Source organism: Rhineura floridana, chromosome 2, assembly GCF_030035675.1.
Source record: "Rhineura floridana isolate rRhiFlo1 chromosome 2, rRhiFlo1.hap2, whole genome shotgun sequence".
In the NCBI taxonomy this organism is placed as follows: domain Eukaryota; kingdom Metazoa; phylum Chordata; class Lepidosauria; order Squamata; family Rhineuridae; genus Rhineura; species Rhineura floridana.
Genome location: NC_084481.1, coordinates 157195272 through 158348704, shown reverse-complemented (window position 1 = coordinate 158348704; position 1153433 = coordinate 157195272). Strand labels below are relative to the sequence as shown.

Below are 1153433 nucleotides of genomic sequence, written 5' to 3'. Positions count from 1 at the left end.
CAACCTGTACTCTGGACAAGAGGCTACTGTAAGGACAGAAAATGGAGAAACCGATTGGTTCCCCATCGGAAAGGGTGTGAGACAGGAGTGTATTTTATCACCCTATTTGTTTAATCTATATGCAGAACATATCATACGGAAAGAGGATTAGACCAAGATGAAGGAGGTGTGAAAACTGGAGGGAGAAATATCAATAATTTAAGATATGCAGACAATACCATACTACTAGCAGAAACCAGTAATGATTTGAAACGAATGCTGATGAAAGTTAAAGAGGAAAGCACAAAAGCAGGACTACAGCTGATCGTCAAAAAGACTAAAGCAATGACAACAGAAGATTTATGTAACTTTACAGATGACAATGAGGACATTGAACTTGTCAAGGATTATCAATACCTTGGCACAGTCCTTAACCAAAATGGAGACAATAGTCAAGAAATCAGAAGAAGGCTAGGGCTGGGGAGGGCAGCTATGAGAACACTAGAAAAGGTCCTTAAAAGCATAAGAACATAAGAACATAAGAAGAGCCTGCTGGATCAGGCCAGTGGCCCATCTAGTCCAGCATCCTGTTCTCACAGTGGCCAACCAGGTGCCTGGGGGAAGCCTGCAAGCAGGACCCGAGTGCAAGAACACTCTCCCCTCCTGAGGCTTCCGGCAACTGGTTTTCAGAAGCATGCTGCCTCTGACTAGGGTGGCAGAGCACAGCCATCATGGCTAGTAGCCATTGATAGCCCTGTCCTCCATGAATTTGTCTAATCTTCTTTTAAAGCCGTCCAAGCTGGTGGCCATTACTGCATCTTGTGGGAGCAAATTCCATAGTTTAACTATGCGCTGAGTAAAGAAGTACTTCCTTTTGTCTGTCCTGAATCTTCCAACATTCAGCTTCTTTGAATGTCCACGAGTTCTAGTATTATGAGAGAGGGAGAAGAACTTTTCTCTATCCACTTTCTCAATGCCATGCATAATTTTATACACTTCTATCATGTCTCCTCTGACCCGCCTTTTCTCTAAACTAAAAAGCCCCAAATGCTGCAACCTTTCCTCGTAAGGAAGTCGCTCCATCCCCATGATCATTCTGGTTGCCCTCTTCTGAACCTTTTCCAACTCTATAATATCCTTTTTGAGATGAGGCAACCAGAACTGTACACAGTATTCCAAATGCGGCCGCACCATAGATTTATACAACGGCATTATGATATCGGCTGTTTTATTTTCAATACCTTTCCTAATTATCCCTAGCATGGAATTTGCCTTTTTCACAGCTGCCGCACACTGGGTCGACATTTTCATCGTGCTGTCCACTACAACCCCGAGGTCTCTCTCCTGGTCGGTCACCGCCAGTTCAGACCCCATGAGCGTATATGTGAAATTAAGATTTTTTGCTCCAATATGCATAATTTTACACTTGTTTATATTGAATTGCATTTGCCATTTTTCTGCCCATTCACTCAGTTTGGAGAGGTCTTTTTGGAGCTCTTCGCAATCCCTTTTTGTTTTAACAACCCTGAACAATTTAGTGTCATCAGCAAACTTGGCCACTTCACTGCTCACTCCTAATTCTAGGTCATTAATGAACAAGTTGAAAAGTACAGGTCCCAATACCGATCCTTGAGGGACTCCACTTTCTACAGCCCTCCATTGGGAGAACTGTCCGTTTATTCCTACTCTCTGCTTTCTGCTTCTTAACCAATTTCTTATCCACAAGAGGACCTCTCCTCTTATTCCATGACTGCTAAGCTTCCTCAGAAGCCTTTGGTGAGGTACCTTGTCAAATGCTTTTTGAAAGTCTAAGTACACTATGTCCACTGGATCACCTCTATCTATATGCTTGTTGACACTCTCAAAAATTCTAATAGGTTACTGAGACAGGACTTTCCCTTGCAGAAGCCATGCTGGCTCTGCTTCAGCAAGGCTTGTTCTTCTATGTGCTTAGTTAATCTAGCTTTAATCATACTTTCTACCAGTTTTCCAGGGACAGAAGTTAAGCTAACTGGCCTGTAATTTCCGGGATCCCCTCTGGATCCCTTTTTGAAGATTGGCGTTACATTTGCCACTTTCCAGTCCTCAGGCACGGAGGAGGACCCAAGGGACAAGTTACATATTTTAGTTAGCAGATCAGCAATTTCACATTTGAGTTCTTTGAGAACTCTCGGGTGGATGCCATCCGGGCCCGGTGATTTGTCAGTTTTTATATTGTCCATTAAGCTTAGAACTTCCTCTCTCGTTACCACTATTTGTCTCAGTTCCTCAGAATCCCTTCCTGCAAATGTTAGTTCAGGTTCAGGGATCTGCCCTATCTCTTCCACTGTGAAGACAGATGCAAAGAATTCATTTAGCTTCTCTGCAATCTCCTTATCGTTCTTTAGTACACCTTTGACTCCCTTATCATCCAAGGGTCCAATTGTCTCCCTAGATGGTCTCCTGCTTTGAATGTATTTATAGAATTTTTTGTTGTTGGTTTTTATGTTCTTAGCAATGTGCTCCTCAAATTCTTTTTTAGCATCCCTTATTGTCTTCTTGCATTTCTTTTGCCAGATGCAAAGCAAAGATGCATCACTGAACACTAAAGTCAGGATCATTCAGACCATGGTATTCCCGATCTCTATGTATGGATGTGAAAGTTGGACAGTGAAAAAAGCGGATAAGAAAAATAAACTCATTTGAATTGTGGTGTTGGAGGAGAGCTTTGCGGATACCATGGACTGCGAAAAAGACCAATAATTGGTTGTTAGAACAAATTAAACCAGAACTATCACTAGAAGCTAAAATGATGAAACTGAGGTTATCCTACTTTGGACACATAATGCGAAGACATGATTTATTAGAAAAGATAATAATGCTGGGAAAAACAGAAGGGAGTAGAAAAAGCGGAAGGCCAAACAAGAGATGGCTTGATTCCATAAAGGAAGCCACAGACCTGAACTTACAAGATCTGAACAGATGCTCTTGGAGGTCGCTGATTCATAGGGTCACCATAAGTCGTGGTCGACTTGAAGGCACATAACAACAATATGTTTTAATACGTGTTTAAAGAGGTTTTGTTTTAATATATTTTAAAGTCTGTTGACTAACATGGTATTTATCATTCATTTAATGTAAGTAAGCATAGTTAATGCATTTGACAAAGCTAGTCAACCTATTAATATAAAAGATCAAGAAAGTTCATTAAATAATGACTAATCAACTAAAAGCAGCTAAATCAAACCATCACAAACTAATTCTCATCAATGCTATCTCCAAAACCTTTATAAATTGTTAATTAACCCTGTCAAATTTAATGCTGTCAAAAGTATTTCATTCATACCCTATTCCTTCCATATCACTGTAGTCACTAACAATTAATTTTGTAAAATTTCAACCATAATAGATAAATCAGTTTCCTTGTTTTGATCGACCCAATATGTATCTATACACCTTATATCTATTTTCATTTTAAAAGAGTCTTGTGCTCTGTCTCCCCTGTGGACTCACCAAAGGGCTATCCTCTGGTGTACCTCTTTGGCACACCACTGTGGCGCAGCATTGTAACAGCCATATTGGCCCTGAAAAAGAGGCCTAGTTCAGCTCTGCTCAGTCCTATTACCTTCCCTCACCTAGGAGCCGCAATCAATGCCTGGGAAGGATAGAAGAGGCAAAAAATTGTCCCAACAGTGAGGAAATTCTCTTCATAGCTTCCTCCTGACAGTGGGCAGTTACCTCCATGCTGTGGAGATGAATCTTTTAATAATAATTTTTAAAATGAAGCAGTATGTATTATTACATCTGATATTATGTATTATTACATCTGGCACCTGGTTGGCCACTGTGAGAACAGGATGCTGGACTAGATGGGCCACTGGCCTGATCCAGCAGGCTCTTCTTATGTTCTTATGTTCTTATGTTCTTATGGTTGTATTTTCAGTGTTGTTTCCTAGGAGTCTTCTGTCCCTCCCCTGGATGTTTTTCTGCTCCTACAGTGCAATCTTTTACATGTCTATTCAGAATTGAGTCCCACTGAGTTCAGTGGGGCTTACTCCCAGGTAAATAGGTATAGGATTGCAGCCATAGCCTAGTGCAAAGATAGAATGACTGCCAAGCGTGACAGTCTTGGGGTTCATTACATATATATTTCATATTAAATGTGTATTTCATTTCTCACTGAACCCTGAGCCCTTTGCTGGGTTTAAATCAAAGGGGGGTATCTACTAAATAATGTCTTTTCCATCTTTCAGTGCTAAAGATATATATAAGATGGACTTGTGTCGTTTTACTTTCCACTGCCACTTGGAAAACTTTGATAAACACTCAAATCAAAAGCAGTTCTGCCTCCTTGCAGATATTTCTTATCTTTATGACTTGCTATTTGCATGAGAATGGAATCTTCATTTCTCCTGCATATTGGCTTACATCATAATTTCCCGTTTATCATGACTTTATCATGCTTTATTGTAAAGTTGTGGTAGTGGGGGGGGAGAAGAGAAACATCTGGTATAAGATGAAAGTAATAGGAAACATGCAGAAGAAAAAACTAAACTAAACTAAAACACAGGCTTACACAACTTGCGATCTTCCACCAAGGTGAAAGCAGACTGCTCACTCATCTCCTTTTGTGGCCTGCCAGTTGTTTGATGACCCTCATGTTTTTTGGAGGTTGCCTTCAGACTGTCCCTATTTTGCAAGAGGGATCCAAGCGCACCCTGGGAATTTAGGTTGGTGACATAACAGTGGCTTAAAGCACTTTGTTGCTCTCGCACCAGTAGCAGCCGGCAGGGTGGACAGGTGCGGCTGCATGGCGGTCCCAGCTTCCTGATGCATTCCCCCAACACTGTGGGGCACCACTGCTTACCAAGAAGGAGATGGGGAGGGCCAAGGTGTGGGGGGGTTGGGGGGTGCAGTGCACGGCAGCAGAAGCAGCAAATTGGCTCTGTCACTGCTGACCACACTTCCCTCCCTCCTTCCCCTCTCCCTCTCAGCAAGCAACAGCGACCTACGCTGTTGGGAAGCTGGAACAGCTTCGTGGTCACACCTTCCCTACTCTCGCTACTGCGTAGCACAACAAATGCACTTTCTAAAAAAAAAAAAAGGGTTTGTGTTCAGGTGTGACAGCGAAATGTACTGAAAAGGGTGGAATGAATGAATGATTAACAGGAAGATGTATAAACACCCTGCAAGCAAACCTGGGTGAATGTTCATTGTTGTATAACCACCCCACAAATAAATCAGAATGAATGCTCACTGAAGACTGGACACAGTCCAACCGCTATGTAAGCTTTGCACAAGCAAATCAGGATGAATGCTCAATAAAGAGATCAACTGGAGGAAGCTGCTGTCTCAGTCAATCAGCAAAAATAGAGGGCTATGTTCAGTTAGGTAGGTCACAGATGATGCAGGCCTACTTAAAAGCAGTATTTCCATAATTACCTCTTGCCATAAAGAAGACTGGTGAAGAAAGGGTTGCCATCAGTTTCCCCCCTGAAAATACTGGTGTGTATGAAAAGCTGAAATAATATCTGCATGACCAGTGGAAATTCAATAGGTAAAGCTTTTCCCACCATTGAATGGTAGTGATGAAGAAACCCTTGCCTGCTGCATGTCTCTCTTTTTCATGCACATATTAAAGGCACAGGAAACTTTCTGTTTTGTTTTTGTTTTAATGGCAACCCAACTCATGGATGATGAACAAGCTCCACACTCAAGATGTTCTTAAACTTACACTTGATTCTGGACTCTTAAAAAAAAAGTTCATAGCCATATTAATGGGGCAAGAAGACTATGAGTGACAAGTATGCCTGTCACAAATGCAGAAAATGAAATTGTCAGCTAGTCCACAGAAGAAAGCTTAAACCATTATTAGATTGGAAACACGTTGATTAAATGAGTTAATTGTTTTAAACAACTTGCATTTCCAAGGTGACTCGGCTGATCCTTAAAGGAGCTTTGTATGGTAATGTGACATTTTGCAGCCTACGCACACCCAATTATCTCTCGGAAAAGAAAAAAAATGACCACAGCTAAAAAGAGACTTGCAGTGAAACACACACGTCTGGGAGAACTGAAATTTGAGGACATAATGCTAGGGCCGGGCAAGGAAGCTGAAGAAGAGTACAGTTCTGCCAGCCTTTTATATATATGTGTGTGTGTGTGTGTATATATATATATATAAACCTGGAGCTACAAGCACAACTTTGTACATCCTGAGAGTCAGAGCTTAGAGTGTCTTCATCCACTTGGTAGACTTGCTGGAGTCAGTGAGACTCAAGAAGCAATGGGGGCAGTTGTGTCCTGGCAGCAGTGGTGCTCTGCTAGCCAGGCTAGGGCAGGACAAGGTGGTGGGAGCTCTGGCTTTGCAGCAGATGCCCCCCAAGCGCATGCATATCTGCAGGGCCATCCCTGCCCCCGAGCTCCCTGAACTTGCCACCTCCCTACCCTGCCCATCCCTATGCCAAGTGTGGCACCATTGCCAGGAGGACGCCACTGCCTTTGCCCCCTCTCCCCAAGCCACTGCTGGTGATGACCATGCCAGATGGTTTACTAACCTGTTTTCCCCCAAAGTAGCCCTTGTGGCAGCTCAAATCCCACAGCGCAACATCCTATCCCTTGACAACCTGATATGCACAAATTGAACAAGTAAGCTTTTCCTGGCATGGTGATTTTAAAAAGGGGGCGGGAATCACCTGGTATATTTCTGCACTCTAGGTGGCTGTTAAATGTAGTAGGAGCAGGAGCAGTAAAGAAGCAGGGCTTATTGCCGCTGGTGTAGGTTGCCTCTGACATTGACACAGTCTTGTTCCACATGATAATCACTGTCACAATTCGTGATGTGGGCCATGCAACTGCATGCCGATCTGCAATGGCAAATTGAGCAGCACACTGTAGCGCAGGCCAGAATTCACATTTCTGAAGGCTGGTGAACGCAGGTACAAGCTGTCTCTACGCATATACAAGCACTGGTGTGAAAGATACAGCTCAATTGTAATATACACAGGTACACAGACTGCATGCTCCTTGAACATGACATGTGAATAGCTTTACAGCTACTATAATGATATAGCTACATATGCGTGTATGCAGATTGTATATTTATTGAATGTAACCTGTGAACACCCCTCAGGTCTCCCACATTATACCTCGCACATAAGTGACTACTTTGACATTCCCAGAAACCACATAGGGAAGCACCTGAAGGAGTGTACAATTAATATTTCACATTTTTATTACATTTTGGGGTTAATCATTTAAAAGCAGAACATTAGCTACTCTCCTAGGAAGTCCAAAGTGTCAGGTCAATTAGCAGTATTAGTAACAAACATTTGTTCAGCTGCTGTTATGTGGGACAATGAAACATTGCAGGAACAGAATATGCTGTACAGTAAAGGCTACAAAAATTGGTGAGGGCCAGATTGGGTTGAGGAGGGAAGAGTTGTGCTCCTTTAAGGGTTATTCGAGGCCAGGAAAACCTGTTATAATTAGTAGCCCAGCTGTCACCAACAGGAACTACCCAAAGACCCTGTTCAATATGTACTGCACAAATTCTTCCACAAAGGTTACAAACTGCTCCTCTGCTGTTAAGAAGACCCTCCTTACATGCAGAAATTAAGTTGGAAAGACTTTCCCAGTTCATATCAGCAAAAGCTTCACCTGCTTAATTTCTGCACATCAGGCAGCTGTTCAAAGGACAGGATCAGAGCCATTGGGACTACTGGCAACCTGTTCTTTAGTGTTACCACCTTTTTTTCCTGGCTCTTGCACCTTAACAGCAGACTGATGTGCAGACATTAGGAGGGGATAATGATTAACTTCAAGCTATGAAATCTTCACGCTGCTGTTAAAGGCATAGAAAAAGTTGGCAACCTTTCTTTACTTTTATGCTTCTGGTCAGCTGGCAGACTGACAAGACAAGCTTTGCCTGCTTAATTTATCTTATATCAGACTATAGCTAAAGGCATAGGAGCAGGTTGGGCTGATTCTTTCTGGTCAGCTGGCAACCCTAATGTCAATGATGAAAGCATCACCACTGGACACTGAATTCTGCAGCTCTTGAATATGCAGCAAGTCCCAAGGCTGTTTGTTGTTCTGTAGTAATCCCTTATATATATTTTCTTCCATTTTCATTTTTTCCTCTTTATCGCTAAGTCTCAACTTTTCTCCTGGCTAAACAGAGGGTTGCCACCTTTTCCACTGCCCCTGCTTCTGCTTTCACAGCAGTCTAATTCACTCTCCTTTGCAACTGTTGTTGATGTTCAGGTGAGCACAAGCCTGTGTGTGCCTTAGGCTCACAGCAGAGCTATATCCCTTCCATTCAGCATTAGGATTGCGATCTCTTGTCCTGGACACCAGAAACCTACCATACCTTTAAATCTCCCAGCGTAATAGACAAGAATTACTAAGGGACCTTGAAGGTCCACAGTTCTGTGCTTTATTAGAGGGAAAGCAGCTGTCACTCTTTTTGAGGAATGCCAGCTTTTCAACAGCAGATTGATCTGCAGAAATTAGAAAGTGATAACCTTTAGCTGAATCCCATAAAACACTTAACCTGCCCATTTTGGGGAAGCATGCCAGACTGGTTTATTTCCAGCTGGTTGACAATCCTACTCCTCTCCCACATGTTCTTTTCCTGTGATTTCTCACATTTCCCCCTCTTCCAGTGCATTATAGGGTAGCCTGGTGCAAAAGAAAGAAGAGCTTCTGCGCCTTTAATAGTTGCATGATATGCTATACCTGCAGAAATTCTTGCTTCTGCAAAAATATTAAAGGTACAGAAGCCCTGCCCGCTTTTGCACATGGCCACCCTAGTGCAAGATTTGAAGGCATGTTTTTGGGGTGTCAGACAGTGGAGACTTCTGGCTCCAATGTTCTTAGGGCAGTGAATCTGCTCTGGGTTTTGGTCTGAACCTTTAGTCCGGGGTTTTTGCCTGCACCTTGGACAGCTCCTTGAAAGTTCAGGCAAAAACCCGGAGTGAATTCACTGCCCCCATTGACATCAGAGCCACCAGGCTCCACTGGTGCCAGGGAGAGAAGGCCAACTATTCATTATGTGGGAATAGCAGGAATCCTGCCATGTCAAAGAAATAAGATTACTAGGTACAATAACATGATTATATCTTAACACAAACATGGAGTTGGGCAGAAGGGACACACCCTATTTGGGGTTCTTCTGGGAGGAAGGTCAATAATAATAATAATAATAATAATAATAATAATAATAATAATAATAATAATAATAGGCTAACTAGACAATATGAGAAATGTGTGATTGTATTTCACGCTGTTTCTTATTAAAAAGAAATAGGTATATAGGGATCAGGTTTGGTACCATGGGACATGGGGAGGGGGATCTGACCCTTCTCCCTGGGCTGAAAATTGTCCCCCAAGGTGCTATTCACCTTGGTAGCAAGGCTGCCCTTCACCACCTCTTTCCCATGCACCACAGTCCCAATGCCTGCTATTAAAAAGAAAAGAAAAGAAAAGACGCATGGCATGCCATCACACATGTCTCATGCTGGTGAGTAGTTTGTCCCAGAGGGTGCCTAGAATCTGGTTAGAGATACACGGTACTTATGGCAAAGCCATTTGGGAACCATGAAGAAGCCACCAATTATCATCTCACTTCTAATTGGGCTGCCTCCCTGGTGGAGGGTAGCCAGGTCAGAGTACAAAAGATAGCAGGGCTCCTGTAGTTGTGCAGAAGTAGGAACTTCTGCAGATGTACTTGTCATATAAGCTACACCTGCTGAAATTCTCATTTCAATGCAACAATTAAAGGTTCAGACCTCACCTGGCTACCCTACCCTGATTCCTATTCCATCTTAAGGTCACCCCCCTGAGCTTTGGTTCGAAGGTATGGAAATAGTATTTCCCCCATACCCCAGTGCTTTCTTGGCCTGATATTTCTAGCCACAATGATTCTCTGGACTAATATGGTTCCTCCTAAGGTTCCCAATTTATTGCACCCAATCTCCCCTTTGACATTTAGGCCAATGCCAGTGCAATCTACTCTGTCCTTCTATAGATTTTTAATCCCAGGAAAACGGTGTCTCGCTTGATTGTCAGCATTCCACCGGGCTTCTGATCTGTTCTCTTCCAACAATACCAGGCACTCTAATGCACCCAGCTTAGCTTTGAGGCTTCAGAAACATGTATAGTGTTGTCAGTAGGAGAGTTTGGACAGGAAGGTATTGATGAGGCCAGAATGACTGTTAATGCTCCTTTATGGTTAACAAGGCCAAGTTGCTAGATAGGTCTTTTTGCTAGGAAAATTAAAGGTTGGTGATGCTTGGAAAAGGTGACTCATCCCCTCACTCCAAAGGGAGAGAGCGAGCGGGGTGTATGTACAAAGGAAGAAAATAATAGAAGCTGAAGTTTTTGAATGTGGTGAACAGAGGAAAGAGGGATGTCTCTTTTTGGAGATCTGATATGAGAGCAGTGGATTTGCTATTGGAGTGTTTAAGCTATCTATCTCTACTAGGGTTGCCAGGTTCAGGACCTGAGACTGATCCTGTATCTTTAGCAGAAGAGAAAGTCAGTCAAGTGCAGGTGTTCTTGCAACACTGTAATGGGAAAAACCATAAGGTGGAATTTTTCCTTCCCCCTGCACAACTTTTAAAGATACAGAAGACCTCTTGGTTGCCCTCCAATCAAGCCTAAGTAGTGTGACTAGATTTGCCCACATTCAGCCCTTGCTGTCATTGCATCTACCTCCCTTTTTTCCCCTTGTCAAAAGTCAAGATTGCAAGCTTTTGGGGAGCAGGGATCTGTCTTTTGTCTCTAATGAAACTCTGTGTCATGTACATACATGGTGCTGAAAGAAAGAAAGAAAGAAAGAAAGAAAGAAAGAAAGAAAGAAAGAAAGAAAGAAAGAAAGAAAGAAACAAAGAAAGAAAACTGCACCTCTGTTATTTCCACTGAGATGGTGGAGTAGTTCTCAGCTGATATGGAGTGTGTGTGTGTGTTTTCCATGCTCAGCCAGCCTTCAAGTTTTGTGTTCTGTCAGATACAATGCTAAAGTTGCTAGCATTTCTCAAACAATCGCTCCAAACTAATGAAAGGTTTTCCTTCGCAGACATTTCCCTGTTCCGCTGCTTCCATATCAGATAATTACCTCACGAACTGTTGACATGTGTAGGATGAAGCCTTGGTGCTAAATTTGCCAACACACTTCAAAAAGACGGCTATCCTTTGTACCCGATCCTTGCCAAACAGCTTCAAGGTCTGCAGCACACAATTGCTCATTGTTTCACATGCTCATGGAACACTTGGTGTCATGTCCTTCAAAACCTTTTATTTCATGATGCTTATTTAAATACAGATTGGCCTGGTTCATGCAACACAGTAAGCCACACCATGTGAACATGTGGGCTCCCAGAGAGGAGCTCACCGTTGCTCTGCCCCTCCATGATTTTCTCTGCTGCTCTGCTACACTGAGCTAAGTCCAGCATGCTGTCCAAACACAGGCTCCTGATTAAGCTCTCTCCTCACTGACCAGGAGCTGAAGCCAAGGTTTCTCCTCAGCTCAGTGCAGGAGTAAAAAAGTCTGGAGAAGAGCAAGGTAGCTAAGCTCCTCTCCAAGAGCCCGTGCATTCATTCACAGTCTGGGTAGCCAGCGTTTGGCTTACCGTGTCATGCGAGCCAGCTGACTATGTCTAAACATAGTCTTATTTTAAACATGTTTTATTTGTTCATATTGCATAAATATAAAGAGAAGTATATGACGAAGACTATAGGCAAATCAAAAGATATTATACTACAGATCAAATAAAAACATATTTGATATTTACATTCAAAATACTGTAAACCCATAATTTATATTTAACATATATTTTCTTATTCTGTTACAATGAATAAGGTTTATCCATTTTCTACCATCGTCCATTTTTACTTTTTAAATAATGAGTTATTTTAGCCATTGTAGAGGGAATACATTCTTGCCTTCACTTTTTTGCATATATTATCCTAGCTGCTGTTAAAATACAGGATACTTACTCTCTAGGCTAAAATATCATTTATGTTTTCTTCTTTTCCTCCAAAACTTCTTTGGCTGATCACACTTCCACCACATATAGAAAAAATCTCCTGTGTCTTTTTCGCATTTCCAACACATTATGAGCAATTTTTTTTATTAACTGTGTGTATTTGGGCTAAAATACATGTTTTAAATGCATTCTTGGTATGTTTTTAGAGTTAAGACCTGTATCACAAAATTTGGAGACGTCTGAAATCTGACAGATAATCACATTCCAGTCTGCACATTAATTTGGGAGGTGTGGATCAAATCAGTTCACATTAGAATTCACAGAAACTGAATTCCTCAAACACCCTTAGTTGAATCTTCCTTGATGCCCCATTGAAGCATTTCCTTCACTAGTATCAGCTTATGTCGTGTTGACTTGCTGCCATTAAACACCCTCAGTTGTTATTTTTAATATGTTTATATTGCTATCAGCTCCTGGTCCCCATGTCTCCAGGTTGCCCAGCTGTGCATACAAATCTTTGCCTTTTCCAAGTGATCCTGCAGAGCAGGGGAGGGCAATAATAAATTTTGTTCCTGAAGATAATGCTTAAGTCTCCCAAGGTAGTGGGCATTCTGTTCTCTCTCTGATCTAAAGAGCCTGAAAGAGGGAAGGCAGCTAGTGAGAACTGGGGGTGGGGGAATGACAAGGATCTGTTGAGATAGGCCAAGCAGATGGCAGACCCCAGAGGGCCTTCAGCACAGTGCTACTAATAGACCCTGTCCTGGTTGGGGGGGCATCTATAGTCTTGGTCTTACTGGGACTGTAGATGTATAAAATCTAGATATAGTTTTATAGATTTTATAGATCCAGGGTCATACCAGGTCTCTAGAACTATAAAATGTATAGAATGCATGGTTCTATAGGTCATGGTAATGCATTTTGGGTAATTAAATATGGCAGGTGGCCACCAATAGATGAGAGCAGAGCTTGACTCCCATTCAAAATCAGTTGCCCACCCAACACTAAAATGGCTCCAGAGGTCCAGCAGGGAGGGTACTGTCAGGATGTATGGTTGGAGTTCTGATGTTTCTGAGAATGAGCTAGGAGAGGGGGGCAGCTGGGCTGAGGCATCTGAAGGGGAGGGGGAAGCTTCCCAGATAGAGGGGGGAAATCTTGAACAGACAACAGACTCGTTTCCCATGCACTCCCCCCCTAGGAATGTGCTGCAGTTACAGACAGAGAGGGAGGAGGAGGACCAAGGTCGTTCAGCTGCAGAGAAGGGTAGAGAGAAATCGCCTGAAGTGTTGGGCCAACCCCCCCCACTTCCTACCATCCTTTCCGAATCAGAAGGGGAGGAGGCAGCCGCCCCCCCATCGCCCCGCACCCGAAGACAGTTAAAAAGGCGCCAAAGAAAAGAGGAGGGAAGGGGCGTAGATGTGGGCAGTTTGAGGCGGAGTGAGAGGAGCCGGGCCCGAAAGCCCCCTTGATAAGGGACGGCGAATGCTTGAAACCCTGTTCTATCAACTCTCTTCATGAGAGGTTCATGTTAAGAGTTCATGAGGCGGAGAAGCCTATGTCTGGAAATTACTCTAATAAAAACTGATTTGCTTTCATCAAGTGATTCTGTTCTTGAGTCCCAACCCGGGCACGACAAGTACTGAGTGGTAGTGTGGTGGTACAGGGCTGGTAGAGGACTTTCTGAACCCATGGGGCCCTTGACCGGTGCCTGATCTTCCCATCCTCTGGCATTGGGTCTGGAGACAGGCCTCATTAATCTTTCTGTTATTGACCCCTGTGTGAGTTGTTTTGCTTTTGATTTCCAGACTCTCATCATGAAGTCACACACACACAGTGGTGAGTGACTGAGAGCAAACTAATGATGTTATCCCAATGAATAACCCTGCTGCAAGAGGAATTTCTGTGGAGCAGTGTGATGTCCCTGTATGTAGATATTACAGTAAATACAACTCTGGGGTCTTCAGTACTAGAATGATGTATTGCAGGTCATTTGGTGCAAGGAAGATGATTGGGCTGGAGTTATGAGAGTCACCTACCTAATGATGGCTGTGGCATCACTACACAACTGCCTTCCCTCATACCATTTTATATCCTGAATCCTCCCATTTTTTAAAAAAATTCCCCTACTATTTCAACCTTTGCTCCTGCATTCTTCATGAGAAGCTGTGTATTCTTTGTTATAGTCCTTGGGAGAAGGTCTCAGGTAGGGTTGCCAGGTTCATGGCCTGAGAATGATCCTGTATCTTTAGGAGAAGAGAAAGTCAGCCAAGTGCAGGTGTTCTTGCAACATTTTAATGAGAAAAACCACAAGGTGGAATTCTCCCTCCACCCTGCACAACTTTTAAAGATACAGAAGACCTCTTGGTTGCCAGGCCTGGCCTCCAAGAGGTCTGTATCTTTAAAAGTTGTGCAGGGAGAAGGGAGAATTTCACCTTATGGTTTCACCCATTACAATGTTGTAAGAACACCTGCACTTGGCTGACTTTCTCTTCTCCTAAAGATACAGGACCAGTCTCAGGCCATGAACCTGGCAACCCTAGTCTCAGGAAATATTTTTTTAAGAGCTGCCTCCAGTGCAGGGCCATAGCTCATGCTTTGCAGGCCAAAGGTCCCAGGTTTATCAATACTTGGCATCGTAGGGCTGGGGAAAAGACTCCTCTCTGAAATTCTGGAAAGCTGCTACAAATCAGTGTAGGCAGTATTGAACTTGAGGAACTGATGACCTGACTTAGTTTAAGGCAACTTTCTATGACACAGTGGGCCAGCAAAGCTTCACCTGACCTGTAAAGCTGCTGGCTCTGACAGTGGAACCCCAATATGAGCAACTCAGTGCTCAGGCACAGACTGAGAGTAGAACTGGTTTACCCACAGGTATGAAACAAAGCCCCACTGGCCATTTTTGTTAGTGAAAAGTGGCTTCAGAAGGGGGCAATTTGGAACAGGGGTGTGTGTTTAACCCTTTCCCTACCTACTAATTTCCTACTGCAATTCTCACCCAGTTGCTTTTCTCCCTGGGGAGTTCCAGACATGCGTTTGCAAAGAGCTCTCCACGTTCCATTATAGATGTTTGTGAACTCTACCCTGCGGTGCTCTGAGGTTGGCCATCATCATTTAACTGTTTGCTTGCTTCCCACTCAACTATCCGCTCACCCCCAAACCATCAGACTTGACAGCTAGGTTATCCCCACCTTTTTGTATTTGGTGGCAATGGAAATATAATTGTAATTGGTTAGTGGGAGTAGCCTGCTAGTCAATGGAAGCAATATAGTCCTGGGTAGGAATATAGGAAAAAATCAATTCCGTTCACTTTTAAAGCCGAATCTGTCAAATTTGCACTTTCTGAAAGGATAGCCAAAACACAGCCACCCTTTGAAATTCATACTTATCCCAATTTTGCAGTGCAGTTCTCCAACCAAAAAATGTTTTAACAATGCATATATTAGGGGAAAGTGTGCATAAAAATGAATAAAAGTGAAAGTAATATACAAAATGCATTATATAAGAAATGGCTTGCAAAAAATGTACATTAGTCAAAATTGCATCCAAAAATGTGTTTATTACAGTTAATCTTTTTTGGGTCCCAAACCTCTTTGAGAATCGGATAAAAGCTATGGACCCCCATAATTTTATTGCATTGGTTATTTATTTGTTTGTTTGTTTTGCTCCTGGTTCACAGACCCCGTGAAGTCCCAGTTAAGAAATCCTGCTTTATCAGGAGAAATCTCCCAAAGAATTAGGAGAAGTTTGCTGAAGAATTCAGAGAAAAAAGCTGAAGAATTTTCATGAAGATTTTTTAATGTGAACTGAATTTAAGGCTGGGAAAATGGGAAACGGTGAGAACTGAAATCGACAGTTCCTTCGATCCTTTGCCCTGGGAAATGCCCTTCCATCCGGAAAGGCCCACCGCAAAGCACCACAGTCTCCCCCAGAAGTCACGGGGTACTTGGTGAATGTAGTATGTGGTGTGAATAGAAATCCTAGGATACTCTGCAAAATGGATCCCAGCAGAAGAACAACTGGAGATGCTGAGATGAGAAGGGGAAGGAATGCACCATATCCACTACGCAAGCCTTTGTGAGAGAAAATGATATTAAAGTAAAGATTGGGAGTGAGAGACCCTGCGCGAAAGTCACTGAGCCAGGAAGAAAGAAGCCACATCACTCCGCATGGGACAGAAACAAAGGCACACAAGTTAGGGAGGGTTGGGGGAGAGAGAACAAAAAGAAGAGAAAGCCTGCAGGGCAGCCAGAATGAACGTGTGGGTACGCTGAGCAGAGCACAAAGGAGACAATACAAATGTGATATGGATTTGCAGGTGGTTTGTTGCTTTGCATGTATTTTTGGTCCTTGCCTCCCTTTATGTCCTTCTGTAATAAATAAACTTCGGAGGTCTTAATCTTGTCAAAGCAAATGCTACACATCAGAAGCCAATTCAGGAAAACATGCCTGTAGATACAGAGAGTTTTTTTCCTTTCAGATTTCTGAAACCGACTGAAGTTTCTTCGCTATTTTAAGTAGCTGGGACATGTTTTCATTGATCAGCCTCGCATCCATGATCCGTCTTCCAGAGCTTTGCATTTCATTTAGAATGTAGTATTTGGTGCAGAACATTGTACAAAATGAGGCTCGCTGCTTTTTCACCCCTCCTCCCCTCCCCTCCCCAAAGTCTTTCTTTCCATCCACACAAGCCCTGCTCCACCCTGCACCGCACAAGGTTCTAGTCCTCATGGCTAGAAAGGAAGTAAGTTTGAAAGCATACCTATTTGCATTAAAGCTGGCTAAGGACAAAGAGCACAATCCAGCCAATTTAAGCACATTAAAGTCCCTCCAAGATCAGTGGGAGAGTTAAGAACCCATTGAAAGCAATATTGTTTCAAAGATTACATATTTCCTATACTCGTGGGGGGGGTCAGCAAAATCCAAAAATTATGCCCATTTGGCTGTGTTTATGTGTGAGTATAAGCGTATATTTTTACTGCACAGAGGTATTTTCCATGTAAGAAACTGATGTTTGAAATGGCTCTTACTGGAGCAAATGGACACTTTGCTTCCAGGGTGCATAGCAGCTTGGAGATGAGTGATATTTGACATGAAGTGTAGAGGGGAAAGGGGTAAATCCACCCCCTGTACTCTGTGGTCTCAGTCCTCCCCACAGTTGTTATTGTTAAGGGTGGGGGAACACGTCAAATGCTTTCATACAGTTAATATCTTGTCTGTTTTGTTTGATCAAGCACATGAGTTTTAATTGATTCATCAGCTGCATACATTTGCATATGGGTAAAAACATTGTTGCCTTGACCCATTCGCTGACTTGTAAATATTTTGAAATATGGTGAGTGGTCATGGGTCAGTGGTAGACCATAAACTTTCCATGCAGAAGGCCCTGGGCTCAATCCCCAGCTGCTGCCAGTCAGTGTAGACCACTGGTTCCCAAACTTTTCCCCCTACGGGCCACTTGAAAATTGCTGAGGATCTTGGCATTGCAATATTTTTTCTGCCTGTTGTAGCCATTGCAATGCCCCATGCTAGATGATGATTGATTTTTACTTGTATTTTATTGCTGCTTTTATTTCTTATATTGGATTTTATTATATTATGATTTGCATTCCATAGAATTCAAATTGAAGTACAATAAAGTACAACATAAGAAATAAAAGACACAATAAAAATACAATTAGAAATCAGCATTAATGTATAGCATGGGCACACCATGGAGCACCTGAATGAAGCTTTTGGACCACTGGTAGACCATGGACCACAGTTTGGGAACCCCTGGTGGAAACAATCCTTAGCTACATGGACCAGCTGTCTGACTGATTATTACTATATTGTATTGGCTTTGCGCTAAGAAGAGCTCTGCTGGACTAGACCAAAGATCTGACTTGTCTAGCATTCTGTTCTCACCAGGGGTATAGTGGTCTTGGGGGGTCTTAGACCCTCTACCTTTGGGGGAGCAGGGTCCCAGCAGGGTCCCTATGTCTCCAGCATCCTATGACCCTGAAAGGGGAGTGTGTTAGCCACCAAGAATTCTTTTAACGTGCTTCCTTGTCCTTTCCTGCTGATTGGAGCCAATCAGAGTGAAAGGAGGTGAGTCAGCCACTGAGAAGACTCTTTTCAATAGCTAACACTCTCCCCTTTCATGCTTATTGGCTCCTAGGGACGTCTGTTGTTGTGGGAGAAGTCAAGAACAAGGATCTCATTCTTAACTCCGCAGCTAAAAAATGGATGAGAGAGGGTGTGGCTGTGACTATCATGAAGGGACCCCACACTTCTGAATTTGCCACCACACTACTGGTTCTCATAGTGGCTAACTAGATGCCTAGGAAAAGCCCACAAGCAGGACATGAGTGTAATAGCACTGTCCCACTAGAGATCCTCAGCAACTACTATTCAGAGGCAAACTGCTAGTAGCCATTGATAGACTTATCCAGGTCTTCCTTGCAAAGATGGGATGTCCTATCTAAGTCAGTTATTTATTCCCAAGTATAGGAGGGCATTCTCTCTGGCTCGATTTAATGTTTTACCTTCCAAATTTCTGGATGGCAGATACAAAAAAACTCCAACCAACAACAGATGCTGCCCCTGTGATAATGATGGAGTCTATTTCACATGTCTTGTTCAATTGTAGTTATTACGAAGGGACCAGAAAAGACCTAATACACCCTATTATGCAGTTTTTCCCAGGCCGTTCCTCTGAGTCCCTTCTGATTATTTTACTTTAGGGTTCAGATAAGGAAATTACTGAGCAAGTGGCAAAATTCCTGAACTTGGCCATCTTGACTAGACAACGTATGATTGTTAATGGCAACTAAAGTAATGGAGTTGTTTTTATAATCTAGTATGCTGTATGTTGTAGTTTGTGTTATGTATTCTTTTATTTCATAACTTCTAATATTATGTTCTGTATTTCTGGTCAGTTGACTGTAAATAAAGATTTGATTTGACTTATCCTCCATGAATGTGTTTAGTATCCTTATAAAGCTGTCCAAGTTGGTGATCATCACTAGATCCAGTGGTAGTGAATTCCATATTTCAGCTGTGTTCCCTATGAATGAGTATGGTGTCCTGAACCTCCCACCGTTCAGTTTCATCTAAAGAGGCATTCCTGTGTGAGAAAGAAGTGATAGCTCGTTTTAGATGGTGCTCACTGTCTTATTTATTTATTTATTTATTTTATATCCTGCCCTTCCTCTCAACAGGAGCACAGGGCAGCAAACAACACTAAAAACACCATAAAACATCATAAAACCAGACTTTGAAATGTATTAAAACAAAACATCTTTAAAAACATGTTTTTAAAAAAGCTTTAAAAACATCTTTAAAAGCAATTCCAACACTGTCTGCAGTTGTGCTTGCACTAAAATATTTTTCAAAAAACCAAAAACCTGCCCCCGAATTAATTGAGGGCACCTTTATAATCGATTAATCTAACCTATTCTTCAATTAAACATTCAGACCTAACAAAAATAGCCTTAAAATGTGACTTAAGATTATAATAAGAGGAGAGGTCCTCTTGTGGACCTGGTTAGGTAACAGGAACCAGTGAGTAGGAATAAATGGACAGTTCTCCCAATGGAGGGATGTAGAAAGTGGAGTCCCTCACAGACTGGTATTGGGACCTGTGCTTTTTAACGTGTTCATATACAATCTATAGATAGAGGTGAGCAGAGAGGTAGCCAGGTTTGCTGATGATGCTAAATAGTTTAGAGTCATTAAACCAAAAAGGGATTGTGAAGAGCTCAAAATGACCTCTCCAAAGTCCTGTCCTGCTTCCCAGCTTCCCACAGACAGCTGGATGGCCTCTGTGACAACAGGATGCTGGACCAGATGGGCCACTGGCCTGATCAAGCAGGCTCTTCCAATGTTCTTTAGACTTACTCTGTATGGCCAGTCACGTGTATATATATCTGGCAGGCACGAGAGCAATATTCCCTGATTAAAGCTCTTGACACTATAGTGTTAGATTCTCATTTTGCAATACCAATTTCATAGGCAATGAGGAGTCACCAAGCACCAAACCTGTTTGCAGACTTTTCATAAGCATCTGGTTGACCACTATGAGAATAGGGTGCTGGACTGGATGGGCCTTATGTTTTTATGTTATATAAACCATGTAACTTTTGCTACTGTGAAGCCAGGTTTATTGTGGGTCGAAAGGGAAATTCAAGTGAACAGCTAAAGATGCCCCTGACTTTTCTGTTTATCAGTGCATTTAAAATACATGATTGCCCTCTGCTGGAAGGAATTTTTAAGGCCACTTCATACATGCTTCTTTCACAACCACATATTGGCTCAGTAAAAAAACAAGTAACATGGACGTCTGGGCATTCTGATATATGTGAAGAGCATGCACGTGTATAAAATAGTTCCTGCATGTACATGTGTTTGGAGGCCATAGAGCCTGATGTCCATTCACATCCAAACATGCCTAAAACTGACTCATAGTCCATCAAGTCCATTATTGCCTACCCTGGCTGGCAGTGGCTCTCCAAAGTGTTAGTAGGAAGGAGGAGCGGGAACCCCAAGATGCCAAAAAAAGGGATTCTAGTATAAAATCCAAATTGATATAAATCGATTTGGATTTTATACTAGAATCCCTTCCTTTTTTTGGCATCTTGGGGTTCCCCCTCCTCCTTCCTATTGCTGCTTTTGGATGCCATCCACCCCTGTTGTCTCCAAAGTGTTAGGCAGAAGCATTTCTTAAAGCCCTGCTATTGGAGATTTTTCATCTGGCAATGCCAAGCATTTAACCTGGGACCCTCTATTTAGAGGCAAACACATCTGGGAAAGCATCCAGAGCAAGCTATCCCAGTGTGTTAGAGAGAAAGCTTCCTTCTGTGCATTTCACATGTGAAGATGCTTGTCTCATTTTTATTTAGAGACTTTTAAGAGACTATTCTATTCTGTGGCGGCCCCTAGGCTGTGGAATGCTCTTCCTAGGGATACAAGAATGACCCCCTCCCTGCAGTCCTTCCGGCGTCAAGCAAAGACTTTCCTATTCCAACAAGCTTTTGGTACTGACGGTTGCTAAAGTTGGGACTGCTGGGAACTGCACTACTAATGCCGAATGTGTGTGAGAAACAGAGTTCGGTCTATATAACTTGTTACTAACCATCTTGAGCAAATTTCAAAAGGCAAGGTACACACATTTTAAGGAAATAAATATAAGAGCTTTTCCGCATGATCAAATGAAGTGTACATTAACCTTCTTGGGGGCATTTTGTCCTTTCGGGCAAGTTCTTACAGCATTCAGCAGCACTGTTTAGCATTTGCAGACATAACAGTATTTCAGCTACACCTGTGTTTCTGGACAGCAAACTGGTTATGCACAACAGATAAATGGGCCAGTGATGCAACCCTATTTTTCTTTCTTTCTCTTTTTTAAGTATCTAGGTAGGCAGCCAACTCTGAGCTATGTTCTGTACATTTATTATAGTTATTTGTAGGGATTTTTTAAAAACACACTTTCTTAAAATACATTTTGTGTGTTTCACACACATATACACACACAAATTAATCTTGAATTTATTCTACACACAGCAGGCCTTTAATCAGAGAGAGAGAGAGAGAGAGATGAAATTTGAAATGGGATCCCTGATAACATTGTATCACTTCCAGATGCAACAGCATGAGGGTGGGTTTGGGATTCAGGAGGAGAACTGCCTTGCCAAATAAGACAAAGGTGGTAATTCTGGGTGATGGATGCTCAGTCTAAGGAGTAGGAGAATACTTCAGAAAGCCAACTTTGACTAGGTTTCCAAAAGGCTAAATGCTTTCTCCAGACTTTTTCACTCAGCCCCTTGTGGGCTCAAGGGGTGGACAAAAGGATTTCCTAGACCTTTCCTTAGGACTTGTCAGCTTCAGAGCTTGTGTTGAACAGCACAGAAATATTCTGGCTTCAAATAATTTCTAAAGAAGCTAAAAGAAAGGGTTGTAACACTGTAAGAAAGTATTGCTGGAGTGGGGTCATTAGGCAGAGTAAGGTGGCTGCTTCAAACCACAGATTTGGGGTGTCATGAAAGAGCAGCAAATATTTATTTGTTGTTATTGTATTTTTACTGCTAGGAAGAGGAAGAAGTTCTTGTGGGATTTTCTACCTCAGGTGCCAAAATAACTTGGCTGGCCTTGAATACTGTGCCCCTTGACCTGGGGTGCCCCACCTCAGGCAGCAAAATGCCTTGGGCCAGCCTTGGCACCAGCTGCACACCATATGACAATCAATAAGGGCTCATGACACTCAGACAGCCACATTCCACAAAACAGTAAAACCAGCTCAGATGGCTTTATAAGGGGATTAGACAAATTCATGGAGGTAAAGGCTATCAATCGCTGCTAGTCATCATGGCTGTGAACTAGTTCCAGGATCAGAGGCAGGGTGCCTCTGAATACTAGTTGCTGGGGAACATGAGTGGAGCGAGTTCTGTTGTGCTCATGTTCTGCTGCCATGATTCACATAGGCCATCAGGTTGGCCACTGTGCCAAGAGAATGCTAGATGAGGTGGGCCTTCTGCCTAATTCAGCATGATTCTTCTTATGACTACATTATTTGATAAAAGGCTCACATTTTTTCCAGCAATGAAGTATCATCATTGGAGTTCTCTAAAAGTCAGGACTTAGACAATCATTTGGTTGACCAGCATAACATCACAACTCAGAATATGCTGTCATTACATTCTCACTCCCCCACCTTCCAAAAAAACAAGATGTATCATCTTGTTGTAATTTAACATAATTAGGCTCTGAAATGGTTGCAGGGCACATTCTAAAAAAAAGGGGGAGGGCAGAGAATGACCAGTTATTCAAGCAGGAACATGCAAATTTGTTCTGAATGTGTATTTGTAATTATTGTGATTTCAGACAAAGCTATGTTATTCCAAGTGCAAATGACCAATTAAGTCTGTAATTGGCCCTTTACATGTGAACTGCTTAACTGGAGTGCAAAGCAATAGTAACTGTGCATGCAAATCAGGCGGTTCATTGTGAATGGCTACATTTAAAGCTCAGGTCTTCTTCCATGGTGGAACATTACAAAGCAACGATAGTTCTGTAAGGGGTACATTATAGGGGTGTTGTCATCTCTATAAATGTATGTTCCAACATTCCACTGTATTCTATAGTAAAGAAATAGACTCTAGCATAAAACTATGCAGATAGGATTCTCAATGGCAGGAATCAGCAGTCAAAGATAACCGGTTAATACACACACACATTTTTAATTTTTGTGTGTGTATGTATATGTATTCTTATAAAATTGTTTGTAATTGTGTTAGGTGAACTCATGCCCAAAGGGTACAGTAACCAAACAGGCCACTGAAGAAGGCTAAGATGCCAAAACATGTCTGGCATGTATGTATCCAGATAATCTTCTGAGGAATAGCCTATTGCCAAAATCAGCTGTGCAAACAATATCAGTTATTGATGGGACTATGGGCACAACCATCACATTTTAATGTGTTATATCCCCATTTGATTAATGAATGGTTTTATGTTCAGGCTTTGAATATTTTATGTCACACTAAATATTTTCCATTTATGTTGTGCAATTTGTGTATTTTTGTATCATTTATCCTTCTATTATTAGGTTTTCTTTCTTTATAATAAATTGTGTTTTTAAGCATTGTTAATTTCCTATTCATATTTGTTGTTCTACTAGATAATAGTTTATAGATATTTGGGCACCCTTGGCTCCCCCTTTTTTGCAATCCCATTGTGAGGGTATGTTTTTCCTTTTTTTTGTTCAGTAATACCCACACACACATCCCAATCGTGTCCCTAACTGACTTACCTTTCCCCTATCTGACCGGATGGTTTCCATTCACTCTTAGGAAGAAAGTATACTTGACTGGAAGGTCAAAAATCTATCTTCTACCCCAGTATTGGGTACCCTGGTCCAAACCTATGGAATTCTTGCAGGGAGAGTGTAATGTGTCATGTGCAGAATGTACACACATGGGGTAACTGATACTGTGAAACAGTAGAGATTCTACAAGCCACACTGCACCTTGTCTTCACTTCACCTGTCTAAAATTCTTCTGCCCTGTGCTGCCCTAGCTCCAGCTCAGAGCCTCAGCAACATTTTCATTTGTGTACGCCAGTTACGTAGATGTGCATTGGTTTTTAAGTATTATTTTACACATTTCCCAAAATAGTGGGTGTACTGAATATGGATCTGCAAATGGACTCATTGCATGCATGCACACATTCACACACACACACACACACACACACAGAGAGAGATTCTTGCACTATAAACATTTTTCTGCCACACATTCTTTTAATCATAGCCATCATTAGCTTTGAACATGGAAGAACTTAATGTGCCCTCCTCCAAAAGCAGTTGGGTTGGCAGGAATAAGGGAGAGGTCCTTTTATGCAGTGGTCCTTACTTATCCTGTTCTGCTGGAGTTGGGGCTCACAGGAAAGTGGAAGCAACAAGAAACAGATCAAGGTAAGTCCAGACCAAAGGTCAAAACAGGTATCTCAAGGCAGGCCAGGACCCTGGACAGCTCCTGTCACAGCAAAGAGCTGGGGCCACCTGACCTCACATCCACACCATCCATTTTAAGCACATTTAAAGAAGGTGACCTCAAAGTGGGTTGGAAGGTATGTGCGTGTGTGTGCGGGGGAAGATGAAGAATATGTAGAAGAAGAGACAGCAGTGCTGGTAGCAGTGGCCCCAAGGGGAGCCAGGGAAATGGGGGGTGACCTCCTGCACCTTTAACAGTTGTCTGGAAGAGGGAATGTGAGCAGATATAGCCTGTCATGTACCCATCCTAAGCTCTACATAATAAATGATATGAGTTCCTAAAGTCATACAAAATGGGAAGTTTTGTCCGAGTTCTGGGCCTGTATTTGATAGCTATGGAGACAGGATCTCTAATAGCTGCATGGTAGGCAGCAGTCCACTGGCACAGAGATTCAGCTATTAACCTTTAATTATCCTGGTAAGGTGATAATAGTATAAAGTCATTTTTCTGTTACGAGGCATGTTATAGTAGGCATGTGTTTATGAACATTATCTACTAGACAGCGGCTTCACTAGCCGGGTGCAGGGAGTGCGGACCGCACCAGGGTGACACCATGAGAGGGGGGTGTCACCCAGAGTAGGGTTGCCATATTGCCCGGTTAGCCGGGTTTTACCCAGATTCTTTGCATGCCACCCGGCGCCCGTTTAGCCCCTTAGCTGGCCCGGATTCTCATCTTTAATATTTTTTAAAAAAGTTTCTAGGTGGTCTGGTTCTCGAGATATACATAAAAACATCAGCCCCCCCCCGTTAAATCTTTTTTAAAACTACTGTATAGCACTTGGTATCGTTAACCCCGCCCGTTCAGGATTGCAGCCAATCAGTGAAGCATTTGGTTGACCTGTGCCAGTGTCTAGTAAACCTCATTGCAAGGCCAGAAAATGGTGGTTTCCCCCTCTGTTTATCTGAAAATCTCATAAATTGGGTAAGTATATACATTTCAGTTTTTTCCCCTCTTGTGTGTAGGAGTCAGATCCTGGGCAGTGTTTTGAAAACCTTCCCAATATTTGCTTTTGTGGGGGTAAAAGCAATGCTAATCCCATATCTCCAGAGTAAATCCTATTGAATTCAACAGGATTTACTTTTGAGTAGACATGGTTATGGACGTGCTGAAAATCAATGGGACTTTGGAGTGAATGTAAAAAAGAATTGTGTTTGTGTTCTAACTCTTTCTGTCCACCCCCCCTCCAGTCCTATTTTAAAGCAAGTAGGCAGGGCTTACTTAGGTATACAGTTTTTATTCTGTAGGAAACTAATACTGATTTTTTAAAAACTAATACTGATTTTTCTGCAATGACCAACTGGTTTGACAATAAACTATTATATGGGCTGTATGTATTTATACATCTGCAGTGTGTGTGTGTGTGTAGTCTTTCCAACAACCCTGTGAGGTAGGGTTGGAAACCAAGGCAGCTCACAACAAGAAATAAAGCCATTTAAAATCAAATAACCATAAAAACAAGTATAAACAGTTGCAAAACAGCATAAAGTGGCATGATTCAGAATTTTGGGTTGTGTGAATGAAGTTGCTTATCACTTGAGGTTGCAGATCTGTCCCTGTTTGAGTAAGTTCCACTGAATACACTGGGGCTTGCATCTGAATAAATAAACCTAGGATTGCACTATAAATATCTTTACAGTTTGTGTAAAAAATATATTTGATAGTCATGCTTATATAAATATTTCTTCATTTATCATATTTTTGGTTTTTGGTTAGGAATCCTGACTGGTTGTGAGATGCTTAGTTTTCTGCCTCACTCATAGGAATCTTGTTGTGGTTGGTATGGTATTACATTTAGGAAAGTGTTACTGCCTTCTGTGGTTTTTTTTTCCTATTTGCATTTCACTTATCTTTAACCTCACTCCGTTACAGCCATAGAAGCAACAGCAGCATATGCAAGATAATTAACTCCCATTAGTGATAAGAGCAAGAACTTATAATTATTATTTTAATTAAAACAAGAGGCTTAGCAGTACTTTGAAGAGGACCAGATATTTATTTTCTTTCTGAGCCCAGGACTGGGTCTTTCATGATGCCTGGTGGGGGGGGAGCAGGAGAGTAGTCGATAAGACAGACATCCTGGCATTGGTAATCTAATTAGCAAGGTATGTGTGGGGTTGTTGCACACTTCCAGGCCCAGTTTCATTTTGAGTATGGAGGTGGAAGCTGTGTAGATGTGGTTGATCAAAGGGAGAAGAAATTTTGAGTTAAGCAAAGCTTTGCTTTTATAAAACCTAAGAAACATACAGATACTTTGAATGTCTGAGTGCCTGCACCAGTGGAATACTGGAGGAACTTGTTAAACTTGCTGCAACAGTATTTAGAACTGAGCATGTGAAAGACTCCTTTTCCTAACATTTTGGCTTGTTTTTCTCCACCCACCACATATCTGAAATATATCGTATATGTAATGGTTAACCGTACTGCTGCCCTGACTTACTTTATGTTTGTTGCTATTTTGTGTTTTTATTATGTTTTTATATGGATTGTGCATTTTTATTGTTTTTATTATATTTGTAAGCTGTGCTGAGCTCTGTTTTTAACAGCAGAAGGGCAGGATATAAATCCTCTTTTTTTTTTTAATAATTTTTATTCAAATTTTTCCAAAAACAAACAAAACAAAGTCAAAAAAAACATAACAATACATCAACAAAAAATGAAAATAAAATAGTTGACTTCCGATTTGTCGCAGATCAGCTATAAGTATATAATATACATCAAACCTGTCCCTTAATGTATACATACAGAGTCCCTTTTCTCCGTAGGCTGTCTTAATTAATCGTCAAATCCCAGTATCATCATTTTATTTTGATCTTTCAACAAAAAGTCTAAGAGAGGCTTCCATTCCTTAAGAAATGTATCTGTCGATTTTTCTCTAAGTAAACATGTCAATTTGTCCATTTCTACTAAATCCATTAATTTCAATAGCCATTCTTCCATTGTTGGTATTGATTCCATTTTCCAGTTTTGTGCATATAATAATCTTGCTGCCGTAATCATATATAATATTATTCTTCCATATTTCTTTTCTATTTGTTTATCCATAAAACCCAATAAAAAAAATTCTGGTTTTGACTGAATATTTATCTTTAGAATTTTTTGCATCTTCCTACCTATCTGTGCCCAAAATGATTTTGCCTTTTTACATAACCACCACATATGATAAAATGATCCTTCTTGTTGTTTACATTTCCAACAAACATTAGAAACATTACTATACATTTTTGACAACTTTTCTGGAGTCATGTACCAACGGTACATCATTTTATAAAAATTTTCTTTAAGATTATAGCATAGTGTAAATTTCAAACCTTTTTTCCACATATTTTCCCATTGATCCATTTGTATGTTATGACCAAAATTTTTTGCCCACTTTACCATACACTCTTTTACTTGTTCTTCCTCCATATCCATTTTCAATAAGAGTTTATACATTTTCGCAATTATATTTTCATCATTTGTACACAATCCTATTTCAAAATCAGATTTACTTATTTCAAACCCATACATTTTCTTGTCCATTTTATATCTTTCTAACAATTGTAAATAGGCAAACCATTGAAAACTATATCCTTCCTTTGTCAGTTGTTCTCTCTCTTTCATTGTATATTCTCCATGTACATTTTCTAATAGTTCTTGATAAGTTAACCATTTCTCTTTTCCAGCCATTTCTCTTCTATAAAACGCTTCTTGACTTGAGACACATAATGGTATTTTCGAATAAAACCTTGGTTTGTATCTATTCCATATTTTCAACAGAGGACGTCTTATAAAATGATTGTTAAAGTCTACATTTACTTTTACTTTGTCATACCATAGATATCCATGCCATCCCCACTTCAAATTATGGCCCTCCAAATCCAATAGTCTTTTATTCCTCAATAAAATCCATTCCTTTATCCAGACTAAACAGCAGGCAGCAAAATAAAGTCTCAGATTTGGTAATCCCAGTCCTCCTCTTTCTTTGGCATCTTGTAGTAGTTTAAATTTAACTCTTGGTTTTTTTCCTTGCCATACAAATTTAGAGATATCTTTTTGCCATTGTTTAAAAGGTAAATCAGAGGATATTGCAGGTATTGTTTGAAACAAAAACATCATTCTCGGTAATACATTCATTTTTATCACAGATATTCTACCCATTAATGACAGTTGTAGTTTATCCCATTTTAGCAAGTCTTTCTTAATCTCTGTCCATAATTTTTCATAATTATTATGAAACAACTTTGAATTTTTATTTGTCATAATGATACCTAAATATTTCAACTTTTTCTCTATTGTAAAATCTGTCTTGTCCATTAACTCTTTCTGTTCCCTTAAAGTTAAATTTTTCACCAACATCTTTGTTTTTTGATTGTTGATCTTAAATCCTGCTAACGGTCCAAATTCTTTTAATTTGTCCATCAATACATTAATTCCTTCCAAAGGATTTTCTAGTACAATTATCAAATCATCAGCAAATGCTCTCAATTTATATTCTTCTTTTTTTATCTTTAATCCCAAAATTCTTTTATCTTGCCTTATATCTCTAAGCAACACTTCTAAGACCAGAATAAATAAAAGGGGAGATAAAGGACATCCCTGTCTTGTACCCTTTTGTATTTCACATGAATCCGTTAAATCTCCGTTAACAATTATCTGAGCCTTCTGAGATGTATAAATCGATCTAATCCATTTTATAAAATTGTCTCCAAAATCCATTTGCTCCAAAACCTGGAACATAAATTTCCAATTCAAATTATCAAATGCTTTTTCAGCATCTAAAAAAATCAAAGCTGCTTGTTTATCATTTCGTTGTTCTAAATATTCCAAGACATTCAAGACATTCCTGACGTTGTCACGTAATTGTCTTTTAGGTAAAAACCCTGATTGATCTTCCTGAATAAATTGTTGCAATATTATTTTCAATCTTTCTGCCAAGATCATTGTAAAAATTTTATAGTCATTATTCAATAGAGATATTGGTCGATAATTTTTTGTTTTAGTTAAATCTTGCTCCTCTTTAGGTATTAATGTTATATTAGCATTTTTCCAACTATCCGGTATCTTTCCCTCTTGCAGAATAAGATTCATTGTAGACTGTAAAGGTAGTAAGAGTTCTTCCTCCAAACATTTATAATACATTGCAGATAACCCATCTGGTCCCGGTGCCTTTCCTAATTTAATTTTGTTTATAGCTTCAGATATCTCTCTTGACGTAATAGGACCATTAATAGCTTGTCTCTGAAAGTCTGTAATTTTAGGCAAATTCTGTTTAGATATATACTCTTCTATTTTTTCAGATGGAATTTCCTGACATTTGTACAATGTTGAATAATATTGATGAAAAATCTTTTTAATTTTTACATTATCTGTCAACGTCTCATCTCCTTCTTGTATCTTTAAAATGATATTTTTTTGACGTTCTTTTCTTAATTTATATGCTAACCATTTCCCAGGTTTATTTGCAAATTCAAAAGTCCTTTGTTTAGCAAAATTTAGTTTTCTTTCAATTTCTCTAACTGTCAGCATTGATACTTGCTTCTGTAACATTTTGATTTGATTTACAATAGAAACTTTAGTTGGATTCTTTTTCAATTCTTCCTCTTTTTGTTTTATTTCTTCCAAAATTAATTGCATTTTCTGTTGTTTCTTTTTTTTTAATTCAGAGTTACATTTAATAAGATATCCCCTCATAAATGCCTTACTTGTATCCCAAACGATATTTTCACTTGTTCCTTTATGTAAATTATGTTCAAAAAACTCTTTTAACTTCTTCTTACATTCTTGTACTACTTTGTCATTCTGTAATAAAGATTCATTTAGTCTCCATCTAAATCCAAGATTTTTCTTTTTTAAAGTTAATATCACAGGGTTATGATCCGAAAAAGTTTTTGGTAATATATCCATTTTAAAAGTGTCCTTCACTAAGATTTTAGATATCCAAATCATATCAATCCTCGAGAATGTTTTGTGTCTTTCTGAAAAATAAGTAAATTCCTTTGCATTATCATTTATATATCTCCAGGTATCCACCAATTCTAAATGTTCCATCAGTTCAAAGCAAATCTTCGGTAATTTACCCTGTGTCTCTTTGATATTTTTTTCAGAAAGCCTATCAATTTTTGGTGAGATTACCCCATTCCAATCACCCATAACGCACCAATGGTCATATGAAAACTCTGACAATTTTTCCATAAGTCCTGTGTAAAACCTTGTTTTATCTTCATTGGGGGCATAGATACCCACTATCAAAATGTTTGTACCCTTAGAGTAATTTCGACCCCCACAAATCTACCACTATCATCCAGTAATACCAATTTAGGAAGCAATTGTGGGTTAATGTAGAGAACAACTCCATTTTTTTTTTTTGGTCCAGCTGAAATAAATTCTTCACCCAAATTTTTACAAATCAAATATTTGGAATCTTTCTTCTTAATATGAGTTTCTTGTAAACAAATTATATCCAATTTTAATTTTTTCAAATAATGAAACACTTTCTTTCTCTTCTGCGCCGTATTGGCTCCATTTATATTCCAAGTTAGATATTTGTAATCCATCTTTAAGCGTGTATTTTAAAATGTGCCTGATGCTCCTTTTAATCCACCATCTTCCTTCCCTTCCTCTGCATATCTTGTTGACTTTGTTCCCCAGGAATTATATCCATATCTTTGAGTTTATCTTCATCCATATCTTTTGAAGCTTTTCTCAAGAAGTCCCTTGCTTTTTGAACAGTATTCAATCTATATTTCTGTTGTCTGAATGTAAAGATCACTCCTTCTGGAACATCCCATCTAAATTGAATTTTGCGTTGCTTAAGTTTCTCTGTAAGGAAAGCATATTCTTTTCTCTTACGTAAAAGTCTAATAGGAATTTCTTTCATCACCAGTATTTCCTTACCATCAATTTTAAAGGTATTTTTAAAGTGTTGCTGTAATACCATATCTCTGGTCGTCTTCTTTATAAAATGAACAAGCACATCTCTTGGAATTTTATTCATTGTTGCATATCTGGAATTAATTCTATACACTTTGTCTATTTCAAATTCCATCCGATCTTCATTCAAATCCAGAAATTTTACTAGAGCATTAACAATTTTATCTCTGATGTCTTCACCTGTTTCCTCAGGAATTGCACGGAATCTCAAACAATGTTCTTTATTTCTCATTTCAATCACAGCCATATAGTCCAAGTTTTTTTCTAATTCCAGGTTTAATATATCTGTTCTATTCTCCAAGATTTGTACCTTTTCTTTAGTGTTTTTTGCATCCTCCTTTATTTGCCCAATTGTCCCTTTAATCTCATCCACTTGTGTTTTAATATATTTTTTTATATCTGTCAATTCAGTTTTCATATCCTGTTTTATATCATTAATCCCTTCCATTATTGTTTGAAACATATCTGGGGGTATAGCCCCTTCCTGTGGATCAGTAGAACCTCTTCGCTCCCGGGCCTTAGTTGCTTTTTTAGTTGTCATTTTCAAGAAAAGCCTTTAATTTCTGATATTAATCACTGTTCCAAAACCTAGAGGCAGTCTATTTCTTTTTTTTTTCCTCCACCAACAAAAAAGTTAATATTCCAGGCCTGTTATTGAAATCCAGCCAGCACAGCACAGTTCTTATCTACATCCAAGAATGCAAAACAATTCTGGTTCCCAACACCAAGCAATTAGTAACATATACGAGCAGCAGATTCGTCCAAAAAGAAATAGTCCAAAGAGAAAAATAGTCCAAAATATAATAATTACCTCTCATCCGTTTTTAAACTTTAAAACTCCAAATTCAGGCCAGCTTTTTGTCGTAAAAAAAGTATATAAGTTGTTTACATTTTCTTTCTTCCTTAATTATGTTTAAAAGAGAAAAAGTATGACTCACCCAGGTTTCTCAGTTGCTGATTTGTAAACAAATCCCTTTTATTGTAGTAATTTAAGCCGAATGATAAGATTTAGACAGAAGTAGGCTCGCTGGTTAAGAACGTTTTTTTTAAGAAGAAAAAAAAAAACGCTTCGCTTTTTTCCAGTACAGCTTGCGTGGAAATCCTGACTCCGTCTTCAGCCGAACGGCATGCCTTCTTATCTCAGGGATTTCCTGATCAATTCCAGCCGCCGACAGCTCAACGAAGTCTTGTGGAAAATCTGATCGGTTCTCCTATACCTTGGAGAACATTTAAGCCAGTCCAAGATTCCTCTTGGCTGGCTTTTAACCTGAAAAAAGCTTCCTCTGAGGTAGAGCTCCCTCAGAGACAACCACCAGCCAGCACTCCTTCCGGGAAGTCTCAGGATATAAATCCTCTTAATCAATCAATCAACATTCCATAGTGTTAGAAACTAGAGTCTAGGCATTTAAGGCTGAAAATGTTAAGTTTTTTTTAAAAAAAGATTTCTCACATCTTTCCCCAGTTTTTGGTGGTAATTCCTAGGCACAAAAACAAAACAACTGGACAATCCAAATATTAATATGCAAATATTTGCATAATATGCAAATAATATATAAATAATATGCATAATATGCAAATTAGCCTGCCGGATTTGTGGAAAATATGGCAACCCTAACCCAGAGCTGCCCCACCCCTAGGCACCCTAGGTCTGGTACGGGCAGAGGTCATGGGGGTGACACCATAAGTTACCGCACCGGGTGATACCAACCCTAGTGACGCCACTGTTACTAGACATTATCTAACACAATAAAAAGCTCACCTTTTTTGCCCTGGTAAACATATACTTGAAAAAAAGGCATTGAGATATTGAACCCAGAAAGACCCAGGTGTGAGGGGTACTTGGCAAAGGCCCTCCATGGGCTCCTCCTGTGATGGTGCCCCCCATCCCCAGCTATGGACTTGCCTGGAAGCAACCCAGAGAGATTAGGAGCTGCCATTTAAAATTTCCCTCCATGCCTCATAAGAATGCTATATCAGAATGTTTGGGGGCATTGTAGCAAATGTTAAATGGTGGCCCATAGCTCATCCGGCTGGGGTGGGTGAATGGGCAGAGCAGGGATCAGTGCCAGCAGTCCTTGGCAGGCTGCTGTGGCCCTTGCAGTTGCCCTAGGCTGCTGGTTGCTGGTGCCAGGCCTGCTGAAGCCTGATATTATTCATTGAAAACATTTATGTCCTTAATCTTCATATTGCTCATCTCCTCAGTTCTGGTCATGCTGAGCTCATTCAGATCCTCATCTCTCCAATTATGCACCAGCATATTCCTAATTACGGAGCCCAGCTGGCCTCCGATTTCCATCTCTCCCAGACTGAACCCAGGGTCAGGGTATCCAAGCAGCAGGCTCTGCATTTCAAAGGAAGGATGCCTTAGAGACATACTAATAAAGCTGGTAAAAATGCAAGTGTAGAGTGTTTGTATCTGAAACATCTTTTTAGAAGTCATTCAAGTTGGAAGCAGCTCAAACTGAGCTCTACCGAGTATTTAATAATGGTTGAAGCAACATGCAAAATTCTCACTGTCTGCAAGCATTAACTAACATTCTTCCCTCCTGTGGTTCTTTCTTTTATACAAGAATATATTTAAGATTCGTAACAGAGCTTTTGGTTATAATATTGGAACAGCGCAAAGTTAGCCTGTCATGAGAAGTTTCATTATGGGAATTTCAGTTTTTGATCTATCCACTTTTCCTAACAACGTTTCCGTATCTTTAACAGTGGAGTGATGGGAAGAGATCAAAGAGATGCAGGTTCTCCAGCATGGAATTTTACTGGTAGGGTGCAACGCACTTACCATGAGCAGGGCTGGTGCCAGAAGGCAGCCAGGTCGGGTCCTGGCCGAGGGCCCCTGCAGCTGAGAGGGGCCCCTTCTTTGGGTGGGAGGGTAGTGCTCCCCTTCCACGATCCATGGCAGCATCCACTCCCAACCCTGCCACAGATCACAGAAAGGGAGCTCCCAGTCATCCCCATACAGACAGTGTGGACCCACGATGCCCACCCACATGCTCCACTTACACCTCACTTGCTGTGAATGCTGTGCACGCTGTGTGCACATACCTGAAATCAACCAAGATGGCGGCAGAAGCTACTCTAAGAGGCTGATGTCCATACCACCATCTTGGTTGATGGCAGCTTTGAGCATGCAGCACGCAAGGCATCCTTCCTAAGGACCGACGGAGAGGTAGGTGGGATTTGCAGGCAGGCAGGTGCCATGGGCCTGGGGCAGGCTGGTGCCCAAGGGCCCAGTCATGCCTGGCGCTGGCCCTGAACATGACCCTCTGTCGTGTGGCATGGGCTGTAGCTCAGGGGTGGACGATATGCTCTGAAAGTCCCAGGTTCAATCCCTGGCATCTCGGCTAGGAACGATTTCCATCTAAGACCCTGGAGGAAAGCCACCACCCAGTCTAGGCATTCTAAGCTAGATGGATCACTGGTTTGAATCACTGGAAGGCAGCTCCTATGTTCCTAGCCAGTGGAGGTTGGTCCATTAGGGCAGATGAGGCAGTGACCCACCAACCTCAGTCTGCCCTCAGCCAGCTCCCCACCTGCCTTACAACCAGTTTTGGGGGCACTGTCTGTTAGCTGCCTCCTCTGCACTGTCAGTGTTGCCCTTTGTAGATCTTAGCAGGGAGGAGGATAGGAATAAAACTAGAATTAGTTGGCTCTGTCTACCACTGGTTCTGGCTGCACTTACTGTTGGGCTCCCTAACTTCCACCCTACCAGTCCCAATGGGCACCAACCACCACTGTTCCTAGCCTTTACTCCTGAGATAGGTTTACCATCTTAGAGGCACTGCCATTTCTCTCTCTGCTTTCAATAATCTAACAGCCTAGTTCACGTCAACAGCAGATGAGGTGGTAGACTGTGGCCAGACTGCACCACTTCACACTGCAAGTGCAGGGTTTACATATCTGGATGCTTTCATATGGATCCCTGAACACACAAAACGAGCATATCAAAGAGAAAGTTAGGCTAGTAGCTTTCCTCTGATACCTCATTTTCTAAGTGCATTGACAAACATTATGGAAGAGCATTCAATCATGCACTCCCCCCCTACAATTTAAAAGCAGGGGTAAATCAATGTCCTCCCTCCAGGTGTTTTTGGACTCTTATCTCTCATCAGCCCTAGCCAGCATGTCTAATGGTCAGGACTGATGGCAGTTATAGTCCAACATCTGGAGAGCACCTCATGGAGAGCACCCACAATCTAAAGTCTTGCTCCTAGGAACAGGTTTTCCACCTCAAAGGCTGTTAGTGTGAACCAAGCCTGAGAAATCACAATATGAATACATGATAAGCTTGAGGTACCTTATAAATAATTGGGGAAGAATATTTTTAGGACAAAACAGGATCTTCTGTATCTACGTTTCCATACAAACAATGCAAAGAGATTTAGCTCTAGAGAGTTAAAGACTTTATCTTGCAGCGTGGATTCCATCAGGATCTGTAAGACCAAGAAAACAAACTTGTAACACTTCAGTATCATAAAACTGGCTAAAAGCCTTGTGCCGAATATATCGTCTGGGAAGAGTGATGATTCATTTGAAGCAATGCTATCACATTGTATCAGGACACACTTCTAATCACTGTACATTTACTACTATCATATAAAAAGGGTAGCTGTGGGCCTTTTAAAATGAGACCATCACCTTGCTGAAGCTAATCTGGTCTGGTCAGCACGTGGTCAGTGCCTGGATGGATGACTGCCCGGGAACCAGAAGTGTGCCACCTTGTGTGCTGTGTGTTGAGGAAGTTGTGTGATTGCTGTCTGTCCCATGTAGAACTCTGTGTTAGATTATTGCATGGGTGGCAGAAAGATGGCCAGTCCAAAGCACAGATGCCACAAGTGGCACAAGCAACAGAAGTTTGTGGCACTCTGGACAAAAGTAAGAGAGCCCATGGACCTGCTATGGCACAGGACCACAATGAGGAACCTCCAGCCCACCAACCTAATTAGGGCCCTAATTCTCCCTGCAAAGCTGTTTTCCCCAAGCTACACCCACCTGCCATGCACCTATCATGAATGATGTCAGGTATGAGGCAGGTAAAGATGCTGCTCCCTGCTTAGAACAGAGCTTGCGATTACAACTGATCAGCTGATCATTAGTGCCTACAAAGCCCTGTGCCTTTTGCCTTCCATGACTCCATATAAGTAACATCTACAAAATTCATTCAAGGCACATTCAGTGCATATTTAAAGCATACTGCTTCCCCCAAAGATTTCTGGGAACTGTAATTTATCCTTCACAGAGCTACACTTCCCATTAATAAATTACAGCTCTGAGAATTCTTTGGGGGAAGCCATGTGCTTTAAATGTATGGTGTGGATGTGACCTATGACTTGTGGGGCTTTGCACAGTTACAATAGCCCTTTAATGTAATCTGTGAGAACTTGAGAAGAACCTAGTCCAGCGTTCTGAACCCATAGTGACCAACTAGATGCCTGTGGGAAGCCTGGTTCTCTTGCTTGTGTTCCCTGGCAACTGACATTCAGAGGCATAGCCTCATCCTCCAGGAATGTGTCTAATCCTCTTTCAAATGCACTAAGTTAGTGGCCATCACTACATCTTGTGGAAGCAAACGTCATAGTTTAACTATGCATTGTGAAGAACTCCTTCCTTTATGCTGTCCTAAATCTCCCTCCATTCAGCTTCATGACCCCATGTTCCAGTATTATAAGAGAGGGAGAAAAACCCTCCATCAGCTTTCTCCACCCTGGGCACAATTTTATACACCCCTATCAGGTCGCCTCACTCACCTTTTCTCTAAGCTATAAAAAGCCCCAAATGCTGTAATCTTTCCCTCAGTCTTGCCTACCTTTTGCCTGGCACAGTGGACCTTAGGGCTGATCTTTAAATCCTTAAGAAAATCAAACAGCAAGCCCCATGACTGCACCTGCTTAGGCCATTCTAATCGGCCTTCAGCATTTGGCTTTCTCTCTACAAATAAAATGGGCTAGAATTCTCAGCTGCTTCTCCTCTGCTGACGAAGGCCTTCTTATTATGTGGCTTGCCTTTTGTTTGCATTTCTAGGGAAATTTGTTGCACTGAAGGCAGGAGATGTGGCATGACTGGAGAGCTGCCATCTGCAAGGCTGGGGGCCAGTCACATTTCAGAAAGGTTAAGGAGAGCTGCAGGGCAGGGGGAGAAAAGCTGCAGTAAGCTAATAAGAGGAAAGGAAATTCTAGCGTAATCTTTGCTTCCTACCTTTTGCTCTCTCTGTTGCTTTTCCCTTAGCAACGTATAGCGAGCAATGAAGAGACCTGAGAGAAACACAGCTCCAGGCACCACCTGACAATTAATTTTAGATCATACTTGGCTCAGCATCACGAATGTCTCTTCCACAGTTCCCGTAACACTGGCAACTTCAGTGCAAACAACAGAGATTTCAGGAAACAATTTTAGAATTGCCTGAAAAAGCCAAAGGTATGTTGGGATGGGCAAGGCCCCCTGTCAAACCGTTATCCCGCTCTACAAACCATGACCTCTGGCTCAGTGTTTTGCAAGAAAGACTGAAAACATGGTGAAAATAATGAAAGGGAGGCAGAGATGGTTTTGAATTCAAGCAACATGGCGGGGTCAGATTTAGGTTCAGCAATGTCAAAAAGACTAAAGTAATGACATCCTCCATGGTGCAGAGTGGTAAGTGGCGGTAACGCAGCCGAAGCTCTGCTCACGACCAGATTTCTATTCCAACGGAAGGAGGAAATTGAATCTCCGGTAAAAGGGGTCGAGGTCCACTCAGCCTTCCATCCATCCGTGGTCGGTAAAATGAGTACCCAGCATATGCTGGGGGGTAAAGAAAGGCCAGGGAAGGAACTGGCAATCCCACCCCATATATATACGGTCTGCCTAGTAAACATCGCAAGACGTCACCCTAAGAGTCGGAAACGACTCGGACTATAAGTGCGGGGACACCTTTACCTTTACCTTTAATGACAACAGAAGAGTTATGTAACTTTACAGTTGACAATGAGGACATTGAACTTGTCAAGGATTATCAATACCTCAGCACAGTCATTAACCAAAATGGAGACCATAGTCGAGAAATCAGAAGAAGGCTAGGACTGGGGAGGGCAGCTATGAGAGAACTAGAAAAGGTCCTCAAATGCAAAGATGTACCACTGAACACCAAAGTCAGGTTCATTCAGACCATGGTATTCCCGATCTCTATGTATGGATGTGAAAGTTGGACAATGAAAAAAGCAGATAAGGGAAAAATCAACTCATTTGAAATGTGGTGTTGGAGGAGAGCTTTGCGCATACCATGGACTGCGAAAAAGACCAATAATTGGTTGTTAGAACAAATTAAACCAGAACTATCACTAGAAGCTAAAATGATGAAACTAAGATTATCATACTTTGGACTCATCATGAGAAGACATGATTCACTAGAAAAGACAATAATGCTGGGAAAAACAAAAGGGAGTAGAAAAAGCGGAAGGCCAAACAAGAGATGGATTGATTCCATAAAGGAAGCCATAGACCTGAGCTTACAAAATCTGAACAGGGTGGCTCACTACAGATGCTACTGGAGGTAACTGATTCATAGGGTTGCCATAAGTCGTAATCGACTTGGAGGCACATAACAACAACAACAAAGCCCTTTTGTGCAGTTATTCAGTTTTCTGTCACCTAAAGGTGTCTCATGCATACCAGTTTGCTCCATTCCCGGACTAGGAAAGCCTGGATGCTAGGTGACCTCTCACCTGGACTAGTACAATGCATTCACAATGGGGCTGTCCTTGAAGATGATCTGGAAGCTGCAGCTAGCACAGAATGTAGCTGCTAGTTTGGTGAGTGTGGCTGCCGAATGGGACCATGTGTCACCAGTCCTGAAACTGCTGCATTGGCTACCAGTGAGCTACCAGGTCCCAATTCAAGGTGTTGCTACTAGTGTACAACATCCTAAATGACTTGAGACCAAAGTACCAAAAAGAGCACCTTCCCCATTATCAACCATCTCAGACCCCATGATCAGCAGGGGAGGCCTTGATGGTGGTGGCACCACTGGGGCTACAGAATTGACTTTGGCCCAATACAGGGTCTTCTTGTTGGCATTTCCTCATTTGTGGAATGCCCACCCTAGTAAGATACATCTGTCTCCCTTTTTATTAACATTCAGGAAGAATTCAAAAACATTCCTGTTACTCACGCATTTGACGGCTAAAATATACATAGTTTATTAACTATGGCAATATGAGGCTGTTTACAAAATTGGTCCATTTTTATTGTGCTGTTTTGCTGCATTGTTGTTTGCTGCCCTGGGCTGCTTTTGGTGGAAGAGGGTAAAAACAGAAATTTAATAAATAAATAAATAAAGCTATCACTGAGTCTGCCGCCCTCTGCACACTTTCAAACACACACATTATGCCAAGATATCCATACCAAGGCAGCTTTTATGGAGTCAGAGAAAGGGCTGGAGACTTCCAGCCTAATCCTATGCATGTTTACTCAGAAGTAAGTCCAATGGGGCTTTTCCCAGATACGTGTGGATAGGATTTCAACTTTTTCTAACAAAAATGTTCATTTTTTATGGGTTTTATTATATGGATTGAGCAGGCAAACAAACAAAACAGTCAGAGCTAGTCAGCCAATTAGAAAAGTATAGCACTGCCTTTTTTCTCTTGGACTTCTTTTCCAGGCCTCTTGGCCCAAACAACACACTCAGAGTGGGCAAACTAGTTCCACAGCCTCTTTCCACTCTGAAGATGGGTGTGGGATGACCCCCTGAATGCCCAAGATGATCTGTTGCCTTGGTCTCCTGTTATCTGTATTGCTTGCTAATGTCCAGGCTGTGCCAAAACTCAAAAGGAGGCTTTGAATAACTCATCAGCACAGTTAAGAACATAAGAACATAAGAAGAGCCTGCTGGATCAGGCCAGTGGCCCATCTAGTCCAGCATCCTGTTCTCACAGTGGCCAACCAGGTGCCTGGGGGAAGCCCGCAAGCAGGACCCGAGTGCAAGAACACTCTCCCCTCCTGAGGCTTCCGGCAACTGGTTTTCAGAAGCATGCTGCCTCTGACTAGGGTGGCAGAGCACAGCCATCATGGCTAGTAGCCATTGATAGCCCTGTCCTCCATGAATTTGTCTAATCTTCTTTTAAAGCCATCCAAGCTGGTGGCCATTACTGCATCTTGTGGGAGCAAATTCCATAGTTTAACTATGCGCTGAGTAAAGAAGTACTGCCTTTTGTCTGTCCTGAATCTTCCAACATTCAGCTTCGTTGAATGTCCACGAGTTCTAGTATTATGAGAGAGGGAGAAGAACTTTTCTCTATCCACTTTCTCAATGCCATGCATAATTTTATACACTTCTATCATGTCTCCTCTGACCCGCCTTTTCTCTAAACTAAAAAGCCCCAAATGCTGCAACCTTTCCTCGTAAGGGAGTCGCTCCATCCCCTTGATCATTCTGGTTGCCCTCTTCTGAACCTTTTCCAACTCTAGAATATCCTTTGTGAGATGAGGCGACCAGAACTGTACACAGTATTCCAAATGCGGCCGCACCATAGATTTATACAACGGCATTATGATATTGGCTGTTTTATTTTCAATACCTTTCCTAATTATTGCTAGGATGAAATTTGCCTTTTTCACAGCTGCCGCACACTGGGTCGACATTTTCATCGTGCTGTCCACTACAACCCCGAGGTCTCTCTCCTGGTCGGTCACCGCCAGTTCAGACCCCATGAGCATATATGTGAAATTAAGATTGTTTGCTCCAATATGCATAATTTTACACTTGTTTATATTGAATTGCATTTGCCATTTTTCTGCCCATTCACTCAGTTTGGAGAGGTCTTTTTGGAGCTCTTCGCAATCCCTTTTTGTTTTAACAACCCTGAACAATTTAGTGTCGTCAGCAAACTTGGCCACTTCACTGCTCACTCCTAATTCTAGGTCATTAATGAACAAGTTGAAAAGTACAGGTCCCAATACCGATCCTTGAGGGACTCCACTTTCTACAGCCCTCCATTGGGAGAACTGTCCGTTTATTCCTACTCTCTGCTTTCTGCTTCTTAACCAATTCCTTATCCACAAGAGGACCTCTCCTCTTATTCCATGACTGCTAAGCTTCCTCAGAAGCCTTTGGTGAGGTACCTTGTCAAACGCTTTTTGAAAGTCTAAGTACACTATGTCCACTGGATCACCTCTATCTATATGCTTGTTGACACTCTCAAAAATTCTAATAGGTTACTGAGACAGGACTTTCCCTTGCAGAAGCCATGCTGGCTCTGCTTCAGCAAGGCTTGTTCTTCTATGTGCTTAGTTAATCTAGCTTTAATCATACTTTCTACCAGTTTTCCAGGGACAGAAGTTAAGCTAACTGGCCTGTAATTTCCGGGATCCCCTCTGGATCCCTTTTTGAAGATTGGCGTTACATTTGCCACTTTCCAGTCCTCAGGCACGGAGGAGGACCCAAGGGACAAGTTACATATTTTAGTTAGCAGATCAGCAATTTCACATTTGAGTTCTTTGAGAACTCTCGGGTGGATGCCATCCGGGCCCGGTGATTTGTCAGTTTTTATATTGTCCATTAAGCTTAGAACTTCCTCTCTTGTTACCACTATTTGTCTTAGTTCCCCAGAATCCCTTCCTGCAAATGTTAGTTCAGGTTCAGGGATCTGCCCTGAAGTTCATAACATGCATCCAATTGCATAGCTTTCTGAAAGAGTTTTATAATATTGTTGTGTGCCTCCCCAATCTCTGAGTGGTGAGATTTCAGGGGTCCCTGCGCCTATCCTGGGCTTGGTTTCCTTTGGGAAGGTCAGCAGAGACTGTGATGTCTTTATGAAATATGGTTTGTTTATTTACACACATTCCAACCTGAGCTTAGGATGAAGGGGTTCAAGGCATCAGCAGTCCAATATTCAGCTTTTCCATCAGGGTTGCAGGAGGCATCCTAAAGCCATGGTGCAGAGAGCCAACCTCTCTGCCTGCCTCTAGTTCCCAGGCATTCCAAGACGACTCTTATCACACTCAAAGCACAAACCTCTGCTAGCCGCCAGGAGGGGGGGGGAGGCTCTCCTGCAGATCCTTAAATGACAAAAGGATCTTCCTGGCCCATTCACCAGTTGCTGGGCACTTGAAAGACCCATTAGCAAACTGGCCACTGTGTTAGCTTAACAAAAGACAAAAGAGCCAGCCCCTCCCCCAAGGCACAGGATTCCAAATCAGAGGCTGGAAGGGGACTGTGATATCCCTGTATATAGATATTACTGTAAATATGCTAAGTGTGGGTTTATTAGAGTAAATGAGGTAAGTAGGTGGAGTGAGAGGGGGCGTACATGGACTAGAATGCTGGAGAATGCTGTATGATGATTGGCTGAGCGTTTGAGTGGCTGAAGGTATAAATGAGAGGATGACAGTTGAGAAAGTGTTCTGTTGGTGGAGTTTGGGAGTTCTGTTGGTCGGTTGTTGTGGGTTAGAGCTGGTTGTGGGTTGGATTGTATTAGGCTGGTATTGAGGCAGATTATATATGACTAGAACCATAAAGAGTAACGCAATATACGAAACCATACGCTTGTTAAATATACCATAAGTAATCTTGTTATTTCCTGCTGTTTATAAATAAATATTTTCTTGGTTTAACAAAAGCCTGATCCTTGGCTGGGACTTTCACAGACCAGAAAGGTGGGCAGGGTAGTTACCAAGGTGGAGAAACAGTATCAAATGGTGGCAGCATGAAGAGATAGTGTATCATCAAGTATCCAGGGCAACACAGGGCTGTATGCTTTATTGGCACAAAGATACAGGGGGGTTTTGGCCTGCAAGTGCACCCAGACACAAAGTAACAATAAGCCAGAAGGAGACTAAGGCAAAGTCCCAAGGCAATATTGTGAAACAGGGAGTGGCTGGTGGTGCTGCCTACCAGTGGGATCTAGCGAGATCTGTGCTAGAGCTGGTGAGAGAACAAATAAAAACCAGGATCCTGACTGAAGGGACCTGACAGGTGGTGGCAGCAGGAGGAATCCTGACAGGGACCCACAGGAATAATCCATTCCAACCCCCAAACTCACAACACTATTTTCATTTTATAAATAGGAGGTAAAAAAAAAAAATTGCGAGATGCAAATGTCAGCAGTTAAGCACAAAGCAGTTGTGAGGCTGTCAGTTATTAGCTCTTTCTGGAAGTTCTAACTATGGACTATTAGCATGTGGGAGTGGGAGGATGGCTTCACCACAGCAGGCTCCACCCCGCAACCTACATGCATTTGGTACTGAAATGAATGCATGCAGGATGGGGACACAGCATGTTACCATGATGCCACTGCATTCATTGATCATCCATAATTAGAAGATCTGTAAAGGGTCAGAGATTCAGCCTGTGTACTATTTCCGGGCTCTAATCAAACATATGTCATTCAGCCCTGAAGGAAACACATAATGACCATCAGATAAGTCAAAGAGAGTCATATGGAAAATCCTGATCCCTGTAAGCTGCTATTTCACATCCACTTTTTTAGACAGCAAAAAGATATAGCATATTGCTATTCCCTGGCACACATTTTCCTTTGCTTAACTCATTGGACTGGACCATCCCACAAAATCCCTGCTTCCTGGACAGGAAGAACCATTAGAACACAGCCACCAAGATGGATCTCAGTCCCGATTTTTTACTTCCTGAATAAAAAACAGTTTTCATACATAACCTGCATCAAAGTGATGCTGCAACACAGCATACTGCTGACCATTCACCCTGACTTCACATGTGCCTATAACCACTTGCTTTATCTACATCGGATTCCTCTATATTTGTGAATTCACAGATCAGTGTGTAAACTGGCTCAGTTGAAAAACACTGTTTGAGATGATATGAAAGTTCTGTCTATAGTGTTTGACCTACGGGAGTTCATTCACACACACACATCACCAGGCCTGGATGGCACGTGCATATATATGTTCATTCCCAACACTTGCATGTATGGTGCACTGGCACCATTTGAAAAGACGCATGAGATTCATGAATGGAGGAAGGGATTTCTCTGAAGCAGAAAGCAGATTTCTCTGTACCATTTTCTCTCCTGCATGCACTGTCCCCTTAAAGTTTATCTGGAGGAGGATTGGGGGACCTCCTGAATGGTGTGAGATGAGGCATGAGAAGCTGCAGTTGCAAGGGAGAATTGTACAGAACTGGGTGGAGTCAGCTTGTGTGAGTAGAGCTCCACTCATGGAAAGTGTCTTTCCTTGATATTGGGCACTTCTACCTTGCCACTGCAGCCCCTCTTGCTTCATCTCGCACCTTTCAGGAGGGTCCCCTAACTGTCCCGGGAGGCCCTTCTCTGAATGTCCTGTTGTTCATGTATCTCAGCATCCAAGCTACTATGTTTGAGTTGTTGCAAGCGGATATGGAAGTTCAGTATGTGATGCCCCATTCACTCAGGCAAGTTGACTCTTGATGTCACAGTACCTAAGTGCTGAGCATGCCTGTGTGAACCAGCCTTAAATTGTGAATATGCAAATACATTTTAACTTTTGTGTTCTGCTTTGTGTGTGTGTGTGTTTTAAACAGAAAAGCCGTGTAAAAAATAAATAACATGCATTATTATATTATAATAATACTGCTGATGGTTTTTGCTAGTTTGGACAAATGAATAGTGAATTGCTATTTCATTCTGTCCATTGTAGTGCTTTGTTTGTCCTTGTTACTCGCATCTAGTATAATGCATTGTTAGATACTGAGAATCTATTGTATTTATTATTAAATTGTTTATAGTGATTTTGTTAGCTTTGATCATTCACTTTTGCAATGAAAATCATCATGGCATATTATATGTATATTAACTGCAGAAAAGGAGTATGTAAATAAACCTGGCTATAACAATGTATGAACCAACGCCCAGTAATATATTACTAAATATATCATGCTCTAGTATCTCTAACAAAAAATTCCAAATGCATTGTTTCAGACAGTGGTGTGCATTTTCTGGATCTGTTAAGGGGCGAGAGGGAAGAACAATGGACACCAGCCCTTTGTTTTTGTCAAACATGAGTCTGGCCTGATTGCACACTGGCTCCAAAGAGTTCTGCTTTGCACAAAGTGGTTGAAATTGCTGACAGAAGAGCAGACAGCTTTTATGACACCTCAAACAAGCATGAGGATAAATGAAAGCACTAACTGAAGCTTTTATCATTGTGGCATACGAAGCTGAAAATACAAGCTCTTCATGAAATGCACATCATTATATCAGCCTGCAAAGGTGTAGTTGAACTCTTACACCATCATGGGGGGAAAATAGAGATCCCCACTGTTGTGATGAGAGAGAAAAGCTTCAGCAGGAGGGGCATAGAATTGTAACATTTTAATGATTGTTTCAAAGTAACAGAATGTCTGCGCTGGAGACAAGCTTCCTTTCATTACCTTTATATGTGAATCACTGTCTGCTATCAGGTTCAGAACCATCTGGTGAAGTTAGGGTACTAGCGTTTTCCTTTTGATGTCCTGAGCATGAATTCTACTGCAGGAAAGACTTTATTTATTTATTTATTTATAAATAACTCTGGTGGTTAGCTTCCGTCTCATTTGCAATCACAGACCTGTACACATTTGCTCACCTCATGAAGGCTACCCATGAGTTTCACATCCAAACATGACAGCCTGAAAGGCATGATGACTGCTTCTTTGAATAGCTGCTTTAATCCAAACTTCACAGGAAGTGGTTGCACTTCATGACCTGCTTGGGTGAGAGTCGGGGTACGAGAGTAGCATAGAGACTGAAACTGTGTACACACCATAGTGTGAATGTGCATGTGGATTGCACAGATCCAGTTTTTCTGTGTGCACTTTTGTGCAGGTTCGTCCACATGAGGGCTTTCAACTGAACTCTGTCTCAGTTTTCCTATCCATACTAGTGGCCGGTGATGGATAGTGTTGTTGTCTCTTCTCCTCACTTGTCCAACTTCTCTGAATTCCAGAAACATGAAGTCCATTGTGGGCATGTATTTGTTTATTGGTGGTGTGACCTTTTCTAAAAAAAAAATTTGAGATACAAGTTTTCCAATATACCAGAAACAAAACAGCAGGTTAATTAAAAAAAAAGATGTGCTCTGTCTGGCTTCACAAATACCCCACCCTTCCTAAGGTCCAGAAAACCCAAGATCCATTGTGGACACAATTTTATTATTATTATTTCTGAGATACAAGTTTTCCAATCTACCTGACTTGCACAAAACAGCAGATTTTTTAAAATTAAAAGATGTATGTGTTGTTGCCTCCCCTGGCCTCACCAGCAGCCCACTGAGGAGCACCTTGTCAAAGGAAGTAGGGGGCATGTGGTGATAGATGGCATCCAGCAAAACATTGCCACATGCCAACAGCTGTCAGTGAGGCAGCATAGCCGAGAGGAGGGGGGATGAGGCATGGGGAGCTTGGCGCAGTGCAGGCATGGTGGCAGGAGCCTCAGATTGGATCTACTGTCACGGCTGCACCACATTGAGCTCCCTGCACCTTCCCCTCTTGGTAAGCGGCAGCAGCATGGCATTGGGAAGCCAGGCACACAAGGTTGCCCTGCCTGTGCCACCCTGCTGACTGCTTCTGACACACAAGTAAAAAGAAAGCCCTGCCCACACAGTGAGCTTCAGAATATCTACAGTTGGGTAACATGAAATTTCATGTTGGATTTTTTCCCCTTACCACATTATACACAAATTGAGAATATCTGAATTAAAAGAGGGGAAAGTGTGGGCTGCTACTTGGATGAGGATGCCATGTGGACAATGCAAATAAAAAATGCACACATAGGATGCATCGAATCCTCTTTAAACTGTCAAGTGTACACATTCTCAGCTATGGATCAGTTAAGTGCCCAGGTCAAATCTCACATCTGCCATGAACTCACCATGTGACTTTGGCTAGGTCACTCTTTCACATCCTCAGCTTAACCCCCTCTCAATCTGTATTGTTGCAGATTCATGAACTTGCCTTGCAGCCAACACGAGTAGGGTCTTTAGCGTGGTAGCACCTGCCACTTGGAACACCATTTCTCCCTTGAAATAAGGCATGTGCTGACAGTTTTATGTTTTTGGTGCATGCTAACAATTTTTCTTTTCATCCCAACTTTCCTAGAGCATCTGTAGGTCATGCATTTTTCTATACCTTACTGGTCACTGTGAAGTTTGAACTGTAGTTTATCCTGCTTTATTTTCATTCTTTTATACTTTTATACACAGTTTTGAGATTTTGGCAGAGCTCGGGAAAGTTACTTTTTTGAACTACAACTCCCATCAGCCCAATCCACTGGCCCTGCTGCCTGGGGCTGATGGGAGTTGTAGTTCAAAAAAGTAACTTTTCCCAGCTCTGGATTTTGGGGTATAATTTTTTTCAATAATGATAACTCTTTACCCTTTTGTAATTTCTTGCATCAGCTGTCAGGAAGCATAAAAGCCCAGCTGCCCTTGGGGTCCTTGGGAACAGCTGCAGCACTAGGGGAACTGAAGAAGACCTGCCCTGGAGTGTGTATCTGAGCATCTGGGTGCTTGCTGCTCACTCCTGTGGGTTGCTGTCCCTCAAGACAGCTGAAGTCCCTGGTAAGTGCTGCAAGGACTGCAACCCCCTGCCTGACCCTGGCTCCAGAGAGATGCTGCAGTTAATCTTGCAACCTCTTGCATCAGCTGCTGGCTGGGTCAGGAGGCATAAAAGCCCAGCTGCCCTTGGGTGGTGGGTCTGCCGCTGGAGGGGTTGCCACGAGCCCTAGTCCCGAGGGTGAGGGCGCTACCCCCCTTCTATTACCTTTTTTAAAAAATGTTTTATTATTTTTCTGTTAAACCAGTCTAGAGGAGATTGGTGGTGGGGAGGGGGTGTGGTGCATGTGTAGTTTCTGCACAGGGTGAGAGTCTGTGCAGTGAACTGAATGATAGGAGAAAGTTGCCAGACGCCTTCAGAGTCTGTAACAGGCAGAAGGCTGGCCCTCCCTAGGTGTGAGGGGGAGTAGATGGGCCCTGTGTGAAAAAGTTTGAATGGGTATGACTATTCCCAATTCTCGCAGAGGCTTACTGGGATAATTGGCTCAGGCAGGCTTTGTTGGTGGGCTCCTGTTGGGTCCATATCAGGTGTTTAGGAGGAGTCCATGCACTGGTAACCTCCAGGCTGGATTACTGTAATGCACTCTATGTTGGGATGCTCTTTAGGTTGGTCCAGCAGTTGCTGCTGGTGCAAAATGCGGTGGCGAGACTGCTCACTGGGGCAGGGTATCACCAACATGTTACCCTGCTGCTGGAAGAATTGCACTGGCTGCCCATTTGCTACCGGGCCAAGTTCAAGGTTCTAGTTTTGGTGTACAAAGCCCTATACAGCTTGGGACCATGATACCTGAACAACCATCTTATCCCTTATATACCCAGACAATCACTGCACTCTGCAGGTGAGGGCCTCCTGCAGATACCATCTTATCAGGAGGTTCATTCTATACAACATAGGAAATGGACCTTTAGTGTGGCGGCACCTACCCTGTGAAATTCCCTCCCCATAAATATTAGACAGGCACCATCTCTGTTATCTTTTTGGGGCCTACTGAAGACCTTCCTCTTTCAACAAGCCTTTTAAGTTGAGACCTTATCCCAGTCTGTGTCTGTGTTGGAATTGCTTTTTAATATGTTTTTAAAACTTTTTTTAGAAAAAAATCCCAATGTTTTTAACCTTTTGTAAAAAAAAGTCTTGAAAGCTTTTTAAAAAAATGTTTCTAAAGATGTTTTGTTTTAATGTATTTTAAAGTCTGTTTTTATGATGTTTAAAGTGTTTTTAGTGCTTTTGTTTGCCGTCCTGGGCTCCTGCTGGGAAGAAGGGTGGGATACTAAATAAATAAATAAATAAATAAACAAATAAATATACTTTGCTTTCTAAGCGTGTTTCCCCTGAGTGTAACAGTGACTGCCAAAATAGTGTGGCATGAAATCTGCAATAAAACAGGCTCACCATTTCATTGAATTTAAACACCTAAAATAGTGCTTAAAATATTTTTTACAAAGTACTTGACATTCTCAATATGGTTCTTCTTCACAACTACCCTATTATACTGATTATTAGTATTTCTGTTTTACAGATGGAGAACTAAAGTAGCAACTATACACACTTACTTGGGATTCACTAAGCGCTATCAGTGAGATTTACTTCAAGTAAGATTAAATAGGTAAATAGGTAATCTTCTGAGGAATTTTGTAAAATAATTGATTTTGTTAAAAGACAGGAAAGAAATTATTCTCAAAATATTTCCTAAACTACAATGGGAATTCTAATAAAATCTAATGCAGGCATAATCAAATATCTGATTTATCCCCCCCAAAAATCACATATTTTAAAATATGTTCAACTAAGCAGTACTTACACTGATTAGTAATTTGATTAAAATGACAGTACTCCAAAGGTACATTCTATAACTGATTCTAATTTTCATATTAAATTATTGCCTTGTTTAGCTTCTTCCTTCTGAGAAGAAATTTTATCATGTGTGAAAGTTTAATCAATATGCAAGGTATTTCAAATTATTATTTTTTAACCAATTGATTAAACAAAGACCTTCAGCATCCTTCCATTTCTTGGATAACTTAATTATTGCTGTTATTATTAAATTAGTAACGGTTTCTTAGATGTTCTTTTTGTACTAAATCTTTTATGTACCCAAGCACAAACCTTATTGATGTTATAGGAATAATATTCATGTTTATTTTTTAACAGATTCTACAGTCTCCTTCCAGTAGTTTTGACTCATTCGTATCACAGCAGCGTAAAGTCTTGAGTCAAGCTATTTTTGGTATGCCCATACTAAATCCACTAAGCAGAAGTGAGATACCATTTGTATAGAACATCAGGGTGATTTTCTCATGAACTAGTGGTGACTACATTTTTCTCTCTCATAACACTAGAACTCGTGGAGATCCAATGAAGCTGAGTGTTGGAAGATTCAGGACAGATAAAACAAAGGACTTCTTCATCCAAATAAGTAATAAAACTATGGAATTTGCTCTCACAAGAGGTAGTGATGGGCACCAACGTAGATAGTGGATTAGACAATTCATGGAGGATAATGCTATCTGTGGCTACTAGCCATGATGTCTATGCTCTCTCTCCATAGTCAGAGGTGGTATGCTTCTGAATAGCAGTTGCTTGGAACCACAGGAGGGGAAAGTGCTCTTGTATGCAAGTCCTGCTTGTAGGCTTCCCATAGGCATCTAGTTGGCCACTGTGAGAACATGATGCTAGACTAGATGGGCCATTAACCTGATCCACCAGGGCTCTTCTTATGAAAAGTGCTTCATTGGAAATATTGGAGCAACTGTGACTCCTAGTCTCACAAACTTCACCAAATCCAAATAACTCCCAATTTTAAAACAAATCCATAATCTAATTGTAACCATATCTTGCACGTTGTCAGTTCATGAATACCATTCTTATTTTAACCTCTTCAGAAAAAAAGACCAGTCTTACACAGGTGACATATCAGAACTAACTTTGCATTTTACTTTTCCACAGGTGAAAAACAATGTTTTCATCAGGGGATTCTTACCAACATAGTGTGGCTTTTTCTCTCTCTTTTCAAACTTAGTTGGGAATACAGCATAATGTTTAATATTTCAAACATCTTTTTCCTCCATGTAGACCTGATGGTGAGACTAGGACTGAGTACTGGACAAGCATGATGGAGCTCAGAAAGTAAATAATCATATTTACCCAGAAGAAAGTACCACGGATGATCAAGGGACAGGTTACTCCTTACTTAGCATGTTTGCATAGTATTGCACCACTAATCTATAATCATCACCAAATTTAGAGTTCCAGAATAACATTATACTTTTGAGCAACTTGTGTAACACTGAGTAGAACTAAAGAAAATATTTGCCATGCACTGTCTCCATCTTTTGGATATTGTAGGGAATGCATTTCAGAAATCCAGGCATGCAGAACAATAGCATGAAGCATATATACCTGCAAAATTCATGTCTACTTATTACATTTTGTGATTTCTACTCAGTTACTTTGCAGTGAAATTCTTGGGGAGGGGGAGAAGGGTTGTTGGAAATACCCAATACGTGTTAAATACACCATGTCAATCCTAAATTTATGTCACAAAATAAGAGCACTCACCAAACCCAGTGTTGCAAATAAAACCAAGATAACTGAGAGCTCAGGGCCCTTGTTCCAGAATTTGCAGATTGTGGTCAGAATCTGAAGAACTATGCAACTTGTTCCATGCATCCAAAAGGTCTTTGGACTAGTCTTCCTCCCAGGAACCTTCCCATGCAGCATGACAAGCCATGCTTGAAGCTGGCACAGGGGTTGGCAGCGTAGGTGCCCACTGCAATCAGCCCCAGCCCACATGACCAATGCTCAGGGATGTTAACAGGGTACCATGTTGGACATTCCTATGTGATATCAAATGATAAACTGTTGATCAAAGTTTTCATAACTTTCAGAGCATGAGTAGACAAAACATTCCCCAAAGATATGCAATAATAGGGGTGTGTGATTTTTTTTTGACAGGGATGGCCTTATCTTTTAATGCAGGGGTGGGAAACCTTTTTCAGACTGAGAGCCACATTCCATTCTGGGCAGACTTCGGGGGCCACATGCCAGTGATGGGTGTGGCCAGAGGCAAAGAAGATGCAGCAATGGATGATGCGTACATTGTTAAACAAGGCTTGTTAACTTGTATTGTTTACAAGGCTTGCAAAACAAGGCTTAAGTGAATTATTGTCTCATATTATTTGTAAGGAAGTCCAAGGTACTTGTTTGCTTTTCTGCCTGATTTACTTCTGTACTGCAAGGCACAATAGAGCTATCCTCAAATGGGTAAAAATGTCAGGTGATGACATAGCATTACTGTGTCACAGTCCATCTTTAGAAAACTATAAACCAGCCGTCAACCTGGCACTAAGTATGAATAAGAAAACAAATGAGCTGTTTGTGCAGTCTGAGAGCAAATCAAACCTACATTCTCAAAGAGAAGAACATCACTACCAGATTTCAAGATTGGTGTAGTCACTTCCTGTATGGTTCCTTTAAAAGATTCAAATTTTAGTTCTATTCCAGTGCCAAAATAAGACCCACACTAGTATTCCCAAAGGGTAATGCAACACAAAAACATAGGAAGGTTGTTTTTAATCAATGTATTAATTTATATCCTGAATTTTTGTCCAATAGGCCCATGCAATGGCCCTGTGATTACATCAGGCTTCTGGTTTGGCCATATTGGAACCTAGCATTTTCTCCCTGGTTAGGTTACTTGTGGCCAGATCCTAGTTTATGTCATGTGCTGTCTTGTGGCAGGAAAGAGGTGTGTGTGTGTGTGTGTGTGTGTGTGTGTGTGTGTGTGTGTGTGTGTGTGTGTGTGTGTGATGTGCCTTCAAGTTGATTACAAATTATGGCGTCCCTATGAATCAGCAACCTCCAATAGCATGTAAATCACCCTGTTCAGATCTTGTAAGTTCAGGTCTGTGGCTTCCTTTATGGAATCAATCCATCTCTTGTTTATTTATTTATCTATTTATTATTTGATTTATATCCCGCCCTTCCTCCCAGCAGGAGCCCAGGGCAGCAAACAGAAATGCTAAAACCACTTTAAAACATCATAAAAAGACCTTAAAATACATTAAAACAAAACGTTAAAAACATTTTTTAAAAAGCTTTAAAAATATCTTTTTTTTAAAAAAGGGTTAAAAATATATTATTAAAGAAAACATTAAAAGCAATTCTAACACAGACGCAGACTGGGATAGGTCTCAAAAGGCTTGTTGAAAGAGGAAAGTTTGGTCTTCCTCTTTTTCTACTCCCTTCTATTTTTCCCAGCATTGTCTTTTCTAGTGAATCATGTCTTCTCATTATGTGTCCAAAGTATGATCACCTCAGTTTCATCATTTTAGCTTCCAGTGATAGTTCTGGTCTAATTTGTTCTAACACCCAATTATTTGTCTTTTTGGTGGTCCATGGCATCCCCCAAACTCTCCTACAACTCCACATTTCAAATGAGTTGATTGACAGGAAGGATGGAATATAAATGCCAAGGCATAAGCTGGCTTCTAGAAACAGGCAATAATGCATGTTGAGATTCAAAATTCACTCATGCACATTGTGCTCCTTTTAGATAAAAGTAAAAACAGGGAAAGCCAGAAAATAAAATAGCTGTCTTTACCAAATGTGGTTGCTATGGCAATTGGTCTACATTGTTCATTTTTAAGCAGTGCAATTTTCCATGATTCACTTAATATTTTTAGCCATTTTCCCTTATAATCTGAGCCATCCCTACCCCCCCACCATTCTCTGCTGTTAATAACTGCTGGCCAGACTACAGCATACTTGAAGATTTCTAAAAGGAATTGGCCCTGAGAATCAGATTTGCCCCAAACAGATACTTCAGTTAATGATACAGAACTTACCTCGAATGTCAGAAGAACATTCATACTAATTAGGGTTGCCAGGTCAGAAGCATCCCATACCCTGAGATTTCAGGGGCAGGCCCTAGTGATGTAATGGGGGCAGCCTTAGTGATGTCAGAGTGGGCAGCCCTAGTGATGTCATTAAGCATGATACATTAAGCATCAACCACAGTTGCTTGGAGCATACCACTCAAACAAAAAAATTTCTCTGATTGGAAATTAAGATAGAGATCTTAGCTATATGAGGGTGTTTCTAGGTCCAGCAGAAGTAACGGGATCATTCCTTCTCACCTGCTTAGAGAGCTTGGGTAAGGAACATTTAATCTAGCCTACTTGCTTCTGGCAAGAAGGGTTTAAGTGCCCTCAGGCCCGGACAGTCTTCAGAAAGCCATTGTAGAAAGAAGGGAGCCTAGTGTTGTGGAGACATTAGATGGGAGCACTCAGGAGTAGTGAAGGCTGCAATTCTCAACATACTTACCGAGGGACTAAGCCCCAAAGAACAGGACTTACTTCTGAGTAAACATTGTTGGGATTGTGCTGTTGGTAAGGTTTGACTAGGGATCCTCTGCAACAATATCAATATCAAAGCAGGGTTGGCAACCCCCTGCCTGGAATGCCCTGCCTGCCTTTTAACATGGCGCTATCAGCACATATCACCTCTTCTCTGAAATCTGCACTGGTTGCCAATTTGCTACCAGCCCAAGTTCAAGGTGTGCTTTCTGTGTTACAGGTTCCACATAGTACTTGTTCTGCTCTTGTAAGAAATTGATCCTTTAGTGTGGCAGTACTACATTAGGGTGGAGCCTTCATTGTACTCATTTTGGCACCTGCTAAAACATGTTTGTTTAGGCAAGTCTACCCAGGCATGTAGACGCTATTATTTTTTTATATCTGTTTTTAACTCATTGTTGGTTTTATTATTTTGAATGTCTTTAAATACCTGTCTTTAACTGTTTTTGCCAATAATTTTATTGTTTTAATTCCAGCTATAAACCACTTGGAGGTTTTTTACACTAAAGCAGTGTATAACTGTTGTAAATAAAATAAATAAATAAATTTTGGAGTCACTATGGCCCTTGGGTCTCTTTCCTCTTTTATACCAACTCAGGCCATTTGGTACCATCTAGCTCAGTACTGATGACATGGACTGGCATTGGCTCCAGGATTCCAGGCAATAGTCACTTCCAGAAATTGAATTTTGGACCTTTGCATGCAAAGCATGTGCCCTACCACTGAGCTACAGCCCTGTTTATAAACTTATCTTAAAATTGTTCTTTTCAATTCACTAATGAATGCACAGCATACTAGGGCAGATCCACACCATGAATTTAAAGCACATTCAACATACATTTGAAGCACATGAATCCCACCACAGAATCCTGGGAAATGTGGTTTGTTAAGGGTGGTGGGAACTATAACTGTGAGGGGAAACTACACTTCTCAGGATTCTTTATAGGAAGCCATGTGCTTTAAATATATTATGTGGATCTGCATTACTTCATAAACTTTGCCTGCATATAAATCATTTTAATTCCATTTAAAAATGGAAATAAGCTACAGAGTGTACTGGGTGACCATGGGCTACGCACCATCTCTCAGCCTAATCTGCCCCTCAGGGTGAAAACAACAGAAGAGGACCATGACCACCCCAAGGAAGAAGGGCACAGTTAAAATGTAGACGAAATAATTATTTGTAAATAATAATTTACAACCATAGTGTGAAATCAGATACATATCAAGACATAGTATGAAGAAATATTTATATAAGCATGAATGTCAAAGATGCTTATTATTTACACAACCTGTAAAGATATTTATAGTGCAATCCTATGCATGTTTACTCAGAAGCAAGTCCCAATGTATTAAATGGGGCTTACCGAGACAGGGAAGCATGCACAGTACTGTAATTCAATGCTAAGGGACTTCACTCACCCAATCCAAAATTCAGAATCATGCCACTGTAAGCTGTTTTGCAACTGTTTTATATTTGTTTTACGGTTATTGGATTTTAAATGGCTTTATTTCTTGTTGTGAGCTGCCTTGGTTTCCAACCCTACCTCACAGGGTTTTGGAAACATTCCATATATACACACACTGGAGATGTTAAAATACATACACCCCATATAATAGTTTATTGTCAAAACCAGTTGGCAATTGCAGAACACTTTTTAAAAAAATAAGTATTAGTTTCCTGCCAAATAAAAGCAGTGATACCTAAGTAAGCCCTGCCTAACTGCTTAAAAAGGGGGATTGGAAGAGAGAGAGAAAGATTTATAACACAATCCTTTTCTATGTTCACTCAAAAGTCCGACTGATTTTCAGCACAATCCTAACCATGTCTACTCAACAGTAAGTCCTACTGAATTCAATGGGGTTAACTCCCAGGTATATGGAATTAGCACTGCAGCTTTACTCCCAGAAAAATTTCATATTGGAAAGGTTTTCAAAACAGGTTATGAATAAAACAAATAAGCTGCCCTCTTCCACAGGCCAGTAAAATTTAAACTTGTTTGACTCCTTAAGTAGAAAAGTATAACCCTGTAGCATGTACACTTTTTAAAACTTCTGTTCAAAAATTATTTGAAAAATAAAAGTATAATATACAATTTTTGCAAGTATTCAAAAAAACTTGCATGTACACTTTTATGCCTACCAAGATTCTGCTGTGATCTTCTGTTGTAGTGCAATCCTATGCATGTTTACTCAGAAGCAAGTCTTTAATGAATTCCTGATGTGAGACAATCAGGAAAAGGAAACTGTTCTCAGAACCTGAAATGAGGTTTAGCTCTTGCTATTGTCAATCACAATCCTGACTTCACTTATTGGCTAAAATCCTGAAAGGTCAGGGATTAGAGCAGCCAGTAGTAACAGAAATTGCAGGGAGGGGGCCGACATTTTGGTTTATATCTTTTGAACTAGACCACCTAGAAACTTAATTTTTTTTAAAATGAAAGCTAAGAGTCCAGAGATTAAGGTGGGTCACCTGAAGACATCGGAAGGACCCCCAAAAACCAGAGTCTCCAGCTGAAAACCAGACACCTGGCAACCCTACGCTGGCTGGAGATTAATTCGAAGGACAAGTCCCTCTGCATCATTGGAGGGAAGCCAGTAATTTGTATTACAGGAGAATCTTTATTTTCTATTTGTATTAATAACTATACACTTCTAATAACACATACATATAGCCTCATCACACACACATACATGCACACACACGGAGAGAGCATAAGGTAAGCAACAGTAGCAATTAAACATTTCTTATTACCGAGTCTGGATCTTAATCTTTCAGTAGAAGAATCATTTTGCTATGTTTCCAGGCCTTACCAGCTCTTATAAGCTTCTGAGATCTGATGGTAGGAAGATGATCAGCTCAAACTTCAGAGCACATTTATACAGTTTCTGAGAATCTTATCATGGGAAGATAATAAGTCACTGTCCCATAAATTAGGCTCACAGTCTAAGTTATCTTACTGCTTCTAAACATCCCCACAACTTCAACATATACTGAGGTTTACTCATACTCACTAATTTATTTTCCTTAAAAATTCCTCATCATCACAGACATGGAGACATGTATTTCTTAGTAAATAAGGCAAGTTCTAAATTTATTTTGACATGTCTTAATCCTAACATTAATGCATCAACTTTTCAGATTAGTCTTATCATGACATCCGTATATTGAGCTTATCATGTTGACACACTCCTTAACCCAAAATTTATTCACCATCAATTGATAAACAAAACTATAAGAATTGTTATGAGCTTCAATGATAGAGCATTCTCCAAGCTTCAGATAAACCTTTAATCTTGAACATTAGAGTTTGATGGTCTTCCTATACATATAAAAGCAAACATTCCACCTTGTGAGTGAAGCCTGACATCAGGTACCCAAAATTCATTAGGAGCTTGCTTTGAGTCAGTACCCTTCTGTAATATAATTATTGCTTTTACTTACTTGTATTTACCTCTTCAAATTCTTAATTATTTCTCATGCACCATTCCCATTTAGCCATGGCTTGCTTTTTGTTCCTTATTTGGAGATGAATTAATGAATACACCAAAACCAGCACCTTGAACATAGCCCAGTAGCTGATTGGCAGCCAGTGTAATACTTGCTGCAGCAGCTTAATACAGTGGCCCAGAGCAGTCGAGCCACCACATTTTGCATTAGCTACAGCCCCATATATGCTATATGTGTAGTCTGGGACAATCACTGGATGGAAGAGAAAATGCCATCCATATGGGACAAGCAATGTCCACATAAAAACTGAGGTGGTAGAGTCAGGCCATACGTGCAAGGCTGAACCACATAAAAATGGACATTGGCTCTAAATCAATCTGGGAGAAAAGCAGTTCTGCACATATGCTCCCGCCCCAGTGAAAGCTAGTTGGGAAAAGTGGAGGATTTTTCCAGCCCTAACTGGACTGACAATTTTTATTTTAATATCAGCATTTGGTATTTGCCAAAACCAATCCTCTGCGTATCCAGTAGGTGGTAGAAGGGCATCACAAATGCTTTTCAGTTCACACATGCAAGAGCTTTTAAAATGTTTTTCTAAACACAGAAGTGTTAACTATATTACAGAATCATTCTCCCCTAACCTTGAGAAATGTTTTATATAAGAAACTCTGCCATTTCCATCCTTGTCATTTAAAATGTACAGGTAATTTCAATGAAACATTAATCTTTAATTTAAGATTAGAGTTCTTTGATGTTTTAGAATGCGCACTGTTGAACTGATGTCTTATGATATAATCTGGTCCCATGATATATTGAGCTCTTATCACTCTCCTATACACTGCACAGATATATCGATAAGATCACTGAAGCACAGGCATGGGGTGTGTGTGTTGTTTTGTTCTTATGGTATGATTTTTTTTAACAATGTTGTAAGTCATTTGGAGACCTTCAGGTAACAAGTGAGTAACAAATAATAATAATAATAAATAAATAAATAAATGTGGTAGTGTTGTGAGAGCTAGAAAGGGAGGCCTTGTTGATGACTTGTGAAAATTCTGCTTCTAATATCTGTTTTAAAAATGTTAAATGGTCCAGAATTTCATCCAATGAGGTTTACTGCACAATTTGGGGTGCACTCATTTGTGTCCTGCTACAGTAGCACAATGCCTGCAAAAATAGTTAAGTTTTGTTACCATGCTGCCTGCCCTCCTATGATTTTACCTCCCTGGCAAAAATAATTTGTGCAAGCAGATTGGTTCTCTTTGTGACAAGTATATCTGGCAACCCACATGAAAACATACCACCCCCTGACCTTTCAGATCTACCTATGAGGCCCCGCTGGACATGCCATGCCTCCATAAGGCACAGAGTCTTTTTTTTGTTATAGCTTCAGAACTCTAGAATATCATTCCACAGTAGATCTGTGGGGTCTACTGTTTTTTGTCCCAGCTTCTGGTATTCCGTGATATATTGGTGCTGTACATGCCATGGAGGTTTCATTTAGGCATCATGCCATTGATAGGCCCAATCCTCCATGAATTTGCCAAATCCTTTAAAAAGCCAGCTATAATGGGGAGGAGCTGCTTTACACCAAGTGAAGCCACTAGTTTGTCTAGCTCGGTACTGGCAGTGCTGGCAACAGCTCCCCAAGGTCTCAGGCAGAGGTCCTTCCCGGCTCTGCTGCCAGAGGTAATTTAACTAGAGATGCTAGGGATTGAACATGTAGATGCTTACATGCAAGACATGTGCTCTCTGTCACTGAGTTGGGGGCCCATTAAAGATGTGCTTTGCATTTCCTGGGCCAGTGATATCACCTAGAATGTACATTTGATTTAAAAATGGTCCTCTTCCACTGTCTGTATCCCATGTGAACAGCATTCATAAATGTATACTAGTAGCTAGAATAATCCTTGTGATTTTTAGTTATAATAGATTCCAGTAGGTCTTCCCCTTCGAAGTGGAGAGGGGGGATTTGTAATGGAGAATCAGTACAAGGGCAAAACCTATTTAAAAAACCCTCACACCATGGCCCTGATTCAAATACTACTCACACACATATAGCTATCCTTCCTCCCCCCAACAATTTATATACCGCTTTGTTACAGTCATCCCTGTGTGGTGTACAGGAGACTCAATACAATGAAACAAAAAATGAATTAAACCTATAAAATCAGAATTTAGTTAAAAGCCTACTGGAATTGAAAAAAGAAGTCTTCAGTAGTGCCAGAAGTTCAACAAGGACCTCAAACTGGAAGGGACATAAAATTGGGTCCACAATGCAGAATACACAGCTCCAAGTAGATACGAGTCATGTATTTAAAAAAGAAAATCCTGTCAGGAGTTTTCTTCATGGAACCCACACGTAGGGTCTACACTGAAGTAAAGCTCACTAGTGGGTATCTAGTGGGTATTCCTTGCAGGTGAACAGACCTCTCACATGAACACACTAAAAGCCCCCACTCTTCTCATTGTCCTAATAGCAGTTCCCTTTTTTTGGTGACCTTGTAATAACCTAACTTTGAAATCTGGTTTGTTACTTGGTTGTATCTTAGGTTTAAAAAAAAAAAAAAACAGTCTGGAGCCAAAGGGCAGGTAATCTGGAGAGTCACTCCAGAACTAGTCAGAAGCTTGAGTGAGTTGCTTTTGGAAAATGTATGCTGGTCTCTGGATGGTAGTGTTTTGCATATAGTTGAATGCAGGGAGAATATAGGAATCAAAGGCATTTCCTAGTGAATGCAATGAAAGTTACTAGAGAATTCATGCCATGGAAGTTAATATTTAAAAATGGTAAATCAATGAGCACATTCAGTGTTATTCCCACTGAGGGACTACAGCAACGAAAGTGAGTAATGAATCATCCCCAAGTAGTATAGGTGGCAGTGAAGAGACTCTGTTGTAGTCTCACATTCTTGAATTGTGCACAGTATCAACTGGAGCAGAAGCCAGTAAGACAACCAAAAACACTATTTAAGACAGAGATCCTAGATCTTTGTTTCCAATTAGAGAACTGGCAACTTGGCCAAAAATAAAACAGCAGCAGCATTTTCACAAATACAAATCTCACTCCAAAGTTCTCTCCATTTTTGGTGGGAGGGATAATATTCTCTTTAGTAATGTTACCCTGTGAGCACATGCAGCATGATTCCTTTCCTCATATTGTAAGAAGATAGGGCTTACCTTACTGGGGGGTGGGGAGGGAGCCAACACAAAGCAGTTCTTCAATCTATCTAAAGGTAAGTGGAGAAGGACTTTGTGGCACACCTCTCAATGTTATCATGGCTGCCATTCAATAGGTGACAGTCCTACAAGGGAAATACTGGTGTTGCTGTTTCCCTGCAACTGTCGTTGCCAGCAGTAATGGAGTAATGTCATTAGGGCAAATTAGTGATGGCTCCACAGTCTGTATAGGAAAAGGACATCAGAATATTAAGCATGGCCAATTAATAAAACCAGTTGGCAGAGATGGAAAAGTCCCAAGAGTGTTGATTGGGTAAAGCAGGAATCACTAATGTAGTGCCCTCTAGATGTTGTTGGATTAAAAAACCCATCACCCCTGACCATTGGCCATGCTGGCTGGGACTGATGTAATCCATATCATCTAGAGAGAAACACATTGGCTATCCATGGGATACAGGATGGGCAAGGAACAGGTTTCTCAATTTCCCCCTGCAGACTTAAGGGACCAAACATGTAGAAGTAAGGCTGTAAACTTCCTTTACCTTAATTAACATAGACAAGAATTACTCACAGTTCTTTTGTTGGCAACCATCACTTTTAAAATTACTGAAATATAGTTGGGTTTTGTTACCATGGACATTTGCTCAGCTGGATATGGAGTACTAAATTAGAAATGTGTGTCATGAAGCAAAATGTGACATCCAAATCTATAAGGACAGCATATGCTTTGTCCCACCAGAAGTCTGTGTGGTTGTACTTGATGTAACAGATGGCATGACTAACTGAATGACATTCTGAAAATGTTAAGAAGACATTTAATGTACAGTTTGTTGATAGAAAATACCTGATACAGAGGACACAGCCATGATTGGGTGGTTGGCTTTGCAAAATTGCATGGATCTTCATGAAACTGTATTGCTGGATTGTGTGTGTATGTGTGTGTTTAATTCAGAGATAAATATGCATAACAACATATGCCAGAGGAGTCAGTGTGGTGTAATGGTTAGAGTGTGGGAGTAGCCTGGGAGACTAGAGTTCAAATCCCCACTTGGTCATGAAGCTCACTGGGTGACTTTGGGACTGTTACTCAGCCTAATCTACCTCACAGGGTAGATAAATTTGGGAGGGGGAGTACCATATTTGTATGCCAGCTTGAGCTCCTTGGAGGAAAGGTGGGATATAACTATACTAATAAATAAATAAACAAATATTTAAGAATATGCTTAAGCTTTCGTGGGCTAGCATCTATCCTGTCATCATCATGATATGAGGAAAGGCTGCACCTTTTGGGGCTTTATAGTTTAGGGGAAAGGAGTATCATGTTGCCTCTCACATGCCTTTTTTCTAAACTAAAAAGCCCCAAATGCTGCAGACTTCCCTTGTGTAAAACTTTGCATAAGATGCATGGAGAAAGTGGACAAGGAAAACTTTTTCTCCCTCTCTAATAACGCTAGAACTCGTGGGTATCCAATGAAGCTGAATGTTGGAGGATTCAGGACTGACAAAAGAAAGTACTTTTCACACAGCACATAGCATAGTTTGGAATTTGGTCCCACTGGAGGCACTTGGTTGGGACAAATATATAGAGGATAACGCTATCAATGGCTACTAGCCATGACGGCAGTGCTCTTTCTCCACGGTTAGAGGTAGTATGCTTCTGAATATCAGTTGCTGGAAAGGGCAAGGGAAAAGAGTGCTCTTGCACTCGGGTTCTGCTTGTGGGCTTCCCACAGGCATCTGGTTAGCCACCATGAGGATGCTAGACTAGATGGGCCATTGGCCTAATCCAGCAGGCTCTTCTTGTGTTCTTATCATCATTAGCATTTGTTTGTTGCTTTATGGGGGGGGGGGGAGCCTCAAAGCAACTTACATCATAAAATACAAAAATAGCTAAAATCAATTTAAAAAGACAAGAAAAACAAAATATAGTAAACAAATATTTCCTAAAATGCTCAACCAGCAATACTATAAACAGGACAAATCCTACCCCATCCCACTAAAAGATGAGTACTACAAAAGAGGCCAGAATCATATTAAGACTATCACCCAAAGTTAACAACCAAATGCCTGGGAAAACAGGGATGTCTTAGTCTAAAAGATGGTGGTGACGGCCCCAGATATATTTTTCTTTAGAGAGCATTCCACTGACAGGGACCCATTACTCCAAAATTCTGTTCTGGTATCATCACCCTCCACAGCTCACCAAATCCACTTCATCAGATGTATAAGAATGAATTTCAGTTAACATTATTATCAGCTGTGTTATAAAAAATGACAAGTGGAATTCTGGCACTACCAGGCAAATGTGACTGAGAACAGGTTTCTAGAAAAGCATATTGAATCAAAATCTTGTACACTTCTGAATCCAGTGGGTGAGATTTTACTCATTTGAACTAAATATTACTTAGCATTTCTATTTTATGTACACCTTTCCTTAGGGCATACTTCTCAGACTTAAAAGTTATTCCTTTTCCCTAAGGAAGTCTTGGAACTGTGGTTCTGCAAGGATGGCTGGGGAGCTCAGAGAATTCTCAGCACCTCATCATCATCCAATTCTCAATATTCTTTAGGGAAAGCTGTGGCAGTTGCAAGATATACATTTAGAGTCTTTGACTGCAATCCAAGCAAGATCACCCTGGGAAAGGAGAGGGAAAAAGGGCACTGAGGGTTGAATCCAGAGAAGACCCATTGGAGTGACTAAAGTAGTCATGACGGACATAAATCCTATTTATTTCAGTGGTTCTATTCCAGTGTGGTGTAGTGGTTAAGGTGCTGGACTATGACCTGGGAGACCAGGGTTCGAATCCCCACACAGCCATGACGCTCACTGGGTGACCTTGGGCCAGTCACTGCCTCTCAGCCTCAGAAGTAGGCAATGGTAAACCCCCTCTGAATACCGCTTACCATGAAAACTCTATTCATAGGGTCGCCATAAGTTGGAATCGACTTGAAGGCAGTCCATTTCCATTTTATTCCAAGCATGACTAAATGTGGATCCAACCCAGAGCTCTTTCCCTTCTTACATCCTGTATCTCAGCACTGCTGGTCCTAACCAGCAGTCAGAGAGTTGGACTATGGAGTTCTCCATTCCTGCTGACAAGGACAAGAAAGATTCTGGATGAGGTCCCAGAACTGTCTTCTCACTCCTCAGAGGTTTTTGGTTTAGCAGGGAAAGGAAAACCTGCAGTCTGGTTCTATACGTGAGAACAGACTACCTCATTCTTTTTATAGATATGCAGAGAGGAGTAGGAACTGCTATCTGCTTCAAGGAGTTAGAAGTAGTGAAAGTGTGTATAGATATGGTTTTATACAGGGGTGAGGCCTCTGGCCCTCCAGATGTTGCTGGATTATAACTCTCATCATTCCTGACCATGGGCCATGCTCGCTGGGGATGGTGGCTGTTGGAATCCAGTATATGGAAGATCGTAGGCTGCCCATCCCTGATTAAAAAAAAAAATGTAATGCTTAAATGTAATGCAGAAATTCTATACAGCTACTTATAACACTGTGTCCAGGGGCATCACAACCGGGGTGCGGAGGGTGTGGACCGCACCTGGGTGACACCCTGAGGGGGGTGACACCCAGAGCCGCCCCGCCCCCCGCCGTTGCCCGGCAAGGCTGCGCCCTCCTCGGAGGCGGGCGGGAGAGATCGGGAGCAGCGTCAGCGGGGCGAGGGAGGCGCGCCGGCGTTCCCAGGCCTTCTGCAGCTGGATGCCCCTCCGGCGCGCGCCCTCCCAGGGGCATGGACAGGGGTGGCTGACCTTGAGCGCGCGCGCGCGCACACATGCAGGCCCAGCTACCTCGTCCATGCCCCTGGGAGAGCGCGCGCCGGAGGTCCGCAACCCCCGCACTCCTGCTAGTGACGCCGCTAACTGTGTGGGCACAACATTTCTCCCTAGTGATGAGAAAGATGAAAAAATAGTATGAGCTCTTCATATTAATGGCATCAAACAACATGCTTTTGTTATGCACTGTAGATTGCCCCCAAGAAAGTGAAGGAGTCCCATATGGTGTCTCAGCAAGAGAAGACGTCGCACACCTACTACAAAAGATAGTCACAGTAACTCAGTTCCAGCTGATAGACAAGAAGAGAACTGAGTTCCCTACTTTACCGAATATGAATTACAAATGTTGTGATGCGCTTAAGGGGATTCTTTTATTTTATCAGTTGTTATAACTGGGAATGAGATTTTTATTTTTATTTTTTTTAATTTCATGGAGTCTCTTCATTGCAGCACAACAGACTGACTCCTTTGTATTTCCCCCCATCAATATTATCAGTTTACTATGTGGCATTTGAAATAGGTTCTCTGTTCACTAATAGGCAAAAAACCTTGCAGTTTAAGAACGTACTTATAGCCAACAGATATTTTTTACCAAATTTTAAAAAGCAGGGAAATTGGGAGCAGGAGACCTGACCTCCTTTCATCATATGCTCAGATGCACATGTTACCAAGTTCTTCCAAACTACACAGGAAGTGGATTGGACTGTGAAAGACCAACCCAAATTGTGTTTGCATTTTGACAAATTTGTAGGGCAGTCCAAATTCTCAGATAGGAAGTCAGGTCTCCTGCTCCCCTGGTGCATTCACTATAGCTGCCCAATTTCCCTGCTTTTTAAAGTTTGATAGGTTTTTTGCCTATTAGTGAATTTCTCTGCTTTTTAATCCAGGAGGTAAGAAATGGGATCCTGTGCAAGTTTGCTGAGAATGGATTGATCATCTGCATGCTTATTGAGTTTAGTGGGATTTACTCCCCTGCAGTCATGCTTAGGATAGGTGAAACTGACCATGGGGGAGACCTGGAGTGGGCAGGGGAGGAGGAAGAAGGAAGAGGAGAGAAGAGGAAGAAGGGAGAAGAAAGGGGAAGGAGGGGAAAGACAGATCTGATCATTTGCCTGCTTATTGAGTTCAGTGGGATTTACTCCTATGCAATCATGGCAAGGACAGGCAAAAGTGACGATGGGGAAGAGGAGGGGGAGGGGAGAGTAGAAGGAAGGAGGAAGGGGTAAGGAGTGGATTGGAAGGGGGAGGGGTAAAGGAAGGGGGAGGGAAGGGGCAAAAGGGAGGTGATGGGAGGGAGGAGGAGCAGAGCTTGGAAAAGTTACTTTTTTGAACTACAACTCCCATCAACCCCAGCCAGCGTGGCCACTGGATTGGGCTGATGGGAGTTGTAGTTCAAAAAAGTAACTTTTCCAAGCTCTGCGGAGGGGGGGAGGGCAGGTTTGATCATTTGCATGCTTATTGAGTTCAATGAGATTTACAACCCTGCAATCATGCTTGAAAATGAAATGGACTGCCTTCAAGTCAGTTCCAATTTATGACAACCCTATGAATAAGTGTTCATGGTAAGTGGTATTCAAAGGTGATTTACCATTACCTGATCTCTTGCTCATCTCAGCTTCTTCATTCATTTTAATGGAGATAACAGGAAAAGGAATGTGCACACATTGGAGCTTCTGCACACATAAGAAATCTTCGAATCAAAGTTTTGTTGTTATCTGACCAGAGGCCCTGGGATGACAGCAGACTAACAATGTAAATCAACTGTTAAGAAAACAAATTATTATACGTATGGTATACTAAATTAGAATTGTGTGATATTCTAGCCACGAACCCCGTGTGACTAATTTAGAGTTAAGATGCAGCTTACTGAATTTTTAATCACATATTAACATTAGTAATAGATATAAATTTGGGGCAAATGATCTTAGTTCTCATATTTTATACAGTTGACTATATTCAGTGTGTGCTCATTGTACTTCTGTTACTGCATATTGGTTATCTGCTAAAGTATAGCTGAAAACATTGTATTCTGGGCAGCTTTGAACACAAGCACTGCTACATGGAGGGCAAACCTGTCAAACATGCTCAGTTTAATTGACCAGAATAACTGCTCTTAGGTAGAAAAGAAAAAGGCAAGCTCAAAGCACACTGCTCAAGTCGTCCTCAAGGACAGGGCAAAGGGCAAGCAAAATTCAGCTGCATTCTGGATGGTCAGTGGGAGCAATTATGATACATTCATGAGAGAAAGGACAGAAAGCATCAAAGGCAGAGAGGTACTGCCCCTGGCACCCCATCTGTCAAGTGGAAGGGGAGGAACTTTCTCATTCTCTGGTTCTGTAAAGGCATGCAAGAGTTTCAACAAGATCCATGAGCTTGGCCATTCTTGCACAAGAAAGAACCTTTCTGCCCTTCGGGAAGAGCACTGTTCCTGGGATCTGCAATCATATGGTCCTGTGTGGTGGTGGAGCAGAGAGGCTGCAGGGCAATCATCTTCAGACTCCAAGGATGGTGAAAGTGTCAGAATTTCTCTCTATTGAGATGCGTAGCAAAGCTGCAGAACAGAGAGTATTGAGCAAGCTTTGTGTGTGTGTGTTTGAATCTTTGCTAGGATTCTACCTTCCCTGCAAATTAGTCAGACAGAGACTTTAAGCTTTAAAATAAGAAACAACTACTTTATTCTGGAAGTACATGCTTGATAGGAAAGAGCTCTATATCTAGCTAACTAGCTATGCTAGAGCAACGAGCACTGGTCCCAGTACTCGCCCTCATCCTGGTTGAGAGGAGAGACAAAGAGAAGATGTCTGCTCCCCTCTCGAGAGAAAGAGAACACAGGGAGAGGCGGGAAGGAACTGGGATCAAACATCCTGTTGCTTATCAGTCTAGCAGGAAGGGAAGAGACGGCAGGATCAAAGGGATAGATATAGCCTCAACCAGCAAGAGGTCTAGCTCTCTAGCTACCCTTATTAACCCCATGCAGCCTCAACCCATCAAGTTGGAGTTGAACCTCATACATTCCAACAGAAAGAGCCACATTCTCATGCTGGGGCAGTGCAGAATGGGGTACCGATGGCCTTCCCTCGAGTGGGGTGACTGATGCATCATCCAAATCAGAGTCCTCCTCAAGCAGGGGACATCCATGGCAGAGGTGGTTCTATGGTTCCATGAAGCCACTTCTAGTGGCCTGCCTGCCCTCTGCCAAAATCAGAGGGAGGAAAGATATGGAGCCATTCATTACCAGAAGGTCTTAGAGACTCAGGAAAGATAAAGGAGCTCTTCTAAGAGCTTTTTGTAATGGCACTGCACCAAGAAGAGAGCTTTCCTCCCCATTTTTTCACCCCATGTGGTGTTGCTGGACTAGGAAGAGAAGTTCTATAGCAACCCAAAGGACTTGCACAAAAGCAAGATCTGGCATGTGCTAAATCTGATATCTTGAACCTTTGGTTCAGGTGCACTGTGCTGATGTTCATAGAATCTTTGAAGGCTGGGAGTACAGAATCACAACTAGATAAGTACCCATTCACAAGTTAGGGCCAACCATCTATCAGCCTCACACACATTAACATCCACAATTGACACATACTCTAAATCCCCATATTCTGGCATATGGAATAATTATACTTAAACTGAGGAACAACTTAAAGGCAGATTGAACACTCAGTGAATGTGTGGTCATTGTAAAGCCAATGGAAGAAGATAGAACACTTTAAAAAAAGGATGCTGTCCATGATGCTGAGACAAAGCTAAGAGGTATGGATACATAGGAATGTCAAATACCTGATGGGGTTGATTCTTTTACTGTCCAGACTTTTATATTCTTTTATTTATATGCTACATTCAACATGATTTCCATAATAGGAATTGCACATGAATAGCTAAAAGAAAACTGCTGTACATTAACCAAGATCACAAGCCTTTAGGGATCTTTATTTGAACTCCAACAGAGAGGTCAATACTGGATAATTAATTTCCAGGGAGTATCAGGAAGCTAAATTCTTCCTTGGATGGTCACTACACTCTGAAATATGAGGCTCTGGAGCTCCATATAATGAATTTAATTATATTTTACAATACCCTTAGCTACTGTCAGTATCCTTATTGATACATCCTACTTGTGCTATGCTGCCAAGAAGCACCAGGTCATTGTGCGGCACCTACCAATCCATCCAGCAGTCATTCATCTTCACATTCAGAGCCACATCTCTTGCCCCTGTAATCCACTTGTCACTGTAATGGTCACTCTGAAGAACATTTCCATGACTGTGTTAGTGGCCTGGGAGGTAGAGAACTGGAACTGGATGTGTAAAATTTGGATTTGAATTCTAACATCAGCCATGGATACCCTATGTGGATTTGGGCAAGTGAATCCCTGCATGCATTCACATGGTACTTTTCCCCAAAAGGGGGATCTTCAGTGCACTCTTATTTTATGTAAGCCACACTTGTACAAGTGTGATTCTCTACACATCCACATGGCAGACATGAATGGCAAGTGGCACAATCTACACTGAGATGACATACAAAGAAACGGCTGATGCTATCCTTTCCTAGTTCCCTCGCTTTCGTAAGATGACCTGCTTAAAACTCTTGTGCAGGCATGACATGGCCTCAGTTTTGCATCTCTAAATCTAGAATAATAGCTTTAGTTTAAAGGTCTATCTTGCAAAACTTGTTTGTTTCAATTTGCATACCACATTTTGACCTCCATGTGCCACACAGGCACACCCATACATGCACACATAAAGACATTAGCCCAAAGAGTTGTTACAAGGGGATATTGGGAAGAATATACATCAGATGCTAGACCTTAACAACACTGGAGCCTTCCTCACCCTTAAGACTTTTGTATAGGTGGGATGGTATATGAAGCCTGTTGTTGGAACAGAACACTGGGCTAGTTAAGCTCTACTTTCCTTGCTTTTTCTGTTGAATTCTTCTCTCTCCCTGTCTCTGCCACCATTTTACTGAAGAACATGAGAACAAGATCCTGCTGGATCAAGCCAATGGCCCATCTAGTCCAGCATCCTGTTCTCACAGTGGCCAACCAGATGCCTATGGAAAGCAGGACCTGAGCACAAGAGCACTCTACTCTCCTGAGGCTTCCAGCAACTTGTTTTCAGAAGCATACTGCCTCTGACTATGGAGGCAGACCATAGCCAATATGGCTAGTAGCCACTGATACCCTTATCAGTAGTATAGTGGCAAATGCAGAAGTGCAGAGTCCCTTCATGATAGTCACAGCCACACACACCCTTTTTTGCTCCTGGGTTGAGAATGAGGTCCTTGCTAATGCCTTCTCCCACAACAAGAGACATCTCTAGGAGCCAATCACCATGAAAGGGGGGTGTTGGCTACTGAAAAGAGTCTTCTCAGTGGCTGACTCACCTCCTTTCATTCTGATTGGCTCCAATCAGCAGGAAAGGTCAAGGAAGCATGTTAGAAGATTCTTCTCAGTGACTAACACACTCCCTTTTCATGCTGATTAGTTTGTAGGATGCTGGGGACTCAGGGACCATGCTGGGACCCTGCTCCAAAAAAGTAGGGGGATTAAGACACCCCCCAAGACCCTGGACAACTACACCCTGACCCTTATCCTCCATGAATTTGTTTAATCCTCTTTTAAAGCCATCCAACTTGGTGGCCATCACTGTCACCACTTTCATGAGTCTTTTGGTGCTTTTAACTGCTGCATTGATTCAACAGGCCTCAACATGGTAATCTGGTGTAGTGAGAGGAACTGGAGTTCTATCAGTTTTAAATACTGTTGTTGTTGATTATGATGATGGCAATGATATTTATATCTTGTCTTTCCTCCAAAGAGCTCAAGGTGACATACATGCTTCTCCTCCTCCCTATTTTATCCTCACAACCAGGTGAGGAAGGTTAGGCTGAGATACAGTGACTATCCTAGGGTTGGGGGGGGCCTAGTTAGCAATGCATTCTGATACTATATTTTCCCCCAAAGGGAAGGCAGGCAGCTTCCCCACAGGATTAGCCTCCCCAGGGGCGTCACTAGGGGGGGTGCGGACCGCACCAGGTGACACCATCAGAGGGGGGTGACTCTCAGCTTTAATTTTTTTAAAAAATTAAGTTTCTAGGTGGTCCAGTTCTCGAGATATACATAAAAACGTCAGCCACCCCCCAGTGGCGTCACTACGGGGGTGCGGACCACACCAGGTGACACCATCAGAGGGGGGTGATTCTCAGCTTTAATTTAAAAACAATTAAGTTTCTAGGTGGTCCGGTTCTCGAGATATACATAAAAACGTCAGCCACCCCATTAAATCTTTTTTTAAACTACTGTATAGCACTTCGTAGCTTTAACCCCGCCCGTTCAGGATTGCAGCCAATCAGTGAAGTGTTTGTTTGACCTGTGTCAGTGTCTAGTAAACCTCATTGCAAGGCCAGAAAATGGTGGTTCCCCCCCCCCCGTTTATCTGAAAATCTCATAAATTGGGTAAGTATATATATTTCAGTTTTTTCCCCTCTTGTGTGTAGGAGTCAGATCCTGGGCAGTGTTTTCAAAACCTTCCCAATACTTGCTTTTGTGCGGGTAAAAGCATTGCTAATCCCATATGTCCAGAGTAAATCCCATTGAATTCAATAGGATTTACTTTTGAGTAGACATGGTTATGAATGTGCTGAAAATCAATGGGACTTTGGAGTGAATGTAAAAAAGAATTGTGTTTGTGTTGTCTTTCTGTCCCCCCCCTCCTCCAGTCCTATTTTAAAGCAAGTAGGCAGGGCTTACTTAGGTATTACAGTTTTTATTCTGTAGGAAACGAATACTGATTTTTTAAAAACTAATACTGATTTTTCCGCAATGACCAACTGGTTTGACAATAAACTATTATATGGGCTGTATGTATTTATACATCTGCAGTGTGTGTGTGTAGTCTTTCCAACAACCCTGTGAGGTAGGGTTGGAAACCAAGGCAGCTCACAACAAGAAATAAAGCCATTTAAAATCAATAACCATAAAGCAAGAATAAACAGTTGGAAAACAGCCTAAAGAGGCATGATTCTGAATTTTGGGTTGGGTGAATGAAGTTTATTTATTTATTATTTGATTTATATCCTGCCCTTCCTCCCGGTAGGAGCCCAGGGCGGCAAACAAAAGCACTAAAAGCACTTTAAAACATCATAAAAACAGACTTTAAAATATATGAAAACATCTTTGAAAATAGTTTTTAAAAGCTTTAAAAAACTTTTTTTAAAAAAAGGCTTTAAAATATATTAAAAAGCAATTCCAACACAGACTCAGACTTGGATAAGGTCTCAACTTAAAAGAACAAGTTGAAAGAACAAGTTCCTTATCATTTGAGGCTGTAGTTCTCTGCACACTTCAAAGTTTGAGTAAGCCCCATTGAATACATTGGGACTTGCTTCTGAGTAAACAAACATTGGATTGCACTATAAATATATTTAAAGATTGTGTAATTCATAAACATATTTGATAGTCATGTTTATATAAATATTTCTTCATACTGTGTCCCAATAAGTATTTGATTTCACACTATGGTTGTAGATGATTTTTTCCTCTACATTTTAAATGTGCCCTTCTTCCTGGGGGTGGTCATGGTTCTCCGTTGTTTTCATCCTGAGGGGAGGATAGGCTGAGAGATGGTGAGTAGCACATTTAAGGTCTTTTCACTCCCCCCCTTTTTTAATTTGTATTTATTTTATATTTTTCATACACAGAAATTTAATCTTTGTATAGGAAAAAGTATTTTGTAAAATGTGAAGGACAGTGGCTGCCCAGTCAGTATAACCACTGTACAAGATCTACTCAGCCACTGTAATTACCTTTTTGTTTTGAGTGCCCTTTTGTCTGGGTCTTGGTTCAGGTGTGTATCCAACTTTGATGTGCTTATGGAAGGGGTGTGCAAGTAGTGCCCCCCCCCAGTGTGGAGGCTTGGACAAACATTGTGTTATGGAAAACCAAAGTCTGTGTGAAAGTACATATTTGGGAATGCCATCAGTGTAATCCTAAACACACTTAATAAATAATGTCGAACTTGCACATCACAAAATATATTACAGTCATGTCCATAAGCACCAGGAGGGCAGTTGCCCAGGGGATCTTAGTCCCTCTGCTTTTTTGGGAGCAGGGTCCCTATGTCTCCAAGCATCCTACAGTCAGCATGAAAAGGGAGTGTGTTAGTCACTGAGAAGAGTCTTCTAATAGGCTTCCTTGCCTTTTCTGCAGATTGGAGCCAATCAGAGTGAAAGGAGGTGATTCAGCCACTTAGAAGACTCTTCTCAGTTGCTAACGCTCTCCACTTTCATGCTGATTGGCTCCTAGAGATGTTTGTTGTTGTGAGAGAATGCATTAACAAAGATCTCATTCTTAATCCAGGAGCAAAAAAGGATGTATGTGGCTGTAACTATCATGAAGGGACCCTGCAGCTCTGAATTTTCTACTAAACAACTGATAAATACCTATGTAACTTTGTGTCTGAAGACTTATTATTAAGAATCACTTTCCATAATTGTAAGGAGGTGTGTCCACACGCATGCATCCCAGGCACCTAAATGAGGGGAGAGAGCAGCATAGGGACATAAGCAGGTGTCTTATTCCAGGGGTTCCCAAACCTTTCTTCTACACAGACCACTTGAAAATTGCTGAGGGTCTGAAAGTATCTGAAAATTTACTATGGGCATATGCAAGATAATTAACTCCCATTAGTAATAAGAGCAAGAATTTGAGCTGTGCGTATGATATTGTAATTTAAAGGTGTATTTTTAATTTTGCTAGTTGTTTATGTCACTACTATTGCCATTACATTCAGTGATATATGGGAATTACGATTTACGAGTAACATTAGTACAAAAAACATTACTAAGGATTCTGTATGGTCTGATATGGGAGGAGGTCCATGGGGGTGACACCATGAGTTACCGCACCGGGTGACACCAACCCTAGTGACGCCACTGAGCCTCCCCCGGACCTGGCTCGTGGGACTTGCCCTGCCTTCTCCTTTTCAGAAGGGCTAGTTATTCGGGGAAAGGGAGGAGGAAAGGAGGGATTACAGCTACTTTCTGCCTCCCTTCCTAACCTGCGGAAGATCGGTGCTTTTGACAGGCAGAAATTCAGCAAGTCTAGCTTTCCCCATCGCTTTATCTTCCTGCTACAGAGAAGCTGAAGCTGCACCTGTTGCATTTCTGAATCTCTTGCCATTGACTGGTGGGGAGAGGGGAAGAGATACGTGTGTTCGCGGCACCATCGGAAGGAACCCTGAGGTGCCACCCGAAGGGCCCATAAGATCCTGAGCACGCATAGCACCGCAGCCATGACTGATACGGAAACCAGGCCGGCGACACCCCCGTCTTCCGCGCCCTACGTCCCCCGTTCCTCCTTTGCTCCCTCTTCCGGCTCCTCCTTCGGTCACTGACTTTGCGTTGGAGCCCCCTGCGCTTCGGCGCTCCCTTCGCCCGGTCGCCCAGTCAGCTCGCCCCCTCTCCCTCCCTCCCAGCGGCGGCATTTCCAGAGCCGTCAGAGCAGCAACACCGGCAGCTTCAAGAACTCTCGGCGCGGCAGCGGCAGCAGTAGCAGTCTAGTCCGCTCTCTCCCGCCTGCTCCTGACGACGGCGGCGGCGGCGGCGACGACTTCAGCAGCAGGTAGATAGAGAATCCCCAGCTACAGTAGCACCCAGGAGCAGCCTCCATTGCCGGGGGGGAGGCAGCTTGAGCTTGAGCTTGCCTTTTCGACCTCCTCTCTCTCTCTGTCTCTCATTTTAGTGGTCTCTTCCCGGGGTGACAGCTGAATATATGGAGGGATACGTATAAAGGATGATGAGGTTGTCCCACTATGCAGGAGAAAGGGGGGGTTCTCTCAAGTATTACCAGGGGCCGATGGGATTACCTATTTGACGCATGGTTTATCTTTATGGAGCTTTGTTCTGGTCTGGAAGGGTGGGGGATCTTGGAGCCTGCGGCTAACCCCCCATACAGAATCCTGGCAATGGAGACAGAAGCAAATAGCAGGTTTCCTCCCCCCCCTTTCTTTTTATGCCATGTATATATATATATTCATATTATGCCAAATACAAATACACACACAGACACACACACAACGCCTTGTGTAGTCTCTTGGTCAATTCCACCCACTCACTTCAAGGCCCTTACAGGTGGCCTCTTTCTCCAGGTGTCCTACCCAGCCAGCCACCCTCCCTCCTGCCACTGATCTGGGAAGCTGCCAGATCAAAAATGTATTTTAAAGGGACGTTTTGGAGTTGTGCTTGCTGAAAGTGGGGAGGGGACCGCCACCATCCTATGGAAATGAAAACAATCACATCCCTTTAGTATGAGATATTTGACACCCGAGATCTCAGGTGGAGTGCTGCTTGCTAACCTGCCCTCTACACTACAAGGATGGAATCTCACCTGCTCCCTAGCCTTATTTCTCAGGACCTTTAAGTTCCCTGCCCTTTTTATCTGTGGGGCTAGGATTTTAAACAAGAGGCAGCCTAGACATGATGGTGAACTGTAGTACAAATGTGTGTGTGTGTGTGTGTGTGTGTGTGTGTGTGTGTGAGAGAGAGAGAGAGAGAGAGAGAGAGAGAGAGAGAGAGAGAGTCTATTCTTTCTCTGGAGTTGGAACCCAAAGAGTGCTATCCACTGGGCATTTTTTTCCAGCAGGTAAGGAGGAACAGGGTGTTAAACCCAGGAAATGTGTCTTGAGGCTTATTTCTTAGCATTTATTTATTTGGCTCACATCGCTCCCCCACATCCCATGTTTTTGTAAAGTGATTGCCTTCTGATCAAGATGCCAGCCAAATCCAATATTATGTTGCCATAGTCCTTGCTGTGACCTCTTCGCAAGCTCTTCTCAAAGCTCCTAGGAAAGTGGGTCAGCTTCTCCTGAGAAATATATCTACCTGGCACTTTCTTTGTGAGTTTCTGCACTGCCAGCTGGTTAGGAGGATGCACTCTGGCCTCTGTGTTTATGCACATATTGAATGCGCTTTGCTTCATTTTTGGTGCTACAGTAATTTCCTGCAGCTTCTCTTCTCCAGGGAGCTGGTGTGTAAAAAGATTTTAACATACTCTGCTTTTAAGGATATCATCCCATTTAGCCATATGGCAGTTGTCTTTATATCTGTACTAGCTATCAGATGTGTAAAGGTGAACCAATAACAGGAAAATCAATCTGGATCTGTCTAAATACACCCAGGGTCACAATCACAACAAATGTGGGGGGAAATATCCCAGCATTTTACTGGGAGGCCATGCAAAGCCACATCTAAGTCAACCTTTCCCACCTTTTGGTGGCAGCATTCATTTTTAAGTATTAATAGCTTATCATGGCCATAACAGAAAATACACACACACACACACACACAATCCCAGCCTTAGACCTTTGTGGCTCTTATATTTCCTGGCTTCACAGTTTTGAGTGACAACCTGTAAATTCAGTGAAGTACTGTTAATTAAAGTAGAGGCAAGTTGAGGGATTTTTATCAGGGTTCATGGATGTCAATTCATGTGTGTGTTTGAATTTTAACCATAAAATCTTGGTTGCACACTAGCTGGACCAATAATCATTCCCATTTCTTCATCCATAGTTCCTGCACACAGTGCCTTTGGTTCATAAAGCACACACAGACTCCTGACAGATCCAGATTTGGTGCCCTGAATGAGTTATGCAAGATTGAATAGATGCAAATATTCTTACCTTGCTAAACTCTGATGTTCAGTCCATTTAGATATTAATGTTCAATCCATTGAGGAATCTGTGAATACATGAAAAACTGCACACCTTGGTTATGCTTAGAGTAATACAAACTGATACAGGGCAAGAACAGAATGGCAAATCCTTCCTCCACACATACACTATCCCACCTTTCCCTTTCAAATGCAGATAGCAACACTCCTGGACCATTCAAAGCTTCATTGTAGGATATTTGAAAAAGAAAAAGTCAAGTCTCAAAAGCCTAAAACCAACATTTCACCATCGAAGCTAGAGTTTTACAGGATTCAAGGTTATTTACCTACTTTTGACTTCGATAAGTTCAAGCGTCAAAAGTATGTCAAATTTCAGTATTGTATGATATTTATTTCATTTTACCACTACTTAGCAAACAGATCACCTGATAAGAATATAGGGGTCTTGGTTTCCCACCCTGTTCTTATGCCTCTTCTGCATTAACTTGAAAAACAGACTGTCTTTTGACAGGACCAATTCAAGAAGCTAAAGTCTGAACTCAACATTTCCTTCCAGAAGGCCAGTTCTTTCTAACACCCCCACCCTCCAACGGTCCAAGCAAATGCTTCGGTTAGTATGTTTCTGTTTGGTTTGACTCCACCCTCTGTTGGAAATATTTCCCTATATGAATCAAATCTCTTTTACACAGGCATTGGTGTGGCAAAGTATAGTCAGATGTTCATCCATTTACCCTGTGCATCCTTTTACTATTTAGTTCTTAGAAGTAAAGACTAAACATTTGAGTATAATAATGAGGGCCCAAACAGATGTGATAGTGGCCATTGATAAAGCACTTGTCCATGTAAGCACTGTACACATGTCCTGTCACATATCAATGTACCATACTATGTGTGTATGTAGAGTTAGCATGCTAGCACTGGCACCTGCCCATGTCACTGATCACTAGAATGCTAACCCTACATGAGAACATGGCAAGTGCATTAGACATGATAGTGAATTCATGGAATGCTTGCATGGGATGTTTACATGAGCATGAATTTTACTCATGCCCACTCTCACATCTGCTATCTCAAGGCCTGAGGAGGGGAGGCAGGGGGCAAGATCCCCAGGGCCTGGACCTCTGGGAGCCTAGACTGTGAAAAAACAAACAATAATTTACAAAATAATTTTTAGTATCTCAACAGACCAGAGTAGCTATAGTGTCTTTTGCTAAATCTCAGCATATTCAAGTCTTTCATAAGCACCAACATTTATTAATATGATTCAGACATATAACTTGAGAGTCTCAAGCTGAGACCAGAATAACTAGGCTAGGCCCTAGTAGCAGGCCTCAGTTCACAGTTCTACTAGACCCCAGTAATAGGCCTGAGTTCACAATTCATAGAACAACTGGCTCCAGCAGTTCACAGTTCGCAGAACTACTAGGTCTCAGTTCACATTTGCTCAACAAGCATTTCCTACAGTTCTCTTAAAGGAACAGTACACCACAGTGGCAGAAAAAGAGAAAGCTGATACACATCATGGAGTGTGTGTCACCTCTTCCTCTTATTTGATCTATGAATAGAACACATTGGAACAAGTCTCCATGTGTTGTGGTATTGTTTTAAGATGAAATTAACATTATGGAGCACAAATATAAGTCTAGAGAACAAAAGTGAGAAAAATATGAAAAAGTTTTAAAAACCTCAGACAAGTTTATTCAGCCTGGGCTTTGTTTCAAAATCATCATGAGGTGATGAGGAAGATAGTGAAAGCCATTGGGATGCACAAGCATTATTAGAAGAAAAAAAAGCTAATGAGGATTCTGCTGAAGTAGAAGGACAGATATGCACTAGCACTACTCAGGATAAGAAGTTTAGTTTTGTATCTCATTACTGAATACTTCATTGTGAATTAATTTGCCTGTACACTTAGCACACCAGAAGAAATTTGCATATTTTTGCCTTTGTTTCATTTTTGTGAGTAAAACTAAATATGAAATACTTGTTCTTCAATCATCAAGTTAATATTAGTGTACAGATCTAGTGTACTTGCAGGAAAGTGTGGACCACCATGAATTTCTGGATCTCTTTTGTAGGTCCTATACTAAGTAAAATAAATAAATAACTATTTACACCATTGGAAACAACATAAAAATTAGCCTGAACTGATATAAAGTACATGTCTTAAAATAATGTTGAATATATTTTTAAAAACCATTTTTGCAACACATTTTCAAGGGTTATTTTGAACAGTGTTGTTTTTAATAAACATATTAACTATCCCATTCTGATAAATGTTTTTCACTTATTTGCAATCTTTTTCATTCTAAGTTAAATCTAAGTCACTTAAAAACTTATTTAAAGAAAGTAGTAACATTTGCTTTGTAGGAAAATTTAGGGAGGGGAGCCCAATCATGCATTTTGCCCTGGGCCCAATGCCAGCTGTCAGTGGCCCGAGCTATCTTCTCATTTTCTAGGTTTCCTTGGAAATTTCATAGATCACTAGGTTCCCAAGCAGCAATAAGAAAAGATGGAGATCTGACTGTTCTCTTGTATGAACTAAAAGTTTATTACTATCTGAAAGCCTGATCCTATGGTTCCATGATATATGGCTCCATGATATATATAGCAGACTATGCATTGCAGTGGAGAAAGAAGCAGAAAAACCTTTTCTCCAGCTCTGTCATTTCACTTGAATCCAGAATACAGTTGTACAAACTCGGGCCACCTAAGGGGCCCATGAGATGCTATTTAAGACAGTTAAGGGGGATGCAGCCTTCTTCTAAATTCTGCTGGGATCTATTGTCAATCCTGCCAGCATGGTGGAAGTGTCCTTGTGCAGCACCAACCTGACATATTGGAGGCTGGAGGCAACCATTATAGCAGAGCCAGTGGATTCACAGTATAAGTCAGTGTAGCATTAGCCCAGGGCCACAAGTTGTGGCTTTGCATCATCAGTGCTGTAGCTTTAGAATCCAGATGTATATATGCAATGTTATGCTAGTTAACTTTTTTCATTGCCACTTAATGTTCATATCATCCAGCTGTTTTCATGCAGCCTGCTGGTAAATCCTCACATCTTTCTTGCGTCACTTCTGGTACCTCAGTAGTCCTTTACTGTCTCTCACCTACCCTTTGTAAATTACTGGCATGTTCTAATCAGAGTAAAGAACAAGAAAGAAAATTCTTACTGTGCTTGATCAAAGGACTGAGGCTTCCAGTGGGAGTAACCCTGCTAGGAGCAGGAACTGATCACAGAGGTAAGCAGTAGAGAGATCCAACTAGAAGCTGGTAATTGATTGCAAAGGCTACAGGAGAGGACCAGGGAGAGATGAGTTCGTTTCATCTTCATGGTGGCAACTTCCCCAACAGCCTCAGATATTTGTCAAATGCTAAAATATCTACCTCAGTTGTAGTGAAATGAAGTCTCAAAAGGGGGCAAAGAGAGATTAGTGATCATTGTAGATAAAATACTAGCTGGGAAATTTATTTATTTAACAAAATTTATATACCACTTGAATGTAACGACCTCCATGCAGCTTGCAAAACATTAAAATTATCAATAAAATAACAGCCATTTTAGAACCAATGCAAATCTATATTGCCCAGTCCAGTTACTAAGGGCTGTAGCTGCTACAAAGGCATCAGAAATACCAGTAAAGTGGTATGTTTAAATCATGGATGAGGATCTTGTGGCCCTTCGGGTGTTGTTGGACTCCAACGCCCATCAGACCTAGCCAGCATGGGCAATGGTCAGGGATGATGGGAGTTCTTTGTCAAGTAACATCTGAAGTGCCATTTTTCCTATTTCTGCTTTAAATAGGTCCATTTATTCTTAAAGTTTATGGGAGAAGCAGCTCCCATAAACTTTATTGCATAAAGTATATAATTTACCATGTTAGGTCTTTATATCTCAGACTTGAAGATATAAGTGATCCCACTGATCAGAGGGGAATCAGCAGATGAAAACCTGCTTAATAGAATTAGGAAGCTGATAACTGAGTCCAGCAGATTGCATGTGGCATGTTGGAATTGTATCTGTGAGAACTAAGTCGGAAACTCTCATCAGCCATGAACTCATCAAATAGCCATGGAAAACTGGCTCAGTTTTCATTTACCATCTTTGAGAGAGGAATGACAGTGATCTACCTCATAGGTTTGTTATTGGAATAAATTGAGTAAGAGTTATAAAACAAGTTGGGCACTAGAACTACTCTAGAAATTATAAACAATCAGTATAAGAAGGGATATCTTGATTTGCCCTAACTGGAGGAGCAGTATGGAGCAAGTTTACTGACAAAAGGAATGTGAGGTCAATTATAATAACCGGAGATTTGAGTAGGGGTCTGGTGTGGTGTGAATATGTTGCCAGGGAAAAATATTTTGATCTGGAAAGCATGTGATTAGTTTTTAGGGGTTTTTGTTTTTGCTTTCCTGGAAAGTAGCTGAAGAATGCATCTGAAGAAAGCACATCTGCACCTTTGTCAGTATCAGCAAGACTTGTAAAAGTCATTAAAATGTGGAATGTGGAGTGTTCTGAACATTTCCTTTTCCATCAAGACAAACCTGATGGCAATTAGTTGCACATTGTGTCTTATCCATACCACAGGCTAGGTCGTACAACAACAATGAAGGATGTGATCAACTGACACTTGCTGCAGTAATTATCAATAGTGGAATAGTTGCAAATCATGGTGTCAGAATTAACATTCTGTTAATGAGTTGAGACCTTTTTGATAGATACCATCAGTGACTCAGAACATCATCATGAAACTTTGAAGATCATCTTCAGAATGGAAGTTCTACAAAGTTCAACGCCTGTTAAAGTAAAAGATTCCAGAGGATAGGTTTTTCGCATTTAAAGAACAATTTTACCATTGGAGAGATGCAGTCTGGCAGGACTCAGAACTGTAGCCAGAATAAGCTTGACAACAGCCTGATTATGAAAGTCTTTATTTTTATAGGAGGCCATTCACGTTATTACTTTTATTGGAAATTATCGCTGAGTATCATACCAATCTCTCTCTCTCTCTCTCTCTCTCTCTCTCTCTCTCTCCCTCTCTCTCTCTCTCTCTCATAAAAATCAAAAATTACATGCAAACTTGCAGACAAGAGCAAAACCCTTACTGATAATATCAGCAATCAGAGGCAATCTTCATTGAGCCTATTATAATCTTGGCTTAGTAGAGTACGTTTGCTGCATTTCTTAACAGAAAAGGAGACAAAATTAAACCAGCCATATGATAACTGCAAGAATGTGAAATGGAAACAAAGGGGGACCCTGTTTAAAGAGATATGTATTCAGAAGACTGCTATGGCTAGCATGATGACACTCACTAGCTATGTGAGAACACTTGACAGCAGGATGATAATGCGATTTTGAATAATTGGTCTGAATGGGATATTTTGAGCTGTCGGGTATCCTCACAGCTTAGTTTCCATGTTATAAACTCTGTTTCAATAAAAACACATTTAAACAGCAACAACACATGTTGGACTTGCACAAGGAAGGCATGAATGCTAATCCCTGCTCAGCCATGGAAAAACTCACTGGATCACTTTAGGCAGGTTAGAGTCTCATCACCTGACCTCAGGAGTTCTGAAAATGGGATCATCCCAGGTTTGCTGGCCTGAAGTTCTCGGTGGAAGGGTAAGATACAGATGTGATAAATAAAATCAGGCCCACTTAAAGAAACAAATGCTTTTCATTCCAGGCAAAAGCAAAAAGTACCTATAGGAAGAGGTACCAACTAGCACACTGGTACCTAGCACTACAGAGTTAGTTAGCAATTCTCCAGTAAAAGCCGTGCTACACTGGAGACACAGGGAAAGATGTTTTAAACATACGATACTATGGCAAATTATATGCTATTACATGTTAAAAAACCCTCCCCATTAGAACAAAGCAGCTGGGGTCATAGAAATCTGCCTTATACTGAGACAGGCCAATGATCCACCTAGCTCAGAATTGTCTAGACTGACTGGCAGTGGCTCTCCATGGTTTCAGAAAGGCGGTCTCTCCCTATCTGGAGATGCTGGAGACTGAACCTGGGGCATTCTGCACGCAAAGCAGATGCTCTACCACTACCACTGAGCTAAAACTCTTCAATTTCATTCAGGAAAGTGATACAGAAAGAAAGTGTTAAATACCCTGTCTCCTCCCCTCCCCCCAGCTGCTCAGATCTCCCACTTAATGTAGTTTAACCCCGAATAGTCATACTGGTCTTATAAAATACTAAACCAACGGTACTTCTGGAAGGAGAGTTTTGCATGCACTGAAATGGATAACCACACAGAGACCTTTGCCAGATCCAGCAGTGATTGACCCAAGTTTGTACCTAACACTACTATACCAGATGGACTAGCAGGATCACAGTCCTAATTATAAATTATGGTATTAAGTACCTGTGCTAGTTGGCAATTATTTCAGTCTAGAGATAATTCATTACAACCCCCTTGTTAGCACTAGTCACTAGGGAAAGCAACTATGTAGACCAAGTCATGGGTCAAGTGAGAAAATACTTTTAATTAAGTCAGCTAGTGTTCAAAATTCTGGAAGCAAGCATTGGCATTAAAGTCTTCTTAGGGATTAGCTCAGTCCAATTCAAAACAAAGGGCAGGGTTGCATTACTTAGCTACATCTACTGCCCTTCAGGACAAACAGCAGAGAGATTTGTTAATACTAACAATTTAGGTTACAAATTGGCTTTGTAGGTATGATTAAAATTACAAAAGTCCCTTCTGGAAATAAGCAATAAATAAAAATTATGGTACTATTGGGTATGAAGCAATCAGGAGTGAGGTGGGTTGTTGTTTTTTGTCACTGTGTTATTTTGGGTCTCACAGGATCCTTGGAAAGTAAAGAATAGATTTGGCAATGCAGAAGCTTCTGTAAAACCCAAAAACTTGCTCCCAACGTTTTGAAGACTAGCTAGTCTAAATAACAGTTGACTTAACAATCACTAAGTTTCTTGAAAAGGGAAAATGTCTTCCACACCTATCTGCACATTCTAGGTGAAATTCTGTATTCTGTAACACTTAGGCCAGATATTGAAGCCATGTACATTAGATCCAACAGCCAAATAGTGTCATAAGCCTTCCAAATAAAGTTAATATCCAATGCATGGTCTGTTCAGCTGTCATACACACACAAACATACACACAGACAACTTAATTTCAGAAAAGTCATGTGCAAAATTATACCTATTGGATGTCACATGGAAAGGTCAACTACAACTTCCTATCATGCATAATACAGTTTCACCAATGCCACAGGTAACTGCCAATAGTGGTGCTGAGTTTTCCTGTTGTACCTATTTAAGAAACAAGTTCCAGCCCATGTATTTTATCATGATCATTCTCATCTTCCTTCAAAGAGGATTACACCTGGCTCATAGGTGCCTCTCGTCCAGGTAGGTTATAGGACGGACCAAGCCTTTTTAACTTCAGCAGTTGAATTGAAACGTGTCTTTGGACCATTCTTTGGATACCATAGCAGTTTTTAAATTTAATGTCTCGATCTATGGCAGGGCTAGCTAATGTGGTGTGTTCCAAATGGTACTGCCCAAGTGACATAACCAGTAAACAGAGGATGGGGGTTTGTAGTAACTGCTATGGCTGCCCCTGATCTATGATATGGTTGCGTGTATTGGGCCACATCAATTGGGCTTTGAATTGCCTAATGGGTCAGATCTGCCATCAGAAATGTCATGTCACATATATGATATAGATATGATAGTAATGTAAACTGAAAAATGTTTGGATCTATGTCGGGAAACAGATCAAAACAAAGGAAGTATGACAGTTGTCTTCATATAGCTTGTTGTTAATGCCTATTGTAAGATCCAGAAAAGACTGGGCAAAGAAAAAATGCTTTGGGTGCAAACTGTTCTGCTTTGTTTTTTAAAAGGCTCATGAAAGAGATGGTAGTTTTTCTTCTGCAGGCATATTAGACCTTTCCAAACTCATAAAAGAAAGCTCTGGGAGAAGTTAAAGACCATCAGGTACCAGAAGGAGAAGAAGCTATTTCTTTCACTAGCCAAGAACTGGAGGAAATCTCTCTGAGATCAGAAGGCTGCAGGCAGGTCAACTGCTGGAAATATTTTTTATTGAATGCATAAGACAAACTGAAGCTGAGGAATTAGACTCTAGTACTTAAGAATTCTCATTGAGGCTTTGCTCATTCAGCTGTGGCATATTAACACTGAAATCCCTTGAGGTTTACGCATTGTTACAATGCACAAATTGTATGGAATATTCCTAATCTAATATTCTCTGGGATTTGTAAACAGAAAATATTATTGAAGCGGGGGGGGTGTAGAAAGACCAAGTATAGTATAATGGGATTGTGTAGGCCAGTTCCACACAGTCATTGGGAAACACTGTAAATCACCACTCAATGCACCCCTAAAAAATGCTAGCTCTTATTGCTATATAATGAGCCTTGAACAAAGTGTCATAGTGAATACCCTATCACTGGCACTTGCAATAGAGTTTACATTCTAAAGGAGTGTTATTGAAGGCAGTTTCATGCTGTCATGGTGCTCCATGTTTGGGTGGGCAAGTGTCCTACTTGACAGAGGATAGTCCTCTATTTGAAGGGCTGCCTGGTTCAAATCCAGTTTAAAGATAAAGAACCCTCAGAAGGAACAACAAGAACCCTGAAGGCAGAAGGCTGTAATTTAGTGGCAGAGTATCTGATTGGCATGCAGAAGGTTCAAGTCCATGGCATCTCTAGGTAGGGCAGGGAACATCCTGTGTCTGAAACCTTGGGGGGCTGCTGTTAGTCAGTGTAAACTATACAGAGCTAGATGGACCATTAGTCTGACTTGCTATAAGGCAACTTCCTGTGTACCTATGTTGTTGCCATCCAGAGTTATTACCTGGACAACAGACTGAGCAGGCACACCTGGTCATAGCCTTCCCCACTAAATTATAGTCATTATTTCTAAATATGAATCTATAGTTATAGATTACATATGCAGATTTTACACAAATCTGTGTCCTCTTTTTCTTTGGCAATCTATAAATGGCCATCCTTCTCCACGGAGAGTAGAGCAAGATGGCCTTTCTCTAGATAAATACTCTTAGAGCTTCGGTAAATAAATAGGCAGAGAAAATCCTTTGCAATGAACAAAGCCTTCGTTTCAAACAGACTCAGCTCTTTTAAGGTATAATTAACTTTTTTCTGTAATGATGTACACAAATTATAAATTGCATCATAAATCTGAGACTAGTTGTCTGCAACCAGTGAATGGAATGGACTGCGTACAGTATCTGGGCAAATCAAAGAAAAAGCTTTATCAGATCTTAGCGAGCCACACAGGCAGTCTGCTCATTGTACAGGCTTTTGGTGATTCATATAACTGAGACACTTGCTGCTGTCCTAAGACATTAGGCTGAAAGTGATGTGTTACAGTGCAGCCAGCTAAAAAGTACCAGGATTTTCTAATACAGCTCACAAACTACTGAGAAGTACTTATACCATTCTGTGCATCATTTCATGCTAGTAGGCATTTCACCTTTTTTCATGTATAGGCCTAATCCATTAGCCACGTCTGAAGGGTTTGTATTTATGGCACATCTTCAGTGTCCAGATTAGAATTTAAAATGTGTCTTCTTGTAAGATCTGGCCTACTTAATTAGAAAAAGGCTCACCTTACCATAGCTGCAGATTCATTGGACAACTTTACTTCCATGAACATGAGTGCAAGGATAAATTCCTCCATCTACTGTATTGACTTTGCTAAATGTCAGAAAAATCCTCTCTAGCCAGTATGGCTATGGATATACTTTCCCCCTATCCTAGGAAAATGGTGAAATGCTTAATTTTAGAGAGGGGCTGAAACTAGTGACTCAGTATGTGAGCTGTTAAATGTTTTGACTCTTGATTTCTTGGTCATTAATTTAATAGCAATAAGATGAGTCACATGTGGGAACTCTCTGGTTTCTCCAGCCACATACAAATTGCCATCTGTTCACAACTGATGGCAGAGAGGTTGACTTCATTAGTAAAATTTAGAGAGAAATCAGCATCCAGCATATCCTGTCCCACTGCACTTCAGAAAAATGTGCACTCGTACAAATGGAGGGTAGCAGGGATGGCTCCAGGAATTCAGATGCCCTTTGCACCCTGAGTGGAGCTCCTTAATTTGGAAGAGATTATAGGTGTGCAAACTCAGAATTCTGTTCTCCTGCCCCTCCAATCTTCTTGGGTGTTCCAGGCAAAGTGAGAATGTTGTTGCTGCAAGGTAGAGTAAAGTCCTGACCTTGGGACCCTAGCAAATGCCCGTCTTAGCAGAGAAGGGTGTAGTTGATCATGAGCCGCATTTCCAACTCCTTGTTATCCCATTCTGAAATGGAGCACTATAAGTAGTGCATCTTCTGTATATTTGAGTCATCTGACAACTCCTGTTCCTTCTGAGCTATGGGTCCACCTGAAATCTCTCTTCCCTTCACATTATTTTGTAGTTATCCCAGTGGGACACACTACTTCCAAAGCTGTGCTTTAGTTTCATTCTGTTCTTTCTGTTCACACAAACATTTCTATTGGGGGGGGGTGCATTTTAAATATTAACAGCACAAGGATTGGGAAAATAGCCATCAAATGCAAGAAACAGACATTTTTCTGACCACTGCAAACACATCACATTAAAAAAACACCTTACAAATGTAAAAGTGGTCATCTAGGAAAGATTTGGGAAGCTGTATTAATCAATGAGTACAAAACCCAGATCTGGACTAGTCTTAGAATAAATAGTGCCCTTGCCAAGAAACACCTTCAGCAACCCACTCCTGCTCTTCAGTCAATTTTGTATTGTTCTACGATACTAACAGAGCAGTGTTAGCAGGTGCCATAGCTCCCAGGCTTCTCAGTCATTTCACCCTATGCTCATTGCAAACACTCAACAACACACAGCAGGCTTTGCTCAGGTCAGCACCTGGGGAGAGTGTCCAGCTCACTCACCCTTTGCATGGGTGAATATGTCAATCAATTTTCTCTATATTTCTTATTTTTCCACCCTTAAGTTGAGTTCTCTGCATTTCCACATCAGTTTGTAGTTTTTTTAAAAAAATCCTCATAAAAATTCATCAGCATTTTAGTACAAATTTCTTCTAATCTACATATTTTTGCCTAATATACACATTTTTGCAAAGCAACCCTCCCCACTATCATGTATATTTGTGTGAAATTTTCACTAATATGTGCATTTATCTACACTTTTTACACTAGTATATCCATTTTGTGACTGGAGAACTGCATTGCAAAATTTGAAAAAATGAATTTTGAAGGATGACTGTGTTTCAGTTTGCATATTGTTTCAGAAAGTGTGAATTAGGTAGGTTCACCTTTAAATGCAAACACAGACTAATTTCTCTGCCATTTCTACTCCTAAAACCAGTCCTTATTCAGATTGGCAAAAGAAAAGCTAATCAGACTTTAAAGCATTTAAATCTGGAGGAGTTGTGAATGTTTCCCTCTTATACACCCTATTACGAGATAAATGGAAACCAGGATTAATAGAAGTAGTTGGCCTCTTCTTGCCCAGAACAGGTGGTTTTGTTTTGTTAAATCAAAGCTAATATCTTGAGAATCACTGTGGTATAGGGGTTGGAGTGTCAGACTAGGACCAGGGAGCCTTATGTTCAAATCCCCACTCAGTTACAAAGTTTGTTGGGTGACCTTGTGCCAGTCCCAAATCTCAACCAACCTCACAGGATTGTTGTGTGGATAACATGGATGCAGGCAGAACTATGCATGTCTCCCTTAGTTCTTTGGAGGAAGGGAGCAATAAAAATGTAGTAACAAAATAAATAGCCATTATATCACACAGTTTATCAATCCAGTGTGAGAAGAGTGGATGATTTCCACTCACCAGAAAAAACATAGGTCACCAAAAACAAGTTAAAAAGGCAGTTCTTACACATAGAAAAATTAGTGGAACAAGCTTAGAGGCTTTTTCAATCAGGCAATGTATAACAAGAGCAATTTTGTTGTTGTTACAAAACTTAATCTCACATAAAAGTCTCACGTAAAGGATGGAACGACCTTGTTTGAGTGCATCTTTGCCAGCAAAATTGGCTGAACTGTATATGGATGAAGTATGATCTTGCAGGTCACATATAGCAGCAGCTTTCCCTAACAAAATTGCAAATATAGAGTTTGTAGAAGTGGTTTTTCATGTTCTTTCTAATGTCACATTGCTTCTGTAAGCAGGAAAAGAAGTAATACTTTAAGAAAAGGAAAAAAATAGCTGCCTTGGAAGTTTTTGCTGAAAGGAGGCATACAAATCTTTTAAATTAAAGTAAATAAATAGAAGCAAAGACAGAGATAACATAATTATAATGTTCTATATAATGTAATAACCAGATCATACTGTCTGCATGAATGATTAAAAACAAAGTTCTGCAGCTCAGATTATTGAGTTACAGGTGTACAAAGACATTCCATGAGATTTGTGTGATTAAAAAATGTTTGCAGATGATGCAGATAAAAGTGGTCACATATTCCCATTTCTGATGCAATGACTATTGATTGAGACAGAAGATTAAACATTCTGATGTCTTCCTCAAGGTAGGATTTGGATTTTTGAGAAAAACAAATAATTTTTCTGGCTATTCGGAAATAGCTACAGTTCTAAATGAAACTAAATGGCCACTTCAAATAAGAGCTGCTATGAAGTGGTTAAACTTAGCCTTTTCCATAGTGACCTCCTTACACAGAAATTAACTCTGAAGGTATAACAGGACTGTGGTTGTTTCAGGGATCGGGGGGGGGCCTTCAGCATTCAGTGGAGGGATCTTCAAGTTTGCAAGCCTTTTTGCATAGCAGCTACTGGCTGCCTCTCTGAGAAAAGCTGAATATGTCCCAGAGAATAAGACATGCTTTGGGACAATGCTGGATAAATGCTGTCAAGCTCAGTCATTTGCTGTCATCCCCAGCCTGAACATGAACAAAAATGCAGCAGCCCTCTGGGGCTTTAGGGCAATCTTGTAGTCATAATATTTGAATGCACTAAGGATCCTCAGACTGGAACGAGACAGATAATAGTTCATGCAGACAGGAGAAGGTGGTTTGAAAAATAGATTGTTCCTTGTGATATGTACACTCATCCCATTTTCACCTCTGTAAACATGTTTTGCAGGTTTCTGCTTTGTTTCAAAACACCTCTGGATATATATTGGGAAGCGCAATCTTTCTCAAACCTCTTTTAATACTCCAAAAGATAATTAAGTAATGGATGCAAAGATGTCCTGTTCCGATCAGAGCTCCTAAGTTCCTGCTGAAAGTGGGGCTTGGATTGGACAATGAATTTAAATGCAGTGTTGAATGCAAGTCCCACTAGGATCAGCTCCACTCGGGAGCTCCCTATCAGAATTCCCAAGTGGAGTTGATCCCCTGCCAAAAAAAGCCAGGGTTGCAAAGGAAGAATCCAAGGCATACTAGAGTGTACTCCCAATTCTTCATTTGAAGTTGAATCACCTGACATTATGACAGGTGAGTGACAGGTGGGTGGCCCACCTACCTACCAAAAATAACTCACTGAGGATTGGCCAGTTCTGGATCCCAGCCAAATCCAATTCCCCATCTCTGCTCTAACAGAAAGGGTAGAGAAGGCAATTCTTGCCAATTTCTGCTCTCACCAGCAGTTCCTTGTGCCATCTGTCTCACTGTTTTGGAGGATCCCTCAGCCCTCACAGACAGATTTTCATGGGTGCTGGGGGCTCCCTTTTCATGAGCAGAACTCTGCTCACAAGATCATTGGCTCCAATCTGAAACATATACTAGATCCTCCAGCCCAGTGTTTCTAGCTTTTGTTGTTATGTGCCTCCAAGTCGACTACGATTTATGGCGACCCTATGAATCAGCGACCTCCAAGAGCATCTGTCATGAACTACCCTGTTCAGATCTTGTAAGTTCAGGTCTGTGGCTTCCTTTATGGAATCAATCCATCTCTTGTTTGGCCTTCCTCTTTTTCTACTCCCTTCTGTTTTTCCCAGCATTATTGTCTTTTCTAGTGAATCATGTCTTCTCATGATGTGTCCAAAGTAGGACAAGCTCAGTTTCATCATTTTAGCTTCTAGTAACAGTTCTGGTTTAATTTGTTCTAACACCCAATTATTTGTCTTTTTCACGGTCCATGGTATCCGCAAAGCTCTTCTCCAACACCACATTTCAAATGAGTTTATTTTTCTCTTATCCGCTTTTTTCACTGTCCAACTTTCACATCCATACATAGAGATCGGGAATACCATGGTGTGAATGATCCTGACTTTAGTGTTCAGTGATACATCTTTGCATTTGAGGACTTTTTCTAGTTCTCTCACAGTTGCCCTCCCCAGTCCTAGCCTTCTTCTGATTTCTTGACTATTGTCTCCATTTTGGTTAATGACTGTGCCAAGGTATTGATAATCCTTGACAAGTTCAATGTCCTCATTGTCAACTGTAAAGTTACATAAATCTTCTGTTGTCATTACTTTAGTCTTTCTGACGTTTCTAGCTAGACATGTAAAAATTATGCTCTGTATAACCTTTGTGATGAATTTTTCTCTCAAAAGAATGTGTGTGTGCGCGCATGCATGTATGTGCGTGTGTGTATCTTGCCTTTCAATGCAGTGAATGCCAAGGTAGATTTTTATTTCACTTGCATCCTATATGCATCATGTGCTATGCAGAAGGAAAACAAGTGTGGCCCTGAAGCAATTGCAAACTGTAGCTGGGATTCAGAGGCTCCTTTTCATATGGGAGGCATTTCCCATTACACAAGTTACCATCTTGATTTATGTCACTCCCACAGGAGCCTCCAACCCACATCCCATAGCATACTAGAGGGTCCTCTGATGCTCAGTAGAGCCTTTCCAGGGAAAAGGCACAAGGGAGGAGGGGTGTAGTGAGAAAGCCCCATTTCTTCAGTGAAGTTCTGCTTACGGTTTCTGGATTCAATTCTATTTATTTATTTAATTATATCCCGCCCTTCCTCTCAGCAAGAGCCTAGGGTGGCAAACAGAAGCACTAAAAACACTTTAAAACATCATAAAACAGACTTTAAAATACATTAAAACAAAACATCTTAAAAACTTTTTTTTAAAAAAGCTTTCAAGACATCTTTTTAAAAAAAGGTTAAAAACACATTGGTGTTTTTTTTATTTATTTATTTATTTTTAAAACTTATATACCGCCCGACTAGCAATAGCTCTCTGGGCGGTGAACATAGATACAATAAAATACAATATAATACAAAACATCAGTCTAAAATCAAATTTCACAGTCTAAAAACAGCAAAGGCTAAAATCAAATTACAAACATTACAATCATTAACAAAAAATTAAAATGCCTCGGAGTAGAGAAAGGTTTTAACCTGGCACCGAAAGGATGATAGTGTCGGTGCCAGGCGAACCTCCTCGGGGAGTCTATTCCATAGTTTGGGGGCCACCACTGAGAAGGCCCTTGATCTTGTCACTGCCCTCCGGGCCTCCCTATGAGTCGGGACCCGGAGGAGGGCCTTTGTAGCAGACCGTAGTGTACGAGCCGGTTCATAGCGGGAGAGGCGTTCCGACAGATATTGAGGTCCCGTGCCGTATAAGGCTTTATAGGTTAATACCAACACTTTGAATTTGGCCCGGAAGTGTATTGGAAGCCAGTGCAAGCGGGCCAAAACAGGTGTTATATGGTCAGACCGCTTCGTTCTTGTTAGCAGTCTGGCCGCCGCATTTTGCACCAGCTGTAGCTTCCGAACCGTCTTCAGAGGTAGCCCTACGTAGAGCGCATTACAGTAATCCAAACGTGAGGTTACCAGAGCATGTACTACTGATGTAAGGTTTAGAAACATATTAAAAAGCAATCCCAACACAGATGCAGAAAGGAATAAGGTCTCAAAAGGCTTGTTGAAAGAGGAAGGTCTTCAATAGGTGCCGAAAAGATAACAGAGATGGCTCCTGTCTAATATTTAAGAGTAGGGAATTCCACAGGGTAGGTGCCGCCACACTAAAGGTTAAATAATTAGTTTAGAAGTAGTTATGTAAAGCAAAGCTAAAACACAAGGCTTTGCAGGAAGAGGGGCGGTGTACATAGCAGTTTTGAGTGAAGTCATATTTTTCTTGCTCTGCATATGCAAATAAAATGACTATGTAGGCGGTCTTTATTATTCCATAGCCTCAATACTAGAAAATTGAGAGAAGACCTTACTGTAGACATTGTCTACCTAAAAATGCATACCATTTGCAGTGCACATTGATAAAAGAGATCTAATATTTCCCTCTATTTCTTATATGACTGTTGATTTAAACAGAAACTCAACCCATTCTGCAGTCCAGATTTGCCAAAGCAAGAAACAGAATTTGAGACACAAGCATGAGAGTAAAGACAACCAGGACTGAAATTCAGATGTCAGTATTTTTCATCCTTGCAGCATGCCTCCCCAGAACAAGAGAGGAAGCTGACTTATACTGACTCAGACCCATGGACTGTCTAGCTTAGTATTGTCCGCATTGACTGGCAGTAGCTCTTCAGGCTTTCCGGCTGGAGTCTCTGTCAGCCCTACCTGGAGAAGCCAGGGATTTAACCTGGGACCTTCTGCATGCAAAGCAGATGCTCTGCCACTGAGCTATGGCCCTTCCCCAAAGGATCACAACACCTGCAGCCCACAGGCTTTACTTCCACTTGTGCTTCAAAGTTTCCAAATAAGAAGGCACAAATGGCAAACCATAAGCCCACCTTTTTTCATATTACCTCCTGAATACCAGCATTCTGCCTTAGAAACTCTTTTGACGCCTGCAGATCAGCCTTCTGAATTCATAGACTGCCATCTGGCAGTGAGCCAGCTCTGAAGTGACAGACAGGGCAGACAGGAGACCCCGGCCATCGAGCTCTCAGACTGAGTGATGTTTTAATGAGCACAGAAAGAAAGGACAGTGAAAGGAGCTTCATATCTATGCCGTGACTGCCAGGCTTGTTCTCAGACTGAAAGCGCCAACAGATCATGTTTTGGCCTCTTGCCATTAGAATCATAAATATTAGAGCAGGAAAAAATGTATTAGGTTCCATCCACCTCATCTGCGTTTCTCATGGACCAGCCATGGCTGTTTATTGTGGTCTACAGAGTCTATATTTATCCCATAGTTTGGATTCCCCCCTTTCATGAAAGATTTGATTTTTACTGCTAAGACAGAGATTGCATTTTTGTTGTCCAGTTCCATCCCCTCCTGTACAGTGAACTGCATGCAGATTTTCTCATGCAGGGGGAATATGGTATTATCCCCCCTGGAGTGGTAGCCTCCCAAAAGATAAAATAATTGCAATGTGTGCAGTGGTATAGCGAAGGAGAGGTTTTTTTAAACGTTCATTTTATGTTTTTTTCTTTTCTTAATTTATCTAGTGAGACTGTCACTTTTGGTGGTGAGATACTCTTCTCTTGGACCTACCAGGGAACATCCCTATATTTCAGCAGTTCCAAATACACTTGCCTTGCCAACAGACTAAGCAAGACAGAGAATGCATATCTCCTCACCCAAGCCATTGAACTGGTGCCTGAATTGCATGCAATCCTGACATGCGAACAACAAAGGGCCTTAAGAAAAAGAAGGGGGGGAAACTACCAATCAAATTAGAGTTAAGGGGAAAATACATTTTAAAATACAGAATTCATGTTTATAATAATTATCATATATACAAATCCTCCAATGAAAAATCTTTAGGAAGCCAAATCCTAGGTACCATATTTCAAGCTAAGCCAAATGTGTTTCTTTGATGCTGTATTAGGCCACTGATGGAGACCTTAAGAGGATTTGGCCTCTTAGGGATCTATTACTGGAGTGCTTGTATATATGGATAATTATTGGAGCGTTTGTACATATGATAATTATTTTTTGTAATAAGGAACTTGGTGTTTTTTTAAAAAACACATTGCTCTTCCCACCCCCAGCTCTGGTTTTGGATGTAGTTCTATTATCAGTAGTTTCCAGACTTCTTGTCCTTAATAGATAAAACATCTTGAATTAACATGTATTTTGTTAAAAACAACAACAACCAGCACTGTAAAACTGAAAAGGAAGAGAAGAAAGATTTCAGTAGTAAATTTAGGTGAAGTAAAACAAATACTGGTTTAAAAAAGGAGAAACAACTTAAACATTAGATAGCTCTATTTGTTGCTATAGCAACTTAATACTTTGTTACAAAATTCACAGGGCTGTCTGGAGACACACATTTGAGGGTTGGATTCACATCTGACCCTATACTATTCTCCCACCTTTCAACACTGCTCGTGGCTCAGGTTGTGGCAGCTTGCACTTCAGATGAAGGCAGTGTAGTGCCAGCCCAACCTTCTCCATGCCACACTTTCCCACATCAAAAGATGGCTCCTAATGGTTTTGACTTTAACAATCACAGCTGGATATGCCCTTGGCGTTCAATCATCTGCAATTTAAATCTCATGTTTTCAGTGATGCTTACTCCCAAGTAAGTACACAGAATTCTAGGCTGATGTCAGCTGTGACTGGTGAAACTATGGCAGTCTTTCACGGATTGTCACAGGATCTCCTTGGTGTTTGGATTTCAACTGCTACCCTCCCTGTTTATAATCTGTTTCAATTTGAGTGTGAATAAGCTACAGTGCTGAACCAACTCTCACCTTGGAAAGCAGTTTTTAAAATGCTTCAGCTAAAATGTTATCCCTTTCACTTTTAAAATTTTTTTTTAGATATGACAACTCAACTGAAAATCCAGCTTTTGTTTGGCTTCCTATGCCAAATCGCCTGCCCTGTTGTGTATGGCTTCCCTGCTGATTCTGGAACGGAGTTCCGGTCTGCTTTCTCTGTTGCTAGAACCAGCAGCATGGAAGGAAGCACTGAAATGGTGATCACGTTTGACAAAGTCTATGTGAACATTGGTGGTGACTTTGACCCCAAAGCTGGATTATTTCGATGTCGTATCCCTGGAGCCTATTACTTCTCCTTCACAGTTGGGAAGTACCCCAAGAAAAACTTGTCAGTCATGCTGATGAGAAACAAGAATGAGGTTCAAGCAATTGTCTATGATGAACATCACCGTAAAGAGCGGAAGGTTGCCAGCCAGAGTGCTATGTTGCAGTTGGACTATGGTGACACAGTGTGGCTGCGTTTACATGGAGATCCCAAGTATGCACTCTACAGCAATGTGGGCCCCTATACAACTTTCAATGGGTACCTCATCTATCCAGACACCTCTAGCTATTTTCAAAACAGTGTTGGCTCCCAGGAGCCAGGAGTTGCTTCACCTCATGTGATTCAACAACTTTCCATGAAGCAGAATGAAGTCTCAGAGAGACAACATCTTTTTTCCAACCAGCTAAGCAGATCACAGGATACTCATTCAGCCTTTTCTGCTGCCCGTTCTGAAAGCCTCCTAGGGTCAGATGAGAAGCAAATCCAGCATGAGCCAATCACATTTGACACAGAATTTGTGAACATTGGAAAAGATTTCAATTTCTCAACTGGCATCTTTACATGTCGTGTTCCAGGCGCCTACTATTTCTCCTTCACCATTGGCAAGATGCCCTTCAAAACCATGTCAGTGAAACTGATGAAGAACCACAATGAGGTTCAAGCTATGATCTATGATGACAACCACTCAAAAAGGCGTGAGATGCAGAGCCAGAGTATCATGTTGCCTTTGCAATATGGTGACACTGTCTGGCTCTACAGCCACCAGCATGATGGCTACGGTGCCTATAGCAACCATGGAAAGTACATCACCTTTACTGGATTCCTGGTCTATCCCGAGACAAAACCACCTCCAGACGCCAACATGTCCCCAGGGTCAAGAATCTAGACATAAATACAAAAGTAACATAAGAGAAGTCAAGATGCAGCAGACCTGTGGTGCAGGTCCGGGATGGACGTCATCTTTTACATGACAATGTTAAGAGCATGCTATTGTATGTCCAGTGCATTCCTTACAGTGCACACTTGTGTCCTAACTGCAGAGCCATTGTTGTTTCTCCCATTCATTTACAGAATGACCTTCACGGGATGTGTGTGTTTTGTTCATTATTGATGTTCAATTTAAGCATAAAGCATGAGGTAGTTTGGAGAGTAGAAGAAATAGGGGCAGTGAAATGAGATGTGAATAAAGGAACAGCTTACAAAAATTACTGGAAGAGTTTGTGAAAAACCTCTGTACAAGGCACTTGGAAGTTGAAAACATCCACTGCAAATGCAGACAAATATCCAGATAGATTGACATATGTAATGAAAACAATGAACTCAATAAAATCCTAAGAGAAAAGGTACTGGGTTTGCTTATATGTTTTGATGCAGTGTTATTAGATCAGACAGTTGCGTTATTCAGCAGTTCATGGACCATGGTAGAGCTGCCAATTATTAAAGAATGTGTAACTGTTTGGTTAAAAAGATAGATGATCAATAACAAGCACTAGCTAGTTTATATAAATGTGAATACTGCTAAAATCTCAATATTGAAGGAAGTGTAATGGTAGCATTATCTACCAGTCATTGTAATCTTCTTCCATAACAAACTGGAACCAAAATAGTCTTAAAGAATAACACAACACACATGTGCTCTTAACTAGCCCCAGCAATTAAAATTGCCCTCTTCTGATTAATCAATTAAATACCTAGGATGAAATTCCAATTGTTTCTGTACATTAGCAGAATGGACAGTGTTGATGGAACAGATTTCCCTTTCACCTAAAATCTGATCCAGAGGGTTGGGGGATCCTCTAGAACAAGACTGGGGGAGTACAGAGGACTGCAGGAGAGACAAGTTCCATCATGTATGATGTTGGATGTGATCCACTGTGGATTCATCCGCTACTTAAAGCATCTGGCCTCTGTGTGTGCACACATGTTTTTTAACACAATAATGCCTTGGTTATTGTATGGATGGATGACGCAGAAACAGTCTTCAACAGATGGATTATGTCCCTGCAAAGCAAATCAGTTATGTCCACATTAATAGGCTTTGAGCTACATATGGGCTATTATTTAAGCCAGGCATACCTCTACTGAGCAATCCTACGTGGTTGCCTGGAGTAGCACTTTATCAGCAAATGAAACAGACTCAACCCTGCTAAGTTCCCTCTGTGGGATACATTTTTCTTCTGTTTTAAACAGTTGTTCCCATGTTTAGATGCTGGGGCATCTATGTGCTGCAGACTCAGCATGCTTTATTTTGACCAATACAATTGTACATTTTCTTGGTGTAGAATTGGGACATTCTGGCACAGGCACCTGTTAAAACCCAGTTCTACATACAAACAATAATGAGTAATGAAGCTAAAAAGGCACAGGGCAGATATTTCTTGGTTAAGATAATACTGTCACAAGTTTATATATTCACAGTTTACAATGTAACATAGCTTTTATTAGCAGGTTTCGGGTTGAATATAGGCAACACCTTAGTCTCATTTGTTTACAAATGACATTAATGAATACCATGCAGACACCTGTCTAAAAAGCACACTCTTAATATGTTAAACTCCCACAAATGTTTGATATCACAATTCAGTTATGACTTCCACAGTACACTGCTTATCGCTCAAAGCATTTCCTACTCATTTCTGAAGACAAGCCAGCTAGCATGCTCATGGGGTATTCAGCCGTTAAAGTGGCAGGTCATGGAACAGACATTTTAGATGTGCTAGCCTCTTCCTTCAAATGGTCTGGATGACAAACATTGTAGAGAGAATCCTTCTCCAACAAAGTGGGGTTTTCAGAGCAAATTGTACAATACACACCTGAAGACATTTATATTGTACAAGAAGAAACACTAAGCTGGAAGGACTCCCCACTGATCCTTCAGTCCTATCTCCGTCATTCTGAGCATCCAATATATAATGGCTCCTCAACTAATGCTCGCCACAATTTCCTTAAAAAGCTTCCTGCTATGTAGATAGCTGTTCTTTTGGTAAACAGTTCTTACAATTAGCAAGCTCTTCCTAGTTTTTAACATAGGTCTGCTTTCTTGTGATTTTCACTACATGTAAAATTGCAGTGTAATTTTCACTACATGCAAAAATGCCAACTGTTCTCCGACAACGCCCACTAATCAGGGGCATACAGCCCCTTTTGCATCCGAAACCCAGTCCTAATCAACAGCAAAGTACCATCTGAAATGCAAGTCCTATAGAAAGAGTAGTGCAAAGGTACCAGGCTTTGAGCAATGTGCTAGTCATAGAAATCCAATGAAAAGCTAAGCAGTCTTACAACACTGGAGAAAACAAAACACGAATGGCAACACTTCTGTGCACATTTCTGGAAAATGGGAAAGAGATTCATGAACCTAAAAAGTATATGTGCATATTTATTTGCATATAAAAGTGATGTAGGACCAAAAATTTCACTTTATGGATGAAATTCTCTCTGGGTCATGGCTAGGCTGGACCGATATAATTTCTTCAGTGCTGAAATATAGACGGGCATTTCCTGCCAAGGCTTTGAGGCTAGAAGCTGAACAGAATCCATAGATTCCTTAGGACAGAATCGTTTGCAGAGCTCACGGATTACTTCAATAACCAGCTGAGAGAAAAGTTTGATCCAGAGGTTTTTCTCCAGGCCTTGGATGGAGCGAATTTGGTAAGCACAGTAGACAGTGGTAAAGATGATACGCTCAAATTCCTCTGGAGTTACAGGGGTGTCAGACTGTGAAAGATGATCCAGGTACTCCTCAATCCCAGTTGGGGTTTTTTGAATCTCATGCTGAAAGATCCAAAGTAATCGCTTTATGGGACGCAGTGAGGCCAACTCCTCATCTGTAGCTTTGACCGTCTCATTGGTCATCATTTCAATTCCTCCCCAAAGTAACTGAAAAAGAATGAGTGGAAATGAGGTCAGTGGACAGTTCTTCTGTGTGTTTATGAGTGATCATTCTTGAGAATTATTTTTTGCTCAACACAGATTGGTTAGTGGCCAGGAGGGTGGAATTTGTCTTCTGCGCTAGCATGTGACTTGACTTACTTGGTTGAATCATATGGATTGTGTTATTAAACTGTTCCTAAAACCATTCAGCCACCCTTGCATAAGGCTTCTTGTGTACTCTTCTCTGTTCATAGTACTCTATAATCTAGCTAAGATTGGTTCTTGAGAGTTAAGGTGATAAAAAGGATACTTAACAAATAGGAGTCCTGTCTTTAGGCCACTGCAGGGATGAGGAACCTGTGGCCCTCCAGATATTGTTGGACTACAATTCCCATCGTCCCTGACTACTGGCCATGCTGACTGGGGCTGATGGAAGGTGAAGCCCAACAACATCTGGAGGAGCACAGGTTCCCCATGCCTAGGCTAGAGGTTGGGCTAAATTAACTTTAGCTCCATTCCAGCCCTGTGATTCTATACAACCAACCCCTTATCCAAACTTTTCCCTCCCAGGATAGCCTGCACCCGTCTACAGGCACCTTTTGCAACCTGGATGCATTTTGGACCTCTAGACTTTCCACTGTCTACTGCCATCCTACGATTGACCACTGCACTGCAGATGGAGTGATGGATCATCAAGATAATATTGTTCACAAACACAGGAATTATGCTTTTGTAGAACTATCCGATGCCACTTCATTCTTGCTCCTAAGACAGATTGGTTTCTTGCATTCCCATTTCTAGTACTTCAACACAAATAAAAAGGGCAAAAAGTTTTGGTACAGGCTATGCTAAGCTCACTAAGTGAGGACTACTGACTTAGAATACTTATCTCCAACTGGTTGCTTGAGACCACAAAATTAATTATGCCTCAATGTAAGGTGGGTTGCATCACTGGTACCGCCCCCATTTTGGTGCTTGTGGTGTTGTGTGCATGTATATTTACAGGAAAGAGAAAGAGTGCAGAAGATATATATCTACACATACTCTCTTAAATATTAAGCATGGATTCCCTGTTGAAGGCTAATGGTGGCTAATTTCCAGTTCTGAAAGGTGAAGACTATTGCCTTAAGAAATACTGCAGCTAAAGAAAGTGATAAAATAACAAATGTTGGCAGCCCAGTAATGAATGTGTTCTTTGTCACTCATGCGTGTACAATTAGCCTGTTGTACAATCACAGAGTTCAGACTCATTCCTTCTCTCTTTTCTATAGCACTGCCTCAGTTGAATGAGCAGAAGTAGCCCAAGGGTGCCATCTTGTGGGCCATAGTTTAGACAAGCAAAAAGTACTGTTTCTCAGGCGTTCCAATTACCCAGACTGACGTTTCAGCCAATGCGTGAGCTGAAGCAAGTAAAAGAGAACCTGAGATCCTTAGTAATGTGAAGCTTCTGTAAACAAGGTGATACGCAGTATAACAATCTGTAGAAAAACTGAAGAGGCAAGGAAACTTAGTGTGCACGCATAGGTTCTCACAAATCAGAGAAACCAGGAATATTGAGGGCCAATACTGAGGGCTCCCGCACCCTATAGAGAACTCAGAGCTTGGAAAAGTTACTTTTTTGAACTACAGCTCCCATCAGCCTAATCCAGTGGTCATGTTGCCTAGGGCTGATGGGAGTTGTAGTTCAAAAAAGTAACTTTTCCAAGCTCTGCATTTGCCCCAGGCATTAGTAGCAGTAGCCAGCTGCTATGGTAGAGCATCAGCTTTGCATGCCCCAGGTTCAATCCCCAGCATCTTCGGGTAGGGCTGGGAAATATTCCCTTTCCGAAACCATGGAGAGCTGCTGCCGGGTAGTTTTGACAATAATGAACAATTGGTCTGACTCAGAATAAGGCAGCTTCCTAAATTCCTGGAGGCCTGACAGCCATCTTCACACCCTGCCTATCCACATTCTACAGTACTAAAGAAGGCGCAGAAGCAATGTCATTCTTACTACACAATAATAATCACACTACTCCACCTGGCGCCAACAAAATGAAAGGCTGGGGCAGTTGTAGGCCCAGAAGGTGGAGCTGCAATGACACCAGCAGGGTTGATTGGGGAGGTAGCATATAATAGGCAGTGCTATGGGTAGAGCTTTGGTCTATAAAGGATGCCAGAGGCTACTGAATCCACCAGTTCTTTTTCTTAAGGTATTGGTTTTGCTTAAATTACCTCTAGTATGATGTCAGCATTCTCAACCCCATTTGTCTCTGCAAGATCCTTCAGGTGAATGTGTTCATCTGGAAAAACAATAGCAGTAGAAAAGAGTGATTTCTTTAAAACTCAACATCTCTTCACTCATCCTCTACACATATATAACTATGCCTCTCTGATGTTTCTTTTATTGTTTTAGAAATTAACATGAGGTAAAAATCATGGTTATAATAATTGTTATACCACAGTATTTCAAGCAAAAATACAATCCATCAAAACACAAAATAAAAAATGCAAGGATCTTTTTGCCCTTTTAAATTTTCCTGTGAAAGGTCATTGCTGTTTGCATTCTGACTGCCTCTGCTCTGTAAATGAAAGGCATGAGCACATATCTGCACCTTAAAGCACTACTATACCACTTTAAAATGTCATGGCTTCCCCCAAAGCATAATGGGAGCTCTAGTTTGTTAATGGTGCTGAGAACTGTTAGGAGACCCTGCTCCTTGCACAAAGCTACAATTCTCAGAATTCCTTGAGAAGAGGGATTGATCGTTAAACCACTCTGGGAAACCTTAAACTGCAGCTTGCAGAATTCAGGATGGGGGGGAGCCATGGCTAACAGTGCTTTAAATGTAAGGTACAGATGTCACCTGACAGGAGGGAGGATTGGGAATGATGCCACACAAACAAATGGAGCCTTATTTCTGCTAGCAGCCTCTCCGTTCAGTGTTCCAATATAATCACAACTGCCCCACAACCATTGGACTAAGGCAGGGGTGAGGCTCCTCGAGGCCTTCCAGAACTTTCTATCTGGCCAAACCTCCCCTCCAGCCTATACTCCTCACTTGCCCTATTCTGTGACCAACTTGAGTGTTTTTGCCTGGCTGAAGCGTGTCCATGAATTGTAATAATGGTTCTTGTGTGCCAGGATGGAGGAATGTGTAGGTAGGTAAGTAGAAACTCTGACTTTTCCATGACTGAAATGGAGCCCAATGTATAAAGGTAGAAGTCGCATCGCATCCATTCCTCCATCCACTTTTGCCTCTGACTCCACCCACTAGGACCATGTGTCCCTCCCTTCCAAAGGTTAATACAGCCCTTGGACTGAAAACACTTCCCCTGCCCCTGGACTATGACAGGCATAGAGATGTGAAGGCCTGGAAAAAAAAGTTTCCCCCCATCTTTTTCTGTCTCCCCCCCCCCCAGATAAAAGTAGTGGGGTCCAATTTTTCTAGGCCTTCACATCTCTAGCGTGTGTCAGGGGCTGTAGTAGACATAGGCAAGGCTTCACCTGACCTTTGAGACTGAGTGCAATCCTATGCATGACTACTCATAAGTAAGGCCCATCAACTTCAAAGGGATCTATTCCTAGGAAAATGTGTCAAGGATTGCAGTCTGAGATATGTGTAGATATAGCTAATGGAATATATTGCGATGATTGCAATAGCAACTTGGAAATATTTGGTTCAAAAAATGCAAGTTACTGTGAGCGAAGTAGCCTGTTTTAAGGTCGTGCACCTCCCTCATTTCCTGTGGTGTATATTGTTTTAACTTTGCATGCTAAGTTATATTAAAGGCTTATCCAATTATTTTATGTATTCTTACTTAATTGGTTCTGTGCTCAGCATTTTTGTTCTGTTTATATATTTTTAGTTATTTATTTTTAGACAATTTATATACCACAGTCACAATAACCTAAGCAGTGTACAAGAAATACAATAGAGAGGAGATAAAAATCAGTTTATAAAATCAGTTTTCAAGTGAAACTTCTGCTGGAATTAAAAAAAACCTTCAGTAGGCATTGGAAGTTCAACAGGGAGGGGGAATGTACTTCATTGTTAGATCAGGGGTGGGGAACCAATGGCGTTCCAAACGGTGAACTACAAACGGTGAGCCAGCAAACATAACAAATGGTCAGTGATGATGATGGGAGTTGTAGTTCAGCAACTTCTGGAAGGCCACAAGTTTCCTGTCCCTGGGCTAGATGAATCAGTTTGCATATGTATATATACATATAGCTACTTGGATGATAAGTTATACAGTATAGCTGTTTTCTTTGCTGGGGGTTATGGGAGGCAGTACCAGGTCATGTTTTGCAAGAGAAGTTGCATCTCTGTGCCAATACATACAGAAGCAGGTCTGGAGTACATCACTGTGAAGTCCAAAGTCAGGTAGGTGCCCTTGAGAATCTTGCACAGAAAGCGTCAATGTACCGCTGGAGTGAAAAAGCAAATGGGAGCTTCTGATCTACAGCATTTTCATTACTGATGCAGAGGTGAAAAGGAAAAGTTAAGGTTCTTAACCCACAGCAGCAAAAGAAGAGTTAGGGTATGGCTGGAGAAAAGTATTTTCTGAAATTAACCTTTGGGACTACTAGATTAAGCTAGGAAGTGGCTGTAATAAATATAACATCTGTTGTTTTTGCAGCTTTTCTTATTGTAAACAACTTCCAGCTTTCCATTCTAGAGTAATTCTCCCCAGAGATGCAGAGGAGCGTTCACAGAAGTGATGAGACCATGGACTTTTGTTTAGAGGAGACTGTGCCTCCAGCCAGGTTGCAGGCTCTCTGATCAAAGCCAGATGTCTTTGATTTTGGATTAAAGCTCAGTTCGGAGCTGCATTTTGTTTCTGCTTAATACAGAATTCGGAGAGACTTTTGGGACCGAAAAGGCAGGATAGAAATATTCTAATAAAATAAAATAAAAGCATAATTGTGAAGGTAGCATAATTCTCAATAGCTGCTTTTTCTAGAAAGCATGTGAACGGAGTGTGTGAAAACCCAGTAGAGTGTATATCTGTCTTTCATTGACTCATGATAAGAAGAGTTCAGGTCCTTCTCTTTGGGTTGATACTCTCCGCCTCTGCACCCCCCTTCCCAATCAGATGCTCTGGACCATTTACAGCTACGCAAGAGGCAAAAGGCAAAGGTGCATAGGAAGATAGGAAGCTGTTTTACACCGAGCCAGACCCATCGGTCCATCTAGCTCAATATTGTCTACACTAACTGGCAGCGGTTCTCCAGGGTTTCAAGCAGGAGCCTCTCCCACACCCTCCTGGAGATGCTGGGGATTGAACCAGGGACCTTTGGCATGCAAAGCAGATGCTCTACGACCTTTCCCCATGCAGAAGGACTCTCATCACCAAGCTGGGAAAGGCTTCATCTGTTGAACACACAACTGTTAAAAGCACAGACACTCCCTCAAAAGGGGGGGGGGAGGACCCTTTGGAAAATGTAAATGTCATTCTCTTCCTGGTTTCCATTACAGCTGCTGGGGTATATTTGTCACAAGTGTACTGTGTCTTGTAGTAGTTGCATGTAACAGAGGGAATTTTGCTGAATACAGTTCATCCTCCGGTAACTACAGAAGTAGGTTACATTGCACTTGCCAGACTTTTTCCATCTATGCAGTTACTGAAGGCACAGCAACCCTTTCTTGTATTTAATCAGATAACTACAGCCCAAAATAAAGCCTATGAAAACCCTATACTGGCACTCCTGCACAAAGCAGCCTGAACAACTACATTGATAACAGCATGCATATATTGAGTGTGTGTTGCAAAGCAGCCTTTGCCAGTGCAGGTGCACTTCCTACCTGTCTGTCTCCGGGATCCAGCCAACACACAGAGAATCAGAGCTGCCCATAAGCAGGTTCCAAAGGGCAGCTGGAGCATCTGAGCCATGTCAGGAAGACTCCTTACCCCCTTCTGCTGATAAAACACTTTGGGTGAACCTAATGTTGTTTACTGTAGTGAGTTTATTTTTCCTCTCCTTTCAGTCCCAGAAGTCACTGCTGATACAGTTGGCCTCTCCAGTTCCAGCCCAGGGAAGGACTTGTAGTTGAATTCCCAGTTCCTAAAGGCTCCAGATTCTCTAAATGCTCTGCCAACACAAGTCCCATTTATTTCCACTTGGAGCATCAGGCTGTTCCTTATTTTGTTTTTGGCATGCCATATTAAGACTTTCTGATTACCCCCTCCCCAAAGAAGCCATTAATTTTTTAAAAAAGGAAGACCGTGTTTTTAATAACTAAGGATTTATATTGACAGTTTGAAATGTACATGGCCATAAACTAGTCCTCCTTAAAAAGGCCAGTTGATGCTGCCCAAAGACAATGGGAGCAGGCTGCAGCTTGTTTCGCTTTGCTTTAGTCATTCTTTTTCCTTAATATTTGCTTTCCAGCATTGAAATACAAGAGAAATTCTTACATGCCACAGGAGGGTGGAGCTGGCAAATCTATGCCAGAATGCATTCATCAGAGGGAAGACAGGTCATTTCTTTGGCTCTGCAGCATTGATCTTGGAGGAGGAAGCCGAGTAAGATGACCTATCAAAAACACCCACCCAGCCCTCTCCACCAGCCAGCTACCTCAACACTGGAAGGACAATTTTAACATGGATATTAAATCAGATTCCGCAACCATGTATTCAGAGGAATTTTCCACTGCATTTCCCCCCAGAATTTTAGCAGAACAGGATTCAGCCAGATTTAAGCCCTGTAATCCTGCAGCTCTGCGAACCTGAAAGGATAGAGGTGTATACTAAGACTTTGTGGTGACCAGGCTGAGAGGCAGAGGTAGCTGGCAACAGATGTTCATATCCCTTGATGTAGGATGGGGAACCTGTGGCCCTCCATGATGGATGCTGGATTACAACATCCATCATCCCTGATCATTGGCTATGCTGTCTGGGGCTGATGGGACATGGAACCAACATCGGGAGGGCCACAGTTCCCTGCCCCTCTTGTAGAATGTCTCCCTTTTTTGCTTTATCCCAGTGTTTAACAGAGTTACTGGATTCTATACAATTCCCATTGCAGGGAATGGGGGACAGATGTAAGACTTTTCCCACCTACCAATTTCTTTTCTCTGTATCAGTATTAAAAACATACTGGGTTGCATCCAACACTGCAGTTCTATTCAGGCAGCAGGCTTCTGAGTATGCAACATAAATCCCCCTTGCTCTCCCCTGCAGACTCCTGTGCACCCTCAATATGTGCTCCATCTTATAACTGTGCATTTGGTTTCTTTTTCCTAGGTGTAGAACTTTGCACTTATCCCTGTTAATTTTCTTCTGTTATTTTCAGCCCAGTGCTCCAGTCTATCATGATCACTTTGAATTTTGTTTCTGTCTTTCAGGGCATTAGCTATCCCTGCCAATTTTGTATCATCTGCAAATTTGGTAAACATTCCCTGCACCTCCTCAACCAAGTCATTTATAAAAAGGTTGAAGAGCACTGGGCCCAGGACTAAGCCCTACGCTACCCCACTCATTAACTCCCTCAGTTTGAGAAGGAACCATTGATAAGCACTCTTTGAGTACAATTCTGTAGCCGACTGTGGATCCACCTGATAGTTGTTCCATCTAGCCCACATTTAGCTAGCTTGCTAATCAGAATATCATGGGGCACTTTGTCAAACGTTTTGCTGAAAACAAGTTATATTATGTCCACAGCATTCCCACAGTCTACCAGGGAGGTTACCCAATCCAAAAAATGAGATAAGTCTGGCAGCATTTGTTCTTGACAAATCCATGTTGGTTTCTAGTAATCCCTGTATTCTTTTCAAGGTGCTTACAGACTAACTGCTTTATAATCTGCTCCAGAATTTTCCCGGGGACCAATGTCACTGACTGGTCTGTAGTTCCCAGGTTTCTCCTCATTGCCCTTGTGCCTTTAGTATTTCCTTTTTTAGAAACTGCCACACATTTTGGTCTCCTTTTCTCATTAGGGTTGCTTGCCATGGGACCTTCTTATAATTGTTCTAAGTTTATTAAAATTGGCTTTCCTGAAGTCCAGGGCCATATATGGCTACCTTCAGCTTTTGGTTCCTTTAAAATTAAGAACTCAAGAGCAACATGGTCACTTTCCCCCAGAGTTCCCATAACTGCCACTTCATCCACTAAGTCATCTCTGTTGGTGAGAATCAAGTCAAGGATAGCTGATCCTCTAGCTCCCTCCTCCATTTTCTGTAGGATAAAGTTATCACCAACACCAGTTATGAATTTCTTGGAGGGGCTGTGTTTGGCAGAATTTGTCTCCCAACAGATGTCAAAGTAATTGAAGTCCCCATTACTACTCTATCATGCCACCTTGAAACATTGGCAATCTGCTTTTCAAAAGTTTGATCTTCATCTTCTCCTTGATTGGGTGGTCGGTAGTAGACTCCAACCACTATGTTCCTTTTATTCCTTGCCCCATTAATTTTAATCCAGATGTTCCCAATGGGGTACCATCTGCCTGTATTTCTCTGCAGGGATATATATTTTTAGCATATAGTGCAACTCCACCTCCTTTTCTGTTCTTTTTGAACAAGTTACTGTATATCCTTCAGTTTCTATACTCCAGTCATGGGAGTCATGTCGTATTTACCCTCCTGTAGTAAGAGTTCAACTTCACCCTGTTTGTTTCCCATACTCTGGGCATTAGTATACAGAGAGAGAGAAGACCTTGTGATTTACGGTCTGGCTTCCTTACTACATTTTTATAAAGACTATTATTGGGTGCCATTAGAGCCATTCTCTCAGTTCCTGTTATTGCGCATAAACCTTCGTCAATCATCAATCCAAGTTCACATCTCTCTCCCCTGTAGGATTGTTTAAAGCCTTCCTGATAAAACTGTAGCTTGTTCTCACAGGAGGGCTGAAAGGCCAAAATGGCCCTGGACTCAAGTCTGTCATTTAAGTCCACTCTAGTAATTCCTGACAATCTGTTAAAGAGGTAGAAAAATGCAAATCCATTGTAAAGAAACGGCAAATGCTCCACGTTATCTAGAAAAGGGGAAGATGTTCACTCACCCCACTCCCTCAAACACAAACTCAAAGCATCATGCAGCTGATTATATCCACATCTGTTGAACTCAAGTAGCTCAGAGCTCTCCTGTGAGCTTTGGCGTAACCTCCGTTGTCTCTCTGGAATCATACATGTTGCTGCAGCAGCAGCTTTTTAAACAATGCAAACTAAATATAACAAAAACTTACAACATCTGGATTCCAGACATTGCACAGGGCTCAAACTGTGGAGAAAGGGAACAATATCCATACAGTATTTTTGAGGTCAAATTAAATCTTGTTTGCAGCGCTCTTCAGCTACCAGCTCACTCTCCACTTTTTTCAATCATGCCCAGTCCTCTGTGTTACATCACAAGCCAGGGATAGTGAACCCGTGGGCCTCAAGAAGTAGCTGACCATCTCTGACCATTGGCCATGCTGGCTGGAGCTGATGAGAACTGGGAGTACAGCAATACCTAGATAGGCTCCTCCCTCATCCTAGTTCTAAGCCCACAACATTCTGTCTCACTTCTGTTTAATGTCTTGCTTGCTTTCAGTGTGAAATGTTTATTAGCAATCGATGGGCAACTAAAAAACCTATTCCACATCTCACATTGCTCCACGTTTAAAGTAGCAACCTTCTATGTGGCCACCCTCATTACTGAGTAGCAAAGCCATACACTTGTTGCAGCATATGGTAAAAATCGTAAGTGAATTGGCGGCTAGGGAGACGCTAATAAAATGTATCTAATTTTGTGGTCTACAGCATTTCTTAATAGTCCACAGACACCGATGCCTAAGAGGAGTTTCTGCTTCCAGTGTTCTCTTAGCAGCAGCTGCATGACCATACCTCTATTCTGTTTCAAGATATACAAATAAACCCAACAGTCCGATAGTTTGATAAGATGCACGGATTCAAAGTGAAGTTGGGAATCGTGGGCTGTACCCAATGCTGTGTGCATGGAGTTCTGTTCACACAATGGGCCTTCTCCTCTCTCTCTGCACACCCTTGTGATCTGCTCCAGAGAGTGTTCTAGGTCTATGGAGGAGATTGTGAGGGTGCATAGGGGGCTGCAGGAGAATGTTCTGTTGTGCAACCGGAAGTCTGTTGGACTAGTGGGACCAGCAACATTGGATATGACCATTTGTTTTGCTTTTTTGAACAAACCTCAGAACCACAGTTTTCCTGTACTCAATAATTTTAGGATGGAGGCTTTTACTGAATGAGTGAAAAAGCAAGGGTGGAACATCTGTGCCTACAGCAGTCTGAGGGCAATTGAGGGTTTATGTCTGCAAACTGTTAACGGTCACAAAGCATGGGACACTTCCTTCCCATACGTTCATTTCCCTGAGGTTTTTGTTTCTTTCCTGGAGAGAAACAAAGTCAATCACTATTGTAGTCCCCCTTTTTCTTGTTCTTCTCCTCAGTCCTTTGTACATCTTGACCCACCTACCCCGGTTCTTCCACAATGATTCATGAACTTGCTGAGAGCAATCTGCTAGATACTAACTTCTCCTTATGCATGCTTCACAACCAGCCTAAAAGCTGCATTTCCAACAGATATCAGACAGACAAGAACTTCATGTCAAATTTTTTATTTATATTTATTATATATATAAATACTTAGGCAGGAAGGAGGAGACCACCTTCCTGTTTGATCTATTTTACATCTCCTTTCTTTTCGCCTGCTTCTATCTTCAAGGTCTCTGGAGCCTGGCGGTAGGCAGGGAAAGCCTCCCAGGGACTGTTCAGATCAAATTTGCGGAACTCCTGAGCCAGCTCCACAGGTTCTGCCACCACTCGCTTCACCTCGTCATCATATCTGACCTGAAGGAGGGCAAAGGGCATTAAGATGACCAAAAGTGGTGTGGGTCAACTACAAAAGCGTACCTCAAATTTAAAAATTAAGTTTTGTTCACTCTACGTGTGTAGGTTGCTTAATATAGGTGGATCAGTACTAAATTTTCCACTGAACCAACAACAGACAATTTCTCTTCCCATCAGAGACTAAATGCTTATTGTCATATAGAGGACAGTTTTTCCCCTTCTTATCCATTCGACACCTGCAGCTTCACACTATGTGTGAATACATTCGCATGCAGAATCTAGGACGAGTATATTAACAAAAGAGATGAGTCATTTACCTGCTTTTAGAAAAATGTACCAGTTGGGAGCCAAAAAAGAGAAGGGAAACAGCTATGGTGCTGGAAGATGCAAGAAAGAGCAGTGGGACATTGATTCAATTCAGGCCTAATAGCAAACCACAGTTTGCTATTATGAGCATGAGCAGATATGAGTCTTGGGCTTGTATGCCCCCTTGTCTCCTTCCCTCCCCACACCAGCTTCTGCTTCTGGTCAGCAGAAAGCCAAAGTTTGCAGCATTTGGGCACAACAGGAAGCTATGGGTTGCCACCAACTAGGTTAGGAAGCTTCTAACCTGCTCCCCTTGAGCATGGAAGAAGGGAGAAGGAAGCATACAAGCTCAGGACTCCTTGTGCTTATAACAGCAAACTATGGTTAGCTATTACACCTGAACACACACACACACAAAATGTTTTATCTTTTGACTGCTGTGCTAAAAGGTAACTGCTGGGTTAACCCATAGGTAGCTTCAAGCCAGCTCTGTAAACAGTAACTGTGTCCATCCAACCCCATCAATCACTCTCCTCCTCCCCACTCTTTGCCATTCCAGTCATCATCACAGATGCTCCCTTTCTCGCAGTGGAATATGGGTTCATGGTAAGACTACAACCTGTAAATGTAAACTTTTACAGTGCAATCCTATCCCAGATAAGTTTGTAAAAAATTACAGCATTAATCCATGAAAAAAGCCAAATTAATTGGGCAGCATATTTTATATAACGTATTTAATACAAACAATTATAATAACTGCATACTGAAACCACCATCTTTTAAAAAAGCATTTTCCTTTCATACACAGGAAGAATACCTCTCGGATACCTGCTACGACACATCCAACACTGCAGAATGCCCCTTGTACAACAGGACATTCCTTTCCTCTCCTCTCCCCACTCACCCCAAAGATGTGCTCCGGAGGATGCCCAACCCTCTGGAACAGACTCTGAGGGTGTGCTGGGGGCTGCAGAGGAGAGGATGGGGAAGTTCTGTTGTGCAAGCAGAAGTCTGTTGCATGAGCAGAATGGCAGTGCTGGATGCAATCCAAAGTATTCTTGATTCAGAATGATTACATGCAAAATTAAAATTGATAGATTAAATAAATGTTAACTCAGATGAATTTTAGTAGATCCGTTGGGTTGCTGTGCTACTACAAGGGTAATCATGCCTCATCTCCAAGATTTTAAAAACCAAACTAGATTCTTCTGTGCTACACTACCTAGCCTGGAAAAGAGATGCTGCACTTACAGTATCATGAAGGGCAAGAAGTTCAACTGGGCTAGTCCCATAGTACAATCCCTCATTCCTGGAACACTGACCAACCCTGTCTCTTACCATCTGTCTGGTTGCTTAGGGGAAATTGCCACATGCCTAAGTATGTAGGCCAATTGGCAGATTGTGTTGCTGCTGTAACAGGTGCTAGGCATAATCAATTATGTTCCATAGAGAACTAGAGACCATCTCTATCACGACACAGGAGCAGACAGCAGTTGCTCTAGGGATAAAGCTAGATTTATCCCTAGGAGCAGGTGACAAAAAATAAGTAATAAGGAGAAGAGCAAGAGCAGGCAACAGATATCCTTACTATTGGATTCACACTAGAGCCAAGCAAGTGCTTCTCGATGTGGAAACACAGCCCTTTGTTTGTGAGTCATGAAGTACAGAATCCACAGGGCATTATGCTATGCAACGTCAAAGGCACTAAGGTTGTTTAATGCGTTAATTCTTTGTCACGCAGCAGGAGAGCAGGCAGAACAAGAGTTAAACCATCCTCTGGTCAAAGGCAGAGCCAGCAAGTCTGATGTCCCTTCTGAAGAGGCACCTCCTCCAATATTGAGGACATAGCATCACCTGTATGAAACAGTAACGCATAAACGTAGAGTACAACGCGCAGCAGCAAAGTCATTGCCCTACTCTAATAAACAAACATCAAACATGGACAAATGGGCTAACTGCCTTTCCTCTGTCTTGCCTGCTCACCTGCCTATACAGCAGAATGAGACTTCAGGATAAATCCAAGGATAAAAAAGCAGCCATGTTACAGCTGTAGAGTTTGATATGTAAAACTGTGAAAAGACTCTGTAGTTGAGGCTAGCTTTTACAAATATTCATACCTCCACATATCCAGAGAGGGGAAAGTCCTTCCGGAAGGGGTGACCCTCAAACCCATAGTCTGTGAGGATACGCCTCAGGTCAGGGTGGTTAGCAAAGAATACTCCAAACATATCCCAGACCTATAAATATGGGAATCAAGTAGGAGATGGTGAAGCATATTGATTTTAAAGCCTAGGTCATTGGTCTGACTTCTGCAATCTGTCTTATGACCCCACAAATGGCATTTCATAGGTAAAGCAACAAGTGGGATTCAAATTTACAAATGCTTAAGATTTAGAAGAACATCAATCACTTAGCTGAATTAAATCCCACAGCACAACAATAAAGCCTCCAAATAATTTGAAACAGAAGTTGTCCTATTTTAATCAAGGGCCTATAAAACCTATAGGATTGGGATGCAGTCCTCTCCAGTACAGAATTTGGCTATTCAGGAACAGACTCTCTGTGAGCCAAAAACCAAAGTGCTTTCCAAGCCAAATAAGAAGAATCCTGAGATCACTATCTGTCAAGCTCCAGCTTGATCAGCTTCTGTTGGTGAAAGAAGATACCAATTTTTCAAGTGTTCCTGTATACTTAATTCGATGGGAACTGGATACCTTTCCATTTGGATAGATGAAGAGTTCCGCATAACCAGAAAATTCATTTTATATAATGAAAAATGGTCCCGTTAAGACCACCAGGCTGAGGGAGGAATGAGGGAAGTGCTTGCTGCACAGAGGCTGTTGTTTCAAGATTAACCTAGGCAAGGTTGCATATCAGCTTATATTTCCCCAAAGTCCTCAGGCCTGCTTTTCATCCTTCCACATCCTATACATTAATTATTCCAGAAAGACTGTCTTTTCCCTTCTCCCTACTATAATCTAAATATGCTAAATGAAGCACTTTGCATGTCAAATAAGTTGAGGAGGGGAAAAAAAGCACTTACATGTAAGCCAAGTGCCATAGTCCATATTCATCATATATTTTAAAAATGTTGACTTGTATAAACCTGGAGATCACAAGTCAAGCCAACACTGATGGTGCACATCTGGATGGATCCATCCAGATCTGCATCACTGGTGTACGCCCCACCACAGCCATGTAGATGCCATTCATGTACCATGGCCTAGCGTGTGCCTTGGGCTAGTCAATGCCTCTCAGCCTAACCTACCTCACAGGGTTGTTGTGAGGATAAAATGGGGAAGGGGAGAACCATGTACACTACCTTGAGCTCCTTGGAGGAAAGGTGGGATATAAATATAATAAATAAATATACAAATAGTATTCAGGGAAGCTGATCCATAAATCAGCAACGCAAATTACACTTCAAGTATATTCCTGCCAAATAAAAACATTTGCACACCTTTAAAACTTGGGGAGGAGCAAGCATTGATCAATTCCTAAAAGGTCCACTGAACTGCAAGGGCCAGAATGCAAGATGTACAGAAAAGGCATGCTTGCACAGACAAATGCCAGCAGTACCAGCACCTTTAGAGCAACAGTGGCCACAGTAATTCTGCTAATCTCAAATGCAATGATGTGCCCCTTCTTCTTTCAGAAAAGATCTTAAATCTGTCCCATCTTGCCAAATGTCAACATCTTTATCGCTTACCTCTCTTTCATACCAGTTTGCTGCTTTATACACTGGGACTGCTGATTCCAGGGGTGTCAATTCGTCAGTATATGTTTTTACACGTATCCGGGAATTGTAGTTTAAGGATAAGAGACTGTAGACAATCTAAATGGAAAAGGTAGATAGATAGATAGATAGATAGATAGATAATGTTTATTGCGGTCACAGACCAAACATATCAATTAGACATTCCAACATAGAAATGGTTAAAAAACAATTATTTTACAGCAATTTAATACAAGTTAAAATATTATCATATACAGGGTATCAATTTTTTATCCCTACTCAGATTTACTTGGGAAAAAAAAGAGCTTTAACCAAGCAGAGATAGATGGCCATTAAACATGTGTACAGAGTAAGTATGAATCTCCTTGTGCATAAGCTCTAAGGCCTTTGCAATATTAACAAATCGGATATTAAAAGAATAAAATAAGATAAGTCATGGCAAATCTCTAAACGGCCTAATTTCCCTAATTAAAACGAAACCATTAGGGTTATAATGAAATCTTAGTCAGCCAGTTAAAATTATCAACAAACATAGATACAGAAGTAGCACATAGGTAAACTGTTAAATACAAGTTAAAACATTCACCGTCAGGATATCAAATTTTTCCTACACTGAATAGCTGAGGCACAGTATTTCGCAATTTTTTCAGTGATTTTAGGAAAGCGATCAAATAGAAGTTCCACATAATAACTGTCACTTTTTCTGGGAAACGAATCCAAAATAGGGGTGATTATTTTGATTCTGATAGTACTATAAAACGGACAATGTAGCAGAACATGTGCAACTGTTTCTATTTCATCAGTGCCACATGGGCATTTTCTTTCAGCTAAAGGGATTTTTTTTATACTTGCCCTCTAAGACTGCAGATGGTAGTAGATTGAATCTAGCTAAAGTGAAGGCTCTACGCCATTTAGGTATTGTCAGGTTTGAAAGATAAGACATCGGTATTAGGGGTTTTATATTATATCTGTGATGTCTTATCAGCATCAAGTGATGTTGATAATCTATATCTTTGATCCGTTGGATGATAATTGTTTTGGCCTTTTCATAACCCAAATCTAGAATTATTTGAGTTGAAAAACCTAATGATGATATTTTATTTAATATCATCTGTGTCCAAGTAGATTGGAAATTATCACTTAATGTGTGTGGTGCCAGACCTACCGGATTAAACAAAAGTTTCAGCCAAAAAATAATTCTATAACTCCAGATACGGGATTCTATTGAAGGTAGTCCTACTTCTAGTCTTATAATAAAATTTGGAATACACCGGGAAACTGACAAAATCGATCTTAAGAAAGAATTTTGAACTGCCTCAAGTGAAGCAAAGTTTTGACAGGTATTAGCTTGCATACCATATGTCAGCTGTGGAATTACTTTCGCCACAAATATTTTAATAGCAGCAGATATAATTTGACCCCCTTTGTTATAAAAAAAGGATAGCAGAGCCTTCGATGTTCTCATCGCATTTAGGATAATCATTTTTATATGTAATTTCCAAGATCTGGATGATTGTAAAGTTATACCTAAATATTTAAATGCAGATACTTGTTCTATTAGTCGACCATTTGGCCGCCAAAGGTGTATGGATGGTCTATTATTTTTCGTAAAGATCATGACTTTTGTTTTGTCATGATTGATTGTAAGTTGTTCCTTATCACAAAAATGTGCTACATTAGATAGTAATCGTTTTAAACCAATAGGGGTTTGGGATATTAGAACTAGATCATCTGCATATAATAGAATAAATCTGGGTGCTTCCGCTAATATTGGAGGATGAGAAGGAATTACTGCTAAAGAATTAACTATTGTATTTATATAAATGTTAAACAAAAGTGGGGCCAATATGCATCCTTGCTTTACACCCTTATGGGTACGTATGGGATTCGTTAAATGACCTTTATTATTACACCTAACTCGAAGGTAAGTGTTTTCATAAAGGCCTCTCATCAATGATAGTAAACGCAAATCAATATTAGTGCCTTCTAGTTTTTCCCATAATTTGGCTCTAGATATCGAATCAAAAGCCGTCTTAAGATCGATAAATGCGGCATAAAGAGAGCCCTTTGTTCTTTTGGTGTATTTCTCTGTTAGATATTGTAAAACCAGGACGTGATCTGTAGTTGAACGACACGTCCTAAAACCTGGCTCTTGAGCCAGAATATGTTCATTTTCAGTCCAATCTATTAATTTATTATATAAATGGGCAGCGTACAGTTTGCTAATTACACTTAATAGACTTATTGGTCTAAAATTGGCTGGATCGGATGTGACACCTTTTTTATAGATTGGGACAATTATTGCCATACCCCAATCTTCAGGTATTTGCATAGTGTGGTCTATATAGGAAAAAAGTGTTGCAAGTACTGGGGCCCACCAATTTGCATTATTTTTAAAGACTTCTGCGGGAATGTTATCTGGGCCAGGAGCTTTATTTGATTTTAATTTGGATAATAAATCTAGAATTTCGTTCACAGTAACAGGTTGCCATTCAGGTATATTATTATTGGTGACTTTTTGCGGGATTTGAAGATCTAAATCATTCTCATATAGATGTTTAAAATAAGATTCCCATGTTTGTGAAGGAATATAGCATTCTAAGTTTGTAAAAGTTTTTTGCCAATTATTTGTTATTAGTTTCCAAAATAAAGAAGAATTTTTTAAGTTGGCAGCATTATTTAAATTATTCCAAATTTCTATCAAACCTAGTTTCTTTTTCCTATTTATAAGTTGCTTATATTGGCTTCTGGTTTCACAGTATATGTTCAGCAGTTCTTGTGATCTTATAGACTTATATGCTTTAAAAGTGGCAATTAGATGTGTGTTTTTTAACACACACTCATGATCAAACCATGGTTTGGAATTTAGCTTCCAATTCTTTAAGTTATTTTTTATATTTGGCTGAAAAATCTGTTGAAGATCCTTTAATATCTGTTGAACTAGATTATAGGGATCAGTCTGTTGATTGTTAAGAAGTATAAGATCTTTTGGGGCCAAATTATCTACGTGATTCAACCTATCTGAAATTTCTTTTTCTAGTTTCGGGATCCACTTGAGTCTGTTTGGACGAATTTCACAATCAATGATCGAGAATGATTGCAAATCAGAATAGATTTGGGCTTCTTTACATTTTAGAGTTATATTGACAGGCGAATGATCGCTCTCAGGCCTATCGATTATTATGAATCTCTCTATTAAATGGTAGAGTTCTTGAGATACTATACAAAGATCAATTGTGGATGCACCTCTAGATGATAAGTACGTAAATTCACCTTCTAGGTCTCCACTAGTACGACCATTTAAAAGAATTAAGTTCAATTGAAAAATCATTTGCATTAAAGTGAGGCCTGCATAATTAGATCTATTATCTTTTGCATGTCTGATAGGTATAGAAATTGAGCCATCCAATGAGGGGACTATCATTTTATATTTGCTAAACAAAGCTTCATCAGATGGACCCAGTCTGGCATTGAAATCTCCAGCTATTAGTATTAGACCTTCTGCCTGCAGGAAGAGGAACATTGCGCTGCCAGGGAGGGAGAGCCCCTCGTCATCTGCTGCTGCTGTGCTGCTTCCCCTGGCTGTCACCACCACCACCCTTCCTGCTGGACTGCTGCTATTAACAGCTGCCACGCCCTGCAGGACCAGGTCCCAGCCTATTTCATCGTTGCCGCTGCACTGCGCGAGGAGAGTCTTCGGCGTGGGACATTGTCGCCGGATGTATGCTGTGTGGTGTGAATGAGATTGGTGTGTGTATGTATGTGAGTCTTTGCTTGTTTTAACTACACTTTAATTGTATTTTATTGTATTTTAATGCTATTTAATTATTTGTTCTGTTGAGTTTGCTATTTATTTCTAAGTTTTTGTATTTTATGTTGCTGTTTTACTCTTATGTACACCGCCCAGAGAGCCTTTTGGCTTTGGGCGGTATAGAAATTAAATAAAATAAACAAATAAATAATAAAAGGGCAGCTGGATAGCATAATGTTAATTTTGTTATATAACTTTCAAGCTGAGCAGTTTTAGTAGCGCTCGATTTTATCTCTTTACTTGGTGGAGAATAAACATTAAATAATAATAACATCTGGCGTGATAATTTTATAAGTACTGCATTAGCTAGATCCAATAGGGGTTCACAATTAATAACAGAAACATTAATTTTTGTCGAAACAAATATACACAGACCTCCTTTTGGACGTCCCCCCCTAAGGCTGGATATGGCTTTTAGTTGGTAGGCTGAATATCCATCAAAACTCATTAATGTTGTTGCCCATGTTTCTTGCAAGAGCAAGATATCATATTGCTCCAAAAAATTCTTAAAAGATGGATCTTTGTCTTTATTAAACCAACCAGCAATGTTCCACGATAGTATCTTTAAGGAAGGGAGTTTTAAATTGTTATTACGTCAATTGGTATTTAAATTTGACAAACGTCTCTCTCTTTCCAAGGCATCTGACGGGATATGTTGGTATTCTTTCTCAATTTTATTATCTCGGTTGGTCTTAGATAATTCCGAAGCCCCTTGGGTTATTTTTTCTGTTGCTACAGAGATGTTAATGTTCCCTATTTCATGCTCACAATCCATTTCTTTTACTGTAGTTAGCAGATTTTCAAGTTTAAATCTGATTTCTGACCTTGCTTCCGAAGATAGAGTTGTAAAGGTCTCCAGTAAAGATATTTCTTCAGGTAGAAATTTAGTGGCCTCCATACTTTTTATTTCTATTATAGATTGGTTGAGTATATCTGACTCTCGTGCATCCACTTCATGTTGGGTTAGAATTCTCTCAGAGATAAAGTGACGAGACATAAGACTTTTAGGAGGGACTTGGTTGTCAAAAATTCTGGCAGTATAAATATTTTGAGTTACCAATAATTCTCTTTTGTGCTGGAAAAGAGATAGTTTCTCTTTCAATGCAAATGTAACGATAGCTCTGGCGCTAATATAGTTGTAAAATAAATATTTGATGTTTATGATGTCTTTTGTCTGGACCAATCCTGGGGATACTTTGTTAACAATATTAGTCAGATGTCTCTTTCTTTCATTTTGTGTTAAATATCCCACTGGTTTTGGATAATTTATTAGAGCCAATTGATTTTCGTTTAGGATTAAATTCCAATCTCTGTGATTTTGAATTGAATAAAAAGAGAATTCATTGTCTGAGTTTATTATTAAATGTTTCTTAGGAGCTTGTTCATGCAGATTAAAGTTCGAGTTCACCTGGATACTTTCTGAGCTTGATAGTCTTTGTGTATCCTATTCTAAGGTTAATTGCGATTTTTCTTCACTAGGTGGCACTATGCCCTTTAATTCGGTGCTCTTTTTCTTCGCCTTCTTTTGTTTTTTCTTCTTTTTTTTCTTTGGCGAGGCTTTTTCTGTGTCAAGTAATTTAAAAAGTTTTTCAAATTTCAAGTGGCATTTACGATGACTCCTAATAGATTTAATGTTTTTAGATTTTTTCCACAGTTTGCATTGGAGGTTTAGAGCTTATTTCTTTTTTCTTCAAAGGAAGATGATCTATCCTTTGGTCAGAATGGGAAGTCTGCGTTGCTGCGTTTTTATTTTTGGTGTCTGAGTCAGTCTGTATTACCCGTTTTACTGTTAGCTCTGTTAATGTTGTTAAGAGTGAGTTTGCTTCTGCCACAAATTTAGCAATTTGCATGAGTGATTGAGACACCATTTGACACCAATCATCATTAATTGGAATTGTTTGTATTTTGATTTGTTCATGTTCATTTTCTTTTCCTGCAATCGAGATGAAGGATTGGGAGTTGATTTTAAAATCCTCGTAGGAGTCTGAAGACTCCAATGGAGGCACTGAGTCCTCTTCGTCACGTAATGATGTTCCAAATTGATTTATACATGGTAATAAATCATGGGTAATTCCGACATTTTCTGCCTCCTCCATTTCTTGCGCTAGATTTAAAATGCTGTTTTTTTCTTCATTGCTTGGCAGCCATGATGGTATTTTGCCTATATCCCATTCCATTAATAAATTTTCAAAGGACAAGTTTTCTTTCAGATCTAGTTTGTCATTTATCGTTATTACATTCGTTTTCGGTTGGTAATAAGAAGTGATTTTAGTTTGTTTTTCCTTAGAGGTTTCTTGTATATCTTCTTCATTTAAAGGAATACCTAGCTCTTTGCATTTTCGTCTAGTTAGAACCATAATTACTCTCCCGGATACAGAGTCAGCATTTAAAACGATTTAAAATGATTTAAAAGTTATAAAATATTGATAAGGTGTTAGCTTTTTAGTTCAGTTGCTGTTATATACTATTTCTTATTAATTTTCTCTTCAGTAGTGGAACGCAGAGACGTCTTATCTCATGTCTCTCTCTCTCAGCTTTTCATATGGTGATAAATCAGCAGAGTAAAATAATGAGCAAGGCAGTTAAGTAGAGTTGTCCAAATCAAAGTCAGGAGCTAGTAGGCACAGTCTTGTTATATTGCCTCTTGGAAAAGGTAAAAAGCATGTAGTGGGATAGTTTCTCAAATGCTCACATTGGGGGGGGGAAGGAGAAATTGTTAATATAGGTATTAGGGATAGGTGAGAAATTTGATTCAGTTCACATTTCAAGCCAAATTTATAAATTCAAATTTTCCAAAACAATATGAGAACCAAAACACAGCCATTCTTTGAATTTTGCACTTATTCAAATTTTGCAATGCTGTTTGTCAACCAATGTTTATAAATGTGTATGTTAGGGGAAAGTGTGCATAAAAATGAATATATGGATGAAAATAACGTACAAAATGCATTATATAATGAAAAACTGCTTGCAAAAACATGTATATTAGTCAGAACCACTTACAAAAACCTCAAAGCCTATTTTTGTTGGGACGACCAGATCTCATTAATTTATGGGACGAGGTCCAGCCGACGAAGGTGGGACGGATTTTTAACAGCAAGCTCTATCTGATAAAGCGAACGTTCACCTTATCTTCTAAGAGAGAACGCACTAACAGGCAAGCACCCTTCTTTCTATATTTTTCTTTTACTTGACTTAAATTGTTGCTGTTTAAAAGAGATTTGCCAGATTGATCAGTTTTTGACATCTCACTGGGGAGCCATAACTTCTCTCTGCTACGCACTAATTAATAGCTTATCTCTGTTTTTGTTGCAAAAAGCTGTCCTGGATTTGCATTCTAAAGATATACACAGAAGAGGGATTTCTATTCCAGATTTTTATTTTGAAAAATATTATACTGTTTTGAGACTACTCTCTTTTTGGTCTATTTTATTTTGACGAATCTGTTTCTTGACGATTGCCATTAATTGTTTCGATCCTGGGAACTGCATTTTGTTTACTTAACTATTGGAGAGATAAGGCTGTCTGCTCTGTTTATACTGTGATGTCACCAAGTTTGGAGTATTAACCCAATTGTTGCTGAAATAAGAAGTGGTTTTCCTATATTTTTCTTTTAAAATGGCAATTAAGAAAGTGGCTGAAAATCTGGAAATAACTATGTTTCAGAAAATAATGGATGAGATTGAGATAATGAAAATTGAATTGAGTAAAATGAAGCAGGAGATTAAAGATATAAGGGTCCCTGTGAGAGAGGTGACCCTGGAAGGGGTCCCTGTGAGAGAGGAGACCCCGGAGATTGGAACAGGGGTCCCTGTGAGAGAGGTGACCCTGGAGACTGGAATAGGGGTCCCTGTGAGAGAGGAGATCCCGGAGATTGGAACCAACGTGGAACAGGAACAAGATTTGGAGTCTATGGACTTTAGAAATAAAATCTATTGTTTGGAACTCAATGTTATCTCTGAAGAAATGAATGAAGATTCTAGAGATAAAGTTATCAATGGCATGGATAATCTTCTGGACTGGAATGATGTGATGGAGCCCAATATAGAGAAAATCTATGGAATTAACTGCAGCCATGTGACAATGGAAAAACTTTTAAGAGATGACCCAGTGTATTTTGAAAAAAAGAACAGAGATATGATTTTACAGCAGTATTTCAGCAACCTATTCAGAATGGATGGCAAGAAAATATTTGGGATAGAGGTAATCCCCATCAGACTCTTACTATATGACTATGGCTTTGACAGCAAGATTATTATGGAATACTGATAATGGAAGATTGGATATTGAAATTACTGGACTTAACAAGACTACTGAAGATGGAAGATGGAAAATGGAACTAATAGAGATAATAGAACAATGGCTACTGAAATTATTGAACCTAACAGATTCTGATGTGATGGATTAATTGAAATGTTTATTTTGACTATGGTTATGACAATAAGATTATCATAATTAGTAATGAGATGGATTAATCGATATGCTTATCTGGAAAAAAAAATTGATAGATATATTTCTTAAAGAATTGAAACCTCTCTTTGACTTTTTGTGGAAAGAATAAAGTAATGTTTATGAGATTTGATGATTAAGTAAGATAACTACTGGAGGAAAGTGATTTTATAATATGACTTAAGAGACAGGATTGTTATATATTATAGACTTATAACTGATTTGATCTTTGACAAATGGGAAGTCAATATTTTACTCTTTATTTTTTATTTTTGTTTTTTTTTTTCTTTTTTTCTTTTTGTTTAACTATTTTTGATTTTGTTTTTTGTCTTTGAATGTTTTATGATTTTGTCTTGTATGTTTTATGAAAATCTGAATAAAAATTATTGAAAAAAAAAAAAAAAAAAGAACCACTTACAAAAATGTGTTTATTAGAAGAAATTCGCACTAAAATGCTGGAGAATTTTCACTGCTGCAAAAATATGGAAAACTGTTTTTAATCACCTAGAGACTGCTCAGTATAAGGCGACCAACAAGTGAAATTAACAACAAGAAACAACGGAGTTTAAGACTGGAAAAATGAGAAACAGAGCGAACCGAGATGGACAGATCTTTCCATCCCTAATAGCATACAACTAATTAGTTCCTTCAGTGCAAGGATTTCTACTTGCACAATGGAATTTCCCCCCCTCCTCTCCCTTGCACCCTCTTCAAAACTACTCTAGAGGATTGAGGGAACCCCCACGACAGATATAGAGGGCGTACATGTGTGACTGGAGAGTTCCACTGAGCAAGGAGAAATCCTTGCGCTGTTAGACACTGTCCAAAATTTCCAGTATGATCATATTACAGTCCCTTGTAAAGGGAAAACAATTGTAAAAAGTTTTTTAATAGTGAAATAATGATTTCCAAATCTATCAACATAAATATTTACAACAAAAGGTCTTAAAGAAACAGCCACTTATGCATAATGAGGTCTCTCTTTGCTTCATCCCCAGAATTACAAATTTGTTAAGAGCCCATCTGTGAAAGCCTATAGCACTGTAAACAAAACTACCACAAACCCACAACACAGTAGATTAAGTGTGATACCAAATAAATTAAACAAACTTTTAGTCCAGTATGCAATTGTATTACAGTGATTAAATATAAATTAAACTAAGCTCGAGAAGAATATGAATTGGTATAATTATGTTGCCCTATTAAGATGTTATATATGTGTGAGTATTTTAATATGGTCAAGGCCAAGAGAAAATGAGATATAATTCAGTTGGACTGCATAGGGCTGTCAACTGCAGCTAGGAAGGTCAAATAAGGAAATTATAGATTGTATTCTGTCAAACAAATGTCTTTCCAGGTATATTTAGAAGTATCACCTTATAACACCTTTTGAAAAAAGGGAAGGTGCTTCCCAAGACAACTCTTGATGACCAATTTATTATTTTTTAACTATTTAAGCAAAACAAATGTCACCAATATCACACTGCACACAAGGGTAAGTACGATGACCATTTCTGGATCAACAATTTCATAAAAATAAATAAATAACAGCAGGACAAAAGCTAAGAGAGTGTAGTCCGTGAGCATAAAGCCAAGGCAGGCAACAAAATGGGGCGGGGGGCATGGGAAAAAACTAGGAGGATATCCTCACATTCTTGTGTAGCCATGTTTTTTTGAAGACTGTGTCAAAGGCATCTAAAAACTTCTTTGAAACATATCTTGAAGAGCAGCTCCTACCTCAAAGCGATACTGCCGAGATGGAACATCAACTACTGTCAGATCAGCTAAGGACTTGAACTGGGCGTTTGTGTGATCTTTCAGAAAGGTCAAAACTGGAATGATCCCATCAGGGTGAATTAAGATTTCTAGCTCATTGAAACATGTCACCTGTTAGACAGATAAACAGTAAAATGTTGAATGGATCAAATTCATCAAAATCAGCACACTGCCTTGAACATAAACATCACTAAAACTGATAGAACAACTTTCAAATAAGTGTAATTAAAGACTGTAACTGGTTCAGGCAAGTAAACCTCGAGCTGCATTAACAGCAGACCAAGGAACAGCCTTGTATCTTTCCAGCTTCTTGTAGCACACATTACCCTCCAAAAAAGCCTTGATATCTCCTATTACAGTTTCCAGACGGACTGATACAATTGGTGGAACCCACCTGGACTTGTTGAACGTACTTGGGCAGAATTTCAGCCACATATTCTCCAAAGGCAGACAGGTGCTTCTGTGTCACTTCATCCTTTGGTCTAACAGTGGCTGAAAAGAAAGTTCATAGTGGCAAATTAGAAAAAGAACAGTATCAGCCTGCAGCCAAAGCAAGCTCAGTGTTATTCCAACTGCCACCACAGTGATGTGAACAGGTAAACATGACCAGGACCACTAACACCCTGGTAAGACACAATCTTAGCACATCTATAAACTCCAAGAAGGCACAAATGGGATTGTAATGGAAAGAGATCGCAATGCATTCAGGGAACGTCTAAACCACATTGCAGAGTTTAAGTCAGGGTAAGCGTAGATGACTGTGGTGACTTACCATGATAAACATGCAATCACATGGGGAGCAACTCAGCTATCTCCCCACATGTGAGCAGAATTTTACCAAAAATATGTACCTGATCAGAAATCCAGGGAGCCAGTAAAATTATCTTCACTGAACAGAGAGTTGCCACAGACAACCAGCTTTTCACATTGTTGTAAGCCCACAAAGGTAATGTACCATTTGGTACAAGTCACCTGCCTTCATCCTCAGTGGGACTCATTTCCAAATAGCCTAATCCTAAAAATATTTATTAGTCGTATTCAAAAGACATATCAAAATAACTGAAGATATGGTTACATCATGTATATCTATTGTACCATTACTTTTTCTGCTTTTCAGGTTTTTTGAGGGGAGTGTCAAACCAGCACTATAGAAAACATAAGTTTTCAAACTCTACAATAAATTAACACATGCCTGACAAGCAACATAATGCCTGGTAAACATTCATTGTCAACAAAACAGATGAGTATAGTCTCAAAAAATCAGGGAGCCTCTAACGTTAGGAGCTTAAGAGTTAATGAGATTAACTACTTTGCACATCTCCTTTCTAACATCAAACTCTATCAATTGACAGTCAAGAATCTGGACTAGATGGTACATAATTTTGACATAACAAAGCTGTACTTAGAGATGTGAAGGCCCAGGAAAAAACAGAAATCTTTTCAAAAGGGGTGGGTGGCAGTTTCCCCCCTGATTTTTTCCAGATTCTTCCAGGCCTTCACATCTCTAGTTTTACTTATTATAATGTAAATGAGGAGCTGGTCATACACTAAACAAATGAGACTTACGCCGAGTTTCAGCAGTAGTATTCCCTTCAAACCGAGCTTGCAACCACATTGCAGGTCGCCCAGTAGCTATAAAGAGAGCAGGGAAAATTGGTTAAATTGCCTGCATCTTACAGCCATGTCACCCTGGGCTCCTACTGGGAGAAAGGTTGGTATGTGTATGTATATGTACATGTACATACATAGGTGTATATACATGTGTATATATATTGATGCTATATATTGATGCTATATCTTGATTTTTATAAAAAAAATCAAGATATAGCATCAATATATAATTTTATGTAAGCAAGTTATAAACAAAATGTTAATGGTAATTAAGCAGACTAATTGTGAGCAGGACTGCAGTCAAAATAATCTAGTCTAGGGTGGTAGCCTGAAACAGATTATCTTCAGAAACCACTCAGCAGGAAGCTACTCACAGGACACATCAACACTGAAAACCTCAAAAGACTACTTCAAAATGTCTGCTATAACTGAGGTCTGCTTAGCTTGTTACAAGCCCCTACGCATAAGGTATATTCATGTGGAAATTGTTTAAAAACCTGTGTATAGACTGTAATTTATTTATTTATAGAAATATTGTATACCCCTATTTTGTTAAAAACATCAAAGCGGTTTACAACGTGTTTAACACAACAACAACCATAGAATAAAAAACATTAAAAATGCAATAAAAACAATGGTCAATTGTTAAGAAAAAAGCATGTTCTTAATTGCTTGCATAAGCCTAGTGGAACAGAAAGACTTTCAGCAGGCACTTAAAAGTTAAAACAGAAGGCACCTGCTGAAACTCTTTTGGCAGAGCATTCCAGAGAACCAGGCAAATGTCACTGAAGGCTTGATTTTGTGTCGATGTTAAATGAGCCTTGCCAACTCGGGGAAGCCACTCCTGTAGATGATCTCAGTGACAGAGTTGGGATACAAGGGTTCAGGAGGCCCCTAAAATACTCTGGACCTAAGTTAGTCAAGGCTTGGTAAATTAATACAAGGACCTTGAACCTGGTAGCAGATAACAATATGTAATGTGGATTTCACATTTTCACATGAATATCTCTTACATAGACTTTTTTTAAAAAAATGTGCAGCAGCTGTTTTGTCCTACCTGCAGTGTCAGAAACAGTATGTCTCCGAATACCAGTTACTGGGAATCGCAAATAGGGGGAGTGCTGTTGCACTCAGGTCTTGCCTGCAGGCTTCCCATGGACATGGAAACCAATGTGAGAACAGAATGCATACTAGATGGGACTTCGGCCTGATCCAGCGGGATTCTCTTTATGATCTTATGTTTGCAGAGAACACTGAAGACGACATTCTGAACCAACGCTGAACAGAAGCTACACCGTTTCAAAAAAGCATAAATCAACTTCATTATCAGTTATTTATGTAGGAGCCAGTATGACCCCGTGTGGCTGTTTTGTGACTTGTCCGTTTATTTGCGATCCACTAAAACAGAAATTCACTGAGTAAATGGAAGGGGGGGGGACAGAGGGCTGGGAATCCTAGAACAAAGGAGGTTAACAGCTCCAAACGGAACAAGGCCATATGGAAACTTGTATATCGCTAACTATAAGGGCTCCCAGCAAAGAATTCTGGGAACGGTGTTTTTGCGACAGCACTGAGAATAGCATTACAGAACCCGACCCCTACTTCACAGAACTACAACTCCCAGAATCCCTTAAGAGAAAGAAGATAGGATATGTCCTCTGGAGACAATCAGTGACCCCCTCACCAGTAGCAGACAGAGCCACCTGACCGAAGTAATCTCGCCTACTACGTACAACAGAGACAGCCAGTTTGCAGGCTCACCTCTCAGCCCAGCCCGACCCAGCCTTAAAGTAGCCGCCAACATCCTGCCTGTCCGGGATCCCAAGCCAGAGCCAGAGATTCACAAGGACACCCGCCGGACTCGTAAGGCGCATGCGCGCCACTGAGCCCTTTCCCTATTGGCCTGACGTAACGGACCCATCGCAACCCGCCCCTACAAGCTTCTACCAAGAAAAACCAATCCGCGCGCGCGAGGAACAAAATGATCCGGAAATGAGGAGTGCGTGCGCAGTTCGTATGATGGGCCGTGCCAGCTTCCGGGAGCGCTCAGTCTGGAGTCGGCAAGTGCAGCCTCTCCTGGTGTTCTCTTGAGCCATTCCCGGTGTGGAGTTCCGATCCGGCGGAATGAAGGGAGGAGCCTAAAGTAAGAGCTGCTGCCCGTTGAGGCCTGGACGTTTCTTTTTCCTGGGCTCGTCCCTGCCCGTTGCGGGGGCGGGAAGGTTCGTTAGTCATCTGCCAGTGGGAGGGACAGCTCTGGCCGACGCCGGGAGTGGGCGGCGCCGAAGCCGCCTTCAAACGAGGCGCTCCAGGGCCCGGCTGGAGGGCAGACGTGTTTGCAGCCCGGTCCTGTGAGGGATTAAGCTTCCTTTTAGTAAAAGCCCGTTGATCTCGTCGGCTCTTAACCGGTCTGGATGATGGTCCAAGTTCTTTTTGCCCTGTTGTCTTAACATGAACCTGGGCTCGGCCGCTCAATGAAGGCAAGAAAAGTATCGAGAGACCCTCTCGGAGTTCTGTGTTTCTAGATGCCTTCCCTGAAATACTCCTGAACCCTGGCAGCTGTAACGCAGCTGTAACCCATTGAACTCGATAAATCCCGCTTTTGAGTAGCTGTACCTAGGATTGTGCTGTCTTGTTGATCTGCCCAATGTTCTGCGATGCCCTTCCCGTCTGTCTCTCATTCCCCTCTTTAGGGCCGCTTCATGCACTATAAGAGCCAAACGTGTGTTTTAAAAGATGATGTATGTAAGGGCAGTCACCCTCAACCAATCACAATCTCCCTGGTGCGGTTGTACAACTTCTATATGCCTTTCAAAATGCAGATTTGTCTCCCTTCATGTGTTGTGGTTGAAGTGTGCCCACCTTATATTTAAGCAGAATACAAATTAAGGCTTTGGAGCTTTGATGCTCTGGTGAAAACCTTAAGCATGCCTAACTCTGTATTAGATTGTGGTGATAGTATGTGAAGTAACTTTTTGTGGTGCTCTGTTGATGTAGTAGATATCTTGACATAGAATTTTGAGGATAGAGTATGCACTGGAAATCCATAAAATAAATGCATTTATGTTCTTCAAAACAATACAATAATTTTCCTCTTCAGGCTAGCCAAGTTCCATTGATTCATACTGGAATGTATTTCTAGTATGTTCTTCATACTCTGCAAAGTCTTGCAATTGGTTTATCATACACAATTTAAGGACTGGCCTAACTGTTGAGTTCTTGTAAATATGGTACAGTATATCAAGGGAAAGGGCTGTAGCTCATCTGCCTTGTATGCACAAAGTCTCAAGTTCAGTCTCCTGTTATCTCCAGGGAGGGAGACACTTCCTGTCTGAAACCCTGGAGAGCTGCTGTCAGTCATTGTGGACATTGCTGAGCTAGATGGATCCAACTGTCTGACTCGTATAAGGCAGCTTCCTATGTTCTTATGCCAAAAGGAATTGATTCTGTGATGGGGTTGCTGGATGCAAGACAATGGTTAGAGCATAATATCACACATGAGGAAGTAACTATTATACACAATCTTTTGGCTCCTGTTTCTGTATGACAGGACACATGTGTCTTCCTGATTTGTAGCATACCTTTTTTTAAAAATTGTGTGCTTTAGCTGAGTTACTATACAGCACAAGTCTGGAATAAAAGAATCTCCAATGTCTGTTGCATTTCAGATTACTGGAGACCAGATCTAAGCAACAACATGGACTCATTGGAGGAGACTGGAGGTTCCTCAACAGAGGAAACTGGAAATTCCTTAACTGAGGAGAACTACTTTGTAAATTACACTTTCACTGACCGTTCTCATTCATGTCGTGTGGCCCAAGGGATTATGAAGTTGTGCCTAGAAGATGAGCTCTTTGCAGATGTCACCATCTCTGTAGAAGGGAAAGAATTCCAATTGCACCGGCTAGTTCTTTCAGCTCAGAGCTGTTTCTTTCGTTCTATGTTCACTTCCAATCTAAAGGAGGCACATAACCGGGTAATTGAACTACAAGATGTTAGTGAAAGTGTCTTTCAGCTCCTAGTGGACTACATTTATTATGGAACTGTAAAGTTGAGGGCAGAAGATTTGCAGGAGACTTATGAGGTGGCAGATATGTACCAACTAACTGCTCTCTTTGAAGAATGCTCCCGTTTCTTGGCTCGAACAGTGCAAGTGAAAAACTGTTTGCAGATTCTGTGGTTGGCTGATCAGCACAGTGATATGGAGCTCTACACGGCTGCCAAGCACTGTGCAAAGTCATACTTATCTCAGCTTCAAGAAACAGAGGAGTTCCTGCACCTTCCTCTTCGTCTTCTGACAGATATTGTCTCAGGTAGGTAGAATGACCTATGGAGACCAGCGGTTGTGGCTTCACCAAGGTCTTTCTGGAAGATATGGATTAGACCCATATCAATCCAGTTTTAGACCTAGTTTTGGGTCAGACAGCTTTGATTGCCCTGGTACATGGCTTTAATTAGACATGAGGCACATGTTCCTGTTGGATCTGTCAGACACACACCCCAAGTTGTAATCTATTTAAAACATTTGTATACTTATGATGTTTAACATCTACATGAAATCGTTACGAGTAGTCATGGAGATTTGGAGTTTGGTGGTGCCAGCATGCAGATGACATTCTACTTATTCATCACATTCTAAAGAAACTAGCAGTTTTGGATAGCAGTTAGTAAGCTTCAGCTTCATCCAGAGAAGAAAGTGCTTTTGATCAGTAGAATAGTCAACCTAGCAAAATGGAATAGAAGTAGATCAGCTAATGCAAGGATTTCTGCTTGGGCAACAGAACTTTCCCTTCCTCTCCCCATGCACCCTCCACACCCTTCTCATGTCTGCAGAGGGTTGGGGAAAACTGGAACAGATTTAATGGAGGGGTACATGGGGAGAGAACAGTGAGGGGACATTCTGTTGCGCAGCCAAAAGATCTTGCAGTAGTGGATCTACTTTGTTGGATACCATTCCTGTCCTGTAATATTCTCCTTGAAAACACTGGGGATCCTCTCAGACTTGTCATTGACACTGGATGTTCAGGTAACAACTGTCGTCAGGAGTGCTTTTGTCCACCATAGGCTAATGCACCAGCTACACCTGTTCATAGAGAAGGCAGGTCTAACCATTGGGATGCATGCTCTAGATATATCATAACTGGGCTATTGCAACACACTCTACGTGGAGCTGCCCTTGAAAAGTGTCTGGAAACTCCAACTTGGTCAAAGTGGAGTGGCCAAGTTGACAAGTAGAGCCAGGCATCAAGTGGTTTCAACACCACTTAGAAATGTGAATGATTAAGCGGTATATAAATTACTTCAATGAATAAGTAAAATTTTTAGTATAGTATAGTACAACCAATATAGTTATTTCAGCAATGAGGGGACATTCTCTTATTTTATGTTTGCTGAAACTACTATACTGGTTCTGTTTCTGGGCCTAGTTCAAAGTGCTAGTTATGGCCTTTAAAAGCCTATATAATTTAGCAACAGGATATCTTTCCCCTGTATTAAGCTGCCCATGCATTTAAATGCCCCACAGAGACCTCTTGTTGGTTCCGCTCCCATTTTGTTGGAACGAAGCAGAGGTTTGTTGTTGTTTTTCTGTTGCAGGGCCCAAACTTTGGAACCCCCTGAGACAGGGTTGTCTGTTTTGCCCCCTCCTTGGCCTTCCACTGCAGTGTAAAGCTCTTCCTGTTTAAAAATGCTTTTGGCATTTAATGTCTGTACTACAGTATTCTGCTTTGCTTTACCCTAATTAATATACAATCTTTCTGTCTGATAACTTATACTGCTGTTTTTATTTTTTTATATTTGCTGTCCGGTTATTTTTGTTGGTTGTAAAATATTTGCTGGGTTTTGTGGTATTTTATGGTTTTTTATTATTAGCCATCTTATACTGTACCAAGCAAGGCTAGATTAAGGTGGTTGGGACCCTTGTACAGTTCCCAAAACAGGGTCCCCCTTCTCCCAAAAGGAAGCACGTGAAATAAGGTACAAGAAAGTCTTGCACTATCTTAAAGACTACAGAGTTCAACAAAATACAGAAAGTATGTGCAGCACGCATATGTGAACATTTGCTGAGAGTTGTGAAACTGCACAACACAAAACATTTTGCCATCAGTGATAAACAAGAAAATCCTATGTCTAGTTTTACATTTTAAACTTATTGTTTTTGATCACTTACTGCCTTGGACTAGTCACCAGCTTTTAGCTTAACCTATCTCACATGGCTGTTGGCAAGATTTTGAGGATCATAAAATGTCTGCAAAGAGGGATTTAGTGCTTGTATAATATGCACCAAATGTTAGTTCCTTTAAATAGAATGATGCATCTTTGTACTGTAAAGGGCCATGTGTGCCTCCCCAATAAATTAATACATCTCAAAGACTTCACCCAATCTGGCCTGATAATTGTGTGTATTGGATATGCAAGTCCCACTTGTGTTCAGCTGAACTTACTCCCAAGTTAGTGTTCAAAGGGGATTGATTCCTAAGAGGAGTTATCTTAGGTCTGTAGCCACTGGGAGTGAAAGACTGGGGAATGCAGAGTGATCTGTTTTCATTTTTTAAACCATTGATTTTTTTTAGTGTTTTACTTTTTTCAGGTAAAATAGCAAGGTAAGGAATACAGTCAGTATTTTTCCTAATTGCACATTAAAAAAAACCTCCTACTTTTCAGTATTCTGTCTCAGTGGCAAAACCAGGAGTTTTAAATGTTATAGACTATTTTTTTTTATTAGCAGTTTGTATTTAAATTATTTGATTATATAAAATATTTTATAAAATAACTTTAAACATAGTGAGCTGTCTAAGTGCTGTTTATTTTGCACTGATACTGAGCTCCTCACCATGAACCACTCTGCCCCTTCCTCTCCTGTACCTACTTATCTGGGAGTAAGCACCATGAAACACAAAGAGACTTACTTCTGAGTAGAAATGTATGCCATTGTACTGCAAGGTAATCCATTGTACTTGATAGTTCTTAATAAGTGCCTGCCCTTCAGCTCCTGTAGTGCAGCAAACATGCTTAAGCCTTTGCAAATTTCTTCGTATTTTGCAATTGCCATTGAAAGGGGGTCTGTAACACCCACACATATTGAATAGTAGTTTGCAAAGTAGGTTTTAGGGAGTACCTGATCTGAGACAAACCCACCACAGGAAATATACGTCCTGTTTTCTACAAAGAAAAGAAGAGTAAACTACAGAGATTCCAAGGACGAGAAAATGAGACAGAAATAGGAAAGAAAACTGCACTAAGGAGAGGGGAGAACAGCACTTTAGGACCCTAAGGATTCCTATAGTCTGATGTCCGAACAACTAATTCATCAATCACAGCTCTGACTTCACACATTGGCTAAAAACACTGAAAGGTGGGAGCAGTCAGGGTGGCTTATCTCACAGAAATTGCTTAGAATGTTGCCTGCACATTGTGCTTCATAATGTTCCTTCTAAGAGGGCTAGAGACTAGGCCTTCAGCTGGTGTGGGCCCTGGTGCAATTGTTCCAGCACAGAAGTATTGTAAATAATAGATAAATAGCATATTGTAGGCTTGAAGCATAAGCTTAGGGTGGCCATCTGAGACACCTAGTGGAGATTTTTTGCCAGAAATTCTCAAAAAACTTAAACCAAAAGAAAATGATTACATATTTTTAATAGTAAGCTGATTTGAACAATTAAGCTTCTTTAAAAGCAGTTTGGAGACACCATTAATGGTGATTAGGTTTTCAGATAGAGGTAGATTTAGACTTTAACACATCTAGCAAACTTTAATAACTTTAGACATGAAATTTTTGCCCACTCAAATGCATTCATGATTCTTTGAGAAACTATGTCTTCTTAGGACTGACAGGATGGAATTATGGTATTGGACCCCTGGGGTAATATGTAAGAGCTTGTACTTCTAGCAGGCTGCAAAGTGAGCAAGATCTTGTATTCTGCATTCATTCAAATAATGATAAATTTGCATACACAAAATAAGTCAATTGTGATGCTTTGATTCATGGTATGTTTGAGGTAGCAATCACTGCCGAATAATATGGTTTAGTCTGTTTAAAATGAAAGCTGTTGTACATCAGTTAAGAGGGAAGTAACTGATCGAGCGTTCTAGTATAATTCAACTACAATCAGTTAAGTCATTTTAGCAAATAGATTGTTGTGACAAAAAGTTACCTTCAAAATTAAGTTTCCCTTAAAAACAAAAAAGCAATCCCGTTTGACTTCATTGTTCCTCAAATGGTGGATCAGCCGTTATTTTCTAGCCTTGAAGAATTTTACAACCGATGCTAATTTGTCTGAGGGGCTTAGCTGTGCTGTATCCATTGACTTCTGCTAGTTCAACCTTTGGAGCTAGCCCAGCCAGTGTCAACGAATGTCAGAACAAAAGACTTTCTGTGAAGAACAGTCACTACATATGGAAGGCAAGACTGCTGTGTTTTACTGACAATGTTTCCACCATCAGAAACCACAGGAGGAACAGCAGGATAGAAAAGTTAATAATAATAATAATAATAAACCAAGACCTGGCAACTCTATTTGTTGGTACTATGCCTTTCTGTTAGGGAGAACATAAGACCCTCAAGTTCTTTCTCAAAGGAACTCTTTTTCTAGCAGGCCGTGTCTAAAAGTATCAGATGACACATGCAAAATTATCTGCAGAAATCCATTTTGCTCATTGTTGAAAGGAACAACCATTAACCACCTACCTCTTCTTGATTCATGTTACCTAGGAGTCTGCTCTGAGAAGCTGTAAAATGTCACTTTAACAGTGTTTTCTGTAGCTCCTTTTGGAGGTGGATTTTACAGTACCCACATACTCTTCAGTAATACTGTCCATTTTAAATCTCAAATTTGTAAGTGGAATATGTTTCAAATTTGGGTTTAACATAGTTCAACCCTGGCAATTAACCACAATTGTCTTTTTGTTGTTGTTATATGCCTTCAAGTCGATTACAACTTATGGCAACCCTATGAATCTTTTGGATATATTGATAGGGTTTTCACAGTAAGAGGTATCCAGAGGTGGTTTGCCGTTGCCTTCCTCTAAGCCCGCAGCACCTGGTATTCCCGGGCAGTCTCCCATCCAAGTACTAACCAGGCCTGACTCTGCTTAGCTTCCGAGATTGGGCGTGTTCAGGGTAGTATGGCCATAGTTTGTTGTTATTACCAAATTGTAATTAATTTTACAAATTTAATTTTATAAAAATAACTGTCATTTTGGTTCATCCAATACTCAAGTGGTAAGGATGTACAGGCATACCCCGCTTAAAGTACACACACTTTGCAACAATGGACACTTTATTGGCATGATGCCGCTGCCATCTAGTGGTGATTGCGTGCAGTACAAGTGAAGATAATTGCTTCACTTTAAGTACATTTTCACTTAAAGTACACTCTCCGGTCCCAGTCCGTACATTGAAGCAGGGTATGCCTGTATACCTTTTTGTTTGCTCTTTATTTCCAGTATTGCAACACTGTTCTGTAGAAAGTGTCTATGGGCTTTACGCAACTAACTTCTTCCTTCAGCACAAGGATTTCTTTTTTCACAACATAATTCCCTCCCTCCTCCAATGCACCCCAAACCTTTCCCAGAACTGCTCTGGAGGGTTGGGGAAAACTCCACAGATTTAGGGGGTGAGGAGTGGGAACAGAAATCTGTGTGCTGACAGAATGAGTTGGTTGGATGCTTCCCTATATATTTAGCCAGACCTGTAGAAATGTGTCAGGGGCAGAGAGGAAGCCAACTTGACATATTATGTTTGGCTGGGGGGTATTATATGCAGTTTGTGATGGTCATGCAAAAAGACAATTAAATTATGTGTCAAGACACTCTGTGTGAGCAAATATAGTATCGAATAAATGTGAAATTTGTTGACAGCAGCACCGGTACAACTAGCATTGATAGGGAAATCTCTAGATCCACCAATAGTTAGTGTTAAGACTAATACAGGGTTTCATATGGACAATAGTTAATGTTAGGACTAGTGCTGGGTTAAACCTTGCAAATGAAGGGAACAGAGCCACATACACAGCTGTTGTGCATGGTTAAAGCGACAAGGTTTGCATGCAGCATCCATAACAAAGCTATGGCTGTGAAGGGAGCTTTTGTTCCTTACCAGTCTTGGGGAGCATGAAACTCTTACTATAGGTGGGATGCTTCCTTCTCATTCATTCATTGCACTCTTCCAGGAAGCAAGGCACTCAAGAAGACAGTTGTTGTATAAGCTGAATAATGATAGGAAGGCAGCCTTCACAACTTTCAGCTCAACCTTCATTTACAGTTGACATTTCAAAGGGAGATATTAGTGGAACATGTACTTAGAATCATAGAGTTGGAAGGGGCCTATAAGGCCATTGAGTCCAACCCCCTGCTCAATGCAGGAATCCAAATCAAAGCATTCCCGACAGATGGCTGTCCAGCTGCCTCTTGAATGCCTCCGGTGTTGGAGAGCCCACCATCTCCCTAGGTAATTGGTTCCATTGTTGTACTGCTTTTTCCTGATGTTCAGTTAAAATCTGGCTTCCTGTAACTTGAGCCCATTATTCAGTGACCTGCAGTCTAGGTTGATTGAGAAGAGATCCTGGCCCTCCTCTGTGTGGTAACCTTTCCAGTACTTGAACAGTGCTATCATATCTCCCCTCAGTCTTCTCTTCTCCAGGCTAAATATGCCCAGTTCTTTCAGTCTCTCCTCATAGGGTTTTGTTTTCAGTCCCTTGATCATCGTTATTGTCCTCCTCTGAAACTGTTCCAGTTTGACTGCATCCTTCTTAAAGTGTGGTGTCCAGAACTGAATGCAGTACTCAAGATGAGGCCTAACAAATGCCGAGTAGAGGGGAACCAATACTTCACACAATTTGGAAACTATACTTCTGTTAATGCCGCCTAAAATAGCATTTGCCTTTTTTGCAGCCACATCGCAGTGTTGGCTCATATTCACCTCATAATCAACAACAATCCCAAGATCCTTCTCCATGTAGTATTGCTGAGCCAAGTTTCCCCTATCTTATAACTGTACATTTGGTTTCTTTTGCCTAAGTGTAGAAATTTGCACTTACCCCTGTTAAATTTCATTGGGTTTTTTTTCAGCCCAATGCTTCAGACTATCAAGATCCCTTTGAATTTTGTTTCTGTCTTCCAAGGTTTTAGCTATCCCTCCCAATTTTTATATCTGTAAATAAGCATTTGATAAGATAAGAATTCCCTGCACCTCCTCATCCAAGTCATTAATAAAAATTGTTGAAGAGCATTGGGCCCAGGACTGAGCCCTGCGGTACCCTGCTTGTTACCTCCCGAGTTTGAGAAGGAACCATTGATAAGCACTTTTTGAATATGATTCTGTAGCTAACTGTGGATCCACCTGATAATTGTTCCATCCAGCCCACATTTAGCTAGTTTGCTAATCAGAATATCATAGGGCACTTTGTCAAAAGCTTTGCTGAAGCCAAGATATATTATGTCCACAGCATTCCCACAGTCTGCAAGGGAGGTTTCCTGATTAAAAAATGAGATACGATTAGTCTGGCAGGATTTGTTCTTGATAAATCCATGTTGGCTTCTAGTAATCCCTGCATTCTTTTCAAGGTGCTTACAGATTGACCACTTTATAATCTGCTCCAGAATTTTCCTAGGGATTGATGTTCGGCTAACTGATCTGTAGTTCCCAGGTTCCTCCTTTTTCCTCTTTTTGAAGATTGGGACAACATTAGCCCCCCTCCAGTCATCCGGCACGTCACCCATCTTCCATGATTTCACAAAGATAATAGACAGTGGTTTTGAGAGTTCTTCAGCCAGTTCCTACAATACTCTAGGATGCAGTTCATCAGGCCTCGGAGATTTGAACTTGTTTGAAGTGATTTGGTATTCCTTGACCATTTGTCTTTCAGTCTCAAGCTGCAATCCTGCCCCTTCAAACTTCACATTTCTCAGGAGGATCATAGACCCTCTTTTGGGAGAAGACTGAGCTAAAGTAGGAATTGAGCACTTCTGCCTTTTCTTTGTCATCTGTTATTATTTTGTCATCCTCATTGAGTAGCTGTACCACCATTTCTTTTCTCTGTCTTTTTCTATGGATGTACCTGAAAAAAGCTTTTTTTGTTGCTTTTGGGATCTCTCATTCACCTCAGCTCATTCTCAGCTTTAGCCTTCCTGATGCCATCCTTGCAATTTCATGCTACCTGTCTGTACTCTTCTTTTGTGGTCTGGCCTTCCTTCCTCTTCCAGTATGTGTCCTTTTCTGTTTTCAGGTCATCTCTAAGCTTTTTGAGAAACCACATTGGCTTCTTCTGCTGTCTTCCCCCCTTTTGCCTTGTTGGAATTGTTTGCAGTTGTGCCTTTAGAATTTCCTTTTTTAGAAACTCCCACCCATCCTGGACTCCGTTTCTCATTAGGGACGCTTGCCACGGAACCTTCCTTACCATTCTGAGTTTACTTGGCTGAATGCTGCCCAGTGAAAGACATTGCTGAACTAAAGGCATGTGCAGCTGGGTTACAAAATGAATAGCATGGGCGAATAGTAGCAACGGGAAGTAGAGGGATAAGATGTAGCTGCAGGTGAGGCTTGTAGAGCATGGAGAGAACATAAGAGTCTGCTGGCTGATGCCAAAGCCCCATCTAGTTCAGCATCCTGTTCTCACAGTGGCCAACTATGGGAAGCCTGAAAGCAAAACCTGAGCACAACAGCACCCTCTCTGACTGCAGTTACCAGCAACTGTTATTCAGAGGGATACTGCCTCCAACTGTGGTGGTAGAACAGCCATTTTGGCTAATAGTCATTGATAGCCTCATCCTCCATGAATTTGTCTAATTATCTTTTAAAGACACCCAAGATTGTGGCCAGTATTGCCTCTTGTGGGACCAAATTCCATAATTTAACTGTGTGCTGTGTGAGGAAGTATTTTGTCTGTCCTTAAACTTCCAACATTCAGCTTCATTGGATGTCCCCAAGTTCTGTTCTCTATCCGCTTTCTTCACACTATGCATAATTTTATGCACTTCTCATGTCCCCTCTTACTCACCTTTTATCTAAACTAAAAAACTCCAAATGTTAGTTTTCCTCATGGGGGCAGGCACAGGGATCTGCCCTGTATCTTCTAATGGGAACATAAATGCAAAGAACTCAGTCAGTTGCTCTGCAATCTCCTTATCCTCCATTAGGTCCAACCACCACCCTAGAAAGTGTCCTGCTTTCTAATGTATTTAAATGTTATTTTCTTATTGGTCTTTATGTTTTCAGCAGTGTGCCCTCAGTTTGCTGTTTAGCATCTCTTTTTGTCCGCTTGCATTTCTTTTGCCAAAGTTTTTGTTTCTTTTTGTTCTTCTTTGGACTGCTTCCATTTTCTTAAAAAAAGTTTTCTGGCCTCTAATAGCTTCGTTGACTCTGTTAACTCTCTTGGCTCTGTTGGGACCTTTCTTGATCAGCAGCATACATTCTAGCTGATATTCTAATATTGTGATTTTAAACAATTCCCCCAGGACTTTGGAGAGATTTGGCCTCTAATAGCTTCGTTGACTCTGTTAACTCTCTTGGCTCTGTTGGGGCCTTTCTTGATCAGCAGCATACATTCTAGCTGAGATTCTAATATTGTGATTTTAAACAATTCCCCCAGGACTTTGGAGAGATTTGACCTTTTGACTCACCCTTTCAACTTCCTTTTTTACCAATCCCCCTATTTTTGGAAAGTTTCCTCTTTAGAAGTCAAATGTGACAGTGGTGGATTTCCTTGGCAATTGTCCATTTACATACAGTATATACTGAATTTGATAGCAATACGGTCTCTGTTCCCCATCAGTTCAACAACACTTAAATCCCATACCATGTGCAGGACTCCATTTAAGATTAAGTTCAGGTCACTGCCCTTATGGTTTGTTCCATGGGCATCTCTTCTGTGGCAGTCAATTAGGGTATCTAGAAATTATACCTTTTTGTTGTGAGTGGCACACACATGTACTCAGTCGGTGTGAGGGTAATTGAAGGCACCTATTACTACACATTTCCTCTTTTGGATGGTTCCTTGATTTCCTGACTACGTTTCACCATGTTATTGGTGCCATCATGCACCACAATGACTGAGACTTCTCCAGCACTATCTACCAGGCTATCTAGGCAATGGGTGACATTCACAACCTTCATGCCAGGCAGGCAGTTCAGTCTGCTGTCTACACACCTAGCTACCTATGTTCCTAATGATCAAATTACCCACTATCAGGAACCCTCCACTCCTCATCATTAGAGGATAACTGCTTTCCCCCCAAGGAATGTGTCACTTCAGGGTAACATCCTCCTTCTCCATGACAGTAGGGGAGCTGGCATCCTGAGCACGGAGCACAGCTGTCATATTCCCAAACCCTTGTCCACCAAACTCTCTTCCTTTCTCACCTTCTCCAGGTCAGGCACTTTGGCCTCAAGGGAACCAATCTGTTCCCTGAGAGCCAGGAGTTCATTGCATCAAGGACACACCCACTACTTCTGTCCAGCAGGCAAAGAGACATACAGCACATATTACAAACTGCAATACACTGGAAAGCCCCCCCCCCTTTTTGCTTGTATTCTTCCTGCATAGCTATTCCTGCAGCTTATTGCATTTACTTTACTTGGGAGCTTTCAATTTGTTAGGTCAAATTGTTAGGGTGGAGGGGCAAAGTGCTGAGGAGCCTAGATGGGACTGGATAACTTACTAGACTGGAAATAGATCTAGAAACTTAAGAGTGAATTTTAGGTCAAGTCTTAAATACAGCCGTGTACTCTAAATAGGTTAATAATAGTCAACAACAAGGGTAATGATCCGTTACGATTTCCTACAAAGTATTTTAAAAATTGCACTGAAACAATAAATTGCTTAGTCTGCAATATTTCTTTAATCAATTTATATTCCACCCTTCTATCCAAAGGAGCCCAGGGTGGCACATGTGTGCGGAGCTTCTCTTTAGGCAACAAACAGTGGCAGAACTCAAAAGCTAGAGGAAACCCAGGGCAGAAAAAGCAATCTTAATGGCAAGCATTAATACTAAACAGTAAGATTTGTTGAGCCTACTGAGCCATTTTTAGAACTGAAATTCCTATTAACTTCTCCTGGCTTCTACAGCCACTGATCTTATTACTAGTAATGGGATTAACCAACAACAAGCTTTCCCACAGAAGCAAAAGTCTGCTGTCCTGAGGACCTGGGAGCTTTATTATATCAGGCAGTGTATCTTTATTGGATTGGGCAGTATCCCTGAACAGTGCATCAGCTTGCAATATATTTTTATTTATTTATTTTTAAAACTTATATACCGCCCGACTAGCAATAGCTCTCTGGGCGGTGAACATAAATACAATAAAATACAGGAAAATACAAAAGCATCACAATCTAAAATCAAATTTCACAATCTAAAAACGGCATAACTAAGATCAAATTACAAACATTACCATCATTAAACAAAAAATTAAAATGCCTCGGAGAAGAGAAAGGTTTTAACTTGGCGCCGAAAGGATGACTAATTTTTTTTTTGTACTCAGTGTTGTCATCAAAAATATACTGAATATTCTGGTGGATGCATTTCATAAAATGGCAACATTAAAGTTTGTTGCAGCAGCACTTCTCAAACGTTGTCCTTCGTAAGTCATATGTCAAGGAAATATAAAACCATCTCCAAGATTAACCAAGACAAAATGATGGGCTAGCTGATGTTTAACTGAGGAGAGAGAGAATGTAGTCTGGCCCTGTGAATGATGTTGGGGTTACATTTTTCAGATAACCAATTAACTAACTGGGTAGCCTTGGACAGAAAATATTCTTGCCATTTCTGAGGTCATCTGTAGAACAGGAATGATAACATGCAAGGGCTCCTGCTTTTTAACCAGGTAAACTTGGTATATTTAGGGGGGGAAATGAAAGGAAATGCTTGCTGTGCCCATGCCATGAAAGTTGCATGCTTTAACAACTATGTATCTCTGCAACCATACAGATGGGGTTCCTTGTTCACAGAATCCAGCAGCTGCCATAGAAACTTGGATTGGCTTCAATAAAGAAGAGCGTGCAGGTTTCTCAGAGATACTACGATCAAGTTTAAAGGTACATGATAAAGCACTGTCCACCCAGTTCTTCCATCTCCCTCCCCTAACTGTAATTAGTGTAGAATTGTTCCATAGTCAAAAGCATGGGCTGCCCTTGATGTGAAAGTAGAACATTGACCTTACCCTGGAAAGGTCATTTTTTTGAGGCGATGCATGGATGAGATTGTTCCTTCCACTTGCTCTACTAGGCAGGAACAACCAGATTTGAACATGTGGCTAAGTAGGAGAGCAGCCCTTCCCTTTCAGTTCCAGAAATACTACAGCTAACCATAACCAAAAAGAAACTTGCAGCATGGCAAAACCCAAGAAGGAAAACATAAAATACCCAGTGAAACAGAAGATCTTGGGATTTGTTTCAGTTGATGTGGCCTGATGACGTGGACAAGATGCTTGCGACAATGCAGCCAGCAATGTGTTCTCTTGACCCTTGCCCTTCTTGGCTTATTAAAGCTTGCCGAGGAGGTATGACCCAGTGGATCCAAGGTGTGGTCACTGCATCTTTGCAGGAGGGAATGGTCCCAGCTGCCTTGAAACAGGTGGTGATCCAACTGCTCCTGAAAAAGGCCACCCTAGACCCACTGGTTTGTGACAACTACCATCTTGTCGCAAATATCCCGTTTCTGAGGAAGGTGATCGAGAGGGTTGTGGTGCAGCAACTGCAGGTACTCTTGGATGAAATCATTTATCTTGACATTCCAATTTGGGTTCAGACCTGGTTATGGGACTGAATCAACCTTGGTCTCTCTAATGGATGACCTTTAGCGGGAGAAGAACAGGGGGAGTACAGCCCTGTTATTCTGTGTGGCTTTTGAGGCCATTGACCATGGTATCCTTCTGAACCAACTTGGTGAGATGGGTATCGGAGGCACTGTTTTACAGTGGTTCCGATCCTATCTGCAGGGTCAGTTTCAGAGAACAGCGGTGGGTGTTTGTCTTTCAACCTCCTGGTAGTTGTGCTGTGGCAGTTGTGCTGCAGGGTACCATCTTGTCCCCAATGTTGTCTGACATCTATATGAAGCTGTTGGGAGCGGTCCTCAGGAAATTGGGGGCAAGGTGTCAGCAGTCTGCTGATGATACCCAGCTCTATGTCTCTGTAACATCTGTATTGGCAGCGACCATGCAAGCCCTGGACTAGTGGCTGGACTTAGTAGTGGGCTGGATGAGGACCAATAAACTGATTCTGAATCCTAACAAGGTGGAGGCGCTGTGGGTAGGTGGTTCATGAGTCTAGATAATTGGCCAATTGCTTTTGATGGGATGAGGTCATACTACATCTGAAACAGCAGGTTTGTAGTCTGGGGGTGCTCCTGGATCCATCTTTGTCACTAGAGGCCCAGATGACCTCAGTGGCTGGGAGTCAAAGCTGGTTGTCCATGTACTGGTAAGCTCCAGGCTTGATTACTGTAATGCTTTCTATGTGGGTTGCCCTTGAGGTTCATCTGGAAGCTGCAACTGATGCAAAATGCAGTGGCATGACTGGTCATTGAGGCAGGATATTGCTAACATGTTATTCCACTGCTGAAAGAATTGCACTGGCTACCCATTAGCTGCAAGGCCAAGTTCAAGGTGCTGGTTTTGCGTGTACAGAGCCCTATACAGCTTGGGAGCAGGATACCTGAACGGTAGTCTTACCCCTTATATACCCAGTCGATCACTATGCTCTGCAGGTGAGAGCCTCCTGCAGATACCATCTCATCATACCTTGCTCAGTGTGGTCCATTCCCCACAACACAGGAAGCTGACTTTTAGTGTTGTGGCATCAACCCCTTGGAATTCCCTCCCCTTAAATATTAGACATGCACCATCTTTGCTGTCTTTTAGGTGCCTACTGAAGACCTTCCTCTTTCGAGAAGCCATTTAAGTGGAGACTTTATCACAGGCTGTGCCTGTGTTGGAATTGGTCTTTAAGATGCTTTTAAAGATTTTTTTAAAAAAAAATGTTTTTAAGATGTTTTAAAATATTTTAGTTTTATTCCTTGTTTGCTGTCCTTGTGGAAGGAAAGGTGGGATAGAAATTTATTATTATTATTATTATTATAAATAGTAGTAGTAGTAGTAGTAGTAGTAGTAGTAGTAGTAGTGCTAGGATAGGTTAGATCTTCCCCATCCCCTGCAGAAAATGAACTTATCACTGTAAGTCCAATATTCTGTTTTCCTGCAGGGGAGGAGGGCATCCATGGGTGGGATATACAATAGGAGTACCCAGCTGGGCCAGGATCCCGCTGCAGGAACCTCCTACCCTTGCACCACCTGTTGAAGCACCCTCCTGGCAAAAAGCTTTGGCAGAATCAAGCACATTCTACCTGTAGTGCCTCAAAAATGTAGAAACTGATGGCTGTTTATTTATTATATAATTTGTATCCCGCCCTTCCTCCCAGCAGGAGTCCAGGGCAGCAAAGAAAGCACTAAAAACAATGTCTACCAAGGCAGCAGCAGTCAAAGCACTCCTGGTGGAGTGAGCTAGCAGCTTCATAGCACTTAGTTACACACACTCTTATCCGTAGAGACAAAATAGCTGAGCAGACTTTTCCATCCAAGATGTCTGGCTGAAGCAACAGTTAGACTGTCTAAACTCCTTTGTACATCCCAGGTAAATACTTACCACTCTATGAACATTTAGACACTGGTACTCCTTTTCCTTAGGAGCTAACCAAGAATGACAACTTCCTGGGTCCTTTCAAACACAGAATCTCCCATAGGAATGAATATAGGATCTAGACAATTGAATCCAGGTAGAAGAGCGCTTTCCAAGATGACAAAGCCCCCAGCTCTGAAATCCTTAAACACAAGGCAATAACCACCAAGAACACCTTCTGGCTCAGATACATTAGGAAATGTGTTTTTGTGACTTTCTTTAGGTCCCAGGTGGAAAACCTATGTACCAGGGGAAGTTTCAGCAGGATGGCCTCTTGCAAGAAACTCTTTAATACAAGGATGTGAGGATATGGACCCCTTGTGTCCCTAAGACAATGGGAGAGAGAGCTGCCCCTTGCCTTTTCAGAGTATTACGTGTCAGGCCCCAAGCCAGACCATCCTGAAGGAAAGGCAGCACCCACCTTTAGGTTTGCACACAATGCATTATCATCTTTCTTCCTGCACCACCTTACAAAGGCCTTCCACATTACCTGTATGTGATGCATGTGAGTTTTGCTAGAGACTGGAAAGGTAATGACTACCTTATGGTCACAACCTTTGTATCTCCTCTCAATTGTCAGATGTGACACTGCAATCACCCCAGATCTGGGCAGAGAAAGTCTTTCTGAGATTTCTTCTCTACCAAAAGGGGCCCCCAGCTCACCAGATTAGAAAACCAGGGCCGGAAGGGAGACACAAACAGCTTTTTCACCCTCTCTGCAGGCACCTTTCAAAGCACTCTTTAAATTATGGTTGGGGGTGGAAATGTGTAAAACAGGTCTCCTGCCCACAAGGAGGTGAATGCATCCTTCCTACTGGAACATTGAGAAAAACCTCACCTTGAATTTGGCAGAGGACACAAACATATCAACCTCTAGGATTGACTTGGCCCATACTATCTGTCTAAAATTCACTCTGGTGGATTTTACAACCAGTGTGATTGAAAACTGGCTCAGAAGACAGAGATTGTGTCAGCTCCTTATGATCTTCTGGTTGCATTAACTGTATAAAGAGCTAATGTGAAGCTGTTACTTGTTCCTGAGTCGTTGAACACATACTGTACGCCTTTGCTAGAAAACCCACAAGCACTGCATTGCAGGATCACCTGGATACTCTTGAATCCCTGTTAAAAGTAAAACTAGTTACAATGGTTAGGCATATAAGAGGTTGATGTGAATTGGCTGCAGATGCAGCCAACTCAGCACACAATCAGCATTGGCAGAAACTCTCAGAGCAGATGAACGCTGGAATGCAAGGAGCTTGTGCTAATGGCAGTTGCTTTCAGAAGCCCAGCTGGGTTCTCTGGAGCTTCTGGAGTCAGAAACCATACGTTTTCATTAAACCCACAGAAGCTAGGATGTTCTTGCTGGAGAGCCTCTAATATTATGGTGAGGCTATGTGCTTGCTTGCTTACTTTTTAACACAGAAATTATGTAAATACTGATAACATTTTCTGGCTAAGTATCTGATCAACAACCTGAATGCTAGGTGAGAAGACATACCTGCTCAGTATCCTGAGATCTGTGAAGAAAGTAACTAACACACACCAGTGAGTTTAGTCAACAGCCATCTAGAATGCTTTGAAGTCAGCCAATTATCTGTAGAAGCAGCTTTGCCAGCTAGGTTACACTTCTAAAATCTCCATGCACTGGCAGGATATTGTGAGGTTCCACAGTAATCCCTGCTTATCAACTGCTTTTTAAAGGGACAGAAGGGACTAATAGAAGGCTTGGATGCTTCTTTTCCTCTTTATTAAGGAATAGAGAGAGAAGCATCCTTGATTCTATTTAAAACATCTTCAAAGACTCTCCGAAAGGACTACCTGTCAAAGGAGTAAAAGCAAACTTGCCTTATATTTAAAGTATGCATTTATTACTGAACTGCCAAGATGCAGGCAGAAAAAAATAGAATAGCATCTAAGTTTGTATCTATTGTTTATATAATTGCCTGCCCTTCACCAGTAGTCAATTTAAATGCTAGTTTAAACCTGCTAGCTTCATAATTCCACAGCTATACCTCTGTTTTTTAAGTATTTAGGTACAGTTTTCTTCTTGCTGGCAGCATAAGAAGCTGCCTTTGCCAATTGCTCAGTATTGTCTACGCTTCAGTAGCTCCCCCAGGTTTTTAAGGCAGGATCCCTTCCTGGAGATGCCAACACTGAGCAAGTGATCTTTGCATGCAGAGCATGTGCTGTACCACTAAGCCATAGCCCCATCACTGGTTCATAAAGGTGTATTAGAACATCATACACTGCCTTATGCCAAATCAGATTGCTGGCCCATCTAGCTCAATATTGTCTACACTGACTGACAGCAGGTCTCAAGAATTTCAGATGGGAGTTTTTCCAGCCGTACTTGGAGATGCCAGGGATTGAACCCCAGGCTTCTCCATGCCAAGCATGTGCTTGACTGCTAAGCTATACAACCATTAGTGCTTGGTCTGAAATAAAAGGGTCATGGGAAACGTCATTCCCAGCATGTGAGCTATCAGTGGCCTAATCTCTTGTAGTAAGCTGTGGAATAGTTTAATAGAAAGCAGGTTCTTAACCTAAACTGTGAAACCCCACAGCTAATGTAGTATAGGGACATTTTTTGCATTTGCCATTGGAGTGTCTCCTCTTGACTGAATTTCTGATCAAAGACTTATCCATGTCTAATTAAATTTTGTTTTATTGTTTAGGAAATTGGAGAAAATGTTCATATCTATCTGATTGGGAAGGAGTCATCCCGTACGCATTCTCTTGCTGTCTCACTGCATTGTGCTGATGATGACTCCATTACCATTAGCGGTCAGAACAGTTTGTGTCACCAAATCACCGCAGCTTGCAAGCATGGCAGTGACCTCTATGTCGTTGGAGGATCCATTCCACGGCGAATGTGGAAATGCAACAACACCACAATAGACTGGGAATGGTGTGCTCCCCTGCCGCGTGACAGGCTCCAACACACTCTGGTTTCTGTACCCAGCAAGGATGCAATCTATTCACTAGGGGGCAAGACATTGCAGGACATCCTTTCCAATGCTATCATATACTACAGAGTGAGAGACAATGTATGGGCAGAGACTAGCCAGCTGGAAGTAGCAGTATCTGGAGCTACAGGTGTAAATCTCAATGGTGTCATTTATTTGTTAGGTGGGGAGGAGAATGACCTTGATTTCTTTACGAAGCCCTCTCGGCTTATCCAGTGTTATGACACCAACACAGAGAAGTGTTATGTGAAGCCTTATGTGTTACCCTTTGCAGGGCGCATGCATGCGGCTGTGCACAAGGACCTGGTGTTCATAGTAGCAGAAGGGGATTCACTCTTGTGCTATAACCCACTGTTGGATAGCTTCACCCGGCTCTGCTTGCCAGATGCCTGGAGTTCAGTACCATCTCTATGGAAAATTGCTAGTTGTAATGGTAACATCTACATCTTCCGTGACCGTTACAAAAAGGGAGATGCTAACACCTTCAAACTCAACCCAGCCACTTCTGTAGTAACTGTCACCAGTGGCCTCAAAGTGCTACTTACAAATTTGCAGTTTGTGTTGGCCTGAAGGAAGCAGAGTTCAGTGCCAGGACACTGAAAACATTCCTTTCAACAGTTCAGAGATGCATAGACCCCATAGTTCCAGCTTCTTGAGAAAGACCACAGTACTTTAGAGTTCCCTCCTTCCAACTACTGCTCACAAGCAGCAGCACTGTAGCCGCACACCTGCTCTCCCTAGCACTTCATTGGTGAAGTCTGGGTCCTGTCTGGATTACTGCTATCACTGTGGTCCCCTGCTGGTCAGTTTCTTGGGTTTCAGAGCCCCATAGCTGAGAGGCTTCTTAGGCCTAAACCCTTTACCAACAAGCCCTATGCAAAGTAGATGAAGTCTTCTTACAGTCTTCTAGGACTCCTGTGTTGCAGGCTATCTGTACTGCAGTAATCTGTCAAGGAATAAAACGTCCCTCAAAGCTGTATCAGATAAAAGTGATTTCTTAGGAAGGTTCCCTCGCTTATTAGGGCTACAGAAGACAACTCTTTAGCTAGAGGTACCGAAAGTAACATCAACATTGCAGTGTACTTGATTGAACTAAGAATAGAGGAGGCTGCTATCTTCCACTGTATTGCTACCTGGCAGGAAAAGCAAAGCTTCCCTTGACGCCACTGTGCCAACACTGGGGGGCCCTTGCCCCGATACGTAGAGGGTTCATCCTTGTACTGCGACATACAAAAAAAAGCATGATAAAGAGGGGAATTGTCAAGCCTACTTGTTGATACTGTAAGCCTCCTGGGGTGAAAGTCACAATAAAGGCCTCTCCTGGAACAACACATTTCATAATTGCTTGTGTTTGACATTGGTCCCATGCATGTGCTCTGAAATGGGCAAGAGGTAAAAGCAGAAAATGGCAGCAGAGGCAAAATATGCTCACATACTGGTAAAGGTAGGAGCTCCTAGAATTTCTTTGCTCTAATGTTGCAGGAAACATTTATTGGTAGCTGAGACAAGATCTGCCTCTAATCAACACATTAGGAACCAGATGTTTTCAGAGGGGGGTTCAGAATGTCTTGTGTTGGCTTGTCCTCTACTTGCTGAATCTTTGGCAGCTGTTGCTGTGCAGGAGTTCCAATAGTTACACACCGATGAAAGTCCTCTAGCAACTTTGCTTGCTTTTGGCGGATTATGATATGAGGACGGATCTTGGAAATTGCTTTTATTGCTTCTTGAGGAGTCCACTGGTGGAGCTACAAAGGTGGAAAATCCAAAGGAAAATTATCAAAGGTGGAAACTAATAAGATAAAGCAACAGAGTGGGAAAACAGCTAGTGAGAAAAGTTCAAACATAATACCCCTCATTTAAAAGAATCCCAATTGTCATCTGTGAGACTCTCAGCTAAAATCTGCCTTGTCTGACCCCAGAAATCAACAGAAGTCGTAAACTATCTCTCTTTTGCTCCTGCTGGGGGAAGAATAGCTCCTGTATTGCTTTCCAGTAAATCTCAAAGCACAATTGATTTTGCTTAGGTTATGTGCTCAATCGCTATCCAAATATCACAATATGATAATAAATGAATGGATACAAGCCTAGACCAAGATCTTATTTTCAAACCTAAATTATATGCAACTGATAAAAATGCACCAATATTATCCATCTAATATCTAACACTTCCCCCCCATCCCCACTTTCCAGGCAGCAAGGGGCCTGCAAGTGCAAGCATTTTTTTGTTCATGTTTGCCTTCAACACAGAAAAGGAAATTACTCCCAAGTCTATCCCAGTCACAAGGAATCTGACAGCCATTTCAGTTTCTCTTCCAGTGAGTAAATGGTGCCATAGCCTCCTAAGTAAGGCCAATAAAATAGACATCTATTCCCATGTTGGGAGTGGAGTAGCAGTCCCAAGAAGAGTTTCACATCTTACCCTCTTTGTACAGTTTGTGTACAATTGATCAACTGCCTTACCATCACTACTTTTTCAGTATATGGGAACCTTTCTTACCTGAATTAAATATGCAGCAACCATGGTGGCACTGCGAAAGCGACCAGCTTTGCAATGCACATACACACTGTTTCCATGTTCACGATGCTTCAGTACAAACTCGACACCTTTGTGCAGGTTTTCCAATGAGGGGACTCCAGTCAAATCAACAGTGCTAAGGCGCAACTGTTCTACGCCCATTGCTGCCCATTCCTGTAATCCCCAAAACACCACACAGAATCAGCCATTCGGAATAGAAAGACAATGACAACAGTCACAATTTCATTGGGCAGATATGAAACAAGGGAAGATGTAGCTAGAACAGGAAGTTACTGATTTAGTACCTGGGTATAGAACTGAACTCGGAGGGGCTTACTTCTGAGTAGACATGATTGCACTGTTAAAAGTAATATATGAAAGCTGAAAAGTGGACTGCAAAAAATAGGACAAAATAAGGCTGGAGACCAAGCTCTGTAAGAAAATTTGTGGTTGTACAATGAAGGTAACTTTAAGTGGGGAAAGGGCAATGTGTCACAAATTAAGGCTACAGTCTTTTGCAAATTTATCTGGCGGTAATCTCCGCTGACTTGTTTCTGTGTAAACATGCACAGATCAGGCTGCACAGCATGAAGTTCTGGTTCAAGCAGATATTAGGCTGTGTTGTATTCCTCTCAGATTGTGTTCTATGCTTACGTTCATTTACAGTGCCTTGCAAAAGTAATCAGACCCCTGACCAATGCTCTCATATTACTGAATTACAAATAGTACATTGTAATTTCGTTCTGTATATTTTATTTTGAAACACTGAAACTCAAAATCAATTATTGTAAGGTTTTATGTTGGGAAAAGTTTGTAAGAAACATAAGTTGAAACATGTTGCTTGCATAAGTATTCAACCCTTGTGCTGAGGAAGCTCCCAGTTGCCACAGATGAAAGAAATTGCCCTATCGAGGACACAGTTACCTCACCATTGGCCTCCATCTGTGAACCATTAAAGTTGCTGTCACACTGTCCGGATAAAAAACCCACTGTTGAAGGATCATTGGTCAGGCTGCGGATCTGAAGGAAAATGAAGACCAAGGAGCATTCTACAGAAGTGAGAGATAATGTCATACAAATGCATAGATTAGGAAAAGGGTACAAAATAATATCCAAGTGATGGATATCCCAGTGAGTACCGTTGGATCAATAATCAGGAACTGGAACCTGCATCACAGCACCCAGGCACTGCCAAGAAAAGGGCGTCCCTCAAAACTCAACGCTCAATGAGACTTGTGAGCGAAGCCACAGAGAGGCCAACAATCACTTTGAAGGAGCTACAGAATTCAGTGGCTGGGAGTGGAGTAATGGTGCACCAGTCAACCATATCAAGAGCTCTGCATAATGCTGGCTTGTATGGGAAGGTGGCAAGAAAGAAGCCATTACTCAAAAAGTACCATCTAAAAGCATGTCTGGAGTTTGCCAGAGAGCATGAGAGTGCCCCAGCTGCAATGTGGGAAAAGGTCTTGCAGTCAGATGACAGATGAGATAGAGCTTTTTGGGCAAAACTCAAAATGCTATGTGTGGCGCGAACCTAACACTACCCATGCCTCAAGCCACACCCATCCCTACAGTGAAGTATCCCCATCTTGGGCATCTTGTTAAAATCGAAGGAAGAATGGATGGAGCAAAATACAGGGAAATACTACAAGAGAACCTGCTTCAGTCCACTAAAAAACAGGCTTGAGAGGAAATTCCCTTTTCAGCAGACAATGATCCCAAGCACAAGGCCAAAGCAACAATGGAGTGGCTGATTTTGAGTTTTAGTGTTTCAAAATAAAATATCATACAAAACAAACTTACAACGTGCCATTTGTAATTCAGTAATATGACAGCATTGGTCAGGAGTCTTGATTACTTTGCAAGGCACTGCATTCCCTTCTGCTCCTGAGGGAGCTGTCAGTTGCATGGCCTCTTCTCTGTGGTACACTGGAGTTGGTGGGGGACTCACCTGTGAGGAACAACACAGGAAGCGAGTCTCATACTCTTCATTCATGGTGACCACTCCTCTGACATTCTCATCCTCTACCAACTGCAGGAAGAAAGAAACAACTCATTCCACATCTCAATTTATTTTAATATCTAGCTCATTCTTTCTCAAAGGTGAACAACTGAGTTCTCATTCAATACTAGTAATGAACATAACCTGCAATTTCGCTTGCAAACAGAGGACATGTAGGCCATGGGAACAGGTAACCCACTCCTTGTTTAATGTTTAAGCATACACATTCTCTATTAAAATATTAAACACATTTAGTATGAGTTGAATAAGATTTCTAAACCCATTAATACTATAATTACTATTCAAAGACCATGTATTTATCAGAGTGACTCTCATATCAACTGGCCTGGGCCCCAGGATCAGCAGAGGAGGTCGTTCATGCTGTCTCACCAGCAAGACTGGCTTATTGCCTAGCAATAGGGCCTTCTCAGTAGTAGAACTCCCTTCCTATGGAGGTGCAGGTGGCTATGACTTTATTGAGCTTCTGCAGCCAGGTTAAAACAATCTGTTTTCTCAGGCTTTTGGAGGAATATAAATTGTTACCCTGGTTTAAAATGATGCTTTCATTTTGTCAATGTTATCTCCTGCCATTTACCTCTAATGACATTATATCTGATTTTATTATATTGATATTGTATTGTTTAGTTATTTTGTATCGTATTTTATATACTATCTTTTCTGGCTATATTCATAAGCGTTTTCATGGTAAGAGGTATCCAGAGGTGGTTTACCATTGCCTTCCTCTAAGCCTATGGTATCCGGTATTCCCAGGCTGTCTCCCATCCAATTCCTATCCAGGCCTGACCCTGCTTAGGTTCAGAGATCAGACGAGATTGGGCATGTTTAGGGTAGTATGGCCGTAGGCAAAAACTGCTCTGCAGTTACCATATAATGAAGAGCAGTCATTATTATTTAATTTATATATCACAATGACAAGATGGCTTTTAAGTGGTCACAACAAAATCTAATTAAGAATATAAAAGCCTGCTAGATCAGGCCAATGGCCCATCTAGACCAGCATCCTGTTCTCACAGTGGCCAACCAGATTTCTTCAAGAAGTCCACAAGCAGGACATGAGCGCAAGAGCGCTCTCCCCCCCTACGGTTTCCAGCAAGTGGTATTCAGAAGCATAATGCTTCCAACAATTGAGGAAGAACATAGCCATCATAGCTAGTAGCCAGTGATAGTCCTATCCTCCATGAATTTGTCTAATCCTCTTTTAAAGCCCTCCAAGTTGGGGGCTATCACTGCCTCCCATGGGAGCAAATTCCACAATTTTACTATGTAGTGTGTGAAGAAGTACTTTCTTTTATTTGTCCTGAATCCTCCAACGTTCAGCTTATTGGGTTTCCACAAGTTCTAGTTTATGAGAGGAGAAAAACTTTTATCTACTGCCATGCATGATTTTATATATTTTTATTATAGCACCTCTTATTCTCCTTTTCTCTAAATTAGAAAGCCCTGAATGCGGAACCTTTCCTCATATGGAAGCTGCTTCATCCCCTTGATCATTTTGATTGCCCTTTTCTGAACCATTTCCAACTCTACAATATCCTTTATGATGTGAATATAACAATGTCAAAATACAGAATATACATAATAAACTAATCCCTTTAAAACATTAATTATAAACAGCAATGATTAAAATATGCAGTCAACAATTCCATTAAAACAGCACAGCAATTAAGATAGGAAACTTAAGAAGAGACCAAATACAGATGGAGTTTCCCATATTTCAGCAGCAGTACATGTACATGCCACAACACTGGTGCCACCAGTTAAAAAAGCCTGTCTCTGCATCATTACGAGCCAATAATCATCAGGCTGTAACCGGGATCTATTTTTTAAAATCTTAATGCCTTTACTGGGCAATGGAGCAGAAATCAGTCTTTCGGGTAACCTGATTCAGAGCTATTTTAGGGCTTTATATATAGATAGCAAGAACTTAAAACTGGCCTGGTGGCTAATAGGCAGCAAGTGCAGATCCCTTAGCAGTTGATACAGTATGTGCCCAGTAAGATTCACCACCCACCCCAGGGGCTGCAGCATTTTGCATCAGCTGCAGCTTCCGGAGCAGCTATAAAGGAAGCCCCACACAGAGTGCATTACAGTAGTCTAAACGTTAGATTACCAGTGCATGAGTCACAGTGGTCAAGCTATCGTTGCTCAGGAAAGGGCACCGCTGACGCACCAGTCGAAGCCGGTGATAAGTGCTCTTCACCACAGAAGTCCCCAAATGCCATTTTCTATCATCCAAGTTAAAGCAGAATCACCACAGAACAGTCTATACATCTGCTTTATAAATTCACAACTCCAGGTTACACATCAAATCATACAATTAGTGGCACAGGAATAATTTATTCTCAGAGTAGTAGAGTATCTGTGCAGTTCTTCACTGCAGTACACCTGGACACTTGAGGGGCAGCTTGTCAGCACTTGATTTGAACCAAAACTCAAGAGAGCTTTGCTCTGGAATTTTTTTCTGGTTCACCACTCAGCCATTCACAAGAAACAACAGCCAGCCAGGGTGCTCTTTACCTTGTGTGCCCTGTAAAGAATAGCCAAGCTATTTTCCGGGATCAGACCAGGAAAGGCTTGCTAACCGTGAGCTCTTAGCAGGTTTCAGCATCCATCTCTCCTGTTGATAAGTCTATACTGGCTACCCTCTTGTTAATGGGGACAAGCACACCACCTCCCCAAATAATCACCCAATTATCTCACACCCCTGTATCTTTCAACGGCAGCCTGGCGGGCAGAAATTAAACAGGTAAAGGTTTGAACAGCGGTTTTACCAACTATGTTCAAGTAAAAGCTTCACCAGCTTACTGCAATCCTATACGTGCCTACTCAGAAGCAATCCCCAATAAGTTCAACAGGGCTTACTCCCAGGTACAAGATTGTAGCCTACATTTTTGAAGGGCAGGAAGGATGCAACTAGGGAAATGCAGAGCTTGGGCGTGCGGTAGGCAACATCAGCCTTGGTAGTTTTTCCAAAGTAACTTACCACTCATCCGTCAAGTAACCTACAAAGCATGCACTGAAAGGGTAAGGAAACGGATCCTCCTACAGGACGACTACAACGGAGAAGCTACAACACATTAACAGGTGAGCACTTCCTGTCCAACTACCCTGCACGATATGCCCGTTGAACCCGGCCACCTCTCCCGTTACCTGGCGGCATCGTCCCCGCAAAGGCAGGGCCCCCAGGAGTACGGCGCGGTCGATACGGCTGAACCATGGCCGTTGCGAGCCGGGCAGCCACTCCCGCACCAGCGTGTACAGAAGGGTCGGGTAAAAAAAGAGCCGCGCGGCCACGGGACCCAGCGCGGTTAGCACCATCGCCAGGCCTCCTGCGGCCTCGAGATGTAAAAGGCCGTTAGAGCGGCTCATCCCACGCGAAAGGGAGAGGTGGGGCGGCCAGAGACATCATGGCTACGCCGACAAGCTCCTGCTTGGAGCTGGAGCGGAGCTAGAGCTGGAACTAGAACGGGAGGGAGGGGGAGAGACACGAGCGCGCTCATTCGTAAACGGGGGGAGGGGTTCTTTAGCTCGCTCGCGCGCCTTTCTGTTTGTGAGGCTGTCTCCTGCCCTGTGATGGTCTCTCCCGGAAGTGCCGCCATCTTGCGAAACCGGCCTGAGGCGGAGGGAGCCAAGCGGGGCGCGGGCGGATCCCCCGGGGCAGACGAGGGCGGCGGCCGCCAGGAGGAGCCCGGGAAGGGCAGGGAGCGGGAAGCGCGCAGCTGACGGTGAGTGCGGTCCGTCCACCTTGCTGGCGGCGGACGTGACTAAATTTCTCCGTCTTCTTAAGATTGTTCTCCCTCTTTAATTGGGCCTCGTTAGGACCCGAACGACTTTCCCTTCTCTTCCCTTTCTCTTGGAGATATGGAGTGGCGGGAGAGGAAAAAAGGAGCTGTGCTGCCCGCCACCGCAGCCGCCGCTGGATAGATACTGGCGGGGTACCAGCCTGCGCGGGTTGCCTTCGGGGGGGGGAGGGGAGCTTCTTATGACCAGCCGGTGACTGTCCCAAACCCTGCTGGGGGAGGGGGTGAGTCGCGCATACTGGCGGCTCTCATTCGCTTGGGAGGCGGACAGCGGCGGGTGTCAGTCTAGTCCCTTTCTCTAGTGTTGCAGTTCTCCTTGAAATAGTTGCGAGGCTAGACATTCCGGGGTGGGGGTGCTGCTGGCGGAGTGGGGGAAGCATTTTACAGGCGCGCTATGTCGTCCGCAGAACTTCAGGGCAGCGCAAGCTAGTGTCGTCGCCATCCAGGGCGAGGGGGCGGGGCTCGTCTCCTGAACGCTAATGGTTGAAGTGAAACATTTGTGTCTCCGTTAGAGAACTCTGTCTCTGCTTTGCCCTTAATATACTTCATGTTCACCCCTCCCCCACCCCTTCCTAGTAAATTTAACCCCTGGACCATGATAGTGGCTTGTTACAAAGTGATCCCGACTAGCGAGGCAACGTGCTGTGTGTTCCGGCCGTTTTATTTATTTATTTATTGTATTTGTATACCGCCCCATAGCCGAAGCTCTCTGGGCGGTTTCAAGCAACTAAAAACATCAAAAACATACAAATTTAAAACACATCTTTTAAAAACAATTTAAAACAATTAAAAAAAATTGATCCGGAGTGGGAGAAAAAGGAGGTTGGAATCCCTGGAAGATTAGCCACGTGATGCTGTTTAAATGACCATCTTCTGACTCTTGTGAAACGCTTGGTTGGTTTATAATGGAAGCCCCCTTAGCTCTCCCCTAGCTGCTTGGCTCAGTCACTGTAGTGCACTGCAAGTAGTGGGGTGTTATGTTTCGAGAGGCAGTTCGTCTGTAGAAGGAAAAAAAACCCACAGTGAACTTAGAAGAGAGACAGATGAGGGACAAGGTAGTGAGTGAGCAAAGTGTAAATGGAGGAAAGAGAAAAGGGGTGTGAGGAGCAAACGTTCAAAAAGTTAATAAACATGCCAAAGTATAGGCTGTGATGCCACTTGCATGCTGTGCAGTGCTAAAATACATGAATATTTGCACAATTCATTTATGTGGTTTCTGGTAGGGAAATAGCTGCCCTTTTTCTGTAAATTCATAACTTTGCCCTTAGCATACTCACATCTAAAAAAATACTGAATGGCTATGCTGCTTCCTTTTCCCACATACTCTGCTTCATTGGTTGCCGGAACATGCCAGAATAGTTTCTCTTGGTGCAGTAAGAGAAGTGTTGCTGAGAGACTTTCCTGTGTGATTTTGCATGGTCTGGAATTTACTTCTTTCAATTCGTTAGAGCTTGGATATGTTGTGTGTGTTTTTCAGATGTTTTAAAAACTGTTTGCTTGTACCCCTACCCACACAGTTCCTAATGTTTTATTTCCTTACTATGTTCTGAGTCAAAGTGGAAGAAAAGAGAGCATTATTTACCATATGCTAATGTGTACTGTGTACTGTACTGTATCCTATACTGCTATGATGACCGCTGCTTGATCTGCACCTTGCTGGGCCAGAAAAGTACTGGAGGTGCCTATCGGGCAGAGTGGTCTCTCTGTTTCCTCTCAGGTGGCAGGGGGGGGAGTAGTATTTGGGGGGAAGAACATAAAGGATGGGGTGTAGAATAACTTGAGAAACTGGTTTAAGAAAGGAAACAGCTGGAGTGATGGGGGGAAAGGCAGTAACCAAAGTGCACTCTTCACCCCAAGCCACTCTTCACTGATGTAGGGGAAATGTTGGTTACCATTCTCCCAAGAGTCTGAAATTGCATCTTTTTTTTCTCTTTCTCTGATGGTAGTTTGGAGTGAGTCTACATTTGAAGAGCCACAGGTTAGCTATTCCTGCAATAAACCATTGTTTATCATTATGGGAACAAGCTGCAGCCAACTCCAGATTCCCAAGTTCACCCTTTAAAGTTCAGAAACTTTTTATTCCAGTTTTGATTAATTCCAACATCTTGTTTTATCCAAACCCAACAAACTATGCTTAATCTTAATAATGGTTTGCTTGAAACAAGCCAACTTCAAGCTATGGGTTATGAGGCTGACTTGTTTCAACAAATCATAATTAAGATAAACCACAGTTCAGGGTTTAGGTGTAACACTAAACTGCAGTTAATCCAAAACAGAAGTGAAACTTTCCAATCTCTTACTCCCAGCTTGCACCAGAGGATGATGTCCAAACTGATCTAAATACTAAATTTTAATACTTATTTTAAAATGCAACCAGTGCATTTGGCCAGGAGTAACCTTTCCCTGATAGTGTAAGCAATGCCACTTCGAATGTGTCATATCTAATCATTCCTTGTTGTCATTCCTGGTATGTACATAGAAGTGTAGAGGGCTTCAGAAGGGATTCACTGCATTTCTTTCCTGTTCTATCCCAAGCATTCAGGGCAGATCACAATATATTCTAATTTTAATTTACCTGTTTTCTATAAGGTTGTTAGGAGGTCTGAGAAAGAACTACTTGCCTAGGGCCACCTAGTTAGCTTAATGGCTAAACAAGTTTTTGGACATTGATGTCCAGTGCCCAGACCGTAAACACCAGCTCTGTATTTCTCAACATTTGAAGATAACTGCTGTCCATTTTTATTTTCATATGGTGGCACATATATTGTTTCTCCAAACATAGATAGTACTGAAAATGGTTCAGTTATAAATTTTGTAGCCAATATGGGCTTTTTGTGGGAAAATACCACTTTACAAGATCCATATAATAGAATAAAACTCATAGAATAAGAAACAGGAATAATTTGAGAGGTCGTATTAGATCTGTTCTTGAGATGAAGCTTTAGAAGTTTAGATATTTCATAAACTAGCTATCTGCCTTTTAAAGAATTAGAATTGTTTTCTTCAGTTTGTTCTGTGATATTGGGGGGGTTGCCCCCCACAGCTGTGTATTGAAAGTACACATACTTTTCATACTTTTTTCTACTCAATCTGAGTACATCTTTGCCCCTTCAACATAAATTGAATCTTGTACCACAGTTTTGTTTTAAATGAGGCTTGATTATTTCTTGTTTGTTATCATGCATAGCTGTCAATGCAAAGATAGGGGTAATCCAATCTCTGTGTGTCAGGATGAAGGCTGATTGGTGGGTTCATGAAGGGATCTTTGTCCTGTGTAAAATGTGATACTCCAGAGTGAATATCATCCCTGGCACACTTTAAAGCATGTGGAATCTGGTGCTTTCCATATGCACTTGTCCTTCATAAATTTCTTGGAGCTATCGGAGTAGCTGCAAAATTGAAACTTTGTTCAGTTCAAAGCTGTGCTGTCTCATCTCTCCATGACCTTACTGATATTTTTGGACAGTTTTTTCCAGGCATATACTCTGTTCTGCCACGATTTGTGTTGCTGGGTATCTGGGCAATGCTTGTTTAACTTAAACTCTACCGTCAGACCTCTATCTTATCTAGGGCCCAACTTCTCTATGTAAGTTCAGGTTTATCAGTTGAAATCTTTTCTTGTTTTCCAGCAAACTTTTCAGGGCTACCCACCATCTTTTCCCGTTTCATCTCCTGTGCTTGCCTTGCAACATAGTGATTTTCATGCTGCCTGTCCCTGAACCTCAGTTGTATGACATTGACAGCCCCATTGCACAGCAGAGAAACAGCCCAGCAGTACGGTAGCTATCTGTACAGGCCTTTAGAGCTGGTATCTATAGTACCACTCACTTCTTCATTTTACCCTTGTGAAACTTTTAGTTATGCAGTTTCTCCTAACTTTGAAAATGGAAATGGACTGCCTTCAAGTTGATCCCGACTTATGGCGACCCTATGAATAGGGTGTTCATGGTAAGCGATATTGTCTCCCTCTGAGGCTAGTCCTCCCCCACTGGCTAGGGCCTGCTCAGCTTACCACAACTGCACAAGCCAGCCCCTTCCTTGTCCGCAACTGCCAGCTGGGGGGCAATGGAGCTCCTTGGGACTATGCAGCTTACCCAAGGCTGCACAGGTGGCAGGGGCCGTAACCCCTGAGCCACTCACTGTGGAGTGATCTTTAGCTGGCAGACTCGACCCTCAGCCAGGCCCTCCTCCCCACTGTGCTATATCAGCTATATAATTTTCTAAATTAATTTGTGCATGTGCTAACAAGAAACAGTTATCTTTAATGTCTGCCCCCTTTGTTTCTTTTTTCTTTTTTTTATCATTAATTTTTATTCAAATTTTCAAAGACAAGAAACAAAACAAAACAAAAACAACCAAACAATAAAATAAATTGTTGACTTCCGATTTGTCGCAGATCAGTTATAAGTCTACAATATATAACAATCCTATCTCTAAAATTATATTATAAAATCACTTTCCTCCAGTAGTTATCTTAATTAATCATCAAATCTCATAAACATTATTTTATTCTTTCCACAAAAAGTCAAAGAGAGGTTTCAATTCCTTGAGAGATATATCTTTCAATTTTTCTCCAAATAAACATATCGCTTAATCCAACTAATTCAAATCTGTTAGGCCCAATAATTTCAATAGCCATTCTTCTATTATCTATATTAATTCCATCTTCCATCTGCAATAATCCTGTTAAGTCCAGTAATTTCAGTAGCCATTCTTCCGTTATCAGTATCCCATAATAATCTTGTTGTCATAGCCATAGTCCAAGTAAACATATCAATTAATCCATCTCGTCAAATCTGTTAAGTCCAATAATTTCCATAACCATTCTTCCATTATCAATATTAATTCCATCTTCCATCTTCAATAGTCCTGTTAAATCCAGTGGTTTCAGTATCCATTCATCCATTATCAGTATCCCATGATGATCTTGCTGTCATAGCCATAGTCATATAACAAGAGTCTGATGGGAATTTCCCCCATCACAAATATGTCCTTGCCATCAATTCTGAATATGTTGTTGAAATATTGTTGTAAAGTCACATCTCTGCTCTGGGTGCATCTCTGCTCTGTCACATATTTGTAGTTAATTCCATAACTTTTTTCTGTGTCAAGCCCCATCGCATCATTCCAGTCAAGAATTCTGAATATGTTGCTAAAATATTGCTGCAAAGTCATATGTCTGTTCTTCTTTTTTACAAAATGCACTGGCTCATTTCTTAAGAGTTTCTCCACTGTCACATATCTGTAGCCAACTCCATAGATTTTTTCTATGTCAAGCTCCATCACATCATTCCAGTCCAGAAAATTATCCAAGACATTGATAACTTTACAACCAAAATCTTCATTAATTTCTTCAGAGACAACGTTGAATTCCAAACAGTAAACTTTATTTCTATCATCCATAAACTCCAAATCTTTTTCCAATTTCACATTTGTTCCAATCTCCAGGGCTTGTAGCTTCCCTATCCCATCAAACTCCTCTCTCACAAAATCCATTGTTTCTTTAAGCTCCTGCGTCATTTTGTTAAATTCAATTTTCATTTCCTGTCTACCCTGTCTCAGGGTTTGTTTCGTTATCTCAATCTCACCCATTATTTTCTGAAACATAATTTCTTCCATGGTCTCAATCACTTTCCTGGTTGTCTTTCTTAAAACCACAGAAACAAAAATTATTTCAGCCACAATTGGGTTAATGTTCCAGGCTTGCTTATATCAGCGTAGACAATACAACCTGCCTTATCTCAGTGTATTCAGGAATACAAAAACAAACTTAGTTCCCAACATCAAAACAATTAGTGGCGTCGTGAATAAGCAGATTCGTCAAAATGAAATAGACCAAAAAAAAAGTTTTTGTTCCCCCCTCCTCGAAATAGAAATCCCTCTTCCGTTGGTATCTTTAGAATGCACCTCCAGGACAGCTTTTTGCGATAAAAACAAATATAAGCTTTTTCAATTTCTTTCCTCCTTAATTTCGTTAGTGAAAGAGAAAAGCCATAACCTCACCTAGAAATTCTTCACAGCTGATTCATTGACAGATCTCTTTTTTGCTACACCAATTTAAACCAAGTAAAAAAAGAAAATAGAAAGAAGGATGCTTATCTGCCTGTTGAAGTCCGTTTTTCTTTAAAGAAAAGATAAACGTGTCACTGTAATCAGCAAGAGCTTGATGAAAGTCCGTCCGGCATTGCAGTTTGAACCTTCTCTCATAAATAAATGAAATCCAGTCTTCCCCACAAAAACAGGCTTTATGGTTAATCTCTACGTTTCTCCCTGACCGGGAGAAAATCTTTATCAGTCAAAAAGAGCGTTGTGACTGATTTTAAAGCTGAAAAAGCTTCTTCTGAGACAAGAGCTCGTCTCAGTGGCAGCACAGGCAAAGCAACCCTTCCCGGAAGTCCCCTTTGTTTCTTTTTTCATAGAAAAGAGAGTTAGGTTATCCTAGGTGCTACACAATCTCAATTGCATCAGTGTTTCTCATCTTGCTAAGGCCACTCTGCTGGAATTTGGGGAAAGGACATAGCTCAGTGGTAGAGCATGTCCCTGGTAAGCAGAAGGTCTCAAGTTCAATCCCTGGCATCTCTAGGTAGGGCTGGGAGAGACCCCTGCCTGAAACCTTGGAAAGCTACTGTCAGTCATTGTAGATAATATTGAGCTAGATGGACCAATGCTCTGACTTGGTATAAGGCAGCTTCCTATGTCTGTAAGTGTGTGCCTTGTGTCTTTTTTGTGAATATAATCACTATCAGAGATGGCAGACAGATTCTTGTTTATCTCATTGTTTGGAAATGAGTGTAATACATCCCCCTATTAATTAAGTTTCCATGCACCTGTTAATGACATCTAGATTTTTGGTTATGAACATTTGGGCATTCTCTTTGCTTAACATATTGCTACTGTGAATTTTCATACATTTTTAATAAATGCACAGTAGTTCTGTTTACTCTTATTGGATGAGTATGCATTAGGGGGCATGGCAAAAGGTAGCTTCTTTCAGCAATCATGTAAGAGTAAACCTGTTGAACTCCCTGGTCCTCCCTCAATAATAATAATAATAATAATAATAAATTTAATTTCTTCGTCGCCTATCTGGCCAATGGCCACTCTAGGCGACTTACAAAATTATTAAAATACAATTAATAAAATACAGTAATACAATAAAAACAATAGATCTACAACAACAATATTAAAACTGGGTAGGAGGCATTACAATTATATCGATTAACCCTCCCCGGATACCCCGAAGGCCTGCTGAAAAAGCCAGGTCTTTAAGGCTTTCCGAAATACATTTAGGGAAGAGGCATGCCGGAGATCTTGTGGGAGGGAGTTCCAAAGAGTGGGGGCCGCCACTGAGAATGCCCTCTCTCTTGTACCCGCCAATCTGGCTGTTTTTGTTGGTGGGATTGAGAGAAGGCCCTGTGTGGCCGATGTTGTCGGGCGGCATAATTGGTGGCGTTGAAGGTGCTCCGTGAGATAAACTGGGCCGAAACCGTATAGGGATTTAAAGGTCAATACCAACACCTTGAATTGGGCTCGGAAAACAACTGGAAGCCAGTGTAGGTCGAACAACACTGGTGTGATGTGATCATGGCGGCGACTATTCGTAAGTAGTCGAGCCGCCGCATTTTGTATCAGTTGTAATTTCCGGACCGTTTTCAAGGGTAACCCCACGTAGAGCGCATTACAGTAGTCCAAACGAGAGGTGATCAGGGCGTGTACCACCAGTGGGAGCTGATGAACAGGAAGGTAGGGTTGCAGCCTTCATATGAGGTGTAGTTGGTACCAGGCTGCCCAGCTCACTGCCGAAATCTGAGCCTCCATGGACAGCCTGGAATCAAGCACAACCCCAAAGCTGCGGACCTGGTCCTTTAGGGGTAAACTCACCCCATTGAACTTCAGGTCAATGTCACCCAACCTTCTCTTGTCCCCCACAAGTAGTACCTCGGTTTTATCAGGGTTCAACTTCAGCTTGTTCAAGAGAGTGGAGCTGAAATAGTTCTTCATGTCTTCTGTGTGGATCCAAATGCTGCATACTAGCTAGAAGAATGGATTTTTGTATTCACTTTGCATTTTGGTCAGAGCTTCTAGTCTCTATGCTTGTACCCACATGTTAGTTTGTTTACATTTTTGGCATGACTGAGTGTCCAAGCGAAAAGTGATAATCTTTCACAGTGCTGATGAAATTGGAATATAACTTGCTGATAAAGTAACTAGTTTGTGGATGGGTTAGCTCAGAAGGCCAGAGATTGAAACTTTGAAAAAATGGCAAATATTTTTCATTGGGGTTTTTCAAGAACTACGACATCCACTGGGAGGAAGATACTTATGAGAGGCCATTATTCATTGTGTAATTATCTATCTTATTTATTTTTACATTTATATCCCACCTCAACCCTATGAGGTAGTTAGCCTGAGAAACAGTGACTGGCCCAAGGTCACTCAGTGAGCTTCATGGCTGAGTGGGGATTTGATCCCTGGTCTCCCAGGGCCTAGTCTGACATTGACCACTACACCGCACTGGCTCTGATGCGAGGGCCCATGAATTGTGGCTTGCCTTACACACCAGCCATTATTTGTATTCACCATTGATCTCCCCTTTCCCTTGTTTTCTCTTTTATTTATATATATATATATATATATGGGCCTCTAATGGCAAAGATGGGTCAACTAATATCCCCAGGCTGCAAACCTGCTCTTTCAGAGGGAGTGCAACCCCATCCAGAACAGACAATTGACCTTTTTCCTGGGCATGGGAACCACCCACCCACAAGGCTTGTTATCTTTCTATGATTCAAGCTCAGCTTGTTGATCCACATTCAGTCCACCACTACATCCAGGCACTGGTCCAGGGTTTGCACAGCCTCTCCTGATTCAGATATAATGGAGAAATAGAGCTGGGTATCATCAGCATACTGATGACACTTTGCTCTAAAACTTTAAACTCTGAAACGCAGCTTAGAACCATGATACCAGAAAGATTGTCTTACCCCTTATATACCCAGTAGATCACTGCGCTCTGCAGGTGAGGGCCTCCTGCAGATACCATTTTATCAGGAGGTCTGTTCTGCACAACATAGGAAGTGGACCTTTCGTGTAGTGGCACCTACCCTTTGGAATTCCCTCCCCTTAAATATTAGACAGGCGCCATCTCTGTTATCTTTTCGGCGCTTATTCAACAAGCCTTTTAAGTTGAGACTTTATCCCAGTCTGCGTCTGTGCTGGAATTGCTTTTTAAGATGTTTTTAAAGATGTTTTGTTGTAATATGTTTTAAAGTCCTTTGTTTTTATGATGTTTTAAAATGCTTTTAGTGTTTTCGTTTGCCACGTGGGCTCCTTCTGGGAGGAAGGGTGATATATAAATTTAAAAAATAAATAAAATTCCTAATGATCTCTCCCAACTGCTTCATATTAATGTTGAGTAGCCTTGGAAACAAAATGGTGCCCTGTGGCACTTCATAGCATAAACGAAAGGGAGCCAAAGAGCTGTCTCCCAATGCTACTCTTTTGGACACAACCCTGAAGGTAGGAACGGAGCAACTGTAGCACAGTGCCACCAATGCCCATTATGCAGAGTCAGTCTAGAAGGATACTGTGGTCAATAATATCAAACTGCTGAGAGGTTGAGAACAAGAAGCAGGTTTGCACTCTGTCTGTCCTTTTCTCTAAGGAAGTCAGGGCAACCAAGGCTGATTCGGTTTGAACCCAGATTAGAATAGATCCAATAGATTTAGATTGTTACTCTCATCCAGGAATATCTGCAGTTCTACCACAACCTTCTCAATCATCTTCCCTAAAATGGGGGAATTTGCGACCGGGCAATAGCTGCTACAATCCATTGAGTCAAGGGCCATCTTTTTCAGTAGTGGCCTCACTATCCCCTCTTTTAAGATGCCAGGCACCACTTCCTCATACAACATTCACCACTCCCTAGACCCACCAGGTCAGCCCCACCCCGCTTGATTTAATCAGCCATGATGGGCAGGCATCCAGAGGGCATGGACTCAGGTGCATATCTGCCAGCACCCTGTCCACATCATCAGGCCGCATAAACTGAAATTAATCCCACAAAGTTGGACAAGATGCAGCCTTGGACGCCTCAGCGGGAACGGCTACCATGACATCTAACTCGCCACAAATTCAAATAGTATGATGTCCTGGTTATACAAACATGCTCTAGTGCAAGGGTGGGCTGTGGTTTTGCAGATGTTGTTGAACTTCCATCAGACCCAGCCAGCATAGCCAATGGTCTAGGATGGTGGGAATTGCAACCCAAAACAGAGCAAGGAAGGCTGGTATTCTCCCACTTTCTATATATATAGGCTTACACACAAAGAGGTTGTTGTTGTTTTCATCTTTCCCCAACTGAGGACATATGCAGCCTGGAGAACAGCAGCTTTTGGAGGAGCTGGAAGTTTGGCCTGGTGTTTTTGCCCATGCAGAGAAAAAACTTTGCCACAGCTGGGCTCCTACTGGGAGGAAGGGCAGGATATAAATCTAATAAATAGTTTCCAGTGGGGAAGCTTATTTATTTGAATGCTGCCGTTGATGGCAGGCCACAACTGGTGGGCCAGACCCAGTGTATTCACCCGAAAGGAGGGTAAGTGCCTATGGTACGCTGTATTTAGGGGCAGTGAGGGCAGCAAAAAACCAATATTTTGCTGCCACTATCAAATCATCAATTTGCTGCCCAGCGGAGCTCTTCAGAATTGTCTGGGGACTATTACACTCTGGCCCCAGGAACATGGTAGAGCCATCTGAGGCCCACTGTAATGAATTTGCTAGGTGCTTCTAGGATAAAATCTTTAGCATCCACCAGGACTTAGACTCCAGTGTTATAGCAGGTGAATCAAGCAGGGTATCCAGAGCATAGCCTTGTCCCAATTTCTTGGATGAGTTTCAGTTGGTACAGCCTGAGGACATTGACAAGGTGCTTGGACAGGTTCGTGCAACCACTTCTGTGCTGGATCCTTGCCCTTCCTGGCTAATAAAAGTTAGCAGGGATGGAACAGCCGGCTGGGCCAGGGAAGTGATTAATGCCTCTCTGCGAGAGGGGGTGGTCCCTGGCTGCCTAAAAGAGGCGGTAGTGAGACCACTCCTGAAGACACCCTCCCTGGACCCAGAAAATCTTAATAACTATAGGCTGGTAGCAAATGTTCCATTCTTGGGCAAGGTCCTTGAACGAGTGGTGGAGGCCAGCTCCAGACACCCTTGGATGAGACCGATCATCTGGATCCATTTCAGTCAGGTTTCAGGCCTGGTTTTGGCACAGAAACAGCCTTGGTCGCCCTGTATGATGACCTCTGTCGGGAGAGAGACAGGGGGAGTGTGACTCTGTTGATTCTCCTTGATCTCTCAGCGGCTTTCGATACCATCGACCATGGTATCCTTCTGGGAAGACTGGCTGAGTTGGAAGTGGGAGGGACTGCATGGCGGTGGTTCCGCTTCTACTTGGCAGGTCGGCTCCAGAAGGTGGTGCTTGGGGAGCATTGCTCGGCACCCTGGACTCTCCAGTATGGGGTTCCACAGGGGTCAGTTCTGTCCCCCATGCTGTTCAACATGTACATGAAACCGTTGGGTGCAGTCATCCGGAGCTTTGGAGTGCATTGCCATCAGTATGCTGATGACACACAGCTCTATTTCTCCTTTTCATCTTCTTCAGGTGAGGCTGTCAATGTGCTGAACCAGTGCCTGGCTGCGACAATGGACTAGATGAGGGCTTATAAACTGAGGCTCAATCCAGACAAGACTGAGATGCTGCTAGTGGGTGGTTCTTCTGACCGGATGGGGGATGTCCAACCTGTCCTGGATGGGGTTGCACTCCCTCTGAAGGAGCAGGTTCGTAGCTTGGGGGTTCTCCTAGAACCATCTCTGTCACTTGAGGCTCAGGTAGCCTCGATGGCACGGAGTGCCTTTTACCAACTTCGGTTGGTGGCCCAGCTACGCCCCTATCTGGACAGGGATAACCTGGCTTCAGTTGTCCATGCTCTGGTAACCTCCAGGCTAGATTACTGCAATGCGCTCTACATGGGGCTGCCTTTGAAGACGGTTTGGAAGCTGCAGTTTGTGCAAAATGCAGAGGCCAGATTGGTAACAGGGACCAGACAGTTTGAACACATAAAACCGATTCTGGCCTGCTTGCATTGGCTGCCTGTATGTTTCCGAGCTCGATTCAAGGTGCTGGTTTTAACCTATAAAGCCTTACAGGGCTTAGGACCACTATACCTGATGGACCGCCTCTCCTGACATGAACTCACCCGTACACTACGCTCAATATCTAAGGCCCTCCTCCGGTTGCCTACTCCGAGGTTAGGTCAGAGGATGGCAACATGGGAGAGGGCTTTCTCAGTGGTGGCCCCCAAATTATGGAATGATCTTTCTGATGAGGTGCGCCTGGCACCAACAGTTATATTTTCAGTGACAGGTCAAGACTTCCTCTTCTCCCAGGCATTTTAGCATGTGTTTTTAAATTGTTTTTAAATTTTTTTAATTGTGTTTTTAAATTGTTTTTTGTGTTTTAAAATTTGAATATTAATTAAATTAATTAATTAAGAGGGGTCACCCCTTAGGGTTGCTGTTTTGGTGTGTGGCAAGGGCAGTTGGTTGTGAAAGTTGGTGAGAGATTGGTGTGGGGTAGGGAAAGAAATCTGTTTACCTGGTTTCCACATAAGGATGAGAATGCTGAGGGGCTGCATCTGTGATGAGAGCCTGAACACAGCATATCAAGGAATGCATATCCAGTGTGTTGGAGGTAGTTGGTGATTTTGCTATTTTATGTTGTTTTGGTTGATTTATAATATTTATTGTACTTCTGTGCTACCTTTTTTATTCATATGCTGTTGACCACATTAGGAGCCTTTGGGCCAAAAAGTGGTATATGAATTAACCATAACATAAATTCATGAAGGAAAAGGCTATTGGTTGCTACTACCCATGATGGCTACGCTCTGCCTCTATAGGCGGAGGCAGTATGCTTCCAAATGCCAGTTACTGGAAACCACTGGAGGGGAGAGTGCTCTTTGTACTCAGGTCCCGCTTGCAGATTTCCCATGGGCAACTGGTTGGCCACTGTGAGAACAGGATGCTGGACTAGCTAGGACATTGGCCTGATCCAGCAGGCTCTTCTTATGTTCAAATATTTGCACACAAATATGCTTTCATGGTGATAAAACTTCATCATATCTTTTCAGTACTCTCCCCTACCCATTGCAACTAGTTGAAAGTATGTATCTCCCATAAGCGATAGAGAATTTGAGCTGGGTCAGATAAAACTGTTCTGTCAGAGTGTGGCTAATCTACTATGTGACTGGGAGTTTTAGGTTGTTATCCTATACACACTTGCCTGGGAGTAAGTTCCCATTGAGTTCAATGGGATTAACTTGTCAGTAGACATGTATGGTATGTCACTGATAGAATTATCTTTGTTACAGTTGCATTCCATCTGAATAGTTTAGGGCACTCTTCTAGCTTCACATGAACCTTGTGTGAGGTGAGTTGTGCTGAGAGATAAATTAGTTACTTGCACCAGACTTCCCAGAAAGTTTCACAAGTCAGGCGGTTTTCTACACCTCTGTGTCCCATGTTCAAACCCCCTTTCTCCACCACAAAATCTGCCTTACTGGATCATCATTTAGTCAAGTACGGCGTTCCAGGAGAGACAACCAAATAAGTTTGGAGAAAATTGCAAGCAAGGCATGAAGGCAGCAACCTTTTTTTATTGTTTAGCCTGACATCTTGAGGGTTTTTTCCTCTGAATATGGAAGAGCTATCATGGCTAAATTTTATGAATTCTAAATCCTTAAAAAAAATAATCTAGGCTATTGACCATCACTGAATCTTGAAGTTAATTCCATAAGTTTTAGGGTTTTTGGGGGGTGGGGGGAGAACCATTGGATGAGATCCAATGGTTGTATGTGAATGTGTCTGCTTGCACAATGAGGCTTCTCCCCCATGTGATCCCCGATATCTGCTCTACGGGGTTGGTGAACCCTCCAGGACAGATTTTAGAGGTGCAGGGGGGCCTGTAGGGATGGAGAAATGAAACCCCAAATCCCATTACACAAGTGGATTTGTGTTGCAAAAGTGGGTGAACATCATTGGATGTCTCCCATTCTCTACACCATGAGTACCCAGCCTATGGCCATCCAGATGTTGTAGGACTACAACTTGCATAGGGTTATATTCAACTAAATCAGCTGTGTCCAACTTTTTTCATACTCGCCAAAATTGTGGCAAACGTGTTAATATTTTTGCCACATGACCAAAAAAAAAATTAACTGTGTTTTTGAGGGTAGAAAAATACACAGTAATTTTTGACTTATTTATTGATAGAATTAATGATAAGTCTGGCATATCTTTTCATTTGGTAGTGCAGGGAATCAGGCATAAAGTCAGTTAGAATACATCTCAATTCCGCCTCCAATTTTTTGTTCAATATCTGCAACCTGTATTTTGATTTCTCAATGTTAACCATAGAAATAGTTGATTTGCAGAGCCATATTGAACAAAAAATTGAAAACAGCTTTGGAAAAACTGTATTTAGAACATATGAGTCCACATCGTAACAATTGGATAATCTTTCAGATATTGAGTGCTTTGAAGTAAAATCACATGTATCTCAAAGAAGTGTCTCTCCAAAGAAAGAAGCCTCACAAATTCTTGAGATAGTTGAGAATTGTAGAAGTTAAATGTGAAATGGATCTTGTATGATTTCAAAAAACAACTCTGTACTTTTCAAAATTGGAAAAGAGATTAGTGACTCAAGGATGAATCTGTGACTCTTAAGGGCAGAGGGTGGACACTTTTTAGCATTCGTGCATGTGTAAAAGAATTTTATTTTAAAAAATAGGTGGTAGAAGTAAAGCACCAATTTGCTACAGGTCAATAGCCATTTGTTACACATGGCAAATGGCTACTGTGTTGGACACCAGAGAATTAAATTATTATGTGTGCAGAACAACTTCTACAAGCACAACAACATTTACCCTCCCTCTCCTCTCCCATGTGAAATCCCAATCTGATCTAGAGGTTTCCCCAACCCTTGGAGCAGATTTGGAGGCACCTCAGAGGATGGAGATGAAGAGCTTCCATTGCACTCACAGAAGCTGTTGCATGTGCAATTATTGACATTGGATTAAGTCCAAAATCCCTGAGCATTGACAATGCTGGCATAAACTGATGGGAGTTCATAGTCCAGCAGCATCTGTAGGGTCACTGGTTAAGTTCCCCTGCTCTGCATAATTCATTCATAATTTTGTAAACCTCTACTGTATTTCCTTTTAGTATTCTTTTTTCTGAACTATACTAAAAAACGCACAACCGAAGTACTTTTCCATTCCCATGTAGGAAAAGTTCTCCAGCCTCCTTACATATTATTTGCCCTCGGTCAGCTGAGTAGTGGAACAGACAGGAATGGGTTAACACCTCTCAGAGGCAGAGTTAACACTTGAAAAAAAATTAGTTGGTGGCCTTCCGGAGGGGGAGGGAACCTTCTTCTCCTCTTCGTTCTTGACTCTGCCTTTAGCAAGCAACAGAGTCAACCTGTTCCTCCTGTGTCCCTATACGGTCTTGTTGATTTTTACTCTCACAAGAGAGTATTCTGCCTCTTCTTTACCGCTGCGGAGAATCTAATCCCCAATTAGGAAACCCCCTGTCCACCCTTGCCTCAGTGGCAGGCAGCATGTTATACTCCCTGGCTGAAATAGTTTTGTTTTCTCAGCTCCCGTCTCAACTGTGGGGAGGGGAGAAGGCCCATGTGTCTCCACAGACAAATACCGCCATCTCAAGAAGCCTTCTCCCTCGGCATACATGTTGGCCTGGTTTAACAAGGCCATGATGAGAGATGCGGGTGCTTCATTAGCCAAACGTTGAGCCCGCCCACATAGGCAGAAGAGCCCCAAGCACTCTAGGGCCCTTTGCCATGCTTATTTTTATTCTATCTCCTCCTCCTCTTCCCCTTCCCTCTCCTCCTTGGATGCCAGCCAAGATAGAGGGAGGGGGAAGAGCAAAAGAAGGGACTGCTTCCAGAAGCCCAAGCCTCATAAGGATGAAGAGAAGAGGCACTCCAGTTCCAGAGCTCAGCCTGGCTACTTCTCCCTCAGCCCAGACTACTTGAGGGAGGGCACTACCATATCATCCACTTCCTCAGATTCATAGAGGGAAGAGGGGGAGCTCTGGGAGGAAGATTCCCCCCTTCCACCCTCTGTGCATAAGAGACTGTATTGTCCTGACTCTTACCCTATCTTGGTCTCCAAAGCCATGGCCTGCCTTCAGCTAGACACCCCCAAAGAAGCTCATCAGGAGGGGGAGCTTGAAGGGGAACAGGGATCCTCAGATATCTTCCCCAGATACACGGATCACAAGGTAGTCATTCTCTTTCCAAAGTTCTTCAGGGACATTGTTAAGGAGGAATGGGATTATCCAGCCAAATCCAAAGCCCTTCATGCTTTTTCAAAAAGGTTTTATGGCCTTCCTACCACAACCATGGTAACTCTACAGGTCCTGGACCATGATGAGCCTGTGTCTGCAGATCAAAGTGACAGGTGCACTGAGACAATCTTAAAGCATGCACACGAAGCCTCCACATTGGGCATGAGGGCTTCAGCAGCCAATTCTTTCTTGGCCAAGGTGGTGGTCAAGTGGGCTAAGGCACTCCTGACTGAGGTACCACCAGATGCCAGGCACGTGAGGGAGGGACTGCACAAATTGGTGAAGACAGCCAGATTTCTAGCAGACTCCTTGTTGGACAGCCTGCAGTACTCTATATGAGTGCTCATATATGGTATAGTAGTAAGATGCAACATCTGGCTGAGTGGGAGGTGGACCACCATTCGAAAGCCAGCTTTTTGACCCTACCTTACTTGTGTGGCCAACTGTTCGGTGAGTTTCTGGAGTGCCACCTAGTGGAAACCAAGGATAAAAAGAAGGCTCTCCTGCTCTTAGGAAGGATAACAAGTCCCACAAGAACACATCTAATTCCTTTTGTCCCAAGGACTACCTGACTACCTACAGAACTACTTGCCAGTTCCGTGGGTCTTCTTCCTGGAATTCCTCTCATCAGCGCACATACCCTGCGCTCTCCTCCAGTGGCGGGGGGTCAACAAACATCACCAAGGTTCCAAGCCCATTGTCAAGCAAGGCCAGGAGGGCTCAGATGGGAGCAGGCTTCAGTTTTTTGCCCATGCATCATCCTGGAGTTTGCCATCATTCTTTGGGACAGATGGTGGGCAGCACCCACCATCCTGTAAGCCAGAGAAGCTACAGAGAAACCTGGACACAATCTCTCATCTCCTCAAGATTGGGATCCATACAAAAACTTCAGTGGTCCTGTGGGGTCTTCTCTGTGTTCTTTACAGTTCTCAATCACAATGGCGATTAGTGCACTATCTTGAATTTAAAATTCCTGAACTGCTTTCTCTAAGCAAAGAAGTTCAAGATGGAAACACTCAGGTCCATCACGGAAGCCATTCAACTGGGGGACTTCCTGAGATCTATAGATCTCACAGAAGCATACCTACATGTCCCCATTCTTCAATAACACAGGTGGTTTCTCCACTTTGTGCATGGCCATTTCCAATACAGGGCCATGCCCTTCAATTTTTCATCAGCCCTGTGTGTGTTCACCAAGCTCATGGTGGTGTTTGTGGCACATGTCTGCATTCAGGGAGTTAACATATACCCTTATTTGGACAACCTGTTGATAAGGGCCTCCTTGGCAACGTCCGCACAGTGGGATCTCGAGTCAACCATCAAGTGCCTGGAGAATCATAGCTTTATAATCAACAGGGACAAGAGCCAACTGATTCCTCCTCAGCATCTCCAGCATTTGGGAGTAGTAATCGACCCAGCTCAAAATAAGCTCTTCCTATCCACTGAACACACAGACAAACTTCTATGTTAGCTACACCCGTGCCTGCTGGGCAGTCAGGTTCCCCTGATGGAACTTGCTCAGTTACAGGGGTCCATGATAGCAGCCATAGACTGGGTGTCATGGGCACGCTTCCACTCATGAGCCCTCCAGTGGCTGCTGCTTCCATACCAGGACCGGATTGCTTTATGCCAGAACTGCCCCATCCCTAGGCCCATTCAGGTGTCCCTATGGTGGTGGGATCATGTGCCCATCTGGAGCAAGGCCTTCCTCTCAGGGCCCCAGCATTTTCAGTGGTCACCACAGATGTGACTCTGTATGGCTTGGGAGCGACATGTTCCAGCATCGCGCAGGGGAAGTGGTCAGCTGAGGAGCCGTGCCAGTCAATCAACTGATTGGAGCTCAGGGCAATCTGGCTGGCATTCCAGAAATTTCTATTCCTCCTGTTCCAGACACATGTGCTGGTGTGCACTAACAATGTCACAGGCAAAGCTCATATCTGCAGAGAAGGTGGCACAAAAATTGGGGCCCCTTTAGGAGCAGACCAATCTGCTGTTACAGTGGGCAGTGAGACAACTGCCATTCATATCGGCCATACACGTGCTGGGGATCCTGAATACATAAGCCAATTGGCTAAATTGGGAATAAGTACACCAGGGAAAGTGGGCCTTTCACTAGGAAGTGTTCCTGGAGATCACTCACAAGTGGGGGCTTCCATGGAGGGATCAGTCTGCCTCCTCAACGAACTCGACCAATTCATGGCTCAAGACTGAGATCCACACTCTTGGGAGATAGATGCCCTGTCAGCCCTGTGGACTCCTCTATACCTTTTTACCTTTACTTCCCAGGTTGCTCTGCAGGATCCGAGTTTTCCAGGCCAAGGTGACAGTGGTGGCTCTGCACTGGCACAGGAGATGTGTTTCTCCAACCTAGTAGATCTCAGCTCCAGCCCTCCATGGAGGCTCCCCTCCAGACCAGATCTCCTTTCACAAGGTCCCATACTCCAGCTGGATTGGATCCAGATTCACGCCTGGAGACTGAGCAACAGTGGTTGAGGGGAGAGGACCTGTCTGATAGGGTTGTCTCCACCATTCCAGCCTCTCACAAACCATCCACCCAGAGAATTTACAATCTCACCTGGTGGCACAGACGCAAGCAGTTGTGCAGTGTGGAGTAACACGTATACACCATCCTCAACTTATTGCAAGATGGGCTCAACCAGAGGTTGGGCCCTAACACACTCGAGAGACAGGCGGCAGCCCTAAGCAATGTGTTCCTGACAGTGGGGGGATGTCACTCCATTTTCACTCACTCTCAAGTGAAGCGCTTCCTCTGGGGGGCAGCCCTCCTGTCACCCCCAGCACAGGTTCCCTTCCTGGGATCTCATGTTAGTCCTCAGAGCTGTCTTACAGACTCCCTTCAAGCCAGCATATTCCATACCACTCAACGACCTCATCCTCAAGACGTCCTCTTCCTCGTGGCAATTACCTCAGCTAGGAGGGTGGGGGAACTGGGTGCTCTTTCCCGGATGGAGAGAGCAGTGATTCTCCGACCTCACCCATTTTCTACCGAAAGTCAATTCTCTCTTCCATAGGGGACATCATGCTACCCAGCTTCTGCCCCAACCCAGTCCATCTCAGGGAAAAGAGGTGGCACAAACTAGATGTCAGGTGGGCTCTTCGGATCTACCTGGACTGAATGGAGCTTGTTTGTCTTTCAAACAAGGCTAGCAGGGGCTGAACGTTTCCAGGTCAACCTTTAGTAACTGGGTGAGAGACTGTGTAATTAAGGCATACCAGGCCAAAGGTAGTGGCCCCCCAAGGGGATCACTGCACACTCAGTCGGGGAGGTGCCCCCATGTTGGCGCTCCACAAGGATGCCCCACTGGAAGTAATTTGCAAAGCCGCCACGTGAGCTCACCCATTCACCTCTGTTAAGCACTACAAGATGGATAAGTTTGCTTCTGCTAAAGCTGCCTTTGGCAGGAGGGTTCTTCAGAGAGTAGTAGGCTAGGTCCACTCCCACCTGAAGTTGTGGGGGGGGTTGTCACTGCTCAGATACATCCCATTCCTGTCTGCTTCGCTCCTCCGCTGACCAATAATGGAAAGTTGGACTTACCGTGAAGTGTCCTTCTGGTCAGTGGAGAGTGGAGCAGACAGCCCCACCCTGCAGTGGAACCTAGGCTTGTGAGGCTGGGAGGGTACCTTTCTGGGTACCCTCAGGCGACCCTTGGTCATACAACTTCTGGATAAAAACTAAGGGCCTCCTATGTCTCCTGCTGTCACTGTCCACTGATATGCTAATGTTTCTTGTTCTACCCACTGTTCAAGTTGCACTGTTCAAGTTTTTGTAGGTGAAAGTAGCTGGCTGCTCAGCACTTGTGTTTTTACAGCTGGAAATTGAAGAGGGGAAGAAGGTTCCCTACTCCTTCTGACTGTCCATTAACTAATCTTTTTTTCAAATGTTAACTCTGCCTCCAGGAGGAGTTAACCCATTCCTGTCTGCTCCACTCTCCACTCACCAGAAAGACACTTCACAGTAAGTCCAACTTTCCATTCTCTGTACATTTTCCTGTCCAGTTCGTTAGCATTTTAAGATAGAGCAACCAGAACTACACACAATATTCCAAGTAAGGCTGCAGTATAGCTTTATATAATGACATTAAAGTTTGCTCCTTTTGCTACTGATGCACACTGAGTTGATATTACCAGTGAGCTGACTACTACAGCCTCAAGATATCTTCTCTGGGTAATAATAGTTGGTATGTGTGGAGTTTGGATTTTTTTCTTCAGTGAATATCCCTTTGTAACACATCTACTATTTTGTTGCCCATTCAATCAGTTTAAAATTGGTCAAAAACTAAGGGCGAAATAAAATTGCTACAGAGGCAAGAAATGTTCCACAATGTACCAGTTGACTGTTTTTCCTGTAAATTATAAAAGTGTAAACGGAGGATTTCACTGACATTGCCCACACGTCATGGGGAACTGTTAACACAACTTGCCATGTGGAGTCCCACCCACATGGTTGAATTGCAAAGTTTCCATCTTAGCTTTTGCACATATCTAGCAGGTGATTATCTCATGTTGACAGACATGTTTCTAAGCTGCCAAGGATATTGGGCCAAGTGTTGCCTGTGTGCATTTTTTCTCTTTTATCAGTTTCGTGGCTTTAACAAGCAGCAGAGCTACTATAAAAGGCTGTCAAAGCAGTGTCAAACTGCTCTAAAGCTAAAGCTGTAGTGTTGTGTGCAGCATAGCGCTAAGTAAGCATCCCATCAGTACAAGGATTTCAGCTTATGCAATTGGACTTCCCCTGCGCACACCCTAAATCTGTTTTAGGAGTTCCCCCAACCCTCTGGAGTAGATTTGGAGGCACACGGGGGTAGGATAAGGGGGAAGTCCTGTTATGCAAATAGACATCCTTATGCAGGCAAATGGGTTAGTTGAATACCACCTGTAACTACACTTGGCCAATGCAGGGAAGTGGTTTCAGTTCTATTATGGGAAGTCACTGTATCCAGAGGTTTTGGTCTCTGAGAGCTGGTTCATACATCATGGAGAAGCACACATTTGATTTCCATTGCCTTATAACATGCAAAGTAGTAACTCTTATTTATGGATCTTGCTATATAGAAGTATAATAATCACCTGCTTCGTATGTAACAGCAGAAGCACAACCAACTCTCTTCAGGTTTCCCTACTCTTAAGTTTAGAATCCTGTCTTTAACTCCCACTGATGAATTACACTCCTCAAAAGAGTGAGTATTGTATGTGACAGGGGGAAAAAACATGGAATATATAATCATAACAAGGTAAGAGCCCTGCTGAATCAGACCAGAAACTCTTCTGGTTCAACATTCTGTTCTCACGGTAGCCAACCAGATGCCTGCAGGATACTCAAAAGCAAAACATAGAACACAATAAGCACTCTCCTACTTATGTTTCCAGCAGTTGGTATTCAGAGACATACTGCCTCTGATACTGGAGATAATGTAGCCATTGTGACTACTAGCTATTGATAATCTTATCCATGAATTTGTCTATAATATTTTTAGAGCCATCAAAGTTGGTGACCATTGCTACATCATGTGCAAGCAAATTCCATACTTCAGTTGTGTGCTGTATGAAGTAGTATTATTTATCTATCTATTTATTTGTTTGTTTATTTATTTATTTTGCTTTGTTTCAAATTTTTATTCTTTATAATTAAGAACTAAAAGGATGCATAAAAATAATATAACAGTGATACATACAAAGAAAAAAGGAAGAAAGATTATCAAAATAGGAGAAAATTGTTCATCATATCTATCAAATAGCTTACAAATTAAAACTAAATAATATTTACAGTGCCTATTATGGCAGCTTATTCAAAATATCATAAATCCCAAGTATATATCAGATATAGAACCATAATTTTGAATATATTCAAGAAACCTTAGCCACGTTTTTGCTTCTGTTTTGTAAGTTGATAAGCCAATAATTTACCTGCCTTATTCCCCATTCAAATTTCTTTGTTTCATAAAATTGATTTTTTGGTATGTCTTACATGTCCATTAAATCTAACTGCTTTCTATAAACATTCAGCTTCTTATACACTTTATTTGATAAGGTCCTTCTATGCTCATCTTCTAACCTGTTGATTTAAGTAATAATTTCTTCTTCTGTTTTTATTTCTTAAAATAAACAGCCAAGGAAATTAAATGTCCCCCAACAAGAGCCTTACTAGAATTCCAAACTAATGTGCTTGTTACTTCTTGAGATTGATTTGACTGGGAAAACAAGGATTAAATTTATAGCCCAGAAAGAGCCCAAGGCGGCAAACAAGTCACAAAACAAGTCACAAAACACTGAAAACATCTACAAAACATTTTAGAAACAAAACACCTTAAACACATCTTTTTTTAAAAAAAGTTTCTTTAAAAACACCTTAAAAACAGTTCCAACACAGATGCAGACTGATATAAAGTCTCTTCTTAAAAGTCTTGTTGAAAGAAGAAGGTCTTCAGTAGGCACTGAAAAGACAATAGAGGTGTCGCCTATCTAATACTTAAGGGGAATTAATGCCATCTGTCTGTCCTGAATCTTCCACCATTCATTGGATGGACCTTGGTTCTAGTATTATGAGAGAGGAAGAAAAAATTACCTATTTCTGTATTGCACCTCCATCATGTCCTCTACTTACCTTTTTAATGTAAAAAGTCCCAAATGTTGTAAACTTTCCTCATAGGGGAGTTATTCCAGCCCCCTAACTTTGATTCTCCATATTCTTGTATTTATTTATTTTTATTTATGTAGATAATTTAATACTGTTTCATACCATCAAGAAGTCTCTAAGCCAGTGGTTCCCAACCTGTGAGCCGGGATCCCCAGGGGGCACGCGAAGTAATCCAGAGGGGGCCGTGAACAGTAAAGAAATGAATTATTTATTATTTTTTTTAAAAAAGTCTTCACTCCCTTGACACTGTCTGCTTTCCACTGCCACTGCAGATGACACCTCCCCCTTGCTCAAACGAGAGGGGAGGCCTTTTGCTGAAGTGCCAGAGCGTCTTTCAGGAGCACTAAGGGCAGGCATCTGCCTATAAAATACATGGCAGATGACAAAGGAGGCTGAGGGTGGAGCTACCAGGAAGAAGAGGGGATTACTATCACTGATTCCCATCTCCTTGCACTGCCACTACTGGCAACGCCCTTGCTTAGAATGAGAGGAGAGGGCCTTTTGTGAAGCAAAAAGAATCAAGGCTGCAAAGAAAGGCTGTTTTCCCCCTTCCTTCTTGGCAGCCAGCCTGCCTCGCTGGGGGGAGGGGGTCACATTTTTTTTCAGTTTATAAAGGGGGTCCCGTGCTCATAAAGGTTGGGAACCACTGCTCTAAGCAGTTAATCTTTGATGAAGAACTAATAGGTTTGTGCCCTACATTGTTTGCCATGTTAAAGGCAGATGAGTTCTAATTGTTCTAGAAAAGAAATAGCCATTCTCCACAATTTGTTGTTGAAACAGTAAATATAACCCATCATACTATCAGGCACTTAGCTCCTGGCCTGGTTTACTAGTAAAAACAATAGAAGTAGAAAAGACTAGCAAAGAAATGAGTAAAGTTGAACTAAATAGAGTTTGGAGTTGATTTCTAGAATAGTTCAGAATTAGACTTGAAGTCACTAAGGAACTTGATATGAAAAAAGACACATGGTAGATGCAAGGAAGTTAGTTTGCATAGATTTATTCAGCAATTCTTTTAGAACTACACTGTATCTGTGTAGTAAAGCTTGAGTCTGAACTAGATTTAAACAAATGTAGGGAAAAATCAATTTTGCAAAAGGAGGAAGGACTTCAACTTAATCCCCAAATCTGTGGATTTAATATCATGATAATTTCAGAATAGATTATGTATTTCAGTGAAAAATGCTATGGATTATTTGTTCATATCTTGTAGCTAGTATATTAAGAAATTATTGGGCTAGGATTTTCTGAAGGATCAACTTATTTTTCCAAATGAATTTGGGAAATTTACAAATATCTTCTACTGGGGTTTCTCTTTATTCTATAGATGTGTATCTTTATATGCAGTACTCAAGGCTGAAGTAAAATTGTGCCCAGAAGCACATAAAGACATGTTGAGCCCAGCTACATATATGTTGAGCCAGCATTTAATCAACTTGCACCATCCCATAAAACAGAATTAACTTGCCTGAAAACAGGAAATCAGTATAATGATATCTAAAGGAATATTTAAGGCCTCATACTCACACTTTTGTAATAGTGAGTTTGATTGGAAGCTATGAAGCTAGTTTGTGTTCTTTCTGCTTTGTTGCACACAACTATCTTCATGGATCTGACACTCTGTTTATTTGACAGTGCACTCAGTACTGCTTTGCCAGGGAAAATGGCACAAAACAAGCCGAGTGCATCAGCATTTTAATTGTGTACTGAGCTGAGTCTCTTTTTACATACCACATCCCCTTTTTAATCCTAGTCCCCATGTTCCTTTTCTAGTCCAGCTTATTTTTGTGGTGTCTGTTGCTGGTCTCTCGAAGCTTGTGTTCTTGTGGTTTGAGTGTTTTTTGTGTGGATCACTGTGTTAAGACCTGCAGAAATTAAGTAGTGGTGTTCAATTGGTTCGACAGGACAGTGATCTAGCATTAGTGGTTTGTGGTAAACAGAGAAGTGATGGCTGCTTTTAAATTGGATTTCCTCCCAGAAATGATGGTGGATCATTGCTCCTTGAATGCCAGCCCTATGTGAGTATTTTGTTTTCATAGCTAATCTACATTAATGCTAATTGCTTTCAGTTTTGTTCTTTTGAAGGTGATTGGTGGGGATTTGCTTATTCTGTGTTAAGGGAAGAACCAAAATAGGCATATAAGACTATAGTTAATTTGTGGAAGATAGCTGAAAGATGCTTCAAGTTGATACTTCATGAGCAAGAACTCCATTAGTCACAATAGCTTAAGCTTGTATCCAAGCATCAGATTCTGTTCCAGTGGCCTATTTTTAAAGAAATGCACTTCATTGGTTCACATAGCTCTTTTAAAAATAGCTGAATCTGCTCAATAACTGGCACATCTTTGCAGGCCAGGAGAGAATGTCAAATACATTTGCTTGTGAAATATTATTGCTTGAAATTTGTGACTATTGTATGTTTTTAGTATGTTGATGTGCAGTTTTACACATTAACAGAGCAATCTAACCCAGGGGAAGTCGATGTAAATTATGCTGGAGCAAGAGAAGCCAGCGTAAAGTTCCATCACATCCAGTTGCCATTCAGGAGCTTCTGGGTTGGTTGAATGTTGGCTCAGCCAGGAGCTGTGCACAGGGACCGAAAAGTAAAAACCTGCTCTCCCAAATACTCCTATCGGGGTGTAAGTCTCCATTGACTTCTATTGCAATTATTTTCTTAGACCGACCTTTTTCCTGACATAACTTTTGCCTGGATTGGGACCTGCAGGAGTGCTCTGAACATGAGTTGGATGTGGCCTAAGACCCCTAATCTTGGCCCCTCCCCTAACATGTCCCCAGCATGCCTCCTTTTGGGGACTTAAGCTGGCTTATATGGGCTCCACTTGCGCCAGTCCCAGCTGAGCTGGCTGGGTCCCAGCCAAGCCCTGCCTGAGCCAGGGTGATGGATGTAGCCCAGCTAAGCCAGGACCCTGCTGGCTCAACTGGAGATCTGCCACATCCAGCCCCCCTCAGCCTGGTGTAAATGCAGTTGGACTGTGCCCTAAATTAACTTTCTACTCTATACTTCAAACACAACAGTAAAATTTACTGACCAAAAATAAGTGGTATGATGCATATAGCTATCAAAGCATCTTTCAGAAGCATTTAATTGTTGAGGTATTAGCTTCATTGGAATAAACTGATTTCAGAAAAGTGTTGGACATCTGTATACTTGATTTTTGTCCAGAAGAATCCCAAAGGTGTGTGTTATCTGAAATGATCCATAATATAATTACATTAGAGCTACTTCTGCTCCCTCCAGTACACACCCTTGCTCTGGGATAGAAAGTGGCTAGCACTGCTGCTGCACCATCAGTTTGCATGGTGCTTTAGAGTACAAGAGAACAAATCCTTACCCAGAGCACTTACAAACTCTGTTAATTCAACACAAGGTGATGATGAAGGGGAGTCTGGGTAAATGGGAGAAAGGGAGGCATTAGAGTCTGGGTAAATCGGGAAAATAGTATTATTTCAGTTATACATGTATTTATTTATTTATTGCACTTGTATACCACCCCATAGCCGAAGCTCTCTGGGCGGTTTACAGCAATCAAAAACATTAAAACAAATACACAATTTAAAAACATATTTTAAAAACAATTTAAATCACAATTTTAAAATTCAAAACAATATAAAAAGAATTTAAAAACACATGCTAAAATGCCTGGGAGAAGAGGAAAGTCTTGACCTGGCGCCGAAAAGATAAGTGTTGGCGCCAGGCGCACCTCATCAAACAGATCATTCCATGATTTGGGGGCCACCACTGAGAAGGCCCTCTCCCTTGTTGCCACCCTCCGAGCTTCCCTTGGGCTTAAGGTGCAAAAGGACGACTTGAGGACATGCCTGTTAACACCTAACACTTAGATCCTATACATGTTGGCTATAGGTTATATCCAACTAAGTTATACTCAGTGTAGACCCGTTGAAATTAATGAACCGAAGTTAGTCATGTTCACTAACTTCAATAGGTCTACACTGAGTAGGGCTAGCATTAGATGCAGCCTTTAGCGTTTGTAATGGAGCACATGATGGCACAACTGCCTTTGTTTGTTAATAATGGAAGGCAGAAATCCTCATGCATAATAAGCCTTTTGAGAACTATCAGTGTAGCCTCGCTTTCAGTATATCTTCAATGTATCACACCCAGTATATAAAATGAGAACGGTTGATTTCAGTAAATGTTTAGGATCAAGCGTGAGTTGCTTTAGCTCTCCGTATGGCTTATATAATTTACCCCTTCTTTCTTTGCTTAAAAAATAAAAAGGCAAGTTACTTTTTCTCAACTGAGTGTATAGCTTCAGATTAATTCAAAGCAATTAAATATTTTTCTATTGAAAAATTCAGGGAAGCTTATAGCATGAAAATATCAAAAATACAAATCTGAAATTAACCATGCATAAAACAAGCTCATGAAGAATCACGTCTTAAGGGAGCACAGCAATGAGATAAAATATTGAAAGAGTAGTAATAAAATTATCTCCTAGCCTTCTACGCCCTGTTGAAGTAGCCTTACTTTGATTTCAAATAGTCAGTAAAAGGGTACACATTTGCGTGTTTCCTAAAGAGTGAGTTTCACACTCTTAGGGCAACTTCACAAATGTCTCTATTACATCCCATTGCAGTTCTAGTCTCATTCAAAGATAGGAATCTGAAATGCATTTTAAACAAAGCGGGGGAGAGGGAACCCTGTAACATTAAAAAAAATCTGAGTCACTGGCCGACTACTTCTCAATTCCTTAGTCCTGCAAACTTCCTTTCCTTCATGCTCTGCAGGCCAGATCCTTATTAGGTGGGTGGGGCGTCAGGTGATAGCATCACAATGATGCCAGAGATTCAGATTAGATCCCCAAGGGCCTTTTTTCCAAACCACGCCCATATGCCCTACACCTGACATCATATGTGCACTCCCAGTGGTGCATCTACATGCAGTAATGCTTTAAATAGGTGCTTTAAAGAACTGCACCGTGCTTTGAAGTCTCGACATCATTGTGATGTCACCTGATGCCCCACCCACCTGTCAGATTTGGCCTGCAAGGCTACAATGTGACCTGGATCTGATAAGGATCTGCCCACAGCGCCAAAAAGGTTCTCAACCCCTGCTTTACTTCATGGGTGAATGTGAGGGCAAGCAAATTCAGTTAACAAAGATTCATTTTCACAATTATTTTATTTAGTTATTTAGAGGCTGCCATATTTAATCATGTTGATATGTCAACTTAAAGAGTAATTACATAAAGTAAATATAATTAAAAATCCAATTTTATTTAATTGAAAAATAATTGGTCTACCTTGTTCTGATATCTTTTGATTGTAAATAATCTCACCAGTCAGTTGAGAACCACAGCAGTTATTAGACCATATTTTGGAAATGGAATTGAGTACTATCTACAAACAGAGAATGAAAGTTGCACACCCAATCTAGATTTGGTTATTTTTTTCATCACTTCCTCTCTTTAAAAGACACGAACACTTTCTTGCTGACTGTCTTAACAGATGAAAGGTACAGGTCCATTTGGGAGGCACAAATGGAATTAAACGAAGCATATCCACACTTAATGATAGTTTTCCTATAATATCTATCTGTAGCAGCCTAATATGAAACTTAGTAGCTAACAGTAAATAAGAACTTGTTCTGACTTGCAATAACCTGTATTTTAAAAAAATCATATCAAATTTTATATTGGTACAGACCCATTAAAAGCAAAATAAAATGCCAAATCATGCCATTATCGATAGGAAATGAGTTAAAATATGATACATGTATAAAATACAAATGGAAATAAGGAAAGGAACCAAACAGCACTTAAATTGACAGAATTCCTTTATAAATCTTTGCAGTAGAAAAGAGAAGTCTAAATAACCTATATTGGAGGCAGCCTAGGAGGAAAAACATTCTTTCCAATTGTAATGTCTTCCTTTCTAGTTGCTTGGAGGGACTTTATGGACAAATAAGTAAGCCATCATCTGAAAATAATCACACTGTAAAGAACCTCTCTAAAACGTTGCCTCATCATGGAAACTGCGCATGTCCTCTGAGAGCTTTCTGCATGTGAATTATTGGTAGTTTCACACCATGACTTCGGGTGTGGGGCAGGTAGGGGTGGGACTTCAAAGGAGTAGTCAGGAGCCTAAAATGGACACCCAGTTGTTCCTTTGCTGGAGCAAGGCGTGCTCCCAAGTGCCCATCAGGGTGGTAGGAGCACACCTTGCTCCAGGAATATGAAGCAGTCACTTTGCAATGGAAACTGCTTCAGGGATAGAAAGGAGAAGCACAGGGAGGTTTGCAAAGGGCAAGTTTTTTGACAGATGGATTGCCTCACCCACTATCAAAGTTGGTCCATAGGGTGAGACCAGATAAAGAACTGGCACCTGGCAGGATTGATTTGATTTAAATCCAATTGATTTTAATAACTTCTCTGAAGGACTTAATTTTATTGATTTAAATCACAGTTTAAATCACTAGTGAGGAAGATTCTGTTAATCATCATTTTTAGTAGAAGTACATTATTGTTTAATATAACTTAATACATACTCAGAGATATAGAAGGTAGGTACACACTAAGCAATTATTCTGAATTGTTTTCAAATTAAGTTTCATCAAAAAATGGGATGGTAATTTCATCATTTTAGTATTAAAACAAAATGAACTTGTGGAGTCATTCAGGAGATGAACAAGCTCCAATTAATCATGATATTTTTGTTATGATGTGCCAGAATCATCACCACCAAACAGACCTTTACATTGTACTAATAAGATTGTTAATTCTTCTGATTAGTTTTCTTCTTCAACAAACATTAACAAAACATGCAAATGGATTTTGAATGGTTAACTATTTCAATTTTTAGATAAATGTAAAGTTCTTTAAAAAATAAAACTTAGGCAATATTAACCAAGTCAACATGAGAAAGTATTGGGTGGCATGTAGTTAATTCAGTCTCCTTTTTCCCCTTTGTCTTCCTTGTTCAAAGGGGGAAAAAGAAGTCTGAGTTAACTATACCACCCAATATTTAACAGTCTTCTTTTTCCCCCTTTGAACAAGGAAGACAAAGGGGGGAAAGAATACTTCCTTGTTCAGAACCAGAACAACTATGGATTGAAGTCAGAGTTATTATCAGGGAAGAATGCAAAAAGACAATAGCTCTAGTTAAAAAGGGAGAAAGACCACAGTGGATGACTGACAAAACTCTTAAAATGGTTAAAGAGAGAAGGAAAGCAAAAAGAGATAGAAATACGGTTGGAACCCTAAATGCAATAATACAGGGATGAGTATGTAGGGATAAAGAGAACTAGTACAATAGTTATTGTATAGAAATACAAGAGGATAATAAAAAAAGTAGAACAAGAGCCCTATTCCAAACTATTAGAGAAATTAAAGGGAAATTTAAACTAAGAGTATAGATGTTGAATAATCAACAGGGGATCACACTGACTGAAAATAAAAGATAAAATAAAAGGAAGATTGCAGCAATACACTGAAGAACTATATAAAAAAGATGCAAGGATGACATTCATTCATGGAGGAACTGTATGATGAAGAACCAGAAATTGTAGAATGCGAGGTGAAAGCTGCTCTTAAAATACTTGGAAGAAACAAATCGTCAGGAACAGATGGCATACCAATAGAGTTGCTACAAGCTACTGAGACTGAATCTGTCCAAATTTTGACAACAATTGTCAACAAATATGGAAAAGACAACAATGGCCCACATACTAGAAGTGTTCAATATATATCCCAATTCCAAAGAAAGGGGATCCCAGGAAATGCAGTAATTATCAAACTATTGTTTTAATATCCCATGCAAGTAAAGTAATGCTCAAGATTCTACAACAAAGGGTCTTGCTATATATATATGGAGCAAGAAATGCCAGATGTTCAAGCTGGATTTAGAAAGGGAAGAGGTACCAGAGATCATATTGCAAACATACATTGGATAATAGAATGGAGCAAGGAATTTCAGAAGAAAATCAACATGTGCTTTATAGATTACAGCAAAGTCTTTGATTGTGTAGATCAAGAAAAACTATGGAATGCTTTAAAAGAAATGGGGGTGCCACAGCATCTGATTCTTCTGATGCGCAACCTATACTCTGGACAAGAGGCCAGTGTTAAGGACAAGATAAGAGAGTCAGTGTGGTGTAGTGGTTAAGGTGTTGGACTACCACCTGGGAGACCAGGGTTCAAATCCCCACACAGCCATGAAGCACACTGGGTGACCTTGGGCCAATCACTGCCTCTCAGCCTCAGAGAGTGGCAATGGCAAACCCCCTCTGAATACTGCTTATGATGAAAACCTTATTCATAGGGTCGCCATAAGTCAGAATAGACTTGAAGGCAGTCCATTGTTGTTGCAAGGGCAAGATATGGAGAAACCAATTGGTTCCCCATCGGAAAGAGTGTGAGACGGGGCTGTATTTTATCACCCTATTTGTTCAATCTATATGCGGAACATATACGGAAAGGGAGATTGGACCAAGATGGAGGAGGTGTGAAAATTGGAAGGAGAAATATCAATAATTTAAGACATGCAGACAATGCCGTACTACAAGCAGAAACCAGTACATTAGGACCCCGCTTCTCGGCATTCCGCTAATACAGCACCAGCGGGATGATCAGCTGGAGCAGGGGCTGGAGCTTCCCGCACTCCAGCTGATCTCGCCGCAGGAGGGGAAAATCAGCTGGAACACGCTCCAGCTGATCTTCTCTTCCGGCAAGATCAGACTCCCACGCTCCAGCTGATCTTTTCTTCAGGGGCAATCAGACTCCAGTGCTCCAGCTGATTGCGCCGGAGGGGAAGATCAGCTGTAGCGCGCTACAGCTGATCTCCTCTGGCGCGATCAGCGGGTTAGGTTCCAGACCCCCGCGCTACAGCTGATCTGCTTTTTGGCGGTTTTCACTTTTTGGCAGGGGTCTGGAATCTAACCTGCTGTATGAGTGGGGCCCTATTTATTTATTTATTTATTTATTAAATTTATTAGTCGCCCATCTGGCTGGCAATCCAGCCACTCTGGGTGACATACAAAATTAAAACACATAGTTACATTAAAATATTAAAATCTCAACCAATAATAACCAAACCTAACCCTTTCCCAAGGACACTGAGGTAACAGGCCTGTTATGTGTTCCACAGAAATGGGGAAGAGCAGTTGTGAACTCACTAATGGAAGGGGATCACTCCCTAGTAGAGACCCACAGCTGGAACAGACAACACTCCAAAAGGTAGTAAGAAGCCTATCCCTTTATTAAATGCATGGGAAAAGGTTGCATTGTGGTTTCTTTCTGAAGGGCCAGCGGCAAAGACAGAACTGCAGTCCAAGGAGGATTACTGGACACTTCCTCATAGGTTGCCTGCTGCCCCCCTCCCTGAGAGTGTTTGTCAAAATGGTAGAGCTAGACTTATTAAGATTTGGGATACAGCCCAAGAGAGAAATGACTGCAGGCCTAACTCTGTCCTATATCAGCACATAAGCGACTACTGTGGCATGGAAGTAGTTGTGGAGACAGGACCAAGGTTACAGACTGAAATGGCCCTAGGGAATGTAAGGGGGGGTTTCAGACTGCTGGATTATCTATTTGTCCGGCATCAATTTGCAGCCAGTCTTGCTGAACTATCATGAGCAGATGATCACATAGACCCATGAGAATGGCAAGGGCATTCCTAAAGCTGTAGGAGCAAAAAGAGCCTTCTGAAGCCCAATGGGAAAACTGAGATCCTAGTCTAGGAAGAGGTAAGGATTAATTTCAGTTGCAAACTGAATAGTATAGATTTACTTTTGCATCTGTTTTAAAGAGCAAGTATTATCTACCTGTGTTGAAGAAGGCATCTAAATCAGGAATGAGGAACCTCTGGCCCAGGGGCCAAAGTTGGCCCTCTAGGCCTCCCTGTTGGGCACGAGGCCATTTTTGGGAGGCATCACCCACCTATCCTGCACGTAACGTAAGTGTCAGGTGTAAGGAAAGGGCTTCAAAGAGTCAACTGGGAGCTTAAAGTGAGCTCTCAATTGTTAAAGGAAACAGCTTCTCCCTCCCTGAACTGAGCAGCATGGGGCTGTTTGAAAACGCTGTCTCAAATAGCCCTGCACTGCTCTTTAAATCTCCGATTTAATCTCCCTACTGTAATGATTTGAAAGGAATGCTGATGAAAGTTAAAGAAGAAAGCACAAAAGGAGTACTACAACTGAACATCAAAAAAGCTAAAGTTATGACAACAGAAGATTTATATAACTTTAAAGTCGACAATGAGGACATTGAACTTGTCAGGGATTATCAATACTTTGGCACAGTCATTAAGCAAGATGGAGACAATAGTCAAGCAATCAAGAGAAGGCCAGGACTGGGGAGGGTAGCTATGAGAAACTAGAAAAGATCCTCAAATGCAGATGTATCACTGAACACCAAAGTCAGGATCATTAAGACCATGGTATTCCCGATCTCTATGTACGGATGTGAAAGTTGGACAGTGAAAAAAGCGGATAAGAGAAAAATCAACTCATTTGAAATGTATTGAAGGAGAGCTTTGCAGATGCCATGGATGGCGAAAAAGACAAATAATTGGGTGTTAGAACAAATTAAACCAGAACTATCACTAGAAGCTAAAACGATGAAACTGAGGTTATCATACTTTGGAGACATAATGAGAAGACAGGATTCACTAGAAAAGACAATAATGCTCGGAAAAATAGAACGGAGTAGTAAGAGAGGAAAACCAAACAAGAGATGGCTTGATTCCATAAAGGAAGCCACAGACCTGAGCTTACAAGATCTGAACAGGGTGGTTTATAACAGATGCTATTGGAGGTCGCTGACTCATAGGATCGCCATAAGTCGTAATTGACTTGAAGGCACATGACACACACACATTTCCTTGTTCATTGTCTGGAAAAGAAATACAAGCTTCCCTGCTTTTTCAGTTCTCAACTTATTTCTCCATTTGGAATGAATTAGTCCAAAGGAAGAAAAAACTCTCTCTACACCTGCAGAAGAGACTACTGCTGTTAAGAGCTGGGTTATCATTTCAGCGGTTTCTTGTTTAGATCTACTCCATCTCCCCAAATTCTCAATTCAGTGACTTTCCTTATGTTTGCAGTTAGAGAGGGGCAATGCCTTGAAAGAGAGAGAAAAAATATGTGCACTTCATGTACACCAAGGCATTCAAGAGGGCAGCTGGACAGCCACCTGTTGGGGATGTTTTAATTTGGATTCATGCGTTGAGCAGGGGGTTGGACTGAATGGCCTTATAGGACCCTTCCAATTCTACAATTCTATGATTCTACAACCATCTGCAGAATAGGACTGATCCCATATCCATTAATTGCTGTTAACATATTCATAGAATATAATTTGAAGTTGTATAATTAGAATGTATTATTATATCTTTGACCTAGGCTCCTTTTTTCCAATTTGTTAAAGAAAATTTTGAAATCCAATTTAAATTTTAAAAATCCATTTTTTAATTTTTTTTAAAAAAATCATTGATTCTTATCAGTGTTGGCCCCTGGTGCCAAAAAGGTTCCCTTCTTCTGCTCTGTGTAGTACAGTATGTGATCTTTGATACTGAGATCTCAAATTGAATTAATCTAAACAATAAGTCCATGCTGGAAACAACAGCTGATAGAGTGCAGTCAGTATGTTCATACAGAATTACACAAAGGGAAAGAACCTGAAGGTCTCCATGAATATTTTGTTTACAGCCTGTGTTTGAGTATTCTGAATAGTGCCTTTTCCTCTGTCTCAAATTCACTGAATATCCGTAGGATTGGCATACAGTCAGTTGACTGTTGTTTGACTGTGGTCAGATATTCCATGAAGCTAAGAATGCCACCTGTTTTTGTGATACTGTGTTTTCTTAATTTGTCTGACCTAGTGTTCCAAGACAAAAGCCAAATAAAAAAACCCTGCTCAGTTCACATCTATAGAATCTGTATCTAACATTATTAAAAGTTATCATAAATCCATTATTAAAAATCATTGTTTTATAGTAGTTAATGAACTTGTTTTTGTAATTAACATAAGTATTAAACCTGTTGATTAAGTGTATTTTTGTTATAATAAAGAAATGTATTAAAATGCATGTTTATTATTTGACTATTCAGTTGACTAAATCTTTATTGACCATCAGATTTTCAATCCTAGATATCCACTCTCTTACTATAGAATTACAGTATTTAAGACTAGGTGAAATCTAGTTGCCTTCTGGTATTAAAACAAGGTTGCTATTTTCCTTGACTTCTTGTTCAGTTTTAATATGTGACAAATGTCCATGGATTATGAAACACTGATTTAAATAGGAAGAAGTTGTAGGCCTGTAAGGGGAATAATCAAATAGGAAATTCAGATTCCTCTTTCAGATAGCACAACAGCATGGGACTACCCTGCTCATTTAGCCCTGAAACTCAGCGGTCTAACAATTATCCTAAAGTGCTGACTACTGATGTTTGGGGCTAGGGGAACAGGAAGGAAGGTGCTCATCTAGCCCCATATCTGAGTTGTACAGCACAGGGAATGGATGTTCTCCCTCCCTCCCCAAAAATTATGCTGTGTATGAGCTTGAAAGGTGAAATTGGAGCTTGTGGATGTGTTCCTCACAGTGCAATCTCCTGAACCTGTTTTCACCACCACCCCATTGCTGGATACTCTAAACTGGTAAGGGCTCCATTCCCTTCTTAGCTGAAAGTGTCTTTGGGGAAGGGAAACATTAGGATTGAAGTATGTGATTTTCCTCTGGTCACAATCTCCCAATACTTTTAGCTTCAAAAGCATCAGAGCCCTTAAAGGTGTTTACATCCTGGGCATGGGAGTTGATGGAAACTAGGCATGCATCCCCGAGCTTAATTTCCCCTTCTCCTAGGGGCTTGAGTAGGCCTCTTCCTTTCCCCTTCAACTGATGCTAAATTAACTGTCACATGCCATTGCTCCTGGATATCAATGAGTCTGCTCAATCCATGGAATTCACCAATTATGCAGACCCTCCACCATCACCAGCTCAAGTATACACTGATCATGAACTTAGTTGATCCCATGTCTACCAAGTGTTAGTAGTGGTATTAGTATACAGTAATACCTCTGTAAATGAAGTACATGCATTCTTGGACATTACTTCTTTAACAGAAACTTTGGTACCAGAGGTAGGAATGACATGGAAAGAACAGGGACAGGTTCCTACACCACAAAAAAGAAGCAGTTCAACATATTTCAGGAAACTTTTTATTCAAAATTAACAGTGCTTCAAATGAAACCATCAGGTCAGGTAAGCCTTGCATATAGACCACTTGAAGGCTTCTTCCAAAATGCATCCTTGGATGCCTACCTTGCCCTTTTTTCTCTTATGTAGTATCTTGCTATAGCAATCTAAAGCTTTGAGCACAATTCTCCTCTCTGTACATTCGAGCAGGCAGGCAAGGGGCAACCACCACCACCACCCTGTGCTTGGTCTGTGTGTGTGTGTGTGTGTGTGCCATACTCCTACATTCAAGCACAAACGTCTGCAGTAAACAGTGTTTCCTGGGCACCTGAAGCACTGTTTACTGTGGAGGTGCCTGAGCCAAGGAGCACCATTCCAGCCATGCTTGAGAGTGCCTGCAGCAGCCACAGTCCAGTAGACAAGGAGCCACATTCTGACTATGTTAGAGCAAGTCCCCCACACCCAAAAAAAGACTTGGTTGAAAGGAGCTTCTTTCCTGGAGGATTTGTTAACTGAGGTATTACTACATACACACAGTACCTGCATCATCACTTTCTGAATGAGTTGCTTCTGTTCAGGGTTTCAGCTAACCATTCCCTCCTAGCAGAGCATTCCACCCAACTCAACCCCAAATTTCTGTTTTTAGTATTTCTTTTCAAGATTATATACATCTCTGCAAACCTAGTCTTCCCACAGGCATGTTGACTCCTCCCTTTTGTTTTTCAGTGGCCATTTTTGGCTCTATATCTGTTGGCACTCACCACTCGAGATTGCTGTTAAAGGAACTGATTATATATGTTTTCTTCTGTTCCATCTTTTTTTTCTTACTACTAAGTTCATTAGATTTTAAACACCAACTTTTAGCTGCTTTCAAGCTCAGTTTTCCTTTTTCAGGAAATTGTTATTTGTCTGTATACAATACTATACAATGTTCTGTTTCCAAAATGCTAATTTTTTTGGATGAAAAAACTGCAAACTCATTTGGGACAAGTGTCTGTTTTCTTTTCCTACCATGTGCCTGGTTTTCATGGCTAGAATATATTGTCTGAATATCTCAGATAAGCAAAATTAATTAATACATTTGGAGAAGGGTTGATTAGGACAGCACCAAGGAGGACACTTACCAAACATTTCTCATTGACTCACGCAGCTCAAAGAAAATGAATGGCACACTAGATCATCCTGACCAACCAGACATTGATGCCATCAAGATGTTTGTGGGTCAGGTCCCACGGAGTTGGTCTGAAAAAGACCTGCGAGAACTATTTGAACAGTATGGTGCTGTCTATGAAATTAATGTCCTGCGGGACAGGAGCCAAAACCCTCCTCAGAGCAAAGGTAAGAGCCTCTTTTTTTTAATGGAAAATTTAAATTTCAAGATTGTTATGTTTCTTATTCACACTTTTTGCTGTGCAAAGGCATACCTGTGTCTTCCTTTGAAATGTGTGTCATGAGCCATGCATTATCTCCATATTACTTTATTTGGAATATTAGCAAGAAAACACAGATTGTAGAAAGGATAGCATGGGTGGATTCTTCACATGCAGAAGCAAACCTGAGCTTGTCATTAAATGTTGACAGAGTATCATCCTTGAGCTGTGACTGCCTGGTTTGCATATTTTATAGGTGTACACTTAAAAAAACATAAATGAAGTGGCCCAAATTTGGGGGCATAATTAACAAAACATTACATCGTTTGGATGTGTTCTGGATAATATTCACAGTCAGTGCCCGCTTAACGTCCAGTGAAACATCTTCTACAAGATTGGTGTTTTTTGACCTGTGCAATTGAAAAGTGTGAAACAAAGCTCTCAAGAGTTGCTGGAAGTTGCCACAAAGTGTGTGAGCTCTTAATCCTTCATCTACTCCAATGTTGGATTACTGATTGGGCCAGGAGGTAAAACTGTAGGAAGAAGTTTATCCTTAGCATCACTAAAGTAAAGCATCTGCTGGCTAAGAATAAAGTACAATAATGAACAAGTAACTTGCAATAGTAGAATAGTTTTTTGTTAGATATATTACAAATTTTGAAAACTAAGGTCCCGCCTACACATGCAGTTTAGTGAGTCATTAGAATCCCAAAGCTGTAGAGTAGACTGTTGCTTCAGGATGCAGGCAAAGGGGGCACTTTGTGCTCTCACTGAAAAGGTCCCTGCAAATTGGAGGGGGAAAATAGTATTATATTTGGGACCCTGCGGTGTCTTTTCCACTTGCAGGATGCCTTGATTTATTTTTATTTGGGGGGGGGAGGGGAGCATTAAAAATGTGATTCCCTTATACAGTGCATTTTATCACTTCATTCTGCTATATGTGTACACCAGACCTAACTAATGTGTATATTTCAACATGAAAGTTAATTATGTGAAGTCATAGTCACACAGGGTGATATCATACTCTGTGACTTAGTTGGATAGCACCCACAGTTTAAATATTGTGGTTAAGTTATTTAAAAAAACTGTCTGCAAGTATATTTGTATAGGTTCAAACATTTGCAGGACAGCTTTATAACCAAAAAGCAGAAGCTATACAGGAATAGTCTTGAACTGATTAGTTCAAGCTCTGAATACTGACAACTCTGGGTCTTATTCATATAGGTAATTGTCACATGAAGGGTAAATCTCCATAGGTAAGCCCTTCAAGCCTTTATATAAGTGGAGCTGAAGTGTATTAAATAGTAAAGGCACTAAAAACATTTGTTTTGTTAGGAATCTCATCCTTCAGAGATTCAGAATTCAGTTAGTGGCACCTTTTGTCCTAATGCTTTCCACTATCGAGTAATTTATGTTGAACAATGGCTCTTTATATGTTATGCATCACATACCTTGTTTGCATTATAGGGTGCTGTTTTGTTACATTTTATACCCGTAAAGCTGCACTAGAAGCACAGAATGCTCTTCATAACATGAAGATTCTCCCAGGGGTAAGACAATAAATAGTATCTCTTTAACCTGCTCTGTATTTCACCATTTCTGCTCAGTATTTCACGATCCTCACTCAGGATACCAAATTTTCTGGTAGTCCTTTTTGCAACAGTTCTAGTGACACAAATGCAGTCCCCCCCCATTAGTACCTGTAAAAACAGAATTATAAATTATTTGACTACAATAGCTTTGAAATGAATAAGAGTTGGGGTTGGAGATAATTTGCTTCACGAAAAGATATCCACCTTACCCCACACCCAATCCTAATTGCTTTCTCTGTGTCACAGATGCACCATCCCATCCAAATGAAGCCAGCTGACAGTGAAAAGAATAATGGTAAGTGTATGTAAAACAGACTTCTTTGATCAAGATCAGTCTAGTATGTGGAAAGTTCCCTCATTTTGACTTAGAAAATAGTAGTCAACTTCATCCATGTGAGCAAGTTACCAAAGCATCCCATATTACTACTGCCTGTTATGCAATGCCTGTCACTCTGTATTTGAGATGTAAAAGAAGCTTGTCCCTCTCCTTTGAGGAGGGGCTATTAAGCAAATAGCCCTTCAGAATAAGTCTAGGGGCACACCTTCAAGACCTGTAGATGATACATTAATTGCAAGGGTAAATAAAACATTTCCCAGGTTTGGGGTTCCATTGTCTAAACATTATACTTGGGGAGAGCTGTTTCAATCTGCTTCAAGGAATTTAGATTCAGTTAAGAAGTAGATCCTAAACAGATGGAAAGTTTTGAAACAGATCCTAAAGAAAACGGGAAAGCAATATATTCCCTTGCTCTCTTAAATGGATTTTGTTATCTGTAGTATCTAGTGAATGAAGATAATCTCTTGAATATAGTTTTATATCTATCAAAGTTGTTCTCTATTACAAAACTTTTTCTTCTGTTACTGTAAACATATTTATATTAAAAATATTATCAATTTCTTAGTCATTAAAACTCTTCAGTGGGGGTTGCATTGTAGACTACTTAAGCTTTTCATTTTCTGTGTTTTGTGATGTGTAACAAATCCTTAGTTGAGATTAAGTATATTCTATAAAATATAAATATATTGATTACATTTGGACTCCTGGGAGGAAGGGCAGGATATAAGCAAGCAAGTAAATTTGTTGATGGCTTGCCTGTCAATTTGTTCAAGAATAAACTGTTCATTGTTGGTTTAAATTTGTTAGTTTAAATTTAAATATTACTGCACATTTTCAATATAGCTTAACATTTCTTGTGTACCAGTTGGAAATTTTATTAGATGAACAGTTTACTAATATTGTAGATATGAGTTAGGTGGCAGTGTACAGTTGGAAGACAGCTTTACTTAGAGAACCACTTCTGAATCTTAGGATTTCGATGTTGAGAACGATTAAGAAATCTCTCACTTTGTTTTATTTTATGTCTTTTTTTAGACATGGCACTTAAGTGACTAGCTTCCCTTCTTGTTTTTTCTTCCCTTAGCGGTGGAAGATAGGAAACTGTTCATTGGGATGATCTCAAAGAAGTGCAATGAAAATGATATCAGAGTGATGTTTTCCTCCTTTGGGCAGATTGAAGAATGTAGAATTCTACGGGGTCCTGATGGTCTAAGCCGAGGTAAACATAGAGAGCTGGTCGGCAACTGCTGACCCCTTTGTTTGTTTGTTTGTTTGTTTGTTTGTTTGTTTGTTTGTTTGTTTGTTTTACTTGTATACCGCCCCATAGCCGAAGCTCTCTGGGCGGTTTACAGTAACTAAAAACAAATACTATTTAAAATACATCTTTTTAAAAACAGTTTAAAACACAATTTAAAAATTTAAAACAATATAAAAGGCATGCTAAAATGTCTGGGAGAAGAAGAAAGTCTTGACCTGGTGCCAAAAAGATAAGTGTTGGTGCCAGGCACACCTCGTCAGGTAGATCATTCCATAATTTGGGGGCCACCACTGAGAAGGCCCTCTCCCTTGTTGCCGTTTTCTGAGCTTCCCTTGGAGTAGGCACCTGGAGGAGGGCCTTTGATCTTGAACATAGTGTACGGGTGGGTTCGTATTGGGAGAGGCATTCCATCAGGTATTTCATCCATCCTTTACAAAGATCTCTTCTTTTTCCTCTCCCCCCCCCCATATCTTTTTGCAAAGTGTTGGAAATGTCGGAAATCAGCAGAATACCCCTCTCCGCTTTTTCTGTAGAACATTTGGATAAACCTAGTGGGTGAATTTGATCCTTTCTCTTCCCAGGTTGTGCTTTTGTGACTTTTACAACAAGAGCTATGGCACAAACGGCAATTAAAGCAATGCACCAAGCACAGACCATGGAGGTAAGAAATGCTATTTAGAGTGACTGGGGTGGGGGTGCATTGAGCATTCACAGGCCTTAAAAGTTGGAAAGAGCAGAGGGTTTGGTATGTGCAGCAGTGTCAGATTTCTATAATTCTGCAGTTGTGTTATTCCTTAGTTTGAAACCCTACCACTAACATCCCACACACACATATCCCCCCCTCTCCCCCTCTCTCTCTATATCCCGCCCTTCCTCCTAGCAGGAGCCTAGAGTGGCAAACAAAAGCACTAAAAACACTTTAAAACATCATAAAACCAGACTCTAAAATGCGTTAAAACAAAACATCTTTAAAAACATTTTTTTAAAGCTTCGAATACATCTTAAAAAAGAAAAGAAAAAGGTAAAAAACATACTGTTTTTTTAAAAAGGTTTAAAAAGCATATTAAAAAGCAATTCCAACACAGAAGCAGACTGGGATATGGTCTCAACTTAAAGGACTTGTTGAAAGAGGAAGATCTTCGATAGGTGCTGAAAAGATAACAGAGATGGCGCCTGTCTAATATTTAAGGGGAAGGAATTCCACAGGGTAGGTGCCGCCACACTAAAGGTCCATTTCCTATGTTGTGCAGAACGGACCTCCTGATAAGATGGTATCTGTAGGAGGCCCTCACCTGTAGAATGCAGTGATCAACTGGGTGTATAAGGGATAAGATGGTCTTTCAGGTATCCTGGTCCCAAGTTGTATAGGGCTTTGTACACCAAACTAGAACCTTGAACTTGGCCCGGTAGCAAATAGGCAGCCAGTGCAGTTCTTTTAGCAGCGGGGTGACATGCTGGCGACACCCTGCCCAAGTGAGCAGTCTCGCTGCCGCATTTTGCACCAGCTGCAGCTTCCAGACCAACCTGAAGGGCAGCCCCACATAGAGCACATTACAGTAATCTAGCCTGGAGATTACCAGTGCATGGACAACAGTGGTCAGGTTATCCAGGTCCAGAAACGGGCAGGTGGGCTTTTATGCCTCCTGACCCAGCCAGCATCTGATGCAAGAGGTTGCAAGATTAACTGCAGCCTCTCTCTGGAGCCAGGGTCAGACAGGGGGTCTCAGTCCTTACAGCACTTACCAGGGACATCAGCTGTCTCAAAAGACAGCAACCCAGAGGAGCAAGCAACAAGCACTCAGAGTTTATGAAATGTTTTGGGGAAAATAAGACACACAAAGTATAAAAAGCAGGGAAAACTGAGTTGAAATTCTAGAAGCTGGGAGGTTGCTTTAATAAGGTCACTGTATTTCTGTAAAGAAGGGAGTTTATAGGATTTGGGAATGATGTACAAAAGTATAACTATGTGAATTGATATTGCAGGGGTGCTCCTCTCCCATCGTAGTGAAATTTGCAGATACCCAGAAGGACAAAGAACAGAAACGAATTGCACAACAGCTACAGCAGCAGATGCAACAAATCAGTGCTGCCTCAGTTTGGGGAAATTTGGCTGGACTGAACACACTTGGACCCCAGTACTTAGCAGTGAGTTTCCCTGGCATGTTCTGTACAAAATCATTCCCCAGTTTATCCACAGTAATGGTTTACAGTAAAAGTATCCTCATGCTGAAGTTCTGTTGCAAAACTCTGTATTTGTTGTAATATTTCATGGGCAAGTTGGTGAGTGTAGGTAATTAAGATGTGCCTCTGGTCACTGAATTGATACCATTTAATAGCATTTGCATGCTTATGTTGGTGAGGAGGAATCTGTCAATGTGTGATGAAGACTGAAGTACTTGCTTTCTAAAGGTTTTAATTTATGGCGCAAATACAGAAAGGAACCTGTTTTCTCCTTTTAGTATGTGTGTAATGTTTTCTCTGATATGAGATATTTTTGCATTTACAAAATTAGTGACACACTAGCCATGATTTGAGAGGGAACATTATGCATGGAGGTGCATAGGCCATCAAATTTCCCCCTTTAATTGTATTAATACCAAAGTATTTAGAAATGCCAATGCTTTGTGTGTTGTTTGACATGATTATGTGTGAGCAGTGCAAATTGTGCTTGTGACGGCGCTCTGGCTGTGGTGTAGTGCAGTGTCTCCCAGAAGTGGAGCCAGCCCTCATTCTCACTCTTGTTCTGTTTTTGGTGTAATGTCTAGCTTTATTTACAGCTCCTTCAGCAGACAGCAGCTGCCTCCTCTGGGAATCTGAATACACTGGGCAGCCTCCACCCAATGGGAGGTGAGTTTTATTTCTCCCCTGCCCCTTGGAATCTGAAAGTGGGTTCAGTATTAAAGTGAAAAAGAACTGTGAGAAGGCTATTAAGAAAGTGTGGTGTAATAAACTAATGTCAGTGTAGATTGATCTCCATTGCTTATAACAGAGAAGAGTCTGGAGTTAACTTTTCTCTCTCCAGTGCCGCTTCATTCTTTCTAGTATATGACATTTGCTTAATACTTTCTTCTTCAGAAACTGATTTAAATGATAAAAAATAATAAGTGCAATTGCAAGTGACTTTCCATCTTCTGTCCTTCATTCTCAGTCATACTTGATGTGTACCCTACTTCTTCATCAAATTTTACATCTATTGGACAACTTCAGATACTCTTTCCAGCAATATATTATGTACATTGCTGTTTGATAATATAAATTCTTTGATCCTTAATGTCCTATGCAGTAAACATATTAACTCCTATAAACTCACTTGTTTTACACAGGAAAAAGTATCACTACACTTTACATAGCAAATGTCAAGGTGTGTGGTCTTCAGTTTTACAGTCTGCGGGCAGCATTCAGTGAAATCCTTGCACTAGTGGAATGACTTCAACTAGTGCAAGGGGATTTTCCCCCTCTCTGCCCCTGCCTGTGCCCCATGCTGTACCCAAATCTGTTCCAGAGGGTTGGGAGAACCCTCAGAACAGATTTAGGGGATGCGGCAGAACATTCTGCTGCACAAAGAAAAATCCTTGCACTGTTGGAACATTCAACTTAGTGCTATGTTGACAATAACCCTATGTGATGTGTGTTTTCTGGAAAAATAATTTTCTGGAATATTTTCAGTTTGCATCAGAAAATTTCTGTAGTGATGTGATTTAGTATGGTAGTGTTTTAATAAACAAAGCTAAAAATTTGGAAACTGGCATCCATTCAGTGTTACTAATGAACTTATGAAATAGGAAGAAAATACATAGAAAAATAAATTACTGGAAAACTGCAGAAAATATTTTGCCCCATGTCACTGATCTAGCATCTGTCCTCTTGTGTTTGAGCAACTATTTTGTTTCATCTCTTGTAGCTAATGCAGTTTGTAAAAAAGGAAGAAGAACATCAGTTATTCAGACATTGGTATAATAAAAGTATTTTTTTCTGTCTGTCCCAATTCCTACAATTTGCCATAAGAGTAACAGAAGTTCCCATGTCAGATGAATAAATGTGTAAATAATTTAAAAGATCTTAGTTTTGAACAGAAGGGACTACAGTCCATCAATGAAGAATCAAAGCTATATTTATAACTTTTTCATTTGAAAGTGAAACCATTGAGGGCAATGGTGAGGAGGACAAACTTAAAAAGGATAAAAATGTGTGAAATAAAGAAGCTGGTATATATGTGATAAAATGAATTTGAGGATGGTGACAGGTTAATATCAATACAGCAAATAAGGGGAAGAAAGTACAGCTGTACGGTTAGCATTCAAGAGGATGTGAATTTCACAGTTGTGCTTTTTCCAAATTGAAGATACTGTAGAGCCACTCTTCCTATGTGGAAGTTAAAGGAATTTCAAATCATTAGCATTTGTAACTGGTTTAGCTTTTGGGAAATGAAGGGCAGTACTCATGTACTATTTGGGTTGAGTTAAACATAACTGAGAGGTTGATCACCATGGAATCACAAACAAAATATTTGAGTGGGTTGTAATCAGATTGTTGCTTGGGCTGGTAGTGATTCCAGAACATTAGATGAGGGTGTCAGAAAATGTTTCTTCTTGCATCACGCATTTTCAATGGTGAGACTACTTGGTTTCATTGCCCTCCCCAAAGCAACTCCTGAGTGATGCTGCTGTTGGAGAGATAGGCTGTTGGGTCCATCAGTGGTGTAGAACAGAAATGTTATACATTGATTGATGTGTTGCAGGACTGAATGCAATGCAGTTACAGAACCTAGCTGCATTAGCAGCTGCAGCCAGCGCAGCTCAGAGCACACCAAGTGGTACCAGTGCACTCAATTCTTCTAACAGCCCTCTAAGTGTGCTCACCAGTTCAGGTAAGAGAGCTGTGTCTTGATAGAATACAGTTTTGCATGTCTTAAGGCCACTTTACACATGTCAATAGAACCTGTGCTCACCAGTTCAGGTAAGAGAGCTGTGTCTTGATAGAATACAGTTTTGCATGTCTTAAGGCCACTTTACACATGTCAATAGAACCAGCTACCCATTAAACTCAAAACTTTTCTGTGGAGAAACATGATTAGTCCTGCCTCCCCAAGGCATATTTTGCTATGTGTTCATGATAAAACAAATCAGTTTAGGTGCCTTCAACATACACGAGAAGTGGGTATATGCTGCATCTTTAATTTATATACACTTCTGCTATATGTTATATGAAGCAGCCCTAACAAATTAGTTATCTATCTTCCACAAGAAAGTATTCTTTGTTTCAGAATATAATCATTTGTCCTTTGTTCAGATTCCCTGGTACATTCTCTAGTATTTTCTTTTTTAGCAGACCCACTTGTCTTAATAGATTAATTGACGGAAGAGTTGCATGCATATTGTAATTATCTGGGAGAAGGTATTTGTGCTCAGAGCACAGATGCAAGCACACAATGTAACACACACCAGTAGAGTTTCCGGGCCACCCATCAATGTTGTTACATGGAAGTGAATGGTAGCTTTGACGAAAATTTAAGGTATTTTATTCCAGATCTTCATTAGAATGGAAACTGAACCTGCACCAGTTATCTAGTTTGTTGCAACGATGACATAAGCTTTGCCTTCCTCTTGCAGCCTGTTTAATGTCTTGTGGAACTTAAAAAGAATTAAAAGAATCTGCATTTCCCTTCCTTGATTCATTTTTCTGTTAATGCTGAAGTCTGATGCTAGAGTAGGGGTGGGGAACCTTTTTTCAGCTAGAAGGCTGCATCCTTTTGTGGGCAACCTTCTGGGCCTGCATATCACTGATGGGTGGCATAACGGATATGATTCTTTATCTTTGTACAGTAGACTACAATCCAGTCACGCAAAAGGTCAGATGTTTCGACACATGCATCTCTCCATCCAGTCAAGCAAGAGGTATTATTACAGTTCAAGGACACATTCTAGCTAGGAGAGAGGACTGGAGAAGGGTGTGGAGCAGGGCCACTGAGGGGTGTGGCCTTGGGAGAGGGTCAGATAGAGAGGTTTGGAGGGCTGCATTTGGTCCTTGGACCTAATGTTCCCCACCCCTGCACTAGAGTATAGGAAAGAGTCCTCAGGAACTGCTTATCTGTATTATGATCAGCTACTGAGCAATCAACCTTTTTGAGGTGGTAGACCTGAATGTCAGTGCTGTCACCTGGTATACGTTTTTATCAAATCAGTTTCCATTGTGCATGCATCAACAAATCCAAGTGCCCCCAGCCTCTGTTGAGCATGTCACCCAAAACCATAAAGATCCCTACCCCAGAGATCTAATTTCTACTGAAGTTTCCAAGCAGGTAAGAAACAGGAGACCCTTCTCAGCAGTCTGACAGACTTCTGCTTTTTATTTACTCCATATGCCACACAAATGAGAAGAGCCCCACCTATCTCCGAAGCCATCTGTATACGCCAGAGATGCTGAGGAGGCAAGTGGTGATGACCTCAAATAATGGCTGGCTAATAAAATAAGCCAACATTTGTGGACCCTTGCCTTTGTGTCTAGGCACAAGGTTAATAATGAGACAGGCTTTGAGCTTGGCATCCCAAAGATTAACCTATACTAATGTCTTCAGAGTCCACATGATAAGTGAAACACTACTAAATCTGAATATTCTGGGGCCATGCAGGTTTACAACAGGTCAGATCACAGGGCAATCATTTAGTATTAAAATATACCACTGCACATAATTGGGGGATTTTAAGTTTTGGTATGTTAAACTGTCCTCAGCATGAATTATTCAGACCATCAATGCAACATTTTTGTGGGCATTTTGAAGAAAGTTGTAAGGCGTATGATAGTGCTGGAAACTGCTATTGGTGTTTAACACTTTCATTTTAATAGCAGGGTCATCACCCAGTTCTAGTAGCAGCTCCTCTGTTAACCCAATGGCTTCTCTTGGAGCACTGCAAACACTGGCAGGAGCTACTGCAGGCCTCAACGTTGGCTCCTTAGCAGGTAAGTGCAGCATGAAGAAAAGAATACATGTGCCTTCTGTTTGGGCTGCCTCTCACCTTACCTTAATAATAAAGTATGTTTTGAAAACTGGTTGACAAATTAATTGCTGACATATATTCAACATTTCTGCTTAGGAATGGCAGCCTTAAATGGTGGACTAGGCAGTGGTGGTCTCTCCAATGGCACAGGGAGCACTATGGAGGCCCTAACTCAAGCTTACTCCGGGATCCAGCAATACGCTGCCGCTGCGTTGCCCACACTTTACAACCAGAGTCTGTTAACGCAGCAGAGTATTGGTGCAGCAGGAAGTCAAAAGGAAGGTAGGTGGGAGGCAGTGGTGAGAAGCTTTGGTCTCAAAGAGCTGGAGCCTACACTGTCTTGCAGTGACCTAGAATCATAGACACCATGGACAAAAATTCTATAAAATACCAAATCTTTTGCCTCTTGGGCATCAGATGACTCCTCCAAATGACTAATGTACATAGACTATTTCTGCTGGCCTATTGCTGAACATCCAGATACTATTATACCTGTGTCTTTCAGTGGGTACACAGATGCATTTAACTTTGAATATTTTGGTAAATTTCATTTCTATTCCTTCTATCTTTGGAACCATTCTTAACAGTTCTGGATTCACAGGAAAGTAGATAATAGTTGTTATATAATGTATTTCAAGTGTTTCATTTTACATACAATAACTTTAGTCTGTACAACAGTAGTTTATGGTGGTAGGCCAGTCTATTAATGTTATGGCTGATGTTACATTAGGACTGGGTACGTGCTACCTCTCAGATCACACTGTCAACTTCAATTACATCAGATCCAACAGACATTGGGTGGTATCCAGCTGAAGAGTTCTACTAGCAGAAGGACATTTAGCTGCACAGTGGAATTTCCCCATCCTCTTCTGTCTCTGCATACCCCCATGTGACCACTAAATCTGTTATGCGGGGGAGTCCCGCAACACTCTGGAGTAGAATTAGGGGTCATGTGGGGAGAGGACAGGGCAGAAAGGTCTGTTGGCAGCTTAAAGTCCTTGTGCTAGCAGAACTATTTTGTTGAATATTGCCTGTTGAATTTATTGAGAATGTAGAGAACACACTGGTGTGAAACACTTAAGGGCACATGGTAAATGCATAACTGATTATTAGCTTTGCAAGGACGGTGCAGGAACGCAAATGTAGTTTTATACCAATATAATTAACTTTCAAGATTCCTTTCACATTAGTATGTAGTTGTGGTTTTTTCTACCTGCTGAAGACAAGATTTAGAAACAAAGACTGAGAAGACTCATTTTTTAAATTTGTGAGATGCAGCTTCCTGACAGAGACAGAGTTTTTTCACTGACAGAGCAGTTTGAGTTGAATGACTCTTGGTACTCTAGAACCATGCCTAATTCTGTGGAATGGAATGAATTTTGATCTGTGCTTCAATATTAAGGCCCCTGGAGTTGTACTTTCTTTGAATTATTTTCTAAATTGATGTTTTAAAGGTCCAGAGGGAGCCAATCTATTCATCTATCACCTCCCCCAGGAGTTTGGGGACCAAGATCTGCTGCAGATGTTCATGCCTTTTGGGAATGTCGTCTCTGCCAAGGTTTTCATTGACAAGCAGACCAATTTGAGCAAATGTTTTGGTAAGTAGGATCAGGTCATATTTTGCAGAAATGTTCTTAACTCCTTTGCTTAAGGGAAAAAAATTAAAATATTGTGCGTAAAGCTCTTCACTCTTGTGTTAGCATGTCATGAACATTGATCGAAAAACTTAAACCACTTTACCTCCCATGTTTTTCTTAATGCGATTCAAACCATAAAGATTTGATTTGCTACATGATGGTTGTTTTCCTCTTTATGAAGGTAATCACTGATAAAATGTTAACGACTTGATGTTCATCAGTTCATTGGCATATTTGGCAGTGAGGACATGCTGGCGCAGCTTGAAACACGAGAGGTGGAATGAAGCCACTGGCCATGAACCTTGGCCTGTCCCATGCCCAACAACCCACCCCAGTTTGGTTTCTTTTCAGTGCAAAATGGAAACATGAAAAACCATATGTATTTCAATGAATATGACCATAAATGGCAGTGACAGAGAAATTTCCACAAGGTCTAAATAGTAAATATAATTCTCTTTTGTGTGTGTTTGAAATAATTTAAACACATTTTGTAGATGTATGACTCTTGTTCTGCCAATTCTGAACAAACTTATTGCATCATTGCCTTCTTTTTTGTCCTTTTATAGTTTGTTTTGACATAATGGCTTATTTTTAGACTTATTGTGGAGACAGATTATACTCTCCAGTATTTAGCATTAACTTATTCCAGCAGAAGAAAACATGCAAAATATAAGTTCATAACTTGTACATCTTTAGTATAAGATATCAAGACTGTTACCAGATCTAACAGAAGCTTTATACCAGGTAGCCTTTCAATTACTTTCTTGATCTAATACCAGAATTTCTCTGCTATCAGACAAGCCCCCTTTGTGGCATTTTCAAGACATTTCCTAGCTTTTTTCAGACCTAGGTAGGCAGCAAAACAAGAAGGTTTATGAAACCCCTGATGGATCAATATATGAGGCTGGTGGATTGTGTTTGGCTTGATAGATCTCAAGCTATGCAGGTCTGCTATAGGGTAAAAGAGAATGAGCCTGTCTTTTTTTTTTTCCCCCATCACTGTGATGGGAAGACTTTGCAGGACACATCCCTATATTTATGCTTTCTTTGCAGGCATGGTTCATCGTCATTTCCTTCCCCATCTCCCAGTTTCAATATCTCAGTACTTACTCCCTTTATGTATAGTGTCATTCCAGTCAGTTATCAGTATGTTGTTATTTGCATTAGCTTAAATCGACTTGAAGGCACATAACAATGTGAACTCACTGTGAATATGAAAAGCATATTCTTTGCTAATACAAATTGTGCCCTAGCTACCTGTATTTATAAACTTTCTGTCTCACCCTTGGTTCAAAAATATACATAAGTAGCTATGTGTAACATTAAATCCTAAAAATAGCTATCCTGGTCCAAAGTGCTGTGCATGGTATTCTGTATTAGCACAGGGCTTTTCAGGTTTTCCATCCAACAGTAGCCCTGCTGTGCCCCCCTCTCCATAGGTCAGAGAACTTTTCAGACAGACATCCTATGAGGTATGAGAGGCTGCTTCTGAACGGGAAAGTTGATACCACCGTATCTCACTCACACTCTCATTCATTCTACATAATGAAATCAATTAAACAATTAAAGAGTTTTCTAATGCAATTTACTAGTTGTCTTGCCTACCATTCTATTATAATCTTGTGGCTTTGAATCCTTATCAAGTTATACATAATTCCCATTGAAATTAGTGAGATGTGCATGTGTTTAACTGGGTATATAATCGCAGTCATATATTTTTAGTACTGATGAGTTTTGCCATTCTGGGGAATAGAATTTTAAATTTTGCAGGAGGAAACTTGACAGAACCCCAGCCCATGTTCTACAACTTAGTGATTATTATCTATTTGTTCCATCTCAAAACATACTCCACTTGGTTGTAGCACTCTGTATTGTACTGCCACAGTGTTTGGTCTTTTCCCCCCCACATAATGTAAAGCTGTACCTGATGAACTCGAGCATGTTTTCTGTGTATTGTGATAAGTTTTTATTGGTAGCTTAGTCCACGGAATCCAACTATTTCCCTATTTATACTTTCAAAAGATAGAATTCAACATAGTGCTATATCCCCCTTTCCTCACTCCATGTGCCCCTAAATCTGTTCTAGGAGCTTCTCCTACCCTTTGGAGCAGATTTGGGGAGGGTGCAGGGGGTGGGGGAGGAGAGGCAGAAAAGTCCCATTTCACAAGCAAAAAACCTTGCACTGAATAAACTCAGTAGTTGATACTGCCCCAAAACTTTACATTTTCATAGCTAGCTGCCACTGGTCATCTCAGCTCTCTTCTTAACACAGCACCCTGTCACGTCATTGACTGCTGCTCTCTGAGGACCAGTTTGTTGGATGGATGTGATGGTCTCCATCCATGACTGCACTAGACTCACAAATACTGCATTGGACTTAGTGGAAGAATTTCTCTTCTCTTTAGAAGCAGCTACAGCTGCAACTCTGCCCCATTCACTTTGCATATGATACTACTGTTATGTGTGAGCTTGTTTGCAACTATAGCTATAGCTCAGAAAAATACCTGACTGCTTTTTCTTTGAGTCATCTTATAAGGAAACTGTGGCCTCACCTTTGATTTTTTTAAAAAAATCCTTAGCTGTCTTGTATGGTCAAAATATAAACACATGACAGTTCATGTACTTCATAGCTGCAATACCAAAGCAAACATTTATATTGTCAATTTAGATATACTGCATCCATTATTCCCACACAACTCTGGCAACATACATTCTAAATTTATGTTTTCCTTTTCTTAGGTTTTGTAAGTTACGACAATCCAGTCTCTGCACAGGCTGCCATTCAGTCAATGAATGGATTTCAGATTGGCATGAAGCGACTGAAAGTACAGCTCAAGCGCTCCAAGAATGACAGCAAGCCATACTGAGCGCCCCTCCCCTCTGGAACTGGAGTGAGAAGGATCTTCTGGTAAGTTGGAGAGGAGTGCGCTTGGAGATTCAAAAAACTCTTTAAGGCTGTATTTTTACAGTCACAGAAGCTGATGTCATTCTATCTGGCACATCTTCCCCTGAAGACTCGGCTGCAGCCTCTACTGGGAATTCTTCGGATGGAGGACAAGTTTGTGATTCTGTTTCCAGTGTTTTACTTTGGAGTTTAGGTGCCATATCACTGTTTGTTTTTTTAAAGTTTGCTGTGTTTGTAACGAGCGTGTTTTGAGAAGGACCAATGCCAGCCACCTGGGGGAGAAGGGAAGGTAGCAGGTGCATTTGGAACTGACACTGCATGACTTAGACTTGAGGAGGAGAATAGATCTGTTGCCAGATCCCAAGTTATAGTCATGAAAAGAGGGAGGAGGAGAATCTGAATCCAAATCACTTGGTGGCTGGTTAATGAACAGATCCTGAGGAACCTTGCCAAATCCTCATTTGCCCAGCTTTACTTAGTTAATGCCTTATGGGAGGATTTTATGCTGAATCAGTCACTAGGGCGGGAGAAACATAATTTGGCAAACAGTTTCATGTGTTAAAAGGAAAACTGCAGTAATTATCAGTGTGCGGTTGCAGTTTACAAAATGATCCAATTAAGTTTCTTATTCAAATATTTACAATCCAACCACGGCAACCTTTAAAAAATTGGATACCATTGATTTTTCAGTGTTCGTTGTTTCATGGAAACGAAAGAGTTTACTATGATAGAATACATGTTGGCTATAAGCCAGGAATTCATGGTTTTAACTCATGATCTGCTGCAAATTCTGTATGTTTTGATCAAATTTCCTATGCTTCTTCTCCCCCAGTTTTACAGCTTGTACACAAAGACGTTTCTGAAATCAATGTTCATAAAGCACAATTTAAATCCTCCTTAGTACTAAACTGACAGATGGCTTCTAGATAAGCTCATGTTGCTTTGATATCTGACATTCTGGTTTTTTGCACCCTCTTCAAGTGGGCATCCAGAATAATATTGTCCCAAAGATCATCTGCTTTGCTCATGAGGTTTGGTTTTTCATATATGTTACCATTTTGTTACACTGCAGTTTTCCTTTGAGTGCATGTGCCAATACAAAACGTGAAGGGCTGAATTTACCCTCGATCATTGATCTTGATTTGTGACCCAATACTTAATAATTCAGTCAGTATTCTTTCCCTTCATGCATACCTGCTTTTTTCACACATGTGAACTTGCCAAAATGTTAAAGGTTTTTTTTTGTACAAACTGATGACATGAGACTAAAGGGAACTTTGATGTTCTGGCCTCAGCCATGGCAAGAAATCAGTGTAGAACCTAGCTTTAAAGCCATGAAAAGCCACCTCTGTCTGTAGGGAAGTTAACAGTATTATATATAGATTCAGTGCATTCCTGTGTCCTCAGTTTACTCTTCTCTTTGGTCCCATTTGATGATCATGTTTTTTCATAGCACCCAGTCAACTCACAGATCTTGTATTTGGAAAACAGGTGTTTAGGGGAGGAGTGGGAGCATATTTTTTTTAAAAAAGGCTTCCAACTCGCTTCATCAGGAAGAGTCACAAGGCTCACAAACCGGAAATGCCATTTTAGAAACTAGGAAAATCAAGCATAACCAGGGACTGGGTCCCCTGGTGTATTACACCTCAGAAGTATAAGTTGTGTAAGGCCATCCTTCTCAAGTTCAAGTAATATTTTTGTCATGAATTTGGAAGTATTGTTAGTGCAAACTGTTAGGATTATAAAGCACACACAGTGGTGGCAAAAAAGTAGAATGGTCAGATTGTCCAATTTCCCATTTATGCTGGCATATGGTACCCTTCTGTGTTCGATATTTGGGTCTATTCAGAAGCATACCCATACACTTAGGTGAACTGTATACATTTGAATTTTGTGCACTAGGAAAAGTTGTGTCCTGATATTCTGAGGAGGAAAAAAGTATTGGAGTGTTGAGGCTTCCAGGGTTGTCACAGGATTTTTTTATATATATAAATAATTTTCAGGAAAAAAGGTCATGGTTGGGAGCAGCTGCTCCAGTTGCAACCTGATATAACCAAGAATGTTGTTTCTATTTTTATAGAAGTTTTTTACTGCTCCAGGGTGGAGAATATTTATTATCTAAATTATTTCACTGGAAAACACCAGGGTTTTGCATAATCCTGAATGTGATTGTGTCACACATACATACAACAATGTGCACGATTAAAACTACTGATTTTCAGTGCCCTGTCTGCAGCTGGACAGACTGCTAAATAGGAAAAGAGTTAATGCTGTGAAGCAGTGGAGGAGGAAAGCTGTGCTCAAGTTTCTCTATAGTCACTTCTTCCAGTACTTCCTGTATCCCCCACTCTCTAAGTCCCTTTTTTGTTTCTCTTTTGGCTACCCATGTCAGCTTCTCTGTGAATATCTGTTCAGTCACTCTTTTATTTAGTGTCCATAATTTTCATAACCTGTCTGCATGCTCTCATCATGAAAACTGAGGCAAATCACCTGTTGAATTAACATGACGTGTGTATAGATTGTCCTTTAATATTTTCTAAGAAGTGTGATTCATACAAGTGCCCTCATCCCACATGATACTATTACCAAAGCGAAGTATCCAGGTTAAACTCCAAAAATCAAATATTTGGGATATATTGGCAAAGTTCTTGTGCTTTCATTGCTGGTACTCTTACTTGAACTAGAAGACTTCAACAAAATAATAGCTTTTTTTCTTTCTCAGTTTTATTCTATTGATCTGGTCATTCATGCTTTTCAAAACAAGTAATAAAATGAAGTTCTGGAGTAGGTTCTCTGTTGTCAAGGAGGTTAATCTTACACACAGACCCAGCTTTCCAATTTTAGGGTTTGGGCCCATCAGTCATGCTGTGGGTTTTTCTACATAATTTTAATTTCCCCCCTTTCCTTTCAAAATTTGAACAGATCCTTTGACAGAAAACCCTGGATGTTACCTTGTTGGCTGTCCCTCTGAAGCAAATCAGATTAGTTAACTGCATTTAGACCAATGTAACAAAGGGATCAAATTGGAAAACATAACAGTTTAGTTGCTTACTATTAAAAATATTGTCTGCTGTATATTCAATTACATTTAACCTTGGACCTAATTTTAGATTAAAATAAGTTCTCAGAATAAACTGTGTGTGTCTGGTAATATGCAGGCACAAATCTGGAATGAATAAAAGGAAACATGTTAAAAGTATTTGGGGGCAGACTTTGGCATTCATGAGGCATTGAGTACCAAAAGAGTACTTTCCAAAAGAGCATTATTTTTATAATAAAAAATAAGGTTCTCAACAATTGCTGATGAAGTTGGCATACACTTATCTGGATTTTCCCTGTAATTTTTAACTTGAATGGCTGCATGTATGTCCTGCAGAGTCTTGTGAATGTGTGCGTTAGAATCTACTTTTCAGATTCTACTTGGTGTACATGTTAAGATGAAAAATCTCAGACACTGTTAGAATAGCTTGATACTTGTTAACAAAAGCCCCAGGTTAGCATCCTTTGGGAATTTGTGCACTCAAATAGAAAAGGATGTGTTGGATTGCTGACATGAAATGCAAGTATTTGTTTTAAATTAGAATGTTGTGTTATATGCCTTTGACTATGATTAGTTTTTCCAGTAATCACATGCTGCTGCCTCAGACAGTTGTCTGTGTACAGCACCTCATTAACAGAATGCTTAAATGTATTTGTCCTGGAAATCACATATCTTGTGTTGGGCTCCCTGTTAGAGATTTTATCAGTTCTGAAAAATCTCAAGATCCTTCCACTGAAACTGGTAAAGTGTCTGTAGAATTACTAAGAGCCCGGAATTCCACCTCACAAAGTCAGGGAGCAGGATTTATTTATTGAAAAAGTTGCAAAAGATTTTTTTTTTACAGGTATGAAGTAAAAAGGGCTCGGCTGAGGCAAGTCTTAACTTGCAATCAAGTCTTAATTCCTTCCTATTTCATAAAGGTTTCAGTTCCATTTATGTACCTTACATCATTTTTGGTTCTAAAACCAACAGCCAGTATCCTTGTTTCTTAAAGAATAGCTGAAACAAAGGATGGACTGCCTACTTATGTCATATGATAGGAAAGAAGAAAGTATCTCAACTATCAATCCTCCCAGTGATTCCTCTTGTATCCCTGTTCTTAAAATCAGAATCACCCAGAAACCACAGTTTATGGATTCAAGATCTAACAGAGGGGGTGTTCTGTGTTGTCTTCCTCAAGCAGAGGTAACAGGAACTGTGGCTCAGGGCTGTCCATGGTGATGCACAGCCATCTCACTGCCACTAAGCCATATTCCATACTGTAGCTAATGTCTAAAGGAAATCCCAGGCCTCTGTTTCTATTCAGTTTCTGATTGTTTTGACATTTATTTAGTGTCTTATGCACTTCAACTTTTACTTGTTCATTGTTGGCATGTGCTGCCCTTCCCTGTCAATTCCCCTCCCCAGAGGTCTCGTTGTATAGTGCCCATTCTTGTTCTCTCACACACACACTCTCTCTCTCTCTTTCTCTCTGTGTTTGGATGTACTGCTCTGTGTAACTCAGTGGGTCTCCTTCTTTCTGGTTTGTTTTTTTTCTAGATTCCTGCCGTTTGTTCATCGTTGTGCCTAAAGCATGTCGATGTGGCGTTCAAGTACATCGTCCAAATCCTTGTCTCTTCAGCTTCTCTGATGCTTGAACTCTCACCTTTGACCTTGTGTTGACTTTTGATGCTGATGTGTATTTTTATTATATTTGTTTCTTTTCTTTCTTTTTTTCCTTTTTTTGTGCTGCCAAATTGGTTTTGCTAGAAAGACTGCTGAAGGGGAATATTTAAACTTGCATTTGAATATAAAAGAATTCTATTTTTCTAGAACTTCGTAAGATAACCACTTGATTTTGTGATTCTGATTCTTTGTAATTGTCTTCAGAGCAGCCTTGCTAGCATACCTCGTGGAGTATTGTATTTCTGTGAACATACAGCCAATCACTTTCTAGGCTTAGTTTTTTCTGTGTGCTTAGTTTTAAAACAAATCTTTGAAGGAAAAAGTAAAATGATGCAACTTTAAAAATTCAGGAGGCTTTTGATCACATTTTGCTGAATCTACTTTCTGTGCTTGAGGAGACAGCATGTATTCTTTGACTTGAGTAGTCTCAGCAGAAAACACTTGAACTACGCTTTCTCCTGATTGTAGCTGCATTTTTGCCCTGGCACTTACTGTTTTTTCCTTCCTGTGTGATTTATCAGCCTTTGTCTGCAGTGAAAGTTTAATCAAAGTTGATGTTGTATTTTGTTAACACCCTAGCATGCTTAGTTTTTTGTAACTACAATCTCCTCAGCAAAATGTGAGATTTTGTTTTTTTCCTTTAAAAACTCAAATAATGCCCTTGTAAATGTTTTGCATGTTTCCTGCTGTGTTCTTCACAACCTTGTGTATATAAACACCCTTCACCTCTGTTTTCTATAGTTTGTGCAAAAACGGAGTAATTTAAGTTTCAAATCTATCCTTCTTTGGATGCCAGACTTGTGGTCATATGTCACGTGATGACATCTCCTGTGCATTTAGACTGCTTTACACAGTATCTGCACCTTGCTGTATCATCACAGCTATGGAAGGGTCTCAGGGGGCTTGATTGCACTGTTCGGTGGTGGTGGCAGTAGCAGGGATAGAAGAAAGGTGTGGGATGTTTGCAGTAATATTGCTTCTAAGTTCCATTTGAGCAAAAGCTCTTTTGGGGTAGCCTTAATTTGTACCTCTTGTTTGATATGTGGCTTGCTTTGTGAGGTTCAGCACTATTCAATCTTGGTGGATGGAAGCTTGATTGCTCTCCAGTCTTTACACTTGAAGTATCATGTCCTGCATATCCCATAGAAGGAATCTGTAAGTCTAGGCACAGAACTGCTGGCTCTTTCCCCAAGTGACAAGCACAATATAACAGTCTAATAACTGTTACCTGAACAGGGTACCAACCCCGGCTCCTTTTCTCAGGGGCCTTAGCTGGGGGATCTCCTCTATAGAGATATTTTTTTAAGTTCTTAAGTTGGGTAAGGAGTCATGCAGTTTTTCTTTTTTCCCCTTGTTTCTGGCCTGATGAAGAGATAGCGCAGATTATCCTTCTCTGGGAAGCATGTTTCAGCCTTGCTGCACATACAACCTACTGTAGAAGCTGAGACTTAATACTGGGTTTCAGAGCACCTACAAGAAAATCCTGTGGTAGGTGCATAATCACAAGGGACAAAGGGGTGGGAAAGCTATACCGGAATTTTTGACAGGAGGAAGGTATGTGAGAAAAACTTCAGAGAGTAGGGATGTGTGGGATACCTAATCTCTAGGCCAAATGGAGTGTTCCGTTGTTTGGGACAAAAGAAATCCTGCTCCATTGTTGGGTGGGTAATATTTCTCCATGCTTGTTAGATAAATATGCATAGGTAGCTGTTCCCTCAACCTTGTGATCATCATCTTTTGAGGGTGGGAGTTGCTTGCAAAGAGATGGCTGCGATATCTGGGTTTACAGCTGTGGTGTGGTTGCTCTAAGGCTCTCAGTCGCAATGCACAGGGATGTCTGATAGCAGGGAATGTGAGACCCTGCAGTGTATTGATTAATTTTGCCAATACATTTCTTTACAATGTGCATACAGTTTCATGAGGAACTCTGGGGAATCCTGTGGAAAAAAAATCTCTGGAGAAAACCAAAATGCCAAACATTGGATGTTCCTTTTCTTTCTTCTTTCCTTTCTTTGGTTGTTTTAATTATTCTGTGGTGGTTTTAATGGATTTGAGACAGTAAAGCAGCAGCTGCCTTTTATTTCTGGCTGCTTTTTGTGAATAATTTAAGAAAAAAATTACATTTTGGAAATAAACCTGTGGGCTTTTTTATTGGTACAAACATTGTATTTAACACTAGGGGTTTTGTACAGTTTTTTGCCTTTTCTACTAGAAAACAATGTAAAGTGATTCACAAATGTGACAAGAAAACAAATTGCCACTATGACCAAATGTAGAGCTGTTCTGCAGTAACAGGATTTAATCAACTCAAGTCGTGATTCTGTTGTAGCAATGCTTTTCTTTACCTTGTTTGAGCTGTTCCTTTTTTCTTGTTTGATTTGCAAAACAAAATGTCTTTTTTGTGTGAAATTGTGTTGTACTCTGTAGAAGATTATGGATTTTACTTTAATGGTTTAAAAACAGAAGCACATGTTGCTTTTCTGATCACGGAGTTTGTGTAGTGGATTTAAAAATGAAAGTTTTGTTAAGTTTGGAGTATGTATTAAGGAATTTTCTTCGTTTTGTGTGTGGTTTCTTTTTGTCCCACTGGGGAACTTAAAGCTGTTTTAATTGCACAGACACACAGACAAGAAGTCATTTTGTATATGCCAAGTGTGGTACCTCCCTTTGTTTATTTGCTATTAAACTGTTTGAGAAGAATTTTCTGTGTCATCCTTGGGTTTAACATGTGACAGCTAGGTGAGGTATGTTAATATTAGAATATGAGGAGGAGGAAGACTGTTCTGCCTGCTGTGAATAGATCATAGAATAAATTTCTTAGTCAGATAAACACTGACCCAGTATTTGTAACGTATCTTGTAATCTGCCCTTTGAGCACTTTATTTTCCTCCCTCCACCTTACTTTAAATTAACCTCTTTCTGAGCACTTTGTATGTAACATTTTCTGAATGGTGGCCAGGCCAAGGATGAGTTCTGTCTAGGACTTTCTGGAGTGCTAGTACATCAAATGCAATCATATACCAAAGTTGGTTGGGGGGGGATACATTCTGTATACAAAGAATGGCATTGCTGTTTGCCCACAACAGTGGAAATAACTGGGTGGGTGAGGATGATCACGTACACGTATGTGTGTACACACACCTACTTTTGTCTATCTGTATGACAACATAAGAATTGCCAGACTATTTCAGTCCAGTGATCCATGAACCTTAGAGCATTCTGTAGCTGTCAGCAGTCACTCCAGTGCCACAAGGAAGTACATAAACAAGCAAAGGAGGATAGTAATAATTCCTCCTTTGTCCTTCATCCCCAGTCTCAACACGGGCATTCATTGGGCTACTGGCTAACTTTGGTAGTAGCCACTGATGGACCTGTTCTCCATGTAATTTTTCTAATTGTATTAAAAGCAATTTATAGTGGTAAACCACCTCTGAATACCTCTTACCATGAAAACCCTATGAATACAGGTGGGCCCTGCTTTACAGCGCTTCGCCTTTCGGTTCTGCTAATGTGGAGGCTTTCAATTAGGGAAAGTCCCCGCTTTAAGGCGCTTGTTCTGCTTTTATGGCGGTTTTTGCTTGTGTGCCATTTTCGCGCGATGTGCACCATTATTTTCAATGGGGTCTGCTTTTTGGCAGTTTCCGCTTTTCGGCGGCAGTCTGGAACGGAACCTGCCATATAAGCAGGGCCTGCCTATATATCAAAAAAAGATTCATGGGGTCGCCATAAGTCGTAATCAACTTGAAGGCATATAACAACAACAATTAAAAGCAATTTATAATAAGAAACCATCATAGCATTGATCAGTAGCAATGAGCTCTGTAGATTAATCCTGCATCGCATGAAGCAGTACTTTCTTCACTATGCTGGTTATTTCAATGGACTTCTCATTTTGAATGATTTAATGTTTTTGCTCTCATAATTTTATAATAACTTCTACTGATAATTTTATAAACATCTAGAGTAAAATGTTGCAGTTACTTAATCCATTCCTAATAAGAGAACATCTCCCATTCTCATGATCATATTAGCTAAACTTTGCTGTAAGTCCTCCATGTTTTCTGTCTCCTCTCCCCTTTTTTTATTAGATGTAACCAACAGAATTGCTCACAGTATAGCACCCTGGTGTCCAACATGGTTGCCACATGTGGTGAAATGGCAATTGACGTGTGGCAAATTGGTGCTTTTACTACCTATTTTTAAAATAAATTTATACATGCACCAGTTCAAAAAAGTGTCTATCCTCTGCTCTTAACAATCACGGATTCGTTTTTGGATCCTGTGCATTACAAAATGCACTTTGACATCTACAATTCTCAACTATCACAAGAGCTTGCAATGCTTCTTTCTTTGGAGAGGCACCATTTCACGATATATGTAATTTTACTTCAAAGCACTAAACATTTGAAAGGTGATTCATTTGTTACGATGGTGGACTCATATTTTAAATTGAAATAAGTTCGTGTTTCTAAATACAGTTACTCTAAAACTTTTCAATTTTTAGTTCACAGTGTTTCTGAATCAACTTTTCTGCAGTAAAATGGTGAAATCAAAAATACAGGTTGCAGATGCTGGATGAAAATTTGGAAACAGAGTTGAGATGCGCTACTTAATGAAAATATATGTCAGATTACATACTAATTCTGTCTGTAGATAATTCAAAACATTTGTGTGTATTGTTGTACCCTCAAAAACCACAGTTAAAAAACTTTGTTTTTGTCATTTGGTGAAAAATGTTAACACATCCGTCACAATTTTGGCAAGTATGATAAAACCTGTTGGACACCATTGGTATAGCATGAGAGTTGCTTTGTTGGTTCAGACTAAAGCCCAACATACTGTCTCTAGAAGTGGCCGCATTCTTGGAATGGAATAAACTGATATAATGACACTGTGATCTTGCTATTTTTGTTTCTATCTCTTCTCTCATTTCTAATGCTCAATTTGCCTCTTGCAATGCTACAGCAAACCAAGTATGTTTTCAGAGTGCTTTCTACTATAACCCCATCTTTATTAAATAGTTAGCCAATTCATAACCCATCAGGATACATGTACAAATAGGATTATTCATCTTACAAGTGAGTAAGTCTGTATTGAAATGAATTTGTCCAGTCTGGAGACCACTGCACTTTTATTGTGCTGCTTACTGTACCCTCTGCTTCAAATTACTAGAAAGTATTCAATATATTGATCATGAATGTTAAACCAGTTGCTGTCTTTTACAAAAATGACTTTTGGTGCTGTTGGATGCTTTTTTTTTTTGTAACATAAAGCAAAGTCGATTCTGTTACAATAAAATTACTTGCGTAAGATTGGGCAAACATAGAAGCCAGCTGGGGCATAAGCATTACAACCCTGAAGGAAAGTACACTTGAGATGAAATGCTATCATATTTTTCCAACAGTGAGGGTGTTTGGACAATTTCTGAAGTATTAATAATTTTTTCTCCTGCTTGGTCAACCTCTTTTAAAAGGGTTTCAACATCTTTAAAGCAATGTTAATTTTTGTAATTGTGAATGCAAGATGGTGATTATTCAATCATGTATTTCATCCAATGAGTCTGTTAAGCACACAGCAGGATTTTGTATCACCTGTTTTGTGGTGCAGAAAACCACAGGAAAAAATGAACAGCTGTTTCAAGTCGAAGAAGGGTGAGTAGAAGATGGAGGAAGCAGCTGAAAGACCAATTTCCTGTCAGTGAGAAATGGGAACAAAGCAGCATTACGCTCAACGTGTGTTAATAACAAAGCTCAGCTCTATTGTGTTTATAAGATAGACAATTGTGTTTATAAGATGGACACCTGAAACCAGGCCTGTATAATAAAACAGTTCTGTGCTGAGCTTTTCATTTCCTGTTGTCCTCTCTTGGCGAGTTCAAAGATCCTTACAAATCTCAAGAAAGGAGGGGTGTATTTTGTTCTTTGCTTTTTGTATTTTGCTCTAGTTATGGAGAGATCAGATGCTTTCCCTCTTACAACTTCACAAGCAAACACTTGTCAAAGATCAAAGAAGTATGTGTACAGACACATACACACACAACTGATAGTAATAGCTCAGAAAATGAAACTGATTAAATTTCATATAGTATTCATTGAGTCTTGGTTCCCCCCCTTTTTTTTTCTAAGCTCTTTCTATGGAAACAAGTGCTTTATATCTGCCTGACAATGTGGAGGACTGGAGGAGACATAATTTTCTGCATATGTAATAAATTTTCTTGGTTTTACTATAATGTTGATGGATTCTTTTGTTTTTATTGTTTGAGGGGGTTTTTGCATGCTCCTCATAAACTTGCAAAACCAAAGAGATACTAGATTCCTTACTGTTCAGCAGCTTGTATCTCCATTGTAACAGTATTTGAAAATAAATTTAAAAGTCAAATTCAATCTGTAATTATTGTAATATAAAATTTTGTAATTGTATAAACTACAGTTTTAATATACCAAACATAATACATTTTATGTTCCTAAAATAACAAAATGACTTGTGATCTGCAAAGAGTGCTACAAAAACTATTGCATATTTTCCCCGAAATTTCCATTTTTTCCTGGGGAAAAAAGGGAATGCTTTTTCTCATAGCTTACAACTTTCTGGAAATTTTGCATCTCCAGGTTTGCCAGACAAAATCAAATCAAATACGTTGGCAAGCGCAAATGTGTTTCTTTGGATGTTTTATTAGTTTTAGACTTTTTTATAAGTTGCCTTATGGTTCTTTGCAACCAAAAGATAGGTTAAAGAATAGAGATGTTCACATACCCCAGACCTGAGCTAGATTTTCTGGGAGCCAAAGTCAACAGCATAATTAACTCACCCTTTTAGTAGGTCATAAACAGCATATTTATATGCAGAAACCTGTGGATCAGGAGCATCTAACAGTTTTTTCATATTTGCCAAAATTGTGAATGTTAACATTATTACCACAAGAAAAATTTTTTTAACTGTTTTGAGGGTAGAAAAATATACATTTTAAATTATTGGTAAAATTAGTGACAAATCTGACATCTTTTCATTAAGTAGTGCAGAGAAATCAGGCATAGATTCAGAATACAGTGCCTTGCAAAAGTAATCAGACCCCTGACCAATGCTCTCTTATTAATGAATTACAAATGGTACATTGCAGTTTTGTTCTGTATGATACTTTAATTTGAAAACTGAAACTCAAAATCAGTTATTGTAAGGTGACATTGGTTTTATGTTGGGAAATGTTTGTAAGAAACATAAAACACTGAAATATGTTGCTTGATAAATATACAACCCCCACATATTAATATTTGGTAGAGCCACCTTTTGCTACAAGAGCTTTAAGTCTTTTGGGGTAGGTATGTACCAGCTTTACACACAGTATCGAAGGGATTTTGGCCCATTCTTCTTGGCAGATTCACTCCAGATCACTCAGGTTGGTTGGACATCTCTTGTGGACTGCAATTTTCAAAGAGCACCACAGATTCTCAATGGGATTGAGATCAGGACTTTTAACTGGGCCACTGCAGGACATTCACCTTTTGGTTCTTGAGCCACTCCAATGTTGCTTTGGCCTTGTGCTTGGGATCATTGTCCTACTGAAAGTGAATTTCCTCTCAAGCTTTAGTTTTTTAGTGGATTGAAGCAGGTTCTGTTGTAGTATTTTCCTGTATTTTGCTCCATCCATTCTTCCTTCAATTTTAACAAGATGCGCAGTCCCTGCTGATGAAAAGCATCTCCACAGCATGATGCTGCCACCACCATACTGTAGGGATAGTGTCTTGAGGCATTTTATTTTATTTATTATTTGATTTACATCCAGCGCTCCCTCCCAGCAGGAGCCCAGGGGGGCAAACAGAAACACTAAAAACACTAAAACATCATAAAAAGACCTTAAAATACATTAAAACAAAACAACGTTAAAAACAGTTTTAAAAAGCTTTAAAAACATCTTTAAAAACAAAAAAGGGGTTAAAATCATATTAAAGAAAACATATTAAAAGCAATTCCAACACAGACGCAGACTGGGACAGGTCTCAAAAGGCTTGTTGAGCAGTGTTAGATTTGTGCCATACAGAGAACTTTGAGTTTTGGCCAAAAAGCTCTATCTTGGTCTCATCTGACCACAAAACCTTTTTCCACATCGCAGCTAGGGCTCTCTCATGCTTTCTGGCAAACTCCAGACGTGCTTTCAGATGGTACTTTTTGAATAATGGCTTCTTTCTTGCCCCCCTCCCATACAGGCCAATGTTATGCAGATCTCTTGATATGGTTGACTGGTGCACCATTACTCCACTCCCAGCCGCTGAATTCTGTATCTCCTTCAAAATGATTGTTGGCCTCTCTGGCTTCTCTCACAAATCGCCTTCTTGTTCGAGTGCTGAGTTTTGAGAGACACCTTTTCTTGGCAGTGCCTGGTTGGTGTGATGCACCTTTCACTTCCTGATTATTGATCCAACCATGCACACTGGGATATCCAAACACTTGGATATTATTTTGTACCCTTTTCCTAATTATGCATCTGTATTACATTATCACTCACATTTGTAGAATGCTCTTTGGCCTTCATTTTCCTTCGCATCCACAGCCTGACAAATGATCCTTCAACAGTGCGGTTTTTATCCTGACAATGTGATAGCAACTTTAACGGTTCACAGGTGGAGGCCAATGGTAAGATAACTTTGTCCTCGATAGGGCAATTTCATCTGTGTAAACTGGGAGCTTCCACAGCATGGGTTGAATACTTATGCAAGCAACATGTTTCAGTTTTTTATGTTTCTTACAAACATTTCCCAACATAAAATCAATATCACCTTACAATAATTGATTTTGAGTTTCAGTGTTTCAAAATAAGATATCATACAGAACGAAATTACAAAGTACCATTTGTAATTCAGTAATATGAGAGCATTGGTCAGGGGACTAATTACTTTTGCAAGGCATTGTACATCACAACTCCACCTCCAAATTTTCATCCAATATCTGTGGCCTATATTTTCATTTCACCATTTTGAACCCAACATTGAAAAGAGTTTTGGAACAGCTATATTTAGAACTGTACACTCATTTGATTTAAAATGAGCCCACATAACAATTGAATCATCTTTCAAATGTTCTGCTTTGAAGTAATATCACATCCGCCTCAAACTCCAAAGGAAGAAGCCTCACAAGCTCTTTGGGATAGATAATGATTGTAGATGTCAAAGTGAAAAGGATCTTACATGAATTCAAAAATAGCTCTACTGTTCAAAGTCAGAAAAGTATAGGACCTAGAAATGTGGCCCAGGAAAAAATGTTTTTTTCCTGGTTTTTTCCAAAGCCTTTTTTGTTTTTTCTGAAAAAAATGAAAAAATGGATTATGGAATGTTTTATTTTAGCATGATGAATAAAATGTTTCATTGAATCTTGGTCTCCCCCCCTTTTTTTCTCAGTTCTTTCCATGGGAATGGATGCTTTATGTCTGTTTGACACTATAGGACTAGCAGAGACATAATTTTCTTTGTTATTAATGTTGGTTTCTTCTGTTTTTTTAATTGTTTTTTGCCTGCTCCTCATAAACTGGCAAAACAAAAGAGGTTCCTTACAATTCAGGTGTTCCTTACAGTTCAGGATCTTGTAGATCCATTTGTTACAAAAAAGTAATTAAAATAAAAATGTAATAATTGTTTGAATAAAAGGTACTTTTAATATACCAAATGTTTAAAAAGTTTAATTTTATGCCAGACCAACTTGTACATAATTACATTTGATGTTCCTGAAGTAACAAAGTGACTTTCAATCTATAAAAAGTGCTAATATTGCATTTTTTCCATTTTTCTGGAAAAAAAACCCAGAAAAACCCATTTGTTTTTCCATGGCTTCAAAATTTCCAGAAATTTTACATCTCCATTAGGACCCAAGGATGAATCTGTGATAAGCCTTGGGGGTGGACACTTTTTTGAACATGTATATGCATAAAAAAGTTTTTAAAATGTCTTTTAAAAATAGGTGGTAGAAGTAAAGCAGTTTGCCACAGGTCAGTAGCCATTTCGCCACATGGCGAATAGCGACTGTGTTGAACACCAAGGCTGTAGATGAAACTTTCCACAGCATACGGATAAAACAATTACTAACAACTATAGATTAGCTGCTGTTTAAAGGCATGGGAATAGGAACTGTTGAAAAAGTTGACAGCGTCAAAAGGAGGTAGATTTAGGCAGCACCAGCATTTGGGCATAGACTTGGACATGGTAAACCTGGTTTCAAGTTCTGCCTTTGCCATGAAGTCACTGTGCCATCAGGCAAATGTCCACTCAGCCTTGGTCCCAAAATATAATTGGGAAAATGGTGATTTATCTCACAGCATTTGGAGGGCAAGCCTGATAAAGATGGTAAACTTCCTTGTAAATTAAAGTTGCTATATGTTAACAGCATTCACACACAAGCCACCCCTCATATTCTTCAAACAAATCAATGCTTGTTATAATGCCCTGTCCTTCCCAGTATTCTTTCATTAATCCTGTTCCTCTTGGGCTCCATGCCTATCTCATCTTTCTATGTTTCTTCCTAATGTCTCCTTGCTCTTTTTTTTCTCTTTCCCAAAGAAAATTTACGCAGCAATGCATACCCCTCTGCATATACTAAGGCTGGGTGGCTAACCTTTTTCAAGTTGAAAGCCACATTGATCCATGGTCAACTCTCTGGGGACCCAATTGTAAAAGTGGATATTGCCAATTTCAAATTGTTCAGATAAATTGGGGGCAATCATAAACCATTTGGCATCACAGCCACAGCAGTGGACCCACAGCAGAATCACGCACATGAGCAGGTAGGGAGGGGAAATCATTGGGTTGTATCCAATCCTCCACACAGGACTGGCCCTAGGATAAATTGCACCCTGGGCACCCCCACCCCATGGTAAGCTTTGCAGCCACCCAGGTTTATGGAGCCCAGCACAGATGTGATGTTGGGGACCCTGTTGTTGCTCCCTACAAAGACTCATGCATGTGTGTACAAAGCTTTGGGCCACATGCAAGAATTTTGGCATGCATGGACTACAGGTGAGAATTCTCACCTGCAGCTCCTCGCCATGGGATTAAGCAGAATGATAGATGTGCTTCATTTTTTCTTAAAAGGGGATAAGGGAATAGGGATCAGGTTGTGCTTTGCCTGAGTACCTCCTCCAAATTCCAAATCCCATCTGGCAGAGCTTTCTGCTTTCTAGGGCTCAGTCTCACAGGCCTTCTTCACTAACTCAGCAGTTACTCTCTTAAGGCCTGGCCTCACACCACTCCTACACTTTTCTCTGTGGGAGCTGCCACAGAAAATTACTCTCCACTGACACCTTGCCCCACTCCTTGTGCTTCCCCAGAGGGCCTGGAGTTATTTCTGTGATAAGAAAAGGCTGCCTGCCCTGATCCTTCTTTTATTACGACAAACTATAACTTGGGCTACTTCACCTGGGCCAATCATAAGCCTGCTTGACCAATCATATCTTTGTTATCAGACATAAATAAAGATTTAACCTTAACTCGAATGGTTTAGACTCCCTTACAGTTGGGCTGCAGGCCTAGCTACTAAGCAGGTCCCTCCTTTAGCCTCCAGAGGATATATTTTACAGCCTCAAATTAGCACATATTCTGTTTCATGCACAACTATGTAAAATATTTATTGCATCATGGCTGGGGAGAAGTCCTATTATGTCATAATGATATGTTGAGATTCAGTGTCATCTTACACTGTAATATACTATTTCCTCTTTTTATAAAAACTTTTTAAATACCAAGAATTCTGGTGAGCAGTGAGTCAGGGCAAGGGCCAATGATATCCACAGGAACGGAGGCAGGGGGTCCAAATTGCCCCTGTCTCCCACACACACAGCCCTGCAGCTTTGCAGTGTTAGTGAGTTGTATGGCTTGTGCAGGACTGCTGGAATTGGTTTTAAAGATGTTTATAAGATGTTTCAATGTTTTTAAAGATTTTTGGTTTACTATATTTTAACGTCTTTCGTTTCTCAGATGTTTTAAAGTGCTTTTAGTGTTTTTGTTTCCCAACCAGGGCTCCTTCTGGGAGGAAGGATGGGATGTAAAGTAAATAAATAAATAAAACAGCAGTGTACCAGGTCCTGCTACTCTCAGGCTTTTCCCTAGCAACATCTATGAAAAGGGCCCAGAGCAAGCTACCTCTTAAATTTTAGACAGGCAGCATCTCTCTTATCTTTTCAGTACCTACTGAAGGCCTTCCTCTTTTAACAAGCCATTTAATTAGAGACCTTATCCCAGTCTGTGCCGTATTGGAATTACTTTGTATATGTTTTTAAAGCTTTTTTAAAAAAAATGTTTTTAAAGATCTTTTTCAAATATGTGTGAAAAGATGCTTTGTTTTAATGTGTTTTTAATATATTTTGGGGTGTTTTTTATGTTTTTGTTTGCTGCCCTGGGCACCTTCTGGGAGGAAGGGTGGGATATGAATTTATGAAATTTAATAAATACCATATAATAATAAATAAATTTGCTGCTCTGCTTTCAGTGCACTCCTCCAGTTCTAGGGTCCCAATGAAGTCTTTGTCATGTGGTGTGGGTGGCTTTCAAAGGATGACTCTCATGGAGTTGTAGATCTATATTCTTTATAATTTTAGCGCACACCCAAAATGCCTCATGCTTCATCTCTTCCCTGAGCTCCGAAAAATCCCTCTTCAGCTATCACAGGTTTTACTTTTAATATTTTTTTGTTTTGTAGCAGTTCCTATCTTTTGGTAAGCCTTCTTTATTTTATAATATTTATTTTTATTTTAAAAAATAAAAATAAACACAATAATAAAATAATTATCCAGCTGACCTCTTACAGCGTACAGATTTATTTTATTATTCATATAGTTCTTACAGTGTGTGATAATGTTTATGTGCTAAGTGCACAGTAAAGCTGTTTTCTACTATTTTTACCTAGTGCAAATGACAGTGGAAATTGAAAAAGAAACATACTTTAAAGCTAACTGAAGGAAGATCTTTTTTGTAGTTAACACCCAAACAACCTGTAGAACCTTGGGGAAAAAGTTAAAATCACTTGCTTTTTGCCACCCTAGCTCACTGCAGACAGTACATTAAAAAAACCAGCCACTGAGCTAGGTGTCCCCCTCAGCTTAGCTAGGCACCCTCTCCTCAGCTTGGCAACCCAGGTGACCATCCAGCTCACCCTAAGGCTGGCCCTGCCTCCACACAATTCCACTGGCATAACAGGGCTTCCATTTCCTCTCCTCTCTCCTCTCTCCACACACCTCCAAAATCTCCAGAGGATCCCCCAGTCCTTCAGAACTAATTTTGAGGGCACATGGGGGGCTATAGGTTGAGGGTTGGCCTCCCCTGCATTAAGGTAGGGAGTCCTCTATGTACATAGCACCACCTACAGAAAAAGCTGCCCTTTGTAGTCCAGCTGTTTTGAATAATGCTGATGTGCTGTGGGAGATGGAGAAAGTTGTATTTTTTTCTTGTTTCTAGACCTAGTACAAGGTCGTAAACAGGCTGCTAGAATTTTGTACCACTACACATATGACACTCAGCCGATAACTAGTCAGCTATAAGAATGCTAGGACAGCTTACTAAAATAGCAATTATTCCATTTGTGGAATTACCCTGCCTCTATTTCTGGTAAGTTTCCCAGTTCATTGGCTAAAAGTCTTCTTCCCCATTCTATTCCTAATATGCTGGGTGTTATTAGCCTACAAATAGTTTCTGCTTCTTTCCCTAGCTTCACATCTGACCATAGAGACTCCACTTTTTTCCTCCCCAAGCACAACACTACTTTGAGGATGGGGTCCTCGTTTAGGTTCACTTAGTGACATTTAGGGGGTGTTCTCTGTGACGCCCTTCCCTGGCTCTCCCTGTCAGGTTCCTACCTGCTCGTGGCTACTGCCTTTCACTAGGCACCACCAGGGACTCCACCAGTCCGGACTGTCCTTTTTTATGGTTTCTCTCTCCGCTCTAGCACAGATCTCAATAGATCCCCCTGCTAGGCAGCACCACCAGTCACGTTCTACAACCAATGTTCCCAGAGACCTTGCCTGAGTCTCTCTATCCAGTTACATTCGTGACTGCGTGCCTATGCTGTTCCCAACCCCCTTGTATCAATGCAGATAACTCATAACTTGGGGTTGCTCTGGATACTTATAATGTTATCTTCTCCTCTTCACCGCTGCCACCATTTGTTACTGTTTCCCTTCAGCCTTGGTTATTACCTTACCCTCCCTTCTGGTCTGTGAAACCCCAGCCAAGGATCAGGCCTTTGGTAAACCAAAATAGTATTTATTAAATAACATTAATAAGATAACTTTGATAATGATCTACAAGCTTATGGTTTCATCTATTACTGTGATATTTGACTTATTACTAATCCGAACTCCACCTCCCTCTTTCTCCACACTCTCCTGACATACACCAACTCACACCCACCTCCAAACTCCACCAAAACAACCCACTCACGTCCACCCAGATTCAACTGTCATCCTTCCATTTATACTCTCAGCCATCCAAACACTCAGCCAATCATCCAGCATTCTACTGCTCATTTACTCCCCCCTCCTCTTTCATTCCACTTACCATGTATCTTCTATACAAACAACACTTACCATATATACATTAATACAGGAACATCACATTCTCCAACATTCATCTTTAAAGGAGAAGGACCCTAGCTCAGTGGTAGAGCATCTGCTCTACATGCAGAAGGTCCCAGATTCAGTCCCTGGGGTCTTCAAATAGGGTTGGGAGGGATCCTTGCCTGAAATTCTGGAGTGCTGCTGCCAGACATTGTAGATGATGCTAAGCTAGATGGACCAATGGGGTGACTCTGTATAAGGCTGTATTCCTGTCAGTTCTGTGTTACAGTTTTAGGTGCATGTTACCATATTTTTCTGCAGCTTTCATGGAGAAGGCGATGCACTGGGTTGAGGTGTATCATGTGAAATGGAATTGGATGTCTTGGGCTAGTGAGAAGAAAGACAAACCAAGGTAATATAAAATGAGAGGCAGCAATTCAGCAGCTGTTCCTCCTGTTCCCAAATAATTTTCACCAAGAAATTGCCTGCTGCTCTCTTTACGTGTTCTCCACATCATAATTTGATTAGCCTCTGTCATGCTGTCCCCTTAATAATCTCTTTTCTGAAACTAAAAGTGCCCAAATGCTTTAATCCTTTGCTTGTAAGGAAGTGGCTCCAATCCTCTGAACACTTTTGTTGTCCTTTCCTGCATCTTTTCCAGTTCTACAATATACTTTTTAAGATGCAGTGACCAGGAATGTAGACACTATTCCAAATGTATTTGTATAATGGTATTACAATATGAAAATATGCCCAATTCCTCATAATCTCTAGCATGGAAGTTGCCTTTTATATATATATATACAGCTGCTGCACTTAGCTGATGTGCTCAATCAGCTATTGGAACCGTCAAAAAGAGAGACCACATCTCAAGATGCTGGTAAAAATAATTGCACAACACATTTCAGCCACAAGACCTCCAGGGGTTTTCTGTAACAGACACACAACTAATGTGTAATATCAACAGTAAGAGCAGGCCAAAATATATATACCTACATATTAGTGTGACTGTAATTTGTTTTAAACTTTTTAATATTGAATTTTAAATTGTGACCCACCCTGGGACTTTATGGTGAAGGGGGGGTAAGAAATCAAATTAATAATATCATCTTTAAAAAATACATTTCCCAATACTGATCCTTTAGTCAGCACCTGCCTCCACTGTGGTAACTGCCTATTTTATTCCTCGTCTCTTCCAGCTAACCAGTCACTGGTCAATAAGTGAGCATATCCTGTTACCCCATAAGTCAAGAGTGTGGAACCTCTGACTCGCAGGCTAAACTTGGCCCACCGGGGTCCCACTTTGGTCCACAAGGCCTGTTTCCCCAAATCATGTCCACCTGCCCCACATCTTATGTAATATGTGACAAGTCTTCAAAGGAACAATCGGGAGCTTAAAGTGAACTCCCAGTTGTTTCACTAGTGGAGCTGATGGGCAATGGAAGCATCCCTTGCTCCAAGAGGGGAAAGATCTTTCCATTGAAACATCTGCTAAAATGAAGGGGTTGGGGTCTCCACTTTAGCAGTGGTTCCAATGCAAACCACTTCTCTTGGGGACCAGAGGTTCAGAAAGCAGTGTGGGCTGCCTGAAAGTCCATTCATTCATTCATTAGATTTATATCCCACCCATTCTCCCAGTAGGAGCCCAGGGCAGCAATTTTGCAGATAGCTCTGCACTACTGTTTGAACCACTGGTGATTGACCTGCCAAATGTATCCTGCCAGGGAACCACTAGCCAGAAAATGTTCCCCACCCCTGCTGTAAGTGCTAAGTTTACTCATGAGCCTTTGGTGAGGGACTTTGAACTTTTGACAAAGTATGCTATGTCTACCAGATCACTACATATCACTTACTTGTTGAGACACTTAAAGAGCTCCAGAAGGTTTTGAGGTTGGACTTCGTGGTATAAAAGCCATGCTATGTCTTCCTCTGTGAGTCTTGTTCTTCTCACCAGTAGCCGTATCTGGAAAATTATGCTTTGTATTTTTAAGGAAGTGTTTGTGAATCCATTCTATTCTTTTGGAATGCTTGATCAAGATGTTAACATGTAAATCCTGTTGGAATAGGCAAATATTGCATGTTCCCTTTAAGGGATATTTGGGGAATATCCCATGTACCTGTTTTACCATGATGTAACTTCCTAATGAGTGGGGTTACTTACCTGACTTCCTCCTCCTTTGTCCTGGGGGATTTTTGAATATTCTCCTTTGCTGATCTATCCACCATTGAGAGAGGCCACATGGCACAGATGCTCTCTCTGAGAGCATCAATACTAAACCACTAAAATGAACTGAGACTCCTATTTTCTTTCTTCTAAGCTAGAGCCTATGTTCCTAACATATGAGGTCATAAGTAAACATTCTTTTCTTTTACCTAAAAGATTGTGTCTGTTGTTGTTTATATAGAGAAAGGTGGGGCTGGTTTATTCTCATTCTGCTGCTTGTATTTTTATCTCTCTGCTAAGAAATAGGACCAACCAAATTAGTTCCTATTTCTGTGTGTATTTTTATAATACTGAACAAATCCAAGGGAGCAATCTGTGTCCAGGTTTTGAAATCTGATTCTATGTTTGAATTAATTAGCAACTGGTATACAGAGTGATACTGCCTGATACTGAAGGTAATATATAGCCACCATAGCTAGTAGCAATTAGCAGCCTTATCCTCCATAAACCAATCTAATTAGTATGAGTTTGCATAGTGCTTGAGCACCTTCAATAAAATATGAATGTGCCACAACTAGCTGAGTACCAGTTATAACTATTTTTGTACATGTGTACATTTTGTACATATCTGTACTCATGTCAGATATGTGTTTTGTTATGTAGGATTTTTTTTTATTAATACATTCATTGGAAGGCTGCTAACAGGAATTGGCTCTCTAGTGTATACTGGGCCAAATAATACACCAATCAGCAGTTTCCACATTACAAAACACATGCTTGCACATGAATATGGACCTGTGTATATGCAAATACAGTGAGGGGATTGGGACTAAGTGCTCTAACCACAAGCGTCACATTTGTATATAAGTTAACAGACTCTTCATTCCTGGCAAATAATGCTCTGAATTATTCAGGGCCACTTCATATATTACCCTTAAAGTGTACACCTAAGATTAAATGTGTTCCTAAAAGTTAGAGCATGAATACTACAAATACACATAGCTTAAAAGTTCACTCATCAGGGGACTGATGACCAGCAGCCCCCTCTGGAGTGTATGTTATATGGAAATCAGGTTTGCTTCTGTTTCATGTGTGAAATTACCTTAGGTGTTAAATGTTTCTACATTTAATACTCTGGTTTCCGAGATGTATGCTCTGTATCCTACAGAATGCTGAGTTCTTAGCCATTGTGCTTAACAAGTGCCCTGCATCTCATCTTGCAACTAGTCTGATCATAAATCCTTGGTGTGCTTAGACTATATTCAGTGATAGAAGGAAATTAGGAGAAAGCCTTGAATTGTGTCGCAACACAGGAACAGATAATGCCTTCTCTGGTATATTTATAAAAGCAGCATACATGGAAGGACAACAGCCGCCTCTGGCTTACTTTCTGACCTTGGGAGTTACCAAGACTGACATTCCTCTGAAGTCATGTGACCAAGATTGACTGGCACAGATGTCACCAATGTAGGGGAGGGGCACAGGAGTGGCCATTCCGACTGAATTTCATCCCAGCCACTTAGGATTTGTCTCTTCTTTCCTTGCTGTAGTTTTTTGTCTTCCATGTCTTTTGTTCATGGATTTGGGTTGTAGAATGCTCTGATAGGACAGCAAGAAGCAAGATGCTAGCCTAGAAGATTAGGATGGGTGCCCTGAGACCTTGGTGGCTTTATTTGCCATTTCCTAATGGCATTCCTTCATCTGAATCGTCTGAGGTTTGTGTGGTCCTGAACGTCCTAATCACACAATCCATCTTCCAGTTTTAGCACCAACATTATTGTGTTCTGCGGTGCATCTATTGTCCTGGCAGGTTGGTATACGAAGCTCTTGAGCACCAAGGAGATGGGTCAAGACCAGACAAAGCAGCAGATAGAAAAAGGACTCCAACTTTACCAGTCCAACCAGACAGAAAAGGCCCTACAAGTCTGGTTGAAAGTTTTGGAAAAGAGCACAGACGCTGCTGGCAGGTTTCGAGTTCTGGGGTGTCTCATCACTGCTCACTCAGAGATGGGCAGGTACAAAGACATGCTAAAGGTAAAGCAGATTTCAGGCTGAATGCCTGCTCTTTTTTCTTGCTGTGCTACAAAGGGGATGGGAACAGTAGTGAGAAAGTGGGACGTCAGACAGCAGTTCAGCAAATTATTATTATTATTTGATATATATCCCGCCCTTCCTCACAGCAGGAGCCCAGGGTGGCAAATTGCAAATACAGTGAGCTTGGATTTGGTAGAATTGCTTGTATGAAGTCCTGCAAATGGCTTAGATTTGTAAATTGCTGTCCTGCATCTCTTCTCCCAGTCCCTAGTCCCCAGAAATTTGTAGACTGCTTCTTTTCTGTATTTGAATTCTGGGAATGTAAATACGCTAGCCATAGCATATTACTCTGCAGATTGTTTAATTTTGTAAAGAGATGTGAACAAAAGAAGAGTCTTGGTGGATCATACCAAAAGCCAATCTAGTCCAGCATCCTATTTTCCCCTGGGAAGCCCATGGGCAGGACTCCTGTTGTTATTTCCTGGCAGTTGGTATTCAGAGACATGCTGCCTGTAATCCTAGAGACAGTAATACAGCCATCAAGATTAGCAACCATTGGAGGGTAACTGCTTTGCAAAAAGCCAGCCAGTGGTTTATGTCTGAGATAAGACTTTAAATCAGATCTTCCAGAATCATAGTTCATTCTCTTAATGGCCACTACATGACACTAGTTCTCTTGAAGGCAGAAGTGGCTAATCTGTGGCCCTCCAAATGTTGTTTCACTCCAGTTCCCATCAGCCCCAACCAACATAGCCAATGTAAGTTGTAGTCCATTGGTGGGGAACCTTTCAGCCAAGCCATGCCCACTTGCCCTAGACATGATGTCTTCTAGAACTACATTGTAGTCCAGCCTTTCCCAACTAGTGGGCCACCAGATGTTGCTGGACCACAACTCCTATCAGCCTCAGCTAGCATTGCCAATGGTCAGGAAAGATGGGAATTCTGGTCCAACAACATCTGGTGGCCCACTAGTTGGGAAAGGCTGTCCTAAACACTTATTTGCTGGTGCTGCAAGTTCTAGGATTCAGCTTAAGACAACTTTTCTCTTATAGACCTATATGAGTTATGGAACATGCCGAGTGAAATCTGAGTTCAGGCAAAATATGTCTGTCTGAGATTTCTTGCCTTCATTTTAAAAGAATTTGCAGACTATTCTAGACATTACCTCAGATCACCTGTGTCCAACAATATTGTCATGGTTAGTCACCCTGGCTTTAAGACAATACTGGATGTTGAGGGGAAAGGACAGTATAAATGTCTGCGGGAAGTTTACTTGTGTATCGTGGGTTGGATGCTGACCAGTATGCCTTCAACAAAGACTAAGTTTCATTAGTGGTTACTTCAGTAAAATACTTGGGAACCTAATTTCTTGCCCAAGACCAAGTGATGCACAAAAAGGAGATTCTCAAACCTAAACTGGTATGTCCAAAACAAGGGTAGATAGATATGATCCTGCCTTAAAAGAGCTCATGGTCCAAATAGGCAAGGACACAAACTCAAAGAGAGGCTGATGAGGAACAACCAGTGAGTCATTCACATAGAGTTGTTTAATGTCAGTTCCTCAATCTGGTGTTTTGTTTTTAATTAATCTTGTGACATCTTCCACAAAGCAACTGCATTAGTCCCTGTGTGAGTGTCTGAACAATTCAGTATATCTTGAAGAGCTGACACTTATGACTGAAAAAACAAAGGAGAGGTTCCCAATGATACAAATAAACACGCCAAAAATGCCAGAACCAATAATGAGGATGTGTGTGCAAGCCTTGACTAGGCCAGGTGTCATTTTGACCGCTAGATTACAGCAGTTGGAGGGATTACCTATCCTATTGCAACTATCTGTACTGATTTGACTGAATCCAACAGGGAGTATAACAGAATATCATCTGCTTTAAAATGAAACTGAAGCAAAGAGGGATTGCCATTTGATACATTTCTTGTACTTATATCATCCATTGTTTGAGAAAGTGTGAAATGAGTTGGCAATCTTGGAGAGCTCACTACTGATATTCTTCAGAGTCCTATTTCATTTAATTTCCATTTGTTTTGTATTTACATATTGTTTTGTTCACTATTATCTGTGTTTTGCATTTTTGTACCTATTAGATGACAACAGAAACATTGCTTTACTCCCAAAAGGAGGAGCTTAATAATCCTCATATCCATTCATAGTGGCCAGGAGTGTTCCAGTTTGCAAATTAGGGCTATGTCCAGCAAGAGTCAAATCTCTGTTACACCTATGAGACTGCAATGCAGCTGAGAAGAAAGGGTCTGCATCCTTTCTATGTTGAAATGGTTGCAGAACACAGGTGAAAATCCTCATGGATAACATGAGGGAGGTTAAAGAACAGAGCAAGACATGGCGGATCTGAGTTTGATGTGCAGAAAGAGAATAGGGAGGCAAAATATGGCAATCTTAGAACCGTACAGTAAGAACATTGAATTTTGATGCAGTACACAAAATAGAGTAGATGCCTTGAGAAGGACTAGGTATATTCAGAGGAGCAGGCAGAGCTTTGAGCAAAACAGAAGACTGGGCAGGCAAAATTGTAGGGGCATGATGGGATTAGTAAAAAGAAAGTTGAAAGGCAAAGTCAAGAGGTCAAATCACTCCAAAATGCTTGGGAGTAGTTCAGTGTTAGAAGCACAACTGGAGTGCACATCAGGAAAGGTACCACTAGGGTCAAGAGGATGCCAGTGTGGTGAACAAGCATAGTCAAAGATACTTTTAGCAGCAAGAAACCTTCTTCAAAAATATGGAAGTCTTGTCCAAATGAGGAGAACAAAAACAAACACAAACTTTGGCAAAAGACATTCAAGCACACAATAAGGGATGCTAAAAAAAAAGAATTTGGAGAGCACATTTCTAAAAACAAAGACCTAGAATAAAAAAATATTTGAATACATTAGTAGCAGGAGACTGTCTAAGGACCCTTGGATGACAAAGGGTCATCTATGGATAAGGAGCTTGCAGAGAAGCTGAATGCATTCTTCACATCTGTCTTAACAGCAGAAGATATAGGGCAGATCCCTGTGTCTGAACTAACTTTTGCAGGAAAGGAGTATGAGGAACTGAGGCAGATAGTAGTGATGAGAGACAAAGTTCTAGGCCTATTAGACAAAACAAAAACTGACAAATTGCCGGGTCTAGATGGCATCCCAGAGAGTTCTCAAAGAACTCAAATGTGAAATTCCTAATCTCCTGCAAAAATATGTATCTTCTGCCTCAGATCTACCTCCATGCCTGAGGGATCAAGGGGGGTCCTGGAAACTACAGGCCAGTTAACATCTGTTCCAGGAAAACTGGTGAAAATCATTGTTAAAGATGAAATAACCAAGCATATAGAAGAGCAAGCCTTGCTGAAGCAGAATCAGCATGGCTTCCACAAGCTTAAGTCGTGTCTCACAAATCTATTAGAGCCCTTTGAGAGTGTCAACAAGCATATAGATAGAGGTGACCCAGCCGACATAGTTTACTTGGACTTCCAAAACGTTTTCAACAAAGTACCTCACCAAAGACTCCTGAGTAAGCTTAGCAATCATGGAATAAGAGGAGAGGTCCTCTTGTGAATGAGGAACTGGCCAGGGAACAGAGTATGAATAAATTAACAGTTCTCGCAATGGAGGGTTTATTTATTTATTTATTTTATTATTTTATTTACACCCTGCCCTTCCTTCCAGCAGGAGCCCAGGGTAGCAAACAGAAACACTAAAAACACTTTAAAACATCATAAAAAGACCTTAAAATACATTAAAAACAAAACGACGTTAAAAACATTTTTAAAAAAACATCTTTTAAAGAAAGGGTTAAAGATATTAAAAGACATATTAAAAGCAATTCTAACACAGACGCAGACTGGGATAGGTCTCAACTTAAAAGGCTTGTTGGAAGAGGAAAGTCTTCAAAAGGCGCCGAAAAGATAGCAGAGATGGTGCCTGCCTAATATTTAAAAGGAGGGAATTCCACAGGGTAGGTGCTGCCACACTAAAGGTCCATTTCCTATATTGTACAGAATGAACCTCCTGATAAGATGGTATCTGGAGGAGGCCCTCACCTGAAGAGCTCAGTGATTGTCTGGGTATATAGGGTAAGACGGTCTTTCAGGTATCCTGGTCCTGGCTTTGTACACCAGAACTAGAACCTTGAACTTGACCCGGTAGCAAATGGGCAGCCAGTGCAGTTCTTTCAGCAGTGGGGTGACATGTTGGCGATACCCTGCCCCAGTGAGCAGTCTCACCGCTGCATTTTGCACTAGCTGCAGTTTCTGGACCAACCTCAAGGGCAGCCCCACACACAGCGCATTACAGTAGTCCAGCCTAGAGGTTACCAGTGTGTGGACAACAGTGATCAGGCTATCCCGATCCTGAAACGGCCGCAGCTATCTTACCAGCCAAAGCTTGTAAAAGGCACTCCTAGCCACAGAGTCACCTGGGCCTCTAGCAACAATGATGGATCCAGGAGCACCCCCAGACTACGGACCTGCTCTTTCAGAGGGAGTACAACTCCATCCAAAGCAGGCAACTGACCAATTATCCGAGCTCGGGAACCACCAACCCACAGCCCCTCTGTCTTGCTAGGATTCAGACTCAGGTTATTGGCCCTCATCCAGCCCACCACCAAGTCCAAGCACTGGTCCAGGGCTTGCATGGCCTCTCCCAATCCAGATGTTACGGAGAAATAGAGCTGGGTGTTGTCAGCATACTGCTGACACCTTGACCCAAAGCTCCTGATGACTGCTCCCAAGGGTTTCATATAGATGTTAAACAGCATGGGGGACAAGATGGTACCCTGCGGCACCCCACAGCACAACTGCCAGGGGGTCAAAAGACAGTCACCCAATGCTATTCTCTGAGAGCGACCTTGGAGATAGGATCGGAACCACTGTAAAACAGTTCCTCCGATACCCATCTCACCAAGTTGGCCCAGAAGGATACCATGGTCAATGGTATCAAAAGTCGCTGAGAGATCAAGTAAGAATAACAGGGTCGCACTCCCCCTGTCCTTCTCCCGATAAAGGTCATCCATCAGGGCAGCCAAGGCTGATTCAGTCCCATAACCAGGCCTGAACCCAAACTGGGATGGGTCAAGATAATCTGTTTCATCCAAGGGTTGTAGAAAATAGAGTCTCCCAAGATTTGGTATTGGGAACTGTGCTTTTTAACTTGTTCATAAACAATCTAGAGTTAGGGGTTAGCAATGATGGGGCCAAGATTGTTAATGATACTAAATTGTTCAAGGTGGTTAAACCAAAAAGCATTGCAGAGCTTCAAAAGGGCCGTTCAATATTGAGTGAACCGGTGGTAAAATGGCAAATGCAAATTATGAATGTCAGGGCAAAAAAATCTTAATTTTACATATATTCTCATGGGGTCTGAACTGGTGGTGACTGACCAGGAACGAGACCTTCTGGTCATAGTCGATAGCTTGATGAAAATGTCAACCCAGTATGCAGTAGCTGTGAAAAAAGGGCAAATTCCATGCTAGAGATCATTAGGAAAGGAATTAAAAATAAAACTGCCAATATCATAATGCCATTATACCAATCTGTGGTGTGAATGTACTTGGAATACTGTGTACAGTTCTGATCACCTCATCTCAAAAAAGATACTGCAGAATTGGAAAAGATTCAGAAAGGGGTCACCAAAATGATCAAGAGGATGGAGCAACTCCCCATAAGGAAAGATAGCAGCATTAGGGGCTTTTTAGTTTAGAGAAAAGGTGAGTAAGAGGTGAGATGATGGACATTTATAAAATTATGCATGGCATCGAGAGAGTGGATAGAGAAAATTTTTTCTTCCTCTCTAATGACTCTAGAACCAGTGGACATCCAATGAAGCTGATTGTTGGAAGATTCAGGACAGACAAAAGAAAGTGCTTCTTCATGCAGCACAAAGTTAAACTATGGAATTTACTTCCACAGGAGGCAGTGATAGCCACCAACCTGGATGGCTTTAAAAGAGGATTAGACAAATTCATCATTTAAATTTATATCCCACCCTCCCTTCCAAAGCGAGCCTATTGAGGATAAGTCTACCAATGGCTACTAGCCTTGGTGACTATGCTCTTCCATGGTAAGAGGCAGCATACTTCTGAAAACCAGTTCCTGGAAAACTGCAGGAGGGGAGAGTGCTCTTGCACTCAGGTCCTACCTGCAGGCTCCCCACAGGCATCTGGTTGGCCACTGTGAGAACAAGATGTTGGAGTAGATGGGCTATTGGCCTGATCCAGCAGGGCTCTTTTTATGTTCTTATGAGTAGAAAGGAGGAAAACTCTCTCTCTCTCTCTCTCTCTCTCTCTCTCGTGTGTGTGTGCGCGCACACACACACCCCTGAAGGCTCAGTGTTGACTAAATGAAGAGCACCTTAAGGAAAAGTCCTAAGAGGGTGAAAATGAGCCTTGAGCCTTGAGAGAAGGCAAATGAGCACTAAGCATTGCAAGGAGAAGTTAGAAGCCTTGTGAGGGGGGAAAAATCATATTGGCTAAGCCGTGTGAGAGTGTAAAGGTCATACTTTAATGTATAAAATTATGTTGAAAAAAAGAAATGATTGTTTACCTATCCTCTAACAATAAGAGCCAAATGAATGGCAGTCAGACTGGGGAAGAACTAAACACCTATCAGCAGAGGTGCCTGGAGAATGAAATGCTTCATCTTAGAAGAGAAAAACAAACATTTACCCAAGCAGAGAGCAGTCGTGGTGATTGTATGTAATTCTTGTGTGAAACACCAAGAAAATAATAACAGTTATTAGTATTATTTATTCTCTGTGGTGCAATGGGATTTCCATTTCCTTTCCTCCTCCCTGTGTGCCTGCAAAATCTGCTCAGAGCTGCTGTAGAGCTGATTTTGAGGGGACAGGAGAGGAAGAAGAACCTCCATTGCATTTACAGAAGTGCATTGCACCAGCGGATCTGTAGCGTTGGATACGGAGTAGTAGTACACATTGCAAGAATAGGTGATTATTTCAAGGAAAGATGAGTTTTGAGGAAGGATTTGAAAGGAATAAGGAAGTTCTAGGCATAAGGGCCAGCAAAGGGAAATGGGTGGAAGTGTGTCAAGATGCAGGAACCTTTGGAAGGATGAGGGTGGCAGATATGGATGAGTAAAGGTCACAGGAAAGTACGTCAGGAAATAAGTATGGAGGGATAGGGAGCAGCAAAGTGATGTAGGGTTTTGAAGATGAGTGGAGGATTCCAAAATGTGGGTCATGTTTCAAATTTACTAAAATTTTGACAGGATCTTTTAAAGGTTTAAACAATGCTGCCAAAACCTTAGAAGAAGAAATGAGACACCAGGTTTGAAATGCCATACTGAATATATCAATGTAGCACTAAGTTGCTTGTTCTATCAGAGCAAGTATTTCTCCTTGTGCAACAGAACATTCCCTATTCTCCTCCCCCAGCACATCCCCTAAATCTGTTCTGGGTTTTCTCCCAACCTTCTGGAATAGCTTTGGAGGTGACAAGGGGTGTGCATGGAGAGGAGGAAAGAGGGGGGAAATCATGTCATACTAGCAGTAATGCTTGCCTGCGTGCAGCTATTCTGTTGAATACTGCCCATCCCCCCACATCTACCCTGAAGGGTTTCCCAACTGTTCATAGCAGATTTTGAACATGCGCAAGGGGAAAGCCTAGAAGGTGAAGTCCTGTTGCCCAAGTGGAAGGTTGTTGCAGTGCACGCACAGTGTTGGATATCAACCTAACATTAAATCTAAAAATAATAAAATAAATACGGAGGAAAATTCCTGAAACATTTAACATAGCTAAGATTATATCAGCTGTAATGCGTGCATCACTAAGATGCTGGAAATGATACCGATATCTTGCCTTCAATACTTGACAATCTAAATAAAGAGGCCTGTACTAAGTTTGGAGAACCTTCTGAAATAAACAGTTTATAAACAGAAGACCTTGCCAAGCATTTCTGAGTGTCAAGATGGCACTTAATTCTTTGCCTAAAATCCAACAGGGAAAGCTGGTTTTAATTAGCTTGAAAACAACATGGTTGCACCTTTTTTAACACTAAAGGAGAGAGCACTGTTGGCTTGTGTGTGTTGTTGTGTGAAACAGCATACATTACGTTGGAGTTAAGTTGAGCGAGAAACTTCTTCAGAGCATGTTAAGAGTCTTTATTGAAAGACATTAAGGCCAGAGGCTTAAGAGTAAATACATGTAGAGATTCTTCAGTCACCCCCCTTCTGGTACATCTCTCTCCATAGATAAACACAAAACGACAGCCTCTCAGCTCAGAGGCATAATTCAGAAGAAGAAACACACAGACTCTGTTAGAACTTTCCCAGTCGCTATCAGATGGCTACCATAGCAACGGCCCTGGCCATCCGTTCCCAGATAGGGCATAGACATAACTCCCCCTTAACCACAGTTACGTCTTCACACTTGCAGGCTTCATGGAAAACTACTAGAGACAGTAATGCCTACTGGTCACCAGCCCAACAGCTCCCCTTTTTTTCATTAAGACTGCAAAATACACATGAAATACATCTCCATAATACATAGTCATACAGTCATACATTTCTACAATACCTCTAGCAATACATTTCAGTACATTGCATTTTCAGTTCAGTACAGTTCAAACTTATATCTCAGTACATAGCAGTACATTTCAGAAACTCTCTGTACATTTAGCTAAAACGTTGTTCAATCAAACTTTGGTTCAACACATGTCAAATAAAGTGTCTCAGGATCCATGTCTACAACTTTATTCATGCCAGGACTTGTTATTAATCCCACAGTAAATCTGTCAGGCGGTTTGCCTAAATTCGCTCTCGTGGAGCGTCTTAAAGGAACCAGAGCCTCGGCTCTCTCTGCCCCCCCATTTGTGCTTGTACTTGGCACAACCTGCGCAGGAGCTTCCATTTCCTCAGCTTTTCGTTTCTTTGATCTGCGTTTTCCAGAAATGAGCTCATTCAAAGCATCTCTGAGAGGTATTTGTGTACCTTCCACTTTAATGTCAACATCTGGCTTAAATTTCTGTCATTGTGTTCGTGTGTCATTTGTTCCTGTAAGAAGGACTGTCTCCCTTTGATCCCAAGGCTTTTCTGAGACTTTAATGCTTCTGCTCAGAATTAACTGCTGTGTTTCTGGACACCAAACTCTGAAATATGCATTCTCTTGTGCTCTAGGTGCACGTTTGCCACGTCTCTTACCCTGTGGCTTGTAAACTCGGCTGCGATGCACTCTTTCAGGCATCAGCCTGACTGCATTACATGAATACTGTGGCTGTGTGCTTTTAACAGCTGTCTTCTTACAGCTCTGGCGGTCATTCCCTTTCCGCCCCATTAAACTCAAGGTATCAGCACACTTCACACCCATGGACATTTTAAACTGTGAATCATCAAGGCTTCCCTGCAAACACACTTGATCTCCCCTCATTACAAAACATTGGTATTTGTGAAACAAAATTGAATAATTACAACTCACCAGTTTTCTAACTGATAAAACATTATGAGCCAATTCCGGAACGAACAAACAGTCTGTCATTATGCCAAGCTTGTCAAATTTCACCAGACCACGTGCTTTTACAGATTTCCGTGATCCATCAGCAAGTAAAACAAAGTCCTGCTCATCTGTAGACGTGTAAAACAGACTCCTGTCTTTGATTAATATATGGCTTGCTCCGCTGTCGACAATAAAGTTAATTTGTTCCAAGTCTTTAGACTTCTGTTTACAAACAAAGTTCACACTGCCCTGCTTCAAGCCTCCATACCTGGAGTTTCGCTTGACTGCACAATCTTTACGGAGATGCCCACGAGCCCCACTGGCAAAACAAGACTTCAGCCACTGCTGCTCCCGCTTGTTTTCCTGTCTGCTTTCGGCAGCCTGCTCCGGTTCGGCACATTTCTCCTCCTTGCTTCTGACAGCGTCCACCGGCTGGGCTCTCTGCGCCTCCTGCCTCCACTGCCATTCCTGGGACAATTCCTGCAACGCGCCCCACATCTGTTTAGCCGATGGCTCATCTCTCACACACATCAGTTGAGAATCCGATAGAGCCAAGATTATAAACGCCTGCGCCCTCTGGTCTCGACGCTTCCAGGCCGCGGTCAGTACCGCCGGGGGTTTTTTCTTCAATCACGTCCCATAAATCCTCTGTTATCAGCAAAGCCCTCATCCTCGGCTTCCAGCTGGCAAAATTCTTTTCATTAAGCCGTTCCATCGGCAAGCCTCCCCCAGACAGGTTTACAGCCATGTTGCTCACCTCTGTCTGGTTCAATCAATCAAGCTGCCCTCTCTGGAACTCCGTCTGCCATTCAGACCAGCAACTTACTCCGGTGTAATGCGCTGTGGAGCGCAACCATCCTCTGCTACCACTGTTGGCTTGTGTGCGTTGTTGTGTGAAACAGCATACATTACGTTGGAGTTAAGTTGAGCAAGAAACTTCTTCAGAGCATGTTAAGAGTCTTTATTGAAAGACATTAAGGCCAGAGGCTTAAGAGTAAATACATGTAGAGATTCTTCAGTCACCCCCCTTCTGGTACATCTCTCTCCATAGATAAACACAAAATGACAGCCTCTCAGCTCAGAGGCATAATTCAGAAGAAGAAACACACAGACTCTGTGAGAACTTTCCCAGTCGCTATCAGATGGCTACCATAGCAACGGCCCTAGCCGTCCGTTCCCAGACAGGGCATAGACATAACTCCCCCTTAACCACAGTTACGTCTTCACACTTGCAGGCTTCATGGAAAACTACTAGAGACAGTAATGCCTACTGGTCACCAGCCCAACAAGCACATGCAAAAGATCTGGATGATGAGCAATGTAAGTTGAATGGAGACTGCTCTCTTGGATGAGATTCCAGGGATCAGCATCCTAGCTGCAATTAATCCTTTTCTTACTGAGGGCTAACAGAACGGAAACAAGTGTCACATTAAGGAAACGAGTTGCCACGGCTGCTTTTTTCCTACATGAAAGTGAAGTAGCCCGTAAGCAAGGAAATAAAACAGAGAGAGAAGGGTTTTGTTTTACTTAATTATATTATATTTGAGGTTTTAGCCATTTCATCTCTCAGGGCACTTGCAGATTACCTGTTTATTGAGCATTCATCCTGATTTGTTTGTGGAGAGGTTAAACGGAGCTGGCTATTTAATATTGATTCTGATTTGTTCGTGGGGAGGTTAATGACGTTGCACCAAAGCAAGTGTTATTCCATGCTCTCCAGTGCATTTCCTCACCACTTTTCTTCTTGCAAAAAGTCAGGTCTTTTTGGGGAAAAACTTTTGTTGCACAACACCTCCCAGTCAACTATAATTATGCAACCTGAATTTGCCAGTATGTAGCTGAATCCCACTCAGCAATAGCAACAATCTGGAAGCACCCTCAGACATGTATCCCTCCCCCCACACTTGCTTGTAACGGTTTTCTTAGGCCATTAGCCCTTTATCACCTATAACCTTCAATCAAATAAAGATTAAATAATAAAAGGGAATTGGAAAGCAGCCATCAATTTTTACCACCATCTCCAAAGTGGCCACAAAAATGACTAGTACTATTTGGGGGCAGCTGTAAGCCAAACAGTGGCAGACTCTGAGGCAATGGGAAGGTTGGGCCAGAGAATGATGAGAGTACTTGGTTATGACAGTATTTTGTGTTTGAGAGGGAGACCTGCACACCTATTTAATTATTTAAGCAGATTAATTTCTTTAAAGTTACAGTATTTAATGTAGTGAAAATAAGCCAAAGCTATTGATTTACGGAGCAAGTCATTCAACTCTAATACTGCTGCCATCCTCTGGTAACGGTCATTGAATCCCCCCCCCCATGAACTGAAATATCTAGAAATATAAAAAGGATGGGTAGGATAATGGATATCTGCGGTTGTACTGACAGTTATCTTCCCTGAACTTCCCTTACACAGAATTTCTGGGACAAATCATTGGTTAGGCGGTACATTAACTTTAACCTGCAACAGTCTGAATGGAATCATTGGGAAGCATGGTAGTACAAGTGTAAACAATGGGGATTAGTTATGATGCACATTGAGATTCCCCTCCATCCTTTGTCTCATTCTGTGGCCATTGCCAGCTCTTCTTTCCACCTACATTTGACCCAGATAATTACTTTGTCAAGAACATCTCTTGTATCTTTATTCATCTATTGTGGCTTTTTTATGAATATCTCCATAACTCCAAGCTCTGTAATGTGGTTTGTTCTCCTCTGAATACATCATGGTATGGTTTTTAGCAACAGAATAGATGTTTGTTTAAATGTGCTGTTCTCTACTGGAAGTTTGCAGTTGTGCAGATTGACACAGCCCGGGAGCTGGAAGATCCAGACTACCTTGCAGAGAGCTACCTGAATCTGGCACGGAGCAATGAGAAGCTCTGTGAATTCCAAAAAACCATATCCTATTGTAAGACTTGCCTGAACATGCAAGGAACCACAATGAGCCTGCAACTCAATGGCCAAGTCAGCCTCAGCATGGGCAATGCCTACCTTGGTCTCAGCATCTTCCAGAAGGCTCTGGAGTGTTTTGAGAAAGCCCTACGCTACGCACACCACAATGATGACAAGATGCTTGAGTGCCGTGTCTGTTGCAGCTTGGGCAATTTCTACACACAACTCAAGGTAGGTACTGCTCAAATGGGGATGGGAGGGAGTGCAGTTCAGAAGTTGGGCAACACCAGGGGAGTAGGAGGAATTGGAGACATTTGGTCAAAGGTCTTTGGTTTGGCCATGTAGTACACATGCTGACATGAGGGAAACATCCCAGGGAAAGGCAGATACTTTCCCACCCACCCACTCCAGATTAGAGCCCACTAAATTAAAACTGTCACAATGTGAAGAAAGTCGCTTTGAAGAACAATGGTATGCAATGTGGATGCGGTTTCCCCATTACTACCAGTAGGAAAGTTTATAAATCTGGCAAGTTTTATATTCTAATTTATGAATAAGATGATGGAATTAAACAGCTGTTGATAAAGAGACAAACATATCCACTGCACATGCCATATAATTCATGCACCTTACAGCCTGGCCAATTAGGGATTTAGGTGCCTAGGTTTCAACCTGCTTGCAGAACCAGATACAGGTGCTGTCATTATTATCTTGGCAAGCTGTTTGCTGCTCCATAAGCAGTCTAAACTGTCTTACGCCCGCCCACCTAGGCCTCTCTCCTTGCTTTTGCCTCTTGTCTTTTCAAGGACTATGAGAAAGCCCTGTTCTTCCCATGCAAGGCAGCTGAGCTGGTGAACGATTATGGAAAGGGCTGGAGTCTAAAGTACCGAGCAATGAGTCAGTACTACATGGCTGTGGCCTATCGGAAGCTGGGACGCTTGGCTGATGCAATGGAATGCTGCGAGGTACAAAGAAATGAGAGAAATTAGGACTCTGTAGATCAGCAAGGGATGGACCATAGTTCATCTACCTTGGGGGCAAAAGGTCCAAGGGGAAATCCCTGGCATCCCCAATTAAAAGAATCAGATAGCAAGTAATAGGAAAGACCTCTGTCTGAGAACTGGAGAGCTACTGCCAATCAGAATAAATAGTACTGAGTTAGATGGACAAATAGTCTGACCTGGTACAAGGCATCTGAGAGCAATATATTTCTTGCAGCTCCTATAATTATAACCCATCCCTTCACTTACTGATCTCTTGGGGCCATTCAGTAGTGAAGAATGTGCTCTCCAGGGCAGGTGGGGTACAAGACCTACATAGTTTTATTTCAAGTGGATCAAAGTTCTTTGAACAACCAAGATCTAGAGCAGCCTTTCCCAACTAGTGGGCCACCAGATGTTGTTGGACCACAACTCCCATCAGCCTCAGCCAGCATTGCCAATGGTCAAGAAAGATGGGAATTGTGGTCCAACAACATCTGGTGGCCCACTAGGGAAAGGCTGATCTAGAGTGTGATTGAAAAGGTTAAAATTCTGACTCTGAGATTTTCTTGCTAGGAGTCAATGAAGATTGCCCTTCAGCATGGAGATCGTCCTTTGCAGGCACAATGCCTTCTCTGCTTTGCTGATATCCACCGCAGCCACGCAGATGTACAGGTAAGGAACACACACACACTCATATGAAGCAGAGCAAAAGCAATCTGAAGGTAAAGTTGTAAGCCCTGGAGCTTGATTGATCTCTCTTCTATCACAGACAGCATACCCACGCTATGATTCCTCAATGAGCATCATGACCGAGATTGGAAACCGTCTGGGACAGATTCAGGTGCTCTTGGGTGTGGCCAAGTGCTGGGTTATTCAGAAGGAACTGGACAAGGTCAGTGATAGGGTGAACTGAAAAGTTGAACAGATGGCACTAGATTCCCCTCTGGTCCCTTCAGTCTGAACTCTGTTCCCTAAATCGTAACAACTACCATTCAGGGGAAGGGCCCTGGCTCAGCAGTAGAGCATCTCTCTTACACAAAGAAGATCTAAGGTTCAGTCCCTGTTATCTTGTTGGGACTATGAGAGATTCCCGTCTGAAATCCTGGAGAGCCGTTGCCAGTCAGTGTAGACAACACTAAGCTAGATGGACCAATGAACCAACTTGGTATAAGGCAGCTTCCCATGTTCCTATATAACTAGACCCTTGCAGTTACCATATTTAATATTTTAGTACTGGTAAGGCTAGCCTGTACCAGCCCAATGCTGTTCCTGTAGTCTGATTTTAATTCCCCACAATGCATGCAAGAAAAGCCCCCTAATACACTAATATAGCAAATGGGGGCAAGCAGGGGAGGAAGAAAAGCCCTGTAATTTCTTCCGTAGGTAGTCAGTTTGCTTCCTGGTGATGCAGTGCCATTTTTTAATATAAATACATATGATGGTCCTTGTCATGGCACTTCTGTATTGCTACAGTTCTGTGCACATTTTACAGAAAGCTCCGGTATCCAGTTCTGACCAAAGATCTTTGGTTACTGTCGTGGTGCATAGGGAAACAACAAAGATTATTTATTTATATTTATTTATTTATTAAATTTTTATACCGCCCCATAGCCGAAGCTCTCTGGGCGGTTCACAACATCAAAATATCAACATACAATTTAAAACCATACATTAATCAATTAAAAAAAAACATGACTCATTGAATTTCCAAAAAACCTATACTAAACTAAAATATTAAAATACTAAAAATACTAAAATGCTAAATGCTACAATACAGAATGCTAAAATGCTATAATGCCTGGGAGAAGAGGTAGGTCTTAACCTGGCGCCGAAAAGACAACAATGTTGGCACCAGGCGTACCTCATCAGGGAGATTATTCCACAATTCGGGGGCCACCACTGAGAAGGCCCTTTTTCTTGTTACCATCCTCCGGGCTTCCCTCTGAGTAGGCACCCGGAGAAGGGCCTTCGATGTTGAGCGCAGTGTACGGGTAGGTTCATATCGGGAGAGGCGTTCCATCAAGTATCGTGGTCCCAAGCCGTGTAAGGCTTTATAGGTTAAAACCAGCACCTTGAATCGAGCCCGGAAACATATAGGCAGCCAATGCAAGCAGGCCAGAACCGGTGTTATATGTTCGGACCGCCTGGTCCGCGTTAACAATCTGGCCGCTGCATTTTGCACAAGCTGCAGTTTCCGAACCATCTTCAAAGGCAGCCCCACGTAGAGCGCATTGCAGTAATCAAGTCTAGAGGTTACCAGAGCATGGACAACTGAAGCAAGGTCGTCCCTGTCCAGATAGGGGCGTAGCTGGGCCACCAACCGAAGTTGGTAGAAAGCACTCCGTGCCACCGAGGCTACTTGAGCCTCAAGTGACAGGGATGGTTCTAAAAGTACTCCCAAGCTACGAACCTGTTCCTTCATGGGGCTAATTAGGAGTTAACTGTAAAACATTAAGATTACCTGTTCCAATAAAATACACAGCACAGTGGTTTTTATTTTAGGGTTAGTGAGTGTGAAGGGATAGTGAAGAGGCAGAGCCAGTGCCTTCCTGCTCAGATCTATTCATTGACAGTTCACAGACAGCATAATTAAGGATGCCTTCATGGCAAGGATGGGAAATTTGTGTCCCTACATATTATTGAACTTCATCTCCCATCAGCCCCAGCCAGCATGGCCAATGGGCACAAAAGATGGGAATATAGTCCAACACCTGCTGGAGGGCCACAGGTTCCCCACTCCTGCTTTATGTAGGGAAGGCGCTCCAACCCTTTGATCATTTTGCCATTTTTTGCACCTTATCCAATCTGTAATAATCCTTTTTCAGCTGAGGCAACCAGAACTGTACACAGTATTCCAAACGTGGCTGCACCATAGATTTATATAAAGGCATCACAGTATTGGCCATCTTATGTGCTGTTCCTTTCCTAATAGTTCCTAGCACTGAAGTAGCCTTTTTCACTGCCTCTGCACACTTGAGTCGACATCTTCATTGAGCTATCTACTATGATCAGTGATGGGAGTTCAGATGGAAATTTGCATGATAGATGATAAGAATTTTCAAAATAAATATCAAGCTAAACCCAGAGCCTTTCCTTTGAAGCATCTTGACGTGCAGCACAAAAGCACCAGACACAATGCAATTGCTTCTCTCTATTTTGCCATAATACGCAGAGCTTAGCTGAGTCTGTTTCATTTTCCACAGGCGCTAGCAAGCCTTGAGAAGGCTCATGAGCTTGCAGAAGGGCTAGGAAACAAGGTAAGTCCTCATTGTGCTGATTATGGGATTGTCTGCTCTATTTGTTTATCTAAACTAGTTGGGTTGTATCCAACTAAGTCATACACGGAGAAGAGTAACTGAAATCAATTGAAAAAGGGCCCGTTGCAGAAGATTACTGAGCTGAAGTCCCAGAAGCAGCAGCAAACGTACAGAGATTCAGCTAGTTGCTGAATTAATCAGTCCTGTTTTCTGGAGCATAAGGCAGAGTTATCTGCTGACGAAGCAGATAAAGATTGTTCAGGGTAGTTCAGCAAAAGCTTTGCTAAGGATGCAAATCTTGAGGAAGGTCTTGGTGTCTTTACATAGTGGTTTCACAGTCAGTTTCCTTTCACCAGAGTGCTCTGGGAACTGTAGTTCTGTGAGGGAGCAGGGCTAGAGATTTCTAAAAGAATCTACCACACCGCACCAAAGTACAATTCCCAGGCTTCAGGAGGAGCCATTACAATTAAAGTGATATATAATCAGTAAATGTAGCTATGCCATTAGTGGGGACAGAGATCTTAATAAAGAGGGAAGGAAAGAGCTATTTCCTACTATTTATAACTTTCAGGGAAATTGAGTCTGTCTGAGTTACTGAGAAAGTAACTCAGCTTTTACAAGTTGTTTAGGACAAGCAGCAATTGTAAATGTCCACTTACTTCAGTGGGTCTCCTCTGAGTACCTCTGGGATATTGCCTACCGAATCTGGGAGGAGAGACATTTTCATACCATTTATTAATTGGTATGTGTGAGATTTCCACCGTACAAAAAAAAGAGCTATGAGTGATATCCAATATTAGTCATACTCAGCGTAGACCTGCTGAAATCAGTGGACATCCATTTATTTCAATAGGTCTACTCTGGGTATGACTAACACTGGATATCACCCAATAGGCCTTTGATCACCCTGAATGGTGAGGTCCATGTTGGATCATAAAATCCACACAGTTTGGACTTCTAATGTGGAGCAAACTGCCCTGTAAGTCTCTCTCTGCACGTCAGAGAATTGTTAAAATTAGCCCATAGGTGGCAACTCATGACATGCCTTGTAAATTTTCTTTTATCAGCCAAAGGTCCCTGCAGTTGTGCTGGCAGTGTTGTTGTGTGATCAGCACATAACATCACATGTGATGGAGTACCCAGTGATTACTATGCATCATTTACACCCCACATCTCAATCTGCATTGTTAAATTTGTTTTGGAGCAAGATACTGATCTACATCATAAGGAGTTGATAGCTGTTCTGCTCATAGCAGTCAGGGCCACGATAGCTAGACAATGAAAATATTTTAAAATTGTAGACCTTAAATATCAGAGTGTGGCAGACAGCTTTGTTAGAAAATCTCACCCAGCAACTGAAAAAAGTAAGAGGGCAAAGCACATCAGACACATTTGCTCCAGTATGGTTTAGTTCTATTGAATATACTAGTAAAAGAGAACATGGCCAGTCAGCACCTACAGTAGGTGTGGGAAACCTTTGGCCCTTCAGATGTTGCTGAACTACAGTTATCATCACCCCCAGCCAACATGGCCAAAGGTCAAGGAAGATGGGAGTTGTAGTTCAGCAACATCTAGAGGAACAAAGGTTTCCCCACACCTGACCTACCATATATGCCCTTTTGTGGGTGCAATGAAAGGGAAGTCTCCTGGCGTACGAAGCCCAACTATGTTCATAAATCCCTTAAAGAGTCTTCTGAGTGCAACCTGTAAAAGAAAATAATATGAATCATTTGATAAAATGATTTTATACTTACCTGCCTTATTGCTACCTCTCTGATGACTGATGTATTCCACTGTAATTGCAACAACCTCTCCCTTCTTGGTTATGTTGTTGTTGTTATTATTTGTATTACCTCTTAAAATCATTTTTTAAAAAATTAAAACTCTTCAACTACAATAGGACTGTTTTTTAAAAAAGATCTGGGTGAGACATACCAAAGGCTTGGTGACAGGAGATTAACCTTGCTGATGGTTCACCAGTTTTTGGTATACAGGGAGAGCAAGGAGGAGCAAAAGGGGAGACAAAGGAAGAGATAAAGATGTCAGAAAGTTTTAAAAGAGAAAATGTTCTTGTGATCAGGGAATCCAGAGAAAGCCAGTCTAGACCTCTGTAATTTTTTTTCCTGTTAGACTTTCCCCATCTTCCCTCTCCACACAGCTTGGACTGCTGAAGATTCACTGCCTGTGTGAAGGGATCTATCGCACAAAGGGGCAGCAGCGGGAGCTCCGCAAACATGTGGTTAAGTTTCATGAATGTGTGGAAGAAATGGAGCTTTACTGTGGCATGTGTGGTGAATCTATTGGAGACAAGAACCACCAGCTCCAGGCATTGCCCTGCTCCCACGTCTTCCATATAAAGTAAGGAGCAAAAGGGATGGGTCAGATCGTAAGGGAACAGGATAAAGCAAAGGTCTGGAAGAGCAAAGATAGGGAATATAAACTCCCAAAATAGAAACATTTAATCAAGAATGTATGAAACCAGGCTGAGCATTTGGGCTGACAATCTGGACTTCAAAGAGCCATGCACAGCTCTCTGCAATCACCAGCAATCAGCTCATTATTGGTCCTTGCAAAGACTTGCTTAGCGCATAATGCACAGGGCTTTGCAGGTGCAACCCCCTTTTTGGCAAAGCCACGTCTTTACCTGCCCTATACTTGATGTCACAAGCTGGAGGTTCCCCACTGCTGCCTTAATACTATTTAATAAAATGCATGTGCTATGCATGTACACAACACCATTGGGTAGGTACCATGTTGATGAAATGCTGGCATTCTTGTTTCCTGCCTTGTTTTAAATCTCAGACTATGCAGATTTGCTGAAAAATACCAAGTCTGAAACTTGACATTCATAATCAATAAATTGCCCCTAAAGTATTTTCCTTTAATGTATAGGTGTAACAAGAAGAGACAATAGCAGAGGAGGGAGCAGAAATTAGGGTAGGGGTCATTTTGGTCTGTTCCAGCACCAATTTCAAGCTCAAAATTCCACCTCAGAAATTCCATGTCTGTAGCTTTACTCACATGGCATCTCTTTCCACCCACACACTCCAATACATGTGCATTTTTATTGTGTTCCAGTTAATTTCAATGGCACTTGCTTCTTAAGGAAAATGGAGCTAGCCAGTTTCTCTTTAGTTTGCCAGAAGAACCTAACAGCCACTTCTTTTAACTCTTTGTGAAAGGGAAGGAGAAGAGTAAAACCTGCTCTTTTAGGATTGTAAAGAGAGTGGTGCATAATACATGACAATGGGAGAAAACCTTCTCCCTAATAAACTGATTTTAAAAACTGGCTAGGAAGAGCAATTGTTTAGTAGAGATGAATGTTTGAGGCTGTTTGTGAATAAATTAATCCTAATGAAAACCTGGTGTGAGAGGAGAACAATTACTATTACTGCTGTTAATGGAATAGCTCTTGTTTTGTAGTGAAATAGGCAGGAAGGTATATTGCAGTTTATGGCCCAATAGTGACTAGGTCATATTGCACCGCAAACTAGTACTGAAATGGGGGAAAGGGAAGAACTGATGAATTTTGTTTGATATCTACCCACCAAAATGAGCAAACAGAACAATAGAAAATACTTGAAGGTAATCTATTCCAAATCTCTGTCCAAACTTAGTGTAGGATTCTTTGCCCACAAACATGAAGTGAAGTAGAAAGGGGTAATCTGTTGCTGTGAATTACTGACTCCTACATGCATGGTGGGAAATAATGGGAATCACAACAGGCAAGTGGGGAAAACAGGTAAGTGGAGCATTGCTTGTTTTGCAGAAGTATGGCATAAAACTAGGGAAGTTAAAAGAGTAGTTTGGAAGTCTGCTTGTAAACAAAAAGAGCCTGGATGCCAGCATCAAAAGAGAAACAGCAAATGAACTCATGGGCAAGAAATCTTGGCAACCAGAATCTGGCAAGACTAACTTTAGCATGTAGTAAATAGCAGAGCAAATAGCTTAGCCGTGACTAATGGCTAACATGAGTGCATAAAGCACAAATTGCAGCAAATAAGTTGCTTAGTTTTCTTCAATGAAAAAAAAAAGCATCCCCTGTAACAGGTTTGGAAAATAGTGAGTGATACTCAACTTTGCTGATGGAGGCACATGGCCAACAACATGTGACATCACTCTTAAAACATCTGCATTGGCTGCCCATCCACTACCGAGCTAGATTCAAGGTTCTTGTATTAATTTAAAAAATACTGAACAAGTTAGGTCCAGGGTATCTTAGAGACCACCTGAACCCTATCCCAGCTCGATCACTGAGATCTTCTGCTGGAGGGGCTTTGGTCGTCATCCAAATTGATGAGAATCATTTATCACTGACACAAAATCAAGCCTTCAGTCTCATCGGTCCAGTTCTCTGGAATGCTCTGCCAACAGAGATTCAGCAGGCGCCTTCTGTTTTAACTTTGAAATGCCTGCTGAAAACCTTTCTGTTCCAACCAGGCTTTTGCAGGCAATTAAGAAGATGGCTTTTTACAATAGTTGACCTTTGTTTTTACTGTATTTTTAACGGTTTTTACTACACGGGTTTTTTACTTGTTGTAATCCATTTTGATGTTTTAAATAATACAATACAAATATATTAATAAAGAAACAAACCAAGTCATACTCAGAGTAGCCACTGAAATCAATGGACTTGACTCCTTTGATTTCAGTGAGTCTACTCTGAGTATTGATTTGTGTGGTGTGTTTTTTAAATGATACCGTTATTTGCCTTGTTTCTTGTTGGGAACCAAAAGGCAGGATGTAAATTTAAATAATACTATAAACAATATTTCTGTCTCTTAAATACACCCATGAATATAGACAATAACAGAAATCATTGTCAGATCTTTTCCCTCCACAAGGACTAGCTATTTAAATCTGGGCCTTCTTCAGACTCCAGCTTATGGTGTGCTCTACTTGTTTTCCACTGCAGATGCCTCCAGACCAACAGGACACGCGGCTGCCCCAATTGCCGGCGCTCATCAGTTAAACCAGGATTTGTGTGATCTGTTGAATCCATGGTTAAAGCTCATTTGATAGTTTCCAAGTAGCTGGAATATTACAGGCTCATGGTATGGAGAGGGAGGAATCCAATGTGTAGGTAGAGGGCCTGCTGCAGAATGGATGCAACACGTGGACCTACTTCTCTGCTACCCAATGTTTCACATATCTGAGTTGTGGACATCTGGAGTCCTGACATCTCCTTCCTCAAAGCCAGTTATCACATCTGATATGTCACTTCTGTTTCTTGAAGTGAGTTGGTTAGCATGGCCTCCCATGATCCCAGTCCTGTCATGTTCAGCTGCTTCTGATAGCTTCCACCAGGGCCAATTCTGACACTGATACCACACACCTTAATTTTTTTTATTCATTCCTCATGGGAAACAAAATGATCATGGCAACATACTGTTTCTTGGATGATGCAGCTCTGTTTTCTTGTATCTGTGGAGAGCCACCAGTCCCTTTCCAAGTATTGCTGTAAGATACTTTCTCTTAACATTGTGATCTAGGTTCTTTCTCATAACACATACTGGGTGCCTAGCAGCAGTTCCCTATATATGCTTTGGAAAATTAATGGAATCCATAGTATAAAATAGGGTCCTTTGATGAGCTCACCTAGCTTATCAAATTCAACCTTCTTTCACCTTGGAATGTTCAGATCTGTGATGTCTCCCACCTGTCTTTCAGCAATGTGCTTCAGGAGGGGGGGGTGTCTGCTTTCAGTGTAAAGGTGCATACTTGGGACTCTTCCCAGAGTACTGGATTCCTTTGGCCTGTGATCCACTCTGTTCTGTTCCCACAGAACATTCATTTGCTGCATGGACTACAAAGGAACAGCCTCTCAGGCCAGGGTGGGAGAAGGTCTTGGGGAAAAGGTTTTGTTTTATTTCTTTGCCATAGTATTGTGACGTTATATAGACAGAAGCAGTAATCTGTCTGCAATTATGTTGTCAGCAGTATATTTATACTTTCTGTAAACTGGTATACTGGAATCAATAAAGGCATATCAGCCCACAGTTCAGTGTCTTCAAATTAACTTGACACAACTGTCTTCCTCCACCTATCCCTTCACTAATTAAAAGAAAAGTAGACAAACCATTGCTAACCCAGTAATACATGCTATGGTTAGCATCTTATTTATTTTTTTAACAAAATTTATAAACTGCTTGAATGTAAAGACCTCTAAGCAGTTTAAACATTAAAGTGATCAATAAAATAGTTAAACAAGTAATTTAAAACATATTTAAAACAATTAAAACAGGTACTAACTAAAAACATTAAAATAAATCAACTTCTATGTATCTGGAAAAGCTTGCCTAAATAGAAAAGTTTTATCAGGCACCAAAAGGAAAATAGCGAAGGCGTCTGCCTGGTGTCAGCAGCCAGGGAGTTCCAAAGAGTAGGTGCTGTCACACTAAAAAAACAATTTCTTACAAGTGCAGAACAAGTATTATGTGGCACCTGTAACAGTGCCTGTTCTGCAGAATGAAGTGCTTGAGTGGGCACATACAGGGTGCGGCAGTCTCACAAGTAAGCTTATTTATTTATGTGTTGTTGCATTTCCTGTTTGTTTTTTGTTCATATCAAACCAAGAGAATAGGAGGAATGGGTGAACATAGGTTTTAAATAGCTTCATTTTTAATGTCAGACCTATTTGAGGGCAGCAGGAAAAGACTTGTGAGCAATCTTAAATGCTGGTGGGGTGTGTGTGATGAGTATGTTTGACAGGGTTTCTGTGGATTTCTTATGCTCTGCAAAATCACAGGAGACTTTGCAAGAATTCTTTTTTGGTACCAGCTCAGCCCAGCTCTTTTTAGTTTATAGCAAGCTGAGGAGATTGGGGTGGGGGACAGAGAGAAAAAAAAAGATTGTGGGTGGTATTCAATGCTAGTCCTACTCAGAGTTAGACCCACTGAAGTTAATAAACGTGACTAACATAGGTTCATTAATTTCAAGTGGTCTACTCTGAATAGGACTCGGGGACTTCCCAGGAGGATCGCTCCGCCTGTGCTGCCTCTGGGACAGGCTCCCGTCTTGGTGGAAACTTTTTCAGTTTTAAAACCAGTCAGAAGGGCTTTTTGACCGGGGAAAATTTCTTCCGGATAAGGAAGAAACGTAGAGATTTTCCACAGAGCTTTGTTGTGTTTGTTGGAGGCTGGAATTCTGCGAAAGAAGGTCTTCCAGCAGCTCGGACGGAGCTAGGATTTCCAACCAGCTCAACTGATTAAGTGAGACTTTTTTTTTCTTCAAAGAAAAATGGATTAACAGGCAAGCATTCTCCTGTCTTTTCTCATTATTTTGTTATCAATACAGCTAAAGAGATTTGTCAAAGAACCAGCAATTAAGAAACCCTGGGTGAGTCATAGCTTTCTCTTTTATTCACGGAGCTAAGGGGAAGAAAATAGAAATAGTTTATCTTTATTTTTATTGCAAAAAGCTGGCATGGAATTCAGCATGATAAAGATTACAAACGGCTGAGGGGTTTCTAATTTAAAGAGAAATGTTTTTTTTGATTTATAAGACTTTTGAGTAATATATGTCTGGGACTATTTTTTCCAGTTTACTTTTTTTTTTTTTTACGAATCTGCTCATTCTTCGTGCTACTAATTATTTGGATGCTGTGAATTAAAGTTGTTTTGGCACTTTTGGACATACAAGAGATAAGGCAGTTCGTCTTGTCTAGAGGGTGACGTCAGCTGGCTTGAAATATTAACTCTTTTGTAACTGGATAAAGAAATAAACTGTTCTTTGCTTGGGACATTGGAAATTGAAGGGATTGTGGTTTTTTTTTTGGTTTTAAGAATGACAATCAAGAAGGCGGTTGAGATCATGGATGTACAAGAAGGGACTTTCTCTTTAGATATGTTTCAGAAAATAATGAATGAGATTAAGTTAACAAAACAAGAACTCAGACATAACAGACAAGTGATGATAAGTGAATTTGGCGAAATGAGACAGGAGCTGAAAGAAATTCAGGATTCTATGAGAAAGGAGAACAAAGATAAATTTGGAAAATTAAAAAAGGATGAAAGAAAATTTAAAGGGAAGGTTCAAGCCCTGGAGATTGGATTAAATATGGTCTTGGAAAAAGATTTGGATTTCCTGGCTGTGATGGATCCTGGAGACAAATATTACTGTTTGGAATTCAGCGCTGTCCCTGAAGGAATTGGTGAAGAGATTGGAGATAAAGATATCATCGGTTCGAAAAAATTCATGGACTGGAAGGATTTGATGGAACTTGAAATGGAGAAAGTTTACAGAATTAATTCCTGTTTTGTGACAATGAAAAACCCTTCAAGAGATGTGCTAGTGCATTCTGTAAAAAAGAGGAACAGAGATGCGGTTCTGCAACAATACTTCAGTGATACGTTCGGAAATGATGGCAAGAAAATATTTGTGATGAAGGAAATCCCTATCAGACTCTTATTATATGACTATGACAGCAAGATTATTGGGTGCGTAAAGATGGAAGATGGAATCAACACGGATAAAGGAAGAAGAGCGATTTGAAATTACTGGATTTAATAGACTTGAAGAGTTGGATTAATTGACATGTCTATCTAGAAAAAAATTGATGGACATATATCTCAAGGATTGGAAACTTCTCTTTGACTTTTTGTAGAAGAATAAAATGATATGATGTTAATGAGATTTGATACCAACTAAGGTAACTGCTGGAGGAAGGTGATTTTATAATTTATCAAGAGACAGGTTTGTTATATATTATAGACCTATAGCTGAACTACGACAAATCGGAAGTCAATAGTTTTTTTTTTGTTTCTTTTTATTGTATTAGTTTTAATTTGTGTTTTTCTTTTTGTATTGTCTTGATTTTGAAAATTTGAATAAAAATTAATTGAAAAAAATGAATAGGACTCGGATGAATACAACCGTCTGTACAAATTACAGTATACTTTGGGATCTATTCTATACAGCTTTATAGGAGATTGTAAAGGGAAAGGTTCTTACCGAATGCATATTTTAAAGACTTCCCCCTCATGCTACAACGTAAGAAATCAGAGGAGTTTCTTCGTCGTCATGCCCCTCCCTGGAGCCTCCACCCTCCCTGTTGCGTACTAGGAAAGTGGCCCCCGTGGGGCCTCCAGCCCGTCTCTTTTCTCCTCCTTTCCTCATCGCCCGGAAGAACTGCTCGCCTCCCACCTGCAGCCAAACTCTTTTGAAGTCCGTGCGAAGCTGGTTTAAAGGGAAAACCTAAGATCTCTAAAATCCCTGATTTTGCATTAAAAGGGGCGGAGTTTAACTGCCATCATGCCTCCCAGTATTCACAAAATAGAGGAGACGCGCTGAAACCAACATAACTACATGTTGTAGACTCTTCTCCCTTGCCTCTTGCTGCTGGCTGCTGTTTTAGAGCCCTAGCAGTACCTACATAATAACTTCTTTTAATTAACTCGTGATATCACCAACACGTGTAAGGTGGAGACGAGACAACATATTAAAAAAAACTTGCATCTGATTCTATAGCAAAGGAAAATCTAGTTGAATTATCACGTCCCTCGGTCGCGTTCTCTCCTACACATAGGCATACAATGCTAGCGCAGTTGTGGTCTATTCACCGGCATGCTGATCCGTCGTGTTTTCGCTCCTCGCTCGGTGTAAAGTCCAATCAAACGAAGCGAAGAGAAACGTCTTACTTCTACGTTTTTATCTCTATCGTCCTAACCTGTCCGCGGCTTCCGCCGTTGCCCCACACTAAGATGGCCACAAAACCGCCATACCTAACATGGAGCAAAGAAATGGCCATCTCTCAGCGAATTTGAGCGTAATCACATGACTGAGGGTTCACATGACTCGGGGTATATCTCCTGTTTCACTTATTTCGGCAGATTCGATAGTCCCGTTTGCCTCGGGGAGTTAAAGAGAAGGCAAAGGCGGTAACGTAACTTAAAAACAACAACATTGAAACGTCAGTCGCGACGACGAAAATTGGCACTGTTTTCGCCAAATGTGTGGAATCTACTGCTTCAAACACCGATCTTACCTAGTCTGATGAAGAAAGATGGCGTCGGTTTGGGATGAGGCGGAGGTGAGGAAACGGGGGAGGTGGGTGATTGGGGGTGAAAGGGAAATTTGTAGACTCGTTATTGTTAAGTGGCAGAAATTTCCCCATTCGGGCCGTCCCATGAATTCCGTAGAAGAGTCCTGGGTGAGTAGGGACCGGGACTGGAGGGACGAACTCCTTGTTGCTTTTTGCCATGACTGTGTGTTTTTGCCCAGGATGGAATTGGCGAGGAGGTCCTGAAGATGTCTACGGAAGAGATAGTGCAGCGGACCCGCCTGCTGGACAGCGAGATCAAGGTGAGGCTGGCCCGGGTTAGAGTAGCCGGTGGCTCTGGCTTGTCATGGTCCCTCTTCGGTCTTTTGGTAGAGTTCCTGAAATCCTCCCCCATCTCGCCCCTCCCCTTCAGGCCTTTCTCGTTCTTTTTCCCGTCACCAGCCCGAAACCAGACATACCTGCCTTTGTCCTGCCTTTTCGGCCAAAATGCTCATTCATGGTTATCTTAAATAACGAAGTATATAGCAGTATATGTAACAAAATGATACACCAGCAGTGGCAGAAACCTCCCCAAAGGCAGAGGAAAATTAACTGTTTAAACGCTTCCTGTAACAATGCAGCTTTCAGTGTCTGCTTATAAGTGGGCCTGCCTATCCTGGTTGGGGAGAATATCCCATAATTGGGTTGCACAGTGGAAAAGGCCCTTGGAAACTGAGCAAAGTTCTGAAGCAGACTCGTGGGATGAGGCAATTCCTGCAATACCCTAGTCATGATCTGTTTAAGGTAGGGGTAGGCAACCCTTGAAGCTCCAGGTATTTTTGGACTACAATTCCCACAATTCATACTATGCTGGTTTAGACTGACGGGTGTAGAAATCCAACAACATCTGGAGGGCCACAAGTTAGCCACCTCTGATTTGGAGCTTCATGTCAGCCCCTTGAATTAAGCCTGGAAACAAATCAGTAGCCATTGAACTTGATATAAAACTGACATAATATGGTCCATTCCAGTAGCCTCTGATAGCAATCTGCTGCAGCGTTTTGGATCTGCTAAAGTTTCTAGGCTGTCTTCAAGAGAGTATTTTTTTATTTATTAAAACAACTTTTTTAAAAATCCTAAAAAGCAATTCCAGAGCAGCTGCAGACTGGGATAAGGTCTCTGCTTAAAAGACTTGTTGAAAGAGGAAGGTTTTCAGTAGGCGTCAAAAAGGCAACAGAGATGGCACCTGTCGAATATTTAAGAGGAGGGAATTTCAAAGGATAGGTGCCACAATACTGAAGATCCAGCAGTCTAACCTGGCTGTAATTAGGCCATGTCCAACTGTGCCATGTGCAGCAAAGTGTTCAGTTGGAGAAGCAGATAAAATTAGGTGAAGTTGCTTTGAGGACAGAATGATTATAACTAGACTATATTCCTTTAACACTATCTATGTAGTCTTTAAACACAGCTTGTAGATTTCACCTGGTACAGAATGCAGCAGTAAGAGCTTGTGAGGGCTATTGCACCTCTTCTGTTCTAGTTATACTCCCAGTTTGTTTCCAGGCTCAATTGAAAGTGCTGGTTTGCCCTTTATACTTTATTTATGTATTTATTTAGTAGGAAGTAGTTTTACCTGTTCTTTAGCCAAAAAAAGTCCCAAATGGCTTGAAACCAGGCTTATCTAAATAGACTGCCTGCACCTATATGAGCCTGCCCAAACTCAAGATCAGTTTCTGAGGCCCTGCTCTCTGGCATGTCAAAAAGAGATGCTAGGTTGATGGATACTAGGGACAGGGCATTTTCAGTTGAGGCTTTGTATTTATGGAATGCCCTCCCCCAGGAAGAACATATGGCCCCATCATATGAGTTTTTAAAGACATTGTAAGGTATTTTTATTTCAGTCCACTTTTTAAAAATGCTATTTATGAAGCTCATTTTAAGGTGTGTAATATCAATTTTATCTTGATTTTTAAAAAACATTATTATGCTTATTGTCAGGACCGGTGCCAGGCATGAGGGGGCCTTGGGCAGCACTCCCCCAGGCAGTCAGCGCAGACTTAAATAGGCCTGGCTACCCCACCTCCTGCATCGTGACGTCAGTGCACTGTGTGTGCATGCCTTGGCACATGCTGATGTGTCATGGGAGGCGGGGCAGCTGGGCCTATTTAAGGCCGCACTGGCTGCATTGGAAAGTGGAGGTCCGCTGTCAGTGTCAAGTCATGGGGTGCGATTTGTGGCCTGGGATAAGTGGTTGACATATGCTGCCGATCATGCCCTGCGCCCCAATGCTACCATGGAGTGGGAGCCGAGTGAGAGTTCCACCCTCCCAGTGGCTTTTTGAGCCCCAAGGGCCCTTGGGCCCATGCCATGCCTGGCCACCCACTGGCCCTGGGCCTGCTCACTGTGTAATTATTCTGTGTCTTACCTTGTAAAAGTAGTTGTCCTGAAGTATGGTTAATGTATCTTTTAATAAAATAAACAAGAGGCACTCTTGGCTATCATTTTCACCTGTGTACCTAAGAGCAATAACACATTCATAAGTATCATCAACCTACAACCTGTTGCTTCCAGAACAAACTAGACACCTTCTCCAAGATCACCAGAATCCCCAACCAACAGTAATTTTGTCTTAACTGAATTAAGTTGATCCTCATACACTCCAAATCAGCCCCCAAACACCGGTCTCCCTCCTCAAGATTTGCTGATGGACATGAGAGAGAGAGCTGTGCTTTGACTGCCTACTGATAACATCCCAGCCCAAACCTCTAAATGACCTCACCCAGCAAAGGCCACAGTAGTACAGCAACCCCACAGGACAACCTGCTGAGGCCTGCCCTCTAGAATTGACTAGAGACAGTATAAGATGGTGCTCCCAATTTCATTCCAGTCAGCCAGCGTGATTACTGTGGATTACACAGACACACAGTACACTCTTTATTTTAACTTCTAGCTTGCACCTCGGGATAGGCTGTGTTCTAAAAGTGTTGAAAATTTCAGCTTGCAGCCCAATCCTAATTTTGCTTACTAAGAAAATAGCATGTTTAGGATTGCAGTCTAAAATGATTACAAAACTCTTAACCCTCAAAAGCTTAAATCTGGACAGTGGAGAGCGGGCCCATTTTAGTGTGTTTACACAATCTGTGTCCCATAATCTTTAGGAGATACTGTGCTAAATATGAAGTATTAAATACAATGTCCTTTAATCTTGCACACCCCATGCCATACATCAGAGATAGTTAATGTAGTGCTTTCCAGGTATTACATCATCCTCATCATTGGCCATGCTTGATGGAGCTGATGGGAGCTGTAGTCCAGCAGCATCTGGAGGGCACTATATTGGCTAGCCCTGCCATACTCCGCATACATAGTTTGCTTCTCAGGACCATTGTGTGTCAAATCCTTTTCTAAGAAGGGCCGAATTCTGCAAAGCCTGATTCCCTTTTCTTTTACTAGGCCTAACTGATTTTTGCTGCTTACTTTTTTCTCAGTGGATTTGTTTCCTTGTGGGGTTTTTTGTTTGTTTAGTTGTTCCTCTCCGGATTTGCATGAACGTAGATATATATGGATTATTTTTTTATTGAAATAAGTCCTTACTTGCATGGGATTTACAGATCATGAAGAGTGAGGTGCTGAGAGTAACCCATGAGCTGCAAGCTATGAAAGATAAGATCAAAGAAAACAGTGAGAAAATCAAAGTGAACAAAACCCTGCCATATCTTGTTTCCAATGTCATAGAGGTGAGTTTTTATGCTAATAGTAAAATAGATGCTTCACACATTTATTATTTGTGTGCATGAAAGAATTCTTTGTTGCTCTGGAAGATGGTTCAGGGTGGTAATGCTAAATTGGCTCTGCAAAAAGGACAGAAATCAACTCAGGAGAGATGAGTTCACTATAATAAAGTGCTCTTTTAAAAGATACTTGTTTTAAAAGCCCTTATTAATAATGTTGTCATGACTGCAAAATCCCTTTCATAGCTGTCACTAACTCAGTATGATTTCTTGATATGGCCTTTTAGCTTAAATTCTAAATACATTTATTATAAACCCCACTACACACAATGAAACTTTCAAGAAAACATGAAGAGGATTGTGCTTGACTCTCCCTGTGATTTAGGCTGCAATCCAATACATGTCAGCTTAAAAGTAAGCTCCATTGGGTTCAATGGGAATTACTCCTAGGTAAGTGTGTATTGCATTGCAGCCTTAGTTTGTTATTCTGAATAGATAGTCATCAGTGAACGAACTGCAAAGAGGACCTACATTTCTTTGCAAAGGCAGCCATCTTAGTCTGTCTTTGCATTTCTAAATCAAGTGGCTACTTTTCATTTTAAAGCATTTGGGAAAATATTGAAATAACTTTGTGGGCACTGGTTATTCATGTATATTTTAAAGTGACACACCACCCCTTTAACTGTTTGGGTGAAGGATGTATAGGAATATGCTAAATAAATTCTGTCTGTTTCCTAGCTGCTGTTGTGCAATAGGCATATCTACCTACTCACTTATCCCAATTAGATTTCTGCTTCCCCCTCCAAATGGTAGATGCCTCTGCATGAATGGTGGACACAAGATCACTCTGGAGACCTCAAAGACAGGACTCTGCCATTAATGGTGGTTGGATATCTAGTGCCTCTTTCCATTGCTATGTATCATTGTGAGAAGGAATATGATGTGATTGTGGTATATTTGCAGTACTATTGGTCTCTTTGTATCTCTAGCTGCTAGATGTTGATCCCAATGACCAGGAGGAGGATGGAGCAAATATTGACCTTGATTCTCAAAGGAAGGGCAAGTGTGCTGTGATTAAGACCTCTACTCGACAGGTGAGACCAGCATGCTGAGAGTGCTGTCATTTATATGCACATATGTGAAGCTGACTTGCACCAAGAAAGATATACTCCAACTGGCAGCAACTGTCTGTCTGTAGTATGTGCTACTCAAGGTCATTTTAACTGGAGTTGTCAGGGATTGAATCTGGCATTTTGAGCAAAAAAGTACCCATTGAACTATGATCCCTTCCATCTGATTCCATGAAACTCACCACAGTAAACATCATGGCCTAGTCTTTCAAGAGAGGCCCACCTAGCCCCCTTCAGGCATATGTTTTAAAACTGATTTATTTCTGCAGGCATTTTTTAGCTATGGCTTTTTGCTCTTCAACAGACTTATTTTCTGCCTGTGATTGGATTGGTTGATGCTGAAAAGTTGAAGCCGGGAGATCTGGTGGTAAGTAGTTTCTGTTCTACACAAGCATAAGCAGCCATAAATACATACCCGGCTTGTTTTCTAATTAAAATCTCATCAGATATTCCTGAGGACAGTTTCCCATAATGATGTATCCTTAATTATCATGATTATTCATATGGCACCTTAGTAATTTGCTCATCATCCCAGGTAATCTTTATATTCATCCAGTATTTCTCAGCTGTTTGTATTAAGTCCTTAATAGACTTTCCTTTCATTGCAGCTGATGTATATGTGAATCCTGTACAACAGGGGCTGGCTAACCTGCAGGCCACATGGCCCCCAAGAATTTTTTTGTGGACCCTCAAGCCCCCTCAAACTATCAATTTTTTAAATAAAATCAAATTTAAGAAATGTAAATACATACACCCTGAGTTTCACCTCACAAAAGAATTGCATGGTGTTTTATTAAGGGGTTTTCTCCTCTGATGCTGAATCTTGGTACATACAAGAATTATTTTTCTCAGTCCTTGGCTCAAGTTAATGGTGGTTATAGCTTAAACTGAGATTCTATTTTTTCCTGAAGGTCTGTGACTGTTGTTCCCTTTTCTCAGGTTAGTTACTGTTCAGTGCCTTAAAATAATGAAACATATCTTATTTCTGATGCTGATTTCAAAGGAGGGTCCAAAATGAAACCAATGCAACAAGGCTTGTCAAGCATGACCTGAGTATAAAGAAGTAGGTTTCCGGAGCAAAGAAGGCTGATATTTGGATTTGTATCTGCAGGGAGTGAACAAGGACTCTTACCTGATTCTGGAGACCTTGCCCACAGAGTATGACTCACGGGTAAAAGCCATGGAGGTGGATGAGAGGCCTACAGAACAGTACAGTGATATTGGGGGACTGGATAAACAGATCCAAGAGGTGAGAACAAGAGGCTGCTGTCCAAAACAGTCTTTTAGGTTGTAAGCCTGCAGGTATGGACTGTCTTGTTTTTAATCTGTCTACAGCACTTAGTAAATGTTAGGTGCTTTATAAATGATAAATAATAATATCTGTCCTGGAGTATGGGCTTCTGGGCAGTGGGGATTCAATGTTTAAGAGGAAAACTTCATTGTCTCTTTCTGTCTTGGCAGCTGGTAGAAGCTATTGTCTTGCCAATGAATCATAAAGAGAAATTTGAAAACCTGGGTATCCAGCCTCCTAAAGGGGTCCTTATGTATGGACCTCCAGGAACAGGAAAGACACTTTTAGCCCGAGCATGTGCTGCACAGACAAAGGTAAGACTTCAGTGTTGATTTCCAAAAGTCTAGGAACTTAGTCTTTTTTATCATGGGGAAAAGAAAGACAGTATCAGGCAGTTCAATATCTGTGTAGTCCATCCAAATCAAAATTCTTTCATATTGCAATTGATTTGAAATTTTATTTCCAAGATTAAGTTTTTAAATTGTTTTACTTTATGGAAGTTCATACTGTTAGGATGCAAAATAATATATTTAGTACTAATTTTGTTTGCTGTGGTACCACACTGGTGCAGAACACACAGGCCTGCTTATATGTTCCTTTTCTCCTACCTGCCCTCTAGGCTACATTCTTGAAGCTGGCTGGCCCACAGCTGGTGCAGATGTTCATTGGAGATGGAGCCAAGTTAGTACGAGATGCCTTTGCATTAGCCAAAGAGAAAGCACCTTCTATCATCTTTATTGATGAACTTGATGCCATAGGCACAAAGAGGTGAGTTCTTGGGACTATTTCTGTAAGATGTGGGCTAAATGCCATGCTCCTTTGTGGATCCCAAATAAGACTGTGACATAAAAGCATTCATAGGATCCTTCCTAACTCTGCAAGAACATTTATGTTTGATGAGAAAAATGACTGAAATTTTGTAGCCCTAATTGGGATCCACGATAGCTACTAGAAAACCACTCCTTATAGGCTCGCTCCATATAGGCACGTATGTGTGGAAGGTTGAGGAAAATGAGATTGTCCTAAATCACATCACTATTTCCCACATCAGCACCATAGACCCAGTCACCATTCTTGATTGGTTCTATTGATACTGGCATCAGAAGTAATAGTATGTTTGTGTGACAACCACATAACCCAAGCTTCTAATTGTTGATATGGTAAAATGTTCCCAGACAATAGGGGAGTAATTTGTTTCATTGACTGATGTGATATTGCTATATTTAAGTCCAAATGTGATTTCCTATATATCATGTAACCAAAGTTGATTTTCATCATGATTTCTTCCAGATTTGACAGTGAAAAGGCTGGTGATCGGGAGGTACAGAGGACCATGTTGGAACTGCTGAACCAGCTTGATGGATTCCAACCCAACACGCAAGTGAAGGTAACTGTCCTTTGGTTCAGTGTACAAGATGTGATGCTGCAAGCAGATAGTACAGCGTGGCTTTAGAAATCATTGATGAGAGAGGTGTTTATAGCCTGCTGCATCTCATAGCACTGAATGCTCCCTTATCCAGGTGATTGCTGCAACCAACCGTGTGGATATCCTAGACCCTGCTCTGCTCCGTTCAGGACGACTGGATCGCAAGATTGAATTTCCAATGCCCAATGAGGAGGCCAGAGCCAGGATTATGCAGATCCATTCACGCAAGATGAATGTCAGGTATTGAAAAGAAACAAAGCTTGTTCACAATGAAAATGCCTGTGCTTTGGCCATGGCACCATCCTTGTCTTCCAGGCCCTGCTAAAAGTTAACTTTAAAAGGGGGAGTGTTTGTCATGGTTCAGCAGGTATGATATTGGGACTAGAATTAAACTGCTTGAGAATCTTGGCTTTCTTTTTCTTTTTTGAAGCAAGTTTCTAGTCCTTATGGCTTTAAACATGTACTTGTGTGGGTGGCACCTGCCGAAATCCCAGAAATTGGGAGAGGTAGCCAAGCAAGATTTCTAGGGGTTGGGCAGGACTTTAGTACCCTGCATTGCTGTTTGTCTTTCCCTGTGACTAGCCAAACCAGAATAAACTGCAAAGTTAAATACGGTAATTGTACTTAATTTTATGCGAACTGCAGAATTTGCCTTTCGTGGTGCAGAACTTAATTATTTTGTCACAGAGTATGCACAGTCCTAGCTTTGCAGTTGAAATGTTTTCAGGAAGTTTTTAGCCTGCTTGAGTTCTTTCCAGTTGAGCTTTTTCAAAAACAAACACAGTGCAATTTTTCTCTGCAGCCCTGATGTGAATTATGAAGAGCTCGCTCGCTGCACAGATGACTTCAATGGTGCACAGTGCAAGGCGGTGTGTGTGGAAGCAGTAAGTAGATTTTTTCCTATGCTGCTGTCTTCGGGAAACTGAAGAAAGTCCTCTCTGCAGCTGATGCTGAATTGGGGAGAGCTCCTTCAGCACAAGAGAGGTGTTTTCTTTTTCTGAGCGAAACCTTTTCTCATTTGATCAGGGGATGATTGCCTTGCGGCATGGCGCTACAGAGCTTACCCATGAAGATTACATGGAAGGAATCTTGGAGGTTCAGGCCAAGAAGAAAGCAAATCTACAATATTATGCCTGATTCTTGCACCTGAAACTGGTTATTAAGGCAGTGGCTGAGAAACCAGGATCAAAACAGTTGGATCTGGAACTGTGTTACTTTCTTTTACCTAATTGGGGTAGGGGGAATAAAGCATTTGCTTTGACTAAGGCAGCTGTTATGTTACTACAGCTTGAAGAAAAAATTAAATCCACAGGATGGTGCTCATATGCATGTATGAGGCATATGTGTGTTCCTTTTAACCCCTTAAAAACACAAAAATTGGCACAGAAGAGCCCAAATCTGTCATATCTTGCTTGTGTGGTTGAATTCTTAATTCTTTAAGGTTACTCTTCCACCCATAGTGCTCCAGTTCCTGCCTATGTATTCTTACATTCCTTATACAGCAGTTGAACTAAAGAGAGGTATACTGAAGTCCCTACTGGTTGTAAGTTTGTGCCAATTAGCCTGCTTGTTCCCTGGAAGTAATTTGATAGTACTATGAGGTGAAACTTGTCCTATATTCTCATTAGGCTTTATAGGCAGGAGATGAGGAGATCAACAGCTGGGAGTGATGACAGAGGCTGACTGTAGAAATGAGTGACATTCCTGTCTCCCTGTGTGTTAAACTGCATAACAGAGTTTCTCTAGCAGCTGTGGTGTTTGTAAAAGTATAGAAAATTCATGCCAGTCTTTTAGTGAGATCCAAAAGGCTGAGAATTTCCAGCCTCTCACCATAACCGAGCCTTTTAATTTAATGCCTCTTGAAACTTACAACTTCATTTAAAAATCACAATTTCCATGAATACATTGACTTTAGCACTGAGTAATTAATTACATGCCACTTAAAAATACAATGTAAACAGCCCTCCAAAAATGTTTCTGTGTAGTCTTTTGGGGACACAGAAAAGGAGTACAATGAGGAAAGACCAGTGCTTCCCTTCAGCACCATTGTTGATGTTCCTGAGTTAGGCCCAGCTCTTGTTGTTCACCTGCATACAGAGTCCCTTTAATAATAAAAAAATGCTTCTTTTTCTGTTAGCAGAGGATGCTACCAAGGGGTTGTTGAGTTTTTCTGTTTCTGTGCTCGTCTTCCAAAATAATAAATTTGTTCACTCAGGCTGGAAGCATTTGAAATAGGTTACAAATCTCATTTCCCTATTAACACAGTTATATGCATTATAGACAATAACATTTCTGGGATGGGAAACTTGATCCATTTTCTGGCCTCAGCTAGAAACCTGTGGTTTTGTCCTTTAAAGTGTTGTTTTAGCCTTCAGGAATGTCACAAATGACTAAATAACCTGATTAGGTTCAACCACCCCTACCACCACCACCCAAAAAACTACCTTTCTGTTTGTAAGTGTGAGTTGATACTGAGACCTGTCCCCTTGTGGAAGAATTCATCAAGCTTTTGAAGTCTCAATATTTTCAGTTTGCCCAATGCATTATCCCAGAAGTAACCTTCATGAGCTCCTGCTACACATATTTGGCTTCCAACACTGACACAGGTTAGATATTGTATGATCCAGAGGAAGAACTTGCTAATGTCCCTGTCTGAATAACAAAAAAACCCCTCAGAACAAGCTGGTGTCAAAAGCTGCTTCAGTGCAGTAGGCTGAGTTAAGCCTATAACAGCATCAAGTCCCTGCTGCAGATGAGAATCAATACTGAGACTGGCTGGATTTCCCTTTGGCCTTTACCTCTGACTGGCCCTCAAGAATTCTTGGAAATAGATTTCCCCGGAGTCATAGGACATCAAAGGGAATTCACAGTAGCTTCTGCTCCTAGCAGAAATCTGATTCAGGTTAAATGGTACATAGATCCTATAACAACACACCCTATTTAACAGAAAACTTTCCTTTAGGCAAGCCAGGAATAAAGAATTAACCTGATTTGGTTTGGTTGCATCAGGCAGGCTGAAGACTCAAAGGAAGGAAAGGTTCCCCAAGTCTTTGACATAGCAATTGAATCGCTTCACTTGTTCCACAATGGGAACCACCCTTCTTCATGAATTTCAGGTGCCCACACTGTATTGGCAGTAACCTACAACTGGACTTGAACTGGACTATGCTTGCTAGAGTCCTTTGCACTCTTCTCTCATCACACAGCACCATTTTCCTGTCTGGGTTTCTGTACAACAGTCCGAGGGCTATTGAGTGAGGGGGCCAGTGTGCATAAGAAGCCTGCCAGAAGCGTCAGCCCCAGGCCTCCCCAAGCGCAGAACATGGACCAGCCATAGCCATGACTGATGTCATCTGGTAACCCATAGACTTGGCGAGGGTAACGAGACAGCTCAAAATTAATCCCAGCCACACATGTGCAAAGGGAGATGATGCAGCATGTACCTGAGGAAGAAGGGGAGAAAAAGAGTAAGACTTAATGTTTCTCAGAACCCTTACAAAGGGATCAAATCTGTGAAGGTGCAATTTTTTAAAAAACTTGAGGAATTTTGTTGTAGCAGGAAACAAAATGAAACTCACATGCTATTAACTACTACATTGGAATCTTATTCAGGTTCACTAGACCTTTTCCTGCCCCTTCCTCTATAGGCTGCTGTTTAATCTGATCAATGTTTTCATAGTTGTTTTGATCTCACTGTTCGATCTCTAAAAAAAAAAGTGTTTTGAATGCTTCCTTCCCCATCAGCTGCTTTTATCATTAAGCTGCTCACTTTCATGTTGTACAAGGAAAACAGAAAGCCACTCCAGTGTTCCTGGCTTCACCTAATACCTGCTCATACCTGCAGCTGTCCAAGAGATTTCTATAGAAAAAGGCTAGGCATTACGGGATAAGACTGTGCTGCTGTCATCCTTGGTACGCAAGGCATAGCACTTCTGAGAAGCAAATATCTTTCTTTTTGTGAATATAAGACACTAGCATAGCTACCAGCCTGAGCTCCCTCTACCCATTGGTTACCAGTGCTATATAGAACCATTCACAATATATTACTCTTGATTGATCAATCTAAAATTACTACTACCGTCTAACTCCAGATGCACAATCCGCTAACATACTGATACTCAGTTAATTTGACAACTATTGGCTCAGCCTAGTCTTTGCTACTGCTTTCTGTGCCATATTTTATTGTTATCATTTTGTCTGTAAGGCCTGAAATGTACTAGAGACACAGACATGCATCAGTACTGGTTTTAAATTTCCACAAAGAGCATCTACTGCTTTGGCCACAATTATTTTGTTCCAGCTTGAAGCCTACCACATGCTAACATTTTACCAAATGATCCCATCCACAGGAGCAACTGTGGACAGTTTCTCTGCTCCACTCCATCTTGGAACTGGAGTTGCCAACTTTTCAGTTGTGCCCAACACTGTGCTTTTAAAAGCTGATTGATCTGCAGCAATTAGTGGGTGATACAGTTTGTATCTCCATGCTTTGAAAAGATCCATGTACTAATTCCTACATATTGAGCTGCTGCTTTTAAGGCATTGTTTAAAAGTTGGCAACCCTACTTGAAATTAAAAAGTCTACAGATGTGCTGTAATAGAGAAGCTCCTACTTGGGGTGAAAAACGCCATCTGGCAATGGAATTCTCTGCAATATTCTACCAATATCCCTATAATGCAGTCAGGCAACATGGCTGCAAGTACAGCAGTAGGTATATAGAATAAAACTGATGCAGAGCTGGGTAAACGCTATTACCTGACACATTTTATTTTTTCCTCATTTTTGATCATTTGAAAGTTTCATCACACATTTTAAACTATAGTTAATCCAACTAACAATATTAACTATTCCACGTTTCTTGTCCCGTGAGCCCAATTCCATCCCCATGTCTTTGATTCGTTACATATAGGACACAATACCAAATGCATTTGCTCAGAAGATGGCTCTCGGCCTAGAAAGAAAAAATAACTCTCACCTCCCATAAGGAAGAGCAGTCCAGCTACATATTGCATGAGCTCATGCTGTTTACAGCAGCCCAGCATACCAATGATCCATCCAAACAGGATGATGGAAACTGCCATACCAATAAAGCCAGCTGTCATTCTCCGTAGATCTGAGGAGGTGTTGGCGCAGGAAAGAAAGAAGATGGAGAAAGTCCATGAAGAGAAATTTGGAGACTGTAGAGGAAATTAGAGACAGCGCCTCACAGTTGCACAAGTGATCCCTGAATATGAGTGCTTCCATGTTGTGAAATCTTATAAAGTATTTAAGAAAGCAAAGCCTTCTCAAAAATAGCAAGTCTCTAAGTAACTGAACCCCAGAGTCCATGGAATCATCACTTTGGAAAAGTGGGCCACATTGTGAAAATCTGCTGTGTGTGTATTACAAGTAGTTGTTTACACAGCACTATATTATTATTATTACTCCGCATGGCTCTTCACTACTAAATAGGTAATCTCTTTGAATTTCTATGCCACAAAGCTGCTTTGTGTTCAGAAGCATGATGTTCTCTTGAGCTAAGTAGATGGTTGATGTCATGTTGTTACAGACACAGGCTAGGTTGCCCTTTGACATGTACCCTCAAAAGAAGCCTAGAAAAGTGTCCATGAAATTAGGCTATGAAGATGAGAGGAAAGGGTTAAATGCATGTGGCTAATGAGTTGGTTGGGCTTGGCCAGGGGGCAGGACTGCCAGCAAAGGAGAAAGGAAATTAGTAATTATATGGTATGAAATAATCAGGAAGAGATGCTCTCTGGGAAGTCAGCTGTATCGAGTACAGGAAGGGGGTCCTCCTGGACACAAAAAAGTCCTGAACAAAGCCCGATTGGACTAAGGAGGATTTATCACTGGCTCCAATGTCTGTGCAACTCAGAGGTCAGAATAATCTCTGAACCATACCACCACTTCAAGAATATCTGAACTATGTTTTTGATTGCATGAACTATTGGGGAAGGAAAGAGTCCTTAATGTGGGCAGGCAGTTGGCACAGACGACCTTTTAACCACTTCTATTTTTAGAAATATATGAATAGCCATCTCAAAGCAGTCCTCCTATATGACCATCTCAATTGTTTCAGGATTGGCTGCCACAGATTTTGTCTTCTGACCCTTTCCAGCTCCACAATGGTAAACTTGCACATTTTCAGCAACGCAAGAGTAACATAGCTCCTCAGTTACATACATACCCTAAACATTGTTCCAGTCCAAAACTGCCCAAGTTCTGTTTAACTTCATCTCACTTAGACAGAAATGGAGCACCTTTATCAGCCCAAAGGGCTACATGCGAGCAGGGAGTGAGACCAAGATGAAAGGAGGTGTGGGCAGGACCACCACATACTTGCTCACACACACCACACACATACATACCACACACACATGGTTACATTCATGCACCAGTCATTCATTCACCCTCTCTCCCCTCCCTCCCTCCTCACATATATGTCCGTTCTCTTGATGTAGCCTTCCCAGCTGCAGTTTTGCATGAAAAAGTAAAAAATGAAAATAAAAAATTTAGGAGGCTTTTTCCAAGCCTAATTGGAGTGTGAGAGGTGTTTTCAACAGCTGTGACCCTCTTCAAAACACCCCCTGCACTGCATTGAGGCTACAAAAGGCCTCCTATTGAAATCAATACCAGCTAAGAGTCAAACCCAAAATAAATAAATAGTGCTCTTGGGTGGCCTCTGCATCAAAAAGACTTTGTACACGGAAAGCAAATGTGTCAAGAATAAGATTCCTTCATATGCTAGTGCTCATATGAGTGAAGTTTTTGACAGGAATATTCAAGCATGTGATTTACCCCAGCTGGGTTCTGAAGCAGCACACTCCCAGGAGATACTCATGAGTCTCCCAAATGTTTGATCAATTATGATAACAGAGATACAAAAAAAGTTATGTTCAGCATGTGCTTGAGGTACTCACGGAGGGCATGCCACTCATCCTGGCGTATAGTGTTGATAATATTAACAGACAAGTTGCGTGGCAGGGAAGATGAGGTGTAGTGATACTTCACAGATGTGCAGCGCTGGATGACTCCTGAAAGAGACAAAAAGACAATTTCCAAATGGAAACACTATATCTGAAGTTAAGCTTAAGGGGTCTTGCTATCCTTTTACTGCCCACTAAATCATGTTAAGTCCCCACTGCATCTGGTGTAGTGTGATGGCTAAGAGACTACAAATCAGGAAATCACTCTGCTAGCTCAGGCATGATGCTAAATCATATTTTGGACTATGAGAACAAGCCTCAGGCTTGTACACTCGTCCTTCTCTACTGTGGTTACAGGTTCAGAAGCTTTTGCTTTCATTTTAAATTAACCACATCTTACCATGTCAACCAAGCCCAGGCAAACTGCAGTTAGTCAACTATAGTTAGTGGAAATAAGCCAATTTCAAACTATAGTTTATGAAGCAGGCTTGTTTTCATTAACCATAGTTAAGATGAACCACAGTTAAGGGTTCTGATGTAACACTAAACTGTGGTTTATACAAAACCAGAGTTCCCAAACTGTGGTCCACGGACCACCAGGGGTCCACAAGATTCGTTCACATCGTGTTCTGAAAAATACAATTAAAAATTATACAGCATCTAGTACACCACATTGCAATTATTACAACAGGCAGTAAAATCATTAAGTGGTCTGCCAAAACCCTCACCAAATTTCAGTGAGTCCGGGGGGGGGAATTGGGAACTACTGATCTAAAATATGGAAAAGAAGCTTCCAATCTCTTCCTTGTGGTCAGAGGAGAAGAAGGGAAGAGAAGTGTATGAGCCTGAGGCTTGCGGCAGCTCATCATTATTTTATGTGAACTAAGCCACCTGAATCTCACCTCTGCCATAACCGTATTACAGAGCCTCAGCTCCGCATTTGCAATATATGAACAACAATAATACTGTTCTAATGTATAGTGTTGTTGAAAAGACCGCAAGCAGATAATGTAGAGCAGTTTTAATATTATATTTAATATAAATGTTGTGTTTATTATTAAATATTAGTAAATTATTATTTTCTTTAATTAATTATGACAGTACTGCATCACATATCCAGGACCTACAGTGATATATTATTTACTAGGTTGATGTTCTGGTTACAATAGACCAAGAACAGGATAGTAGAAAAAGATTATGTCTACTATGGAGGGTAGTTCAAACAAGATGTGAAGTTTCCAAAAAAATTAACAAGATAAAAACTGTAAAGAAAAATTAGAACAAAGTGATTTCACTCATACGACCTCTTGAATCTCTGCTCATATTTGTTAAACAGAAACAACTCCCCTAATCCACGAGGCCCTCCTTTTAAATTTCCAAGTTACTATGCACTAGGGAATATTATAGAGTCAAACCACAGTTATTAATGCATGATTTTATAGCAAATCTCATAATTTCAGTGGATCACACCTTCCAGATTATCTTCTAGCTCGTCAATTTCCAGCGTCTTAACAGACTCCCAGAGGATTCGATTACAAGAGCTCTGTACAGATTTGAATTAAATCCTTAAGCTACTCTTTCTTACATTTCCATTGTATTTATAACCAACTGCTTCAACCATAGGACAAGGCAAAGCGGGTCTTAATTGTCTTCTACCTATTTTAACCTGCTTTAGATTAGGGAATATCAGCTTCTTATCCTATCTTGATTGAAACATCAGATCCAGGATAGGCTTTGCAAACTTACTTTTTTGATACTAGAAAAACATCTCTCTTTTGTGGTGTAGTGGTTATAGTGTTGGACTACGACCTGGGAGACCAGGGTTCGAATCCCCACATAGCCATGAAGCTCACTGGGTGACCTTGGGCCAGTCACTGCCTCTCAGCTTCAGAGGAAGGCAATGGTAAACCACCTCTGAATACCATTTACCATGAAAACCCTATTCATTAGGTCACCAGAAGTCGGTAAATATTAGACAGGTAGAAGGGTGGTGTGTTTTTTTAAAGAAACAACTCATTTTTGAGAAGTCAAAAATTGGTGAAAAAGAATCACTGGGGTTGCATTTTTTCTTAGTGGTTAAAAAGCATATATTTCATAATCCAAAAAGATAAAAATTAACCTTTGCTAGCTTTTCACAAGTGAGAGTTGTCACAGGAAATGATTGCATTATATTTAAATAAGAGGAGTTTACCAAGATGATTACATCCATGATGAGCATGAATAACATAGAGTTTTTAAAAAGAAAAATACTTCAGCAGTGCATATCAGAATAGCAGATATTTATCTCCAGCCATAGCTTTGTGGTAGATCACATGCTCTGCATACAGAAAGTGCCAGGTTCAGTCTTCGGCATATCCAGTGAAAAAAGATCAAAAGCAGGGAAAGCCTGTGATCCTGGAGAGCCAACACCCCCAGGCACAGCATACAGTACCAGCCCAGATAAAGACAAATAGTCTGAACTGGCATAAGGCAGCTGCCTATGTTTCCTGTTGCATCTTCTCCTATATAGGAATTTTGCATTGAGAAACAATTAAAAACTGTGAGCCCAAAGTACCCAGTCACAGAGGAGGCTTCCCTCACATGATTCACTGCTCCTGTCTTGCCACCTTCCTCCAAGCAACCTCCACTGTGGGCACATCATTCTTCCAGGTTTCTTCATTTAGTGTGATTGGATCATTCATTCACTCCTGATGCAGAGATGCAACAGAAGTACTTGCCCTCAAAGGAGGGGCACCCAGACCAGTGACTAATACACAAACACAGGAAGACTCCTCTGAAGAGAGATCATTCTTACTCTTAGGTACTTTGAGTGAGATCCATTGCAGCATGACTGAGCAGCCATTCACACAATATGACTTTTTCTTCTTCCCTGCAGTCCCCACATATGCCCAAAATCTGGGGATCCTCCAGAGCAGATTTTAGAGGTGTACAGGGGAGGTGGAGGAGGCAGAAGAGAAACCGGAAGCCCCATTGCACAAGTGTATTTCCATTGCACAAGCAGGTGGGCATCATTGGATCTTGCCCTTTAAAAGTAAACCTTTTCAAGTGTAAGAATGAAGTATGCCTCCACATTTATTGATGTCTCTGCCATCAGAAGTTTGGGACATACTGCTCTAGTGACTATAGTACATGATGTCATAAGCTCATCAACAGGGAAAGGTTGGACTAAAGAAACCAGAAGAAGTGATTTACAGTGCAATACTCAACAAGTCTACTCAGAAGAAAGTCCCGTTGCATTCAATGGCGCTTAGGCCCAGGTAATGATTGCAACATGAGAAAAGAAGCTTTTTTATGTGCATACATATATATTGCTAGATTTATATCCTGCCAGTCCTCCAAAAGAGCCCAGAGCAGCAAATGTGTCAATACTAAAACAATACAAATAAAACCTCTAATAACAGTGTATCTGTACACAGAAAAATCTTAATGATGGCAAACGATGCAAGACTATTGGGAGGGATTTTTTGGAGACATACTAGCACAAAGGAACCCAGGAAGAAATCTGGGCCAAATCCAATCCAAAGGCATGCTCGACCCCACAGAGTTTAATGGGCTTACACACACCTAAGTCTGTATTGAACTGAAACCCTGTTGCCTGACATAAATTAGCTTCTGGTAAAACCTCAAAAAAAGGGAAAACACCCCCAAATAGTGTTTAGATAGCAAGAGACAGAGATTGTTTTAAGTCCCTCTGGTAACATCAGTGGAAGCAGAAAGCCTTTGGCCAGAGCGGAGGAGGGAGAATGAAAGAGAAGCAAAATAACATGATGCATGATAAAATAGTAATTAATAAAATGGCCTGCCTTTTAGTGGATAAAATAAACGTGGAAATAAAAATGCAGAAGATGGATCCTAGTGGATTAAATGCAGGAAAGCAGCTGATTATTTTATAATGGGTTCTGCAAAGAAAATCCCCAGCTACATTTTATAAATGATACAGGATTAGAAACAGAAAGCCAGCAAAACAATCATTTTATATAGCACCATCCATGTGCTTCACAAAGAACAGGTTTGACATGTCCCCACTAAAAGGGGTTTACAACCTAAAATTAGATGCTAGGAAACAATGTGTACTGCCTTCAAGTCGATTCCAACTTATGAGTCTGAGAGGCAGTGATTGGCCCAAGGTCACGCGGTGCGCTTCATGGCTGTGTGGGGATTCGAACCCTGGTCTCCCGGATCGTAGTCCAACACCTTAACCACTACACCACACTGGCTCTTGAGGAAACAATCGTGGAAGGGGGAAAACAGAGGCATGGGAAGAATATGGTAATAGTTTTGGCTTAGCTACAATTAGGATATTGGTTGTTCTAAAGGTTTTCTGGAAAGGCTTTGTTTTGAAGAGACACCTAAAGAAAGTAAGGGAGGGAATTATAAGGTAATCTGGAAGGTAGTTCTAGGTATAAAGGGCAGCAAGGGAGAATTGATGTGTACATTCAAAGATTTTTGGAGCTAGACCTCTACCTTACATGGCTTGGGACCACAATACCTGATGGATTGCCTCTCCCAACACGAACCCACCCATACACTACGCTCAACACCAAAGGCCCTCGGTGCCTACTCCGAGGGAAGCTTGGAGAATGGCAACAAGGGAGAGGGCCTTCTCAGTGGTGGCCCCCAAACTGTGGAATGATTTCCCTGACGAGGTGCGCCTGGAGCCAACACTGTTATCTTTTCAGCGCCAGGTCAAAACTTTCCTCTTCTCTCAGGCATTTTACCGTTTTAGCATGTGTTTTTAAATTGTTTTTTTTTAATGTGTTTTTTAAATTTGTGTATTAGTTTTTAATGTTTTTAATTGTTGTAAACCGCCCAGCCAACTTTGGCTATGGGGCGGTATATAAATGAAACAACAACAACAACAATAACAACAACAAAACAACAATAACAACAACAACAACAACAACACCTTAAACAATAATCTCATCATTTCTATATTCTTTAATCATCACAGAAAAATTGATGGTTCAAAAACCAGGGTATCTAGCGACTTAAAAAAAACTCAGACAGATGTTTCTCCAGTTTCCAACAGGCTTTAAATGTGTAACAGCTACTTTTATTGCTACCAGTTTTAAGGTTAACATCTTTTACCCTTGTTCCTGTGATTATTTTTATATGTCTCTAAGTGCTGACTATATAATATGTTTTGTTAGTTATTGTTTTTTCTAAATCAATTGCTAGTTGTACTTTTTATTGATTACATTATTGTGTTGTATGTTATTATTTTAGCAGAAGAGTAGGAGATAACATTATTTATTTATTTGCCCATTTCCTTTTGTGGGCTGGAAATTCCACAGTCTCTATTATTGGTTATTTCTTCAATTGCCTAGAAAACTATTCTTGAAATTTAAAGAAATGAGCTGAAGCTTCTTAAGTTGCCAGCATCAGAATACCATACATCTCATGTTTATTGGAAGTGCTTCATCCTGTTGCAATTTCTCCATATGTTACAGGTAAAGGAAATCCTGTAGAAAAGGTGTGCCATTCAGCTACAACAAATCCGACATTCTTTGTCTACTGTAGTACAATGAAGACAACCATTGTCTAATCTGAAAGCAGCAGTTGCATTCTATATGCAGTTCCAGAGCATAAGTTAAGAATACTAGATACATTCGTTCATTCATTTATTAAATTTATATCCTGCACTTCCTCCCACCAGGAGCCAAGGCAGCAAACAGGAGAAAAAACACTAACAACATCTTAAAACATCTAAAAAACAAAACATCTTAAAAACATCTTAAAAATAAAACATCTCAAAAATATATATATATTGAAAAGTCTTTAAAAAAATCTTAAAAGGTAATTCCAAAACAGACGCAGAATGGGATAATGTCTCTACTCGGATGGCTTGTTGAAAGATGAAGGTCTTCAATAGGCCTTGAAAAGACAACCTGTCTAATATTTAAGAGGAGGGAGTTCCAAAGGGTAGGTGCCACCACTCTAAAGGTCCACTTTCTGTGCTCCTAATAAGGAGACCCTCACCTGCAGAGTGCAGTGATCAACTGAGTATATAAGGGGTAAGACAATCTTTTAGGTATCCTGGGCCAAAGCTGTATAGGGTTTTGTACACCAAAACCAGCACCTTGAACTTGGCCCTGTAGGTATTGGGCAGCCAGTGCAATTCTTTCAGCAGAGTGGTAACATGTAGGTGATATCCTGTTTCAGTGAGCAGTGATGCTGCCACATTTTGCACCAGCTGCAGCTTCCGGACCAACCTCAGAAGGGCAGTACACATAGAGCACATTACAATAATCCAGCCTGGAGGTTACCAGTGCATGACAACAGTGGTAAGGCACTTACACCAGAAGGTGGAACATCAGAGAGCAGCCACAAAAACGTTTTGCTTAAGTATCAATAGACATACCCTGACAGTGATGGTATAGTCATGTGGCAATAATGGCACCACCACATCAATCCTATATAGACAATGCCACGAAAGGCACTTAACAAGGCAACTGCTCAGGTTTCTTATTTGGCATCCCATGCCAAAAGGAAGATGCTCATTGTGCAGAAAGTACATCCCATCCTAGTTAAACAAACTGTCCCCATTACCTATGCAAATAGGTAACCACAGCACCCCCTTACTATCATCCCACATTTACTTTTTAAAACTATGTACACAGTATTTTGTGTGTGTGACTGTGCACATAAGCAGACCAGACCATCCTTGGGCAGGTGGAAGAGCACATTCATATGGAAAAATGAATTATGTCAACCAATTGATCGTTAATATGACAAGCATCACTTTCCCCAACTGCTGCAATCATTGAAATTATTGCAGGTTGTATCCATGATAGCTGGTTCACCTGAGGTCTTCCATGAGAATGTATTCAGAAGACATCTAGATGGGACTGCTGTTGTGAAGAAGACAACATTGTGTGTGTTTGGGAAGCGACCTTAAGTCCTAGAGATATGGGATGACAGAATCCTGTGCGATGGAAATAACCACCATTTTAGTAACCATTTACTTGAGAAAAGGCAGTCCCACCTTCAGCTCCTGTTGAGCCTTCTTGCCACCGTTATGAAGCGAAGGCTTCAAGGCCCTTGCAGCTCTCTAGAAATCCATGAGACGGACGGACGAGAAGATTGCCCTAAGGCTGAGAATCGCTTCTATAGCCCCAAACGAGCTCAACCCAAGAGCGGGTCTCGAGAGGCGTCTCCCTTCATAGCTCGTGCGGGGAAGGACGCTCGGCAGGTTCAGCACCCCGGACAGCAGCACACCAAGGACGCCCCTAAAAGGCTTTGCGAAAGGGAGGAAACCCGGGCGCGCCCAACCCCAGCCAGCCCAGCCCTCCCACTCTATGGGGCGCGGCCGCCCAGTCGCCCCCTCCCTCCGCACCTTTCTGGATGAGCTCCTCGCTGTCGGGCTCGAAGCCCGCGCGGTGGCAGCGCCGCCAGAGGCCAGAGACAGTGGAGTTGAAGCGGCGGACGCAGTACGATTCCAGTGCCAAAGAGGCGGCGGCGGCCCCGGGGAGCGGAGCCAGTGGCGAAGCCTGGCCGGGGAGCAGGGCCCGCGGCGGTCGGGCGCGGAGGGGCAGGTTAGGGCTGGGCGCCGACATGGAGCCCCGAGGGTCGTTGTTGGTGTTGCGCTTGTGGCCGACGCCCCGGCAGCGCTCGCGGTGCCGCCGCGCGTCCGTCTCGTACCAGGAGTCGGTGCCGATGGCCACGGCCAGCAGGGCCAGGGCGGCGGCGGCCAACAGCAGCCCCGAGCAGCTCAGTGCCTGAGCCGCGGCCGCCATCTTCGCCGCCGCCGCCGCGTTGCGCCGCCCGCCACTGCTCCCCCTGCAGCCCGGCCGGGGGGGCGCAGCGGCAGCTCCCTCGCTCGCTCGCTCGCTCCTAGCCTCGTGCCTCCCCAGGCCAGGGGGCGGGCCAGGGCCAGCGGCCTCTCGTCCAGGTAGCTGGCCCAGGAGTGAAAACTGATATGAGGCTGGAGAGAACGAGGCAGCGCCTGAGATCCTGCTTGAGGGTATTTGGCGACTGGCCTTTGCCCAGTTTCACAGCACTTGCTCGCGGGCTTGTTTTTAATTGTTTGTTTGTATTTCGAGGCAAAGGGCGGCTCTGGCTGAGCTCCGTAATTTATTTTATTTGCACTGTCGGGACTCGGCTGTAAAGCATATTTCAAGTACTACTCGCGACGAGAGTGCTTCTGTGCACGATCAAAAAGCATCGCCTCCGCCACGCCAGGTAACCGTAACCGGGATTAGTGGGAAGAGTTTCAACGCGGAAGGCATGGCCTGTCTCCTAGGATGGCTTGGGTAACCGCTGGTAGTTGCCCTTTTGGAAATGAAACCGCACTGTTTTGAATCTTCCCTAGCCTTATCTCGACTGATGGAGCCGCGCTTTATGATTCTGTGTTGCATCCTACACTGTTGATCTTGCTTTGAGCGGGAGGGTGGACTAAGACCTCCAAAGTCTTTGAGCCAGCCCTTTGGGGCCATAGTTTGCTTGGTATCTCAGGAAGATGTTAATGGACAATGTCCAAGACTGAATCTATGAGAGCTTCTGCATGCAAAGCAAGTTGTCTGTCACTTAGCAATTTCAGACCTTTCTATTTTATGTAGCCTTAGAGAAAAACGTGAAAGAACACGATCATTGGCTTAGCTTCAGCCACTGAAAACTTGCCCAAATAAAGCAGGTGTACATTATTCCCAGAGGCAGTTCTGCCAGTCTTGAGATTGGGCAAATATGAAACACGGAGGTGCCACAGCTCCTCCGCATTGACACATAGATAAAACAAAGAGGGCACTACCTCAAGGCAATCTAACTGCTACAAAGGCGGGGGGGGTAGTTATTGTTTATAGAGTACGGTGGCCAGCCATAGGAACACTAAGAATATGATCACTTTAGGGCCCCAAAAGAATCACTGGTGTTAATTCTCTTTGTAGCAGGGCTTCACTTAATAAGATTGGTGCGGCCGCATTTGGAATACTGTGTACAGTTCTGGTCGCCTCATCTCAAAAAAGATACTATAGAGTTGGAAAAGGTTCAGAAGAGGGCAACCAGAATGATCAAAGGGATGGAGCGACTCCCTTATGAGGAAAGGTTGCAGCATTTGGGGCTTTTTAGTTTAGAGAAAAGGCGGGTCAGAGGAGACATGATAGAAGTGTATAAAATTATGCATGGCATTGAGAAAGTGGATAGAGAAAAGTTTTTCCCCCTCATAATACTAGAACTTGTGGACATTCAAAGAAGCTGAATGTTGGAAGATTCAGGACAGACAAAAGGAAGTACTTCTTTACTCAGCGCATAGTTAAACTATGGAATTTGCTCCCACAAGATGCAGTAATGGCCACCAGCTTGGATGGCTTTAAAAGAAGATTAGACAAATTCATGGAGGACAAGACTATCAATGGCTACTAGCCATGATGGCTGTGCTGTGCCACCCTAGTCAGAGGCAGCATGCTTCTGAAAACCAGTTGCCGGAAGCCTCAGGAGGGGAGAGTGTTCTTGCACTCGGGTCCTGCTTGCGGGCTTCCCCCAGGCACCTGGTTGGCCACTGTGAGAACAGGATGCTGGACTAGATGGGCCACTGGCCTGATCCAGCAGGCTCTTCTTATGTTCTTATTCCCATACTATCCCAGTTTGATCTGATGGACTGCAAACTGAATGATGAAGAAGGCAAACCACCTTTCCTCTGAGGAGAAAAGGCTAAGGGTTAGGATTTTGTTCTTTATTATTAATTATTATTTATTATTATTATTATTGTTTTATACCACCCCATAGCCGAAGCTCTCTGGGCGGTTTACAACAATTAAAAACATTAAAAACAAATATACAAATTTAAAAACAATTTTAAAAAACAATTTTAAAACACATGCTAAAATGCCTGGGAGAAGAGGAAAGTCTTGACCTGACGCCGAAAAAATAACAGTATTAGTGCCAGGTGCACCTCATCAGAAAGATCATTCCATAATTTGGGGGCCACCACTGAGAAAGCCTTCTCCCTTGTTGCCATCCTCCAAGCTACCCTTGGAGTAGGCAACCAGAGGAGGACCTTTGATATTGAGCGTAGTGTACAGGTGGGTTCGTGTCAAGAGAGGCGGTCCATCAGGTATTGTGGTCCCAAGCCGTGTAAGGCTTTACAGGTTAAAACCAGCCCTTTGAACTGAGCTTGGAAACATACAGGCAGCCAATGCAAGCGGGCCAGAATCGGTTTTATATGTTCAAACTCTCTGGTCCCTGTTACCAATCTGGCCACTGCATTTTGCACAAGCTGCAGCTTCTGAACCGTCTTCAAAGGCAGCACCACGTAGAGTGCATTGCAGTAATCTAACTTGGAGGTTACCAGAGCATGGACAACTGAAGCCAGGTTATCCCTGTCCAGATAGGGGCGTAGCTGGGTCACCAACCGAAGTTGGTAGAAGGCACTCCGTGCCACTGAGGCTACCTGAGCCTCAAGTGACAGAGATGGTTCTAGAACCCCTAAGCTACAAACCTGCTCCTTCAGGGGGAGTGCAACCCCATCCAGGACAGGTTGAACATCCACCATCCGGTCAGAAGAACCACCCACTAGCAGCATCTCAGTCTTGTCTGGGTTGAACCTCAGTTTATTAGCCCTCGTCCAGTCCATTGTCACAGCCAGCCACTGGTTCAGCACATTGACAGCCTCACCTGATGAAAATGAAAAGGAGAAATAGAGCTGCATGTCATCAGCATACTGATGGCAGTGCACTCCAAAACTCCAGATGACTGCACCCAACGGTTTCATGTAGATGTTGAACAGCATGGGGGACAGAACTGACCCCCTGTGGAACCCCATACTGGAGAGCCCAGGGTGCCGAGCAATGCTCCCCAAACACCACCTTCTGGAGCCAACCTGCCAAGTAGGAGCGGAACCACCGCCATGCAGTCCCTCCCACTTCCAACTCAGCCAGTCTTCCCAGACGGATACCATGGTCAATGGTATAGAAAACTGCTGAAAGATCAAGGAGAATCAACAGAGTCACACTCCCCCTGCCTCTCTCCCGACAGAGGTCATCATACAGAGCGACCAAGGCTGTTTCTGTGCCAAAACCAGGCCTGAAACCCAACTGAAATGGATCCAGAAAAAAGACAACCACACGGGTAGAAATGAGGGGTTTATAAAATTATGCATGGTGTGGAGATACCAGACAGGGTAACTGCGATGTCCTTATATGTTAAAAACTGTAAATATGGTAAGTGCGGGTTTATATAGGGATATATGGTAAGTGAATTGAATAAGAGGGGGGAGTACATGGACTAGAATACTGGAGAATGTTGGATGGTGATTGGCTGAGTTTGAATGGCTGAAGGTATAAATGAGAGGATGACAGTTGAGTTGGGGAGGTTGTTGGGGGGAGTTGAGAGGAGAGTGATTGGAAAGGAGTTGAAGTGGGAGACAGTTGGGATTGAGTTGACAGAGTTCTGAGGGAGGTTTGGATTCTATTAGGCTGATATTTGGACAGAATATATATATAACTGGAAACATAAGAGTGACACTATATGAAACCATACGCTTTTTAAACATTCCTAAAGTAATCTTGTTATTTCCTAGTGTTATCAAATAAATACTTTTATTGTTTTACCAAAAGCCTGATCCTTGGCTGGGGATATACAGACCAGAAGGGAGGGCAGGGTAATTACCCAGGCTGAAAGGAAACTGTATCTAATGGTGGCAGCGGTGAAGGAAGAAATTGTAACATCATCAAGTATCCAGAGCAGTGATTCTCAAACGGTGTGCCATGGCACACTGGTGCGCCAAAAGAGGTGACTCGGTGTTCCACGAATATTATGAAAACATATTTTAAAAATGAGTAGAAACCCATTTGTATAGAGATTTATTTTTATTCATAGTTTAAAATATATTAATATATATTTAATTTTGTACAAGAAGTGCGCCAGAAAATTTTTATATGTTTTACAGTGCACCGCGAACCAAAAAAGTTTGATAACCACTGATCCAGAGCAACCGAGGATTGTATGCTTTATAGACAAAGATACAGGGGGGGTGTGGACAGCAAGGGCACCCAGACACAAAGTAACAAGCCATAGGGAGACTAAGGCAAAGTCTCTAGCAGTATTGTTTACAGGGAGTGACTGGTGGTGCTGCCTAGCAGTGGGATCTTGAGAGATCTGTGCTAGAGCGGAGTGAGAAAAAATAAAAGTGACGATCCTGACTGGTGGTGTCCTGAGGTGGTGCCTAGTGAAAGGCAGTAGCCACAAGCAGGTGGGAACCTGACAGGTGGAGCCAAAGGAGGGAATGTCACATGTGGTGGCACAGGTGGGATATGAACAAAAGAGAGTCCCTAAAAAGTGGTGTGACTGTAAAGGAATAACAAATAAAGATTTCTTGTGAGTGTGTGGCAAAGAGAGTGTGAGCTCCGAGAAACATGGCTGAGTTCATGAAGATGAAGAGAGAGGAGCTGGTGGAAAAATGTATAGCGTTTCATTTACCTCATGAGGGTAAAGGGGTGGATAAATTGCAGGTGGCGTTAATAACATATACGTCAATCCAAACCAAAGAACCAGTAAGAGAAGAAATCCCAGAAGGGTGCTTAAGTAACCCTGCCTATGTGGAGTATTTAAGAGAGAAGATGGGAAGCTGAGGAAAAAGACAATCAGCGGGTCTTTGAAGCTGCAGAGAAGGAAAAGCCATGTGTGTTGGAAACTGAGAGATTGAGAATGGAGGCTGAGGAGAAGGAAAAGCAGCAAATGTTGGAGACTGAAAGGATGAGAATGGATACTGAAAGAGAGAATGGAGGCTGAGATACAAGTGGAAAGGTTAAAATTAGAGAAGTTTCATTCTGATGAAACGAGGAAAGAGAGAGATGAAACAAAAATAAAAGTCACTCCAAAAGACTGCTGTGTATGAGCCTGGTCAAGATCCACAAATTTACCTCACAACATTTGAAAAGGCAGCTCAGATGTGGGGGCTACCTGAAGATAAATACATGCAGTATTTATCAAATTTAATTAAAGGGGAATTGGCTGAGGTGTATCAGTATTTCCCCTCAGACAGGCCAGTGACATATGCTGAATTCAAAGAAGCAGTGTTTAAAAGATTTAGACTGGGGCCTGATTTATTTTAGAAAACTGTTCAGACTGGTTGGATGGGAAAACCACAAAGAGATTTTAAACCAAGACCAAATAACAATGGCAGAAAATATGTGACACCACAGAGAGTAAACCCTCCAATAAAATCAGAAGGGCACAGGAGACCTCAGTTTGGGTCTGTGTTCGCTAAAATGGAAGAGAAAATCTACAAATGTGGTAAAGCAGGCCATCTCCATTTTCAATGTGAGAATATAAACCCCATCAGTAACCCTGTTCAAGGAAGAACAGTGAAAAGTGAACTGAGAGAGGGAGAAACAAAGAAAATACAGTTCTGTCAAATAAGCTGGTCAAATGTTCAAGATTTTGACTCAAGCTTGAGAGAAGAAGTATGTGTGCAAGGGGCAAAATATTGGGCTTTGCTAGACACTGGTGCTGCTCTGACCTTACTGAGGCCAGATTTGATAAGATCTGAAGAAATTTTACCTCAAGAAAAGTTGGTAATCCAAGGTGTGAGAGGTGAACCAGAAAGCATTCCCATGGCCCTAATAAAACTGAAATGGAGAGGAAAAGAGGAGACTTATAAAGTGAGTATCAATGCCCAGCAACAAGAACCTGTAATTTTGGGCAGAGATGTTATGGGGGCACAAGGAAAAAATTATGTGGTGACCAGACAACAACTTGGCAAAGCAGCAGAAGTCATTTTATCTGATGCTGAACAAAACAGGGTGGAACCTGTAATCGAGCCTGAGGTCACCATAGCAATCCCTAGTGTGCCTGGAGTGAATGAAATTTTGTTATGAATGTTTTCTACTGCAGAAACACAACAGTTCAGGGATGAGCTGGAAAATGATAGCAGTTTGAAGATAATAAAGGAAAAAGCCCTTCCACAAAGAATCCCCTTTACAGAAACTCTGAGGGATCAAACTGTGTGGGAGAATGGTGTACCGTATAGGCTGTGGTTACCTAATGAGAGAGAGAACTACTGTGAACCAGTTAAACAATTGGTTGTACCTAGCAAATTTAGATCCAGATTGCTAGAGGTAGCACATGATATTCCTTGTTCAGGGCATCTTGCAATAAAAAAGACCAAGAAAAGGCTGGCTGCACATTATTATTGGCCAAACATTTCTAAAGATGTCAAACAATATTGTTCCTCTTGTATGATATGTCAAAAAGTGGGGTAAAAACAAAAGCTCCACTGAGATTTCCTATTCCATTGGTGCGCTATGTTGTGAAAGAAACCTTACCCATTTGGCACCTTTATAGGGGGAAGGACTTTGGAAATGCACCACCTACATTTTCAGCTAAAAACTACATTAGTCCTCAGAGTTCTCCTTCTCACACACCCACGAGGCATGGGCGTAATACAGCCTGTGGGGGAAGAGAAAGGAACCCAGATTTCTTGATGGAAATACAATTAAGCAGGCTGAAATCCATCTGGCGAATCAGAGTGTGAGGTCAACTTGTTAGAGCAACCAGTTTGTCGTCAAGTGTTGGTGGTTCAAGATCTTGAGATCAGAGATCGCTTGGCTACATCTCAGATGAATAAATTTCTCTACCTTTACTGTAGTAAGGAAATGCTTAGAAAGGCACATTCTAATATGTTGACAGTCAAAGTGTTGCATGTGCGTCCTGAGTCAGGCAGATCACAAGAGTGTTGTTTATGAGTGTCATTAATGCCACTTTGTCTCAATATTGATCAGGATGCCCTGTTTTTCTTAAAGGATTTTTTCACTAGTCTGTCTACAGAAGTAGAAATCCTAATGACTCCAGATCCTGAGATTAAAAAGCCTCCTGGTGCAGACATAACATATACCTTACCCAAGCATCCCAGCAGTTTCAAGGAGCCAAGCCCGATTATTTCTTTCTCATTACACAAACGAGTGAGTCAGAATAGAAGAGTGCTTGAGGAACTCAGGAAACAAGTGAGAGCATTTTTAGGTATGGCTGGTTTTTATAGAAAGTTTATAAAGGGGTTTGGAGAAATAGCAACCCCACTGCATGAGTTAACGCAGAAAAAGTGTGCTGAGTGTGTGAGATGGGATGAAAGGTGTCAAAAAGCTTTTGACCAGCTGAAGCAAGCACTGTGCCAGAGTCCAGTGTTGATAGCTCCGGACTTTGAGCAGCCATTCATCGTGGCGACAGATGCATCTGATCTAGCTCTTGGAGTTGTGCTGATGCAAGAGAGGGATGGCATCAAGCATCCTATTGCATATCTGAGTCGAAAACTGTCAGCGAGAGAACGGAACTGCTCATCGGTTCAGAAAGAGTGTTTGGCAGTCGTGTGGGGCCTGGGAAAGCTGCGTCCCTGCGTGTGGGGAAGGAAGTGCACGGTCATCACGGATCTTTGTGTGTTGCTATGGCTGAACACAATGAGAAACAACAACACCATGCTGCAAAGGTGGTCCTGGGCACTGCAGGAATATCAATTGGACCATTTTCATCAAAGGGAAGGACAATGTGCTGGCGGATGGACTTTCAAGGCAGGTTGCTGATACTGCAGTCATGTGAACAAAATGAGAGACTGAAAGGACACTCTACCCCTGAGTGACAGACACTTATATAACACGTCATATTATTCCTGGGAACAGGAGTAATACTTTGCTTTTATTTAAAGGGGGGAAATGTGATGTCCTTATATGTTAAAAACTGTAAATATGGTAAGTGCGGGTTTATATAGGGATATATGGTAAGTGAATTGAGTAAGAGTGGGGAGTACATGGACTAGAATGCTGGAGAATGTTGGATGATGATTGGCTGAGTGTTTGAATGGCTGAAGGTATAAATGAGAGGCTGATGGGAGTTGGGGAGGTTGTTGGGGGGAGTTGAGGAGAGTGATTGGAAAGGAGTTGAAGTGGGAGACAGTTGGGATTGAGTTGACAGAGGTCTGAGGGAGGTTTGGATTCTATTAGGCTGATATTTGGACAGAATATATATATAACTGGAAACATAAGAGTGACACTATATGAAACCATACGTTTGTTAAACATTCCTAAAGTAATCTTGTTATTTCCTAGTGTTACCAAATAAATACTTTTATTGGTTTACCAAAAGCCTGATCCTTGGCTGGGGATATACAGACCAGAAGGGAGGGCAAGGTAATTACCAAGGCTGAAGGGAAACTGTATCTAATGGTGGTAGCGGTGAAGGAAGAAATTGTAACATTGTCAAGTATCCAGAGCAACCAAGCATTGTATGCTTTATAGACAAAGATACGGGGGGTGTGGACAGCAAGGGCACCCAGACACAAAGTAACAAGCCATAGGGAGACTAAGGCAAAGTCTCTAGCAGTATTGTTTACAGGGAGTGGCTGGTGGTGCTGCCTAGCAGTGGGATCTTGAGAGATCTGTGCTAGAGCGGAGTGAGAAAAAATAAAAATGACGATCCTGACTGGTGGTGTCCTGAGGTGGTGCCTAGTGAAAGGCAGTAGCCACAAGCAGGTGGGAACCTGACAGGTGGAGCCACAGGAGGGAACATCACAGTAACAACTTACTGAAACTGATTGGCAATAGATTCAGGATTGGTAAAGGAAAACAGTTCTTCACAAATCAAGGAATTTTCTACCATAGATGTGACGGTGGCCATTAACTTTGGCCACTTTAAAAGGAGATTAGTCTTGTCCTCCGTGAATTTGTCTATAATCTATCAGTTTGCCAATTTAGAATAGGCATGGGGAACTTGTGACCCTCCAGATGCTATTGGACTAAAATTCCCATCATCATGCTGGCTGGGGTTGATCGGAGTTGTAGTTCCACAATATTATAGTGGACTACAGACTCCCCATCCTTGAGGTACAGGCAACACAACAATGAATTGTAGCTGGGAGCAACAATGAATTTGGGCCACTGCTTTTCAAGTATGTGGTTGTTCATTTGAGAAGTAGGACACCAGACTGCACAGACAGCTGGCCTGCTCCAACAAGGCTCTTCTCGTATTCTTAATCACAGGTTAACTGAAAAGGACTTAAACCACTCCAACAGCACTATGGGTGATATCCAAAGTAAGTCAAACTCAGAGAAGACCCATTGAAACGATGGACTTGGTCTACCCAAAATCCGCAGTCTCTTATTAAGCATTGTTGTAAGAATGTAGTTCAGCAGTTTGGGCTTAGACCTGTGTTCAAAGTCAGTGCTGAGCTATGGCACTGGGACCACTTGGGCAAGACGTTCTAAAGAACAAACACATATTACAAGAGATATGCATATGAGACTTCTCAAATATACTGTATACATCATTTTTGCACTTTTTCTAATTGGGTTTGGAACTTGTGGCCCTTCAGATGCTATTGTTGGACTACAAACTCCCATCAACCCCTAACTACTTGACCAACGGTGAGGGTCACATTTTCCTCAGCTCTGCCTAAAACCCAGCCTTTCTAAAGAGTCTATATAGAACAGTGTTTCTCAGCCAGGGGGGCATATGAAGATCTCAGGGGAGGCATCAGTGTTTCCAAAAATATGCACAGTATAAATAAACTAACAATACCAAAATACTAGTATGAAGGTGAGAAGATCATATGCTTATTATGTGATTCACACGTCATGACTGGTGCACAGTACTTTGGCATTATCTCACAAGCATTATCTTGAAGCTTGCAATGAACCCTTTACACTAACATTCAGTCCTTCCCAGAGTATCTCCAAAAAGAGTTTTTGTTTCAAATGTCAAAGATGATGTTAAACAATTTACTTAGAAAAAGTTTTGGTTGAAATATCTCCCTGTATACCCCCAAAGAGGAGAGCAGGCTGTGCACATCATTATTCCATTTTCATCCACGTACCTTTCCAAAGCTCATTTTTCTGCTCTTATAGCCATTAAAACAAAACATCACAACAGACTGGGTGTTGATAGTGACATACAATGTGCTCTGTCTTCCACAGTGCCCAGAATTCAAAAGAGTGTGACAAGCGTGCAGCATCAGTGTTCACATTAATAATAATTGAAGCTGAATCCTTGACATTTAAAATTTCATGTGGATTTCTCACATTTTTAATTTTTTTTTATATAATTTATTTTGATTAAGTCCAAAATTTTATTGATATTGAAATGTCATATTTCAATCATTTTGAAAATTGAAATAAAATAATTAGGGGAGCTAGGTTTGAAGGGGGGCATAGGATTACCTAGTCCTAGTTTACCTAGAAGGGAGCATGAGTTTAAAAAGGTTAAGAAACATTTAAACTATACTGTTCCATCCATCATTCTTTAAAAGCTTATTGGATTGGTTGCACTACATGCAAATAACCAAATACTCTAGGGCCACATGACTGGCCACGTAGAGTCAAGGTGAGAAGAAAAGCTTCACAGGATGATTAATATTCTTGATAAAATGGGTCAAGCTTAGATTGGCTACTTCCTCTGGAGGTCTGTTTGCATTTCCCTGTGGCTTAGTTCCCCTGCTGGAGTTTCTGTCTTTAAAAGGGAATGGGACAAATTAAAGGAAGATAGATGTTGAATACATAGAACCTCCATGTTCTAAGGCATTATATTTCTGAATAGCAGATGCTAGTGACAAACAACGGGATAAGGACTATTGCCTTCACATCTTATTGCAGGCTTCTCAAGAGGTATCTGGCTGGCAACTGTTTGCACAAGGACTGTTAATTAAATAGTCCTGCAGAATAAATAGTACCTTGGTTTGATCTAGCATGATGCTCTGGGCATTTGCCTGGAAGGTACTAATTTTCTACTTGTAGTGCACTGTGGTATGAATACTCTCCCTGGGGAGGGAAGGGAAAGGAAAGAAATGGGATGAGATGCAGATCACTACAGTTTGAGGCAGCAGGAAATTGAACTAGATGGGTTTTTTTAATCCTTCCAAATACTGACCAAAGGTAGAGATAGTTCTTTCCATGATTTGTCATTTTTCAGTGAGGGATGTTCTCGAGCCCAAGAAAAGAGTGACAGCATCCATGCCAATAAACAAGAGGTCACACTCAATTTCTTTATTTCATCTCTAACTGCCTCCATGCAGAGAAAATACATAAGAGCTAGTGCAAACTAAAGCCAGAAAATTGGATTCTCTCTGCATTTCCTGAACTGACAAATAGTGTGGAGAGATTAACTGTACTCTCCCTCCCCCCCACCCCGATCCTGTGCGTAACACTGGAGTTGGTGCCATATGCAGTGGAGAGGCCTCTTCCCTTGGACCCTGAATGGCCACTTTAGGTGAAGCTTCCCAAGATCTGCAAACACAGTCCAGGCGGCCTGGGCTACAGGCCAATAGCAACAGCTCGGAGAGATTAATGAGTCAATGTCACCCACTTTGCATTCCTAAACAGTGAGCATAAAATTCCTGCTGCGGCTTGCAGCCTACGCCAAACCCAATTCTGATGCAAATAACACGAGCTTCTGTGTACTCATCCTGGGTATGCAACAGAGTACCAATGCCAATCAGATTTTTAAGAGCTACAATTATCTTGGCAAAATACATTGTGTACTGTGCCCTGCATGACATTTTTACCTCCTCCAGGCCAGGGCTTTGCTAGTCCATGCAGAAGCGAGACAGACAGTAGTCAGTCAGGGTCCTGGAGCAGTACTGCCTAATGGTGATTAATCACACAGAATACCTGGCAGTAAGAAGGGTGTCTTTTTGGAACAGTGATTTTCTAAAGCTGGATGCCTAACAGCTGAGAGCAGCTGTTAAGGAAAGGCAACTTTCCAAGGACAGACAGAACGAGGCAGATCAGATGCATTGTTATTGCTTTCTGGAAGAGATGCAATTGAAACTTTCCTCTGGATTGCTACTATAGGCAAGCAGCCTTTAGGTAAAGCCACAAAAATAACCCAGAATCATCTGTACCAGCATCGGTTTTCATTGTCAAGCAACAGGGAACAGATGTTTAAATGGCAGAGATAGATGGTACATAAGGTGACCCAACACTGGATGTTGTTCCTGAAGTTTTTGCAGACTTCAGCCAAGCAATTGTCCCAAAGATCGTTCTTGCATCCCAAGATTCAGTAGCACATCAAATGCATATCCACGGCATTACTGAGCTGTGAGCCACTAGCTATGCAGTAGTACATAAACAATGCAACCCATCTCAGGATCTAGAGTCCCAAGTGGCATCCCACCTTTAGACTTTACTGGCACTCTCCAGACAAATGATCTGAGGATTGCAATATCTCAGAAGGCATGTTCGAAGCATAACAAAACTCAAGGACTAAAGCAATATGACCTTTCCTTTAAATATCCCAAAACAGGAATCCTCAGACTGTAACAGAAAGACTTGTCAAGACAAAAAAAGACCAAATCATGTACACTTCCTCACACGTGTAATTAGAGCCACATCTATACTACTGACTTAAACAACCATATCATAAGAGATGCCTGCCTGCTGTGGAGTGGAGAACAGCACACAGCCTTGTGCTGATTCTCTCCCAATGGTGGTTTTGAAGGCAAATGCGGAAGAAAAGAAATTCTCCTCTATTTGCTGGCATCAGGATGCCAATTTAGCTGCTGCAGTGTAAACTACTGTTTGTTTTAAGGCAGCTGAAGTCAGTGCTGCTTGTGTAATTGGTGCAGCCAGGTAGAGAAAGATGTACAATATTGAAGAGTGCTCGTAGGGAGAAGAGAGCCTGCCCAGCTCCAAGTCGGGCAGCTTTGAAATGCTCTAATATAAGCATACTAAATTCCCAAACAGATGCACAATTGCACAACCACTAATTATAAATAGTCAGGACCACCAAGAAAACTGTAAATTTTACACAAAATGTAACTATTTACAAAAAGCAACATAGCTTCTAGAGACAATGATAAAATATATTGAAAAGCAAGTACAGAAGAGCAAATGACTAAATGGCCTGTGAGATATATATACATAGAGAGAATTTTATTTTTCAAGAGTACTCTGGAGCACTCAATCAAAACATGTATGGCAACTGAAAGTATAGTTTATTTGTAAGAAATTGGTTAGCCATTTATTCTTCTGTCTTTCGAAATACACTGTATCATTACTGTGTTTAGAAGCCGTTTTATTTCACTGTCTGACAACTTTAAGGTCTATTTGAATAACGCTATCCTGCCACATTTACTTATGTTTTTAAACTAGAAGTTATTGATTTTAGTTTTCTTGGTGGCCCTAATTTTTATCATCTGTGCTAGCACTGAGCAATAAGAAATTATTCCTCTTTGTTTCGCCTTGCTCAACTGCACATGCAGAAAATCTTTTCCCTCTACTTAGTAAAGTATCTTTCTAGATCTTAAAGGTTGCAGAGAACAGCTTGAAATGGACTGTCAAACTCTTAGAAACAGATGTGAAGAGTGGCTTTTTTCTCCTTCTGTACGCTTAGCTACATCTCCCTACAAGCATGTTTTCTCTTATCCACCATGGAAGAATGCAAGCCCAGCTCCCAGCAAGCAGTGCTGCCATGTGAGCCAAGAGGAAAGCAAAATCTTGCACACAGACTGCAACAGATCCAGAGTGCCAGAGCCTGTTGCTTCCAGGCTGTTGGTACCTTATGACCCAAAAGTACAAGAAAGTCTCCCCAATGTATAGCTGTAAACCAGATATTATAATGTTCTAGTCAGAGGCAGGTATGAAACTACCTTTCCAGAAGTTTCCAATGTAAATACCGATTTCAATATAATGCTTCTGAAATCAAAAGAACCCCTGCAAAAAAGGCCCAGTTCAATCCAACAGGATCTTCAGTTACTACTTGAGGAGAGGGAACAGCAGACCGTATCCCAGAAGATTTGGAAAGCAGTTTTATGGTGAGGTCCTAGCTCCGTGGTAGCACTTACAATTTGCATGCAGGAAGTCCCGGGTTCAATCCCTGCTATCTCTAGTTTAAAATGGATCTCGGGTACCAGGACGTTCTATGCCCAAGATCCTAGAGAACCCCTGTTGGTCAGAGTAGACAACATTGGGCCAGACAGAGAAACATAAGCCTGCATATTGCAGTTTCCGATGTTGCTCCCAACCTATATGAAACCACCAAGTATTTTGCTGTCATTTAGGACACTTTTTCTTGGCCTTTGAGCCTGGGATGGAAAAGAACTCTTTCTGTCTCTTTGCTGGCACGGCAATCTGGCCTTTTACCCAACTCTAGATTTTTGCCCACGTAATTCTAGCACAAATCAAGTCCAAACTGGCAACACTGTCGATTCCACTGAAAGCAGTCTCCTCTCTTCATTGCTGGTTTTTTGTTTGTTTAAAGTATTTTTAAAAAACACATACACATACCTTTTAAAAAAAACCCTAACCATCCCGCTTTCTCTTCTCAAAAGAAGTCCTGGTTTGTGACACTTTAAAAACAAGAAATGGAGTCCAGTAGTCCAGCAAAACCAGGCTTCCCCGATTTGCCTCTTGTGCCAGCAAGCCAGATCCACAGGCAGACAATGAGAAAAATGGTGTCCCTTATTGCTTTGTAACAGTTCAGAACGAAGGCAGCTTTGGGAAGCAGCAGAAGGCAGCTGGAGCAGGAGCCACTCATTCGGTAATGAGTGAGAGAAGCACCATGACAATGATGCCAGTACACAGGAGGAGGACTTGTTGCACGGAGTTCCTAGGCAAAGGAAAGGTAACAAGAAGAGAGTATGGGCTGATGATCAGGCGTGATCACGTCTCTGGGTTCCCACCACCACCACCATTTTTATACCTCCTGGGACCCTCAAGGTAGCTTATAACAACATGTTGTCAAAACAATATGGCCATTGTAAGAAACAGTGTAACAAATGGCTTAAGGGCAGACCAGATGCCTTGCTTGTAGGAAGTCCCCAGCATCTCCAGGAAGGGCGGAGAAAGACCCTGTCTGAAACTGGAGAGTCCCTACTAGACAGAGGAGACATTGCTGAGCTCGATGGACCAGCGTCTGACATGGCGTAGAGCACGTTCCTATCACAGCATGAAGCATAGTACAATCAGCAGCAACGGCAGTGGAAAAAAAACACGCCCCAAAATCTAGCAAAAGAAACAAACAGGTTTGGGTTTGTTTTCTAAAATTCACCAAAAGAACCAGGCTCTTGAGTGTCCCAACAGAGACCGTTCCATAAGGAAGTCGGCAGGGGAGAAAGATGCTGAGACTAACTTTCACCGGCAAGGCCCCCTCTCTACATCTCAAAATACAGCAAGGTTCATTACAGAAGAAACGGTGTTCTCTGAGAGACTCTGATCTCACACTGTTTCGAGACTTGAAAGTCAGCATCAACATCTCGCATGTGGACAAACAACTAAGTAGTAGCCAGTGACGCTTTCTTTGCACCAGTGGCTAGCACCAACTAACAGCCATGGCAGCCCCACAGAACATGGATGCTCTTCAGCAGTGGCAGCCGTCCAGATGTATTGGGCTACAGCTCCCATCATCCCAACAATTAGCAATGCTGGCTGGGGGCACTGATGAGTCCAACAACATCTGGAGGGCCCCAGGTTGGGGAAAGCTGGATTAAAGGATTCATGTTTAATGCAGTTTTCCTCTCCAAAGAACACCATTAAGTTGGCCTTCTATGTGTTGGAAGCCATGACCATGAACGCGATAGCTACCTTTAGAAATAAACTAAATAATTTTTCGGAATGTTACAGCAAATAAGCACACACATACACAAAAAGTTCTGGTGAACCTCCAAGACAAACAGATGGACAGTGGCATACGCTTTAGTGGATGAAAGCCTACTTTAGGAGGCAGGCCTGACTGGGAGCATCCACTAGGGATGGAAGGTTGACAGGATTAAACTCTTTGGAATGGGGAGATTTCAAATAGGTGCACCCCAAAGACCATTCCTCTGCAAAGTCTTAAATAACCTTTATCCAGAAAAATTTAAAACAGGACATCTGCATACATATAGTGGGACTTTCAAAAAACTGGGCAGGGAATGAGATGGGGGACCGGAATGGAGGAGCATCCTTTGCTCCTAGATCAGGGATGGGAAACCTCTGGCCCTACAGATGTTCCTAGACGCCAACACCCATCAGCCCCTGCCCGCATAGCCAGGGATGTTGAAAATTGTACTCCAGTAATGGAGGGTGACAGGTTTCTCATCGCTGCCCTAGAAGACATGCATGGTGTGCTTTTTTCACCTATTTAAGCTTTTCTTCACATAAATAGCCCCAGTGAAGACACTTACCAAGGATTCTTCTCCTCTAAAAGATCAGGTACGACATTTACCAAGGCTATGTATAAAAATCCCCCAGAGGTAAATGGGAGAATCCAAGCAATGGTTTCCCCTGTATGGATGGAGAGAAACATATCAGTGACCAAGAGGTGGCAGAAGAGAACTGTTTTTGGGCAAATGAAGACAAAACAAGGATGGGTATCAGGTCTCTCACCAATCCCGTCTGCATTCTCAAAGTCTTACCTGTCCCTTTAGGGGACTGAGCACAAATTGCAAAGCTCGCTCCAAGAACTCCCCCAAGGGCTGTGGACAGCTGCAACTTGGCTGCACTCCAGCGATCAAACCCAGCACGAAGGAGGATGACAAAATCTCCGACCTACAGAAACAGAGTGGGGACAGAAAACAGTTCAGAAGTACCACACTGAAGCTGAAAGTGGTCCCAAAGTATAGCATTGCTAGCTCACTGTCAGAATTGCTACCTACAAAACCCTTTTCTAAAAAGATAACTAATCCTAAACCTCAGAGTTAACACGTGGGTAAGTCAAACAAGGAGCGTATAAGCAAGTTAATTGATACGTTCTAGCCTCACAGGGGAAAAAACGCTCTTTCAAATTGTGGTTGGCGAGAAGGGATTCTGAACAAAGAGAACAGTCACCATCTGCTGCCACAACCACCACCGTTTTGGCTGAGAGAAACCAGAAGGATGTGGAAATATTTTTGCTTGTCCCTTGTCTCCCGTCCATCCCACCCACTTCATTCACTGTCAAAATTGAGATTGTAATATCCTTGGGGCAGTGACTTTTTTTTGGCTTTTGTTACTCTGCAAAGCTTTGTATATTACTGAAAGTTTATGTGTGTACACACACGTGCTCTCCTTCAACAAAGTCCTGGCCTCCCAGGCAGATAAAATGTCTGTTCAACTTCCCAGCAAGCACATTATATACTCCACTCACCTCATGGGGTATTTCATGCAGAAGGATCGCTATGGTGGTCAGAAGCCCAACCTACAGCCAACAACATAAACTCGTTAAGACAGTCCATGTAGCTCAACAGGGCCACAAGTGGAACAATGCAAGAATCATCTCATGATTTTTTGTATGTGAAAAAAGGGGAAGCTGACCCTCCCTGCACAGTGATCAGTGTGGCTTTAGTGTTCAAAATAATTAGAATATCTGGAGCCCCACAGCCGTCAGTAGAAGTTTTAATACCACAAGGTCTTTCAGTGCTGGATTTTAAGGATAAATATGGAAAAATCTGTAGTTGTTTCCTACAGAATGTACAGACCTTCTGCTAAAGTGAAAGTATTATGAACATGCCGTACAAAAAACAACAGAAGTGCTCCCTCTTTGTATATTTGCTTTTAACCCCAGCCTCTTACGTCTGAGCATTTGGGGAGGCTCAAACAGGCCCCCTAAAAAGGGGAACTTACCTTTCTGCTAACCAGAAAACTGGCCGCCACTGCCAGGCCATGTGTGAAATTATCTATTGTGTTGGCCAAAAGATTGAGGTATCCGCTGATCTATGGTGGCAGGGAAAAGGAAGAGAAAGAAAATCAAACCCTCCAATGATCAAAAGACAGCAAGGTGACCACAAAGGCCATTTTCACAACAAAGCTAAGAATGCTAGTTTTATCTTCAAGGTCGCTTATTTCGAAATAACGGGTTTGATTCATGAGGCACATAACATAGTAAATAGCAGTCTTTAATGTGGCTATCATATTCAAATAATCCAACAGATGTGGGTGACCTTCTTTTGGTGAACAGACACAGAGGTGGGTTGTCACCTGTCAATTAGAAACGAAGCACCTGGGTTCTCTCCTTGGTGGCTGTGGCCCATCTCTACCTTCCCCAATTGGAAAATGACACAGTTTTAAGAGAGCACAGAAGCTCTGTATTGAAAGTTGGGACCATCACTCAGTGGGAAAAGCATGTCCTTTGCATGCACAAGGTCCTGGGTTCAGTTCCTGGCATCTCCAGCTAAGTAGGGCTTGGAAAGATCTCCGTCCAAGCTGCTGCCGGTCAGATTGGGCTAAATGGATCAATAGTTTGACTTACTATGCCTTATCTAAAAGTGGAATTTTGGCTCTTCTTTGGAATACTGCCTGCCACCTTTGCTTTTAGGAAGTCCTTCAACTTCCTTTTAAGTTATTTCCCTGTTAGAGACACATCACATTTTATCCGCTGGTCCCTGGACCCCTCCCCCAATCACCACCACCAAAGCCCATCAGCAAATGGTTTACCTTGATTTTCCGGGCTGGTGGTGAAGGTAAGTGAGAAGAACCATTACACTGAGCTGTGCCCACCTTTCTTCTTTGGACTGGATTGGCTGTCTTTTGCCCAGAGAAGCTGCTCCCATTTGGAATCCTTTTGGCAGGTGCTTTTGAATCACTGACCTAGGTCACGGAGAAGCAGCTGGTCTTTTCCCATGTCCATTACACAGTGGTCCTCTCTCAGTCCCTTCACACTGTCCTATCCTACACTCAGGGAAAACTATAGCTACTCCACAGTTGCTAATCTCCAAGTGGAAGTAAAAAAAATGAACATGAAAGCCAGAAAGTGGTTCGTTAGGCAAAATCGCACCACGCTGGAGCTTCCTTGTTTTTCACTGTCTGGGAATGTTTTTTTGCAGACTCAGGAAGGTCAGCAAACTACTGATCACACCAGTTAGACAAGCACTGTATTTACTTTGCTCAAGCATAGAGATGTGAAGGCATGGGGGGAAAACAGGGGTGGGAAAACAATTTCTCCCCCCCCCAATTTTTTAGGAAAAAATGGGGGGGGAAGTTTCCCCCAAAATGTTTCCAGTTTTTCTTTCGGGCCTTCACATCTGTGTTTATGCAAAAGAGCTGCAAGTTGATTGGAAAGCAAACAAATATGCTTCCCAGCCTCCCCACTCCAACCTAAAACCACACACACAAACTCAAATCATGAAGAACTCACACTTTGTAATTTGAATAGATTATGCAAATACCATTTAGAAAGTATTTCCATATTTGTACAAATGTATGTCAAGTGCAGAGGGAGTGGGGGAAGAAATTCATTGTGGAAATCCTGATTATGAACACAATGTATCTCCTGCAAGCACAGCTCATGGAACTCTGGGTGTGGATGTGGGTGTGTGAGAGAGAGATCCACATAGGACAGGGGTGGTTAACCTGCAGCTCGCCAGATGTTTGGGGACTCCAACCAGCCCCAGTCAACATGGCCAATGGCCAGGGATTATGGGAGCTGTAATTGAATAACATCTGGAGGTCCACAGATTAACCATCCCTGCCATAGGACATTATGCAGCCCTATCGATCCCCAGCTGACCTTCACACAATGAGTTTATTTCATGCCTCTAGAATCATTAAGGAATCTACTGGGGGGGAAAGGATTCATGCAGCATCTCCAAGATTGCAAGTCGGAATCTCAGGTCATAGTTGAACTGGGATCATGCAACCCTATCAGACTCCACTCACCAAGCTGGAGTTTCCTTGCTTTTCACTGTCTGGGAACATTTTTTGCAGGCTCAGGAAGGTCAGCAAACCGATGATTACCCAGAGCCCCAGAAGCTTCTGCTGCTGGAAACTCTGTCCTCCTCCTGGAAAGGGGAAGGGGGGAGAGGTGAAGGTAGAGTTGGGAATATGCAACATATACCTGAAATTTATGAGCCTCCAAAACTGTTTTCCCTCAGCTCTGCGAACCAACAAAAGCAAGCAGAGGACCCTCCCCACCACCACCATTGCTACAATGGCATAAGGGCAAACTGGGTTCCAGAAGAGCAAAAAGACACACACCTGGGACCGCTACATGCTAGAGTATTATCAATGTAGCCAAACCTACTGGCTGTTGTAAAGTAAGAGCCCATCTCTTCAGCATACACCATTGATAAAACAAAACCAAAAGAGTTTAAGGGTGCTTCCACATGTCAGCTATAATAGGTGATGCAAAACTGATCAAGAGCACTAATTGCCTGTAAACAACACATGGGAAGGATGGATGAACTCATTGCTGCTAGTGCATTTAGAGTGACAGGTTTAGGACAGGGATCAGGGTTAGCATAGTGACCAACTACCATCTCTCTTCATAGAATCATCAGGAAATGCTGCAGTGTAGCTCAAAGACAAAAAGCCCTTTGCCACTTAAGAGCAGTGGTGGGCAATCGAACAATTTCAGTCCGCTAGTGGATCATTTGCCAATTTTCAAGTAGGCTACCTAGCACTGGCTGCTTATTCTTGCAAACAGTACTGGAGTTGGTGGGTCTAACTGACCAGCAAGGCTCTTTTGTTCTTAAGAAAGAGTACTGTTAGAGCGGCATGGCAATGGAACCCCATTACATAGGGAGGTGGTGGGCTCTCCAACACTGGAGGCATTCAAGAGGCAGCTGGACAGCCACCTGTCAGGTATGCTGTAACGTGGGTTCCTGCATTGAACAGCAGGTTGGACTTGATAGCCTTAAAGTCCTCTTCCAACTCTACGATTCTATGTATACTTGCTGCAGGAAAAAAGTCCTGGAAATAGATGATTCTGCAACAAAGGATGAAGGGTGCCCGTGCTTTGTATATACCCCCCTCTGCCTACAGCTACTACTATCCATCTCCCTGACCGCACAACATTCTATGCCCACCCATCTCTTCCTGGATACCTTCACCCACCCAGTTCCCTGCCAATCAAATTCTTGTGACAGAAAGTTGATCCCTTGAAAACGTGAACCCTGCCAGCTGGAGATGTGCTACATGCAAATCCATTGGCTTAGCATGCTCAATTCTGAAAGCAAAACTGGGATTTCTTGCACAGAGAGACATAGATAGTCTGTGGCTACAGCCACAAGCTTACAGTTGCAAATTCTGAAGCTGAGCCTGCCTAAACCACATGCACAGGCATGAAGCCTCTACTTTGGAAAGCTAACTCATCTTCCTGCCACACCCTGGCAAAGTTCTTCGCCCAAGGACAAAAGATGTCCTTTTGGATTAAATGGATTGACGTCAGCTCCACGCCCTTTGCTCAAACGGACTGAGGGCAAGTTAGAATGACAGGCATGGGGGGTGGGGAGATCCTGAATCCTGAAATTCAAAAGGCCTATAAAGGTTTACAAGAAAAACGGAGTCACGTTCCGGGAAAGTCACCCAGGGTAGGCCCAACGCCTATAAACTCAAGGCAGACAGCAACACAAGGGCAGGTGGGCCTCATAAGGAGTCCTTTGCAGCACTGCAAGGTCAGAAGGCATCCCCTTTATTAATCAAGAAGTGCAGCGAGGCAATTACATGTTATTCAGGAGCAAAGACAGCTGTGCTAGTTTTCACCCATTTTTTCTCTATTGTATCTATAGACAAGCTCCCTTTAGGACACTTCCCCCAACCTGGTGCCCTCCAGATATTAAACTACAGGTCCCATCAACCCCAGCCAACATGGCCAATAATAAGGGATGATGAAAACTGCACTCCAAAACCATCTTAAAGGCACAGGTTGGGGAAGGGGGACAGGGCACATTTCCCACTATCCTCTGACATAGCTTTAGAAGGAGAATGAAATTATTGTTTTTTATCATCATCATCATCACCCAAAGCATAAAACAAAGGGAGAACAAGTCCTGGCATCCAGATTTCCCTTTTGAAACGGCAACAATGGAGCCCAATCCCAGAATCTACCAGTGTTCTGCGCAGACACATGAAAACAGATGACTTGGGGCCTGCTTTGTCTATCAGTGCCTAGTGTTCCCTCTGAGATCTCAGACCATTTGTACTGTTCCAGGTGTTACCTGCAGTGGCACTGCAAGTGTAGGCCCAGGCCTCTGGGAGAAGGTGCAGAAACACATTTCCTAGGAGTCCACCAATGGCAAAGCTCAACAGCTGCTTCATTCGATGGGATCCCTCTGTAAAGACAAAGAGCAGCCAGTCACCACAGAGTTTGATTTCATCCCACTATGTTTCTCGTGAGAAACCAAGAGAACAGTCAACTCTCCCCCCATGCATCCAGTCTGTTGCTGTAGCACTTAACCAGGATGCTTCCAAGAAAATGCTGAAACTAGGAAGCCAGTTGTAACAACTACTAAATTATTTCTGCCAACAGGACCCACTGGATTAGTTTCAAACTCAGGGAGCTCATGCCATCTATATCAGGGCCAACAGGAGAAGGCAAGATTGTCTGTGGTTGGTGTCTTGGGAAGAGAGAAGGAACATTTGTATTCCACCGATCCAAGCAAACACCACACAACTTTGTATAAAGTCAATATCCTGCTTTCAGTCTGTGTGTCTGAATGTATGTACATGGGCTAGAAACTTATGTGCATGTAAGTTTCTAGCCCTTATGAATGCAGAGATAAGCTTGAGAATGTGTGAGCAATGCCTGGTGAATTTGAAAAGAGGCATTTCCAATACGATTTTTAATGGCTAGTAAATAGGGCTTCATTATTGGGCCTAATGCAGGTGTGGGGAACCTATCACCTTCCAACACCCATCAGCCCCAGCAAGCATGGCCAATAGCCAAAAATTCTGGGACTTGTATTCAGCAACATTTGGAGGACCAAAGGTTCCCCACACATGGCCAAATGCTTTGCCCTTTCACATGGCTAGTAGAAAGGAAAGGATACAATATTCTCACACATATGCTTATTTGCTTCATTGGCATCATCTATGCAAGACACACAATTGTACTCCTTGTGGTGTGAAATTTGGTTTACTCTGACAAGTACAAGGAGGTGAAGGTCCTCTTTTCGAATATACGCTAGTGCATGCTCAACATCCTAAATTTAGCTGTGACCCTACCCACCTTGCTTAATAGGATGACTTGACAAAAATATATTACTCCTGTTATTTCAGCAGGCAGCATTTCTTAGTCAAAAGCAGGATCCCAGCTCTTGCATCTGTGCGACCTCACGGAGAGGTTCAGCCAGAAAAGAAAGCAGGGATCATTAGAGAGACTATATCAAGAGGCTGACCTACCTTCCAACTTAAGAGCTGCTCCCGTCTTGAGAGGAATTACCAGCAGGGGAAGGACCCCGCTCAGTCCAACCATAACCGAACCAATCAGAGAACAGATCCAAGCATCCAAGCGCTCCTCATTGAATATGGATCCCCAGGACTCGGCCTCCTTTTCACACAGGGGAATAGCCCCATTGGCAGCCTGGCTCAATGGAAGTTCATGGGCCTGGCAGGCAACAATAAGCAACAAGAAAGAGAGAGTTCCATGGAGGAACAGTCTTCCCCCCATCATCACTGTGCCTCAGCTTGGCTGGGTATTCCCTGCAAGGAAGAGAGAAAAGATGAGCAGTCCATGCCTAAGACCCTTCAGGCTACTCTCCCTAACCCCCTTGAGACAAGTCATCCTTTCAAGATATTTATTCCACCTGATTCAATCTTCCCATTTTTGATTTCAGGGGGAGGAAGGATGACTTACGCTTCTTCTTCTTTTTTGTTTTTCCAAAAAGGGAAATCCCACCATAAGGTGAGAAGTCCCTGCAACTCCTGGGTATCTCCTTGTTCTTGTATGTGGGATCCCCATATTTCGAAAAAGAGGCATCACCATAGGTCTCACCCATCCCTTTTCTGTGATTGAGCCTCACTTTCATCACATTGGGGCTGTGCAACAGAACCAGTCCAAAAAGAGAAGGTTCACATATCTACTGAGCATGTGAGTGTGTGAGAGAGTATGTATGTGTGTGAGAGTGTGCACGCGCAACAGAGAGTGACAGAGAGTGCGCAAGAGTACGCGCAAGAGTACGCGCAAGAGTACGCGCAAGAGTACGCGCAAGAGTACGCGCAAGAGTACGCACAAGAGTACGCGCAAGAGTATGCGCAAGAGTACGCGCAAGAGTATGCGCAAGAGTATGCGCAAGAGAGTGTGCGCAAGAGAGTGTGCGCAAGAGAGTGTGCGCAAGAGTACGCGCAAGAGAGTGTGCGCAAGAGTACGCGCAAGAGAGTGTGCGCAAGAGTACGCGCAAGAGAGTGTGCGCAAGAGTACGCGCAAGAGAGTGTGCGCAAGAGTGTGCATGTGAGAGCGAGTGCGCATGTGTGAGAGAAAGTGCATGCATGAGAGATACTGTGCGTGCAAGAGAGCGCGCGCGAGAGAGATACTGTGCGTGCAAGAGAGCGCGCGCGCGCGAGAGAGAGAGAGCGCGAGAGAGAGAGCGAGCGCGAGAGAGAGAGAGCGCGCGAGAGAGAGAGCGCGCGCGAGAGAGAGAGCGCGAGAGAGAGAGAGCGCGCGAGAGAGAGAGAGCGCGCGAGAGAGAGCGCGCGCGCGAGAGAGAGCGCGCACGCGAGAGAGAGCGCGCACGCGAGAGAGAGCGCGCACGCGAGAGAGAGCGCGCACGCGAGAGAGAGAGAGGGGGGGGTGAGAGAGAGGGGGGTGAGAGAGAGAGGGGTGTGTATATATGAGAGAGAGAGAGAGTACACTTTTTGAGTAGGTAGGATTTTTCTGGTGTATCCTGCTGGCCCATTTTAAACTGACAATGTGGCCCAGTCACACCAAAAAAGGCTCCCCACCTATTCCAAGCAGACACACCTGTGCTAACAAACTGAGTATCTGTGCTGATAAGTGGAATCTGAGGTGAAGTGACAACCTGAGCAGTTCACCATGGGTGGCTTGACATAACATGGCAACGAATGAAGACCAGACCACCACAATAACTGGAAACCCATCAAAATAGTTATGACAAACTAGCCCCAGAGTCAATGGCTTCTGCAGATATCAAAATTATATGTGATGTACGAGATTAGGGGGTATTGGATTTTGCCTGAGGAAACCCGCAATCAAATCCCCATTTAGCCATGAAGCTCAATGTGTGACCATATCTCAACCAAATATGCTGCCTTGAGCTCCTCAGAGGAAAGGCAGAATAAATATAATAAAGCAGTATTATGTAAAGGCAGGATCAATGTAATAAATTAAGTTAAGCCATGCTCCCGGTGCTCAGATATATTGTGAGCTCCACCTGGCACCACAAGTATGGTGATTTACCACCATGAATGCTTTTTTAAAAATCTGTTCAGGATTTAACTTCTTCCTCTGCTTGCCCCATCTATGCACCAGGTTTCTAGTGTTGCGAGAGAGCCAGGCAGCTGCAAATCCCACAATGTATGCTCTGTCCCACCCTTATGCACCCTTATGTATACCCAAGGCACCTTGTGACCAGGAAACAAGTTTGGGAAGTCACCTGGTTTCTGCCTAGAGCAGCCACTCAGAAACGACAGCCCAGTCATTTCAAGCCCTACGGCTGGGATAAGCGAGCAAAAAAAGGTGCTGGCTCTGCACCTAGAACAGAGGAAGCTGCCTTATATCAGGTCATCTAGCCCAGCACTGTCTACTTGGCAGCAGTTCTCCAGGTTTCCAGACCTGCATTTGCTTTGTAGTTACTCACTGGTGGTATTTTTATCCCCCCTCTCTCTCTTATAGAGGCAGTTAACATTTTCAGTAACCCGAGATACTCTTGGCTTGAGTTCCCGGGATTAATCCCAGGAAGTCTTGCATGCAAAGCATGTGCTCGACCAAAGAGCTATGGCCCTCCCCTCTCCAGCCTCACACATCCATCCCTTCCCTTCCTTGTCAGTGTTGTATCCTACATCCCAGCCCCCCCATACCTAATGCTGGCAATGCCTCTCTCTCTCCCATTCCTCCAAGGAGCTAAGGGTGGCAAACACAGGTTTTCCTCCCATTCCGCATTCACAGCAACCCCTGTGAGATAGACTGAGACAAGACACAAGGCATATTCTCTGCAATTCCCATCATACAAGGGTGTGAGTCCATTGGCCTCCCCTGCTCCCACACATCTCCGGCACTGTTCCTACAGTCCCCAATTTGTTGGAGACTGAACTTCTGCATTGGGAAGCCTGCCCTCCTTGTGCAGGTTCCCCGCCACGAGATTTAGAACCTTGATCTTCTTAAGGGTTCTTAACTGCATGGGGAGTCAACATGTGAGGGGCTACACAGAAAGATGGTGGAGATGTGTGGGAGGGGCCAACTGGCTCGACCCTGTTCTACCCTTTGTGGGATGGTAATCACCCGAGAGCAAAAATGAATGACTGTGGTGACGATGACTGTTCCAACACTTCCTAGTGAGCCACAAGGCTGAATAGAGATTTGATCTCAGGTTTTGCTTATCCACTGCACACCACTGGCGCCAGTGATTTCAGAAAGGCTTGTAAAATAAGCACTTGCCTGGGGTATAAAGTAATCACAATCAGGTGATCCTTTTGGAAAAGAGGTCTCTTTTTCAGGCTATGCACATCTGGCAAACATAGGACATGTGGGCAAGCAGGCAAGGAAACATATTTGTGGACTAGTAACTCTTGCGCACTTGCTTGCAAGGCTGATTGACAAACCACAGAGTTAAGGCAATTTCCTAAGAGTTCCAGGGAGCTAAAGATGTGAAGAAAGCTTGGGGAAACATTGAGGGATGGTGGGGAAGAAGAGGCAATAGGGCTCCCTTACTTACGTCAGGGCCAACTAATTTTGGGAACCTATGGCAAACAACTCAATCTAACATAGGGTCTCCAAAGATCCCTTGTCTGATAATATAATATCATCCCAGGAAGAACCTGGAAGTGATACTTTGGGGTAGCTTTTGTGCCCATAGGAACCTAGGAATCTATCATATCCTCATCTATCTAGTTCAATATTGTCTACTCACTGACTAGCAGCAACTCTCCAGGGGTTCAGAAAATAGGTTTTTCCCCAGCTCTCCTGGAGATGCTAGAGACTGAACCTGGGACCTTGTGCATGCAAAACACATGCTCTACCACTAAGCTACCACCGTTCCCCTAAGTCAGCACATCTGATCTCTGCAAGCCATGTGGCACCAGGTGTTCAGACAGTAAGAGGTCCCATGTTCGCTGCATGACATAAGGGTGAAACAAAGCCAAACAAGCATAGGCAATGCACTCTGCAGCACTCAAGGTGGGATGGACTTCCCCACAAGCCATCAGACCCTTTTCCCTCCCTGGGACTATCCCCCCCCTCCCCACTGCCACACATATATTACTTGTCTAGCAGTCAAACGGAACAGGGAAGTATTATTTTTAGCTACCACAACTTAGACTTCTCCAGGAAAATACCTGTTTATAAAAAGATTTAACAAAGTCACGGTGGAGGATCTCAGTCAATGGCCATTAGTCATAACAGCTCCAAAGGAAGTTCCATTTTCAAAAGGAATAAACTGGATTGCCGGGTGTTGGGAACAAGTATCAAAAGATTTCTATCATGTTCATGGCTGGCCTGTGAGTTTTCCCAAAGTATCTGGCTAGCAGACAGAGCACAGAACTAGAGGGACCTTTGGTCAAATGCAGCAAAATAGTTTATATTCTCAATTGGCAAATATGGGAAGATCCGTGTTGATATGCCCCTAGATCAGAGATGGGAAACCTGTGGCCCTCCAGATGATGCTGGACTACAGCTCCCATCATCCCTGCCTATTGGCCATGCTAGCTGGGGCTGATGGGAGTTGCAGTCCAACAACATCAGGAGGGCCACATGTTCCCCATCCCTTTCCTAGGTGTTTGCCTATTAACTATTAGGAATTATGAGCCAGAGTATAGGTTACTTGCTATGAGGGTATCACCAAAAAACAAGTGATCTCCAAACCTACAACCATCTATAATCCAGGTTTTGGGGGACCCTAAGTGAGTCCTCCTCTCTATGGGCCACCTTCCTCTTTTCCAAGACACCACTGCCCACACGCTGTCTCTCTGCGTGCAATCTGAACAGCCAAAGAGAGAGAGAAAGAGAGCACACAAAGGAAGTAGAGGATGCTGCTTCATTACCTCACTCTTCTCATTGCTTACATGCTTGGAGAGGGCAGATGAACAGACAGCAACAGCAAGGGAGAGATGGGGAAGGGCCAGGAACCTCCAGAGGGTGGAAAGTGGGCCTTCACTGGGTTGTGGGCCTCAGCAGGTGCCCAACAATGCTAGAACTACCCCTGTATAGAACTACCTTCTGCCAGGAACTCCATCATCATGATGAGCCTCCATACTGCTCCTAGCAATTTTTATGAATTTGAAGCAGGGGCAGTAAGTAAGTTCAACTGGAACAGAGGACATTTATCATGGGGGAGCATTTTTGGCTACATCCCTATGGTGCTTGAGCAATGGGGGGCAGCACAAAAGATAAGGCATCCATTCTGCAATTGTAACAGGCACTCCAGCCTTGAATTACACACATACAACTCACAGCCAGTTTACACATGCATGTTCATCCAAAGTGACAACATATACGCATGAGTGAATCACCACAGATTAGGCACGGTGGACAGAACTTTCATAGTCCCTCACAACAACTCAAACACAATGATTATCAACAGAGTAAATGAGCTTAGCTATGAGTCTAAAGGCTTGTCCGTACTGTCATGTAAAATAGCTAAAAATCCATGTTTTCCTTCTTCTGTATTGTCCCTGGTAGTCCGAACTTGATTCGTCATACTCGAATCAAACTACTTCCCCATCCATACCTGTAGCTGTGTCCTGTTTTGAGTGCTTTGCTCTTTAGCTGTTTGCCTGCCTCTGCCCTCACCACCCCTCCTTCCATGACTCCACAAAGTATATTTGACTTGTTTACAAACTCCCCCTCTCAGCACATAGTGGGTCATCGCACACATCAGCAAAAAGTGGGGGGGAGCAAGAGAAGACAGCCCCTGAGATACTGCTTTCTCCCTATCTCATTGTGTTTTGGTTCAGGAAACAAAGGGAGAAGGGGAGGCAATGGGAACCCAACAAAAGCAGGAGTCATGGAAGGAGGTGGAGTCAGAACCACCCATACGGAAAACAGCAGGTCAAAGTAACCAGGCTCTCTCCTTAGCAATGGATTGTAATCACTCTCTCTCTTGTTCAGAGTATACCTGGTATGAGAAAATCTGGATTAAGGGAGGGGAGAGTGTGGGAAGGCAGTGATTGGGGGAGAATGTCATATGGACAAGGGTGAACTAAGGAAGACACAAGGGTCTTACAGATTAAATAGAAGTATGGATGAGTCCATAAAGTGTCAAGAAAGCAAGTGCCATATACATAAATGGGTGAACCATCTCTTAAAAAACCCTCTGGAACAAAACTCAGTCTATGGCAACCCAGGAAAACAGCTTTAATTCAAAAAACATCTGGCCTTGTGACCCTTTCATAATTCCTCGGAACTAGGATTGAAGTCATGACCTGCACATTAAAAAGAAAAGCTTGGCTCAGAGCACATTCTATTTTGGAGTATTAGAAGCAGCGCTCGTCTCAGAGGAGAGCAGAGTGCTTGCTGGAGAAGATCTGTGTTCCCTAGAGGCATCTTATCCAAACTGCTCCTGCAATAGAGAATGGGGGATGAATGATGCACCAAATATTTTTTCCAGGTCAGAAAGAACAGGCATACCACAGGAAAAACAACAAAACTGGTCCAGGAGAAATACAAAACAACACTTTTCATAAGGTACATGTAGATGACCTGAGTTGCTATCCGAAACATGCTTATTTTTGATTAAACACCCTTAGGATTGTTGTTAAAACAATGAAAAGTCTGTATGTCTCTCTAGCCAAGAGAACTAAACCCACACCACTCTCTCAGATAGCACGCTGTAGCCAATGCTACTCAAAATATAAACTTACACCAAGTCCAAAAAAGAGAGATGGAAAAGAGAGAAACAGACCAGAATGTTTCTGAAACTGCTGAATCTCCCCTGCAAGAGATTTCCAGTCTGTTCTAGAACTGAAATGTCCTTTATCCAATGTACCTGGAAAGTCCAGCTCAGCTCTCCATCCAGTAAGCTCTGAGCAGCAGTTTCTATTGCTCCCGCCTCTTCCCCTAACAGCCAGCAGCTTTACTGTACCCTTTTGCTGACCACACTGTTCCAACACTTTTTCCAGCCTAGTATCCTACCATGATGCCACTCTTAAAGAACAAATTATAGGTATATTCTGCTGGAAGCCCAAGGCTCTAATTATGCCAGTAAGTCCAGACAAAATGTCAGCTTATTCCCACGGAAACAGCAACAAGCAAACTCTCTTCCAGGGCTGTTTTATGGGTGCAGCAGCAGCAGCAGCAGCAGCAGCAGCAGCAGCAGCAGCAGCAGCAGCAGCAGCAGCAGCAGCAGCAGCAGCAGCAGCAGCAGCAGCAGCAGCAGCAGCAGCAGCAGCAGCAGCAGACGCCTGGAATCCTACTGGAAAACCTGACTTTCTGCCAACAGCTACAAAGCTTCACCGTTTCCAGACACGCTGATTCTACCACTGCGAGATTTGGAGCATCTCCTGACTCAGGATATCCCATTCAGTATCTCTACCAAAGAGGGACCCATTGAGAATCAAGGCATAGTCTGATGCTAAGTAGTTGGACCACTGCCTGGATGGAAGACTGCCTAGGAATCCCTTTCCGATGTAATGGTTCCATGATGGAAGAAAGGCAGGGACAGAACTATATTAAATAAATAACCCTCTTCTATTCCTATGGAGACAAGCTCCTGTCAAATGTATATTAGATAAAGATTAAATTTATTATCATGATTTTATCTTCTAACTTTGCACGGTGCTACAGTTCTTATTAAGGTATACACAACTGCATTGTGGGGTAGGTCATTGTAAAAAATTTGTCCACCCATGGAGTCCATACCCAGCATGCTTCCTCAAGACCCAAATCATCATGGAATTCTCAAAAAGCACCTTTGTGCCTAGAGCCACCAGCAGCACAGGCCATCCATAGATAAGACTCTGTGGACCTCTATGCTGAAAAATAAAAATAAAATTCAACACCCCAAACAATCCAGATTCTGCACCATGCACAGCAACACTTTCTTACTTTTGCATCATTTGCTCTTCAACATTTTCTATTTTTCATCATTTATTCTGGTTCCACAGGTCACAGAGAAGGGCAAAGGGCTGTGCAGGGCACTGAAAACCAGCCACTGGAAACCTTATGGCTAAATCTTATGAGTGTTTGCTAGGACTAGAAACTTAAATGAAAGCTGAGAAGAAGGTGGATTCTGCACCTAATACCACATTCTGTGCTTCTTCTGCACTCCCACAAAATCACAGCAACACACAGCCTTGTCACAGAAGAAATGCTCAGTCAGCTGCTCTATTATTAATGTGGAATTATTCAGCAGGTGGAGACATCATCTAAGAATTCACCTTAGTGAACAAAAATGCAGCTAGCAGTTTAGAAGAGGCATTTTCTAAACCTATGCAACAACCACTAAAAGAGGAGAAGGCCCTCCCCTCTCTCTGAACTGCTCTTTTGATAATGTTTTTGGCACCTAATGTTACTAGTCGCCATTGATAGTCCTGCCCTCCACGAATTCCTCTACCCCCTTTTAGAGCCATCACAGGTAGTGGCCATTATCACATGCTGTGGCCATTATCACATGCTGTGGCAGTGAATTCCATCAATTATGTGCTGAGAGAAGAAGCATTTTATGGCATCTGACCTGAATCTAATAATTTCTATGGGAGGACCAAAATTCTAGCATTATGGTAGGGAGTTTCCATGAATTTTCTCCATACCATTCATAATTTCATAAACTTCAGTGACACCCCCCCCCTTTATGTTAGGCCACAGTACTCCACAAGTATCGAGTAAACACCACCAGCCATAAGGAGCACACTCCACTTCTTAGAACACAATGAGGCCAATGACAGGTGAACTTGCTTCTGATTGAAAGAGAATCAAGTCATATACCTGTCATAATTTAAAACAGTTCCACTGCATTGGCCCATCAGTATTATACAACCTCCCTGGAGATACAGATAGTCACAGACCTTTCAGCAGCACATGTCCTTACTTAGCCTCAATGCAGATATCCCACTGTATTTTTAAAAATCTTACCAAGCAACTTCCCTATTGAACAGTCACAGTGAATCACAGCAAGTCATTAGCATTTGTTTTTCATTGCCCTCTGCAAATACTGTAGTCCTTAAGTGAAGATATACTACTTGTGAGACATTAACTACTCTGCACCAGATCAATTCTGCCTATCCCAGTTTCCTGACCCACTACAGGTGGTAATTAACTTAGCACAGCTAGGATGATCGGGATATCACCAATAACAGATTATTGTTGAATGGATCACTGTGCTTATCATGCATGCATTACAGCTTTAACAGACTTGCCAGACTTTTTGCATTTCATTGCCCTTTGATCCCACTTTTACATTCCTTCCATCGATATACCTATATATTTTACCTGCCAAATGAGGATAACAACTTTATGCATCTGATGAAGTGAATTTCAGGCCATAAAGATTTGTACTATAATACATGGGTGAGTGACCTCTGGCCCTCCAGATGTTGTTGAGCTACAGCTCCCATAACCTCTGACAACTGGTCATGCTGGCCAGGGAATTGCAGTCCAAGAAGACCTGGAAGATCACATGTTCCTCACCCCTGCTATGGAGAAAACCTGCAATCCTATATAAACTTACCTGCAAATAAGTCTTGTTGAAAACGGGATTTATTTCTGAGCAGACCTCAGAATTCCACTGGGCATCTGTATGCATTTAAGGTGCCACAATACTCACTTGTTTCTGCCTATCCAAGTACTCTGACAAGGCCCAATTCTGGGGGACCAAAATTTTTAAAACTTCTGCCAGGTAGAATCCACTCGTATTCATCCCTATTGCAGGTGCCTCTATGTGCCAAGCCATTATTTTGTCTTTGAAATCCCTCTCTCACATTAATTTGTCCAAACAGCCAGCTAACATGCTAAAATCACTTCCACTAATGTAAAATACAACTCCTTTATTAAAATAAGGACCTCTTTATTAAGAGGCACAAAGTCTAAGACTGCAGTCCTATGCATAATTACTATGGGAGTAAACCCCACAAAATAATTTCCAAGTAAACATGCACAGGATTGGGCCAAACAGAGTCTATTAGACCCTGGTTGCTATTGGCGAAACCTCTCCTGACAAAATAAAATGGGATCCATGCAAGGTTCATTAGACACGTTAGCACACTGTCTGCAGGTGCGTGATACGGATCAGAACTCTGACTATGTTGGGGCTGTGTGCTATTCTCCATCTGAAAATCAAATTATGACACCAACGTGTTTGGATATCAACGGTCACTAGTGCTCCTTGTGAGGGATCCCATCAACCACCGATCGGAAATAGATAAAATGAAATGCCTTATCTCAGCATGCCATACCGAGTCTAGGAAACTCACTGTCACAACAACTCAAAAACCCAGGATTTAATACTGAGAGAGAAAGAATTAACGGCAAAGACAACAAAGCTAAATGCAACAGTTGCAAAGAATTAAAGGTCAAAGCGGACGAAGAGCCGACTTCCCCAGGGACATCAAGTAACTCCTGGGTTGTAAGGGATACTCCCGTTTAAATGCCGGATGTTGTTTTTGTTGTTGCGGCTACCCTGGCACAAGGTACCACTTGCGCCTTCTCTATATTCTCCTCTTCTCTTCTACCCTACTCTAAGCCCCGGCCGCGCTCCCCCCTCCCGTCCCAGAAAAGTTGGGGCTCCTCAATCCCCAGGATGGAAGGGAGAGACAGATCTCTTTCCTCCTCAGGAGCACCCTCGATCCCCGCCGCCCCGGTTTATTTATTACCGTGTGACACCGGGGAGCTCCGGGCCGCCCCTGCCATCCAGCTGCGTCTCCACTCGGGACTCCCTTGCCCCCGCCCTTTCAGCCTCAGCTCCGCCTCCCAAACCCAGCCACGTCGGTCCCATCCTCCTCTGATCAAAAGCCGCCACTCGGACGGACACATTAGCATAAGCACCACTTCCGACGTATCTGCTAAGGGGGAACTGAGAGTTAAAACATGCCTCATCTTAGAGACTCTGAGGGAGCGGGGGGGGGGCAGGACATATTTCCGGTCAGGGCCCAATGGGGGACCGGAAAAGGGGTGTACGCTGCCGTACAAGTTATGCAAGGCTAGAGTATTGGAGTTCGTTGCGCTGTAATATCTTGGTTTGCAAATGTAGTTGTTTATTTTATCCGCCGCAGGGCCTGGTCCAGGCTTTAGGGGACATCCAGTATTTGCTTAGTCCCTGTTGTCGTTTCCCCAGCGGGCTCGACGCTCCGACCGCCAGCCGGCGAGGGCGTTCTATGTTTGCTCCTTGAAGCCTTATCCACTGAGTATTCATCAAAGCAGGGCGACCCACCGGCGGAGACTCCTGTAGCTGCTTCCTCCGCGCGCTCTCTGGGGAGTGTGCGGTTGGCAATGATCCTGCTTAGGCGACTGAGCGGACGTAGTAGCGCCTACTGTAGCCATCTCTGCCGCCCCGAAGGGCAAGCGAGCAACATGTATTTATTTTTACGTTCATATCCCGCTCTTCCTCCCAGGGCGGCAATTTGTGTTACTGAATTGGGAAAGTCTGTATTTGGGGCGATTTGCAGATCTTGTAAAGAAGCCTCCCTCCCCAACCTGGTGCCCTGCAGATGTTTTGGACTACAACTCCCATCAGGTATGTTGGCTGGGCCTGAAAGGATTCGTAGTCCAAAATATGTGAGGGGCACCAGGTTGGGGAAGATTGTTAAAGAGCAACCAGCACACTTCTGTGCTTGTGTTTCAGCATGCTTTTGGTATATATTACCTGAAACTGGTTCTCCATGTCCATTCTGCATTATACAGTAATACCTCAGCTAAATCCTCCAGGAAAGAAGCTCCTTTTAATAAAGCGTAGGGGTGTGTGATGCGTCCTTCCCTGGCTCTCCCTGTCAGGTTCCTACCTGCACGTGGCTACTGCCTGTCACTAGGCACCACCAGGGACTCCACCAGTCCGGACCGCTCTCTCTTATGGTTTCTCTCCCCGCTCTAGCACAGATCTCAACAGATCCCCCTGCTGGGCAACCACCAGTAACGTCCCAATACTAGTATTCCCAGAGATTCTGAATACTGGTATTGTTATTCTCTTCACCGCTGCCACCATTTGTTACAGTTCCCCTTCAGCCTTGGTCATTACCTTACCCTCCCTTCTGGTCTATGAAACCCCAGCCAAGGATCAGGCCTTTGGTAAACCAAATTAAGTATTTATTAAAGATAACAAAGCTAACAAGATTAACAAGATTTCTTCTTAAGGCACATAAGCATATGGTTTTACTCAATACTAATCCGAACTCCACCTCCCTCCTTCTTCACGCTCTCCTGGCAAACAACTCTCTCAAACCCCACCAAGCAATCCACTCTTTCTCTTCTCCCCCCAGATTCCACAATTCACCACCTCACATTCACCCAGATTTACCTGTCATCCTTTCATTTATACTGTCAGCCATTTTAAACATTCAGCCAATCATCAAGCATTCTATTGCCCATTCACTCCCCCTCCTCTTTCACTACTTACCATGTATACTCTAAACAACCAGCACTTACCATATATACACTAATATATAGGAACATCACATTTCCCCCCCCTTAAACAACGGCAGAGTATTATTCCTGTTCCAGGATTTATACGTCGCATTAACAAATAAAAGTCTCTATGGGGAAAATGTCTTTCTTTGTTCCGCTGTCTGGTCACGTCACTGCAGTCCCAACCACTTGCCTGGAAAGTCCATCGGCCAGTACATTGTCCTTGCCTTTTATGAACTGGAAGTCCACTTGATAGTCCTGTAGGGCCCAGGACCACCTCTGCAGCATAGTGTTATGGTTTTTCATAGTCTGCAACCATAACAAGGCCCGATGATCCGTAGTCACTGTGAATCTTCGTCCCCACACGTATGGGCGCAACTTGTTCAGTCCCCACACGACCGCTAGGCACTCCTTCTGGACCGACGAATAGTTTTTCTCCCTCGGCGTCAGCTTGCAACTCAGGTACGCCACTGGATATCTGGTGCATTCTCTCTCCTGTAGCAAGACGACTCCCAGCGCCAGGTCCGACGCATCTGTAGCCACGATGAATGGTTTCTCATAGTCTGGTGCTATTAATATGGGTCCTTGGCACAAGGCTTGCTTCAGTAGATCAAAAGCCTTCTGACATTCATCCGTCCATACCACACGCTCAGAACACTTCTTCTTTGTTAATTCATGCAAGGGGGTTGCTATTTCCCCAAAATTTCTCACAAACTTCCTATAAAATCCAGCCACACCCAGAAATGCCCTTACTTGTTTTTTGGTTAAGGGGATCGGCCACGCTTGTATTGCTTCCACCTTGCTCCATAAGGGGGTGATTTTCCCACTCCCCACCTTATGTCCTAAATAGATTACTTCCTTTAGTCCAAACTGGCATTTCTTAGCTTTTATTGTGAGGCCTGCTTTTCTTAAGGCCTCCAATACTGTTGTCAGGTGTTGGACATGCTCAGGCACCGACTTGCTAAAAATGGCCACGTCATCGATATAGGCCACTGCAAAATCTGACATGCCTCGCAACACAGTATTGATTAGCCTCTGAAATGAACTTGGTGAGTTCCTTAGTCCCATGGGTAAGGTCACAAACTCATATAACCCATCTGGTGTACTGAAGGCAGTTTTGGCTCTGGATTGCTCGTCTAGTTCCATTTGCCAAAATCTTTTACAGAGATCTAGTGTAGAGATAATGGTTGCTGCCCCCAATAACTTTAACATAGCGTCTACCCTAGGCATAGGATACGCATCTGGGACAGTAATTTTATTGATTAGCCGATAATCAATGCAAAACCTTGTCGTTCCATCTTTTTTCGGAACCAGGACAATACTTGAGGCCCAGGGACTGATGGATTCCCTGATCACTCCTAATTCCATCATATCTTCCACCTCCTTTTTGATCTCATTCAAAACTTTCCCATTCACACAGTACGGAACAGATCTGATTGGGGCATGATCTCCAGTATCAATGGAATGTATAACTATACTGGTTCGGCCAGGTTTGTTGCTAAAGAGATTCCTATAGGTTTTCAAAACTCTCAGAATCTCTTCTTTTACTTCCTCCTTCACCTCCTCTGACCATTCCACTTGATCTACTCCTCCTTTGTCTTTGCTTTCCTGTACCAAATCCAGAAGTTCAGGCCCACTTCCCTCAGGGAATAAGGTAACTTGCAACACCTTTGCATCCCTGGTATGGTAAGGCTTTAACATATTTACATGAACCACTTTGCTTTTGTTTAATTGGTCTGTGGTGATTACATATGTCACTGTGTCAAGCCTTTCTCTGATGGTATATGGTCCTTCCCAGTTAGCCTGTAATTTGTCATGTTTCCTGGGTATGAACGCCATAACCATATCTCCCACATCATACACACGTTCTCTGGCTGTTCTGTCATACCAGTAACGTTGCTTCTCCTGTGCATGACTCAAATTCTCTTTCACCACTTCCATTGTTGATGTTAATTTATTGCGGAATTCCAATCCAAAATCTACTACAGAAGTTTTGTACTCTCCCAGAGTTCCTTCCCATGAATTTTTTAGCAGTTCCTTTTTTTTTTTTTTTCAATAATTTTTATTCAGATTTTCATAAAACATACAAGACAAAATCATAAAACATTCAAAGACAAAAAACAAAATCAAAAATAGTTAAACAAAAAGAAAAAAAAAATAAAAAATAAAAAATAAAGAGTAAAATATTGACTTCCCATTTGTCAAAGATCAAATCAGTTATAAGTCTATAATATATAACAATCCTGTCTCTTAAGTCATATTATAAAATCACTTTCCTCCAGTAGTTATCTTACTTAATCATCAAATCTCATAAACATTACTTTATTCTTTCCACAAAAAGTCAAAGAGAGGTTTCAATTCTTTAAGAAATATATCTATCAATTTTTTTTTTCCAGATAAGCATATCGATTAATCCATCTCATTACTAATTATGATAATCTTATTGTTATAACCATAGTCAAAATAAACATTTCAATTAATCCATCACATCAGAATCTGTTAGGTTCAGTAATTTCAGTAGCCATTGTTCTATTATCTCTATTAGTTCCATTTTCCATCTTCCATCTTCAGTAGTCTTGTTAAGTCCAGTAATTTCAATATCCAATCTTCCATTATCATTATTCCATAATAATCTTGCTGTCAAAGCCATAGTCATATAGTAAGAGTCTGATGGGAATTACCTCTATCCCAAATATTTTCTTGCCATCCATTCTGAATAGGTTGCTGAAATACTGCTGTAAAATCATATCTCTGTTCTTTTTTTCAAAATACACTGGGTCATCTCTTAAAAGTTTTTCCATTGTCACATGGCTGCAGTTAATTCCATAGATCTTCTCTATATTGGGCTCCATCACATCATTCCAGTCCAGAAGATAATCCATGCCATTGATAACTTTATCTCTAGAATCTTCATTAATTTTTTCAGAGATAACATTGAGTTCCAAACAATAGATTTTATTTCTAAAGTCCATAGACTCCAAATCTTGTTCCTGTTCCACGTTTGTTCCAATCTCCGGGATCTCCTCTCTCACAGGGACCCCTATTCCAGTCTCCAGGGTCTCCTCTCTCACAGGGACCCCTGTTCCAATCTCCGGGGTCTCCTCTCTCACAGGGACCCCTTCCAGGGTCACCTCTCTCACAGGGACCCTTATATCTTTAATCTCCTGCTTCATTTTACTCAATTCAATTTTCGTTATCTCAATCTCATCCATTATTTTCTGAAACATAGTTATTTCCAGATTCTTAGCCACTTTCTTAATTGCCATTTTAAAAGAAAAATATAGGAAAACCACTTCTTATTTCAGCAACAATTGGGTTAATACTCCAAACTTGGTGACATCACAGTATAAACAGAGCAGACAGCCTTATCTCTCCAATAGTTAAGTAAACAAAATGCAGTTCCCAGGATCGAAACAATTAATGGCAATCGTCAAGAAACAGATTCGTCAAAATAAAATAGACCAAAAAGAGAGTAGTCTCAAAACAGTATAATATTTTTCAAAATAAAAATCTGGAATAGAAATCCCTCTTCTGTGTATATCTTTAGAATGCAAATCCAGGACAGCTTTTTGCAACAAAAACAGAGATAAGCTATTAATTAGTGCGTAGCAGAGAGAAGTTACGGCTCCCCAGTGAGATGTCAAAAACCGATCAATCTGGCAAATCTCTTTTAAACAGCAACAATTTAAGTCAAGTAAAAGAAAAATATAGAAAGAAGGGTGCTTGCCTGTTAGTGCGTTCTCTCTTAGAAGATAAGATGAACGTTCGCTTTAACAGATAGAGCTTGCTGTTGAAAATCCGTCCCACCTTCGTCGGCTGGACCTCGTCCCATAAATTAATGAGATCTGGTCGTCCCAACAAAAATAGGCTTTGAGGTTAATCTCTTCGTTTCTCCCTACCCGGGAGAAGTTTAATCAGTCAAAAAAAAAAGAAAAAACTGACTGATATATCTGAATAAGCTTCTTTTGAGGCAGGAGCCCGTCTCAAAAGCAGGCACAGGCTAAGTCACCCTTCCCGGAAGTCCCGAATTTTTTAGCAGTTCCAAAGGTCCCCTCACTTTTCTAGTGAACATGAGTTCAAAGGGTGAGAAGCCTGTTGACTCCTGAGGGACTTCTCTGTATGCAAATAAGAAGCATCCCAACCGTTCATCCCAGTCTTGTGGGTGATCTTGAACATAGCTTCTTATCATGCCCTTCAAAACTCCATTGAATCTCTCAGTTAGCCCATTAGTGGCAGGATGGTAAGTAGTGGTCTTTAGATGTTTTAGACCACAACATTTCCACATACATTGCATCACTTCTCCCATGAATACACTGCCTTGATCTGTCAGCACTTCATGAGGGAAACCCAGCCTCATAAAGATTTTTAATAAAGCCTCTGCCACTACAGGGGCTTCTACAGATCTCAGTGCTTCTGCGTCTGGGTACCTGGTGGCAAAAACCACCACCACCACTAGATATTTCTTGCCATGCCTTGTGGGTTTGGAAAAAGGGCCCACCAAATCTATTCCCACTCTATAAAAGGGTTGTCCAATTATAGGAAGGGGCTTTAAGGGTACCTTGGTCTTTACTCCACTCTTTCCCACCTTTTGGCATATTCCACAAGATAGACAATGTTGTTTTACATCCTTGGAGATATTTGGCCAATAATAATGTGCAGCCAATCTCCTCTTGGTCTTTTTTATTCCCAGATGTCCTGCACATGGGACATCGTGGGCTACCTCTAGCAATCTGGTTCTGTATTTGCTAGGTACTATCAATTGCTTCACTGGTTCACATTCATCCTTTCTCTCAGCAGGCATCCACAGTCTATATAAAATCCCATTCTCACACACAACTTGATTCCTCAGTTTGTCAGTGAAAGGAATCTGTTGGGTCAGCGCTTGTTCCTTTATCTGCTTCAGACTTATATCTTTATGCAGCTCTTCCCTGAATTGATCTGCTTCTTCCCCAGAGACCACTTGATACAGTTTGTCTTCTTCAGCAGGCCTGCTAGTGGTTGCTATGGTGACCTGAGGCTGGTTAACAGATTCCACCCTGTTTGTTTCAGCCCCCCTTAATATGGCTTCTTTTTCTATGCCAATTTGCTGTCTGGTCACTACATAGATCTTTCCTTGGGCGCCCATTACATCCCTTCCCAGTATTACTGGTTCTTGTTGCTGGGCATTAATGCCTACTTTATATCGGCCCTCTTGGCCTCTCCAAGTCATATCCACCAGGGCCACAGGCAAACTCTCTGGTTGACCCCTCACTCCTTGGATAGTCACTGTTTCCTGAGGTAATATTTCTTCAGATTTTATTAAATCTGGCCTCAGTAACGTCTGAGCGGCACCAGTGTCAAGCAATGCCCAATAAGTTGCCCCTTGTACACTCACTTCCTCTCTCAGACTTGAATCCAGGTCTGTTACTTCTGTCCAGTTTATCTGGCAAAACTGAACCTTTTTCGCTGCTTCTAAAGCCTTGGGCTCTGTTTTCACTGCCCTTGTCTGAGCAGGATTACTAATGGGGTTGGCAACCTCACATTGAAAACGTAGGTGCCCCGGTCTACCACATTTGTAGCATAATTTCTCCTCACTTTTAGGGTACACAGATCCACTCTGGGGTGTCCTGTGCCCTTCAGATTTTAATGGAGGACTCACTCGCTGTGGTACCACATCCCTTCTGCCAGCACTATATGGTCTGGGTTTAAACTCTCTTGATGTTTTCCTCACCCAGCCAGTTCTATTGGAGGCGAAGTGATCCGCCATCTCTGCGGCCTCCTGCACCGATGTAGGGGAACGGTCTTTGACCAGGAGCCTTATTTCTGGTGGTAACTGATGGTATAATTGATCCAGTATCATGAGGCTTTTTACCTCTTCCACTGACTGAGCTTTGGCACTACTCATCCACTTTCCAAATATATCCATCAACTTTGCTCCCAGTTCCACAAAAGACCTCCCTGTCTGTATCTGGCAGTTTCTGAAAAGCTTTCTAAAATAATCAGGCCCCAGTCTGAATCTTTTAAACACTGCTTCTTTGAATTCAGCATAGGTGACGGGCCTGTCTGAGGGGAAATATTGGTATACCTCAGCCAATTCCCCTTTAATCAGGTTTGATAAATACTGCATGTATTTATCTTCAGGTAGCCCCCACAACTGAGCTGCTTTTTCAAAGGTGCTGAGGTAAATTTGAGGATCTTGACCAGGCTCATAGACAGCAAAGTCCTTTGGAGTAATTTTTATTTTTGCTCCATCTCTGTCTTTCCTTGTCTCCTCAGAGTGAAATTTCTCTCTATCAAATTTTAACTTTTCTACTTGTAATTCAGCATCCAATGCTCGTTGCTTCTCCCTCTCCTCAAACCCCAATCTCATTCTCTCAATTTCCAGCTCCCTCTGTTTTTCCTTCTCTGCACCTTCCATCCTCAATCTCTCAGCTTCCATCTTCAATCGCTCAGCTTCCAACTCCCTCTGCTTGTCTTTTTCCTCAGCCTCCCATCTTAACTTCTCTCTCAAGTACTCTATATAAGCGGGATTGCTTAAATATCCTTCTGGGGTCTCTTCTCTGACAGGTTGTTTTTGCTGGGCAGTTGCAAATCCTATAAGTGCTACCCTCAATTCATCTACCCCTTTACCCTCGTGAGGTAAATTGAATGTTATGCACTTCTCCACCAGCTCCTCTCTTTTCATTTTTATGTATTCAGCCATGGTGTTTGAGTTCACTCACTCTTTGCCACACACTCTTTGCCAGTCACTCTCACAAGAAATCTTGTTTTGTTATTTCTGTTTGCCACACCACTGTTTCTGGATTCTCTAGTATTCGTATCTGGATTCTCTGTTGTTCGTATCCCACCGCTACTGACACCACATGTGATGCGTCCTTCCCTGGCTCTCCCTGTCAGGTTCCTACCTGCACGTGGCTACTGCCTGTCACTAGGCACCACCAGGGACTCCACCAGTCCGGACCGCTCTCTCTTATGGTTTCTCTCCCCGCTCTAGCACAGATCTCAACAGATCCCCCTGCTAGGCAACCACCAGTAACGTCCCAATACTAGTATTCCCAGAGACTCTGAATACTGGTATTGTTATTCTCTTCACCGCTGCCACCATTTGTTACAGTTCCCCTTCAGCCTTGGTCATTACCTTACCCTCCCTTCTGGTCTGTGAAACCCCAGCCAAGGATCAGGCCTTTGGTAAACCAAATTAAGTATTTATTACAGATAACAAAGCTAACAAGATTAACAAGATTTCTTCTTAAGGCACATAAGCATATGGTTTTACTCAATACTAATCCGAACTCCACCTCCCTCCTTCTTCACGCTCTCCTGGCAAACAACTCTCTCAAACCCCACCAAGCAATCCACTCTTTCTCTTCTCCCCCCAGATTCCACAATTCACCACCTCACATTCACCCAGATTTACCTGTCATCCTTTCATTTATACTGTCAGCCATTTTAAACATTCAGCCAATCATCAAGCATTCTATTGCCCATTCACTCCCCCTCCTCTTTCACTACTTACCATGTATACTCTAAACAACCAGCACTTACCATATATACACTAATATATAGGAACATCACAGGGGGCACACACTCTGACATAGTCAGAATGTGGCTCCTTGTCTACTGGACTGTGGCTGTTGCAGGCAGCTCTCTCATGTATGGCTGAGATGGCGCTCCTTGCCAAGCAGCACAGCCACCTCTGTAGTAGACAGTGCACTTCAGGTGCCCTACATGCGTCGGGTGTGTCTGCTCGAGTATAGGGGAGGATGGCACACAGACAGAGAAACCAAGCACAATGTGGTGGTGGTGGTGGCTTTCCCTTGCCTGCCTGCTTGAGTGTACAAAGAGGTGAACTGTGCTCAAAGCTTTAAATTGCTAACACAAGATGCTACATGATAAAAGAAAAAAAGGCAAGGCAGGTATCCCTGGATGCATTGTGGAAGAAGCCTTCAAGTGGCCTATGCAAGGCTTACCTGACCTGGTGGTTTCATTTCAGACATGCGTATTGTTTTGAGTAAAAAGTTTGCTGAAATATAAACTGCTTTTTTTGTGTGGTGTAGGAACCTATCCTTTTTCTTTCCATGTTATTCCTACCTCTGGTACCAAAGCTTCTGTTAAAGAAGTAATGTCCAGGAGCACATGTACTTCCTTAACGGAGGTATTACTGTATCTTTAAAATATTGGAGCTGGCTGAGAGTTCCAAGCAGGTTAGTCAGCTGAAGCAGCTGAGGAGTTAGCGTGACCAGGGAGATGTGTAAAGAGCAACCTGTGTATGTTCTAACGGTTTATCTTTCAACAAAACCTTTCTTTATGAAGTGCCTGTCTTCACAAAAGTAATGTCTGAATGATAACGCAACATGGAGACTGTGAGATCAGGAAAGAGGTGAAAAGATCTGAGGCTGTAAACACACTAGTAGTGGCTGGATCACAGTGTTTCCATTAGCCACACCTGGAGGGGGAACGGGTTGATCTGCCAATTAGTTGGAAAATCTCTTTGAAGTGTGCCCCCGTTTTCAGAAGAGAGAGGTGGAGACGCACCGGAACCAGCAGAACATTGAGCGTGTTTGTATCTTGAAGGTTGGAGTAACTGGAAACGTTTTTAATTAGTTAGTTATATTTGTATACTGCTATTTCATTTAAAAACATCAAAGCAGTTTACAATAAGTTAAAAAAAACCCTAACTATTGCAATCTTAACCATGTCTAATCAGAAGTAAATCCTACTGAGGTCAATGGGCCTTACCCCCGGTAAGTGAGGTTAGAATTGCAGCCTTTGTAAAATACCCTGAGGTTGCCTAGCCCTCCCATACACACCTATTGTTTTCAGAAGATGAGCTAGGACTGGAAAATATTATTATGGGCTGATGGAGGACCATTCCAATCCTTTGTAAGGGAGTTCGTTTTAAGAGCCAAGTATGGTTGATTGATGCTTTCTAAATGGGAGCTAAATTGTTAGGATGATGGTCTCTTGATATCTGTAGATCTCTCTTTTGAGTGTTAGCTATGAAAGCTTGGAGGAGGTGACGCCTGAACCACCATCCCAGGAGGAAAGGTGGCTATGAAGTGTGTGTGTATGTGTGTGAAGAGGAGTTAGCAGTTTTTGGAACAGAATCGGTATGTGAATTAGATGAAGGCTGGAAGTATCTTGGGTATACAGGGCCTCTCTTTGGGACTCTGAGGTGGAGGATCTGCCTGCCTTGTAGGAGCATTCAATATTTGCTGCCACTTACATTTGACAGTAAATGAACCCCAACAAACACACTCATGCACACTCCTCCAAAGGAAGTCAAATCCAAGTACAACAAAGTGTTTTGTAGCACCTTACAGATTAATAAATTTTGTTATGGCATATGTTTTTGTGTATTAGAGCCCGCTTCATCAGATGCATGGAGTGTGATCCTCAGTTGCCAGGTGTTAGTGGGAGTTAAACACCAACAGAATGCATAAATACATTCTGCGACAATTTAATCAGAGCTTAAATATATGCAAAAAGACCCATTTCAGCAGGTGTAACTGGTGATAACATAGTCATCTTAGTTTTGCTGAGTAAAGTGACAATACAATTGGCACTTAAATGTATCAAAAATGAGCAGCAGTGATTGGGAATAACAAAGTAATGCCCCTTGGAACTTCTTATCGGTTGGAGAAGTAGGGAATGTGCACCAGTATAAATCCCCTTAAGTTTGAAGTGTAATGCTATGTCTATACAGAAGTTCCAAGCGTGGCTGTTTCCAGGGTCTAGTCTAGTGCTAAACTGGCAAGGTTGGGAGAGAGGTAACTTAATGAAGTGGCATCAACTTGTGTAGGAATTTTAGCGTATAATACTTCTAACACTGCACCTTTCCTGCAGATCTTGTAAGACCTTGGTCTACTGTTTGGACTACATGTGATCAGCACAGTTCCTGTATAGTTGTAGGTAGCAGGCATGTTGAATCAGTTGAATTATTTGAAGTAGTGGACGGCAAGGTTTGTCTGCACTAGATCTTACTGCAGGCCAAGGTCCTTTTTGAGGTATGTCTGGTGTGCGTTTGACCTGTTTCTCTGGCAGTTGACTTGCCCTGCATCTGCTAATAGTTCTGGCAGTGATCATATATGGAAACCTGGGTAGATGCTCCTATAACAGTGCTGTAAAATGTATGTAAACAATTGAGGTGGATTAAATTCTGTCACTTTCACTTGCCAGGTGTCACCCCCCATAGCAACGGTGGCCATGGGGAGTAGAATGTTGGAGGAGAAGGGAAAAGAGGGGCAAGACAGTTGGAGAAGTTTGGTTGGAGAGTGAGGGTTGGAGCTGCTCTGTGAGGAGAAGACTGGAGAAGCAAAATCTAGGAAGACAGAGGACTCATCCAAACAGAGCAGGATAATCCACGTTTTCCATATCCGGTTCGTCATTTGACAGTCCTCACTTTGCCTGTTTGTTCACTCTTTCTCAATAAAATACCCCGCTTTTTTTGCCCCCCCCCACGCAGCGAGAGGAACCGTACTTCTCGCTTTTCCCCACCTCCGCCCATAATACTCCCCCCTATCAGCCAATTGGTCTGCAAAAATATGATGTATGCTCCTCTCCCCCTTTGCAACAATGCACAACAAGGCGCATGCGCTTGAACGTATGAGTGCAAAAGTTTGAATTTCCTGATGGTTTGGTAGTAGTGGCTGTAATGGAGTTCCTTGTCGCTCACCACTCTGGAGCAGCGCCGGCCGGGGTGTGTGTCTCCAGGTGCCCCTGACCATCCAGGGGGATTGTGGGCAGTGCAAGGGATCAGCGCTTGTAATCGCAAGGCGAATCCCCCTGTAACCCTTGGGCTTATTCACTGCAGAGTTCAGCCCCGGACTGTTATGCGGCTTGGCGGCAGGAATGCTGCTCCTGAGGGAAGCAAACAGCCCCCGCATGGGTGGCCGCTCTTGGCTCGGGCAGGGAATGCGGGCAAACAGCCCCGCGTGCTGCTGTGTCAATCTGCGCTGAAGCGACCAGCACAGCCTTTGCGGTGTTCCCTCTAATAAAAGAAACATGCATACCATTTATATACCTATAATTCCTGTATTTTTGTTTGTTTGTTTTTGCGATATTTCGCAAAACTGACTATGCTTTTCTACCTTTATGCATATTAACGTTTCTGGAGATACACATGATTGCAATTCCACTTATTTCTCCAGAACAGCAAGTAACGATGTGTCATGTCTAGGAAGGTAGACCACCAGTCTCTATGGTTACGGGTGGCTGTGACTCTCTACCAAACCACTTATATGCCAATAATTCCTGTGGGTTTTTTGCTTGTATCTGCGATATTTCGCAAAAGCGACTGTATGCCTTTCAGCTCAGCTGGGCTGGGAGAACCTGCAGGCTGTGGTTGAAATTGACAAGACTCAAAGAGAGTAGCCTTGCAGGCAGGAAAGCAAAATTGACTAAGGGTGCCTGAGTGTCTGTAATCCAAGAGGAAAGCCTCTATTTCTCTTCTCCCCCCCTCTCCCTCGACTCTGGATGCCTGGAAGTAAAGACCAATAGGTTCAAGAAGGGCATTTGATGCGGGGGGTGAGGGGTGGGAGGTGGAGGTTAGGCAAAGATAAATATTTTCTCCCTTGAAAAAGTTTCCAAACAACCACAATTACAGACCTCACCCTGAGCGGCTGCCCAGTTTGCAGGCTGGCTAAAAATTAACTGCTGTTGCTGCTTCTGCGCAAATGCGCTTTTTTGCATCTGCGCAGTAGAAGTTGCAGGGGGGGCCCCCAACACCACACCATTGCTCTGATAGGTTCCTTTTTCCCGGGCTTTCCCCAGACATTTGCGCACATGCGCAACAGTGGAAATACGTGATTGGCTGAGAATGAGGGAGGGGATATGGGGAACCGCCCATGAACCGCCCATCAAACGCCCACAGCTGTAAAGTCCGCGGTATTGCATCCGAGCACCTGAAGGTACAGCGGATGATTCCTGGTTTAAAAAAGCAAATCGCATGATTTGCGATACTGCGGGAGCGGATTTAACCGTGCGAAAATGCGCAAAAGCACACAGCGTCATATGGACGACCAAAAAATAATGAAAACACAAAGTGATCATGTCACACATTTTACAGTCATCTGGATGAGCCCAGAGTCATCATGGGACAGAATGGCTATGAGGAGCAGGGGGGTTGGCAGCGTGCAACACCTGTGTTAAGGAAGAGGCACATTAATCTCATTTAGCCTGACAACAGGCAGGGCTCTGCAAAAGCAGAGAGACCAGGCAGCAGGACTAAGCAACTGGACTTTGTTCGGGATCCAGTTCCTTTTATGAGGCTCCAATATTTGTGAGGGGGTTGTTTAATAATAAAGTAATTGGGGTTCCCCCCCAAGAAAGTCTGAAGTGCTTGCCTGGGTTCAGCGTACACTTCCTAGATTCCCTGAGCCTTGGGGTAGGGACACATTCACCGTTTTGCCAGTTCCCGTGTCTCCATTCTCTCTTCTGAAAACAGAGGCACACTCGTCAAACTCTGCCCCTTTTTACCATAAAACCTGGTGGGAGCACCTTGCGTGTTTTTTTTTTTTTTAATTACCTTCAAAGAGATTTTGCAATGGATCGGCAATCAGCGGTTCCCCCTTCAGGTGTGGCTAATGGAAATGCTTTGATCTGGCGACTAGTACGTTTACAGCCCTGGTCACACAGGCAGACAGCCAAATGATATTTAGATTTGGAAAGAAATCTCACAAATCTGATACCAGTCATATTGCTATGCTCTTTGGTTCAAAAAGAATTAGCAGCTGCTGGGAGGTGTTCCTCCAAGATGCTAATAATGGCTTCAGGGATCATTTGCTTGTTGGGCTATGACAGGGAGGAAAGGGCTAAACCTCTTCACACACTCAGCACACACACACACACACTGTGGTCCAAACAAAAATTACCTCCCCGCTCCAGTTTGGCCCTCTGTCCCCAAATTGCTTCTTTTGTTCCTCCACATACAAAGATAAACATACCTGCCCCCTTCCTTTAGCTGGAAGGGGTGGGTTGTGTCACTTTCAACAAACTCTGATGGCTTTCCCATTCCCAGTGTTCCACTGAGATTTCTGTATCAAGAAGCCACCTTTTAACAATTAGTTCCCAGAAAGGGCCATCAGCAAACAGTCCTGGCAATTAAGAATTACTGACATTTTTTGTCCAATCCCATAGTCTGGTCAGGCACTGCTTTACTGCAGGAGTGGCTAACCTGTGGCCCTCTGCTTGTTGTTGGGCTCCAGCTGCTATTAGCCCCAGTTAGCATGGCCAGTGGTGCAGAATGATAGGAGTTGTAGTCTCAACAACACCTAGAGGTTTACCATTCCTGCATTACAACAAACCATAGTGATACAGACTGACTCACAATAATTGGACAACAAACCCCAAACAAGATTTTTTTAAGCCAAACTATATTTACTTAAAGTTTAATTTAGTTAGTTAATTTTTCTTTTTTGATGTCACTTCTACTGTCAAACAGGCCTTCAAGCTGGAGTGAACTATTGTGAGAGACAACAGAAGCCAGAAACTATGATCAGATATGCCTGAAGACTGTTTCAATGGCTCCAGAATAAGTTACTTGTTTTTGGTGTAATCCTATGCCAGTTTACTTTGGGGTTCCTGTTAAACTCTCTGGGGCTTACTTCTGAGTAAGCAGGCATAGGATCAGGCTGTTAGGTACATTATAAGACTAGACCATCTTGAGTATATGACTGGATATGTGATTCATGAGGAATTAGCCAAATGCAGTGAATCAGCACCGAATGAGAAACATAGATAAATGGTGCCCCCATGTGGTTATTCTGTGATGCTACAGTTCCTGACTTCCCCATTTGTTCATTCATACAGGTGGAAGTCAAGGATTGTAACATCATAGCATAACCACATGGAGGCACCATTTATCTATATTATACAGCCACGAGAGTGCCAGTATATTATAGCCAGCATGGATTTTTTGCATTCCGCAATGTTAAATTGAAAATACCCATGCCATTCTGATGCTTCGCATAAGCTCATTTCAAAACAAAACCTTACAAAACATATAGTCCTGAACTCAGAAATGCTTGCTTAACAACCCTAGGTTTTCATGGCGATACACAGAACAGTCAGAGAGAATCAAGAGTTCATAGTGTAAAACAAGAGGGAAAAAAATCCAGACCCCTGCTGGACTTTTTTCTGTCAATGGTCTCATAATTTGTTGAAATTAATTAAAAAATCAGTCATGTTCACAGAGTACCTGTAATCCTGTTACTGACCTTGCCCCATATTCCAACCTTCATCTTCTGCAGTTTAAAAGTTTTTAAAAAATGCATGGCTGATTTTTAATTAATTTAAGAAATGTAACAATGTTGGGCATTTAACATAACATTTAACATTATAACATCGGGCATGCTCAGTAAGAACCAACAGTCGGTGTTCTAAAAACCAGGCTCACAGCTGTTTGGCTTGGCTAATTGGGGCCACACCCACACCAGACATTTATTTCACTTTAGACAGTCATGGCTTCCCTCAAAGAATCCTGGGAAATGTAGTTTGTGAAGCTGGGAATTGTTAGGAGACTCATATTCCCGACAGAGCTCCAGTGGCCAAGGTCAGCACCTCTTCTGGGAATTGTAGCTCCATGAGGAGAATAGGACCTCTCTCAGCACCCTTCACAAACTACACTTTCCAGAATTCTTTGGGGGAAGGCATGCCTGTCTAAAGTGAAATAAAGGTCTGGTGTGGATGTAGCAGGGACACCTTTGGTTTAAATTTGGGTGGGTAGAATAAAAAGGTAGGGAAAACCCTGAAAAAGAATGATACTGTTCACAACGCTTTCCTTTTGGAAAGGAAAGGGGCTTCCCCTCTGCCCAGTGCCCGCTCACCCAATCTCCTCTCCTCCCCCTCCCTCTCTCTTCCACCTCCCTTTCTACCCTTACCCTTCCCTTCCTCCCTTTCTCTCCCCCTTCCCCCCTCCCCTGTCCCTCCCCAAGTCAGTTTCACTTATCCTAAGCATGATTGTACAGGAGTAAATCCCACTGAACTCAAAAAGCATGCAAATGATCAAACCTGCCCTCCTCTCCTCCCTTCCCCTCCCTTTTACCCCTACCCTCCCTCTTCCTTTGCCCCTCACTTCCCCTCCCCATCCCCTTCCAATTCCCTCCCCCTCTTTCCCCTCCCTTCCTCCTTCCCTCTCCTGTCCTCTCCCCCTCCTCCATGGTCAGTTTTACCTATTCTAAGCATGATTGCATGGGAGTAAATCCCATTGAACTCAATAAGCATGCAAATGATCAGACCTGGCTTTCACCTCCACCTCCCCTCTCTTCTCTCCTTCCCACTCCTTCTCCTCCCCTCCTTCCTTTCTCCTCCTCCCTTCTCCTCTCCCGCCCTCCTCCCTTCTTCTTCCTCTTACTTCTTCCTCCTCCCCTGCCCACTCCAGCCCTCCCTTCATCCTCCTGCCCCATGGTCAGTTTCACCTATCTAAGCATGATTGCAGGGGAGTAAATCCCACTGAACTCAACAAGCATGCACATAATCAAACCTGACCTCCTCCTCCCCTCCCCCTGCGCTTCCTCCTCCTCCCCTCTGCATCCCCCCCGTGGTCAATTTCAGCTATCCTAAGCATGATTGCAGGGGAGTAAATCCCATTGAACTCAATAACCATGCAAATGATCAATCCATTGTCAGCAAACTCACACAGGATCCCATTTCTTACCTCCCAGATTAAAAAGCAGAGAAATTCACTAATAGGCAAAAAAAAAAAACCTTGCTGTTTAAGAAGGTACCTATAGCCAGCCCAACAGATATTTCTATCACACTAAAAAGCAGGGAAATTGGGCAGCTATAGTGAATGCACCAGGAGAGCAGGAGACCCGACCTCCTCCCTGAGATATTGTACTGCCCTACAAATTTGTAGAAATGCAAACACAATTTGGGTTGGTCTTTCACAGTCCAATCCACTTTCACAGTCCAATCCACTTGGCTATAGGTACATTCCTAAACCGCTATAGGTTTAAAATCACTATAGGTTTAAAATTGCAAACACAATTTGGGTTGGTCTTTCACAGTCAAATCCACTTGGCTATAGGTATGTTCTTAAACTTAACCTACTAGTGAATAGTCTTATATCCCTAACCTTTCACTTCTTCCTATTTTCTTATTTCTTTCTTCTCTAAAATATTTATATTATAATAATACTAAAATATAAAATATAGTATGCTTTAATTTGAGCAGTGGATTGGACTCAGTGGCCTCATAGGCCCCTTCCAACTCTATTATTTGATGTCAAAGCCACCAACAGGTTATAGCTGCATCCAGATAAGTCAGTCACGTTAAAACCCACCAAAAGCCATGGAAAACAAGAGGCCAGCACAGCAGACCTGCAAACATGGGAAGGGAGTTCTGCAACGTATCACCTCCTTATCTTTTGAGCTGACAACAGGCAGGTAATGAAACTTCTAGAGGCCAGGATTGGGTTATTATATTACTTTTCATGTTAGTTCTTTTAAAAAAAACCTTGTTTCCCCCCCAACAAAAGGATTCATTGTGTTTACATTACAGCTGTAGTTCCCAAACCTTTTTGCCATAAACCACTTGAAAATTTCTGATGGTCTTGGTGGAATTATTTTTCTGCCTGTTGTAGCAATTGTAATGTGCTGTGCTAGATGCTGTATGATATTTTATTATATTTGTATTGCTTATTTCTTATAGTTTATAATATTACAATTTGCTTTCCATAGAATTCAATTTGTAATTCAATAAAATACAATATAAGGGGGGGAAGCAATAAAATGTGATTATTATTATTATTATTTCCTACTCTTCCTCCCAAAGGGAGCCCAGGGCAGCAAACAACAAGTGATAAAACACTAAAAATCTTTAACATATTAAAAACAAAAACAAAATTTTTATCCCAGTCTGCATCTTTATTTTAAACTTTTTAAAAAACAATTCCAATAAGATGCAGACTGGGATAAAAATTAATTAAAATTCAGTATTAATATTTAAAGTGGATATGTCACAGATCACCTGAATGAAACTTGTGGACCATAGTTTGGGAACCCATGCATTAGATGGTACAACTTTCTCCCCTGCCACTTTGCATTAGTAGGGGCTGGTCGCCCAAGAGCTGTATGACAAGCTACTTGCTTATAGACAGTTCCTGCACCTAGGTTTCCCTCTGCAGGTCACTTTAAAAGGGGTTTTGTTATTGTTTAATAAAGTGGCCCTTTGTTCAACCCAAACTGCTGTGTCTGTGTCTTATTTCGCCCCTCATTCGCAATGCATCTACATGCTAGGAAAAGCTTCACCAGTTGCATGTTTAGTTGTCACACAGCTCTGCCAGAAAAAACAGTTGGCAACGCTAATGTCTGTTCTGAATGAGGAGTTGTTACTCAGTGGGTGCTTAGTTAAGAGTAATGCAGCAAGATAACACTCAAGAAATAAATACACGAGAAGATGGAATAATCTGAGTAGATGCATGAAATGTAGTTGTTTCTGAGTAGTGGATTGGAAGAGCAATCCTACACTACAACTATAGGAGGTGTGTGTGTGAGAAAATATGCCACTGGTACGCTGGTGGAGTGACCACTGAATGCAATGCATGCTGAACCCAGGAGAGGAGGGGGGAAATGCACAACCAGAAAATACAAAAATAGTATTAAAAAGACAGATACATCTACAGCATTGCTGGAAACTCTGCCAGTACTTGCCAATCAGGGATCGTGCTGCTGGCAATAACCACAAGCTGCCCCACACATAGAGAGCCAATGAACTCGCAATGATGGGGACACATCCTCATCACATACTCTTGCGTTACCACACACATGTCACACCATGGCACTTCATGTGTTCTCAAGATACTGTTTAAAACCTGTGAATGCACTGTGCTGGAGGGGGTGCTTCATTGTGTGATGAAGAGGGCAAACTCCTGACCCAGTCAGCTGACCCCAGCCAGAAGCGGATAGGAAAACTCCACGGAAGGCGGGTCCTGTGGCCCAGAGCTCGTTGACTTGGGTTATTGCTAATTTGCATACCCAAGTTGCAAGTGAATGCACCAGGTTTCTTCAGCACCAGCAAGAAGAGTTGTATGCTGTTTAGAGGAAGGAAAAGGTATTATACTGTAGCCACGGCTTTGCTTTGAACTTCTATTATAATGGTATTTCTCTTTGTGGGATTTTCTTTGTGTAATATGACCTCTTTGGAAGAAACTGTAAACCCTACAGGTTGCTATAAATATTATAACATGCTGAAGTTCTAAATTGCTTCTACAACTAGGATAAGGTATTGTACATAGTATTTAAGTATCTGATGCCACAAAATGTTTTGGAATAATTTAATGTCTTCAGTCCAGGATGCTATTATCTCATTCACATGAACCGGTCTCACTGATGGAAGAGTGGTAATGACGTGACCTGTGTAGACAGTGGTTGGTCAGCCTACACTAATGCTGTATTTCCAGAACACTCACTGCCTCTCAGCCTCATGAAAACCCTATTCATAGGGTCGCCATAAGTCGGAATCGACTTGAAGGCAGTACGTACATACGTAAACACTGCCAGTCCTATTCACACATTGCTCACATCAAGGGGCAATGTGAGGACAAAGGGGCTGTGGAACTATGTCTTTAGTCCTGCCCCGTTGTTGCACTGGTCCTTTCAGCTTGCCACGTGTTGAAGGCATGTTCCAGCAGTGGGGAGCCTCCTGTGTTCAGGTAGGTTACCCATGGAATGTCTGAGTCTCCCCCCCCCACTGCTACCTTTGCCATAAGCTGGCAAGGGTGGTTACTCTCCCCCCCTACACACACCCGTCTGCCTTTGAAAACTACATAAAACTGAAGGGGGGAGGTGGAAGAGGGACATTCTTTCCCATGTCATCTTTCATCTAATACTAACTGGTCTGGAAGATGCCAGGATCTTTCCTGGCCTGGCCACTTGATATTGGTCTGGACCTCTTGTGTTTCTTCCAGTTTGGCGATTCTTGATTCTGAGAGGGTTAATGAGGCTGAAATCTGGTAGGTAGTGATACCTGCAAGACCGTCCTTTTTTCCTGTGAATGCCCAGGGTCAAGGGTTCTTGCTTTCTCCCTTTACCCATATCTAGTCCTTATACTGTATGTTAAACATAAGTTCACCTAAGCTTACAGGTTTCTAACAGCAATCATCTGCAATAGATGGATTAATAGATAGAGACCCCACCCAAGGATTCTTGAGAATTTCCAGAAATTTTCTAATTGGGAGTCAGACTTCAGATAGCAGAATAGTCTTTCAAGATATGCTCTTTAGAGTGAGAAATGCCAGATGTCCAAGATGGATTTAGAAAAGGAAGAGGTACCAGAGATCATATTGCAAGCATAGGTTGGTTAATGGAACGGACCAAGGAATTTCAGAAGAAAATCACCCTGTACTTTATACAGGGCCAGCTCCAGGCATGCCGGGGCCCTTGCACATCAGCTTGCTCTGGGCCCCGGTGTGTGCATGTGTGCGCACACACGCTCCCCCCACCTACCTGTCTCCTGTCTTTTATGATAAACCAAGATGGCGGCCGTGGTCTCCCTAAGGGGATGAAGCCTCTGCTGCCATCTTTGTTGATTGTTTAATCTATATGCAGAGCATATCATACAGAAAGCAGGATTGGACCAAGATGAAGGAGGTGTGAAAATTGGAGGGAGAAATATCAATAATTTAAGATATGCAGACAATACCATACTACAAGCAGAAACCAGTAATGATTTGAAACAAATGCTAATGAAAGTTAAAGAGGACTGCAGCTGGACATCAAGAAGACTAATGTAATGACAACAGAAGATTTATGTAACTTTAAAGTTGACAATGAGGACGTTGAGCTTGTCAAAGATTATCAATACCTTGGCACAGTCATTAATCAAAGTGGAGACAATAGTCAAGAAATTAGAAGGCTAGGACTGGGGAGGTCAGCTATGAGAGAACAGAAAAGGTCCTAAAATGCAAAGATCTATCACTGAACACTAAAATGAGGATCACTCAGTGCATGACATTCCCAATCTCTATGTATGGAGGGCAGTGAAAAAAGCGGATAAGAGAAAAATCAACTCATTTGAAATGTGGTGTTGGAGGAGAGCTTTGCACATACCATGGACTGCGAAAAAGACAAATAATTGGGTGTTAGAACAAATTAAACTAGAACTCTCACTAGAAGCTAAAATCATGAAACTGAGGTTATACTTTGGACACATCATGAGAAGACATGATTCACTAGAAAAGACAATGATGCTGGGAAAAACAGAAGGGAGTAGAAAAAGAGGAAGGCCAAACAAGAGATGGATTGATTCCATAAAGGAAGCCAGAGACCTGAACTTACAAGATCTGAACAGGGTGGTTCATGACAGATGCTCTTGGAGGTCACTGATTCATAGGGTCGCCATAAGGCGTAATTGACTTGAAGGCACATAACAATAATTCATGTGTTGCACACTACAACTATTAAAGTGCATTCTAAGTGGCCTTTGCCATCATAACAGAAACAGAAAATAAGAATACAAATCAGCAGGAAAGAGGTTGCTATATGTGCTTGTTTAACATCAAAGTATATGACCTTTAAGGTACAAACTTACTTAATTAGGTTACAATAGAGGAAAGGACTCAGTTAGAACTCAAAGTCTTGTTGCAGAGCCACAGTTACAAAGTACATGGAAATACATGTCACAATACAACTCACCCATCAGATGACATGGATGGCATACATCATTCCCACAGTTCTTCAACCACACCTCCAGATGGAGATGGGTGCCGAGCCTAAAGGGGCGTGGCTTTTTATTCACTTTCTTATCAGAGAGGGAGTATTTTCCCATAGCCTTATTAGCTGCCGTCTCTGCATGCCACCTGCTAGAGACAGCAGGTGGGACCAGCCAAACCTTTTGTCAACAACTTAGTTGGCTTAACTAGTCAACGTAACCAGATGTGCTGGTGGTTCTGGATGCAATGTCTCTCTCAGACCTGCCAAGAAGCAGGACACCTTCAGTGGTGTTCCGGCAGCTGATATCAATGTTTATGATTCTCTCTGAGCATTTGGCTATCTTCCCAGACATGTTATCTCTCTGCACTCTACTACTAAACTCTCATAGAGACTCACTACTTTACAAAGGAGGGGGGCAAAGAAATGCCTTTAAAAGAACGTTGTGCAGTTTAGCAATATGCACACTATGAAAGCAGCAAACTACACAAGCAATACCGGCAATAATGAGTACTTTTTAGCCTATATGGGCCTGGGCCCATTGCAGTAGGTTTGGCCAGGGGTCATCCATTGTTAGATTAATTAGAGGTAATAAGTTGTCAATGGAACTCAACAGTAGGCTGATGGCTCTTATTAGCTACCAAAAATCTGAATGGGATGCCTCTTCTTTGCCCCCCTCCCCCCAAGGAACATTGGAATCCATCTGCCTGTGTGAAAAAGGACAGCCAGTAGTTTGAAGCAGACCCAAGTTGAGATATTGGGGGCTCTGAAGTTCAGACAGTTTCTCCAGAAGATCTGATTTGTGTGCAGTAAACTGTGGGGTTTTGTTGGGGTGTTTAATGCTGAACTCCCAATGATGCCCAAGCCGTATAGTTGTAAATAAACACAAATATTGCTAAACATCATATAACCCTCCATGGATCTGCTTTCAAAGGAAACCAAGCCTTGGTAAGTGCTTCACCCATAAAATTTCTCAATGCATGGAGAAGTACATAACAATATCCTCTGACTGGAGTTGCCCAACTGAAACTAGGATCTCATGAATGCAAAACATGTGGTCTTCCATGGAATAAATAGCCTCTGCCCTGGAGGCACTGACTTTCAGCGCGCGCATGCGCACACACACACACACAGAGAGAGAGAGCACACTACAACTGAAAACTAGTTGGGATGGTCTGCTGAGTTAGTGCTCCTTAAGTCCTCTGTTTTCCATTGCTGAAACTTTCTTTTTTTCCATTTCCTCCATGTGTCCTGTCTAGAAATACCCTTCTCTCTGCCATCTTTCTTAAAATACTGTTGAGCTTATAATTGACCAAATAAGGTCACTTCCAGATGAGCATTCAGCTTGATTTGTGTTCAGAGAGTCAAAAAAAAAAAAGCACTCAAGCAGCTCCCAACAGGTTTTACGGTAAAAAGGGCTGGGGTTTGAGTAGTGATGTGCTCTCGTTTTAAGAAGAGAGAGGTGAAGATAAACCAGAACTGGCAGAATAGTGAGTGTGTTTCTACTCTAGATCACATCAGCTATTGAATGAGCATTCAGCCTGATTTGTTTATGGGGAGATTAGATGGCATCGTGTCAAGCAAGTGTTATCCCATACTTCCCAGTGCATTTTCCCATCACTTTTCTTATTACAAAATTTGTTGCACAAGAGCTCCAATCAGAGCAGCCTGAATTTGCCTGGATGTGATTAAATCCCACCTGAAAATAGTGACAGTCTGGAAGAGCCCTAAGTGTCTCCTGTTAATAAGAGTGCAAAACCAGACTGGATAACATATTATAAAAAGTACAGAATTCTGTTGGGTAGTATCCAGTGCCCCCTTTCTGTTAGCACGATTTACACTTGTGCAATGGAACTCCCCCCATCCTTCCCCCATGTGCACCCTGCACCACTCCAAATCTGCTCTGGAGGGTTGGGGGAAAACCCAGAACAGATTGAGGGGGACGAGGACTAAGGAAAGTTCCATTGCACAAGCATTAATCCTTGTGCTAATGGTATAAGAGACTTGGCACTACTTTGGATACAGTCTGTACTGTCCATTTCAATTTAGTTTGGCGCAACACAGAATTCACATTTCTTACCATTTTGCTTGGAGGTTTCAGAGCAACACAATATTAATATGTGAGTGGGCAACATAGGGATTAAAAACTGAAGCACCATCACAGACAAACTTTCTCTCCCCCCCCCCGCCTTGAACATATTTTTCTCTTTTCCTCCTTCTCTTCCCCTACTTTGGGCTGCTAGAGTGAGAATTAGACCTTTGTAAATGCCTTCTTCCACAACAACAGACCTCCCTAGGAGCCAATCAGCATGAAAGGGGAATGTGTTAGCTACTGAGAAGAGTCTTCTCAGTGGCTGACTCATATCCTTTCACTCTGATTGCCTCCAATCAGCAGGAAAGGACAAGGGCTTTTCTCAGTTGCTAACATGCTCCCCTTTCATGCTGGCTGGCTCATAGGATGCTGCAGACATAGGACCCTTGCCAAGACTTGGCTCCCAAAAAAGTAAGAGGTCTAAGACTTCCCAAGACCCCAGACAACTATACACCTGGTTGTAGTTCAGCAACATCTGGAGGGCCAACGGTTCCCCACTCCTGGTGTAAAAAACAAACTCAAATGCAGTTTTGTAGAAGGCTGTGAATTTGGTCAGAGCAAGGACAGAGAGGTGGTGTTTACCTTTTCCTCCTGTGCCTTTTCCTGGCCAAAATCACATACACACCTAACTGCTGTTTGCCCCACAAGGCAGGATGGGGCAATTTTTAAAAACACAGTATGTTTTCTCTTGCCAGGCAAACAGAGTATGATTTTGATTAAGAAAACATACACAGGGAAACACTCCCTCTGCTGGCCGCTCTGATCAGATTTACAGCCCCCACCCTATGCACACACAGCTGCATAAACACTGGGAGATCCAATGGCAGATGTCCCCCAGGTAGAATCATAGAGTTGGAAGGGGCCTATAAAGCCATCGATTCCAACCCCCTGCTCAACACAGGAATCCAATGCAGATCATGTGTAGTTTAGCACTGAGATGCAGCAATGGGTCTGTGGGAACAAGCTTGTGGATGCTGTGGGAATGGAGTGCTGCAAGATTATGGGCTCACTGTGCTGCTCTGACTCATCCCAGGATGCAGTTCTGCAAGACACAGCAGAAAAGGAGAAGCTACTATCGGGGAAGGAGGAGGAGGAGGAGGGCGCTGGTCCCTTGGAAGCTCAAACCAGGGAATTTTAGTCTTACTCATAATATTTTTATATTTGGTTTTTCAGATGTAAACTTCAAGGCTTCTGTCAGCACATTAACTCTGAATTTACCACCCCACATTCAGCTGAGGCCTTCATTCCTAATTCCTATTACTCCTATCTGTTTGCCAGGGCAACAGATATACAGTTGTTAAATCATCTGCTGCGGGGAATCCAGAGCTCTTTCCTTTGGGCAGCTCCTATGTTACGAGGATGTCACATTTCCCCTAGTGCTCTAACCACAATATTTTGTCACTAGGGGAAAAAATTGTTTCTCCCCTGTCTTCCCAGCCAGCTCATGCTGAGTGCTGTGAGGAATGTGGCTTTGTGAGTATGAAGGGCATTTCTTGGATGGTTAGTTGTTTATTTAAAGCATTTTCACTTTGGTCTTGAGCAAAAAAACCAAAAAGGCTCCCATAGTGGCTTACAAAATATCAGTAATAAGACAAACCCTGCCCCGAGGGTTACAATCTAAAAGACACAGCACAAATTGAAAAAAGGGATGGGAGGGAGGAGCAAACTCAGGCATTAGTTCTTCATTACAGTGGGTTGCATCCAGTGGAGGTGTCCTATTCATGCAACGTTGTCCACGTGCACAACAGAACCTACCCTCCCTCTCCTGTCTTCAAACATCCTTGTGTCCCCAAATCTACTCTGGAGGGTTGGGGGTACCCAGAAGTGATTTGTGGGACTTGCAGGGGGGAAGTCTCATTGTGCAAGCGGAAGCCCTTGCGTAAACAGGATGACTTCATTGGATACTCCTCAGTGCCCTCGTAATGATCTACTGAATGGAATGTGTTGAAGGAGAGGAGAAGCCAAAAGTTGCTGGTTTCTCCTCTGAGCAACCAGAGTGACCTTGCAGTCTCCTCTCTCCCCCTCTCCTAGCCTCATGGAATGGCTGCTGCTGGGTGACAGAGGAGGGAGGAGTTGATTCAGTCACTTATCCCATTTTCTGATCGTTTTTGAAGTTTAAGCATGTGTTAACAGATGATAATGATTATGATCAAATTTATATCCTACATCTTCCTCCAAAGAAGATTAATACTTCCTGCTGCATCCCTGAAATGCAGGAATGGTACTGTGGCTCTTTTTATTTTTAAAGAGGAGGGGGCTGTCAGACCCATACTCAGGGTCTGGTTTCGTAATGGATCTCTCACACTGGTCACAGCACAGGTCTCTCACGATTCCACTACTAGGCATGACCACCTGACACTCTGTAAAGCATACTGGCCTGAGACTGTGCCTTAGTCTCCTCCACAGTTTGCTACGTAGTGTCTGGGTATACTTACAGGCCACAACCTCCCTGTATCTTTCTGCCTTTAAAGACTACAGCCCTGGATTGCTTTGGATACCTGTTGCTGGTTACACTATCCCTTCACCACTGCCACCATTGATACTGTTCTCAGCTTCGGTATTTGCTTTGCCCACCCTTCTGGTCTGTAATATCCCAGCCAAGGATCAGGCATGTTGTTAAACCAAAACTATTTATTTATTAACACAAGGAATAAACAAGATTACTTTAAATTCAGTCAACATGCGTGTGGTTACATATAATAGTTTTCTCTTTATATCTCTTAGTCCTAAAACCTGCCTGACTACCCACCTAAACACAAATCCACCCCTCCAAAACCAACAACAACTAACCAACCCCCTCTCCCGCTGTCATCCTCTCATTTATACCTTCAACCACCCAGACACTCAGCCAATCACAACTCAGCATTCTTCAACATTCCAACACATGTACTCCCCCCTCCCAACTCTCTCTACTTACCATATTGACACTACAAAACCCGCACTTACCATAAATACTGTACAAATATAACAGAGGCATCACAGGGGCAAACTTAAGCAAGGCAACTCCTCCCTTGTAATGCTCTGTTGTTTACTGAGCCTTTTTCTTTTTTCCCCCTGTCACTTCCACTACCCCAGTTTGAAGAGCACACCTCAGACTTTACAAAAGGTTTGAACATGATCCTCCTGCAGTGACTTTTTCTACTTCCTTTCCCCAGGATCCGTGCTGTGATCCAATTCCCCCTCCCCCAACTGCTTGGAAGCTTTTTATGAAAAAGTCGGGAGATCACATTCTTCATAAAACACAATATAAGGTTAAGATAAAATTCATTCTCATTCTTACTTTTATTTGATTAATTGTTGTTTCTGGAGGACACAATCTGAGATTTAACCTAAGTGGTTCCAGGGTATCTGAGGGAAAGCCACCTTCCACCTGGGGCTCCCTCAGTGTTTCAGTCAACTGATGGGGTCGTGCTGCAAATGCCTGTTTAAGATGGTGTTGGCAGGCCCACTTGGGATGCGTGTTTAGGAGGTCACTAATGACTATTCTGTTCTGACAAGCTTTTGTAGATATCTGTTATCTAAATTTTTTTCTATTTTTCTTATGGAGGTTTTGCTGGGAATTTTTGGCTGTTACTGGAAGTAGTGTAGACTTTTATGGCATTGTGGGGGTCTGATTTTCATGTGTACTGTTTTGTGGGTGAGATCTTTTATAAATTGTAACCCTTTCTGGACCACCCACAGTTCTGTCACATATCCATACAATATAGGGAATGGGAGGCCAAAGGGCTAAACAGAATTTGGGACTTGCTAGAGCAGGGGCACCTCATTTCAGATACACAATCGAGATAATTTCTACATGTATTACAGGTGGTTCCAGAAACTTCAAATTCAATCATGTGCAAACAAGCTTGGACAGCTCCTTGAAAGTTTGGACTAAAACCTGGAGCGGATTCCACTGCCCCACTGACATGGAGCCACCAGCCACCACTGCTGATAAGGGAAAGGGGCGATCACAATCTTTGACAGTAGTTAGACTTTTATTTGTGACAGGGCTACTCCAAGACATTTTGCTGCCTCAGATGGAGGACGAGAATCCCCTATCCCCCAGCAACTCACCACTGCTTCTTGATGACACAGCAGATTAAGGGCTTGACCACATGGGAGCATTTCTTCATAACAAAAGCACCATCTGCAGTTCATGCTCAATGACAGCTGCAAATCCATTTTTTTCCACTCACACAAATAGGCATTCCTAGTCCCATTGTTTCCTTGTGGCCCCACCCTCTAATTTTACATTTGTACTCTCTCTGGTTGCTCAGTTACTGGGCATGTGCAAATAGTTTTGACCTGCACAGTATTTCCACTCCCTCCTGCCCCCACCGCTTCCTGAAGTTTGGCAGTTGAAAAGAAGTGGAGTCTTCTGACCCTTCCTCTTCTTCCTTGTCCCGGCTCACCATCACAGTTCTTTCAGTCACACAAGCAGTTCTCCCTCCCCTCTTTAAGCTGGTCTGTTAGGAGGAGAGAATTATTTTGGCAGTTGATGAGAAGTGGGGTCACCAGCTCCCTCATCTTCTTCCTGGTCTGTCACAAGGAGTGAATGAAGTTCTCCCCCCCCGCCACCTTTCTGGTAGAAGTGTGGCAGCTGCATGTTCTGTGCATTGTTTGAAAAAGCACCGAGGAGTTTTGTGCCCTTGTTTGTGTGTGCGCGTGCTCCACTCATGGCCATCTCTGGCCCTACCCCTTTGGTCTTGGCTCTCTCTAAAGCACTCCCCAAATAAAAATTAATCCGGAAGGGAATGCTGCTTCCAGCTGATAAAAGGTTTTCCAGACCTGGGTAGCCATTTGAGCTCTTGCAAGAGCTTCTCCCAGCTTGTCCATGAGTACAGAGCTCTGTTTGACCAGCCTTGCACTGTTGCACAAACCTTAGGGAGGGAAACAAAGGCAACTTTCCTCCACTGAGAAGTGCCACTGCTTAGTCTGCCTCATGGCTGTTTACTCGGGGAGGAAGGGAGGAAAGAAGAGAGGGCTGCAGCAAACTGTGAAGGGAGGAGGACAGAGCAGTCTGAAGTTGCTGGATAAACCACTGGAAACAAAATGGAATTCATGAGAGAGTTAGTGGGAGTAGAGAGGGGAGTAACAGAAAGTGATGATTCACCCACCCACCAAAAAGCATAGAAGCAAACCGTCTGCAAAGACATGTGGAGCGAAGTGGAGCTGTACTCTTCTAAACTTTTAGTATTATTGGCGAATTGGGTTACTCCAAATTAACAGGGGGAAAACGTGTTAGCTTCTGTTTGCAGTAACATCATGTAAACAATGAAAATTAAAAGGGGACAGTAGGAGCGGCAAACACATAGTAAATTCCTGTGTGGATAAGCCCTAAGTACACCTCAGCAGAGGTTAGAGAAGTTACCTGAAGACTGGTGCACTGGTGGCATAGGATAAATAATCATCTATCTCCATAACACAGGAGTCGTCGTAGTGGGTTAGGGCCACTGTTGCATATTTGGTGGGAATGTCCCAAAGTCCAGACACTAGCCTTTCTGGATAGAAGTCTTTGGAATAATCTTGGGCCTAATTTCCTCCATCATTCCCCCAGGCTCAATTCTTGTCCCCCTGTCCATTTCAGACCATGTGCAAAGTCAACCATGTCATACAGATAATTTTGCCATGGCCCAACTGGAAATTATGCACCACTGAAAGTCTCAGTCAGGCTTCTCAGAGACTGGTTTCATAATGTGTGGGAAAATGTTCTGTCAGGGAGGGTGACACATCATAATAAGGTGATTTGGGGTGGGTGTCATAAAAATTATAATTTTATTGAAATTTGCTTCCCATTTTCTTTAGTTTGTTTACAAAGGAAAGTCAGCTCTTAATCCTCTGAGAAATCTTTTTGAAAAATTCTGTTGAAACAAATATCAGAGCGTTAGCAAATTTGCTCACATATGAGGTTGGGAAGAACTATATTTGGCTAGATTTTTCTCTGTTCTTAAATGGGAACTTATTTCTATAGTTTTGTGGTTCTTATAGTTTACTCTTTGTGCCTTTTAAAATAAATATTATAAAATAATACAAACTGCTGCTCCAATGTTCACCTGTAGTCCTGCTTTTGTGCTTTCCTCTTTAACTTTCAACAGCATTATTTGAAATGAGTGTTAATGAAATTTAAAGAGGAAAGGACAAAAGCAGGACTACAGCTGAACGTCAAAAAGACTAAAGTAATGACAACAGAAGATTTATGTAACTTTAAAGTTGACAATGAGGACATTGAACTTGTCAAGAATTATCAATACTTTGGCACAGTTATTAATCAAAATGGAGACAATAGTCAAGAAATCTGAAGAAGACTAGGACTGGGGAGGGCAGCTATGAGAGAACTAGAAAAGGTCCTCAAATGCAAAGATGTATCACTGAGCATTAAAGTCAGGATCATTCAGACCATGGTATTCCCAATCTCTATGTATGGATGTGAAATCTGGACTGTGAAAGAAGTGGATAAGAGAAAAATAAACTCATTTGAAATGTGGTGTTGGAAGAGAGCTTTGTGCATACCATGGTCCATGAAAAAGACAAATAATTAGGTGTTAGAACAAATTAAACCAGAACTATCACTAGAGTATCCAAAATGCAACACGAGATAGTGCTGGAAGATGAGACCCCAGGTCAGAAGGCACTCACCGAGCTACTGGGGAAGAACAAAGGACAAGTACGAGTAGCGCTGTGACTAATGATGCAACTGGGTCAAAGCCGAAAGGAAGCCCAGAGACTGATGTGCACAGATGCGAGAGGAGAGTCTGGAGTTCTACGACACACACAATAGGAACATGGAATGTGAGAAGCATGAACCAGGGAAAGTTAGAAATTGTCAAGCAAGAAACGGAGCATATCAACATTACAATACGTGGTGTGAGTGAATTAAAATGGACAGGAATGGGACATTTTCAATCAGGCAACTACAAAATATTTTATGCAGGAAATGAGAAATCGAAGAAACGGGGTTGCTTTAATAGTGAGAAGTGATGTAGCAAAAGCAATTAGGAGCTACAACGCAAGGTCTGAGTGAGTGATATCAATGAGATTAAATGGGAAACCTATTAACATAACCATCATCCAACTCTACGCTCCAACGTCAAACGCAGAAGAATTGGAGAGATTTTATGCAGAAGTACAGGAGGAAAGTGATCACATACCAAAACAAGATATGATGATAATCATGGGGGACTGGAATGCAAAAATAGGGAACAGAGAAGAACTAGGAATTGTGGGGAAATGGGGCTTAGGTGACAGAAATGAAGCAGGAGAAAGAATTATTGAATTCTGTGAAGCCAATGATTTGTGTATTGCCAACACATTTTTTGAGCAACCAGACGACTGTACACGTGGACATCACCAGATGGTCAATATAGGAATCAAACAGATTATATAATTGGAAACAGAAGATGGAGAAGTTCCATACTTTCTGCAAAAACAAGACCAGGAGCAGACTGTGGTACAGATCATGAACTGGTCGTATCAAAAATCAAAGTAAAGAACCACAAAGCACTCATAATGCCAAAATACAATTTAAATAACATCTCAGAAGAATATAAACATCAAATAAGGAACAGGTTTAAGGCTTTAAACTTAGTTGACAGAGAACCAGAAGAACTATGGACTGAAGTCAGAGACATTATCACGGAAGAATGCAAAAAGACAATACCTCTTTTTAAAAAGAGAGAAAGACCTCAATGGATGACTGAAGAAACTCTTAAAATGATTAAAAAGAGAAGGAAAGCAAAAGCAAAAAGAGATAGAAACATGGTCAGAACCCTAAATGCAACTATACAACGACTAGTACGTAGGGACAAAGAAAACTATTACAATAGTTTTTCTATAGAAATAGAAAAGGACAACAAAATGGGAAGAACAAGAGCCCTATTCCAAAAGATTAGAGAAATGAAAGGAAAATTTAAACCAAGAGTAGGGATGTTGAATAATCAACAGGGGAACACACTGACTGACCGAGATGAAATAAAAGGAAGATGGAAGCAATACACTGAAGAACTCTATAAAAGAGATGCTAGGATGACAGATTCATTCACGGAGGAACTGTATGATGAAGAACCAGAAATTTTAGAATGTGAGGTGAAAGCTGCTCTTAAAATTCTTGGAAGAAACAAATCACTAGGAATAGATGGCATACCAATAGAGTTGCTACAAGCTGAGGAAGACCAAACAAGAGATGGATTGATTCCGTAAAGGAAGCCACAGACCTGAACTTACAAGAACTGAACTCGTTGGTTTACAACAGATGCCATTGGAGGTCGCTGATTCATAGGGTCTCCATAAGTTGTAATTGACTGAAGGCACATAACAACAAGAAGCTGCTCCAACATAAGTACCTCAAAACAGTGGCCTTGCACTGGCAGTACAGGAAAGATTAACTGGCAGAAAAATACATTGACACTAGTGTTCTCATTGGAAAGGAGAAGTTTTAAAAATAATATTTATTTATTAAGTGTTGTTCTGTCAAGAACCCTACCTGTAGATTTATAATCTAACAGGAATATTAAAAGCAGGAATATAAATAGGGACCAGGTATTCTGTGTCCATGAAGCAGAATGTGGGAAATGCGTTAATGCAGTGTGGAGATTGTTTTAGAAATTAACAGGCAGAAGAAATATCCTTAAGCAAAGTAAAAGCAAGATATATAAAAGAAAGGTAATTAAGTCAAACTGATGAGGACCAAGGTTTTGAAAAAGTGATCTGAAACATACAAGGAAGCCAGAATGGAGACTTTTGAATGTGTGAAGGTAACATGATCAAAGTAATGAGGAAGAAAGTTTATTTTGGTATTCAAGTGATCTGAATTGACTGGAAAGGTTACCAGGTCAGGAGATGCATGATGGCACCAAAGGCAGCAGCCCTTGGTCTCCAAGTCCTACCCCCCACTACACTGCATTAATCACTGCATTAATCCCTGCCTTTGCACGCAGAAAAATATTGAGCATGATAAAATTATATCATACATTTTATTTTACTGATTGTGAAAACAGAGAAGAGATATAAATCTGGTTTGAACATAACACTAAACTGTGGTTTAGTGTTACTTACATGAACCTCAGACTTAGGTGCTCCGTTCTCCTTTGATGCGGCCTCAACAAAGAGATCAGAAGCTTTTGCTTTCGTTTTCATTTCATCATGGTTTATCATTATGGATGAACCTGAAATTGTGGTTAGTTTTAACTATAGTTTAGGAAAACTAGCCAGGATTTAAACCACAGATTGAAGTGGGCTTATTACCTAAACCATGGTTAAAACTAAATATAGTTTGATTGGGTTTGGACAAACAATGGTTAGTTTAAAATGGAAGCAATAGCTACCATGGGGTAGGGGCTAAACTGCATGGGATCATGGCACTGGTGAGGGGGCTTTTACTCTGTGTCCCCACTGCAATCCCAATCAGAATGGAACCTTCCTGTGGCTGATGGTCCTACTGTAAACAGCAGGCATGGGGAATCTGGTTCTGAATGGGACCAGGACAGAGGCACCGAGTTAAAGCTCCCCTTCCCCACAATTCTATGATCCCAACCCAGCTTGGGCCTCCCTGCACTGTTGTGTTTTTTATAAAAGGACCTACACAAGGACAAACTGCATAACAAACATCAAATCTAGTTTGGCTCTCACTCTCTGTCTTTCCATTTTTCTCCTGGTGGGACTTGGTGATAAGAGTAAGGGTAGAGACACACACACTGTTGTGCTGGTTCCAGTTAATCTCCACCTCTGTTTTCTGAAAATGGGGGCACACAACTCTACCCATTTTTACTCTAAAACTTGGTCAGATCAGCTCGAGTGAGGGTTTTTTTTAAAATCAGCTTCAGACAGATTTCACAATTTATTGGTAGATCAACCCATTGCCCCTACAGGTGTGGCCAATGGAAACACTTTGCCGTAGTCTCAAGCAGAGACAGTGATTGGCCCAACACTTTGCTGTGGGAGGTCCTGAAAGGTCTGAAGCCAGCAAGAAAGGTGTGTCCAGCCGATGGCAGAGTCTCTTCAAAACACAGCCAGAAAAACCATTCTCGCTGCTTTTGAAGCATCTACTGTGCCCATACCTTAACTAGGGGGCAGAAATGACCCCTGCTAGGATAAAAAGTAGTCCCAGGCTATGGTCTGAAGGCACATAAGGCCAGCTCCCTGCTGAAGCTAAGCAGGGTCAGGTCTGGTCAGTGTCTGGATGGGAAACCGCCTGGGAACCATATGTAAGTTGCCTTGGGTTTCAATCATGAAAAGGAAGGCGGGGTAGAAATGTAATAAATAAATAAAAAGAAAACTTTTAAAAAGGCAGTTGCAAGGAGAAAAGTGTGGGTGAATAGAGTTCAGCTCACCCTCTGACCTGCCCATGCTGTTTTTGAAGCATATACACATCCTTTGAAGAGATTTGACATACCACATCTAATTTCAGCCTCAGATCCTTCAACTGGGGAAATTCAGTGGTTCATTTTAGTCTTCGTAAAACTGTGCAAATACTACAACAAGGGAACTATAGCTGAGCAATAATCAGAAAATATGTTCTAAATTCCCTTCGTATCAGTCCTGTACTAATGGGAATTTTGCAAAGTTCCAAAATTCCTGTTATTCAAATGTGTTCCCGTAGAGCTGTCATGTCAGTGTAACTTTATATGACCTGCTTCTTATATGTATGTATTACTTTTCTATCCTGCCGAAATGCCCATGGCCTCAAAGTGGCTTATAATAAGAAGACAAAGTAATAGAAAGTTTATAGCCAGGATGGGGAACCTGTGGCCCTCCAGATGTTGTTGGACAACAGTTCCCATCATCCCTAATCATTGGCCACACTTGCTGGGATTGATGGGAGATTAACAGTATGTGGAGGACCACAGGTGCCCCATCTCTAGTTTACAAAGGGCTCATCCAAACGGAGTGGGATAATCCACTTTTCCCATATCTGGTTCATCATCTGACAGTCCTCACTTTGCCTGTTTGTTCACTCTTTCCCAATTAAAAAACCGCTTTTTTGCGCCCACACACGCAGCGAGAGGACCCGTACTTCTTCTCACTTTTTCCCAGCTCCGCCAATAACACTCCCCCCATCAGCCGATTGGTCCGCAAAAATATGACGTATCCTCCTCTCCCCCTTTACAACAAAGCACAAAAAGGCGCATGCGCTTGAACGTATGAGAGCGAAAGTTTGAATTTCCTGATGGTTTGGTAGTAGTGGCTGTAATAGAGTTCCTTGTCGCTCACCACTCTGGAGCAGCGCCAGCCAGGGTGTGTGTCTCCAGGTGCCCCTGACCATCCAGGGGGATTGTGGGCAGTGCAAGGGATCAGCGCTTGTAATCGCCGGGCGAATTCCCCCATAACCCTTGGGCTCATTCACTGCAGAGTTCAGCCCCGGACCGTTATGCGGCTTGGCGGCAGGAATGCTGCCCCTGAGGGAAGCAAATAGCCCCCCCCATGGGTGGCTGCTCTTGGCTTGGGAAGGGAATGCGGGCAAACAGCCCCACATGCTGCTGTGTCAATCTGCGCTGAAACGACCAGCACAGGCTTTGCGTTGTGCCCTCTGATAAAAGAAACATGCAAACCACTTATATGCCTATAATTCCTGTATTTTTGTTTGTTTGTATTTGTGATATTTCGCAAAACTGACTGTATGCTTTTCTACCTTTAACGTTTCTGGAGATACACATGATTGCAATTCCACTTATTTCTCCAGAGCAGCAAGTAACGATGTGTCATGTCTAGGAAGGTAGACCACCAGTCTCTATGGTTGCGGGTGGCTGTGACTCTCTACCAAACCACTTATATGCCAATAATTCCTGTGGGTTTTTTGCTTGTATCTGCGATATTTCGCAAAAGCGACTGTATGCCTTTCAGCTCAGCTGGGCTGGGAGAACCTGCAGGCTGTGGTTGAAATTGACAAGACTCAAAGAGAGTAGCCTTGCAGGCAGGAAAGCAAAATTGACTAAGGGTGCCTGAGTGTCTGTAATCCAAGAGGAAAGCATCTGTTTCTCTTCTCCCCCCTCTCCCTCGACTCTGGATGCCTGGAAGCAAAGACCAATATGTTTAAGAAGGGCATTTGATGCGGGGGGGTGAGGGGTGGGAGGTGGAGGTTAGGCAAAGATAAATATTTTCTCCCTTGAAAAAGTTTCCAAACAACCACAATTACAGATCTCACCCTGAGCGGCTGCCCAGTTTGCAGGCTGGCTAAAAATTAACCGCTGTTGCTGCTTCTGCACAAATGTGCTTTTTTGCATCTGCACGGTAGAAGTTGCAGGCGGAGGGCCCAACACCACACCATTGCTCTGATAGGTTCCTTTTTCCCGGGCTTTCCCTGGACATTCGCGCACATGCGCAACAGTGGAAATACGCGATTGGCTGAGAATGAGGGAGGGGATATGGGGAACCGCCCAAGAACCGCCCATCAAACGCCCACAGCTGTAAAGTCTGTGGTATTGCATCCGAGCACCTGAAGGTACAGTGGATGATTCCCGGTTTAAAAAAGCAAATCACATGATTTGCGGTAATGCAGGAGCGGATTTAACCACATAAAAATGCGCAAAAGCGCACGGCATCATATGGACAACCAAAAAATAATGAAAACACAAAGTGATCATGTCACACATTTTACAGTCATCTGGATGAGCCCAAAGACTTCATAGTGAATATTGTACCAAAATTAACCACACTCCAACAAAGGGTAGTTCACAATTGCCATTGAAAGCAGTGGAATGGGACTTGATCTTAAACATATTTACTTGGAAGTAATTCTCCCTGCTTTCCTATTAAGGATGCTTAGGACTGTAGGCTATGGGTACAGTAAGCTTAGGGTACAATCTAGTGCACTAGGCCATGATACTGCAACCCAAGGTCCTCTACTTCTCCAGTTGGCGAATGCAGTATTCCAAGCCCTGCATTCATATGCTATACCTCTCAGGAGAAGGAGTGTCAATGTCATACATGATGGACCCTGTTCTACTTACTGTTTCAAGAGAAGGAGCAGAAACCAGGATGCTCAGGATTCCCCATGGGCAAGATGAAGGCAGAGAAAAGAAAGTAGTCTGTGCAGGCCATCTCCTTACTCCTTAACTTCCCTTCACCCATCAGACTCCGATTATCATATATTTTCACATACTCACTGTGGGTGCTTCTAATGGCTGTTAGTTGTGGGATTAGTGCTCCTCATACATGCAAGTGTTTAGCAGAGTTCACAAATCACTGGCATCCGAATACCAGCCCATATTTCCTTCCTCATTTTAATCCAGATTTACCTTTTCCAGGGCAAATGGGATCAGTTTTTTTAAAAAAAGCCTGTTGCCAACAACTACCCATGTACAAATTAAGCGCCCTTCTGGAAACACTGGAAACTACAAAAACGAAGAATAAAAATGCAGAAAAATCCACACTCTTTTTCTCTCAGAGTATATTCATAGTCACACAGAGTTCTACAAATTACATTACATTGCAATCCTGGGGGGGGGGGGAGATGAAAGTGGTCTTGTGTGGGAATCTTGAGTTTATTCATCCAGTGTGTTAAATCTCTTTTGGCTGCACAGCACTCATGCAGTGCTGGCACTGATCTCTCATTTGTCCTCACCTGCTAGTACAGGCAATCACGGTTGTGGCACCTTAAATACAAACATATTTGTGCCATAAGCTTAAATGGGCTACAGAGACAAGACCACTTCATCAGAATCATGCATCTGATGAAGTGAGCCCAGGTCCATATGACACAACGCTTTTTGCCTTTACGATGGTACAACACTCTTTGTTTTTTTCTTGCAACAGAACAGACTAATATTGCCATGGAATATCACAAGGAAATCATGGGTTAAACATAATTTGTACAGGCCACAGGGTTGGGAAAGGATCTAAGCTAGTGCTGGTGCACAAAACTTTGCATCTCATTGTATTTTCTATTCTCAGTGCTGCTTCCTATATTTTTGGTTCTGCGGTAGACATTCCCTTAAAGATATGCCCTTGTGCTATTTGGTATTTGCTCAAACCTTCAGATGTAATACTATGGAAGTGCTTGAGAATGTTTGTTTTTGTTTAAAGCAGAAGTAACTTGATCAGTGGTTTACAAGAGACTCACCAGAGATATGAAGCCTACCAGGTGAAACAAACAGAATTATTTTTTTTAATTGTATTGTATTTATTTATTACAAAAGAACATAAGAGCCTTGAATCTGGATCAGGCCAATGGACCATCTAGTCCAGCATCTTGTTATTTAATCTTTATAATTTTCAAAATAAACAAAATAGAAACACAACCAAAAAATAAAGCAAAACAATACACTATATAGATCATAGTCATATTGCTTTTAAGGATTCTTTTTTTATTATCCATAGTAAATTATTAACACAATTTTCATTCATACATTAATACTGTTCCCTTTCCTTTTCTCTTCTGCAGGATTGTTGAATATCATTCCTATCTTTTCATTTGATGGACCATTTAATAATAGTACCATTACCATATCCATGTGTATGCCATTGGCAGGGGGATCCTTGTAACTTGTAAATTTATATAATTAATACAACAATACCATACTGAAAGGAAATGAGCCCCTTTACTTTGTCCTCTTGCTCTTTCTGTTAGTTTTTCAAATAGAGCTATATCCCAAACTATTTTATACCAAGCATATATTTGCTCCTTTAAGGTCTTTCCAAAAGTGTGCAATAGTAATCCTTGCTACTACCAACAAAAAACATACCAACTTCTTATTTTTAATATCAAGATGTAAATAGAATTATTTTTTAAAAAACAAAGTACAGTGCAATCCTAATGAGGTCTACTCAGAAGTAAGTCCTATTAAATTCAGTGGGGCTTACTCTCAGGTAAGAGGAATTAATAAGGAGCATCTGTTGTGTTATTTTTTGAAATCTCCTGAGGCTTTTACAATGTATTGATTTTACAATATCAACACACTGTTGTTAAAAATCCCAGACTTCAAGCTTCCTTTAAACCATAGACGTTCAGTGAGCATGAAGGATGACCTCCCCAGACAAAAAGTGCTACAACTCCTTGAGACCTTCAACGAAAGACACCAGTGCTATTACAAAACCTGCCATTGCAGAGGTCTAGTCACATCCTAGTCAAAGCTGCACACATCTCTCTCTTAGCTTCATGCCTATGATTTGATAGTGGTTTCACAGGGAACCCTTGTAAAAATATGCTGTGTTTTTGTGTGCATGCCTACACAAGTGGGCTAGTCCACTTGCACATGGACGCTTGCTGACACAACCCTTGGAAGGTTGGCCAACCTGAATGTGGCTCTTGGGCTGTAAAGTTTGCCTCCCCTGCTTTAATAATTGATTTCCCCTAATTGTTTTATTTTTGAAATGGTTAAAGAAACAAAAATGAACCTGCACATAATCTGAGATATAAGATGCACAACAAATTAGAGTTTTTTTGCAGGAAAAATGCCTTCATTGATAACCATCCTGTGCTATACAAGAACCAACTCATGACAGGCTTCTCCTCCCGCAGCATAGTTCTTTTTTGTTGAATAACTGCTTGACTAATTAGTAAGAGACATTGGAGTGACAAGTGATGACAGCAGATTCACACATCCAAGTTGTCATCAAGAGTAGCAGAACTGGTATATTTTCCTTTTTTCTCAGACAATGAAGGATCTGGAATACACAGGGCTAAGGGGAGCTATTCTTTGATCATTTCCCTCCTTCCCAGTCCTCAGTCATGGTCCACTCCTATCTTTACATGGATTGCAAAACTAGAGGCCAAACATCTCCCTTCCTCTCACTCGCTACTACAAAGCTGCCCAGTCCTGACAGAGACCAGAGGAAATTGTACAAGAACATTTTGTCAACACTCGTTCCCATACAGGCCAACTCTCCCTTGTTACCGTAAATTAGCACAAGAGCTGCTGAATCATGAGATGAGAGCGCTTCAGAAAAGTGATGCGATCTCTCTCTTCACCCCATACCTCAGAGTTTCCTTTTTGTCTAAAAGAAGAAGGCCTGGTTTTGCCTTTCCAACCCCCCCCCCATTTTCCATATGTGCAACTCCTGCATTCTGAGAGAGCCATTTATGGTTTCTATGGACAATTACTTGTTCAGGACATCTGCACAAAATTGTAACTCTGTCATTCAAACCACAAAATGTGATTGCTGGAAAAATACAATTCTCCTTCCACAAGCAGGAAAAGAATTGTGCAATTGGTTTTAGCATAGTTGCTAAGAGTGTGAGTCAAGAAGTCCCTGGATTAAATTTTGGGTCCACTGTGCACTCATTAGGTGGCCTGAGGTAAGGTATCGTAAGCATAAGGCATCCACTATTATGACCCAGGCGAGGGGAGAGTTAGATCAGGAAGGCGAGTCAGATGAGGATGAGACTCCTTGGGAAGCTGAAGGCAGGGAGACAAGCAGGGAGGGTTCTAGCATCCCCCAAACTCCCCTGCCCGGCACTTCCACTGAGGAAGCTCCTGCCCCACCTATAAGTCAATGCCCGAGCAGTTGGGAAGTGACTCTCCACTTGTGCTATCTACTCCCGCGGAGGAATCCCCACCAGGCACTTCAAACGCTTCCCAGCCAATCAGCATCTCACTTCCAGAGACCACACTGTCACCTAGCGAAGCCCCGGCATCAGATGGGTCATATGAGACTCGGCCCCCTTCGCCTCATGTGAGGAGGCGCGAGAAGAGAGACTCTCAGAGGGTGAAACTCAGGTGGAGCCACCATTTATGAGCCAAAACCTTCCCTACTTAAGCCAGTGCCTCCCAAGGCACAAGTGCTGAGTAAACTCTCCTCAAACACTGCAGAGACTGCTTAGCTAGGCTAGTTAGGGAAAGTAGTGAGTCAGAGTAGACAGGTATATGAAGCACACTGCTTTGGATGCAACTATAATACTAACAAAAAGAGAAAAAGACAACTCCCTGCCTCAGTCTGAATCTGCCATCTCTGGGCAGGACATCCACTTACATAAAAGGAGCAATATGAAGATCTTCTTCAGAGGACTTGTGTCAGGTGCCACCACCATCATATATGCAATGGGTGATTACTTGAGACAGGGCCTTTCCAATGGTGGCACCAAAATGAAAGAATTTGCTCCCTAGGGAAAATAAAAAACAAACACAACCATATTAATCCAGAAGGGAAAATCCCCTCCAAAACCCAAGTTTACTTTGTACTTTCCCTGGTGGTTTTAGTGCTTTTTCAGATGGCTTTGGGATTTTCAAATTGCTTTGGATGTTAGATTTTATGATGCTCTGTGATTCTTTTATTTTACATTTTAATTGCTTTACAATCCTTCCTCAGGGGCAGGACAAATGTGTTTGCCAGGGCAATGCCTTTACTGGTCATTATCTTGTTCATTATCTAGCTTACTACCCTGTTATAAGCCCACTGTGCACTTAACATAAAAGCAAGTACACCAATTTCCTTCCATCAATTGTGAATGCATGCAACACTCAAATGTGAATGCATGTGATACTCTGGATTCCAGTATGCTCCAGTATGTGACTGTTTGGCACCAACCAGTTCCTCTACACTCTGGGTGTGTACACAGCAAAATATTAATGTGCACGTGGGTTGCACAGATCTGATTGTTCTGTGGGCACTTGTTTGTCCACATATTTATTTATTTATTTATTTAATTTGTATCCCGCCCTTCCTCCCAGCAGGAGCCCAGGGCGGCAAACAAAGCGCTAAAAATACTTTAAATCATAAAAACAGATCTTAAAATACATTAAAACAAAACAGCGTTAAAAACATTTTTTAAAAAACAACTTTAAAAAAAGGTTAAAAACATTATTAAAAAACATATTAAGCAATTCTAACACAGACACAGACTGGGATAGGTCTCAACCTAAAAGGCTTGTTGAAAGAGGAAAGTGTTCAAAAGGGGCCGAAAAGATAGCAGAGATGGCGCCTGCCTAATATTCATATCGGCACTTTCAACGGAACTCTGTTTTAATGTTTTCTATCCACACTAGTGGGCAGTGCTGGATGGGATCTACTTGTACTATGTGTTGTTTCCCCCTCCCTCCTTGAGTTCTTAGTACCCACCCACCCTGAGTTCCAGAAACATGAGGTCCCTTGCAGACACATGCAAAGATATCAGTTTATCTGTGCACGCAGCCAATTTTTTTTAAAAATTGAGCATCAGGTTTGCACAAAAAGATGGGTTAAAAATATAAAATAAAATATGTGTGCCACACCCAGGCCCCAAAACAGCCCACTGAGGAGTGCCTTGCCAGCAGAAGTAGGAGATATGCTGATAGATGGCACCCCAGTAAAACATCACCACACAGATAAAAAAAACCCTTGCTTCAGTATGCCCACATTTGGGTAACATGCTAGTTTAGGTTGGATTTTCCCCTTTACTGCATTATGCACAGACTGGAAAAAGCTGAACTAAATGGGAGGAAAGTGCAGGCTGCCACTTGCATGATAATGTTGCATGGATGATATGAAAAACATGCACATGGGGTTTGCAATTAATCCACTTTAAACAGCCATGTGTACACAGCCTCTGTCTCCAAGCCCTCTGTGCCTGTTCTACATACATAGTCTGGTCATCCATGATGGCACACACTGTATACCCTCATCCTCTCCTGTGTATACCCAGTGAAGGTGATCCTCAGATAAATTGTGTTGCCACAATGCTTGTGGGAAGGGAGGAACTGGAAGCTGTCTGAGAAAGATAAGCGTCTGAGGTTAAGAACAGACCAACTGTTACACCCCAAGGGATTTGCTGCTCTTTGTATATCTCTGTTGTGGCTAAGTGATACAGATCAGCACAATTTTGATAAATTCCTTCCACTGAGGCAACCAGCAGCACATTTCCAAATCCTTTATCCCATTAAGATATGACGGCTGGATTCCAAAAGAACAGCCCTGCCAGTCTATACAGCAGGGAAAGAAAAAAAAACACGACACTTTAAAAATTCAAATTTCTTGTGGCATAAATTTTCATAGCTACATATGACATACACACATTGATTGAAAAAGAAATCTGTATCGATGATATCATCATGGCTTTCTAGTCTTCCTTTTAGAATGTTTACCTACAAAAGCGTATGCCTCAAACTAATTAGTCTTCAAGATATCACAGTTTTCTGTAAAAGGTATTAAGGTAAGAGAAATAGAGATAAGAGAACTAGGAATGTGCTAGAATTCCACCCAATTCAGATTTGGTACCGAATTTTCCATTAATTCGCTTATTCTCAATAGTTTAAAGATCAGATTTTAATGTAGGAAAATTCTGCTGCAATTTGTGAAAACAGACTTTTTAAAAAAAAACCCATCTCCAAAACATCGATTATAAGAATGATAATTGATCAATATTTCCTTTAAAAATATTGAGTGGAAAAAACCCCATGGTTTGGTAAAAGCAACAGCTAGCAAATAAAGAGCAAACTCGAACTGATGCCAGCCTCTTAGGTCAATGGAATGCTTTCGAACTGGAGCCTGCCAACAGATCCCATCCCTAAAGAAAAAACACCATTTACTGATGCATCAGACAAAATAAAGTATGCAGCCAAATGAGAGATTATGCTTTGATCCATCATGATAGAAAAGATGCATCTATTCTGTACAGCTGGCTTGAAAGAGGTTGGATGAGGTGTACAGACATCCTACACTGGTCCATTGCTTGTTCCTTCCTGTCCCAACCATAGATTAGAGCAGTGGTTCCCAACCTTTATGAGCACGGGACCCCCTTTATAAGCTGAAAAAAAAATTGTGACCCCCTCCCCCCAGGGAGGCAGGCTGGCTGCCAGGAAGTAAGGGGGAAAGCAGCCTTTCTTTGCAGGCTTGCTTCTTTTTGCTTCACAAGAAGCCCTCTCCTCTCATTCTAAGTAAGGGCGTTGCCAGTAGCGGCAGTGCAAGGAGATGGGAATCAGTGATAATAATCCCCTCTTCTTCCTGGTAGCTCCACCCTCAGCCCCCTTTGGCATCTGCCATGTATTTTATAGGCAGATGCCTGCCCTTAGTGCGCCTGAAAGACGCTCTGGCGCTTCAGCAAAAGGCCTCCCCTCTCGTTTGGAGCAAGGGGGAGGTGTCATTTGCAGCGGCAGTGGGAAGCAGACAGTGTCGAGGGAGTGAAGACTTCTTTAAAGAATAATAATAAATAATCCATTTCTTTACTGTTCACGGCCCCCTCTGGATTACTTCGCGTGCCCCCGGGGGACCCAGCCCCCAGGTTGGGAACCACTGGATTAGAACACCTCTTTATTGCGAAGAGCGCCCTTTAACTGAACAGGGAGCTCCTTCCCTTACAAAGGATGGGTCTTGTCGTTTAGCTGAAGAGTCCAATCAGTGCACTATTATTTTATTTATTTCTGCCTTTTAAAAAAACTACACTAGCACCCATCACTTGGAATATATGCTCAGTAGAAAACAGTTTGATATTCAGTTCCAGCACACCTTTCTGCTATGCCTAATAGATCAGCTCCATGTCAGCTCATCAGTCATTCACAGGACTGATCTGTGAACAGGGTGAGAGGCGAGCTCATACTTGCAATGAATCAGGGAAATCAAGTTTTTTGTCTGGAATTAGGGATGGAAAGATCTGTCCGTTTCAGTTCTCTCCGTTTCTCATTTTTTCCAGTCTTAAATTCAGTTCACATTTCTGCAGCAATTTGGGGCCCCTGTTCCCAGCCTCCCCCCACAGACTGTGTGGGACCCCTCCACCTACCTCTTCTCTCTTTCTGTGAATGCTCTGTGCACTGGACGTGCAGGTCGCTGCCATCAATGAAGATGGCGTTGGAGGCTTCTCTAAAGGGCTGGTACCTCACCACCATCTTCGTTGATGGCACGTATGCATGCTACGCTATGTGCACACACATGCCTGCCACAGATGGCGGTAGGGTCGTCAGCCCCTTAGAGAAGCCTCTGCTGCCATCTTGGTTGATGGCAGCTGCCCATGCAGCATGCAGGGCATTCACAAAAAGGGAGGAGAGGTAGGTGGAGCGGGCGGGCCCTGCAGGTCCGCATGGTGTGTAGGGGGAGGAGCTGGGAGCTCCATCTCTCCAATCTGCAAGTCAGGAGTCGACCCTGCTGAGGATAGTGGAAGAAGAGCACTACCCACACACCCTAAGGGGGGGCCCTTCAGGGACTCCCTGGGATGCAGGAGCCCTCGGCCAGGGCCCAACCTGGCCACTCTTTGGTGCCGGCTCTGCCTAAGGCAAGGGTGTATTTACTTTTCCTCAACAGTGCAATACTGCACTTTGAGGGCTGTGAAAATGTGACCTCCCTTGCAACAGAAGTGTTACCTTGAGTAAAGGCATCTGTATTTCATACAACACACATTTTTGTGTAATAGCAATGACCAGAAAAACTCTTATAGTATACTTGGCAATTTCGCAGTACCACATATGTTGTGTTGCAACTTTCTGGTGCCTCAGATCAAACTAGCTGACAGTAGGGGGAAATAAGAATTAAAGTTCAAGAAAAAATCCCAGAGCTTGTGCCAATAAGATCACATCATGAGAGGAATTAGGAGAGAAAATAAGTCATTCTGAATTAATTGATCCAATATTTTGCACACTCGATTTTTAATTTATTTATTATGTAGATTTCTAACCCATTCTTCATTAAAAAAAATCCCGTAGCAGAGTTGAAATAAATATATTTTATTTTGAGTTGGAGCCCAGAATAAAAAGCCTCCCAAGAGTTTTAATAAATTCTTCTCAGTTGTAAACAAGAGCCTGACTGCAAACCGGAACTCTGAACTGCTGACATAAATTCGTAAGAAGGTTGTAGATATGTCTAGAAGTCATTCCCAACAATCTCTTTTCCCCCACAAAAAAGTACATATTTTTCTCATTTGTTGCACATTATCACACATCTTCCCTCAAGACTCTGTTCCTGTTGTGTGGTTATATCATTTTTCTTACTATTCAAACAGCACGTATTTTGTGCTTTAATTTAATTTATATAATTTATTGGATTTCTTAGTCGCCCATCTGGCTGGCCATCCAGCCACTCTGGGCGACATACAAAATGAACAAAATAACACAAAATGACACACTAATACAATAACATTAAAATCTAAAAGCTATAATGATAAAATCTAACCCACCCCAAAGACCTGCCTTTTGTCACTAGGAAAAAAATGACTCTTCCCCAAATTCTTTCCTCGTTTGAACTGTCTTTAGCATGGAGAGATGGGTTAGAAATAGTTTACTACATAAAAAGAAATATATTTAATTCAGTTGTGTTTGCAGCGTGCAGTGCGATATTGTGTGGAAGTTACAGGCCTTGATTGGTTATTTTGTGTTTATTATTGTTGTTGTTTTACAGTGATGTCATGCACTAATATCTGCAAGTTATTGCTAAAACAGCATTAAAATGTCACAGGGTTTTTAAAAAACAAATTAATACATTTCTTCCTATTTTCAGGGAAGATCTTCCATTCAAAGTGCTGATTTGCTGGCCATAGTAATCATAAAGTCACTCCCCACACAGACACATTCAAAGCAATATTTCAAGCTTTTAAAATTGGATTGGTGCAGGGCCAAACCAGTCATTATTTTAAAAACATAATGAACAACCGTACCTGGGTTATAAAAAATGAAAAACCAGGTGCAGCCCCCCCCCCATTTTCACTGGGACTACAGCATATGAGAAGGGAAGGTTTAACTCATCTCACTCCAGTCATGATTCAGATGAAAATGCCCCTTGTGCTGCAATTCACCTTAGAAAAAAAGGCTTTATTTGGCATCAACAAAAGTCCCCCACTCCCCAGCCATGCAGGTGTGCCAAGGGGATTTTTGTCAGGATTGTGCCTAAGAGAGTGGGAGGGACTGCATGGCGGTGGTTCCGCTCCTACTTGGCGGGTCGGCTCCAGAGGGTGGTGCTTGGGGAACATTGCTCAGCACCCTGGGCTCTCCAGTATGGGGTTCCACAGGGGTCAGTTCTGTCCCCCATGCTGTTCAACATCTACATGAATCCATTGGGTGCGGTCATCCGGAGTTTTGGAGTGCGTTGCTATCAGTATGCTGATGAAACACACCTCTATTTCTCCTTTTCATCTTCTTCAGGCGAAGCTGTCAATGTGCTGAACTGGTGCCTAGCTGTTTTTTGTTTCTCCACCTCATACAGCGACCCTACAGCTGACGAGCAAAACGGACCCTCCTTATGACCAGTGTCATTCGCTGTTGCCACCACATTGTGCTGGACCTTTCAACACCGTTTTTACGTAGCCCTGGGACTATCGCTACAGCTCAGCGTCCTGCCAACCTCGTTGAGCTTGAGATCTGTGAGCAAGAGCTGTAGTGGACTTACAGCACCCTACCACCTCTGCCTGCACTTCCTCTTACCGTACGTGGTTGAACGAGGGCAACGGCCGGGTCATCAACAAAACAGCAGAGACTGGAGTGCCTGTCGGACTTAAGGCATATTGTGCGGTTAAGGGTGAGGGCCTGCCTGTTGGGCGGACAGGGAGTGGGGGATGTGCAGACCGGAGGGGGGTACCATGGGGGGAGTGGGGAGCCATGAGATTAAAAGGCTAGGCGGCAGATCCTGGAGAGGTGCGGGTGGCAGGCCTTGCCAGTTTAGGGGAACAAGGGATAGATGCATAATATCCATCCCCTGTTCCGGGCCTGTCCATAACCAGAAGATAACTGGGGGACGCAGGACTCCATCCAACCTTCAACTGCTGTTGTGCAACGCCAGGTCCGTGCTACAAAAAACAACAATCATCCATGATATGATTCTGGAAGAGAATGCAGACCTGGTGTGTATTACGGAGACCTGGCTGGATGAGGCCTCAGCTCCTACACTTGAGGCCATGTGTCCGGCTGGTTTCCGATACGCACAACAGCCGAGGGTTGGTAGGCGGGGAGGGGGAGTGGCAGTCATCTATCGGGGGTCCTTGGTTTTCGCCAGACCCCCTCTCCGTGAGACCAAGTTTGTTGACTGCATGTACTGGAGGTTGGGCCCAAAGGGCAGTTTAGGGATTCTACTCATGTACCGCCCACCCCGCTGCATGGCAGACTCCCTGACCGAGGTGCTCGAGGTGATCTCGGATGTACGGATGCTCTCCCCCAACCTATTGGTTTTGGGGGACTTCAGCGTGCATGCCGGGACCATGACTTCCTGGGAACTGCACCTTAGTAATATAGGGCCCACCCATGTAGCCGGTCATGCTCTTGACCTTGTGTTTGTCTCAGGAGGGGAGGGAAGTGCTCTGAAAATGGGGGCTGTTTCTTCTAACCCCGTGTCATGGTCAGATCACTATCTGGTGAATATAGACCTCTTAATGCCGCACACCCTCTGCAGGGGACAAGGACCTATTAGGATGGTCTGCCCCAGACGCCTGATGGATCCTAAAGGATTCCTGAATGCGCTGGGAGAGTTGGAGCCGGCTGAAGGACACCCGGTCGAAACCCTGGTGATGGAGTGGAACAGGGAGATCACTAGGGCGGTAGACCGGGTGGCTCCGAAACGTCCTGTCCCCCTGAATAGAGCTCAGATAGCACCCTGGTATACTCCACGGTTGCGGGGTCTGAGACAGGAGGTGAGACGACTAGAGCGCCGGTGGTGGAAATCTCGCTCTGAAGTCGATCGGACACTGGTCAGAACAGCAATAGCTGCCTACCAGGTGGCAACAAAGGCAACAAAGAGGGATTTCTTTGCTGCCTCTATTGCGTCAGCAGAGTGTTGTCCCAGGAGGTTGTTCCAAGTGGTCCGAAGCCTGGTCGGTCCAGTGACTCAGGAACCCATGGAGCATTCTAAAGCCTCCTGTGACTTATTTGCTAAACACTTTGCTGATAAAATCGAGCGCCTGAAGAGCACGATCTCGTACGCCGTGGACACAGGAAGTGAGCTGGAGGCGGTCAATAGCATTCCGGTCCGGTGGGATCGGTTTCAGCCTCTTCCTTCTGAGGAAGTGGACAAGGTGCTCTCTACTGTGAAGCCAACCACCTGTCTGCTGGATCCTTGCCCTTCGTGGCTCATTATGAGCTGCAAAGAGAGGCTGAGCGAATGGATCCAGGCAATGGTAAATGCATCCTTGGAAGAGGGTGCAATACCATCAGCCCTCAAGGAGGCAATAATTAAGCCCATCTTGAAAAAGCCCTCCTTGGATCCTCAAGAATTAAATAACTTTCACCCAGTCTCTAATCTACCATTCTTGGGCAAGGTGATTGAGCGAGTGGTGGCCAAACAGTTACAGACACACTTGGATGAAGCAGATTATTTAGATCCATTCCAATCGGGCTTCAGGACTGGACATGGAACTGAAATGGCCTTGGTCGCTCTGGTAGATGATATGAGGAGGGCATTGGATAGGGGAGAATATACCTTCCTTGTCCTCCTGGATCTCTCAGCGGCTTTTGATACCGTTGACCACGGCATCCTTTTAGATCGCCTGGAGGGATTGGGAATAGGGGGCACTGTTTTACAGTGGCTCCGTTCCTACCTCTCAGACAGGCGTCAACGGGTGGCATTAGGGGATGAGGTGTCGGATGTGATGTTCCTATATTAATGTATACATGGTAAGTGGAGTGAAAGAGGGGGAGTGAATGGGCAGTAGAATGCGAGATGATTGGCTGAGTGTTTAAAATGGCTGAATGTATAAAAGGAAGAGTGAGAGTGGAATCTGGGGGGGAGAAGAGAACTGAGTGGGTTGCTTGGTGGGGTTTAGAGAGTTGTTTACCAGGAGGGAGGTGGAGTTCGGATTAGTATTGAGTAAAACCATATGCTTATGTGCCTTAAGAAGATATCTTGTTAATCTTGTTAGCTTTGTTATCTGTAATAAATACTTAATTTGGTTTACCAAAGGCCTGATCCTTGGCTGGGGTTTCACAGACCAGAAGGGAGGGTAAGGTAATGACCAAGGCTGAAAGGGAACTGTAACAAATGGTGGCAGCGGTGAAGAGAATAACAATACCAGTATTCAGAGTCTCTGGGAATACTAGTATTGGGACGTTACTGGTGGTTGCCTAGCAGGGGGATCTGTTGAGATCTGTGCTAGAGCGGGGAGAGAAACCATAAGAGAGTGCGGTCCGGACTGGTGGAGTCCCTGGTGGTGCCTAGAGACAGGCAGTAACCACGAGCAGGTAGGAACCTGACAGGGAGAGCCAGGGAAGGACGCATCACATCGGACCCTTGGCCTCTCAATTGTGGAGTGCCACAGGGTTCTATCCTGTCCCCCATGCTATTCAACATCTACGTAAAGCCGCTGGGGGCCATCATCAGGAGATTTGGGCTGCAGTGTCACCAATATGCAGATGATACTCAGCTCTATCTCTCGTTTAAGTCCTCACCAGAGTTGGCTGTGGAGACCGTGTCCAAGTGCCTGGAATCCGTAAGGGGATGGATGGGAAGGAATAGACTGAAGCTAAATCCCGACAAGACTGAGGTGTTGCTCGTGGGAGACAAGGAAAGGTTGGGAGATATTGACCTGTTGTTCGATGGGGTAAGATCTGAAAGACCAGGTCCGTAGCCTCGGGGTCATTCTTGACTCCCAGCTGTCCATGGAGGCTCAGGTTTCGGCAGTGAGCCGGGCAGCTTGGTATCAATTACATCTGATACGAAGGCTGCGACCCTACCTTCCTGTCCATTTGCTCCCACGGGTGATACATGCCTTGGTCTCCTCCCGCTTAGACTACTGTAATGCGCTCTACGTGGGGTTACCCTTGAAAACGGTCCGGAAACTACAGCTGGTACAAAATGCGGCAGCACGTTTGAGTAAGAACAGCTGTCGCCGTGATATTACTCCAGTGTTAATAGATCTACACTGGCTACCAGTTGTTTACCGGGCCCAATTCAAGGTGTTGGTATTGACCTTTAAAGCCCTATACGGTTTCGGCCCAGTTTATCTGAAGGAGCGCCTCCAGCATCACCAATCATGCCGCCTGACAAGATCAGCCACACAAGACCTTGTCTCGGTCCCACCAGCTAAACTGGCTAGACCAGGTGCGGACCAGAGAGAGGGCATTTTCGATCGTGGCTCCCACCCTCTGGAATTCCCTCCTGTTTGATCTTCGCCATGCCCCCTCCCTGACTAATTTCCGCCGGACTTTGAAGACCTGGTTGTTCAGGCAGGCCTATGGGATTTCTGGGGTGGGTTAGTCTTTTAATTGTTGTTATTAACTGGTGTTTATATTAAGTATTAACTATGGTCCTTTTTGGTTTTTATATTGTATTTTATCTATTGTGTATGTTGCCTAGAGTGGCCGTTTGTTCGGCCAGATAGGCGACTCAAAAATAAAATTTTATTATTATTATTATTATTATTATTATTATTATTATAACATAAGAACATAAGACGAGCCTGCTGGATCAGTCCAGTAGCCCATCTAGTCCAGCATCCTGTTCTCACAGTGGCCAACCAGGTGCCCGGGGGAAGCCCGCAAGCAGGACCCGAGTGCAAGAACACTCTCCCCTCCTGAGGCTTCCGGCAACTGGTTTTCAGAAGCATGCTGCCTCTGACTAGGGTGGCAGAGCACAGCCATCATGGCTAGTAGCCATTGATAGCCCTGTCCTCCATGAATTTGTCTAATCTTCTTTTAAAGCCATCCAAGCTGGTGGCCATTACTGCATCTTGTGGGAGCAAATTCCATATTTAACTATGCGCTGAGTAAAGAAGTACTGTACTTCCTTTTGTCTGTCCTGAATCTTCCAACATTCAGCTTCTTTGAATGTCCATGAGTTCTAGCATTATGAGAGAGGGAGAAAAACTTTTCTCTATCCACTTTCTCAATGTCATGCATAATTTTATACACTTCTATCATGTCTCCTCTGACCCGCCTTTTCTCTAAACTAAAAAGCCCCAAATGCTGCAACCTTTCCTCGTAAGGAAGTCGCTCCATCCCCTTGATCATTCTGGTTGCCCTCTTCTGAACCTTTTCCAACTCTATAATATCCTTTTTGAGATGAGGCGACCAGAACTGTACACAGTATTCCAAATGTGGCCGCACCATAGATTTATACAACGGCATTATGATATTGGCTGTTTTCTTTTCAATACCTTTCCTAATTATCCCTAGCATGGAATTCGCCTTTTTCACAGCTGCCGCACACTGGGTCAACATTTTCATCATGCTATCCACTACAACCCCGAGGTCTCTCTCCTGGTCGGTCACCGCCTATTCAGACCCCATGAGCGTATATGTGAAATTAAGATTTTTTGCTCCAATATGCATAATTTTACACTTGTTTATATTGAATTGCATTTGCCATTTTTCTGCCCATTCACTCAGTTTGGAGAGGTCTTTTTGAAGCTCTTCGCAATCCCTTTTTGTTTTAACAACCCTGAACAATTTAGTATCGTCAGCAAACTTGGCCACTTCACTGCTCACTCCTAATTCTAGGTCATTAATGAACAAGTTGAAAAGTACAGGTCCCAATACCGATCCTTGAGGGACTCCACTTTCTACAGCCCTCCATTGGGAGAACTGTCCATTTATTCCTACTCTGCTTTCTGCTTCTTAACCAATTCCTTATCCACAAGAGGACCTCTTATTCCATGACTGCTAAGCTTCCTCACAAGTGTTTGGTGAGGTACCTTGGCAAAAGCTTTTTGAAAGTCTAAGTACACTATGTCCACTGGATCACCTCTATCTATATGCTTGTTGACACTCTCAAAGAATTCTAATAGGTTACTGAGACAGGACTTTCCCTTGCAGAAGCCATGCTGGCTCTGCTTCAGCAAGGCTTGTTCTTCTATGTGCTTAGTTAATCTCACTTTAATAATACTTTCTACCAGTTTTCCAGGGACAGAAGTTAAGCTAACTGGCCTGTAATTTCCGGAATCCCCCCTGGATCCCTTTTTGAAGATTGCCGTTACATTTGCCACTTTCCAGTCCTCAGGCACAGAGGAGGACCTGAGGGACAAGTTACATATTTTAGTTAGCAGATCAGCAATTTCACATTTGAGTTCTTTGAGAACTCTCAAGTGGATGCCATCTGGGCCCGGTGATTTGTCAGATTTTATATTGTCCATTAAGCTTAGAACTTCCTCTCTCGTTACCACTATTTGTCTCAGTTCCTCAGAATCCCTTCCTGCAAATGTTAGTTCAGGTTCAGAGATCTGCCCTATATCTTCCACTGTGAAGACAGATGCAAAGAATTCGTTTAGCTTCTCTGCAATCTCCTTATCGTTCTTTAGTACACCTTTGACTCCCTTATCATCCAAGGGTCCAATCGCCTCCCTAGATGGTCTCCTGCTTTGAATGAATTTATAAAAAAAATTGTTGTTGGTTTTTATGTTCTTAGCAATGTGCTCCTCAAATTCTTTGTTAGCATCCCTTATTGTCTTCTTGCATTTCTTTTGCCAGAGTTTGTGTTCCTTTTTATTTTCTTCATTCGGACAACACTTCCATTTTCTGAAGGAAGACTTTTTGCCTCTAAGAGCTTCCTTGACTTTGCTCGTTAACCATGCTGGCATCTTCTTGGCCCTGGTGGTACCTTTTCTGATCTGCGGTATGCACTCCAGTTGAGCTTCTAATATAGTGTTTTTAAACAACTTCCAAGCATTTTCGAGTGATGTGACCCTCTGGACTTTGTTTTTCAGCTTTCTTTTAACCAATCCCCTCATTTTTGTGAAGTTTCCTCTTTTGAAGTCAAATGTGACCATGTTGGATTTTCTTGGCAATTGGCCATTTACATGTATGTTTAATTTAATAGCACTATGGTCACTGTTCCCAATCGGTTCCACAACACTCACATCTTGCACCAGGTTCCGGTTCCCACTGAGGATTAAGTCCAGGGTTGCCATCCCTCTGGTCGGTTCCATGACCAACTGGTCTAGGGCATAGTCATTTAGAATATTTAGAAATTTTGCTTCTTTGTCATGACTGGAACACATATGCGGCCAGTCTATGTCCGGCCAGTCTATGTCCGGGTACTTGAAGTCACCCATTACTACCACATTTCCTAGTTTGGATGCTTCCTCAATTTCATATCTCATCTCAAGGTCTCCCCGAGCATTTTGATCAGGGGGACGATAGATCGTTCCCAGTATTAAATCACTCCTGGGGCATGGTATCACCACCCACAACGATTCTGTGGAGGAGTCTGCCTCTTTTGGGGTTTCGAGCTTGCTGGATTCAATGCCTTCTTTCACATATAGAGCGACTCCACCACCAATATGTCCTTCCCTGTCCTTCCGATATATTTTATATCCAGGGATAACCGTGTTGAGTAAAAATATAAAATGTGAATTGATATAAAATGATTTTGGTTTATTTCCCCCTGACCTGACCCTACATTCCAGGAGGCTGGGTAAATAAAAGCCTGAATAATCTGGAAATGGTCTCCTTCCCTTGAGTGCCTCAGTTTCCAATATTATTCTGCAATTCCAAGTGCTAATGACCGTTGTAACAAAGAACCAATTTGCCCCATTTACATGTCTTTTGAACTTTATCATGAATGTGCCTAAGGGAAGGAATTTGCCCCGAATGTATGTAACTCAAGACTAATGGCCTTGCTTATTGCGATGTTCTCTATAATCTATACCCCAGTATCCTGGCACCAGCGCTTATCTCAAGGTTGTGAAAATATGCAAGACTAAGCCTGAAAGGGGAGTAAGATGTCCCTGGCTTTTGTTACTCCAAGCACCCCTTTTATATGCCTAAAAGTTACCTTGACATATGTTTTATTCTTTGTTTGTGACGTGTTACTCCCCATGCTGTAACTCTTTGGGGAAAGTATATAATCTGTGTCTTTTCAATAAACGGGGTTCCCGTCTCTGAAAGGCATCTTGCTGGAAGGTTTTGGGACCACTTTGCAAAGGTAATTCTTGTGTCATATTTCCTGGGCCTCTGGCAGTGGGACAGTGCTCTCAACTCCACACCTTCCTGGGTGGATGTGAGGTGAGTAAGTTGTGACGGCTTTTGTTGTTGGGTTTGGACCTAACAACCGTATCCCACTGGTTTTTTCCATTCCACCAGGTCTCCATTATGCTCACTATATCAATGCTCTCCTCTAAGATGAAGCACTCCAGTTCTCCCATCTTGGTTCGGAGGCTCCTAGCATTAGCGTACAGGCACTTGTAAGCAGTGTCTCTCTTCAAGTGTCTTTGGCACTTTTGGTTTGGCCTGTGGTAATTTTGCCCATCTGAATTGATATCCTGTGCCCTGCTCTCACAATGCCTGCTTCTAGGCCTACCCCTTTTAAAATTTCATCATTTCTTTGGTTTTTATCCCAGGGGGGAGATTTATTCCAAACCGGACCTTCCTCAGCTCCTGTCGGGTTTTTCCTCTCAGTCAGTTTAAAAGCTGCTCTGCCACCTTTTTAATTTTAAGTGCCAGCAGCCTGGTTCCATTCTGGTTCAAGTGCAGCCCATCCCTTTTGTACAGGCCCGACTTGTCCCAAAATATTCCCCAGTGCCTAACAAATCCAAACCCTTCCACCCGACACCATCGTCTCATCCATGCATTGAGACTACAAAGCTGTGCCTGTCTGGCTGGTACTGTGCGTGGAACCGGTAGCATTTCAGAGAAAGCCACCTTGGAGGTCCTGGCTTTCAGCATCCTACCTAGCAACCTAAATTTTGCTTCCAGGACCTCACAGCTGCATTTCCCCATGTCATTGGTGCCAACTTGCACCACGACCACTGACTCCTCCCCAGCACTGTCTATCAAACTATCTAAATGATGGGCAATATCTGCAACCTTCGCACCAGGCAGGCAAATCACCTTGCGGTCAGCACACCCATCACACACCCCACTGTCTGTTCCTGATCGAATCACCCACTACAAGGATCCCTCCACCCCCCGGAGATATATCCTCAGCACGAGAGGATAGCTGCTCATCCCCCAAGGAATGGCTCCCTTCTAAGGGATCGTTTCCCTCTTCCTAGGCTGGATGCTTTCCTTCCCCGAGACCATCATTCTCCATAATAGCAGGAGAGCTATCATCCTTGGAGTGGGACACAGCTATAACGTCCCTGAAGGCCTCCTCCACACACCTCTCTGCCTCTCTCATCTCTTCCAGGTCAGCCACCTTGGCCTCAAGGAAATGAAGTCGTTCCCGGAGAGCCAGGAGCTCATTGCACCAAGAGCACACCCACGACTTCTGTCCAACAGGCAGATAGTCGTACATATTGCAGGCAGTGCAAAACACTGGAAAGCCCCCACACCCCTGCTGGCGTCTTACCCGCATAGCTTTGTTTAAGGTTTATTAAGTTAATGGGTTGGAAACTGCGGTTTAGTTGAGGTCAAGGAACAGACGGGCAGAGTTGGGGGCCCTGGCCTCCTCGCCCTGCTGCTGAACTCACTCTGCTGCTTAACTCGCCTTGACGCTTCATCAGCTGGGGGCTCCTTCTAGCTCGTGGAGCAGGCTCCCTCGCTAGGATGCTCTAAATTTATATGTGTGGCTGGTCCCTCCCAGCTACTGCTGCCAGCCAATGATGTGTTAATTGAGGTTGATGGCTCAACTGTCAGCTGAGGCTTAACAATGTGACAATGGACTGGGCTAATAAACTGAGGCTCAATTCAGACAAGACTGAGATGCTGTTAGTGGGTGGTTTTTCTGACCGGATGGTGGACGCTCAACCTGTCCTGGATGGCGTTGCACTCCCCCTGAAGGAGCAGGTTCATAGCTTGGGGGTTCTCCTAGAACTATCTCTGTCACTTGAGGCTCAGGTAACCTCAATGGCATGGAGTGCCTTCTACCAACTTCAGTTGGTTGCCCAGCTACACCCCTATCTGGACCAGAGCTTGGAAAAGTTACTTTTTTAAACTACAACTCCCATCAGCCCCAGCCAGCATGGCCACTGGATTGGGCTGATGGGAGTTGTAGTTCAAAAAAAGTAACTTTTCCAAGCTCTGATCTGGACAGGGATAACCTGGCTTCAGTTGTCCATGCTCTGGTAACCTCCAAGTTAGATTACGGCAATGCGCTCCACGTGGGGCTGCCTTTGAAGATGGTTCAGAAGCTGCAGCTTGTGCAAAATGCAGCAGCCAAATTGGTAACAGGGACCAGACGGTTTGAACATATAAAACCGATTCTGGCCCGCTTGCATTGGCTGCCTGTATGTTTCTGAGCTCAATTCAAGGTGCTGGTTTTAACCTATAAAGCCTTACATGGCTTGGGACCACAATATCTGATAGAATGCCTGTCCCAACACGAACCCACCCGTACACTAAGCTCCACATCAAAGGCCCTCCTCCGGGTGCCTCCTCCGAGGGAAGCTGGGAGTCTGGCAACAAGGGAGAGGGCCTTCTCAGTGATGGCCCCCAAATTATGGAATGATCTGCCTGATGATGTGCACCCAGCACCAACACTGTTGTCTTTTTGGCACCAGGTCAAGACTTTTCTCTTCTCCCAGGCATTTTAGCATGTGTTTTTAAATTGCTTTTTAAAATATGATTTAAATGTGTATATTTGTTTTTAATGTTTTTAATTGTTCTAAACCGCCCAGAGAGCTTCAGCTATGGGACAGTATATAAATGCAACAACAACAACAACAAACAAACAACAACAACAACAACAACAACAATAATAAGGAAGAGCTGAACCTCCCCTCCCTGTGTGCTGTGGTCACCATGAAAATTTGACTGCTGCTGAACCTGGTATTTAATTTTTTAAAACCTCAGGCATGGTCACTAATCATGTTATTCAAATAACATCTGGTTTTGCCTTCAAGAAGAAAAATAATGCCTACTAAAGATTTCAGTTGCAGTAAGGGTGTTCCCAGTTATCTATGGCCAGGGGCAGGGCTGCAGTTGGAGAAGGGGGTGCAGATGATGGAAGCAACTGGGGTCAGAAAGGTGCAGCAAGCTGTTTTAAAATGTTGGCTCAAACAGGGTGGTGGTGGTGGTGGTAGCATTTGGGCTCAGCTCCAAGCAGCACAAGATTTTGGGCTGGCACTGTCTATATGCACGTGATTCCCTGATTTAATATTATACTTGTAGGTTTCTAACAGAAAAGGGAAAGTACAGCTGGGGCTTGCTTCAACAACTGATCATGCAGAAATGACCCAGAACAAATCTAAATAAAGGCAAATAAGGTCAGGAGAGGAGAAGGAATAGGAGAGGAGAATCCAGAGTTAAGAGAAGTACTATGTAACAAGTCATGTTACCTCACCATCTAGCCATTATTTATATCACTTTGAGGAAATCAGCCTTCATACTTGGGGAGGGGGAACAGTGATTAGAAGAAGAAAACAGGGATTTATCAAGAACAAATCCTGCCAGACTAATCTTATTTTTTGATTGGGTAACCTCCCTGGTAGAAGAAGGGAATGCTGTGGACATATTATATCTTAGCTTCAGCAAAGCTTTTTGACAAATATTCTGATTAGCAAGCTAGGTAAATGTGGGCTGGATAGAACAACTATCAGGTGGATCCACAGTTGGCTACTGAATCATACTCAAAGAGTGCTTATCAATTGTTCCTCAAACTGGTGGGAGCGGGGTACCGCAGGGCTCAGTCCTGGGCTCAGTGCTCTTCAACATTTTTATTAATGACTTGGATGAGGAGGTGCAGAAAATGCTTATCAAATTTGCAGATTATACAAAATTGGGAGAGATAGCTAATACCTTGGAAGACAGAAACAAAATTCAAAAGGATCTTGATAGGCTGGAGCATTGGTTTGAAAACAACAGAATGAAATTTAACAGGGACAAGTGCAAAGTTCTACACCTAGGAAAACAAAACCAAATGCACAATTATAAGATGGGGGATACTTGGCTCAGCAATACTACATGCGAGAAGGATCTTGGGATTGTTGTTGATCTACAAGCTGAATATGAGCCAATAGTGTAATGTGGCTGCAAAAAAGGTAAATGATATTTTAGGCGGCATTAACAGAAGTATAGTTTCCAGATCGCATGAAGTATTGGTTCCCATTGATTCAGCATTGAAGATTAGGACTCATCTTGAGTACTGTGTCTAGTTCTGGACACCCCACATTAAGAAGGCTGAAGAAATACTGGAATAGGTTCAGGGGAGGACAATGAGGATGATCAGGAGACTAGAAACAAAGCCCTATGAGGAGAGATTGAAAGAATTGGGCATGTTTAACCTTGAGAAGAGAAGACTGAGGGGAGATATGATAGCACTTTTCAAGTACTTGAAAGGTTGTCACACAGAGGAGGGCCAGGATCTCCTCTCAATCATTCCAGAGTGCAGGACAGGGAATAATGGGCTCAAGTTACAAGAAGCCAGATTTCAACTGAACATCAGGAAAAACGTCCTAACTGTTAGAGTGATACAATAATGGAACCAATGACCTAGGAAGGCGGTGGGCTGTCCAACACTGAAGGCATTCAAGAGGCAGCTGGACAGCCACCTGTCGGGTGTGCTTTAATTTGGATTCCTGCATTGAGTAGGGGGTTGGACTTGATGACCTTGTAGATCCCTTCTAACTCTACGATTCTATGATTCTATGATCTGTTCTGAATCTTCCTGCATTCCACTTAATTGGATGTCCATGAGTTCTAGTGTTATGAGAGAGGAAGAAAAACTTCTCATGCCATGCATAATTTTACAAACTTCTATCATGTCACTTCTTACTCTCTTTTTCTTTAAACTAAGAAGCCTCAAATGCCACAATCTTTTCTCTTAAGAGAGTTGCTCCATCCCCTTGATCATCTTGGTTGCCCTTTTTTGAACTTTTCCCAACTCTACAATATTATTTTGGAATGAGGCAACCAGAACTGCGCACAGTATTTTATTTATTTATTTATTTATTATTTGATTTATATCCCACCCTTCCTCCCAACAGGAGCCCAGGGCGGCAAACAAAAGTGCTAAAAACACATCAAAACATCATAAAAACAGACCTTAAAATAAACCAGAACAAAACAACTTTAAAAACATTTTTTTAAAAAGCTTTAAAAACATCTTTTAAAAAGGGTTAAAAAACATTGTTGTTGTTTTAAAAAAAAGATATTAAAAAGCAATTCCAACAGATGCAGACTGGGATAGGTCTTAAAAGGCTTGTTGAAAGAGGAAAGTTTTCAAAAGGCGCTGAAAAAATAACAGAGACGGCACCTGCCTAATATTTAAGGGGAGGGAATTCCACAGGGTAGATGCCATCACTGTAAAGGCCCATTTCCTATGTTGTGCAAAATGGACATCCTCCTGATAAGCAGGAGGCCCTCACCTGCAGAGCGCAGTGATTGACTGGGTATATAAGGGGTAAGACGGTCTTTCAGGTATACTGGTCCCAAGCTGTATAGGGTTGCCATATTCCAGTTCCACAAATCCAGGCAGGCTAATTTGCATATTATGCAAATTATTATTTGGATTGTCCAGTTGTTTTGTTTTTGTGCCTAGGAATTACCACCAAAAACTGGGGAAAGATGTGAGATATCTTTTTTTTAAAAGCAACATTTTCAACCTTAAATGCCTAGACTCTAGTTTCCAACACTATGGAATATTTATTGATTGATTAAGAGGATTTATATCTTGCCCATCTGCTGTTAAAAACAGAGCTCAGCACAGCTTACAAATATAATAAAAACAATAAAAATACACAACCAATATAAAAACATAATAACACAAAATAGCAACAAACATAAAGTAAGTCAGGGAAGCAGTATGGTTAACCTTTGCTGGTCATTGACTGAAATAAACTTATTTACATTTTTTTAGTATGGTTAACCATTACATATACAATACATTTCAGAGATGTGGTGGGTGGAGAAAAACAAGAAGCCAAAATGTTAGGGAAAGGAGTCTTTCATACCACATGCTCAGTTCTAAATACTGTTGCAGCAAGTTTCACAAGTTCCTCCAGTATTCCACTGGTGCAGGCACTCAGACATTCAAAGTATCTGTATGTTTCTTAGGTTTTATAAAAGCAGAGCTTTGCTTAACTCAAAATTTCTTCTCCCTTTGATCAACCACATCTACACAGGTTCCACCTCCATACTCAAAATGAAACTGGGCCTGGAAGTGTGCAACAACCCCACACATACCTTGCTAATTAGATTACCAATGCCAGGATGTCTGTCTTATCGACTGCTCTCCTGCTCTCCTGCTCCCTTCCCCCCCCCCTGGCATCATGAAAGACCCAGTCCTGGGCTCAGAAAGAAAATAAATATCTGGTCCTCTTCAAAGTACTCATAAGCCTCTTGTTTTAATTAAAATAATAATTATACATTCTTGCTCTTATCACTAATGGGAGTTAATTACCTTGCATATGCTGCTGTTGCTTCTGTGGCTGTAACGGAGTGAGGTTAAAGATAAGTGCAATGCAAATAGGAAAAAAACAACACAAAAAGCAGTAACACTTTCCTAAATGTAATACCATACCAACCACAACAAGATTCCTATGAGTAAGGCAGAAAACTCAGCATCCCACAACCAGTCAGGATTCCTAACCAAAAACCCAAACTAAAAAAATCCTAGCAGCCAGTCAGCCAAGGTCACAGAAATCCCCATGCAGCACAACCTAACCTGGAGACTGCAGTTAATGCAGAATGCTGTAGCACAATTGCTGACTTGAGTGAGATCCTATCAGCACATAATACCTCTGCTCTGAAATCTGCATTGCTGTGCTTTCCATGTTATGGGTGCCACATAGTACAGTACTTGTTCTGCTCTTGTAAGAAATCAGTCCTGTAAAGTGGCAGCACCTACACTTTGGAACTCCTTGCCTATTGACATTAGGCAGACGCCTCTTTTCAGCACCTGCTAAAATCAGTTTTCTTGAGGCAAGCCTCTCCAGGCATGTGGAAGCTATTGTGTTTTTAAATCTGTTTTTAACTCATTGTTGGCTTTGTTATTTTGAATGTTTTTAAGTATCTGTCCTTAAAGCTTTTGCCAATAATTTTATTGTTTTAATTCTTTCTGTAAACCACTTTGAGATTTTTTACAATAAAGCGGTATATAAATGTTGTAAATAAAAATACATAAATAAATATTGGAGTCACTGTGGCCCTTGAGTCTCTTCCCACTTTTAGGAACCAAGGAATCTGCCTTATACTGATTCCGGCCATTTTGTACCATGATTTCTTAAATGCAACACCATACCAACCACAACAAGATTCCTATGAGTAAGGCAGAAAACTATGCATCTCACAACAAGTCAGGATTCCTAACCAAAAACCAAAAATATGATAAATGAAGAAATATTTATATAAGCATGACTATCAAATATATTTATTATTTACACAAACTATAAAGACATTTATAGTGCAATCCTAGGTTTATTTATTCAGAAGCAAGTCCCAGCGTATTCAGTGGGGCTTACTCAAACAGGTACAGAAATGCAACCTCAAATGATAAGCAACTTCATTCACACAACCCAAAATTCCGAATCATGCCACTTTATGCTGTTTTGCAACTGTTTATACTTGTTTTTATGGTTATTGGATTTTAAATGGCTTTATTTCTTGTTGTGAGCTGCCTTGGTTTCCAACCCTACCTCACAGGGTTGTTGGAAACACTCCATACACGCACACACACTGCAGATGTATAAATACATACAGCCCATCTAATAGTTTATTGTCAAACCAGTTGGTCATTGCAGAAAAATCAGTAATAGTTTCCTACAGAATAAAAACTGTAATACCTAAGTAAGCCCTGCCTACTTGCTTTAAAATAGGACTGGAGAAGGGTGCAGAAAGAGTTAGAACACAAACACTATTCTTTTTTACATTCACTCCAAAGTCCCATTGATTTTCAGCACATTCATAACCATGTCTACTCAAAAGTAAGTCCTATTGAATTCAATGGGATTTACTCTGGGCATATGGGATTAGCATTGCTTTTACAAAAGCAAGCATTGGGAAGGTTTTCAAAACACTGCCCAGGATCTGACTCCTGTACACAAGAGGAAAAAAACCTGAAATGTATATACTTACCCAATTCATGAGATTTTCAGATAAACAGGGGGGGAAACCACCATTTTCTGGCATTGCAATGAGGTTTTCTAGACACTGCCTCAGGTCAACCAAATGCAACCCTGGCTTCACTGATTGGCTGCAATTCTGAATGGGCGGGGTTAAAGCTACGAAGTGCTATACAGTACTGTTTAAAGAAAGATTTAACAGTCAGGGGGGCGGCTGACGTTTTTATGTATATCTCGAGAACCGGACTACCTAGAAACTTAATTTTTTTTAAATTAAAGCTGAGAATCCGGGCCACCTAAGGGGCTAAACGGGCGCCAGGTGGCATGCAAAGAATCCGGGTAAAACCCGGCTAACCGGGCAATATGGCAACCCTATGTATAGGGCTTTGTACACTAAAGCTAGAATCTTGAATTTGGCCCGGTAGCAAATGGGTAGCCAGTGCAATTCTTTCAGCAGTGGGGTGACAATATTCCAAATGCAGTTGCACCACAGATTTGTATAATAGCATTATGATATCAGCAGTTTTATTTTCAATACCTTTTCTAATAATTCCTACCATGTAATTTGCCTTTTTCACAGCTGCTGCATACTAGGTTGACATCCTCATCAAGCTATCCACTACAACCCAAGGTCCCATTCCTAGTCAGTCACTGCCAGTTCAGATCCCATGACTGTATATGTGAAATTAAGATTTTTTGCCCCAACACGCATCACTTTACACTTTCTCACATTAAACATTTGTCATTTCACCATCCATTCAATCAGTGATCTCCTTTTCAACCTCTTTTTGTTTTAACAGCTCTGAACAGTTCAGTATCATCAACAAACTTGGCCACCTCACTGCTCACCCCTAACTCTAGATCGTTTATGAACACATTAAAAAGCACAGGTCCCAATACTGATCCTTGGGGGACTCCACTTGGAGAACTGTCCATTTATTGCTACTCTCTGCTTCCCGCTACTTAACCAGTTCCTGATCCACAAGAGGACCTCTCCTCTTATTCCATGCCTGCTAAGCTTATTCAGGAGTCATTGGTGTCACACCTTGCAGAAAGCTTTTTGAAAGTCCAACTAAACTATGTTCTTATGTCCAGGTGAATTGTGCCCTTCATACATACACAAGAAGGGAAGCAAGAACAATCATTTCCTAATATGATGGTCTTTATTTATATCACAGTAGAACTAGAAGGATGGTGAAAATGTTAATTCTGAAATCTCATTGTAATTATGTCAAAATGTATATACTGAGCATGTTGTACAATCATCCACACTTCAACAGCTTGAGCTCTATTTAAAAAACAAAACAAAACACCAGTCAAGCATATTCAAGTGACAACAATCTGACCACATTGATTATTATGGGCCTGAGGAGATGATACCCGGAATTGCACAGAGGCTGTTGGGTCAGCAGATTTCTTATTGCTTTCCCTCTGGAACTCACCAAGTGTTCTGTTAACATTTTGCAACAAGTTCTGCAGCTCATTTCACTGGGAGGGTGTAAGAGCCCACTGCTTCCTGTGGTGGTGGTGCTTCCTGTTTTCTCAAGACTGATGGAGACTTGCTGGCGGGGCTGGTGATTTTGAAACTGGGACAACTGCATGATCGTCTTGTGAGAGTTGTGTGAATCACCATAATCATCCTCACAAAAATCCCAAATAACACCAAAACTGCAACTCTGTGCAGACCCTCACCTCTCTTGCTCTGTATACACCATACATTTAAAGCACAGAATTCCCCCAAAGAATACTGGGAGCTGTAGTTTATTAAGGCTGCTGGCAACTGTAGCTCTGTTAGGGGTAAACTACAGTTCCCAGAATTCTTTTGGGGAAGCCATTTGCTTTTAATATATGGTGTATATGCAACTAAAGATATGTCAGATAGTGAGGTGTGTGACTAAACTGGTTTGATATGTATTGTCTCTTGAGCTGAGAGTAGGGAGTTGTAAACACCTCCAACAGAATATAACAGTGTCTCTCCACCCACTGGAATGAGCAAGATAAATATATTTTCACTTGGATGCAAGTGGTTGAGACTATGATGAAAACCTTAATTCCTTTTGGGTTTCCAGTACCTGCCACCCCTACCCCTAAAAAACAAGGCTTTTTGAGGAGATTGGTTGATGAGCTGAGCATAAATTAAGGGTTAACACAAAATTTATCAGAGACTGACAAAAGCACTTCCTGTTCCCAGTCAGCAAGATTGCTGGATTTGGATAGCTCAGATCTGCTTGCCATCAAAGCTGGATCTGCACTGAGCACCTTTAGACCATCTTCTCCATGCGTCTCTGGGAGTTTCCCGGAAATGATGTTTGGAGGGCCAAGTACGTGTCCACCTATCCACATGGAATTAAAAAGACTTCTAATATACATAATATTGTAATTGAGTTATTATACATATATCTTTACAGATCAAAAGAAGACAGGTCCTTCCCCTAAGGTGCTTATAATCTTATATTTGACACAGTGGACAGAAGAAAGTTGGGGAAGTGAAGACAGGAGAAACAGGGAAGCAATATCCAGTTGCCACAGTGACCCATGCTTAGGCTTAGTTACAGATTAACAGGGAGAGGACAGGCTACTATTGTACTCTTGTCACATGTATTTATGCAGATTTGCAGTCCATCCATACACCCCCATCCCAAGGGCTCAAAGGCACTTAACAGTCATTTAAAATAGACAGAAACACACCCACCAGATCACACAAGCACATATTTATAACAGTGGATGGACCGAAGGGTGTTTGGTGCAGTTCCATCTCTCTTTTCCCCAGCGGGGGGAGGAGGGGAGGGAGAGTGACTTTCAACAAGAAAATGGCTCAAGGGAAAAGGATTAAGTAGTTCCTCTCCTCTCATGCCAGTCTACTGCGCCAGATCACAGTCTCTACAGTATAAAACACACTTCTATATATAAACCTTGGAGAAAGCTACATGTGTCTCTGTGTCACTTCTCGTTTGGCCCTGTAGTACCAATTTGTGAAATGCTTTGAACATTTGGAAGTTCTATTTTTTCTAATTACTCTTCTTTTTTCAAAACACCTTACAGTGTATCCAGTACAGTTGAATGCCGATCTGTGTTTTGAACGTCTGTCTCCTTCCTGGCTGTTCAGAAAACAGAGAATGTGAAACAGAAGCCTCTTGTTTCCTGTCCCTGTAACTCAGGCGTTCCACTTTCTCCTCACCTCATTCATTGAAGTAAACAGAAGCACTCATCTAAATAGCTCGCCTTCTAGATTTGTTAGTAGGCAAAATCAGTATATGGTATGACAAAGAGCGTGTTTGTGTGTGGGAGGGAAGAATTAGATAGGAGGGCGAAATGAAGCCAGGGTGAGAGAAGCCAAGGCAAGTGGAGGCTGAGTTTCCTCACAGAAATGGAGGTGAGCATCCTACAATCTCCTGTGACAGTGCAGAGAACTGTGGGGAGCACATGACATACATTAGTGGCATTACGTTTATAATTAACCAGGAGCACATGTTTTGTTGCTTGGGAACAAGCGTATATACCACATAGCCATTCACAGTACTCCATAACGGTTAATAATGGAACAGGAATCACCACAGTGTAGGAAAGGACAAGGCAGGTTGATCAGGAATTCTGATGGGTTATCATTCTTCTCAGCCCAAAGAAAGGCAGCTCAGAATCAGGGCTATTTAAAGGCACTATGATTTTCTTTTCATTGGCCTTTTGGCCACTTCCTCTTTTCTCTTCACCAGCTCAGCAGTGCTAGCAGCTTTTTATAAATCATGATTCCTACTGCTGTCAGCTTGGTTAGAAACTCCATGTTCAGCTGGGTTCTGCAGCTTATAGTGCTCAGAGGGGTAGGGAAAGGAGGGCAGAGGGGAAATCAGATTCACCCATTCTATATATTCATTCCTTCTAAATCAGACATACGATATAATTTAATCCTCTTCTAGTCCCACTTTCTGCCTGCATATCAGATAGAAATTATACTGGAGGGCCAGAATGAGGCACTTGGTCAGTATAATTGAGCACATACACTTCTACCACTATGTCACATCACTTCTGTGGGGTTGCTGTCCTGATGGACAAATCAACATCCCCTTTAATGCTTGGTGAGGCCTCACCATTGATGAGAGATAGCAGACTGCATCTTTTCTTGTAAGCATCTGAAATGTGCCATGTGAGTCATACGCACTTGCCCAAGGTGGCCCAAGGTGAAACCAATTCTAGCAGAGCTGTTTGGGGATATGCAGTTTTTGTATTCCAGAGCATTGGTGATGCTTTGGCACTGCTACTGTCTATCTCTGTGCATCTTTCTATACTGTCATTATCCCTGTTCAGTTTGTTCATTTGTAAATAAACAGATAATCACACAGGCATTTTGAGAACCAGATAATATGCCAGATCATGTTTTTCACTAAACATAGGTAAGAACCCACACATGGTTTGATCTTCCAAACATACAGTAGGCAAACCATAATCTAGATCTGTTTGGTTGCTTTCATCTTCCATCTGTTCAGCATTCAGCTTTATTCATTCCTAAATTCACCACTATCTCCTTGAACCATACCAATAGTAATAACTCTGTGGATTGTCAGTGGTTTATACATTTGGACATAATGACAAACCAAAGTTAGTACAAAATGTTCCTTGCAAATGAACTTCAAACTATGGTTTGATATTCTGATTAATGGCCCTCATAAAGTATGGTTTTTGTTGGGACATAAAACAAACCATATTTTTGTATGTAGTCCCAAAGTCTCCAGAGCAATGCCCTCCAAAGTAAAGGCCAAACTAGATGTGACAGAAAGCGGTAAGCTCATTTGTTTAAACCTAGGTCTTCTTCAAATATGTTTAAGGTGGAAGGGTCTGGTTTTTAGAGCAAAAAAGGCGCACTGGTAAAGCTTGCTAACTTTGCTCCCACCCATGGCTTACTCCTCTGTGGTCTGTTCCCTCAGATGAACTTCAATATATCACAAGTGAGCTTGGCTGGAAAAAACACATATGAGGGGAAGCTACAGGGAGGAAAGTAGCAAACGCAGGGACCACTCATCTGCCCCTTACCAGTGCACTCCTTTGTCTCTAAAACAATAACACCAACCCTACACCTACCTCTGCTTTAGATGTTTAAACAACCAAGTCTGTGGATGTCATGTCTACTTTGATTCTAAGCTGACCATGCAAAGTATGCTCTGAACTTCCTACCACTTGGGGGGGAAAGGGTGCAAAGGGGCTGCCCCAAGACATTTTGCTGACTGAGGCAAAGGACAAAATGACAGCCCCCTCTCATTCCATGTACAAAAACTGACCAAACTGGCAGCTGAATCTTACTTTGACACTAAACAGGACAGCATCATCCAGCATACCTGAGGGTATGAGTTAACTTAGGGGGCACAGGACAGGCCACATGGCACATACAGGTCTATCCACCCCCTGCCACTCAATATTTGCCACAAGATGTGGTTGCCTCATTCTTGGCTGCACATTCATGATTGCGATACTCATGCCATTCCACTTTCAGTACTGTTTGCAGATGCAAAAATTTGGGGGTGATCACACTGTTTCAGTTTGAATTAGTGCATATCCTGTAACTTCCTGATGAAATCTCATAACTTTTTATACTACACATTTTCTGATTTGTTTTTGTCCCACTTTTGTTTTTATTATTTTAATCATTATTAATTTATATACTGTTTACATGCCAAAGCTTCTAAGCAGTTTACAAATATAAAATCAATTATAAAATCCATACATAATTAAAATACACAATAAAACAACTGTTGCACTGTAGCCCCTCCGAACAGCAATGGGGAAGCAGCATTGGGGAAGCATCGCAGAACAACTAATAAAGCAGAATTAATCCACCTCTAATGGACTATTATCGTGTCAAGAACATGTTGCAGAATACACCTGCAATAAAACACAAGTCTGCAGGTGCCCTCTGTCTCAATGCAGGGCTTTCCATGGGGTTCATGAAATAATGCCCTCTTTTCAGACCTTCTTCACCTGTGCTTCAAGTCTGACAATGAAAGCTAAAAACTAGAAGAAGCACCAGGAGTTTGGATTTTCCTCCAAAGTGCATAGAACCCTTAATTTCATATTCATACTGTTGCATTGCTAAACGAGGCCTTTTCTTGCTTCATCCTGGAACTCACAGGACATGGTTGTGCAAAAACATCTACAAAGCAGCCACTCAGGCTTCATACGTAGCAAGTAGACTGTGTGAAGTTACAGTATCTTAGTTTCCCAGCTGCATAAATGTTAGCGAACGTCCCTGATGCAGAAGAGCAGAGTTTCATGCTACATATATACCTATGCAATCAAATGGACTCAGAACAGCAATCTGACAAATAACTGAGTAGGCAGGGCCTGGGAGGAGTTTCTGAACCAGGCAAAGGAAATCAGGACTTTCCCCCAAGGCCCACCTAGTGAGGGGCCCAGACCTGTGCTTAGAGGATGCCTGTACATATAGAAAATACCATGCTAGGAGGAGGGTTTGGCAGAAGTCTAGGGATTGGGTGGAGGGGACAGGATAATATGAAGTGAACTCTAGTCCACAAAAGTTTGTGCCATAATAAATTTATTCTGAACAGCGAATGCAAGGTAACAAATGTGGCTGCAAATCTAACCCCACTTATTTGGGAGTAATCCTCACTGAATTAAATGGGACATATTTCTGAGTAGACAGTGTTATGTTTGCAGCCATAGATGGCTTTGTGATGGGCCATTAGCCACTTCCTTAGCTTTATCTTTAAGGTGTCACAAGCCTCTTGGTTGGTTTTGCTGCAAAAGTCTAAAAAGCAAAAGCTACCCCTCAGGAAATTCATTAACTTTGCAAGGGATCACACAGGGAACGTATTTGGACTCCTGCAGCCTTAGACATTGCCCAGGGATACTGATCTCTAATGCTGGCCTGGACTTTTCAGAGGGGTTTTTCAACCATGTCACTCCAATCATGGAATGCCTTCCTGATGGCTATGTTACTTCTTTTTTCTTCTTTTTTTGGCAGCAGACAAAAACATTTTTAATTTCACAGGAGCTTTAATCTACTAATGCATTTAGCTTTGTTTAATGGTTTTAATGTTTAATTGTTCATTTATTATGTTTTCTTGTAAAATGATTTTAAATGATAAACTGCCCTGAAATCTAAATAAGGCGAAGGGTGGTATATAAATGTTGAAACCAGCCAACCAACAAACAAAAATCTGCTTCCTGGGGCTTGAAGAAATTCACAAAGGAACAGATAGGGTTGCCAGGCCTGGCCTCCAAGAGGTCTTCTGTATCTTTAAAAGTTGTGCAGGGGGAAGGGAGAATTCCATCTTGGGGTTTTCCTCATTACAATGTTGCAAGAACACCTGCACTTGGCTGACTTTCTCTTCTCCTAAAGGTACAGGATCAGTCTCAGGCCATGAACCTGGCAACCCTGTCCATCATAGAGTTCTAAAGAGTAGCCTCAAGAGTAATTTAGTATTGGGGGGGTGCTATCATCCTCTGACCAAAATTCTCAGGGTGATCCTGAGATCAGGGCCAGCACCAGCCCGCTATGAGCCCTGAGGCCCTCTGTGCACATGTGGGTGCTTGCACATCTGTGCACATGCACATACAGGCATTTAAATGCTCCTGTTTGTGCCACCTCACTCATCAGAGCACATGCCTGCCATCACCCAAGATGGCAACGAGGGCATGTTGACACCCCTGCTGCCATCTGGCAGGCATGCACGCTAATGTGTGGGGAGAAGTGACTGGGTATATTGAAGTGCCCACCATCCGTGCCATCGTCCAATAGTGGCCCACGACCCAATGCTGGTGGGGATTGTGGAGTGGGAGCTCCATCCTTCCAGCTGCAGGGGCCTCAGCCAGCTGTAGGACGTTCAACCAGTGCCTGACCTGGCCACCCACTGATGCCAGGCGTGCCTGACATGAATAATGAAATCAAGGAGGCATCCAAAATAGTAAATGTGCTATAATATGTGACTTCAATTACCCTCACATAGACCTGATTTCCAGTTACAACATAGAGGTAAAATTTCTAGATGCCCTAAATGACTGTGCCCTAGAACAGTTGGTCATGAAACCAATCAGAGGCACAGCAACCCTGGACTTAATCTTAAATGGCACCCAGGACATGCTATAAGATGTAAGTGTTGGTGAAATGATTGGGTACAGTGACCATGAAAATGGAAAATGGAAATGGACTGCCTTCAAGTCGATCCCGACTTATGGCGACCCTATGAATAGGGATTTCATGGTAAGCAGTATCCAGAGGGGGTTTACCATTGCCTCCCTCTGAGGCTAGTCCTCCCCAGCTGGCTAGGGCCTGCTCAGCTTGCCACAGCTGTAGAAGCCAGCCCTTTCCTTGTCCACAACTGCTAGCTGGGGGGCAACTGGGCTCCTTGGGACTATGCAGCTTGCCCACAGCTGCACAGGTGGCAGGGCACATAACCCTTGAGCCACTCACAGTGGGGGTGATCTTTAGCTGGCCCTTGACACCCAGGAGACATGAGCGGGGATTTGAACTCACAAACTCTGGACTCTCAGCCAGGCTGTCCTCCCCACTGTGCTATACTAGCTATCCATACAGTGACCATAGTGCTATTAAATTCAATGGATATGTACATGGACAGTTGCCAAGAAAATCCAACGCAGTCACATTTGACTTCAAAACAGGAAACTTTCCAAAAATGAGGGATTGGTAAAAACATAAGAGTCTGCTGGATCAGGCCAACAGCCCATCTAGTCCAACATCCTATTCTTACAGTGGTCAACCAGATGCTTGCTGGAAATCTGAAAGCAGGACCTGAGCACTGAAAGATAAAATCAAGAGGGTCAAATCTCTCTGAAAGGCCTGGAAGCTCAGCAAGAAGGCATTCCACAGGTCAAGAAAGTTACCTCCAGGGCCAAGAGGATGCCTGTGTGGTTAATGAGCAGAGTCAAACAGAGGCAAGAAAGCTTCCTTCAGAAAATGAGACTTGAACAAATGAGGAGAACAAAAACTTTGGCAAAAGAATTACAAGCAGACAATACTAAAAAAAGAATCGAGGAGCATATTGCTCAGCAACAAAAATTCTTTAAATACATTACTAGCAGGAGACTGGCTAGAGAGGCAGTTAGATCTTTGGATGACAAAAGAGTCAAAGCAGTGCTAAATGAGGATAAGGTGATTACAAAGAAGCTGATTGAGTTTTTTGTGTGTATCTTTACAGCAGAATATATTGGGAAGATCCATGTGCGTGAACTAACTTTCACAAGACAGGAGTTTGAGGAACTGAAGCAAATATTGATGACAAGAGACTAAGGTCTAGTACGTATTAACAAAATAAAAACAGACAGATCATCCAGTCTGAATGGTATGCATACAAGAGTTCTTAAAAAACTCAAATGTTAAATTGATGGTCTTCTAACATAAATATGTAACTTGGTCCTATGATCAGCCTCCATATCTGAGGCCTAAAAAGTAATCAATGTTATCACCAATGTTGAAAATGGGATTTGTGGGGGGGGGGTCCTGGAAATTACAGACCAGTTAGTTTAATGTCTGCTCTGGGAAAACTGGTGGAAAGCATTGTTAAACATAACAATACCAAGCATATGGAAGAATAAGTCTTGCTGGAGCAGAACCAGCATGGCTTCTGCAAGGGTAAGTCCTGTCTCAATAACCTATTAGAGTTCTTTGAGGGTGTAAACTGGATCCCCTCTATTTATATCCTTGTTAATTAGTCTTTCAAAAAGCTTTTGACAAAGTAACTCACCAAATACTCTCAAGTGAAGTTTATAGTTATAGAATAAAAGGTGAGGTCCTCTTGTGGATCAGTAACTTGTTAAGAAACAGGAAGCCAAGAATAGGAATAAATGGACAGTTATCCCAATGGAGGGATGTACAAAGTGGAGTCCCCCAGGGACCACTATTAAGACTAGTGCTTCTTTAACTTGTTCATAAACAAAGTAGAGTTAGGGCTGACTAGTGAGGTAGTCAAGTTTGCTGATAATACCAAATTGTTCAGAGTGGTTAAAATAAAAGAGATTGTGAAGAGCTCCAAAAGGATCTCTCTAGACTGGATAAATAGAGAATGAAATGGCAAATGTAAGTCACTGTAAGCAAGTACAAATTGATGTACAATGATTTGGGGCAAAAAAAATTACAGTTCACATATATGCTCATTGGGTCTGAAGACTGGAGGTGACTGGCCAGGAACAAGACTGGGACTGTAGTGGATAACTTGATGAAGATGTTGACCCAGTCTGCAGCAACTGTGTAAAAAGGCTAATTCCATGCTAGAGATCATTAGGAAAGGAACTGTAAATAAAACTTCCAATATCATAATGCTATTATGGTGCAACCGCATGCAGAATACAGTGTATAGCTCTAGTTGCTTCACCTCAAAAAGGATACTGTGGCACTGGAAAAGGTTCAGAAAAGATTAGTGTCATGAACCATACTAGCAGGGGGTGGACTGATGCACAGGAGAGGGGTAAGGAAGACTTGGACTGGGACATTTCTGTTGGAGAAGTACTCAGCGAAGGGGAAGATGTCGAAGCAACCTGTGGTTTGGATGCTGATGAGTCACCACCAGCCATCCCAGATACCCCCCAGGACAGACCCCAGACAGGCTGCCCACTGCTCTGTCTGACACTGCACCTCTCCCCACGTCTGTGCTGCCACCAGACAGCTGTCCCCCTACAGAGGGAGAGAACAGGATGGAAGCCAAGGCCCCGCCTTCGCCCTGGTCCAGGAGGCGGATGCTGTGGGACATTCAACAAACCTAGCTCAGGAGGAGTCAGCGCTTATGCGCATGCCTCCAATTGTGACTCGGGGTACACGCAAGGAGGGGGGCCCACCCAGCCCTACTTAAGCTGGGTGAGGGGGAAAGGATTAGTTGCTGAGTCTACATCTTATTGCTGCCAAGTTGTGCCTAGTTAATTAGAGAGTGATGTTGAGTTCTGAGTAAGCCATAGGTAGGTTCGTGAAGTGCTCTGAACTGAAATTTTCTATTACTTCAATAAAAGAAAAAAACTACAGCTGTGTCTGAGTCTGAGTTCCTTGAGTTTGGGCAGGATAGTAAGCCAAAATGATCAAGGTGATGGTGCAACCCCTGAGGAAATGTGACAACATTCAGGGCTTTTTAGTTTAGAGAAAAGGCAAGTAAGAGGGGACCTGATAGAGGTGTATAAAATGACGCATGGTGTGGAGAAAGCAGAGAGAGAAGAGTATTTATCCCTCTCTCATAACACTAGAACTCAGGGCCATCCAGTGAAGATGAATGTTGAAAGTTTCATGACAGACAAAAAAAAGTATTTCTTCATACAGTGCATATTCAAACTGTGGAATTTGCTCCCACAAGAGGTAGTGATGGCCACAGTCTTGGATGAATTAATTGTTGTAAACCGCCCAGAGAGCTTTGGCTATGGGGCGGTATACAAATGCAATAAATAAATAAATAAATAAATTTAAGAGACTTAGTTAAATTCATAGAGGATAAGGCTAAATGGCTACTAGCCAAGATAGCTATGCACTAGCTCCATTGCTGCAGGCAATATCCCTCTGAATACCAGTTGCTGGGAATCATAGGAGGGGAGAGTGCTGTTGTGCTTAGCTTAGCTTGCGTGTTTCACATGGGCATCTGGTTGGGCACCGTAAGAACCAAATGCTGGAGTAGATGGGCCATTCGCCAGATTCAGCAGGGCTCTTCTTATGTTCTCATGCTGCATATTGTTACAGCCTCTAGCTTTATTCATGTTTTCAGCAACTGGCTTTATACGTTTCTGAACTTGTGGCCATTCTTTAGGTTTGCTTACATAAAGACCTTTCAGAAGAATTCAGACCAGTTTTTAAATGTGTATTTATAATAAACCATTTGTAAACTGTTTTCAACATGCCTAGCTCGGATTTAATATTAGTTATGGGGGGAGATTTCCAAAAGGCTTCTTTAAGGTTACCCAAGACCTTGGGCAGGTCATATGGGACTTTTGACTTTTCCCCTTTGAATGGCAGCTACCTCCCAACCCTCGTAGCATGTCACAAAGTGCTTTTGAAACTCCCTTCAGTTTTAAAAGAGGTTTCCCATGCTGCATTGCAAGCAAGAAACACAAGTCCAAAGCCCTTGGGGCATGCCAGACTAGTCATGTGGTTCTTTGGATCTGGGCCTGAGGGTAGAATTTGTGGGTGAACAAGGCCTACAATGACAAAATGGAGAATAGTAATTATACAGCCACGAGAGTGGCTGTATATTATAGCCAGCGTGCATTTCTCACATTCCGCAATGTTAAATTGAAAATACCCCCCTTCCCATTCTGATGCTTCCCATAAGCTTATTTGAAAACAAAACCTTACAAAACTTATAGTCCTGAACTCAGAAACTCTTGCTTAACAACCCTGTCAATTTTCATGGCAATAAACAAAAAAGAATTGAGAGTTCAAAGTCTAAAGAGAGAGAGAAAAACACCAGAGCCCTTTTGGACCTGGAAGACCAGGGTTCCAATCCCCACACAGCCAAGGGTGACCTTGGGCCAGTCACTGCCTCTCAGCCTCAGAGGAAGGCAATGGTAAAACCACCTCTGAATACTGTTTACCATGAAAACCCTATTCTTAAGGTCTACATAAGTTGGGATCGACTTGAAGACAATCCATTTCCATTTTCAAACATGATTGCACAGAAATAAATTCCATTGAACTCAAAAAGTATGCAACTGATCAAACCCACCCTCCCTTCTCCTCCTTCTTATCCCCTCCCTCTTGTCCCTTACCTCCCCTCCAATCCCCTCCCCCTCCTTCCCCCTCCCCTCCCCCTCCTCCTCCCCATGGTCAGTTTTACCTATCTTAAGCATGATTGCACGGGAATAAACACCATTGAACTCAATAAGCATGCAAATGATCAAACCTGCCCTCCCCTGCCCCTTCCTTTGCCCCTCGCCCTCCAATCCCCTCCTTCCCCATGTTACCAAATTCTTCCAAGCTACACAGAAAGTGGATCGGACTGTGAAAGACCAGCCCAAATTGTGTTTGCATTTTGACAAATTTGTAGGGCAGTCCAATATCTCAGAGAGGAGGTCAGGTCTCCTGCTCCCCTGGTGCATTCACTATAGCTGCCCAATTTCCCTGCTTTTTAAAGTTTGATAGAAATATCTGTGGGCTATAGGTACGTTCTTAAACTGCAAGGTTTTTTGCCCATTAGTGAATTTCTTTATTATTAATTGAACACAACAACAAGAAAGTCTTCCTTAACGACCTGATTAACAGGAATTCTGCACTTGTAGAAGAGAAGCCATAAGAATTATAAATACACACCCTTGGTTTTGTTTTAGGGTTGGCTCTTCTTTGTCTCCTACCACCATCTCCTGCTATGAAACAAACCATTTCCCTTTTTTCAATGACCACACATATCATTTAGGGAAATTCCACAATATGCTGTGCAAATTCTGATTCACTTTTACCCCCACAAGGATTTAACTCATTCTGGGAATTGCCACAAGCAAATCCAGTCCAGCACGCTAAAGATATTGCAACTTCTCTTTTCTTGGTTTTATTATTTTCATGTTTCATACAAGCTTAATATCCTAATTTGCTGTCACCCAGGCATCTGACCATCAGGGGCAGGCAAAGGGATTTTGTCTGAGCAGTTCTCTGCTTCAATAACAACCCTCTGTGGTAGTACAAGTTTTCAAACAGTAGAAAACATATCACTAATAGATGCAACACAGTGCATATAGCCCAGATAATATGTGCTATTTAAAGAAGAAATCCCACAAAATTATGTGGCAATGTATTTAAATTCTTCTTCACCAGGAAACTTAAAATTCATCTATAAATTGTGAAAGTGAAGCATATCTGTGTTGAGTTATACATGTCTATATCAGTTTTTGCCTCGTTACAAGTATACTATTACTTTCAGGGCTCATCTGCACCTTACATTTCAAGCAGTTATCACGCTACTTTAAACATTCATGGCTTCCCCCAAAAAGAATTCTGGGAACTGTGCTTTGTTAAAGGTGCTAAGAGTTGTTAGGAGACCCTTAATCACAGACCTACAATTCCCATTTTTGGAATTCCATTTTGGGGATTGTAGCTCTCTGAGGGGAATAGCGGTTTCCTAACAACTCTCAGCAACTGTATCTATTTAAATAATTTCTATACAGCTTTATAATTTTTTTTAAAAAATCAACCTAAATTAAAGCATCAAATAAAGCACTGCAAAATATCAAAAGAAAACATTAGAGATGAAGGGTTAAATATAAAATACACATTTAAACCAGCATAATTAAAAACCATGAAGCTCACTGGGTGACCTTGGGCCAGTCACTGTCTCTCAGCCTCAGAGGAAGGCAATGGTAAACCTCTCTGAATACCACTTATGATTAAAACCGTAGGGTCACCATAAGTCAGAATTGACTTGAACGTAGTCCATTTTCCAATTAAAAGGACATCAAAATATTGTCTTAAACATAAAAAGACATTACAAATAAAAATAAAATAAAATAAACTCCACAAAACAGCATCATTAGTAACACCCTTAACAAACTACAGCTTCCAGGATCCTTTGGGAGGAAGTAATGACCGTTTGAAGCGCTATAACACTGTTTTAAATGTAAGGTGCAGATGTGGTCTCAATCCCTCCATGGTTCCCTTCTGTCAAACACACTCTCACTTTTACTTGCCATCTCTGCACTGCTGCCCCTGCTGTTTCTTATTCCTTTAAAGGCCTTATTTGGGACTGAGCAATAGTAATTAAATATACTGAATCAGTAGTATGTTAGGTAATTTTGGGCTCTGGACTTTACGGTCTTATCCTGCTCCTCTTTAGATGGCAATATATATTACTTCACCTACTTCAAAATGTGATAATAAGCCAATCCTACTGGATTTGGACTTTCCTACTCAGGGCTCATCCAAAAGGAGTGGGATAATCCAGATTTTCCATATCCGCTCTGTCATCCGAGAGTCCTCACTTGCCCCTTTTCCCGCTCCTTTCCTGCTCTTTCCCATATGCAAAGTTAATCGCATTTTCCGCGGTTCTGCCAAAGCAGATTTAACCATGCGAAAACGTGCTTTTGCACGCAACGCCATTAGGACGACCGAAAAATAATGAGATCACAAAGCGGTCATGTCACACATTATACAGTCGTCTGGATGAGCCCTCACTCTGCTGAGTAGAGCTCTGGATTTCTGCCTCAAAGTCCTGGGGATTGCACTATTGTATTTGAGTCACCTCTGCACATCAGTCCTGCATTTTATTCAAAGACGTGCATGGTTCTAAGTACTATGCAGAAGTTGCATTGACTTTTTAAAAAGGATTATCCTTAAAAGGAAATTCTTTATGACCAGAGCAATTTATGGATTTCAAATATTTATGCCCACCCTTCCCATCACTTAAGGCTGCTCACTGAATTATTGCTTAAAAGTAAACAACCCTAAAGACATCAGAAAGCTACCGTAACAAATCAACAGGAAGCATGAATGGCCTATCACACAATCCCATAATGCAGGAAGACATCAAAATGAATAATTTCATAGCAGGAGCCCACATCCCAAATGTCTGCTGAATTAAGTGAGCCTTATATTTCTTCCTGAAAGTAAATTGCAACATGGCACTTTTGTAGATCATGAATACCAGCATACAGAGGATTGACATACACAAAGCTCCCAACCAAGCAAGTATCAACCGTAAAAAGTAAAATGACGTGTACTTCACAGATGTTTCCTGTGGGGTCAGTGAGCCAGTGTTCTCTGCATCCAGATTGTAGCAGAATAGCAAGTAAAAGTTTTTGGTGCTGAGGAAGGCTGTGAACGGGGAGAAGAGTATATCTACACGAGAGACTTAAACTGGTTAAACTCATTTTCCTCTTCCTAGGCTAGGGAATTTCAGGTACTATAGTTCTGTGAGAGGGGGAATATATGGACCTTTAACAGATAATTCCTGGCACGTCACCATTTGACATCTCCCATCATTCTTTCAGAGAAGCCGTGACAGTTATACTAGTATAAATCAAATATAAATTTGTTATTCTAGATCTGCCATGAACAGGGAGGGAGAGATTATCCACATTATCCACCCAGGAATAAGCCTCACTAAACTCAATGGAACTTAATTCTGATAAGATAATCTTATATTCATCATCACTACCATGCATACAGGCACAAATGTAAGAAGTTTAAATGTCAAGAAAGTAATTGAGATAAGAATCAGATAGATGATTATTTATGTGGTTTGGCTGGGAGGAAAAAGAAAGCACCTTAAACACTGTGCGGGGTTTGAGAGGAAACAACCTCAGTTTGATGTGGTTGGCAGTAATTGAGTGGGGGAGAATTGCTGTTCATTTCTGAAGCGGTATTTGCTGTTTCATGCGCAGCATAGGATCATAACTATTCAGGACAGTGATGTTCAAGGAATGCCATGCTCCTCCAAACTGAATCTAGCAAATACAGGTGAGTATCAAAGCTTAGGCCATTTTCACATGAGACACACACACTGCTGACATATACTGGCTTTATTCCAGTTTAAATGACATAGCTTTCCTGATAGAATCCTGGGAATTGTAGTTCACTGGAGGTGTTAAGATATAAAACATAAACTGGCAGGCAAGCAGGAGGGAGCCTTTTTGGCCAAGGACCCTATCCCAGGAAGCCTGCTTTGCTCCTTCCCTGTGGTGTTTCAGAGACTTCTGAAAACCATCTTGTTCTGGGGAGCCTTTGGGAGGGACTGAAGGTAGAACCTGAAACTGGTTTTATTTTTTCCCCTTTCTTGTTTTACCTCTTTAGTCCCCTTGCAATATCACTCCCCTTGAACTGTTAACTGAATTTTATGTATTTTAATCTATTTTAATGCTTTTTTGTATTTTTATTTTTTGTGTATGATTGCATTGTGAGCTGCCCTGAGTGCCCCATTGTAAGGTAGAAGGGTGGGGACAGAATATTTTAAATAAATAAATAATAAATATTTTTGGTAAACATTGTTTGGCTGGCAAACTGCATTGGAAAATTTGAGTAAGTGTGAATTTTGAATGATTGCTGTGTTTTGGTTCTCATATTGTTTCAGAAAGTGCGTATTTGATAGATTTGGCTTGAAATGCAAACTGAATCAAATTTTTTACCCATCCCTCATGCTGGGAAAATGTAAAGGCTCTTTCCTTAAGGGAACTTGCATTGCTCTATAATTAGGTGCTTCAAGAAGGATAGACAAAGCTTCTCTCTTCAGCCAAGCAATCATGGCCACTGCTGTTTTTCACTATGTTTGCTGTTTTTGTTTTCATCTGTGTTTAAATATTTGAGAATTTGTTTCTATTATTACTTTTTTCCCTTTTGCAAACTCTAAACCTCCTTGAGTGTTCATGTCATTAAAAATGTGATCTAGAAATCCTAGAACTAGATATATAATATTCCTCCCTGCAATAAAAGCGCAGCACCGCTATGAGGGAAGATGCCTGGATCCCATATAGGGCCTGCAACAAATGAATAGCTGCATTTATTGATCAACTATATAAACTGATCAACTAGAACAGTCATAAAGCAGAGCTGTGCAGTTTGACCCATGAAACTTACCACAGTCTACCAGCCATGTTTTGTCCCACCAGGTACTTAACAACTATTTGTTTTTGTGGGTGGCAAAATGGGGGGTTATCAAGCCTCTAGTCGGCTCTCATCCATGACTAGTGGCTTGCATTTGACTCAGTGGGTTGCAAATTGTGTACCACTTCATCCTAGATCAGGGTGGAGAACTTTTTTCAGTCCAAAGGCCACGTTACTCTTTGGTCAACTTTCTGAGGGCCACATGCCAATGGCGGGCGAGGCCAAAAGTGGGCAGAGCAACAAATACCTTTTACCTAGTTTCTGCACACACTCACACACCCCTTTCTATCCTCAATCCAGGCAAGCAAGAGGCATTAGATATGCTTGGGAGGCTGCACTGCACCCCAGACCTGAGATTCCCCACCCCTGTCCTAGAGGAAAAGAGGATTTCGTTAAGATAAAGGGTGATGTCCAATTAACTTGTCCCGTCAGCACAAGGATTTCCACTTGGGCAGTGGGCTTCCCCCCTCGCCTCCCCCCTGGGTGCCCTGTGCCCACCTCAGATCTGCTCCAGAGTGTTGGAAGAACCCTTAGACCACAATTAGGGGGCGTGTGGGGGAGGAATAGAAGGAGAAAGTTCAGTTTTTCATTTTTCCAGTCTTAAGCTTTGTTCTCTACGTTTCATTAAGTTTGCATTTTTTTAAAAAAAAAGTTCTCATGAAAGTTTATCAGCATTTTAGTGTGAATTTCTCCTTATATACACATGTTTGTATGCAAATTTGCCTAATAAAACACATTTTTGCTACCCTGGGCTCCTTTGGAAGGAAGGGCAGGATATCAATTTAATAATAAATGAAACATTTTTGCTATGCAATTTCCCCTAAAATAATGTATTTTTGTATGTTATTTTCACAAATATATTTATTTTTATGGACACTTTACCCCTTTTTGCTGTTGCCTGTGCCAGAACAGCTGGTTTTTGCAGCCAAATTCTGGTGGCCACCGTTTTATTTTCCTCAAATGCCCGCAATGTTGAATTGTTCAGGGACATTCAGAATGGGGATGTCTCAAAAAATGGCAGGAACCGTTTCCCCTCTGAAATGCCCTAGGACAGCCTTCCCCAACCTGGTGCTCTCCAGATGTTTTGGAGTACAACTCCCGTCAGCCCCAGTCAGCATTTACAATAGAAAATTGTGGGCATTCTAAAAAAATAAAATGGTGGCTGCAAGGAAGCAGCTGCTGATAAGAGTTGCTACCACTAGAGAAAACGACCATCGCCCTGAATAAGTAATTACTGTGCATAAATGGGTAACAAAACAAAACCCTGAATCAGACCTATTCATCACCCATGGCATTTAGCAAGTTGCCATAGCTCAGTGGCATAGCATTTGTGCTGCATGCAGAAGATCCCAGGTTCAATCTCTGGCATCTCCAGGTAGGGCTGGGAGAGACCCCTGCCTGAAACTCTGGAGAGCCACTGCCAGTCAGCATACTGAGTGAGATGGATCAATGGTCTGACTCAGTACAAGACAGCTTCCTATCTTAATTTTCTGAATTGGTTCCATATGGTTTAATTTCCCCCCCTCCCCATTCATTCTGAATGATTGCACATCACACCAGCATTAAACATTTATCAGGACAGCATCTGATTTCCCCTCACCTGATACTTCTTTAGACACACTGGCATGCACTACAACCACTTAGGTGCACTAACAAAAGATTTTTCCGTATTTATCTCACCTGATTTGTAAACTGGGTGCTAAATGTACCAGGAGATATACTTAATTGATTGCCCTTATTCTTCATGCACACCTTTGCTCTCTCTGTGACCAGGTTCTACTTGCTTATTCAGTTGGTCACTTCTGTAACAGAACTGCAGTCTCTTTTCAGATGCCCTTCTGGAAGATTTGTTTCTTCACTTAGTTCCATTACCCATGATACAGAGAGTAAGAATTTGATGAGTATTCATGAAAATACTAAAGAAACCCAGTCGTCAACATTAGGAGTCAATTTCTCTAACTTCTTCAAACCTGTGTTATAACTCAGTAACAGGGTTTGTGTATTGAATCTGGAATCCTAAAACAGGAAGATCTAAACACATGAAGTAGATCAGGGAATAAGGGAGGATTCCCCCCTCCCCAATACTTTCTTTAATGCATTATCCAAGATAAGCAATGAATGGTATCCTGTGAAAAAGCAGAACCTTCTGTGGCACACAGCACAGGTCATATAGTGACAGGGAACAACCTAGTAGCACAAACTTTTCTAAAACGTGAACAAGTGAGTGAAAGAGAACATGACTTCAAGGACCAATTCTGCATTACACTTGACTCACTCCCTTAAAGCCAGATTTCTCTATATGATCTTTGCAGTGGTTTGTTTTATTCAAGCATGGCAAGGTAACTATACACCCACCCCTCAAGTAAAACACAGACTCCCTCTCCCTTCTTCTTTCCTTCCTCTTTCCTTGGCCTACAGAAAACCCTGCAGCAGGGAGCTGTATAGCAGCTTTAGGAAAACTTGGGTTGTACCCAATGCCACAGCGCCATTGAGGTTCTGCCGATGCAACGGGACTTCCATTTCCTCTCCCCATCCCCATGCCAAGAGATGCAAAGTTGCAGACATTCTGAAGCCATTAGGGGAAACGTTTTTTAAGGGGTGGTGGTGGGAAAAAAGCAGACGTTTTGGGAAAACTTTAACAATATGCAATATTCATTGTTTTAGTACTTTTCACAGATCAAAAGTTACATTGTTACTTTAGGAACATAAAATGTATCAGGTATCGCTTGGTTTGCCATTAAAATCTCATGTGTGGTATATTAAAAGTACAGTTTATTCAGACAATAATTACAAATGTAATGTACTTTTTATTTTATTTTGTTACCAACAGAGCTATAAGCTGCTGAACTGTAAGAAACCCAGCATCTCTTTCATTTTGCCATTTTGTGAGAAGCAGGCAAAACAACAATAAAAATGGGAGAAACCATCAACATTATAGTAAAAAAAAAAAAGTAACTCATGTATTCTGGAAATGATGACATCTCCTCTAATCCTCTTCAGTGTCAAGCAGACCTAAAGCACTCATTTCCATAAAAAGAGCTGACAAAAGGGGGGAGAAAATCAAAACTCAATGAATACTACATATAATTTAATCAGTCTCATTTTCTGAGCTATCACTCCCAGGTTCTTATTATTATTATTTGTCATATTTAAAAAACTGAAGGTTTGTCCAGATTGAAACAAGCTTCTATAATGTTTCACATGTCATAGTCCAAAGTTTTCCAATTTTTTGAGGAAAAAAACACTTTGGGGAAAACAATTCCCTGTTTTTTTCCAGGTCTTCACATCTCTACGTACCTCTCCCACCCTCTGCAGATGATTTTGAGGGGGCTGGAGAGGGACAGAAGAGGAAGTTCCTTTACGTGTACAGAAGCCCATTGCGCCAACATTGAATATAGCCCTTTGGGTTTTTAAGATCTACTTTGCCTTTTTAAAAAACAAAAACAAAAAACTAGAACCCTAAGGTCCATCAAACAGAGCCAGGTGCAAAAGAGTGGCTCAGGAAGGGAGGGCATGTTGTAAAAATTAAGGAAAGTGCATCTGTGAGCACATGCTCAGCCACTGACAAAAATCCACTCCTGGTTTCTACCTCACCCACTTACTTTGTTTCAGCAGCCTAATTTTTTCTGTGTGGGGGAGAGACTTTTAGTTGTTTGTAGTGTTAGACCACTGGGAGTTAGAAACCCTTGCAAATTTACTACAAATTACCCAGAGCTCTGTCAGTAGATCCTGAACTACCCTGCTGTATTGAACCCTGTTTGTCAACCAATTAAGATGCCAACATCTGTCTGGGCCTTAAATTCCATAGTTCAGGGTCCAACAGACAACACTGCTATCAACTCATTTTTGCTGTAAATGTGAAATTATTCACAAAAGTATTTTTAGTAAAATGTGTCTGCTTTGCTGCAATGAACGTATGCAAAGTAGGGAGGAAAGAACACAAAAGATCTCATACAAGGTCTCCTCAAATATTTGAGCATCTAAAGGCATAACTACGTTACAAACAAACTGGTTTGTCATTCTCACTTCTCATGGAAGCCTGGGAATTGTAGTCCTGTGAAGAGGAGCTAAGATTTCTAACAGAAATTGTTCAGCATCTCACTAAGCTAAATATCCCAAAATTTATTTATTTTTTGTCTGTGGGGTGGGGAGTGGTATTAAACCAGTATTTGTTTGCAGTGGAAATAAATAGGTTCTGACTCTTCATGGTTGCCTTTTACAACCATGCAGGTTTCCCAAATAGTCTTTCCATTGTTAGTTGCTCCAGGAATATTTATTGATGGTTGGTCATATAAATTTAATAAATAATTTTTGAATAATATTCAACAATTGTATTCAAATAGTTTCTAACAGGGCCCCACAGATCCAAAGCCTCTTTTTTCCCAGGGCCTAATAGCAACCAATTTTCAATGGATATATAATATGAGAAATGTTAATAATTCATCCATTGAGTTTCTTTCTAAATTCTCACAAAAATTTAGGTGATATATTTCATCTTTTATCACCCTGGCAGAACAGAATCACAGAGATCGGGCTTGTGTTTCTGAATAACTTCCATAGAGGGATATCACCAATACAGGCCTACATAACTTGATTATTCCAGACAGAAGTACAAATATTACTCCATAAACTCTACATGGATTCATCTAGAAATGTGATCTATCTGTACCAATTTGCAAGTTCTTGCCTGGCCCAGGCAATACTGTGTGCTGTTGGTTATGTAGCAAGCACCTGCCCATGGCTGATCAGGCTGGCGACAGACTTCCTGTTAACAACGCCACAACTCCTTGAAATGAAATTTATGCAAACTGGGTTTGAGGCTGGGTTTGTTCTGATGTCACACTGGGCTGCAACAGCTCAAGGGCTATCTCCGTTCTACAGATACTTGGCGAAATCATGAACTTCAGATACATCTAAGGAAAGAGCTCATCTTCAGAACTTTTCAGGGAAAGTATGAAAACTAATTAGGGTCCTTCTTGTCCTGGGGTTAATCACTGCAAAGAGTCTTCAAGGAGTTCTGTTTTAATTTTTATTTATTTTTCTTTTGTTTGATGTCTTTTTACAAAGCTGGATTATTGAAATTAGAAAATTATTTCACAAAGAAGGTGGCTGAATGTTGCAAGCTTGCAAAATGGAAGGATTTCCCCTCATTTCCCCTGTGAGTATGTGGGATTAATTCCAGATTTGTCTCTTTACCAACAAATGCAAAACAAAATATGATTTGTTGTTGAATAATGCCACACTTTTGGCATTCATGATCCTTGAAAGTTTCCTGCTGGTTCATGGTGTACAAAATTAGTGACTTGTTATTTAATGAATGGATGGGAAGTTAGCATTTCCTCTGTTTTTTTCTTCTTCTGGCTTTCACTGATATGGCCCTATATTATTTTATGGGTATAATAAGCTAGCAGACTTCTCTGAAAAACTTGGCTTGTGGTTGAATGGTTGGCTTTGTGTGATACTGCAATTATATTATAATCTATAGCCAAATTTAGGTTTTTGTGTTCATACTATATGGTTTTAGATGATGAAGAAGAAAACAGAGAGTTATGTTTAAACATTCTGTGGCTGTTATCTCTTTTTAGGGATTGCATTTCTTTTCAGTATCTGGGCATTTAGAGGAATTTAAGATGTTTGTTTTAAATTCTCATCTGTTATATTAAACACAAGCAAAATCTGTGATCTTTCAGCTCATTGTTTTCTCAACTCCTCCATCTTAAATGGGACAAAGAAAAAAAAAAGAGGCAAGACTTTCCTGCTTAGGCTGATCAGATGGAGTGCTGAGGATAACATCCTATAACCCCTTTTTCCTTTAGACAGCTTTTTTTTTACTATATGCTAATTGTTAGTCTTTTCTTTTTTGAAGATACTGTGTTCAAATACTTAATTTGGGTGGCATTTATAGTTTTCTAAGACCAATTTCACACTAATGTTGTCCAGAAACTTGACTTTTATATATTTGGGCAAGTACAGAGAGTAGATTGCATACATGCTTGGAAAGCCGGTAGGCCGAAATCCCATTGAAATCTATATTACCCATTTCTAAACATGTTTACTCAGAAACATGTTCTTCTTGATCCAGTGGGACTTCCTTACTTGTAAATATACTTAGGATGCAGCTTTAAAGTCATGGTATTTAATTTCAGAGGTGCTTAGGTATAACTTGGTTTTTCCAGATTGCGCCCATTAACTTTGCCTAACTATTTAGAAGTATTTGAAAAACAAGATCAGATTTGATTTGTCTTATCTTTGGTGTGTGGCTGTGTGGTTGAGTAGGACAGGCACCAGAGAAGAACCTACATAACACTTTTAGTTGCACTGTGGGATGTAAAGTATGCAGAATACTGCATTTTTTAGGATGTAGCTAAATGTATTTGGATAACTACCCCTTAAAAAGTCAATATGTTATCTAAGGCTACAATTTTATGCACATTTATTTAAGGGGAAGCCCCACTGAACTAAGTGGGACTTAACTTCTCAATAAACAAGATTAGTACTGTAAATTACTTGTATTGTAGCTTTTATTTCCCGAGAGCAGAATACTCCATGAATACTGAGAACCAACAAAATGTATATACATAATACTCTGTGTTGCCTGTCTACTTGCCCAGTTGGTCTTCTTTCTTTTGTCTCTTCCACACAACCTGCTTATTGAGCATTTGTTCTGATTTGTTTGTACAAAGTTTGCTTGGAGGTTTTATACTACATCAGTGTTTATTAAGCATTCATTCTTATTTGCTTGTGCAAAGGTTACATGGCATTGCCATTATCCCACTCTTTCCAGTGCATTTTTCCATCACTTTTCTCATCACAAAAAATCATTGGTTTTTAAAAAGCACCACATCCACTTTAAAGATGTGGTGCAGTAATATTTTCCATAATATTTCAGAATGCTACTAGCTTCTATGTTTTCATCCTTAAAGGAGATGAGATTCAAACTGTTGTCAATCAATTTAGCTGGATGATCTGAGCTATATTCTTATGAGGGCAAAATATTTCTGTCCATTTTCCAGTTTTATAAATCCCTATCATGTCCCTGCTTGGCTTAGTCAATTTCCCCCCTCTAAACTGAGAAGCCTCAAATGCTTTAAACTTTCCTTTTTGGTAGTGCCTTTTCTATCTGAAAAATGATGTATTCTAAAGATTGCGGTGACCAATTTACAGGCCTTCCCTCAGGTTCAATGTCTCTATCAATTTTCAGAATTCTACATCTCTAACCAAACTCAGGGCTGCCGCAGATGGTCATGTTTATCAAGAGATAACTACAGCTATCAAGGAGATAGTTTGGTTGTATGATAGAGTTCTCACACAAGTCATCTTTGTAGCACCATCAGTGGAAGTAGGTTTGCTAACTTTTTCTTCTGGCAGGGAAACTATGCCTTGAACAGCTGCAGAATAAGAAATAAAATAAAATAAAATAACAAGTGCTGTTTTTCCTGGCATGGGTATACAGTGACTTGGGAAACGTCACCTACTCAATTTGTGTCTGCTATACAGGTATTAAAGGTACAGGAGTTCTGACAGAATAGGAACTAGGAAGCCGAAGCGGAGGCAAACTTATCACTTAATCTGCTTGATCAATGGATAAGTTCCACATCAGTGTATGAAGTGGCTCCCCAAATGATCAGTAGTTGTTACAGCTTTATAATGTCCTTTCATTTTTTTTAAAAAAAGCTGCTTTATTAAATCTGTCAATTTAAAAAATGCAAATATGAGTTGTCAGTAGGGGGGTCAGACACAAAATTGGACAGAGCTCTTGTGTCTTTAATAGTTGCTATACCTGCTGAAATTCCATCTTTTACATATCTATTAAAGGCACGAAAGCCTTGTCCTCTTTTTCAGCTGACTATCTTAGTTGCCAACAATGTATAGGTGCAAACCATGTCCTTCTGAGTTGTTGCTTTTCCATCCTCAATAAACAAGCCCCAAGCTTTCTGCCATAGAAACCAAAGGTTCATCATACAACCCTGATGTAGATAACCCCATGGATGATACACAAAGGCAAGAATGTTTCAATTTATACTGCTACCTGCTGGCCCAACAGAGACCCTTATTGTACTAGCACAGAGTATATAGTTGATAGTTGTCTTTGGGGTGGGGAAGAAATTTACCTTTTTCAAGGACATCTTCCATATTTCCACTTTCCTCAGACTGTCTTTGGAGGAGGCATGTTCTATGCCTCAGCCTTTCCTGATCCATTAGGGGAGGTGTGGGGAACCTCTGGCCCATGGGACAGATTTGGCCCAGCATGAGCCTCAATTTTGCCTGCAAGGCTGTTTCCTAAAGCCTACTTTACACATCAAGTATGGGACAAGTAGAGATGTGGCTGGATCAGCTGCATGACTGAGGGAACTCGATTAGGCCCTACCATTAATGATTTAAATATATGTATTATTGTATTTTAACATAATTGTGTGACATATTTTTTCCACCTCAGGCACCAAAATGCCTTGGGTCATCTGTGGCCGGGGAACAACCCAGAGTCTTCTTAGTAATGGCTCCATGTCACAAAAACAGTATTGCCAGTGTAGGTCAGCAGGCTTCTCCTCATTTGCCATTCACTATTTAATGAACAATGTTTTGTTCATGAAGGCTTTTTAAATTAAGTAGTTATTTCTTCTCTTGGTCTGCTGCTATTTATATGCCACTTATATTCTGCTGTAGTTAAAATTTTATTTCACTTTATCTCTATTCAATGTATTATTTTGATTGTAGAGGTTAATGGTTGGCTATACATTACCTTTGGCAACTTCTTGGGAAGATGATATTATATATAACATGCAAATGAAATAAAATTAATGTCTTTGATTGTGTGCACTAAACCAGGAGCCTAGGAATCTGCCCTGCCCTGAGAAAATGTTTGGAAGTGCTCCTACAGTGAACACTATAGGGTAAAAAAATTAAGACTTAGCAGGAAAGAAAGACATCCAGGCCAAATTATGAGAAATGCACACAATAAATAAATAATAATCATATATCCAGAAGTCAGAGAGGTTGATAAGGTCTTAGAATGAACATTTAATATGAACTTCCAATCCTTTCTAAAAACCATACAGTTATTTTGTAATTCTTTCCAAGGAAATGAGGTTAAGGCTGTCCGTTAAACCAGCCTCAGCTGTGCATCACGGGGAGTCATGTTGGGTATTTCTGAATCATCTGCCAGAGAAAATGTATATAATAATTAAAAATTACTAAATTTAAATGTAGTACATTTTGTGAAGGAATTTGAATTAGCTTCGTCTAGGGATGGACAAATCTGTCAATTTTGGTTCTCCAAGTTTCTCATTTTTCTAATATTTAATACAGTTCACATTTCTACAACAATTTGTTTTTTTTAAATCCTCATGAAAATTTGTCAGCATTTTATTATGAATTTCTCCTAATAAAACTATTGTTTTATGCAGTTTTATCTACTTTGGCAAAGTGGTTTCCCCTGATATAATGCATTTTTATGTTATTTTCACTAACATACAGATTTTATGCATATTTCACCCTAGTATATGCATTTTTGTACACATTACTTGGCTGGAGAATGTCACAGCAAAATTCTGAGCAGTGTAAATTTTCAAGGATGGCTGTGTTTTGTTTCGCATATTGGGTGAAATCCAACATAATGCTAAGTCTCTTGTTCTTTGTACAACAGAATGTTCTCCCCCTCTCCTCTCCTAAATCTGTTCTAGGGGTTCCCCAACCCTCTGGAGCAGAACTGGGGAGGGTAAAGGGTGCACGTGAAGGGAGGGGTGGAGTCCTATTGCACAAACAGAAATCCTTGCGCTGACAGGACTTTTGTTTCAAAAAGTGCAGATTTGGTGGGTTCACCTTCAAATGCAAATGGAATCACATTTCTGTCCCATCTCTAGCTGTATCATGTGTTGCACCTATAATAATGATCTTGACAAATGTTCAGATTGTGCCCTAAAATGATATTCTAAACTGCAATTTCTCTGAAAGCATAAGAATCAACCTCAACCTGATTAATCCTTTTTAGCTATAACATTCACAAGGTAACATGGGATTCCTGCCTGCTGCTTTAATGACTGCCAACTTATAATACTGGCAGTAGAGCAAATGGCGGGGGGGGCACGACTAAATGAACCTACTGTAATCATTTATCCAATTATATAAATCTAGGGGATGTATGCAGCATGTAATAGTGTGAATTCTATGGGAAGGGAAAACAGGAGCAATATCAGAAGAATAACATCATTTGTACATAAAAAATAAGAGCATAAGAAGAGTCCTGCTGGATCAGACCAAAGGCCTATGTAGTCCAGCATTCTGTTCTCAGAATAGTCAGCCAGAGAAGCTTACCAGTAGGACATGACTATGAGGCCAACACTCTCCTGCTCATGTTCCACAGCAAGTGACATTCAGAGGGATGCTGCCTCTGATGCTGGAGATAATATAGTCAGCAATGGCATGTGAGGGGGATTTGGAGCGCAATGGCTCTGTTTCCTTCACACACCGCTGCTGAATATAGCCATCATGACTAGCAGCCATTGATACTTATCCTCTGTGAATTTATCTGATTATCTTTTAAAGCCATCCATTCTGGTAGCCATCACTACCGTCTTGAATGCTATAATCAGGCGTATGAATTTAAAAGGATGATTCAGCCACATTGGCATATTCTCATTGAATAACATTCCAGCTTGTGCTGAACACCATTTTGGGCTTCTAATGTATACAACATTTTAGGGATTCACATGTACATTCTGATTCTTTTCATTGCCAAGAGCATAGCTGCATGGATATTCATCCTGGCACTAATTCTTACAATGAAAGAAACCTACAGGATGGAAAGTGCTGCACCTTAAATCTGCTTCCTATTGGCAATACCAGTTATATGATTCACTGTAACTATGTGTGGAAAAACAAGCAGACTCTTCCAAGACTAGAATTATAGAACAGAAGAACAGAACCTGGGGGAGAATGCAAGAAGCACCATTGGTGCAATGCTTCGAGGCAAAAAAAACCCCACTGACAAATATTTCAATATTTTTGGCATTAGAAAAAGTAAAATCACATAGACTTTAAAACAAAATGATTACTACAACAGGAGGCATTCTGGATATATACTTTTAAAACTATTCAGTCTCGTGATGTGAATGACAGCTCTGATTTAGTTTGTGGTGGGAGCTGGCTGTTGAGCTACAAGGGCCAAACTAGATGTGACATAAACACATCTTTGCATATAATATGCATGTTCTCAAATGCAAATAGCAGCCACTGAAGGAGGCAGGTAGATAATTGTTTGTAATTGCAGCAGATAGGGAGGGAGAGATTAACCTTTTCCTGCCCTGTTGTGATCTGGGTGAAAATTGATCTTCTCAAGCTGTGTTTATACTGGGAGAAAAGTTCCCATTGTTTTTAAGAAGGTAAGAACCCTGGTGGATCACACAAAAGGTCCACCTAATATCCTGTTTCCTATCAGTGGTCAATCATGTCTCTTGGGAATTGTTGGATTGTATTCTATCCCTGTGTATAAGTGTAGGAAGTGTGGCATTTTGAGGAGGAGCCATAGCTTAGTGGTAGAGATTATGATTTGTATACAGAAAACCCCAGGTTCAGTCCCTGCCATCTACAAATAGTGCTAGGAAAGACTCCTGCTTGAAGACTGAAATAGCTGCCTCCGATTAAGAGTGGATGGACCAATGGTCCAAATTGGTATAAGGGGGCTTCCTATGTTCCTATGAGCAGGAGGGATTCTGAGTCTGATGTCAGAGTTAGGCTTGCACTCCAGAGTGCCTCTTTTGTGTGCTGCTGCTACCTTTTCACCAGGTCAGTAACTAGGGGCAAAACCTCCATAAGGTACAGGGAGTTTTGAATATCTTCCTATATAATAAAAATATAAGCCCTCATGCCATCCCAACGTCATGATGGCTGTCGTGTGGCCTGGCGGCAAAGACTACTGGGTGAGTGGGTGGACTAACTGGTGGCAGAGTTGGCAGTGCAGCCCTTATTTGTGATGGTGGCCGTGTAGACCGTGGCAGCCGCTGTGCAAGTGCTAGCAACAGTGGCTGCACAGGCCCTGGCAGTGGTGGCAGTCACACAGGCTGCAGTGGCAACAGAGGCAGAGGAGGCCACAGCAGGTGGGAGGGCTGCAGCCTGGGCCTAGCAGCCCAACAGCTAAGGTTGGGGTGGGGAGTGTGGGTACCTGGGGGCAAGTGGTAGTGAGGGGGAGTGTGTGTGTGCACATGCAAGACACAGAGAGAGTCCCTCTGTGTATGTGTGTGTGCTTGAGGGTGAGGGTTGGCGAGCAAAGCAAGCAGGGAGGATCTACCCCTCTAGTACTGTAATATGCATAAAAATGCCACCAAAAGGTTGATCACCCACCACTGGTTTCAGAGGCACCATTTTCCAGGAGTCCAGATGTTCAGAGTGTGTAAACTCCTACTGGTCCTTGCCAGTCCACCACCTGGCACAGATGCAGGACCATGCATGGCCTATACTATCTTCATGATTTGCTTCCTGTGCTTGTTCCAAGGCTGTCCGAAGAGAAAAGATACTTGCCTTTCCCCCAGTGCGTTTCTTGAGCTCCTAGTTGTGGCGTGAGAAGTCTCAATCTGGATGATTCCATAGTCCACAAAGACTGGCCACAAGACCATAGGAAGGAAACAGCAGGCAACTTTCAGATCCCTTTCTGACTTACAGTTCTTTGAAATGTACAGAGACTTTTTTCTTTTTTTGGCAATATAAATACAAATGGAAAAAAACAGAGTGGTAGCTTGTACGAGATATTTCAGGATATACTTTGTAGCATCCATCTTCTCCAATGGTACCTCTTCTGATTGCCATTGCACCTGCTATTTAAGTTTAGTAGTAAGTTGTACTCTATTAGCACCTCCTTGAATAGGTTTACTGTCACATTCTTCAGCTGAAGGCTTCTCTCCTTGACCAATTTCCCCCCATTTTCCCCCACTGTAACACATGAGTGAAGAATAATGAAGTAACATTGCAGAAGCATTGCAGAACAGTTAGATGTGTAGATCAGATGTGTAGCTGATCCATTATAAATCCACCACCAATGCATTATTATTGCATCAATAACATGTTGCAGAACACACCCACAAAAAAACTGCCCGTCTGGAGGAACCCTTAATCTTCATCCAGGTGGGCTCATGCAACAATTGGTACCCAAGATAAACCACCCAAAGGCAGGAATTGAAGAGATAGGAGATTTAGAGGCTTGAAATTAAATCTGAAGTTTAGACAGAACAAGAGGGAGGCAAGCTCTTTCCACAGGAAGAATCTGTGGGAAAATCATTGGGAGTGCATTTGCCTCTAATCATTCAGGATACTGATAGTGTGTTTAGGAGACTGTGTGCTTTCTAATATAAAGTGGTGCCTATCATTTTGTATGGAAAATGGGGCCACATAAAGTAAGGCAGTGGTTTCGGCACACTCAGAGTCCCAAATTGGCCCTATAAGGTTCTATGGTGAGTGACCTCCGGGAACTATGAAATGTTGAAAGCACTTGAGCCATGTACAATGAGGGTGTCAATTGTGGGACGAAAAGAGAAAACAGGCTGGTGAGGGAATTACCATCATCATTTAGATTCATGTATATGTATACACATATGGTGTCAAAGGCCAGGGTAAAGTTTAGTATCTTCAGAGGAAAACTATATAATGAGGATGCCAGCACACACACTTCTGTGGGTAGGGAATTCCACAGCTCAAGGGCTGCCACAGAAAATGCCCTCTCCTGGACTGCCACTCCCCAAACTTTAGAGGCTGGTGAAACTACCAAGAGGGCCCCCTCTGCCTCCTTCACCCTAAATGCTTATCGTTTCTTGCATGTGGACATTAAGGTTGGGGGATGCATACTGTGAGCTTAAATTCCCTTTCCTGCACTACATAGGGAGTTTCAAGAGGGAAGAAAGGGAGAAGAGCATCTTTCCCACCTTCTAGAATTTCCCTTCCCACACTACAGAGAAATAAAACATTCAAGTTTGGGGCTGACACTAACAGTCCCAAATCTGAGTCTCTTATGAGGGGAGCACAGCAGGGAACGTTTCAGGAGGAAGAGAAAGAGGAAATGTTTATTCTCTCTTCTAAAACCTACTTGCCCCTCTGTGAACACCCGCGAGTGCTTTAAAGCTCCTGTTCCAGGGTGACTAGATTCTTTTTAGGGTCTGGGAAGTACAGTGACATATTCAGTGAGTCCCTATTTGTGTGTGTGTGTGTGTGTGATATATATGTAATATCCCATCATTTTGTGAGCCTTTTACATTATTGTATCGCATTTATTGTTGAATATATTTTTTATTTTTTGCTTTGTAATAACTTCTATGGAATGTAGGTTACTCCTACACTGGCCCTTTTCCTTCAAATTGCTATCTTTGATTACCCACTTTTTATGGAGAAATTTATGCATCATTGTTAAATCATCATTTTTTTTTCAGACCTGAGATGTGGCAATTATTTCTCAGCAGAACACAATTGCAGCACCAGCCTGACCTGTGTGGGCAAGCAAAGCACTGAGAGCTTTAGTGCCTTTAATTTAAAGTTTCCTGTTTGCAAGTCTGCCCATTTTATTGCTTTCCATTGAAAGCAGTAGGGGATTACTGATTAATAGCCTCTTCTAATTATTCCAAAGTCAGTTTCTGTTTCTGGCAAGGAGGCTTTGATAACAGCTTTCCTCTCTCTGTATTTTAACTTTCTGTGTGTTTACAGTGAAATAGTTCTATTTTCTATGAGGAAAAAAATGTAAGCAGCCATGAAAACCTCCCCTTCCCCCCTGTGGATGACAGTAGAAACTGGGTCAAGCAACAGAGGCCAATCAATTGCAAATAAGAGGCTATTATTTATTAATCCTCCTTTGTTGCTGTTATGTGCCTTCAAGTCGATTACGATTTATGGCGACCCTATGAATCAGCGATCTCCAGTAGCATCTGTCATGACCCACCCTGTTCACATCTTATAAGTTCAGGTCTGTGGTTTCCTTTATGGAATCAATCCATCTCTTGTTTGGCCTTCCTCTTTTTCTACTCCCTTCTGTTTTTCCAAGCATTATTGTCTCTTCTAGTGAATCACTTCTTCTCATTATGTATCCAAAGTATGATAACCTCGGTTTCATCATTTTAGCTTCTATTGTTAGTTCTGGTTTAATTTGTTCTAACACCCAATTATTTGTCTTTTTCACAGTCCGTGGTATGCGTGATGCTGTCCTCCAACACCATATTTCAAATTAGTTGATTTTTCTCTTATTCGCTTTTTTCACTGTCCAACTTTTACATCCATACATAGAGACTGGGACCACAATCCCCCTAACCACAATCAATTAATCCCCCTAACCACAATCAATAGGAAGCTCTAAAACAGGCAGGACCTGCATGTAGGAAACATTTACTGAATGGTTCTTTTTTTGCTGAATGGGATTTAAATGTGAGCAAACATAGAGCGATATTAGTACGAGGAAAGTCATTGCTAGATAATAAAACACTGTTTTAAGTGTATGTGGAACTTCCATTTTGATTCCGCTTTCAGCTAGTTACGGAAAAACAATGCTTCAGCGGTGTTAGCTCTAGGATGGGATCAACTGCTACACATCGTTTAAACTGCTGCTCATCATATATGTAATGCTAAATAGATTAATCTATTTATAATCATGGGGAGAGCTAAAGCGAGAAAGTGAAAAATTGTGCTGTATACCCAACACATGTGTATGCTATTCTTGTTTTCATAATCTAAAAGTTGCAATAGTCTACAGTGTTTCCAGATCTGTTAAAAATGTCTTCTACCAAAAAAACAAGCAAGTTACACGTAAATATAAAAATCAGTTTCAGCATATCCATAATACTCCAAACCTTTCTGAAACCATCCAGCAATGGTTACAATTCCGTGTTTTGTTTCTAATATTAGTTTAGGCTAATTTAACAGCTCTAATAAAATTGCTCAATAACGCAAAAATTTCCATTGCTAAGTATCCAAGTGGTAGTACTGCTGGGTTATTCAGTATCTTTGTTGAATGTTGAACAAAGTCTGTATCAATATTGCATGGACAATATTAAAATTGAAAAGGAAATTGGAGTATCAGAAATGCTAAAATACAACTGGGGTTCTGTTTTAAATTTTATTATGGTTATGAAAATAAATATTATAATAAAACCAAATGCTATTTGAAAATGTTTGTCTGACTGGCCAAATTTGAAAATGCTAAGAGAAATGCAATGCATTGACTGAATGAAATATCAATTTTTAAAATGCAGAAAATGAAACAGCTTCATTCAGCCATAAATCTCATGAAGCACTTTTGGATTTTTTTTTCTTTCAAAAGATGAAAGCCAGTTTGAATTCTGTGTTTCTAAGAATGTCCTGTTTCCATGAAGCAAAAGATACATGAGTTTCTGCTGTTGTGTTCTATTGGCATAAAATTGGGAAATCTGTCCTGCCATACAGCTGCTCTGGCCAAACTGGGCTAGAAGAATGTCCCTATACACCACTGGGGTCTGATTCAGCAGCTCTAATACCAAATCACTTTTTAATTTTAGTTTAGATTCTGTGATTTCTCTCAGCTTTAGTTTGTACCCTTGTGATTGTGATGACAACAGATATTCTGCTCCCCCACTGTATTTCCCTTACAAAGGCCACTCTTGTGCTGGATCCCTGAAAAGTGCTGGTATGCCATAGCTGGGGCTCTTAACCATTCTAAGTTCCATGTCCAACAGATAACATTTTAATGCTTTCCAAATATTTGTTAAATACGTTTTGCATTGCTCCTGCAGATATATATCGTTCCAACAGATATACATATCTGCAGTGTTTTGATCTTACCCAATCCTATTCCTCTTGTATGGCAAAGGACATAATGTTGGTCTTTTGAGCGCTCATATCATACAATTCCTTTTCTGTCTTGCAGCCCTCTGAAGAACTGATATCCTATGACTCAGACCTCTACAGGCAGTCCCATGACAGTTACCAGTATCTCAGCAGTGATGCAGATAGTCATGGTGGTAAGTGAACTGTAAAGCATCTGGGAATACCAGAATGATGGGTTTATGGACATTTGGAAAAGGATTGATATGTGATGTCTGTTACCACATTTTTCAACAATAGAGTTACATGGAAGAATGTTTTGTGCCAGCTGTACTGAGTTAAAGGAGTTCTGGAGCACTTGGATTATGCTAAAGTACACACATCGCTTTCAGGAAATAGTTAATTGATGCACCATCATCTCATACACCATGAGCTAGGCTGTTTGGCTATTTTCATTACACCAATCCAAGTTTTTGTTCCTAGATCTTCCAGAGTGTTTTGTATCTAAACAAATGCTTATTAATTCAGCAGAGTAGCATCCCAAAATGTGTTCTGCTGTTCCCATAACACAAGATTGGGTGACAAGGATGAGACTGTCTGCTGCAAAGGCACTCTTGGAATTGTGAGAACAACATTCTGAAGCCACTCTATGTGTGTTTGACTGACAAGGAAGTGTTGTTTTTGGTCCTGTCTCCACTATAGCCAAAATGGTTGTATTACGCAATATTTGATGCAAGTTAGCCAGCATCTTGGGACTCTTCTCCTGAATGGCTTTCCTATCAAGCTAATGAACTGTATTTCTAGGAAGCTAAAGAGAAAATTCTTCTGACAATTTAGCCTTATTTCAGCATTCTCCTCCACACAACTCTAATTTTATGAAGGGGGAGAATAGGGCTCAATCCACTGGAGTTGACCCCATTATCTTATCTCCTGGCATCCGTCTGTCCCTCCCTCCCACACATTCCCAATCATGGGGAGAATGTACGCATTTACAGCAGCCTCCCTTTCACAGACAATTTGCACTCCAAACAGGGCACAGCCTATAGGGTATACGATCACATGGATAGGGTAAATAGGCCTCTAGTGGAGCCCAAACATTTACCATTGTTGCTTCCTTTTCCAGAACTTTCACCAAAGTCAGAAGACACAATATTGTGATTTATTTATTTAAGAATTTACAGAAGAATTTATCTGTTGCCTTTCAAAACAGAGTTATCTCAAGGTGGCTTGCAATTAATATAAGAACATTTAAAACTGATATCTAAAAACATTTAACTTACTAGGGGCTCTGCCCCTGCTTGCTTCGCTCACCAATCTCACTGTCACCAGTGCTCCTTCCCATGGACTGCCAGTGCTCCCTTTCCCCACTGGTCGCCAGCACTGCCTCTCCCTCCCCAACCCACAGGTCGCCAGTGGTGCCCTGACCCCCATGGGTAACCAGTGCTCCCTCCCTCCCCCCTCCCTTCACAGGTCACCAATGCAGCCCTCCTCATGGGTCACCAGCCCTTCCTCATCCCCACTGGTCACCAGCACTCACTCCCCCCCCCCCATGGGTCACCAGTGCACCCACTCTCCCTCCCCCCCACATCACCAGCCCTCTCCCCTTCATCCATGGGTCACCAGTCCCCCTCCCTCCCCCCTATTGGCCTCCCTCCCTCCCACCCAGGCCCATTCAGCCAGCCACTCACCCATGTGTTGCTGCTGCCACCGCCAGGTGCCTCATCCACCGCCATCACCACCTCGCCTCGCCTCCAAGCATCCCACTAGTTGTAAACGCTTAGAAAAATATCATATAGTAAGAAAAGAAAACAGCTGCATACAACAATTTCCAATAATTCAAAAAGCCTTATTATAGTTTAAAAGAGAGAAAAGGCAGCTTAAACCCAATTTGTCATTTCAATAAAAAGTGAAATGAAATTAAAAGCCCTCTAAAACTCACTTAAAACAAACAGGGAGGAAGTCAAAAGCAACTCCTTTGGAAGAGACTGTTCTGGGCACAGGGATGTCAATGAAAGGACTATTTATTTATTTTAAACCTTCTTAAATGGGCATGGCATAAAATCCTACTTCAAGGGCAATTTTCATTTTAGAATTTACACAGAAGCCTACAATGTGTAGTCCTCCTAGGGGACAGGGGACACCTGCACAGTATTTTTATTTTTTGTTTATTTATTAGATTTATATCCCACCCTTCCTCCCAGTAGGAGCCCAGTTCACACTGTCCTCAAATTCCAGGCTCTGACACTTGCCATTTACAGCTTTCTTTCTGTAAGCAAAAAACACCTGGTAGGTCCATAAAATACCCCAAGGAGTCAATTGATTTTTGCATTTAGGGTGCTTTTTTGTCCCAGATGACGTAAAGAATTGGAGCAAAGTTGTTGTTTTTTTAAACCCAACAAAAACTGACACAGGGAAATAAATTAGTGTCCATGCAGAGTTCTGTTTCGGAAAGGAAAAAAAGAGCCTGGGACAAAAAAAAAACACAACAAGAAACCTACTGATTTTTGCATTTGGGATGCATTTTTGTTCTAGCCAATGGAAAGTATGGGAAAATGTCCAGCAATTTCAAAAACTGATCCAGGGAAGCATGCTTAATGTGCAGTTCTTCTACCATCCACTCTATGGATTTGTTTTCGGGTCATTTTTCTACTGTGAGATGCATTTGAACTTGGTTTAAAGTAGTAAAATATCCCCAAACACCATCTGTGTAAGACATTTTGCCCTGTTTAAAAGGGGAAATTAATATACTGTTCAGCAAAGCTTCTGAGGCTTGTGTCCAAAGTAGTGCTAAGTTTCTCATCCCATTAGCACAAGGATTTATGTTTGTGCACAGAACTTCCTCCTCCCACCAGGTGTGCCCCCTAAATCTGTTTTCGGTTTTCCCCAACCCCCCAGAGCCAATTTGGGGAGTGTGTGGGGCACATAGTGGGGGGGGGGTAAGAGAGGGAGGAAAGTCCCATTGTGCAAGCACAAATCCTTGCGCTAACAGAATGAGGTCACTGGATACTGCCCTGAGTGACTTACAAAAAAATAGAACTCCCCTGCCCAGAACAGCTTCTTTATTAATTAACTCACAGGACAAACAAGCTGCCTGAGCTAATCTTTCTTAAAATAACTGTACAAGTTGGAGAAACTTTTGTAATTCTCTCTCTTTTTGCTGTTGTTCTTTCTCTTCTCACTTTCTGTATCCTTCAGTCTCTCTTCTACAGTTAAATCTCTTTACCAGTGTCCGTGAAAATCTGACCAAATTCTGTATGAAGTTCTGAAGAAGGAAGGAAGGAAGTCGGTTAAAGTAACATCCCGTGTGTCACCTAGGGATAAAAAGAGGGGGGAGCACTAGCTTACAAAAAAAAATGGTGATCACATATGACAAAATTCATATTTTGATTTCAGACTGTTGAATTTCAGACTTTTGTTAAAGTTGGATGAAATCATAACTGAAATATAAGAAACATGGATGTCTGACCTCTGTATAGCTAATAGCTGATACTTAAAAACAGAAAAATATAAAAGTCCTCTAATCCTAATCATGAAGGATGATTTTCTACAGAGTAGAAATGGAGAGCAAAACAAGGCCTTTTGGAGGGTGACTTGGTTCTGTGTCCAAATAGATGAATATATCCACCCTTCCCCACAAATAAGGAGAGGGAAGTGGGTCTTGTCCTTCCTTTAACCTTTCACTACATTAGACAAACACTCTCCATGTCTCTACAGCAAACCATTTTCTCACATCCTCTTTCACTTCATATGACATTTCTCAGAATGACTCCAGCATTTAAACGTCGCCCAGTTCCTACTGATGTTTCCTTGGGATCAAAAAAAACTTCACCCTTTCCCCACACCATCCTTAGAGCAGGAAGCTACAGAACCACCAGCAGCAATGAACACTCGACAATTACAGAAAATGTATAGGACAATAAGTATCAGAACTTAGTGCGGGAGCAAATGCATTGTGTGCACAGGGGTTCCAGATTCAACCCCTAACATCTCCAGTTGGAAAGATCTCGGGGCTGGAGGGCTGGGAAAGATTATTTAAAGACCAAAATTAACACTTTCAGTTGGATTTGGAAATGGATCAGGAACCAGCAAAGATGATAACATACTGATATATTATATTTCTAATACCCAATCTCTGTAGGGAGAAATCCAAGCAGAGGTTACCAGGTGATAGATCACTGAAGCCAGGCTATCTCTACCCAGGTCAGGTTATAGTTGACATACCAGCCTCAGCCAGTAGAAAGTGCCCTGGACCACAGACACCACTTGTGCCTCTAGCGATAAAGATGGGTCAGTAAGCACCTCCATACTTCGAGTGTCCTCCTGCAGGGTGAGTACAGCTGTAATAGGTTGTACACCACTCACCTGGGCAGACAAATCACTCAAGAACAATACCCCCAAATTTTGGGCCTCACCCAGTCTATTGCCATGGCTATGCACTGATTTAGTACCTCCATGCCTCACCTGGGTTTCAGATATAAGTATCATCCATATACTGATGACACCATACTCCAAATCCCAGGATGACCTTGCTCAGGAGTTTCATTGAAGTTAAGCATGGCATAAGTTCAAGACAGTCTCTTCAAGCAGAAATCCCCCAGAATCACCTCTGGAAGCAGCCATAGAGGTATGAGTGGAACCACTGAAGAGCAGTGCTCCTATACCCAACTTGGACAGTTCCCGACTCAGAATTGACTATTTGATAGCTTACCTCAGACAAGACCATCATTCTTTCACTTCATAATGTGTCAATAAAATTATTTATTGTAAAATGGAACAATTCATCTGTAAGAATAAAATTATTATCCGCATAGGTATTTCCACAGTTAGGCATCTGGAACACATTTTAATTTGAATGTCATTTCTGAAAGGTTGAGAGCTTTATTGTCGCTAAAGATGTGAAGGCCGGGGGGGGGGTCAGAAAAATTGAGGGGAAATTGGTTTTTGGTTTTGTTTTCCTAATTTTTCCATTTTTTCTGGAAAAATGAGGGGAAATGGGGAAAATGTGGGAAGGCACACTTTTTTCCTGAATTTTTCTGTTTTTTCCCCAGGCCTTCACATCTCTAATTGTCAGTAGCATCAGCAATGCACAGCACTGCTTTGCATAAAATTCAGTGTGTACACTGAATTTATTATCAAGAGACTGTTTTACAAACAAAACTTTCATAGGGTTTAGCATTTATAGGCATTTTACTTAGAGCTGTCTGTTTGAGCAATGATGGTATAATGCCTAATACTACTGGTTATCCTGGTGTCCATGCATCCCGCTGGCTGCTATCATGTGCTATACAGTGTTTAAATACTACCACTGGTGACTATGTCTGATTATCCAGGTGTTACTGAATCCAGCTGGCTGCTGTCACGTGCTGTACAATGTTTAAATACTGCCACTGGTGACTAAGTCACTCTAAATTTGTTTTAGTATGGGGCTCCCATGGCAAGTTAGCTGATGCACATCTGTGCTACAGGGAAATAACTGTGTGACATAGCTGCATGTGGAAGTATTGCGCGCTGCTAGCTGCTGGCCACTGACCATAAGGGCTAAAGGTTTGTGTTTTTTCTACAATCAAAACTGAGATTCAGGCCAAGCTGCTTAGGCACTTGCTGAATGCCTATGGGGCTGCTGCCTGTCCTTGACTTAGCCCATCCTTTCCTTCAACTCAGTTTTGATCCAGCAGAGGGTGGTGGGTGAGTCCACTGCCATTTTAAATTTCCAATAATGCTCCAGAGTGACACTCTATCAGGCCACTCTGGAAAATGTTAAATGGTTACTAGCTCTCAGTTGCCTCCTGAAAATTGCAGTACTCAGGGGTGTAGTCATCTGGGGTTTGGGGTGGTCTTAGACCCCTTACTTTTTTTGGGAGCAGGGTTCCAGCAGTGTCCCTATGTCTCCAGCATCCTATGAGCCAATCAGCATGAAAGAAGTGTGTGTTAGCCACTTAGAAGAGTTTTCTAATATGTTTCCTTGTCCCTTCCTGCTGATTAGAGCCAATCAGAGTGAAAGGAGGTGGGAAGCCACTGAGAATACTCTTTCCAGTAGCTAATACTCTATCCTCTCATGCTTATTGGCTCCTAGGGACATCTGTTCTCGTGGGAGAAGACATTAACCCAGCAGCGAAAAAGGGGGGAAGGGCATGGCTGTGACTATCAAGAAGGGACACTGAACTTCTGCATTTGCCACTATGCTACTGGCAGTGCTACTGCTCACTGCCAACAGTAAGTAATGCACATTGCCAGGGTAGCCTTGAAACCTGCTGAGGTCTGCAGAAACACAAATCCTGCCACAGATAATGGGTTCCAGTTCAAATTCTATGTATTCATATGGAAACAAGGTCTGTGTCAAATGATGCTGAAAAGAGTTTTAGCTAGCTTCTTGGTATTATTCAAAAACCAAGGACTGACTGACTTCCTTCCATGTTTAGCAGGTGAATTGTTTTTATGTCCATCAGACCACTGCTGGGAATATCACCCCCACCACATGCACACAGAGTTTGAGACCTTTGGGGACAACCACTTTGCAGAGCTCCAAAGCGTACAGCCACCTCAGCTGCAGCAGCTCTACCGGCATATGGAGATTGAACAGATGCATGTTCTAGATTCCGGGATCCCTGCCACACATTTTGGGATCAACCACAATCACCAGGTAACAATCAGCACCCAGATATGTACCTCTGTAGAAATTCTTTATGACTTTTTGTTTTTACATAAAGTTTTAGTACAAGGTAAAAAAGACCCTGGAAAGTAAAGTTATAGAAAATGAACCACAATAGAAACTGTTGCTGTTTAATAAAAATGTGACACAGATATAGATTAACAGAGAGACCAAACGAGGGCAGAGCTAGATGTTACCTGCAGTAGTGTGTGATTTTCCTGACTTAAAAAAATAAATAAAAAACAAACACAAGCTATCACTTTACGACCAAAATTATGTGTGCCATTTAAATGTAACATGTGAAGCTGCATTATTGTTTTTACTAGAAATAGTGGGCATGAGGAGATCAAGACTATGGGGCCTAGAGAGGTTTTATTAATGCCTTCCTCCCTTGTTGCGGTCTCAATAATAATTGCCCTCCTATTAGCTTTGGAAGGGAAGCTCCCATTGACTCTTTGTAGTGGAATGACAGGATGGAAGGAGTTGCTTAACCTTTTCCTCCCCCAATCAAAATCATACATGTACCTAAGATTTTATATAGAGAAGTAGTGCTTTTTTCTGCATGCTGACTCACAGAGCAGCTGGATTCAGTGGCCACTACTGAGTATAACCAAGCTGTTATTGGGCTTATCCCCACGGGAGCATTAGTTCATATTACAGATGCTTTTTTTTTTACCTCTGTTTTCAATTTGCACTGTCCACAGTAAGGGCTCAATTCCAGCTGCAAACACACTGTTTTTTATTCACACTGAGGGGAAGGATCAATCACGTTAAGGGCTGATTGTTGCAGAGCAGCTGGAAGTTGCTTCTTAGCCCTCGGGAAACAAAATGAACGAAGGGAGGAGGAGGGAGTGGGTGTTGAGAAGGGAACAATTGCTATACCCACCTAAAAGCATCAGGAGTGCAGTGCAGTTGAGACTTTTTCTTCCCTTTTCATATTCTGATAATATTGGATTGGATTGGATTAATATGGATTTACAGGGGGGAAACTGCATGTTTGCTGATAATGTCATGTGAACCATGCAAATTAAAAGGAGAGTACTATGAGTAACACCAAACACACACTAAAGCACCATGTAGATGAGCTCATAGCCGCACTGATGCAGAGATGGGAGTTTCCTTTTCACATCAGAGTCACTGAAAAGACGAAAGGCATTACTGTTTTTGATTGTAAGTTGAAATTGAATCTCCTTTTTGAAAAGTGGACAAGAAACCTTTTAAATAAATAAATAATACGAGTACCTAGAGAATCTGCATTACAAAGGCTAATTCAACTTCTGAATTGTCAAGCAGATGTGCCCAGTATTTTGAAAAAGGAGAAAGATGCCAATATGAGCTTTTAAAAAATCTACTGCTAATTGCAGAGTGGGAGGCTGATTTTTGTTGGTTACAACACAGCTAGGGAGGGCAGGGTTAAACCTCCCTTCCCCAAGTGATACAGTTTTGATGGGAATAAGGTCCTCCTACACACACAAACACCTGGGATCCCTCCTGACAGCGCTGCAGCCACACAATTAACATAACACGTGAGCCTGAAAAACACAGCCTGTATGTGTTTTGTGTGTGTTAAACATCACAAAGAGGGTTTTTTTTGTTTCACATATTTATTAAGTCATTCACTTGAACCTGTTTTGCCTTATGATAGCACACTAACCTTATCTACATCACCTCCATCCCACATTGCCTCTGAAGAAATGCATTTTCATTGCCTTCAAGAGCTTTCACATGAAAACAAATCAACAGTTCTACTTTGGGCACAGCAAACATGGTCACATATCACAGTGTACTCATATGAACATAAGAACAGCCTGCTGGATCAGGCCAGTTGCCCATCTAGTCCAGCATCCTTTTCTCACAGTGGCCAACCAGATGCCCATGGGAAACCCGCAAGCAGGACTGGGAACCGACTATTTGATAACTTACCTCAGACGAGACCATCAATTTTATACTTCATCATATGTCAGTAAAATTATTTATTGTAAAATGGAACAACTCATCTAAACAAAGACAATTACTATTCATCATAGGTAATTCCATGGTTAGGCATCTAGAATATGTTATCTTTTGAATGTTACTTTTGAAATGGCTAGAAAGAAAAAGATAGGCTGGCTGCATGATGAGGGCCTTGTCCACCTTAGCAGACAAACAATGCCTTCCCTCCTGGCAGTAACAGTCGGTGAAGCAGTGCAAATGGGCCACCGTTGCTCTCCCTGCTGCTGACCGAGATGAGGAGGGGTGAGGCGTAGGGAGCTCAGCATGGTGTAGTGTGCAGTGGCAGTCATGTTGGATTGGCTTTGCTGCCACACGCCACCCTGCACCAAGCTCCTTGCGCCTCACCCACCTTCTTGGTCAGCAGCAGCGATGCACTGTGTTCAGAAGCTGGGAAAGCAGCAGTGCCCCACCTGAGCCATCTCAGTGGCTGCTGCTGCCTCCTGGCAGAGACACATCCAAGTGGAAAGGAACCAAATTTTTGGTCGCATAGCACTTCTAAATGCTACCATAGTTGTTTGGGGAAAATGTCTGGGTGAAATGGTTCCTGTGGTCATGAGGTGTCAGATCCCAGTAATGTGGAAAGCACAATGGAGGTTTGAAAGAGCTCTCTCTATCCACATTTCCCAACCTGGTTCCCCTCAGATGTTTTTAACTATAACTTGTCTCAGCCAGTTGTCCAAACAGATTGTAGTCAAAAACCTCTACCAGGTCGAAAGTCTACCAGGCTGGGAAAGGCTGCTCTATATCATCACATTAATCACTGGTAGGAATGTTGTGCATTAATTTGTAATACTTTTGGACATTGTAATATCGCATATATTCAAACACTGATTCAGTCACCATTGACAAAACAAAGGAAATCTGGGAAACACATAGATTCTTACTGAGAAACAATATAGAAAAGAAGAGGAACTCATCCTTTGAGAGACGTTTGGAGTTTCTGTTGAGATAGGGGGTAGAAACATACTCCCTGTTCTGCCGCGTCTACACCTCTCTCTTGTGAAGACAGGAGCACACGACACTAGTCAAACCCCACCCCTTTTTACAATAAAACCTGGTGGGATCAGCTCAGGTGCATTTTTTTAAAATTCAGCTTCAAAGAGATTTTGCAACTGATCACCAGATCAACCCGTTTCCCCCTCCAGGTGTGGCTAATGCAAACTGGCGACTAGTGTGTCCACAGCCAGGGACAGGATGATGGTAATAGGTTTTAAGTAATAGGTCAGAGCTATATTTGCTGGTCAAAAGCTTCACGTTCTCCTCCTTTCTTTCTTTTTCCTTCTGACATACACTCCTGGCACAATCTCATTCTTTTTAAAATTACTTTTTGCTGAATTTTTATTAATTAGCAACAGTAGATAATAACACTCTGTATTTATTGTATAATTCCTATCATATTTCTTCTTTGGAACTCATTGCCTAAGGACAGTGTAGGGGTGTAGTTGTCCAGGGTTGTGGGAGGTTGTAGACCCCTTACTTTTTTGGGAGCAGGGTCCCAGCAGGGTCCCTATGTACAAGCTAATCAGCATGAAAGGGGAGCATGTTAGCCACTGAAGAGAGTCTGCTTTATTGGCTAACAGCATGCTTTCTTGTCCTTTCAAGCAGATTGGAGCCAATCAGGGTGAAAGGAGGTGATTCATTCACTGAGAAGACTCTTCTCAGTAGCTAACACACACCTCCACTTTCATGCTGGTTGGCTCCTAAGGTAAGTGAGATGTGAGCTTCATGGCAAAGTACTTTGGTCTCCCAAATCTCAGTCCCACACTTGGCTTCATTTCTGAATTCTTAAAATCAAAAGGTTTCTCACAACATCTAGCCCCCAGAGGATGGGAGGGGTGAGCCTATGCACACAGCAGTTTTATTATAATTCTGTAACTACAGAAGAGACAATAAATTCTGGGAGTGTGGCTGTAAGGGAGCATGGTGTGACTATCATGAAGGGACCCGACATTTCTGAATTTGCCACTACACTACTGGATAGGGAAGAAATTCGATTCTGTTCATATTTAAAGCAGAATTTACCTAATTTGCACTTTCCAAAACAATGTATGGATGGAAACACAGCATCCTTCACAATTCACACTTCTCTGAATTTTGCAGCACAATCTCCTGGCCAAGTAGCATGTACAAAAATGCATACCCTAGGATATAGCATGCATATAAATGCATATATTAGTGAAAATAACATATAAAATGAATTATATTAGGGATTTGCCAAAATGTGTATATTAGGAAAAAAATGCATTTACAAATGCGTATAATAGGAAGAATTGCCATTAAAATTCTGTTGAATTTTCATGAGGACTTAAAACCCAAAAACTGATGTGGAAATGTGAAGAACCAAACTTAAGACTGGAAAAATGATAAACTGAGTGAAACTGAAGTTGACATATTTGCCCAAGCATGCTCACCACAACAGTCTTTTCTTCCTGACTCTTCTGTAGCAGTCAATAACCTATACGGGGGATGCGCAAGTCTGTGAACAAATTTCACCAGACTTAATGAAGTTCTTTTGGCTTCCCTCAGAATGCCTCAGAAGTTTCACCTGAGGAAGAACTTCCAAATTTCCATTGAATTTCACTATAGACAAAATGAGGTGTCAACCACCACCACTGGGAGATTTCAATAGCCTCAATGACATTCCTTGGATGTTATATGAAGAGGAAATTTGCTTTGAAAATTGAGCGCCAAATCTAGATCCTGCCTCTCCATTCCTCCCTTCCCCGCTGCCTTTAAGGCTGCAGTTTTGTTTAACTGTAAGGTGCACAGTGTGACTCCGTGGTTAAGGTCAGTAGTTTTACACTTGAAGGTTTGGCAGGAAATGTGCACACACAGTTACCCAATCCCAGCCCTTCCAACCTTACTCATCTCCAGTCAATTTGCCAAGTCATTAACCGCCTGTCACTGTACCCCTGAAGCAACATAATTGCACATTCTTTACTGAGGCATTTCAGAATAACATCAACAGAAAAACATCAGATGTCCGCTGCCTGACCTCCTGCATAGTCTATAAGCAATGGACTTACATATCTTATATTTTAAGATATCTTTTGTCCCTCTTTGTTCCAAACATACTTATCACATATTTCTTGTACACATGAGCAAAGAGAAGGATGAGGCATTTGCTTTTATGAACAAATGAAATAGAGCTGAACATATTAAAAAAGAACAGTTTGTTTTCCCCAGCAACACACTGTTGTGCATTTTTTGCAAGGAAAATGTACCTGTGAGTTGGCATGACAGTCAAAATGACATGTTTCTGCAACTACTCATGAGTCTACAGCCATGGGTACATGAAAAGGAAAAGTCAAAGCATGTTCACAATGCTATGAGCCACTTTTTGATGTATATCTGCCTGCATCCTAAGCATTTGAATGAAATGGCAAAGTTCTAAAATTTCCTGTGTCACACTTGCCTCTGCACCTACCTTCTTTACTTGGTGGTCTTTCTATTCTTGCAACACCCTTTATCTCCAATATTCTTTTTGCATCCCACAGGTTACCTTTGTGCCTCGCACAGTGTGCATATATCCCTCTCATCAGCGTAGTTCTGACGACGAAGATCTCGAGAGACAGAGCCCCCCATTGGAAGTATCAGATGGGGAGACTGATGTTGGGGAGCCTGGCCCTGGAATTTTGAGTGGAGAAGCAGGTCAGCAAATAAAACACAAGCGACTGTGTTCAGCATTGTGGCCTACTCTGCCTTTCTATTCTGCCACTGACCACACTTCCTTCTTCCAACTCTGCTATCCTGAAAGCCTCCTGTTCCCTTGAGTGACTCCCTTGCTGTCTCTTATACCTGGAACTTTCCCTCTGAACTCCTACCTGGTTTTACACACCCCTCTACTTTTAATCTTTTCCCCATATCCATCTATTTTAAGCCATTGGATTAACCCCTAACTACTCATGAGCAAGTGAAATAAAGTTTTAAGTGTCTATACATTTGTCCACATTATCTCTGGTTACACTTGCCTCCCCCTCCCCTTGATTGCCTTCCCCACTGTTGAAATATTGATTGGTGTAAGCTGCTCACTATGATCAACTATAAAGGTTCAGCTTCAGTTTAAACCATGTACTGAATATTCTGTATGCAATTGTGTAACAACTTTAATAAAACTACAAGTGGGACCTGCAACCAAATGTTGCAATGTGGAGTGTTTCTGCTGAGGATTCCAGCCATTCCACTCCATCCCCCCTCACTCCAGTTCCCCATTTTTCTCCCCAACAGTCAGTCAGTATTCCGTGCCCACTGAGCATGTTCAGTTTTCATTGGGCTGTTTTGGGATTTTTCGCCCCCCTTCAGTTTTTTTCTTTCTAAAAGGTATTTGTATTTGGGATTCCCCTGGCATCCTGATATTTCTCTCTTGTGTGTGCTGTTTGGCTACACAAGAACTGCCACTTGGAGAACTGAGATTGCTATTAGAATTTATGTTACAGTTCAAAGAAGCTATACAGTACGTATTTCTGCCAGCTCCTCAATGGGAAGCTGGTCCAGTAATCCATTTTGGCTGAATAATCATTATTACACCTTTGGATTATTTTTCTTCCTTAGTCCCTTATACAATTACCAAAAATTGTACCAGTGTAACAAGACACTATTATTAAGGTAAATCTCTGTTGTAGCAAAACCAACAAAGAGTATTGTGGCACATCAAAGACTAACACATTTGTTATGACATATGCTTTTGTGGACCACAGTCCCCTTCATCATATATCATTTATTGACTATTGGCAGAAGCTGTACACTTCTATGAAGATTGTTATTATTAATAATTGATTTCTGATATGATGAAAATGTATTTTGTTAAGAAAATTATATAAGCTGATGCTTGCATGCAGATATACAAAATTTCTTTGAATTGTAATATAATCTTTTTTGTTTTTCAACATATTTGGTTCCAACATATTTGTTTTTTGCTTAATATTCTGTAAACCACCATGTGCATTAATGTCCTGTCCTAACATTGCCAAGATGGTCACAAAGCAACACCATGGAGCATTCCAAGTGAGCAACTTGATCCAACAAAGTCTAGAACTGGACTGAAGCCTTTTATTGCTTCAGGGTCAGATCACCCTTCCCAGGTTTCACATTTTCCTTGAGAAGTGGAAGGCCTTAAAGGGGCAAACCTCTGGCTCAGAGCTTAGCACTCCATCTCCTCTGGGACACATCCTTCTAGGTTTGTTACCTGTATTGATGGGCCAATATGGGGATATGTATGGTCCCTGGTGTGCAGGGGGACAGGACCTTGTGGGAGTGCATGCTGTGAGGGTCCCTAGCTTAAGGGCCACTGATCCAAAAAATTTAGACCCAGTCATGATATTGGAGCCTGGGCCACTTCCAGCACCTTTGGTGCCACTAATCTGATGGATCTGGCTGGCTCCTCTTCATCAGAGCTCAGATTGCTGCTCAGGTTTGGATCCCAACACCTATGTTGCTGCTGCTGCCACCACTGTTGTTCATAATAAGAACTTGGGATGGATAGCATGTATAATTCATTCATTTAAAGATATCCAACATGTGGCTGTCCAACTGCTTCTTGAATACCTCCAGTGTCGGAGAGCCCACCACCTCCCTAGGTAATTGGTTCCATTGTTGTGCCATTCTAACAGTTTTTCCTGATGTTCAGTCAAAATCTAACTTCCTGTAACTGGAGCCCATTATTCCGTGTCCTGCACTCTGAGCTGATCGAGAGGAGATCCTGGCCCTACTCTGTGTAGCAACCTTTCAAGTACTTGAAGAATGCTATGATATCTCCCCCAGAGCTTAGAAGATTACTTTTAAAAGTAATAAATCAGTTACAATTACATGCCCCTCCAAATAGTAATTACCGTTACAATTACAATTGCTCTGAAAGTAACTGATTACTTTACTTTTTCTCAAAAGTGATCACTACAATTACATTTCATTTACTTTTTTAAAAAAATGCCTACAAGGTGCTAGCCTTGGCTGCTGCACATCTAAGTAGCCTAAAACAACATTAAAAATAAACACACACATACTGAGGTAGTAGAATAATTCTTTTTATCCATAAAATAGCAATGGTGGTAAGGGAGGCGGGGAGGGAGGCAGAGGCCACTACTCAGATCTTTGCACATCAAACCAAGTGCAACCCCCCCTCAACCAGTAAGCATAATCTCTCTCACTTAACCACCTCCCAGACCCTGCCCTGCCACCCAAGCAAGTGAGGGACACTCACCCAAGCAAACATTTTCCCGAGACACAAAAAAGTTAAAATACTGCAAATGCAGCACAGTAGCCAGAGAGACTTAGTGTGCCAAGTGCAAACACAGTATTCACACACACACACACACACACACACACACACACACACACACACACACACACACACACACACAGTGTCATCTTTCACCTCCACAGTTCTTTATCTCCATTCTGCTGCTGTCTCCTTCTCCTCCTTTATTCATATTCTTGCCCTCTGGTGCCGTTTTTTCCTCCACTCCATTCTTCACCACTACCATCCATTTTTTTAAAACAATAGTTTTCTCCACTCCACCTCATCTCACTCTCCACCTCCTCCCTCATCGCCTCCTTCCTACCCACCCACAGAGCATGAGAGAAGAGCGACGCTGCACAGAAGCCCAGGTTGAGGCACATGATTTTCATCCACAAATCAGAGGAGCAGAAGACTTCCCGTGCTTCCCCCCAAAAAGTAATGTCCAAAAGTAATGCTGGAAACATTATAATTACTCCACAAAAGTAATACAATTACTCCTAGTTCTATTACAATCAAAATGTTCCTCAAAAAAATAATGAATTACAAGTAATTCGTTACTTGTAACGAATTACTTCCAAGCTCTGGTCTCCCCTCAGTCTTCTCAAGGCTAAACATGCCCAGTTCTTTCAGTCTCTCCTCACAGGGCTTTGTTTCAGTCACTCCTCACAGTCCTCTGATCATCCTTGTTACCCTCCTTTGGACCTCTTCCAGTTTGTCCATATCCTTCTTAAACTGTGGTCCATCTGCATCCAGAACAGGATGCAGTACTCAAGATGAGGCCTGCAATATCCCCTTCTGCCTGGACATTGTGAACTCTTTCTGGTGAAAGGAGAAGGGCCATAGCTCAGTAGTAGAGCACATGCTGTGCATGCAAAAAAATCCATGTTCAAACCCTGGCACCTCTGCACAGGGCTCAGAATGACTCCTCTCTGAAACCCTGGAGAGCTGCAACCAGTCCTTCTAGACAATACTGAGCTAAATGGACCAATGGCCTGATCTGGTACAAAACAGTGTCCAGTGTTCCTTCTAAGGGACCTCTCTTGAGCAACATGCAAACGGCCTCTCAAAATTCTCTACACTATTTTTGGGCAGAGAAATTGGGGAGATCATTTTACTGAATTTCTCCAGCAGGAGAAGAAATTCTCTAACCATTTCTAAGGAGCGTAGGACTCACCATTAGCAGCAGCAGTGGTAGAGCTGGCATTGGGGAGGGGTGTGTGTGTGTGTGCGCGTCTGTAGTTGCTGCATGTGGCAACAGCAGCAACTATGTCGCCAGTTTAACCACCATTCTGCATCCTTCTCTAATGCACCAAACATAACATTGTTCTGTTAGGGGTGGGGAATAGCAGAAGCCACAACAACAACAACAACATTGCTCGACACCCTGGACTCTCCATTGTGGAGTCCCTCAGGGGTCGGTTTTGTCCCCCATGCTTTTCAACATCTACATGCAGCCTCTGGGTGCGGTCATCAGGAGTTTTGGAGTGCGTTGCCATCAGTACGCTGATGACACGCAGCTCTACTTCTCCTTTTCACCTTCCACAGGTGAGACTGTTGATGTGCTGAACCGTTGCCTGACCGCGATAATGGACTGGATGAGAGCTAATAAACTGAAACTCAATCCAGACAAGACTGAGACACTGTTGGTGAGCTCTTTCCCTGCTCAGATGGTGGATGCTTATCCTGTTCTAGATGGGGTTACACTCCCCTTGAAGGAACAGGTTCGTAGTTTGGGGGTCCTTTTTGACCCTTCCTTGTCGCTCGAGGCTCAAGTGGCCTCGGTGGCATGGAATGCGTTTTACCACCTGCGCTTAGTAGCCCAACTACGCCCCTATCTGGACAGTGATGATCTCGCCTCGGTTGTTCACACTCTGGTAACTTCTAGACTGGATTACTGTAACGCGCTCTACGTAGGGCTGCCCTTGAAGACTGTTCGGAAACTTCAGCTAGTGCAAAATGCGGCAGCCAGGCTGTTGACGAGGACCAATCGGTCTGCGCATATAACACCTGTCCTGGCTCGCTTGCACTGGCTACCTATTTGTTTCCGAGCTAGATTCAAGGTGCTGGTGTTGACCTATAAAGCCTTACACGGTGTGGGACCGCAATACCTTGTGGAACGCCTCTCTTGCTATGAACCTACCCGTTCACTTCGTTCAGTATCTAAGGCCCTCCTCCGGGTACCAACTCACCAGGATGCCCGGAGGACTGTTACTAGATCTAGGGCCTTTTCTGTGGTGGCCCCCGAATTATGGAACAGCTTACCGGAGGAAATACGCCTGGCGCCTACGGTTCTTTCTTTTAGGCGCCAGGTTAAGACCTGGCTATACTCCCAGGCATTTTAATGTTTAATGCTTTATGTTTAATGTTTTTAGTTTAATGTGTTCCTTTGTTACTGATTTTATTCTATATTGTATTTTAATCTCGTTTTGTACACCGCCCAGAGAGCTATTAGCTATGGGCTGTCTAGAAATGAAAATAAATACAATAAAATAAAATAAATAAATAACAACAACGACATGGGAGAGAGCGCCTTTTTCTAGGGGAGGGAATGAGAAAAAGAAGCATCTCATAAATGGTCTAAAAGAAGTGTCTGAGACATTTTGGCTCAGTTTTAGTCCTCAGACATTGCTTTCTTTATTTCTTCCTACAGGCAGTAAGAAGAAAATCCGACTTTACCAGTTTCTTCTTGACCTGCTTCGGAGTGGAGATATGAAGGATAGCATCTGGTGGGTGGATAAAGAAAAGGGCACTTTCCAGTTCTCCTCCAAACATAAAGAAGCACTAGCTAACCGCTGGGGCATACAGAAGGGCAACCGCAAGAAAATGACCTATCAGAAGATGGCACGGGCCCTGAGAAACTACGGCAAGACTGGGGAGGTCAAGAAAGTCAAGAAGAAGTTGACCTATCAGTTTAGTGGAGAGGTGATGGGAAGGAGTAGCATGGATAGGAAGCACTATACTCTTTGAAGCATAGAGCCTGGAATCCTGAAAAGCCAAATAATAAAGACACATGGGTTGGACTTAGCAGCAGAGTTGCTGAACACATCTTTTATTATGCTTCCCAAGCCCTCACCCCCATCTTATTTGAGGCTATCAACATTCAGTGTTTCTGGTACGAATTCCCTCCTTCATCTTTGAAATTCCTACAGATTTCTTTGCTTCTACACAACAAGCTGGACACAGTAGGGATTTGTTTTTTTAAAAAGAAATGTATAGATGTATTATTTTCAGAAAATATTTGATTGTGCTGTAATTAAAATTTGCAGCTGATGAAGTTTTTTGTCCTTCACAGGTAGTAATATTTCACCTTCAAAGACTGCCTTAGCTTACAGCTTTAAACTAGCATTAATACAGGCTCTGCTATATTTCTCCATGGCTAGAGAGAAGTTTGCAGATCTTGGAAATATCTTACTGTGCAAATATGAATAACATGTACATATTTAATAAAACCAAGTATAAGAAAAGCATATTTCCTGCATTAATCTGTAACGGCTCATAAGTAAGTCTAGCAACCATTGAGTGCATATGTACAACACAGACTCCTTAAATCTGTAATGGCTCAGCGAGTCTAACAACCACTGAGTACATATCTACAACAGAGACTTATTATTAATCATTCAAGTATAAAAATACTTTAATTGTAATATACAATTATTCATTTACTTAGAACAATATATATGGTTATATCAGAACAATATGTATAGTTATTTCAGTTTTTGATTTTCAAAGTCTTACTGATAAATGACTCTTCAGTGGTGATCTTTGGGTTGTTAAATTGTTGATTTCATTTCCTATTTCCTCCCTTTTCCTTAAAAAAAAACCTGTAGAGGAAAAGTTATTCTCAATGAGCATACCATAGGGATGTCAGATCCATAAGAACATAGGAGGCTGCCTTATAGTGTACCAAGGCATACCAACGGTCCATCTAGCTCAGTACTGTCTACACTAAGTGGCAGTGGCTCTTCAGGGCTTCAGACAGGGGTCTTTCCTAACACTGCCTGGACTACCTGGTGATGCCAGGGATTCAGCCTGAGATATTGTGCTTGCAAAGCATGTGCCCTCTCTGCCACTGAGCTACAGCCCCACCCCTCCTCAGACAGAGACAGAAACTGAGACTCTGCGGTCCTTAACTCCCATCAGCCCCATCCTGCATGGCCAATAGTCAGGGATTATGGGAGTTATAGTCTAACAATATCTGGTGGGCCACAGGTTCCCTAACCTTGATGCAAACCTCATGGACCTGTGGGTCTGTTGTGATGGGTAAGAAAAAGCAGTCATAATTTTCCTCAGCCACCACAATGAAATGCCAGACATTTTGGGGAGTCCATCACCATGTCCCCAGAGCTTTTGATTCTGGCCTCCCCAGAATCCAATTATCCTGTGCATGGTTGTTTCAGCAGCAGAGGGAAGTGGCCTCTCTCCACCCCAAAAGTGAAGGGAAGCCTGGGTTCAGGAAAAAAATGCTGTTTCTCTGAGCTCAGTCCACCACCACTACCACTGCGTCTGCCATTATTTTGGGGACAGAGGGGGGCTGCCTTCCTTTGCCACTGAAGTGATCACAAAAAGTTTTAGTCCCAGTTAAATTCCTCTCCCTCCTCAATTATCAGTTTCTTATTGGGGGGGGGGTAAATAAAGAATCCTGTGGTACCTGCTTCCTTCTTCAGTTGTAAATTTTCACTCATTAAAGTTGTTTTAACTGAAAGTAATTTTACAACAAATTTTAGGATTGGCAACTATCCTTACTCCACCTGCGTAGTACATATTATGTATATATAGGGCAATCTTTATCATATTGTTCCCACAACAGGCCTGTAAAGGGGCCCTTATTCTTTGTTATTGAATTGAGAATTGGAGAAACAATGCCAAAGTGGATCAAAAAGACATTTTACGGTAACAAGCATTAAAACTAATACTGGATATAATTTACTTTATTCCATTTCACTTCAAAGCTAAGGTATTTTTTCTCTTCCTCTTTTAAGTTTTTCTAAAAATATTAAATTTGAGACTGGTTTAGAGTTTCCGCCACAGATGTGAAGAGAACCTCCTGTTCTATCCAGCTGCATTTTTCAAGATTGTCAAATATTCCAACCATTACAACAAAACTCTGTCACTGTGATCCAGCAGTTCCTTATCCTTTCACATGCACCCACTCTACTATATTCCAGGGCTCCCTTTTTTCTGTTTAGATGAGGGAACAGAGTTCTGACATAGAGAAGGGCTCTGTGTAAGAATCAAACTGTCCTCAGTGCTAAGACTTGAGTGACAAGAGCTGCTATTTTAAGTATGTGTGTGCGTGGAATTAGCTTTTCAGATGTCATAAAATTGTTATATGGTCACAGCCATTTAAGGCACTCCTATACCACTTCAGCAACCATGGCTTCCACAAAGGAATCCTGGGAACTGTTGTTTGTTAAAGATGCTAACTTCACAGAGCTACATTTCCCAGTACCTTAACAAACAACAGGTCCCAGGATTCTCCATAAAGTGGTATAAGAGTGCTTTAAATGTATGGTATATTAAATGTATTTAATGTCATGGATTAAATATGCTATCAAGTAAGCATAGAAAAAAATAGTGATTGGTATACAAGTATGTATGATTACAGGCGGGCCCCGCTTATACGGCAGGTTCCGTTCTGGACCCCCGCTGTAAAGCGGAAATCACCGTAAAGCAGAACCCCATTGAGTATAATGGGGCGCGTTGCGTGAAAATGCCGTGAAAATGCCGCAAAAGCGGCAAAAGCAGCTTTAAAACTGGGAATGAAAGCTGCCGCATTAGCGGAACACCGGGAAGCGAAGTGCTGGGAAGCGGGGCCCTACTGTATATTAATCCACCAATATTTTTAGAATCAATGTTATTACAGTAGGGCCCTGCTTTACAGCGCTTTGCTTTACGGCACTTCGCTAATGCAGCGGTCTCAATTAGACGCAGTTAGACTAAAGCCTCACTCATACAGCGCTTGTTCCACTTTTATGGCGGTTTTCAGGCGTTGCGCACCATTGTATTCAATGAGTTCCGCTTTTCAGCGGTTTTCGCTTTTCGGCGGGGGTCTGGAATGTAACCCGCTGTATGAGTGGGGCCCTACTGTACTCCCTTCCCAACAAATAATAATCTCTTTCTCCGTTTCTTGGATCGTTCACTCTTGTGTGAGCAACTTAACTCCTTTGTGAGATAGGTGTATTCTTACTCCAGAACACAAACACATCACTGGACAGCCATATGATGGGCAAGGTAAGGGTTGCTGAAGGTTTGGAGTACAGTTCTGATGAGGATGGCTAAAGCATAACACTGAGAGGCAGTGTGGTATAATGGTTAGGGTGTTGGACTATGACCTGGGAGACCAGAATTTGAATCCCCACTCAGCGAGTCACTGTCTCTCAGCCTAAACCTTCCTCACAGAGTTGTTGCAAGGTTAAAATGTGGAGGGGAGGACCATGTACACTGCTTTGAACTCCTTGGAGGAAAGGTGGGATATAACTGCAATTAATTAATTAAATAAAGCCAGTTAGAATTTTTAGACTAGGAAAAAAAGTTGGCTGATAGATATCATGAATGTTGATAAAATTAAGAATAGTGTGGACAGAAAGAGGGAAAAGTACTGCAAGAACTGATCATCCAGTGAAGTTGTCTTCAAGACAGACAAAATCATTTCTTCCCACAATTAAGGTATGGAATTTACTACCAAAGTAAATGACAATAGTCACTAACTTAAGTGCCTTTTAAGAACGTAGACAAACTCAAACGGGACTCACAAATTATTATGGCATGGCATAAGCTTAAATGGACCAGACTCCACTTCATAAGAGGGAATAGAAATTGATCTTATTATTCTTCATAGCAAAAGGAACCTTCATGGTTTGAGCACATATATCTCTCTGAGTATCAGGTGTTGAGGACAAGTATCAGCCAAAGGCCGTCACCTTAATGTCCTGTTTGTGGGCTTCTAAAGTCATCTAGAGAGACAGAATATATGATTAGCTGGCCCTTTGGTCTCATCCTGCAATGTGTTTCCTATATTCTTAGAACATTATGTCTATTCCTAGTACAATTGCCATATTACACATTGGAACAAACAACCATTAAATGTTTCAGCATTATTGAGAAAGGCCTAGGGGATATATTACATGCTGCATATGAGTCAGGATAGAGGACAGGCCTAGGGGATAGATTACATGCTGCATATGAGTCAGCGATGTAGTCTTCTTCCAAAAAAGGCCCTGTTCATTTGCAGATGCAACACATGTAAGATACAGGAACTGTGGCAGAAAGACTGAAATCTAACATTGTTGCAAGGGCTTCCTTTCACATTATTGTTGTTAATGTTAGTTGGGAAGTACCCAGAATGCAATCTGCAACCTGTTAAAATGGGCATAAACAAAACTGATGTAGTCAGGGCTTTTTCACAGAATCAGTGAAAGAGTGTTACAAGAGAATTGTAGCTATGGCACCATACTCCTATAAACTACTCTTGAGTGACAAAAAGCCAACTCCTTCTCAGCTGATGGCCTGGTTCATTATTTATTGTTTATTTATAAAATTTATATCCCATTCTTCCTCCCAAAGGAGCCCAGGGCAGCAAACACACAAGTGCTAAAACAATCAAAACGTCTAAAAACAATTCCAATACAGATGCAAATTGGGGAAAGTATCTACTTAAAAGGTTTGTTGGAAGTGGAAGGTCTTCAGTAGGTGCCAAGAAGGCAACAGAGACGGTGCCTGTCTGATATTTAACTGAAGGGAATTCCAAAGGTACCACTACACTAAAAGCCTGATTCCTATATTACGTATAATGAGCCACATGATATGATGCCCATACTATACTATACTATACTATAGCGTGCATGGATTTTTGGCATTTCACAGTGTTAAATTGAAAATACCCCCATGCCATTCTGATACTTCCCATAAACTCATTTCAAAACAAATCCTTACAAAACTTATAGTCCTGAACTCAGAAATGCTTGCTTAACACTCTAAATTTTCATGGCGATATACAAAACAGTCAGAGAGAATCAAGAGTTCAAAGTGTAAAACAAGAGGGGGGAAATCCAGACCTCTGTTTGACTTTTTTCTGTCAATGGTTTCATAATTTGTTGAAATTAATTAAAAAACAACCATGTTCACAGAGTACTTGTAATCCTGTTACTGACCTGGCCCCATATTCTGACCTTAATCTTCTGCAATTTAAAAGTTAAAAAAAATGCCTGGCTGAGTTTTAATTAAATAAATTTAATATTATATGTCAATAATAAGCCCAGGCATGCTCAGTAAGAACCAACTGTCAGTGTTCTAAAAGCCAGACTCACAGCTGCTTGGCTAATCAGGGGGCCACACCCACACCAGACCTTATTTCACTTTAGACAGTTATGGCTTCCCCCAAAGGATCCTGGGAAGTGTAGTTTGTGAAGGATGCTGACAAGAGCTGCAGTAGCCAGAGTGGTTTAACAGTCAGCTGCTCTGATTGAAGCTCTGTGAGGGAAACAGGGTGTTTAGCAACTGGAGATAATGTACTCCTGTCAGTACAATATCTCAGAGAGGAGGTCAGGCCTCCTGCTGTCCTGGTGCATTCAATATAGCTGCTGAATTTCCCTGCTTTTTAAAGTTTGAAAGGAATATCTGTTGGCTACAGGTACATTCTTAAATCACAAGGGTTTTCTTGACTATTAGTGAATAATAGTATATTATGGGACTAATTACATGAGCAGGCAGTGTGCTGGCTGCTTGTGTAGTCCAATGCCAGCCATTTTGAAGAAGGTTATTTGTTAAAAAATATTTTTAAAACTTTTCTGAATTGCTGAACAGAGGTTCTGCTGGGCAACAGGATGAGCAAAGCTGCATTCCAACGCAAATTTATTTGGGAGTAAGCACCATTTAACAGAGTTGGGGCAAGACTGAAAAATGCATATGCTAATACCCCAGCCTTTTCTACAGAGAGGTTTGCTTTTATATCTTTTATTTGTTCAGGGGAGGGAGCATTTGGTGGATTCAGGCAGACACTCCCAATGCATTCACCACTTAAGACACATACCTTGAGACACAGAGACAATTGAGCTAAAGGCTGCTTCTCCTTGCTGACTCAACCAGAAAGTGAGCTGGAGAGACTAGAATCTCTGGATAAAGGGTAGAGTGGCACAACGGTAGATTCTGCATATCCACCAGGCAGGCACACTAAAATTGTTTATTTTCCCAGGACAGCTGTGGTGTCCCTCACTGGTTAAGAACAATGGAAGGCAGGAGTAGACTGATTTCTCACAAAATGATTGGGCAGAAAACTGCCTCCCATTTTGCCTTGTATCTCTGGATTGACAAGGGCTAGAGAAGCCTTTCCCAACCAGTGTGCCTCCAGATGTTGTTAGACCACAACTCCCATCAGCCTCAGCCAGCATTGCCAATGGTCAGGAAAGTGGTCCAATGTGGTCCAACAACATCTGGAGGCACACTGGTTGGGAAAGGCTGGGCAAGAAACTTGCTTTGTTAAAAAAAATGAAAGCTGGGAATCCAGGCCATCTAATGGGCTAAGCGGGCACCAGGTATCATGGCTAGAATTCTGGTAAAACCTGGCTAACCTGGCAATATGGCAACCTTAACTTAGACTAATCAGCAAAGATCTCAAGAACTCAAAAGCTTCACCCTTGCCCAAATCTGCTACAGAATAGTGTGGGAGGTGATGTAGAGGGCTCCTGTTATTCCTGTAACAAATACATTAGCTGAGAAATGTGCCCAACGTGTGGGAAACACATGCACATTTATTGCATACACATGAAAAAAAACATGTGGAAAGTCCTGCAGAATCAGCCTCGAATGAAGCAATGTGGCTTCTTTTGATGCCATTCAATTACATCTCAGCATGAACCAGCACTGTCTAAGCCTGTCTCAAGTTCTGCTAAGCTTATGTCATTTATTTATGCATATTAAAAAAAATTAAAAACCTCTTCATCAACACTTAATACAAGGAATGAGTACAACAATCAGATTTTAAAACCAGAAAATACAATAAATACAAACACACCCCAAATAAAACCAGATCAAATTAAAACAGCAAGTCAATCAGCCCTGGGCCATAATAGTTGAATCGCCATAAAAGCCTGCTGAAACAAGTGGGGTTCAACTGGCTACCTGTTTTGCTAGTACACCAAAATGAGTCCATCAGGCCTAGCCCCATATAGACAGCCAGGAATTGCCATCTCCATTTATCTCTGAGCAGCTGGGCTGGACCCTTCCTCTCCCCTTACAGAGGCCATCAGTTTCACCTGCTCTGTGAGGAAGAGTAGCAGGGCCTTGTGCTGTGGTGGTAATGATATCAGTTGGGTGCCCATGAACTTATCTGCTGCAATGGAGGAGGCAAGAAACTGGCAGATTCCATCTAGGCCCCAACAGACTAAGCCCCAAAGGCCAACTACTTCTGACTGCATTACAGTCACTTCCTGCAAGATTGGGTCACCATCGTTTTGGTAGCGAAAAGTCCTCCATGATCTCACCCTATCTGACCTCTTGTTGCTGGAAACTGCTAGCCATTTTAGACATGGCACAGATTACAACTCTTCAACTCCAGACTTTTTCTTATCTAGATGATATGCTCCTTCAAGGTAGCTTTGCTCTTTGCTTGCCAACTCTTTTCCATCTACATTTCCCTAGAAAGAGGACCTGCTCCAAGTGTCCCCACCAAACCAAGTGGGTAACCCTTATGGAGTAGGCTTTTTTGGTGGCTGTAGTCTGTTTATGGAATAGCCTTCCCAGAGAGGTTTGTCTGGTACCATTTTCAGGGAGTTTTCAGCATCAGGTGAAGAGCTTTCTATTCACCCAGGCCTCTAAACAATTTATGATTCACATTCTGGACCTCTCAGTTTTAAACTGTGTTTTCAATGTGTTTCAGCTTCTTCAAAAATAATTTATTAAACTTTTAATTGTTTTATAGTATATTTCAGTCTGTGATTTTGCTTTGTGAGCTGCCCAGAGAGCATCTGTTATATGACACTCTATGCATGTAGTAAGTAAATACCAAACAAGTAATAACAACAATAAATCCTTAAAATTTGTATAGCATTTTCAAGAGTTCAAAATGTCTCCTGTGCATTATCTAGCTGTAATCCTGTAAAATAAATTGGATTCCCCCTCCCCCCATATTGTAGATGGGGAGAGTGAGGCTAAGAGGGCATGGCTTGCCTAAGGCCACTGAGTGAGTTCCTGACAAAGGCAACTTGAATGGGGAACTTCCTGATTCATAGCTCAGTCTCTTAGCCATGACACTACAACATCATCCTGTCACCAGCTTTGCCCAATCATTGCACCAAGTCTGATTCTGATGACCTTGAAACTCCTTTTACGGAGGGAGATAGGAGTCAGGATATGTCTGTGAAGGATCATAAAATGCAGCAGAGATTGAATAGTATCATTACAATGCTGCCATCTGGTAGCCAGCAACACAGTAGCAACAGGAAGGGACTGGGTGCAGTGGGGGATCATCCACTGTCTGTATGTCCTTTGAACATGAGGATGAGATCTGAGCCAAAGAAATAAATGTGTTTTAGAACAGCTGAGAAGTTTATATAAGAGTCATAAATGTAATGGGGCCGCTTGCCAGTTCCCAGTCCAATCTTTAGAATGGAGGGAAGTGGAGTTAGACTGTTTAAGAAGAGCTTGCCTTGGCAAGGTAGGATCGAAGTTTTCCAAACTCCTCAGGCAAGTTTTACAGCTTCACTTTAAGAAGGACAAACAATCTGTTTGGCAAAAATTACGTAACTGTCTGTGCATCCCACCTGTTATGATGATAGACATTTAGAATATGTCCATCATCATAACAGGTGGCATGCACAAAGAGAAGACTATTTATCGCAGAAGAGGGCATTTATGTTTTAAGATAAATTACAAAGAATGTTTGGAAACTTTTGCAAATAGGAAAAGTAAACTTTAATCCTGGTGAAATCATGAATACAGTCTATAAGGTTGATTTAAGTGTATGTTAAGTTTATATAATGTGTGATCATAGATATTCAGTTGTCTTCCTGACTGAAGCCCATGTCCCATGCAAGGGACAAGGTTCTGGGAGTCAAATCTTGTAACTGGCCTACAAAGTCAAGACACTACTGATAGACAGGTTTGAGTATGCAAGCCTAGTATTTATCATTACCATTCCTAAAACTATATACATGATTCAGTCAAAGTTAAGCGTATTCCTAGCCCATTGATTTAAGTGGGATAGATCTGAGCATTCACTCATCATCTCTTAAAAGTGGTTAACTTTGGCTGGATTCTGCCCATAGAGGGCACTTCCAGATTGTCTCTATTTTCAGGTGGGATTCAATCATATAACCTCCCCATAAACAAATCAGAATGAATGCTCAATAAATAGATGAACTTTATGAGTATGAATATCTAACTTTATGCAAACAAATCAGGATGAATGCCCAAAAAACAAGTAGTCTGGAAGGCAACAGTGTATTTAGAGGTTTGATATGTGTGGTCACATATAAAGATGCAAATTACATGCAACAGAGAAGCAAAGAGCATCATGGTTTGCCCTGGGATTTGCATACATCTTCCCGCAAATGAATAGCATGGCCCGTTCTTGAGTGGTTCACACTCCCTGACGCATGGAACCCAGCTATATTTATCCTGGCTGGAAGAATTCTGTCAAGTGCTCTACTGTTGATAAGGTGGTGCTGCTGACAACAGTTGGGGAACAAGGGGGAGGTGCAGGAGGGGGGCATCCCAGTAGTATTTCTTTAGCAGAGGGTCTTGGAAGTCATTCAGTCTCCTTTCACTCAGTCTGTTCCTGGCTACTCAGCTCATAAGCCAGCCTTAAGATGCCAGAACCTGTGAAGAAACCAGGTAAGCACTACAACTACAGACAGAAAGAATTAACGTTGCCTGCTGCCTGCGTGAGACAGTGACTGCTAGATGGAGCAACTCTCCTCAGCATGCAGTGAAACAAGATGTCTTAGCAACAAGAATACTGAGGGGGAAATAAACAAGTGGCTTTCTTTTGAAGTAAGCACACAGAAGCCTAATTCAAGGGTAATTAAATTAACTGGGATTAGTTTCTATTGTGTGTGTTATGTGCCTTCAAGTCAACTACGACTTATGGTGACCCTCTGAATCAGTCAGTAGCATCTGTTGTAAACCACCCTGTTCAGATCTTGTAAGTTCAGGTCTGTGGCTTCCTTTATGGAATCAATCCATCTCTTGTTTGGCCTTCCTCTTTTTCTACTCCCTTCTGTTTTTCCCAGGATTATTGTCTTTTCTAGTGAATCATGTCGTCTTATTATGTGTCCAAAGTATGATAACCTCAGTTTTTCATTTTAGCTTCTAGTGATAGTTCTGCTTTAATTTGTTCTAACACCCAATTATTGGTCTTTTTCATGGAAACAAACACATATCACCACCGCATACATCGTAAGGGCAAAAGTAAAATAGTTTTAATTTCCAGGTTCTTGATTTCCTCTCCTCATCACCTTCACGTTTGTTCAAGCAGCTTGTGCTACTTCTGGAAGCTTTCTGGGTAAAAAATGATGACTCCTTTTATTATAATTATTGTTCTCCTGTACTGACTTCCACACAAATGTAACTTTATAGCAGAGTGAGAAAATGAGGCATTTGAGCCTTTGATTCTTCTCACTAAGATTAGTCCTGTAGTCATCTCTGGGATCCATAAATAGCACATTTATCTCTTTCCTCTCTTTTGAAAGGCAGTATGAGGGCAGAACAGTGTTTGTCACCAGAGCACTTTATACCCTCTCTGAAAGGCTGTGTAGGTGCAGAATGTGCAGAGAAAGTAACGAAGATTTTCTTTTAATTGACTGCAACTGCAACATCTAAATCCTTTCAGACTTAACTATGTCACAATTACCGTTCTGAAAATGGTATTCATACTTTCTATCAAGTTCTGTCACTGTCATGTAATGACTGGGTTCACTGCTGTGTTTAGAATGCTATATGTAACTAATTGTTTAATGTTTGCCAGAATATAAATGCTAGTAAATAAGGAAATAAGGCTGTCCTCTTTTTCTTTCTTACTGGTAAGTAGAGAAACTGTCACTTCCAAGTAATCCAACCTGATATTTCCCTGATTTCAATGAATTTTTGAACCCTGGTTACTGTAGTTTATTAAGAGTGGTGGGCGTTGTAGCTCTGTGAGGTGTAAACTACAGCTCTCAGGATTCTTTGAGTGGGGGATGTTGTTTAAATGTGTTTTAAATGTATGGCATGTATTCAGTTGCAGTGCTCTGTTTGCTTGTAATTCATGTGCTTTACAGCTTCCTCAGTCATTAAGTTTTTTAAAAGGTGTCTCTGAAAATGTTATATGCAACAAAACAAAATGGGGAAAATTGTCCTTGACTAATACAATCACATATAACAAAAAAGCCAAGGGCAACAAAGTTAAATGAACTATAAAATCAACCTATGCATAAAATCTAATGGTTGTGATGCCAATAAATGTCTTAACAAAATGTTTTGCAAACAATACACAGAAATTGAGTTAACCCTTATAATGAATAGGGACAGTAAAAACAGAAATACAAAAATCAAGTGGACTAAACTCCAAATATGGAGCAACCCCTGTATAACTGAAAGAGTGAAACAGAAAAATCCACAGACTGTACAAATATCAGAATAATATATCCACACATGGTTTATATGGAATCATGCAAGAATGTTAGTGAAAGGAAAAAATGTGTATAGTGCATTAAGTATGCTTAATGTTCTTTAGTAAAATTAGGACAACTCAAATGCCAGTGAGGCACTGCGTGGTGGTGAGGACAGTAAAGAAGGCCCACTTCTCTGCCTCCATTGCATCCTCAAGAAGCTGTCCAGTGGAGCTTTTCCATATTGTTAGAGGTCTGTTGATAACAACTCCAGGAAACTGAGTTTTAGACACTTCAGAGGTCCATTGTGAATTGTTTGCAAGGCACTTTGAGGGTAAAGTTACTTGCCTCCATAGCAATCTTGATGTCCCATCCACATCTACTGTAGTCTCCAGTAAGGTGTCCAGTGCAACGTCTGCTGCAACTTCTTGAGATCAGTTTCAGCTGATGAGTCCTGATGATGTGGACGATGTGCTTGTGACAATATGGCCAGCAACGTGTCCTCTCAATTCTTGCCCTTCTTGGCTTATTAAAGCTTGCTGAAGGTATGACCAAGTGGATCCAGGGTGTGGTCAATGCATCGTTGTGGGAGGGAGTGCTCCCAGCCGCCCTGAAAGAGGTGGTGATCCAATCTGAAAAAACTGTCACTAGAAGCTAAAATGATGAAACGGAGGTTATCATATTTTGGACACATCATGAGAAGACATGATTCACTAGAAAAGACAATAATGCTGGGAAAACCAGAAGGGAGTAGAAAAAGAGGAAGGCCAAACAAGAGATGGATTGATTCTATAAAGGAAGCCACAGACCTGAACTTACAAGATCTGAACAGGGTGGTTCACGACAGATGCTCTTGGAGATCACTGATTCATAGGGTCACCATAAGCCGTAATTGACTTGAAGGCACATAACAACAACAGACCCATTGACTTGTGACAACTATCACCTGGTCACAAATATCCCCTTTTTAGGGAAGGTGATCAAGAGGGTTTTGGCACAGCAAAAAGGGCTTTTGGGTGAGGTGTCAACAGTACATTGATGATACCCAGCTCTATTTCTCTATAACGTCTGAATTGGGAGATGCTGTGGAAGCCCGGGACCAGTGCCTGGACTCAGTGGAGGGCTGCATGAGGGCCAATAAACTGAGTCTGAATCCTAGCAAGATAGGGGCATTGTGGGTTGGTGGTTCCCGAGTATGGATAATTGGTCAGTTGCCTGCTTTGGATGTGGTTGTACTCCCTCTGAAAGAGTAGGTTCATAGTCTGGAGGTGCTCCTGGATGCATCTTTGTTGCTAGAGGCCCAGGTGACCTCAGTGGTTAGGAGCACCTTTTACCAGCTTCGGCTGGTAAGACAGCTGCGGCCGTTTCTGGACCAGGTTGTCCACGCACTGTTAATCTCTAGGCTGGATTACTATAATGAGCTCTATGTGGGGCTGCCCTTAAGGTTGGTCTTGAAACTGCAAAATGCAGCAGCATGACTGCTCACTGGGGTAGGGTATCGGCAGCATGTCACCGCACTGCTGAAAGAATTTCACTGGCTGCCCATTAGCTACCGGGCCAAGTTCAAGGTTCTAGTTTTGGTGTACAAAGCCCTGTAAAGTTGGAAACAGTTGCTAGCACTGGTTGGGGCTATTTGGAGTTGTAGCCCATCTCGAGGGTGCCACATTGGCTATCCCTGCAGTAAACCATAGTTAATGGAGTTAACATGGAGTTAATGGAGTTAACATGTAAGGTGCTCCTGCTTCGTTCCTCTCCTAGTGCGACCAGGAGCAACTAACCACAATCCCTAGCCTAATGTTATATCTGAACCAGGGATGGTGCTTTGTGTCACTCAAACAAACCATGATTTGGAAGCAAAGAACACACCTGGGCATCACATCATAGTTTGTTTGGAATGAAACAAGCCACAGTTCCTGGTTTGGAAATAATACTAGGCCAGAGATTATGGTTTGTTGCTCCACCTGCTGGGCAGGAGCAAAGTGGGAGCCATCTGTGCATTCACAGTAAACTGTTAACTATGATTTACTTGTGATGTGTGAACAAAGCCAATATGTGACATGGACCTTAATATGGTCATCTAAATGGGATCCTGAAAAAAACAGGATATAGGGGTTGTTTCATACATTACATGGAAGCAAATTAAGTGCATGCTTTTGCAAATCATAGCAGATCCCAGCTGCTAGACAAGTAAGCCTGTATAATACACATGGCTGTACATCTGCATCTGTTGTCTTCAAACATCATATTTTTTTAGGTGTACATTAAAAATGTCTTAGGTGTATTCCTAGAAAACTAACTGAAGAATCCTATTGAATCAGTCCTATTGAATTCAATGGGGCTTACTCCAAGGTAAGCAGGGTTAGGATCAGTGGCGTCACTAGGGTTGGTGTCACCCGGTGCAGTAACTCATGGTGTCACCCCCATGGACCTCCTCCTGTACCAGACCATACAGAATCCTTAGTAGTGTTTTTTGTACTAATGTTACTCGTAAATCGTAATTCCCGTATATCACTGAATGTAATGGCAATAGTAGTGACATAAACAACTAGCAAAATTAAAATTGCACCTTTAAATTACAATATCATACACACAGCTCAAATTCTTGCTCTTATTACTAATGGGAGTTAATTATCTTGCATATGCCCATAGTAAATTTTCAGATACTTTCAGACCCTCAGCAATTTTCAAGTCGTCTATGTAGAAGAAAGGAACCTCTCATCTAAGACATCTGCTTATGTCCCTATGCTGCTCCCACCCCTCACTTAGGTGCCTGGGATGCATGCGTGTGGACACACCTCCTTACAATTATGGAAAGTGATTCTTAATAATAAGTCTCCAGACACAAAGTTACATAGGTATTTATCAGTTGTTTAGTAGAAAATTCAGAGCTGCAGGGTCCCTTCATGATAGTTACAGCCACGTACACCCTTTTTTGCTCCTGGATTAAGAATGAGATCTTTGTTAATGCATTCTCTCACAACAACAAACATCTCTAGGAGCCAATCAGCATGAAAGTGGAGAGCGTTAGCAACTGAGAAGAGTCTTCTAAGTGGCTGACTCACCTCCTTTCACTCTGGCTCCAATCAGCAGGAAAGGCAAGGAAGCCTATTAGAAGACTCTTCTCAGTGACTAACACACTCCCTTTTCATGTTGACTGTAGGATGCTTGGAGACATAGGGACCCTGCTCCCAAAAAAGCAGAGGGACTAAGATCCCCTGGGTGACTACCCTCCTGGTGCTTATGGACATGACCGTAATATATTTTGTGACGTGCAAGTTTGATATTATTTATTAAGCGTGTTTAGGATTACACTGATGGCATTCCCAAATATGTACTTTCACACAGACTTTGGTTTTCCATAACACAATGTTTGTCCAAGCCTCCACACTTGGGGGGGCACTACTTGCACACCCCTTCCATAAGCACATCAAAGTTGGATACACACCTGAACCAAGACCCAGACAAAAGGGCACTCAAAACAAAAAGGTAATTACAGTGGCTGAGTAGATCTTGTACAGTGGTTATACTGACTGGGCAGCCACTGTCCTTCACATTTTACAAAATACTTTTTCCTATACAAAGATTAAATTTCTGTGCATGAAAAAGTAATATATGAAGTGGTTTCAATAGTGAGAAAAGTAAACAAGTGAATGGTGATCCAAATGTTTTTCATTCTCACGTTATGAAGCTAGTTGCCAGATGATGTATCACTTTCGCTACGCATGCAGCGTAGACTGAAAAAACAGCACCCAAGTCACCACATTCAATACGTGCATGTGTTCTTTCCAACTTGAATCTACAGGTCTCAAAAAGTAATGTGTGACAAAGTTCTCAAACACCTTATAACATGCCTCAAACATGGTCTCTTGTTCTACCAGCATGCCTTCACACCATCACTTTGCCAAAACATAAGGATAGGTAAATTGCTTTTAGGGAGGTTCACAATTATGATTTCCTATTTATTTAATCTAAAAATATTTAAAATACATAAAAACAGCCAGAAGAAGATATTGGAGAAATATAAAATAAATACAAATTAAAAAGGGGGGGAGTTGAAGAGACCTTAAATGTGCTACTCACCATCTCTCAGCCTATCCTCCTCTCAGGATGAAAACAATGGAGAACCATGACCACCCCCAGGAAGAAGGGCACACTTAAAATGTAGAGGAAAAAATCATCTACAACCATAGTGTGAAATCAAATACTTATTGGGACACAGTATGAAGAAATATTTATATAAACATGACTCTCAAATATGTTTATGAATTACACAATATTTAAATATATTTATAGTGCAATCCGATATTTGTTTACTCAGAAGCAAATCCCAATGTATTCAATGGGGCTTACTCAAACTGGGAAGTGTGCAGAGAACTGCAGCCTCAAGTGATAAGGAACTTGTTCTTTCAACTTGTTCTTTTAAGTTGAGACCTTATCCAAGTCTGAGTCTGTGTTGGAATTGCTTTTTAATGTTTTTAAGCCTTTTCTTTTTTTTAAAAAAAATGTTTTTTTAAAGCTTTTAAAAAATATTTTCAAAGATGTTTTAATATATTTTAAAGTCTCTTTTTATGATGTTTTAAAGTGCTTTTAGTGCTTTTGTTTGCCGCCCTGGGCTCCTACTGGGAGGAAGGGTGGGATATAAATCAAATAATAAATAAATAAACTTCATTCACCCAACCCAAAATTCAGAATCATGCCTCTTTAGGCTGTTTTCCAACTGTTTATTCTTGCTTTATGGTTCTTGGATTTTAAATGGCTTTATCACTTGTTGTGAGCTGCCGTGGTTTCCAACCCTACCTCACAGGGTTGTTGGAAAGACTACACACACACACTGCAGATGTATAAATACATACAGCCCATATAATAGTTTATTGTCAAACCAGTTGGTCATTGCAGAAAAATCAGTATTAGTTTTTAAAAAATCAGTATTAGTTTCCTACAGAATAAAAACTGTAATACCTAAGTAAGCCCTGCCTACTTGCTTTAAAATAGGACTGGAGGAGGGAGGACAGAAAGACAACACAAACACAATTCTTTTTTACATTCACTCCAAAGTCCCATTGATTTTCAGCACATTCATAACTTTGTCTACTCAAAAGTAAATCCTATTGAATTCAATGGGATTTACTCTGGAGATATGGGATTAGCAATGCTTTTACCCCCACAAAAGCAAGTATTGGGAAGGTTTTGAAAACACTGCCCAGGATCTGACTCCTACACGCAAGAGGGGGAAAAAACTGAAATGTATATACTTACCCAATTTATGAGATTTTCAGATAAACGGGAGGCAAACCACCATTTTCTGGCCTTGCAATGAGGTTTACTAGACACTGCCCCAGGTCAAACAAACACTTCACTGATTGGCTGCAATCCTGAACGGGCGGGGTTAAGGCTAAGAAGTGCTATACAGTAGTTTAAAAAAAGATTTAACGGGGCGGCTGATGTTTTTATGTATATCTCGACAACCGGACCACCTAGAAACTTAATTTTTTTTAATTAAAGCTGAGAGTCACCCCCCCTCTGATGGTGTCACCTGGTGCAGTCCGCACCCCCTGCACCCCCCTAGTGATGCCACTGGTTAGGATTATAGCCTTAATGTGTGACAAGGTTACCAGATACCATTAAGAAACTAACAAAACACTGAGCATATATTTAGAACAGGGTGGGGAACCTTGGGCCCAGGGGCTAAATGTGGCCCTCCAAGCCTCTCTACCAAGCCCTTGGGACTCTTCCCAGGCCAGGCTTCCTTCCCAACCACACTCCCTTCTGCCCCTGCTTCATACCCTCCTTCAGTATCATTCATGTCTGAAATGTGTCCTTGAACTTTGATAATGCCATTTGCTTTCCTAGTTGAAGAATAAAGAGAGGTGTGTCTAAACATTAGCCTAGTGTACCATGGTAAAATTTACATTAATGGCTCTATCCACTTTTGCCTCTTCCACTGGCATGTGGCCTCCGGAAGGTTACCCAGAAAGATATACCCAGCCCCTTGAGCTGAAGAAGGTTCCCCACCCCTGCTCTAGATGGTCCACCTGGGTCATAATGGCTACCTATGATGGTAACACCTGTGGTGACAAGGCTGGGAATCTGTGAACCAGGAAGGATATTACAGATTTAGAACAAGGAACTAGGATCAAGGATGTAATCTGCAAGCAATCTGTTTCAGTATATTTGGGTGAATGTGTGAAATGAAGGGACTTCCACAACAAATATTTGCTTTGCCTGTGACTCACCTAACCCTGGAGAAACCCACTTAGCTTTTTGCATCCTCCACAATGCTGGCTACTGTGGAACCCACACAAAAGTCTCCTTTGCTTCACTGGTGAATTCTGAACCAATAAATTGCAATAATTGATTGATGTGTGTGAAGGACACAATTGCAGACAAATGGTGATGGACCAAGCTGCAAGACATTTTGCAATATGCAGAGAAATATTACATTTTTGTTTTTGCTTGAGAGAAAGAAGAAGAAGCTGAGCCAGAAAATAGACACCATTATGGCTATGTGACATAGGCTGACTGAGTTAAAGAAAGGCCAGTGGTTCAGGTCAGGTATAAGTAAATTAGTTGTAGGCAGGTTACCATTCTTCAGTAATTGCAAGACGTGACCCTTAGAAAAGAGATTGAATGAAGGGAACAGAAATAGTGTTATGGTTTAGTTGATTAATTAAACCTTAGTAATAATGATACTAAAAGATGGTACTCTGATTATTCCTCCTGGAATGGCTATCCTTTAGTCCAGTCCAATGACTTTTTATTTCTCCCACTGGAATAAATTTGGATTAATTTAAGAGAATTAATTCTACATATTGAAATTATGTTTTTAGTTATTTTTTTTAAGTATTTATCTTTCAAGGATGGTAACTTTCAGCAGGCTGTTGCATGGACTGATATATGCTTTGCAGACAAGGGTTGTATCCAATGCTAGTCCTACTCACAGTAGACCCATTAAAATTAATGGTCATCATGACTAACAGGACCGTTAATTTCAATGGGTCTTCTCTTAGTAAAACTTAGTTGGACAAGCCTAACTATCCAAATTGTGTTTAAAGTGATCAGGAAAGAACATTTCAAAGTTAACCAGAATGGGGGATGTGTGTACTGTGTGTAGTTGGGTTTCTTTTTTTAATTTAAGAGGAGTTTTTTGCTGGTTTTTGCTGCTACTTTCTATTTTGACCTATTTTCCCATTGCATTTGTACTATATCTTTTTTTTACTGTGTCTTAATGTAACGTAGGTCATCCTGAAGGCTCAGTTGAGTGGCATGTGGCAGTATTAAAGTTCTTAAAATGCATGCATTAATAAAGTTTAAATATGGCCCTTTTGCAGGAAAGTTGAACAACAGGGTATGTGTTTGGGATTCTAAGCGTATTTGGCTTGCTGACCCAAAATCTGACCTAATACCTAGTCCAGTAGAAACTATGACAATGTTTCTATGAACTGACTCAGGTTCAGTCTTAGCACCTCCAGTTAAAAGGTTCAGGTGGCAAGTGATGGGAAATATCTCTGCCTAAAACTCTAGGAAACTATTGCCAGGCAGAGTAGACAATAGTAGTCAGGGTCTTCCTTTCTTCTCAGTTAGTGCTGGTTTGCAGACAGCACCTTTTTCCCCACATGAAACTTCCAACTGTCAGCATTTTATTGCATCCTGCACTTCTCTGTCATCTTGGCCTCCTCAAGCTTTGTTTCAAGTGAGCATGATTAGAACTTATTAAGCACCATATTGCTTAAGGTGAATATAGAGAACAAAAGTTATTTCCCATTGTGCAGAAAGTTAGGTCTTTCATAACTATAAAGTATAGTGTACTATACTATACAGTATACAGTTATGCATGGCATGGAGAAAGTGGATAGAGAAATTTTTTTCTCCCTGTCTCATAACACTAGAACCCAGGAGCATCTAATGAAACTGAATGTTGAAAGATTCAGAACAGGCAAAAAAAAAAAAAAACGCTCAGTTAAACTATGGAATTTGCTCCCACAAATGGTAGTGATGGCCACCAAATTGTATGGCTTTGAAAGAGAATTAGACAAATTCATGGAGTATAAGCCTATCAATTGCTACCAGCCCCAGTGACTATGTTCTACCTTCTGTATAGCTGGTGTTATGCCTCTGAATACTAGTTCCTGGGAAGCACAAACGGGGCAAATGCTGTTGGACTCAGTTCCTGCTTGTGGGCTTCCCAGAGGATCTGGTTGGCCAGTGTGTGAAGAGGATGCCGGACTAGATGGGTCTGTGTTCTGACGGACTCTTCTTATGTTCTCCTGTTCTTATTCACTGGGGCTTACCATGTCTCTGGTCTTCCTGATTGTAGCAAAGTTTCACCACCACATGTATAATACAATAATATCATCATTATTCTGACATTAATTTGCTAGTTCCCAGGCTCAATGTCATGCTCTGGAACTCCCATGTGTTGTATAGGATAAAAATACATATCCAAATGAATAATTTCTGGATGAATGAATACAAAGTGTTTTGAAAATTCTAAAAGCATTATTATATGTTCTATTTATGCATTTGTTATATTCAGGATAATTACAGAGTCAAAATACAGAAGTGAGAAAGTGGGCATTCTAAATACTGAACAATCTGCAGTTTTGTGGGAACATCAATAACTCAGAATTTGAACCTTAAGGGAGGTACAGGTTTTCAAGACGAAAACTGCTTTTGATAAGTATAGGAGAGGAGAAAAAGTAAAAAACAGTACATTTTCCAGAAGACTACATTCTCTTTAACAATTTCTAGAGGAGTACTCATGTGAGTCCATTTCAGCAAAAACAACTAATGGCATCTTTAAAGACTCCCAAATTTATTATGGCATAAGCTTTCAGATTTTAGTTTATAAAAGCTTATGCCACAATACATTTGTTAGGTGCCATAAGGCTCTTTGTTGTGTGTGTGTGTGTGTGTGTGTGTGTGTGTGTGTGTGTGTGTGTGTGTGTGTGTGTGTGAATTCTTGTAGGAATCCAAGTGAGACATAATTAGATTCGCAGATTGCAATGTTTAGCTAGGTTTTCTTTTCTAAGAACTTGAAGGTTGTATAATTCCTTAGTAACATTCTTACTTATGCTTTTATCTGCAGATCTGGAAGAATGGTAAAAAAAGATATAAATATAACTATTTCTGCATTATTGCTCCAGTGGGACAACAGATGTACAGAACCATTATATACACAAGGTTATACAAGGAAGGCTCTTTGTGTTTGCCTTGTTGCCAGCCTTTTACTCATGTTACTGGAATTTACAGCCTCAGCTGCTGAAGGGAAGAAGAATGTAAGATAGTGAGACTTGACAACTTAGGATCAAGGGGTAGCTAAGCCTACAAGTGCAGAAGTGCCTTTGCCTGTTTCCAGCAAACGAATTTACAGTAACTTTATATAATACCAGAGCAAAACACTTAAACAAGCTCCCTGTATTCGAAGCCTCCAAGTATACAAACCAGAATCATTGCCAGTAGTTTTGTTGTATGCGGGGAATTTGAAAGAGAATAGTATTAATTTATTTTCATGTGTACCATGGCCACTGTAGATAAAGTACACTGTATAAAACTAGATGAAGGAAAATGGATTCTCACTCTCAAAAATTAAATTCCTGTATCTCTTAAAGTTGCCAGTGCTTTCTTTTTAAATTGCGTGTCTGAGTAAGCTGAAGCCCAGAGCTATGATCAAATAACAAGGGGAGGACTCCCTTTAGCTGCTGTAAAGGGTATAGGGGGACCATGACCTGGCTAAAATTGGAGGAGTCAAGGAGTGGATTCCCCTACTTTTTCTTCTATAATTCAAGCACCAGCTAAGGGTTAAGCCAGCAGTCTTGCTGTGGGTCCAAGGACAAGATGAGGCAAGTGGATTCAGGGGCAGTAGTTGTGGGTGGGCCTGTGGGCAGAGACCAGTGCATAATCACCTAAGATATACAGCATGAATTTGAGGTCCTCCGGATTTTGTAGACTACAGTTCCCACCATCCATGCTGGCCATGGTGGCTGGGGCTGATGGGAGTTGGAGTCTGAGAACATCTGAAGGTTCTGCACCGCTGGTGTTCATCTTAAAAACAAATGGGGGTGGGTGGGTTAGATTTGATCCTTGCTTTTCTGGCAATTGATTCCAAAGCAAAAGAAACAGATCAGGGCTGGCAACATTGTTCTGCTTTGTTGGCAACCATAGCCTGTTTAATGTCTGTCCTGAGTTTGTTTGTTTATTTAATTTATATCCCGCCCTTCCTCCTAGAAGGAGCCTAGGATGGCAACCAAAAACACTAAAAGAACGTTAAGATATCTTAAAAACAAACAATTTTAAAACATATTTAAAAACATATTAAAATAAAACATCTTAAAAACAACTTTTAAAAACAACTTTAAAAACATCTTAAAAAGCAATTCCAGCACAAATGCAGACAGGGATAAGGCCTCTACTTAAAAGGCTTGTTGAAATAGGAAGGTCTTTAATAGGCTCCAGAAAGTTAAAAGAGATGCCACCTGTCTAATATTTAAGAGGAAGGAATTCCCAAGTATTGGTGCCACAACACTAAAGGTCCTCTTCCTATATTGTGGGGACCGGATCTCCTGATAAGATGGTATCTGCAGGAGGCCTTCACCTGCAGAGCATAGTGATCGACAGGGTATATAAGGGGTAAGACAATCTTTTAGGTATCCTGGTCCCAAGCTGTGTAGGGCTTTCTGCACCAAAACTAGAACCCTGAACTTGGACCAGTAGCTAAGGCCAGCCAATGCAACTCTTTTAGCAGCGGGGTAATATGTGGGTGATACCCTGCCCCAGTTTGCAATCACACCACCGCATTTTGCACCAGCTGCAGCTTTTGGACCAACCTCAAGGGCAGCACCACATAGAGCACATTACAGTAATCCATCCTGGAGGTTACCAGTGCATAGACAACAGTGGTCAGGGTATCCTGGTCCAGAAACGGCCACAGCTGTCTTACCAGCCGAAGCTGGCAAAAGGCACTCCTAGCTACTGAGGTCACCTGGGCCTTTAGCAGCAAAGATGGATCCAGGAGCACCCCCAGACTACAAACCTACTCTTTCAGAGGGAGTACAACCTCATCCAAAGCAGGCAATTGTCCAATTATCTGAACTGGACTGGACTCCTACTGGGAGGAAGGGCGGGATATACATCTAATAATAAATAAATAAAATAAACTTGGGAACCACCAAGCCACAGTGCCTCTGTCTTGCTAGGATTCAGACTCAGTTTATTGGCCCTCATCCAGCCCACCATCGAGTCCAGGTACTGGTTCAGGGCTTGCTTGGCCTCTCCCAATTCAGATGTTAAAGAGCAACAGAGCTGGGTATCATCAGTGTTCCCTTGCCCCAAATCTCCTGATGACTTCTCCCAAGGGCTTCATATAGATGTTAAACAGCATTGGGGACAAGATGGTACCCTGCAGCACTGCATGGCACAACTGCCAAGAGGCCAAAAGAAAATCATCCAATGTTATTCTCTGAAAACGACCCTGGAGATAGGATCAGAACCACTGTGAAACAGTGCCTCCAATATCCATCTCACCAAGTCGGTCCAGAAGGATACCATGGTCAATGGTATAAAAAGCAGCTGAGAGATCAAGTAAGAATAACAGGGTCGCACTCCCCCTGTCCTTCTCCAGATTAAGGTTATCCATCTGGGTGACCAAGGCTAATTCAGTCCCATAACTAGGCCAGAACCCAGATTGGAATAGGTCAAGATAATTTGTTTCATCCAAGAGTACTTGCAATTGCTGTGCCAAAACCCTCTCATTCACCTTCCCTAAAAAGGGAATATTTGCGACCAGGCTGTAGTAGTCACAAGCCAGTGAGTCCAGGATGGGTTTTTTTAGGAGTGGTGAGGTTAGGCCTCTTTCAGGAAGGCTTGGACCACTCCATCTCACAAAGACAAGACCCTGGATCCACACCCTGGATCCACTTGGTCATAACCTCTCAGCAAGCTTTAATAAGCCAAGAAGGGCAAGGGTTGAGAGGACACGTTGGTGGCTGCATTGTTTCAAGTGCCTTGTCCATGTCATCAGGCCGCATCAACTGAGTTAACCATCCGGACTAGGATGGGGGAGAAATTCAATTCTGTTTGCATTTAAAGCTGAATTTATCAAATTTGCACTTTTGAGACAAAATGAGAACTGAAACCCAGCCATTCTTAGAAATTTGCACTTATCCAAATTTTGAAATGCAGTTCTCCAATCAAGCAATGTTTACAAAAATGCATATATTGGGGGAAAGTGTGCACAAAATGAGCATATTGGTGAAAAATACATACAAAATGCATTAAATTAGGATACCTGTTTGCATAAAAGGTGTACATTATTCAAAACTGCATACAAAAATGTATATATTAGGAGAAATTCACACTAAAATAATGAAGAATTTTCATTAGGATTTTTAAAAAAAACATTGCAAATTATTTATTATTATTTATTAATTAAATTTATATCCCACCCTTCCTCCCAGTAGGAGCCCAGGGTGGCAAATTGTTGCAGAAACGTGGAGAACTGAATTTAAGATTAGAAAAATGAGGAACTGAGAGAACCAAAATTGACAGATCTTTCCATCCCTAATCAGGACTTTGATGATGGCAGTAGACAATTAACACATGACAACTGATGGGAACGTGTGTACCCTAACAATCTTGATCAGTCTTTTGACAGCCATTAACACTATTGGTTATGCAGGAGGAATATCATAGCAAATAGTACTCTTCATGAATGATTTTGCTCCTACCTGGCAAGATTTATTATTATTATGTTCTGAATTATTTTTTAAAAAATGATATTGTATTATTCTTGATATGGAAGCTGTTTTGAGGTCACCTGGCGATGAAAAGTGGCATACAAATATACTAAAAAAAGAAGCAGTTACTACAAGTTTATCATCTGAAGAGTTCAGTATGGTTTAGACTTGTCCCCACTGCTATATAATGTACATTACTGAACAAGATTGTGTAGGAATGTGGAGCGAATTGCCAACACTTCTCTAGCAAGTGTAAGTCTTGATTCATGCATAGTGACTGGGTGATTCAGCCAACTGAAGTCGAATCCTGGCAAGATAAGAGGAAATGTTGGTTCTGTTTCAGCTGTCATTGATGAGTGTAGCCTCACCTGATCATGCAGACTCATATCTTTGTGTGCACCTTGATCAATCACCCCATGAAGAGTTTCAAGTCTTGGCTTCAGATTTTTTTAAACAAGTTTGGGCCTGGCAGCTATCAGCCAGATGTTATTGTTTTTAGCCAATGTCCTTTACAATATGAAGCACACCAAAAAAGAAGATAAACCAAAGAAGTTGAAAATGATGTACAAAAATGTATTATGTTGGGGGAAATTGCTTTGCAAAAATGTGCATATGGACTAAATTGCATACAATACATGTATCTTAGGAGAAATTTGCACTAAGGTGCTGATGAATTTTCATGAGGACTTTAAACAATTGCAAACTGGGAGAACTAAATTTAAGACTGGAAAAATGAGAGAGAACCTGAAATCGACACATTTGCCCATCCCTAGTTACTCAGCATAAGGCTGTCTCTGGAAACAGATCAGAAGAGCAAAATGCAGTGGCCCATCACCTTGTGGGTCTGCTTGGACAGGGCCAGTTCTAAAGGGCGGCCAGGTGGGGCACTGGCCCGATGGCCCCTGGAGCTACAGGGGGCCCCTCAGCTGCCTGTCTGCTCCCCTTCCGCGATCCACGGCCCCCCACATCCCCCCACCTACCTGTCTGCTGTCTTTTACCATTGCCCTTAACAAAGATGGTGGCCACCGTTTCCCTAAGATACTGAAACCCCTGCCACCATCTTAGTTGATGGCAGAGATGTGCGTGCATAGCACGCACACATGCCATCAACAAAGATGGTGGCAGAGGTGTCATCCCCTTAGGGAAACTGCGGCCGCCATCTTCGTTAAGGGCAATGGTTAAAGATAGCAGACAGGTAGGTGGGGAGCATGGGGGACTGCGTGCATGCACGCGTGCACACACACACACGCCGAGACCCAGGGCAAACTGATGCCCAAGGGCCCCGGCATTCCTGGAGCCGGCCCTGTGCTTGGAGTCCTGGATTCATCTTACCAGTGCTCTGTTGGCTTCTTATTCCCTTAGTAGTCCAGGGGCTTAGAGAAAGCATGACTCAGCTGCCATGGAAGAATTGGGGACAACTGAGAAGCTGCACATCCACAGTGCCCTGTTCCCTGACTAGAAGCTACACTGGTTTATCAGAGCTCATCTGTCTGCAGGCTGGCACAGGGATGACTTATGCCAGCACAGCAAGCACATTTTCCAGATGGCTTAGTATTTGGCAGCAACATGTTGATATGTGGCTATAGTTCAGGAAGAACTATAAGAATTACCTTAAATAGAATGAGACTAGAAGTTTCAAGATGATTCAGAGAAAGAGATACAGTATTTGATAGCCAAGTTCAGAGGAGGAGACTATTTTTATTTTATCTGCAAATCTTAGTCATTTCTACAAAATATCTAATGTGAAACTAATATGATGATGGAAAAAATATCTGAATCTTTCTTCTGAACTGCAGCAACTACCAGCTTGATATCTCCTTTTGGCCACTGTGAGAACAGGATGCTGGACTAGATGGGCCACTGGCCTGATCCAGCAGGCTCTTCTTATGTTCTTATGTTCCTTGATATCTCCTCCCTCTGTAGCCTGCCACAGCACATTAGCAGCATACCCTGACATGTTGCCATCTGAAAGTTGGAACTTTTACAGGCTACATTGTTGTCAAGTAATTAACATTTTTATGAAAGCTTTTGAGGCTAACAGGATGAGTGATGACGACTGGGCTTCCACAAAACTATTTCTCTAAATCCTTTTATCCCCAGTGGTATGGGGAAAGGAGCCAAATAATAGATGTTCGGTAGTCTTCCGAACTGGCTGGACTCCTAAGTGTGCTGTATTCTTGTCTGTTTAGAGACGTTGTTAAAAAGCTTGTGGGGCATAGCAGCACTGTACCAACCACCCATTTATGCTTTGAGCTCCCAGTAATCCTGCACCTATTTTTTCTGTGTGTTTAGCATCTAAGAGTCTTTTAACCGAATTTATAATACACATACTTTTCTATGTATCATATGAATTTAATGAATATTAAAAGAACTACTTGAAATACTTTGGATTAAATACTAATATCCATAATTAGTAATTTTAAAGATTGTTTATAATATGGAAAAGTTGTTTTTGCTTGCTGTTATATTTGTTGTGTTACTGTTTATTATTTTTGGTTATTAGGAAATCGTTTTTGCAGTTGTTTTTGAGATGTATTTTTGTTCAGCTTGTTGTAAGCTGCCTTGAGCACAATTTTTTGTGGAAAGGCGACATGCAGATAAAATGATGAATAAATGAATGAATGAACAATGCAAAGACAATGGACCAAATCGTCTCATGTTTTAACTCAACTGGACAAATAGAGTTCTGCTTTCAGACGACTTGTTCTGTATGCATCTTCCCAGATGCACAGGGGTGGCCCTCCAGATGCTGCTGGACTGCAACTCCAACAATTCAACATGCTAGTTGGGGCAAATGGAATTGGAGTCCAATAACATCTGCAAGGCCACAGGTTCCCCACCCCTGACTTAGCAAGACACTCTTCTTTAACAAGAGGACCAAATAAATGAGTGTGTATATATCCTGGACAATGATCCAGGGCCAATCCTACCATTAGGTAGTGCAGTATTGCAATATCCTGTCCCCATGTCATTTTTTGCTATTTTCTGTCCCCATTTGAAACTTCAGAGGGTAGCTGTAGAAGAGCATCCATACTCATTATCCCTATTGTTTTCAGCAAGGGAGTTCATAGCATTCAATAAACTATGGCTGGAAATGGAAAATAGAAAATGTAAATTTGAAGGTAGTGCGACAGAGGCATGTCGATCATGCTGTTTTCTCTTGTCGTGCTATTCCTTTGGGCTCAACAGATGTTACAGGGTATTTTAAAGCATGATAAAAGCCTGGAGCACCTGTGTGACCAGAGATTATGGTAAGGAAAAATACATGTATGGATATTTGATGGGAAACTATCAAGGGCCAGCCTTACTAGTAGACAGGATGAGGTAGCCACTTCAGGAAGCTTGTTTGGGATATCATAAAAATGCAGGAAATGTATACTTTATAGTATTTTTATTACCAGGGAGAGTGGGGAGAGGTGCTAGTAGGATTTTCTGCTCAGGCACCACCAAAAAGACATAAACAGCCTTGGGTGCTATGCACATTGACTAAGGGGGTGGGATGCACAATTTGCTTCTCTGACTCAGGCAGAAAATGTCTTTGACTGTCTCTGTGTTAGTCATTTATAAATCTGCTTAAAACTAAAGACCAACTCAAAGCCATAAAAGAGCTAATTGCCAGCAGGATAAAAACAAAGGTGTCTAGATAAAATATAAAGATGCCCTAGGATGGGGAGAACCTGTGGCTGTCCAGATGTTTTGGACTACAGCTCCAATCAGCCCCAGCCAGCATATCTAATGGGCAGGAATGATGGAAGTTGCGGTTCCATAATGTTGGGAGGGCTGTGGATTCCTTACCTCTACCGTAGGGGATATGACAACTCTTCAGAATATTACCCTATCCCAATAATTCCAGTAATTTCAGTGGTATAAGATCAAGAATACCAAACAATGTTATTTTATCAGAACTTACTTATTAAACTTTGAAAAGGACATTTAAAAACAATATTTCTCTATCAACAGCTTTTGTAGATAGTTCTATCTTATCACCTTCATTTCTCTGAAATGGGTATTATCTGAATTCTTGCACTTCTTTTTTTTCCAAAGTGAAAAAAAAACTTTATTAAATTTTGCACTTCTGATATAGCACAGGAGTAGCCAACCTGAAAATATTTATAAAATAGTTCTGCAGGCATGGGATTGAATTACTCATCACCAAACTATTTAATGGGCACTATTCAGAGGGTGCCTATAACATTTACAATACTATATTCAACAGAGTAATCACAACTGATGACCTGAGGACATTTTGCATTTTTCCATAGACAAAATGTAATGGTTCAGGTGATTGGAAAATGCAGCTCTTGCCCTTGCCATAGATGTTGTTTTTTATTTGCTGTTTAGTTTTAATTTTATTTTTTAGTTTTACTGTAATTTATTTTTATCTGTTGGTAGTGCCTTGTGAGGACATAGATATATCTTTATAAATATAAATATATCTTTTTTAAAAAATAGGTAAATATGCTGATAAATCTATTTTTATAAGGTGAGTGACCTACAGAAGACTTATGTGATATAGTCATCTGTTCTATAGAAGCTTAATGTGTGCAGGTTTTGGATGTGGTCAGGGTTGGATAAGGGATATAAAAATGGGGGAGGCTTGTGTGGAAACTGTTTTGACCTGCTTGCCAGAAGTAGGAAATCCCTTGTACGTATGTGAAAATCCAAGGACTTAATAACAGGTACAAGACTACTTGCCTTCTCATATTCATTTATCCCTGCCGCTGCCTCCATCCCCATAATTCGTTGGATGACTTGGAGCCACATATTATGTTAAATATATAGTTTGGTCTTCCAGTTTTTGTTAGGATCAGAGCATAGGGCTAAATGGTTGAAACCCCTTCCTCTTGCTGTGATCTCCAGCTGCAATTTACACATTTAAAAATTAATAAACAAGGCCTAACTCCACATTTAGCATAACATGTGGCCTGGCCCTCATGTGCTCCTGATATTAGCATTTCTCTTTTTAAATCCACCATACACATCACAGTTCAGGGTGTGTGAGACGGTGGTCTTTCAGTCTTTGGATTTGGAAGTAGGAGAGGAGAGAAAGGGAGACAGGAAGACAGTTCTTCTCAGGCTGCTGAGAAGTGAAGTATGCCAGTGGTGAATTATTCCGCTCTTTAGTATTTCTCTTTAGAGGCTCATAGCAATGGCTCATAGCAATGGCTCATCTAAATGAATTAATGGCTAATGTAAAATCTGAGCCAGAGAGAGAGCGACAACAAATGTGCATATAATATTCTGTTAACAAAAAGAATAAGAGTAAAGTGTGAGTAATCGGTTCCATTTCTGAAAGTAACTTTTCTGTGGAAATTCCATATGCAATGTAGGTAGAAGAGGGGGTGGGAGAAAAGGGCAGACTGACATGCATTTGTCAGTCTTGTTGCAGAAAATAAACCTTTCTGTTTTCTCTCCAGCTTCAGCTTTCATCAAGAAGCCAAAGACATCAGATGTTGTAGCAGGAGGTGTTGCTGTATTTGAAGCAGAGACAGAGAAGACAGGTGTCAAGGTGAAGTGGCAGCGAAATGGTATAGAAATTACTGCAAGTGAGAAGTATGTCATCAAGTCAGAGGGGAACAAACACTCACTGACCATTAACAATGTCGGAAAAGACGATGATGTGACATACGCTGTCATTGCTGGAAGTTCCAAGGTCAAATTTGAACTCAAAGTCAAAGAACCAGGTAAATGGGGTTCAACATGAATGCACACAACTACCCTATTTGGCTATTGGAGCCATTATGAACTGTGTGAAATTGCATTAGCCCTTGCTCAAGAGCATTTAATGCATAAATGACAGAGCTAATGGTATGGTCCTCACTGGAAAACTACTTGCTAGCTAACTGGAATCTAATTTGTGAATAAGCTTATTAGTCTAAATGACATAAACAATAATGCAGGTGTGATGAAACTTTGGCCCTCCAGATGTTGCTGAACTACAACTCCCATCATCCTTTGCTTGGTTGTTGGGGCTGATGGGAATTGTAGTTCAGCAACATCTGGAGGGCCAAAGGTTCTGGACACCTGCAATAATGTTGTTCCAGGTTGTGGTTTTGTCTCGGACATCAGCCAAGCATTTATTTATTATGAAGAATCTGATAATACGGGAATCACCCAGTACTCCACAGCAGTCTGTTCTGTCATATTGCTCTCTCAGCAGTCAAGTTCATGGTTGAGAGGAACATCAGCTTTAAAGGTGAAAAGAAGTTACACTTTTCTCTGAAAAGAAATAAGCAAGAATGCTGCCCCAGTTCATCTGCAGTTTTGTTAAAACTGAACCATCCTTGTTTGGGTGGCTTGAAAGAAATGACACCATTTATTTTTCCATTTCATCTTTCCTCACAATACATTCCCTCAAAGCCTTCTTCAGAAACTGAGGATAGAAACACACTCACTTGTTACAACACGCGTTGGGAACCTGAGTGTGTGAACCTGCAATCCACGTGTCCCATGAAACACACCTCCTTGAGAGGAGGGGGATCTTTTGCTAGGGATAAAACAAGTGCTTTGCCCTGAAATGTGCCTAAATGGTGTGTGTATAACCCAAGAAATGCAGGTCCAAACCAGACTAAAGCAACAGCGGCGTCACTAGCGGGAGTGTGGGGGGGTGTGGACCTCCGGCAAGCGCCCTCTGGCGCGCGTATGCGTGCATGCACATGCACTCCAGGCTGGCGGTGGAAGGCCCATCCTGGCTTCACTGCCAGTGAGCGGGCGTCTGCTTTCCGTCTCGCCCTCCCGCCTCCAAGGAGGAGTTGGCTACGCCGATCCGGAGCACTTCTCGGCTCCTTTGCTGGGCAATAGCACAGGGCGGGGCGGCTCTGGGTGTCACCCCCCTCAGGGTGTCACCCAGGTGCAGTCCGCACCCTCCGCACCCCGGTAGTGACGCCCCTGTAAAGCAAAGCTTTCTTTTATTGAGATAAAATAGAAGAATAGCATTACAAAATTACTGGGTGCAGGGCAGCATTAATAATTAATATCCTAATCCATTCATGACTTTAAACTAAAGAGATCAAAAGACCCTATTACTATAAGGAGTGACAGGTAGGAGAGATTACCTATCCTAGGCCCAGGAGTGGGCAGTGGAATACAGCTGAAGTGATGTGAAGGAGCTCTGGCCCAAAAGCAGGAAGGAATCTGTTTGCCTCAAGGCTTGTGCTGAGACACATGCTCCCTGCCTGTTCTGTCCCTGCAGTCCCGCATTGAGTTCTTTAAGAGTGTAGTTACACATGTTGGAACTCAGATTGCCATTACCCCCCCTTCTAGGTCTCAAGCCTTGCATTTTAAAGACACTTTTCCTCTTCCAACTCCCCTGAAAAAGGAGGGGTCTGGGTATGAGGTGATTTTGTGTGTGTGTGTACATGTTTCTTGCTGACCCTGAGAAAGTCAGGCTAATTTCTAATGCTTTCTTTGACCAATGGGAGAGTTCTGCTGGGCTTGAGGGAAGTCTGCCAAGGAAGAAGATAACATTTATTTCAGTTTCTCTTGGTTATTTTTGTTGCTCACAGGATGGCCTTGTGCTGCCCCTTTCACAGTACCTCAGGAATGCATAACCAGCAAGGCAACAGGAGGTGTGGGGTGGGAATTATAAGTCCAGAATGCTCCAGGGCCTTGCACCTCATTGATTCCACTTGAACCAAAATGGGGTTAGCCGAGCACTCGTAACACACTGTTCTGCCAGTTCCAATGCATCTCCACTTCTCTCTTCTGAAAATGGGGGCATACAACAGTAGTCAAACCCCACCCCTTTTTATTGTAAAAGCTGGTGGGATGAGCTAGAGTGGGGGGGTTGGAAAAATGTTCTGCTTCAAAGAGATTTTGCAACTGATTGGCAGATCAACCTGTTTCCCCTCCAGGTGTGGCTAATGGAAACACTTTGTTCTGGTGTCTAGTGTGTTCACAGACTGAGTTGCCCATGTGGTCAATGGCAGGGCTTAATGTTTCCCTCCTTTCATTATAAAAAGAGTCCACTGTGTGCGTGTGCACTGCAAAGTTTACATGAGAGCAAGAAAGAAAATCCTTAAATAAAATTAACCTTGTGTTCTAGAACATTCTCCCCACTTTTAACCTGAAGTAGCCTGACTGCTCTAGTATTTCCAACTTTTTAACTGCTGTCATCAAAACCTTTAAAAATAAAATTCCAAACTCTAAAAAAAAAAGATCAATTATATAGACAAGAAAACATAAATTATGCAATCTTGTATTATCTCAATCCTAAATTTATACATTCTGCTCAAATAATTTGGATTTCTTTATTACTGATTTGGAACCTCTGTTACAGGATCTTGCATGTAACATGAGATGCCATTCAAAACAGTCCACTATGCTTTGCTGTAGAGCACCAATTTTTCAGCATGTCCCTGTCATATACCCCCCTATAACTTAGCCTTTAACACAAAGGGATACATTTTACACACACACTACAGCTAAGCAATGCTTCTGCTTATTGGTGCTCAGGCACTAGGAAAGCCTCAGTCCCCCATGTATCTTGAGTTCTCATCAACTAACATAATTAATCAAACCCTGCCTCTCTACCCACTCCTAAACCTCCCTTCCAACCCTCACTACCCAAGACCCAGTTTCTATCTATCTCATAAACTCAGCCCTATCTAACTTTCTCAATAACCAAACCCTACGTTTCAAGAACTATTCCCTATCTAACTGCCAACTGTCACTTATTCATATATATACCACCATTCCCCATTCTCTCAACCACTCACACACAGCACTCACCAACAATCCATCTCACTCCTCCTCCCTTCACTAACTACTTACCATGTGCAACCTAATACCAATCTCTACTGTAAATAGTATATACAGTTTAAAGTATTACATTCCTCTATCCATTCTTCCTACAATACTGATTTTGTTGATGAGGTGCGCCTGGCGCCAACACTGTTATCTTTTCGGCACCAGGTCAAGACTTTCCTCTTCTCCCAGGCATTTTAGCATATTTTTTTAAATTGCTTTTTAAAAATGTGTTTTTAAATTTGTATATTTGTTTTTAATGTTTTTAATTGTTGTAAACCGCCCAGAGAGCTTTGGCTATGGGGCGGTATACAAATGCAATAAATAAATAAATAATTTTTTATTAAAAAATAAAACAGTTTTATTATACACATTTTTATTTAAAAAACAACAAGGCTTGCTGTGACTTTTCTTGCATTCTTTTCCTTTCCAGAAAAGATAGAGGAGGTCCCTCCTACTGAATCTACTCCTGAACCAACTGTCTCAAATGCATCTATAGATGCTGGATCAGAACCTGGTAGCAAGAACCTGGTAGATGCTGGTAGCAAGGTCTCAGAAGGTAAACAAGATGTGACACTGGTAGTCCCCTTCTTTGGCCTACTGGCTGGAATAATAGGATAATGAAAACATGGATATTTAGTATTATCAATGGGAAAAGTTGGAAGTATAAGAAACAGCACCTCAAGAACATTAATGAGCTTGTGAGCTACATCAAATGGACTAACAAACTGGGACACCAGTACATACATTACTCAGTACATGTGTCCAACAGATGTGTCTTTGTACTGGGGAAAAAAATAAAGACACTTTCAGCACCATGTATATGTTACAAAATGCAGGAATTATCATTATTTATTTATTTTATTTATATCCTGCCCTTCCTTCCAATGGGAGCCCAGGGTGGCAGACAACTGTCCCTATTTTTTGGTACATGTACCTTATAAATCACTTGTATTGTTTTCCTGTTAGGGATGGGGCATAGGAAGCCACCTTACATCATCCGCTCATTGGTCTACCAAGCTCAGTGTTGTCACCAATGACTAGCAGCTGCTCTCTAGAGTTTCAGGCAGGAGTCTTCCCCAGCCTACCTGAAGATGCCAGGGATTAAACCTAGGATCTTTTGATTGTAAAGCATGTGCTCTCTGCTTAAGCTATGACCTTTCCCTAACCTTTCAAAATGTTATTGGTATGCACATATGTGCAGTCAAGTAGACATCTGTGGAATTTTTGATCCCTCCCATAGAAGTCTGTCAATGTAAAGGGGGGTGCAGGAAGGAGTGGACCATATTGACAAGAAGCCACCATCTTGAGCACAGCCTCAAGCATATGCTGATGCTGGTGAAGTTTATTTTGAATTGTGATGCATATTAACCCATTATATTATAGGACAAGTTTTTCTAGCATTTAACCAAGGAGACAAATACCTTGTTTGTTTTTAAATCCATGCAACATTAGTTCTTTTAGAATAAATTAATACAGAATATATGGGAAAGAGAGGAGCTGTCAACAATGTGTAATAGTGGGAGGAAGATAGTCAAGATAATGATCCTTCATGGAAGAATAAGCTCTGCTTGCAAGCACACAAAAGCATCTCTGTTTTTTATCTGGCACACACTTCGTAGACCTGAGAAGTGGGAATTAAGCATCTCACAGAATAGCTCTACTGAAACATATATTGTAGACAGGATAGCTTGGCGGTTATGTAAAAGATCTATTCTATAGTCTAGAACAGATGACACAATGTAAGAAAAAACTTTAATATAATTCTTCATTTGCTTTCCAGCTCTTCCTACAGAAGTCCAGCAAGAAGTGCCTGTGGATCCAATTGGTATCTTTGTGATGCGGCCACAGGATGGAGAAGTGACAGTTGGTAAGTGCATGACCTAGTGCTGGGGTGAGTGGATAGGCTCCTTCTGTTGGCGGGCAGGCGGGTGGGCTCTCTCTCTCTCTCTCTCTCTCTCTCTATCTCTCTCTGTCTGTCTGTCTCTCTCTCTCTCTCTCTCTCTCTCTCCAATTGTATGCTGCTGACTTAACAGAGATGTTACATCTCAGATCACACATTCACCATAATATATTTTCTTTTCAAGGTGGGAACATTACATTCACTGCCAAAGTGGCAGGTGAAAGCCTGCTGAAGAAGCCTTCAGTGAAATGGTTCAAGGGAAAATGGATGGACCTGGGAAGCAAAGTGGGAAAACATCTCCAGCTTCATGAGAGTTATGACCGAAATAACAAGGTATCACCAGCAGACTGATCCTTTCCTATTTTTTTAGCCTACATTTTGCTGTTTCAAGGCTAAAAAGAATCTTAACTCTGTGGTAGAAATGTCAAGAATTGCATACAGTGACTACCACACATTCCTCTTGTGTCATATATTTATTTAAAGCTACTGCTTCTATTAGACAAAAGCTGGTGCCCATTTAGCTTAGAGGCCAATTGCAACCTATTATCATCCACCTGCTAGGCCTGAGATTTGTATCAATACATCTGGTATAAGAGGAGTACATTGTATATCTATGGCAGGTGCTTCCACTCAGCAGTTTATTGTGGACTTTGTGCTGCTCATGTTCAGAAGTTTTTCAAAGTGTCTGCACGTCGTTGTCCTCATCGTTATGTCAGCCCATACTTTTTCATCCTTTAATCCAGATTTTCCTTTACCACAGAAAATCAGATAGGTAAAAATAACCCACCATACATCTGCAGTCACTGCTGATGTGAGAGCTCCTTAGCACACTTTTTGCAGGGTAGGTAGTTGGGTGGTTTGTCACCTGGGTGGTGGTGATGTTTCAGTGGTGTCCTCTCTTGCCATGGTCCTACTTCTGTTTGCTCCTTGTATGAGCAGATTTGTTCATTGCGTGTAATAATAAACATAAATGCTTGGGGCTGCTTAGTGCTCTGAATGGGGGCGGTGAATATGTGTCTGCTCATCTTTCTGTTAACTACAGTGATTCCTCTCTCCCAGCCTTCTGCAGCTAATCATCAACATCAGCTTAAAGCATCTTGGGATCATGTTGCTGAGAAGGGAAAAGAGGAGCCTCTTCTCACTGTTTTTTCAAACTTCTCCAAGAGTCTCCTGCAGCAGGAGGAAGCTCTGGGGCACAGAGCAGTGGAGAGAATTTTAAAAAACGACAGGAAGAAGCCAACATCTCCCTGCAGCAGGAACCCCACTGGCTGGCTCTTGCTCCCCCCCTCAAAAATCCTCTACGATGCTGCAAGAGACTTTTGGAGAGCTTTGAAATAACCACAAGAAGAAGTTTAAGACCATTTCATTCTTTTCCCTCTTGGCAACATGATCAGACCTGAGGTGTTTTAAGCTGAAGCTGGGAGCAGGGATGGGGCAGAAATTGGATTCAGTATGAATTTATCAAATCCTCACTTTCCGAAACAATATCAGAACTGAAACACAGCCATCCTTTAAAATTCACACTTATCTGAATTTTGCAATGCACTTCAACCGATTTTTACAAAAATGCATATATTAGGGGGAAATGTGTATAAAAGTGAATATATTAGTGAAAATAACATACAAAAATGCATTATATTAGAAGGAATTGCTTGCAAAAATTGGTATATTAGTCAAAACTACTGACAAAAATATGTTTATTAGGAGAAATTCACACTAAAATGCTGAAGAAGTTTCATAAAGATTTTTTTAAAAATAGCAACCTGCTGGAAAAACCTGGAGAACTGAACTCAAGACTGGAAAAATGAGAAACCGAGAGAAACAAAACTGACAGATTCTTCCATCCCTAGTTGGGAGTCAGTTTGAGAAGACTGGGAGAAAAGATTTATCTGAATTTACAGAAATCTTGGCACGTGCACATAGCCCTCTCAGAGCATGAAGTAGCCCCCATTTATCACTTATTTATCTTGCACAATTGTATTAAATCAGAATTGTACAAAATTGTTTTTTCAGAAGGAATAATCAAGCTGTAAACTGCCCAGAGAGCTTTGGCTATGGGGTGGTATATAAATGTAATAAATAAATAAATAAGCTATAATTTAACTGGGAGAGAGGTGGAGGAGTGTTTGAAGGGAGGGCTAAGAGATCTATAGCCATGACAATTTTTGCAAATCTCTGCCCAGTAGTGTGGACAGCAAGCAGTGGAACAGCAATGAATATTGTGAGTGAAAAAGGGGAACATGTGGACCCCCATGTACCAAGTGTCCCCACAGAAAAATCAAATCTGAATGACCCATTTGCAAGATAATGCCCTTGTCAGGACACAGAGGGAGATTAAAAGTTACCCCTTATTTTAATCGTATCTGAGGTTCTAGAACAGAGGTGAGGAACCTGTGGCCTTACAGAGTTCTTGGACTTCAGTTCCCAGCAGCTTTAGCAGTCAGCATGGCTAATGGCCAGGGAGGATGAGAGTTGTAGTCCAGTAACATCTGGAAGTCCACAGGTGGCCCACCGCTATTCCAGTGCATTTCAACCCCACAGACGACAGCAGTCATTTTAGCCCCATGACTGGCATGTCTCTTGGTGTGACAGTGTTTCTAAATCTTTTATATCTGTCTAGCAACAGCACCTTTGGCCCAGCTTTTCAGTCAGATGCGTTTGAACAGACCTTGAAGATCTTAATAGAGTTTCTAAGTTAGATGTTTGCAGAAGTAGACTCCCCAGAGAGAGAGACCAACAACACATACAATGTCATGATAAAAAGATTGGTATGTGGAAGTTTAAGAAAAAAAGATGCAAGATATATTCGATTTGGCAAAGAAAGGAGGAAAGAGTATAGGTATTTTATTAGAGAAAGTAAAGGATACTTGTTGAGCTGTCAAGACACAAGAGCAGCTCTATGCTCTGGCAGGCACACATGCATATGAGCGTTGCGCTAGGATCTGAATACAAAATGTCTCGTGATATGGTCCAACTGTATTCTATCTTTTTAAAGGTTTACATCTTTGAAATGCACATTATTGAAGCAAAAACAACTTATGCAGGAGGATATAGATGTGAAGCATCTACTAAGGACAAGTTTGATAGCTGTAATTTTAGCCTTGTTGTCAATGGTAAGATGATGAATATTCATAATTATAGAGGTGCCTTGTGTTGCTGGAGTAGCTATCCCCTCTGCCTTCACTGCATATAACATTTCTAATCCAAGGTGTGCACTGACTAAAAAAACTGTATAAAATGGGGAAATTACTGATGAAGTTTGAAGAACACTGGTGTAGGAGTGAGAATGGGAATTTTAGGGAGTGCTGTGGAGGGAATAACAGGATTTGGTGTAGTTAAAAGATTTTTTTCCACTTGGCATTTGCAGCACCAAGTGTCCCCTATCGTGGGGACATTTAATTATTTACAGGGTGGCCTTTATTTTAAATGATCTATTCAAGAGCGTCCAAGGCCCTTCACACTAGAGATGGTGAATCAGTCTTTCTGATCCATGTCACTTTACATGTATTAACCCATCTGTTCCATCCTGTTTCCACATGAATCTGAAAAATGTAGATTTGCATGAAGAATTGCATTTAAATACACATGTCTAAACACATTTTCTCTCAAAATATGCATTATCAAACACATTTTGATACATTTTAAAAATGTTTTATTTAACATTAATAAAATACACATCAAGAACAAAAAGTAATCAAAAATAGCACAAACAAGATCTTCCATTGTCAAGAAATCTTGATACGTTTTGGAGGCCTAGAACTGGCACACAACATTTGGGAAGTGCAAACTCTAGGAGATAACTAAGTTCCAATCTGCGCATCAATCCAGAAGTGTGGATCAGATCAGTATGCATCAGCATTTTCAAAGGTCAAATTCTTCAAGCATCCCGACTTAATACAATAGAACAGGGGTGGAGAACCTTAGAACCAGAGACCAAATGCAGTCTTCTAAGCCGCTATATCTGGCCCGCAAGACTCTCCCCAGGCCACACCCCTTCCAGACCACACTCCTCAACAGCCCTGCTCTGCACCCCCCTCAAATGCAGTTGTCTAGCTAGAATATATGCTTGAATTGAGCTGGGCCTTGCATGCCTTGTGGAACGCCTCTCCCGCTATGAACCTACCCGTTCACTTCGTTCAGTATCTAAGGCCCTCCTCCGGGTACCAACTCACCAGGATGCCCGGAGGACTGTTACCAGATCTAGGGCCTTTTCTGTGGTGGCCCCCGAATTATGGAACAGCTTACCAGAGGAAATATGCCTGGCGCCTACGGTTCTTTCTTTTAGGCGCCAGGTTAAGACCTGGCTATACTCCCAGGCATTTTAATGTTTAATGGTTTATGTTTAATGTTTTTAGTTTAATGTGTTCCTTTGTTACTGATAAGAACATAAGAACATAAGAAGAGCCTGCTGGATCAGGCCAGTGGCCCATCTAGTCCAGCATCCTGTTCTCACAGTGGCCAACCAGGTGCCTGGGGGAAGCCCGCAACCAGGACCCGAGTGCAAGAACACTCCCCTCCTGAGGCTTCCGGCAACTGGTTTTCAGAAGCATGCTGCCTCTGACTAGGGTGGCAGAGCACAGCCATCATGGCTAGTAGCCATTGATAGCCCTGTCCTCCATGAAGTTGTCTAATCTTCTTTTAAAGCCGTCCAAGCTGGTGGCCATTACTGCATCTTGTGGGAGCAAATTCCATAGTTTAACTATGCGCTGAGTAAAGAAGTACTTCCTTTTGTCTGTCCTGAATCTTCCAACATTCAGCTTCTTTGAATGTCCACGAGTTCTAGTATTATGAGAGAGGGAGAAGAACTTTTCTCTATCCACTTTCTCAATGCCATGCATAATTTTATACACTTCTATCATGTCTCCTCTGACCCGCCTTTTCTCTAAACTAAAAAGCCCCAAATGCTGCAACCTTTCCTCGTAAGGGAGTCGCTCCATCCCCTTGATCATTCTGGTTGCCCTCTTCTGAACCTTTTCCAACTCTATAATATCCTTTTTGAGATGAGGCGACCAGAACTGTACACAGTATTCCAAATGTGGCCGCACCATAGATTTATACAACGGCATTATGATATCGGCTGTTTTATTTTCAATACCTTTCCTAATTATCGCTAGCATGGAATTTGCCTTTTTCACGGCTGCCGCACACTGGGTCGACATTTTCATCGTGCTGTCCACTACAACCCCGAGGTCTCTCTCCTGGTCGGTCACCGCCAGTTCAGACCCCATGAGCGTATATGTGAAATTCAGATTTTTTGCTCCAATATGCATAATTTTACACTTGTTTATATTGAATTGCATTTGCCATTTTTCTGCCCATTCACTCAGTTTGGAGAGGTCTTTTTGGAGCTCTTCGCAATCCCTTTTTGTTTTAACAACCCTGAACAATTTAGTGTCGTCAGCAAACTTGGCCACTTCACTGCTCACTCCTAATTCTAGGTCATTAATGAACAAGTTGAAAAGTACAGGTCCCAATACCGATCCTTGAGGGACTCCACTTTCTACAGCCCTCCATTGGGAGAACTGTCCGTTTATTCCTACTCTCTGCTTTCTGCTTCTTAACCAATTTCTTATCCACAAGAGGACCTCTCCTCTTATTCCATGACTGCTAAACTTCCTCAGAAGCCTTTGGTGAGGTACCTTGTCAAACGCTTTTTGAAAGTCTAAGTACACTATGTCCACTGGATCACCTCTATCTATATGCTTGTTGACAGTCTCAAAGAATTCTAATAGGTTACTGAGACAGGACTTTCCCTTGCAGAAGCCATGCTGGCTCTGCTTCAGCAAGGCTTGTTCTTCTATGTGCTTAGTTAATCTAGCTTTAATCATACTTTCTACCAGTTTTCCAGGGACAGAAGTTAAGCTAACTGGCCTGTAATTTCCGGGATCCCCTCTGGATCCCTTTTTGAAGATTGGTGTTACATTTGCCACTTTCCAGTCCTCAGGCACGGAGGAGGATCCAAGGGACAAGTTACATATTTTAGTTAGCAGATCAGCAATTTCACCTTTGAGTTCTTTGAGAACTCTCGGGTGGATGCCATCCGGGTCCGGTGATTTGTCAGTTTTTATATTGTCCATTAAGCTTAGAACTTCCTCTCTCGTTACCACTATTTGTCTCAGTTCCTCAGAATCCCTTCCTGCAAATGTTAGTTCAGGTTCAGGGATCTGCCCTATATCTTCCACTGTGAAGACAGATGCAAAGAATTCATTTAGCTTCTCTGCAATCTCCTTATCGTTCTTTAGTACACCTTTGACTCCCTTATCATCCAAGGGTCCAATTGTCTCCCTAGATGGTCTCCTGCTTTGAATGTATTTATAGAATTTTTTGTTGTTGGTTTTTATGTTCTTAGCAATGTGCTCCTCAAATTCTTTTTTAGCATCCCTTATTGTCTTCTTGCATTTCTTTTGCCAGAGTTTGTGTTCTTTTTTATTTTCTTCATTTGGACAAGACTTCCATTTTCTGAAGGAAGACTTTTTGCCTCTAAGAGCTTCCTTGACTTTGCTCGTTAACCATGCTTTTTTTATTCTATATTGTATTTTAATCTCGTTTTGTACACCGCCCAGAGAGCTATTAGCTATGGGCGGTCTAGAAATGAAAATAAATAAATAAATAAATAAGGTGTGCAGAAACCTCCAACGTAATATGTCTGGAATGTAGCCTACTGTGCAAACGTAAGAGTCTCATATGTTGCCACACCCACTTTTGCTCCTGGCCCTGTGCACCACAGGGCATGTGACCCCCAGAAGCTTGTCCATAAGGGAATGTGGCCCTTGGACCGAAACATTTTCTCCAGTAGCTATTAAGGAACATAAGATCTTGATTTTGGCTTCAGTCCAGAGAACAGTTAAGTACCTGAATATTAATAAGCCTAACCCTAAACAGGATTGCAGTCTGGGCTATCTCCTTTCCAATTCAATTTGACAATCCCATCTGAAAAACAGAAGACATGTCTCATTTGTTTATTTTATTTTATTTTATTTTATGGCAACCTTAAAACAGCATGACTGCAAGCAAACTGAATTCAGATGCATTCTTCATCTACATCCAGTATTGTGCAGTCAAGTCAGCAAATGTAAAAAGAATGTCAGAATATAAAGCATAGTTCCGTTTCAGTTCAGCCTTAAAAGAGGAAGTGTAAAGAAGCAAAAATGAATTCTATCACACACAGCCCTTTTCCACACAAGATTTAAAACAATAAGTAGAAAAGTGCTGGAGCTAGCCCATTTCTCTGACTCCAATCAAATACAGGAACTTGCAGAGGAGTATTTTTAGATGGCTAGTTTGACCAACACTTTTTGCTGTAAGACATTTGTTTTGTTATTGCTCTGAATCCATCTCAGTTGTAGAAGTTGTTACTGATTAAGAAGCAAAATGTTGAGGAATAAGTGGCCTGATATTTGCCTAAAGGCGCATCTTGATTCAGCACGTTAGAACAACACATGAAGGATGAGAATTAGAACCTGAGCAAAATGGGAGCATGTTTGCTCAACTTTCCCTGTGGGGAAAACTTAAAGAAAAGAAAGGAAAGCATCAATGCAGGAACTAGATGAGAGAGAGCCTCCAAGGCTGAAATCCTATACATGTCCTGGCTGTCACCAACAGATTCAGACTCAGGACTCTGGGCTCTGTTTTTGCCAATGGCCTTAATCCACAGTTTAGCATAGGACTGGAACATAGATTAGGTTACAGATCACATAGCATTCAGATCAGAGCAAAGCACTACTAGGCATGGCTACACAAGCAAAGATGTTGTTGCAACATCTGACAGGCCCCCTGGAACCCCCTAATAAAGGGATATGACTAGTTGCACAGGACTTGTCTCCCTCCTCAGGACTGGGCAAGCAAGTGTGGACTCCTATGGGTAAGCTGATGAGTGGGTTCAGTCTGTTCAAGCCTGCGCAGCCTCCTGCATGTCCTTGGTGACAGCACAGAGATGACTTGGTCACTTATGCTCCAGCTCCACCTCTTGAGGGCGTGTCAGCCATGGAAAGTGTCTAGGAGGTGTTCCACCTACTGAGGGTGGAGCTTAGGGTTGCATAGACAATTCACCATTGTCCACCTCAATCAACAACTCTGGGGAGGAACTGTTGGCCAGCAAACCATTAGGCCCCTCCTGGGCATCCTCTTCCAACACTTCTAGACCCCTGAGTCCCTCCTCTGGATCCCAAACGTCCTCCACCTCCTACCAGTCCTGCCAAACATTCTCCATGGGGGTCCTGACAATACACACTTACCTGGCAGTTAGTCTCATTAAAGTTGTGAGTAGAGTGGATATCTGTAGGAGGGTGTTGTAAGGAGCACAAAAATACCATTTACTGAACACTCTGTCATAGAGTATTGCTTTGTTTTAGTAGACAAAAAGTATTCAGTATGCATTAGCTTGAATACATTGTAGAGGTTCTCTCTTGACCTCTCAGGACATCATTGTCTACGCTGATGCAGTAATTCTCTTGTCATGCAAACTACTTGTGCATTGATGAAAGCTGAGCAAGTGTGCTATGTAGCTTTTATGGAGTGTATCAGCACATTTGCCCTTGCATGCCAAATATAGTAATATTAGCACATTGCAATGATTTCTATTTGCTATAGAAGATTAGCCTGGACCCATACCTTGAAGAAGATGCAAATCAATTTGATTAATTTTAGCATATGTTTTCACTGTGAAACTGTAACCGTATCTACTCATTTTAAAGCTATCCACCCCCCCCCAAAAAAAGACACCAACAAAAACAGCAAGAAAAACACCCACATACACAAAAATTTGTTCAGGGTGTTGGAATCCCAGGTTCCCTATTAACTTTAGTAGAGGGAAGCAGCGGCATTGCACCTTCCTTTGAAAATGCACATTGTTTCATTCTACTGAAATTAATGGAATGTATGTGTATATATAGGAGCTTCATGTTTGCATTAGAGTATGCATATGGAACTCTGAATCAAGACAACAGCATGAAGGTGGCCTGTTATCAGCATCCCTCTACTCATACATTCTAATTTATGCTTTGGTCTCTCAAACCTTCAAATGCAAAAGCTGCTCAAAATCTGAGCTGCCTACAAGACTCTGGTAGACGTTGTGGTTATAGGCAGACCTTTGGCTCTAGCAAGCATCTTTTGGAAGAACCTGGCTTGCTCTGAGAATATGCACTTTTTGTCTGTAAATACTATCAATATTTATTATTCAAAGAACTTTTACATCCATTTTCATGGGGTAAGTTAACTGTAGAATGTTCATCTCTGGATTTCAATGTAAGGGTGCATAAACAAATATACAGACATGACTTCCCTCAAAGAATACTGGAAATTGTAGCTTGTTAAGGTGCTGGGAATTGTAGCTCTGTGAAGAATAAACTACAGTTCCTAGGATTCTTTGGGGGAAGTAATGTGCTTTAAATGTATGGTGTATATACAGCCTGAGACTGAAATGTACTTTGTGGTGAGGCTTTGAGATAAAATAAGACTCTCTGTCTCTCCTTCTTTCCATCTCAGGTCACTCCATGAAACTTTTTAAAATTAATAACCAAATGAATTTGATTTTGAGAATGTTTACAGTGTTGCTATTGGTGCCTTTGATGTAAATAAATATTTGAATCATTGCCATATCCTGTTTTTTGTCATCCATGCTTTTACAGAGGCACCTGCAACAGCTGATATGGACTTCCGCTCAGCATTCCGACGGGCGTGAGTATCATCACAAATGTTTGTATTGGTCAGCTAATGTGAGAGATTTCTTTGGGGCTAAACATGGTTGCTAGGAATATCATCAATATCAAACTCTGTATTCTTAGAGGCCACTCTTTCTTCAGAGGTGATCCAGACATGATCCAGTGGTATTTTTGCACACAAGAACGTATTGCACAGAACTGGTGATACAGATGGTAATCACAGATAGAAGTCCTAGAAAACAGGTGGGGATTTATGCAACCCCATCTGCATCATGTAGTGCTGATAGGGACTATATTGGCTAGATCAAGTTAGACAGAAGGTAGATCAAGATCCACTGGTAGATCTCTGGATGGTTAGCAGTAGATTGGCAAATGTTTATGACTTCTGATTGTTTAACAATGGCAACAACGAAAAGGCACTTCTTCACCTTTAATTGGGCTGCTGAAATGAAGAAAGCTTGGAGTAGCCAGGAGTGGACTTTTATGGCTGTGAGCACACTACTCACCTACAGCAAAACATTTCCACTGGACACACCTGGAGGGGCAATGGGTTGATCTGCCTATCCGTTGCAAAATCTGTCTGAAGCAAAAAAAAATTAAACACACTTGAGCTGATCCCACCAGGTTTTACAGTAAAAAGGGGCAGAGTTTGACTAGCATCGGGTGCCCCTGTTTTCAGAAAAGAGAGGTGGAGATGCACTGGAACCTGCAGATCAGTAAGCGTGTCTCTACCCTATGTGAAAGGACCATGAACTCAGTTCAGTTCTGGTATTGAAAACAAATGCCTAGGCTCACAATGTGCTGATGTCTTTTTAAATTCTAACTGTATGTATTTAACACATACACATACTCTGGTTAGTAGATGTTGGACCTGCAGGGAAACAAAAGTAGAACTAACAAGACTGAAGTCTGCCTATCCCTGGGCTAGAGCACATCCAGATGTGCACCCATAAATGATACCCAGCTGTGAGCACACAGTTGCTAATCCAGCACTAGGAACCATGCACTCAGTCCCAGGTACTGGATGTAGGCATCCATCTAGGAGCTACAAACAAAAAATGGACCCTGTGATGGATGTGTATGCATATCCTAATCCAGCAAGTAGGCTTCTGTGTGTGGCACACATTGTTGCATCAGAGTGGCAGTCTGCATGGGGACCAAAACTTTTGTAGGTAATTAGAATCCTGCTTCATAGCTTTTGACAGTTAGACAACTGGTGAACCTAATTTTAGAACTTTAAAAAATTATTTGAGAAATTAGAGGTAATACTTCCAATAAATGCTTTTAAAAAAATATCATTTACTCTCTTGTATAGTTCCAGCCCTAGGCTATGTGAGAGTCCAGGGCTGATACCCAGAGCTGTTCACTCCATTCTTTCCTCCTGATCTGAATTTCATCCTTCTTTGCCTTGCCTTTTAAGGGGATGATGATTAATCTCCTGGTTGTTTGAGCTTAAGGGTAAAGTTGAACATCAGTTAAGGGTCCTCTTTCCCAGAACTGAAGGATGAGACTTGGATGGGATGCTGATAGCTGAGGATCGAGTGGCTTGGTGCTCTCTAAATATCCACAACAATGACAAATTCCCACACAGTCGATAGATTCTGGGCCTAAAGTTTCTTATCTCAATACACTATGTATTTCAGCCACCTTGAAATGACACGTAACTTAAATCTTGTAAATCTTTGAGAAAATTTACAGCTCATGTTTGAAAATGTTCTGTGTAGTGTAAGACAAAAAAAAGTAAAACTCCCCATCTCAAACTCTTTTTACTCATCTTCTGTAATTTCTGCTCCCCTTCTCCTTTCACGCTTAACTCTTATCTTAACCCCTCCTCCCAAGCTGCCACTTTCTGCCATCCAGGAGTAACTGGAGGGGTGGGGCCATAGTGCTGGGTTCCGGATAATGGCATTGCTGCTGTTTGCCAGGATGGTGTAATAGCAGGGGAGAGCAGAAGTGAAGTTGGGAATGTGCAGATGAACCAGTGGAGCTAATCTGGCAATCCTGCTTATGTGCCCAGACTCCCCTGACCTCACCTCCAACCTGTCCCATCCCACATTGACTGATAAGTGGCAGTGAAACTGCTAATGGAGGCTGGTAGCACCCTGCTGCCATCTCCTGCTGGCCACTCCTGTTCTCATTCCTCCTGTTACATTTTCTTCAGCACGTTGTTTCTTTTTTAAAAAATATCTTTTTGTCTCTCTAATTTCCTTCAACATCTCACTCATCAAATGTTTAACTCATTCAAAACAAGCCATTTCCTATCCCAAATCTGACATGGTCTATCATCAAACCTCCTTCTCTTGCACTGCCAAGTTTCAAATCGATTAGTTGATCCACTTTTTAATCATAAGCCATTGAACCTACTGCCCCTGATTTCTTGTTATAATGGTGGAATATGGTTCAGTAAACTCCCTCTTAACATAGGGCCATGACAGGGCCCACATTAGGTTTGAGGGAGCCCTTGGCAAGCTTTCCTCCACCCCACCCAGCGCTGCCCTGGTGTCTTCCCCTATTGAGCTTCCTGAGGACAAGGAGTGGGGTGGTAGGAGGCAGCCCAGTGCTGATCAGAAGAGCACTTAGTGAAGTGAGACCAGCGGCATTTGGGGAAACTAAAAAAGTGGTGGCTTCTGCAGCCACTTTGCCCAGCACTTTTACTATCACTACTGGGCCCTATCGTGTGGGGTGGAGTAAGGGGAGAAAAATAAATTAAAAACAAAAGGGATGCCTCCAGGGCCTATGGGCCCCAGCATCTGCCCCACCATGCTGGGTGCTGATGCCAGGACTGATATATGCACCAAAATGGCTGGCTCCATAGGAAAGTTTTCTTTGCAGATGTGCTGCATTTAAAATCATTAGGAGTTGTATCCAATGTTAGTCCTACTCAGAGTAGACCCACTGAAATTAATGGCCATGTCTATCTTAGGTCTGTTGATTACAGTGTGTCTACTTAGTTGGATACAACTCTGGATGTTTGCTTTTCAAAGTTAGGAATCTGGAAATTGTAAGATATTAAGTAAGAAAAATGCTGTTGGGTTGAGTGGCATTATGCCCATTTGAAACCTGTGTTTTGTGACTCTTTTATTCAGGAGCATGGTGGGAGGAGGGAGACGGATGACTGGAGCCTTTGCCAGGTAGCCATGTTTACGCTAGTAGCATTCAGCCTCACTCTTCATGATGAACTGTCACTCAGTGGCCAGTTTAAATAAAACAGCCTAAATATTGATTGTAAAAACTGTCCAGAGGATGGATGGTATAGAAATGTAGAAATAATTAAATACATAGTGTACAATTTATTATCCTTTTGAACATATGCATTCTTCACAAAATAGTAGCTATACTACCAACTGGAGTCTTACCTTATAGCTAAGCTATGCTTAGTTTATAGCTTATAATCACTGAATTAGTATGGCAACTACCAACCAATTATTTGTGCGTAGGTGAATGGCATCAATGAGGGACAGATTCTTAAGCTGGAAGAGGGAGTACTGGGCACACCGTATTCTATGAAAATGGAGCTTTCATATTGAGTGCATGGATGCATTTCTGTGTTCAACTGCTTCTCTTCAACACTCATGGACTGCATAATTCACATCTTCACCACCACTCCCATATGAGGCCTGCCAAGTTCTTTGAGAATTGCCAGAAAAGCCCTGCTTTCCCCCCAATAGAGTTCCATTCTTTTTGTGATTCCAGATTGGCATATAGTGGGATCAGGGTTTTCTTAGCAGTTACTCCAATAATGTAGAATGCCCTCTTTGCAAGTTATGTTTGCGTCCATCACTACCTGATTGTAGCTTCTATCACTGGCTGCTTTTTGGAAGCTGACACTAACTTGCCTGTTGCATCTATGCTTTCAGGCTATTGTCTGATAAATTGCTAACTGACTGAATTTAACTTAGTTAATTTACTTTGTTTTACTGTTTTTGGTTATTGTGTTATTTTTATACTATGGGCCCATCCATATGACTGTATAATCTGCAGTGTTATAACATTGTGTCCTCATTAATTCACCGTCAACCATATGACGTTGCAAGCTAGTATATATTTTTGCATTCACAAATCCCATTAGAAATACGATCGAAAAACCGATATGCTGTCCTAAACCGATAATCAATCGCATTAATGTCAGGATTTTCTTGCAATAGGTGGCCCATGGGTGTTCCTCCATCATATGCCAAGCCCCTTGTCTCCTTGCCATCCAATAGCACATCCACAAACCTGTGCATGCATGGGAATTAAAAAAAGATATATGTTTCTGTACTCTTCCAAAAAAGTGCACGAAGAGCAAATGACAGTTATGGACCAATCACTGAAAAGGGGTGGACTTAGGGGAGTGGCCAGTGCTAAAGCAATTTAGACAACAACAAAAAGGCCCACATGTATGGATGCTTGATAATCAGGTTTCCACAATAATCCAACCACAAACAGGACATGTATGGATCTCGAGGCCACCAACTGAATATGGAAAACAGATTTTGCAGTTAGGTATGGATGGGTCCTATAAATCACTTCATATACAACACTGAAAAGTAATTAATTAAATACAAGGCACTAAATGTTCATGTGGATATTAAAATACTAACACGTACACATATAACACGTCTTGCATTATAATGTAGTTCAAAGAGAATTTAGCAGTTAATCATATTCTGTTATTCCAGCAGTTCACTTTACTCTGTTAATAAAGTCAGATTTAGTCAAAACGGACATTCAACATCATTTATTCCTCAATATATTTAGTCAAAAGGAAGAATATAGATCCTAGTTAGGACTACTTAATATTGACTAAAGATTGTCATAAAGTCAGAAGTCCTCCTTAGAGAATGTTTCAGATTTGTTTTCAGTATTTACTTAAAAAAAACAAAAACAAATTTGATTCATTTACACACAAAACTCTCCCCTTGAGTAGTGGCACACAGAGAGAACTGCTTGATTTAAACGTTATTTCATTGTATGTTAACTGGTCTGATCATAACAGTTTTTAATTTGTCAAGAACTAACCGCATATATTTTTAGTGCTCTCTTTCTTGCACTTTCTCTGTTGTATCCATCACTTTCCTCCTATATACTCTATGGAGGCCCAGGGACACTTAGTTGGCCTAGGGACATTCCCATAGTAATACTCTATGGAGGCCTAGGCAGAACAACTTTGGGATAGTATATACTGGTAAGATCTGGAGCAATAACTAGAAAAAAAAACACAAAAAACATTTAAAATATTAATCTGAAAGATGTTGCTTTCTGAAAAACCTTTGCTTATGTTTGTTTATTATATTTGAGGAGCTAGGCAGTGATGATGGTGGGAAAAGTAATTTTGCTATGTGTTCTACAAGCAATTTTGCAATAATATCCTGCAAAATCTATGGATTCAAGATATCCAGTCATGTTTATGTTCAGCTATGGGATAAAAAAGAAAAATAAACTTGTATGTTAGATTAGCAGGTGTGATGGAATTAGGCATTTTATATACTACTTCCTCAATAAATTCTCAAGAAGAAAAAGCAAAACATAAAATAGGCTGTGGTTTTCCTGCAGTATACTTTGAGTCAAACAGGCTTCTGTTTCCTTAATTCCTCCTGCTCTCATGTCAACACAGGATGACCTGTTGGTGTGGAATGTGGTTCACTGCATGAAAGATCTTTCCTGCCCTGCAAGATCAAAGGAAGCACACCCTGACTGCACTTTAGCCTGGACAAAATAAACTCACAAGCCTGCTTTAAAGAGACAGCACTGATATAATAACATTATAAATGTTATAAATAATTCCAAAGTTATAAATAATTTGGAAAGTTCTCTTAGAATGCATGTGAAATTTCTTTGGCCTTCAACTTCAGCATGGAGATGCTTGAATCATCTACATCTTTTTGTGAAACTGTTCTTCCTTCTGTTACTGCCTTCTGTTTCTGTCCTGTTCACTATTAATGTTGCTTGCTATACTGCACAGCGCGGACGGACATGACGAAGGCAGAGAGTTGGATTTTAGCGCCTTGCTGAGGAAGAGGTGAGTGTGTGCAGCCAGCTAACATCTGCAAAAAGATGGGACAAAAGGTCTAGATTAGTTATGCTTATGTCATCCTCACATCTGTACTGTATTCCCAAATGTCTCAGGCCTATCAGCTGTGGAAATTCTTATGTTTCGTGAAAATTAGACTTCCTGTTAGAAAGTTCCTGTTGCTTGATATGCATGTGTTCTTAATTACTTTGGATTCAAAGAGGGATAGAACTGAAGTTTCTTGGGACTGCCAAAAACAACTTTTTTGTGTGCACAGAGAATATACAGATAGATGGAAAGTCACTCTGCAGAGTCAATCTGTTTTCACTATCCCATATTCCAGAAACTATTAAGCATTTGTGGGGGGGTTGGGAGAAATGGGAGGAGACTCACGCCCACTTTATGAAGAGAAGATGGCATGACAACAAACAAACCCAAATGCACTAGAGATGCTGTCTTGCACTTCCAGATGCAATAGACAATAGAAAAGCAACAATAGGTGTTTCCAGATGGCGCTCATCCTGACTCATTTGCAGGGAGATTAGACAACATTGGCTATTTAATGAGCACTCACTCTGATTTGTTTGTGGGGATATTAGATGACAATGTGTTAAGCAAGCATTATCCCATACTTCCGCTTACATTTCCTCATCATTTTCCTTATCGCAATAAGTCTGATCTTTTTGGCAAGTGTGTTTGTTGCACAACAACTGCAAATCAGCTTTAATTTTGCAGCCTGAATTTGTCAGTATGTGATTGAATCTCCCCACAAAATAGCAAAAGTCTGGAAGAGCCCAATAAGAGAACAATCAGAACTCTCCATCTGAAAGTCCTGTAGTATATATTATTAGGATTCCAAAAGCTCTTTATTTTACATAACAACTCTGAATATAAGTTTCTGGTCCTTATGGAAAGCTTGAAAGCATTCATCCCTGCTTGTTTTCTTCAAGCAACATTTCACATGGTCTCACTGAATGGTCTTGAAGCATCTGATGCTACAACATTGCTGAAACTAAGCTAGTGTGCCATAGAATAGTTGTTGTTATGTGCCTTCAAGTTGATTATGACTTATGGCGGCCCTATGAATCAGTGACCTTCAATAGCATCTGTTATAAACCACCCTGTTCAGATCTTGTAAGTTCAGGTCTGTGGCTTCCTTTATGGAATCAATACATCTCTTGTTTGGCCTTCCTCTTTTTCTACTCCCTTCTGTTTTTCCCAACATTATTGTCTTTTCTAGTGAATCATGTCTTTTCATGATGTGTCCAAAGTATGATAACCTCAGTTTCATCATTTTAGCATCTAGTGATAGTTCTGCTTTAATTTGTTCTAACAGCCCATTATTTGTCTTTTTTTGCAGTCCATGGTATGTGCAAAGCTCTCCTCCAACACCACATTTCAAATGAGTTGATTTTTTTCTTATTCGCTTTTTTCACTGTCCAACTTTCACATCCATACATAGAGATTGGAAATACCATAGTCTGAATGATCTTGACGTTAGTGTTCAGTGAAACAGCTTTGCATTCAAGGACCTTTTCTAGTTCTCTCATAGTTGCCCTCCCCAGTCCTAGGCTTCTTCTGATTTCTTGACTATTGTCTCCATTTTGGTTAATGACTGTGCCAAGGTATTGATAATCCTTGACAAGGTCAATGTCCTCATTGTCAACTTTAAAGTTACATAAATCTTCTGTTGTCATTACTTTAGTCTTTTTGACATTCAGCTGTAGTCCTGCTTTTGTGCTTTCCTCTTTAACTTTCATCACCATTTGTTTCAAATCATTACTGGTTTCTGCTAGTAGTATGGTATCGTCTGCATATCTTAAATTATTGATATTTCTCTTTCTAATTTTCACACCTTCTTCATCTTGGTCTTGCTTTCCATATGATATGGTCTGCGTATAGATTAAACAAATAGGGTGATAAAATGTAACCCTGTCTCACACCCTTTCCGATTGGGAACTAATCAGTTTCTCCATATTCTGTCCTTACAGTAGCCTCTTGTCCAGAGTATAGATTGCACATCAGGACAGTCAGATGCTGTGGCACCCCCATTTCTTTTAAAGCATTCCATAGCTTTTCATGATCTACACAATCAAAGGCTTTGTTGTAATTTATAAAGCAAAGGGTGATTTCCTTCTGAAATTCCTCGGTCGATTCCGTTATCCAACGTATGTTGGGGATATGATCTCTGGTGCCTCTTCCCTTTCTAAATCCAGCTTGGATGTCTGGCATTTCTCACTCCACATATGGTAAGAGCCTTTGTTGTAGCATCTTAAGCATTACTTTACTTGCATGGGATATTAAGGCAATAGTTCGATAATTCCTGCATTCCCTGGGATCCCCTTTCTTTGGAATTGGGATGTATATTGAACGCTTCCATTTGATGACAAATTTTAGTCAAAATTTGGACAGATTCAGTCTCAATAGCTTGTAGCAACTCTAATGGTATGCCATTTGTTCCTGGTGATTTGTTTCTTCCAAGTATTTTAAGAGCAGCTTTTACCTCACATTCTAAAATTTCTGGTTCTTCATCATATGGTTCCTCCATGAATGAATCTGTCATCTTTGCATTTCTTTTATAGAGTTCTTCAATGTATTGCTTCCACCTTCCTTTTATTTCATCTTGGTCGGTCAGTGTGTTCCCTTGTTGATTATTCAGCATCCCTACTCTTGGTTTAAATTTACCTTTAATTTCTCTAATCTTTTGGAATAGGGCTCTTGTTCTACACTTTTTGTTGTCCTCTTCTATTTCTATACAATAACTATTGTAATAGTTCTCTTTGTCCCTAGTACTAGTCGCTGTATTGTTGCATTTAGGGTTCTAACTGTGTTTCTATCTCCTTTTGCTTTTGTGTTCCTTCTCTCTTTAACCATGTTAAGAGTTTCTTCAGTCATCCATTGAAGTCTTTCTCTCTTTTTAAGTAGAGGTATTGTCTTTTTACATTCTTCCCTGATAATCTCTCTGACTTCACTCCATAGTTCTTCTGGTTCTCTGTCAACTAGGTTTAAAGCCTCAATAGAATAGTTGACCACTGGAAACCCCACATAATTGTGGGATGGGAATAATCCAGAGCTTGGAAAAGTTACTTTTTTGAACTACAACTCCCATCAGCCCAATCCGGTGGCCATGCTGGCTGGGCTGATGGGAGTTGTAGTTCAAAAAAGTAACTTTTCCAAGCTCTGGAATAATCTTTAGACATTTCAAAAGTAACATTTCCCATAAATCCATTGGATAGGTCTTGTGCCCCAAGTGTATTTCTCAGTAGGGTTTCAATCCATTTGTCTACAGAATGACCATTTAGTACTTAGGAATGTATACCAATATGTTTTATGATTATGGCCAAAAATAGCTAGATATTTGAAAATGCTTGGAGGAAATAAAAAGGAGATAGGTAAAGCTCTAGAGCTGAAAGATGGAAACAACAAAGGGATAAAGGAGTCAATGAGTATATGAGGCAAAAAGAGACATGGATATCTGCATGGTTGTTTCTTGCAGGCTGAATGCAAGAATAGCAGTAGAACTAAACCTGTGCCAACAGCTTAGTCATAGGGACAATGCCATGCTCAATATTGACTATGATAAAGGTGGGCATGGTGGAGCTGGTGCCTTATGCAGTGCCGATCCTGTATGGCAGATGTATATCTGTTCTGTACAAAACCAGCACCAAATACCCAGTTCCAGTACTTTGAAGCACTGCAGAATGCTCACAAAAGTTGTTCCATTTCCAAGAGCACATATTGGCTGCTATCACCATGGAAATGAATGGAGGTGTCTATATGTATGCAGCAGTTCTGTACTTGGGCACATGGAACTCTGGATCTAGGGGTTAAGAGAGTGGACAGGGCCAAGGAAAAACAGGCAAGAGGTTCCAAGGGGTAGCTAGCAAAAGAGGAGACAGATTATGTCAGTTTTGAGAAACCAAGAGGAATAATACTTAGTAACTCTGCAGCACATTTCAGTTATTCAAAGGACTTCACATCCATTGTTACTGCAGTTTTTACAATTGCCTTAAGCCAGTATTATCACCTGGAATGTATGCAAAGGGCTGAGGGTGCAAAAACAGTGCCACATCTAAGGTCACATGGTGAGACAAAATTTGAAACAAGACCTTAGTCACTGTGCCTTCTCTTGGGTTTCTGGCTGTACAAGCTCTCAAGGATGCAAACTGTTTGCAACAAAGAACTATCCTTTTGATAAAGTCTTTTTCATTTTGATTCCTTATATTTCTTTCCTTTTCTTTGCTTCCCCTTTCTCCTCTCTTTGGTTTTTGCCTGTACTTTGCTGTCCTGTTGCATCTCCCATTTGGAAACCTATCTTGGAATTCTCATGTCTGGAACAGAGAGTAAGATTTTATCTTAATTTCTATATGAACTGCATGGAACAGATAAAGTGAAAAGGTTACAGTATTTGAAGAATGCCAGTCCTTCCTTTGTTTCTTGTCCTTTTTAAACACTTGGAGCATCATGGGTTTTCCATCCCAGAAATTTAAAAAACCCAGTCAACACAGATGGAAAGTAGATTGTTTCATTTATTTACTTTCCTAAATGTTCTAATCATTCCTTTTGAGACCATTTTAAAGATATCACATGATTTTCTGTTGTTGTTTTCATTCTATAGAAATGCTCTTATCCAGAACCTTGAGGTATCTCACTTCCATCTGAGTCTCAACAGAGCCAATATCAATGTAATCCTATATAAGGACCAAAGTTGTTCCTCTGCATCTTGGATTATGGAGATGTTTCTCAGGCCCCTCAAGTAACTGAGATGACCCTACTTCCTACTAAATATCTCATTAAAGACGGCAAGACTTTGCTGATCATATTTTGGCTTTAATGCAAAACTGAAATAGTCTCACTGAAGTAAATTGATTTCAAATAACTTTTAGGAGTGACATGGCTGCTTCTTCCCTGAGGCTGGATCCCATGCTGCTCCGGTGTTGTAGTGACTGGGCCTTAGTTCAAGTGTGTTCTTTTATGTGACTTGTAGCCATAATAAAAACCAATGGACCAGAAACTGATGCCAGGTTCTATTTAATATTAAACATTGTATTTCAATTGATTATTTCGTTCTATTGTTTTGCTGCAGAGGTCATACAGATCTTACTGTCGGAGCATCTCCACCCTGTTGTTCATGCCTAGGAATAAATGGGTGTTGCATTAAAACTGATTGAATTATTATATTAAATAGAAAAGGGATAACTTGGATCACTAAATTGCTAAAGTTAAACCATGTTGTATGGAAATGTATGATCTATTTCAAAAGCATGTGTTGGGCCTCAAATCAGCTAGGACTGCTATTTTATCTACAGATGAGGGGTACCTGCCAATGCAAATACCTCTGAACACTTACAGATTAGGGATGGGCTGGAATTCCACTGAATTCAGACTTAACACTAGATTTTTAAATAGTCTGCAGTATATAGCTTTTTGGGGTGAATCGCTTTGCTCAGAACTCAAGTGGCTTTCACTGACACCAAATTAGCCCCCAGCGGGGACAGAGTGAGCCAAGCTTCCTGAGAGTTTAAATCACAAGCCTAGAGAGTCTTGCCCACCTTAAGGAGATTTTCTAGGCTTCCCTTTTATCTCTGTAATAATAAGTCTCTAAATGCTGTACTTCCAGTATTTTTTAAATCACCAAGGTTGGTGATATATTTATGCAGCTGCTAACTGTGTGAATGGTGTTTTGCCTGATTTGGTCCTTAGAAGTAAATCCCACTGAGTTCATCAGGCTTCATTTCTAGTTTACTATGCTTAATTTTGCAACCTTAGTTAACTAGTTTTTAATGAGACTGATTTAATTTAGAAGATGAAGATTTCAGTTTTAATACTCTTGGATTTACATTCCATTCTAATGGTGATGCTGGTAGTGTGTAAAAATTTCTTCAAAGTATGGAAATGTTCTCTTTTGGGAATGCAAGTGGACAGAGGAAATCCATGATAAAGAGCTCCCCAGAGTAGGATAAATGCAGAATAGATTCTGCAGTTGTCACAACCATGGCTTCTTTCCCATCTTAATCAGCCAGTGATGCTCTTCCTGGAGCTCATGCTGGAAAGGATAACACTTTATTAATATTCTTCTGGAGTCTGGTCCTTTATTTTACAGAAGAATAATTTAGATGGCATTGACATACACATGCTGTAGGCCAGGGCGAGGTCAGGAGGAATGGGAACAGTTGTCACTCTGCTTTTACATGGGATGGTGAAGGGAGACCTTGGAAGGAGGTGACAGCTGAGAGGTTCAAATCAATCTAAGGTAATAGGAAAGGAAAGACATGTAACTGGGGTGTGTGCAACCATCTTTAACTGTTCCACAAATTTTAGAACACATTGACAGCTTACTTGGTGTGCAATATGTTCAGTCTGAAACACCTTAATGCCTACAAGTTCATGAATAAACTGATATTCCCATTACATCTAATATACCTCACAATAGGAAAAGTTACTAGTTGGAGTCAAAGTGGGAAGGTATGTTTTCGGAAGAAATCCTATAACAACGTCTTGCCTGTAGTAGTAGAGATTCTGCTTGTGACCCTCAGTCCCATATATCACCACATGTAGTACAGACAGAATCAAGTCAGGTATAGGATATTTATTTATTAATTAAATTTATTAGTCGCCCATCTGGCTGGTTCTCCAGCCACTCTGGGCGACGTACAACATAAAAACATACAAATTACATTAAAACATTAAAAAACTCAAACAATGATGAAAAAACCTAACCCACCCCAAAAGCCTGCACATCATTAAAAAGCAACAACAACAACTATCAGAAAATGTACAATGTACAATGTATACAATACAGTAATTAGATATAAAATAAGGTAATTCCCACATCATATCATAACAGTTATCAGAAAACAAAAACAAAACAAAGCAGTAAGAACAAATATAAGGTGGAATGAATGAATGAATTTATTTCGGTCATGGACCAGCCAACATAGTATGAACACAATACACAAATTACACAAATTACAGAATATACGATTTACAATAAAAGCGTTAGGAGCAGAGCTTGGAAAAGTTACTTTTTTGAACTACAACTCCCATCAGCCCCAGCCAGCATAGCCACTGCATTGGGCTGATGGGAGTTGTAGTTCAAAAAAGTAACTTTTCCAAGCTCTGATTAGGAGGCATAAAATGTATAAAATTAGGAATACTAAAATATATAAAAGGAACCAATAATTAAAATAATTGATTCATATCTAAAATCTTCTGTCTGCAGGTGGTGGCCGCTGCGCAAAATTTAGCTACCCTGAGTGTCACCATTGGGCTAGTGTCTGCTAACAAAAGATGGAGGTAGTCAGCTTCAGAGTTTACAGAAAGCTTGTGTAGGATAGGAGTAATAAGAACGTGCCAGAGGTCTCGGTAAAAAGGACAGTTCAAAAGAACATGTCCAATGGTCTCCACCTCCCGTGCTTCGCATGGACAAACTCGATCTTGATAGGGCACACTATTATACCTACCATTGAGCAGGGCAGATGGAATATAAGGTGGACTGTGCAGGTCAAGGGTGCTTTGGTGTTGATCTGATGTACAACTAGTCCATATATTTTTAAAAGTCAGGCAAGCTCTAACTGTTACTAACAGAAAGCAGGGAAAGAATCAATGGGTTGCTAAACAAGTGGTATCTTTTGCTTATTACTTGCCCTACTAGCACCTAGCAAATTGTACCTTGGTACATTCTGTTCTCTTGTTGTGGCAAACTGTGATCTGCATGACATCAGCTCTCTTCATGTTGAAATCATGAACCCTTCATGGATACAAATATAATGGGCCTTTTGTATGGTTCCCAATTCCATGGACACAGTCTCGATGCATACAGTTGGATACCCCTAGGATTTCAAGCATACCTTCAGCTGAATGCATGGACATTGGGGACATAGACAGTGGGCACCATCTGTTTTCTTCCCCATGCGTTCACTGAATGTGTGAAGAACCGTATAGACTGGTCATTTGGTAGGTGATTAGGATAGATATCCTGAAAAATATCTTCAGTCTATGCCTCTCCTAGTGTTTCACCCCATCCTCTAGAACAGTGGTTCTTAACCTTTTCTACTGTCAGCACCCCTTGGATTTCCAAAATATGTTCTCTCACCCCCTGAAAAAATACCATTCATTTTTTATTTTATTTTAATGAGTGTTTTAGCCTAACTTAGCTAAGATAGATGACAGTTTTCCACAATCTTTGTTAGGGCCTCGCACCCCTAGAAAAAGTATCTCGCACCTCTGGGGTGCATGCATCCCAGGTGAAGAACCACTGCTCTAGAAAAATGGTCAGGTAGCTGACATGAGTCGAAATGGGAATGTATGTGCAGCTCTGGCATTGCAGGCTGCTCAGATTCATGTTTTGATCAGATTCGGCTTATGCAAACTAATTTCATTCATTATATGCCAAGACAGTCATAAACCCTGCCATGTAACTTGTGCTGTGAGTGGCCCACTGATGCACATTGTTTTTAAAAATGTATTTCTAGGAGCATACATCGCTTTGTTCTGCTGTACTTACGCTTGTTCTTGGGTATGTGAGAAATACTAATCACCAACTAGAGATACTAAATTTATGTTCTCTTCAAAGTGATGCTGGGGCCTTTATGTTATGAAGCAGTTCCAAATGTCTTTTGACTGCTTTCACGTTGCACTGGGGATGAAGAAGAAATTCCGTTTGGTTCGCATTTTAATTACTGCAAATCTCTAATTCACACTTCCGGAAACAATAGGCAAATCAAAATCCAACTACCCTTCAAAATCCAAATTTTTCCAAATTTTTCATGCAGTTGTCGAATGAAAAAATGAGTACAAAAATGACTACAGAACAGAGGAAATAATATAATAAAAATTAATCATATTAGGGGAAATTGCTTGTAAAAAGTGATATTGGACAAAATTCCATTAAAATGTATATAATAGAAAAGTGCACCTAAATGCTGACAAATTTTAATGACAGATTTTTCTTTTTTAAAAAAAATATGTAAACGAATGCAGAAATATGGCAAATTGAAGTTAAGATAAGAAAAATAAGAAACTGAGAGAAATCAAAATCAATAGGTGTGTCATCACTGGAGCAATCTATCAGTCTTTTCTGAAATGCATCCCCACATCCAAGGACATTAAAACATAGCTTCTATGACATATGCCATTTTCACAAATCTTGACTGAGGTTAGAATGAATCCAGGTCATAACAAATAATGCAGTGGCATTCATTGCAAACCCTATATGGATCTTGAGATTCAGCATGCTAGGTTGCATTCTAACTGGCTGTAATGGATTACTTTGTGTGCAAGCAAAATGAGCAAAACGACTGCTGTTGGTTCTGTGAGCTCAAAGGGAAAGACACATACTAGAAAGATGCTTGGTTTTATTACCAGTAATTAAGTATTCCCAAAACGTAGAGTGGTTTCTAACATCTTAAATAAAATAAAATAAAATAAATGAAGCCATATATTCCTATTTCCCTAAGTGAGGTTTGCTTCGAGGAAAGCTGCAGCAAACATGGTCTCTCTAGGTTGGTATAAATTGTAAGACAGCATATAATTGGATTGTTGTGTGTGTGCAGTGGCTTCTCTATCATCATTTTTCATCATTGAAAATCCTTAGTCCCTACCAAGAACGGGCAGGCTGCTTCTAGTAATGGCGCTAATACTAACACATGTTGCCCTCTTTCTTGCTCATGGGGATGCTGCATGCTCTTCCAAATGCTTCTCTGCAACGTTCTCAAATCCAGAAGTTTCTTGCGCTCGGTACATCGGTAAGCTTTACACTCCATCGTCTCTGCTAACTGTTAATGAATCACTAAGGTGTTGCAAGACTGTTGTTTTTGTTAATAAATATGTTCACAAAAGAATTTAAATAGATCCACATCCTTAGAAGATCAAAACTATTACCTAGCCAGTTTAACAGCTGAATTATCAGCTCAGGGGTCCTACATTGATATCCTCCCATCTGGTATCTTCCGATTATTATTGTTTTTAAAATCAATAGATGTTTGTATATCCCTGTTTCATTTTGAAGAAAAATTACCACTTTTTATTTGCAAGAGAGAGATACATATTATTTATGATACTTATATCTCCCCATCATCATTAAACAAATGTAGTATGAACTTCCCTATAATTAAGTTAAGGGAGATTTCTCCATAGGAGCCCCACACCCATGGATCCCAAAAGCCACATAGAAAGTTTACCTGGTGTCTACCATCATGGCTCCATTGTACCCATTGCAAGGTAGAGGAGGCTGATCTTTTTGTTAACGAACTGATATAGAAATCTGAATATAAGGACCCGGTTGTTAGCTCTGACACATTATCCACATCTAATCTTCATCAAGATACTTAGGCTCCATCTCTACTATACATTTAAAGCAATATCATACCATTTGAAACAGCCATGGCTTCCCCAAAGAATCCTGGGAACTGTAATATGTTACGGGTACTGGGAATTGTAAGGACGCCGCTATTCCCCTCTCAGAGCTTCCTGGGAAGGGGGATTGATTGTTAAACCACTCTGGGAATTGTAACTCTGTGAGGAGAATAGGGGTCTCCTACCAACTCTTAGCATCCTTAACGAACTACAGTTCCCGGGATTCTTTGGGGGAAGCCATGACTGTTTTAAAGCAATATCATTTTAATATATAATGCAGAAGGGGCCCCCTCAGTCTTTCTATGCCTTAAGCACCCCACCAACAATAAGCAAGCTAATGAGCCATTTTATTAAATGCAGAAATTAATTCTGTAGGGAAACAACTGAATAGCGTTTGAAGTCCCTTACAACAAAATGCTGTATGCCCCTTTTCAACAGAAATGAGGCAAAAACTGAAGCACAGCCAGTTGATGTCTGGGAAATCCTCCGCAATGCTCCTCCATCAGAGTATGAGAAAATTGCTTTCCAATATGGCATCACTGATCTGCGAGGAATGCTGAAACGCCTCAAACGCATGAAGAAGGAGGAAAAGAAAAGCACAGGTAAGACAATATAATTCTTTTCATCTTTTTTCCTTCACAAGAATTATCTCCTTTTAGGAAAAAATATTGTGCGAAGCAAGCAACCCCTAAAAAAACAATACCATACAAAAACCCCTATGAAACACCATTTCAAATGTGTGTGTCATTCCCCCCACACCTATTTACTGTCAAGAAATGAACAACAGGCTCTAGAGAATTAGAGGTGAGGACCAAAAGTGAGAAGGGTAGCAGGTAAATGGAAGCGAACGAAATGTGGAGGTAATAGTGGGAGCTTATGAAAAATCTGATGGAAGAATGCAGCTTAAGTGAATGAAATGGAGAAAAGGAAGAAACATCTGAATAATGCTTTGAAGTTCTTAATTAGCTTCAAACATAAGTAAGCAAGTGTTTCATTAAAACACACAAAAACAAAAAGTTGGGAAGTGGACATTCACCATGTGTTAGCTTAGCTGAGACAGTACTGTGCTAAATTGCTATTTAGACAAGCCCTAAGATGTAGGAGGATGAAAAAAATACAGATCCTTTGTGTGTGTGTCCCCCGCCATTCAAAGTTACATTGCAAAACTAGCAGGGTTTGAAGAGGACTGGTCTTTTGATTATGTAAACCCTTTCTTCCCCAGCCTTTGTCAAGAGACTGGATCCTGCCTACCAGACTGACAAAGGTCAGAAGATCAAGTTAATGGTGGAACTTGCGAACCCAGACGATGAAGTGAAATGGCTGAAAAATGGGCAAGAGATCCAAGTGAGCGGCAGGTAATGGAGAATATATAATAAATGCACATGGAAAAGCGCAGATGGTGAAAATTCTAGTCATCATCAGGAGGGGGGAAATGAAAAAATAACATATATCCGAAAGATAGAGGGAGGGAATAATAAAGTGTTTGTGTAGATGTTACAATGGGAGGGGATGCCTGTTACCGTGTAAGATAATCAGTACACAGGTTTTAATGACTGTCTACTTTTTCTCCTGTTCGATCTCTGCGCCTGGAACTGAACCCCATCAATGGTGTGTCCCTTAGCAAGTAAGTTCTCATAGTATTCTTTCCCTTTTGTGATTCGGTTAACTTTCCTTTCTTACCATATTATGGCAAAATTATTATATAATAAGCCCATTATCAGCATCAATGCTGTTTGGTCAATAATGTTTCTTCATGCACTCTCCAAAGAACTGATTACTTCTTTTGTAGCTTTATGTGCCATAAGGGAGAGAGGAAGGGCTAGAGTGCACCTTCCCATGCCCCCACATCAAGATGGGACCAGCTAGTAATAAAAAATAAAAAATCACTGTTTACTACCATGACCCAAGACAGGGGGTTTACAATCTAGGATTTTATTCTCTATTAATACCTTTGAATACTATTTGCATTTTTCCAGATACATCTTTGAGTCTCTTGGAAATAAGAGGATTCTGACCATTAACCATTGCTCACTAGCTGATGATGCAGCATATCAGTGTGTGGTTGGTGAGGAGAAGAGTTTCACAGAACTCTTTGTAAGAGGTGAGCATAATTAATTATCATCATTTTATTGGGATGTGAGAAATCCAGGTTCAGGTCTAGAACTGTGTCAAATGTTTGACCTTGAATGTTTTCTAGGCAAAACATTTTACTTTTGCCGCTGAAAATAAATCCTACCTTCTACTATTTTGTGCTGTGATTGCTGTCCCAATCTGTTGCTGTTTTGGCACCATTTATAAACTTTTATCAGGACTTCTTCTTTCCCCTTACCTAGTTGGCTTAGCTCATGCAGTGATCATATAATGAATGTGTTGACATCATGGAGGTTTGTGACCAATCAAATCTGATTATGTGGTGATGTCAGTTGTGGGCAATTAAAGCAGCGTTCTCACTCTTAAACCCCAAGCCAACTCTAGTCATGCCACATCTAAATGAGAGCAATATAATATATAAGGACAATATACACATTCAGTATACATTCTGACAGGTATCCGTGTCTTGCAATGATGCATTGCATTATGGCGGTTTCATTTTCATAGCATCGTGTGGTAAAACAGGAAACACTGGCCCAGGTGCAAATGTAACGGGGAAGAAAGAATATACTTAAGAATACTTCCATCCCCTTTTGAGTACCTCCTTAAAAATGGGACACTTTTTGAAGGATGAGGAAAATGCTCACAAAATTCCACTCCCCCTGCCATGTCCTCTTCAACTTAAAGATAGTCACTGAGTAGATAGACTGAGGCTACAGTCCTAAGCCCAATTGAACTCTGAGCAAATATACATAAGATTAGGCTATCCCATCCTACTCTGAGCACCTTGGCAGAAGGGTGGGATACAAATCTAATACATACGATTTAAAAAATATAACAAAGCAGTTTCACAGATTATATTAAAACTGAAATGAAATGGAAATGCACTGCCTTCAAATCGATCCCAACTTATGGCGACCCTATGAATAGGGTTTTCATGGTAAGCTGTATTCAGAGGGGGTTCACCATTGCCTCCCTTTGAGGCTGAGAGGCAGTGATGGGCCCACGGTCACCCAGTGAGCTTCATGGCTGTGGGGATTCGAGCCTTGGTCTCCCAGGTCGTAGTCCAACACTTTAACCACTACACCACACTGGCTCTCTATATTAAGACTAGAGACTTCCAAAAATGAAATAAGCTCATTCTATAATCTCTCATTATGTTTCTTTATTAGTTTGGGGGGACGTAAAAATTAAACTATTGGTTGATTTTAGACACGGCCCCTTTGTGTGTTTTAAAATGGAGATAAATTGTATTCCTAAATACACTTATCATTTGGGGGGGCAGATTAGAAGGGTAATGTTTATTTATTTATTACACAAATGCATGATGGGACCATGATGGGACCACAATAGGCAGATTGTTGAGGCATTAAAGTTTAAAAAACTAATAAAACATTGGTCTGGTTCTATTTTTCAGTATGAGTCATGTCTTTTGAGCACAAGCAAATAAGACCTTTTACTTCTCTCTGAATTAAACTACAATTATTAGGTTGGACAACTGCGGGCAGGATGGGGGAGAGAGAAAGAGAGAGAGAGATGAAGAGAAGGGGGGCATGGTCCTGAGATTTACAAAAAGTCAAGAGTCATTTATGTGAAGTGAACAGAGATCCTGGATGGCCACAACATTTAGCTTGAGCAGGAAGGTTAGGGAATAGAACAGAACAGAGTGAGTTCCTTCAAGTATAGTTTCACTGGAGTCAGAATAGGCTCCAGCCTACCCAGTGTACGCAATGCCTGTGCAGGGTAGACTGAACCTGAAGCTGGCCTTAGTCTCCGCACAGGCACAAGAGGAATGAGATAAACATTTGAAGGATGTTCCTGAGGTGAGAAGTCCTATGATGGTTGTTTCCAGTTTTGAGTGTGCCTTAGGCAAAGCAACCTATGGGAGGCCCTGGCAGGCAACAGTCCTTCAAACAGCACTGAGCTTCTGAATCTAGCCACCATCTTAATTTCCCACAGCGCTTCTGACACCCTGGGATGTTGCAAGAAATTAAAATGGCAGTGAGACCCACCACCTGGCACTGATCAAAGGATCTGAACGAAGTTTAATACAGGACCCAGGTGTTGCTGGTTGGCCCTGTTAGAGAGCTGGAGCCCTGGCAGCTGCCCAAGGATGTCAGGTGCTGACCTTATCCTGAGTTTAGCAACAAAGCTGCAGAGGCAGGCTCTGAAAAAGATGTGTTTTGCAGGATGCTTAGTGGTAGGAATAGGATTTGCCTTATTTGATAACTCACTAAAACATATTTTAAAAAAGGAGAGCCCTTGGAATAACAAAGAGGCAAGCTCTGAGGTCCATTCCCTTTCCTCATCATTTTTTCCCATTTTTCATTTGAAGGGAGTCACTGACTCACTCATTTCCTTCCTTCTTCCCCACCATCCTCCCCTTCTGTCCCGTTGAGACCTTGCTCTGGTTTATACCAGAATGTTTTAGATTTAATTTCCTGGGTGGGGAAGAGCTTAGGCACTCTTATATTACACAGTACAATAAAGTGTGCCAAACAAATTTCTGATTTATTGTTAAAAAGAAACAAAAGAGGTTTATATCTTGCTACAGCTGAATATCAGTTGGAAAAGCTGGATGGGAATTACAAAGGTTTTTGTTGTCTGCATTCCTCTCTCTGAAATCAGGCTTCCTCCTCATTTTTAGAGCCTCCTATCCTGATTACTCATTATTTGGAAGACCAGGTGGTCATGGTTGGTGAAAGAGTCGAGTTCGAAATTGAAGTTACTGAAGAAGGGGCTGCTGTGAAGTGGTAAGGGGTGGGGAGATATGGATGACTAAGAAATGAGTGCAATTTCCCTCCAGGGCTAGTAACATGAATGCCCCACCACCTCTCTTGTACAGCCAGATGAGAAGGGACATAACAGGTCCAGCTGATCTGCTCTCTGAGGCAATAAATAGAAGGATAGAGATGTCAAGACGAGACAGACACTCAGTTTACATTTATCGCATTCCATTTTAAAGATAGGTCTAAAGGCTGTTACAGTTTTCCAAGAAGACCTCCATTTAGGAAAGAAAATGTACCACATTGCTTTTGAAGTGTAGTGCAAGTTTTTATTTATTTATTTATTTATTTCCCACCCTTCCTCCCATTAGGAGCCCAGGGCGGCATTATTTCCCTCAAGTTTATGAGTTAAGACAAGTGTTGTTAACCTTTTTAGGCACATCTGGAATTTTGAGGAAGGTACCAGTCACGAAAGGGCTATCATGGGGTGTGCAGCACAACACAAAATGGCTGCCCATCTGAAAGAGTAGCAGAAGAGATGGGACTACAAAATGGTGCAGGCATGCCCTATCATCAGCTCCCCCCCACACACACATAGGGAAAGGCACCTATATCAGCCACCACTACACTTGCTCAAAAAGAGAAGCTGTTTGTGCCTCTCCTCTGTTCGGAGGAGGAAATGGGTGTCCAATCCTGGCATCCAATGAAATGCGGGCATGTTTAAGGAGAGGCATAATGTTCAATGTAGGAAAGGCTGAGCTAGTGCAAATAGGAACTAAGCAGGAAGTGTAAACAGTGGTCACATCTACACTATATTTAAGCACATGGTTTCTCCCAAAGAATCCTGGGAATTGTAGTTTGTTAAGGGTGCTGTGAATTGTAGCTCTGTAAGGCATAAACTACAGTTCCTAGGACTAACATTTCTCATTGTGGATTTTTGAGCAGATATTTACTATTTGTGGGCACTATAGAAGGTACTGGTAGACATTGTGGCACTCACATGTGTTATGTTGCTGAACTCTGAGTTAAGGAAAGCCATGGTATATACCCATTTCTCTCTCTGATGTTATCTTCTATTGCGAGTATTAAGTTCAGTATAAAATGTGGTAACAGCAGAACTGCATAGCTGCAAAGCAAATAAAAGTTTCTCAAACTCAGTGTTTGCCTTGTGATGCTAAAGAGGGAAGAAACCTTTGTAAAGGAGAATCAGCAGGCATGAAGGATATGCTTAAGAATTCCTGTGCCACTGACTCTCTGAATGTGGTGGATAGTAGTGGCTTGGAAACGCTCAATGTGATGAGGGCAATATACCCTTCATTCTACTTCAGAGTCTGCCCTTTGCATCTCACCACTAACTAAAAAAATGACAAGTATCTGAAAGAGGGTCTTCTTGGTTGTGGCACCCAGGATGTAAAATGGCCTCCTAAGAGAGGTCCACCTGGCCCCTGCTCTGTCTGCTTTTCAGCAGACAGTGGGGATGCTTTTATTTAAGTGGGCCTTGTAAGAATTGTGATTTTGTGGTGTGTTCTCCTGCTTTCCAAGCTGTTTTCAACAGCTGTTAGCTTTGTTGTTTGTTTGTATTGCTTTTATATAAGCCACCTTGTGTACTCTTGTTAAAAAATAGGGTTTACATTCACCAACACTATCAACATAGCAAGCAAGTCTCCACCGTATTTTATTTATTAAAAAAAAAATCAAAACATTTCACAACATACAATATAAAATCCACTGAAGCCAAAGAAACAACAACATCAAGTAAATATTATAAACTGCAACCATCACACACACACACACACATACACAAACACATTCGTGCCTTTCAATAGCTCGGGTGGCACAACTGCCACCTGGAAGCTGTTTCAGGCACCCTCCTGTGACTGCTGTAATGTCCTTCCTTTTACTTGGATCCTCTCGTGCTTGTTCATAATTGCAAGCGACGTTGGTCAAAGGCATTTTGCTGCCTAAGGCAAATGACAAGAAAGTGCCCTTCATTTCACATGCAGAAGCTGATCACACTGACACTAGAGTCCTCCACTGTACTTGCTTAGGGGGGTGCAGGGCAGGCTGACGCAGGCAGGTCTATCTTCAACACTTGCCCACTGCTCTATGTGGTGGCAGCTTGCTGCCTGCTCAGAGAAATGCTGCAATGCACCAGCATGTGTCACATGAATAGAGTGATATATGAGAACACACAGAGACACAGAGAGAGAGAGAGAGAGAGAGAGAGAGAGAGACTGCTGGAGTGCATGGACCAGTCTGGCTCTCTCTCTGCCTGCTTGCTCAGTCAGGGACCTTTCCCAGTGGCACCATCTGTGGCACATTGGGAGAAGGTAACTGTTTTCATTTCTTTTATTCATATATTTAGAAAGACGTATAGACTGCTTCATGACAAAACTGCATACATAATAAACGTATCTATAAAACACAACTAAAACCCACAAAACTGTTAAAAACAAATATACATAAGTTAATTATGAATAAAACCACAGATAAAATCAGCAAAACTTTAAACAAACAAACACAGATAACTAAATTATATGTTTAGGTCAGCTTCTGGAAATAAAAATGTTTTCAGCAGGGATCTAAAACAATATAGACAAGTCAGTCAGCCAGTCAGCTCAGGCCAGCAACAAGCAAGTATTGCCATAACCAAGGTGCTGGCTCAGGAGGCCAGGAACAGCTGGGAGGAACAATCTCGGGATGAAGAGCTGCTGACCCCCAGTATCCACTGCCTGAGGCCACTGCAGAGCCTGCCTAGATTGCAAGCACAAAAATGTAAGCTGCTTCTACAATATTTACAGGATTCCCGAAGCAAAAGCGTTATTCATCAACTGCTCTTTTCAGGGATGGGGAGGATAAATAGGCCCATACAACTGACGATTCTGAATTCATTACACATATGAAAATATAATACAAATATACATTTGTTGTTTGGTTTTCATTTAAGGATGTCTGGAGATGTCAGGTGGTATGGGATGTGTGGGTGTATAAGGATGTTGGATGTATCTAATCTTTCCCAAAACATAATGCAGCTGTCACTATCTGATCCTGTGGCTCATAGCTGCTCCCTGAAATATAAATACTCATTATAGAGTATTGATAGCTATGGAATGGATAGCAGACAAGAGTAGAAATGCAGCTGTTCCAGCTTTAAGTGGAGTCAGAAGCTTGAGGAAGAACTCTGCAGTTTGCACCAAATCTCTAAAATAGTCCAGGGTCTAACATCATTCTTCATCATTCCAAGGGCATCAGAAATGAATCCTTGTAAACATCGTCAACATGGAGAAATTAATGTTAATTTTTAAAAAGGAAATTCAAAACCATAAAATCATTACAAGAATGACCATTCAGTCTGTATATATGTATATGTGTTTGTGACACATATATGCATACACACACTATATAAAGGGAAGGGCAGGTAATAAATTGAAATAACAACTCCCTATTACTGCTCCATTCAAATTCCATTTGCATGGGTTTTTTTATTTCCATACTACATATACTGGAATAAAATTGTGCCCATTTTATATATGAAGAAGCAGAGAGACTACTAAAGCAGCATTATGATGATCATGTCTTCACAAAATTACCACAAATGGCAACAGTCTTGGCCTGCTTAATCAGAGGCTGAATGTGCAGGTTCCTAGCTGTACCCACTACTTTCTGAAATGCCCTCCTACCTATGTAATATACTTGCAGACAATGAAGACATGGCCTGTGAACAGGACTTGATGTGCTATTGCTGAGCACTGTGAAGGGATGTAAGCTATAACAATCTTTGATACTCTTAGGGAGAAGGATGGAGTGGAGCTTACCCGGGAAGAGGCATTCAAATATCGGTTCAAAAAGGATGGTAAAAAGCACTACCTCATCGTTAATGAATCCACCAAGGAGGATAATGGGCACTACAAAGCAAAGACTAATGGTGGAGAGTCTGTTGCTGAATTGATTGTGCAAGGTAAGATATGACTATGACTAATAATATGTCAAGATTTTTTTTCAGTATATGGAAGCTGGCAGTAACTTGTTCTGTAGTAGAATAATGGCTGATACTAGCTGGCTAATTGTAGGAAAGCTAATTGTGCAGGCCTTCAAGAGCATATTAGGGGGATTGTTAGGTCCATGTGCATGTGTAATAGATATCCTGATAACAACAGGTGCTTATCAAATTCTGTTAAAGTCCCACATGCTCTGGATGTGTCTTTTCCACCTTTTCCAAAAGAATTTCTTTAGCCTCTTATTTTTGTAAAAGCCACACCAACAGCTTCAGTGCTTGGTTGACCTGCTGATGTTTGTGTTGCTTCATCTGCAAAATTCATAACCTCAGAGAAGAAGCTGGAAGTGTACCAAAGTATTGCAGACATGACAGTGAAGGCACGTGACCAGGCTGTGTTCAAGTGTGAGGTTTCTGATGAGAACGTGAAAGGCATCTGGCTGAAAAACGGGAAGGAGGTGATTCCAAATGAACGGATTAAAATCTCTCATATTGGCAGGTAAGTCATGCTTCAGAAAATTAGGCCTGGACACTGTAAGTCACTTGGAGACCTATGATGACTATGATGATGATATAGGAAGAAGCAGCAGCAGAAGTTCCCTTTGGTTGGGAGAGAATTTAATAGGATATTGTGTGGCGAGAAAGAGTTGTATTAAAAAAACCCAGGATTCTGTACTAGTTTTACATAGAAGTAAAAAGCAATCTTCTGTATGAGTGGCAAAGGGATACAAGAAAATGCCCTTGTATTGTGCTCTGTGCGTGTTTTAATAGATGTGAGGAGTGTGTGTATTGGTTCTGAAGAGTTGCATGGAGGGTATGGTTGTGTTACAGTGAATGATTCAAGAATCTCTGGAAACAGCTATATCTTTCTCCACTTTTTGGACATGCACCTGTGAATGCCGTCTATTTTTGTGTTCAGGTGACTGTCAACATTAACCAGGGGTGCCTTTGCGTTTTCAGAGACCTAATTTGTCTGGGATTGTCAACATTCAAACGTACATGCCCATGTTTGCCAAATTTCAGGGCGTTCGCAGTAATACGATTGCCCATGCTATAGGGAATTGGAAATTGCCACTATTTTCTGAAACACTCTCAAACATACTGTAACATATAACTAGGGCTGAATCAAGCCCACTGGAGGCCACAGACAGACCCCCAACAAAGCCATTCCCTCCCCTTTCTTTGGCACACATATGCAGACAGTATGGTGGGCCATTATAGGGAATGGGCAGTCTGTCTGCAATTCCAGTATCTTTCTTCTTCCATTTGGTCAAGACAAGTGAACTCCTTGACTGAGCAGAGGGATGCCCAAAGGTACTGAAGGCATACACAGATACCTTCCTTTCCCTGCCATAGCCTGTAATAATTCAGTACAGTGTTTGCATTTTAATTTCATGGGGGCAGAGTGAAATAGGGTTTTGTTATGCCTTAAGAGGATCTCCAGACATGGATACTGCACCTGCAGTGGACTGGATTGAGCCCTTACTTTTGATTTGATTTTCATAAAGGGGTAGCTTAATAAAGTTAGTGAAAGACAGATGTCATAGTCTTGGTGCTTATTTATTGTAATATAGAAATAAACCTACACAGATTTAGACATATAAATATATATAATATATGCATGTGGTATTCTTTCTTACCTATCCATCCACTCGGAGGATGATGGTCATCCTATATGGAGGTGAATGGGCTGAAACAAAAATGTTTGTTTTTCAGAATCCATAAACTAACCATTGATGATGTAACCCCAGAAGACGAAGCTGATTATTCTTTTATACCTGAAGGATTTGCGTATAATCTCTCAGCCCATCTTCGATTTTTGGGTAAGTGTTCTGGAAACTGTTTTCTATACTTGGTGGGAATGCAGCAGGAACTATTCATTTATTTCTCACCATACCTATGAATTGGACCCACTTGATGTAATCAGTCCAAAGTTCAATATATGAAGAAATGGGAGATTCCCTCTTGGTGATGCCTTAACACAAAAGCAAACAATAAGAATAACAAATGTTGAGTGTTCAAACAATTTCACAAACAAAATCTCAGTTATAACACCTCTGTAAGGTAGGCCAGTGTTATTATCCCCATATTGCAGATGGGGATCTGAGGTTGAGAGACAGCAGCTTGTTTAAGTACATCTAGTGAGTTCAAAGACAAGGTGAAATTCAACCTGGGACTGCCAGTTCACACTGCTTGCTACTGCTCTGTAGAGACTATATCGTAAAATATTGAGTTGGATGCAGACTGCAGTCTTAACCCCAATTATCTGGGAGTAAGCCCCATTGAATTCAGTAGGACATAGCTCTGAGTTTTTCACAAAAATGAGGGGATTGGTAAAAAGAAAGCTGAAAAACAAAGTCCAGAGGGTCACATCACTCGAAAATGCTTGGAAGTTGTTTAAAAACACTATATTAGAAGCTCAACTGGAGTGCATACCGCAGATCAGAAAAGGTACAGCCAGGGCAAGAAGATGCCAGCATGGTTAACGAGCAAAGTCAAGGAAGCTCTTACAGGCAAAAAGTCTTCCTTCAGAAAATGGAAGTCTTGTCCAGAGCTTGGAAAAGTTACTTTTTTGAACTACGACTCCCATCAGCCCAATCCAGTGTCCATGCTGGCTGGGGCTAATGGGACTTGTAGTTTAAAAAAGTAACTTTTCCAAGCTCTGGTCTTGTCCGAATGAAGAAAATTAAAAGGAACACAAACACAAACTCTCGCAAAAGAAATGCAAGAAGACAATAAGCGATGCTAAAAAAGAATTTGAGGAGCACATTGCTAAGAACATAAAAACCAACAACAAAAAATTCTATAAATACATTCAAAGCAGGGGACCATCTAGGGAGGCAATTGGACCCTTGGATGATAAGGGAGTCAAAGGTGTACTAAAGAACGATAAGGAGATTGCAGAGAAGCTAAATGAATTCTTTGCATCTGTCTTCACAGTGGAAGATATAGGGCAGATCCCTGAACCTGAACTAACATTTGCAGGAAGGGATTCTGAGGAACTGAGACAAATAGTGGTAACGAGAGAGGAAGTTCTAGGCTTAATGGACAATATAAAAACTGACAAATCACTGGGCCCGGATGGCATCCACCCGAGAGTTCTCAAAGAACTCAGATGTGAAATTGCTGATCTGCTCACTAAAATATGTAACTTGTCCCTCGGGTCCTCCTCCGTGCCTGAGGACTGGAAAGTGGCAAATGTAACACCAATCTTCAAAAAGGGATCCAGAGGGGATCCCGGAAATTACAGGCCAGTTAGCTTAACTTCTGTCCCTGGAAAACTGGTAGAAAGTATTATTAAAGCTAGATTAACTAAGCACATAGAAGAACAAGCCTTGCTGAAGCAGAGCCAGCATGGCTTCTGCAAGGGAAAGTCCTGTCTCAGTAATCTATTAGAATTCTTTGAGAGTGTCAACAAGCATATAGATAGAGGTGATCCAGTGGACATAGTGTACTTAGACTTTCAAAAAGCTTTTGCCAAGGTACCTCACCAAAGACTTCTGAGGAAGCTTAGCAGTCATGGAATAAGAGGAGAGGTCCTCTTGTGGATAAGGAATTGGTTGAGAAGCAGAAAGCAGAGAGTAGGAGTAAATGGACAGTTCTCCCAATGGAGGGCTGTAGAAAGTGGAGTCCCTCAAGGATCAGTATTGGAACCTGTACTTTTCAACTTGTTCATTAATGACCTAGAATTAGGAGTGAGCAGTGAAGTGGCCAAGTTTGCTGACGACACTAAATTGTTCAGGGTTGTTAAAACAAAAAGGGATTGCGAAGAGCTCCAAAAAGACCTCTCCAAACTGAGTGAATGGGCGGAAAAATGGCAAATGCAATTCAATATAAACAAGTGTAAAATTATGCATATTGGAGCAAAAAATCTGAATTTCACATATACGCTCATGGGGTCTGAACTGGCGGTGACCGACCAGGAGAGAGACCTTGGGGTTGTAGTGGACAGCACGATGAAAATGTTGACCCAGTGTGCGGCAGCTGTGAAAAAGGCAAATTCCATGCTAGCGATAATTAGGAAAGGTATTGAAAATAAAACAGCCGATATCATAATGCCGTTGTATAAATCTATGGTGCGGCCGCATTTGGAATACTGTGTACAGTTCTGGTCGCCTCATCTCAAAAAGGATATTATAGAGTTGGAAAAGGTTCAGAAGAGGGCAACCAGAATGATCAAGGGGATGGAGCGACTCCTTTACGAGGAAAGGTTGCAGCATTTGGGGCTTTTTAGTTTAGAGAAAAGGCGGGTCAGAGGAGACATGATAGAAGTGTATAAAATTATGCATGGCATTGAGAAAGTGGATAGAGAAAAGTTGTTCTCCCTCTCTCATAATACTAGAACTTGTGGACATTCAAAGAAGCTTAATGTTGGAAGATTCTGGACAGAAAAGGAAGTACTTCTTTACTCAGCGCATAGTTAAACTATGGAATTTGCTCCCACAAGATGCAGTAATGGCCACCAGCTTGGATGGCTTTAAAAGAAGATTATGGAGGACAGGGCTATCAATGGTTACTAGCCGTGATGGCTGTGCTCTGCCACCTTAGTCAGAGGCAGCATGCTTCTGAAAACCAGTTGCCGGAAGCCTCAGGAGGGGAGAGTGTTCTTGCACTCGGGTCCTGCTTGCGGGCTTCCCCCAGACACCTGGTTGGCCACTGTGAGAACAGGATGCTGGACTAGATGGGCCACTGGCCTGATCCAGCAGGCTCTTCTTATGTTCTTATGTTCTTATGAGTAGACATAATTAGGCTTGGTCTGTTAAAGTTAGGACAAAAGAGGAAGCTGATTTGCATAAAATGTGCATGTGTTGATTTATATCATGTATAGATGCAAACTTAGAAATTATGGGTTGTATCCAGTGCTGCCAATCTGCTTGCACAACAGACTTCTACTTGTACAACAAAACCTCCCTCTCTTTTCCTCTCCCTTGTAGCCCTCCATGCACCCGGGGCCGGCACCAGAGGGAGAGTAGTGCTCCTGTTCCATAATCCGCATCAGTGTCAGCTCCTGACCCTGCTGTGGATCACAGAGAGGGAGCTCCCAGACACCCCCCATACAACTGTGTAGACCTGCAATGCCCGCCTGCATGCCCTACCTACCTCCCCTGTTGTGAATGCTGGCTGTGCTGCATGCACATGCCTATCATCAACCAAGATGGTGGCCGAGGCTTCCTTAAGGGGCTTATGCCATCAACCAAGATGGCAGCAGAGGCAGCAGCTCCTTAGGGAAGCCCCCACTGCCAACTTGGTTGATGGCAGGCATGCATGCACAGCACGGCCACCATTCACCACAGCCGGAGAGGTAGGTGGCACATGTGGAAGAGTGCCATGGTCCCAGGGCAGGCTGGTGCCCAAGGGACCAGTGATGCCTGGCACTGGCCCTGCACCCTCCTCTCAAATCTGCTCCAGGGTTGGGCAACCTCCTTGAGCAGATTTGAGAGGAAGGTGCAGGAAGTGGAGAGGAATGAAAAGTTCTGTTGCACAAGTGGAACACCACTCATGCAGCATTGATGCAACTCATTATGATAAATTAAACAGAAATAAAATTAATCTCACTATAATGGAGAAGATTTGACCAAGTGGCTGGGGTGCCTGCTCAGTCTGCTGCTGTTGGTCAACTTCAAGTCCCCTGCTGTCCCTTGTCAGGGTTCTTTGTCTTTAAACTGAATGTGGATCAGACAGCCCTTCAGATAGAGGACTCATTCAAAGAGAGGATAGCCCTCTGACAGCTCTTCAAGGTAGGACACATGGCTACCTTAGCACTGAGCACCTGCACAAGTGCACTGTGAAATAAGGTTCTCCTGTGCCCTATAGGGATATCTCTAAGGATGGGCACTGGACCCATGGTGGACTGGATCATGCCAAATATTATTATTTCAAACTTTAGCTCACCTTTTCACTGAAAAAAATTATCTCTCACATTGGCTTACATAGCATCACAGAAACTCTGTGAATAAATATCCTATGCCTTAATGCAGAAAGTTAAGAAAATAATTGTGATCAACCAAAGTGTGGGGAGTTCAACACTGATAGTCACAAGTAGACAGAAATTAAATAGGCTGTGGGGGGAAAACAACAACAATAATGAATAACTTCCACTGTCATATAAATTTGGCTGTTATCCAGCAGAATTAAGTTCAGTTAAGCCTATTGATCTCTGCACACGGCTGGAGTTCGATTCCAAAGGAAGGAGGAATCTCCGGTAAAAGGGGTTGAGGTCCACTCAGCTTCCATCCATCCGTGGTCGGTAAAATGAGTACCCGGCATATGCTGGGGGGTAAAGAAAGGCCGGGGAAGGAACTGGTAATCCCACCCCATATATACGGTCTGCCTAGTAAACGTTGTAAGAGTCAGCCTAAGAGTCGGAAACTACTCGCACTACAAGTGCGGGGACACCTTTACCTTTAACTGTATATTAGATGATGGCCACTGCACAAAGGTCATTTCTGGTTGTAGTACAGAGAAACAATTTTGAGCATTATAGACGATTGTTTCCTAGAAGCTAATTATAAATCCATAAGAGGAAAATCTATCCTGGTTTTGACTCTAATGGACACAGGCACTGATCCAAGGTAATATAGCTCAGCTGCAAGAAAAATTCTTATCCCAAGCCAGCAATCTCTTCTGAACACATGAGTTCCTCTGCCCAGAATGCCTTTGTACTGATTTCCATGGGGCAAACCATTCTCTGTACAGATTCTTCTATTGAAATAAATGGAGACCCTTGAAAAGTTGTTAAACAGAGGAGGGCCAGGATCTCTTCTCAATCATCCCAGAGTGCAGGACATGGAATAATGGACTCAAGTTACAGGAAACCAGATTATAGAATAAGCAGGCGGGCCCCTTCACAACGTTTTGAAATCACGTCGTTTTGTAAGCGGGGCCCCAATCTCCCTCTCTAGACAGGGTTGGGCCAGGGAGCCCCAAATCAGCTAGATATGCCACCCAAGAAAGGACAAGGGGAGCCAAAAGGGAAAGGAAAGGCCCCCAAAGCGGGGGGGAGCCTAATTGGCCTGCACGCGGCAAGGATTGATGGTTGGGGTCGTGCACCACCTACCCCCACGTTAATTAAAATTAAAATTTAAAAATTGCCGGCCAAAGGCCGTCTCGCCTGTGGTCCTCGCCGCTGCTGGCTCCGATCCTGCGCTGCCGCCTCGTAGTGACTGCACTGCCGCTGCCACCGCAGGGCCTCCCAAGGCCAGGAGCCTCGCCGCGTAGGCCTTGGTGCCAGCCACCAAGCCTCGCCATGCGCCACCTCGCCTCCGCTGCCTCCCTGTCTCCCGATGAGGCGGGGGGGGGCTCGCCGCCGCACAGTCAGCCTGGCCTCAGAAAGCCTCCGGAGGCCCACGTGCGTCGAGCAGCAGAAGAGGAAGGTGGAAGGGGCGGCTGGACTCAAATAGTCCTATAGACCCCGCCCCTTACGCTGCACGTCGCGCTGACGTCACGGGCGCGACGCGCGATGTTGCCCCATTAACAGATGGGGGCAGCGTCTTCACCCCCACCTGCAATCATGCCCCGCTCATCAGCTGCGCGGTGAGCGGAGCTTCGTAACTGTTAGAGCGGTACAACAATGGAACCAATTACCCAGGGAAGTAGTGAGCTCTCCAGCACTGGAGGCCTTCAAGAAGCAGCTGGACCGCCACCTGTTGGGTGTGCTTTAATTTGGATTCCTGCATTGAATCCAAAGGAGGTTGGACTCAATGGCCTTATAAGCCCCTTTCACTTCTACGATTCTATGATTCTATGTGTGCACTTCACATTGTTTTATGGCAGGTCATAAGAAAGTGAAACAGTACAATCTACATCCTTCCAAACTGCTTGTCCTACAAACAGATGAAGTTAATGAACATGGTTTGTATTAGTCAGGAGTTTTGGACATCAGCATTGAACCAAAGAACAACAATTAAAAGCCTTTTGTATGTGGATATATATCTGCAGAAACTTGGGCATGAAACTAAATAGTGGCAATAAAAATGAACTAGTGCAGAAGCAATAATGAATTTCCATATAAACACTGAAAAAACTTGCTAGCACAGAAACGTTCAGAATCAGCCTTGCACTATCCACACAGTAGGGGCTTTGTTTGTGCAGATGCTGCTTATGGACTGTATTATTCACACTTATGATCCCTTCTAGACTAGAGGTGAACAAATTTGTCAGTTTTGGTTTCTTTCAGATTCTCATTTTTCCAGTCTTACATTCAGTTCCATTTCTACAGCAATTTGCATTTTTTATTTAAAAAAAATCCTCATGAAATATTTTTGTACAAATTTCTTCCAACAGAAACATTTTTGTATGCAGTTTTAACTAATAGACATACTTTTCCAAGCAATTTCCTCTAATATGATGCATATTTGTATGTCATTTTCACTAATATATGCATTCTATACACATTTTCCTTCAATATATAAAGTTATATACCCATTCTTTGGTTGGAGAACTATACCTCAAAATTCAGAGAAGTGTAAATTTTAAAGGATAATTGTGTTTGGGTTCGCATAGTGGTGCGGATAGTGCAAATTAGATTTCTCATTAAAAAAGAAACACAAATGAATTTATTCCCCATCCCTATTCCAGATCCCAGTTTGATATTTGGACTAGCAGTGATCTGATCAGGAATTGGCACGATCCCCATGTAGGTTGAGAGCCAAGTGCACACCTGATACTAAACAAAAAGCACCTCCATCTGGATGCTCCCTAACTGATCAAATGGAGACACAGTTGTTCAGATTAAAAATGAAAATTCTTTTATGAATGAAACGTGAGTCAGATGAAATTCCAGTAGAGGTCTTGAAGTCAATGGGTGGGAAAGGGTGGTGACTATCTAATGTTACTTGAGAATTTCAACAATAAGAAAGATAAGATGCCAGATGGAGAAGTGTAAGACAGATGGCCATGGCTGTAGAACTGTGCAGGAGTTACCACTTCTGACTTAAGCCTTGCTACACCAGCAAGTACATGCCTTGGATAAAGCAGACTGTGTGCCTGCATATATGCTACACCTCAAAGCCTGAAACAGAAATCTATTTAAGCAAATCAGAAAGGTCTGTTGCAGCAATCAGCATTGTTTAACAAAAATATTTCTTTCCTGTGGAAATTTCTGACAATGTATTTACACTTTCTTTCTGTGGCAGCCTATAATCTAGTTGATGTGACTTAGTTATCTAAGGGGAAGTGGCTGATGTAAATTATGAAAGATGGTTAATGTATGGAGAATCCGGCCTTAGGATAATTATTTGGAATGGTTAATTTTCTGCCTCATTGAGCTCTATGGATCTATGTTTCTGTGTTATGCAAGTTGGATGAAAGGTGTGGTTAAGTTATCTGGAACAGAAATGTGAATCAATTAAAACGTGTGTGTGAGAGAGAGAGGGGGGGGGAGGGAGAGAAAGGCAGTTTGGATATAGGGAAGGTCAGGAGCGTGTATGAATGTGTGATGGTACAGAAACAAAGTCATAGAGAACGAAAGAAGGCCTGATATCAAGTGAAAGGCTGAAAATGAGATAAGTAATAATAATATCAAAAGAAATTAGCCAGAACAGAAGGAGGTAGTAGAAATCTGGTCTGTACAACTCCAAGCTGCAGCTGGGGAAGTTAAATTTCTGAATGCTTCCCCGTATTAAAAAATAAAATCCTGTATACAGTTAACTAGCACATCAGAGAGAGAGGGTTTTAACGTAGCCCTCCTTGGTGTGCTTATTTATATGGGGAGCATTCAAAAATATTATTCCATCTGAATTCTAAAGTGATGCAGCCCAGAATTATTACCTCATGCTGTGTAAAGTTTAGCTCAGCTCTTATTGAGAACATAATTCAGCCAAAGTTAAGCACTTTCGTCCTTTTCATTTCAACAGGAAGGTTAAATATTTACTTCAGTTTCTCTCATTGAAATGAAACGAATGGATCCTCAATGCTTAACTTTGGATAAATTGTACCCTCACATAAGAAAATTATTTGTGTGTAGTAAAGATCAGTAAGTTAGCTCTCATTATGGTTTATTATTGTATGATTAGTTTAAATAAACTATTCATTTGTGTTCTTCTGAGCGAAGGAAGGGTGGGATTAAGGATGGAAGGATCTGTCCATTTTAGTTCTCTTGGTTTCTCATTTTTCCAATTTTAAATTTAGTTTTCCATATTCCTGCAACAATTTGAGATGTTTTAAATAAAAATACCTCATGAAAATTGTCCAGCATTTTAGATCACATTTCCCTAATAAACACATTTTTGTATGCAGTTTTGATTGATGTACACATTTTTGCAAGCAATTTCTCCTAATATAATGCATTTTGTATGTTATTTTCACTATTATATTCATTTTTATGCACACCTTCCGCAATAGATGCATTTTTGTAAACATTGCTTAGTTGGAGAACTACATTGCAAAACACAATTATGTGTGAATTTTGAAAGATGGCTGTGTTTTTGGTTCCCATGTTGTTTTGGAAAGTGCCAAATGATAGATTCAGCTTTAAATGTGAACTGAATTGAATTTCTCCTCTATCCCTAAGTGGGATATAAAAATAATGAATAAATTAAATTAAATTAAATTAAATTAAATTAAAACTTTCAAATACATTTTATTCTTTTCATTTCTTTGTTTTTTCCTTTTTAGAGATTAAGATTGACTTTGTGCCTAGACAAGGTAAGGGCAAATTAAATTTCTCAATAAAAAGCAAACATGAATTTATCCCCCCATCCCTATTCTAGATCCCAGTTTGAAAAATCAGTGAAATGGGAGCTAGACAAAAATACCCTGGATCTTATACTAAACCTTAGCTAAGTTGGAAAATACTGCTTTACTTCTATGCTTTTGCTGCAGAACCCCCCAAAATCCACCTAGATTGCTTGGGCCAGACTCCCGACACCATTATTGTGGTGGCTGGAAACAAGTTGAGACTTGATGTACCCATATCAGGAGATCCAGTACCCACGGTGATCTGGCAGAAAGTAAACAAGGTAACACAAACTGAAAATGCCGCAGTGTCCAAGATGACTCAGCTCAGACATGTATGTTTTTATGCCTTATTTTATTTCAAAAGTCTTACTTGATTAAAAAAAAAAAGCTGACTTTAGTGTGTATTCTAAAATAAAAATCACAATGTTTTCCACTTCAAGTAAACACTTTTGGTGGGGGGGGAGGGGAGAAATACAACCCCAAAGATGACAACACAACTTATTTCTGAGTTTGTTGTGGGTAGCAGTCCAAGCAACATTTTTTTCTCCTTGGGATAGTGGATGTGTTCCAACATTTTGCTAATTGCATCTGTCACCTGACGAACAGGTGGAAATGCTACTACTTAATTATGCTTTCTCTTGGAATGGATCATTGCTTCTTGTGACTAACATTAAACAGTTACTCAGCAATGCAGAATCAATCTAGAAGGAAATAACCCTATCTTCTATTAGGAACACAGGAAGCTGCCTTATTCCAAGTCAGACCATTGGTCCATGTAGCTCAATATTGTCTACTGACTGGCAGCTGCTCTCCAGGGTTTCTCCTACCTGCAGATGTTGGGGATTTATCCTGAGACCTGTTGCCTACAAAGCATGTGCTGTACCACTGACCCATAGCTCTTCCCTTATCTATGATGGTGTTGACTATCATGAACTCCTGTGAACATTCAAACAATCCAGGGAAGTGCTATATGTGTACACTGGGGAAAATGTGGAGGTTTATGTGGCTTTGTTTTGGCACTGCAGTTCCGACTGCCCAAGAGCAATCTACTATTCAGTTTTAAAAGCTTGCTGTTTCAGTAGTAGAAACAGCATTAAGTTCTGCAGCAACAGCCCCCCTGTGCATGTTTATCATTTCTTTGGATCACAGGCAGTTTTTAGAAGTACATCTGAGAGATTTCAGGTGGTTATTATAAGAACTCTGTAACTAGAAATAGTGCCCATTTGCCTTTTTCCTCCTCCACTCCAATCCACTTTCCTTTTGTGTCATAATGTGTCTTTTAGATTGTGAGTATGAGGACAAGAACTATCTTATCTCTGGCAACTGTAAGGCACTTGGGGAGCCCTTTTTGGTCAAAGAGCAGAATAAAAATGCTTTAAAATAAATACATTTTTCAGTGGGATGTACCTCAATAAAAGGGTATTTGTTATCTCAGCCTAAGATGTCTGCTGATTAAAGTAACTTAAGGATAGTGCCTTCTGTATGACCTTCCTCAATCTGCAAGGCCTTGCTTCAGCCACCTAGTAATTCAGAACCTTACAAAATGATGATGCATAGTTGTGGGCAGGGCCTTTTCAGTGAAGGGACTTTTATTATTGAACTCCTTCCCTGGAGAAGCATCATAACCCTTTTCAGGCATTTGGTATGTGTGGAAGGGAGAAAGTGAAATTGCACCAGCTGCCTTGCCCCAGACCTTTGCATGTTTAGCAGAAGCACAATACGTATGTAGAAGCCCTTTTCCCATTTCTGCTGAGCCTACAGAAGTCTTGGATGAGGCCAGCAAGTGCCTGCTTGCTCCTCCATGCATTCAGTGAATGCACATACTGAAGGTGTGAAAAGGGTTTAGGTTAGCTCCTTTAGAATGCTTGGCAAAGCTCTTCCTTTTTTTAAGAAGATCTTTGAGATTTGATGCTGCCTCTCTTGATAATTTTGTTGTAATTTTTTAAATATTTTAATGTTAATTATTTTGGGTTTTAAATACTGCATACATTTCTTATTGATGTAAGGTACCCTAAGAGCCTATTGTTGGGCTGTAGCATGTGATATAAATGTAAATTAAATAATAATGTTGAGGGTTTGAAAAAAAGTTTCTTCCTCCCCTCAAACATAAAACAAAGATTAGAACAGAGTTCTTTCTAGATGTGTCCTTTTTCTTTTTTTTTGTAGTACCCACAAGCATAATCATATCAACATGTTCAGGGTGTGTGTGCAATCACTGTAGCACTGTCACCACTTCCCATGAAACAACACAGGGATAGAGAGCACCAGCTCAGCCTTTGCGTCCACCTACATCTGTGGGTGCATTGCAGGCAGAAATCTTTGGAATCCTTTTCATCTCATGGGACCTTCTCTTTGGTAAAGCATTTGGGCAAACTTAGATTCCCAGCATTTCTAGTAAACTTTCTGTAAGAAATGGCTTTTTCTGAAAAACAAGTATGCTGCAAGCTTAGATTGCTTGTGTGAATTTAGAAAACGCCTATGAGTCCCCCGTAATGTAACTGAGGCTCCAAAGGAGATTCTGGACTATGAAGTAAAACACGTAGCACTATGTGTTTGGAAAAAAACTGCAGGAAGTTCAAAGGGACAGTCTGGACCACAAAGTAATGGCAAAAATTGAACGTTATGATCTCTTAATAGATTTTCAAGGCCTTCTCATTTTGCTTCACATTTGTGTTTGGGTAGCACAAGACTGACCTCTTCTGGCCCTTATTAACAACTTGGTTTCTCTTTTGCTGTTCCTTTAGAACACTTGTGCTGTTGAACAAGATGCCTGGTCATGGGCTATAGAATGCTCGCCCCAGGACAGTTGCTGTGAGGGTCCAACCCACCCATTCAGCGTCTTCCCACAGGCTTTTCTTCCCAGTTAGTGCTGGTTGGCAGACAGCTCCTTTTTCCCCACCTGAAACTTCCAACTGTCAGCATTTTATTGCAACCTGCATTTCTCTGTCACCTTGGTCTCCTCAAGCTTTGTTTGATGAACGCAATATGGTGAATGAAAGTTATTTCCCATTGTGCAGAATCTTAGGTCTTTCATAAACTATAGTTTACTCAGAGCTTGGAAAAGTTACTTTTTTGATCTACAACTGCCATCAGCCCCAGCCAGCATGGCCACTGGATTGGGCTGATGGGAGTCGTAGTTCAAACAACGAACTTTTCCAAGCTCTGAGTTTACTATGCTATAAAATATACAATTATGCATGCCATAAGTGGATAGAGAAAAGTTTTTCTTCCTCTCTCTTAACACTAGATATCATGGATATTAAATGAAGCTGAATGTTGGAAGATTCAGGACAAACAAAAGAAAGTACTACTTCACGCAGGTCATTGTTAAATTATGGAATTCGCTCCCACAAGAGGCAGTAATGGCCACCAACCTGGACAGCTTTAAAAGAGGATTAGACAAATTCATGGAGGAGAAGGCTATCAATGGCTACTAGCCATGATGGCTGTGCTCTGTCACCATAGTCAGAGGCAGCATGCTTCTGAAAACCAGTTGCTGGAAGCCGCAGGAGGATCCTGCTTGCAGGCTTCTCATGGGCATCTGGTTGGCCACTGTGAGTACAGGATGGTGGACTAGATGGGCCACTGGCCTGATCCAGCAGGCTCTTCTTATGTTCTTAAACTGCAGGGCACAGATTTTGACCACACTCTTTTTGTACATCTGCAGAACATGTAATGTCATTTAAGCCCTAGAGCAAGTTTTTGGAACTCTGTTAAGTACCTTAGCATCCCCACACAGAACTTGGTAGTTCAATGTTAATATACAGATTAAAAATATCTGGGATAGTTTAAAGATGTTGCTGCATGGTTTTAATTTCCTACAACCTTCATTTTCCAGTCAGCTTTAAAAAATTTATTATTTTTCTTTTATTATGCCTTTTATTGTATTGCATCATCATCAGCTTGCCATCATATGTTCCTATTTCATAGTTTCCTGAAAGGAGGGGCCATAGCTCATTGGTAGAGCACATACTTTGCAAGCACAAGGCTTGCACAAATTCAATCCCAGAATCTCTAGTTGAAAGGGTCTCACAGGTACTAACTCTCGGAAAGATCTCTGCTTTGAAGAGCTGTGGGCTGAATGAACCAATGCCCTGACTCTATATATGGTAGCTTCATATGGTACTAGGTTTGCTGATTTTTAACCAGAAGGACTGTTCGTAATAGCTGCAGAGAGACGTCCATTAGTTGCACCCAGAGCTTGGAAAAGTTACTTTTTTGAACTACAACTCCCATCAGCCCCAGCCACCATGGCCAATGGATTGGGCTGATGGGAGTTGTAGTACAAAAAAAAGTAACATTTCCAAGCTCTGCTTTTGCCATTGTACTCCAAGAGGGAGAAATTTCATATATCTTTGCTGTATCTCCTAGATCAGGGGTAGTCAACATGGTACCCTCCAGATGTTTTCCTACACTTCCTGTGTTTTGTGTCTCTTCCAGAACAATGACATAGTGCTAATAAGTGACAAATCCACAGATCCTACAGGTACATGTGGAGATTTGGATAACGACAACAAGGCAAGTTCTTCATTTTCCAACAAGTCTAACAGAGATATCTGGTTCTTAACAAAACACTTTAAGGTCTGTCATGGATTCAGAAATTGAGTTTGGAAGAAATAGGAAAGCTGATCTCCTGTTAATAAACAATTTTAAAATATTTGTTTAAGCTATTTCTTTTTTTTTAGCTTTTTTTGTGAATAGTGTTTTATTGAGATTTCTAGTAAATGTAACAACAAACAAGTAAAACAGCAAAGTACAATAAACATGTCACTTTGGGCACATAATGAGAAGACCTGATTCACTAGAAAAAATAATAATGCTGGGAAAAACAGAAGGGAGTAGAAAAAGAGGAAGACCAAACAAGAGATGGATTGATTCCATAAAGGAAGCCACAGACCTGAACTTACAAGATCTGAACAGGGTCATTCACGACAGATGCTCTTGGAGGTCGCTGATTCACAGGGTCACCATAAATCATAATCGACTTGAAGGCATATAACAACAAAACTATATAAAATAGAAAAACAGTACATTCAGCAACAGAAGCTTTATATATAAAATAAAAAGAATACCAGAAAACAGAATAATAGAATTATAAAGCAGGGTACACATCCCACCAAGTTAATGATGAGGGTGATCTTGCTTCTGCCCCATCTTCAATAGCATAACATAAAACGGGATACCATATTGGAGTACATTTATTGGAGGATGTCTCCCCCCAAGCTTTTTTTTTTGCTCTTGAGTTAATTTTTCATCTAGTGCAAGTTGTCAAAGTCTGGTAAAACAATTTTTTATTTCCCCCTTCCAATTTTTGGTCATTTCAAGCCTTGCTGCAAGTAGGAATCTGGAAAGGAGAGACATCTGAGTTTTAGGAACCCCCTTTAAGGAAAAGAAGTGCCAAGGCCGGGTCCAAGATACTTGTAGTTTTAAGAACTTTGCTAGCAATTTGAAAAACATCACTCCAGAATTGTCTCACTTTATTACAGTCCCACCATAAAAATAGGAAAGATCATTCCATTCCTCTTCTGTGATTTCCCTCCCCAGATCTTTAGCCCAAGCTTTAAGTGCAGAATTTTCTTCTCCATATTTAAACTCTAATAGGAAGCTATAAATTATAGAGATAGAGCCTTTTTGGCTAGAAGTTCCCTGTTTACACAGGGCTTCATAGGATGTCAAAGAACATGGCAAACCTTTTGCTTTGTAAATTGTGTTCATAAAGGAGGATGCTTGTACGATTTTATACCAGTTGATTCTTAACCCAGGAGACATTTTTCTAATTGAGAAATTTGGAAAGGGCATCCTTGATCAAACACATCTCGCATCATTAGCAATCCCCTCTGCTCTCAGCCTTCAAATTGCCTACATTTGTCAATGTGACGAGTTTAAGCTATTTATTTGAAACCAGCCTCTCTTTAGACTAAGTTGCATCTTGGAAATACTTTCCAAACTTTTTGAAGTTAAGCAACCATTCTAACCTTACTTTACCTTCTAAGGGTCCCCAGGCAAACACCATCCATCTGTTCTACAGCTGAATGTGCACTCTCTCTCTCTCTCTCTCTCTCTCTCTCTCTCTCTCTCTCTCTCTCTCACACACACACACACACACACACACACACACACACATGCAGAGAGAGGAGAGAGACTTGTGTATACAGCCTGCTGCTGTCTGCAAGGATCTGTGGACTGGCAATAATCCCTCACTGGCATTAGAAGAGGAATAGAGCAAGATTCCTCTGTCTCCTTTCTAAAGCCATGCACAGGGAAACATAGGAACAAAAACAAAAGCTATTTTTGAATTCTCTTTGTCCTGAGTCACATTGGGATGACTGGGAAGAAAGTGTCTAGTCAGACTCCCAAATCCAGTGTAGATTAGGAACAGTCTACTATCAGGGACTATTTAACCTATCCAGATCGTGGCTGATGACATAGAAAGGGAGTTCTAGGTATAGCTGGATCAGTCCAACCCACAGTAATTTTGCAAAACCAGTTGCATTCCATTGCTGCATTAATCTGCAGGGAAAAAATTAAATCAGCTTGAAAATTGATAAAATGTACGTATTATCACATTACATATTTAAATAGCTATTATATCTCAATGTATGCATTTCTAAACATATTTTCTCAGAAAATACACACTTCAATGCAGTTTTGTGGCTTTTAAAAAAATAATTCAAGCTGTACCGCAACATTCGGAGAGGTGTGAAATCTGAAGGATAATTCTGTTTTGATCCATACATTAGTCCAAGAGGTGCAGATTAGGACAGATTGCATCAGAATTCACAGAAATCCAATTCCTTAGGCATCCCTTGGTTGTTTCTGGTTTTTACCTCTCCCTTTCACTTTAGGCCCACTCCAGGTACCCAGGAGGAGCATAGTCAGAACATGCCTTCCTTCTCTGCTCACCTCATCAGATTTTGTTCCTTCTGTGCTCCTTGTACTCATTTCAGTGTTGCAAATGAAGCCACACTCTTTTACAAGCTGACAAATTACTCTGTTACACTTTAAATCTTGTAATCTCTACCTGCAACAGGGGTGGGAAACCTTTGGCCCTCCATAAGTTGCTGGGCTACAACTCCCATCATTGCTGACTACTGGCCATGCTGGCTGGAGCTGATGGGAGTTGCAGTTCATCAGCATCTGGAGGGCCTCTGATTCCCCACCCATAACGTACAAAATCTATTTTAAAAGTATGTGGCCATGTTTGCCTGTCTACATCTCTCCCTCTCTCTCTGTGTGTGTGTGTGTGTGTGTGCAATGAACATTCCCCCTATACCAAACCATTTAAAATGCCATGACAGGCTTTCCTCTTGATGCCCACCCAAACATCATAACTTTTTTTTCTAACTGCTCATAGGTCCTCTCTGATTCTGAAGGTAGAGTCCGTGTAGAAATGTATGAAGACCATTGTGTGTTCACCATTGAAGGAGCTGAGAAGGAAGATGAGGGAGTCTACAGAGTTACACTTAAGAATCCAGCAGGGGAAGATACAGCTGATATCACTGTCAAAGTCATCGGTAAGCAAGAGAGAGAGGCCCTTTATAAGGCCTAGTACAAGTGAACCAAATCTTCTCTCTGCCAGCCTAACACAAAGCCACAGCCATTTATGCTATGATATGTTTTCCAGTGGAGCAGGAGACTCTGCAGCTGAGATTTCTCCTGCCCATGTCCCCCTGTCCTAATCAATCCTCCCTCCCCTTCCTGCTGTGGCAAGTGAAACTCCCAAATGTGTCTCTTCCTCTTGTCTTCATCCCTAGCCATTATTTTAAAGATGTGGTTTTGTGTTCTGCTTGCATCACATTCATATGGGAGCTGCTGAAGTGAAGGCATAAATCTTGTGTGAATAGAGAATATAAAAACTTAAGAAGAGCTCTGCTGGATCAGAACAAAGGTCCATCTAGACCGGCATCCCACAGTGGCCAACCTGATGCCTCTGGGAAGCCCATAAACAGGACATGCATGCAATAGCGCTTTCTCACTTGGGTTCCCCAGCAACTGGTATTCAGAGGTGTAATACCCAGAGGCTGTGTATAGCCATCATGACTGTAGCACTGATAGCCTTATCTTCTCTAAAGTTGTCTTATTCCCCTTTAAAGCCAGAGTAGTGACATAAATTTCCATAGGTTAACTCTAACTCTGTTTTTCAAAAGAAATATGGTGGCTACAAGAGAAACCTTTTTACCCTCTTTCTTTCTTCAGATGTACCTGACCCACCTGAGGCTCCCAGAATCACCAATGTTGGTGAAGATAACTGCACAGTGCTGTGGCAGCCTCCTAAGTATGATGGAGGACAGCCAGTACTGGGTAAGAGTTGCAATAACAATAGCATCACTAGAATTTACAAACAACCACAACAAACCTTTAATGTCAAGATTGAGAAGGATTTTGTATCTGCATGCAGAAAAATCAAACTATAAAATAGGCTGGCATTTCTCAGCTCTTTAATTTATCATATATATGACTCTTCTGTCATTTTAAGATGGTCATTACTAATATCTGCTGAAGGGCAGTTTAGTACATTACATACAAGCAGACAGAGGACTGGAGTTGTGGAAGAGAGTCCTGCTTCCTGTAAACCACCCAAAGTGGGAACTTAATTTTATTTATTTATTTATTTATTTTAATTACTCAATATATAGCCCAGTTGCTATAAAAAGATATCTTGAATTTGTTTGCAGTAATAAGAGTCAGAATTCATAACTGCAAATTGCTACAGATAGCAAAAACTAAAATCATCCAAAATATTAAAAACACTAAGCAGTATGATTAAGCAATGAACTATTGGGAAATGCCTGGACAAAAAGATATGGTTTTGTAATAAGGGTCTGAAATACACTATAGTTGGTGCCTCCCAGATAACAGGGGAAAGCATTCCAGAGGACAGGTGCGACTGCATAGCCATCCTTTGACAACCATGCTTATTCGACTTTTGCTATGCAGTTCGTCAACCAAGCAATGTTACAAAAAATGCATATATTAGGGGAAAGTGTGCAGGCAACCCCAATTCCCCTTACCAACCCCTACCCCCTCTGACACTCCTACTCCCCTCGCCAACCTGCTTGCCTCATCTGTTGCTCTGCCGTTGTTGCTGCTGCCACCCAAAAACAGTGCCACTGTGCAGCACAGTGCAGCTAGGCCATGCAGTGCAGTGCAGCTAGGCTGCAGACCAACCTCCCACCCACCTACCCAGGCTGCTGCTGCCGCTGCCCCACATCACCACCTCCCCTGGACAAATGTCATTGCCACACAGTGCACCAACTGGCCATCACCCTGCCCCGGCTTCTGCTGCTGCCTTGCCTGCGTGCTGAGAGATGCGGTGGTATGCAGTGCAAACAGCGTGTGGGAGGAGAGTGCTCATGCTACAGTTCACAGCACCACCTGTCTATGGCACTGCAAACTGCAGCATGACACATTTTTATTTAGATAGAGATAACATTAAAAATGCATTATATGATGAGAAATTGCTTGCAAAAATGTGTACAACAGTCGTACAAAATGTGTTTATTTTGGAGAAATTCACACTAAAATCCTGGACAATTTTCATGAGGGTTTTTAAAAAAAATAAAATGGAGATTGCTGCAGAAATGTGAACTGAATTTAAGATTAGAAAAATGAGGATTTTAGAGAACCAAAACTGACAGATCTTTCCATCCCAAGTTGCAGCACAAGCAAAAGGGCCTCCTCCTATAATCTCCGTGACTGAATGGGTCAGTACAGGGGAAGACAATCCACTAGGTAACCTGGTCCTAAGCTGTTCAAGGCTTTATATGTTAATAACAAGATTGTGAACATGGCTCAATAGCTAATAGGTTAATAAGTTGTGTGTGAATCTTCCTCTGAAATTTTCACAGTAGAAACCTGTGATGATAAGCACATGCTTTACGTGCCTGCTATTTCTCCCAATTCAGCTGGTGCATAGAAAACACAAAAAGAAGCTCAGACCACTTCTGCTTCCTCTGTCAGAGCTGTAATGTGCAAGGCAACTCTTGCTCTGGGACACATTTAATGGAGTACCCTTGAACAAGGTCACTAATGGGAATTTCAGGACAGAAGGACAGGACGAAACTTATCAGAATCAGCTGGTTAAATGCCACAGTCACACACAGTGTTGGCATGGTTCTGCCCATTGCAATTACTGGGCTTAAGCATGCAAAACGTTGTGTGAGATTGTAGCGAAAGTACACAAAAAGTGCCGCCGGTTTTGATGAAGCAGGAATCCTTATTAAAGTGCCCATGAGCACCTTGTGAATTTTGAAGGATGTGGGGCGTGGGGATTTGATTTTTTTTGGTGGAAATGGCAGGTACTTCCTTCATCCATAGAGGGACCTTTCTGAATTTTGGGGGGGGAGTGCTCTGTGTGTGTGTGTGCGCATGCATAGGAGAGAGATTGAAAGATGCACTTGGGCACACAGAGAGAGGGAGAGATGTATGTGTGGCTCTGTATATGTGAAGTGTATGAGTGTGTGTGAGAGAGGCATGCGTATTTGTGGTCTGGATGTGTGTGTGTGTGAGGGAGGGGGAGGTGGCCACCTTGTATATCTTTCCTAGTACTGGGGAATGCTCCCAGTTGTTATTAGACAGCAACAGCATCAGTGTGTGAGTGGGGAGGGGGAGATCAACACTGCGTGATCTTCACAATCTGGACCAAAAGGACATAGGTGAATTTCCACAGCAAGCATGAAGTTGTCTGGGGGCAGGGGGGCAGAGTGAGAAGCAGCAATGAATTCACTCTCTATAATTTTGTGTTATGTCATGTCCCCCATGGCAACTATGTTGTTTTTGCTGCTGCTGCTGCAGTTAAATTTTAAAACATATGCCTGAGGCATGTGAACTTAATGGGGCTTACTTCTGAGTAGATATATATAGAATAACACAGTTAATTAAGCACTGAGCTATTTGGCTGGTGGCTGATGTGATATATTATTTTCGAAGAAATGCAGGTGAGTGAGCGGCAAGTGAGCTCTTCATAACCTTGATGACGTTATCAGTCCAGTAATAGATCTGATGCAGTAAATGCAAGGAAAGATCTGGTGCTGGTTTTGCTGCAAGGTTTGGTTCCTTGAACCATATTCTTGATAGGTGATGAGTGGCTGTTCCAAGTTCTAAGTCCGTCTGTAAGCAACGATTACCCTTCAGTTTGACTCTGCTTAAGAAACTAGCCCTTTTCCAGGATCATTTTAAGTCAGCTAAAATGCCTCAGAAGAATGTTAGATAATGTCCTCAAGCACTTCTGAAAAGTGAGATGAAGAACATCTGCTATTCTATCAGGGGTCAGTGTTAATTTTCTTGTACAGAATGATATCATCACATTTGGATAAACAGCTGAACTTGGCACACATTAGGTAGGATAGGAGAATGGTCAACACTGGGCTCCATAGTGTTTCTGAAACAGTCCATAGAAGGTTTGAACTGCATCCATGCTACAGTCTCAAGCTTTAGTTAGTTTAGGCTAGAATCTTACCTGGGAGTAAGCTTCAGGGAAAATAGTGGAACACTTCAGAGTAAACATGTATAGGATCAGGCTATACAAGCAAATAAATCTGTAATGGGTTAATAAATCAAATATTAAATCAATAAGGTTGTGAGTTAAAGACAAAGCTTATTATGAACTAACAGGAAATGAAAAAGAAAACAATAAATATGGTCTTTCCTTCTAACAATATTATTTTCTCCTTATTTTCTTATTCAATTGTAAGTTGTCTTAGTTTATTCAATATGTCAAAAAGGCATAAATATGGATATTTTGGTAGTATGAAAATGGGGTGTATTCAACCTAGCACAAACACAAAAAAACTTTGATAAGGAATGTCCCACCTCTCTTCCAGTAGCTCTACATGCGCCCCCCATTGCTGAGGGTCACCTGGTCCACAGAAGAGGCTTTTCAGGGACCACAAGGGGATGCAGCAAAGAGGAGGGGGCAGATAATCCCCTAGTACAAGGCTTGGTTGCACTCATGTTCATCTGGATGTAACCCCGTGTAGGTAAATATTATTATGTAGTTAGCTACAGGGCAGAATCAGCTAAATTTTGTTCAACTTATCCCATGCACGCAGCAACAAGATGGCAGAAGCTCTGAAGTATAAATTTGGTAAAAAGGAATCTGGTTTGGGAGTTTCTGTACAGGAAAAGCAAAATGGCTGTGCTTGTGTCTCTTGTAGATCTCTAGAGTTGCTTTTTTTTTTTTGCTTTGCAGGCTACATCTTAGAGAGGAAGAAGAAAAAGAGCTATAGGTGGATGAGGCTGAACTTTGACCTTCTAAAGGACATGTCATATGAAGCAAAAAGAATGATTGAAGGAGTTATGTATGAGATGAGAATTTACGCTGTTAACTCTGTTGGTATGTCCCGGCCTAGTCCTGCCTCACAGCCCTTCATGCCAATTGGTGAGTGTCAACACATGTTGGGTTACTTCTAAAATGAGGGGAGCAAGAGAGGCACATGAACACAATTACATGTTTCTTTGTCCACTCAGTAGGGACACAAAGTCTGTATTTTTACGATCAGTGGCTACTTCTTTACCTGTTTTATCATTTGTGACCTTTTTTGACACCTCCTTATACATGCTGTTTCATGTGACCCTGTTTGTAGAATTAAAGGAGCAACTCCCAACTTGACATGAACAGTGTGTAGGTCTGAAATGAAATAAAGCATTTACAGGGCCTGTAGCTCTCTCTCAATGCCTTTCTAACAGTCTCTCTGCTAGTCTCCCTGACTCACTCCTGTTCTTCTTTCCAGTTCCACCCCCTGCTCCTGCTACCTTTACTTTAAGCTTTATATATTGCTTCATCTTTCCTTTCAATAGTTCAAATAGATAATTGACTTATTTGGGGCTAGAGGCTGCTAGCATATAGCTCACCATAGAGACCTAGACTTTAATGTAGGTCTGATGTATACTTCTAGGATTCAAAGTCATCCAGGTATGCTGGTCGTTTTGCCAGCCTTCCACTTCTTGTTTGTTTGCCTGTACAACACTTGCTTCTTTTGTGTCTGTGTCTTTGCTTTGTGGACTGGACTCTGCTTGTGTATTGTTTGCTTTGTGGACTGGACTCGACTTGTGTATCTCTTTGATTTGTGGACTGGACTCTGCTTGTATATCTCTGTTTAATGTGGGATCTGTGGCATCTCTCTCTCCCATGTGAAAGTTGGTCCGGAGCCTGGAATCTTTCACTCAGTTGTGCTTTCCCTTTGCCCACACTCCACAGCTGCCTTCAATTACGTCTTAATCACTGTCCATTCTTTGTGACAACTTCATAAGACCTATGCAACTCTAACAGCATCCCCCACAGTGGCCTTTTGCCATTCTTTCACATGTGGACTTACTGGCTGTATCCAGACCTTTCCCCCTCTGCACAGTGGTCTCAAGTCCCTTGCTCATTTCTTATACTGAGAAACCTGACAATACTGTTGTTTTTCTAACTGCTTCTGTGTATGGTCGCCCCATCCCCTTTCAGGCTGTAGCAAACAGTCTCTCATGGGCAGCAACATCTTAGTTTTCAGTCCCATCAGTCTTTGTGCTGGGCTATTATCCATTCCTTGGGAGGGGATATTACGGCAATCCAATAGTGCCAGATAGGGATCCCCTGCAGTCTTATTTGCCTTCAACAAGAGTTTCTTGGCTGTCTTTACTGCTGATTCTGCCTTCCCATTGCTCTGTGGTTACCCAGGTGATAAGGTCTTATGCTGGAAATCCCATTTAGTACAGAACTCCTTGAATTCTCTTGAAGTGTACTGAGGGCTATTGTCTGAGAATAAGGTGTCAGGTAGTCTATGCCTTACAAAATGAGCCTTATGTTTCCTGATCACTGTTCTTGCCTGAGTGTCCTCCAGGTAATCTGCCTCCCAAAAATTGTAGTAGTCTACTGAAACCATATAGTTTCCATCATTAAAAGTGAACAAGTCAATTCCTACCTCCTCCCAAGGCCTGGAGGGGACATCATGTGGTTTTAGAGTCTCCTTTTGCTGTTTGCCACTGTATTCCTTGCATACTTCACACTACTCCATGTGTGTTCTCAAGTGGGCATTCATGCCTGGCCAGTAAATGCACTTCCGTGTTTGCCTAAGGCATGATTCAGTTCCCAGGTGTGAGGTGTGGAGTCTGCTCATGATGTCTCACCTCAGGGCTGCTAGTATCACTGTGTTATCTCCCTTGAACAGAATTCCATCCTGTGTACACAACTCATCCCACCACTGATTACATGGGGCAATCTCTGGTGGTACTTGTTTGCTGTGTTCTAGCCAGCCATCTAGGATGCTGCCTGTAACACATCATCTTGTTCAGTACTGTGCTGTATAGCCTTGAGACTGGTTTTGGAGATGGGCAGGTCTTGTACCATATCGATTGACTCTGTTCCCTGTTCTACATATTGACTCTGTTTTCTGTTCTACATATCTATCCATGCTGACCTCAAGAAAATATGCTCTACTGAGTGTGTCCACCACTTGCAGGAACTTTCCTAGATGGTATTTTATATTTACATCATATGCCTGAAGTCTCAACAGCATGCGCTATAGTCTCTTCAGAGCAGTCGGTAAGGGTTTCTTCATTATGATCTCTAATGGCTTGTGATCTGATTGAACATCTACTTTCTGTCCAAAGGTGAACTGATGGAACTGTTCCAGTCCATACAACACTGCTAGTAACTCCTTTTCTATTTGAGCTTATCTCCTTTCAGTTTCAGCCATAGCTCTACTCGCAAAGGCTATGGGGCTGCTGCTGTTGCATCAGTACGGCTCCAAGGCCTCCTTCAGAAACATCACACTGCAGTACCAGTTGCTCTGCTGGGTTGTAATACTTCAATATTGGGGCCTTGGTAAATAGTGTTTTGATTCTTTGGAATGCCTCCTCTTGAATCTCTGTCGGTTCCCAGGCTGCATCATTGTGCATTAGCCATCTAAGTAGCTCACAAGTGTCTGACAAGTGCACACAAAATGTGGACAGGTAGTTAACCATCCCAATAAGGCACTGGACTCCTTTGACATCTTGTGGCCTGGGCATCCCTTTAACAGCTCACACTTTTTCTGGGTCTGGCCACAGTCCTTCCGAGGACAAAAGTTGTGCAATATAGGGTACTTCTGTGCTTCTCAGCTGTATTTTGTCAGCATTCAGTTTAATGTTCCTCTCTCGGCACGTGCTGAGAAGTCGTTGTAGTTTGGTATCATGGTCTTGTATTGCCTCTTCTCTGTTATCCCCTTCTCCTATAACAAGAATATCATCAGCTACAATTTTGATGCCTTGAAGCCCTTCTAGTGCCTGGTTCAGCTTCCGCTGGAAAGCTTCAGGAGTTGGGCTTATCTCCATGGGCATCCTTAACCAGTAGTATCTGCCAAAGGGTGTGCTGAAAGTTTATTTATTTATTTATTTATTTATTTATTGTATTTATATACCGCCCCATAGCCGAAGCTGTCTGGGCGATTTACAGTTGTCAGGTGGCTAGATGGTTCATCAAGCTCCACATGCCAAAATCTATTCCTCACATCACAAACTGTAAAGACTTTTGCACTAGACAAGAAAGTTAGCACATCTTCAATTGTTGGCAGTGGGTAATGACTTCTTTTGAGTGCCCTGTTAAGAGGTTTTGGGTCAATGCAGATTCTTAGTTTTCCCGATGGCTTCCTTATCACCACAAGCACTGCTGATCCAATCAGTGCTTGCTTCAACTGGTGTGATAATGCATTTTTCTTAGTTTTGTCAATTCTTTCTTCATTGGTTCCAGCATGACTAGTGGGATTCTGCATTTTGGTAATCATACTGGTTGCACGTGAGGGTCTATTTCTAACTTTAGTTTCCTTTCAGAGACACCCTGGAATACAACTCCGTAACTTGATAGAATGTTGGGAGGGAACCTACTGACAGTTCTTGTTCATGTGTAATCTGGAGGATATTGTAGTGTTGCACAGTAATTAAATCCATGGCCTGTGCTGCCCGGCTGCCCAGCAGTGGATGGGTGTCCCATCTGTCAATCACTATAAATTCCAGAAGACACTGTTTGTTGTTTCAGGGATTTCTTATAGACAGCCAGCACTTTCCTAGTGGCCTCACCGTTGTTTTGTTATACATTAACAGAACTTGATGACATTTTTCCAACCTGATGCTGCTGCTCAATAGCTTTATGGAAAGGACATTGCAAATGGCTCCACAGTCCACTTGGAATCTGATAGGTCTTTGCTCTAGCATCATTGTTGCAAATATGGCTGACTTGTTGCCTGCTTTTTCTGTTATGTGTGGCTATGACTCTGCCTCATTTACACAGAAGATCTCCTCATCTGTGGTGTCCGGTTCCCTTATCACAGCATGAACTGTTTTTTTCTTGTCGAGGCTACTGCAACACTGACTCCTGAAGTGTTTTTTCTTTCTGCACCCTGTGCACACCCTCCCGTAGGCTGGGCATTTCTTGTTCTGCCTTTCATGCAGTTTTCCATAGTACATGCACTGAATAATATTGTTTCTCTCTACCACTGGTCTGTATGGTTCCTGCTTCCCAGAGTCCTTTAAGTTGTGCCTATGAACATGCTGTGCATATGCGCCTGTTGATAATGTTTTAATGCTTTGTTTAGACAATTCTGCTGCCCTTGCAATTTGGAGGCATTGTTCCAGGGTTAGATTCACCTCTCTTAGCAGCCTGGCCCCTAAAGCAAAATCCTGTGTGCCACACACAATTCTATCCCTAATTAGGGAGTCTGTTATGTCCCCAAATGTTGAACCTAGAGTCTTCAGTGCTGTAACATAGCTATCTATTCCTTTCCCTTCTTCTTGGTTTCAGATAGAAAACTGATATATCTCTACAGTTTCATTTTTCCTGGGATCACAGTATGCATCAAACACTTCTATTAGCTGTCTTAGTGTTTCTGGGTCCCTGGCAGTAGGGTTTATTTATTTATTTATTCAGAGCTTGGAAAAGTTACTTTTTTGAACTACAACTCCCATCAGCCCCAGCCAGCATGGCCACTGGATTGGGCTGATGGGAGTTGTAGTGCAAAAAGGTAACTTTTCCAAGCTCTGTATTTATTACATTTATATACCGCCCCATAGCCGAAGCTCTCTGGGCAGTTTACAGGGCAGGTTTATTTATTTATTGGATTTATTAGTTGCCCATCTGGGAGGATATCCGCCCACTCTGGGCTACGTTCAGTCAGAAGTATAAAATTACAATGAACAATAGACATAAAGACATTAATACATTAAAATCACCACCAATAACTGCAGAGCCCAAAGAACCTAACCCACCTAAAAAGCCTGTTGGAACAGCCAGGTCTTCAAAGCCTGGCGAAAACTCATCAGAGAAGGGGCCTGGCGGAGGTCATTTGGTAGAGAATTCCATAAGGTGGGAGCTACAATGGAAAAGGCTCTCACCCTAGTCCTCACCAGTCTATATGCTTTGACTGGTAGGATAACGAGTAGGCCTTTCGAGGTCGATCTTGTTGAGTGGCACCCATGATGACATTGAAGGCATTCCTTTAAGTAAGTTGGACCAGCACCATATAGGGTCTTAAAGGTTAAAGCCAGTACCTTGAATTTGGTCCGAAAAACTACCGGTAGCCAGTGTAGCTCCTTCCACACTGGAGTGATATGATCTCGGCGGCGGCTGCCTTTAATCAGGCGAGCTGCCTCATTCTGTACCAGTTGCAGTTTTCGGACTGTTTTCCAGGGTAATCCCACATAAAGCGCGTTACAATAGTCTAGATGGGAAGAGACCAAGGCAGGTACCACCGAGGGGAGCAAGTGGTTGGGGAGATAAGGGTGTATTCTCCGTATCAGGTGAAGTTGGTATAAAGCTGCCTGGCTCACTGCGGAGACCTGAGCCTCCATAGACAACTGGGAGTCAAGAATGACTCCCAGACTGCGGACCTGGTTTTTCAGGGGCAGTTGTATCCCATTGAACATCAGATCGATACCCCCCAGTCTTTCCTTATCTCTCACCAACAGTACCTTGGTTTTATCTGGGTTCAGCTTTAGCTTATTCCTTCCCATCCAATCACTCACCGACTCCAGGCACTTGGATAGGGTTTCTGCAGCCAGCAGCGGTGAGGATTTAAATGAGAGATAGATCTGTGTGTCATCCGCATATTGGTGACATTGTAGGCCGGATCTCCTAATGATATCTCCCAGCGGTTTTACATAGATGTTAAACAGCATTGGGGAGAGGATGGAACCCTGAGGCACCCCACACGTGAGAGGCCAAGGGTCCGAAACCTCATCCCCCAGCGCCACTCTCTGGAATCCGGACCCTCGCCGTAAAGCGGAAATCGCCGTAAAGTGGAACCCATAGACTATAATGGGGCCGTCGCGCAAAAATGATGCCAAAACATCGCAAAACATTGCAAAAGAGCAAAAATCGGCTTTAAAATAGAAAACGAAAGCCACCGCATTAGCGGAACTCCGGGAAGCGAAGTGCCGGGAAGCGGGGCCCTACTGTACTTTATTTATGTAAGTCTGAAATGGCATAAAGTCTGTACAGGGCCTGCAGTTCTCTCTCACTGCCTCTCTTACAGTCTCTCTGCTAGTCTCCCTGACACACTTCCTGTTCCTCCTCCAGCTCCACCCCATGCTCCTGCTGCCTTTAGTTTAAGCATCACACACATTGCTACACATGGGAGTAGTGAGGTTGCTGATGAATTTCCGACTGTTAAAATTAGAGGTATGAGAGGGAGAACTAATTGACAGTGACCTCCCATTCCCTCTCAGCTTTCCCGTTTCCATTATGGATGCAAATATAATTGTATACCACCCAGTGCTCCATTAATCTCGCCCCCAATGAAGCTGCAAGGATAGCTGATTAAGAAAATATCCATGGGACTTTTTTCTGTAAATAATCATGATGACCCTCACCATGCAGTATTTCTATCAGTCCCTGAACTAAGGGCAAACTGTGGGAGTCTTGGGGAAGGAAAGAACAATTTGAGGAATTGAGGTAGAGCAGTAACAAAAATGACTAAAGTGGTGGTTCAGCTGGCAGAAGACCATAAGGAAGGGGAAGAGCTTTCTGAAGGAAAGGGTGTGCCACCTCAAGACCCCAATGATGGGCAAGCAGAGAAGGATAAACTGCAAGAGGAGATAGTTAGTTCTGATCTTCAACCACCACTCAATAGTTGGGCTGTGGAAAGTGAAGAAAGACAAGGACCCCTGCAGGAAGCAACTGAGCTAAAAGGTCCAGGGTTTTAATGGAATAAGAAAAGATATACAGTAGGGCCCTGCTTATACGGCGGGTTAGGGACCAGGCCCCCGCCGTAATGCGGAAATCGCCGTAAAGCGGAACCCATTGACTTTAATGGGTCGCATCACGCGAAAATGTTGCAAAATGCCGTAAAATCGGCTTTAAAACGGGGAATTTCCCCGAATTGAAAGCCGCCGCATCAGCGGAACGCTGCAAAACGGAATGTCGGTAAGCGGGGCCCTACTGTACTTGATTAGATATAAGGCTTCAACTTTGGAGACAAGGCATTGGGTTTGTAACATGCATTGTGGTAATGTGCATACATCTGTACTCCTATGTGCGATGCACATACTTTACCTTTTTTAATGTTTGGCTTTAATTATTTGTAATCACAGGTAAGTGAGTAAACTGTGTTGCAACATCACGACGTGGGATGCTAACATTACGTTCTCTATCTCTTATGTGATTTATTTTTAACTCTGGTACTATGTGGTATGGAACATTCTGTATATATGAAATATTTAAAGTAATGCACACAGTATGTTTAGATATCACAGCATTGCCTGGCTTATGATAAATAAGCACACACATGGCATGGCAAAAAAATTATGTCAGTGTTTTGTTTTTGTTCCACATAAGTTACTGAGTATTTGTCACTTCTTACAAAAATAGGCCCTTTGCAGTCTTAGCTGAAACATTTTGCCAAGATGTAGAACAATTTGGTTTTACACAGTGGAATCTAAAGGATGGAAATGATGGTCCTTAAATTCAAGGTATCTTTAGATACAGGAAACATGTTTAAAAGGTTAATGGTAGTAGTGATTATGAATTTTGAACATGAAGGTCATCATTAACTTCTTGAAATTGACTGCCCTTCCACAAATGTGAATTTTTTTTATCAGTAAACAAAGAATATTTTTGGGATCATTTTGTATGCACTTTTGGTCTCTGCCCTACACACATTATTTTCAGAGACACATAAGAACATAAGAGGCTGCTGGATCAGGCCAGTGGCCCATCTAGTCTAGCATCCTGTTCACGCGGTGGCTAACCAGATGCTTGTGGGAAGCCCATAAGCAGGACCTGAGTGCAAGAGCACTCTCCCCTCCTGTCATTTCCAGCAACTGGTTTTTCAGAATCATATTGCCTCCGACTGTGGAGGCAGAGTATAGCCATCATGTCTAATAGCCATAAATAGCCTTAACCTCCATGAATGTGTCTAATGCTCTTTTAAAGCCTTCCAAGTTGGTGGTCATCACTGCCGCCTATGATACACAAAACTCACCTAACCCAGTTTAACTTTCTCTCACACATATGCATTTACACATACTATTACATACACTCATGAGCATTCTGCTCTTTCTCCCTTGCCTAGGCTATTATGGCTGAGAGAGCAGACAAATGAGGCTTGTCCCTATTGCACTGCACATAAGAACCATGGGATTCTTCACATATCACATAGAAGTTCTTGTAGATGCATTGGTACTTATGGATCCTGGTGGTGTCATTCCTGGGGCCAACACATATTGAATTTCATTGGTCTCCTTAAAGTAGGCACCTGGTTGGCCACTGTGAGAACAGGATGCTGGACTAGATGGGCCACTGGCCTGATCCAGCAGGCTCTTCTTATGTTCTTATGTTCTTAAGTACCATCAAAGTGAACTCAGAAACTGAGCCTCCCCTGCCTTAATACCTGAGTTTGGGGGTATGAGAGAGTTTCCTGCAGGGAGGGCTTGTGTACACCCAGACCAAGCAGGATTGCCCTTCCTTTACTCTCTCTCTCTCTCTCTCTCTCTCTCTCTCTCTGTGTGTGTGTGTTTGTGTAAACAATCTCACTTACTGCTGAGTTTGTGTGTGCAAGAGAGTTTCCTGCAGGGAGCTCTCTTATGCACCCAGATCAAGCATAACTGCCCTCCCTTCACATCCGCTGATTTGCAGTGAAGGAGTGAAGGCAACATTTTCAATCAGGCAACTACAAAATATTTTATGCAGGAAATGAGAAATTAAGGAGAAACAGGGTTGCTTTAATAGTGAGAAGTGATGTAGCAAAAGCAATTAGGACCTATAATGCAAGGTCTGAGCAAGTGATATCAATGAGATTTAATGGGAAACCTATTAAGATAACCATCATTCAAGTCTATGCTCCAACGGCAAACACAGAAGAATAGGAAGTGGAGAGATTTTATGCAGAAATACAGGAAGAAATTGATCACACACCAAAATAAGATGTTCTGATAATCATGGGGGACTGGAATGCAAAAGTAGGGAACAGAGAAGAATTAGGAATTATGGGGAAATGGAGTTTAGGAGATAGAAATGAAGCAGGAGGAAGACTTATTGAATCAAATTGATTATATAATTGGTAGCAGAAGATGGAGAAGTTCCATACTTTCTGCAAAAACAAGACCAGGAGCAGACTGTGGTACAAATCATGAACTGGTAATATCGAAAATCAGAGTAAAGCTAAAGAAGAAGAACAACGCAATCATAATGCCAAAATACAATTTAACATCCCAGAAGAATATAAAGATCAAATAAGGAACAGATTTGAGGCTTTAAACTTAGTTGATAGAGTACCAGAAGAACTATGGAATGAAGTCAGAGACATTATCAGGAAAGAGTGCAAAAACAATACCTTTAGCTAAAAAAAGAGAAAGACCTCAATGGATGACTGAAGAAACTCTTAACATGGTTAAAGAGAGAAGGAAAGAAAGAAAAAAAGAGATAGAAACATGGCTAGAACCCTAGATGCAATAGTACAGTGATTAGTACATAGGGACAAAGAGAATTATTACAAGTTATTGTATAGAAGTAAAAGAGCACAACGAAAAAGGTAGAACAAGACCTCTATTCCAAAAGATTAGAGAAATGAAAGGAAAATTTAAACCAAGAGTAGGGATGTTGAATAATCAACAGGGGAACACACTGACTGACTGAGATGAAATAAAAGGAAGATGGAAGCAATACACTGAAGAACTCTATAAAAGAGATGCAAGAATGACAGATCATTCACGGAGGAACTGTATGATGAAGAACTACAAATTATACAATGTGAGGTGGAAGCTGCTCTTAAAATACTAGAAGAAACAAATCACCAGGAACAGGGTATGCAGTAATTATCGAACTATTGCCTTAATATGCCATGCAAGTAAAGTAATGCTCAAGATTCTACAACAAAGGCTCTCACCATATATGGAGCAAGAAATGCCAGACGTCCAAGCTGGATTTAGAAAGGGAAGAGGCACCAGAGATCATATTGCAAACATACGTTGGATAATGGAACGGATCAAGGCATTTCAGAAGGAAATCATCCTGTCCTTTATAGATTACAACAAAGCCTTTGACTGTGTAGATCATGAAAAACTATGGAATTCTTTAAAAGAAATGGGGGTGCCACAGCATCTGATTGTTCTGATGCACAACCTATACTCTGGACATGAGGCTACTGTAAGGACAGAACATGGAGAAACCAATTGGTTCCCAATCAGAAAGTATGTGAAAGAGGGGTGTATTTTATCATCCTGTTTGTTTAATGTACACACAGAACATATTATACAGAAAGTGGGATTGGCCCAAGATGAAGATGTGAAAATTGGAGGGAGAAATATTAATAATTTAAGATATGCAGACAATACCATACTACTAGCAGAAACCAGTAATGATTTGAAATGAATTGTGATGAAAGTTAAAGAGGAAAGCACAAAAGTAGGACTACAGCTGAACGTCAAAAAGACTAAAGTAATGACAACAAAAGATTTATGTAACTTTAAAGTTGACAATGAGGACATGGAGCTTGTCAAGGATTATCAATACCTTGGCACAGTCATTAACCAAAATGGAGACAATAGTTAAGAAATCAGAAGAAGGCTAGGACTAGAGAGGGCAGCTATGAGAGAACTAGCAAAGGTCCTCGAATGCAAAGATGTATCACTGAACACGAAAGTCAGGATCATTCAGACCATGGTATTCGCAATCTTTATGTATGGACATGAAAGTTAGACAGTGAAAATGCAGAAAAGAGAAAAATCAACTCATTTGAAATGTGGTGTCGGAGGAGAGCTTTATGGATACCATGGACTGCGAAAAAGACAAATAATTGGGTGTTAGAACAAATTAAACCAGAACTATCACTAGAAGCTAAAATGATGAAACTGAGGTTATCATACTTCGAACACATAATGAGAAGACATGATTCACTGGAAAAGACAATAATGCTGGGAAAAGCAGGAGAGAGTAGAAAAAGAGGAAGGCCAAACAAGTGATGGATTGATTCCATAAAGGAAGCCACAGACTGGAGCTTACAAGTTCTGAACAGGATAGTTTATAACAGATGCTATTGGAGGTTGCTGATTCATAGGGTCACCATAAGTCATAATCGACTTGAAGGCACATAACAACAACAGTGCTTCAAAGACCCCCAAACAACCGATTGTCAGGCACTTTCAAAGCTGAGCAAATTGGCTTACCTGTATGATGTCAGGTGTAGGGCAGATGTGTGTGGCTTGACCAAAAAGGCCTTGCGGGCTAAATGGGGAAGCCTGGCAGGCTAATATTGGTTCCCTACCGCTGACCTACATTATCTAGTTTTAGACCTAGAGCTGGCAGGATGGTGCTTTGCTATCACGCACTGACTGATTTGCAGTTTTGCAAATCCACTTAATTCAGGGCCTATGGAACTGAACCATACTCGGGTGGGTGGATGGACCACCGCTGCTTTGCATTGATATTTTTGTTGGCTACATGAGCTATTAAGGACTCACTGGCAGACATTTTCCAGTTGTGAGGCACAGAAATATGAAGTAAATAGCAATTTATAATGAGGGTACACCTGGTTGTTTTTGTGGTATTTTGATTAATTTAGAAGTCTTACACTAGTCAGCTTAATATATGTGTACAACAGAAGGATAAATGTGAACTAAGGACTGTATGATACTTCATATACTATTGCTCTCTGGCCTATTATAATAACCACAGTAGCTGACAGATCTACATTATTTTCCCTGTCTTTCAATTTTGTCAGGAATGCCTGTTTCCTGTTGTACTTTTAGCTGAGAGCTTTTGTGTGACAAGAATTCATTCTAGAGAATGACTATTTCCTCATCTCTTACTAAGCTATTTCCCCTCTCATTATGTCACTTCAAAGATCAATAATTGCCACATCATCTGTTTAGCAGTCACCAGTTCATGTGACGAGAGGATTATTACAATATATGCTCCATGAGAGTGTTTAGAAGCTGCAATTAGTGCTGAATGTAGTTGTCTCCCTCCTGAAAGGAACCAGTCACCAACAGCATTGATGGATTGATTTGTTTGTTTAAGGGATTTTTACTCCACTCTTCAGCTGAAAAAGAATGACCTGCAAAGATCAGTAATAAGACAGTCCCTGCTGTCAGAGTTACCATCTAAAGGCATGACACAGAAGGAAAAGGGATTGGGAGGGAAGAGAAAAAAGCACTAGTTCTTAGTAACAAAATGACACTTGCTCCCCACCAGAGCAGACAGACCTGCAGCCATGGGCTGCTCTTAGTTCCAAAGCAGGTCTTAACAGGCCACCATAATGTAGCCTTGCATCTTGACCTTCCTCACAGGGAACCAATGGCCTCTGCGGAGGAGAGGGGGCCGGCTAGGCCCAGCTGGTGAAAGCAGCAGTGAGATGAGGTGGCAAAGGTGGTGCTTCTCTTGAGGTCTACAGGTCCTGTCCTAAAGACATTGTATTGATTGTCTATCAGCTTCCAATCCCAGTTTCACCTATAAAGCTCTAGATGGGATCTACATAACTAGAAATCAATCGCCTCTCCCAATATGTACTCTCCCACTCTTTGGAGTAAGTCAATATTACATCAACAAAACCAGGGAATTCTTTGTCATGGCAAAGGCATTTTGTAGAACTTATTCCAAAGTCAAAAATCTGTTGCAGGGATTCTGTTAGCAAGTAACCCCATTTTTATTCCTATAGGTATTTGGTGATGTGCGTGTTGAGAATGGTCTTTTTGAATGGTTTTAGATTGTATTGATGGTTCTATACTTTTCTATTTTGCAAAGTTCTGAGTATTTGTAAGCCACTTAGATATTTTTAAAGAGAATGCTGCAATATTACATTATTAGCATTAAACAAATAATCCCATGTCTCTGGATTTTATATTCTGCTTAGCTCCTCCAAGTGAACCAACACATTTTTCAATAGAAGAGGTTTCTGACACTTCTGTTACTTTGAAGTGGAGACCCCCTGAACGAATTGGAGCAGGTGGACTGGATGGCTACAACATTGAGTACTGCAAAGAAGGATGTGAGTAAGCCCCGATGCCTTCCAAACGGTATTGCATTAAGGAATTGACAGCGTGTTCTAGGCTAATCAGTTTAGTCATATTTCAAGGCAGTAATCTTTGAACAGATAAAGGAGATAGAGAGTGGTATTGGTCAGGGATGTACCTCCCAAATTTGGATTTGGTACCAAATTTTCCATTGATTTGCTTATTCTGTATCATTGCAGATCAGCGTTTTATGTAGCAATGGTGTGTCTGTCTTCAAACATCTGACACCAGGGGGCAGGAATACATGGCTTGCACGCCTCAGAGATTTATTTATTTTTTACGAATTAACCATTGCCTATAATTCTGTGATTATTATGTTAATAACTGTGACAGAACTAGCATACATGAGTATGAGGCAGAAGTCCCTCATCCAACTCTTGGGCTCAAACTAACAATTAGCAACTGCATGACTGGTACTTTCAATTGCAGGTGTGTGGCCCCCAATCTGGACTGGGACTCTAGTGTGGAGGTTCTTTAATGCTTTGCTTTCCCAATGTGGTTCTGATCTGCATTGGGCTCCCTGCATCTGTAATTTTCATTGGGTGGAGGGAAGTTCTCATTCACTCCAAGGGGAGCTTTTTTCTAATGTCTGAATCAGGGCTACAGCAGGTCAAAGTGTTAACACCATCTATACCCCCCACAAGGTACCAATCCTGATCCTCACCTTGTGCGCATGCAATTTACTTTGAAAAAGCCAATTGCTAACTGTTTGATTCCGCGTCTTTTCTAGTTTGGCCCTCAGTTCAGCCAGGGATTCAGCTTAGCCAAGCCACTGTCTCTGAGTCCTAGCCCCTTCCTCCACCTCCAGTCTTTTAACAGGGAGATGCGCATGCACTGAAATGCTTTCATTTCAATGACTTGACAAAATTCTCATGTGCGAATCATTATATCTGAGTTCAAGAAATACTGATATAGTTCTTCTCCAAAATCACCTTCATTTCTCAGGTGATCCCTTCTCAAAACACTGTCTTCTCTCTCTTTCACCCCCCCCCAATTGCATGTATGTCACTTTTTGTCTGCAGTCCTAAACACTCTTACTAGGGAGTAGCGCAGAGCTTGGAAAAGTTACTTTTTTGAACTACAACTCCCATCAGCCCCAGCCAGCATGGCCACTGGATTGGGCTGATGGGAGTTGTAGTTCAAAAAAGTAACTTTTCCAAGCTCTGGGAGTAGGTCCCTTGAACCTAGTGGAACTTTGTTGTATTCTCAGTAAAAATGCTTAGGGTTGTGCCCTCAGTCATAGTTCTCTAAAACTCTGCTTGAAAGGGGGTGCCTAGCAAATGATCTTCTGTTTGCAGCTACAGAATGGATTCCAGCACTTCATGGTCTGATTGAGCGTACTTCTGTCCTGGTTAAAGATTTGGTCACAGGAGACAAGCTTCATTTTCGCATCACTGCTGTAAATCTTGCAGGTGCAAGTCTACCAGCAATTACAAAAGAGGCAATTACTGTCCGAGAGATCTTGCGTAAGTATCTAGAGAAAGCCAGCATGGATCACTGAGGCCATATCTAATGATATCATTAAGGTGGAGGTTCAGGAAGTAGCACTAGGGCACAAGGCAGAGAAAAGGGACAAACGAATCTGCTCATATGCATACATCCCACCAGATACCCTAATACACTAAATTCATATAATATATTAATTTGAAAGTATGTAACTAATGATTACAGAAATATTGTTAAAATGTTATTAGCAGGGATACTGGTTTTATCTATGTTTCATGCCCCCCTTAATAACAAAATGTGGTATTTAGCATAGAATCAGATTTATTAATCAGATTATAATTTAAATAAAAGGGAACCTTTCTAGCAGTCACAGTTGCAGAGGAAATCCCCTTTTCCCCCATGCCTCTCTTCCCCTTCAAACTGTAGCATCAGTGGCTGCATTGTATAAAATACAAAAATGTGAAAAGGACTGTAGAGCTACACATAATGAACCAGTTTGCACATAATGTGAAGCCAAACCATAGCTTAGTGCAAATGAGCAAACATGCTGGTCCCTGGAAGGAAGAATACGACCATTGTGTTCCTTCTCTGGTCATGCGGCCGCCACACTGCCCAAGCCTAAGCCGTGGGTTGGCTTAGCATTATGTCTGAACCCAGGCTCATGGTTTGTCTTGCTTTAGACAAGCTGTAACTAGCAGCAGGACCAGGAAGGAGTGCTGTGGCCATGACCTTCACTCCAGGAACCTACACATTTGCTCTAAGCCATGGGTTGGCTTAGTGTTATGTGTGGACTGAGTCAATGGGTACTGCCCTAAACTAATCTGAATGCCACTCTGTCTCGTGCTTTATTCACATTCTAGTAATTTGTATAATACATTGTAATGAGACAGAAGGCAAGTCTGAATGATTTCTTAAGAATCTCTCTAACCCTGTGATTTGGTTGTAAAAAGATTGCTAGAGTGGGTCAAACCGGTTGGACAAATTTAAGCTGGCAGATTCTCTTTTGTTAGACTTGACACATACACCTCAATGGCTGGCCTTTGCATAAATAAGGTAATGGCCAGAGAGACCTTCTGGATGGGGGCATGCCTTTTTCCCCTTCACTTTCCCCCTCCCTACAGGGGATGAGGTCATCAAGTTGCTTGTGAAGAAATTGCAGAGACTGTAAAATTACTTGGGAGTGCTGAAGGTGCTTTCCCCCCCCCAAAAAAAAGACTGATGGGGGAGCAGTGTCTGTTGCAGTGGTTTCAGATGGGAGTTTTCACCTATAAGTATGTTAATAACTCATACATTCCAAAATCACCAGTCTTCTTCAGTGACCTCATTCTAAGGAAATAAAAATGTGGACAAGCAATGGAATCCCTGGGCAGTACTCAACTAACTTTTTGCACTAGTGCACAATGGGACTTTCCCCCTCTCCTGCTCCCACACTGTCTCCAAATCTGCTCTGGAGGGTTCAGGGAACCCCAAAAGCAGATTTAGAGAGCATGTGGGGATTTAGGAGAGGGGGAAGTTAAGTTATGCAAGGAGAAATCCTTGCACCGGCGGAACCAGTCACTTAGCACTGTGTTGAATACATCCCCCTGAAACCTCACCATGTGGAGAACTGGGGTGGGAACACACTAAAAACCATATGCAAATAAATACTAAAGTATAAAAAATTATAATGAAGGACAGAATGTGCCAAAATGCCCAAAGTAAATTACTTGGTATTTTTAATAGATGGGTATGCTATACTTGGTTGTTAGTGAATATAATATAATATAATAATATAATATAATATAATATAATAATAAAAACATGGCTTTGAATCCCCACACAGCCATGAAACTCACTGGGTGATCTTGGGCCCATCACTGCCTCTCAGCCTCAGAGGGAGGCAATGGTAAAACCACCTCTGAATGTTGCTTACCATGAAAACCCTCTTCACGGGGTCGCCATGAGTTGGGACTGACTTGAAGGTAGTACATTTCCATTTTTTTCACAAATATACACAAACAATAATAAGGTAATAACTGCAGAATATACAGAACATGAACACTAAACAAAAAAATTCACATCAAAAATGAATAAAAGCAATACGAATGCCACTGGAATGCACACCAAGAAAACTAGATTACAACAAAAGTGCCTGATTTGCACATCAAAAATGGATAAAAGTAACAAAGGAGCCAGACGCGTTTCGACTATAGTTCAAACATGATAAGAAATCCCTCCGATTTTGGTGTCTAGAGTCAAAACTTCAGGCAAAGAGATGATCAAACTGCTAAAACATTTATATATATTAATTGTAGCAGCAGCACTAGTGAATTGGTAAGTTAGTTATGTACTAATTTTAGCATTATGTATTCATTTATTTTGGCACACCCTGTGTGTTAAAGGTGCTAATTTTTATTTGCTATTTTTAGAACTGCACAAATTGGTTCTGTTTCAAGGAGAAGCCACTGAGGAAGACTTCCCTATAGTTGAAACGCGTCTGGCTCCTTTGTTACTTTTATCCATTTTTGATGTGCAAATCAGGCACTTTTGTAGTAATCTAGTTTTCTTGGTGTGCATTCTATTGGCATTCGTATTGCTTTCATTTTTGATGTGAATATTTTTGTTTAGTGCTCGTGTTCTTTATATTCTGTGGTTATTACCTTCTTATTATTGTTTGTGTATGTTTGTACCATGTTTTTATTATATTTTATTCACTAACAACTAAGTATAGCTTACCCATCTATTAAAAGTACCAAGTAATTTACTTTGGGCATTTTGGCACATTCTGTCCCTCATTAGAATTTTTTATACTTCAGTATTTATTTGCATATGGTTTTCAGTGTGTTCATATCTTGATTTTTGTCTTTTTCTTGTTACTTTCATCAAGGACCATTTTTTTCTTCCTCTGTTTTTTGAGAATTGCGGTATGCAAATAGTATTACTGTGCTAGTGCTATTAACTTGTCAGACTTTGGTTCTGATATCATAGAATCTTAGAACAGTAGTTGGAAGGGGCCTATTTATTTATTTATTTATTTCCATTTCTATACCGCCCTTAGCCTATGGCTCTCTGGGCGGTTCACAGCAAGGCCTATAAGGCCATCAAGTCCAACCCCCTGCTCAATGCAGGAATCCAGATCAAAGCATTCCCGACAGAGGGCTGTCCAGCTGCCTCTTGAATGCCTCCAGTGTTGGAGAGTCCACTACCTCTCTAGGTAATTGGTTCCATTGTTGTATGGCTCTAACAGTTAGGATGTTTTTCCTGACTTTCAGTCAAAATCTGGAATATGCAACAAACCAGTCCCTGATTCTGAACACTTTAACTTTAAACAGCTTTAAAAAATTACGTTCTTCCTCAATATAGCTCTCCTGGTGATATTGCTGTGTGTTTATTTCTAATATTTCACTTTCATGCTTGGTGTGGATTAATGTTTAGGGGAAGCAAGGCCAACCCCACGGCTGTCTAGACATTCATAGTCTAATGAATAGACAAGTGGTCTAATTCAGTTGGCTGGCATCCAGAAAGATGGTACAAGTGATGTAACTGCTAAATCCTCATTCCTATCTGGTGTTATCAAAGACGTGACCCAGGGTTCCACTAACTGGAGAATGATCCAGAGCGCTATTATAAACTACAAGTATAGGGCATCTCAAACCCCGGGCAGGCTTTTAAAAGGGTACACTCCAGACAGAGTAGCAATCACAGATAAAGACAGATTCCTTCAGTGAGTTGGAAGGAGGACATCTCCGGTCACTGGAGAACACTAGCTGTGTCAGGAAATGTAGATGTAGTATTATAGTACAAGCGGGACAAAATGTTGCAGTGTCCAGTGTCAAATGCTGCTGTTCAGTGTTTCAGCCAGGCACATTTTTCAGGATACATTATTTTATTTCCCCCAGGGTTTTTCTCCCCACATCCCCCGAACAGACACTTAGCACGCCAGGCCTTGATTGAATGGTTTTTTAGATATTTTACTCCCTTCATTTTTCCCCTAAAGATTTTGGTTTCCTTCCATTTGCTTCTCAGTAACTCCATTTTAGCTACATGGCTGGTATAACTTGGCATCTGAATTCACTATTAGTACATATGACATGTGTGTTATGTGCCTTCAAGTCGATTACGACTTATGGCGCCCCTATGAATCCGTGACCTCCAATAGGATCTGTTGTAAACCAGATCTTGTACGTTAAAATCTGTGGCTTCTTTTATGGAATCAATCCATCTCTTGTTTGGTCTTCCTCTTTTTCTACTCCCTTCTGTTTTTCCCAGCATTATTGTCTTTTCTAGCGAATCATGTCTTCTCATTATGTGTCCAAAGTATGAAAACCTCAGTTTCATCATTTTAGCTTCTAGTGATAGTTCTGGTTTAATTTGTTCTAATATCCAATTATTTGTCTTTTTTGCGGTCTATAGTATCTGCGAAGCTCTCCTCCAATGCTACATTTCAAATGAGTTGATTTTTCTCTTATTACAGAATTGATTTGCAGCTCATGAGGAAACCACAGTTGTTTGTTAGCCTCTTTCACCTTACAGCAAGTGCGGGAGGGAAACACTCCAAGTTAAAAAGAAGAAAACACAACCCACAAATTTTAATTATAGATCTTTGGTAACAATATAAATTTACGCACACTACCAGTCATGTTTATCAGTTTATCCGTAGTTTGTGTACTTCTACTCAGTTCAGCTACTTGACAGCCCAGTCCTATGCACTGTTGAATAAAACTCCCACCCATGTGACTTGCTCCCACATGTGCTGATGTTTATTATATTTAGTTTCTCAAACTGTTTTCAATTTGCATTATATTACCTATCATGGCTAACAGCCATTGCTAAATTTATTCTCCTCATACAAGGAGTCAGTTTTGAATGAGATAGTGTTGTTCTATGCCAAATGTGAATGGAAGGAAGGCTTGAAAGCTGCCTTGAGTTCCAGTTTGGAAAATAGGGCGGGGTAAAAATAAAGATGAAGATGAAGATGATGATGATGATGATGATAGAAAGCTAACCTTCTCTTTGGCATGGCAATTTCTGCACTTTTCACTTGGGGGCAATCTGAGACTTATGCTTCCTTGTGTGAAAGTGGGATGGTAAAGTCATTGAATGAAGATTGTGCCATGTCAGAAAGGCATGAAACGGGTAATCAGCTCAGTTTGTGGTTTTCAAGCCCTTTTCTGGGGAAGCCAAGAGTTCCCCAATTGGAAGGCCAGTAATGATAAGACAAGCCATCCTGAAAGTTGTTCCTTGCCAGTACTGACGTGCAGCTGCATTGGAAGCACTGGGTGTGTTCTAAAGTACATTAATAGAGTACAAACAGTGAGACCCACTAGGCCTGGCCAGCACCTGTGTGAACTATGTGTGCACACTAGAACACACCTCAGAATCCCCTACAGCAGGGGTAGACAACCTATGGCACATAGACTAATTTCATGCAGCGGGTAAGGGAGAGTCAAGTGCTAAGACTGTTACCCACAACCCTCTTTCCCCCTCTTTCAAATGAGAGAAAAATGAAAAATAGTAAGGGGTAGTGATCATCTGTAGAGAAAGAGGGGTGTTCACACATTACATTCAACAAGTGTACAATTCGAGTACCCATGTACACAAATAATTGAACTGTACACTTGTACAGGTATTCCCATGTAACATGAATGTTACACTTTTACAGGTGTACACTTTTACTCAAAAGCCTGTACATGTGTAGAGACAGTTTGTACCAGTGTTCAGTGTAATGTGTGAACAAGCCTAATGTGTGGTAGCTCTGGCCCCACACCCAGTGTCAACATGTGGCTCCAAAGAGATTATGCATGTTAGTCATGTGGCTTTTAACAACAAGGGATGCACACTCCTGCCCAACTATTCAGGGGTTCCATGGCAGAGGTGTTCCTCTGGAAACAAGCCAGTGTGGTGCAAAGCGTTCCCTGAAGGCAGAAAGTTTGAAAACCGCTACATTAAGTCAATGACAATGGTGTATACAAATTCTACCATAAGAAATGGCTTTACTTTGGAGAGAGTAGGGTAGAAGATCTTTGCAGCATTGAATTTGTCTCCCTTGTTCATAGTCATTGTACCCATTATAATTCCCCCCACTGTTTGTATCATGGGATTTGATTCAAAGGTTGCTTTGTATTGAGGTGTCTTCTTGGACAGCCACCTTTCAGTGCTCTGCTCATTCATGAAGTGGAAAGGCACCAGTTCCATCTCCAGTGTGACTTCTGTTTCTCAGATAACATCATAATTCCTGTGACTGGAACAAACTTATTTTAAATTAATAATGTAGAACTGTGTTCAGCTACTGAATATCCTTAGGAGATGCTGATGGCTTTCACTCAAAATTTCTTAGATTTATGTAAACTTAACATTAATTGCTAGCAGTGTGCTTTTAATTTTCTCATAAATATGACACAATTTGAAAGGCTTGACTTAATAACCTTCTGACTTGATTTCTGATCCACAGAGCGTCCCAAAATCTGGCTGCCACGCAATCTCAGACAGATTCTAATGAAGAAAGTGGGTGACACAATCAATATTGTAGTTCCTTTCCAGGTACCTAATTAAATCTGTTTGATCCTAATGGAAACTCTTATCCTCACTCCAGCCGTGTTCAGCAGGCATGGGTTGCCCTCCTGGAGTTCTCCTTCTGCTCCATTCCAAATATCCTTATTTGGGCAGCTATATGCATTATTCTCTCTCTCTCCCCCCCCTCCCCCCCCTCTGTCTCTCACACACACACACACACACACACACGCACGCACGCACGCACGCACGCGAGAGAGAGCGAGCGAGCGAGCGAGAGAGCTGAAATGAATGAGAAAACAAATGTTCAGAATACAGTCTACATGGCTATATAGGTTGTGCACACCCTTTTGCACCATAAAATGTAGTTTTTCTCAATACAGAAATCATTCATGCTCACCCTCAAGACCTCACCATGCTATTTCAATGTAGATTGATTGTAGATCCTGCCGTCTTGATATGTGTTTGAACCCCCTGCTTTGATTAGATTATGCATTTGAAAACCCTCCCCTTGCAATCTTGGTATATGCACATCCACAACATTATTGGGCAGATGTGGATTGCTGAGTCCACTTATATCTGTTTTCAAATGGACGCACTGTAGGGTAATGCAGAATCAATTTGCAATGAGCTTTTATTTTTGTAATGAAACTAGTTTGTCAAGCAGCACTTTTCAGGGACAAAAAATATGCAATAGGTCTAGAAGGTGTGTGGACTGGATACAAAAAAACAAGAACTCAGTTTCAATTGATTCTACAATAAAATGCTGTGTGTACACAGCCACAGATTGGGAGTTCTGTACTTTCCCAGCTCATTAAATTTAAGAATCATAAGAATCATAAGAACATAAGAAGAGACTGCTGGATCAGGCCAGTGGCCCATCTAGTCCAGCATCCTGTTCTCACAGTGGCCAACCAGGTGCCTGGGGGAAGCCCGCAAGCAGGACCCAAGTGCAAGAACACTCTCCCCTCCTGAGGCTTCCGGCAACTGGTTTTCAGAAGCATGCTGCCTCTGACTAGGGTGGCAGAGCACAGCCATCATGGCTAGTAGCCACTGATAGCCCTGTCCTCCATGAATTTGTCTAATCTTCTTTTAAAGCCATCCAAGCTGGTGGCCATTACTGCATCTTGTGGGAGCAAATTCCATAGTTTAACTATGCGCTGAGTAAAGAAGTACTTCCTTTTGTCTGTCCTGAATCTTCCAACATTCAGCTTCTTTGAATGTCCACGAGTTCTAGTATTATGAGAGAGGGAGAAGAACTTTTCTGTATCCACTTTCTCAATGCCATGCATAATTTTATATACTTCTATCATGTCTCCTCTGACCCGCCTTTTCTCTAAACTAAAAAGCCCCAAATGCTGCAACCTTTCCTCATAAGGGAGTCGCTCCATCCCCTTGATCATTCTGGTTGCCCTCTTCTGAACCTTTTCCAACTCTATAATATCCTTTTTGAGATAAGGCGACCAGAACTATACACAGTATTCCAAATACGGCCACACCATAGATTTATACAACGGCATTATGATATCGGCTGTTTTATTTTCAATACCTTTCCTAATTATTGCTAGCATGGAATTTGCCTTTTTCACAGCTGCCGCACACTGGGTCGACATTTTCATCGTGCTGTCCACTACAACCCCGAGGTCTCTCTCCTGGTCGGTCACCGCCAGTTCAGACCCCATGAGCGTATATGTGAAATTAAGATTTTTTGCTCCAATATGCATAATTTTTCACTTGTTTATATTGAATTGCATTTGCCATTTTTCCGCCCATTCACTCAGTTTGGAGAGGTCTTTTTGGAGCTCTTCGCAATCCCTTTTTGTTTTAACAACCCTGAACAATTTAGTGTCGTCAGCAAACTTGGCCACTTCACTGCTCACTCCTAATTCTAGGTCATTAATGAATAAGTTGAAAAGTACAGGTCCCAATACCGATCCTTGAGGGACTCCACTTTCTAGAGCCCTCCATTGGGAGAACTGTCCGTTTATTCCTACTCTCTGCTTTCTGCTTCTTAACCAATTCCTTATTCACAAGAGGACCTCTCCTCTTATTCCATGACTGCTAAGCTTCCTCAGAAGCCTTTGGTGAGGTACCTTGTCAAACGCTTTTTGAAAGTCTAAGTACACTATGTCCACTGGATCACCTCTATCTATATGCTTGTTGACACTCTCAAAGAATTCTAATAGGTTACTGAGACAGGACTTTCCCTTGCAGAAGCCATGTTGGCTCTGCTTCAGCAAGGCTTGTTCTTCTATGTGCTTAGTTAATCTAGCTTTAATAATACTTTCTACCAGTTTTCCAGGGACAGAAGTTAAGCTAACTGGCCTGTAATTTCCGGGATCCCCTCTGGATCCCTTTTTGAAGATTGGCGTTACATTTGCCACTTTCCAGTCCTCAGGAAAGGAGGAGGACCCGAGGGACAAGTTACATATTTTAGTTAGCAGATCAGCAATTTCACCTTTGAGTTCTTTGAGAACTCTCAGGTGGATGCCATCCGGGCCCAGTGATTTGTCAGTTTTTATATTGTCCATTAAGCTTAGAACTTCCTCTCTCGTTACCACTATTTGTCTTAGTTCCTCAGAATCCCTTCCTGCAAATGTTAGTTCAGGTTCAGGGATCTGCCCTATATCTTCCACTGTGAAGACAGATGCAAAGAATTCATTTAGCTTCTCTGCAATCTCCTTATCGTTCTTTAGTACACCTTTGACTCCCTTATCATCCAAGGGTCCAATTGTCTCCCTAGATGGTCTCCTGCTTTGAATGTATTTATAGAATTTTTTGTTGTTGGTTTTTATGTTCTTAGCAATGTGCTCCTCAAATTCTTTTTTAGCATCCCTTATTGTCTTCTTGCATTTCTTTTGCCAGAGTTTGTGTTCTTTTTTATTTTCTTCATTCGGACAAGACTTCCATTTTCTGAAGGAAGACTTTTTGCCTCTAAGAGCTTCCTTGACTTTGCTCGTTAACCATGCTGGCATCTTCTTGGCCCTGGCGGTACCTTTTCTGATCTGCGGTATGCACTCCAGTTGAGCTTCTAATATAGTGTTTTTAAACAACTTCCAAGCATTTTCGAGTGATGTGACCCTCTGGACTTTGTTTTTCAGCTTTCTTTTTACCAATCCCCTCATTTTTGTGAAGTTTCCTCTTTTGAAGTCAAATGTGACCGTGTTGGATTTTCTTGGCAATTGGCCAGTTACATGTATGTTTAATTTAATAGCACTGTGGTCACTGCTCCCAATCGGTTCAACAACACTTACATCTCGCACCAGGTCCCGGTCCCCACTGAGGATTAAGTCCAGGGTTGCCGTCCCTCTGGTCGGTTCCATGACCAACTGATCTAGGGAATAGTCATTTAGAATATCTAGAAACGTTGCTTCTTTGTCATGACTGGAACACATATGCAGCCAGTCTATGTCCGGGTAGTTGAAGTCACCCATTACTACCACATTTCCTAGTTTGGATGCTTCCTCAATTTCATATCTCATCTCAAGGTCTCCCTGAGCATTTTGATCAGGGGAACGATAGATCGTTCCCAGTATTAAGTCCCTCCTGGGGCACGGTATCACCACCCACAACGATTCTGTGGAGGAGTCTGCCTCTTTTGGGGTTTCAAGCTTGCTGGATTCAATGCCTTCTTTCACGTATAGAGCGACTCCGCCACCAATACGTCCTTCCCTGTCCTTCCGATATAGTTTATATCCAGGGATAACCGTATCCCACTGGTTTTCTCCATTCCACCAGGTCTCGGTTATGCTCACTATATCAATGCTCTCCTCTAAGACCAAGCACTCCAGTTCTCCCATCTTGGTTCGGAGGCTCCTAGCATTAGCGTACAGGCACTTGTAAGCAGTGTCTCTCTTCAAGTGTCTTTGGCACTTGTGGTTTGGCCTGTGGTAATTTTGCTCTTCTGAATTTATATCCTGTGCCCCTGCTCTCACAATGCCTACTTCTAGGCCTACCCCTTTTAAAATTTCATCATTTCTTTGGTTTTTATCCCAGGGGGGAGGTTTATTCCGAACCGGACCTTTCTCAGCTCCTGTCGGGTTTCCCCCCTCAGTCAGTTTAAAAGCTGCTCTGCTACCTTTTTAATTTTAAGTGCCAGCAGTCTGGTTCCATTCTGGTTCAAGTGGAGCCCGTCCCTTTTGTACAGGCCCGGCTTGTCCCAAAATGTTCCCCAGTGCCTAACAAATCCGAACCCTTCCACCTGACACCATCGTCTCATCCACGCATTGAGACTGCGAAGCTGGGCCTGTCTGGCTGGTCCTGCGCGTGGAACTGGTAGCATTTCAGAGAAAGCCACCTTGGAGGTCCTGGCTTTCAGCATCCTACCTAGCAACCTAAATTTTGCTTCCAGGACCTCACGGCTGCATTTCCCCATGTCGTTGGTGCCAACGTGCACCACAACCACTGACTCCTTCCCAGCACTGTCTACCAAACTATCTAAACGACGGGCGATATCCGCAACCTTCGCACCAGGCAGGCAAAACACCTTGCGATCTACACGCCCATCACACACCCCACTGTCTATGTTCCTAATGATCGAATCACCCACTACAAGGATCCCTCCACCCCCTGGAGATATATCCTCGGCACGAGAGGATAGCTGCTCATCCCCCAAGGAATGGGTCCCTTCTAAGGGATTGTTTCCCTCTTCCTCAGCTGGATGCTCTCCTTCCCCGAGACCATCGTTCTCCATGATAGCAGGAGAGCTATCATCGTTGGAGTGGGACACAGCTATAACGTCCCTGAAGGCCTCCTCCACACACCTCTCTGCCTCTCTCAGCTTTACCAGGTCCGCCACCTTGGCCTCAAGGAAATGAAGTCGTTCCCGGAGAGCCAGGAGCTCATTGCACCGAGAGCACACCCACGACTTCTGTCCAACAGGCAGATAGTCGTACATGCTGCAGGCGGTGCAAAACACTGGAAAGCCCCCACACCCCTGCTGGCTTCTTACCTGCATAGTTTTGTTTAAGGTTTATTATGTCAATGGGTTGGAGACTGCGGTTTACTAGAGGTCAGGGAACAGACGGGCAGAGTGGGGGGCCCTGGCCTCCTCGCTCTGCTGCCAAACTCACCTTGACGCTTTGTCAGCTGGGGCTCCCTCCAGCTCGTGGAGCAGGCTCCCTCGCTAGGGTGCTCTGACTTTATATGTGTGGCTGGTTCCTCCCAGCTACTGCTGCCAGCCAATGATGTGTTACTTGAGGCTGATGGCTATCAGCTGGGGCTTAACTCTTTAGTATTCTCTCAGGCTTCCTTCCTTCCTGAGCGAGGGGCGGGGCTGTTTAAGCTTTTGGCTGCTTTTAATCTAATCAAGGGGCTTCGCCTTCCAGGCAAGTCTTTTGTGTTTGTTGTTTTCCCACCTAGAACAGCCTGACCTTTCTTTAACCTAGGGAAACAGAGCTTGTGGTTGTGTTTCAGGAAGGCTGAAGCTGCCCTTTTTAGCAAGGACTGAGCTGACTCTCTCCCTGTATGTGTCGGTGGAGTTTCCTTTTCCCCCTTCTCTCCGACTGGAATTTAGCCTTGTTTACAGTGTCCCCTGAAGCTTTCCTGCTAGGGTGGTGTTGAAAACTAGCTTTCTATGGGCTTCCTTCTCCTAGGATCTGTCTCATAAGATATAGGTTCCTTCAGGATTTGGCTCCTAGCTCAGGGTGACCTTGGGCTGCCCTTATTACTTATTGCTCTGAGCTGTTTTACTTCAATTAAATAATGGAATAAATGGGAGCTACTTACCCTCTTTTCGCTCTGCTGCTTAACTCGCCTTGACGCTTTGTCAGCTGGGGCCTTGACGCTTCATCAGCTGGGGCTCCCTCTAGCTCGTGGAGCCAAAACGCATAATCAATTTTAAGGTCTATTCCAGGGTGAGGAAACTTTGGCCCTCCAGATGTTGTTGAATTACAACTTGCATCAGCCCTAGCAAGCACGGCCAATAGATGATGTGGTTCCCGATGTCTGGTCTATTCAGACAATCAGATGTTGCTCATTTGCTATGCAAGATTTAAATGTCTTTTCTTATTACTCATATTTTCCCAGCACCCAAATGACAATATTTTGAGATTAACAAATATGCCGTACCATCCAGCCACACACACAGTGGTGGTGGAGAGTCAAGTTTAACATTTTTCCAGTGAGTGAGATATAGATGAGAACTATAAATTGACTTGTGCTAGACAGGGCAGTTAAAAGGGATTTCTTGGTGGTGTGTGTGTGTTGTTACAATGTGCAAGAGTAGTAAATGTATCGTGCAAAGGGAATAGCTAAACAAGAGTCAAGAATTTCCATGTGGAATAGGGGATTAGAACCAAAAAATACTCAAGAATCCACAGTTGGGGAATAATAGTTACTGGGACCAACCAAAGTGTCACAGAATAGAGTAAGCAAGCTTTTGAGTTCTCCAGAACTCTTTATCAGGCTGAACATTATGCAAAGCAGGTGGTGGGATAAGAGACAAAGAGCCAGCCTGATCTGGGTAACCACTACCTTTTTGTTTCCAAAAATGGGGCTCAGCCACTGCTGTTTTGTTCTAGCCAGAATCTTAGGTGCAACAGGAGACCTGCAGTTCCTAGCAGACTAATCCAATCTGCAATCTTCATTTTGAGACTGAGTCTAAATACAGACGTTATGGCAGTAACCAAGCCAATGTTTTGTTCGTTGCTTGTTTTCCCTCTTCCCCCTATCCTATCCTCTTGCTATGTTTAACATCCAATCTGATGAAATGGAAGTGGAAGAATACTGGAAAACTCAAAAGTTTGCTCACTATTTCATGACGTGTTGGTTGGTCCTAATAAAGATATTGCCCAACTCTGTATTTTTGGATGTTTTTCATGGTACTTTCTTTGCATTTTATGTACCAAGTACTCGGTAACTTTTATTTCCATTTTTCTTCTGCAGGGTAAACCTAGACCTAAAGTTATCTGGACAAAGGATGGTCAGCCAATAGACTCCAAGGAGGTTGGAATTCGAAACAGCAACAAAGACACCATCCTATTTATCCGAAAGGCTGAGCGCCACCATTCTGGAATATATGAAGTAGAGGTGCAAATAGAAAACATGATAGATAAGGTCACTATTACCATACAGATCATGGGTAAGAAACTGCTGGAGTCTTAGGAATTCCCTGTCTAAGCATAGTCACTTTGGTGCAGGTAAATGTACAGAGTTTCAAGTCCTTGGCTTGGCTAAATGGCCTTGTGAGACAAATGGGGAGGCCTGGCAGGCCTAATTAGACTTATGGGTCAGGAAGAATTACAGATAACATGTGAAGCATTTTGAATACAGTATACAAAATCCAAGTAATATTTTCCTTTTTACACATGGAGCAGCTGTTTCCACTTAAATGAATGGGAAAGCCCATGCACACACAAATTGTGTGGCCCCAGGACCAGGGCAAATATCTGCCATAAATGTCTGTCTACAATGTATTCAATAAGCTGTAATTGCAAGCATGCAACAAGTATTAAAAAACATGAGAGTTGTTGTTTCTGAGCATTCCCCCCCCCCCATTTTGGCAGCAAGGGGCTTGGCAGCAATAAAATACACAACGCTTCAAAACAAAATGTTTAAAAGACATTTCAACAATTCATAAAATGACAGTCGTAAAAGAGAGAACAAGCAGTGATGCAATTCTAGTAGCTTAACAACATCCATTCAGCTCATTGCGTTTGCTCCTTCAGAGCCCATAAAAACCTGGTGGCTAGTGAAAAAAATTACCATTCCATTTGTGCGTGTGAATCCTGCTTAATGTTACTGATGCCATACCCCACCATTGTATTAAACAACATGAGATGACCACTGGGAGGTCCCCCCCCCCCGCTGTTCTCTAAGAATCAGTCTAAATACATTATGTGAGAATTGCATGGCTGGCATGCTCAACACTTTTTCCGGCACAAAAGCAGCTGGGGGGGGCAGATTTGGATTGGAGCCGCAGCAAGGGGGAAGAGAGGTCTAATCCTTTGCCCAAGCAAAGTTGTCCTGGTCCAATCCCCTTCCCCCTGACTTTTTGGAACAGAAAAAGATGTCAGGAGCCATGAAATTCACAGTTTGACTCTAAAGTTTATTTAATTTATATCCCACCCTTCCTCCCAGTAGGAGCCCAGGGTGGCAAACAAAAGCACTAAACACACTCTTAAAACATAATAAGAACAGACTTTAAAATATATTACAACAAAACAGAAAGTTGCAAGTTTGGGGCTAAAATATGCAAGCTTTACAGCAGCATGAAATACAAATTTAATCCGTGGTGAGAAATTAGAATGTTCAGCCTCCCCAGCGGCCTTCCACTGTTAAAGCATCCAGGGCTGGCACCAGGCTTAACTGGGCCCTTGCACGCCAGCCTTCCCCAGCCCCCCTGCTCCCAGCCCCCCCTACAGACTGGGCGGGACGACTCCACTTACCTCTTCTCTCTTTCTGTGAATGCCCTGCGCGCTGGGCATGCAGGTTGCTGCCATCAACGAAGATGGCGGCAGAGGCTTAAGGGACTGATATCCCTGCCACCATCTTTGTTGATGGCATGCATGTGCACTACCCTGCATGCACACACATGGCTGGCATCAAACAAGATGGTGGTCGGGGCATTAGCCCCTTAGAGAAGCCTTTGCTGCCATCTTGGTCGATGGCAGCTGCACACGCAGGACATTCACAGAAAGGGACTAGAGGTAGGTGGAGTGGGCGGTCACCGGGGCCTGCACAGTCTGGGGGGGGCTGGAAGCTCCATCTCTGTGATCTGCGGCAGAGTCAGGAGTTGACTCTGCTGAGGATCGTGGGACCGCTACCCCCACACCCTAAGAAGGGGCCCTTCAGGGGCCCATTTGGGCTGCAGGGCCTGACCTGGCCACCCTTTGGCCCCAGCCCTGAAAGCATCAGCTTAAATTCTTGACAGGCTTGCTTCACTCTAATTGTACCCTATTACTGCTATCCCTAGATTTGTAAGATTTTGACAGCAAAAATAAAGGAATAACTGAAAGGCTTGATTCAGTTGCTATGGAGTGGTGTGCATGTCATCTGGAAGCCTGAGAACCCAACTCGACATTCCTGGGGGTAACTAGTGAACTAGTCACTGATCATTTAAATAGACTGTAGAGAGTTGACCTTCTTTGACAGGTGTCCAGCTAAGGAGGGATTAATGAATGCACCCAATAGACACATGCTGATGCCCTTTTATGGACTCAGATATAAATGAGACATGATACATTGGACCAAACTCTATCATCTTTCAAGAGAGAGGGGGGAAATCCCTTTTAACCTGTCATTAAAGTTACTCTAAGCTTCCAAATAAAAAATGTTCTTGAGAGGAAAAACTACAATAAATGCAAAGCCATGTCAATTATGTGAGTGCTAACAAAAGCTGACATTCAACTGCACATTATTGTTTATATTCCCAAAGTTGGAGCAAACCATGGAGCAATATTAATATAGCAGAAAGTATTTTTTATTATGGGAGAAAAATATGGTACAGAAAAACGGCAGTTACAGGTAGGGATGGGATCCATTGGCCAATGCCGGTTTGGAAGCATTCTGTCAGCCTAACAGGCCAATATTGATTCAGGTTTGTTCTTTGTCCGCTAGCCGCTGCTTTACTGATCCATTTTATTCCCTCACAAAAAATATTGATATTAATATCAATATTTTGACAGGAAATACCAATATTTTGAAAGGAAATATAAATAAAATTATCATTCTTAATATCGGTATTTTAGAGGTGGATTTTTATGTAATTCCCCCCCCAAAAAATAGCCATAGAAAATCACTACATCAAAATCCAATTCACGATACAGAGAATAAGCAAATTAATGGAAAAATCAGTATCAACTCTGAATTGGGCAGAATTCTAGCACATCTTTAGTTACAGATAGGCGATTTAAGGCTTGCTCTTGTCTTCATGAAGATATCTAGAATATTTAACAGCTCGTTTTGCGTTACTTTCTGTAGACAAGCCTGGCCCTCCTCAGAATGTAAAGATTGTGGATGTATGGGGATTCAACGTTGCATTGGAATGGAAGCCACCCCAAGATGATGGCAATGCTCTAATCACAGGATACACTGTCCAAAAGGCAGACAAAAAAACAATGGTAAGGGTCACAGGCTGGATAACTGTATGAGTCCACCCAGCTGTATGAGTCATGTATAGTGAAACTTTTAATTCCTTGAGTCACAGCCTAATCCTGACCTGTGGGATCAGCTTACCCCATGTGTGCCCACTCGGTTGCTTCAATATGCAAAGTGGCATTGTTACAGGGTTGAAAATAAAAAAGTAGGCAAAGTAATGTGCTAACTCAGGATTAATATATATATATACATATGTGTGTGTGTGTGTGTATGTATGTATTGTATAATAATTATCACCATAAAACATATATCATTACAGAGTGCCACATAATACTTGTTGCATACTAGTAAGAAATTGGTCTTTTAGTATGGCTGCATCTACACTTTGGAATGTGCTGTCTTTTGACATGAGCTAGGCGCCTTCACTGTCCTCTTTTCGGCACCTGCTTAAAACCTTTTTCTTTAGGCAAGCCTATCCACGCATGTTGAAATGTTTTAATCTCTTTTTAATTTTAATTGTCTTTTAAATGTTAATTACTTGTTTAACAGTTTGTTTTAATATTGCTTATAAACTGCTTAGAGATTTTATTACAGTCAAGTGGTATATAAATCTATTAAATAAAATAAATAAATGACAGTAGGAGTATGGGGTTTTTCAGTAATTTCACGTTATTCATGTAGTTACTTTGGGGTTGCATGTAATGCACAAGCAGAGTATAAATGAAAAACTACACCTGGAACATTTATCTATGAAACTAATTACAACATAGGCAAAAGCAAAGATATAAGATGGGAGAAAGTCCTCCTTTCCTATTTATGACATCAGCATCTATGACTAGAATTCTTTTGCATTACTGAGAAAATAAATACTCAATGGCAACCAATGTACTTGTAAGAAATTATTACTGATTCCCAAACACAGCTGTTGCAAGAATTCTTGCTTGCCATTGACTGTGACAGGGAAATCCTGCCATTTCCACCCCCTCCCATACCCCGGTATTTCACATGCTTGTTTCAACCATGCAGTTTTTGCAGATTTCCAGACTGTGTCCTTTGCAAGATCTATTTTTCTGACATTGGATTATTTAATTTCAGGAATGGTATACTGTTTTTGATCACTATCGACGTACTAATTGTGTAGCATCAGACTTGATCATGGGAAATGAGTATTATTTCCGGATCTTCACTGAAAATGTGTGTGGATTAAGCGAAAATGCTGCGACCACCAAAAATTCTGCCTTAATTAAAAAAACAGGTAACTGAGTGCCTGAACTGACATCTTCAGGATGGAAGTCTAAAGAACTGAAGCAAATACAGAAGGCAATAGAAAAAGTTCTAAGTCTTACTGAGAAATTAAAAGTTAACATGTGATTGGGTCCAGATGGTATCTACACAAGTTCTTACAGTTTCACACTGAAACTAATTATCTTATAAATGATCTGGTTCCCAAGATTGGCCTCCAACTGGAAAGTGGCCAATTTAACACTAATTTTTAAGGAGGGAACCAGGAAATCACAAGCTGATTAGGTTAACATCTGTTCTCGGTAAATTGGTAGAAAGCATTATTAAAGAGAAAATTATCAAGCATATTATCAGGTCTTGCCATCAACCATCAACATGGTTTCTGAAAAGTCCTGACTCACTAACCTTTTAGAATTCTTTGAGTATGTCATTAAGCATGTGGAGAGGGGTAATCCAGTAGACATTGTGTATTTTGCCTTTGCCAAAGTTCATCTCCAAAGACTCCTCAGCAAATTTAGCAGTCATGGATTAAAAGGATAGGGTAATTTATGGATGGGCAACTGGTTAAAAACAGGAAGCAGACAGGAAATAAATGGACAGTTCTTAAAATGCAGGGATGCAATACCTGGGGCTCCCCAATGGTCAATATTGGGATCGGTGCTTTTTCAGTTGCTGTCCATAAATTATCTAGAGTTAGGGGTGAGCAGTGAAACTACCAAGTTTGCCAATGGCATATTTGTTTATTTTATTTTTTTTAAAAAATATACTGCTTAATATAATAAAAATCTCATTTCATTAAAACTAAGTAAAAACAGATATTAGAGATAAAACTAAGTGGTGTACAAAAATAATTAATTTAAAATGAAGAACCAAAGTCTAGGAAAGCTTGGAAATTATTCAGATAGTAAAAACAAAAACAGCTTGTAAAAAGGTCCAAAATGAGCTCTCTAAAATGGGTAAATGGAGTCAAATTGGTATATGCATTTCAATAAAAGTATAGCGTAATGCACATTTTGACCAAAATATTCTGCACATAGTGCATAGTTAAACTGTAGAATTCACTACTATAAGATGTGCTGATGGCTATCAACTTAAAAGATGGTTTTAAAAGGAAATTAGACAAATTCAGAATAAGACCATTAATGGCTACTAATCATGATGGCTATATCCATCCTCTCAGTTCAGAGATAGCATGACTCTTAATACCAATAACTGGAGAACAAGGATTGTATTCAGAGTAGACCCGATGAAATTAATGAACCTAAGTTGGTCATGTTAATTAGGATTGGCATTGAATACTATTCCAAGAGTGGAAAAGGGATATTGTGCTCATGTTCTGCTTGTGGGCTTTACATGGCTAGCTGGTTGGCCACTATGAAAAACAGGGTGCTGAACTAGCTTGGCCTTTGTTATAATCCAGCAAGGCTCTTCTTACATGGTATGAATTTGCTCCCCAAAATTCTAATCAACAATCACCTTTGCAAATTTGATGTCAAAAATATTCATCAGGTATTCTGCGAGTGCTCCAATATTCACCGAATGTTTGACATAAAATAGTAATTGATAGCTCACAGCTGCTATGTTGCAGGAAATTCAGTAGTGTAGTGGCAAATTCAGAGGTGCAGGGGTCCTTCGATATAGTCACACACACCCCTCACAGTCACACTCCGCACAGCCACACCCCCTTCTAAGATTATACAATAAAATGAGCTTTCCTCTCTTACTTTGGAGTACTTTCCCTTGGTGATGCATTACAATGATCAATGCAGATCACCACATGTTGCCTTTCACCTAGATTTGTTATTTTCTGTGCACATACATAGGCAAATGTACTAAGATGCTATAAAGTAAGGAATTTCATATTGTCTAGTTTCTCTTCTTGGTTGCCATACTAAGACTCAGAGTAACTGCATTTGAGCAGAGCTTATGAGTTTTAGGAGGAAATTTAAGCATGGAAATTTCTGACCCTAGCCTCCTTCCCTCTGTCCCTCCCACAAACACAAACACACTCTCCCTCCTCCTGGCTTTGGGCTGGAACAAAAACACACATCTCCCCCACCCTTTTTTTGCTGTTGGGTTGAAAATAAGATCCTTGTTAACAAACTGGAGGCTGCACAGGGGAGAAAGAGACCCCTTCAGCCCAAGTTCTCCCCTCGCCCACCTCCTTTTCCCACTTTCCCCTGCTCCCTTGCTCTTCCTCGTCATCTCCACACTCCTCAGTCCTTCTCACACAATCCTTCTCTAACAACAGACATCCCTAGTAGCCAATCAGCATGAAAGGGGAGTGTTAGCGACTGAGAAAGGTTTTCTCAGTGGCTGCCTTGCCTCCTTTTACTCTGTTTGACTCCAGTCAGCATAAAAGGATGCTGGAGACGTAGGGACTCTGCTGGGACACTGCTCTCCAAAAAGTAAGAGATCTAAGACACACACACCGACCCTGGACAGCTACACCACTGGCAGTAATTGATAGACAGCATACAATACAAAACACTTGATAAATGATATGCAATTGTATCTCAGTGCCATCAGAGAACAGTTTTCATGTTAGTATTTTCCAAGGAACCTCTGGGTGTCTGCCACATAAAGTCTGTGCATTATGAAATATTCTGAGGCATGCTATAGGATGCACTGTCAATTCACATGGGCCAGTGTTGCCTATCTATACATTTATTAACTGAGAGTGTGGCCAAAGGTGCACCAAGCATATGCCTAGGTATGCAAGCTGTTCTTTTCCTTGAGATCCTCTGATGAGCTTCCAAAGAACCTAGGTTTCCTGGAAGGTGGTTTGAAAAGCAGTGGTATTTGAAAGTATTTGATGGTTAGCATGCCATGGTATTTAAGATTTGATAGTTGACTTGAATGGAACTTTTTTTGTTCAGTTTGACAAGCAACATCCAGTAACAGTATTTGAATTTGCATCTGTTGATTGCTTTGAATTTGGCAGGCAGCTAAGACTAAAGCATGAAAGTTTTTGTTTTTAAAAAATCATAATCCATAATGCAAGTTTAAATTTTGCTTTGAAATTTGCTATTCAAAAATTTGAACAGGAGAATTTCAAATATTTGCAAAGCCTGTTATCACACGATATGGAAGGGATGTGTGAAGGCATATGTGGGAGGAATAACAGCCAGTTCCCAACATTCTTCCACGCCAAGAAATAGAACCAACGAGACCCTAAATAAGTGCAATTCTGAATGGCTAGAGCCAATGGGGTTAGGAATGTGTTGAGACCCTGCCCTACAGATGCCTATGTAATTGCCTTTTGATAGATATCAATGGCCTCCATTTATTCTTACAGAAAAAAGGGGGAAGAGAGCCAGCATGAGGATCTGGAAGAGGAGGGGAGAGAGAGCTCCAGAGGGGCATGAGGGGAGAAAGAACAGCAGCAGAAATATGGGGTAGGGAAAAACAGGGAAAGAGCATGAGGAACATTTCCAGCAAAGGACCTGGAATGAAGAGGGATGGGATGACGGAATGGAGGGGAAAGGGGCTGGAGCTCTCCATTCATCCCAGCCTCTCCTCCTGCCTGTGAAGTTTTAGTTCTAAATAAAGGCAGCAAAGGACTGACTTGCTGATGAGCTGAGAGTGAAATATGTAAAACAGATCAAAAGTGGTTCCTTTCCCCCCCTTTTTTAAAACTGGAGGACAGTTTATCCTGATTCTTAGTATTTCAGTATGATTTCAGCTGACGATTTAAAAATTATGTTAAAGCATAGGCAAGATTAAAACTAGTGTACTTCTGATTTGGTTTTCCCCGTGCCCCCATCCCTTGTTCATATTACAGGCACAGATTATAAACCCCCCAAGTACAAAGAGCATGACTTCTCTGAAGCACCAAAATTCACTCACCCACTTTCAGATCGTTCAGTGATTGCCGGGTACAATGCTACACTCAGCTGTGCTGTAAGAGGAAGCCCAAAGGTACATACATCTTTGGGTTATTTTTTTCCATTTTATACTAAGTGAGGGGTGGGGGGAAGAAACCATTGGTACCCTTAATTGGAGAATTTCTTCTAATTGACTTGGCTGAATGACACTCTTAATACGTTATGTTTGTTGAAACAATGGGAAGGGCAGGGAAGAAGCCTTCACATTGGTGGACAAGAAATGGGTGTGAGAAGATTTCTTTGGTAGTAGGGAGCTTCAGAAACAGAGCAGATGAAATACTCTCACTGCAAAATTTCAGGACAAGAATTTAGCTCAGACAGACACTGCATGTTTAAGAGGAGCCAAGAGCCTGTGCAGCTCATGTGGAGAGGAGAGCATCACTCCGCAGGGAGTGAATGCAGGAGCAGCACTGGCATACAGTATAGCTGGTGTCTACTAGACCTGGTGGGGCTGCTCAGTGGTCACAGGGGCGTGGCCAAGTTATTCTGGTTTTCTCCCCATCCCTTGCAAAGACACTGTAGGCACTTAAGCATTGCTATTTTACAAATGGTTAGCACCTAACTTAGCTGAATGTCTTCCTTTGGTTCAGAAGGGGTCCTTGCTGTCATAGTTGCTTCTCTGTTGTGAAAAAAAGTTTTGTGGCCTCCACTTATTCTGGTCCTCTCCCTATCCTCCTCCTTTGCAAAGAAACAGTGGACACTTAAACATTGAATTTTATTAATATTTAGCACTGAAGTGTCTTAGCTTGGTTGAGATGGAGTCCTTACTGTCACAATTTCTCATGTGAATTCATGCCACACCAAGTGTACATTACAAAAAGGTAAGTCCCCACTGAATTCCATGAGGATTGCTCTCTGATAAGTATGCACAGGATGGCAGCCTGAATTGCTTTGTCTGAAAGGTGCCACACAGGACATTTAACAAGGGGCTCCATTTCCAGATCTATGAGAAAATATTATCCCCTCCCCCAGCTTATTCATTTCTACAACTTTCTAGAATGTGGAATAAAATGCAAGGAAATTAAGTGGACTAGGACCCGGGAGACCAGGGTTAAAATCTCCACTTAGTTATGAAACGTAGTGTGTGACCTAGAGCCAGTCACTGTCTCTTAGCCTAATGTGCCCCATAGCGTTGTCGTGACAATAACATGGAGAAAAGGAGACCTATGAATGCTACCTTGAGTTCCTTGGAAGAAAGGTGGATATATATGTAATACTGATAAATAAGGAATAATCAATTTTTTAAAAAAAAAATCTATTTCCAACCTGCTTGTCCCTGATTTTGAAGTGGGGTGAGGGTGCAGGTTTGGAATAAGGAAAAAAACAACTTAAAAAATAAGCCCTGTTGCAGTTTCCAAAATAAGGCCCCCTTCTACTAGAAGGAACACATGAAATAAGGTACCATGAGATAAGTCTTGTGCTATTCTCAAGACTTAACAAATGTATTATGCTATAAGCTTTCATGGGCTACAGAATATACTCTGAGCATGTGCAGTTTAACATTTTAAACTCGCTTAACTCATTGTTTTTGCTCACTTCTTGCTTTGGGCCAGTTACCAACTCTCAGCCTTATTTTATGCAGAGATCTGAAAAGAGCAGTTTTTAGTTGGTCAAGTTACCAGCTTGTAGTGTAATCCTAACCATGTATACTCAGAAGTATGTCCAAAGAGACTTTCTCGCAAGGAAATGGGATTAGGATTGCAAGGGGAACAAAAACTGGACTGGAACAATGATTCATCACCTCCTCCCAAATTTCCAATGGCTCTCCTGGGCAAACAAACTTACAGGGGAGGAAAGCAGCCATCCCCCTCTAAAAAAAAAAAAAGTGCAAATAAACTTGCAGAAGAGGAAGATGATGGGAGACTATGGGAGAGCAGAGATTTATTATCACAATATTCTCCCCCTTCCAACTTTCTAAAAGTCCCTGTGAGTTAACAAACCTGCAAAAAGAGGAATCTGAGTGGGACTTCAGGATATGTACTTACTGAAACCTCCTCCTAACTTTCCAAAAGCTTTTGTGAGCAAACAAACTTACAGAAGAGTTTTTAATTCAGTAAGTCACCACCTTACAGTGAAACCCTAGCCACATTTCAACTAAGTCCTATTGAATTCAGTGGGGCTTACTTCCATCCATGCAGGTGGATACATCCAATGAAGAAGTCATGTGGCATCTGGGAGCAGTGAAAAGGTCTGATAGGAAGAGGAGGATTTGGGTGGGATGGATTCCCTACCCCTCTTTGAGGCTTGGTAGCATGCTAATCAGTTAAGTGCATTTAGGGGTGGGCAGCACCAGCTGTTCTGCAATTGCCATTTCCTTGGCCTTACCTTGAGCTGTCTCAGCAATTTATTTAAAAGTTTAAACAAAAAATGTTCAGATTACGTAACACAAAGCTCAGCCCTTAACAAGGTTCAAAAACATGCAGGTATTAGTTTATCCACTTCTCTCATTCGGTGGTACCAGTGCAGCTACATCCCTCACCCCAGTTTTGAAGACAACATACTTCATCCTTACTTCCCATACTTTTATGTACTTAGCCAAAAATCTTCTGGTTCAAAAACAAAATGGACCTTTCTGGAGATGCCAAATACCGCATGTTCAGTAAGCATGGAGTGTTGACTTTGGAAATCCGAAAGCCCAGCCCATTTGATGGAGGCCTTTACACTTGCAAGGCTGTGAATGAATGCGGTGAAGCTGAAATAGAGTGCCGTCTGGATGTCCGAGGTAATGAGGATTTCATACACCCAGAACTGTCTAAAAAACAAGCAAAACAAAAGTATTTCTCCAACATTTGATTGCTCCCTTTAGACAAAAATAATTAACTAGTGGGGGTAGGGGTTCTGTTGGCCTTTTGTAGCAAAAGGTAGCTTCAGTCTATTTTTTCCATGACTGATTGCAAGTAAAGATGTTTGATGAATAGTGAACAGTGAACTGCAGCACTATGGATTGGAAGCTTCCTTGCAGTTTATGAGCCTGTCTAGGAGCCAGGCAAGTGCATTACCCATGCTAGAATTTTGCTTACCACAGCTTTGCAACATCGACTGATAGAATTTACATAGGAAAACTAATCCAGAGAAAGGTGTTGCAAACAACTAGTAACATGCAGAGCAGGATATTTAATACATGTGTATAGCATGCAAGGCGGATATGCATTCCATGCATCTGCATTTGCAATACCGGGGTGAGGAAAACCATATTCAGTGTTGTACATCCTTCACCCCACCATTCACAAATTATATAGTGAATCTTTTTGCTTAAGGGTAGTAGCATATAGTGCAGATCTGTACAAACTGTGCTGTTCCATGTACACAACTCTCTTACTGCACAAGTGTCAGGACACAGCGTGTCAGGCAATGGAGAGAAAGAAAATAAGCACAGTACTTTACCACACATACAGAGGAACACTGTTGGCCCATTTACAGAGGCCCAATTGGCCTCAATGTCAGGCATTTAGTATTGCTGTTCCTATGGCATTAAACATACTTCCAGCAGAGATTTGGCAAACATTCTTGCTTTTGACTTTTAGGCGTCTCTTGAAGACAGGCCTTTGCAGCTGTTTAATTAGCCAGTCACACTAATGGTTATTTATATTGTTTTTAATGGTGTCTTATGTTTTATTGTTGTATGCCGCCTTGATATTTTATGGTATGACGATACAGAAATACTTTTATAAATAGAGTGAGTGACCAACAATCTATGATAGTGGTGTAATAATTCTTCCTAGCTAAATCCAACATTGACTTCTGACACACACTCTGAAAAGTGCAACTGCAGTAGTGAGTAAGCAACACTCTTGTGCTCACAGTCCTCTGGGTAGGAGCTAGTATTCATTGTTAACAAGGCAATGCACTTTGTTCTGTTGTAGCATTGTCAATGTACTCTCTTGGGTATATCTAATTTTTTTTCATCTTTTGCTTCCTGCAGTGCCACAGTAGAATTCTGAACTATTGGTTGTCATCACGTCCAGATATGGAGGCAAGTAATTCCACAGAAAGAAGACGGTTCAGCAGATATTGAATGAGAGGGATAAAAGACCAGAGATGAAACCTTTTAGCCTCTTAAAAGTTCTGGCCCCCAGAAACACAGGCTGTACTAATCATATGCTTCCTGCAGGCTCACTCTCAGGCTGTGCCTGCCACACAATAAGGTGGCAGACTAGACTGTACCAATTCAGACCACAGGGTACATTTTTAATGTTCCGCTGCACCAAAACAAAAAAACCCCAACAACTGCCTGCAAAAATAAAATCAACACAGAAGGGAGAGGGATCAGTGAGAACCTTTCCCACGCATGTGCTAACATTCTGCTTCTGGGGGGGTTTATATATTAAAAAATGGCATTCCCTACCTGCAGTCTAAAATGATACCACCCTCTACCACCTCATTCTACTTTGCAGGTAAAATGGGCCTTCAGTCTTGGGCTTAACAGTAGCAAAGTGGGAAGCAAGCAGCTTTGCCCGACTCCTCACCCCTGTAATCTGCTCTAGACAAGGCGACCATCCACTGACTTACTAGCTAAATTAAAATGTAGGATTCATGATACAGAAATTGTTTGCTATATACATTAAATAGCTATTGAAATGACATGCTTGTAACACTAAATCCTTCAACATCTTGTCTTTCAGATCATATTGGGATCATAGCAGAAATGCGGAAGAGTGAATAAAAGACAACCTTACTTTATCTAAGTTTCTGCTTGTCTTTAATGGGCCATTTTTAAAGTGTACACTAGGGAGAAGAGAATATTGTGTTGCCAAGCAACATGAGATAAATCTTCCAACACAAAATTATTCCTTCTACTTGGTCAAAAACTTGGTCTACTTGGTCAAAAAACTCTCAACAACCTGATCCACGAGCTAGAGGGAGCCCCAGCTGATGAAGCGTCAAGGCGAGTTAAGCAGCAGAGCGAGTTTGGCAGCAGGGCGAGGAGGCCAGGGCCCCCCACTCTGCCCGTCTGTTCCCTGACCTCAACTAAACCACAGTCTCCAACCCATTGACGTAATAAACCTTAAACAAAACTATGCAGGTAAGAAGCCAGCAGGGGTGTGGGGGTTTTCCAGTGTTTTGCACCGCCTGCAGCATGTACGACTATCTGCCTGTTGGACAGAAGTCGTGGGTGTGCTCTCGGTGCAATGAGCTCCTGGCTCTCCGGGAACGACTTCATTTCCTTGAGGCCAAGGTGGCGGACCTGGAAAAGCTGAGAGAGGCAGAGAGGTGTGTGGAGGAGGCCTTCAGGGACGTTATAGCTGTGTCCCACTCCAACGATGATAGCTCTCCTGCTATCATGGAGAACGATGGTCTCGGGGAAGGAGAGCATCCAGCTGAGGAAGAGGGAAACGATCCCTTAGAAGGGACCCATTCCTTGGGGGATGAGCAGCTATCCTCTCGTGCCGAGGATATATCTCCAGGGGGTGGAGGGATCCTTGTAGTGGGTGATTCGATCATTAGGAACATAGACAGTGGGGTGTGTGATGGGCGTGTAGACCGCAAGGTGTTTTGCCTGCCTGGTGCGAAGGTTGCGGATATCTCACGTCGTTTAGATAGTTTGGTAGACAGTGCTGGGGAGGAGTCACTGGTCGTGGTGCACGTTGGCACCAACGACATGGGGAAATGCAGCCGTGAGGTCCTGGAAGCAAAATTTAGGTTGCTAGGTAGGATGCTGAAAGCCAGGACCTCCAAGGTGGCTTTCTCTGAAATGCTACCGGTTCCACGCGCAGGACCAGCCAGACAGGCCCAGCTTCGCAGTCTCAATGCGTGGATGAGACGATGGTGTCGGGTGGAAGGGTTTGGATTTATTAGGCACTGGGGAACATTTTGGGACAAGCCAGGCCTGTACAAAAGGGACGGGCTCCACTTGAACCAGAATGGAACCAGACTGCTGGCACTTAAAATGAAAAAGGTGGCAGAGCAGCTTTTAAACTGACTGAGGGGGGAAACCCGACAGGAGCTGAGAAAGGTCCGGTTCGGAATAAACCTCCCCCCTGGGATAAAAACCAAAGAAATGATGAAATTTTAAAAGGGGTAGGCCTAGAAGTAGGCATTGTGAGAGCAGGGGCACATAAATTCAGAAGAGCAAAATTACCACAGGCCTAACCACAAGTGCCAAAGACACTTGAAGAGAGACACTGCTTACAAGTGCCTGTACGCTAATGCTAGGAGCCTGCGAACCAAGATGGGAGAACTGGAGTGCTTGGTCTTAGAGGAGAGCATTGATATAGTGAGCATAATGGAGACCTGGTGGAATGGAGAAAACCAGTGGGATACGGTTATCCCTGGATATAAACTATATCGGAAGGACAGGGAAGGACGTATTGGTGGCGGAGTCACTCTATACGTGAAAGAAGGCATTGAATCCAGCAAGCTTGAAACCCCAAAAGAGGCAGACTCCTCCACAGAATCGTTGTGGGTGGTGATACCATGCCCCAGGAGGGACTTAATACTGGGAACGATCTATCGTCCCCCTGATCAAAATGCTCAGGGAGACCTTGAGATGAGATATGAAATTGAGGAAGCATCCAAACTAGGAAATGTGGTAGTAATGGGTGACTTCAACTACCCGGACATAGACTGGCTGCATATGTGTTCCAGTCATGACAAAGAAGCAACGTTTCTAGATATTCTAAATGACTATTCCCTAGACCAGTTGGTCATGGAACCGACCAGAGGGACGGCAACCCTAGACTTAATCCTCAGTGGGGACCGGGACCTGGTGCGAGATGTAAGTGTTGTTGAACCGATTGGGAGCAGTGACCACAGTGCTATTAAATTAAACATACATGTAACTGGCCAATTGCCAAGAAAATCCAACACGGTCACATTTGACTTCAAAAGAGGAAACTTCACAAAAATGAGGGGATTGGTAAAAAGAAAGCTGAAAAACAAAGTCCAGAGGGTCACATCACTCGAAAATGCTTGGAAGTTGTTTAAAAACACTATATTAGAAGCTCAACTGGAGTGCATACCGCAGATCAGAAAAGGTACCGCCAGGGCCAAGAAGATGCCAGCATGGTTAACGAGCAAAGTCAAGGAAGCTCTTAGAGGCAAAAAGTCTTCCTTCAAAAAATAGAAGTCTTGTCCAAATGAAGAAAATAAAAAAGAACACAAACTCTGGCAAAAGAAATGCAAGAAGACAATAAGGGATGCTAAAAAAGAATTTGAGGAGCACATTGCTAAGAACATAAAAACCAACAACAAAAAATTCTATAAATACATTCAAAGCAGGAGACCATCTAGGGAGACGATTGGACCCTTGGATGATAAGGGAGTCAAAGGTGTACTAAAGAACGATAAGGAGATTGCAGAGAAGCTAAATGAATTCTTTGCATCTGTCTTCACAGTGGAAGATATAGGGCAGATCCCTGAACCTGAACTAACATTTGCAGGAAGGGATTCTGAGGAACTGAGACAAATAGTGGTAACGAGAGAGGAAGTTCTAGGCTTAATGGACAATATAAAAACTGACAAATCACCAGGCCCGGATGGCATCCACCTGAGAGTTCTCAAAGAACTCAAATGTGAAATTGCTGATCTGCTAACTAAAATATGTAACTTGTCCCTTGGGTCCTCCTGCGTGCCTGAGGACTGGAAAGTGGCAAATGTAACGCCAATCTTCAAAAAGGGATCCAGAGGGGATCCCGGAAATTACAGGCCAGTTAGCTTAACTTCTGTCCCTGGAAAACTGGTAGAAAGTATTATTAAAGCTAGATTAACTAAGCACATAGAAGAACAAGCCTTGCTGAAGCAGAGCCAGCATGGCTTCTGCAAGGGAAAGTCCTGTCTCAGTAACCTATTAGAATTCTTTGAGAGTGTCAACAAGCATATAGATAGAGGTGATCCAGTGGACATAGTGTACTTAGACTTTCAAAAAGCGTTTGACAAGGTACCTCACCAAAGGCTTCTGAGGAAGCTTAGCAGTCATGGAATAAGAGGAGAGGTCCTCTTGTGAATAAGAAATTGGTTAAGAAGCAGAAAGCAGAGAGTAGGAATAAACGGACAGTTCTCCCAATGGAGGGCTGTAGAAAGTGGAGTCCCTCAAGGATCGGTATTGGGACCTGTACTTTTCAACTTGTTCATTAATGACCTAGAATTAGGAGTGAGCAGTGAAGTGGCCAAGTTTGCTGATGACACTAAATTGTTCAGGGTTGTTAAAACAAAAAGGGATTGCGAAGAGCTCCAAAAAGACCTCTCCAAACTGAGTGAATGGGCAGAAAAATGGCAAATGCAATTCAATATAAACAAGTGTAAAATTATGCATATTGGAGCAAAAAATCTTAATTTCACATATACGCTCATGGGGTCTGAACTGGCGGTGACTGACCAGGAGAGAGACCTCGGGGTTGTAGTGGACAGCACGATGAAAATGTCGACCCAGTGTGCGGCAGCTGTGAAAAAGGCAAATTCCATGCTAGCAATAATTAGGAAAGGTATTGAAAATAAAACAGCCGATATCATAATGCCGTTGTATAAATCTATGGTGCGGCCGCATTTGGAATACTGTGTACAGTTCTGGTCGCCTCATCTCAAAAAGGATATTATAGAGTTGGAAAAGGTTCAGAAGAGGGCAACCAGAATGATCAATGGGATGGAGCGACTCCCTTACAAGGAAAGGTTGCAGCATTTGGGGCTTTTTAGTTTAGAGAAAAGGCGGGTCAGAGGAGACATGATAGAAGTGTATAAAATTATGCATGGCATTGAGAAAGTGGATACAGAAAAGTTCTTCTCCCTCTCTCATAATACTAGAACTCGTGGACATTCAAAGAAGCTGAATGTTGGAAGATTCAGGACAGACAAAAGGAAGTACTTCTTTACTCAGCGCATAGTTAAACTATGGAATTTGCTCCCACAAGATGCAGTAATGGCCACCAGCTTGGATGGCTTTAAAAGAAGATTAGACAAATTCATGGAGGACAGGGCTATCAATGGCTACTAGCCATGATGGCTGTGCTCTGCCACCCTAGTCAGAGGCAGCATGCTTCTGAAAACTAGTTGCCGGAAGCCTCAGGAGGGGAGAGTGTTCTTGCACTCGGGTCCTGCTTGCGGGCTTCCCCCAGGCACCTGGTTGGCCACTGTGAGAACAGGATGCTGGACTAGATGGGCCACTGGCCTGATCCAGCAGGCTCTTCTTATGTTCTTATGATCTAGACCACCATATGTACACATGAAATGCACTACTACAGCCTTCTTCTTTAATTCCAAATGGAGGAACCCTATCGCACATACAATTTTTTGGGCAGAGTTTGGAATTCAGAGAGACACTCTGGGCAGCACTCTGCATGACTGTTAGGAGTCACTGGAATACAGGGGGTCTCCTCTAGGACAAAATATCAGTGGTGGTAGAAGGATAAGCATCCTCAAAGTTAATTGTATATAATATCTTAAAAGAATTGTTATCAATACCTCGTTTTCCACTCACACTCCCTTTTTGAGTGTTTCTGGTTAATATCATCATACAGATTAATTTTTTCCTATGGTAGCATCAGAAATTTCCAGTTTGCCAAACACAACTGTATCATTACTTCTAATTCAATTAGTTAAGCATCGTAGCTTAATATAGTGAAACACATACAATCCATAGCAGTTGCTGTTTCTGAAAACCTCTTGCTTCACTGAAGCTTCCATTCTGGAGTTCTTTTCACTAGCTGTCATTAGCTTGATACAGTGTTTGGTTTCAATATATGAAATGTAGAAAAGGGAAGTGGCACTCAGAAGAAAATAGTATAGAGCAACCCAGTGTACATAGCCTAAAACAGGTTTGAGTAGATCCCTACCTTTCACTAGGACAAAAAATCTGCAGTGTTATCTGTTTTCCTCATCCTAAAACAATGAGGAAGAGAATGACAACCATTAAAATGAGAGCTTTTCATGGTATAAGTGTGTATCCAGCTACACCTTCAGTCCAGTCTCTAATGGAATCATAAATCATAGAAACATAGAATAGTAGAGTTGGAAGGGGCCTATAAGGCCATCAAGTCCAACCCCCTGCTCAATGCAGGAATACAAATCAAAGCATTCCTGACAGATGGCTGTCCAGCTGGCTCTTGAATACCTCCAGTGTTGGGAGAGCCCGCTACCTCTCTAGGTTATTGATTCCATTGTCATATGGCTCTAACAGGAAGTTTTTCCTGATGTTCAGTTGAAATCTGGTTTCCTGCAACTTGAGCCCATTATTCCGTGTCCTGCACTCAGGGACGATCGAGAAGAGATCCCGGCCCTCCTCTGTGTGGCAACCTTTCATGTACTTAAAGAGTGCTATCATATCTCCCCTCAGTCTTTTCTTCTCCAGGCTAAACATGCCCAGTTCTTTCAGTCTCTCCTCATAGGGCTTTGTTTCCAGTCCCCTGATCATCCTTGTTGCCCTCCTCTGAACCTGTTCCAGTTTCTCTGCATCCTTCTCGAAGTGCGGAGACCAGAACTGGATGCAGCACTCAAGATGAGGCCTAACCAGTGCTGAATAGAGGGGAACTAATACTTCACGCGATTTGGAAACTATACCTCTGTTAATGCAGCCTAATATAGCATTTGCCTTTTTTGCAGCCACATTACACTGTTGGCTCATATTCAGCTTGTGATCAACGACAATTCCAAGATCCTTCACACATGTATTGCTGTGAGTAAATCATGACATCGCAACAAAACATTTAATGTTGCAATCCTAAGCATATTTATTAGGAAGTACAGTTGGACTCACTTCTGCTTAAACATATTGGATTGCACTACACGTTGCACACAATTGTACATTAATCATACTAATTTAGATCAACAGCCCTTCATGAAAGTTGTACAGTCTTGATTGATTACATTTATATAAAATGTACATATTGCAAGAGCCCAAAAGGCATCTTTTTTAGGATTATGAAGGAATGTTTTTCTTCAGTATAAATACAATTACAATTTAAATGTACAGAAAGTAAATACTCCTTACAGAAAGGAATGTAATATATTGCTTTATCATCAAACCTGGGAATACTTTTTTTTATATTTATCAAATTTGTTATTTCCCTACTCTTCAGTCCAAAGGATCTCATAGCAGCTTACAATATAATTTGAATCATAACAATAAAAACCAATTGAACAGCACAGCAGCCAACATAACCAGTAAAAGCTAGAATAAATCTAAAATGCCTGAGAAAATAAAAAGGTTTCCAGCCAAGGCAAACCTCTCTTGGGTGAAAATTGCAAAACCTGGGATGTCACCACAAAGTAAACCCTATCGTCACAACCTGCCTCACTTTTGACAGTAGCGGGACATGGATAAGGGCCTCTGGGGCTTCACTGGCAAAATCAGTCCATATGTTATGGGCATTATATATGCCATTAAACAAGTCCTGATACTGCAGAATTAAGGATGCATGTGACACTGACATACGGACTTTGGTACTTGGTACCTCCTGTAGATACACAAGGAGCAGAAGTTCAAAGTAAAATGACAGTTTCAGTATTAAAAGGAAACCAGGTGTATAATGGAAAAGTACAGAAAACTCATCTTTGTCAGGAAACAGCAAGCTCATTTCTGTACACATGCAACTGTAGGTGCACAAGCATGTTGCATAACTCAAAGGACTTGTAAGAAACAGTCTCGGTTTATTTTTTCTCCTCTCTTCTTCGGCTGGTGTTAGTGATACCTGCAAAATGTTGATATACAGAAAACCACTCTTGGCCCGGCTCAAACTTTTTTTATTTTAGCTCAACACTTAACATGCCATTTTGCTGTGGCCATAGCACAGTGATAAGGCAAGTATTTCGCATCTCAGCCAATTCCTGTTCCAATTTTAGCTCACTTTGTGTGCACAAGAGAAATTGTCCTTAGTTAACATTTCCTTACTTGACCACTGTTTTAATGACTGCATACAGAAGTTCCTATACAAAGTGAAATGTCACAACCAAATCTTGTACTTTTGTTTTTGTTTTTAAATACATCATTACTCCAATTTAAAGGATTAAAAATGTTTTCTATTAAAATCAACTGCTAAAATATTATATCCTTAGGAACGTTATCAGCACATGCAGTAGCCTTTCAGTTGTAGAATTGGATCAGCACATGCAGTAGCCTTTCAGTTGCAGAATTGGATTATTTCTTTATAGTCAGTGTCATTTGGATGATATGAAACTTTCAAGTTATGGCATGTGTTATTCCAAAATCATTGTATATTGTACCAGATCAGATTTAAGAAGTATTCTTACACAAATTATGCTGGCAACATGCCTGAAAATTTTAGGGTTCACACACACACACACACACACACACACACACACACACACACACACACACACACACACACACACACACGAAGCATTTGCAATTCCATATATCCACATAAGGCTAAGAATTTTAAGGGGAACAAAATATTTAGTGGTTCCATAGTGAGCTGAAAAAAACAGTACTGTTGAACACATACATACACAGGGGCCAAAATATATGTTACAAAGATAAGTAACTGACTCTCTTTCCCCTCAATCTAAATATTTCCTCCAGTCAAAGCTGCTGTTAGCTCAAACATGATCTTTAGTCACAAAACAAGTGATATAATCACTTGTGAAACCCACTAATATTAAAATACAGTATGCAAGCTTTTGAGTTACACTGACCTTTCTCAGGCTGGGATGATGTTCAGGAAATGGCAAGAAACAGATGCTTCTGATATGATTTCTCTTAACCTTGCCTACAGAACTTTTTTCACTCCTGAAACTGAATCAAATGCCAGCAGACTTCTGGACATTTTTTCAACCATCAAACAGTGCTAAGTAACAACCCTTAGTTTTTAGTTTAGCATAGATGCTCTTTTTCCAGAGTTGTGCCCAAAGAGGGCCTCAAACATCAACTTGTTATCAAACTACATAACATTTGGTACAAAACTTATCAATAATCAAGTAACACATCAATTCAATGAACAAAGGACAAATTCAATAATACTGTAAAATAATCTTGACGTACAAGCCCAGTTTTGTTTTGGGAACTGACATAGCTCATATTTATTTATTTATGGGAAGTTTGATCTCGCAGTCTGAGAATACAAGCGAAATTTCCTTCAGGCATAGTGAAGAAAGTTTTGAAAAAGAAATGTTATTACTTGTACCAACGACAGCTGCTATATTGATTCTGGGCATGGTGATGTCATCTAACTGGAACTATATTACTACCACTTCTTCTTATTGCCCATCCTTCACCCACAGAGCCCAGGGCAGGTCACAAAAGTTTTAAATCATTAAAAACATTAAAAATAGCCTAAAATCACATCACAAAAAATAGGGTGGGTCCTAAAAATAAACATCTCAGTGTTCCCCAAGCACTACCTTCTGTTGACGACCCACCAAGTAGGAGCGGAGCCACTGCCAAGCATTACCCCCAACTCCCAATTCCGTGAGCCTTCCCAGAAGGATACCATGGTCGATGGTATCAAAAGCAGCTAAGAGATCAAGGAGAATCAACAGGGTCACACTCCCCCTGTCCCTCTCCCGACAAAGGCCATCATACAGGGCGACCAAGGCTGTTTCGGTACCAAACCCAGGCCTAAAACCGGATTGAAACGGATCAAGATAATCAAAGTCAAAGGCCAGGGTAAAGAGTGTGTCTTCAGCATTTGCTGTCAACTGCACAGTGAAGTTGCCAGATGTACCTCAGTGGGGAGGGAATTCCACAACTTAGTGGCTGCCACAGAGAATGCCCTCTCCCGGGCCACCACTATCACCCTGAGCTTCTGAGGGTGGTGGAACTATCAAAAGAGCCCCTTCTGCTGATCTTAATACCCAAGGTGGTCTGTGGGGAAAGATAGTCATTCAGATATTTGGGACCCAAGTCATTTAGGGCTTTAAACACTAATGCGAGCACCTTGATTTGGGCTTGGGAATGAACTGGCAACCGGGATTACATGAGTTCTAAAGGAAACCCCAATCAGTAATCTGGCTACTGCATTTTGGACCAGTTGAAGTTGCCAACTGGTCTTCAAGGGCAGCCCCACATAAAGCATATTCCAATAATACAATTTGGAAGTTACCAGAGCATGGAATACTGTGGCCAAGTCATCTCTGTCCAGAAGGGGCTGAAACTGGTGAACTAGCCAGAGCTGGAAAAACACTTCTTGCTGCTGAGGCCACCTCAGCCTCCAGTGATAATGTTGGATCCAGGAGTACCCCTAGGCTGTGGAACTGCTCCTTCCAGGGGAGAGCAACCCCATCCAGAACAGGCTGTCTCCCCACTTCCTGGACATGAGAACTCTGGACTCATAACAACCTGTCTTTTCATAATTCAGCCCATCACTGCTTCTAAGCACCAATGCAACACCTAAACCTCTTCTCCTGATTCAGATGCAAGAGAGAAAGAGAGCTGGGTGTCACCTGCATATTGATGGCACTTCACTCCAAATCTGAGGACAGCTTGCAGTGGCTTCATATAGATGCTAAATAGTATGGGGGACAAGATGGAACCCTGTGGAACACCACAGGACAGTTGAGACTTGTCTATGAGTAACAGAAAAACATTCTGCTATCAGACTAAAAAAGGAACTCCTTGTTTCACCATGTCTAGACATGGTCCAAGTTGAAGCACAGAACATGGAAAACTCTCCCCTCCAGTCTTAACCAGTTAGGTTCCACAGAACCCCATTTTATGGGAAAATCAAGTGTGTGACGGGAAAAAAAGTTAAGAACTGGGTTATGGAAAACACACACACACACATACACTAAACGTAATACAGCTTTGGGCGCTTCCAGATGGGTGCTTATTATGGAATCAGTGCTCTTCTGGCATACAATTTTTTTTGCAACATCCACAAAACTATGTTGGCATAAAAAATGCCAGCCCACATCTTATCCCATTTAATCTGGATTTTCCAGGGAAAATCCAGTAATTTTTTTTTTAAAAAGCAACCATTGCCTTCTACCTATTTGTGGTATTTCAATGACCCATTTACAAATTTAAGTCCCCACCTGGAAGCTCCCTTTGTCTCCTGATTCAAACGTTCAACCTGGTAACTCCCCTCACTCTCAAAGCAAGAACAGAACAAAAAGGAAAACAACAGTATTATTCACACAGAAGGACTTTATTTTGAATCCCAGAACCTCTGGTGTAATGTGACGTACGTAATGATCCTGGGCCAGGGGCAGAGCTTGGAAAAGTTACTTTTTTGAACTACAACTCCCATCAGCCCCAGCCAGCATGGCTACTGGATTGGGCTGATGGGAGTTGTAGTTCAAAAAAGTAACTTTTCCAAGCTCTGGCCAGGGGTATACTGCTTTTACATAATCCAGCTCTCAAAATACGTCATGGAGTTTCAAGTCACACAAAGGTTCTGAGACAATGCATAATAGAACACATAATGCCAGCAACGCATAATTGGTTTGCACATTATTCAGAACACATTTTTTATGGTTTCAATATTTTTCAAATGGAACAGATCCTCCATTATTTTGTTCCTGTGGCCTTGGTGTAAACTGAAACTATAGTAGATGGCTCAACTGTAATCTGATTTAGGCTACAATCCTAAACCACGGAACTAACTTCTGTGTAAAGATCACATTGCAAAAAGAATATGCCAATATTTTTTTCTTCCAGTGTTAGACTTTTTAAAGCCAAGATAATGTCATGGTCAGGGATAGAAGTATCTCTTCTCCACCCTTTTTCCTCTTTCTTTTCTTGAACATCCAGCTTCAGGAAGAGTTTTTGTCCAAAGCTCATATATTTGTACACAAGGATGGTCTGAACAGGCATTATCTTACTTGCTTTTTGATTTGTTATGCAATACCAACATGGGTTCAAGATTATGTTCTTCAGTGAAGCTTAAGAGAACCCAGATACATTTAAGCCTCAGTGATATAGCTGAAGTGCCACTCAAAGTACAGCCATCTATTTTAGGACAACAAAGCAGCTGAGTAAGAGGCTCTCATTTCTGAGGACCATACAGAGTTTGACAAAAGCACCATTGCCTAAAATGGCATGAACTGGTGAAAGGTTATGAGAGCTAACTATTGTAGCCTCCATCTGTTATGCCTGAGCTTGAATTGTGCGACACACAATTTCTGGCAATAAGCGAAGAGGCTGACAATAGAGAAAGTCTTAAAATAACCATTACTTAAGATATCCAACCAGCAAATAACCATCAAGCCTTAGCTAAAAATAATGTACTGCAGGGTGGTGGTGAAAGGGGAATAGAGACGACTAGTGTCCGAGGGAGGAAGCTAACCCATGTTTAATAAAAGAGAGAGATTTTAGCAGCCCAAAGAAACAGAGTGAGCTAGAAAGTAGTTTTCTTTTCTTGACTATGATCAAAGACAACCAGAGATTCACAATACATTTTAGAACATGGCCAGAACTTTTCTACTGTGTTTCTTTTTGGCTATCTGCTTCAAAGACTAGCTAAGAGGGGGGAAATCAAGACAAATCATGGAGGATTTGCACGTTCCAGATATGATTCAAAATGCAATCTAGTTGCTGTTAGAGCATTCATTCCAACATTCCAGAAGACCCAGAATTAAACAGTAGACCAAAGGCTTCAAAGTGATTTATTCATGTGACTTTCTCTAGAATCCTTTAGTGAGTGCAAAGAGCTATAGAACAGCTACCACATCCAATCCCAGCACTACATGTGAGAAAAAGAAAAATGTGGTCAACTGAATGAATTACAGCACTTTGTAAACAGGCTCAATTCAGGCATGACATCAAACAATGGTTGTGTGTGTAAGGTCTAAACCAAAGGCCTGACTTACAAAACGTTCAGTTTGACATCTGGTTGGTGGTTCTTTAAAAACTGCTCAATTCTCTCTTCCTCTCAATGAAGCCCTCCCACCTCCCATGTACTGGACTTGTTACTACTGGAAACAGAATGCTGGTGAAAAAGGGCAGAAATATACAGGTATGAAGTGAAAATGGAAATGGACTGCCTTCAAGTCGATTCTGACTTATGGTGACCTTATGAATAGGGCTTTCATGGTAAGTGGTATTCAGAGGTGGTTTACCATTGCTTTCCTCTGAGGCTGAGAGGCAGTGAATGGCCCAAGGTATGAAGTACATCATATTATATCAAAATGACTGAAAAGCAATAACTGGTACACCAGTGCTTCCCAACCTTTATCCCCCTGTGTAAGCTCAAAAAAAAATCATGAGCCCCCCATGCTAAGTGTAATTTTAGTCTCTATTAATTGGAAAAAATGGTGTGTGGCAAAATCACATCTCCAAATATTCCTTTCCATTAAAAGCTCCCTGCAGACAGGGAGGTGTTGCTTTCTTTTCTCAATGCAAAGGTTCATCAAGTTGGTATCCTCCCCACACATAATCTGAAGATGTACAGTCCTGTCTCCCAACACTAGTGGGTTAGTGTTGGACTAAGATCCAGGTTCAAATCCCCACCCAGCCATGAAGCCCACTGGGTGACCTTGGATCACAGTCTCTCAGCCTGATCAATCTCACAGGGTCTGTATAAGGATAAAATGGAAAGGGGGGGCATGTGCACCACCTTGAGCAACTTGGAGGAAAGGTGAGACACAAATGCAATAATAAATGAATAAATACATTTCTGCTGCAGTGTGTGGATCCCAGCCTCAGTCAACCTGCTGAGCATTTTTTTAAAAAAGTAATAATCAAGAAGCAGCAATGTGGTAGTGGTAGGGATGCTGCATTGTGAAGACAAAAGGATGGATAGATTGAGGAGGGGGGTTAGTGCTTTTAGGCCTTGGGATAATCATCAGAACTGATTACTTGGTTAGCGTGCACTTGGGAAATGAGAGCAGAAGACAGGTCAGCGTGCACACACACACCTGCCTTTCCTACAAGCATGTGCAAGCGTGCATGCATTCAGGCACATGGGAGGAGGGAAGCCCTCAACTGCCACAGGGTCTTGGAGAGACGGGGGGTGGTGGAGTGTAGGTGGAAGAAAGGGGGGACACTGGCACACACATTTAACCTCAGAGATGGGGGGCAAGCAAGTCCTGAGCGTCCTCACTGCTCCTTGGCTCCATCTGGGCCAAAGGTGAGATCTGGGCAGCCTCACAAATAAGCATAGTTTTTAAAAGGACATGGCAGCTAAGCAGGAGCCAAGAAAGGCAGGCAGGCTGGCTGTCAGGAAGGAAGGGGGAAAGCAGCCTTTCCTTGTGGCCTTGCTTCTTTTGCTTCTTGAAAAGCTCTCTCCTCTCATTCTGAGCAAGGGCATCAGCACCAAAGAGACAGGAGTAGGAGCAGATGGGAGTCCGCAATAGTAATCCCCTCTTCTTCCTGATAGCTCCACCCGCAGCCTCCTTCAGTGTCTGCCAGGTTTCATAGGCAGACGACTGCCCTCGGCAGGCCTGAAAGATGCTCTGCCACTTCAGCATGTCCTCCTCTCTTATTTGGAGCAAGGGGGAAGTGTAGTCTGCAGTGGCAGTGGGGAGCAGACAGCATCCAGGGAATGAAGACTTAAAAAAAAAACCATCTCTTTACTGTTTGCAGCCCCCCCCCGATTACTTTGCAGCCCCTCAGGGGGTCATGGCTTCCAAGTTGGGAATCACTGGTCTAAGAGAATATGACCAATGTGCTTATTATTGCACTATATACCTTATTGTGGTTTTTAAGGTAATGTGGAATCTCCGTTAACCCCAAGCTATAGCCTGTTTCATGTTGAAGTGCCAAGTAAAGGAATCACAACCAGACAACCCTTAGCTGAATTCCACATCTTTTTGATTTCATATGCATTGTCCTGGATATGGTTGAGCACATGTGGTTCACATCACATCTCACTGCTAGATGGTGCCAATTTGGTGTATTTGTGGAGTTCCATTTGTGTGGCAAAAAACATTTCCCGACCATTGTCTGAATAGCAGCACAGTTGCTGAGAATACAGACGCTGGCTTTCCCTGACAGAACATATTAAAGTGGAAAGTGGGTAGTGAAAATAGTTGATCCAGTGACCTACTAATTAGATACCTTTGTAGCAAAGGAACCTAGGGTCCAGTATAAATAGCACAGATGGCGGTGGATGTTTGATGGCGTTTTATAGCAAGTTCAGTCATAACAGTAAAGCAAAATGATTTAATCCCATCTTATTCTGGGCTTTGTCATACACAGAAAAAAAGGGGCCAAGATATTGGCCCAGGATTACACTAATGGCTGATCCACATGCAGCTGCATATGCAGATGGCCAGAAGAATGAAGAGGGAATTCTAGCAGAACCTGGCCACATGGAGAAAAGGTTGTGTGTTAAATGTAAGAGAAGGGCCCAGGTCTCATAGGATGGTTTGTGATTTGCTCTCCTCATTTCATTACGTGCCTACAAACAAGCTTAGCCATAATACAACCTCTTGTGTAAAACTAAGCATCCACTCATCCCAAAACTGGCTTCTTACAAAAACGTTATGTGAACCAACCCTGACATGAAATTATACAAGGCATTAAAAGTAGGTAACTAAGTTTCAGATAGAGGAGTAATATGCTGGGAAAAATACTTCTTTAGATGTGGTGCAGAGTGGTAAGTGGCGGTAATGCAGCCGAAGCTCTGCTAATGGCCAGAATTCGATTCCAACGGAAGGAGGAAGTCGAATCTATGGTAAAAGGGGTTGAGGTCCACTCAGCCTTCCATTCATCCGTGGTTGGTAAAATGAGTACCCGGCATATGCTGGGGGGTAAAGAAAGGCCGGGGAAGGAACTGGCAATCCCACCCCTTATATACGGTCTGCCTAGTAAACGTCGCAAGACATCACCCTAAGAGTCGGAAACAACTCACACTATAAGTGCAGGGACACCTTTACCTTTACCTTAGATGTTCAAACTAAGAAGCACAGCTGTTGGTACCCTTTATTTCACAATAGACCAAAAGGAAAATCTGAAACAATTTTGCTTTGGAGCTATTTCAGGATTTACTTGAAAGACAAATCAATGTTTGACAGTACGTAGACAAAGTCAACTCCAAACCATCTCAACATCATCCACAGACTCTCTTTACACCCACCATGGCTTTTGTTCCCTGCACCCATCTTTTCCACCTGTCCTCACCTCATGGTTTTTCACAATCCCAGTTAGTTCTAAAATTCTGTAAAACTCCCCAAATGCCAACAGAATACATTATTCAAATTGTTACTCAAAATATAAAATAATACAAAATTATACCGAGTGTATTATATGGAATATGTGTGTATGAAATATTTGCCAGCTTTGCCTATACTTTTAGCTACTGAGTTAACAATTAAATTACTTTATACAACTGAGACCTCCAACATAATGTTGCAATACAGAGTGCTTCTGTTCAGAATTCTAGACACTCCATTCCATTTCCCTTCTTCCCACCAGTTTTATTCCTGTTCACTTCAAAAAAGGCATGGAAACATTCCAGGCCCTCTTAGCTTGCTCAACCTCATTGGGTTGTTCAGTTTTCCCCCCCTAAAGTTTTTTTGTTTAACTTCTGCAAATCTTTGAGTTCTCCCAAGCTTGCTTATACCTCCTCTTTGCACATGGAGGGTGCTGTTTTGGCTACATAAGGACCAACACTCTGGGAACTAAGACTAATATTATTATATAAATCTATTATATAGAGCCTCCGCAGTCACATGTTTTAGTTTTATTTGAAATTTAAATCATCCATACAGTAAGCAACACTAATACAGTTCAAACTGGAAGAGTCAATCGTAGTTTAATGGTAGTTTATTTTCACATTCACACAACTGTACACTTTTCTATAAATAGATGTGGTACTGAAATATGTACATCTCCCCCACTCTGGCAACTCATTCATAATGCAGTCCATTCAACAGCCACACAGATCAAGCTGCATGGAGCAAGCCCAATTATTTCTGAAGGCATATTGCCAATAATCTTATCAACTCATATCCAACATGAGTCAGGGAAGTCTGTCAGATGTTCTACAGTTCATTATATACTGTAGATCCTCTACTTCAAGTGCCCTGGTGCATGTTAGCATTAAAGTCCAGTATAGTCCAAGAAAAAATAAAACACATTTTACACATCCATTTTTTCAGCTTACTTAAAAATAAAGAATCAAATGGTACTTTACCTGGGAGGGAAGCTTCATTGCACAGTAGCACGGTTTTTGCAAAATTCTTCAACATACATGTACAGTTTGACAGAAGCAGTGGCTAAAATGAGACCTGGAATGGGGATATACAGTGCTATTGCCAACTTCTGCATCCTCACAACCATTTTATGATCTGATGTGTTTCCAACAATATACAACAGAATTATAGTTTGCTCTAAATAATGAAGCTTCACATGATGAGTACGTAATGTTTTAACCAATAGCACTGTTTTGATTTTGGTGGGGGATTACCTTTCTTCAGTTTATTCTATGCATTTACCATGAAGAATTCTATCTATCACTATGAGCATAGTGAACTGAACTGGAACGTTAGCAAAATGTCAGTCTCCTGGTTAAAAGAGTATGTACAGTACATGCATACTGGCCTTAAAAAGTCTGCCTAATCTCTCCTGTGCCATGATTTCCAGCCATTCCTCTGAAGAAATAATGACTGGACATATGTATAATTTTGTTTCCACTTGAAAAGAACCATACCTTTCTGTAAAATGGGTTGGAGTAGCTTAAGGATGAAAAGAGGGTCATGTGACAGGCATTCCATGTTGACTTTAAGTATGGAGAGCAAGGAACAAAATAATGAACAGTAGAACACTTTAACAGCAGCAATAATGGGTGATTCAGGCAACACTGAGGTGCTTTCATTGTGTACTTAACTGAAAACCTGAAAACAGAGGCTTGATTCGACAAATAAAGAAAACACCAAACAATGGTACCACTGTAAAATAAAAAGAGCTGAACCTCATGTGAGCAAATTGTCTGAGAAAGCTAAATCCAAAATGTTTGGCCAGAGCAAGCCACACTTAGTTCTAGAAGGGATGCCAAGAAATACTGGAGAAGAACAGCTTCAGGGCATGACTGAAAGTCTGACTTTTGTAAAGGGGACTTGCAGGGCCATGGATAAACAAACAAGTTTTCATTAGAGATGGTTACATGACCTCCAGTAACAGCAATAGAAAGGGGAACATTACTGGCCAATGCATTTCCCCGTGATTATGTTCATCAGCTGGACACTGGACGAGGTGGTTTGCTTTTGCTTTCTGCCTCTTTCCCACGAACTGCAGCCACATAAGAGAAAAGACACAATACAGAGTAGCAGATCTCATGGGCCTAAAAGACATTAGAAAAGACAATAGTGAGTCACTGAGTACATAAATGTTTCCAGAATGTATTTATTGTACATCTTAGAGATCCCTTGCTTCTAGAGTAATTATAAAAGCGCCAATGGATGAGAGGTAATGCCTTAGTATGAGTAACTCACCTACTCATAAGGATAAGGAATGTACAACGTTTCAGGCTCAAATAAATTAAGGCAAAGACAGGTGTGACAACATTTTACAGTAGTGGAACCTATCTGGAAGTGCCCTTATCTGCATTAAAAACATACTTTTTGCCTGCAATGCTGAATTCTAAAAACAATGGGTCTGCAGAAACTGTCTATGGATAGAACTTGTCAGTTTTTGTGATGGGAAGGATGACTAATTTGGAAACCCTTTACTGGAGTTCCTGAATAATCCTGCCTTCTGACCTGAGCCTAGAGAAAGCAGAATCTCCTCCTCCTGGATAACAGAGATGTTTTAGACTCCACTGCTGTCAGAAGGAGATGCATTCCCAGAACTCAGGCTGTCCTACTGTTATGATGAAGGCAAAGAAAAATCAAGTAATGAATAAATATTTATATGAATAGTCGCGCAGTGCTTTACAACCTGCCTGAAGCTTGATGGAGGAGCAAGGCTGACACTCCATTCATTGATATGCACATATGTCATTTCAATTACAAAGCTAGGAGGAAGCTGAATTTGCACTGCAACTGAGAAACCTGCAAAAGTTCATGTTTTTATGTGACATCTGTCGTCACCCTGTGTAGTTGATCTCACAAACAAAATGTAGGTACTAGTTATACAAGAGCATTAACCATTTCATCTGCTATCTCCATTTTGCTCCCAAAAGTCCTTTGTGCAGCAAAACAAATCTGGGTTGAGTTCACAGCTCAGCATCAGAAGATCTATGGAGGTAATGTTTAAATGAAGTGGTATCAAAATTTCACCTACAGATTCAGTATTATGCGTAGATTCAGAATGGTATGTGGAAGGTCTTTTTCTTATTCTAGGTATTAGTCCAAACAGACTGTTAACCATTCATCTTACATAGTATCTACATATACTTTTTATCCTCTGTCAACAATGGCATCCAATGTACCCCAACAACACTGGAAAAAAAATGAAAATTTTTGCATCAGTCTTCTATAATTTTATGCTCCAGATATTCCCAACCATGAGGTGGTATGAATTGCCATGTGATGTTTCAAGGATTCCCTTCTCAAATCTAATTTAAAATTGATTATTTTATTTGTAGAGCTTTTAGGTCAATCCTACTCCAATTACAAAAATGTAATTCTCCATCTTTGGAGATGGCAGGTGTTGCCACCACTCACCATATGCTCAGAGGCACATGCTACCAAATTCTTCCAAGCTACACAGGAAGTGGATTGAATTGTGAAAAACCAACCCAAATGGTGTTTGCATTTTTACAAATTTGTAGGGCAGTACAATATCTCAGAAGGGAGGTCAGGTCTCCTGCTCCCCTGGTGCATTCACTACAGCTGCCCAATTTCCCTGCTTTTTAAAGTTTGATAGAAATATCTGTTGACTACAGATACATTCTTAAACCGCAAGATAATCTATAAAGGTTACTTTGCTATAATCTATAAAGCACAGGGTGATTTTCTTCTGAAATTCCTTGCTCCGTTCCATTATCCAACATATGTTTGCAATATGATCTCTGGTACCTCTTCTCTTTCTAAATCCAGCTTGGACATCTGGCATTTCTCGCTCCATATATGGTAAGAGCCTTTGTTGTAGAATCTTGAGCATTATTTTACTTGCATGGGATATTAAGGCAATAGTTCGATAATTACTGCATTCCCTGGAATCCCCTTTCTTTGGAAGTGGGATGTACATGGAACGCTTCCAGTCTGTGGGCCATTGTTTAGTTTTCCATATTTCTTGACAGATTTTACTCAAAATTTGGACTGATTCAGTCTCAGCAGCTTGTAGCAACTCTATTCGTATGCCATCTATTCCTGGTGATTTGTTTCTTCCAAGTATTTTAAGAGCAGCTTTCACCTCACATTCTAAAATTTCTGGTTCTTCTTCATATGGTTCCTCCGTGAATGAATCTGTCATCCTTTAATCTCTTTTATAGAGTTCTTCAGTGTATTAATTCCAACTTCCTTTTATTTCATCTAGGTCAGTCAGTGTGTTCCCCTGTTGATTATTCAACATCCCTACTCTTGGTTTAAATTTCCCTTTAATTTATCTAATCTTTTGGAACAGGGCTCTTATTCTACCCTTTTTGTTGTCCTCTTCCATTTCTATACAGTAACTATTGTAATAGTTCTCTTTGTCCCTACGTACTAGTCGCTGTATTGTTGCATTTAAGGTTCTGACTGTTTCTATCTCCTTTTGCTTTTGCTTTCCTTCTCTCTTTAACCATTTGAAGAGTTTCTTCAGTCATCCATTGGGGTCTTTCTCTCTTTTTAACTAGAGGTATTGTCTTTTTGCATTCTTCTCTGATAATGTCTCTGACTTCATTCCATAGTTCTTCTGGTTCTCTGTCAACTAAGTTTAAAGCCTCAAATCTGTTCCTTATTTGATCTTTATATACTTCTGGGATGTTATTTAAATTGTATTTTGGCATTATGATTGCTTTGTTGGTCTTCTTTAGCTTTACTCTGATCTTCGATACGACCAGTTCATGATCTGTACCGGTTTGCTCCTGGTCTTGTTTTTGCAGAAAGTATGGAACTTCTCCATCTTCTGCTACCAATTATATAATCATTTTTATTCCTATATTGATCATTTGGTGATGTCCACGTGTATAGTCGTCTTTTCGGTTGTTCAAAAAATGTGTTCGCAAGAAACAAATTATTGGCTCACATAATTCAATAAGTCTTTGTCCTGCTTCGTTTCTGTCTCCTAGGCCCCATTTCCCCACAATTCCTAATTCTTCTCTGTTCCCTGCTTTTGCATTCCAATCCCCCAAGATTATCAGCACATCTTGGTTTGGTGTGTGATCAATTTCTTCCTGTACTTCTGTATAAAATCTCTCCAATTCCTCTTCTTCTGCATTTGCCGTCGGAGCATAGACTTGGATGATGGTTATGTTGATAGGTTTCCCGTTTAATCTCATTGATATCACTCGCTCAGACCTTGCATTGTAGCTCCTAATTGCTCTTGCTACATCACTTCTCACTATTAAAGCAACCCCGTTCCTTCTTAATTTCTCATTTCCTGCATAAAATATTTTGTAGTTGCCGGATTGGAAATGTCCCATTCCCGTCCATTTTAGTTCACTCACACCAAGTATTGTAATGTTGATGCGTTCCATTTCTTGCTTGACAATTTCTAACTTTCCCTGGTTCATGCTTCTCACATTCCATGTTCCTATTGTGTGTGTCGTACAATTCTGGACTCTCCTTTTGCATCTGTGTGCATCAGCCTCTGAGCTTTCTTTAGGCTTTGACCCAGCTGCGTCATTAGTCACAACGCTACTCGTACTTGTCCTTTGTTCTTCCCCATTAGCTCAGTGAGTGCCTTCTGACCTGGGGGTCTCATCTTCCAGCACTATCTCGTGTTGCATTTTGGATACTCTGTTCATAGGGTTTTCGTAGTAAGAGATATTCAGAGGTGGTTTACCATTGCCTTCCTCTGAGTTTGGATGCATCTTAGTCTGGTGTTTCAGCTTTGACTATTCCGCCTTGGGTGCCCCTGCTAGAAGTCTAGCCTCTTGGTCTAGACTCCTGACAGCATTGCTCTCAGCTTCTTCAGCACCCTCAAACCCCCTCACCACGTTAAGGTGTGCATCCGAAGAGGAGGCTATATTTCTTAAATTAATTATAAATCAGCCAGACTTATTTTAAACTTTTAAACTGCAGAAAATGTAGGTCAGATTATGGGGCAAGGTCAGTAATAGGATTACAGGTACTCTGTGAACATGGCTGATTTTTAATTAAATTCAACAAATTATAAGAACTCTGACAAAAAGTTTCTCTCTCTCTCTTATTACACTTTGAACTCTCAATTCTGACTGTTTTGTGTATTGCCATGAAAATTTAGAGGGTTGTTAAGCAAGAGTTTCTGAGTTCAGGACTATAAGTTTTGTAAGGTTTGGTTCTGAAATGAGCTTATGGGAAGCATCAGAATGGAATGGGGGTATTTTCAATTTAACATTGCAGAATGCGAAAAATCCACTCTCGTGGCTATATAAATGCAATGTAGGTTATTGATCTCAATTATTTCTTTGCAATGATATTGTTTTATTATTATTATTTAAAAAAGGGAAGTTGTCAATGAAGGTGTAATTTTTTAATATCAAAATGTTGTAATGCTTAATACCATTCCACGGAAATTTCAATTTTATTTTATTTTTATAGCTTTCTTGAAGTACAGTTGTCCTCATTTTGATGCAGTCAGTTTTTCAATTGGCAGTGGGTTAAGCTAAACTAAACTTTCATTTTCAGCTTAGTTCAAAAGTTCTCAAGTGGAAGTTATTAATACAGTTATGTTCTCAGTGATTGTAAGCCAGCATATGTAGCATTTTATATGCAAGATTTGTAAGTTAAAGATGGAGTTAGACTCCCACATATTTTACAAGTTTAAATCATAAGTCCTATTTTCTGAAAAAAAATGAGCTGAAAAGGAAACATTAATTAGTAGTTTTATTGCCATTGCAAGTTTATCAAAGGGTCCCATTTTCTACATGTATTATTGATTGGGGGCTTTAAAAGAACAGTTAATTTATGCTTCATAGTAGAAGCAATCAGATAAAATTTACATCAAATTTTGTTGGTCTCTCTCTCACTCTCTCCTCTCTTAGAAATTCAATTCTGCCCAAGCCACAGCTTTCTTTCTGAAGATCAACACAAAAACAAGATGAAACACATCATTAAAGTACACACACATCCCCCTGTGTTCTTGAAAACCTGTAGGGTTGTACATTCTTTCAGTCCTTAAATTTGTATTCTCTTCGTTTTGAAACTGATCAAAACCATATTTCCCCAGAAGCTTCCGCTTAAGTGAGTGACTCAGAAAAGTAGCAAGATGGAAAGCAGTCCAAATGCTGAGATGCCACAGGGTGGACATGATAAGAAAACTTTTCAGAAATAACCAGAAGACATAGCAGATGACTCACCATTGGTGTCTTGTACTTGTGGCTCACCACTTCTTTAGTTTCAGGAACTAAAACCGGACGGGCAAGAGACAAAACAAAGAGTTCAAAAAACGACAGGAAAAATTGAGAGGTATAGTACAATGTCCCCGAAGGCAAGAGGAAGGAAAATGTACAAAAAGCTGCAGGAAAAAGGCACTTTACCGATCCTATTTTCTTTCTACTGATAAACAATGACAGCTCACTAAAGTTACAGTAGTGATACAATTAATTCAAAGGAAAATAGAATTTAGGAAACTACTAGTAACTAGAGCTCTCTCAAAATCATCTATAGCTTTGCTGGTGCCATTAGTTTCTGTTTTAGAGAAAGTTCCAAAACAAAATAATTTAGCCAGCACCATATTAACAGCCTAAAGACCTGTTCAATAATTCGACAACCTGACACCTCCCTATCAGGCTTGGTTTCAAATTTTCTCTGTACAACTGCAATAGCTCTCAGTACAGACAGATACATATTCAATTCTTATATAAAATAGCAGAATTTTAATTATACATAATAAAAAGTAAACGCCAGAAAGACCAACTTTTAATCCCTTTACACTATGACAGCAGATAAAACAACCAAGGAAATATTGCTTTGCTTTTATTGTTTTCAAATTTCCCACTTGCATAATACTATCAAAAGACATCAGCTTGTGCCCAGCACAGCAAAATGTGGATTTATACCCTATATATTAATGTAGAGATATCCTCATGATGTCCTCTCCATCCCAGTATGTTCCTGGGTCTTTCCCCCTTCAAATGTGCGGTGTTTCAATTCTTGGAAAGTCTGAAACAGGCAGGACTGAAAACCCCCACATTTAAAAGGCGAATGGTCTGGGACAACAATGGGGTAGGCCCACAGTTTGCTCCAGTGTGGACAAGTCCTTTATTTAATCATGAAGACACAATTTTGAATTCTTTCTTTACAAGGCTATTGAGACCCATCTCAGATTTCCTATGTTAGCACAAAGCAACTGAGAGAAAGAACCACAATTCCCCCCAAAAGGAATCCATGTATTAATCATATAGAGATAGAACGGACTGTTGGTCTCACCTGAAAGGTGGTTTTCCCAGGAATCATGCCATCATGTGGGTTATAGTGCCATCTAGTGTCCGAAGGCAAGAATGCACAGGGGTCAAGACCTGGGCTACTCCTTCCAGCCCCACTTCATTCGTGACGAGGCCGAAGTGAGACATCCAGACGGCTATGTTTATCAGAACAGGCAGAACAGCAAAACAAAGGACAACTGCCCCAAAGAAGGACACTGGTCTTGACTCATTAACACATTATAAACATACTGGAATTGAAGTAACCTTACCACTAAAAAACGTATATGAAAAAGTGATACAGTATAATACACCCAGACAGCCTCTATCAGGGAGGGCCATGATGGCATGATACCTGGGAAAACCACCTTTCAGGTGAGACCAATGGTCCATTTTCCCCAGGTAGCATGCCATCACGTGGGATGTACCAAAGCAGCCCTAGAAGGGAGAGACTACCCACTGCCTAAATTTATGAAACAACCTGTTGCAGAACAAGCCTCCCAAAAAAAGTGTCAGCAGAGGCATAGCGGTCTATCTTATAGTACCTGATGAATGAGTCTGGAGTAGACCATACCACCACCTTGCAAATGTCTGTCAGAGATGCATTTGTTGCGAACGCAGCTGTAGTAGCTGCGGATTGGAGCTTGAGTGACTTGTAGGTCAAGGCAATGCAGACTTGCAACCAACAGGATAAGGTGGATTTTGCCACTTTCTTTCCCAAAGTTCTCAGGTGAAATGATACAAATAGGGATTCCGTTAAGCCGTATGTCTTGGGTATGGCAAAGGTAGAGCTTGAAGACTCTGCAAACGTCCAGTGAGTGCCAATTTTTTTTTCCAGCAGGTGAAAAGGATTACGACAAAAGGATGGAAGTACAATGTCCTGGTTACAGTGGAATGCAGAGCTTACTTTGGGCTGGAAATATGGGTCTGAATGTAAAACTACTGAGTCCTTATGAAAAATGCAGAGCTAGCAGGCCAATGAAAGAGCTCCCAACTCTGACACTTGTCTAGCCGAACTGATGGCCACTAGAAAAAGGACTTTGAAAGAAAGCACCTGCAAGGTACGGTCTTGAGGGGCTTGAATGGAGGGCTGCAATGCTTGCAGCACGTTCTGTAAACTCCAGGATGAAAAACAATGACATACTGCTAGAGTGAGTGAAGCAGCTCTCTTCAAAAAGTGTTTAACCAGATGAGAATCCATGGGGATACTCAACAAATTGACAACCAAGATCGAAGAGGTAGTACAAGCTTGGTGCCATAAGGTATTAGGCTTCAGTCCCATCTTTAAACCTTTGTGAAGGAACTGTAATACCTGTTGGACTATGGCTGTAGAGGGTAGTAGACCACAGGAGACACACCAGCTGAAAAATGCCAACCATGTACTTTGGTAAATTCAATTAATCAGCGGCCATCTAGAGACCAGAATAGTATCAATGACTTCCTGCAATAGGCTGGTGTGAATCAACTGTGTCCGCTCAAACACCAAGCTGTTAGACTTAGTCAGTCTGGATCCAGATGGCAGATTGGTCCCTGGGAAAGAAGATCCGGCCTCATTGGCAACCTCCAAGGATCTGCTATTGATAAGGAGAGAAGATCTGAGAACCACAGGCGGTGTGGTCCATACGGGACTATGAGAACTACTTAAGCAATTTCGTGCTGAAGTTTCCTCAGTGATCTGCAGAAACAGATGGAAATACGCATAGGAGGCCATCTGGCCAAGAAGTCTGAAGAGCATCTACAGACTCCACATTTGTCTCCAGGTACCTTGAAAAGAACCGGGGAAGCTGAGAGTTGTTGCTCAAGGCAAACAGATCCACAGTTAAAACACCAAAGCGGTGCTGGAGGAGGAGAAACATTGCCGGATGTAACCTCCATTCCCCCAGAATCACTTGCTGTCTGCTTAGCCAGTCCGCAGTGACATTCAAAACCCCACTATTCCGCCGTCAAGAGCAGCAGGTGTTTCTCAGCCCAATGGAATATCAGAGTGGTCTCTGCCTAAAGTGTTTGAGACCTGGTGCCCCCTTGCCAGTTCAAATGCGATTTCACGCATGTGTTGTCTGTATGGATTAGGACATGAGTCAAAGAAAACAGTCTGAAAATCACAGAAGGCTAGATAGACTGCCCTCAGCTCCAGCCAGTTTATGCTGTGGTCCTTCTCTGACACAGACCAAGTGCTCTGCATGAAGTAGGAGTTGCAGTGACCCCCCCCCAAGCCGATCAGACTGTTGTCTGTTGTAAGCACAGTCCTGTCTGGTTCTTCTTCCAAGGATTCTGAGTTAATGACCACCATCGGAAGGAAAACCACAGTAAGGGGAAAATAAGAATCACCTGGTGTGTGGAGTTGGCAATGTCCCACTGAAACAGCAATAAGGCCTACTGGAGTGGACGAGTGTGATGCCGAGCCCAAGGGACAATATGGATGGTTGATACGAGCATGCCCAGGGCTTTCACCAGAAATATCACATCTGCTGTTGAGTGGCACATCAGGAGCTGCACCATGTCCTTCATAGCTGAGATTTGCTCTGATGATAGAAAGATCATGGTTTGAGCTGTGTCCAGAATGGCTCCCAGGTGCTGAAGTCATTGAGTAGGAGATGGATGACTTTTCTCGAGATTGACTATGAACTGCGAGCATGTGACAAACATGAATTAAGCCTGATCCCTGGATTTTGCCTGGACCAGTAGGTCACCCAGATATGGATAAATGTGGACACCCTGGAGATGGAGATGAGCAACCAGGGTGACCATCACCTTTGTGAACACTCTTGGAGCCAATGAGAGGCCGAACGGCAGGGCCTGATATTGGAAATGGTGGTGGCCGAATGCAAACCTCAGGAAGCATCTGTGGGCAGGGCAGATTGGAACATGCAAATACACCTCCTTCAAGTTGATGGACATCAAGAAGTTCCCTCCTGTACTGCCTCTATGATTGAGGCTAGGGACTCCATCTCAAAGCGACAATATCTCACAAATCTGTTCAGAACAGCTCTCCATGAAATATCTTTTTGGGGGACTGCAAACAGAATGGAGTAGACCCCTACATAGCGTTCGTTTGGCAGCACTGGTTCTATGGCTGTTTTGTCCTGAAGGTGTTGTATGGCTTTCTCCATCACCAACCATCTCCCTGGAGAAAAGGCTGGGGTGGGGAAGGATAAAAACCTGTTTGGTGGGATTATCCAGAATTCTATTTCGTAGCCGTAAGAAATTAGGTCTCTTACCCAGGAGTCTATCATTATGCCCTGCCAATGTTCCATAAAATGAAGTAATCTGCCTCAAACAGGGATGGCATCAGTGATGTCTCTGCTGATGGCCACCCTTTCCTGTATAGGAAGCAGAGGAGCCAGGCCTGCCCTGGTGTTGAGCACACCCATAGAATTCCTGCTTGGACCAAGCATCTTTGGGGGGTTGAAAATTTCAGCCCCTTCCCCCAGTTCGCGTTCCTTGAAATGGCTGAAAGGAACGGTATGGGGCAAACCTTCTAAACCACCTACAGTCATCTTTTTAATTGTGGCTAAGTCCAGCTTCCACTTGTTCTTAAGACCACCAAAAAAGATTTGACAGCCTCTTCTCCAAAAAACATAGTGCCTGCATAGGGTGCCGTAGAGAGATTGGTTCGAGCCATAGTATCAGCATCCCAATGTCTAAGCCAGAGAATCCTCCGTGCTACCACACCTACCAACATAGCACGAGCTACAAATTGTGTAGCGTCCAGAGTGGCATCAGCCACAAAAGCTGCTGACTTGTGGCGCTTCACAAGACCCCTTCTGATCCTGGCAAGATTGGGGTTGGGGTCATCCAAGAGGTCATCCATCCACACCATGGAAGCTCTAGTGAATACAGATTGCGCACAAAGCCCTGACAGAGTAGGCTGTTGCATCATGACTCTTACGAAGGGCAAAATCCATTCTTTGTTCAGATGAGTCCTTGAACTGTGAGTCCCCTTCTTTGGGAAGAAGACACCTGATAACCAAATCAGAAATTGGCTCATCCACTGCCAGAATTTTCAAATGATTCATAAAGTCAGTGGCCAAGGAATAAGGTTTATTAGCTAGGGCTAGAACTCGTCTGGCGTGCAGAGGATGAGCCCATTCCTCCTTTGTCAACTTATCAAGCAGATCCAGAACAGGAAGAGAATGTATCACAGACTTAGGAGTTCTCAGAACCTTTACACCCTTAACAGGTGGGGGTGTAAGTTCCAAAGGAGCAGATTTAAGCCCCGACATTTCCAGAGTCCTGCGAAACAGAGGTAAGAAGTCGGCTGAGTCAAAGAGACAGTGAGAGGAATCCTCCTCTGCCTCTGATTCTCCACTCCAGCTATCCTCTTCAGCATCCAGTGGGATAGAAAGGTCCACTAGGTCTGCCTCATGCCCCATAGCTCTGCCTCTGGCAACATCAAAGGGATTCAGTGACACGGATCAACTTTCATCTGAATGGCCATGAGGAATAGTGGTCCTAGCATGAAGGGCTAAAAACCCTTCAACAAAAAGGGTGGGAAAATTTAATCAAAATGGCGGGAGGGAGGATGAAAAGAGGCAAGAAGCTACCAAAATGGTGGTGATGGGAAAAGGGCAGGAAAGTGCCAACCGCCCAGAGCCACCGCTGCAAGCTCAAAAGGGCTCACCTTAGCCTAGCCAAGTTACGGTGAGTGCTGGGAAGGAGTGCTGCCACCCTCCCACGATCAGCCGCAGCCACAAGCTCCAGCTGCACCATGCTGTCAAGCACCACCGCCCACATAACCTACCAGGGCAGCAGCAGCAAGCTCTGGTAAGGAAGTACAAGGGAGGACAAGCTCCTCCAGGGCCACAGCTGGGAGCCCCTCGAGATAAGGCAGCCAGCTATCCCTGTTATAATAGGCAGCTGGCTTTTTCTACTGCTGGCTCTTTCTCTGTTAGCAAGGGGGGGCTCTGTGGGTCTGCAGTCATGAGCCCTGCAAAGGTAGAAGCCAGGAAAATCCCTGGCTGCCAGGTCTGGTAGCCAGCTCTCTCCACTAGCAAGGGGGGGCCTGCGGGAGAAACAGATAGGGGGGAGGGACATAAGAACATAAGAAGAGCCTGCTGGATCAGGCCAGTGGCCCATCTAGTCCAGCATCCTGTTCTCACAGTGGCCAACCAGGTGCCTGGGGGAAGCCCGCAAGCAGGACCCGAGTGCAAGAACACTCTCCCCTCCTGAGGCTTCCGGCAACTGGTTTTCAGAAGCATGCTGCCTCTGACTAGGGTGGCAGAGCACAGCCATCATGGCTAGCCAGGGCGGTGGACAAGGCTGGGATTCTACAGCTTGGGAGCCAAGTAAAAGAACACCGCCTCATGCACTCTCACATTCCTCACACCTGTCACCCACAGACAAAAACTCACTACACGAATGGTAAGGAGAACTGCCTTGGATGAAGACAAGAATCAACTGGAGTGGAGCCAGAAGGAGCAGCCCGGGTCTTGACTCCCGTGCATTCTTGCCTTCTGATGCTAGATGGCGCTATAACCCACATGATGGCATGCTACCTGGGGAAAACAGGAAGGGTTAGTAGAGTAAGTATCTTATCTTATCAACCATGATATCACCTGCTAAGACAAAAATAAAATAGGCAATCTATGAACAAGTGGGGAAAACACTATGTAATTCAGACAAATCCTTTCATACATAAGAGAACAAAGGTTATTGAGGGGAAGGTTAGTATGAAACAATAAAAGGTTAAGCTATATTACACTGACCCATGATGTTAGGACTCTGATACAAAACAATGTCCCATTAGCCTGAAGTCAGGGTGTTATGACATCAACGTCTCTGGAAAGATCCAAGGAAAATTTCATCTGTTTCAGTGGAGGCTCCTCACTAAGGGCAGGTGAGGCACCAAACCTATAGCCCAGTCCCTTCTTTGTTCCTTACATTCATATTCAATACATTATCTATAGCCCAGTATCTTTTCTCTGTCCCTTATATTCATATTCAATAGAGTACCTCACATTTAGAGGCACTCTGGACTTATTTCTGTCCATCTTTTGTTTCCGGCCAATCATATTTGGATAACACAGTCAACCACAATTATTTCTATGGTCCCACCCCTGTCTCCAGGGGTAATAATAAGTTTTGGTAGGAGTGGCTTAGGGAGGGGAGGGATCCCTCAGCACCTCCATTTTAATTTTATTTCCGAAAGAATAACTCTAACCAATCAAGAGTCCCTCAGAAATGCATTAGAAGTTCCATAGCATTAGGGCAGGACTATGAAGAGCCTCCCAAACGCTCAGAGGCAATCTGAGTCAATCAGATGCGTGCATTTGCAAATTGTCTGTTGCTCTTCTGTGAGGCTGAGTTACTTTCCCCTCCTTTTCCATGCACCATGTTAAAGCAGCTTCAAGCACAATAGTCTGGATTCATCACTGCCTCCCCCACACACACTCTTCAGTGAGAGCAGCAGTCGTGAATGATCCCAAAAGCATGTTTAGCTGTAATGGGGGTGGCGGCGGAATCTGGTTTCTTCATAAGCCGGATTTCTTGGTGGCAAACAGCCCCTCAAAATGTTTGACTGGCATCATAATGGGGGTGGGGGATCTGGTTACTTCATGGGCCAGACCAGGCCTTTCTGTTGTTAGTGTCAGTGAAAGAGGAGATTCTTTGTGGCAAACTGTCCCCAAAATGTTTTGCTAGTATCATAAGGGGTGTGCGTGCATGCGTGCATGCGTGCATGCGTGCATGCATGTGTATGCGTGCACGTGCGTAGAGAATCTGGTTTATTCACAGGCTGGAGTAGGTCCTATTTTTTGTAGGGAGAAGAAACAAGAGGAGATTCTTGATGGTGAGGTGCCTCTAAAAATGTTTGGCTAGCATCATAAGGTGGTGATGAGAATCTGCCTTCTTCATGGGCTGGGCTGGGCTGAGCTGGGCTGGGCTTTTTATGGTCGGGGGGGAGGAGATTCTTGGTGGCAACTGCCTCTAAAAAATGTTTGGCTGGCATCATGGAGTGGAGGGTTTCTTCATGGACCAGACTGGGCCTTTTTATTGTCAGAGTGGGGGGAAGAGGATATTGATGGTGGCAAACATCCTCTAAAAATGTTTTGGCTGGCATCATAAATGGGGGGTGGGCAGAATCTGGTTTCTTTATGGGCGGGACCGTTTTATTGTCAGGGTGGGATAGAGAGATTTGTGGTGGCAAACTGCCCAAAATGGACTGGGCTGGACTGGACCTTAAATACCTATTTTTATTTAAAGTATCTTTATATTTGATATGGGCTTAGGCAAGATAATTAAACAGTACACTCCAGAATGGAGTACCGACCCCTTTCCTCAGGCCACCTGCAGCAGGTTCCTCCTTTGGGCTGTGCTGGTGGGGCTTACTTTTTTGAAAGTTGGGAGGGAAGGAAGGAGTGGTAGAGTTATCCTCACATGCTCAGGCTGTTGTTGCCTGTCAGCAGAGGGCATCTCCTTTGTCCCATTGGAGGGAGGAAGGGAGAAATATCCCCATACACTCCTTCTTCCCTTGCTCAGGTTTACTTATTGGAAAAAGATTGGGGAGGGAAGGAAGGAAGTAGCAAGGGTACACCCATACGCTCAGGCTGGCAAGTGCCTCCTTTCCCCTATACTGGGGCTTGCTTTAAAAAAAAAGATTGGAGAGAGAAGGAAGGAGTGGTGGAGGTATCCCCACACGCTCAGCCTTCTGTTGTCCGCTAGCACAGTGGAAGTGATAGCAGGTGCTTTCCTTGCCCTGGGCAGGAGTTTTTTGAATTTGGGGGTGCGCGCGTGCTCACGCTCAAATAGTGTGTGTGTATGACAGAGAGGTATATATATGTGTTTTGTGTGAGAGGAGAGATGTGGTGAAATGTGTGTGTGGGATGGAGAGAGAGACCTATGTACTGTTTGTGTGCATGCGAGAGAAAAGGAGGTATGTATGAGAGGTTGTGTGTGTGTTTAAGAGTAAGAGAGAGATGGAGACAGGGAGATGAATGTTTGCCTGTGGTCTGTATGCGTATGGTGAGTGCATGTGTGTGCTCTGTGTGCATGCCAGAGCAACTGTGTGGTGGCCACCTTGTATATTTTCCTTGGTACTGGAGAATGTGACGTATTGTTATTAGACAACAGCATCTGTGTGTGTGTAGTAAATGTTGTGCGATTGACACAAACAGGATTTAGCCCTGAGTTCCCATGGTAAGCAGGAGGTGGGGGTAGGGCAACAGCAATTACTCTACTCTCTCTCTTTTTGTGCTATGCCATGTCCCCATCGCAAACACAGTGTGCTATGACACAACCCATTGGTGGCCATTTTGTGGCTGGTGCCCTTTACACCAGTCTTACTTTTTAATTCTTTATAACTCAAAGTAGTAATCATCTATAAAATGTTAAATATATTGATTTTATTACGTATTTTTGATGTTTATTACCAAGTTCAGCACAAATTCAATAGAGAAGGAAGAGCAGGGGCAGGAGTGGCATATTACAATTTATCAAGAAGTGAGAACCCATACCTCATGCTTTACAAAAATACCCCTGCTCGCTGGTATCAAATAATTCAGATACCAACTTTGTTTCACCATAAAAATAATAAAAAGGTTTTGTGTGAAAAAACTCCTCTATATCATCACCAAAGGATTCAAAAAAGGAAGAACAAATATCCCAGATTGGAGTTGGTACAATCATATGAAAGGCAAGTAGATCAGATAGAAGGAACTAAAGTCAAGAGAGGACAAGATAGAAGACGAGCTGCAAAGTCCCTGACACTTAAGTACTGTTTTAGGAGACCACCAGGCTCACTAAGTCCACCTGCTCCCTAATTCAATGGCAGCCTTGAGTTATAACTCCTCTAAAAGCAAAAATAGGTTTGAGAAAGATATTGGAAGAGAACTGTGGGATTTACAGACCAAAAAAAAGTGTGCATGTGTGGGGGTGGGTGGGGGGGCATCAAAGTATTACTACTGTAAAGTACTAACAAAACAAAACAAAAAAGCTAAGGGGCATTTTATTTCCGATGCTATTAAAGTTAGAAGAATGAAAGGAATAAGTATGTGCCATCCTGCAGCCTCTTGCCCTGTGAATAAGAATACATAGTACTAGAACAGACTTGGGACCAGGGGCATCACTTTACCTGCTGGAGAATGAAGGTTTTCATAGCAGCGACAGTGAAGGGTTCACAAAAAGTTAAGCAGAAAAACATAGCAGTAACTCAAATTTCAGAGCCAAGACCTGATGCTTCCTCCTCTCCCTAACTAATTCCTTCCAAGAGCACACTACAACACATCTAGGGCCATAAGACCTCATCTCCACCTTTCATATTGTCATTCATGAAGTGGCCTTGGATTTTTCATGACAAACATAAAAACAACCAAGCTCACAAAATTATGACCAAGCAATGTAAAGTATAATCAGTGTGACTTACAGAATAACCTTATTATTAATTTGTTAGCCACTCCATGTTCGATGGCTATTTAAAATTAAAATGCTTCCTGTTAGGAGGAAATAAGAAATGCACTATAGCAACTGTGGAGCCATGCTCATATCTCTTATTTAGCTAATAATGTCTAGTCTAAGACTTGAGGCAATTATATTTTATATGCAAGGCTTAAGTCTATAGTCATTGTAATTTGGGTTTCAATCCCTGTCAGCTGTAGTACAAATAGACTAAAATGGGATGGAGACACTGTAGAAGAAACTGTCCTAAGCACAGTTTTTACAATGCAGTTAAATGTTTAACACAGGCTGTGAATAAGGTCCCACTTAGTCTCAAAGAGCTACTTGCTCATTAAAGCTAGAAAGGAGATATGAGATTCCACAAGAATACTGAACTACAAAGGACATTATCAATTAACAGGTATCAAGGTCTTCTATAAGGCACTTGGGCATACAGACAGGGTCACTCTATGTGGGATATATTCTGTCATCTCCCAGTAAAGGTTGCAGATGTAACCTGAATCTTAAATATGAAATTGGTTCCTATTGGGCATGAGAAATGCTATACCTCATATCAGTTTTATTGTTTTTTTTTATCATTAATTTTTATTCAAATTTTCAAAGACAAAAAACAAAACAAAACAAAAATAATTAAACAATAAAATAAAATGTTGACTTCCGATTTGTCGCAGATCAGTTATAGGTCTACAATATATAACAATCCTATCTCTAAAATTATATTATAAAATCACTTTCCTCCAGTAGTTATCTTAATTAATCATCAAATCTCATAAACATTACTTTATTCTTTCCACAAAAAGTCAAAGAGAGGTTTCAATTCCTTGAGAGATATATCTTTCAATTTTTCTCCAAATAAACATGTCAATTAATCCATCTCGTTCAAATCTGTTAGGTCCAGTAATTTCAGTAGCCATTCTTCCATTATCAATAATCCTGTTAAGTCCAGTAATTTCAGTAGCCATTCTTCCATTATCAGTATCCCATAATAATCTTGTTGTCATAGCCATAGTCCAAATAAACATATAGATTAATCCATCTCATCAAACCTGTTAGATCCAATAATTTCAATAGCCATTCTTCCATTATCAATAGTAATTCCATCTTCCATCTTCAATAGTCCTGTTCAGTCCAGTAATTTCAGTATCCATTCTTCCATTATCAGTATCCCATATTAATCTTGCTGTCATAGCCATAGTCATATAATAAAAGTCTGATGGGAATTTCCTTTATCACAAATATTCCCTTGCCATCAATTCTGAATATGTTGCTGAAATATTGTTGTAAAGTCATATCTCTGTTCTTCTTTTTTACAAAATGCACTGGCTCATCTCTTGAGAATTTTTCCGTTGTCACATATCTGTAGTTATTTCCACAGATTTTTTCTATGTCAAGCTCCATCACATCATTCCAGTCCAGAAAATTATCCAAGACATTGATAACTTTATCTCTAATATCTTCATTAATTTCTTCAGAGCAACATTGAATTCCAAACAGTAAACTTTGTTTCTAATATCCATAAACTCCAGATCTTTTTCCAATTCCACATTTGTTCCAATCTCCAGGGCTTGTATCTTCCCTTTAATTTTTCTTTTCTCATCTCTAATCTCATCAATCTCCTCTCTCACAAGATCCCCTATTTCTTTAAGCTCCTGCGTCATTTTGCCTAATTCAATTTTCATCTCCTGTCTACCCTGTCGCAGGGTTTGTTTCGTTATCTCAATCTCATCCATTATTTTCTGAGACATAATTTCTTCCATGGTCTCAGCCACTTTCCTGATTGCCATTCTTAAAACCACGAAAACAAAAATTATTTCAGCCACAATTGGGTTAATATTCCAGGCTTGATGACATCACAGTGTAGACAGTACAGCCTGCCTTATCTCTTATTTGTTCAGGAATACAAAACAAATTTAGTTCCCAGCTTCAAAACAGTTAGTGGCGTCGTGAACAAGTAGATTCGTCAAAATGAAATAGACCAAAAAGAAAATAGTCCCGGACATATAATACTCCAAAGTTCATAAATCAAATTTATTTATTTTTTTCCCTCCTCGAAATAGAAATCCCTCTTCCGTTTGTATCTTTAGAATGCACTTCCAGGCCAGCTTTTTGCAATAAAAACAAAGATAAGCTTTTTCAATTTCTTTCCTCCTTAATTTCGTGAATAAAAGAGAAGAGTTATAACTCACCCAGAAATTCTTTATAGCTGATTCATTGACAAATCTCTTTTTGCTGCAACGATTTAAACCAAGTGAAAAAAAAAATAGAAAGAAGGATGCTTGCCTGTTAAAGTCCGTTTTTCTTTGAAGAAAAGATAAACGTGTCGCTTAATCAGTTAGAGCTTGTTGGAAGTCCGTCCGGCATTTGCTGGCTGAACCTTCTCTCATAAATTAATGAAATCCAGTCCTCCCAACAAAAACAGGCTTTTGTGGTTAATCTCTACGTTTCTCCCTGCCCGGGAGAAAATCTTTACCAGTCAAAAAGAACGTTCTGACTGATTTTAAAACTGAAAAAGCTTCTTCTGAGACAAGAGCTCGTCTCAAAAAGCAGGCACAAGCGAAGTCACCCTTCCCGGAAGTCATATCAGTTTTATTGTTAAAAAAATATATCCTTTGAAGCAATTGGTTTCTATGTGACTTAAGAAAGATGCAACAATATTCAAATCATGTAAACCATTTAGCATATTTTTAACTATTATCTAGCCAACAAATATTTCTTGTGTAACAGCCAAACTATACAGTATATTAGTAGTGTATTTACATAGTGGACTTAGGACTGAGCATGCCTGTAACTTAATAAAAATATTTTTTTAAAAGCAGCAGGAGCCCTGATCCAGATTAGGAGCACAGCAAAGGGAAGAAGGAGTTCAATCCCCCCCCTCCCCTTTCTTTGGTTTGGATGGAGCTCACGCAGCACCACAGCTCTTTTTCAAACAAAGAGGAGTTTCCAGCGTTGAACTTCATACAAGCCATATAAAGTTGTTGATTATTTTCTAGTAGTTGTAATACAAATTTTAATACAAAGCAATAAACCATATAAAAACCGTTTTCATAGAAGCCTGTTTGTCCATCTTTTCTGTCATTTCATGGAAAGCAAACAATTTTGCAGAAATATTTAAACGATTAAATGGTTTACTGGATCTGTTAAAATCTTTCTTAAATACTTGGACATGCTGTAACTGCAACAACATTTCTTTCCAGGGGTGCTTCCGGATAGGAGTTTATTATGGAAATGGTAATGCACATTCACACAAATGTTTTGGCTGTGTACACATGATGATGTTATTAAAACTCCAGCCAATTTTTATTATATATATTTAATCAAGATTTTCCTTTACTATGGAATACCTTGTAAGTAATAATAACCTGTAAGTACACCTTCAGTCAATGCCGGTGAGAAAGCTCATTAGCACATTTGGTGGGTGGTTATCATGTGAAAGGTCAGTAGGCAGTCTATTGTCACACCCCAAGTCATTTTACTTCTTGCAGCCCCCAATGCAAAATGAAAGATACCTGTTCCCACTGATTGTCACATGCTGAAGACATCCCAGGTTTGGAGAAGGTATTTATAAATACCTTTTATTGGTTCAGTATGACCACAACTTTAATGTGTACCGCTCTGAGGTCAGTCAGTGACAAAAAAGCAATATGTTAGCTCATTAAATAATAACACTGGTTTACAGAAAGAAAGCAGGGCTGGCAAGGCACTATGGCAAGGATCTGATTTTCCATTCCGAAAGCCCTTGTTGTAGGGATACTTGTCCCAACTAACCAGTTGGTTTCTACCCTTGGCTGTTGGCCAGCTTTAGACCACAGCATGGCACAGGCCATGCTTCTTGGATCCTGCTGGGCAACCAGGCTGAAGGGGAGTATGATGGAGAAGGTCTAAACCCTCCTGAGCTAGGGGTGTGGTCCACACATATCCCCAGTAGATCCCTTATGAGGGTCACCCTTATGTTTGATCCTGTCTAATGCCATTTCTGCCTTAAGTTGTGACGGAAGAAATATATGCCCAATAGATGGTGAAGCAATCATTGAGTCATAAGTGAAAAAACTTTCCCAACCAAGTGCCAATTGTGATTGAAAGGAAAATCTGGCTCTGTCAACTAGCAACCCAGAAGCTTAGTGACACACTAAAATGGAGGGAGAGAAAGCTGGTATGCAAAATGGCCCCTGTCTGGTGTGGGGTCATGGCCTTTAAGGCCTTGGCCCCCCACCCTCCACAGTGGGTTCCCACAAGAGCCCAGGCAAGTGGGGAAAATGCCCGCTGAACCACCCCACAATATCATGCCATGCAGAGGTACACAGGGCTAGGATTTATCATTCTTGTGCGAGCTTAATGGTAAAAATCACTTTTGCGCCAGACCTCAGTATTAAACATTAAAAATTGAACAAATGTAAATGGATATTACCCTCACCATTAGCAAAAAACACAAGCTTCCATTTTGCTCATTGTGAAACATAACTTGCTGAATAAGATTGTTAACATGTGCTCTTGTGTTACCCCCACACTTCCATGGATTTTTTTTTTTTAAAAAAGGTATACACACACAGTTTCAGAAATACCTGTGTGTATGCCAGAATGGAAAAAGGGAGTGGAGAAGACAGAAGGAGTGACAGAAACACACAACACAGATAAATTGTCAAGCTTCACCCACTGGTGTAGATAGCAAATGGCAGAACAGTAAACCAGCCTGGCTGGTTTCCATGGTTGGAAAAAAATGGGAATGTGTGGTAGCTAACACGCCAAATGTAGACATAAACATATCAGATCTGAATGACCAATTTGTGTTATAAGGCCCCTGTCTGGAAGTACTCTAAGGCAAGACATAGGAAAGCTTTTTATTCATTATTTATTTTATTATTTGATTTATATCCCTCCCTTTGTCCCAGCAGGAGCCCAGGGCAGCAAACAAGAGCACTATAAACACTTTAAAACATCATAAAAACAGACTTTAAAATACATTAAAACAAAGCATCTTTAAAAACATTTTTTTAAAAAGCTTTGAAGACATCTTAAAAAAAAGGTTAAAAACATTGTTTTTTAAAAAGGGTTTAAAAACATATTAAAAAGCAATTCCAACACAGACAAAAGCTTTTTGAATTTGGCCCTTGTCCTAGTAAGTTCCTGTTTGGCTGTGTGGGCACACATTTGTGTGCAGTATACACAAAGAACAGCACAAGGATTCTTTGCAAATATGTGCCCTGCTAAATTCATACATTTGTTTAATAGTTAAATATAACTGAGAAAGGGGTTGTCAAACTTTTTTTTTTTAGGATAGAGCTGGGGACTTTTGGCTTGAGGGCTGGATCTTAAAATGGCCAACCTTCCATGGGAGACATTGACAGGTGGGTAGGGCGGTACCCCCATCAATTGCCTGAAGTCATATGACATCAGACACAAGCAACTTCAAATCATGGCTGTAAAGGAAGAATTGGGAGGTCTTGGTTTTTCCTTTACAGCCATGGCTTGAATTTGGAGCTTTTTCAGTTTGGCTCCTTCCTCTGTCACCCTGACTTTAGCAGGGAACAAATCCACTCAGGAGCTCCCAATCACTCCCAAGAGGATCAAATCCCTGCCAAAGAGAGGACAAAGAAAAATGCACCAGATTCAAAGAGCACTGAATTCAAGCCATAGTTATAAAGGAAGAATTGGAAGCACACCGAAACCTTATAGTGTGCTCCTAGTTCTTTCTTTGCAGCCACAGCTTGATCTTTCCTAGGCCTTGCATCAAACTTGTGACAGGTAGGCGTGGTTTGCCCAAAATAATATTGCAGTACAAATTAGGTCTGCAAGTTGAAACGTCCCACTGCTGTTTTAGCACAATGTTGTTTTAATTATGATCTTAGCTCTTAGTTCTTACTAACTCAACATACCTCCCTTCACATAAACAAATAATCCATTTTTTATTTCAGATTAACTCATACTCTCTGAAGTAGATTCTGTTGAATTTAATGTCACTTGCTTCTGAACAATCTTAAGACGGAGTTGCAAGTTTGAAAGAAATATAGAAATGACACTGAAGAACAGAATAAAAATTGAGCAAAGATTTAATATTTGTTTACAAAAAAGATAAGAAACAAGTAAATGTGCAACTACATATTCAAAACAAATCAATCCCAGGTAACAGTGCTTATACAGCAGAAACAGGGTTACAACATACATTATAAATAGAAACTGGTAGGTGGAAGTACAGGATGACTTAGCACTAACACTGCTCAAGCCTTGTGTAGATTCTGGTTGATCCAGTAATTAGGGATGGACAGATCATAGAATAGTAGAGTTGGAAGGGGCCTAGAAGGCCACTGAGTCCAACCCCCTGCTCAATGCAGGAACCCAACTTAAAGCATACCTGAGGGGGGCTGTCTAGCTACCTCCTGAATGCGTCCACTGTTGGAGAGCCCAACACCTCTCTAGGTGAAATAGATCACTATATATCTGTCTTGAGCCAGTTTCATTTCCCCCCCACATCAGCTTTGCTTTGTCCCATTTATAGGGAGATTTTAAGGGAAAAATCTGCCCACTTAAAAAAAAAGTGGTCCAATGGAACCTCTTTCTTCATTTTAACATTTTAAGCTGTTTAGAGTAGAGCTGAGGTAGCGTGGTATAAAATCTATTTAAAATGCTTCCAGGAAGTGACTGTACATCACCTATGAGAGCAACCATCTTTTTTTCTGTACAATTGCCCAGGAAGGGACTGCATGTTATGACGTACAGTCATTTCCTGGAAGCTTTTTATGAGAGTTTTTTTTTAAAAAAAGTACAGCCATGGAATTACTCTAAGCAGCGTAAAATGTTTAAGGAAAACAGGCAGCTCTCAGACCCATCTCGTAAGTTCACTACAAATCCATGTGCCATCTGGTCCATTGATTATATGGCTTAATCCACAGTCTAACGTTCCAATCTGAAAAAGAATAATGGGAAGGTTTGCTCCAAACTGCGGAGCAAACTGAAATCTTCCCCAACCCTAACAGCAATTGATCTGTACAGTCATCCCGAGCACCAGCTACAAATTTATGTGAACCCCATGCATAACTGACCTATGGTGCAGTGCAGTTGGCATGGGATGCTTACAAACTGGCACACAGTCTTGACATTACTGACCTGCTGATTTGTACCAGTGTACATACTCTCCAAAAATGTCTTGGAGAATTGTCTTCAGAAGATGAAATTCACTTTTACATTATGCTCCCAGATTTCAAAGAACTTTGATAATAAAAATGAGTACTGATATAGGGAGCTTCATCTACCTTTAATCAGCCTGAGTTAAATTCTACACTCACTTCATATGACAGAAGTTATTTCCCCACCTATCCCATTTTCATCTCTTCTTTCTACAGCAGACTAAGTTCCCCATGAAAACAGAATAGATGACTGTGCTATATTTACTCCATTCATCAATGCTGTTTTAAGCAGCAAAAAAATGTCTCATGGTTAGATTCAATTTACCACAGATCAGATACAAATTCAAGAAGGGTAGACATATTCTATTGTAGCGCATACAAAAATAATCCTCTAACACCTCAAACTGACAAATTTATTGTGGCATAAGCTTTCGTGGTCTAGAGCCCACTTCATCAACATAGAGTGTCCCGGCTATACATTAATATTATCTGAATGTTACATCCAATAACAGCCAAGCTTAATGATAAAAACAAAAACAAAGCAAAACACTCTCGCTTCCATGGCCCTTATTGAGATCTGCATTATATTCTACAATAGATAATCTAAAACTGGAGTCGCCAATGTGGTGCTTGAGGGTACCATGGCACCCCTTCCCCCTCTTCTGCCACCTTCCAAAGTCCACCCCCTGCCCGTCCCAATTTTTATATTAATTTTTAAAACAACAACAACAACTTTGGACTGTTGCCAGCAACCCAAGCCTCACGTGGCCTCACCCTCTTCCTTCCTTGCTTCAGAATACATCTGAGACCTATGTAGGCCCAGAGATATTCAAAGGAAGAGAAGAGTGCAGGGCAGTTGCAGGCCTGGGCTTTGTTTCCTATCAGGCTGGCAGCCACAAGTGCCTTAAAAATAAAAAACAAAGGATCCCTATCACTGCCTGGTTAGAGTGGGGGAAGCGAAGCATGTTGTGGGATGGAGGGAGAAATGAGATTAGGATTCTTTCACAAATTGCCAGTGGCATGGGCCTAATCTGGATAGAATGCCTACCATGGAAGGGGGAGGTAAATTAGGGTGTTAATCTTTTGCCTCCTGCTGTGGTCCTGATCAAGACTGGGCCCACCCCACTGGCAATGTGCACTGAAAAAAACCAGATCCCACTGAACTGAATGGGACCTTTTTGCAATGCAAATTGTAGATGCTGGGGAGGTGGGCAATCCAGATCAGGACCACAGGCGGGGACAAAGGGCTAAAGTCCCTCTACCACTCCCATGCTAGATTCTCAATCCAGATTGGGCCCATTATGCTTACAATTCATCAGGCATGTGTGTGTGTGCGTGTGTGCACATGTGTAAATGAGAGAATCACCAGACAGAATCACTCTAGCAAATGGAGGAGGGCAGCACAGAGCAATGTGTGCAGGTTGTGTGTGTGTGTGTGTTTGTGTACGCATGTGCATATGGTTGTGCGACACCTGAGGCTCAGATTTATGTACTTTCAAGTTTCTTCGTAAAACTGCATGGTTGTAGCCTCACTAGTTTGCCTTCTGTGAAAGTAGCTCGTTATAATGTATTGAGGGGGCAAATGAGGGTTTGGTACTAGGTCTCAAACCAACCTCTGTCTTGTACCCAGAGTTTTGGGCAAGTTATTTGTTCTATGCAGGCTCCCATGGCTGCCATTTTGTGGTGGTGCTCATGAGAGTTTCTCAGATTCCCAGATATGCCCATGGAACCAAAAGGATTGGTGCACTCTGCTCTAAAATCATCTATTTCTTAACAGTGCCTTAAATTCACTCATCTCACACCCAGTTTTAATAATATGTTCAGATATAACCTATACTGCTTCTCTGCATCCCCCAAAAGAAGTCTATCAAAAGGATACAGCTCTGCCTCATTGAGAGGATAGAAAATTTGAGTTACTGCCATGTGAGTACAAACCTAATATCAAAATAATGTAATTACCAAATTCTTCCAGGACAAAGACTCCTCGCACTGTATTGCACTTTTTAATGTGATTCAGCTCTATGAAAACCTGAAAGAGAAGAGGAGGCACATGATTAGAATAAAGGTGAAGACCATTTCAAAACAAAAACAAAAACGAAAAAGCACACCACAGCAGTTGTAAGTTGGAATGTTGTAGCACATACTACCAGTTCAACTACAGTTTACTATTTAAATCAAAAAAGAAATTGAAAAATAAAAATCTAAAAATTGCCACAATGCTAGAAATCAAGTAATAACTTAAAAGGCTAAGAAGCTAAGACAGCAGAAGATGGAGTACCTTCCGCTCCTTGCAGGAGGAGAAAGCATGGAAGAGAAATGAAAGAGTTAGTAACTCTTGACATATCCAACATAGTTATCCCCTTCAGACACTCAACTGAGTTACAGCAAAAAGAAAAACCAACACACCTTGAAATGAAACAAAAGGAGGGACACAGACTGCTCCCAAATTTGGTCTGTCATTTATGATCTTGCCCCATCCCATTAAATGTCTGCCTCTCCATGCATCCTCCTCCAGCACAGAGGGCAGGCAAGAGGTGCCATGCTTCCCACCCAAACCAGGAGTATTCTGAAGTTTCACACCTGACAATACCGCACTCAGGATTTACAGATTGCAGATTGACTCTAAGTGCTAAAGCAAACTGAGGCTACAAAAATGAAGCAGCAGATTTTCACCTCTCTGACTCAGAAACCAAGTATGTGAAAATAAGCAAGCTCTCCGATTGTAATGATCCACTCAACACCCAAAGTATCTTCTCAAACATCCCTGCACATTTTGGAAACTGTGATCACTGTTGATTCATTATTTGGAGGGGGGGGGAAGCAGACAGGGAGGCAATCCAAATGCACTGCGGACAAGGAGAGGGGAACCCTTGGAGTGCGGAGCCAGCAACCAGCCAAAATTAAAATAGTAATTGTTTATTACAGCCCTGATGTGTTTTGGGTATTGAAAGACCCTTTATCAAGGGCAATCCTGTGCAAGTAACACACTTTACTGTAAGAAGATAGCCTGCTTTGTCCCTTAAACACTTAAATACCAGAGAGGGAGAGTGTAGAATCTTGAAATAATTACTTTTTAGAAAAGAAAAAATCTCATTAATATGGCATGCTATTGCTTAATTTTTTTAAAGCTATGTGAGAACCCTGTGTATGAATACACAGTGTAGAATATTCAGACTTTAAACAAAATAAAAGGTAATAGTTTTCTAAAATAGCACAAATGGGGGAAGATGATGCTGCCCACACTTTGTATTCTCAGAGCCATTCCAACAGAAGCTTTAGTTAGCAATGAAAATTGCATTTCCTAGTGACAAAATATAGCACTAAGTGCTAGGATATTATGCAACCTCCCTGAAACAGAAATGCTTCTTTAAGGAAAGATGCTCCACAACTAACTGAAGAACAACTGCACATTTATTATGTGGTAAAATGTTTGACAAAGCCCCAGAATCATTCCTTTATCAGGAAGTAGCATGAAAAGCTTAAGAGGGATGGTGACACCTAACTCTGTCCTTTTCTATTTTACCAGAACCTGCAATCTCAGTGCTTACCTACTGCCTGGCTGCAGAAGGGGTTATGGCCTGTGAGCACTAGAGTTCTGAATCCAGATAATATCACAACAAATAGGGCTTGTTATTTGGTCAAAAGCCAGCAATACCCATCATGATAAGAGTCCATTTGGGTTTACAGACTTGGGATCGTTTGAGGATCCATTATTACTAAATCTAGAACTCCAGATTGCAACAATGAACAAAAACATAGTTTCAAGGCATGGTCTAAGGATACATGATACAGTTCTTTGTTGAAGCTAAGCAGGTAGGGAGACCAATTGGGAACTCCACATTAGCTGCTTTGATTCCACGATGGAATAAAGACAGGGTAGAAACATGCTAAATAAAAATAAACAAATAAATACTGTTTACTTCTCTCCAAGCGAAAAAGCACCTGGCACTTCTAGACTAGCACTAATGTCACATTTAAGTTCAGTTTAGTTTTGGCTCTTGTTATTTTCTCCAAAAATTGCAAAATCAGAACATTTCTCCCCTTTAAAATAATTCTAAATTTGTGCAATTTTTCTAGCATACTATACCATACAAACATCCCTTTGATGCAGTGGGCCTAAAAGTGGAGAGTGAGCTTTGAGAAGCAGCTAAGTTTAAGTTTAATTTCAGTTTAATGGGTGCAATAGTGCAGCCTGCATAATTTTTTTTAAGACGACAAAGGTTATGGTAATAAAGGAAGATGTAAAGATCCAATGGTGAAGAAATTAGTCAGTATCCAGAACAATCTCAAGAAAGTTTGTATCAATTTAATGAAGCACTAACATTCCTGGAGAAATCTCCAGAAGTGGAGCACTAAATATGGGAGCCAGTATGGTATGTGCTACCTCCTTTTTCAGTTACCATTCCAGTAATAGACTGCACACAAAAAACGGATAGTTCTTAATCAGGAATGGATGAATCTGTTCATTTCAGTTTCTCATTTTTCCAATCTTATATTCAGTTTGCCACATTTCTGCATCAGTGTGCAATTTTTTAAAAAGATCCTCATGAAAATTAGTTATCATATTTGCACATTATTTTCACCACATCTTTTTATGCACACCTTTCCCCAATATATATATTTGTGTACACTTTTTAAATTGAAGAACTGTATCACAAAATTCAGGAAACTGCAAATTTCAAACTGTAGCTGCATTTCAGTTTGTGTATTCTTTCAAGCAGTGCAAATTAGTTAGGCTCACATTAAAATCTGAAGCAAATCATATTTCCCGCCCCCCATCGCTAGAATGGAAGCACTATTAACTTCGAAGCTTTTACAATGTGTGTTTTACATGTGACAACCTTTTGAGTATGCTTCATGAGCTTCTGATGCACCAAGAAGACCCGCTTTCTGAATGACCTTGTTGGATGGAGTGCATCATACTCAGTGCTCTGTGCTCTCTTCTGGTTTCCTACAGCTTTCTAGGCATAATTAATTGTGAGTCTTGATCTCAAAGTCCAAAAGAGTAATCCTACATATTTAAGAGATCAAATCCAAAAACAGTGCCCAAGTTTGCATAAACATATAGATTGTTTCAGGGTGGCTGCTCCCTGTTCTTGGAAACTCAGCAAATCCAAACCAGAGAATTTTATGTGTTTTAAGCTCTTATCGTTTGGGGTGTCTTTAACGTTAAAGGTACCGTATGTTCCGGCGTATAAGACGACTGGGCGTATAAGACGACCCCCAACTTTTCCAGTTAAAATATAGAGTTTGGGATATACTCGCCGTATAAGACTACCCCTGCTTATGACATGCAAGCGATGTACCTTACTGGCGATTGGCTGGTTGTTGTATACAAAGCAGGGGATTTGAACCCCAGCCTTCCAGGTCTTAATCCAATTCTCTAACCACTATACCCCACTAGCATAAAATAAAACTCGGCATACATCCTAACCGCTACACCGCGCCACATAAAATGAAACAAAACCTAGCTAGGGGACAGGGTGGTACAGAGCGAAACAAGTGCCAGGGATGAGTTGGGTGTTTTTAAGCTCCACACCCTAAAAATGAGATTATGACATCAGCCTGTGCTGGCACCTTTTAACTTTGGAATAGTCTACTGCACAAAACACTAGTCCCTATGATTGCCATTGCTTCTTTTTAGCCTGCATCGCAGCCTCCCCTGCCCTGGTGCCCACCAGATGTTTCGGACTACAACTCCCAACTGTGCTGGCTGGGAGTGGTCGTGCAAAACATCTAGAGGGCCCTGGGTTGGCAGAGGGTGCTGTGCCCCAAACATTTCCATTTCCAGGCCGATTCTAACAGAACCACCACACTGCAAATTCAAACAGCTTAACTTAAGAAAAAGCATACAGAATTGCCATGACTTTGCCCACATGCCCTGCATTTAAACACACACAGATGCAGCTTCCCCTGCCGCCTTCCAAGGTCTTAGCGATCAAGTTAGCTTGGACAGACCTAGCTGCAACAATTCTCTTTTCACAAACAAGGGGGGGGGGGAGACAAAAATAAATAACCAAGCCCAAAACACACACACAGGGGACAGAATAAGAATTGCTAATTTATTTCGGGGAGCTGCGGTGCATTCAATTTGCAAAAAAATGTATCTATAGTGGGTGGCAAAGATTTGGTGTAGGCCTCAAGAGGAGACGGGCACTTCCTGGATCTAACAGAGAGGGGGAAGGAAAGAAGAAATTGAGCCAGGGAGAATGCACACTTGGGGGAAGGTGGACTTAAAATATTCCACAGGGATGCAACATATTTTGGGAAGGCAAGCAGAAGCATCTCCCAATAAAAATAATAATAAAAAAGGGCTATCATGCACAAACATGGCTTTCAGGCACTGATGGGCGGTGGGGACACCATCCACAATCTTAGCTGAACAGGGCTAAACAAACAGAACATTGTCCCAACCACAATGGCCCAACCACCAGCAAAAACCAGAGAGATGACCCCTCCCCAGCTAGCAACAGTGTTGGACATTCAGGGGGCGGAGGGAGAAAAACATACATAATACCTCCTATCTCCCCCTTTTTTTGGCTAAACATTTGTAGTCAGCTGCAAAGAACTCTTCCATTTCTCAAAACACCAAAGGCCTTTAACAAAAATCTGCTTCCCCATCCCAGAGAAACAACACAAGCTGGGAAGAAGGGGGGAGGCCAGGGTTCTCCCCCCAAAAAACCCCTAAGTTAAAAAAAACTTTATCCAACCACAATCTTTTTCATATATATTTTTAAAATATTTTTTTAAAAGGAAGAGAAAACAAAAGGGGGGGCTTATAGATTTGAGGGGAGGGGAGAAGACCTGGAAAGGGCCCCCACCCTCTATAGAATAGGATTTCTGAGAAACAGCATCAAAAAGGAGGGAAGGGAATGATCATTACTCTAATTTTCCAAGAAGAAAATGAACGCCAGTGTTGTTTCTGCAGCAATGAATCAGATCCGTGGGGAAGGGGGGGGCTGTGAATTTACACTGCCTCCCCAAATCTCCTTATAAAAATTACCGTAGTCGGGGGCGGGGAATGCACAGCTCAAGGAACACACCCGGCCTCAAAGTAAGTTTAGCTATTAAAAGCAGCTTGCCCAGAGCTTCACGGCCACGATCCCACACACCTTTACTTGGAAGTAACCGCCCTTGAACATAGCGGGGCTTCCTTCCAAGTAGGCTGCAAAATCCTAAGCGTGTGGGGCGGGGGATCCCCCTTACCTCCGAGTAAACGTGCAGAGGGCTGGGCTGCTAACGGGATGAGTCGATGCGAAAAGTTCACCTTGGCAGGCAAGGGGGGGGGCTTCTTTACTTCCGAATAAAGGCGATTCCCGCCGGGCTTTGCTTGGGAGTGAAGAAGCCCCCGGGGGGCTTACTTTAGAGTAACGATGCAGCGGAACTGGGCGGCGCAAACTCTTTCGAGCATGAATTTCCTTGGGGAAAAAACGCCTAAGCGCTCCATGCAATCAAAAGCAGGACTGGACCCAACCTTGGCCACAAAGTAGGCCTGCTGAAATCAACAGGCACGGCCAGGCTCCGTTAGTTTCAGTGGGTCTCCTCTGGAGTAGAACTTTCCTGGAGGCCAGCCCGCAGCCGATCACACATTTCCCAACTAATTCGAGGGAGACCGCGTCACCCCAGCCATGCCTACTCGGAAGTAAGTCCTCTTGACTTTCACGGGGCTTACTCCCAGGTAAGCGGGGTCACGAGCGCCACCCCAGTCAGGCTCAGAAGAGACAAACATTCACACACCCCATTTGAAACCGATGGGCTCAAGTCTACTCTAAAAGTAACTTGAATTGTTGGATAACCCCCATAAGCATTTTCCCGTTAAAGGAAAGAAAAGACACCGATCCAACTTAATATTTTGCTCACCCGATGAAGGAGAGAAAGAGAAGATGGGGAGGGGAAAGGACGGAGGGGAAAAGGAAGGTCACCCCCCACTCACCCTCTCCGACCCCAAATGGCTTAAAAGAAATGTGCCTGGTGCAGACCCGTTGAAATTAACAAGTCTAGTCAGTCTCACCAGAGGAAGCAGAATTGCTCCGGACTGGCCTGCTTTGGCTAATCTTTTCCTGAACCCAAAACGGCGTTGGAAGAAGGAAGGATTGGACAGGAGGGGGACGCTGAAGGAAGGAAAGTGGGGGGGGGGAAGAGAGAGACTTGTTGCAAGGAGGAGAGAGCTCTAGTTCCTTACACTCACGTTTGGCAGGAAGTCAAATGGATATATAATATATATATTCCCCTTTCTTTCTCCGGCGCCCGGTTTAATTGATTTTTTTTGCGGGGGGGGGGAGGGATGAGGGAGGGTCTCTTCTGCGGCTTCCCACGCGGCGGCGGCGCTGCAATGGCGCCTGAAACGCAGCGCCTCCGCCGCCTGCCCTCCGCGTAGCCCTGTTGAGAGGACCCAGGAGATCGGGGCTCCAATATCCCCTGCCGCTTTGCCAGGAGGCTCACCGGGGACCCTAAGTCGGGCCCTCCCTGCGGCCGCTGGATCACGCCCTTCGCCCAGCACCTGCCCTCCTCCCCGGGGCCAAGCAGACTTGGGCGCAGAAGGGCTTCCTTGGATCCAGCAGCGACCTCCAGCCATCTCGCCCGCCCCCGAGCTCCAGCCCACACATGCCGGGCCTGACGCAGCTGCGCTCGCTTGGCAGCAGCCCAAACAAGGAGCTCCGGCAACTTCTTCCCTGCCGCTCGGCAAGCCGGGGGCAGTAGGGAGCCAAGCGGCCGGGCTCCCTCGGGGCAGCCTTCGGGTATATGCAGGGAGGGGATGGAGGCACCCCTTCCCCTCTAAGCCGTGACCATTGGCCGCTACTGCAGCTTTGTTGTGTCTCGGAAATGTTCCACGCCGCTCGCTGACCCTCCCCCCGGCCCCTCTGATTCAGCCCCGCCGTCCGTCCTCCCGCCCGCGTCATCCCGGCCTGGCCTCTGGCTCGGCAGCTATTTTTCAGCACCCAGCGTATAAGACGACCCCCGACTTTGGAGAAGATTTTCCGGGGTTAAAAAGTCGTCTTATACGCCGGAATATACGGTAAGTAACCAAAGTGTCTGTTCATGCAAGAGTGTGTGGAGGGGCATTTAAGCTTGGGGTTTTTTTTAGTTACTTTTTAACTTTTCCTCTTATATAGTATATTTTTGCTTTCACATTTGTGTTTTTGAAATGCTGTGACCTGCTTTGAGCCCTAAAGAAAGGGCAGAACAGAAATCCAGATTAAATAAATAAAACATTCCCTTTAATCCAAAGTGAAATAATATCAATGGACAATTATAATATTTACTGTTGAGTTTGAGACTATGCAACACAAGCAGATTCAGCAACAGCTTCAAGAACATCAGGAACAATGATGATTAAGCATCTATCTGGATGTTTAAAAAATGGTGAATGCCCGTATGTGTTTTGAAAATCCACCCAACTGACACATTCCCTGCAAAAAACAAGTTTAAACAACATAGAAAAATAAAATGTTTATAAATTGTGAGTTATAACACATTTGAAAATTTACATCAAATTGACTTGCTTTATTCCAAGGGTTGTTATTCCAAGGGTTGAATGGCAAGTTATGAGGCAAACATGAAATTCTAAACTCTGTGTTTGCATTGTAATGCTAAAGCAGGGTGCCAGGGAGATTTGCAAGGGAGATGAAAATGCTTAATCCTTCCCTTGCACTTCCCCCCCCATTCTCCCCTCAGAATGCCCTCTCCTGTTTTTAACCTGTTTTCCCTCAGCTGGCTCCAAGATCAGAAATAAGTTCAACTGCAGGGGTGTAGGCGAGACAGACAGTGGAGGAAGGCATTTACAAGAGGAAAACAGTAGGTGCCAGAAGGAGCAGGGACTGTGCTGCTGCCCACTGATTCTCCTCCAGAAATGCCACAACCCCTGCAGCCATGTTAGCTTGCCAAACACAAGCTTGGGTACACACATTTGCTGAGATAATATGTACTTTCAGCCTAAATAGTCAGAAATTCAAAGAAATCAGGTTTATATACAATGACTTCTGGTCACTGCTTCTTTGTGTTTTACGAGCTATATCCCTCCTATATAACTGAAAGGAGCAATGCTCAATTGTAGTCAAAAGGTCAGGCTGCAATCCGACAGAACTATTTGAACTTAAAAGCGCTTTGCCTCTTGCGCAGTGCATGCAGCTGAACTGGAAATTTCACAAAAGCCTCCACCTGCATGGAGGCTATTCCCCTAAGCATATGTAAACAGCTTCACAATCTCACTCTAGGGCACCAGTATGTGTTGAACTTACAAGAAAACAGAACACTGCACAAGAGACTGACTGAAAAATTTCTCTTTTCACACCCTCCCAAACAGCCCTAAAATTGCTTCTACAAGATATGCAAAACAAACATGAACACAAAGCAAAAGAAAAACGATGATCAAGGGAAGCAAAAAGAAAACACATCCAGAGAAAAGAATAAAGAGTGGCACACGGTTCCATTTGTGTTTCCTCTATACCCAGAGATAATGCTATATTTAAAAAGGAAGTAAATAATTAATGTTTGTGTCTGTACGAGAAATCTGTTTCTAGCCGATATATTAACCAGTCTCCACTTTTAACCACAAGCTACATATGATGCAGAAACAGCTACTTGTAAAAAAACTTGCAGACCCCAATTCTAGTTCATTTCTCCATATAATGAGAAGTTGGCATGAATACGGAGTTAAATGGTGAGTAAACTGCTCCATAAGGCTGGCTGATTATGTGCTTTTGTGCTATGTTCATACAATGTGCCTCAGCATTCCAAGATTATTAAGTGTTGTTGGAGATGTTACTAGAAATTAATATAGCCAACCACATCATTGCCTGAATTTCACTTTTTCAATTAAAATGGCATTCCTCATCTATAGCGTTATGAAAAAGCTTGAACAAACAACCCTATATACTAGCTGCAGAAAAACTAAAGCCCTTAAAAAAAAGGTTGTCATTTTTATTGGCAGTTTCTCAATTATGCCTACCAGTACTTGGAGTCAGTATTTCATACACAGACAGATACAACATATTGTATACTGGATGGAAAATATTTCCCTCTCACTTTCCCCTTCCCCAGGGAAGAGGAAACACATTTATTGGTGTGCTTTAACAAGCTTCATACTCAACTACTCTTGTTCAAGGGTTCTTTCCTACCTGACTGTGCATGAATTTCAGGTTAATTCCTTCCAGTGTGACTTGGAGAAGCCCTCCTTCACCAGTTTTCATATCCTGCACTGGGAATTCCCCACCCAGTTCAGGGCCTGCAATGCATAAAGAAAATAGAAAAAAGAAGGGAAATTTGTCCAAATACAAAGAGATTTACATATACTGAAAATCATAGGACACAGTATTTAGAGGAGGATCCCAGCAGGATACCCTTTCCTCAGAACAAAGCTATAACACATTTGCAATTTCTACAGCATGGATAATGAGAAGTAGTGTCTCAAAGGCTGGTAGTTTAGAGATCATGACAAGTTTTGTCATTTATGCCTGTTAAATTCTTATGAAAGATAACCTGGCCCCATGCACACTAACCTAACATTTTATTCTGTTAATGTAATGTATTGCTGACTCATAAGCCACACAACACAATAGCTAACCTGTTTGTGTTCCTGCAATTTCCGCCTTTTTATTCTGTTTTGTTCTTCATAACAGTTTTGTTGTCTCTTTTGCTGTTGTTGCACAAGTGTTTTCAGTGTGGACAAGTGATGTGCTATTGTTACAATACACTTGGGAATGGTTTTAGCCTGCAGAATCATTCTGGCAACCTTTCTGCCCCACCTTCACCTTTGGCAGGAGTGTCAATATTTCATACACAGAAAGATACAACATATTTAAATATTCCTGTTGGCAGGAAATAAATGACTTTTCTTCCATTTACTCAACCAGCCGTTAAAAATAACGTTATCTGTGAACAACTATCCAGCTGTGAACAACTGTGGAATTTATTTTTAATTTTCCACAAATGTGAACCTGTGTACCTGTGCAGAATTTTGTTAGTGGTGCTTGGGACTTCTGAAAAGGATGAGGTATCTCATGGAGGTGCCAGGAGATTTTGGATCTTTTGGAACAGAAGATTCAAGAGCAACTATGTGCTAGTCATCTAGCTGCAGAGCTCAGTATCTCATATTATTGCAATATAAGGGCAAGAGATAATTATTTCTCCCCTAACAATTCCTTCTAGGCAATTTACTATTTCAGCAACATGACAGAACCAAAAACGATGTTTTTTAAAACTGGATCACAGGAGTACTGAACAGCATCCCAGGAAAGCTCCCTAAGAACACATGTGTCATCGCTGATTACATCTTCCACAAATTTGGGTTTCAAAGTCCACCGAAGAAACTTCAGTGACACCAATCAACTGTACAGTAACCATTTTTGCTGGTATGCATGTGTTTACCCGGGGAGGGGGGGTGAGAAGGTGTGCCCAAGAACAGTCCACATGACCTAAAAACCAAAACCCACTTCCCATGAATCTCTCTAAACGTTGCTGTGTGACACAGAATCTCACCATAAGTACATAGTGCAGAATCTCACCATTACATAGTGCAATAATGACAAAATAGAGTGGCAGTTCCATTTATAAATAAACAGTGATGCATTGGAAATGAAAGATGTTCTAGCATCAAAGGAGCCTCACTATCTAGAAAGCTGTGTAAGGACTTGCCAAATTTTATCTATCCATGTTAAGGCTCTTACCTGGCTTTATGCTTTGTTGTCTTGCAGCTGCTCGCTCCATACTGTCTTTTACACAATAATATAATTCCCGGCACTAAAACAGATTAACAGATTTTTATTTTTAACAAATAAAAATGAAAAAGGTTTACTGCAGTTACAACATAGAGTGATTAATAAAACAAGGAGTTAATGCAGTAGCATGAACTTAACAAGGCAAAGAAAAATAAAGTATACAAACACGCACTTCTGGGTAGACATTTATCTATCTGTCACATTTCCTCCGAGAAGCTCAGGATAGTATACACAGGGGCTGTCTCATTTTGTTCTTGCAACAATTCAGTGAAGTAGGCAAAGGGCTTCTCCAGATGTCCTTTCTATTGTGCATTCATGCTTATTTGTGCTCGTTATGCTATTGGGGCAGACATACACAATCCAGCTTTCAATAATGTTTGTGCCCACAAATTTTGGGAAGGTTATAATGCTTTATTTCCAATCAGTACAATATCCTGTAACTTTCTAATGAACTTTTTATACCACAAGTGTTCTTGGGTTGTTTATTTCCATCCTGCTTTTATTGTAGCCCCACCAAAGAGCAATAAATAATGTGGTGGCGCTGAGGAAGCACTGCAGAACAACTAATAAAGTAGAATGATCTGCAGGCAGTCCAGTAAAAATCCATCACTAATACACTCTTATTGTATCAAGAAAAGGCCGTTCACTGGGTGACCTTGTGCCAATCACTGTCTCTCAGTCTAACCTACCTCACAGAGTTGCTGTGAGGATAACATGGTGAGGGAGGAAGCATGTACTCACCTTGAACTCCTTGAGGGAAAGGAGTGATATAAATGTAAATAAATAAATAAAATGCTGCAGAATACATCTGCAAAAAAACCCCCCAAACCAAAATAAACCCAGCAGTCTGGAAGGGCCCTGAGAGATATTGACTTGCATGGAATTACTCTGTGAGCTTCATGGATTAACAGGGAACTTAACCCAGGTCTGACTAGCTCAAACCAATTCTACTGACTACACCATTCTCAATTATATATAATATAATGTTGCAATTATAGCAACACTGTTGTCCTGTAGACATAGCACAAACATAACTACCTATGGCAGAGGAGAATTTCATCATATATTTTAGAAAAATTATATACTGCTTGCTTGTAATAAAACCTTTGTAATAAAGCATTGCAATTATCAATAAAAGAAGTTAAAAACAGTTATTTAAAAATATTCAAAAACTAATTAAAATCAACAAAAACAGATTAAAACACATGTAACTTCTACATGTCTGGATAGGCTTGCCTAACCCAAAATGTTTTAATCATTCCTACCTGTACATAATTAAATCATTGCTACCATTTCAGAGCTGTTGGTGGTTCCATGGAAATGTTACATATAATTTGGCCCTACCTCCTTTCTCTTTTCCTCAAATACAGTGGAAATACATTGCTCCCCCCCCCCGATGATGGGAAAGTATGGAGTAGCTCACATCTTGGCAAACTTCTGTTTACACTGGCCTCCAGAAGAAGAGAGAGGTCAGTTGTACAAGCAGCCAAAACAGGCAGCTATAGCTCAAGAGCATTTTCCATGTTTTAAAAAAGCAGGGGGTGGGGAGAAAAAGTTGTTACTGTACATAGTAAGACTTTGTATGTGCTGGCATTGGCACAGGAACTAGGATTATTCTGAGGACAAAGCAAAATAACCCCAATGTACATAACTCTGAACTTCTTGAAGGAAAGTTGAGATGCAAAGCACAGCAAATAGTCACATTTTAAACTATACACTTTTGGGAGAACAGTTTTTTATATTTGCTAAAAAAATTAAATACTGTTGATTGCATTTTTTAAAATATACTGTTTTGGAAAGATGATGGGCAACTCTTAAAATAAGCCAGACATTTTAATGATTATTCTGTATTGCTTTTATAGGATTTTGTGCTATTGAACTTGTACATTGTTGTACACTACAGTGATATTTTATATGAGTGGCAGTCTATAAATACTTTTATAAATAAACCAACCCAAAAAACTTTGAGGTTTGGCCAGGATTTTTGGCGCTAATATTTATTTTATTAAATTTGTATCCCATCTTTGTTCAGTCATGGAATCTAAGGTCATAATTATTTCCTTAGATTTGTGTTAGCTAATTCTGAGATCCTCTGTATCTTATTAAATGAAAGCCACCCAAGTTTATTTGTTATTTTATTAAAACAATGCATTATAACATTCTCAAGTCACAGGCAAAAATGTTGCATAGGTCTCCAGTACTTTATAGAGATCCTAATTGCATCTATTCCATAATAAGCCCAAGATTAGGATGTGTTTTATTGTAATTTGATACACACATCTCTCTCTTTAAAACTATGTTTAAAATTGCTATCATAGATGGAGAATAATACAGCTCAGTCTATGGATAGAGTATCTGGTGACACCATTTTAAACATTTTTCACATTGCAGGTCTGCTGCTAATAACACAGCATCTAAAACCTGGGACAGATTTGAAGACAGAAAAGTTCTACATTGTCTAGTAAAATAGTAGATTTCTGGTTTCCATCTCCCTCCTCACTGTGAGCACAGCATTGTAGAAAGTGTACCTTTTTGGTGTAGAACTTATTCAATTGTGTCTCCTGGCCATTCCTCCTCCAGAGACAAAGCACTTTAGTTTTGGGACAGTATGTCATGTTGATGAGTTTCTCATACCACCAGCGTTCATACACTGTGCCAATGTTACTCCTCAGCACAATACAGTCATCACATACCTGAAGACAAAAATATTCTTAGATAGGAATCATACAACCCAACTAATTGAAATAGTTTTGTTAATGTTTAATCTAGCTTCTACCTCCATGAAGAAGATGTCCCCTGTTGTATCTGTCCCAGCATGTACAACAAATGTTTGTTTCTTTATATGTCTACTTCCACTGGGTCGGAGTTGGAACTCCCTGCCATTCTAAATAGAAGGAACAATCCTATTAAAAACCTTCCACTTTAATCTTTACTTCAGCTCTAGCAAGTTAGATCTCATCCACGTCTGTATTCTGCTGACAGAAAAATGCCAAGTATTTTTCAGTACTAGGGAGGAGTATTTCATTGCTACAATATAACTCTCCACCCAAAGTTTTAAGAATCAGAGGAGAATTGCTTTCATTCCTTATGTTACCTATCAGAGAAGCCATCACCACTTAATATACAGGGCTGCTAAACATAATGTCACATATACTTAACTCTTTCCCATTATTATACAGCCACAAAAGTGACTGTATACTACAGCCAGCATGGATTTTTCACATTCCGCAATATTCACTTGAAAAGACCCCCCATGACATTCTAGTGTTTCCCTAAGCTCATTCAAAACAAAACTTTACAAAACATATAGTCTTGAACTCAGAAACACTTTCTTAGCAACCCTCTAAATTTTAATGGTGATACACAAAGTAAGAGAGAATCGAGAGTTCAAAGTGTAAAAAGGGGGGGGGGGAACCCAGACCCTTTCTGGAATTTTTTCTGTCAGAGTTCTCATGATTTATTGAAATTGAAAATCAGCCATTTTCACAGAGTACCTGTGATCCTATTACTTGCCCTTGCCCTTCATTTTCTGCAGTTTATAAGTTTAAAAAATGCCTGGCTGATTTTTAATTAATTTAAGAAATTTAGCATTGAAGTCAATGATAAGGCCGAACATGCTAGGTAAGAACTAACTGTCAGTGTTCTAAAAGCCAGCCTCACAGCTGCTGGGCTTGGCTAATCAGGAGCCACACCCACACCAGGCACTGATTTCACTTTAGACAGTCCTGGCTTCCCCCAAAGAATCCTGGGAAGTGTAGTCTGTGAAGGGTGTTGAGAGGAGATTCCTATTCCCCTGAGAGAGCTCCAGTGGCCAGAGCTGCTTAACAGACAGCCAATCTGACTGACACTCTGTGAGTGAAACAGGGGAACTCCCAGCAGCTCTCAGCACCATTCACTAACTACACTTCCCAGGATTCTTTGGGAGAAGCCATGACCGCCTAAAGTGAAATAAAAGTCTGGTGTGAATGTGCCCAGGGACAGGTTTGGTTTAAATTTGGGTGGGAGGCTATATGTGCCTGCTGTAGAATAAAAAGGTGGGGAAAACACTGAAAAACAATACTGTTCACAATGTTTTCCTTTTGGAAAAGGGCTTCCCCTCTGCCCAGTGTCCACCCACCCTCCCACCCAATCTCTTCCCCTCCCACTCCCTTTCTTGACCCTCCCCCCGGTCAGTTTCACCTATCCTAAGCATGTTTGCACAGGGGTAAATCCCAGTGAACTCAATAAGCATGCATATGATCAAACGTGCCATCCTCCTCCCTTTCCCCTCCTGCCTGCTCCCATCCCCCTCCTCCCCTCTGCCCTTCCTCCCCTAACCCCTGCCCTTCCTCCTCCTCCCCTCCCCATCCCCTGTGATCAGTTTCACCTATCCTACTGAACTCAATAAGCATGCAAATAATCAATCTATTCTCAGCAAACCTGCACAGGATCCCATTTCTTACCTTTACAAAGGTAAGTATTTGCATTACAAAGCAGAGAAATTCACTAATAGGCAAAAAATACCCCTTGTGGTTTAAGAACAGCCAACAAATATTTCTATCAAACTTTAAAAAGAGGCACATTACCAAATTCTTCCAAATGGATTGGACTGTGAAAGACCATCCCAAATGGTGTTTGCATTTTTACAAATGTGTAGATGTAAAATTAGAGGGTGCGGCCACAAAGAAACAGTGACACTAATTCTTCCTAGAGGACCACCTACTTGTGTGAATGGAAAACAATGGATTTGCAGCTACCATCGAGCATGAAGTTTGGACAATGTCTGTGATGGAAGGGCTAGGTTCCACCCTTTTCTGGCACTGGCCAATCCTGACATTGGAATGTTGAGAAGAGGGACAGTGGAAAAATACTGTTTTGTCAGTTAAGCAGGGGAGATGAGATTGGGGTTGTGATGAAATTAGTTAGATGATAGTTAACATCAGTTTAGGTTGGGGTTAAAGGTAGAAAAGGGAATAGGCAGGAATGAAAAGTGTTATGAGATGCTAGGAAATGGGAAAGGTTAAAAAAGGAAACATTGAGAGAGAGGATTCAAGGAAAGGTTGAATCTGTAGCAGTGTAATATCATGCTTATGTGCCAGCTAATACATGCTTATCCTAAACAAGTCCTTCCTTTAAAATAAAAGTTTTCCTCTTTGCTTTACCATATTGTCTGGATCTTGTTAATGCAGGGGTTTAACAAGTTTTAAAAATAATACTGGGGCCCATATAGACTTGGTCATGTACATAAAGACGTATTGGGACATACACTCTTAACATTTATATTACTGCTGCTATTTTGGGCAGTCATCTCATGGGCTGTCAGTAACCTAGGAGAGGTTACAAAAGGCAGGTGAGAAGGAACAGCTAGGTTCAGTGAGGGGGAGAATATAACTAGGGAAGTGGACCTGGTTGCACTCAATTGGGACTTGGAAAAGGGCTATCACAATGTCTTTCCCCAGTCTGTTAAGGAGATCCCTATTTCCCTAACAGAACTACAATTCCCAGAGTTCCCTGGCAAGAGGAATTGATTGTTAAATCACTCTGTATCCTAAAGCTCACAGGATTTTGGGGGGGAAGCCAAGTAGTATAACAGTGCTTTAAACGTATGGTGTGGATGTGGCCTGAATCTCTGTTATACAAGATACTGCTGAATGAATCCACACCATCCAAAGGCACCATCTATAGTCAGGTCTGGTTCCCACCACCCCTTGCCATAAAAGAGTATGTGCAGAAGGCAATACAACATCACAATAAGTTTATTGTAGGCCTATACAGAAAATTGTACAAAAGAAGCAAAATGCATCCCATAGCTATGAACTAATTTCTATTTGCAATATTTTAATCTTGTACACAGTCTATTAAATACATTCTGTTTTTAGCAATAAACAATGCCATCTGAACCACAGCCGTTCCTCTCCCATCAAAAGAACAGAGATATAGCAATTTTTAAAAACTTACTATATTGGCAATTTTGTCAAGTATTTCATTTATTTCTTGACTATGCACTAGGCCAATGTGAGATTTTCCCATCAAGCGGCGCACTTTCTTCCTAATATCATTCTTGTTCACCTACATGGCAAAATAAAATATTTTGTTACTGACATCTCCTTAGCTACTGACAAAGGTACTTGCATAGATTTATATCTGAATATATGGACAGAAACTGATTTGCTGTGTCCCAAAAAGTATACTATAGAAAAAGGCCAATCAAGACAAGACACTGTATAACAACTGCAGATGTCGAATAACTGGGAAGTAGGAAAAGAGACATTTGGTCTTACCGTAAAATCGGTCTTCTCTGTGCATGTAAAATATGGTATCAGGTGGGTAGCTAGCTCCACCTAGTGGCTGAAGGCAAAAGAGCATTGTTGAATTTTTGCAGGCACTTCCTGGTCTGGTTCTGTTCTTGCCTCAATTCTCCATGACAAGCTAATAAACGAGGAAAATGGATAGGAAGAACACACTAATAGAAGAAGACAACAGTACTCATATACTCTCTGCTAAAGGTTTATTTGTGCTTGCAATGGCAGCCCAGCCCTCCTATGGAGTGGCCCTGATATCATCCTTTGACATGCACAGAGAAGACTGATTTCACAGTAAGACCAAATGTCTCTTCTCTTGTGCATGTAAAAGATGATATCAGGTGGGACATACCAAAGCTGACCTATGTAGGGTGGGAATATCGCTGGGCTGCAAAAACTCTAGTGAGAGGACGTGCTGTAGAACTCTCCTCCCAAAATCTGCCTCAGCTGATGCGTATACATCTATCTTGTAATGTTTAATGAACGTATTAGGAGTGGCCCATGTAGCTGCCCTACAGATCTCTATTAGAGGGGCATTGCGGGAAAACGCTGCTGATGTGGCTGCTGCTCTCATGGAGTGAGCCACTATACCAGCTGGCCGGGTCAGTCTTAGAGAGGCAGTCTTAGAGAGGAGGCTGCTGCTGCTCAGATCGAGAGTGCACTGGTCTCGTGGATCCTTTGGAGACCTTGATCCATTTTGCGCTCCATGGCATCTTTCAGATGAGCATCTGAGTCCTTTGGGTTCAAAGATGGATTCAGCAAATTCACAATGGGAGCATCTATCAGCGGGACCTTCAGCTGGTCCATGATGCGTTGCTCAAGCGTATAATATTTGTTGGCAATCAAGACTGACTTCTTGCATTGTAATGGAATGTTGACCTCTGACTTCAGTACTTTGGGAAGTAAGGAAGGGAGCTTCAGGACTCTAGACTTGGGTTTCGGGTCTGGACACACCGCTGAAACCCTAGAAGTTGAAGGGGTAGGAGAATCCTCTGTGGAAGTTAACATCAGGGCTTCCATCGTCTTACACAGGAGGGGGAGGAAGTGCGACTCCTGGAAAATTCTAGTGGTTGTAATCTCTTCCGATCCAGAATCCCCACTCCATTCCTCTTCATCCAAGATAATCAAGTAAGTGTCCGTGTCAAGAGGAGCATCTTCTGGAGATTGAAAGTGCCTGCCCTGGGCCGTGGCATAAGGATCCAGAGATGCTCTGTTCCTTGGTGGAAGCGCATTATTATCTGGGTGGCCTATAGAGGGGCCCTGCATCTCCTGTCTTCTAGGAGGTGCCTGAGTGGGCAAGGGAGCTGAAGCTTCCTGTGGTAGGGCCTGCGAATGGGCTGATGATGCAGATAGACCTCTAGCCAGATCCATTAAGAGAGAGTCCCTGAGTTGTTCCTTTAACTGCTGAAGAGATTGAGCTGAAATCTGTAACTGAATGGGCTGAGTTTGAGCACCAGAAAATTGCAGCCTTTGCCCCCCCCCCCGCCGCCTCTTGGGTCTGTTGAAGAAGTTCCTGGTCCCTCCAAAAAACCTGTGAAGGGTTCAGGGGAAGAACTGGTAGAAAAAAATGGAGCCCAAGGAGGGGTGAGGTAGATTACTTTCTTCATCAGATAGCGGCTCTTGGTCTCTCTGTGTTCTGCAGATGGCGCTGTGCAAGGCATTTCCTGCTGATCCTGACTGCTGATCAGGGCCATGCCTGTCTGTTCTGGTGGTTTTGCTGGAAACAGGCACCCTGCCTTCCAGAGCCACCCTGCCCGCCATAGTCTGTGCCTCAGACACCTCATGCCTTATGGTAGAGGAGCGGGCCATCGCTGCCCCTGACTGTGCCAGCATAGGATATGAAGGAACTGGGTCCTGGAGGGGTAAAGGCTCCAACGCTGTATCTGTTGCTGGTGGGGAGAGAACCAGTTTCATCCTGTTAGAGGGGTTTTCTGATTTGCAGGTTGCTTTCCCCATGGGTGCAACACGCTGTGGGGCTTACAGGGACAAAAGGGCCTCAGAGGTAGTTCCAAGGAGACATGGGGGGTGGTGGTGGAGAACACTGTCACGTTGAGCGAAACGCGCCACTGCCCTGCTTGAGTCCCAGCCCATTGGGAGGTCTAATGCCATCTCTACGCGTGGCATCTGCCCACCCCTGCACTAGTTTGGTGGCAGGGAAGGAGAATCTGAGGGCTGACGCGACCGTGGGGCCTTCCCATTGCGCATCTCTTTGATGGATGGGCAGGGAGAGGCCAGTCGCAGTCAGAAGGCCTCTAAGGCTGCAGTGCAATCTAGGCAACACCGCCACTTGCGGGGAGGCTGCCCGAAAGAGAAGGTGGCTGCCGCTGCCATTACCACTCTGAGGAGCTGAAGGAGGCTGTGAGGCTGGGGAGGAGGCCAAAAAAGCTGCTGGTGACTGAGAGGAGGGGCACCCCCTTCATGGAAGAGCCACACCACAGGACTCTGGGAGGAAAACAATGAAAACCTTTTTTTCCTTTTTTCTTTTTAACTGGGGAAAGAAAACTAGGAACAATACAAAGTCAACAAAGAAAAACACCAATATAGCAAAGAACAACACTAACAGAACAAACAATACAGGCCTGAAACCAAGGGGCAGAGAGGACCCAACCGAGCTTGGTGAAGGCAAAAGAGAACTGAGGCAAGAACAGGACCAGACCAGGAAGTGCCTGCAAAAATTCAACAGTGCTCTTTTGCCTTCAACCGCTAGGTGGAGCTAGCTACCCACCTGATATCATCTTTTACATGCACAGGAGAAGCTCAAATATATCCAATTGAACTAAAAATCATGCATAAATGTATGACATTTCATTATTTCAGCAATTAATATGGGACTGCTCTAGTATATTAGGGGTTAAAAACAGAGATTTTACTTACCAAGAATTTCTGTTTGATGTTGGCAGTGGAGGACATTCTATGATCGGGATGATGCCTCCCACTGGATTGATAGGCAGGGTCCAGAATCCTTTGCGTCCTCTCCAGGAGGAGGAGTCATACCACCCTCCAGTTCAACTAACAGAGCAAGAACAACTCCTCAATCCCACATCAATAACTATAGCTAGTTATAAGAGCCAACTGCCCCTGTAAAAGCTTTCTCATATATGTATTACAGGGCATTTTCCAAGAGAAAAACCCTTTTGAATCCTCAAGAGAAAACTCCAGAGGAATTCCTATTTATTTATTCACAGACTGTGGCCCTCTAGAGGAGCCAACAGGGTTGTCTGCTGTTGCCTTGGAAACACTCCCCTGAGCCTGTAAGTATTGGGGAAGAGAGACAGCTCATCAAAGAGAAACAATCTGATTCCAACATGACATATGACCATTCTGGAGTCAGGAAAATACACACATCACAGCCCCACTCCTTGACCAACACCTCTGATATATCAGGACTGGAGAGAACACAAGGAAGAGGAAAGACTGCCACCTGTAGTGGGTTCAGACTGTATTTATCACAAACTTGACTGATTAGCACCCTTTGCTCCAGCAGACTCTGGGTAAAGGGAGCTAACATCAGCCAACAAGACAGAAACAAAGGAAACTGTTGAAAGCAAATGCATTATCAACACCAACCATCTTCTGAGCAGGTTCCACAATGACAGAAGAACTCCAGGAATAGCCTATAGGGGGAGGAAGGACAGCTCACAGAACTGCCACTTGAGAAACATCTGTAGTATCTGTGTTTCTTACTTACCTCTCCTATGATGCTTAGACAATTAGACAAGATTCATGTCTGTGCTTAGAACTGTGACCTTGTGTGCGCCCAGCCCTAGATTTATTAGGGATGTCAGCCACCCTCAGGGAGCCCTGCAACTTCACAAAATCACCCTCTGAGTGGAAAGGCACAGTCTCTGTTTGAAAAGAGCCAGTGGTAGCCCCACACTGTGAACATTGGAAGAGGGGGAAACATCCACAAAAAAGTCCCCCTCCTTGTCACAAACATGCTGACACAACTGCTGGCTGGAGAAGCCATAACTAAGAAAGGTTCTCCTGGTACTCCAATAACACTATAAAAGTTGGGAATTCACTGAGGCACACTCCTCTCAGACAGCAATGAGGGAACATGCCTCAACACCCTCTGACAACTGACAACCTACTGAGCTGGAATGTTAGCAGGCAGGCAGCACTATAAAGCCAGTACTAGGGGTGAAAGGGGGAAACACAGGCAAATCCGCTTGGAACCAGAGTGGTGAGGTAGTCACTGGTCTCCTAATAAGGCTACTGTGAATGGCAGTACCCCCAATCAAACGGCCACAACAGCTGAGAGTATTCCCAACAGAAATAGCTGCAACTGCTCAAAACAAAATGGCGCTCCCCCCTTTTTCATGGTGTGTTCTCATAGAATCATTGAATAGAATCATAGAGTTGGAAGGGGCCTATAAGGCCATCGAGTCCAACCCCCTGCTCAACACAGGTATCCAAGTTAAAGCACACCCAGCAGGTGGCTGTCCAGCTGCCTCTTGAAGGCCTCCAGTGTTGGAGAGCCCACAACGTCCCTAGATCACTGGTTTTATTGTCGTAGTGCTCTAACAGTTAGGATGTTTTTCCTGATGTTCAGTTGAAATCTGGCTTCCTGTAACTTTAGCCCATTATTCCATGTCTTGCATTCTGGGACGATTGAGATCCTGGTCCTCCTGTGTGTGGCAACCTTTCAGGTACTTGAACAGTGCTATATATCTCCCCTCAGTCTTCTCTTCTCAAGGCTAAACGTGTCCTGTTCTTTCAGCCTCTTCTCATAGGGCTTTGTTTCTAGTTACCTGATCATCCTCGGTGCCCTCCTCTGAACCCATTCCAGTTTGTCTGCATCCTTCTTAAAGTGTGGAGACCAGAACTGGACACAGAACAAAAGATGAGGCCTAACCAGTGCTGAATAGAGGGGAACTAATACTTCAGGCGATTTGGAAATTATACTTCTGTTAATGCAGCCTAAAATAGCATTTGCCTTTTTTGCAGCCACATCACATTTTTGGCTCATATTCAGCTTGTGATCAATTACAATGCCAAGATCCTTCTTGCATGTAGCATTGCTGAGCCAAGTCTCCCCCATCTTATAACTGTGCATTTGGTTTCTTTTTCCTAGATGTAGAACTTTGCACTTATCCCTGTTAAATGTCATTCTGCTGTTTTCAGTCCAATGCTCCAAACTATCAAGATCCCTTTGAATTTCATTTCTGTCTTCCAAGGTATTAACCATCCGTCCCAATTTTGTATCATCTGCAAATCTGATAAGCATTCCCTGCATCTCCTCATCCAAGTCATTAATAAAAATGTTGAAGAGCACTGGACCCAGGACTGAGCCCTGTGGTACCCCATTCATTACCTCCTCCCAGTTTGAGAAGGAACCATTGATAAGCAATCTTTGAGTATGATTCTGTAGCCAACTGTGGATCCGCCTGATAGTTGTTCCATCCAGCCCACATTTAGCTTTGCTGAAGTTGAGATATTTTATGTCCACAGCATTCCCACAGTCTACCAGGGGGGTTGCCCAATAAAAATTTTAGATAAGATAAGTCTGGAAGGATGTGTGCTTGATAAATCCATGTTGGCTTCTAGTAATCACTGCATTGTTTTCGCCTCATCTCAAAAAGGATATTATAGAGTTGGAAAAGGTTCAGAAGAGGGCAACCAGAATGATCAAGGGGATGGAGCGACTCCCTTACGAGGAAAGGTTGCAACATTTGGGGCTTTTTAGTTTAGAGAAAAGGCGGGTCAGAGGAGACATGATAGAATTGTATAAAATTATGCATGGCATTGAGAAAGTGGATAGAGAAAAGTTTTTCTCCCTCTCTCATAATACTAGAACTCGTGGACATTCAAAGAAGCTGAATGTTGGAAGATTCAGGACAGACAAAAGGAAGTACTTCTTTACTCAGCGCATAGTTAAACTATGGAATTTGCTCCCACAAGATGCAGTAATGGCCACCAGCTTGGACGGCTTTAAAAGAAGATTAGACAAATTCATGGAGGACAGGGCTATCAGTGTCTACTAGCCGTGATGGCTGTGCTCTGCCACCCTAGTCAGAGGCAGCATGCTTCTGAAAACCAGTTGCCGGAAGCCTCAGGAGGGGAGAGTGTTCTTGCACTCGGGTCCTGCTTGCGGGCTTCCCCCAGGCACCTGGTTGGCCACTGTGAGAACAGGATGCTGGACTAGATGGGCCACTGGCCTGATCCAGCAGGCTCTTCTTATGTTCTTATGTTCTTAATGTGCTTACAGACACTGACCGCTTTATAATCTGCTCCAGAATTTTCCCAGTGATCGGTGTCAGGGTGACTGGTCTGTAGTTCCCAGGTTTCTCTTTTTTGAAGATAGGGACATTAGCCCTCCTCCAGTCATCTGGCACTTCACCCATCCTCCACGATTTCGCAAAGACAATAGACATTGGTTCCAAGAGCTCTTCAGCCAGTTCCTTCAATACTCTAGGATGCAGTTCATTGGGCCCTGCAGATCTGAACTTGTTCAAAGCGATTAGGTATTCCTTGACCATTTGTCTATCAGTCTCAAACTGCAATCCTGCCCCTTCAACTTCATGTTTGCCAGGAGGGTCATAGACTCTCTTTTGGGAGAAGACGAAGCCAAACTAGGAATTGAGCACTTCTGTCATTTTGACATCCTCATTGAGTAGCTGTCCCACCGTATCTTTTCTCTGACTTTTACTATGGATGTACCTGAAGAAAGCTTTTCTGTTGCTTTTGGCATCTCTCACTATTCTCAGTTCATTCTCAGCTTTAGCCTTCCTGACGCCATCCCTGCAATTCCATGCTACCTGTCTGTACTTTTCCTTTGTGGTCTGGCTTTCCTTCCACTTCCTGTATGTGTCCTTTTTTGTTTTCAGGTCATCTCTAAGCTTTCTGTGAAGCCACACTGGCTTCTTCTGCTGGCTTCTCCCTTTTCTGCTTGATGGAGTTGTTTGCCATTGTGCGCCTTTAGAATTTTCTCTTTTAGAAACTCCCACCCATCTTGGACTCCTTTTCTCATTAGGGCCGCTTGCCACAGAACCTTATTTACCAATGTTCTGAGTTTATTAAAATCGGCTTTCCTGAAGTCCAGGGTACGTGTATGACTACTCTCAGTGTTTGCTTCCTTTAAAATCAAGAACGCTAGCGCAGCATGGTCACTTTCCCCCAGAGTTCTGTAACTGCCACTTCATCCACCAAGTCATCTCTATGGGATAGAATCAAGTCAAGCATAACTGATAATCTAGTTGCTTCCTCCACTTTCTGTAGGAGAAAGTTATCTCCAACACAAGTCAGGAATTTCTTGGAGGGGCTGTGTTTTGACAGAATTTCCTCAAAACATTGGCAATTTGTTTCATCCTCGTCTTCTCCTTGATTGGGTGGTCGGTAGTAGACTCTAACTATCATGTTCCTTTTATTCTTTGCCCCATTAATTTTAATCCAGATACTCTCAGTGGAACTACCAAGCTCATCCTCCTGTATTTCTATGCAGAGATATATATATTTTTAATATATAGCATGATTCCACCTCCCTTTCTATTTGTTCTGCTCTTTTTGAACAAGTTATATCCTTCAATTGCGATATTCCAGTCATGTGAGTCATCCCACCAAGTTTCAGTTATACCTATCAAATCATATTTACTCTCCTGTATTAAGAGTTCAAGGTTCGTCCTGCTTGTTTCCCATACTCTGGGTATTAGTATACAGACATCGAAGACCATGCGATTTATGGCCTGGCTTCCTTCCTACATTTTTATGAAGACTATTACTGGGCCCCATTAGAGCCATTCCCTCTGTTCCTCTTACTGTGCACAAGCCTTTGTTAGTCGTTACTGCCAAGTCTCCTTCCCCTTTAGGATTCAGTTTAAAGCTCTCCTGATGAATTTCTCCATGCTGTGGCCAAACACATTCTTCTCAGTTCTTGTGTGGTGCAGTCCATCACTTGCCAGCAGTCCATTTCCAGGACGAGTAGCCCATGGTCCCAGAATTCAAATCTTGCACATTGGCACCACCTTCATAGCCAGTCATTCACGTGAAGTATTTTTCTTTCCCTTTCCATTCTAAGCACTGGAAGGTTGGATGAGAAAACTATCTAGGCCCCAAAGTTTTGAGTTTCCTTCCCACAGCTTCAAACTCTGATGTGACTTCCTCATAACTCCACTTGGCAGTATCATTCATTCCCACATGGATGAGAAGAAAGGGATATCTGTCAGTTATGAGCAATGGCAACCTTTCCGTCACATCTCCAATCCATCCTTCAGGGAAGCAGCACACCTGATGAGTCCATGGATCGTCTCGGCATACTTGGGTTTCAATCCCATGCAGTAGGGAGTCTCCCACCACTACTACTCTTTTCTTCTTGTTGTGGGGCGTGGTTTCATTGCCACTGTTTGACTGAGCTTCAGCTTCTCACTCACTATCATGTGGGGTCTCCTGTAATTCTTCCCCTGCAGACTGTCCTCTACTCTCATTATCAAGTGCCTGGAAACTGTTCAGTAGTTCCACCAATGAAGGGTGTCTTCTCGCTCTTCTGCTCCTAACTGTCACCCTTTTCCACGGAGTTTCCTCCACTTTGTTGTTGCTCTCCACAACAGTCTCCTCTTCTGCTTCAACATGCTGCTGTTCTTCTATCTCCTATATTTCTCTTTGCTGTTGTTATTCCAGCATTCTATCTAAGAACTCCTTATCTTTTCTTACACACTTCAGTATGGCCACCCACACACTGTCCCAGGCCCCTCACTTTTTCTTCCAACACTTTTTGCATGTGTATGCCATGTTGTTCTCAGGCAAGAAAACAGACATTGCATGCACTTTGCAGGTCACCACCACTGTCCTTCCCATCCATAGTCTCTACAGCCTTTTATTTATTTATTTCTACTTGTATTGGAATGGCCTGGTGCTTTGTTCTGTCCTCCTTCAGGGTATATAGGAGAGTCCCACTCAACTGCCTTTAAGTCGTGTGCTTAATAGAAAGACAGCCAAAACCTCCCAGGGTACTACTGAATGGAATGGCCAAAGCTGCCCAGGGAAACAGTGCTCCCACTTAAAAAATAGCCCCCAAAGCCAAATGGGCAAGCCCCAAACACGGTCTCAGCTGCTGAAGAAATGAAGGAATGAAGGAGAGAGCAGTCCTGCAGTCACAGAAACTGCTCACAGCAATCAAAGACTGGCCAAAGAAGCACTAGGTGAACTCCAGCAGCCGCCACAGACCCTGCAGGGTACTCACGATCAAATCTCCTCACAGCAGTCAGGCTGAAGAAGCACAGGCCAGACTCTAGCAGCCGCCATGGATCCCGCAGGTCATCAAGTCTCTGTTCCCAAGTTCCCAAGCCCACGAGACCAAAATCGCAAAGTTAAAGAAGAAAAATATCAACAAGGAAGGGAGAAACAAACTTCCCCCAAAATCCCTTTCTTGTGTGAAGCCATGCAAACACAGAAATGAGACAAAAAATAACAAGGAAGGGACAGAATAAAAAACATTCACATCAATGGGAAAAAAGGAGAGGAACAAACTCACAAGGCAAAGGAATTTAAGGAGATAACTGAGGGTTATTTAGCAATCTAAAGGACCCCAACTGTCAGTGACCACAGGCACGGTCGGACTGGGGGGTGGTACGACTCCTCCCCTTGGAGAGGACACAAAGGATTCTGGACCCTGCCTGTCAATCCAGTGGGAGGCGTCATCCCTAACACAGCATGTCCTCCACTGTGAACAGGCTCAATATATACTTCTCACCCTTCATCTTCCTTCCACACCCTGTCCTCAACACGTCTTCAAACAGCTCTGGAGGAGGCAAAGATATAAGCGAACAGAGGTGCACTCAGTTCTCAATGTGCCTTCTCCAGGAGGAAGTTGGGAGGAGAAAGCAGGAAGAACAAGCTTCACACAAATGACATGAGCAATCTTTTTCTGTTGGTATTTTTTTTGTTTTCTACCCAGAGAGGAAAAGAGAGGTCAGAGCACATTAATAAGAGGTTACCTTGCCTTTTTTGATATCCCTCCCTTTGCCCACATATCCTCTATCCATCCCAAAATCTAGTAGCACTAAAGAAAATACCTTCCTGGATGTGCTGCTTATAGCATTTAAGGAGAGAAAGCTTGACTCTTTATAGCCTATTTCAAATGGCTCACTGGTTTTACTAGTTGCTCACCAGCATATATGTTATTCTGAAAATAAGGGAAGTTCACCTGGTATCTACCTTGTTATCTTTTCAGCACAAGCAAATGTTTTTTATTCTCTTAGGCCTTTTAAACTATTTTAATGCCACCTTTGATTACTGTTTTAACACTGTAATGATTGAGTTCTGATGTTCTATTTTAATGTTTTTACATGCATTTCTGTAAATTGACCCAGAATATTTTGTTGAAGGACAGTACACAAATGCAGCAAAATATAAGTACAGGCAATGGTCTTATGGCAACTTTCACAAGTCTTACAAAAATGTGCAAAATTAATCTAAAATATGAAAAAGTGGCACCTTCAACATAAGCATGAAGGCTATCATATTGTGAAGCAGCGTAGCCAATAAGCGGTCTTCATCGTCTTCTAAACGCTTCCGGTCATGTTCTCCTAGAGAAAAATACCTACAGGAAGAAACATACATCAACTTGAGTCTATAATGGACTTTCATCTACTAACAGCAAAGAAAGGATGAAAAATGCTATACCCTTCTCCATCTGTTATCTTTTTTCGTAATTGCCTTAAATTCAATCACAAAATTACCAGAAATTAAACTTAACTTTGTCAAGTCATGTTTCATTTTATAGGCCCTACATTAAAAAATAAGCAAAGGTGCAAGAGATCATATTAAGAGACAGAATTATGATATATAGAAAATTAAATTTAGAGTTAAATAAAATAAACATATTTAAAGTTTATTTGGAAAACATAAACTAGTAAAAAATCCCTTAGTGTACATAAAATATAAAACACTCATTTCAACAAATTTACTCAGAATAAAATCACATCCTGAATTCTCAGAAATGAGTTAAACTCTAGCTGAAATAATGCAGAGAGAGATAAAATTGTGGAGAATTTATAATTTACCTGTCAATCATCTCTTGAGGCCCCTGGTCCATTCCCATTCCTTCTCTTTCTAACATCACAGCATCTAGAAAAGCATCTTCCCAGAACTGCATCTGGTCCCACAGAGTTGAGCGCTCTTTGCCTAGACAGCATACAATAAATTAATCCAGAGCCCAAATATTTTTGCAACATAGAACATGAAAAACTCTTTCTTCCACAAGATGTGTCAAGCAATCACATAAATAATTTTAAAAAGATCAACATAGCAAAACCAGTTTTGATAAAACATAAATAAGATCAAAACAAGCCAGGTGATGCAAGATGTTTCTCTCTCCTGATGTTGTTGTTATGTGCCTTCAAGTCAATTACGACTTATGGTGACCCTATGAATCAGCGACCTCCAGCAGCATCTGTTATAAACCACCCTGTTCAAATCTTGCAAGTTCAGGTCTGTGGCTTCCTTCATGGAATCAATCTATCTCTTGTTTGGTCTTCCTATTCTTCTACTCCCTTCTGTTTTTCCCAGCATTATTGTATTTTCTAGTGAATCATGTTTTCTCGTTATGTGTCCAAAGTATGATAAACCTCAGTCTCTCTCCTAATCCACTGCATATATTGCAAACATTTGTGCCATCTCACAAGCTACAGCTAGCTCTCCTACAGCAGTACACCAACTTCCTTTCATTCTCTGTGATTGTTTTCCTGTTAGTATTCAACAAATGAAGATGATACAGAACAGAGGAACAAGAAAAGAACACTGGAGCATACAGAAATACATGTGAGAAATCTTTTTAACACACACAGAAAAACAGAAAGAATTATTACTCATAGAGAAGGTTTCCATGGCAGCATCCTCTAACTGGTCCCAGACAGATCCTTTATCCCTCCCTTATAGTTCCAAGCAAGCAGCAACATGGCAGCAAAGAAGAGAAATGAAACATATGACAACACTAAGAAACTTCTCTGGATTAATGAGACTCAGGAGAAAAACATCCAGTGAAAAATATGCCATATACACATTGCAAGGTGCGGTCACAAAAGAGAGGCTATGGCTCTCCAAATACATTAACATCTTCTAACCTTTAGCTTACTGTGTTATGATACGACTCCACTTCTCAATATGGCATTTTTAAATATACACTAGATTTGACAAGTATATGTGCTGAATATGCTGAATCTACAAACACTAATTCTTCAGAGAGCCTCATTCTCAGTTTCCTTATAATCTGCTTGGTCAGATTAAAGACCAGGGGGCAGGGAAGAGCCAGATTGGGACCACGCCAAGGGTAAGAGTGGCTTTAACCCAAGGGAACCTCCAGCCCACTGGTTGGATCATGTGATACACAGGGCCTGCCCATTTAGCCCACTGGCCTGTCCATCCCCAAACTCCCCTTCTTGTTGGCCACATTTTCCTTGATGCTGAGCTATAATCTTTGATCAGATAACTCAGCAGCAGCAGGGGGTGGGATTCCTACCACACAGCACAGAAACACAGTGAGCTCCTTCTTCTCCACTCCTAAGCTGGAATCTTAATAAACTGTGCAATGTTGGGGGGCAGAAGCTTGTGGGGAGGGAAGGTTAAAGCCTCCCTTCCTCACAATCACCTCCTCCCACCCCCATATTGCTCACTTGATCACTGATAACAGCTCAGGAGTGGGGAAGAGGGTGCTTGCTAAGTATCTGTGATGTGGCTGGAAAGGGACCCTCTTTTACAATGCACACCATAGAAGTCAAGCGATCTACACAGAGAGGTCTCTGTGTTTGTTTTGCCTGTGCCTGCTGCTGACATTTGGCCCCTGGATAGTTGGCTGGGAGGTAATGTAGTCCTTAGGTTTAAAAATGTTTCTGCAGCCCACATTGCAGTCCCAACTGAAATTCCCCTGCCTGTTATTTGTGATAGCAGAAACAGCATCAAGGGGAGTTTTCTACACTGCAAACAGCAGGACATGGGGGAGCATTCTGATAGGGACCATGGTGGAGGGGAAAAAGGAAATGTCCTCCCGGCACACACATCACAGTCCTGTTCCAGACAGTGTCCCCACTCATGCTGGCTATCTATTTAAAATAATCAATTGTGCAACTGTAAACTAAACAACAAATGTCATGTCTAGTTTGGTTCTCATATAAACAAGTATGGTAGCGATTAAGGCAGTCAAACCACCGATGAGGGTGGGATGGGGAGAGGATTAATATGTGTGGACTATTCCTTTGAATACTGTAACATTTGTGAGCAAGTAATGACATTACTGATTATCGCTTTGTATAAAATATTTTGAAGAAAACTGTGAGCTTTCAGCTCATGACTCATCTATTGTGTGTCAGAGAATTCAAATGAACAAAAAACTCATTCCATGGTGGCTTCACTTGAGTAGCTCGGATTTTTTTTCTAATTCCATCTTTTATTTCCTTTTGGTGAGAAAATACTATAAAGAAGATGGGAACATAAATGCTATTTCAAAGAAATCTCTATGCTTTGAACAAATTTGCTCCAAACAAAATAAAAACTAACAGTTACCCAAAAGACCCTCATAGAGATAAACGCGTAGGCTTGCATCTTCTGGAGCTCTCCCAGGACTGCTGCATTTAGCGTCTTTCATTGTCTGCTTCAAGTGATGAGATTTACCCTTAAAAAAAAAGGCAGTTTAATCAGGCACGTTTTATTGCTCCTTATGTATTCAACTACCAAGGTGATTCTGCAACAAGATAATTCAGAGGGTAAAAAATCAACACCAGAAAAAGAACTTCAGCCACTTGCCATAATAAGACATTCAAAGTCTTTAAGGCATTCAAGGTCTTTAAGAGGCTTATCACTTTGGGCCAATTCATACTTACAAGGCAAATATACTTGCCACATGTATAATGAAGTTTGTAGTGTATGCGCGCGTACGCGCGCACACACACACGCACACGGACATGTAAGTTGGATTGCCAACACTGGTCCAGCATTGCGGTATTTCTTCACCAGAGACTGACCGTTTCCAACACAACCTCCTTCAATAAGATAATGGGTCTATTACTCTAATCATAACCACCAACAGAATTCCTAAAGAAAAACAAAGCATGTTCTTACAAAGATAGAGCTAGTTGCTGAATTTGTCTCAATTTCACTGTCTGATACAGTGCCTCGTGATCCTGTCAGATTTCCACCACTTTCTCCACAAAGGCCATCACCAGTATTGCTGCTCAGATCACTATCTGCTCCTAACGTTTCTCCAGAGCTGTTGCTCACCTGAAGAAGAAAACAAACTGTTTACATTGCCTGTCTACTATCCAATATTAGCAGATACTGTGAAGACAAAAATTTATTCAGGATGTCACTCCAATGTAAACTAGATCTTGAGAATTCTTTTACCCCAACCGAAAGTATAGGGGCAAATCTCTACTAAGCCAGGTTACAGAGAGATCCTTCAGAGCAAATCCTAGAATGCAAACAGACCGTTTGCAGGACAAAGTGTTTAATTTTAAAAGTGTTTAATGCTGCTTTTTTCAGGCCTACAATAACTAAAAATAAAAGGCTGCAGTTTTTCAACTGACATTAGGAAGCAGTCAGATTCACAACATTTTAGAAAAAGAGTACTAATAAATGTACCATTGGTCTCACCTGAAAGGTGATTTTCATGGGAGGTATCCCATCACAGCGGGTTGTAGCTCCACCTATTGTGCGAAGGCAAGAATGTTTTTGAAGTCAAGACTAGGGGCATCTGGTCCCTCCCACTCTCCAGTTCATTCGCGGCGAGTCTAAAGAGAAATATCTAAAATACAATGACTAGGCCAAGAGGCCTGCCAGCAGGAAAATAATATAATGATAACATTCATAATAACATGACTCCCCATAGTGAAATAACAGAACTAGCAGTCTTGACTTCACTACAAAATTTAAATATAATAGCGTAACAGGAATATATAACACATGAAAAATAAAAAATATCTAGTAATCCTCCAACTGGGAGGGTCGTGATGGGATACCTCCCATGAAAATCACCTTTCAGGTGAGACCAATGGTACATTTTCCATGGGAGGTATACCATCACAGCGGGATGTACCAAAGCAGCCCATACAGGGAGGGACCACCCACATGCTAATCCTCATTAAGAACCTGTTGCAACACTCGTCTGCCAAAAGAAGCGTCAGCAGAGGCATAGCGATCAATTTTATAATGCCTTATAAACGAGTGTGGGGTGGACCAGACTGCAGCCCTGCAAATATCAGCAACAGGAGCATTAGTAGCGAAAGCAGCTGAAGTGGCAGCTGACCTAGTAGAATGAGCTGTTATACTAGCTGGAACTGGCAACTTAAGGGACTCATAGGCTAAGGTAATACATGCCCTTAACCAACGGGATAAGGTAGAATTGGATACTTTATGCCCCATAGACCTTGGATGAAAGGATACAAACAGAGACTCAGTTCGTCGTATATCCTAGACAGGTAGGTCTTGAGAGCCCTCCGGACATCCAACGAATGCCAAGCCTTCTCGAGAGGATGGGTAGGATTCGGGCAAAAGGAAGGCAAAACAATGTCCTGGTTGCAATGGAACACTGAATCAACCTTGGGACGGAAGGAAGGATCAGTCTTCAGTACAACAGAGTCCTTATGGAAGACGCAGAGATGGCGAGCGGAAGACAATGCGCCCAACTCCGAAACTCGTCTGGCAGATGTGATTGCGATCAGGAACAAGACCTTGAAGGACAGTATACGAAGAGGCACAGTCCTGATGGGTTCAAACGGAGGACGTTGCAAAGCCTGCAGAACCTTCGGCAAACTCCATGAGGGAAACCGATGGACAGCAGCCGAAGAGCGTAGGGCGACTCCCCTCAAAAAGCGTTTGATGAACGGATGTGAGGCGATAGTCGCACCGGAAGACGAAACTGATAGAATAGACAACAAAGTCGAGGCATGTCGACATAAGGTGTTGGGTCTAAGTCCCATCATGAATCCGTTATGGAGAAATTGTAGCACCTGTTGCATGGTGGCCTGGGATGGATCGTGGTGGTGAGACTGGCACCACTTGGAGAAAGCCACCCAAGTATGTTGATAAATCCGAGTGATAGATGGTCTTCTTGAGGCCAAGATAATATCAATAACAGCGTCAGACAGGCCAGCCGACCTCAAATGTCCCCGTTCAAACGCCACGCTGTTAAGTTGAGCCAAGTGGGGTCCTGGTGCCATACTGGACCCTGTGATAGAAGGTCTGGCCTGACCGGGATTGTCCAAGGATCCATTACTGACATTGCAAGAAGGTCCGAGAACCATGGTCGGCGTGGCCAAAATGGTGCTATCAGGACCAGCTGTGCCCTCTCGCGTCGCACCTTCCTCAAGGTTTTGGCTAACATTGGTATTGGAGGGAAGGCGTACAAAAGACCTTGTGGCCACGGTGTTGATAGTGCATCCACTGCTTCCGCTGTTGTGTCGAGGTATCGGGCAAAATACCTGGGAAGCTGGCAATTGCGACTGGAGGCAAACAGTTCGATTGAGAATGCACCGAACCGACTCTGAAGACGATGGAAAATGGCTGGATGAAGTTTCCATTCTCCCGGAAAAACCTGTTGTCTGCTGAGCCAGTCTGCTGTCACATTCCAAATCCCTCTGAGATGTTCTGCTTCAGGGATTGTAGACGTTGTTCTGCCCAGACAAAGATGAGGGAGGCTAGGTCCTGCAGAGGACGAGACCTGGTACCCCCCTGTCTGTTCAAATGTGATTTTACACACGTGTTGTCCGTTCGAATGAGAACATGGTCCAAAGGGAACAGAGACTGAAAATGAAGTAGAGCTAAATGGACAGCCTTTAGCTCCAGCCAGTTGATGCTTTGAGTCTGCTCTGTGGTGGACCAAACCCCCTGAACGTACTGGGAGTTGCAGTGGGCTCCCCAGCCGATAAGACTGGCATCTGTGGTTACAACAGTTCTGTGGGGTTCTCTGAACGGCGTGCCCTTGGAGAGGTGTTGGGCCCTCGTCCACCAGTGGAATGAGAGGCGCAGCGCAGGGCTCAAGTGAACTTTGCGATGGTTGGAGCTGGCAATGTCGTGTTGAAAGGGCAACAGAGTCCATTGAAGTTGCCGAGTGTGGGCTCGAGCCCATGGCACGATATGGATTGTAGAGATGAACATTCCGAGTGCCCTGGCTAGGAGCATGACGTCTGCGGATGTTTGTTGCATCAGGGACCTTGCGATGCTTATGATGGCAGTGATACGATCTGGAGCCAGGAATACCATTGCCTGCAGGATGTCCAACATTGCCCCTAGATGTAGTAGGCGTTAGGTTGGTTGGAGATGGCTTTTTTCGAAGTTGACAAGCCAGCCGTAGGCCTGCAAGACATTGAGGGTGATCGTTAAATGATGATGAGCCAGCTCTTCAGACTTTGCCCGAATTAACAGATCATCCAGATATGGGTAGAGATGAACCCCTTGGATCCGGAGATAAGCCACTAGAATGAGTAGCACTTTGGTGAACACCCTTGGAGCAGAGGAGAGGCCAAATGGCATCGCTCTATATTGAAAGTGCTGGTGGCCAAAGGCAAACCGAAGAAACTTTCTGTGGGCTATGCAAATGGGCACATGGAGATACGCTTCCTTAAGGTCGATAGAGGCCAGGAAGTCTCCTTCATGCAGACTCTCCGTAATGGAGTGGAGGGATTCCATTTTGAATCTGCGGTATGTTACAAAACGGTTGACAAACTTGAGGTCCAATACCGCCCTCCATGACAAATCTTGTTTTGGCACAGCAAATAGGAGGGAGTACACCCCTTCCGACCTCTCAGTTGTGGGGACTGGCTCTATTGCCGCTATGTCCAAGAGGTGGTGTATAGCTGTCTGCATGATGCTGTGCCTGTCTGGTGCCCTTGGGCAAGGTGACGGATGGAATCTGTCTGGTGGGGTTGCCCAAAACTCTATGGCATAGCCATAACTGAAAAGCTCCCTGATCCAGGAGACCGTAGAGAGGCGCAGCCAACGGTCTCCAAAATTAAGTAATCTGCCACCTACGGGAAGTGTGTTAATACTGCTTGCGTTGGCGAGGACCTCCCCTATATGAGGACGATGAGTTGCCCCTGCACCCTTGGTACTGACCTCTGGCCTGGAAACGCCAGTTCCAGGAGCCCCTGAAGGAATTGGGGTCATAGGATCTGAAGTCGTGGCCTCGTCCTCCTGGCCGCGTTCCTCGAAAGGGCTGGTTAGTGCGGAAGGAAGGAAATCGCCTGAAAGGCCTGTGGTCGGTGTTCTTGACAGTGGCCAGAACCGGTTTGTGGGCGTCTTTGGGATCAACCAGCGCTGCCTTTAGAGCTTCCTCGCCGAAGAGTAAAGATCCAGAGTAAGGAGCCCTGGACAGATTCATTCTGGCCGCGGAGTCAGCTTGCCAGTGGCGAAGCCAGAGGGTCCGTCGAGCAACTATCTGAGCCGTCATGGCTCGTGCCCCCAATTGAGTGGCATCCAAGGTGGCATCGGCCACAAAAGCTGCTGTCTTACGCAACTTTATCAGTGACCTTCTGAGGGCGACAGGATCGGGGTTAGTGTCCTCTAGAAGATCATCCAGCCACATCATAGCTGCTCTGGAGAAAACGGAGGCTGAAGCGGAGGCACGCATGGAGAGGGCAGTGGCCTCATGATTTTTGCGGAGGGCGAAGTCTAGTCGTCGCTCAGTAGTGTCCTTTAGCTGGGATTCCCCTTCCCTGGGCAAAAGAGATCGTGAAACTAGGCTAGCGATTGGTTCGTCTATGCCAGGGACGGCTAACTTGGTGGCAAAGTCCGGAGCTAAGGCGTAAAGCCTGTCAGCCAGGTTCTTGAAGCGGCAAGATTAGAATGGGTGAGCCCATTCTTCAGAGGCCAATTTGGCAATGGGGTCCGGCACCGGGATGTAGTGCTCAGTAGGTGCAAGGGATTTGAGGACCTTGGCCCCTCTGATAGCTGGGGCGGAAGATGTTGAAAGTTGGAGACCAAGGGTATTAACTACCCTGCGTGCCAGGGGCTGATAGTCTGAGGCATTAAACAAGCGATAAGATGTGTCCTCCTCATGATCTGAATAGTCGCTCCAGTCATCTCCTTCAACGTGGTCAGTGAAGGTTGACTCCTCCCCATACGAGGCTTCGTCAATACATCTGCCTCTGGCTACATCAAAGGGATTTGGGGAACAGGAAGGGTGTGCTTCATGGCAAGCACGTTGGTCCATGTTGAATTGAGGTATGGCAGGGACTTGTGGTGGTGACTGCATTTGGGTGAAAAATGCCAGCATGCCTTGAAGTTGGGAAAGGAAATCAGGGGACAGCTGCAGCCCAGTTGTGGCAGATGTTTGTGCCTGAGTAGCTATTGGAGCCGATGTTTGGGGCAGTAACATGGAGGGAGGCTGGTTAGGCGAAGTCTGAGTAGGAAAGCCAGCAAAATCGTCCTCGTCAGAGGAAGCAGCAGGTGAATGGCATATATCGCTTATGTGTTCCTGAGCTGCTGTGGTGGTGGTCGGCACAGAGGCATAGCGTGGACGCTTTGGTTTGCTATGGCTGGAAAGATGTTTTGTCTTAGCCAGTGCTTTAGTACGCTTAGCCTTAGTTGCCTTAGAATGTTGCGGCTTGGCTGTTTGAGACATGCCTGGCTGTTCTGCCATCTTATTGGCTGTTTGGGACATGCCTGGCTGTTCTGCCATCTTATATTAACTTGGGTGCAGTACACGGCCACAGAGGGGGCAGGATGCACTGTGGTATCAGCGTTAGTATAATATAGGCTGTATTTCAGGCTTGGTACACGGCCACAGAGGGGGCAGGATGTACAGTATATATTTCAGACTGAGTACACGGCCACAGAGGGGGCAGGATGCACTATGTTGGCGTTAATATAACGCTGTATGCTAGAATTCAGGCTTGGTACACGGCCACAGATGGAGCAGGATGTACAGTGTATAATCCAGGTTTAGTACACGGCCACAGAGGGGGCAGGATGCACTATTGCTGTTCAGGTCATCAAATGATATTAGGACCACAGCCTTAATGATACAGCCACAGTCACAGCCTTAATAATACAGTCTCAGGCAAAATAGTTATGGATTTGTGTGTAAGGAGCCTGTCTACAACACACATACAGGGGTAACAAAAAGGGCGGGGGAAAAACGGGAGCAATCAAAATGGCGCCTGTAAAAAGAGCGGGAAAATTAAGTCAAAAAATGGCGGAGAAGACGGGGCAATGGAGAGACTGCCCAGCACAGACTCGCAGGAGCAGCCGCGGGGCCGATAGCCGCACTAGCGGCTCTGAAAGAGCAAAAAACCCCAGGAAGGGTAAATCAGCAGGGACAGGCAGCCGTTGCCGCCGACTGCAGAGCTCTCCGCGGCGGAAATCAAAGCCGTGGCGTGCGGCTGAGGAAAAATTCACTCTGATGAGGGAGCCGCAGCCACAGGCTCTCGTCGTCGGCAATACCCAGGTAGGTTAAAATCAGGTGGCGAGGAAAGGCAAGGAGCCGCAGCCGCAAGCTCCCGCCTGAAAGAGAATCGCAACCGCGGTCTCTCCAACGGCGCAGCTAAAAACGGGTGGCGAGGAAAGGCAGGGAGCCGCAGCTGCAAGCTCCCGTCGGAGAGAGAGAGCCGCAGCTGCGGTCTCTCCAACAACGCCACAGGACGCAGCTCGAGGTAGCCTAGCCCAGAAAAGCCGCTACAGGGCCTCGGAGAAAAACTGGGAAAACGGCCAAAGCCGAAGAGACCCGCAGCCACAGTCGCTATAGGAACCGACAGACAAACAACGGGGAAATAAACTACCCAGGTAAATAAATGCACTGAAAAAAGCAGTGAAAATCAAAACAGGGGGAGAGAGGGACTTGGGAGACAAACAAGTACACTACCTCCACACCCTGTCAGACAAATACACAACAAAGACAAAAAAACTTAGCTACGCTATAGGATCTCAATCTTGTTCGTACGAAGGCAAGAATGAACTGGAGAGTGGGAGGGGCCTGACGCCCCTAGTCTTGACTTCAAAAACATTCTTGCCTTCGCACGATAGGTGGTGCTACAACCCGCTGTGATGGTATACCTCCCATGGAAAATGTCTATTCTTTGGCCCAACAGGGCAATTTAAGGTAACTGTAATCACAACCATATCCATCACTTTCCAACAACTATTTGCCTCTCTCTTTAGCCCAGTTCATATGTCAAACAGTACAGTCCTCATATGATCACCTGCTTATTTACTTACCCACCTACAAGAACATGTAAAGCTGCTGGTGGGCTTGTAGGTTAACAAAACCTGCATGGAAGCGCCAATTATATGAACCAGAATTTTGAATGGGAATTGCACAGGCAGCCCCTGCCATTCAGGCAGTTGAAATTGCTCAGAAAAGGGCAGCTGCAAATGACTAAAAGGTAAGGGCACAGGTACAGCTTCCATATGGAAGATGCAGGTTTATTCAATTGGCTCCCCAGAGATTCCTACTGGGCTGTGTACCTTCCAATGGTCTTGAAAACGTCCATGGTTAGTTTTCTTATTTTTCTTGTAAAAAACATCAACAAACTAACAACGTGAAAGTTTGTTCTCAAAACAAAGTTATGATATCACAATTTAACAATATAAACACAAACAAAATATATAAGCACAGATTACAAAGCTGTAGAAATGGACAGGGTACCCATACCTACCAGAGTAGTATATTTACAATTGGGGAATATGATTAAATATAAAACCAGAAAGATAGGGAGGAGACTTACACAGATGCTAAGTAAGAAAGTACATGCAGACAAACAGGCCTGAAAAACAAACATGGAAGTCAAGCACAGACATTCCACTTTGGTCATGCCCTACCACTGTGCTAACTTCAGAATCTTGGCTGGTGCTTCGGATGATAACAGCAGGTCCCACACTTGCCACAGAATCCAGATCACTCTTCTGAAATCATGAATGGGTAAGAAGAAAAATAATTCACATTAAACTTTACTATTTCTGTTTGGAGACTTGGACAAGATGCTTTATTTGGACCCACTCTACAAATGTAAATCTCATGCCTCAGATGCCCAGAATCAAGAACAGTGGAATGTGTGTTGCTGTCACATAATTATCAGTGTTTCCCAGACTGAGTACATCACCCCACACTGAAAAGCAAAATCTCTGGAAAAGGTCACAAGGAATTCTCATGGCCTTCTACCCCTTGCTGATCTGCTTGAGAAGTTCCTCTGATAATAAATACAAGTGTTCAAGACACTCACCTGAGAGCTAGAGGTTAAGCTTAATCCACTGTCTGCACTGATCTGGGATTTTTTCTCATCTGTCTCACCCAGATCAAAAAAGTGTTTTGTACCTTCTGACCCTAAAGAGAGGGAAAGGGATATCTCATTACTGCAAAAAATATATATGAAAGAATCACAAGGCAAATGATCGCTTTGGTGCATGAGAAGTACTAAGGGGGGGGGGGAAACAGAGGATATTCTCCTCAACTTTTTAAGCACCATAAATGAAAAATATAGCACAGTTGGTCACTGTTACCATTTTGTCCAATACGTAAATGCACCTGAGAAGCAGACCAACTGCCTTGAACAGTCACCCATTTGGAGAAAGAAAAAGAAAAAAGAGACAAAGCAGGCATCAAACAGATTCCAGTTAGTACAAGGCATGCCAAACAGTCACCACATGACTCTGGAAAGCCACTTCCTTCTATCTCAGATACAGGGTTGCTTTTGTTGCTGTTTGCTTTTTGGAGAGAGGTAGATCTTATTGCCAGACACTTTGTACTTGATCTAATATACTACCAACTACAGTTGAAGTTTTTTTCTCCTGTTCACCAAGTGACACATGGTATGACCATCCAAACAGCCAGCAATAGCAATTTGTGTTTCATAAATGAGAGCTTCAAATGGGACATTTGGGGGCAAAATAGAATTACATGGTCACTGTAGGGATGTATCAAATGGCTCTCCAGAGTTTGTAACAACTTAGGTGAAGCAGCGAATGTGGGTTTCAGCTGCTGTGAAAACATGCATTCATTATCCCACCCTATTCATAAAGAAAATAAATGCTGAACAGATTATGCTACATTCATGCAGTTCCATATTTTTTACCCTCCTATAATGAAATGACTGACAGAAAAAAAAGGATGAGAGAAGAGACAGAATTGGGAAGGGTTTGGAATGCACTGTGCAATGGAAATAAGGAGGCAGGAGAAGAATATACTACAGACTACACAGGTCACCATTAAGAGCTCAGAAAGGAGAAGAGATTGAGTACAACGCTTCTGCCACAGCCATATCTGCCAACTGTTCCATAACAGGGACACATGACCAGCAGTTGGAGGATTTTTTTCAAAAAACAGATCTAGGATGTGTACAAGTAATGATGAGTAACAACTCTATGTACACACTAAAGCAATACCTTACATACCACTAAATATGGTGAACTAAGAATCAGGAGTGCAAGTGGGATGTATGATGTCTATCACTAGATAGTACCAACATCAGAAAAAGTGAAACAAGGTGCAAGAGAGAAAGAAAAATAATATATATGGTGTGCGTGAATAAAGGATTATTGGTGTGCATTTTTGGATGAACATTTTATTCATGAATGGTAGAATTGTCAAAGAGATGTGTAGCTCATCCCAAGGTTCTATGTACTAGCTTGGCATTCCATTAAAAATCCTCTATGGAATGTATTTAAAGAGTCTCATATAGAACATTTAAAAAGTAACTGGTATTTAGGTATATTAACATAAATTTCCAGACCATATTAGCACTTCAATGCCCCTAACTATCGTGCTAGAGATACTTTGGGGGATTTAGTGGTAGGGGGAACTATGAAATTCATGGAACTTGATTTCAGATAATCTGCTCAGAACTAAGGTACAATTAGCAAAAGTGGGTTTTTAAAAAAAACAAAACCCTGATCAGTCAAAAGCATCCTTTTGGTATGAAAACACTAACTGATTACTTTACAGATTATCCCAATCAATTCACTAAACATAGAATTTTTAATCACACTAAAGGTTATTCAGAGTTAAGCACTGTGAATGATCTAGCACAACCTCCTACATCCTTTAAGGTAGGATACAGCATAATCTAAGTATCCTTGACAAGTTCCCCTCTAGCTCTCTCTTTTAAAAGCAGTATTCATTAAAAAGAACCTAGGACCAGCACTGAATAAATCTGGCCTGTTTATTTTATGAATTAAATAGGCTTCTTGGTTTAACACTACTACTTTACTGTGAATTAATAAGCTCTCTAAACAATCTAACAAGCTTTATATTTACAGTTTTTAGCAGCGATACTCTGTTGTGTACAACAGTGTATACTCTAATGCATAATAAAATGAGCTCGTTATCATACAGCACCTATACATATTTGAGCAGGAACAGGTATAAACACTACCAAATAACACTTCTGTGGTGATATCTGCAAGATTTGCCCTAATATTCAGTAAATGGCATACTATAGGATAAACTACACATTACACTGCAGGTGCATATTACGTAACTCCAACTGCCCCATCTCCATTACAAAGAGCCTGCAAGCACTTTGAACTGGAGGAGAAAGAGCATGGGGGGGTGCTTTAACCCTTTTCACCAGCCCAGCCCATTATCACCTGAAACTCTGCAAGCAGCAATCTACTATTGCCTTTTATTCTACTCAGATGCTACTGGAAAGGAAAATAATCATATATATATATATATATATATATATATATATATATATATATATATATATATATATAAAAACACAATTGCGATTAACACAAGGTATAACGAAGACACCGTTTGTAATTATGTACATCAGCTCTGATGATGTCTGATAAAGAAAAAAGGCAGAATGTCGAAGCAGGCCTTGGCTGGCCATTTTACTCTCTTCTCCCCAAGTGTGATAGTCAAGGAAAAACTGCCTAGAAAAACAATATATCAACACTGTATTCCATTACCAGTTAATCTCCATTCTTCATATTACTTCTCAGGGTTCCTTCATACCTTATCCAAAATAATTAATCACCATGATTAAACAATAATGGCAGACCTTTCACGTGGGTCTTAACTTCACACTTTATATCTACTATTGGTTAAGAATTCAGGACAAAAATCTCTTTGCACAGAGCATCCTTGATACAAATATTACAGAGACTGTAGATATACCACCAAAGAGAGATTAAAATCTCATGAGGAAATCTGTTCAAAATTTAATTTTAAATTCAGTGGTAAGAAAGGGTTTGAAGCTTGGCTGGAGGAGACTGTGTATTTTTTTCTCTCCTCTTCTGGTATAGAAAGGGCTATTCAGTGAACCCCAACACTAGATTTCTTTAAGAAATAGTGACCTCCTTTGTCTGCCCTATGGCTCATGTGGCATGGGTGTTCAATCAAAGGCTTAAAGAGTTGGCAGTTATGGGGAGGCTGGGAGGAGTGTAAGTTTCTGTCCTTTTATCATATCCTTACTCAGTTTTTCCAAAGCTTTTTGCTTTGTCACTTCATGGTGCTTGTTCCACAATTCTACTCAAGATGCAATGTAAGCAGGAGAGAAAGACAGAAAAATGTCAGATGCTGATCAGAGGCAGAAATGGAAAACAAAAATAAAAATAAGCCACCCAATCCTGCACTATCAAAGCAGAGATTAATGACAACTGGCAAGTGAAGAATTAATTACTTCTTCAGTCAGATCAGGGTTAGAGACTTCCACTGACTTCATTCATAGAATGTCAAAATTAATAACCATAAACAATTAACTGGCTGAGGACAGCAGCTAAGGGAGACCTACCTGATCTCATCTGTCTTCACAGAAATGACAGATTAAAAAGAGACACTGTCAGGTTCATTATGTCCAACATTTGACGTTTCTTATCAATGGGTTACCACAAAGAATACATTATGTATTTTATGTATAACTACCACACACACCCCACCAATTATATTCTCAATCCAAAATGTAATGCTGGGTAAGAGAAACTATTTCTATAAATGCAAAAGGAATCTATGTAAACAGTTTAGTTGGGCCTGAATATGACCATCATAACTGCTAGGCTTTACCTACTTGTCTTCTAGCCTTATGTATGTCGAATATATCAGCCTCCAAATAATTTTAACCAGGACAAAAAGAACACAAAGGGGTGAGGAGATTAAAAAAGAAAGATACACCAAATACTACCCTTAGTACTCTTTTTCTCAGTTATGAAGATTTTCTGAAACAGAGCTCTTTACAAAAAGGGCAGAGAATATTCAAAATATAAGTACAGGAGGAGATAAAAATGCAACCCACACAGCAAACTTATAGAGTACTTCAGATTGCTAAGAAGTTTTCATTCCTGTTGCCAAAAACTTCAGATAATTCCAGATGCTGGCCTTGCAGCCCCAGTGGCAAAATCGTAAATAAGCTTCCTGGAAATCCCAGTATAAACAGTGCACTTCATTCTCCCTCCCCAAATAGGAAGGCAGAAGCTGGGAATGCTGCAAGGTAAGGAAGACACTGAGCTCTTACAAGAGCAGAGAAGTAGAAGAAGTAGTGTAGAAAGCTGCATTTTACTATTCTGCAGTAGAAGCAGAGCATGGGAAAGCAAAGATAGAAATGGGACAGGAAACATTCAGAACATGTCAGAGGGATATGGGGTTGGGATTTATGCAATGATATAAAGAGCTAATTACATCTTATCAAGAAAACCTAATCACTTTTCCCATACTTTATTTGGTGGAAGGACACCAAATGTGATAAGAATATCCAAACTGAGAAATGATTTTTCTTCCTTCCCAGTACTTCTAATACAGTATTTACTCATGCTGCTTTCCCCACCCATTCCCCACCTTTGCACTCCCTTTTCCCCACCCATCACAATTCTGCTTGCTTCCTAGACACATTGGTATTGAAGGATACTGTATCCACTAAAGGGAACTCAACTTGTGGTCAAAGTTGGAGGGGGGAATCATGTTTTAGAAACTAATCTGACAAGTATGTTTACAGTGATATTGTTGTCTCGGCGCAATTTCTTGAGATGGGATAGCCTCCTTTTTTCCTTACATTTGGATAACATTCTGTGCTAGAAACCTTTAGAACTGGATTTCCTTTTATCCTTTGGATGACCAGAAATACTCAGCCTCCATATAATATAGCATTTGATTTAAGTTTTCTAAATGGTTTCTGTGTAGCTTGGGTGTTGCCAACCTGGTGCCCATGAAGGCCTTCACTGGTGTCCTAGGGCAGGTGCCCCAAACTCTGAGCTTTCATTTTTAAAAACAGCAAGTCTCTAGACCCCCTTGAAAGGAAGTTATGAAGCAAAATGTGCAGGCACAATTCTAAGCTGTTTCGGTAAAATGAGTCATGCTGTGTAGAAGCTGGAGTCCAGGCACTCATTAAGAATTCACTGTATAGCTAACTTACACTACGATGGCATACTTGTCTATTTCAGAAGTAAGTCACTTTGTGTTTAATGGGGCTTGCTCCCAGGTAAGTGGGTAAAGGATCGCAGCCTATGCTTTGGTTTAGGATTGGCATTGGGGAAAACAGGGTTCTTATGCCACAATCAGGACCACCAAGACATAGCTGATTTTCCATGGAAAGCATGAGGTTGTCCGGGGACAGGAAGGATGGAAAATGAGCAATGACTGTACCCTCTCTGTTATGCCATGCCCCCCACTGCAGCCATGTTGTGTTATGCCATGCCCCCCACTGCAGCCATGTTGTGTTATGCCATGCCCCCATGGCAGCCATTTTGTGACTGGCACCCTTAGCTCTCTCTCAAAATTTGAAATTTACTTCCAAAAAGGTAGGCAACCCGTGGTCTAGCTTGTGCAGTAACTCCAATCCTAATATTGCTAGATATTAACCAGTTGTAGCACTGTTTGTGCCAATGTAAGCATTTAGACACAATTTCTTACAAACTTATAACTGATGAGGGAATATAGCTGAAAAGTGTATAGTATTTGCTCCAGTCGGTCTTGTTTTGAAGGGAAAGATAGATTGTCTATTATATAAAAACATTCACAACATAGGCTGTTAAGAGTGTGAGGGCTAACATTGAACATAAACCCCAAGGCATCCTTCACACGTGTACTTGGGAGTAAATCCCAAAAAATCAATGGCCCAGGATTGGGTCATTGAGGCAAAATATTTTCTTCTCAATACTAATTTATTTTTGTGATCAGCCAATCCCTGGTGCATACCCCCCCCCAATAAATTATGTTTCCACTAGACTGTTTTGTTGGTAGGACCCTCTGTCTATGTAAACAATTATTAAAGCCCCCAATGCCAGAATCATATGGCAATCTCTATTAACCTGAACACAGAATTTCAAAAAGCAGATCAGTACCAGAAATTTTAGCTAATATATCTCCAAGACATGATAAGAACATATATGACTAGTTTTTGCCATCCAAATGAGAGAGAAGCACATTACTACAGCAATGATGGGGCAAACGTTTCAATGGGAAAGATGCAAATAAGATTATAATGCTAGTGCAAAATTACTTTCCTACATTCCATATATATGTAAATACACACCAATAGAAGCTACAAAATTTTCCTCCTTTAGACTCCTTGTGTCAAACTCGCTTGGCCCTTTCCCTGCGGGGCTTGGTGCCCTTGGCATGAGCTGGGGTACTGGCAGCTGCACCTTGGATTTCAGTTCCACCTTCATGGCTATCATAGGGTCCTTGCCAACCGGAGTGATTGCTCCATCTGTTGGGCTTCGTTTTCTTTTATCTGGCTCTTCAAAAGAAAGGAAGAGAGATAAGCAGCCAAACAGGAGGGGAGAAAACATACCGACAACAGTCAAAAGAGAAGGAAGAAGAAAAAATGAAAGAAGTGTACAGAAAATGGATTGGACAGATGATGGTAATTATTTGTTTACAGATATTAAAAAACAGTCCTCGCTTTCAGATCTTACAAGCAATGTTCAAGAGCAATGCTCAAAATACAGGGTCGAAAGCAGGTGCGGGGTACCTTTTGCCCTCCAGATGTTGCTACACTTTATTTATTTATTTATTTATTTATTTATTTATTAATTATATGATTTCTATCCTGCCCTTCCTCCCAGCAGGAGCTTCCATCAGCCCCAGCAAGCATGGCCAATGGTCAGGGATGATGGGAGTTGTAGTTCAGCAACATCTAGAAGGCAAAAAGGTTCCCCATACCTGGTCTAAAGGTTAGGACCCGAGTACCTCAAAGTACCTTCTCTCACACAAGCTTGCCCAGCTATTAAGATCTGCCTCAGAAGCCTTTCTGCAGGAGGGAAAGTGGGTGGTCATGTGTGTTAGAGCCTTTTGCTTAGGGTACAGCAACTTTGGTCACAAAGAAACTCACTGGGCACTAAGCCTCATACCTTGTTGGCATAAAGTAGATACCTTTTTATTTTCTCATACTTTTTAGTGTGTTCAGTTTCTGTAGATAGTTTCATCCAGCCTTTAATACTGTTATTCTGCTTTCTCATGTTTATATTTCTATACATTGCTTTGTTTTTAGATTTTATGAGATTTGAGAGATTTTGCCTGAAAATGGCATTAAAATAATTTAAACAAATAAAAGGAAATTATTCCATGCTATTTTTGGGAACACCTCCCCATCCCCATCATCACCAGAGGTATTGACTTATTTCTCATCTACTGCCGAAGATCTGGAGAAGAGTAACACCAACAAGCTGTGACGCAAGCATTATAAATGGGAATGGATATGGAGCTGTAACAGAATCATAGAATAGTAGAGTTGGAAGGGGCCTATAAGGCCATCAAGTCCAACCCCCTGCTCAATGCAGGAATCCAAATCAAAGCATTCTCGACAGATGTATGCAAGAGAGAGAAAAGTAGTTGGACAGCCTGTAGGTGAAAAATCTGGAAGTGAATTCTGCCTTTGATGATCTTAAAAACTGAACTCTCAATGACTGCTTCACTACTTTCCACTTGTACCCATTACTGAAATTTATTCTTTTTATATATTCATTACTACCTCTGATCAGTTAGCATGCTACATGCCACTATGATGTATTCTGTGAAAGCAAAGGACTCTGAATGGCTATCACAACACTCATTTGCCTTCTTATTTTTAATATGTTGTAAGCCACCCTGAAAACAGAAATTGGTACTTCCCATGAATTAGAGTTTGCTTATTATGCTGGGATGCATTCTATGAAGAGGAATCATTCCACTCTTCAGAAATGAAAAGCTGACGAAGCAGGACACCTTCTCATCCGACAACATCTCACATCCAACGTGGAGAACATTGCAACTATAACTATAACTATACTTACAATATCATACTAGCATGGTATACAAAAGCATAGAAAGAAGTGAAAGTAACACAAGGCCGCAAGACAAAAAGACAAGACCTCTAAACATCATGTATGGTATGTAAGGCGGAGACCACAGCCTTAAACTGAGCCCTCCACTGAGACAAACCATTCAAATTCAGCAGAGGAATATTAAAGGTCAGGATCAAATGCATCCCAGCATAATCAGCAAACTCTAGCTCACGGTAAGTACCAATTTCCATTTTTGCCTAATTATGCTGGGATACATTCTGTGATTAGGATATACCAGAGGAGTATGCTGTTAGCACAGGGTGGGATACTTCTGCTCCCTTATTATGTCCTCACCACCTTCTGCAACACCTTCCAGCCAAATGTTGTATCTGAAGATGAAAACCAGTCTATTTTGTGGTGCTTTGTATAGGTATGTGGGGAGGCCAGATGGCAGCCTTGTAGATTTCCTCTGAATGCAGCCAAAACTGCTGCATCTCTGAGGGAATGGGCAGTCACCCCCTTGGAGGGTTTCTATCCAAAGTCAGAAGTTTGCACAATGGTTTCCCCTCAGCCATCTCGAAATGGACGAAGATGAGACCTCCTGACCTTTAGATGGACCTGAAAATGCCACAGATAGGACTTCTGATTTTCTGAACTCCAAGGTCCTGACCAGGTACAAACACAGAGCTCATCTGACATCCAAACAGTGCCATCTGCACTCCTGGTCATATGATGGATTTGTACAGAAGGAAGGGAAAAACCCTTCCTGGAATCTGTGGAATACAGAATTCACTTTTGGCACAGAAGTAGGGTTAGGTCTTAAAACCACCTTGTCTCTGTGAAATATACACAGCTGAGAGAATGAGGAAAGGGCTCCCAATTCTGCCACCCATCTATATGAAGTAATAGCCACTAAGAATGCTGTCTTTACAGTTAGTAAGTCCAGGGAACAGATAGCCATGGGCTCAAATGGGGACCCAGTTAAGGCACACAAAACCCAAGAGAGGTTCCAAGTGGGGAACTATGTGCCATCTGAGGGGAAATCAACAGTACTCCCTTGATGAATCTCCTGTATAACGGGTGAAAGGATACAGATTCAGCCCCAGAGGAAAATAAAATGCTAGTGGAGGATGGAAGCTTGACACTTAACAGTGTTAGTGCTGAGACCCTTATCTATGCCAGCCTGGAGAAATCGCAGCACCATTTGGATGTCACCTGAAACTGGACTACTCCCATCCTTTAAGCACCAGGTGAGAAAAGCCTTCCACATGATGTTGTAGATTCTGTTGGTGGAGGCCCTCCTGGAAGACAATAGTGCCTACACCACCCCAGTAACACCCTGCTGGATTAGTCACATCTGTTCAGCCTCCACACAGTCAAGTAGAACAAGTTGACTGACCAGGGGATCTTAGATCAGAAGGTCCTAGCACTGTGCACTCTCCAGGGTTCCTATGGCCAAAAAGGAGCTATTAAAATTACTTGAGCCTTGAGGGAGCTAATTCTTTGGATCGTGCACTGAAGGAGTCCAAAAGGTGGAAAAGCATACAAAAGCTGAGGAGGCCACACCATTTCCAAGGCATCCATTGCCTAGACTGAGGGGCAAGCCTGTAGGATATGAAGGCTGGGACCTGTCATTTTCTGGTGAGGCAAACAGGTCCATCTTGAGCCAGCCCATCCTCCTTGCCACCTGTACAAAGACCCCTGGATTCAGCTGCCATTCCACCTCCTTCACCGTGGAGCGACTGAACCAATCTGCAAATGTGTTGTCCAGCTCGGGTTCCTTTCCACCCAACAAAACAGCTTGTACACCTCCTCCATCAAAGCTTGGGAAAGAGTTCTCCCTGCTTGTTGACATAGGCCTTCACTGCTATGTTGTCCATAAGAATCAACAAATGGGTGCCATGAAGCTTGTCTTGAATTCCTTCAGCCATTTTGACAGCACTCAGCTCCAAAAGATTGATGCTCAACTCAGATTTTGAAGGAGACCATGAACCCTGGATCATCTGACCTCCTAGGTGGAGCCCCCAGCTTGTGTCAGGATGCAGGATTGGGGTCCTGGCATTTCAGAGGATGAGGAGGGGGAGGAGATCATTTTCCCAGAGTTGTGTGAAGAAGAACCAGAGGAGGGGGGAGGAATCCCAGAGTTAGTGTTGCCCAGCAGTAAAGACCTTGAAGCTCTAGCCGACACAGATACAGACACAGACTCTTCCCAGGAACTTCCCACGCTCACCCCCCTTCCCAGGTCAGAGCAGTTAGAAACGGAAGGAGGGGGAATTCAACTCCCTCCTCAGCCAGAGAAAAGCCCGCCTGATGGGCATGGTGTCCACCCCCCTCTTTCCCCAATACCAGAGGTAGAATCCTCAGAAGGGGAGGGGGCAGCGCCTCCCCCTTCACCACGAACCCGGAGAAAACAAAAAAGAGCAAGGGGGAGAGAGAGGAGGGGTGTGGAAGAGAGCACCTTGAGGTGGAGTGAGAGAATTCGCGCAAGAAAGGCCCCTTTATAAGAGTCAAGGGGAGCAGGGATTCCTTGTTCTGTCAATTCTCTTGCATGTCGCTGGACACGTATTATTGTGTTGCTTCATGAGAAGACGTAGTTTCTGTTTGGATATTACTTTAATAAAGACTGAATTGCTTTCACCCACTGGTCTGGTTCCTGAGTCCAGTCCTGGACACGACAGATTGACAGAACCACCTACTTCACCCTCAACGCTCCCACCGCTTGAACCTGACAAGACGGAGAAGGGAGCAGGGGGAACAAATCCCACTTCTGACGGAGGAAGTGAGACAGCTGAGAGCTAATGTGGCGGATCTACAGGCAGATGTTCAAACCTTGTTAGCGGCTGTCAGGACATTGAAGACTGACAATCAGACCTTGAAAACCACGATCGATCAGATGCGAACAGCCCCTCAGGCTGCTGTGGTGAAGATTCCTATAGGATTGCCACCAAAATATGCGGGACAGAGTGAGCAGCTCTCTACTTTCGTGGCTCAATGTGAATTGTATTTGGACATCAGGAATGCAGAGTTTCCTAGTGATGTGGCCAAAATGGCCTTCGTGATCAGTCTCTTGGAAGGAGAAGCTGCCAAATGGGTAACTCCGTACCTGGTCAGAAAGGATGGCCTTCTGGGAAGATATAGAGAATTTATGCGAGCCATGACTGAGATGTTCCAGGACCCTCAAAGGGCTGAGACGGTGGCTAGGCAGTTGGGCGCCTTGAAGCAAGGAAAAGGAACCGTGTCGGAGTACACTAACGCCTTTAAAATTCTGTCCCAGGAAACTGGTTATAATGATGCAGCCTTGATGTTTATGTATAGGAGTGGACTGAGTTCTGAAATCTTGGATGACTTGGCTAGAACTACCCCCCCAAATAATTTGCCTGGACTGATTAGGCTGTGTCTGCAGATCGATCACCGGTTGGAAGGAAGGCGCCTGGAAAAGAAACAGGAGATCCAGAGATACTCAGTTTCAGCATCTCGCAGCAAGACCCCTTCAACCCCAGGGACATCAGGCAACGCAACCGAAGGACAGGGGGGGGCTAGGCCAAAGCTGTCGGAAGAAGAAAAGGAGAGGTGACGTCGAGAACGTCTCTGCTTTTACTGTTCCAAGCCGAACCACGTGGCTAGGGATTGCAAACTGAAAGGGAAAAAACCAGAGCCGGCAGGAAACTAACGAACCCAGTCCACGTACAGGCCGGTGGACTGGGGGCCGCGTTGTACAAAGGGCCTCCGGTGGCAAAACCTCCTTCAAAAGGAGTCTTGGTGTTACCAATTTGGATTATAACTCCCAAAGGAGTAATGTTTAACTCCACAGCGTTAATTGACAGTGGAGCAACCACAAATTTTATTGATGCAGAGCTAGCGAAGCGTTACGGAATTTCCCAATGGAAATTGGACACCCCCTTGTCGGTGGAGACCATAGATGGGAGATCCTTGAAATCAGGAGGGGTAACGCGAGCCACGGAGGAACTGAAACTACAAATCCCGGGGCACGAAGAGTTCATTTCGCTGTATGTGTCAGACCTCTCGAACTTTGATGTGATCCTGGGAATGTCCTGGTTAGTCAAGCATGACCCAAAGACAGCGTGGAAGGACGTGGTGGTGTGGTTCACTTCTCAGTACTGCCAGGAAAACTGTCAGCCAGAAGGAACCACCAACACGCTGGCAGGGGCAGTGCAGGAAGCCAAGCAAGTGACATTTAAAGATGTATTTGATGAAAAAGAGGCAGAGATCTTACCTCCCCACCGTCCTTATGACTGTGCAATTGATTTAGTGCCAGGAGCGAGCACTCCATCGGGAAGAATTTACTCTCTCACAGAGAAAGAGAGAGAGGCACTGAGGGAATTTCTGGAGAAAAACCTGAAGCGAGGATTTATACATCCCTCGCAGTCCCCCGCTGGAGCACCCCTGTTGTTCGTGAAGAAGAAAGGAGGTGAGCTCAGGCCCTGTAATGACTACCGTGCCTTAAATCAAATCACTATTCCTAACAGCTATCCGCTGCCCCTGATTTCGGAGTTGTTAGACCGACTGCGCTCTGCAAAAATTTTCACGAAACTGGACTTAAGAGGAGCATACAATCTGATCAGAATGAAGGAGGGACATGAATGGGAGACAGCATTTCTGACCTCCTATGGTCAATCTGAATATTTGGTAATGCCATTCGGACTTTGTGGAAGTCCTGGCATGTTTCAAAAGTTCATGAACGAAGTGTTTAAGAGACCTCCTGGACAAGTATGTAATTTGTTATTTAGATGATATTCTGGTGTTTTCAAAGAACCAAGAAGACCATGATCAGCATGTGAAAACTGTGTTGGGAAGACTGAGAGAGAACCATTTGTATGCTAAGTTAGAGAAATGTGGGTTTGACCTATCGTCTTTGGACTTTCTTGGATATCGCATCTCAGCGGAAGGAGTGGAAATGGACCCAGAAAAAGTGAGTTGTATATTGGATTGGGGGCAACTGGCCACTAAAAAGGATGTACAACATTTTTGGGGATTTGCCAACTACTACAGAAAGTTCATTCCAGGCTTTTCCAAGTTAACGGCCCCTCTCACTGACTGTTTAAGGGGAAAAAGGAAATTTCAATGGACAGAGGATGCTGCAAGCGCCTTCGAAGAGTTGAAGGGAAAGTTTTCCTCTGAGCCCATTTTGCGTTTTGCCGAACCTACCTGTCCTTTCGTCGTGGAAGCAGATGCTTCGGATTTTGCCATCAGGGGGGTTCTCTTGCAGCTGAATGGGGAAGGAACGGAGCTACACCCCTGCGCGTATTTTTCCAGAAAACTAAAGGATGCTGAAAGGAATTACACAGTTTGGGAAAAGGAGTTACTAGCCATCAAGGATTCTTTTGAGAATTGGAAACAGTATTTGGAGGGAGCTCAGCATCAGATAGAAGTGCGTTCAGACCACAAGAACCTGGATAGCCTACAGATGGCCCGAAAGCTGAACCAGAGACAGATACGCTGGTCGCAGTTCTTTACCAGGTTTAACTTCAAGATTACTTACCATGCCCATGCCAAAAACCAGAGAGCAGATGCTCTATCCAGGCAACTGCAATACAAAGGAGGTGAAATTGACAACCAACCCCAGTACGTTGTTCCGCCAGAGAAGCTGATGTTGGGATCATGTCAGCCTTCTTGGGAAGAAGAGCTCAGAATGGCTCAAAAGGAGGATCCATGCATGCAACAGTATATTCAGGAGATGGAACACAGCCAGGACCCAGAAGTAAACTTCCATTGGAAAGATGGACTGTTGTGGTTTAAAGCCGCCAGATATGTGCCAAAGGGGGATCTAAGACTCAGAATCTTGCGTCAGTGTCATGACTCTATCACAGCTGGGCACTTTGGCATCTTTAAGACCATTCAGAATGTAGCCAAGGACTTTTGGTGGCCCCAAATGCGCAGAGACATTGAGAACTATGTAAAATCCTGTTCTGTTTGTATGCGGGCGAAAACAGACACGGGAAGACCACCAGGACTGCTGGAGCCCCTCCCTATTCCGAACGAACCCTGGAAGGACCTATCCATTGATTTTATAACTGATTTACCGAAGTCACAAGGAATGACGGCCATATTGGTCGTCGTAGACTCCCTGACAAAGATGGCACATTTCCTCCCTTGCCCAGGGGCCTTAGAGGCTAAAGAGACAGCCAAGCTGTTCATAAAGGAAATCTACTGGCTGCATGGTTTGCCAAATAGCTTAGTCTCGGATCGGGGAACTCAATTCACAGCTAAGTTTTGGAGGGCAGTTTGGAGACAGTTGCAGACGGAGTTAAAACTTTCTTCGGCTCATCACCCCCAGACGGACGGGCAGACAGAGAGACTGAACACTGTTTTAGAGAGGTATTTACGCTGTTATGTTTCCTATCAACAGAATGACTGGGTTTCCTATTTGCATTTCGCAGAGTTTTCCTATAATAATTCCTTGCATACCAGCACTGGGCAAACACCCTTCTTTGCTAACTATGGATTCCATCCCAAAGCCTTCCCCAGTAGTACAGAGAGTGTGCTTGTGCCTGCAGCCGGGGAATTTCTGCAGGAACTACAGGCCGTGCAGCAGGTACTTACACGATGCCAAAATTGAGTATAAACGAATTGCCGATCAGCATCGAAGAGAGGGGCCCCCCCTCCAACCAGGACACCAGGTGTGGTTGTTCACTCGCTTCCTTCAGATGCCGGGCAAGTGTAGGAAGCTGCAGGATAAGAGAGTGGGGCCCTTTGAAGTAGAGGCACAAATCAATCCCATGGCTTATAGACTGAAGTTGCCAGCTACTTTCAAAATACATCCTGTGTTTCATCGTTCCTTGTTAACGAAAGCAGCCCCTCCCAGCGATTTACGACCAGTGGAGGCTCCAGGGGCACCCATTCTAGTGGATGGACAACCAGAATTCGAAGTGGAACAGATTCTTGATTCCAGAAGGAGGCGTAATCAATTGCAATACTTAATTCACTGGAAGGGTTATGGGCCAGGTGACAGATCATGGGAAAATGAGAGGGATGTGCATGCCCCAGATTTAGTGAAAGAATTCCATCAACGGTTTCCCCATCGCCCTACGCTGACCAGTGGGGGGAGGGCGCAGCATGAGAGAGGGGATGGTGTCAGGATGCAGGATTGGGGTCCTGGCACTTCAGAGGATGAGGAGGGGGAGGAGATCATTTTCCCAGAGTTGTGTGAAGAAGAACCAGAGGAGGGGGGAGGAATCCCAGAGTTAGTGTTGCCCAGCAGTAAAGACCTTGAAGCTCTAGCCGACACAGATACAGACACAGACTCTTCCCAGGAACTTCCCACGCTCATCCCCCTTCCCAGATCAGAGCAGTTAGAAACGGAAGGAGGGGGAATTCAACTCCCTCCTCAGCCAGAGAAAAGCCCACTTGATGGGCATGGCGTCCACCCCCCTCTTTCCCCAATACCAGAGGTAGAATCCTCAGAAAGGGAGGGGGCAGCGCCTCCCCCTTCACCACGAACCCGGAGAAAACAAAAAAGAGCAAGGGGGAGAGAGAGGAGGGGTGTGGAAGAGAGCACCTTGAGGTGGAGAGAATTCGCGCCAGAAAGGCCCCTTTATAAGAGTCAAGGGGAGCAGGGATTCCTTGTTCTGTCAACTCTCTTGCATGTCGCTGGACACGTGTTATTGTGTTGCTTCATGAGAAGACATAGTTTCTGTTTGGATATTACTTTAATAAAGACTGAATTGCTTTCACCCACTGGTCTGGTTCCTGAGTCCAGTCCTGGACACGACAGATTGAGAGACTTCCATCTGTCATGAGAACCATCTGGAATGGTTCAGATCCATTTCTGTTTCCAGCCTGAGAGGTGCCAGCCACCATCAAAGCCCCCAATGCCAGGCATTTGGAATCCCCAACATCCTCGACCTTCTCTGAACAAGACATTGGTGGCGATGTCCTCCCACCGGTTGGCAAAGGAGAGGAGCCAGGCTCCCACCTTTTTGTTGTGTGAGATTGTTAGGAACTATCTTTCTTTGAAACCTTGGGAAAGCAAGAGGATCCAAACTGGGAGGCAGCTCTCTAAAAGCTATGTATACTGCCTCTCTTCTGTTGTCCCCACCTGGATCAAAACGAAGAGAAGCCTCGAACCCTTTAGAAGGGACAAAAGTAGTGAAAGGGCTGTTGCTGCTGTTAGGGCCTTTTGTGGCTATCCTTGGGGGGCTGAGGAAGCCTCCAATTTTTCCCCAAACAGCCATTTCTCTGCAAATGGAAGATTGAGAAGTTTGCTTTGGGCAATTGAGCCTACCACCCATTGACGAAACCAGATGCTGCGCTTTCCAACAGCAGTGGCTGCCACATCTAGGGAAGCATCAGCAGCCAAAGCAGAAGCATCACAAACGTTCTTAAGGCCATCCTCAATTGGTCAAAATGTTCTTAAGGCCATCCTATCATCCTTTTGTAACAGCTCCTCTGCCTATCCTGATCCAGAAACAGCCACAGCTGTCTTACCAGCCGAAGCTGGTAAAAGGCACTCCTAGCCACTGAGGAAACCTGGGCCTCTAGTGACAAAGATGGATCCAGGAGTGCTCCAAAACTACAAACCTGCTCTTTCAGTGGGAGTATAACCCCATTCAAAGCAGGTAATTGACCAATTATCCAGACTTGGGAACCACCTACCTACAACACCTGTGTCTTGCAAGGACTCAGAGTCAGTTTATTGGCCCTCACGCCCAGCCCACCAGACACTGGTGATGCACACATGTTGAGAGGCTGCTGCCCGTGCCCTGCTTGAGGAATTCCTGGAGGCATATGGCTGGTCGCCAATGGAAACAAAAACCTGATCTAGATGTACACTCAATCTGATAAAGGCTCTTCTATGTTTCATATTTCATTGTTACAACATGGCTCATCTCTTTAGTTTAATATCAGAGCTTCTTTAGTAAGCCAGACTATTAGTCAATAGCCCCACTGCAAGCTCAATTAAACAATAAGCCTTTACACACAGATATTTGTTTGATATACTATTTCTGCTGCAACTTTAGACCTATCTTCTTCCAGAATGAATGATAGTCAATAGGAGATCATTTGCATAAAACCATGGTTGTTTAAAAAAACTTTTACATCCATTTAGAGTGTGTCCTATCTTGCTTTGGAACACTGTTTAAAAGCAATGAGTGCTGGAGCGTGCCTTCTTGCCCATTAATCTAATACAGATGAAAGCCTTGGCCAGTATGCTTATAGAAAGCTGACTCCAGATGCTTCCATCCTCCATCCGAAAGCAACTGCTGTTTAAATTAGATGCCAGCTACAGTAGAAAGTAAATAGGAAATTTAGGGTAGAGACACACTTAACTGTTCTGCTGGTTCCAGTGTGTCTCCACCTCTCTTTTCTGAAAATGGGAGCACACAATGCTAGTCAAACCCCACCCCTTTTTACTGTAAAACCTGGTGGGATCAGCTCAATTTCTTTTTAAATTCAGCTTTAAACAGATTTTGCAACTGATCAACCTGTTCCTCCTCCAGGTGTGGCCAATGGAAGCATTTTGCTATAGGCATCTAGTGTGCTCGCAGTCTTAATTGGACATTTCTTTTTCCCCCAAACAATCCTGTCCATTTCTACTGTGAGAATCAGCTGCTTGTGCTGGCAAGGGCGGAACATGGTGGTTGGGCAGTAATTATATATTTTTTTGCTGCTCCAGGTTGACACAAAAGAGGAATATAGGCCAGCTTTGGATCCAGCACATCTGTCGCCAGTCCTGCTCAGCCCCCATGACATCCCATTTATTTATGAATTAATGAAACTTGTTAACCACTTCCCAGACAATATGCCTCCCAAAGTGATGAACAATTGTAATAAAAAATAAAATCAAGGCCTTGTGACAGCTACTGATGGTGGGAACATTGCTGGCAGAAGCATGTTCTCCACTTTTCATGGATGCAGCAGGGGCTTCTGCAGTGGCATCTTCTAAGTGAATATGTCTTGAAGAACTATTAAGCCAGCAAAGCATTAAATTGTATATATGTTCTAGATCATAGCTCCAATTTATCCAAATGTAAAATTTCAAAATTAATTTAGCGCGACTATGAAGCTTTGAAATGAAACAGATAAACAGAAGATATCTTCCATGTCTACAAAACAGGCCTGTAAACTCAGACAAGAAAGTCTCAGATCCACTAAATGGTATTGTCCTATAGACTTTAAGCAAATATAAGACTGGGCAATATCAAATTACATCTCATGAAGGAGTCAACTAGATCCCTAATAATCCTCTTTCTAGTTCTCATGGCAAGATTTCAAAATGTGGAGAAAAGTCAACTGTACTGAATTCTGTTAGTTACTGGATCTAAGTGATACTGCATACAGATCTTCACAACCTCCTTTCTCCTCCCCACCAACTCCCTGATAAATTTGGATTATTCCATAATTTCCAGTAAAGGTTGAACAGAAATCCCCTGCTTTACAATACCTTCCTTAAGCTAGGGGTGTATGTGGAGACAAGGATGCTGTACATGCACACATTGGCCCTCGTGCATAATAGCTGGATCATCCCCAATGTGCTTAATATGTAGGTGCTTAATACTGAGATTTTGTTGAGGTTTACTGTCATTTCCCAGCTGAATTCCTGAAATAAAATTAATTTAGAGAAACATTTGGGTGCAGCGATGAAAACAAAGAATTTTATTCTGTACAGAAGTTGACTAAAAAATCATTAATCATGCTCTCCATACATCTCTTTTTTGTTGTTATGTGCCTTCAGGTTGATTACGACTTATGGCGACCCTATGAATCAGCAACCTCCAATAGCATCTGTTATAAACCACCAGATCTTGTAAATTCAGGTCTGTGGCTTCCTTTATGGAATCAATCCACCTCTTGTTTGGTCTTCCTCTTTTTCTACTCCCTTCTGTTTTTCCAAGCATTATTGTCTTTTCTAGTGAATCAGGTCTTCTCATGATGTGTCCAAAGTATGATAACCTCAGTTTCATCATTTTGGCTTCTAGTGACAGTTCTGGTTTAATTTGTTCTAACACCCAATTATTTGTCTTTTTTGCAGTCCAGCTCTCCTCCAACACCACATTTCAAATGAGTTGATTTTTCTCTTATCCGCTCTTTTCTCTGTCCAACTTTCACATCCATACATAGAGATCGGGAATACTATGGTCTGAATGATCCTGACTTTGGTGTTCAGTGATACATCTTTGCATTTGAGGACCTTTTCTAGTTCTCTCATAGCTGCCCTTCCCAGTCCTAGCCTTCTTCTGATTTCTTGACTATTGTCTCCATCTTGGTTAAGGACTGTGCCAAGGTATTGATAAACCTTGACAAGTTTAATGTCCTCACTGTCAACTTTAAAGTTACATAAATCTTCTGTTGTCATAACTTTAGTCTTCTTGACGTTCAGCTGTAGTCCTGCTTTTGTTTTCCTCTTTAACTTTCCTCAGCATTCGTTTCAGATCATTACTAGTTTCTGCTAGTAGTATGGTATCATCTGCATATAATAAATTATTGATATTTCTCCCTCCAATTTTCACACCTTCATCTTGGTCCGATCCCGCTTTTCATATGATATGTTCTGCATATAGATTAAACAAATAGGGTGATAAAATACACCCGTCTCATGCCCTTTCCGATTGGAAACCAATTGATTTCTCCATATTCTGTCTTTACTGTAGTCTCTTGAACAATCAGATGATGTGGCACCCCCATTTCTTTTAAGGCATTCCATAGTTTTTCATGATCTACACAGTCAAAGGCTTTGCTGTAATCTATAAAGCACGGTGATTTCCTTCTGAAATTCCTTGCTCCATTCCATTATCCAATGTATGTTTGCGATATGATCTCTGGTACTTCTTCCCTTTCTAAATCCAGCTTGGACGTCTGGCATTTCTCACTCCATATATGGTAAGAGCCTTTGTTGTAGAATCTTGAGCATTACTTTACTTGTATGGGACATTAAGGCAATTGTTCGATAATCACTGCATTCCCTGGGATCCCCTTTCTTTGGAATTGGGATGTGTATTGAACACTTCCAGTCTGTGGACCATTGTTTTCCATATTTCTTGACAAATTTTTATCAAAATTTGGACAGATTCAGTCTCAGTAGCTTGTAGCAACTCTATTGGTATGCCATCTGTTCCTGGTGATTTGTTTCTTCCAAGTATTTTAAGAGCAGCTTTCACCTCACATTCTAAATTTCTGGTTCTTCATCATACAGTTCCTCCATGAATGAATCTGTTATCCTTTAATCTCTTTTATAGAGTTCTTCAGTGTATTGCTTCCATCTTCCCTTTATTTTATCTCAGTCAGTCAGTGTGTTCCCCTGTTGATTATTCAACATACCTACTCTTGGTTTAAATTTCCCTTTAATTTCTCTAATCTTTTGGAATAGGGCTCTTGTTCTACCCTTTTTGTTGTCCTCTTCTATTTCTATACAATAACTATGGTAATAGTTTTTTGTCCCTATGTACTAGTCATTGTATAGTTACATATACACTAACAGTGTTTCTGTCTCTTTCTGCTTTCCATCTCTCTTTAACCATTTTAAGAGTTTGTTCAGTCATCCATTGAGGTCTTTCTCTCTTTTTAAGTAGAGGTATTGTCTTTCTAAGATCCTCCGTGGCGCAGAGTGGTAAGCAGCGGTAACACAGCCGAAAGCTCTGCTCACGGCCGGAGTTTGATTCCAACGGAAGGAGGAAGTCGAATCTCTAGTAAAAGGCGTCGAGGTCCACTCAGCCTTCCATCCATCCGTGGTCGGTAAAATGAGTACCCGGGCATATGCTGGGGGGTAAAGAAAGGCCGAGAAAGGCCGGGGAAGGAACTGGCAATCCCACCCCATATATACGGTCTGCCTAGTAAATGTCACAAGACGTCACCTTAAGAGTCAGAAACGACTTGCACTACAAGTGCGGGGACACCTTTACCTTTTTTATTGTCTTTCTGCATTCTTCCCTGATAATGTCCCTAACTTCAATCCATAGTTCTTCTGGTTCTCTGCAACTAAGTTTAAAGCCTCAAATCAGTTTCTTATTTGATCTTTATATTCTTCCGGGATGTTATTTAAAGTGTATTTTGGCATTATGATTACTTTGTTGTTGTTCTTTAGCTTTACTCCGATTTTCAATATGACCAGTTCATGATCTGTAGTCTGCTCCTGGTCTTGTTTTCACAGAAAGTATGGAACTTCTCCATCTTCTGCTATCAATTATATAATCAATTTGATTCCTATAGTAGTTAGCGTGTTGGACTACGACCTAGGAGACCAGGGTTCAAATCCCCACACAGCCATGAAGCTCACTGGGTGACCTTGGGCCAGTCACTGCCTCTCAGCCTCAGAGGAAGGCAATGGTAAAACCCCTCTGAATACCACTTACCATGAAAACCCTATTCATAGGGTCGCCGTAAGTCAGAACTGACTTGAAGGCAGTCAATTTCCATTTTTCATTGACCATTTGGTGATGTCTACGTGTACAGTTGTCTTTTCAGTTACTCAAAAAATATATTTGCAAGAAACAAATTACTGGCTTCACAGAATTCAGTAAGCCTTTCTCCTGCTTCATTTCTATCTCCTAAGCCCAATTTTCCCACAATTCCTAGTTCTCCTCTGTTCCCTACTTTTGCATTCCAGTCCCCCATGATTATCAGCATATCTTGTTTTGGTGTGTGATCCATTTTTTCCTGTACTTCTGTGTAAAATCTTTCCAATTCCTCTTCCTTTGCGTTTGCCGTTGGAACACAGTCTTGGATGATGGTTATGTTAATAGCTTTCCTGTTAAATCTCATGATATAACTCGCTCAGACCTTGTGTTATAGCTCCTAATTGCTTTTGCTACATCACTTCTCACTATTAAAGCGACCCCGTTTCTTTTTAACTTCTCATTTTCTGCATAAAATATTCTGTAGTTGCCCGACTGAATATGTCCCATTCCTGTCCATTCTAATTCACTCAGGCCAAGTATTGCAATGTTGATACATACCATTTCTTGTTTGACAATTTCTAATTTTCCCTGGTTCATGCTTCTCACATTCCATGTCCCTATTGTATACGTTGTACAGCTCTGGACTCTCCTTTTGCATATCTTACATCTCTTAGTATTCAAGTATTACCATGCACGTATGTATGTATGTATTACCATACATCTCTCAGTATTTATTTAATTATGGATGCAATTCAACATATTTATTACATGCTAAGTCATTCCTGTTACATGAATACCCAAAATTATAGCAAGAGAATTTCAGAGAAGGCACCTACTTTTGAGGGTTACACAACTTTTACATGGCTCCACAGGGAACACCATGGGCAAGAACTATCTCCAATTTGTAATACACATACCATTTGTTTAATCTAGTTTATCAAAACTTATAATCTACATGTTTCAGTAATTACTCAAAAACATAAGCTTTGATAAAATAAATGCAATTACAGTTACACCAGAAAGTGTGATAAGCTTAGTTTTGTAACAAGTAGGGCATTTCACAGATTTTACATTCATTTATTTGACATGATTCAGTGGTTTTTCATATTCCCTTACCTTTGTTATAGTAGTGTGTATAAGCTATTTCCAGTAGACCAAAGACACTTGCCATGCCCCCAAGTCCAGCATTTGCATACGACTGCTCAAGGCTTGACACAGTACATTTCAGCAAATCCAGCATCCCTTTATAAACCTTGCGGTTGATTTCCTACAATGAAAACACTCACAAAGGTAAGGATGCTTCATTAATTAGGACTTCCTAATTACTTCCATTCAAGAAAGAAATTGCCTTGCATTTTAATTAATTTTCTGTAACTTAACTATGTTTTCTGCAGCTCAGAAACATAGGAAGCTGCCTTGTACCAAGTCAGACCATTAGTTCATCTAGCTTATATTGTCTGTGTTGACTGCAGTGACTTTCCAACATTTCAGACATGGGAACTCCCCATCTCCACCTCAAAATGTCACAGATTCAATTCCAGACCTTCTGCATGCAAATCATGTGTTCTACCACTGAGCTAATTTTGTGCCTAAAATAGAATTTATCTTTATAGGACTATCTCTATCAATGAATTCTACAGAAAACTGTTTGAGGGAGGGGAAGGCTCTGACAGCACTTAAGAAAGCTACTGCGAAGTCCTCCTGAAAAAAAAACTTCACTCATCCCTTCTGAGCTAAATAAGTTTCACTCTGTTTCCAATTTTGTTTTTTTAAGTAAGGTACTTGAGCATGCTCTATTAAACCAGCTCTAGGTATTTTGGGGTGATACTATAGGTGATATCCAACTAAACAGTTCTGCTAGCAGAAGCAATTTTGGCTGGGCAACAGAACTTCCCCTCCCTGCACGCCCCCTAAATCTGTTGGGGGTTTCCGCTGACCCTCTGGACCATATTTAAAGGGAGCACAAGAGGCACGCAGGAAGAATGAGGAAGGGGAAGTTCCACTGCATAATTAAAAGTGCTTGCGCTAGCAGAACTGTTTAGTTGTAAACAACCCTAATCGTTTGGATCCTTTCCAATCTGGTTTCTGACCTGGCTTTAAAGACAAATATTGGTCACTCTGGTAGATGATCTTCACCAGGAGATGGGCAGCAGGAGCCTGACCTTGTTGATTCCCCTGGATCTCTCAGCGGTTTTAATATTATCAGCCATGGCATTCATCTAGGCCACTGAGTTAGGGTAGGGCTGGAAGGCATTGCTCTGCAGTAGTTCTGATTCTCCTCCCCCCACCTCAAGGTATATCTCAGAAGGTCTACTGCTCTGCCGCATGACCTTTGGCTTATGGAGTGCTGCAGGGTTCCATCTTATCCTCCATGTGGTTTAACATTTTGGTTGAGGTCATCCTGAGGTTTAGGTATCATCAGTATCCAGATGTCCCTCAGTTCTACCTCGTTTGCATTTCCTAATCCCAGTGAGGCAGCAGAGGTCTAAACCAGTGCCTGGGAACAGTTTTGGAGTGGATGTAGGTGAAATAAACTGAAGCTTAATGCAGATATGGTAGAGGCACTGGTGGTTGGGGTATCTGACAATTTGTGTGTGTGGGGATAAGTATACAATCTGTTTTGGATAGGGATTTACTCCCCCAAAGCAGCAGGTTCTCTGCTTGTAAGTGCACCTTGATCCAACAGCCCTCCTGGATGCACAGGCAGAAATGGTGGCCTGGAGTGCCTTTTACCAGTTCTATCTGGTATGCCAATTATACATTTCCTAGAGAAGTCAGACCTAGCCTCAGTCACTCATGTCCTAGTCACTTCCAGAATGTATTAGTGAAACACACTGTACGTGGAACTGCCTTTGAAATTTCAGTTGGAAGAACATGACCATCTTCTGGCAAGGGCCAGGAGATCAGAGGATCATTTTGATCTTTCATCAATTGGTTACCAATTTGCTTCCAGGCTGGCTCTACCTAAAGCCCTAAATAGCCTGGGAACAGGATAACTTTGGAATTACCTTCTCCTATATGAACCCAGGAACTTTGCTCCACTTCAAAGGCCCTCCCCCACATTCCCTTGCCATCTGATGTATGGGCATGAGAGATTTAGAATGGACCATTGGTCTTATCTCAAAGGTGGTTTTCCCAGGTATCACCCCATCAAGTGGGTTATAGCACCTCCTAGGGTCCAAAGGCAGGAATGCAGAGGAGTCAAGACCCGGGCTGTTTCTTCCCATATCTCCACCCCAGTTCATTCCAGATGAGGCTGAGGGAAGACATTTTGACAGCAGTCACATGAAGAACAGATAAAACAGCAAGGAAAAAGGCAACTGCACAAACAAAAGAGCAGCAATAGCCAGAAATGTATACAATAACATCTTGACTCACTAAAACATTATAAATTCACTCCAATCGAAAGAACCTTAGCAATGAATACACGTGTAAACAACTGATAAAGAATGACATCACATAGGCAGCCTCCACTAGGGAGGGTCATGATGGCATGATACCTGGGAAAATCACCTTTCAGATGAGACTAACGGTTTGTTTTCCCCAGATAGCATGCCATCAAGTGGGATGAGCAGCCCAAATGGGGAGGGTCCACTCGGCTAACGAAACATGAGATACCACCTGTTGCAGAACACACCTCCCAAATGAAGCATCAGCAGAGGCGTAACAGTCTGTCTTATAATTCTTGATAAATGCATCTGGAGTCGACAATATCACTGCCCTGCACCCCCTGCAAGGGATGCATTAGTTGTGAATCCAGATATGGATAGATGTGGATACCCTGGAGGCGGAGATGGGTGACCAGGGTACCCATCACCTTTGAGAACACTCTCGGAGATTATGAGAGACCAAATGGCAGTGCCTGGTATTGGAAATGGTGCTGGCCAAAAGCAAATCTTAGGAAACATTTGTGGGCAGGGCAGATTGGAACATGGAGATACACTTCTGTCAGATTGATGGACACCAGGTAATCCCCCTTCTGAACTACCTCTATGATGGAGGCTAAGGACTGCATTTTGAAGCGGTGATACCTCACAAACCCGTTGACGAACTTGACGTCTAGAACAGCCCTCCATGAGAGATCTCTATTGGGCATTGCAAACAGGGTAGAATAAACTCCCGCACAGTGTTCAGCATGTGGCACTGGTTCTATGACTGCTATGTCCAGAACGTTCCTCCATTACTGTACGTCTCTCCAGAGAGTAGGACAGGGGATAGGAGAGGAACCTGTTTGGAGGAAGTAGCCAGAACTCTATAGCATAGCTGTAAGCTATCAGATTTCTTGTCCAGGAGTCCATAGTTATGTGTTGCCAAGTTTCTGGGAAGTGGAGCAAACTGCCTCCAACTGGAATGGTGTCAATATTGCCACTGCTGGTGACCTCCCCTTCTGGAGGAGGAGGAGGAGGAGGAGGAGGAGGAGGAGGAGGAGGAGGGACCTGAACTGCTCTGGTGTTGAGAGCAACCCTGGAAGCACTGCTTGGACCAAGGACCTCTGGCAGACCAAAAATCACAGTGCATCCCTCCGGGGCCTCAAAATGGCTGATAGGAATGGTATGGGGCAAATTTTCTAAACAGTCTCTGGTCCTCTTTTTTATTCATGGCTAAAACTGGCTTCCGCTTATCTTTAGGGTACACCAGTACAGACTTGAGAGCCTCTTCTCCAAATAGCATTGTACTAGTGTAAGATGCTGTAGAAACGTTGACTTGGGATGTGGTATCAGCGTCCCAGTGCCAGAGCAAAAGAGTCCTTCGTGCTACCATACCTGCAGAAATAGCTAGCGTCGCAAACTGTCATATCCAGGGTGGCATCCGCCACAGAGACTGCCGACTTGTGGAGCTTCACCAGAGTCCTTCTGATCTTGATAAGATTAGAACTGGGATTCTCCAAGAGCTCATCCAGCCACATCATGGAAACGCTAGTGAATATAGATGTTGTGCAGGAGGCTTGGTTAGAATAGGCCATTGCATCATGGTTCTTGCAGAGTGCGAAATCCAGTCTCCGTTCAGAAGGATCCTTAAATTGGGAGTCCCCATCCTTTGGAGAAGGGATTTAGTAACCAAACCCAAGATTTCCTTGTCCACTCACAGGATTTTCAAGCAATTCATAAAGTCTGAATCCAAGGAATAGTATTTATTAGCCAGGGCTAAGACCCATATAGGGGAGGACGAGCCCATTCCTCCTTTGCCAACTTATCTAGAGGGCTAGGAATGGAAAGTGAACGTAGCACAGACTTGGGAGTTCTCAGAACGTTGGTGCCCTTAACTGGAGGAGGTGAGGGTTCTGATAGAGCCAATGGAAGACCCAAGGTACTCAGCATCCTGTGAAACAGCAATAAAAATTCAGCTGATGCAAAGAGACAGTGGAAGGTATCCTCTTCCACCTCTGATTCACCACTCCAATCATCCCCTTCAACCTCTGGCGGAACGGATGGCTCCACTGAGTCTGCCTCATCACTAATAGCTGTGCCTCTGGTGATGTCAAAAGGGTTCAGAGATACTGCCCGACCCTCATATGAGTGGTGGCAAAAAGAAGTGGTCCTGGCGTGAGGTTGCAAGAGAGGCAGGACTTGAGACCTTGAGGGGGGCTGGCCTTGTGCTTGTGCAGGGAGTTGGACTTGCGAAAAGGAGCCCAGCACAGCATCCTTCAGTTGAGAAACAAATTCAGGAGTCAACTGTAAGCCAAGCAAGGGTACTTGTGCAGGAGACACAGCATCAAGTTGTGGGTCTGTGGTCGCTGGATGCACCTGTCGAGGTAGTGACATGATGGAATGGTCTAGCTGGTGGATAGGAACCGAGGGAGGTCCCAATACAGCAGTGGCAGGCAACTGAGCCGGCAGTACAGGTGCAGATGGTTGTTCAGAAATGTGAAGCTCTACTGGGAAACCATCAAATCTCTCCGATGACACAGATGGAGAGTGGAACAGTGCTGCCAGTCTCTTGACCTTTAACAGGGGCCTCCAAACGAGTCTCCTCCACAACAATACTGCTGTAGTGGATAGCGGCTCTAGAAAACTTGGAACGGACACATACCATGCCCGCATGGCAGCCGAGTAGAGGTATGTTGGGTCCTGGCAACTGCATTAGAGTGGTGTTTGGAGGTGTGGTGCTTTGAAGCCTTGGATCTTATGGTGGAAAATACTTTGAGGTGAGATCTCTGCTCCACATCAGAGAATTGGTCAAGAGAATCGGCAATTAGTGCTGGGTCTGCCATGGTATACACGCACACAGTAGAGGGGTGAGGCAACTGAAGTTCAACACATGCAGTAGAGGAGGGGTGCGGCGATTCCAGAGCTGAGACGCATGCACATAGTAGAGGCGTGCAGTGATTTAGGAGCCCAGGCACAGACACACAGTAGAGGGGTGCAATGCAGCCCAGACTGCAGGTTCAAGTCAGCAGTTGTGCTTCTCTCTTCTTAAAAAAAATAAAATAATGAACACTCTCCCTGTCTTCAGTCCAATGTAGAACGAAGGGAGGAAACAGGGAACAGTGGCAGAGAAAAACAGCAGAAGAGAGAAGCTAGCAGAAAAGGGTGGGAAAATGCAAACAAAACAGCAGTCAGGAAGGAAAGGGGGCAAAGGAGCAAACAAAATGACTGCCGAGGAAAAAGGGCGGGAAAGGCCAAACAGCTCAGAGCCATAGTCGCAAGCTCTGGGGAAAGACAGGAATCCCCAAAGGGGGAATGCCTATCATAGTCGCCTCAGCTACCAGCTGGAGCCACAGCTGCGAGCTCCAGGAGAAGCAGGGGCACCTACTGCCACTTCAGCAAGGTCAAGAGCAGGTGCCACCTCCCCAGCAACGGGCTGCAGCTGTGAGCTCTGGAAGAAGGAGGGATGTCCCCTGCCTGCAGGGATCAGGCCAAGGAGAGCTCCGGGGCCACAGCTGCGAGCCCTGTGAGAGGGAAGGAAGCATCAAAGGAGACCTCCGGAAGAGACTTGGAGACCTCTGCAGCCGCAGTCACAAGCCCCACGAGGTAGGAGGAAGAGGCTGGAGAGATGTCAGGGCTGGGGTCAAGCAAAGGGACCTGAGGGGCTGCAGCCATGAGGCACATGAGGGAGGACCAAGAGGCCTGACAGGGCTGCTGGGGCTGCAGCTGCGAGCCCTGGGAAAATTGGGGTAAGAAATGAAAACCACCCCCACAAAAAAAATACACACACTCTCACCACTCCCCAGAGTACTCAATCACACACCTCCTCACATTCAACACAAACCAAAGACTCACTAACAGAAGTCAAGAGAAATTAAGGAGAAAAAGAACAGCCTCGGACAAAGACGAGTATGAACTGGGGTGGAAACCAGAAGGAGCAGCCTGGGTTTTGAGTCCTCTGCATTCTTGCCTTTGGACACTAGCAGGTGCTTTAACCCACTTGATGGCATGTTACCTGGGGAAAAACAGCTTGTCTAGGGAGCCTTGCCACTGCAGCATCGTAGCCTTTCAAAGGGTGAAGATGATTTATAGTAAATGGTTTTATTGTAAACCACCTAGAGTATACTTCAATATAGAAAGACACAACAAAATCATTTCAAAGAAAGAGAGGAACAGAGAACTGACCACATCTTGGACGACATCCTGTCGTGCATCCTCCTCTGACTGGATAGTGCGATTAAGCTTGCTTAATACAAAGACACGAAGTTGCTCACTCTCCAGGAGCCGACGGACTCTCTTCATGTTCAACCAACCAACTCCTTGTCCATCTAGGACATTGTGCACTACCTCTTTCAAGAACTGCTGGTTCTCACTATATGATGAAGAGACACAGGGGATAAAACTGTTAATGACACTTTCATAGGTATATTCCACTTAACTACTATGAGGAGGATATTAACACAATATAAATGTATCTACATTTAGCCATGCTGAATTCAACTCTAGTCATAATATGCTGAGTAGCCTTGTGCACCCTGCATCTGATTTTGCTTTATATCTCCATCAGTGGCTCGAATGGAGCAGCTGGAATTACTTGGCTGGGATGAGAATAGTTGCCATCTCATTTCCACATCTCTTTCTGCCACGTGGAGCCACTGCAAGGAGGAAGAGATAGATAGGGCTGTGCTTCGATCTGTGGTCCAGCAAAGCAGTAACTATCATTTGGTGCCAAATTTTCCTGGTAGCCATCTAAACTAATCTCTTGCAACCCAGCATCACACTATTTTTAAAAAGAATATATTCAAATTTTGACAAAGGGATGAGTTAAGGAGGAGGAAAAGGGATACACTGTAAGACATAAAATCAAAACGTTACTGAAAATTAACATTAACAAGTAAAATAGGAACATTCAATGGAACACTGATGTGTTATATTATACAAAGTATAACTTTATATCAAAGAAGAGGGTGTTTACATCTATATAGATGTTTCGTCACACCTTCGAATGCAACAGTCTAATAAAATCAGAAGTCCTGTGAATCCATTATATAACTATATAAAGTAAGAGAGTATACTTAACCCAACACATCTCTCCACAGAGAGGTATGGGTTGTATAGGGTGCCCAGTCATGCTTTTTGCTGGCAGTAAACTGTATGAACAATTTGCTGTAGAATTTATCTTTCTTATTGGGGTCATTCCTTCTTCAGCATCACACTGCTGATGTGTTCCATTTGTTATGCATTACAATTCCTACACTTATTTCAATAGCTTCTGCCTGACCAGTAATTCTTCCTCTTATTTCTGCACCTGGCTGTTTCTTATTTATGCAAGCAGAAGACAGCTTATGGAAATGATTTTTCTAGTCCATCCTCACCATGCTATCCCCCCTCCCCAAAAAAGTAGCTTTTGAGAGTCAAGGGATCTTCTGGAATATGGTTGGATGCCGTGCGAGATCTACTGGGAGAGAACCAGCCAAAACTGGGTGGAGGCAACTCGCATGTGTGGAACTCTTCTCAAATGGAAATGCTGCCTAATCTTCAAAGATTTTATAAATAAGATCTAAATGTCAAGCTAGACAATTAAACAGAACAACTGTATATTCAGTTCTAGTAAAACTGAAATATAAAATATCATAAATACCAAAGATCACCTTGTTTCTTTAATTTTTCTTTGTAGAAGCATGTCCCAATATTCTCAGACTCAAAACATACATATTGTCCAGGAGACACAACATAAATCTCACTATGCACTCTACAGCAACTCTAAGGAGGTATTTCTAGGAGTCAAGCACATATTCTTTTCTTAAAAATAAGTTATTTTAGATGTCTTTACCTGGAATTATTAGTTCGCCCCTGTGGTGAAGGAGACTCCCTTTTCACTGTTGGGCTGTGCTTTATAACAGAAGACTTTTGATCCACAAGTGCTCGCCTGTTTCCTGCATAAGGGAGAAAGCAGAATGAGGGAAGTTACTGAAAACCACACCCAAGCCCAAGAACAGTATCAATGAGACACACAAGAGTCAGCTAACACTCTAATTAAAAGAACATACAAAGAAACTTGAAAAAGCAGCAGCATATTTTGTATTATTGCATCATACATCAGCAGAAAACAGTAATGGGAATGAGGCAGAAACAAAAGAGAAGATAGTAACAAAAGCAGAAAGTGAAAGGAATGAGAGGTTTGGCTGCTCTGCATGCGTATCTGCCACAAGAACCATCTTCTGATTAAACACCATATGGAAAAGCATAATGTGTTATGGGAGTGTGACTACTAGAAATCACATGATACTGGTTATCGGTAGAAAAGTTGCCCAAAAGACAGGCACAAGGATGCTTGTTGGGAGTTGGTATGTCATGCACAGTACACAATGCAAGGAACCCACCTTCACTGCTTACTGGCCCAGCTTCAGTAATAATCTCCATTATAGTATTTAGCCCAAATACTGGGACACAAAATAAACAATTAGTAGTGCACTGCAATATCACCACCATTTCTATATTTAATTAGTTACTTGATTAATTCCCTCCCTTTCAAAACCAGATCTAGATTAAATTTGGGGAATGTCTACATTAGGGTGGTTCAGATAGCAGTTTCCCCATGGCTAAGTAGGAATAAACCAAAAGTGGAAGAAAAACTCAAGAAAGAGATATCTACTAGCTCTGTGTGTCTGTGAGTGTGTGCACGCACGTGTGTGCATGCATGTGTGCACGCACTACAATCCCTGTTGTATTGGCCCACTGCAATAAGCTTGTTGTTGACCTGTTCTTTGGATAAGTAATAATTAGCACAGGAATTGGCACCACCCCTGTATGGCTTGTGGGTATTAGCTGTGCTGATTCAGCATATTAGAGAGACTCAAAACAATCTCTCAAGAAGCACTCTTTCAAACAATCTGACCTTCACGGCTTCCACAAAAACAATCCTTACTGGCATAGTTCTTTGTGAGAACTACATATTTCTGACAGTTTTCCCCACACAGAACTGTCATTTTTAAAGGTTCTTGATCCTTGGGGGAATTCATGACAAAGTGTGTAAAACAAGCTCTTATTTGCATGGCAGATATGTCCTCACCTGATTTAAAGTTACTCAAAGGCTACTCTGGACTCCATCCAAATCAGAAATAATGCTTTTCTGTACCCTAGAAATTAATCCTATTATCTTTTATTCCATAAGAACTGCAAATAATAAAGCTTGTCTCCCTTCAGAACATGAAGGAAGGTAATGAAAAAAAATGTTAAGGAATAGCTGAAAAGAGGAATGAAATAATGACAAATAGAGTTAAATGAGAAATTATTATCTACCTATCTTGCATCTCAAAGAATTTATACATTAAGAAAAATGATAAATACCTGGCATACACAAATGTCTATCACCATGCCATTCCTACAACCCAACTAGGATGATGCTTGAGAAATACTGGTCAAGTCAGTCAGCTATAAATCTTTGTTTATGCATGAAAGAGACAAAAGCACTGATAAAGGGAATATTCTATCCTAGTTTAGAAAACTGCAGAGCCAAACAGAACAGGAGTTGTCAAGAAATGAGAAGAAACTGCAGAGGATGAGACACAAAGCATGAAAAAGAAATGGAAAAACCCATCACTGTTTTCTTCCAATGTGTGTTATCAATAATAAGTTTAGCTAACAAAAGATCTCTACACAAATATGACCAAATGGAAATATCCCAAGAGAGACCATGCTGAGTCCTCATCAAACTACTCACATTCGTCCTGTGCTGGTTCTTGATTCTTTACACACACATACACACATACATGTACACCCCTAAGAAAACGTTATTCTATTCAAAGCAAAGTCCAAGCCAGCAACACAAAACCAACTTCTGGCCTTTATTACTAAAAGGTCGAAGGTCAGCAAGACATCATACCAACCTTTATCCACATCCCTTCCCACTTCCAGAATAAAGTAATCTTTACCGATGAAAATGGAGAGGGGAAATAAATAAATAAAATCAACTTATTAAAAAGAAAAATAACATTTTCTGATTCTAATATAGCACTGAAAAAGCAAATAAAGCATTCTTCCAGCAGAGCAACTGAAAAGTTTAAATGAAAAATCAAACAATGATAAACTTCAGATTATCTTTCCTTCAACAATAGCAACACTAACACAAACCATACTATAGATATCATGGAGTAATTTCTGCAGCCTCTGCTCCATTTTTTTCAAGTTTAAAGAAGGTAGTCTACCTTAGCTAAGACCTATTGCTCCAAATGAAAGGCTATTGATATTTTTCCTCTCAAGTTGATTTTTATCTCTAGCAAATAGATTATATATAGGGACAATTTAAATGTTATAGCTTCCTATGGAAACTGTTGGAAAACCTTTCCCATAGCAGTGCTTCACATCTCAAGCATAAAGTTTAAGAGGGCCTTGCCTGGTTGGTCTCCTTAACTGGGTAGACAGTGTCTACGAGCCAAGACTACCACTGGCAGTGAAATGCAGCTGCACACAAAAAGGATAGCCCACATACAAAAGATAATTTGAATTTTATGTTTGCCACACAGACGAATGCCAGGGAAAGGGCTTTTCAGCAGCTTTCATGTGGGGTTGGTAAAATTAAATCAGTCCAGAGGATAAAGAATTTGCATTCACTTTATGCAGAATCTTTTTGCAAAATGCATTTCCTACAGCCAGTCATTAAAGACAGACAAAAAATAATAATACTCCCTACCCACCCAAAAACATTCACTAATAGTGACATGAACAATTCTGCTTAAGACATTTGAAGCATTACCCAAAGGGAATTCATATTTTCAGAATTCCTAGTTTCCCCAAATACCCTTTTTGGCAGGGGGTGATTCTGTGACTGCTTGGCAATCAAAGGGATTCTGAAAGCAGTAACAGACAAGGAAAAATGATTACCTTTCAGGCTAGGAAATGGAGTGTTTTTGTCTCTCCCAGCTTTGGTTGGAAGTGCTAAATTGGACAGACTAAAGCTTGTGCTGTGGTTCTTGTATAGGCTACCTATAACAAAAAGAAAATATATCAAGTGATCTAATCATCCCCTCAACTCATTTGATAATTTATTCTGCAAATTTACATCTGAACAACTTTAGGCATGACCTTAAATGTAACATTAAGGTTTTTTAAAGTGCAAGTAGCATCAGCTGGTGGGCACTAATGGGGGATTATTATAATGGGGGATTATTCCTCCTGAAGCAAGTATCCATTTCAGAAGAGGGAGTTCTTCAGGACCACAGCAGGGGAGACAGGCCTGGTGCCAGATCTGGAGGGGACTAAGCAGACTGCCTTTCATGGCCCTTTCAGCACTTCCTGGGCCCTCCCCAGTGCCTGTCACCATTCAGGTCCTCCACTGGCATTGCTGCTGCAGGCACCAGCACTGCCATACCCCTTGTGCTTGTTCATGGGCTTACCCAAAGTTGAATCAGTTCTGTAACAGATCTCCTAGTCTTCACTTCCCTTGTGAAGGGACTTACCTAGTATGGCGCAAGCCACCCTGCAAGTACTCAAAGGGGAGGCTTGTGGCTACAGAAACACTAATACCAGGTGTGCAAATGGCTGCAGGTACTGGGGAGAACCAACACATGAGTCCCAGCGGGCCTTGCAGGAACATGTAGGCTCCAGAATATGACAGGCAAGGTCCGAGAGAAGGAAGTAGTTAAAATTCTCCTTCTATTTCTGCTGTGACCCCAATAAGTAGCAGCCCCCCACCAGCCGATGCCATTTCAGTTTTAAAAATCTGCACATTACCACATTTAGCATCATGTGCATTTTGCTCTCAGTAGCAGGCTCTCTCTCTCAACCTGAAATGGAATTCTGGTAATATTCACAGAGATATTTTGGACTTGAGACAAGGGGGGGGGGAGAAGGCAAGATGAACACATGACTTGTATTTCCTGCTCCTCTGCTTCTCCATCTGGTTTATTTAATGAGATAAATGTATTTAATGTAAAATATTCCATCTCTACTATTCTATGATTCTATTTCCATTCCATCTTTCAGTCTCATTTTTAGATGCCCATGGCAGTTAACATTCACAATGTTTAAAACAGCAAATCAACATAGCAGATAAAATTCATCTTTAAAGTAGACAGGAAATAGACAAAATGGCCAGACAGGATCAAGATCATGCAAGATCACAGACCTGCTGGAACAAAAACATTTTTAGCTGATGTCATTAGAGGGGGAACCAGCCAGATTGTCCAGAGCAGTGAGTTCCATAGCCTGGGTGCTGCCATGGAAAAGGCTACATCACCACTGATAACCTGAGTGTCTCATTTAAATTTCTTGGCCCAAAGCTTTAAAAACTGTAACCAGCTCTTTATATTGACCCAGAAACAGACCAGAAGTCAATGAAACTGATACAATAGTGGAGTCACACTCTTCAAAAGTCCAAAACATGTTAAATTTTGGCTACTGGTTTTTGATCAGCTGTAGTTTCTGTACACTTATCAAAGGCAATCCATTTAGAGTATATTACAATAATCCATCCTTGATGTAATCAATGCATGCACAAGCTTGGTTAAATTTGCCTTCTCCAGGAACAGGTGCAATTGGTGCAATGATATAATCTAGACAAAGGCACACTTGGCCACAGCTGCCACCTGATTTGGGGGGCAAAAATCCGCAGCAGAGAACCTGCTGTGCAGGGAGAGCTGCCACAAGTACTGTAGGTTCCCCTCTGCAGAAGTTTGCCTTATAGCATGTGGAGGGAGTAGGGCTGTGGCACACCTGACTAGAACATTCCTATTCTCTCTCCTAGAACATAGGAAAGCTGCCTTCTACCAAGTCAGACCATTGACCCATCTAACTCAGCACTGCATACACGGATTCTCCAGGATTTCAGATTCCCCCAGCCATACCTGGGAGATGCCAGGGATTGAATCTGGGGCCTTCTACATTCAAAGCAGATACTCTACCACTAAGCTACAGCCCTTCCTCTATTGTGTGAAAACCACCACCAAACAGGGCTTCTGACTTACCTAAGTTTCAAACCGGAGCCAGCAACACAGGCCTTGTAGAAAAGAGCATTCCATAACTAAGGCCCATCACCAAAAATGACCTTCTGCTTCTGCATGTCAACCTTACTAACCCAAGTCAGAGAAAGCTCATGGAAAAGGTTCCACCTGAAGCTGAATCATAAGATAGATAGAACCGGCTCGTACACTACGGTCTGCTACGAAGGCCCTCCTCCGGGTCCCGACTCATAGGGAGGCCCGGAGGGCAGTGACAAGATCAAGGGCCTTCTCAGTGGTGGCCCCCGAACTATGGAATAGTCTCCCCGAGGAGGTTCGCCTGGCGCCGACACTATCATCCTTTCGGCGCCCGGTTAAAACCTTTCTCTACTCCGAGGCATTTTAATTTTTTGTTAATGATTGTAATGTTTGTAATTTGATTTTAGCCTTTGCTGTTTTTAGATTGTGAAATTTGATTTTAGACTGATGTTTTTGTATTATATTGTATTTTATTGTATCTATGTTCACCACCCAGAGAGCTATTGCTAGTCGGGCGGTATATAAGTTTTTAAAAATAAATAAATAAATAATAAATAAGTGCTGTAGGTAGGTGGTCCAGGAATTAAGGAGACATTCTATATGGGTTTGAATTCCCCCTGAAGGAATGGGTACATAGCTTGGGTTTTCTCAACTTAAAGCTGTCACTGGAAGGACAGGTGGCTTCAGTGGCAAGAAAAGTCCATGTTCAACTATGGTTGGTTAACCAGCTATGGCTGTTGTGGGACCACGACAGAATGGACTCAGTAATCCATGCTCTAATAGCCTCACAAATAGATTACTGAAATTCATTATGTGTTCGGTTATCCTTAAAGACAATCCAGAAGCTGCAGCTACTGAAGAATTTGACTACCAGGCTGTTAAATGGGGCGACTAGATAGGATCATTTGACACCAATCCTCAATGCATTGCACTGACTACCTGTGAGCTACTAGGCCAAATTCAAGGTGTTGGTGCTGACATATAAAACCCTAAAATGGTTTAGGACCCAAGTTCTTTAAAAAGCACCTCTACCAGTACCTAGTGGCTCATGCTCTGGTACCTGATGGGGAGGCCCTGCCTTGGTGGCAGCACCATAATTGTAGAATTCCCTCCAGGGAAGTACAGTTGCCCCCCCCCCCCGGTTACTATTTAGACACCAATAACAACATATTTATTCACCTAGGCATTCGGGCCATAAATTGGCATTGGGGTTCAATTGTTCTGTTACGACGTTGATTTGTTATATTCTTTTAATTATTGGTTGTATTTTTTATGTTGTGCAACACCCTGAGCTCCTTTAGGAAAAAGGACAGCATATAAATAAAAATAATAATAATCTTCTTAGCACCAGTTCCTGCTATAGCCTTTGCATATGGTTTATTATACTTGCAAACCACAGAAATTGTGAACCTGGAAGCAAAATGCAAATCTTAAGTGCTACAGAGTACATAGTATACTATTAGTACTGAGAAAGCTACTATTGGTACTGATTAGTATCTTTTCTCCAAAAGAGAGTGAATAAGAAACAATTATACGTACTGGCAAAAGACATAATGCCCCCAAAACCTTCACTGCTGTTGTTGGAGATTGTAGAATTTGGGGAACTGGCATGGGAATCCGATTCCGCATCAGACTCATTGCCTAGCTTTAAACTGTTGGGACGCAGAGGCTTCAGAGGTCTTTAAAAGAAAAGACAATTATATTATTGACATCATTCTTCCTCCTACAACCATAAAAAAATGGGAATCATCTCATATCAGCAACAAAAATATCTGTTCTATATATGGTGTGAGTCTGAAAGTTGTCATGCCAACTGATGCCTATTCTAGATTAGAGTGAGCATGAGAACAAAGGCACGAAGCTGTAATCTTCTATAGATTTCAAGTACTAGCAGTCAATAAGAAGAGTAAACACCCTGAAACACTTCCAATACAATAACTACGGTCCTCTTCAACCAACAATTACAGGTCCTACTCATATAGGGATTCAACAAAGTGGTGCAATCCCAATCTGCTGTTATATGCTATCGTGAACAACAGAACCATGTAGCCAATCACATGGCTTTTCCCCTCCCAGTTGTCACTGTGCCTCCCAGCTGGTTGGCTGTCACATGGAAAAAACCCACACAGATCTTTCCTTCATGTAGAACCCCAAGTGGTGGAGGACTGCACCAGAGGAAAGACGCTTCCATGGTACTGGGGGTCCTGCAAAGTCTTATATGTTTAATATATATCCTTCAAGGTCAAGGAGGGCATTATCAACTTCTAAGAAAATGATCAAAATGTTTTAGAACCAGAAGGGGATTTTCTGTGGGAAATGGATAGTAGTAAGCACAGAGTACCAAGTTTAATAAAACTCTAGTGTGGTCTTTATGGAGCCCTGGATATAATGATATCTCACCGATTGCCATTGAGGTTCTGATTGAACTTCGGTGTATAGCTTTCTTCCTGTTCATCCTCCTCTTCCTCTCCTGGGAACCCATACTGTGGTTCAAAGTATGGGTTATCATACTCTCTTTTCTTCACCATTCCATCCACAGAGCTCAAATTGTTTGCAGAACTCTCATTCTCACGGCGTTCCAAACCCATTTTAGGAAAGTTTGGTTGTAAAGGCAAACTGGAAAGGTGATTTGAAAATCCAGCTACCATCTTCTCCTCCAATTCTGCTGATTCAGCTGACTCCTGTAAGATAAACACCAAGTCAATTTGTCTACAAATGCATACACATGTAATAGCTGATGACAGGCTCAAGAGAGACCTAAGATTCTGAACACCAATTGTTCTCATTATTTCTAACATTGCCCATACTAAATTGGGTTATGTTGCAATGAAACTGCCAGGATCACCTGTCTGCAATTTTTTCCCTATGTCTAACATTTCACTGATGAATACATTCACATCATTAGGCCAGTTCTTTTCTATAAAAGTACATTTTATTAATATTACATTTTCATCCATTTTCTAACACTTCTTAAATTGCCCTGTAACCTCGAACACCTAAGGAGACATGGATGCTCACTTGAAGATTTCCCTACTGAGCACAGTCTTGTCTCCATAGCCTCCATATACAACAGTTAATTCACAAAATATCCAATAATTATGTATTGTATCTGTCTATGCAATTCTACTTCTCCACTCTGATTGTTTTTTTAATCATTCCAGTTGGCTTGACAGGTATGAGCATGTGAATGTGAGTAAACCCATTGTCTTTTATTAGACAGGCACGAACCATACGACAGCTGTTCACTGTAGTTTTATATCAAAAATACATAATTGTGATATAAATATACTTTCACCACCTACTTTATTAACACTGGCTGTTTTCACATCATGGTAAGTCATAAACGATGGCTTACCATGCATTAGTCAATCATGCCCCATTTGCTTCTCCCCACAAGTAATGGGAGAAAAAAAGCACAATTCCTGGCTTACTGTTACGACTAAAAAAAGCCACCATATCACTGTTTGTTTCTCTCTAAACTATGATAAGCCAAAGTTTGAGCAAAACAAGCCACAATCCTTGGTTTGGATGCAACACTAAGCATCAGCTCATTGTTTGCTCCGTGTGCTAATAGGGAGAAGCAAAACAGTCCAGACAGGTATGTTCACTGTTAACTATTAATTATAGCTTACTATGACGTGCAAAGTGATGTGCAAAGTGTGAAGAACACTGAATAACATGGCAGTTTAATTTTTTAACTTTCATTTTATTGTTTATTTGTGCTCCACTTTCTTCCAAAAGGAAGGTCAAAGCATCAAACAAATCCTTTCCACCCCAAGGAGTTTTAAGCCTCAGTAATTACAGGATCCAACCTCTGATGAATACCAAACTAGAAAAAAACCCTATCATCCTCCACCACCCTACTTCCTTTCCTCCCTTCTTTGTACAATAGCCCCATTACACACATGATTCACCCCATGGATGACAGTGCTGGGGCTACTACTGGCTGTAGTGCTTGAACTTGACCGAGGCTGATTATTGTCTTGTGAGTTTTCACTATCAGGGGCTTGTTCATCCATATCGCCCGAATACTCCTGAAAGTCATCAAATTCCACTTCGCTTGCATCACCCAAAGCTGCGTGGGTTAGTGGATCAACATCTGTAAAAAGATTTTATAAACAGTACTTAACTTCATAGGGTCAACACAAATCTCTAAATTCACAAAGACCCAGTTCGTATATAACACTAAGCCAAATCATGGCTTAGCAAGAATGAGCAAATGTTCAGGTTTCTAGAGCAAAGATTGCTGCCTCTGTGCCCCTTTCCTGATCCTGCAGCCACGATGCTATACAAGCTAAGTCATGGTTTGGCTTAGCATTATGTCTGAACCTGGGTTCATGATTATTCTCCCCCAGGCAAGCCATGAGCAGTAAATCAAAAACAAACCTTGGTTTCAGGTTATGGTTTGTCTGGAGCAAGACAAACCATGAGCCCAGGTTCAGGCAAAATGCTAAGCCAAACCATGACTCAGCCTGAATGGCAAGGCAGCAGCAGGGCCAGGGGAGGACTGCATCAACTGCAATCTTTGCTCCAGGAATTTGCATATTTGCTCATTTGCAACGTGCAAACTCTGTCAAAATCTAAATTAACAATATATGCAAGCCATTCAAAGATGTAACGTTATACTTCTTTACTACTGTGTGTCTAACCTTTTTAGGCCTGAGGGCAGCATTCCAGTGACGAGTGTAGCCAAATATGGATGTGGCCACCTACACTCTTGCACAAACACAGGACACAGGCATACACAGGGAAAGACATGCAGCCCCACAGTTATTGCTCCCTCCCCACTAATCAAATGGGTCATCAGATGAGAAGGGAAGGACAATAACACACATACAGTTGATGGGGATGCAAATTGGCCCTCCTTGTATCAGCTGATTGATCTGATGAGTGCAAAAGAGCCACATCAAGGCTCAAGGCTTCCCAGCACCGTGTTCAACTTTAGTTTTTGTTCTTTTTGCCACCTTTGCCAAAATTTGTGGGGTCCAGGGTGGAGGGGGCAGAAAAAATTGCTTGGGGGCCATATCAGGCCCCTGGGCCGGGAGTTAACCACCCCTTCTGTACTATGTAAAAAGAAAGAGAAGTGGGTGTTCAAGTCCACTCAATGACAAGTTATAACATTTACAATGTATAAGTACTGGCTAGAAACATCAATAAAACAAAAGATAATGAACCAAATTATCTCCAGCACAGGTGGTTACAAATGACATTCTAGTCGCAAGTAAAGATCCCTGACCTTATATTTAACCAAAAAAACCCTAACCAACTAACTTTTATCTATACCATACCTAAAATCGGGCTCTTCTGGGAGGAAGGGCAAGATATACACTTAATAAATACATTAAAAAACTCTTCTGCAACCTTCAAGAGTGACATGATTATAGAAAACAGCAAATGTTTTGGCTGGGTGGCACATGATATTAAAAACTAGAGTAATATGCCTATTTACCTAAAGAGAACATATCATAACAATTCATTCATCATTAGCTTAGGTGCTCGCTCTCTTTCTCAAATCAATTAAGTCAGATTGAAGCATATACATAGAGCTAATTAAATTATTAGCTCAAAGTTACTCACTTGGAGTGTCACCATTGATGTCGCATTTCATCATTTCGCTAACAAAGTCACCAAGAGATGAATATGAAGAGCTGGAGTCATCGTAGTCCACACTGTCACTACCACTATTGTAAGATGGAGAGTGTGAAAAAGAATGAGAAGTGGCAGGAAATACAAGAAAAAAATATAGCAAAAGACAGTGAGGAGAACAGAACAAACCAGCAACTGACGGAGAAGCACCCAAGAGGCATTCATACTGCAAGACTATAGTCACACAGGTTTTGTTAAACGAATAGCTTCTCCTAAATGATAGGTTATAACGACCGTTGTATAACCATGTGCTTGGAAAAATAATTTTGAAAAAGAATGAAAGCTTATTTTTACTCTACCAGAAACATTTTGACTGAAGGAGATGTCAGAATAGCAAGTTGTAGCAACAGAGCCTGGCACCTACACTCTATATTTTCAGCAGCAGGCAAAGCCTTTTTTATTCTACCAGGCTTTTAAAAAGCTTTTTAAGGATGTTTAGATCTGGATTTTAGAGAACTCTTACTTAACTGGATTTTAGAGAAACCTTAGGCGCTGACTTAACTGTAATTTATAATTGCAGTGTTAACATTTTATCACTTTATCCATTAAACTGCCCTGGAAACCAGTGCTAAAGGCAGCATTGAAATTTATTAATAAACATTGAAAAATAGAATGACAAACCCCACTTAGAACCAGTGGCATAAAGTTGTACTCCCCACTAACCTATCATCAGTAGGATCAGAATCTGTTTCTCTCTCTATCGGGACACTCAGTGCTTCAGCTAGATGAGAATTGCTGTCATAGACACGGTAATGGATTGGTTGCAATTGATGAGCATACCACTTTGGCTTATCACCAATCAGAGCTGGGTCAAACATGTCTATAGAAAAAGCAAGTTAAATGACAATTATTTCCAAGTTGCAGTTCCCAAAAGTCTTCAAAGTGGGGTGCAGCTGCCCTGCAGAATTTACATTATAAAAGGTAGACAAAACATGAGAAAGAAAAATACTTCAGCATCACTGGAAAAATATTTGTTTCATGGGCTTTCTAATCTTAATGGGATGTTTGTTGGGAGTAAAGCACCAACGCATATCACAAGTGGCCTGAACCAGTGGGGGGTGACAGACAGAAAGGTAATCTATTCTTTCCTCTGATGATTCCTCCTTTAAAGTGTTTGTTGCTTTTGCAGGTTTTGCTCCTCCCCTCCCCTCCATCCCTTCTCTTCCTGTCTTTGTTCTCAGTGAGTAATGGCTCCCTGAGTGCAGTCCGCATGGCTGTTTCAGCATGTATGACTTTTTGTACTAATAAACCTTAAGTTTCTTTATTCTTTCAACTACCAGTCCTAACAGACCAGCTATTTCTGCACTCCACACTACAACATCCATCCATCCATCCATCCATCCATCCACCCACATCCACATCCACATCCACAAAAAAAGTCTAACAACGTTGCTCCTCCACAGAACAGTTAGGATGTAGGAGACACTATGCAATTAATTTCCTGACACTGCTTTTGTATTAGAAGAGTCAACATTAGTCAAGAGGAAGTGCAAAACACAAGGCCAAGACTTACTGTTGTGAATTCTTTGGAAAGCATAATTAGTGGGGTTGAGTGACCATTCCCCAAAGTATTCCACCGCCTGCGTCTTGGACAATTTATCTGCAAATGGTGTCTGTTTTGGTCGTGAGGCAAGGAAGGAATTGGCCTGAAATGCAACCACTGGCCGGGGGAAGAGACGAAGTGTGCGAGTGTGCATCTGGAATCCTTGTAAAACATTTGAGGAATTGAAGAATCTCACCATGGCAACCCTAGAAAAAAATTGGTAATATATTCGACATGAAAATGTGAAGAACACACTGCACATATCATGGAAAACAAACTTTAGGTTCATCTCTAGGAAGGAAAGAGCAGAGGAGTAAGTTCATCCATTCAACATCATGGCTAAAATCTATTGCAGTCCCAAAAACCCTAAAATATGCTCCATGGAAACAGAAAATCCTTCTGTGCCACTACTGTGCAGGGATCAAGGAAAAAGACATTTCACTTATATTTTCATTTTATTTGCAGATAGCCTAAGTACAGAGATTATCTTGAATCCAGTCATCAACTCTAAGGTATGTCATCACTTTTGCATACTAAAGAGTTCTACAGAGTAGTTAGATTTGTGCATAAGGAACTGTTAATACACCTGTTCATAAGCTATTTCTTATGGAAATCCGAAGAGGGTATTTCATTTCACAATGGTACTACAGGAAATGGGAAATGCCATTACTTGAGAAAATTGACTGATAGCTATAGAATTGCCAATAAGGAAATACAGCAGGATAAATTGCATAAAGTATGGTTCCCTTATTTTGTGTATGTAAATCGCCTCTTTTTGTGTATGTAAATTTATTATTATTATTATTATTATTATTATTATTATTTAGACTTGTTAGTTGCTTGTTACCCTAAGGTCTCCAAGCAGCTTACAACACATTTAAAAACATACATAAATCGTACCATTAAAATAATTCATATAAACACCTACTACTCATTACAATATATATTTATACATACATATTTTTATTTATTTATTTATTAGATTTATATCCCACCCTTCCTCCCAGTAGGAGCTCAGGGAGGCAAACAAAAGCACTAAAAATACTCTAAAACATCATAAAACCAGACTTTAAAATATATTACAAGAAAACATCTTTAAAAACATACTTTTTGAGGAAGTTTTAAAAACATCTTAAAAAGCAATTACAACACAGATGCAGACTGGGATAAAGTCTACTTAAAAGGCTTGTTGAAAGAGAAAGGTCTTCAGTAGGCGCTGGAAAGATAACAGAGATAGTGCCTGTCTAGTATTTAAGGGGAGGGAATTCCACAGGATAGGTGCCACCACACTAAAGGTCTGTTTCTTATGTTTTGCAGAACGGACCTCCTGATAAGATGGTATCTGCAGGAGGCCCTCACCTGCAGAGCGCAATGATCGACTGGGTATATAAGGGGTAAGATGATATTTCCGGTATCCTGGTCCCAAGCTGTATAAGGCTTTGTACACCAAAACCAGAACCTTGAACTTAGCCCGGTAGCAAATAGGTAGTGAGTGCAATTCTTTCAACAATGAGGTAACATATTGGCGATACACTGCCCCAGTGAGCAGTCTCACCGCCGCATTTTGCATCAGCTGTAGCTTCTGGACCAACCTCAAGGGCAGCCCTGCATAGAGCGCATTACAGTAATCCAGCATGGAGGTTACCAATGCATGGACAACAGTGGTCAGGCCATCCCGGTCCAGAAATGGCCACAGCTTTCTTACCAGCCAAAGCTGGTAAAGAGCACGCCTACCCACTGAGGTCACCTGGGCTTCTAGCAGCAAAGATGGATCCAGGAGCACCCCAGACTATGATCCTACTCTTTCAGAAGGAGAACGACCCCATCCAAAGCAGGCAACTGACCAATTATCTGAACACGGAAACCATCAACCCACAGCACCTCTGTCTTATTAGGATTCAGACTCAATTAATTGGCCCTCATCCAGCCTACTACCGAGTCCAGGCACTGGTCAAGGGCTTGCATAGCCTCTCCCGATTCAGATGTTACAGAGAAATAGAGATGGGTATCATCAGCGTACTGCTAACACCTTGCCCCAGATCTCCTGATGACTACTCCGAAGGGCTTCATATAGATGTTAAACAGCATGGGGCACAAGATGGTACCCTGCGGCACCCCATAGTAATGGGGTATGTAATATATATATATATATATATATATATATATATATATATATATATATATACACACACACACGAAACAACCCCCTATAGCAGCCACACGAAGCTTTGGCAGCACTCTAGTAACAAAATATCATCATCTCAGTCTATCAAAAGCTAGGGGGAAAGGTAGGTCTTTACTTGGCACCAAAAAGATGTCAGTGAAGGAACCTCAGTGGGGAGAATATTCCACAGACAGGAAGCCACAAATGAAAACACCCTCTCCCTTGTCACCACCCTCTGAGGCTCCCTCAGAGAGGGGACCTAGAGAAGGGTCGCAAAAGAAGATCTAAGGGTCAAGGTAGGCTCAGAATGGGAGAGGCATTTCAGAAGATGCTGGTATCCTGAGCCGTAAAGAACTTTATACATCAAAAACAGCTCTCTGAATTGTGCTCAGCAGCATACAGGCAGCCAGTGTAACTGGAATAAGATTGGCATTATGTGATCTGTTTGCCTTGAACCTGTCAAGAGTCAGGTAGTTGCATTCTGCACTAACTGAAGCTTTCAAACTGTTGTCAAAGACATCCCCAAGTAAAGCCCATTGCAATAGTCCAGTCTTGAAGTTACCAAAGCACAGATTGCTAGCCAAATTATCTTTGTCCAGATAGGGTCACAGCTGGGCCACCAGACTAAGTGGATAGAAGGCACTCCAGGTCACCAAGGACACATTTGCACCAAGTGGCAGTAATGGATCCAAGAGAATTTCCAAAACTACAATCATGCTCCTTCAGAGTGAGTGTAACTCCATCTAGAATAGGCTGTGCACTACTCATCTGAACAGAGGAACCACTAAGATCATCTCAGACTTCTCTGGATTAAGCTTCAGTTTATTGGCTTTCATCCAATCCATCATCACAACCAAGCACTAATTCAGCACATCCACTGCTCATCTAAGATGAAAAGGAGAAAAAGAGCTAAGTCTCATCAGCATGCTGAAGACAATTCACTCCATATGACCCCACTCAGCAGTTTCATGTAGATGTTAAACAACATACAGAACTGAATCCTGTGAAGATGGAGCTGTGCAATGCGTTCTCCAACTTCCCAGTACTCTTTTTGAAGGGATATACTTGTATAATTTGATAGTATTGTCTGGTTTTGTTGTGACTGTGTTAAACTATGTGGACATTGATTTAAATACTTTCAGACTTGATCCAAATAAATGCTGTTGTTTATTTCTATGAAAAATGTTCAATAAAAATTAATTTTAGAAAACCAAAGTAGTCAGATTTCATTGACTTAACATATATCTCAAAGCAAAAGTCCAGGAATAGTCAACAAGGTGTCCTCCAGATGGTGTCAACTATAACTTCTGCTATCCCTGGATGGGTGAGAATTTCGCTAAAATCGAACGCGGCACTGGACTTCCCAGTAGTCCACAGGTTTGCTATCTTTGTAGACCGATCCTGACTGCAGCAACTTTTCCTGGCTTTTCCAGACACCAGGTGTTTTTTTTAAAAAAATGCATCCAACTTTGCTTTGCTAATGTGAAACTGACTAGCCTGCCTCTTTGCTTTGCTAACTTGGGGACAAGCCAGTGTTTTTGCTTTGTGAAGGTGAAATTGATCACCCTGAGTTTGCTTTGCTAACATTAAACTGATAAGCATGTGTCTTTGCCTTGCTCAGCCTGCTCTTTGCCTTGCTAATGTGAAATTGACCAGACTGTGTGTTTGTTTTGCTAACCTTAAACTGACAAGCCTATGACTTTGCTTTAAGTTGAAAGTGACCAGCCTGTGTTTGCTTTGCTAAGATTAAACTGCCAAGCCTGCATCTTTGTTTTGTTAATGTGCAGTTGACCAGCCTGTGTCTTTGTTTTGTGTTAAACCCATCTCTCACTTTCTCCCAGGGCTGGGGGGAAGGATCCAGTGCCATTCAGGAGGAGGGGGATTGGGTGGGTGGGCACTGGGCAGAGGGAAAGCAGCTTTCTTTTCAGAATTTTATTTTATTTATTTATTTTATTAAGCTTATATACCGCCTGACTAGCAACAGCTCTCTGGGCGGTGAACATTAAAAATACAATAAAAATAACACCATACAGTATATCACAATACAAAACTGTACAAAAAACTGTACAGTCTAAAATCAAAATATAATAATTTAGAATTAACAGGAATTAAAATGCCTCAGAGAAGAGAAAGGTTTTAACCTGGCGCCGAAAAGATGATAGTGTCGGCGCCAGGCGCACCTCCTCGGAGAGACCATTCCATAGTTCGGGGGCCACCACTGAGAAGGCCCTAGATCTTGTCACCACTCTCCGGGCTTCCCTATGAGTCGGAACCCGGAGGAGGGCCTTCGTAGTAGACCGTAGTGTATGGGCCGGTTCATATCGGGAGAGGCGTTCCGACAGATATCGTGGTCCCGCGCCATATAAGGCTTTATAGGTAAGTACCAACACTTTGAATCTGGCCCGGAAGCATATTGGAAGCCAGTGCAAACGGGCTAGCACAGGTGTTATATGCTCAGACCGCTTAGTTCTTGTTAGCAGTCTGGCCGCCGCATTTGCACTAGCTGTAGCTTCCGAATCGTCTTCAAAGGTAGCCCTATGTAAAGCGCATTGCAGTAGTCCAGACGCGAGGTTACCATAGCATGTACCACTGATGTGAGGTCCTCCTTACTCAGATAGGGTCATAGCTGGGCTACCAACTGAAGTTGGTAGAACGCATTCCGGGCCACCGAGGCTACATGAGCCTCAAGTGTGAGGGAAGAGTCTAAGATGACTCCCAGACTACGCACCTGTTCCTTTAGGGGGAGTGTAACCCCATCCAGGACAGGGTATATATCCACCATCCGATCAGAGAAACCATCCACCAACAGCATCTCAGTCTTGTCAGGATTGAGTCTCAGTTTGTTAGTTCTCATCCAGAAAGGAAAACATGGTTAACAATATCATTATTTTTCAGGAGGGGAAAAACCAGGAATGGTAAAGCAAAAGATAGTGGAAAAATAACTAATCCAAAATGGAACTACCTGCCAATTTGACAGAATGCAATTGAAAAGGCACCAACAAGCAGATCCCATCCCTATCCCTGACCATTTTATTTTTATTTATTTATTTTATTAAATTTCTATACCGCCCCATAGCCGAAGCTCTCTGGGCGGTTCACAACAGTAAAACTTCAATATACAATAAGCACAAAGAAAACTATTTAAACATACTAAACTACGAAAATACTAGTATACTAAAATGCTGAATTAAAATGTTAAAAAGTTAAAACACAGATGTTAAAATGTTAAAATGCCTGGGAGAAGAGGAAGGTTTTAACCTGGCGCCGAAAAGATAGTAATGTTGGCGCCAGGCGTACCTCAACAGGGAGATCATTCCACAGTTCGGGGGCCACCACTGAGAAGGCCCTTTTTCTTGTTGCTATCCTCCGAGCTTCCCTCTGAGTAGGCACCCGGAGGAGGGCCTTCGATGTTGAACGAAGTGTACGGGTAGGTTCATATCGGGAGAGGCGTTCCAACAGGTATTGTGGTCCCAAGCCATGTAAGGCTTTATAGGTTAAAACCAGCACCTTGAATCGACCCCGGAAACATATAGGCAGCCAGTGCAAGCAGGCCAGAATCGGTGTTATATGTTCGGACCGCCTGGTCCCTGTTAACAATCTGGCCGCTGCATTTTGCACGAGCTGCAGTTTTCGAACCGTCTTCAAAGGCAGCCCCACGTAGAGCGCATTACAGTAATCTAATTTAGAGGTTACCAGAGCATGAACAACTGAAGCGAGGTTGTCTCTGTCCAGATAGAGGCGTAGCTGGGCCACCAACCGAAGTTGGTAGAAAGCGTTCCGTGCCACCGAGGCTACCTGAGCCTCAAGTGACAGAGATGGATCTAAAAGAATGCCCAAACTACGAACCTGCTCCTTCAGGGGGAGTGCAACCCCATCCAGGACAGGATAAACATCCACCATCTGGTCAGAAGAACCACCCACTAACAGCATTTCAGTCTTGTCTGGATTGAGCTTCAGTTTATTAGCTCTCATCCAGTCCATTGTCGCGACCAGCCACCAGTTCAGCACATTGACAGCCTCACCTGAAAAAGATGAAAAAGAGAAGTAGAGTTGCGTGTCATCAGCATACTGGTGACAACGCACTCCAAAACTCCTGATGACCGCACCCAGTGGCTTCATGTAGATGTTAAAAAGCATGGGGGATAGAACTGACCCCTGCGGAACTCCATACTGGAGACCCCAGGGTGCCGAGCAGTACTCCCCATGCACTACCCTCTGGAGACGACCCGCCAAGTAGGAGCAGAACCACTGCCAAGCAGTACCTCCAACTCCCAAATCAGCGAGTCTCCCCAGAAGGATACCATGGTCGATGGTATCAAAGGCCGCTGATAAGTTAAGGAGAATCAACAGAGTTACACTCCCCCTGTCTTTCTCCCGGCAAAGGTCATCATACAGGGCGACCAAGGCTGTCTCTGTGCCAAACCCGGGCCTGAAACCCGATTGAAATGGATCCAGATAATCGGTCTCATCCAAGAGTATCTGGAGCTGGTCCGCAACCACTCGTTCCAGAACCTTGCCCAGGAATGGAACATTTGCTACCGGCCTGTAGTTATTAAAATTTTCTGGATCCAGGGAAGATTTCTTCAGAAGTGGTCTCACCACCGCCTCTTTTAGGCAGTCAGGGACCACTCCCTCTCGTAATGAGGCATTAATCACTTCCCTGGCCCAGCTGGCTGTTCCATCCCTGCTAGCTTTTATTAGCCAAGAGGGGCAAGGATCCAATACAGAAGTGGTTGCTCGCACCCGTCCAAGCACCTTGTCAACGTCCTCAAGCTGTACCAACTGAAATTCATCCAAAAAATCAGGACAAGGCTGTGTTCTGGATACCTCATTTGATTCAACTGTGATAACATTGGAGTCCAAGTCCCGGCGGATGCAAAACATTTTTTCCTGGAAGTGTCTAGCAAATGCATTGCAGCGGGCCTCAGATGGTTCCACCATGTCCCTAGGACCAGAATGTAATAGTCCTTGGACAATTTTGAAAAGCTCCGCTGGGCGGCAGATAGATGATGTAATAGTGGCAGCAAAATATTGCTTTTTTGCTGCTCTCACTGTCCCTGAATACAGCTTAGTATAGGCACTTACCAGTGCATGATTGCATCCGTCAGGAGTTCGCCTCCATCTGCACTCAAGCCGTCTCCTATATTGCTTCATCGCTCTCAGCTCCAGAGTATACCATGGAGCTGTATGAGCTCTACACAGGAGAGGGCGCATAGGAGCGATCATGTCAACTGCCCGGGTCATTTCTGTATTCCACAGTTCAACCAGGGTTTCGACAGGAGCACCAGCCCTATCAGCCGGAAAACTCCCCAGAGCCCTTTGAAAGCCATCCAGATTCATTAGTCTCTGGGGGCGGACCATCTTAATAGGTCCCCCACCCTTGCAGAGGGGAAAAGCCGCTGTAAGTCTAAACTTCAACAAGCGGTGATCTGTCCATAACAAAGGAACTGATGTAAGGCTCCCCACATTCAGATCACCATCTCCATGTCCAGTCCATGTCCAGTCACGAAAACCAAATCTAGAGTATGCCCTGCTACATGTGTTGGGCCATTGATCATGCTGGGCTGCGACTGATGGAAGTTGTAGTCCAAAATATCTGGAAGACACCAGATTGGCTACCCCTGCAACTGACTGTGTAGAAACCACATATACACAAGAGTATTTATCTCATACCTCAATCTTATGCAGCCTCAACTGTGCGAAAAATGTTAACAACTTATGATAAACCACAGAGGTGATGTTCTATTTTATACCAATAGAAGTTCATGAAAAGGATATTGCTCGGACTCACCTAGTGGCCACATCCACCGAGTCTACATCATTGCCATAGATCAGGGGGTTGAACTCTGTAGAAGGTGTGGACTGCAGGTCATTCTGTAGTCTTCCCAGAAGCAGTGGGATCTCCTGGCTTTCATGAAACTTCTCTAGGTTAGGGATGGGCTGCGTATTCAAACTCATACTGGCCAAAGCCTGAACAGCAATAGGTCACAAGCATAATAAATAAGAATGGCATTGTCAATACTGCTTTATCGTATGGACAATCACAACCCAAGTGCAATGTTCTAGTTCCCTAGAATCAGCAGACACCTCTTTCAGCTCTTACATGCAAGTAAGAATGAACTTAGCATGCTTTTGGCCCTTCTTTGATAAACTGCCTCACCATGTTTCACAGAAGGGTAAAAGTGACTGAGGAAATAGGTATGCAAATTGCTGTAAATATTCTTATAAAAATAAAGATGCATTCAGAAGAATAATTGCAAGATCATTTAATGCAGAACTTTTAGTTCTGTTATAGCTAAAAGTTAAAACTTTTAGCATTCTTTTACTATCTTTGTCTGTTCTGAGCAGTTATAGGGAAAGAGACAGAGAACCTTATTATCATTTAGCAGAAAATTTAGAGTGTTAAGCGGTAAATCTAATGTGGAAAAATTGTTAAAATACTCTAGCCTAACTACTATTGGAAAATGAAGGGGGAAAAGATTAATCTAGGTTGTTGTTTTTAAAGATGCTTCCCTAAACATACTGGGAACTAACAGAGAGGTGGTGAAATCCACCCTTTTACTAGTCTGACTGTATAAAATAAGAGGATTGATGATGTATGTTAAAAATTAATCAACTGTATTAAGGAATCTTGATAGCACATTCTAAAATTTAGAACAGCAATCCTGCTGTATGTAAGGCAGATGGCAACATAGCAAAGGGTATTTTCATCTGAGACACTCCTGTTGTAAAACACCCTTTCTGAAAGGAGCTTGCCTGCAGCCCACTGTTATCTTGTAGACACAAGGTTATTCTCCAAGGTATATTAATGATTTTATTTTTTAAAATACTGGTAGTGTTAGAAATTTTGCACTGCTGTTTTATGATGTTTAATACCTTAATGTATGTTTTTACTGCTGTTGTTTTTGGATTTTTAATTGTATTGTAAACCAACCTGTGATAAATTTATTTAATTAAGATATTTGTATACCACTCTTCATAAAAATCCAGTGAAATTATTATCTGCACTGAGATCTCATCTCCATCAGTTTGAGAATTATCTTTTCAAGCCAAATTAAGGTCCAAGGTCACTGTGTTCTTTACCATGGCAGCTAGCCAGGAAAGCTCAGATTTCTAGGACAGTACACTGCTTTCAACTGCAGTCTCCTGCAGCTCACATTGCAAAGCTAGCATTTTCACAGAATATCTCAGTCTGACAACATCACCCAGAACATGATGCATTTAAGAGTTAAAGTGTTTGCTTCCATGGATTATGCACAATCTCACTAACCTAAATTGGTTCATCCTCCACTTATTAAGAGTTGTAGCCCTCCCACCAACCTTGTGGGTTTTCATCTTTCATTATCATGTTATATTTTCCACACTTGCTCATATTTTAATTGTGATTTTATTTGTTGTACACCGCCCTGAGAGCTTTCTGCTATAGGGCGGTCTAGAAATGTAATTAAATAAATAAATAAATAAATAATAAATAAATAAAAAATAAATAAATTATCCTCCCGTTTTACCTCAGTATTTGCCTCTAATCTCTCTCTCTAAATTTCCCTGTCTTCCTCTAAACTTCTATTTTACTTTTAAAAGCCAAAAAATCAAAACAGATTAAAAATAATCCAATGGAAACTTGAGGGAGAAAAGAGTAAAATAAAGACACCTTTTTGTCAGGGGTGAGCAGCTGTTGCTGAGTGATTGCAGTCATGCTAACCAGACACTGGAGGCAAGATGGAAGATCACATGATAACATCAGCGGACAATCAGAGGCAAGACGAATATATGATCACAGAGAGACAGATGAAGAAAAAACTATTACTACTAATACCACAGATGAGAAAGAAAATAAAAGGGGATAATAGTCACAGTTTCTGAGTGAGGCCAGACTGCTTTACCCCCATACATCTGCTTGCATTTTTTTTCATTAAGTGAGTACTAGCCAGACATTTTCAACACAGTATTTCTAATGACACATTAAAATCTAAGGTTACTACTGCTCTGTATGGGCATGTATATTTTTCCATTAAGTACTTATGCATACATAATAGTGTTGTGCCAAGATTACCTGCTACTATAACTGTTTTGTTATATGGCAGTCACTTTCATGATCTCACCCACTTTTCCCTAGCTTTACTTTGTGGATAATAAAGTTTTGTGTTTTGCATTGTTGTATGAAAGGAATGTTTTTTGTTTGTCTGTCATTTCCCTTCACACTACTCAAATGTGTGGGAGTTCTGCTGAATAGCCCTTAAACTGTGGAGAGAGAAAAGCAAACAGATTTTGAAAGAATGACTGTGGATTCTACCAATGGCTGTCCTCTGCAACAGTTTACACAGGAAATCACAAACTGTTAAATATACAGTTCTGCTCTTCTATGGAAGACAGAAACAGCAGCTTTGGTATTGTTACTCTAATACTTTACCTTTAAATACTGCATGCAGCATGCAAAGAGGAGCAGGTAAGAGAAGTAGAGAACAAAAATAAAAACAAAACTATTTTGACAGACTCAGCCAATCTGACTCAAACCAATAAATAACTTCACAGAATATATATGAGAGAGAGAGACAGAGAGATGAGATGTGGGCCTCACAGGCAGTAATAAGAAAATGATAATTAAGAAGGAAGCAGGTCAACTGAAAATCCAGAGATTGTAAGGGATATATCATGGGGAAACGAGATTTGTGTGTAGGCATTAAATGAAGTACTGATTTAGATGACCATTTTAAATGTAGTGATGAAGCATTGTAGGTCGTACCCAATGCTATGAAGCACTGATATGTATCAATATCTTACAATATCTTGAAATACCATAGTTTTAAATGGGGGTTGAGTAAGGATATGGTAAACCACAGCCTAACCCAGCTTGAGGAATACAAGCATGACTGTTAAATATACAAAAAAAACCTTCATGCTGATTTTAGTGTCCTCATGTGAACAACACTTATGTGAGGCTCCAAGTTGCAGCAAGAAGATTAATACAACACCCCAAAACATGACTGAGTGATCTGGTAATCCATTGTTCTACTGTAAGCTGTCACAACAGTTATCTAATTTATCAACAGTAAAACTCCTCCTAGGCACACTTACCAGAATACTTACATACCTGTTTTAAGTGCTTTTTCAATTCTAAAGCTTCTGGTTCTGGCAAAATGGGCAACAATTCAGCATTTGTAGGAACAATCACCTGGAATCAAAAATATAAAATAAAACTGCATTTACAAAAACCCTTGGAGTGGACCATCTTTATGACTTCATGGAAACAAGGCAATAAAGTAGGTGTGGAAAGCCTGGTACTGGATCCTAATTTTCCCCATTATTAGCTAGGCTGTAAAATGAATTTAGAATAATCAAGCAGATGTTTTGGTTTTCTAATTTAATATGTCACATTGTTTCAAATATTTTTTAAAATTATTCCATCAAAAAGGGCAAGGAAATATTATCTGAAACTACTGTTGCCAGGGATCAACCACCATTTAATGATAATTCTTAAAAATTGAATATTGGTTTAACAGAAAATGGGCAATAAATATGTTAAACGAAGATGTTTCACTTTGTCTTGCATATCAGGAAAGAAACATTTAACATAACAAAGGCTTCTCCATGTGTGTGACTATCCAAAATGTGTATCTTGGTGAGGGGTGGGGGAATTCTGTAATAGTGATCTTTCAATCCAAATACCATCTTTGTAATTTTCTTCTATTTCATTCTTCCTTGATTGTCATATTTGCCCAGACTAGATGACAACAGTAAAAGTCCACGTTAAAAAACCAAGAACTCAACTCAAGTTAGGCTTTAGGTGACCCTAAATTAGAGGTAGTCCATGTGGTGCCTTCCATATGTTGTTGGACTACAACTCCCATCCTGCACTCTCACAAGCCAAGTGAATGAAAAATAAAAAGAGCCTTTTTAAAAATACAAAAATTAAAATTTAATGCTTAGGGGAGATTTACATCATGCCTTGGAAGCAAGAAGGCTGTGTGAGATATGGAGGTAGTGACAAGAAGCAGGGCCTTCTTAGTGCCCACTTTGTGGAATACCATTCAAAGTAAGATCCTTCAAGCCCTGACACCATAGCTTTTCAGCACAGGGTTACAACACGTGTTGGACAGGTGCCTGGTCTCAATAATGGACTGGATGAGAGCCAACAAGCTGAAGCTCAATCCAGATAAGCCAGTGACATTGTTAGTGGGTGGTTCCTCTGTCCAGATGAGTGAAATGCATCCTGTTCTGGATGGGGTTGCACTCCCCTTTAACAAGCAGGTGAACAGCTTGGGAGTACTCTTGGATCAAATATAGTCACTGAAGGCACAAGTCGTCTGAGTGGCACACAGTGTCTTCCATCAGCTTCAGCTGGTAGTCTAGCTGTGACCCTATACTGACAGGCATAGCCTGGCTTTCACTGTCTATGCCCTGATAGCATCCAGGTTAGACTACTGCAATATGATATACATGGGGCTGCCTTTGAAGAGAGCTCAGAAAATACAGCTAATGCAGAATGTGTCAGTTTGATTGTTAACTGGGACAAGAAGGCATGAACTTATAACACCAGTTCCGGCCCTACTGCACTGGCTGACAGTTTATTTCTGGGCTCTAATTCATAATTAAAACCTTATATGTCTCAAGACCCCTGTACCTAAAGGACCACCTTTCCCCATTTGAACCTGCCTAGACCCTGAGATGATTTCTAAAGCCTTTCTCTGCATGCCATCGCCAAGGGAGGTCTGCAGGATGACAACAAAAGAATGGGCTTTTTCTTTAGTACCTCCCCGTCTATGGAATGCCATCCCCAGGGAGGCCAGGTGCCATTTTTGTCACCTTTTCGGTGCCAGGCAGACTTTTTGTTTCTCTGGGCATTTGGACAGAACAATGACTGGATGTGTTTATTCTGATTATGTTTTAATATGTCTATGTATTTTCTACTGTGTAATTATATTTTGTTTAACAAGGCTTTTATTTATTTGTCTTGTGTCTATGATATTAAGGATGTTTTCTTGCTGTTCTTTTGATAGCAGTTTTATGAACTGTTGTTCTTGTTGTTTGTTAAGATTTTTGTTCTGACTATGTAAAATACAGTTTTGTTATTATTTTGATACATTTATTTTTGCTTTATACATTCCTTGATGTTTTATTGCAAGCTAGCTTTAGTTCATTTTTTTAACAAAAAAGCCAGTGTACACATTATTTAAATAAATACATACATTATAGACGTGTGTTTAGTCTGCCTTTTAGGGCCTTGCATTCCCAAGGCATGCTACATAATACAATATAAAATATATTAATAACACCAGACAAAGAGTTACAAAGGACAAAGTTTCAAAGCATAACCAGAAACATTTCAATAAGTCAATATAAAACACTTTCAAGCAAATCTGCGACTTCAAAATCCAACAGCAGTTAAAATCCTTTAATAAATGAATAATGCAATATCTATTTTGTGTCAATTATGAGAAGGTGGGATTAGGGAAGAAAATCATAAAACCCATACAGTCCCATCAAGATGAATTATATCTAATTCCACCTTATGAAAAGGAGTTATGTACCTTATTAGTATCCAGATCAACTAGCCATACATCATCTGGCATTTTAAAGTCTAGTTTGTAAAGGAAGAAACTGGCTGGGACTCCAATGATATAGGGTGTTGGAGCCAGAAGTAGCTGTAGTGGACAGAAAACATTGATAAGGGAAAACATTGAATTTTTAGGTTTTCTGCCAAAAAATACAATTATTAAACGCAAATCACTAGAGAGATTACAACATGTAAAACATAAGTAAAAGTTGCTACAAGAATTCATCATACATTGGACCCAGTAAATTACTCAGGAAACAATAGATGCTGCAGCATTACTGACGCTAAACAGGCATACATCTGAACAGTAATTTGGATGGGAGACCGCTGCACATGCCATGGAAGAGCAAAATATTCAATTAAATAAGCATTTTTGAAAATAATTTAACACACACTGAGGCTGTTAGTAACTGAGACAACAACTAAGTATTGGGAAGGCCTCCTTGAACAGAAGCAGAAAAATGAGGCTAAACACTTCAGCAGCAAGCAGCATGTATAAACTGGAAACTGTTTCCCCCCATTATATAATTATTGGCTCTTATAGCTGCTACCATCCGACAGTCATAGATTCTCTGCAGGAGTAACATGATTCTTTATTCTTCCAAAGTAATTGTAGACTACACTGCTCATATGGCAACAATAGCTTTGGGAGGAAATGTACCACATAAACTTTGGGATAATATGGAACATTTTAAAGTAAAGTTTGCTCTTTTCTACACTGTCATTTCTGTTCCTATCACTAAACATCATTGTCAATGTGATTTGCAGGAACATCTCAGCAGTTGTCAGGCACAATGAAAAATATGCATTTTAATTTAGACAGTAGGACAAGGGAAGGGAAGAATTCAATTGTTCCTGTTGAGAAACGTTTTCAGCAGAGTCATAGCATTACACCCTTATTCACTGAAGCATTGGCATACCTGCTCTGCAGAAGCCATACAGGTAGGGAGGAGTGGAATCACTGGGAACATGTACTCCAGTGGGTAGATCATAGCCACAAATGCCATCACAGACATGGAGAGAGCATTATAGTCCCGGGACTGCAACACTACCTACAACCAAGAAACTCATGTTAGCACAACCAAACTTGATAATGCTCTTAGGCTTCTTGTTATGGTCTGCCTTCTAATGCTGTATGACCTGTATTCTAATGCTACTAGCATTCTCCCTAATCAAAAACTATTTCATGCAGAAGTCTTAGGAACCTTTTTCCTTCTAGGGTATTAACAGGAAATTGTTCATTGTAACAAAAGCATACATTAGTTCTCTCATGTAATCTTTGTTAAACTTCTGTAGACATGTTGTGGAATGGTTAATGCAGTCTTCTCTGCTGAAATGTCTACAAATATATTGACCCACTTCCCTCTCACCTTATGTTCAAGAAGAACGCAGGACAGCACCTGCAAACATGCATCCACTCCTAACAGCTCCAGGGGCAGATGCAAAGGGAAATCCACCAGAGAGAAGCGGGATGGGTCAGGAAGGGCAAATGTCAAGGCTGGCTGCAATTCATGTGGTAAGACTTCCACATCCACACGTTTCTGGCCAGCAACAGGCACAGGTGAGCGAAGTAGTCGGTAAATCCAGGCCTCAATTTCACGCAAATCATGTAGCAATGCACTAGACTTCTCCTCCACTAGAAGTGAGCCAGTGAAAATCCGCCACGTTGTATCCCTGTGTAAAAGCAACAAGATTAAACCAAAACACATATATTCTGTAGTTCTACTGAGAACCCTGCCTAAGTACTCAGGCTATGGGAATAATTGTTTTATTGTATTTGTTTATTTTTTTAACAATGTAAGTTGCTTGAAGATGGGTAGGAAGCAGATAACAAATTAATAAATAATAATAATAAATACCTAATTCCGTAAGAAGTCAGACTGGAGAGTGTGTGCATAAAATGACTGTTGTTTTGCCCTATTCTTACTAGTCAGACTAGGAAAAGAGAGGGATGGTAGGGTCTTAATAGCATCTTGCTGGAACCATAAAATTCCCCTGCAATGTGTGGATCTATCTTTAGACTTATGTCACTATAAGAAAGCAATCAAAGTCCAAATAAATCAGATACTTAGGTTTCAAGAGGTGGCACTCCCTTTGATTTCATAGAACAAGTATTCCAGGAATTGTTCTGCTGTTGCAAGATAGAACAGAGTCAGGTTGATAGTACAGTAGGGCCCCACTCATACGATGGGTTACGTTCCAGACCCCCGCCTAAAAGCAAAACCCACCGAAAAGCGGAACTCCGTCAATAAAATGGTGCCTGACGCCTGAAAAATGCCATAAAAGCGGAACAAGTGCTGTATGAGTGGGGCCTTACTTTAATTGAAAATCGCTGTATTAGTGGAATGCCAAAAAGTGGGCTGCCTAAAAGCGGGGCCCTACTGTACCCAAAAATATACTTAAAGGGTAAGTATATACTTAAAGGATGGTATACAGTGCAGCATTCCTTTATACTAAAATACAGATGTAGGCTGCAATCCAATACATGTCTACTCAGAACTACTCAGTTCAATGGGACTTACTCCCAGGTAAGTGCATATTGGACTGCAGCCTTAGTCTATCTAAAAAAAGGACAGGATAGTGGCACTTACTGAAATCCAAAGTAAAACTAAATAACCATTACAGCACACTCAATAAAGAAAATGGTGCACAAAACAAAAGATCTGTATCTTTCACATTAGTAATTAGCTAGCAGTCTGTGGGAAGAACAGTGTAGCAGGAACACATAGGGGAGTATTTCTAGAGAGGACTTGCTCTTTGCCCCACCATCAAAGCCAAAACAGCCAGAACTGCCACTGACATCAGCAATGGTAGGCAGCTTTATCAAGGCTCCTCCACTTAAGATTTAAAAAGCTAATATGCTTTGAGCACGCATCTGTGTGGTTTGTGTGTAATGTGGCAATGCCTGATGCTGGCGTGCAGCAGAGGACTAGCAAAAAAGGAATGCAGCCCTGAGGTTAAAAAAGGTTCCCTGCCTCAATCTATACTGTACTGTTTTGAAAGGTTTTATTAGTTTAACAGCATAAGACCAGAAATATAAAGTTACTAAGAACTGAAATGATTTTTTTTTAAATGACAAATTCAGTTTCATATATAGTTCTGTATTAGAATGCTAGGTTCTCTGTACAAACTACAGTTCTCTTTTCATGATGTATATGGAACATGAGGCAAAGCCACAGTGCATCTACCAAAACCTGCCCACCCAGTTCAATCTGATCCAGTCAAGCAAAAGTAGAAGATGCAGTGTCACTTTCAAAGCCACAAAGTGGTGAGAATATGGGTAACAGCTACAAAACTGAGCTGACTCCGGGCATTATTGGTTGAGATTAAGGCACAACTGCAAACTGTGGACCAGGTCCACTAAGAGGTATAGAGAGGTCCACTAGTGATCCTTTCCTGAGCCAAGTAAGATTTTGCAGGCTGGCGAAAAAGGGTGCGAGTATATGGTAAGTTTCTTCTGCAACAAGAGTAAGTTTTAGCACACTATCGGAAACATGAAAAGTAGTATCACTGGGAGGAAAGGGACAGCATGGTATAAGACAGCTGGACAGCCACCTGTCAGGTATGCTTCAAGCTGGATTCCTACACTGAGCAAGGGGTTGGACTCGATGGCCTTATAGGCCCCTTTCAACTCCACAATTCTATGATTCCAAGACTTTTTGCCCCTGCACTGACAATCCCTTTGGATTAACCCTGTGTCCTCTGCACAGTCCAAAAGTCCTCTCGTGTGCTTTATGAAAAAAATGGGGGAATAAGCATGCTCATCAAACCACAGCAGAAAATGAAGAATTGTATCAGCTAAACATGGAATTAAAAGAGAGGCCTCCATCCATATATGTACCTCTGCACTCCTCGAGGGATCCCCAGCTTCTTGCCCAAGAGTCTCTCACTGCAGCAGTCTACCAATTTCTTCAGGGTATACAGACATTCACGAAAAGTAGAGAAAAAGGGATAGTGACTAATGATGCAAAGTGAGGTCAGAGTGCTGTTACGAGAACGGTGAGTGACTTTTGCTGAAGGTTTACTCCAAGTTGATCGAATAACATTTGGGACAGACTCTGAGCTCGGTGGCTGCAGAGAACCACCACTCTCTGAACTCTCAGTACCCCTCTCTTCTTGGGTAGCAGAAATATCCCCAGATTTGAGTGCTTTCTGCCCATCTCTGACATGATGCCCACCACTGCCTTCTCCCTTCTCCTTGGGCATACGTTTCTGGAAAGAACGGTAGAAGTTGACACATATCCCATAGCGAGTGACACCTGTATCTTTATCAGTGAGTGTAAAGACAAAGGAAGTATCATCTCGCAAGCTCATCCGCTTCTGCCGCACACTTAAACATCCCTCTGGCTGGCAGAAGAACACTACATCAGGAGGAAGTGGGAAATCACTGTGATCTTCTAGAGGGTATCGGCGCAGTAGTTCAGGTGTCTGTGCCACACTATCACTGCTTGGTTGCCTATAAGGAATACAAATGCAAAATTACTTGATACAAAAACACCACACTGGTTGCACATTTATTCAGTGGAAATACCATAGTGACCCTTTTCTGTAAGTGGGAGTTGTAGGCACCATGACTCTGGGTTGCAATGTAATAAGGAAAATATATAATATCCTCATGAGGAGCAAAGCAAAACAAATTTGTGCTTTATGAGGCTCTGATAGGGTGGCCAAGGAACCCATTAAAGTCACCAACTTGATCAAAAAGCAGTACGTGAAAGTGGGCAATAACTGTCTGCACAGCTTACTGGATGGGAAATCCTGATACCAGGAAGAAAGGAAGTTCAGGCTGGTGACAAAAGCCTCTTTCTTCATAGAGAGAGAAGTGGTAGTTGTAAGAGGAGCTTGAGAGCATGGCAATCTGATTCTATGTAGGAGGCCTTCAGCTATACTGTAGAAAAGGGGCCAGAATTATAGACCTGGGATAGGGAAAAAGATGAAATAAAACAACTAAATTAGCAGACTGCTGAGCTGAGATTTGAGTCAAGGAGGTCCACTTCACAGCTTACTTTCTTAACTATACTAGAATTTATTGTAGTACTATTATCCATATATCTGATTAACCAAAGGTATTAACTGAACAACAAACTGTAATATGCAACCGCAGTTTCATATATTCACAGTCCATTGGCTTAATATGATTATTTTGTTGGCAGTTAAAAACATCACTAATTATAAAAGCTACATATACCAGTGTTGGCAAGTATTAAACAAAAGGAATTAAGTGTGGCGGGACCTACCCTGTGGAATTCCCTCCCCTTAAATATTAGGCAGGTACCATCTCTGCTATCTTTTCAGTGCCTTTTGAAGACAAGCCTTTTAAGTTGTGACCTATCCCAGTCCGCGTCTGTGTTAGAATTGCTTTAATATGTTTTCTTTAATAATATGTTTTTAACCCTTTTTTTCTTTGTTTTTAAAAATGTTTTTAACGTTGTTTTGTTTTAATGTATTTTAAGGTCTTTGTATGATGTTTTAAAGTGTTTTTAGCATTTATGTTTGCCGCCCTGGGCTCCTGCTGGGAGGAAGGGCAGGATATAAATCAAATAATAAATAAATAAATAAATAAATAAATAAATAAATAATAAGTAAGAGGCAAGCTTCATGGAGTTGTAATTTGGGAGTGTTTTTTCCCCCTTAATGAAAAGCTGCTGCTAGAAGCTGCAGTCAGGAATGGAGAAAGGACAACTGGGAAGTGGGCACTTAACCTTTTTCCTGTCAAACCTTTTTCTTTCCAAAAATCACCTTCCAGATGCTACCCACCCACCCCCATAAGGAACAGACACAGGTTTGTGTATCTTTTCCTTTGTAGGGTAGGCAGATATATTGATGTTTATAGCACAGTGTCAGATAGGTCATATTTCACCACACACTAGCCTTGCTGCAAATCCAGGTCCCTGTGGAGTGGGAAACACCTGAGGGTAGTTTAACTGGAAACATGGTTGATGGTTTAAGCCCAATGTTGGGCATCCATGGAGCTGAGGCACATCAAAGGGACCTGCTTCCATTCCCACTGCCCTCCGCTTTCTTATACAAATGTCCACAGTCAAAAGGAATGCCTGAAAAAAGATTAACCACCACTGCCACACATAATATACACACTGTGTATATTCCGCCTAGGTTGCTACTGTACCTGGCCCCAATAATCACAAGGTAATCGAGTAAGCGAGGACAGCTCCTCTTCTTCTGCACCATGATCTCTCCTCCTTCACGACCTCATTTCAGTACATTCTTTCTTCATTGGAGCAGCTAGTTTCTGATAACTGCCTCAAAAAAGAGAGTGTAGCATTGACCTACAAACAAAAGATACACAATTCAAGGTCAGACTCACATTCATCAGTAGCAATGCTCTGACCATAAGTAGCACTTTGACTATAAGCAGCAGATTTGTCACAAAATAGACTATAAGCAGCAGATTTGTCACAGATTTGTCTTAAATTAGCTTGTAATGGGTAAACAACAGGGAAGGCTGGTTCACACAAGGCAGTCTCCATGAGATTATTTCAGAAGACTGTGGGATTACTTGATAGAAAGATCAGGCTTTCACAAAGATGGTGTTTGTGTGAACCGACACCAATACGCGAGTGGTGTATACACAGCTGCCCAAATTTCCACTATAATGGTACTACCATAATCATAGCAGCAGTTGCCTTCACACAACTTAGAATTAACTTGTAGAATTCACTGCCTCTGGATGGGACCCTGGTTGCTAATTTAAATGGCTGTGAAGAAAAGGCTGAACACAAATTAATGAGGATGGGTATATATTAAACTCTGCTTTCATCTTGCATAAATTATATTCATTTCTTCACCGTGTTCAGATTAAAGCATATATCTGACTTTATTTAACTGTGTCCTTCTGCCCTTTAATATAGGGTTCACACACGCATACACACACACACAAATTGCCAGTGTGGGGGACCTAATCTGGATTGGAACTTTGAGGGGGGGGCTTTAAGCCTTTGCCTCCAGACTGGGCCCCATGGAATCATTTTTTGCAATGGAAATTGCAGGTGTAGGAGATCCAATCCAGATAGGACTTCAGCAGAGGGGAAACAATGAATGCCCCCTAGTCTCAAGATAAGTACAGATTAGGTTTCCCCACGCTGGCAATTTATGTGGGGGAACAGGGAAACCCTGCATTCAAGAGCAGAAATACACAGTACACATTAGGGGGCCCATGCTAGCAATTTGTAGAGAGAAAAAACAGGCACTCAAGAGCAGAACTATACAGTTCAGTTCCAGTGTAACTTCATTCTAACTTTCAGGAAGATAGCTCAGCAAATCTGCCAACATTGCTAGGATGATACCTGTGGCAACAATCAACCAAGACAGAGTGTAAATTATTGTAGGTAACTTCCTGAAAGTATATACAATGTATGAAAAAAAGTAAAGAAGTTGTCAGGGATTACAAATGTTAGTTCTTTGTCTTGTGTTTTTAAATATCTTATATTCTTTGTAATTTGTATGATACCCTACTAGATCTTTGCTTTTTCTTGTATTTTTGAGATTGTGTTGAACTTTTAATGTCACATTTTTTAAAAAGGGGTAAAACAAGATGATAGTGTGCATGTGTGCACACACACAACCATACATTACAAGTGGAAAGAATATTTTGCCACTAACAATCAGAATTAGTGCTATACCAGTCCTACTTAGCACCATACTAGTTCCAAGAACAAAATCCAGCTTTTTTGTCATTTCGAAAAGTTCACAATTAGCCAAAAGTCTATTTTCGGGTTAAAGGATTGTGTTGACTACTGTTTCATAATAGCTTTCATTTCAGTATACAGGTACTTCTGTTTGTCATTATTCAAAACTTAAGTGTCACATTCAAGCTAGTCTAGACATCAATACAAAGCTATGGTTACCACAGTTTTAATAGTTGTTGGCAGGGTCTCCCATATCAAATCCTACCAAACTAAGTGAAGAAGTTAGGTTAAGATACATCATGAGGCAAGTCTCCAACTCATACTGTTTGAAGTTTCTCATAATGTTTAACTGAAGTCCGCTTCCTCACAATCCCCCCCCTTTGGTTCTAGTCCTGCTAGTTATATAGTACAAATGAGGAGACATCACAGAAGAATCTTAGTCATAAGGAAGGGCACTGCTGGGTAATAGTTGTATATTCAAGTATCCCTGCTCATCTGTTAAGTTTAGAGCTAAACTAGGCACGTAGCAGCTATATTTGGTTGTTTATATACATGTCCACCCCACATGGAAATAGAATGGGAATGAGGAGGGGCTAATTTTACCATCGATAAGGATATGTGGGTAGGGAAGTAGAACCCTCCCCTACCTTGCCTCCCTGTGGTCTGCTGTCCTTTTCTCCCAGCATGCTGAAAAATGCATATATAGAGCAAGAGAGAATGGGAAGGGAAGGTAGAGAAGGATTCCGCTTCCTCACCCACATACCTTTATTGGTACTAGAATTAGGCCCCACACCTCACTTTACACGTTGAGGCAGTATATATAAACATGGCTGCTACTTTTCCAGTTTAGCCTTGAGCAAGTAATTCTGGACCAAACACATGCAATAGCCTCATGACTCTGTGTGTCTATGCATGCACACATACTTAAAAACCCACTTTTAAAAGGTGCCAACTGGGAGTGGAGCAGCATTATGAGAAGGGAACAATTCCTCTTTCCCCACCTGCAGTTTCCTATTACAAATTCCCTCCAAGGGCACCCCCACCTCCAGTTTCAAATGCATGTATCTCTACTTCACTACCTCGCTACTCAAAAGTGTTGCTTCCCAAAATAGCTTTTCAAGCAAAAAGAATACTATCATGCTTTTTAGTAGCTAGAATGTTTTTAAAACATTGGAAAAATCATTATCTTCTGATCATTAATAAATGGGTCCCTGGACTTCAAAAAAAGACAAATAATTGGGTGTTAGAACAAATTAAACCAGAACTATCACTAGAAGCTATAATGGTGAAACTAAGGTTATCATACTTTGGACATATAATGAGAAGACATGATTCACTAGAAAAGGCAATAATGCTGGGGAAAACAGAAGGGAGTAGAAAAAGAGACATGATAGAAGTGTATAAAATTATGCATGGCATTGAGAAAGTGGACAGAGAAAAGTTCTTCTCCCTCTCTCATAATACTAGAACTCGTGGACATTCAAAGAAGCTGAATGTTGGAAGATTCAGGACAGACAAAAGGAAGTACTTCTTTACTCAGCGCATAGTTAAACTATGGAATTTGCTCCCACAAGATGCAGTAATGGCCACCAGCTTGGACGGCTTTAAAAGAAGATTAGACAAATTCATGGAGGACAGGGCTATCAATGGCTACTAGCCATGATGGCTGTGCTCTGCCACCCTAGTCAGAGGCAGCATGCTTCTGAAAACCAGTTGCCGGAAGCCTCAGGAGGGGAGAGTGTTCTTGCACTTGGGTCCTGCTTGTGGGTTTCCCCCAGGCACCTGGTTGGCCACTGTGAGAACAGGATGCTGGACTAGATGGGCCACTGGCCTGATCCAGCAGGCTCTTCTTATGTTCTTATGTTCTTAAGAGGAAGGCCAAACAAGAGATGGCTTGATTCCATAAAGGAAGCCACAGACCTGAACTTAAAAGATCTGAATAGGGTGGTTCTCAACAGATACTATTGGAGGTCGCTGATTCATAGGGTTGCCATAAGTTGTCATCGACTTGAAGGCACATAAACAAAATCTTTGAATTATTTACTCATTCATTTATATACCGTCTATTGCACAAACCACAGGGCGGTTTACAATGAAGACAAAAAGAATTCAGAAAAACTGTAAGAGAACACAATCTTTAAATTACACAACACAACATAACAATTCACCAGAAAGCAATTTACTGATAGCAGTAGCAATCTCCTCCGAACACCTGCCAAAAAAGGTGCATCTTAACTAGCAGCCTAAAACTATAAAAGGATGAGCCAGATGCACCTCAGTAAGGAGGGAGTTCTACATGCAAAGAGCCACTGATGAAAAGGCCTTTCCCAGGGACATCATCCTACAAAGGGACCACCAAGAGTCCTCATCCGTTGTTCTTAAAGCATGGGCAAATGAATATGGAAGAAGGTATTCTTGCATATGTTTGAGTCCCAAACAGTTTAGCACCTTAAACATCAGAATAAGCACCTTGAATTGGGTCCAGAAAACAACTGGCAATTATTGTAGCTGTTTTAAGACAGGAGTAATATGCTCCTGGCCGACTTATCAGCATTCTTGCTGCAGCATTTTGCAGTAGTTGCCATTTCTGGGCAGTCCCACATAGAGCACATTACAACCAGTGGAGGCTGATCCATTGAAGCTACTGGGGTACAGCCCTCCCAATGAGAATGTCAAGCATTTTTTAAAAAATCCCCCCATAATCTCAAAGCCACACACTCTTCCTTGTCTAAACACATTCTGTACTTCTATTTTAACTCAGAGAAGCTCAGCAAACATTTCTTTCAATCTCCTGTTCTGTGGCCAAACAGCTTCTTTTTTTCTGGCCAATTAGCTCTCTGCACCACTCAGCAAATCCTAATCCAAAAGTGTAATTATAGCAAAGATGTCCCCCCCCCTTGGTCTGCCTGTTTGTCAGCCCTCCTAGGAAGGCTCCCATTCCATCTGTTATGAGCCCTTATCTAACACAACCATTATAGCAAATTAAGGAGGAGTCAGGAAGGAATCCAGGCTGTAGCCTCCCACCCAAATTTAAACCAAAGCTGTCCCTGGCCACATCCACAGAAGCCTTTATTTCACTTTGGACAGTCATGGCTTCTCTCAAAGAATCCTGGGAAGTGTAGTTAGTGAAGGGTGCTGAGAGTTGCTAGGAAACGCCCTGTTCCCCTCACAGACCTTCAATCAGAGTGGCTATTAAACCACTCTGGCCACTGGAGCTTTGTCAGGGGAATAGGAGTCTCCTCTCAGCACCCTTCACAAACTACACTTCCCAGGATTCTTTTGGGGAAGCCATGACTGTCTCACGTGAAATCAAAGTCTGGTGTGGGTTTGGCCCCCTGATTAGCCAAGCCCAGCAGCTGTGGGTGTGGCTTTTAGAACACTGACAGTTGGTTCTTACTGAGCATGCCTGACACAATCATTCAGTTCAATGCAAAATTTATTAAATTAATTATAAATCAGCCAGGCATTTTTTTTAACTTTAAACTGCAGAAGATGAAAGTCAGGGCATGGGGCAAGGTCAGTAATTACAGGTAATCTGTGAACATGGCTGATTTTTAATTAATTTCAGCAAATTATGAGAACTCTGACAGAAAAAAATCCAATGGGGTCTGGGTTTTTTCCTCTCTTTTTAGACTTTGAACTCTCGATTCTCTCTGACTGTTTTGTGTATCACCATGAAAATTTAGAGGGTTGTTAAGCAAGCATTTCTGGGTTTACGATTATAAATTTTGTAAGGTTTTGTTCTGAAAGGAGCTTATGGGAAGCATCAGAATGGCATGGGAGAGTATTTTCAATTTAACATTGCAGAATGCAAAAAAATCCACACTGGCTATAGTATACAGCCACTCTCGTGACTGTATAATACATTGCAGCACTGAGGTGTTATAACTCAAAATGACATATTTTTTTTAAAAAAACTTTTATTATTAAGTAATGAACGCTATACAAAAGTGAACAAAAAACAGAACAGAGAGGTAGAAGTCATTGCTCAGAACAACATTTGACATGCGACTTTTATTGCTGGTGGTTATCATTTCACTTTCATCTAACTACATTTCAATTTTCTCATTTCAGTAGCATATCAAAGAGGCTTTAGTACAATAAAACCCCTTCTGATTTTATGTTATGTGCATTCAGTTACATTCATGAGGATAACGGCCACTGTAGTTCATGAATTGGTAATCTCGAGACTGGGTTATTGCAATGCGCTCTATGTGGGGCTGCCCTTGGGCCTGGTCTGGAAGCTTTAGCCGGTTCAGAATGAAGCAGCTAGACTGCTGATGGGGGCAGATGGCCAACAACATGTGACGCCTCTGCTAAAACATCAGCACTGGCTCCCCATATCCTACCAGGCCAGGTTCAAGGCTCTTGTGCTGATACACAAAGCACTGAGCAACTTGGGTCCAGGATACCTTAAGGACTGCCTGAGCCCTTATATCCCAGCCTGATGACTGAGATCTTCTGGAGAAGTGCTGTTAGCTGTCTCCATGTTACAGAGGCCCAACTGGCCTCAGCCTGAAGTCAGTGCTATGAAACACTCTTCCAGCAGATTTTCAGCAGGCAACCTGACTTTTGACTTTCAGGTGTCTCTTGAAGACTTTTTTGGGGCCAACAGCCTATGCAGCTGTTTAAAATGTTTTTTGAGTAGCCAGTCATTTTAATTTTTGTTTTGTATTGCTTTTAAATGTTTTTACTTTGTTGCAATGCACACCACCCTGTACACTGCTGTACACTGTTTTGTGTGAGGGCAGTATACTCATGCCTTGGTGCATATGTGGGGGTTAATCTTTCCCCACAACTACAAAAATCCCAAAAGCTATGTTTATTGCAATCATGCAGTTAATGTCATGTCTTAATTTGGCCCTGAACATCCCTGGCTTCTGAAGCAGAGTTCTTAGTAACAATTTCCTTGGAGGGAAAAAACAAAACAAAAACTGAAGGATGTTTAATGGAACATTTAAATTCAAAGTGGATCTGGTTGTACTTACTATACAATGGCTGAAACTTAAACATTTAGAAACTGTCATGAATATGTGCAGGCAGGTGAAGGGTGTAGAGAAAGCATTTTGTCTTGAGCAAGCAAGCATAAATACATTTGGCTCTGTTCACAAGACTCAAAAGCAAAAACTGTAATTTTGGCAAAACTGCAAAAACATGGACCGTCCTTTAATATGTTAATCAATCAAAATGAACTTTGCCAGCAGCATTGTGTAAAATAATCAGCCTTGTATGGTGCCTCCGTGATCATAAACATGTATTTACATATATGCATCATCATCATCATCATCATCATTAATCCGCCCTTCACCCAGAGGTCCCAGGGCGAGTTACAGCAATTTTAAAACACATAATTAAAACAGTTAAAAACAGCATCACAGAAATAGGGTACTCCTAAAAATATACACCTCAGGTGTCGAACGCCGCCAGGGTAAAGAGATATATCTTCAGCATTCACCAAAAGTTGTATAATGATGTTGCCAGATGCACCTTGGACAACATACATTCTTCCCCCCAGCACCACCCCCTTAACTTCCAGAGACTTTGGTGGAGGTAAGCTGAAACCTCAAAAATTGTAACTCTAGTGCACACACACAAATAATGTTTTTTTTAAAAAATGTAAAATGTTTTTAAAAGTCAACATAGGGACCACATAAGGACAATGCCTTACTAGAGACAGAAAATAAAAACTATGGGTTGTATCTAACTATGCATCGAGAAGACCCAATGAAATTATTTATTTTATTTTATTTATTCAATTTCTTAGTTGCTCATCTGGCTGGCTACCCAGACACTCTGAGCGACGTACAAAGCAAAAAACATATAAAACATCAAAAACACCAAAACACTAAGCAAGAAAGCTAAACAATAACATAGAGACTAAGTTAGTCATGTCCATTATTTTTAACTGATCTACTCTGTGTAGGATACAATCCTAATTCTTGGAAATAATAAGCCAGTGGAGCATAAACTGAAAAACTGCTGCATCAATGTAGTTGCTACACTGCACTACAATCTTATGTTGGGAGTCCACGACCCCTTTTATTTATTAATTTTATTCAAATATTTATAATTCACCCTATATCACTTGATCTCAGGTGGGATACAAGCAATAAAACCACAATTCAACACATAAAACAAAAAGATCATAATCAACATAAAATCAAGGCAATCAACAGCAAAATAAACACAAGAAGGTGAGAGTCTAAGCAGCAATCAACAAGACCTAAATGCTTAAGTAAAAAGCCATATCTTAGCTTAGCACCAGAATGAAACCAGCAGGTGCCAAACAAGCCTCTGAGGGAAGGGCATTCCACAATTGGAGTGCAACAGTGGAGAAAGCCCTCTCCTGTGTCTCTACATAATGCACAATTCCCAAAGGTAGAATATGGAAGAAAGCTTCCCCCTCAGATCTTAATACTAGGGCAGAAGTATACAGGGGGAGGAACTCCCTCAAGCCATTTGTCAACACTTTAAAAACAGAATAGAAGCATTATAACAGCTAGTGCAGTTCCTTTAGGACACATATTCATATGGCTCCTATGTGATGTTCCTGGCAACAATCTAGCCATCATATTTTGCACCAGTTGCAGCTTCCATATCATATTCAGGGGCAGCTCCACATACTGCAGTAATCTAATTGGGAGGTTACTGGAACATGGACTACTGTGGCCAAGTTATCCCTATCCTGGAATGGCCACAGCTGACACTAAACTAATGTGAATTGGGCCACAGATTAACCTTGTTCAGCAATGCTGCATATTATTCAGCAAGGAAAAGAGTACTGGTATCTCCACAAAAACACCAAATTAACATGCATCACAATAGGCTGGTTAGAATGCAAACTATAGATACAATATCTGACATGAAACCTGGGCATCTTTCAAGCAACATAAATGTCTAAAAAAAGCCTTAAAACTGTGAACAGTTATCAAATGTTAAGATCTGCATTTTTAAAGTGTAAAAGTATTATTGTAATAAGGCAAGAAGTTCCATTCTAGCTATGTAAATGATATCTTGCCTGCGCAATAGCAGTATCATGCTGACAGAAATGTCCTGCAGCAAGTATCAAATTCAGTTCTATAATCCGTATCATTGTGTCTTCTGCAGGAGATGCTCAGTGTTGTCCAGGGCAATGACAGTTGTGTTCCTCAAAACACCCCCACATATGCTGACTCTATAAGCAAGATGACACATACAGTTTATTTGTATAAGTGTACCACACAGAGGGAGACTGCCATTCTTGTTGCACTGATGTACATTGTTGCTGTAGCAATTGATTTGGCTAATATTATTTTAGTAATTGATTGATTGATTGATTGATTTCCCACTCTTCTTCCCAGCAGGAGCCCAGGGAGGCAAACAAAAACACTAGAAACACTTTAAAACATCATAGCGGACTTTAAAATACATCAAAACAAAACATCTTTAAAAACAATTTAAAAAAAAAAGCTTTCAAGACATCTTAAAAAAAAGGTTAAAAACGTATCATTTTTTAAAAAAAGGTTTAAAAACGTATTAAAAAGCAATTCCAACACAGACACAGACTGGGATAAGGTGTCAACTTAAAAGGCTTGTTGAAAGAGGAAGGTCTTCAATAGGGGCAGAAAAGATAAAAGATAATATTTAAGGGGAGGGAATTCCACAGAGTAGGTGGCACAACACTAAAGGTCCATTTCCTATGTTGTGCAGAATGGACCTCCGGATAAGATGGTATCTGCAGGAGGCCCTCACCTGCAGAGCACAGTGATCGACTGGGTATACAAGGCATAAGACGGTCTTTCAGGTATCCTGGTCCCGAGCTGTATAGGGCTTTGTACACCAAAACTAGAACCTTGAACTTGGCCCGATAGCAAATAGGCAGCCGGTGCAATTCTTTCAGCAGCGGGGTGACATGTTGGCGATGCCCTGCCCCAGTGAGCAGTCTTGCTGCCGCATTTTGCACCACTGCAGCTTCTGGACCAACCTCAAGGACAGCCCCACACAGAGCGTATTACAGTAATCCAGCCTGGAGGTTACCTGTCCGTGGACAACAGTGGTCAGGCTATCCCAGTCCAGAAACAGCCGCAGCTATCTTACCAGACAAAGCTGGTAAAAGGCACTCCTAGCCACGAAGGTTACCTGGGCCTCTAGTGACAAAGATGGATCCAGGAGCACCCCCGGACTACGGACCCGCTCTTTCAGAGGGAGTACGACCACATCCAAAGCAGGCAACTGACCAATTATCTGAACTGAGGAACCACCAACCCATAGCACCTCCATCTTGCTAGGATTCAGACTCAGTTTATTGGCCCTCATCCAGCCCCCCACCAAGTCCAGGCAGCGGTCCAGGGCTTGCACGGCCTCTCCCAATTCAGATGTTACAGAGAAATAGAGTTAGGTGTCATCAGCATACTGCTGACACCTCGCCCCAAATCTCCTGATGACTGCTCCCAAGGGCTTCATATAGATGTTAAACAGCATGGGGGACAAGATGGTACCCTGCGGCACTCCACAGCACAAATGCCAGGGGACCGAAAGATAATCACCCAATGCTATTTTCTGAAATGACCTTGGAGAGAGGATCAGAACCACTGTAAAACAGTGCCTCCAATACCCATCTCACTAAGTCGGCCCAGAAGGATACCATGGTCAATGGTATCAAAAGCCAGCAAGAGATCAAGTAAGAGTAACAGGGTCGCACTCCCCCTGTCCTTCTCCCGATAAACGTCATCCATCAGGGTGACCAAGACCAATTCAATCCCATAACCAGGCCTGAACCCAGACTGGAATGGGTCAAGATAATCTGTTTCATAATAGAGTACTCGCAATTGCTGTGCCAAAACCCTCTCAATCACCTTCCCTAAATAGGGGGTATTTGCGACCGGTCAATAATTGTCGCAGACCAATTGGTCCAGGTTGGGTTTTTTCAGGAGCAGTCGAATCACAGCCTCTTTCAAGGTGGCTGGAATCACTCCCTCCCGCAATGATGCATTGACCACACCCTGGATCCACTTCGTCAAACCCCCTCTGCAAGCTTTAATAAGCCAAGAAGGGCAAGGGTCACGAGGACACGTTGCTGACTACATCATCACAAGCACCTTGTCTACGTCATCAGGTCGCATCAACTGAAACCGTTCCCAAGAAGTTGCAGCAGACATTGCACTGGACACCTCATTGGGAACTACAGTACATGTGGATGGGGCATCAAGACTGTGAGGGAAGTGAGCAACTTTACCCTCAAAGTGTCTTGCTAACAATTCAGTGGGCCTCTGAATATTACCACACATAGTGCATAGTTGCTGCTTTTTTATGGCTCTTTCTGTCCCCAAAACAGCATACGAGTACAGTGTTTTCATCAGCAAACGCTCCGACCGTGCAATTTTCAATACTATGAATGCAGATACTGGATAACAGGAGCCTAGGGTAATTTGATTCATATCAGTCTCCATAGCAACTCAGTCTCTTGTCCCTAGATCACAGCCTATTGGAACTATTTATAGAGCAACTGCAATCTCCCCAGCCCCCACCCCATGTACACACAAATGTCTCAGCACCACCCACACTACAAACAAGATTCACCTGTACACAATAGCTGCCTTCAGCTAACAATTAAACATCACTTTCACAGTAGCTGGATGTCTTTATGACAGTGTGACATTTGCACCATGCACAATAACTTCCTAGTCACAAGGGTGTTCCCATGTATGGTAGAAATTATATTATCTCTGACTGTGAACTAGACTATCAACTTATACTGAGCTCAGTTTGGGGGGCAAATCTGCATCCATGGTCAAGGCGATCACCCCAGAACCTGTGTAGTAGAATGGAAGAAAAACTTTGGCTCATGGCTGAAGTAGGCCTGAATGCCTGTTCTGAAAGCATCAATGTTTTTTTCTGTCTGGAGTGTGAGAAGCAGAAATACTGTCAAGGCATTAGTCGAGCTAAGACAATAACCAGAGTAAAGAAGGTGCAAGATTTATTTGCCATGTGGTTGTCAGTGTTGGGTGTCCTTTGTGAGTCTCCCTATATCACAATAAGGTTTGGTATCATGTCAACCCCTGAAAAAATTGAAAATTGTTTCTGCAGGTGTTTGTCCCATGACCTGTCATTTACCAATACAGAACTGAATTTTAGTGAAGAAAATAGGAGTAAGAGAAAAAGGACAAATCAGAAGTTGAACACAGAGCATACTAATCAGGAGAACTGTACCACAAATGTATATTTAGTAGACAAACAAAATATAAATTTAAAAGATAAGTATTTTGCATGGGCTTGGGGTAGTGAAGTGTCTGACACTGAGTTGACTGAAAACTTGTCTATTGCAATCTTTTTACACATGACTTTAAATCAGGGGCAGCCAAAGTTGTGCCCTCCAGATGTTGTTTGTTGTTATATGCTTTCTGCCTGATTGAAAATGTCCCATTCCCATCCACTTTAATTCACTTACGCCAAGTATTGTAATGTTGATGTGTTCCATTTCTTGCTTGAAAATTTCTAACTTTCCCTGGTTCATGCTTCTCATGTTCCTTGTTCCTATTATGTGCGTTGTACAAGTCCAGATTCTTCTTACACATCTGTGTGCATCAGCCTCTGGGCTTCCTTTCAGCTTTGACCCAGCTGCATCATTAGCCACAGTGCTACTCATGCTTGTCCTTTGTTCTTCGTAGCTCGGTGAGTGCCATCTGGCCTGGGGGTGTCATCTTCCAGCACTATCTCGTGTTGCATTTTGGATACTCTGTTCATAGGGTTTTCTACAATTTCCATCATCTCTTACTATTGGCCATGCTAGCTGAGACTGATGGAAGCTTGAGTTCAACATCGGAGGGCACTATGTTAGCTACCCTTGCTTTAAATGCACTCACCATAGACACTGACTCATTCACACGTAAATTAAGCACACCAGCAATATACTTAGCATACCAGTACTTGGTGTCCTGGGTAATATGCTAACACATGAATTGGCTAGTGCACATGGTAAATGTGTTTAAATGTTACTGGGTACAAGTGGAATGAATATAGGGGTAAGGGCTTCCTCCATGCTAGGAAACACTGCCATGAGAATCAGGGCTGGCGCCAGACATGCCGGGGCCCTTGGGCACCAGCTTGCCCTGGGCCCTGGCACACATGTGCGCATGCACATATACACACGTGCCAGCCCCAGACACACTGGAGCCCTTGGGCAAAAAACCTGCCCCAGGCCCCAGCGCTCCCCTTCCGCGAGTTCGGGACTCCACCATTCCCTTGCTTAACTTACCTTGTTCTGCGGTTGCGCATGCAGCGGTGCTCTTAAGAAAGATGATGGCTGAGGTTTCCCTAAGGAGCTGAAGCTTCTGCTGCCATCTTGGTTCATGGCAGTGATGCGAGATACAATACCAGTCAAGTTGGACAGTTTCAAATTTGTAATTACTGTCTGTCCCTAGGTAGCATTTTTATAATTAATGGACCTGCATAAATGAGTATGTTAACAGTTGTCAGTGCCTTTCCCCCTCAGTACATAAAAATGTAAAGCAGTGTATGTTGTCATACCTTAAAATATTTATATATATTTTTAAAAAATCCAAGTAATTTTAAATTGTTTGAATATTATATTTAAATCATATTGACTGCAGTTAAATGCATTTCCCCCTAATTCAATCATTTTGCTTGTAAAACCTTGGGCTATTGGAAAAAAACTTTTGATATATTATTATTTTATTATTATCATTATTATCATTATTTAATTTGTATCCCACCCTTCCTCCCAGCAGGAGCCCAGGGCAGCAAACAAAGCGTTAAAAACACTATAAAACATCATAAAAACAGATCTTAAAATACATTAAAACAAAATAGCATTAAAAATATTTTAAAAACACAACTTTAAAAAAGGGTTAAAAACATTATTAAAAACATATTAAGCAATTCTAACACAGATGCAGACTGGGACAGGTCTTAACCTAAAAGGCTTGTTGAAGTCTGCAAAAGGCGCCGAAAAGATAGCAGGGATGGCGCCTGCCTAATATTCAAAGGGAGGGAATTCCACAGGGTAGGTGCTGCCACACTAAAAGTATGTTTCCTATATTGTGCAGAACAAACCTCCTGATAAGATGGCATCTGCAGGAGGCCCTCACCTGCAGAGCGCAGTGATTGACTGGGTATATAAGGGGTAAGACAGTCTTTCAGGTATCCTGGTCCCAAGCTGTATAGGGCTTTGTACACCAAAACTAGAACCTTGAACTTGGCCCGGTAGCAAATATTTATGAAGGATATAAAATTATTCATTTATTTTATTTTATTTTATTTTATTTTATTTATATACCGCCCTAAGCCCAAGGGCTCTCTGGGCGGTGTACATAAAATAAAGCAATCAGGAATATATAAATACAATAGAACAATAGAATCAAACCAACAAAGGTAAACAAAAATAATCAAACAGTAACAAAATACAACAATACATATAATGATATGCATTAAAATGCCTGGGAATATAAAAAGGTTTTCACCTGGCGCCGAAAAGATAGCAGCGTCGGCGCCAGGCACACCTCATCGGGAAGACCATTCCATAGTTCGGGAGCCACAACCGAAAAGGCCCTATTTCTAGTCACCACCCTCCGAGCTTCTCAATGGGATGGTACTCGGAGGAGGGCCTTAGATGTTGAGCGCAGTGTACGGGTAGTTTCATATTGGGAGAGGCGCTCCACCAGGTATTGCGGTCCCATGCCGTGTAAGGCTTTATAGGTCAAAACCAGCACTTTGAATTTAGCCCGGAAACAAATAGGAAGCCAGTGCAGACGAACCAGAACGGGTGTAATATGAGCGGACCTTCTTGTCCGCGTCAACTATCTGGCCGCTGCATTCTGGACTAACTGTAGTTTCCGAACTGTCTTCAAGGGCAGCCCAACGTAGAGCGCATTGCAGTAGTCCAATCTAGAAGTTACCAGAGCATGAACGACTGAGGCGAGGTCGTCACTGTCCAGATAGGGACGTAGCTGGGCTACCAATCGGAGATGGTAGAAAGCATTCCTTGCCACTGAGGCTACATGAGCCTCAAGAGACCAGGAAGAGTCGATAAGAACTCCCAAGCTACGAACCTGTTCTTTCAAGGGGAGTGTAACCCCGTCCAGAACAGGGTGAACATCCACCATCTGGGCAGAGAAGGCACTCACTAACAGCGTCTCGGTCTTGTCTGGATTAAGCTTCAGTCTGTTAGCTCCCATCCAATCCATTATCGCGGCCAGGCAACGGTTTAGTACGTTAACAGCCTCACCTGAGGAAGATGAAAAGGAGAAATAGAGTTGCATGTCATCAGCGTACTGGTGACAACGCACTCCAAAACTCCTGATGACTGCACCCAGCGGCTTCATATAGATGTTGAAAAGCATGGGGGACAGTACCGATCCCTGTGGGACTCCACAATGGAGAGTCCAGGGTATCGAGCAGTGTTCCCCAAGCACTACCTTCTGTTGACGACCCACCAAGTAGGAGCGGAGCCACTGCCAAGCATTACCCCCAACTCCCAATTCCGTGAGCCTTCCCAGAAGGATACCATGGTCGATGGTATCAAAAGCAGCTGAGAGATCAAGGAGAATCAACAGGGTCACACTCCCCCTGTCCCTCTCCCGACAAAGGTCATCATACAGGGCGACCAAGGCTGTTTCGGTACCAAACCCAGGCCTAAAACCGGATTGAAACGGATCAAGATAATCAGTGTCATCCAAGAGCCCCTGGAGCTGGTCGGCCACCACCCGCTCCAGAACCTTGCCCAGGAACGGAACATTCGCCACAGGTCTATAGTTGTTCAAGTTATCTGGGTCCAAGGAGGGTTTCTTCAGGAGTGGTCTCACTACCGTCGCTTTTAGGCAGTCAGGGACCACTCCCTCTCGCAAAGAGGCATTGATTACCTCCTTGGCCCAGTCGGCGGTTCCGGTCCTACCAGCTTTCACCAGCCAAGAGGGGCAAGGATCCAGCACCGACGTGGTCGCCCGCACCAGTCCAAGGATCTTGTCAACATCCTCAAGCTGCACAGACTGAAACTCATCCAATAAATAAGGACAAGACCGTGTTCTGGATGCTTCATTGAATCCAACTGCTATAATATTGGAGTCTAAGTCCCGACTGTTACTGTTGTTGTTATTATGCTTGTTATTATTGCCCACCCTTCACCAGCAGGTTGCAGGGTGGGTTACAGAAACCTAAAATGCAGTTTTAAAAGCAATCAAAACACATTACATTCACAGAAACAGGGTGGGTCCTAAAAACACACATCTCAATTGCCAAAGGCCAGTGTAAGGTGGTGCGTCTTTAGGATTCACTGAAAACTGACCAGCAAATTGGCGACACTTCACTCCAAAATACCTGAAGACTGCTCCCAGCGGCTTCACATACATTGTTAAATAGCATGGGGGACATAATGGAACCCTGCGGAACACCACCAGAAAGCTCTCTTAGTGTCCAACAGAAACCTCCCATAACTACTTTCCTGAAACGTCTCTGGAAATAGGAGCAGAACCACTGAAGTACAGTGTCCCCACCCCCGTAAGGCACTCTAGAAGGATACCATGGTTAATGGTATCAAAAGCAGCCGTGAGATCAAGAAGAACGAGCAGGGCTGCACTCCCTCCATCTCTCTCTTGACAAATGGCATCAACCAGTGTGACCAAGGCATTTTCAGTGCCATGACGAGGCCTAAAGCCAGACTGAAATGGATCTAGATGTTCTGTTTCCTCCAAGCATGCCTGAAGTTGTACCACCACTACCTTCTCAAGCACTTTGCCCAAAAAAGGGATATTTTCTACTGGGCAATACTAATTTAAAGCTTCCAAGACCAAGGAGATCTTCTTAAAGTGGGGACACACCACTGCCTCCTTCAAGATGGATGGTACTCTACCCTTCTCCAGTAAAGCACTGATCACTCCCTGGATCCACACAGTCAACACCTCATGGCTAGATCTAAGAAGCCAAGATGGGCAAGGGTCAAGGGGGCAGGTGGTCGGCTTTGCTTCTTCAAAATGCTTTTCCACATCCTCTGGCCATAATAATTGAAACTGATCCAGAACAGATAGGATAAACAGTGCATTGGATGCCTCCACTGGACTTGCTCTAACTGTGGAATCCAACTCGGTCGGAATTTGAGCAATTCTGTCCCTAAAATGCCTCCCAAAGAGCAGACTGCAAGGGTGTCAGAGAAAAGCTCTCTTGGCCAGATGACAAAAGCCCATTCACCAACAGGCTGAATTAATTCTCCTCCATGTGACTTAGACTACCTACTGGGCTATGCTACTGGTTGTTATAGCTTCTGGGAGAGCAGGAGAGGAGATAGGCTGAAGTTGCCAAGCAGGAGATTTGGAATTCAGCTGGCTGTTCCCCTACTCCTGTAGAGACCACCATAAGACAGTGGGAATCCCACATCCTTGCCCTACATCACACATAAGTGGGTGGTGGCAGCAGAGAGACAAAGAAATAGGATGAAACTCCTAAGGCTACTAGGCTACTCTACAGTGTTGGAGGAGGGGCCACTTTTGATTACAGGGATCACTATTTAAATGAAAGAACCACATATTGATACTGTTTACCCCTTCCTCACTTTCCCTCCTCTTCCTCATTAGTCACATTACAATCAATGTCAAATTGTCCACGACACCCTTCCAAAACATTCCTCAAAGCAATCACAATATAAACTCCTGGATGCGCTGTCTTCAGGAAGAATCAAATTTTCATAAGCACAAAAAGATGCACCTCTGCAACAGAAGCACATCTGGACAAACCATGAACAACTAACAATTGCACGTTTATTGAACTCAAAACTGATTTAAGAAAGCATGAGCCTTCTCAGATTCTCTCAGCATAGAAAATTGAAAATGCAAATATGATCTCAATAACTGAAAATTCCTTTGATTTAAGCTACAATTTTATACCTAGTTACTAGAGAGAAAGCACCACCATCAAACTCAATAGGACTTACTTCTGAGTAGACATGTATAGTATTGGACTTCATATAAAAAACTTAGGGTGGGAGTATGACTCATAAAAACAAGTATCTATCACCCAAAGCATTACTAAAGGACCTAATTGGAATCTTCTGTTGGCAACCTTGACAGAAGATGCTATACAAAGGCTATAGGAGCAAATATACCCAATCTTAAGCCTCCTTGGCTTAGGACTTGTTTTACACAAAGGGGTCATTTTCATGACAACTATTCAAGCTATACTGTACGGTAGACAGAAAATTAGAAATTAATCCTAGAAGGATTAGAAATTAATCCTAGATGGATTAATGTTGGGGAAATTATAGATTATTATATAAAAATAGACCATCTCCACTTTATGAACACCGAGAGGTGACAAAGGGCTACAAAATGCAGCCTGAAAAAATATATAGACCATATATAAGAGATTGTGCATAGATTGGAACCCACAAATGAATTGCATATCAGCCTGTGATGTGCCACATGTGGCCCTACTACTATTTTCCTTCTGTCATTATATTTATTTTTAAGAGAAGAATGACTGGAAAGAGATATTGTCAAAGATGTCAAGCAAGTCCCATAAAGTGAGTATTACTCTATTTGGTTGTAACCCACTACAGTGTTAAAACTAGCTGATGTATAAGCATCCAAGAAATGTTCTCTCACCATTTTACTCTACCTGATACGCACAATAAAGCTCGCAAGCCAATATTATTCTCTAGGACTGAGTGTGGCAGCCTATACTAAGTCTATATCTCCTGCCTCCAAATGTGCTCTGATGGTTTCAAATATCCACAATGAAACTCCAAGCATCATGGTAATTATACAAATAAACAAAAAAAACTCTCATTGGACTGCAGAGATCAACAACAAGAAATGGGGGCATTGGCTTTCCTGTCTTTCCACAGCTATGAAATGCTTACTAGACAGTAGAATGACCAGATGAAAAAAGGCATTCTGTCTCCTGTGCAGCCACATAGCCTGGATGTGTTAACAGCTGACAGCTTAGCTCGCAGCAAGATCCAAGTCTTATCTTTTGACAGTGCAGGAGGATTAGAATTGACCCAGAATGGAGAACTGAAGCACCTGCCAACAGAATTACCCACTGTCAAAGCAGTACAAATTTTGCCACATAGCCAATAAGTAAAAAACAATCAGCAGGATGACAAGTTAGAGGCTGTTTGACTCTTGTTCATTCTTTCTTCCAGGCTGGATGTTCTGAGGGTTAAAGCAGCAAGCATCATTTATGCTGTATGGAAATCTGGTGAATAACTTTTTCTAAATTGAAGATAACCTTGTAAGAGCTGTGATTAACAGAATCTAACAAACGATTGCAAATTACTCAATTAGGCAGAATCGTGTAAAAAAAGTTTATCTGCTTTTGCCACATTTTCCCTAGTAGCATTCTCTTTATTATCCAAGAGTAAAGAATACTGCAAATACTTGCTCTTCAACAGTTTAAAGTTCTAATGAATGAAAAAGCAAAGAGAATGTATGGATACGTATTTAGAACCACATAAAGCAGATTAGTTATCCTCAATGCATTTAACATGATGCTACAGAAAATATAATAGCGTCATTGCCTTAATTTACTATCAGAATTAGGCAAAAGAGGAATGATGGCATTGTGCTAAACATATTCTGGACCCACACAGGTCACATATACTTCACACACTGTCTGTATTAACACACAATTCTTATTTTGCCTCTATAAGCTTACAACTTTTTTTGTATAAATGGAAATATGATCACATCTTGTTGTAATGAAGGCACTACCATTGGAGATCACGTCAAACATTACACATTAATGCTTCCTTATTGAACATAGTTACATGTCAAGCACACAAGCATCCAGCACACTGCACGCTTCCCTGCAGGAATCTAAAGTGAAACACTGGCCATTATCACAGACAGAATGCCAAGCTCCCCCCCTCTTCCCCCCCATGGGTCACCAAACCTCCTTCCGCCACCGCCCCCCCCAGGTTGCCAAACCCTCCCCCCAATGCCGCAGCCCATCTGGCCTCTCACCCAACCTCTGAGTTGCTGCTGCTGCTGCCACCAACCTCCCACCTGGTCTTTTGTCCAGGCTGTGGCCACCGTGTAGCTCACTGGCTTGCCCCGCTCCCACCGTTACGCTGTGACATTATGACGGTGTGAGGACTTACATTTATATATATATATATATATATATATAGACATATAAGTGGTGAGAGTGCTGCTGTAACTCAGGTCTTGCTTGAGGGCTTCCCATAGGCATCTCGTTGGCCACTATGAGAACAGAATGCTGTACAGTAGGACCCCACTTATACGGCAGGTTAGGGACCAGACCCCCGCCGAAAAGCAGAACATCGATCAGCTGTAGCACGGGGAGTAGTCCCCCCTTGCCTGTTCGCTCTCCCCCCTGCCTGCTCGCTCGCTCAGTCCTGCCAGCTCCCTGGCTTGTCCTCCCCCTCGCCCTCCCCCGCCAGCTCCCTCAATCATCCCCCCTTGCCTGCTCACCCTCCCCCTGCCTGCCTGCCTGCCTGCTCGCTTGCTCGCCTTCAGATGCCTCCCTGGCTCATCCCCCCCTTGCCCGCTGGCTTGCCCTCCGCCAGCTCCCTGGCTCGTCCCCCTTGCCCACTCCCCCTCCCCCCTGCCTGCTCACTCACTACCACCAGCTCCCTGGCTCGTCCTCCTCCTCGCCCGCTCGCCATCCCCCTGCCAGCTCCCTCACTCGTTTCCCCCCACCCGCTCACCCTTCCACTGCCCCCCACTCGCTCGCTCGCTCATTCGGTGCACACACATTGTTTACCTTGAAATGTTGGCTGTACTGTAAAATGGCGCCCGACGCTCTTCTCGGACTCAGCTACTCAGTGCATTGTCACAGCTTGGAAACATTCCTTGTTTCAACTACAACTCCCATCAGCCCAACTGTAGTTTAAAAAAGGAACGTTTCCAAGCTCTGATGATGCGCTCAGAGTGTCAGGCGCCATCAATTTGTGCACTCAGTGTCTCTCTTTTCCAAGCTTTTCGCGTCATGTCGCAAAATCGCCGCAAAAACAGAACAAGCACTGAACATATGGAACATGGATATAATTCAAAACCTCCACATTAGCGAAGCGCTGAGAAGCGAAGCACTGGAAAGCGGGGCCCTACTGTACTAGATGGACCTTTGGCTTTATCCAAAAGAACTCTTTTTATGTTCTTATGTCTGCATCCTAAATTAACCACTGGCATTGTCCAGCTATTGATTCCACAGACACCCTTCAACTCCCTTCTCGTTTTTAAATGTATCTGGAAACATAAAGACATCTAAGCAGTGTTCAGTTTCTAAAATGAGAGGTGCTGGTGCTCAAATCTGCCTTGAAACTGTGTGTCTGATCTAGAGACTGGAAATCTATTCCCCTAAATTCCAGATCTGCAGAACATGATTGTAAATACAAAATTGTGAGGGAAAGATATTTTGCATATTATCAAGGTAAAGTCAGGTTTGCCACCAAGTGTAAAATCAACAGGAACTACACCTAATCACAGTTTGCTGATGAATGTACCTGCCTGAAATGTGCATTAGCAAACACATTTGCTTAATCCTTACTTCAATTTTTTATGGCTACAGTCCCAAACAGACTTGCAAGCAATAAGCCCCAAAGAACATTGTAGGGTTTACTTCTGAGTATGTACACATTAAAAAATAGGTGTATTCTGTGATGTGTGAAGGGGCCCTGTAAATAACCTCCAAAATGTCAATGCAATGTGACAGCGGAACAAAAATGCCAGAGTCATGTTCAATTTGTTATCTATTGTCATTTGCTTGTCTACTCCCTGCATTTTTATTTTCAGATTTCATTATTCTATTAAACAGGACATTTTAGTTTGTCCCCATATACTCTCACAATATATCTAATATATTAGCTTTGTTGCCCAGATTAAAGTTCCCTGAATGTTGAGCACCTTCAGGTTCTCTCTGTTTGTTACTTCCCTTCCTATTTAAAACCATCTGAGTATTTCATTAGCATGAGATTTGCTGCCGATATTAAACAATTATGCAAGATGTTAAGCAGTATGAATACAATGTTTTTTCTTCTAATTACCTTGCTATCTATTACTTTATAAACTTTGAAAAATATGAAATGAAGATTCTTGGAGAGACATATTCAAGGTTAAGTTATCATAACACATTGCCACTATTTCTTCTCACAGGATGCATATGTCAACACAGAATTTTATGTAAGAGAACTGAGATTATTCATCTACTAGGTGCTCTAGAAATTGCTGATGATGTAATTTTGTACAGCATATGCACATAATATACAATCTGATATGTTATTATGTGTTTAAGGAGGAAATGATGTAGGAATGGTTGACTTCAATTACCTTCACATATGCTAGGTAAATGTGTGTTCCAGTCACAACAAAGAGGTAAAATTTCTAGATGCCCTAAATGACTGTGTTCTAGAAAAGTTGGACCTGCAATCAGTCAGAGGAGAGGTGAACCTTGACTTAATATTAAGTGGTAGCCATAACCTGGTACAAGATGTTAAGTTGAATCAGTTGGGAACAGTAGCCACAGAGCTATCAAAGTCAACATATATTTAAGCAGACAATTGCCAAGAAAGTCCAGCACAGTCACATTTGACTTCAAAAGAGAAAAGTTCTTAAAGGTGAGGACACTGGGAATAAGGGAGTTGAAAGGGAAAGTCAAGAGGGTCACATCCTTCCAGAATGTCTGGGGGTATTCAAAAGCAAACCATAATAATAGAAGCTCAGCTAGAATGTATACCTCAAATCCAGAAAGATACCACTAAGACCAAGAAGAGCTGAGTCAAGGAAACTAGAGGCAAGAAGGCTTCCTTCAGTAAATGGAAGTCTTGTCAGATTAAGAGAACAAACAGAAACACAAAACTTTGGGAAGAGAAGTGAAAGCAGACAATAAAGGATACAAAAGAAAAAGGAATCAAAGAGCTAAAAATATTGAGAACAATGCACATACAAAATATTAGAAACAGGAAACCAGCTAGGAAGGTGGGACTTTGGATGAGAAGAGAGTCAAAGGTGTGCTATAGGAAGAAAAGGAGATTGCAGAGAAACCGAATGAATTGTTTGCACCTGACTTCACTGTAGGGCAGATGCCTGTGCCTGAAGTAAATTTCTCAGGAACGGTTTGAGTTATTGAGGCAAATAGAAGGGACAAAATATAGTTCTTGGCCTTATTGATAAATTAAAAATGAACAAATCACCAGGTCCAGATGGCATCAACTTGAGAGTTCTTAAAGAACTCAAATATAAAATTACTAGTCTAACAAAAATATTTAACTTGTCCCCAAGATCAGCTTCCATACCTGAGGACTAGATAGTGGCAGTGTTAACAACAATTTAAGACGTGGAATCAAAGGAAAAGGGAAATACTATACACAGTAGACAGAGCATGTTTTTAAAAATGTATTTCCTTATCAAGTCTCTAAGATGAATCCATTAGAAAACATAATAGTTATTTTCTCAATTTTGCCTTGCTTTTCTGAGCACATTTCCCACTGAACAAGAAAAAAACCTGCCTATGCTAGGGGTTTCCACCACATGTCACAGCTCTTGAAGTTGATTTAATTAGCAGCACATCTACAGTAATCTATTGAAAATGTACAGAACCAGCATAGACATAACCAGAAGCTGTTTACATGAGCCAAAACCATACCAGCTTGAAGACATGCAAATGTTCCAAATAAACATCAGCGAAGAACAAAACAGTTTTGAGATGTCCAAGCAAACACTGTAATAAGGATTAATGGGAGCCATGTGTGGGCTACGCTGGTTTATCCTCATGCCTTCCCTTGCCTATCTCTCTCCCCATGTTATGTATTAGACTATTTATAATGATGTATTGACAAGTATTTTTACTGTTGTGTTGCAAGCCACATTTTGGGGAAACATTTATATAGAAAAGTGACAAATTGAAATAAGAATAAAAATGTATTTTTTGCTGGGCTCCAGTTCTATGCCAGCCGTTGATAACTTGGCAGGCATAATGCAAGGTTTTGAATGCTGTCCTTCCATACTCAAAACTTTTGTCACCCTAGTGTTTTGGCAAGGGCATCTATAGAAATATTCTCAGCACCTGTCCCACAGCTGTAGAACTTTACCTTGGAGACTTACCAAACCTCACAGGTCTTATTGGATTTTTACACAGGCCACTAAAAAGTACACTTGAGGCTTCAAGTGTTATTTCTTCCATAAGTGACACAGAACACCAATTTAAGCTTTTTGTATGCAAGTCTAATACAAATTTAGGCTGCAATCCTAACCCCACTTACCTGGAAGTAAGCCCCACTGATTCAACAGAACTTACTTCTGAGTGGACATGATTAGGATTGTGCTGTTAGAATGTTTTTGGCACATGACAGGGGTCCCAGACATTTTTTACATATGACAAGGCCTCTTTGTGCATTATTTTGCATACACATCTAGTAAACAATATGAAGAAAAATAGAAGAGAACAATTTATTTTGTGTTGTATTTTGCTTTTGCAAAGGCTCACATGTGAAAATTCTCTTAAGCCAGTAGAGGCGAGAGTGTTGTCTGTTTTGGTTTGACTTTCACAAATATTCACCCTAAGTCTACCAGATAGGTGAACTCAGCCAGAAATTTAAATCAACAAGTTTTAAAGATCTCAGTAACACACATATAACATTATCAACCAAATCCTCACCAGAATTTCCTATCAACAGCCCCACCATGTACATACAGCCTAAATGTTACTTGTTTTCAGAAATACCCAAATATTTTATCCTACAAAGAGAATATAAAAGATATCGTTAAGGATATTTGAATGGGTCGCATTATTTTGGTTAAAGTGATTATTTAAAACATAGATGAATGGCTCCATCAGATAACTGAAGTATCATTAACTATTCATTATAGATCAGGACCACTTGGGGCAGCCTAACATATAACATGCTGTGTCACAAGAAATGTCAGCTAGATGGTTCAGATGACCTCATTGTTCCTGCAAAGAAGCCAAGTAGAATTGAAGATTTCTGCCACCTCCAATATACCGCACCTGGTGATGATCAGATCTTAGTAGATAACTGGAAATTCTTGACTGAAATTTGATACTATTTGAGATTTTATATTGTTTTTATTGATCCATTGTAAGTTTCATACTTTTATTATATATTTCTTTTGTAATATGTATTAATGTTGTTCACTGGTTTGGGGGTCTTTGGGCCCAAAAGTGTTATATAAACAAACCATGCTGAATCAATATCATCAGGAAAAATGAAATTTATCTGAGCAGCTCATATTCACACTAAAGATGCTGCTCTCTATTCTATCACTTGAGCTCACAATGTATCAATATGCAATAATGCATTCTTTAAAGCATGTTTTTTTAACCATGGAAAATCAGCAGCTTCAAAAACCACCGTTCCTTAATAGACACTGTAATTTTCCAGCTTGCCAACCTAGAGTCCAGAAAATGCAAGTCAGAAGCAAGTAAGATCGATCACCAACACTTTCGGCAATGCATAGCAGAGACAAACTCGCAGTTTCTGTGTGGAATGTAAGACGACCCAGGGGCCTCGGGAATAACATAAGAGTCCTCCATAGGAGCTGTGGGTCCACAGAAGATCTCTGCTGAGCTGACGACAGCAAAGAGTCTCCACAGCCGCATTTTATCTCCTCTCTCTCGCCAGTGACCTTGGCCAGGCATCCCACACAGAGAGAGTCCAAGGAACACAGCTGCAACCGTATGCAGCCGCACTGAGCAGCCTTAGCCAGCTCCAAAGGATGGAGAGATGGATCTGGCATAGGGCAAGGAAAGGCATCATCGCTCGCCAACTCAGCCCAGGGATGGGAGATATGTGTAAGCTACGCAGATCCCACATACATCAGGCACTTGCCCTCCCAAGCCCAGTTATGCACCCATAAACACACACGCCTGCAATTCCTCCTGAAGCCCGCTAATGCCCTCCGCTTTATCCCTCTCTGTTCCAGCTCTACTCCCACCTCCCCACTCGGCAGCGCCTCATCCAGCGCCGATCAATAGTTCCCCTCCATACATGACAGCCTTTCCTGCGTCAGTCGTCGACTCTCCCCCCCTTTCTATTTCAAGCCCCACACTCGGGTCTGCCCTCCCGGCATTCGTGCTTCGTCACCCAACATCTCCAGCAACTACCCTTCTTTTCCAGCACACACAAGCTGCGATATACAACCACGAGCCCCTGCTGCCGGAACCAGCCTGCCCCTGGCACTTCCCACGTCTCCCTCAGGTTCGTTTTTTTTTTCACCCCGCCCCCAACAAGACGCTCGCCTCAGCCTTCCCCACAAACCTCCGCCTGCTGCCGCCTCTCAGCCTTTCCCCCACGTATGTCACAAACAGGAGGACTGAAAGCCCCATTATCCGTTTCCCAGCCGTTAGCGCGGGGCCTGCTCGTCTTACCTGTCAGTCGAGGCCGCGTCCGCCTCGCGCACAGCTCTGCCCAGCCTAAAACCGCCTGGCCAGTTCCGCATCAACAGCCTGGGGAGGAGCGAACCAACAAGTGGGTGGAGAGTGGGAGGTAGAGAACAAACCATTCAGCCGCTCGCAGGGGACGGACCACAACCAAGAACTCGCGCGAGCTCCTAAAGTGGCGGGAAGAGTCGCTGTAAGATCGCTGTTAGGGCCTTGAGTACCATGGCCAGCGCATGCCCCAGCCCACGGGAAGAAGGACAGAAACGCGAGCCAGTCCAGAGTCGCATTATGTAACAAAATCCCCCACTGCGTGCAAGTGCTGTTAAATGTATTGTAAAGAACACAAGTGGGGCAACCACATAATCATTCAAACCTAAAAGATATTCCAAATGGCGTTTTAATTTCCACTCAGAAGAAAAAACCCTCAACACCACCCAAAGACCTACACATTCAATATGATCATTTATGAACATTTAAAGTCAAATCCTATTTAAAACTAGTCAGGTAGCAAACAATCCATCTGAAATTGGCCATACTTGTGGGGTGTCACATTCTGGGAAAAATGCAAATCCTTTCAAAGACACACACATTGGAATAAGCAGTATTTGTCTGTAGGAAGGACCAGTACTTTATCACAAATCCCTCAGCCAGTTTCTTTACCACAGGAAGAAAAGAATAAAATACAGTTTTGGCACAATGGAGCCTGCCACACACAAAAACCAAGTAAGTGGCAATTCCTATTCACCTCCTGCAATGTGCACTTAGCAATTTTTGTAATGGTGATGGCAGGTACTCTGGAACAAATGAAGGACAGGGAAGGTAAAGCCTCAACATGATGCTCACAGTACAACGTTACTGGTCGATGTATGTGATATCACTTTCTTCAGGTGCAAGTTCTTATTCCATCATCTCGCAGCAGTTCACGTAGAGAAGTGAACTTTATACAATAGAAGGGGGGAATCTCCTTGCATATTAACACATGTTTCATATACTAAATCCTACAGTACATTTTGTACTTTGAGCATCTTGTTAAGGCTTCAATTTTTCTAGGGGTAGGGCTATTTGCCACCTCTTTTTCACTATTTAATTCTCCATTAAATATAGAAATACCTCAGTTAACAAATCCTCCAGTAAAGAAGCTCCTTTTAACAAAGTATTTGGGGGCAGGGGGCGCACACTCTGACATAGTCAGAATGTGGCTGCTTGTCTACTGGACAGCAGCTGCCGCAGACAGCTCTCTCACAAGTTGACTGGAATTGCGCTTCTTGCCAGGCCTGCTCGAATGTAGCGGAAGATAGCAGAGAGACCAAGCACAGGGTGGTGGTGGCAGCTGCCCCTTGCCTGCCTGCTTGAGTGTACAGAGAGAATTGTGCTCAAAGCTTTAGATTGCTAAAGCAAGATGCTCCATGATAAAAGAAAAAAGGCATGGCAGGCATCCCTGGATGCATTTTGGAAGAAGCCTTCAAGTGGTCTATATGCAAGGCTTACCTGAACTGGTGGTTTCATTTCAGACATGTTAGTTTTGAATAAAAAGTTTGCTGAAATATATTAACTGCTTTTTTTGTGGCGTAGGAACCTATCCCTATTCTTTCCATGTTCTTCCTACCTCTTGTACCAATGTTTCTGTTAAAGAAGTAATGTCAAGGAACGCAAGTCTATATCTCATCCTAGGCTTTACAAAGCTCCCATAGGATGGCTCCAGACTATACCCATAGACTGCAAGTGTCATATTACAGTGACAAACATTACTGTGGTTCTTGGCATAGCAAATGTACATAGCAAAAAAGATGTAGGAAACAAATAATAAACCAAATAATTTGGAAGTGTGCTGGATCTATGTAACCATTCATTTTCAAAATAATTTCTATTCCTTCAGAGGCTGAAGTTTCAGTTTCTTGAATATTAGCTCTGAAATGCAGATTCAGAAGTCCAGGATTTTACCTAGATGCACCAAAAATGATTCTTCATGAGACAGCCAACATTATGTATTAGATTTTATTTTTTTGCACAAACGTTAAAATTTTGCAAACAATCAATTTACAATACAGAATTAAACAAATAATTTTGCAACCGCAAAGAGTTATAAAAAACAGATCTTACAAATTGTTACAAGTGCTTTATAGGGTGAGTAAAGGCCAATGGAAAAAGACCAGCCTCAAGTGCAAAACAGACACAAGGCCGACACCATAGGTGTGGCACTTGGTACAGAGTTAACAATCTCATTGTTTTGTGGGTCCAGAGCCTCAGGATGGTTGCAGGGCAAACAACTTAAATCCCACCAAAGGGAACACATACTACTACAATACCAGGGAATCAGTTTTAACTCCTGGCATCCAATAATTTGTTTCTTCAGCAAATAAATGGATGAGTATTTTTCTTCAAGTAAGTTAGTTCTCTATGTAGACTTAGGTGCACTTAAGCCAGTTGAGGAGATGTGCATAACTCTGCATAGGATCAAGCTGAATATATTCAACTATTTATGGGTATAAGACCTAAAGGGAAGTCCTTAGATAAAAAAAAACTTGGTATGTTAAAAAAAGAGAAGGATATAATCATGCATCTTAAAATAGATTCAGACCCCTTCATATTCTTAGCAGATATTAACAAGCTTGGATCATACATGCAAACTGTTCTTTCCTTCCTGAAGATATCTGAGGGCAACACTTTTGTTAGCGGAAAATATGGTTTTGTGAGAGAAATCTGAAGCGAAGAATCAGCCTGGAGAATCTACCAATTCTTTGTTCCAAATTGCCTATCTCAAAGTATCTTTTCTCTTACAAAAACAGATATCAAGGTTTTGTTATACAGATTTCCATATAACATTTGATACTATTCCAACATACATACACACCTGCAGGCTTATACAGATAGCTCGAAATACATTCTTGATCCCTGGAGTCAAGACATGTAGACAGCTTCCCACACTGACCTTTCCTGGTCCACATGACTGAAGTAGTACAAGCCATGGCAGTCAACACAGCTGGCATCCTGAACTAATCACACAGATTTCTGGGATATTTGCCATTCATTGAGACTCTCCCAAGCACCTAGTGAGCTGAATGCAGCCAAATAAAGCCACCACGTGGAGAAACCCTGAGAAGTACTGAGATGCAAGCACTTCAATGGTCCTCTGATCCACTTGGCACAAAATGCATTCCTTGGTTTTTACAGTTGTTCCCCACATGTCAAAAAAGAATGAACTGGCCATGATCTAATAGAAGGTTGTGTCTATAGGAACATTAGTTATGTGTCCACTTTGACTGAAACCAAAAGGAATATGGGTGAAACTAATGGTATCTGCTTAAAACAAAAATAGTATTGCCAGCAACACCGCTGATCCTCAGTATACCAACACTATGCCTGACTGTAGACAGAGGGATGATAGCCAGAAGGCAAGCATGCTGTTCAGTGTAGATTCCACAGGTATTATGTGTCCCATGTTGGAGCTGCACTAATCTGCAAATGCACAAACTTCATAAGAACCACTTCACCAATCACTGCTTAATACTGCAGTCCTATACGTAATCAATTGAGTGTAAGCCTCACTGAACTCAGTAGGACTTACTTTTTAATATCCATATACAGGATTGGATATATATGTGATGTAAAACTTTCACATTTTAAGCAGCTACATGTAGCAATGAATAGTTATTGGGTATGGCTTCCTGTCCATCTATAATGTACAAATGAAGGGCCCTAATATACCAGTGATTATTATACTTTTTTTGGGGGGGGGGGAGAAGTTGGGAAGAGAAATATCAATCAGTTTTCTATCATACAGCTATCCTCCCAATCCTCGGGGATCTTTGAAAAAGTCAAGAAAATGGCGTTTCTGGCTCCAGCATTGGGGGGGGGGATTCCTTCTAGAAACAAAGCCTCGTGAAAATGCACAATGTCCATCTATATATCCAGCGCTCTAATTTTTGTGAATAACAAAATGTATTTAGAATATTCATTCCAGAGCAACTCCCATTAAACTACACAAAATGGATACACAATAGGAAATGCTTCTGAAATCCCTGAGAAGCCTCTGTGTGTGTCAGGATGATAGGTCCTTGAAATTAAACACAGGAAAAGTGCTTAGAAGAAGAAAGCCACTGGAGAAATTATTAGGGTGGGTTCTTCATCTCCACTATGTTGAGGTGTTTCAGTTGTTCCATTTCTGGAAGGCGTTAAATCAAAGGCTGAAACATCAACTGTTCCCTTTCAATTACTTTCTGCATTGTCTCAGAGCAAATAAACCACAGAACCATAGCCCTCCATATGGCTTCAGTGTTTTGGAAAGGGGAGGGCAACTTCATGTTAGCAGGAAGTCAAGGATGGGGTTACTTTAGCAGGTTGGCGCCTGGGGACAGTGTAATCATTCATTGACATCCCAGATTTCTGAAAGAAGTGGTGGTAGCTTTTTGTCCTGTAGCCGAAGAGCAAACACCTGTTCTGAATGGACACTACTTAGAGTCCGAAGACTGACCAGTTTCATTAGCATCCGTGGGAACATTAGATGATCCTGCAAGGTCACACACAAAAGGACAATGATATCAGGCAGATCCAAAACTCTCCTTCTTAGTTTGTTTCTTATCTGCAAAGTAGGACTAATAACAACTTACTCTTATAGTAATAATGCTGCAAGGCATTTTAGATACCAGCGAGATTAATGTTAGATATAAGCCTATGCCAAGCCCTTTGTTCGTAAAAAGCTTCAGTAAAATCATGAATTGCAACACTGTGCCAAAGAACCCCAGGTTCTGTGCTCTCTGCTCAAAACAAATTATGTACATTTGCATAAACTGGTTTGCACTGTTTGCATAATGAATTAAAATCTTAGTATTTGGGTTTTTTTTTTAAAAAAGGTACTATCAAGAAGTAGAGTATTAAATGGCAAAAAACAAAAAACAAAGCAAGGCATGACAGGGCAGAAAGTTGTTATTCTTATTATTAATTAAATCAAAATTCCACCTTTCCTGCAAAAGGAGCTGAGAATATAGAACTAGGAGCCATTATCTTATGACCAGAAACGTCTATTGTTCTGAGCACTAAAAATCCTGTTTAGGGCTTCAAGTAACACACTTCAAAGTGTTCTCTCTCCTCTACTCTCTACCCCAGCAACTAAGACTACGATTCAGAGTCAGAACTATATTCAGTCCCCTAAAACAGGAATGGCTAACCTGTGGGTCTACAGATGTTGTTGGACTCCCATCAGCCCAATCCAGCAGGGCCAATGGTCAGGGATGATAGGAACTGTAGGCCAGCAACAACTGGAAGGCCAAAGGTTCCCCACCTAAAAGATAGTGGGATAGCACCAAGTAAGGAAGCTGCCTGAGATCCTGGGGAGCTGCTAGGCAAGGTGATGTGTCTTACTATAAAGGAGTTCCATATAACCAGGAGGCACATAGAGGCTGTATAACAAGTAGGCAGTTTCTACGTATATAGCAGGTGTGGGGAATCTTTGGCCCTCCAGATGCTGCTGAACTACAATTCCCATCAGCCCCAGCAAGCCTGACCAATGGCCAGGGATAATGGGAGTTGTAGTTCGGCAACATCTGAAGGACCAAAGGTTCCCCACACCTGGTATATAGGATTGCCCATCTCTATGAGATCCATGGCTGAAAGTATCTCAGTTATGTACTTGCTTTCTATCCTCAAGCTCTTAAAGAGAAGAGAGGTCTTTGATTAAGAACCCATTAGATCTATATGTAGGAATGCATGTCCCTTCTCTGTTCCTTTTTACTGTGAATAAATATTAGATAGCAGAGTGGGGGCCAGAGCTCAGTAGCAGCATGACATGCAGAAGGGCCCCAGTGCAATGCTTGGTAACTCCAGATAAAAGGATTGCAGCTAACAGAGCTGGAAAGATGTTTGCATGTGACATTGTATAGCAGTTACTAGACAGACCAATGGCCTGATTCAGGATAAGACAGATTCATGCATAAATAAAAGTATTTGGCCATGCAGATCACTGAAACTGCTTAAAGAGGATGAGTATTGTAACTGGATATTTTTCTACACGTATCTTTGGCAATACAATCATTCTCAGAGCTCGGCCAGACACTTACGTTTGGTCTGTGGATACAAATGTAAGAATGGAGGGCTTCTACATAGGTATGCTGCAGCCTTTCCACCAAGGGCTGGTCTTGAACATTTGGTCGGTCTGCCAATAAGAAGTGAAATCTTCATAAGTAGCTGAATGCAGACTAATCAGACTGAGGTTGAAATCCAAATACTCAAACCCAGCAAGCTCCTTTCTCAAGTCTGGCCCACCACTCTCTATTCATCCTACACAGAATCACAGAATAGTAGAGTTGGAAGAGGCCAATCGGGTCCAGCCCCCTGCTCAATGCAGGAATCCAAGTTAAAGTACACCTGACAGGTGGCTGTCCAGCTACCTCATGAAGGCCTCCAGTGGTGGAAAGCCCCCCATCTCCCTAGGTAATTGGTTCCATTGTTGTACTGCTGTAAAAGTTAGGAAGTTTTTCTTGATGTTCAGTCAAAATCTGGCTTCTGGTAACTTGAGCCCATTATCCCACTTAGAAACACACAACTTCTACAACATAGAAGCATACAAGTTCCAGTCACAGGAACCAGTCTTTCTCACCAGCTGTGATGTATCTATGCTTGGTAATATTAAGTAAAAGTGGGAATGACACAGCAAAAGTCAAGTATTTAACTTCCATCAGTTTCAATGCTGAAAGAGTTAAGCCACATCTGCACCTTACATTAAAAGCACTGTGATACCACTTTAACAGTTATAGCTTCCGCCAAAGAACTGCCCAGAGAGCTTTGGCTATGGGGCGGAATATAAATATAATAAATAAATAAAAGAATCCTGGGAACTGTAGTTTGTTAAGGGTGCTGAGAGCAGACGCCATTCCCCTCATACAGCTACAATTCTCAGAGCAGTTTAACAATCAATCTCTCTTCCCAGGAAACTCTGGGAATTGTAACTCTGTGAAGGCAATATGGGTCTCTTAACAACTTTCAGCACCCTTAACAAACTACAGTCCCCAGGGGGGTTTTTTTCAGAAAGCTAAGACTTTTAAAGTGGTACCAGAGTACTTCAAATGAAAGATGCAGATGTGGCCTTACTTGGTAGTGGCGAAGAGAATGAACTGTGAACCACTTTCTTTGTTTAACTCTTGCCCTCAAGAGAAGTGGTTTTTAAACAATGACTCGCTCTCAGCCCCACCACCACCTATAACACTGGCCTATCTTATAAGGTTATTGAGAAGATAACTGTTAACAGTAGTTTTATTTTACCATAACAAACTAAAGTATCAATACAGAATAAAGTCCAAGAGCAGTAAGGATTGAGGTAATGTATATAAAGTGCTTTGTTCAGCCTAAAACTCTAAATTGGGGTGGGAAACTTCCAAATGTTGTTGGCCTACAACTCCCATCATTCCTGCTCACTGGCCATGCTGGCTGGGATTGATGGGATATGTAGTTCAGCAATGTCTGGAGGGCCACCCCTATTCTAAATAAATGATGATAACCATAATTTTCTTGGTATCAAAGCATCCAGACAAACATACAGGAGAAGCCACTCCACTGTGACATGCCCACCCAGCCCACATGATGTTTTCATACACTTTCACACATCTGGGACTTAGTTGTCTGTGTCGTAGGGGAGGAAATCAATTGACACAACCCCGCATTTCCAGAAGAGTAACCCAAAGCTAAGGAACTCCATGCATCAATGTCAGAACCACTTCTCTCTCTGCCACCAGCACTGTGCAGGACAAGGGTAGCCAACATGATGCCCTCCAAATGTTGTTAGGCTACAACTTCCACCAACCTGGCTAGTGATCAGGGATGATGGGTGTTTTAGTCCAACAACATCACATTAGCTACTCCTGGTATATGGAAACTCCCAAGCCATGAGGTAATTTCTTGGAGCTTTCATCTTCCATGGATTTTTTATTAGAAAAGTGTTGTTCGTTATTCTATTGTTATTGAAGTTTTATTGCTGTTTTTAATATGTTAATACTTGGTTATTTAATTTCTGCAAATTGTACTGTTTTTCTTGATATGTATTCTGTATTTATGTTGTTGTTTTGTAAGCCACCTTAAGGGCCTTTTGGACAAAAGGCGGCAGAGAAATAAACAACAACAACAACAACAACAATTTGACCACATCTTTCACATTCCCTCTTTTTCCATCAGAGACTTTATAGGGGTGTTTTCAGAGCTTGGAAAAGTTACTTTTTTTGAACTACAACTCCCATCAGCCCCAGCCAGCATGGCCACTGGATTGGGCTGATGCGAGTTGTAGTTCAAAAAAGTAACTTTTCCAAGCTCTGGGTGTTTTATGTCTCAATTGTCTTCCCATTTGTATGAAAAGATGTATGAACAATCATATCAAGTGAATTAGATTTCTATTGTATTGTCTTTCAGAAGTTGTTTTTACTCTTGAAGACTGGGGAGGTTTACAAGTTATATATGTAAGACTTCCTTCTGATTGTTGGCATGTTACAAAGACAGATGCTCCAGAAGATGAATTAATATCCACAGCATAAATTATCCTTCAGTACCAACAACAGAATCCTACCCTATACTGTATCTGTGTTTCTTCTTAATAAAAGGGTATTGGCTCCCACATACAAACATCTCTTTTTATCTTTTGATTCAGCATCATGCCCTCCCAGGCTTATTACCTGCGGAAAAAATGCTGATGGCAATTAAAAGTGCATATTCAGCATCATTGAGCTGTAATTCATTCATTCCCTTTGAAAATCCAAAGATAGGATTGATGAATTCAAACTGAAGGCCTGGAAGGGGGGGAAAAGACAGTGAGCAGGAGGTTAAAAATAGACATTACTTTAACATACTGCAAAGCTTAAACATAAAATTAAAAAATTAAAAGAAGGCATTTTGAATCTCAGTGGGCCCCCATTCTGAATTAAACAGAGGCTTATTGGGGGATGGCAGCCTACCCATTTTTTTCTTTAGTCAGTGGCACTTTATGTTCTTGGCACTGTGTCTCCTTCATTCCCAAGAAACTCCATGCCACACTAGTTCCAATTACAATAACTGTAAAAGCTAATTAGCCCTCCTTCCTCAAACATCTGGACATATACACATGGGCATAAAATTAATAAGCAACATGGAACAAAATTATTCTAATGGAGAAATAGAGCATTTTAAGCCTAAAAACTCTTTTTAAGTACAAAGGAAATCAAACCCCACTGGAATCACTTTGGAATTCCTAAATCAGGAAATAATGAGCCATAGTGGAAATGTCCACTTTATAAAGGTACTGCTAAGAACAAGAATGTCAAATTCAGTCACTTAGGGCATCTACAACATCACATTTCAAACTCCTTATTCACATTGTCATAGGTAGTTTGGAGATTTGGGCACACAGTCCTACTTTAGAAGAAGAAAACAATGTAGGAAAATGCACAGGGCTTTTTGTAGTCCATACAACATGACAGAATTTTGATTTGATTTTTAAAACAGCAGCTAAAAAAAAATACTGCAGTATGTCTGAGAAATATGCAACCAGCAAAAGATAATTATGTTATAATATTCCACTTAGTTACTGTTTCTTTCCTCGTGGCCTCCAGGAATGTTCCCATCTCAAGCAATATTCCCCTTCTAATGTTCTCCTGCCCATATTAACTATGCAACTATCCCTTCAAAAAACTTTGCCAAAGCTCAAATATCAGGTCAAGGGTAACACTACAATCTGAAGAAGCTAATGAAAAACAAACATTTGTGCAATTTGTTAGGAGTTTAAAATCGTGACTTCTATTGGAGCAGATTCTGGATTTTGCTTCTTAGTATTAAAAAAAAGCTTCCCTAAATATTGTCCCATAGTGAACAAAAAAAAGATCTGCTTGTGTTTAGCTCACCTGCTTTGGCAAAGTCATCCCGATTATAACTCAAATCCTTCAAAAAAGTTATACTTTCTGTATCTGGATTGTAGCGCCGAGATGTCTCCAACAGCATCACCTTAAGCACAGAAAACAGAAGTCCATTAAAGCCTGGCAATGGAACCAGCAAAACACATCTATGCACCCAAGCCCTTCACTGAGGTAATAAACAATGGCATGGATCCTATGAAGCACTCACAGAAGGGGATTTCCCCCCCTCCTTTTCTTGTTTTGTCAGGACTTGGGAACTGTAAGAGAAGAAACAGACTAAGTCAGGCAGAAGTCAGGTTTAGTCAAGTTGGCCAAGCTATTGTTGTGGGTCAGCTTACTGCAAAGCAGATCAGGTTACAGTAAATCAGGTCCAGTTAAGTAGGTCAGGTCAAAGTCAGTCAGCTGAAGACAAGCCAATTTCCTAGTGACTTGGTCATGGCCGAAAGCCAGTGTGGCGTAGTGGTTAGAGTGTTGGACTACAACCTGGGAGACCAGGGTTCGAATCCCCACACAGCCATGAAGCTCACTGGATGACCCTGGGCCAGTCACTGCCTCTCAGCCTCAGAGGAAGGCAATGGTAAACCACCTCTGAATACCACTTACCATGAAAACCCTATTCATAGGGTCGCCATAAGTTGGAATCAACTTGAAGGCAGTCCATTTCCATTTTGGTCATGGCCAGTTTCAGCAAGTAACAATCAAGACCATGGACAGCTCCAAATGAGCTGAGGCGAAGTTTTGCCTCCCCCCCAAAAAAAACAGTGCATCTGAAGGCTTAAAAAGGCTGGCAGGATATTCCCTGCTAGTTGCCCTGTCCCTCTGGGACAGCTGTCTTCAGTCCCTAGTGCCCATAGCTGATTCTGCAGTCACATGCTCCTTTGGAGCTGAGTAGCAGGAGAAGCTACAGAGTCATCATCCAGACTTTGAAGATGATAGGAGAACCATGTCCTCAGGCCAGGACGGTATAGAAGGCAGAGCTTCCCTGAGTGGGTTGACCTCCGATTCATCCAAATTTGAATCTTCATTGAGACAATCCTGGGAACATGACAATCCCCAAATCACCATCACCACCCAAGCATCTTCTGAGGGAAGAGTGACCTTGCTGAATTGGATGGGCTGTGGCATAGGAGGCTAAGGGGGAAATGAGGCAGGCACCTTTTGTGAGCAAGAGCTCCACTCATGGAAGCTGGTTATTTCTGATTTTGGATGCTATCTTCCTTTCCCTGCACCACAGCCCACCGCATTCAGGAGGGGAAAACGGACATTCACAAGGGGGGGCAGGGACATGAAGAGTTCCAGAAGGGAGGAACAGACAGAAAAAGTACTCTTTGTTCAACCTCCTTTTTTTAATCTGGACCTACTTCAGTCTGGGTTCAGGCCTGGTTTGGGACTGAATGAGTCTTGGAAGTCCTGATGGATGACCTCTATCAAATGAGGGACAGGGGAAGTGTGGCCCTGTTAATCCTATTTGATCTCACAGCAGCTTTAGATACCATTAACCATAATATTTTCCTGGACCAAGACAATGGGTTTCAGATTCAATCTTGGTCCCACCTTCTGTTGTCCCTAGGATAAGAGTAGCTAGAATCTGAACTGGAACAGCCAGAGCTTCAGAACCATCTCCAATAGCCTCCCATGCCCAAGAAGGAGAGGAAATAAATAGTCAAGTGGCAAAATACTGGTTTTTGCAATATCCCCTACTTTGGAAAGTTGGCAGCTCCCCATCAGATAGCAATTATAAATTGGAATGACTGGCATGAACTCCAGGAGTATGGATCCTTATATGCTTTCTGCTCCTAAAAGTTGATTCTCAGTTGATTTAAAATTAATCAAAAGAAAAAGCTTTTCTCCATTGGTGTTCACTGATGTTACATAGGGAAGATCATGGTTGTGTGTATTTGTGTTTGTCACCATCATTGGTGACTGCATTGACAGCTGTCTTAATTTAGGACAAGAGTGGTAGAGTGTAGGCCTTACCTCTATTGTAGATGTCTTCAAAAGAGCTATCTGGTCTTCCCTAGTGAGTTCCAAGAAACCTGGCAGCTGCTTAGCAAAGTCCACAATCTCCTGCACAGAAATGATGGCAAGTTCTGTGAAATGAGCAAAACGTTGCTGCCGTGCTTCACGATGAAGGGGATCTGAAATCTGAGGCCATGGCTGAAGTTTTTGTGGGGAAGCCATGGGGAGAAAAGAAAGAAATAGTCTGATAAAGGCAGAAAGAAAAAGCAAAGAGTCTACTGAAATGAATGAGAAATATTACAGGTCCTCAACATTCCCTCATAGCTCTTGTACACACCCAAATCCAAACAGCTCCAATATTCTCTCCTGTTCAGCAGTCGAAAGCTAGTTATTCCACAACCCCAAAAGCCACAGGTCACACAGTCTTTCAGCACCTTGAGTCCAGATGAGCCACACTGCTCTCCAACTGGTACAATTCCATTTGCCTTCCTCTGGGTGTCAGGCTCCTGAGCCCACCTACCATAAGGCAAAAGCAAGCTCCTCTCAGGGTCTACCAGCCTGGCCCTTATTCCCTTGGATACACGGATCCCTTTGGGATCCATGAGAAGTACTAGAAAAGTATACCCTGTCTGTTGCGTATGGAATTACCTCCCCCCAAAAGTTGACAAACATGCCCATTTTAGTGACTCGAAGGGAAGTTTTACTGAGGGTAGATGAGATCTGCTTTCCCCCTCTAGTTTAGAGCCGAACTAAACTGTGCTTTTACCGTCACTTTGAGCCTGTCTGTGAAGGAGCGCTGATTACATTGCTGCTGAGCTGCCACAAGCTTTTCTATCATGTCGAGCTGCTCCGGTGTCATTTTAGGAGGGGTGCCTGGAGGGGAGGATGGGCTCTGGCGCACAACTATCACCTGAGACCGATCATCTTCCTGCTTCTTAAGTTTCTTCAGTTGGATCTGCTCTTCAGAGAGAACACCTAAAAGCAGGACACAGAACAGGAAGCAGTGAGAGGACATCTAGCCACACAAAGTGCACAATTATTATTATTATTATTAAAGATATTTATTAGTCGCTTTTCCCCCAAAATGGAACTCAAAGCGACTTACAAAAAAAAAATTGTGCTCAAAGTGGCTTACAACAAAAGCAAACAACAACTACAAAAACAATTTCATAATAAAATAATACAACAGCAGTAATAAAACAGTAACAAATGTCACAGCAAAGTGACTAATGACTAAGATGGTAAACACTACAGGCACCTACCCAGTGCTGCAGGTTGAAAGTGCCACGTCTCAGCATTTCTTATCTCCTAGGTAGCAACCTGCATGGTAGCTCTGCATGTGGGCATCCACAATATCAGCTTGCCCTGTACTTGCCTTTTCTTTCATGCACCAGCAACAGACCACACACACAGTGCAAAATCTAGCCTCTTCAGGATTTCCGCTCTCTCCTTCTCCCCCACCTTTTTTTTTTAAAGACAAATTTGTAGATCTCATGGCATGGAAGGACTTTTTTCCTTAGTGTGACCACACAGCTGCCTAATAGCATTAAAACCCTGCAGCTAGTGTGCCCTTCATATATCTGTCTCTCCCTCATCTTTCCCAGTAATTACTTGTTCATCTCCCTGTCTGAGGTAGCCCATATTTTAACTTGCCTAAATATTCTGAATTCAGTGAAAATTGTAATATTATATTTTCATCTTAAGCATATTATATTATGCTTATTGTCTAGTTAACTATTTTTTTCTGAGCAGGGTTAGAATACTATCGACACAAAGTCACTACCTTTTTATGCTTAAGACATAATATTGTAATAATGAGCCCCAAGAGCCACATTATTCCTACATGGTCTCTGTCTTCACATCACCTTTTCCATGTTATTCCTAGGTATCCCAATCTTGTCACTTACATTGTTCTCGCATGCCTGCCTCCTGACATTTGCGCAATCGGCACTCTTGACACTTTCGTCGCATGTACATGTCCATTTCACATCTGCTGCCGTTCTTGCAGACATACTGGGCACCCTTGATAACGCTGCGTCGGAAAAAGCCCTTGCAGCCCTCACAGCTCAGGACATTGTAGTGGAAACCTGAGGCCTTGTCCCCACACACGCTACACACCTCATTTCCAAGCATCTTGGGGGCAGGGCCCTTCTTCCGTTTCAGGGGAGGATTTTCTATAAATAGAGAGAAGGGCGAAAGAAAAAAAAAAGGAGAGGCTGTGAAATTAGACCTGGAAAACAAAGAAAGACTATGTCTTATAAAGTAGATGAAAGAAGTCCTTCCTCACAAATGGTTGAGCAGAGAGAAACCACAAACTCTACATCAACCTTTCCCAGCATTTAGGTCCCAGATGTTGCTGAAGTAAAGTTTCCATCAGCCCCAGCCAGCATGGCCAATGGCCAGGAATTATGGGAATTGTAGTCCAGCAAAGGTTGATAAAGGCAACTCTACATCCCAGTACAATTAAAGCACATAGGTACCTAGGAAGAGGGTGCATATTCTTCCTCCTCTAATTCAGTTCTTCCAATATTTAGCAAAGCCTTTCTCACTCACTTGTAGAGCTACAGGGGACAGGACTAACGTAATATTTCTTAGAACCATAATTTAAACATTAGCAAGTGTACCTCCTCAGAAAGCATATGGGAGATCACAGGTTAGAATCCTACCCTCATGCCATTAAAATCTTCCTGTGTGTATACAAAGCTGTGATATGAGGAAGATCTTGATCAGAAGAGGCACTAATTTAAACAATCTCCCCTTTTCCCCATGCATATCTAAGGAGGTACAGATAGTATCACATACCCTACTGACAATTTCTATTTGGCCCTGAAAGGACCTGAGCTGTAAGAGTTCCCTGAAGGGTTCCACATAGAAAGATGGTAACAGATATATAGAGGATGCAGGCTGTCCTCTTCTTTAGTAACAAATAAAGGAGAACAGATAGGGAAGGGCTAGCTTTGCTCAGTGGAGTCACAACGTACATATTCATCTGTACAGCAAAAGGCAACTTCAAAGAGCAATTGGAACTCAGGAACTGCTAATAGGATAACAAAAAAGGGGGTGTGAAAACCTGGAACTTACTTTATTTGATAATGGAAGTGGAGCTAACTCCCTGCATTGGGGAATGGGGTACACAAAGGGTGTTAGATTACAAAGGAGAAGTGTTTAGATATGTTTATTTGTTTAACAAAATTGATATACCACTTGATCGTAAAAAAAGTCTAAGTAGTTTACAAAAAAATCATACAATGTTGTATAAGCGTGCAAACAAACCCTGTGATGAAAAGAGGCCCAAACTTCCTAGTTCAGAAATAAGGGACTTGCTTGGGCCCATCAGCTAACACCAGAGGGTCTTGGGCAGGGGTGTAGTCATCTAGGGTTGCAGGGAGTTATAGACTCGTTACTTTTTTGGGGAGCAGTGTCCCTCTGTAGGAGCCAATCAGCATGAAAAGGGAGTGTGTTAGCCACTGAGAAGAGTCCCTGCCCTTTTGTGCTGATTGGAGCCAATCAGAGAGAAAAGAGATGAGTAGCCACTCAGAAGACTCCTCTCAGTAGCTAACACACAGCCTCCTCTTTCATGCTGAGTAGCTCCTAGGGATGTCTGTTGCAGTGGAGCATGGGCTCAGGAGACAACAGGGAGAGCAAGAGAGACAAGGGGAAACTGGAAAAGGGGGCATGACTATGACGGTGGCATGGTATGATTATCATGAAGGGAACCTGCACTTTTGAATTTGCCACTACACTACTGGTCTTGGGGCTCTGAGAGTCCTCTGAGTTAAGTAAAAAGGAGCAAAATAGGTTGGAACTTTACATTGTAAAAAGATTTGTTCTCATAACATGGTTCACAGCTTTTCTGGGGGCCAACCACCAGAGGGCAGCACTGATTCTTCCACCTTAGCTGGAGTCCGACAATAGCTTTTATGAGTGGTTGAGAAAAACACTGCTTCCTAAGCAGCTGTACACACTGTTTTCTTTTTCCCATTTGCTCTAGTCAAGCAGTTTTTGCAGGCTTTTGAAGCAACACAAAACTCAGAGGTAAAAGGGGAATGAGCAAACATGCCGCAAGCAGCAGTATCTTTTTCAAACCACTTTCAGCTGTCTGAGAGACTTGAAATAACGTTTCTGCCTCCATTTTCTCTTCTCTCTCTAGCCCCAGAGGAAGGCAATGGTAAACCACCTCTGAATACTGCTGAATACCATGAAAACCCTATGAACATTCATGGAATGGACTGCCTTCAAGTTGATTATGGCTACCCTATGAATAGGGTTTTCATGGTAAGCAGTATTCAGAGGGAGTTTACCATTGCCTCCCTCTGAGGCTAGTCCTCCCCAGCTGGCTAGGGCCTGCTCAGATTGCCACAGCTGTACAAGCCAGCCCTTTCCTTGTCCACAACTGCTAGCTGGGGGGCAACTGGGCTCCTTGGGACTATGCAGCTTGCCCACGGCTGCACAGGTGGCAGGGCACGTAACCCCTGAGCCACTCACTGTGGGGGTGATCTTTAGCTGGCCCTTTACACCCAGGAGACACAAACGGGGATTTGAACTCACAGACTCTGGACTCCCAGCCAGGCTCTCCTCCCCACTGTGCTATACCAGCTGTATGAATATTCATAGGGTTGCCATAAGTTGGAATCAACTTGAAGGCAGTACATTTTTCAAACCTACATACAAAGAGTGTGTTTATGCAGGAATAGGCCCTATTTACTGCTAAACCTTTCTCTCCATAATCTACTTCTTGCAGGGAGTTTTGGAATCCAAAAAATGTGAGTAAGCATTTTTTGGGGGGGAGGGGGAAGACACCCTGTCCCCCTTGCAATCTGGTGTGGTACCATACAGTCCAGAATTCCACCACTTAGGTCTATCCCCCTGTTCAGTGTAAGGTATAGATTTCAATGCTAGTTCTGCTCCAAACATTTGCTCTAAGTGGCTGAAACAAGGTCTTTATCTTACCTATGTGCTCAGGTGGGATCTCTGAGCTATGGAAAAGTACAAACCCTTTCTCCTCCATGTCGAATATGCATGCCTTCTTCCCATGATTCTGTGCCACAAGCTGTGTGGGACCCATGCTGATTGCCCTATAGTGGCTCACATCCTCATCTCTAAAGCATGGTTACGGCCAAGCTCAACATATTTGAATGCAGTGTTACAATGTCCTCGCAAGATGGAAAAGCGTCTGGAGAAAAGCAGAAGCAGATGAAAAACACAGCTCCTGGAGTTACCAGGAAGACTTTTTTTTACACTATTCCTACAACAGTACTAGCCAAGACTGTGACCCACTTGTTGTTGTTCCCTCAGAGCTGCCATCTCTGTCCTTTTAAATGGGAGGCATCCGATTTTAAAGGTAATTTCCCTCCTTTGACATCTGATTTCTCAGCCTAATTTTTGTTTTGTTCAGTTTAATTTTAAATATTTTTATTAGAATAATTTATATCCCACATTCCACTAGAAATATAGTGCTCAAGGCAGCTAACAAAAAAAGTCATAAAAACCATTTTTTTAAAGAACACACACTAAAGTAACAATAATCAAATCATCAAAACAAAGATAGACAGTACAATTAAAACAGTCAGCATACACTCTAGCTGCTAATAAAAATTCCATCTCAACATGACTATCTTAGCCAAATGACATAAAGGGGTCGGCCAAGCCTCCTGTGCAGGGCAGTTTCACTTTCATGGAGATTTCTGAAAGGGTATGGTTGACAAGTAAAGTCAGTAACTGAAGGAAGGCAAAACAAAGCATACTGCAAGATGGTTAGCTACCTGCAAGCTAATTAAAATAAGACTTGATGAGTACGAGCTGCTAAGTTCCTAGTCCAGTTCTGTCCACTGAAGCATACTGGCTTTCTGGTCATTGTCTGAGTTTCAAAAGCATTGACTCAAGCAGGCTTGCTTCAAAGATCCAATGTTAAATGTTTTTGTGGATCATTCAACCAAATCTTCATTATTTTAAATAACGGCCATACAGCTTGTAGAAGTACTAGACATATAAAAATACAGAAAGGGTTTAATTTCTGGACCTAAAAACCTGAACAGCAGAATTTGGTCTTAAGCAACATTGGGGAAAACTAACATGTTCCAGTAAACAGGGAGGAGGGACAGACAACTGGAGCCAAAGAGAAGGGCAAAGATGCTTGCCTAGGGGGATTTCAAAACTGACATGTCATCAATTAACCAAGGAGGCCAAGTCAAACAGCAAAAGAGAAACTCATTGCTAGATGTTCACTTTAATCTACAAGGGAGTTTTTGACAGCATAAGAGCCTGAAATCCTTACTTGAGCTTGGATGACCAGATAAGGCACCATTGGGAAGGAGCTGTAAAAAGTCTCAGAGGCTGGAGATAGTCCATTGCATTTTCACTGAGCTAAGCACAATTTGAAAGAGGGATTTTTATCCTGGTGACGTGTACACCTGTGATGACCCTGGCTTATGATGGCCAACTGGACATAACTTACCTCCATTTAAAAAGTGCCCAAACTCCATTTTGAGAACCAGCAAAACTGGCTTGCCTCATTTGGTGGTATATTTTCCCATCAGTCATCCAGTCTTTTTTCCTCTCCTGCTTAGTTTATGGCTGTTCAATCAACCTTAAATACCTTTCAGTGCTTTGGAGGGAAATGGCCACACTTCCTCTGAGATGTGAAAATTAAAATTCTGTCCTTTCTGGCCTACATTCATTAGCACGGAGAAGGGAACCCTCATCTTAGCATCAGCTTTCTTTACTGGTGTTTCCAAAGACCTGTCTCTGGCAGTCTCTCTAAGAGTACAAGACATTGATTAGTCCACATCATAAGCAGTAGACAATCACCTTTTCCCCCAATCCTGACAGATTTCCCTATTGAAGGGTGGGACTGTACTCGGTGCTGCTGGAGAGAAGAGAATCCTCAGGCATGTACAAGAATGAGGAGCCTGTGTATGAGGAGGGCCATTGTGTGTGCAAATATTAATTAATTAATAATCTGGCCAGCAAGTCTCAAGCAAGAGGATGAGTGGGAGAAAGAACTGTACTGTCCTTGGTGCCCCAGCCAATGGCAAATATGTGTTTTGTGTCTTCCCCCACCCTGCCATGCATAGCAGGATCTACATCAGCTGAGAGTGGGGGAAAGTGACTCTTCCCTCTCTCTTCTTCCTCAGTTTAGATAAAAAGGCTGAGGGTGTTTTGTTTTTTAAGAGAAAAAAAAAGAAAGAGCCCTATGCCTCTTTATTAGATGTGAGGGCATCAGATATTCCTGTGATTACATCACCACCATTGCCGCCCTGGGCTCCTGCTGGGAGGAAAGGCGGAATATAAATTATTATTATTATTATTACTGTTGTTGTTATTGTTACATTTTAAACACAAAATGAGAGATAAACAATACAACAGAAATATATTAAGCAACTGAGTACAGGGGAATAAATAGAGATCGGGGGAAATTGGAAATGTGGGGGTACATATTACTCCATGGGAGCAGAATAATCAAGCATGATCATGCATGAAAAAGGAAGAGTGGAACTGAGTGCACATTTATGAGGAATTGGAAATCCCTTGGTTTAACCCTTGAATGTATCCCTACCATAACCAAATTTAGGAGACTGCTGGCTGCAATGTTTGACCTTCCCGGTTCAAGTAAGACAGAAAAAAGACCAGATCACATCAAATTTGTCTTTCATGCCTGTGATTGCTGTTATATGAGGGAAACGGGAGGGGTGGAAGAACAGGCAGAGGTTGGACTGTCTTCCCTCCAGTCACATATGAAGGTTCTGAAAATGATGAGGCTCCAATAGGAGGATCCCAAATTTATAATCTGGAAGATTCATGGAGAGATTCACAATTAGTTACTACTACTATATAAATCCTTTATTCTTTTGGAATATGTGTGCTTGGGGCTCACCGATGCCTTGGAACACAGCTTTGATAAACTCTTAGAACTCTGTACCTCAGGTATACTTAAGATACAGAACACTTTTAAGAGAGACTTTTTATGTTTTGAATTGTAAGACCACATTCACACCATACATTTAAACCACTGTTATTATTCATAGCTTCCTCCCCAAAATCCTGGGAAGTTGGTAGGAGGTCCCTATCCCCTCACAGAGCTACAATTCCCAGATTTCCCTGGGAAGAGGGATTGCTTGCTAAACCACTCTGGGAATTGTAGCTCTGTGAGGAGAATATGAGTCTCCTACCAACTCTCAGCAACCTTCACAAGCTACACTTCCCAGAAAAGCCATGACTGTTTAAAGTGGAATAATAGTGGTTAAAATGTATGGTGTGAATGTGACCTAAGTGATTTTCTAGTAATAAATCTATTTTTATCTATTACACTGATTTGTCTATGGATATAAATCTTCTACATTAACCTACATGTTTCAGTGCTCAATTAAATTATACACTCCTGGTGAACGGTAGTTTTCAGTTTTATATGAACCACCTCTAAATATCTAGATGGCAGAAAGGGAAGTCTAAGATATTAGGTATAAATTAAGTGCCCATTCAGTATGGTGGTAGGGACTAACAATTTATATATATATTAAACCAGCAAAATGTTTGAGAGTGCAACTCTAGGAGATTGATAAGTGTTCCTTGAAACCCTGGGTTTTTCACAGATGGCTGGTAGCTCTGAGGCAAAAGGGCAAAAAGTGATGAAAACTCTGGGTGTCTGACACAGCCTTTTTGAAAAAAGGAATCATAATACTAGGTAAGAAACAAGTTTCACTTTGAATTTTAAAAGTTAACGCCGGGGGGGGATGTTGGGTAGAAAAAAATAAGAGAATGTTATGTAAACAAATGATAATGGAGAAAAAGCAACCCAAAACATCAAATCAAAACATTTCAAGTGGATATGTTAAGAATATGTGCACCAAAAAGCCCCATTGAAAAAGAGATGAAAACAAGTGCAAGGAATAGTACCAAAAAAAGAAAAGAAGATGTTAGATCTGTGGGCATGTAAGAATGTGGGAAAAGGCACTCAAGCCCATAGAGCAGCCTTCTCAAATTTGGTACCCTCTAGATCAGCCTTTCCCAACCTAGTTGGCATTGGCAATGCTGGCTGAGGCTGATGGGAGTTGTGGTCCAACAACATCTGGAGGCACACTGGTTGGGAAAGGCTGCTCTAGATGTTGTGGGCTACAGTTCCCATGATCCCTGATGATGGGCCTTGCTGACTGGTGCGCGTTGCAGTCCAAAACATACGGAGGTCACTAGGTTGGGGTAGGCTGCCCTACAGTATATCTAGAAAAGCAAACAATGCATTCTGAACTTCAGATGGGTAATGAACAATGTTTCCTTACATATTGTGTCCAAGGGAGTGAATTCAAGAGGGAAGTACTGTAATGGGAGGTACTTTGCCTACCTATAAGGTTAGGTTTAGGTATCTAGAGAATGTAGTTCCTATCCCCCACTCTACCTAGAAGGCATAGAAAACCAAAGAAAGGCTGTACTTGTAAAAGAACAGTCCCACTTTTATGTCCAAAGAGCAGACTAAGAAGCAGCTGCAGCCTGGGACTGGGGGTTATTCTATTAGTGCCTTTTTGCTGCTACAGACAAAAAATGGTACAATTTTAAGGGGGTTCTTGCTAAGAAGACAGATAGTGCACTGAAACCTTTTGCAGAATGTTGTATTTTCATTTTACCTTTGTGGATCCACAAGCAGGTTTAGTTTGTTGACTCTTATCTAGCCTTGCCAAGCCAAAATTTCCAAAATTAGGAATGCTCTGGAGTTGTGGTATCTGAAACAAAATATATTATATTCAATAAGAGGGGGTACTATTATGAAATAAGAGGGTATTTAGCAACCCGCACCTCCTGCACTCAATCCATTTGTAGCATGACATGTCTTCACAGCAGGGATGTGTGGTACAGTGTTGGTTGCTAAAGCACAACCTGACAATGAGGCCTTGATAGGCAATAGATGAATGAAAAACCTACACAGTTTTCTTGATAGTTCAGAAAGTGGGTACACAGAAAATCCAACACATGGGGATGGGGAGGCAATGCAAATTATTATTATTGGAATAATTCTAGAGCCGTTTTCTCTAGCCTGCTGCCCGTCAGATGTTTTGGTCCACAACTCCCATTAGCCCTAGTCAGCAGAGCCATGTTAGTTAGGCTGATGGGAAATGTCATCCCAAACATTTGGAGGGCACCAGGTTGAGAACAGCTATGAAATCCATGTTAGAAATCCCTTTTCATCTTATCAGGAAAACAAAGACGAAAGATATGCTAGTCTGACAGATATTGAAAAAGAAAACGTACCATTTATTTTACCATTTAAAGCATTTAGCAACAAAGACCAACGCCTAACAAAAAGTTAGTTTCTTTGCCTGAAATTTGCAATTCTCAGAGTCATATCAAATGAACAGCAAGTGCATTAATTTATTTATTTTAGTATGGTCACTAATGGGTGAAAAAGCAGCAAGTCTGAGCACAGAACAGCCACTTACATTTAGTTATTTTATTCTAATCCATCAATACTTTTGCCAACAACAACAAAACAAAACTTATTGTGGGGTTCAAAAACCTTGCAGAAGTTTCAAACCATCATCTCTATCTAAACAATATCCATCTGCACAACTAGGACAAATCAGGACCTTTCAAGCCTCTCTCTTGGGCACAGATCTCGGCTGGAAGCTGTTGCTCGTCCTACAATAGAGTTGTTAAGTTCTACCCAAGAACCTCAACTTGTTACACTGAGAGCTCAGAGACAGCAAGAGAATAAGATTGGGCAGCATTGATGCCCTCTCCCCACTCTGCTGTTGAGTATTCTACTGAATTGTACTGTGAAAACCACCTCTTTGCTCTAAATATTATTGGAAACCAATGGAAATGCTTAAAGCTCAGCATGCAAAGAATAGAGGATCAGCCATACAGTTGCAGCAATCTGATTTAAATTCCCTTACTTTACTGCAATTCAAAAATACTGCATTAAGAATACCTGTAGACTGGAAAGTTGGTGAGCACTGCCTTGCCCGTTGCTGTTAGTGCCAGTCCCAGAGGGAAAATGTTAGTAAGCTTTCCTCTCAAAAGTGTAACTATAATGAACAGCATAGCCCCACAGGGAAGTAAATGTAGGTGAAAGGCTGAGGGAAGCATATATTCCTTGGTTTGTGGTCACATTTGTGTCTCAGATCAGGCACCAAGTACTTCCAAGCTGTGCTGGCACCAGCCCTGCCTAGAAACAGCTGAACAACTCAGAGAGCAAAGGTCCTAAGTTCAGCAATTTTTGCCACTTCAGACATAAGGTGTTATTATCAAAACAAATCAAATAATCCAAGCTATTTCATCCTGCAGCCATCATTCACATTCTTAGCCACCCCCCCCCAATCAAAGTAAATCCTCTATTCTAGGGGTGGCTAACCTACGGCCAGAGCTTGGAAAAGTTACTTTTTTTGAACTACAACTCCCATCAGCCCCAGCCACCATGGCCAATGGATTGGGCTGATGGGAGTTGTAGTTCAAAAAAGTAACTTTTCCAAGCTCTGCCTACGGCCCTCCAAATTTTGCTAGACTACAATTCCCATCATTTCTGATTATTGGCCAAGCTAGCTGAGGCTGATGAGAGCTGGCATCCAGCAATATCTGCAGGGCCACCCCTGCTCTATTCTTTCATCACTCTTGCAATATGGGCTTAGGCTTTGTTCTCAGCTCCTCACCGTTTATTCTATTAAGGGCTAAATGACATGTTAACAAGCCGTCATATATAACTTCCCCTCCAATTTTTTTCAATTGAAAGGGATCTTTCTTGAGCAGAACATCAGCTTCAACGGGGGAAAGAGATAATCTGTTAATTCCCTTTCCCTTTGGGCTGCCCCCCCACCGGTCAATTTGCCTCCCAGCTGCTTTTCACCCCACAGATGAAAAAGGTACAAGTCCCCATTTATTTTCCCCCCCCCAACAGGGAGAAAAGCAGCTTGCAGGGGGAAATTCTGACTGGAAAATGGCAGAAAGTGAAAGGTTAAGCAGCCCCATGTCTCTTTTTACTCTCCAGGATATTCTTCCACCACTGTTCTTTACTGTTTTGAAACAAAGCTGCTTTTTTATTTTCAATAAAAGTATCAGGGAGAAGTGACATGCAAGTGAGGCTGAGCTCTCACTTGGCCCTCCGGTTTGCCTTCTTTGCCAGTAGAGAGTCTTCTCCACAGGCTAGTCTGTCTCAGCTAACATTCCTGTTCCTGCACTTCATCCTTCTATTCCCCTGGTATAAAAAATATTTTGTATTGATATAAGTAACTGTAACAGGACTCTGATGCAGAGCCAGCCAAAGAAATTTTGCTACCCATGGCAAAGGACAAGATGGCACCCCCTCCATTCCACATACAGGAGCCAACTGGATTGGCAGCTAGGCATCAGGCTAACGTAGACACAGAGCAGGCTGCATGGCACACACAACCCTGTTCTTCAGCACCACACCTCTGCTTCCTCGCCCTTCGGTATTTGCCGCCTGAGGTGTCCCAGTTCTTAAGAGGTAGTTCATGGAAGCTTTCCAGCTACTTTAAGGGTAGAGACACATTTACTGTTGTGTTGGTTCCAATGCATCTTCACCTCTGTTTTCTGAACGTAGGGTCACACTGCACTAGACAAACTCCACCGCTTTTTACTCTAAAACCTGGTCAGATCAGCTCAAGTGCATTTTTTAAAAAAATTTCCAGACAGATTTTGCAACTGATTGGTAGATCAACCACTGCCTCTCCAGGTGTGGCCAATGGAAATGCTTTGCTGCAGGCAGATATAGTGATTGTCCCAACCCTTTGCTGTGGGCGGTCCTGATAGATCTGAAGTCAGCAATGGGGAAGGAAGGTGTATCCAGCTAAGGACACTTCAAAGCACAGCCAGAAAAACCATTCTCCCTGCTTTTGAAATGACTAGTGTGCTTACAGTCTCTGTTAGCTCAGTTGGTGATTACTAATGAAGAATAAACCACGGCTGTGCCAGGCATAGAATATTTCCTACTTGCTCACTCACCCTACCACGGGGTGTGGAACCGCCAGCCCATGGGCCTAACTTGGCCTACCAGGCCTCCCCATTTGGCCTGTGAGGCCATTTTCCCTGAACCACATTCACCTGCCCCACATCTGATGTTATATGTGATATCATATGTAGAGATGCAGCTGCAAAGCAATTGTTTCAATAGTTTTTTTGTTGAATTTTCCAAAAAGAAACAAAGCCAATGCAGTTAAACACAAAATAAACCATAATAAATCAAAACAATATGTTCTGTGCATACATTTAAGGGGAGAGAGGGAGAAGAGGAAGTGGGTGGGGGTTACAGCTGGTGGTCCAGACCAACCCAGTGCTCTGACATGCAGATAAATAAAGATGTATAAAGAGTCCATATATCTGGGAACTTCCCATCTTTTTGTGTTTATTTATTAATTTATTTTATTAAATTTATATCCCACCCTTCCTCCCAGAAGGAGCCCAGGGCGGCAAACAACGGAAAGTCACCTTCTCATAAGCTGCCCATTGAGCCATGTCTTCTGTCCATTGTACAACTGGGTAGAAAGCAGGATTGAACTCCCTGTTCATCAGCTGGTGGGGTGGGAGTTCAACCCTGTTTGGCTTAGGTGAACAAGCAAGATCCTTGCAAAAAGCAGGACTGAACTGTGCAGAATGTTCAATCCTGCTTGGTTCAGGTGTATGAGCTAGTTCCCCGCAGGGAACTACTTTGCACACCAGAACCCTGCAGAAGTAGGATTGAACTTTCCACGCATCAGCTGATGAGTAGGAAGTTCAATCTTGCTTGGCCACGATCAATCCCCCCCAGATCAACTTTGATAGATGGGCAAGATTGTTTATCTGTCATAGTTGGCCTGCAGGATGGGAGAGATAAGGATCTGTCCAGGCATGCCAAAAACATTCCCCACCCCTGCCCTGCAAGATAGTGCCAAGTCAGAATGACCAACAGTATTGTCATAGGAGAATAAAGAGATCATACCTGACCCCACACCATAGTGTACTTTTGAAAGTTGCACACGAGCATTTTACAGAAATAATAAAAAAGCAATCCAGCAACACCAGGAAGAAGAAAAATGCCAAACTAAGACATGAGCATTTGCTGTTCAGCTTAATGATAGTTCTCTACTCCTGCTGTTCAGCAGGGTACAGTCTATACATCAATTCTTATGTTACCCTAGATATCAGAGGATGTTGCCTGTATAAGTATTTTATATCATTAAGTGGGATAACACATGTAAACATAGCCATGATAATAGTGCAATTTTTCTTCCAGAAAAATGTTACCTGCAGAGATAACTTGGTATTGGCAAGCACAGTATAGTAGTAGCAGCAGCAGCAGCAGCAATAGCAATAGCAGTAGTAGTAGTGTCAAATGGACAGGAATTACAAATTGGTTGAAGTCTGTGCAGAGCAGAAAAACCCAATTCATTGTTTCAATTTAAAACTCATCCGCAAATACTGTACTTAGGATCCCAAATTAAAAGAATCATGCAAAAAACATACAGTAGGTAGTAATACAAAATCTTACTTGAAATCATAAATGCCCACTTCTCCCAGATGTTACTGCAGATGCGCTATTGGCCAGGATGAATGTTAAGGGAGGAAAATGTGAGGACAAGGCTGCATAATAGCATACACAGACACACTCATTGTCTTTGCACATCAGGTACCACCATGACATTTTGCTCTGGCCAATTCCTCTTATTTTTATGCCACCCAGCAAAATTTTTCACAAGCTTCCTAAAAGACTTCCTCTGAGGATTTACCATAGGGAAGCTAAATGTTCTCACAGAGTCATCTCTCAGTTGTTCCTCTTGATCTTTCCAGTACCCTTTTTCTCAAGCTCCTTTGGAACTTTTCTAACCCACCACCTTTACAAGATTCAGAAGTATAGCCATGTACTTTTTTTGACCCAAACTTTGTGACCCAAACTTTGAGATGAAAGGATTCTGGGGAGAGAAGTTAATTCTCGGCACAAAAGATCTCCCAGTCTCAAAAAGCCCTTTGAGCGCTTCACATGACAGCAAAGTTGCACAAAATGATAGCAAGGAATGTCAACAGAGCATTCCCTTATGTTGCCCTCCCTTGGCTACCTCACAGCATGTATCGCTCAGCTAAAACATTTACTTTGTAAGGCAGTGGGTGGGAGGTCTTCTGTCAAATAAGTGGTATACAAATTTTGTTTAATAAAATAAATAAAAATAAAACTATTTACTTTGTAGTATGGACTTCTCCCACATTTTTGATTCCACTCCCTTGTAGCAACCTCTCAACCATCTTCCCCATAGCATGCCATTCTCAGCTGGAGTGTAGGCTGTCTCTGAATCTCCTGGCTTGAAAGAGCTCCCTCTTGTTGCAAACTCCAGCCAGCCATCACATCGGACAAATTTTTTTTAAATGCCTGTAATAAGTATTCCGTAGGAAAAGATCCAGGCTCCATTAAAATCCTAATGTGTTTCATGCAGGAACTGTTTTTCAAGGGTTATGCTATTAAAAGTTTTCAATTTTTCATATCTTAAGCCTTATAGCTCTGCTTTGAGGTGTCACATCACATTTTTAACTCAAAAGTCATCGTTTTATTTATTTTGAAGGCTACTCCCATGTCATGGCCCCATCACACATGAGTCTTATTTACAATTTTTTAAAAAATGAATAAAATTGAATTCTTAGGACTGATGTAACAACTGCCGCACAAAGGCTGCTCTCAACTGCTTTCATGCAGCAAAGCATTAATGTGCAGCAGCTCACTGCACAGATGGGGCAATTTTCTCCATACCACGGCAAACATCAGCCACAAGGCAGCTAGTTCCTATGATATTCCCCAGAAATTGTATATGACCGAAACCAAGCTGTAAGATTTAAGACAGGGATGGACAATCTGTGGCCATTCATGTGTTGCTGGACTCCAACTCCCATCAGCCTCAGCCAGCATGACCAATAGTCAGGGTTGATGGGAGCTGTAGCCCAACAACATCTCAAGGGTCACAGGTTCACCACCCCTGGCTTAAGAGGGACTAAACAAAATGGAAACATTTTAATAGCAGAATTCTCAACAAGAGGATTTCTACTTGAAACTCATCAGGATTTTAAGAGTAATAGAAACCAAATCATTTCCTACAGACCTGTTGCTGGACAGGCTGCAGGACATAAATGCTAGCTACACTGTGTTTAAGGAAAGGAAGCTTCAAGGTCACAGAGAGATTAGTTCAAAGGGGAAATGGGAGTAGAACTAGGAAGAACTGTACATGATTAAGAAAAGAACATTTTTGTTCATTTCCTAACAGATATGCGGTCCAATGCTATGCATATTTACTCAGAAGCAAGTCCCACTAAACTCAATAGTACTTACTCCCAAGTAAGTGTGCAGAGGATTGCAATCTTTTCACAAATGCTGGGAACTCCCATCTCTAGGAATAACTGACAAGCAGTCCCTGAATCAGAGGCAGGAACTATCAGCCGGATAGCCACCAAACTGCATCCATGGCACCCTGCCCCAGAAGCTTCCAAATGTGGCATATTGTACAGCTAAGGTTTCAGTTACACATTGCATGTGTAAATGAAACAATTGCATATATTATTTTTCATGATGGCTTGCTAGTTTTAATAATATGGTATTGTTTTACAGAGTGTTTTTTAAATGTTACCCATTGTATTTTAGTGTGTGTTTTATGAAAACTGCCTTGAGACCATTTTAATTCTTCAAGGGTGGCCTAGAAATTTAAGTTAAATAAATTTTAAAAAATTAAAAAATTCCCCATCTACTCCCGCTTCCAGTTCCTGTGTTGCTTCCCATGTCAAATTTTACATTTTGAGTTCTATGGGGCAAGGATCAGTTGGCTTGTACTTTGTATAAAGTGCTGTGCACACCTGTAGTTCTATATCAGGTGTGAGTAGGGTTGCCAGGTTCAACGCCTGAGACTGATCCTGTATCTTTAAAAGCTGTGCAGGGGGAAGGGAGAATTCCACCTTGTGGTTTTTCTCATAACAATGTTGCAAGAACACCTGCACTTGGCTGACTTTCTCTTATCCTAAAGATACAGGATCAGTCGCAGGCCCTGAACCTGGCAACTCTAGGTGTGAAGAACCTTTGGCCCTCTGGATGTTGCTGAACTACAACTCCTATCAGTTCCAGCATGCATGGCCAATGGACAGGGATGATGGAAGCTGTAGTTTAGCAGCATCTGGAGGGCCAAAGGTTCCCCACACCTGCCCTATATAAACAACAACAACCAAGATCCTACCTAACTTCAGCCAGGAAAAAGAGATTGAAGCAAATGTTAATGCAGCTTAATGGTGGTAGTACCTGGCAGTGGACACTAGTGGTAGAGAATAAAGTTTCCAATACATAGCTAGGTAGTCAAGACCAGCCCTTAGCAGGACCCTTATATAGTATGTAGTCCACCTCAACCAAGATATCTGGAGATTACTGGGATGGGAAGACCTTTTGCAGGGACACACCTGACACTTCTGGTTTATGTATCAGAGCCCCCAACAAATGCCATGACAACATGCCCTGGAACACATATTCCTAACTGTAGGAGACAGGAAGTAGCAAAGACTTTCTCACGCTGGTTGACGAATAGGAAAGATAGTGTTGGCAACTGCTGAGCCTATATGTATCTGCCTCCTGTGAGGAATCACTAAACTGCAGAGGGCAGCCTCCTTAGTGAAGTGATTGATTCCACCCACCCAAGTTGGCCATTGGAACTTCCTGGATAGCTATAAAAGTCCTCCTGCTTCCATTGCCTTGCATGAGCAGCATGGTCTTCCTGAGCATTGGGTGTGTTTCTGCATCCTTGGACTTGCCCTAGTTTACCCTCCAGTCCTGACTTGCTGTTTTGTTCAGACTACCAGTTAGTCCCATGGCTCATAATTCCAAGCTTCAGGTTCAACCCGGGCTGCTGCCCACAGAACAGCTCTAACTGATGGCAACAGGATTGGAAAATGTGGCTGGTTAATCAAGAAGGGTTTGAAGAGATGTCTACCAGAGTATACCAGATTACTGATTAATCCAACCATAGCTTTATCACAGAAGATATAAAAATATTGCCAAAATGTGTGATATTCCCTTCTCTCCTGAGCACACTTTAATTGTTCTGGTGTCTCCTGCCTGGACAGACTGCACTGACTAGCTGGTTTCTTTTACTGGCATCCAAGACTTGGATGCACCCACAACAGAATGTCTTTGCATGCATGTCATGGCTCCAGCAACACCTTGCAGGAAAGGGTTGTGGCACTGTGGTGTGCAGGTCTTCTCGGCACCAACAAGATCAGCCTCAGTCACAGGGTCGGAGGTCTCTTCCTGCCACTCAAGGCAGAGTCTGGCAGGGACTGCTGGCAGAAAAGCAAGCACAGCCATTTCCATCAAGTATACTACAAAACAGAATGATTTTCAGAGTGTCTAACTCCTAGCCAGGAAAGTGGGAAGTATTTAGGACTGAGTACAATCTGCGGCTCTCTGTTCATGGAAGACAGATCTATCAGGAGCTATTTACCAGGATAGCCAACTCAAGCTTCCATGTTCAGAGGCAGCATACCTCTGAATACAAGATGCTGGGAATAAGAACCAAGAGAGGACTGTTGTTTTCATGTCCTGCTTATGAGTTTTCCAGAGGCAGCTGACTGGTCTCTGTCAGAAAGAAAATGCTGGCTATGATGGGTCTTTGGTCTGATCCAGCAATAATCTTTTAACAGCAACCAAAAAGGAGAAGGAGGAGAAAGAGAAGCAGCAGCTTGTAATAAACAGAATGTTGAAAAATAGGGGAATATAATGCTTAAATCAGCCACCAGAGAAAGTACTTCAATTAAACAAGAACTGAGGATGTTCCTATTTTCATAAAAGCTGACCAATTCAGTCCTTGTTTCAGTTTTTAAAATATCTTAACATTAGGAGCCTGATTAAATGTAACCACAACTGCAACTCTGGAAATCTGAGGACACCTGAGATTGTCACATTAAGTGTGTGACTTAACATGTTCTGCGGACTGTTTCCGTTTCCCTTTCTCTACCCCCATCCTTTGCTCTCACCATTACAATACAAGGACTGACTCTCCCACTCCAGAACCATAAAACAAAGTCGCAAAAGCTCACATATAGGCACATTTCCCCTCATCCGGCTAACAAAGCTCATTTGCTGCTTGGGTGGCTAAGGGGGCCCTGCATCTCTCATTAGGAGTAGAGGAGGGTCTGCACTTTTGAAGCTGAACTGCAGTAACCCTAGGATCTTGGCTCCGGCTGTAGTTCAGAGCCAGGTCTGACTCTACTATCAGCACTGACCTTTGGACGGACAGCAGGAAATGCAATCATGGCTTTGACAACTTTGTCAAGGGATTCAAACAGGAAAAATCACATTAGTGCTCTTCCCTTGAGGGAAAAGCAGAGGAGAGTTTGGGGGGCAGGGGGAATCTAAGACTGGTCCCTCTCTCCTCCCATCCTCAGCAAAGCAACATGAGGTAGGTTGCCATGGCTAGCTGAATTGTCAGGGAAATATTAAGTCAAGGAAAACTCCAGGCTCTGGAAAAAGCTAGAAACAAACCACAGCGCTGATCCATATGAAATCAGTCGTTTTGGCTGCATTACACTTTTGTCCCATTTACCCTTGGACAAGTCACAAATGTAGAAAGAACCCTGCTGAATTAGAGCAAAGGCCTAAATAGTCCAGCATTCTGTTCTCACAGTGACTAACCAGATGCCACTGGGAAGCCCACAAACACGACATGAGCACAAGAGGCTGTTCCTGTTGATACTTAGTCTGAAACTTGAAGCAGTTTAAACCACTCCACCAATCCCAGCACAGGGATGTGGATGAGTGTGGTGTGTGAGTGTGAGTGTGCCTTCATGTGAGTGTGTGTGGTCTTCATGTGTGATGAGGGTATGTTCTGTATGCACGGTGTGAGCTTGAGTTTAGGCAACAGCAGTCTGGTTGCTGCCCATGTACACACATCTATGTGACTAGTGTGTGGGTGACTGGGTGTTTATCACAGCACAGTTCTGATTATGGGTATTTCTATTGGATCGTGATTGTGTATTTTAATGAATTGGTAAAAGTGAATGATTAATGATGCAGTGTGTGGGTGAATGTGATAGCGTGTCATCTACGTTTTAGCTGCTGTTTCACTATTATAGTTTTATAGATTATAATTACTTATCATTGTTTTATTGTTCTGTTCATGGTATTATATGACTTGGTAGGGTCAGCTTTATTGGCCCAAGCACTGTAATTGCGATGTTTTGTGTTGTGACATTTTATTATGTTTATTTCTGTTGTCGCTTATTGTTTGCAAGTCGCTCGGGATTCACTTGAATGGAAAACAGCACAGAAATACAATCCATCAATCAGTGTGTGATTTGTGTGGTCTGTCTATGTGGTACATGCATGCAAAAACAAGTGGATGTTCAGTGGCCATGCTAGTGTGTTATCCTTGAAGAGCTGACCAACCTTAAACATGGTCCTTGTGCCAAAAAAAATTAGCCACCCCTGCTGTAGAGATTCTCTTTAACAGAGGTTGTACAAAAATGAGACACTTCCAGCTCCTAAATGCGTTCTTGCTTAATAACGTCAGACATTCCTTACTGAATCAGACCAAAGTTGATCTAAGTCCAGCATAGTTTGCAAGAATTCCACCACCTATGAGGTATCCACTGGAAATTGGCAAGTGGTCCACTGGTGGACTTCAGTCTTCCTTCTGCTCACTCTTGCCCTAGAAAACCTAGTATTGATCACCTCCTAAACTTTCTAAGTTCATTGACTGCTCCCGATTGTGTCCTGTTAGCTAGGAGGACAACAACAATCACTGGACACAGGCACTGAGAGGCCAAAGATGTAAAATGCTATCATTGTTGCAGGTCATGTTTTTAACATATCAAAGGAAACCATTATGGCCCAACATTCTGTGTACATCACATGCAACACCAGAAGCTATGAACACAACATATCCAAAATAGAAGTAAAGCTCACTTCCACATAGAAATAATGTGAGATAGATGCATTCACTTGGAAAGAAAGGATCACATATTTCAACTGACAATATATTTTTCATAAAATTTTCTCCTGCTGTGTGTAGATCATTTGTGTCATTTTCAAGAGTACAAAACATGTCAAGACTACAGGCACTTTGAACAGGATCATTTGTACTCTGTGTACACCTTACAGTCAAAATGTGGGTTCTGTCTTTTCAGTTGGGGTGCCAAAATTATGGAATACTCTCATGTGCAGCCTGGCCTTTATCAAACAGGATGAAAGGAGGGGAGAGTTGGTAGGTATCTGCTGCTGGGTGACAAATTTTGATTCACAAAGGGATTTTTCTCCAGCCTTTCCCTGGAGAAATCAGATCTAGTCCCGGTCATTCATGTTCTAGTTGCTTCCTGATTAGATTACTATAATGCACTTTACATGGGGCTGCCCTATTGGTCTATTGACTGAACACTGAAGGGATGCACAAGGGGGGGACTAGTCTGGCTGCTGCAGTTCATAAGGGAACTGAGATAAGAAGTACTTTGTGGGGAGGGGTAACTAAAATATAAATTAAAGAGATTCATACTAAGTATAATGAAAGGAGAGTGGAAGCTTTGAAAGTATGAGAGATTGCCTATAAAGATCCATGAACCAGAGGATGTGTATAGTCCTAAATCCCTGTGACATGAGGCCAAATGTGAAGATGAACTTTCTGCAGACTTTGCCCTGCCAAGCTGCATTCACTTCTCACAATATCTGACATCACTACAAACAGCCAGCTGGAAAACAGCCCTGAAAGTCAAGCAGAGTCTCCTTGGCTCTGAGACAGCCAGTGACATGGCTGCATTCAGGGCACACCCACCAAATGCGAAACAAGAGCCTTGAATTTCTCCATGATGGCTTCAAGTACTCAAAATACTGCTGTGTTTCTCTCAAAGCCCTGCCCTTCTTGATGTCTTGTGTTTGCTAATGCTTCACCAGCTTTAGCCAGCAACCTCCCAATGCAGCCTAAAACAAGTTATTTGATTTTATTTCCATGGTTTCTGTAGGCGTTCACCAGTCCTTGCTTCCATACAGCACTGGTTGTTACAATATAGAAGGTGTGGGGAATCTCTGGACCCCTAGATGTTGCTGAACTACAACTCCCATAAGTCCCAGGAAGCATGACCAGGAATGATGGGAGTTGCAGTTCAGCACCATCTGAAGGGCCAAAGGTTCCCCACACCTGTAATACAGGGATGGGAAACTTGTGGCTCTCCAGGTGTTGTTGGACTCCAGTTCCCATCAGCCCAGCTAGCAAGACCAGAAGGATAATGGGAGTTGTAGTCCAACAAGATCTGGAAGGCCACAGATTCCCCATCTCTGTTATACAGTACAATATTGCTTGTAGCCACAGGCCATGGCAGGTACAATAAAACATACAAAAAAACAGGACAAGTAAATATAATCTTCACTTAAAATAAAATAAAGCTTAAAATCAACCTTAAATTTTCTTGGGGTCGTTCTTAATTTTAGCTTGATCAAATTAATGAGTCACCTTTGCAAACCACTGACATTTAGTTCAAAATTCTCACTCAGCTTTCTTTGCTGTAATTGCAATCAGTACAACTTGATAGGATAGATGCTCATATTCAATCAGATAATAAATAAATCACTATGTCCTGAATTGGCCATCCACTACATTGTGACACAAAATAAGATCACAATTTCTTTCTGGGACAGGCATACGAAAGGCAATGCAATAAACAATGAACTAAATCCTCTATACAATCATTTCCACAAAACACAATCTATTTCTTACTGGAACATTACGATACCTGCCATCCAAACAAGCATCTGTTGAAATCCTAATCCTGTGAAAGCTTTTCTCAACAGTGACAAATGTTGGATATGTATCCTGGGCTCCTTCTAGGAGGAAGGGCGGGATATAAATCTAATAACTAAATAATAAATTTTGATGATCTTTCTAAATAGGAGCATATCACTGAGAGGAGTGATTATTATTAATCACTTCCCTATCACAGAATTTTCCAGTTTGCTCATTAAAGCTAGGTTGAAAGTCAAGCATGGCCGCTTGCTCTGTAGAAATTGAATACAGATTCATAATATCCTGGCAGATCTTCACCCATCCTCAGCTGTTCATACAAACACTTCTTTGGGAATCTTGAATCAGACATTTCATTCAGTCTGAACGAAAACTAAATCATACTTTTATTAACTCTTGACTGAATGGGGGGCAAACCGTCTCTGCTGTCAACAGAGTTGCAGGCACACCAGGGGATAAAGCAAGTAATTTTCCTAAGAACCCATTCTGAAGTATTTCTAATGGAGTAACTTTGTCCTCACCCCAGATCTCAGCCCATAGCACATTTGGGCAACTGCTTTGCCCACAAATATTTTTAAATAAGCTCCACCAATTGAACGAGGTATAGAAAATAACTTGAAGATCTGTTGGAAAGTTGTAGATACCATCATTTTGACTTCTTCAAAGTGTGCTTTCTATTTAAGTTTAGCATTAAAATGCATTCCCAGATATTGAAAGGAGCTATGTGGCTCAACATAGCAGTCGTCTATTAATCACATGCTTTCTCTGATTTTTCCCCAAAACTACTATCTCAGTTTTAGAATAGTTAACACTAAGATATTCTTTTATAACAGAAAGAACTAAACTCAGCTAACATTTGTCGCAATCTTACCTGATTAAAGGACAACAGAACTACAATGTCAGTGTACGTCAGAATTGGGAACTTGTTTGTTTCAAGATCCAGGGGAAAGAAGGTAAGGGTTGCCATCTCTTGCACTACACTATTAACAAAGAAATTAAATAGAAAGGGGACCATCTCTGTTATAATGAAATCGAAACTAAAATCAAATAACCAAATCATTGTATTGCTCTAACAAAAGGTAGCATTTGAAAAATTTTGTGCTATGTCTTCTCTTTTATATTCTGTGTGACTCAGCTCAGGAGCTAGTTTTGTGCTGCTATATCACAATACTGAAAGCCATATGTGAATGAAGATGACATGAGAATAATAAACAGTGGAAGGATTTGCCATCTCCCTCCACTTACACCGTGAATAATTAAGACTTGAAAAGTGTCAAATGCATTTTGATAATATAAGACTCCTCTTTAAAATGGTGACACAACATTTCCCAAAGAGAAGTGAACGGAATTTCCATAATACATAATTTATCTTGGAAAGTCAATATCTCACAAAGAATGCAGCTATGGCAGCAATCAACATATAATTAACCCTCAGATCTTCTAAAATAATGCCCTTTAACAAGATCATGTAATTTTGAAAACACACAAAAGAGAGCTATGTGACATCTTAAAGACTAACAGATGTGCAGCAGAAATCCAGGTTTACTCAGAAGTAACCTCCGCTGTATTGAACAGGCTAATGGCCAAGTAAGATTGTAAGAAGTACAGCCTTACTGTGGCATAAGATTTCCTGGACTAAGGCACACAGCATCAGATGAAAGAAGTGACAGTTGCCAGATACACATACAGTATGTGCACGCACACACATAAGGGAGTACAGGGGGAAAAGGAGACAAAGCAAGAGTTGGAGATTATGACACTTCTGTGCAAAGCTCAAATATATACAAAGATAAGCAGCACAATCACCATAGCCAATAGTAGCAACTGAGGAAAAACATGCATCTGATGAGTGGGATGCAGTCCACAAAAATGTACATCACACAATTACTGCAAGAATAACATAGGAATACTTAATATTTCTGTAGTGCTTTTTAATGGCTTAGATCACTTCACCATTCCCATATTACTGAAGGGAGGCTGAAAGACAGTAACTTGTTAAAGTCCTTCAGTGGGGACAATCAAAAGCATGCAAGAAAGACACAAGTGGCTAGATCAAGCAGTGACAGAACTTGGTCCTGCTGACCCTGGCAACAAGTAGGAGGTGGAAATTCCAAGGGGCAAGGCTGTTCCGACTTGGAGGTAATTCATGCAACACACAGTACAAACAGCCACTAATTAAGTGTGACGGTATTAGAGAGACTGTCAGTGAGGATAGACAGCAAAGTGGGCTGGGCTGACCATCAGATTCTGGAATTCTTTCTCCCTAAGTAGAAGTAGATGCTGTGAGGAAACATCTGCTGATAGCAGTAGGCTTATCTTTGAATCCTTTGCATGAGACTAGCAGAGGCAATGTGGTGTAGTGGTTGAACTAGGACCTGAGAGGCCAGGGTTCAAATCCCCACTCAGCAACTTGCAGGATGATTTACACTCTGAGTGAGAGGCCCTCTGGACCAACACTGTTGTGCTTTTCTGTTGAAAATGTCTTTTCTCCCAAGCCTTCCCAAATTAACCAAGTTTATTGCTGAAGTTTTTAATTCTTGTTGGTTTTCCTGTTTTAATACTGTTTTATGATCTGTGTTATGTTTTGTATTCTGTTTCTGTAGTTCACATTTTATGCTGGTTTGGGATTTTATTGCCAGGTGCAGTTAGGTTTTATTGGAGATTGTAAGCTGTTTTCTGGAGGAAGTTCCTAAATAAAAAAAATAAAAAATGGGAGTAACTGCTTAATAAAATGCCTCCCCCCCCCCATACACCTTTCGAGTGGAAGCTCAAGCTCTTTTCTCTGGACAAAGCCCTGTGCCAAATGATTTATTTTGAAATTTTACTTTTTTCACTCTAAAACAAATAAGTCCTTGTGTTCTAGATACTTTAATATAAACAAAGATAGACGGGATGTACCTATGGGGAATCTGTTTGTTAAAAGTGTTGTGTCCAGGGATGTGAAAGCTTGCATGTGGGGGAGAACAGAATTCTTCATCCAGAAGTGATCTGAGGCCTGGACCATAGGAGGAATTGCACATTTGAACTAGCTGCTTATTCACACATGAGAGTTCAGCCAGAGGGATACAATGCCAGCAGACTCCAGCAGGGACAGCTTCATGGAATAGCAAGAGCATCTCCTCTGCAAGAGACAACCTCAGATGCCAACTATAAGAATAAGTAGGGACGGGCCTTTTTAGATTCACTTCTCTTGCTAAAGCTAGCAGGTTTTTCTATTGTGGATGGGGAATGGGGTCTAAAGTGAAGTACTCCATGCTGTTTAGATCAAGTAATGGACCCCCACCTCCCAAATTCTTGTTCTGCTCCTGATTAGAGCCTTCCCTTTGGGAAGAGGGAGGCAACAGACAATGAATAAACTAATAAACAGGACAGCTGCATCAGTCTCACCAGTGTAAAGATAGAACTAAACCCATAAACCTGGAGGCAGCAAAAACAGAGACAAGAAAAATAAGAGGTGAGAGAGAATGATAGGAACAAGCTGGGTTGGAGGAGGAGGTTGGGGTGTGTGTGAGAGAGGATGAGTATCACATAATTGCTAGGCAACCAGAAAAGAGAACACATGAACTACCTTCAGACTGAAATAGGGGTGGCTTGAAATGACATCCTGCTGTTACTTAAGAATCACAAGGCACATCTTCCCATTCCCATCTGGAGCAGTAATGACACCCAACAGCAGCAGGCAGTTTGGTACATAAGAGGGAAGGCTGAGGAACAGCTCAAAAATCACAGGACAAAGACTGAGAAGGATTTGTGACGGGAGGGGGAGAAGAGAGATAGAGAGACCAGTAGAAGTCAGGTTTCCAGGCAGTCCTAATCCTATGGCTGATCCTATATAGCAGGGGTGGAGAACCTGTGACCCTCCAGATGTTGCTGAATTACAACTCTCATCATTCCTGACCACTGGCATGTTGGCTGGGGCTAATGGGAGTTGTATTTCAACAGCATCTGGAGGACCACAGATTTCCCACCCCTGCTTTAAGGCATACAGGGCAAGGGCTTGGCTAGGTACTTAAAAGGTTCAGGACACAGAACCCTGACACAAATTTACACATGTTAAATTATACATCATACATATGGATACAAGTTAAGACGGTGGATGGTTACTGGCACTGTGCTTTGCAGGAGGCCCAGGGGCCCTGGAAGCAAAGAGTTTTTTAAAAAATAAAAAGTTTTGAAAGGTGGTGGAGGGAGCAGGAGATCTGAGCCTAGCACAAAAGACCCAGGGCTCAGGATCCCTGGGTCACACCCTAATGCTGCCCCGGATAACAGGGTCAGCCATAGGGCTAGGAACACCTACAAACAGGGTGTTTTTAAATCCTAACTGCTGTGGGATGGGAGAACAATTTTCAGGGGGTAGAGTGTCACAGTACATAGGGAAAGGGTTAACCCTCCTGCCTCCAGCTGTGACCCTCACACACCAAAAACTACCCACTGTGCAGCAATTAGGTTTACAAAACAGCCTTCGCTGGCACGAATGGGGGGGGTTAAGCCTAATTGCCATGAGGGCCAGAAGGAGAGGCCCTGCAAGCCATATCTGGCTTGTGGGCCAGTAATTCTCACCCCTGCCAGCTATACAGTACTACTGAATGGAAAGGGAAATTAACATAACAAAGAAATAGCTGGATCCATTTGGTCCAGGATTCTAGCAGTGGTCATCTTAATGCTTTGGAGAAGCCAACAAGCCCTCACCTGTTGTTGAACACTAACGTCTGGTTTTTGTGAACGTTTCATTTCATTATAATGGTTAATAACAATTGATAACCTGCATCCTCCATTAATTTGTCCACTCCTTTTTAAAGCCATCTAAACCAGGGGCCATCTCTACGTTTGTGGCAGAGAATGTTAATTATGTGTTGTATGACAAAGTCCCTCCTTTTACCTGACATGAATGTCAGTGAGTTGCATTGGGTAACCCTGAATTCTAGTTATATGAGGGAGGGGGAATGCAATCCAATTTCTGCACTGTTTATAATTTTATAAAACTTTATTATCCCAGTCTATTTTTTTTTCTAAACCAAAAATCCCTAACTACTTTATGTTCTTCACACAGGAAAGGTAATTCAACCACTTGATCATTTGGGTTGCCCTTGCCTTATTTTAGGGGCTGGGGAGCCTGTGGCCCTCCAGATGTTGTTGGGCTCCAACCCCACCAGAAACAGCCATCAGAGGCAATGGTCAGGGATGATGGGTGACGAAAGTCAACAATGTCTGGAGGACCATAGGTTCTCCACTGCTGCCTTGTTTCTTTTCTAGGTTTATGATATCTCTTTTTGAGACAGGGGAACCAGAACTATAACTATTAATAGAAGAATTTATATACTTTCATTTCAAACTATGGTGATGTCTATAGCTGCTGTCACCTCCACATTTAAGTAGCATCAGCATAATAAAACAGCCAACAAATGTTTTGGCTGTATCTCCTATTCAGTTAGAATGCCCTTTCTTCCACTCTTTTACACATTTCACACCTACAGAAAGATTACAGCATGTGATGCTAAGAAAATGTTAACAAGGTATAAAAAGCAGGAAAGGATCATATCACACAAACACAAATCATATATACCTTCTGCATTCAATTCACCCCTGGGAAACACAAAACATAATAATATAAGCATTGTATCCAACTTCATGCAATGGAACTTTCACTTCCTCCCAACCCAGATCCCCCCTCAAATCTGCTCCCAAGGATCCCTCAGCCCTCTGAAACAGGTTTGAGAGATGCATGGGAAGAGGAAAAGGAAAGGGAAGTTCCACTGCATAAGTCCATTGCATGGGAAAGTCTGTTCCGCTTCCACCACTGGATCCAACCCCAAGTGTTTCTGAAAATGGCGGAAGACATCGCAAAGATGCTACCTGATAACTACAATGCCTAAGAAAGTAAGATAATTTCAGATCCCTAAGGGCACTGGAGACAATTCACTATTGGAAGGCACGAAACCATAAAAATCTCCATTTGAAAAAAGAAAATCACATAGGTGAGGTGGGGATTCTAATTTTGCAATTGATTTTAAGTACGGAATTAGGGCAAGGTAGGGTTATCCCATCTCAATTAATATGGAGTCTGATTTTGGATAAAATAAGGATTGGGCTGTTTCACATAAACAGGCACCACTGAAGCCATATTATGCATGAGTGGCCAACAAAATATAACAACAATCTGCAGCAAATGTGGCACAAGGGCAAAGGAGTCTGTGGCAGGCATGGGCTGAAGAGCAGGTTGGACTGGTTTTTCATTACATTTGTGCCCCCATCTTTCCACAAAAATGCTCAAGGCAGCTAACGACAGTAAGAGCCACAATTTAAAAAGTAATATATGTGAAACAATACAAAACCTTCTAAAAAAATCAAATGAGCATATTAAAAAAGCAGCCACTTAAAACATAATTAAATTAAAGTACAGGTTAAAACACAGAGCAGAAGATAAACAAATTAGCTCTACAAGCCAAACACCTGTTTAAATTTTAGAAAGCGTTCTCCTGCTGGTGGAAGGCAATCAACAAGAGGGGTAGATGACACTCTCTTGGTAGGGAGTTCCAAAATCTGGGTACAACCCTGAAAAGGCCTTTCTCAAGTTCCCACCAAAGGTGCATCAGATAACCATCTGTATTTTGTGGGAGGAGTTCAATCACATACCAGAAATTTAGGTTTGCACAATTAAAGTGAATTAAAGCACTCTGGTGCAATAAATCCACTTAAAAAAAGAATCAGCAGACTTTTGCAGTTTCCTGATGGGAAAAGTGTGGGATAAATGGTTAGTTGTGTCATCACCCTGCAAGCAAAGCTGGGTGAAATCAAGATCAATGTTCATTGTCATACAACCTCCCTCAGCGCTTGGAAGTAATTTGTTACAAGTAACAAATTACTTGTAATTCATTACTTTTTAAAGGAATGAGTGGGTAATTCCTTTACATTTTGATTGTAATAGGACGAGGAGTAATTTTATTACTTTTGTGAAGTAATTGTAATGTTTCCAGCATTGCTTTTGGGCGGGGCGGGGCGGGGCAGGGAAGCAGGGGAAGTTTTTTGCTCCTCTGATTTCTGGATGAAAACCATGTGCCTCAAACTGGGCTTCTGTGCAGCGTCACTCCTCCCTCATGCTCTGTGGGTGGGTAGGAGGTGACGAGGGAGGAGGTGGAGAGTGAGACGGGGTGGTGTGGAGAAAACAATTGTTTAAAAAAATGGATGGTGGTGGTGAAGAATGGAGTGTAGGGAAAAAGGAGCCAGAGGGCAAGAACATGGATAAAGGAGAAGGAGGCGGCAGCAGAATGGAGATAAAGAATGTGTGTGTGTGTGCTGTGTTTGCACATGGCACACAAAGTGGCCTCCACCACCATCTCTGGCTACTGTGCTGCATATGCAGTATTTTAACTTTTTTGCATCTCAGGAGAAAATGTTTGCTTGGGTGAGTGTCCCTTAGTTGGTGGCAGGGCAGGCTCTGGGAGGTGGTTAAATGAGAGAGATCATGCTTGCTGGCTGAGGGGGGGTTGCATTTGGTTTGATGTGCAAAGATCTGAGTAGTGGCCTCAGCCTCCCTCCCCACCTCCCTTACCAGCGGAGAGACCACCATTGCTATCTTATGGATAAAAAGAATTATTCTACTACCTTTGTATGTGTGTGTTTAATGTTGTTTTGGGCTACTTAGATGTACAGCAGCCAAAGCCAGCACCTTGTAAGCGTTTTTTTCCAAAAAAGTAACTGAAATGGAATTGTAGTGATTACTTTTGAGAAAAAGTAAAGTATTCAGTTACTTTCAGAGCAATTGTAATTGTAACGGTAATTACTACTTTTTGGGGCCATGTAATTGTAACTGTAATTTATTACTTTTTAAAAGTAATCTTCCAAGCTCTGACCTCCCTACAAACAAATCAGAATAAATGCTCAGTAAAGACTAGGCATCGTCTAACCTCCATGTAAGCTTGTGCAAGCAAATCAGGATAGATGCTGAATAAACAGGTCATCTGAAGGAGCCCCAAGTACCTGTATTCCTGGCAGAGCACTGCTACTTGTTCAACTAGAGACAGCCATTCACCCCAAATAAATGTAATGAACACTAGAGTGGCACTTTCTTGTACTCTAGAATTGATTTTTGGTGCAAGGCACATGCAAAAAAAGTTCACCACTACTGAATGCAAGAAGAGAGTTCTGTTGGATCAGACCAAAGGGCCATCTAGTACAGCATCCTGATTCCCACAGTGGTCAACCAGATGTCTCTGAGAAGCCCACAAGCATAGCATGAAGGCAGTAGCTTTCCTTACTGTTGCCCTCTCTCACACACCCGCACCTAATATTCTGAGACATACTGCCTCTGAAGATGGAAGTTCCATTTAGCCATCATGGCTGATAACCATTATTCCTGATCAAAGCCACTGAAACTTTTCAAAGATAAAGGCCAATCTTCCAGCTCGCATCTGCACACTGATTACCAGTTAATATCTGCCGTCTTACAATCTTCCATATTTAACTTTGCCTCTCAGCTTAAATATTAATTTCTTCTCTGACATTTCTAGATGAGTAAAGTACACTGCCATCTCTCTCTTTATAGCTACAGTGAGATAGAAAGATAGTGACTTGACAAAGGCCACCCACTGAGTTAACGACTAAGGAGGCTGTTCAACACTTATTTTCTGGGCTGAAGTTGAAGCAGTGTGGTGAAGCAGACAGGCAGCCTTGCAGATGCTGGTGCAGGTTTGGTGGGCCCTGGGTAAAAGGCCATCATCAGTCGCTTGTTTCCCCTATTCTGATGGGGAAGCCTATGTTGAATTTTCACACAAGCCTCAAATTTCATATGGACAAGCCACTGACCCAGAAAAAAACATAAATTTGCATGTTGCATGAGCTCCCTAGTGGCAGGTTGTCAAAGTTTTAAACTACAAATAGGGATAACTACTACTAGAAACACTTACATAGGAAGCTGCCTTATACTGTACCAAGGCAGACAAATGATCCATCTAACTCAGTACTGCATAGTGACAGGCAGCACCTCTCCAGGATTTCAGGCAGGGGTCTCTCCCAGCCCTACCTGGAGATGCCAGAGATTGAACCCAGGACCTTCTGCATGCAAAGCAGCTGCTCTACCACCGAGCTACATACAGCCCTTCCCCAAGAAGACAGATGCGTGTGCATATGCCCTTTTATTGACTGAAAGCCACAACGGTATGGACATCTTCCTACACATAGAAGTGGCAAGAGTCTGCTGGAGAAATGTTTTCCTCCAATACCAGATTTTCACACTTTTTTTCTCTCCCACCTGAGCTTGAACGGGTACAAATTTACTCAGAAGCCTCACTCTATTAAATGGGTTTACTCCTAGGGAAGTTTACTTACAGTTGCAGTTTAAAACTCAAATTTGCACTGTAAAATCCAGAATAACTCAAGACATTTGTTTGTACTTACTACCATCCCATACTTGCCTTGAAAATTGGAGAAATCACCTTTCTTTTCACCAGTCTCTTCTCCCCCCTTTTTTAATATGCATCCAAATATGGTGATCAGAATGCACATGTTCACATCCCTTTTAAGCAATTTTTGAAGCAGCTTCTTTCTAAGAATCAGTACGACACCAGACCGGGAGAGGCAGGAGGCACTCAGGGACGTAGTCGTCCAGGGTCTCGGGGGGGGGGGTCTTAGACCCTTTACTTTTTTGGAAGCACAGTCCCAACAGGGTCCCTATGTCTTCAGCATCCTATGAGACAATCAGCATGAAAGGGGAGCATGTTAGCCTCTGAGAAGAGTCTTCTAACATGCTTCCTTTTCCTTCCTTGATGACTGGAACCAATCAGAGTGAAAGGAGGTGAGTCAGCCATTGAGAAGACTCTTCTCAGTAGCTACTACTCTCCCTTTCATGCTTGTTGGCTCCTAGGGATATCTGTTGTTGCGAGAGAAGGCATTAACAAGGATCTAATTCTCAACCCAGCAGCAAAAGGGGGGGGCGTGGCGGTGACTAACATGAAGGGACCCTGCACTTCTGAATTTGCCACTATACTACTGGAGGCACCAATTAAAGCCTTTCCTACCCCAGAGCCCTTTTTATCCGCACGCATAACGTGTACGTTGCCTTCGCGCCGGCAGGTGGTTTGGCGCTGGCAGCTCGAGTTTGCCGCTGCACCTCTGATGCAAACATATAGCAACGGGACCCAGAGCATTTACGGCCGCCCCTCCGTGGGTTAAAATGCGACCTCTCGGGTGGACGCCACCAAATTCCCTGGTTGCCCAGGGAGATCCTGTAAAGAAAGACGTTACCAGCGTCAGCAACTGCAGCTCCAGGAACGCCAGCAGCCCCGGAAGGGGGGAGCGACTCGCTCAAGAGGGCAACAAACCCACCTCCTGGAGAGAGGCGGATCGGAACAGACAGCGAGCTCTTTGCCCCCAGGAAAGCCAGAACACCGGGCAGAGTTAGATCAGCGCGGAACGTTCACGCTCAGCCCCGCGCTATTTATTTCTGGGCTGGCGAGAGCCGCTCTGCCCAAGTTACAGTGATGTAATGTAAGCAGCAGCAGCCTCAGAGTCACATGCCTGAACTTTCCCCAACTCCACCCCCTGGTGTTCCTTTCGCAGCAGCCCCCCTCCCGATTTCTACATCCTGGCAGCGTGGCGTGCATGATAACCCAAAACAGAAGGGGAAATAGCCCTCGCCCCGTCTCGTCTCCTGGTGGATGCATAATACTTTGCCTGGCAGTATTGGTATTATTGTTGTTGTTGTTGCTGCTGCTATTATTATTGTTGTTATTATTTAACACGTTTTATACCACTCTTCGAGGCAGCTGGTATAACACAGTGGGGAGGAGATCCTGGCTGGGCGTCCAGAGTCTATGAGTTCAAATCCCCGCTCGTGTCTCCTGGGTGTCAAGGGCCAGCTAAAGATCACCCCCACAGTGAGTGGCTCAGGGGTTACGTGCCCTGCCACCTGTGCAGCCGTGGGCAAGCTGCATAGTCCCAAGGAGCCCAGTTGCCCCCCAGCTGGCAGTTGCGGACAAGGAAGGGGCTGGCTTGTGCAGCAGTGGCAAGCTGAGCAGGCCCTAGCCAGCTGGGGAGGACTAGCCTCAGAGGGAGGCAATGGTAAACCCCCTCTGAATACCACTTACCATGAAAACCCTATTCATAGGGTAGCCATAAGTCGAGATCGACTTGAAGGCAGTCCCATACCGCTCTTCATCAAAAATATATTGGGGTGGTGTACAACATACGAGCATATGCATAAGCATGATTATTTCTTGGCTTTTTAAAAAGCAGGATCCTGTGCAACCCCAACATCTTGCTCCACTACCTACAGGGTTTGTCTGCTGAGAAGTATCACCATCTGAAAGAGTTTGGCAGAGTCTGTCTTCTTTGCATCCAGGGCAGCACCCATTCTCCCAGGCTTCGTTGGGAGGTCAGCGAAGGACTAGCCCAGACTGATCCACAAGCCATCTAAACAGGCCTGCTTCCAGATAAAGCCAGCTGTATGCCTTTGGTTTCAGTGATCCAAAGGCCAAGGCCAAGGCTGCTCTATATTACAGGGGTGGGGCCATCGTGGCTCTCCAGATGTTGCTGGAGGCCTATCCTCCCCAACCATTGGCCAAGCTTGGTGAGGGTGATGGGAGTTACAGTCCAGCAGCTTCTGGAGAGCTCCAGGTTTCTCACCCTTCCTACGCTAACTTTGTAAAGTGGGTTGCAAATGGCAGAACACAAGAAGCAACCACAGGAACATAGGAAGCTTTATGACACTGAGTCAGACCATCGGTCCATCTAGCCCAGTAGTGTCTACCCTGCTGGCAGCAGCTCTCCAGGGTTTTAGACAGGGCACTATTTCCAGCTCCACCAGAAAATACAGGGGATTGAACCTGGGACCTTCTGCATGCAAAGCAGATGCTCTGCCACTGAACTACAGCAGCCCTTTCCTGTAATAGTTTGACAATTGAATCAATTACTTAGAGGGGTAGTAGGCTCTCACTTGCTGGAGGTCTTAAAGCAGAAGACGCAAATCAGCCATCTGCTGGGGATACTCTAGCTCTGGATTATCCAAATGGTGTAGGGGGTGGACTAAATGAGCTACAAAGCACCCTCTGGCTCTATGATTCTATATTTCATAAACTTCAGAGCAAGCTGTGTTTAAATGCCACCTCTACCACAGGTATTGACCTCATTTGCCACCCTGGACTCCTGCTGGGAGGAAGGGCGGGATATAAATCTAATAATAATTATTATTATTATTATTTGTTGGCTTCAATTCCCCATTTCATTTATAAAAGGAATAAGGCTGCAATCCTAAACACACTTACTAGGAGTAAACCCACTGAACAGTGGGAGTGACATCTATATAAACCTCCATAAGATTGGTCTGCCTAAGTGGTCACCCTAACAATATTTTTGTTGGGGGCAATAGAGAGTTTGTGTTAAAATCTTGTCACCAACAGCGGACCAGGGCAAGGCTACTGCAGTAGTGGAGTCAAAACATCCGTAACAAGGTTTAAACGGAGTGATTTCTCTCTCTCAACCTCAGCTCCCACCTGCTGAGTGTAGACAATACTAATCACAGTCTTACAGAACTGTTGTACAAGTTACTGAGATAAGTATATGAAGTACTGAACATTACAAAACCAGTATGCCAACTAGTATTGTTGTAAAGCACTTTGCTGTACTTTTTAAAAGTGTAAATATCACTGCATAATAGTTGTAATAGAAAGGGGCAATGCTTCAGTTGACCATCAAAACCGTATAGAATTTTCACGTTGCCCACTAAATACACAACAAAATATATCTGTTTGTTCATAGGGTTTTTTTAAATAAAAAAAGTTGCGGATGCCTCTATTTTGACATTGGCTGTCAGAAGACAGTAGATTGTTTGCCTGTCCCTTCTCTGTATTCTGTTTAATACAGGTGCGCCTATATCCACTGTCCAAGCACAGGGCAGGAGGGGCTTCAGTCTTCTTCTTGCGTTTGGTCGGTCTCTCTCTCTCTCTGATTATTTCCAGAAAGGTCATTGTACTTTCAGCTTCCCAGGCCACCTCAGAGGCCCTACCAATATAAGCATGATGTGCATCTCGTGGCTTCAACATGTATCTGGAATGTATTTCAATCCAGTAAAATTAGCATGTGCTGAATTACTCAGCCTGCCATCGCCATCTTGGAACTGAGTCGCAAGCTGACCTCATGGCTACAACATCTAGCATATTTTTTCTACTTTTTTGTTCTTCACTTTCCACATCCCACTGCTCCCTACTGTGTGAAATAACTACCCTGATGAAGTGTACTGGAGAACACTGACCACATTTTGGTGACTTCTTTAATGATTCTAATAAAGGAATTGTGGACTTTGGAGTGTTTTCTAATGGGCCAACATGGCTACCTTTGCTTTTTACATGGGCTTAGGTCATGCTAGTTCCCGCAGGTTAGTGATATTTTGTACAGTAATGAAATGTCTGTTTTTAACTTGATTTTAAAATTGTATTATGGTTTATTTGTTTGTGTATACTTTTTGTAAAACACTCTGGAAAACATTTTGTTTAAAAAGCGCTCTGTGTACATTTTTAATACATAAGATAAAAAAATATCTGTATGCTTACTATTCTAACAAAATGGAACAATTAATATAACTAGTCAGCAAAGCACAAACCCCAAAATGCTTGAAAGCTCAACTGTGGAATCAAATGTTATTTGCTTATTACATTTATTTATTATATTTATACCCCACCTTTCTTCCAAGAAATTTAAGGCTGCATACGTTATTCTCCCACTCCATTTTATCCTCAAAACAACTAGGTCAGGACGAGAGATAGTGACCAGCCCAATGAACTTCATGACTGAATGAGAATTTGAACGTGGATTTCTCCCGTGTTACTGTGGTACCCTATCCACTAAACTTGAGATGGGGGACTGGTGGCCCTGCAGAGACTGTTGGACTCCAATGCTCATCAGCCCTAGCCAGCATGGCCAATGGTTAGCAACAGCAGGAGGACCACAGGTTCCCTATCCCTGCATTAGCTGTAGAGAACCAACATTGCTTCAGGCTGCAACCCTATACCTGCTTACCTGGGGGTAAACCCCACTGAACTCAGTTGGTCTTACTTCTGAGTAGAGAAGTCTAGGATTGAACTGTTAATAACAATAATGTGTGGCCCTCTTATAACATGCCTTATTTTTCATTGTATGTTCTCCTTTGGGAATGCCATGGGACAATTCCCAGAGGGGAAGCCATGTTAATCTCTAGCAGCAAAAACAACAAAGAGCATTGCAGCACCTTGAAAGACTAAGAAAGAGATCAGTTTTCATGAACTACAGCCTATTTCATTAGATGTGTGAAGTGTTCTCCCAAGTTGGGATGGGGGGAACACTGAAATTCAAGGCTCTTGTATCCGTTTACAAGGGCCTAAACAACTTGGGTCCAGGATACCTCAAAAAGCACCTGATCCCTTATATCCCTGCCCAATCACTGATGGGGAGTCTCTGTTAGTGGTCCCTCAGGGTTCAGATGCATGGCTTGTAATTACCAGAAGTCGTGGATTCAGTATGGTGGGTCCAATCCTGTGAAACTCCCTCCTGAGTGAAATTAGGCCCGCTCCCTGCTAAACTTCAGATGTTTGATACAGTAATGACTTCCCTATTTCACCAGGCATTTTAAAGTAGTTTTCTATTTGTAGTACGAAATTAATTGTTCTTATTCTTTGTATGGGATTTAAAAAAGCATATGTACACCGTTTAGAAATTCTTAATATTAAACAGCATACAAATACCTTAAATAAATACATAAAATATATAATGGGAATGACTGAACATTGCTTCATTCTCACAATGAAGTCATTAATTTTGGGGAAATTATCTATAAAAGATTGCTATGGTGGACAGAGTCAAACTCCTGCCTTGGAAGCAAGTTCAGGTTGATCCCACCTCTTATATAGTCCACGCACCCCTCCCCTGGTACTGGCAGCTAAGGAACCTCATCCACCTGAACTGGGCTCCTACTGGGAGGAAGGAAAGGCTGTAAAGTCAGCCCTGGTCAGTGAGGGTAAACATCAGCTGCTAGCCTACAATGACTTCAACTAAAGCCAATATGAAAGAGGGAAAATATCCTCCTTTGTCCTGCGGACAGTTCAGCCTTCTGCAGTTAAGAAGCTCCTCCTCATCCTCACTTGGAGTGCTTGGAACTCTGGAAAGTGAATCAAAATTGCACTCTCATTTCCCAGCAGCAGGGGCTGTGAAAATCGGATTTGTTCCCATGTTTGGTGATGGATGTTCCAGCATATCTAATGAAGCCTTCACCAACCTAGTACCCTCCAGATATTTTGAATGACTGACCACTCAGAGGTTTGATTACTTTTGCAAGGCACTGTATATAAAGTTAGGGCTTTTTTGTCCCAATGCACATCAATTAACTTACTTATATTGAGCTGCATTGCCATTTTATTGCCCATCCACCCATTTTGAAAAGATTGTTTTAGAGCTATTCAGAATCCCTTTTTGTTTCTACCACTCTGAATAATTTGGTGTCATCAGCAATCTGGGCCACCTCACTATTCACCCCTGACTCTAGGTAATTAATGAATAAATTAAAAAGTACTGGCTTGGGGGATCCCACATCCTCTTATCGCATGCCTGCTTAGTTTATTCAGGAGCATATGGAGAGTCTGACAAGTTTTTTCTTATTGACACTCTGAGAGATGAGAAGGCTAACGAGACAGGACTTACCTTTCCAAAAGCCTCGTTGATTCTTCTTCAGCAAGATTTGTGTTTGTACATACTTGATACTTTTATCTTTAATAATACTGTCCACCAATTTACCTGGAACAGAGGTTAAGCTAACGAGCCTGTAATTTCTTGGACACCATTCAAAAAATGGGTGTTATATTGGGTGCTTTGCAGTATGGAGGTTGATCTTTGGGATGTTACATATTTTGTGTTAGAAAAGCAGAACTTTAACATGTAAGTTCTTTAGGAACTCTTGGGTGGGTTCTGTCTGGATGCAATGCTTTATTATTTTTTAATTGAATGGCTCTTGTCACCAACATTTGCCTCAGTTCTTCAGACTACCGAAAAAAGTCAATGCGGGCATAGGTATCTCTTCTACATCTTCCACAGTGAGGACAGACACAAATTCATTCAGCTTTTCTGCAATCTCTGCAACCCCATTCAGTACACTTTCAAAACTTCTTGCTATACAGTCCAACCGCCTCTCTAGCTGGTTGATGCTTCTGATATATGATCTTAATGTTTTTAGCAATATCCTCCTCAGATTCTTTATTATCCTTTACTATCTCCTTGCACTTGTGTGTATGTATGCGTGGGCATATATGGATGGGTGTGTGTGGTTTGTCTTCCTTTTTGTTCTTCTCATTTGGGCAAGCCTGTCAATTTTCTTGTTTCTAATAGCTTCTTCTTGTATTTGGTAGCACCTTACCTCATCTGCGACATACATCCCCGCCCCCAATATACTTACATAGCCTTCTAGATCGTCGCTGGAAAATATTTTCGTTTTGTTTATTGGAATAGCACGGCTGAAATAGGCAGTATGACAGCCACCTGCTGGGCGACAAACGAATGACATCTCCAAGCATTACACATTTCCATCCTGTTTCGCAGTTCTTAAAAACACCACAGCTTCGTGACCGTCCAATTTTCTCCGTAAACTCTTCTGGCAAGGGGAGGGAGAAATAACCTGCGTAACCGAGCTCACGAAGTTCAGGAAACTCCCTCAAGAACAAATGGCAAGATGAGTACCTCAGCCGCTTCAGTGGTTGATACTGAGCATGCTCGGGGAAATGGAGCATGCTCACTATTTCTAAGGTACGGACGTCGAACAAGGGACATCGATAGATAGGGAGAAAACCATGGAGGGTGGCAGGAAGCGGCGGAGACGAACGAGAAGTACTCCTTTCCCACTGCTGCTGAGTCTTGCCCTCTGGCTGCTCCTGCCGGTGGCCCAGGGTCGGAGCCTCCGCTTTGTTACCTTGGTGAGGAGGGGGCAACAACCTGGAGGGGGAGGAGGGGAAGATGGGTGCCGAGAGGGGCTATTCTTTGATTTGCGGCGTGACGTGACACAAGGCTTCCAGCCCCAAATGCAAAAAGAAAGAAAAACCAATCGGCCCTCAAAAACAATGAGATCCGGTTTAAAAAGGGGTTTTTCCCCCCTTTGGCAGAAAGCTACTGCCCTGTGCATTTGCTTGGTGATGTGGTGCGAGCGTGTATTTGGCGAAGTCCAGTCCTAGCTTTTCTCTGTAGGTTGCGGGGATCGACCGCTTGAAAATGAAAGCCGAGATCGTCGCAGTTTCTGTGTTAACAAAAAGTCGAAAATTGTAGCGTTTGGTTAAATTAATCATCATAACCTGAGTAATAATTCTGAGTGTTGGTATAACTTGTTGGTATAACAGGAGCTAGGGAAGACCCAAGAAAATTAAGGTACCTGGCTTTTGTAGCTTTTAAGGACTACTTACCTAACACTCTCCCAGTGCAGGAGCGATTCGAATCCTATACGGTACAATGTATGACAGCTGCCGCCAGATCTCAACAGCAACCTGCCTCACCTCCGGGTTAGAGTCAAGTATGGGCTCCAATGAACTCTGGCCCCAAATACTTAGGAATGCTCGTGGTTTGAGCGATAGAACGCGCAGACCCTCGTCTGACGTAAACTCTTTATTTTCAGTTATATCGTCACGGAGATCGCTCCCCAGTGAAGGCTTACCCCCGAGATCCCTATCAGGAAAGTGCCTGGCCACAGGGATTTGGACAACTTTCTCTGGTGGGTATCTCAGAAGGAAGCCATCTGTGGGAACTTAGAAGGTAAAAGAAGCCCTTTTTAAAAAAGAAGAATGCAGCGCTATTGCCTTTGCCTGCCACCTGTGGGGTATGCTTTAACTTGGATTCCTGCACTGGGCAGGGGGTTGGACTCAATGGCCTTATTAGGCCCCTTCCAACTCTACAATTCTATGCTACGATAAGAAGAAATTGTGTCAAAACATGGCAGACAGAGGGTTTTTTTGGCGGGGGCGGGAGGCTAATTCTCCATGCAGCTCCAGTTTAAGGTTTCCTCTTTTGCCACTACTGTTGCTTTTCTGGCTGCTATTTTTAATACTGCTGTCATTTTCTCTTTGCTGTTCCAGGAAGAAACAATGCATTGCAAAATTAGAGAATGTGATTGGCTTATTTAAATTATAGCAGTTTGATCTTTTTAAAATTTACATTATATTATAAAAGCAAAACTATGCGTAGCTTAACAAGCAAAACAGGTGTGTGTGGTGGGGCTGCTTCATCCAATTCAAAAACAATTTTTGTTAACATCTCCTGAATCAATCTCCTGAGTCAAGGATTGGCACCTGGAACCACATATGATAGGAATGTATAAAAGCCTTTTGGGAGAAGGTTTGTTCAGAAATCTCATTAATAGTTAAACAAAATATTTATTCTTATTATTTGGGTCTTTTAAATCTGTTCATCGGCGCTGATAGAGAGATAAAAAATAAAGAGTTGGTCACACATTTATTGACAGCTGCAAGGGCATTGATAGCAAAGCACAGAAAGGTATTAAATTTACAGAGTTTAGATAGCTGGTATAAGAAGATCTGGCAAACAGCCCTGCTGGAGAAAAATATCTGAGGGCATCTAGGGGACAAACTACACAATATCAATTTTTAGCAATATGGCAGGACTTCATTTCTTATGCAAATGATGATACACACAGGTACCCAGTATCCTCAATTTATTTAGAAATATGGCAAGGATTAATAGAACTTTTGGCAACTGGGTAAATGGAAAAGGAAAAGAAATGAAGACACTTAATCAGTTATATAGTGTGATTCCCTGGAATAAATTGGTAAGGTAATTTAGCATACCTGTAATGTTGTAAATGAATAAGGCAGAAAAGCCTTTTGATTATGTATATGGAATTATGTTTTATCTGGTCCTGATTGTAATTTATAGTTTGAAAATTTATTTAGCGTCGTCTGGTTGGTTTCTTCTTTTTGTCTGTTCTCAAAGGGAGAAGAAAAAGGGGGAAAGTTTTTTTTCCCTTTTAAAAAAATTTAGTATGTTCTAGAAAAAAATTATTGAAAAAACAGTGATCAAGCTGTAACTGCTTGTTCTCATTTTCACTGGTGGGCTCTTGTGCAAGTCAGCAATAAAACCTGCTTTGTTGTTAATTTGTTGCTGCTGCTATGCATAGGAAGGAATGCAGCAACAGTGGGAACTTGGTCGAGCCCTTCGAAGGCGTTATGATGGATTCCTGAATTCCTCATACAATAGACAAGAGGTTAGTGCATCATCACAAATTGCTAGTGGTAGCAACACAGTGTATTCTTTCACCTATCCTCCCTATCTTACCCTTTTTCTAAATATGGGCTTTCATGCTGAGGGAAATATTGGAACAATATATAAGGCTGTTCTTTCAAATTCCATCTTCAGTTAAAACTGTTTCCAAATCCAGATTAGAGTTGAAGAACAGTAAACAGTTGGTGACTGGGGCAAGATGATGATATAAAGGAGAGTCAACAGAAGAAAAAGATGGAAAAAGATTGATTAAATGTTATTTGGTAACAGGAGGCCACTGCAAGCACAGGAAACAATCAAATATCTACAGATTGGGCTTCTAGAGTATAGATCAGATCTCAAGCTAGTGGGTGGTCAGGTCTGAGCATGTCTGTTGAATCCTCCCTTGAGAAGAACTGTCAGTGTCAGGAGCTCTCAGGTGAGTTGGCCTGTAGTTTTCCACTGCCTTTTTCTCAGTGATGAAAGCACATAATGGAAGTCATGCACAATGAACTAAATTCAGCGAGAGATAACAGTTAGAGCACCTTTGCTGCACTTCAGCTGTAAAGCATGGATTTATGATGACGGGCTTGCCTTGTCATAGGGGCAGGAACCAGCCCAGCTGGATTCTAGACCTTCTTCTGGATGTTTTTCTTTTAACTTAATCTCAGTGTCAGTCAGTAGACAATTTTAAATTTGTGTACATTTAAATAAAAGGACAATGTGAAATAGAGCAATGGTCCTCTTTTATTCCCGCTATTCCTAATGGACTAGGCTACAACAGAAGCATATATTAGGCATGAATGCATTCATCCTATTCAACAGCTTCTTGTATGTTCTTTAAAATTCCAGCAGCCGCTACAATGTAAAGTTCTTCAGAAGTATTTTTATGAGCTTTTGTGGCCATCCTGTTAGAGCTCAACCAAGCTATGCAAGAGCATAATGGCTAATGGCTGCTTCACGTAATGAGCCTTGCAATTTCACTCATGGTCAATTGTGGATGGTGTGGAGAGAATTTGCATGCCTAAAAACACCGCTCCAAGAACTGTGATTGGCTGAGGCTCCCATGTGTCTCCTTACCACACCTTTTCAGCCTTGCTAATATCCTTCAGATCTATAGAAAATGCACGGCCAGCTTATGGTGGAAGTGGAGAGATATCTCTTTTGCCACAATATGTAAAGTGACAATGAGAGAGAACTGAAGGAAAGCCATCTCAAACCCAGCCTAACTACAGCTCATCCCCTGCATACCTGTCTGCTGACCCAGCCCAGGATGAATTGAGAGGAAGTAGTAGTATTGTTTATTACGGTCGTCGACCAATAAGAAATTGAGAGGAAGAACCCTCCCTCTGTTATCTCTGCTACTTGTCTTCTAGGGTAACGCCCTGCCAATCTGTGGCATGTAACTTTACATATTGCACAGGGGAAGTTTTCTACTTCCAGGCTGTTGTTCTCTCATTTGCATTAAAGTTGTTGCTAACTTACTAGCTGAAGTTGGCACTCCCAACAGTAGAATCGACTAAGGAAGAAGGTAGATGGAAACTTGAAGATGGCTTTCCTTTGTGAGATGCAGCTTGCCATGCTTGTATCATCTGGAGCAATCTGCTATCCGGTCATCTATTATTTCTTTATGATCTATGATATTGCCCAGACCAGGTGACTTCTATGGGGCTTGGAGTCAGAGGCCTGGGGCAAACGGCAAGACGGAATAGCCTTTTGGGCCTCCCAGTTCTGTAAATTGAACCTGTATCCTATCTCATTTGCCTTGTAGAGTTCAAGAGCAGATATGTGGACAAGCCATATTTCTAGTTGCTTCTGAACTTTCTGGGAAAGCCTAGGTTCCACCTGGTCTGATTCAGCCCTTCCCTCTCAGAACTGAAGAGTAAACCCCACCCAGTCACCTCTCAGCTTCCACCATCTGTTTCTTATCTCCAGATATACCAGCTTGCTATCTTTTTGGAAGACTAAAGAAAAAGCTAATATACTGTATGCTGACAGTTCTGTGTTAAAAAGGTTACACCAAGCCCATTGAAATCCCTTGAGAGCACTCCAACACATGTGGCATAAAGGTTCAAATTCTGTAGTGCTTCAGGGGATAACATCACATGTTCGTTGAAACAAAAGACTATGGTTATGCTAAAGGAACAGGGAATGAGAATTTCCTAAAGGGGTAATCCTTTCCACACTGTAAGATTACATTATGCATCTGTATTACTTTTTTAAAAATTGACTTTTTATTGCAAATTTATTAAAAACAGAAGAGGAGAAAGGAAAAAAGAGGGGGGAAACAGGAAAGGAGGAAAAAGTAAAAAAGAAAGGGTTTTTTTTTTACACATGCATTCTTCAGTCCAAGGCTATGACATCTACTTCCTAGTTAGAACTTAAGACATTTACTTGCATAAGAAAGTGGAAGATCCTGTTTGGAGGTAGCTGCTTTTTTATTTTGCCCTGCAGGTTTTGGGCTGTCACAGGTTTGCTAGTGACTTGCCCACTGGGGACATTAAAGGATTAAATGTGAGAAGATTAGGGGCATAGCCATAGGGCTTTTACATAGGGGTTCATATGCATTATTCAGCGTATCTGATTTCCACAATCACCATATGCATTTTTCAGTCTGTGACCTCAATTCCACATGGCTGTTAGATAATTATGGGACCACTACATGAGCTGTCCTTGCAGCTAGTCTGAAACAACAGTTTACATCAAGTCATGCTGCAACAGCACTCAACCCAAGAATCAGCATGGTGGCCTGTAGCCTTGGAGAGTGGCAGACACCTGTCATAACTCATGGTTATAATGTCTGCATTCTAGATTCGTGTAGTTTCATTGCCATTTTTTAGGTTACCTAACCAAAGTTGTGCCTTGTTTTCCACTTCGTCTCTGTCTTCCGAGCTCCCAGTCTATTTTCTTGCTTTCTATAGCATCTCAGATCCTCAGAAAGGTTTTTTGTTCAGATGTTTGTTGGTGCCAGTTTTTTGTGGGTTTGTCACTATGCATGTCTTCTCCAATGTGTGTTTAAATCAAATCAGCAGAGCAAGAGCCTCCTGTTCCTATACTGGAGCAAAGCCATGAACATCAGTGACACTAAAGAATAATGACACTCTTTGTACTTGATTCTATACTCTGGCAGATCTACATACGCAGCACAGATTTTGATCGGACCCTGATGAGTGCTGAGGCCAATCTGGCAGGACTTTACCCTCCAGAGGATCATCAGATGTTCAGCCCCAATATTTCTTGGCAACCTATCCCTGTCCACACAGTACCTGACTCCATGGAGCGGGTAAGTCACTTTCAGAGATAAATACTGATACTGGATCTTACTGCATCAAAGAAATTCTGTGTTCAGCTCTGTTTTTATCCACCTTGAATGCTACCATGCTGCTTCCTTATCCTGACTCCTAGTGAGGCCTCAGTTTTGAGGCTAGTTGCGTTTCATGGGGCCCATCTCACCTGTCTGGAGGAGACATCTTTTCATAGAAGTATCGGTTTACTTTGGGCAATTCACCCATTAATAAATAGATGCAACACAGTTAGTGTTGCTCATAAGGAGGGATTCATGGTCAAATTATTCTCTATTTTGCCTCTCTCCAGCTCCTGAAGTTTCCATTATCACCCTGTCCCCGTTATGAACAGCTGCAGAACGAGACCCGGCAGACAGCAGAGTATGTGAATAAGACCATCCAATATATGGTATGTCTGTTTTTATGTGACTTTCCATCGCTTTATACTAGTTTTGGGGAACCTCAGGCCTGGGGCCAAATACAGCCCTCCAGGCCTCTCTGCCTGGCCTCTGGAATGCTACCCGGTCTGCACAGCCTGTCTCCAGGCCACATCCCTCCCTGGCCCTGTTTCGCACCTCACATAGTTTGGCCTAACTGGCATGCGTCCTTGAACTCTGACGTCTCTTGCTTGTCTGGATGGAGGATAGAGAGGGGTGTGTGAGCCTGTGTAGAAACTCACCTACTGCACAAAAGTAAATTACATTTGTTGCTGTGTCTACTTTTTCCTCTGGCCCTGCCCACCACTGGCATGTGGCCCCCAGAAGGTTGCCCAGAAGGGAATGCAGCCTTTGGATTGAAAAAGGTTTCTCACCCGTTTTACAATGGTGGGGGCACAAAAAGAGCTGACTTTCCCTTGCTCCTGCAGCAATTCCTGGAGATGGTGGCAAACAGGACGGGAATACAGGACGTTTCCCTTGAGTCTGTCTGGAGTGTGTACGACACACTCTTCTGTGAGGTGAGTGGCCCATCTGTATTCATTAGTCATTTGCTCTTCAACCTGTTTAAAATTCTTATCTCGGTAGTATCTGATGCTCCCTGTATTCTCAAGGTTTGTCCTGAGCTGAAGTGCTTCCTTCTGTTGCTACAAAGCTCCACTGTTTTATCCAGCATATAATCTCCACCTAAAGAAGATCATGAATCTATGCCTTGGTTCCTGAGTTCAAATGAGTAGAATCCATTTGTGGGATGCCCCTGCCAGTGGAAATCAGGGAAGGTGATTTTTGTCCCTTCTCACTCTCCTTTGCAGCCCCTCTGAAAATCTGCTCCAGGAAGTGGGGAGGGTTGATGGTGCAGGGATAATTGGCAAAGTCACCTTCTCCCTTCCATCAGTTGGAGTCTATGCTGGATCAAAAGCCCTCCTGTGAACAGGAGCCTGCCTGTTCACAGAAAGGACTCTTATGATACAAACCTATTCCTGTAGAAATCCAGTGCCAAACATTCCGCCACTCTCAGGCATGGTAGAAACAGAAGCCAGGTTGGGGGCCATGCAGATAGAAACAGACTGGATTCTTAATGTGAGGGGCAAGTATATTTAACCTATACCCTGTTGATGTCATAGAATCATAGAATAGTAGAGTTGGAAGAGGCCTAAAAGGCCGAGTCCAACCCCCTGCTAAATGCAGGAATCCAAGTTAAAGCATACCTGAATGCCTCCAGTGTTGGACAGCCCACCACCTCCGTAGGTAATTTTTATTAATGACATGGATGAGGAGGTGCAGGGAATGCTTATCAGATTTGCAGATGATACAAAACTGGGAAGGATAGATAATACCTTGGAAGACAGAAACAAAATTCAAATGGATCTTGATAGGCTGGAGCATTGGGCTGAAAACAACAGAATGAAATTCAACAGGGATAAGTGTGAAGTTCTACTCCTAGGAAAAAGAAACCAAATGCACAATTATAAGATGGGGGATCCTGGCTCAGCAATACTGCATGCATGAAGGATCTTGGGATTGTTGTTGATCACAAGCTGAATATGAGCCAACGGTGTGATGTGACTGCAAAAAAGGCAAATGCTATTTTAGGCTGCATTAACAGAAGTATAGTTTCCAAATCACATGAAGTATTGGTTCCCCACTATTCAGCACTTGTTAGGCCTCATGAGTACTGCATCCAGTTCTGGACACCACACTTTCAGAAGGATGCAGAGAAACTGGAACAGGTTCAGAGGAGGGCAATGAGGATGATTAGGGGACTGGAAACCAAGCCTTATGAGGAGAGACTGAAAGAACTGGGCATGTTTAGCCTTGAGAAGACTGGGGGGAGATATGATAGCACTCTTCAAGTACATGAAAGACTGCCACACAGAGGAGGGCCAGTATCTCTTCTCGATCATCCCAGAGTGCAGGACACGGAATAATGGGCTCAAGTTACACGAAGGAAGTTTTTCCTGATGTTCAGTCAAAATCTGGCTTCCTGTAACTTGAGCCCATTATTCCGTGTCCTACACTCTGGGATGATCGAGAAGAGATCCTGGCCTTCCTCTGTGTGACAACCTTTGAAGTACTTGAAGAGTGCTATTCTGTCTCCTCTTCTCAAGGCTAAACAGACCCAGTTCTTTCAGTCTCTCCTCATAGGGCTTTGTTTCCAGTCCAGCAATGTAGCCTGTTGCCATCATACTGGCCATTTGTTTGGAACGGGTGGGGAACCTGTGGCCCTCCAGATGTAGTTGGACCCCAACTCCAATCACTCGCCATGAAGGTAATAGGAATTAGAGTTGAACAAAAGGCCACAGGTTCCCTATCCCAGTTGAAGTATAACATAAGAAAAATCGGTGGGAGAAGGCACTCACCGCTATAGGCTGTGTCCTTGTAGTTGTCTTCTCTGTTGCATCTGCCTTTTGATGTTTCCCCCCTTTTTAAAGCATGAATGGGGAACCTGTCTCCCCCCCTGCACATACACATACATGTAATTGATTACAACTCCCATTATCCCTGATAATTGGCTGTGCTACCTGGGGCTGATTGGAGCTGGAGTCTAACGATGTTTGGAGGGCTGTAGATTCTTTGTCTTAAAGCTTTAAATTCAGCAAGTTTTGTATGGCTATTACTTCTAACGTCTGGTTATAACTCTAGTTCTCCATGGCTTTATGTCTGTTAGCGTCTTGGCTCATTATAGTCCATTATATGTGTAAACATAATACTAGTCAGATCTATGGTAAAAAACCCTGAAGAGTTTGTGCATCTATCTAGGCACTTTCGGTGAGGGTTTATAGTTTTTGCTTGTTCATATCCTGCTGAGAATGTCCAGAGACTATAGGCTGAAGGAATTGTCAGGGGGGGAAATCCTAGGTAATAACATGGGGGGAGGGTTTCCCAGATTAGGACAGTGTCATAAGCTATAGCTCTTAAAATTGTTGATCTTTAAACTTCTCTCTTGACTTTCTGTCAGCTGACCCAAGGAAAAAAATCTTGCTGAGTGAAACTAGTTTTTTTCTGTTGCTGAGTCATCCGACCTATGTTGCTAGCTCAAACCAGCCAATAGTTTCAAGCTTTTGGGTTCTTCCCAGCTCAGAATTATTTACAAATTAGCAGAAAAAGTTTTAATAATTTCCCATAACTATTGCACACTAATTGAATCATGTCTCAGAGCAGAGTTCCTCAATCTTTTTGAGCCCGGGGCACATTTGGAAATCTTAAGAAACTGTTGGCAGCTCCATAAATTACCCACTTCACAGAAGCTGGTGGTGCTGAGAATCCTCCCCAAAACAGGCAAAATGCCTCAGCATGCCCCCAAATAGCAAAAAAGCAGCCAATCTCCTCCAAAAAAACAGGCATCCTCCACCAAGCCAGTGTGTTCTAGTGGTTAGGGTTAGACTTGGACCAGGGAGACCAGGGTTCAAATCCCCACTCACCCATGAGGCTTGCTGGGTGACCTTGGGCCAGTCGCAGATTCTCACCCTAATCTACATCACAGGGTTGTTGTGAGGATAAAACAGAAAGGGAGGAAACCCATATATACCACCTTGAGCTCCTTGGAGGAAAGGTGTGATATATATGTAATAAATAAAAATGAAGAAGCCCAAAACAACCACAATTAAAAAAACACCTGGGAGTGACAGGAGGTCTCGGTGGGCACCAAGAGAGATGTCTCAGGGCACTACGCTGGAGATCCCAGTCCTAACGGGCTTTTCTAAGTGGCCATGATTGTGGTCTAATAGAAAAATGGTTATGATTATAAGAGAACAAAGCAGATCTGAAATTTCCTTCTGACATAATTTCCGTTCACAGAAATTCTGTTCTGTGGAAAGACATATCCTCACATCTACTTTAATTGCTTTGTGGAATAGCTTATCCCATCTAATTTAGAGTCAGATATAGATATGCTCAAAGGCTTTCCTACCAAGGGGAGGACAAGTGTGAGTCCAATGTTGTAATTTTCAGTTTTGACTTAAAAAATGCAAATATCTCAATCAAATACATCCTTAGACCTGAAAGTCTGTAACTCCGTGCAAAGACTATTCAATGCGGTGTCATTTGTGACAGGTTAGTCTACATAAGTAGACTAACCTGCTTATTGTAAATGAAAATCCAGAGCTTGCAAAATGAAGGCGGCTAGTAGCTGTTGATAGATTTGCCTACCACTGCAGTTCCTCCTTTTCCCCTCTCTACCCCCCACCCCTGAGCACACCAAAGATTTGAATGCAAATTATTTTCTCTTCATGAATTCTGATCACGGTCAGTGAGTTTTGATCCAAAAACACTGCTTTACAAATGCATCTGTGGTCCTTGGTTGAAGAATTTAAGCCCACAGACCAAAGATTTACCCTAGACAATATGGCAAGATCATTCTGAATTAAATGCCATAGCTATGTGCATATGTAGGCTTGCATTATCCTTTGCCTAGTCTGCATCTCTGAGTGACCTCTCTTGTGTTGTCCTTCCAGAAAACACATGAAATGCAGCTTCCAGATTGGGTAACTCCCGAGGTGATGATTCAGCTGAAGCAGCTGAAAGATTTCAGCTTTGCTTTCCTTTTTGGGATCCACAGACGGGTTGAAAAAGCTCGTCTTCAGGGTGGTAAGTGAAAGAACATGGAAAGTAGTTAGGGGAGGAGTGGGGGAGCATTCACTCATCTGTCCAGAACTAGGATCTAATAGTTTGTTCTCTTTCTGCAGGGGTCCTTCTTTCTCAAATAAGGAAAAACCTTACCCTAGCTGCAAATGCCTCCACACCTCACCACTTTAAAATGCTTATGTACTCAGCAGTAAGTTTGCCTGTGAGATTTGTACTTGCCTTCTCCTTACTGGTATAACTCTCCCAATTCCTGTGTCATCTTTTCATACTCCCAAAAAGATAATCTAGTCCTTGTAAATAAAAGGATCATCCAGCATAGCTTCTCCTGCACTGTGAAAATATGCAAATCTGCACTTCCATCCTTTGCAGTCAACCACTGACACATGGTTTCTACAACTGTTTATGCTACATACAGGAAATAGATGCAAGCCACAAAGGGTCCTGTCACTCAGTCTTCCCTTTTGTAGCACAGTTCTAAATGCTCCACTTAAGTTTATTTCCCTTTTTATCCAACAGGGTGCCAGCTTTTTTATCATGGTGCTGGAGCCTCTTTCTTGTTCGTTTATTTTATGTATTAAATTTATATCCCACCCTTCCTCCCAGTTCTTTCTACCAGTACCTCAAGATTCTCTACCTATCTCCCATATTCTGAAATGTAGTTTTAGGTCCCCCTTCCATATGTGTAAATGAGACATTCACATTTTTCTTCTTGTTTCTTAGCATGACACCACCCTTGTGGCACTGCAGATGGCTCTGGATGTTTACAATGGGAGACAAGCACCATATGCCTCATGTCATATATTTGAGCTATACCAAGAGGATGATGGGTGAGGGCTTCATTAAGGGTATTAAAGGAAATAATCATCAGAAGCAATTAATCGCCCAAACTGCCGTACTTTAATTTTTGTCTGTATATTCACAGGAGATGAAGTGAGGTAAAAAATAAGTCACAATCTTAAGATGAAACAAATTACTTTCTACCAGTTCCACTTACTTCTGATAAAAATATGATTACAAGCAGGAATATGAACAGTACTTCTATACACATCTCTGAATATAAAGACCCTTCGCTGTGGGTATAGTTTATTCCTGTTAGCCTTGAGTTTGCACCCCTGATCTGATGAACATGAAAACATAATGTAGTTTTATATGTAAGAGTAATGTGAAAGTAACCTCTAATCTAATTTTCATTTCTTTCCCCTTGCTCCAAAATGAAGAGGTACAACCTATCATTTGTTAATTTCGAACATCATACAACTTCAAAAAGTTGAAAGGGGTTGTATGATTCAGGACTTGATTCACATAGAAACATGATAGTAGGTAGGTGGCAAATCAACAGTAGCTCACTTCCTTATGTTCCCATTTTGCTCCTAGTAACTTTTCAGTGGAGATGTTCTTTCGGAATGAGAGTGGGAAAGAACCATACCTACTGCAGTTGCCTGATTGTGAACAGCACTGCCCCCTGCTGAAATTCATGCAAATCACTGAGCCTGTTATTTCAGAGGACTGGAAACACGAATGTGAGATAGCAAGCACTATGAAAGACACAGGTGAGTGGAATCTGCTCTGGTAAATGAACTGATGAAGGGCAAATATGAGTTCAAATATCATAGCTGGTTTTCCCCCCATTTCACTCTTTGCAGAGCTTATTGTGGTTCTGACTGTCTGTGGATCCATCCTCTTCCTGCTTACTGTCCTGCTCCTGACAGTACTCTTCCGTTCCAAGTCCCATCCTCCTGGCTACCGGCACGTTTCCAGCAAAGAAGAGGAACAGTCTTGACAATTACTCCAGCCCCTCCTGAGGCAGCAAGAGAGAGCAATGCTGACCCCAGAGGCAAGAGGGGCTTCTTTCAGTGACTAAGTGTCTTGTTTGTCTGTCCTGACGGCTGCTTCTAAGCCAAAAGCCCCAGGCTTTATGAAGGGGCATTTGTGCCTATCAGATGCAGTCAATTTGCCAAATGGACAATGCAATCAAGTACTAGGAGTGAAATGCCACCATGATTTTGAGTTGCCATTGCCAATATGGGACTGGTTCCATCAATCTTACTTCCTTTGAACCCAATATGCTGAAGTCTTCACTACTGGTGCACAATGGGCAAGCTTTCCAACTGAAGGCTGCTGCCCCTCAGAAAGCCTTGTTTCAATCTAGTTGTTGTTACTTGAATGTCCCTTAACTATGGGGGCCTGACGCTAAACCAGCAGTAACTGGCTTCTCCAGTTGGGACAGTAACTGGGAATCAAACCACTGCCTCTGCCGTAGAACAATATGTTACAAGTACTTTGCTCTTAACCATTAGATCCTTATAGAGGGAGAAGGTTGGGACTGGACCCAATCTATAACAAAGAAGAAATAGGTTTCAGTCATATGCAGCCCTTTCCATTTATCACTGACTACAGACATTCAGTTAGAATGGAATACAGCACACTTCCTCCATCTCTCCATAATTTTCAGCCTCAGCATACTGTTAGAAAGCAGTGCTTGTGTTTAAAGTGGAGTGAACTAGAGGCTCTGCACAGATGATGCTTTTGCCATGTATCTTAGTCAAGGCCCGGCTAGAATCATTCTTTACATACCCTGTAGTGCATCATTCACAATATTCTGGACCAGCAGAGGTTCAACAGAAATCTGTTTTAAAAGTGAAGGTAAGCTTTTCATTCTCATGGTTTAAGAAAGAAGTTTAAAGGTGTGGGTAGTGTCCAGTACTCTTGTCATCTTAATCTTTAGAATTATGGTTATGAGTTAGTCACCCCAGAGGGTCATACAGCTGTAACCTTTATGTGGCAATCCTAACTCCATGATATGTTTCCCTTATACTTACGAAGTCCAGAATGCCTGCAGCAGAAATATTTGTGTGTGACCGACCTCACATTCCTAACCTTCACTTTAGTGTATGTGCTGAAGTTAAGGTCAGGATATTGTAGGTGAACCAGACAGTCTTGGATTTTGAAGCCAAGTGGTGTACAACCTATCAGCATGTAAAATGCAGCTGCCTCAGATTCCTATCCAAACGTTCCCTCCTGGGTCTGCCTCCCTCCACTGATGTTAGTGCTGCAAAACTTCCTCCAGCTGGAGGCTATATGTTGCCTTTTAGCCACACTTTCTCACTGGTCCTCAAATGATCCACTGTGATTGTCTTCCTTCAAGCCGCATGCTCTGTTTTTCAGGAGGCAAGAGGCTTTGTTTAGCTGCTGTTTTGCTATACAAGGAGCAGCCTCTGAGGCAGTACCGATGCAAGCATAGCTAAATACATTGTACTATCAAAAGGCCATATGTGCAGGAAAACACGTGAAAGCAGCTGTGTATCAAGTGCAGCACAGGTATTCCAAAGTAAGTATGCATATAAGGCAGCTACAGTGCTAAATTCCAGTTTTTGTGAGGGTAAAATGCCACATTTTATAGATAATGGCATACGTATTTTTTGTAATGCATCGCCATGCAGGAAAAGTGTTAACATGTCCTTTGTTATCATACATGCTATATCAGGCATATAAAGATCACAAAAAGAAGTATCTCTGCTACTGTAAAAACACAAAGGCATTCGAACCAGTCAAACCTGTGCCTGAATTTCTTGGGTACAAACAAGTAGACAAAAAGCCAGCTCACTCCTGAGTGTTCCAGTGTGAACAGAAGTGCTTCTAAGCATACGCAGAGTGTGTTTCCCTTTGGAAAACTGAAGCTTATCTGCTCTCTGTACTCACCAAGAAATAGGCATCCAGGCTTACAACACCATGGCATGATTGCTAAATAGGGCTGAGATCCTCCAGCATACCTTGCAATGGAAGAACACAGTCCTTTTCTACAAAAAAACAAAAATCTGAACACACTTTTGGTCCTCCCCGCCCACCGCTACCCATTCACTTTCAGCATAGCTCCTAAAAACAGGTGTTTTCACATTTATCTGTCCCATCCGTATAGGCAAAGGAGTCTCATTCTTTGTCTTCAGCCACGGCTCAACCAGAAATCTGTTTTCAGCACCAGGGCCAAGTCCAGGAAACAGTCTTTCCTTTCCTGCTTCAGGGAACGCTATGCTGGTGTTTCTCCCCTCCTTCCTTATTTCCCCAAAACAGCAACGGAGTTCTTAAAAAAAGACTTGAGAAGGACAAGCGGTGCTCAGTAAGAACTTCAGTTGTTTGCTGTTTTCCCTTGGATGCAGCAAGAAGGGGCTCTTTAGCTGTGGGCTGGAAGGGAAAGCAGCTCTACTGAGAGCACGAAGTTAGGGAGCAATCCAAACCCAAGATCCATTGGGATGAGCAGAGTTTGGAAAAGGCTACGCTGGCTGAAGTCCCTCATCCAGGCTCAGCTGGAGATATGCTGTAATGAGTCCTCCATCCTGGCTCAACCAGGGCCAGGGTAAATCCCAAAACAGGGGCAGGGGAGGGCAAGACTTATCCCTATTCCAAACTCTGTTCAGCTTGGTCATGTGACCTAGCAACCCAGGGGACATTACATTGCCAGTCTTGGGTCAATTCAGCTCCTGAAAAGAGTTTGGAATAAGGGTAGATAACACTGGCATAACTTACGCCAGCATAAATTACACTGGCTTCCTGTGGTTTGGGTTGCTGTACCCATCACATACTGGAAGAGCAGCAATAAAGGAAAATTTAGAAATGGCAGACATCTATAGCCCTCTCCCTCCCCTAGTAAAGCAAAGGAATGTGGGCAGCTGGCAGGCCTAATCCATCTCACAGAAATATGCGCTGCTCACGTTGAGGATTCAGCACACGTTTAATAAAAACAGTGTTCCTATCTGTCACTACATTATCTACCTTCCTAATCATCACAGTATTTGGTAATGCTTCCATTTGCACAGGCACTACATAAGAACATAAAGAAGCACCCTTCTGGATGAGGCCAAAGGTCCATCTAGTCCGGTGTCCTATTCTTGCAGTGGCCAACCAGATGTCTGTGGGAAGCTCACAAGCAGGACCTGAGTGCAACAGCACCCTCTCCCCTGGTGATTCCCAGCAACTGGTATTCAGAAGCATATTGCCTCTGACAATGGAGAGAACATAGACATTTCTAAATTATTTCAGAGCCATCCATTCTGCATTGCAGCTTCTCGCTTCTGCTGAGAGACTTGAACAGTTCTGGATCCCCACCAGATACCCTGCATATATATTCATGCCTCCAATATACTTGGCAACAGACTACACAATATTGTTCTGCAAGAAAATTAGCCAACTTAGCTTGCGACTGCCCTCGTCTATAATTTTTCCCTTGCTGATCACCCAACTGCATGATGTGGCTCCTGCAAGGCAGGATGCAGGCCCAGAAGAATGGGTCAGCTACTAATACACTAGTTTCCTGCAAGCTAGGTAGGAAATCAAAGAGATCTGCTTTGTATGCATGGAGGAAAAAAAGGTTTCTATGATTTATTCCTTGCGTTTGTGAATGATGTTTCTGTAATTCATTTGGATCATTTTCTTTGATTTTTAATGGGGGGGGGAAGCTAAGGGAGACAGGACTCTTGCTCCTTCTTCCTCTGAACAGGTTTCAGAGTTCAACCACAATGGTGGGGGGGGGGGAGAGATGTACATTGATTGGACCATACATCTTTTTGCATTAAAGCTAATAAGGATCCTAAGTGACTTGAAAAAGACAGGAGGTCCTCAAAGGACTTCAGTTGTTCACTGTTTTCCCTAGTAAAAAATCAGCCTCTAAACCAAGATTGTCTGTTGCACTTTGTGTGTTTTTTTTTGTGTTATTCCACTTTGTGTGTTTTTTTACTATATGTAAATACATGTGTATATATAGGAACATGTTTACAGGACTACAGCCTGAGAGACTAGGGTTCAAATCCCCACATAGCCATGAAGCTCACAGGGTGACCTTGGGCCAGTCACTGCCTCTCAGCCTCATGAAAACCCTATTCAGAGGGTCGCCATAAGTCGGAATCGACTTGAAGGCAGTACATTTTTTTTTATTCTTCACATTTACGAAATCCCCACAGACGTTTATAACTGGTGAGCAGTTGTATCATCTTTAAATTGCTTCTTTAAAAAGAGAGAGAGAAATCCAGCTGAAATGTATGGAAGTAGAACCAAGGGATGTGAGAAGAGGTGAGTCAAACAGGCATTCAGCTGAGCCATCAAAGCTGGGAACTCTCATATTTGCCATTCCTACCATGGCTATTATTCCTTGAGTCCTGGCCAAGTAACAACCTATTTCACAATGCCCATAACCGTTTCTTTCTTCTTTCATTCCATAGTCCTTAGGGAGGGGAGGGGAGTCAAGCTTTGGAAAGCCTGGCTCTTGAAAGCAGAATTATGAAAGTTACTGAAACTTGCATAATTCATTCTGTTCACAAAATTTATATTCTTTTGGCATAAAATTTGCAAAGCTCTTTATATCTGGTCTTCGGATGTGATTACCTGCTGGATCTTTTTCCTTGTCAGAAGAATTGTTTAGCCTTTCTGACATGACAAAAGAAAATTGCTCCATACAAAACTTTATTTAATATCTCAAAACTGTAAACAAGAGATGAACAAAACAAAATCCCAGTAACAACTGCTGCACTATAAAACCCTTTTATAGCCACCTGACCTGGTCTCAGACAGCCTCTTCAAGAAGATTTTGTACTATACTTAGGCCACAGGTAGATTATCAATTAGCTTTCAAGTCAACGCCTCTAGGTTAACAGTTACCTCTAAAAATGTTTGCTTGAGGAAGTGGTGCTGGGAAAGAATTCTAATGTTCCTCTTTAGGGGGGAAATGCTGATATTTTGAGACCCATCATGGGAGGACAAACAGGTTGCTCAATACACTGGAGGGAAAAGGGGCAGTTCTGAAAATGCAAACTGAACTGTCAGCATAGCCCAGTTTTCTGCATTTGTACTACATCCCAGACAATTAAAAATCTGCAACTATGCATAAATATGGTGCTCCTTTGGCCCAATTAAATGCATGTGAATACTGAGTATGCACCTGTTTTTGCTCTTAATAAAGGATACTTTGCATTTGAAAACATCCATGATCCAGAGAAGTTGGATTAAGGTAAAGGCCTTGCTCCTTCTGAAATCACCATTGTCTACCATGACAGAACAGGCTTTGCTCTAAACCAACACTACAGATGCTTGCCTGGCTAGTCATTTGAATCTTTACCTTTCCTACTCTTCTCCTGTAATTTACATCCTTTGCTTTGTGTTCTGGTGCTCTCTAATTCAAGACTGAGTAGTTTTGTTTCGAGTTTGCTTGATCCAGTTTTTGATTGCCTTTGCCTCTGTACTCCTGGTTGAGATAAACTTCTGTATCCGATTCCCTGCTCTGTCATAGATTGCATGAGACATTCCTGCTTCTTGGTTACCATTTCCTCCCGACTCCAGATCAGAATATTAAAACCTGCCAAAAATGTCAGAATTTTAGGAATTTTTGTTTGGATTCAGTTCATGTACAACATAATAAAGAGGTACATTCCAAGAGCTCAGACACTGTCAGCCAGACCTTGGTAATTCCCAGCTATTAAGGCTTTTGATGTCAGGTCTACAAAGTCTCATTACAGGAATACAATTCAAAATAGTAGTTAATAGGCAGATGTGTAACTCACCTTGCCCAAAAGCTAGACAGCTGTGCCTAACTATTCTTTTTATAGATTTGTATACTGCTTAATACTTAAAAATAGTCTCTAAACAGTTTACAAAATAAACTAATTATACACAACAAACAAAACTAAAATGTAATACTATACAATAAAATCCACAGGAAACAAAAACATAGCATATTTTGAAAACATCTCAAGAGTCAGATGTCCTTTCCCTCTTCAGCCTCCCTCTCATCAAGACTCATCCTGACACACAATATGCTGCCCTGGGCTCCTGCTGGGAGGAAGGGCAGGATATAAATAAATAATATACAACACTCACCTCATTACCTCATAGACATCATACCCAAATTCTGTCTTACATCTACATAAATCATACAATACCTACTACTTGTTCAATATCCCCTTATACTCACACGCATCCACCAGTACATACGAACACACCATCCACCTACTCATTTTAATATCTCCCACTCAATCACCAACCACTATCCCCAATCACTCTGTCCACTCAACTAAAATGTACCACAAAACATCAGGAACCAATGAAACTATTCACTAACAGGACCATACAAATTGCCATCCATCAATCACACAGATACACTGTTCCTGACAGCAATCTGGCTCTCACCCAGGTTGCTATCTCACACCCAAGGCACTCGCTCAAGGACGGGTGGAACTGAGCACACCCCTCCCAACTGAACACACCCTTCCCTGGTACTCCTTCCTCTCATCTCCTGTTGTTTTTCCCCCATCCCTTGATCACACTTATGTTGCTAATTTGCCTGTAAGCAAGGAAGGGCCCTCTAAGATATGAAGCAGGGACAACTACAGGAGCTAGCAAAAATATATTGATTCAGTCCATAATACAACTAGTATACTGGTCTGGCGCTGCTAAAATACTTACTGTCCCAGGAGCTGATTTAACTCAGAAATCTATAGAAGAATCTGTATAAACAGCAAGACTGATTTATTCTGGCCCTTCTCTCTTCATCACTATATTAATTATTTATAAAAATATTTGTATAGTGCTATTTCATTAAAAACATCAAAGTGGTTTACAATATGTTTAAAACAATAATAACAATCACAGCATAAAAAACATTAAACATACAATATAAACAAAGGTCAACGGTTTCAAAAAAAGCATGTTCTTAATTGCCTGCATAAGCCTGGCCAAACAAAAAGGTTTTCAGTAGGCACTTAAAAGTTTAAACAGAAGGCACCTGCTGAATCTTGGTTGGCAGAGGATTCAGGAGAACTGTGTCATGACATAAGAACATGAGAAGAGCCTGCTGGATCAGGCCAGTGGCCCATCTAGTCCAGCATCCTGTTCTCACAGTGGCCAACCAGGTGTCTGGGGGAAGCCCGCAAGCAGGACCCGAGTGCAAGAACACTCTCCCCTCCTGAGGCTTCCGGCAACTGGTTTTCAGACGCATGCTACCTCTGACTAGGGTGGCAGACCACAGGCATCACGGCTAGTAGCCATTGATAGCCCTGTCCTCCATGACACAGGACAGAGGGGAGGGGGTGCATGAGGAGGACTGATTTGGAGGACGTGAGCGAGAGTTTGGCAGTGGAGAACATGCAACGTCCCCAGTTTCATTCCCCCCCCCCAGGCTCAGGAAGAACTGTCAGAAGATGCTGCTGAGAGCGCTCCCCCTCCCCCAGCGGCCAAGGAGCCACCTGACCAGCTTGCAGATTCTCAGCTGGATGGTCAGCAGTTTCCCACGCTTGCCCAGACTGTCAGCCCCCCTTCTTTGGAGGGGGAAGTTGAGCTTCAGCCTCCCTCCCCTTGCTCTAGCAGGGATCCAGAGCCGAGGAGTGCTCTTTGCATGCGAAAGTGAAACCTATTTCAGAGAGGCGTGACAAGGGGGTGCTGAGTCAACCTCTGTAGTCGGAGGGCAGCTTAGTCATTGCTAGCCAGGGAAATTAGTTCCTAGAAAGCATAGTCAGGTGAATGAGTCGAGGGGCTTTTAAGATTGATGTAACTTTAAAAGAGAGATAACCTTACTGAATTGAGCGCTCCTGCATTTTTGGCACTGAACGGGACAAACTGGGCAATGACACTGAAGGCTCGATTTCATATCAATGTTAAATGAGCCTCGCCAACTCGGGACAACTAAAGCTGTTCCTGCAGATGATCTCAGTGATCAAGCTGGGACATAAGGGTTCAGACGGTCCCTAAGATATCCTGGACTTATGTTGTTCAGGGCTTTGTAAGTTTATACATTACTGCTTAAACAGCCAATAGATGGCAGCAGTACCCTCCTTTCATAGGCATATTGCTCCAACCTATTATGTGAAAGCTAAGTTGTCAAAGGCCAAAATAGGTGCAACAGTGGCAGCCACATGTGAACAAATACACAACTGACATATTCATATACTAAGCAGGAATGGAGGTCTTTAACAATAAGAGGAGCCTATGGGAGAGGGGTGATGGATCCTCTCCAGCCATTTTTCTGTTTCTGGTTCACTTCTGGTATCAGAGCTGAGGAAGTGGCTGGAAGGGAAGGCATGGTAAAGATTCAGCACCACTCCCTCATTTGTTTTTGCTGTTAAAGCCACACATTGTTCCGTTCTGTTTATGTGAACAGGTAAGCAGAGCTACTTCTCTTAAAAATGGCTTTTATTGTTGTTAGCTGCCTTGAAGTCGGGGAAAGGTAGGATAAAAATGTTTGAAAGAAAACATACATACAGGAACTGCTATAGGTATAGCCACCAAATTCCAACCCATTCTCAGCACACTTTTCTGGAGAGTGCCTGATTATTTTGATCTGGTAGGAACACTGGTCCACTATCAAATGTGTAAGATTAAACTGATCACTTACCCATTCCAGAGGCCAGTGTGTCTCCCATAGGGTTAAACTTATTGAGCTGCAAATGTAAACACAATAATGCATTGTAACTTTGTCAGTTGCTCACTTAACATCATCAATCAAATGAAAATCAGAACATTCTCGGCAGGGGAACACAGAAAGACCAAGCACTGAATGTGAAAGAGTTCTGCACAGATCAGCAGAGCTTTGCATGGCAAGCCTCTCCTCTGCCCCTCCCCCACCTAGGTTACCAGTCTCAGCAGCCCAGCCAGTCCATCATGAGATGCATATGGTGACAAGAAGCAAAGGAACTAAAAATTAAAAACCTTTTGCAGAAAATAAACTGGGGACTCTCAAGGGGAACCTGAGTGTGTGGCACTAACGAAATCTGGTTTCAGAGCAAGCAGCTCGGAACAGGAGATAAAATATATCTTCCACCCCAAGAATGGAGATCAAGCCCTTCCTAAGAAACTGCATGGTGCACAATTAGGATAGGCCTAATTAGGATGGGCTTTGGTTTCAACTCTGAACATCCCTCACAGAAATAAACACTAAGTGCTGGATCTGCTCTATTCAGGTATTCTTTCCCACAGCCCACACACAAAATGTAGTAACGTAACTCAGTTTATTGAAGTTTGGAGATACACAGCTAGCTCCTCATTTCTGAAGTTCAGAAACCCAAAAGCATGCCTCTGGAGGAAAGGGCAGGCCTGGAATATTACAGTACTCTATACAGGCATTCAGTGGAAAGCCTGGAATTTGCAGCCAACATTGTACATAGAAAGATCAGCAGCTCTAAATAACATAGCCAAGAAAGCTTGGAAGAAAGGAGGGGGGAATCAAATAGAAATGTCTCTCCTACAGGAGTTCATAAATGCAGTCATTAGTGGTGAGCATGTAACTAATTCTGGTGACCCTGACATAGCACAAAGGTAAATATGCCTCTTCTTCCCTAAGGTCTCCACACAGTGTAGTGAACTCTGAGAGCTCTCACACTTCATGCTGGTCAAGAGATACATTTCACATGCAAACCTAAGTCATTTGACATGTACAGACAACTCAGGGTGTGTGGAAAGGGTATCACCATTTGTTCTTGTTAAATTATTTTGTTTGCCACCCTGGGCTCCTTCGGAAGGAAGGGCAAGACATACATTTAATAAATAAATAATAAATAAATTTTGCACTTTGCTTTAGAATCACTTGGAAACAGAAGTCTCACAGCTTCCAAATATCTCCCAAGAGCAGCATGAAATAAAAAAATGAGACTCAGAGGAAGGGGGAAATGATAGAATCCACAGATAATGACTGGCTAGCAAACCAGCTAAAATGTGTGAGACCCAGCACAAAAGGACAGTCGACATTTCAGAGGATTTCTCTCCAGTAAGCACTGTCAGTTCTACCAAAAAGAGGTAACTCTGATACTGAAGGGTTCCCAATCCAAGTAAACTCCTGCTATGAATATCTGCCTACTGAGCCCTTAAAATAATAGCCTGGGGAGCTAGAGAACCCACAGATGGTAAAGGTAAAGGTGTCCCCGCACTTATAGTGCAAGTCGTTTCCGACTCTTAGGGTGACGTCTTGCGACGTTTACTAGGCAGACCGTATATATGGGGTGGGATTGCCAGTTCCTTCCCCGGCCTTTCTTTACCCCCCAGCATATGCCGGGTACTCATTTTACCGACCACGGATGGATGGAAGGCTGAGTGGACCTCGACCCCTTTTACCAGAGATTCGACTTCCTCCTTCCGTTGGAATCGAACTCTGGCCGTGAGCAGAGCTTCGGCTGCATTACCACCGCTTATAGTACCACATATAGTAGTGCTTGCTAAAAGGAAGCCCTGTATTGGACACAAACATTTGTCAAAAGCAGAAACATCAAACAATGACACCATCTTAGAAAAGAAGTTACTTTTTAGGAGGGAGGAATCCCAACAGCAATGGTGGGCAAAGTAGCTCTTCAGACATGCTGCGTACACTCACCGAGATAATGCCAGATGCATTTGGATCATGCAATTGGCACACCATCTCCCCACTGTTTCCATCAAATATGTCAACAGTTCTCAGCTCATCCACTGTGTAGCTTGGGAACTTAGGATCTGGGTAACGACCAGCCACAATGAGGTCATAACGTGGATGCCATGTTGCCTAAAATAAAGAGGTGATTGAGTAAGATCAATGCTAAACTGATATGTATCACATAGAACTGGGACTCCAACAACAACAACAATAGCAACAACAAGAAGTCTTGTCAAGGGGTGACACTTTGTGGGGCTAGAATCTAGATAATTCAGGTTCAGCTTCTATCCTTCACATGAGATCAAACAAACTGCAGCCCTTTCAAGGCAACAATATAGCAACAGAATTCCCACAGTTTCTTATTAGCACTACTACTTGGCACTTGTATACAAATCTAGAGATCCAGCCAGCTCAAGTACCATTCTGATTGCAATTAGGTACCACTGCCCTAGGATTCCTTTTGCCCAACCCTGCCACCAATTGCCTGCTTTCTCCCTAGATACCAGTCTAAGGTTGCACAGTGGTACACTTATTTGTATAGATCCATAACAACTAACAGCAGAACAAATCATTCTCCTCAAGATCCTAGACTTGAATCTGCACACGTAGATAGATATTCCTGCCTATCAATCAGGCTTCCAACGCATTTCCATAATAAGTTGTAGGATGGTTTTCTTCTCCTTGCTGTCACCATCAAGTGGGCAATGCCCCCAAGTTAAATTCATATTTCTTCACCTTAATAGGTGTAAGGTGCTGGAACTGCCGATGGGGGTGCAAAATTAAATGCTGTGGTTTGGACCAATCAGAAGAGGAATAGACCCGGATTTCATTGTACTGGTCAGTACTCAGTAGTTTAGCACCATCTGTTGGGCTGAAATAAGCTAAGGATGGGGGAGAAAAAATGGGTATCTATGTAAAAATACTATGACCACACAAAAAATGCATTCTCAAGAAATCATTATATTTATAGACATTCCAGTTATGAACATCATCACACTATGCAACAGTCCTGTAAAGAATTATAATAAAATTATTTTATAATTGAGTTGAAATAATTGAATTATAATTCAAATGTGTACTTGCAGAGTAATGGTCTCTCCTGAAACAGACAACAGCAACAGATAAATTTGTCTTAAACACCAGCAGTTGTGGACATAACGAAACAGAATGTTAACAAGCAATCTCAGCAGAGAATAAAATGCTGAATTCAACAGAACTATCTACATAAATCCTTAAGTACCAGTGATTTCAACAGGACACAGATGCTTCTTAACAGTTTCCTTGGACATAATCCAGAGAAAATCACACTGCTAATTTCACTTTTAGCTTGTCTCCTGCAAACTGTAAGCATCTTTTATTTTTTTTAAAAATCAAGATAAATCTAGCAGGCAATACTTCAGGGACCACAGAGTATTGTAAAATATTTTTAGTTAATTATTTTGAAAAATACATTATAACAAGAAAGAAAAGAAGCAAAAACCAAATCTTATATGTAGTAATTTGTACAGCTATTCTTATAAAATTGATATTGAAAAGGTCCTTTAAAGCTAGTAATTTTGAAAATAATGGGCCCAAACAGTTCCAGCCAGCATCAGTGCTGTTGCCACTATCACCACCCCCTTCTTGTTACTGTGAAACACATATATGCAGAGTTACAAACCTCTAGTACAGTAAAACAAAAAAGGCAGCAACATAATACTTTAACAAGGTTTGCAAGATTGGCAGACTGAATGACAACAGAAGAGAATAGCAGAATTTTTTTAAAAAACCCAATTAAATTATTTTAAAGTAACATTTAATATAAATCTTGAATATTGTGCTTGGATATCCGAAATGCATAGTATGGACTGAACATTCATTTGGAAGCTATTAACCAGTGCCGAGATACTAATTGTAACCAAGTGGCATAATCAAAGATCTCCTACACTGAAGGGGTAGATTACTAAAATTTGGAACTTGACTGAAATGGCTAAATTGGTTAAAGATGTGAATTTAAGAGATAATAAACAACTATAGTTACCCTTTATCAGCTTTATGAACACACTTCAGATATTAACAATAAGAGTTTATGTGTTATACATGTATAGTATAAGCATCTTTCTTTAACACAGAAAAATAAAAAATATGCCACTACCCCAACTTTTTTTAATTTAGAATTAACAATTAGTTTTTTAATACTAATGTTAGAAAATTGATTTAAATTTAAGCAAGCCTATAGACTTATTCCATGTTCACTTCCTCTTTTTGACAAGGCTTATGAAACTATGGCATGAATAGGACTAGTGTTTGTGTTTCCCCCTTCTCTTCTGGTTTCCTTCTCCTTTTATGCCAAGTTTTCAGGGCAACTTACAATGTGTCCTTACTTCATTTTATCCAAACAGCCCTGTGAGGCTGCTGGACTAATAGTGACCTTTACAAGGCTGGCAGCTGGTACAGGGGATACACGATGAAAAGACAAAAACACGGGGAACTAGCCGAAACACACACACACACAGAGCCAAGAATGGTTAGGTTGCAGAGAGTAAGTCACAAGCAAAAGAGAGCTCCCACTTGACTATCTTACCTGCATTGACAGGTTTATCATGTGGAAGTACATGAAGACAACTTGACTTGTCCTTAATGTTTCTCATATCCCAGATTTTGACTGTCTGATCCACAGAGGCTGTAGCTAACAGCCAGTCACAGCGAGAATTGAACTCAACATGAGTCACTTTCTTTTTGTGCAGTTTCAGGTTCCATATCTGCCATGGATATAATAGAAGTCGGTAACTACAGAGCAAGAGATTCTGGTCTATGAATTTAGACACCAAGCATATTTTTCTAGATGATAAAACTTCTAACACCACCAATGGATATGGAAGACAGGAGCATGTCAAATACTATATCCTTGCATTCTACAGCAGCCTAACAAAGCCAACCCCAAAACTCTTACCAGAGAGCAAAGATTAAATAAGGAACATCCAGGTTCTGGGGATATGATCTCTCCAGTAATGGAAAATGGAAAACAACAGGCTTCTAAGTCACAATAAGTATTTTACTGCAGTGGATAGGAACTGCTTCCTTGTGATTCAACTCAACTGCACACTGGTAATATCTAGATGGAAGAACCACATAAGTAGGGCGAATGGTGTTTCTTCCTGCACAAGTGTTGGCCAGTGGAAGGGAGACATTTGCATGGGAAAGAACCATAGAGTTCCTCCATCTAGGAGTTGCAGAGGAGGTTGGAACTGAACCAAGGCAAAGCAGCTTTTTTACCACTATGACATCACATGAATGGTGTAAAAGATTGCTCTAAGACCATATATATCAGGGATGAGGAACCTGCTGCCCTCCAGATGTTGTAGGATTACAACTCTCATAATCCTTGATTATTGGCCATGCTGGTTGTGGCTGATGGGAGCCCAAAATTGTCTGGAGGGTCACAAAGTTCCCCATCCTTGATAAATATTGTGAGTTGGTACAACACTATGCAGATACAAAAAATACCAAATACCAAAATACCAATTTAAATACGTTTGATCAAAGCAGTCTATAAGGCAAGGAGGAGGGACACACTAACCTTTTCACCCTCAGTACTGAGCAAAACCACATTGCCCACGTTATCACCTGTCACCACAGTCCGGCAAGTTGCAGATACATCAACGCTGCAGTACCAGTAACTAAGAAAGAAAGTAGTACATACTGATGTAATTTTGATATGATCCTTTCAATGTGATTTATTCTTTGTAATTTTGTTCTATTTGAAAATAAAAAAGTTAAAATGGAAAAAGAAGAAGTACAAATTCAGAACTGTCATCTCCTAGTGGCATAAAGAGGCTTTCTCTGGCCTTAAAGGAATGCAAATGAAATAGCCACCATCCCAATATTTAAATACGTAATGGAATCACAGCTGAAGTGAACCGTAGTAATGTTCTGATGTGGGATCAGTTTTGGATTATTTGGATCAGTTTCAGTAATAAACTGAACAGGCATCACTTGGAAAGACTAAGCACACTCTTTAAAACATTCACATTGTGTATAACATTAATTTAAAGCATTTGAAATGAAGATTAACTGTAAGCGCCTCAAGATTGAAAGATGAGAAACACAGGACTCCAAATTACCAGGGCCAGCCCAAGACAGTTTGATCTCTGATGTAAAGATGGCTAACCATCCCACCTCACACATACACAATTCCATGTACAGAAGCTGACTAGAGTGGCAGATGATTCTTGTAGCAACACTGGTGATGAGATAGCATTCACACTTGGCAGCAGCAGGCTAGCTTAGGGGGCACAAGGTAGACCTTGTGGCACATACTGCTCTTAAAGGGAAACGGTTGAGGGGCTCAGAAAGAACAGCAAGGGCCTTCCACTACCGACTTCCAACACCTGCCGCCTCATTCTGTCTAATGATAGGGTCAGCCTTGCAAATTAATTTAAAGTATGAGGGCCCATTCACGTTTTGTGTGGCAGATGAGATTCCTGCTTGTTTTCAAGTGAACATCCAGAATGCTTGTGGGGAAAAACTAGATCAAAACATGTAGTGAACAAATACTGCATGCAGCCAATACTAACTCCCAAGCATGAGGTACAATCATGTCTCTGTGCATCTCCCCTTCATTCATAACCAGTAGCGTAGTGGCAAATTCAGAAGTGCAGGGTCCCTTCATGATAGTCACAGCCATGCCCTCTCCCCTTCCCCTCCTATTTTGCTGCTGGGTTGAGAATGAGATCTTTGTTAATGCCTTCACCCACCACAACAGATGTTCCTAGGAGTCAATGAGCATAAAAGAGGTGTCAGCTACTGAGAAGAGTCTTCTCATTGGCTGACTCACCCCCTTTCACTCTCATTGGCTCCAATCAGCAGGAAAGGACAAACAAGCATGTTAGAATACTCTTCTCAGTGGCTAACACTGTCCCCTTTCATGCTCATTGGCTCATAGGATGCTGGAGACATAAGAGACCCTGCTGGGACCCTGCTCCTAAAAACAGAGGGGATCTAAGACCCCCTGAGACCCTGGACAACTATACCCCTGTACATAACTATGTTTTACTGACAGACATGCAACTGATAAACGTGTCTGCTATATAAAGCAGACCTTATTGGTTCCAAACATAGTTGTACACACACAGTTCAGGGCAATTGGCAGTAAAAAGGTAAAACTCCAGAATCTGGCTTATTCACTCTTCTGCAGGCCTATGTGGTATGGGTAGAACACCACCGTTTCTAAAATTTCTACTAGAAAAGTTGTTTGCCTTCTCTATAGATTAATTAAATGTGTTACATTGCATTGCTATATGCCTAACGGAAAAGGGATTTCTAGGATTCTAATACTCTCTTCCCCAACACTAGAGATGTGAAGACCTGGAACAAAACAGAAAAAGTGGGGAGGGGAACTGTTTTTTCTATTTTTCCCTTTTTTTCTGTCCCCCCAATGGGAAAACAGGAGGAAAACTGGGAGAAATCCAGGTTTTTCCTAATTTTTCCAGTTTTTTCCCATACCTTCACGTATCTACCCAAAACCACTTCAAGTACACCACCACTCTAATGCTCATACCTGCAAAAATTCTGAACTGCTTCCATTTGCCAGGCTGCAAACAACAACCAGATTCCAATGGCCCTCCGTGTGATCAGTTAAGATTCTAAAACAGAAACATTACCACCTATTTATGCCCAGGGAAACAACCCAAACAAAAGGCAAGAGTCTGTTCCTGGCACATTCAAAAGATTAAAGGATATTTATGAACTGAAAAATGACACTGCCCTTCTCACTCATCAGACATCATGGAATTCATGGCCAGATTGCGGTGCAGATCATTTGCCTACTTGACCCTCAAGGTACTATAGACTAAGTATGCCATCCCCAATGCCACATAAAGATTTGCCACCACAAATGGGTTGAATTTCATGCCTCCAAGAGAATCTCCTAGGCCTTTTTGGAACATAGATGGGAAGAGAGGAATACACCCAAGTTACTGGGGAAAATTGGAACAGGCTGTCAGCACATCCTGCCAGAGATCCACTGAGTTCATAAAGCCTCTAGATGAATTCACACCTATCTATTTAATACTGGATTAGTTAGCCCTGAACCTTGCCCAGTCTTAGCTACATACTGGGCAGTTAACTTCTCAGATGTTTGCATACAGATTCCTTTCAGAATAGGAATATAGGAGAGCTATCCTATATCCTTTTGAAAAACACTGAATAATTAAAAATCCTGAAAGGGAAACACTAGACCATTCCTGTCCTGGTGGACTGGACTTACCAGCTCCTTCCTGTGCAACTATTTGCATTGACTTGTTGCTCTCTTTTCAACATTCCTAGCCCCATTTAAACAAACAGCAAACATATGCAGGACTAGAGTACTTCCAAGGACAGCATATAGAATTAAAAATCTCAAGTTATGACACACATCCTCCACATTTAAGTAAGTGTTGCACTAAACACCCCCAATTATGTATAGAAAACACAGATATGTTCTGTGCCTTTAGGATCAACCTTCCACATATTAAAAAGTTCCCTCCAGTTGCACCAAGCTTCCTTTTGTTCTGACTGAAGAATGTGGATGTGGCACCTTGATCTGCCTAGACACAACTGAAAGGGGAAGAACAAATTGAACAACATTCCATCTTGAGACTCTGGGACCCCTGCACTCACACTGTCCAATTTATCTTCCTAGGAAGGTCTTCATTAACAGTTTCTCTGCAGCTGCCTTCAATACACGGTATATGGTGTTTCCCAGATTTCTCCAAATCTTTTTGGAGAAAAATATGGAGATTGCAAAGCAGAGAGGAAAATGAATCTCATTCCATCAAACTCTAACTTTATTGGGTCAAAATGTGAAGCCTTCACACAAGAAGTCTGTATGTTAAAATTCATTTCTTGACACAAATACTTCCATCTATAGAGATGTGTAAAAATATTACATGAAGATATCCAACCATGTGTCTTTTTGGCTTCTGGTATATGCTTCAGATAATTACTATGAGAATCAGGTTCAGGATCAGTTTCCTGATACATGAACTGGGAGGAAAATAAAACACTCACACAACCAATCTTATATTCAGTTTAACACAGAGAGGTTTCTTCATGCGTTTTCCCCCAAACTGGTATTAATATCATCATCAGAAAAAGTTATATCATATGAAGTACCCATGGAAGTCCAACAGGTGCAAAGAAAGTTGCTGTGACCACTACAGATAGCTGCCACCTCTACAATCATTTTGGATCAAAGCCTCGGCCTTTAGAATCAAACTTTAGAAACCAATTGAAAGTTCAATAGATCTACTCAACAACTGTTACTACATTCAGATGTGAGATGTTCCTTCTCAATGACAGACTATTTCTATGAAATATGTATTTTATTATTTTTAATAAAAGAAAAACACAACAATAAGCTACAGTGGGATACATTGTTACAGTATTTCTCATAATCCTGGGAGTAACAATGTTAATCTGTTAAAGCAAATACACAGTCAGATGCCACAAATAGATTTATTGTAGCATAAACTTTTGTGAAAAGAACCCACTTCATCAGACGCACCTATTAATGACTTTTAAGGTGCTACAAAGCTCTTTTTTTGTGTTTGCCCAAAATCGTCATCACTAGCGCCCAGAATAAATGTAAATTCTAATGCTGAATGTATGCATTTTATTTGTAAACATAATTCACAAGTTTTGGAATGCCATTAAACAGTTCCTACTCACTCCCCTGTCACATGCCCAGGGAAGTTCCAAAGCTATCAATCCCCTACTCCATTCCCAACACTAATTTGTTCTGTTATTTCTCTGCTTCTGTCTATTTGTTACAGTATGTTATCATGGTGAATGTCATATATAGAGACAGTCCCAGTAAATTTAAGGTTGTGTCAGCGTTAAATTCAGTCTGATATATATTTGGGAACAGATGTCTTTGCCAAGGGGAGAATCTCAGGCCAGCTTATGTGACTATTTTTTCAAGCTAAGATATACAGTTCTTTTCTGTTGTTTTATGATATCTGTTTCTCAAATTGTAAACTGTTTTCCCCCATCTTGTTTTTTACTTATGGAAGCTTCCTCAAAGGCTTTTTTCTAGGGATAAAAGGTAGAGTATATTAAAACAAAAAAATAGCAATTCAGGAATAATAAAATTATTCAAGTTCTGAGTGAATAACTCTAGCAGGACGGGGATGAGGGAGGAACCCACACCAAAACTACACTACTTCCTATGCTTTGTTGCTGTCTAATACCAGAAGCAGTCACAGGTGGAAAAAACTGTATCACATCTTACTCCCAGTCATCGGTACTGGTGAAGACCCGGATTGTATTTCCATTAAAATCCTGCAGGGCAGTAGTTCCAGCAATTGATGATGTGTATAGCTCACTAGGATTAAAAGGGTTAAACTTCATTCCTGTGATGGCTCCTCCAGCTCCCATCTATAATTAAGGGGATGAATAAAAACAGAAAACCACTCAGAGATGAGGAAGGAGGAAAATCCCTCTTATTATCTCATCAACATCAGTAAAAGGCAACATTCATCTTATTGTGACAGCAACCAGGCTGTGCAAATATCCTCATAGGGAAAAGATTGCCAGCTCCTCTGGCCAATACCACGCCTGTTAAATAACTGCCATGCTAAAGAGTGAGCCTGCAAAGCCCCAGGCACTATCTATATCTTGGGCAGTTTGGCCCAGTTTCTTGTCACGATCGCCACCATGACAGTAGCAAACAGAGCAGTATTGCTGTGCTGCTAACCTGACGCCCTTCCAGCTGAGTTGCTGCTGCATACCAGCATGAAGAGTGGAAGGAGCGAGTCGCAGCAAGATCTGTGAGGTGCAAAGGTGCCAAGAGGAGCACAGGATTTGTTCCGCCTACATGTATGCACCACATCGACCTCACTGCTCCCTCAGCCCACCAGCTGGCCAGAGTGGGGTCAGGGAAGAAGCACAGTCCCACCTTGCTGTCCACCACTGCACCATCAGCTGAACTACTGAAAGTCACCTGCTCAACCACTTTATAAGTATGAGGCTCTGTGAGTGGTTGCTAAAGGACATAACCAAAGGATACTAGCTATTTTGAGAGTAGCGTGGGGAACTCAAGTTGTCTTGTAGTGCATTTTTATGGTCTTCTGTACACAGATGCATCTTGTTTTGCACATGCGGAGGTGGAAGCCAGGAAGGGGATAAAGGATAAGGCTGGAGACAAGTAATGTTCCAATAGAGAGAGGGGCAGAATAGAGTTTGGGGGCTCAGTTTAGGGGTTGCATTAATGATTACTTTCTTGTGAGGACTTGGGAAGATAAAATGCAAGATGGAGGCGATAGACAAAAGGTTGGGAGCTCTGGAACTTCCATGGTTGCCACTATTTTTCCCCTTATTTTTCTTTGATAAGGGTGAAAATGAAAGTCCAATGTAATGTTTGTGCCTGAAGTATTATTTTTATGCTTATTCTTGTGAGCTTTTCTTTCATACGTCTAAGACAATAGTATAAACACTCCTTGCTTCAACACAAATCCAAATTATAGCAGTATAATATTCTCAAAGGAGGCTTAGAATTCTCAAGGAACCTATTCTCTTCCTCTTGGTTTCCTCAGCCTCTAGAAAATATAAATTTCAATCCACAGACAAATACAAGTATATTTTGCCAAGAGGCTTTTATCAATGCAGAAAAGTCACAAGTCCAATGAAAAATATTACTTCAGTTGCAGGGACTTTCTTCTTTTCATTCAATACATTGCTCCCTCATCTAACAAAGCATGAAGGTGAAGTAAAGAGTTTTTTAAAAAAGATTATCCATATACTTAGCTTAAGATTTTCCATTTTAGAGTATTAGTTACCTAACTCAAATATATCCTTCCATAGCTAGATCATCCCCATGCTTGGAAAGCAGGGAAACTAAAATGCAGATTTCTCTAGTGCAACTGAGTTCTGACTTTAAGCCCTCATCATCAATCCGTTGCTGGGCACCACATACTGCTCTAACACACAGCATGCACTGATACGGCATTCAGTCTTCATAATGACTTACCCCTTTTATGAAGCAGGCTTTATTAAGCACTTCGTAGTCCCAAAGAATAATGTCTCCACTTTTGGAGCCCACAGCAACTGTGCTGGGGTGTGCTGGATGCCATTCCAAACATGTAATTCTCCTGTCAAAAGGACTCGCTGTTCGGAACAGGCGGTATGAGTAGAGAGAACGTACAAAAGGCACTTGGAGACACTGTTGCAAAGACAATGAGAGAGTGAGATCCAAGCCCTAGCACTCCACGGTCTGTGCCACTCTTCCAACCATCTGTATGAGTAAAGCCAAGCTAGGTTACATGCATCCGCATGCATTTTTTTAAAACAAACATTTTTTAAAAATAAAAAGTAGCCAGATGCTACAAGCTTCAGCAAAGGAATAGCTGGGGGAGGAAATGTTTAATCCTTCACTTCTGCTTGTTTTTCCACTCCCCAGCAGCTTTTCTCTTACCGGAGTAAAAGATACAGGCTACTTTCAGTTAAAAAAAATAGAGAAAAGATACACCGGCCAACATATTTTGTGTGGTTTGTACCAGTAAGGCCACCACGGGCTCAAATTGTGTATTAACTGATGTCACTCCAAATTTTTGTTTTGATTAGTATAGAAGGTATTTAAGATAGGACTCTATAAGATCGGTTGTATTGTCCCATGGTTTTACCTGTATTATTTTAAATTGTTTTTTTGTATTTTAGGTGTATGCTTCATGGTTTTAATGTCGTGAATAGTTTAATTGTATTTTAATTGTATATTTTTGTATGCTTTTAACCATATGTAGTTTTTATCTGTAAGCCGCCCTGAGTTCCAGCTTTGGAAAAAGGGCGGGGTAAAAATAAAGATTCATTCATTCATTCATTTAATTAAGTACAATATTTTACATGAAGGTATTAATTCATAAACTAGGAGAAAAAGCAATCAGCTCATTCCCTGTGGACATCACAGGACAGCAGGAGGAAATAATACTATTATCATGACAAGGAATATGGAGAATATGGTGAGAAGGTGAGCAACATGACAAATAAGCAATTATTTGTGATGTGACATATGCAGGAGACAGCACAGCGGGCAAGAGTGCAAAGAAATGACAGTATGTAAAAACCAGAATGAGGCTTAAATTTGATGAGGTGGAGCAAAGAAAGATTGCACAGATAGCCTTGCATGTAAACATGGCCTTAGTGCTACATATGTGAGAGTCTGAATGAGCCTGAGCAAAGCATTGCATGTGTACACTCCCCCTTCCTCTCTCCTCCTCCTGCATGGCTGGGAAAAAATTGCAGAGGAGGAGGAGAATAGAGGAAAGTGTGCAAGCCTGATGCCTTACTCTGGATCATTCAGTCTTGCTGAGGTTCATTCTAGTTCTACCATCATTCAACATTATCAGCAAATGCACCCAAAGAATTATGCAGCTACATGGTTAAAAAAAGGAAAAATCTGCAAGTAGCTGCATTATGCATTCTATGGAGAAACATAAACATGGGTCAAACAATTAATAATAAGATAACTTTTACCCATTTCTCCTCCACTCTCCCATGTAGTATGTGACACTTCTACAAATAAAGAGTGTGTTTAGGTATGAATAGAAACTTTAAGGAACCCAGGTGTTCAGCCAGATAGTACACAAAAACACTTACCTTTCTGAGCTGTGTCCCAATAGCACCACCCAGCATGTTCTGATACACATAATGGACAATGTTCTTCTGCATCTCTCGCTGATGGAGAAACACTCCAGTGTTTCTGATAATGGAGCCACAGAAAGTTTTTCCTGCCAGACAACAACAAAAGTAATCTTACTATCTATGTGCTCACTTAGGACCAACAGACTTCAGATTCTAGTAAAAGAATTAGACCCACAAGGTCCATCAATTGGAGCCAGGTACAACAAACCAGAAAACATGGTTAAAACAAACTAGCCAGTTTCATAACAAAATACTTCAAACCAAGGGTTATGAGGTTGGCTTGTTCAACAAATCAGGGTGCGTTCTAAATTACAACCTCTGCTTTAACTGTGATATCAAGCCAGGATTTTGTGAAAGCAAAACAGACACTTCTGAAGTCTCCTGCTGGACACGTGGAAGAAGGTAGGGAGTGCACAAGCCCAAGTTTTGGTTGGAGTCATTCCAGCTTGGGCAAATGCTAAACAATTACATGCAAACTACTCCACTGAGTTCAATAAATCTTACTCTCAGGTTAAGTATGCAGGCACCCTGTAGATTAAGGGTAGCCAACATGATGCCCTCTAGAAATTATGGACTACAACTCCCATAAGCTCGAGCCAGCATGGCCAATGGTCAAGGAAGATGGGAATTGTAGTCTACAACATCTAGCAGGCACCACATTGGCTACCACTACTGTAGATGGATGTAGGTGGGTTTATAATACTGAGTGGATTGCAAGTTTTTGAGTTCATCATACTCTTCAAGCTGGCTGGATGTTACAAAAAAAACCCAAAAAAGCAGGAGGTAGTGAGAAAACTATGCTAGGCATGATGACAAAGTCCCCATTCCCAGTTTCTAATAGTCTTAAAATGGAAATACTTAATTAAGTTAGGCCATGCCTAGCACAAAGATATTTCAGGTTGCATCAGGAGCTACAGGAACGAAGAAGCAGGGCTGCTCCACTTTTGAAAACAGAAAAGCCATTAGTCATTCAGATCTTCTTCTGGCACTAATTGGAACACATAGGTTCTTTATAAAGCAGAGAGAAGAAGTAAAAATGTGTCAGCCTTATATTAAAAATCTACAAGTAGCTGCATTATGCATTCTATGGAGGAGGGAATATAAGCATGGGTCAAACCATTAATAATAAGATAACCTTTACCCTTTTGTCCTCAATTCTTCTATGCAGTATGTGACAATTCTACATGCAAACAGTGTGCTTAGATATGAATAGAAACTGTAAAGAATGCAGGTGTTCAGCCAGATAGTAAGCAAAAAGCTAGATACTCTACCAAATTCACAGTCTAAAATAAATCCCCAACCTTTAAAAATTATTTTTATTGAAAATATAACAGAAAGAAAAAACATCAACTCAGATTAACAATAAGAATAATCCATCAGTCATAATTTAAACATATATATGAATATAAACAGTCCATATGTCTAAATAGATATCCAACGGATATTGACAATTAGAAGTTATACATTCAAAGGCAGAAAGAGCAGTAAGATCTTCAGATCATTGAGTAATTAATCTTCAACTTGACAATGTGACATCATCATCTTCATCATTTTACTTCTGATTAGCTAAGATCACTCCAGGAAGGAAAAAGAAGACCTGCCTAATCAGAAAAATATGGTGTCAAAGCAGTAGCTTTGAAGAAGCCAAGAAGAAACAATGGCTGCAACAGGCTTGAAAAAATATGAATGTGTTTTTTGGAGACTGTATTTTGCCCCCTCTCTATACGCATTACAAATGGAAATAGGTTAACAATCAATGTAGCTCTACCAAGAACTTAAACAGATAAAAAGTAAAGTAATGGGGAAGATCATCTTTATCTTTCTTCCTAGGCAAAAGGGGGGGAAGGGCCATGACTCAGTGGTGGAGCATCTGTGTTGCATGCAGAAGGTTCCAGGTTCAATCCCCAGCATCTCCAGGTAGGGCTGGGAGAGACTCCTGTCTGAAACCCTGGACAGCCACTGCCAGTCAGTGTAGACAGTGCTGAGTTAGATGGACCAATTGGTCTAACTCAATATAAGGCAGCTTCCTATATTCCTGCCATTCTTAAACCACGGTGGCAGAAAATAAATATTGGCCCAGATTAGAGGGAAAAACAATATTCCTGAGACTTCCAAAAGCATGAGAACATAAACCCCAGCCACTCCCCCCGGAGTTTCTGCTTGAAACAGAACGTTCCAGGTTTGTTCTATAGTTTACATACAAAGCACAGAGCTACTGGCAGTCTGTTCTCAACAAACAAGCCCGCTGACTCTTCATGGAAAAGCCTAAAAACACTGTTGTACAGGCAGAATTTTGCTGAGCAACTCCGCCTCGGATTTGTTTTTGAATATTAGTTCTACATTTTGTGTTTAATCACCAGAAACATCTGTATCACCGACACATTTATTTAGCCCTATCCATGGCACGTCTAGTCATCCCCAAAGCAAAGGGATACAATCTCTTAATGTCAGATGAGGTAGAAGCAGATGAAATGAAACTCTTAAGCATAAATGTGCAAGGAAGGGTCCTCACTAAAACAAAAGTATTTCCTAAGTCAACCAAAAGAGGAAAATATTAAGGAAGCAACCCCCATTCAAGTAACAGCAAAATTCCCATTGATTTTAAGTCTCTATGTGACAACAGCATACCTGTTGCTTTAAATATATGTCTTCCCCATCCATATAGGTAGGACATTGTCAACAGTGGAGCCTAACTGTGAAAGAGAGCATCTAGAGCAGCCTTTCCCAACTAGTGGGCCACTAGATGTTGTTGGACCACAATTCCCATCTTTCCTGACCATTGGCAATGCTGGCTGAGGCTGATGGAAGTTGTGGTCCAACAACATCTGGTGGCCCACTAGTTGGGAAAGGCTGATCTAGAGAGAGAGTCTATGGAGATAAGAGCCTGGGAAGGTTTTAACATCACACACACCATTGGCCCTTCCAATCAGACCTCCACAAGAGTGGAGCAAACCCAGATGTTAAAAGATGCAATCAAACTATTGTCACATATAATTTGGGCCTCAAATATGAGCTTTCATATGTGCTGGTACTTTTACAGTTCTTGTCTTATCTTTACTATTCACACATGCCAAATGTCAAAAGACTTTTAACACAAAGATATATTCAGACCCACTTATATCATTATTTCTTTAAGACTTTTTATTCTATGACCTTTTTGGGTTGTACAAAGCTTTTTTTAAAAGCAGTTTTTTGAACAATACAAATAATATAACATTCAAACAAAAACTAAGTGGAGAGTTAAAATAGGTAGGGGGAGACATGGAAAAGTTCAAATAAGGAGAGGGTGTACAAATCATTAATCCAGTGTTGCATGGAAAGCAACGACGTCTCCTTCCACATTGAAGCACCATCCATTTTGCTGACCCTAGATGACACATGACTCAGGGCCCAGTGGTAAATTCCAAATAGCAGGAATTCAATTCAATAAAACATGGTATTTTTGAAATATAATGAGGCTTGAAAAATGGAAATGGACTGCCTTCTAGTCGATCCCGACTTATGGCTAGGCTACCCTATGAAGAGGATTTTCATGGTAAGAGGTATTCAGAGGGGGTTTACCATTGCCTCCCTCTGAGGCTAGTCCTCCCCAGCTGGCTAGGGCCTGCTCAGATTGCCACAGCTGCACATGCCAGCCCCTTCCTTAACTGCAACTGCCAGCTGGGGGGCAACTGGGCTCCTTGGGACTATGCAGCTTGCTCCAAGGCTGCACAGGTGGCAGGGCATGTAACCCCTGAGCCACTCACTGTGGGGGTGATCTTTAGCTGGCCCTTGACACCCAGGAGACATGAGCGGGGATTTGAACTCACAGACTGGACTCCCAGCCAGGTTCTCCTCCCCACTGTGCTATACCAGCTGACATAATGAGGCTTACAGGGCCAAATTAAGTATTATGAAAATTTTACCCCAAAAGGTCTTACACTGAGCAGCTCCACATCATACAATAATAACCTTGATTTCTGCACCACATTTCTGTACAAAACAATCTTTTAAAATTCTCCTAGTTTTATCATGGGGGAGCAGATTAAGTTTTCTTTGTTAGTTAAGATGAACACAAATAAACACCCTGAAGTTAGAGCTGTTTCATACATTTTATTTTTTCCTAGAGAGTAATAACAGGCATGCAGGAAAAATTACACATATGAATTGGCCTGAGATACCTTCCTTCAAGGCGGGGAGTGAGGAACAATATATCAAGAGGACAACTTACATTTACCCATGCTGGACAGTCTGTTAACCATAACTGCCATCAGAATGTTTACAGGACCAAACAATACCAACAAAATTAAGTTACAAAGTGATATAAGAGAAAAGTATTGTGTTTGAGGACATTACCAATTTTCTCCAGAAGGTTGGAGGATTTTTTCACAAGTAGTTTCTTTGCTTGTGGCTCATTTTCCAGTTCTCTATAATCTCGTTTCCTTTTCCCAGTTGATTTTGCCTCTTTTTCTGATGGACACTCACATGATTTCTGATGTTTCTTGCCCTTTGACTGCTTCTCAGGGGCCATTCTGGTAAATCAATGAAAAGGACCGGGGGTGGGGGGAGCGGGGATATAGTCAATGAACTTTGAACTTTTTAGTCTGTAGCAAAAAGATACATTTTTAAAGTACCTTAAAATGGAGGAAAACAGTATGTGTAATGTGACATTTCAAGCTTCCCTCTTTGCACAAATTCTCACCAATACTATATTATTATTTTCTTAGTACCTTTATATTCCACCTTTCTTCCTTCATGGAACTCAAGTCAGTGTTCAGGGGTTCCCAAGAGGTGTCCTATCCAGGCACTGACTAGGCCCAGGCCTGCTTAGCCTCACCTAGATGGCAGCCTCATGAGCCTGGGATGTCACCAATTTTGCCTCTGATCTGGGATCAACATAGCTATAACTTCTATTACAGACTGAAAACTGCATTTCTATATCAGACTTAAAATCTCTTTCTCGAAACAGACTGGCATTTTACTTGCACTAAACAGGGAAGTAATTTTAGGAAACTAGATTTTTTCCTTTAGAATAGGCTGCATTCACCCCATACCATTAAAGTACCCCCCCCAAGAATACTAGGAACTATAGTTTATCCCTCACAGAGGTACAACTCCCAGCACCCTTAAACTACCCTTAAACTACAATTCCAAGGATTCTTCAGTGGGGAATGTGCTTGGAATGTGTTTTAAAGGTAGGTAAAGTGCTCTGAACCAGGACATTAACCCTTTCTCCAGTACATTCATGAGATTTATTCCCAGATAAATGGATATGGAACTGCAGCCTTACAGAGCATTCGTAATAAGGTCAGGAGGTGAATGAAAGAGTCTGCCAAGTCCGCAGCAAAGGAAACACCACATTCAAGCCAGCCAGTGCAGGTCACAGAGCAGCTTTTTCCTCTCCCTGCCCCTTTTGGGTATCTGGTTGACCATTTACTAAATTTTCCTTTCCACTGGATTCATTGGGATGGGAAGTAGCTACACCAGCCCTAGGGCTGACATAGTTTTCTCCCTTGTCAAAGGATTGTTGTGGGAACAGGAAGGCTTTGTGTCCTATGAGGGCTTTGGGGCTCCTGCGGGAAGGATGGGATATAAATCAAATAATAAATAAATAAAGAATCCAAGGCGTCCCCTGATCTGCCCCAGCATGCCTTACTGTCTGAGGAGCAATGGTGGCAGAGCTTTCTGCTGTCGCAACAAAAAGCCCTCTGCTAGCAGATGTCTTTCTCTGGCTGGCAACCTCCCACTCGGTAGGATCCAACAGCCCCTCAGCCATTCTTCCAAGGAATTAAGGATTGCTTACTTAGTATCATTTTTCTTTTCTCCCCCCCTTTGCTGAAAGCAAAGAATGACAGCATCAGTTGCCATAAAGCATAAGTGAAGCTGTTCAGTGTTTGAATCGGCATCTGATGTCAGTAATGGACTGGATGAGGGCAAGCAGAATGAAGCTTAATCCAGACAAGACAGAGGTGCTCCAAGTCAGTCACAAGGCAGGTGAAAGTGTAAAGGTTCAATCTGTCTTGGATGGGGTTCCATTCCCCTTGAAGGCTCAGATTCACAATTTTGGTGTAGTCCTGGTTACAGTCCTGATGCCCATGCTTCAGTGGTGGCCTAGAATGTTTTTGCACAGCTAAGTAAGGCTAGTGTGTCCATTCCTGGAAATATTAGATCTACCATGGTGACACATCCTTAGTTACATCTTGATTGGTCTACTGTATTGCACTCTATGTGGGGCTGCCTTTGAAGTGTGTCAGAATGCTGCAGTTAGACTATTCACCGGGGCCACTTATAGGGATCTTGAAACCTCCAAGTTACAACAGCTTCACTAGCTATTGGTCCATTTCTGGGCACACCTGAAAGTACTGGTTATGATTTATAAAGCTCTCCACAACTTGGAACCGGGTTATCTGAAAGACTGCATTCTTCCATACAAGCCTGCTTGGTTTTAAAATCCTTGGGAGAGGTCCTTCTTTCTGCCCAGCCAACATCTGAAGCACATTCAGAAGTAACCTAAGAGGGCATTTTCATTGGCTACTTGCAGGCTCTGGAACTCCTTGTGAAGAGAGCTAGCTGACAACTCCAATGACCTTCCACTGGCAGGCGGACATTTTTATTTAGCCAAGCCTTTCACTTATAAACTGACATGCAAATAAGCTATTCTTGCATTAACTGGTTGTTTTGATTGATGTTTTTACTTGTTTTCTATTTATGAGTTGCATCTCATGTAGTCATGGTCTGAGTGGAACTACTGCCCTTCACATAACAGAACTTCAGAGGGTGGGGGTGAGAAGAAAATCCAGAGCAAATTGGGGGAACGGGGTATGTGGGGAAGGAGAGGGAGAAGTTAATGAAGGAAAGTAGTCCTGCTCACACAATGACTTAATTGGACATCACCCTGTTTTTACTTTGTTACTTACTGTTCTTTGTGACGCCCTTCCCTGGGTCTCCCTGTCAGGTTCCTACCTGCTCGTGGTTACTGCCTGTCTCTAGGCACCACCAGGGACTCCACCAGTCCGGACTGTCCTTTCTTATGGTTTCTCTCCCCGCTCTAGCACAGATCTCAACAGATCCCCCTGCTAGGCAGCACCACCAGTCATGTCCTATAACCAGTAGTCCCAGAGACTCTGCCTGAGTCTCTCTATCTGGTTACCTCTGTGACTGAGTGCTAAAGCTGTCCCAATCCCTTTGATTTACTCAGACTGCTTATAATTCTGGTTTGCTCTGAATACTTGTGGTGTTATTCTTCCCCCGCTGCCACCATTTGTCACTCTTCAGCCTTGGTATTTACCTCACCCTCCCTTCTGGTCTGTGAAACCCCAGCCAAGGATCAGGCCTTTGGTAAACCAAATAAGTATTTTATTATATAAGAGATAACAAGATTTCTTTAAAAGGCACTTAAGCACATGGTTACATCTATTCCTGAGGTACTGGTCTTAGTATTAATCCGAACTCCACCCTCTCCTCTCAAAACCCACCAAAACAACCCTCTCAAGTCCACCAACGTCCACCAACATCCACACCACATCCACCTCACATCCACCCAGATTTACCTGACATTCTTCCTTTTATACTGTCAGCCATTTTAAACATCCAGCCAATCATCCAGCATTCTACTGCCCATTCACTCCCCCTTCCTCTTTCACTCCACTTACCATGTATCTTCTAAACAAACAGCACTTACCCTATTTACACTAATACAGGATCATCACATTCCCCCCCCTTAAAACAACGGCAGAGTATTATTCCTGTTCCAGGATTTATACGTCGCGTTAACAATATAACAAGTCTCTATGGGGAAAATGTCTTTCTTTGTTCCTCCGTCTGGTCACGTCACTGCAGTCCCAGCCACTTGCCTGGAAAGTCCATCGGCCAGTACATTGTCCTTGCCTTTGATGAACTGGAAGTCCACTTGATAGTCCTGTAGGGCCCAGGACCACCTCTGCAGCATAGTGTTATGGTTTTTCATAGTCTGCAACCATAACAAGGCCCGATGATCCGTTGTTACCGTGAATCTTCGTCCCCACACGTATGGGCGCAACTTGTTCAGTCCCCACACGACCGCTAGGCACTCCTTTTGGACCGACGAATAGTTTTTCTCCCTCGGCGTCAGCTTGCGACTCAGATACGCCACTGGATGTCTGGTGCCTTCTCTCTCCTGCAGCAAGACGACTCCCAGCGCGAGGTCTGACGCATCTGTAGCCACGATGAATGGTTGCTCATAGTCTGGTGCTATTAATATGGGTCCTTGGCACAAGGCTTGCTTCAGCAGATCAAAAGCCTTCTGACATTCATCCGTCCATACCACACGCTCAGAACACTTCTTCTTGGTCAATTCATGCAAGGGGGTTGCTATTTCCCCAAAATTTCTCACAAACTTCCTATAAAAACCAGCCACACCTAGAAATGCCCTTCCTTGTTTTTTGGTTAAGGGGATAGGCCACGCTTGTATTGCCTCCACCTTGCTCCATAAGGGGGTGATTTTCCCACTCCCCACCTTATGTCCTACACAGATTACTTCACTCACAACTTTCCCATTCACACGGTATGGCATAGATCTGATTGGGGCATGATCTCCAGTATCAATAGAATGTCTGGCTATACTGGTTCGGCCAGTTTTATTGCCAAAGAGATTCCCATAGTTTTTCAAAACTCTCAGAATCTGTTCTGACCATTCCAATTGATCTACCCCTCCTTTGTCTTTGCTTTCCTGTACCAAATCCAGAAGTTCAGGCCCACTTCCCTCAGGGAATAAGGTAACTTGCAACACCTGTGCGTCCCTGGTATGGTAAGGCTTTAACATATTTACATGAACCACTTTGCTTTTGTTTAATTGGTCTGTGGTGATTACATACGTCACTGTGTCAAGCCTTTCTCTGATGGTATATGGTCCTTCCCAGTAAGCCTGTAATTTGTCATGTTTCCTGGGTATGAACGCCATAACCATATCTCCCACATCATACACACGTTCCCTGGCTGTTCTGTCATACCAGTAACGTTGCTTCTCCTGTGCTTGACTCAAATTCTTTTTCACCACCTCCATCATTGATGTTAATTTATTGAGGAATTCCAATACAAAATCTACTACAGATGTTTTGTACTCTCCCAGGGTTCCTTCCCATGAATTTTTTAATAGTTCCAAAGGTCCCCTCGCTTTTCTAGTGAACATGAGTTCAAAGGGTGAGAAGCCTGTTGACTCTTCAGGGACTTCTCTGTATGCAAATAAGAAGCATCCCAAACGTTCATCCCAGTCTTGTGGGTGATCTTGTACATAGCTTCTTATCATGCCCTTCAAAACGCCATTGAATCTCTCTGTTAACCCATTAGTGGCGGGATGGTAAGTAGTGGTCTTTAGATGTTTTAGACCACAACATTTCCACATACATTGCATCACTTCTCCCATGAATACACTGCCTTGATCCGTCAGCACTTCATGAGGGAAACCCAGCCTCATAAAGATTTTTAATAAAGCCTCTGCCACTACAGGGGCTTCTACAGATCTTAGTGCTTCTGCGTCTGGGTACCTGGTGGCAAAATCCACCACCACCACTAGATATTTCTTGCCATGCCTTGTGGGTTTGGAAAAAGGGCCCACCAAATCTATTCCCACTCTATAAAAGGGTTGTCCAATTATAGGAAGGGGCTTTAAGGGTGCCTTAGTCTTTACTCCACTTTTTCCCACCTTTTGGCATATACCACAAGATAGACAATGTTGTTTTACATCTTTGGAGATGTTTGGCCAATAATAGTGTGCAGCCAATCTCCTCTTGGTCTTTTTTATTCCCAGATGTCCTGCACATGGGACATCGTGGGCTACCTCTAGCAATCTGGTTCTATATTTGCTATGTACTATCAATTGCTTCACTGGTTCACATTCATCCTTTCTCTCAGCAGGCATCCACAGTCTATATAAAATCCCATTCTCACACACAACTTGATTCCTCAGTTTGTCAGTGAAAGGAATCTGTTGGGTCAGGGCTTGTTCCTTTATTTGATTCAAACTGGTATCTTTATTCAGCTCTTCTCTGAAATGCTCTGTCTCTTCCCCAGAGACCAGCTGATACAGTTTGTCTCCTTCAGCAGGCCTGCTAGTGGTTGCTATGGTGACCTGAGGCTGGCTAACAGTTTCCACCCTGTTTGCTTCAGCCCCCCTTAACATAGCTTCTTTTTCTCTGCCAAGTTGCTGTCTGGTCACCACATATATTTTCCCTTGGGCTCCCATAACATCTCTTCCCAGTATCACTGGTTCTTGTTGCGGGGCATTAATGCCTACTTTATATCTGCCCTCTCGGCCTCTCCACGCCATTTTCACCAGGGCCACAGGCAAGCTTTCTGGTTGACCCCTCACTCCTTGGATATTCACTGTTTCCTGAGGTAATATTTCCTCAGATTTTATTAAATCTGGCCTCAGTAACGTCTGAGCGGCACCAGTGTCAAGCAATGCCCAATAATTTGCCCCTTGTACACTCACTTCCTCTCTCAGACTTGAATCGAGGTCTGTTACTTCTGTCCAGTTTATCTGGCAAAACTGAACCTTTTTCGCTGCTTCTAAAGCCTTGGGCTCTGTTTTCACTGCCCTTGTATGAGCAGGATTACTAATGGGGTTGGCAACCTCACATTGAAAACGTAGGTGCCCCGGTCTACCACATTTGTAGCATAATTTCTCCTCACTTTTAGGGTACACAGATCCACTCTGGGGTGTCCTGTGCCCTTCAGATTTTACTGGAGGACTCACTCGCTGTGGTATCACATCCCTTCTGCCAGCATTATATGGTCTGGGTTTAAAATCTCTTGATGTTTTCCCCACCCAGCCAGTTCTATTGGAGGCAAAGTGATCCGCCATCTCGGCGGCCTCCTGCACCGATGTAGGGGAACGGTCCTTGACAAGGAGCCTTATTTCTGGTGGTAACTGATGGTATAATTGATCCAGTATCATGAGGTTTTTCACCTCCTCCACAGACTGAGCTTTTGCACTTGTCAGCCATTTCCCAAATATGTCCATCAGTTTTGCCCCCAGCTCCACGAAAGACCTCCCTGTCTGTATCTGGCAGTTTCTGAAAAGCTTTCTAAAATAATCAGGCCCCAGTCTGAATCTTTTGTATACTGCCTCTTTAAACTCAGCATAGGTGACGGGCCTGTCTGAGGGGAAATATTGGTATACCTCTGCCAATTCCCCTTTGATCAGGTTTGATAAATACTGCATGTATTTATCTTCAGGTAGCCCCCACAACTGAGCTGCCTTTTCAAAGGTTGTGAGATAAATTTGAGGATCTTGACCAGGCTCATAGACAGCAAAGTCCTTTGGAGTAATTTTTATTTTTGCTCCATCTCTGTCTTTCCTTGTCTCATCAGAATGAAACTTCTCTCTTTCAAATTTTAACTTTTCTGCCTGTAATTCCGCATCCACTCTCATTCTCTCAGTTTCCATCCGCAATCTCTCTGTTTCCAACTCTCGCTGTTTATCTTTCCCATCAGCTTCCATCCTCAATCTCTCAGCTTCCAACTCCCTCTGCTTGTCTTTTTCCTCAGCCTCCCATCTTAACTTCTCTCTCAAGTACTCTATATAAGCGGGATTGCTTAAATATCCTTCTGGGGTCTCTTCCCTGACAGGTTGTTTTTGCTGGGCAGTTGCAAATCCTATAAGTGCTACCCTCAATTCATCTACCCCTTTACCCTCGTGAGGTAAATTGAATGTTATGCACTTCTCCACCAGCTCCTCTCTTTTCATTTTTATATATTCAGCCATGGTCACTCACTCTTTGCCACACACTCTTTGCCAGTCACTCTCACAAGTAATCTTGTTTTGTTATTTCTGTTTGCCACACCACTGGTAGGGATTCTCTAGTATTCGTATCTCACCGCTACTGCCACCACATGTGACGCCCTTCCCTGGGTCTCCCTGTCAGGTTCCTACCTGCTCGTGGTTACTGCCTGTCTCTAGGCACCACCAGGGACTCCACCAGTCCGGACTGTCCTTTCTTATGGTTTCTCTCCCCGCTCTAGCACAGATCTCAACAGATCCCCCGGCTAGGCAGCACCACCAGTCACGTCCTATAACCAGTAGTCCCAGAGACTCTGCCTGAGTCTCTCTATCTGGTTACCTCTGTGACTGAGTGCTAAAGCTGTCCCAATCCCTTTGATTTACTCAGACTGCTTATAATTCTGGTTTGCTCTGAATACTTGTGGTGTTATTCTTCCCTTCCCCGCTGCCACCATTTGTCACTCTTCAGCCTTGGTATTTACCTCACCCTCCCTTCTGGTCTGTGAAACCCCAGCCAAGGATCAGGCCTTTGGTAAACCAAATAAGTATTTTATTACATAACAGAGATAACAAGATTTCTTTAAAAGGCACTTAAGCATATGGTTACATCTATTCCTGAGGTACTGGTCTTAGTATTAATCCGAACTCCACCCTCTCCTCTCAAAACCCACCAAAACAACCCTCTCAAGTCCACCAACGTCCACCAACGTCCACACCACATCCACCTCACATCCACCCAGATTTACCTGACATTCTTCCTTTTATACTGTCAGCCATTTTAAACATCCAGCCAATCATCCAGCATTCTACCGCCCATTCACTCCCCCTTCCTCTTTCACTCCACTTACCATGTATCTTCTAAACAAACAGCACTTACCCTATTTACACTAATACAGGATCATCACATTCTTTTATTGTATTTTTATTATATTTATATTATTGCTGTTAGCCCCATTAAGCACATTTGATGGAAGGGGAAAGGGCCATAGCTCAGTGTTAGAGCATCTGTTTGGCATGCAGGAGGTCCCAGGAACAAACCCAGCATCTTCAGGTAGACCTAGGAATGTCCCTGATCTCATATCCTGGAGAGCCGCTGCCAGTCATTGTAGACAATCCTGAACTAAATGGACCATTGGTCTGTGTCTGTCTAAGGCAGGTTTCTGTGATCCTACTGGAAAGATGGCATATATATATTTGACACAAAAATAAGTAATAAATAAATCTGTGTTTATTTTTAATATGTGACTTGATATAGCTAAGTGCTCTTGATTATGTACAAAGTCAGCATAAACCCTAATGCTACCCTGAAGTATATCCTGCTATTTTCATCCTGAATCCAGCAGAGCCCCTCAGGTCCTTCAGTATTCCAAGTCCTCCCCAGGTGTACACTAAACTCTGATGAAGCTCCTTCATAATCATCTGCTAATTTGCACTTGCACAAATGGAAATCCTTCTAAAGTAGTAACTAAAATATGGTTGAAACACACACTGGGAGGTTTCCATGCATTGCACACATCAGAGAGGGTCAGAAAAGAGTCTATTTGTGTCATAGTTACATGCAAGTCATAAGTTCTAGATTTTGTTCAGGATGTTGCTGTCTTAGTCCTAGAGCCAGAGGGGTTTCTAGTCTCATCTCAAAGGAGTAAATTTCACATATGCCATTTGATTCTGCATCACTAAAGCATTCTTTTTTATTTATTTATTCCCCACCTTTTTTTCATGATAGAAACCCAAGGCGGCTTACATATGGTTCCCAGGAGGTCTCCCATCCAGGCACTGACCACACCTGCCGGGCTCATGTGCCTTCGGACCATAGCCTGGGACCATTTTTGGTATGATACTTTTTAAATTTTGATAGCTTTTGGTTTGTGTGATGTCACAAATATGGCAGATGCTAAACTGAGAAATTAGAAAGCATCTCATTTGTTTTACTTTCCTCATGCATGCTAACTGTTCTGACAAATAGTTTTCACATGGGAACTTTTTAACAGCCTAATGGAATGCAGAAAATGTTGCACCAATTTCCAAGATAGGGGTGGAGGGGGGAGATTTTTGTTCCCCCCCCCTAATATTTTCAAAATATGTTGTGGGGTATAATTTCAAATGGGGTTTTTTTGCACCCATTTCAAATTTCAGAACTAGGAACTATTAAGAAGAAAAAGAAACACATTTTAATTGTTACACAACTATAACTACTACCATAAAATTCTGGAAAAAGAGTTGGGCCTGGCTTAAAGCATCATGACAATCCCACTTGAGAAGAGATCATCTTGCACGTCTAAAAACTTACTGTGGATTTTGATGCGTAGACTGATCACCAGCACCAAATCATTCCCAGCTGGACTGGATTCAACATTAATCCCCAGGGAGGATGTGAAGTCTACCCAACTAGCATAGGGTACCTGCCAACTATCAATTCTCCGGCAACTAGCCTGAACACCATATATGGAATGCTCCACTGCTCAATAGCTATCAAAGAAAAATTAGAACTGAACTCAGTAGCCATTACTATAGATCAAGCCATTTATGCAAAAAAAAACCAAAATTGTGTAGAAACATCCTCAACCATTTCAATCAGTAGTTCTAAACCCTGGAGGATTCCATACAATCTGCAACTTCATGGGAATCATTGTCAAATCCCTGTGTTGGAAGAAGTTCAAACTAACATTTCACAGTTGTAGGAGGACTTATAAACAGCTACTACTGACGACTTCTCACAAATATTGTCCACGCATGCCTTTACTACTACTTGTGATATGCTTGAAAGATATTTAGACCATCTCAGGAAAAGTAATAGAGACCTTTTGTCCTTTTGGATGTCCTGTATTGATATGGTAGACATTTTTCTGATGACAATTCGAGCTAAAAGAGAAGGCAGCTTGCCTATGTATCTGGCTGCTATACAAAAAATCCTTGAAGCTTTGGGTACAATCATCTCAACTATGCAGGCTACCTTCCAGTGTATTATGCTGACATGCTGGCACTAGAAGAAAATAATCCATCAGTGTATGACTCCTTTCAAAAAGGCAGTTTTTCTGTACAAACTGAATCCATTTGGAAAAATCCCTGTTGACCAGGTTATCAAAGAGACTGAAAATAAAGACACACAAGGGCCAGACATCTCTTCAATTATTTATATATATATATATATCTGGTGCTTGCCCTTATGTTGGTATTGTGTTTGACACATGCCAACCTATATCTATAAAGAATGTTGAAAGAATTCAGAGGTCGACAGAAGACACCCCGCATGTGCAAAACATCACGCCTGCTCATCCTGTGAAAACTGGTGGCAGTTTTTGTGCAACAATAAATCTGAGCTTATCAGATTCATATGGAAAGAATGGCAGCTTCTGAAGTACACTGGGATGCTAGGTAGCAAAGTTATGTTCACTACATGTGAGACAGTTTGCTGTCAAATGTCATCATCATTTATGACAAACATTCCGGTTCTACACACATCCCAGGAAGAAGCAGATACATGTGTTGTGCTTCACATCTATAATGCCATTGCATCAGGATATTCCAGTGTGACAATTCAGTGTGATGATACAGATGTTGCAGTGATTATATTGAGTACATTTCCAGTTCTCACCAGGCATGGTGGGCACATCTTCATGAAAAGTGGAACATCCAATTGACTGAGGTGCTATGATATGAACCAGATGTTCAACCTACATGGTGAAAATGTCTGTGCAGCCTTACCAGCAATGTCCACTATCACACGATGTGACATGGTTAGCGCATCTGCTGGTAAGGGAAAAGCTATGGCTTTAAATTTATTCAAAAAGAAGATTTCTCACGTGCACATACAGACCTTGCAAACAGGTTTGCAGTAAAAACAGAAACAATGGCTGCAGTAAAGAAGTTTGGTTGTAGATTGTATGGGATTAAGATGAACAATCTAAATGTGTTGTGGTATTCATTATTCTACGCAAAAAAGGGTTCAGTTGAATCCCACCATCTTCCACCATGTAAGGATGCTGTCCATAAGCATATTCAATGAACTAACTACCAAGCCACTATTTGGACTAAAGCACTGGAAGCCGAACCAAATATACCAAATCCTGTTTTGCATGGCTGGACTGTGTGTGATTCCAGTGGCACTGAAGTGTTTGACATAAATTAGACAGACTGTCTTGCAGCTCCAAAAGTAATGGAGTTGTTGTCATGCTGTTGTCCCAAGAAATGTATGGCTACCACCTGTGCGTACATTAAACATGAACTAAAGTGTACTGATATGTGTAAAATTCAGTAGTGCACCAATTACAGTCATGATGAAAATTCTGACCTTTTTTTGAAGAAGATAGGGACTCAGATGATGAGTAAAGTGGTAAAATATCTGTCATGTAGGACAGTTTGCACAACTGTTTTCAATCAGTTAACTCTTATTTCCTTACTTTTTTCAGTACAACGATTGCTGTAACTGTTTCTTATTTTTCCTCAAAAACTAGTTTAATAAAGTAATTTTTAAACAAATGAACAAATTAAAAATATTGCTATTACTGGATGTCTAAGAAATATATATTTCCCCCCAATACATTTTTTCAGAAATATTTTAGGAAGTCCATTTTTTATTCCAAAAATAAACTACTTACACACCCCAAGCTAATGATAAATGAAAATTCGAGTATGTGAAATTTACTCCCTCGAGATGAAACCAACCCCCCACCTTTTCAGCCTGTTTCCTCCCTATCCTAGACATTCATTCTATCTATACAATAAATAAATAAGGACACACATTTTAGGCAGATATTTCCAATTATTATCCCAAGTGTCCACAAATATTTTATGAAGTAGTGATCACCATAGCAAGTGGTTTTTCATTTGCAATGGATTAGACCACAACACTGTATATTCAGGGCGCTTCCAGATGACCTGCTTATTGAACATCAAATCAAATCTTTATTTACAGTCAACTGACCACAAATACAGAACATAACATGTTATGAAATAAAAGACTACATAATAACACAAACTACAACATACAGCATACTAGATTATAAAAACAACTCCATTAGTTTAATTGCCATTAACAATCATATGGGGTCTGGTCAAGATGGCCAAGTTCAGGAATTTTGTCACTTGCTCAGTAATTTCCTTATCTGAACCCTCAAGTAAAATAATCAGAAGGGACTCAGAGGAACGGCCGCTTATTGAACATTCATCCTGATTTGTTTGCAGGGAGATTAGACAATGTTGGCTATTATAATGAGCATTCTTTCAGATTTATTTGTGGTGAGGTTGGATGATGTCGTGTCAAAACAACTGCAGTCCCTTTCCAATGCATTTCTCCATCACTTTGCTTATAACAAAAAGTCCAGAAAATAGCAACAGTCTGGAAGCATGCTCAGTCTTCACTTCAGACACATTAATGTTGCATGTCGCTTTGAGTTTTCAATTTGGAAAAAAAGTGACTAATATATATAAATAACAACAAACAACAAAAATTTGGTCTGTCAGCATTAAAAAGGCACAGAAAGCCAACCTAGTCAGCATTAGACAGAAAAATAATGCTCTCTCCTGCTCATACGAAACACTTTTATAATAGTTTCATAATGGACATGAAACAGTCCATGATAAAGTCAATTATTTTACCACAGAATTTCTATTTTCAACACTGACATATAGAAGGTGTGTGGCAATCTAGCTAGTGTGTGGCAATAAGGATCACGACATGGACCTCCCAGGACCAAATCTGTTTAACCATGATGGAGAAGCTTTTGGCGAGTTAGTATCTCAATGTAACCAATCTACACAGAGTATGAGCAAGGACAAAACGCAAGGTTTATACTCCTGCAAAGAAGAATGTAGCACATAAAAATATTTTCACCAGTCCTGAGCAACAGCACTGTGTGATTACTGTTTTAACATGCTCTGGCACTTTAGGGTGAAGGACAAGCAATTAATAATAATAAAATGGGAACAGACTGCCTTCAAGTGAGGGAGTTTTACCATTGCCTTCCTCTGAGGCTGAGAGGCAGTCATTGGCTCCAGGTCACCCACTGAGCTTCATGGCTCTGTGGGGATTCAAACCCTGGTCTCTCAGGTCGTAGTCCAGCAACTTAACCGCTACACCACACTGGCTCTCTAATAATAATATAATAATAAAGGAAGGAAATAATACAAGAAATCACAGCAAATACAAATGGTTCTCTCTCTTCCCTTCATAGCACCTAAAAGGGTCAACACTAACAGCCCCTCAATTTTATATAAGTTTAATATGTTTGCACAAGAGACGCGGAAGTGACTAATATAAGGCATGCGCATTGCTGCCTAAATAGAATTCCTCCCCACCAACCTCGAGCACTTTTTCAAGAAGCGTGAAAGAACTTTTAACCACGGTGAGGACCAGCAAGGCGGTGCCTGAAGCACGCAGGAGGCGCTCAGCGTCAGATATGAGAAGCAAGGAATACAATTGAAAGACCCCGATGAAAGATGCTTCCCGAACGTGGGAGCCTCCGTTACAAGTGAGAAGTAGAGAGAAGCAGCAGCAGCCGGGGACGCCCCTCACCTGACCTCCCGCGGCCTAGACCGCACGCTTCTGTAACGATGCGATTGCTGGTCAGGCAGCTCCACTTGGGAACTCAACTGACAAAAAGCGCGGGAAGGAGGCGCCTCCTTGGCAGTTTCATAACCTCACCGGTGGGGTAGAGGAAGGAAGGAGGGAACAGGCAAGAACTTTACGCGGGAAACTCTAGCCGGGTTCCGGCGTAGCTCGGGAACCTTGTGGCAAATAGGCTTACTTTTTCCACTCGCCCGAAGGAGGCGCGGCCGGCCAGAGACGCGCTGTGAAATGGTGGTGCCGGTCCACGGCAAAGCATTCGAGAGAGGCGGTGAGGCAGCTGTCTGTAGCCGCACCGAGAAAGAATTCTCATTGCTTGACTCTCAGCGGGTCTTATGTTGAACGAAAACTCGGACCTGGTGTCTCTTTTTTATTATTATCTTCATCGTCGACTTCGTCATAGCTCCAAGAGAATTATTGTTTTTTAAATGTCCCTGGAACACAGACAATACATTCTCTGATCATGTGCAGAGAACATCTACATCACCAGCTGCTACACGTAACCAGGTTCAGTCTACGCCATACTGAAGACCCACAACAATGGGGAAGTGGGGGGATAATTCCCTGAGGGGAAAATCACTGGAGCAACAAAGAATATGTTACATTTGAGCGCCGGCATGGTGTAGTAGTAGAGTGTTGAACCCAAGACCTGAGAGACAAGGGTTCAAATCCCCACTCGACTATGAAGCTTGAGCCAGTCACTGTCTCTCAGCCTAACCTCCCTACAGAGTTGGTGTGAGAATAAAATTGGGAGGGGAAGAACTATGTTTGTACACCACCTTGGCTGCATTCACACCAGACATTTACAGTATTCCACTTTTATTCCACTTTAAACAGTCATGGATTCCCTCAAAGAATCCTGGGAAGTGTAGTTTATGAAGGGTGCTGAAAGGTGTCAGAAGACTTCTCATATTTATTTAATTAATTAATTAATTAATTCAATTTTTATACCGCCCATAGCAAAGCTCTCAGGGCGGTGTACAACAAATAAAAATATGTCTTTACATTTCAATATTAAAAACCATCTAATTCTCAAATCAACAGTTAAACAAACAAATAAAACATATAACTAACAAATATAACATTAAATACAAATACTGAAATACTAAAATATTAAAAATATTAAAATCATAGAGCTACAATTCTCAGTTTTCTGGGAAAAGGAAATGACTGTTAAACCACTCTGACAAACTAGTTCTGTGATGAGAATAGGGTCTCCTAACAATTCTCAGCATGCTTCACAAACTACACTTCCCATGATTCTTTGGAGGAAGCCATGACTGTTTAAAATAATTAAATAAAGTGGAATAATCATGGAATAAATGTCTGATGTGAATGAGGCCCTTGAAAGGTGGGGTATCAATGTAATAATAAATAAAATTTGTAACATGCTTGTAACAAACACTTCCCCATGCTGAACATCACTTATGAACATGGTGCAATAGTATATAAAAATGTGGAAATAATGGAAAGTTTCAAGCCAGCATAGATTCATATATGAATGTATCCCCATTTTTAAAAACTGTGCGCATAGAAGAAAATAGCACGTTAGAAAGAAGGTGAGGCTAGAATCCTTCTGTCGCAAATACTACTTTATTTCTACAAAAGATATTATGTGGAGAACCATTCAAACAGGTAATACTCCATCCTACAGTCTTTCATGGTACACTCCAGTAAGAGTTGCATCATATGATTATGCAGCTCAGTTCTCAGATTCGCCATGAAGATAGAATCTTTTATATCTGTCATGTGGGAGTTGTACTGCAAGAATGTCTTGCTGGCAGCCCCTTCCTATACTTCAGGGTATTGACCACTGTGATGTCCTTGTATATAGATATTACTGTAAATATGGTAAGTGCAGGTTTATTAAGGTATATATGGTAAGTGGATTGAGTTAGAGGGGGGAGTACATGGGCTAGAATGCTGTGTGATTATTGGCTGTGCGTTTGAGTGGCTGAAGGTTTAAATGAGAGGATGACAGTTGAGAGGGGGTGGTCGGTTGGTTGTGGAGTTTGGGTTGATTGGAGTTGGTTGTGGCCTGCAAGTGCACCCAGACACAAAGTAACAATAAGCCAGAAGGAGACTAAGGCAAAGTCTCAAAGTAATATTGTGAAATAGGGAGTGGCTGGTGGTGCTGCCTAGCAGTGGGATCTTGTGAGATCTGTGCTAGAGCTGGTGAGAGAACAAATAAAAACCAGGATCCTGACTGGAGGGACCTGACAGGAGATGGCAGCAGGAGGGATCCTCACTACTAATTCACATGACCTTGCATATGCAGGGGGATGTCAGCAGAAAGCCCCACCTTCTGGCTTATTCACTGTTCATTTGTACAGTCTGTACACATGTACAAAATGTACAAGTGTTTAAGCTCTGTATGTGTGGCCAGGAATACATGGTACCTATTGTTATGAGTTTGGGGGTGGTGGAATGGATGATCCCTGTGAGTCCCCTTTCCAGCCTCTGATTTGGAATCCTGTCCCTTTGGGCTGGCTCTGCTAGCCAGATGAATTTCTTTTGTTAAACAAATAGAGTGGCCAGGTAGTTAATGGGCCTATTAAGTGCCCAGCAACTGATGAATGAGCCAGGAAGATCCTTTTGTCATTGAAACTCTTCAGGAGAGCCTCCCCACCCCCTGGAGCCCAGGAGAGGTTTGTGTTTTTAGTTGTGTCTAGAGAAAGGCTGGTGACTGAAGGCAGGCAGAGAGACTGGCTCTCTGCACCATGGCATTTGGGGTGCCTCCTGCAACCCAGATGAAAAAGCTGGATATTGGGCTGCTGATGCCTTGAACCCCTCCATCTTAAGCTCAGGTTGGAATGTGTGTAAATAAACAAACCATATTTCATAAAGACACTGCAGTCTCCGCTGACCTTCTTCCCAAAGGAAACCAAACCCTGGATGAGCGCAGGGACCCCTGAGATCTCACCACTTGGAGATTGGGGAGGCGCGCAACACTATTATTTAAGTACCTCATTTGAACTGAGTTTCATTTCATTATGTACCTTAAAACATGTGGAAGTCACCTAGGATTCTCTTGGGCATGCATAATAATTTTAAATTAGCAGCAGTCTTCTCATGTGCTATGCCTGTCACTATTCATATTAAAAGGGTTTCTATCACAGATTCATTGTTAGGAAAGCAAAATGATGGACAAATGGCTTTGGTCTGTCAGGAATGAAAGAGCAATCAACAGGTTCTGTTAGATTGCTGATCTGCCAGAGAGGGAAAGAACAACCAAATGCAGGTAGAATACTTGCAGGCAACAAAAATTGCATCACACATATTTTAATCTACGATTGATGCTGTAATTGATTAAAAGGCTAAACTAATCAATTCATTATTTCAGCTCTAATTCTATCCACAGACAAACCTCGTGGGTAAATTAAAAAGCACACATTGGCTACAATTTACAAATGACTTATTCTGGAATGTTCATGGTGAAGTCTATGGGACTACTCTGCATTAAATAGTTCACTGTAGTCATAGTCTTCAAAAAGCTATAAATTTCCGTCCATGGCCAACTGTTATTCAGTAACAGCAAGTTGTCATGAAATTCAAACATACATCCTGTTCATAACCCCTGAGATATTCACCAGCTTAAGAAAGATGTGTAAATCAACAACTAAAGGGAATGCTTTGCTAAGGGCTAATTAATTCATATTTAATTTTGTCATGCTAATTTGCACTTGCTTTACCTTTAACCCAATATACAAAATATATGCTGTTTCAAACTTAAGCTGATGCATATTTACCCAGAAGTAAGTCTCACTTTGTTCAATTAGACTTGCTTCCAAGTCACTGTGTATAGCACTACAGCCTTATAATTACATCAGAAACAAGAGGAAGAACAAATGCTACTAATCCCACTAAGGATAACATTAGAAGAATGGATTTAAATAATATGAAATAGCTTGGCTCAATTGTTAGAAAATACATCCCAAGTCATTCGTGGTCATAGTTCAGTGGCAGAGCACATGTTTTGTATGCATAAGATCCCAGTCTCAACCTCTGGCACTTCCAGTTAAAAGATCTGGAGTGCAGGACTAGGAAAGAGTTCTGCCTGAAATGTTGGAGAGTTGCTTTGAGGCAGTGTTGAATTTTTGGACCAATGGACTGACATTTAAGGCAATTTCTACCTTCAAAAAAAGTTCAGCCAAAGAACAATGGAAGCTATGGTGTCTCAAGCTGAACAGGTGTATGCCAGGGATGTTAAAGAACATCTCAGAGTAGAGAATATTCAGAGATATAAAAATATCCTCTTGTGGTAGAAAACTGGATGAATCTGGCCAATACACATCATAGCTGATGTCTCAGTATGTTGAGATTTCCCCATCCAAGCAAGTTAGTGCTATACCAATTCCCCAAGGTTTTAATTATAGTCATAAATCAGCTTCAGTTCAGCACCACTTGTAGTAAAGTCATAGTAGTTATCACAAACATTAATTTGAAAACTCAGTGATTATTTGCATGCATAGTTTTCATTGTCTTAGACACCAGTGATACCATAAATTAATGGTGTATAATACATCAGATCTAGGAATCTGCATGGGCGTAATCATGCTGAATAGATTGTATCCACAGGATAATCTCTTGCCCCAAAGAATCCAGAGAATGTCAGCTTTTATATATAATTAGAATATGTTCCTAGCCCTTGTAGCTTCAGTATGGGGAAAAATAAAAACATATGAAGAGGATCTGGGAAAGGTCCAGAGTACACCCTTGGTATAAGTAGTCCCAGGTTCAACCTCTGGTGCCTCCATTTCAAAGGATCAGGTAGCAGGTGATGGGAAAGGCATCTGTCCTGAGACCCGAGAGAATCACTACCACTCAGAATGGACAGTACTGGACTAGATGAAGATCATCTGCTATAATGTAAATTCTTATCTGCTAAAAGTCAGAAGCTAAACTAGGTCTAAACAAGTTTTCCAATGGCCAGAAACAGGCCTCCCATTCAATTTTCCTTCTCCTCCTACCCAACTGACACCCTTAACATTCCATCGCTCAACTACCCTCAATGTTTTGTAAGGCCTAGAAGTCAGTTAACATAGTTCCTTATCAGGCTGCTTTATTTATTTATTTATTATTGGGATTAAATTCCATCTTTAAAAATTCTATCACGTTGGGAGTTAATAATGATGTGGCCACCTGCAACTACGATGGTCCAAGACAGACCAATATTGTAAGGGATGCTTGATTGTACTATCCCCCTCCCAACAGAAAGAACTCTGTCTAGTAACAGCCCTATGGCGCTTCATAGTGGTTCGGGGACTGCGGAGCAGGTACCTATTTACACACAAAGATGGCCGGCCCCTCACCAAGTATCAGTTTTGGGCTGTGGTGAAGGCTGCGCTTCACAACTTGGGTGTGGACCCCCACAATTTTCGGACACGCTCCTTCCGGATGCGGCCTCTACAGCCGCCTACCTGGGCTTCTTGAAAGAGAGGCTGCATGCAGTAGTTAGATGGCGTTCTGACGCTTACAAAGCTTGTATTAGACCACTTACTGGGATCTGGGAAGCAAACTGTTGAATTGCTATTATTCTTGTCTAAGTTGCTGTTGTTTGTTTGGACAGGCTGCTGGAATGGAGCAGAGCAGGCACACATTGAATTGAATTGAATTGAATTGAAACTTTATTTTTATCCCACCCTTTTTCCAAACTGGAACTCAGGGCGGCTTACAAATAGAACTACATGTAGTTAAAAACATAGAAAAACATACAATTAAAATACAATTAAACTATGCACAACCTTAAAACCGTAAAAGGCACTTAAAAATCTAAAAACAATTTGAAATAATACAAATAATAATATAAAACAATAAAACAAGCCTTGTAAAGCCCACATCCTCCTCTGCAGCCATAGTATGGTGCTTGACTCACACAATAGGAACATGAAATGTGAGAAGCGTGAACCAGGGAAAGTTAGAAATTGTCAAGCAAGAAATGGAATGTATCAACAGTTCAAGACTTGGCAATCAGGCAACTACAAAATATTTCATGCAGAAAATGAGAAATTAAGAAGAAAAGGGGTTGCTTTAATAGTGAGAAGTGATATACCAAAAGCAATTAGGAGCCATAATGCAAGGTCTGAGCGAGTGATATCAATGAGATTAAACAGGAAACCTATTAACACAACCATAATCCAAGTCAACACTCCAACGGCAAACACAGAAGTGGAATTGGAGAGATTTTATGCAGAAGTATAGGAAGAAATCGACCACATATCTAACCAAGATATGCTGATAATCATGGGGGACTGGAATGCGAAAGCAGGGAACAGAGAAGAACTAGGAATTGTGGGGAAATGGGGCTTAGGATATAGAAATGAAGCAGGAGAAAGACTTACGGAATTCTGTTAAGCCAATAATTTGTTTCTTGCAAACACATTTTTTGAGCAACTGAAAAGATGACTGCAGATGTGGACATCACCAAATGATCAACATAGGAATCAATATAGGAAATGGTCAACATAGGAATTGGAAGATGGAGAAGTTCCATACTTTCTGCAAAAACAAGACCAGGAGCAGACTACGGTACAGATCATGAACTGGTCATATTGAAAACCAGACTAAAGCTAAAGAAGAAGAACAAAGCAATCATAATGCCAAAATACAATTTAAATAACATCCCAGAAGAATATAAAAATCAAATAAGGAACAGATTTGTGGCTTTAAACTTAGTTGACAGAGAACCAGAAGAACTATGGAATGATGTCAGAGACATCATCAGGGAAGAATATAAGGAACTGGAAGAATATAAAGAACTCTCAGAACCGCTCTCTATTATCTTTGCAAAATCATGGAGGACCGGTGAAGTGCCGGATGACTGGAGGAGAGCTAATGTTGTCCCTATCTTCAAAAAGGGCAAGAAGGAGGAACTGGGGAACTACAGACCAGTCACCCTAACATCAATCCCTGGAAAAATTCTGGAGCAGATTATAAAGCAGTCAATCTGTAAGCACCTTGAAAGCAATGCAGTGATTACTAGGAACCAACATGGATTTATGAAGAACAAATCCTGCCAAACTAATCTCATCTCATTTTTTGATCGGGTAACCTTCCTTGTAGACTGTGGGAATGCTGTGGACATAATATATCTCGACTTCAGCAAAGCTTTTGACAACGTGCCCCATGATATTCTGATTAGCAAGCTATCTAAATGTGGGCTGGATGGAACAACTATTAGATGGATCCGCAGTTGGCTCCAGAATCGTACTCAAAGAGTGATTATCAATGGTTCCTTCTCAAACTGGGCGGAAGTAACAAGTGGGGTACCACAGGGCTTGGTCCTGGGCCCAGTGCTCTTTAACATTTTTATTAATGACTTGGATGAGGAGGTACAAAGCATGCTTATAAAATTTGCAGATGATACAAAATTGGGGGGCATAGCTAATACCGTGGAAGACAGAAAGAAAATTCAAAGGGACCTTGATAGGCTGGAGCATTGGGCTGAAAACAACAGAATGAAATTCAACAGGGATAAATGCAAAGTTCTATACTTAGGAAAAAGAAACCAAATGCACAGTTGTAAGATGGGGGATACTTGGCTCAGCAGTACAATATGTGAGAAGGATCTTGGAATTGTTGTTGATCACAAGCTGAATATAAGCCAACAGTGTGATGTGGCTGCAAAAAAGGCAAATGCTATATTAGGCTGCATTAACAGAAGTATAGTTTCCATATCACGTGACGTACTAGTACCCCTCTATTCAGCACTGGTTAGGCCTCATCTTGAGTGCTGCGTCCAGTTCTGGTCTCCACACTTCAAGAAGGATGCAGACAAACTGGAACGGGTTCAGAGGAGGGCAACAAAGATGATCAGGGGACTGGAAACAAAGCCCTATGAGGAGAGACTGAAAGAACTGGGCATGTTTAGCCTGGAGAAGAGAAGACTGAGGGGAGATATGATACCACTCTTCAAGTACATGAAAGGTTGTCACATAGAGGAGGGCTGGGATCTCTTCTCAATCGTCCCAGAGTGCAGGACATGGAATAATGGGCTCAAGTTGCAGGAAGCCAGATTTCGACTGGACATCAGGAAAAACTTCCTAACTGTTAGAGCCATACGACAATGGAACCAATTACCTAGAGAGGTAGTGGGCTCTCCGACACTGGAGGCATTCAAGAGGCAGCTGCACAGCCATCTGTCGGGAATGCTTTGATTTGGATTCCTCCACTGAGTAGGGGGTTGGACTTGATGGCCTTATAGGCCCCTTCCAACTCTGCTATTCTATGATTCTATGATAAAACAACAATACCTCTAGTTAAAAAGAGAGAAAGACGGTAGACCTCAATGGATGACTGACAAAATTCTTTAAATGGTTAAAGAAAGAAGGAAAGGCAAAGCAAAAGGAGACAGAAGCACGGTTAGAACCCTAAATGCAACAATACAGCAACTAGTATGTAGGGACAAAGATAACTATTACAATAGTAATGACTAATGACAACAGAATATTTATGTACCTTTAAAGTTGACAATGAGGACATTGAACTTGTCAAGGATTATCAATACCTTGGCACAGTCATTAACCAAAAGGGGGGCAATAGTCAAGAAATCAGAAGCAGGCTAGGACTGGGGAGGGCAGCTATGACAGAACTAGAAAAGGTCCTCAGATGCAAAGATGCATAATTGAACACCAAAGTCAGGTTCTTTCAGACCATGGTATTCCCAGTCTCTATGTATTGATGTGAAAGTTGGTGTTAGAACAAATTAAACCAGAACTATCTCTAGAAGCTAAAATGATGAAACTGACATCATCATACTTTGGACACATAATGAGAAGACATGATTCACTAGGAAAGACAATAATACTGGGGAAAACAGAAGGGAGTAGAAAAAGAGGAAGGCCAAACAAGAGATGGATTGATTCCATAAAGTAAGCCACAGACCTGAACTTACAAGATCTGAACAGGGTGGTTCATGACAGATACTTTTGGAGGTCACTGATTCATAGGGTCGCCATAAGTCATAATCCACTTGAAGGCACATGACAACAACAAATAGTCCACTTCATCAGATGCATGAAGTGTTTTCCTGAGTTATAGGCATATCTATGGTATTGTACTGCCTTCAAGTCAATTGCGACTTATGGCGACCCTATGAATAGGTTTTCATGAGACTGAGAGGCAGTGACTGGCCCAAGGTCACCCAGTGAGCTTCATGGCTATGTGGGGATTTGAACCCTGGTCTCCCAGGTCATAGTCCAACACCTTAACCACTACACCACAGTTATAGGTATATATACACATGAATTTATACACATGGTTTTTGGGGAGGAGTGTTATAAAAAACGAAGTCAGAGGGAAATGAAATGCAGAGAAGTACAGACAGTGATCATTACATACTTAACAGTAATAATTCACGAAACAGTTTTTGATGACACAGACATCCTGGCTTTAGTAAGTCAATTCATATATATATAATGTGCTAAAAATCCGTTGTCTTGGTCCAATCCACAAGTGATATCATTGAAACCCTTGATGTATTGTAATTCAGCAAGTCTTCCTTTTCACTTTCTTTTCTCCAGGATGGCTACTTTTAAGATAATTTGCAGAGTGTCCTAGAAGGTTGAAATATTTCCCCACTGATTTTGAATATTGCCACTTCTGGTGTCAGATTTTGAATATTGCCCTTTCTGGTGTCCATTCTTTTTATTTTTATTGTTTACCCTATATGGAATGCACAAGGGTATTTCTGGCAGATGATGGCATATATCACATTGGAAGGTGAGCACATGAATCAACCCCTAATGCTGTGCATTATGTCTTGTGTGTTGCCAAAGTAGATATGATGATAGAGTTCACATATGTGTCTGCCACAGCAGGACCTCTTTCCAAAGGAAATGAAGGTGAAAAATGCACTACACTCAACATATTGCATGCACTATGGTGAGACATTATTCTACATATCAATTAGACTCAGGAGGGTTAAACTGAGCTCAAGATTTTTATCACACTACATGCGTTGATTAGCTTACCAATGCCAAGATAAATATGCTTTCTCTGTTTTTTGTATGTGACTCCCGTTACCACTACAGGTGTTAAAACAATAATCTCAACAATGCTGAGTTTCACCAATCTGCTACTCTAAAATGTGTCTATTTAAATTCTAATTATCACTGATTGTAGTTTTTGCATCTTCAACTCCCACTTTACAATTTCTCATTTATGTACCAGCCAAGTAAGATTTTACTTCATGTATCTGAAGAAGTGGACTTAAGTCCATGTAAGCTTGCACCACAATAAATTTGTTTCCCAGGAACTAAGGATTAGTTAGTAAGTGGATGTCTGCGAACAAAGATTGTTTAACAGATTAGGTGAGAGTATTTATGCTCCAGAAAGGGCAAATAGAAACTTGTTTATTCTACTTCGGAGATTCCAGTTTAGGAATCAGTGGAGCCATCCTGCACCTTAAGTACCATTAAGTAACCATGAACAACTGAAAGCAACATCTTGGCTTAGAAAATCCTTTTTAGGGAATAGTGAGTTGAATTCTTTACTTCGACTATGGCACTCTGATAATTTTTTCTCTAAGAATGGGAAACATTTGGTCCTCCAGATGTTGGTGAACTATAAGTCCCATCATCTCTGGCCATTGACCATACTTTCTAGAGCTGATGGAAGTTGTAGTTCACCAACATCTGGATGGCCAAAGATTCCCCACACCTGCTCTAGAACAAGGTTGAGATTCATATTTTTAAATATGTGGTTTACTCAGAAGTATGTATTACAAGATTGAAATGAAAACATCTATGTCAGAGAGATATCTTGACATGGGCTGCTAACCTTTGCTTGACTCACGGGTTACCTGGGTTTATTTCTGGAACAGATGAAGCAACATAAACCAAAGGTGGAATCTTTAAAGGCTGCTCCATACATTACCATTTTTAATCTGCAATTCTATGGGCCTTTAGGATTAAATCCTACTGAATTCAACAGATCTTGTTTCTGAGTAGTTATGCTTAGGACTGGGCTACATGATTGTAATTGTTTTTCCCAGTCTGAAAACATAACACTTATGTTACAAAATGTATTTGCAATATGCATAATGTACTTCAGGGAACCCCCAATCGCCAGTGACTTCCAGCAACTTGTTTTCCTGATAAAATGAGTATGCAAAGTGGCTTTTACTTATCACTGTGTAACCAACCATTAGTTCTCACCCATATGTGATTAGGAAAAACTGGTACAGGGTGTAAACTCCAGATAGAAAAAAGCTCTGGCACCCGGTGGGAGGTAGCATTCTGCCACCTAAAAAATAAACATTCAAACCTACACCCTGTGCAATAATGGAAGTTCTGGATTGTCAAGGCTAGCATAAACAGAAAGAAGACTCAAAAGGAAAATGTTCCCACTATTGTATTGTAAAACCTTGTCTTAAATGTTGAGTCACAGCTAAACTGGTTTAATGGAGGTGAAGAATGCCACTCCAGTTTTCAAGGACCCAAAGGGCTGTAAAAGGACAGGAACTAAAAACTTGGGATGGGGTTTAAAAATAGATGAGGGGAAGATAGAAATGATTTTGCAGTTGTTTTAAAAAAACAAACTTAAACCAATCTTTAGGGGGATGAGAAACCTTTTGAACCTGTTGAAATTCAACAACAGAAATATGTTTCTTACTCCATAAATAAAGCAGCTCTTTAAACATGGTAATAAAAGGCACTATGCCTTCAGAAGGGATAAGTGGAGAAGGGCTGTAGTTCAACCGCTGAACACACGCTTTGCATGCAAAAAGTCCTCCCAGATTCAATCCCTAGAATCTCAAAAGTTAGGGCTGGGGAAGATCTCTGCCTGAAGGCCTGCAGAGCTGCTGCCAGTCAGTGCATACAATACTGAGCTAGATGGACCAATGGTCTTACTTAGTAAGAAGTCAGCTTCCTATGTAACACGTCTAGTTTCTCCTCAGTTAAACATCTTTGCTTCTAGAAACCAGCAAATTGGTTGGTGTTTGTGGCCAAAGGAGAAGCAGAGCAGCAACAAAGGCAAGTTAGCTGTTCCAAGAAGGCAGTGGCAATAGTCTCCTCAGGGGAGACTCCGCACAGTAGTACCTTGCCCAGTCACTAAAAGCAGACTGGAAGAAAGCCTGTGTAAATCACTGCGTTTTTCTTCTGTGGCAGGGAAAGTACACCTAAAGGCTTTGCGAGTGCGACTACCCTTTCTTCACCATCACAGAAAACCCTCCACCCACCCACAGACACAACCACCGATCCTGCTTGGGGCCTGCTTGTTGCTTCACACTGTTTTCCACCTTTGTTAACACAAGGGAAGTTTTCTCTCCGAAACAAAATAGCAACGGCTGAAGGGGGGGAGGGAGTAGTGACGGAGCCTGAAAAGCACGCCGGCTTCTGTGATTGGAATCCCTGCTCCCCTGTTCCTAGGCATGTGAGGTTGGGTGACAGTCACGCACTCTCCACATGTGCAGAGACGCTCCTACTTTCATGACGCTCCAAGTCTCGACTTTGAAACCCGGTTCGTTCCAGTTTATGCTAATATTCTCTCTGCCCCCACCCCCTTAAGTGTGGTTAGCTCAGCCTCTCCTGTTGCTGCTTCTGGGCAGGGCCTTCGTTCATCCCCAGACCGACAGCCTAGGCCTGCTTTGCCCACAGTTCCTTGGAGGTCTCCGGGGGGCTGCCAGGGTCCGCCCACTGCCTGGGAGGCGGGTCGGGCCCCTCTCGTCACTGCATGTCCTGGGGGAGGGGCGACAGAGTAAAGGCTGCTACAGCAGGACGGAGCCGAGAGGGAGGGAGGCGGATTGATACAGGCAGGGTGGGCTTGCAAAAAGGTGCCTCTCCCTTGGAGATCGATCGTTGCTCCAGGGGAGCTCCGGGACTGTTAGGTGAGCGGGAGTCTCCAGAGCAGCAACTTTGAGAGGTAAGTCTCCTAGTAACCTTTTCTCCCTATGGGTACTGGTGGGGCTGAACTCGCTGCAGCGTCTCCAGAAACAGATTCTTTCTCCAAGAGGAAAAGCCGAGATTCTTTTTCTTTTCTGTTTTGGAAAGGGGGCGGGGAAAGAGGAGGTAGGTTCCTTTTCGTGAAGTGTTCCTCGGACCCGTTCCTAAGCTAGTAGTTAGGCGCGCGCGGTTCCTGGTCTTGGACTGTTCTGCATTTTGGAAAGGGACTCGAGTCCTTGCTTGCTTCGTAAGTGGAGAAACAGAGAGCAATTGGTCTCTTCAAACCAGCAACTACTGCAGCTCCAAGAAGGTAACGTAACTACTCGGGAGGGGAGCGGAGCTGAGAATAATCGAGTCGTCTGTATTTTCTGTCAGGACAAGGGTAGGGACAGGTAGCCCCTAGGCCCTGGGGTTGAGCTCTTTTTCCACTTTCCTCATTGGGGCTGCGTGGGTAGGTGGTGAGTGCGAGCGAGCGAACGAGAACTTCAGCCTGACTAAACGACGTCAGCGGAGCTACGGTTTTGGTCTCCCACGTTGCTCTCTACGGACATTCCTTTCGCTGGGCTGTGCGTGGGCAGGTAGGTAGGTAGCAGCTGACCTGAGATGAAACTACCACACCTACCTCAGAATCACTGCTGGAGAGGAGGCGACATGATTTCATTTCAATGGATTAGACATACACACGCGCAACTACTACTTTAGTATTAAATACTAGGAACAAATAAATCGGCAGCATTCTAGCCAAATTCCTTTCATGTCTGTGTACTTCCCCTTTCCTGTCACTGCTAAGCCAAAGTCTTTTGGGTGGAAATCCCTCTGCTGGGAAGCACCTTCGTGTGATTGGTGTGGAATTGGGAAGGGGGGGCGCGCGCGCGAGAGAGAAATAAGACGACAGAGCTCCTTTGTGAAGGTTCTGCGGTAGTTTCCTCCTTCCCACACTGAAACCCGAAGCTGCAGGCCTTGGTGTCGAGTTCAGCAACACCTCCTGTTGAAGGGAGCAAGTAGTTTCAGCCACCAGTATCCCTCCTCCACACTAATTTCCCCTTCCAGAGGCTGCATCTGGATGTTTAATGGTCTCTGGGTAAAACATTCAAAAGCAATTTAGTATCTTCTGTTTGGCAACCAAAATAAACTTAGCTCGGGGGGGGGGGAAGTGCCCTGCTAAATACTATGGTTTCTGGTCAAGCAGATTTTGAGATGGAGTTGTCAAAAAGATGGAGTACCCAAATAAGAGCTTAACACAAAGTTAGTGCCATTTAAATTAATGAACTTGACTAGCTATACTGTAGGCTGAAATGTAGTTGTTTGTAATATCTATGTTGAAAAAATTGATATAAAAAGTATTGGGAAGACAAGACAGAGGGTGACACGGTTTCAATCTGTAGTTTAATGGAAGTAGTGAATCTTGACATCAGAAGAATGGGACACAAACCTCTACACTATTACCGCAGTTTTGTGCTGGGAAGTAAAGGTGAAGGGAAACACCCCTTATGATGCTGAGGAGTAGATCTCTCTAAGGTTCTGGTTGAGTGGATTTTTTTGAAGATTGAGGTATGGACATGCAGATGCCAGGGGTTGTTCTCTCAGTCCATGTGTTCTTGTTATCTGGTTCCAGAGAATTTTGGTAACTCTGACTGTAAAGGAAAGAGGCTAATATGCTGTGCTGTTGTACCAGGAACTTAATACTGGATTTCTGTTGTAGCTGGAGAGAAAAGATCATCTGTGGTTTGTCCTTTCTTGGACACAGAAGAGGTCAGAAGCTCCTCAAAGGAAATGTCAGAGGAGCTCTGCAAGCTGTACAAACCATGAACCAGTCTAACAGCTTTCTGTGCCAGCTAAATTTTCCTTACTTGTTGCACTTAACAGGATCTGTTTCTTTGAAGGACTGGTCAAAAGGAGGAGGAGGGAGAAAGCGACAAGCTGCTTCAAATGTGCCCTTCTGAATTTCTCATACTCCAGATGCCTTCCAAAAATGGCATACCAGAGTCACTAAAGTCAGCTATGAGCCTATGTGCATGGAAGTGTGTGAGGTTTTAGTGATAGTTAGCAGTCTAAACCTCTCAAGTGCCTCCCATTGTGTCAAAGAGTTAAAATCTTACTTTTAAAGGCATATGTTCATTTCACTAGACTTTACCTTGACTAACATGCAACAGATTTGCAACTATGGAGCATGGTGTAAAATAACAAGTGCTGGATAGAATAGCCTGTTTCTAGGTGTGAGCTGATTGCTTGGTGGAGCAGGAATGGAATTTCTCCTAGTGCATTGCACAATTAGATTCCATACTGCTCAGGGGAGGTTTGTTTTGCCTCTGTGTCATCTAACAGTGACAGTTGCAGAAACTTAAGGGGCTGCTTAACACATCACAAAGTGCCAGTTAGGAAGTAGAAGTTTCTGAAATGTCCTACAGCAGTCTGTGTTCTGCCATGGGGCAGCAATTTCAGCTATTTTCCTTAGAATGGGCTTCCTGATACTTACTATTATTAATATTATTATTTTTAAAATTTATATTCTGCCCTTCCTCCCAGCAGGAGCCCAGGGCAGCAAGCAAAAACACTAAAAACGCTCTTTTGTTGTTGTTATATGCCTTCAAGTGGATTACGACTTATAGTGACCCTATGAACCAGTGACCTCCAGTAGCATCTGTTATAAACCACCCTGTTCAGATCTTGTAAGTTCGGGTCTGTGGCTTCCTTTATGGAATCAATCCATCTCTTCTTTGGCCTTCCTCTTTTTCTACTCCCTTCTGTTTTTCCCAGCATTATTGTATTTCCTAGTGAATCATGTCTTCTCATTATGTGTCAAAGTATGATAGTTTCATCATTTTAGCTTCTAGTGATAGTTCTGGTTTAATTTGTTCTAACACCCAATTATTTCTCTTTTTCATAGTCCATAGTATGTGCAAAGCTCTCCTCCAACACCACATTTCAAATGAGTTGATTGTTCTGTTATCCACTTTTTTCATTGTCCAAATTCCACATCCATACCTAGAAATTGGGAATACCATGGTCTGAATGATCTTGACTTTGGTGTTCAGTGATACATCTTTGCATTTGAGGACCTTTTCTAGTTATCTCAGCAGCTGGTATAGCACAGTGGGGAGGAGACCCTGGCTGGGAGTCCAGAGTCTGAGAGTTCAAATCCGTGCCTATGTCTCCTGGGTGTAAAGGGCCAGCTAAAGATCACCCCCACAGTGAGTGGCTCAGGGGTTACGTGCCCTGCCACCTGTGCAGCCGTGGGCAAGCTGCATAGTCCCAAGGAGCCCAGTTGCCCCCCAGCTGGCAGTTGCGGACAAGGAAGGGGCTGGCTTGTGCAGCTGTGGCAAGCTGAGCAGGCCCCAGCCAACTGGGGAGGACTAGTCTCAGAGGGAGGCAATGGTAAACCTCCTCTGAATACTACTTACCATTAAAACTCTATTTATAGGGCAGCCATAAGTCAGGATTGACTTGAAGGCAGTCCATTTCAGTTTTTCTAGTTCTCTCATAGCTGCCTTTGCCAGTCCTAGCCTTCTTCTGATTTCTTGACTATTGTCTCCCTTTTGGTTAATGACTGTGCCAAGGTATTGATAATCCTTGACAAGTTCAATGTCCTCATTGTCAACTTTAAAGTTACATAAATCTTCTGTTGTCATTACTTTAGTCTTCTGGACTTTCAGCTGTAGTCCTGCTTTTGTGCTTTCCTCTTTAACTTTCGACAGCATTCCTTTGAAATCATTGCTGGTTTCTGCTAGTAATATGGTATTGTCTGCATATCTTAAATTATCTGTACATTGTTTCAGCATCCCTGCTGCTCCTTAAACCAACTTTCTGTCTCCTGGTCATATGACCCAGCTGCTGTGTGGTGCAGGGTAGTTGCTCTGGGCCTGTACCAGCCTGACTTTTACTCCTTGGGGAACCACAGAACTACCTGCCCCAAACTCGGTCCACAAGAGATACTAGAATAGGATCACCTCCTTTGTGGACTGTGAGACACCCCCAAATTAACTAGCTAGTTTCTGTTCCTTATCCCTTAGCTGCAATATTTGTCAATTTATAGTAAACTATTTTGTTTAGTATAAAAATGTAGATGGACTGCCTTTAAGTCGCTCTCCACTTATGGTGACCCTACGAAAATATTCCAGTATAAATTTGTAATGGAACAGCTGTAGTGAGAGAAAATGGGACAGATAGTCTTAAAATGATATGAAAGCAGACTAGAGATGTAAAATTTCTGGAAATTTTGAAGCCATGGAAAAAAAAACCATTTTCCCCCAGGTTTTTTTCAGCAAAAAAAGAATTTTCAGAAAAATTGAAAAATGCAATATTAGCACTTTTTAGAGATTGAAAGTCACTTTGTTACTTCAGGAACATCAAATGTAATTATGTACAAGCTGGTTTGGCATAAAATTATCACATTTGGAATATTAAAAGTAAATTTTATTAAAACAATTATTATAAATTGAATTTACTTCTAAACATTTTTACATTTTTTGTAACACATGGATCTACATGATTCTGAACTGTAAGGAACACCTGAACTGTAAGGCACCTCTTTCGTTTTGCCAGTTTATGAGGAGCAGGCAAAAAACAATTTAAAAAACAGAAGAAACCATCAACATTAATAAAGAAAATTATTTATGTCTCTGCTAGTCCTCTACAGTGTCAAGCAGACATAAAGCATCCATTCCCATAAAAAGAACTGAGAAAAAGGGGGGACCAAGATTCAGTGAAACATTTTATTCATCATGCTAAAATAAAACATTCCATAATCCATTTTTTCTTCATTTTTTTCAATTTTTCCCATTTGGGGGGGGGGGACAAAAAAGGCTTTGGAAAAAACTTTTTTTATTTTTCTGGTTTTTTTCTGGGCTTTCACATCTCTAAAGCAGACCTAGGCTACTAGAAGTACAAGCAACTTGTGGCATGCTAAACTGTGAAACTCAGTTCTTGGTCAGTCTTCTGTGTTTCTCCGCACTGTTACTGTTTAGCCATACCTAAAAACTCCCTGTTTAGAGTCCAAACATGGAGGGAGAGACCCCAAAAACTGGTTTTATCACTCAGCCTCACCCCCAGTGGACTATTCCAGAGGCATCTGTAACTCTTACAGGCAGGCTGAAGATACTAATAAAGCTCCTGTCAGGCCCATTCATCAGGTTTAATTGAAATAATTAATTGAAATAAGGGGTTAAATCCTTTATCTTCATATGCTAGCTTTAAACGTAGCTTGATAAGCTGGAGAAATATATCTGAATGGGGGGAGACAAGTTTCACCTCCTTGTTTAGCAGATGTTGTTCCTGGCTTGGGAGGCCATGGAAGCCCTAGAGCAGTGGTTCCCAACCTGGAGGCCGTACAGCAATCCAGAGGGGGCTGTGAACAGTAAAGAAATGAATTATTTATAATTTTTAAAAAGAAGTTTTCACTCCCTGGACACTGTTTGCTCCACACTGCCGCTGCAGACGACACTCCAAATGAGTGGGGAGGCCTTTTGCTGGTGGAAGATTGTCTTTCAGGTGAGCTGAAGTCAGACATCTGCCTATAAAACACATGGCAGACACCAAAGGAGGCCGAGAGTGGAGCTACCAGGAAGAAGAGGGGATTACTATCGCTGACTCCCATCTCCTTGCACTGCCGCTCCTGACGATGCCCTTTCTCAGAATGAGAGGAGAGGGCTTTCTGTGAAGCAAAAAGAAGCAAGGCTGCAAGGAAAGGCTGCTTTCCCTCTTCCTTCCTGGCAGCCTGCCTGCCTGCCTGCCTTTCTTGGCTTCTGCTTCACTGCCACCTCCTTTTAAAAATTCTTATTTGTGAGGCCACCCAGATCTCACCTTTGGCCCAGCTGGACCCAAGGAGCAGTGAGGAAGCTCTGGACTTGCTTGCCCCTCATCTCTGAGGTTGTGTGTGTACCAGCACCCCCTTTCTTCCACCTACACTCTGCCCCCCCATCTCTCTCTCCAAGATGTTGTGGCATTTGAGGGCTTCCCCCTCTCCCGCATGCCCAAATGCATGCACGCACATCTGCAGATGCTTGCAGGAGGAGCAGGTGTGTTTCTGTGCATACACTGATTTGTCTTCTGCTCCACTCTCATGCCCCAAGTGCATGCTAACCAAGTCACCAGTTCTGATTATTATCCCAAGGCCTAAAAGCATGAAATGAAAATGGACTGCCTTCAAGTCGATCCCAACTTATGGCGACCCTATGGATAGGGTTTTCACAGTAAGCGGTATTCAGAGGTGGTTGACCATTGCCTTCCTCAGGCTGAGAGGCAGTGCCTGGCCCAAGGTCACCCAGTGAGCTTCATGGCTGTGTGGGGATTCGAACCCTGGTCTCCCAGGTCATAGTCCAGCACCTTAACCACTATGCCACACTGGCATGAACCCCCTCCTTAATCTATCCACCCTACTGTCTGCAATGCACAATCTAGCATCCCCATTACCACCCCATTGCTGCTTCTTTTTGCTACTTAAAAAAAAAAAGCTCAGCAGGTTGGCTAAGGCTGGGGTCCTGGCATTGCAGCACAAATTTATTCATTTATTTATTATTGCATTTATATCCCACCTTTCCTCCAAGTTGTTCAAGGTGGTGCACATGCCCCCCCTCTTTCAATTTTATCCTTACACCAACCCTGTGAGATTGGTCAGGCTCAGAGACTGTGTCTGATCCAGGGTCATCCAGTGGGCTTCATGGCTGGATGGGGATTTGAACCTGGATCTTAGTCCAATACTGTAACCCACTGATATTGGGAGACACGACTGTACATCTTCAGACTGTATGTGGGGGGGAGGGAGATAGCAATTTGATTGGCCCTTTGCATGAAGAAAAGAAAGCAACACCACCCTGTCTGCTGGGGGCATTTTATGGAAAGGGGTATTTGGAGTTGTGATTTGGAGCGGGGGGTGTCACAATTTTTTTTGAGCTTACAAAGGGGGTCCTGTGCTCAAAAAAGTTGGGAACCACTGCCCTAGAGACACAAAAGGGCATTACAGTATGTATAGTGCATATAGTGATGTGTTCACAAGATTTAATGTAAGTAGGCTTCATTTTTTCCAAGTTACTATTTATTTATTTATGCTTGTATCTTGCCCTTCGCCAAATGATCCTAGGGTGAGTTACAAAAATATCACAATTAAAACAGACCAGATGTATATTAATCATAAAATAAAACCGCAAAACTAACCAATAGCAAAGTTAACAAAACAGCAGCACAGAACAGCTATGCAGGAGGAAAGGCTCAACCAAAGACCTGCGTAAAGATGTGTGCCACAACCAGTTGTCAAAAATCATACAACAGTGGTGCAAGATGCACTTTGTAGGGGAGGTCATTCTACAACCTGGACTTCTTGTGGATCAAATATGCCATATTATGCACTTGTGTGTAATTCATAAATGACACAATGCACATACTTTGTGCACTTGGCTTCCAAGTACAAAAGCAAACAGCTGCTTGATTTGTGTGTCCTTAGCAGGAAACAAAAGTGTGACCTATGCCGACAGACCTCTTTGAAGGAAACTGTAAATTGGTAATCTATCCTGCTTTAGTAAATAACGTCAGTTTGAGTTTTACAGGGGGAAATGATATTTTGCTGAAGCACTCTTCCTACCTCCAGAGGGCTGTGCATTCATCTCATCTGGAACTATACTCATAAGTTTTCTATTAATATTATTTACACAGTTAGAAAGGACTATAAATATGTCTCTGCAATCCTTATGGCAGTTCCTCTTTCTTTACTGAACTTATTTCTATAAAAGACTACCTTTCTCATTGAAGAAGACAAGCTTATCTTCCCCATTCCTGATAAATACAACGATCTACTGCTCACCTGGAACAGTGGCTTTTGGCTCCAGTGAGTGAGAAGGGGAAATGGCAAAGGTGTCGTGTAATTGCCACCATAAACAGAGTTGGGGATGTTATTTTCTGGCTAGGGGCAATTAGTGTGTGTCAGGGCAGGGGGATTTGTGGCCCTCCAGATGTTGTTGTACTCCATCTCACATCAGACCCAGTGAGGAAGGGATGATGGGAGTTGTAATCCAATCACATCTTGAGGGCTACAGCTTCCCCACCCCAGTTTATGCATTGTAATCATTTGTGTCTGCAAACTCAGTTTTAACTGAATAATAAAAAAAATTGCCAAGATGAGGTAGAATTAAACACTTGTGGCATCTATGTCTGCACAGGATTGTATACATGTTTTGAGAATGGTTGTGGCTGAATTAAACTGTGTAATCCTCCCAAAATGACATTGTACCTGTCTGGGGCCTGCTAAGTATGGCAGTAGTCTGCATTAACAGTTAGGAGAATCTTGGGGAATTTGTTGGCTGAGGCCACATTCACACCATACATTTTCCCCACTATTATTCAATTTTAAGCAGTCACAGCTTCCCCCAAATAATCATGGGAAGTGTAGTTTGTGAAGAGCGCTGAGAATTGTTAGGAGAACCCTATTCTCCTGACAGAGCTACAATTCCCAGAGTCCTCTGGGAAGAGGGACTGGCTGTTAAACCATTCTGGTAGTTGTAGCTCTGTGAGAAGAACAGAAGACTCCTAATAACTCTCAGCACTCTTCACAAACTACACTTCCCAGGATTCTTTGGGAGAAGCCATGACTGTTTAAAGTGGAATAACAGTGGAATAAATGAGTGGTGTGAATGTGGCCAAGACTACAGTTGGACACAGGAACATATGAAGCTGCCTTGTACAGTGAGACCATAGGTCCATCTAGCTCATTATTGTCTACACTAATAGGAAGCAACTAGAACACCCTATTCTGAAATTGGGAATGTTGAAAGCTCTTGTCTTTTGACAGTAAAATCAGGCCAACACCAACACTGAATCTATTTTTACTATTTTCTATTCATGCAAACATTCAGAGTCTGATCTTGTTTGTCATATTGGTTCTGCCCTCTCTATGGATTTCCTCAGGAATTTTTCAAGTGAGGAGGAAAGGAGATAAAGATACAACTAGCATCAATCTACAATTTCTAGGAGATCTGGTGACAGATTGGTGGCAGGGCCTGGTCACTGGCTCTGCTAAGCTGAGTAGACCTGGCCTTTGAGAAATTTGTTACTAGGTCTGCCATTTAAGAAACCACAAAGGGGTAGACAGGCTGCCTTGATGATGCTTTCCAAATACAGATGAAATGCTAAATTTTTCCACTGGCTCACTTCATCACCTTCAGCCCTTAATTGCAGTGCTACTACAATCAGCTACACAGCACCCCACCTCCACTACACTTCCCTAAAAAAAGTAGTGGCTGGTGTAGGGTAGAACCATGGAGTTGCAACACTGGCATCACTACAGTTCACCTGGACATACCTGGGGTAGGGCAGGGTGGTGGTGAGGCAGGGCTGTGTGGACACACTAGCAGAAGTGGCATATTGGCTCTACTGGTGCATCCATGTAGCCTCATTCTTGCTGCCACCTTGACTTAGCCAACCCTGTCCAGGTAAGCCACAGCAATCCTGGTGATAGGAGGGTAGCTCCGCAGCTCTGCCCTACTGTCACATTCGCCACCCATGCCTAAACAAATATGGCAGGATAATGACACTGGATTACACTGCATGGTTGCAATGTGCTATTCCAACTCCCCTCCTTTCCCCAATAAAATGAGTATAATACTGGGCTACTTGGGCAAGCTGGCGTAACTCATCCTCTCTCACCCACAACTCCACCTTCTATAATATAGCTATAATAATAATAGACTTTATCTGCACTGGCAGGGCAATTTTTAAAAAATGTTTATTAACTTGGGGATCACTTTTTTATGTGTAAAGTAAGACTTGAGTTAGAAAGATCATGAACTCTTGTCTTTATTGCTCCCTTTTTGGTTTTTGGCAGATACGTTAGTGTCCAGTCACAGCTACACAGAAATAATACATTTCTGAATTTATTTATTTATTGGTGGGATAGCAATCACTTTTCTACCAGGGAAGACTAAAAAAATGGCTTCATTAAATATGAACCAGGAAGTTCCTTCTCCAGATAATGGGTGTGTCATTCTAGAATTCTCTTTGTCTAAACGACTAACTCTGCTTTCCTGAATATCAGTCATTGCTGTGACTTCAGTGATTGATTTGTTCTTACAACACCTGGAGGGGTAATTTTCTTGCATAACAAAAATAAGCTGGATATTAAAAGACAAGAAAATTCCAGCTCTTTCTGAAACTATTCCAACATTAATGCTTAAGGCTGCAATCCCATGCTCGTCTACACAGAAGTAAGCTCCATTGGGTTCAGTAGGACTTACTCCCAGGTAAGTGTGTATTGGATTTCAGCCTAAGCAACATAATACAATAGTGTATATCTTCTGTTGAAAATGGTATTATCAAATGGATAAAACCTGAAATACAAAGTCGGCCTTAAAATGGATATTGGGAACCATACAGAACACAAATGTGTCTTTGGGCAGCAGCTACTACTTTGTTCACAAGGCTTTTCAGTGGTTTCAGTGAAATCCACCTTGAAGACAAAGACCTTTCTATAGCTGTCTGGGAAAGGTAAAAACAGCTGTCTGTCCCTTGGAACTTAATTTAATTGTGCATGATGATATTATTTGCCTGCTTCAAACCATTATTATTAGTAGTAGTAGTATTAGTGGTGGTGTTGCTATTTGATTTATATCCCACCCTTCCTCCCAGCAGGAGCCCATTTAAGGAACCTTTTGGTTGAAAGGCTGTAGCCATCTTTTGCAGGTACTAGGGGCTGCCCCCCCTGCTCGCTTCACAGATGTCTAAATATTCCCATTTGGATTAATAATGGATTAATAGTTGATTCAAATATTAATGTTTAGATTAAAACCGAAGGACCTAAACACTTGTTTTGGTGTAGTTTCATCAGCTTTAAGGCAAATTGTAGTCTGTGTATTGAAATGAAATGAAAAATGGAATAATGCTGATTTTTAACAGGTTTAGCACTGGGTTTAAGGGTACTGTTGTGAGAAGTGCAATAGTGGGCAGACATGCATCTAATCACCTTTACTAAAATAACTCAGTGCTACCATATATTGTCAACCTGTACTTGGCTTTGTTTCCACTAACACATTTTCTGGGTCTTTGAACATCTTGAAAGTAATTGTTTGGCTACAATTGGAATGCTACAAAAATAATGTTTTATTGGTGAGTCTGTAACAGTTGAAGTACTTAAGTTACAGATGAATGCATGGCATGTAGTTTGTCTAGTCATTGGCTTCTACAGCAGTTGCAGTAAATATGGTTTTATCTTGATCACCATCTTGAAATGGTTAACCACCTAGTGGACTTTGCTTAAGGATAACAGCAACTCAGGAACAAAAAAATTTCTTCTATGAAGCTATTGCTCATTTTGATGCACACATTTGTTATGCTATTGTCTTGTTACTGTCTGTGCTTGGGAGTGGGGGCTGTGAAACAGTAGTGTAATCCAGTCCTGGCAATATTGAGCTTAGATGAGTAGTTCTCTGCATATTCTTTTATACAAAAATAATAGTATATGGTGGTTTGCTGTGGCAAATTTCTAAGGGAAAGTATACACATATTTATATGCAATTTATATTTTAACCTCCAGGCTTTTTGCCTTTTACAGTGTGTATTCTCTTTGCTGCTAAGGATTTCCCCAAAGGACTGGTTTTTCTAGGCTGAAGTTCTTGGCAGGTTAAGACAATTACTGAGGACTCTTGTTCTAATAAGTCACAGGCCTTGCTTTGCAAAACTTTGTACAGAGCTTGCTGTCTGTATTACTGTATTACTAAATGGAGGTAGTTGTGCTGAAGAATGAGACTTAATGATACCAAACTAGAAGCATCTTAAGAAGGCATGTCTCTACTTTGTCTGACAGAAGGCTGCAGAGATAGTAGCTGAAATAGAAAACTTGGGATTAAAAGACTTTAATTGTGCAGAACGCAGATGAGGGCTCAGCTTCTGGAGTAAGATCATAATTCTCCATGTAGAAATGGCCAGAGTGTGTTAGGGTGTATGGAGATAAAAAAAATTGCCAGCAATGCTAACTGGGTGAAATAATTTCCTAAGGAGTGTGCCTATTGAGTGGTAGTTATATTCTCAGAAACCAAGTATCAGTTGAAAGGGTTTGGTGTAAGGGTTTGGGTTGTAAAGCTAGCTAATACTAGTAACATCCTTCCACTTGAGCCTATGAACTGTAGCTCTTTTAGTGACTGTACTCTCTAAACGTGCTTGATTGTAATGATCAATATAGATGATGATTAGGGCAAACAAACTGTTTTGCAGTTATAGGATGTGTAACAGCATTGCCAAGGAAAGAATATACTTCCTGTGCTATCTGCTATTTAAAATTAATGTAAATATTTGTTATGAAACAAAGAAATTATAAGAGGAAGCTTTATTTTGCACAGTATGTGTCTGATCCTTAAGCATTACACAGGCATAATCACTACCAAAAGTAAATTGAAATCAGCAGTGGAACAGTTTGGGGAATGGCAACCTAACTTCCTTTTTAAAAAAAATGTACCACAGCTAGCTCTTCATACCCATTGTTTTGAAAAGGACATTAAAACAGTGTCTTGTTGGGGAATTGCATACTTCATTCCTAAGGATCAGGGGTCCCCCAAACTTTGCCAGTGTGTAGCAAGCAATGTAATTGTGTTATAAAGCTAGTTTGTGACTGCAAATATAAGTTTTTCTATAATCGTGTAAAAAAAAAAGTAAGAAATTAACATGCCACACAAAAGTGTATATCCTAGTTTTCTCCCTGGCACAATCTTTCTGTACACAGGTCATAAGAACATAAGAAGAGCCTACTGGATCAGGCCAGTGGGCCTTCTAGTTCAGCATCCTGTTCTCACAATGGCTAACCACTTGCCCATTGGAAGCCTGCAAGCAGGACCTGAGCACAAGAGCACTGTTCCCTCCCCTGCAGTTCCCAGCAACTGATTTTCAGAAGCATACTGCCTCCAACTGTGGAGGCAGAGGATAGCCATTGTGGCTGTAGCCTTTGATATCATTATCCTACATGAATTTGTCTAATCCTCTTTAAAAGCCATCCAACTTGGTGGTGATCATGGCCTCCTCTGGGACCAAGTTCCATAGCTGAATTATTTGCTGCGTGAAGAAGTACTCTCTTTTATCTGTCCTGAATCTTCCAGCATTCAGCTTCATTAGATGTCCATAAGTTCTAGTGTTATGAGAGAAAAATATCCACTCTGTTCATGTCATGCATAATTTTATAAACCTATATCATGTCACCTCTTACCTTTTCTCTAAATTAAAAAGCCTCAGATACTGCAACCTTTCCTTGTAGGGGAGTTGCGCCATCACCTTGATCATTTTGGCTTCCTTTTTTGTTGTAACAACCCTGAAGAATTCAGTCTCAGGTTTTATGATGTGCTGGTCCTCTAAAATAGCTGCAGTTGATGGGAGTTGTAGTTCAAAAACTTTGGAGGGCTCCAGGTTCAGGAAGGGTGCTCTAAAGCAAGTTTGTTCAGCCTTCCTACATGAAACACAGGCTAAGCAGACCTGTCTGGTTGCAACCCAGTCTACTTCAGGGCAGATCATAAAGAAGACAGCGGTATCATGCATGATTAAAGGTATACTCTGAAGGGGAATTGAAAAGCTGTTACTGGTAACTTCTGATCAAGTAGCTGAACGGTTGGGACATAAAAACAATTACAAAAAAGTCTGTGTTGCACAAATGGAAAGTGATAGCTGAGCACTACGCTTTAGGGCCCAGTCAGGGGAAACCACACAATGCATTGGAAGGGCATCTTCAGTGCCATACATAGCAGCTACATGGGATACTCTCAAAGAAAACCATCTCTATACTTTTCAGAATATAGTTCCAAGTACTTGAATTTTCAGAGTAGTTGCTTCCTTTGAATGTTGCTTTTGCTTGAGGACAGAACATTTTCTGGTACATTTTCTTTAATGTTGAGAGAGCTGTAATAAACCAGTTACATCTGGGCTCCTTTCCCATGCTGAGGGAAATGTCGTTGTCAAGGTTTCTCATGGGCAGTGGTCCCTCCTTATTCTTCCATCGGCTATTCCCAGGCACGTTGCTCACCCAAATAGGCCTCAAAATCCTGCAGAATAGACTGGTGTACAGCTGTTGGTCTGTAGGACTGCTAGTTCTAGATGGCTCTGAACTTTCATGTTGTTTGAGTTTTCATCTTGGAGGAAGCAATTTAATAAACTAGTTACAGTGGTAGAAGTGTGAACAATGAATCTCTTCATCATCAAAGCAGAGGAACTGATCACAATGAGTAACAGAAACATGGAGGGTAGGGTAAAGATTCCCCTTCCTTCCCTTTCTCTCTGTCCTGTTGATTAATATGTTCACAGCTCTTCAAATTAAGGAATCCCAAGAAATGTATCTTTAATGTAGGTAAGAAAGCAGAGTTTATTTTTTAAACTGGAGTTTTGTTTGGGAGTCATTTCTCAAATACAGGGATTATTAAATCAGTCATTGTACAGTAGGTAGTTACTTTGACAACGTATTGGAATGCATTCAGTTGCTTCCTGAATACATAAAGCATAACTAAAGTGTAAAAATGTATGTTCTGTACGTCAATAATAGCAATAATTAATAGACATTTTAAGTGGACTGAAAGGAGTGCCTTCTAGTAGGTTTATTGGGAAATTTGCTTGAGTGCATGCCTGATGCAAAAGATGAGTGGAACTAAATGCAGAGCAATTTCTACACAACAGAAATATGCAGAAAATCGCCTGGGGCACTGAAGGGAGACATAGATCTTCACAATAAGCAAGTAATCAAACTTCTCCAAATTGTAAACAGGACTCGCTGGCCAGTGTTTTTTCTTTTTCTTTCTTTTTTGCAATGCTTCACAATGTAAATAAAACCAATTAAAATGCTTGCTCAAACTATTTTACCCTGTAAATGTGTTAAATATAAAATATCTATGTGAGATGGAATGAAAAGAATTAATTTTACTCCATGGTTTGTTTTGTTTTTTGGTTAACACACAATTTTTCTGCTCTACTTGGCTCCACTTGTTCCTTGGCTGGGGCACAGAACTCTGTTTGTGGCATCATTGTTCCTGAAAGTACTTGTAAACATGGAGAATACCAAGGCAAAGAACTGAAATTCTAAGGGAATAGATGCAGCTTTTGCTAGTGATCAAACTATGTCTTTTGGTTCAGCTCTTTTAGAAAGAGGTTGAAGAATATATGAATCAATTCCCATTGATCAAGTACAGAAAATCCTCAGGGTGTGTGTGTGTTGTGCTATAATAGCTTTCCCTAATCCAGTATCCTGAGGCACCAGGTTGGGGAAGGCTTCGCTATAAAAAGAAATGTAGGTTTAAATATTGAGAGAACTATCTGGCACTGATGTATATGCTGTGAAATAATAGATCAGAGCAGCCCAGCTCTCTGAAGGTTGTCCAGAAGTTATTGGATCCTATTCCCTGAGGGATGGTTTGGGGATGAACTTGCTTCTCCTGCAACATAGAGGTGGGAGGGAGGCAGATGGGCTACATTTTCTGAGCTGGAAGTATCTGATCTGGCTTTCATATAATCAAGTTGGTGTTGTGGTTGGAAATGTACACAACGCGAATGGCAAAAGGCTTTGAAGACACTGTAGTGATAACAGTTGATTCATGTGGAGAGGAGTCGATATAAGTGATACCATTACAGATTAAAGTTAAAAATACCCCGGCCTCAGCTGACGAGGGTGGCAACTAGCAAATATTAAGCTATGAGTACAGATGCTATAAATGGTGGCAAATGGTACTATTTAGGGACTTGTAGGCTGAGCAGTTTTACTGTCACCTGTTCTTGTACATTTTAGGTGCCTTTTGCAATAATGGTGTCTTTACCTTTAGATGTGGCATATTTGTCCATAGTTGCATGGGATAATTGCTCCATATGAAAAAATGGGAGAAGCTGGAGAGAGATCTAATCTCTCAGTTTATCAGTTTCTGCCTTGTTCCTCTTTTGGCTTGAAGGCAAAATAAACATGTATGGTTGCCTGTAGAACTGCTGTGGATTATGACCATATTTCAAAGAGGCATTCCGAAGAAAAGTGGTGTCTGTTGGCAGTACAAAATGCAGTATCCTGAAACTAAGAAAATTATATGCTTAATGACAGAGAAATGTATAAGAAGCTATAGCTTGGAGTCAGGGGTGGCTAGGCATATAAAGCCTACTACAGTTTTTCAAGGCGCAGAAATAAGCTGGGCCCATAATAGCAACCATCAGGAGCATAGCTATTTTGAGCTGACAAGCCGATCTCTTTAAATTGCAGCTATCCAATCTAAGTGAATATGCAATTATTTCAAAGATTATTAACTGCTAAGATATTTAGGAGGCTGAGTGCTCTGAACTCTGTTGTATCCCTTAGGATGACTCTTATCTGACATCCTTTCACCAAGGTTTCTGGTGTGGAAATGTCATCTCCTGCTTGAAGATATATCACCTATGGAACTGGAGCACTTGACTAAGCTTTTCTAAAACTGGATCAGGCAGTTGAGGCAGGCATAGATTCCAAGGGAGAGGCCAGGAAATTCTGGTTCTTGGCTCCTTTCTCAACCAGGTGACTCCTCTTAGGGAGTTCCCCTGGACAAGGAAAAATTCCAATTGCACAAGTTTGCATATGCGCACCGCAACAGAAGCTGCTTTGGTGGAATATTAGGTTATCAAGCTCCTCTTTAAAAACTGTACTGTGATTAAAAGCTATACAGTGCCATAGCTGCAGAGACCATGAAGTGGATTTGGGGGTATTCTGAAAAAAGGTATTTGCTTTTCTTAATGGATTAAGTACTGATGATGCTGGCAGTGTACTTCTTAAATCTAAACTAACTAGATTAGTTATAATTGAAGTTGACGCATCTCCTCTGTTAGCACATTGAATAACTAAAATATTAAGCTCTCCCCTCACTCCAAACACATACACCCACCCTCATTCTGCTCATCACCACAAAGCAAGTTTATCACTAGCTCTTGGTGGCTATTGCTTCGTGGACTTTACTCACATCTTGGCTTGTATTGTAAGGAGGTCCTCTTGTGACAAGGTGGCAAGGAAGCTAAGTGGTAGAGAACACGGATAATGCGGCTGGGACAGGAAAAATGTTTTTGTTTTGGAATCCTGTTAGCTTTCATTAGACCACTACACAAACTGAAGTTTTATTTCTTTGTTCAATAATTTATATTAATAGTATAATACTGAGTGTGGATAACGCAGCCTCTTGGAGTGAGAAAATATTCCTGACATGTAAACAGCAAGCAAGTATTGACTAGTCAGAGGGTCCTCCATGCCCCAAGTAGAACCATGTCAGGCTAGATCTCATTCCAGTTTAGAAAATGAGATGTATTCTCCCAATTGACTAACCTAAGTGCATCTTGAGCCTCAAGACTTGTAAAGATCACCTCTACTTGCTTATGTGGTGTGTTTGGATGTAACACCGGGTAATAAAATACCTTGGCTTTTATCTGCAAAAACTTGTTTCTCAGTTGCTAGCCCTGACAAACTGTATGTCCTGGGTTGAGGGTGCCCCTGTGGGAGGTTTGTCTATCGGTGTGCTTCTGCTGTTGCCAACCATAGAGAGGCTGAGGGATCTTGTTGATGGGAAAACCTCAGATGGACGCACTTCTCTACTACTTCTACACTCAAATGGAGGCACCATCTGAGTGTATTGAAGGGTGGTGCATGGGGAGAGGCTCTGTGTTCAGTAAACCTATACAGCTGGATGACTTATAGCCCGGCTTCCTAGAATGTATATGTGCGCAATGATCACTGTCCATATATTCCAAAACTATAGGCCATCTCCTTCAAGTAATTGGAAAACTTTTCCCCCTTTTAAAATGACTTGTTCTGTGTTTGCCTCTTAACACAAACATTTTCAGTTTTTAACTCCAGAAATTCAAGAACTGTATGCAATAATTTGTTCAAACTCACATCTTAAAGTTAACTAGATAACTGAATCTTTCTTGAGCTGCAGATTCAAAACTATGTTTCTTGTGACTTTGGTGATAATGGTAACCTGGAGTTTGTGTGTTCCAGAAGCTCTGTGAACAAGGAGACAAGCACATAGCAAATGCTTATATTATAAAAGGGGAGAGGGTGCTTGGAGAGGCAGTATTACTATAATTAGAGAAACTAGATCCTTTAGAGAGGAGTTAATCTTTTTCCATACAAGTATATTTAAACTCTTAAAGTAAAAACAAAAAGGCTTCTTGCACTTTAAAAACTGGGTTACCCCTGTGGAATAGATCACTGCTAAACAGTAGTGTAGTGGGAAATTCAGAAGTGCAGGGTCCCTTCATGACAGTTTCAGCCATGTCACCCCTTTTTTGCTGTGGGATGAGAATGAGATCTTTGTTAATGCCTTCGCCCACAACAACAGATGCCCCAAGGAGCCAATAAGCATGAAAGGGGAGAGTGCTAGCTGCTGAAGAGAGTCTTCTCAGTGGCTGACTCACTTCCTTTCACTCTGGTTGGCTCCAATCAGCAGACAAGGACAAGAAAGCATGTTAGAAGACTCTTCTCAGTGGCTAACACACTCCCCTTTCATGCTGATTGACTTGTAGGATGCTGGAGACATAGGGACCTTGATGGGACCCTGCTCCCAAAAAGGTAAGTGGTCTAAGAACCCCTGAGACTTCAGACGACTACACCACTGCTCCTAAATAGCTTTGCTTTTTAATTATTGCATTATGGCTATCCATTGTTTAGCTCACAAGGAGTCAGCAGCTGTGCTGATGTGCTTGATAACAAGTGTTCCCCTTATCAGAATCCACACATGGTGCTGTCATAAGTCAGCTATATTCTGCTTGCAGAAGCTTGCAGCATTGATGTCAAATTGGCACAATTCATCTGGATAAACTTTGTTTCCTAGCCTCTGCGAGAAAAGAAATCACTTGCAGATTCACATTACGTGGAAGCTGCAAAAGGAATTAAATTGGGACCTCTCTGTGCCCTTTGTTCCCACTCTCTGATCAGGTTTCTTTCTGGATAGATTGAGACCATCCCATAAAATGTTCAGCTATTTTCCACCTCTGCTCCCATGTGGAATAGTCAGATCTGGTCTTTGGATGAGAAGGTTTAAAGTCCGATTATTGCCCTCTTTGACAGTGAAGAAAGATGATTCTGCAAGTAGTCAGACACAACTGAACAGCCCGAAATGCTTCTGGACAGCTGTTTGTCTCTTTTGAATATGGAGAATCTCTACTCCCTCCCCTTAAAGAAAACTTCTAGCCCTTTCATTTGTAGAGGAAAACTGAAAATGTAGTAGGTAGTTTCTGAGCAGATTTTGCCAAGCCTTATGTCCAAGGAATGCAGTTGATGTACTTTTCTGGGTTTTGCTGGATCATGGTCACATTCAGAGCTTGAGCATTTATACTAGGAGTGGGGAAACATCAGGCCCAGGGGCCAAATATAGCCCTCCAGGCCTCTCTGCTTTCCACCCTAACTTACACTGAAGCATATCTGAAGGGTCTTGTTTAAGAACACATATCTTATTGACTCCCCCCCAAAAAAACAACAACAACAACCCCAGGGCCTGTTCACTCTTCTTGTGATACTGTTTTATTTTAAAAGATCTCATCTTTTAAGACTGAAAACAATGTTAAAATCTCCCAACTGTAATAGGACTTTAATGTCTCCTGCGGAAACTGAAGCAAAAGCTCTTGGGATGTTTTGATGTGTTGCAAAATGACTTGTTGTTTCACTCACTTAAATGCTGAAAATTTTCTTCTCCACAGAAGAAAGCGGTCCTTTTCTCCAAGGTGCAAAACATTGACATCGATATTAATTTTCAAAGTTTAAAAAATATTGCCAGACTATTTGGATAGTATGGCATGAGCCAGACTTATATAATCCATCAGAAAAGGAATCGTTCTGGCTTTGCTTCTTGATAGCACTTAAGAAGAAAAGTATTTCTTTTCAAATCTATGGCACTTGTGAAGATGCTAGATTGGTAGTAACATATCCTCCTCTCTCCCTTTTGTTTGTTTCTCTCTTCGTATATTTCCAGTTCTACATGCCTCCTTAGGATTAAAGGACCGTCCTTCAGTTTCAAGTTTTTGATTTGTTTAATGGTCCTGAATGTGCTCACTAACAACTATAATCCCTGGAGATACAAGTAACTCTGCCAGTCATAGGAAACGCATCTTGCCACTCCTGCGACAGCTTCATTGGCTGCCAGATAGTTCCGAAGCTCAATCCGAAGCTCAATTCAAAGCTCCTATATGACAAAGACCTGGATACCTTATGGACCCCCTTATTCTATGTGTGCCTACCCCATACATTAAGATCTCTGCTAGAGGCCTTTCTCCAGGTGTTCCCACTTTCAGAATTCGGCAGCTGGCAACTGGGAAGAGGAACTTTAATTTTTTTTATATTTTCCATGGAATGCACCTTACAGAAAAGTTTGCCTGGCACCTTATTTTTGCAGGCCCTTTTAAAATGTTAGCTGAATTTCTGCTTGTGTGAACAGTGTTTATTGTTCAGTGAGTGTACTGTATTTTGCATTTAATGGTGAGATATATCTTTAAAACAATGTACCTTGGCTGTATTATGCCTACAGGTGGAAGTAAAGCAGATTAATTGGGGCAGGTAGGAGAGCTGGGCCCTGTGCCAGCGGGGCCTTGACAGGGGATCCATGTTTGTGTTGGCTTCTTCTGGTGGGTGAGGAGCTATTGCCTTGCTCAGCTGTTATGACCAGGCCTTTTCCTCTTTTCATGTCTTCATACCATCCCAATGCTTCTAAATTCAGGGTAGTATCTTTTTACATGGGGACGGCATGTCTCCAATATACTGGCAAGTGACACCTTGGATAGCAGTGGGTAGCTGCTCCTGTTGCTATATGGAAGGTGCCCCTCCCTAAATTCTGCAGAAAAGTACACTCGGTGTGAGGTTTTCTTAGTTGTCAGATGCGGTACACTTAGCAGGCACTTGAAGAACCCAGAGATTTCCTTGCAGCCACTGGTACTCGGTAGTATTTCATTTAGGTATGTAGATCTGTAATTAAACTGGGACTCTCAAAAGGTGGGTGGGGAAAAGTGAGCCCAGTTAGTCCGAGTCTCCTGGCTTGCTTGGTAGCTGAACTTTCTTGGTGGTCAAGTGAGCTCTGGCTGTTAGAATTTTCAGTACCTATAACTGGACCATGCATTTTTAAAACTCTTTCCCATGTAATAGGAGAAGGCTGCTGTGGCATCTAGCATTGGCTTAATCACCTTCTGTATTGATGTGAGTCTTACTCAAGGATCTTTTGGAGGACTTGGCATTGTGGAAAGCATTACCACAATTGGTTTAAGGGAGGATGAAACCCAGTCCTTTGTGTTGTGGGAGTTCTGCCTTGCCATGGGAGCAAGTGGATACCTTTCAAGGGCGTGGGGGAGTTTTTTATAGCTAGGAATGTGCAAGATGCAATGAGTAACATTCAAGCACGTCTGTCAGTCATTAACCATGAGCTTGCCTTTTTGATGAGCTGTATCCTAGTAAAGTGGAATCCTTTTGTCACCAAAATAGGCAGTGGAGGGTGTGTGGGAATCTCTATTTTTGTAAAATACTTTTCACGTTGCTTCAGTCAGAGGATGATACCACAGACACAATCGTACTAATTTGCAGTGACTAGATTTGCACAAATGCACATTGCCATGTGAGTGTATATCCAGGGGTGTGAGGCTGCTCAGGTGAAAAGTGAGCAAACATGCTAGAGTACAATCACTCTGCTGGTAATAAGATGCAACTATAGTGTGCTTAACCCCAAGGGTTCAAGCCTGCGATGTTATTTTCCTATATATTAAGCAACTTGGTAGGTTCTTCCCCTTCTAGGAAGAACTTGCCATGGATAATAGGGGATCTGCAAAACATGGTGGGTGTAAGCCACCAGGGCCATGAGGGAAGGAGGCTTTTCATTTTGAAGTGTGTAATGGCTGCCTGTAGGAGCTGAATGTCTCACTATATTACTATGGACTTGAAAAATACAACCCAGAGAAATACAATGCAGTTTTTGGAACTACCAGATTCTGCATTGAAGCTTCATTCTGTGCTTTATTGTGGGTATGCAGATTCCTGTATCTTCCGTGATACTATTTCTTCAACCTAACAATTGAACAGGGAACATTCTTTGACCCAAGTCTTATTTAAGGGGCATTCTCTACTTCATATATGATAATTAATTTTGGTGGCTTTGGAAAAGGTATAGCTCCTGATTTTAATCTTTGGGTGAGATCCAGTTGTGTATGTCCATGATTAGAATGGTCTTCTGCTCATGTAACAGGCCTTCCTCTTCCTCTAGTTCCCTCTGAAGTCCCTCACATGCCCCCCAAATCACAGTAGAGGGTTGAGGGCCCTCTGGAGCAGACTTGCAGGGATGCGGAAGCTGCAGGGGGAGGAGATGAAGGAAAAGTTTTGTGGCACAAGCAGAAATACTGGGCTCCTGCAGGGAGGAAGGGTGGGAAATAGATAATATAATATAATCAAGGCAGAATCTGTGGAACCTCAGAGATGGCATTAGCTGATGGCATTAGTTTTTGTGGGCAGGATAGTAATTCACAATGCTACATAGGGGATTGGATATGTTGAAATGACACATATACCCCCTTAGGACTGCCTTCAAGTTGATCCCGACTTATGGAGACCCTACGAATAGGGATTTCATGGTAAGTGGTATTCAGGGTGGGTTTACCATTGCCTCCCTCTGAGGCTAGTCCTCCCCAGCTGGCTAGGGCCTGCTCAGATTGCCACAGCTGTACAAGCCAGCCCCTTCCTTGTCTGCAACTGCCAGCTGGGGGGCAACTGGGCTCCTTGGGACTATGCAGCTTGCCCACGGCTGCACAGGTGGCAGGGCACGTAACCCCTGAGCCACTCACTGTGGGGGTAATCTTTAGCTGGCCCTTGACACCCAGGAGACATAAGCAGGGATTTGAACTCACAGACTCTGGACTCCCAGCCAGGCTCTCCTCCCCACTGTGCTATACATCTATATATAATGTTCTTCAGCTGATTGGACCATTGCAAAATCAGCTTCCAGCTTTCTACCTACCTACTCAGAGAGGCAAAAATTGCTTGCCTTTCCAGAGATGCCTCCCACATTCCTGACTGTGAATTGAATTGGAAAAGCAGGCAGCTGCTATGTGGATATGCAGCTAAAGTGAATGAGCCTTTGTACATTCTGGACATGTCCTAACCTAGTCCTACTCCAACTCATCCCTCCATCACAGAAAAGAGTTGGCCTGTAGATATCTTTTTGAAATGAACCAGGAATCCCCCTTAGTTAGGTGACACTGGTGGTATTCCTAGGTGAAGCTTGCCCCCCAAAGAACCAGAACACCTACCCAGTTACCTCATTCATGTCCTGGTAGCTGTTGGTTAATATTGCTGTCATGTGGCGAGCCTATTTGGGATAGATGACTCCCTCCTTTTCACAATCTTATTTGAATTACCAAGTTCTACTATGTGAACAGATTTTTTTTTCTTCCCAGCTGCTCCAAAATCTGCAAACATTCTCTGCTGCAAGGAAACCAGAGTGATGTCATCAGAGGATGATACTGGTGGGGCGGCAACCAGTGGCAGTTTCTGGGAGGTAAGAAAGGACTAAATGGAGAACAGGGTGCTTCTTCCTCTAGAGCCATGGAGGATGTGCTTAGAAATACTAATGTCCTTTAATTTCAGTACCTTCTTCAGGAGAGACCATGTAGCCTAGGACAAGCTGACATTGGATACTGATTTTTTTTTAATGTGCTGAATAATAATAAGTCCCTGGAATGTCTGACCACAACATGTAACCCAGTTACCTCCGCCTCCTTCCCTACCCCAGCTGAGAATTTGGGTGGGATCTTGGATGGGAGTGTTTCTGCAGTTCAGAAGCCATCAAAAGGCTTGCCTGTTCTGTGTGGGAGCATCACTCTGCTTCCCAAGATAAATCTGAGATGAGTGCAAGAACTACTGACGGTGTTGTCTAATTTCAGCCTGGCAACTACAAGCGGACAGTGAAGCGGGTGGATGATGGAAACCGGCTGTGTAACGACCTTGTCTCCTGCTTCCAGGAGAGAGCCAAAATTGAGAAGAGCTATGCACAGCAACTAACTGACTGGTCCCGCAAATGGAGGACTGCTGTGGAGAAGGGTACAGTAGTAAAGGCACATTGCTCAGTATGGGATTTCTGCCTCTTTAGGGGAGGAGGGCGACTGGAAATCCTGTGCAGGGAAACCTTGACCCTTCTGCCCTGGTTTGCCTCTGTAGCTAAAACAAACAGTTAAGGCCATGGAGGTGCTGACCAGGCAACTGTGAGCAAGATAACATGGTATCTTTGGGTTTGATACGGGAAACAAAAAGTTAACAAATTTGAACAAGAATGGAGAATTTTTTTAAAAAATTGAACAAATACCAAAGCAGCGACAGGATAGAAACCCTTACATATGTAGCAAGGATATATTAATTAGATTTAGCTTTACACATACTGTGGAATAACTTACTGGTTTTCATATATTTGTTCTTCTATATGTCTATATAAATATTTTCCTAGGACTACAGTCATAACATGGGCTAATTGGCTGGTACACTCCTATTTTTCTTCCTTTTTCTTTGTCTATCAAACATTAATTATTTCACTACATATTTGATTGTTTATTGGGTTATTGTATGGTTTATTCTCTGTTATAATGTTTTTAAACAAGTGCTTTGTGCCATTTTCTGTACTATTTCATGAAGGAATCTTCTCAAATTAATTATTGTACAAGAAATGGCTTTATTAAATCAAGTATAGTTGATGAAGGATTTTAGCTTTGAGGGATTGCCCTCACAAAGTTTATAGTAAAGGGGGTAGAGAACTTCCAGCCTACAGGACATATTTGGCCTGGTATGTGCCCCAGTCTGGTCCAAGAGGCCATTTCCCCCCAAAGCATAGCCATTTGCCCCACACCTGACATCATATGTGATATCAGGTAGAGATGTAGCAAATCCCTGTCGAAAATAGGGTTGAAGTCACTGCCCATCAGCTTATGGGTGGTGAGTTCAAGCCTGCTACATTGGCTGTGGAACCAAGTTCCCCATGGGGAACTTGATTGTGCGGTTGATCCCCATAGAAAGTAGCTTTGTTAGGCCTATGTGCTGTGTTTTGTGATGCATAGGGCTGGCAAAGCCCCTTGTGCTGTGATTCTTAGGTGCTTAACAACTAGCTGGCTGTCAGGCACTTGGGACACACTGAACAAGAAACTGACAGGTGGGCGGGACAACCCATGTGTCAAAGTTGGCCTGTGGGGGTGGGGATAGATACCCGGGCTACTGAGTATTAAGTGCCAAACAGGTAGGAAGAATTCAGCAACCCACAGAATCTAGTTGATAGACTTGTAGGAGTAGCAAAAAGCAAGCTGACACAGTGTAATGGGAAGGCTATGTGTGATGGCAACCAGAAGATTTGGGAGCAGATTGGAGGACCACCAGTACAAAATTGGATGATCATTTCTCAGCAAGGGAAAGATTATTTCTTGAATTCTAAAGATGGGGCATCTTCATGGAACAGAGATTCAGTAGAAGTTTGTTGGCACACACTAGTTGTAGTTAACTAGTGTTCAGCTCAACAAACCTTCTGTATGAGGTAAGCCCACTGTCACTCATTGCTACTATCAATATTGCATTCCTCCCACACAGCTTTTGCTTTTTTAACCAGAAAATCTTCCACAAATACTTGTGAGATAGATAACTTGGGTGACAGAGGAAGGCTGGCTTCTGCACCTGGTTCCTTTTGCATTAGCATCATTACATTGCCAAGTCATCTTTGTTGGTTCATCTAGGCCCTCAATACGGCACACTGGAAAAAGCCTGGCATGCATTCCTGACTGCTGCAGACAAACTTAGTGAGATCCATCTAGAAGTACGGAACCGCCTGGCTGGTGAAGACTCGGACAAGGTTAAGGCCTGGCAGAAGGAAGCCTACCATAAGCAGATGATTGGTGGCTTCAAGGAGACAAAAGAAGCAGAGGATGGGTTCCGCAAGGCCCAGAAACCCTGGGTGAAAAAATTGAAGGATGTGAGTAGGGTTGGGCAAGAATTTTGCTGAATTCAGATTTAGCACCAGATTTTTTAGTGGTCCGCATATTCTCCATTTTTGCAGAGAGATTGTTTGTCTGAACTTCAGTGGCTTTCCCCCATCACCAGATTTCCCCCCCCCTCAAATATATTGTTCTTTTACTGTTTTTACACACAGCATAGCAGCACAGCTCTCTCTCTCTCTGCCACCCCTGACCACCCAAATAATCCAAATTCCAAGCAGGAGGAAAAAAGCCAAGTCTCACCCATGTTGACTCTAGGAGGAGATGGGGAGGCAGGGGCACTAAAAGCTGTTTTTCTCTTTTCCTTTCCAAAACAGCCAGTCTCTGCTTTCTTGCTACAGTGAAAACTGACCAGCCTTAGTTACAGTGGAGAAGAAGGAAGCAGAGAAACTGCTTTCCTTTCCTTTTATCAATATTTTCTTTCAAAATATTGCTATTTTCTTTCATTTATCATATTTCCATATTTTGAAAGAAAATATCAACATTAATATCAATGTTTTTTGGAGGAAAAATCAGACCAGTAAAAGCAGCTGATAGGAGACAAAGAACAAATTTGAATTGATACTTCCTGTTGGATTGACGGAATGCTTTCGAAGCAGGACCAGCTAGCGGATCCCATCCCTAGGTGTGAGTGAGAAGTGGAACTAGAAGATGGGGATAAGCAGAATATCAAAGATCCTGATAGTCATCCTAGGAATTAATTTAAATCAGTTTTGTGGTCTGACTTGACAGGAGACAAAACATCTCATTCAGTCCATTGCTTATGTCCAGCCTCATGTTGCTGGTCATAGGTTAGTTGGTATTGAGACGTAAATTGATCTTAAAGCTGGCCAGATTGGTGTTGCTGAGCATGCAGAACTTAAGTCTTCTCTTTGATACAAGCTGACGGCCAAGTTAAGAAAAATTTTCTGCCACTTCCTCTTGACTACAGCTGCTTGTCTCTGCATGTGATGAAAAATAACTCTGCTGATATTTTATTCTATATTGCATCTCTGTTAGGTGGAAACTGCTAAAAAGAATTACCACAATTCTTGTAAAGAGGAGAAGTCTGCACAGACACGTGAGAATCATGCCAAAGCCGATTCTTCTGTATCACAGGAGCAGATGCGTAAACTGCAGGAACGTGTTGAGAAATGTGCACAAGAAGCAGAAAAGGTAGGTAATATTTGAAGTGGTACTTTGGCTATTGAGTCTCTTAAACTGAAGGAAAGACTTAAACCAGCATTTGAAGATGAGGGTAAAAGGCTGGCAGGCCCACGAAGCAAGGCCTTTTCTGTGGTGTCCCCCCACACACACCTATGGAACATAGTTTCATGGAAAGTTAGGCAGTCTGTGTCTCTGATCTCTTTTAAACACTTCAGAAGCTTTTTAGAATGGCCTTTGGAGAATGAAATGTGATGCCAGACATTAGATTAGAATAATTGGGCCATATGTTTAGTGCTGTTTTTAGTTTATTTTAATTGTTGAATGTGATGTGATTTTATAGTTGTATTTTTTTTAAAAAAAATGTATTTTACTGGTAGTAAGCAGCTTTGTTAGATAACCAACCTGAAAAGTGGAACAGAAGATTTAAAAATTAATTTTTTCAAAAATGTGATTTTGGATCGTTGTAGCTGACTAGATTCTTAACCCAGTGCTTCAGTGGTGGATAGGCCTTCAAGCTCTTGGGCCCTTGTGCTTGGGTGCATTGTTTGCTGCATCCTAACCAGATAAAGCACTCAAGGGAACAAGGCCCTGTTGAGTTCTTAAACTGGAGTTCATGTAAGGCAGCTGAATAAGTAAACCACTATATTCTTGCTCAAGTGGTGAAACTAACAGAGTAGCTGGCAAGAAACATGGGTCCAACCTCAATCCCCAGTGCTTGTAAGTAAAATGCAAATAATAGGCACTGCCTGCTGAGAAAGGTAAGAAGTGAGTCTTACACCAGTGAGGACCTGATTAAGCCCACTGTTCACAAATGTGTTCTTTTGGTTCCCTGCAGTGCAAGGATCAATATGAGAAGATGCTGGAAGAGTTGAATCGCTATAACCCTCGCTATATGGAGGACATGGAGCAGGTCTTTGAGGGCTGCCAGGAAGCAGAGTGCAAACGCCTGTGCTTCTTCAGAGAGATGTTCTTGGATCTGCACAAACATCTCAACCTGTCAACCAATGATAGGTGTGTGTGTGACCTTCTCTGCTCTTTCCACTTTCTATGGGATAAGAACAATTTAAGTATCTCTTCTTGAAAGGCTAGATCACTTGGCGCTATAGAAACCTATTCCAGCATCTGCGCAGCCTCCTTTCCCACATGTCAATATAGCTTTCCAATTGAGTTTCTTATGCTTGTTTCTTCCTCGACTGCAGCTTCCATGCACTTTACCGGGATTTGTTTCAGGGAATAATGGCTGCAGATGACCAAGAAGATCTGAAGTGGTGGCGCAATACCCATGGGCCAGCCATGGCTATGAACTGGCCTCAGTTTGAGGTAGGCTATCTCTCTCTGGCAGGAAGTATCACAAAACGTGCCCCTTTTTTGGGTTACGGCATGACTAAATTTATATCATCCCACTGAAACTGGTTATCTCTCTATTGAAGATTCTTTTAGACAGTATGCATAATATACATAGTATGACAGAAACATGTAAAGCTACAATTCAGACTGTTTGTCCATCTGTTGTCTACACTGACTAGCAGTGGCACTCCAGGGCCTCAGGAAGTGGTTTCCACCATAACCTGCTACCTGATCCTTTTTTAAGTGGAGATGTCCAGGATTCAACCTGGGGCCTTCTGCATGCAAAGCACATATATTATCTACAAAGAAGCAACAGTCCCTCCTCAAATGATGTATGCAGCCTCACCAAACTGTAGTTCAGTTTCCCCTCCCTGCTGGGAAAGTTGTAGAGGCCAAAGAAAGCCTTCAGGTTTGATATGAAAATGGATGGGGCCAGAGTTTAAGTATGCAAAGATACTGCACCCAGAGATTTCTGCCTTGCTGCAGAGCATTTGAACAAGTCTCATACTGTAGGCCTGGGAGCATGGCAGAAGGCAACGTAAGAACTTCATGTGCTGCTTTTTGGCCTGTGTAATGCTGTCTTCAGACTCTGTACAACTATGAGTGGCCTAGTATTGTGGGTCCAGCTATACCATACTCCTGGCATGTGTGAATGGGGTGATATACTGGAAACCTGGAAGATTTGGTGCCTGTTCCACAGTGTAAGAGTGCTGAGTCAGACTAAAGGCCTACCTAGTCCAGCATCCTGTTTCCCTTAGAGGCCAACCAGATGCCTATCAGAAGCCCACACTTAGGACATGAGGACAATGTAACATGGATTGTGCTCAGATTCCTACTATGGTGGGAGATTTGCATGGAGTATTTAAAGTACCTTGGGGCTGAGTGAGACGCTTGCCCATACTTTCACCTCTGAGGCATAAGGTGACAACCCCCTCCCTTGTTGTACTCTTTTGTTGGAGAACAGAGCTGTGGGTGCTTCATAGCCTGTCCTATGTACCCATAACTAGATTGTTGCCCTCAGGTGCAAAGGAGGACATTATCCTGTTCTCAATGTTGAAATAAGATTCAGTTGCCAATCCAGTAACTTCTGTACATGAAATGACGAGGACACCATCTTGTCCTTTGCCTTAGGCAGCAAAACATTTTGAGCCAGGCCTGCGCAGAAGAGGAGTGTTGGGTTTTTTTGGTGGGCTAAGAAAGCACAGATTTGGGAAGGGGGAGTGTGTGCGTGCATGCGTGTGCACATTCAATTAATCTTCTGAAACCTTTTTGGAACCAGGGTCTGATAACCTTTCTCCCTATAGGAATGGTCTCTGGAGACACAGCAAGTAATCAGTAAGAAGGAGAAAGGTGGGAAAAGTGGTGAAGATGTGACTTTGACCAGCATTGTGCCTGCAGGGGATGGTGTGAAACAGACCCCTCCACCAACAACGCAAAGGTAAGGTTGCAACTTACAACACTAACATTACTGGCAAGATGGCTACTTCATCAAAATTGGGCATAGAAATACCTCCCGTCTCCTTTGTATGACCTTGTCAACTGGAATTTGATAATCTAATGGACTGTAGATCTCTTGTTAGACCAACTGGAAGAGCAGAAGCTAGGACTGGCACTATGCATCTCCTCTGTTCCACCCTGATGTAGCTCTGCTTCTGTTTGTTCCATCCTTTAACAGTTAAGTCTTGCAGAGTAAGGATGCTGGCAGGATTCTTCCTCCAGCTGTTGATGACCTTGGGAATGCAAAAAATTCCTCCAGCTGGAACACAAGCAGCTCTGGATTCTTGATCTGCATCTGTTCACTACTAAGAGAGATGTCAGCCAGCCAGGCCCTTCCTACCCAAACAGTTCATGCTAGCCCTACACTGAAGCTGGTTGACAAACATTCTGACTTCGTAGCTGGGTGCTATGCATCCAAAATGTTACCACATGATGTGCTGAGCAATGCTGGTCAAGTGGCTATTGGCATAAGATTACAGGGGGGAAAGAGCGTAGGAATTTATGATTTGCTGTACTTCTGTCTTAACCCTTACTACAATGTAGAATCTGCTTTTTTTTACTTGAATATCACTAAAAGATATTCTGCAGTGCATCCTTGCCTCTTTCTCAGTTTAAAAGGCTTATTTGCCAATCCACAGGTTTTCATACCAGGAGGAGCAAAACAGTCACTTCTATGACACCCTGAAGGCCTCAGCCTGTATGAAGTTAGTATGAACCTTAAGATTTCTTAGGGCACCTGTTGCTGTAGCTTCTTAAAACTTTCTAGTTAACGAGAGGAGCACTATTCACATACTCTTGTTCTTTATTTTCTCTGAAATAGACATGACTGCCTTCTTCCCACCCTCTCTTGTTTGGAGTCACTTAGGGCTTTTTATGTTTTTGATCTTCAGAATTGGTCAAGATGACTGGAAAGATGAAGTTGTTGAAGGCCTGCTGTTCTGCTAGTTATCTTGTCTTTTTTTGAACAAGGCTAACAGTGACTTTATTGGGACATCTCTGCCTTTCGTCTGTTGCATCTGCCTCTTATTTATTATTCTAGAGAAATGCATAATTTGGAGATAGGACACTTTAAAAAAATAAATAAAATAGTAAATGTTCCTTTCCCATTTTTCTTTTCCCCATCCTTTGCATAGTGGAGGGAAAGAAGAAATTTCAGAGTGGTCGGATGAGGACACTCCCAAGAAGTGTCTGGAAGTCAACGGGCATGAGGACATAAAGGTACCAGGCGTGCGGGTGCGAGCACTGTATGATTACACAGGACAAGAGGCTGATGAGCTGAGCTTTAAAGCAGGTACAAATGCACTAACCTTCTAACTTGCTTGCTAGTGTATTTTTAGGCCGATGGATGGAAAGTTCTCAGTTAGATCTGGATGGCCCTCATCTTTTTGCTGGATGAGTTTTCTGAGAGAATCCTATAATAACTGAGCCATTTAGGAAAGGAGTCAGCAGCTGACTTGAGGAAAAAGGAACTGAGGAAAAAGAATGTAATTAATGGAGTATTTTGAAGTGCTAGAAAAGGTGGATAGATAAATCACTTCAAGGTTCTTCCAAAGGGACAGGAAAAGCCATGGACTTGTTTCAAATGTGTCTTGGGCAATCTATAAGAAGGATCTGTGAAGGAAGATGGCAGTTGCTTCAAGCTGCTATTCTTGAGATTTCCTATGTGTAGCTGGACCTGACCATTTGTATTTATTTCAATATAAAATTCCAAAAACGCTTCAGTATCCTGGAAGCTTGTTCCCTTGCTCATTAATGATGAAAGTAGAATTGCACTTCAAGAACGAAAACTCCAACCCTACTTTCTAAAGGAGAACTTAAACAGGAAGCTTTCATCAGGAACTTGCAAACTCTGGGACTGAGTGGCAATTTAATATAAATTTACAGCACTGTATGCAACCCAGATGGAGAGGCAGTCATCTGTTGCCACCCATGACATAAGCTGAACAGTACCTGCTTCCCTGGATTTCTGGGTAGTTGTAAGCATGATACCGGTGGCTAGTGGCTTGCTTCATAGCCAGAGCCACAACACAGCAGGCTTAAGTGGATGTCTTGTGGTTAGTGGTCATCTGATCTCACCCAAAGATAGAACCTATATCCACCAACCTGATAAATCTCCTGGGAAGTATACATGCATAGAGGCCATCTGGATCTTGGAAGGCCGTTTCATTCATGCATTAAAAATTTTTTTTGCAGAAATGTGATTTTTTCTTTTTACAGGTACTAAAATCTTTCAAAACCCAACACTGGGACTGCATGAAGCCTGCATCTGGATTGCTGAGATGCCACTATTAAATATTCTAGTAGCAGTGTGTTTTGGTTGATGTGCCTATAGTGACTAATTAAAACTGGAGTATTATAAGAATTTCTGTAACATAAAGGTTAATAAACGATGGTACAAGTAAAACCAAACTAGTCTTTGGTTTGCCAGTTGTGCATAATCCTTCTAGGCACCATTCCGGTTCCCTCCTGCCTGTCCTGTGTTCTTCCATGAAAATAGGAAAGGAAGGGACATTGAGCTTTCTATACTAGTTTTGGTATGGTTGGTCCAGTTTACTGCATACAATGTGAGCTAAATGGATTGATCTTGGTCAAAGAACAATTCATCAGTTTTTCTTGTTTCTCTGCCAACTTCATAGCATATGCCCAAAGGCTTTTGGGAACTGGGTCACTCCTCTTTTTGAAATTTATTGGCACATCTTTCCCATATAAATGTTATGACATGCATCACATGCAGTGGCACCATCATCTCACTATGGCACTCAAACTAACACACTTTTTTCTGTTGTTGGGAACTATATTTTAAATTCAGTTCCCTAATGTAAGCTGATGGTTATTTTTTATTATTGTTACTATTCATATTTCTTTTTTATAACAGTTCTCTTTGAATAAAAAGTTAGAATCTTTTATTTATTTATTTAATTTTATTTATTTTCAAAATGCATTCTCTGGATAGTTATACCTCTTTCAGATGGTCTTTAACTTTACTAATTGCTGCATTTGAATTTTGCATGGCTCATAGTAAATGAGACAGTTGACACTGCAGCATGAGTCTTTTGAGATGACATGGGAGAGGGCAACACTGTCTAGAAAACTTCTTGCAGCTGATAATGCTCAAGGGTTTTAAAATAAGATTCCCTGTGGAATAATGACTTTGTTCCAGTCGGTGACTGCAACACTGTAAAAAAAACTTCTTCTGGCTGATAATGCTCAATAGTTTTTAAAGAAGATTCTGTGTAGAATAATGGCTTTTTTCCAGTCAGCGACTATAATATAATTCCATGAAGAATAAAGGCTAACACTGACCCTAAACTCACTTGGAAATGAGATACACAGATTGCAATGGGTTTGGCATCAAAGTAGTATACTTGGTGTGTCATCCTTAGATTCACTTCCTTATGTGTGCATCTGCTGGCATCTCTGGAAGACAGAGGAGAAAGCAAGCCTCACTTCACTTTAGTGGAACTGAATCTGAACTGATAAAACCTTGCCTTGTCATTTATTCTGAGATTTTTCTTCCTGTAGGTGAAGAACTCATGAAGATCAGTGAAGAGGATGAACAGGGCTGGTGCAAAGGCCGGCTTCAGACCGGTCAGGTTGGACTATATCCCGCTAACTACGTTGAGAAAGTAACTTTGTGATTGCGTCTTCCCCTGCCCTTTAAGGTTTGCATCTTGCTTGCATTTTCTCAAGAGGTCACTAAATCATTGACCTTCAACTTGCATCAAAATACATGACAACAGTCTGGACCTTTCTGAGGACACACTTTACTTCTAACCAGTGCTTCATTTTAAACATCTAGAAATATGGTGGTTTTTTTCTAATAAAGATATATAAAATTTTCTGAATTCTGTGTGTCCTCTAAGGGATAAAAGGTGGAAAACACCACTTCAGGAACCAAACACCTAAACATTTTCCCTCTTCTCTGTAGGTATTCCAACAAGCTTACTGTCTGCCAGCTGAACAAGTAGATTTTTATCCATTTTCTTTCCTTCCCTGAATAGCTGTTGCCCTAAAAACAAACATTAAAGGATATTTAGAAACCAGCTGCCGAATGGCAGCTCTCCTGTAACATACTCTGACCCAAGAGTCAAACTTGCAATCCAAATTGCATCCCCACCAATGTCTCTCTAGCAACTATATTACATAAGCACTTATCCCAGTTGCTCAATCTGTTGAGTTTTCAGTATTAACTTCATGTGGAAGCAAGATATTTTGAAAACTACAGCTATTAAGCAAACTTAACTATTTATTTATTTAATTTATATCCCGCCCTTCCTCCCAGTAGGAGCCCAGGGCGGCAACTATGATTTGATATGTCTGATATTATGACAAACCATAATTAATACAAACCATGGTTTCTGATTCTTGCTAACTGTTCACACACCATAGTTTGGTATCTGAATTGAGAAACTATAGTTGTTTCAAATGCACTTCAGAATGTGTGAGCAACAGTATTTACAACCCTCATATGCAGCAAATAGTTATGCCTATATTCTTACTCAAACTTGATTATAAACGTGGGATAGGAAGAAGAAAATAAACAAAGATAGATGCTATTCAACCAATGATCCATGTTAAAATTACTAAAAAAATAAGTGGAGTTTCCTACTTGTTATGCTTTGCAGTTTTCTGATAAACTTTTCTGTGACACATTTAACAATAGGGCCCTATCAGACATGACATGAACCATGGGTTGTCATTGGATACATGTGTCTTGAAAGTGCACACTACCCTCCCCTTCCTCCATATGTACACAGGGAAGAGATTAAATGTTTAGTTAAAAAACCAGAATATTGAAATGCAGCTGGATCCTGGCTTGATAAACAATTTGCATAAGCTCATTTCCCATATTTACATGAAATACACAACAGGCTGTGAAAGGAAGCTTTAGATCTTCTCCCATTACACCTGAAGTATGCATGTGAAAAATCTTTCTTTATGCAAGATAATGCAGGATCTTGCACACACTGACTTCATGAGGAGAAAATTATGTAAATTCCATTTAACTGAATCAACTAATATGGGGGGGGGGGACACATGACTGGAAAATATTTGACTATGCCACACACTTATTTTCTTCTTGAGCCAGAGTCTATACTGAAAGAGTTACATTGGGATGTAATGTTGGTAGAACTGGAGATAGTTGATAGTTTTGTTGTTGCAGCAACATTCTGTAGCAGAGTTTGAATACCCTCATTAGACAGAAGAAATTGTGTGTCTTGTCCCAGTGTGCTTTATTCACAACATTACAATCAATGATTGCATCACAACTTGAGCCATTTATTTTAAACCTGATAGCATTTAGGGTATTTTAGGGTCTGTTTTTATGATGTTTTGATGTGTTTTTAGCACTTCTGTTTGCTGCCCTGGGCTCCTGCTGGGAGGAAGGGCGGGATATAAATCAAATAATAAATAAATAAATTTAAGGTCAAAGGCTCCATAAAATAGTTACTGACGTTGAGGCTCAACTTTTCAGAATTAGGTGTAGTGAAGGCATGTTGCCTTACTAATATTTAAATTTATAGGGTAGCATCCTATGTATTCTGTTGCCATTCTAACTTTGCCACATAGAGAGGTCGATGTGGGACAAGAACAACCAATGCTGGAATACTCAACGTGTAGCAATTTGCTTTATGTTGAGTATGTCTTTTTTGTTCCAGCGGCAAAATCTTGTAGATGTCTATTAAGAATACTGAGCACAATTTTTGTATCAGCTTGCTCTGGAAAAAAGAATTCCCCAACCAGCCCACAAACAAATTAACTAAAGACATGGAAATATGGGACAATGTGTACATGTAGGAGGGCGCTACTGCCTTAATTAGCTTTCTACCTCTTTTTACAGCAGAGACAAAATGGTATGATGCATGCAATGTCTCTTAAGAATATAAAGGAGAAAAAGTAGCAAACATGAGGCTATTCTGATAATGAAGCTGTGTGGCTTCTTCCACAGCTGCTTTGAAACATGGATAGGAACTTTTTTATATGACAAGCCTTTCAACACACATTGGCCCCAATCCAGGGCTAGTCATGCTTTGTTATAAGTGACCAGTAGGTTTAGCTGGAGAATGACTGAATATTCTTAAATGTGGAGATGGATTAGATGGAGAGCACTGAAATACGCATCTACATGTGGTAACAGAACTGCATCAACTATACATGAGGATATTCTAGATTGCATCAGGAGACTTGTGAGTAGAGGTGCTAGTGTCGCTTTCAGAATCACTCAAGGGAAGTTTGCAGCTGCACTGACTCCACAGGAGGAATGATACAGCATTTCATGCTTTGTAATAGTTTGATTGTTAGAGCTGCCTTCATCTCAGTTCTTCACACAGGCCCACGGAGCTGTTTTTATAGAGCACCACCATTAAGCAATGGACCACTTTGGGTTGGCTTCATAGCAACCTTGCCAGCAGTTGCACAGATCACTTGCTCTAGTTGGTGTCTTACGTAGCATACATGCTTAGTCTCATGGCTGAAGTTTTGCAACAGGTGCAAGTGTGTTGAAATCTGGAGCACAGCTGTTGCAACAAGTAGTCTTTGTCATTCCTGTCCTGTTTACTGACCTGGCCCAAGGTTTCAGCCACTTGGTGATGGACTTTGCTTCTCTATAATCAAATGTCAAGAGCTATGCTCTAATTTGGGCTGCTACCTCAGCTTTGCTTCTACAGACCAGGGTGTGGTTAGTAATAAGAGAGGTGGAGGAGGGAGTAATCCCAATCTGTGCAGCTAGTTGGAGAAAAGAGCAATGGTTCTTGAAATTCCAGACTGGAACTGTGTTTAAAACAGTACAATAGTTCTCATCTGCAGTTTAAAGGCGCATATTTTTCCTGCTATAGAAGGAACTTAAACTTCTGGTTATGGACGAATTGTAGCAATTACCAACAACATACTTGACCATTTTGCCTTCCAAAGTTAAGTCAAATAGGACTAATGGTGGACAAATAGAAGGTAATAAAAATAATGTTAGTGAAAGGGATTAGAAAAATATTAGCTGCAGATAAAAGCAAGCCTTCAAGTACAACAGTTCTACAGATTATCAAAACTTTGCTCCATACAGATTTTTTTTCAACATCACTGATCACAGAATCCTTGCTTTGTTATCACTTTCAGTATATCATCTCATAATGCTGCTTTGTCTCCCATATTTTTGCAACAGTTTGGCTGCTGCATCAGATTTCCTACGGGCATGCTTTGATTAATCTCATACTTTAGTATACTTTTAAGAGGCTTTGTTTTCTCCAGTCATTTGCAGCAATTTCACCCTATTAACTCGTCCTCTCCTTATATTTGTGTTCTCTCTATTTCATGTCACTGTTTACTCAGAATATTCCTAGAATTTCTCATGTATTCTATTTTTATATGGACAAAGCTAGTTTTAGGATGGTGGTATACTAATAAAATATACTAATAAATATACTAATATACTAATAAAAGAGTAAATAGGAGCCAAATTGGATAGAATACCCAGTGGTTAGAAGGAATGTAACTCTCAAAAAGCAATGTCCTGACTTCGTGGTAGAAGAATCTTTCAGACTAGTTTTAGAATCCTGCTCCTAATTCAGTATCCCCCAAAACACACACGAAAAAGCCGTAAGAGTCCATAAAAAAATTCCAAAATAAGGACCACCTACACTAATACAGTTAGCATTATCTTTACCTGAAGAACCTGTGTGTTTCACTTAAGGGTAGAGACAGATCTGATGTTAAGTGCTGGGTGTCAGATTTTCAAAAATGACTGGTCAGCAAGCCTAGGTATAACCCTGAAAACTGCACAGCACATCATGAGCCTAATCCAATTAAGGCTGCAGTCTTCTACCCACTTACCTTGGAGTAAGCTCCACTGAACTCAATAGAACTGAGTAGACCTGTACAGGATTGAAGGGTTAGTCTATTTCCTCCTATGCTCTATTTTAAGACAGTGACTAAATGAAATTTTGTAGCTTAAACATCTAGCCTACTCAACAGTTCTAGAGAACTCTGAAGCTTACTCATTACTGTGTGACACTTTGAATGGTCCCTTAATTGCCTGACCACGGATTTTCATATAAACTGGTGATGTAGAGCTGGATTTCTAAATGAGATTTATTTTGTTTTTAAAAGTTCATATACCACTATTCATAAAAATCTCATAGCAGTGAAACGGGAAAAGAGGCACAGAATCTATTAAATGATTCAGTTTCACATGCCACTCACATGTTTATGGAGCTGGATGATTTTCATATCTGTAAAATGATGGTTATTTTACTTTGCCAGATCCCAGAATGTAAAATTCCACAACAAACCCTGATCTCTTGCCCTGGAGCTGCTGTATGAGCTATAAGAACAAAGAACCATTGGAGGGGAACTCACTCCACAACCACCCTGCCACCAATAATCACCTTCTCTTCCACTTCACTGGAGTCTAGCTTATTTCTAGCAGCTCCAATAAAATGTGACGGAATCAATGCAAAAACTGCATTTGGAAACACACATGAAATTTCCAAAGGTTATCTTACAGAATGTGCTATGGTTTACTGAGAGCCTATGAGGCCTAGTCAAGTGCTTCAGGCAAAGCTCAACTTATGAGTCGGGCCCTCTGGGTGCTCTTTCATCCCATTTTCTGGTGGTAAATTATGCAGATTAACCATGCCCTCCAGCTGTGCTCAGTGATTCAGGTTTCCCAGATCAGCCAATAAAAGCTCACCATCTATATACAGCTTGAATAGGCTGCTCCAGGAGAAGCAAATGCTTGTTTCATATGCCCACATAGCAACCTCTGGACCAAATATAAGAAGCCATTTCTTTCTCTGACTGGGTGGCAATATCCACAGGCTATAAATCCTGCAAAGATGCTCCTCAAAGACACACACACACGTTACATTTTCACTTGAAAGGTTGGCTCTGGAATGGACTTTCTGCATGTCACTTCAGCTTGGGCTTCCCTGCCTCCATTTGTTCCAATCAAGAGGCCAAGTGCATAGCCACCGCTTCTCTTACTAGGCCAGGTAAACATCAATACTCTGCTTTTCACCTCCTTCAAATAGGTTTGTACCATTCCACGAGTCTGAGCATTTGCTGGGGCCATTTCCTGCTGGGGCAGTTTGCATCCCCTGTGCACTGCTTGCTACCCACCTCCTTCAAAGAGCTATGTCCCTCAGTCAATGACATGGATTGTGGCCCTTGCACTACTTCAAGCCACAGCGCCAAAAAAGCTCGCACAAGCTCCTGCAACAGAGTGACATAATGGTTGGAAACAAGAGCATTGCTCTCAAAGAGGTGATTCACCAGTGATGAGAAAAGACCAGGTTCCTCACTCACATCTGCCAAGATGGCCAGCTCCTGTGCTAAGCACCCATGGTGGCTGGAGTCTCTCAGGAACAAGGAAGACAGGCCCACAACCTGCTTTGCTCTGTGGATCACTCTCCGTACAGACTTTGCTGGGCGATACTTTCCTCCCTTGCTCTCCACACAGATTAGGGCACTGCCTGTAGGAACTCCCTCACAAGGGCACAACAGGGCTGCGCGGCATTCAGCACAGGGTAGGAGTGGTAGCAGCTTCCCCAAAACAACACAGGAAATGTAGGTGACTGTGTCCTCCTCTAACTCAGCCAGAAACGCTGGGGCTATGCCATTTGTTTCTTGGGGAAGCTGAGCGTCCCAGTGCAACTGCCAAATTTGCCCTTGCCCCAAAGGCCAGGAGGCTTGCAACTGGAGACTAGTTCGTCTGCATAAGGATATGTCGAGCAGGTTTGGTGGATCAAGGCCCAGACCAGAAAGAGCTCTCTTTAAGACCAGCCTGTATGCACGCTGGAAAGTCCATGCAGTGCCAATACCTGTGTGCCCACATGCTTGCCGGATGGCTCCCTTGCACCACTCCAGAGGGTCCAGGTTCCACCAACAGGACAGCAAGCAAGCGATGGGTTTGTCTTCTGCCTGTAGATAGGTCTGCACCAGCCACTGAGAGCTGCGCAGGTTCACCAGAAAGCCAAGAAAACCCCACTGATGCCTGCTCAGCCCCAGCAGCTCCCCGGTGGCAGTGCGAAGTTTGCGAAGCAGGTTCTCGTACTCGTTGCAGAGATTGTTGAGGGCGTCAACACCGGTGAGGGACAGGGGTGCCTTGAAACCTTTCCCATAGACGTTCCAACTGCTGCACGCATCAAAAACTGCACTCAGCAGCCCAATAAAGTAGCTGGTTGTCTCATGACCCTGAAACTGGGGCAGGCCAAGCTGGGCAGCAAAATGCAAGGCCTGAACCGTGCCCTCGCTAAACAACTGTGTGGTGCCATTTCCCCACACTCGCTGTTCCAGCGGGCTGATTGCTCCAGCCTGGGATGCTGCCTGCATTACTTCTTCTTCCCGCAGAGCCCCCAGATGCAGGAGGTAATCCCAGCAGACAGCCTTGCCACTTACCTGGAGGCTGCCGTCAGCTTGTAGCACGTTGTGGATCAGTGACACTAAATGGCTAGGATCAAAGTAGTATGCAATTTTCAGCGTAGGGGTAGCTGGATGGAAAAATGTAGACTTAACAGAGAGGCCATCCACCACCACTCCCAGCTGCCTGGCTGTGTCAATATTGGGAGCTGTGGCATCAGATGTCACAGAGATTACCTGCACGCCAATATCATACAGTTTGAGAATACAGTGGCACAGGAGCTGGGCCTGTATATCACCTCTAAGGGTGGCAAGGAGGAAGTAGCCAAGAGGCAGAATCCACTGACCTTGAAATCCAACAGCCACAAACAGAAGGGCTTCTCCAGCTGCCAAAACCTCATCTGCATCATAATTCCCAGCACCAAAGTCCACTAAACCGTGCAAACTCCTGGTAGAAGGGTCACAGTGGATTTTCCTTTCCAGAGGGATTGTGCCAATAAGGAGAGAACATAACTTAAAGGCTTGCTCTCTTGCTTGTGATCTCTCTGCCAAAGCATTGAAGGCTTGTTGGCTGAATCCTGGCTTGTAATCCAAGTTTGAGAGCCACCTATGATGGAAGAAGCATGGGTAAGAAAGCTATCAGCTCCACATTAAGTTCAAATGAAAATCTTTCTTATACTGCCAAGCCTCAGAGCCCAAAGTTAGTATGCTCTTTCACTCTCATAGTTAAGAAAATTCAAAGCAAGATGTTATTTTCATGTCTAAGAATACCTGCACATAGGGAGGAAAACTTATGTCAGTTCTGCTTTTATACTCTGGTTCTCTTTGCAGTATTTGAAATCAAGAAAAAAAAATCCCATATACCATCAGGTGAGCTGGCAAACCTGTTCCCCCCTTCTCTGTAAGCAAGTGAGGCAGCCCACATACTGAATTATTCATGTGGTTCTCTTTTATCCTAACAGTACATCTGGCAAAATGTGCCAGTCACTCCTGGGCTGTTTCCAGATGGGTGGCTCTGTTGTAAGTTATCAGCAGAATTGCAATTGACTTTCCCTACTGTAGCGTACAGTGTGCTTTTTCCATGTCTACGTCCCTACTACATTCTGTTCACCCCAGTGGGAGTTAGATGCCTGCTGTAGGTGGACCCATTTGACACTCCACTCACCATTATAATCCTTGTGCAGGGTGCCATTTTATCCCATTTTTATTTTTTTTCTTAATTACCACTAAAATACTTTTCTGGCTCTCTTTTTTTAAAAAATAGAGGCATATAGCTATAACACCATACTGCTATAATGGGGTAAAAGTATACTTCAATAATTATGATGTTACAATGCTATACTTCTCTTTTATTTAAATGAAATTATAGCCAGAAAAGTGTTTTAGTGATTATTAAAAAAATAAAAGCAGGATCATAAAATGGCACCCATCACCAAAATTACAATGAATGTATACACTTACAATGAAGGTTCACTTTCTCAAAACATCACTTTCCATGTCAAAATCCTGCTGTTTTTAAAAAGGCTAAAGAGTAATGCTAAAGGCATCTACATCTGATGTGATTGCACTACTCTTCCACTCTTCTGAAAAAAGTCAAAACTTTTTGAGGTGTGAGGAAAGGTGGAGGAACCACAGGGAAAACACAGGGTTTTACAAAGACTGGATGATGGTGTTTAGTGTGGTTGACCTATAAAAAGTGAGTGAATGAAGCACGGCAATTTCACACTAAATGCCTACTGCGGAAGGACCCCTACTGTGAAGCTCACTATAGCTGGGGAAGTGCTACTGTAATGTGAGAGTCTGGTCACAATCTTGCTTCAGCGCAAAGGACTATACTAGATGAGAAGATGATGAGCTGGCTGCCCCCAAGACAGCAATTAGTATTGGCCAACAACAGAATATCCCTGATTTCTCCCTCAGAATACCTGTCAGTATGCTTCTGTGACATAACACCTTTTGCCATATCTTGATGCTTCCATAGACCAAAGCTGTTTTCCCCACTCTTGGGCTCTGTACATCAGCATTGGAAATGCTCTAGTCACACACCTACCCATCCTACATGTGTGCACAGAAACACAAGGTTTTAAACTCTTGCATTTCTAGCTGCTGCTTTTTGGGGGTGCCACTGAGTGCTTGGATGGGAGAAGGCCAACCATTCGGACTAATTATCTTAGGCTGCAATCCTACACAAACTTGCCTAGGACGGAATAAGTTTCACTGAGAGAGTGGGACATACTTTTGAGTATATATTTACAGGCTTGCACTGTTGCTTCCAACTCCATAGTCTAGCTTTATCAACCAGCACAGACATTTCCTTTTCCTTGTGAATTTTCCATTTCTCTGCTTCCTTTTCTTCACCAGATTGCTAATAAATCTGATCCCACTTTAACCTCAAATTGATGAAAATATTATCTTGAAGGCTCGGCTCTCGCTCTCACTCTTTACACACACACACAGACACACACACAAACACAGACTCTCTCTCTCTCTCTCTCTCTCTCCCCACTAAAGTCTTCCTGCTTACCTCTTTACTTTTGTTTCCTATCAGACCTCTGGGGATTGGTCATCTCCCTCAAACTGTTTCCATACAACATTGTGATACCAAACCAGTGTACTGTAGCTGTTAGAATGTTGGACTAGGAATAAGGAGGCCCAGAATCAAATCCCCACTTAGGCTGCAATCCAATACATGTCTACTCAGAAGGAACGCCTCTTCCGATATGAACCGGCCCGTGCACTACGTTCTGCTACGAAGGCCCTCCTCCGGGTTCCAACTCACAGGGAGGCCCGGAGGGTGATGACAAGATCTAGGGCCTTCTCAGTGGTGGCCCCCGAACTATGGAACAGTCTCCCTGAGGAAGTACGCCTGGCGCCGACTCTGCTTTCCTTCCGGCGCCAGGTCAAAACCTTCCTATTCTCTGAAGCATTTTAAGTTACATTGATCTAATTTTAATAATGTTTATTGTATTGTTGATTGTATTTTAATATTATTTTGTTATTCATTGTATTTTTATACTATTTTATGTTCACCGCCCAGAGAGCTATCGCTAGTCGGGCGGTATATAATTTTAATAAATAATAATAATAATAATAAATAAGATCCAATGGGTTCAATGGGACTTACTCCCAAGCAAAGGGTGTAGTGGATTGCAGCCTTAGCCACCAAGCTGCCCGGGTGACATTGGACCAGTCACTATCTCTCTCACACTTAGCCTACTTCACGGGGTTGCTCTGAGGATAAAATGGGGATGGGGTGGAGAACCAAGTATGCTACCTTAAGCTCCTTGGAAGGAAAGGTGGGATATAAAAATAAATAACTCATGCAAAATTACCAGAGAACAGGCTAGTAAAATACTTGATCTTTCAAGGATCAATTTCAGTAACCATGAAAGATTAACCATTTCCCCCAGCATGTTTTCATATGTCAGAGCCTTCTTCATCAGTTGCATCTGATGATGTTAACAGCACAATTCTACCCACATCTACTAAAAAAATAAGTCCTACTGAATTCAGTGGGGCTTACTCCCAGGTAAGAAGAGTTAGGATTGTAGCCTAGGCTACTGCTTATAAAATGCAGCAGGTGTCTTCAAGGTGCCACAGGAGTCTGTTTCTCCGTTTCTCTCTCTTCCAGGATGTCAAACCCCTTTTTTGCCTCAGACATCCAGTCCTAAATCCTGGGTTACCAACAGGCATATCCTCATAGTTTGACAGTTTCCTCCTTTTACTCATAGTTGTATGTTTCATCAAATCTTTCCCAGGTGGTCTGAAAAGACTTCTGAACCTTCTCTGAAAAAACAAGGTCTCATTTTCAGATTTGGCTTCTTCCTTTCGGAACAGAGGAGCTGAGCGTTCCTTCTCCCCGCCCTGAAGGATTGTTACATTTGCCTGGAATTTGGCTTGTGGCAACCCAAGTGAAGGCATTCTTGATACAGGCCCCCTGACTATGAAGCTCCCTTCCAGATAAGATCTGTAGCTACCCTTATTTATTTATTTATTGTATTTATATACCGCCCCATAGCCGAAGCTCTCTCGGCGGTTTACAGTATGAGTTTTCACAGCCAATTAAAAACATATCTTTTCACCCAGACCTTTGGCTGGTCTTTTTCTCCTTTACACTTTGCATTAGTGGATTGTTTGATGTGGATCTTAACTGTGTAGCATGATTGTAACTTGTTCAGAATGTTTCAACTGTGGTTGTAAAACACTATTGATAGGTATACTGCCTGAAAAGCAGTCTATTAACCTAGTAATAGCAAACCCTGCATCCTCTTCTATTGTTTTAGGGCGCAGGGCCACAGATGAAATTACTTTCCCCTCATTGGGAACCATAGGAAGCTACCTCGTATCGAGTCTGCTCAGAATTGTGTACTCTGACTAGCAGCAACTCTCCAGGGTTTCAGGCAAGAGCTTGTCCGGGTCCAACAGGAGATGCCAGGGATTGAACCTGGCACCTGCTGCATGCAAGGCTATCACTGAGCGAAGGTCCTTCAGAACATGGCCCTAGAGGTGTCATGTCAGTGGCAAATCTGACACAGGAAGCTTCCAGACTAAATTCAGGAGCTCCTGTCATTTTGTGCATGAGATGTTCCGACATGACAAAATCACATTTGGGGGCATTTTCTTCCTACTTCTTTACTGTCATCTTAAGGTGCCAAACAGGAAAAGCAATTTCTTTAGCAAGCTAGAATGCATATATAATGCATATATATATATGTGTGAATGATTGCTTTATGTTTTCTGCTTGTGCCCAAGATAATACAAAGGACATAAGATACAAGTAAGAATGGCTTACGTGCGTAAGGTGGTGGGCTCTGGGAGTTGGAAAGTCCTCTTCATGAATTCGTAGGCCTTGGCTGAGAACAAATGTAGTGAGACTGCAAAGTTGCGGGTGGCAGGTGGGTAGCTCTCGCACTGGGCTCCCTCGCATTGCAAACTGAGCTGCACATCTGCAGAAGCAAAGAGGATTCCTCAAGCAAGGGTTGGACAGTAAGTTAGTTTGGGGTGGTGCTGCAAAGAACAAGTGACTTTGCCTAGTTCAGATTGGGGGCTGAGAGCAGATTCAACATCCTCTTCTCATGGGAGGAAACAGGGTACAAAAAAATAGAGAAGCAAGTACTTAAGGTACTCAGCTACTTGGGAAGGTAGGGGAAATTGTTAATTAGGGAGAGGCTAGCAACCTAGCACCTGCTTACAGAGCACAAGTGGCCATTAAAATACTGGGAGCAGGTAATCCTAACCAAAGCTGAAGCTGGTTCTTACCTGAAAGATCTGGGAATTACAGTGGTCATATTATAATGCGCTCTGGCATGGACAGCCATTTTGACAATGCTTACAACTCCCCAATCCCTGGCTTACCACTGAACTGGGATCTCAACGTCTGCTCTGCGTCCTTCTGGAGGAGATACTGCTCCCGAAGGCTCTCCAGCACACTCCACAGCTCCTGCTGGTAATAGGACAGGCGGCGCTGGGCTGCGTCCTGCTCCCGTTCAGTCCCCTGCACTGGCCCAGGGGGGGCAAAAGATTTTATTCTGGTATCCATAGCTTCACTCAGGCTATACTGATGCTCAGCTTGGATGAGTTCCACCTACAGTAGGACAAGGGAAATCCACTGTTCCATCTCATCATTCTCTCACCCTAACACCCATGTCCTCCCACACCAAACGTTTGTGTTTCTAGGTTTTTCCACAAAGAGCTAGCTTTGCTTATTCCTGAGAACTAAACTTACTGTCTGCTTTAAACTCCTCCTATACCTTGACTTTCTTTTAGCTCCATACCATGAGCAGTGTAAACCCTTCCCAGACTTTCTTCTTCCATCAGATTCAGAATAGTTAGTGGATGCCGCTCTCCATCTTTAAAGCTTATCTTCAGGATACCATGATGGAAGTCAGATTCTGCAATTGGCACCATGAACAATGAGCTGGACAGTAGCTAAGGTCCCGAGCTGTACATCAGGGATGGGGAAACTTTTCAAGCCTGAGGGCAGCATTTCCTTCTTGGCTTCATTGGGTTGGGGGGGTACATTCCAGTGGTGGGCAGGGCAAAGGCAAAAGTGGGCGGAGCAATGAACATAAATTTTACCTTTGTACAGTAGGCTAGTTTCACACACTCCTTTCTGTCCTGCATCGAGGCATGCAAGAAGCATTATTATAGTTCAAGAACATATTCTAGCCAGGCAAAAATGAGTGTGCAAAGCAGGACCAATGAGAGATGTCACCTGGGGAGAGTGGATGTGGCCTAGGGAGAGGCCTGAGCGCTGCATTTGGTCCCTGGGCCTGAGGCTCCCCATCCCTGCACCATCAACTCCACTCCAATAGTTCAGTTTGATAATTTTAGACTCTAGACTTACTTTTTTTGAACTACAACTCCCATCAGCCCAATCCAGTGGCCATGCTGGCTGGGGCTGATGGGAGTTGTAGTTCAAAAAAGTAACTTTTCCAAGCTACAATTGATTGTATGTGTGTGCGGGGACGACAACATATTTTGATGGTAATGTGCATTACTTCACTCGCTTCAAAATTTGGTAAGCCGACTGTGCTGTGTTCAGGGCCTTCTTGCTCATTTTGCTGAGTGGGGCCCTAGACTTCAGCCCTAAGTTCAGCCCTGATGGCTTTATTAGTGGCACTGGACAAGGCACTAGCTACCCCTTGCTGGTACACATACTGCTTTCGCTTGTGCTGTAGTCGGGTCAGCAGGTGAAACAGCTTCACTGATACCAGTTGCTGGCCGACCGTTGCCCATGGCTTTCAGGGATTTTGATGGATACTGCCCTTTTGTTGGTTCCTGTATTGAGAAAGAGTTCAAATGAACTACACATGGCAATTCAACGAAAAGGAAAAAGAACTAGTTGAAATATGCTGAATAAGCTAATGTTAAAAATTAGGCAAAAATAAACAAACAATAAGCCCCAACAATTGTACTTCAGACGTTATAGACTGCATCCAGCCAAGTTAGACATGCTTTAGTCTCACTGAAATCAATGGGACATGTTATTCCTGTCTTAAGTTTCATTGATTTTAATGGGTCAAAACCTAACTTCCCGACTTCCGGGAAGGGTGACTTAGCCTGTGCCTGCTTTTGAGACGGGCTCCTGCCTCAAAAGAAGCTTATTCAGATATATCAGTCAGATTTTTTCTTTTTTTGACTGATTAAACTTCTCCCGGGTAGGGAGAAACGAAGAGATTAACCTCAAAGCCTATTTTTGTTGGGACGACCAGATCTCATTAATTTATGGGACGAGGTCCAGCCGACGAAGGTGGGACGGATTTTTAACAACAAGCTCTATCTGGAAAAGCGAACGTTCATCTTATCTTCTAAGAGAGAACGCACTAACAGGCAAGCACCCTTCTTTCTATATTTTTCTTTTACTTGACTTAAATTGTTGCTGTTTAAAAGAGATTTGCCAGATTGATCGGTTTTTGACATCTCACTGGGGAGCCATAACTTCTCTCTGCTACTCACTAATTAATAGCTTATCTCTGTTTTTGTTGCAAAAAGCTGTCCTGGATTTGCATTCTAAAGATATACACAGAAGAGGGATTTCTATTCCAGATTTTTATTTTGAAGAATATTATATTGTCTGAGACTACTCTCTTTTTGGTCTATTTTATTTTGACGAATCTGTTTTCTGACGACCGCCATTAATTGTTTCGATCCTGGGAACTGCATTTTGTTTACTTAAGCATGGAGAGATAAGGCTGTCTGCTCTGTTTATACTGTGATGTCACCAAGTTTGGAGTATTAACCCAATTGTTGCTGAAATAAGAAGTGGTTTTCCTATATTTTTCTTTTAAAATGGCAATTAAGAAAGTGGCTGAGAAGCTGGAAATAACTATGTTTCAGAAAATAATGGATGAGATTGAGATAACGAAACAAAACCTGCGACAGGGTTGTAAGGAGCTGAAAATTGAATTGAGTAAAATGAAGCAGGAGATTAAAGATATAGGGGTCCCTGTGAGAGAGGTGACCCTGGAAGGGGTCCCTGTGAGAGAGGAGACCCCGGAGATTGGAACAAACGTGGAACAGGAAAAAGATTTGGAGTCTATGGACTTTAGAAACAAAATTTATTGTTTGGAGACACAGGAGATTAAAGACATAGGGGTCCTTGTGAGAGAGGAGACCCTGGAGACTGGAACAGGGGTCCCTGTGAGAGAGGAGACCCTGGAGACTGGAACAGGGGTCCCTGTGAGGGAGGAGATCCCGGAGATTGGAACAAACGTGGAACAGGAACAAGATTTGGAGTCTATGGACTTTAGAAATAAAATCTATTGTTTGGAACTCAATGTTATCTCTGAAGAAATTAATGAAGATTCTAGAGATAAAGTTATCAATGGCATGGATAATCTTCTGGACTGGAATGATGTGATGGAGCCCAATATAGAGAAAATCTATGGAATTAACTGCAGCCATGTGACAATGGAAAAACTTTCAAGAGATGACCCAGTGTATTTTGAAAAAAAGAACAGAGATATGATTTTACAGCAGTATTTCAGCAACCTATTCAGAATGGATGGCAAGAAAATATTTGGGATAGAGGTAATTCCCATCAGACTCTTACTATATGACTATGGCTTTGACAGCAAGATTATTATGGAATACTGATAATGGAAGATTGGATACTGAAATTACTGGACTTAACAAGACTACTGAAGATGGAAGATGGAAAATGGAACTAATAGGGATAATAGAACAATGGCTACTGAAATTACTGAACCTAACAGATTCTGATGTGATGGATTAATTGAAATGTTTATTTTGACTATGGTTATGACAACAAGATTATCATAATTAGTAATGAGATGGATTAATCGATATGCTTATCTGGAAAAAAAAATTGATAGATATATTTCTTAAAGAATTGAAACCTCTCTTTGACTTTTTGTGGAAAGAATAAAGTAATGTTTATGAGATTTGATGATTAAGTAAGATAACTACTGGAGGAAAGTGATTTTATAATATGACTTAAGAGACAGGATTGTTATATATTATAGACTTATAACTGATTTGATCTTTGACAAATGGGAAGTCAATATTTTACTCTTTATTTTTTATTTTTGTTTTTTTTTTCTTTTTTTCTTTTTGTTTAACTATTTTTGATTTTGTTTTTTGTCTTTGAATGTTTTATGATTTTGTCTTGTATGTTTTATGAAAATCTGAATAAAAATTATAAAAAAAAAAAAAAAAAACCTAACTTCCCAACTGCACTCATATACACGCTTGAGAGTGAGTCCCACTGAAGTCAATGGGATTTACTAATGAGTAGACATATAAAGGATTGCATTGTTAGTCTTGATCAAACCTACTGTCTACATTCTTCAATGAGGCTCATCACATGCTGATAGGCAAACCCAGATTTAATTCAAATAAAGAAAGTGTTATAGCCTTCCTGAGACCAGAATACAGGTGAAGGAAGGGTCACTTATTTGAATGGTTATCCACAACAAAACAAATCCACTGCATATTAAATAAAGGTTATCATTATCAGAGACAGCTCTATCTTAGCTTCCTCCCTGATGTGCTGGTTTTCCTATATGAAGGAGCTTCTGATTTCAAATATGGGATTTCTTGCCTGTGTTCTGAAATAGTACAATCTGAGGTCTGAACCACATACCTTTGCCTGAACACTGGCTCTCAGGCATAGAAAGGGAAACAGAGCTTTCCAACGATTCAGAATTATGGACACGCAGAACACAGGGAACTGCCTTGTGTTGAATCAGACCATTGGTCTATCTAGCTCAGTATTGCCTACACTGACTAGTAGCAACCCTCCGCATTTCAGACAGGGGACATTCCCAGCCCTACCCAGATATGCCAGGGATTGAACCGAGGACCTTCTGCAAAGGTGGCAACTGTTCTACCACTGAACCATGACCCTTCCCCATTATTATCAGTGGTATATATCAGTAAAACTAGCATTGGATGTAAAGGTTCTTAGCCATTTCAGACAAAGGAATAATCTCAAGCATGTCAACGCTTCAGATGCATATTATTGTGGGCTATAGATCATATATTTCAGACTTCCCAAACAGAGTACTCTCCAGATATTGTTAAATTACAAGGTATACAAGACAGAGGACTATGGAAATCCACACACAAAAAAGGGGCTTAATCGCTGTCATAGAAAATGCACCAAAGACAAAAAAGATGACTGCACAGATGGATATGGTTCTCAATTCATTTTGAGAAAATGCTGCATCAAGGTGGTGGTGGTGGGAATCCTTCTAAATAACTGCTTGGAACGTGTTTTTCCTGTTGCAACACACCAACGCATTTTTTTTCTTCCTTTGACGTACTGGGAACCATATCCATCTCTGCACCTGTCTTTTTTTTGTTTTAGGACTATGGAAATCCTCTACGGAGCCCACAAGCTGGTGGGCGTACAGGAAAAGTGCTCGGAGACCTTGACCTTGATCAAAAGCTGCAGTGCTAAACACACTTACTAGAGGGATCATCCAACTGGACACAATGGGAATTACTTCTAAGTACATATGGACAGGATTATATTGCAAATTGTTGATAATGAAATGTGTAAGAGTATGTCTTCCTCTGGGAGCATGCCAGCTAAAGAACTGGATACAAATATTCAAAATTAGATAAATCCCTTCCATGATATAATTAAAAAACCAACTAAATCTAAACCTACTGCCAGCAAAGTTTCCCTGAATTTGGTGCATTTGCTTGATCTCATTATCCTTGCTTTTCCCCAATTCTTGTGTCTTGTCCCTCTGTTGGAGTGTGAACTAATTTTGGCAGGATGTCAACATATAATAGACTGTACAGCATTTTACATTTAAGCACTTTAATGAATAGATTCCCCACTAAATAATCCTCCTAGTACAAAGATTCCTTTTCTGCTTCTGAACACACTGCACATCACCCAGCTTCTTCATTTATACATGTATTTCATGCCAGACTGTATTCTGGACACCCCCTCTGTTGCAATCAAATGGCCTGTCCTAGCAGGTATCTGGATACAGAGGTTTTTTTGTGGCTCCCTCTTCACTATATGATCCTTTGTCTGAGCAGCTGCATCAGAGACCAGTAAAATGTGTTGGCATTTGGATACTTTTTCAGCTTCCCGGTTCTTGTTATTACTAGATGACTAAACAAATGCCCAATGAATCATAGCATTTCTCTTCACACACACACCATCTAAGACCCATGACCAATTCCCAAGCACTCGTCTTTCCTTGCTGGGTACTGCATTTTCCTTCCTTGGATCCAAGTTTACAAGTTTAAGGAGATCATCCTCCCATCCCTTCTTTTCCTCTCCACTGCTTTTGGCAATGCTCCCATTTCCTGCCCAAAGTCCTCATATTCCCATTTTCAGATCAAACTCTTGCACCTGTTTATGGTAGATTTCATACTGGGAGATGTGTCTACCCACTTGCTGGGCTTCAAAGATAAACACCTGTACCTTATTGTTGTTCATGCTTTCAGAAGCCATCTTTTCCTGAATGGCTGGGGTGGGGAATCTCTTTTGGCCCAAGAGCCAAGCTACCTGATGGAGAAACTTCTGAGGACCCTATGCCAGTAGTGGGCAAGGCCGGAGGCAAAGGTGGGTGGGGCACTGGATGTGAACCTTACATCCCAGCCACACTAAAGTCAGAGGTATCTATACCCCCGCATGCACACATCTTTCCATTCAAGCAAGCAAGAGGAATTATCCCAGACACATTTCAGCCAAGCAAAAGTACTCGAAAAGGGCATAGAGCAGGGACAGTGGTGTGGCATGGGGATGGGTGTGACCTAGTGAGAGTCATGAGGACCAGGCAGAAACGCCTGGAGGGCCACATTTGGGCCCTGGGCTCAAAGTTCCCTACCATTGCTGAATGGGAAGTGAACATTGCTATGGAAACTTATTGCAATGTTTGATCTGGACCAGAACCTGCCTTAGTAGAAGATCCAGGGAGAAAGGAGATCCAGTAGGAGGAAGCAAAGATTGGGCTGAAGCTCAGAAATCTTTCAATACAGTCCAAATCATCCAGCAAGGCAGACAAATAAAAAGGTCCAGCTGAGCTGACAATGTGAGCTGCCTTGTGCTTCACTAAAGCATTCAGGGCCAGGGAACAGTCACCTGCAGGAAGCCTTTCCTGTCCTATGCATGGAAGACAAACATTCCAAACGCCAGCAATTCTCACATTTCTGCTGCCTTCGCAGAAAACCAGGGGAGAGGATCAGGAAGCATCCACCAGAGCTGCTCTGTGTTGCCAGAAAATCAGGGATACCAACAGGAATTACAAGGCCTTTGAGGGATCCGCAGAGGATTTAGGGACGATAACCAGCCTTGTAATGCTTGCACCACATTCCATTTCCCTCTAGAAATGGGACAGCACGATGGGCTGACTCACCAAGGAGGACAAGAGACAAACCCCTGGAAAGTTATTCTGCTGTGAGCTGTGCAGTGTCATTTCTTCCTGCTCCCTTCTGCTACTAAAATTCAAATGACTTTCCATTCAACTTTCGGAAAAAGGAAAAGATGGCAGACTCTCCCCAGGTATTCATATTTTGGACTGCAGGAGCAAATCCAGTTATTACACCAGGGCCTTCTCACAGGATGTTGTGGTTACCTTGCTAATCCAAACCAGATGTCAAGGATCCTGGAGACCTTTGCTTTCATCTCGCAGTAACCTAGGCCTCTCCCAGATTTGGGCAAGGCATCAAGACTGACAGAAATCCTCTCTGAAAGTCCAGATGGTACCAAAAGAGACTACTTCACAGTATTCAATTTAGAAAGCATTTTGTATCTGCTGGTTTCTTTATGCAGAGGCCCACCTTTGTTCTACTAAGGCCCTAAAGGAAGCTCTATTCTCCTCCTGTGAAAAGGGTTACAAAACAGTCTCCTTTGCAGCCTGAGGATATGACCAGATAAGATGCATCTGGATAAAACCACCTCTCTTGGGATGCTTCCCCCCCCCCCGCTATCTTCTGTGTTCTACACATAGATAGCCCTGTGAGGCTTGTCTCTTCCCTCTGCCTTCTGCAATGGGGTGCCTTAAGAGGCAGATGAAACGGCAGGAGTCTTCTGCAATGGAGCTTTTAGTTACCATGAGAACATCAAGTAGCATCAGATCTGCTACCTCAGTCCACAAAGGAGAGCTCAGGAATCTGCCATCCTCACCCCTTTCTGAAAGAAGGGCCATCAATCTACCTAATCCTGCATCTTGATTCAAACAGTGAGCAGCCAGATGCTACTAGGGACTTGCTTCCAATCTTAATGTAACCCAGGATACCGTGTCCTCTTGGACATTTTGTTCCTGCCATGGCATGACATTTAACAACAGCTGTAGTGAAACCTCTTAGGGACAGTGCTTGTATTATTTAGAAACTAAATACAATGATTCAAGGAACCATCCCGCAATAAACACTTGGAAGTTAAGAGCAGTGTGCATATGTTGTAGCTACTGAGGCACATAGATCACCCATTCTAAACTGAAAGAAAACAGCAGGGGCCACAGAACAGCCAGCCCCAGTGAGCCACACTTTGGGCAGCCTATGTGCTGATTAATACAACCAGCAATAATTTCTCTCTTTCTCTCTGGGTGGTGGTGGTGTCCCATGTTGCACCGAGATGTGATGTTCCCTCTTGTGACAAAATCCAAAATTTATTCTGTGCAGAGAATTTTTTAATTGGATCAGCAATGCTTTGAGAAAAATAACCACCACTAAATAGTTTGTAAGGAAAAAGAAGAGTAGATAAGAGGCAACCAGTAAGTATTGCCAAATAGATATGGGGGTGAAGGGAGACGTGCACCCATCTTTTTTATTTGCATATATGACTTATAATAAGGATGGGGAACCTGTGACTTTCCAATGTTGTTGGAGTCCAACTCCCATCAGCTCCAGCCAGCACGGCCAAAGATCAGGGATGATGGGAGCTGTAGTTCAGCAACGTCTGGAAGGCCACAGGTTCTCCGCCACTGACTTGTAAGGGGCAGAGAAACAAGTGTGAAACAGGAACATGTCCTCAGTACAATTCTCTTCAACCTTTACTCAATGAGCTATACCAGGGGTGGGGAACCTCCAGTCCACAGGCCAATCTTGGCCTACCAAGTTGGCCCACAAGACCATTTCCCTCAAACCACACCCATCTGTCCATTAGCTGGTGTCACTGGGCTGTGTTCAATCCTGATGGAAGCTGCTTTGCCAGCATGTTTCCTACAGGGAATGCACTGGTGAAGCAGGCCCTTACAGCCAGCAGGTTATATATGTCATATATACACGCATATATCACTGAACACCAAAGTCAGGATCATTCAGACCACGGTATTCCCGATCTCTATGTATGGATGTGAAAGTTGGACAGTGAAAAAAGTGGGTAAGTGAAAAATCAACTCATTTGAAATGTGGTGTTGGAGGAGAGCTTTGTGCATACCATGGACTGCGAAAAAGACAAATAATTGGGTGTTAGAACAAATTAAACCAGAACTGTCACTAGAAACTAAAATGATGAAACTGAGGTTATCATACTTTGGACACATAATGAGAAGACATGATTCACTAGAGAAGACAATAATGCTGGGAAAAACAGAAGGAAGTAGGAAAAGGGGAAGGCCAAACAAGAGATGGATTGATTCCATAAGGAAGCCACAGACCTGAACTTACAAGATCTGAACAGGGTGGTTCATGACAGACTTGAAGGCACGTAACAACAACAAATACACACATCAGGAGTAGGGCAAGCAAAGACACAACTGGGTCGAAAGGGGGATTGCATGGCTTTGCTTGCAAAGCTACTGATTCTCAGTGCCTACAAAACACTATGCCTTTGCCCATATGGTTTGATTTTAAACTGTGCAGTCAAAATATTATTGTGATGTCAGATGACTGACAGGTGGAAAGCCCCAACCACCTGTCAAACATGACCCCTAAGAGGTGAGGGAACTAAGGATCTCGCAAGATTCAGTTCCCTACCCCTGGAATATGTCATGGAGTTGGGAAGCAACTTATGGCCCCTGAGTTGGTATAACTGAAGTATAGAATTGCTCTGAAATTCTCTCCCATTGAAATCATTGACACCTGTAATTCCTTAACTTTGGTTGGATTGTGTCTGAACTTGCAAATAAAAACGGAAACACTGCAACCAGGGTGCGGTGAGCTGTGTCACAAACTCAATGAAACTTTACACAAAGTGGCCATTGTCTGCTGAGCGATCATGTGTGTGTTTGCATATTGTAGCATTCTCCATAAAGCATTCCAGTGTTCATGGATATCCTTTTTAAAAAAAAATCTGTAATTTTTTTTTCTATTATGCAAACCTAACAAGTAACCTGGGAAAACTAAAATCTTGATCAAGCAAAGAAACACTAAAAAAAGAAACAGAAATTTAAAGATATCCTGAAATATATATAACTTGGCCTGCACATTTTGGATTAATATTCAAAGGTATCTAGAAAAAATAAGATGAAGTGGGAATAATGCATAAATATAACCCTCATTCCTCGTTTGCCCCCAAATAAATTTACTAGTAAAACCTTCCTACTCTAGAACAATGAAATATGGAGTTTTTCAGTGACACAAGAGTAAATGAAGAACAGAACAAAACAAAACCCACTTTCTATTACAAGCAAATCTTCCAGGAGCATAAAAATGCAAAGTATAACTAGATAATATAAAACACAACAGAGGCATCCTCTGAATCTAGAAACATCACCACAGCCCACCCGTTAGGGACTGTGCCAGGAATAAAAGCCAGTGTGGTGTACTGGCTCCTCCCAGCGGTTCTTGCTGTTAATACATCATGTCACTAGAGAAAAAAAATTATCAAACATTTCTCCAAGCTTTGAGGATAGAGTTAAGAGTTACTCAGCTGTTTGTTCGGGGTGGGGGAGACACTATCAACAATGTCTATCAATGTTAGATAATCTTTGAGTCAGCCATCATAATATCAGAAGTACTGCTTTTTATTGCGATTGTTTGCAGCCCTTTCTACCTTGGTAAAAATAGTTGAAACTCCTATTATGAAATAATGCAGCACGGCTTGGATTATAAGAACATCAAGACACATGGGGGGGAAAGGAACAATTAAGAGACAAAAACACATGACCTGCACACCATAAGAAGAGCCCTGCTGGATCTAACCAAAGGTCTATTCAGATGGGAGGAGGACTTTTTCAGACCAAAGGCAGCATTTCTTTCTGGGCAACCTTCCGAGGGCCATGTGCCAGTGGTGGGTGGGGCTAGAAGCAAAAATAAGTGGAGCAAGGAATGCAATGTTTACCTTTATATAGCAGGCTAGTTTCCACACATACTCACATACCCTCTTTATCTTCCATCCAGATGAGCAAGATGCATTATCAGAGTTCAAGGATATGTTGCAGCTAGCAAAAATACTCAGGGTGTGCAGCAGGGCCAGTGACCTGGGGAAGAGTTTACAGTGCCAGACAGAGAGGCCTGGAGGACCATATTTGGCCCCAGGGCCCGAGGTTCCCCTCCTTGATTTAGACCAGAATCTTGCTTCCCAGTTGCCAACCAAATGCCTCTGGGAAGCCCAATAGAGTGACATGAGGGCAACAACCCTCACCTGCTATTTTTCTCCAGCAACTGGTAATTCAGAGACATCTGCCTCTAAACCTGGCAGAAGCCTATAGCCATCATGAGCGCTGCCTTATCTTCCACGAATTTGTTCGACCTTTTTTTAAAAACCATCTAAATCCATGTGTTAGATCTACAGTACTGATTTGACTATGTCGCTTGACTGTGGCTGGGTGAGCAAATGTTCAAATGCTTTCTAATGTTGGGGGGGGGGAAGTCCCAAAGCACCCTCCCTGCACATTCAAAACTAGCAGGTTGGGGTCAAGATGAGGCTAGAATCCAACATGCACTTGTAAAATGTTTATCACTGGGGGAGACTTCGGAGACTTCAGACACTCACTCACTCACTCACTTGTAGTCTTAAGTATTTGGTGGCACCTGTAGCTCAGTGGTAGAACACGTGACTGATATGCAAAAGGACCCACGTTGTATTTCTGGAGTATTTTATTTCCCATCTTTCTCACAGACCTCAGGGTGGCCGTACATGGGGCTCCCATCCAGGCACTGATTAGACCTAAACCTACCAGGCCATGTCCAGTTAAAAGGATGTCCTGGCTGGGAAAACCTAAGGCACAGTAAATGCAACTGGGCACGATGAACCTGTGTCCTGATTCAGTAGAAGGCAGCTTTTTGTGTTCCTATTCTCAAGAAATACAGTCCATTAACAGCCGTTGTTCAGTAGCCTTAGCGTCTCCTACTTTTTGCATAAGGAAGCTCTTGGCTCCTTGAATAAGGGTTTGTAGATACCTTAGAGGTCATCTAGTCCAACTCCTGCTCAATGTAGGATCTGCAATGTAAGACGCAACTACAGCATTCCTGAAAGATGACTGTCCAGCCTCTGCTTAAATACCTCCGTTAAAGGAGAGGCTACCACCTCCAGAGGCAGTCTGTCCCACTACTGAATAGCTCTTAGCCTTAGGATGTTTCTCCTAATTAGCAGAAGCCCACTTCCCTGCCATTTTCACCCATTGGTTCTAGTCCTGCACGCTGGACCAACAGAGAACACGCCTGCCCCATCTTCTGCATAATAGCCCTTCAGATATTTGACAACCACTATCCTTCTCCCATTATTCTTCACTTCTCCTGGCTCCACATACCCATCTCTTTCAACCATTCCACATCGGACTTGGTTTCCACCAGACCCCTCACCATCCTCTTTGCTCTACTTTCCCAGAAGTCCAATATAGATAGATCACAGAGGGAAGCTAATATTCTGCCCTATTCGACGGGTGGGATATCCGCCATCCGGTAGCCTTCCTCAGCAACACTCTCTTCCCTCTGCTGGGTTACCTTGAAGGAGAACACAGAGGGGATCACACCCGCCTTTAGCCTCTTCTGCCCTCCGTACATCTCAAATTCATCCTGGCTGAAGTGCTCTGAGCAGAGGCAGGCGCCCGAGCCTGGGATCCACAGCTTCCTGGATCCTGGTTCAATGCGATTCACAGCCAACATCCACTTCTTCCTCAGCTCGTGGGCTTTGGGGAAGCTGCGGGAGAAAGAACGAAGAATTCCACTTACTTTTTCCCCACGAACCGATGCCGTAGTTGGTGACGACCGTGACTGCCACAAAGCCCCGCCCTCAGCCTCACACTGGGTCCCGCCCCTGGCCAGACCCCGCCTCTCGCCTAGCAAAGCCCCCGCCCTCCCCTGTGTTAACAGGCTTAAGAGCAGCCACTCTGCATAATGGCCGATTTCTTAATTCGGCACAAGTGAAGTCCCAACCTGTGGAAAGAAAGGCCCTTAGCACGATTCTCCCGAGTGTCCCGGTTGGGGCAGTTAACGGCAGAGCAGGCTTTGGGCATCGTTCTCCTCTCAACAACAGCTTCAGAGCCCCAAACCAGGCTCCCGCCAAGTGGAGACTACTTTGCCTCGAGTGTCATGGCGGCGGCAACAGCAGCACTCTCTGAAGTGACCCTAGAGGAGAAGCCGCCTAAGGAAGCACCCAGCGCGCGGATTGGTCCTCACAGTGACCCGTTGCCGGCCGCGGTGGGCGCTGGGAAAAAGAAAACATGGCGGCTGGGCCCAGTAAGACGGAGATTCAGACTCTTTTCAAGCGGTTACGGGCTGCGCCGCCTAATAAGGTACGGAGCGTCGGGTGTTAAGGCAGGAGACTTTGGGGTGGCTCTCGTGCTTTTTCCCAGCCGGTTGCTGCTTTCGATAACAGCCACCCGCCGGTCCTGTATCTCTTATCCCCGTCCGCCTGTTCTGTTCTGTTTTGTGACCGCCACAATCCACCGTCCATTTGCGGGTGTACTGAGGCTGTGAGTTTTATGGCCGTCACTCGGTTGCTACAGTACGGTGTCTGCGTCAGAGCTCCTTGTACCGGACTAGATGGACCAATGGTCTGTCTCATTATAAGGAACCATTATATGGCCGATCTGATTCCCCTCTTCCTGCTTCACCATCACCATGGGCTCTATATTTGTCTTCCTCCTACCTTCTTTTCTGTTTCTTGTAGTCCTGCTTTGACTGCGGTGCAAAGAACCCGAGCTGGGCTAGTGTCACCTATGGAGTTTTCCTCTGTATTGACTGCTCCGGAGTTCACCGGTCGCTGGGTGTGCATCTCAGCTTCATCCGGTGAGTACTGTTGTTGTTTTTTTTGGGAGGGGGTGAGATGGGAATGTGATATATATAGGACCCCCTCTTTAATCGTACTGGGTCAAACAATTGGCATGATTCATTGTGTATAGTTCCAATGCGTTGTCTAATGGTGTTGCAGCTACTTGTGCTGATTTCTAAATAGCTCTTCTGCACTGAAACGTGTTTGATTAGGTAATCTTTGAGGAAGCTAGGAACAGCTTAACCCCCCTTCTCTCACTTCTTCAGTGTACTGTTGTTTGAAAACATGCAGGATACTTATATAAGATTGCTTTTGATGGTGACTAATAATGAAATAGCTACATTTGTAGTTAGAAAAGTATTGAATGAACTTCCACAGTAATGTTATGTTCATCTACAAATGTAGGCTACTATAGTCCAAAAATGTGCTGCTGGTTGTTGTTATTTTTAAAAAATCTATTCTATTCTGCATTGGGTGTGATTGCATGCGTGTTTGTAAAAGTAGGTAAGGTTAAAGATCAGTGCAAATTGATTGATAGACTTCACAGTGTTTCCTTTTGGTACTATCAGTGTTTTCTACAGTCAGCATTTATTCTTAATATTTTGTGTTGTAGATATACAACATTTGGAAGGAAATTAAAAAAGGGGAGAATCATCTTTGCAGAACATGCTTTATTTGCAGCAAAACAATCCTAGCGCCTAGTAGTGGGAGGGAGAGAGGTTGCTATGAGCATTCCTATTTACTTGTTCTCAAACCCTCTGGGTTAGATTAAAAACTTGTCCCCCGCACCTATGGAAGAAAACAGTGGAGTTGGGGGCATAATGAGATTATAAAACCTCCTTCTCTGGCAGTGCATAAAAATAACTAATGTTCGCTGCAGTGTATTCAGTCTGATTTTATACTTGCATTTTCCATCACTTGACACTTCTCTGCTGCTGCCATTGTAAAATTTAACTTCTGAGGGGATGTGTAGTGATTATAAAAGCTATCCATCTCTAGTTCCTGGTCTCTGATTGTATCACACATGTAAGGAATTGCTTTATGTTATGTAAAAACCAGGGTTGTGGAGTTGGAGTTGGGAGCAATTTTGGGTGGAGTCGGAGTCGGTAGAAATGTTCCAACTCCGATTCCGACTCCGACTCCTTCATAAATGGCAAATGTATATTAACTAGTAATAACAAATTTACTGTAGTAAAATGGTAGCACAAGGCATTTCATCACCACCATGAGCTTGGAAAAGTTACTTTTTTAAACTACAACTCCCACGAGCCCAATCCGACCCCACAGCCCTGGTAAAAACTGAGCGATGAACATGTTTGAACCATCCCTTTAAGATGTTGTTTTCTTATGTGAATACTTTGATGTATTCATCTCATTTCAATATGCTTGTGCAGCTTGAAAGCGTGCCCTTGCTCTCATAAAAGTAGGTCAGGTAAAGGGTATCAGATTACCCACACGATCTGGCTAGATAGCCCTAGTTCTTAATCTTACAGTGTAAGGTTTTCAGCCCTTCTATTTGTTTTTTATTTGAAGTGCTCCCAGTTTTCCCTCAGTGAACAAAAGAAAAGTAGAATTCTGTATTGTAAACTGGACCATGTAAGGAGACAACCTTTCTTCTCATGTTTTCAGAGCCAAGCCAGAAGTACATTAGCCTATTTTGGCTGCTGTTTCATGTGACAGACATGTAAGAAATATAATACATACTGATATCTGTGTATCTCAAGGTTGACATTCTCATAGTAACTAGGAGAAATGAAACTTGTATGTCTGGAGACAAATTTATTGGGTGACAAGACTATCAAAATCATTTGTACTTCTGAATCTCTGTTTAAATAAATGAATGTGCAATGTATGGGCATAACAGCTTTTCCCCACAGCGAGCTCTGGAATGCATCATCCTCTGTCTCTAGTGAGGTCCATGGCATTTTCTATCTATATGAGCCTATATTCATAAGGAATTACGTAAACAACTTTAGGTGAAAAATTTAAAGAAGATGTGTAAGAAGCTTCTGTAGAGTTGCTGGACAGCAACACTAAAGCCATCACCCCTACTTCAACAGTACAAACCCTTCAAAGTATTGTTGGACAGTGCATGCTGAGAAGGATCCTATAACTTTAGAAACTAGCCGTTTATTAATTAAAAAGCTTTCTATACCTACCCCGTACATTGCCTTTCAGGACACTGTACAGCTAATATAATTCTTAATACAACTTTAGAAAATAATAGCACAGAGAAAGAGCAGATAAAACCACAAAACGTCCTGAGACATATATACACTTTAAAATGCCTGGATATGCCTGGCATCTAAAACCTTCTGAAGTAAGCACCAGACACTCCTTCTCAGGCAGAACATTCCCAGGCCAGTGTACTACCACTGAAAAAGCTCTCTCCTTTGTTGTTGCATGACACACTCCTGATAAAGAAGGGCATTAGAGCAGAACCTCAACAGAAGATCAAGAATAGGTCACATTTTCTTCTTCTGTGTGTGCTTGTGTTTCCCTCAGTACAAAAATTTGTGATCCCTTTGAGACTGAGTTATGCCCACATGGGTATCCCTGTGTGTTTTTGAAAAACTGAGAGATGCCGACTGGTTGCATACATTTGAATAGTATCTTTGCTCCTGTGTCTCTAAACGTGTTCCCCATGCCAGTAGTTTGGTATCTGAATAATTGGGTACTCACTGTCTTGTATCCAGTTTGAAACTGCTCAGGTTAGAAACAAGCCAGATTGAAAAACTTCCAACAACCAAATGCAACTGAGCCAGCACTCGCAAGCTAACATGGGAGGGAATAGTTAGTTTAAGGCCACTAGCAGTAGCTCGTATATTCCTCGAAACCTGCCCCTGTTGTTCATTTTGTTGCACAAACCCTTTGAGTCTGATCTGGTGAATGTTTCTGAGACAGTGACTCCAGTTTTTGTTCTCATGTCAGGTCTACAGAGCTCGATTCCAACTGGAGCTGGTTTCAGCTGAGGTGTATGCAAGTGGGTAGCAATGCCAATGCGGTAAGGAGCCATTTGAAGTTGATTATCTTTGTTTGCATGCTCCTGTTTCGTATATGCCATAGCTGGATGGTTGGTGTTTTCTTAAGGACTATATTGCCAAAACTGTTAATTTATAAAATAAAAGGACATGCTGAACTGGGTTTCTTAAAATCTTGGAGATCAACTAAATTTCCTATTTTTTTTCCAGACTGCCTTTTTCCGCCAACATGGTTGCACCACCACAGATGCCAGTGCCAAGTATAATAGCCGTGCAGCCCAGATGTACCGGGAGAAGATCTGGCAGCTGGCAAGTGCTGCTATGGCCAAGTATGGGAATGATGTAAGTGCAGATGAGCCTGTGGGAAGTAGAAGGAACCATGGGGCTTGCTGTTGAATTCAGAAGATTATTTTCTCCTTTTCCAGCTCCTGATTGATGGGCTGAGTGGAACTCCAGGCCACTCTCCAGAAAAGAGTGATGCTGATTTCTTCCTGGAACATACACAGGTCAGATGAGCCAACTTGGATTGTTCCTTTCCATTGGAACGCTTCCTTGATGGGGGCATTACAGGTCATAAATAGGTTTTATCCCAAACTTGGTAACACAAGAGTAGTAACTGACAGAGACCAAGCTGGGTGACAGCCCCGATCAGTGGTTTGGACCTGGCGTATTCACTAGGTTTCCCTCCTTGAGGTTATTGTTTACATTTACACATATGAAGCTGCCTTATATTGGCCTGGTTTGCATGTCACAGTAGGCAAGTTTGGTTTAGGTGTTGTCTGAACCCTGGACTGTGGTTAAGACCACTCCTCTTTAACCATGACCGACATATATAGAAAATAACCTTGTCCACAGATCATGAGTAAGGAAGAGAAACCTTAACCATGGTTCCTGGTTTGGACAACACACTAAGCCAAACCTTGGCTTAGCGGCTGTGTTGTGTTGGCCTATAATGGCTGGGGAGAAGGAAAGCAGCTCTAATCTCCTTGAGAGCCAGTGTGTTTGCGCTAAGCCATGATTTAGTGTGACATGACCACTGACTCAGACCAATGATCTGTTTAACTCAATCCTCTCTGATTTCAGTGGCAGAAGTTCTCCAGTATCTCAGGCAGAGGTAATCTTCCTAGCCCTAACCCTCTAACTAGAGATGCTGGGGATTGACCCTGGAATTCTTATGCATTCAAAGTCTGTCCTTTTCCACTGAGATACAGGCCCTTCCCACTTCATTAGTCTTCTTCACAAAGGACAAGCAGGGCTCTGTACCTTAGAATCCCCTCCCCAGCTGTATTCTTCCAAATTCCTAGGTTCACACAGGAGATAGCTTTACGTTGTGCCCTGCTTGTGATCTTACCAGAAATGCCTGGCTGGAGAGTGCTGGACTAGATGGACTCTTGGTATTGTTCAACAAGATCATACATAGGTTATATGTCTCTTTCTGGAATACCTCCTCTCCGGAACGGGCAAGACTGATAGATTTCTATCTTGACCCTAATCTGGAAGTCCCATTGATTTCAAGGTAATCTCTGTGTAAGCATGTTTAGGGTTATAGAGCTTGTCCAAAGGGATTGGGTGCTTTTTTCCTTGTCAAGAATTTGAAAGCATGGTCTGAGTCCTAAATTGGTTTGGCTCCAGTTTTCCTCACAGGAAGCTACACTGTGATTGCTCTGGGGCATACATTATAATCCTTGAGAATACTGGTAATTCTTACTGGCTGCAGTGCACTTAAAATGCGTATTCTATTAATCCAGGGTTTCTAAGTTGCTTACCATTTGGGTTGTGATCTAATTGTACTGTCTGATCCAAATTGTTGCATCTTCTTGGGGGCTGATTCATTTTCTTTAAGGCTTGTAATATCTGGGATGTAGCTGAAACAGGCCAAAGCACATCAGAGTCTTCACTAGAGTTGGAGAGAACAGCAAAGTCTACTGAAAATAGTGAAGTCCAACGTGAGTATTGCTATTTAGCTGCTCTTCCCGTATTGAATCTCACTAGACCTGGCTGGAAAGAGTTTTGTTCTTGCTTGTTCTTAGGATAGATGTTGAGCAGAGGATCCATACAGTGTGACATATACAATGTGATTCAAAATAAAAGATGAGGAAATAACTTTATTGTTGCATGCGTGTGGGAGCATCTGTCCACCACATTTAACAGTTGTATTCGTATTCTCCTGAAGTGAACTTTTTTTCTGTTAGAAAACAGAGGTTATCTTGGTAGACAGGTTAACGATTCCTGCATTCCATTATGGCAGGGATGGGGAATCTCTTTATCTTCCAGATGTTGCTGGACCACAAATTCCCATCAACCCTTATCATTGGTAAAGTGTCCAAGATACTGGACATAGAAGTACATCTTCCTTGCTGTAGCTTATCTGCCATTTTTTAAAAAACAAATGTGGTTTTTTTCCCCATAGAATCTGACCAGGGTCCTTCTATTGATTTGCTGACTACTTGTCCCAAAGGGCCTCTTGGTAAGTGTATGATCTTCTTATTTCCCTTTTCACTTCATGCCTCCATGGTTCACCATTTAATTTGAGCAGATGGCTTACATTAATAGTAGATGTAGTATTTCAGATGCTGAATCAGGTAAGGGAGACCAGTGTTTCTGGCCCTGAAATGAGTTGGTTCTTCCACTAGTACAAGAGGAATTAGGCCACTTCTTAGTTCGGCTTTTGAAAATTAAAAAATTGTATAGTTGGAAGGGATTTAAAGATCATCCACCTGCTGATGTAGGAAATAGGCTGTTAAAATATGTCTGATGGGAGATCATCCAGCTTCTGCTTAGGCTCTCCTTCATTAAAGATTTCTGTTCCTTCCATGTCAGTCTATTCCACTGTCAACTGCTTGTACTGATGGGAGGTTCTTGGTAATTGTAGTCAAAATCCCTCTTCTTATAATTTGGATTTGTTGGTTCAGGTCCTGTCCTCCAGAGTGATAGAAAGCAAACTTGCACCATCAATATGATAGCCCTTCAAGTAACAATCTTAACAATCTTGGTCTGATAAACCATGGTTATTGGACCAGAAATAAGCTGTGTGCATGTGTGCTTCCTCCCCTATACATTCACCCTTATACATTCAGCTTTGGCAAAGATACCCTGGACTTTTTTAACCACAGTTTCCCCTGACATCCATACTGGGAAGCTGTGTTTTAAGGGTTCCATCCAAGCAAGAATGCTGCCCTCTGTTGGGAGGAAGGGTGGGATATAAATTTAACAATAAGTAAGAATGTTAAACTATAATTGGATCTGGTTTGGAAGAGGACCTTAAACCACAGTTTCTGGTTCAAATGTCAGCCTAGTTTCTTAAACCACAGTATCTTCACTACAGCAGAGTATGCATTGGGAGGGGCAAAAAGGGAGTTTGTGGGCACATGAGTTGTGCCCAGTCCAATAAATCGCAATGTCTGTATCGGGCCTATAGATCCTAATACCTCTGCCGGCAGTCTTCCTTGGCCCTCTTGTTGATGATCAACTTTCTGGTCTCTACTGATCCCAGGCTATACCTAGAACATACCTTTTTAATTTCCAATATGTGCATGTCTTTTTCTCCTTCAGACGCATCCATGTGTCTGTCTCAGCAAGGGGCTGCTCCTGCCAGAGGTAACTGGCTAAGAGCCTATACTGGCTACTTGTGGTGCCTTTGACTTCTGTTTCTGTGGTTCTGCCTTAAGCCCAGTGGTTATCTGTCATGTACACTCCCAAGTATTATTCCAAGTTGAAGATACATCCCGCTTTCTGGCATCTCTGCAGTCCGCCAGCTGGACACCCGTAGCTCCAGTTGCAAGGAGGCACTTAAGCGGCTTGCTGCTTTGGAATTACTGAGCAATCTCCTAGAAAATGCAGCTTCAACCTTACAGTGATGCTTTGTTACTGCTGGAGCTCTTTCCAAAGGCAAATTTGAAGTCTTTGTCCAACAGGTGCCCTATGAGGGTTTTTTTTTTACTGCAGTGAATGGGCAGTTGCAGTCTCCTTTTTCAATTTGTATTCTTTGAAGCACCACTTCTTTGGTGTGATTTGATGCTGCTTTTTCATCTTGGGAAGGAGGACCACAAAGCTGTCACTCTGAAATTGCATGGTGTGGCCTGTCATCTTGGCTTTGGATTTCTGTATGCTGCTGCCAGGACTGTTGGGTGTATTAACCATGCATCTGGCACATTTGGCCTAGCTGCCTTTGTGCTATAAAATACTAACAGCAGCTTATTTATTGCCATCTTTCATGCCTGCTTACTCATATTTTTTTCTTGTTGCAGAAATCAAACCTTCCATTATTGGAAAGAAGAAGCCAGGTGCCACAAAGAAAGGGGTCTGTCTACTGAGAGGAACTTTGTCTCACTTACTACATATATCTACCTTTTTTGTTTCCCCTTTCTGGTGAAGAATAGCTCCCCAGTCCATTCCCACCTGGCAAATGCCCTTGCTCTTTTCCTCGAGGATCTAATTAGGATTTTCTCTAATAAATCTCACATTCTTATTCACTCTGTATGCTATTTGTGGGAAGCAACTCTGCCAGTGATCTGTCTAATTCTTGTCTGGATTCCATTTCATTTGGCATGCCCACAACCAAATACTGTGCATATGAAAAATACAGAATGAGCTTGAGAAGCTGTTGAGGGGGGGATTGTGTGCTTGGTAAATTCATAAGAAAGCTTGTAAAGCAATGAGCAGTTGTTTTATCTCAGGAGGTCATATGTGACATCAGGTGTGGGCCAGGTATAGAAATGGCTGGATTGGCTGTGCAGTTAATGGGGAAGATGCAGAAAGCAGCTTTGCCAGTGATATGCTCGGCACTGGCAAGCATAGAGCTGGCAAAGCCCCTTGCTCTACAATTTCGAAGCATCCAACAGCCAGCTGCACAAGGGACTTTGACAGATGGGCAGGACAGCCCAGGTTTCAATCATAGGACATTATGTAATTCACAGGTGGGTTTGTCCTGCCCACCTGTCAAAGTTGGCCCTTGGAGTGGGTCAGATAAAGATCTGCCTTGTGGGCCAAAAAGGTCCCCCATCCCCTGGTTCATCTCTTCCCTCACAGGTCTTAGTGGGACCTCTCAATTAGTCCTGAATGAACAAGAAAAACAAATGTCCATATTTGTTCATTGAATCTCTTTATTTCCCTCATGTAGTCCATAGTAATTAATCCTTTGGTTTTACAGATGTAATGGCTCACGTGTATTTTTGCGATCCTGGCTTTTCTTGGAACCCTTATTCTGCTTCTGTTTCTTCCAGCTGGGAGCCAAAAAGGGTCTTGGAGCTCAAAAAGTGAGCAGCCAGAGTTTCACTGAAATTGAACGGCAGGCCCAGGTGGCTGAAAAGATGAGGGAGCAGCAGGCTGCAGAGTGCAGGAAGCAAGCTGAGGAGTCCATGTGAGTGAGGCCTGCTTGCAGCAATCTCAAGTTAAGATCTGTATATGTTTACACACACAGTTACTGAGACAAGCTTCCCCTCATAGCATGTAATAGTGAAGTACTAGTAATTGGCATATAAAGAAATCAGGACTAAACATGTGTTGCAGTAACCAGGCATGGGCTTTTGTGAGTAAGTAAATTCCCATTTCCTGCCTCTGTATAGCTCATGATATTGTCCTGTTTATCAGTTTCCTAATTTCTTTCTAATCTTTAATATTCAGAATTATGAGATATTTGGGAAGGCTGTATGTAACATGGGGTGTGTTGACTTGGACTCAGCTGCTGATGTATATGTTGCTGTCTCTCAGAGTTGCCTCAATGAGATTGGCCTACCAAGAGTTGCAGATTGATCGGAAGAAGGAGGAGAAAAAACTTCAGAATCTGGAAGGGAAGAAGCGTGAACAGGCTGAGAGGCTGGGCATGGGCTTGGTGTCCAGAAGGTACTTGCTATGCCTGAAGAACAAGGAGTTTGTGCGGAGTGGGTACATGCTAGTGTGATGTCTGCCCCGAGGTCACTTGGAGGATGTGTTGCTGCTGTCTCAGTAACAACACAAACTAAGGCACCAGTTGTATGTGGAAACCAAAACACCAACGCCAACAACCACACCACTGGAGAAATATTGTGTGCACAAATATATAAATTAGGAAACAATAAACAGTCTGTCCTTTGTTAGAGATTTCTGTCTCATTAGGCATGAATATTGTGGTTCAAGAAACCAACAGTGATGAGGTGAGTCCAAGAGTTCACTCTTTTTGGAGTGGCTTGTGAATCCTGAACATCTTGTTCAGAGACTATAATTTACTTTTGTCCCAGTCACAAGACTGCTTATGTCCTTCAGATCCTTAGCCATTTGTGGCATCTTTTTCTGCATCTTAGCACTTTTAAGAGGAGGGTGAACTGAAGCTCTTCTGCCTACATCCTGTAGAATCTGATCAGATGTATTATGAAGATTCAAATCTTTAAAACATGTTACAGTGTTCTGGCACCCTCATTGTTTCTTATGCACTTTAAAATGCACTGTACAGTATATACATTTCGCACCTCCTTTTGTCATGATCTGTACAAGCTGGCTAGCCCAGGTCTTAATTTGAAGGGAATGATATAGCAGCCTTTCTGAAACCAAGTGGGGCTGGTTAGTGCCAGAACATAAGACTACTTGGAGAACTGTATGTATGCCACCTTGAGCTCCTTTAAGGAAGATGGGTGAGATAAATCTGGGAGCTCTGCCATGGCTTTATCTTGATGGGGTTTTTTTACTAGTTCCATCTCGCATTCTGTCCTTTCTGAGATGCAAGTGATAGAACAAGAAACACCCGTGACTGCAAAGTCCTCTCGGTCCCAGCTGGATCTGTTTGAAGATACTGGAAGTTTCACATCCGGACCACCCAAGTAAGACTAAGATTTGCAGTGACCTTTTGTCTTGTCCAACTTTTCTTTACTTGGTTTGGATAAATTCCCTTCTCTTATTTCTTTCCTAGATATAAAGATAATCCCTTCTCTCTTGGAGATGCTTTTGGCTCGCAGTGGGAAACAGACAATACCTGGGGGATTGACAAAGGAGAAGAGGAGACAGACATCACTATCTCCAGTATCCGACCCATTGGTGATAGGTAAAGTGATCAGTGGAGTCCTCTTTAGGGCTAGGAAGGCATTTCTTGAAGAAGGGGTTTAGGGACATGTAGTGTTGCTCTTTAACCAGTGCCTAGAAGCAAAGCCTCTTAGGCTTTCCCAAGGCATTTTGCACACAGCACTAGGGAGTTTCAGAAGGGCATAATAGTGTGGTCTCATGGACTAAAACTTGGGAGACCTGGGTTCAAATGCCCCCTTACCCATGAAGCTTACTGGATGACTTTTGGCCAATCATTCGCTCAGCCTAAGCTACAGGATAAAATTTGGGGGGGGGCATGTATGCGGCCTTGAGCTCTTTGGAGGAAAAGTGGGATATAAATAGTGTTATTATTAATCTAAATAAATATCAATATGAGTCAGAGCAATCCTTGGACTGAGAAATTGCAGTGGCTTGAGTGAGCCTCTTACTGATGAGAGTGGAGAGGTGTGTCTTTGTTTTAATTGCAGGAAATAGTGGCCTGGTTTGCACATTGCATAAACCATAGTTTTTTAAAAGTACACTCAGCCTGTGGTTTAATGTGAACACGCAGTGTGCTGAAACATGCTGCTGAAAAGTCCTCACTGCACTCCTCCCTTCGTCCTGCTGCTGCCGTTTGGTGGAAACTCTGAAACGTGACTTGAGGTTTATTTCTCGCCAAACAAGTTGTAACCAAGGTTTGTTCTTGGCTTACATACTCGTGGTTTGTTATGGAAAACAAATTACAAGCCTGGGTTCGGATAACGCAAGAAACCAGACTTTGCCTTGTTTTGACTGTGGCATGGCAGGAACAAAAGAGGAGTGCCCCAGGAACTGTTTAGCAGTGTGCAACACAACACATTGCTTATTCACATTAAAGCACAGTTTTTTTAACTAGTGTGGCATGCAGTCCAATCCAGCATATGGCCCAGCTCTTAGCTGAGGGGGTGCATGACATCAAACTAACTTGGAGCTTAACGGATGGGGTTCTACCTTCTCGACATGACTGGAATACCTTTGCATTGGGTTGTGGCTATGTGAGTCGCTATTACAGTGAATGCAAAGGTTTGAGTGCTTTCCCTTCTCTTCTGCTCAGACCCACCAACAGAAGAGAGACAGAGAGCAAGATATCAGTAGCAGAGTCCAATGAAGCTCAGCAGAAGTTTGCAGGGGCCAAAGCCATCTCGTCCGACATGTTCTTTGGGCGGGACGCTGATGCTGAGGTAAGTGCTGTGTGACTTCTTAGCCTTCAAGCTATCTTTCTGGCCAGCATTGGCAATACTTTGACAACCACCAGCTTCTCTTTCCTGTATCTGATCATATTTTATTTTCTATTTTCAGTATGAGGCCAGATCCCGACTCCAGCAGCTCTCTGGCAGCAGTGCCATCAGTTCTGCTGACCTTTTTGGAGAGCCTGAGACGGTGAACTCCGGTATGTCAGCCAACAACTTGAGGGATGGATTTTATTCTGGCGCAGCATCCCAGGGGATGTCACAAAGAGACTGGTGTGGCCCTTAACACTACTGAGTCACAAAGGGATGGGTTGTAGGTGGCCAGCAGTTGCATATTGGGGACAGCTTCATACAGAGTACTAAGCAAATTGTGTATCCGACTTTGAGTTACAGGATCTCATGGGTGATTTCCCAACCTAGGATCTCTGCAAGTGGGTCCCCTTTCATAAGACTTCCTCATATGTTAGAGTTGTCTGATGGGATGGTCTTTGTCTCATGCCGTAATTTTTGCTTTTCTGTAGGTGGTGTATCAATTGGAAATGTACTGCCTGCTGCTGATATTGCCCAGTTCAAGCAAGGGGTAAAGTCTGTTGCTGGCAAGATGGCTGTTCTGGCCAATGGTGTGATGAACTCCCTTCAGGTGAGATTTGGGGGAAATGGTGTGCTTACTGTTTAGTCATGGTAAGAGGTTTTAAGTGCCCTCTTTAATGTGCAGACTGATTGCCAAGGTGACAATGCTGGACGCAGTACTTGATGTCTGTGGATTTTGTTTTGTTCAAACTCATGTAGGGATCAAAAGCTCACAACGCTTCTAAAACAACTAACTGGTCAGTCCACTAGAAGAAATGAATTATGGCACTATGTATGCTAAATTTAAATTCTCAAAATTTTACTTGGATCCAGTTAGATAATAATTTACATAAAATAACTGGTGTTTAGAATTTGTAGTTTTAGAATAGAAGTTAAGATTGAAATAGTTGCATACGTCCTAGCAGCCAGTATGATGACAGAACAAAATCAAGTAGGAAATGGTTGGGGCAAAGGGGTTGGCTAAGCGTGGCTGCTGCTGGATATTTGTTTACACACTGTTAGTTCAGACTGAAACGTTTGCCCTGATTGTGAGAAAGCTTGGGCTCTGTGGGTGGGTGGGCAGGCTGGCAGAGGAGCAACTGGAACTAGACGTCTGGGCTTGGTTTACTGAAGCCCCTCGCTCAGCTCTTCTCTCTTCACTTTGCCACCAGGAAAAAAAAGAGACAAAATGTCTCAGATTAAGGATCCTTTGTAAAAAAAAAAAAAAAAAACCTCTGCTCATCAGTGAATGAGATATTATCAAGTTTCTATCGTAATTGCAGATTGTTTGGGTGTTTCTCCAGAACTGTACAGGTCTGTTCATATACAGCTCCTGTATGTAAGTAGTCTAGATTAGAGCTGTAATTTCTCAGAATACATTTTTCTGATAATTTTTCCCTCTCACCTCCTTATAAGTTGACTTCTTGCCAGATTTTCTCCACTGTAATTTGTTTTGTGGTGGATGCAATCCCACCCCCCAGAACACTGTATCTGGGGCATTCTGGAGGATGCAAATGGTGGTGAAGCTACTGGCAAAGCAAAAAAGCTGTGCTCCTACCACTGATGTTGAGCCCCACCCCCCAAGCAATGGTTGCAAGAATTTCTTCATCTGAAGAAATTCATTGAAATGCTCCCCCGTTTCATATTTTTCTGCCCATAAATCAGGTTGAGAGTTTTAAGATGCTTTTTGCATGCAGCTCAGGCAAGGCTCAGGACAGCACACTCATATGCTTGTCCTTGCACACATGCAGCCTTGAATGTGAACTGGAACCCAGATGCAGCCCTGCTGACACTTAACACCGTGTGGACAGTCCTCAGGCTTAGTCTTCAGTTCACCTGCTTACACACTTTGGTTGTTTCCCTAAGCATGTGCGCTTAGCTGCAGGAAGCTATCTTTGTCTAATGATGTAATGGGGCTACAGCCAATTCTCATCCCCTCTCGTGTTCTACCTGAGAGCAGCTGCTTGCTTACATTCACATTGGAGGTGTTGCATGATTTGAGATGGCAACACAGAATTCTCTACCAATGGAAGTGTCCTTTTACATGGTTCATAAGGCCCTTATTCAGAGCCTTATGCAGGATGGGCTTGCTTTCTTCATACCTGATCCTTGGCATGGTGTTTAATTTATTCAGTTTTGTGATGGCTTCTATATTCAAATGGAAATCTTTTGTCATTTCTGTTGCCTTTGTCTGACCCCCACCCCCACCCCACCCCAGGATCGCTATGGCTCATATTGATGATTCAGGAGACTGTGGCCATCGTTGAAAGACCACTTGCACCTTGAGTCCACCTGGAAAAACTTTGCAGGATTACGTTTTAGCTGAGCATGGCTGGGAGCTGCTTGAGGAAAGGAGAAATGGACATGCCTGGCACTTGCTCAGAACCTCTCTGGACATTATTTTGTATTAGAAATTAGTGTTTCTTCAAAACCGCAACATGCAGCTAATGAAACCTGGGCCCTTCCAGAGAACATCCCCCTGCTGCTGTTCCCTGAGACAGGGTTGCAGATTGGCCATTGTGGTACTGCTGCTTCTGCTTACCCCAGCCCCTGACTGCTATTGGCAGACGAAGTATTGGGGGAGCAGGCAGCGGTGTTTAATCTTCTTCTGGGGGAAATTGCAGTAAATGGTATAGTAGTGGGGAATCCTTGGGGCCTAGGCTGTCTTTTAGAAAGGGAAATTCCCATTTCTGCACAAGGTAATTCTTACTGTCCCTCTGTTGAACCAGTGTGGTATAACATCCCTTTTTGAGAGCAGTGATGCAAGCAGCAAAGGGTGAAAGGATGCTTGGGTTTGCACAAGCTACTTGCAGTATTTTGCAAGTACAGCGGGCAGGTGGAAAATAAACCTTTCTTACTCCCTACTTCCCATCCCAAACCATGGCTTCATGCAGTAGATGGGAGAAGAGCTTCTTTAGGGGGGAGTGAAGAGGATGTTATTGGGCTTGCTGTTTCCTAGAACCTGCTGCCTTGCCTCATTGGTACTCTCTTCATTTCCCTTCAGAACTTTAAGGAAACTGGTAACACAGCAACCACTCAGTCCATTGGCTCTGCTCCTGCTTCTGCAACCACTGCAATTGCTGCCCTCCCTTCCCCTGGCTTACACTGAGAGAACCACCTGAATGTCATGGCCCTTCTGTCCGCTGTAGATGGGGGAAGGGAAGCAGATTCAAGGAAGGCATCTTCCTCCTCTCCAAGCTTCACGGCTATCCCTTTGCTCCTTCTAGCCCAAATGGTTTCTGTTACAGAATCTGTCGGTAGATGAGGAACTGGAGCTGATAAAAGTGTTCTGTTCCATCATACAATGCTGCTCTTACGCCCAGGACAGTAGAAGGTATCCTGTCACAAAGGCACCCTGCTGCATCTGCATGCCTTTTCTCCCCGGCCATGGAGGTGGGCTATGTTCTTTCATTGGAAGAAGAAAATACAGTGGGAAGCTAAATTCCTGTGAAACGGTGCTTGCTGTTGTAACCATTTTACACTTGCTTTGCATGACAATTGCTGCTGCTGCAGCTGTGGGTTTATCTGGAAGCCTGTATCAAACCTACAGTATATTATCTCAGGTGGCAAGTCCTTCGATATCCTCTTCATTGAGAGAGTAACTGTTATGAGTACACTGGAGTGATGGCTTAGGTTTCAATAAGACACCTCTGCAAGGAGGAGTCGAGGTTTGCCAGGGTAGTTTGAGGACCCACTTAACGACAAAGCAACATCTTGCCTATTTCCATATTTGCGTATTCATTAGTGCAATTGATCTGCTTTCTTGCACGCTTCCCCAAGAAAGTAAATGTCTGCATGCACTGACTGGAAATCTGCTTCCCATTAGCTCCTTGGGTCTGCTCCCCTTCTCTCTCTCTCTCTCTCTCTCTCTCCCTCTCTCCCTCTCCCTCTCCCCCCCTCGGTTCTGAAAATGCACTGATGTTTAACTTTGATTATTGCAAATTTGTCTTAAAGCACTTGCTCCTTTCCAAGGCCAAGAGGTTGCAGAGCTTTGGTTTGGCCCAGTGTGCTCTTGACACTGAGACTGGAAGAGGCTGCTCTTCTTGGGATGTCTGTGTATTTTGAGTTGATGGTCATATTAATGAGCTTTGCGTGGCCAAGGTTGGGCCTCTGCTGTGTGGGGGTCCAAAAGGGAGTAATATGGAGTCTCTTCCCCTCCCCCAAAGTGAATAACATCCAAGACCTGTGTGTGTTCCACTTCTGTGACTTTTTTTTTATTATTCAGATGTAACACTTGGGAGACGTGGGCAGGCAGCAACTACTCTCTTTTCTATACCCTGGGCTAGGAATGGAAGTTACAGACTGAAGGATGAGTTGCGGAGTGAAGAGGACACATTCTGTGGTGTGAAAAACAGCCTTCAGGGTTTATCAGTTTGTGTTTGTCTTTCATCATGAAAACCTGGAGCTGATCAGAAATACATTCTGATCTATTAATACACTGGGTTTTGAAACATTTCCCCCATAATTACAATGGTGTATACAGCTATAAAGACCATCACTCCCTACTGCCTTATATTTGGTATTGCACACTCCATTATCAGGATACAATTTATGCTTGTCCTTAAATTCCTTGTCCCTAGGGTGGAAGAGACATTTCCCAAGTATCTATGCTGCCTGCCCTTAAGAACAATTATGGAACTGGGTTTTGAGCAGTGTTGTTGCTTTTCACATTACAACTCTGAGGGAATAAATCTCAGACACACCACTTGACCTGTACAACATGCTTTATTTACTATATATTATACTTTGTTTACACTGAAGTTTAAAGCTTTACATATTAACAAATAATGTTCTACTCGTTTCTCCTACAATAAAGCTAGTAAGAAGTGTTTGAAAATGATCATCGATCAGAGTACCACAAAATATAGAAGCCTCTCACCAAATTTTAAATTAACTGAGACCATGCTGTACTATCTAGTCTGCATTTTGCAGCAAAATACTGGGAAGTATGAGGATATCAAATTAGCTAGCAAATAGAGTATATACCAGAAAAAGGTAAAATAAACAGCAGAGCGTTTTGAGTACAAGCTCTGTATTGTAAAAATGTATCTCCCCCACCCTTGGATGAGGATGAAACTTTGGCCTAGAATTAATGCTTTGAAAATTTGAAGGCAAAGGTTAGACTGTACTTTCCCTAATGCTGGAATATTTTTACCAATTTGACTTGCTAGGCACTAGGGGCCAGTATAACCCTGCAACAGATCAGCCTTCATGGCATATCCAATTCCTCTTCCAGTATAGACAAAGAAAATGTTGCAGTTTTGGTTAAGATAGAATGGAGTCTGCCTTGCTGAGGGGGAGATGTGTGAGTGTGCATGCACTGTAATACTGATGAACAGTAAAAGGGAGTTCGCCACAGTTTGAGGTTGGGGAGAAAGACGTGCTAAAGTTGCTGATTCTCATCAACACCTACTCGACTTCAGTTACAAGGATCTGGAAATAAGCTAGTATTTCAATCCATCAGTTCTCAGAAGAATCTGTCTCTTCATTAGAGCCATCACTTTCTGTGTCCATTTTGCGGCGGTGGTGGAAAGGCCTCCAAGGGGAACTGATCCGGGGGGAGGGGCGGGGAGGCAAATTTGCTGCATCCCCACTAGCATTGCTGGAATTGGAAATGGAGAGCCCTGAAACCTGGGCTATCCTGAAAGAAGAAAATATGTCCAGGCCTTAGCTTACCTTTGGTAAAGTTTGTTACTGGAGGTATTTGTTAACAAGTTGCTGGGAAAGGGCTCAGTCCAGTTTCAGCATTAGAGGAGGGCTGGGAATGGCATTTCCTCATGGGCAATTATCTGGGGGCCACAGGAAAAAGCAGAGTGTTCCAGCTATACAAGGTTTCTGCACACGTGTGCAGACAAACGCACACCCCACTCCATCGAGGCAGGCAAATAAAAGGCATAATCACAGTTAAAGAATACATTCCAGCCACGCAAAAGCACTTGCGGTGGAGTAGTACCTTGGGTGGGTGGGTGAGGGTTCCCTGGGGATAGTCCCAAAGGCCAGAAGAGATGTGGCAGGGCTGCACTTAGTCCCTGGGCTTGAGGTGCCTTATCCCTGCCTAACAGTAACTGCAGAAAGGCAGCTGCTTCTCATCAACTGCACCACCGAGCTCAGACAGGTGCACAGAAAAGTGATGCTGCATAGCCTACAACCCTAACTCAGTGCTAGAGCACATGCTTTGCAGGCAGAAGGCTTGGCATACCCCATCTGGAAACCTGGAAAGCCACTGCTAAGCAGTGTTAACAATGCTGAGCTAAACAGACTGTTGGTCTTACTGTGTAAGGCAACTTCCTATGTTTCTAGTTTGTGAGATCTTTCTCCATTGGAAAAGGACTTACAATTTCTCTAGTTCCTGATCCATATGTGGGTCAAGCAGCAGGTCTGCCTTATCTGGGAGAGCACCTGAAATGCAAAAAAGCAACAAGGGTCAACTTGACATTTGAGCATCCATGCACCATAATAACTTGGAAGATTCTACATCTATGCCCAGAAAACAACAAAAATGAGAGAGTGGGTCTTTACTCTTCAACTGAATTGCTCATTAACATAGCTGAGTTTGTGCTGCAAACAGCCTCTGCACAGTGTATGATAAATCCCTCTGAGAGCATGTAGCTAAGTTATAGCTATGTTTATCAGTCTCTCCCAAAACAACAGAAATTGCAGATACTCTGTTTCTACGCTAACTGCCCGATCACCATGACCACCCAAATTACTGCATTTTAGCTGTTGTATAATACTCTTGCATGAAACATCTCGGGAACAATAACATGAGATTCCGTCTGCAAGAACCTACCACTTGAGGAAGGCTTGCTGACTGCCTTCAAAATGTTTATGTTAGATGCATGCTTTATTGCATACAAACTTTTCCAACAGCTTAAACAAACAACTACTTAAATGCCCTACTTTAGCAAGAGTGATCTGTGCACAGAAACCAGCTTCCACACCAGCTCCTCTTCACATGTGAGCAACCAGGTAGTACATATGTGATGCTTAGCTGCAAACCTGTGTTTTAACAGACAATAATATGCATGCCATTCTGTTGCCATTAGGGCCTTAGGAACTAAGCACAACTTCAAACATGATTAGCACTGTGAGCTTGGAAAGTCTGATGCCTGTTTAGGAATTTTACCTTCCTGAGAGCCCCATTCTGTTTATAGCATTCAGACTGAGACCTATGAGGGAAGAAATTCAGACAAGAAAGCTGTTTTCCAGCAGCAGCTACTTCCATAGCAGAAAAAGATGCTTAAATGACAAGATTCGCATTTCTTTTCTCCAGCTCTAGAGGCTTGGTCATGTTAACTTGGTTTCTTCCTTAGAAGGAGATACATGATATTTGCTTATTGTAACAAAGGGGGTCTTCTGAGAGATGCTTCATAGAAAATCCTATACACATATACACACACATACACAGCCATTTACACACACATACCCACACAAACAATGCTTGTGGTACCCTTTATCAGATTTATTTTGATCTAAGTTTTTGGATACTACAGAGCCCACTTCATCAAGAGCATGATTATCCACAAGGGGGAAAGTTCAAATTTAAGTCCAACTTGCCAGTATAAGGCATTTTCCCCTGTAAGTGACTTTCTAAGGGTTAGGTTCCAGCATAAAACTGCTTAATTAGACCTTATCAAGGAGTTTGATTCTATCCACTTAACTTCAAGGCAAAATAATTGTTTCCTGTCCTGCTTACAGGTGTTATGCTTTACATAAAACTGTCAAAAGACTTTTTGCTTTACACTGCCGTTTGATCTCATATTTATATTTCCCTCGGCTGTATGCATGTGTTTATATATATACACTGATGTCTCATGAAACTGGTTAAGTGGACTCTAGTCCGCAAAAGCTAAGCTCATGCCATAATAAATCTCTCAGCCTTTATGGTGCCACACGTTTCTTTTGTTGTTTTTGTTATGGACTTGTACAGTTACCTCTCTGGAAACTATTTACACACATGTAGGGCTGTCACTAGTTAAAACTTCCACATGAGAACTGCAAAAGTTTTGATGCAGAAGGAACTTTTTCTTGTACAAATGTTTGTAAGGTGTAGCTGATCTTGAAGTGGAATTCACACTGAGCGCTTGTCAGATTCTAGAAAGCCCCATTCAGGCCTCTGCTAGTCAGGATTGTTCCAGAAGAGTATAGCTCAGATGTATCTCCAAAGAGTAAAGGCAATTAGCAATGGCTTCTGTCTCCAACAAAGAAATAGGTCATTAACCATGTTAGGTTCTAAGTTCCTCCTTGGGCCTTGTGAAGCCATTTGCAGTTTAAAACAGTCTCCCTCATTCCTTCTGGAACAGCATCTGCCTAGTGAGGTGTATTCATCCATTTCGTACGACACTGTGCTTCGTTCAGCTCCTATGACATCTAATCCCCCCTCCCGCCTTGCAATCCTCACAAATGATTGTCAGCCCTACGGCCCCTACCCACTCTCCCTAGTTGGAGCTGCTCCAGGAACTCGCAGCGCTTGGTGGGCTACAGCATGTTCACACACAGCCCTTATGATTCCTTGTCCACTTGCCTATGCCGCTCTGAGGGCCCTTTGACTTCTCTATAGCATCCATGCGTCTCTACAGTACCAGGGTCTCTCTTCCTTACCACTGACATCTGCTGCTGTCTTTCAGTGCAGTCTTGATATGAATTGCACAACTGCGTTGAGTACAATTCTGATGGTCGGCTGCTTTGCAGCAAAGTAATATTGACAGGAGACTCCTCGGAGCAGAGAAGCAACAAGCTCTCTCCACTTCCCACAATGTTTGAGTTAAGTCTTTGTGAGAGGGGAAATCGTACACCTGGACCTTCGGAAGATGCAGTCGCTACGTGATTTCCACCTGCTGCTGCATTCTATAGCAACCTTTTCTGGCACTGCTCTGCAGTAAAGAAATAGGCCACTGGGATCTCCTTTAATGTAGTTGCATGATTCATCTGTGGCAACTATACCCACTTCTGCACCCACTTTTGTACCCATTTTGACTCGTCCCAGACACATTGGACCAGGCCCCAGAGCTGATTTTCCTTATCCCAATGCAGCTCAATTAAAATCATTATATTGGGCATAGAAGGGATCTTTCCATTTTTGTAATGTCCTTCAGAAACAGAACAGATTTGCAAACCAGACTGGGACATCACTACTCCCTATTTCCCTATTTTGAACCACTACACCTTATACAAATTCATGGAGAGTAAGGCTATCAATGGCTACTAGCCATGATGGCTATGCTCTGCCTCCATAGTCAGAGGCAGCATGCTTCTGAAAACCAGTTGCCGGAAGCCTCAGAAGGGGAGAGTGCTCTTGCACTCGGGTCCTGCTTGCGGGCTTCCGATGGTCATCTGGATGGCCACTGTGAGGATAGGATGCTGGACTTAAGGGGCCACTGGCCTGATCCAGCAGGCTCTTCTTATGTTTTTATGTGTCTCCTGCTACACAACCATGAATTGGCTAGATTCAATCAAGCTACATTTGTAGATTAGCTAAATAAGTTGTGTTTGCAGCAAATGTTAACATTACTATGCCCAGATGTGAACCAGATACATTCTCATATTAATATAATCTAGGTTCTGATAATAAAATAGCCGTTGTTTGCATTTTATGCAGGTCTATTAGATGTGACTACAATTATTTCTCTTTGATGTTAGTGGACTATGTTTAATCAAAATTGTTGCAAAGGCTGCTATGTATGTTACCTTGGCATACGATTTATCAAAGTCTTTCATGTAGTTGGATATTTTGTAGAATGTAGTTTTGTCTTTCTTTGATAACTGAGAAAGTTAGCCATTGAGGAATGTTTAGGAATGTGTAATAAATTTATCTTCTTTAAAGGAAAGATTTAGAATAAACATCCCTTCCTTTGAGCATCTGTCTCTCTTCTTTTTGATGGCACCTATCTCCTTTTTGCATCCTAGTCAGCCTAATTATGATTTTAAAAGGTGCCTCAGCTCTGCATCAATAGTTTAGAGTTATAATAATAGCAATTATATTTTATAATGCTTCTGTTAGTGACTAATTTCATTTATATTATTTTCTGTAATGATTAATTACATTCTGTGAAGTAAAGGAAATGTATTTATAAAACTTATACGCCTGAGACTCACCCCTGAACCTTTTATTTTCTGTGTGCTAATACAGAGGGGAGGTTAACTGTTGTAGAGGGAACTACGGCGCAGCTTAACTGTCGGACTCAGTTCCTGCTAAATAGAAATCATGCTTACGAGTTTCACTCTGCACAGAGCAGATTTGCCATACATCAACAAGCCCTCTTCATGTGATCAAGAGAAGGTGGGACTATGCTGCTGGGCCTGCCCCTCAGCTCGCAAGTGTTGAGTGTGGATGTCTGCAAGGGGAAAAACTACACACGTTGATCTCTACACTCACAGGTTTCCAGGTCACAGGGAAACCTAAAAGTACAGAGATCTACACACAAAGGCTTTCCCCCTGCAGACGTCCATGCCTTATAGTTGAATGCAGGGCGGGGCAAAAGCCACCTGACCTCAGGCATGGCATGCCATTGAAGGGGACTAAGGGAAGAGCTGGAAGGGAGTCAGCTGCTGCTCTGTGCCAGGTGCTGGACTCCTGCCAGGATTGGGAAATCCATACTTCATAGCCGAGGTTCTCTGCCACCACAAGACAGCCTCGTTTCTCAGCTTGTCGTGGGAAGGCTTATAGCTCAGCGGTAGAGCAACTGCTTTGCATGCAGAAGGTCCCAGGTTCCATCTCCAGGTAGGGCTGAGAATGTCCTGTCTGAAAAGCTGGAGAGCCACTGCCAGTCAGTGTCAGCAGCACCGAGCTAGATGTGTCAGCAGCCTGACTCAGTATGGCAGTTTATTCCCAAGTCCTTCTCCCATACCCCAAGAAATGGGATTCAGAGCTTGGAAAAGTTACTTTTTTGAACTACAACTCCCATCAGCCCAATCTAGTGGCCATGCTGGCTGGGGCTTATGGGAGCTGTAGTTCAAAAAAGTAACTTTTCCAAGCTCTGCCTGGCACTATGTAATGGAAGCCTGAAGCAGCAAAGAAAATGCTCTTGCCTGCTACCAGCCTTCCACTGGCAAATACTCGACTTGTTTCTGCATTTGCAGCATGTTTAGAAAGGCCTCCTGGGATGCTCCAATCTCTTGGGAGAGTTGGTAAACAACACTTAGAGGTCTGGTGAATCAATATGGACATAGGAGTCAGGTTGGGCCGCTGCAGTCTGCCTGACAAACTCATCAGCCATGCTTTAATCCCAGGCTCCCTCCTTAGCAGGGCTGCCGCCTTTTCAAGGCCTTGTGAGGCTAGAGGGCCCCTGCCCGAAAGCTCCATCTGTCTCTGAAGCTCTTGCCTGGAACTGCCCTCGCCGCAGGGCTTCCGGGAGCAAGTGATCCCCTGCAGACCAAAGCCTATTCAAATAATCCCGCATGCAGGGGAAGATGAAAGACACCAGGAGAAGAATCCTGCTTTCCTTGCCAAGATGCTAGCACCTGTTAGACTTGCGGCGGCTGCCCCTCCCTGTCAGAGGCCTCTGCAGGAGGCTGGCAAGGAGCCAGGGGCCAGGCCTGCCTTAATGGAAGGGAAAACCCACACACTTTGTACATGGCACAAGGATGGCAATGGGCCGGGCTTTCTCAGCCCATCTGTTTTCTTTGCACCTTGCTGGAAGTAGATTTGGTAGAGCCAGGAAGAGAGGCCTGGTGGGGTGCAATCAGGGCATCCTCTCCCTCCATGACGGCACCTCTCTCTAAGTCTGTTTGCAGAGAGGATTGCAAGCTGGTTTGCCTGTCCCCTTTGATATACAACCTCTGTGCTGCTGAGTAACCAGCTCTGCACCAGGAGAACATTAGCAGCTCAAATGTTTGGCTCCGGCATGCTCAGGGAGAGCCCAACGCTGGTCTGCGCTATGACAGAACTTTGGGCAAAGCAGCAGCCGGCTCACACTTTCCAGCAAGGGAGAGCACAGAGGTGGTGGGCAACTTTGGGTGGTGGCTTGCAATGCCTGAGGAAGCTTGGTACTCAGTAATGTATCCTGAGAGCCACAGGCAAAAGGCCTTGTCTCCGTCTCCAGCTGTGAGCCAGGGGGCCCTGTGAGGTTCCCTTCACAGCTTCCCTCTTTCCTCCACCCCAGACGTGAGGCTTCTCTTTCTACCGCACTCCCTTAACCTTTCCAAACTTGAATTGTCCACTTCCATTGTTTTGGAATCTTTTGTTACTGGACACAATTTATTCTCTTTATAGTCATAAAGGCAGGAGTGGGGAACGAGTGGCCCTCCAGATGATGATGCATTCAAACCCCCATGAGCTCCACCCAGCATAGCTAACGGTCAGAGATGATGGGAGTTGTAGTCCAGCAGCAACTGGAGGGCTACAGGTGTCCTGTCCCTGCATTAAGGGGAGAGGCAAAGAGCTCTGCAAAACAGGGAAGACCAGTCTCCCGGCGATCCTGCTCTGGCCTGTGAAACAGCAACAGGTCTATACATGTGCTCCCCTTCCCATGGATACTGAATGCACAAAAGGTGACTGCACCTGCCAACCCCTCCCTCATTTGGTAGAAGATCTGAAAGGTGTGTGTGTGTGTTTGCACGTCCGTGCGCATGTGTGTGTGTGTGTGTGTGTGTGTGTGTACACACACACACACATATAGTGGAGCTAGGCTATATTTAGAAACTTTCAAGCCTATCTTTACAACAGGAACTAGGAAGTAGGGCAATGGAGCTGAAATTCCCAGGAATTCAGCACTCCTTACCAAGCACAAAGAATATGGACTCACAGAATAGACAGAGTCTTGATTATACCTCAGCTCATGATAGGCAAGAGAAAAGGAAGCCAAAATCTCTGAGATTAACAGTATCCCTCTCAGCTGTGGGGTAAACCCAGATTCACAACTGAAATGACAGAACAGCAAATTAAACGTAACTCAGCCATCATCTCCCCCACATTTCAGGTAGGCTGTCAGTCTTTTTCCTCTCTTTTCATCTTTAAGATTGCAGCACTAATGCTCACTCATGGGTTTACTAGTTAAAACAAAATAATCATTTGTAAAGTGCAAAATCGCTCTAGAGATTGAGGAGAGAGATTTCTTGGTGAGATTATGTGGGTCAGGCTTCAGCTGCAAAGTTGCAGAACTTTCCCTCCTGCCTGCCCCAAGTTTGTCCCTGGAGAGGAAGAGGTACATTTGGACTGAACGCAGTAAGGGAACTTCCAGATATATTCCAAATGATTCCCATAGTCTATATGCAGGGTCAGCACCAGCGGCTGGCTAGCTTGGGCTGTGGCCTTCCTTAGGGTGGGCACGGTGAAGCTCCCACTTGGCGATACGGGGCATCGGGCTGCAGGACTCACTAACCCGATGCTGCTGTGGATGGCAAAGCAGGAGCTCCCATAGGCCCCACCCCCCAATAAAGGTGTCACAGAGCTTAAATAAGCCCACCCACTCCACCTACCTGTTGCATCAGCACAAATGCCCCACGTGCTGTGCATGCAGGTCTGTCATCCCCAAGATGGCAGCAGGGGCATCCTAAAGGGTTGGCGCCTCCGCCACCATCTTGGGTGATGGCAGGCATGCGTGTGGATGCGCTTATGCGACAGGTAGGTGGGATGGGTGGACTTATTTAAGCCCTGCACTGCCTGTATCAGGCAGGGGTGTTTGGCCTTATGGTGCTGCAGGCCAGGGGAGGCTGGTGCCCAAGGGCCCAGTCATGCCTGGCCCCAACCCTGTTTATGTCTGTTTTTTCCCTCTTTGCTCAGCCTGGGACTGCTGGGTTTGTCCCAGAAACAGCTCTTCTCCCTCTTCTTGGTTTCAGGAAGTAAGAGCGGGGAAGAGAGATTTCCATGAAAGACAGGATTTCCAATCAAGGTAGATTAGCCCCAGCTCAGCTCTGCTGCTCTGCTGGGGAAAGAAACAGGACCAAGTTGCCAGGATTTAGTCTAATACAGAACAGAACCCAACAACAGTTGAAAATGTATTACAGAGGCATTACATGACTAGATTCAATGTGAAATCTGATTTGCTCACTTTAGCCAATCATTCATCTGATCCTGTCTAGGCCACAATTTTTTGGGCCAAGATTCAACTTAGAAAAACTGAGAGGGAAAAGCTGAAGATTTCTTCATTTTGCAGAGGCAAACTACCAAACATATACTCAGAAAGTTGCAGCCAGTCACAGCTGCTTGAGGAGTGGGCCTGTATGAAACCCTTATTTCCAAACACACATTTGTCACATTCACATAATATTAGATGCACATCTAAAATGTAATGGATAAAGGGTCTTCAGGCAACTGGAATGAGACAACTTCCGGCAGTTCAGATTTAAGTTTTTTGGTACTGTCCTGTGGCATACGGCTTGCCTCTTTTGCTTGAGTCATCTCTTTGTTCCAAAGAACAAAGAACGTTCTACAATGCCCCTACACTTTGGTGCATGCATATTTTGGCCACGACAAAGGCACTTTTCTCAGTGGCCACTTTAAAACCTATTGCCAACTTCCCTAAAACACATAATCAAGAGGGAAAAAAACAGGATGGGACTTCTCTTTACCAAGGGCTCTGTTGATCCCATGATGTTTTGCAAGAGCCATCAAGAATCCGTAGAAGGTCAGTCTCTGCACACTGCTCAAAATTTCCTTGACAATAGTAGATGGGGGACAGCTAGGCAAACGAGAGGAACACAGGAAAAATAATGCGGCATCAATTTCAGCATATTACCTTCCTTTAGGCTTATGGATGGAGAAATGGATCAGGTGCAGCTTTGGAACATGACCTTGTCCTCCTAAAATACATCCTTCTGCTTCTGTCATACACAGATTGGGCTAGATCCCCTTGCTTCAGGAGTCTTTGGTGGGAGCTGTTGCCTGGCAATTGCCAGCAAGGAAAGACTCCTTCCATCATTGGCTGGACAGGATCCAGTCATTTAGTTCCATTCCCTTGTCTCATCAGGGGATTTTGTGGGAGCTGCTGCCTACATGACAGCAGGGAAGAACAGGGATATGGGCAGGAAATATGTCCTGAATAATCCTGGCTCCATATGGACCCCGTGTAATTTCTGTTCATGTACTAGATTTGAATAGGGTTTTATTTTTGAGTATCTTCTGTGACCTGCTCTGAGTCTCTCACGGCTAAAAAGCAGGACATACGTATTCTAAACAACAAATCAATCTCCGCAGGCAGCCATGATTGCGAGGAGGTGACGAGTGCCCCGCCAAAGAGGGACAGCACAGATTAGAGCCCTGCAATCCATTTTTGTCAGTGTTGGCATTCTTCTCTCATGTTGAAGGAAAGATAGACAGCACTGTGTGGATCGAAAAATGGACTACATTTCATGCTCTACCTGAAACTCCCTATATGAGAATCTTGGGGTACTCTAAAGCCTAAGGACCCCTTCCCACCACATGGGTTTATGGCACACAAGCAATCCCAGGCTTAAAATGTCACACCAGATGGGTTAACATGGGAAAACCACGGGCACTGCCAAGCCACTGTCAGTTTCTTTGCAGAGGCTGTGTCTTTTGCGGAGGCAGTAACTTGCAGTAAAGAGCAATTTAGTCATGAGAGGAACTTCTGGGAGAATCCTGGTAACTTAAAAAACACGGTAGGTGAAGGAACCCACCCGGATATTGCCTGCTTTAACTGCAGAATGGAAGAACCCTCGTGATACTTGTCAATGGGGTCCCCAGAACATCTGTGGAGATATGGTGAATGCAATGATTAACTCATATCCAAGGAGAAGTTTGGGGAGTTCCACCCTCTCTGGAGGTCACGCCCTCAGGCCTAGTTCCTCATTCTGGACACGTGTGGGTAGACTGTGGCTACTAAGTGGTAAGGGAACTGTATTCTGCTTGTGCTCAGAGCACTCACCTTTAAAATGTGGCAGTCCTGGCACTGAAAATGAGTGTTGGGCAGAGTTCTGATTTAAATTGTGAATCCCACAAATTTTGAATGTGCGACGACACAATGTGGATTGCAGCTATGCACAAGCAGGTAGAGTATCCACACCCTTAAGGGGGAACACTTTTTAGCTATCATTTTCAAGACAGATGGCCCTGTTCTGCAGAGCACATTTACAGGGCAGCATCCTATGAAATCTGAGGTCCTATGAAATCTGAAACTGACATTCGCATCTCAGTAGACTGGCAAGAAGATGCTAATATAGTACAGAATACACAGTAAATATTAAATTTGTGATTCAATATGTCTTTATAAAGGCATTTACCCTTTTTCAATCATACATAACACTGCATCCTTCTCATTTCATCTCTAGCTATCTCCTATCTACGCCAATCCATTTTTTTTCTTGTTGCAGAATGATCTGCATCCAAAGCAGAGTGCATTTTAAGGAGAAAGACTGAACTGAGGTGAAATAGTTATCTTCCCAAGTTCTCAATGAATTTAAATGCCTGTGGCATATCTCAAAGACGTGGGGGCTCAAAATGTGCTTGCTGTTACAGAGAAACCTAAGACAAAACTGCTGACAGCCCCTAGCAGTTGTTTGCTCCATTGAGAGGCTGGGAGCATCATTTCATATAACCATTAGTGGTACTTACTTGGGCTAGTTTCAGGAAACAGAGAGGGAGGCATGGAGCTGAGGATACAGGGCAACCCACCACACCTCAATTCTTAGATGCAAATAGTTTCTTTGTCCAGAGTATTCCTGCTGCCAAGACTTCAAGGAGCCCCTACCCTCAAGGTAGGTAAAGGCAAACCATGGGTTTTTTTGCTACCCAGTCACAGGCCTTACCTGTATTTGGACCTGTCACAGAGAGATTCAAGGCATTGGTAAAATGAAGACACCTCCACCCCATCGAGTGGGCTGCACTCACTCAGAGCTTGGCGTGAACGATGCTGCCCACAAGATGATGTAGGCACAATGACAGTGTTTGGATTTTTACCCGTCAAGAGCTCTTGATAGATGGCAGCCACACTTTCAAGGAACTCTGTAAAGATGGAGCAATGGCACAGAGATTATGGTTAGTGGCACACATGGGAATTCATACGGTTGTGGAACTGATTCCATTTCTCCTCCTGTAGTTACTTACACATGATAATGGCATGGAAGCCTCTGACTATTCACAGCATATGCAAGATTGTGATTTTACTTGCATTGCGATGTGAGGAGGTGACCCAAAATTCCTCAGTGCAGAGGTAGTCAACGTGGTGCCTTCCAGATGATTTAATTACAATTTCCATCATCCATGGCTATTGGACATGCTGGATGGGTCTGATGGGAGTTGCAGTCCACATCATCTGGAGGGCACCACTTGGCAATCCCTGCCTTAGCGGCATGGCCTAGTAATGTACCTCTTCAAGATGGGACAAGAAAGCTACACAAGGACTATGCAGGTCCCCCTCTGGGAGCCTCGTGAATTAACTGCCAGTCCTGCCGTTTGCGCATTTTTTTATTTCTTCCAACTTTAATTCTGTGAAGGAGAGTGGAAGTCAAGGCCACCCAATCAAACTAGTTTCTGAAACATGCAAACCTCCATGGTCACAGAGATAAACACCACCCAAGTTAGGAAAAGGCTGTTTGGACTTGTTTGAGGAGCCAAGGGAGGTGGGTCAGGCAGTCTCCAGTCTGCAGTCCAGTGTACTTCAGCACAACTCCAAAGTAAACACAACACAGGGCTCTAGGGGGAGAAGCTGGCCAAAAGCACTCTCCACCAGGGTCTAAACCTTCCCTACTGTTTACTCCCAGACAGTAAATTTAAACAAGTATGTTTATGGACCTGGTCAGCCATTCACAGATGTAAATTCCACTCCAAGTGGTTTGCGTGCATGTGGGTCGGCAGTGAAGCTTAGAAAACTGACGTGTGTAGATGAGAATGGAAGTGATGTCTTGTGGTATGTAGAACACTATGCATGCATCAAGAGCCTGTGAAACTATGACACGAGGGATGGGTGACTTCTAGAGATTATTCTGATGATTGGTTATTATTTGAATCTCTTTGTTCCAGAATTTGTAGGAGTGCAGGAAGTGAATGGTATTTGTAGATCGTGACGAAGGAGAATTCTCCAAAACATGTTGGGCTTAATAAACAGCCCATTACCAGTAGTGTCGGAATGTCTCCTTTTTATTTCCTTATCTTGGTGCTTTCCCTCCATCTTTTTCATAGTAACCTCTAAAGGCCTGGACAGTTTAGGACCAGGTTATATTTATTTATTTATTTATTTATTAAATTTATATACCGCCCGACTAGCAATAGCTCTCTGGGCGGTGAACATAAAACAGCATAAAAATACAATAAATAACAAAACAATACTAAAATACAAGCAACAATCCAACACAGTAAACATTTTTAAAATTAAATCAGTGTAACTTAAAATGCTTCAGAGAATAGGAAGGTTTTGACCTGGCGCCGGAAGGAGAGCAGAGTCGGCGCCAGGCGTACTTTCTCAGGGAGACTGTTCCATAGTTCGGGGGCCACCACTGAGAAGGCCCTAGATCTTGTCATCACCCTCCGGGCCTCCCTGTGAGTTGGAACCCGGAGGAGGGCCTTCGTAGCAGAACGTAGTGCACGGGCCGGTTCATATCGGAAGAGGCGTTCCGCAAGGTATCGTGGTCCCGCACCGTATAAGGCTTTATAGGTTAATACCAACACTTTGAATCTAGCCCGGAAACATATTGGCAACCAGTGCAAGCTGGCCAGAACAGGTGTTATATGCTCGGACCGCTTGGTCCTTGTCAGCAATCTGGCCGCCGCATTTTGCACTAGTTGTAGCTTCCGAACTGTCTTCAAAGGTAGCCCTACGTAAAGCGCATTACAGTAATCCAAACGTGAGGTTACCAGAGCATGTACCACTGATGTAAGGTCCTCTTTACTCAAATAGGGACGTAGCTGGGCTACCAACCGAAGTTGGTAAAACGCATTCCTAACCACCGAGGCTACTTGAGCCTCAAGTGAGAGGGAAGAGTCTAAAAAGACTCCCAGACTACGAACCCGGTCCTTTAGGGGGAGTGTAACCCCGTCCAGGACAGGGTATATATCCACCATCCGATCAGAGAACCCGTCCACCAACAGCATCTCAGTCTTGTCTGGATTGAGCTTCAGTTTGTTAACTCTCATCCAGTCCATTGTCGAGGCCAGGCAACGGTTCAGCAAATCGACAGCCTCACCTGAAGAAGATGAAAAGGAGAAGTACAGCTGCGTGTCATCAGCATACTGATGACAACGCACTCCAAAACTCCTGATGACCTCTCCCAACGGCTTCATGTAGATATTAAAAAGCAGGGGGGACAAAACTGACCCCTGCGGGACCCCATATTGGAGAGCCCGCGGTGTCGAGCAATGTTCCCCAAGCACTACGTTCTGGAGACGACCCGCCAAGTAGGAGCGGAACCACTGCCAAGCAGTACCTCCAACTCCCAACTCCGCGAGCCTCTCCAGAAGGATACCATGGTCGATGGTATCAAAAGCCGCTGAGAGATCAAGGAGAATCAACAGAGTTACACTCCCTCTGTCTCTTTCCCGACATAGGTCATCGTACAGGGCGACCAAGGCTGTCTCAGTGCCAAAACCGGGCCTAAAACCCGATTGAAATGGATCTAGATAATCGGTTTCATCCAATAGCGCCTGGAGCTGGCCAGCAACCACCCGTTCCAAGACTTTGCCCAGGAATGGAACATTCGCCACTGGCCTGTAGCTGTTAAAATTGTCTGGGTCCAAGGAAGGCTTTTTCAGGAGTGGTCTCACCACTGCCTCTTTCAGACAGCCCGGGACCACTCCCTCTCGTAAAGAGGCATTTATCACTTCCTTGGCCCAGCTACCTGTTCCATTCCTACTAGTTTTTATCAGCCAGGAGGGGCAAGGATCCAGTACCGAAGTGGTTGCACGTACCTGTCCAAGCACCTTGTCCACGTCCTCGAGTTGAACCAACTGAAGCTCATCCAACAAAACAGGACAAGACTGTGCTCCGGACATCTCACTAGGATCTACTGCTATAACTTGAGAGTCTAGGTCCCGGCGGATACATGAGATCTTATTCTGGAAGTGATCGGCAAACTGATTACAGCGGGCCTCCGATGATTCCACCGTGTCCGGAGGGTTTGAATGGAGAAGCCCCCGGACAACTTGAAAGAGCTCCGCTGGGCGGCAAAGAGATGATTTAATAGTGGCAGCAAAATGATGTTTTTTAGCTGCCTTCACTGCTCCTACATAGAGCTTAGTCGAAGCACTAACCAGCGCATAATTGTATCCGTCGGGAGTTCGTCTCCATTTCCGCTCAAGCCTCCTCCTATCTTGCTTCATCGCTCTCAGCTCCGGAGTATACCATGGAGCTGTATGAGCTCTACACAGGAGAGGGCGTGCAGGAGCGATCGTGTTTACAGCCCGGGTCATCTCCGTATTCCACAGAGCGACCAGGGCTTCAGCAGGAGCGCCAGTCCTATCAGCCGGAAAATCCTCCAGAGCCCTTTGAAAACCTTCAGGATCCATTAGTCTCCGGGGGCGGACCATTTTAATAAGTCCCCCACCCTTGCAGAGGGAAGAGGTTACTGAAAGTCTAAACTTCAGCAAGCAGTGGTCTGTCCATGACAAAGGGAGTGTTGTAAAACTCCCCACATCCAGATCACTTTCCCCATGCTCAGTAGCAAAAACAAGGTCTAGAGTGTGCCCCGATACATGTGTTGGACCACTAACATATTGAGACAGCCCCATGGCTGTCATGGAAGCCATGAAGTCCTGAGCCGCGCCAGACAAAGTGGTCTCGGCATGAATGTTGAAATCCCCCAGTACTATTAGTCTGGGGGACCCTCAACAATATATCCGAGACCACTTCCGCCAGCTCAGTTAGGGAAGCCATTGGGCAGCAAGGTGGGCGGTACACCAAAAGGATTCCCAGCCTGTCCCTCTGGCCCAACACAAGGTGCAAACACTCCAGGCCAGTAACTGAATGAACATGGTGCTTGGTGAGTGAGATGGAACTCTTATAGATGACAGCAACCCCACCTCCCCGACCCTCAGATCTACCATGATGCTGAACCAAGTTACCCCGGTGGGCAGAGCTGAGAGAGACCAACTCCTCCCTGCTCACCCACCCAGGTCTCGGTTATACATGCCAGATCGGCTGCCTCATCCACAATCAAATCGTGGACGAGGGAGATTTTATTATATACCGATCTGGCATTTAAGAGCAGCAACTGGAGATCTGAGAGTTGGCTGATAGGACTACCAACGACCTTGCGGGTGTGGGAAGGACCGGAACAAGGCACAGCCACAACATGTCTGGACCGCGTTCCCCTTACCTGGCACGTCCTTCTCACAGCGCCATACCTTCCTTTGCCCGTCACTACGGTAATTGGGGCCCCCTCAAGTCTCCCCGCCTGATGGATAAAACTCTCTCCGAAGCACATAATACAACTAAAATATACAACAATTAAAGGTATAAAAACAGCCATATATACAGCCATATATACAGCATATAAACATACACACTCACTCAGACATACATTCATATAATCAGGCACCCATTCATCTCAAATTGCATCAACACACCAACAAAAAAGTAAAAAAAAAGAAAAAGAAAGCAGCAGCACAGCAGCAAGAGCAGCAGCCTCTCCTTCCCTTGGGGCGATGCTTTCTTTCTCCTGCAGGGCCTGGGTCTCCCAGGCCACCTCAGCCAGCCGGCTTATGTATCCCTCCAAAGAGGGACAGGTGGTAAGAATCAGTCCTGGCTGGCTGGGTACCTGGGGCCTGGTCCTGCCAGGCAGAAGTCCCTCTGGGAAGGGTGGTGGAGGTGGTGGTCCCGCAGCAGCAGCAGCACAGCAGCAGCAGCCTCTCCTTCCCTTGGGGCGATGCTTTCTTTCTCCTGCAGGGCCTGGGTCTCCCAGGCCACCTCAGCCAGCCGGCTTATGTATCCCTCCAAAGAGGGACAGGTGGTAAGAATCAGTCCTGGCTGGCTGGGTACCTGGGGCCTGGTCCTGCCAGGCAGAAGTCCCTCAGGGAAGGGTGGTGGAGATGGTGGTCCCACAGTAGCAGCAGCAGCACAGCAGCAGCAGCCTCTCCTTCCCTTGGGCGATGCTTTCTTTCTCCTGCAGGGCCTGGTTATATGAACCTGCCTAAACCTGAAGATCAGATTTGGATCCTGGACCTGCCACGAAGGTTGACAAGAACCAAAGATAGGGCCTTGGTAGATAGGTCCCACACTTCTGGAAGAATTCTGCTTGGCCCTTTTTCTTGTGGACTTTAAGCAAATCATACGTTTCACCAAGCTTTTTATTTTTTAAGCTTGATCCCTGAATATGCTTTTATCTCATGTGGGGTTTTTTTGTGTGTGGTATTTGTCCCTTGTTTATTGAAAGCCACCTTGTGGCAGCTTGCCTAAAAAGACAAGGTAAAAATATTTTGAGTAAATCGATAATAATAAATATGCAGTGAAACAGGTGGTTACGCAAAATTCGCACATGAGTAGCCACATGCAGTTTTCATGCTTTCACTGCAATTGAAGTGTTTTCTGAAACAAATTGTGTTTGAAGTGGCTCTGTCTGGCTCAGGTGTATCTAGTATGAGTCACCTTTATATGCAGTTCTCTGTCAGGAGGATTCATACTGTGTACCAAGATTTCCTGGCCAGCATTGCTCCCAGTCCTGCTGTATCTGACCTTTCTGTTGCTGCTGTTCAATAGGACAGTGGTGCCATCGGGGCAGGACTTTGGGAGAGAAATCCAGAGCCAGCCTCAGCAGAATGAGAAGGAGGGCCCTCAAATGTAGCAGGGCTGGCTTACCACATTTTGAACTAAGTGAAGTAATACCCATTCTCATCTAAAAAAGGGGGGAAGGGGTGTAAGACCATTAAGTCCAGACTCTAAAATTACCTAACTGGGCCTCTGTAGTAGGAGAAAAGATTAGTGGGATGGGCTCACCTGAGTAGTAAAACTGGATCTGGAATGCAAACAGGAAGTCTGAAAAAGACATCAAGCAATCCACAGCATCATCCATTAGAACAATCCTGGAATCAAGAAGGAGAGACAGAAAGCTCAACAACCAGTTGCTACTTATGCTTATCTCCCTAGAGCATTATAGGTACAATAACTCCTATTGTTAACTGTATTATTTTCTCTCATTGTTGTATAAGTTATATTTGTTTTGTATTCTGTTCTACCCAAAACCAATAAAAACTTTTTTTTAAAAAACCAACCAGTTGATATGCCACTTAACTTACAGCTCAGATAAAGTTTACTGGGATTGAACAAGGTCTGCTTAGAATCACACAATGGACTCACAAAGAGTACTGCAGCATTTTAAAGACTCTAGCAAATTTATTATGGCACAAGCTTTCATGAATTAGAGTCGACGAGACTACAAAAGTACATGACAGGGGCGAGGAATCTTTTTCTGTCAAGGAATACTGCCAGGGAATGGACAGAGCAGTTTTGCCAGAGGTCTAAACTGATTAATTACAGACAACTTTGCCCTCTTCCATCGCTCCATCTCAGCTCTCCCCCTGCATCATTTCCCCCCTCCTGCCCTCCTTCCAGTCTCCTCTCACCTACATGAAATCTTCCCACTTACATGAAATTAGCTGAAGGGTTCCCCACCCTTGGCTTAAGCCATATAAATTTGTTAAGGTACCCCAAGACTCCGTTTTTCCTGAAACAGACAAATAAAGACTACTCCTCTCAGTGTTTTCCTAGCTCTATATTGTTGTTATTGTTATGTGCCTTCAAGTCGATTACGACTTATGGCGACCCTATGAATCAGTGACCTCCAACAGCATCTGTCATGAACCACCCTGTTCAGATCTTGTAAGTTCAGGTCTGTGGCTTCCTTTATGGATCAATCCATCGCTTGGTTGGCCCTCCTCTTTTTCTACTCCCTTCTCCCCAAATCAGCCCCAGGATCTGCCATGTTGAGCCTATCTGATTTGTGGATGTGTATCCATAGAGCTCTGGGACAATCAAAAGGCAAACTCAGAGAGCAGGGTTGCCTCTGAGAGACTAAGTGGCTTCAGGGAAAGATGTTCTAATGTTATTTCACTCATTCCTAGAAAGTAACCCTGAAGGGTACTGATGGAGGGGACCTTCTTGACACCTGGACATTGGAAGCCCACCAGAATTAAGTCCTCTCTTCTGCCCAGGCAAATACTGCCTGGGAAACACAAGGAAGCTAACAAGTCAGCCTTTTATTCCAGCACCTTTCAAGCACACAGCTCTAAAATGACCCAGTCATTAAATGCCATCAACTCAAAAATGAAGAAACAGCTAGCTGAAAGCTAAAATGTTCAAAGACCGCAGTTATTCTGATTGGTAGGGCAAGGCAAGCTGCATTCGCTTCAGCTTGAAGGTGAATTTACTAAAGCAGCCTCATCATTGAAGGATGGCACTGGGATCCCAAAAGGACAAATGACGTAACACAGTTTGCTATCTTGGTTTGGCAATAATGGTAAAGAACTCTAAACATAAAGGATAAAACGAAGACAAGATTACAACAACAAATTCCTCCTCTTTTGACCCTGGACAAACATGGCTAATGCTGGCAGGAAAGAAGCTTTACTGAGCTGATTTAGGCGGCTGTTCCAAAAAGCGTTGATATTTATTCAACTAACAGAACCAGATGAAAGGTAAACTTGGGATGGCTGTACAAAGGATTCAGGAAAGAATCTTTTTGTTCCCTTTCTCTCCCAGCTCAAGAGAGCTTCCCATAGGCATCTGGGTTGGCCACTGTGAGGACAGGATGCTGGACTAGATGGGCGACTGGCGATCCAGCAGCTCTTCTTATGTTCTTAAGATAGGCTGGATACTGAAGAAGGTGAGAGGGAAGCTCCAGCTTCATGTGGTGGGAGAGGAATTTGTCATGCTGTTAATTTGTGAGGGCTGTCAGGGTGGATCAAAACAGATGTACAATGATGGTGGGCCAGGTACATCATTATTATTTTAGAAGCATTTTATATTAATTGACGACACATGTTTTACATATGTCTCAAGGTGATTTGCAGACATACCGCAACAGCTAAAAATAGTTTTAAAGCCACTTCACTACTATAGGCAGGGAGAAGGGAGTAGTTTTATTTATTCATTCAATCTGCATCCTGCCCCTTCTCCCAAAGGAGTGCCATCTTGTGGAAGATGTGTTAATTGTTGGGGTCTTGCATCTGTTTAGTGAGTTCTGCAGGGCACACGGTGCATGAAAAAGAGTCTGTGCTACTTAACACAGACAAGCATGGAGTCATCTCTTTCCCTTCCTTCAAATCCCTTTCTAAAAATCGTGTTTTCTGAGTAGCCTTTAGCTTCTCCTCTCAATCCCCAACTGCAACCAAGCTTTAACCACGTTTAGGGGCATTTACCCACAGTCCCCAGAGACAGGGGAAATATCTACCAAAGACAGATTCCAGAGCAGATTCCCCTGATTTGATCCAATCCAATTATGAACCAGACAAAGAATTAAAAATAATTACGATTAATAAAAAGCAATAACATGATTATAATAATTTTAAAAGCCCAACGTATTAACTTCAGTTACAGATTCCAAAGTAATCCCCTCATGTACTGTACGGAGATCTTAGTAGAACAGCTCTTCCTGTCTGGGTTGCTGAAATCTGAAACCACCATCAGCAAGCCGTAATTGGTGGAAAGAGGCAACTCATATTTTGGGGGCCACTGGAAACAAAATGGCTCGGTTGTACTCAGGTCAGGAGCAAACCGAAGCAGGGGTGTAGCATTAGAGGCCACCCACTGAAACATCACCACACAGGAGACAAATCACCCACCAAAAAACCCTGCACTAATAAGCTTCCACACCAGCTGTAACTGTGGAAGTATAATGGGTTATTTTTACTTATCAGATTTTCCATGGTAAGCGGGAAATCTGGATTAAATGTAAGAAACATAGCCATGGGCTGGCTTTTTGATGATGACATGTGGTGGACACTGCAAAAAACTTGTGTGCATGAGCAGCACCAATTCCACAATAAACTGCCAAATGGAAACACCTTGGCTTTACTGTTACGTTGTGAATTGTGTTTTATTTGTACACTCCCCTGTGATCCAACGAGATGAAAGGTGGTTTAGAAGCGTCAACAACAACAAAGTGCTGAGGCTTGTCAAAGATAAGTTTTGATGGACTTCCTGATTCTCTTTCCCCTGCTTCCACTTCAGTTAGTTGGAGCTAACAGTCATGTTTTATGCTTACTACGTGATTTCAAATAATAGCTTGGGCATCTTCATTTTGCAACCTGTTTGCCGATTGCTTCTTTTTGTCCACATATAGTCCTTACACACAAATACACGCGCAAGGGCTGAACTTGAGTATGGATAGACAGAGAATCTGTTGGGGCAGCTGGGGCTTCATCACAGCCTGCCAACATAAATATGTACAAGTCATCCTTCATAAACACACATAGAGACATAATAGGTAAAAACTTATTTTGCCTACATAAGCAGCAAACGTCATCCTTGTTATGGCAAATGTGTTCAGTATTTCTCTGTGCACACAGTTGTAACACAGAATGAGCTGTAAGATGGTCCTCCCCGGAGACTAATGGAATCCACTGTAGATAGAGCAGGTGACCCTGTTGAAGACCTTGTTACACTGTGGAACAACAAAACGCATCAGACTGTTAACACAGTTGCTCCAAGTGCCCTCTCTGGCACTGTGGAGCCCGGTTTGACCTTGGTACACCAGTGAACTAAGGGCAATGAAACAGGCTGGATGATAGCTAGAGCGCAAGTGGCGAAAGACGTGCTGTGAGACTGATCGGGCACAAGTAAAACATCATAACCGCAACTACTGTGTGGCAGTGAGGGCGGCGAAGAAGGCCCACTTCTCTGCCTCCATCGCATCCTCAAGTAGCCTTCCAGTGGAGCTTTTTCATATTGTCAGGGGTCTGTTAACATCAACTCCAGGAAATGGAGTTTTAGACCTTTTGGAAGCCCATTGTGAATTGTTTGCTCGCCTCTGTAGCAACCTTGGTGCCCCATCTACACCTACGGTAGTCCCCAGTGAAGTGTCCAGTGTAATGTCTGCCGCAACTTCTTGGGATCGGTTTCAGTTGATACGGCCTGATGACGTGGACAAAGTGCTTGCAAGGTTGCAGGCAGAAATGTGTCCTCTTGACCCTTGCCCTTCTTGGCTTATTAAAAGCTTTTAGAGGAGGTATGACCAGTGGATCCAGAGAGTGGTTCCAACCGCCCTGAAAGGGGCGGTGCTCCATCCACTCCTGAAAAAGCCCTCCCAGGACCCAATGGTTTGTGACAACTACCGCCTGGTCACAAATACTCCCTTTTAGAAGGTTGTGGTGCGGCAACTGCAAGTACTCTTGGATGAAACAGATTATCTTAACCCATTCCAATCTGGGTTCAGGCCTGGTTATGGGACAGAATCGGCCTTGGTTGCCCTGATGGATGACCTTTATCAGGAGAAGGTAAGGGTAGTGTGACCCTGTTATTCTTACTTGATCTCTTGGCGGCTTTTGATATCAATGACCATAGTATCCTTCTGAGCCAACTTGGTGAGATGGGTATCAGTGGCACTGTTTTACAATGGTTCCAATCCTATCTCCAGGGTCGTTTTCAGAGAGCAGCATTGGGTGATTGTCTTTCAGCCCCTTGGCAGTTGTGCTGTGGGGTGTTGCAGAGTACTATCTTGTCCCTGATGCTGTTTAACATCTATATGAAGCCCTTGGGAGTGGTCATCAGGAGATCTGGGGTGAGGTGTCACCAGTACGCTGATGATACCCAGCTCTACTTCTCTGTAACATCTGAACTGAGAGAGGCTGTGCAAGCCCTGGACCAGTGCCTAGACTCGGCGATGGGCTGGATGAGGACCAATAAACTGAGTCTGAATACTAGCAAGACAGAGGCACTGTGGGTTGGCGGTTCCTGAGTTTGGATAATTGGTCAGTTGCCTGCTTTGGATGGGATCATACTCCCTCTGAAAGAGGAGGCTGTAGTCTGGGGGTGCTCCTAGATCCATCTTTGTCACTAGAAGCCCAGGTGACATCAGTGGCTAGGAATGCTTTTTTAAAAAAAGAAGGAGTGGCCAAAGCCAAGATGCTGGAAAAATAGAAATTTATTTGCATTGTAAGCCCAAAGCATTTCAGCCTGTTAATTTTCAGGCCTTCATCAGGGGCTATAAATAAAACAACAAGGATAAATTTACTCACATAAACATATAAAATCTATAAATCAGTATATGACTTACAATGCAGGCTAACAAGAAGTTTGAATGAGCAGATCACTTACAACAGTATAAATGCCTCAAAAAGCAGAACATTAGGTGTGAGTATATATACAAGCAACCAGAAATAGGATACCGGTGAAATCACTTAAGTATATTCCTTTTTGCTGAACGACAACCACCTGGGGGTGGAAAACAAGTAAGGGACCATGGATATTTTCTGTATTTCATAGTAGAGGAAGAAATTCAAGGTCCTCATTTAGACCATTAGGGGTCATGGTCTTCAAATTCAATATCCATGATATCTCTCTCCTCAGTAAAATGTCATTGTTCCCTCCACATATTTTTTCTAAGACCCAAAATTTTAGCTTCGCAATAGAGTGTTGGCAGTTATTGAAATGCTCCACTAAGGGGGCTCCAGACCTCTTGTTCCTAATATTACTCAGGTGTTCCCCTATGCGTTTTTTAACAATTCTGGAGGTCTGTCCAATATATAGTTTCAAACAACCACACTGAATAACATAAATAACTCTGGCAGTATTGCATGTTGAAAAATGGGTCAAGGTGTACTTTTTTTTATTAATAGGGTTAACAAACTCCGTGATTTTACATGTAAACTTGCAATAGGCACAGTGTCCACAGGGGTGATGGCCCCTAGGTGCACTAGTGCCTGTCAGGATATTTGTGATGGGATGAATGTTATCCCTAAATTCACTTTTAATCAGGATGTCTCTTAAATTCCTGGTTCTCTTGAAAGAGATAAAGGGTTGTTCATGACAACCAGGAATATGATGTATAATGTGCCAGTGGTTTTTTATGCTTTTTTGCAATATGTTGGTGACGTGGTCAAAAGTCAAATTGCAGTTCAAACGATTAGAGGCTTTCTGTGCCGTTTGCTGCAAAAGTGTGCTTTTTTTGGGAAACTTTGTTAAAGCTGTTCTCAATAATATTGTGTGGATAACCCCTCTTAATTAGTTGTTCCTTCAAAATATGAGATTGTTGCACAAAATCTTTTTCGGAAGAGCAGTTCTGTTTAATCCTCAGGAATTGCCCATATGGTAAATTCTGCCTTAAAGGCTTGGGGTGGGAGCTGTCAAATCTTAAGTAGGTGTTCCTATCAGTGGGCTTCCTATATATTGTAGTGCACAGCTGTTTTCTTTCTTTTTTAATTAATAAATCCAAAAAATTGACCTCCCCCAAACTGTGGTGGAAATCAGATTGGATATTGGCACTCCTGTTATTAACCCATTCAAAGAATTTATTTAGATCTTCAACTGAACCCCTCCAAATAAAAAAAATCATCTATAAATCTCCACCAGCCTACCAGTTGTTCAGAAAAAGAACCAGAGGACATAATGTTTTCTCGTTGCCTAGGAATGCCTTTTACCCGCTTTGGCTGGTAAAACAGCTGTGGCTGTTTCTGGACCGGGTTAACCTGACCACTGTTGTCCATGCACTGGCAACATCCAGGCTGGATTACTCTCTAATGTGCTCTATGTGGGGCTGATCTTGAAGTTGGTCCGGAAGCTGCAGCTGGTGCAAAATGCAGCAGCGTGACTGCTCACTGGGCCAGGGTATCACCAACATGTTACCCCGCTGCTGAAAGAATTGCACTGGTTGCCCATTAGCTTCTGGGCCAAGTTCAAGATTCCAGTTTTGGCGTACAAAGCACTACACAGCTTGGGACCAGGATATCAGAAAAATTGCCTAACCCTTTATATACCCAGTCGATCACTATGCTCTGCAGGTGAGGGCCTCCTGCAGATATCATTTTATCAGGAGGTCTGCTCTGCACAACATCAGAAGTGGACCTTTAGTACTGTGGCACCTACCCTTTGGAATTCCCTCCCCTAAAATATTAGACAGGCACCATCTGTTATTTTTTCAGCTCCTATAGACCTTCCTCTTTCAACAAGCCTTTTAATTAGAGGCATTTGTGCTGGAATTTCTTTTTAAGATGTTTTTAATGTTGTTTTTAAAAGATGTTTTGTTTTAATATGTTTAAAGTCTTTTGCTTTTAAGATGTTTTAAAGTGCTTTTAGTGTTTGCCACCCTGGGCTCCTTCTGGAAGGAAGGGAAGATATACATTTAATAAATAAATAATAAATAAAACCTTCAAAGCAGGACCTGCCTTTACTGGGGGTGGTTTGGACCTAGGATCCTCCTTATACTCCAGAGGGCATTCATCAGTCCTGGGTCACTACAACTGATAGAAGAGGCTCGAGCTGTGCAGAAAGAGGAAGAGACAGAAGACCTACAGGGCACATCTGCAGGAGAAGCTCTCCCTCCCTGCCACTTGACCAGCTCAGTTCAGCGAGGCAAATTCAAACACACAGAGCAGCTTGAATTAATTATTGCAAAGAAGAAAGGCTAAGGCTAAGAGGGTCCCCAGGAGAAAAGCCACTATTTAAAACAAAACCCTTTGAACATGTCAAAGTGCTTCTGTTTTATTTATTGTCCCAGAAACAACCACCACCTCCTCCTTCTCCTGTCCAGAGCAGCAGCAGCTCCAGTTCTTAATTCCCACTTACAAGCATATTACGGAGATTGTCAGTGACCACATCAAGGAGATGGCTTTGAAGCTGGCAGGCAGAGCATCTTCCATCTCCCAGGCAATGCAACACAGCCACTGGCATCTGAAACCTCTCATCAAGCCCTGGAAAAACTACACGGACACATCAGTTACTGAAAATTTTGTCCCTCTCTCTGCCCCTCAGGCAGCCCCCACTAAGGCAGGAGGTGTCAAAGGAAAGGCAAAAAAGCTGTAGTTAGGCCATTTCTGCTCCCAGGAGGAGGAGGAGGAAGAACAAGAAGCTGGGTGCACTGAAGTCATCCTGGGCTTCAACTGTGAATTACAAAGATCCAGCCTGTAATGGAGTACACGCTTATTTTTTTCCCCTGCCCCCTCCCCCAATTCTAGAAGACCTCAAAGGGAGTGATAGTAGGGACTTCCGGGAAGGGTGACTTAGCCTGTGCCTGCTTTTGAGACGGGCTCCTGCCTCAAAAGAAGCTTATTCAGATATATCAGTCAGTTTTTTCTTTTTTTTTTGACTGATTAAACTTCTCCCGGGTAGGGAGAAACGAAGAGATTAACCTCAAAGCCTATTTTTGTTGGGACGACCAGATCTCATTAATTTATGGGACGAGGTCCAGCCGACGAAGGTGGGACGGATTTTCAACAGCAAGCTCTATCTGTTAAAGCGAACGTTCATCTTATCTTCTAAGAGAGAACGCACTAACAGGCAAGCACCCTTCTTTCTATATTTTTCTTTTACTTGACTTAAATTGTTGCTGTTTAAAAGAGATTTGCCAGATTGATCGGTTTTTGACATCTCACTGGGGAGCCGTAACTTCTCTCTGCTACGCACTAATTAATAGCTTATCTCTGTTTTTGTTGCAAAAAGCTGTCCTGGATTTGCATTCTAAAGATACACACAGAAGAGGGATTTCTATTCCAGATTTTTATTTTGAAAAATATTATACTGTTTTGAGACTACTCTCTTTTTGGTCTATTTTATTTTGACGAATCTGTTTCTTGACGATTGCCATTAATTGCTTCGATCCTGGGAACTGCATTTTGTTTACTTAACTATTGGAGAGATAAGGCTGTCTGCTCTGTTTATACTGTGATGTCACCAAGTTTGGAGTATTAACCCAATTGTTGCTGAAATAAGAAGTGGTTTTCCTATATTTTTCTTTTAAAATGGCAATTAAGAAAGTGGCTGAGAATCTGGAAATAACTATGTTTCAGAGAATAATGAATGAGATTGAGATAACGAAAATTGAATTGAGTAAAATGAAGCAGGAGATTAAAGATATAAGGGTCCCTGTGAGAGAGGTGACCCTGGAAGGGGTCCCTGTGAGAGAGGAGACCCCGGAGATTGGAATAGGGGTCCCTGTGAGAGAGGAGACCCTGGAGACTGGAATAGGGGTCCCTGTGAGAGAGGAGATCCCGGAGATTGGAACAAACGTGGAACAGGAACAAGATTTGGAGTCTATGGACTTTAGAAATAAAATCTATTGTTTGGAACTCAATGTTATCTCTGAAGAAATTAATGAAGATTCTAGAGATAAAGTTATCAATGGCATGGATTATCTTCTGGACTGGAATGATGTGATGGAGCCCAATATAGAGAAAATCTATGGAATTAACTGCAGCCATGTGACAATGGAAAAACTTTTAAGAGATGACCCAGTGTATTTTGAAAAAAAGAACAGAGATATGATTTTACAGCAGTATTTCAGCAACTTATTCAGAATGGATGGCAAGAAAATATTTGGGATAGAGGTAATTCCCATCAGACTCTTATTATATGACTATGGCTTTGACAGCAAGATTATTATGGAATACTGATAATGGAAGATTGGATATTGAAATTACTGGACTTAACAAGACTACTGAAGATGGAAGATGGAAAATGGAACTAATAGAGATAATAGAACAATGGCTACTGAAATTACTGAACCTAACAGATTCTGATGTGATGGATTAATTGAAATGTTTATTTTGACTATGGTTATGACAATAAGATTATCATAATTAGTAATGAGATGGATTAATCGATATGCTTATCTGGAAAAAAAAATTGATAGATATATTTCTTAAAGAATTGAAACCTCTCTTTGACTTTTTGTGGAAAGAATAAAGTAATGTTTATGAGATTTGATGATTAAGTAAGATAACTACTGGAGGAAAGTGATTTTATAATATGACTTAAGAGACAGGATTGCTATATATTATAGACTTATAACTGATTTGATCTTTGACAAATGGGAAGTCAATATTTTACTCTTTATTTTTTATTTTTATTTTTATTTTTTTTCTTCTTTTCTTTTTTTTCTTTTTGTTTAACTATTTTTGATTTTGTTTTTTGTCTTTGAATGTTTTATGATTTTGTCTTGTATGTTTTATGAAAATCTGAATAAAAATTATTGAAAAAAAAAAAAAAGGGAGTGATAGTAGTTTGATGCTCCACCAAGGTATTTTTAAATGCTAAATGAAATGAAGACAACAAAGCTATGCAAGCAGACTCTTCAGTCTTGAGGAAGTACCTAGCTGGAAGCAGGTGCAGTCTGGTGCTGGCTTACTGACTCCAGCTGGCCCAAGCAACTGTGCTCCAGAGAAGCCAAGAAGTTGGTAAAACCAGTCCAGTTGCTTAAGGCGAGGCTGAGAGACGTAGGGCTATTTCCCCAAGTGACCTACTAACAGCTGGGGCAACCTAGAGCCTAGAACGTTTTGTCAGTGATATGTTTATGCCTTTCCTAAAGTGCTGAATGGGAGGAGAATCTGAGCCAGGGGAACCAAGGGACACAGTCCAGATTTAGGGCCATGTCCTGTAGTTAGAAATGGATAGGCATGAATGCTTCATATGTCTGAGGACAGGAGGAGGAGGAATCACTCATCTTTTCCTTTCTATTTTTCATGTTGCACTCCAAGTGCAAGGCTACAGACCCGTGTTTACTCATCAGCACAATGCTCAGCATATTCTGGGGCACACATTTAGTACCTGCAATTCATGATAAAAACTAGGGAAACACAATCAGAAAAGAATGATAGAAGTGCTACAGGGTAAAAATGAGTCATTTTGTAGATCAAATGTGGCGATTTGACCCTGCTCTTCTATATGTTAATCCCTTTTTCTACTCTTCTATCAATTCCCGTCCTGCCTTCAACTGACCAACGGGGACTTTTTCTCCTAAAGGTGCAGGGCAGGGGGAGGAGGGGAGGGGCAATGGAATCTCTGTTCCAATCGTGGAGGAAGAGTGAAGAAATTCTTCCCAGGAAGAATCACAGACAAGCGCGCACACACTCCTGTAATTCATTTTGGAAAAACAAGATCCATGCTGTAAGCTACATATTACCCCAAACTTCTAGCTTGGCCTTAACTCAGTCATTCAAGGGTGTCAAAGACAGAAATGGCCATGACTCAATTCTTCCCCAGCAAGCTACTTTTCAGCAGCAAAAAGCTGAAACAGTCAAAAGTGCGTTTTGGGGTGGGGGACATTTGCTAATCAACAGAATGTCATAGCCATTGTTGAAATTAGGAGTGGGATCTATTGGCCGGTGCCAGTTCGAAAGCATTCAATCAACCTAACAGGCTGGCATCAATTAGACTTTGTTCTTTATCCACTTTTGCTGATCTATTTTTTCCCCGGTTTGAAAAATCGATATTAATATTGATATTTTTAAAAGAAATATCAATATTTTAAAGGAAATATCAATAAATTATAATTTTAACAATCAGTATTTTAGAGGTGGATTTTTTTTTTTAAAAGTCCATTTTCAAAAATTGCCACAGAATAAGATAATTAATGGAAAATTTGGTATCAAATCCAAATTGGGTGGAATTCTAGCACATCCGTAGTTGAAACAGTTAAAATCTGATCATTTCTTCCAACAGGTGAAGGGGAGGGGTCCCACAGGTATTGATAAGGTTCCCATCTGACATCAGAATTGAGGAAAATTCCTGGTACTAAGTGAACCTCCCTCTCACTGCCACCACTCTCCTTTGGAAGGGCTGACTTGGTAGTCTAAAGGGGCTGATGCATGGTGAATATCTTTCATGGTGCTGGAGCCAGAATGCCCGATTCCCTTCAGCCCAGGCTCCACCATCTGGGGTTATGTCATAACTGTCCTATACTTCCTATTCTTCCTAATCACCTATGTTGTAGGGCTGGGAGTCCAAGTAAAGCCCTGCACAGATCACTTAATATGAACAAAGCCTTAACATTAACAAGCAGTCACAAACATTTGCTTAAAAAAATAGACACAATATGTGGTGTGTTTGCAATTCAAATGCAAGTCCTAATAGTTTGCTTCTAGCCAGAAAAATCCTTCTTTTTCTCTCCCCACAAATCAAAGCAGATAGAAGTCACGTATCACTGCCAATGATGAAAGCCTCCAAACTGCCTGTGGCCAATGCCTTTCAGAGAACTCACTTGTGGAAACTAGCCCAGTTCTCTCTGTTTTTTTTGTAAGGGATAGAGGCCCAAACTACATGCAATAGCAGCAGGCCTGTCTTTAAAGATGGGTCTGCCCCATTCATCAGTAACGTGGGATGGGATGCAATTTACAAGGGAACATGGGAGAAGATTGTTGAAGCTCCCCCATTTGCCATTTACACTTTTTCTCTCTCCCCGCCCCCCCCCCACAGCTCTTTCACCAGCCAAGCTTACTCTCTATATCAGACAATGACTGGAAGAAAAGTGTCCGGAGGGAGGGACTCTGAGGATAGGAGCAAGGGCAGAAGGTTCAGAACCCACCACCCACATACCCCTTTGGCCTTTTAAATCACACCCCATTGCTGCTTTGCACATGAACGAGGCAAACCTGTGCTTAAAGATACAGGGTTGCTGCCATCATGCATCATTCCCTTTTGCACTGCTTTAGCACTGCTGTTGCCTCTCCTCTCTGCCCTAATGTCATATGTGATCTCTTTCCTTCATACTGTTTATTATCAGCACAAAGCAACAGGCCCTGAAAGAACTAGCTGAGCTCTGAAATCATCTCAGCCTTGCAACTGCAAGCATTCCATAAGGCCTGGTGGCTTATGAATGATGCCTGCCTATGAAATCATAGCCCCCAAGGCTTATCGATAGGTGCTCCCAAAGAGTGGACTGGTGGTAACCATAAGATATAACCCACTAGAAAGCAACGACGCAGTTATCAGAAAATCCTGGTTGGAAGGGTATGCGACAAGAAGTCTGCTTGGGGGAACTGCACATAAGGAGGCAATTGCATGGGAAAGCGATCTGCCCAGCTGATGAAACTAATGGTCCATCATGAGATGGAACAAAATGTGTCTTCAGACAGAAAAGCAGAGACGTGTGAATAGCAGAAGATGAGAAAAATACAGATAAGGGTATCAGAAGTGTAGATGAGGAAGGAAAGACGAAAACAGATTCAGATTTAAGACAGTATGTCAAGTAATTTCCCTTGACTAGCTTAGTAGGTGAGAACAAAATGTTAACACAAGGAAGCTCTCAACCTAGAAAGAGTAAGGCAATGAGATCATCTCCACCTGAGCCCGGGTGTCTCAGACACAGATCTCATTTTTCTCTCACACCTGCTGTCCCAAAGCCCCCAGCTTGTCTGTCTCCAAAGTACATGCACACAACAGAAGAGTTGTACAAAGGCTGCTCCCTCAACAGGGCCTCAGATTTACAATGGCTTTGCAGATTAAATTCCTTGACACAATCATCAGCATCACGCCACGTCTCAAATGAATGTATTTAGACTTATAGCCTGGGTTGTGGAGACTGTGGATCAAAAACGTTGTTAATGACAAAATTTCTAATTTGTCCTTGCAATCAGCTTTTGGGGCAGGTCACTATTAATCTCAATTTGCAGAACTGATTTGAAACACAACGGTCTCACTTACTTGGGTAACGTTAGCCTGTGAGTTCATCACATTTGAATCCAGGTTTCCCGGGCCAAGTCTAATACTCATTGGCTCTTGTTTAAACCTGCCATGGTATTAAAGGTAGCATGTGCAATTTTTTCTTGTCCATCTTGAATAATATACTAGATTATTGCAGAAAGCATCTCACCATTCATACAGCCTGCTGCAGCAGGCAAGCATCTTATTCACTGTCTTGTCAGTTTCTTTAAGACCCCACCTAATTCTGCTGAGTACCAAAAAGTAGATCCTTTCTCTGGTGGCATATTCTTATGTCTACTGGAATCTGGAACAGTGGATTTAAAACTGGGAAGACCCTTATGATCCTTGGAGCCTAATTGGTGGGCTCTTAATGAGAAGATTAGTAATGGCCAAGAAGCCTCCCTGAACGGTAGCATGTCCACCATACACAACCTTCCCCTGCATTGTGTACCTGCAGAAGAGCACTGGGCAATGTTAGCTGACATAAGGAGATGATGATGGCCCACAGGCCTGACTGGTGCCCTAAAATATGCCCCATCTGCTACAGTGCAATGCACAGGGCCTCCCTGGCAAACATCTTGGAGTTCCTCAGCAGGCAAGTCAACGCGGAAACAATTCCCTGAAGGAAAAACAACTAAAAACCACTGACCTAGAACCATCGCCCCCTCACACTATGTTTGCATATTTTCAATATCTTATTAAAGAACATAAGAACATAAGAAGAGCCTGCTGGATCAGGCCAGTGGCCCATCTAGTCCAGCATCCTGTTCTCACAGTGGCAAACCAGGTGCCTATTTCTATGCCATTGTTATTTTATTTAACAACATTTATATACTGCTTACTCAATAGAAGAACTCTAAGTGGTCATGCTACCAACGAGCCAACTGTGACTCACTTGCAAGAGACTCTACAGATAAAGTTGCCCATATTCAGTTCAGTGTAGACTCTGCCCCAAGTGTAGTATCTAAGTGTCAAAATTGCTTGGATTATTTTGTCATTGGATGTCAACAGATTGCTTGGGGAATGTCACATATCAATCTGGATTCTGTATGGGTTTAGGACTAAGACTGGAGCAGTTGTCCCTTGAAAGATTTTGGCCTGAAAATGGATTATGAATATTACCTCCTTCCTTCAGCCTCCCAGAATTTAATACTTTGGATTAGTAAGTGGTCATGAAGTTTTGCAGAGTTTGTACAGAACATGAGGTTCAGCTCTGAAACAGATCTGTTTACATCAAATTTAAACATGTAGTACAAATTCCTGAGGTAAACATATCACTTATCACATACACTGCATCTCTAAAGACAGCTCAGTATTCATTTTTCTATGCCATTCAATTTGCATATGCATCATGCACAACTGGCAATGCCAGTGCCATTTCAGTACAGGTACTTTTCCCACCCAGATATAAAAGCATGTGGCAAAATATAACCACAGATGTAATTGCTAATTGCTGAGGGAGCGCACAAAAGGTTCACCTGGCTGCTTTCTGTGTAAGGTCCATGGGAAAGTCGGGGCAAAGTAGCTGCAGGAGGCAGTGATATTCCTTGGCTGTCAGGAGATCTGCAAAAGAAAGAGAAGGATATTAATATTACTGTGATTAATTATTTAATTTATGAATCACTTCCCACAACAATCTCAAAGCGACTTACAAAAATTAAAAATCCAATACAGAGTACAATGTTGAAAAGCAATAGAAGACAGACAAGAAGATGGTCAAACAAATCCCTCTACCATCCCCAAGAGGGACTTGACCACCAACATAGTCCCAGTGAGTATATACAGTGTTTTGGAAGCCCCTGCATACACAGGGCTTAGGATCACGTTTAGAGTTTGCAAAAAGTCCCAGCATTTGGGGAGTGGAATGACTGCTTCCTTCACAGTCTGTTTTCTTGTTCTCTTATCCATATGCTCCAAATGCTCCTTACTTACTGACACCTCTCCTCCTGCCACCACACTGCACTCAGCCAAGAAGAAAAACTCAAATTTTGCAAAAATACATATATGCAATACATTAAGTAAGCATATGCTGCATTGCTTGCCTTGGTTTATTTTGAACAATGTGTTAGCTTTCTTATTACAGAATTCACTAGTCTTCGACATGGAGAGTGACTGGTGTGGCAAGACCATGCAGATTTTTCTGGGAGTAAACTCCATTGAACACAATGGGGCTTAACGCCTGAAGAAACATTGTGGAGTAAAATGAACATCTGGTATAGGTGAGCAGTCTAACAGAACAGCCGTAACAGAAGAAAGGGAAAGGCCGTAGCTGAGTGGTAGAGCACCTGCTTTGCATGCTAAAGGTCCTCAAGCTGTCCAGATAGAGCTGGGAGAGACTCTACCTGAAAATCTAGAGAGCTTCTGCCAATCAGCGAAGATAATACTGAGATCAATGGACTAATGGTCTGACTTAATATAAGACAGCTTCCTATGTTCCTAGGAAACTGAGGGTCAAATTAGATGTTTCACACAGATGTCTGTAACACTGCACCAATGGCCCATTTAAACAGGAAAAGAAATGTATGGAGAGGCAATCTGGATTGGAGATGAGGAAAGGAAGAAGAGAGGATGCCTAAGCCCTTTCCCCACCAGCTATTTCCCTACTTCAACTTTGAGCCCCAAATGCTTATGAGCTCCAAATGCATTTGCAAAGACAAAGACATCTTTGAGGGAGAAAATCTGCTCATGGTGGGCTACTTGGAGTTGGAAAATGGTGGCCAAGGATAGGGTTGACAGACATTGCATGTCTGAATGTGTGCACACACACTCTTCTCCAATCCTGACTGTGCACTCTTGAAACAGCTTTTCCTATTTAAAAAGGGCCAGCATGGCAACATTACATGAATCTGTGTGTAAGAATCCATTGAATCAAAGTTGCTTAAATTTGTTAAAAATCACTGGCACGATGACATTCACTACCACATGCTTGGAAACCCAACCAAGCAACATCTGGCAGCTTTAGGAAAGGCAAACAAGATCTAGGGGCATGTATGAAGAAGTATGGAGCATAAACCCACAGGCATTACTACTCTGGCATCCAGTGAGGCAGCTGGATGGCCTCTTTTGGAATTGTGTGTGCCAATCTGGTCACTATATTAAAGGAAGGCAGGGACACAAGATCCAAAATACACAAGACAGCGAACCAAATGATTCATCTTTCAGAGAGCTGTTTTGTGAGAGACTGGCAAAGAACTGCCTCTGTGGCTTAGAAGGGGGGGGAAGGACTAAAGAGGTAAAGCTCAGGGAGGTTTATGGGATCTAAAGAGAATGGAAACATATTGATGTCAAAAAGCTGTTCATGATTGCATGTTTTCTGTCCAAAAGCCTGTGGACTGATGTTAAGAAGACTGGCGGAACAGCAGTAATTTTGCTATATTTCTATACACAGAAGAATGTAAAGTATGAAAGAAAAGCCAGCAGTAGAACTAGAGCCAGAAGGGAAGCAGACAGGCAGGGAGTCCAAACTCAACAGGGGGATATGGCTGGAACTCCTTCACTGAGTTAGTTGTTAGTCCTCTATTGCTCATCCATTTTCTTACATCAATGTTTCATTAATGTGATTGGGATTGAAAAAGGCCTGTGCACAAAACATTTACATGCAAGTGCATGGAGGCATCCCGTTTCCCCTTCTGTCTGCAGTACCTGGTGCCTGATCTAATGATGCTCCAGAGGACCCCCAGACATCTAATAGCAGCTTTTCAGTGGGGGGACAGGGGATACATCCTATCACTCAGAGGGAGAGCTATATCCCCACTGGCATTAACTTCAAGGGCATAAGATTACATTTATTTGCATTCTTGTCCACTTCATATAGTCTGGGCAAGCTGGCATCCTGCTCCAAGGAGGTTAGCTGCAATTGTCCTCGGCCAAGCATTTGCTTTTTCTTCTCCCTCCTGCCCTTCATTTAAACCTCTATTGGCCTCAATCCGTTTACATGCCCAACATTTTGTTGATGTATCATGGAATGTCCTGATGTGCTGATGGCTGAAGATCCCAGCCCTTAAGCCACTGAGTTCTTCCTTTGTCTCATGTCCTCACCACTGACTCAGCAGGGTTCTCCCCAGCCCCATAAGACCCCTGCCGTACTCAGACCATGGGATAGAGCTTACCACTAAGTAATATCATTTTCTGTACTAATGACTCATTGCACAAGAAAGGATCAGCAGTGGCCTTTGGAGATGCTTACTATTTGCTGTGATTAATGCTTTCCAATTAACTATGATGAAGTCACTAAGGGCTATGTGGGAAAATGGCAGTTGCCCATTGACCTATCCAGTCTGCCAAGACCTGCTCAGAATAAACAAAGGCGGCTTGGGTACATCATGACCACACTGCTCCTTCCTGTCTCTAGGGCACTCAGGCCACAGTCCAGGCCACAGTCAAGTCAACAGTGCTCATTGCTGTTCTACAAGGAAAGAGATGGCAGGATGAATCATGATACTGGCTGCCACAAATTACCATTTTAAATGTTTACTCAAAAACACACACTTGTGATCCATACAATAGGCAAGTCAAAACATAACGCATTCCACTCTGTCCCCCAAGCCTCTGATTATACCACCCATGAACTCCACAAGGCATGGGAACCCGAGATACTGAAGTCTGAGTGCTATCTAGGTTCCTTTAGAGCAAAACACGATTCTTCATCATTCTATTATGCAGAGATTGATCTACAGTGCTTTAAAACCAGTATCTCATCTTCCTGTCATGAAGCACAGATTATCCTAATTAGGCACAGAACTATGAGAGGCCACTGGAAACCTAGCATGCCTAATTTACATGCATGTGCATGATGCTTTAGATTACACTTATTTACTCACAATGGCAGTTGAACTTCTGATTATCTGCCACAATTTCAGTGTCTATGAGATGCATACTTATTCCTTGAGAGTAACTACATCTTTCACACAAATCCATGTAACAAAACCACAATGTTTTTTGTTTGTTTAAGAAAAATAAGAGGAAATTTTGAATGGGAAAGCAGCAGGGTTGGGGTGTTTAGCCCTTTCCCCAACTGCCTCATCATCACTTTTTCAGCCACTGGATTCCAAATTATGTAGATCCATTTCAATGTTGCTTCAGGCCTGGTTTTGCACAGAAACTACCCTTGGTCACCCTTAAAGATAACCAATGCTGGGAGAGAGACAGGAAGTGCAATTCTCCTGCATCTCTTGGTGGCCTTCAGTACCATTAGGCATGATGTTTTCCTGGATAGGACTAGGGGCACCATATTACAGTGGTTCTATGTTTACCTTGAGAGCTGGTGTCGGATCATATTGTTTCCCATGCTTTCAACATCTATATGAAGCCACTGAGTGAGGTCATCAGGGGATCTGAAGTGAGGTGTCATCATTATGCTGATAACATTCAGATCTATTTCTCTTTGGGATCTGAAACAGGTGAGGCAGCAAAGTGTGAAATCAGTGTCTGGGATCAGTAATGGAATATATGTCAGCTAAATAACTGAAACTCAATCTATATAAGATAAAGGTACTGTCAATGGATGATTTGTCAAGGAAGGGAGAGGATGTTCAGCCTGTTCTGAATGGGGCTGCACTCTCTGAAAAAGACTTGCAGTTTTGGGGTTCTCCTAGATTCAGCTTTGTTACTGGAGGCCCAAGTGTCCTCTATGGCATGTGTGTCTTTTACCAGCAGATGTTAATGAACCATCTGCAAGAGAGAGCCTGGTAGCCTGTTAATTAGACTGTTGTAACATGTTATACATAGGGTTGTCTTTAAAGACTGGTCAAAAGCTGCAGTTAGTTCAAGACAGAGCTGCTGAGTTGCTTACTAGGACCATATGATGGGAACATATTTCACCAGTGCTTAAAGAACAGCACTTGTGCCCAGTCTATTTCCAGGAACAACTGAAAGTGCTGGTGCTTTCCCTTAAAGCCCTAAATGGCAATGGGTCAGGATACCTAAAGGACTGCCTTCTCCAACATAAGCCTGCCTGTACATAGAGATAATCTTCAGAGTTCTCCTTAAGGTATCTTCACCATCTAAAGCAGGGCAGGTGGTGACAGGTGAAAGGGCTGTCTCAGTGATGGGCCCCCACTTATGGAATGATCTTCCCAACAAGGGTTAGTTGGTGTCTACACAGTGATGTCTTCTGGTGTCAGGTGAAGACATTTTAATGTTCCTATGCCCTCTAACTTTCCATTTTACCTGCTCTATTTTAGGCTGGTTTTATCTGGGTTTTATTTTTATTTCATTGTTTATTTCATTGGATTTCAAAGCACCCAAAAATGTTTTTTTAAAGAGTGACATTTTTTTTTAAAAGCGCACACAACTACAACAAAGAAGTGGGTTTGCGAGGGCATACATAGAAAGTAACTTAGAGCACAATCCTATATGGCAGTGGTTTATTATAAAGATTTATAACCTGCCTGCACAAATTATCCCCAATCTCTGGTGTGCTTATGAATGGGAACTCCTTCTATCCTTCTCCAATGACAGATCACATGCAGAGCTTGAACTTGAGACCTCCTCCAGGTGAACATGTGCTGTTTCAGTTGTTTAGGGCTCCTTATTCAACTCACTTGGTTGTGGTGCATATGGTTGATCTGTGGGCTGGTGGATGACAAATGCCCCATGATGCGTTATTCTCCTGCTGTGATTGACTAATTAGAGAACTACTGTGAGACATCTGAGTTCTAGAGTTGCCCCCTCCCTCTGCCTGCCCATCTTTTGCTTCTTACAAACATGCAAAAATGTGTTTGGCTTGAATTCTACCATTTGTCCTAGCAGGATTTGAATCTTCATTGCCTGTTTCCTATTCCATTGCTCTGGCTAGCCAACTAATGGTGTTTGCTCCTGTGTGAATGTAGTTGTGGCTTTGTTGTCTGTCCTGGTTTCTCCCTTCCCCTGTCAGGCAAAAAGATCTTTCTCCCCAGGTGGTTATTGCTCCCTCAGGGGTGACTTGAACCCTTGACCCAGGAAGCCTGTGTGTTTGTTATAACATTAAGTTTATTTAAATATTCAGTTGGCTAATACTAATTTATGAAACTGATTAATCTGCTACAGGAGACTGATTTACCTGCCTGATGGGATCTCAGCTCCTTGGTCATGGCAAATGTTTGTATCTTATCATTCAACTTTTTTTTTGCATTGTCTGCATTGCTTTTGGACTTCATTATCAATGATGTGATTACTGCTATCCTTTGGCTTAGAAATATAACACACATACTTTTCATATTCTTTCACTGTTGTTATTGGATCCCTTTTTGTAGTTAATTCGCCACTGTTGGAAACAGGATATTAGATTAGATGAACTCTTAGTCTGATCCAGGAGAGCTCTTCCTATGTTCTTAAACTCAAAGAAGCTGCAGATCTCAGCATGTGTTGCAAATTTCTGCCTCAAAGAGCAGAACAGAGCCTGTTGAGACCTTGTACTATCCTTGCATAATAAAAGTGTGAAGTCTAACGGCACAGCTGATTTATATTACTTTAAAGCTCATTCAAATATCATGACCAATCCATGGTCAGAAATGCACTCTGTACATAAGAGCATTTATTTATTTATTGCATGTATATCCAACCTTTTCTCGAAAGAGCTCACGGTGGTGTACCTGGTTCTCCCCCTCCTCATTTAATCCACACAAGAACCCTGTGAGGTAGGTTAGGCTGAGACTCAGTGAGCTTCACTGCTGGACTGAGTGGGGATTTGAACCCTGGTCTCCGAGATCCTAGTTCAATACTATAACCACTATACCACAATGGCTCTCCAGCTCTTAAACAAAAGAAGAACCCTGCTGGATCAAGCCAAAGGCTCACCTAGTCCAGCATCCTGTTCTCATAGTGGCCAGCAAGATGTTCATGCGAAGCCAGCAAGGAGAACTTGAGAGAAACAGCACTCTCCCCAGCTGCAATTCGTAGCAGCTGGGAACAGAACATAGCCATCATGGCTAGTAGCCATTATTAGCCTCCATGAATTTGTCTAATCCTCATTTACAGCCATCCAAGTTGGTGGCCATCACTACATTCTGTGGGGGCAAATTCCATTCACTGTGCATTGTGTGAAGAAGTGCCCCCTTTTGTCTGTCCTGAATCTTCCAACATTCACATTTGATGGCCCCCATTCTAGTATTACCCTAGACCAGCCTTTCCCAACCAGTGTGCCTCCAGATGTTGTTGGACCACAACTCCCATCAGCCTCAGCTAGCATTGCCAATGGTCAGAAAAGATGGGAATTGTGGTCCAACAACATCTGGAGGCACACTGGTTGGGAAAGGCTGCCCTAGACCACTGTCTCCATACCACACATTATCTTAAACACCTCTGTGTCCCTCCTTACTCACCCTTTTTCAAAACTAAAAAGCATCAAATGTAACCTTTCCTCATAGGGAGGTTGCTTCAACCCCCTGATCATTTGGGTTGCTCTTTGCTGAACCTTCTCCAACTCTACAATATCATTTTTGAGGTGAGGTGACCAGAACTGTACACAGCATACCAGATATGGTCTCAGTGTATACTCCCTCCCTCTCTCCCCCTTCCATTCACACACTTTGACTCCTTCCTGCACTTCCTGATTAATAGTAACAATATTTTGCCATAAATCCAAATTGACGAACTATAGTATCTGCTAACCATAGTTTGCCTCCAAACCAGAACTGGAAGCCACAGTTCAGTATTGGTTCCCAACTGTGGTTGGAAGCAAACTATAGTTAACAGTAGTCATAGGTTGATTAATCCAGACATTACGTTAAATGATGGTTACCATGAAGCGGAAAGTACTGGGAGGAATTGAATCATGCAAGAGGTGGGGAAAGGGAGACAAACAGCATGGAGGATATCTGATGGCCAAACCATGATTTGATTGTGACATCTGAACTGAGCTGTAAAGTAAAAACAAAAATAGAAATCAAACTAGTACAATGAAGTAAAAGCAGAGTGGAGAATTATTTTAATTTAAACCCACTGTTGGCGATTAGATTTATTTTATTGATACACTTCGTTGTTGAGTGATTTTATGAGATATTGGCAGATAGATCTCTTTCTGTGGGATGGGATTTTGTTGAAATGAAAGATCAGAATATAATATATGGGCTAGACTAATTTGCTTTTTTAATGTCAAGGCCAGTTCTAAAATAAATAAAAAACAGGGGCAGATAGTACATTTGTGTTATTTGTAAGAACTAATTCCTCATCTTCCAAACACACAAAAACAGAAACAGCAGTTGTCTTAATTATTCCACTACCTAGATTGAAGGTTAAACAGGGTCAAACTTTCAGAGAAATAATATAGACAATGTTCCATAGAAGACACATACTAGCCAACTTTGCAACTGATATCTAGATAACCAGAGAAATCAGCTGATTTCAAACAAACCAGTTTGGCTACTTTCCCAGTACAGATGACAAAAAGAGCAAACAAAGACACATTTTGCACTGCATCTGTTCAAAATAGTTTTGGTTTCAACAACTCACATTATTATTATTATTATTATTTATTTAATTTGTATCCCGCCCTTCCTCCCAGCAGGAGCCCAGGGCGGCAAACAAGGCACTAAAAACACTTTAAAACATCATAAAAACAAATCTTAAAATACATTAAGACAAAACAGCGTTAAAAACATTTAAAAAACTTTTTTTAAAGGGTCATATATATATAACTCATATTGAGGAAAGTGTTATTCCAGTACTAAAATGTCAGTTGTGGCTGGCAGCCATTAAGTCCAACAAGTTTGCTTACCTGCCAAAAAATGGGGGATGAGTCAAGGCACTCCTCTGGCATCTGAAGGTTGTATCCACTGTTAGTGCTACTTAGTGTAGACCCACTGAAATTAATGGACATTACTGCTCTGAGTAGAATTAACACTGGATATAAACCTGAGTAACCCCTTTGCCTTGTTTGTAGATTTGACATGGCCATCCAAAGTACCCAATTGTGTACAAACCACTCCACTTGACAGAACAGCAACCATTAGGGCTATGGCAAGGTCTTTGAGGAAGGAAATATTTGTCACTCTGAGAGAGGTGATTACCACTGTGGAATTTTGATCAACCGCTTGGGAATCACAACATGTGGCTGGCAATGAGTTTTATTAGTGTGCTAAGTCTGAATGGAGGGCATGGAGCCAGGTTCACCATCTTAGTGGTCTGTCAGCAAGTCTAGCTCCTGCTCTCCTCCCTGCTGTCCCTCTGCAATACAAAAAATGGCTACGTGGGAGAGGAGTAGGCCAGTGAGTAAGAGAAAGACATATCCTTTTATACAGTCTCTTGCTCCCTTTTGAAGTCATTCCCAACTGAAGAGGGAGGGGCGGTAGGGCAACACAGAAGGAAATTCTCCCCTTAGTCTATTTCTTGGTCTTCCATCTACCTCACTTCTTGTCTTTCCATCCCACTTCCTGCTAAGAAAGACAATAGAAGAACAGAAAGGTGTATAAGGAAGAGAATTCTCTTCTTAATCTTATGTCTGTCTTTCCCACTCATCCTGCTTAAAGAATCCTGGAGATGGAGGAGAAGGAAGGTTGGTAAATGGGGGAACCAGACAGCTCTCCTTAGTGAATCGACTACCAATTTCTGACCCCTGTGTCACTGCAACATTAATAGCAAGTAATTAATAGAGTAAGTTATTTCATTTTTTTAGTAAATGGGATTTACTGTGCCTGGCCTGGTTCCAGGAGGACATATTTCCTTCATGGGAGTCTTAGCAGCAATCCCCATGGAGAAAAACAATACATCTGAACAGCCCTCTGACTACTAAGTTTTGGCAAGAAGGCCAATGTTTCTGCTCAATAATAATACTTGCTCAGGGCAAGAGCTTAAGAATCATTAAGGATAATTCAGTACAATATCTGCACCATACGGCTTCTTCCAGTCCTTGAGACTTGACCCCACTAGTCTGGAACAGTGCCTCTGGCTCAACATGTAATTATGAGGTCTTATAAGTGGAGACTAGGCAGTACAATATTATCCTGCAAAGACAAGGAAATTAAACCTCCCAGATATCCCTTCATAACATCAAGGATAAATCTTCAGCCAGCAGCATCCATTAAAAAAGAAGAAAAAGAAACACACATACACTTCAATTAAAAGAAACCAGAGCTAACATAACACAATCTTTCATGCATCTCATTGTGCCAATGATTTTTTGTGTATAATGTGCTGTATCACCACACTATTTACAAAGGATCGGATTAGATTCTACTAAGAGGAAAGTGGCAAGTGAAGAAACTTATTCTCATCTATCAGGGAAGATGTAAGCAGTACCACAAAAAATACTTGAAGCCAATTACAATATCAATGAACCAGGGCAACAATTATAAATGGCTACACACTCCAAAATTAGCTGGAGCGCACAGTACCATGAATACACTGTGTGCCCTGGAAGGGGAAGGGGGGACCCAAGGATCCAAAGAAACTCCTTTATGCGGGAATGTTTTGGCTTCAGTCCTGTGATCATTCTCTCCTTTTAAACTGCTACAAGAACAGCCCTTCCTTCAATATGACAAGCGAGCGAGCTCTCTGGACTTCTGAGAGGTTTCATGCAATCCTTCCACCCCAGTTGATGTTTGTGCTAATTACAGTGATACATCTGATACTGCATGTGAAAACAACAAATGTAACTTTTCCAAAAAGCTATATACAGCAAGAACCACCTCCTAATCTCAATTGTGCTCTAATTCAGAAGGTTATTAACAGATGTGTAGAATTAGCTGGAAGGGTGGTATACTGTTGCCTAGAATTACTGAACTGGGCCCTTTTCTGACCATTTGGAGGAAACAGATACAGTCTTTTACAATTCTCACTCCAATGACATCACTCTCTCTCTCATCACTCCCTTGTTGCTTCAGGTAATCTATGTCCTGGGGTGTGCTTTTGCAGTACATAAGCAGCTGTCACTGGGAGGAAGGGCAGGAACCTACTACTACTACTACTACTAATAATAATAATAATAATAATAAACCAGTGGAGGTAGCTCAAAACCCCCTAGATAACAGGTATTATTTCTATAAAGTACTATAAATTGCTGGAGAAACAACATTTAAAGGTCTCTTTGCATCCCCTACTCTATCATCAAAGCAGCCCAGTTTCCATAAAGCACAACAGTTTATTTATTTATTTATTATTTGATTTATATCCCATCCTTCCTCCCAGCAGGAGTTCTCTTCACTAAGTTTTCTTCACTAAGTATCAATTCAGTAAGTTCTTCTGTGGCTCCAGTCCTTGGAGGGTTGTTCCCAGAAGATGGTACTGGAAGACTACTGTTTCACCCTGTGGCCTTTGCCCTACAGGGTGCCACAGGGATCCATGTTGTCTCACATGCTTTGTAATATGTATGTGAAACCACTGAGAAAGGTCATTTGGAAATTTTGGCTTTCATCAGCATCATCAGCATGCAGCTCTACCTCTCCTTTCCATCTTCTGATGCTAAGGAGGTGATGGAAACTATGAACCAGTGTTTGGAGTCAGTCTTGGCATGGATGGGGATAAACACATAAACTTGATCCAGATAAATAGATATCCTGCTGGTTGGGAGCTCTGTCAATCTGGACAAAGGTATATAACATGTCCCACACATAATTTTTGCCATGGAGAAGGCTCGCCAAGGACCCTGGAGGGCTTTCTTCCCAGCAACAATGACAGATGGAGCATCAGTTTCCCACCAAGGATTCTGGGACTAGTCGTCCCAGTGTGAAAAGAACATTCCTGGAAAGCACCTACTACCTCTGCCAATTTCCTCTGACATACTCTAAGGCAATTTCTGGGGGCCTTTGTGCCAAGGAAAGTGGGCAGCAATGGCAAAGAGTGCTTTGTGAGCACCCTCTGAACTTTTCGCAGGCATTCAGATCAAACGCACATGAAAAATGTCAAGCTTTGCAAGCGTTCACCTGAAACAATCCAAAAGGCTTAACCTCCTTCAGGTAGAGCAGCTGTGTGCTCATAGATCCCTAATAACTGCTACCTAATGCAGCATAATGTTGGTTGATGGGTTGTGATCAGAGCACGGTCATGCCAGTCTTTCAGCAACTACATTGGTTGTCTATTCACTTGCGGACTCAGTTTTGAAGTGCTTGTATTACTGTTTAAAGCCCTAAAGGACTGCCTTCCCTCATACATACTTACCCAAGCCTTGAGATCGGCCATGCAGACTGTGCTTTCAGGCCCACCTCTCTTGTTAATATGGTTGCAAATACCAGGACAAAGCCTTCTCAGTAGTGGTGCCACCTTTATGGAACTCCATCCATAGGGAGAACCAACAGTCTCTCTCTCTTCCTCCTTTTAGGTAGCCTGTAAAACCTTTTTAAAATTCAGACAGGCATTCTGAGCCACCTAGTAAAATTTCTTTTTAAGGGTGCAATATAAATCACTAAAATAAAATAATAAAAATTAAAATTTTCTCTGCTTTTAAAATTGTTGTAGAATCTTTTCGTGCTAATTAGCATTTGCTTGTTTTTGAACTTTTACAATTATTTTTAATGTTCCTTTTTAATATTTCATATGCCACTTGGAACACATTTCATCTATAGAAGTGGGATAAATATCAACTGAAATAAAGAAAAATAATAAAATATATTCCCATTAAGTCCCGCAATGTAAAGTTTATTTTTTCATTCATCTGTATATTAGCAGTATTTGCAACTCTACCTTCAGCAGTACACTGACAATACCCAGCTCTATTTCTCTGTAACATCTGAATCAGGAGAGGCCGTGCAAGCCCTGGACCGGTGCTTGGACTCGGTGCTGGGCTGGATGAGGGCCAATAAACTGAGTCTGAATCCTAGCAAGATGGAGGCACTGTGGGTTGACGGTTCCCGAGTTCGGATAATTGGTCAGTTGCCTCCTTTGGATGGGGTTGTACTCCCTCTGAAAGAGCAGGTTCGTAGTCTAGGGGTGCTCCTGGATCCATCTTTGTCACTAGAGGCCCAGGTGACCTCCATGGCTAGGAGTGCCTTTTACCAGCTTCGGCTGGTCAGACAGCTGCGGCTGCAGCTTGGATGGCTTTAAAAGAGGATTAGACATATTCATGGAGGATAAGGCTATCGGTGGCCACCAGCCATGATGGCTGTGTTCTTCCACCACAGCCAGTTGCCGGAAGCTGCAGGAGGGGAGAGTGATCTTGCACTCAGGTCCTACTTGCAGGCTTCCCATGGGCGTCTGGTTGGCTACTGTAAGAACAGGATGCTGGATGCTAGATGGGCCACTGGCTGATCCAACAGGCTCTTCTTATCTTCTTAATCAGTTGAACTGTCTCACCCTTTTTTGAGAGATCCCCAGGAATGCCACACTCAAAACCCGTCCTGGGCTCCTACTGGGAGGAAGGGTGGGATATAAATTTTACAATAAATAAGTAATAAATAAAAAGCTTTACTTTGCCTATAGCTACAGTCCCTGTTTTTTGTTTCTTCATGAACTGATCTACTTTGGTAATGAAAGCGAGCTTCTGAGCTTGGTTTTGATGCTGCATTAAGTATCTCAGTTTTAGATTCCACCTAAAAAACAAACTTACCCATACTACAAGTTTAGTGAAGGGCAGAGAGCAAATAATTCCTTTATGGCACGTTTGTTAAATCCTCCTTGAGAGTCTCTCCGTCTAGACTTGTTCCTGGCCTTTAGATTTTCCTTCCTGTTGGGACAATCAATGGAAAGCTTTTTAACTGGCTGCTATATAAAGGACTAACTAAGCAATTGGAAACTACTTGTGGACAGCAATTGGATCTTTTTTTAATTGGTTGCTGGGTTGATTTTCCTGTCTATAAACACTGACAAGGCCTCATGCTGAGCTGCACATGGAAAATCAGAAATTAGGCCTGAGTTACAACCTATGTGGCTGGCCGGCCAGCCAGCCAGCTAGCTAGCTAGCTGTGTGTACACAGTAGTGTTTCTACTCCTCTAGGGCTGTTTTCATTCTTTGCCATCAAGTACTCAAGAAGAAAAAAATAGCCATTATATGAGTGCTTTAAAAGAGTAAAAGGTTGCCATTTTTTCAGATCACTTTATGTTATCTCTTTATTTCACCCTTTAGCGCTAAGCACCCAATCCTGCTCTATTATAATAACTGCAGAATAAACAAACTCACACTTCTTACTGCATGCAAACAAACATGATCTTTATTGCTGGCTAGGTAGAGAACACAACTGAAACTGAAAAGCAGAGCAAAGGAAAGTCCAAGTGATGGAGTCTAACTTTAGCCCATAATGCAAAGTTCTAATATTTAACTCTTCAAGGGTTATGTTACTATATAGGCTTTTTTCAGGATCACTTAATTATAGGGTGACTTTGATCATGAAAATCCACCCTGAGTTAGGGAAAATCTTGAGTCAGCAGACTTTGGGGGCTCTTTCAGGTGAGGATTTGTTGTGCACTTGCTGTGCCTTATTTAATGAATTTTTCAGAGGGTTTATTCTTAAATTGCTCCTGTTCTTTAAACAAGCTGTCATTCTTTAAATAGAGGTTGTCATTGTCTATCATGTCACAAATTAAAAAATAAAAGAAAATTTCCCCAAAAAATCCTAGTGGGGGTGATGTGCAGCCCATCCCCCCCCCCCGGCTACAGGCCTGCTTCTGTCCCTCACTGAGAGTTAGTTCACAAATTCCTTCCGGTAGCAGCTCAGGGTGGCAAACAAAAACACTAGAAGCACTTTAAAACATCTGAAAAATAAAAGACTTCAAAACATATTAAAACAAAATATCATTAAAAACACTCAATGGGGTCCAAACTCTTTATCCACCAGCTCAGCCTGGTCCCTACACAGGAAAAGTCAGGCCAGGGCATCCAACAGCAAATTCTTTGCAGAGCTTGGAAGTAACTCATTACAAATAACGAGTTACTTGTAATTTATTACTTTTTTTAGTAATGAGTGGGTAACTTCGTTACATTTTGCTAGTAATAGTAGTCATTTCCTTACTTTTGAGGAGCAACTGTAACGTTTCCAGAGTAACTTTTGGGTGTTACTTGGGGAGGAGCAGGGGAAGTCTTCTGCTCCTCTGATTGGTGGACAAAAGACATGTGCCTCACACTGGGCTTCTGCACAGCTTTGCTCTTCCCTTGTGCTGTGTGTTAGGAGGCCACAAGGGAGAAGGTAGAGAGCCAGACGGTCATGAAGTGGAGACAGAGAAAAAAAATTGCTTCGAAAATGGACAATGGAGGAAGAAAGTGTTGGCAGCGGTGTATCGACTTCTTGTGCCCAGCAGGATAGAGCAAGTTGAAAGGATACCCACACACAGGCCGTTAATTGTTAAGAGTCTTTTACTGACAGGATTTCTTACAGGAACGGTTACAATACAGATACGAATACTTTCCTTTACTCTCCTAACACCCCCACACCTTGTAGTTTCTTTTTCAAGGCTTTATAGACTGGGTTTGCTCTGTGCCAGCTGCAGCCTCTGCTGTGAGCTGTCCTTGAGCTGCTGAACACCTTAACCCTTTACTTGTCTTTCATTTCTGGCTTTCCGGAAAACTAGACAGATAGACTCCTTAGCAGCCTACAGCTCCCACCTCTTCCATAAAGACACAGTTAATGAGTTTTATTCTTTTCGTTTCACAATTACAGTTAGTACATACATACAGCTATGGCGATCTATATTTAACACATTCTAGGTACAATGTTTTACCATCATCCTTTTCTTTGCACCTGTTTGAATCTTGGCCTGTTACTGTGCCAATCTGAAACCTTTCAGGTGGTTTACCTAGATTCGCTCTTTCAGAGCGTCTCAATGTCATCTGAGGCTCTGTTTCCTCTTTGCCTCCCTCATCCACGCTAGCAAGAGGTTGTTCCTCTTCCTCCTGTTTTATCCCTTGTTTTATTTCATGTTCTGTGATTGCGTCATGTTCAAGTGAATTGCCCAGTTCAACATACTCAATGTTATCCCAATCCTGTTCCTGAACTTTGATGCTCCTGCTAAGCACCACCCTTCTCTGATTCTGTATCCAGATACGGTAATAAGCGTTTTGGAATCCCAGTACATGCCCTTTTTGTGCTCTGGGAGCCAGTTTCCCATTCCGTTTTCCTTTGGGAATGTGCACCCAGCACTTCGCCCCAAATCTCACAATATGCTGCAGTTTTGGTTTCTTTCCATTGAGTTTTTCATATGGTGACATTTCTATTGCCCTATGATACAGCCTGTTTTGAATGTAATTGGCGTATAACATACACTCTCCCCAAAAAGCATTTGGTAACTCAGAGTCCCTTAACATGGCTCTGGTTGCATCCTGTAGGGTTCTATTTTTTCTCTCCGCTATTCCGTTCTGAAACGGAGAAAATGGGGCTGTTAAACTTTGTTCTATCCCTTTCTTTAACAAAAAATGCTCTAGCGATTTACCAGTGAATTCTCCCCCTTGGTCAGAGCGTATTCGTTGGATTGTTATACCGTGTTGCACCTCAATCTTATTCACAAACAGTTTTAGTTTCTCCTCTGCTTCGTCTGTCGCACGTAACAAATATATGGTGCAAAACCTGGTATAGTCGTCTACTATTACTAGAAAATACTTGGCACCAACTTGTGATCTTTGAAACAGTCCTGCAAGATCAATATGAATTGTTTGATATGGTGCACTTGTGCTACTCTCTGCTTCTTTACATTTGGGAGCAACTGTGGCTTTGGTTTGATTACATATATCACATTCCACATACTGGTTACACTCTTTTAATGTTACATCCATACTATTACTGGGTGTTTTTATGATCGTACCGAAATTAGCATGGCCTAGTTTCCTGTGCCATAGGTGAATGCATCTATCATGAGGTTTCTTGTTTGCAATCATAGTAGCACGTCCTGTGGGGTTTAATTGTATGCAAAACAGCGAATTCCTAAGATACCCCTTCAAACAGAGTTTGTCCCCTTTCCTTATCTCACATGTCCCTTGTCTAAACGTGACGACATATCCCATTGCGTTCAGTTTCTTAACAGACATGATATTACTTTCTAAGCCTGGTACATATAATACATCAGTCATTACAGTGTTAAGGACGCTTAACTTTACAGTTCCCCTCCCCAATACCTGTCTCTGTGTGCCATCCGCAAGCACAACATCCTCTTTTGTGGGAAGTGTAGTTTTGAACAAAGTTTTGTCTTTTATCATACTGTGGGTAGCGCCTGAGTCTACAACCCATACAGTGCAATCTCTGTCCTCTTTTCTTAAACCCGATACTCTGACCATGTGTACTTTCGAAGGCTTCCTTCCTTGTCCTTTCCGCTTCGCTTCACAGTCTCTTTGTAGATGAGTATTAGAACCACAGACGTAGCAGGCCTTTAGTCCGAAAGATCGTGCTTCTGTGTCCTTAAAGTTTAGCTTTCTGCTTTCTCTTTTCTCATTTCGCTCCCTTCCTTCGGCTTCCTTTCGTCTCTCCCACTCCTGTAGCAGTTTGCCCGATACGTACTCTACTGTCAGACCCTCGTCTGGCATAGCTTCCAACGAGCTTACGATCGGATCCCAGGACGAATTCAATGAAGAGAGAATGATGTACACTTGTTGCAACAGTGTGTGCACCACATTCCTTTCTTGCAGCTCCGCAAACAGTTTCTTTATCTCCAATAAATGGGCAGACATTGTCCCGTCATCAGGCATCTTCATCTGATAGAGTCTCCGTGCTAAATGGATTTTACTGCTGGCTGTTTTTCTCACGTGCACCTCATTTAATGCAGTCCATATAAGCCTCGCTGTCGGCTTGTCTTGAATATGCAGCAACTGGGAATCATCTACTGCCAAGATGATAAACACCCTTGCTCTTTCATCCATTCGAATCCATGGAGCCGGTTGCGGTTTCGCCGGTGGGTCGGTCACAATCACCTGCCATAAATTTTCCTTAGTAAGGAACGCTTGCATCCTTAATCGCCAACAGGAATAGTTTCATTCGGTGAGCCTTTCCAAAGGCATCCCGGCTGAAAGAGAGACTGCCATGCCTGCAGCCACGTCTCCTGAACTCTGCTGTACACTATTCCGTCTTTCTTCCTTGGCACTGTGAACAAGCTGCGCTTTCTAAGCCTCTGGGCTTGCTGGGTTAGCTGGGTATAGCTGGGTTAGCTGGCTATAGCTGGGCCCATAACACTTGTTGGCAGCGGTGTACCGACTTCTTGTGCCCAGCAGGATAGAGCAAGTTGAAAGGATACCCACACACAGGCCGTTAATTGTTAAGAGTCTTTTACTGACAGGATTTCTTACAGGAATGGTTACAATACAGATACGAATACTTTCCTTTCCTAACACCCCCCACACCTTGTAGTTTCTTTTTCAAGGCTTTATAGACTGGGTTTGCTCTGTGCCAGCTGCAGCCTCTGTTGTGAGCTGTCCTTGAGCTGCTGAACACCTTAACCCTTTACTTGTCTTTCATTTCTGGCTTTCTGGAAAACTAGACAGATAGACTCCTTAGCAGCCTACAGAAAGCCGGAGGGCAAGGATGAAGGAGGAAAAGGCAGCAGCAGAATGGAGATGAAGAGCTGTGGAGGTGAGTGACAATGTTTGTGTGTGTGTGTGCGTGTGCACGCACATGCGCATAACAGTGAGAGAGAATCGGGTAATCTCCGGACTCACTCCGGATGGTTGATCTCCGCTCACTCACCCTACTGCCCGCCCCCTCCCTCACTCGCCCGCCTGGCTTCACCCCCACTCTCTCACCCTCCCACCTGTTCGCTTGCCCCCCAACTCACTCACTGGCTATACTGCCTCCCACCCCCCTGCTCTCTCGCCCGCCTGCTCAATTATTTTTAATATTGTTTTAGGCTACTTAGATGTGTAGCAGCCAAGGCCAGCACCTTGTAGGCAATTTTTTTTAAAGTAACTACAATGTGACTGTAGTGATTACTTTTGAGAAAAAGTAATCAGTTACTTTCAGAGCAATTGTAATTGTAACAGTAATTACTACTTTTTGGGCCATGTAACTGTAATTCATTACTTTTTAAAAGTAATCTTCCAAGCTCTGGTCCTTTGTTGGGTCTCTCCTTCTTCCACTGTACTTCCTCGGAAACTGAAAATTACACAACCTGTGTACTGACACTTCAGTGTCTTCTTCTGCATACAATCATGGAGGTTGAACTTCCACTCCAGTCATCCCTGGTGGAAACACCAGTAATGGGTCTCTCCTATCTTTGATCCTAACACTTGCTACACTGTCCTAGCCTCAAAAATCAGTTCCCCACCCCACTGAAAGTCAGGATGGAGTGAACTGTCTCACACACCCTGTTCTTTATTTTCAAAATCCCTCCTTGATTTCTGATAACACCCCTACAAGAGATACTAACTTTTTTAATTGGTTAAGATCCATAGAGCTACTTGTAGTATGTGTAAAGACTTGGGCATGCCCAATAGAATTTCAGACTCTCCCCCCCCCTTTAGATCATAGGCCACTACGCAGGGATTGGGAACAGGATCTGGTCTGCAGGCCAAATCCTGAGTTTCCCCACCCCCTGGAAACCATTTTGACAAGGGGGAGCAGTATGTCACAAACTGCTTTGGAAGTTCCCCTGATGCTTCATTTTCAAAACTAGTTTCCCATGTGGCATTCATGGTTTCCTGTGGTGTTTACATGGGAAGAAACAAAAAATGGGGCAAATTTTATTTGCACGTGTTACTGAGTTCACAGCAAAAAAAAAAATCTTTGCCTGTGTTACTGAGTTCACAGCAAATACACAACGGGCTTATAAATCCATAATGTGTAATGGATATAGATATAGATAACTTAAGGCTTAAGAAAAGACATGTGTTCTACCAACAGCAGAAAAAGAATGACCACAGCCATGGGATATTAGCTTTCCTCTTGTTGTTTTTTTAATTAAGTCAAATCCTTTACACCAGTTTTGCAACTAAGTTTTGAAAGCATGGTATCAGAAATGGGGGCAGGAGAGAATCAGAGTAAAAAGTAATCCATATTTTACTCATCCCTGTTAAGGCAGCTTCTAAAGATTTTTAAACTGTTCAGAACATTAATGTTGGGAATGGGATTACTCTGACATTGATCTGTCAGACATATTAAGCTGCCTTATACTAAGTCAAACTATTGGGTCCATCTAGCCTGTACTGTCAACTCTGATTGGCAGAGGCCCTCCCAGGCCTCAGAGGCCTTTCCCATCACCTGCTACAACCTGATCCTTTTAACTGGAGATGTCAGGGATTGAATCTGGAATCTTGTGCATGCAAAACATGTGTTCTATCAGTAAGCAATGGGCCCTCCAGCCTAAGCACCAACTGCAGCAGGTACAAGGAACCTCTTCTCCCTTGACTAAATGAGCATGTTTAGCCTTGAGATGAGAAGACTGAGGGGAGATATGATAGGACTCTTCAAGTACTTAAAAGGATGCCACACAGAAGAGGGCCAGGATCTCAATCATTGCAGAGTGCAGGACATGGAATAATGGGCTCAAGTTACAGGAAGCCAGAGTTCAATTGAACACCAGGAAGAACTTCCTAACTATTGGAGCAGTACAGCAATGTAACCAATTACCTAGGGAGGTAGTGGACTCTCCAACACTGGAGGCCTTCAAGAGGCAACTGGACAGCCACCTGTCAGGTATGCTTTAATTTGGATTCCTGCATTAAGCAGGGGGTTGAACTTGATGACCTTGTAGACCCCTTCCAACTCTATGATTCTATGATTCTTCTGGGGAAGCACAGAAAAATGGTAAAACTAGCTGTTCCCTAGAGATTATATTTATTTTTCTAACAATAATCGTTTCTATCCTGGACAGGCTACAGAAACAGAACACACGTATTATTTACTTCTCTTTTAATCAACTACCAAGTTACCAGCTAAGGTAGCTTCATGACCTGTATCCCTCAATTAATGCTAATAAAGAGATCCTTTTTCATTGCCACAAAGGGGATGGCTGCCTATCCCTCAAGCGCCTAGCCTAGATAACTGAATGCACAAATAGCACCCCAAGCACTCCCAACCTGATTTGATTTCATTATCATTATTGAAGTACATACATACAACTTTATTACGGTCATAGACCCAAACACCATTATTGAAGTATCCAAACCTTATTTTCTGATTAGAAGTAACCAAGTTATTCATGATTATATATTTTTTCATGTTTTATGAAGAGAGGACCCTCATGCCAAAGTAAGGTTCTAGGATGCCTACTTCATTACCTCTTGGGAGCATCTCAGTAATGCTGATCATTGTATTTGCATGTCTTAATTCTTCTTAACAGATAAGACTTCAGAGACTTTTCTGTGTGTTCTGTTTGAACTTTTAGCACATTTCCCATTGCTCTGTTCTGCTTACAGAGGGGGCATGAATGAATCATCCTGGAGAAGAAAGGGCTCCTCAAGTTCTTGCTGCAAGCAATGGTATGGACTGAAAGGTTAAAAGAGACACATAAGCTAACAAAACCTGTGGCATAGATTTCCCGGTAATAAGCAGTTAAGTAGAAACTCCTTTGGTTCACAGCTTTTGTCAGGACTAGAATTCTGCTTTAGATGTATCAAATTAAAAACAATCTCTGTATCACTGCAGTTCACAAGGCATGATAGTATTAGGTTGTAAAGGCTCTGCTTGTAGAATCTTGTTTCTTCCACCAGATTTCTTGCAGAATATATCTCATAACATGTTTGGTACATATTTTGAAGTCTACAAGGACAATAAGTAGCTTTAAGACAGGCATGAGACAATTCAAAAGAGCACTCTTAGGACATTTACAGTGAGTGAATACAGTTTGACTTCTGGGATAAAAAACTGTGGATGCATGCATAGATGCATGATTAAAGCAGCTGAGCCACTGCAAAACAGCATTCACCCCTTTTGGTAAGATGTACAAATATCCCTGTAGAATAAAGCTGAGGAGTAACTGGTTCTGCTAGTTGCTGGGCCTTATGCAGCACTGTTTGGTAGGCCCTTGAGACAGCATAAAGTCATCTACTCCCTCTCCATAGAGCAGCTTCTTCAAGTTTTTTTTAAAAACTGATTAATTTCTTTTTAAAAAAAATAAGATGCCAGCAAATGTTTAAATCAGATGAGCTAACAAGGAGCTTTAAAGCAATTAAGAGAGGATATGATAGCTATCCTCAAATATTTGAAGGGCGGTCACTAGGGACGTTGGAGAATTCTGTCGAAAACAGGGAATTGCCAGTGTTCGTCCCATGTCCAGAATGGAAATTAATCCAGCAAATATGATCTGTAATCACTGTTGTTGTTTTCAGTCTGCAAATAATAAGTAACAATACATAATTGATTACCTTTTTTCAATTTGCATTGTATTTCCTTTGCATTGAAATGAATGGTGTGGAGTAAGGTAATGATAATGTAGTTGACATAAAATTTTGTTGTAGTAGACAGTGAGATAAATAACCCCATTTTTGTCAGAAGTTGTGAAGGAACAGTACTGTCCTGGACTACTTGTGTATTATCCGAATGTACGTCTCACTTGTGTGGCTTGCTGCATCTTGCATGGGGATGCAATATTTACTTGATTGTTCATCAGGAATTACAGGGTTAACTTAGAGTCCTAGCAAATACCTTGAGACACAAATATAAAGCCCAGGAAAACACCATTGCTTATGTGTGAAAAGTCACATCTCAGTCTGGGGGATTCATTACTTCCTGTGACCTATGGGGGTGGGGCATATTATTGACAATGAGCATCTATATCAAAGAGTAGTCATTCTGGAAGGTTTTTTTTAGATCAAGGAGATCTTAGTTGATATACAGATGTTTGCTGAGCCTGGAACAAAGGCTTCAAGAAACAAAGGGCTTATGTGCAAGGAATCCTACTGAGAGCCTCATGACTTTAGGGGTTGTTATAGACTAGGGTGAGTGGATTGTGTGTAACCAAGGGATATTCTAGGTTTCTGTAATTTTTTGGCCATTGTATTTCTTCATAACATTTAATGTCTTAAACACTACATTTTTTCTGTCTTAGTAAACTCTTTTATTTGTTTTATAAACCCTCTGTGACCTCTTCTTATTTTAAATACTCTTATGCTTGAAGCCATTATACTATGCTACCTTAAAAGGTTTCAGAGAGACCCCAGGGAAATTTGGAGGCTGTTTGATGAGGGACATCCTTGTGAAAGTATTTAATTCCTTATCTGGTGGTGCCAAGTACCTCAAATGGGGAGAGGGAGAGTGCAAGAGAGAAGTACATTCTCTTGCTGCTGGATTCCCTATTCCCAGGCAGTCACAGACCCAAGGTGGCTAAGTGGTGGCCATCACAGAAGCCAAACTGCAGTGGAACAGAAACAGCGCTATATTCAATGAACAAGGGGTAGAACAGAAATTGAAGCTGTTAGGGATAAATTGAAACCCCCAGTGCCAGTAAAACTATAATTCACTTGTCCTATCTAAACCAGCTTGGGCTTTATGGGAAATAGAACCAAAGTGGCCTTTATTTGACTTTTGATATAAAATGTCGGTTTATTTCCTGGTGACCTGACCCTTACCTACATTCCAGTGGCTCGCATAATAAAAGCCGGTTTAAGCTGGAAACTTCCCTACTATGCATTTCTGTATCACATTTGTGCTTATGGCCTTGCTTATTGTTACAAACGTGCATTGCATAGAAATGTCAAACGCTATTCCAATGCCCCTCATATCCTTGACTTGTACTACTCCTTTGATATGTAAGCAGAGTAATATCATGTCTGTCTCCAGTTTACGGGGCGCCCGGTTGCAGCTGGGCCTCCCCTCAATAGTTGCCTTTGTCTGCTCCTGCATAGTGCTTATCTCAAGGACATGCGAAATATGCAGACATAGAGGCTAAGAGATAGTCTTGATGTTTCTACTTTGTCCTTCCCCCTGTACCCCTTTACCTCCTTACATATGCCCCAAAGCTATGACAGTTAGCAATTGCTTCTTTTGTATTTTATGACGTGAACCGGATATTGTAAACTTCGGGGTAAGCCTATATAAACCCTTGAACACCAATAAACGAGGTTCCCATGCTGGCCTGCTTCGGCTTGTAAGTATTGGGTCCCCTTTGCAAAGGTTTTTGTCTCGTGTTACTTGATCTCTGATAGTGGGTTCATTTGCACTCAGCTCCGCACTCTTCTCGGGTGTAATAAGCGAGTTGGGGTAGACAGGGCGGCTTGCGTGTTGGGTTTGGACCTAACAATTGGGGGCTCATCCGGGATCCCTTGTGCGGACCCCCTTTTTGCCATTGCACCCCTTAATTTGATAACAGGCGCCACGAGAGAATTTTCTCGGTTATCAATAAAAGCGGGCGGCTTTGACACTTTGGGGATAAAGCACAGTTGAGGAAAAACCCGTTATCAGACGTCATGGGAAATAAAGGGAATGTGCCAGTAAAGGACAGCCCTTTGGGAATCATGTGTATGCTGTGGCAAGAGGAGGAATTGCCAGTGCGAAGGAGAGGCCTGAAAAAGAAAAAGATGATAGAGCTCTGTGAGGAGGAGTGGCCGCGGATGACTGCAGTGTCGGTGCCGGGTGAACGGTGGCCGAGGGGTGGGTCCTTTGAAACCGCTCCGCTACTGGGAGTGCGGAGACGGATTGGGGATACCCACCCGGATCAATTGGAATTTTGGCTCCTATGGAAAATAGGGTCGCAAAAATGGGATAGTCTTACTTTGATGGCAGTGAGAACTTTGTCCATTGAGGAACCCCCTCCTCATTATTTTAATGACGACACATCAAGTAAAAGAATGGTCTTGAATCGTTCTATAATACCCTCTGCTCCGGATCTGCTACCAGCTCCCGGGAGCGGGGATCCCAATCCGGAGGAAGGGGCCTTTTCATTTGTGTCAGATGATGAGACAGACGAAAAGGGGAAAGAGAAGGGGGCCTCAGGGGGCATGGACATGCGCAAGCGAAAAAAGGAAAAGAAGAGAAAAGAGGCAGAAGCGTTGGAGATGCCTTTGCTTGTACATGATCAGCCGTACGTGGATGGCCACGGGGGCATCCAGCATACTGAGGTGGTTGAACTAAAAAGTTGGTTGGAATGGGATTTAAAAGAATGGAGTAGAATGGCTGGAACTTTCGGGGAACAGCCAAGGAGAATCAGAGAACTGTTAGGCAGGTTGTTTGAAAGCCACAATCCGACGTACTCGGATGTGGAGCATTTGTTGAGAAGGGTACTGACAGGTGAAGAATGTAGCAGGTTGTGGACAATGGAGACTGCTTGGGCTGCGGAAGCGGCAACAAATAGAGCTTGGTCGGACCGAGCACAAACGGCTGCAGCTTGGGCAGCGGGAGACTGGACGCAGCCTCGCCGCGCTCAGCTGCAGACCGATAGGGATAGGATTTTGACACACTTGGAGCGAATGTCACAGAAACCCCCCAACCAAGCTAAATTTATGGCGATCAAACAAGAAGCCAGCGAACCCCCCAGAAAATTCTGGTCGCGCTTGTTAGAGGGAGCACGTAGTTATACTAATTTGAACCCAGAAAACGTGCTGGACCATCCGACCCTCATTGCCAATTTTGTTCACCAAGCGCAGCCAGCGGTGAGGGATTACTTTCTGAATTTCAGACCCGGATGGGGGGGGGAGGCTGTGACTGTGATTTTAGAAGTAGCAGATTTTGTGTGGGACAAGGATAAGGAGAAAAGTAGAAAGAAGGAGAAGAAGGAGGATTTTGAAATGCTAGCTCTTGCTATAAGAGGCCAGCCACCAAATAGAGGATTTCGAGGCAGGGGCAGAGGTTTTCCGAGGGGGCTGAGAGCCGGAAACCAGAGAGGAAGGGGACAGATGAGGCATTCATGGCAGGGAGATAGGGCTTGTTTCCAATGTGGAGAGTATACTCATTTCAAGAAAGACTGTCCGTGGAGGACAGGGGACGCGCAGTACACCCCTAACAACCCTTCTTACCCAGATTTTACAGGTACGAACGCAGATTTTCCGCCCCCACCTCCACCTGCCGCTCAACAGACACCGGCTTCAAGGGACCAGTACGGCGGACGCCCAGTGAACCAGCAATGACTAAATGCGGATAGGGAGGGGCTGGGAGCGGGACTAATGAATCTTATGTCTCTGGCAGGTTTCTTTCTCTCACTCTCTCTCCCAATCCAAGAACCCAGACTGTCCTTAAATGTGCAGGGGCAAACGGTGACTTTTCTGGTGGATACTGGAGCCACATATTCCTTGATAAATGTTGCATCCGATAGTTGGTTAAGTAAAGAAGTGAAAATGACAATGGGGGTAGACGGAAACCCCACACCTATGTGCATAACGTTACCATTCCAAGTAAAATACAATGATAAAATGTTTAACCATGTTTTTCTTTATTCTGCTTCATGTCCTATTTCTTTAATTGGCCGTGATATGTTATGTAAACTGGAGGCTACCTTAACCTGCACCCCTGACGGGGTGGGTTTGTTGATGAGTGTATTGGGGATGCCTGTGGGGAACACAATTAAACACAAACATATAGGTCACAGCTTACCAGAAGATCTCGCTGACCTGCCACCCGACTTGTGGGGTACAGAGGATACGGATGTGGGATTGCTGCGATCGGTAAGCCCTGTCAGAATTCAGGTAAAGCCATTCCTCCCGCCACCAAACGTTGCCCAGTATCCTCTGTCATTAGAAGCAAGAGAAGGCATACACCCCATAATTGAAGGTTTTATCGCAAAAGGAGTCATCCGGCCGCAGCGAACCCCCTGCAACACGCCTATTCTACCAATAAAGAAACCCCCAAAGAAACCCGGAGATCCAGTCCGGTGGAGATTTTGCCAGGACTTGAGGGCGGTAAACAGGTATGTGATCCCTTTACACACTGTTGTTCCAGACCCGGTGACAATCATCAGTCAGATTCCATGGAACGCGAAGTGGTTTACCGTCATTGATCTAAAAAATGCCTTTTTCAGCATCCCTCTCCACCCAGATTCGCAGCATTTGTTCGGGTTCGAATGGGACCAGCGCTCTTTCGTTTGGACCCGAATTCCTCAGGGATACTGCGACAGTCCCAGGGTGTTTAGCCAGTGTCTATGGGACGACCTCGAGGGGTTCACCCCAAAAGGGGGTTCAGTTCTTGTTTTGTACGTTGATGACATCTTGATTGTGAACGGACACCAGGGGGCGCTGCGAGAAGACGGTAAGGCTTTTCTGCTATACTTGCATTCAAGGGGTCACAAAATCGACCCAAAGAAAATTCAGTGGCTATCAGAGAAAGTTAAATATTTGGGGTTCATTTTAACGCCAGAGGGGCGGCAAATGGATCCCGGGCGTGTTTCCACCATACAGAATTGTCCGCTCCCAAAGACAAAGAGACAGTTAAGAGGGTTCCTGGGACTGATTGGGTTTTGCAGACCATGGCTGCCATCCTGTGGAGAATTAAGCAAACCACTACATGCGCTTACTGCAAGTAAAGCTCCTGATATGATACAATGGAGCCGGGACAATGAAAAGGCGTTTGAATTACTAAAACAAAGTGTAGCCACGTTTATGTCTTTGAAACCGCCAAATTACGGTAAACCCTTTCATTTATTCGTTCATGAAAGATCGGGGGTAGCTAGCGGAGTTCTGACACAACTGTACGGTCCCAGTCACTTCCCAGTGGCGTTTTATTCTCAGCAAATTGACAATGTGGCTCGTGGAACTCCCACATGCACACGCACGCTGACTGCGGCGGCTTTACTTTTGACCAAGGTGAAAGGATTGACCCTCGGTCATTCCACTACTGTCTGGACTTTGCATGCACTTTCGGCTTTGTTGCGAAAAGGTACCACGCAAGTGTTTTCAGCGCAGAGGCAGCAACAGCTGGAAGCAGAGCTATTAGAGGATCCTAATGTGCGATTTGAACGTTGCGGACCGTTAAACCCAGCTACCCTCCTGCCCGAGTTGCCCCCGCCTTTCCCGGACCATGACTGCGTAGAAGTTTTGCAATCTACCTTGCAGATCAGACCCGATCTGTCTGATGAACCGCTACCGGAATCAGATGTCATTCTCTTCACGGACGGTAGTTCCTACTACCAGAATGGGGTAAGATACACAGGTTTTGCAATAACAACACAATGGGATGTGGTAGAGGCGGCAGCACTCCCAGGACGGTGGGGAGCGCAAGCAGCAGAAATCTATGCGCTGGCCAGAGCGTGTCAATTGTCAGCAGGTAAAAAGGTGACCATCTTCACAGATAGCAGGTATGCTTTCGGGGTTATACATTGTCACATTCATTTGTGGAAATACAGGGGGTTTGAAACTGCAGGGGGTAAACCAATCCAACATCTGGAACTTGTGCAAAAGTTGTTACAAACTATTCTTGAACCTTTACAGCTAGCAGTGGTGCATTGTAAAGCACACACCAAGGAGCAGGATCCTGTGACACTAGGTAATGCCCTGGCAGACCAAGCTGCGCGCCAAGCGGCACTGCTTCCTATAAGTATGCCGACTTTGGCGCTGGCAACCACTGCTTTTATCCCGCCTGTATCTGTTCCAATACCCCCACAGGAGCTGAAGCGATGGACTGAGTTAGGAGCGATCCTGAAACAGCAGTTATGGACTATGCCTGACGGTCGAGCATGTCTTCCCAGAGCTCTGTACCACACAGCAGCGAAATGGTTCCACAACCATGGAGGCCATTATGGTAAACATCCGCTAGTGGATTCGATAACACGCTTCTGGTATGCACCTGGAATTCAACCAGTATGTGGTGCAATCGTGAAAGCATGTCACATTTGCCAAGCAAACGGCCCAGCGTTACCAAACAGGGCCCCGCAAGGGGGCAGACCCGCACCGGCTGCACCGTTTATACAACTTCAAATTGACTTTGTTGATCTCCCTAAAGCAGAAGGAAAGAAACATCTTTTGGTCATGGTATGTCCTTTAACAGCATGGGTAGAGGCATTCCCAACCACAAATGCCACCGCCACAACGGTGGCCAAATTGCTGCTGAAAGAAATAATACCGCGGTTCGGGGTTCCAGAGGTAATAGACTCAGACCGAGAAACACACTTTACGGGACAGATTTTGGCAAAAGCCGAAGAAGGTCTGGGAATCAAACATCTATTTCACACTGTTTATCATCCACAATCGTCCAGGGCGACGGAGAGACAGAACCGGGAAATTAAGACGGCATTGGCTAAGTATACTCAGGAAACAGGTTTTAAGGTGGCCTCAGGTACTCCCTCTCGTTCTTTTCCATTTGCGCACCCGCCCTACCCGAGCCTTAGGGCTCTCGCCGTTTGAATTAATGTATGGCAGGCCTCCCACAAAAGGGGGGAGCTTGCCAAATGTGGATGTTTCACTATTGGGGGGGGTCACATAACTGTATCCCAGTATCTTTCTCTGCAGAATAGACTCCGTGAACTGTGGAAAGCTGCGGGATCCACCAAGACGGTGCCCCTTGAGGACCAGGTGCATCCATACTGTCCCGGGGACTTTGTTTGGGCAAAGAAATTCGTGAGGGGCGATTCTTTGCAGCCAAGATACACAGGACCACATCAAGTCCTTTTAACCACACAAGCAGCCATCTTCCTGGAAGGACGGAAGTCGTGGATACATCATTCCCACGTAAAGCCTGCTGTGGTAGCGGCACCACCCCCCCCCAGGTCCCCAAAATACGTTTACAGAGGAACGAAGAAACAGGCCAGTGGCAGGCGGCCCAACTCCCTTTCCAGGACGCAGACATCGAGTAAATATCAACGCAGAAATGCCCCGGCAAGGATGGAGGATGTCTGCCTATTTGTGGGTTGTGGGTGTTTTGATTCACCATGCCTGGCCCTTATGTTGCCCCTCAAATGTGAAAATATGCAGTGACAATGACTATTATTATCTGAAAGATTTCGGACGAACAATTCCGAAAACACAGGACTGTCCAGATCCCTTCCTGTATGATGTGGACCAGATAAAGGAAGGAATGGTGAAGGCTGACATAGCGGGACGTTTGTGTCATAAAGCAGCTGTTATATTGCAACACAATTATACAGGCAGCTGGGTAGTACATTGTATCCGTGTGGAAATTGAATGGCCCATTAGACTCGCACTTCGGTGCAGACAATATCGCCCTATGCCTAACTATGGTTGTCCCCCAAATGTGGATGTAAAATCCATAAGAGCAGAGTATAACATGCTTACTTTTCTGACACAAGATAATAGAATTGCCTTTCAGCCCAGGACAACAGGAAAACAGAAGTTTTGTGTGGGTATCGGAATACCCTCTTGCTATGCGTGGCTGAATGATAAACTGAGCGCTCAGAAACCTTTACAGAAACAGGTAACACAGGCTACACAAAAGACAAAGACATTAGGTGGGTTTAAACAAAGAAATACTAAAATAGGCGATGGGTGGGATGGTAATACGTTTGTTGCCTTGATGGAAGAAACAGCTCCTGAAAAGGGCACTTGTTATGTCTGTGCACACACACCACCACATGCTGGACTCCCCTTGACTGGGGCCCCTTTGCCGTTGAAAGAATATCTTTCCTTTGCCTCACATTCCAGCTCACAGGAACTAGAAGGGGGGCTGGTTCTAAGCGGGTCCATCGCTAGATCAGTCTGCGTAGGCAGCGGAAGCCAGCCAACGGGTGGGATGATGTGTGATGGTTTGATTTACTCTACAAACCCGGGTAATTGGACATTTTTGAATGGAACACATAGAGCAGAGGGCTTGACTTGGTTATCCATCTGGCAGCATCTGTTGCGGCTGACTTTTACAGACCATCATCTGGTGCCTTTCCTCACGGACTTAGTGGACCATCAAACCCCAGCTGGACTCTGGTGGCTTTGTGGACACTCAGCGGTAAGGAAACTACCAGTATCAGGCTCCTGGACCTGCACTCTGGGAAGGGTGGTGCCAGGGCTCCGGGTTTCCCCCACTCTGCCCACTTTGCGCCGCCGTAATAAGAGAGGCACAGGGGAGGCAGTGTTGAGAGGATTTTTTCCAATGTATGGCGCAGCCAAAACATACCAGGAACTCATAGAACTGTCTCAAGCCTTTGAACGTTTTATGAATGATTCGGCTATTTCCTTTTCAGATCTTACAAATGAACAAGGGCAAATTAGAACTGTAGTTTTGCAAAACCGGCTCGCCTTGGACTTTTTATTGAGCTCTCACGGGGGGGTCTGTTCGTTAATAGGGAGTGAATGTTGTACCCATATTACGGACAGCAAAGCTGACGTCATTAAACACATCAATGATATTGGGAACATTTATCATGAGGTGGAGCGCATTGGGAATTTCTCTTTGTTCTCTGGGTTTTCTGACTGGTTTTCAGCATGGCCTGACTGGCACAAAATATTATTTTACATTGTTATGGTACTTGTTTTGTTGATTTCTGTTTGCTGTTGTTTGCAATGTATTCCTAATTTGATGCAATTGGTCTCGGTCTGTTTGGGCAAGCTCACACTGTCCTTTTCCCGAAAACCACAACCGACTTACATGGAAATGGCTTTGAGACCGCTTTGGCAACCCAAGCAGGGAAATACAGCTACCTGAGAGACTAGTCAGTCTCTCAGGGCTGAAAGGGGGGACTGTTAGGGATAAATTGAAACCCCCAGTGCCAGTAAAACTATAATTCACTTGTCCTATCTAAACCAGCTTGGGCTTTATGGGAAATAGAACCAAAGTGGCCTTTATTTGACTTTTGATATAAAATGTCGGTTTATTTCCTGGTGACCTGACCCTTACCTACATTCCAGTGGCTCGCATAATAAAAGCCGGTTTAAGCTGGAAACTTCCCTACTATGCATTTCTGTATCACATTTGTGCTTATGGCCTTGCTTATTGTTACAAACGTGCATTGCATAGAAATGTCAAACGCTATTCCAATGCCCCTCATATCCTTGACTTGTACTACTCCTTTGATATGTAAGCAGAGTAATATCATGTCTGTCTCCAGTTTACGGGGCGCCCGGTTGCAGCTGGGCCTCCCCTCAATAGTTGCCTTTGTCTGCTCCTGCATAGTGCTTATCTCAAGGACATGCGAAATATGCAGACATAGAGGCTAAGAGATAGTCTTGATGTTTCTACTTTGTCCTTCCCCCTGTACCCCTTTACCTCCTTACATATGCCCCAAAGCTATGACAGTTAGCAATTGCTTCTTTTGTATTTTATGACGTGAACCGGATATTGTAAACTTCGGGGTAAGCCTATATAAACCCTTGAACACCAATAAACGAGGTTCCCATGCTGGCCTGCTTCGGCTTGTAAGTATTGGGTCCCCTTTGCAAAGGTTTTTGTCTCGTGTTACTTGATCTCTGATAGTGGGTTCATTTGCACTCAGCTCCGCACTCTTCTCGGGTGTAATAAGCGAGTTGGGGTAGACAGGGCGGCTTGCGTGTTGGGTTTGGACCTAACAAAGCTTTCTTACATCTCTAGCTGTCAACACAAATGATGGGGCAAATTTCTGTTGCTCCAGAGAGTAGGATCTAAATCAACATGTTCAAATTACAAGAAATAGGATTTTATCTAAACAGTAGGAAGAACTTCCTGATTGACAGTTCAATAGAAGAATAATGTCTCAAAAGATGATGGACTCTTCTGTGTTAGATTTTTTTTTTTAGCCGAGACTGGATGTAATTGGATTTCCAGCATCACCGGTGGTTGGGTTAGATTACTTTTGAGGTTCCTTTCAACTCTAAATCTATTTGATTAGAGACATGTACATGTGCCAGTAAGTCACACTCAACATGCAAGAAAAAAATGATTTTGTTTGTTCACACACATCTGTATATATCCGTAGTTTCTGTTCCTGTCAATATACTGCCAGAAACAAATTTTTAACCACATGGCCACATTTGCTATGCTCCTCTGCTCAATAACTTTCTAAAACAATGCAGTGATGCAGTAAACAGGGATATATGTGTACAGTGAAGTAATTGTACACACTATTCACTCTGCTCCCAGAGAAGGAAAACGCTAAGCCACAATCACTCAGCCCATATTCCACTCCTAGAAAATCACTCTGTGAACCAGCCTCAACTATGTGATTGTGCAGTTTATTCATGGCTTTGGTTTTGTGGAGTTGAAAGTATGTCATACCCCAAGGGTAGCAATGTTTTGACAATTTATATGGCAAAGAAGGGAGTTGTAATGAGCAAAATGTGATGTCCTATTGATGTGTTTGATTTCCTGGCACAATCATTTAGTACAGTGGTTTTCTAACTACGTGCCAGGGAATGCCATGCTTCCTTGGAAGTGGTTCTTCAATTAAAATATCAATAATGGCAGCCAACCATTCATGAAACACAGCTCACCCAATACTACAAATCTTTCCCTACAATGCATAGCAACATTGGGTATGCTCCAGAGGGCACTCTAAGTTCACAATGGGCAATAACAAAGTTAACAGGCCTGTTCAGTACACTCTGTGGACCAACTGTGCAGCTATAGGAATGCTGCAGAATCCTTCTGCCACACACAAGAATCTGTGGCAGACATACAGAGGTTCTTCAGCAACCAAAGGAGGGGAGGTTCTTATTTATTTATTTATTTTGCTGTAAACTGCTATATGGACAGTTCTAAAAAGTTATTGGCTAGAGCAGGGATGAAGCATCTATGGCCCTCCAGATGGCCCCAGACAGTATTGCCAATGGTCAGGGATTATAAGAGTCGCAGTCCAACCATATCTGGAAGGCAGAACAAACAATATTGGGCAAGAGGATCAATTGTCTGACTCAGCATGACTTTTAAAATGTTTGCATACTACAGAACTTAGATGTCTAAGTTCTGTGTAGTATTAGATGCCTATGGAATACACACTGATTATTTAGCAATGGATATTTCATTTAAGAGCCATCTTACTAAGGAAAACCAATGGTCCCTGTAGCATAATATTCTGTGGCCAGGATGAGACACTACCAATTAAAAAAGTAGAAACACTGGACATAGGCTGGGATGCTACCAATAAAGTTTACAACATCACTGAGAATATAATGGGTAATACTCCCATTGCCATTGGTCATTTCCAGTCATTAAATGCTTAGGGATCCTCCATGCCAGCAAAAGCATACAGAATGATTATAATCTGAAGAGGCAGAAAAAGTAACCAGAGGTGGAAGGAAGCTAATATTCTTGCACGTGGACTGTATATGCATGTAGTGTACACACACATTCCCTATCACCAGAATAAGATTTGTGCACAAATTCAGTACTGACAGTTCAGAAGCTGACTGAGATATCCCCTTCAGTATCAGGCTTTAAGTGGGCCACACAGCCCTTCTTCCAAATATGTCTTTTCCTAAACCGCATACTAGCATCTGCTAAAACTGTATTGGGGGAACCCTTTAAAGCAATGCTACATGATACTACATCTAAAAGTGCTCCTGTTCTGGGCTGCGTAATGAATAGAGGATGAAAAGCAATATTTTCTCTTCATGTGAAGCTCAGTGAAGAAAGTTCCAGGCCCGCCACACACAACTTCTTTAATAATGCATCCCAGTGCCTTTGATTCCAGGAACATGGTGAAGAATAAACAACCTATTAATCTGAGTTTTCTAGTTTGCCTCAAAGTACAAAGCAGCAGTGAATAAATCTCTTGGCTAAACCAAATGTACTGAAATACAAAGTCGCTTCCCCCCCACCCCTGAATTACTCACAGGGAAATAAAACAGAATTGGCTTTAATGACGGCTGCTCAGTTACAGAGGGTGCAAAGTAGTCTGAACAGAGCTTTTTTGTGTTTTCACATGAAAGCACTTTGATATAACCGGATACACTCAAGCCAATTATGAAAGGTGCAATGCTATCCAACCCAATGAGTGAGAATCATCAGCTTAGCCAGTTCTCAGTATAGCGTCAGTCCATGAAGGGAGGCAGCAATCATTTTGTGAACCTCACATTCCCAGGGATTAATTTATCTTGGATGGCTCCACAATGGCCTGCAAATGAACTATACAGTTTGTATTCCACCAATATGAGAGTATGTATTTTGCTCTCTGTTGTGCCACTATAAGTCAAGCCAGCTGAAGGACTGTAACAATTAAGCCATACTTAAATACATTTGTAGTAAAAACATGTGCCTCCTATTATTGTTGAATACCCAAAGACTGTTGCCCCTGGGCACAATAACACAGCCATGTTGCTGCGTTCAATGATCTGAAGAATGAGTTCATTTGCTTTTTATGCCTTTGGATACAAGCAGGATATAAACCTTCAATAACTTCCTGTTCTCAATCCATTTCAACCCAACATAAAGTAGAGAATGCAAAGCACAGTATTGACAGTGACACAAAGACTACAATCCTACGTACACTTACTTGAGAGAAGGTCCCACTACATTCAGTAGGACTTGCTTCTGAGCAAGCGTGCATAGAATTGGATGGCAAAAAATAAAATTATGTTCTGCTCTGCTTTCAGGAGGCTTACATGGGATTCCCTAGCAATATGCTCATCCAAGCATCAGCATGGATAAGGCCTCTTATAAGGCACCATATGCCAGAGAGCCTCATATAAGCTACTCTGAGCTTTCTAAAGACAGAGCAGAACATAGATATTCAGTTTAGTGACACAGCAGTATATGTCCCTTCAACTCAAACCATGCCCAGGACTCTGTACACAGCACAGTTCTAGTTCTTCAAGATGACAGAATGTGGCCCTGAGCACAGAGTTTATCTTTCAGAGGAAATGACATTTATTTTTTGATAAAATAGAATCCTAGTCTCTATGTAAAGATATGCTGCAAAACGTGTGGGCAATGGCTGCTGAAATCCCAGACATCAGATGGCTGGATGAGTGAAATTGTCGGTTCTTGAGTTTTTCAGTCTTCTATATAGCTCTATATGAGCTTTGATTGATTAAAATATTTTACATTTGCAACTGAGCAAACTGAAGTCAAAGCACACTTCCTTTATTTTTAGATAATTCACAGGCATCTACTTAAAAGAGGCATTCCCACTATGTGAGAAAAGGAGGAATGTTGTCTTAAAATGTTGCTTGCCACTTCCAGTTTTTATACATACTTGTATTTTAAAAAGTACATTTTTTAAAAAAGTGTTGCCTGATTAAACAGGAGTACTCTTTTAGTAAATAAAAAAAATATTGATAGCACTTTCTATGCATGTCTACTGAGAAGTAACTCCACTGAGTTCAAATGGATATACAGTACTCTCAGGTAAGTGTGTATAGACTGCAGCCTTAATCAATTAATCTAAACAATTAATAAATTAAACATTGTAGCCCTATTATATACATATTACAATACGAGGTTGTATCCAATAAAATCACTGCACAAACGGGACAACTTCCACTTGCGCAACAGAACTTCCCCTCCCTCTCCTTTCTCCGCACACCTCCACAACCCTCCAGAGCAGATTTGGAGAGGTGCAGGGAAGTGGGGGGGGGGAACAAGAGGGAGCATGCAGAATTTGTTCTATTAGCATATAAAGCTAAACTATGGTTTACTAAACTATGGCTTAGAGTTATCTATGAACCCAGCACAGCTGTTTAACTATGATTGACTATGGTTAAAGGTTGCTCATTAACCAAGGTTTGTAGTTGGTTTATAAACCTTAGTTAACATTAACCATAGCAACCCAGAATTTACTACTGTACACAGCTGTCATTGCCCCCAAACCACAGAGCCATAAGTAAGGAGCAGCAAAAAATTCAAATCATTCTCTAGGTTTGGCTGCTTTCGCTGCTGCTTTTAACTAGTCAGTATATAATGAACCAAGGTTAAACACCTGACAGACACCTCAGCTTTAACTATAGTTTATTAACTATGGTTAATAACTATTAACTATTATTAACTATTAACTATTATTAACTATTAACTATTAACTATTATTAACTATTAACTATAGTTAATAACATATTAACTATGGTTTATATTAACTATGGTTTAGCAGTGTTTGCCCATAGGTTTTAACAACAAAATCACCAATTTCCAAGTATTTATATATTTTCCCTGTAAAACTGAAGACTCATGTTTAAAATCTGAGATTTGCTTCATATCTTGTCTCAGTAATTTGTGTCATGGCACTAAATACCTTGATTCGTTGCTTTATGCTAAGCTTTCACGGTTCTTAGTTATATAGTATATAAAATTTACTAATCATAATTAAAATAAATGTTCATACATGCAATTAGAAGAGACGGCAGATAACCTAGATACACCTCGGCCATGGGCACACCTTGATCCATCTGCTATCTGCTTGTAATGCGTAATAATTGCATTTGATTAACGGGTGCATTCTTTTATTAGAATTGTTAATTTCTTAAAGAGTTTTAGGGAGTGATGGAACTGAGCAATCGAGACAATCTTTAAGTTTTAGAATTCTTTTGCTCTATAACTACATACTACACTTAATAATGTACATTTTTCCCATTGCCTTACTGTCCAATTTATTGGCAACACTGATTTTTTTCTTAGATTACATCAATATTTCTCTAGTACAATATTATCAGAGAATGTATCAAGTGGTAATATCATGACAGGCAAGAGCTAAATTGTCTGCTGGAATGGTGACACTATCAGGATGCCAATGCTGAATGTACTTTAAACAAAGGTTTCTACATCTACTCTTCCAACATACATTTAAAGCCAGCTGGATTAACCACAGAATCAAATAATTTACAGATTAGGGCTCTTAAACAAGTCAGGACTCTTCTGTTGTATATTGATTTGGGAGTTTCCCAGTATAGAGAGAGTGCTTATCCAGCTCCCCACACCAGACTCCTTAAAAATTCCAGGAAGAAAATGTATAATCACAGAGGAGAAGATCAGCACTATGTTCCTTAATTGTGAAATTTCAGAATACTAAATAATGTGGCCAGTAAGAACTTGGAGGAGAACATTGTGCTAAAGACACATGTGCATGACATATTCAGAGAGATTACAGGTGCCTCCAGACTCTCAGTATTTGCAGGAGGGATTCAGGTGCATACTGGGAAATTTAGGTTTGTGCAATTAAAGTCAATTAAAGCACTCTGTTGCCCTAGCACAACAAATCCACTTTTAAAAAAATCAAGATTTTTGTGATTAGAAAAGTGACTGAGAAATGTATTGTGCATGGAATAAATGAATGATTAATAGGAAGACATGTAAACATCCCCAAACAAATTAGGATGAATGCAGCACAAATGCTCATTGTCATATAACCTCCCCACAAACAAATCAGAGCAAACGCTCAATAAAGACCAGATATAATCTAACCTCCACATAAGCTTAGTGTAAGCAAATCAGGACAAATTCTCAATAAATATGTTGCCTAGAAGATTCCTACAGTTGTTCAGACAGTCTTTCATGTGTGAATGATGGTCCAGAAAACTGGAGCTTCAGAAATATGGGTTAGCTGAAGGGATAGCATCCTTTACTGTTCTTGATACAAATGGCATTAATCACTCTAACTCAGCAAGTCCCAGAGAGCTGAATTCTCTCTGAATGTCAAAGTTATGTTACAGACTGATGAAGTTACTTAAACAGATAGCTTTCTAAAACCAATGGTCCTTATTTATATATGTTGTTCAAATAAATGAAGTTCCAACATATTTTACTTCTGGAGAAAGAGGAATGGTAACAAGATACATTCCAAGTAAGGTGTCAGAAGCCACCTCTTATATTAGGAAATTTTCTAAAAGTATATTATTCGGTTTGTTCAAACATGCCCAGCATCAATAAATCAAATGATGGAGGCATCAGCAATACCAAACTGGATCCATTTCAAACATATCTTAAGTCATGTTTAGGGAATCTGGATGATGCCCCCCACCCCCTGTTCAAATGCCTCTTGAGCCTTTTTATCTGGTTTGGAATTATAAACATTAACAACCCAAGGTTAAAAAGAACACAGGTATATCTCTACATTCTCTTTTGAGAATCTGGCTTTCATCAGAATTCTCAAAGTGAAAGTGCGTCTCCTTTCATTTGAACCAGGGCTGGCAGGCTATGCAATGCCTAAACTAGATTGTGGGATGAGACAAGAAAGAAAGAAAGAAAGAAAGAAAGAAAGAAAGAAAGAAAGAAAGAAAGAAAGAAAGAAAGAAAGAAAGAAAGAAAGAAAGAAAGAAAGAAAGAAAGAGGGTGCACAAGATTCCATGACTTGCTCCTGATCCCTAAACCCTGGTTTGGTGTCAAGACATTTAGTTACTACACACCTATTGGGATAAAGTTATAAACATTATCTAAGATGTCCAGCAACGTAACTGCCAAGTACAATTTGTGTAGCACTTAGTCAGGCAGCTAGAGCCCTTGGAGGAGACTATTAATATTAAAACTATGCAGCACTCCACATCATTTCATGTCTGTTTACTACTATTCTTCTCAAATGCTAATGAGGACATTGGCTCTTCAAAGAAAAGGGAGAAAACTCGTTTCTCTTGCCAGTCTCTGTCTTGGCATTCTTCTGTCCTGAAACAGAAGTTTTCAGCAAGGGACTGTAGTCAAAGAGTGGGAATTTAGGAGACAGCAGAATGATGTGAAAAGAATGTCTGCAATTTTATAGGTAAAGGACCCAGCTGCTGGCTCACGGAAATGTGAAAGGTGCATATATGGAGTATTACATTATAGTATATATCATATCACATACTATAAGAAGAATTGTCAGAAAATAATCAGACGCACTTCTGGTCTAAAATTTGCTCCCTACTGTGTTCGTGTCATTCATGCATGCCACAGTCTTTAATTAGGCAATGAAACAATACAAGGTCTACTCATAACAATTTTCATCCAATAAAAACAGGTTATTAATTTCTTTTACTTGGCTGTTTACATATACAGGCACCTCAGAAATTAATTTTTAGAATCAGCCCTCAGTCTGTGTAAGGATAACATGGACTAAGCCACAATGACTGTGGCATACCATATGGAGTTACCCAGCTATCCATTTAAACAATGTGGCTGCAATCCAATATATGTCTACTCTAAAGTAAGCTCCATTGGGTACAATGGGACTTACTCCCAGGTAAGTGTGTATTGGACTGCAGCCTGTGTGTGTTAATTTTTGCAAGAACTAAGCAAAGGAGGTATCTTTTATTACATAGTGGCTATCTTTGTAAAGTGAAATGGCATTTCAATAATTGGGTAGCTAATACCATTAGCTTCAAGCTGAGTAGTATATAGATGGGAAAGGCTGAAGAAAAGGGTGAAATGATTAAATAGTCCTAATTTATCAGGAGTTTAAGTAAGCAACCAAAGAGTTCACAGATAGTAAGATTTTTTTTCCATTTGTAATTTTCTTTAACAAAGATACAATCTTCTTGTTTGGTGTAACCACCAGAAAGGCTGATTTACAATGGAATGCAACATTTCCCAGTTAAATACTTATAATGAGTGCTTCCAGGGACTTTATATCACAAATGTGTCATTCAGATCCTGTTTTATGTGCAATTGATTGGCACGTTTGTTGGGAGCGAAACAAACTACAGTCCCTATTCTGGATGTAATAACTAAGCTTCGCTAGGCTTCGTGGTTTGTTTCCAGTGTAAGCCAGGAACAGCAAGGCAAGGCAAAGCAAAGAGGGAGCAATTCGCTAGCAAAGGCGATGTATGAATGAGATCACAAAGTTATACCTTTCCTTCCTTATGCTTTGCCCATAACACAGGAAGATAAAATGAAGATTCTTAGCATCAGGGTAAGGTTAAAAAAAAAGCAGCTTCCCTCAGCTGCAGCAAGGCTTTAATGGACAGAGTCCACTGGAAGTGGAACAGGAGAAAACAAGCATTCAAAGTTTGGGTTCCAGACTAAATCAGACTATATTTAATAAAAGCAAGACTCTTTTCTGGAAATAACATGGAGTTTGGAGGTCAGAAGAATGTGCACCCAGCTGGGAACTCATATAACAGAATCATAGAGTTGGAATGGGTCTATAAGTTAGGAAGTTTTTCCTGATGTTCTGCTGAAATCTGGCTTCCTGTAACTTGAGCCCATTATTCTGTGTCCTGCACTCTGAGACGATCAAGAAGAGATCGTCTCAGAGTGCAGGACACAGAATAATGGGCGCAAGTTACAGGAAGCCAGATTTTAAGTTACAGGAAGCTGCCTTGGGCTCTTGCTGGGAGGAAGGGCGGGATATAAATCAAATAATTAATTAATAAATAAATAAATAAATAAAGAGATCCTGGCCCCCCTCTGTGTGGCAATCTTTCAAGCACTTGAAGAGTGCTATCATATCTCCCCTCAGTCTTCTCTTCTCAAGGCTAAACATGCCCAAGTACAGAAAATATCCTCAAGGCTATATTGCTGTGTTTTGGTCAGCCTCTCCCACAGACCCACATGCACCTGAATGCATGACAAGTGCATAGTTATCCGCAGTAACCGAACAATCTTTTAGAACAAGAAAGAAATGTTCTACATATACCAATGCAACTGAAGTCTAACATAATTTTCCAGAGAACATTCATGTGGAATCAAATCCGTGTGATCCTCACCATATACACACAGCTATGGCAAATGAAGTAAATGTAACAGAAGAGTCTGTGGAACTGCTGGGCATCCAAGAAAGAGCTGTTTTTTTCTAAAACAGCAAAATTACTTTTTAGAATTTACTACACCATGAACAGATTTGTTTGCCCACTCTTTGTCATAACCTTGATGATAATGAACATACTAATTATAGTTTACGCCCCATCAAAAATTATTTACCTCAGGCAAGTGGGTGAGAGAAATTTTGCAAGTCTGAATTAATTGGCTTAACTGATGACTATCAAGACAGAGTAGAAGGGTAGGGCAGGAGTGTCTGTACAAATAATTGTACTGGCATTTAGCAAGTTAATGCTGAGGAGATGTTTTGTTGCTTGCTGTTGCACAAAATATAAAGATACCTACTAATATGTTTGCTGGATACTGAATGAAGACAAGACTTTAAACTTTAAACAAAAAAACTATAAGCAATTCATGCCATATATACAGGCTCCCAAACTATATAGTCAAGATATGTGAGGATCAGAAACATGTGTAAAGGTGTTTTTTTCTCCCAGGAAGTAAGTGCCAAAACAAAGTACAATAGGGTCACATCCAACCAGGAAACACAAAAAGGAGCATGAAACCATCCATGAATGCAAGAATAAAAATTAACTGAACTTCTTGGTTGTTTTGCTCGCACAAACAGCAACATCCCTGCTTTTGTTTTGAACACAGTTCCTTGGGTCAGCTACGGTGTGGAAGAGTCTACATCCTGTCTTTTTCCGCAATAAGCTCAGAACAGCATACATGGGGGCTATCCCATGTTATCCTCACAATAATCCTGTGACTGACTGTCCTATGGTCAGTATGCTTCCTAAGCGAGCAGAAATTTGACCCCAGACCTTTAACACGCTTACCACACTTGGTCTCTTGGGGCTTCAAGATATTCTAAAACTATAATCAAAATCCAAACAGTGAGTCCAAATAAAATCTCATCAGAACATAAGGAGTTGCCTTATATTGAGTCAGACCTTTGTCTATACTGGCTAGCAGTGCCTCTCCAAGGTTAGAAGACAGAGATCTCTCCCAGTCCCACCTGTGGATTGAACTGGGACTTTCTGCATACAAAACAGATATTCTACAACTGAGGTACTGCCCTTTCCCCAATCTACTTTGTGGTGACCTTGCAGACAATTTTTTCCTTACTCTTACGTACTGACTACCTGTTTTTCTCACTGACTGACCAAGATGAAATAAGAGGAAGATGGAAGCAATACATTGAAGAACTCTATAAAAGAGATGCAAGGATGACAGATTCATTCATGGAGGAACTGTATGATGAAGCACCATAAATTTTAGAATGTGAGGTGAAAGCTGCTCTTAAAATCCTTGGAAGAAACAAATCACCAGAAACAGATGGCATACTAATACAGTTGCTACAAGTTACTGAGACTGAATCTGACCATATTTTGACAAATACTTGTAAACAAATATGGAAAATTAAACAATGGCCCAAAGACTGGAAGCGTTCAATATACATCCCAATTCCAAAGAAAGGGGATCCCAGGGAATGCAGAAATTATCCAACGATTGCCTTAATATCCCATGCAAGTAAAGTAATGCTCAAGATTCTACAACAAAGGCTCTTACCATATATGGAGCGAGAAATGCCAGACGTCCAAGCTGGATTTAGAAAGGGAAGAGGCACCAGAGATCATATTGCAAACATACGTTGGATAATGGAACGGAGCAAGGAATTTCAGAAGAAAATCACCCTGCGCTTTATAGATTACAGCAAAGCCTTTGATTGTGTAGATCATGAAAAACTATGGAATGCTTTAAAAGAAATGGGGGTGCCACAGCATCTGATTGTCCTGATGCACAACCTATACTGTGGACAAGAGACTACTGTAAGGACAGAATACGGAGAAACCAATCAGTTCCCAATCAGAAAGGGTGTGAGACAGGGGTGCATTTTATCACCCTATTTGTTTAATCTATATGCAGAACATATCATACGGAAAGCGGGATTGGACCAAGATGAAGGAGGTGTGAAAACTGGAGGAAGAAATTATCAATAATTTAAGATATTCAGACGATACCATGCTACTAGCAGAAACCAGTAATGATTTGAAACGAATGCTGATGAAATTTAAAGAAGAAAGCACAAAAGCAGGACTACAAAAGCAGGTAAGAGAAAAAACAACTAATTTGAAATGTGGTGTTGGAGGAGAGCTTTGTGCATACCATGGACTGCAAAAAAGACAAATAATTGGGTAATAGAACAAATTAAACCAGAACTATCACTAGAAGCTAAAATGATGAAACTGAGGTTATCATTGGGCACATAATGAGAAGACAAGATTCACTAGAAAAGACAATAATGCTGGGGAAAACAGAAGGGAGTAGAAAAAGAGGAAGGCCAAACAAGAGATGGATTGATTCCACAAAGGAAGCCACAGACCTGAACTTACAAGATCTGAGCAGGGTAGTTCATGACAGATGCTACTGGAGGTCTCTCATTCATAGGGTAGCCATAAGGCGTAATCAACTTGAAGGCACATAACAACAACAAACCTGTTTTTCTACCAGCCCACTTTGTTTAATTATCTTTCCCCAGTAGGTGCTACCCACAGCATGCCATGCAGGGTGGCACTCATACGGCACAGTTCCATTTTGGACAGACTTAAAAGTTCCCTGTTAAATAACATAGTAAGATTCTAAGACGCCTTGATAGAAAAAACAGTGTTACAATAGATCAAGCAATAATAATATCTGCAGTGTCCACAGTCGTTAACCTATTTGCTGTATAGTCTGTGCTACTTTAGAGTGGCCTGTTGGTAATTTCCTACATCATTTGCCACAGGGCACACTGCTAGCCTAAAGGCTCAACTCCACAGTGTGTTGAAATGCCAGAGGCAAAGATTAACAGACGTTTGTTAGAAAGGAACAGAAATAGGTTATTGGAAGATTCCATGGTATAGAAGCTGTAATTAGCAAGGAATCAAGAAATTACATTGTATCAATTTGTTTCACAAAAAGCTGCACTTGCAGTTGAGACTGCTAAGTGTTTGCTGGTGTACTCAGTGTATCTATCATCATTACGAGGAATCAACTTGTTTCTTTTTTTCTTAAGATCTAAAAAATAAGGGGCGAAAGTTAGAATGTATAATAATTACTTGAGGCATCACAAAACTATGTTGGTATAGAAGTCAATAGTAAACTTCCTTGATTTTCAGTTTGCTTATTATAGCCAGTGGCCAAAACAAAGTGTATATATGATATACAGTAATTTAAATAGTTTAAAATGAAAGTATATTGATCTGATGCACAATCCAAAACATGCAACTTGGCAAAGTCCACACAGCTTTGGGCAAAGCACAAGCCAAAGAAGCTACTTTTCTAGTAATTGTCACATTCCCATTAGCAAAAAGGAAGTCAGTCTTTTCAAGATTTGACTAATGCAATATTCATGGTTAAAAATTTTTTTCAAAATAAATATCCTTTACTTGTTGAGACATAGGGCAAATGTAACAGATTTTCAACTTGATTATTTCTATAAACCCAAACTCCTATTGAAACATTTTGGTATCTGTCCTCTAGTACAGAAGAAGTCATTTGCTAAAATTTGAGCATAGACCAAATCTAAAAGATAGAATTACCAACCATATAGCAAACAAGTCTTGCTGAAGAAAAGCCAGCATGGCTTCTGCAGGGATAAGTCCTGCCTCACTAACCCTTTAGACATATTTGATAGTGTGAGAGTGTCAATAAGTATATGGATAGGAGTGATCCAGTAGACACTGTGTACTTAAGATTTTCAAAAAGCTTTTGGCAAAGTCTCTCACCAAAGACTCCTGAGTAGGGATGGGAGAGAAATTAGATTCAGTTCTCATTTAAAGCCAAAACTATCAAATTCACACTTTCTGAAACAAAAAGAGAACCAAAACACACCCAACCCTCAAAATTCACGCTTATATTGTGATGTAGTTCTCCACCCAATGTATACAAAAATGCATTATATCAAGGGAAGCTTGCATAAAAATGAATATATTAGTGAAAATAACATAAAAATGCATTATATTAGGAGAAATTGCTTCCAAAAATCTGTACATTAGTCAAAGCTGTATACAAAAATGTGTTTATTAGGAAAAATTCAGACTAAAATGCTGAAGAATTTTTATGCATTTAAAAAAAAGCTAATTGCTGCAGAAATGTGGAAAACTTAAGATTGAAAAAATGAGAAACTAAGAGAACCAAGATTGACAGATCCTTTCTTCCTGAGTAAGCTTGCTAGCAGTCATAAGATAAGAGGACAGATCTCCTACAGATCAAAGACTGGTTAAAGAACAGGAACCAGAGTGTAGGGGGGAAATTGACATTTTTCACAATGGAGGAAGTGGTCTTCCAGGGATGAATATTGAGACGTGCTTTTAAACTTGTTCATAAATGACCTGGAATTAAGGGCAAGCAGTGAAGTGATCAGTTTTGCTGAGGATACCAAATTGTTCAGAGTGGAGAAAACAAAAAGGAATCACAAAGAACATCAAAATGGTCTCTCCAAACTGGAAGAATGGGTATTAAGATGGCAAATGACATTCAATACAAGCAAGTGTTAAGTGATGCATATTGGGACCAAAAAAAATTCTAATTTCACATATATACTAATGGGGTCTGAACTGGTGATGACTCACCAGGGAAGAGATCTTGAGCTCACAGTGGCTAACTTGATGAAGATGTTTATTTTCAAATGGATTGAAAATCAGGTTGTGGGGGTTGTGGACTGCTTTCAAGTCAATCCTGACTTATGGGAACCCTATGAATAGGGTTTTCATGGTAAGCGGTATTCAGAGGGGGTTTACCATTGCCTCCCTCTGAGGCTGAGAGGCAGTGACTGGCCCAGTGAGCTTCATGGCTGTGTGGGGATTTGAACCCTGGTCTCCCAGGTCGCAGTCCAACACTCTAACCACTACACCACACTGGGTCTCCAGATTGAAAATTAAACCACCACTATCACAATCTTGTTATACATATCCATGGAATGATTGTATTTCAAATACTGTGTACAGTTACTGTAATTTTATTATTATTATATTCATTTATATCCTGCCTTTTCCCAAAATGGGGACTCAAGGTGGCTTATAAAAATAAAAACAAATACAGATAAAAACATAGATTAAAACATACAAAAAGTTAAAATGTAATTAAATGATCTATAGAACTAAAACCATTTAAAACATATCCATTTAAAAAGCGAAAGATAAAGGTAAGCAGATCAACATGAAATACACTGGGTCTCATTTCTGGCCGCCACATCTAAAAATGGACATTGAAGAGCCGAAAAAGGTCCAGAAAATGATCAAGGGGCTGGAGCAACTCCTGTATGCAGAACAGTTACAACATTTGGGGCTTTTTAGTTTAGAAGAAAAAAAAGATGAATAAGGGAGTATGATAGAGGTGTGTAAAATTTTGCATGGTGTGGAGAAAGTATTGTTGTTGTTATATGCCTTCAAGTTGATTATGACTTATGGTGACCCAATAAATCAGCAACCTCCAATAGCATCTGTTATAAACCACCCTGTTCAGATCTTGTAAATTCAGGTCTGTGGCTTCCTTTATGGAATCAATCCACCAGGGAGTTCACTCCTACTAACTTGGCTGGTTTTAAAAAGAGGTTTTCACAAATTCATGGAGGAAAGGGCTATCAATGACTACCACAATGTGACATCATGACAGCGTGAGGGCTTACAAAAATATAATATAGTAAGACATTATGTGACTACTGTATGTTCTTTACTGAAGAGGTTTGAGGGAGGTATTCAACTAAATAATTGTGTGAGCAGAACTTCCACTTGTGCGATAGGACTTTCCCCCCTCCTCTCTGCCATCCCCAAATCTGCTCTGGAGGGTTGGGGAACGGAGGGGGGGAGGAGAGAGGGAGAAGGTTATGTTGCACAAAGAGAAATCCTTGCGCTGATGTCACATTTGCTTTAGTGCTACACTGAATACAATCTTGAGTCATGTTGCAGGAACTACCATTATAGGCATGTGTACATTGGTGCCCAATGAAGAAATGGGAAATTCAGTTTAGTGTGAGCAGTAGTATTCTCCCTTCAATGTATAGTTTAAACTTTACAGTAATCTAAACTGGAGTAGTTGCAGCATATGGATCATTGTGGCCACATCCTTCTCCAAATTCCATCAAACTCTTCTTGGTCATGTAATGAACAGAATGAAGGACTGTATTCAAGACTCCTACTGGTTCTGCTGTCTGATGTTTATCTAATTTCAGCTTCCATTGTATATTATGAGGAGTACCCAGCTTGTTGAAGTCAAATGGTCCAGCTAGTTCAGCATTTGGTTTCCAACCTCTGGAAAGCTTACAAACAAGGCATGAAAGGAAGAGGTATCCCAGGGATGGGGAAACTCAGGAATGGGGCCTTCCAGATGTTACTGGACTACAGCTCCCATCATTCCTGACTACTGGCCATGCTGGCTGGGGCTGATGGTCATAAGGAGGGCCACAGGTTCTGCATCCCTAAGTGATTCCCTGTTGTCTGTTCCCAACATCTGGTGTTCAGATGTACTGTGCAACATCACTACCATAGCTAAATAGTATAAATGATACCATAAACCCATCTAATTTTCAGCCTACTCTGTCCTGATAGAACTTCGTAGCTCTTCTTGCTTACTGAATTTCTTCATCCTACGTTATTCTACTAGGGTATGTTTAAATTAACCTTGTTATGCTTTTCTGGCGCTATTTAAACTTTTTCCTCAGGGTCTATGCCATATCTGAACCTAAATGTAAACTGAATTATTTTAAAATGGCCTCTGAATTCAATCCTCTGGTATCCTGCAATGCATGTTTTTGCTAGTTTGATGCATTACTGCTTGTTTTTACCTTTGGCTAGTTGCCAGTCCAAATAACAGCCAGATCATGGTAAGTAATATACATTTTTACTTTCAGGTGTGAAAGATTCTTTGTAGATGTTTGTTGAAATTAATGGTAAATGTAAAATAAACTCTAATATTATGAAGTATATTATATGAATTACTTTATTTTATTTACTGATTCAGATCTATACACTGTTCAACAGCAAGGCTTTCTCAGTGGTAACCTTGAAAATTACCTCTGCCAAAAATAATATTCCCATTTTAGAAATTTTTTAAAGTTGAATCTGTACGTATGTATGTGCTTTTAACCTATTCCTTAAATATTCTGGACATGAGGTAAATTGTTGAAAGTTTTTCAGATGACATTCAGGAGACTAATATCTAAAGCTGTTTGTGTGGAGTTCCAAACAAATCTAGTCAAACTCAGCAACGGCAGAAGGTTAATAGCTACCAAGTAATACACACTGGTAACAATTCTAACTACACATAGTGACTGGTGATTTCTCAAGTGGCGGTAGCAACCCAGGACAGAGATCTGGGCAGCACCATAGTTAGCGTATTGATGATATCAGATTAGTACACTGATCATGTACAAATAGTTTTGACCTTTATGTTTATCATTTTGGAACAAGATAATGTGTACCCATTTCCTTTTCCCCCTCCAAGTTGTAAATTATTTTTATTATTTGTTTTACAAAATGTATATACTGCTTACTTAAAACAAAAGACCTCTAAGCGGATCACGTATGTTTTGTAATTCAGGATTTTTACCTTTAAAAAAAAAAAGTTTAAAGTTACTGTGCTGCTATACTACAAATGGCAACAGTAATGTCTGGAGTTGCTATTGTGCTTCCTGATAAAGCCATGGGAAGAAGGGCTGGATGCACATGGAACAACAAGTGAGGATTTAGCATATTCTGTATTCCACCCAATCAACATTCTGAGTCTATAATGTATTTGACTGTGTTTCCTTCACTGGAATTATAAAGCAGAATCCTAAAAGGCAATTGTGACATGCCATTAAGTGGCTGAACTCTGAAGACAGTTGGAATTAGTCTGGAACCATCAACTAAAATGTACTCTCCATAATCAGACAGTACTATTGTGCAATACTGACACAAATGGAGGGAATTCCCAAGCTAACCAGAAAATAAATTTGGCCTACGCAGGCTTTGTTTTGACAAAATATCTTAGCGAAAACAGATTTGCTTCAGCTGCCCTTCACTGGAACAGATCATGAGGTAAAATGTTGGCTATTTGAACAAAAAAAAAACACCTGTTGGGTATAACATCTAAAATGCTTTTATATCTTTACCTATTGAAACTTTTAATGAGGGAATTAAAATCCCTAGGGTGGGAGTATGAATTTTCCTTTCTTCTCTAAAGAGAAAAAAATATGAATGCTAAAAGACTGCATGATTTATTTTCTTCACACCTTTTTGCATGTTTGTTAGAAAACGTGATATGACTTACTTACTATGTAAAATTAAAGCAGAACAGAGGAGGGAATTTTGCATTTTCAGACCCTCGAAACTTCTTAACAGGCTTTCCTATCTTTGGATGACATCCAGAAACTCTATTGAAGGTTTTTGGTAAGCTCTTTCTCTCTCTGCTAGACCAGGTATGCAGCTTTTGTGTGCAGCTTTCAAATATGGAAATGCTTTGCCTTATAGAAGTGAAAAGGGTTCTCATTCCATCTTGTTCTCATCGCTGCCCATCTTTTCAAGGGCAGTACCATAAGAATGACTGACTTCTTGGGAAACCACAGGAGAATGCCTTTGGGAAAGTTGTATTCCACACCCAAAGCTCATAGGATTGCCATGAATCCCAAGAAGGGTGAGTTGGTGCATTTATTTTCTTGGGGTTTCTTTCCCGCCCTTTAGTCTTTATGAATAATCATTGGGTACAGAATCTTGCTGACAAGAAATGTGCTTATATGAATCTTTTTAATCCAGGCCTAACTAGTTCTGAATGTTAACTGATTAATTACAAGCACAGATTCTTACAGAAGTGATTTATTTTATTTTAGCTTACTGCTGCTATTCTCACTCATGACACTAAGGGCCAAACAAGACGATACAGTAAATACATGATCACATTTACATATCTTAATCCCCCTGCCCAAAAAATCACCCCCCACAAGATATTAAGGTGGAAAATCTCCCTTATTTTCTCTTCCTGATATTGCAGACACGTTTGTATATTAATATTATGTAAGCTGCAAACTTGATGCATTATATTATTTGCAGTTTATATGCTCTAGTGGTATAGAAGGATTAATGTTAAAAGCAAATGAATTGTGACATGCTTCATTTCTTATTCCTGATTATCACAAATAATCCAATTCATGCAAGTAAGACAAAATACTCAGGCAGAGTTGTACATAAACATATCATGAGTTTTCGTTTATGAAGAATGAAAAGTGTCAGAAGTTGTGCTTGCTTAGGCTGTGCGTTGGTGAGACAAGGTGTGGTAATGATCACAGGAGTAGGAGTTGGGAGTGCCTAAACTTTAATGCTGATAGCTTTCACAGCCTTAGGCAAATAATTTAAACATGTTGTTCCTAGGTTATTTCAAGTGTAATCTGAGTAGTATGCATGGAAGGCACTGAATCCATTATTTTTGATCTGAATGGTTGAAGCCACTAATATGTGCTATGTACTTCTTGGGTAACAATGTGTTTGAGCTTAATAAAATATGGTGTTCTGTGTTTTAACAAAGTTATACCTAGTTAATCTCCATGGAAGACATTTCAGTCTTTGTTAAATTTTTACCTCAAGAGGAAGTGGAAAAGAACTGGAATGCTTTTAAATAAAGTTACATTTTTAAAAATACCCTATGTTCGGAGATTTTTACACAGATGTATCAGCTGGTGAACACAATGTCCAGTAATATCTAAGTAGCTCTTTTAATGCTAAGATCTTATCCATATAGTTTTTCTTTCCACTTTCAATAATAGACAAGGTTAAGGAAGTGATAGTTATTTTGAATGAACAAGACCCTTTAAAAAAAAAACTTTTTGCTTCCTTTTTGCCATGGTGAAGTCTAGGTGGAAAGTTAGTGTTCAGAAGCATCTAATGACTGAATTGGTACTGGTAATAAATACTGAATTGGTATTGGTAATAAGTACAGAGAAAGGGGTAGAAATAATCAGAAAGGAAATTACCATGCAAAGGAGATTAACCAGGTGTTGCTCAAGATTCAGTGATGTCAATTGGTTTCATGGCTTTATCTAGTTTGGCCAGGTTATTTTTGAGATTAGGAATAATGTCATGGTAATTCTTAATTATGAATAGGTGGTGTGCTGGGAAATGTGATGTGGTGACAGCCATAGTGGATGAACTTGTTGACATGGCTTCTTTCACTTGTTCTCAGTTAAAATGACAGGTGCTATTCAGGAAGAAATGCCTTAAAAAGTCTGTAGCAACTGTGTCTCAATAAAACATAGCAACCCAAATACACTTTTGATGTTGCCTTAGGGCTGTATCTCACTTTGCTTTTTGTATCCAAGTATACATATATCTGACGCCAAAATATATGCATATCACATTAAATATGGAGGATGTTCTCTTTTTTTTTTTTTTCAATAATTTTTATTCAGATTTTCATAAAACATACAAGACAAAATCATAAAACATTCAAAGACAAAAAACAAAATCAAAAATAGTTAAACAAAAAGAAAAAAAAAAGAAAAAAAAAAACAAAAATAAAAAATAAAGAGTAAAATATTGACTTCCCATTTGTCAAAGATCAAATCAGTTATAAGTCTATAATATATAGCAATCCTGTCTCTTAAGTCATATTATAAAATCACTTTCCTCCAGTAGTTATCTTACTTAATCATCAAATCTCATAAACATTACTTTATTCTTTCCACAAAAAGTCAAAGAGAGGTTTCAATTCTTTAAGAAATATATCTATCAATTTTTTTTTTCCAGATAAGCATATCGATTAATCCATCTCATTACTAATTATGATAATCTTATTGTCATAACCATAGTCAAAATAAACATTTCAATTAATCCATCACATCAGAATCTGTTAGGTTCAGTAATTTCAGTAGCCATTGTTCTATTATCTCTATTAGTTCCATTTTCCATCTTCCATCTTCAGTAGTCTTGTTAAGTCCAGTAATTTCAATATCCAATCTTCCATTATCAGTATTCCATAATAATCTTGCTGTCAAAGCCATAGTCATATAATAAGAGTCTGATGGGAATTACCTCTATCCCAAATATTTTCTTGCCATCCATTCTGAATAAGTTGCTGAAATACTGCTGTAAAATCATATCTCTGTTCTTTTTTTCAAAATACACTGGGTCATCTCTTAAAAGTTTTTCCATTGTCACATGGCTGCAGTTAATTCCATAGATTTTCTCTATATTGGGCTCCATCACATCATTCCAGTCCAGAAGATAATCCATGCCATTGATAACTTTATCTCTAGAATCTTCATTAATTTCTTCAGAGATAACATTGAGTTCCAAACAATAGATTTTATTTCTAAAGTCCATAGACTCCAAATCTTGTTCCTGTTCCACGTTTGTTCCAATCTCCGGGATCTCCTCTCTCACAGGGACCCCTATTCCAGTCTCCAGGGTCTCCTCTCTCACAGGGACCCCTGTTCCAATCTCCGGGGTCTCCTCTCTCACAGGGACCCCTTCCAGGGTCACCTCTCTCACAGGGACCCTTATATCTTTAATCTCCTGCTTCATTTTACTCAATTCAATTTTCGTTATCTCAATCTCATCCATTATTCTCTGAAACATAGTTATTTCCAGATTCTCAGCCACTTTCTTAATTGCCATTTTAAAAGAAAAATATAGGAAAACCACTTCTTATTTCAGCAACAATTGGGTTAATACTCCAAACTTGGTGACATCACAGTATAAACAGAGCAGACAGCCTTATCTCTCCAATAGTTAAGTAAACAAAATGCAGTTCCCAGGATCGAAGCAATTAATGGCAATCGTCAAGAAACAGATTCGTCAAAATAAAATAGACCAAAAAGAGAGTAGTCTCAAAACAGTATAATATTTTTCAAAATAAAAATCTGGAATAGAAATCCCTCTTCTGTGTGTATCTTTAGTAAATATGGAGGATGTTCTCATGTACAATTAGGCACGTGCCTTTTTAAAAAATTCAAGTGGCAACCAGACAAGACCTGGGCTGCCACTTCTGCATTACTTAAGGGCACTAACCCTACATGTAGGTAGCTTTCCCTTTTGTCAGGGTGTGAGTATATTTTTACCAAGATTTGCACACCTCAGTACAGAAAATTGGCACCAAGAGATGCTTTTCCTCTTATCCTCTCTTGCAGTGACAGTTTGTCTTTTTGGCAAGTATGCCAGAAGAAGTCCAAAGTATGAAAGTGTTCCAGTGTATTGCACACCACAACACTTGCGCAATCCTCTTCTTAGATAAAAGAACTCTCTCATCATCTCTCATTGGGATCCCTGAGCTGTGAATCCCCATCTTTGGGGAGGAGATTCTAGGCCACAAGAGCAGAGAATAGATGGTCAATGGCTGGGATCTTCAGCAGCTCTAAATTCTGGATCTAAATTGAAAAACTTATTAGTGAGAGACAGATTTTTTTTATACTGCAATGGCATATCCCATTCTGTCTTACTGATAGTTTTGAACAAACTAGGGACTGGAATAGATTTAAGAGGACTTGGGGGCAACTGTATTACCTGAGCCTTAGATTTAGCTGGAGGTGGCTCAGTGGGGTTGGAATTAAAGCCAAGAGTTGCCAAAACCCTGGTCAAAAGGGGAGCAAAATAAGATGCATGGAAGAGGCAATGAGAGGATTGTTTCTGTCAGTGATCCTTCACTCCACTCCCTTCCTCCAACTCAGGAGTAAGGAAGGGGTCTAATGGATCTATGTCACCAGCTGCTGATAAGAGGCTGAGGTTCTCCAGCACTGTCAATATGGAGAGCAAACAGGTTAGGGGAGGCTGCAGTAACAAGCATCCCCTAGGCGGGCAGCTTGTCTGAAAGAGAGACCCCTTGGATGAGACACAGCTTGCATAGCAGGTCTGTCCCTGGAGGTACATAGGATAGCTTGGTCAGGCACATTAACAGAGGCAGTATGAGCAGGACCAGTAGTTTGTGCTTGTGCTCTTATTTCCCTAGCCAGTTCTCCCAAGAGAGCATCTTTAATCAGTTTAAGTATGTCTGCAGTCAAGGAGAAGCCAGTTTGAGGACGGACAGACTCCTGGTTGGGACAGTACCCTTGACCTTGCTGAAGCAGGTTGACAGGCTGCTGGTGGGGATTGAGGAAAACCCAGAAAAACCTCATCCTCAGAGAAGTGAGGTGAGAACATTTCCCTTAGCACTTCGTTATGCCCTAAGTCACCTTGATGTTGAAAAACATCTCCTTGCTCTTCTCTGTCATTATTCATTAAGGAGCGTGTTGCAGCCTGAGACCCAGAGGGGTGGCTGGAAGCACTAGTTTGAAGGCTGTTAAGGTGTGCCCTCTTGACTGTCTACTCAGCACCTCCCTTAGGCTGAGAGTTTAAATGGTGGTGTTTTTGCTTAGCTTTGCAGGCAACAAGCTCAACAGAGCTGCCTGAGGATACTGGGGGAGGTCCATCAGCAGACATAAAGACTTTGTAATTATGGCGCAAAAGCACAGCTGAGCTGTCTCTGGTGGGTACAACACATGCATCTGGTACGAGGATGCGGTGGACTAATGGCCCCTTGTGAGGTGACACAGAGAACTCAAATCTCCAAAAAAAAGCCAACCTTCACTCCCTGAAGTGGTTACATAAGCAAGAGGGAAAGTGGCAAAGAAGGCAAAAAGGGAGCAGTTTACAACAAGGCTGCCTTTTTTTTTTTTTTTTGGACAGGTAGAAAAAGGAAAGGAGCAGGCAGTGGAAAATTAACTGAGTGGTCCCGGAGAGTTTCTGAGCAGGGTAAGAGAGAAAAAGTTGAAGGAAAAGAGTGGGATGGCACAATATAAAGTAATTCAAGACTGAGGAAAAGATGGGACCTAGGAAAAATGTAACCACTTTGACAAAGGCAGGAAAGCAAACTGAAGGAGTGCATTATGGGAGCTGCCTACTTCCTTCAAGTTGTCTTTCCTACCTTCAACCACAAGGTGGCACTGAAACTCACTGTGATGAGTTTCTTCCAGCAACACAAGCACATTTTACTAATTTTTACTTTGAATTTATATGTAAATGAGTAGTACAAGATATGAAGAGAATGCTTCTCCAATACCAGAACAGCAACCCATTAACAGGAAACTACATTGCTGAGGTCCCTGAAGTTCTTGCTGTGCTACTGGTCCTCCTCACACTTGTGGACATTATCAGGGAAGGATGCAAAAAGACAATACCTCTACTTAAAAAGAGAGAAAGACCTCAATGGATGCCTAAAGAAACTCTTAAAATGGTTAAAGAGAGAAAGAAAGCAAAAGCAAAAGGACATAGAAACACAGTCAGAACCCTAAATCCAACAATACAGCAACTAAGATTAGAGAAATGAAAGGGAAATTTAAACCAACAGCAGGGATGTTGAATAATCAACAGGGGAACACACTGACTGACTGACTGAGATGAAATAAAAGGAAGATGGAAGCAATACACTGAAAAACTCTATAAAAGAGATGCAAGAATGACAGATTCATTCACAGAGGAACTGTATGTTGAAGAAACAGAAATTTTAGAATGTGAGGTGAAAGCTGCTCGTAAAATACTTGGAAGAAACAAATCACCAGGAATAGATGGCATACCAATAGAGTTGCTACAAGCCAAGACTGAATCTGTCCATATTTTGACAAAAAATTGTCAACAAATATGGAATATTAAACAATGGCCCACAGACTGGAAGCATTCAATATACATCCCAATTCCAAAGAAAGGGGATCCCAGGGAATGCATTGCCTTAATATCCCATGCAAGTAAAGTAATGCTCAAGATTCTACAACAAAGGCTCTTACCATATATGGAGCGAGAAATGCCAGACGTCCAAGCTGGATTTAGAAAGGGAAGAGGCACCAGAGATCATATTGCAAACATACGTTGAATGGAGCGGAGCAAGGAATTTCAGAAGAAAATCACCCTGTCCTTTATAGATTACAGCAAAGCCTTTGATTGTGTAGATCATGAAAAACTATGGAATGCTTTAAAAGAAATGGGGATGCCACAGCATCTGATTGTCCTGATGAGCAACCTATATTCTGGACAAGAGGCTACTGTAAGGACAGAATATGGAGAAATCGATTGGTTCCCAATCAGAAAGGGTGTGAGATGGGTGCATTTTATCACCCTATTTGTTCAATCTATACACAGAACATATTATACGGAAAGTGGGATTAGACCAAGATGAAGGAGGTGTGAAAATTGGAGGGAGAAATATCAATAATTTAAGATATGCAGACAATACCATACTAGTAGCAGAAATGAGTAACGATTTGAAACGAATGCTGATGAAAGTTAAAGAGGAAAGCACAAAAGTAGGATTGCAGCTGAACATCAAAAAGACTAAAGTAATGACAACAGAAGATTTATGTAACTTTACAGTTTACAGTGACGACATTGAATTTGTCAAGGATTATCAATACCTTGGCACAGTCATTAACCAAAATGGAGACAATAGTCAAGAAATCAGAAGAAGGCTAGGACTGGCAAAGGCAGCTGTGAGAGAACTAGAAAAGGTCCTCAAATGCAAAGAACACTAAAGTCAGGATCATTCAAACCATGGTATTCTCGATCTCTATGTATGGATGTGAAAGCTGGAGGGTGAAAAAAGTGGATAACAGAAAAATCAACTCATTTGAAATGTGGTGTTGGAGGAGAGCTTTGTGCATACCTTGGACTGCGAAAAAGACAAATAATTGGGTGTTTGAACAAATTAAACCAGAACTATCACTAGCAGCTAAAATGATGAAACTGAGGTTATCATACTTTGGACATATAAGGAGAAGACATGATTCCCTAGAAAAGACAATAATGCTGGGAAAAACAGAAGGGAGTAGAAAAAGAGGAGGGCCAAACAAGAGATGGATTGATTCCATAAAGGAAGCCACAGACCTGAATTTACAAGATCTGAACAGGGTGGTTCATGACAGACGCTCTTGGAGGTCAGTGATTCATAGGGTCACCATAAGTCCTAATTGACTTGAAGGCACATAACAACTCCTCACACTTGTGATAAACTGTTGAAATCAGGTGATTTCCCCCCTACATTTAATGGGTGAGTTGGGCCTTAATGCACTGCCAGCTGCTCCATGAATGTGACAATGGATTCGTTCATATTTAAAACATCATTTTGAAGAAGGAGAGTAACTGAATAAAGTTGTTCATCACATTTACAAGAATGCTATGCATTTACTGGATGTAAGTTACATTTACTCAAATGGAGTTTCCAAGAAAATTTGTTATGGGTTGCATTTTTACAATCTTATCATATATTTACCCAAAAGCAAGCTCCACTTTGTTTAATGAGTCTTTCTTCCAGGTAAGCAAGCATGGGATTACATCTTCTTTTTATATCCTCCACTTAACGAGAAAGTGGCCCGATAAGCCATAGGAGAAGCATTAAAAACCTTTTCTTGCATAGGCAGTCTCAGTCTGTAGTGGCCACTGGCTCCTCTGGTGCTCCAGCTGCTGGCTGGCCTATTTGGATATCAGTGGTCATGGACTTCCTGGCCAGGCAGCTGCTTCTCCTCACTCACTCCTTTTCTGCTGCACTTAAACTAAAAGAAAAGCCACAGGGGCTCAAGCAGCAGTAGTCCACTTATTCTGCCCTTCCTCCCAATCTACCTCTTGAGACAAGAGGATCAGTGTGCCTCATGAGTAAGAGTGCAGAACAACATGAGTAAGGGTGCAGAACAAGAAGCCAACAACCCATCTTCCACAGAACTATCAGTTCACATCATTTAGATTCGGCTAAGGTGTTTTTTATCTAACACTTCTATCACTTTCACTCTCCCATTGACTGATGGTCCAGCTGCAACAGTGTTTCCTCAAGAGATCCTAGATCATAAGACATGCCCACCTCTCTGATAAATATACTGTTATAGGATTGTGGGGTGAGTTTGGATGATATCTGTGAGACCCTTTCTAGTTTATAATTATGTGCCTAAGAGATACAACCTGTGAAGGAAGAAACCTGCTCCACTAGTCAGACTAGTTTCCTTTTTTAATCTAACAGAATGGCTAATAGGTATGTCAAGTGCCCCCATTAACAAGTGTAAGAATCTGCCAGAGAAGCAATGTGGGCCATTTAGAATTCTTTCAGGAGAGAGGCTCCTCCCCCATCACCTGGCTGGAGCCCCTTCCCCCTCCATTCTGGACAAAGAGAGGCTTGGGTTTTTAATGTAGACTGGACAAGTTGTTCTCTCCAACACCGCTTTGGGGTACCTCTATAAGCCTGATGGAAAGGCAAAATCTATTAGACTGCTGATGCTGTGAACCCCTTCATCTTAAGCTCAGGTTGCGAATGTGTAAATAAAAACCATATATCCTATAAGATACCATAGTCTCCACTGACCTTCTTTTCAAGGAAACCAAATCCTGAGCAAGCGCAGGAACACCTGGAACTCTTGCACCACTCGGAGATTGGGGTGGTGTGAAACAATACTTTTGTTTCCTCACCACATTTCATAGGAGCTTTCTTGCGCCAAGACACTACTCCTGTGTAGTCTGGGCAAAACCTGCACATGTCCTAAAATTGTAATTGAGCTAGGTGCTAGTCACATTCACATTACAACATCTGGCAGCAATCCCACTCACTCAAAATGAATAATCTCACTTTGTCTGCATGTCACTGAAGGCATCTAATGAGGGACTGACACCTGAACAGTCATGAGATATGTTATGGCTTCTTTATTACTGATAAATGCACTTGATTAAATTCTCTGGATGTATACAAGAGTAATTAAGGGGCCAAAACCCCCCACAAATTGCTCATGTACAACATGGTCTTATTCTAGACTTGGATGTCAGTCGGAAAACTGGTAAGAGATTAAGAAAGGGACAATCTGCTGCAGTGTCCTTGAAAGTCCTCAAGAGACCACAATAATGCACAAAATCCTAGAAGGAGTATGGAATTATTTCCTAGGACTGTCGATCAATACAACAAGAAGCAAGACACACAGCTACCTGTGCTATACCTACCTTGGGGAGTAAGAGCAAGTCACTGCTTCATCCTCTGGCAACATAAGAAGAGCTCTTTTAGGCCAGATCAAAGACTCATATAGTCCAACATTGTTTTCACAGTGGCCAACCAGATACCTATGGGAAACTCACAAGCAGGATCTGAGTGCAACAGCATTCTCCCCACTTGTGAATTCCAGCAACTGATAATTAGAAGCAGTAACTGGTAATCAGATGCATACTGGAGGCAGTACACTGCCATCATGTCTAGGAGCCTTATCTTCCATGAATTTGTCTATGAATTTGTCTAAATCCATTTGAAAGCCATCCATGTTGGTAACATGTGCCAGCATGGATTTTCCACATTCTGCCATGTTAAATTGACTCTTCTATCTCATTCTCTGTCTCAAAATCATCCTGAGCATTTCAGTCAGGGGGCAGATAGCACATCTCCAATAGTAAATTACTCTTGCCTGGTTTTGCAACCCACAGCAGTTCTGTAGAGAGGTCTCCCCTTTTGGGATTTCTAGTTTGTTGTATTCTATGTCCTCTTTGATATACAGAGCATACCACTTCTACTATGCCCTTCCCTGTTCTACCTACATAGGTTTCCATTCTGCCCACTATATCTATACTCTCCTTTAAAATGAAGCACTCCAGCTGGCGCATGTTACAAAAACATGAAAAGGCTCTGTCCAGACAAGCATGACAATAGCTGTCCAGACAAGCATGACAATAGCTCCAGCCCTGAGAGAAATAACTGCGGAAGGATTGTTTGCTGTAGAATCTGTTAAAAGAATCACTTCATTCCATACTGCCCTGTATTGTCCCATGGATACTTTGTTCATTTTATTTTGATATAACTTAATTAATTAATTAATTGTTAGATTTATATGCTGCTCTTCCTCCCAATAGGAGCCCAGGGCGGCAACTTTAAGCTGTAGACTACAAGCACATACCTACTTATTATAAGTCTTCCTTACAAGCCAAATTTTAGAAAACTAAGGTAGGCTTAAGGCTGAACACATGAATTGTGCTGATGAACGTGGATTATGGAACTGTTAGATTTGCAAAGAGCAAGTCAGATCTAACTCTGGACTTTCAAGTTTTATTTTGTCATTTGGTAGGCTAAATGTTACACAGATTACTTTGGGATGCAGTTGTTTATCAGACAGTTATCCATATTGGCTCATGTGGCAGTAGGGTTGCCAGGTTCAATCCCTGAGACTGATCCTGTATCTTAGGAGAAAAGAAAGTCAGCCAAGTGCAGGTGTTCTTGCAACCCTGTAATGAGAACAATCACAAGGTGGAATTCTCCCTCCCCCCTGCACAACTTTTAAAGATATAGAAGACCTCTTGGTTGCCAGGCCCAGCCTCCAAGAGGTCTTTTGTATCTTTAAAAGTTGTGCAGGGAGGAGGGAGGATTTCACCTTGTGGTTTTTCTCATTACAGGGTTGCAAGAACACCTGCACTTGGCTGACTTTCTTTTCTCCTAAAGATACAGGATCAGTCTCAGGGATTGAACCTGGCAACCGTATGTGGCAGTATGTGCTTCCATTACCTAGCAGCCTCCACTGAGTAGCATCTAATGGGGAAGGAAGACAATTTACTATCTCTAGGCAGAAAACAGCAACTGACAACCATGTTTCTGCAGTCAGTCACTACTATGCTATGCTTCCATACAATTCAATAAGGATCTATGCCAATGCAAACTGACGATGTCATCAGTGCGTTAAAGCCAAAATAAACCTCTGGATAGGTGCAGAGGGGCAGCACCTCCACCACCAGTTAAGTACTTCAAAGGAACAGGGTGCTCATTCCTTTTCAGCTGCAGCTCAGCAGTGGCAACTGGGAATTGAGGTGTGCTCCACTGCAGGAGCACGCAATTCAGCCAAAGCACTTTCAGCTCCACTGGTTTCAATGTGAGTGTTAAAGAGATGTTTAACTCTTCCCCAAATAAAATCAACAGAACAATAGTCAGTCACTCTGAATAGGTTGAGCCTTTGGGGGATTTTTTTGCTTCTTAATTGTTCCAAAAAATCAGCATACTCTTTGTCCTGACAGAGACTGCCTCCTCTCTTTGTGACAAGCCAAAAAAGAGCTTCTCAAAGCAAAATGTATTTAATTGGCTGAAGAGCACTAAAAGAAAAATATAATAATTAAAACCAGAGAGTCGCCAAGTCTTGCAAGCCATAGCGGTTAGGAGAGGCACGTGCTGACCTCGTGAAACTCCACAGGAGATCCTGGAAAGACTGTTTATGCTTAGGAAATACAATTTTAATGAAACAGTCCTGGGGAACAGACAACAAACTCCAAAGAGCAGGTCACCCAGATTCCAAAGGTCAACTGAAGAAAAGCAGAAAGGAGACAAAGCTATTTAATCACACTTCCGTCTTTTAAAAGCTCTTTTAGCAGGAGATTTAAAAATACCTATGGCAGGGTAAAATTGAATTAATCTGTATCTGCTCTTCACAATTTGAGATCTTATCATCACAAATGCAGGCCGAATTTTACAAGCAATTATTGTCTGCAAGTATTATCACCAATAAGCATTTTTATATTCTAATGATTTTCACAGTGGCGTACCTAGCTTATTTGACACCCAGACATCGTTTTTTAACCCCCCTCCTCTATACGACAAAATTGTTTTCAGTAATAATCATGAAATGAAATGAATAATAATAATGGCCAGAAAAGAAACACAGACAGTGTTTCAGCCAGAGCCTGGAAAAGTTACTTTTTTGAACTACAACTCCCATCAGCCCAATCCAGTGGCCATGCTGGCTGGGGCTGACGGGAGTTGTAGTTCAAAAAAAGTAACTTTTCCAAGCTCTGGTTTCAGCCCCGTTGCACGACATCTCTCAAGGGAACCAGAAAGGCGCTCTTGCACATGCTTAGAGGCACACACTGTCCTCACCATCATTCTTCCCCGTATTCCAGTACTGATCCCGCACTTTGGGGCTCAAACGAAGCTGGCAGCAGCTCCCTTTTGCCACCCATCCTCATCTATCCACCCATCTGTCCATTGAGGCGCTGGGCGCCTCCATTGGCTGCACCCGGGGCGGACAGTAACCCTTTATGTAACTAGAGGCATAAAATGCTTTTTTTAAAAATCCACAAACTGAATGAGTTAGCCTAAACAGACCTGGTTTGGGACCTGGTTGAGGCATTGGTCGATTTTCCTGCAAGGAAACAAAACAGAGAACACTCAGCTTTTGTGAAAGCTTGCTACTGCTTCCTCCAAGATTATATTGAGGATTGATTCAGGTTGCCTACTATAGTAAATTCCTTGCCATCTCAAGGATAAATGGCGCTTTGTTTGTACTGTTGCAACCCTATTCAGAGATAAATGAATGTGGAAATAAAATAAACAGAGCTATCTGAGCCACTCATGGGTCAAAATATGAAAGAGGCAACCACTGCTTGTTTCTTTTAATGCCTACTCTTAAAAAAAATGTGATCCTAGCCATTAAGAAACATTTGTTCAGGCCTTGATGGACTTTACTGCAAATAGGTCACATCCACACCATTCTTTTAAAGCACCTGGCTTCCCCCCAAAAATCCTTGGAACTGTAGTTTGTTAAGGGTAATGGGAATTGCAGCTCTGTGAGGGATTCTTTGGGGGAAGCCATGTGCTTTCAATGTATGGAGTGAAAAATCCTCATTATCTGTCTGTTAAGAATTTTGCAGCATTCCATAACTACAGGGGAAATGCTAATACTTCTGTAGTGGTCCTATGACTAAATTCCAGGGATAAATCTTCCTTTCTCAGTAGAATTTACTGATATCAGATACGTTAAGATGAAGTAAAAGCCCATAGCGGCAAACAAAGCTCTTGCAAGCAAAGCAGCACATGGGGAATGAAAAAAAGAACACTACACTTGCACTGTTCTACAACCCCAATCATCCTTGGCCATTGGCTAAGCTGGCTGGAGTTGATGGGAGTTACAGTCTGACAACAGCTAGGGACCCAAGGTTGAAGAACAATGACTCAGAGCAGTAACGGGACCTGGTTATTGCTTTCATGCCCTGTTTATGGACTTCCCAGACTTATCTAGATTTAAGGATTATGGACTATGCAGACCTTCATTCTGAACCAGCAAGGCACTTATGTTCTAATGACCCCTTATCCCAAATTGATCAAAACACAACATTTCTTTATTTACATTTATATACCACCTTTCTTCCCTCACGGAACTCAAGGTGGCATTTATGTACTTCCCAGGCACTTGTACCTTCTTAGCTTCAGCAAGATGCCTCATGTGCCTTCAGACCACACCTCAGGACTATTAAGGTTGGGTCATATTACTAGTAAGCACATGCTGGATATAGAGAAAATAAATAAAGGATTCACATCTTTTTCTACCATATGTACAAGCCAGGCAAAGGCACCACCATGTCTATGCACAGAGTGCCCATCGAACTGTAATGTGTAAATGTGAACTGCAAGGGAGTTTATGGCTGCAATCCTAGGCAAAATTACTTGCGATCAAACTGCACTGAACAGCATGGGACATACCTCTGAGTAAATGCAGCATTGTGCTCTAAGGCCATTTTCACAAGTGATTTGGGAAGCCCAATTCTATGCATTTACTCAGAGGTCCCACAGCATTGGATGGCGTTATTCTCTAAGGCAGGCTGTACCTCAGTAGTACAAGCACATGTTTTGCATACAAAAGGTCTCAGGTTGAATCTCCAGGATGGAGGGGAAAAACCCCCATCTGAAAACATGGAGAGCCACTGCCAGTCAGTGAGTAGACTATAAAGATGGAGCAATGGCCTGATTCAGGATAGGCTTCCTATATTTCAGTACTGCAGTTATGAAGTGCCCTATCCTATTCATGTTTACTCAGAAATAAATAATACATTCTATTGAGTCCAGTGGGGCTCCCAAGTATTGGATTGTGCCCCCATAGTGCAATCCTATACATGTTTACTCAAATGTAAACCTCACTGTACTCAGTGAGGTTTACTCCATTGTAAATATGCACAGAGCTGGAGCCTTACAGTGCAAGCCAATGCATATTTGTTTAGATGTAAGATGTAAATGAGGAACCAAGAGAACCAACACTGACAGATCCTTTCATCCCTACTCCCAAGTAACGGTGCACAAGACTGCAGCCTTACAGTGCACACCTATATATGTTTACTCAAATGTAAGTCTCATTGTGTTGCAAAGGCCTTACTCCCAGGTAGCTGCACAGGACTGCAGCCTAAAGCAATTTTTTCCCCAAGTCCTGCTTCCGGAACTGAAATGTCAAAACCTGCTGCATTTGGCTGGGCTTTTCTTCTTTTGATCTTTGTAACCCCGGGGTCAGCATGACTGGACACTCCAGCAAATGTCTGCCTTGTCCCAGCAGGCCCTTGAACCAAAAATGGTACAGAATGATAGTACCACCTGCTGCACCATACAATCTTGCCATAAACATCTCGTGCCGTTAAGAAGGCAAGGCTACACCAGTTCAGGTTCAAGGGCATGTTGGGAGAGGGAAGAAATTTTTTGGGGCACCCAATCATGGTGACACTGAGATTAAAAGCAGAAAAGACCCACTAACTGCAGCAAATTTTGAAACTGCAGTTCCAGATGTTGGATGGGGGGAAGTGATTTAGGCTGCAGTTGTGTGCACACAGCTGCCTGGGAGTAAGCCCGTTTGAACACAGCGAGACTTACTGCTGAGTAAATGCATCTTGGAGTGCACTGAAAGGCTGCTGTTCTGCTTTCAAAGCCACCTACCTCCCCCAAAGTCCAAGCCCCAGGCAGCCATTCCAGCCCCCTGAAGCGACTACCGGGGACTCGGACGCCTCTTCCTGAGGAAAATGGCAGGTTAAAGTTCAGGAGGGCCATACCAGGCACAAGTCGCTGGCTTTGTGAACCACCACCAACAGGTTCATGTTGTCAGCTCCCACTGCCATCGCCGCCCACTTCTCTGTCTATTGAGGTGACGCACCTCAAAACATTGTGACTGCAATTTCACCGCACGGAGCCGCCTCTCATCGCCCTCCACTTCGGCGAGGGACTTTAATCTGTGGCGGGCAGACTCTTTTATTATTGTTTTTGAATTCAGACAATGCACCCCCTTGTTGCCTGCACCCAGGGCGGACCGCTTCCCCCACCCTGCCCTTGGAACGCCACTGGATTTTCAATATATGCTTTGTCTGTTCTGCAAACAACCCTAGAAACATAGGACGCTGCCTTATAGTGAGTCAGACCTTTGGTGAGTCTACCCCAGTATTGCCTACATTGACTGGATGTACTTTTCTAGGCACTGAACTGTGGTGTAGTTTTCAGTGCAGTTATACTGACTAAAATACACAGCAAGAGGAGGAAAGTATAATTGGATAGTTGCCTGCTTTTGGATGCGGTTGTACTCCCTCTGAAAGAGCAGGTTCATGATCTGGGGGCGCTCCTCAATCCATCTTTGTCACTAGAGGCCCAGGTGACCTCAGTGGCTAACAGTGCCTTTTACCAGCTTTGGCTGGTAAGACAGCTGTAGCCATTTCTGGACCGGGATAGCCTCACCACTGTTGTCAATGCACTGGCAACCTCCAGGCTGGATTACTATACAGTAGGGCCCCGCTTTCCGGTGGCCTGCTTTCTGGCATTCCGCTAATAAGGCAGTTTTCAATTAGAGTAAGGCCCCACTCATACAATGCTTGTTCTGCTTTTATGGCATTTTGGGGGCATCAGGTGCCATTTTATTGACAGAGTTCCACTTTTCGGCGGGTTTCGCTTTTAGGCGGGGGGCTGGAACATAACCCGGCATATGAGTAGGGCCCTACTGTAATGCACTCTATGTGGGGCTTCCTTTATGGAGCTGCAGCTGGTGCAGAATGAAGTGGCGTTACTGCACATTGGGTCAGGGTATCGCCAACATGTTATCCCACTGCTGAAAGAATTGCACTGGCTGCCCATTCACTTTCGGGCCAAGTTCAAGGTTCCAATTTAAGTGTACAAAGACCTATACAGCTTGGGAACAGGGTACCTAAAAGATTGTCTAACCCCTTATACACCCAGTCAATCACTGTGCTCTACAGGTGAGGGCTTCCTTTAGATACCATCTTATCAGGAGGTCTGTTCTTCACAACATAGGAAGCAGACTTTTAGTGTTGTGGCACTGACAGTTTGGAACTCTCTCCCCTTAGACAGGCACCATCTCTGTTATCTTTTCGGCGCCTACTGAAGACCTTCCTCTTTCAACAAGCCTTTTAAGTAGAGACCTTATCCCAGTCTATGTCTGTGCAGGAATTGCTTTTTAAGATTTTTTAAAGTTGTTTTTTAAATATGCTTTTAAATATGTTTTGTTTTAATATGTAAAATGTTTTGTTTTAAACAAATCCGATGATGTTTTAGAGTGTTTTAGTGTTACTTGCCACCCTGGGCTACTACTGAGAGGAAGGGTGGGATAAAAATTTAATAAATAAATAAAGGGCCACCAATCCAACACAAAATTTAGCAGTGAGAGGCAATATTCAGGATGCAAAGTAAAAGCCTCTGCTGAAGCCAGCTGGCCAGATGTTACACTGCACAAAGATTTAAAAACCAAAGGCAGCAAAGGAGATAGGCTAAAAAAAGAAGAGCAATGGAAACAGCAGCTTTGTAATTAAAGGGGCAGTTGGGAGAGTTCGGGAGCACAAAGGCCCTTTTCCCGTTATTCTGTCCTATCCGAGTCACGGCACCAAATTGTGAAAGGAAAAACTTTCCAGTCAGTTTATTGTGCTCCAGTGAACAGAGTTTATTGAGAGATACCTAGACCAATGATCATTGGGAGAGAGGTTACCAAGTACGTTCTCTACCAAAAACAGGTGATGCACAGCTTTATATAAAGATTACACATCATGCAGACATTAATAATCAAAAGACACCTTTACCAATCCGAATAACATTGCCCTCCCACCTTGGGTGGTCAGTTAGCACGTTTCGGCCTTGCCTATCCATGTGTCAAAGAGGAAAGCACCTACGTTTTTCAGAGATGCATTCTAAAATTTTAAACAGTTCCAAAACCATTTCAGGCTTCATAACATCCTTCTGTGACATTCTATTGTTGTTAACCACAAACTTTCCTAATTCTTGCTTCATATGTACTTTCACTTTTAGGCAGATCATAGTTCCTTAAAATATTGCTTCGAGTACATTGTGTTTTATAAGCAAGCATTTTATATCCAAGGCCTGCAGTGGCCTAGATGGCTAATATGCAAAGACAAGCAGCAATCCCTTTAATGAGGGTCTGAAAAGGGTCAGAGGTCAGAAATCCTTCCTTACTCTTCATCTATTATTTAATGTAAGCAAATTATCAAAGCTAACAAATATTTACTTAAATCATATTTTAAAGCACTCTCAGTCAATGAGAGGGATTCCTTTGTCTATGCATCCTGGTACAACTTTCAACATCCATGGCTCAATGTGTCTGCTGGGCTTAACCAGGAAGGTTCAGAGCAAAGAACATACATTCTCCAAGTCACGGCATGTTTATCCCACAATGAAACAACAAACAGCAAACTGTGTTTTCTATATACAAAAGAAGAAGCATCTGGCAGACTGATTAAACTGGTGATTCAGTCCTTTGCTGCATTCCCAAGATCTGAGTGGAAACTCTATTTCCTGTGCAAAGTTGGTGGTGCCACAAAATACCTTTGAAAAGGTATTCTGGTTAAAGTTCTGCATGGGATCTGAAACTGTGCTCCAGGCTGTTTTATCATTGTCACCTCTACCAGAGGTGAAAAGTCAAACCTATTTAAATACATATTAGATAATTTAAATATATCCAATTTTAAATTGCCCCTTCTATTGAGGACACGTTTAAAATGTTTAGGATGCAAACCAAAGGCATGTCCAGATTTAGTGAATGGCTTATGGCAAGAGGATTCCCCCCCCCATGATTATGCCCTTGCTGTTGAACATTCCACCAATACAGCATCATCTGGCATCTTCATTACTATCCTTTAGGTACCATGCAAAGTCTATCCTGTTTATCTGGACTTCCAGCAGTTAAATTTGACTGTTTAATTTAATTTTTTGTACAGATGATTTGCTTCACCGTGCTCATCAAACTAGTATGATTACACAGAGCTGAATTAGTTAACTGCTGGTTTGATCCATTATTTTTGGATGATGGAGCATTTTTATTTGTTTGCTGTTATTTTTATGATATTTTATTATTTTTAATAGAATTTTGTTAAACTGCCTTGAATTTCATTTGGCAGAAAGGCAGCAGAAAAATATTTTAAACAAAATAAAGTACATGAGAAGCAATCCACCAGGTCCTGCTATCAAACTTGATCAGGGGTCTCACATAAGACCCACTGGAATGTGACAGAGCTGCTTATTCATGGCTGTTAGCCCTGTTCTTGAAGAGCATAATGCTATGTTATTGCATTCCACAGCATGTTACATGAAAACATTTTCAAAGATGACCACCTCTGTGGGGCTTGTTTGTCTAGGTTCTTAATTTGTTTATGAAAATGTGAGACAACTTTAGGATAAATGATTAAGAAAAGTACACTGCACTGGGATAAATGCTGCACTGGGATAAAGTATGAAGATAAGGGAAATTTGAACCAGGACAATGCATGAAAGCTCCTATCTGGAAAGAGAGTTCTATCCACAAATCTCAACAAAGTCATTGACCTATTACAAAACCACTTTTTGGGTTCATAGTTATTCTTGCCCCATTTGTGCAATCCCTTCTGCTCTGACTTTATCTCATTCAAGCAAAGTGTCTGTCAATATGATATATAAGATGCATGTGTATAAAGGAAAGGAATTTGCAGGGATCACTGAAACAACATTTGGCACAGAGACATACCACATCCTCCAATTGATGATGGAGGCCATACCATTCAGTTCAGGAGTAGTGAACAGGTTTGCCCTCCTACACACACACACACACACAGAGAGAGAGAGTGAAAGAGAGAGAGAGAGAGAGAGAGAGAGAGAGAGAGAGAGAGAGAGAGAGAGCTGTCCCCAAGAAAGTACTTTGGTTTTCTCTATCAGAGAGATTGGCAGCCGTTTACTTACATAGAAGGCACAAAACAGTGCACTTACGATCACCACTAGGGTGAAGCTACACAATCCCATCCTGGATTCTATTTTTGGGGCATGCTCAAGTGTGACAAAAGGAGATGACTTTTACCATGACAGTGGAATAAAAAATGGTGTGCATTTCCAACTGTTTACTGGGAACAAAAAACTATATATTTCCACCTCAATCTCCCCATTTTGCAAGGAAGATGCTTAACTGTATTTCCCAAAGAGCTCAAATAAAAAAAACAGAAGATTGTGAATCTTACTGGCCACTATAATATAAAGATATCAATTGTTTGTTGCTTAATTTCTCTACTCTAAGAGTGTCTGAATCCTCAAATGTATCGGATTGTGTGCTAATCCATGAGAGGCTGAGAAGGTAGATAAACTTGCTAGGTCAAGGTGTAAAATGTAATTAGTTTACAGCCCCTTCCAGTTCAGATTCTGTGTCTCTCGGCTAGCGCACACCTCATTGAAATTAAGAAATATGAACATGCAGAAGTTTGAAGTTTTCAGACTTAAGTTTTACATTACATCACCAAAGCCTATGTTTCCTGTGACTGTCTTTTATAATACACCACAGGACATCTGGAATTATCACTCCATTCACTAAAAAGAGCAAAACAACCCCCAAAAAACAAGCCAGTATCCCAGGATGAAAATTTCAAACCCCAAAGTTTGTTTGTTGAAAAGTTAAATGAAGGCCCAAGCATCCTAGCCAGAACTAAATTTTAAAAACTGCAATATACACTGACTGAACTAAGTGACTTGGTTTGGAACAACAGAGAAAAAACCTGGTCTGCTACAAATACAATAGATACAGTGGTTACTCAAGCAGGACAGCAAGAAATGCTGCTAATGATTATGCTTTTTGAATTGCCTGAGCAAAGATAACGAGCCTGTTAAAGCCAGGCCAAATGAAAATCTTCCATTTAGATCTTTTTTAAAAGGTGTAAAGAATTACTTTTATAAAGGACTGGATACAATGGCAATGGGTTATATAGGTGCTCTTTTCTTTTCTCTCTAAACACCTCAACATTCTCCCAAATACTGACTTTATGTACGTTGCCGAAGCAAAAAGGATTCTCAAGCCAAGTTATGGTGTGTTAAACACTGCAGTCTTAAGGACTAATAAATGGCATCATTTAATATGATGGCAGTCACATTCACTCTGGTGCAACAGTCTTGAATGCAGCCGAACATGGGCAGCAATCATTATGATGATGGCTGGCCATCACATACACAGCTTAATAAAAACAATCACAATGAAAACAAATACTGGTGAAACTTCTGCAAGGATTGGAGGGGTCTGATGGTTCCAACTTAAAACATTTTGACTGACTAGTTGCAATAAGTTTATAGGCAAATTCTACTAAATACAGTTTTTCACTTTAATACCCTAATATGTGCTCAAGCTGTTTCTAATTATTCAAACAATAAAATGGATTGATCCAACCCTAATTTCCCCGAGCACAGGATAGCTTTGACTTGCAAACCCACCTCCTAAAAATTCCACCTCCTTTTACGTGAACTTTTAGAGAGCAGCCAGTAGATGTCTGCAGAGAAACTATAGAATATAAAAAGCTTTCCCAAACAGAGGAAGAGAATGTCATCAACATAAAATACCAAACATTACTGAAGAACATGCACTCCTATGAACAGAGTTATGAAAAGACATCCAAAATTGTGCAGATTAATGGGAAGTTCAGACACTAATTCAAAAAGTCTAGACAACAAACCTCTAGTCATCAGTGCTGCTCATCGTACTAACAGAGTACCGGAGATAGAAAGAAAAACTCACCTCCATTTTTCCCCACTGTTCGGAAGCATCGCCAGAAGTTCCTTAGAAAGGATGCCCTATTATGGGGTGTAGCTTGAACAAAGTTGAATTCTCGGAACAAAACATGAGTTCCTTGACGCACACTGTTAAAGCTACAGAGAGAAAGTAAAAGTATCAGTGTCAGCCATACCAATAGCAAGCTAAAGCTAGCAAAAAAAATCCTGTGCCCAACTAGGAGAACGTACCCAAAACCCACAGCTCTACTGCACCATTTGAACAAAAATAACAAAACAGCTGGCATCCAACTGCTCACTAGGAGGAAGCTTTCCTGCATTAACCTGAGGACTTTCAGGCCTAGAATAAGCTAGAGAACCCCAAACAGGGCCCATCTGACTGTTTCTATTTTTGGGTGGGAACCAATCACATATTGGCAAATTCTGTTTGCACATTTAACGATGATCTGGTGATCTTCCCCCAAAACCAGCCTTTTTGCATTAAGGAATGATCTGATAGGAAATACACTGGAAAGTGTGGGATAACAATTGTTTGATGCAATGTTGTACAATCAGAATGAATGCTCAACAAATAGCCCGCAAACTTTGTGCAAAGAAATCAGGATGAACAATCAATAAAATGGTCATCTCGAAACAACCTCAGATAAATTTATCCTAAAGATTCTATTGCTAGCTGTGTCTAAGAACCACAAGAACATCAAGAAATATTTACCTTTGCCAACAGAAACTTGACAGATACAAGTAATTTCCAAAAGTACATTTACTTCTTTCTAGCCAAGATCAGTATACCTTTCGATCATTCCTGTGTAATACAAATTATGACTTCCAACTTACATTATTGTTATAGGATTAGGGTTGGGCTGGATGTTCGTTTGGGGTCCCTTCTAGCCCTGGGTTGCATAGTTGTAAAACTGAGGTTTGCAGAAAAAGAGGATTACAAAAAATTGGTCAGGCCAGTTTCTTATGTTAAGTAAATGTCCCTGGGCAGATCTGTTAAGTATTTGCTTTGTATGATAAACTAGGGCAATGGGTTGCCATAGAAACTAAATAACTAGAAGGTAGCTTGTAGAAGGTGAGCAAAAAAGGTCATGTCTTTCTCCCCACCCTCACCCTGCTGAAGGTGATGTCATCAAGGTGCCTGTGTTTGAAAGAGAACTATATAGACTGGCAGTCTTAAAACTGAGTCTGAAAGAGACACAGAGGCCCAACTGAAACGTTTGTGAGAATCCAAAGCTATAGCCTTGATAGTCCCCTAGGCATCTGATGGGAGAGCAGGAACATTGGAGCGTTAATGCTGTGAACCTTCCATCCTAAGCTCAGCTTTCATGTATGTCTAAATAAAACCTTGTCTCACAGAAATAACATAAAACTCCAGTGATCTTAATTCCAAGGAAATCAAACCCATGGTATATGATGGAACCCCTGAAACTTCTCACAGCTCTAAGATTGAGGTATGTATAACATTATATAGACATCTCCACTTTGCTTCCCAGGAACCTTGGGTGTTTAGCTCAGAAGTAGCATGCAATAACAGTTAAGACAGCTAGTGGACTGGGAAGTCCTTTCTTGCCTCAGCAAAGTCATCTCAGAAAAGGAAAGGTGGGAAGGCCCCAAATCCAGGGAAAGAAGGGAGAAGGCCTCAGGGGCACAAGTGCACAGAAGTAGGTTTCATCTAGGGTTGCCAGGTGTCCGATGTTCACCCAGAGACTCTGGTTTTGGGGGGGTCCACCCTGGATGAAGCATCTTAATCTCTAGACCAGCCTTTCCCAACCAGTGTGGCTCCAGATGTTGTTGGCCCACAACTCCCATCAGCCTCAGCCAGCATTGCCAATGGTCAGGAAAGATGGGAATTGTGGTCCAACAACATCTGGAGGCACACTGGTTGGGAAAGGCTGCTCTAGACTCTTAGCTTTCATTTTTTTAAAAATCAAGTTTCTAGGTGGTCTGGTTCAAAAGATATAAACCAAAATGCCAGCTGCCCCCCTCCCCACAACGTTTGTTTGTACCTGCTGCTCTAATCCCTGCCCTTTCAGGATTTTAGCCAATAAGTGACGTCAGGGTTGTGATTGACAAGATTTCTAGACCTCCCAGGCAATTTGTTGTTGTTGTTATGTGCCTTCTAGTTGACTACAACTTCTGGCAACCCTATGAATCAGTGACCACCAAGAGCATCTGTCGTGAACCATCCTGTTCAGATCTTGTAAGTTCAGGTCTGTGGCTTTCTTTATGGAATCAATCCATCTCTTGTTAGGCCTTCCTCTTTTTCTACTCCCTTCTGTTTTTCCCAGCATTATTATCTTTTCCAGTGAATCATGCCTTCTCATTATGTGTCCAAAGTATGAGAACCTCAGTTTCATCATTTTAGCTTCTAGTGACAGTTCTGCTATAATTTGTTCTAACACCCAATTATTTGTCTTTTTTGCAGTCCATGGTATGCACAGAGCTCTCCTCCAACACCACATTTCAAATGACTTGATTTTTCTCTCATCCGCCATACATAGAGATCGGGAATACCATGGTCTGAATGATCCTGATCATCTTTACATTTGAGGACCTTTTCTTGGTTCTCTCACAGCTGCCCTCCCGAGTCCTACTCTTCTTCTGATTTCTTCACTGTTGCCTCCATTTTGGTTAATGACTGTACCAAGGTATTGATAATCCTTGACAAGTTCAGTGTCCTCATCGTCAACTCTGAATGGAATTGGACTGCCTTCAAGTCAATCTTGACTTATGGCGACCCTATGAATAGGGATTTCATGGTAAGCGGTATTCAGAGGGGGTTTACCCTTGCCTCCCTCTGAGCCTAGTCCTCCCCAACTGGCTAAGGCCTGCTCAGCTTGCCACAGCTGCACAAGCCAGCCCCTTACTTGTCCGCAACTGCCAGCTGGGGGGCAACTGGGCTCTTTGGGACTATGCAGCTTGCCCACAGCTGCATGGGTGGCAGGGCATGTAACCCCTGAGCCACTAGCTGCGGGGGTGATCTTTAGCTGGCCCTACACACAGGAGACACGAGCGGGGATTTGAACTCGCACACTCTGCCTAGCCTTGGTCCTACCCCCCTCACAGGTTCCTGCCGCTGATGTCATGCTGCAAGAATTGCAGGCGGTCTTGAAGGAGCAGTTGGAGCAGGCGAAGGATGCATATAAACAGTTTGCAGACCGCCAATGCCAGCCAGGCCCTCCGCTGAAGGTAGGAGACCAGGTGTGGCTCTCAACCAAGTTCCTATGGTCCCAATGGCTGTCTCGGAAGCTGGATGCATGACACATTGGTCCCTTCCATATCACCCGGCAGGTTTACCCCATGGCTTTCCGGCTGCAACTCCCCACATTCACCTCATCTTCCATAGGTCATTGCTGGTCCCGGCCCTCCCACCTCACCCCTTGAGTTCTCAACCTCAGCCTCTGCCACCAGTGGAAGTGGATGGGGAGAAGAATTTGAAGTGGTGCAGATCCTGGACTCCCGTAGGCATCATGGCCATCTCCAGTACCTGATAGACTGGAAAGGGTATAGCCCAGAGGAACAGTCCTGGGAAGATGCCTTGAAATGAATTATGTCACCATATAAGCAAAAAGATACAAATATATAAAGATGTTGCCTGCCCTGACCCTGCAAGACATGGGTGTGGCACTGGCAGAACTACCTACTCCTGATCTAATTCATTTTGAGCTGCACTTCCAGCATCATGTTCTAAGGAGCTAAATACACCACAATATTTTTTTTAAGTTCTTGTGTACTGTGGTCATGAAATTTCTGCAAAATTATAATAATTCTAAAGCAGGGGGAATGTCCATGTGTTTCACTAGGAGATCTGCGTAAGGCTTCAATGGAAGGGTGGGGAGAAAATGGATGGGTTTCTCGTAATTATCTGCTTGAGCAAATTTATGTTATTCTCTGCAACCAAATACATTTTTGTAATGTCAGACTTGCAAGAGCAGAATGTTAAGCTTTTATGTCAAACAACCATTGCTCTGGAATGTGTATAAAAATACTTTCTTAACTGACTCTTTTAAGTGGACCCTTCAGTTTACTGCTTCTTGGTAGACAGGCTGCTGCAGGAGTCTTGTGTATTTTATCTATTCCTCTCTTGGTTCCCAGCTGAGAGAAAATCTACATATTAAATTTAAAGTTTTTCCCTAATTTGAAGTATAACCAAATGCTTTTGATTGATTTTTACTAAGATGTGATTAGTGAGATCATAAGCTTTATGTAAAATAACAATTTCTCTTTCATACAAAGGGTTGTATGGTTTTCTTTGAGAGCATAGCAATGTAGATGCTACCTGCTTCAATTTCAGTGTATCACTGCTGTGAAACACGAAAACTTGCTTCCTGTCTTGCAGAGAACAGTCTAAAAATGAGAACAAATAAATATACCTCTTTGAAACTCACTCTATTGTACTCTGAGATTGCACTGTGCATCTCTAGCTGGTTTTTAGCTAAATTAGCATGGCATTTTTATTATTATTTTCTCAGATACCTAACTGTATGCTCCCTTCTTCTCCCCTAATTAATATTTTCCCATCCATAAAATATCTGTTTTATCCTGGGTTATTCAGAAGCTTAGGATAAGGTGGTGAGCAATTCTGAGTATGGTGTCAGTATGAAAAATTGTGGCCGTAATTCTATTTATAAATATATATATAAAATAAAGTGCCCCTTGAGCTAGATCAGGCTTAGAAAAGCACTTGGGGTTCTTGAATTTGCAACAAGTATCAAATCAAAATTTCCAAAATAAGTGGTACTTTGAAGTTTAGGCTATTTGTGTATAAAACTGTAATGTCCAAAATGAGGCACATCTGTTATGTACTATAGAGCTGTGATGTTTGTGAGTTAGGAAGAACTCTTTGAAATAAGGGCCATCTGGTAACCTGACAGTTTTATTTCCAAGGTCTTTTGCTCTATTACAAAGCTTCAATATCTGAGTTGTGAACACTGCAGGGCAATGTCATTTAATAAGCTTTTTTGGTATCTGATGCAGTTTCTTCTTTGTTTCTTTTCAGAAGGACCTTAGAAGTTAGCAATATCAAATTTCATGAATGTCTGAAAGAGGCCCTCTAAGATGCTATTAAAGTTCAACATGCAAATTAAATAGAAACATTAATACAAATAAAATGAAAAGCAGAAACACAATAAATGGTGGATTCATCTGTGCATGGCCCTGTGCTTCTTTTAAGATTGGCAAATGTTTCAAATCCTCCAGAGAGACCATAAAAGCATTCCCCCTAGGACACCAGCTTAGTGAATCTCCTGTGAGAGAATTAATGAAAAGATTCATACTTATTCTTGGAGGGTGCAGATCTTCTCCATTGGTAGCTTCTCCACAGTAACCAAAATCTGTTGGCTAATTGGGGACCTTTTTAGTCCTTTAGCACTTCATAGCACAAGACCGATTTTAAAACAGCAACTGTTTACCTCAAGTTACCTCCAGAGAACTTTCAATAACCTTTTCAAACACTGTCTCAAACTGTAATCACATTTTTAAAAAATTAGGATTACAAAAAAGCTGAATTTCTGCCTAGGGTCTAGAAACATTTTTTTAGATATAATGAGCAAGCTTAGCTGCAATTACATACAGACACTTTGTCAGAACTATTTTTAATGCATTAAAAATGTTTCTCACTGGTCCAATAATACACCAAAGCAACAGCCAGTTTTTTTCAAGATGCAATTGGATTTTGATTCTTCACCTCTTCAACAACTTTTAGGCATTGCTGCTGGACGATTATGAACTCTTTTACAATTATCAGATACTGTCAGTACTGTACAAATCATAGACAGACATGAGTTGTTACACAGTAGAAGATGACAAGATAAAGAGACAACCAGAATCAAACTACAATGCCCCAAAGGCCTGATTCAATGAAAAGCTCCAGTTTATTTCACCAAGCTTTGGATCAGGTTCCAGAAGCATGAAAATAATTTAATCACAGAGTCCTATAGCTCTACAATATATTCAAGATTACTATTTTAACTGTTAGAATCGAGATGTTGTAGTGCCCAGAAGCATGTGGACCAGTCACAATGAATTAATCAGTCACAATGAATGTTACTAAAATATATATAGTAAAATGACTGTCCATCCACCATCCTGCATCTATCTGATAAATAATTGTGTATGTAATACATAGCGAATGGCCCAGCATAGTTAACGCATAAAAGTCTCCTGGAAAAAGCATTCAATATAAAGAAGATACAATAAACAGGCAAGTTGTACATTATTTTCTACACAGAAGTGTTGAAATTTCCTGTAAGAATTGTTTAACATTTGAAGCAACCATAAAACCTATAAAGTGGCTGCATATTTCAGGTCCCTGCCAGTTTAAAAGTCAATGTAAGTATATGGCGGGGGAGGAGGAAGGAGGAGGAGGATTTATTGCATCTGCCTTTAAACTGGACAAATTCTTCTTTTATTCGACAGGTGTTGTGCATAGCTGCCTACAGGTGTGACCCTTTAAAAGAATGACAGCCACTGCTTAGTTGTCAAATCTTCCCTAGGAAGCAAGAAGCTTCATGCTGCTTGGTCCTCTTCAAAACCACTCAGGAGAGACAGGCAAATTAGCACATTAAGCTGAAGTTACCATGGATACAATTCCTGACTTGTCTACTTGCTGTGGCAATTAAAGCTAAAGCCCTCATTAGTACCCTAATAGACTTCAAGCACTTGCATTTCACTCAAAGGTTTTGCTGGGTTGATGGGCAATCCCTTCAACAGCAATAGTTGCCTTTCACATCACAGAAGCAGGAGACGGTGGGGTGGGGTGGGGTGGGGTGGGGGTGGGGGTGGGTGAGTAGAGACAGGATCCAGGCTGACTTCAGAAATTGTGAAAGGCTGTTTATAGCAATATGGGCATCAGCAAAAAATGCCTGCATGTAGACATCTTGCCTCTACATGCCCCACCGAAGCCAAATCAGACAGGAATCTTCTTAGGATGCCAGGGCTGGGAAAGATGTGCCTTGCAGCGTACATGCACCATGCTTGCGGGATGGGCATGTACACATTAATAAGACAGAGGAGGACAAGTCAATAGCAAAGCCCCAAAGCTCTCCAAGAAGGATGTGTTGGGAATGCTAGTGCGCAGGTGCTGCTTCTCTGAACAGAGAGAGGAAGAACTCAACAGCGCACTGTCTTCTGTGTTATTACATTGAGGCAGCCTGCCAGGGTTTAGAAACATTCAAGCACTCCTTTGAAAAAAATCTTTGGACTTTTAAATAGGTTATAAAAAGCTTTGAATGCTATGGAAACATCCTAATGGAAACTAACCAACAACACTACTTGCCCTATCTAAGCTAAGCAAATGTACATGGCAGGGAGAACCTGCATTGCAGGAAAGGGCAGACTGTTTGGAAAGACCGCCTAGAGCCCTTCCTTCAGCAGGTGCCACCTCTGGCTATCACAGCAAAACACCCAATTAATTTACGGGATGCCTCTCCTGACCAACAACAGGGAATAGTCATTGGTTCTCTAATTTGCAGGACTTTTTATTATACTGAAGGTGACTTCATATTGCTTGCTAAAAATAGCCTAACATGGAGGGTGGGCATGTGGGAGAATTGGAAAATAACTCACCTTCACCAGCTGCCCTTTCCCCCAACAGTCTATCAATGAAGGGGCACAGACTACAATCCACCATTTCTCCTCCTAATCCTCCAATAATATTCCCGAGCCATTCCCAAAAATAAATGCATGCAAATTGTTATAAAAGTTTTTAAAATGTTTATTATATAAGGAGACTCACAATGTCCACTGTTGCTCTCTCTCTGTTAAATATTGTTAATTTAAAAAAAACCCAAGCTGCTCAAACTACTAACCACTCCTTTTCCTGTCTGGCTACAAAGAGCCTGCTTCAAGCTGTTTAGAGGTGTGGCCATGAAGAAAACAGCTCTGAGCATGCATGCATGTGTGAGAACTGATCTTAACACTAAGCATACTGAGCCCACAACACAATTGTTCCTTAAACCACTTCTATTTATTTATTTATTTATAAATAATTGTATACTGCTATTTCATTAAAAGCGGTTTACAAGTTTAAAGCATGTGCCCTGTCACTGAGCTACAGCCCTGTTTTAAAAAGTTTTAAAAACCCATACCGTAAAAACCATTTAAAATATAGTAAAAACAGAGATCAACTACTGTTATGTTATTATAGTTATGAACAGTGGTTTGATACTAACCAAGGTTTGTGAAAATGTTACACTAGACATAAAACAAACTACAGTTAGGTACAAAGCTGAAAAACAACTCACCTCCTAATTGAACCAGGCCTTACTCAAAGCGTCACATCTCAACAGGAATTCATAATGTAAAAAAGGATTGCTTTACTACATATACTGTTTTGCATTAACTTAGGAGCAAGTTGTACTCTTCAACCATCTGATCCTTAACTAATGCTCAACAGGAAAATGAACCCCCACTCTGTGCTGGTTCATCTTTTACCCGGCTCCTACACCATTATGCCAAGACTTCCTCAACATGCCTGAACCATCAGTCTCAGACCCAAGACAGCAATTCACAGCTATAAAGGTAAGGATCAACAAGTTCTGGGTGGTCTTGGTTACCCACTAAAATATGTGATCACCACCAACCACATCTCAGGGAATGAGTGGGGTCTAATCTCTCAATGTTACAATGGACTTTGGAGGCGCTCAGAAGCAGTGACTCTGGACAGTCTCCAAAGCTCAGTGTGATTGCAGAGAGGTGTCTTCCCACCCTTTTCCCAGGCCTGGGAAAGGGGCAAGAGATTTGTTCCTGCAGTCACACAGAGCTTTGGGCACACTCCAGAGACATTGATTCTGAGCACCTCTGAAGCACAGCATGAGATCACAGATGAATCCCTGCCCATCTCTCACTTTACACTCACAACAAATGCACTTGCCAAGTTAAAACAATATATGTGTCACTAGTGGATGCCACTCATATTCATGGACTCCTGCAACAAAGACAGTTGGCTTCACTCTTCTCTTTTGGTGATAGTAGAGGAGTCACACTACTCTTTTGAAAACTTGGATCATTATATGTTTATAGGCCTATTACCAAGAAAACATGCAATAGTTCTTGGGCTGGTATCCCACACACCCCAGTTTGAGATATATGGTTCTAACACATATAGCTTCTGGAGAGAGAGACATCATTTTTCAAAATTAAATTATACAGACAACAGTGTTGCCTATTAGTCACAATTCTTTTTTATTCTTTTATTCCTTTCTCTATATAAACCAAGAGATATAACAGGGAATTGGGTGAGTTGTTTAATACCCTAATCTCTCAAAGCAAAGCTTGCATGATTTTGCTGTGTTTAATTATTGGACCACTAATATTTAAAAACAAAAGAAGGAAAAACACAAAAAAGAGACTTTTAAAAACAACAGAGGCCTTTTGATCAGAGTAGCGTAGTACAGCTTGCTGTAACTCAAGCTGGCCATTCTTAGTGGCAGGAATTAAAGACTCCCCCTGCCAGGCAGAGCCCTATTAAAAAACAATGGCTGTTTAAAAAGGATAAGCAAGCTGATATGGATATAATAGGCCACATATAGAGCGTACTTTCTACTCTGAAATAAAGCATTTTAGAGTTATGAGCTGGGAAATCCAGTATGCTGGAAGATAGCAGATCTATCCTATAAAAGGCTAAGTAACCATGGAGAAATGCTTGGAGGTAGCTCAGGGAAAGGAAACAGTAGTTCACAGCAACATATTAACAGTTAAGAACTGGTGCTTTCAAGTGCTGTGTGCTGTTTGATATAGCCCATATCACTGCAACTCTGGGTAACTGGCACAGACATCCAGCCTTCCACATTCTTATCAGAGCTGAAAACCCACTGTGAAAAACAGTAGATTATTTGATCATTTAATGATCATTGATAGTTCTGGGAAAGCAGAGCCAAAATTAAATTACATTACATTCCCAAGAGTATCAGCTTCCTCTGGTTTAAAAGAAAGTGCCACTACAGTCCAAGTCACAGAGACATTCAGCCTTCCCCTCTATGCTTCGCTGGCTATAGAACAGACTAAAAGGAAAAGACCCTATTATATATTCCATAAGCAGGCTGAAGCATCTACAACTTCATGCCTCAGTTTCCCTCAACTATAAAATGAAGGTAACATTAACTTTTAGCCTTGAATGGAATATATTCCTTGTCTGCAAAATATATTCCTCGTCTGGAGTTCCCTCATGGGCTACAGTAGAAACTTACATGGGGAAAAGACTATAAACAAGAACTCTATGAAACGTCTGTTTTCTTTCAAGCAAGTGACCCAGAGAGAAAGTAGTTGTATTGTTTTACAGGTGCAAAATCAGCCACATGATAGGTTGCAATCTGTTATGAACCACCACCACCATTCTGTAATGCAACACAACTGGATAGATCTCCCCCCAAGGATAGATTCTATTGTAACATTTTTCTTTCACAGACAAATACACATTAAAAAAAATTAGGTTGAAATGAAAAACCCATATGGGAGAAAGATCTATGAGCAAGAGCAAATAGGAATTCTCATATTTACGGATTCTATCTGCAAAACCCTTGTGGATTCTGCATTCCAATGTAACAGGTTTCACATTTATTTTTCCAGAAGGAAAGATATGATGTTAGAATCAACCTTTAGTTTCCCGCAGCATATATTTTGCAATGGAAGGGCAGCCAGTATTTGAAAGGAATCCCCATCTTCAGCTGAAGGCATTCCAGTTTCTTTCTTTGATAAAAATAAAATAAAAAATAATTTAAGCTATATCACTGCATTCCATTGTGACTTCTATCCTGCATGTGCCCTTTTTTAAATTAACATGGTAAACATTAGCTAGAAAGTGGGTGAAATAGGACATTTTTTAAAAAAATTCAGAGCTGCTTTCTTCTGTTCTTTGAGCTCTTAATATTTTCTAAACATCCTGCTGCATATGGTTTCCAGGATGACATCTGTGAATAGAACCCCCCAAATGAAACTGAACAGGAAGCTGTAACCCAGAATATGAGAGATTTCCTTAGGTTTTAACTAGCATGTCTGAAAACTGAGTCTATCTAGGCCAGGGGTCCCGAACCTTTTTTGGCCTGGGGGGGGCATTTGGAAATCTAAAAAACTGTCACAGGCATCACAAAATACCAATTTCACAGAAGAAAAACTGACAATGCTTCAAATCCCTCCTGCCAAAAACCCAGGGAAAACACTTAATCCCCCTCAAAAAAGACACAGACAAAAAAGCAAGCAAGCCCCACCCCAAAAAACTCATAAAAAACATTTGAGAGGGGCAGGAGACTTTGGAGGACACCATGCAATACATGGAGCTATCCACACATTAAATAGCAATAAGCCCAGGTTTGCCATCATGTGTACCTCAACATGGTACCTCAAGTAATCCTAACTCTCTGACAAATGTGCATGCAGGATAAATGTGTTTCCGAAGTCTTATTTAACACACCCTCTCTTTCCATTTGTAGGTGTACCCCTTTAAAAAGCTTAGGGGCACACATAAAGCATATTATAGGGTTGGGTCTATACTTTATATTCTTCTGTCAACAGAAGGTGACATCTAGAAGGCTACTTCTGTCAACAGAACGCTTTTGATCAAGGTAAGGGATCCCACTGGTGTAGAGGGAGGTGATTTTTGCTCCCCACTTTACCTACAGCCCCCAGTGCCACCTCGCCCATGGTTCTGGGGGATCCCCCAACAATCTGGAACAGTGTGGGAGGTGACACTAGGGACAGAGAGGGAAATGAGCAAAATTTGCTTCCCTTCCCCCACACCCCAAGCAGGAGCATCTTCTGAGCAGGCTTAGTTCAGGGGATGCTCCTACCCATGGGAGCAAAGTCTGGAAACAATCCAAAGTTTTTGTACAAAAGAAAAATCATCTTTTTTTTTATACAAACTGCACCTTCTCATATGCTGTTGACCAAGATGTGTGAACAAGTCTTCTCTGTTACAGGGCCTAGGTTGTGGAACTCTCTGCCATGCCCTCTTATATCCAATATCACTGTTAGGAAATATTTTATTTCTAGGCCCCAAGAGTTGTTCAGAAATGCTAAATTGTAGCCAGAACTAGGGCCGCAATGAATGATGGAACTAAGAGAGGGTGGGGAACATAACACTCTAAGTTTCGTTTCTTCTCCCATGAGAGATAACACCCAGAGGCGCCTCTCAGGCTGTAGCATCTTGGAAAAGAGATAAAATGTATCCCATCTGGATTGTTATTTCTCGTCTTGTTTCAGTTTTACACATCCTGTGCATTGTAGCAAACTCGGCACAAAGGAAGAAGTGTTCCCCAAATACTTTGCTACAATTGTATCCATAGATTTACGTCATACTGCTGAGTGGATAACTTTTACAGGCATACTAGCCCTATCTTTATCTCTTAGTGGTGTCAATCTAACTTTCTTCCTCCCTTCCTTAGTTCTTATCTTAAATTTAGTTTTCTTGGATTGACAAGTGTATTAATGCTTTATCAATTTCTCATTTTTTTAAGAATTATTGTAAATGTAACAAGGATAAGATGTGCTTGCTTTATCTCTGTAATACTGTATTCCCTTTGTTATGCTTTTAGTGATATTATACTTTGTTTTGCTTATGAAACTTATATAATGGTGCTTCAATTAATAAATTGTGCTCTCTTCCCTGTCAGACTGCTGTCTGTGCAGTTTAGAGACCCCTCTTGATCAAGCAGTATTGTGTGTCTGTTTAATGTTTGGTATCTGGCTGAACCACTGGGACAGGTAAACATAATTGCCAAGCTTGCACTCCTAACCAGGGCTAAGGGGTGCGTTAGCTTGCCCCTTTAGAGAGAAGGGGGGGTGCTTGGATTTGGACCCAACAATTGGCGACCACGAAGGAACCCCACAACAATTCCGTGCCAGGTTTTGCAAAACACCCACAGGCGCCCAGAGAGTCTTTCTCTCAAACGGTGTTTTGAAGGACTGGGCAATGGAACTGCTGGGGTAAAATTGAAGTAAAGTGGTGCCTGCCAGATATCATGGGGCAAGGGAAAAGTAAACCATGTGTTGAATGTCCTATTGATGCTGTAACCCCATTAAGTCTGATGTGTAGGTACTGGGATGCAGGACATCTCCCTGTCAAGGTAGGTATGCAAAAGAAAACCATGGTAAGGTTATGTGTTAAGGAATGGACAAAGGTAACTGCCGTTGGGGCCCCAGAGAAGAGGTGGCCTCGGGTTGGGTCCTTTGACGCCGCTTGTTTACTTGAGGTGAAAAAGCGGCTAGAAAAGGACAGCCCAGCGCAGCTGGCTTTCTGGTCCTTATGGGAAGTAGGGGCACAGAACTGGGCTGCTGCTAGAATAATGATGATGGGGAGGAACGTAACTGACAACAATCCCCCTCCTGGATATTTTGCCAATGACCCCCCCAGACGGCAGCCTATTGGCCGCACCGCAATCACATTCGCCCCGCCACCTCCAAGCCCTCTGGATGGTGGGACCTCATCGGGGTTATTGTCCGACTCAAATTCACGGGTTGGTGGTGAGCCGTCTGAAAGGGAACCCAAGGTAGAAGCTGGTTCTACCAACCCTAGCGGGGGCCAAAGCCCAACACAGGAACCAGGTTGGGATATGGATGTAGAGGGCCAGTTACAGCACACACACACAAGCACACCACGTAGCTACATCTCAGACGCACAACCACAAAGTCCAATATTACGCCGGCTTCTCACTCAACAATCTCCGAGCCAACATAATATTACCGAGGGTGTTAGCTCTACATCCCAACATCTATTTTTACCAACGTCCATTTGTTTTACACCACATCCAACACCGGTGCCTGTTGCATGTTCCCACTGCACCCAATCCTCTTTCACCCCTTTCCCTATATCCTCCCCTGATACCCTCTTCCCCTCCCCGCATTTTTCTCTTCTCCACACACCCCAAACACCTCCACAAGTTTTTACCTGCCAAACAGGCTCATCTCTCCAATCCTCTGCAAGCCAGGGAGTGCCACAGACAACGCCGACATCCCCACAACCGCCAGTCGAAAGAGTGCTTCCCTTAATGATTAACCAACAGCCATATATAGACGCCAATGGAACCATGAAGCACGCGGTGCTTCCAGAATACAAAGCATGGCTGGAATGGGATCTTAAAGAATGGAGTAAGATGGAAGGATCCTTCGAAGAATCCACTACTAAGAACCAGAATTTGCTGAGGAGACTGTTCAATAGCCATAACCCCACTTATGGAGACGTCAATTACCTCTTAGACCGAATGTTAACTGGAGAAGAGCAAAGTCGCCTTTGGGCGCTGGAATCTACCTGGGCTGCCGAGGATTCAACCGCCAGGCAATCCTGGGAAAGGAGAGCAGAAGCAGCCGCCTCCTGGACAGGTAATGAATGGACTCCTGACAGACACACGCAGCTTAGGGCAGACAGGGACCAGCTTCTCACCCACCTAAAACAAATGGCCCAAAAACCACCCAATCAGACTAAATTCCTGGCCATTAGACAGGAATCCACCGAGGCTCCACGTAAATTCTGGACTCGGTTGCTAGAAGGGGCATGCAATTATACCAATTTGAACCCAGAAAAAAAGGAGGATCAACCCACGTTAGAAGCCTCGTTTGTGCATCAAGCAATTCCGTCCATACGGGATTACTTCCAGCACTAAAGGCCAGGGTGGGGTGCTGAGTCGGTCGCTGCAATTTTAGAAGTGGCAGATGTCGTTTGGGAAAACAAGAAGGAAAAAGGCCGGAAGCGCGAGAAGAAAGAACAGTATCAAATGCTTGCATCCGCTCTCCGTGGCTCTTTGGGAATTAGATACCCCCGGGGAGGGAGAGGCCGAGGTTCCCGAGCTCGTGGACGAGGACAGCCATGGGGGGGCACCGGGAGCAATCTGGGGTGTTACCGATGTGGGGATCCATCTCATTTCTGGAGAGACTGCCCACTGGCAGAAGGGGTTAGCGCTCCGGACGGGTATGGTAATCCTTTTACTTTTGCAGATACCAGTGCACTCCCTCCTCCGATGCCTCCAAGCGTGCCACCGCCTCAGCAGCAGCAAATCCCAACTGCATGGAACCAGATTGGAACAATGCCCCGACGACAGACACAGCAATGACTAACCGGACCTGATAACCAGACAGCTTATTCCTGGAAGGAGCTAGGAATGCTTGCACTTCTGTCCTTGGCCGGCACTTTCCTTCTCCTTCCCCCTGCAACGGCCGAACCTGTTATTTCAATGCGTGTGGAAGGATCTGAGTTTCCCTTTTTAGTTGACACAGGTGCAACTTATTCTCTTTTGAATAAGGCACCCAATGCATGGCTTACTGAAGACTCAAAACTTGCAATGGGAATGGGGGGGGGGGGTTCCACAGGCGCTCACCATTACAAAACCTCTGCAGGTTGACCATGAGGGACAAATGTTTAACCATGTGTTCTTGTTTTCTAGAGATTGTCCCATGTCTCTGATGGGAAGGGATATGCTTTGTAAACTTGAGGCCACTTTAACCTGTAGTCCTGGAGGGGTGGGATTGTTGCTCAGCATATTCGGGGTAAGGGATGATGCACACACGTTAGGAGACACAATATTACACGAAGACCTGAGGGAACTACCTACTTCATTGTGGGGAACAAAGGACACTGACGTGGGACTTTTGAAGTCAGTACAGCCAATCAAAATACAGGTAAAACAAACCCTTCCCCCTCCATGCATCCCGCAGTACCCCTTGTCTTTGGAAGCACGGGAAGGGATCCGTCCCATCATCGAAGGGTTCATCAGAGAAGGAATCATACACCCCCAACGTACTCCATGTAATTCTCCCATTTTGCCCATCAAGAAACCTCCAAAAAAACCAGGGGATCCTGTTAAATGGAGATTTTGCCAGGACCTTCGAGCGGTCAATAAATATGTTGTGCCCCTCCACACTGTAGTACCCGATCCGACCACTATTGTCAGCCAAATTCCTTGGGATGCTCGATGGTTCACAGTAATAGACTTAAAAAATGCCTTTTTTAGCATCCCTTTGCACCCGGATTCTAAATTTTTGTTCGGATTTGAATGGGACCACCACAGTATGGTCTGGGATAGGATCCCACAAGGGTTCAGAAATAGTCCACAAATTTTTAGCCAATGTTTAAGAGAGGATCTGGTAGACTTCACCCCTCCTGGAGGCTCTACTATCATTCTTTACGTAGACGATGTCCTGCTGGCCAATGTGAATGATGGCAGACTACGGGAGGATGGTAAGGCACTTCTAAGCTATCTCCATTCCAGAGGACATAAGATAGACCCAAAGAAATTACAATGGGTCTCCCAGAAAGTTAAGTACTTGGGGTTCATACTGACACCAGAGGGCAGACAGATGGACCCAGAAAGGATATCTGCAATACAGCAATGCCCGCTGCCCTGTTCCAAGAAGCAGCTGAGGGGATTTTTAGGCATCATCGGATTCTGTAGACAGTGGCTTCCTTCCTGTGGGGAACTCTGTAAACCTCTTCATGCTCTCACGACTAAGAAGGCTGCAGACCCCCTTGTGTGGTGCCCCGAGTCAATATTAGCGTTCCAACAACTGAAGGACGGTGTGGCAACCTCAATGTCCCTCAAGCCGCCCAACTATGGTAAGCCCTTTCACTTGTTTGTGCACGAGAGGGGGGGAGTGGCAAGCGGAGTGTTAACCCAGAAGTGGGGTCCTAGCCACTTCCCGGTGGCGTTTTATTCACAACAAATAGACAATGTGGCAAGGGGCACCCCCTCATGCACACGCGCCTTAATGGCGGCAGCGCTCTTATTGCAAAAGAGCAAAGGATTAACTCTGGGGCACAGCACTATCATATGGACTTCCCATGCCTTATCAGCTCTACTCCGCAGGGGTACTACCCAGGTTTTTTCAGCTCAAAGACAACAGCAACTTGAAGCAGAACTGCTGGAGGATCCGAACTTGGCCTTCGAGAGATGCGGTCCATTGAATCCAGCTACCTTGCTGCCTGATCTCCCTGTACCACTGGACAATCACGATTGCGTGGACGTGATTAACTCCACCCTCTGTCAGGCCCAGGATGTGACTCAGGAACCAGACCAACGGCTGTAGTTAATTCGTGTTTTATTAGGGTAATGTCCAAACAAAGACTGCGTTTTCTCATGAAGCAATACAGGGATACAGGTCCTGCGGCATTGGGAGAAAGTTGACAGAGCAAGGGACTTCTTCCCGCCTGTTCTTTAAGAAGGGGCCAAACGGGCGCGCAATCTTTCGCTCCTCCTTAACTGCCCCTCAGGTACTGCCCACCTTCCCCCCCTTCTCTCCTGTCTTTTCAGCTGTCTGCGTGTGCGCGGTGAGGGGGGAAGCATCACCCCCTCCTCTTCTGAAGTTTCCGATTCCAGGATGGGGGATAGGGGAGGGGCTGATGGTAAACTGCCTCCCCGCTTTTTGGCTGTGAGCAGCCCTCCCTCTTTCCCCTCTTGCTCTGAGCCTGAAAGAGGGGGAGGCGTGAGAATGTCCAGGGAGGGCTCAGGCTCCCCGTTGCTAAGCGACCTTATCACTGGCAGTTCCTCTGTTTCGTCTTCGCTCCAAAGGGGGGAAGTTCCTCCCCCTTCCCTCTGCCATCCATCCGAATACTCTTCTCCCAACTCTCCGGGATCCAGCTCCCCGGGATTGGGACCCCAGCTCTGCCTTCCGACACCATCCCCCCTCCCAGGCTGTGCCCCCCTCCCCTTGTCTGGCTTGGGACGGTGGGGAAAACATTGATGGAAAAGTTTTACCAATTCTGGAGCATGCACATCAGCTGCATCTTCCCATGATCTGTCAGCCACCCCATAGCCTTTCCAGTGAATCAAGTACTGCAGCTTGTGGCGTCTGATCCTGGAATCTAGGATCTCCTCAACTTCAAACTCAAGCTGCTCATTTACCAGGAGTGGAGCTCCGGGAGGTTCCTCCGGCCGTAACTCACTGGGAGGGGCGGCTTTCGTTAAGAGGGATCGATGAAACACAGGATGTATTTTAAACGTGTCAGGCAGCTTCAGTCGGTACGCCACGGGATTGATTTGAGTTTCTATTTCGAAAGGACCCACCCTCTTGTCTTGTAATTTTCTACATTTGCCCGGCCTCTGGAGGAAGCGGGTGGACAGCCATACCTGGTCTCCTGGTTGAAGGGGGGGGCCCTCCTTCCTGTGCAGGTCAGCAACTCGCTTGTACTCCGTTTTGGCTTCGTTTAACTGCTGTTTCAGTGTCTGTTGCGCCGCTTGCAATTCCTTAAGGAAGTTCTCAGCTGCCGGTACCAGCATTCCTTCTGAGCTGCTTGGAAAGACTTTAGGATGGAATCCATAATTAGCGAAGAACGGGGTTTGTTGAGTGCTGGAGTGCAGAGAATTGTTGTAGGCGAACTCTGCAAAATGCAAATATGATACCCAGTCAGTCTGTTGATAGGACACATAACTTCGTAAATATCTTTCCAAAACGGCGTTCAAGCGTTCCGTCTGCCCATCTGTCTGGGGGTGATGGGCGGAGGAGAGTTTTAATTCCGTCTGCAACTGTTTCCACATTGCTCTCCAAAATTTGGCTGTGAACTGAGTTCCTCGGTCTGAGACTACGCTGTTTGGCAATCCATGCAGCCGGTAGACTTCTTTTATGAATAACTTGGCCGTTTCTTTAGCCTCTAAGGCCCCTACACAAGGAAGAAAGTGTGCCATTTTGGTAAGTAGATCCACCACTACTAAGATGGCTGTCATTCCTTGGGACTTGGGTAGATCAGTTATAAAATGCATGGAGAGGTCCTTCCAGGGTTCGTGTGGGACAGGCAACGGTTGTAACAGTCCTGCTGGTGTCCCTGTTTGTGTTTTTGTCCGCAGACAGACAGAGCAGGACTTTACATAACTCTCAATATCCCGACGCATTTTAGGCCACCAGAAGTCCTTGGCCACATTCTGAATGGTCTTGTAAATCCCAAAGTGTCCCGCTGTGATGGAATCATGACACTGGCGTAGGATTCTGAGCCTTAATTCCCCTTCTGGCACATATCTGGCGGTTTTGAACCATAACAGTCCATTTCTCCAGTGAAAGGTTACTTCTGAGTCTTGACCTTGTCCCATCTCCTGCTGATATTTTAGCATGTCTGCATCTTCTTGTTGTGCCTTTTTGAGTTCCTCTTCCCATGAAGGCTGGCATACTCCCAACGTTAATTTCTCTGGCGGGATTACGTACTGAGGCTGGTCCTTGGATTCACTTTCTTTGTATTGTGGCTGTCTGGATAAGGCATCCGCTCTCTGGTTTTTGGCTTGGGCATGGTAAGTAATCTGGAAGTTAAACCTAGTGAAGAACTGGGACCATCTTATCTGTCTCTGGTTCAGCTTTCTGGCGGTTTGGAGGCTTTCAAGATTCTTGTGGTCGGAGCGCACTTCAATTCGATGAGAGGTCCCCTCTAGGTATTGTCTCCAGTTTTCAAAAGAGTCCTTGATGGCCAGCAGCTCCTTCTCCCAAACTGTGTAGTTCTTCTCTGCAGGCTTTAACTTCCGAGAGAAGTACGCACAGGGGTGCAGCTCCTTCCCTTCTTGGTCTAATTGTAGCAGGACCCCCCCGATGGCAAAATCTGAAGCATCTGCTTCCACTACGAAAGGGCGGTTCGGATCAGCAAAGCGCAGAATGGGCTCAGTAGCAAACCTTCTCTTCAGCTCCTCAAAGGCCTCGGTGGTGTTCTCTGTCCATTGAAACTTCTTCTTCCCCCTTAAACAGTCAGTCAGAGGAGCTGTTAATTTGGAAAACCCTGGAATGAACTTTCTGTAATAATTGGCAAACCCCAAAAACCGTTGTACATCCTTTTTGGTGACAGGTTGGCCCCAGTCCAATATGCAGCTTACTTTCCCTTGGTCCTTCTCCACGCCTTCCGCTGAGATTCGATATCCAAGGAAGTCTAGAGACTTGAGGTCAAATCCACATTTCTCTAATTTAGCATACAGGTGATTTTCTCTCAGTCTCTTCAACACCGTCTTCACATGCTGGTCGTGGTCTTCCTGGTTCTTTGAGAACACCAGGATATCATCTAAGTAAGAGATTACATACGTGTCCAACAAGTCTCTAAACACGTCGTTCATGAATTTTTGAAAAATTCCTGGACTTCCACAAAGCCCGAACGGCATGACCAGGTATTCATACTGTCCGTAAGCGGTCAAGAATCCTGTTTTCCATTCATCTCCCTCCTTCATTCTGATCAGATTGTACGCTCCTCTCAAATCCAACTTCGTGAAGATTTTTGCAGAGCGCAGTCGGTCCAGCAACTCTGAGATCAGGGGCAGCGGGTAGCTGTTGGGGATGGTGATCTGGTTCAATGCGCGATAGTCGTTACAGGGTCTGAGTTCCCCCCCCTTCTTTTTCACAAACAATAGTGGCGCTCCAGCAGGGGATTGTGAGGGGCGTATGAATCCTCGTCTCAGGTTTTTATCCAGGAATTCCTTCAGGGCCTCCCTCTCATTCTCTGTGAGAGAGTAGATTCTCCCTGATGGGATGCTGGCTCCTGGCACTAGGTCAATCGCACAGTTGTAAGGGCGGTGGGGGGGTAAAGTCTCTGCCTCTTTTTCATCAAACACATCTTTGAATTCTTCATACTTTGGCGGCAGGGTCACTTGCTTGATCTCTTGCACTGCCCCCGCTAGGGTGTTCTTGATTCCTTCAGGTTGACAGTTCTCCTGGCAATACTGTGAGGTGAACCACACCACCGCCTCCTTCCAACTTATTTTGGGTTCATGCTTTGCTAGCCAGGGCATTCCCAGAATCACCTCAAAGTTTGAGAGATCTGACACATATAGCGAAATGAACTCTTCGTGCCCAGGGATTTGAAGTTTCACTTCCTCCGTGGCTTGTGTCACCCCTCCTGACTTCAGGGGTCTCCCATCGATAGTCTCCACAGCTAGGGGAGCGTCCAGTTTCCACCGGGAAATTCCATGACGCTTCACTAACTTTGCATCAATAAAATTTGTGGAGGCTCCACTGTCAATTAAGGCAATGGAATTAAACACCACTCCTCTGGAAGTTGTAATCCGAATAGGCAAGACCAACACCCCCTTTGAGGGAGGTTGGATCATTGGGGGGCCTTTATACAACGCTGCCCCCAGTCCACCGGCCTGCACGTGGACTGGGTGTTCTAGTTTCCCGACGGCTCGGCTTTCCCCCCTTTCAGTCCACAGTCTCTGGCCACATGGCCCGGCTTTGAACAATAAAAGCATAAACGTTCCCGGCGTCGTCTTTCCTTTTCTTCTTCTGACAGTCTTGGCCTAGCCCCTCCCTGTCCCTCAGTTGCATTACCTGCCATCCCTGCAGTGGGAAGGGTCTTGTTGCGGGATGCCGAGGCTGAGTATCTCGGGACCTCCTGCTTCCTTTCCAGGCGCCTTCCTTCCATCCGGTGATCTATCTGTAGGCATAGCTGGATGAGCCCTGGTAGGTCAGCGGGGGGGGAGGTCCTGGCCAACTCATCCAGGATTTCAGCATTTAATCCACTCCGGTACATAAACATCAGGGCGGCGTCATTGTAACCAGTTTCCTGGGACAGAATTTTAAAAGCGTTAGTGTACTCGGAAACAGTCCCTTTAGCTTGCTTCAGAGCGCCTAGTTGCCGCGCTACTGTTTCAGCCCTTTGCGGGTCTTGAAACATCTCGGTCATCTCCTGTATAAATCCTCTGTACCTTCCTAAGACAGTATCCTTTCTCACGAGATATGGAGTCACCCATTTTGCAGCTTCTCCCTCCAGGAGGCTAATCACGAAAGCTACTTTAGCCCCATCGTCTGGAAATTCCGTGTGCCTGACATCCAGATATAACTCACATTGAGCCACGAAGGTTGCCAACTGATCACTTTGTCCCGCGTATTTTGGGGGCAATCCAATGGGAACCTTTGCTACGGCAGCTGGAGGGGCTGTTCGCATCTGGTCTATCGTGGCCTTCAAGGTTTGATTATCCGTCTTCAGCGCCTTGACTGCTGCTAGCAGGGCTTGAACATCCATCTGCAAATCAGCTACCTTAGTCCTCAAGAGTTCCACTTCTTCCGTCTCAGAAGTGGGGTTCGTCCCCCCCGCTGCTCCCTTTGACATCTTGTCCCAGTCAAGTGAAGAGAGCGTTGAGGTGGCTCTGTCAAGCTGTCAGGCCCAGACTCAGGAACCAGACCAACGGCTGTAGTTAATTCGTGTTTTATTAGGGTAATGTCCAAACAAAGACTGCGTTTTCTCATGAAGCAATACAGGGATACAGGTCCTGCGGCATTGGGAGAAAGTTGACAAAGCAAGGGACTTCTTCCCGCCTGTTCTTTAAGAAGGGGCCAAACGGGCGCGCAATCTTTCGCTCCTCCTTAACTGCCCCTCAGGTACTGCCCACCTTCCCCCCCTTCTCTCCTGTCTTTTCAGCTGTCTGCGTGTGCGCGGTGAGAGGGGAAGCATCACCCCCTCCTCTTCTGAAGTTTCCGATTCCAGGATGGGGGATAGGGGAGGGGCTGATGGTAAACTGCCTCCCCACTTTTTGGCTGTGAGCAGCCCTCCCTCTTTCCCCTCTTGCTCTGAGCCTGAAAGAGGGGGAGGCGTGAGAATGTCCAGGGAGGGCTCAGGCTCCCCGTTGCTAAGCGACCTTATCACTGGCAGTTCCTCTGTTTCGTCTTCGCTCCAAAGGGGGGAAGTTCCTCCCCCTTCCCTCTGCCATCCATCCGAATACTCTTCTCCCAACTCTCCGGGATCCAGCTCCCCGGGATTGGGACCCCAGCTCTGCCTTCCGACACCCTCCAAGTAAGACAAAATTTGTCTGACGAGCCATTGTCCAATCCAGATCTTATCCTCTTCACGGATGGGAGTTCCTTCTACGTTGAGGGAACGCTGTATACAGGCTATGCTGTTGTTAATCAATGGGAACCCGTGGAAGCAGCTGCTCTGCCTGGTCGGTGGGGAGCACAAGCAGCAGAACTATATGCATTGGCCAGAGCCTGCCTAATAGCAGAGGGTAAGACTGTATCTATTTACACGGACAGTAGATATGCCTTTGGGGTTATTCATTGCCACATACACCTGTGGAAATATCGAGGGTTTTTAACTGCGGGAGGGAAGCCTATTCAACACCTGTCCTTAGTACAGAAATTGCTGGAAGCGGTTCAGAAACCAGCGGAGTTAGCAGTCGTCCATTGTAAGGCGCACACCAAGGAACGTGATCCCATAGCGATGGGAAACGCCCTTGCAGACAGGACAGCCAAGATCGCAGCACGGCTCACCCTTTCGTTCCCCACATTGGCATTGATTACGGATGACTTCCAACCCACTACTTTAACGTCTGTACCACCAAAGGAGACTCAAGCCTGGGAAGCGTTGGGAGCCAGCTACAGGAACAATTTGTGGATTATGCCTGATGGAAGAGCCTGCCTACCCCGATCTATGTATTTCGCAGCAGTTGCCTGGCATCACAGTAAAGGGGGGCACTACGGGACTCATGCGTTAGTAGACACCATCACTAGGTACTGGTACGCCCCTGGCATTCAACCTGTATGCACATCAATTGTAAAAGCCTGTAGTCTATGCCAGGCTAATGGACCTGCTCTGCCAAACCAAGCACCGAAAGGGGGGCGGCCAGCAGCCTCTGCACCCTTTCAACATTTACAGATGGACTTAGTCGATTTACCACCGGCAATGGGTAAGAAGTATTTACTTGTTATTGTATGTACCCTCACGTCTTGGGTTGAAGCTTACCCCACCTCACATGCTACAGCTCTAACCGTAGCAAAATTATTGCTGAAGGAAATTATTCTGCGGTTTGGGGTCCCAGAAACCATAGACTCTGACCAGGGCGCACATTTCACGGGACAAGTATTAAAACATGTAGAGGAGGGCTTAGGTATCTCCCACCTCTTTCACACCCCATATAGACCACAATCCACTGGAAAGACAGAGAGACAGAACAGGGAATTGAAATCATTTTTGGCAAAATATTGTCAGGAGACTAGATTGAAATGGCCTCAGGTACTGCATATTGTACTGTTCCACAGGTCCACACGGGCTTTGGGTCTCTCTTCTTATGAGTTGCTGTACGGTCATCCACCCTCCAAGGGTGGGGGCCTGCCGAGGCCCGATGTGTCCCTGTTGGGGGGGAGCATGTGACCTGTTCTCAGTTTCTTTCTTTACACAACAGATTACAAGCATTGTGGCGTGTCACCCGGTACGCACAGACGGTGCCGTTGGAGGAACAGGTCCATCCTTTCCAGCCGGGTGACTTCGTTTGGGTGAAGAAATTTGTCCGTTGCAGCCCACTCCATCCGAAATTCACTGGTCCTCACCAGGTTTTATTATCTACCCAGACCGCAGTCTTCCTGGAAGGAAGAAAGTCTTGGATTCATCACTCACACATCAAGCCCGCGGTAGTGGATCTCAGCCCCGTGGATGCACCGGACATGCCTTCCCAAGACAAACAAGGACTTGTGGACTTAGAGGACAGAATTGTGCCAGCTTTACACTTACGCAGAGATCCAATAACTGATTTGTGGGCACCACAAACTGTTCCTTTCCGCACAGCTGAACTATCATGAACTATTGTAATCCTCAGGACTGTGGGGTTCTCTATTGTATTCTTTGTGTGCTTGTGCAATTCAGCCTTGTTTTTCCTTTGTGTTGTCCTGATGGAATAAAAATATGCATGGGGGATGACTACAAACCCCCTCTTGCTGGGATCCGGAATGGGTTGCCAGACCCGAAGGTGCTGGGTGAGTTCCCTGATCCATACCTATATCATGTTCTTTTAAATCATAATCAATCCTTCACTGTAGATATTGCAGGGTGGAAGACTAGGTGTCAAAAGGCCGCTGTGATATTTCAACACAGTCTCAACGGCTTTCTTGTCACTCAGTGTGTACGGGCGGAAATAGCATGGGCTGTTCATCTGGCCGTAAATTGTACACCAGCCCCAGGCCTAACCAGAGATTCAGCATGCCCTACATCCCTAGACCCTAGCTCCGTCACTAAGGAATATTCTGTCTTTACTTATTGTAATTTGGGAACTATAGCACCTAAGTTTTGCATTGGGATAGGGGAATATAATTGTTATACTACTCTCCGAAAAAGCCAGCTCAATCGGTTTGCTCCCCCAAGTACACCTGAACTAACATCCCAGCCGCCTTTAAGGCATATCACACCCCCACCCTTCGTACCTCGTGGGGACAGTTGGAAGGCAAATACCTTTCTCTCTCTCTTGGAAGCCTCAGCCCCCAAAAACAGATCCTGTTATGTATGTGCCCACACTCCTCCACATGGGACTGCAGGTGTACCCCTTATAGGTGCGCCCCTCCCTTTAGAAGAGATTTCAAGTTTTAAGAACCAACAGCAGGCCAAAGAATTGGACGGCCCTTTGGATACAAGCGGCCTGCTCCAGGGAGAGGTGTGTGTAAGCAGCAGCCCACGTGCCTACATGGGTCTATCCTGTAAATTCATTATTAGCCGGAGAAAGGGGGGCTCATGGGGGGTTTTCAATCATACTCATTTACTTAACGCAGCAACTGTCAACAACAATACATGGTCACAGGCTTGGGGTGCCCTCATTCCCCAAGATGCCCGGAGCCTTGATTTATCCCCTTTTATTCTTTCCCTATACACCAAGCCCACTCCCAGGGGACTATGGTGGTTGTGTGGGCATAGGGCTCAGCGGAGGCTACCATCCCTAGTAAGATGGACGTGTACCTTAGGAAGAGTGATGCCCGGAATTAGAACTACTACTTCTCTTCCAACAGCCCGACACCGGAATCGAAAAGACACCGGTGAGGCAGTCTAACAAAGGTTTTTTCCACATTATGGGGCAGGACAGAACTACCAAGATTTAATTAAGTTGTCTCAGGACTTTGAGGGTTTCCTAAATGACACCACGGCCTCACTACGAGATTTGACTAATGAGCAAGGACAGATTCGAACCATAACTTTGCAAAATAGATTAGGAATTGATTATTTGTTGGTCAGTTCAGGTGGAATATGTTCTTTGATTGGCAGTGAATGTTGCACCTCCATCATTGATACAAAGGCTGATGTTTTGCAACATTTAAATCACCTCAACATGGTATATAACGACGTGGAAAGCATTAAGACCTTCTCTTCTTTTCCAAGTCTAACTGAATGGTTTAACAGCTGGCCGAGCTGGCACAAGCTTTTTATTTACATTTTTTTGGGGAATTTCCAGTATTGTGTTCTTATGTTGCTGTATACAATGCCTACCCAATTTATTATCCCTTTTCTCAACTCTTGGGAATCAGTGTCTAAGGAGATCCCCTTTTCCAAGCGAATTCCTCCTCCAAAGCCGTCCTTTTACTTCTCTAAGTAACTCCAAATGGTTAGGACACAATGATGCAGCTATAATTTAAACAGCCTTGTTTTAAATTTCGCTGAAAGGGGGGATTGTTAGGAAATATTTTATTTCTAGGCCCCAAGAGTTGTTCAGAAACGCTAAATTGTAGCCAGAACTAGGGCCGCAATGAATGATGGAACTAAGAGAGGGTGGGGAACATAACCCTCTAAGTTTCGTTTCTTCTGCCGTGAGAGATAACACCCAGAGGCGCCTCTCAGGCTGTAGCATCTTGGAAAAGAGATAAAATGCATCCCATCTGGATTGTTATTTCTCGTCTTGTTTCAGTTTTACACATCCTGTGCATTGTAGCAAACTCGGCACAAAGGAAGAAGTGTTCCCCAAATACTTTGCTACAATTGTATCCATAGATTTACATCATACTGCTGAGTGGATAACTTTTACAGGCATACTAGCCCTATCTTTATCTCTTAGTGGTGTCAATCTAACTTTCTTCCTCCCTTCCTTAGTTCTTATCTTAAATTTAGTTTTCTTGGATTGACAAGTGTATTAATGCTTTATCAATTTCTCATTTTTTTAAGAATTATTGTAAATGTAACAAGGATAAGAAGATGCGCTTGCTTTATCTCTGTAATACTGTATTCCCTTTGTTATGCTTTTAGTGGTATTATACTTTGTTTGCTTATGAAACTTATATAATGGTGCTTCAATTAATAAACGGTGCTCTCTTCCCGTCAGACTGCTGTCTGTGCAGTTTAGAGACCCCTCTTGATCAAGCAGTATTGTGTGTCTGTTTAATGTTTGGTATCTGCTTGAACCACTGGGACAGGTAAACATAATTGCCAAGCTTGCACTCCTATCCAGGGCTGAGGAGTGCGTTAGCTTGCCCCTTTAGAGAGAAGGGGGGGTGCTTGGATTTGGACCCAACAGCACCCCAAGATTTTTCTGATCTGTCAGGCCTGACAAACCTTTAAAATCACTGTACTTAGTCTCTCTCTCATCTTTGTATTGTTTTTAATCTGCTGTTCTTTGTTTATTTTATGGTTGTTGTTTTAAAAAAAATCATTGGTGATGGTAGCTATCTTGGGTGTTTTAATCTAAAATAGAAAAGCGCTGTATAAAAACCTGATCGGCTCATAACTGTAAGCTGCAGTCAGAAACAAACTATGGCTTACTGTGAATGAGCAGTGTGCTGGTGCACACTGTTTAATCACATCTACTCCATTCTGCCTGCTTCTGGGAGAAACAAACAAAGCTTCGCTTAGCATTACATGCAAACCAGCATTCGTGATTTGCTTCTCTCCAATTCATGAGCAAAATCCAAGGGTTGTTCTTGGATACTACTCCTGGTTTGTTTCAGAGAAAAATCCACAAGCACTGATTTCTACGTAATGCTAAGAAGCCTCATGGTCTGCTTCTCCTGCAGGCAGAGAGGGTGAGGTGGGCACTATCGTTCATGGTAAGCCATAGTTCAGTTCTGACCATGGCTCATTATTACATGGAGATGGGGCAAAAGAGGACTGTAAACTTAAATTTTAGCATTGGCTATTAGGCATTTTATTTAATTTGGTGTAAAAAGAATTAATCTTCCAAACAAATTGTGCAATACTTTTAGATTCCTATAGCCTGAATGTGACTGTTCATTAAGTAAGCCATTGTCTTTTCTGTAATATCTTTCTTACTATAAAAAAGGATGTTTGCTATTAATAAAGGACGTCCTTTAAAAATTAAATCTGAAGTTGTCCTAGAGTTTTGCACATCAGCAGGAGGGTCCCGGTATTCCATGCAATTCTGAAACAATGTATACAAGCACTCAATTTCTTGCAGCTCTCTCAATGAGTTGTGGAAAAGCTACTTAAAATAGACAGTGGAGGGAAGTAAAAGAAAAAAGGATTTTGTGTTACTTTTCATTATTATGCTGAACTGGTTGAGGATGGGGATTTGATACCAAAATGATTGTGTCCCATAAATAAAATGGATGTACAGTGCTTGGCCCAGAAAAATATAATTCAATATCTGTATCCATTCTATGGTATGGCAAGGAAAGTAAGATAAAGCACCAGTGCTGATTTAAAAGGACAATTAATCCATGCATGTTCTATACAAAGAAAGAGGTGTGTTCTCAAGAGCAAGGGTATTCAACTTTATCATGTCGTGAGTCTCCATTGTCTTCAAATTGTGGAACAGAATTGTTGGCAGCAAGAGAAAGTAACAATGCTTTGGGACCAAGGAGCAGTGAATGCTCATGTGCACAACCCACAATGACAACAAAAAATATTATCACTTGCATTTTAAATATCCCCAACCATAATTCTGTAGCTACATATGAATAATACATAATCTAAATAGATACAGTGCATTGCAGATATAATATTTTTCCTCTTGGCTCAAACTCTTTAACAGTGCACACATCCTAGATGCCATTCAATGGATGGCAAACATGTATGCAGAAAACATTGTTTTAGGGAAGTCTGACAAAACGCTCCTGCTGAGATGGAAGTCAGTCATGTCCATCTCTAAAATGAAACCAATGACTCATCTCACAGGACTCTTGCAAGGATGAACAAAATAAGGACTTCCCAGGAGGATCCCTCCGCCTGTGCAGCCTCTGAGACGGGCTCCTGTCTTGGATGAAACTTTTTCAGCCTTAAATCCAGTCAGAAGGGTCTTTTTTGACTGGGGATAATTTCTTCCGGATAAGGAAGAAACGTGAGATTTCCCACATAGCTTTGTTGTGATTGTTGGAGACTGGAATTCGTCAGAATTGTCTGTGAAAGAAGGTCTCCCAGCAGCTCGGACAGAGCGAGGATTTTTAGCTAGCTCAGCTGAAAAAGTGATCCGTTTTTTTTTCTTTAAAGAAACACGGACTAACAGGCAAGCATTCTCCTGTCTATGCTTATCACTTTCTTATCTATACAGTTAAAGAGATTTGTCAAAGGAACAGCAATTAAGAAAACCTGGGTAAGCCAAAACTTTCCTTTTTTTTTACTCACGGAACTAAGGGGGAAGAATATAAAAATAGCCTATCTTTTTTCTTATTGCAAAAAGCTGACATGGAAAATAGCATTATAAAGATTACAACGGATGGGGGGTTTCTGATTGGAAGAGAAAAGAGAAATCTTTCTGATTTATAAGACTTTTGTGTAATATATGTCTGGGACTATTTTTTCTGATCTACTTTTTTTTTGACGAATCTGCTCATTCTCTCTGCTACTAGTTATTTGGACGCTGTGAACTAAAGCTGTTTTTGCACTTCTGGGCATATAAGAGATAAGGGCTGTCTAGAGTGTGACGCTAGTTGGTTTGAAAGATTAACTCCTTTGTAACTGGATAAAGAAATAAAATGCTCTTTGCTTGGGACATTGAAAATTGAAGGAGTTTTGTTCCTTTGGCTTTAAGAATGACAATTAAGAAGATCATGGATGTACAAGAAGGGACTTTATCTTTAGACATGTTTCAGAAAATAATGAATGGGATTAAGTCAATAAAACAAGAACTGAGAAATGATTGTCAAGCGTGGAGAATTGAATTTGACGAAATGAGACAGGAGCTGAAAGAAATTCAGGATTCTATGAGAAAGGAGAATAAAGATAGATCTGGAAAACCAAAAAAGGATGAAAGAGAAATTAAAGCCAAGGTTCAAACTATGGAGATTGGATTAAATATGGACATGGAAAAAGATTTGGATTTCCTGGCTGTGATGGATCCTGGAGACAAATATTACGGTTTGGAACTCAGCGCTGTCCCTGAAGGAATTGAAGAGATTGGAGATAAAGATATTATCGGTTCAAAAAAATTCCTGGACTGGAAGGACTTGATGGAACTTGAAATGGAGAAAGTTAACAGAATAAATCCCTGTTTTGTGTCAATGGAAAAATCTTCAAGAGATGTGCTAGTGTATCATGTAAAAAAGAGGAACAGTGCGGCTTTGCAACAATACTTCAGTGATACGTTCGGAATTGATGGCAAGAAAATATCTGTGATAAAGGAAATTCCTATCAGACTCTTATTATATGACTATGACAGCAAGATTATTAGGTGCGTAAAGACGGAAGATGGAAGATGGAACCAATATGGATAATGGAAGAAGAGCGATTTGAAATTACTGGACTTAGTAGACTTGATGAGTTGGATTAATTGACATGTTTATCTAGAAAAAAAATTGATGGACATATATCTCAAGGATTGGAAACTTCTCTTTGACTTTTTGTGGAAGAATAAAATGATATGATGCTAATGAGATTTGAAACCAACTAAGATAACCGCTGGAGGAAGGTGATTTTATAATCTATTTAGAGACAGGCTTGTTATATATTATAGATTTATAGCTGAACTACGACAAATAGGAAGTCAATATTTTTTTTTCATTTTTTTTATTGTATTAGTTATTGATTTGTGTTTTTTCTTTTTGTATTGTTTTGGTTTTGAAAATTTGAATAAAAATTAATTGAAAAAAAAAGGATGAACAAAATAAGAACTTTAAAAGCCTTTTTGCATATTAAAGAAGCAACACACATTCAGAAAAATAACAATCCCAAAATTGAAGGAATTTAACCATGCTGTGTTCATGGTTAATAGTGATGGTTAACCGTCATGATTAACCTACATATACTAGTTTAGTTTTTTTGCTTTGGAACACTTTATTTATTCAAGAGACACACTTTAGGCAGAAGGGAGAAACAGTCCTAAAGTACATTAGCCTAGCAAGGCTCCTGGTCAACTATAAGATAATATTAAACTCACTTCCAAGTGCCATGCTGCTCTTATACACTTGGCATTCTTACTGTGAAATATTAAATAGATATTTCTAGTATAATTTCTACTATACAGCAGTCTATTGAACACACATTTAATACAGGCTGCTCATAAATCACTTCATCTTCTAACATACGAGCCACCATTTAGAAATAATAGGGAAAAATTGTTTTTAACACAATTAAATTGTACTGTATCTGTTCAGCTCTACTGGAATCCTTAAGCAGAGGAAAACCTCTGGCTGCATCCACTTTTTTTTGCATAAAATATCACCTAATTAACAATACCACTTATGGACAGAACTTATTCATAGTGAGAACTGGAGGACTACAAAATCTCTAGACTTGCTCCTATATTTTATTCCAGCCTATCTGTGAAATGAGTTCACAATGTTTACTTTAAAAGCTAGTGTGCCATAGTGGCAAGTAAGGGTGTAAGCTGGAAGACCCCGGTTCAAATCTTGCCTTATCCCACAACTCAGCAGGTGACCTTAAGCAAACTATTAGTGTCTTAGGTTCAATGTTCCCATCTGCAAAATGGGAATAATACTGGTATGGAGCTATTGTACTGAAACAATAGATGTGAAATGCTTTGAATGTTGAAATATGCTTTCTAAATGCTGTTTTATTCTTAAAATAAAAGGCTTGTTGTGAGTTTGGGGAGTTGGAATGGATGATTCCTATGGGTCCCCTTCCAGCCTCTGATTTGGAATCCTGTGCCTTGGGGTGGGAAACTCTGCTCTACTGGTCAGATGAGCTTCTTTTGTAAACAAATAGAGTGGCCAGGTTTGTAATGGGTCTATCAGGTGCCCAGCAACTGGTGAATGGGCCAGGAAGATCCTTTTGTTATTGAAACTCTTCAGGGGAAACCTTCTCCCCCCTCCTGGAGCCTAGGAGAGGCTTGTGTTTTTAGTTGTCTAGGAAGAATGGCTGGGAACTGGAGGCAGGCAGAAAGGCTGGCTCTCTGCACGATGGCTTTAGGGTGCCTCCTGTAACCTTATGAAAAAGCTGGATATTGGACTGCTGATGCCTTGAACCCCTCCATCCTAAGCTCAGGTTGGAATGTGTGTAAATAAACCATATTTCATAAAGACACCATAGTCTCCGCTGACCTTCTTCCCAAGGAAATCAAACCCTGGACGAGCGCAGGGACTCCTGAAATCTCACCGCTCGGAGATTGGGGAGGTGCACAACAGGCTAAAAGAAATCACTGTCTAGGTTATTTAGAGCATTGAGAGCACTTTAAGTGGAAAATCTCTCTCTGTTTAGGAATTTTTTAAAAAACACATTTAGAAGGGCTTCCCGCAGGAAAGGATATCAGGAGGTACTCTGGCTCAGCTTTCCAAAGAGTTAGACGCAGATATTGCAGATTTGCTGATGAAGTAATGTTTTTTTCCCGTTGTTTTGAGTAAATACACTCAGGTCTCTGAGCTTATTCATGATGGGATTAAATCAGGGTTGATTTGATTTAAATCACTTCTCTGAAGGACAATTTTAATTATTTAAATCACTAGTGAGGAGATTTCTACTTAATCATCATTTTTTTAGAAGCACATTATTGTTTAATATAATCTTAATACATATTTAGAAATGTAGGTTTCATTAGAAGGTAGGTACACCCTAAGCAATTATTCTGAATTGTATTCAGATTAATTTTCATCAAAATTAGGATGAAAATTTGGGCATTTTAATACTAAAGCAGAACGAAATTGTAAAGCCATTAAGGAGATGTACCAGCTCCAAATGTTCAATTAATCATGATATTTTTGTCATGCGTCAGAATCACCACCAACAAACAGGCTTTTAAATTGTACGAATAAGATGGTATATTCTTCCGGTCAGTTTTCTTCTTCAACAAACATCAACATTAACAAAACATGCAAATGGATTTTTTAATGGTCAACTATTCCAGTTTTTAGATAAATGTAACGTTCTTTAAAAAATAAAACTTAGGCAATTTCAACTGTTGCGGGCACCAAAATATGGCATATACCCACTGGGTCCAATCCTGGGAGGCCCTAATCAATACTCTCAAGACCAAGGATTGGCACTTCAATTAGATTTCTTTATTCGAATACAAGCAATTGCTTGGGGAACCACACAGAGATAAAGTCTCAGTGTAAGCCCCCCGAATGACTCCACAGAGGAAGTACATATACCCTTAATGACGTAAATTGATTACACAACTGTTACATGGTCAAACAAAAAAAGCATACATACAGGAATAACATTGGCATCAGCAATTCTATATCTAGACATCCCCATGTCAAAACAACTTGTTTGTTCCTTTCCCACAAGGTGACAATTTCCCCAAATATCTGCACCCTATTTCCTAACTGCATCTTGGCAAGCACAGCATGTTTTTCCCACATCCTCTATAAGCCTTGCAGAAGCAGTTTCAGAAGTCCTATTAATAATCTTGCTATCTTGCTAAAACCAGAGGCCTAGTCAGTTTTGGGAGCTCACAGAAGCCTGAACCAAAGATTTCGTCAACACAACCAAGTCAACATGAGAAACTTAACTGAGTCGTCTTCTTCACCTTCGTCTTCCTTGTTCATTGTCTGGAACAGAAATACAAGCTTTCCTGCTTTTTAGTTCCCAATTTATTTCTCAATTTAGAATGAATTAGTCCAAAAGGGGGGGGGAATCTCTCTACACCTGCAGAAGAGGCTACTGCTGTTAAGAGCTGGATTACCACTTCAGTGGTCTCCTCGTTTAGATCTACTCCATCTCCCCAAATTATCTATTCATTGACCTATTCTATCTTTGCACTTATAGAGAGAGGCAAGGCCTGGGGGGGGGGAGCATGCACACACTTTATGTACACCACCTGCAGAATAGGACTGATCAGGGCCACAGCCACACTGTACATTTACAGTATTCCACTATCATTCCACTTTAAGCAGCCATGGCTTCCCCTAAAGAATCCTGGGAAGGGTAATTCTGAAAGATGCTGAGAGTTGTTAGGAGACTCCTGTTCCGATCACAGAGCTACAATTCTCAGAGTGGCTTCATAGTCAGTCCCTCTTTCTACAGAACTCTGGGAAATGTAGCTCTCTGAGAATAACAAAAGTCTTCTAACAACTCTGAGCACTCTTCACAAACTACACTTCCCAGGATTATTTCAAGGAAGCCATAACTGTTTAAATTGGAATAATAGTGGAATAAAGGTACAATGTGAGTGTGGCCCAGATTATCTCCCATCTCTATAAACTGCTGTTAACATATTCATATAATAAGAAGTTGTATAATTATTCATGATGATATCCTTGACCTAGGCTCTTTTAAAACTAATTGTTTTAAGAAAATTTTGAAATCTGATTCAAATTTTTTAAAATCCCATTTTTTATTATTTTTTAAATTCACTGATTTTTATCAACCCTGGATTAAATCCATGCTATCTAAACAGCTAAAAGTGCTGTGTTACTCAGTTGCACATTCTGAAGAGCAGCATCAAGCTGGAATGACAAATTCTTTAAAAACAACAACAACCCCTATTCCAGCACCTAAGTAGCATTCTGGATGTGGAAAGATAGGTCTTCAAAAACAGTTAACTTTATTCCAATGTAACACAAATTCTGGATTGTAGGAAGAATGGAAAAGAAAACCAAGCACTCTGTCTTACTACAAAGCAGCCAATCATGCTGGAATTTGAGTATTACAGATTACCCTCCTTTAAAATACTGTGGTCCTCTCCCATAACCTAAAATATCCAGAGTCATTATTCACTTCAGTGGTCTCCATACAGCTATCCACAGAGTTCACCAACACTTCCGCCCAAGCAGATAATAAAATGAAGCAAGAGACATCCTAAAACTGAGAATATAAATAGTTGCATATTAGATTTCCTGTAGTTCATGCTGTTCCCCACAGAGAGGTGCTGATCTAAACGTTTGATAAGCTGTCTTCAGATATTTTTGTAAGGTGCTAGGTTAATATGCAAGAGGGGGTGTCACAGGGATGAGTGCTACCTCTGCCCCACTGTTCCTGTCACCTCCATGAGCTGGAGGTGAACTTCTGAAGTTGGGAGCCTCCTGTACTTCTGGAAAGTTTTTGTGCATTTCAGAACCCTTATTTTCCAAATGGTATAACTTTATTTCATTTCGGAACAAAATGGACAATGGCACATTTCCTCTTCCTCATTATACCATTCACATTAAGACCTACGTGCCTTCTGGATACACTTTGTTCTTATAATTTCCTTTGCCTATGACGATTTTCCTAGTTTTAGCTAAAGTCCTATTGATTTGTACTTGCCTGTGTCATATCACCTCTCTTGCTTTCTTATATTCTGTCAGCATGTATAGTATAGTATACTGACAATTGTTTGCAATTCACAGAATCATAGAATAGTAGAGTTGGAAGGGGCCTATAAGGCCATCAAGTCCAACCCCCTGCTCAATGCAGGAATCCAAATCAAAGCATTCCTGACAAATGGCTGTCCAGCTGCCTCTTAAATCCCTCCAGTGTTGGAGAGCCCACTACCTCTCTAGGTAATTGGTTCCATTGTTGTATGGCTCTAACAGTTAGGAAGTTTTTTCTGATGTTCAGTCAAAATCTGGCTTCCTGCAACTTGAGCCCATTATTCCGTGTCCTGCACTCTGGGACGATCAAGAAGAGATCCTGGCCCTCCTCTATGTGACAACCTTTCATATACTTGATTAGTACTATCGTATCTCCCCTCAGTCTTCTCTTCTCCAGGCTAAACATGCCAAGTTCTTTCAGTCTCTCCTCATTCGGGGATTTAGTTGTTGAAAATGCTTTATCACTTCATCATACTTTTCTGTGAATTCCAAGAGCCATGGTTGGAGTGTGTGGGGCTTCTTTTATGTTGATTTTCTTCTTGTACTATTTGAAAAACCTTAATAAAAAACATTTACAAAAACAGAAAAAGAATCTATAGTGTCTCTCCTCTTCACTTCTCAGTTGCTGAGATATCATAATTCAAGTTGTCAAATTACAGGCTCCGCACTTCAGATGACAAGAATGGCAACTGGGAGACCTGAGATAGTGCACTTGTTTTGCATGTTAACACCCAACAATAACACCTGAGGAAGATTATTGTCAAGTTAGTTACCAACAACTCTTCCTTAGGACACACATTATACAATTTAGAAAAACAGCAGTTCCACTCCTTACATTGTAGGCTTACAAAGTGGAAGGATTGTGTCAATAGAATATAGAGCAGGGCAGATTATAATCAGAAACTGAATGTTCCTGCCTTACCTTGTGTTAGACATAAAACTATTCATCCTTAAAAAACATATTTTTTCTGTTTATTCTGATGGCACAGAAGACCAACTATGGCTCACTGAGCAGAAATAAGTGGTTCCCAAGAGCCAGCTGGTCAGAAGATGTCAACATGCAGGCTTTTTTTCAACATTTAAATGAAGTCCTCATCACATTTAGTCAGTAGAAAGGAAAGCCTGTTTAGGTGAGAGAAGAGAATATGCTTACAGTTTGCCATTTCTGGCTACCAATTACAGGAATGTACAACTACCCAATCAAAAATGAGGATAAGATTCCAGCAAGCTTCACAGATGTAGAAGCCTACTGAGATACTTTCAGAATAAAATACTGAAGCAGAACAGCAAACAAATCCACCATAAGTAAAGCTAAAGATATGCAGCCAGCCAAGAGACTCCAAATATGGCAGCCTGTGAGCCTCCATCAATCTGTTCCTGTGTTCTCTCTTCACGCCCCTTCCATCTTAGTTTTGCCAAGGAAATCCTAAAACCAGTATAACCTGATCAATTAATTTAAAGTCTGCAACACACTCTATGATGTTACAATACTCCTTTCTGCAGTCATGAACTAGCAAGAGTTGTTGAAGTTGTAATGCTACCTGACTGCTATTGGCTCATCTGCTGTGATAGCATGCACATGCTTTAGAATAATTTTTCTCTTCTTTCCTTGTTATACATAATGCCTCCCAACTTCACTTCTCATCTACTGTGATTTCACAGCCTAGGATGTCAGAAAGTGCCTTGCTAATCAGGGTTAGCAATGGTCATGCATAATTCTGAATCGATGTAGAATCAAAGGGAGAATTTATGCCAAGGGGAGGAAAACTGGAATGAGACCACACACAATCCTGTGTTCTACTGCCTTAACCATGGTTCTGAACACTATGTATCTAAATCAGATCCCACGATTGGAGCCAGACTGCAGGTTGCAAGCAGCACAAGAAATGAGTCACTTTAAGAACAGAAACCTTTGTTACCAGATTGGGCAGAACCCTACAGAGCCCAACTGGCTTTCTAATCTAGTAGTCTGGCACTTCTCTGATGGGGTGCTGGGAGGGTTCACTAATATTAGGGAATCAATGGGACACTTGAGAATCAACCCGTCTGTGCATGGTATACATTTTATACTGAAACGGGAGTTTATCATTAAAATGCTTTCTTTTTCTTTCTTTCTTTCTTTCTTTCTTTCTTTCTTTCTTTCTTTCTTTCTTTCTTTCTTTCTTTCTTTCTTTCTTTCTTTCTTTCTTCAAAGTGTCTTTCATTAGAATCAATCAATGAATATGGTAGCAGGCACAGGATGGACTAAGAGTATGGTTCTTGTGAGCACAAGCATGGGAATAATACCCTAAGCAGAACCATCCTGGTGAACAGTTGGGCAAGAGAGTGGAAATGCAAGAGAAGAAAATGGGGAAGGGTATCTGGGCTTTTCTGGATGGTCTCTTCTAGAAACAGCTCATGACTGCTTTGAGAATCATAGCTCTGGATGATGAATCATGCTTGTGTATGTTTGTATCAGAGAATGCAAAGCCCCTAATTTTGAGCAAACTGGAGGATCCACTGCATGATCCACCTTAGGTTGCAAGCCTATGCACAGTTTCTTGTAAATAAGTCACATTACTTCTTTCTTTCCTTTGATCATTTGGATATAAAGGCATACCAGGCCCTTTGTCAGCTAGCTTTTCCTTTTCAGTGCTTCTGGGAGCAAGGAATCTTAGCTTAATATAGAAGACCTGTCCTCTTGACACTTGCCCTTCTTGGCTTATTAAACCCAAGGGGGTTTGACTGAGTGGATCCAGGGTGTGGTCAATGAATCATTGCGGGAGGGAGTGGTTCCAGCCGCCTTGAAAGATGATCCGACCACTCCTGAAAAAACCCACCCTGGACCCATTGGTTTGTCACAAGTACTGACCGGTTGCAAATACCCCCTTCTTAGGGAAGGTGATTGAGAGGGTTGTGGCACAGCAATTGCAAGTACTCTTGGATGAAACAGATTATCTTGACCCATCCGAGTCTGGGTTCAGGCCTGGTTATGGGACTGAATCGGCCTTGGTCACCCTGATGGATGACCTTTATCGGGAGGACAGGGGGAGTGCGACCCTGTTATTACTAGATCTCTCAGCGGCTTTTGATAGCATTGACCATGGTATCCTTCTGGGCCGACTTGGTGAGATGGGTATTGGAGGAACTGTTTTACAATGGTTCCAATCCTATCTCCAAGGTCATTCTCAGAGAATAGCATTGGGTGACTGTCTTTTGGCCCCCTGGCAGTTGTGCTGTGGGGTGCCGCAGGGTACCATCTTGTCCCCCATGCTGTTGAACATTATATGAAGCCCTTGGGAGCGGTCATCAAGAGATTGGGGGCGAGATGTCAGCAGTATGCTGATGATACCAAGCTCTATTTATCCATAACATCTGATTGGGGAGAGGCCATGCAAGCCCTGGACCACTGCCTGGACTCAGTGGTGGGCTGGATGAGGGCCAATAAACTGAGTCTGAATCCTAGCAAGATGGAGGCACTGTGTGTTGGTGGTTCCCGAGTTCAGATAATTGGTCAGTTGCCTGCTTTGGATGGGGTCGTACGCCCTCTGAAAGAGCAGGTTCATAGTCTGGGGGTGCTCCTGGATTCATCTTTGTCGCTAGGTGACCTCAGTGGCTAGGAGTGCCTTTTACCAGCTTCAGCTGGTAAGACAGCTGCGGCCATTTCTGGACTGGGATAGCCTGACCACAGCTGTCCATGCCCTGGTAACCTCCAGGTTCGATTACTGTAATGCACTCTATGTGGGGCTGCCCTTGAGGTTGGTCCGGAAGTTGCAGCTGGTGCAAAATGCGGTGGCAAGACTGCTCACTGGGGCAGGGTATCATCAACATGTCACCCCACTGCTGAAAGAATTGCACTGGCTGACCATTTGCTACCGGGCCAAGTTCAAGGTTCCAATTTTGGTGTAAAAAGCCCTATACAGCTCGGGACCAGGATACCTGAAAGACTGTCTTACCCCTTATATACCCAGTCGATCACTGCACTCTGAAAGTGAGGGCCTCCTGCAGATACCATCTTATCAGGAGGTCTGTTCTGCACAATATAGGAAATGGACCTTTAGTGTGGGGGCACCTACCCTGTGGAACTCCCTCCCCTTAAGTATTAGGCAGGTGCCATCTCTGTTATCTTTTATGTGCCTATTGAAGAACTTCCTCTTTCAACAAGCCTTTTAAGTTGAGACCTTATCCCTGTCTGTGTTGGAATTGCTTCTTAGTATGTTCTTAAACATTTTTTTAAAAAATGTTTTTAATCTTAGACGATGTTTTGGAAGCTTTTTTAAAGAAATGTTTTGGGGATGTTTTGTTTTAATGTGTTTTAAGGTTTGTCTTTATGACGTTTTAAAGTTTTTAGTGCTTTTGTTTGCCACTCTGGGCTCCTGCCGGGAGGAAGGGCGGGATATAAATCAAATAATAAATAAATAAATAAATAAAGACCTGCAGGGAATTGACAACAAAAAATCCCAATAGAAGCTTCTAGCTAAAAGGATTACTTCACAGCCAGGTTGGTGACAGCAGTAGCTTCACACTTGCCACACAGCTTGTTTCAGCCAGCCAGTATTGGTGAGATAACACTGTCATCTCCTCACTGGAGCAAGGCAATGCTGAGGCTTTAGGGAGTAGTAGTGGGGGAAGTGAATAAATATCACACACACAAGAAAGAAAGAAAAAGATACAGGCCCATCCCTTGGGACTATAGCATGCAAACATCAAGAAGAAAGATACACAAGAAGCGTACCATATTCTGAAACTCTGAATTGAAAACCTCCACATCCTATTGAATAGGCTTGAAGATGACAAAAAACAGACTCTCAAGCCCGGGAGCTTTTCTCCATCTTGCTGTCTGGTGGCTCAATCAGAGGTGGGAAGATTCTACTGCTACCACAATTATTATTTTTCATCCAAAATGACTTATCACCCTACCCCAACCAGTCTTTCTACAAAAGAATCTAGAGGAAGTTAAGTAATCCCACAACTGTCCCACAACTGTCTCTCAGCTTTCTGACAAACATGCATAAAACTCTAGACATCCCTTCTGAATAGCTAGATGCCTTAAGACAGGCAGTGCATTTCATTGCGGTCTCACTGAAGATGTTACATTGTCTAGAAAAATCAAGATCACAAACATAAAAGGAATCATTTTCCTTCAAAAGGCGCAGAAACTGGGTTCACGAAAGAAAAGGTATTTCATTCCAGTCCTTATAGCGATAACCATAAAGATCTAGACCCCAATTTGGGTCTTTAGTGTTTATAAATGACACCCTAGTTTTACTCATAGAGCAGTGAATCACCACTGCAGCTACTAGCATTGTCATTGTCCCTTGCTGAGCAAGTAGCTGCAGTGCTACATTCTGGCCATCTGCAGTGGTAGCAGTAGAGAGCTCCCTCTTCTGGCAAGCTGCCAGAATGGTATAAAGAATAAGATCCTTGAGTCTTAACTGCCAGAATCCCCGGCTTATACAATGCCATCAGGTGCCTTTCAGATGGTAAATCCAGGAGTGCTCACTCACTCTGGTCCTCCCACCCTGGAAAGGTTTAGCAGCCTCCAAAAGATAGTCTTGCCAACCCTGAAAGCTTAACATACCCACTGGCAAGTAAAACTTAAAGGGAGAAAATAACATTTTTCAAACTATGCCTCAGCTGCCTCTCACTCTATGTCCTGGTCCCCTTGGAATACCAGTATGTCCAGCTACAACTGCCAAAAAGAAAATTATAGTAGCAGCACCTGAAAGCGTCTTCCTCTCCTGCATAAGCTTTTCAGAGACTCTAGAGAGTATTCAGCTTAAACCCTTCTGGAATGTCATACCTTCTCTTCAGGAGTGTTAGTAATCCTACTTTCAGAAAGACTTGATCTATAAAATCTGAGTACACTGGCAAACATTTGCTCGTATTCTATGGTGGTGTTAAATTCACAGAAACAATCACAGATTTGTTTCACCAGAATACCACAGCCTAGAGAGGATGGGAAGGCTCACCAGATAAAGAACAGATCAAGTAAAAGGACTGAAGGGGTGCTCAAATGATAATCTCATCTGGAACTTCAAAAGCCTATCATGACCCTGCAGTCAGATTCTCCTTCAGAGAATGAGATCAAGGAGCCTGAATCAAAAGGGGAACTGCACACAGGGCCAGTCCCAGAAGCACTTCCATAAGACAAGGTGCCAGTGCCCCTCTGGCCCAAGGAGGTCACACTTCGAACTTCTGACTCAGGACTCCATTGCAGAAGCCCCACTGCAATCAGTGTCTCCTCTGCTCTGGACTGAGCTCCTTTAACAGAAGAGGCACCATTCAGTAAAAGTGGATTTGGGAACTGGGATATAGCTGCTGCTGCTCCTACATAGGGTTCAGTCGAAGTGTGACTTGCTGAAACAACATCAGAGCTGTGCTCTCTGTTAGTATTCAGCCTGAACCCTGTGCAAGGCAGCCTTGCCTCATTGCAGCAGAACAGGGCCTTTCTGCACCCAACAATGGAATAAGCATTTGATTGAGGCTCAGTCCACATGCTGAGTTCCATCTGAGTACTAATATTGTTGTGGCTCTTGTGGTTCTTCCAAGTGGGATCTTTGGTGATTATCCTTGTGTTATGTGGGGAAACAGTATTTTTGTTCATTAATTATAATTAGTGAACAATAACTGTTAGTGTATTATTATTGCTGTTAAATTGTTTTGTTATATTTGCTGCCCTGGCCTCCTTCAGGAGGAAGAGTGGGATATAAATTTATTATTGTTGTTGTTGTTGTTATTAGCTTTTAAATATTGTATTTCGGTGAACTGCATGAAATTGTATATGATCTGATGTCATTGACATGAATTTTATTGCTACAACTTGCTTTCATACTCTGGTAGAAAGCGATTATTAGATTAAATAAATACTATTTCCTACTTTCTTTTTTCATTTTTAACACAAAGCAGGCCATGAGCTGGAGCAGAAGAACAGTAAAAAGGGAGATTAAACGTTCTTCTTCAGTCCTTTTTCTACTAAAAAATCATCTCCTTCAATCTACTTCTTCACCCATTTGGGAAAACATACAGGGATCTTGTAGCTCCCTCAAATATTCCTCCTGTGGGTAAAACAGTCACTTGGACAAAGGCTGTTTTTACTGAGAAACTAGAGGAGGATGTGTTAAGCTGCCTATTCCTGCCCACCCATTTTTCAGTCAGATGTAGCCTGCCCTGATTACTTCATTTCATTTTCTTTAAGTGGAGGACAGTACCAGATAACTTTGTATAGCATATAGTTTGAATGGTGTGCGCAGAGGTTGCTTGGAGGATTCCCTTCTTCATGTCTTTGCTTCACATCTTTGCTTTTGCTGGGAAGCAATGAGGAATGTTAAGAATTCCAGCAATGTTCACTACACAGACAGCCACCTGTGCCACACACAGCATGGCATTTCCCCATTCTGCTGCGCTTTTTTTCCTCTTCAGAAGCTGTGACCTCCCTTATCCCTAGTGACCTAAAGACAAACACTCCATTCCTGCAATTCCCCATTATTCCAGCTTGCAGGCTTGAGCGGTCACAGCCTCATTTTTAGACACTGTTTATTCTTTAATGAATTCATTGTGTACTTCACATTGTCTGTCTTATCTGCATGGACTGAAGAGGCAAAATAAAATTCCTATCCTTCTCTCCAAATCCAAATTCTATTTTATTAGGTCTACTTACTCTCTTAAAATGAAAACTGCATTTCTTTAGATTCTGACAAGAGAAAAAAGGCCAAATGTGGATGCATCAGAGCCAGAATGTAGGCTGAAATGGCCAGAAAAAGATCTGTTTAAACCTTAGAAAAGAATTCATTTAAGCACAGGTTTTAAAAAGAAAAAGAAAAAGCTGGTATGCCTGAAAGGTGAGTGTTATGTGAAGTACAGGGATGATTCTCAAAAACAGGAAAATAAGAGGACAGCCCTTCAGAGATGTGAGACTTGTGGCAATCAGAGGAATAAAGCACCATGGAGAACACCAAGTTTTCTTTTGAAAGAGCCTTATGATGAGAGCACTTTATGTAGAAGAGTTTCTTATACTTATTTATCCCCTACTGAGGCTTTCAAGAAGAACAAGAATCAGAAATCTAATCACTATAACTTGGAAGAACTAAATCCAACAATTTGAAGTACCATTTCTCTGCTCACAAATACGTTGCTTTTGGACAAGGATGGGGACTCTGTGATTCTTCAGTTGTTGTTGGACTTCCTTCAGCCCCAGCTGGTATGGCCAATGGTCAGGGATGATGGGAGTTGTAGTCCAGCGACATCTGGAAGGCCATAGGTTCCCCACCCCTACTTTAGGATTTTCTTTCAAAGTTGTCATACATTAAATTGATATATGAGGAAATATGGAAGAACAGTAAGACTATTATGGTTACAGAACTATGTAAATGATTTCAGTTATTTCAAATACAACCGTGTTATCAAGCACAATTTAACAAGGGTCTGGATGTAACAAGCCAAACCCCAACCATACTGGTCATCCTTGAGAGCAGAATGTGACGTTAAGATACTCTTTCATATATATAAGCAGGTTATTTTGCTTCCTCCTGTCTATGGGTGGTAAACCAGTGATTAAGAAATTTTCTAAGAATGGGACCAGAACTCTTGAATTCCAATACAAAACAAGGATTCATTTTTCAAAAGTTATGTATCATAAAACAGAAGAATACAACCACACAAATTAATACATTAAAAAAACAGAAAAGATATGGCACATTCAATCATATTAATAAGCCAAGATATGATGCACACAGCCCCTTCACTCCTTCGTTCACAGTGCAAGCATCAAACCAAAAAGCCTCTAATTAACCATAGTTTCCCATTTCATCCAAGCCAGGAAACCAGGATTACCACAATTTGAAATTGATTTGATACCATGGTTTGTACCAAAGCTGGTAACTATAGTTTTCCAGTTCAGAACCATAACTAATTAAGAGACTTCCTGGTTTGATTGCCCACATGGAAGGAAGCAGTGAAGACACTTTGTCCACAGCCAAAAGGCTAATTCTCTTAGTGTGTTAAGCCAATATATGATTGCCTGAACCAGGCCGTTATTACAGTTTTCCCTGAAGTAAGTTGATAAAGGACATGATTTGTCAGCATAATTATATTACCAAGTGAACCCCCAAAGAATTCAAATTGAATGAGGGCTGCCATAGGAATGGGGTTTCTGTAAAAACCAAAATGCAGCTTTTCCCACATCTCAAGCAGAATCTTGAGGTTTCAGAAACTGTGTATGAACTACCCTTCACTTATTTTTCTACAAGACAAACATAAGAGGATATCAGATTATAACTTCACAAGATAATGTAGCTTCTACCCAGTTAATCAGTGCATATTTCCTAGCTTGTGGAATTCCCATCCTACAGAGGTGTGTCTGACACCTTCACTGTACAGTTTTCAGTGAAGACTAAAAATGCACCTCTTTACCCCGGGCCTTCAACACTTGAGATGCATGTTTTCTTGACCCCCCGCCCCCGTGAACGTAATTTTTTTTATTGCTTTTAAAACTGTATTTGTAACTTGCCCTGGGACCTACTAGTGAATGGTGGGCAGCAATAATAATAACAACAGCAATAACAACAACAACAATAATCACCGTAAGTTAAGATTGGGGTCATGAATCTCTTCTTTACAGCAACAAATTTAGTTACAATGATAAACAGATTTAACAATGGTTATAAAATATGCTTAAAAACCCACCATTTATTCTCAGTAGGATTTAACTACCAAGGCTTAACACATAATGATAGGTGATCGGCAGACACCCATGAAAGGCATGTTTGGATCAGCTACTTTGTTAGAGAACACCCATCCGTTTCCAGGCCAAGATACTTGATCACAAGGATGGGAAAATGGATTAATTCCAAAGGACAAGTTAATCTTATCAGAGTTTTATCTTACAGAAAATAAAGCAATTTAGCAGCATCTTGAAGCATCAAAGACTTTGGATGAATCAATAGTCAAGCAAAGGGCATGGATGTTTTTAAACATACATACATACATAAATTAAACTATCACAAGTTATGGAGTATCCGAATACCTCATAGCAAAACAAACACTTGAGCCACATTACACAAGTTTAGGTAAACATGTTTTGCCCCTATACAGTGATGTAAGTCCATACAGGAAAAACATCATATGTGACCCAGCTCTCAAACACTTATTTATGCATCAAGCTACCAACTGTTGCCATTGGTTGGCCTTCCTAAGCTTCCTGTCCTGAACCTCCTATGTCTCCATTCACACTGACACAGATTCTTGCAACATGTCTTCTGCAGCTTTTCAGCGCCTGGTCTTTGTCTATCCTTGTTAGTGACCTGAGTCCAGCTCATGGTCTCCATTAAATGTCAGACTAGTTAAATTTGAAAAAGGTGAAGCATAGGACTGGAAGAATGGTGGCTTACAGTGCTATCCATTGCATGTCTACTCAAAAGTAAAAACTATTGTGTTCAATAGGACTTACTCCCTGGTAATTGGATGTAGTACTGCGACCTAAATGTCACGTGTTTTCACATGTGTACTGCAAGAAACATGGTACACTTTAGCAGTTTACAAACCAACTTGGAAATCATAATTATCATGCATCAAATTTTGCACATAATTCATATATTTCCTCACACACATAATCCTTGCTGGGTCAAATTCAATTTTGTCAACAATAAACTCAGCTTTGAAAGCCACATGACCAATTCTGTTCTGCCAGGTGTTAAGTTGAAACATGACTGGACAGTTCTCACAGTAAAATAAGCAAAGGTTGATAGCATAAGTTTCTTAAATAAGTTGTATTTCTAAGGCTGAGAATAGAGCTAGACGTCATGGTTCACTTAATTGTAGCCATGTCATATACATGGGCTAATATAGTATTTGCGGTCACAACATAATCTGCATGTACCCTTTTGCATTCTCTCTGCCTGCTTCCCCAATCCACTTTCAAGCTAGTTCTGCTGGCAGAGTGATGATATACTTACTATTCAGTGAAGAACCTGGCAATACCATAATGACTAATATCTTCTCTGCTTTCCAGCAGCTGGCTCACTGCATCTTCCATATATGTGAGGACATGTCTTTGAGCTGAAAATAAAAGAGAGAATGCAAGAAAACTTAGATGCTCAGTGTCTGGCACTCAGGGTTATATTCAACATAGCACTAAGCAGATCATTCTATCAGCACAAGAATAAATTGAATGAATAAATTTATTTCGGTCCATGACCAGCAAAAGTACCACAATACAAAAGAATATAGCGAAAGTGGCAGCAAAATGTTAAAAGGGAAACAAAAAAAGGGTTAAAATTTAAATCAAGGTCACAGAGGTTAAGACAGTTAAAAGTTAAGACAGCGCTAAAAGTTGATTACAAAGAGTTCGTTAATTCCTTCCTGTGGGCCATGGCCGCAACACAAAACGAAGCAACCTTCGCGGTAATCCGGGGATCCAAGTCTGCCAATAGGCGCTGCAAGAGAACCCCCTCCGAATCCGGGTGAAAATCATCCCAAACTGGGTAAATAAATTTACGGCGAAGGTCCGAGTATAAAGGGCAGTACAGCAATACGTGCCGTATGGACTCCACCTTCTCAGCTCCGCAAGGGCAAGTCCGTTCAGAGAGGGGAACACCCTTATACCTACCCTCCAAGAGTGCTGAGGTGAGGACATCAAACCTTGCCAAAGCAAATGCTCTCCTATATTTGAAATTGAGCAAGTTTGAAATATAATTAACGGGGACAAAGGGTTTCACACTGATGTAACAGAGAGAATATGCAGCGGCCAGGCTCAAATTATTCTGAAGTTCAATGTCTTTGAGGCGTTGAATAATAGTTGTTTTAGCCCTCATATAACCTAAGGCCCCGATCACCAGGAGCGAGAAACCAAGGGCTTCCAATTTTTTTGTCAGTGCCTACTTCCATTGGGACTGGAAGGTATCTACCAAAGTTAAAGGGGCCAATCCCGTGGGCACAAATAAAAGTTTCAGCCAATAACTGAACCTATACATCCAGGCTCGGGTCTTAATTGAGAGGGCTCCCAATTCTAAACGTATGGTCACATTAGGGACACAGCTCAGGATGCCAAATATAGACCTCAGGAATTTAGATTGAACAACTTCCAGCGTTGTATAGTTACCCCCGCTGCAGATTTGCGTCCCATAAAGTAATTGGGCGAGAGCCTTGGCGTTGAATACCTGTACAGCTGCCGGCACATATGAACCACCCTTTGTATAAAAAAAAGATAGCAGAGCTTTAACCGTTTTCTGAGCAATCTCAGCAGACCTGGTCAGATGTGCCTTCCAGGAGCCCGAGGAATGAAATAGTATTCCAAGGTAACTGAAGGCATCGACTTGGTCAATAGGATGATTATCAATTAGCCACCGGTGCTTATGTCTTCTTCTAGAGAAAACTAACACCTTACATTTGGCATAGTTAATTTTCAAAAGTTCTTCAGTACAAAATAAGGCAAGTTCTCTTAGCAGGCGATGCAATCCCACAGACGTTTGGGATAGAAGAACAATGTCATCAGCATACAATAGAGAAGACAGGTGTCTCCTCGCCAGATTGGGTGTGTGTGAATTTACCGCCAGTAAACTTTTAACCAATGAATTAATGTAAAGATTGAATAAAGAGGGCGCAAGGACACATCCCTGTTTTACTCCATTAAAAGTTGGAGTTGGTGCGGACAAATGTCCAGCCTGGTTACATCTGACTCTTAGCTGGGTCTTCTCGTGCAAGCAGCGGATTAAACAGAGCAGGCGTCTATCAATATTTCTATCCTTTAATTTCTCCCAGAGTCTTTTCCGGGGTATTAGATCAAAATCTGATTTCAGATCTATAGAAGCAGTGAAAAGTGCTCCCCCCTTGCAAGAGGAGTACTTTTCAACCAAATGCTGAAGGACAAGACCCTGATCTACGGTAGAGCGACCCGATCTAAAGCCAGCTTGTTCGTCAGCCAGAAGATTCTCATTATCCATCCAAGAGCTTAACTTCTCAAGGAGGTGGCTAGCATAAAGTTTGCTGATGACGCTAAGAAGACTAATAGGTCTGTAGTTTGATGGATCTTTTACTCTTCTTATATATGGGGACAACAATAGCCATCCGCCAATCATCGGGAATACAGATTGATTGATCTATGGCTGTAAACAAGGCCGCCAGAATAGGTGCCCACCAATCTAAATGTTCTTTAAGAAATTCTGGGGGGATGTTATCGACACCTGGCACTTTGCCCATTGTTAGATTATTAATAAGTGCGGTTATCTCACAGATGGAAACTGGGGACCAGCTGGGTAAGGTATTAAAATTGTCCCACGGTAAGCTATTAGTATTGTAACTCTTGGCAAAAATGTCAGCAAAGTAAGATTCCCATTTGCTGGCCGGTATGTGATATTCATAACATGGCGGAACAGACTGGCACCTTTTGGAGACCAGCCTCCAAAACCTTCCTGAATCTTTTAATCTGGAGGCTTCTATTAATCTTTGCCAGGCTTCCCTTTGGTGAGATTTCTTTTTCTCTTTAATTAAGATTTTATAGCGTCTTTCAATAACTAGATATTCTGCAGGGAGAGCAGGTAGTTCAGAAACTCTATATCTCCTATCAATGTCCATAAGGGTATTCTTCAGTAAGACACAGTCCTGGTCGAACCAAGGCCTGGACACCCTCCCGATGGCACGAGATCTTAACTGATTTTTAAAATTAGGGGAATTATTTATAGATCTCAACAGGTCCTGATACAGTATACAAATAGACTCTGGGGCAGTTTCAAGTAAGAACCTGTCCCTGAGGCTAAGTATGTCTGCAGAATAGAGAAATTTAGAAATCTTATTGGCTGTAGTGGGAGTCCACCTGATACGGGCAACTCTTCTCTCTGCTGCTAGATTGTGCAAGGGTTCCCAAGCCAATAATAGTTTCCCATATCCCAGATTTAGTGTGAGAATCATGGGGAGATGATCACTCTCATCCCTTATATGTATGTTACATCTTGAGACATACTGAAGCAGGTTGGGTGAAACCACAAAATAATCAATAGTGGATGCCCCGTGGCACATTACGCAGGTGTATTCGCCGTGCAGATCTCCCACCACGCCTCCTTTTAACACAATCAAGTCAAGAGCGTGGGTCATCTGTAAAAGGCAAAGGCCAGTGAAATTACAACCTTTATCCTTGGATTGTCTACAAGAGAAAGGGGGGGGCAATTCCACTATTGGAGGAACTAGCTGGAAATGTTCATATAGGGCTTCATCATTAGCACTGGTCCTTGCATTAAGATCCCCCACCAGAATGATATGAGCTGAGGGGTACTTAATCATAAGTTTAGTAACATACTCCTGTAACCTAGACCATAGCTCTCTGACTGATTGTTTTTTAATTGCGGGGGGGAGGTAAGCATTGATCACCACAAAAAGATCAGCTTGCAGGAAGAATGTTACAGCAAGTGCTATATCCTCCAACCCCTCTATTCTTGTTGTCATTAAACCTAATTTGGTTGAGATCATGGTTGCTAGCCCACCTTTTGGACGTCCGCCTCTAATACTTGGGACAGCCTCAAGTGAATAACTTACAAATCCACTTAAGTGTAATTCCTCAGTGAGCCAGGTTTCTTGAAGCAATACAATGTGATGCTTATTAAGGAATGTAAGAAAATTGGGGATAAAGCACTTATTGGACCAGCCTGCCACATTCCAGGAGATTATTGATAACAAATCACTCAACTGAAATGCCTTATGTCATACCATGGAACACAGTACATTACCTACTAAAGAAGAATTAACCCCAGAATGACCAGGAGGGATTTGTGAGGAGCCTATTTGAGCAGAATTATCCAACATCACATTTGGGGCGTTAGGTGTAAAAGGGGAGACACCCTGCAGAGTATGAGCTTTTGACTCCTTCGCTTTACTTGAACTCCTATTGAATAACGTTATGGCCTCCTGGACCTCGTTAGGTCCCTCAGAGGGTAGGATCTCCTCTAACATAGGGCTCCGCCAACTAACGTTAGAAATAATCCTAGTGGGCAACTTCTCCAAAGGAGCAGGGCAAGAGGTAACAGTTTCAAAATTATCAAAAGTATCTTGCTCGATGGTCTCCATATCCCTCGAACCCAACAAATTAGGGGGATTGGGCAAAAGGGAGGAAAGACCATCTTTGAGCTGAAAATAAAAGAAAGAGAATGCAAGTAAACTTAGATGCTCAGTGTCTGGCACTCAGGGTTATATTCAACATAGCACTAAGCAGATCATTCCATCAGCATAAGGATATCTCCTTGTACAACAAAATGATCTCCCCTTCTCCTCCCCACCCCACACTCCCTAATTATGTTCTGGGGTTCCCCCAATCCTCCAGAGCAGATTTGTGAATAGCACAGACCCCCCCATAGGGGAAATCCCATTGCACTAGCACTAACCCTTGTGATAGCACCACTTTTTATTTGAATGCCTCCCTCAGTCTTTCAATATACAGTACAATGCAGGGATTTCTATCTTACTAATGGTGGCATGATATCTTTCCTATCACCTGTCGTTTCCCCGTAGCTCAGGGTGGTGAATCTGCAGCTCTTCAAATGTTGCTACATCACGACTGCCATCATCCCTGACCATTGACCATGCTGACTGGGGCTGACGAGAGTTGGAGTTCAACAGCAAATGGAGGGACACAGGTTGTTCACCCTTCCCAGTGGAATTAAACATTTGTGGACTGGTCACCTTCTTTAGGCCTCTAACGTTCTGGAGATAAAAGGAACATATACTGTACTGTGAAACAGTCAATCACTCAATACCTCTGTGCTATTGAACTGATCAAATGTGCCCTATAAATCATATGCACTTTATTTTTAAATCCTGAGTATTGGCAATCTTGTTTTCAAATAATTAAAGACATGCTAAGGGAGTATTGATATTTTTCAATGACAAAAAATTATGACAGTTTGGGTTATTTGTGGTGGATGTGTCATGTTACTATGGTCCAAACAATGTGCAAGCAGTGCTTACATAATGGGAGGAGGAGGAGGCAGACATGACAAACATAACAATATTTGTTATTGTGCAAGTCTCCCCTAAGTATATTTCCAGGTAGATTAGAAAGGCCTATGCATCTTCAGAAGAACCGAGTCTACTCAGAATATGAATAATCCTGTATATAACCCTATGGCTTTAAATCAGGGCCAGGGAGCCTGAGGCTCTTCTGAGGTTGCTGAACTATAACTCCTATTAGTCCCAGCAATAATGGCCAGTTGCCAAGGATTATGGGAATTGTAGTTTAGTAACATCTGGAGTGCTACAGGTTCCCCATACCTGCTTTAAATATTGGTTGGCAAACACAGAGATTGGCAAACACCATGGTCTGAATGATCCTGACTTTAGTGTTCAGTGATACATCTTTGCATTTGAGGACCTTTTCTAGTTCTCTCATAGCTGCCCTCCCCAGTCCTAGCCTTCTTCTGATTTCTTGACTATTGTCTCCATTTTGGTTAATGACTGTGCCAAGGTATTGATCATCCTTGACAAGTTCAATGTCTTCGTTGTCAACTTTAAAGTTACATAAATCTTCTGTTGTCATTACTTTAGTCTTGACATTCAGCTGTAGTCCTGCTGTTGTGCTTTCCTCTTTAACTTTCATCAGCATTTGTTTCAAATCATTGGCTACAAACAATAAAAAAAAGTATCTGACCTGATGTGCTTTGTTATTTGCCCTGGCTTCTTGTCTGTTTCCAGGCCTAACTCAAAGTGCTGGTGTTTACCTTCACCTAAACAGCTTGAGGCCAGGTTACTTGGAACACTTCTCACATATGTAACTGACTGCACTTTAAAATTATGTTTTGTGGTCTTTTTCCAGGTGACTGTATTTTTATATACAGATATTTTAATGTTTATTATAAACTGTCCAGGTAGGTTTAGTTATTGGGAACATATATATACTGTAAATTTAAAATAAAACTAAAGAACAGTAGTCCCTAAGAAAATAGCACAAGGAAAATACTTTTGGGTTAAGAACGGCTGATGCTGCATTGTTCCTTGCCAGCTTACTATGGACCAAATCATTTCTCTCTCTTTCATCAGCACCCAGTCTGACTCAGAAGACTCGCAGTTCTTCAAACCACTTTAATTGTGCATGCTAACCTATTCCACCCACATTTTGTACTTACAATGGAAATATATTTCATCTCAACATAGCTGACAGGTGGGAGGGGCAGGTGGACTCAAGGAAAAGCCTACAGAAGAAGATTTGTTAGTGGGCACTATGATTAAAACCTCAGATGAGCTCTGATCACTGTCAGGGGTTTTCTCTGTCTAGAACACTATGAAGTACAACGACAGCATGGGTGAAGCACACCCTGGAAAATACCTTGCAGGTGGTAATAAGATTATGAGCCAGAGGTTCAAAGATATTATCTGGCAATAAAAGATTCAGGGTGTAGCTTTATTTAATTATTTTTATGCAAAGGAATACATTTTAATTTATGTGAGTGATTAAAGAAAAATAACTCCGTGCACCTGTGTCGCCTCAGGGAGGAACAAGTCGTGCAACTCAGTCAGTCACACTCCTAAGTTAACAGCAACCAGGTTATTTTCATCTTTTCCCCCTCCCTTTTCCATGCATGCCCAAATGCTGTGCTCAATTATCTCCTCCCAGAAACTGTCTGAGCCAGCAACAGCACTCATTAAATCCAAATGCAACACATTAGTAAAAAGTCCTCATCTTTCACCTAAGAACCTCTTTCTCCATTACAACTGGCAGCTTCCCTCACATACACATACACACGCTGTGAACAAGAAGATGCTCTTCCCATTTGGTCTGGTCCTCTGCCCAAGATCTGAACGCGAGTTAATCATTACACACAATCATTTGAAGCATGCAATCGTTATTAGAACTCCATGCAATCTGTACACACAAGATTATACTGTGTCATATGTATTTACAAGATTTTAAATCACAAAATACACTCCTCAAATAGTGGCCTTCAGTCTCATAATTCTGCCTTAATGACAGCATTCAGGCTCAGAAGATATTTCCCAGCATGCTCATACCAGCCTAAAAATTTGGGGGGCCCCCCCAAAAAAGTAGGGGGCCAGAAAAAAGTAATAAATTGTTTTTTGTAAAATAAAATAGGGGGCAGAAAAATGGGCAGGACAGGACCCCCGCAGCCCACCCCTGACTACAGGTCTGCTTTCCAGCCAACTGCCATTTCTGCAGATCATCACAAGCAAATACATTAATTTGCTAAAAGCTGCAACAGATTCATTTATTTTTAGAACAATGTAAGGAATTAATTTGAAACTCCTTGATCCACCTTTGAGGTCTCCCTTTCTCCATTCAATTCATTCTTTTATGGAGATATTTTCTAACATATGTGGTCAATTTAAGTTAAGACAACGGATTGTGCAAGTTAAAACAGTTAATCAAGCAATGCAGATAATATATCCAAGGGCAGATATCTGCACAAAAGGAACAGTGGTGAGATGAAGCAGACAAAGTTATCGTAATTACCACCTAGGTATTATCAGTGAGACATGGTTGTATTTAACTTCAAAAAACAAGCATTGAAGAGGGGAAGCTGAAACAACTGCTTCTCTTAATTTTGTCCTACACAAGTCAATAACTACTTGTAACATTTTGGGTGGTATTCAGTGCTAGTCCTCCTCAGAGTAGACTCACCGAAGTTAATAAACATGGCTAACTTAGGTTCATTAATTACTATACTCAAATTGTTACAAATAGCTATTGATTTATCACACTTTATTTTTATTTCCTCATTAATCTGTAGAAATAGATTTATTTCTGTTTCTGTAGACTTACAATTTATTAGCAGTCATATTAATCTGTGTTCCAAACTGAATTTTAACAAGTATTTTATCATGCTCTTAAGAAAGATACGTCATTTGGAGGCAGTGTGGAAAGACACTGGAAAGCTAATAACCACCAAGTTCTAAGGCATGTGACTAAAATCCAAAGGAATTAAACGGTTTTGTTGCTCCAAGGTAAATCAGACGCCAAGCACATGGAGGCACATCAATTAGTGACATGTATTATGGCACATGCAGTACTCACAATAAAGTAGAAAGCAAAAGCAGCTGTGCTGGCCCACAAGAAAAATGCAAAACTTCACCTTAGGGCAATACTTTTATTTCGTCAACCAAACTGTCACGAAAACTGCATGCAGGGTTTTGAGTTCTCCAGAACTCTTCATCAGAGAAGAGAAAGAATGCCAAAAGTAATGGTTGAGTTTTATACTTGCATAGATAGGGAAACAGCCATTATAGGTTTCTGCTTCCCAAGAGGCCGCAGCACAACCTGATACCTGAAGAGCACCCAATACAGACTAATTTGAATGGGTGCTGCTTCATCCCTCACTCCATCTTACACAAAGTAGACAGAGATGCCAAATACACATTTCTCTCACACACACCACATTTGCTTTGTTTTCCTTAATTCTTATGCAGTAGATGATACTAGACATGGGCTTCCTAACTTCAAATGGGAAACCGAAGAGCATAATTTTAACTTTCCTGACATTTTCTTCAACATTTTGCATTTTACAAAAACAAACACTCAATAAGCTGTCAAACCCAGTGATAAGTCAAAAAAGCTGCAGGAAGGGGGTAGAAATAAAGTCAGCCAGCCAGCAAGCCCATTACATATTGCCATCTCCCCTGCCTCTTGCTCACAGGCATTAGAACTGTATTACTGTATGTGGGAGCAGTTTTTGCTCTACTGATCAGTAAGACAACAAGAAAAAGGACTCATGTGCACTAGGGTTGCAAAATCTCTGGTTTTCACCCGGAGACTCCAGATTTTGGGGGTCCTCTCTGGGTCTCCAGGTGAGTCACCCCAATCTCCAGACTCTCAGCTCTCATCTTAAAAAAAGTAAGTTTCTAGGTGGTCTGGTTCAAGACATATACACCAAAACATCCCCCCGTGCAACTTCTGTTAAACTGGCTGCTCTAACCCCGTCCTTCAGGTTTGTAGTCAATAAGTGAAGTCTGGATTGTGATTCACAAGGGGTTTGTTGACCTCCAGACAATAGCTAGAACCCATTGCAAGGCCAGAAAACTGTTGTCTTTTCCTCCTTGTGTGAAAATCTCATAAATTTAGTACATTTATAGCTTCCGCAGTAGTAAAAATCCCTTTTTCTCTGCATGCAGGACATGTAAAACAAAAAATCGCAGCAGGATCTTGGTAGTCAATTGTTTACTGTAAACAATTTCAATTATGACAATAATAAATGTGTACATGCAGGGTCTTTTAGATTACTTGGAAAACTAGTATGTTATACATTTTATCTTTCAAATAATTTTTGAATAGAAATTTAAAAGAAATGTACATGCAGCATATGATGCTGTTACAATATGTTATACTTTCCTAATTATGAGGAGTCAAACAAGTTTAAAATTTCCTGGACTGTTGAAGAGGGCAGTTTATTTGTCTAATTCATATCCTGTTTTGAAAACCTTCCCAATATGAAGTTTTAATCCTATACTCACTTTTATGGGAGTAAACCTGCAATGCTAATCCTACAATGCTAATCCTACAATGCTAATCCTACATACCGGGAGTAAACACCACTGAATTCAATACGACTTACTTTTGAGTAGACATGGTTAGGATTGGACTGCAAATCAATGGGACTTTTGAGTGAACATTTGTTGTTATGTGCCTTCAAGTTGATTACGACTTATGGCAACCCTAGGAATCAGTGACCTCCAAGAGCATCTGTCATGAACCACCCTGTTCAGATCTTGTAAGTTCAGGCCTGTGGCTTCCTTTATGGAATCAATCCATCTCTTGTTTGGCCTTCCTCTTTTTCTACTCCCTTCTGTTTTTCCCAACATTATTGTCTTTTCTAGTGAATCATGTCTTCTCCTTATATGTCCAAAGTATGATAACCTCATTTTCATCATTTTAGCTTCTAGTGATAGTTCTGCTTTAATTTGTTCTAACACCCAATTATTTGTCTTTTTTGCAGTCCATGGTATCCACAAAGCTCTCCTCCAACACCATATTTTAAATGAGTTCATTTTTCTGTTATCTGCTTTTTTCACTGTCCAACTTTCACATCCATACATAGAGATCGGGAATACCATGGTCTGAATGATCCTGACTTTAGTATTCAGTAATACATCTTTGCATTTGAGGACCTTTTCTAGTTCTCTCATAGCTGCCCTCCCCAGTCCTAATCTTCTTTTTATTTCTTAACTATTGTCTCCCTTTTGGTTAATGACTGTGCCAAGGTATTGATAATCCTTGACAAATTCAATGTCCTCGTTGTCAACTTTAAAGTTACATAACTCCTCTGTTGTCATTACTTTAGTCTTCTTGACGTTCAGCTGTAGTCCTGCATTTGTGCTTTCCTCTTGAACTTTCATCAGCATTCATTTCAAATAATTACTGATTTCTGTTAGTAGTATGGTATCGTCTGCATATCTTAAAATATTGATATTTCTCCCTCCAATTTTCACACCTCCTTCATCTTGCTCCAATCCTGCTTTCTGTATGATATGTTCTGCATATAGATTAAACAAATAGGGTGATAAAATTCACCCGTCTCACAAGCTTTCCAATTGGGAACCAATCGGTTTGTCCATATTCTGTCCTTGCAGTAGCCTCTTGTCCAGAATATAGGTTGTTCATCAGGACAATCAGATGCTGTGGCATCCCCATTTCTTTTAAAGCATTCCATAGTTTTTCATGATCTACACAATCAAAGGCTTTGCTGTAATCTATAAAGCACAGGGTATTTTCCTTCTGAAATTCCTTGGTTCATTCCAGTATCCAACGTAAGTTTGCAATATGATCTCTGGTGCCTCTTCCCTTTCTAAATCCAGCTTGGACGTCTGGCATTTCTCGCTCCATATATGGTAAGAGCCTTTATTGTACAATCTTAAGCATTACTTTACTTGCATGGGATACTAAGGCAATAGTTGGATAATTACTGCATTCCCTGGGATCCCCTTTCTTTGGAATTGGGATGTATATGGAATGTTTCCAGTCTGTGGGCCATTGTTTAGTTTTCCATATTTGTTAACAAATCTTTGTCAAAATTTGGACAGTTTCAGTCTCAGTAGCTTGTAGCAACTCTATTGGTATGCCATCTGTTTCTGGTGATTTGTTTCTTCCAAGTATTTTAGGAGCAGCTTTCACCTCGCATTCTAAAATTTCTGGTTTTTCATCATACGGTTCCTCCGTGAATGAAACTGTCATCCTTGCATCTCTTTTATAGAGTTCTTCAGTGTATTGCTTCCACCTTCCTTTTATCTCATCTTGGTTGGTCTGTGTGTTCCCCTGTTGATTATTCAACATCCATACTCTTGGTTTAAATTTCTCTTTAATTTCTCTAATCTTTTGGAATAGGGCTCTTGTTCTTCCCTTTTTGTTGTGCTCTTCTATTTCTATACAATAATTATTGTAATAGTTTTCTTTGTCCCTACGTATTAGTCACTGTATTGTTGCATTTATTTATTTGTTTGTTTGCTTGTTTGTTTGTTTATTGCATTTATATACCGCCCCATAGCCGAAGCTCTCTGGGCGGTTTACAATTAAAACCATTAAAAATAAATATACAAATTAAAAAAAACACATTTTTAAAAAGCAATTTAAAAACATTTAAAAATGCCTGGGAGAAAAGGAAAGTCTTGACCTGGCACCGAAAGTATAACAGTGTTGGTGCCAGGTGCACATCGTCAGGTCGTCATCTTGCTTTTTTCAGGGTTCGAGCACATGAGCAAGTTCCCAGCAGGGCACACTCTTGCACCCTTTGCAGCATTTGAGAACCGCTGGTAATAAATCTTGCTCTCCACTACTGTATAATAATTTTAATAATTACGGAATCATTGCAGCTTCTCGGTTTGCTTTTGCTTTCCTTCTTTCTTTAACCATTTTAAGAGTTTCTTCAGTCATCCATTGAGGTCTTTCTCTCTTTTTAACTGGAGGTATTGTCTCTTTGTATTCTTCCCTGATAATGTCTCTGGCTTCAGTGCATAGTTCTTCTGGTTCTCTGTCAACTAAGTTTAAAGCCTCAATTCTGTTCCTTATTTGATCTTTATGTTCTTCTGGGATGTTATTTAAATTGTATTTTGGCATTATGATTGCTTTGTTGTTCTTCTTTAGCTTTACTCTGATTTTCTGAAAAACATAATAGCTTCTACATGCTTGGGAGGCTTGCCTAAACAAAAATGTTTTTAGTAGGTCTCAAAAAGAGTACAAAGAAGGCACCTGCCTAATGTCAATAGGCAAGGAGTTCCAAAGTGTAGGTGCTGCCACAATAAAGGATCGGTTTCTTACAAGAGCAGAAGAAGTACTATATTGTACCCATAATATGGAAAACATGGTAGGAAATCAGCAACCAGTGCAGATTTCAGAGTATAGGTATTACCTGCTGATAGACTCACACACATATCAGCAATCGTGCCACAGCATTCTGCACTAACTGTAGCCCCCTGGTCAGGTTGTGCTGCAGGGGGATTTCTGTGACCTTGGATGACTGCCTGCCAGTAATTTTAAAATTCTGGTTAGGAACCCTGACTGGTTGTCGGATGCCGAGTTTTTTTCCTTACTCATAGAAATCTTGTTGTGGTTGGTATAGTATTGCATTTAGGAAATCACCACTGTCTTTTGTTATTCTTTTTCTATTTGCATTTCATTTACCTCTGACCTCACTCCCTTACATGCATAGAAGCAAAAACAATGGTTTAATGTGCTCAGCAATATCCCCTTAAACCCACTGATGATGCACCTTGTTGTTTGCATGATGGTTTGTTTCTTGCCCAATAGTGGTAAAAGAGAATTCACATACTGGGGAGTGTGGCTTCAATTGTTGTTGTTCCCAAGCTACTGTCTGTGAAGGTAGACCAAACCATGTGTGTTTTTTCTCTGTCAATTATTACTCACTGGAATTGGGTTGGCTGTCAAAGTGAGTTTATAGCAGCCCACAGGATAGGCAGTAAAGGGTAGAGTATCTTCTTAACTCTTACTCATTTCTCAAACCTCTCTCTGCAGTGAAGGGTCAAATCTGTAAAGACGTTTGGAGCAGCTACATTAAAAGGCAGGCAGAGCATTCTAGGCAACCCGAGCATTCTAAGCAACCCTGCTTTGATATCTATATCTTTGCAGAGGATCCCTAGTCAAGCCTTACCAACAGCACAATCCTAACAATATCTACTCAGAAGTCCTGTTGAGTTCTATGGGGCTTAGGCCCTTAGTAAGTGTGCTTAGAAATGCAGCCTTCAAGGATATCCATCTTTACTCCCGAGTGCTCTCATCTAACATCTCCACAACACTAGGCTCCCGTCTTCCCACAATGGCCTTCTGGTGACTGGCCTGGCCTGAGGGCACGTAAACCCTTCTTACCAGAAGCAGGTAGGCTAGATTAAATATTCCCTATCCATGCTCCCTAAACTGGTGAGAAGGAATGACCTCCGTCACTTCAGCTGGACATGGGAACACCCTAATTCAGCTAAGATTTCTGTCTTAATTTCTTAATCTGAGATTTTTTTTTGTTTGAGTGGTATGCTCCAAGCAACTGTGGTTGATGTTTAATGTATCATGCTTAATGACATCACTAGGGCCCGCCCCTGAAAGCTCAGTGTTTGGGATGCTTCTGACCTGGCAATCTGCACTATACCTTTAAAGCAGTCTCATGCACTTTAAACAGTTGTTGCTTCTCGCAAAGAATCCTGTGAAGTGTAGTTACTTAAGGGTGCTGAGAGTTGTTAGGAGACCCCTATACCCCTCACAGAGCTACAGTAGTTTAACAATCAATTCCTCTTCCTAGGTAACAGTAGCTGTGAGGGGAACTCTCAGCATCCTTAAACTACACTTCCCAGGGTTCTTTGACGGAAGCCATGACAATTTAAAAGTGGTATTATGCTGCTGCTTTAAAGTTATAGTACAGATGGAGCCAAAGTGCTGAGGATTATAAAGGTACTGGAATTTAAGCATATGCCCCTCCCCCACATTACTAACAATGCAATCCTACGTCTACTCAGTAAATCAATGGGACTTACTTCCAGGTCTGTCAGTATGGAATTACATCCTATAAACTATCAAGAGAACATGGAATAGAGGAACCAGAGACTGTGAGCAACTGCCTCAAAGTCAGAGAAGTGGTGGTGATGATTCAAATTTTTCGTGTTCAGTCCTAAAAGCTTGAAAACAGTATCACAATGCAAACAATACTACTGTATATAAAAATACTGTTTCAGGTACTGGTTGTTCTTAAAGCTTATCATAAGAATCTGTTCAAATTTTGTAGCCTTTATAAAGTTGTTACTTGCAAAACTCCTATGCTTAGAACTTCACCTTTAATTATTTTTAAACAACGTTTCATTAATTATGTTGCAGATAAAATTTTTACCAATGAAGTTCCCAGTTTTAACCTCTCTTTTCCTGAAGAAACTGGTTGTCTATTTTAAATACTGTAGGAGATTAACCTGGCCCTAACATCCTGATACATGTTTTCGGATGCCTAAAGGTGACAAGACCAATTCCTGACATTCTAACACTCTAACATTTTGACTGCCAATCAGATAACAGTTTGACAGCAACTGTTCCAAATAGTTTTGAGCATGCATAACAGAAACAAAAATACATACAAGCACAAATTGTATGTAAACAAGCATGTAGTACATGTAAGATGCTATGATTTGTCTATTGCTGTAAACCGCAAAGAGACCTTCAGCTATGGGACGGTATATAAATAAATAAATAAATAAATACAGAGGTACAGTGATCCTCTGACCGTACCAAACTAACTCAGCCAAATGTGTCTCTGTATTCACCCAGGGTGTAAAACATTGCTCTTAGGGCATCCTTCAGAGGATAGCCATTCTCTAATAGAAAAAGAACAGCCCCATACTTAAGAACTCTGGTATGCAAAGCAAATATGAACATTATATGGTTTCTTACCTGGAAAGTTAAATTATGAAGGTTACAGTCCCACTTAAGCTAACTTTGGGACTTACTTCCAAGTGAATATGCTCAAGATCACGCTGCATGAATACTTATAAACATTTAGTTTTTCCCATGTACTGTATACAGGGCTGGATTAACTTTTCTGCTCAGAGTATCAGCCAGCATAGTTATAGTGGCCAGCTGCTAGAGTGTCAAGATCAAGAATGGGACTCAGGTTCAAATTCCCACTCAGCCATGAAGCATAAGGGGTGACCTTAGGCCAGCCACTATCTCTCAGTCCAATTTACCTCACAGGGTTGTTGTGAGGATAAAATGGGCAGGAAGAGAAGCCTGAGCTCATTGGAAGAAAGACAAGATATAAACACAATCAATATATGTGTACAGAAGTGTGTTCCCTTGTGATATTATACTCATTTAAGAGTGCTTCTTGGTGTGAAAAACAAGCTGGATCTTTCAAATTTCCTGCGACTCAGAATATGGCAGCTGTTCCATTATCACCGAGCAATGAGCCAGCAGCTAATTTTGCAGTTGTGCAATGGTTAATACACAGATGTCCTGCCCAGCATAAGAGAGACATACACATATTCTGTACTAGGGATGAAGAACCTCAGGCCTGGGGGCCAAATGTGGTCCTCCAGGCCTTTCTCCTCAAGGATTTTCCCCAAGCCACACTTCTTTCTGGTCCTGCTTTGCACCCACCTTGAGTGTTTTTGCCTGGCTGGAATATGTCCTTGAACTCTGATAATGCTTGCTTGGATGGGGAACAGAGAAGGGTATACAGCTATGTGTAGGAATTAGCCTGCTGTACAAAGGTGTTGTTGTTGTTATGTGCCTCCAAGTCGACTACGACTTATGGCGACCCTATGAATCAGTGACCTCCAAGAGCATCTGTCATGAACCACCCTGTTCAGATCTTGTAAATTCAGGTCTGTGGCTTCCTTTATGGAATCAATCCATCTCTTCTTTGGCCTTCCTCTTTTTCTACTTCCTTCTGTTTTTCTAAGCATTATTATCTTTTCTAATTAATCATGTCTTCTCATTACGTGTCCAAAGTATGATAACCTCAGTTTCATCATTTTAGCTTCTAGCAATAGTTCTGGTTTGATTTGTTGTAACACCCAATTATTTGTCTTTTTTGCAGTCCATGGTATCCACAAAGCTCTTCTCCAACACCACATTTCAAATGCGTTGATTTTTCTCTTATCAGCTTTTTTCACTGTCCAACTTTCACATCCATACATAGAGATCGGAAATACCATGGTCTGAATGATCCTGACTTTAGTGTTCAGTGATACATCTTTACATTTGAGGACCTTTTCTAGTTCTCTCACAGCTGCCCTCCCCAGTCCTAGCCTTCTTCTGATTTCTTGACTATTGTCTCCATTTTGGTTAATGACTGTGCCAAGGTATTGATAATCCTTGACAAGTTCAATGTCCTCATTGTCAACTGTAAAGTTGCATAAATCTTCTGTTGTCATTACTTTAGTCTTTTTGACGTTCAGCTGTAGTCCTGCTTTTGTGCTTTCCTCTTTAACTTTCATCAGCATTCGTTTCAAATCATTACTGGTTTCTGCTAGTAGTATAGTATCGTCTGCATATCTTAAATTATTGATATTTCTCCCTCCAATTTTCACACCTCCTTCTTCTTGGTCCAATCCTGCTTTCTGTATGATATGTTCTGCGTATAGGTTAAATAAATAGGGTGATAAAATACACCCCTGTCTTACACCCTTTCCGATTGGGAACCAATCGGTTTCTCCATATTCTGTCCTTACAGTAGCCTCTTGTGCAGAGTATAGGTTGTTCATCAGGACAATCAGATGCTATGGCATCCCCATTTCTTTTAAAGCAGTCCATAGTTTTTCATGATCTACACAGTCAAAGGCTTTGCTGTAATCTATAAAGCACAGAGTGATTTTCTTATGAAATTCCTTGATCCGTTCCATTATCCAACGTATGTTTGCAATATGATCTCTGGTGCCTCTTCTCTTTCTAAGTCCAGCTTGGACGTCTGGCATTTCTCGCTCCATATATGGCAAGAGCCTTTGTTGTAGAATCTTGAGCATTACTTTACTTGCATGGGATATTAAGGCAAAAGTTCGATAATTACTGCATTCCCTGGCATCCCCTGTCTTTGGAATTGGCATGTATATGGAACGCTTCCAGTCTGTGGGCCATTGTTTAGTTTTCCATATTTCTTGACAGATTTTAGTCAAAATTTGGACTGTTTCAGTCTCAGTAGCTTGTAGCAACTCTATTGGTATGCCGTCTATTCCTGGTGATTTGTTTCTTCCAAGGATTTTAAGAGCAGCTTTCACCTCACATTCTAAAATTTCTGGTTCTTCATCATACGGTTCCTCCGTGAATGAATCTGTCATCCTGGCATCTCTTTTATACAGGTCTTCAGTGTATTGCTTCAATCTTCCTGTTATTTCATCTTGGTCAGTCAGTGTGTTTCCCTGTTGATTATTCAACATCCCTACTCGTGGTTTAAATTTCCCTTTTGTTTCTCTAATCTTTTGGAATAGGGCTCTTGTTCTTCCCATTTTGTTGTCTTCTTCTATTTCTATACAGTAACTATTGTAATAGTTCTCTTTGTCCCTACGTACTAGTTGCTGTATTGTTGCATTTAGGGTTCTGACTGTGTTTCTATCTCCTTTTGCTTTTGCTTTCCTTCTCTCTTTAACCATTTTAAGAGTTTCTTCAGTCATCCATTGAGGTCTTTCTCTCTTTTTAACTAGAGGTATTGTCTTTTTGCATTCTTCTCTGATAACGTCTCTGACTTCATTCCATAGTTCTTCTGGTTCTCTGTCAACTAAGTTTAAAGCTTCAAACTGGTTCCTTATTTGATCTTTATATGCTTCTGGGATGTTATTTAAATTGTATTTTGGCATTATGATTGCTTTGTTGCTCTTCTTTAGCTTTACTCTGATTTTTGATACGACCAGTTCATGATCTGTACCGCAGTCTGCTCCTGGTCTTGTTTTTGCAGAAAGTATGGAACTTCTCCATCTTCTGCTACCAATTATATAATCAATTTGATTCCTATACTGATCATTTGGTGATGTCCACGTGTATAGTCGTCTTTTCGGTTGTTCAAAAAATGTGCTCGCAAGAAACAAATTATTGGCGTCACAGAATTCAATAAGTCTTTCTCCTGCTTCGTTTCTGTCTCCTAGGCCCCATTTCCCCACAATTCCTAATTCTTCTCTGTTCCCTACTTTTGCATTCCAATCCCCCATGATTATCAGCACATCTTGGTTTGGTGTGTGATCAATTTCTTCCTGTACTTCTGCATAAAATCTCTCCAATTCCTCTTCTTCTGCATTTGCCATTGGAGCATAGACTTGGATGATGGTTATGTTGATAGGTTTCCCATTTAATCTCATTGATATCAGTCACTCAGACCTTGCGTTGTAGCTCCTAATTGCTCTTGCTACATTGCTTCTCACTATGAAAGCAACCCCATTTCTTCTTAATTTCTAATTTCCTGCATAAAATATTTTGTAGTTGCCTGATTGAAAATGTCCCATTCCCATCCATTTTAGTTCGCTCACACCAAGTATTGTAATGTTGATGCGTTCCATTTCTTGCTTGACAATTTCTAACTTTCCCTGGTTCATGCTTCTCACATTCCATGTTCCTATTGTGTGCGTCATACAACTCCGGACTCTCCTTTCGCATCTGTGCGCATCAGCCTCTGGGCTTCTTTTTGGCTTTGACCCAGCTGCATCATTAGTCACAGCGCTACTCGTACTTGTCCTTTGTTCTTCCCCATTAGCTCAGTGAGTGCCTTCTGACCTGGGGGTCTCATCTTCCAGCACTATCTCGTGTTGCATTTTGGATACTCTGTTCATAGGGTTTTCGTGGTAAGAGATATTCAGAGGTGGTTTACCATTGCCTTCCTCTGAGTTTGGATGCATCTTAGTCTGGTGTCTCAGCTTTGACCATTCTGCCTTGGGTGCCCCTGCTAGAAGTCTAGCCTCTTGGTCTAGACTCCTGACGGCATTGCTCTCAGCTTCTTCAACACACTCAAACCCTCTCACCACGTTAAGGTGTGCATCCAAATAGGAGGTTACAAAGGTGTACAAAGGTAAAATTGTTGTCCGGTGACTACTGAAGACTTTCCTCCTTCAACAACCCCTTTGAGTGGAGATTTTTATCCCACTCAGTATCTGCATTGGATTTTAAACTGTTTGTATATACATACAGTAATTACTTTAACTGTTTTTATATATGTAATTATTTTTATATATATATAACTGTTTTATATATGCTTTACTGTATTATGAAATCACCTTAATAAGCTTCATAGGAATGCTGAAAAATTAAACTGTGCAGATCTTGACTTTTGTGCATTTATATCACAATCACATCAATGAGGCTCATTTTGTTTAAGCCTGCACGCCATCAGTACAGCACAAAACTTTAAAAAATGTTCCTATCCATTTAATACTCAGCAGTTTTGGGGCCAAAATCTTAAAACTGCTCACAGAGTTTGGAGGTTAGTGGGGCACTACACTTTGGTCAGCAGGCTGCCAACCACACATTTATTACAATACTTTCATTTTCTCAATGCTGATTTCTTCCATTTAAAATGGGTCATTTTCAAGGTTTCCAACCCTATCTTATAGCCAGGCTACTACGGTTGACACTCTAAAAACATGTCCTGCCACAACAGCTACAGTCCACTGAACTATTCAAGCTGTCAGCCAAGAGAGCGAGACATGCACGTGAGGGCAGTTCTGTCTTGGCAGCTAATCCCATACTGGCAAAGGCAAAGGTGCTGAAAGTCAGGAACAAGCTGCACTGAATAGTAAGACCAATCTTTGTTGGTTATATGCCTCACTAACGAAGACTGTAATTCTTACCTGGGAGTAAGCCTCACTGACCTTACTGAGACTTACTTCTGAGAAAGCATGTATACTAAAGCATGTATTTGTAGAGCACTGAAAATGCAAATATTTGACACAGTGCCAAGTTTATAAGATTCACCATTTCTGGTTTCAGCCACTGTGATCTGGCTAGCAATAGATGTTTTCAAAACTAAGCCCAGAATTAGAAGGGTTAATTTTGTTAGAAAACCCAAAAGGAAGAATAATATGTACCTGGATGCTGCACTTAAAGGACACAGACTTTTTTTTTATAGCTCAGTCTGTTTGCTTGGACATTTGCCCATTTTAGGGAGTTTCCCCAAAACAGTAGGGTTTGTTTAGGATTTTGCAGCTTTAAATTTCAAAGCACTGGTTCCAGAGCAGACCAATTGGTTTCAATGTTAAAACTCCAGCGGCTGCAGCCTTTGTTATCTGTGTTTCCTCCAGTCAAGCATGCTATCATAGAGCACAAAGTCACACCAAAACATAGGCAATACTGACTTTCTCAATATCTCCTATTAAAAATTTAGGAAATATTAATATCTCCTATTAAAAGTGTTATTTTAACCATCACTTAAAACATCACATATACAGACAGAACTGATTCTTTCAAATGGTCTTTTAAATTCATAACATACAGCACTAAAGAGCAACCAGGACAAGACAGGCAAATAACCATGACAAACAAAACCTCAACTATTGTACACTGCCATCACCATCCTCCCTGTTTTACAGGATTTTGTGACTCCGACACTTTGCTAACTCCAGTACCACTCAGGGGTGCTCCTGCACTGTTTTAACAAAATAACTTTCATTCAATAGATAGTATTACAACGCATGGTATATGCTGTTGATCTAGGACGTGTTGTAAGGCTATACAATCTGGCAGTATTTTACCACTAAAGACAATGTGAGTCAAATGGAATCTAAATTAAGAACAAAAGCATTTCTCAGTCTTAAACTCAACTGAAAACAAAAACTTGTGTTTAGCTAGCATAGCAATAAAAATGTGCAACCTATTACAGTTAGACCATCCTGAAGCAGTCATGCAGCTTCATATCTCTCTCTCATATATATATATCTTTTTGCTCAGGATCAAATATAGATAGGTTGCTCTCCTCCATGACAGAAAGATAAGTAACATCAAGTGTATCTTGCCAGCCATTATATTATTGCTGTGACACACTGTGGCAATACAAGCCAGGAATGTTAGTGGCCCTGTTCTTACACCAGGCATGTCATTTTTTACTGGTGCATTGTGCCATGGCACTATTGCTCTCTGATTCCCTTTCATAAGAGACTCACCATCCTTGGCATCAACTAGTCCCAGGCTTTACAAGATGCAGACCTTCCCTGGCAGTGGCCTCATGTTCTCACATGTCCGTAGCTGGCACAAGATGAAAGGGGAAAGGATTCTGGTAGAAAGGGGAGGGAGAGGAACTTAACTCAAGAGAGAAAACAATTAAAAGTTTCAAAATTGCTCTGAGAAGAGTAAGCCCTCCATGAGAGCTGGAGTAGGAAAACAGTTTCACTGAAAGGACAGCACTTTGTCAACAGAACCAAGAAATCAAGGCCAAGAAACACATTCAAGCATGGTAGTGCTAAAAATGTGAGCTTTGAACTGTGAACGTTCCCACCTAAATAGCCATAAATTCAAGCCACTATGCCTCAGCCCCACATCTACAATACAGATATGCTAATGGTCTACCATACAAAACTGTTGTACTAATTACTGAAATTCTACATGCGGAGCACTTTTACTATGGCAGGCTTTTGCTTATGTGTCCTCTGGGGTTTTTTTGTTTAATGCTGTTCCCTTCCAAAAAAAAATTTTTAATTGCTCCTCTTGGCTTATCACATCAATATTATTTTCTTAAGAAAGATTACTGTTATATATGTTTTCAAACATTGCACAATGTTTTACTTTGCACTGCGGTTGAATTCACTTTTTCTCTGAGTTCATTTTTACATGATATTTTCTTGTGGGAAAGGCAGGATATCAGCTTTAAACAAACAAACAAACAAACATAAGTAGTATTGTAAGTATTGATTTCCATCTGTGTCTCCACCTCTGTGACATCCTTAGCAAGCAACTGAAATATTTGAAGCCCATAGGAAGTGTATCCTCATCTTCACCCACTCCACATTACCCGTTGCTTTGGTTTCAAAATAATTCCATTTGTTTTAAGTTTACATTCACTTTTGCCTTTTCTGGAGTCTGCTTACCCTGTATGTCTTTCCTCAGAAGATTTTCCTGTTTCTCTGTAGCAATTCTTTTATCTTGAAGAATTTCTGGGTCCTCTATATTTTATATAAGGGCACCTTTGTTCATGGCATTTGAGGGTGATTCAGTGCACTCACATTGGTTAACAGTCCACATATACAGAGGTAGGGAAGAAAGGTTCAGATTGCACTAGTCCCCATCCATCCACACACCTGATGGGGCAGCTCCAGCAGCAATAAGAAAGTCAAGTCTTTTACAGCATCTTCCTTGAAACACATTAAGCATTGATGGTATAAATGAGAACACTGAGATCCAATACTGGAAAAGGCCCAGGTGCCTCATGGCCCAGGCACCTAAAATATAACCTTTATCTCTAATCCTGGAAATATGTCACACTATAATTAAACTTAATGATAGAAAAATAATTGCGACACAAACTGACATAGGGGATGTTTACTGGGGGTGGTGGTAAAAGGACCCATTCAACCTGCTTGGCTTCTTTTTGTATGTGTCAAACCTTAAAGATAGCTCACCCATCCCAAAAGAGAAGAGGCTGTGCACTCTTCAAAGAACACCTGATACAATAGCCTGGGGCAACAAACAGACTTCTGAATGAGATTGACATGATTTGGTTTCTCTAATCACAATTACCTGTAGTCTCACAGCCTGGTAATGCTATTAATAAGGCCTTGAGAAACACAATAAAGCACCTGGAGAAAGGCTGCTATTCTCTCCAAAGAATTTTGTTTAAACAAACCCAGGTCAATGCCAAAAGAGAAAGAGATTCAAAAGCACTTTCCCAAACAATGCTTACTTTTACTGGTTCATATAAATTAAACAAACCCTTAGTCAACAGCTTTTGTGAAAATTATATAGGATCTCCCACCCTCCACCCCTGAAATAAAGTAACTTAAAAAAAAACATGAGTATGATCTATATAACAAGGAGACTGGACACGTTACACAACCAACCTATTTCTCACTATAACAGAGGCCCACTTTTGGGATAACTGATCTGCCTGAATGCCATACCATGAATTTCAGGCAGGTAAAAGCTAACACATTTTTCAAGCTGTTTCTAAAAATGTAGGCATTTTAATGTAGACACAAGCATAAAAGGGGCGGGGTGGGCTAAACTGGTAGGTAGAGAAACTCCATCCATTATTTTGGAATTATGACTAGATTTCAATTTATATTTGAGAACTAACTTTAAACATTCACGTTTTAGGGATAAGAGGCCAAGATTTGTATTGCTGGGGAGGTCTGAACTTCAATGCAATGGCATAAAACTATAATTATCTCCTCATACAGCCACAGAGTTCCTTGGTGATCTTGATCTAATCGCAGTATTTGAGCCTTTGTTTTCCACATGTACGATATAGGGATAATAACGACCAACCTTGCTGGGAGGAGCAAGACTATAAGCATTCAGGTAATAAATTTGACAGTTTTATACTGAGTCTAGAAAGAGAACTGGAAGCTGTGAGGAGCTTTCCCACAGAGTGTATCATCCCATAACTTTTCACTCAAAAGCTTTTTTTTTTCTATTACAGGAACTGACTTATTTGCCAGTAGTTTTTGAATTGTGTTCCAAGAAAACCAAGGAGTACCTAAGGAGCATATCAGTTCCTCAATGGGAAGATCAGTAACCACAATCAATCTTACCTAGAAGATGGCTGGCCCACCACTACTGATCTTCTCCTGCATGGTGTAGTCACATGGGAATATTGGAATTGTTCTAACCTAAAGCGCATTCTCAGTTTCATGAGGGATCAGTGAACTGAGTATGAAGGCTAGAGTATGCCTTCTAGATAATTCCCCAGATGCAGTAGTACATCTGTTGTAATAGACTATAGTCCAGACTGTTTGGTTTGGGTATAGACAATTCACAAAGGTTTAACTATGCTACTTTGGAGCAGCAAAGTAATAATAATAATGATGATGATGATGATGATGATGATGATGCATTGTATTTCCAATTGTTTAATATTTGAATTAAATGTTCCAGCAAGCTTACGTCCCACACTGGGAGGCCTGTGGACCACATCAGTCCTGCCAAACTTCTCTCCCTTTTCCCTACCCCCATCTCCCATTAATCCAGCACTTTTCACTGCTTTGATGCTTCCAGTGGTTGGTGGCACCTAGTTCAAGACCCCAAGTTTTCTTCCACAACTCATTTACAGGTATAGAGCACAATATGTGCAGTATCATAAAGAAACATAGCAGCCAAGACTGGGACACTGGTAGCCACCTCACCAAATCATGGAATAAATGAACTAATCTGGGTGGTTACTCAACAGGAACACAGAATCTACCACAATTTTTTTTAGCAATATTATTTTAGATTATGAAATTACAGGTGCATAACACCTCAGTTATCCAAAGGTATTTTTTGTACTGCAAATACTTTATCTTTCATTGAACTACACCCCCGATCTACACATCTCACACACCACTTCAAGCATGGAGGAAGTACCTATGAAAAACATAATATGGCTGGGCTGCGTACTATAGAGACTAATAGCGCAATGCAATACATGTCTACTTAGAAGTAAGCTCCACTGGGTTCAATGGGACTTACTCCCAGGTAAGTGTGTATTGGATTGCTGCCTAAAGCAACAATCTTAAACTCATCTGAAAGGAGCAAGCCTTGCTGAATACAGTGGGACTCGCTTCAAAATAAGAATGCATAGGGCTGTGTTGTAAGGCTGAAATCCTATGCACAATTATCTCAGAGTAAGCCCCACAGAACACAGTGGGGTTTACTTCAGATTGCGCTACACAAGTGTAAACCAGCAAGTCCTTGGCAAAACCTTACCTTAACAATAAACTCATTAGATAGGCTTAGGCAAGCCATTATCTCTCAGCCTCCTAGCCACAAAAGGATATTGATGATCATGATACTAATGATGATGAAGATGACAACTTACCTTACAGGTTTGCTTAAAGATTACTAAGAGACACTACACAAAACACTTTGGAACACCCAGAAAGTGCAGTGTAAATGCTATTGTTATTTAATCTCAAAGGTGCTAGAACACTTCTTGTCAGTCCTGAGTATAGCGAATCCTCTCTTGATGTAAGAGGTTACTTGGTTTAGAGGTTACTTAGTTTGGCTCCATTCCATCCTGATCCAAGACAAAAAGATGTCCTAAGAGATGAAACAAATGTCTAAATGCCATACATCAACAGTCTCTGCAATTAACAGAGACAGAGATTCCTGGGCACCTGCTTCACATTTGAAACAACTTCCAGTCCCCCCCCTTTTTTAAATGTGCTACTTAAACATGTCTAATGTGGTTCCACCAAGCAACCCATTACCCTGTCATTCTAACTGGCCAGAGAACTAGATGAAAACTGCATTCTACATTTGCCTTATGAAATGTAAGGTCTTTTTGTAGGCGTTTGAAATGGAACACGGCTACTGTGTTGCTAGCTGCTTTGGGTTTTGCTTTCAAAAAGAATAAAACATAGCCCAAGCACATTGAAAGCAAGACAGAAAAAACTACTGGCAGCAGGTACCTAAAGCATCACATGCCCACCTCGGGTAAAGAGAGGAGAAGAGCCAGAGAATCAGTGTCATCATCCACCAAGTACTAGAGGGTCAGTCGAGCTGGGAAGCCCCAGCCCCACCCAGAAGACTCGCTGGGTAGCGGGGCGAGGTTCCCTCCTCGAACTCATATTCTAATCTGTGCCATGACGTCTTGGGTGAGTATTCCACCCACATCAGTTAGGAGGAAAATGAGGTAGACAGAATTCGGAAGCGCCTTTAGAAGGGAGGGGAACAGAGAGTCAGTCTCATTCAAACACAGTCTCCTTTCCTCCCTCCTAAAAGTCCTCCAGAAAAGGCGCAGACGCAACCCCGGTCCTGCGGCGAGAGCGGAGGGGCCACCTGCTCCGCGTGTCGCGCCCGCCTGAGCCTCACCCAGATATTCCAGCCCCGACTGAGAGAGGCGATCTGCGTTCAGCATCCTGTCAGCACTCTGTCAAACCTTCACTCTCTCCTGTTCCGCCTCTTTCCTCCCCCTCCCGTCTCTAGGACACCAGACGCCGCGGAAAGGAAAATTGTCTCCGACCAGAAACTAGCTCTCTCGCAACTAGGATCCCCGTCAGAGGAACAGGAATGGGATCAATGACACACCCGGAAATCGTCTTCTTCTCCTCCCTCCTATCTTCTAGCCAGGTGCCTAGTGCAGTCATTGAGGTTTGTTTTCTTTTAAAATAAGATTATTATTTAAGGCATTGATTTCAGAAACACCCAAAGCTGCCTGCCTTAGACACAGTCCACAGTCTTCTTCTTGAAATGTAGGTGTAAAGCAGAGCTTGGAAAAGTTACTTTTTTTGAACTACAACTCCCATCAGCCCCAGCCAGTACTGCCACTGGATTGGGCTGATGGGAGTTGTAGTTCAAAAAAAGTAACTTTGTCAAGCTCTGGATGACAGCAGCTATTCACACCCTGAAGTTGTACCACTTTCATTTAAAAGCTGTCAAACTATGCCCTGCCCTCAAAAGCAGACTTTCAAATATTAAAAATCGTAGTAAAGAGCTAAATTTGTATGACAAGAGATCTGAGGTATGGACACATGCTTTCTTGATAAGAATACACGTCCTCGTCCTTAAGGTTTCCAACATCCTTGTAGAAGACACCAGCCCAACACACACCTAGACAAGTAGCTCAGTTTTTCTGCTTCCTCTCTACCCCACCCCACTGCATTTACGCAAGGAAGTACTATTTGATCCAACTGTTTCACGCGCACAGTACAAGGGATGGTACAAAGGCAAGTGCATTAGACTGAGTGAGACCATTGGTCCATCTAGCTGAGCTCAGTATTTTCTACACTGACTGCCTATTAGCTGCTGGGCTAAGTTTAAGGCACTGGTTTTGGTGTATAAAGCCCTGTGCAGCTTGGGACCAGGATACCAGAAGGATCTGCTTACCCCTTATATACCCAGTGGATCAGTGTGCTCTGCAGGTGAGGGCCTCCTGCAGCTTCCATCTCAGGAGGTCTGTTCCCCATAACATAGGAAATGGACATTTAGTGTTGTGGCAGCTACCCTCTGGAATTCACTCCCCTTAAATATTAGACAGGCACCATCTCTGTTGTCTTTTCATGCCTGCTGAAGACCTTCCTCTTTCAACAAACCTTTTAAGTAGAGACCCAGTCTGCATTTGTGTTAGAATTGTTTTTATATTTTTAAAAAGATATTTTAAAGATTTATTTTTAAAGATGTTTTAAATGTGTTTTTAAATATTTTTTAGTGTTTTTGTTTGCAGCACTGGGCTCCTGGGAGGAAGGGCAGGATATTATTATTATTATTATTATTATTATTATTATTATTATTAATAATAATAATAATAATAATAATAATAATAATACACTGACCAGCAGTGGCTGTCAAGGATTTTAGGCAGCTTTTTCTCCAGCCTCCATCTGCAGATGTCAGGGATTGAACTTGGGACCTTCTGCATACAATACAAATGGCCCTACCGCTCAGCTAGGCCCTTTCCTAATTTCATATAGCAAATGTTGGAGAGCATGCAAGCCTTTCTTCTCTCTTCTGTAATTAAGATATTGCTAACATGTTTATCCTTGTCTACATGTACCAGCAGCAACCAGTTAGCAAATGCCAGCTTAGGTTATGGACTGCTGTGGTGTATATTTGCATTGCTGTTCTCAGTGCTGTGCTACCAGTTTAGCATTGCTGTGAAACTATACTGCTGACATACAGTAGTCATGAGACTTTCCTCTTTGGCTATAATTTACAATAATATCAAAATCTTTCTCCCAGAAATGTCATCCACGTCTGTAGTCTGTACTGGAAATGGCTCTGTTTTAAGGAGCTTTTCAAAATAAAGGCTACATCTGAAATAATACATTGAAAAGAGAAATTGTCTTGGTTTGCTAAAAAATGTGTGCCTGGAGGAGCTACCCGATCATAAGGGAAGTTGCAGTCGGAGCAGAAATATTTCGCATCTACTAGAGCAGTTGGGATCAGGTTTGAGCTGGAACTGGCTAAAAGAGATACTTGAATGTGCACCTCACATGGAAATAAGACCACCCCTTATGTTCTGTGTGATGCATGTACAACTATATAAGCCTAAGTGTCCATGGTTCGTGAGGGAGACTCTCTTTCTCTCCTGATGTACATCAGTGATTTCTTTATTGCAACAAACTTGTCCAATAGACTGCTTCTCCTAAAATTAGATTTGTGAAGTTATTTTCCTCCCACTTATGCAATACTTGTTATTCAGTAATTAGATAGTTCCTACAGATCTCTCAAAAATCCAAAGTACCTTAAACTTCTTACCTCCTTTAAAGTCCAGTTCTCTAAAACTTAATGAGCAGCACAGCTACAACAGGCAGGGGCTTTTATCCATACAGATGCCACAATGGTACCAGTGGTTACCATTCTCCCAGGGCCTAGAGTCAACTTTCAGTGACAGATAAAGAGGATAAGATTTTAGAGCCTAGTGGCTGATTTCATGTTCTGCTACTTCACACAGCAGAGCACAGTTCTGTACTAGTCATCATTGTTGCTTTATTGCTGAATCAGTGTGTATGGTCCCTGCCCAAGGAGTTTACAGTCTAAAATTCAAGACAGGAGAACAACACAGGAAGGGGAGGATAGTGGAGGCAGGTGTAAACAGATAAACTCCCTCCGTGGCGCAGAGAGGTAAGCAGCGGTATCGCAGCCGAAGCTCTGCTCACGTCCAGAGTTCGATTCCAACGGAAGAAGTCTGGTAAAAGGGGTCACGGTCCACTCAGCCTTCCATCCATCCATGGTCCGTAAAATGAGTACCCGGCTTATGCTGGGGGGTAAAGAAAGGCCAGGGAAGGAACTGGCAATCCCACCCCATATATACGTTTTGCCTAGTAAACGTCGCAAGACGTCACCCTAAGAGTCGGAAACGACTCGCACTATAAGTGCAGGGACACCTTTACCTTTTAAGTTACAGATACTTAGGATTAGTAACATTAGGATATCACTATCTCATCTGTCATGATATGGACCACTCACACACGTTGTTTTATATCGAGATTAAAAAGCTACACTTGGTACTTCTGAAATTCTCTTTCTCTCTGGATTGTTTTCGGTCAAAATTTCTTTTTCTTCTTCTGCAAGGTTTCCCTCTCTTAAGACCAGCTAAAGGGATAAAATCTTACTTTTGGACACAGAGTCCATTTGTGGTTGTAATAATTATAAGTTTCAGCACTACTGGCGCCTGACTGTTAATGACTCAAAAGAGAACCAAATAAAAACAAGATGTTGCTTCTGGAGCTGTTCACCCACTTTACTCTGCTTTCTGTCATTTGCCTGTTGGCCTGCCAGACCCTGAAGCTAGTTATTACAAAATCCACTGCAGAAATCACCTGCTGTTCTTCAAGTGATGAGAGTTTAAAAAACTAAACTCTGGTAAGTACATAGTAGATTTGATTATAGTTTTGTGTTTGCATTTTCAATAAGCCTAATTCTGAAATTGAGAAAAATACATTCAAATCAGTACATGAGCAAGGACACTTTGTCTGCATTTCAGAGTCAATTCACATGACATGATTTTTTTAAGCATGCCAAGAAGTGGGTTGAAGGTTTCTATTTCACATTGTAAAATGGCTGTACATCAGGTTCATGATAATCAACTATCAGGCTCATGGTAATCATTAAATTCCTGTGCTTATTGGCTCTCTGCCTGTGGCCAGACAGCCATGCGCAGATACTTTCACAAACAGGATGAAGCTTTTCCCTACATTACCCTATATTTACATTTTTGGTTGTTCAAGGTGGCATACAGAATTCTACATCTTGGGTGTAATAGTAGCAGTGTGGTGATGACAGCAGTCAACGGGGTGGCCAAGGGCAGGGAGCTAACTTGCCCAGGAATTCCAAGTGGCTACTACAAGGTTGATTGCTATTTGTATTGCCTTGCCTCTATGTTTCTACAGGGAGCTGTCCTGCCCAGAGTTTGACACAAGAGTCGGAGGCAAGTCTGGCAATAATTCTTGCTTTATTAGAGTTACTGTTACATCAAAAGCAATGCGTCTCATAGGCCTGGCTAGAGTAGCTCACTACTGGTGCTAACTATGCTAACTAAGAATTCTCTGCAGTGTGTGGAGTAAGTTGACCCTATCAGGGGGGTGCTGCCTTAAGTAGGAAAGGTCTTCTCTCGTAATCTCTGACTCCTTTGAAGACCTTCCCTCTGACCGAACCATGTCTCGCGTCATCTCACGCGAGGTAGAGTGGGCAAGCCTCAGCCTGCTCATTGGACAGTACAGGCTCGCTAGGTGCCGTCTCGACCCCAGGGGGCGGGGAGCAAGTTGGCAGGGAAATGTTTGAAGGTCCAAGTGGGGCATCCTGGGGGGTTGGAGTTGGCCTGCGTGCAAGATCGCTCCCCAATGGCTCTGGCAGCACGCTTGCAGGTGGCAAAACGCTATCAGATGGAACAGGCTCTAAGCCGCCTGGGGGAGTGTCCAGAGAGATTGAAGGGTAGCTAACACTCCCCCCTCCCTCAAGGCTCTCAGAAGTCTCATCCTTCTCTGCCTACTCGCTCTGAGGCGTTTGGAGTAACTGGGGCTCAACAGGAGCAGAGAAATCAGGTCAGCATACCATCACTAATTTTCTGAAAGGTTTCACAGTAGCTTTGCTCATTATGAATCTTTCAACACAAGCAAAATGGTAGCCCAGAATTCCACAACCAACTTCCTAACATGCCCAAAGAGTTGTGTTGATCTGCACATAGCAAATTAGTTCACTATTAGTAGAAGATAGCATAGCAACTACATCACAGGATCGTTGTGATGATAGAGATAACAGCCCATCCCTAACTATGCTTACTCAGAAGACAGGGCAACACTTTTCATTAGGTTTTCCACAAGAAACACCAGTGTTACATCACTGTTTCCTGCAGAAAGTGTGGCTATCATACACAAATGTACATGAATCTTTAAACACTTCTGTACATGCATATGGAAACCCTAACCCAGTCACAATTCCAGTTCCCATATGTGAGTATATACCTAGATGATATCCATACTTTTTGTATTTGCTGCACAAAACTCCAGAGTAACACTAGCATTTCCCACAGCATTCCTAATGTGTAGAGCTGAAAGAGCTGAAAGAGCAAGAGGAGACTAGAAGAACAGCAGCACATGCAAAAGGCTGTGCAAAGTGGCAATGCAAGCATATGTTTGGAATTTGCTCAGATAGGACATAATGAAGGCTGCATATTGGGAAGAACATATGTTTAGACACCATGATGGCCCTCTTGCTGCGGTTTACATTTTGTTGCACTGCATGTTCTGTCAAGTTCCAATCTTAGCTCTATGGGATTTTTGGCCCGTGAATATTTTTCCTTTTCTGTCATTGTGCCCTTCCGCTTAGCACAACCAAAGTCAAGTAGAAACTCCTTTTACTTTTTAAGTCCCTTAAATGGGTTCATCCACAGTAGCAAGGTGATACATAAAGAATAAAAAATACAAATTAACATAATGCAACTATTCCAAGGGAAAAGTCTTGTTTTAAAAAGGCTTGGTCACTGGAACATTTTCAACTGGCTCACATCACCTTGCATCAGATTAAGACACCTGATTTGCCTGCATCTTTGGCAATTATTACTATAGTAGCTACATAACTGTGCTGGAAGAAGCAGCTTTCAAAGTATATATTTTGTATTATATCAAGTGCCAAATATTTTTAAGCACCACAGATAAACCCATATAAATTGTAATGAATTTTAGGAAGGATTTAAAAAATGTGCCTATGCTTTTCAGATGACCCAAAATAACATTTTCAAAATCTCTTTAAAAACAGTAAGATATCTTTTTCCATTGTGCTCTAGAATTCAGATCCATCTTCCTAAGCCTGAGCATATCTCAAATATAGGATTGCATTGCACACAAATATGGGAATAAGGCACATTGCAACATTGTACAGGACTGTGCTGATGTGAGTGTCAGACCAGCATCTAATGGAACTTACTGCATTTAAGATGATCTCTTCTCGATTGTCCCAGAGTGCAGGACACGGAATAATGGGCTCAAGTTGCAAGAAGCCAGATTTCGACTGGACATCAGGAAAAACTGACATGCTAGGAAAAACTTCCTAACTGTTAGAGCCATACGACAATGGAACCAATTACTAGAGAGGTAGTGGGCTCTCCAACACCGGAGGCATTCAAGAGGCAGCTGGACAGCCATCTGTCGGGAATGCTTTGATTTGGATTCCTGCATTGAGCAGGGGGTTGGACTTGATGGCCTTATAGGCCCCTTCCAACTCTACTATTCTATGATTCTATACTGGCAAATTCAGAAGTGCAGGGTCCCCTTTATGACAATCATAGAACTGTAGACTTGGAAGGGGCATATAAGGTCATCAAGTCCAACCCCCTGCTCAATGCAGGAATCGAAATTAAAGCATACCTGACAGGTGGCTGTCCAGCTGCCTCTTGAATGCCTACAGTATTAAGGGAGCCTACCACTCCCATATGCATTGGTTACATTGTCATATCACTCTTAACAGTAAGGAAGTTTCTCCTGATGTTCAGCTGAAATCTGGTTTCCTATAACTTGAGACCATTTTTCTGTGTTCTGCATTCTGGGACAATCGAGAAGAGATCCTGGCCCTCCTCTGTGTGACCTTTCAAGTACTTGAAGAGTGCTATTCTATGTCTCTTCTCAAGGCTAAACATGCCAAGTTCTTTCAGTCTTTCCTCATAGGACTAGCCTACTGTGTACAAAGAGGAAAAAATGCATTTGTTGCTTCACTTATGCCTCCGGCCATGCCCACCCCTGGTATGTGGCCCCCAGAAAGTTGTCCAGATGGGAATGTGGCCATAAGTCTGAAACAGGTTCCCCCCTCCCCCTGCTTTGGAGCAACGTGGAGTACTGTGAAGATGTTCAGATGCCACCTAGGCTGACAAATCCTGGAACAAAGGGTGTTCTAACCTTTTGACCCTGCTCTGTCATGCTCTCTGTAAGTTATACTGTATTCTAGATGGAGAGCTATAATTAAGGTTCTGGTCTCTTGAGCCAGTCAAGCTTTGGCATACCTAGCAATACGTGTTTGCTGTACCCATGTGAACCACAGTGATCTAAATTGGGCCTGCAACTCCCCATTTTTTATTTTTGTGGTTCTCTAGGGAAATTCTTGTAAGCACACACTGTGACCTTAGTGACCCTCGGTCAGTACAACTAACCACAAAACTATTGTTACAAGGATAATGGCAAACAAGCTAAATGAGATGCAGCAGCATAGCTAAAGATGGATGAGGGGGGAAAACTTACTGGAAGAACAGTTGGAAAGCCACGAAAACAGAAGCCTATTTTAACTGAAGCAAGTTTATTTTAACGTCTATTAACTAGTGGTGTTTAGGGAGAGGATGGACAAGCATTTGACAGAGATATTTTAAATTTTTATTTATTTATTTATTTATTTATTTATTGTATTTATATACTGCCCCATAGCTGAAGCTCTCTGGGCAGTTTACAGTAACTAAAAACATTAAAACAAATATACAAATTTAAAACACAATTTAAAAATTTAAAACAATTTAAAAACACATGCTAAAATGCCTGGGAGAAGGGGAAAGTCTTGACCTGGCACCAAAAAGATAACAGTGTTGGCGCCAAGTACACCTCGTCAGGGAGATCATTCCATAATTTGGGGGCCACCACTGAGAACAGTGCCGTAACTAGGCAGGTGCAACAGGTGCACAGGCCCAGGGCCCAGGACGAAGGGGCCCCTGAAATGGATTTGGTGAAATGAAAATTATTTATAAATAATTGTTATATCGTATTTATTTTATTATTATTTTTGCTGAAATGAAAATTATTTATAAACAATTGTTATATTGTATTTGTTTTATTATTATTTTTCAAAAAAAAAATTAAGGGCCCCAAAAATAAAACCTTGCACAGGGCACATGAAAAGCTAGTTACGCTACTGACTGAGAAGGCCCTCTCCCTTGTTGCCAGAGTGCCAGCTTCCCTCCAAGTAGGCATCCGGAGGAGGGCTTTTGATGTTGAGCATAGTGTACGGGTGGGTTCGTATTGGGAGAGGCGTTCCATCAGGTATTGTGGTCCCAAGCCATGTAAGGCTTTATAGGTTAAAACCAGCACCTTGAATCGAGCTCAGAAACATACAGGCAGCCAATGCAAGCGGGTCACAATTGGTTTTATATGTTCAGACCGTCTGGTCCCTGTTACCAATCTGGCCACTGCATTTTGCACAAGCTGCAGTTTCCGAACCATCTTCAAAGGCAGCCCAACATAGAACGCATTGCAGTAATCTAACTTGGAGGTTACCAGAGCATGGACAACTGAAGCCAGGTTATCCCTGTCCAGATAGGGACGTAGTTGGGCCACCAACCAAAGTTGGTAGAAGGCACTCTGTGCCACCAAGGCTACCTGAGCCTCAAGTGACAGAGATGGTTCTAGGAGAACCCCCAAGCTACGAACCTGCTCCTTCAGGGGGAGTGCAACCCCATCCAGGACAGGTTGGACATCCACCACAACTAACAGCATCTCAGTCTTATCTGGATTGAGCCTCAGTTTATTAGCCCTCATCCAGTCCATTGTCGCAGCCAGGCACCGGTTCAGCACATTGACAGCCTCACCTGAAGAAGATGAAAAGGAGAAATAGAGCTGCGTGTCGTCAGCATACTGATGGCAACGCACTCCAAAGCTCCAGATGACCGCACCCAACAGTTTCATGTAGATATTGAACAGCATGGGGGACAGTACCGACCCCTGCGGAACCCCATACTGGAGAATCCAGGGTGCCGAGCAATATTCCCCAAGCACCACCTTCTGGAGCTGACCCGCCAAGTAGGAGCGGAACCACCACCATGCAGTCCCTCCCACTCCCAACTGTCAGTCTTCCCAGAAGGTATGATACCATGGTCAATGGTATCGAAAGCCACTGAGAGATCAAGAAGGATCAACAGAGTCACACTCCCGACAAAGGTCATCATACAGGGCAACCAAGGCTGTTTCCGTGCCAAAACCAGGCCTGAAACCCAACTGAAATGGATCTAGATAATCAGTCTCATCCAAGAGTGTCTGGAGCTGGCCCGCAACCACTCATTCAAGGACCTTGCCCAGGAATGGAACATTTGCTACCGGCCTATAGTTATTAAGATTTTCTGGGTCCAGGGAGGGTCTCTTCAGGAGTGGTCTCACTACCGCCTCTTTCAGGCATCCAGGGACCACCCCCTCTCGCAGAGAGGCATTAATCACTTCCCTGGCCCAGCCGGCTGTTCCATCCCTGCTAGCTTTTATTAGCCAAGAAGGGCAAGGATCCAGCACAGAAGTGGTTGCACGAACCTGTCCAAGCACCTTGTCAACGTCCTCAAGCTGTACCAACTGAAACTCATCCAAGAAATCGGGACAAGGCTGTGCTCTGGATACCTCACTTTATTCACCTGCTATAACACTGGAGTCTAAGTCCCGACAGATGCTAAAGATTTTATCCTGGAAGTGCCTAGCAAATTCATTACAGCGGGCCTCAGATGGTTCAACCATGTCCCTGGGGCCAGAGTGTAATAGCACCTGGACAATTATGAAGAGCTCCGCTGGGCGGCAGATTGATGATTTGATAGTGGCAGCAAAATATTGTTTTTTTTGTTGCCCTCACTGCCCCTAAATACAGCTTACCATAGGCACTTACCAGTGTATAATTGCATCCACTAGGAGTTTGTCTCCATCTGCACTAGAGCCATCTCATTATATTGTTTCATCGCTCTCAGCTCTGGGGTATACCATGGAGCCGTACGAGCTCTACACAGGAGAGGGTGCTCAGGAGCAATCATGTCAACGGCCCGGGTCATTTCTGTATTCCACAGTTCAACCAGGGTTTCAACAGGAGCACCAGCCCTATCAGCCAGAAAACTCCCCAGAGCCCTTTGAAAACCATCTGGATCCATTAGTCTCTGGGGGCAGACCTTGCAGGGGGGGAAAACCAATAAGTCTAAGCTTCAGCAAGCAGTAGTCTGTCCATGACAGAGGGACTGATGTAAGAACCCCCACATTCAGATCACCATCTCCATGTCCAGTTGCAAATACCAAATCTAGAGTATGCCCTGCTACATGTGTTGGGCCAGTGGCATATTGGGACAGTCCCATGGTTGTCATGGAGACCATGAAATCCTAAGCCAACCCTGATAAGGTGGCCTCGGCATGGATGTTGACATCCCCAGAACCAACAGTCGGGGGGATCTCAACAGTACACCCGAGACCACCTCCATCAGCTCAGCTAGGGAGTCTGTTGGGCAGCGGGGTGGGCGGGAAATGGAAATGGACTCCCTTCAAGTCGATCCCGACTTATGGCAACCCTATGAATAGGGTTTTCATGGTAAGCGGTATTCAGAGGTGGTTTGCCATTGCCTTCCTCTGAGACTGAGAAGCAGTGACTGGCCCAAGGTCACCCAGTGAGCTTTATGGCTATGTGGGGATTCGAACCCTGGTCTCCCAGGTTGTAGTCCAACACTCTAACCACTACGCCACACTGGCTCCCTGGGATGGGTGGTACACCAACAGAATCCCCAGTCTGTCCCGCAGACCCAACATAAGGTGCAAACACTCCAGACCAGTAATCACATGGACAGGGTGCTTGCAGAGGGAGATGGAGCTGTTATAGACCACAGCAAACCCCCCTCCCCTCCCCTCAGGTCTACCCTGATGCTGAACCAGGTACCCTGGTGGATATAGCTGGGAGAGACTAACTCCTCCCTGCTCACCCACCCAGGTCTCAGTTATACATGCCAGATCAGCTGCCTCATCCACTAATAAATCGTGAATGAGGGAGATCTTATTATGGACCGATCTGGCATTTAGGAGCAGCATCCGGAGGCCTGAGAGCTGGCTGATAGGGCAACCAACAAACCTGTTGGTGTGGGGAAGACCAGAACAAAGCACAGTCATTTATTGCCTGGGCCACGTTCCCCTTACCTGGCAACTCCTCCTCACAATGCCATATCTCCCTCTACCCGTCACTACACTAATTGGGGGGCCCTCAGGTCTCAAGGCATGGCACCTGCCGAGCAGACTCACAGGCGGGGCTGGAACTGCCTCGATGGGGGTGCTGGCCATGGGAGTCTGCGGGCTGTCACAGCCTTTCCGTCCTCCAACACCCCCAGGAACCTCGTCCTCCTCTGACTCCTCTCCCTGATCTAACTCTTCCTGTGTCTGGGGTGCAACACATATGTAAGTACCTGTATATATACTTTTGCATACTGGAAAAAATTACTAGGAGGGTGTAGGGCACAATTGCAAATGTTTTCCAAGAATTGGTGGGGAAAGGGATGTATGTATCAATAGATGCTCACAATATCACATGCCTGATGTCTGCCCACCCATGATATGATACATTTTCATGTCTGAGTCCCACCAATGAAGTTTAACAATAATCAAGCTGCAAATACTGGATCAGGGTCAGTGACACGCTAGCTGTGAGAAGGACATAATCCATTTGCTTTGGAGGAATCATGTGAATTGTCTTAAGACTTCAGATCAGCTAGCAGACCTCACTCTTGTCTAGGGTTGCCAGGTTCCTGGCCTGAGACTGATCCTGTATCTTTAGGAGAAGAGAAAGTCAGCCAAGTGCAGGTGTTCTTGCAACACTGTAATGAGAAAAACCACAAGGTGGAATTCTCCCTTCCCCCTGCACAACTTTTAAAGATACAGAAGACCTCTTGGTTGTCAGGCCCAGCGGTTTAAGAATGTACCTATAGCCAAAGATATTTCTATCAAACTTTAAAAAGCAGGGAAATTGGGCAGCTATAGTGAATGCACCAGGGGAGCTGGAGACCTGAGCTCCTCTCTGAGATATTGCACTGCGCCCTACACCTTTGTCAAAATGCAAACACAATTTGGATTGGTCTTTCATAGTCCAATCCACTTCCTGTGTAGCTTGGCAGAATTTGGTAACATGTGCCTCTGAGCATATGGTGAATGGTGGCTACACCTGCAATCAGCCCAAATAATAGAAAGAAGACATGTGCTGTGCTGATCTTGTTTTAGCAGCGAGGAAGCAACATTATTAAGACAGTTGACATAGTTCAGATAGTCACTTTAAATATGTCTGGTTTACTTTGCAATTTTAGTAAAGTTTCCTATAAGAAATCATTTTCTTTTGATTCTATTTCTGTGAATATGTGAAGTACAGCAACATTTTGCAAAATTTACACTAAAAAAACTCCCAAAATAATTGAGGAATAATGGCACTGACTATTCTGCAGAATAATCTCCAGTGGACATCTGGAGTATCTCAGTTTGCACAAGATAAAACAGTGGGAGGTGAAATATATTCTAGCAAAATTCTATGTGTGCTCTCTGTTTTTAATTGATCATGCCCACCTTGCCTTAAATGAAGTGATTTAAACATAGCTTGCCTACGTAGCAATCTTGATGCCACATCCAAATCTACTATAGTCCCCAGTGAGGTGTCTAGTGGTTTGCGACAACTATCGCCCGGTCGCAAATACCCCCTTCTTAGGGAAGGTGACTGAGAGGGTTATGGTGCAGCAATTGCCAGTATTCTTGGATTCAACAGATTATCTTGACCCATTCCAATCTGGGTTCAGGCCTGGTTATGGGACTGAATTGGGCTTGGTCGCCCTGCTGGATGTCCTTTTTTGGGAGAAAGACAGTAAGTTATTCTTACTTGATCTCTCGGTGGCTTTTGATACCATTGACCATGGTATCCTTCTGGGCCGACTTGGTGAGACGGTTATTGGAGGCACTGTTTTACAGTGGCTCCAATCCTATTTCCAGGGTTGTTGTCAGAGAACAGCATTGGGTGACTGTTTTTCAGCCTCCTGGCATTTGTGCTGTGGGGTGGTGCAGGGTACCATTTTGTACCCTGTTAACACACGTCTGTATTGGGAACCTGAGTTTGTGTATCGCATTAAACATGCCTTCTTGAGAGGAGGGGGATCTTTTGCTAGGGATAAACCAAGCGTTTTGCCCTGAAAAGTGCCTAAATAGTGTGTGTATAACCCAAGAAATGCAGATCCAAACCAGACTAAAGCAAAACTTTCTTTTATTGAGAGAACAGAAAAGAATGGTGTTACAAAATTACTGCATGCGTGGCAGCATTAACTATTAATATCCTAACCCATTCATAACTTTAAAGAGATAAAAGGTCCCTATTGCTATAAGGAATGACAGGTAGCAGAGATTACCTATCCTAGGCCCAGGAGCGGGCAGTGGAATACAGCTGAAGTGATGTGAAGGAGCTCTGACCAAAAAGCAGGAAGGAATCTCTTTGCCTCAAGGTGTACACCAAGATACAAACTCCCTTCCTGATCTGTGGCCTGCAGTCCTGCACTGCATTCCTTGAAAGCATAGTTACACATGTTGGAGCTCAGATTGCCATCTTGGGTCTTCTAAACTGTTCTTAAATACACTTTCCCTCTTACAAATCAACATGAAAAGAAGGGTCTGGGTATAAGGTGATCTCATGTTGTGTGTGTATTTCTTGCTGACACTCAGAAAAACTAGGTCTGCTTTCTAATGCTGTCTTTGAACAATGGGATTGTTCTGCTGGGCATAAGGGAAATCTGCCAAAAAATGAGATAACACTTTATTCAGGGTCTTCACGTTCCTCCAGAAGTGCCAAAAGATAGTCCTTGTCCTCATTTCACAGTACTTAGGAAAGCACAACAACTCAGAAAGCAGGGAGTGGGGTGGGAAATGTAGTCCAGAATACTCCAGGGCCTTGTCACCCCTTCGACTCAATGAACCAAAGTAGGGGGTAAGCCCAAGCACTTGTAACACCCCAATGCTATTTAACATCTATATTAAGTCCTATGGAGAGTTCATCAGGAGATCTGCGGTGAGGTGTCAGCAGGACATTGATGAAACCCAGCTCTACTCATAGAATCATAGAATCATAGAGTTGGAAGGGGCCTTGTAGGCCATTGAGTCCAACCCCCTGCTCACAGCAGGAAATCCACAGCTAGAGCATCACCCGCAGATAGCTGTCCAGCCTCTGGCTGAAGACATCCAGTGAAGGGGATCCCACCACCTCCCTAGGCAGTCGGTTCCATTGCCGAACTGCCCTTACTGTCAAGAAGTTCCTTCTAATGTCCAATCTGAATCTACGCTCCTGCAACTTAAAACCATTAGACCTAGTCCTACCCTCTGGGGCAGCAGTGAACAAATCTGTACCCTCCTCTATGTGACACCCCTTCAGGTACTTAAAGAGTGCAATCATGTCACCCCTCAGCCTTCTCTTCACCAGACTGAACATGCCAAGTTCCTTCAACCTTTCCTCATAAGACTTGTTCTCCATACCGGCTATCATCCTCGTCGCCCTCTTCTGAACCCGCTCTAACTTGTCTATATCTTTCTTAAAATGAGGTGCCCAGAACTGAACGCAGTATTCCAGATGAGGCCTGACTAATATGGAATATAGTGGGACTATTACTTCCCTCGACCTGGAAACTATAGCTCTGTTTATGCAGCCCAAAACTGCGTTTGCCTTTTTTGCCGCAGCATCACACTGCTGGGTCATGTTCAACTTGCGATCCACTACAATTCCAAGGTCCTTCTCACACGCACTACTGCTAAGCCGGGTATTTCCCATCCTGTACCCGTGCATTTTGTTTTTGTGGCCTAAATGCAGAATCCTGCATTTGTCTTTATTGAATGTCATTTTATTAATTTCAGCCCAATTTTCTAGTCTATCCAGGTCCCTTTGGATTTTATTCCTGTCTTCCATTATGTTAGCTATCCCTCCCAGTTTCGTATCATCCGCAAACTTCATAAGGCTTCCCTCCACCCCGTCATCTAAGTCATTGATAAAAATGTTGAAGAGTATCGGCCCCAGGACAGAACCCTGTGGCACTCCTTCCAATCCGAAGCAGAGCCACCGACCACCACTCTTTGAGTACGGTTTTCCAACCAGTTGTGAATCCACCTGACAGTATTTCCATGTATTCAGCATTTGACCAGTTTGCTAATCAAAAGGTCGTGGGGGACTTTGTCAAACGCCTTGCTGAAATCTAGATAGATGACATCTACAGCATTTCCACCATCTACTAAGCTAGTGACCCGATCAAAAAAAGAGATGAGATTAGTTTGACAGGACTTTTTCTTGACAAACCCATGCTGGCTCCTTCTAATCACAGCATTGTCATCTAGATAGTTGCCCATGGACTCTTTTATTATCCGTTCTAATATCTTTCCCGGTATTGAAGTCAGACTGACCGGCCTGTAATTCCCCGGATCTTCTTTTTTACCCTTTTTAAAGAGCGGGACGACGTTTGCCCGTCTCCAATCCTCCGGCACCTCTCCCGTTCTCCATGATTTCTCAAGGATGATGGCAAGAGGTTCCGAGAGTACATCCGCAAGTTCCTTCAATACTCTGGGATGCAGTTCATCAGGACCTGGAGATTTGAACTCATTTAGGTTAACTAGGTATTTCCTGACTATCTCCTTATCAATCCTGAACTGCAATCCCGACCCCTTACTGAGATTGCTACCGATGCAAGGTTGCACACTGTTCCCTTTTTGGGAGAAAATGGAGGCAAAATAGGCGTTAAGCAGTTCTGCCTTTTCCTCGTTATCTGTCAACATTTTGCCATCCTCATTGAGCAGCAGTCCCACCGTTTCCTTGGTCTTTCTCTTGCTTCGAACATATCTGAAAAACCCTTTTTTGTTGTTCCTCGCTTCCCTCGCCAGCCTCAGCTCATTCTGGGTTTTAAGAACATAAGAACATAAGAAGAGCCTGCTGGATCAGGCCAGTGGCCCATCTAGTCCAGCATCCTGTTCTCACAGTGGCCAACCAGGTGCCTGGGGGAAGCCCGCAAGCAGGACCCGAGTGCAAGAACACTCTCCCCTCCTGAGGCTTCCGGCAACTGGTTTTCAGAAGCATGCTGCCTCTGACTAGGGTGGCACAGCACAGCCATCACGGCTAGTAGCCATTGATAGCCCTGTCCTCCATGAATTTGTCTAATCTTCTTTTAAAGCCGTCCAAGCTGGTGGCCATTACTGCATCTTGTGGGAGCAAATTCCATAGTTTAACTATGCGCTGAGTAAAGAAGTACTTCCTTTTGTCTGTCCTGAATCTTCCAACATTCAGCTTCTTTGAATGTCCACGAGTTCTAGTATTATGAGAGAGGGAGAAGAACTTTTCTCTATCCACTTTCTCAATGCCATGCATAATTTTATACACTTCTATCATGTCTCCTCTGACCCGCCTTTTCTCTAAACTAAAAAGCCCCAAATGCTGCAACCTTTCCTCATAAGGGAGTCGCTCCATCCCCTTGATCATTCTGGTTGCCCTCTTCTGAACCTTTTCCAACTCTATAATATCCTTTTTGAGATGAGGCGACCAGAACTGTACACAGTATTCCAAATGCGGCCGCACCATAGATTTATACAACGGCATTATGATATCGGCTGTTTTATTTTCAATACCTTTCCTAATTATCGCTAGCATGGAATTTGCCTTTTTCACAGCTGCCGCACACTGGGTCGACATTTTCATCGTGGTGTCCACTACAACCCCGAGGTCTCTCTCCTGGTCGGTCACCGCCAGTTCAGACCCCATGAGCGTATATGTGAAATGAAGATTTTTTGCTCCAATATGCATAATTTTACACTTGTTTATATTGAATTGCATTTGCATTTTTCCGCCCATTCACTCAGTTTGTTGAGATCTTTTTGGAGCTCTTCACAATCCCTTTTTGTTTTAACAACCCTGAACAATTTAGTGTCGTCAGCAAACTTGGCCACTTCACTGCTCACTCCTAATTCTAGGTCATTAATGAACAAGTTGAAAAGTACAGGTCCCAATACTGATCCTTGAGGGACTCCACTTTCTACAGCCCTCCATTGGGAGAACTGTCCGTTTATTCCTACTCTCTGCTTTCTGCTTCTTAACCAATTCCTTATCCACAAGAGGACCTCTCCTCTTATTCCATGACTGCTAAGCTTCCTCAGAAGTCTTTGGTGAGGTACCTTGTCAAATGCTTTTTGAAAGTCTAAGTACACTATGTCCACTGGATCACCTCTATCTATATGCTTGTTGACACTCTCAAAGAATTCTAATAGGTTACTGAGACAGGACTTTCCCTTGCAGAAGCCATGCTGGCTCTGCTTCAGCAAGGCTTGTTCTTCTATGTGCTTAGTTAATCTAGCTTTAATAATACTTTCTACCAGTTTTCCAGGAACAGAAGTTAAGCTAACTGGCCTGTAATTTCCGGGATCCCCTCTGGATCCCTTTTTGAAGATTGGTGTTACATTTGCCACTTTCCAGTCCTCAGGCACAGAGGAGGACCCGAGGGACAAGTTACATATTTTAGTTAGCAGATCAGCAATTTCACATTTGAGTTCTTTGAGAACTCTCGGGTGGATGCCATCCGGGCCCGGTGATTTGTCAGTTTTTATATTGTCCATTAAGCCTAGAACTTCCTCTCTCGTTACCACTATTTGTCTCAGTTCCTCAGAATCCCTTCCCGCAAATGTTAGTTCAGGTTCAGGGATCTGCCCTATATCTTCCACTGTGAAGACAGATGCAAAGAATTCATTTAGCTTCTCTGCAATCTCCTTATTGTTCTTTAGTACACCTTTGACTCCCTTATCATCCAAGGGTCCAATTGTCTCCCTAGATGGTCTCCTGCTTTGAATGTATTTATAGAATTTTTTGTTGTTGGTTTTTATGTTCTTAGCAATGTGCTCCTCAAATTCTTTTTTAGCATCCCTTATTGTCTTCTTGCATTTCTTTTGCCAGAGTTTGTGTTCTTTTTTATTTTCTTCATTCGGACAAGACTTCCATTTTCTGAAGGAAGACTTTTTGCCTCTAAGAGCTTCCTTGACTTTGCTCGTTAACCATGCTGGCATCTTCTTGGCCCTGGCGGTACCTTTTCTGATCTGCGGTATGCACTCCAGTTGAGCTTCTAATATAGTGTTTTTAAACAACTTCCAAGCATTTTCGAGTGATGTGACCCTCTGGACTTTGTTTTTCAGCTTTCTTTTTACCAATCCCCTCATTTTTGTGAAGTTTCCTCTTTTGAAGTCAAATGTGACCGTGTTGGATTTTCTTGGCAATTGGCCAGTTACATGTATGTTTAATTTAATAGCACTGTGGTTTTAGCTTTCCTTACGCTATTCCTGCAAGCCCGAGCCGCTCGTCGGTACTCTTCCTTGGTGATGCATCCTTCCATTCTTTATACATGCTCTTTTTTACTTTTACCTCCTCCACCAGTCTTCCATGTAGCCACATTGGCTTTTTCCGATGTCTTCCATTTTTCTTCCTCTTTGGAATTGTTTGCGATTGCGCTTTTTGTAATACATTCTTCATGAACTCCCATGCTTCTTGGGCTCCTTTTTTCTTTAATCTATCTAGCCACGGGATCCTACCCATCATTTCCCTGAGCTTGCTAAAATCGGCTTTCCTGAAATCCAAGGTCCATGTTTGACTATATTCTTCTTTGGCTTTCCCCAGAATCCCGAATTCCAGCATTACGTGGTCACTTTCCCCCAAGGTACCGACCACTTTAATTCCCGTGACCAATTCGTCCGTGTTAGTTAAGATCAGGTCCAGGATTGCCGATCCCCTTGTTCCTTCTTCTACTTTTTGAAAGATGAAATTATCAGCAAGGCCCATCAGGAATTTGTTGGAGGCTTTGTGCTTCGCAGAGTTTGTCTCCCAGCAGATATCCGGGTAGTTGAAGTCCCCCATCACTACTACTTCTTGCCTCCTTGAGATTTCAGAGATTTGTTTGAGAAAGGCCTCGTCTACCACCTCTTCTTGGCCAGGGGGTCTGTAGTAGACACCTACTACCATGTCAGTTTTATTTGTTTCTCCATTTATTTTTACCCAAATGGTCTCTACCGGACCCCTTTGTTCGCTCTCTTGGATTTCCATAGAGGTGTATTTGTCTTTGACGTATAACGCTACTCCCCCTCCTTTTCTGTTGCTTCTATTCTTTCTGTAGAGTTTATATCCTTGAATGGCTATATTCCAATCATGGGAGTCATCCCACCAAGTTTCTGTTATCCCTATGATGTCATATTTGCCTTGATACACTAAGATTTCAAGCTCCCCTTGCTTGTTTCCCAAGCTCCGCGCGTTGGTATATAGACACCAGAAGTCTCTTTTGTCCTGATTGGATTCCTTCGTTAATATACCGTGAGCTTTGCCGTGCATCCCTTTCTCTCTCCCAGTGTCTGCTGTACCCTTCAAATCGTTGCGTTTACAACCCGCTGTCTTTGGATCGGTAGTTAAGCTATCATCTCCATCCCCCAGAGGCTTTAGTTTAAAGCCCTCTTGATGAGTTTTGCCATACTTCTGCCAAAGAGATTCTTCCCAGTCCTCGTGAGGTGCAGCCCATCTCTTGCCAACAGTCCCCCCTCCAAGAAGCTTAGACCATGGTCCCAGAATCCAAACCTCTCCCGTCAACACCATCTGCGTAACCAGTCGTTGACCTGCAGTATCTTCCTTTCCCTTTGTAGTCCTTTATCCTTCACGGGAAGAATTGACGAGAAGACCACCTGCGCCCCCAAATCCTTGACCTTCCTACTATATTCCTGTTATATTTCTCTATAACATCTGAATCGGGAGAGGGTGTGCAAGCCCTGGACCACTGCCTGGACTTGGTGGTGGGCTGGATGAGGGCCAATAAACTGAGTCTGAATCCTAGCAAGATGGAGGCACTGTGGGTTGGTGGTTCCTGAGTTCAGATAATTGGTCAGTTGCCTGCTTTGGATGGGGTCATACTCCCTCTGAAAGAGCAGGTCCATAGTCTGGGGGTGCTCCTTGATCCATCTTTGTTGCTAGAGACCCAGGTGACCTCAGTGGCTAGGAGTGCCTTTTACCAGCTTCGGCTGGTAAGACAGCTGTGGATGTTTCTGGACCAGGATAGCCTGACCACTGTTGTCCATGCACTGGTAACCTCCAGGCTGGATTACTGTAATGCGCTTTACGTGGGGCTGCCCTTGAGGTTGGTCCGGAAGGTGCAGCTGGTGCAAAATGAGGCTGCGAGACTCTTACTGGGGCAGGTTATTACCAATATGTCACCCCACTGCTGAAATAATTGCAGTGGCTACTAGCTACCAGACTAAGTTCAAGGTTCTAGTTTTGGCATACAAAGCCCTATACAGTTTGGGACCAGGATACCTGAAAGACCATCTTATCACTTATATACCCAGTCAATCACTGTGCTCTGCAGGTGAGGGCGTCTTGCAGATACCATCTTATCAGGAGGTCCTTTCCGCACAACATAGGAAATGGACCTTTAATGTAGTGGCACCTACCCTTTGGAATTTCCTCCCCTTAAATATTAGACAGACACCATCTCTGTTATATTTTCAGCGCCTGCTGAAGACTTTCCTCTTTCAACAAGACTTTTAAGTTGAGACCTTAGCCCAGTCTGCGTCTGTGTTGGAATTACTTTTAAAGATGTTTTTAAATCTTTTTAAAAGATGTTCTGTTTTAATATATTTTAAAGTCTGTTTTTATGATTTTTAGTGTTTGTCACCCTGGGCTCCTACTGGGAGTAAGGGCAGGATATAAATCAAATAATAATCCCTATCCTATAACAATACTATGACAAGTCAAGATGACTTGAATACCCAGATTATCTTGATTCCTTGTTCTTTTCTAGATGCTATCTATTATACCTTTGTTCATATTATTGTACCTGGAAAATGGCTCCCTAAAATTCAAATTACAAAAGAAAATAATAGTTTTAATTAGTAGCAAGACTGATCTAGGTTAAACAGTAGAACATTAGGAAAAATCTTCCTCATTATAATAGCAAATCAGCAAAAGAATAAGCTGCTCGAGGAGACCATAGAATCTCCCTCCTCAGAACATAACAGACAGGCTTCTGAACAAGTTTGAACACTGAAAACTGATAATTAGACAGGAGGAATTATTTGTAACTCTGTGGTTCAAGCCTTTGTAAACTCACCAGTAGTGCAGTGGCAAATCCCTTCATGAGTAATCAGGATCAACCTCACAGGCCAAATTTGACAGGTGACTGGGCACCCACCAGCCAGTCAAATGCCATCATTATCCAACCCACATATCAAAACCCCTTGTGGTGGGTTGCCAAGCCGCAACATCCTGCTGACAATCAGGTACTTGGAAATTGTTGCACATGGGGCATTGCTTGCTGTGTTCGGCACTTTCCAAAGCACCAGACACAGAGCTAGCAAAGTGGCTCTTTCTCCCCTCCCCATGGAGGGTGGGGACAAAGAAGCTGGTATTTTACAGTAGGGCCCCACTTATATGGCAGGTTAGGGGCCAGACCCCCACCGTAAAGCGAAAATCGCCAAAAAGCGGAACATCGATCAGCTGTAGTGTGGTGAGCTCCAGCTGCCAGTGCTTGACCCCTGAAGCTCTCCCCACAACAGCTGGTCGATGTTCTGCTTTTCCATGCATCGCTCTCCCCCCCCCACTTGCTCTCGTTATGGTGGGGGAGTAGTGCTCCCCTTCCGCGGCAGGGAGCTGCCTGCCTGCCCACACCTGCTCATTTGCCCTGGCTCATCCCCCCCTTGCCCACTTGCCCTCCCCCCTGCCTGTTCGTGCACTTACTTGCCCTCTGCTGCCTCCCTGGCTCGTCCCCCCTTGCCCACTTGCCCTCCCCCCTGCCTGTTCGCACGCTCGCTCACCCTCCGCCGCCTCCCTCAACAATAAAATGGCACCAGACTCCCTTGTCGGACTCAGCTGCTGAGCGCATCGTCAGAGCTTGGAAACGTTCCTTGTTTCAAGTACAGCTCCCATCAGCCCAACTGTAGTTTTAAAAAGGAATGTTTCCAAGCTCTGATGATGCGCTCAGTGCGTCGGGAGCCATCAATTCGCGTCATGCCGCAAAATCGCCGCAAAAATGGAACAGGCGCTGAACATACGGGACATGGACAATTCAAAACCGCCACATTAGCGAAGCACCAAGAAGCGAAGCGGCATAAAGCAGGACCCTACTGTACAGGCATTGCTGCCTGAAAGAAAGGGACCTCTCATAGCTGATTTGCAAAAACCAGGTTTCTTCCCCCTGCATTTCGCTTATTACTTGAGAGGATTTCTCTCTTGCACATGATGCCTGCAAAATGCAAGGAGCATTGCTTTACAAGTGTTTCTTTTGTTGGAATAGGCAAATATTGCATGTTCACCTTGGGGGATATTTGGGGAACTATCCCATGTACCTGTTCACTATGATGTAACTTCCTTATGGGTGGGGTTAGTTACCTGGTTTCCTCCTTCCTTTGTCCTGGGGATTCTTTGAATATTCTCCATTGCTGATCTATCTACCACCGGGAGAGGCCGCATGGCACATGGCTCTCTGCTGAGACATCAATACTAAAGACTAAGATGGACTGAGACTATTTTTCTTTCATCTAAGCTAGAGACTATGTTTCTGAACATATGAAGAGGTCGTGAGTAAATGTTCTTTATCTTTTACCTAAGAAGATTGTGTCTGTTGTTATTTGTATAGAGAAAGGTGTGGACTGGTTTATCTCACTCTGCTGCTTGTTTTTATCTCTGCTAAGAAATAGGACCACCAAACTTAGTTCCTATTTCAGCTTGGTATATTTTAAAATACCGAACAGGTTATGTTGACCAGAAATAGTTGAGAATTAAACCAGATTTTTCAGGTTTTATTTGAGTACTTTTTGCATATTTTGTTTTTCCCCTTTGCTCTGTATCAGGCACCAGTTTTAAAAGAGACTATTCTTTGCTGCTGTGACTTCCTTGAGTTGTTTTGGCATACCAAAGCTCTTCTCAATACCGGGAAGGATGTATCAGCGAAGCAATAAAGTATTTGGCAGGATGCCAGAACTAACTGCTGTTAATTTTAACCAGTGGAGAAGTAGAATCAGGATTATTTTAGAAGCAGAGAAAGCTCTATGCTGTATTGAAAATCCTAAACCACAGGAAGCTCCTGAACAAATAAGCGTTTGGGAAGACAAAGATAATCTTGCTAAGGCTATAATATTTGATGCTGTAAAGGATGATCAGCTTGTTCATGTAAATTAGTGTAAAAGTGCTTTGGAGACGCTAGACAAACTCCAGACAGCTTTTGGATTCCAAAGCTTTAGATGCCAAACAATGTTGATTCACCAGGTAATGAATTTAAAACTACAGACAAAGGAAGATTTTGAAAAACATATCCCTTGTTGCTTATTTTCCACAAATTGAAATTAGCTGGGCTTGATTTTAACCACCAACAGAAGTTGGGTTTCCTTATGGGAATGTTGGGAAAGAGATTTGATCCATTTAGTTCTCTTTTAAACCACAATCCTGAGATTCAGTTTGAACAAGCTCTTGCAAAGCTAAGAGAGGAATGCATTGTTCAGAGAGATTCAAATGATAATGGATCAAATTACATGGGTAGCAGGGATAAAGAGAAGGGAAAAGACCCTCCCAAGAGCCAATCACAATGCTGTTTTTCATGTGGGAGGGGCGGTCACCTGGCTAGGGACTGTGACTCACCCAAAAGTTCAACAGCCAATGGTAGCTCTCCAAGTTCAAAAAAAAGAGAACAAAGGCAGCATGCTTCATCTAAGGATAAGCAGGAACCTCAGAGAGAGGGATCCAAAGGAAGAAATTTCCTTTTAACACACAAAAGTCTTGTGGCTAATAATTATAAGCAAAAATCAAACAACTGGATTTTAGACAGTGGATGCACAAACCACAGTTGCTATAATGAAGATTTATTTGATGAAATAAACAGTGATACTGAAGGAAGAATCCAGACTGACAATGGTCAATATATGAATATTAATGGATCTGGATCCATTGCTCTAAGGTGCAAGGTATCCGATCAAACCATAGTAAATGTAGCAAATCATGTTTTATTTGTCCCTGATTTAAACTCCAATATGCTTAGCATCTCAGCTTTAGATAAGAAAGGATTTGCAATACATTTCCAGGATGGAAAGTATACAGTGACCAAAGATGATACATTGCTTGCACTAGCTTATGAAAATGATGGTATTTATGAACTGAGTCTTACAGCTGAACAAGCAAACACAGCCATGGTGGACAAGGATGAGACCAGCCTAGAACTTTGGCACAGGCGACTGGGACACCGTGATCCAAAGGCGACCCTACAGCTACAAAAGCAGAACCTTGCATCAGGTATCAAGGTAAACCAAGAGTACCGTGATAAAGCAAGCAGATGCATAAATTGCATTGAGGAAAAGGGTGTTAGGCCCTCATTTCCACCAAGGACTGAAAGGAGAAGCACCAAGGTGCTAGATCTCATACACAGTGACCTCTGTGGACCATTTAATGTACCCTCACTTGGGAAGAATAGATATGTTCTAATTTTTGTGGATGATTTTTCAAGGTACTGTGTGACTTACTTATTGAAGGACAAGAGTCAAATGCATGAGATGCTGAAGAAATACATCTCCATGGTGAGCACAAAGTTTGAAAGGAAGCCGAAAACTCTACAAAGTGACAATGGTGGTGAGTTTATATCGCACCAAACACAAAGTTTCCTGGAGGAACAAAGTATTTTGCACAGAAGGACTGTCAGTCATACTCCAGAGCAAAATGGGATTTCTGAAAGGAGACTTAGATCTCTTCTGGAAATGACAAAATGCATGCTTGCTGATGCTGATCTACCCAAAAGGCTGTGGGGTGATGCAATCCTGGCTGCAACGTATATCCACAACAGATTGCCAACCAAGGGCACCACACACACCCCATTCCAATTGTGGCATGGCAGAATTCCAAACCTAGCACATATCAGAGTGTTTGGAAGCATTGCTTTTGCCTACAGAGCAAAACAAAAGAGGCAGAAGCTAGATGCTAGAACAGAACAGACTATTTTGATAGGATATGCTCCCGGTAGCAAAGGCTACAGAGTTATGAACCTAAAGACAGGTGAAGTCAGCACAAGACACATTTTCTACTTTGATGAACAAAGCAGAGCTGACAAAAGAGGGGCTGTGCTAGATTTCTCAGAAGAGCAAGGACACCACGTCCAATCTCTTATAGATATGCCAGTACCCACATGTGAAATACCAGTGACATCACAGATATCTGCACAACCTGACCCAAGCCTTGAACAAAAGGAAGAGGCAGAGATTGCAGGAAGTGATGATGAGGCTGAGAGAGGTACAGACACAGATGAGGATGACAAGATGACTGGACTGGAAGATGCTGCAGAGCCAGACCAGATCCCAGAACAAGCTCCCAGATTCTCATTGCGAACCAGCAAAGGTGTACCACCTCTATGCCTGTCCTACCTCGCAAGGTTGGAGCTACCCAGAGAACCATTGACTTGAGAGGAGATCAAGCAGATGCCAGCATCCAAGGCCACTCAGTGGAGACAAGCCGCTCAGGAGGAGATGGATGCACTGCACAAGAACAAGACTTGGACCCTGACAGAACTTCCACCAAGCAAGAAAGCCATAGGATGCAGATGGGTGTTCAAGGTGAAGCAAGATGCAGGAGGAGAAGTTGAACGATACAAGGCAAGACTAGTTGCCAAAGGTTTCCTGCAGAAATATGGAGAGGACTATGATGCTATTTTTGCTCCAACACAGCACAATAAGAAAGCTACTAAGTGTGGCAGCCTCCAAACAGATGCACGTCAGACACCTCGATGTCAAGACTGCCTTTCTGCATGAAGAAATAACAGAGGAGTTGTACATGCAACAACCTGCAGGCTTCGTGAACCAGAAGCAAGCACATCTTGTATGCAAACTTAAAAAGGGCTTGTATGGACAGCAAGCTGCAAGGGCCTGGAACGAGAAACTGGATAAAATGTTCAAGGAGCTAGGCTTCAAGCAAGGTGAGGTAGATCAACGCCTATACACCAGAAGCAAAAATGGACATTTGACATATATTCTGATTTATGTCAATGACTTGATCGTGGTGACTCAACGAGATCAAGACTACACAGAGATTGTACATCATTTAAACAAAGAAGTTGAAATCAAAGAGTTAGGCACTGCAACATACTATCTAGGCATCCAGACTGAAAGGGAAGCAGATGGCTCCTACCTACTCAACCAAAATCAAAAGATGGTTGATCTTTTAGAGACTCTAGAACTCAAAGATGCCTATCCTGTAGCAACACCTATGGCAACATACTTTCTTAAAGACAATTATGTATATGAACCTTTACCAAATAATAACAAGTACAGAACAGCAATAGGGAAGCTTGTGTACTTAACCACAAACACCAGACTTGACATAGCAAATGCAGCAGGGATCCTATGTAGGAAAACTAGCACACCCACACAAAAGGACTGGCTTGCTGTCAAAAGGGTGGCTAGATACTTGAAAGGGACTATGGACTTTAAGCTGAGATTGCCAGCTAATAGTGAATCCAAAGCTTGTGTGCCACACTGATGCTGACTGGGCTGGAGATAGCTCAGACTCCAAGTCAACTAGTGGCTTTCTGCTTACATATGGAGATGGACCCATCTCCTGGGCTAGTCACAAGCAAGACATAATAGCATTTTCTTCCACAGAATCTGAGTATATAGCTGCTGCAGAGGCATGCAAAGAAGCTATTTGGCTTAACAGACTACTAAAGGACTTTGGAATAAGAGTGCAGAGACCAATCCAGATGATGGAAGACAACCAAAGTTGTATTAGACTTTCTCAGACTGAGAGAATCACTCCACGTACTAAACATATTGCTATAAAGTTCCATATTGTACATGGGTTGACAGAGAAAGGATTCATCAAGATGAACTACTGTCCAACTGCAGAGATGACAGCTGACATCTTGACAAAGCCATTACCAAGAGACTGTTTCCAGAGACTTCGTGTCAAGATGGGCCTGTTAGATTAATGCATGCAAATTTGAGGAGTGTTGGAATAGGCAAATATTGCATGTTCACCTTGGGGGATATTTGGGGAAGTATCCCATGTACCTGTTCACCATGATGTAACTCCCTTATGGGTGGGGTTAGTTACCTGGTTTCCTCCTTCCTTTGTCCTGGGGATTCTTTGAATATTCTCCATTGCTGATCTATCTACCACTAGGAGAGGCCGCATGGCACATGGCTGTCTGCTGAGAGCATCAATACTAAAGACTAAAATGGACTGAGACTATTTTTCTTTCATCTAAGCCAGAGCCTATGTTTCTGAACATATCAAGAGGTCGTGAGTAAATGTTCTTTATCTTTTACCTAAGAAGATTGTGTCTGTTGTTATTTGTATAGAGAAAGGTGTGGACTGGTTTATCTCACTCTGCTGCTTGTTTTTATCTCTGCTAAAAAATAGGACCACCAAACTTAGTTCCTATTTCAGCTTAGTATATTTTAAAACACCGAACATCTTTGTCCTTGCACAGACTCACTGCAGCCAAAATGGAGGGTGCACAGGGAGAGACAGAAAGAGGGCTAAGAAGAGTGGTGGAGAGTGAGATGAGGTGGCATTTCCTCACAAAAAAGGCTGCAAAGGAAGGTGAAGAAAGGGAGAAGGAAGGCTGCCTGTAAAATACAAGGGGAATTGCTTGTAAAGCAGTTATTTTTCCCTTGATTGTGCTTTTTTCAGATTGTCTGTGAGAAAGTGGAGGGTAGGGGTGAGAGACCCTCACGGAGGGTGGGGGAAGACAAAAAGAGCAAAGGTCTAAAAGGAATGAGGCTGCCTGTATTTTACAAGGGGAAGAAACCTGCTTTTTGGAGATCAGCTGTGAGAAAGAATTCTGTCTCGCACAGTGATGTCTGTAAAATACCCCCACTCTTCTTAGCCCTTTGTCTGTCTTCCCCCACCTTCCACTTTCTCCCAGACAATCTGCAAAAAGCACCATTGAGGAGAAAAAATGCTTTACAAGCAATACACTTTGCATTTGCTTCCTTCAGCCTTCCTTCCTTCGTCCCCCTTCTCTTTGAGAAAACGCTGCTTTGCCTCACTCTTAGCCACATCCTTCCCCCCACCTCCAGCATGGGTGTCTTCACCTACCCTCCACGTAGGCTGCTATGTGTCTGCGTGGGACTGTTTGAAAGCCCTTCGTTTTAGTAAGATTCTGATGCAAACCCCACCTTAAATCAGGCTTGGCTGTCCCTCTTCTTCTCAGTAAACTTCCCCCTCTTAACTCCTGTTGGTTCTCTCCCTCCTCCTGTTTCTCTCCCGCCCACAATAGATGGTGGGAGCCAATTAGCATGTAAGGAGATTCATACTGACTGCTCATTAGCTGTAGTGACTCTGACCTTGCTGGATTCTCCGGCTCTCCTAAGGCAAGAGGAAAGGGCATAGCTTTTAAACACAAGCATACACTCAGTGTTTGGGAATTGCGAATTGTGGTGGCTTGATTGGCTGTAGAAACAGACAGAGGGCTGTAATGGGGATGCATCCCAGAGCGTCCCCCCAGGAAAACATACCTGAAACTCTCGTAGGAGGAAGTACTGTTGGACTCAGCAGCCTGGTTCACACATGAGCTGTGGCAGAGCTTGGAAAAGTTACTTTTTTGAACTACAATTCCCATCAGCCCCAGCCAGCATGGCCACTGGACTGGGCTGATAGGAGTTGTAGTTCAAAAAAGTAACTTTTCCAAGCTCTGAGCTGTGGTTTGTTTAACCTAGCTATGCTTTGTTTGAGCATGCAAAGCCAGCAGACTAACCACAGTTTGTTTTCTTCCAACAAACCACAATATGAAGCCATGGCTTGTTTTAACTATGATTGGTTGTTATATCTGAACCCAGTGGCCTTGCTTAACCATGGTTTGTTTGCCCACCCCACTGAAGTCTCTCACAAAGATAGAAAAGCACAACGAAGCACAGCTGGAGATCAAAAGAAAGTTTTGGAGAAACAAGCCATATCTTGCTTGCTTGTCTGTGATATTACTCATGGTTTGTTGAGCAAGCTGTGGTTAAAAATATTCATGGCTTAGTGTTATGTGCAAACACAGCCAGTGCAACCTATTTCTGAGTAAAAGGTTCACATGTAGTTTTTGTAATTCTAAAGAGCTGGACTGCCTGTAAATAAAGACTTAGGTCTACACTTTATTGCAAGGTAGAGCCATTCCATACTCAAACTTGGAAGATAAAGTTAGGACATATATGTTGGGGTGGAGGCACCAGTTAGTCCTAAGCAATGCTGATCTTGAACAGAACTAGTTCTGCAGTGCAAACAGGTCTCAATTTAAAAAGTGGGGTTAAAATGGCAGTCTCCACTCATGAAATCATCTTATCTTTTGCAGTTCCTCTGGAGCTAATATATTAAAAACAAAACAATACATTTTTCTTGTCATGTAGAGTTTAAAATCTTGGTGCTGCATTCAGAACACGAGAGCTTTGTATGCTGCTGATTACATTAAGCTCAGGGGAGGTCATATTTGGGGCACATTGAGTTCAAGCTATGGCAAAGGAAAACTGGATTTTGGGAGGAAGAAACTGAAATAAAGTCTCTTGACAGTTTCTGCTCGAATTATCTGTTCAACAAGGAAAAGGAAACATCTTTAAAAGTACTTAAGTACCAAGTGAATGACCCTTCACTGTTGGAACACTGCCTCCCTAATGAAGCGGAAAAGAAAAACAGCCATTTCTGGCAGACTTTGTCTCATGCCAGAGGGAGGGGGGGAAAGCTTGAAAATGCCCGGTTAAAATAAATATTGCTTGGAAATCCTGGCATAGGAAATATAACAGACAGCCAAGACTTAGCTCATCCTGGGGGGGCAACCCAAGAAGGCCTGTATTTCTCATCCCTCATTCCAGTGTGCTGAATAGTCCCCATAACCCAGCACTGTCTCTCTCCTCTTGTCCAGATGTGTGGAGGATATGGATGTTTCTGTGTGGGATGTGAAAAAGAAATTGAGTGAATATGCTGCTCTATCCTCTTGGGCCATGTTCAGGATCCTTTAAAAATAGTTTTCAAACAGAAGCACATTTTCAATATGCAGTGTGCAGTCTTAAAAAATTAATTATGTCCTAAACTGTGCTGTGTGCCTGTGATGTCTTCAGACGAAAATAATGAAGAGAGATAAAGAAGGCATGGTAAAGTTGACACATCAGGGAATCAGCAAAAGTGAGAATGTTGCAAGATGGGAAGGATACCAAAAAGAAAAATATAAAGTCACTCTTTCTTCTAACCACTTAATAAGTGGCTAAAATACAGTTTAACTGACTCCAAAAAACCACTCTGACACTACTGCTTGAGCTAATATAAAAAATATAAATTGCATGGTTTTTGTCCTTTAAAAATACCAGTGACTGCTTACTCCTAAAAAAAATTGAAAATAGTTAAAGAAAAGTGTTTGCTTTCCCTTTTTCTTGTAGGTTGATTTGCAGCTGGGGGCATCTTCCAAGAATGTTTGTAGTATTATCTGGACAACATGCAAAGGCCAAAAGGTTTTGGAACATTATCTGAGACTAGAGGAGATAAGATGAGAAGCAGATGAGGCAAAAAGGACAGATTGAGAATCAGTTACACAGGAGGAAAAAAATTAAAACCAACCTGAGGAATTTTTAAAACTGGGTCTCCAGATGATGATGATAATAAGTAATGAGAGGTTTTCAAGAGTCCTCCAACCAACTCCACCAGACATAAAGGAAAGCTTTTTGGCTTTTAGATTATTTCTGTATTTCATCTTTGTAATGTAAAGTCTTAACAGCATCTAAGAAGTGGATCATACGAGCCTTTATGGTTGCAAAGAGACTTATATTTTAAGACTGAAAGGACAAATACCCACCATCCATTACTCAATGGTCTGAAGATCTTACTGCCCCTTTCTACATTTGGATGTCTATAATCATCGATCTTGTTTTGATATTTATTTGGGTATAGGGACTGCTTATATTAATATATATGTTTAAAATAGGATTGATGGGCTATTCTTATTGTTAATGTGAGCTGACACTGTTTCTTTTTTATTTCTGTTATATTTGTAATAAAAATATATATTAAAACAATAAGTGAAACATGGATGCCTTCAAACTGACCAAACAAAGCAAAGCCCAACAAAAACTATTCAGAATTTTAAAATCTCACAAGCACCACAAAATATTAATGACAGTAAAATATATTTTTCATTAATCATGACCTCTCTACTTTGGTGAGAGAGATCAAATACAAATCTAAATGATGTGACTTGAGACCATATTTATTATTTACCAGCACATTAATATGCTCTGTATAGAACAAAGCAAAAATGACACAACCTCTTCACTGAGATCAGACAATCTGCAAATTTAAAAATGCAGTGGATGTGCATACACAGCTCTAGAAGTTTAGAATAAAACAATTCCTGTCCTAAATACGCTGTTTCAACCCCATACAATTTCAAGTGCAGGGTGTTAAAAAACAACAACTCAAGTTTCTCCTCATTTTCAAATGGATTTTGTTTACCATCCTCTTTTTCAAAAGTAACCATGATTTTTTTACTGCAAACTGATCTTCAAACTGCATGCAAAGTACCAGCAACTATTCCAAAAACAAACTCCACACAACTTGCAGGAAGTAGATTACTGATGCCAAGACTGGGAACTCATAAGGTTGATAGATGCAGTAAAGAGATGGGAAGCCAGTGAAGGCCTGGCAGGAGTAAAGCAATTGCTCCTATTAATCTGTGTGGAATACTGTAAGATGCTTATGTTTGGAGCTAACAGGAAAAGGCAACAAAATGCTTCCCTGATCATCTGTTGCATTATGTTGAAGTTGGTTGCTATTTCTCTATTCCTTACTGGCATGAAGGTTCAGATGCTGACAGGTCGGAATTAGCTTGAATTTACAGTACCAAGCTGAATTGCTATGCAGACATTGCAGGCCGGAGGGGAAACTTGAAGCAAAAAGGGATGTGTAGTACATACAAGGAAAGAGATGGAGAGAATTAAACAGAGGGACACTGGCCCCAGGCACCTTGAGGTTCCAGTAACTGGTGATTCAAATTAACATTATAACCTTTGTTCTATGTTTTGGAAAGCTTACAATTTTTGTACAGACCGGGACATTTGTGTGGGTATCACACATCTCATATACCATGTAACCAATATAGCACTGAACCATAAAATAGTATATTGTTAAAAAGGGAGAGGAACATAGACACAAAAAGAGAAAAGGGTATAAAGTGGAGAGAGAAAAAGGGGAAGTTAAGTGAGAACAATCCAATGCAACTCCAGTAGATTCAAAACAAGCCTTCCTTCCTGGGCAGTAGTTGCCAGAATCAGTCTGTTTATTCTATTGGTGAAACCTTGTCCTAGGTTGACTGCAGAAGATTAAGGTCCCATTTCCATCTGAAGGTCCCATTTCAATCCCCACTGAAGTTCCTACAAGCCATCATCATTCAATAATTATCCCCTGTTGTGGGCTAGGTTGTTGTGGTTGTGTCCGGTTCAGAGCAAAAACCACGAGTCGGAGACGAGGGTGCAAGGAACTCTTGCTTTATTAATGTAATGGATACATCAAAGGCTGAGCGCCTCATAGAAAAGACCCTATGCTAACTCACTACAAGTTAGACATGCTTTCCAACGTGTGATGAAAGTTGACTCAGCGCCCCATTCATAGCGCAGCAGTCTTAAATAGGAGAGGTCTTGGAGCGTAACCTCTCACTCCTTCGCACACACGCCCTCTGCCCTGTCCGCTTCTCCCTATGTCGTGAGTGTGGTGAAAGGGGGCAAACCTCCATGGGCTCATCTGACAGAACAGGGTTCTCATCTGCAAGCGGGGAAGCAGAGGGCTGGGAAGCGTCGGGCGTCTCTGGGATACTGCTTGGCACAGGAGGAGTTACTGCTCTTTCGGAATCCTCCCCTGACGGCTCCGTGGGGGTGCTTGATGGCTGAGCGCTGTCCCATTGAGGGGCAGGGGCATCCGTGGGAACTGGCGGGGCGGCTAGCTTGCTCTCTTCCTCAAGGTCTGGGCTAGACTAGACTCAGCAACAGCTGGATTATCCATGCCTGTTGACGGCTGAGGCGCCTGCAACTCATGCCTTCCCCCTCCTTGATCCTCAGGAGAGAGGCTGGGCTCAACACCCCTGGGCTCAACAGGTTGATAGCCTGATGAACAAAGTAATTATACTAAGATATACTTGTAGTGATTTCATTGTAAAATGTAGTTGTATCATTTTCCTTTTATGGTCTGGATATCTGTTCCTGATTACATTGTCTGGTTAACCCTTAACACTGACCTGGGTCAGTGGTTATACCAGATATCCACATGCAAAATGTCCTGTCAAAGTCAAACAAACAAGTCACCCAGATGCAATTCAACTAGCTCCAGCCACACAGGTGTTATTCAAAACTGGGAGTGTACCTGCACTATGCTGACTGGAGAAAGCAACAGGGCAGGGTATATATGGCTGCTGGTATATATGGCCATAGAGCAGAGCTTGGAAGATTACTTTAAAAAGTAATAAATTACAGTTACAGTTACATGGCCCAAAAAGTAGTAATTACCGTTACAACTACAATTGCTCTGAAAGTAACTGATTACTTTACTTTTCCTCCAAAGTAATCACTACAATTACATTTCAGTTACTTTAAAAATGCCTACAAGGTGCTGGCCTTGGTTGCTGCACATCTAAGTAGCCTAAAACAACATTAAAAATAAACAAACACATACAGAGGTAGTAGAATAATTATTTTTATTCATCAGATAGCAATGGTGGTCTCTCCGCTGGTAAGGGTGGTGGGGAGGGAGGCTGAGGCCACTACTCAGATCTTTGCATGTCAAACCAAGTGCAACACCCCCCCACTCAGCCAGCCAGCATAATCTCTCTCACTTAACCACCTCCCAGACCCTGCCCTGCCACCAACTAAGGGACACTCACTCAAGCAAACATTTTCCCCTGAGATGCAAAAAAGTTAAAATACTGCAAATGCAGCACAGTAGCCAGAGAGGGTGGTGGAGGCCACTTTGTGTGCCAAGTGCAAACACAGTCTTCACACACACACACACACACACACACACTGTCATCTTTCACCTCCACAGTTCTTTATCTCCACTCTGCTGCTGCCTCCTTCTCTTCCTTTATTCATGTCCTTGACCTCCAGATCCTTTTTCCCTCCACTCCATTCTTCACCACCACTATCTGTTTTTTTTAAATAATTGTTTTCTTCACTTCACCCCGTCTCACTCTCTGCCTCCTCCCTTGTCGCCTCCTACACATCCACAGAGCATGAGGAATGAGCGACACTGCACAGAAGCCCAGTTTGAGGCACATGATTTTCATCCACAAATCAGAGGAGCAGAAGACTTCCCCTGCTCCCCCCCAAAGTAATGCCCAAAAGTAATTCTGGAAACATTACAATTACTCCACAAAAGTAGTAAAATTACTCCCAGTTCTATTACAATCAAAATGTAAAGGAATTACCCACTCGTTACTCAAAAAGGTAATGAATTACAAGTAATTCGTTACTTGTAACTAGTTACTTCCAGGCTCTGCCATAGAGGATATGGGGATAGCTATCTGATTGTAATAGGTCTGCTTTAAAAGCCATTGCCATTTCCCAGCAGCTTGGGATATGACTTTTTGGTGCTTGGCCCCTCAGTATTGGAACACCTGATATACCTCAAGATTCCTGAATGGCTAAGGTGGGCATCTCTGACCTATCTTCCTGGGGTGATGACTCTAAAGAATTTCCACAAACTGGATACTTACAGGAATTTGATATCTGAAACTCATAAATCCCTGCAACTCAATGGCATTTATCCAAGAGGTCTTTAGGAACACAAGAATTGAAACTGATTAAATAGTCCTATTTTATACATAACACTAAATCATAGTTTATTAAACTATGATTTATTAAACCATGGTTTAGCATTATGCATGAACCCTACCCAGCAGCTTAACTACGGTTTTACAGCCAACAAACCATTATCTGATTTGTTTGTTGTTGGCTTATGAATCCTGGTTTATTTTCACTATGATTTGGCATTACATGTGAACCCAGCACCCTTCCTTAAGCATGGTTTATTTCACCACCCTTTCCCAGCCACTCACGAAATTACAAAGATATGAGGTAAGAGCTGCTGGAAAGCAAACAAACTCTGGGGAAACAAGACATGGCTTGTCTGGTTATCTGTGGGACAACTTGTGGTTAACTCGATGGCTTAAATAAACCATGGATTAGTGTTACACGTAAAGCACTGTTATCGAAACTTTCCATCTATTATACTCTGGACTAAAAGAAAAGGATTCCAATATTTTAGAAAGCTCCACAGGTGATCCTGAGGTCACCGCCTTCAGTGCCAGCCAACGTTAGCAGTAGCTAAATAACAAGTTGACTAAACTCATAGATATCACTGAGTTAGAACGGAGTCAATACGGATTTTGAAAAAAGGAGGTAACATCAAACAAACCTCTTGGGCCTGTGGCTAAAGTAAGCATGTGGCTAAAGGAAGATCTAATCAATATGACAAACAAGTGTTCTGAAGCCCTTAATTGTATTTTATGTATTTTAATTTATTATAATGTTTTTGTGATTTTATTGTTTATAATTTTATTAGGTACATGTCTGATTTTATTCTTGTAAGCTGCCCTGAGTGCCCTATTATAGGGTAGAAGGGCTGGATAGAAATACTTTAAATAAATAATTAAAATAATAAATAATAAACATAAGTCACCAATGATGTGTTCCAGCCAACTGAGATAAGTTTTTCTGCTAGATATCTCTTAGTTCTTTGTAATAATCAAATGCATCCTTAGAAGCCATTAAAATATGCATTATATAGTCGTTTTGGAAACTAAATACACTGTGTGCTGATACTGTTCCAAGTAAGGAAGTCAGAGGAAAATTCTCAGACATTTTCTAGCTTCTGAGATGCATGAAGGGCAGTCTGGGAGTGACTGGACAAATTGCACAGAGGAAGAGAAAAGTATATTTCTGAGGAATCTTAGCTGTAGGTTAAGAAACATCTCCCATATTGAGGACAATTCCCTTACTTCTCTGGAGAAGCTTCTTAAACCAAGAATTCATTCTTAAATTGGCACAGAGACAATGCCATTGGTACATTTGCAGCCTGATCCTATGCATGTTTTACCCAGCAGTAAGACACTCAGAGTCAATATGCCAGCTGCAATCATATGGACACTTACATGGGAGTATGCCCCATTGAACACAGCGGAACTTACTTCAAAAGGTGGAACTGCACATTAAATGTAATTCCATTATTATTTTAAAGGACATTTTAATTTTTATATGATGTAGCTTCTGGCCTACAATATGAAGGGGGAGAAGGACTCTTGTACTTTTTATTTAATTTATATAAATTTGCTGTGTTTACCCCCACTAGGGAAATTATACAAGCATCTCTTCAAACTGCAGCCTCAATAGCTCAATCAATAAAGAGAAAGAACCAACTGAAGAAAGAATGTACATAATATCTAGTTCCACCCAATGTAAATATGTACAGCTGGATTCATCACTGACAGACCAACCTAACTGGTCCACCATCCCTGTGGAGATGAACTCAACAGGAGAGAACTCAACAGGTGACAATCTATCCATGATCAAAAAGCCACCACTTTATAATCTTTCTCCTGTCCAGCCTAGAACAGATTGAGAGTGTGACCTGCCAAAGTGTACCAGAATTACTTTAGGATACCCTCAGCTCTATGGCAGTCATTATAGCCATTAATTCCTGAGCTGTACCTATGAAGAGGGCCTTGGCATGGAGATTTAAGTCACACAAAACTGCAAGATTTGGGCACTTCAAGACCACCTCTGCAACTCAGTCAAGAAGTCTTAGGCAGTAGGGGTGTCTGTATTACAACAGAATCCCCATGTGTATTGAGTACTCAGTATCAGGCATACATACGGGAGGTATTCTCACCCACAATTATTTCAGATTTGGAGACTGCATGCATATTCATGTCAATGGCACTGCCATGGAAACCTCCAAGTTAGATTACTGCAATGCACTCTACGTGGGGCTGCCTTTGAAGACGGTTTGGAAACTGCAGCTTGTGCAAAATGCAGCAGCCAGATTGGTAACAGGGACCAGATGGTCTGAACATATAAAACCAATTCTGGCCCACTTGCATTGGCTGCCTGTATGTTTCCAAGCTTGATTCAAGGTGCTGGTTTTAACCTATAAAGCCTTACACAGCTTGGGACCACAATACCTGATGGAACGCCTCTCCCAATACGAACCCACCCGTACACTACGCTCAACATCTAAGGCCCTCCTCCGGGTGCCTGCTCCGAGGGCCTTCTCAGTGGTGGCCCCCAAATTATGGAATGATGTTTTTGACGAGGTGCGCCTGGCACCATCACTGTTATCTTTTCAGCGCCAGGTCAAGACTTTCCTCTTCTCCCAGGCATTTTAGCACATGTTTTTAAATTGTTTTAAATTTTTTAAATTGTATTTTAAATTGTTTTTAGAAGATGTGTTTTAAATTTGTATATTTGTTTTTAATGTTTTTAGTTACTGTAAACCGCCCAGAGAGTTTCGGCTATGGGGCAGTATATAAATACAATTAATTAATTAATTAATAAAATAGCTTCACAGTATGCCAAGATATTCATGTTTGGATTTAGAGCAAGGGTGGGGAAGCTCAGGCCTAGGAACTGAATATAGCCCTCCAAAATCTCTGTCTGGCCCTCAGTACTGTACTACTTTCCCTGGGACACGCCCTTCTTCAGCCCTGCTCCACCCCCTCTACATAGAGGACTGGACAATGGCAAACGCAGTACAATGTAAGCATGTGTAAAGGGATGCACTTCGGGGGAAATAAATCTTAATTTCACATATACTCTTCTGGAGTCTGAACTGGCAGAGACAGACCAAGAACAAGACTTTGGGATCATAGTGCATGGCTTGATGAAGATGTTGGCCTAGTGTGCAGCAGGTGTGAAAAAAGCAAATTCCATGCTAGGGATCATTAGGAAAGGAACTGAAAATAAAACTGTCAATATACAAATCAGTGTGCAGTTCTGGTTGCCTCACCTCAAAAAAGGATATTGTAGAGTTGGAAAAGGTTCAGTTAAGGACCATCTAAATCAAGTAGATAGACTCCCCTATGAGAAAAGGTTACAACATTTGGAGCTTTTTAGTTTATAGAAAAGGCAAGTAAAAGGCAAGATGATATAAGTGTATCAAATTGTGCATGGTATGGAGAAAGTGAAAAAAGAAAAGGTTTTCTCCCTCTCTTATAACACTCATGGTCATGATCATGGTCATCCATGAAGCTGAATATTGGAAGATTCAGGACAAACAAAGAAAGTACTTCTTTACACAGCACACAGTTAAACTATGACATTCACTCCCACAAGAGACAGTGATGGCCACCAACGTGGATGGATTTAAAAGAGGATTAGCCAAATTCATGGAGGATAAGGCTATCAGTGGCTACTAGCTCTGATAGCTATGTTCTACCTCCACTGTCAGAGACAGTACACCTCTGAATACCAGGTTCCTGGGAATTGTAGGAGGGGAAAATGCTGTTGTACTCAGGTCCTGCTTGCAAGCTTTCCACAGAAATCTGGTTGGCCACCATGAGAACAGATTGCTGTACTAGATGGGCCACTGGTCTGATCCTGCAGACTCTTCTTATGTTGAAACCTGACTAGACTCAAATAACATGTTAGAAGAGCTGGGGATTCAATCAATTTTAGCACTTATCCAGCCACGTTAGTGCTTACCCAGCTCAATGAATGCATGTTATTGCATTGGCTGGTTAAGCACTAACATTGGTTTGAGAAAGAACAGATTGAACCCCCAAATTAGACCCCTGATTCAGAGCAATATGTCCTTAACTTCTGTACCCAGAGGCCTCTTTTCCACTTGAGAGATGGTGACTTCTTCATCATGTGGACTTGTGGGAAGTGGACCCTTGAGAAATTCCACCCCACCATCAACCAGTGGCTAGTGCCCATTGAGACTGGTGGGGCAGAAGCACATGGCCATCAGTAGATGGAGCCAGAACCAATAACAGGCTGAACTAACAAATTCGAGTGTTGTGCCTATCCTCTCTGCTGTGTCCTAGAATGGTAACATTGAGACTAAGGAGGAGGAAGCTGACAGGCAGTGACTACCCCGGACTGGTTATAAGTAGGAAGGCAGACAGGTGGAGTCTGACTGAAGGCAGAATGAGGTTGGTGGGGCAGTGCCCCATTTGCTCTAACGGACCACTCTCCAGTGCCTGAGCCTGGCCATTCCACACAGCAGGTCCACCACCTTCTGGACACCACAGGGGCCAGACTATAGGTCCATGCATTGTTTGTCATTATTGACTGGACACCACAGTGTAACTATGCAATGGACACATAGATACCACCTTATATGGAAAGCCAACTGATCACTGCACATGTCTACATGCTTTCTTTGAGCTACCTCTCAAAGCAGGCTAAATTATCCATCATCTATGGCCAAGGGCTATATAAACACGTCTGTTCCAGTCCATAGGATAGCATGGACTCCTGAAAGATTTTACATCAGGCATTCTTAAAACTACAGAACCCATCAAATGAAGTGAAGAAATAGATCTACAAGGCCAGACTGGTATCCCTGTCTATGACTGGAGAGGCTCAGTTATAACCTCACTTCAGCTGAAAGACCACCATCTGTTGTCACGTCTCAGTTAAAACTGCTCCAGCATATTACCAGTTATCTGCAGCCCATCCTAGATAATGATATTTACCTCACACAGGCCTTGGGTTGAGTTCAGCACAGGACTAAAGCAATGTTCTGTTAGAGCAAGAATTTTTACTTGCACAACGGAATGTTTTCCCCCCTCCCCCCTCCCCTAAATGTATTCTGGGGGTTCCCCCAACCCTCTGGAGCAGATTTAGGGACAGTGTAGGAGAAGCATGGATGTAGGGAGGGAAGCCCTGTTGCACATGTGGAAATCCTTCCACTCACACAATTATTTAGTTGAACACCACCCCTTGTCTTGTATTTGCTTATAGGCAGCCTCTAAGCCACTGGTCTTCGACCGTGGGTCCCCAGATGTTGTTGGACTACAACTCCCCTCATCCCCAGACAGCATGGTCAATGGTCAGGGATGATAGGAGTTGTAGTCCATCAACATCTGGGAACCCAAGGTTGAAGACCAGTGCTCTAATCTAAACTGACTACTCACTTGCAACTACAGGCTAAACAGTGGTTCTTAACCTTTTCCACTGCCAGCACCCCTTGGTTTTCCAAAATATGCTCTTGCACCCCCTGAAAAAATACTGTTAATTTTTTATTTTATTTTATTTTAATGTGTATTTTAGCCTAACTTCGCTAAGATAAATGATAGTTTTCCAAAATCTTTGAACAATGCCTTGCACCCCTAGAAAAAGTGTCTTGCACCCCTGGGAGTGCGTGCATCCCAGGTTAAGAAGCACTCGGCTAAGACCTAAACTGAGGGACTAGGTCCTGCAACAAATCCAGATACCAACTCTACTGTTGCATGACTTAGTAACATCAGCCATACCATTAAGAGTTAATTCATCTGCTCATCTTTCAGTGGGTTGCTTCAGTTGTAAAATTAAACCATGGTCAAACATCCAAAAACATCTGCATAAATGAGCATCATGCTTGTGTGTTTCCATGCTTGGCTGAATACATTTTGCTGCAAATAACAAAATGGCACTCCACCCTCCCCTTACCATGTACCGAAGCTGTCTGGGCTGGCAGTTCAATCTTGCTCCCAACTCCTTCTTGGGTCACCCATAACTATGTCTGTTTGCTAATTTATTCCTTTCATTTTATTATATTTGCAAGTATTTCAATAAAAATGTGTTCTTGAAGTGGCTTGCCTGGGCCCACACTCTTCCTTTCTATGTCTGTTTCCTTTCTCTGACGATGTGTGCCTGGCGCCAACACTGTTATCTTTTCGGCGCCAGGTCAAGACTTTTCTCTTCTCCCAGGCATTTTAGCATGTGTTTTTCAATTGTTTTTCAATTATGTTTTCAAATTGTTTTTTGTGTTTTAAAATTTGTATATTTGTTTTTATTGTTGTAAACCGCCCAGAGAGCTTCGGCTATGGGGTGGTATATAAATGTAATAAAATAAATAAATAAATAAAATAAACAGTGGTGATGGGACAAAATCCTCTATCAAAGCAGCAGCAGCAGGATAGCTTAGGGGCAGAGCTTGGAAAAGTTACTTTTTAAAACTACAACTCCCATCAGCCCCAGCCAGCATGGCCACTGGATTGGGCTGATGGGAGTTGTAGTTCAAAAAAGTAACTTTTCCAAGCTCTGCCAGGACAGGTTGTGTTACACATGTCTCTCCTCTCCAACAGAGGGGAAACAGAGGGTCACTAACTTGGACAGCTTTAAAAGATTAGACAAATTCATAGAGGATAAGGCTCTCAGTGGCTACTAGCCCCGGTGACTATACTTTCCCTCCATAGTTGGAGGCATTATGCTTCTGAATACCAATTGCCGGTAGTTGCAGGAAGGGTTAGTCCTCTTGTGCTCAGGTCCTGCTTGTGGGCTTCCCATGGGCATCTGGGTGGCCACTGTGGGGACAGGATGCTGGATCAGATGGATCATTGGCCTGATCCAGCAGGCTCTTATGTTCTTATGTTACATCTGAATGGGTAAAACTATAGTTTGTGCCCACAAACTGCAACCTTAGGTGAAACTGTTTGGACCTAAATTTTGGTTTGCCACTACATCGGAAATTATGAGAGTGTGTGTGAAGTGCACAAGCACAGGGCTAACCAGTGATTTGGCATTATAGCTTTACTGAAGGCAGTATGCCTCTAAACATGCCTCTAAGCACCATCTCACCTCATTGACCTTCTGCTATCTACACAGGACAAACAGATCACTCTTAAAACAAGAGATTAAATGGACACAAACCTGTCGTGAAAAATTCAAAACCATTCAGAAATCAGTAGGGAACAATGGGTGGTATGTAATGCTAACCAGACTAGACCCAGTGAAGTTAATAGACATGGCTAACTTAGGTTTATTAATTTCAGTGAGTCTACTGCTCTGAGTAGGACTTGGTTGAATACAGTTAAATTTTCCCAGACACTGCTGCTGAGCTCATTACCACACTTCAGCAAAAAGCAAAGTGAAATTGTTTAACTAGAACTTACCAGCAAATGTTATTCTATTCACTTCAAACTTATTGGGGACTCGTTTTCCCACAATAAGCGTTACATTTGTATGGCACAGCTAGAGAGATAGCATTATTATAGACACTGGTATTGTGAATAGGCCACTCTGTGGTTATCTTGTATCTATTTGCATAGAAATTTCCCAGACAGATTGCTGCACAGATTTCATGCCCTTTTGAACCCACTGTTTGCAAAATATTCCCCACCATAACTAAGTAAATCTGCCAACTGAAGATAAGACTGATGGAGTGAGCTCTACTCCACAAAAGCTAATGTCACAATAAGTCTGTCAGTTTTTAAGGTGGCACAAGATTCTTTGTTGTTTTCAATATGACCAGGGGACTTTGTGTGTAAGAAATAATCCTTATTATGGATTATGGCAACTTCATATCTTTTGGTTATGACAAACTGGCTTTTAACAGGGTTCAGAGTTGTCTGTTGCTATTTCAGTCAGTCAGGCTCTGATTAAGCCTATACTCTGGAACTAGCCTTTTCAATAGTCTACTGAGCACTTCCAATATCTAGGAATTCTAATTCCAGCAAAATATCAAAGGACTTAATGTACCTAAATCTTACCTCCATTTTGAAATATATAGTCAAAGTGGCTCATCTGTATCATTCATTGTCTCCCAATACACATTCCACATAAATTATTATTCCAGATAGTGTGTATAGACAGGGAGTTCCAAAGTATAAGTGCTGCCACACTAAAAGATTGACTCCTCACAGATGCAGAATGAACATTGTATGGCACCTGTAAAAGTGTGCAGAACAAAGCAGTTGAGTAGGCACATAAGGGGCAAGACAATCCTGCAAGTAAATTGCTCTATAGTATATGGAGCTGTAAAGGGCTCTATATACTAATAGTAAAACCTTTTTTAAAAAACTTTATTAAAGGTAAAATAAAAGAGAGAAAATACATCATAGAGTTCCCGTTCGATTACATAAGCGCATCAAGAGAAAAAAGGGGGAAAAAGAAAAAAGGTAGGGAATGAGCAGGAAGAAACATAAAAAATATAAGAAAAGATTAAGGTTAACTTTACACCTTCATATTTAGCATACTAATAAAATATAATAGATTACTATATTAAGGTAAATAAATTAAATGGAGCTATTTCATCTAATACTTTATCATTCCAAAATTCCAAAAGCCCATTTCTCTACAAATTTATTTTGATGGTTGTAATCCACCGCATTTCTATTATAAGTCATTAATACAGTCTCCCAAGTTTTTTTCAACCAATCCATCAATGTTGGGGGTTTGTTATTCTTCCATTTTTGAGAGATACATATTTTTGCCACTGTGAGCAGAGTTGCTACCAATTGAAAATCAACATTAATAATTTCTTCACTAATAGTAAAACCTTTAAATTGGTAGCTGGTGCAAATCTTTATTAATTAATCAATTAATTTTATTTATTTATATAATCTATATCCCACCCTTCCTCCAAAAGGATCCCAGGGTGGCAAACAAAAACACTAAAAACACTCTTAAAACTTTTTACAACAAAATACTTTAAAAGAGGTCTTCAGTAGGCACCAAAAAGATAACAGAGATGGTGTTAGGGAAGAATGCAAAAAGACAATACCTCTAGTTAAAAAGAGAGAAAGACCTAAATGGATGACTGAATAATCTCTTAAAATGGTTAAAGAGAGAAGGAAAGCAAAAGCAAAAGGAGACAGAAACATTATCAGAACCCTAAATGTAATAATACAGCGACTAGTACATAGGGACAAAGAGAACTATTACAATAGTTATTGTATAGAAATAGAAGAAGACAACAAAAAAAGGTAGAACAAGAGCCCTATTCCAAAAGATTAGAGAAATGAAAGGGAAATTTAAACCAAGAGTAGGGATGTTGAATAATCAACAGGAGAACACACTGACTGACCGAGATTAAATAAAAGGAAGATGGAAGCATGTCCTGTCCAGAGCCGAAAGAATGAGGCTGGAGTGTGTGTGCAAGTAAATCTTGTTTCATTAGAGTAATGGATACATCAAAGGCATTGCGCTTCATAGGAAACCCTACGCTAACTCACTAGAGTCCCTAACTATACTCTAGACATGCTCTGCAGCGTGTGAAGGAAGTTGACTCAACGACCCCCCACTGGGAGCGGCAGCCTTATATAGGAAATGTTTTCGAACGTAATCTCTGACTCCTTCGTAATTCCTGTCTTTGCCCTGTCCGTTTCTCGCGGCGACGGGAACGAGGAGACAGGGGACGCGCATCCAACAGCTCATCTGAAGGCACCTGCTCCCGAGCAACGGGCTCAAGGTCAGGGGGCGGTGCCACACTGGAATCCTCCTGGGAACTGCTTGGTAAAGGAGGAGCTGGCACTGACTCTGAAGCTTCCCCCCACAAGTCCTCTGCATCAACTGGGGGCGATGCGCTCGGCTCCTTGGAAAGGGCGTTACTCGTGGGAACTGGCTGGAGAGCAGGCTGCCCCCCTCCCACACGATCCTGCTCAGACACAACAATCCCCAACTCTGCTTCTTCTGGCTGCGGAGGTGCCTGAAACTCATGCCTCCCCCCTTCCTGTCCCTTCTGAGTTGGCTGCAGCGCAACAAAGCAATACACTGAAGAACTCTATAAAAGAGATGCAAGGATGACAGATTAATTCATGGAGGAACCATATGATGAAGAACCAGAAATTTTAGAATGTGAGGTGAAAGCTGCTCTTAAAATACTTGGAAGAAACAAATCTCCAGAAACAGATGGCATACCAATAGAGTTACTACAAGACTGAATCTATCCAAATTTTGACAAAAATTTGTCAACAAATATGGAAAACTAAACAATGGCCCACAGACTGGAAGCGTTCGATATATATCCCACTTCCAAAGAAAGGGGATGCCAGGGAATGCAGGAATTATCGAACTATTGCTTTAATATCCCAGGCAGGTAAAGTAATGCTCAAGATTCTACAACAAAGGCTCTTAACATATATGGAGCAAGAAATGCCAGATGTCCAAGCTGGATTTAGAAAGGGAAGAGGCACCATATTGCAAACATACGTTGGATAATGGAATGGAGCAAGGAATTTCAGAAGAAAATCACCCTGTGCTTTATAGATTACAGCAAAGCCTTTGACTGTGTAGATCATGAAAAACTATGGAATGCTTTAAAAGAAATGAGGGTGCCACAGCATCTGATTGTCCTGATGCGCAACCTATACTCTGAACAAGAGGTTACTGTACGGACAGAATATAGACAAACCGATTGGTTCCCAATGAGAAAGGTTGTGAGACGGGTGTATTTTATTACCCTATTTGTTCAATCTACATGCATATGGAAAGCGGGATTGGACCAAGATGAAGGAGGTGTGAAAACTGGAGGGAGAAATATCAATAATTTAAGATATGCAGAAGACACCATACTCTTACCAGAAACCAGTAGTGATTTGAAATGAGTGCTGATGAAATTTAAAGAGGAAAGCACTAAAGCAGGACTACAGCTGAATGTCAAGAAGCTAAAGTAATGGCAACAGAAGATTTATGTAACTTTAAAGTTAACAATGGGGACACTGAATTTGTCAAGGATTATCAATACCTTGGCACAGTCATTAACCAAAAGGGGGACAATGGTGAAGAAATTAGAAGAAGGCTAGGACTGGGGAGGGCAGCTATGCGAGAACAAGAAAAGGTCCTCAAATGCAAAGATGTATCGCTGAACACTAAAGTCAGGATCATTCAGACCATGGTATTCCTGATCTCTAGATGGATATGAAAGGTGGACAGTGAAAAAAGTGGATAAGAGAAAAATCATTTGAAATGTGGTGTTGGAGGAGAGCTTTGCACATACCATGGACTGCGAAAAAGACAAATAATTGGGTGTTAGAACAAATTAAACCAGAACTATCACTAGAAGCTAAAATGATGAAACTGAGGTTATCATACTTTGGACACATAATGAGAAGACATGATTCACTAGAAAAGACAATCATGCTGGGAAAAACAGAAGGGAGTAGAAAAAGAGGAAGGCCAAACAAGAGATGGATCGATTCCATAAAGAAAGCCACAGACCTGAACTTACAAGATCTGAACAAGGTGGTTTATAACAGATGCTATTGGAGGTCACTGATTCATAGGGTCGCCATAAGTAGAAATCTACTTGAAGGCACATAACAACAACAACAACAACGGTGCAACAACACTAAAGGTCCGCTTTCTGTGTTGTGTGGAATGGATCTCCTGATAAGATGGTATCTGCAGGATGCCCTCACCTGCAGAATGCAGTGATCAACTGGGTATATAAAATGTTTGAGTAGAGATGTAATACGCTGATAGGACCTCAGTCCTTGAGAGCAATCATGGTGCTGCAGCATTCTCCACTAACAGCAATTTCCAGATCAACCGCAACAGAAACCCCACAAAGAATGCTTTGTAGTCATTAAGTTACCAATGTCAGGACTACTGTGATCAAGCTATCCTGCTTCAGGAATGGTCACAGCTGTCCTGCTAGTTAAAGCTGGTCCTGCTAGTTAAAGCTGATAAAAAGCACTCCTAGCCGCTGAGGCTACCTGGGCCTCCTGTGACAAAGCTAGACCCAGAAGCATCCCAGACTGTATACCTGCTCCTTCAGAGAGAATGCAATCTCATACAGGGCAGACAATTGGCCACTTTCACGTACATGGGAATCACTCACTCACAGAGCCTCTGTCTTGCCAGGATTCAAGCTCAGTTTTACCTCCCTCATGCAGTCTAACACTGCATCCAGGCATTAGTTCAGGGTCTGCATAGCATCTCCTGATTCATATTGCATGGAGAAACAGAGCTGAGTGTCATCAGCATACTGATGGCACTTTGCTGCATATCTCCTAATGACCACCCCCAATGGCTTCATATAGATATTAAACAGCATTGGGGATAAAATAATGCCCTGTGGCACTCCATAGCACTGTCAGGGCTTCAAAAGCACTTTCCAAATACTACTTTCTGTGCTTGGCCATGTAGGTAGGATCAGAGTCACTTAGTGCTCCCAAAACCCATCCCATGGAGCTAGTCCAGAAGGATACCAAAAGCTGCAGGGAGACAGAGAAGAAGGAGCAAGATTGCACTCCCGTTGTCCTGTTCTTAATAAGGGCCATCCATCAGGGCTCCCAAGGCTAATTTGGTTCATGGTCAAACCTGAAACAAGATTGGAATGGGTCTATTCATGTATTATTTATCCTTGACTCTTTTTTTTCTGAACTTTTGCATTTTGTTAAGGATAAGCAACTTTTTTTCTGTTTGTTTGCATATGAATTTAAATAGTATGACACTGTAAATGATACTGTATTTTATTTTGTAAGCTTATTATTGTATTTATTTAACTAATTTATAGCCTACTCTTCATTGCTCACACAATGCCAGAACAAGAAGCACTATTAAAATATAACAAAACAACATTTAATTTAAATACAACAAATTAAAACAGATAATATACTATCAACATAACATCAGCCAGGCAACAGACACCACTATAGTCAAATGCTTGTGAGAATAGCCAGGCTTTTACCTGGCATCAAAACTCTATCAGTGTTGGTGCACTTGGACCTGAAAGAAGAGGGCATTCCAGAGTTGGGTTGTATATTACATTTTGTATGTTTATCTGCTTATTATTATTATACTAACTTATTTCAGTTTATAGCCCTTCACTTGCTTCTGGCTGGGAGATTGATTGAAGGAGGATTCAACAGTGGACTGAAGCAGGTCAGTGGATTTTTATTAACCTACATTATATTAATTGGCTTGCCAATGCCAGGATGTCTATGTTATCAGCAACTGGTGATTTTTGTTTTGGTAAATGGCTACTGTTCATAATCACTGCCTGTACTTTTCTGCATTTCATTGCCTTCTGACCTCACTGTGTACAGATCATCCTCACCAACATACCTGCAACTCAGAATAACACATCATGCATCTCATGAAGTGGACTGTAATCTTCAAAAGCTTATGGCATAATGTGTATTTATCCTCAAGGTGCTACAAGCTTCTTTGGTTGTCACACTTTGGTTTGCCTAATACAGGTATTGCCTTAATATGGCTATTGGAACAAGACTAGTGTTTCTAGTAGCTAAGTGTATTAAAGGATGCACTGTTAACTTTTGGGCCAATTAGCCCTCCCCCCACAAGGTAGCATTAAAGCTTTAACCAGCATGATGCAAATAAGAATTATCTTAGTATCTGGTTGTCATGCTCTGGTCCTATGCTGGATCTCGTGGAGAAAGAGGCAGAGCTTGGCCTACAGACAGCTCCGAATGAGCAATTTGCTCTGACCAAAGTTGGGAGCAGATTGAGGCCTTTTAAGCTTTCTCTCCAGACTATCTCCTCCATGCTCCACCCCAAGAGAACCTCAGAGAGTAAAAGGGCCAACCCTCTGGCCTGAACACTGGCGCTCCTTCTCTATTCCATAGCCTCCCACCTAGTGCACTCCCTGCACTGCCAGACTGGTGATATGAGGTGGGAGGTATCTGGTTCTTCAGGAGGACACCCTGAGGGTCTGAGCTCTGGCCCTATAGGCCCAGGTAGTCTGGGAGGTTCTATACAACAGCTTCAGGTGCAATAGTCTCCCTGTCTTCAGCAGTCAGCTCTGAGTCCTGTCCTAGCTCCCCACCTGGTGCCTCTGAAGCCTCCGACTCCACATTCAAATCGCTGCTGGATATTGGGGTCATGATACCAGCACATGTTCCTTGAACTTTATGTCTTGATAACGTATATTTTCCTTTAGGTCCGTCTAAACAAATGATTCACCTTCACTTATTTACTAAGGATTCACACTAACTTATCTTCCCCTCTATTGCTTTTTGCCTTAATTCTCTCTTCCCCGCCCCCTTTCTGTTCTCCCACACATACACTTCCTAAGGAGTTGGGGTAGAGAACAGTTGAAAGGGGGATGCTTAGAGGAGGCTGGTGGCTCCAATGTCACCAGGGCAGTGAATCTGCTGTGGGTGTTGCTCTGAACTTTCAAGGAGCTGTCCAATGTGCTGAAACACCCTGGACAGCTCCTTGAAAGTTCAGACTAAAACCTGGAGTGGATTCACTGACCCACTAACATTGGAGCCTCCAGTAGGTGTGTGAGGAGTGGGAAGAGCTTTGAAAGAGGGTACTACTTGTTACCGGTTTGACAACATTAATACATTTTAAATAATAAAAAGGAAGAGTTCAGAGTTGATCACATCCTACTGATACATCTATCCAGTATTTTGGAAAGATCTGTAATTTCTTACAGAAGTGAATGGGAAAGACACCCACACAATACATTCCTATGAATGTTTACTCAGAAGCAGTAGTGTAGTGACAAATTCAGAAGTGCAGGGACCCTTTATGATAGTCACACCACACCCCCTCACAGCCACATCCCCTAACTCGCTTGTTTGCTCTCTGTTGACATCTCCACACTCCTCAGTCTTTCCCCGGCATGACTTCTTCCAGAACAACAAACGTCTCTAGGAGCTAATCAGCATGAAAGGGGAGTGTGTTAGAGTGTGTTAGCTACTGAGAAGAGTCTTCTCTGTGGCTGACTCACATCCTTTCACTCTGATTAGCTCCAATTAGCAAGAAAGGACATAGAAGCACATAATGGCCAACACACACCCCTTTCATGCTGATTGCCTCATAGGATGCTGGAGACATAGGGACCTGACTGGGACCCTGCTCTAGGACCCCTTGAGACCCCAGACAACTACACCCCTGCTCAGAAGGATGTCCCACTGTGTTACATGGAGTAAGCATGCATTGACATTGAAATTAGGAGAGGTTTGTCCACTGCCCACTCTGCCTATGCTCTGGAACAATGCTTCACTCAGCCAGCAGTAGAGATTGGTGGATGGGGCTTCTTACCTGAACTCCCATCACCACCCTTGCTGTGACATACCTAAAAGGTGAGGGGCGAGGCAGCAGTGAGTCTGGGGCAGTGCAAATGCACAGGGGGTTGTTCTGTCATGTGTTTGCACTGTCCTGATCTCACCACCACCTCGCCCTTTTGCTTTGCTCTCCCAATATGTCACAGTGATGGCAGTGACAGGAAGTCAGGTAAGCAGCGCTGCCCTACCTCACTAACCGCTAGTGCCTGACCAACTTAGGTCAGGTCTTCCACAATCAAATCTTGAACGCAGGGCTCACCCTGACATTTTGCTACCTGAGATGAAGGACAAGATGGCAACCTACCCATTCTGTGTCTAAAAATCAACCAGACTAGCGGTTGATCTTACTTCAATGCTGGTGGGACAACATCCTCTCCTGCACCTAAGGACAACAGGCTAGCTTAGGGGACACGAGGCAGGCTGCAAAGCACACAGATGTATGCCCTCCAACCCCTCAACATTCCCTACTATCTCTTGCCCGAGGAGGCTGCCTCACGCTGCCTAAAGTTGGTCCGACCCTGCTAGAATGATTATTTTTAGGATAACTGACCTAGCATTAGAGAAAAACATGAATGTTCAGAGGTTTGCTAAGAGGGTTCCAGCAGATGGATTAGTGGTCTGGAAGAGTGACTGAAAAAGTCAAAAGTCTGTGAACATTTAACCTTTTAAAAAATTTGGCCTGCACCCACTACTGCCCTTTCCTCCTCATCTCATGGTTCTTTGCATTGTATTTAAAAAGCAAAGGCAGCCATGTTATTCCATAAGAAAGAAACAAAGAAAGACCAAAACCTACAACTGAGCAATACATTTATTAGGACCACCCAAAATGTCACAAAATATTGCACTGTATGTGTTATAACGGAGAGCCAGTGTGGTGTAGTGGTTAAGGTGTTGGACTACGACCTGGGAGACCAGGGTTCGAATCCCCACACAGCCATGAAGCTCACTGGATGACCTTGGGCCAGTCACTGCCTCTCAGCCTCAGAGGAAGGCAATGGTAAATCCCCCTTCTGAATACCGCTTACCATGAAAGCCCTATTGATAGGGTCGCCATAAGTCGGAATTGACTTGAAGGCAGTCCAGGAAGGATGTGTTATAATATTTTGAGGAAACAGTATTTCACAGATCCTTGTGCACAGACAGTTAATTGGGGGCTAGAACGGGGAGATAGTGTTTTGAATTCAACAAGATTTTTGTTGTTGTTAGAAGGCGACTGATAGTTTATTTGATTTGTATCTCTCTCTTTTTTGCCCACTTACTAATATGCAATGGTGGCTTTGCACTAATGGGGAGTGCTTTTATCAGCTGGGTTTTTTTTTGCTGATCCTTCTATCTGCTGCTGCCCTTTGTATCCTGTACCATTCTGGAGAGCATTCAGTGGGTGGGGGAAAATGGTGAAAATCAGGTGCCCTGTCTTTCTGTTAGCGCAAAGCCTCCATTGCATATAGCTCACTGACATTCAAAGGCGCTTCACTGAATGAGCTTTAAAAAAGTATACCTCTTTCCCATTTTGATGAAGTAACAAATGCATACAACAATGTACCAAAAATAAACATGATGAGTATACATATTCAATAGATACTTGTATATTGAATGGAGTGATCTATCTGCAGGGGCGTTGTCATCTGGGGTCTCAGGGGGTCTTAGACCCCTTACCTTTTGGGGAACAGGGTCCCAACAGGGTTCCTGTATCTCCAGTGTTCTACAAGCCAATCAACATTAAAGTGGAGTGTATTAGCCACTGAGAAGAATCTTCTAATATGCTCCCATGACCTTTCCTGCAGATTGGAGCCAATCAGAGTGAAAGGAAGTGAATCAGCTACTGAGAAGACTCTTCTCAGTTGCCAACACAGTTGCCTTTCATGCTGATTGGTTCCTAGGGACATCTGTTATTGTGGGAGAAGGTGCATGTGGAAAGGACTGAAGAGTGCAGAGATGGTGACAGACAGCAAATATGCAAGTGAGGAGGTGTGGTTGTGAGGGGGTGTGATGTCACTATCATGAAGGGACCCTGCACTTCTGAATTTGCTACTATGTTCCTGTGTATCTGGCAGGGTTATAGTCCTCTGAGGTCTTGGGTACTCTTAGACCTCTTACTTTTTTGGGAGCAGGGTCCCAGCAGTGTACCAGCGTCTCCAGCATCCAATGAGCCTATCAGCATGAAAGGGAAGTGTATTAGCCACTGAGAAGAGTCTACTAACATGCTTCCCTGTCCTTTCCTGCTGATTGGAGCTCCTATCAGAGTGTCACCCACAGGGATAGACTCTTTTCTATTGCAAACACTCTCCCCTTCCATGCTTATTTACTGCTAAGGATTTCTGTTGCTGTGGATCAAGAAGGATTTCATTCCCAACCAAGGAGTAAAAAAGGAGTGAGGGTGTGTGGCTGTGACAATAAGGAAGAGACACTGCACTTTTGAATTTGCACACTACTGGTGAACCGGAGAACCCTTCCTTTGTGGTAAAAATATTCTGGGTT

General features: G+C 42.0%; 20 protein-coding genes across 100 annotated transcripts; 10 read left to right on the top strand and 10 right to left on the bottom strand.

Moving 5' to 3' along the window:
* The first annotated feature begins 73778 nt into the window (after positions 1–73778).
* Positions 73779–96667, top strand: C1QTNF4 (C1q and TNF related 4). Of its 2 annotated transcripts, none has more exons than XM_061611021.1 (2): positions 73779–74286; positions 95010–96666. In XM_061611021.1, the coding sequence occupies exon 2, from the start codon at positions 95012–95014 to the stop codon at positions 96116–96118; it is 1107 nt and encodes a 368-aa protein (XP_061467005.1). In that variant the 5' UTR covers positions 73779–74286; positions 95010–95011; the 3' UTR covers positions 96119–96666. The 2 variants fall into 2 exon arrangements, with proteins under 2 accessions (XP_061467005.1, XP_061467006.1); XM_061611022.1 differs by lacking the exon at positions 73779–74286 and adding an exon at positions 83699–83726 and having other exon boundaries at positions 95010–96667.
* Positions 91564–105596, bottom strand: FAM180B (family with sequence similarity 180 member B). Of its 2 annotated transcripts, XM_061611026.1 has the most exons (4): positions 105508–105596; positions 103431–103516; positions 101320–101387; positions 91564–99111 (listed from the first exon to the last, which is right to left on the bottom strand). In XM_061611026.1, the coding sequence occupies exons 1-4, from the start codon at positions 105549–105551 to the stop codon at positions 98653–98655; spliced, it is 657 nt and encodes a 218-aa protein (XP_061467010.1). In that variant the 5' UTR covers positions 105552–105596; the 3' UTR covers positions 91564–98652. The 2 variants fall into 2 exon arrangements, with proteins under 2 accessions (XP_061467010.1, XP_061467011.1); XM_061611027.1 differs by lacking the exons at positions 103431–103516; positions 105508–105596 and adding an exon at positions 104895–105184.
* A 4050-nt stretch (positions 105597–109646) lies between these two features.
* NDUFS3 (NADH:ubiquinone oxidoreductase core subunit S3) lies at positions 109647–127494 on the bottom strand. 2 transcript variants are annotated; one of them, XM_061611023.1, is made up of 7 exons: positions 127345–127494; positions 125539–125604; positions 124367–124464; positions 123934–124083; positions 113910–114035; positions 112318–112437; positions 109647–109894 (listed from the first exon to the last, which is right to left on the bottom strand). In XM_061611023.1, exons 1-7 carry the CDS (start codon positions 127385–127387, stop codon positions 109727–109729), a joined length of 771 nt encoding a protein of 256 aa, XP_061467007.1. In that variant the 5' UTR covers positions 127388–127494; the 3' UTR covers positions 109647–109726. The 2 variants fall into 2 exon arrangements, with proteins under 2 accessions (XP_061467007.1, XP_061467008.1); XM_061611024.1 differs by lacking the exon at positions 127345–127494 and adding an exon at positions 127268–127342.
* Positions 127423–148553, top strand: KBTBD4 (kelch repeat and BTB domain containing 4). Of its 2 annotated transcripts, none has more exons than XM_061611019.1 (4): positions 127423–127726; positions 129249–129893; positions 141508–141614; positions 146930–148553. In XM_061611019.1, the coding sequence occupies exons 2-4, from the start codon at positions 129278–129280 to the stop codon at positions 147788–147790; spliced, it is 1584 nt and encodes a 527-aa protein (XP_061467003.1). In that variant the 5' UTR covers positions 127423–127726; positions 129249–129277; the 3' UTR covers positions 147791–148553. The 2 variants fall into 2 exon arrangements, with proteins under 2 accessions (XP_061467003.1, XP_061467004.1); XM_061611020.1 differs by lacking the exon at positions 127423–127726 and adding an exon at positions 127783–128060.
* On the bottom strand, positions 148198–155284 carry PTPMT1 (protein tyrosine phosphatase mitochondrial 1). Its single transcript, XM_061611025.1, has 4 exons — positions 154909–155284; positions 151687–151767; positions 149718–149909; positions 148198–148965 (listed from the first exon to the last, which is right to left on the bottom strand). The coding sequence occupies exons 1-4, from the start codon at positions 155125–155127 to the stop codon at positions 148750–148752; spliced, it is 708 nt and encodes a 235-aa protein (XP_061467009.1). The 5' UTR covers positions 155128–155284; the 3' UTR covers positions 148198–148749.
* Positions 155285–155297: 13 nt separating this feature from the next.
* CELF1 (CUGBP Elav-like family member 1) lies at positions 155298–215310 on the top strand. Of its 11 annotated transcripts, none has more exons than XM_061611010.1 (16): positions 155298–155483; positions 180540–180653; positions 192962–193149; positions 194649–194731; positions 195020–195068; positions 196195–196329; positions 196950–197029; positions 198352–198513; positions 199134–199215; positions 201107–201235; positions 202194–202262; positions 203212–203325; positions 203460–203645; positions 204818–204961; positions 207740–207908; positions 212485–215310. In XM_061611010.1, the coding sequence occupies exons 2-15, from the start codon at positions 180583–180585 to the stop codon at positions 207865–207867; spliced, it is 1620 nt and encodes a 539-aa protein (XP_061466994.1). In that variant the 5' UTR covers positions 155298–155483; positions 180540–180582; the 3' UTR covers positions 207868–207908; positions 212485–215310. The 11 variants fall into 11 exon arrangements, with proteins under 11 accessions (XP_061466994.1, XP_061466995.1, XP_061466992.1 ...); XM_061611011.1 differs by having other exon boundaries at positions 202191–202262; positions 203215–203325; XM_061611008.1 differs by having other exon boundaries at positions 202191–202262.
* Positions 215311–230810: 15500 nt separating this feature from the next.
* Positions 230811–256731, top strand: RAPSN (receptor associated protein of the synapse). 7 transcript variants are annotated; one of them, XM_061610994.1, is made up of 9 exons: positions 230811–231335; positions 243577–243915; positions 244491–244649; positions 245241–245339; positions 245437–245559; positions 247871–247924; positions 250083–250163; positions 255221–255262; positions 255709–256727. In XM_061610994.1, the coding sequence occupies exons 1-9, from the start codon at positions 231144–231146 to the stop codon at positions 255730–255732; spliced, it is 1113 nt and encodes a 370-aa protein (XP_061466978.1). In that variant the 5' UTR covers positions 230811–231143; the 3' UTR covers positions 255733–256727. The 7 variants fall into 7 exon arrangements, with proteins under 7 accessions (XP_061466978.1, XP_061466977.1, XP_061466981.1 ...); XM_061610993.1 differs by having other exon boundaries at positions 255221–256731; XM_061610997.1 differs by lacking the exon at positions 255709–256727 and having other exon boundaries at positions 252840–255300.
* An 888-nt stretch (positions 256732–257619) lies between these two features.
* PSMC3 (proteasome 26S subunit, ATPase 3) lies at positions 257620–267630 on the top strand. Its single transcript, XM_061610991.1, has 12 exons — positions 257620–257954; positions 258146–258226; positions 261515–261640; positions 262624–262728; positions 263069–263131; positions 263876–264013; positions 264226–264369; positions 264675–264823; positions 265346–265442; positions 265576–265721; positions 266284–266365; positions 266508–267630. The coding sequence occupies exons 1-12, from the start codon at positions 257928–257930 to the stop codon at positions 266616–266618; spliced, it is 1269 nt and encodes a 422-aa protein (XP_061466975.1). The 5' UTR covers positions 257620–257927; the 3' UTR covers positions 266619–267630.
* LOC133377275 (transmembrane protein 178B-like) lies at positions 267183–280386 on the bottom strand. 2 transcript variants are annotated; one of them, XM_061611000.1, is made up of 4 exons: positions 279742–280386; positions 272400–272513; positions 270458–270595; positions 267183–268924 (listed from the first exon to the last, which is right to left on the bottom strand). In XM_061611000.1, the coding sequence occupies exons 1-4, from the start codon at positions 280139–280141 to the stop codon at positions 268680–268682; spliced, it is 897 nt and encodes a 298-aa protein (XP_061466984.1). In that variant the 5' UTR covers positions 280142–280386; the 3' UTR covers positions 267183–268679. The 2 variants fall into 2 exon arrangements, with proteins under 2 accessions (XP_061466984.1, XP_061466985.1); XM_061611001.1 differs by lacking the exon at positions 270458–270595.
* A 10267-nt stretch (positions 280387–290653) lies between these two features.
* On the bottom strand, positions 290654–314072 carry SLC39A13 (solute carrier family 39 member 13). Of its 4 annotated transcripts, none has more exons than XM_061610988.1 (10): positions 312823–312905; positions 303389–303688; positions 302206–302319; positions 299927–300048; positions 298706–298858; positions 297896–297985; positions 297420–297470; positions 296710–296842; positions 296479–296578; positions 290655–294923 (listed from the first exon to the last, which is right to left on the bottom strand). In XM_061610988.1, the coding sequence occupies exons 2-10, from the start codon at positions 303657–303659 to the stop codon at positions 294848–294850; spliced, it is 1110 nt and encodes a 369-aa protein (XP_061466972.1). In that variant the 5' UTR covers positions 303660–303688; positions 312823–312905; the 3' UTR covers positions 290655–294847. The 4 variants fall into 4 exon arrangements, with proteins under 4 accessions (XP_061466974.1, XP_061466972.1, XP_061466973.1 ...); XM_061610989.1 differs by lacking the exon at positions 312823–312905 and adding an exon at positions 306023–306047; XM_061610987.1 differs by lacking the exon at positions 312823–312905 and adding an exon at positions 313964–314072 and having other exon boundaries at positions 290656–294923.
* An 85346-nt stretch (positions 314073–399418) lies between these two features.
* Positions 399419–429935, top strand: SPI1 (Spi-1 proto-oncogene). Of its 4 annotated transcripts, XM_061610983.1 has the most exons (6): positions 399420–399554; positions 399671–399761; positions 411468–411561; positions 417784–418004; positions 423503–423656; positions 428891–429935. In XM_061610983.1, exons 2-6 carry the CDS (start codon positions 399717–399719, stop codon positions 429205–429207), a joined length of 831 nt encoding a protein of 276 aa, XP_061466967.1. In that variant the 5' UTR covers positions 399420–399554; positions 399671–399716; the 3' UTR covers positions 429208–429935. The 4 variants fall into 4 exon arrangements, with proteins under 4 accessions (XP_061466968.1, XP_061466967.1, XP_061466969.1 ...); XM_061610984.1 differs by having other exon boundaries at positions 399419–399761; positions 417787–418004; XM_061610985.1 differs by having other exon boundaries at positions 399420–399761; positions 417811–418004.
* Positions 429936–438977: 9042 nt separating this feature from the next.
* MYBPC3 (myosin binding protein C3) lies at positions 438978–562922 on the top strand. Its single transcript, XM_061613178.1, has 34 exons — positions 438978–439068; positions 458971–459237; positions 462732–462857; positions 464082–464168; positions 464386–464534; positions 467197–467314; positions 473828–473876; positions 476947–476991; positions 479805–479861; positions 489575–489598; positions 490647–490810; positions 491431–491563; positions 491830–491832; positions 492185–492309; positions 494947–495052; positions 498817–498983; positions 499353–499518; positions 500736–500842; positions 509634–509663; positions 509841–509977; positions 514137–514214; positions 517051–517210; positions 517893–517997; positions 521887–522075; positions 534995–535129; positions 536453–536620; positions 543031–543119; positions 549975–550170; positions 553011–553150; positions 554223–554382; positions 558154–558290; positions 560792–560978; positions 562179–562229; positions 562879–562922. The coding sequence occupies exons 1-33, from the start codon at positions 439044–439046 to the stop codon at positions 562187–562189; spliced, it is 3840 nt and encodes a 1279-aa protein (XP_061469162.1). The 5' UTR covers positions 438978–439043; the 3' UTR covers positions 562190–562229; positions 562879–562922.
* Positions 562923–577778: 14856 nt separating this feature from the next.
* Positions 577779–732821, bottom strand: MADD (MAP kinase activating death domain). Of its 26 annotated transcripts, XR_009760684.1 has the most exons (37): positions 732714–732821; positions 706865–707024; positions 704579–705193; positions 702108–702411; positions 701658–701789; positions 700712–700825; positions 698275–698355; positions 696835–696891; positions 694975–695153; positions 686990–687225; positions 686140–686296; positions 685408–685511; positions 683736–683929; positions 682231–682511; positions 681370–681509; positions 677738–677839; positions 674688–674790; positions 673040–673226; positions 666606–666756; positions 650406–650612; positions 647357–647410; positions 644160–644260; positions 643759–643842; positions 636067–636225; positions 635512–635620; positions 633822–633884; positions 633018–633138; positions 632449–632554; positions 621677–621787; positions 618516–618623; positions 618268–618432; positions 615689–615761; positions 614141–614247; positions 604983–605052; positions 585448–585494; positions 581307–581464; positions 580275–580365 (listed from the first exon to the last, which is right to left on the bottom strand). XR_009760684.1 is itself a non-coding variant. In XM_061610982.1 (36 exons), the coding sequence occupies exons 2-36, from the start codon at positions 706924–706926 to the stop codon at positions 580258–580260; spliced, it is 4995 nt and encodes a 1664-aa protein (XP_061466966.1). In that variant the 5' UTR covers positions 706927–707024; positions 732714–732821; the 3' UTR covers positions 577780–580257. The 26 variants fall into 26 exon arrangements, 25 of the variants coding, with proteins under 25 accessions (XP_061466957.1, XP_061466966.1, XP_061466953.1 ...); XM_061610982.1 differs by lacking the exons at positions 581307–581464; positions 696835–696891 and adding an exon at positions 675238–675297 and having other exon boundaries at positions 577780–580365; XM_061610961.1 differs by lacking the exon at positions 581307–581464 and having other exon boundaries at positions 577781–580365; positions 643771–643842.
* Positions 732822–734726: 1905 nt separating this feature from the next.
* On the bottom strand, positions 734727–784076 carry NR1H3 (nuclear receptor subfamily 1 group H member 3). 9 transcript variants are annotated; one of them, XM_061610950.1, is made up of 12 exons: positions 777502–777761; positions 768134–768242; positions 754162–754257; positions 750310–750526; positions 749498–749720; positions 746455–746721; positions 745314–745522; positions 744566–744745; positions 742577–742676; positions 741377–741490; positions 738779–738873; positions 734727–737232 (listed from the first exon to the last, which is right to left on the bottom strand). In XM_061610950.1, exons 5-12 carry the CDS (start codon positions 749610–749612, stop codon positions 737086–737088), a joined length of 1227 nt encoding a protein of 408 aa, XP_061466934.1. In that variant the 5' UTR covers positions 749613–749720; positions 750310–750526; positions 754162–754257; positions 768134–768242; positions 777502–777761; the 3' UTR covers positions 734727–737085. The 9 variants fall into 9 exon arrangements, with proteins under 9 accessions (XP_061466934.1, XP_061466938.1, XP_061466939.1 ...); XM_061610954.1 differs by lacking the exon at positions 768134–768242 and adding an exon at positions 777276–777482 and having other exon boundaries at positions 777583–777761; XM_061610957.1 differs by lacking the exon at positions 768134–768242 and adding an exon at positions 737891–738003 and having other exon boundaries at positions 737147–737232; positions 777502–777763.
* On the top strand, positions 783817–801139 carry ACP2 (acid phosphatase 2, lysosomal). Of its 7 annotated transcripts, XR_009760683.1 has the most exons (12): positions 783818–784184; positions 784874–784969; positions 786389–786475; positions 789602–789754; positions 790066–790164; positions 790621–790710; positions 794644–794776; positions 794875–794963; positions 795494–795600; positions 796148–796323; positions 796417–797416; positions 797939–801136. XR_009760683.1 is itself a non-coding variant. In XM_061610945.1 (11 exons), exons 1-11 carry the CDS (start codon positions 784000–784002, stop codon positions 796551–796553), a joined length of 1185 nt encoding a protein of 394 aa, XP_061466929.1. In that variant the 5' UTR covers positions 783818–783999; the 3' UTR covers positions 796554–801136. The 7 variants fall into 7 exon arrangements, 6 of the variants coding, with proteins under 6 accessions (XP_061466927.1, XP_061466928.1, XP_061466930.1 ...); XM_061610945.1 differs by having other exon boundaries at positions 783818–784017; positions 796417–801136; XM_061610942.1 differs by having other exon boundaries at positions 796417–801135.
* On the bottom strand, positions 795648–837421 carry DDB2 (damage specific DNA binding protein 2). Of its 4 annotated transcripts, none has more exons than XM_061610940.1 (12): positions 837285–837421; positions 823137–823312; positions 818757–818887; positions 817135–817326; positions 815398–815543; positions 810706–810805; positions 809710–809887; positions 807882–808027; positions 807111–807275; positions 805143–805188; positions 801876–802112; positions 795648–797107 (listed from the first exon to the last, which is right to left on the bottom strand). In XM_061610940.1, exons 2-12 carry the CDS (start codon positions 823309–823311, stop codon positions 797067–797069), a joined length of 1557 nt encoding a protein of 518 aa, XP_061466924.1. In that variant the 5' UTR covers position 823312; positions 837285–837421; the 3' UTR covers positions 795648–797066. The 4 variants fall into 4 exon arrangements, with proteins under 4 accessions (XP_061466924.1, XP_061466922.1, XP_061466923.1 ...); XM_061610938.1 differs by lacking the exon at positions 837285–837421 and adding an exon at positions 837053–837256; XM_061610939.1 differs by lacking the exon at positions 837285–837421 and adding an exon at positions 836840–837041.
* Positions 837422–849648: 12227 nt separating this feature from the next.
* On the top strand, positions 849649–883751 carry PACSIN3 (protein kinase C and casein kinase substrate in neurons 3). 6 transcript variants are annotated; one of them, XM_061610930.1, is made up of 12 exons: positions 870795–870870; positions 872472–872526; positions 873349–873449; positions 873835–873991; positions 875659–875894; positions 876916–877071; positions 877898–878073; positions 878262–878382; positions 879714–879847; positions 880545–880610; positions 881040–881197; positions 883429–883751. In XM_061610930.1, exons 3-12 carry the CDS (start codon positions 873396–873398, stop codon positions 883542–883544), a joined length of 1374 nt encoding a protein of 457 aa, XP_061466914.1. In that variant the 5' UTR covers positions 870795–870870; positions 872472–872526; positions 873349–873395; the 3' UTR covers positions 883545–883751. The 6 variants fall into 6 exon arrangements, with proteins under 6 accessions (XP_061466911.1, XP_061466912.1, XP_061466913.1 ...); XM_061610927.1 differs by lacking the exons at positions 870795–870870; positions 872472–872526 and adding an exon at positions 849649–849967; XM_061610928.1 differs by lacking the exons at positions 870795–870870; positions 872472–872526 and adding an exon at positions 850174–850297.
* Positions 883752–886550: 2799 nt separating this feature from the next.
* THAP9 (THAP domain containing 9) lies at positions 886551–909148 on the bottom strand. Its single transcript, XM_061610923.1, is given in 7 exon segments — positions 886551–889022; positions 889024–890863; positions 895049–895202; positions 895612–895840; positions 896917–897036; positions 908077–908272; positions 908509–909148. Coding segments are annotated over 7 exon segments (2760 nt in total). The 5' UTR covers positions 908589–909148; the 3' UTR covers positions 886551–888881.
* Positions 908483–925320, top strand: ARFGAP2 (ADP ribosylation factor GTPase activating protein 2). 2 transcript variants are annotated; one of them, XM_061610924.1, is made up of 17 exons: positions 908483–908867; positions 909245–909363; positions 912278–912350; positions 912538–912669; positions 912753–912833; positions 914171–914273; positions 914738–914794; positions 915880–915924; positions 916575–916627; positions 917550–917686; positions 918037–918168; positions 918990–919118; positions 919208–919339; positions 920411–920537; positions 920656–920746; positions 921068–921186; positions 922834–925320. In XM_061610924.1, exons 1-17 carry the CDS (start codon positions 908796–908798, stop codon positions 922852–922854), a joined length of 1623 nt encoding a protein of 540 aa, XP_061466908.1. In that variant the 5' UTR covers positions 908483–908795; the 3' UTR covers positions 922855–925320. The 2 variants fall into 2 exon arrangements, with proteins under 2 accessions (XP_061466908.1, XP_061466909.1); XM_061610925.1 differs by lacking the exon at positions 915880–915924.
* Positions 925321–925332: 12 nt separating this feature from the next.
* On the bottom strand, positions 925333–1101328 carry CSTPP1 (centriolar satellite-associated tubulin polyglutamylase complex regulator 1). Of its 6 annotated transcripts, XM_061610933.1 has the most exons (12): positions 1100130–1100181; positions 1097203–1097466; positions 1096282–1096391; positions 1079714–1079922; positions 1075191–1075293; positions 1029002–1029132; positions 958546–958630; positions 943436–943521; positions 937320–937515; positions 935124–935233; positions 926951–927014; positions 925333–926256 (listed from the first exon to the last, which is right to left on the bottom strand). In XM_061610933.1, the coding sequence occupies exons 5-12, from the start codon at positions 1075268–1075270 to the stop codon at positions 926076–926078; spliced, it is 933 nt and encodes a 310-aa protein (XP_061466917.1). In that variant the 5' UTR covers positions 1075271–1075293; positions 1079714–1079922; positions 1096282–1096391; positions 1097203–1097466; positions 1100130–1100181; the 3' UTR covers positions 925333–926075. The 6 variants fall into 6 exon arrangements, with proteins under 6 accessions (XP_061466917.1, XP_061466918.1, XP_061466916.1 ...); XM_061610934.1 differs by lacking the exons at positions 1096282–1096391; positions 1097203–1097466; positions 1100130–1100181 and adding an exon at positions 1101125–1101328; XM_061610937.1 differs by lacking the exons at positions 1079714–1079922; positions 1096282–1096391; positions 1097203–1097466; positions 1100130–1100181 and adding exons at positions 927742–927784; positions 1101125–1101328 and having other exon boundaries at positions 926169–926256.
* Between the last annotated feature and the right edge of the window lie 52105 nt (positions 1101329–1153433).

Excerpts from the sequence above, each read along its gene's own strand:
- C1QTNF4 (XM_061611022.1), top strand. The coding sequence starts at position 95,012 with ATGACAACTCAACTGAAAATCCAGCTTTTGTTTGGCTTCCTATGCCAA.
- FAM180B (XM_061611026.1), bottom strand. The coding sequence starts at position 105,551 with ATGCATTCTGGCATAGATTTGCCAGCTCCACCCTCCTGTGGCAT. Across the intron at positions 101,388-103,430 it reads TGTACTCCAGACCTGCTTCT|ATGAACACATTCACCTGAAG; the intron begins GTATGTATTGGC and ends TTGTTTTTCCAG. Across the intron at positions 99,112-101,319 it reads ATGCTGACATCATACTAGAG|TTACTTTGGGGAGGAATTGA; the intron begins GTAATTTAAGCA and ends ATTCTTTTTCAG.
- NDUFS3 (XM_061611023.1), bottom strand. The coding sequence starts at position 127,387 with ATGTTGGCGGCTACTTTAAGGCTGGGTCGGGCTGGGCTGAGAG. Across the intron at positions 125,605-127,344 it reads GGGTCGGGCTGGGCTGAGAG|CTACTGGGCGACCTGCAATG; the intron begins GTGAGCCTGCAA and ends CTCTCTTTATAG. Across the intron at positions 109,895-112,317 it reads CCCTCTCTGGATATGTGGAG|GTCAGATATGATGACGAGGT; the intron begins GTATGAATATTT and ends GCCCTCCTTCAG.
- KBTBD4 (XM_061611019.1), top strand. The coding sequence starts at position 129,278 with ATGGACTCATTGGAGGAGACTGGAGGTTCCTCAACAGAGGAAACTGGA. Across the intron at positions 129,894-141,507 it reads TCTGACAGATATTGTCTCAG|ATGGGGTTCCTTGTTCACAG; the intron begins GTAGGTAGAATG and ends GCAACCATACAG. Across the intron at positions 141,615-146,929 it reads TACTACGATCAAGTTTAAAG|GAAATTGGAGAAAATGTTCA; the intron begins GTACATGATAAA and ends TTTATTGTTTAG.
- PTPMT1 (XM_061611025.1), bottom strand. The coding sequence starts at position 155,127 with ATGAGCCGCTCTAACGGCCTTTTACATCTCGAGGCCGCAGGAGGCCTG. Across the intron at positions 149,910-151,686 it reads TCCTGTGTTGTTCCTCACAG|GAATGGGCAGCAATGGGCGT; the intron begins GTGAGTCCCCCA and ends TGGGGATTACAG. Across the intron at positions 148,966-149,717 it reads TTGCTGCATATTTAATTCAG|CTCCACCAGTGGACTCCTCA; the intron begins GTAAGAAAGGTT and ends CCACCTTTGTAG.
- CELF1 (XM_061611008.1), top strand. The coding sequence starts at position 180,583 with ATGGCTGCTTTTAAATTGGATTTCCTCCCAGAAATGATGGTGGATCAT. Across the intron at positions 193,150-194,648 it reads AAACCCTCCTCAGAGCAAAG|GGTGCTGTTTTGTTACATTT; the intron begins GTAAGAGCCTCT and ends TTTGCATTATAG. Across the intron at positions 202,263-203,211 it reads TCCATCCAGTCAAGCAAGAG|CAGGGTCATCACCCAGTTCT; the intron begins GTATTATTACAG and ends TCATTTTAATAG.
- RAPSN (XM_061610992.1), top strand. The coding sequence starts at position 231,144 with ATGGGTCAAGACCAGACAAAGCAGCAGATAGAAAAAGGACTCCAACTT. Across the intron at positions 245,560-247,870 it reads TTCAGAAGGAACTGGACAAG|GCGCTAGCAAGCCTTGAGAA; the intron begins GTCAGTGATAGG and ends CATTTTCCACAG. Across the intron at positions 247,925-250,082 it reads CAGAAGGGCTAGGAAACAAG|CTTGGACTGCTGAAGATTCA; the intron begins GTAAGTCCTCAT and ends CTCTCCACACAG.
- PSMC3 (XM_061610991.1), top strand. The coding sequence starts at position 257,928 with ATGGCGTCGGTTTGGGATGAGGCGGAG. Across the intron at positions 265,443-265,575 it reads AACCCAACACGCAAGTGAAG|GTGATTGCTGCAACCAACCG; the intron begins GTAACTGTCCTT and ends TCCCTTATCCAG. Across the intron at positions 265,722-266,283 it reads TCACGCAAGATGAATGTCAG|CCCTGATGTGAATTATGAAG; the intron begins GTATTGAAAAGA and ends TTTTCTCTGCAG.
- LOC133377275 (XM_061611000.1), bottom strand. The coding sequence starts at position 280,141 with ATGGCGGCCGCGGCTCAGGCACTGAGCTGCTCGGGGCTGCTGTTGGCC. Across the intron at positions 272,514-279,741 it reads CGAGGAGCTCATCCAGAAAG|GAGTCATCCAGCGCTGCACA; the intron begins GTGCGGAGGGAG and ends TGTCTCTTTCAG. Across the intron at positions 270,596-272,399 it reads GGATGAGTGGCATGCCCTCC|ATCTACGGAGAATGACAGCT; the intron begins GTGAGTACCTCA and ends ACACCTCCTCAG.
- SLC39A13 (XM_061610987.1), bottom strand. The coding sequence starts at position 303,659 with ATGATGGGGGGAAGACTGTTCCTCCATGGAACTCTCTCTTTCTTGTTG. Across the intron at positions 300,049-302,205 it reads CACTTGCAGTGCCACTGCAG|GAGGAGGACAGAGTTTCCAG; the intron begins GTAACACCTGGA and ends TCCCCTTTCCAG. Across the intron at positions 296,843-297,419 it reads TGCATGAAATACCCCATGAG|GTCGGAGATTTTGTCATCCT; the intron begins GTGAGTGGAGTA and ends CTGTTTCTGTAG.
- SPI1 (XM_061610983.1), top strand. The coding sequence starts at position 399,717 with ATGTTGCAAGCTTGCAAAATGGAAGGATTTCCCCTCATTTCCCCT. Across the intron at positions 399,762-411,467 it reads GATTTCCCCTCATTTCCCCT|CCCTCTGAAGAACTGATATC; the intron begins GTGAGTATGTGG and ends TCTGTCTTGCAG. Across the intron at positions 423,657-428,890 it reads AATTTTGAGTGGAGAAGCAG|GCAGTAAGAAGAAAATCCGA; the intron begins GTCAGCAAATAA and ends TTCTTCCTACAG.
- MYBPC3 (XM_061613178.1), top strand. The coding sequence starts at position 439,044 with ATGCCAGAACCTGTGAAGAAACCAG. Across the intron at positions 476,992-479,804 it reads ATGACTGGAGCCTTTGCCAG|CGCGGACGGACATGACGAAG; the intron begins GTAGCCATGTTT and ends TATACTGCACAG. Across the intron at positions 509,978-514,136 it reads TCTGGCAGAAAGTAAACAAG|AACAATGACATAGTGCTAAT; the intron begins GTAACACAAACT and ends TGTCTCTTCCAG.
- MADD (XM_061610982.1), bottom strand. The coding sequence starts at position 706,926 with ATGGTGCAGAAGAAGAGGAGCTGTCCTCGCTTACTCGATTACCTTGTG. Across the intron at positions 682,512-683,735 it reads TCATCCATGGGGTGAATCAT|GAGTCAGCTGAATCAGCAGA; the intron begins GTGTGTAATGGG and ends TTTATCTTACAG. Across the intron at positions 633,139-633,821 it reads CATGGAAACCTTCTCTATGA|GCAAAGAGCGCTCAACTCTG; the intron begins GTAATAATTCTT and ends TATGCTGTCTAG.
- NR1H3 (XM_061610955.1), bottom strand. The coding sequence starts at position 749,612 with ATGGGTCCCACACAGCTTGTGGCACAGAATCATGGGAAGAAGGCATGC. Across the intron at positions 742,677-744,565 it reads TGAAGACATCTACAATAGAG|GTGATGCTGTTGGAGACATC; the intron begins GTAAGGCCTACA and ends TCTGTGCTTAAG. Across the intron at positions 741,491-742,576 it reads GGATGACTTTGCCAAAGCAG|GCCTTCAGTTTGAATTCATC; the intron begins GTGAGCTAAACA and ends CCCCCCTTCCAG.
- ACP2 (XM_061610942.1), top strand. The coding sequence starts at position 784,062 with ATGGAGGGTGGCAGGAAGCGGCGGAGACGAACGAGAAGTACTCCTTTC. Across the intron at positions 786,476-789,601 it reads CCTCATACAATAGACAAGAG|ATCTACATACGCAGCACAGA; the intron begins GTTAGTGCATCA and ends ATACTCTGGCAG. Across the intron at positions 794,777-794,874 it reads AAAAGCTCGTCTTCAGGGTG|GGGTCCTTCTTTCTCAAATA; the intron begins GTAAGTGAAAGA and ends CTCTTTCTGCAG.
- DDB2 (XM_061610940.1), bottom strand. The coding sequence starts at position 823,311 with ATGGCCCCTGAGAAGCAGTCAAAGGGCAAGAAACATCAGAAATCATGT. Across the intron at positions 818,888-823,136 it reads CAACCTTCTGGAGAAAATTG|GAAAAACTTTCTGTGGCTCC; the intron begins GTAATGTCCTCA and ends GTTGTCTGGCAG. Across the intron at positions 808,028-809,709 it reads TGATAAACCTGTCAATGCAG|CTTATTTCAGCCCAACAGAT; the intron begins GTAAGATAGTCA and ends CCCCATCCTTAG.
- PACSIN3 (XM_061610927.1), top strand. The coding sequence starts at position 873,396 with ATGTCATCAGAGGATGATACTGGTGGGGCGGCAACCAGTGGCAGTTTC. Across the intron at positions 877,072-877,897 it reads GTGCACAAGAAGCAGAAAAG|TGCAAGGATCAATATGAGAA; the intron begins GTAGGTAATATT and ends GGTTCCCTGCAG. Across the intron at positions 880,611-881,039 it reads AAGGCCTCAGCCTGTATGAA|TGGAGGGAAAGAAGAAATTT; the intron begins GTTAGTATGAAC and ends TCCTTTGCATAG.
- ARFGAP2 (XM_061610924.1), top strand. The coding sequence starts at position 908,796 with ATGGCGGCTGGGCCCAGTAAGACGGAGATTCAGACTCTTTTCAAGCGG. Across the intron at positions 909,364-912,277 it reads GTGCATCTCAGCTTCATCCG|GTCTACAGAGCTCGATTCCA; the intron begins GTGAGTACTGTT and ends TTCTCATGTCAG. Across the intron at positions 919,119-919,207 it reads TTCACATCCGGACCACCCAA|ATATAAAGATAATCCCTTCT; the intron begins GTAAGACTAAGA and ends TTTCTTTCCTAG.
- CSTPP1 (XM_061610932.1), bottom strand. The coding sequence starts at position 1,101,170 with ATGCTGAACGCAGATCGCCTCTCTCAGTCGGGGCTGGAATATCTGG. Across the intron at positions 1,029,133-1,075,190 it reads GCCAGGTTCTTCACTGAATA|CTTTAACAGTGTGCGTCAAG; the intron begins GTAAGTATATCA and ends TTCTCTCTGTAG. Across the intron at positions 958,631-1,029,001 it reads AACAGTGGGGAAAAATGGAG|ATCTCCTGACAGCCAAGGAA; the intron begins GTGAGTTTTTCT and ends TTTCTTTTGCAG.